The 1,145,999-nt window shown below is 41.4% G+C and overlaps 58 protein-coding genes, 2 long non-coding RNA genes and 1 pseudogene across 126 annotated transcripts in view; 35 read left to right on the top strand and 26 right to left on the bottom strand.

The window, feature by feature from the left end:
* LOC147255633 (cadherin-4-like) overlaps window positions 1-74,052 on the top strand; it is a 243,318-nt gene extending 169,266 nt beyond the window's left edge. The window contains exons 4-17 of the mRNA XM_086213454.1: window positions 1,641-1,867; window positions 12,223-12,420; window positions 33,382-33,537; window positions 37,358-37,502; window positions 40,229-40,401; window positions 44,312-44,449; window positions 51,680-51,865; window positions 57,422-57,678; window positions 63,547-63,689; window positions 67,865-68,104; window positions 68,267-68,503; window positions 70,418-70,557; window positions 70,637-70,801; window positions 72,541-74,052. Coding sequence (XP_086069580.1) covers window positions 1,641-1,867; window positions 12,223-12,420; window positions 33,382-33,537; window positions 37,358-37,502; window positions 40,229-40,401; window positions 44,312-44,449; window positions 51,680-51,865; window positions 57,422-57,678; window positions 63,547-63,689; window positions 67,865-68,104; window positions 68,267-68,503; window positions 70,418-70,557; window positions 70,637-70,801; window positions 72,541-72,747 — 2,612 coding nt within the window. The 3' untranslated portion in view covers window positions 72,748-74,052. The remainder of the gene's footprint in view (window positions 1-1,640; window positions 1,868-12,222; window positions 12,421-33,381; window positions 33,538-37,357; window positions 37,503-40,228; window positions 40,402-44,311; window positions 44,450-51,679; window positions 51,866-57,421; window positions 57,679-63,546; window positions 63,690-67,864; window positions 68,105-68,266; window positions 68,504-70,417; window positions 70,558-70,636; window positions 70,802-72,540) is intronic.
* Window positions 74,053-97,632: 23,580 nt separating this feature from the next.
* LOC147255632 (transcription initiation factor TFIID subunit 4-like) lies at window positions 97,633-110,846 on the bottom strand. Its single transcript, XM_086212603.1, has 16 exons — window positions 110,611-110,846; window positions 109,615-110,436; window positions 107,821-107,969; window positions 106,812-106,931; window positions 104,561-104,716; window positions 104,301-104,423; window positions 104,100-104,189; window positions 102,495-102,716; window positions 102,224-102,359; window positions 101,825-101,942; window positions 100,883-101,052; window positions 100,625-100,755; window positions 100,407-100,532; window positions 100,119-100,175; window positions 99,910-100,029; window positions 97,633-99,784 (listed from the first exon to the last, which is right to left on the bottom strand). Exons 1-16 carry the CDS (start codon window positions 110,843-110,845, stop codon window positions 99,617-99,619), a joined length of 2,943 nt encoding a protein of 980 aa, XP_086068729.1. The 5' UTR covers window position 110,846; the 3' UTR covers window positions 97,633-99,616.
* A 607-nt stretch (window positions 110,847-111,453) lies between these two features.
* lsm14b (LSM family member 14B) lies at window positions 111,454-114,249 on the top strand. 2 transcript variants are annotated; one of them, XM_086212601.1, is made up of 8 exons: window positions 111,461-111,710; window positions 111,837-112,000; window positions 112,067-112,196; window positions 112,293-112,442; window positions 112,607-112,693; window positions 112,771-112,932; window positions 113,367-113,490; window positions 113,569-114,249. In XM_086212601.1, the coding sequence occupies exons 1-8, from the start codon at window positions 111,590-111,592 to the stop codon at window positions 113,726-113,728; spliced, it is 1,098 nt and encodes a 365-aa protein (XP_086068727.1). In that variant the 5' UTR covers window positions 111,461-111,589; the 3' UTR covers window positions 113,729-114,249. The 2 variants fall into 2 exon arrangements, with proteins under 2 accessions (XP_086068728.1, XP_086068727.1); XM_086212602.1 differs by lacking the exon at window positions 113,367-113,490 and having other exon boundaries at window positions 111,454-111,710.
* Window positions 114,250-116,221: 1,972 nt separating this feature from the next.
* LOC147255630 (calcium-responsive transactivator-like) lies at window positions 116,222-125,352 on the top strand. 4 transcript variants are annotated; one of them, XM_086213450.1, is made up of 11 exons: window positions 116,222-116,338; window positions 117,028-117,104; window positions 117,333-117,417; window positions 118,137-118,269; window positions 118,664-118,918; window positions 119,778-119,936; window positions 121,172-121,273; window positions 122,305-122,397; window positions 122,498-122,617; window positions 122,722-122,849; window positions 123,256-125,352. In XM_086213450.1, the coding sequence occupies exons 1-11, from the start codon at window positions 116,270-116,272 to the stop codon at window positions 123,280-123,282; spliced, it is 1,248 nt and encodes a 415-aa protein (XP_086069576.1). In that variant the 5' UTR covers window positions 116,222-116,269; the 3' UTR covers window positions 123,283-125,352. The 4 variants fall into 4 exon arrangements, with proteins under 4 accessions (XP_086069576.1, XP_086069575.1, XP_086069578.1 ...); XM_086213449.1 differs by having other exon boundaries at window positions 122,722-125,352; XM_086213452.1 differs by lacking the exon at window positions 118,664-118,918 and having other exon boundaries at window positions 122,722-125,352.
* Window positions 125,353-125,604: 252 nt separating this feature from the next.
* On the top strand, window positions 125,605-129,104 carry mtg2 (mitochondrial ribosome-associated GTPase 2). The gene is made up of 6 exons (XM_086213453.1): window positions 125,605-126,071; window positions 126,729-126,876; window positions 127,018-127,133; window positions 127,211-127,429; window positions 127,508-127,646; window positions 127,752-129,104. The coding sequence occupies exons 1-6, from the start codon at window positions 125,832-125,834 to the stop codon at window positions 128,147-128,149; spliced, it is 1,260 nt and encodes a 419-aa protein (XP_086069579.1). The 5' UTR covers window positions 125,605-125,831; the 3' UTR covers window positions 128,150-129,104.
* A 1,095-nt stretch (window positions 129,105-130,199) lies between these two features.
* On the top strand, window positions 130,200-133,749 carry LOC147255628 (acidic mammalian chitinase-like). The gene is made up of 11 exons (XM_086213447.1): window positions 130,200-130,301; window positions 130,384-130,410; window positions 130,507-130,711; window positions 130,800-130,856; window positions 130,971-131,136; window positions 131,228-131,352; window positions 131,437-131,560; window positions 132,172-132,354; window positions 132,471-132,587; window positions 132,671-132,803; window positions 132,905-133,749. Exons 1-11 carry the CDS (start codon window positions 130,277-130,279, stop codon window positions 133,165-133,167), a joined length of 1,425 nt encoding a protein of 474 aa, XP_086069573.1. The 5' UTR covers window positions 130,200-130,276; the 3' UTR covers window positions 133,168-133,749.
* A 1,209-nt stretch (window positions 133,750-134,958) lies between these two features.
* Window positions 134,959-142,057, top strand: LOC147255627 (acidic mammalian chitinase-like). Its single transcript, XM_086213448.1, has 13 exons — window positions 134,959-135,877; window positions 136,669-136,741; window positions 138,087-138,118; window positions 138,274-138,300; window positions 138,391-138,595; window positions 138,684-138,731; window positions 139,832-139,988; window positions 140,103-140,227; window positions 140,317-140,440; window positions 140,531-140,716; window positions 140,822-140,938; window positions 141,046-141,190; window positions 141,321-142,057. The coding sequence occupies exons 3-13, from the start codon at window positions 138,094-138,096 to the stop codon at window positions 141,326-141,328; spliced, it is 1,167 nt and encodes a 388-aa protein (XP_086069574.1). The 5' UTR covers window positions 134,959-135,877; window positions 136,669-136,741; window positions 138,087-138,093; the 3' UTR covers window positions 141,329-142,057.
* Window positions 142,058-144,110: 2,053 nt separating this feature from the next.
* LOC147255626 (putative chitinase 10) lies at window positions 144,111-159,259 on the top strand. The gene is made up of 29 exons (XM_086212838.1): window positions 144,111-144,200; window positions 145,015-145,046; window positions 145,893-145,919; window positions 145,993-146,197; window positions 146,278-146,334; window positions 146,897-147,056; window positions 147,171-147,295; window positions 147,382-147,505; window positions 147,596-147,781; window positions 147,887-148,003; window positions 148,111-148,255; window positions 148,386-148,392; window positions 150,269-150,461; window positions 150,565-150,654; window positions 151,036-151,160; window positions 151,250-151,364; window positions 151,422-152,075; window positions 155,620-155,681; window positions 155,823-155,854; window positions 156,255-156,281; window positions 156,384-156,594; window positions 156,677-156,730; window positions 157,144-157,300; window positions 157,380-157,504; window positions 157,591-157,714; window positions 157,805-157,990; window positions 158,135-158,251; window positions 158,390-158,531; window positions 158,651-159,259. Exons 2-29 carry the CDS (start codon window positions 145,022-145,024, stop codon window positions 158,815-158,817), a joined length of 3,759 nt encoding a protein of 1,252 aa, XP_086068964.1. The 5' UTR covers window positions 144,111-144,200; window positions 145,015-145,021; the 3' UTR covers window positions 158,818-159,259.
* Window positions 159,260-164,733: 5,474 nt separating this feature from the next.
* Window positions 164,734-170,195, top strand: LOC147255625 (acidic mammalian chitinase-like). Of its 4 annotated transcripts, none has more exons than XM_086212597.1 (13): window positions 164,734-164,808; window positions 165,564-165,695; window positions 166,559-166,592; window positions 166,955-166,981; window positions 167,087-167,297; window positions 167,376-167,429; window positions 167,776-167,935; window positions 168,019-168,143; window positions 168,230-168,353; window positions 168,444-168,629; window positions 168,766-168,882; window positions 168,995-169,124; window positions 169,367-170,195. In XM_086212597.1, the coding sequence occupies exons 3-13, from the start codon at window positions 166,568-166,570 to the stop codon at window positions 169,531-169,533; spliced, it is 1,326 nt and encodes a 441-aa protein (XP_086068723.1). In that variant the 5' UTR covers window positions 164,734-164,808; window positions 165,564-165,695; window positions 166,559-166,567; the 3' UTR covers window positions 169,534-170,195. The 4 variants fall into 4 exon arrangements, with proteins under 4 accessions (XP_086068723.1, XP_086068726.1, XP_086068724.1 ...); XM_086212598.1 differs by lacking the exon at window positions 164,734-164,808 and adding an exon at window positions 164,934-164,961; XM_086212600.1 differs by lacking the exon at window positions 166,955-166,981.
* Window positions 170,196-176,804: 6,609 nt separating this feature from the next.
* Window positions 176,805-181,491, top strand: LOC147255624 (acidic mammalian chitinase-like). 2 transcript variants are annotated; one of them, XM_086212595.1, is made up of 12 exons: window positions 176,805-177,040; window positions 177,902-177,935; window positions 178,298-178,324; window positions 178,429-178,639; window positions 178,718-178,771; window positions 179,072-179,231; window positions 179,315-179,439; window positions 179,526-179,649; window positions 179,740-179,925; window positions 180,062-180,178; window positions 180,291-180,420; window positions 180,663-181,491. In XM_086212595.1, the coding sequence occupies exons 2-12, from the start codon at window positions 177,911-177,913 to the stop codon at window positions 180,827-180,829; spliced, it is 1,326 nt and encodes a 441-aa protein (XP_086068721.1). In that variant the 5' UTR covers window positions 176,805-177,040; window positions 177,902-177,910; the 3' UTR covers window positions 180,830-181,491. The 2 variants fall into 2 exon arrangements, with proteins under 2 accessions (XP_086068721.1, XP_086068722.1); XM_086212596.1 differs by lacking the exon at window positions 178,298-178,324.
* A 6,696-nt stretch (window positions 181,492-188,187) lies between these two features.
* Window positions 188,188-192,881, top strand: LOC147255623 (acidic mammalian chitinase-like). 2 transcript variants are annotated; one of them, XM_086212593.1, is made up of 12 exons: window positions 188,188-188,423; window positions 189,285-189,318; window positions 189,681-189,707; window positions 189,812-190,022; window positions 190,101-190,154; window positions 190,485-190,644; window positions 190,728-190,852; window positions 190,939-191,062; window positions 191,153-191,338; window positions 191,475-191,591; window positions 191,704-191,833; window positions 192,076-192,881. In XM_086212593.1, exons 2-12 carry the CDS (start codon window positions 189,294-189,296, stop codon window positions 192,240-192,242), a joined length of 1,326 nt encoding a protein of 441 aa, XP_086068719.1. In that variant the 5' UTR covers window positions 188,188-188,423; window positions 189,285-189,293; the 3' UTR covers window positions 192,243-192,881. The 2 variants fall into 2 exon arrangements, with proteins under 2 accessions (XP_086068719.1, XP_086068720.1); XM_086212594.1 differs by lacking the exon at window positions 189,681-189,707.
* A 6,632-nt stretch (window positions 192,882-199,513) lies between these two features.
* LOC147255622 (acidic mammalian chitinase-like) lies at window positions 199,514-204,180 on the top strand. 2 transcript variants are annotated; one of them, XM_086212591.1, is made up of 12 exons: window positions 199,514-199,738; window positions 200,596-200,629; window positions 200,992-201,018; window positions 201,123-201,333; window positions 201,412-201,465; window positions 201,761-201,920; window positions 202,004-202,128; window positions 202,215-202,338; window positions 202,429-202,614; window positions 202,751-202,867; window positions 202,980-203,109; window positions 203,352-204,180. In XM_086212591.1, the coding sequence occupies exons 2-12, from the start codon at window positions 200,605-200,607 to the stop codon at window positions 203,516-203,518; spliced, it is 1,326 nt and encodes a 441-aa protein (XP_086068717.1). In that variant the 5' UTR covers window positions 199,514-199,738; window positions 200,596-200,604; the 3' UTR covers window positions 203,519-204,180. The 2 variants fall into 2 exon arrangements, with proteins under 2 accessions (XP_086068717.1, XP_086068718.1); XM_086212592.1 differs by lacking the exon at window positions 200,992-201,018.
* A 6,626-nt stretch (window positions 204,181-210,806) lies between these two features.
* LOC147255621 (acidic mammalian chitinase-like) lies at window positions 210,807-215,502 on the top strand. Of its 2 annotated transcripts, XM_086212589.1 has the most exons (12): window positions 210,807-211,021; window positions 211,879-211,912; window positions 212,275-212,301; window positions 212,406-212,616; window positions 212,695-212,748; window positions 213,083-213,242; window positions 213,326-213,450; window positions 213,537-213,660; window positions 213,751-213,936; window positions 214,073-214,189; window positions 214,302-214,431; window positions 214,674-215,502. In XM_086212589.1, exons 2-12 carry the CDS (start codon window positions 211,888-211,890, stop codon window positions 214,838-214,840), a joined length of 1,326 nt encoding a protein of 441 aa, XP_086068715.1. In that variant the 5' UTR covers window positions 210,807-211,021; window positions 211,879-211,887; the 3' UTR covers window positions 214,841-215,502. The 2 variants fall into 2 exon arrangements, with proteins under 2 accessions (XP_086068715.1, XP_086068716.1); XM_086212590.1 differs by lacking the exon at window positions 212,275-212,301.
* A 2,115-nt stretch (window positions 215,503-217,617) lies between these two features.
* On the bottom strand, window positions 217,618-224,898 carry pm20d1.2 (peptidase M20 domain containing 1, tandem duplicate 2). 2 transcript variants are annotated; one of them, XM_086213445.1, is made up of 13 exons: window positions 224,514-224,898; window positions 224,320-224,406; window positions 223,055-223,290; window positions 222,838-222,924; window positions 222,603-222,736; window positions 222,380-222,499; window positions 221,494-221,569; window positions 220,946-221,007; window positions 220,787-220,865; window positions 220,633-220,704; window positions 220,373-220,538; window positions 220,190-220,289; window positions 217,620-218,307 (listed from the first exon to the last, which is right to left on the bottom strand). In XM_086213445.1, the coding sequence occupies exons 1-13, from the start codon at window positions 224,704-224,706 to the stop codon at window positions 218,178-218,180; spliced, it is 1,542 nt and encodes a 513-aa protein (XP_086069571.1). In that variant the 5' UTR covers window positions 224,707-224,898; the 3' UTR covers window positions 217,620-218,177. The 2 variants fall into 2 exon arrangements, with proteins under 2 accessions (XP_086069572.1, XP_086069571.1); XM_086213446.1 differs by lacking the exons at window positions 224,320-224,406; window positions 224,514-224,898 and adding an exon at window positions 223,990-224,239 and having other exon boundaries at window positions 217,618-218,307.
* Window positions 224,899-226,291: 1,393 nt separating this feature from the next.
* Window positions 226,292-233,450, bottom strand: lemd1 (LEM domain containing 1). Of its 3 annotated transcripts, none has more exons than XM_086213442.1 (11): window positions 233,041-233,450; window positions 230,583-230,697; window positions 229,725-229,874; window positions 229,580-229,644; window positions 229,326-229,373; window positions 229,084-229,224; window positions 228,853-228,928; window positions 228,677-228,765; window positions 228,476-228,565; window positions 227,810-227,883; window positions 226,292-227,053 (listed from the first exon to the last, which is right to left on the bottom strand). In XM_086213442.1, the coding sequence occupies exons 1-11, from the start codon at window positions 233,236-233,238 to the stop codon at window positions 226,741-226,743; spliced, it is 1,359 nt and encodes a 452-aa protein (XP_086069568.1). In that variant the 5' UTR covers window positions 233,239-233,450; the 3' UTR covers window positions 226,292-226,740. The 3 variants fall into 3 exon arrangements, with proteins under 3 accessions (XP_086069568.1, XP_086069569.1, XP_086069570.1); XM_086213443.1 differs by having other exon boundaries at window positions 230,583-230,691; window positions 233,041-233,447; XM_086213444.1 differs by lacking the exons at window positions 228,476-228,565; window positions 228,677-228,765; window positions 228,853-228,928.
* A 16,339-nt stretch (window positions 233,451-249,789) lies between these two features.
* On the top strand, window positions 249,790-253,499 carry slc60a1b (solute carrier family 60 member 1b). The gene is made up of 10 exons (XM_086212588.1): window positions 249,790-250,019; window positions 250,104-250,302; window positions 250,880-251,122; window positions 251,223-251,385; window positions 251,565-251,680; window positions 251,802-251,975; window positions 252,702-252,849; window positions 252,928-252,998; window positions 253,155-253,275; window positions 253,366-253,499. Exons 1-10 carry the CDS (start codon window positions 249,790-249,792, stop codon window positions 253,458-253,460), a joined length of 1,560 nt encoding a protein of 519 aa, XP_086068714.1. The 3' UTR covers window positions 253,461-253,499.
* Window positions 253,500-254,575: 1,076 nt separating this feature from the next.
* LOC147255617 (acidic mammalian chitinase-like) lies at window positions 254,576-258,811 on the bottom strand. The gene is made up of 12 exons (XM_086212587.1): window positions 258,593-258,811; window positions 257,801-257,904; window positions 257,645-257,674; window positions 257,337-257,538; window positions 256,980-257,036; window positions 256,733-256,898; window positions 256,365-256,489; window positions 256,107-256,230; window positions 255,772-255,957; window positions 255,491-255,610; window positions 255,103-255,244; window positions 254,576-254,989 (listed from the first exon to the last, which is right to left on the bottom strand). The coding sequence occupies exons 2-12, from the start codon at window positions 257,847-257,849 to the stop codon at window positions 254,682-254,684; spliced, it is 1,509 nt and encodes a 502-aa protein (XP_086068713.1). The 5' UTR covers window positions 257,850-257,904; window positions 258,593-258,811; the 3' UTR covers window positions 254,576-254,681.
* Window positions 258,812-260,291: 1,480 nt separating this feature from the next.
* On the top strand, window positions 260,292-263,330 carry LOC147255616 (CMRF35-like molecule 3). Its single transcript, XM_086212586.1, has 4 exons — window positions 260,292-260,382; window positions 260,466-260,831; window positions 262,202-262,265; window positions 262,441-263,330. The coding sequence occupies exons 1-4, from the start codon at window positions 260,346-260,348 to the stop codon at window positions 262,538-262,540; spliced, it is 567 nt and encodes a 188-aa protein (XP_086068712.1). The 5' UTR covers window positions 260,292-260,345; the 3' UTR covers window positions 262,541-263,330.
* A 1,241-nt stretch (window positions 263,331-264,571) lies between these two features.
* Window positions 264,572-268,996, top strand: LOC147255615 (cell division control protein 42 homolog). 2 transcript variants are annotated; one of them, XM_086213441.1, is made up of 6 exons: window positions 264,572-264,935; window positions 265,525-265,665; window positions 265,767-265,839; window positions 265,952-266,061; window positions 266,579-266,776; window positions 266,912-268,996. In XM_086213441.1, the coding sequence occupies exons 2-6, from the start codon at window positions 265,561-265,563 to the stop codon at window positions 266,999-267,001; spliced, it is 576 nt and encodes a 191-aa protein (XP_086069567.1). In that variant the 5' UTR covers window positions 264,572-264,935; window positions 265,525-265,560; the 3' UTR covers window positions 267,002-268,996. The 2 variants fall into 2 exon arrangements, with proteins under 2 accessions (XP_086069567.1, XP_086069566.1); XM_086213440.1 differs by having other exon boundaries at window positions 264,761-264,935; window positions 267,571-268,996.
* On the bottom strand, window positions 268,595-274,557 carry LOC147255614 (F-box only protein 6-like). Of its 3 annotated transcripts, none has more exons than XM_086213439.1 (7): window positions 274,429-274,557; window positions 274,040-274,144; window positions 273,376-273,625; window positions 273,170-273,284; window positions 271,710-271,805; window positions 271,282-271,417; window positions 268,595-271,183 (listed from the first exon to the last, which is right to left on the bottom strand). In XM_086213439.1, the coding sequence occupies exons 2-7, from the start codon at window positions 274,124-274,126 to the stop codon at window positions 271,034-271,036; spliced, it is 834 nt and encodes a 277-aa protein (XP_086069565.1). In that variant the 5' UTR covers window positions 274,127-274,144; window positions 274,429-274,557; the 3' UTR covers window positions 268,595-271,033. The 3 variants fall into 3 exon arrangements, with proteins under 3 accessions (XP_086069565.1, XP_086069564.1, XP_086069563.1); XM_086213438.1 differs by having other exon boundaries at window positions 274,345-274,486; XM_086213437.1 differs by having other exon boundaries at window positions 274,040-274,499.
* A 2,196-nt stretch (window positions 274,558-276,753) lies between these two features.
* Window positions 276,754-284,705, bottom strand: dnajc11a (DnaJ (Hsp40) homolog, subfamily C, member 11a). The gene is made up of 16 exons (XM_086212585.1): window positions 284,578-284,705; window positions 283,554-283,683; window positions 283,333-283,406; window positions 282,104-282,205; window positions 281,869-281,988; window positions 281,651-281,773; window positions 281,463-281,536; window positions 281,181-281,370; window positions 281,013-281,098; window positions 280,785-280,901; window positions 279,972-280,127; window positions 279,781-279,850; window positions 279,478-279,535; window positions 278,461-278,603; window positions 277,996-278,125; window positions 276,754-277,351 (listed from the first exon to the last, which is right to left on the bottom strand). The coding sequence occupies exons 1-16, from the start codon at window positions 284,647-284,649 to the stop codon at window positions 277,326-277,328; spliced, it is 1,671 nt and encodes a 556-aa protein (XP_086068711.1). The 5' UTR covers window positions 284,650-284,705; the 3' UTR covers window positions 276,754-277,325.
* A 1,750-nt stretch (window positions 284,706-286,455) lies between these two features.
* On the top strand, window positions 286,456-593,326 carry camta1a (calmodulin binding transcription activator 1a). Of its 8 annotated transcripts, none has more exons than XM_086213429.1 (24): window positions 286,456-286,656; window positions 290,119-290,220; window positions 303,917-304,020; window positions 435,616-435,683; window positions 472,949-473,084; window positions 541,610-541,681; window positions 563,174-563,327; window positions 567,611-567,751; window positions 568,369-570,680; window positions 573,301-573,427; window positions 574,912-575,046; window positions 585,511-585,701; window positions 585,855-586,051; window positions 586,153-586,231; window positions 586,346-586,694; window positions 586,846-587,318; window positions 588,102-588,280; window positions 588,980-589,223; window positions 590,008-590,079; window positions 590,237-590,257; window positions 590,378-590,577; window positions 590,821-590,895; window positions 591,284-591,314; window positions 593,065-593,326. In XM_086213429.1, the coding sequence occupies exons 1-24, from the start codon at window positions 286,632-286,634 to the stop codon at window positions 593,095-593,097; spliced, it is 5,520 nt and encodes a 1,839-aa protein (XP_086069555.1). In that variant the 5' UTR covers window positions 286,456-286,631; the 3' UTR covers window positions 593,098-593,326. The 8 variants fall into 8 exon arrangements, with proteins under 8 accessions (XP_086069555.1, XP_086069557.1, XP_086069558.1 ...); XM_086213433.1 differs by lacking the exon at window positions 290,119-290,220 and adding an exon at window positions 344,056-344,131 and having other exon boundaries at window positions 286,642-286,656; XM_086213431.1 differs by lacking the exon at window positions 290,119-290,220.
* Window positions 360,618-362,106, top strand: LOC147255612 (eukaryotic initiation factor 4A-I pseudogene; annotated as a pseudogene).
* A 5,113-nt stretch (window positions 593,327-598,439) lies between the features above and the next one.
* Window positions 598,440-600,729, bottom strand: LOC147255610 (urotensin-2-like). Of its 2 annotated transcripts, XM_086212584.1 has the most exons (5): window positions 600,576-600,729; window positions 599,858-599,920; window positions 599,368-599,493; window positions 598,691-598,734; window positions 598,440-598,588 (listed from the first exon to the last, which is right to left on the bottom strand). In XM_086212584.1, the coding sequence occupies exons 1-5, from the start codon at window positions 600,595-600,597 to the stop codon at window positions 598,475-598,477; spliced, it is 369 nt and encodes a 122-aa protein (XP_086068710.1). In that variant the 5' UTR covers window positions 600,598-600,729; the 3' UTR covers window positions 598,440-598,474. The 2 variants fall into 2 exon arrangements, with proteins under 2 accessions (XP_086068710.1, XP_086068709.1); XM_086212583.1 differs by lacking the exon at window positions 600,576-600,729 and having other exon boundaries at window positions 599,858-599,963.
* A 5,799-nt stretch (window positions 600,730-606,528) lies between these two features.
* Window positions 606,529-625,876, top strand: ccdc187 (coiled-coil domain containing 187). Of its 2 annotated transcripts, XM_086213424.1 has the most exons (13): window positions 606,529-606,852; window positions 608,716-608,802; window positions 614,830-614,892; window positions 615,776-615,914; window positions 616,081-616,171; window positions 620,244-620,322; window positions 620,847-622,142; window positions 622,623-622,744; window positions 622,853-622,924; window positions 623,012-623,146; window positions 623,323-623,417; window positions 623,493-623,587; window positions 623,671-625,876. In XM_086213424.1, the coding sequence occupies exons 2-13, from the start codon at window positions 608,754-608,756 to the stop codon at window positions 623,817-623,819; spliced, it is 2,385 nt and encodes a 794-aa protein (XP_086069550.1). In that variant the 5' UTR covers window positions 606,529-606,852; window positions 608,716-608,753; the 3' UTR covers window positions 623,820-625,876. The 2 variants fall into 2 exon arrangements, with proteins under 2 accessions (XP_086069550.1, XP_086069551.1); XM_086213425.1 differs by lacking the exon at window positions 620,847-622,142.
* tnfrsf9a (tumor necrosis factor receptor superfamily, member 9a) lies at window positions 625,530-630,749 on the bottom strand. Of its 2 annotated transcripts, none has more exons than XM_086213428.1 (7): window positions 630,281-630,749; window positions 628,689-628,808; window positions 628,437-628,574; window positions 628,259-628,331; window positions 628,083-628,181; window positions 627,830-628,000; window positions 625,530-627,713 (listed from the first exon to the last, which is right to left on the bottom strand). In XM_086213428.1, exons 1-6 carry the CDS (start codon window positions 630,414-630,416, stop codon window positions 627,856-627,858), a joined length of 711 nt encoding a protein of 236 aa, XP_086069554.1. In that variant the 5' UTR covers window positions 630,417-630,749; the 3' UTR covers window positions 625,530-627,713; window positions 627,830-627,855. The 2 variants fall into 2 exon arrangements, with proteins under 2 accessions (XP_086069554.1, XP_086069553.1); XM_086213427.1 differs by having other exon boundaries at window positions 625,532-627,713; window positions 628,090-628,181; window positions 630,281-630,741.
* Window positions 630,750-631,805: 1,056 nt separating this feature from the next.
* LOC147255607 (segment polarity protein dishevelled homolog DVL-1-like) lies at window positions 631,806-665,908 on the bottom strand. The gene is made up of 15 exons (XM_086213426.1): window positions 665,476-665,908; window positions 658,111-658,180; window positions 654,364-654,485; window positions 650,968-651,086; window positions 646,137-646,275; window positions 645,402-645,495; window positions 645,189-645,258; window positions 644,957-645,096; window positions 643,792-643,868; window positions 643,197-643,264; window positions 643,012-643,089; window positions 642,777-642,911; window positions 642,100-642,267; window positions 639,915-640,130; window positions 631,806-636,123 (listed from the first exon to the last, which is right to left on the bottom strand). The coding sequence occupies exons 1-15, from the start codon at window positions 665,643-665,645 to the stop codon at window positions 635,603-635,605; spliced, it is 2,187 nt and encodes a 728-aa protein (XP_086069552.1). The 5' UTR covers window positions 665,646-665,908; the 3' UTR covers window positions 631,806-635,602.
* A 1,135-nt stretch (window positions 665,909-667,043) lies between these two features.
* On the bottom strand, window positions 667,044-676,798 carry LOC147255606 (matrix remodeling-associated protein 8-like). Its single transcript, XM_086212581.1, has 10 exons — window positions 676,652-676,798; window positions 672,807-672,833; window positions 672,374-672,706; window positions 672,191-672,292; window positions 671,640-672,101; window positions 668,496-668,654; window positions 668,379-668,409; window positions 668,226-668,299; window positions 668,083-668,136; window positions 667,044-667,981 (listed from the first exon to the last, which is right to left on the bottom strand). Exons 1-10 carry the CDS (start codon window positions 676,677-676,679, stop codon window positions 667,956-667,958), a joined length of 1,296 nt encoding a protein of 431 aa, XP_086068707.1. The 5' UTR covers window positions 676,680-676,798; the 3' UTR covers window positions 667,044-667,955.
* Window positions 676,799-677,889: 1,091 nt separating this feature from the next.
* On the bottom strand, window positions 677,890-680,125 carry aurkaip1 (aurora kinase A interacting protein 1). 2 transcript variants are annotated; one of them, XM_086212579.1, is made up of 4 exons: window positions 679,993-680,125; window positions 679,430-679,543; window positions 678,873-679,336; window positions 677,890-678,172 (listed from the first exon to the last, which is right to left on the bottom strand). In XM_086212579.1, the coding sequence occupies exons 2-4, from the start codon at window positions 679,482-679,484 to the stop codon at window positions 678,059-678,061; spliced, it is 633 nt and encodes a 210-aa protein (XP_086068705.1). In that variant the 5' UTR covers window positions 679,485-679,543; window positions 679,993-680,125; the 3' UTR covers window positions 677,890-678,058. The 2 variants fall into 2 exon arrangements, with proteins under 2 accessions (XP_086068705.1, XP_086068706.1); XM_086212580.1 differs by having other exon boundaries at window positions 679,946-680,090.
* Window positions 680,126-683,127: 3,002 nt separating this feature from the next.
* Window positions 683,128-740,888, bottom strand: rap1gapa (RAP1 GTPase activating protein a). Of its 13 annotated transcripts, none has more exons than XM_086213418.1 (26): window positions 740,852-740,888; window positions 714,997-715,032; window positions 701,993-702,086; window positions 696,455-696,490; window positions 695,435-695,482; window positions 694,934-694,972; window positions 694,572-694,763; window positions 693,241-693,344; window positions 692,719-692,797; window positions 692,584-692,637; window positions 692,414-692,497; window positions 691,443-691,543; window positions 691,159-691,288; window positions 689,691-689,846; window positions 689,541-689,612; window positions 689,373-689,459; window positions 689,124-689,264; window positions 687,884-688,015; window positions 686,731-686,808; window positions 685,208-685,317; window positions 684,947-685,069; window positions 684,720-684,855; window positions 684,509-684,620; window positions 684,279-684,358; window positions 684,004-684,052; window positions 683,128-683,226 (listed from the first exon to the last, which is right to left on the bottom strand). In XM_086213418.1, the coding sequence occupies exons 4-25, from the start codon at window positions 696,470-696,472 to the stop codon at window positions 684,044-684,046; spliced, it is 2,085 nt and encodes a 694-aa protein (XP_086069544.1). In that variant the 5' UTR covers window positions 696,473-696,490; window positions 701,993-702,086; window positions 714,997-715,032; window positions 740,852-740,888; the 3' UTR covers window positions 683,128-683,226; window positions 684,004-684,043. The 13 variants fall into 13 exon arrangements, with proteins under 13 accessions (XP_086069544.1, XP_086069536.1, XP_086069535.1 ...); XM_086213410.1 differs by lacking the exon at window positions 740,852-740,888 and adding an exon at window positions 725,202-725,355 and having other exon boundaries at window positions 684,947-685,066; XM_086213409.1 differs by lacking the exon at window positions 740,852-740,888 and adding an exon at window positions 725,202-725,354.
* Window positions 740,889-741,948: 1,060 nt separating this feature from the next.
* On the bottom strand, window positions 741,949-754,358 carry nt5dc2 (5'-nucleotidase domain containing 2). 2 transcript variants are annotated; one of them, XM_086213422.1, is made up of 14 exons: window positions 753,898-754,358; window positions 750,787-750,971; window positions 750,604-750,678; window positions 750,429-750,484; window positions 750,204-750,297; window positions 748,524-748,652; window positions 748,053-748,113; window positions 747,862-747,964; window positions 747,634-747,735; window positions 747,430-747,511; window positions 746,640-746,726; window positions 744,621-744,761; window positions 743,757-743,821; window positions 741,949-743,326 (listed from the first exon to the last, which is right to left on the bottom strand). In XM_086213422.1, the coding sequence occupies exons 1-14, from the start codon at window positions 754,334-754,336 to the stop codon at window positions 743,065-743,067; spliced, it is 1,881 nt and encodes a 626-aa protein (XP_086069548.1). In that variant the 5' UTR covers window positions 754,337-754,358; the 3' UTR covers window positions 741,949-743,064. The 2 variants fall into 2 exon arrangements, with proteins under 2 accessions (XP_086069548.1, XP_086069549.1); XM_086213423.1 differs by lacking the exon at window positions 750,604-750,678.
* Window positions 754,359-756,266: 1,908 nt separating this feature from the next.
* LOC147255602 (protein bicaudal D homolog 2) lies at window positions 756,267-774,320 on the bottom strand. The gene is made up of 10 exons (XM_086213407.1): window positions 773,944-774,320; window positions 772,801-773,126; window positions 769,613-769,825; window positions 769,283-769,435; window positions 768,036-768,551; window positions 765,734-766,615; window positions 764,924-765,103; window positions 762,658-762,809; window positions 760,858-761,218; window positions 756,267-759,854 (listed from the first exon to the last, which is right to left on the bottom strand). Exons 2-10 carry the CDS (start codon window positions 773,050-773,052, stop codon window positions 759,849-759,851), a joined length of 2,715 nt encoding a protein of 904 aa, XP_086069533.1. The 5' UTR covers window positions 773,053-773,126; window positions 773,944-774,320; the 3' UTR covers window positions 756,267-759,848.
* On the top strand, window positions 774,288-778,208 carry apex2 (APEX nuclease (apurinic/apyrimidinic endonuclease) 2). Its single transcript, XM_086213408.1, has 6 exons — window positions 774,288-774,568; window positions 774,680-774,763; window positions 774,971-775,151; window positions 775,248-775,391; window positions 775,660-775,729; window positions 776,856-778,208. The coding sequence occupies exons 1-6, from the start codon at window positions 774,454-774,456 to the stop codon at window positions 777,948-777,950; spliced, it is 1,689 nt and encodes a 562-aa protein (XP_086069534.1). The 5' UTR covers window positions 774,288-774,453; the 3' UTR covers window positions 777,951-778,208.
* Window positions 778,209-781,422: 3,214 nt separating this feature from the next.
* On the top strand, window positions 781,423-793,237 carry LOC147255600 (sodium-coupled neutral amino acid transporter 3-like). Of its 3 annotated transcripts, XM_086213405.1 has the most exons (17): window positions 782,767-782,989; window positions 785,236-785,272; window positions 785,603-785,711; window positions 785,858-785,942; window positions 786,044-786,159; window positions 787,381-787,454; window positions 787,555-787,647; window positions 787,729-787,810; window positions 787,913-787,995; window positions 788,175-788,233; window positions 788,320-788,457; window positions 788,673-788,752; window positions 789,221-789,321; window positions 789,483-789,607; window positions 791,275-791,419; window positions 791,830-791,933; window positions 792,044-793,237. In XM_086213405.1, the coding sequence occupies exons 3-17, from the start codon at window positions 785,677-785,679 to the stop codon at window positions 792,146-792,148; spliced, it is 1,425 nt and encodes a 474-aa protein (XP_086069531.1). In that variant the 5' UTR covers window positions 782,767-782,989; window positions 785,236-785,272; window positions 785,603-785,676; the 3' UTR covers window positions 792,149-793,237. The 3 variants fall into 3 exon arrangements, with proteins under 3 accessions (XP_086069532.1, XP_086069531.1, XP_086069530.1); XM_086213406.1 differs by lacking the exons at window positions 782,767-782,989; window positions 785,236-785,272 and adding an exon at window positions 781,423-781,445; XM_086213404.1 differs by lacking the exon at window positions 785,236-785,272 and having other exon boundaries at window positions 782,767-783,211; window positions 792,044-793,236.
* Window positions 793,238-793,341: 104 nt separating this feature from the next.
* On the top strand, window positions 793,342-798,613 carry wasb (WASP actin nucleation promoting factor b). 2 transcript variants are annotated; one of them, XM_086213403.1, is made up of 11 exons: window positions 793,342-793,626; window positions 794,387-794,527; window positions 794,693-794,779; window positions 794,926-795,022; window positions 795,363-795,392; window positions 795,473-795,511; window positions 795,613-795,799; window positions 796,974-797,152; window positions 797,242-797,813; window positions 797,916-798,027; window positions 798,120-798,613. In XM_086213403.1, the coding sequence occupies exons 2-11, from the start codon at window positions 794,390-794,392 to the stop codon at window positions 798,176-798,178; spliced, it is 1,500 nt and encodes a 499-aa protein (XP_086069529.1). In that variant the 5' UTR covers window positions 793,342-793,626; window positions 794,387-794,389; the 3' UTR covers window positions 798,179-798,613. The 2 variants fall into 2 exon arrangements, with proteins under 2 accessions (XP_086069529.1, XP_086069528.1); XM_086213402.1 differs by having other exon boundaries at window positions 793,343-793,633.
* A 1,006-nt stretch (window positions 798,614-799,619) lies between these two features.
* Window positions 799,620-812,644, bottom strand: LOC147255598 (semaphorin-3F-like). The gene is made up of 18 exons (XM_086213401.1): window positions 812,218-812,644; window positions 809,941-810,077; window positions 805,905-806,065; window positions 805,109-805,171; window positions 804,877-804,996; window positions 804,586-804,679; window positions 804,369-804,488; window positions 804,105-804,250; window positions 803,877-803,991; window positions 803,711-803,780; window positions 802,948-803,092; window positions 802,614-802,836; window positions 802,448-802,536; window positions 802,320-802,361; window positions 802,083-802,240; window positions 801,926-801,993; window positions 801,708-801,835; window positions 799,620-800,673 (listed from the first exon to the last, which is right to left on the bottom strand). The coding sequence occupies exons 2-18, from the start codon at window positions 810,050-810,052 to the stop codon at window positions 800,278-800,280; spliced, it is 2,250 nt and encodes a 749-aa protein (XP_086069527.1). The 5' UTR covers window positions 810,053-810,077; window positions 812,218-812,644; the 3' UTR covers window positions 799,620-800,277.
* A 4,441-nt stretch (window positions 812,645-817,085) lies between these two features.
* Window positions 817,086-823,712, bottom strand: tspy (testis specific protein Y-linked). 2 transcript variants are annotated; one of them, XM_086213400.1, is made up of 9 exons: window positions 823,536-823,712; window positions 822,341-822,573; window positions 822,161-822,238; window positions 821,969-822,080; window positions 820,867-821,021; window positions 820,074-820,150; window positions 819,772-819,974; window positions 818,703-818,768; window positions 817,086-818,510 (listed from the first exon to the last, which is right to left on the bottom strand). In XM_086213400.1, the coding sequence occupies exons 1-9, from the start codon at window positions 823,564-823,566 to the stop codon at window positions 818,452-818,454; spliced, it is 1,014 nt and encodes a 337-aa protein (XP_086069526.1). In that variant the 5' UTR covers window positions 823,567-823,712; the 3' UTR covers window positions 817,086-818,451. The 2 variants fall into 2 exon arrangements, with proteins under 2 accessions (XP_086069526.1, XP_086069525.1); XM_086213399.1 differs by having other exon boundaries at window positions 822,341-823,699.
* Window positions 823,713-824,279: 567 nt separating this feature from the next.
* On the top strand, window positions 824,280-835,935 carry LOC147255596 (protein phosphatase 1 regulatory subunit 3A). Of its 2 annotated transcripts, XM_086213398.1 has the most exons (5): window positions 824,280-825,860; window positions 830,406-830,458; window positions 831,496-831,575; window positions 831,847-831,873; window positions 834,894-835,028. In XM_086213398.1, exons 1-4 carry the CDS (start codon window positions 825,007-825,009, stop codon window positions 831,871-831,873), a joined length of 1,014 nt encoding a protein of 337 aa, XP_086069524.1. In that variant the 5' UTR covers window positions 824,280-825,006; the 3' UTR covers window positions 834,894-835,028. The 2 variants fall into 2 exon arrangements, with proteins under 2 accessions (XP_086069524.1, XP_086069523.1); XM_086213397.1 differs by lacking the exon at window positions 831,847-831,873 and having other exon boundaries at window positions 824,281-825,860; window positions 834,894-835,935.
* Window positions 835,936-840,396: 4,461 nt separating this feature from the next.
* Window positions 840,397-845,404, top strand: LOC147255595 (putative G protein-coupled receptor 173). 3 transcript variants are annotated; one of them, XM_086213395.1, is made up of 3 exons: window positions 840,397-841,257; window positions 841,403-841,444; window positions 842,206-845,404. In XM_086213395.1, the coding sequence occupies exon 3, from the start codon at window positions 842,365-842,367 to the stop codon at window positions 843,565-843,567; it is 1,203 nt and encodes a 400-aa protein (XP_086069521.1). In that variant the 5' UTR covers window positions 840,397-841,257; window positions 841,403-841,444; window positions 842,206-842,364; the 3' UTR covers window positions 843,568-845,404. The 3 variants fall into 3 exon arrangements, with proteins under 3 accessions (XP_086069521.1, XP_086069520.1, XP_086069522.1); XM_086213394.1 differs by lacking the exon at window positions 841,403-841,444; XM_086213396.1 differs by lacking the exons at window positions 840,397-841,257; window positions 841,403-841,444 and adding an exon at window positions 841,543-842,106.
* Window positions 845,405-848,940: 3,536 nt separating this feature from the next.
* On the bottom strand, window positions 848,941-857,337 carry wdr13 (WD repeat domain 13). The gene is made up of 10 exons (XM_086213393.1): window positions 857,269-857,337; window positions 856,703-856,790; window positions 855,617-855,848; window positions 855,134-855,243; window positions 854,799-854,929; window positions 853,370-853,677; window positions 851,849-852,029; window positions 850,702-850,843; window positions 850,487-850,605; window positions 848,941-849,720 (listed from the first exon to the last, which is right to left on the bottom strand). The coding sequence occupies exons 2-10, from the start codon at window positions 856,741-856,743 to the stop codon at window positions 849,536-849,538; spliced, it is 1,449 nt and encodes a 482-aa protein (XP_086069519.1). The 5' UTR covers window positions 856,744-856,790; window positions 857,269-857,337; the 3' UTR covers window positions 848,941-849,535.
* Window positions 857,303-859,274, top strand: LOC147255593 (uncharacterized). 2 transcript variants are annotated; one of them, XR_015117860.1, is made up of 5 exons: window positions 857,303-857,417; window positions 857,811-857,938; window positions 858,401-858,432; window positions 858,516-858,585; window positions 858,820-859,274. It is a non-coding gene; the product is annotated as an uncharacterized LOC147255593 (long non-coding RNA). The 2 variants fall into 2 exon arrangements; XR_015117861.1 differs by having other exon boundaries at window positions 857,326-857,417; window positions 857,662-857,938.
* A 146-nt stretch (window positions 859,275-859,420) lies between these two features.
* Window positions 859,421-869,032, bottom strand: LOC147255592 (protein-serine O-palmitoleoyltransferase porcupine-like). 2 transcript variants are annotated; one of them, XM_086213391.1, is made up of 15 exons: window positions 868,692-869,032; window positions 867,356-867,498; window positions 867,075-867,267; window positions 866,946-866,989; window positions 866,653-866,834; window positions 865,427-865,557; window positions 865,298-865,321; window positions 865,027-865,041; window positions 864,395-864,520; window positions 864,211-864,311; window positions 864,050-864,126; window positions 863,895-863,958; window positions 863,578-863,663; window positions 861,635-861,745; window positions 859,421-860,919 (listed from the first exon to the last, which is right to left on the bottom strand). In XM_086213391.1, the coding sequence occupies exons 2-15, from the start codon at window positions 867,489-867,491 to the stop codon at window positions 860,818-860,820; spliced, it is 1,392 nt and encodes a 463-aa protein (XP_086069517.1). In that variant the 5' UTR covers window positions 867,492-867,498; window positions 868,692-869,032; the 3' UTR covers window positions 859,421-860,817. The 2 variants fall into 2 exon arrangements, with proteins under 2 accessions (XP_086069517.1, XP_086069518.1); XM_086213392.1 differs by having other exon boundaries at window positions 865,298-865,318.
* A 145-nt stretch (window positions 869,033-869,177) lies between these two features.
* On the bottom strand, window positions 869,178-874,816 carry LOC147255591 (uncharacterized). The gene is made up of 4 exons (XM_086213390.1): window positions 874,418-874,816; window positions 874,239-874,329; window positions 872,402-872,564; window positions 869,178-872,180 (listed from the first exon to the last, which is right to left on the bottom strand). Exons 1-4 carry the CDS (start codon window positions 874,614-874,616, stop codon window positions 871,065-871,067), a joined length of 1,569 nt encoding a protein of 522 aa, XP_086069516.1. The 5' UTR covers window positions 874,617-874,816; the 3' UTR covers window positions 869,178-871,064.
* On the top strand, window positions 874,761-883,318 carry LOC147255590 (uncharacterized). The gene is made up of 5 exons (XR_015117859.1): window positions 874,761-874,782; window positions 876,904-876,945; window positions 877,293-877,352; window positions 879,225-879,291; window positions 882,363-883,318. It is a non-coding gene; the product is annotated as an uncharacterized LOC147255590 (long non-coding RNA).
* Window positions 883,319-884,589: 1,271 nt separating this feature from the next.
* Window positions 884,590-903,299, top strand: LOC147255589 (PDZ domain-containing protein 4-like). 4 transcript variants are annotated; one of them, XM_086213386.1, is made up of 8 exons: window positions 884,590-887,330; window positions 894,610-894,663; window positions 895,129-895,439; window positions 895,526-895,613; window positions 895,705-895,803; window positions 895,888-895,950; window positions 896,639-896,740; window positions 899,669-903,299. In XM_086213386.1, exons 1-8 carry the CDS (start codon window positions 887,271-887,273, stop codon window positions 901,643-901,645), a joined length of 2,754 nt encoding a protein of 917 aa, XP_086069512.1. In that variant the 5' UTR covers window positions 884,590-887,270; the 3' UTR covers window positions 901,646-903,299. The 4 variants fall into 4 exon arrangements, with proteins under 4 accessions (XP_086069512.1, XP_086069513.1, XP_086069515.1 ...); XM_086213389.1 differs by lacking the exon at window positions 884,590-887,330 and adding an exon at window positions 888,304-888,331; XM_086213388.1 differs by lacking the exon at window positions 884,590-887,330 and adding an exon at window positions 894,107-894,358.
* Window positions 903,300-903,374: 75 nt separating this feature from the next.
* On the bottom strand, window positions 903,375-923,006 carry kdm5c (lysine demethylase 5C). 3 transcript variants are annotated; one of them, XM_086213383.1, is made up of 29 exons: window positions 921,908-922,054; window positions 920,566-920,713; window positions 919,193-919,270; window positions 918,296-918,418; window positions 918,038-918,208; window positions 917,785-917,919; window positions 915,507-915,563; window positions 912,925-913,048; window positions 912,334-912,623; window positions 911,845-912,003; window positions 911,635-911,754; window positions 911,350-911,508; window positions 910,153-910,334; window positions 909,842-910,004; window positions 909,638-909,757; window positions 909,356-909,550; window positions 909,018-909,199; window positions 908,370-908,494; window positions 908,129-908,276; window positions 907,965-908,055; window positions 907,485-907,867; window positions 907,267-907,405; window positions 906,969-907,148; window positions 906,570-906,698; window positions 905,721-906,464; window positions 905,526-905,565; window positions 905,237-905,436; window positions 904,496-904,678; window positions 903,375-904,400 (listed from the first exon to the last, which is right to left on the bottom strand). In XM_086213383.1, exons 1-29 carry the CDS (start codon window positions 922,021-922,023, stop codon window positions 904,392-904,394), a joined length of 4,893 nt encoding a protein of 1,630 aa, XP_086069509.1. In that variant the 5' UTR covers window positions 922,024-922,054; the 3' UTR covers window positions 903,375-904,391. The 3 variants fall into 3 exon arrangements, with proteins under 3 accessions (XP_086069509.1, XP_086069511.1, XP_086069510.1); XM_086213385.1 differs by lacking the exon at window positions 921,908-922,054 and adding an exon at window positions 922,658-923,006 and having other exon boundaries at window positions 903,376-904,400; XM_086213384.1 differs by lacking the exon at window positions 915,507-915,563 and having other exon boundaries at window positions 903,376-904,400.
* A 1,436-nt stretch (window positions 923,007-924,442) lies between these two features.
* On the bottom strand, window positions 924,443-956,475 carry iqsec2b (IQ motif and Sec7 domain ArfGEF 2b). 3 transcript variants are annotated; one of them, XM_086213382.1, is made up of 15 exons: window positions 954,742-956,475; window positions 942,542-942,715; window positions 933,664-933,958; window positions 933,175-933,492; window positions 931,958-933,015; window positions 931,708-931,869; window positions 931,392-931,514; window positions 931,100-931,266; window positions 930,783-930,922; window positions 929,745-929,870; window positions 929,487-929,586; window positions 929,221-929,382; window positions 928,859-929,050; window positions 928,606-928,655; window positions 924,443-927,968 (listed from the first exon to the last, which is right to left on the bottom strand). In XM_086213382.1, exons 1-15 carry the CDS (start codon window positions 955,200-955,202, stop codon window positions 926,784-926,786), a joined length of 4,713 nt encoding a protein of 1,570 aa, XP_086069508.1. In that variant the 5' UTR covers window positions 955,203-956,475; the 3' UTR covers window positions 924,443-926,783. The 3 variants fall into 3 exon arrangements, with proteins under 3 accessions (XP_086069508.1, XP_086069506.1, XP_086069507.1); XM_086213380.1 differs by lacking the exon at window positions 942,542-942,715 and having other exon boundaries at window positions 928,606-928,661; XM_086213381.1 differs by lacking the exon at window positions 942,542-942,715.
* Window positions 956,476-958,082: 1,607 nt separating this feature from the next.
* Window positions 958,083-998,958, bottom strand: magixb (MAGI family member, X-linked b). 4 transcript variants are annotated; one of them, XM_086213378.1, is made up of 18 exons: window positions 998,651-998,958; window positions 987,670-987,959; window positions 984,649-984,765; window positions 979,262-979,381; window positions 977,089-977,262; window positions 975,719-975,914; window positions 974,697-974,767; window positions 973,513-973,674; window positions 972,001-972,526; window positions 971,267-971,825; window positions 970,972-971,035; window positions 970,489-970,893; window positions 964,707-964,907; window positions 964,544-964,620; window positions 964,288-964,434; window positions 963,677-963,815; window positions 962,993-963,096; window positions 961,402-961,604 (listed from the first exon to the last, which is right to left on the bottom strand). In XM_086213378.1, the coding sequence occupies exons 1-18, from the start codon at window positions 998,731-998,733 to the stop codon at window positions 961,536-961,538; spliced, it is 3,504 nt and encodes a 1,167-aa protein (XP_086069504.1). In that variant the 5' UTR covers window positions 998,734-998,958; the 3' UTR covers window positions 961,402-961,535. The 4 variants fall into 4 exon arrangements, with proteins under 4 accessions (XP_086069502.1, XP_086069504.1, XP_086069505.1 ...); XM_086213379.1 differs by having other exon boundaries at window positions 961,458-961,604; window positions 963,009-963,096; XM_086213376.1 differs by lacking the exon at window positions 962,993-963,096 and having other exon boundaries at window positions 958,083-961,604.
* Window positions 998,959-1,001,020: 2,062 nt separating this feature from the next.
* Window positions 1,001,021-1,009,194, top strand: gpkow (G patch domain and KOW motifs). 2 transcript variants are annotated; one of them, XM_086213372.1, is made up of 11 exons: window positions 1,001,021-1,001,259; window positions 1,001,425-1,001,594; window positions 1,001,694-1,001,839; window positions 1,004,542-1,004,648; window positions 1,005,553-1,005,757; window positions 1,005,941-1,006,073; window positions 1,006,296-1,006,476; window positions 1,006,969-1,007,089; window positions 1,007,469-1,007,538; window positions 1,008,670-1,008,755; window positions 1,008,843-1,009,184. In XM_086213372.1, exons 1-11 carry the CDS (start codon window positions 1,001,066-1,001,068, stop codon window positions 1,008,969-1,008,971), a joined length of 1,542 nt encoding a protein of 513 aa, XP_086069498.1. In that variant the 5' UTR covers window positions 1,001,021-1,001,065; the 3' UTR covers window positions 1,008,972-1,009,184. The 2 variants fall into 2 exon arrangements, with proteins under 2 accessions (XP_086069498.1, XP_086069499.1); XM_086213373.1 differs by lacking the exon at window positions 1,001,021-1,001,259 and adding an exon at window positions 1,001,297-1,001,332 and having other exon boundaries at window positions 1,001,399-1,001,594; window positions 1,008,843-1,009,194.
* Window positions 1,009,195-1,009,325: 131 nt separating this feature from the next.
* Window positions 1,009,326-1,012,148, bottom strand: pqbp1 (polyglutamine binding protein 1). Its single transcript, XM_086213374.1, has 7 exons — window positions 1,012,018-1,012,148; window positions 1,011,320-1,011,387; window positions 1,011,125-1,011,236; window positions 1,010,734-1,010,834; window positions 1,010,468-1,010,656; window positions 1,010,330-1,010,387; window positions 1,009,326-1,009,685 (listed from the first exon to the last, which is right to left on the bottom strand). The coding sequence occupies exons 2-7, from the start codon at window positions 1,011,384-1,011,386 to the stop codon at window positions 1,009,535-1,009,537; spliced, it is 678 nt and encodes a 225-aa protein (XP_086069500.1). The 5' UTR covers window position 1,011,387; window positions 1,012,018-1,012,148; the 3' UTR covers window positions 1,009,326-1,009,534.
* Window positions 1,012,149-1,012,304: 156 nt separating this feature from the next.
* On the top strand, window positions 1,012,305-1,016,313 carry timm17b (translocase of inner mitochondrial membrane 17 homolog B (yeast)). Its single transcript, XM_086213375.1, has 6 exons — window positions 1,012,305-1,012,450; window positions 1,013,108-1,013,207; window positions 1,013,291-1,013,354; window positions 1,013,544-1,013,672; window positions 1,013,783-1,013,893; window positions 1,014,591-1,016,313. Exons 1-6 carry the CDS (start codon window positions 1,012,425-1,012,427, stop codon window positions 1,014,665-1,014,667), a joined length of 507 nt encoding a protein of 168 aa, XP_086069501.1. The 5' UTR covers window positions 1,012,305-1,012,424; the 3' UTR covers window positions 1,014,668-1,016,313.
* A 517-nt stretch (window positions 1,016,314-1,016,830) lies between these two features.
* Window positions 1,016,831-1,038,752, top strand: LOC147255582 (voltage-dependent L-type calcium channel subunit alpha-1D-like). The gene is made up of 47 exons (XM_086213371.1): window positions 1,016,831-1,017,402; window positions 1,018,032-1,018,221; window positions 1,018,429-1,018,534; window positions 1,020,501-1,020,640; window positions 1,020,729-1,020,874; window positions 1,020,962-1,021,114; window positions 1,021,787-1,021,983; window positions 1,022,086-1,022,189; window positions 1,022,350-1,022,492; window positions 1,022,606-1,022,671; window positions 1,022,743-1,022,806; window positions 1,022,897-1,022,923; window positions 1,023,346-1,023,506; window positions 1,023,619-1,023,844; window positions 1,024,492-1,024,699; window positions 1,024,816-1,024,936; window positions 1,025,089-1,025,161; window positions 1,025,269-1,025,332; window positions 1,025,413-1,025,470; window positions 1,025,556-1,025,652; window positions 1,025,765-1,025,894; window positions 1,026,014-1,026,073; window positions 1,026,153-1,026,259; window positions 1,026,424-1,026,511; window positions 1,026,696-1,026,803; window positions 1,028,566-1,028,618; window positions 1,028,706-1,028,852; window positions 1,028,952-1,029,153; window positions 1,029,248-1,029,406; window positions 1,029,486-1,029,596; window positions 1,029,680-1,029,763; window positions 1,030,519-1,030,539; window positions 1,030,643-1,030,777; window positions 1,030,879-1,030,944; window positions 1,031,045-1,031,136; window positions 1,031,268-1,031,427; window positions 1,031,997-1,032,124; window positions 1,032,217-1,032,313; window positions 1,032,396-1,032,498; window positions 1,032,601-1,032,702; window positions 1,032,871-1,032,995; window positions 1,033,079-1,033,425; window positions 1,033,517-1,033,687; window positions 1,034,303-1,034,667; window positions 1,035,270-1,035,382; window positions 1,035,465-1,035,794; window positions 1,038,077-1,038,752. The coding sequence occupies exons 1-47, from the start codon at window positions 1,017,384-1,017,386 to the stop codon at window positions 1,038,281-1,038,283; spliced, it is 6,174 nt and encodes a 2,057-aa protein (XP_086069497.1). The 5' UTR covers window positions 1,016,831-1,017,383; the 3' UTR covers window positions 1,038,284-1,038,752.
* Window positions 1,038,753-1,039,778: 1,026 nt separating this feature from the next.
* On the top strand, window positions 1,039,779-1,053,100 carry sypb (synaptophysin b). The gene is made up of 7 exons (XM_086213370.1): window positions 1,039,779-1,039,915; window positions 1,041,390-1,041,455; window positions 1,049,019-1,049,143; window positions 1,050,376-1,050,574; window positions 1,050,691-1,050,882; window positions 1,050,962-1,051,274; window positions 1,052,955-1,053,100. Exons 1-6 carry the CDS (start codon window positions 1,039,898-1,039,900, stop codon window positions 1,051,241-1,051,243), a joined length of 882 nt encoding a protein of 293 aa, XP_086069496.1. The 5' UTR covers window positions 1,039,779-1,039,897; the 3' UTR covers window positions 1,051,244-1,051,274; window positions 1,052,955-1,053,100.
* A 4,944-nt stretch (window positions 1,053,101-1,058,044) lies between these two features.
* On the top strand, window positions 1,058,045-1,067,989 carry plp2b (proteolipid protein 2b). The gene is made up of 5 exons (XM_086213369.1): window positions 1,058,045-1,058,454; window positions 1,064,027-1,064,182; window positions 1,064,282-1,064,380; window positions 1,066,694-1,066,790; window positions 1,066,889-1,067,989. The coding sequence occupies exons 1-5, from the start codon at window positions 1,058,356-1,058,358 to the stop codon at window positions 1,066,900-1,066,902; spliced, it is 465 nt and encodes a 154-aa protein (XP_086069495.1). The 5' UTR covers window positions 1,058,045-1,058,355; the 3' UTR covers window positions 1,066,903-1,067,989.
* Window positions 1,067,990-1,070,077: 2,088 nt separating this feature from the next.
* Window positions 1,070,078-1,093,504, top strand: prickle3 (prickle homolog 3). 4 transcript variants are annotated; one of them, XM_086212578.1, is made up of 11 exons: window positions 1,070,078-1,070,289; window positions 1,077,260-1,077,339; window positions 1,087,010-1,087,193; window positions 1,087,393-1,087,506; window positions 1,088,067-1,088,204; window positions 1,088,528-1,088,731; window positions 1,089,250-1,089,436; window positions 1,090,260-1,090,598; window positions 1,091,194-1,091,466; window positions 1,091,583-1,091,951; window positions 1,092,030-1,093,504. In XM_086212578.1, exons 1-11 carry the CDS (start codon window positions 1,070,248-1,070,250, stop codon window positions 1,092,476-1,092,478), a joined length of 2,379 nt encoding a protein of 792 aa, XP_086068704.1. In that variant the 5' UTR covers window positions 1,070,078-1,070,247; the 3' UTR covers window positions 1,092,479-1,093,504. The 4 variants fall into 4 exon arrangements, with proteins under 4 accessions (XP_086068704.1, XP_086068702.1, XP_086068701.1 ...); XM_086212576.1 differs by having other exon boundaries at window positions 1,077,257-1,077,339; XM_086212577.1 differs by lacking the exon at window positions 1,070,078-1,070,289 and adding an exon at window positions 1,077,121-1,077,164 and having other exon boundaries at window positions 1,077,257-1,077,339.
* A 181-nt stretch (window positions 1,093,505-1,093,685) lies between these two features.
* fam110a (family with sequence similarity 110 member A) lies at window positions 1,093,686-1,097,184 on the top strand. The gene is made up of 2 exons (XM_086212574.1): window positions 1,093,686-1,093,827; window positions 1,094,854-1,097,184. Exon 2 carries the CDS (start codon window positions 1,094,949-1,094,951, stop codon window positions 1,096,179-1,096,181), a length of 1,233 nt encoding a protein of 410 aa, XP_086068700.1. The 5' UTR covers window positions 1,093,686-1,093,827; window positions 1,094,854-1,094,948; the 3' UTR covers window positions 1,096,182-1,097,184.
* Window positions 1,097,185-1,098,815: 1,631 nt separating this feature from the next.
* On the top strand, window positions 1,098,816-1,104,660 carry mfsd2al2 (major facilitator superfamily domain containing 2a-like 2). Its single transcript, XM_086213368.1, has 12 exons — window positions 1,098,816-1,098,919; window positions 1,099,001-1,099,133; window positions 1,099,333-1,099,411; window positions 1,099,497-1,099,657; window positions 1,100,913-1,101,003; window positions 1,101,218-1,101,336; window positions 1,101,506-1,101,589; window positions 1,101,682-1,101,765; window positions 1,101,852-1,101,964; window positions 1,102,196-1,102,339; window positions 1,102,419-1,102,589; window positions 1,103,276-1,104,660. The coding sequence occupies exons 1-12, from the start codon at window positions 1,098,816-1,098,818 to the stop codon at window positions 1,103,601-1,103,603; spliced, it is 1,611 nt and encodes a 536-aa protein (XP_086069494.1). The 3' UTR covers window positions 1,103,604-1,104,660.
* Window positions 1,104,661-1,105,307: 647 nt separating this feature from the next.
* Window positions 1,105,308-1,110,906, top strand: fkbp1aa (FKBP prolyl isomerase 1Aa). 3 transcript variants are annotated; one of them, XM_086213366.1, is made up of 7 exons: window positions 1,105,308-1,105,568; window positions 1,106,156-1,106,285; window positions 1,106,462-1,106,519; window positions 1,106,629-1,106,676; window positions 1,107,171-1,107,283; window positions 1,107,417-1,107,591; window positions 1,110,078-1,110,906. In XM_086213366.1, exons 3-6 carry the CDS (start codon window positions 1,106,483-1,106,485, stop codon window positions 1,107,546-1,107,548), a joined length of 330 nt encoding a protein of 109 aa, XP_086069492.1. In that variant the 5' UTR covers window positions 1,105,308-1,105,568; window positions 1,106,156-1,106,285; window positions 1,106,462-1,106,482; the 3' UTR covers window positions 1,107,549-1,107,591; window positions 1,110,078-1,110,906. The 3 variants fall into 3 exon arrangements, with proteins under 3 accessions (XP_086069492.1, XP_086069491.1, XP_086069493.1); XM_086213365.1 differs by lacking the exon at window positions 1,106,156-1,106,285; XM_086213367.1 differs by lacking the exons at window positions 1,105,308-1,105,568; window positions 1,106,156-1,106,285 and having other exon boundaries at window positions 1,106,324-1,106,519; window positions 1,110,050-1,110,906.
* Window positions 1,110,907-1,111,360: 454 nt separating this feature from the next.
* snpha (syntaphilin a) lies at window positions 1,111,361-1,117,532 on the bottom strand. The gene is made up of 5 exons (XM_086213364.1): window positions 1,117,366-1,117,532; window positions 1,114,712-1,114,802; window positions 1,114,499-1,114,630; window positions 1,113,974-1,114,123; window positions 1,111,361-1,113,833 (listed from the first exon to the last, which is right to left on the bottom strand). Exons 2-5 carry the CDS (start codon window positions 1,114,753-1,114,755, stop codon window positions 1,112,585-1,112,587), a joined length of 1,575 nt encoding a protein of 524 aa, XP_086069490.1. The 5' UTR covers window positions 1,114,756-1,114,802; window positions 1,117,366-1,117,532; the 3' UTR covers window positions 1,111,361-1,112,584.
* Window positions 1,117,533-1,119,035: 1,503 nt separating this feature from the next.
* On the bottom strand, window positions 1,119,036-1,129,444 carry rad21l1 (RAD21 cohesin complex component like 1). Its single transcript, XM_086213362.1, has 14 exons — window positions 1,129,303-1,129,444; window positions 1,128,877-1,129,044; window positions 1,128,656-1,128,785; window positions 1,128,065-1,128,161; window positions 1,127,322-1,127,425; window positions 1,126,097-1,126,204; window positions 1,125,512-1,125,613; window positions 1,124,902-1,125,009; window positions 1,123,616-1,123,845; window positions 1,123,421-1,123,502; window positions 1,122,441-1,122,568; window positions 1,120,577-1,120,687; window positions 1,120,283-1,120,357; window positions 1,119,036-1,119,989 (listed from the first exon to the last, which is right to left on the bottom strand). The coding sequence occupies exons 2-14, from the start codon at window positions 1,129,021-1,129,023 to the stop codon at window positions 1,119,816-1,119,818; spliced, it is 1,596 nt and encodes a 531-aa protein (XP_086069488.1). The 5' UTR covers window positions 1,129,024-1,129,044; window positions 1,129,303-1,129,444; the 3' UTR covers window positions 1,119,036-1,119,815.
* Window positions 1,129,445-1,132,805: 3,361 nt separating this feature from the next.
* opn7d (opsin 7, group member d) lies at window positions 1,132,806-1,144,856 on the bottom strand. Its single transcript, XM_086213363.1, has 6 exons — window positions 1,144,577-1,144,856; window positions 1,137,153-1,137,243; window positions 1,136,889-1,137,051; window positions 1,136,385-1,136,512; window positions 1,135,969-1,136,303; window positions 1,132,806-1,134,963 (listed from the first exon to the last, which is right to left on the bottom strand). Exons 2-6 carry the CDS (start codon window positions 1,137,241-1,137,243, stop codon window positions 1,134,487-1,134,489), a joined length of 1,194 nt encoding a protein of 397 aa, XP_086069489.1. The 5' UTR covers window positions 1,144,577-1,144,856; the 3' UTR covers window positions 1,132,806-1,134,486.
* Window positions 1,144,857-1,145,999: the final 1,143 nt, after the last annotated feature.

Below are 1,145,999 nucleotides of genomic sequence, written 5' to 3'. Positions count from 1 at the left end.
TCCTACAATATGCTGTCTAGACATTGTAATCCTTCAGATAGAAGGCTTCAGGTGCCTTGACAAAAAAGGGAAGTGAGAATCGGAAGCAAACGTAGGCTACACTTGTCTGTGACTCATCCCCTCATCTTCCCATGAATTATGTTCGTAGAGATCATACACGAGAATACAGTGACAAGGAAAATACCCTGACTGTACTACAGAATACAGTAAATCATTCCTCTATTGTGTGGCATTTTCTTTTATATTTCAATCTCATTTGCAGTTGAGCCACAGTTGCAAATCAATAGTTTGTGTATAGAGCGAGGATGCTGGAATGAGTCGGATTTGACATTAATTCAGTCTCTGCTCATGCATCCCAGAGGACTTGTATATTACTCTGGCTCTACCTAAGTGATGAAACATCTGTCTTTTTGGGAGTGTGGAGGAACTATTTTCTCAGGGAGAAATGGCTGTTGGCTGGACAATGGGATGGTTTAAATGAATCTAGTAAGAACTGGCATATGGGTCAACTCATGTTTTATTGAATATTATTTCTCTAAATGTGGTTAAAGTTAATTTTTTTCACCAAAAAGTTCTGCAAAGGAAAATATGATTTTATGCGTTTCTGTCCACTTCTGTTATGCAAATTTTGGGAGTTTGTCTATCAGGAAGAGTGTGGATTTAGATTCATTCCTTCAATCTTTCTGTCCATATCAAAGTGTGTTTCCAAATTATATTAATTAGCTGAGGTTTGTTGTCAGAATCCTGACTGGATATTAGTTTGTTGCTCAAGGACTAACCAAGCTTTTATGCACATCAGTCTTTTTTTTTTAAGAGCAGTTCTTGCGTTCATGTTCAAATATTCCACAGCATCAAGTCACACACAGCTCAGAATGAAATCATTTCATGTTCCCCTTGTGAGTAGAAGTTCTTTTCATTTTCTAATGGGGCTAAAATTCTTGCTAGTTCTGAATTCACTAATCTGCTCTTTAATTCCATCTCCCACTAGTGGGGTTTTTTTTGTGGTTTTTTTTTTGGCATACGGCAAAGCATACCTTGTGTGGGCAAAATGGGATTTCAAATTAAATCATTTACGTATATAAACAAGGCTAGTCAGAAAATGATGTGGCATGTTTTATAGAGTGTGGTTTTCACGTGTTTGTCAAGATGATTTTTCTGCAGATGACCTCTTGGTTGTACATTGTAAATTTACTTTGGAACTTTAGTTTTAAGCAGTTCCTTTGCTTGCCACTTTGGGTTTTATTTGTAGTCTATGATTTTTTTTAATTGCTTATAAGTAGTTAATAAGTAGAGATCCAACTTTGTCTGAAAACTAAAATTCAGCTCTTCAAAGATGTAGTTTCTCCTCCTCCCCAATACAATGTTCTGTTCTACAGAACACTAGTCAAGAGACTCATCCTTGCTGGGTTCTGACCTGCAACTAACAAACTAATGGTGAGAGGAGCTGTCACACTGTAGGTGTGTGTGTGTGTGTGTGTGTGTGTGTGTGTGTGTGTGTGTGTGTGTGTGTGTGTGTGTGAGAAGCAGTTTCAACTGATTCCCCATATGCCACCACATCAGCATATTTTGCGTTAGTTTCATTTATTTTTCTTAAAATCGTCAGCTTGAATCTTAAATTTTCTCACTTCTCTTTTCTTCAGTGAAGTTTGACGACTGCATGGGGAATGAAGCGATAGTTTTTGAGAGCAGTGACCCCAACTTCAGTGTGAGGACAGATGGATCCATCTTTGCCCAGGGAGAGGGAGCTATCTTGGATGAACCAGTACAGTTTAAACTGACAGCAAGTGGTCTGCATACACAAGTCTGGAAGACTGTGGTCCAACTGGCACCGATTGACCCACCTTCCTTTCCGCAAAATGAAAATGAGGTGAGTTATACACTTACTAAGCACGAGTACAGACTTTCAAATAACATGCTTCATATTTCAATTATCATCCCTGAGTTTCAACTTGCTATCACATTTTCTCCAGCGGTCTGATGATAGTAACTTCCAAGAATTGGGTCAAACCTCCTCGGGGTCTGCAAGAGAGAGAGAGAGAGAGAGAGAGAGAGCAAGAGAGAGAGAGAGAGAGAGAGCAGTGGCACATGGTTAAAAGTAATAGAATCGCACAGCCACAGGGGGAGGCTACGATTGCCCTCAGCTATAAGCTGCTATAGGGAAGCATCCTGTGATTTGGATACCCCACAGGCCCTTGACTCTTCTGTGTCTATTTAAAAGCTGTCAGAGGTCCAACACGGACTGGGCTCATCTGTTCCTCTAACAGAACCACAAGGTCAGATCTGTGAGTCAATATCAGAGGTGATAATCAGGTAAAACAACAGACAGGACAGGGATGCTTAACTCCCAAGCAACACATTAAACACACACACACACACACACACACACACACACACACACACACAAACACACACTTTTTTAATGCTCTGGATCTCAGTTAGGGTAGTTTCATAATATTCCTTTTAAAGTGATACTTCACCCAAAAAGTCTATTTGGCCTTTTAAGTACTCACAAATACTGCGGATGCCTTGAGCTCACAAAACTTTTTCTTTTTTTTCACTTGTGTCAGTTCTTCTGGCTCCAAAATGCAGAAAAAAACAGCCACACTCTCAGCTTATGGCACTCTATGGCCACCAGCTACAAATAACACAACAATCCAATAACATCCCTTTACGAGCTGTCAACCACGATCACATTTTTTACAGTTTTGGTGTTGTTTATGTGATCAGCTTCAAGCTAAATATACATGGCTTGCTCATTATGCAGTCTGGAGTCGCACAGAAAGAACACAACGGTAAAATAATGGTCTTTGTGAGCTCGACCCTGCTATTTTTGAGTACTTGAAAGGCAACACACACTCACTTTATAGAATGTAAGCCAAATAACCACCAGACGGCCATAAAGTGGTGGATTTCGGGGCGGGGGGGGGGGGGGGGCACAGGTACAAGCCTTTTTAAATGACTGTATAGTTGAGGGGCTGCAGTATTTCCATGGCGGACCTGATGTCCTCGAGGGCTGGTGACAACAAGCTTTATCAATGTTATGGTGTAGAACATCTCAGTAAGATGGGGAATACAACATGCCTGTTCCCAGAACAAGTTTGAGTCTTCCACCATTTCACAATCAAATCCTCCATGGAAAACATTAATGGGATTTTCACGTGTGGAACTTTATTGTTGAGCTCTATAAAAAACATGTATATCCTCACATAATTTGAAGTTCATTATTTTTGCTTTCGTGAGAAAAGACAAAAGATGCAAATGATGAGAACCGGTTAAACTGTTAAGCCACTTCTGTCTCTTCATGGTAGTGGGGGACTAAATCCCACCAAGAAGCAATACCCAGAGTGATATTTTTTGTAACACCAAGCACTGACTGTAAACAAGTGATTCAAATAACATCAATAAGAAAACATATCTGATGCCAGCTTTGTTAGCTTTAATGATTAGAGACTTTTCCAAATATATAAACTTCTTGAGCACACACGCTACATTATTTAAAACCAGGAAATTATTAGTTTTTAGCTGGTTTTCTTTGGGAATGTCCATGGCCATAAAACAGGGGAAATGGGAAAAAAAAATAGATGAACGAGTAAACAGACAGAGAAAGAGTGTGACATTGGTCGACAAAAGATTTAATTGTAAGAGTGGTGTAAAGGATGACTACGTTGTTCTGGCCCTAAATATTTTATCCTTTAGTCTTTTGTGTCTGTAGTTCAGACCACTTTAAATGATTTTCTGGTTAGTATGGTATGACAGTATTAAACTGCAATATGTTAAAGTCAAAGGGATGGCTGCTCTGCTTCACTTTCCACTCAGTCAACTAATATGAATATCCTTGGGTGCCATGAACAGACAGAAAAAAATGAGCGTTAAACAGGGGCAGGGATCAGACGAAAGCTACACGTTTGGATAAACATGTATGCATCAAGAGCGGGAGCAGAAAGCAGGGCGCTGAAACAAAAAAAATTATGTTTCATTATGGAAATGGTGCTTTTTGGTGTGCTCTGTTGAATAATAACTTCCAGATGTCTGGGTAGCCAGGGGCTGGCTGATATCAAAGCGTGCAGGGTTTTGGGGAGGCTGTGGCGTGGAGGGGAAGGGCTGGGACCACCGCCAGCTGGCTAAGGCTGATGGCACCAGGGCTGGGGGGCCGCATCCATTTCACACTCACTGAGTCCTGTTCACATAGCATTTGGGTGCACAAGCATTCAAGTCTGGTATGTTGGCATTGGTTTATGCTATTTTTGGTCAGATTATTTCAGAAGTGTTTTTGCTGAACAGATTTGCATTAAATTTCCGTCACCACTCATGATGTATCTGTAGTTGTGCCTTTTTTTATGGACTAAAGGTTGCAGAAGTATTACCACGTTAGCTGCAACCTGCCGGACTGCAGAATGACAAATTGTGCTTGAACACAAAATGTATATATTTTAATCCATGGGGCAGTTTGGGGGATAATTTCCCGCAGAAATATGAGAGGGGGGGGTGCACAAGGACAGATTGATTTGTACTCTGTTATATCTATGAACAAATGCATGTCTCTCTGCTTCTTAAGAACACGTACAATACTGATTGTTTATTAGGAGTGTGAACTGGAGAAACCTACTAGCAAAACTTGCCAGCATGTTTGTTTTTTTTTTACCTAAAACAAAGTCAAAACAAGTATATAATTGAATTCCTGAAAAGTATAATTTGATATATACTTGAGATATTTCTTAATTGCTTAACTTTTGATTACCACTCGTGTTGGTCAACAGTTCTGATTCCATTCAATTATGCCTCTGACATCAGGATTCTGATGTTCAGTTGTGTTCTCCACAAATTACAGCAACAGTGGCCATGTGCTGATTTGACAGTCAATTGCAGATTTGGTATATTCAACACAAAATGAAAAGGCCGATTGTGAGCTGTCTGAGAACTAGTGCTGTTTGCACTGTGCTCTGGCACATGCATCTGGCCTTATTATCGAGTATCTTTCTTGCATTTGAATTGAGCTCAGTTTATCACTGCTATTGACTAACAACAGGGTTGCATGTCAGGGAGCGTTTGCTGCCTTCAATAGAAGCTTGAGAGAAAGGATAATACGTCCTTCAAATCTGGAATTTCTCAGGCTGCCATTAAAAAAATGTGATACTCAAACCAAGTTTGTGTCTTGTCCTCCATCTTTCATCAACGTGAGTTATGCAGACATCTCAGCTTAACCTGTTTTTTTTTAATCAATTTCATCACATTCCAGTACTTTCTGTTTCTGTGCGAGTAAGAATAAGAGTGAAGCAGAGCTGCAGGGTTTGATCAGAATTACACCATGGCTTCAGAAAAGCCCACTTTAAGCCTCTTGCAGCAGTGACCGGCAAAGCTCTTTTTCTCTTTCGCTGTTTTTTTTCCCTACATCTTTTTCCTCTACATCCCTCCTCAGAGAGCTACTCATACCTGTTAGCATGTGTAGATAAAAGGATCTGGAGCATGACTTATTTAGGCAAAGGAGGGGTGGTGGGGTCACATCTGCGTCTGACAACCCTTCTCCTCATCCCCCTCATTTCATCCCAAACATGTATCATTCCACCTCAGCCTCTCTTCACTGCACTGGTGGGATGTGGGGCATCCATCCCCTGCAGTCAACCCCACTAAGCCTTCCTCTCTCTGAAGAAAAAGAATACATTTGTCCAGACTCAGCTCACATCTGTCTCATCCTGCTCGACTGACAGACCCTGAATGCAAAGGATCATGTACATGTTTCAGTGAACTTGTCAAACAGTAGACCAAACAGGCAATATGGCAACATGTGTGTGTGTGTGTGTGTGTGTGTGTGTGTGTGTGTGTGTGTGTGTGTGTGTGTGTGTGTGTGTGTGTGTTCGGAGTTCGTCTCTGGTGGGGAGGGGTGCTTTTTGGACTATGAGCATGAGGGGTATCAGTTTTTCAGGGTTGTAGCTCCCCTAGTGGCCACTAACAGAAAGACTGTTTCTTTTCATTTCTCCCTGTCATCCAGGGAGAAATTAAATATGTTTATTATATTTTTTTCCCACATTTGTGGCATGTGTCAAAAATTAACAACACCCGTACAGATATTTGTTTTCAACTTGTACTTTTTTGTTGCTGTTTTTAGTTCATTAGTTCATAATGACAGTTTAATCTTTTTGTTGTTGTTGTTGTTGTTCTACCCTCCTTTTTTGTTATGCAGCTACACAGCCAGTATTTCTAAGTTGCCTGGTCATTTCAACAAGCCCTCTGATGATCTGGGCAGGCTGCACACAATCACATACTTCCTCTGATGTATGTACAGATACTGATACACAAGGTGCATGTAGAGGGTGGGAGGATCACGCTATTCCTCTCATTTCCGCATGTCTGCATGTGGGAATTCCAGTAAGAGTAGGTGGAGTGGCCATCTAGCAACTGAAGGGTTGCTGGTTCGATCCTCACTTCCCGTGCCAGTCCAGGGTAAACACCGCCTCTCACCCATTGTCAGCTGGGAAAGGCTCCAGCCCCACCCCACGACCCTTAATAGATAAGCGATGTAGAAAATGGATGGATGGATGGTGTTTACACCTTGGTTCCACTGTTCAAATTGGCAAAAGCAACATAATTTATTGCAGATAAACATTTTCAAAAACAGACAATTGTTGATACAAAATATTGAGGGAATTCAGATTTGTTTCACCCCTATTGTCCTGTAAATCTTTAGTGTCAAAATATGATATCCTCGCTTTCTCCATCTTATTCCACCTCCACTTCTCCTGTCTTGTTAAGGGCCCTTGTTTGCACAGCACATCTCTCAAATGTAGCGCTTGGTTGATGAAACTGAACATGACACCCCTTACCCATGCCCCCTCACACCTCCATCCACCCACACAAACACATACACACCATATGCGAGGGTGCTTGACACATTTTAAAGCAGCCTTAAAAGCTTTTCTCCTGAGCATGTATCTAATGAAGTCAGCCTTGAAAGCATTGTTTCTGCTGGCAGATACAAGCCAGCCCTCAGTGGGACCTTGACCAAGAACAAACAGAGGGAGACAAAGAGAAAACACTTTTTATAGACTGCATTGTACAGGACCGTCAACTTTCAATATGTGCCAGAAGCCATTGCCATATTCTATCACCGTAACCTGCTCCTGTGTTGTATTTTATTTTTATTCTTAAATGTCAACTGCTGAGGAGGAACTGTGAGGCAACATATTGCACAGAAATAATAAAATGAAAAACTGGAGATATTAAAAACACTAGCTTCTTTATATGCAAATGTATGGTGATTGAACCTCTTTTATTCCCTCTGAATTAAGAAGCTGAGATTTTTCTTGTACTCTGACATGAACACCCTCACATATGTACATACATTCATTCAGAAATGGAGCATCCACATGTATTTCCCTCTCTCTGACAATACAGTTATTGTCGTGGAACGGAATACTGTTCTATTTTATGTCTGGTGAGTGGTTTTAAATACAGTTTTGCATTGCCACCCCTTTTCCTCTAACGGAATAACAAATATATAATAACACTGTAGTTTATAAAAGGCACTGTATAAGGCACCCAAGTACACTTTGCAAAAAAATGAACATAACTCATACAGAAAATATCAATAAGTCAAAGAAAGCAGAAATAAATAGTTAATATGTCATATATAGTTTTAAAATCTTTTTCGCCGCAAAAAAAACAAATTATAGTATGGATGAGATGGAATAAGCTGGGGAGAGAGGCTGTGTAACAGATGTCTAGTGAGAGAGAGAGAGTTCCAGAGGCAAGGGGCAAAAATGGTTAAAGGCTGTAGTCAAGTGGTCAGGGAATGTCGTGAGGATGGTAGAGGAGGATGGTAGAAAATGCATATGAGAGTTCAGAGAGATATGAAGGTGTGAGGTTATGAAGGGCCTTGAAGGTATGAAGCAAAATCTTTAAATCGATATGATATTTAAGAGGGAGCCACTGAAGTTATTAAAGTATATGGGGAAAAAAAAAAAAGCAGGTGAGTTCTGGAGTTTGAATTTAATGGTGGAGCTTGAGAAGAACAACAGTGAAGATAGAGGCGCAATAATGTACATGTAATCAAGGTATGTGTCAGGATGACTATGCTGTTACATATGAGAGACTGGGAAAAACAAGGAGTATGCTAGAGCATGGAAAAGATGAGTAATATTACACAGGTCAAAGAAAGCAGACCAACAGACCATTGATGAGTGCTTCAAGAACGAAGGAAGAAACCTGGACTGGAGAGGAAGGGGAATTCATTGGATATCGACAGCAGTTTGACTTAAACTATTAAAGTAGATTTATGCGCTGTTAAGTTTGAGAAAACCTATTTGAAAATAAAAGAAAAAATTCACGCACATCCGCGAAATACCTAACTACTGGTGCAGGACAGAAACCCACTGGTAAAGAAAAAGAATAGGTCCACACATTTTTTGAAAAACCTGAAATGCTAACACATTTCCTGTAAGCAGACAGAAACGGAAGATGAAGGAGGACTGGAAGTAGGTTTACTCTCAAGGTACTGGGTGTCCTCGGACTCACCTGAATACCAGAACATTTAGCTAAGATTGTGGAAGGTAAATAATAAATAGAAGGCGGCCAGAGAGAGGGCACTTGGGAGCATCACTTATACTACTCTGCTGCCAGTCATCAGTTTGAGCACTATTTTACATCTACGAAAAGCTTTGCTTTTTATTTAACTTAAGCCAACTGTTGAAAATTAAAGGGGAGCTTCACCTGAAATGTGGAAAACAAAGTAAAACCTTTTGTGATGTCAAAGAGATCCGTGTAAAATCTAATAAACTGCTGAAAGTGATGTCACTTGAAGCAATCCTAATTGGCAATGTAGACATATATTTGAGGTGCTAGCTCATGTGCACCATTTTGAGGCCTTGAATGAGGCTCGGGTCAAGTGGGGACGGCTCAGTACGGCTCTGAACGGGTGCGTTTCCACTATCACTGGGTACCATGTCAGTGTGGGTAGACTCACTGGCTGAGAATGCCCCGGCATAATTTGTGTGCGACACAACAGCAACAATGAACGACATGGAGGCAGCATGTTGCCTGTTGATTGGTCAGTGTTTTTTTTTTTTTCTTTACCTAAAAGTAAGGGATGACAGAGAGGCAAGGCTTCAAGAGGCAAAACAGAACACCCAAGAAAGGTATAAAAGACTTTACTAAGTGATGACCAGTACTTCGCCAAGGCCAAGATGATACAAAGTAGACGATGTAAGCGGGTAAGTAACCGAATCAGTGCCCTGCTATGTGTTTACATCACATTTTAGTCCCCACTCAGCTCGCTTGGAACCCCAGCTGAGCAGGGTCCAAAATGGTAACGGTTAGTACCGTGTTGGGGCCAGTGGAAACACAGGGGCCAAACCGACCCGACCCAAGCTGAAGTGAGCCGGTGGGAACACGCACTTTGACTGTAGCTGTCTTGATTTTTTGCAGTAATGTTTGGACAAAGGGTAAGCTGGAGATAAACAAAGAAGGATTTATATTTAGATACTGTGTTGTTCACTACTTTGATCAATGTATCATCTCCAAACTATCAAAGCCTATGTGTATAACGACCTGTGGATGTGATGTAGCCCTAATACTTATTCAGCATTTTCATTACCCCGCTTGCATGGTTTTGGACACAGAATACAATTTCCACTTTACTTGATTAATATGGTAATGCGCAGACAAACAAACTGTTAATTTGCTGACATAATTAGGTGAAACTGTGCTGATGTTATACTTGCTGGTGTGCCGTCAGCTGAACACAGTCCAGTGCTCCAGGAATCACTGTTATTGAGACAAGCTGTCAAGACCCACTGACGGAGAGAAAAACAATAACACTGCGAGAGAAGGGCAGGGAGGATCATGTCAGCAAGGGATAGCTCAGGGGAATGTGATCGAGACAGAGAGTGCAACTAAACACAGCTTCAGCAACGATGATCGTGACTGAATTCTTGACACGTTGTCTTTTTTTCCTACCCTGTAACCCTGAGATATGTTGGTAAACTACCTGAAGAACAACCCCCCAGATTGTGAATTTAATATAACCTTTCAATCACACATCCCATAGGTCACTGTACACGCGTTGTAGTCGTTAATAACACGTGTTGAGATAACAGACCCTACAGTAGGTAACTTTGACATAAAAATGTCACATACAATGTACTTGAACATATTCCTAAAGAATTTATCGCTCCCCGAGGCACACAATTAAACCTCTTTTACTGTATTGTATTGTGACTTAGTTTTTTTTTTCTTCCCACTATATAATTTCAATTGAATTTCAATCAAACACACACATACATACAGTATATATATATATATATATATATATATATATATATATATATATATATATATATATATATATATATATATATATATATATATATATATATAGTGTGTGTGTGTGTGTATATATATATATATATATATATATATATATAGTGTGTGTGTGTGTGTGTGTGTGTGTGTGTATATATATATGCATACTGTATATAGGGGTACCAGTATTTCCTCATGATGACATTCATTTGATAGGTGAGTTGCTTGATAGCTTCTGCATTGGTTCTGACTCTTGGTTGAGTTAATGTTCTTGAGAATATTGAAAATGGGCTCCTTTCAAATTCCTTATTTGAGCATCTTTCAAAAAGACAGGTTTGTGGTGGTCATTTCTCTTTGCCTGCAGGGAGTGTGTGAGAGGAGTGTATGATGGGAGCATATTTTATGATTGAAGCGCATCTGTGGCTCAGTTGTCACAGTCTGCTGAAAGATGCTGTAAATCTAAGCGCAGACATGCTCTCTGTTAATAAGCTTTTTATTCCCATTGTAAACGGCAAAGTCCATAGTTTATGATCCCTGTCATATTCTATATACTCACATATAACACACACCTGCACACAATACAAACATTCCTATCACACCTGTGCTCCCAATTTACAGTTTTACCCTGCTCATCCCCAATGCATACTGTGTCACATACTGTAAACTAGAGATGGTTGATTTTATGCTTGTGAAATACTCAACATTAAAAGATAAATGATAATTGAAGCGTTTTTTTGTTTTGCATTAACAAATGTTGTGTTTTTTTAGTTTGTTTGTTTTTTTGAAGTACTGATGCAAATAATAGACTAGAGGAGGGCTTGTAGCCCCTAACATCTAGTCTGTCTGTCTGTGTGTTAGCAGGCTAACTCAACTCAATTCAGCCACAATTCATAAGTAACTTTTTTATTTAAATTTGTCCTACAGTTCCATCAGTGGCTCTGGTCAAATAATTTAAACGTCAGTTTTATTCCTCTTTGGAGATCTTAGGGTTAATTGTCCTACATTTATAAAGTCCCCTTTTCTCACAGACATTATAATTGTACACACTATTTACTCCCTTTTAATACAAATTGGTATCAAATAGAAACAGGTATGTATCATAATTGATGAAACAAAAAACTACATTGACATGCCTTCTTGAGTACATTCTGAGAGGGTTGAACCAAATATGATTCTTGATTTCACACAAAAATGAATCAGTAACATATACTTACTTTCTTCATTTTTTCAAATTTTTTTTTGTTTTTTTTTAATATTGCTTAAGGCATTTGTAACAGAGATTTAATGAATTTGTCATCAGCTTATTTGGAGCCAACGCAGGAATGAGGGGAACAAATTCACTACTAAGTGATTCACTACATTGTGTTAAGATTACCACACAGTATGCTTGCTGAGAGGTACTCAACATGTTAAATATTTGAGCAGTATTAGAGTAAGGGCGTGTGTAAGTGAGGTTTGTAATTGCAAGGTTGTCAAAGCAAGACTGAATCAGTTTTTGTACTTTATTTCCAGAAATATAATTTTCATATTTAGCTATATAGTCATGATAAGAGTCTTGCAAACATGATATTCAGAGCTTTTGCCTTGAGACATTTATGCCACAAACCTCCCAAGTGTTTCCAAAAATATCACTGTACTTGTATTCGCTCCCGCACACCTGATCATGTCATATTCCTCACAATTTGTTCTCTTTTCAGCCACAATTTGGCTGTCTTCAATTTAAAATGTAGACAACATTTAACTGTTGAAAGAAATTCATTGAGCGTTACAGTTAACAAAATGCGGTATCTATAACCAGGTGTTGGCATTTGTGATTCCTGTTCCTGATGGATTCCTGCTTTGAGACTGCAACAACATGGGCGTCAAGTCACTAACTGTTACCATTTACAGCTCCCAGCCTCCTAAATGAAGCTTTCTGTTGTCTTAAAGGTCACAAATGAAGAGGGGAAAGTTGCTGAGAGAAAGGAGAGGAAGGAGGGGCTCCAAGGACCACCTCCTGTCATCATGTTCTCAAAGTCCAGCCTGAACAGCTCCAAGGGTCTACGGAGGCAAAAGAGGGACTGGGTGATCCCACCAATCAATGTTGCAGAAAATTCTCGAGGACCGTTCCCTCAGATGCTCGTCAGTGTAAGTGACAGATTTCATCACATCACTCAGTTGTTGCGAAATTATAGTCGTGATTTCTTAAGGGCACTTCATGGCTAACGCTGATTGGGGAGTGAAATGAATGGTGATAAAATATGTTTGGAAAAAAAAACAAAACAGGTTTGTTCTCAACATCCTTGCAGATGATTATGCTTTGTTCCTCTGATGTAATTATAGCCTCAAAATCTTACGGTATTTAAACTGGCCTGATTTGTCCTAAGACGTTTTCCCCCCAGGCACAGAGCGGGCTCCAGAACAGCTAAGCAGCTAAACTCTCCCACCGTATGATATTCTCAGGGTTCACAGTGGAACTTAGGTTTTGTTTTTTTTTTCTACTCCTTTATGCATCAAATTATTTCTTTTTATCCCGCCTTTTCAGAAAGGTTGCCCAAAGTTCAATACAATTTCACAGCACCTTGCTAACAATACAATTTGTCACAGGAACTTTACTGAAGCCTGGACTCTGGGCCTCCTGTGAGATGTAAGGATAAACTATTTTTTTTCCAACCTCGAAAACATGAAAAATAGCTTGACCAGTATGTTATCCTTCAAGTGTTTTAATCTTATAAATCTAAATCTAAAATTTAAAGACCTAGAAATATACATGTGGTAACCCCCCAGCGCACCAGAATTCAACAATACTGCATTTGGCATTGAGTATTGGAATGTAGCACCAACAACTGGTGACCTCTATTACTATTGTCAATGTGACATTTCCGCTTTGCAAAACTGCCTCCTTAAATAGTACAAAATACTAACACAATGTGGAAACAGTTGGAGTCTCTCGGCCTGTCTGTCGAAGGACCATGCCAGGTTTGCAGCTCACCATCAGTCCAAGAGCGAACCGCTTCATTTCCTTCTGCTGTTTTCCTCTTTTTGCCTGAATTATCTAGCAATCAACTTCTCATCACTATGGACAAAACTCCCACTTTATCCCTTTTGTGTCTTAGATTGTGCAAATGATGCATTTTCCTTCTCTAGTATCCGTTCTTTGTTTTGCAGCAAGGGTTTATCCAATCCCCAGGGGAAAGCCTCAGGAGCTGCTTGAAGAAAACTTTCTATTCTGCCTCCTTAGAGTGTAACAAACAAAAAATATAAAGCTAAGAGGGGAGAGAGTTTAGTCTTTTTTCTTTTTTTGAATTGGGAGTGCTTGTGCAGATGTGTAACGTTAGATGGCCACAGTTTAGCATTCCGATCTAAGAATCCTCAGCTACTGACTGGTGCTACACCAGAAACAAACTGGCCAGACTGGTCAAGACCAGAGAGAGGCAGAGGTATTGGTATCAAAGGAACATTTGAAAGTGTTGCGTGCAGCCAAACACAATCCACTCTGTGCTGTAAAGAGGTCCGTCAGGGGCTGGTGGATTGGTGAGAGTGGAGCATTCGCAGTGGAGGAGAAGTGATGCGTGTTGATGCCTCTGTTGGGCTCTCAGACTCCCTTCTCTCTCTTTAATGATGACTGGAAGGCAGGCAGGGCCATGCGGAGAACTGGAGATTTTTAACAAGGAGACAGCTCTGGGAAGTTGAGGGCACGGGGATCATTCTGCCGTACTTATTGTTTATTTGTTTAGTCCACTTTGCTCCTTCATGCTTGTGTGGTTTGTGTGTTTCCAAATCATTTGTCTCTTTCAAAATTCCAAGCTAGGAAAGTTATTTTGGCCTTAAATGTTAACAAGAACATCTGTGACATTTTATATGGTAATCAAAACTCTGAGAACTTTATATGAAATATGTCACTTTCTGCCAGTCTCATTTTTGTCCCTCATCCCCCTCCGCTGTATCTCTCAAACTGCGCCATTACTCAGTGCTCTGAGGCTGTGTGATGCCTCCCCTAATGGCCTGTGAAGTCAGTCTCTTTCCTAATGGGCTGTTCTGTCATCCAGTGCAGCGCTGAATGACATGCAGGCAGTGGCCTTCCCAACATCCTGTGGCTTTTCTCCTTGGACAGGGTGGGTGACAGCAGCCGTCACCTGCATCTCCGCAGGTCTGCAGCACTGTCACTTTGATCAGACCAGTACGGGATCGGGCAGGTGTCAGGACAGAAGCACCAGTGACTGGCCTTTGAGCTTGCAGCCTGACATGGCTCGAGGGGATTGTTGACTGCATAGGTAGAATCATGATAGAACTGTACTCCCATCGCTCTTTAAGGCCACGACGGGATCAGACCTCAGTGAGACATTATTGACTGTTTCTTATTAATAGCAGTGCTGAAATAATTTCTGTGACACTTCAGACACCACTGTACGTCAGTGTGTGGAGAGCAAAATACAATTCTCTGCTTGATATTAGAGCAATCCAGCCTCGTGTTGCAGAGTTGAACGAAATGTCACCTGGCGGTGTGGTACAGCATTTCCTTTATTTCTAGATAATGACAACAGTGATTTTGTTTACAACAAATGGGTAAGAGTTCGAATTGCAGAAGAAAAATGACTGTTGCCTCGGCTTTACAAAGTAATAAAAACTAGGAGGTGGTTATTGCGAAGTTAAAGTCCATTTGTGAAAAAGACTAGACTGAGCCACTGAAAGAACACAATGCTGCAATTAAAACGTCGTCATTACTTTGAGGAGTTCTATGTACTTTTTTGCAAATGGGGTTTAATTTTGGCAGCTTTTTCTTAATTGCGTCTTCCTCAAATATCCCTGTTTTGTTTTCATCTTATTTATTCATCTTTGTCTTGTTTTCATTGAGTCAAGTTTTAGTCAAATGAAAGTCTGAACATTTTCGTACCTTAATCAAAGAAAATAACTGTTTCAGTCCAATTTAGAGCAGAAAACCAATTGATCGAAAGATATTAAATTGCCAACAGTTTTCATAATCGATTAATCATTTCAGTCGAGCATTAATTAAAAACATTTTGTGGTGGACTCAATTTGCTCTTTTTTGTTATTTACAACTCTAGGTTTTGCCTATTGGATCGACAACATTCATGTCCTGGCAATTGTTGTAGCCTAAATCATGAATCGTCCCAAACATTTCAAGTTTTTGTCGATTAAATTTAGTGGCGCATAACTTTTAGCGAAAAGTAAAATTAAAATTCGAGCAAAGAGTGCAGTGCAGAGGAAACAGTAAGACGGTCTAGTGAAATCCAACAGAAGAAGGGATCAAAAGAGATTTAAACAAAGAGTTGGGAGGAGCAATTTTTCACCATAAACAGGTGTTCTTTGTCATTCTCTTTCTTCTGCTGCCAAACAACCATCAATAGCATGTAAGGGACATTGATTTTTCACAGAGGCTTTTTGAAACCTTCCATTGATCCACACACTTCTCCTACGGCAGGAGAGGCATCGATTTCTTTTGCTCGGGTAAATAAAGACTCAACACAACTATACCGCCAACCCCCCCCCCCACCCCCACCCCCACCCCCACCCCCACACAATTCCCTTAACCCCCTATTAGAACAACCGTCAGCAGAAAAATGTACAAAAGTCTGATGAAACAACAATTTAGCTGAGCAGAAAGACAGGCTATGAATAAATGTTTGTCCAGTAAAAATACCCTTTTCATTACACTGTTAGCTTGTCAGTGTGAAAATAATAGACGGAGAGGCAGAGATGTATGCTCGGCCTGTCAGGATGGCTGGTGCTGGTGAGGTCATGCTGCCAGATGAGAATGTGAAGTTTCCTTTCAGTTTTCAGACTTTTTTAAGTAGAGAATTGTAAAGACGTTAAGATTTGGCGCGTTTGGGGCTAACACGAAATAGATAACACTGAATGACTGAACAGACTCCTACTTAGCATATAAGAGTAGATTCTTATAGCATTCACCCCTCTTCATTCCTCCTTCCCTGTGTTTCCCTTCTAACAATAAACTGTTCCCTCTTCTTTTACTGTTTGATTTGAAAAGAAAAGATATTTATATTTGAGTACTTGGATAAGAGATGTCAGGTTGTCTGCAATTTTAAACTGTTGTTTTATTGGATAATATTTCTTCTGAAAACATCTCTCGATCCTTGAGACTGAGCAGACAGATATTCTTGATAAAATGTGGCTGTATCCTTCAACAATCGGCGAACATTTTATTGACAGGAACACCGCAGAGAGGAACCGCAGCAAAGGGAGCAATACGCTAAATGAATGAGTACTTGTCTAAAGCCCTTAACTGATAGGAGCAGAGAGAGTCGAACTTAATGGACAAATAATTTGCACCAGTAGTTTATGTTGCCATGTATTTCCTTGTAGTGGTTTAAGAGAATAAGTCTGCATGCGAAACACTGAACAATAACACCAGTGTTTGTATCTGATGCGATGTAAGTTGCAATGCATCTGGTGATGTTTATTGTCCTCGCTGCAGCACCTGTGCTCCACTTTCTGCATCTCTCTGCATAGAGCGTGTTGAGAGATGCATCTTTCGAAGCAGAATGAACACCCCCCCCCCCCAAGGTGTCTGCTCTCCTCTGCGTACATTTACCAGTGATTAATGACTGCTTCGCTTCACTGACAGACATAGCATCAACAAAAACACCAGTAATACAGACAAAGACAATCTAACAGAGAACCTGGAACAAAAAAGTACATACAGTACACAGTAAGTGAGATGACTGTGTGGAAGCTTTTTTTTGGGGTGGGGGGCACAAAGAAGGGTGGGTGGGATTGTGAAGAACAGAAAGCAGCAGAAAGAAAAGGGCCGGAGCAAAGGAGGGAATGCAGGGCTACACAGGGATTAGAGGCACGTCTGTGTTTGGGTTAAGCCTGATAGACTTCCTGGACAACTACTTTTCACAGACTCTTCCCTGGAGTCGAAGGAATCCTCCTGGCATCTGCCACCACAACACCAACTCCAACACTGCACCGCTCCAGTCAGCCCCCTTCATCTTTTTCCACTCCCTCCTGCTGAGACATATGCACATAAACACACACACTCCATCACAAATATACAAACAAATGCATACACAGGCACTGAGTGAAATTACTTGTCCTACACAAGCAACAAACAAAGGATCAGCACAGCACATGTGTTGTATTGTTGCCTTTGTATATGTGTATTGTTTGGGGGTTTTGTTTGGTCACATTTCTGCTTTATCCCTGAACAAAGAGAAGAAAAGCTAAGCTGAAAAAAAACAGGACTTCATTTTGTTTTGTGTTTCTTCTTCATTTTTTTTAAACCTCGTCCACCAGAGAAACCACAGGATGGTTAAACGCGGGGATGCAAGTATGTAAGGATCACAGTCCAATCCAACATTTGGTCGTGAGGAAACCCCATTGCTGCCCATATGGAACGCTTTATGAATGCTGAACGCCGTTAAGCTCATTTTCCTAGCTAAATAAATTCAGACGTGTTTGACTACACAGGGTCTATCAAACACAAGTACTGTACAGGATATGCGCTCTTGTATATGTGTTCAAGCATATTTTGTTCTGGGCTCAGATTCTTTCAGTGTTCTCTGAGCTACGAAAGGTCCTTTTCTTGGCAGACTTACAGCCTCAACACACAAGTACTCACACACACACACATACACACGCACGCACGCATGCACACACACACACACGACAGAAAGTCATGAAAGCAAGGAAAGAAACAATGTCTCTTTCAGATATGTGTAAACCTCCTGTAGAGGGTGGGGGAAAGCAGAGAGACCTTGGTCCACACATGGGGGGAGCACAAACAGTCGTGTCAGCAATTCATCTGCTCTTTGTTTTGACTCAGGAGCACATCTTGGCTCGTTTTAAACTCTTAGCGTTTTGTTTGATTTCCCCTCCTGGAGAATTCACATGAGGTATTTCCTTTCCAAACCACAGCTGTGAATTTTCTTCCGGATAAAATAACCTCCCTTTTGAAACATTGTAAATTTTTTGGTTAAATAAACTTTTTGATGTTGATGTTTTCATTTATTAGCAGCTCGGATCTAAAGATGTTCATGTCAGTCGGTGGCTCCGTACCCCACTTCGGTTCAGACAGAATTATACCTACATATGTCATATGGATTGTCACGATAAGTTGTATAGACGATCGTGGTTCTCAGAGAATTACATTTACTGTGAAAAAGATGTTGTCAAAGTTCCGATTTCATCTCTAAGTCTGGCATATTGGTTAAATCACTGACTGCTTTTGAAGGTAATCTGAGAAAACACTAGGAATGGATACTTCGACAAGATAAATGTTACTATTAACCGCTATGGCCAAATATTTATCTAGTATTAATGTACTGCTTCTTTAATGGTTTACTTTAAGGATTAGAGTGGCTGCTTTTGGTGATAGTCAATGTTTTTGTGTGCACAAAAATGTCCTTGCATGAAGTATGAAGTTAATATCAATGGACCCAGCAAAAATGAAAACCGACTGTAGGAACTTGAGGACAAGGGAACCATAAGTACAGAGTAAAATTCTGCCAGAATAAACTTTTAAACTCTTTTTTACAAGGACAAACAAGAAGAAGAAGAAATAAAATCATAAATTTATCATTGTAATTGTAATATCATCAAAATCCATTGATGATGTTCCTCCCAACCCCCAGATCAGCAATTGAGAGCATGATCTATCCCGTGTGGGATTAATAAAGTATTGAGTAAGTGTAAAGTATTCTTATTCTTATCTTTGGGTGGAGTTTTAACTTATCCTTTGATCAAAACACTTTTGCCTGGGAAAAAGAAAATGAGATATCAATAGTGAGTAAAATCAAGATGATTTCTCAAAGCTGAAACATTTTTCTTTTAACTGCTTCACATGTATTGAGGCATCAACATAACCGAACGTGTCCAGAAAATCCCTGCTAATATTCTTCCAATGGCCCAGAACTGTCTTCAGGAGCCAGGATCTACAACTTGATCTACATCCCCTCCAAATTTAATCACCTGTTTGTATCTTTCCACAAAATTTAATAAAAATCAATACATTGGTTTTGAGATATTCTGCTTACAATCATCACATTGATCACATTACCTCCCTGGAAGAGGCAATAAATCATCCTGCATAACAAACATGGTGTATTCTGCAAACCACAGACCACCAGGGCCAATGGCAAATTGATCTTCCCCAAAATGTAATGAGCTTATTTGTTACATCCCTCAACTGATAGGCATCCAAGTGCTTGCAGATTCATAAAGACACACCAGATTGACAGACAACGGATTACCATGAAATTTGATTCAGACAGTCCTCTTTATTCACTTGCACATCAACCTTTTGCGTGTGTGACTTTAAAGCCTAGGTCACGTTTTTCAAACCATTCATTAAAAATGATAGCTGGGATGAAAGCGAGAAACTAACCTTGATGGCAATAGTGTAACACTACAGGAAGTTGAGAGTGCTTTACATTGTTACCCTTGCTAATGGAGTCTTAGTGATGGAGGTACACGTTCCTTCCTGTCTTTTTTGACAGATCGGATTATTAATGAAACATTTGACCATAAAAGCAATTTGAACATCTTCTGAATAGCATGAGACTGGAATGTTTAAGAGAGGAGCGGAGCATATGAGGGCACATTAATATCTCACGCAAGGAAGTGTTTGAGGAAAATCATTAGAGTGAATGGCCTAACGGAAACTTTGACAGCTCCATTTATAGTAGTTTGGATTCCTGTTCCTACACAATCCACTATTAATGCTCTCTTTATGTAATATTCCTGTCTTGATATACTGATGAAGTTCATCTCCCTTTCTGCAATGAAATTAGTGCAATCACTATAATTGCATTCATTAGCCCCAGGAAATGGAGTCTCCTATCCGGTATGTATTTGTCACAGCATTTGGCCTTTGTTTCCATAGAAGCAACACTTAATCGTCATTGTTTAATTTCCCATTAGTGAAGTTCTGGTAAACAAGTTCATCAAGCATATTTAGCAATGGTGTATTTTTCAAGAGAAAATTTTTGAGCATTTGCCTTACTTCATAAACCCAAGGCCAGAGCTGCAACCACGGCTTTACTGAAGCAAAACAGAAACCCTGCCTCAGCCACCCACTCACTCACAGACAACACAGAGGCGCGCGCACACACACTAACACACAAACACACACACACACACACACACACACACAAAGAGGGATAAACATATTTACATGTGTGTTTGCTGGAACGCTTTCTTCTCTGATATGACATCAGGCAACACCAGGCAGGCTCCCTCTTGGGTTGAGTTGGTGTTAAATGAAACAGTAAATCATCTCACCAAAAGACACACAAGTTAACGTGTGAGTCAAGGGCAACAGTTCTAGGCTCTTTAATAGGAGATGAGGAGGACTTTATGAAGGCGATAAATAACAGCTTAACAAACAGCCTCTGTATGGTTCCCCGGAGGTTGGCCCCAGTGACCCTGTGGATCAGCAGGATGAAGGAGAGCCAAGAATCCCTATTCCTCTAAAGACATGAAATAATAATGTGCAGTGAAATTGGAAGAAAGATTTTCGGAAGGGGACACTGGGAGGTGGGGACAAAGTGGGGGCAAGAGTGGTAGTGATTGTTGGTGATATGAGACAAGGTCATTCAAATGGAAAGGACAAGTTGACAGTCAGATTGAAAGTAGAGCGTAAAAGTAGATACAGAGGAAATTATACGCACAGATTAAGAAGACAGAATGCAAGAGAGGAAGAAAGACATTCAGACATTGCAGTTGTGCCATCAGATAATACTTTCCTCCCACATCTCCTCAGTAATGTTTCCATGTTTGCCTGAGAGACAGACCTAACAAAATAAAATCTAATTTAACACAAAGCTACCGCATTTGGAGGAAATGGAAAGAAAGAGTAATTGTGAGGGGAAAAGTCCTTGGGCATGAGATTGAATTGAATTGAAGCACTTTTGAATGCAAGTCATGTGTTGTAAAATTCTAATCTCTCTTAATGTGCTTGTATTTTTTCCATTTTCCCCTCTTTGGCTCTTTCTCTCCTGGGGGTAAATTGTGAAGAAAATCAAAACCAGGGTCTGCACCAGAATACTGTGATCCTATTTACTTTGTCATTTACAATGAAAGACCTCAGACAAAAAAAAGAAAAATCTTTATATGCATGCAAGTATAATGAAATCTGTCATGGAGTGACTGGGGTTTTTTTTTTTGTATGCTGGTAAAACAGCCCAACCATACTCACCCACAGATATGGAAGAGAACACATGAAGATCTAACCAACACCATACATCATTACTGTGCATGTGGGTTATAAAAAAAAATGAAATACTTTACAGCATCTCAAGATGAAACAGCTCCTAAGATAAACAATTTAGCACCAGATAAAAAGTTGCCTGTATTTTTTTATCTCGTCCTTTAACTTTGCAGGCTTCACATTACTTATTTCAGGCCAATTCTCCCTGATGCTGCTTTATACAGTTTTATTTGCTCCTCATTTTCAGTAGAAAAGAACATTTCCTCCAAACACCCTATAAAAGCTTTAACATCCCACATTGTTCATAAAACCAGTGTGATGCATAGCTCTCAGCACAGGGCCTGGCATCACGTCATATGGGAGACCATGTTATGGTTCAACTGAGGCTGAGCAAAAGGCTTCTTTATATAAGGTGATTTGTACCGGTTGCTCTATAGTCAGTGTCACTTTAAAGAGGAGTCAGAGTGAAGCCAAGCGACTGGGGAGGCTGAAATATCTGCTGAATTTCTGCACTGTTTTCATGATGACTACCGGGAGGAGGAGGTTCACTGAAACTGACCTCTGTTGGCTCTGATCCACTTTCTGATCCATATCAATCAAAGAATGACAGACCAGCTGCAAAGCAAAAAAAAATAAAAAAATGCATGTACACCAGCCATCTGTATGTCATCCCTCTGATACATGGGCTTATGCTGGAGTAAAAATACAAAGACGTGAATCCAAAAACACACATCTATGGCTGCACAAATACACACACACACACACACACACACACACACACACACCTCCTCATTCATCCAAGGTTCATTTGTCAAGATGACAGCTGGACTCTTGCTGTGGAAGAGTTTGCCAAGCAGAATCCCTTGCTTGGTTAGCAGCAGCCAGAAAATCCTGGGAAACATTCTGACACACACACTTAGAGGCTGGATTGTGACTGTGTATGTACAGTATGTGTGCATGTACACAGGAGTGAGACAGCCTCTCTTTGTTTTTACACGCATGCAGATGTTAATGTACAACTTTTCAAAACACCCAGCAGCAACATGGCAAGGTCCAGCCCCTCTTCAGTTTCTGCCTGTGCTTGGCAGGGGCGAGCTTGGCAGGGAGCAGCCCATTTTGTCAAGCTTCCAGTCAACATCAAACAAGCACACTGCTCTACCTGAACACCTTTCCTCCCACCCCTCTCCCTTCACATCTGCGTCCTTAGACATCTGTTTACCTCATGATGCCCCTGACGTATACTGTATGTGTTCCCTTTCAAACAGCCTTTCAGCTGTGTCCACGGGAACCGTGTCTGTCCAGTGATGTAACTGGATATTTCTCTGACCAGCCTGACAAAGTGGATGCAAGACAAAGTTAGTCAAGTGGAAGAAGATCCAGTGAAGGTCGCATGTTTGGTCGGAGGGGGAAAGTGTAGCTTACAATATGGATCCATCCCGCTAGACAGATGCACAGTTGTACAAGCCCTGGCAACTTCACTTCACATCCTGTGTCCAGGTTTTCAGCCAAAGGGACTCTTGATCTGCTTCTTCTGATCATTTCACTGCCACATTCATTTTCCACCTGTCTCTCTAACTGATTCCGTCTCTCCTCCATCATCTCTGTTACCATTTCCTCTCTTCAATGTTGCTTGAAAGATTTCGTGAGAAGAAAATAAGAAAGGGTGTGGGAGAAGAGTGTGTATAAAAGGTGGATGTGAGTGTGCATCTGTGCATCGGAGGAGGGGGTAAATGACTGGGAAAAGTGCCTCAGCAGCATGTTTTGTGCCGCTGTCACACTCTTGCTCTGCCTCTATCTCCTCTACAAGTATCCAACACTCTTTACTCTAATTACCCAGATTGGGTTTCCTGGGATTGAGGGGACAAAGGAGGGAAAGGGAGTTACAGGAGGTCCTTCATATTGTCCTTGTCAAAGCCTGGGGGAGCAACTGGGGAAGTCATTCATGCATCCATCACATTTCTGATTTCACAATTTAATCAGTCCCCTAATGAAAGAGTGTTGGGGGGGGGGGGGTAAAAGTGAGATCGTGGCCCTCACACTCTAACCCTGCTAAGCCAAAGCTAAGAGGTGCAGCCACTCTTTGTCTGCCATTACAAATGCTGCCTTATTTTCATTCTCTCTGTCTGGAAGAAAGGAGGGAGGATGAGTTGTTCCATTGTTACCTCAGGGGAGAATAGCACCTCTAATTTGCCATAAGCCTGCACTATTAAAGACCAGACTTCTTTCACACAGCAATAATTGGAAAAGTCATTCACTGCTTAACTTCCATTTCCCCCATGTTATTTTCACTAATGTGGAGGAAGGTCTTTTAATAATCTCATGTGCATCACTTCCAGCTATTATTCAACTGACACAAAAGTACAATGGGCACACTATCTCTCAATTTCATTTCACACACCACCAGTAAGTGGATTAATCTAAAAATGCATCTTATTGTCCCTTCTCTTTTGTCACTTAAAAATCTGAAAAGAGCTTCCAAATCACAGAGAGCACTGAAGCAGTTGCAGTCTGTGGTCACTCATTTTAAATTTAAAGACATACCACAATACAAATGTTCTCATTAAGCTGCATTTAAATTTATTTTCTTTTAAGATATTTTCATTATAAAATAATGCTTTTAATTAATGTCATGGTTTTGCTCAGAACTGAAATTCGTCACTGTTAAAGTGATACCCAGTAGCTTCATCTTTTGACCTTTTGTATATCTGTGGGTTTGAGTTAGAGTATCGATGTGCATAGTTTTTGACATTGAAATGTCAGTCTGAAGCACAAAATGTGACCGTTGGGTAGAAATACGGTAGCCATGCTACACAGTGCTTCAACTTCCTGTCTCTACGCTTGAAGATTTTGCATTGTACTGAGGCACGTCTGCTTTAAGTTAAATACCAACAGCATCATGCAAATTCCCGTAATAATGTATCTAATATGCTCATGTTTCTTAGTTCATATTTTTTTTAACTTTTTCTATCTTTTTTTTTGGGGGGGGTGTGAGAATTACATCTAAGGTGGCACGATGGTACAGTGGTTAGCACTGTTGCTTCACAGCTAGAAGGTTACGGGTTTTAGTGCCCAACTCCAGCACGGGATCTTTCTGTGTGGAGTCTCCATGTTCTCCCTGTGCCTGCGTGGGTTCTCTCCGGGTACTCCAGCTTCCTCCCACAGGGGGAGAGGGGATACTCTAAATTGATCCTAGGTGTGACTGTGAGTGTGAATGGTTGTCTGTCTCTATGTGTTGGCCCTGTGATGGACTGGGGACCTGTCCACCCTGCTTCACACCAAAAGCTGCAGGGATAGGCTCCAGCCCCCCCGTGACCTTTGACAGGATAAGTGGAAGAAAATGGACGGATGGATAGAATTACATCTATGAGTATTTGATCATAGTCTGTAATGACAGAAATTTCACAAGCATGTACTTAAGCATATGTGTTGTCATGAACAAAGTTTGGGTTGATCTAACTAGATGGAAACCCAACTGATTCAGAAGGGGTTGTGAATGTCTCATTGCGATCAGCGGCACGGAGGAAAGGTCAGGATATCCCCAATGTCATTAGGATACATCATCTGGGCACAGTCTTGCAAAATGTCACAGTAATCCATTCAATAATTGTTATGATATTTCAGTCTAGTCAAAAGTAGTGGACTACCCCGAGGGTAAATACTCTCTATAGACAACTTTTTTTGTTTGTTTTAGCCACCTTAAAGCTATAGACTTTCATAAATACACAGCCATGTGTTTCATATGTATATGCAGTCTCCTTGACATCATCCCCAGCTAATGAATACAAGATGTTCAGTTTTATGTTGAAGGTAGTAAATGCATCTTGGAAAATTCTAACGTCAGATACTCAACATCAGTGCTGTGCTACAGTACCTTTTGAAGTCAAAGCTAAAGTCTGTGTTTTGAAATTGCCACAGGAAAGCTCTTAATGCAGTCATTTGCTGATTACAGCAAAAAAACACAGTGAAATTTTATTTTTTGGGGTTCACTAGACAAGTTTTAAATTGAACAGATGGAGTGTATATGAGATATGCCACGCCGCCTAAAACTCTTCTCCTGTCTCAGCAAAGTTAAGCAGCCTTTTTGTGACCTGTTGTCCGCTACTTGTGTTTCTTGTCTGCCTGTTAGGCTTTACTGTACATTTATGGAGCATATTTCTTCAATTTGTTCCTGTCAGCATTTGTATTTGAAGTAGGTATCCCTGTTTGTTGTGCTTTGGCTTCCAGCTCTTTAGGGGTTTAGGGGTTTGCTGTGACTTTGCTGTCTGCGAATGACAGATTGTTTCGACTGTCCTCCTGCTCACTGAACCGCTGTCATTCTCTCAAACAGGAGCGCATCACAGCACACCTAATTGGCACTGTCATGACAGACTTCTGCATGTGTGTGTGTGTGTGTGTGTGTGTGTGCGCCTGTATGTTCCTTTTGTTTGCATTACTTAATAATTTCTTCTGGCTTGTTTTTCTGTCAAACTGTAATGTGTGGTCAGGAGAGAAACCATCCTCTATGTATAAATATCATGATAAACAAATGGTATCTCCTGGGGTGTGTTATTTGTTTTCCATCTCATCTTTTCAATCCCAAAACAAACTTAACAGTAAAATTTTTCTGCCGTTCATCGAAAAAAATTAAAAACCACAAATGTCTTCTTTTTTTCACACTGTCCTTCACGATGCCAGACTATCAGATGTTTGAAGTTCTCTCTCTATATGATGCACAAATCTGCAAGACAATTCAATTTGAAAGGACACTTTGCTTTTAACGTTTTTGAAATTGAAGGTTTCGTTTAGGTGAATATGAAGCGATTGAAAGAAATGGATGTCTCCCAGTAAGTTTTATAAATGAGTCTTGAATGCGGTTCAAGTATGCACCATTTTCTGGCATACATATTTTTTTCCACATGTATCACATTTGGCTATTTGATATAGCTGCTGTTTTGTGCCATGTGCTCCAGTTAAATATAACAACTAAAAAAACCAAACAAGCCAAGTCGTAAAAGCTGTGCCGTATTACCAAATCTGTGCACGGTTTTGAATTGTTTCCACGGCAGATACAATGTTCCAAACTAATCCGCAGCACATGGCCCTTGCTTTTCTTTGATATAACATGACTGTGATGCAAGCTGAAGCTGCTGGGTAAAGAAGCATGTTTAGTCTAGGTCATGAGTCACTATAAACAGTGTCTCCCACACAGAAAAGAAAAATAAATATGTAATACTCTGCAGTCTGCAACTCTCTATAGAATACGGGATTACAATTTGCATAATAATTGTTGCATTTGCACATTGTTAAGGCAACTGTAATTGATATTTTCATAACATCAAGCATCAAATTACAATGTGCAGTGTCAGAGGTATTAGTGTATTGGTAGCAATGAATATAAAGATTATTTTCAACTAACTCTACCCCCTCGACATTATGGAGATGAATAGTGAGTATCAACGCATTGTTTCACTGTTTGGCCAGCAATGCTACTGCTTAAATTTGTTTGCAGGCATAGCAGGCTGGTTATTCTAAATTCTAATATTGCACTATAGACTTCTTGGTCAGCACTGAATGTCTCGGGAGTTGGACATGACCATGAACAGAGTTAAAGGGGAATACATGCTGGTATTTTAATGGGCGAGAAATTTTATTTTGTTGCTAAATGCTGGATGTGTAAAGAATATATTTTCCCAGCAAAATAACTTAACCATAACTGCTGTAAATGAAATGTCAGTGTCTTGTCAGTTTTAGGGTTAAAAGCACATCATGTACAGTATGTACGTGCATTGGCAAAATCAAGGTTAATGTTTGTGCCACAGTGTGATCAGAGCACCAACCCACCCCCAACACACCATTAGGCTGAAAGAAACATGTATTTAGCTGTGTGTTTGCACTTGCATTATGTATCCCTCTTAGATCTGACACAACCAACTTGAAAACTCCCTCAGTATTGTGGGGGTATATATTGTATATGGATACTGCAGCTTTCTTTGCATGCTAAACCAGGCTTTTAAAGCACATCATTAGATTTCATGGGGGCAGATGGGGAAAATGGAAATAATCATTAAAAATTACAATCGGTTTGCTGACGTACTTTTCTGAAGAACAAGCGTATGATTGGCTCCTTCTGGAATCTTTCAGATGGTTTTAAAGTTTAAGGAACCAGTAATTATCATATGTTTGGATCTGAATCTAATTAACCCTAGAACACTAGAGGATTCTTTTGTCATTTTATAGGGTCCCCCATGGTACTCTTTTTTTTTATTTTAAGTGACATTGCATATTGGGAAATTAAAGAGTACTTCAATTTAGCATACAGTGTTGTACTTTGTTATATTTTGATGAAAACTATATTTTATCAGAATATTATATCAAGTACATATACTCAACGTTAGTGATGGTGTTACTAATTCTAACGTTAGTGTTCTAGAGTTGAATAGAAATACTCCAAAATACAAATATATCACCAAGCCATTCCTATCAAGGCTTCAACTTTATTGCATTTTTGTTTCATCTGTGTGGGTCTTCTCATTTAATACTCTAACAAATCTAAGGTCAGCTTGACATTGACTCTCCCCGAGTTCACAAATTCCCCATTGACTGAACATGATCAGCAAAGATGAAAGGAAACATTGGTGAAGCCGAGGAGGTGGAGATGAAGAGTGTAGAGGTGACTGGAGCATTCTGTCTCTACCGTGCTATCACACCAACTATGAGGCGCATGTAGTGTTGACTCACTCTTCTCGTGCAGGGAAGGTAATCATGTGGAACATATTTCACAACTACGCTGTTGTCAATGACTGGCTGTGCTTTTTACATAATTGATGGATGGATGGGAAATTTTAAAGGAAAGGGGTCACTTGTTTTGTAAAGTAATCAATATGGCTGGCACACATTCCCCGTTTCATTGATCATACATACACTGTTTCATCTCCTTGTTTAGTTAAAGGAAAACATCTCTCCTCTCTCTGAAAACAATAGCTGAATCTAAATCAGTTTCCCTCTTCTATTGCCAGCTGTACGATTTAGCAAAGCTGTCTTTTCTTGTTTGGAGTTAACCAGAAACTTTTTGTTGATGTCATCACTTTCACAAACCCCATCTTTTCTTGAGACCAGCAGATGAACCTCAGCAGCATCAGTCTCAAACTGCGTGTACCAGAACACATCACAATCCATAGCTAATGACAATAGAACATATGTATATGCATAACATACTATCATGGAAATATCATCAATATACACAAAAAAATACATTAACTCTTTCTCTTGAACCCCCGCCCCTGCTGAGACAGGACTTTGGTAGAACTCTAGGCTCGGGCGCAGGTAATGATCAGTACTTTTTTTCTAATATTGCATTCATCAGTAACTGGGAACTGGAAAAGTTCTAGAGCTGGGAGAGAAGTTTATACCTGAATATCAAGCTAGAAATATCCTGCTAGACGGAGGTTTTTCAAACACTTAGAGGAAGGTGTGTCACTTTACTCGATCGTCTGTGTTGTAACTAGAGCTGGTGATTGTGATGTCAATGAATGCTTTTGTAAACTTACCTTTATTGAGCTCCACTGGAGCTAACACGCTGTTAGCTTTCTTGCAGGCTATTGAAGAATACCTGGCTGTTACCAACAGAATTTCCCTTGGGGATGAATAAAGTATTCTGATTCTGATTCTGATTCTTAACAGTGAACTTCATTTCATAATCTTATGGGAGATGATGAAGTTTTTTTTGCCATTTTTCTGTATTCTGAGTTGTTTTTCTAAACATATGCATATGCATAACATAATGTTGATATCTGAACGCTCTTTACATGATGCATTGCATAACGGGAACTTTCCCCATCCGCCTGAAAATACAGTCAGCGAAGGACAGTTTCTTATATTTCCTATATTTTAGGAATTAGTTTGCCCTCTGGCCATCATTTGATCAGTGCATGCAATCTGGAAAAAAAATATTAATGTTAGAACTGCATATTCATGGTTTACAATCAAGTCTAAGTCGTGGTACTTGAGTACATTTAAGAAGTGTTAGTTAACATAAATTTTTAAGTGAAGAGTAATTCGTCTGCACTCCAATGACTGCGGCGGTAAAACGGCGCTTCTGTGTTATTCATTTCCTTCTCTTCTTCTCCTCTTCCATGTTTTCCCTGAAGACCCCGTGGCATGATAATTTCTCATTTGATTTAGTTTTGCCTGGCAGAAGGGCACTAAGCTCAGTGATAAGATCTCCTTAAGAAGCAGACAAGTTGTCAGTAATGAAGGGAATTGCTTTGATCTGTCGACAAATAGGTCATTTAGACAGTGTCTGGTTTCTGATGCCGTATGATACAGCCTTGACTCGCTCTCTCTCGCTTTCTCTCTCTTTCTTACCGACTCACTATCTCTTTCACTATTAATCCTTGTTCACTATAGCCGAGTGCCTCTCATTCACTTTTTCATCCCCCTCTCTCCTAATACACATACTGAAGCTATTAAAACAATGGGAGAAAAAATTTAAGAGCCTGGGGGGAAAAAATAAGGTTTTGATTGTAACTGGTGCTTTTGAAAATGAATCAGTTTGCCAATTATTAAAAAATGGAGTCCTTTTTCATGGCGCGTGTGTGTGAGTGCACGCACTTGTATGTTATTATTTTGTGGAAGGTGGAGATAACATTTGACTGAGAGAGAGAGAGAGAGAGAGAGAGAGAGAGAGACAGATAGAGAAAGAGAGAGACAGAGAAAGGGGATTTTCATCAAAAGATATAAAAAGTATTCATATGCAGTTATGAGAATTTCTTTGTATCCTTTTAGTTTTTTCCACATTTCTTCACTTCCTGAAGCTGAAATGGCAGACTGACAGTGAGAGCTGCTCACTATTGAAATGACATTCTGCCTGTCAAAATATGCTGTGATAAAAAGAGTAGACTGACTACTGATTCATTTCTTTGACATCCATTATTGGATTCCTTTATACATAGCCATGTACATGTATGCATGTGATTTATTACATTATTAATCATGAACCAGACATCAGCCTGCAGCAGTTTGTCATCCTTTGCTCTTTGTCAACTCTGAACTATCCAAACAAGCATAGTGTAGTAACTGATAACGCAATGTTGAAGTTTTATCCTTTCTTTTAGACGGCATAAACAAAATCGGAGTGGCGGAGAAAATTGCGCCTGCTTGGATGAACGCTTGTCTGCATCTGCAACCATGCACAAATATTTTGTGAAGACAGAGAAGGATGAGGATGCTGGCAATGTCTCTCAACACTTTTAAAAGCGTCTATGTGAACATTGTGGGAGGGAGAGCTAATTGCCTGGAATGACTGTGGAAACGTGTAGCTGAATGTCTTTTACCCCCAAGCAGGACGACTTGGAAAAGGGTGAGAAATCAAGGGGGCGGGGAACCCCCAAATGGAATTATGGAGCGCTATCACTTCCTAACTGGTGAGGATTTATACGCCACTGCCAAGGCCAACGGATTGAAGTAATTTCATTTTTCATGCATGCCTTCTGTCCCCACAGAGACCTGAAGCGAAGAAAGAGAGAGAGTGATGAGAGTACAGCGGAGGGGAGAAATGAGAGGAAAGGGGAGGAGTGCAGAGAGGGAGTTGGAAAGGAAGGCAAGACAAGGAGAGGGGAGGAGAAATGGGGGATAAATGAGAGGGGGAGACCATTTGGCAGTAGGATGTGTAATAATTGCTTGTATTTTCTAATGTGACAGGATAGGTGGATGGAGTCTCTTTCCTTTGCTTATTGAGGGAGGGGGTAATGGCAGTACACTGAAAGTTCAACTGAGATGCTCGCTAGATGTTTGTTAGTTTGTTGCTGTAGAGGAGTTGCTTTGAAGTAATAGCCGCCTATGCCTGCAGCTTGTTAATTATCAGAGCTGTCAGCATTAATTTCGCTGAGATATTTGCAGAGTTCTCTGAAATTCTCTCGCCCCAAACCCCTGAAGAAAACACATGTGCACAAATAACATTAACCTGATGTAGTGACAGCTTCAGGTTGCATTCGGAATCAGTCACATTTTGTTTGAAAGATGCACCTCAACTGTTGTTGTTTCTAATAGAAAGTTGATGATCACGTTGATGCTAATGAGTGTTAGTCGTGGAGCTGACGGTGACAGCCCCCCCCACCCCACCCCCACCCCCACCAGTAGGACGAGATAGGCTGACACCTGTCTAATATTATATGTCTCTCCCTTGTCGTTGTTAGTTTCTCCAGCTCTCCTCCCAGCGGGGCAGAATTCCTGGTGTGTCAAAAGCCTGGCTAAATTGGTTCCTCGAGTGGTGAAAGATGGAAACAACTTTGAACAGTCCTCAGGAGGCTCTCCAATGAAATAGTCATTGATGAGAATAAATAGGCTCACCATTCCTGTCTTTGTGTGTGTGTGTGTGTGTGTGTGTGTGTGTGTGTGTGTGTGTGTGTGTGTGTGTACGCACACGTGTGCATGTGTGTGCCTCCATTAGCTTCATGGGTGGGCCAAATTCTGTACCTTATATGTGTGTAAATTGCTGTTTGAGGGTTGAATCTTGGTTTCTGTGGCATAGTGTTGTTATGGCTAAGGAGCTGCAGAAGACATCAACTCAATGACAGGTCCAGGGATGTGTGCGTGTTCGTGGATAGAATAAACATTCACACATAAGACATAAATCTGATTACACAACCGTTGTGGGAATTTTCTGCACTTTTGTGGACAAAAAAAAATAAGCATCCACAACTTAAATTTAACTTCAGTCATGAAATTGTAGGGTGAAGATTTGTTTTGAGGTTAAGCTAGGGTCATGTTAAGGGTAGAGCGGTTAGGTAAGTAGCGGTATGGTTAGAATAAGTCTATACAGGAAATGAATGTCTTCTGAAGTAATGGAACCATGACTGTGTGTGTGTGTGTGTGTGTGTGTGTGTGTGTGTGTGTGTGTGTGTGTGTGTGTGTGCGTGCGTGCGTGCATGCATGCATGTACGGTGTGTGTGCCCACATACAGAAGTATGATTGAGCCATTTTGTGACTTTGGCTGATGTCCATGACTTCTCGTGTCGTTAATGGACAGAAATGGGATGCTTAGTGGTTTGGACTCTATTTGGGCATTATATTGGAAAAACTCCACTAAATGAGCTACAATTACACAGCACTTCTCTCCAAATCACAGCCTTAGCGGTGCACTCAATGTCCCTATTAGCTGTCTATCCGGCAGAAAAAAAACAACCAAAATACAGGTCTATTTCTTAAAGAACATTCTGCCTCCCATCTCCCACACTCATTAAACAATTCTCTGCTCCTGTACCCCTCTTGTGCACCACTAGACTGGAGGCTGTGTGACAATATTTTTCTGTTCTGGCCCATATTTGCCTCCTCAAAATGTGTTTATTGTTATGTTGCCTGTCGTTCCTTCCCTAATTATACAACAATTACAAACTCACAATGCAATCTCCCTTCCTAATTTTCATCATCATTCACAACTTGGTTGTGTTCCCGACATGGTACTTTATAAATCTCCACCTGACTTTCAAAGTTAACTGTGAATGTATGTTGATTTCATTTCCCTCTCCCCAAAATATTGAATTGAAACTTCAATTTTGAAACAGTCCAATTGTGCCGAACAGAATGCATCGTGCTCCCCTGCAGCAGCGCTAATGGAATCCTTGAGTATGCGGTAGCTAGAAATGCCAAACTGTGATGAATGCATGTGTATGTGAATGTGAGAGTGCGTGCCCTCAGTGTCCTTTTGTGTTCTTGGGAGTGTTTCTGGTGAATAATATGCAATGTCAGGTTTCCGAGATGTCTGTGTAAGGACAAAATTATTCAACTCCTGGGCTGTATCTCACAAACTGGTCTTTGAATAATAAACACCTCACCCTACACATTGCACTAAACAGATTTTGGATTTTTTTTTTCTTTTTTTTTGTTCCCTGGGTTATCAGCTGGAAATGCATTTTCTTCTATTTATTTGTCATTCACAGATTCGTTCGGACCAAGATCAGGACATCTCGATTAGATACAGCATCACTGGAGTGGGAGCAGATCAACCACCCAATGAGGTGTTTAATATTGACCCCGTACTGGGAAAGATGTTTGTCACCAAGCCTCTCGATCGAGAACATCGGTCATCCTACCATGTGAGTCTCACGCACATGAACACGCACGTGCACAAGATGTCATCTTTGATAAAAACCTATGAGATACTAAACAGCCAAAACAATCATGGTACAACGTTAGACGATAATCACTGTACTTGTGAATTTTAACTTTACAAATCATCACAAAAAAAAAAGAATTAAACGCATAACAATATTTATTTATACAGTTTTATTACATCGTGCATGAACATACTGCATCAAGAAAGTAAAAAACATGTCCTCTGAAGAGCTGCACGTATGCCTTCCAGCACTTTATCACTGTGAGGAACAAGGAGTGAATTTCTAGTTGAACTTTTTGCAAAAGGTCTTAGTGGAGTAAAATGTAGATCACACAATGTTGTAATTAGCCATTTAGCTTTTAGCCCGTCACGTTGTCTCACCGCTGTGAGAAAAACAAAGGAGACACATCCATTAAAACAAGAAAATAATACAGAGGTATGAAGGGCAGAGTGAGAAAATGTAGACCTATTCCAACCTTTTGGATGTTTACTTTCTTTCCAAGAGTGACATGAGAGCTTTGGTGAAATCTCATGTGTGTTCACTTTGAAGATAGAGTCTGGGGGTATTAAACATAGCTTAGCATAAAGACTGAAGGGGAAATCGCCTGGTTCTGTGAACACAGCATGTCTTGCTTGTTTAACCTGGATGTTTCCAAACCTTTCAGCCCCAATGCCAAAAATAAAACTGCCAAAAACTCTCAACCATCTCTATCCCTGAATGTTGTTGATGGATACAAAATTTGCATGCACACGCACTAAGAAGCTAATCCAAAATGAATGTATTACTTTATTTTGTAAAATTCTTGCAATTATGGCTAAAATTTCTTAACATTCGAGTTCTAAAAACAAAAAAAACATCTCATATCTCACAAACCCCTGGAGCATGTTGACCCCCACTTTGGGAGTTTCTGGTTTAAATGTAACATGAACAAAAATGGAACCAGTTTTGTCTTGTTGCTGCCGAGAAAATACACGGTTGATGCTTCCACGTTGTTAGAAACTGCACTTGATTCATTCGATCTGAAGTCTTTATACCTGCCACATTACTGGTATTTATTCAGTATGTTAATCCAATCAGAGTTACAGTCCTGGCGAGCTTGCACGCCCAACCTATTAGTCAGAGATGAGCAGATTTATACCCAAGAGATGCTCCAATCAATGGGGTGATTTGTTAAGAAAGGCAGAGGCTTGCTCAAGGCTGCTTAAGTTAAACTCCATGTTTGCTGTAAAGGAAAAGCATCCTAGAATACAAAGTGCAAGGAGAGACCAGATGAGACAAGGTAAAGGTGCGTGTGTAAACGTGTGAACGAAGGTGCTGCAAATCATTTAAAGGCTTATCACACTACACACTGTAAGAGCAACAGGAACTCTGTTCAGTTGGATGAAAATCGAAGCATTTTCAACCCAAATAATACAAATAATCCTTTTTATTTCCCTGAGTTTCAAGAAAACTGAAACACAAAGTTAGAATTTGACTTTTGTTCTTTCTTTTGTTTGCTTCAAAGCAAATTGAATAGAAGAACTTGAAAATATCTTTGCAAGGGCAGAACAAAGTTATGGTCTAGATATTTTATTTCTAAACAGTGAGCACTCTGAAATTCAAAACCAGCCATGCAGCAAGATGCATTCTTATGAGAAACAAACTTATCTCCATCAGGATACCACCTCTTTGCCAAATGCAGAACACTGCCTGGTACGGACTGTTTTTTTCCCCCCACTTCCCTTTCAAGATAATAACTTTAATGTGGACCCAGAATTACATTTTGCCTTCTTTAAACATGGCGGTAATCTCTGACTCCTGCTGTTATTGAATTAAGGAGAGGGTGCATATGGGATGGTGGGACGAGGGAGGGTAGCGATAAAGGACCTGGCTCCCAGCCTGCTCCAGCGCACTGAGATGGGATGGCGGCACGCAGATATTGGGAGCAGGACAGATCAGACAATGCAGTGGAAAAAAGTAAAGTCAAATTAACCTCTGGGAGACCCGAGGACGCAATTTCAGTGGAGGTACAGAAAGGAAGCAGATGTGGAGAGGAGATGATGGGCAGCAGTGGAGAGGATCTTCACCTCTCTGAGGAGAAGAAGCCGATGGAGAATACTGCTGATTCTATTTCCTGCTGCAATGAGCCTTCGGGCAATTTCACTAATCTCATGGCTCTCACGCTCTTGCAGTGGCCAGGAAGCACTTGCTCTGATAGGAAGTGCACTATTCCCTCAATTCTCCATACATGATGGAGGAAAAATAACTTCTCGTGCTTACAATTTTCCATCTTGCTTCTCTGTTTGTTCCTAACAAATTTTAACTTTTTCCCTATCTTCCTCCAATATTCGAACATTCCTTTTGCCCCCGATGGTGTTTCATGGAGTGTTTGCTTGATATTGATCACTGACATTTTAACAGAATAAATGTTTACCGGTGTGTGTCTTGAGTAGCAAGATGAAGATGGTGAGTTCATTTTTTTCTCCTCATATCGTGTAAACTAAACATCCCCGTTGCTTCAAGCTGACAGGAGGATCACTGAATAAGTCATGCTTGGGGATATAAATATTCCCAGGTAAGGTGCAGTGAATCAAACCAGCTTTAGAGAGAACCAAGTTCATTATGAAATCCCATTCAGTCTGTTAGGTTGAGCTTCACCTGGTGTGGAAAAACAACAAACCACAAGCATTCAAACCAAACATTTCCCTGATTATTCAGTTATTTTCAACACTTTCATTTTCACTCTTTCTCTGCCCTCCCCTCACCTGACTACACAAGAGGTAAAGAAGTCAGGACCATTTTACAGCTTCTATTGATTTCAGTAATAATATCATGTCCAAACTTTGTGAGAAATCCTGGTTGGTGATTCCATTGATCTTAGAACAGCTGAGCAGAATTTGTGATGTGCTGACTGTGTTTGTGGATTCAGAGGGAAGTGGGGAGATTTCAGGACTCCTTTTTCAAACAAACGCAGCCAGTGTGTCGGTCTGGGATCCAACACACTGATCCTGAAACAGCTCGTCTTTACAACACACCCGGCTTCTATAAAATAAAGTGTTTCTGGTTTTACTTTCTTCTGACATTAAAAACTGCCGGGGACTAAGCTTAAGAGATATACCAAAAAAAAAAAATTCAACTCAGCAAGAAAAATATCAAAAATATTACCACTGGGCCCCGTCTTCTTTTTGGGAAACTTTTCTATTGTATAATTCAATAATGGAGATTTTACTTTATTGGCATTTCCAAACTCAGAAAATAGTGTGGAGGTGTATTTCTGATGGCATTGCTCTGAAAGTAACCAGCTCGGATGGATAAAACCACTTCCTTTCAGTTCATTCATTTTATCCTATTTGTCCCACCTTCTTCTTCATTCATTCCTGACTGGAAATACACTGAAATGATATTGTGTATCCAAGTGACATGAAGAGGAAACAGAACTGCCCTTTTAATTGTCCATATACCAAATGACAAACCATGGTTTACTCAAAAATGCTGGATGCACATACTTTGAATTGAACAAGACTGATGAATAATTTATAGTCACCAAAATCAGGTTCTCCAAGAAATTGCCATTAATGCTTTTGTTTTGATCGGCGCGTAGCAGTAATTTATCTTATTGATAACAATAATAGAATCATATTACTTCTCTGAAGAATTAATGAACAACAGAGCAGTCAAGCAACTTATGTTGCACAAAGCAAATAGCTTTCTATCACACAAGAAACTTTTTTTTCTTATATGTTACGTCTTCATTTTCAGTGCATTTCTTTCTGCTGCCATATTAATAGTTATAGATCATAATCTAACCTTTGCCTTCCAGCTGCGAGCTCACGCCGTGGACATGAACGGGAACCAAGTTGAGAACCCCATTGATCTGTACATCTTCGTTATTGACATGAATGACAACAGACCTGAATTCAAGAACCAGGTCTACAACGGCTCTGTGGATGAAGGCTCTAAACCAGGTACTGAAGGATAGATGGGGAGGGATTAAAGCAAGAAGAATTATGGGAGAGAAGTATTTATCAATGACTGAAGTAATGTGCCAAGGGTTGATCGTGTTTAGATATGAAAGAAGATGAAAAAAGAAAATGACTGACTAGTGTATCAGGAGACACCGGGGTCATTAAAGTTATGACACCAGTGTATCTTTGACACAACAGAGAATTTTCCATTCCCCTTGATTCAGCCTGGAGACTGCTCCTACAGTGCCTTTGCATTTAGTCAGCTGCAGTAGCAGCAGCCATAAAGCAAAGAGGGTGCTCAGCCACAAGAGGAGATTGAGGATTAAATGTACCACACTGTAGCACCACTGGGTCATTTTATGTCCAACCTCAGGGCTGAAGAATCATTGAGATGAGCTGTGTGTGTGTGTGTGTGTGTGTGTGTGTGTGTGTGTGTGTGTGTGTGTGTGTGTATAGAGACACAGAGAGAGAGAGAGAGAGAGAGAGTACCTGATGAGCTGGAGTTTATTGCACCAGGTGATCGAAGGCCTCTCTCTCTCTCTCTCTCTCTCTCTCTCTCTCTCTCTCTCTCTCTCTGCCGTTCTGCCCTCCCTCTTGGCCTCCTCCATGCAGCAGACAATTCTCTGTGGCATGCATGACATTCAGCTGAACAATAATCATAAAAAGAAGAGAGTTCTAGAATTTAGAGCTCCAGTGGCTTCAATGGAAGACCAATTACAGACTTGAATTAGTTTGCAAATTAAAGAGTCATTATGGGGACCTAATCCTGTCAGGCACAGCTTAGGACGCCCGCACAAAGGGTCCACATTAAACCCCCTAAGAGTGCAGCTTAATGAAATTACCCCGGCCATGTGTGACATATTGTGATTCGTCATATCCTTCTCTCTATCCCTCCATCTTAAAGAAAAGCAGTGGATAAAGGACTGATTGTCACTTCACTTGGAACCAAACCAAATATGGAGTCTGTCTACTGCTCCTCTCTTTTCCTCTCTTGCTCTGTTCTAGACAACTTTTTTTCTCGTCTTGCTGAGAGCCTTTAGAGTGCTCCCTCTGGCCAAGTCATTGACAAATGTTGCTTTGAAATGTAATGAAGTTTGAAATGGGAGCTGCAGTTACAATTATCCTCGGACAGGGGCTGTCACTGGCATGATATCACTATCTCTGGCAATTAGAATTGGCTTTGAGAAAGGGAGTGCGAGAAGGAGGGAGAGATGGGGAGATAAGGAGACTGGGTGACAGGCAGTGATCCAGCAGAGTTATATGAATGCGTGGAGGCAGCAGAAAAAAAACAACGGGAGTATTCATAGAAGGAGTGGATTCTTTTCTGCAACATAAGTCTGTCTGTATTTGCCTCTTTCTGAGCGTGGTTATTATTTATGGAACTTGTTTGCAACAATTTCAAGGCTGGAGTGAGCCTGTGAAGATCAATTTAAGCAAAAGCTATCAAACATCGTGATGATTTTGGCTAAATGAATGGGCACAGTAATCAATACTAGAAATAATTTGACTGAGGCACTAGCAAGCAATTTTATCCATCCAGTATATTATATTTGATGTGAGTTATGCTGCTATAAAAAACTGATCACAATTATATATATTAGAACAGCTCCATTTTCCATTTTTTATTGATGAAACATAAAACATGGAGCTGATGTTGGGGGAAACAAGTCACTGACATCTTGGTTTGCAGTTTTTCTGTAAGTGAGGCCTACAGTTCAAGGAGTTTTGTCTCCTTATCTGTCTTCTTTTGTTAATGACCTGCAGTGAAATATTGTTCAAAATAGTTATTTATAATTGTAATTTGATACAAAACCTTCGCTTCTTTTATACAGACTAAAGTTTGCTCCAAACTTCAAGGCTTTATTCACGTCCATTCCTTAGTAAGATGTTCTGAACCCTGTTGATCCCAGAGAATGCCTTGTTTATAATTTTTGAAATGTAATTATTTTTCAGTTCTTGGTAACTTATTGTTTGTTTGTTTTACCTCTGGCAGTTTACCATTAATTTTTTTTTTAACCTCTCATTGACTTTGCACTTAAAAACAACGTCTAAAGCACCTTTATGCACTCCTAATTTACCAGAATAAAATATTGGTTTGTACATTTCTGCAAGTCATGGATTCACATCATCTCTGTTTCTCAGCCCAAAATGTTTATCATATCATTATTTCTAAATGCACCTATATTAGCATTAACAACACAGCATGTTGATATGAAAAAAAAAATATGATGGGTGCTAAGATGAAGGTCTGCTTAGATTAAGGTGTGAACAAACTGTGAACCTTGAAGATGAAAACACTGCAATGTGGAACTGGAACAGTAGGCCAATATTCATGATTAGCACCGGAGTCTGTTTTCAGTCTCATCCTTCTTTTGTTTCACTTTAAATGACCCAACAACATTAACACAGAATATTTCATTGTGCAATTTCGATATGGAAATGAAAGTGAGACTACTTTTCTTAACAGCAGCAACAACAATAGCCACAAGGAACAGAAATTCTCTTTAAGTCAGAAGTTGTACAACAATATCTAAAATTCAGCAGGAACCAAGAACCATTATGCCTGAACAGCGACAACAGATTTTTTTTATTCTGGGTAGATTGTGTCATCTATTGTATTTTGTCCTCTGCAAAAAAAGAAGAACAAACACAAATACATTTATCTGTATCTGTATATTTTCTTGGAAATTGACCAACACATTAACAAATGTGCTTTTCTTCATCAGGTACATATGTAATGCATCTATCGGCATTCGATGCTGATGACAACACCACAGCTAATGGGATGGTGCGGTATCGAATCCTGTCCCAGACGCCACACAGCCCCATCCCAAACATGTTCACCATCAACAGTGAGACTGGAGATATAGCTACTGTGGCACCTGGTCTTGATCGAGAGGTTGGTTTTCTCCATTCTAAAGCATTCTTAAAAATGTTAAGTGCATGTTTAGGTCGCATCATTTCTCACAATATGGCATCATGGTGTATACAGTGTCAACAACGGCGAGTTATCATCTTTGCTACGGGAGTGTAGAATTGTTCACTCTGATGACACACTGAGCTGCGACTTATAACAGCCATTTCCAGACATACACACTCCTCTAACAGCAAATTGCCGACTTCTGCGGTCACCTTGTTTATGGAGCCATAAAAGTTGTGACAAGATCCAAACGTGTTTATTCTTGCAACATGGATGTGCCAGTCTCAGCTCTGCAAAGAAATCTCTCAGACAGATCATCCTCCCAAACTGTCACCACTGACAGACCTATTAACAGCACATCATGTTGCACTGGGCTTCTCACAATGTGTTGCGCCTAGTGTGTGTGTTTGTGTGCATGTGTGGTAAAGATAGAGTGTGAATATGTCAGACAGGGTGCCCTTGACACCTGTCAGACAAACACAAAAGCCCACATTATCACATCTACATTTGATAAAACACAGGCAATGGAAGGGAAGAAAGAAAACGAAACAATGGGACAAAAAAGAGATCTGGGCAGACAACGTCTTTCATAAGATTGAAGTGAGAGTTAATTTGGTAGTGGAAATAGGCTGATGGAGACAAGAATGCAAGGTGAGATATAAGAATGCCAGTGGGAGAGAGAGGTATGAGGGGAACATGGAATAAATAGGTCTATCGTTACCCTGCTAATACTAATCCAGCCAGTCACCACTAATGTAGGATTAAACTCCTACCTTCAATATACACATGCTCACTACTATTTAGGACATACTGAATGTGGACTTCATTTATTCTTAAACCATAACCTGATTTGTACCTAAATTTACCCAGGGCAGTTCAAAGGAAAACTCTGGGCCCTGTTTTCCCCCACTGTATGTATAAGGTGGAACTTTTTGATCGCGACCAAATTATTTTGAATTGTTCCTTTATTGCAATATTAAGCGAGAACAGGATAGCTGCAATGTAGTTAATATCGGGCAGTTTTTCATGGCAGATTCTTTTCACGAAAAGTGGGGTTTTGCAACTGAGAGGCTTTGAGTGTTATTTTTTTAACCACAGCATTAGAAGGATTCATACAATTCTTTTTTTTTTTTAAGTTTCTCACACTTAAACATGGCAGAGCGGAACATATAGTTATCTGGAACATAAAGGAACTTCAACAAATAATGTAGTTCTTTAGTTTGATGTGGATTGTGCTGTGGAGACTCTGTTACTGTGGGTAATGCAACCCAGAAATGAAGAAAGTATGTGTTGTAAAGAGATCTGGTGATCAGCAAGAGTCCAGCACCATGTGTCATAGCATCGGTGCATTCACCCTTTGGATTGACCGTGCCCAAGACGTTCTTTAATTTGTCCATGCTAAACCCGAAAAGGCAGCTAAGACCAGAGGGATCATTGGAAGCTTTCGGTTGAGTAAGTGTGTGAGATGTGTCCAAGCAAGGCTTCAGTTCCTCATTAGCCCCATCAATTACACTGAGGATAACAATCTGAAGTACTTTTAGCAGATGGACTTTGATAGTTCTTTTGCTGGTATAACGTTGTAAAAACAGGCCAGAGTCAAAAATCCCAGTTCGCCCTTAACTAAGAGCAGCTCTAGCTTTTTCAAGACCCCTCTTTGTAGACTGTTGCACAAAATTAACATCTGGAAATTATTATTTCACAGCAACCAAACATGAAGAGCTCAACTCTGCAGAAATCATATAATGAGGGCATTGTATGCACTGCTGCTGGACATTCTCCATCCACATTTAGACAGAATTTTTAGCTTATTTTAGTATGTGATCTGTACATTGTTATTTACATTAAGTGCTCATGATTTCTTAGTCTATTGGTTTATCAAGATACAGTTTTCAGTTTGATATGTGATTGATTGTCTGAAACTCTAATTAGGCAAAAACATTAAAATGTTACCAAAGTCCAGCCTCTCAAATGGGATGATGATTAAAATACAATCACAAAAAGAGCGGGTTCGAGACAATGAGAAGGCTCCTTATTACCATTTTATACAGTCATGATTACAGTATATGTACACATACGCATTACTGCTTGTTGTAAAGGTTTTGTGTGTAAATTCACAAAATGGAGAGGTCCAAGCAGCCATCTCTTCTCTTTTAGCCCTTAATGACTAAAACAGCATGCCTAATCTCAAGCCTGAATGTAAAATTAACCTAGCTGTAACCTTAAACCTAAAACCAAGTCAACACTCAAGCTCACTCTCAAAGCCTGAAACTTTAATAATACTTTGCATTCACAAAACATGATGCTTTCACATGTATAGGTAATTTGTGGATGCACATTCACCCTTAGTTTTATCGTACAAATAGATGCCTGTGTTTTCCTTTATTGTAGTGAACACATAGGAAGTCTCACAAACTGCAGGAAAAAAAATTGAGCACATACAGAATACCTAAACTTCACAGGAGGATGTTACACAGCACACTGCAACGCTTCCCACGTCCACTTTGGCCCTTTGAAACTTTGAAAGTTTCTGTGCATCCCTTCCTTTTATTGGACTGGGGTGTTGGAGGTGTCAAGTCTCTGCAAAATAAAAGAAAAAAAAGAAAGAAAAAAAGCACAGCATCTATTTTTGGTCGTCCTCCTCCCCTGTGCCTCAGCTGCACCCCCTTCTGTCTCTCTTCCTCTTCTCTGTTCTTTTCTTCTGAAACATCTTCTTCCTCTTCTTCAAAAAACTCCCACACTGATTCTCATCTATAGGTTTCCACTGGTCTGCAGTGGACTTTTAAGAGCTTGTTGACAGCAACAGACCTCAGTCCTCCAGAGGAAGCTGGGGATGCTGTGGTGTTGTTGCAATTCTGAGAGGTTTGGAGGAGCTCTACATAATTACTCCCTTGTCTAATTAGTGTGTGAGTGTTGTGTACATGCTGTGTAGTGGCTGATGGGACAGTCAAGCAAGCAGTGCTTCTAAACAAGATATTGAGAAAGAGGTGTGTGTGTGTGTGTGTGTGTGTGTGTGTGTGTGTGTGTGTGTGTGTGTGTGTGTGTGTGTGTGCGCGTGTGTGTCTGTGTGTCTTGCTCGTGCTTGTGTTTGTGTATGGATGTTAATGAGGGTGTGTGTACAAGGTTGGAGTTCAGCATATCTTCTAGCATCAAGATGAGAGGAACTGAGAGGAGCTGTCTAATCCTCCTGACGTGGCGTCCTGGCCTAATTGGGATATTTACTCGGTAATTAGCAGGTTAGAGAGACACAGGGAATGTAATTGGGAATCTCAGTGACAAGACACATTATCCAGACAGTCGGCTCCTGGGCTCCTCCTTCCTGCAGCCCATTAACTGCACCATGGGACAAAAGAAGAGACAGAGGATGCTGGTGAATAGAGGGAGGGATGGAGGGAAGGTGGTTGGTAAGGGAGATGCTCATCCACAATCGCACAAGAACAAAATAAGAGAAGCACATTTCTCAGCTTCTACTTAAATGACACTGTGCATTCAAAAGATGAAATAGCATTTATCATTTCCTCATATTATTGCTCCATAGATAGACCATTAGTCTCTGTCAGCTGGATCATTTCTTCACCTCTGTCCATCGGTGGCACTGAACAAGTAATGTCTTTGATAACATACTCGTGGGGAGGCTTCACTGTGCAGCCATCAGATGGTGTGAAGGCTGGATATTTTCCACTGAGGAGATTTCAATCCAGTCAAATGAAAGACTGCACCCATGTGATTCTTTGTTTCAAATGAGACCATGGACAGCTCTGCAGGCTCTGCTTTCTCCCACATGCAGTCACTGTCTGTAGCTTCTGACTTGAGAAAGAGAATACTTTTTCTGTAGATACATCACAACAAACTAAACTCCACTGTTTTGTCTTTTTATTGTTTGCCTTTACAGAAAGTGTCCCAATATACTATCATCGTGCAAGCCACAGATATGGAGGGAAACCTCAACTTTGGCCTTTCCAACACAGCCACTGCCATCATCACTGTTACGGACATCAATGATAACCCGCCCATGCTGACCTCCAGAACTGTGAGTTGCACCAAAGAGAGGAGTGGAAAGGATAACAATTCAGAGATGACTGTTGAGGGCAAAAGTATTAGCTAGGTTGAGGAAAAAGAAATAAATTGTGACACTTGAAGAAGATAATGAATAAGACTGAAAGAAGAGGGGATGGATGGAGAGGGGACTGAAAATGGAAGAAACAAGGGAGAAAGAAAACAATGTGTTTTAGAAGAAGATTTCACAACAACAGGGAGGGAGCATTATGAAGTGCCAGTGGTCCTTTTCATTACCTTGCAGTGGACAGACACACAAACACACACACACACACACACACACACACACACACACACACACACACACACTTACACATACACACAGGGAAATGACTAATCCATATCATTGACTTTCATCAGCGATAAAACTAGAGCCAGCAAATTGTTAATGATTGTTGTCATGATAGTGATATTTAGAATAATGATTACATTACAGAAGGTCATTATTGAGAGTGAGATAAAAATTAAAAGTCCAGGCTAATGCACTGTATGTAATGTATCATATCACTGTTGTTGCAATTCAGCACCATAATAATGAATGAATTAGTGAAGCATGAGATTTTGTTATTAAAAAGTTTACTCTACTTTATCGCTGTCTTACTCAGGTAAATCTGGTAGGTTTGTACTCCTGCTAAAAGTACAGATGTCTAGGTGGGTTGTGTGAGGAGGCAGCAGACAGCTGGAATGTGATGCAGAAGAAACAAGAATATGTTAAGAGATGTAACGATGTGCAAAAGCGGAATCAGTTTGTAGGTATTCTAGTATTATGTTATGATGAAACATCTTTCAAGTTGTCAGAATGGCCTCTGGTGTTAGAATTATTCAGCATCCAGGAGAGTGTGTACCTGTTGGGTAGATAAGGTGCTTAGCTGTGTAACTGCAGGAACACCAGCCGAGGCAGTATCAGCAGTACAGAAGGTGCGGCTCTTTGAGGCAGTAGCAAAGGAGTTAGCATTAGCATTTGCCTGGGGGGCTGTAAAGACCCTTAACACCTGATTTGTTAGCGTTGGCATTAAGCATATGTCAGCCATAGAGCTCATCAGAGATTTGTTATATTATACACAGCAGGAAATGTTCAGAGAAAGGGCAGTTGAAGAAAAAAAAAACATACAAAGGAGATGGTGAGCAAAAAAGAACAAAGAGGGGAGTTGATGAGCAGACCACCGTGCAGACTCCAAGACAAAAAAATGGAGTGAGGAGAAAGTGATGAGTGAATGATGGGGAGAGGAAGAAGAATGAAGGATTATCTGATCTCAGGAGCTATTTTCTACACCAGCAGTGATAAAGCATAGACATGCTATGTTGTAAATCAGAGGCCTTTCCTGACTCGGCATCCCCCTCCCCACATTATCATTCTCTTCTGTTGGTGGCATATTGATGATACTGGCCAGTAATAGATTAATATTCTCTAACTGTATTCCACCAAGTTTAAGTGCATTTCATCATTGCCCCAGAGGAAAGCTAATACTATCATAGATATTGATGATAAACTTTAGTGGAGGTTTTGGAGCCACGATGAGCAGAGCAATTTTACCCTCTGCCTTCATAAATCACCCATTTCAGTGGTGGGATAACATAAAAGCCATTTTGTTGAGAATGCTTGCCATTATGCAAATATTTAGTCTTCGCAATAAAGGCAATAGATCTATCAAAGTGTCCCAGAAATATAAAGTTTGGGGAATTTGTCTTTAATGTTGATAATTAATATTTCATCCTGTCTGTCAGAGGCTGGCCTATTTTTCAAGACAGCAAGGGGTTTTGTATGTGCATGAATGGGAAAGCACTGGCTGCTTATTTAGGGCTACATACAAGATTGCATTATTTTCTTGATGTAGATAGATGAGATAGAATAAAAAAACAATTTTCTCTTCTGTTGTTTATCCTTACCATATGACTTTATTCCTTATAGTGTGGAATGCTTTGTAAAAGACCTACTCTCAAGCAGTCAGGGGGACGTCAGTGAAAGGTTTTCTTCAGGGCTCCCTTGGCCTCACTTTAATTCCGACCTCACATAGTTCCTGAAGTTCCCTGTCACTTCTCTCACCTCCCCTGTCCTCTTTTAGTGTTTCCCCACTGCCAAAACAGTGTCAAAAAAGCAAGGGTGTTGGCAAGAGGTGTTTTGTTTAGTGCTGTGCGACTGACAGCTGCACTCTGTGCCAATTATTAGCAAACAGCTTGCTACTGCTTCCCTATAGTCCAACAGTTGGTGACAAGGTACAGTATCATAGACAGAAAAACTACCCAATCAGAGAGAAAATCTTTACATCTGCTTTATAGCTAAAACAAACATACTGCAGTTCTCTGCCTGTTAAAGTAATCCATAGTGCATGGTCTACGGCAGATGGTGCAAGTGCCTTTGAGGTGCACCAATCCATTTAAATTAGTTATACAATAATCTGGACCAGAAGGGCAGCATGCAGTGCCAAGGGGTTGTTCCAAGAACCTAAAAACCCCTTTGGACCTTGCATCCATCCATTAGAACGGGCATGATATATTTCCGTCTCTACACCAATAAATACTTATGTAACTGGATGATGTCAGCACTGATTGGATCCTGATTATCCAATCAAGTATGAACAGGAGTATTTTATTAACACCTTCAGACCCATATTTTTTTCTTCTGGCCAAAAAAAAAAAAAATTTAAACTGATCCTGACTCCTCTACAACATAAAAACAAAGTGGGAAAAACACATTTTTGCTAACTCGTGTTTTTATTAGTACTTTTTCATGTCCATTCCAATGGACACCAGGACAGCATGAGTGTAAAATGTCATAAAAACTTAAGAAAAATAAGGCTGAGATTTTCCCCATAGTAATCAATCAGTAAACATCTGGAACTGTGCGTTTGCATGTTTTTGTCTTTTTTCTGTAGTCTGTGTGAGGTTCTGAACATGCACATGAACTTGATAGGCTCTGAGTTTTCCTGGTGATGACCTCACTGCTGTTCCCTACCCTCACTGTGATACACCTATCAAGTCCATGTGCATGTTCAGAACCTCACACAGACTCAAAAACAAACAAACAAACAGTTCCAGATGTTTAAGCCATACCTGATTGATTACTTTATGGAAAAACTCAGCCAAATTTTAGTAATTTTTTTTATGACATTTTATGCCTATCGGCACGGTGGTGCAGTGGTTAGCACTGTCGCCTCACAGCAAGAAGGATCCGGGTTGGAGTCCTGGCTCTGGCTCGGGATCTTTCTGTGTGGAGTTTGCATGTTCTCCCTGTGTCTGCGTGCGTTCTCTTCAGGTACTCCGGCTTCCTCCCACAGTCCAAAGACATCAAGAGGGGACGAGGCTGATTGATACTCTAAATTGACCGTTGGTATGAATGTGAGTGTGAATGGTTGTCTGTCTATATGTGTTGGCCCTGTGATGGACTGGCGACTTGTCCAGAGTGAACCCCGCCTCTCGCCCACAGCCTCTGGGATGGGCTCCAGCCTCCCCGCGACCCTTAACAGGAATAAGGGGAAGAAAATGGATGGATGGATGGAGTTGATGGATGGATTTTATGCCCATCTTGTTGTGGCATCCATTGGAATGAACATGAAAAAAAAGTGTTTTTCTTGCTTTGTGTCTATGTTGAAGAGGAGTCAGAATCTTGTTTTTTTTTTGGGGGGGGGGGGTTCAACAGAAAACAAGGTGGGTCTGAAGGGGTTAAGGAAATAGGTGTGTTTTGATGTTTTTTTTCTAGGTGTAGGGTGGCACTTTAGCTGTCCCAAAACAGAAAGACAGGCTTGCTCACTGTATGACACTGTATTCGCTCATTCTTACAGCAATTTTGAGCTCACTCACTCAGCCTAGAAAATTCTCCAGTGAAAGTACTCACAGGTGAATGCGCAACATAAGTCCTTGCACTAGATTTAAGCAGGTCTTTATTTCAAGTTTAACACTAAGTTATAGACATTTGTTAGCCCACTAGCTAGCTATACTGGGAAAGCTAAGTCACAAAAAAATACTGGATTGAAAGATGCAAACTGCAAAAAAAGAAACACAGCTGGTGTAACAGAATATATTGGGTTCACCTACCAAATCGGTTTTATAAGAAACAAATAAACAGGATGTCCATCCATCGTCGTCTACTGCTTATTCCTTATTAGTAAGGGTCGCGGGGGGGCTGGAGCCTATCATCTCGCCCAGCATCTACAGGCGAGAGGCGGGGTTCACCCTGGACAAGTCGCCAGGCCATTGCAGGGCCAACATACAGCAACCATGCACACTCACATTCATACCTATGGTCAATTTAGAGAATTGAATCAGCCTAGTCCCCAAATTGCATGTCTTTGGACAGTGGGAGAAAGCTGGAGTACCTGCAGAGAACATGCAAACTCCACACAGAGAAATCCCACACCCGAGCCGGGACTCGAACCAAGAACCTTCTTGCTGTGAGGCCACAGTGCTAACCACTGCACCACCATGCAGCCCTAAACAGGATGTGAAGATGTTATATTCATAACAACCTGCAGTTTCTTTTTCCCCCTTCCAAAAGTCAAAAGCAGAACAAAACTCCTGCCTTATGGGAACTTTGAGGGGACACAATTACCCATATACAGACAGAATTTTGATCACGTTGTTACAATTGCAGAAGGCTCAGTGGTGATGAGTCATGAGCCATCTGTGATTTACAATAGCATTGACCATTTACTCAACCATATTTTTGGCCTAACATACATGTCCATGTAAGACCTCATTGCACCTTGGTTCATTGTTATTTAAATAGTGTGTCTGGCAAATTTGAGTTTCTGCTGTATGTCGTTTGTCTGTCTAAAAAATAATTCAGGAGTTTTATTCTTGGAGAGTTTCCTCTGTGCTAAAGGTCCACTTGTCCTCTCAAGTACCCAACAACAGTTTTCAATTTTGCTAGGTTTGACATCAACTTCCTGCAAGGACATTTTCTGCACTCAGAAATGTTGATAATCACTAAAAGCAGCTTCTCTATTCCTAGAAGTCCATTCCATCCATTTTCTTCTGCTTATTCCTGTTAAGGGTTACAGGGGGGCTGGAGCCTATCCCAGCGGCTACGGGGTTCACCCTGGACAGGTCGCCAGTCCATCGCAGGGCCAACACATATAGACAGACAACCATTCACACTCACATTCATACCTACTGTCAGTTTAGAGTATCAATCAGCCTCGTCCCCAGTTGCATGTCTTTGGACGGTGGAAAGAAGGCGGAGTACCCGGAGAGAACCCACGCAGGCACAGGGAGAACAAGAAAACTCCACACAGAAAGATCCCGTGCCAGAGCCGGGACTCGAACCCGGATCCTTCTTGCTTTGAGGGGGCAGTGCTAACCCCTGCACCACCGTGCTGCCATTCCTTAAAGTAAATGATTAAAGAAGCAATACATCAATACCTATGAAGTGTAAAGAATTCACCTGAAGAGGTCCAGACAAGCCAATCCTGCAGGAAATTTAAATAATCAATAAAGTTGCATTGCTGTGCCTCTGTATGAATGTTACAGCATCTCTTTTACGGGGAGACTTTTTACAGTTTATTGATATAGGAATGCCCCAACAGTGTGCTTGATCACAGCACTTGGTGTTACCTCCTGGCATTTCCCCCAGGCCACAGTGTCAGTGCATCTGCCTTAAAGCGCACCTGCTCTCACTTCATGTAGTTTCACTGCCCTTTACAGTTGAAGAATATTCTGAATGATTCACCACTGCAGGCTAGCTGACTGAAGGTTGTTTACTGCAATGCTTTAGGTTTGGTAGACCCCCTAAAGTTGGTATTTACTGTCTATTTTCCCGATCAAAGACATGAGTGTTAGGAAGACCTCCTGACCAAGGGACTAGTAGGAAAAACTGGAATTGCTCCGCAAACTGAGCTGCCCAATGCTCTGTAGGGAAATGGCTGGAACTGCCAAGCCATATAACATTGCCTTTGGGAAAGGTAAATCAAGGCTTATATTTATTTGAGGTCTCGATGCCTGATGTACCCCCTCAGTCCCTAAATCTCTGAAGAAATAATGAGAGGAGAAATTGCAAACTGGTGTGTTCATAAGAGCATTGTGGATCCTTCTATCTTCCTTGTGATTGGGTTAACACTTACCTTTAGTTGTTACTGTGTGCTGAGAAAGAAGATGCTCAAGGGCCTCGAGGAGCTCAAAAGTGATCTCTGAAATTTTATTTCATTGAATTGGCTTTGGGGAGTCTCTGAACCAACCCACAGAAGTAAAGTGCGTACACACATAAACACACAACAGCCTGCCTACTTATCCCATGCAGGCAGTGCGTCAGGACCACCCGGACTTGTCTGTTGTCTTAAGAATGTCATTGAGTCTCTGAACAGCTCTCCTGACGCAGCCCCCTAATCTGCCCGCTGCTGTCAGCTGTTTGCTGGGTGATGCGAGGGTTGCCAGGCAGGGTATTATGGTCTGTTGGAGTGTTTGGTCTGGGGCTTTGCTCTTTGATATCCTACACTCACATAAGCGGCTCAGTGGCTCTTCCACGCCTCTTATCCATAGTGACATGGTGACTGGATGATGTACACGCCTGTTGCCTTCAGATGAGTTGAAGACACACCAACATAATCGCCCTCTGACCCCATGTGATTGGTTAATAGTTTCTGGGTTGTTTGTGTAGGTGGGGCTCCAGTCACCTGGTGTTTTACGGGGTGAAGGTGCAGTCATTGCTCTAGTTGGTTCATCTTCGTGGGCTTTATCCTCTGAGCCTGAGACTTTGACCAATCCCCACCACAACAGACACCTGACAGACAGCAGCTCACTCCTCATCAGGCTTATCAGGACAAAGCACATGTGTTTCCACAGCAAGGGAACAACTAAAAGCCACTCTTATACACTCGAACAGCCATTTCAACACTCCCTGCTGCTGGTGTCTCTGCTCATCCATTCTCTACTTCTTTGTCACTCTTGCTTTCAAAGGATATGGAACATTATTGCGCATTGAGAATGAAGACTAGGAATAAAGCGACGAACATTGAAACTACAATACTCTTACTACATTACTCAACACACTGCATGCATGCTGGTGTGGAATTGTGTTTACTGGCTTGTATGTTAAAAGCAGGATCATTAAACTAAAAGGGCAGCTTCCATTAAAAAGATGGAAAGAGAGATAGGTTCCCTGTGCGTTTTGGTAGAAATCACCACCCTTAATGGATCCCCAAACACATCAGTCAAACTAAAGCTATTCTGCGGCGTATCACAAGGTAACATTTACCTCACTTTCATATTGCAGTTTTCTGGTGAAGTCCCAGAGAACCGAGTGGATGTTGTGGTGGCGAATCTGACGGTAATAGATGCTGATCAACCGCACTCGCCTAACTGGAACGCCATCTACAGGATCATCAGTGGAGACCCATCTGGACACTTCACCATCCGCACTGACCCTGTGACCAATGATGGAATGGTCACTGTGGTGAAGGTAAGACACCAGACTTCCCATAAAAGCTATGATGTGTGCTTTGAAGTATCGCTTTAGAAAGGCTTGATGGTAATGGCAAAATACAAATTTTACTAAAAGTTTTTACTCCTGATTCAGGGATTTTGCCTTTTTTGAGACACAGAGTACACAAAATTGAAAATGGGATACTCCTTTTTCCAATAAGCTCTGACAAGTCATGTCATGTGAATCATGACTGATGAGCAGCTGTCTTCCTGGTCATTCCCAAACTTTGTCATCATTTCTGGACAGCATGCAACACAGCCAAAATTATCTGGCGTGACAGAACAATTGCAACTTGTCCAACTGAAAGTAATTCCTCAGGACCACTCAATTTTTCAGTGGTACATTAGATGGCTATGAATGGCCAAAACAATTAGTTTTGTTCTTAGGTTTGCTGCCTCGTGAGTGCTGCAAAGGAGACAGTAGCATTTATTTTTCTCTGTTAAAAGTGAGATCTACGGTAGATTGAGGTCTAAAGACCAACAATTGGTCGTACAGTTGAATAGGACAGTTTGGGGTCTTTCAAATCCCTCTTTATGTCTAAATGAAAGATTGGAGGCCGCAGTGCCCTTCAGAAACAGCTCATACACACAGACTTAAACACAATAGCTGGAGAGAACACTGTAGCAAATTAGGTATTGATTTCTCAATTACAAAGGCAACAGTTTTTATACGCTTATAATGTTCTAGCTGTGGTGGTAACTGACAGCAACAAGAAAGCTTTGTCTTGTAATAGCCCACTGTGTTAGTGTTGAACCTCTCAGGCGAATGTTTTCCAAAGATTTTCAATCCACTTACACACAAAACAATAAAGTACAGGAGGTGGACAGTGCAGTTTGTACATAATATTCAATGGCCTTTAGGACTTTTTTTTTTTTATTCATGTTTGAGTAGGTCACTGTAAACTTACTTATCATGTCACACATGTTTTATAGAAAGAACGTCTTTATTTGCTTGACCCTGAGAAGCCTGGAGTATTCTCCTCCTTTGCCTGACTTCTGGAAATCTAGTCTGATATCCTACCATAATGTTTAAGAAATAGCAATAACATCCCCTGTAATTCCCACAGCACCCTGAGCAATGAGCATTGGCATTTTGCTTCTCTTCATTATCTCTAGATGACTGCCTTTTATAATCCATTCCTCTCACTCCCTGATGTAAAATTCAGCAGGCAGCCGGGCAGCCGTAAGGCTTCTATAGAGACCCCAGGGAGGTTATCAGGAAATCATAAAATAAGAGATGGAACACCTCTTGGGAGGAACGAGAAATAGACTGTCTCAACAAGTAAACAGAGTCTTTGGCACTCAGGATGCTGCAAGCAGAATGGTTCACATCAGACAATATGGAATAGGTAAAGTCAAGAAGCCATAAGAAGGTATTACCTTTCCTGTCTTCACCAAGGCATTTGCGTCTGGTAGTACTGACACATCAAATGACACTACAACCAGGTATCCACAATCTCCCATTAGGGATCAGGGCTCATCAGTAAAAAAAGGCAGAGGTCTTAAGCAGAACATGTCACACATTTATCCTGCTCTCACGGGACTTTATGACAAGGCATTCTCTTTTTGGTGCAGTAATAGATTTGCCAGTAGACAAACAGGTATGGATAAAATACACAAACAGAGCCACTTAGTTTGAATGAGTCATTAAGACATGTAAATCACAACTTATTTGAACATGAAAGATGACAGGGCGAATGGGAAAAAGGAATAAAGTGAGGCAAAGACACATTTCAGTGGCTTGCAAGGTCACAGAAGAGAGTGGGGATAGCAGAGTAGAGAAGTTACGGGAGTGGGAGGTCAGAGTGCAGGGGAAAAAATTAGACAAGAGGAAAAATAGGAAAGAACGGGGCAATACAGAGGAAAAGATGATGGCTAAAGATGGAAGCCATGTTACTGAAATCTCACCCCTCTGGTTTCCCTTTAGGGAGTATGCGTGTGTGTGTGTGTGTGTGTGTGTGTGTGTGTGTGTGTGTGTTTTAGTAAGCCCACAGCTATACTATAGACCCTCCTGTGCTCTGAATACTACTGGCTGTAGATCAAAGAGCCTTGAGCGTGGTTAGCCTGTAGATGGGTTCCCAGTGCACCATGGGGTGGCACACAAATACACCAGAGGTGGGACCAAGGCTACATCAACACTAAGACTACATCCACACTAATAAGCTCTCATTTGAAAACGTAGAACGTCTGTGCCTTGCATCCACTCAGGAGCTGTGAAAACACAGACCTTTGAAAAACCCCAGACCTCCTTGCAATTTGAAAATGCTCGGGTTGCTTTGTTGTGTCAGTGGCAAAACTGCAGACTTTTGAATGTAATGACGTGGTCTTAGCAAACAGCAATCTACTGTATCAATGGAGAGGAATAGTGGTACAAGATCAGGGCACTTTAAAAAAAAGTCTGCATTTTAAGCCTTGCATAGTTGTGTAGATGCTAAGAGCAAATGTCACAAATGTGATGCATTTTGAAATGGTTACTTATTCGTATGGATTGTTCATTGTTGAAACGATCCCATTAGGTGTCTCAAAAGTGGGATGAATTAGTCTTCCTGGGGTCCACAAAAATAGACAAAACAAAACAAAAAAATACAATACACAAGATACAGTTGTCATAATTCACTTGACAATGATAGCCTAAAAGCAGTGACACATTTTAGGCATCATTATAAGCATAAGAAGTTCTTCCGAAAAAGTTATTATGTACATGGATATTACATCCCTTCTTGCATTCATACAGTAGATATGTCCTTTCCCTACTCACACATTTAAATATTTTTTTCTGAGATGGTACTTGAAAAATACTTTACTTTTCAAATTTCCCTATGTTCAGTGGACAATTATTCCAATGATTGATGGCACAGTAAATAACTGTTCTCTTTAAAGCATTTGATTTTGGACGTGGTAACATCATATGGCCATCATCAGTTGACTTAGTAAATTGATAATGAAGCTGACAACATTTGACAATTTGATTATATAAGAAAACAGGTTGAGAAGAATAGATAGTGGTCCCTAATTTAGTTGTATTTAAAACCAGCCTGTTCTCTACAGTTAACCATGAGAGTTGACAGTGCATACTGATAGTGTTTGTTCTTATGAGACAATGCAATATTAACCTGGCAGCTCTGTTCTGGGCAGTTTGTTATTTCTGAAATTGACGTTTAGATGCAGACAACCATACAGGTGCGCAATAATCCAAGTGACACAAAATGAAAGATTTAGCCACCTGTTCTACAATGTGTGAAGGGACATATGAAAAACATTTCCTCACCAAGGAGATTCCACAACCCATCTTCTTCACTGTGGTGTTCTGCCCATGACAGCTGACTATCAATTGTTGTGCCCAGTAATTTTACTTTATCTACCTGTTCTATTGGTTCCCCAGACAAGTTCAAACTCATTTTTGGTGTAGATGACAGTTTGTGACTCGATCTCAAGATAACTGATTTGGTGTTCAAGATGTTTAGTACCAACTTATTTCACTTTATCTAATCAAAAACCTTATTTAACTCAGCTGATAAAATATTGTCCAGTTCACTGGCAGTTTTTGCAGCATAATACAATGTGGAATCATCAGCATACATTTTTTCAGTTGCATTAAACAAAACTGATGGTAAATCGTTTGTGAAGATGGCATATAAGAGTGGTCCCAGGCAGCTCCCTTGCGGGACCCCGCAGTCCAATACCTTAGAATACCTTAAAAAAACCTTACCTTAAAATCCATCGCATTCTTGTTTACCAGTGAGAAGATTGTATTTGTTTTTTCAAATTTCAAATGGACCTCGGATCTTTATGCCCAATTCCCAAAATAAGTCCTGGGTCAAGACAAATAAATTTCAAAAAGTTTTGTGTCCTTCAACTGACATGTAATCTTTACAGTCATCATGTACTAGTCAGTGCAACACTGTATTCACAGAAGTCATGATATCTTAATAGAACTTTTTTGGGGGTTTATTTTCTTTTATCGTTTTAATCTAACTTGTCTGAACTTTCTAACGTTTATTTTTATATACTTTCTAAGGTTTATTGATAAAATCCTTTAAATTTGCAACGGTGTCAAATTGGATGGGACTTGTTGTTCTGACCCTCACTGTGATTTTGAACCACAGGTATTATATCTTTCAGTCGCTCTATTTGTTGTTAATTTCAGTGCTTTTTGTTAAAAGGAAAAAATATGCTTTTGCATGTCCACATTTCTTATTCCAAATTTTGCAGTGATGATACCTTCTATCCACTCGAAAACAATAACCTCCTTTTCTGCATGTTAAGTTGCTTTATGCCATACTTTATCAGCCATAAGGCTATTGGGCTCAAGTCATAGTTAAATCACGAGCCACAGGCGTTAAAGTCAAGTCTTTTATGATTTTGTTGAGTCTCAAGTCATCAAATTTGTGACTCATATCCATGTCATATGACTCATGTCCAAACCTCCAAAATCTGGAAATACAGCCATATGCTTATGTTTGCTTAGATCTATATGCATGCATATACACAGGACCATTTTAGCATCAACTAGCATGCATACAAACACATCTGCTCCTGGGCTCTTGTCAGCCAAGCTGCCTTATTAAAAATGCTTTTTAATATCAGGGTTGTGCCTCCACTCTGTATACTGATTACTCTCAGGCAAAGCAACATACAGATGCTTAAAGTCGTTAACATCACCATCAGACACCTCAGACACAAGCCTTGCGGTGGTAATCATTATGCGCCCATTTAGAAATGTGCCACAGTGCCCACAAGCAGCATATTTGATATCTTTTGTTATTGCTTTACTTGTTGTTGCCATTTGAACCTGATCATGTAGTCGTCTTTTGGAGAGCACAGATCTGTCACTCTAGTTTAAGCTCTACCAGTAAAGCCCCTAGTAGAAAACAACACACTTACACTCACACACACACACACACACACACACACACACACACACACACACACACACACGTCTCAACGGTACCTAAATAGTCTATTACCTCATCTTTCTGGCTCGCTCTCTGTCGCTCTCTCTCCCCTGTGTGTGCGTGTGTGTGTGTGTGTGTGTGTGTGTGTGTGTGTGTTTGTGTGTGTGTGTGTGTGTGTTCAAGAGTTCAATTCATCTCTGGAAATCTCCTCATTTATCATGTCCTTTATTATCAGCAAAGATTCTGCAGCCACAAGCAAAGAGAGAAATGTTGACAAGGGCTTTTAACACTACGATCAGCATAATAGCACACACACCATATGCTTGATTAATTGACAAAGCTTGCAAATAAAAAGAAATAATTATTTTGATAGTTACAGACTAATAAACACTGACTGCACAAGATAATAAATGAAGAAATAGGTATATGTAGTTGACATTATATCAGCGATAACCATAACAAAACAGATGTGAATGTTAACAGTTTGCTCCTTTGGGGGACAGTGGTAAGCATTACAGTGCAGTGACTACAACTGAGCACACAATCTTTGTTCACCAAGAGAAGAACTGCATGAAACAGACGAAACTACAATTTTGCTACTTTCGTTACTCTTAATAATTCTTCCTTCCATTCTCTAGCCAGTGGACTTTGAGATGAACCGTGCCTTCATGCTGACTGTGGTGGTATCCAACCAGGCCCACTTAGCCAGTGGGATCCAGTCGTCACTCCAGTCCACAGCCGGGGTCACCATATCTGTGCAGGACGTCAATGAACCCCCTTACTTCCCCACAAACCCCAAACACATCCGTTTTGAGGAGGGCGTCCCTGCTGGCACCACTTTGACGACGTTCTCAGCTTCAGATCCTGACCGGCTACAGATGCAGCAGACAATCAGGTACTGAGTTCATGCAATAGATAATACCATGGGTTCACAACTGGTGGGTTATAACCCAAAAGTTGGTCGTAAAGCCATTTGGAGTTGTTCGTGGAGGTGTGCATGAAGAAAAGGACATGTATCTCCCATGATACAGTGCATGTCCACTATCTGATTGATTCATTTGAGCTTTTGTTAAAATGGCAAAACACAACCCTGTTAACAGATTACCGGTACATATAGCTTATCTTATATTAAAGAAAAACATTCATTATAAAGTGCATGAAGGCTGTTCAATGTTCAATGTTAATGTTGTCATAAGTCTGTTGTTATGCCAGTCTTATGATGAAGGGTTGAGTGGATGCCACTGATTCAACGTTCTGCATAATACAGTGCTGTTCCATATACAGTATATACAATGATACATCCAGCTGATGTATTTTCTTGAGTCTGATAAATGCTAAACTTTTTTTCATTCATATCTTTTGAGTAAGGCTGTTAATGTTCTCCTCTTGAAATGCCATCTGCTGGTCACTTTGGTTGACCATTATTCATTGGTTTTTTCTGATGGTAGCATACTGCGATATCTTTGTATGTCTCATGTCCAAACTGTAGTATTTTTTCATGAAATACATTTGAGTGGAAAAAGGTTGGTCATGATGCAAGACCAGTTTGAGAACCGCTGGTTTTACTGTAAGCTTCATCAGGCTAAACCTGACATAACAAAAGAAGTTGGTCGCTTAGAACCATCTAATTCAGAAATAAGAATTTTTCTAAAATGTCTTAAATCTATTATTCTATTTTATTTGCACAGTCTCTAGTCCACAGAAAGCATTTGTTTGATTGAGCCCTCATGTTGTTGCGCCATTATGAGAACACGCCTAGCAGAAATCCTTCCATATGCAGCAGCAGCAGGATAAAAAGCCTCTTGGATAGGTTCCATGTCAGTAGTTGGAGGTCAAAGTTCAACAAGGGGACAATATTTTGGCATTACCCATCTCTCATATTCTTAACTGTACAAAGTTTATGAGCCGGCAGGGTACTCTGAGTAAGGAGGGTATGAAGGTTAATAGGGAGTAATAGTCTCTTGGGTAATCAGAAGTATGCATATTATGTAGGTTCTATGTATATGCAGGTGCGCAGATGCACACATGTATGCTCACACACACACACACACACACACACACACACACACACATACACAGCAAGATAGAAACAGGAGAACTGGAGGATGAGGGAAATTAAAAAAAAAAAAAAACAGCTGGCTGGAGCCCAAACACCTGACAAAGCATAATGTCCACCTGCAGTGTTCTATTTCTCTGCTCAGCCTCTCCGGTTCTTAAATATAAACCAACTTTCAGATGTCCAACAGGCATTTCCTCAGTCCTGTTGTCAACTTGACAGTAGCCGTGACTACATTGCAGCCTTTCAAATTTAGAAGTAATCCATTAAGCAAGCTTTGCTTTGTGCTGATAATGGAATGATAAACCTTTACATTACAGTCTAACAACTGCAGGCTCATGTGTATCTGTTGAGTTTTCTGATGTGATCCATGTACCCAAGCACAGTTCACTGCAGCACTTGAGTGGTGGTGTGGTGTGACATAAATACCTCAGTTCAACCCCTCCACTTCAACTGACCTTTCCATTTTTTTTCTCTTTGAACAATTTTCCTAGCAAACTTCAGGATAGGCTGAGCATACATTTAGACCTATGAAGATGTCGAAATCATCAGCTGGGCTCTCTCTGTCTTTTCATTTAAATCCCGTCAACATTATTTGTTTCTTCTCTACCAAGTGTGAAAAAAAATTAACTGTTTATCTTGGAATTAAGCGTGCAAATTGTTGTTTGTCATGAGTCAGTTTTTCTCTGAGAGTTTGAAATATTGCCTTAGACGACATAAAGACTCCCCCATTAAGATGATTTGCTCGTTTACATGGATATTTTCAGTTTTTAGAGAACGACACGGCATTTTACAATCAAAGGCACAGTGTGTCACACAACAGTGTCAGCATGTAGAATGAGTTATTCTGCTATCCTGTCTGTCCCTTTTATAGATGTTGATTCAGAAGTTTGACTAACACTGCCTGCTTTTCACCAATGATGAGGTGTCACTAGCACGGCAGTATTCTTGCTATGAACAGGATGTGTAAAAAGGGACTCCTTAAGACAAACCAAATCTCTTTCCTTTGCTCTCACCAAATGAGGAAGCAGAGCTGTGGAGAAGGCAAATCCACCACCTCATTCATTTGGATCCATCTGGATAGGATCACTATCAGTCCCTCTGCATTACAACAATTCCATAAAAGGTATTGACTCCAGACTGTTATGTGAGGACACTAAACAGCTGCTCCCTCCATCTCTCAACTCCTCATTACTCCATAGAGAAAGTCAGGGGCTCATCCTTGGCAATCAGCTAAAACCCTGTACAATGTTTGCATCACCCTTTAAAACTTAAGTTATCAAACTTTCATCACACCGACCTGATCCCAGCGAATCAAGTCCTGTCAATCAAATAGTAAGCTGGCATGTCCATTTGCTTGGGAGAAGTCAAAGACATTTAGATTTGACACTCCAGTTTGTGTCACATTTAATTTATGGCATATACTTTTGCATGTGACAAAGAGCTGTATGTCTTCATAAATGGATGATTGAGATACATAAGGAGAGGAGTGTCAAGATTTAGAGGGAGCCGTAAAAGTTGAAAGAAAGTAGAGAAAAGGGACAGTGATTTACAGATGCAGATGGAAGCTGAGGATGCTGAACTGACTGTGGGTCAAGGTTTGAACTTGACAGGTGCTTATCAAAGGAGGGACAGAATGACAATGTTCCTTTGGGGATGGGAAGACGGCTATGTGGACAGAGGTAGGAATGGAGGGGGGGCATCATGCATCACCTGTCAGACACTCAACCAGTGAGGTTGAGACACGGGACTAGAGACAGTGACATAAATGATTACCCAAACCACCTTGGCTAAGCTTGAGACATGCATTTTTCATCCTCAGGGTCGGGGGTTTGAAAAATAAATGTCATACCTCTCCCTGCTGCTTGCTAAGATCACTGACCTGCCAGGCTTAATCATACATCCAGCTACACAGACAGACACACACACACACACACGCACGCACACACACGCACGCACGCACACACACGCATGCACACCAGCACGCACACCAGCCAACTCCCAAATGAGAGGAACCTTCAGGCAGAGGAGAGCTCTGGAAAGCATTAGCGTTGAGGCACTGGAAGGAATAATAAAACTTCTGTATGGTGTATAAATATATATATATATATATATATATATATATATATATATATATATATATTTATATTTATATATATATAAAATTTATATAATCTATATATGAAGAGAGAGGGATAGAAATATAGATATATAAATATATAGATATAGATATATAAATATATCTATATCTATATAGATATGTAGAATAAAAAAATAGTTAAGTACCACTTGGGTAAACAAGAGTGGTTAGCCTCTTCAAGAAAATAAAAAAAAATGAGCAAAGCAGTTGATTATAAAATTTAGGGATATGTTGCTGCCAATTGCCCGCAGTCATGTAACTTTTGTAAGATCAGAGTGTGCATGGACAATAGCCCAATTTTTTATCGAATGCCATCAGCAAAAAAAAACTAAAGAAAGTGAGAGGTCAACAATAGTCAGAGTTCTCCTGAAAAAGAAGGACTCATAATACAGTGGATTGTCTATTCACTGTGTTGGAAATTAATGTAGCGGTAAAAGTGCACATTCCAGACTTCATTTGCTTCTCTTTAGGTTTATTACATATGCACTGACTCTTTAGGGGAAATAATTAAAGTGCAGTGGTGGCCAGAGCACTCTACTTTAGGAGCACACCTTTGTGTTAGGGTGTTTATCTGAGAGAGTGCACATCCATGTGTGGCTGGGAAAGAAAAGAATAGGTTTTCAATGGTGTTTTATAGTCCCTTGTGGGGGGGGGGGGGAACTCTCACACCATTTTCTCCACTTTCTTCATTTTATCCGTCACTCTTCCTGACTTGTAAGGGTCAGTTAATCCAAACAACAAAAAGATTCATTTTTTACTTCCAGCAAGTGGTGTCTAGCCATGTGGATAGTTTGGGCTGTATTTATCAAGGTTTTGAAATTTCGGCTTTTTAGGTAAATTATATTCATATTGAGGTGCTTGTATTCAAAGGAATTGCTTAGCTTTGTTGAAAACTTTTTTGCCAAAAAAGTTTGATGACATGATTGATACCTCACGGTTGCTCAGACGTATAATTTGGACGAGCCGACCCTTAATTTCAAGCCTGCCCAGTGCAAGCTGAACTGCTTTGTCTGCCCTCCACTGGAAACACAAAGACTTTTCTGTCAAACCGTGCAGAGCAAATCCGTTTTGTATGGCAAAGCCAAGAGAGATGTTAGACACAGATTAGCAGTGGGTATCAAGTTATTCTTAATGAGGATATTACAATCAGATCATACAGCCATGTTGATTCTTCCAAATGTCACTTCTTTCCAGTTCTTCCTTCCCGTCAACCAACTGGAGCTGATCATTTCCCTCACCTTTTTATCCCACCCTCCTGCTGTGATGGAGTCAGTCAGTCTTGATGGTGATTTCACAGTCTGCCAGGTAGTGGCTGTGGGCTTGGCTAGCCTGTGTGAAACTGTCTAGAGTGTGGGAATGTCATCTCTGTGATCCCCTTCCCCACACTGTGCTACGCCTGGGATCATGCCTGCTGCCTGCTGGGAAAATCCCACTCTCTTTGCTGCAGGAAAGAGATTATACTCTCTGTCCACCCACTACCTCAACCCCACCCACCTTACAGCCACCCACCCCTTCAGGCTTTTAGGCTCCTCAGTGCAAGAATGTGCTATGTGTGAATGTGTTATTTGAACACAAATAAACCCACACCAATAGTTAATGCATCACAATTCAATAAATGTAAAAGAAAGGTTGAGGTCAAATTGATTCTGTTGAAGATGGATTTAAAAGTTGGAAGTGTGTGTCATGTAACAACATGACCTTATTGGGGGAACTGACATTTTGTAAATAAAATCCGCTTGATATAGAAACCTTGTTGTGTAAGGTGACATCTGTCCATAGATGATGTTGCACATGTCAAGGCAAGAATGGAACCGAGAGATGTGGCGGTTGATGAACCCTATCACACAGGGAATGAAATGCAGAGGAGAAGATACAGCCAGGGATACGAAAAATACATGAATACAAAAGCACAGCAAGATGAGGTGAGGCACCACGGGCTGAGAGAGATCAGATAGAGTTGAAAGTGTGGAATGAGCCAAAAGCGACAAAAGCCCGAGAAACAAGAGCAGTTAGATCAGAGTGAGATTGGGATTCAATCCTGGAAATGATCCCTCTGTTCCCTCCCTGCCCTTTTTCCCTGGGGATTGCTGCCACCTGATACCACATCCACTTTCGTGTTTGACGATCAGTTCCGTGATCCTTCCATCCTGATTCCACCCAATACACTGCCTCCTGTTTGCAAACGTACAAGCTCCAATGCATGCATGTGCTGCGTATAACCCTGTGAGGCAGCTACGCCTTCTTCAGCATAAGCAAAGACCTCCTCTAATATATACATTCAGCACACACAGGCAGCTGCAGCAGTGCTTAACAAGGAAGGTAATTAACTTCAATGCCTAGTACACAAGAGTGAAAAATGAGGTAAAATTGACTGTAGGCTGCAGACTCTGGAGGAGAAGTCAATGAAGAATTAAACTCCGTGAAGGTCAGGTAGTTGTGGTTTTATATCTGTGTGTATGTGCAGACAATCTATATAAACACATACGCAGGAGAAAATGTTTAATTGCTTGTAAACATGAAAACGGTCACTCTAACTTCTCCATTGATCTGTGTTCCTGTGTCTTTAGGTATTCAAAGCTTAACGACCCTGCAGACTGGCTGTCTATCAACAGAACCAACGGTCAGATCGTGACCACAGCAATTCTGGACCGAGAGTCTGTCTATGTCAAAAACAACATATATGAAGCCACATTCCTGGCAACCGACAATGGTAAGAGTATTTATTTAAGTTTAGATCATATTCAGGGTTTATGTTTTAAGTTTCAAATTACTCTTACATTTTAGCATTCGTGCAAAGATTATTTTATAACCAGTGTGTGTGTGTGTGTGTGTGTGTATGTGTGTGTGCGCCAGTGTTACTCAAAATGATCCAAATAGTAATCACGAATTACTCCCTAAATAACTGATCAAATTACTGTTAACGTGATTTCAGAATTAATTAGTTAGATAGTAGGAAGATTACTAGTTACTTAGTTGGAGGTGAGTCAACAGTGGAAATAGGTAGCATCTCCTCCAGGATGTAGCCTACCCAGCAACCAGCTTCATCAGTACTTCTCCACTTAAAAAAAAGGTCTGTTTTAGCATCGTAGACCTGTATAGACTTCTATATTTGGTTTACGCACGTTTTTGCTCCTCTGTTATGGTTCTTCACTGAATGTATCACATTGCAGAAAATACTTTGAAAGTAATTTCACATTGTCTCCATCAATTTCAGTGTATCTTATACTGAAAACTTGTGACTATTTAAAAATCATTTATGCTCCGTGTCGTGAGCACGATGCGTCTTTCTGTCTTCCAGTGGAGCTGAAATTCTATGTATGCAATGTGATTTTTGAAACTTAAAAGGACTTCCATAGAAACACTGCCGGTTGAAATTCCTCAATGGAACATGTCGAATATAACCACATACTTAAAGGTACATCATAACTGCATATCACTGCTTATTAAAATGAAGACGCTGGTGTGGCTTTGGGGGAATATCAGGACATGGAAGCTGTGCAGCTTTCATGTGCAGTGCAGCTCAGTTAGAGTTAGGATTCACACAGCTGGTCACACTGTTGATCCTCTCCTCTCCTCCCTCTTATCATCTGTCCATGCCTGCCTTCTCCTTCCTTCTCTCACAATCCATTTGGCATATATTATTTGTTCTGCCTCAAAGTTGAAACTCAAGCTTAACCAAGCACAAACTCAATCAAAGTAAACAAATAAGTTCCCTTTTTCTCAAGTGGGAGTGAATGCTTTTTTTCCAGGAAGAGGGAATGCCCCCCCGCCTCCCAAATGGCCTTATCAGTGACGTGCAGCAGTGTTTACCTTAAGTTTAGTTGGCTTTGAAACAGAGTTTTATATTTAGGCCTGAGCAATGTTCTTCACATTTATATTAGCATGTTCGCCTTTCTGTTCATTTAGGGTTAGGGTTTGTGTTGATTGACAGTGACAGTCACCATGATGTGTAAACGGCTGTTCATTTGGCCTGGAAGTGGCAGAGGGATTCCAGGTTGACATGCTTTTATTGTTTGACTTCATAAACATTGCATTTCATTTACATTTACATATTATTTTCTAGTATTTTCATATCATATTTATGCATTTCTTATATCCTGGAAGAACCAGTAGTTCCAACCACAGCACAACTCTCTAAACCTCTTTTTTACACCTGTCAGTCAAGGACCAACCTCCTCCCAGGACTCAAGTTGTAGATGGAGCATCTGCAGTTATTGCTGTTGATTTTGTAGAGCTTCATTGATATGATATAATTTCTTCTGCTGGCCTCTATAAAATGCAGAATAGAAAGGCATATTCCGACTAGATTTGGTTGATAATCGGACAGTGGCAAGCGTGCCAAATGATGAGAAGCCAGCGCTTCAGGATAGGAGTGATTATGCATGTTTGTGCTTCAGTATGACTGTGTGGGTGGTGCTGGAGTGTCAGCCATCATAACCTGAGTGGGATTATGTTGAGACATACTATAAGACAGTAAGTATAGTAGGAGGGGACATGGAGAGGTGGTGATGGCGTGATGAGAAGTACTCTTGTATTGTTACCATATTTCAACGTCTTCCCCTGACACAAACTAATGACACAAGACCCTTCTGACATTTCCTTTTCAAAACACTGAGGCTATTGTTTATGTGTAAATGTGCTCTTCAAAGAACATATGGTGGGCTCGCTACAAGTCTTTTCAGCATGCCTCGCATCTCTGAGCCACCATCAAAAAAGGAGTTAATACAAATCCTTTTCAAGAATTTACACAAACATAATTATTTATTTAGCTGGCTAAAACCCACATAATTCTCCTATCAACCATGGCAAGCTGCTTCCACATGTCCCCCTTACATGGCCGGGATTAACAAACCGCAGAATAGGAAAGCTTCTCTGCACGCTTGTGCATGTGTGTGTGTGTATATGAAACATTTGTGTGTTGATTGCATTAACCTCTGCAGTATATAGATACTCTATCCTATATATGTGGTAGAAGCCACGACCAATGCAGCCGTTGGCTAGTCAAGGTTATGCAGATATTTACATGCCAATTTATATTGCGTAAATTATATAAATAATGCTGTTCCAATTTGTAGGATAAAATTAAAAAGAGAAAAGTAAACAATAATAAATAAATATATAGTAATACACCCTCCTGACTTTTTTTTCCTAGATTTGGAAATAAAGGTAGCCAACAAAGACTTGTGCAACGAAATCACAAGCCCACCATAATGTTTTGTTTTGTTTTGTTTTTAGATTTTGGACATTTAATTTATGTGGTAAAAAGTTAACCCATAATCAGGGCAACATGGAACAGTTTTGTGATGTATTAGCTCAAATTTAGCTGAAACTCTTGTTACACTATTCAGACTCTATTAATGCATTCATCAGCATCACTTGGTTTCTTCAAATTGTTGTGTTTTATTCAGGGATCCATATTAATTGTAGTGTTACCTGAGCTGAGGGTTACCATTCGCCATCTTTAACTGTGTCTCACTCTTCTGTCACTGTTATCAAGATGAATTGGCAGGTGTGTCAGTCTTGCATTAATCTCTGTTAATTACACCGCTCTTATCTCGTCTCAGAGATGGGCCCAACGGTTCGGCCAGTGGGGCAAAGCAGAGAAATGACTCTTGATTGGAGGCAACTATGAGTTGTCACACCCTGACACACACTCAATAAACAGCTCTAATCTTTATACAGCACCCTTTTTTTTTTTTTTTTTAGCTTTTTTTCTTCCACATCTTCACACCACATATACACATCAATGTATTTTTCTCTCGCCGCAGCCTTTACCTTTAGTTCTCCATAAATGCTGTTACAGTAGGTCTGCAGCTCAGTTCAATAAATGCAAATGGCTTCGGGATTGTTTCTCCGGGTGAGGTGTGCATGTTATTACTGCCCAAGGCTGATGATATTGTAGAGAACTCACACATTTGAAGGTTGCCTGCAGCATCGAGCCAGATTCCTCCAAATTCAATAACCATTTTCCCAGGACTGTATAGATTCAGGTAATACACTAGTCATATTAGAGTTCATGTATTACATTAATAACTGCCTAATAACCCTATGTCCTTTTAAAGATTCATAATAATTTTTGCTATTATATCCACATATAATTGGCAAAATTTGCATATAAAAGTAACCTGTCACTAATAACAACATAATTGACATGTGATGCATTCTAATACTCAACTAGACACATAACTATCATGGAATAGTGATGATAAATGGGTGGATGCTACCCTGTTTAATAAATAGACACATTATTGCATAGTTTTCAAGAGCATGCAGCTGGAAAATAAAAAATTCAATTGAGCTTTGCAGTGGAGATGTTCTATTATTGATGCTACCACATATGCATAAAGAGTGAATTTTCAAATAAATTTAAAGGAGTGTACATGTGATGTGTCCCACACTTGGAAAATACTGCAGGTGGAAGTGCCTTTATCTACTGAATCTTGGATATCTACGACAGTCTTGTGTAAATACTCAAGACAAGAACTTATTTGATTGTGTTACAGTCATCATTATTGTACCTCTCATTTGGATGAGCTGCGTCTGCATCTGGATCGATTGTGATGGGTTTGATTTGCCTGCAAGGCTAAAAGAGGAGCTACGCACAACTGTCAAAAATATTTCTGTAAAGACAGAAATTCTACAGCTCTGCAACACCCTTATCATGAACATTACCATTATACAGTAGATAAACAGTGTTCCCCCCAACTTTTCCCTTTTCTTTGTTTGTTTTGCTTCTTATTCTCTTTCAGTATTTGACTCTCCTCCATTGGCCTTCAACTCTGCTTCTCCTTCCCTCTCAAGTGTCCTTTGTACTGCATACATTTTCTCTTGTCATCTTCTCTTCCTGTCATGATATTCTTTTCTGTTCCTTCTACCCACTCTCAGGCTCTCCTGCAGCCAGCGGCACTGGCACACTGCAGATCTATCTGATAGATATTAATGACAACCCCCCAGCGCTTATACCCAGGGAGTCCCAGATCTGTGAGCAGATGAACAAGAATGCCAATGGTGTCAATATCACCGCCGCTGACACCGACACAGACCCCAATGCTGGACCCTTTGTCTTCGAGCTAGCAAAATTTCCCATGAGCGTCCGACGCAACTGGACGATTTCAAGGATCAGTGGTAAGGAGATGTCTGCAGTAAAAATTCATTTGTATATAGCTATTACACAATTAATATCAGTGCAAGATAGATTTAGGCTCCAATTAGGAAATCACAGGATTCATAAATAGATAGGATTCATAAATGGGATGATTTTTGTAACTTTTCTCTTTAACTTCACAGGTAACTATGCCCGTCTGGGCCTGTACTACCAGATATATTTAGAACCAGGGGTGTATGAGGTCCCTATAATTGTGTCAGACTCAGGAAACCCTCCATTGTCCAACACATCGATCATCAAAGTGAAGGTGTGTCCATGTGATCACAATGGAGACTGCACCGCTGTCGGCGCAGTGGCGGCCGCTGGCCTGGGAACTGGAGCCATCATCTCCATCCTTATCTGCATCATCATACTGCTCAGTGAGTATCAGCTTTTCATAGTTCAGTCAACCTCTGATGCCTCAGTCCCCTTCTACGTGTCACACACCAGCTCAGGTGTGTACAACATGGAAAGTTAAAGTTCTTTTTCTGCTGAGCAGTTCAGCAAAAAATATATTAAACTAGGCTGTGTTGCAACAATATGAACAATAGTTTGAATAATGGATGAATGCCTTGATGGCTCCAGCATCTCTTGACAAGCATGTTTTCGTCTTTTTTCCTGGAAGGGTAAATATCTGCTAGCCTGTGTCTTTGAGCATTTTCAATCATCCCGGTCGAGATATATCAAGAAGGGTTGAGTGAGCTGCATTTGTAGATTTCTTGAAGACATTGCGTGTTTTATCCAAAAAGCCTCCCTAGTTCTGACTGACAGGTGAGGAGTTGCAGGCATTTAAATCATCACTGTTGTTTACACCTTCAGGGTCATTGAGGTCACATGTGGATTGTTATTCCTCCTGGCTGTCAGGTGAGAGTCGTTAGTCACTTGACTCCAGGTGCAAATGCATGATAAACACATTGTGAGGGGATAAAAAGGACAGCATCGCAACTGCCATGACCACCTCCCCAGGTTTGTGATGGCTTTGACATAGGGCCTGTTGAGATCTGGTATCGTATGTCATCTGATCACAAGCAGACAGGAATGAACACACGCAGCAGGACAAAGCTTGGACAAGCCTGATTTATACCGCATCCAATCAATGCCGTTGGTTGCGGCGTAGCCTGATGTGCTCCTCCACCACAGCTGTGACTGGTACACCTCATAACAGCACTTTTCCTCGACGCATTTCCATATCTCCTCTTGTCTGAGCCCTTTTCTGTGTTGTATTTATCTTAGTAATTGTACCTGTTCCTCACCTTTTATTTGCATCGATTCTAAAAAGTTCCTCATTCCTGGCAACTGCTGGTGCCCCTTCGTAAAATTGTGGACTTGTATAAGAATATTCTCAACAATCATTTTGGTTACATCAACCTCTGTTATTTCTGGTTTATTGTGAACATTTTCCCCTTTGATTCCATCTTATTATTTCAGTGTCTAGCAGAGTTTTGGCACATGGAAATACATTACTGCCAGCTGCAGGTTAAATACACTTTTGGTCTTTGCAAATGGAATTGGTGTAGGTATTATTTGCATATGGAGCGGTGAGGTGAGAGCTGAACACAAGTGGTCACTTGAGACATGTGAATGTGAACTCATGAACCTGCTGACCACTTGTAATTGACTCACTCAGGATGCTTGCTCTCACGATTTGAAGAGAGCCCCGATTTCAAACCACTGGTTGCATTATCATTTAGATAAAGCTCACCAGGTTTTGAAATCTTACTTTAAATAAGACATTGAAGTAACATAAATTGTAAAATGAATGAATAAATAATACCATAAATATTATATAACACAACAATAAATGTATCATAAGAAGAAGAAAATAACTTGCTGTGTAGCACCTGGGTAGTCTAAAAATATCTGCATTACATTATATCAATAGAAGAGTCATTCTATTAAAAATTTCAGTTTATTAAAACATCTGCAAAGTTGCACATTTCTACATGTTACAAAACACTTTGAATGCAGCAGCTATAACATCATATTGAAAAATAAAGTGCAGACATGTTTATGTCATTCGTAGTAGTTTCACACAAATATAAATGAAAATACATAAAACTATAGCTACAAATAAGCATACATGGATAAAAATGCAACTCTATTGTCATATATTGTAATATGATATTGATAAGGGTTGGAATACAGATGCAGCATTGGGAAATGTGCCTATATTGTTGCACAGTCCTAATTTATACTGAGCTCTTGAACATTGAGTGTGCTAACAGGTGCAGTAAAGCTCAACTCTGATCACACCCAAGGCTAAAAGTTTATCAAGTATGTGCATGTTGTTGCAGGTATGGTGCTGCTGTTCGTGGTGTGGATCAAGCGCAGAGAGAAGGAAAGGCAGACCAAACAGCTGCTCATTGACCCAGAGGATGATGTCAGAGATAACATTCTCAAATACGATGAGGAGGGAGGGGGAGAAGAGGACCAGGTGAGACCCTAGAGACAAGCACACCTTCAAAGACATGCCCTTTATGTTGCTCTGCTCACGTCTGCATGTGGATGTGTAGGACTATGACCTGAGCCAGCTGCAGCAGCCTGACTCCTTGGAGCACATCATCAGCAAGCCTCCTGGTGTCCGCAGGGTGGACGAGCGTCCCATCATCCCAGAGTCCCAATACCCAATCAGACCTGTCGTGCCCCACCCTGGAGACATCGGGGACTTCATCCATGAGGTGAATTTATATACACACACATGCATGCACGCACACACACACACATCACGCACACACGCAGGTACACACATACACGCATCACGCACACACACACACACACACACACACACACTCCTCATATGCACAAGATCAGTGATGTTTCTCCCTGTCTGTCAATCGATCTGGCACTTAATGTGATTACTGGTTTCTGGATTCTGTTCAATCTCTGGTATGGCGATGGAAACAACAGAGTTTTGTTTCATTTTACATCTGTTCTCCCAGTGCCAGTTTTTTTTTCTCCCTCTCACACACACACACACACACACACACACACTGCATATACACACACAAATCTGGCACAACGTTGGCACACTGATGCGAGAAAATGCTGATTGACAGACTCGTGACAACACGTTCACACTCGAGAGGTGTTGGCAGCTGTTCAGCTTTGATCCATCCAACCTTGACTCTTTCTGTCTCTCTCACTCTCTCTCTCTCTCTTTCTCCCTCTTCCTCCCTCTCTCTCACCCCCCTCTCACACATGTACTCACCTGATCTCGCTCCAGCAGTCTGGTAAAACACAAACACATGGTGTTCCTGCCACCCACTGTACCCACTGGGGGTTTAGGCATTTTAGATTTGTATCCGTACCCATTGTATGTATCCCAGTGAAGTGGATGAAGTCCTCTTCACCTGCCTTAGCCCTCTGGTCCATGGCCTTCATTTGATCACACATTGATCAGCCAAATTCTGAACTGAACAAAGAAGCTCCCCTGTGAGAGATTTTACATGTCCACTTTATGCACAGTGCCTCATGCTAAAAGGAACGTTTTGATGCTGAAGAGTTGCATGCAGGAGCTGCCCTCCAAAACAAATTAGCCTTCATTAAGGCTGTAGATTGCTGCACATCTCCACATAAAAGGCAAAACTCAAACGCATGCTATTTGTACTATTCATGTAAAAATTCACTAAAGTTTTCTCATAATAACATCAATAGCAAAACTAAAGAACAATGTAAGGCAGTGAAATGATAAATACTAGTGAGAGAATGTAAATAAGCATATACTGTACTGTACGTTCTACATTCTCTTCATACTTCCATCAACAAAAAGTAATGCATCATAATTAATATATAACCAATGGAAGTGTGAGTCCAGAGCAAGACTCTGAGATATTTGCAGGTGTTTTTCTGGGGACATATGTGGGTGTTTGTAGCAAAATGTCTGGACATTTACGGCTTTTTTTATTATTATTATTTATGTTCTTGTTGTTGTTTTAACCAAAAAACATTATGTGCCTAACCCTAACCAGACTTTAACCACAACCTTGTTAAAACTATACTAGAATATTGTCTATTCATAAAAGGAATATTTGGCATTTATTGTTGAGGTTCTTACTGCAGAAGTTTCCACAGGTACAGTGATCACTCATACTGATGGAAATCTGTAGATGTATGCACTTTAGATTGTGCACAAATTCTCAATTATCATACAAATGTGTCATGAGAATTTCTTGCAGGCGGAAACAACTGCTGAGAAATGCGCATAAAAATCTACCAGTGGTATAAATAGAGGGCCAAACTTGCTCCACCTTGACACCGGGTCGTTTTTGATGTCTTGTGAGGTTCAACTTTTGCTGTCTTTTGTAGGATGATTAATGTCTCCCAACTTATTCCTGTTCCATCCTTTATGAAATGTTTTCTTCACCTCCACCGTAGGTGACCACTGACCACCATCTCTCTTCTTCTTCCTGCTGCTCAGGGTCTGCGAGCAGCTGACAACGACCCCACAGCCCCTCCATATGACTCCCTGCTGGTGTTTGACTATGAGGGCAGTGGCTCCACCGCTGGCTCAGTCAGTTCCCTCAACTCCTCCAGCACCGGGGACCAGGACTATGACTACCTCAATGACTGGGGCCCCCGCTTCAAGAAGCTGGCTGACATGTACGGAGGAGGGGATGATGATTAAATCTACCCACTCACACATGAACACACACACACCCTCGTCCCGTCAGCTGGCCTGCCATGCTCTTCCCCTCTGACATGTGGGGCTGTTACACCCTTACTGAACACACACTACTAATGACATGTTCACACCGACCAACTGACTGACCAATCAACCAATCAAATTACCCACCACAGAGGACCAGTGCCGTGACTCAGTTTTGGGGTACTCTTGCCAATCGTCTCTTGCTCTAGGCCTGACTGAATCAGAAGCTCTGAATTGCAGGGTTCTCATAGTTTGTATTTTCAGACTCTTGTGCTTTTTTCCTTTTAGGCTTTATGCTAGATGTAGGCTTTAGTTACCCTTGTCTGATTTCCTTTTTTTTTTCTCCTTGGATTTTTTTTGTCCTCACCTCCCCTTCAATAAAAGCCGCTTCCGCATTCCTGAAGGTTCTCACTTTCCTCTCGCTGTCAGCTCCAGCCTGCCTCTCCGCAGAAGCTTTAGGTTTGAGCTGCTTATTTTGTCTGAGGGGAACAAAAGGAGGGGGGAGAACAAGAACCGAGATATGAAAGTCCTTCATGTATGGAGGGCCCTGGTTTATTCTTTCTTGAACTTGAATTACTTAGAATAGAAGCACTGTTGTTTAAAAAGTGCCTTCAGTGGTGCGTATTTTAACAGACTCCCGCTAACTCAGGATTAGTTGCCATTTTCTGGGCTTACATGCCTCCATATGACCCCCTGACCCTTTAACTCAGACCTTCCCTTGTCATTTCTATGGTCCTGCAGGGCTGTGGTAGCTGAGGGTGATGCCAGTGTTGGTTTCAGCGGAGCATCGACTGGCTTACGAGTGCGCTTTACATAGACATACTGTACTTACAATGTGTCTGTACGTTATGGACAAATCATTCAATTTTGAGTCAGGCATATCTGTGCCCCGAGATCACAGCTAACTTGAATGTGATTCCCGAAATCACAAAAATACATAATGGGACTGTCTTAAAGAAGAAATGCATTTTGTGTCTTGGTTTATTGTGGCTTCAATAGCAGCTGTGTTTTTTTTTTGTTGTTGTTTTGGTTTGGTTTTTTTTGCTCTCCTGAAACGTGATGAGGCTTGTTACTAAATTTTTCAAGTCAAGTGTTTTATTTCTCTTGTGTTATGACATATAAAAATGCACATGAGGTTTATTTAAGAATAATTTGCCTTTAAGATCATTTAAGGTTTGCATGAATATCCTACATCCAAAGGTAACTAACATTGCACCATTTACTGTGAGGTAAATATGTTTGTGTGTGTGTGCGTGGCGTGTGTGTGTAATATATATATACATATATATATATATATATATATATATATATATATATATATATATATATATACATATACACATATATATACATATATATATACATATATACATATATATATATATATATATATATATATATATATATATATATATATATATATATATATATATATATATATATATACATATACACATGTATAATCTGTACAAATACAATGGAAAAGAAAATACCGATGACTTCAAATAGCTCTGAGAGTTGTGAGCTTGTGGGAGCCCCATTGTGATTCCCTATCTTTTTCTTTTTTCACTGTTTTTTGTTGACACATTTTTAATATAAAACTTTTGTGCTGGTCCCTGTCATAGAAATAGTTGGAATTCAGCATCATCAGCCAGGGATTTAGCCGCCTCTCAATCTGTCTCTCTCCAGGCAGAATTACATTTGTCTGAAATTGTCTCCTGAAATTTTTTGGCTGCAAGTTCAAGAGTTTTTGAAAAGTAGTTAAAGGAAGCAAAAGTTTGTTGTGAAGTTGTGCACTTTATCAAAGCAGACTTACAAAACTAAAGCTTCTGTAATAGCGCTTTAATTTAAAAGACAGGCATTTTGAAAGAGAGATTTGTTGTGGCTTAATGAAAAAGCAGCACCACCCATGGGTTTTTGTAATCATGTTTCAGTATATACCCCAAGAACTGCAAATTGAGAACTGAAATAAAGAGATTATTCAAATATGCAAAACTTCCCGCAGAGGATCCAGAGAGATGCTAGTGAATGCTAGAAATGTTTAATCATTCCTTATCGTCAGAGTTATTGAAATGCTCTTCAGTGGTACCCAGTTTTAGCTAAATGTGGAATGGCCATATCTCCTATGAATTATGAAAATGATGGATGAATGCTTTGAGGAAGTCTTTGTAACAACAATGTTCCTCAGACAATGTGACGAGAAGAATCCTTTTCTCATGCTGCTTTTTCTATTGCTGCGATTCCTCAATCCTGTCTTTCAGTTATTAATTAAATAATTATAGGGGCATGTGACATTGTGTGACAATTGTAGGAAAAACATAGAGCGATCACAAGCAACCAGAACAGCTTAATGCACCTTTGCATTGATGTATTGACTGATTGACTATGAGAGGGACGGAATATCATTCTTCCTTTATATAATCCCTCATTTGGGTGTTTTGACAATGGTAGTGCAAAGCGCTCTCTGACATTAAGTTATCATAAGCGCTCAACTGGAGATTGCAAAGGTCATAACATATGTTACACATTATTTTATACTCATTAGCATCCCGTCTGTTCTGTATGCAAGAATCTGCATTCTGTAATGTATTTTTCTACAGAAATTTTTTCAGGTTTTTTTTTTTTTTTCCTTGAATGAATGCGGCAACTTTTGGGAAATGTGCTCATTCTTCATCCTCCTCAGAGCCAGACAGTTACGTTTCTTTCCTCTGTGTGTTTGTAAGGGAGCTGAGACCCTCAGAGACCAGCTGACTGCTAGTTAGCTTAGCACAGCGAATGGTAGTGGTTGGGCAGGTTAGCATACTTCAAAAATCATCAAATACAGTTTTAATAAAATGGTATTTACCTGCATTAATATTCATTGGATTGTTTGTAGTAGTCATTGTAAAATAATTTAAGATTTTAGGAAGTATTCTAGTTTTTAACAAGATCTACTGTAGTATTTGTTTTTCTGACATCATTGAAGAGGATTACCTCGGGACAAACCAGGAACCTTATCTATGAGATAACTTTTATAGGCCTATAACACTCCCTATCCACTACCATTCATTGCACCAAGCTACCTAACAGTCAGCAGGTCCCTGTGGGCCTCAGCAGCACACCCACAGAGGACAGTGTCTTCCTCTGGAGAATAGACAATAAGCATATTTCCCAGAAAGTTGGCATGTTACTTTATATTTGCCAACAGTCATCAGATACACAAAATCATCAGTTTTTATATATGGTAATATTTGTCCAAAAAAAAGCCTACTGTGTAAAATATAGATGGGAAGGAAAGAGTTGATCTTTTGACAAAATACGACAACAAAAAAAATGTAGGTACCAATGCAATTCATCGCACCCAAACAAACAACAGGGAGAAAAGTCAGGATATCATTAATAAGGTTAACAGGGTAGGAATCTCATGATTCATATTCATAGATATTTGGGTGTAAATTGCACCTTGCAGTGTAGAGAAAGACAGTGATTACTTTCGGGACTGCTGTCAGCTAAAAGTGCAATCAGAGAAAAACATGAGAAAAAGAAGTTTCGGCAGCTTGCTACCGGATAAGCGCCTGTCTGTCCAACTGCTCCTTGACCTACAGAATATCTTCACAAAATAAACACAGCTGTTACTTTCTGCTATTCGTGATTTTTTTTTCTGACATATAAATGTTGTATATACAGAACATTTTTATACATTTGGTGACATGATTTATCTGTTTCTTCTGTGTGTGTGTGTGTGTTGTGTGTGTGTGTGTGTGTGTGTGTGTGTGTGTGTGTGTGTGTGTGTGTGTGTGTGTGTGTGTGTGTGATATGCATTTTCTGTCACTGCAGTTTTGTTTTGGATGAATACTTGGAAGGGAATACTTCATCACAAAAAGCCATGTGCATTGAAGAGAATCTGTATGATTATGTGAGCTTACAGCCATACGTGTGTTGTTGTTTGGGTTTAGCTTCTTCATGGTGAAAAGGTTCCACTTCAGACCAACCTGTACAGTCTATACTAGCACACACTCACTCCTCTAGGCCTTACTGTATATATGTGAGTGTTCTATATAATATTAGCCATTTCACTATTGTTCTAATTCAGTTGCGGAGCTTTAACTTTCCTGAAGGCCATCCAGCGTTCACAGAATAAACGCATCACTATGAGACACTGAGACAAGATTCAGGGCCATAATAGCAGGAGGCCTCATATACACACTGGGTAGCTGACCTTTATGACTGTGTCCTACATACATGGCACAGTACTGTAATGATATTGAATGTTATCTATGAAAAACCCGGAACAAGTCATCAGTACCATCTGTTAAACTTGACGCTCAATTAAATGTCATTCGGGCAGGGGAATGAAAGACATTGATAATTTCTTGTTCCATACTTGGTCCATTTGTCTTATTGATGTTCCTTTGCTAACGTGAAAGGAGAATTAGAGAATAATAGAATGAAGGAAGAGCAATTGCACTGCTATAATAAATCCTGGCTCTGTCAACAATGGTTCTTCTGCCTCTCACTCTGGACACTGCCTGACTATGGACACATGTGATTGAAGGCTCCAGCCCAAGCCAGCCTTTTGCCCTGCTATGGCCACAACCACAAAGACAGGCACAACTCTGTCATTAGAGTTCTCCCAGTACTGCTCAAGTCCAAGTGTACATAATGTAGTATTTGCTTGAAGCTAAACAGACCAAGTTAGGCAAAGTGTAGCTGTACAATTGGAGCTTTTTGCATGTGTCTTTTTATATGGACAGATGAGTTCTATAACCATACAACATTTTAAAATGTGTTGCAGCCCGCATGACCGAGGCTGCAGTCCAGAAGCAGTTCTGGTGTACCATATTGACATAGTTCCAAATGGAGGAGAGGAAAAAAAAAAAAAAGCTGAAAAAATGATTGCACAGTTATCGAGTCTAAAGACTTTTTTTTGTAAATTGTCAACAGCACAAACATTTTGTATTGTTGTTTGTACCATTTTGTAAGAAAATGAAGAAAAGAGAAAAAAAAAAAAGCGAGAGTATGTTGTTTCAAGCGTGTGTTTATAGTGCCACTGCAATCTTGGTTTCTGTACCGTACATGCGCAGCCTTGCAGATCAACCTTGTAATATAGACGCTGAGCTGGAGACTCACTGTCAGCACCATGTGTTATAAATAAAATTTCCCCTCCTTATAAGCCCACCGCCTCTTGCCTCTTCTATGTCATCTGCTAATTTCTGAAGGGGATGTGTTTCCTCACACAGCATTGGTTAAAATGAATGACTGCATTATGAGTTATTTTAAAGCTGTAATGGAGATTCATATGACCATAAATTATGGACTTTGTGATGAGTAAACCGGCACTCCTAAAATGTCCAATTGATTTGATGATTTTAGTTCGTATTTCATTTTCATGAATAAATATTGATATCATATGGTTAGTGCATGCTATTGATTGATTAAAAACAACAACTACCGCTTTAAACACAGTTTGTGTGCACAGTCTGTCACCCTCTATGGTCACAAAAGACAACAAAGTTATGGATTTCTGCAGTTCAAAGAAATAACTTCCTTTATAAATACTTGAAATGAGATTGAAGAGAGGCATACATGCAAACACTGCATAAACACAACCATCTTGAAAAATGCATGCTATTGCAGCGAATAAACTAGTTCCGTTTTTTTTTTTTTTTTTTTGCTTTCATAGATATAAATGGTCTGAGTGGTTTTGTATAAAACACATCATAATGTATTCCTGAAAATAATTTTAAAATGTAAAATCAAAATTTGAAATTATGGTGCACTTCTGTTTTCACTGATGTAAAATGCAGATGATTGAGCCTCAAATTTCAAATTAGTTTTGAGTTTAATCTTTCAAATTAGATTCGTGAACAAACATGCATAAACATGATCATCATAATTCAGGCTGCTCGTTTGTCAGCTTTGTCTAACAGGGCCATCTTTCCCAGCTGGGGCAGATTAAACACCATGATGGATCACTGCAGCAAAACAAAAAAGATGTGCTATTTCATATGCTATTGCATAAGTATTTTGAGTTTTGATTTTGTTTTTCCTGGGTGGCATGGTGGTGCAGTGGTTAGCACTGTCGCCTCGCAGCAAGAAGGTTCTGGGCTCGAGCACGGGGTCTTTCTGTGTGGAGTCTGCATGTTCTCCCTGTTCCTGGGTGGGTTCTCTCCAGATACTCCTGCTTCCTCCCACAGTCCAAAGACATGCAAGAGGGGAATCCATACTCTAAACCATTGGTTCTCAAACTTTTTCTGTCATTCCCCCCTTTGGAGGAAGAAAAATTTTCACCCCCCCCCCCCCCGCCAAATTTTTTGACAAAATAGGCCATGTTTAACTTTATTGACCTATTAAAAATTACAAACATTCCTTTCGTTTTTCAGAACTAGAAAAAATGAAATAAAATGTGTTTCATCCCTGTCAAATATCTCTCCATTTTAAAAACAGACCTGACAACAGTTGCTATGAAAGAGGTTTAAAGCGTGCTTTGGTTCCGCCGCGAAAAAAATTCCGACGTCCAAACATTAGTTCCCCCCCTCACTGGGGGGAAAAGGGAAGGGGGGAACTAATGTTTGGACGTCGGAATTTTTTTCGCGGCGGAACCACAAACAAAGCAAAAGGTGAGGGGAGAAATAATGTTTGGACGTCGGGTGACTCGCGCCCCCCCCTGGGACGCTGGGGCGCGCCACACACTTTGAGAAACGCTGCTCTAAACTGACCATAGGTGTTGCTGTGTGAGTGAATGGTTGTCCGTCTCTATGTGTTGGCCCTGCAATGGACTGGCGACCCATCCAGGGTGAACCCCGCCTCTCGCCTGAAAGCTGCTGGGATAGGCTCCAGCCCCCCTGCGACCTTTAATGGGATAAGCAGTAGAAAATGGATGGATGGATTTCATTTTTCTGTTGCTGTCGCCCTTTCCATGCTATTTCAGGTTGTATCACTTTCTCTGTGTTGTAGAGGCAGAGCAGAGGTTTATGGCACAACTTCACAAAAATTCAGAATTGCAGGGTGAATGAAAAGATCACAAGTTCAAAGGGTCAAAGGTCAAAAGGGTTCAGCAACACTTACAGTGCCCTAAGGAACTTTCTTAGACCGCTCCCCGCGACCCTTAACAGGATAAGTGGGTGTCAGAAAAAACCTCTTATATTATACTGATAATCCTTGAATCCATCCATTTTCTTCCACTTATCCTGTTAAGGGTCGCAGGGGGCTGGGGCCTATCCCAGCTGTCTTTGGGTGTGAGGCCAGTCCATCGCAGGGCCAACACAAAGAGACAGACAACCATTCACACTCCCAGTCACACCTACAGTCATTTTAGAGTATCAGTCAGCCTCGTCCCCTCTTGATGTCTTTGGACTGTGGGAGGAAGCCAGAGTACCAGAGAGAACCCACACAGGAACAGGGAGAACATGCAAACTAAACACAGAAAGATCCCGTGCGTGAGCGGGGACTCGAACCTCGAGCCTTCTTGCCATGAGGCGACAGTGTTGACCACTGCACCACCGTGCCACCTATCCTTAAATCCACTTTTTTTAATTGAGCCTCTTGACAACAACATTAATCAGGCAGAGGCAACAGTGTGACATGATCCTTCAAAATTAAAACCAGCAGTTTCCTTCTTAAACAATACGTCTTCCTGTTGATACACCTCCATGTGAATTCCAGTTTTCTTAGCGTTTCTTAACATTGGCTTCTATGAAAGCAGAGGAACCGTGAAGGTAGAAAAGAAAATTAGTAAAGCAATCAGTGCAGTCAGTCAAGGCTGCAAAATGAGTCGGATGAGATGACCTGCGCTTTTTCCTTTCTAGCACAGGAGGCCAATGAACCAACAACAGACTGCATCTCCTCATTGATTGAGCTGTCTGAGCACGTCGATGCACACAGAGACAGAATAAGCTCTGCTGTTACACAACGCTCACACAAACACGCATGAACACACAAATCCCCCTCATCAGACATCAAGAAAACTGGGGATGAAGGAAAACCTGCTCCTGCCCTTCCACTAGCAAAACTCCAAGGTTGACAGGAGAGGTCAGGTTGGATTAATTCAGTTAACAGTCATTATTATAACAGAACTGCTCCATGCGGAATTTCATTTTGTATGGATTTATACAATTGGTTTGTTTACAACTGACGCTGATTCTGCCCTGCAAAGTGTTTTACCAGTGATGCGAGGATTGTTCGGCATAACTGAAAGAGTTCTTGACTCACATGTATAAGATATACACATTTTAGGGAATTATTTTAATTCCCTTTCTAGCCAAACGTTAGATAATGAACACCACTCTGGCAGTTACATAAAGTTAACATATGAAATTTAATATAAATGCTAAATCAAACTCTCAGTAATAATTTTAAAAGAGCAGAGTGTGCAGGGTCTATTGACATCTAGAGGTCAAGGTGGAAATTGCAGCCCCGCCACTCATTTAAGGGTATCTTGTAGGGTCATCCATGCACAAAACTGCTTTGATTTACATTCTTAAACTTCTAATACAAAATTATCAGCCAACACCAACCACCACATATTTAGAATTCAGAAAGCGATCTTGCAAGGAAACTACTTATCCATCCATCCATTTTCTTCTGCTTATCCTGTTCAGGGTTGCAGGGGGGCTGGAGCCTATCCCAGCTGCCATTGGGGGAGAGGCAGGGTTCACCCTGGGTGGGTCACAAGTCCATTGCAGAGCCATCAGGAGGAGGGGTTCAGTATCTTGCTCAAGGTGGTCACTGGGGGAAGTGAGGATCAAACCACCGACCTTTCGGCTGCTAGACAGCCACTCTACCTCCAAGCCATTACGCCCTCAATTGCATATTCACTGCAAAAAGATCTGTCTCAATTCAGCACACTGCTCTTTTCATTAGTGAGTTCTAGAGGTGCTGGTACATGGATTCAAATTATTCCTTCAACTGGTGATAAAAAAAATGAAATGAAATGTTTTTACACATCATTGATGCCAGGATCTGTCATGAAACCCATTTGATATTTGACTGCGTCTGGATTGATTTTATTGTTTCTAAAGTACTCAAGCTCAGACAAGGCAAAATGTACAAACACTTGAACACACTAAGGTACTGTTGCCAGGAGAGATGATCTCATCAAATGAGTCCATAGGACTTTTTTCCCACTCCATTAACTTGCATTACATGACGTCAATTCATTGATATCAGCAGTAAAGAGTGTTTTATGAAACCTATTATGTACCTGTTGACTGAACAGTCAGCAATCTCAAAACTCTAAATCCCTTAAGCATCAATTGATCTTCTCCTTTTAGTAAAAATAGAAAATATGATTATGAATTCACTCATGTGGCCTCATTTAGAAAATTGGCACAAAATATTGCAACATCTATTTTCTGTTGCAGTGACCAGGTCCAGGTAGTCGGCAGTTATTACAAGTAGTCTGATGTTTGTTGTTTTTTTTTGGGGGGGGGGGGGGGGGGTTTCCCATGTCAAACCTCGCCTACCATTTCCATTGTCTGTTTGTCTTGTGGTTCCAGCGTTCTACCAGTTTTCTCATCTCATGGTTTGTACTCTTTCTGTTCCCAATTCCTTTAAACGTTCTTGCCTGTTTTCTTTGTTTGTTTAGTTTGCTTTTAACTCTTTTGTTTCCTCTTTCTACAACCAAGTCATGTCTAATGGCTTTCATTTTTTTTTTATTTAATGAATGCAATAAATTACTTAGAAAGACTTCCATTTTGCACTGCTCGTAGGTTTGCTGTTGTGTGTAAGGGATTGTGTATTCTGGAAATGTTTACAGAAAAAAGAGGAAGTGTGAGTAGCCAAACAGATGGTGTGTTAGCTAATAGCAGTAGCTTGGATTGGGCCCTTTTGAGACAATTAAACTTTATCTCTTACTCATCTACAACTTGTGCTGCAAAACGTACAAAGTCCTGCTGATTCTGTCTTCAGTGTAAAACACAGCAACACACAAACAGAAGTCTGCCTCTGTATTCGTGTATATTGGAGGCAATTTTCTTTGATCGAGTCCTGGGAATCTGCACTCATAATTTAGGAGTGACAAGTGTGGTCCTCCATCTTGACTGAATTGTCTGGTGCATACATTCTCAAAATAAAAAGTATTCCAAATCATTTAAATCTGCCATCATGAGTTATGTCTGTGCATCTTTGGAATTTTCAAAATCAGTACAAAATTGAAAATCCTGTTGTGTACACCAGGCTAAAGTGGATTACAGAATAATTATCAGCACCAAATCCAGATACTGCCTCAGCCTCATTTCTAATCAAGAGTATTACGTGCGTGAAGTGTGAATTGTTGTTGTTTTTGTTGTTGTTGTTGTTGTTGTTTTTCAAGTGTACATTCTCTAACCTCCACCAGTGATTCACATAATGGCCTGAGGATGTGCGAGACAGAAGGGGATGTAAAAAGGAGAGAATAGCCCAAGTCTGATTGGATATCCCTCTAATGGCTGCTTTAGAGGCCTACAAGATGGCCTCCAGACCCAGACAATACAGACATGGAGAAAAATGGAGATGGTATGAGAGGTATGTGTTTTGAGTGCTCTCCATGAAATGCATTTACTCTGAATGATCCACCTCTCTGCGTAATAAGAAAGAACAAATAGCCACGCCACATTTGCTTTATTGCTGTACATCAATGTTATTTATTTACCACAGAGGTGGGCTATTGTATGTAGATTGCCTGATGCCCCCGCAGTGAACCTCTCATCTAATCCTTCCAGAGAGTAACTGCACCGTAGGGGAGGAGTGGGCTCTCAGGAGAAATAAGAGAGGGTTCAAAAAGTCAAGAGAACCACAAAAGCACGCAGGGAAACAGCGCTGAAACTTTCCACTTGTCACCACATTGACAAAAGATATTGGATTCATATAGAGCTTTCCAAAGAACCACCGTTTTGAAGGCAGTGGCAGGTAGGATAAGTGTTATGATGAGAGTGATTTCGAAGAGGCAAAAAGGGCTCTAAAAGCTGAGATTGGGTGTGATAATGTTCCCTCCCGGGTCAGTGAAACCACACCAGCGAGAGAACAGCTGCAGCTGACCACATTAGGGCTGGCGGGGGACAGAGATAAAGGAGTGAAGCTCTGGGCTCATAGTACTGCCCAAAATCAGATTTAGATTCCATTCTTACATCCAAATTATATTATGCTCCACAGCTATTCACAGAGTAGCTATCTATCACTCACATACACACACTGTCAACATGATCCGACCATCTGTCAGTAACTACCTGCACAGAGCTTCTAGATATGGTCCTGCTGGAGCTGTTGTATTAGCTTCTGTTTTGGCAGCTCACATCCAGATGATTTATTCCCAATTAAAGGCTCATATTTGATTTGATTTATGAAATTTTAAAGGAAAAGTATATGCTTTGCTTTCAAAACTAAAATCTGAGATATTTTTTCCAGGACTGGGAAATGGAATAATACAAAAAACAGACTGCAAAAACCACAAAGACTGCCAGAAGTGGTTTTTTTTTTTTTTTTTGCTGATGTGAAATGTCTTTCACACAAATCCCCCGTAACTTCTTTCTCACTTCCAAATCCTCAATTTTCCTCAAATCTGCACAACATAGGGCTTCAAGCGTCTCTAGGCCTCAAGTCTGTCTTCTGGGGGACTCAACTAATTGAGTCTCTATAGGCCCAATTTAATTGATCCGAAGCACATGGTCTGTGGAGCACAGAGCACTTGTCTTCAGGACGTGTCAAATCCAATCAAATCAATGAATAATCTGGTCCTGCTCAACATGCAAAAGGGTTGCTATTAGTTTGGAAAATTTATCTGAGGTGTGTTTGGCTGGAACTGTGTACAACAACTCACAGTGTCATTTCCCATTAACAGCCTGTGTTTGGTGAGTTTGAGAAACTGCAGTACCACAGATGAAGAAACACATTTTCCAGCATGTCTGTTAATTAAATTAAAAAAACATTTCAAAAGCCTAGACCAAGAGTTCCCTTTGTCCTGTCAAGTTTAAAACCAGTTAAATGTCCCACAATATTGACAGTGTTCGTGAAAACCGTTACAATGACTGCACAGCCCATCCGATCTTTAAAGTTAGTGGTTTCTAAAAATCAAAAAACAATAATCAGTACAAAACCTCATGAAGAAATCCCCGTGGAAGTTCCTGACATGCTGATCCTGTCAGAGTTTAAATCATCAGTGAAGTTATGCTGCTGCGGTTTATGCATCGGTGCGCAGCGTCTCTCTTAAAAGGGAGGCACACTAATCGGAGCATGTAGACCATCTACAAGAGCAGCAGGACTCCACCAACACTCCTGAATGGGAAGCAGATGTGATATAGAATACTGATATTTCCTAATCTAACATTTTAAATCTAATCTGTGACATGTTCGCCTCAGATGTGTGCAGGTACATCTGCTATTTCAACAACACGGGAGCCAGGCATGAAAATGACAGCAGGGGTAAGAAAATGGCGATGACACGGGCACTGCTCTGTGTAACGGGCACAAGACAGAGAACTATATCTTCCGTTGCCTTTATGTAAGTCACTTTCGCGCTGGTTTGTGTAATCACCGCAGCATCTTGGACTTGAAGTCCGGTGTTTTTAAAAGATGATTGGCACAGTCTGACATAATCTGTGTTTACAATCTTCTCAATTCTGACTGCAAGAGAAGTGCAGCTCAAACCCACATCCCTCTCACTATGACAGCGCCATGCACACCCCTGCAGTTAAAGGTCAGTGTTATTCAGGTAGATCATTGGAGTTGCTTTTAAGATGAGGAATTGTGTGCAGGGTTTCCGACACTGAAGCTGGAAACAGTAATGGAGAACATCCTCAACCTTTACAGAACATTAGGGATGTTCTTTTATGATAGAACTTTAGGTGAATATGCCATTTTGCTGATTTTATGGTCACATTTCAACATTTTTATCTCCCCATATGGTTCTCTATGGGTTACATGAAGGAGTTTTTTTAAGAGGCAAAATGTCCCCAAACTGCAAATTGTATGTTCCCTCTGGTTTAAAGGACATCACCTTGTAATGTTCTCATTAAGGGAAGGCTGGAATATGATAGGATGCTCCTTCTGGGCCTATACACTACAAACAAAAATCCCATCATGACAAAACCTTTAGAAGACCAAACCAAAATGTGTTTTTTAGGGCCTGAGCCTGAAGGTACTTCAGGCGAAGACCCTATTATGTTTGCTCGTTTTATTTGTTTTTCCTATTTCGACCCTTTCATCCCCTTCCCAGAATGTTTGTGCAAATTAAAGTAACATTATAGTAAGTTTCTAAAGGGCATGTAGAGACGGTCTCTGTAAGCTCTGCTGAAATATTCTCTAAACACCCCCAAATATCCTAAATATTCCCAAGTCCACCAAATCAAATCATAAAAATTCCACATCTTGAACAGCTCGGAATGTTCTGGAACCAGCAGCAATGTTCTCGGATTGTTCTCAGACCCTTCTAGCTGGGGTATAACCTCAAATAGGTTGAAAATAAAGAAAATGTCTTTTCTCTTTTTTTCAAAAATCAATACTACTGGACACACTGTGTGTATGTGTGTGTGTGTGTGTGTGTGTCTGTGTGTGTGTGAGTGAGTGTGTGTGTGTGTGTGTGTGTGTGTGTGTGTGTGTGTGTGTGTGTGTGTGTGTGTGTTTTGTAAAAGATCATGCAACTAATTTCGTTTGGATCCTCAAAAAATGAGATGTCTTTTTTCCTGAAAGGTTTTATATATATATATATATATATATATATATATATATATATATATATATATATATATATATATATATATAAATTTTGCCCAATAGTAAATTGAGCCAAAATAGATTTTAAAGTACAAATCATTAACTGCAGTTTCTTGTTTCCCTCACTGATTCAAAATTACACATTTTAATCACTTGACAACCATACAAAGACTCCAGCGGATTAATCGTATTTTGTGTAATAATTTGGCAGCGGTCTATCCTGGAAATTAATAAACTACAAAGGAATTTGGATCAGCAGTGCAGATTATTTGCAGAATAGATGGACATTTACTCTTCATCAGTGGTGGTCACAATCTTTTTTTTTTAATAACATACCCTTCATCTGTATCGGATTCATTCATTTTATTTCTCAGGTAATCCCTTCAGGGTGTGAAATGATTTTTTTTCTTAAAACTGGCTGCCTTCTGCTATTTGCTGTGTGTGTGTGTGTGTGTGTGTCTGTGTGTGTGTGTGTGTGTGTGTATGTGTGTGTGAGAGAGTATTTGTGTGTGAGTGGGTGAATGAGAGGTGAACGGTGAAGTGTTTTGGATACAAACGCTGCATAAATGAATTACATTAAAAGCTCAAAAAAGATGAGTTACCTTTTCACCACATTAACATTTCTAAAGCACACGTGGCGTAAGGCTACTACTTCTAGAAGTCTTGGGGCAGAAAAACAAACTATTGGCGTGTTAATAAAGATGTCCAACAATAATTGACCCTGTTCCCATCATTCTCTGAGCAACCCTGACCTGATTTTATGCTGCACACGCCGTGAGTCTGTGAATCAGCAAGGCACCGTGGAAAGAGTCAGTTAGCTGGCTGAGAAGCTGAAGCTGCAGCTTGTCGCCTGCAGCTCTTCATCGAACAGGTCAATGTTATTAGTTCGTCTGCTTCTTCTTCTTCTATCACTTCCATTAATATTTCAAACCAATTTTCTGTTGTGAAATTAGTCAAATGACTTGTTTTGAAGACAAATTTTTCAGCTTTGCATTGCATCGCATTAATATGCAAGTGCTTAAGTAGACTCAATCATGAATGCGCTGAAATACATCAGCTGAGGGTAATTTTTATAACCAATATTCAAAAGTGAAACATGGAAGATGCCCCCCCCCCCCCCCCACACACACACACACACTGATGATTACACATTTATTTGCTTGCCTAAAATCTCAGGCTGTGGTGATCCTGCGTGTTTCTAGTCATTTGGAGCACTAAGTCTGTCTCTTTGTGTTGATTTCCAAATGATTCAAGTTGGGTGTTCTAATCTCTTTAATGATATATTAAATTACCACCCACCTGGCTCCAGCAGTTCATTTTTACATTCGTGTGTTTTATCATCCATTCTCAAGCTAGCTAAATATGTAATTCTTGATGACTTTAACATTCATACTGACGCTGCTTTTCATAAATTTGTTTGTAGTTTTATGAGAATCCCTGAGTCATTTATCCTCACTCGACATAATAGAGGTGCTGCAAACACAAGGGAATATTCGGGACCTTGTTTTTACTCTTCCAAGATCTTTTTATTTAAGATAACAGTTGCATTTGACCTGCCCTTGAAACTTCCTTGTCCTGAGTTTACTCTCACGTCTTAAATATTCTCACTGCAGAAAACTTTCCTGTGTAAGTTTTCTGTGTACTAATGTTGATTAAATACAATCAGTACTGCCTTTCAGTCCTGGATAAAGTTGCTCTGGCCAAGACTAGATTGGCTCTCTGATTAATTTCTCCCCTGGATGAACGCCAGTGTTTGTTCTATTTTTTTCAGCTGAATGTTGTGGCGGTCCAGCCATCTTCAAGTTTACTTATAGTATTACAAACAATTTTTAACAGAAACATGTTTAAAGACATTATATTTGCTTTCATGACACCAGCAATAACTCTGTCCTGCTTCAGTTGCTACAGTATTTCATTTGCAAAAATTGCAACAATTTTCTTTGCTTATTTGTTGGTAATACAAATGAGATACACACATATATCTTTTCTCTTTTTCTTAGAATTTTCCCTTCTCAACCAAATTCTCACCAACTGTCTGTTAGAGCCCCCCCAAACAGGTCAGTTCCAAGGGAACATCATCCAGTCCCCATCAGATTTTACCCACTTCTTTGTTTAAACATGCTTCTGATTCCACTGATTCTTTGGTTTCAAAAGTGGCTGAAAGTCTTGTTCTGTCAAATCTATCCACCATAATCCAGGCACTCATGACAAGCATTTATAGACTTTGTTCATCCACCTGCAGAGTAACAACAATAAAGTCAGGCACATTGCATCCATTGCTGAAATGGAGATGATTCGTCATTTATTCCTTCCTGCTTTTTCTTCTGCTGTTCACACAGGCCGACCAAAATGCTGCTGTCATTCAGAAATTCTCATCTGACGCCAATCCTCCTTTCTTCACACTTGCGTCCAGTCACATTCAGGTCTGAGATTCCAGTGATAATACTCTTGATACTTTGCATGGACAAACAGCTGCTTAACAGCTCCTGCAGCATAAAACACCAGTGGGAATCCGGGGCCCTCTGATCAGGGCTTAGACGTTGTCTCTCCCTCTCAAAAGGAGACTTGGAGTTTTTAGGACTTAAAATCCCTCCCTTGACTTATCTGTGTTCCATTAAAACAGCCCAGACCAATTTGTTTAGTCTTGCTATTGTTTTATTTGTTTTGAGTAGTTCGCCTTTTGTCCTCTGATTTTATCGTGTCTACATTTAATGTCTGTTGCTTTGTTCTAAGCCCTTCATTAGGAAGCACTTTGTGAGGTCTCTGATTGGTTGTTGCTTCTTTTGAAAGATGCTATATAACTGATATTGGCTCGCTGCCTTTCCTGAGGTCATATTTTGAGGCTGCTGCAAAACAGCTGTGCTCACCTTCTTAACATCCATTGGTTTCTTGCAAATGTGCTATTATTTAAACACCAAGTACACACAAAGCAGCATTAGCATTCATTGGTGCTTATAGCCAACCTGATCAAGATCATCAAAACAAGACTCACTCTCTTTTTAGGCCCATCTTCATTTCTACCACCAACTCCTAAGGAGAATACATCTCTTAAGCCACGAAAGACTCTGCTGATATCAGTTACTGTCCAGGTACTGGAGCACACTGTGAGATTACTAAAGCCTTTTCACTGGAAACAACATTGATAAGAACAGTGACAGTAAACAAAAGCAATAAAGTTCCATGATTTTAAAAAAAGCCAACAGATGCCAGAATGCTCTGTCAAGCTTAAATAACCAAGGTTGGTTCATTAATAGCTAATCACTGTTAATGTCCATTATTTATTGTTACTTCAACTGTCCCATTTCACATTGGCAATGGTTCTGTGTGTAGTGTGACACACGCATATCATTTGATCTACTGCATATGGGGTAATATATGCACGTTAAAACTTTAACTTGTGTGATTTTGCGCCACATTGACTCATAATTCCCTTAAAAAATATCCATTTGACTTTAGACACTGACTTCATGACCTTGACTCTGTTCTTGAACTTACTGTGCTTGTTTCGCAAGAGAATGATGTAATCAAATGTTCTTTTAAGATGCGGTCGAACCAATTATGGAGATTTTTTTATCCCATTTTGCAACACATTCACACCAGATTAACACTCACTGTTTGACTTGTACGGACTATGGCAGCCGCATTCACCGGAGACTAGTCCCTGAGGGTGGCAGAGCTTTATTTTGATCAGCAGATCGCATGCTTGGACTGTTATTGTTATGAAGACAGAGGCGTACTTCCAAAGGATGCACTGGAAGGAGCCACTCTTGCAGAAATTTCCTTCAGATGTTGTCTTTAGAGAGTATAAATGCTCTCCACAGCCATCCTCTGCTGCCTCAGATGCAATGGAAAGCGTGCATAAAAGGTGTTGAGCTCCTCTGCAAGAGACATGTCGGCGTGTGGGGGGTGGGGAGGGGTTCTTTAGTCTTCTATCGTTCTTAATCCTTGCCTTCACTTTTACAGTAGTATCGCGCGGCTAGAGCTGCGCCTCTGCCTTCTCTCCATGTTTCTGTTTTTACATTGTCTGTGGCTGCTCTATGGTGCTAGTGTTTCTGGCTTGAGAATGTCTGGGCTGTAATTTGAGGTGAAGTTTCTTCTCTTCAAACTATGACATTCATTCTGAAACCATCACACCTTCAATCCTAAATTTAGTTTGTTAAGGTTTTGGCCTCATCATTAGAAACCTTCTTTCTCTTAATGAAAAGTGTTTTGCTAAAGCAGCCTCGTGGACAGGCTACCAGCAGACCGTAGCAGTAGCTGATTGACATTTGGCATGCTCCGTAGTCCTGGCTATTTGTAGAATCCATAAAAAGAGATAGGAGACAGTAATTATGTTTGTCATGATATATTGAAAGCAAGAATCGGCAAGCTAATCAGAGTGGCTGACAGATGTAGCATGCAGATGCTATCAGACCTCTTGTCCATGGTGATAAAATTAAAGGGGGTCATTGTAACAGGTAACAGCTGTTCATTGCTAATCTGTTCAATTATGCGCAGAGGATACAGGCGGAGGTTGTTTCTGGGTCCCGAGGGACCTCCACTCTCTTGTCCTTTTGTTTTCAGAATCAGCTGAATAATGAAATCGATATCCTATTGTCAAAATAAAGAAAATATGCAAGAAAACTTGGCTTTGGGGTTATGCAAGATGTTTTTTGCGTTCATTTCTAAGGGGGTAATATAAAAATTTAGCTGCCATCACATTTGGTGCACGGAGTAATGAAATTATAGGATAACAGTGATCACATATTGTCAGCAATAAACTTGTTTAGCTCCGAAATGATTCAATCCCACTAGTCATCGCTGTGTAGTTGTCAGTCCAGTGATTCAAAACTGAAACCACTCCTTTTAGTTCCATCAAAGTGAGAGAAATCGTTACATCAGAGCTGCTTTTTTAAAATATTATTTTAGTCTTCGAAGGCATTGGCATGTGTTACAGATAATTTAGTGCCTTTTAAACACTGTAGCTGCATCACTAATTAGAGATGATAATTGTGCTCGTTCATTTCACCTCTTTGTCTTTGTTTTCCAAGATAACTTTGAGAACTTTGAGAAAAGCTTAGTGAGAAAGAGAAGGGAGTGCTGCAAGGTGAAACACAGTGAAAGTATTTAAAAGCTTTAATGTTTTCCCATTATAATCCTAAGCCAAACCTTTTAGATCTGACAGCTACGGAATGTCATGACAGACTTTTCGCCCCACTGATTTATTAACTTGGAAATCAAACTGGCATTTCTGATAAGATAATGTATAATCTTGACACGATCTGTTCACTTCCAATATATCAACGTCCAAATTCAATTTTAGATATTTTTTTGAGTTTTTTTTCATTATTATTTTAGCCTCGCAGTTTTTTTAGTCCAAGTGCAGTGATATTTTTATACTGTACTATTACATGTCATGTCTGAATACATTCAATTTATCATATTCAAGATTTAGATTGAGATTTTTGGCTATAAAACAATCAGTTAGATTAAATGTCAATATGTGGAGGGAGACCACATCCAGTGCAAATTCCTGAATTATCGGAGCAAGATATCTATATGTAATATTTAGTATATGAAAAGTGTGACAAATATTGACATAGAATTAGTAGAAAAGACCATAATTTGCTTTTTAATGAAACGAAATGAAATAAAAGAAAAGATTGCATGGTTGAGGATGAGCAAAGTCCTCTACCAACATACCGGCAGCTCAGTCAAACATTGCTGCGTGCTCAAATTGGTGCGTACTGTATTTATTCACGCTCAGATAAAGTATTTAATTTACTTCTATGCTAATTTGCCACATTTTTGTATTGATAACATTCCTTCAAACATAACCTCTATGTTTTTGCAACATGAAGTCCCTCCAACTCGGTGTGCTGATTTAAAAAAAAAAAAAAAAATCAAAGGTCCTGCATGGCTATTATAGATTAAACCTTAACACATTTATACGCTATAAAATGATCGCAATTTCTCACTCTGTCAAAAAGAGAGGGCTTAATTTCTAATCTATCAACGTTAGATTATTGTTGTGTTCACTCTCAGTTTGACATTTTAGTTACTGTACTGTACTCCTGAAACCAATCCTTCACAATAAAGCTCCACATCTTCTAGCTACCAACCATCTTTCAACACATCATTTAGTCATGGTGTTTGTGACAGTTCTGACTCACGCTTGGGTCGTGGGAACCAGACAATGGTCACTTTGCGTTTGTGGGGCTAATCTGCTACCCGACTGCTCCTCCTGCCATGGACTTTCCTCCAACTTTCTTTCTCTGCTTCAAGTTTTTGCTACACTTTTAATAGATTTGATCTGTCTCCTAAATAAGCGGAAGTATATTTTCTTACTTCCAGAAGTGACGGGGTAAATATTTAACATACAGGGGCTGATAGCTGTCCAGTAAATGCCAGGAAATAGAAAAACACTGGTGCTTGGTTACGGTTCAACAAGCAGGCATTTTATGTTTTTAACTCTGTTTATTGATGTTGGGTGGAGCTGTATATTTAAATTATTCCTCTGTTCTGATTGTCTTCAGAAAGTTGACAGAAGAAAGCACTTGAACAAAGCACAGCAAAGATGCGGTCTCTCAAATGTATATTTGTGCATTTTCAACCATCGTTCACATAAATAAGTGGGACCCAATGTTTGTATAAGCCAGTAAAGTGTAACAGAAATGACTGCTTGCAAAATGACTTTAAGATAAATCAATACCTCTTTTAAACAGATCAATAAAAACTAAACGTCATTGCCTTCATGAAAGGAGGATTTATTGCAAGGCTGTTGTTTTACACTGCTTTACTCAGGGAGCAGCATAGTTCAGGAGGTAGAGTGGCCCTCTTGAAACGGTTTGGGGTTAATTGTTCGATCCCCACTTCCTCCGGTGATCGAATCAAAGTGACCTTGAAGGAGATACTGAACCTGTAAGTTCTCCTGACTTTAACATCTAGGGCAGTTAGCGTCTTGTTTAGCATTGCAAAGCACAGAGTTGGTGTCTCCGGGACTAAAACACGCCAAACTGAGAAACTTGCAAATAAATGAGAAACGCCGCGTCATGTGTTGCCCTTGTCATAGTGATCTTTGACCACCAAAAAATTTCAGTTCATCCACGAGTCCCACTGGATATTTCCTTCAGATTTCCTTCAGGTATTCCAGAGGTTTTTTTGTTCATGTGAAGTGACAGTGACCTTGACCTTTCGCCACGTAAACCTTTTCAGTACATCCTTTATTCCCAGTGAATGCCTGAGGAAAATTCTTTTAGAAATTTCCTCAAGGCCTACCAGAGAAATTGTGTTGCGAGCGACCTTGACCTTTGATTATTAAAATCTATTAAAGTCATCCTCGAGTCCCAGTGGTGGTTTGAATTTGAAGAACTTGCCTGATATCACATTACCAGGAATGGGATGGCCAAACAGACACCCTGAAAGCACTATGCCTCTGGTGTGGCTTTCACAGGCGTGGAGATATAAAAAATTCAGTGTCACCGCTGCTAATAATGGATAGCTGAAGCACTTGTGCTGTAGTGCTGTACTTTGCATCATTACTTATTTTTATTGATCTAGACATAAATATGCCCTTATCTTAACTCAGGCTGTCAGTGTTGAACTATTAGCAAACAGTAATGTGATAAACAGGTCTAATTCATCTTATTGCCTCATTGCCTTTTAATAGCGGAAGGTAAGTGTTCGCTCTATTTCTGAACAAAACGATAACTTATGTTTTAAAGTGCAAACGACTTTAAGCACTCATTTATAATCGGGCAGAGACAGGTGTCTGCTATATTTAAACCAAATGCAAGTCTGTGCGAGAGAGGGGCTCGCCGGCGTCTCATTCATCACATTTTTAAAGAGCCTGTAGTACACCTGCAGTATTTATCTGAATATGAGAAATGTATCCACTCATTTTCAGAGCTGTCAGTCAAAGACGTTATCGTGTGAGCAGACAGCAGGCTTTCATTATGCAAAATCAAACAAGACTCTGGAATTGAGTTTGGTGTCCCACAGTAACATAAGCAAATATAGCCTGACAACTCATATTGGAGAGGACTTAGAAGTTTGCCAGTGTTTGGATATCAAGACAATAAAGACAATGGTTTGTGCAACTTCAGGCACAAGAAACCTTGTCTGCAGAGAGAACAAAGTAAACAAATTTCTAATCCTCAAATCCACCAAAATCTTAAGCAATACGAAGCGGTTCTTCCTGAATGGAGATGTCCATCTGTGTGTTTCGTGTGTAAATATCCTACGATCATGCAACAGTGAGTCAGTCCTTATATCACGTAGAGAAGCTGGGTGTCTCAGAGCTGAACTAACCCATTAATGCGCATTTTAAAGAAAATTACTTTTTTAAAATTGCTTTCCTCTTTTTCAAGATTTAACCTATGGTGATAATGCAAAATACAGTGTGTGACATACAAACTTTAGGGACAGATGTTTCATATTGTCAGCAACCGTGAGTCTGATACTATCTTTGATTTAAAGGTGGTGCAAGAGAGCCCTCCTGTGGAAGCGTACTGCTCTGCACCTTAGGCACAGCGCACTAGTGCCCCGTTCTCAAGTGACCTGAGACCTGCCAAACATATTAATGAATTGCACATGACTAGTTTATACAGTGAACAATTCAAAATGACATTTTAAAAGCTAAAAGCGATGTGCGAACACATTGTTTCATCATGTCATGTACACTTGTTGTTTTTTTTTCTTCTTTGAAGGCTGTACAGTGTTTGATTCACCTTTACCCTGTTGCCAAGGAGCTAAAACCCATTCATACCTTCATACCGTGCAGCACAGCAGATCCCTCAAAAATATTCCATAAAGTGTCACTGCAGAAAGTGAATAATGATGATGGAATTCTGCTATTGTATCATAAACACTTTCATTCACTCATTTCCTCATCACCATAAATATTATTTTTATGGCCTATGCCCGGCGAAGCCATTTTTGTAGTCATTATATGACAAGGACCTCATGATTTACGTCTTTATAAGTACAGAGTGAAGTGAATTTATGGATTTTATAAGAGTGTTCTTCCTGTAATTTGGATTCGTTTTAAAAGGAATGAATTAGCTCTAAGCTCTAAAATGTTTTCATACGTTGAAACGATGCAGCTGAGGTAGCTTTATCCAAAATTGAGGGGATGCATTTTACGTTGCGCCAACATGTTTATATGTCATAACTTAATTTTTGTGCTAAAGTTTGGAACACACATCACACGTGGAAACACAAGATCGCAGATTTATGTAACACTCACCCTCCCACCTCTACATCTATTTCTCCTAAATCTGGCATCCAATTTCTCTTGCAGAGACAAGAAAAGGTGATCAACTTATTTTCATTGACAAAATGCTGAAGCACTTAAAAAGCAGCAAATAAAATTCAAACCATGAGCTCTGATACTGTCCTTAAATTCCATTTCCAAGAGTAAATAAGTGAATAAAGATCCAAGAGATAGATATAAGAAAAAAAAAACTTAATCTCAGTAATTCAATATTATATTCCAATATTTTTTACAGTATCAAAATTACAGGCTGAAAATCATGACATTAAGATTTTAATTGCCCTTATGAAGTCAAAATTATAAGAAATACTCAGTAATTTTTTCATAGTGAGAATGATGAGCTGAAAATAGTTTGATCCCACATAGAGGAAAATCCCTCTGGTTATTTCATATTACTTCATTTTGATGACTTTCCTTCATCCGTCTCAAAATTTCAGGTGCAGCAAATTGAAAACACGAACAAAGAGAATGTGTGTCTGAAGAATTAAAGTCTCACAATTTGTGAACGAAAGACTTGAACCTTTTCGAGCAAAAAATTATGTTTCTTTGAGGGAACATTTCAGATCATGTTGTAATTGTGAACTGCTGGTTTATCGTTATGGATTTTTCACAGTTTGAGACAATTATTTTGAAAAGATTACAAACAAAACACTGAAGATGATAAAGAATCAATCGCTTTAATTGTGTTTCACATCCCGAATTGTGTTTTAAAAAGGCTAGAGCGCTTTCTTATTCTTCCCTCAAACAGTGATGAAATACTTGAAAAGCAGAAACTGATTTTTGATTTCAAGGTTAGAAAAATATCTATCGCCCGACACTTCATTGTTTTTGTTTAATGAAAGATGAAATATAAAGCTTTAAAGATTGGTATCTAAATAGAAAATCGGAATAACTTAATGTTAAAAAAAAACAACTGCGTTGCCGTGATGCGGCGTGAGCAATGTTGCTCCGACTGATGCATGGACAGCAGCTCACTTCACAGATACTAAGGATGAAGATATTCCAGTCAGCTGGCAGCTTGTGAGCCAGAACTGAAATGCAGCAGTTAAAGCGTTCTGATGCATCCCAAAGCGTTTGCCAACCACAACAGAACACATCATTTTGATAAAATGTTTGGCTGCTTTATTCTTCTCTCACAGCGCTCCGTATATCACTGACACGTCGTATTGAAGAAAACATTCTTTTCTGCAACAAACTGCCAGCTCGCGGAAAATATCTGACCAGAGGATCTGTAGACAGAACGCATATCCATGAATCAGGAGCACTAGCAGCAGCTGAGTAACCCCCATCACCTGACGTAACAAAAAGAACCCAACAACAACAACATATGTTAATGTTTACGGAATGCTAGTGGTGTAATGTCTGAGGAAAACTTGGTGGAATATCATCAGTTAGGGAAATATGTGTAGGGCTCTTCACATAACCACGACTCTTATCTCCTTCCTCATTTTATGGCTCCTTAACATCTAATAAAGGGAAGAACTACATTTACATTCAAATCCCATCCTTGCACAGAACTCGCTGTTACTATTAATGTTATCTCTTTCACACCATTATGTTCCATGGAACTATTTAACCAGCAGTTAACTTATTCGAGATGTTAATGCGTCAAGAAAACAAAAGAGCGTTTCACCATTATTTTTTTTTAAATTGTTAATTAATTATTGCATATTGCAAAGATAGCATGTCAATTACCCTTTTCCTTTATGGTATAAAGTAACATCGTTAGCATATCTAAGGATAACAGCATTAATACAGTTATTACATGAGTGGCTGCTTTTGGAAATCAAGATCTCAATTCTCAACAGACTGTTTCCATTTCATTCAAACGATTCCTGCTCATTGGACAGATAAATACTTAAAAGACAGTGGCAGATCGCAGTATTTTTAGGATCCCGTGCACCTCAAATATCAGAAAGTAATGAGGACAATCGGAGACAGTTGTTTTTGTTTTAATATAGTTCATTGTCTCAATCCAATATAAAATAGCCATTAAAAACTTCTTTTTCTTTTAAATTCAGATATTTACATATAAACAAGCAGTTATGCAAAATTTACAAAATATCAGCAATGCACCATATATCTTTGTCATACATATGACAAAAAAAATCTGCCAAATTTGAAGCCATCAACTGATAAATTTACAAATTGCGAAGCTAAGTATATACAGTTATAAATTTACCAAAAAACATTCTTTCATAAAATGACATGTATAAAGACCAAAATTAGTATGTGCACTAAAAATATAAAAAGCTATATATTCATTTGATTGACTAGTTAAAAAAAAACTTATTTGTCAAAGTGCAGTACTTGATCTGCATACGTATCAAAATGCGGACATCCAACTTATTGAAAAACGTGTAACTCTTTAAAAAAAACAAAAAAAACAAAACTGAACTTCAAATATTATTGGGACTTGTTTTCTCTGTGAACCTGGACACTCACAACTAGCCACTATTTCATCTCCAAATGATACCATACAACCCCAGACTGTTGGTCATCCCTTACCATCTAGTTAACGGAACAAAAATCTAAAATGTGCTCTACATCCAAGCACATCGCTTGTAGTTTAAACATCTGTAGTTCTTTGGTTGGTAAGAATGAAAGGTGAGAAAACGGATTTGACAGCTAATTAGCAACATTATTTAAGTAACACATAACCATGTCCTCAATATCATTTTCATTATGTAAATGTTTCAGTTTTTAGACTGAAAGCAAAACCCGATCGCCGTTCACAACACCTCGCTCCTGACATCCGCTGTATTCTTTAGTCTTTGCGAGCCTTGGTGATTGACACAAGAAGTACACAACATGTATTCAGAACAAGGAAATACAAACAGCCATCAGGCTTGAGAGCTACAAACGTCCTCAAGTGTGTATGAAATTTTTGCACTTCATGAAAGAGGCCGATTGTGTGCAACAATCACGTACCAAATAATTGGAAGGATGTCCACTGTGACAGAAATTTCGGTTCTTGAGGTTTAATCCCAAATTGACAAACTGAGTGAAAACTGCCGAGGAAGTGGAGGAAAAAAAAATGAATGTACGGCATGTTTCACTATGTTTTTAGTCTGCACTCAGTGTGCTACAATCACTTCATCCACTTTCACACGGTTAAAGTCAGAATTACTGCATTACCACCACCTGTGACTGCACCAGATGACATCCATAATCTTTTTTTTTTCCAATGAAAGACACACAGAAAGCACAGAGAAATAAAAATAAAAGCAAGCTTCCCAAAATGTTTTTAGAAAACTGTTGAATAGTTGGAAATTAAGACGATCAACATATTGTAATCTATATGGCTTAACTCTGATTAGAAGGCAACTCAGCAGACGACAGGACTATTAAGTCTCTGTAAAACAATCCACAGGCAGTAAAACTGCTGAAAACATATAAAAATAGTTGTGATAAATTAAAATCTCTGTTAGGAACTTAAATAAACAGAGGATGTTAACGTGGACGACGGAAAAAAAATAAAATTGCATTGCTGCAGTATTGTAAAATCCGGCTGTTGCCAGAATTTCTCTAAAATGGAACCACTAAACTGAGGTTTGCTGCTACAACAGCGACGTCACTGCAGCGACGCTGAGAGGAGTTTCAGATCAGAAGTGCTCAGCTCAGTTAAGACATTTCCTTGTGTGGAGCAGCGTGGTCAGCGCATGGGTGAAGTGTGTGAGCTGAAGGGCACACTCAAATCAGGGTACTGTACTGACTTTGGCTCCATCTCTGCACTGAAAACACAAAAGGCTCGTGCTCCAAAAGGCTTTTTAAATGCGATGTCTCTTCGGTGTTCCAGATAATTCTCTTCCCACAGATAGACGTCTTATCACCCCGCAGTGAGAGACATCAAAGAGTGGAGGGTCTGAGCTGACTTCAACTCTGCTTTCATAATGCCACTGAGTGAGACTAGTCATTTTAATGCAAGTGCTATTTTAGGAAGCCTTTATAGAGCAGGTGTGAGTGATTGGTCCCTCTTTCACTTTCCAGGCAGAAGAGAAGGTCCCTAAGGTTGACTCTAGTAATGCGCTGTCGCATAAACTGTCTGGAGCTTCCTCCACTGGAGCCTCCGAGCTGGCCGGGGCCAGATCCTGAGCCCTAGAGGGTGAAACCAAGAAAATACAAGAGAGACCTTTAGTTTTTTATGAACCCTTTCCTTGCAAATTTTAATAATTCGAAACAAACACATCAGGTGTTTGGCAAATTTGTTCTCCATTCCTCACCTCTGCACTGGAACCCCTAACAGGCGAGTCGATTTTCCGCTTTTTCCGCGGGCCGATTGCTGCCAGCGCTGTAAGGTTGGCTTCCCTCTGCCTGATCTGTGCCAGTTCCTGTTGCTGCATCTGGATGACAAGCAAGACCACAGATTTGTCTCAGAGAAAAAGTCATCATAATGCATCACAGAGAATGTACATAATTATAATATTCTTACCTCTTTGGCCTTTTGTTTAAGTCGGAGCTGCTCTGGGTCCTCCTGCCGTGACCGAGACTGTGAAGTGGAGGATGTTTTAATATTTCAAGACAGATATGTTCAATTCATTCAAACAATTATTTTATTCAGTCTCCCACTCAGATATTCCCTCTGTCCTTGAGTGACTGGTCCTAGCAGAGGAAACGTACACTAATCATACAATGTCTCTCCTCACCATGTCAATGCAATTCATGGGGTCTGGAGGAGTCTTCCTGTCTGTGTTTCTGTGCCCTTGTTATAAACTGTTACCTTGGCAGCCTTCAAGAGGATCTCTCTCTCCTGCTCTTCCTTCCTCTGCTTCTCCATCTGATCCAGCTGCTCAAAGAACTTGAGCTGGGCTCGCACGTCGCTGATTTGCACTGACTGCTCATCCTCCTGTAGGATGAATAAAGTCAGACAGAAAGGTGAAAATAAAACAGAACAATAGGAAGAAGTGTGTTAACTTCTCTAAAATCACTGTCACTCACCTTGAAGCTTACGTTCTTCTGCTGTGCCACTTGTGACACCTTTTCCAGCAGGTTTTGTAGTCGATGCTGTGTAGCGTGGGAAATGTAGTTAATTACATCTGTGCCCAATTCGCTGACACCAAACTTCTTTCCTGTCACAAAAAAAGAGAGAAAAGACAGAAAGACTATGTCTATCTCTGAAAACAAGAACAGGCAGTACATTTTCTCCAAAGTGTGTGTGTGTGTGTGTGTGTGTGTGTGTGTGTGTGTGTATCTCACCGATCTCCAGAGCTCTCCGGTTGAGTGCAGAAGTAGAGAGGAAGCTCTCGTCCTTACAGGACCGAGTCACAGTACCAACAAGCTCAGAGTTGGTCGCTAGGATACGAGCACTCTCCTCTGACAAGTTGACTCCCGCCATGGATGCCACGTCATTGATATCGTCATCATCCCTGTGTAAAACAACAAGCGATGAGTCTCATGATTTAAAAGAACAAAATCTTAATCAGAAGATTGTGAAGTACGGTCCTGGGGAAGAAAAGAAAAAAACCCAATCTAGGCTCAGACTAAAACTTTACATATTATTGTGCATTAGGTCTATTTACTTAAATGTTGATTAAGAAAATTACTGCATTAACTGGCAAATAAGTCTGTGTACGTTTAATTTTTTTAATGCAACAATTGCAAAAACAACAGGAACTTCAGAAATAAAGTCAACACACTGAAATCTCTCTTAGGTTAAATGCATGTCATGAAATAAGTGTTAATTTTGATGAAAATTATGTTGCATCACACCAACATCTTAGTTGAGCCTCATTTGTCCACAATGTGTGGCATATCATCATCGGGCCCAGTTTCAAAGCCATGCTTGATTCATAAAAACATGCACTTTGCAAGAATATTTAAAAACACTGGAAAATATCAGTAATTTCACTCCTATAATCGGTTCGCATAGTTTTATTGGTGGCTAAGATACATAATAGTTCCCATGTAAATCCCTGACTGATGTGACTCTATATATTTTACCCTGCAACTCTTATTTTACAATTTTCTTTCTCGCAAAGACCTTCAGAATCGAATGCAGCAAATAGAATCATTTTGTTAAAAATCGGATTAATCTCAGAAGTTTACCAGTCAGGACAGACAAAATTCCTGGACCGGTGGCTATTTAGAGTTAGATATTTAACAGAGAGAGATGCATATTTATCTACTTTTGTTACAAACCTGAAGGTCCCGCCTCCTGCTTCCTTTAGCTTGTTCTTCTGAGCAGCAGTGAGAGGAGTCTGACTGATGACTTGGACTCCTTTGGCCCCCAGAGTCAACGTCTGCTTTACCGCTGGAACTAAAAGAACAGATAGAACACTTATGTGTTTGTGTACAATATTTCACTGTGGTCTTTATCGCCACTGTTATTCAAAATAATCACATTTAACAATGTTATCCTATATATTAAAGTAAAAAAATTACAGACAGTATCCACAAGATGGCAGTACTCCCTTACTGGACAGACTCAATGGATTGCAGAGTAAACTCCAACACAAAGGGAACCAATGTAATTTAGTTTCCAGTGACTTTTTTTTTGAAAATTCTGGGAGTGAAACATTATCAGCAACAGTCACACACCTGTATGCAGTTGTTTGACCACTGGCGGCTGGCCCACAATGATACGACTGTGAGGTTGTCCTCTGAGTGTAACCATAGGAGACTGAGCCAGAGTCACCTGGGGCCTCAACACTGCCCCCTGCTCCTGTGGTACTACCTAGCCCATTTAGAGAGGCGCAAGAAGGAGCACACAATCAACGCTAGGAACATCAAAATGAAAAGTCACATCTTTTTCAATGTGCATACCACTAATTAGTATTACCAAGTTCAGGTACACTAATAGAAAAATTACCAGTCCAGGTTTATTATGAGGAGTCTGCGTGAGGCTGATAACAGTGGTTTTGGTGGCAGCAGTGCTGGTGGCTGTGGTGGTGGAGAGAGGGGGACGCAGCACCACAGCCGTGAGGGTTGTAGATGCTGCTGCAGCAGGCTGGGAAGCGGGCTGAGGCAGGAGGCTCTGATGGATGAAGGCCTCTGAGTCTGGGGTCATCTGACGCAGAGCTGGGAGGCTTCTCTGTAAGGAGGGGGGGGGGGCCAAAACATGGGACAGAAAGGATAGACTGGGTTTGTTGTGGTCATGAAAGAACAAATGCATCACTGTACATGCTAATCACTGAGTCTAAGACACTATAGAGGTGGACATCTGAGTAAATTCTCAATAAAATGCCCCAAATCATCACAGTATCACCATACAGTGTTAATCTTTATAGCTCAACAATGTATCTCCAAGACTTAACAACATGTGTGTGACTGAAGAGTAAAAATTCCTATAAAAGAACATAAAGCAGAAACTATGGATTTATTCACTACATTGTAGAGTCAGTTAAACGGAACTTAATAACAGACGTTACTGCAAGGTGCAGAGTCACGCATACACACAATAATCAAATTGTTGAAACAGTAAGTCAAATGGAGATGGGGGGGTCTATTTATAACATCAGCTGTTAATAAGAGTCAATATTTGGGACCATCAGCAGAACCTGAACGCGGCAGGTCTTAAGGGTTTCACCTATTAGAGTAGATAAAAGCAAACCAGTCATACAGCTGAATGACAACATCTAGAAATGACATTTCACCTCCTCAAATATACATTTTATACACAGGAGACTGTGCTGCATTACAGAGAAATGCAAAACCCTCATATTATCAAAAAAATTATTTTGCAGGCAAATGCACAGAGTGAGACGTTTGTTAATGGCGCTGGCAAAAGCATTACTGATTCTGAGTGTGTCAGAACAATCAGCAAGCAGACTGTCTGAACATTTCGTTAATCTATTTCAACACGACCCCAGTTCTTTCTTTAATCTCTCTCTTCTATTTTTCAATAAGGCGAAGATCTCATACAGTGCGGATGGTCAACCACACAAATCTGCCTGGCATAGCTCTCTTCCTTTAATTTTTATTTTGAGACAGGTCAAACGCAGCGCTGCTGCTCTGTCTGTCTCTCTCAAAAACACACCGACAACAGACTGTCCATTTTTAGATGTGATATCGGCCTCTGTTAGAAGGCTCGTGATACGTGCATGCACAAACCAAGACCAGTGAGATCACTGAGTGCTGTCTGTGGAGTTGGATTTGTTTTTTTTTCCTCAAACAACCGGCCAATCAGAAGAGTCTTCTCACAGACTAATATTTAGGACAAAAAGGGTGCAGCCCTGGTCCAGACAGTTGTTTACTGCACAGATAGAACTGGTAGTTTCTGGTTTTAACACCCACAGAGGGAAGGTGAGAATGAATTTGGGAGTATGGATGTACAAACATCACTCAGAAATCTATTTTTCCGAATTCCTCCAAAACCAAGAGCAAACTCACACCATCAGACCTCAGCAATACAACAGCCTGTATCAAGTCAGCCCAATGACCCATTTAAAATGGGTCCCAGTATCTGCTATCTCACCTTCAGGAAAGGCACGAGGTACGGCTGTGGGGAGGAGTTGAGCTCGCGGTATAACCGACTGGTGAAATCTTCAGGTTCCAACTTTGCTTCCTGTTGTATAAGAAACACGGGAGAGGATCAGAGTGGAAAGAAGAGAGAGAGCAGAGAGAACAGACTGAAGAATGGTGAGAAGCTGAGAGGGATAATGGAAAAAAAAAGTACCAGCAGGTTCTTGACCAGCTCCTTGACATTGGCAGTAGTTTCAGAGGACTGCTTCCCACTGGATGCCAGTTTGATCAGTGTGGACAGAAAGTTTCGACACTTTTTCACATTCTCCAGCGTCTCCTGCAAACACACACTTTCTTAAATACACACATCAAATACTGCAAGAAGGAAGTCATTTACCCTGAAAATATGTACATGTGCATTATCTTTTTGAGAGATTATACAGACAAAAACATTCGAGGTCAGTACTGTCTTACTGCCGTGATTGCTTTTGGAGTGACAGGGCTTCCAGTGGCTCCCAGGGGTCCTACCCTCTGTGTTACTGCTGTGGCTGCAGCTCCAGGCAGCACTGTAGCGGGGGTTCCGAGTGGCTGTCCCGATGTGGCGGCAGCTCCTCCCAGCAAGATGGTGTTCTAAATGAGACAGAAATTCAAGGTCAGAATCACGGCTTAAACATGACTGGTCTGGGGGCACGCTACGTCCCTCTTCAGAGGTAATCCTTTATCCCTGAGTTTTGCTTTCCCAACGTTCCGCTGCTGTGGATGAGATTTTCCTATTCTGATATTAAAGCAAATTTCTTTAATATGGACTATGTAAGTAAGTTCTAGTAAGTAGTAAGTTCTGCTAACTTACTATCACAAATAAGATGTGAAAAATAATTCCTAGAATGGAAGCTGAAGCAGACATTTGGGTTATTTGTCCATACAGAGTTTGTTCTCCACATAGAGAGAAAGGCTGGCAGGGGGCTTTGGAGCTCGAGGATGAAGCTTTTGTTTTTGAAAAATATGCTGCATGTAGATTTAGTTTCTTTTTTTTTCCACAAAAAACAAGCTTTGCCCCTTTGCTTTTTATGATCCATTTGTTATTCATACCGACTGATTTTTAAACAAAAAACCTCAAGTCTGATATTTTGTATGGATGAGCTTAACCATGGCGATGCCCCACTGTCACCGTTCAATACGACATCTGTGGAGAAAGCAGGAGGCAAATGTATGACACGTTCCATCACGGACGACCACATGGGGAGTATTCAGTGAGAAAATCAGGTCCACAGTGTCTATGCATCTGTCTATGATGAGTTACTGTGTCTGCTGCACTAAATTTATGATCGTCGGCCTGAACAGAAGCACCTGTCACCACTGTCTCCTCCCTCGGTTCAGAGATTTCCAACTAGAATCTCTCAGAGCAGATGCATAAAAAAGTCAGCGCACTCTGAAAAATGACGGGAGCATTAAAGAAGCAGGGCACTTTGTCCAGTTTCGTTGGATATTTTCCCTTGATTTTTATGCTTCTACAATGGATAAACAGGCAACATCTTTAAAATTGTGTTTATCATTGTAAGATATGTCCTTCTTTGTTGTTGGAATGGTAGAGCAGCTCAGCCTGGATGCAGACATTGAAGGGTTTGTAGGTTATGTCCTTCTTTGTTGTTGGAATGGTAGAGCAGCTCAGCCTGGATGCAGACACTGAAGGGTTTGTAGGTTATGTCCTTCTTTGTTGTTGGAATGGTAGAGCAGCTCAGCCTGGATGCAGACATTGAAGTGTGTCTTGTCACACCAGAAAACTCCATAAACGGCCACTCTCGGTGCGGAATGACACTGGTATTGCCTCTGTTCAAACGAGCAAACCGTCATGATGATGGAGTAAATTTCGTGGGGGCGGGGACTCAGGAACTTGAGTCGTCCACACTTGCATTTCACTGGAGTGCAGTGATGCACCCCCCCCCCCCGCCCAAAATGCCACTTCCACTGTCACAACTGGACAATATGAAAACAGAGAAAAACACACAACCCTATTTTCAAGCCCAGAGTTGTAACAGACATTGTATGTTTACTGTTATACGCGATGCAACAGCATACATATCACATACACGCATGTGTTTGTTTCTGAGTCACATAGAGTGTAGAACTGGCTGCGCACACATGAGAATTGGCAGGAAAATGTTCTTGGTGGTGGAATAAAAAATTGTATCTATCACACACAGAAGCTGGCAGAGGAAGAAACATACCTGGATAATTTTAGACCCTATGGAGAATATTTTGTGTTATGCTGTTTGCCTCTAAATTTAGGTCAAATTGAATGCTCTCAAAGAGCAGTCATCAGCAAACCAACAGCCTTTTTATTTTTCCTACAGAGTGAATGTTCTCTTTGGTCTGAACCACCTCTCATATGCTGGCCTAATTTATTTATTACTTTTTTGATATGTGAATGTTTCCATCCTTTTCAAGTTCTCGTGTTACAGGTAAATTTGTCACTACATTGTTAAAATGGTCTAATCTGTTCATGCTCTCCAAATCTGATACATCTGCAAAAGCCCAAAAACTGCAGATTTAATCACAGCCAGGCGAAACAGGTTGGAAATGAGTCATTCAATTTTGTTTGTTTTGTCATTTTGGTCTTTTTGAGGAATAACACTTAAGAAATGCACAGACTTTTTTTTGTTGCTTCAAGTTTTTGATACCCTACACAGGTGATTTAATACTATGGGATGCATAGCACTAGAAATACCTGTAGTACAGGAGGCCTCTGCAGTGTTGTGGTGGTTGTGACAGTGGTCTGGCCTGTGGAACCTTGTTTGATAATTGTGGTCGGCGTGACTGGACGAGCCAGCAGCGATGCACCAGGAGCCTGCAGGGAGTACGCAGAAAAAAGGTGTCACATATGACAGTGTGTACAAATTGAGCTGTACCACAAGAATGTAGGGTTTCTTTTGACAGCACTGCCTGGCTTTTTTTTTTTTAATTTCACATACACTGTACTCATTTTAATATTGTTACTCTATGGTGGAAAACACCTTTTTGCTTCATATCATCTTGAAAAAATAGATTCTTTCAAACAACAGATATAGCACTATTACTCTGTTCTCACACAGTTCGTTTGGTTTCTAGATTCCTATTAAAATTGCAATCCAAATCTTGCGCGCGCACACACACACACACACACACACGCGCACGCGCGCGCATGCGCGCGCACACACACACAAAAATAAACAGAAAATCATTCTACTCTGAAAATGAATTTCATTAGTTATTTAATGCATGGAGAACCAGCAGAGAAAGTTAAACTGAACCTCTCTGTACTGTACCTAAAATCTTTCTCCAAACAATTTGTCATGAAGTAGTAAAATTTGTCATTTTTTGCTTTCAGGTGGAAAAACTGAAAAAAAAAAAAACATACACAAGGCACAATTTTATGAAAAACGGTGCAATTTCAGTACTGGAGAGTTGAATTCCAGTGTTACTTCTAGTTTAATCTGGTTTATTTCATTTGATATATTTTTTAAATGTTTATTTCTTTCTTTTAAATGCTATTTGTGTCTTAGTAAGTGTTGTTGTATAGTAAGATGCAACACAAATACAACTTGCCTCCGGGTATTGTTGATCTGGAGTACAGAGCAAATACCAGGTTTATTTTAGTTTTAGTGTAGTAATCCCGTATATCAGATGCATGCATTACAAGCAAGCATGAATGAGTCACCACTTCTGTGTATGGGCTGTGTGTCCAGCAGTCTTGGTACCTGCAGAGATGTGATCTGGCCAGTGCTGGTGGGGGCTGCGGGTCGCGGGGTCATGGCACTTTGGGACTGCGACTGAGCTTGCATCTGAGCCAGGGTCTGCTGGTGAATCATCAGCAGCTGCCCACTCTCACTTCGAACCAAGACCATGCCTGGAAGAGGAAAAATAAAGAGGCATTAAGATGCCAAAGGTCATGGCTTGTCCATCTTACTCTTTTCACCCATGAAGTACGGAGAATTTCTGACCAAAAAAAGGCTGTCTGATTTGTGATGCGAAGATGTAAACCTAAGATGGAGATGATATTTTCCAGCAGTAACAACTGCTGAGACCTGTATGACAGACACAGGACTATTACCCAATGTTGAGTTCAACTCTAACTTGTTTGTCATTTTTCTTGATATCAGTGTCATGTGTAGTAATACCAGTCTCCTTCACTGTCTGTTGAACAGGATAAAACACCAGGCTATTAGGCACAGAACTGCACTCACCTTAAAAAAAGTAAAACCAAGAGAGAGACAAAGCGGCAGAATTAAACAGCAGCTGCATATACTGTTCCTGTTTCTACGTCCATGCATACTGATGTTCTTTTTAGGGGGATTTTTTTCTTGTGGTCTGTTTATATATATATATATATATATATATATATATATCCTAATGTTTATGATGTTTATTTTCTCTCTACTGCATGTTTAGTTGTTGGCATTCATTATTTCTATTCCATTTTGATGCACTATTTTTGCTATCCCTTCGTTGATGTAACACCTGCAATTTCTCCATTTGTGAGGCAAATAAGGGATTAACTTATCTTCAAAGCAGAATTTTGGACTGAGTTGCGGGTTAATATGTGCGAGTGAAGGGCTGGTTTCAGGTATTTAAAGCTAGAAAGGAATCCTTAACATGGACATCATTTCATCATGAAAGAAAAAACATCAGAAAATTATGTTGAAGGAAGAATGTAGAAGGAACAAAAGAGACATTTACTTCCTAATAACACTAGCAGTTGGCCATGGAGTTTTTACACACAACACATTACACACAACTGCTGCGGGTCCAAATCAACAACTCTGTACCGAGAGATGCTCTAGCTCCCATTAAAAAGATATTTCTGTGCCTCTCTCTCCCAATATTGTTTTCAAAATTAGTTGTTTCACTTCAAATCATGGAACAATATTGTGGTTCTCAAATTACAGATTTGAATGTGCCATCATATTTTACCACTTGTATCAGCAGAAGCAGCTGCTGTTCAGCAAAACTGCAGCCAAAACCGATTTCCATTCATGACTACATTTGAGCAATTCACAGTGTTTTATGCCAGAACAAATCTAAAGTATCTTAAATAGCCTGGGGGTAAAGTCGAAATCTACCAGAGCAAAGCTCTTTGAGTAATATTTGAGATCAAAAACACTCAAACCACAGCATTTGCAAATATTTTAAATGCCTGAGTGATACTACAGATAAACAGTAACTATGTGTTGATATGACAACAGCATTCTAGTGCTTCTGAGAGATAATTTAAAAATGAATCAATACATTCCAAGATAGGGGATCAGGATGCAAATCTATGAAAGACCGCCCACAGGTAGAGCCCCTCCCACAATTAATCAGTTGGTTGCGCTCTTATAGGTCCATCGATTACGCAATCTGAGAATCTGACAACAACTGGTATCAATGGTATCAATTCACAAACAAGCAGTGTACCAATAAAAGTGTACTTGTGTTCCAGACAATTATATTATTTTCAGCAATAACTCACATCTAACTTGTCAGAGAAAAGTTTCAAGTGCTCTTAAAGTTACCTGGAGGGAGTTGAATGTTTTGGATGTTTGGGGCGTTTTGTTGTGGCTGGGTGAGTCGAGGGGCCAACACTTGTGGAGCAATAGCTCTCACTCCACTCGGAGGAGTGACAGCGATTGTTGACGGTAACGAAGTCCTGATGTTTTGCAAAACAGCGGGGCTCCTCATGGTCGTAGTTGTCCCAGATGTAACAGTTGAAGCCGCTACGTGCGCAACAGTCTGCACGACAGTTTTTGAGGGGTCGACTTTGTTGACAAAACCTCCGGTTGTGCTTGTAATACTGATAGCTGGTGATGTCAAAACTGTAGTTGAGTTGCTTGGAGGGTTGTTCGTGGGCGATTGCATAGGTGGCCTCACAAGCGTGACTGTGGGGACACTTTTCATGGGCGACTGAGACGAGATCACAAGCGAAGTCACGACATTTTGTGCAATCGACAAAGATGAAGAAGTTCGGATTATAGTACTGGATGTTGCAGGCAAAACTGCAGTATTTCCTTTGCTCACAGAAACAGGTCCGTTGTTGACAACCGTGACAGTGGGCTGTGAGTTGTTGCCACTGCTATCAACAGATGCTCCTCCGCCACTCTGACAGTTCACCACAATTGTACTTCCATTCAAAGTTTGAACACCTGTCCCTCCAGGTTTGTCAACACCAGATAGGGCATTAGACACTTCCTTAACAGCCCCGCCAGCAGCCCCTGGTTTGGAATGACTCTGAGCGGCTGTCATGCTCTGACCTGCCGCCGATGTGGTCCCGACTGCTGCATCAATGCTTGTACCATTGGATCCCGTACTGTTAATGACACATCCTTGTACTCCTGTACCTACAACAGTCAAAAAAGCAAACAAAAACAAAACAAAAAGAAACAAAATAAATTTTGTTCCTATTCGTATTACTTTTGACAAACACACACGTGAAGACAAGTAGCTTAAGACGGCAGAACAACGTGACGAAAAATTAGCTAATGTTAGCTAACCGCATTGGAAAGCTATCTTACCTGCTTTAGCGAGCTCTTGTTGTGAAAGTCCCATTTTGCTGCTCTGAACATCGGAAATACTACTGACAGCTGAGTTTCCGGCGTGATTTGCTACAGGTTGGCCTCTTGTCGTTGACTTGACGTGACCTGCTCGTACAAGCTGTGACTCCAGAGATCCGACTACATCACTAACTACTTTTTCGTCCACCTCTGTGTTGAAGAAAACATCATCCAGCAAATCGGAGCCCGCCGCCATCTTTGCCTGGGTACGCTGGTTCGTGAGACGCATGCGCCGATTGGATGCAGCCGTCGTGACGCAACCTCAAGGAGCTTTATGATTGGTCCATAGAGTAAAATAAAGAGCGAAGCTAATGGTCATGGACTGCAGTATTGACTGGAGTGCCAACGGTGACAGTCGAAAACAAAGCGACGACACCTCACTGAACTGCCCCTGATGGGACTAGAATTTATTTAGGCGACTCTCTGACAGGGTCTGCAGCCCTACTCAGAGTATCGACGTATTAATATGAATCTAAATTTTATTGTAAACGACTCAAGATGGCTGCGTTGTGATTATTTTTTTCCCCAGAACAGTCAAGGCAGCTGTTACATCAATGACAGATAGCAGCGACGTTTGTCTATGTGGATATCAACTACTGAGGGGGGAGATCATTCAATTACCAGTTAAAAAGTTGTTTTGCAGCTAGATAGCAGCTTGTAATTATTCATGAAATATTATAAACAATAGAGCTATCATTGGGATACGTGTAGGGCATAATACATGTTACAGATAATCATACAGACCAAATGCACCGCGATAGTAAGTAAAAAAAAAAATGACTGACGGGTCAGTTGCTCCATTTGTGACAGGTGCGTTCAAGCCTCAGTGGGCGTGGTTTCAATTCACCTGTGGACACATAAACTGTTCTTGTCCTCTGCCGGCTTGAATGCTGACATGAGTTATCAACAAACTGATTTTTAGATCAAAACCTCAACAGCCATGAGTTCAGTAAAGCCATACATTGGCTGTAAAATTGGATTAATTTCAAAAGCCCAAAATCGCTATGAGGGGATTTTGTATACAATTGATAAAGTGAACTCCACAGTCGTGCTGGCAAAAGGTGAGTTGTAAAGATCTGTGCTTGGCAAGGTTAGAACATGATCGTCTCCTTTTTTTTTTTTTTTTCTTACAAAGACCAGTGAAATTCCGTGCCAGGATTTTCATTTTAACATTTTCTCCTGGCTAGTTAAGTGTTTTGGAACAGAGGGTCGACCCACCGATGAACCCACACCACCCAAAGATGATGTCTTTGAGTATATCACTTTCCGGGGAAGTGATATTAAAGATATCACATTGTGTGAGCTCCCTAGATCTCACCATGGCCTACCTCAAGATCCAGCAATCGTGCAGGTAGACAAGAGCTGCTGCAGTGCATGAATGCTTTGATGATAGGTTGTTTTACTATTATTTTCTTAGTCATCAAGTGCAGGATCATCAGACGTCTACTCAGCTATTGGGCCATTTAATCCACTTCAGTTGCCTGCGTACAACCATCTTGCTGCCAGCTCTCTACTCAGCCAACAGTATGCTGCAGCTCTTGGCCTTGGTAAGCTGTTGACTCTTGATAAACTAACCATAAATCCACATGCTGAATTCAACTGAAAATGTTTAAATGATAAATATGTTCCCCATGTGGTTCCAGGCTTGCACGTTAGAAGGGGCCCCATGGTGGAAAAGGCTGTTCAAACCCTCCATGTGGAAACATCGAGGAGGAGGAGAGGTCTGCCTACGCACCAAGAGCAGGAGCAGCGTTGGGAGAGGAGGCCTCAGAGGGCCAGAGGAGAGACCTACAGTGAGAAAATGAAATGCTATTTCCTCAAATTGGCTGCAATTTTTAACATTGATTGTTACTGGTGTTTTTTAAAGTTTCATCTGGGCAGGTTATAGGTAGTTTTATATGTCCAGTTATGGTGATTGAATAGTCGTAAACAACAGCATGCATGTTTTACTTGAAAGTGAGGTCAGGCCCAGGTGTGCCGTATACTCCGCAAGAAACGCCTCAGCAGTGGAGTGATGAAAACCGGCCTCCCTTCAGAAGAAAAGGTATACAAATTTCTAAAATGGCAGGAAAAATGATTCTGTTCATCTATAACTATACCCCCCCCCCCCATAAATCTTAGGGCCTCGAAGACACAGGAACCGTAGTCGAGGCCAGCTGTTGGTGGTGAAGGTTCCATCTGCTACCCTAAAATTTGACACAGATTTTGATTTTGACTCTTCAAACGCCCAGTTCATTAAAGAGGAGCTGGAGAGGGAGGCGCTGGACAGGATGAACATGAAAGGTTGGTTCACTTGGCCACGAATTCATTGTTTAATTTTCAGGTGAATTGTCTTAAGAATTTTAACTTCTGAAATCCATTTAAGTCTTTTTTATGATTGTTTGACATGTCATTGTCAATATTTTTTTTTTTTTTTTTTTGAGGCATCCCTCTGAATTCTCAGTAGTGGCTGCCGCAATGGCTGTGATGACGCTTGTTCATGATTCAGCTCTACCTTAGGTAGAGGCCTACATATGTGTAGATTGTGTGTTTTCACAGTTCTTAGCAATATAAACATGATTGAATTCCAACAAATACAGCTGCAACTGAATAATGGATTATATTATCAGTTGTAATGTTAGCGATGGGGTTGACTGTGTAGCATAATGACAGTAGGAGTTGAAAATCGGTGAGTCGACCATTTAATGCATGTACGCCTACTTTACATATCTCTACAGATGGAAATTATGAGGTTGGCGTTGAATCCCAATCAAATGCAGAGGATAATCATTTTGGTCCAAAATGCTACTACGACAAAGCAAAGTCATTCTTTGACAACATTTCCTCTGATAACAAATTCAGGTAAATTAAGAGTTTAGTTGGCTTTTCATGTATTTTTTAAGATGCAGGCTTACATTTTGTGTCAACCACTGGTTTTAGACCAACATGGGCAGAGGAACGAAAACGCAATTTGGAGACATTTGGGGTCCCTGGAAGGTTCTTAGGGGGCCAAGGCTCTAGAGGTGGATTTACTGGACGAAGAGGACGAGGGACTGTTCAGACTGGACAGTCGTCCAGAACCAGGAGCGCACGACTGTAAAGGTCAGGGTTGACGAACGGTCCTACCAATTGCTGACCTTCAGTTATTTTTTTTCCGTTTATTGAAAGCCAAAAGGCTGTGTTCAATGTCTTTGTCATGATCAGAAGTGGCACTGTGTGCAGAAAAAAGCTTTGTTTTTGTTACCTATATTTCTAGGCTTTTAATTTTGATTTGATACTTACTTTTTGTCCCATTTTGTATTATGGACACTGGGATCATTATATTGTCCTCATCAATGTGATTTTTGTATTTTTCCTCAAGATTTGAAGTTTTTCTCCCTCCTGATGAGAAGTAAATGTCGAAATTTTCTTGGTGAAGATTTTCAGTCCTACAATTTTGACATTAAAACATTTTTTCTCAGTGCTAATGGTTGTTTTTTTCATGAAATGATTTAAAATGTTCTAGATATTAATTTAAAATGAGTTGGCCTTAAATGTATGAGAGGCCAAAATTGTGTGTATTTCTTTATTTTGTTATTGAAACAAGTCAGAATTATATAAATAAACTGGAAATTGCTGGTGCACCTGTCTCATTTTTTGGGGCATGCAGATTACGTAATGGTGCATATTCATGAATTGTTGCCTGTGCATTAGTGAGCAAACAAACCTTCAGTTATCCCAGTTTTTATATGGTGTTCATTAGCTTATCAGTGTTACTCCATATCACTAGAAACAGAATACAAACGTGCTTGGAAATTAGCCACTGGCTATAATCTGTCATATTTACGTGTAAATGTTACGATCAATATGCACTGTTCCTGGTCTTCTTAAATCTACAAACTCTCGGACCCCCCCCCCCTCCATTTACTGATTTATTTTAACATTCATTTCATGCTTAATCAAGGAATTTATACCTCGTTTTGAAAAGAGTGAAATAAGGTAACAATACTTAATAGGAAAAACAAAGGATTTTTACAGCTTTTTGAATACAAACTTGTCTGCCTGAAAGGAATATCAGGGTCAAATGATATAAAAAGGTTTATTTACTAGGCTAGGAAATAAAGCAACAATACTCAGACTGCTTGCTAGGGTTATTTTACCTTTGGATAATACATGAATAATGAGAACTCTGTTTTGTTCCCTGTATCATCATCATTCATAGTGTTTATAAAGAGAATTATCAGTCTGTGGTTAGAAAAGGGGGGGGGGGGGTTCTCAACAGCTGTTCTCCTGTCTTTAATCAATTTATACATTTAGCATCTAATCAGGGTAAAATAAAACCAATTTTTTTAAACTCTGGTGCCCTCTTCTGGTCAAAGACGGAACTGCTTCATTCATTGGAAGATACGAACAGCCACTCTACAACATGTCCTCGATTGATACATTTTTGTCCCAGTCAATGTGAGTTAGAAATACTGGCGACTCTCTGGGACTGTTTTATTATGGTCTGTAGTTTTAGATTAGTTTGAGAAACCTTGCTCTGTGAGCCTCCTTAAAAAAAAAAAAAAAAAAAAAAGTGACCAATCAAAGGCTAATTCTTTCACGTTGATCTGTACCTAAATAACACATCTTGGTTTTAGAATCTCGGGTTATTCGAGTAGGTCGCTCTATTAACTTGTGTGAGATTAAAAGAATATGTGATCTGCTAGATATTTTTTTTCTTGTCAGTCCAATTAACCTTGGGGTCACCTGTAGAGATTTCTGTTGAAATAAGGACTTGAGAGCAACTGTTAACTGGTCATTAAATTTGTCTTCGCTGAGGGTTCAATGTAGTTTAAAGGTCATTTCAACAGAAAGAAACATTTTGACTCCAATGCATTCAATCTCATCTTCCCCATTCAATTTGTTATATATATATATATGTGTGTGTATATATATATATATATATATATGTATATATATGTGTGTGTGTGTATATATATATATATATATATATATATATATATATATATATATATATATATATATATATGTGTGTGTATTGGACTGTTTTAACATACAATAAAACGACACAAATAATACTGTACACATCTTAGCATATACGGCCGTCCTGAACTTTTTTTTTTTTTCCATTGTCAGCCAAGCGCGGATGAATCAGGGATGAATATCGAGTCTTTATTTTCGATGTAATTAAACGTATTGGGATGTGACAGAAGATTCCCGGCAAATTTAAACTCTTTTCTTTCTTTTTTTTTGTCTCCCACCACTCGTCACAACTGGTCCTGATGGGAGCTGTTGCGTACTGAGCGCTGATGTGGACTCATTGGCTTCCACGAATCAAAAGATGAGGGGACGTGGTAGGCAGCTCACCCCTCGGACTATACCAAAACCAGAGGGAGAATTTATCTCCCTCCTATGTAACATCTTATTATTCTTACCATTATTTGCATGCAGACATCATCTATATACTCAGTCAAAGTTCAGATATAATCACTTTCAGGGGATTTAATCGTCGTCTCTTTTTTTAATTTGTTTGCAAATACCTGACATTATAAATACCCCTATATTCTGGTAATGGAGAAACTACAACCAAATAGAGGGCTGCGCTGAAGATAATAAACATTAAAATAAAAAGAGCGCTTATTATTTCCCATATGACAAAATGTCGGTGGCATTTTCATCGGCGCGCCCCAGAAGTAAAGGGGAGGTGACACAGCAAACTATTCAAAAGGTAAAATAAATAAATAAATAAAATCCCTGTGCATTGCGTTAATGTTCAGATATTCTTACAGGGTGGGAGTGTTCTGCCCGCTGCTAGTGCAGAGAAAGTAGCCTGGTGATTACCAGAAGAAACGGCAACTGGTTTTCTATGTGATAGTCAAAGATGCGAAGCAAACAAAGCCATGACGGTGATACAGGCGAGCGCTTTATTGGCCAATCAGTGCATCATGGTCTTTCTGGATGGTTTATTCTTTCTTTATAGACAATGAACGTGAAATTGAGTTATATTCCGTGACTTGTTTCCAGGAATTTTGAAGCCTTGCAGGTGCTAAGTCATTGGACATGTATGTGATTGTCATCCGATTTGTTGCAAAAATATGAGAAAAGCAGGGTAGTGTACAGCGATGGAGGGCGATACAGGTAGATTGCGGGACCCGCAGCTTCCATCCTCGCTTGAACCGTTTATGTACGTTTTTTCTTTCTTTTTTTCAAATTAGGTAAAGACTTTTACGATTTTCTCAATAGAAAGTACAGCTATGAAGCTGCAGCTCCATTTTTAAATATAGAAAAGAAAAAAGAAAAAAACTGACCCAGAAAAAATAATTCTGTCGCGGGTTGAAGTTGTGAGAATCCAGGACAGCATGAAAAGAGCATTTCACCCAGCATTATGATCTGAAGTTGTTCTGCTTCCTCCCAAAGATGCTGGATGAAAACCATCAATTGATACAGTGTATAATGGATTACCAAAGTAAAGGCAAGACAGCTGAGTGCACACAGTGAGTGTTATTTGTCTGTTGCTTATTTAAATCTCGTAAGTGTCTTTTTATTTGTTTGGATGGATCACGTCTAGATGTAGAATCTACTCTTCCTGGGGTCTAGATGAAATTACATCACAATTAAAATTACTGCAATCAAAACAGGCAAAAAACCAAAATCTTATGAATATAAAAACAACAAACCATGGAACAGCGATGAAACAATGTTTTATTTTTCTTCTTTGGCAGATATCAGCAGATCCTGCACAGAAACCTTGTTTACCTGGCCACAATAGCAGACTCCAATCAGAACATGCAGTCACTGCTACCTGCGGTGAGTCTTGCTTGAGGATGCCATCGGTCCACTTCTCTCGATCTTGTACGTGATAGGGACCCCTACAGGGTCACAGAATTGCCCTGGGGTCATCTAAGGGTTGTGGGGTGAAAAAAAAACAAAAACAAAGTCAAACTTTTATTTTTTAACATTCTACCACCTACAACAGTGATGTAATTTGTTTGGCCTAGTTTTTTTGAGTGTGTTCCTGCACCTGAACACTATCAGGTATATACTATTGCAGTTCTTGAACTAAGGCTTGAAGGACTGTTGTATAAGGGCAGAGAATTTCATTTTTACATGTTATCAGGTTCAGTTAGCTCAGTAATTCTGGACTAAACTACACATGCTGCCTGTATTGGTGCAGTTAGATACATATTTTGAAACACTTGTGCCAAAATTGAATTTATGGGCAGTGCAGTCTTAAAGTGCCACGTTTTAACTTTGCCACGTTTTAACTTTGCTAAAGGATGTAGTAAATTAGCCTGCAATCATAATGGACTGTATGTTGTTCATTTTAAATAAAAAAAATAAACCAATTATTCTGGATGGTTTTGACTCAAAAAGGTCGAGAACCACTAGCGGATGGCTAATTCTGTATGGCACAGAAATACACTTTAATGACCGCCACTGATCATATTAAAACAAATATTCTTAATGGTGCCGTTCACAAGGCTGAGTAAATATAAGTATAAATAGTTTTTATTTTTCACTTACAGCCTCCCACCTCAAATATGTCCATGGGTCCTGGAGGAATAGGCCAGAGTGGGGGACACGCTCCCAGCAACCTTAATGAAAACATGGTCCCAGGACCACCTCCCACATCCATGATGCAGAGTCAGATGAGCAATGGTGAGTGTCAGTAGTCGTGTAGTAGCAGACTCTTACACACAAACGTACAGTGTAGATGCAGTTATACAGCTCCACCTCACCTGGACTAGTGAGGTGGAGCGTCATCTTGACATTGCTGCATGTCTATTTTTGATTTTGCCTTGTTTGTCCCAATCTTGTTTATTTTTTATTTATTTATCTTACAATCGTCTGTATTTTTACATTCTGACAAAATGACTTATGTAGCTATGGCACTGTTTGCTTTCTTTCTGTTTCTAATCCATTGTATCCATTCTTTTGTGCAACCATGCAAGCTTAAAGATGAACTGAATGTGGTTCTATGATTAACATGATGAGGTACTACTGTATGTTGGAATATGCGCTAGCCGCTCTGACTGTGCATGTGTGTCGTCAGGCCCCAGCCATGCTCCCATGCAGCAGCAGTCTGGTCAGGTGCAGTCGACTATTCCTTCCACATCCCACAACCTGCCAGCCAGCAACTACAGTAGCTTGGCCTCGTCCACCGGCTACAGCCACGCTGCCCCTTGCTCCCAGGGTAGCATGATCCAGGGCCCTGGGCCTGGATATGGCTCTTCCTCCTCTTCTTCCACCACATCCTCATCCACCTCTTCTTCCTCCCGCAGCAACCTCAACATGCAGTCCAGCCAAGGTGAGCTAGGCTCAGACAAGCCCAATTACCAAACTCATAGAAAGGAACATTTAAAGGTTGAAGTTCAATAATCCCACACTTTGGTTTATGTTGCAGGTTTTGGGTCAGAGTTTTGTTTTTGTTTTTTTGTTAGCTTGTTTGCTTTTTATGTTACAGAGAAGTAAATACATTTCTTGCCAATTACATCAAAATACAGAGAAACTTGCATTGAGTTCAAACAATTAAATTAAAAAAAAAGCATATTCACTACTGTGTTTTCTCTTCAGTAAGCCATCAGTATACCAGCGTAACTTGGTTGATACTCGCCGTGTACTGACATACAGTTGAACGTATTCATGATGTTGCACAAAGTGTTTCATCGCTCTGTAAATACATTTCTGCTTGGAATACATAAAAATACACATTCAGTTCATCAGAGTCGCGGCTTCTCCGTTCTTCCCTCTGGAATTTATTCCCCCTTATCCCTTGTCCAGGTTTTGTCATTCCTAATCTCTTACCCCTGACCTTGAGATGCAGCCCGCCTCTCCTTGGTGTCCATCTATATTTACTGTTTACGCACTGACTTCACTGGCCTTGTTTACATTTATACTTCACTGCAGCATCTTGAATGCAAAGCTTCTCTTCAGAGAGATGTTTTGAGACTCCTGACTACTGTGGATGCTTCCGACTTTTTCCCTGTGCACTGCCTCAGACCTCCTTCTGCATTTGATTTGTTGTCAGTTTAATTATGCATTTCTACTGCTCTATTTTGATATGTATATCTTTATATATATATATATATATATATATATATATATATGTATGAGATCTGTACACCCACCCCCCACCTCCACCCTCAAAATGCTACCTCCCTCTCTAGTGTCCATGATACACCAACAGTCTGCCACCCCCCACTACCCTTCAGCCCAGGCTGGAGGCTATCAGGGTCAGCAGGCAATGGGCATGATGAGAGAGGGCAGTCAAGGAAACAGTATGATGTCCCACAGGACCATGGGATCTTACCGCTTGTCACAGCAAGGTGGGTGGTAAGACGTTTGCATGCAGCTTTGGTTTGGCATGACCAGTGTTTGGAACCGCTGGGACTGAAATGGACAAGGTTTTATATTCTGTACGGAGGCAAGTGTCGCATCGCGTCTAGATTAGATAGGTATATGCCGGGTTTATTCCCAAAGCTCCTCAGGCTCTATCTTTATTGTATCATGGAGTAGTGTTAAGTGTTACAGATCATAATGTGATAATGATATCGAAGGTCTACAAATAACTATCCCACCTGCCAGCCTATAATCTTAAGAAGCAGACTCGAGATTTATCACTTGTGTCACATGAGGTCCTTGTCTCTGTGAATCACTTAACTTGTGGCCAATAATAGCTCAGACATGAAAAAAAGGATGTGATACTGTCTCCAGGGCAACAGGCCAGGGTTGTAAGGCCTCATTCACCTTGCTGCACTATTGTCCTTCCATGACTTGATGAAATTGATGTCTCCACAGTTTTAACTTGGTCCTGAGCTATTGTTTCCGCTCATCTATCAAGTGTAGCCTCTTGGCTATATTGGAAATGATCAGATCCAAGTATGAGTTTGTTACAGAAGATTACAAAAAATTTGTGTTTTTCCTTGTACAGCTTATTTCAGAAGTTGGAAATGTGAAGGTCCAATGTCTGAAAAAGGGATCACATTTGGCTGTTTGGTGTATTTTGCAAATACTTTTTTTCTGCTGGTGTTCTAATTTTATTAGATAAAACATTAAAAAAAAAAAGGAAAGGAATGGAATCTGGAGTTTCTGCACACCACTTACGCAGAGATTCTTCCTGGTATATGGCTTTCAGTAATCCTCTTTTTCTCCTCACAGTTAGGTCACGTGCATTTCTCATAAGATTAATTGCTCCAGTTTCATTTGCATTTCTAAAATTGGGATGGCCTTAAATAGCTTCCTTGATACTGTTATATCACCCCACGCTAAAGAATCGCTGGTGAAAATTGTATCTAGATACATAAAACCACATCTTGTCTGATGAATTTACATGATCACAATTGATAATACATTCTTCATAATTCTAGTTGTTCTTAATATCTGTCAACAGTTTTATTTTGATCATTAATGCACACACACACACACACACACACACACACACACACACACACACACACACACACACACACACACACACACACACACACACACACACACCCCTTCATCGTCCAAATCATCCAACCAACTTGTTTAACCAATCGTGGTGTCGCCTGTCTTGCAGGATCCTCACAGCAGTACATGGGACAAGACGAGTTCTACGGAGAGCAGTATGGACACACTCAGAGCTCCAGCGAGCCCATAAACCAGCAATATTACCCTGATGGTAATCATGCACATTCATTAACTCCATGCACACAGTTCTCAAATACACCGTAGGTTATGATGTGTACTCTTAGCGCTGGACCACAGTCACAGCCCTTCCTGTTACTCATCGTCTTTTTCCCGTATTGTGGGAGATGAAAACTATTGAAAATCAATTGGTCTCAATTATTTTTCCTCCCAGTGTGTCTGTGTCCATACTGTCCCCTTTGGTGTGCCGAAATTTCAGATTTCAGAGAAGACAAGAGGTTGAGTCCAGTTGCCTAGTTTGATCATTTTTTGAGGATTACGATGACCTGGATAACTGAGAATATTCACAAATACATTTCAGAGAATGCAGAAGCAGTATGTTGAAGGCAGAGTATGAACTTCCTTCAGGGGTTTTTCTGTGTGATTCTGAGTTCACACTGAAGCAAGAAGAAAATGTTGTTTGTGGTTGTGGTTTTGTTGCTGTATGTATATTGCTAATGTACGGTGCCCAGGAGGTGTCATTTGTGCGTACGGTTTATTCACAATAATTAACCGATAATGTCCGAATTTGTTTAGGATTGTACGTTCTAGTCAAGATGAAAAGATCAGTCTCTAATGTTGCATGATTTGATATTCCAAAATATGAATCGTCAATTTATTTCAGTAATTATTAAAATGAATCATTTGATTATTATCAAATATTATTAGTATGATCACTTGTCAAAGCACAATCAGTCCCCATACACACACACACACACACACACACACACACACACACACACACACACTCGCACACGCACGCACGCACACCTTATACCCAAGGTGGGGAAGGTGGCGGCATCACTTTGCTCATGAAATTTAGCAATAAGAAAAATAAACACAGCACAACTGTGTGTGTTTTGAATGGAGGAGTGGCTTTGCAGCTCAACCAAAAGCACAAATTATATTTCAGTGAAACCTCCTTGGCTCTGTATGGATATATTGGCTTCAAACTGGGAATTTCGCTGCTGGACTTAAAAGCGTCTTGAACTATCAGGGTAGTGTTTGCATGTGTTGAATCAACAGGTCACGGGGAGTACCCGTATCAACATCCTTCATATGGTGAGCAGGGTTATGAAAGGTCCTTCGATGAATCTTCACAGCATTACTATGAAGGAGGTAATAGTTTTTGTAACTATTTTGATGCATTTTAAGTTCATCCAGCCAAAATGAAAGAACTGTGAATAGCTGACATGGCCATGTTGATTTATACCTCCAGGCAACTCCCAGTACAACCAGCCACATGCTCAGTATCAGCAGGGCTCTGGCCAGCAGCAGCCCTTTGGCCAGCAGCAGTACTCCTCTCAACAAGGTTACAGTGGACAGCCGCAGGGATACGGTTAGAACAACCCTTTCTACCTATGATTGTGTGGGTTCATACGTTTTTAAACACACTCGCACATCAAATGAACGAATGAACTGAGTTCTACTCCTCCGCTGCAGGACCTAACCAAGTGGGATCCTCCCAGTACTCTCAGTATCAGCAGGGTCAGAGCCAACAGTACGGTTCTTACCGGCCCTCCCAGGGAGGCGCTGGAGCACAGCCGCAGAGGCCCTATGCCTACGAACAGGTACGTGAATTTAGATCAGCCTTTCAACCATATTTGGTCCTGATGTTTTTTGTTCATCGTCATGTGTGCTGACCAGAGGTGAGTGATTTTAGACTTCACTTAGACTTGAGATGGATGATTTCAAAGAACTTCAGTATTTCTCATATATCATTCACAACATGATTTTGTTGATCATATTTTTGGAGCTGAATGTTCACAATGCAACACAATTTTTGTTTCCCTGTGGAACCAATAGTATCAAAAATCTCAACAGGGGAGTTTTTAGCTTGCAGTAGGTAAAATAATCAGCCACGTCAGAAAGCAAAATGCACGCTTGACAAACAAAGAGGCTACAACAAGCCCATTTATCTTACTGAAATGCTACTTGTTTTTTGCAGTGTAATCTGTCAGTGTATTTTTTTTTCAGGGTCAGTATGGAACTTATCAGCAATAAGGCACTGGATTGTTTTCCGATTGGATGAAAATGAGCGAGGATTGGTGATGCTCGGCTCAGCTTTGAATGAGAAGGCTGCATTGTATTTATCAAATTTATTTATTCATCATTCTAACTCATCTGTTTTGCCTATCACAGGGTTGTAGCTCTTAGATGGAGGTTTCAAGTGGTAACATTATAAAAATCAAGGCTCTTTTAGAATTTAATGTAAACCTTCCATGTGGCTCAAGTATGTCGCTAAAAAGCATCAGTTAGTTCACTAGTAAGCATCTCTCCAACTTGATATCCTTCTCTTTGCCTTCCACTTGTCCTTTTCCTGTCTCTAGCGTTTGGTTTTTATTTCTTTTAACCCAGGGAGAAGATATATGTTTTTTCAGACTGTTTCTATAAAAGTTAATTAGCTTAAGAAGATATTCCAGGGGCAGCATGGCTTGGAGGTAGAGTGGCCGTCTAGCAACAAAGTCTTGCTGGTTCGATCCTCACCTCCCCCGGTGACCATTTCGAAGTATCCTTGAGCAAGATACTGAACCCCTAATTGCTCCTGATGGCCCTGCGACGGACTGGCGACCCGTCCAGGGTGACCCCGCGACTTTTAACGGATAAGCGGTATAGAAAATGGATGGATGGATGGAAAATATTCCTTGACAACACTGTTAATCTAGTGATAAGAGAAACTGATTTGATGAAAGTGAAAACGTTGGTCCTTAAACCTGACTTGATCAGGGGGTTTGTCTGTGTTACCGTGTAACTGTGACGTGTTGCTATGTGGTCTAACATTATGTGTGTTCAGTCTCTGCATACGTCTCACTTAGACTGTAGGTGGTCAACTGGTCCAGATGTAAATGTGTATGTCATTGTCCATTGCGGTAGTATTTTTAATTTAACCCTACATTTTCCGTAGCACTGAGCTGCACATCCCGTATTTTTGTGCAGAGGAAAATAAGGGTTACCTTACCCAGATTCAGTCACTAACACACATCAAAATATTTGTCTGCACTTTATTTGCAGTGACAGTGTACGTATTGTCTTACATGTATTATTGTAACGTGATTCAAGCTGTTCTTCGGAAACAATCCTCAAAAAGCCAAAGCAACACAGGAGCAGAACAGAAATATGTCCTGTACCTCTTCTCCAGTAAGTGCATAATACACTGCTGTTTCGTTGAGGTTGTTTCTTCTGGTAGATTGACACTGTGTAACTTTATTTGTAGCATCTTGACGTACAATGATGGCGAAGACGAGGGTTGGTTTGTTTGATATGATTAAGTGTTAAGTTGCAGGTCTCAACTAACATCTATTATTTAGGTATAAGATTTTTTTTTTAGTGTGTTTTCATGTAAAGTAGCTCATCAAAAGCTTAAAGCTTATTATTTTAGTTTTCAAGAACTTTTAAAATAAGACATATTATAGCAAAGGTAAATACGTGTATGAATGACATGATACAAAAGCACAATTGCCGTCTTTTACATATTTATTTTAGTATTGAATTCCCTTATCTTTTTCTGTGCTTTTATATATGTTATTAATTCACTTCAAAAAAGTCGGACAATACCTCTGACCCAGTGTTTTTACAGTTTGATAAGCAAGCCGATTATAGATTATCATTGCGATGGTAAGGGTCCATCTTTGCAGTATATCCTGTAGTATTTCAGCTTACCTCATAATAAGTATAATACATTAGTTTCAGTCGCATTTAGCAGGTTTAATCATGAATGGGAGATAGCTGGCTGTCAAACAGCTGAAGGTACCACGCAACACTGACAATCACAGTCCTCTATACTACAATGAATCTGTGTCAGTGTTTCGTTTTACTGTGAACTGGACACCAACGGTTACTAACAGTTTTTCTGATATCACTGATTTGCGTGGTTTGCCTTGATTTGTGTGTGTGTGTTTGTGCACGTGCGTGTGCGCGTGCATGTGTGTGTGGGTGTGTGTGTGTTCAAGAGACAGAGCAAAGATTGGTGTGCATAATCCACATATGAATGTGATGTACTTGGCTATTCTAAGACTGTACTGCCTGGTATTTTATGCTATCTTTTGTTACTGTTTGTTATATGAAATAAACTGACATCCAAATTTTTGAATGTGTACATTTTGTTTACAGTTGTCATTAAGCCTATTATTGCAGCATAAATATTAATATAGCTATTGGTATACTGTTTTAGTATCATTCGTTTTTTGTTTTTGTTTTTTACTCCGTCTTTTTTTTATTGATTTTTAAGTCTATGTCATGTCCTGTCCTCTGCGCTCTGCACTGCATCCCCAGCACAGTAGGCGGCGGTCAAGGGACAAAGCAGCAATATACATAGGCGTCTACGTAATGTCCCTTCACAGTTTCCGTACAACGAAGCCACAGTACAGGACGTAGCATGCGTTTGTCTGGTTGTACTCCATACCCTCTACCTTACATGACAACTTTCACAGTTTTTTAGATATTTTCACAACTTTTGTGATTGGTTCAATAAGTGATGTTGACGACGACGCTGAGTTCACTTCGCTAGTTAGCTGTCGTTAGTTATAAATAACTAGCTATCACCCGTCGTCGCAATGTTGGCTGTATTGTCGAGAGTTAGGACTCCTGTTTGGCTTTCTTCAAACATACAATTACAGCAGAAATTAGCACGAGTATTAAGTGGAAATGAGATAATCTTGTTAAGCTCCACAGGAGTGTCACCGGCGTGCAGACGGAGTGACACCTCAAGTGTCAGAGGTGTCAGCACCACCGCTGGACTGTGCGCCAAAGCCAAAGGACAAACGAAGAAGAGAGAACTGACAGAGAAGAAACTGGTAATGTTGTGGGCCATGTGATAATTATATTTCTACACACTTCTTTGGAGTTACGCATTATTCTCGAATAAACCATAGATGATAAAGGCATATCGATAGTCATTTAACCATTGTCCAATCAAACAAATTGTAAAAATTAAATGAACTGTGTCCCCATCCATCTTGATGCCCTCGAAGCACAGACAACATGTTTTTGTTATTGCTTTTTTCTCTGTGATTTTACTGATCTCTTCATTGTTAGCATAAATATTTGAACAGAAAATAAATCTGCCTTTCAATATCTCCTCTCTAATGTGGCCCAGTGACTCCTGATCCATACCTGATGTCATTACAAAATAGGACAAATAAGACAAGTTTTATGTTAACAGTGCTCAAGAATAACTTACCTTTGTCCAGTCATATTTCTGGTGCAAAATTTAAAAAAGAAAAGTGTCTACGACTAAATCAGTATGAATTATCTTAAATCACACTCCGAAAATCCTCCCTGCTAGAGTTTTATCTCTCATGAGTTTTCTGACTTGTGCTTGAGCTTTTCTAATACTGTATGTCGCTCACCTAAATAATGACAGTTGAACCACAGAGCTGTTCGAGGACACCCCTCAGAAGAAAAATGGAATATTATTTCTTCTTGAACCGGTTCTCTAATTTGGCCTGCAGACCCGTCAATTTGTGGACTACCGTCGTGTGATGCTGGTGGCTGGCTCAGGCGGTAACGGGGCCTGCAGCTTTCACAGTGAACCCCGGAAAGAATGGGGAGGACCAGACGGAGGGGACGGAGGAGATGGAGGAAGCATCATCATTAAAGGTAAGGAAAGGATTAAAGGAATAGTGCACTGCCATCAATAGTGATTTGAGTCCTCACTCATCATTTGCACTTTAAAATGATATTCAGAACTGCGTAATTTTCTGCTCAGATTAAGAAAGAAATGCATTTGCATCCTTTCAGCTGATCGATTTATCAAATCATTGGCTCAAGTAGTTCCAGTGTACAAGGGAGAACATGGGCGGTCTGGGGGCAGCAAGAACTGTTTCGGTCGAAATGGCAACCCAACCTATATTCATGTGAGTCCGTGCAATGATCATATCATTTCATAACAGTTTTATCATATATTTGTCATAAACCTCTGTGATATATTTAGGTTCCATTAGGCACAATAGTGAAAGAAGAAGGCAAGTTAGTGGTGGACTTGGCCAAGCATGGCCAGGAGTATCTGGCTGCATTTGGAGGTGCCGGGGGGAAGGGCAACAGATTCTTTCTGACCAATGAGAACCGTGCCCCAATGATGTCTACCCCAGGTACGAAGGGCCAGGAGAGACTCCTTCATCTAGAGCTACGGACGATGGCTCACGCTGGACTGGTGAGAAAATTTCTAGAAGAATGTTAGTGTATTTCAGCGCCATGATCAACAGCTTGTTTTGCACCTTTGTGTCATTAGGTCGGGTTCCCAAACGCTGGGAAATCCTCCCTATTAAGAGCCATCTCCAATGCTAGGCCTGCTGTGGCTGCTTACCCTTTCACAACACTCAACCCCCATGTCGGGATCGTCACGTACAGGGATCATGAGCAAGTGGCAGGTGGTCATGAAAACTGAATTTTCTAATGATATTTTGATAGGATCTTTAACTTTTCTGATATGCAATAAGATGTACATGTTTGGTTATCACCCGTCTTCTGTGCAGTGGCTGACATCCCAGGCATCATTGAAGGAGCTCATCGAAATCGAGGCTTGGGCTTCTCCTTCCTGCGTCACATAGAGCGCTGCCGATTCCTCTTCTTTGTTCTGGACATATCCAATCCAGAGCCCTGGAGCCACTTGAAACAGCTGCGCTATGAACTAGAACAGTATGAGCCCGGTCTTTCCCAGCGGCCTCAGGCCATCATAGCCAACAAAATGGACCTACCAGGAGCCCAGGAGAACTTAGAGACTCTAAAACGCCACGTTGCTCAGAGAGTCATCCCTGTGTCAGCTCTCACTGGCCAGAACACAGGGGAGCTCATCTTGCACCTCAGAGAGCTGTATGATGGCTATCTGCAAGGAGATGGCCACAGCGGGGGAGACCAACCCACCAGGTGGTAAATAGAATGACTTCCTTTCCTCCTCTAATATTTATACATTGTATTTTTACAATGGAAAATAGTGAATGTATTTATTTCTCCAATAAATATTAATAAATAAAAATGTAATGTTTCTTTTTCAATGGGGATTTTAGAGGGTGTCCTGAAATGTCATCTTACCCCCTGAAACTGTGCTCAAAAACAGTTTGTGTTCTTGATAGAACGATTTTCTCTACTTAACTTGCATTGCTGCTTTGCCATCACTAGGGGGAGACAAAGAAGCAACAATAAGTCACATCGGTAGATTTCTTTGTCCCCTCTGTATCCTGTTTTTAAGTCAAAATGTATATAGTAGTTTTGTTGAAATTTCAAGGTGCACAGTAGGTTTTGTCAAAAAATTAGAAGACATTTCTCAAACATGACGATGTTTAAAATGACAGCACATTGCAGTGCACACAGGCCCTCAGGGTCAGTGTAGTGGATGTTTATGCATTTTCTTCTTTGCAAAACCCAACTTTTTCAAATGCAGAACAGACGTACAAGATTTCAATGTGGTTTTGATGATTTGTTGGGACCAAGCAAATGTTTCTTCACAGGGTGTGCATCTGTCATAATTCAGTATAACTCCAGGTTTGTACATTATTTCGGCAAATTTTTGACTGAAGCAGAATGAATGAAGCTGGAACTGAGGAGGAGCTGATTGGATGAGAACCACGGGGAACCATGGTGGGATTGATGAAGACTGAGACAGGTGATTTCCCTTGAAAAAAGGCATATTCAGACAGGACCTTGAGTAATTTGTAATTTTGAAGAGGATGTATTTGATATCAATAGCGTGTATACATGCAGTGTGTGATTTGTGAAGTTCCAATTCCAGGGCAAATTACCAACTAGATTTTGACAAAAACAGAGCTCAGCTTATAACAACAGTCCAATGTGAGTTGTCATCCCAGTAATTGGTGGGAATGTTGGAAGCTTCCCAAAAGTCAGTCGTAGTAGCAGTAGATATTTTGGCCAGTGGGACTGGAACTTTGGAAAATAAATGCATATTCATCTGCAAGGGTGAGTCATTACTTTTTTTAAAAATTGTGCTGCGTCACACAGGGATCAGTATCTGTAAGCCATGATTTGAACGCACGAAAGGTGACATCAAATTATGCGTCAACATTCACAAATAAAAGCCTTCAAGTGACAGCTGGCCTGAAAATAAACAACCTATCACAGACGAGGAAGCAAGCACAGACAAGTGCAATATGACAAAACACACTACCTTCAACTAGGAAGAATGGGGGAAGTTATCGTGTGTATTCTTGTAGTATTGTGTCAAGCAAACTTCATTCAATTCGAACAATGACTAATTCTTCTTGGTAAATGGTAATTTTGATAATTGTGTTTTTTTTTTGTGTGGTTCAGTTGAATTCAGAGAGCGAAAGAGACAAGAAGGGGCTGTTGTTGAAAATATCGGAGTTCAGTAATGATTTACAAACTCCTGTCATCAAATTTACAAGACTTTGTCATTGATTCAAGTAAAATCAAGCAGTACAAAGAACAATTTGAATACTGAGAGTGTCTTCTCCTGAACTGTTGTGCTACTTAACTAACTGGTCCCGGTACAAGCGAGACATTGGCAAATATCTCCACTTCTGTACACACCTGATAGATCCAGCTAATGAGTGGAATGACAATTGTCATTTGACAACTTTCAGTCAACTCAAAAATAAGTGAGATGTTCCTTCCTGCATAACAGTTTTTCTCTGGACCATCTTTAAATCAGGAGAAGGAATCTTATCAGCAGCTGGCTTAGAATCTGACATTTTACTGTGACTCATCATTATAATCATCATCCTGTTAAGAGTTCAAGCGACTTTTAAAAGGACTTTAAGGACTATAAACTCATATCTATAACTGGTTGCGTGTGACTATGCAGTGTGGATGCAGACTGCGTAGATCAGTGTAGAAACATTCAGAACATGTTGAGGAATTTTATTTTATGGTCTGTTCGACACAGCTTCCTGTCTGAAGTTTTGGGAGGTCCCGAAATGTTTTCCTGGTTAATGATTAATTGTTACCATTGCGTATTTACTCCTCACAAAGCTACTTTGTCCTCTGTTTTTGACATTGCATGAACCCATCCTAGCTACCAACGACCATGAGAAAGCTAATTGTAACTGCAGGTAAGTCGTACTTAAAGCCGTAATTTTCATCTTAAGATCAACCAGTACCCTATATTTACTAACTATATCTATGATTTTGAAGCTCTCTGTGTCTTCATGAACAGTTTGGGTGAGTTAATGAATTAAACCAACCTTTAGTTGCGTTTGATCAAAGGCTTAATATGCTGGATATGCATTAAAACTATTTCTGTTACTCTATGTTTAGTGTCAGGTACCAGACTGGTGTGTTATTTCACTAACTGGTCCCAATACAGACCTGGCAATGGAAAGTTTCTGCCATCAAACATTGATCCGAGCCTGTGCACCCACCTGATGTATGCCTTCTCTGGTATTAATGAGGCAAATGAGTTGGTCACCATAGAATGGAATGATGTGGAACTATATAAATCCTTTAACGCGCTCAAAACCAGGTCAGCTCCTTGCCACCTAAATGTGTTATACAGTTGTATGTAAAATATAATCCTTGCTTGTTACACAACGTATTTATTCTTCATACAGGAATCCCAATCTTAAAACACTGTTGTCAGTTGGAGGTTGGAGTTTTGGATCACAAAAGTGAGGGTTTTTTTTTTGTTGTTGTTGTTGTTGCATAAAACAATAAATAATGATTGACGTTCCATATATTTGTCTTCAAAAGTGTAATTTTATGTCCCCCAAAATGCTACTCAGATTCACTACGATGGTATCAACACAAGCCAACAGGAGGACATTTATAAAATCTTCTATCAAACTACTGAGGCAACATGGTTTTGATGGTCTTGACCTGGACTGGGAATATCCTGCTGCAAGAGGAAGTCCGCAAGAGGACAAGCAGAAATTCACAGAGTTATGCAAGGTCAGATGTGAAACTACCACTGAGATGCTTGTGATTCGTTGAAAAGCGAGACATGAGAAGACTTGTCAAACATTCTATCTCTGGTGTACAGGAGCTCCTGGAGGCCTATGAGGCTGAGGGTACAGAAACTGGCCGTTCCAGATTAATGCTCGCTGCTGCTGTGGCTGCTGGGAAAGGAACCATTGATGCTGGTTATGAAGTAGCAGAACTTGCAAAGTATACCGATATTTTAGTTTCCAGAAACCATTCCACTCATTAACTGTAATCGTGCTTTGTTAACTTGCGGTCACATTTTGTTAGGTACATGGATTTTATCAATGTGATGTCGTATGACTATCATGGCACCTGGGAGAGCGTCACAGGACACAACAGCCCTTTATACAAAAGAGATCAGGAGACAGGGGACCAAGTTTACTTAAATACTGTGAGTACTACTATAGTTCTGTCAGGACTGTGGCCATTTTTGAGTTGATACAAATATAGACTTTCAGTGTATATTACAATGAATTCCTTGGTTTTGATTTTGGCATTGGCATTGTGTTGTGACCCTAACCTTTGTCTGTTTCTGTATTATTTTGAAGTTCTCTTCCCTCGCATGCACTCCAGTATTATTTCCCGTCTTTGTCTTTTTAAGCCTTTTGAGTGCTTGACCTGTGTCTTGTCGGTTAGTCCTCATCCTCAGTCCTGCTCCCAGTGTTTCTTGCCCATTCAGCTCCTTCCCTGCCCTCCCGTTTTCCTGCTCGGTTCCTGTTGTGTCTTTAGTAGCTTGTGTATTTAAGTTCAGAGTCTTGTGTCAGTCTTTGTCAGATTCTCATGACTCCATATGTGTTCATGCTTGGTCCCTCCATTCTATTTGTCAGTTTTATCAGAGCTCTGCTATGTCTTATTTGTTTTTTTATGAATACATCGTGAGGTCTTTTCACCCTGCGTTTTCACCGGTTGTCTGCAGTTTGGTTGACCAACTCCAGACCAAGTACTGACCTCAACCTTATTTCACCTGTTCTTTCAGTGCATTACATTTTAGTTATATTTCAGGACTTTTCCATGAGGTACTGGCGGGATAAGGGAGTGCCTGCAGAAAAGCTAAATATGGGCTTTGCAACATATGGAAGAGCATTTCACCTGTCCACTCCATCTAGTCTAGTGGGAGCACCAGCAAGTGGTCCCGCCCCTGCTGGAACTTTTACGAGGGAGTCTGGCTTCTGGTCCTATTACGAGGTTAAAACTTGCATATTGAATTAGCAAGTCTATGTAAGAAATATAAGTTTTCATGATGAAGTTGTCAGGATGTTGTGAAATTAAACTATTCACAGGCTTTATTTTTTTCTCTCCAGATTTGCACTTTTCTAAAAGGGGCTGTCGTCCAGTCGATTGAGGATCAGAAAGTTCCCTATGCCACAAAACAAAATGAGTGGGTTGGATTCGACGACAAAAGTAGTTTTGAGACAAAGGTGGTCACAAATTTCTACAAGTGTTGACCTACGTATTTCTAGTTTCTTTGATTGCTGAACTCTCGCTATCGTTTCTAATTCAGGTGCGTTACTTAAAAGACAACCAGTTTGGCGGAGCCTTCATCTGGGCTCTAGATCTGGATGACTTTACTGGACAGTTCTGTGAACAGGGCAACTATCCCCTCCTCAGCTATCTTCATACTCTTTTAACTTCAGGTAAGAAGAAACATTATCAGTAAAATATATGTTCATCCTCAAATTTTGTTATTTTTGAGGGTACTTTAAATGACACTAACAGCTTATTTGTATTTCTCCAGATCTTCCTACCGATACTCCTCAAAAAATCCCTCTGAATACAAATGAAACCCAACCTACCAGCACCCCACTTCGTCCGAGTGTTACAGTCCCTGCTCCGACTGAAACGCCCGACAACTTCTGTGCTACAAAACCTACTGGGCTTTACGCCAAACCTGATGATCCAAGTTCGTTTTATAGTTGCGCCAGTGGCATCACCTTTATCCAAAACTGCCCTGCTACTTTAGTCTTCAAAGACAACTGCAAATGCTGTAACTGGCCCTAAAATGCAGCGTAGCTTCGTTCAATCAAGGTCAGATACATGAAACTGTCAGTAAAAACTACTGATTTACAAGTTTTTATGTAGAAATACGATTTTTTTTTAATTATATCAATGATAATCTTACAATTTCCTGTGAATTATTATGGCTTTTCGAAACACAACTAAGTATTTTGCTTTTACATCAAAGTGTCATTACCTTATTCGAATACTGGATTTTTTTTTAAATCAGATATTTCATTTAACTCCAACCATAATGGTAAAATGCTGCGAAAGCCATAAAGTAAGAACATTCATAGATAACATCTTTTGAGACCTGATGACCTCATACATGTTGATCGAGCACACAGCACTGCCATAATTTGGAGTTCATGAAGGTAAATTTTTAAAGTTAAAAAATTATTAAGATATTATTATTCAAATTTTGGAGCCTCAAACTGGCTTGAAACAAAACATTTTGTAAATTCATATATACTTCATGCAGCCTCGCTGTCTTAAAATACTTGCACATAAAACATGTGATATTTTGCTTTAGTATTTAATTTGAATGATAATTCCTAAAAAAAAAAAAAAGAAAAAAGAGGCAGGCATACAAACCACGAATAAAGCAGGAAGGATATTAAAAGACGGACAAAAAAAAGATATAATAAAGATACTGAAAGTTTCTCAGTTGAGTGGTGATGCTTCTGCAGCAAATAATCATTTTCAGTACACTTTGAAGGGGGAACAGAGAGAAGGTTTCTGGCGGGGGTTCTCGGGTTGGTTGGTATTGCAACAGCAGTTCTGATATCTACTCTGGATTGAAAAGCAAAAAGTAAAATCTTAAAATCCATTCCAAAAGGAATGTGCAGTGAGTTCAAGTCTTCCCGACTATCAAAGAGATGTATGTTAGGAAACCAAAGGAATGGCTGCTCACTGCTGTGTGATATTTATTCAATTTGGGAAATTCCGTGATCTCTAGAGAACATTAACCTGTTACATTAATCCAAACAGGGCCTAAATAACATCCCTGTTGCTAAACTGTTACGAAAGGCCAACCCGACTGCCTCAGCCCTTATTTGGACAACATTTATTTCTACAGACATGGAGATAAAACAGGCAAAAGCCATTTCTATTATGAGAGCCAAGTACCAGACATGGTGTGTTGTGGTTATTTACAGTTTTACAGCTTTATTTTGTTGGTAACCATTGTATAATTGCAACGTGCACTTGACTTTGTGATTCAACATCGTTGTCACATGATTGACAGGCAAACACACCCTCTTTTGTCATGTTGGTTTATTACGTCTGCACCTTGAAATTTTTTTTTCTGTTTTATAAATTCTAATATTTCAGAATGCAAAGAACATTGCAAATGTGACTTCAATGTCTGTTAGAACTGAACAGTGATGTAACTGCCTTTTCAAGTGGTGCATGTGTGTGTGTGCATGTGTGTTTGCCTGATTATGTTGTCAACTTTCTGAAGTATGTGGTAGGCTTTTTTTCCCCCCATTTGCATACAAGACAGGCTATGGCGGCATTTAAGGCACTCATTCTCTCTGACGACCTGAATGCCATGTAATTAAATCACAAAGGACCGGCGCAGCATCAGATGCGTCACAGTCAGAACGGGCGTGCCCTTAACTAGATGAAAGTATGTCCAAAATCACACCCAGTGAGCTGTATTTCCTGCATCGCAACTTTTGTGCATCACAAAACTGTCTCTGCCTCAACTGTCACCACCTTTTCTCAGCGTAACAACAGCCGAGGCCAATCAAGAAGTTCAAGCAGAAGTTATGTCAGGGAGTGAATGCAGGGGAGTAAAAAAAAAAAAAGACACAAGAGAAGAAGACAATGATTCTTGACCATACATCTCTTTTCACATAAACTAGATTCACATCTTACTGTTTGTTACTTATTTTCTACAGGCACGTGGTCACAAAACCTTCTCGAAGTCTATATTTTCAAGCACTTCTAATTTGAAAAGTTTCTTTTGATGGAACTGGAAGATTGCATTGACTTGGTGCACGTAAAAGTAAGAGAAATGTAAGCTTCACATTTGAATAGAGAGCAGCACAGTGGTGCAGTGGTCAGCACTGTGGCCTCACAGCAAGAAGGTTCCGGGTTCGAGTCCCGGCTCGGGCGCGGGATCTTTCTGTGTGGAGTTTGCATGTTCTCCCCGTGCCTGCGTGGGTTTTCTCCGCGTACTCCGGCTTCCTCCCACTGTCCAAAGACATGCAATTGGGGACGAGGCTGACTGATACTCTAAACTGACTGTAGGTATGAATGTAAGTGTGAATGGTTGTTCGTCTTTGTATGTTGGCCCTGCGATGGACTGGCGACCTGTCCAGGGTGTACCCCGCCTCTCGCCCGTAGACGCTGGGATAGGCTCCAGCCCCCCCGCGACCCTTAATAGTAAGGAATAAGCGGAAGACGACATTTAAATAGCTAAATCCATGCATCGTTGCCGCTGTTGCAGGATGTGCTTGCTGATGGAGAATTGTTGGGTGTAAATTCATCGAAGGAGTGTGGTACTGGACCTGCTCGACTTGTCAAGTGTCACGAGATAACTTTTGTTGTAATTAGGTGCTAAACAAATAAAACTGACTTGTCTTGACTTGACTTCCATGCAAGCAAAGCCTTAACTGGGAGTAGCCAGCTCAGCCGCCAGTGTGGGAATATCACCACAGCTCCAGCTCCATATACTGGAAAGTGGAAAGAAATTCACCTGGCAGAGGTGAGTTGAATAAGCATTGTCAGAACTTGTTTGGACAAAGACCTGATTGAAAGGCTTCAAGGCCTTCATGCGGATATAAGCAGAGCCAGTATGGCAGATTAGAACATCCCTTCCTACAGGATATTTTAAAGGTAAACTGTGTTATACCACGATAGTGCAATCATGTCTTCATTTCTTAAATCTTAGAGTAAACTGATTTCTACTGAGGATCATGAAATCCCTGACCAGCCCAGGCCTAGCAGGACGCGGGCTATGATGTAAAAGCCGATGCGACTAGAGGACATCCTGTACACTGTTTAGCTCAGTTATGCAGTGAGAGTCAGTACAGGTGAAAGTGGTATCCCTGTTGCACTGCTGTATACCATAAACATGACAAGGCTATTATAGAAATAGCTGAACATTTAAATGAAATAATATTGATACCATCACTCAAAAAAGCTGTAAATGTCTTTAATACATGTAAATGTGTATTGTGTCTTCTTTTTCGGCAATTAAATTATACTCCAAGTAGAAGTGTATAACCGGTGTTAAAGGGCCACAAATCCACGTACATGTAGATGCTTAACGCTGCGTGATTATTTACTAGACAATTTTAATTGTTACTTGAGCCGTCATTCATGATGCGACTTGTTGAGTATCAGTGCTGTATGCTTCTGTGTCATTGTTCAGAGCCTCGTGATGTCACCTGGGTCATTACATGTTCTTAATTATAGCCAAACCCTATCGAACTGTTATTGAATATCCACACCCAAGTAACCCTTTTCCTCTTCATATAAAATGGACTGTAACAGATAGAAACAGCAGACATCCATAAGACATCCAGCAGTCACAGTGGAAATATTTATACCCTTTGTCTTGAACCATGTAAGTACAATTTAACTTGCTAAACTAAATCTATATATGATGCTAGTCTCTAACTGAAGCTGAAATATTCTGATTTGTCGCACCTGATGTTATGATTGTTATATTTGTTCTTTTAAATATTAGAAATCACAAACTAACCAAAAAGACCAGGTGAAACTTAATGTAAATGTAGGTTTTTAAATGCAGTTTCAAGAGCGATAACTTGTCAGTCATGGCAGAGGTTTGATTTGTGTGTCAAAGTTGAGTTATAAGAATGTTTCTCCAAGAGCAAAGAATCATAAAGCTGTTGACCCTCAGTACCGTCAGAGGTTGGAATTCCATTCCTCCTCATGACCAAAAAACTCACTCCTCATGATCTTTTAAGTTACAATGTTACCGGTAATAATTTGTGACAGCAGTATCAGGCAACCTGGGTGTGTAATTTTCCAATTTTCCGCAAGGGATTTAATAAAGGATTACTCTACTCTCTAAAGTAAAACTACCTGAGTGGGCCCAGAGCAGTATAGTTGTTGAGCCTGTCCCAACTGACACAGGGTGAGAGGCTGGAGGTTCACCCTGGATGGATCGCCAGTCCGGAGCAGGGCCATCAGGAGCAATTAGTATCTTGCCACCATGGAGCGCTTTAATGTCCCTGCCAATATCAAAATCAGACTGATGCCCTTGGATTAGTGCAAAAGATTTACCAGCAATGCTGAAGAACAAACACGGCTTTACCAGGTCAGCAGCTGGCTGACATTACCGGAAAGACTTGCTAAACCAGTTTTTCTACAGTGTCACTGAAACCTACAGAGAGTAAATTTGAGAAAAGAGGACAATAATTAACTGATGATATTAAATGATAGTTTATGAGCACTCTGTGTTCATACTAGAGTAAAATAAATATAGCACAAAGCTATCCAACAGTCTAAAATTAGTTTAATCAGTTTTGCTGAACCATGCGATGTTTTGTATAACATAAAAAAAATTCTGCACATTTCCTAGATTTACTGGCCACAAAAAGAAAAATTCAAGAAGCTGTGTTTTTAAATGGAAAATGAATCCCCTTGGGAAATTCCAATTCAGGATAAAATAGAAGAAAATAAATCTTCCGGGGCGGCACGGTGGTGCAGTGGTTAGCACTGTTGCCTCACAACAAGACGGTTCTGGGTTCAAATCTCGGCTCAGGTATAGCTTATTGATACTCTAAATTGACCGAAGGTGTGAGTGTGAATGATTTGTCTGTCTATATGTGCTGGCCCTGTGATGGACTGGTGACCTGGAATGTAAAAAATGTTCTATTTAGTATGACTTTTATCTGTGTTTTCCAACTCCAGTTCAACTAACAGGTCCTTTTCTTTCCCCATAGAAACATCATGTGCAAGCTAATTCTTACAGCAGGTAGGACACACTGATGAAACAATTTTTCTATTAAAACTGTTAACATTCATTCAGCACATTAAAGTGTTGTGGCAAAAAGTGATTCTTTGCCAAAAAGTGATATCTCAGTGATACGTGTATATATACTGATACTGACAAGGTCTGTCACTCTGAAGGTCTCTGTTTGATCTTCGCCAGCTTGGGTAAGTTAGAACTCATGATGTAAATCATAATTTAAGAAATGTCAAAGAATAACAACTTGAAAAATGTAATGATTTCCTTCAAATTTTCAGCCTCCTCCCTCAGACTGGTTTGTCTCTATAACAGCAAATCACGAAAAACACTGCAGGAAGGGAAGTTCAAGGTTTCAGATATTAATGCAACATACTGTACTCATCTGGTCTTCGGAGCTGCTAAGATTAATTCTGACTTCGAACTGGAACCTATTTTCAATGGTGACGAGGAACGCTATGAGGCCCTAAATAAACTAAAAAGGAGGTCAGTGTTTTTGCTGACACAGTACATTTGTGAAAACTGTGTTTTTATTGTTCTAAATAATAATGATCGCACTCTTGTGATTCTACAGCAACAGCAAACTCAAAACGCTCTTGGATGGAAAATTGAATGTAAAAAGGTAAATTGCAAAAGAAACATAATGAATATATACATGATATATTTAGGGCTTTCATTTTCCAGTGCTGTACTATGACCATGAAATCTTCACATTTGTAATCGGTGTTGTAAAGTTTTGCATGAGCACATGTTTCAGATGAAATAGGTAGTGAAAGACAATGCAATGTTTTTTTTTTCGATCCATCGGTCATTTAATCAGATGTTTTCAACACGAGACACAAACAGATTCTGGATAATATTCAGTTTTTTTTATTTTCATGATGGAATTGTACCATGCTGTAGGTAATATGTCCATCCATCCATCCATTTTCGACCGCTTACTCTGTTCAGGAGCCTATCCCAGCAGCCTTCGAGCAAGAGGCGTGGTTCACCCTGAACAGGTCGCCAGTCCATGGCAGGGCCAACACATAGAGACAGACAACCATTCACACTCACAGTCACACCTACAGTCAATTTAGAGTATCAATCAGCCTCGTCCCCTCTTGATGTCTTTGGACTGTGGAAGGAAGCTGGAGTACCAGAGAGAACCCACGCAGGCACAGGGAGAACATGGAGACTCCAGAAAGATCCTGTGCCTGAGCCAGGGCTAGAACCCAGAACCTTTTTGCTGTGAGGCAACAGTGCACCACCGTTGCGCCCTAGGCAATATGTACGTTATTGCCACTTTATTCAAAATTAGGTGATAATCATTGTATTTTATTTAACTTAATCAGCATGCAATCAAATCGAGTAAATTTGCTAATGTTGAAAACTACTTTTATGTATAAAATCCATTGCAACAACCCCTTGTTTTGTTAGTCTTATGGATGAGACATATTTAAAACAACCAAACTTACACACACAAACCCTTAAGAAGCATTTTTATTTCCACCTGAATTTTTTCACATTATTCCTTTAATCATAGCATATTGCAGAGGTCAGTTAATGTATACATGGTTAGTTTTGTGGATTTTTTTTCAATTATTCAGTTGCTTAAAGCTGCATAATGTTATCTTCATGAAGGACACTGTGTTATCCTCTCTTTTCCTGTTTAAATGCTATTGTAACTCGCTAAAATACAGTATAGGGGATATCCTCTGATGTGTTCCAACCTTCTACCAGATTTGCCAGATTGGCATCAGCAGATAACAGAGCCATTTTCATCCAGTCTGCTATCAGTCTACTAAAAGACAATGACTTTGATGGACTAAACCTGAACTGGCAGTTTGGTGAAAAAAGTGGACAAGACGGGAAAAATACTTTCATGCTGTTGTGCAAGGTCAGATCCTCAAATCCTTTCCTGGTTTACTGTCAGAAAAATGTCACACATTACATGCAGAAATTATAATATCTGTATATAAGTGATACTTAAATCTGACTCTCTCTTCTATAGGAACTCAAAGAGGCCTTTGATGCTGAGGCAACATCATCTGGCCAGCCCAGATTACTGCTCACTGCCAGTGTCTCTGCTGAGAAAGCAGTCATCGATGACAGTTATACTGTCAAAAAACTTTCCAGGTAAACAAAAAAAACATATTTTCTAACATTAGTCCATCAGTAGCTGTCATCATCTTTAGGTAAACATAACCTCCCCTGTATTTCATCAGGTACCTGGATTTCATGAATGTGTTGACCTTTGACCTTCACCGCCCTGACGATGGTGTCACAAAGCACCACAGCCCCTTGTACCAGGGAAGCACAGACACTGGAGACGCAGTCTACTACAACACGGCAAGCAGCAGAGATTGATGGTTTCCAGCTTGGACATCTTTCTATTTAGAGCTCTATTCTCTAATCTAAGTGTCTGTTTCCACATGTCAGGATGCTGCCATGAAGTACTGGCAGAGCAAGGGGGCCCCTGCAGAAAAACTTAATCTGGGACTAGCTCCATATGGCCGATCCTTTACTCTCTCTAACTCTGCTGAAAATGGTGTTGGAGCAGCAGCCAATGGTCCTGGAGAAAGCGGCTGCTACACTGATGTACCAGGCATGTGGGCCTATTATGAGGTAAAACTGCAAGAAGTGAATGGAATGTTTTTATATCAGTTGCCAAATGATTGATATTGTGTTTACTTTATTTGGTGAGACAAATTTCCATTTACTTCCTTGCAGATTTGCATTTATATGAAGGGGGAGCAAAACCGGACGATTGCTGGTCAGAAGGTTCCGTTCGCCACCGCAGAGGATCAGTGGGTGGGATATGATAACATGGACAGCATTGACGAGAAGGTAGTTTAAAATGTTTCATTATGATTGCCATGTGATTCTTTTAAAATCCAGTAAAGAACACATACTTTAGAATTTCAGCAGTTATAGTGCTTTTTTAATTCTCATAGATCAATTACCTAAAAGAAAACAACTTTGGAGGAGTCTTTTTTTCGTCTCTGGACCAGGATGACTTTAATGGAGAGTTCTGTGGAGAGGGTGAATACCCCCTCCTCAGGTATGTTGATGAAGCTCTACGTAAAGATCCAGAAGCAGGTAATAAAATGAAAAGAACTGTTCTTTTGTGTGTTGCACTCAAATCCCATCAGCATTTCATTTCATTTGCTCACATTTTCATGATGTCATGATTGAACTATTCACACTATATCTGAATTTCCTTCATCAGACCCTTAAGACCCTTGTGCTGGACTGAGTGATGGGCGTGTTGCTGTCCCTAATGAGGAGGATTCTTATTACGAATGTAAAAATGGGCATGCTGTTAAAAATTACTGTGAAAATTGTTATAGCCGGGACTGCCAATGCTGTGTAACATCCTAAAGACTTGTCACGCAGCAATCCATTTTGCTGACCAATTAAATTAATCGAAAATGGAAAGAAAATATAAACAATAAAACCAGGAATCCACTTAATTCTTATGAATAAAATTTTCACCAAAAAAGCTCATATCTATGGAAATACCAGGGATTAAATATTTTAGTTCAAGGCCCCTCTGTCAGTAGCTGGTTGGTGGATTTGTTGATCAGTGCTGAATGTTCTCCCAACTTTACCTGTAAATTTACAGTAATATTTCATTATTTATTGCTATGATTTGACAGCTGTCTTCCTCTTTATCTTTGCTGATCTTCAGTGTATCTAAGCCACACTTGTGTGTCCTTTGTTTTTACTTTATTAACTTATTACATTATGACATGTTGATTGATGAATTGATTGATTATATAATTGTTTCAGATAATATTATATTAAATATATATTTTTTGTTATGTTCTGGTGTACGGATGTATTTTAGCATACATATAAAGTAGGTACCCACTGCTGAAATAACAATGCTATTGTGTGTATGTGTTGCCTGCCTGCAAGTTAATACCGTTCTGATGAATATCCGAAAATCAATCAATAAACCAATGGCAAAAGTATACAATTGCTGTTCTTTGTTCATCAGCTGTTTGTAAGATACAAAATGATTTATCTTACCAGACACAAACAAATATAGAAGCCAGTGAACTGGAAGTATGAATGGCAAAGCCAGTTTATCGAACACTTCAGAACATCAGCATCACCTGTTCAAGTTAAACTGTTTCAGGTAAGTGTGGCAGCAGTGACACTGACCCAGCTTGAACAGGATCCACTTGTGATGGTGATGGCACCTGTGGCAGTAACAGCACCTGGCTGCAGCATCAACAGCCCAGCAGAGACCCAATCAGGAGGTGACAATGAAGACAAGCCAGCCAGACCTCACCATCAGGACAGCAGCAGTGATGATGACGCAGCCAGGGCAGGGTCAGGACGTTGCCCAGGATGAGCTCAGGCAGAAGATTGCTGCACTGGTGAAGCAGGATTTGGCATTGGTGTCTGCCCAGGCAGAACAGGGGCCTGATCAGGTGGGGGAGGCCCAGAGGGCTGCAGCGTCTGTGTCCCACCTTCGGAGACATCAATTGTCGATGTCAATCTCAATACGAACATGATTTACAAAAGGGACATCATACTACATTGAAGACTTGAAACTATTGGGACCATTCATTTTAGGTACTAAATCAATTTCACAGGACCTCTAGTTTTTAGTTGAACACAAAGGTCAATAAATGGATTGAACAGATAAACTAATTCATATCAGGAGCGCAAAATTTGGGTGGTTTTTACCAGGACTACCAGTGTAGTGGAGCTGCGCCTTCAATATTGCACTCATTCGTCTCTCTTTATTCTGTCTGGGTGCACTCCATAGTCTGGCCCAGCGTGACTCTCTCATCCTGTACCACATACAGTATATCATAGCTTTCAGATTCCCATACAGCAGATTTGGCACCACCACGAACAAGCACATCTTGCAACAGCGGGGATGAAAAGCATTCCTTTAACGGGCGGGATCATTTCTGATGACATCTGTGATTCAACCCTTGATTTTCAGGAGTGCAGAACCATGGCATAGCGTTGCTTTACCATAACCCTGCTGTAAGCTTGTTTAATAGCTGGTTCTGCTGGGTCTATGAATTGTTCCTGTTTGTGCTGCAGTAGACCTTAAACATGGTAAGGATGTTATGACAACAGTTAAACATTTGAATGAAACATATTAAAGCTCATCATGGTGGTGAAGTGGTCAGCACTGTTGCCTCATAGCAAGAAAGTGTCTGGGGTTGAGTCCCGGCTCGAGCATGGGGTCTTTCTGTGTGGAGTCTCCATGTTCTCCCTGTGCCTGTGTGGGTTCTCTCCAGGTACTCTGGCTTCCTGCCACAGTCCAAAGACATGCAAGAGGACACTGGGTTAATCAGTACTCTAAACTCACCAAAGGTTTGGCTGTGAGACTGAATGGTTGTCTATATGTGTTGGCCCTGCCGTGGCCTGGTGACCCTCGCTTGAAGGCAACTAGAATAGGCTCCTTTTTAAACATCAGTTTTTCTGGCGTGTATTTGAGGTTGAACTTTGAGGTGTTCAATGTGGCTGCTAGACATGTGGAAAAATACAAGTGCACTATTTTCTCACTGGCCACAACTAAAAAGCATGTTAAGGTGTCAATTTTGTGATAGTGATGATGATATTATGTGACAACATGGCAAACTGCATACATCTGTGTCTGGTGTAAACTCAACAGTTCAAATGGGATTTGCTAAAATGTTCCATCCATCCATCCATCCATCATCTTCCGCTTATTCCTGCTAAGAGTTGCGGGGGGGCTGGAGCCTCTTGAAGTCATCCACCCTGTCAGTTCTTTTGTATCAGTTCTATTTAATAAATACTTGTCTCTTATTTTCCTGCCTCTCCGCTTTTTCGAAGTGATTTGGAACTTGTTTTTGTTGCGTCACATTGTCCCAGGATAGTTGTGACTTCAGCAATACCTTTAAGATGTAAAAATGTAACATAGAAAATATGCACACACACACACACACACACACACACACACACACACACACACACACACACACACACACTGACTTTACCTGCCACACCCTGTCAGGTTTTCCTTCATATTTAAATTGACAGAGAGAAGTAGCAGACATCCATCACACATCCAGCAGTCTAACTGGAGATATTTACTTTCTTTGTCTTGACTGATGTAAGTATAATCTAAATTAATGGACTAAACCCTATTTTCATACTCATCCGTAACATTTTCGAACATGTTGCTCAACCTTCTCCAACTCTCTAAGTCGTGGATTATTTTTGGTGGGCTATTTTTAGTTTGTTTTTGATTAAAACTGAAGAGACCTGACCAGAGCAAGAGATTTAGCAACAATGCAGAACTGTAACCATGTCTTTTCTAATGGAGCATTTGGCAGAAATTTCAGGAGAGAGGAACAGTGTGTGTGTGTGTGTGTGTGTGTGTGCGTGTGTGTGTGTGTGTGTGTGTGTGTGTGTGTGTGAGTTTGTGTGGATATAATATATTGATAACTTAATGAATATTTTAGGAGTTCTTGAATTAATTTTAGAGAATAGAATGAGGTACAAGGCTTGGAAACACAGAATTAGTTAAATCTCTTTTGTACAACTGAAATTTTTTTGTTTTATCATAAAAAGATTCTGAACATTTCCTGGATTTAGTGGAAAATCAACAAGAATATAATATCATGACAAACTGACAAAATTCAATTTGAGAATCTATTACAGTTTTATTTTCTTTCATTTTAGTAATATGAAACTAAATGAAAATATGGTATGCCAAAAGCAAAAGACAATTCAATGAGTTAGACTGGAATAAAACAAAAGAAGACAAGATCTCTTTTGAATTTTACATGGGGGACTCTGGGAAAATCCAATTCAGGGTAAAATAGAATTTTAAAAAAAGTTTTGTTCGATGATAATACAGAATAGAAAAATTACATTTTTACAACATTACTTAATTAACATGTGTCTTTTTCTTTTCTTTATAGTCACAACATGTGCAAGCTAATTCTCAAAGCAGGTAAGACAATCATATGACATTTTTTCTCTTTAAGATCAGACTGTTTGGCTTATTTACCTTATATTGCTGGGGTTTAATCCCACATCTCCAATATGAAGAGAGTCAATTAACTACTTTTTTGGTAAAGAAAAAAAACAAACAGATGTCAGCTTTTCAACCAAATACCAGAAGGTTATTCTGCCTAAGCAAATGAACAGAAAGGCTCATTCTCCTTTAATATACTAGAGTAGCTGCAAAAATATCTCATCAATGTGGGAAAACAACCCTAACCCATATCCCAAAAGGGCACTGGACTAGATTATCCTACCTAGAAAAATGAGTGAAATACAGAAAAAAAACAACAACCCACAGAAGAAGTGCTGTATAATGAAGTTTCAATGACAGCTGCGCTCTAGTGGCTCTAAATGTGACTACAACTGAGTAGTGGATCAGAAGAGGTTCACGGTGAGAAAGAACGTGTCAGGGGACAGGTCAGGGTGGGTCAAATTTACGTTGCACTCCTGATTTCGGGACAGACCTTGTACAAAGAGACTACTCTTCATTTTTTGTTTCACCGGCAAGCTTGTTTTAAATTTGGCTCACATTCCAACAAGTGAATCAAGACTGGGTTTTGTCATCTTTCCCCAACTTAACCACACTTTGGCTGAAATCTTGTTAACATGTCGTAAGATAGTTCAGGATGCTGCAGTCGCTAGAGAGGAAACCTGCTTCATGCTCATATGTAGAAACATGCCTATGGGCTGTAGCAGAGGGCTGAATTGGTCGAGTTGCTTAGAGGATTTTTTTAATTAATTGACCTGATAAGTTGTTTCAAACCTGATACTGACAAAGTCTGTCGCTCTGAAGGTCTCTGTTTGATCATCGCCAGCTTGGGTAAGTAACTCATGATGTAAGCACTGTCAAAGAATAACAACTTGAAATGTAACAATTTCCTTCAAATTTTCAGCCTCTTCCCTCAGGCTGATTTGTTTCTATAACAGCAAATCAAGAAAAACAGCGGAGGAAGGGAAGTTCCTGGTTTCAGATATTAACGCAGAATACTGTACTCATCTGGTCTTTGGAACTTCGAAGATTAATCCTGACTTCGAACTGGAACACAAAGTCGAAAACGACTTGAAACGCTATGTGGAATTAAATGCTCTAAAAGACAAGTGAGCACTTTCCCCAGCAACATTTGTGAAAACGTTTTGTTACACTAAAATATAATGACTTGACTTTTATGATCCTACAGTGCCAATGAGCCACTCAAAACCCTCTTGGAGATTAACCTGATGGTAAAGGTAAAAAGGTATCATATTACACACACACACACACACACACACACACACACACACACACACACACATATATGAATGAAAACTTTAAAACCTTGGGTGGCATAAGTATCAGTATGACTACTAAAGGGATATGGATGACATATCGTTACCTTCGTAAAATAATCGCCCAGGTAATTCAAAGTTTTTCAGAGGACAAAAAACCGGAGGCAAAACATCATAAGGAGTTGTTTTAGAAGAAGAGGATGTTAAAAAAAGGTAGGCAATTATTTACGAAGGTGAGGATATGTACAAATAACAAAACTTACTCCAAACACTTAAACACAGACTTTATTAACTACGGATTTTTTTCCACGTGAGTAGTTTTGCAATAGCCTACAACAGAGGTCAGTGCCGGCGGATGCAGGTAATTTTTGCGGATATTTTTGTTTTTCAGTAACACACAACAGACAGCATTTTTCATGATTCCGTCTGCATACAGAAACGTGGTTTCCATCGCTCTTTCTATTTAACTGCAATTAAAGCATCCTAACATAAAGTAAGTGGAACAACCTCCAATGTGTTCAAATCTTCCAGATTTCACAAAATGTTGGGCTCTCAAGAAAAAAAAGAGACCTTCATCCAGTCTGCTATGCCTCTACTGAGGGACAACAAGTTTGATGGACTAAACCTGAACTGGCACTTTGTTGAAGAAAGCAAAGTGGAGGACAAAAATAGTTTCACACTGTTGTGCAAGGTCAGATCCTCAAATCCTTTCCTGGTTTACTGTCAGAAAAATGTCATACGTTACATGCAGAAATTATAACATATATAGATAAGTGATACTTAACTCTGACTCTCTGTTGAATAGGAACTCAAAGAGGCCTTTGATGCTGAGGCAACATCATCTGGCCAGCCCAGATTACTGCTCACTGCCAGTGTCTCTGCTGAGAAAGCAGTCATCGATGACAGTTATGATGTCACAGAGATTGCCAAGTAAACAAACACATGTTTTGGAACATTAGTCCATCAGTAGCTGTCATCATCTTTAGGTAAACATAACCTCCCCTGTATTTCATCAGGTACCTGGATTTCATTAATGTGTTGACCTTTGACCTTCACCGCCCTGACGATGGTGTCACAAAGCACCACAGCCCCTTGTACCAGGGAAGCACAGACACTGGAGACGCAGTCTACTACAACACGGCAAGCAGCAGAGATTGATGGTTTCCAGCTTGGACATCTTTCTATTTAGAGCTCTATTCTCTAATCTAAGTGTCTGTTTCCACATGTCAGGATGCTGCCATGAAGTACTGGCAGAGCAAGGGGGCCCCTGCAGAAAAACTTAATCTGGGACTAGCTCCATATGGCCGATCCTTTACTCTCTCTAACTCTGCTGAAAATGGTGTTGGAGCAGCAGCCAATGGTCCTGGAGAAAGCGGCTGCTACACTGATGTACCAGGCATGTGGGCCTATTATGAGGTAAAACTGCAAGAAGTGAATGGAATGTTTTTATATCAGTTGCCAAATGATTGATATTGTGTTTACTTTATTTGGTGAGACAAATTTCCATTTACTTCCTTGCAGATTTGCATTTATATGAAGGGGGAGCAAAACCGGACGATTGCTGGTCAGAAGGTTCCGTTCGCCACCGCAGAGGATCAGTGGGTTGGATATGATGACATGGACAGCATTGACGAGAAGGTAGTTTAAAATGTTTCATTATGATTGCCATGTGATTCTTTTAAAATCCAGTAAAGAACACATACTTTAGAATTTCAGCAGTTATAGTGCTTTTTTAATTCTCATAGGTCAATTACCTAAAAGAAAACAACTTTGGAGGAGTCTTTTTTTCGTCTCTGGACCAGGATGACTTTAATGGAGAGTTCTGTGGAGAGGGTGAATACCCCCTCCTCAGGTATGTTGATGAAGCTCTACGTAAAGATCCAGAAGCAGGTAATAAAATGAAAAGAACTGTTCTTTTGTGTGTTGCACTCAAATCCCATCAGCATTTCATTTCATTTGCTCACATTTTCATGATGTCATGATTGAACTATTCACACTATATCTGAATTTCCTTCATCAGACCCTTAAGACCCTTGTGCTGGACTGAGTGATGGGCGTGTTGCTGTCCTTAATGAGGAGGATTCTTATTACGAATGTAAAAATGGGAATGCTGTTAAAAATTACTGTGAAAATCGTTCTAACCAAGACTGCCAATGCTGTGCATCATCCTAAAGACTTGTCACTCAGCAATCCATCTGCTGACCAATAGTGATAATTATCCTTTGAAACATAAGTGATGCAGTAACAACTACCATTGCTTCTGATACTTCATTGTTGTTTTATATGAGAAATGCTCAGTAATGGTTTTAAGCTCTTAGTAGGGTAACTAACCTCCATTCAAACCCATCCATCCATTCATTGTCTTCTACTTGTTCCTATTAAAGGTTGCGGGGGGGGGGGGGGGCTGGAGCCTATCCCAGCGGCTACGGGCGAGAGGCGGGGTTCACCCTGGACAGGTCACCAGTCCATCACAGGGCCAACACATAGAGACAGACAACCATTCACACTCACATTCATAACTATGGTCAACAGTCCTATCAATCAGCCTAGTCCCCTCTTGATGTCTTTGGACTGTGGGAAGAAGCTGGAGTACCAGAGAGAACCCACGCAGGAACAGGGAGAACATGCAGACTCCACACAGAAAGATCCTGTGCCCGGGGCGGGACTCAAACCCAGAACTTTCTTGCTGTGAGGCCGCAGTGCTGACCACTGCACCATCGTGCAGCCTATCCATTCAAACTCATACATTTTAAAAGAGAAGATCAGGTTTCCATAAAATCCCTGTCAACACTGAAATTCCCCAGACAACTAAATGCTACATGATATTCATATCTGAGATGGATGGCAGTCCTGACATTGAGATTTAGAAGCTTCTTACACGCAACAAATATAAATGTTTTAAAAAAATTATGTCGTCACTTTTAATGTGTTTACTGAATAGAGCAACGTAAAAATGCCTCATCTTTTATCACAGAAAACAGAATTCAGACAGCTGAACAGGAGGTGAAATCTAATTTATCATCGTAATGCCAAAATTTCAGTTTCAAATGTCATGTTATTTCAACAAAATCATGATAAAGATTATTATTAAAACAGGATTATATCAGGATACTTTTCTAAATCGTTCTGCCTTTCCAGTTAAGATAGTGCTGTAACATAGTTCAAAAACAGGAAACAGTTCAAAACCAGGAAAAGACGTCACATATTTCCCTTCTAGACATTTTAGTTCAAGGCGTTCGTTCACCTCTCTCTCAGTAGCTGGTTGGCAAACTTGTGCATTAGTTTTGAACATGTTCTCCCACCCATATCTGTAAATCTACAATAATATTTAAATATATATAAATCGCTGTGGTTTGAAAACTGTCTTCCCTCCAATATTTGCTGATTTTAAGTGCATCGAAACCATTGTGCTCTTCTCTTTATTTCCCCTCTTTATCAGTTGTGTTAATTGATATATTGATGATTATATCATTGCTTCTATCCTGGGAGTTCTATTGTTACCACAGCTCAATGAATGATGCTGTTTTCACAAGTTACACATAACATGTATGTATGTCTTGCCTGCCTTTCTTAAAGTTCATGTTTTTTGTCATGCAAAAAAGATGAATAAAGCAATAACACGTCATGTAGCCCTCGCTTAGAGACACATCATAAACTGCATACCATTTTATTCACCGCGAGGGTTCTCCACATTTGTTCTGGCCGACATCACAGAGGCGTCACAACAGCTAGCTGCCCAGGAAACAGACGTAGGGAAAAATCAGCTGGGAATTACAACAGTGCAAACCTCACCCAAGAACTCCCAAAATACAGGCAGCATATTAAGAGTTCCAGCAGGGATGCAAACACTGGACCACTGCTACACAGTTTTAAAGGACGCTTATCTCGCTGTCCCCTGTGCAGCTTTAGGACTCTCTTGACCAGTTGTCTGCTCATCCCGACCTACAGGCAGAAATTTAAAATTTCCAAGCCTGCTGTAAGGACTGTGAGTAAATGGACAGAGGAGTCAAAGCTGGAGTTACAGGCCTGCTGTGACTGCTCTGACTGGAGTGTTTTTGACACTGCAGTCACAGACGTCAACGAACTCATTGACACTGTGACATCCGACATTAGTTTTTGTGAGAATGTGCGTGTGCAGACCAAGACCTTTTGCACATACAGAAAACAACATCAAACCTTGGTTCACTCCCAATCTCAAGAAGCTGCGCCAGGACAAGGAGGTGGCCTACAGAAGTGGGGACAGGGCCCTTATGAAGCAGGCCAGAAACAAGCTGACAAAAGAGATCAAAGTAGCTAATACCCCTCTCTAGGGCTGTCAAAAATATCGATTTATTGATTAAATATCGATTTTGAAAAATAAAAACGGTACAAAATGACTTTTCCATGGTATTGATACTCTACCTGCCTGCTTGGTTTACACATGCGCTGCCACACACACACACACACACACACACACACACACACACACACACACACACACACAGGAGGAGGATGTGTGTTGTATCTTCCAGAAACTGAAGATCAGGAAGGCTCCAAGACCCAATAATGTGTCCCCCTTCCTGCCTGAGAGTCTGTGATGACCAGCTGTCTCCCATCTTCACCCAGATCTTTAACCGATCTCTGGAGCTATGTGAAGTGCGCTCCTGCTCACCATCATCCCTGTCCCCAAGAAGCCCTCCATCACAGGATTAAATGACTACAGGCCTGTTGCCTTGATATCTTTGGTAATGAAGTATTTTCAGAGACTGGTGTTGAGCTACTTGAAGGACATCACAGGACCCCAGCTGGACACCCTGTAGTTTGCCTATAGGGCAAACAAGCCGGCGGACAATGCAGTCAGTATGGGATTGCACTACATTCTGCGTCACTGTTTGCGGATTTCAGCTCGGCCTTCAACACCATCATCCCTGAAATCCTCCACCAGAAGCTCACCCAGCTCACAGTGCCTGCCTCCACCTGTCAATGGACTACCAGCTTCCTGACTGACAGGCAGCAGCAGGTGAGGCTGGGAGACATCCTGTCGAGCATCCAGACCATCAGCACTGGCGCCCCCTAGGGGTGTGTCCTCTCCCTGCTGCTCTTCTCCCTCTACACAAATGACTGCACATCAGGGGACCCTTCTGTGAAACTCCTGAAGTTTTCAGACGACACCACTGTCATTGGTCTGATTCGGGACGGTGACGAGTCTGCTTACAGAAGGGTGGGGGAACAGCTTGTCCACTGGTGTAGTCAGAACCACCTGGAGCTTAATCCGCTCAAGACTGTGGAGATGACAGTGGACTTTAGGAGAATCCCCCCAACACTCCCCTCTCTCACCATCCTCAACAACACAGTGTCTACTGTGGATACCTTCAGGTTTCTTGGAACCAATCTCTCTGGGGATCTGAAGTGGACTTCCCACATAGACACTATCCGGAAGAAGGCCCAGCAGAGGTTTTACTTCCTACCACAGCTCAGGAAGTTTAACCTACCACAGGAGCTGCTGACCATCTTCTACACTGCCATCATCCAGTCTGTCCTCTGCACCTCCATCACTGTCTGGTTTGGATCAGCCACTAAAAAGGACAGGTCCAGACTGCAACGGACAATCAAGTCTGCAGAGTGGATCATCTGTGCTGACCTTCTGTCCATCCTGGACTTTTACTGGTCCAGGATCAGGAAATGGGCAGCCGACATCTCTGCAGACCCCTCACATCCCGAATACAGTCTGGTCAGGCTCCTCCCCTCTGGTAGGCATTACAGAGCACTGTTGGCCAAAGCCAGCCGACACAAAGACAGTTTCTTTGCCCAGGCTGTCGCTCTAATGAACTCTTAACAGTCACAGGGTCAGAAGACCCACTACAAAACGAACACCTCTTGTGCATATTTGCACCACTTCACTCTCAGATATGTTTGCACTATTCATTCATATGCATACTTATTTACTTATTTTTATGTTGAATACATGTTGGCTTGTATAAATTGCTCCAGTAATTTGATATCTTTATTTTTTTCTTATTCTATCTTCATTCTCTACAAACCTTTATATAACTTTATTTTGAAGAGAGCTTAGTAAACCGATGTCAAATTCCTTTTTTGTGTTACAAACTCGGCCAATAAAGCTGATTCTGATAGAGGAAACATTTTTGTTGTGAAAAACTTGTGGAACAACCTGTAGACTGGTGACAGACAATGGGAAATACAACACTCACTTGGCACTGGATTTTTTTTTTTTTACTGCTTCTTTTAATTCAACTGTAAGTTCATGTCCAGCCATCCCTCTATCCATCCAACTTCTATATCGTTTATCTGTTAAAGGACCTGTTGCTGTAAATGTTCATGTTCTATTCAGAAGGTGGAGACTAAAGGATAGAGTAACAACATAGTTCACCCCATGCTCTCCGACAAACTCATCCTGAACTCCAGCTAGAAAGTCATGTGGTCATGTGATTAGCTCTCTTTTAGTGAGATTCAATATAAGTGCACTTCAGCTGAAAGGAAAGATTGATCAGCTTCTGAATCGAATTGACGCCTCAACTTCAAATTCAAAAACGTTTCTGAAAGATGTGAAATCCATGAACAGTAAGCAAAAGGAAATTTATTCAGCCTTCATTTTGTTGATGACCACCTAATTGAAAATATATACACAGATGTCCCTGTTGCTGTGTACCTTGTCCTTACATATTTCTGAATGCTTAAAATGTTCTTCCACTTTTACTTTCCCATCCCTCTAACCTAGTGAAGTTCTACATTCCGTGCAAACAATAAATCCTAGGTGGCCCGTTGTTGAGTGTAGCTGCACCAAAAGCTTGACATTGGAACAGCAACAAATTTAGCTTTCCCATGTCTTGCTTGAACATGAAATTTACGTTAAAATGGTCATTAATGTCCAACAGTGTGTTTCTGATCGCTCCAACAAGAGTGCGTTGTGTGGTTGTTTATCTACACTGGCCTAAAACCACTCTGGTGGCTTCGTCAATAAACCAAAGTCATACCACATCTTATCCAAATCTTACAATCCAGATTTTAACCAACAACACCTGTCAACTTTAGCGCTTAAAAGCCAAAGAGAGTTTATGCTAACTGGGATGCTAAGCTGATAAATATTTAGATATAGATTTAAGCAGGGTCCCAAGCAAAATTTTAGTTGGTGCCCCCCCCCCCTCTCTCACACACACACACACACACACACACACACACCACACACATTCACACACATTCACACACCTACACACACACACACACACACACACACACACACACACACACACACACACTCTTTTCCTTATCCCAAATACATCATACAAAATGACCGTACAACTTACTATTTACCTTGACCTTCGTTGGAAATAACAAATGTAGCTTTTCTGTAGTATTTTGGCTGTAGTCAAATAAAATAATAAATTCAAACTGAAATTAATATTATGATATTTAAAACTACTTCTACTACTTCAATTGCTATCTCAACTTATTATTATTATTGTTATTATTATTATTAGGGCCTGAGCCTGAAGTTACTTCATGCGAAGACCCTATTATGTTTTTATTATTATTGTTGTTGTTGTTATTTACACACTACAATCCTAAGAAAACACAATAATTCAGGACCAAACAGATTATTTCAGACTTAAATACAGTTCTCTCCATCAACAAACACATCAGTTATATAGTGCACACCTTGCAATCAGCATTTCTCCATCCCTCAAAAGCTGTTATGTTATGAACTAAATTCACCAACAGATGGTGACATTTACCTTCATAAAATAGTTGAAAACTCATGTTGACAGGCTATAAGCTTGGCTAAAGTTTATAGCCTGTCAACATACAATGCCCAACTGATCATTTTACCACTCTTTTTCATCCGAGGTGACTGCCTAGGACGTTACGAGACATTTAACAAATGTTAATCAGGGCCACTGGAAAAAAAATTCTCCTGTCTGGACAGAGACTGGAGACAAGGCCTCCTATCTAATGAGTAGCATCTTAGGTTTTTGTGCCACAAACACCTAAGATTTCAGCAACATACCCACCATCAAATCAAGCAAGAGCTTCCTCTTGTCTTGTTTTGTCTTTTTCTTCTCCTTGCTCGCTCCTGACTCATGATGTCTTACGGACATGTCGACAGGCTAAACAAACCCAACCTCACTGTATTCAAATTCCACATGAATGCCTATCTGGACACTAGAACATTGCATTGATCCAAAAGCTCTTCATCTGCTACCAGCAGTTTTAGAAGTGCTGGTGCTCTCAGTCGCTGCAGCGATGCATGTGCGGTCAAATTACCGGTCTCTTTTCTCCTTCCTCAAGCTGATTTGGATCTACATGTGCTGCACTACTGTGATGCGCAAGAGGACGCATCACAAATATGGGTAATTGTCCCCAGGTGCGAAACGTGGCCTCCCAGTGGAAGATGAGGCCCCTTCTAAAAGACAAAGCAAAATGTTAATGTCCTCATAACTTAATGTCACAATAGCTGATTATCGAAATGGCAAATTCAATAAAAGGTATGCTCCTAATTATACCAAGACAAAGGTGTTTCCTGAACCACTCCCAGTGAGCAGAATGAGAGAGATAAAGTGACATGAAACCCAAGCGGGTCATGAGACATCCGTCAAGAATGCTTTCAAAATCTAGTTTGGTTTTCAAAAGGGAAATTATTTTTGTGCACTGTCAGAACCTTTAAGTCCGCAGCACAGTTTTGTTGAACTGTTCAGGGAAACACATCACCAAATTTAACACTGAGCATTTCTTTCAATGAAATTATGAATCAATCGCCTTTCTGTACGTCACGTTTGACCTGTTCAGTTTCGTGAATGTTTATGAGGCACTGCACCTCAAATAAAGTTGGTATTTCTGGTAAGGCAAGGCAAGGCAATTTTATTTGTAGAGCCCGTTTTCACAAACAGTTTGTCTCAAAGGGCTTCACATGTCATCATAACAACATCCTCTGTCCTTAGACCCTCGGTACCCCCCGGTAGAACCGCACACCTACACTATCTCCTTTTGAACTTTAATATACACACATCTCTGTCTTAAAAACAAGCTTTGCCTAAAATACTTAGTAAACATCAGTCTACATCATATTGGAAGGAACTCTCTCAGTAGGCCGTGATGTATATCGACTTATAATATTTTATTCCGTTTTTGTTTTTGCAAATTGTAAATAATTTTATCATTCCACCATTCATTGCAGCAATTATCAAAATTATCCACACAATAGGTATGTGCCACACCCTTGCACCTGTCTACACTATTTAAATCTTGCTGGGAACCAGCCCTCAACAGCAGAACCAAACGTCAGCCCCGTAAGAGAGAAAGCTTCCCTTGATAAAGCTTTGTAAGTATAATTATTGGAATTGATTGACGACATTTTCACTCATTTCTAAGTTTTTGCTATTGTTTACTTTATTTCTATCTTTTTTGAAATATTTGGAAACAATGACAAGTTTTCCTCCTCTTTCTTTTTTCCACAATATAGCAACACAATGGACAGGCTAATTCTAATTGCGGGTAAGGCACATGCATATAAAGACTGGTAATGGGTTGGGTTGAGTTTCTTTCTTTTATTTTCTTTGCTGCCACGCTAAAAGACAGAAAAAAATCGAATATAGATGCAAGACTGGATACCAGCATGGGTCGGTGTTTAGACTGTCCTTCCCAGAAAAAAATGACAGTATGGAATAAAGGCAAGTGCCAGAAAAAGACCAACTACGCATTGATGTTTTAGGTGACAGATACATTGCAGTGGCTCTAATTGCAACCACAGGAGAGAAAAACGTCAATAAGAAGTTGCAATATGCTTGTGGACTGTAGGTCTGAATAAACAATTGGTGGTAATTTGGGCTGGAAGATTGTTGATTTACTGACATGACAACACATGACAATACTAACCAAGTCTGTCACTCTGAAGGTCTCTGTTTGATCCCTGCCAGCTTGGGTAAGTTTATGACTTTTGTCATTTAACATTTGCAGTATTTTAATGTAAATATGTTACATTTTGGCTTTCGAAACAACTTAAAAACTACATAATTTTCTCCAGTCTCACCCTATTCCTTCAAACTGGTGTGTGACTACCACAAGAGCTCAGGACACCATGTCGAAGATGGGAGGTTCTCCATTTTGTACATCCACCCACGCCTCTGTACGCACCTGATTTTTAGCGCTGCTCAAATTGGCTTCGGCTCCAAACTGTCCCCCAAGAGTGCTTCTGACTATAAACTTTATGAGACCTTCAATGCTCTAAAATACAGGTCAGAGCTTTCACCTATATTGTGTGAATGGTCTTTTAAAAAAATCCTCAATATTAATCACTGCACATTTCTGCTCCAACAGAAACACAGACCTCAAAACCCTACTGAAGCTTAACTTGAACTCAAGATCATACAGGTACGTTATACAACTAATAATATATTAAATGCAGCAATGAATTGATTAACTCAGATTTAGACAGGCAAAATAAAAAACTACCAACCTCTTGAACTCGCTTTATTGCCCCACCAGAGCTTTTAAACCCTTGTGAATAATAATTCCATTATAAAGGCAGACTACAAAAAAACAGAAATTTTAAATTTTTTTGTAATTATTGAATCACAAAATTGAGTAATTACAGTTGTATCAAATATTTGTGATGTGTGATTTTAATAAACACAATTACAAAAACTGCATAGTACGCAAACCATTTGCCAGAGGCTGCATATTTGTCTCTTTACAGTCATTTGTGTTTTGATGTACTCTTTTTTGTATAAACACTATGGAGACAACATCCAAAATATTGTGTGTGATGTTCAAATGATAACTAGGTTCAGAAACTTGGCGTCACAGGAAAAAAGAATCACTTTTGTCGACTCTGTCATCGCACTCCTGAGAAACAACAAGTTTGATGGAATCAACCTGAGATGGAAGTACAGGTCAGACAGTCAACCAGGGGACAAGGATATGTTCAAGCTCTTGTGCAAGGTTAGATCCTTCATATTTTCACTGGGATTTTCTATGCAGACTTTTTTTTTGTGCATTCAACTTCCCCTTGGTTTTATAGGACCTCAAAGAGGCCTTTGATGCTGAGGCAACATCATGTGGCCAGTCCAGATTACTGCTCACTGCCAGTCTCTCTGCTGAGAAAGGAGTCATCGATAAAAGCTATAATGTCACAGAGATTGCCAAGTAAACCAAAATATGTTTTTGAACATTAGTCCATCAGTAGCTGTCATAATCTTTAGGTAAATATAACCTCCTCTGTATTTCATCAGGTACCTGGATTTCATGAATGTGTTGACCTATGGCCTTCACCGCCCTCATCATGGTGTCACAAAGCACCACAGCCCCTTGTACCAGGGAAGCACGGACACTGGAGACGCAGTCTACTACAACACGGCAAGCAACAGAGATTGATGGTTTCCAGCATGGACATCTTTCTACTTAGAGCTCTGTTCTCTAATCTAAGTGTCTGTTTCCACATGTCAGGATGCTGCCATGAAGCACTGGCAGGCTGAGGGGGCCCCTGCAGAAAAACTTAATCTGGGAGTAACAACATTTGGCCGATCTTTTACTCTCTCTAACTCGACTGACAACGGTGTTGGAGCAGCAGTCAGTGGTCCTGGAGAACAAGGCTACTACACTGAGAAATCAGACTTCTTGGCCTATTATGAGGTAAAACTGCAGAATGTGCACATAATGATTTTAAAATCAGTAGACCAGTTATTGAAATGGCTTTCACCATATTTAAGACATTTCTATTGATTGATTGGTTGATTAATATTTCACAAAAATCTGATGAGTGACTTTGCCTTTCAGATTTGCAGTTTTCTTGATGGGGCTGAAGTCACAATGATTACTGATCAGAAAGTTCCATATGCAACCAAATCTGATCAGTGGGTTGGATACGATGACATGGACAGTATTGATGCTAAGGTAGTCCCCTCTTTGATGAAAGTGATTGCCCCATGATACCTTTGCAAATGATTTCTAAAGAAATTGAATGATATATATATATATAAAGAACATCCAAGAAATTAAACAGATGAGATATTTGTTTCCTCATTCTTACAGGTCAGTTACGTCAAAGAAAACAACTTTGGGGGAGTCTATTTCACAGCCCTCGATATGGATGACTTCAGTGGACATTTCTGTAAGCAGGGCAAATACCCCCTGCTCAATCATCTACATGATGCTCTATTTCCAGAAATGCCAGGTAATCAAAGAGGAAAAAAATGTCAAAATGATCCTTTTGTAAGTTGAAGGTGTTTTATATCACTCAATAGGATCAACAATAACACAGTCATATTTTTCTTTTTCTCCTCTTTTTTTCAGTAATTGATGCGGGCCCTTGTAATGAAAGCACCTCTGGTATTGTAGCTGACCCTGAAGATCCATACGGCTTCTACCTCTGTGATGGGATACATGGTTCAAAAATTGACTGCCCACTAACAACAATGTACAATGACATCTGCAAATGCTGTAACAATATTAATGGGTAGCAGGTCCATGGCTATTTCCCATTTTTGCTGATTATTCCTGTCAACCCTGAGGGATGCATTGTTTTAAGCCATATATGATTTCCTTCTGATTCTTGAATATTATGTCAAAAGTGCTTGCTAATTGCTGTTTTTAGGGGATCAAAATTGCCTTTTAAGAGTGGCTCCTCTCCATATTTAACTTTACAATAACATTTAATATAATTACCAATTCAAATAAAATATTCGCACATTTGCCAGTTCCAGTGTATCTTACTACTTTGGTGTGTTGTGATGTTGCGTGGTTGCTGTATTTGATTATTTTTATTGATTATATCATTGTTTATCTCTCTGCTGAATGGATGTGTTGTATACTTTGCCAATGCTTCCACACGTATCCATGCCTACATGCAAACGAGTACTACCCTGATCAATATTACCATATCAATAAATCAACAACAACATATTTTTGCCTTTGTTTTTGTTGGGGGCAAGATGTCCGATGAAATGGAATGTGTCCAGATCTTAGTCCTATGGTAAATTATTCCTTTCACCGTATATTATGTAAATGAATGTAGTTTATCCCTGTTTTTGAGATCCACAGAGCTTAACTTCAGTTTTACCAAGTCTTCCAGCTTCACCAAGGATGTGACAATGATTGTTAAGGAGGTAAATGAAAATTATGCCTGAGGAAGTTGTGCTCTTTTTGATGACTAAAGCACAGTTTGCAACAGTTTGTCTTAGCAGTAAGAGTTCTCCTAAATGAAACTGGGAGACAGAATTTCCTCTAAACCTCATTATGAAGCTGCTCGAGGAATTTTGAATTGAAGGAAAAAGATGCACTTGACCTAGTAGTTTTATGTGATGTGAGGTTTCAGCAACTGGGTTGAGAGGCAGGTAGTTTGTGTGTTCTCAGGTACAAAATTCTTCTCCACAGTTGGTGTTGACATGAACCTTCAGTATGGCGTAGTTGAGTGACAGACAAATGAATGCATTCTGTTCAAATAACTTAATCACCATTCAATTGACAATAGTCTAAGTGCGTGTACATGTGTACCACGCTACCAAAAGAAACATATCAGGTTCTACGTCCTTCATTTGCAATTGAAGATTTGTTTTGGTATGGAAAAGAACGGGGATCCATCTTGACTAACATTGTACAAACAGTACAGATATGCAAGTCATTAATTGGAGGATTGAAAAGAGATGAACTTAAGAAAACATCACTTACACAGTCACTTGAATAAATGAGGTAAAATATAGGTGAAACTTGTTTTTTTTTAAGGATGATATTTCCATTCCAATCTACTTGAAACATCCCTCTTTGCTTGAGTTATGGCTGACTGAATCAAGCTTTTGTAAAACTGCCCTGCCCGCTGGAACTATTTTTTTTGTTATTCATCTATTGGAGGTTTCATCACGCCTCATTGTGGACATAGGAAAAAAAATTTTGAGCATAGATTTTAAATAGCTCGGTATCTTTTTGTATCAAAACTTAGTATTACTATAACATCATGTGTAATATATTAAAATGATAATCGTTATCATAGCTCAACGGAAAATAAAACACCAAGCTCACAGGTTTCATGAGCTTCAGTCATTAGAGAAGCAGGTCATTTGTAATATTTGCATGCAATGCTGCACCTAGTGTCATAATTAGTGTCCCCAGAAGCTGGTATTTAAGCGTGACGTTTGTCAGTATCAGATATTTTAACCAAGCTGGGTGTGTGCTCACTTTGTTAGGTGGTTCCAGGACCAACCCCTTTCATGATGATACAGGCCATTATTTCTATTATGCTTCCTCACTGTGGAACCACAGCAAATATTTGCATCTATGTGTCTGTGATAATGATGCTTTTCACCATGAATGAGGAAATGGGGTGTCATTCTGTATCAAAATTTTGGGTTTGTGAGGAACACCTGTATGTATACCATTCAGCAATATTTAGGGCCTGAGCCTGAAGGGACTTCAGGCTCAGTTCTTGTAAAATGTGCATACTAAAGCAAAATTCATCCATTATGGGGCAGTGACAAGCAGCATGCAACACTGGGGGAACGACACCACCGCCAGAACTTGGTCCAGAGCTCTGGCAGGAGGGCCTTTTTACATTAAGCGTTTTGTGTTTTGTCAAATTACAAATATGATTTGCAGTAGAAAACTTAAATGAATGATTGGGCTGGAGCCTATCCCAGGGGCTTTCGGGTGACAGGCGGCATTCTCCATGGACATGTCGCCAGTCCATGGCAGGGCCAACACATATAGACAGACAACCATTCACACCCACAGCCTCACCTACGGTCAGTTTAGAGTATCAATCAGCCTCGTCCCCTCTTGATGTCTTTGGACTGTGGGAGGAAGCCGCAGAACCAGAAAGAACCCACGCAGGAGCAGGGAGAACATGAAACTCCAAACGGAAAGATCCCGTGCCTGAGCCAGGACTCGAAGCTGGAACCTTCTTGCAGTGAGGCGACAGTGCTACCCACTGCACCACCATGCTGTCCACAAAATCAAATACATAATAAAATAGTCAATGGCTGTTTCCGGCATGGTGGAATCGGAGGGGCTGACGGGGAAGGTCGAGAGGAGAAAATAAGGGATTTAGCTGCGGTGTCAGTTGGATTCAAATGTTGACAAGATTGTTCATCCTGTCGCTGAAATCCATGAGTGCGGAGTTCAGACTGAATGTAGAGAATGAAGAAAGTGAAAGGTTGGGAAAATGGGGGTCTCCTGTTGGGGCTGGGGGTGCTCCTCTTTTTGGGGGGATGATGCTGATTTCAAAGCCTGTCCTTCCTGGTCAGTCTTTATCTCAGGTAGTATCAGTTGTTCTTATCTGTAGTGGATTGTCTCACAACGTGTCCTTGGTAGGTTGGCAAGACTGAGATCGGGGCTGCTGCTGTCTGATGCACAAAATAAAATATTTTGGAGCTCAACAACTGTACTCCTTACTTATGAAGGCAGAATCCATCTGCTTTGAAAAAGTGCCTGTATTCCCAAAAAATGTTGAAATTGTCAATGAAGTTGAACCATTCAGCAGCACACGTATCTTTGAGCCATCTGTTAAGCATCATCAGCCTGCTGAATGTCTCATCTCCTCATCAAACGTTCGATAAAAGGCCACCGATAAACACTTTGGCATGCAGACATCGAACTTTGTTTCGCAGCTGACCAGTACATTATGTAAACTGGCTCTTGCTGTAAATGTACTTATATACCTGCTGACATACAGATGATCCTGTCCAACACCTGGCATGGCTCACATGGGCCTGTCAATGTCCTGGGCCTAACAAATGAGTAAATAAATCATTCCTGTGTCTTCATAAATTTTCTTATCCTCTAATGAGGAAAAGACTGACATCATTAGACTGTTAGACTTAGACCATGTTAGACTTATATCCGCACACTCAGGACACGTTGGGATACTTTTTTGAACACAATACTTTTCGTATCAAACCTCCTGCCCTATATGTCTGATGTAAAAACCTAAAACTTGCGCTCAACACTTTGTAATGTGCTCCAATAATGAAACCGTAACCATCTGTTACCTGGAAGGACCAGTCTACCCAGTGTATGAATATGCCTCTGCCACTTAAAAAGTTCCGTCTTGCTCATGGTTTTGTGATCTAGATCAAACCCTGCATTGAAACAATGGACAAATTAGTCACTCCACTTCCTGCTACATCCTGACACCTTTGTATCTTATTTATAGCTGACAGTAAACCAGCCTCTCTGATCATGACACCTTTGCCCTTTTACTTGGTATTTTCTTGCACTGACAGCGAACATGAAAGATATGTCACACAAAACCCATAGCAAAAGCTATCACTATCAGTAGGTTCATTGAATGATTCCACCTCTGACGTTTTGAACCCTTTACCAGATTCCATAAAGTGGCATCATCACCAAATGGAGAAAACAACTTCATCCAGTCAGAGAGACACCCTGTGGACAGTATGAGTATTGTCCTTACCCATGATCTCCCATGTTCAAATGTGCAACCTTTAGCTTCTTATTATTATCAGGTTGGACATAGACTTTGGCTTTCAACCAAGGACCTTCCCCTGTATGGAGGCTCACAAACAGGCTCACCTTCAATCATACGAGGAGAAGGAGGTGTTGGGGGTACCAAGGGGCTTTCTGGAGCAGGTATGATTTTTGAGACATGGAAGGTGGGATGAAAACACATAGACTGGGGGAGCTTGGTCCTCACCACTACTGGTTTTATTATTTTTAGGATGGGGAATGGACCAATCAACCTGGGTGCCAACTTATTGGCACCACATGGAGGGGCAGGTCCTCAGTGGAAAGCTAAAGCCGATGGCCAACCTAGTAAGCAGGGGCTTGAGAGCAGTGACGGTTACAGCTGTGGTGTAGCGATCGATGTAGCGTTGCAGGGAATTGTGGGCTTGAGTCCAGGTGTGTGGACAGCGCTTGATGAACGCTTCCACGGAGGGGCAAGAAGCCTCTGTTTCAAGGGCAGGGAAAAGGGGAGGCTGCAGGAGAGGAGCAGCCTCAACAGGGGAATTTTTCCTAAGAAACTGTCATGATACAGCATCAGCTTGATGTTTCTGGACCCAGGGCGGGAGAACACAGAGAAGTTGAACCGTGTAAAAAGGAGGCAGAGGCAGAGCTAACAGGGGCTAACTGGGTGATGACTGCCCTTAGTTGCTGCACTTGGCTTGCCAGGGAGGAGAGAGCCTGTTCCTGCATGCTTGCAGCCTGTTTGGCCTCAGCTGAGGTAGATGCAATGTGGACCTTGTGTTGCTGGAGGACTCCTTCAATCCATTCAAAACGATTCTTGACAAGGGAAGTGTGTGCTGGGTCCATGTTGTTGCTAGATTGCATAAATCCTTATCAATCTTTTTTTTTTTTTTTTAATTCAGATTGTTAAAAGCACAACGTAACCAGAATTGTTCAAATGGATATTAGAGGGGATATAGATTGCACTTGTATGCACCCAAATACAATCACGCTGGCAGTTGATTGATTGGTAATGACTTTAATTCACTGATGACTGATTAGAGGAGGGGAGGGACCGGAGCGGCATTAAGGTTCAGGTGCAGGTTGATACCCTGAGATCCAGAGACATGGGGGCAGAAAGGGGTGTGGTCAAGGTGCAGGCTTAGGTCAGTACCATGAGGTCCAGAGATGTAGGGGCAGGCAGAAACATGGCCAAGGTGCAGGTGGAGGTCGGTACTGTAGTATATAGTGCCGCACACTAATACCCTATTTCCGCACTATAAGGCGCATCACATCAATAAATGGCCTATTTTAAAACCTTTTCATATATAGGGCGCATCACATTATAAGGCGCATACAATGTAAACGACTGTAGTGGCTGGGGTTGCGTTATGCATCCACTAGATGGAGCTGCGCTAAAGGGAACGTCAACAAAACAGTCAGATACTGTAAGTCAGTCGGTCAAACTTTATTAATAGAATACAAACCAACGGTCTGACAACTCCGTTCACGCCCAAAAACAAGTTAGTGCATTCACAAACATGGAGGGGAACTTTTCCCTGATTCCGTAAACACGTAAAAGAAACAATCTGATACCGCTACGGTAAATCAAACGTTAGTGCAATCACAATATAGTAACTCTCGAAATAGTGCAAAGCAATAACAATATGAAAGAACTAAATAACTCAACGTTGTTCAAACGTTAATGTCCATATTCACAATATCTTCCAGCCTCGTTCAGTTGTTAACACGTGAAAGAAACACGTAAAGCTCACTCTTTCAGTTCATTCCTCATCCACGAATCCATCGAATTCTTCCTCTTCAGTGTCCGAGTTGAAAAGTTGGGCGAGTACGGTATCCAACGTGCCCGGTTCCATCACGTCAAAGTCGTCACTATCCGAGTCAGTGTTGCTGTTGTAGTCTGGCAGTTCAGATTCACGATACCGTTTTCACCTCCGTTGCTTCGGCAACGCCCCCTGACTACGGAAGCCATAACTAACCAATATTTATTCATATGAGGCGCACTTTCGGTTTTTGAGAAAATTCAAGGTTTTTGGGTAAGCCTTATAGTGCGGAATCATGGTACCTTTATTTAATAGTGCCTGCGTCTGAGGTGGAGTGTTATTGGGGGATATACAGTACACAGTGGTTGCCACAGTTACTTGTTACCCTTAATCCTGCACCACAATGAGCACTCTACCTCAGATAAGGTAAAAACTACTACAGGTACCATGACATCCAGAGACTTTGGGGTAGAATGAAGCGTGGCCGAAACAAGCAGGGTCCAAGCCGGGAAGTCAGTCCAAATGATAATAGGGGACTATGAGCTTTGTCAGATATGAAAGTGCCTGATTGCCTCCTCAGTAGAGAAAATAAATGATCATATGATGATTTTATTTGAACCAATCGGTGTAGCAAATCTCTATAAGGTAGTACCCCAGTTCAAAACAATAAATGCTAGTCATTGGCTGTTGGCCTGTGTCTGCACTCTCACTCGCTGATATTTTTTTGAGCACAATAATCATCGCAGCACACCTACGGACAGATTTCTGACCTGAAAACCTATGACTCGTGCTAAATACTTTTCTACAGTAAAACTATAACAGTCAGTTACCAGGAAGGACAGTTTACCCTGTTTGTGAAATGCCTCTGCCACTTAAGCTTTCTCATCCACTTGTGATCATATGACCTCATTTTACCTGACCTGACCCAACACTGATACAATAGACAAATTACCCACACCCTATTTAATTGCCAAACGTGACACCTTTTTGCCTTATTTAAATGTGATCGCAAACCAACCAATCCTCAGCTGAACCAGCCATCGACAGGAGAACCACACATCAGCAGACAAACCAGCCATCGACAGGAGAATCAGCCGTCCACAGGAGATCCAAAACACATCCATCAGTCACAGTAGAGAGCTTCCTTTGACTTGCACTCTGTAAGTGTAATCTTCACTTTGACTTACCTCATTTTAAAAAATTCTCAGAAATGTGCTGCCTTTGAAACTCAAGCTCTATAATTCAGCCTGAGATGATCATGATTATTGTTAAAATCCTTATCAATCTTTTTTTTTTGTTTTTTAAATTCAGATTGTTAAAAGCACAAAACCAGAATTGTTCAAATGGATGAGACCTGCTTTGATTCGATCCCATGCTGGATTCAAATACACAGAAAAGTTCAGCTCATTTGAAATCCAAACAGGAGCATAACTAGAAAGAGCGAGCTGTTAAGTTCGTCACAGCATGTTTATAAAGCAGCAGTTGGCTCACATGTCTGGAGTTATTTGCCAACTTGTTGTTCCTGTATTACTTGGAGTTCCTTTCATCATTCACGCGTCTGTGGTTAAGATTGAGCTGCATGTTTACATGGATGTTGAGCACCATCCTTTATTAAGGAGATTATCAATTAACACAGCACATATGCATATCTACTTAAGTACCTCTCATAGTTGTCAAACACAACAAATAGTTTTGCAATTCAATCTATAAGGCAAATTAAAAAGAAATGGGATGAAAATCCTTCAAATGTTATTGTACAACTAAATCAGTTAAACAAAATTTGCTGGAGGGATCCGTTGAATTAGTGCGCCACAACTTATCAGGTCACGCACAAATTTGTATCGCTAAAATAATTTTCTCAAGCCAGCTGCTTTTGATTGGTTACCTCACTGAACTTAATATGAAATACAAACATATTCACACAAAAAAATCATCTTTGTTTTGTAGTTTCAATCTGCCTTACTCATTTTTCCTTTACGAAACAATTAAAACATGTTCCTCTTCTTTCTCTTTTATACCACAGACCAACAACATGGGCAAACTAATTCTTATTGCAGGTAAGGCACACAGTTCAAGTAAAAAAGACACTTTGCTGAGTTTCTGTATGGATTTTTTTCAACTACTGCCCTAATAGAGAAAGTGAAATGTCTCATAATTTGACAAAACAAACCTAATCTACATGCAAGCCTGAATATGAATGGAATCAAAGCTATAAGCCAGGAAAGACCTACTGTACTGTACATTGCTGTTTTAAGTGACAGATAGGGTTAACTTAACGTAACCCTTAAGAAGCAAGAAGTACATGATCACTGGTTGTGCCACTACATGAACAACTGGTGGTGATTTGGGCTGGAGAACTTGTTGATTTACTGACATGATAAGCTTTTGAACAATACTGATGAAGTCTGTCACTCTGAAGGTCTCTGTTTGATCGCCGCCAGCCTGGGTAAGCTCATAACTTTGACCCATTAACAACTGCAATGATCAGTTCAAAACACTCCAAACATTATTTTCAAAAACAGCATTAAAATTTCAGTCTTTTTTTTTTCAGCCTCTGCCTTCAATGTGGTGTGTAAATATGAGAGGAACTCACGAAGCAGAAGTGGGAAAATGAAGTTCAAGATTTCTGATATCAGTCCATCAGTCCACATCTGCAGTCATCTGATCTACAGCTCTGCAGACGTTGACAAAAACTTCAAACTGACCCCCAAATGGAGAGATGCAAGCAAACGCTATCAGTCCTTCAACAACCTCAAAAACAGGTCAGACTCTACACATTTTGTGCAACTTTTCTGTTTCTTTTATCAAATATTTATCATTGCATGTTTATACTCCAACAGAAACCCAGACCTCAAAACCCTCTTGGAGGTTGACTTGATCACAAAAAGTTGGAGGTAAATACATGTATCATACATATACACACACACACACACACACACACACACACACACACACACACACACACACACACATATATAATATATACACATACATATATATAATATATACACATACATATATTTACATACACATACATATATATATACATACTGTATATATGTATATATATATACACACACATACATATATACACACACATATATGTGTATATATGTATATATATATATATATATGTACACATATACATATATATTTAATTTCTCTGTACCTAGTAAAAGATGCCACTATCAGTCAGTTAATCTCATGATTCCACCTCTGATATGTTGAACCCTTGAGCAGATTGGGTACTGCAGCATCATCACCAGAAGGAAGGAAAACCTTCATCCAGTCTGCCATCAGTCTACTGAGAAACAAGAAGTTTGATGGACTAAACCTGAACTGGCAGAGCAACAAAAAAAAAAATCTGCTCACCAAAAAGGATTTTGAACTGTTGTACAAGGTCAGATTCTTCATTTCGCCACTGGGACACTGTTAGAGAAATGCTTTTCTCTATATACTTTAATATGCCACTCTTTTCTGTAGGACCTCAAAGAGGCCTTTGATGCTGAGGCAACATCATCTGGCCAGCCCAGATTACTGCTCACTGCCAGTGTCTCTGCTGAGAAAGGAGTCATCGATGACAGTTATGATGTCACAGAGATTGCCAAGTAAACAAACACATGTTTTGAAACATTAATCCATCAGTAGCTGTCATCATCTTTAGGTAAACATAACCTCCCCTGTATTTCATCAGGTACCTGGATTTCATGAATGTGTTGACCTTTGACCTTCACCGCCCTGACGATGGTGTCACAAAGCACCACAGCCCCTTGTACCAGGGAAGCACAGACACTGGAGACGCAGTCTACTACAACACGGCAAGCAGCAGAGATTGATGGTTTCCAGCATGGACATCTTTCTACTTAGAGCTCTGTTCTCTAATCTAAGTGTCTGTTTCCACATGTCAGGATGCTGCCATGAAGCACTGGAAGGCTGAGGGGGCCCATGAGCAAAAACTTAATCTGGGAGTAGCAACATTTGGCCGATCTTTTACTCTCTCTAAGTCTGCTGAAAATGGTGTTGGAGCAGCAGTCAGTGGTCCTGGAGAACAAGGCTACTACACTGAAAAATCAGGCTTGTTGGCCTATTATGAGGTAAAACTGCAGAATGTGCACATAATGATTTTAAAATCAGTAGACCAGTTATTGAAATGGCTTTCACCATATTTGAGACAGTTGTATTGATTGGTTGGTTGATGAATATTTCACAAAATGTGACTTTTCCTTTTAGATTTGCAGTTTTTGTAAAAAGGCTGCAGTCACAATGATTGCCGATCAGAAAGTTCCATATGCAACCAAGTCTGATCAGTGGATTGGATTTGATGACAAAGGCAGCATTGATGCAAAGGTAGTCAATGATTCCCTGATAATTCCTTTCCAAATCACTCCAAAAACATTTCCCATTAACTGCATAAATATTGGAACAAAATCAGCAGATGGGTTTTTTTTCATCTCCATAGGTCAATTATGTCAAACTCAACAACTTTGGAGGAGTCTTTGTCTCGTCTCTGGACCAGGATGACTTTGAAGGAGTATGTGGACACGGCAAGTACCCCATCCTCCGCCACCTGCATGGAGTCCTAATTCCAGGTAATATAAATGACAAGAAAGACAACACCATTGTGGCATGAGTTGGTTTCTATTGTGTATTTCACTCAGTGCCATGAACATTAATGAAGTCATATTTTACTCACTTAATGACCTTCTATTATTCAAAGTTGAAATGCATCCTCATTTTGTTCAGCAGTCAAACCCACAGTATCATAAAATATCGTGTGATTTTCACTCAGGAGCAACGGAAACCATCTCTGACTTTCATTCCTCTTCTTCAGATTCTCCTGAAAGTCCATGCCTGGGATTAAGTAATGAGCCTCACACCAACCCAAATGATCCCACTTCTTTCTACAACTGTTGGGAAGACCGGACCTACATTCAGTACTGCCAAACCAACCCCCCTCTGGTCTATGATGACAGCTGCAAGTGCTGTAACTGGCCCTAAACTGGAAACGGTTATCTGGCTTTCATTAATAGGAAAAACGTAACTCAAGGATGTGCTTTCTAATGTATACACTTAAGATTTTTTTAACCATCAAACACATTTTAGCTCAAAATTTCTACTGAAGTGACGAAATGTTTGTCAAAAAAAACCATAATCAACAGCATTTTATTCAGGGACCCATTTTTGAATCACTCCGTCTTCTCACTCAAAGTCGCCCAGGACCATAATGCAGCACCAAAGAAAGGTCATCACAACATTTTAGATCATGTCGTTTACCATGAAATCTTCCAGCACTTCGTTCGAAGACTTCAGCTGCAGTTACTTGTTAAAAGTGGCTTCCATCCATTTCCAGCTTCACAATTCTATTTGATTATTTTACTAATTGATAACATGATGTCAGTTTTTTGTGGACTGGCTTTTTGCTTACGGTATGTTCGACAATTCAAGTGTAGCCAAACCAAGCTGATGTTTAGTTTCTTCCGGGGATTTGATGAACAATTTGGACTGATTGAGTGAATTTAGCATTATTTATGTCACTGAGGAATGGATGTGTCCATGTTGGGTTATATTTTGGGGGACTGCTTACGTGATGATGCAACTGTTACAACCTTAATGTAATCCCATATTGCATGCCTCTATGTGAATTAATCGTATCCTAATCAATAAATGAATCATAAAAGTATTTGTATATCTTTGGCTATTATTTGTGAGTAAGACATTTGCGAGACACAATATAGCTTTAACTTGAACCTATGGAGGAGCTATTAAAATATAGGTATGAATGACATCACTACTTTGTCAAACACCTCTTCATGTTGGAGAGGCAGCTGTCGTGGAGAAGAATGTAATGTCAAATAATTTAGGGCTGCATGATTTGGAAAAAAAAAAACAACTAATTGCAATTATTTTTTGATATTAGAGGGAATTTTAATTGTGTTATTGTATTTTTTGGGATCTGTACCCCCCCCCCAAAAAAAAAACAAAAAATTAGCATCTAAAATATTACTGTTAGCTTGAGATAAATTTGTTTCCTTAATCACAGCACGCTGACCTCGGTACGGACACAAGAACACAACTTTATCCCAAAACAGTTTGCCTTGTCAAGCAAAATCCAGAAAGCACTGGTGTTTCCATTCATGTCACTGAAGATAATTCCACAACACCTGTCACCATGCAAATAAATTGGTTGCACAATCACAGTTGAACAACTACACTGGGACTGGATCCTGTCAGGATCGAAGAAGATAGGAGGCTAAATATTGAAGTTGACAGAAAACCTGTGATGGATGTCAGACATCAATCCATCACATAAAAATACACATTAAAAAATGTACATTAAAAAAAAAAAGCCCCCCAAAAGCAATGATGCAACGGAAAGCTATCAGCCCATACATACAGTAACAGCAACCTGAACCTCAAAACTCTCTTGGAGGTGACAAGATGGAAGTAAATACATGGAGTATTTGCTTTCTGTTCCAGAGCAAACACAAATTGTCACGGCGGTAGTAAATGTTTGCAGTTTTCTGACAATCAAAGCTTGCCCTTTTATTTGGAATTTCTTTGCATTGCACAGTGTTTCTTTTCCTATGTCGCACAGGACATGTTGATGGAATGCCTATTACAGATATCACTATCAGTTCATCTGACGATTCCATAGGATGATGGTGGATTGAACTTGGAAAATCTTAACGTTATATCTCAAAATCAGAGGCTTACAAATTGTCCCGTTTTCTTATCATGTAGGATCTTGAAATGGATGGAAATTATAGCATTTCTACATATCAGTCAGAGACATTTCAATTGATTGATTGGTTGATTAATATTTCACAAAAATCTGATGAGTGACTTTGCCTTTCAGATTTGCAGTTTTCTTGATGGGGCTGAAGTCACAATGATTAATGATAGGAAAGTTCCATATGCAACCAAATCTGATCAGTGGGTTGGATACGATGACATGGACAGTATTGATGCTAAGGTAGTCCCCTCTTTGATGAAAGTGATTGCCCCATGATACCTTTGCAAATGATTTCTAAAGAAATTGAATGATATATATATAAAGAACATCCAAGAAATTCAACAGATGAGATATTTGTTTCCTCATTCATACAGGTCAGTTACGTCAAAGAAAACAACTTTGGGGGAGTCTATGTCACAGCCCTCGATATGGATGACTTCAGTGGAAATTTCTGAAAGCAGGGCAAATACCCCCTGCTCAATCATCTACATGATGCTCTATTTCCAGGTAATCCAAATGGAAAAAAATGTCGAAATTATCCTTGAGTTGATGGTTGGCTGCACAGTGGTGCAGTGGTCAGCACTGTCGCCTCACAGCAAGAAGGTTTGGGGTTTGAGTCCCGGCTCGGGCACAGGATCTCTCTGTGTGGAGTCTGCATGTTCTCCCTGTGCCTGTGTGGGTTCTCTCTGGTACTCTGGCTTCATCCCACCGTCCAAAGACATGTAATTGGGGACAAGGCTGATTGATACTCTAAATTGACTGTAGGTGTGAATGTGAGTGTGAATGGTTGTTTGTCTCTGTATGTTGGCTCTGTGATGGACTGGCGACCTGTCCAGGGTGAACCTCGCCTCTCGCCCGTAGACGCTGAGATAGGCTCCAGCCCCCCCGCGACTCTTAACAGGAATAAGCGGAAGACAGTGGATGGATGGATGGATGGATGGATGGATGGAGTTGAAGTTGTTTTATATCACTCAATAGTATCAACAATAACACAGTCATATTTTTCTTTTTCTCCTCTTTTTTTCAGAAATTGATGTGGGCCCTTGTAATGAAAGCACCTCTGGTATTGTAGCTGACCCTGAAGATCCATACGGCTTCTACCTCTGTAATGGGATACATGGTTCAAAAATTGACTGCCCACTAACAACAATGTACAATGACATCTGCAAATGCTGTGACAATATTAATGGGTAGCAGGTCCATGGCTATTTCCCATTTTTGCTGATTATTCCTGTCAACACTGAGGGATGCATTGTTTTAAGCCATATATGATTTCCTTCTGATTCTTGAATATGATGTCAAAAGTGCTTGCTAATTGCTGTTTTTAGGGGATCAAAATTGCCTTTTAAGCGTGGCTCCTCTCCATATTTAACTTTACAATAACATTTAATATAATTACCAATTCAAATAAAATATTCGCACATTTGCCAGTTCCAGTGTATCTTTCTACTTTGGTGTGTTGTGATGTTGCGTGGTTGCTGTATTTGATTATTTTTATTGATTATATCATTGTTTATCTCTCTGCTGAATGGATGTGTTGTATACTCTGCTAATGCTTCCACACGTATCCATGCCTACATGCAAACAAGTACTACCCTGATCAATATTACCATATCAATAAATCAACAACAACATATTTTTGCTTTTGTTTTTGTTGGGGGCAAGATGTCAGATGAAATGGAATGTGTCCAGATCTTAATCCTATGGTAAATTATTCCTTTCACCGTATATTATGTAAATGAATGTAGTTTATCCCTGTTTTTGAGATCCACAGAGCTTAACTTCAGTTTTACCAAGTCTTCCAGCTTCACCAAGGATGTGACAATGATTGTTAAGGAGGTAAATGAAAATTATGCCTGAGGAAGTTGTGCTCTTTTTGATGACTAAAGCACAGTTTGCAACAGTTTGTCTTAGCAGTAAGAGTTCTCCTAAATGAAACTGGGAGACAGAATTTCCTCTAAACCTCATTATGAAGCTGCTCGAGGAATTTTGAATTGAAGGAAAAAGATGCACTTGACCTAGTTGTTTTATGTGATGTGAGGTTTCAGCAACTGGGTTGAGAGGCAGGTAGTTTGTGTGTTCTCAGGCACAAAATTCTTCTCCACAGTTGGTGTTGACATGAACCTTCAGTATGGCATAGTTGAGTGACAGACAAATGAATGCATTCTGTTCAAATCACTTAATCACCATTCAATTGACAATAGTCTAAGTGCGTGTACACGTGTACCACGCTGACGTGCTACCCTGTGCTCGTGGAAACGCACCCATACCGAGCTGTACCAAGCCATCCTCACCTGACTCAAGCTGAAGTGAGCCAGCAGAAACTTGCCTTGAATGACCAAATCACTGTTACCTTCTAGTTTTGTTTGCATTCGTCCAAAAATCACCAACAAGCAAACAGCACCAAAATCTGTAGTACGTATACTGCATTTACTCTTAGTTGAGTCTGTTTCGAAGAACAGGTGACAGTATTTGATTTCTGAGGATGAAACAATTATTGCCAAGTAATCATTTAATCTTCTGTACATCCGCAATTAGCCTGATATTCTAATTTTACAGTGAATCATTGCAGCTCCACCTTAGTCTGTAGTATTGTCACCACCATTTGGATGGGTGTGTCAAGAGGCCAGCTGACTCTGGTGTTTGTCCGATGTTTCCGAAACCAAAAGAAACATATCAGGTTCTACGTCCTTCATTTGCAATCGAAGATTTGTTTTGGTATGGAAAAGAACGGGGATCCATCTTGACTAACATTGTACAAACAGTACAGATATGCAAGTCATTAATTGGAGGATTGAAAAGAGATGAACTTAAGAAAACATCACTTACACAGTCACTTGAATAAATGAGGTAAAATATAGGTGAAACTTGTTTTTTTTAAGGATGATATTTCCATGCCAATCTACTTGAAACATCCCTCTTTGCTTGAGTTATGGCTGACTGAATCAAGCTATTGTAAAACTGCCCTGCCCGCTGGAACTATTTTTTTTGTTATTCATCTATTGGAGGTTTCATCACGCCTCATTGTGGACATAGGAAAAAAAATTTTGAGCATAGATTTTAAATAGCTCGGTATCTTTTTGTATCAAAACTTAGTATTACTATAACATCATGTGTAATATATTAAAATGATAATCGTTATCATAGCTCAACGGAAAATAAAACACCAAGCTCACAGGTTTCATGAGCTTCAGTCATTAGAGAAGCAGGTCATTTGTAATATTTGCATGCAATGCTGCACCTAGTGTCATTATTAGTGTCCCCAGAAGCTGGTATTTCAGCGTGACGTTTGTCAGCATCAGATATTTTAACCAAGCTGGGTGTGTAAATTTTCTTATCCTCTAATGAGGAAAAGACTGACATCATTAGACTGTTAGACTTAGACCATGTTAGACTTATATCCGCACACTCAGGACACGTTGGGATACTTTTTTGAACACAATACTTTTCGTATCAAACCTCCTGCCCTATATGTCTGATGTAAAAACCTAAAACTTGTGCTCAACACTTTGTAATGTGCTCCGATAATGAAACCGTAACCATCTTTTACCTGTAAGGACCAGTCTACCCAGTGTATGAATATGCCTCTGCCACTTCAAAAGTTCCGTCTAGCTCATGGTTTTGTGACCTAGATCAAACCCTGCATTGAAACAACGGACAAATTAGTCACTCCACTTCCTGCTACATCCTGACACCTTTGTATCTTATTTATAGCTGACAGTAAACCAGCCTCTCTGATCATGACACCTTTGCCCTTTTACTTGGTATTTTCTTGCACTGACAGCGAACATGAAAGATATGTCACACAAAACCCATAGCAAAAGCTATCACTATCAGTAGGTTCATTGAATGATTCCACCTCTGACGTTTTGAACCCTTTACCAGATTCCATAAAGTGGCATCATCACCAAATGGAGAAAACAACTTCATCCAGTCAGAGAGACACCCTGTGGACAGTATGAGTATTGTCCTTACCCATGATCTCCCATGTTCAAATGTGCAACCTTTAGCTTCTTATTATTATCAGGTTGGACATAGACTTTGGCTTTCAACCAAGGACCTTCCCCTGTATGGAGGCTCACAAACAGGCTCACCTTCAATCATACGAGGAGAAGGAGGTGTTGGGGGTACCAAGGGGCTTTCTGGAGCAGGTATGATTTTTGAGACATGGTAGGTGGGATGAAAACACATAGACTGGGGGAGCTTGGTCTTCACCACTACTGGTTTTATTATTTTTAGGATGGGGAATGTACCAATCAACCTGGGTGCCAACTTATTGGCACCACATGGAGGGGCAGGTCCTCAGTGGAAAGCTAAAGCCGATGGCCAACCTAGTAAGCAGGGGCTTGAGAGCAGTGACGGTTACAGCTGTGGTGTAGCGATCGATGTAGCGTTGCAGGGAATTGTGGGCTTGAGTCCAGGTGTGTGGACAGCGCTTGATGAACGCTTCCACGGAGGGGCAAGAAGCCTCTGTTTCAAGGGCAGGGAAAAGGGGAGGCTGCAGGAGAGGAGCAGCCTCAACAGGGGAATTTTTCCTAAGAAACTGTCATGATACAGCATCAGCTTGATGTTTCTGGACCCAGGGCGGGAGAACACAGAGAAGTTGAACCGTGTAAAAAGGAGGCAGAGGCAGAGCTAACAGGGGCTAACTGGGTGATGACTGCCCTTAGTTGCTGCACTTGGCTTGCCAGGGAGGAGAGAGCCTGTTCCTGCATGCTTGCAGCCTGTTTGGCCTCAGCTGAGGTAGATGCAGTGTGGACCTTGTGTTGCTGGAGGACTCCTTCAATCCATTCAAAACAATTCTTGACAAGGGAAGTGTGTGCTGGGTCCATGTTTTTGCTAGATTGCATAAATCCTTTTCAATCTTTTTTTTTTTTTTTTAATTCAGATTGTTAAAAGCACAACGTAACCAGAATTGTTCAAATGGATATTAGAGGGGATATAGATTGCACTTGTATGCTCCCAAATACAATCACGCTGGCAGTTGATTGATTGGTAATGACTTTAATTCACTGATGACTGATTAGAGGAGGGGAGGGACCGGAGCGGCATTAAGGTTCAGGTGCAGGCTGATACCCTGAGATCCAGAGACATGAGGGAAGAAAGGGGTGTGGTCAAGGTGCAGGCTTAGGTCATAATAGGGGACTATGAGCTTTGTCAGATATGAAAGTGCCTGATTGCCTCCTCAGTAGAGAAAATAAATGATCATATGATGATTATATTTGAACCAATCGGTGTAGCAAATCTCTATAAGGTAGTACCCAAGTTCAAAACAATAAATGCTAGTCATTGGCTGTTGGCCTGTGTCTGCACTCTCATGGCACGCTGATATTTTTTTGAGCACAATAATCATCGCAGCACACCTACGGACAGATTTCTGACCTGAAAACCTATGACTCGTGCTAAATACTTTTCTACAGTAAAACTATGACAGTCCGTTACCAGGAAGGACAGTTTACCCTGTTTGTGAAATGCCTCTGCCACTTAAGCTTTCTCATCCACTTGTGATCATATGACCTCATTTTACCTGACCTGACCCAACACTGATACAATAGACAAATTACCCACACCCTATTTAATTGCCAAACGTGACACCTTTTTGCCTTATTTAAATCTGATCGCAAACCAACCAATCCTCAGCTGAACCAGCCATCGACAGGAGAACCACACATCAGCAGACAAACCAGCCATCGACAGGAGAATCAGCCGTCCACAGGAGATCCAAAACACATCCATCAGTCACAGTAGAGAGCTTCCTTTGACTTGCACTCTGTAAGTGTAATCTTCACTTTGACTTCCCACATTTTAAAAAATTCTCAGAAATGTGCTGCCTTTGAAACTCAAGCTCTATAATTCAGCCTGAGATGATCATGATTATTGTTAAAATCATTATCAATCTTTTTTGTTTTTTAAATTCACATTGTTAAAAGCACAAAACCAGAATTGTTCAAATGGATGAGAGCTGCTTTGATTCGATCCCATGCTGGATTCAAATACACAGAAAAGTTCAGCTCATTTGAAATCCAAACAGGAGCATAACTAGAAAGAGCGAGCTGTTAAGTTCGTCACAGCATGTTTATAAAGCAGCAGTTGGCTCACATGTCTGGAGTTATTTGCCAACTTGTTGTTCCTGTATTACTTGGAGTTCCTTTCATCATTCACACATCTGTGGTTAAGATTGAGCAGCATGTGTATTTGCATGTTGAGCACCATCCTTTATTAAGGAGATTATCAATTAACACAGCACATATGCATCTCTACTTAAGTACCTCTCATAGTTGTCAAACACAACAAATAGTTTTGCAATTCAATCTATAAGGCAAATTAAAAAGAAATGGGATGAAAATCCTTCAAATGTTATTGTACAACTAAATCAGTTAAACAAAATTTGCTGGAGGGATCCGTTGAATTAGTGCGCCACAACTTATCAGGTCACGCACAAATTTGTATCGCTAAAATAATTTTCTCAAGCCAGCTGCTTTTGATTGGTTACCTCACTGAACGTAATATGAAATACAAACATATTCACACAAAAAAATCATCTTTGTTTTGTAGTTTCAATCTGCCTTACTCACATTTTTCCTTTACGAAACAATTAAAACATGTTCCTCTTCTTTCTCTTTTATACCACAGACCAACAACATGGGCAAACTAATTCTTATTGCAGGTAAGGCACACAGTTCAAGTAAAAAAGACACTTTGCTGAGTTTCTGTATGGATTTTTTTCAACTACTGCCCTAATAGAGAAAGTGAAATGTCTCATAATTTGACAAAACAAACCTAATCTACATGCAAGCCTGAATATGAATGGAATCAAAGCTATAAGCCAGGAAAGACCTACTGTACTGTACATTGCTGTTTTAAGTGACAGATAGGGTTAACTTAACGTAACCCTTAAGAAGCAAGAAGTACATGATCACTGGTTGTGCCACTACATGAACAACTGGTGGTGATTTGGGCTGGAGAACTTGTTGATTTACTGACATGATAAGCTTTTGAACAATACTGATGAAGTCTGTCACTCTGAAGGTCTCTGTTTGATCGCCACCAGCCTGGGTAAGCTCATAACTTTCACCCATTAACAACTGCAATGATCAGTTCAAAACACTCCAAACATTATTTTCAAAAACAGCATTAAAATTTCAGTCTTTTTTTTTCAGCCTCTGCCTTCAATGTGGTGTGTAAATATGAGAGGAACTCACGAAGCAGAAGTGGGAAAATGAAGTTCAAGATTTCTGATATCAGTCCATCAGTCCACATCTGCAGTCATCTGATCTACAGCTCTGCAGACGTTGACAAAAACTTCAAACTGACCCCCAAATGGAGAGATGCAAGCAAACGCTATCAGTCCTTCAACAACCTCAAAAACAGGTCAGACTCTACACATTTTGTGCAACTTTTCTGTTTCTTTTATCAAATATTTATCATTGCATGTTTATACTCCAACAGAAACCCAGACCTCAAAACCCTCTTGGAGGTTGACTTGATCACAAAAAGTTGGAGGTAAATACATGTATCATACATATACACACACACACACACACACACACACACACACACACACACACATATATAATATATACACATACGTATATATAATATATACACATACATATATATACATACTGTATATATGTATATATATATACACACATACATATATACACACACATATATGTGTATATATGTATATATATATACACATATACATATATATTTAATTTCTCTGTACCTAGTAAAAGATGCCACTATCAGTCAGTTAATCTAATGATTCCACCTCTGATATGTTGAACCCTTGAGCAGATTGGGTACTGCAGCATCATCACCAGAAGGAAGGAAGACCTTCATCCAGTCTGCCATCAGTCTACTGAGAAACAAGAAGTTTGATGGACTAAACCTGAACTGGCAGAGCAACAAAAAAAAAAATCTGCTCACCAAAAAGGATTTTGAACTGTTGTACAAGGTCAGATTCTTCATTTCGCCACTGGGACACTGTTAGAGAAATGCTTTTCTCTATATACTTAAATATGCCACTCTTTTCTATAGGACCTCAAAGAGGCCTTTGATGCTGAGGCAACATCATCTGGCCAGCCCAGATTACTGCTCACTGCCAGTGTCTCTGCTGAGAAAGGAGTCATCGATGACAGTTATGATGTCACAGAGATTGCCAAGTAAACAAACACATGTTTTGGAACATTAGTCCATCAGTAGCTGTCATCATCTTTAGGTAAACATAACCTCCCCTGTATTTCATCAGGTACCTGGATTTCATGAATGTGTTGACCTTTGACCTTCACCGCCCTGACGATGGTGTCACAAAGCACCACAGCCCCTTGTACCAGGGAAGCACAGACACTGGAGACGCAGTCTACTACAACACGGCAAGCAGCAGAGATTGATGGTTTCCAGCATGGACATCTTTCTACTTAGAGCTCTGTTCTCTAATCTAAGTGTCTGTTTCCACATGTCAGGATGCTGCCATGAAGCACTGGAAGGCTGAGGGGGCCCATGAGCAAAAACTTAATCTGGGAGTAGCAACATTTGGCCGATCTTTTACTCTCTCTAAGTCTGCTGAAAATGGTGTTGGAGCAGCAGTCAGTGGTCCTGGAGAACAAGGCTACTACACTGAAAAATCAGGCTTGTTGGCCTATTATGAGGTAAAACTGCAGAATGTGCACATAATGATTTTAAAATCAGTAGACCAGTTATTGAAATGGCTTTCACCATATTTGAGACAGTTGTATTGATTGGTTGGTTGATGAATATTTCACAAAATGTGACTTTTCCTTTTAGATTTGCAGTTTTTGTAAAAAGGCTGCAGTCACAATGATTGCCGATCAGAAAGTTCCATATGCAACCAAGTCTGATCAGTGGATTGGATTTGATGACAAAGGCAGCATTGATGCTAAGGTAGTCAATGATTCCCTGATAATTCCTTTCCAAATCACTCCAAAAACATTTCCCATTAACTGCATAAATATTGGAACAAAATCAGCAGGTGGGTTTTTTTTCATCTCCATAGGTCAATTATGTCAAACTCAACAACTTTGGAGGAGTCTTTGTCTCGTCTCTGGACCAGGATGACTTTGAAGGAGTATGTGGACACGGCAAGTACCCCCTCCTCCGCCACCTGCATGGAGTCCTAATTCCAGGTAATATAAATGACAAGAAAGACAACACCATTGTGGCATGAGTTGGTTTCTATTGTGTATTTCACTCAGTGCCATGAACATGAATGAAGTCATATTTTACTCACTTAATGACCTTCTATTATTCAAAGTTGAAATGCATCCTCATTTTGTTCAGCAGTCAAACCCACAGTATCATAACATATCGTGTGATTTTCACTCAGGAGCAACGGAAACCATCTCTGACTTTCATTCTTCTTCTTCAGATTCTCCTGAAAGTCCATGCCTGGGATTAAGTAATGAGCCTCACACCAACCCAAATGATCCCACTTCTTTCTACAACTGTTGGGAAGACCGGACCTACATTCAGTACTGCCAAACCAACCCCCCTCTGGTCTATGATGACAGCTGCAAGTGCTGTAACTGGCCCTAAACTGGAAACGGTTATCTGGCTTTCATTAATAGGAAAAACGTAACTCAAGGATGTGCTTTCTAATGTATACACTTAAGATTTTTTTAGCCATCAAACACATTTTAGCTCAAAATTTCTACTGAAGTGACGAAATGTTTGTCAAAAAAAACCATAATCAACAGCATTTTATTCAGGGACCCATTTTTGAATCACTCCGTCTTCTCACTCAAAGTCGCCCAGGACCATAATGCAGCACCAAAGAAAGGTCATCACAACATTTTAGATCATGTCGTTTACCATGAAATCTTCCAGCACTTCGTTCGAAGACTTCAGCTGCAGTTACTTGTTAAAAGTGGCTTCCATCCATTTCCAGCTTCACAATTCTATTTGATTATTTTACTAATTGATAACATGATGTCAGTTTTTTGTGGACTGGCTTTTTGCTTACGGTATGTTCGACAATTCAAGTGTAGCCAAACCAAGCTGATGTTTAGTTTCTTCCGGGGATTTGATGAACAATTTGGACTGATTGAGTGAATTTAGCATTATTTATGTCACTGAGGAATGGATGTGTCCATGTTGGGTTATATTTTGGGGGACTGCTTACGTGATGATGCAACTGTTACAACCTTAATGTAATCCCATATTGCATGCCTCTATGTGAATTAATCGTATCCTAATCAATAAATGAATCATAAAAGTATTTGTATATCTTTGGCTATTATTTGTGAGTAAGACATTTGCGAGACACAATATAGCTTTAACTTGAACCTATGGAGGAGCTATTAAAATATAGGTATGAATGACATCACTACTTTGTCAAACACCTCTTCATGTTGGAGAGGCAGCTGCCGTGGAGAAGAATGTAATGTCAAATAACTTAGGGCTGCATGATTTGGAACAAAAAAAAAAACTAATTGCAATTATTTTTTGATATTAGAGGGAATTTTAATTGTGTTATTGTTTTTTTTTGGGATCTGTACCCCCCCAAAAAAAAACCAAAATTAGCATCTAAAATATTACTGTTAGCGTGAGATAAATTTGTTTCCTTAATCACAGCACGCTGACCTCGGTACGGACACAAGAACACAACTTTATCCCAAAACAGTTTGCCTTGTCAAGCAAAATCCAGAAAGCACTGGTGTTTCCATTCATGTCACTGAAGATAATTCCACAACACCTGTCACCATGCAAATAAATTGGTTGCACAATCACAGTTGAACAACTACACTGGGACTGGATCCTGTCAGGATCGAAGAAGATGGGAGGCTAAATATTGAAGTTGACAGAAAACCTGTGATGGATGTCAGACATCAATCCATCACATAAAAATACACATTAAAAAATGTACATTAAAAAAAAAAAGCCCCCCAAAAGCAATGATGCAACGGAAAGCTATCAGCCCTTACATACAGTAACAGCAACCTGAACCTCAAAACTCTCTTGGAGGTGACAAGATGGAAGTAAATACATGGAGTATTTGCTTTCTGTTCCAGAGCAAACACAAATTGTCACGGCGGTAGAAAATGTTTGCAGTTTTCTGACAATCAAAGCTTGCCCTTTTATTTGGAATTTCTTTGCATTGCACAGTGTTTCTTTTCCTATGTCGCACAGGACATGTTGATGGAATGCCTATTACAGATATCACTATCAGTTCATCTGATGATTCCATAGGATGATGGTGGATTGAACTTGGAAAATCTTAACGTTATATCTCAAAATCAGAGGCTTACAAATTGTCCCGTTTTCTTATCATGCAGGATCTTGAAATGGATGGAAATTATAGCATTTCTACATATCAGTCAGAGACATTTCAATTGATTGATTGGTTGATTAATATTTCACAAAAATCTGATGAGTGACTTTGCCTTTCAGATTTGCAGTTTTCTTGATGGAGATGTTTGATTGATGGAAAAGAGCACTTAAAACTTGTGGCTTCCCAGACTGGACCTTTGTAAAATCCTCTTCCAGGTCCAGAAAGGAGGAGAGCTCCAGGAGGAGGGAAGATGAAGAAGGCAGGAGAAAAAACATAGTGATCCCCTATGTGGCAGGGGTTTCTGAGAAATTAAGGAGAATCTATAATAAGCACCGCATCCCTGTGTCTTTTAAACCAGACAACACTCTGAGACAAAGACTGGTTCACCCCAAAGATCCCACCCCTCACAGCCAGAAAAGCAATCTGGTATACGCTGTCAGATGCAGTGAGGCCTGCACGGATCTCTACATAGGGGAAACCAAACAGCCCCTCAACAAGCGCATGGCCCAACATAGAAGAGCCAACTCTGGAGGACAGGACTCAGCGGTTTTCCTCCACCTCAAGGAGGAAAGCCACTCCTTCCAGGACGACCATGTCCAAATTCTCGACAGAGAGGACAGATGGTTTGAAAGAGGAGTTAAAGAAGCCATCCACGTCAGGATAGAGAAACCATCTTTGAACAGAGGAGGTGGACTGCGACATTTCCTTTCACCTATTTACAACCAAGTCCTTTCAAAGCTTCCCCAAAGAGCTCAGCTGAAAGACCCATGTGGAACGGCTGATGCCAGCACAGCCCATTAGCATCTGAGTGGTCGGTGAAACTCCCTAACGACCACCCCTGAAACTCCCTGACACCGCACAACGACTGTCGTTTGGAGAGGCCAGGTGAGTCTCGGGAGGGTCGTTTCCACCACAATAGCACTGACCACTCCCACATAGGTTTATAAGCTGGAGTTTCCACACTCTTCACTACAACTGAAGAAGCCTCTCGGATGAGAGGTGAAACGTCTTCAAGATAAACTTACGTCCAGTTGACCAGATTTTACTTCGCTTCGATATATCACTCAATAGTATCAACAATAACACAGTCATATTTTTCTTTTTCTCCTCTTTTTTTCAGAAATTGATGTGGGCCCTTGTAATGAAAGCACCTCTGGTATTGTAGCTGACCCTGAAGATCCATACGGCTTCTACCTCTGTAATGGGATACATGGTTCAAAAATTGACTGCCCACTAACAACAATGTACAATGACATCTGCAAATGCTGTGACAATATTAATGGGTAGCAGGTCCATGGCTATTTCCCATTTTTGCTGATTATTCCTGTCAACACTGAGGGATGCATTGTTTTAAGCCATATATGATTTCCTTCTGATTCTTGAATATTATGTCAAAAGTGCTTGCTAATTGCTGTTTTTAGGGGATCAAAATTGCCTTTTAAGCGTGGCTCCTCTCCATATTTAACTTTACAATAACATTTAATATAATTACCAATTCAAATAAAATATTCGCACATTTGCCAGTTCCAGTGTATCTTACTACTTTGGTGTGTTGTGATGTTGCGTGGTTGCTGTATTTGATTATTTTTATTGATTATATCATTGTTTATCTCTCTGCTGAATGGATGTGTTGTATACTCTGCTAATGCTTCCACACGTATCCATGCCTACATGCAAACAAGTACTACCCTGATCAATATTACCATATCAATAAATCAACAACAACATATTTTTGCTTTTGTTTTTGTTGGGGGCAAGATGTCAGATGAAATGGAATGTGTCCAGATCTTAGTCCTATGGTAAATTATTCCTTTCACCGTATATTATGTAAATGAATGTAGTTTATCCCTGTTTTTGAGATCCACAGAGCTTAACTTCAGTTTTACCAAGTCTTCCAGCTTCACCAAGGATGTGACAATGATTGTTAAGGAGGTAAATGAAAATTATGCATGTGGAAGTTGTGCTCTTTTTGATGACTAAAGCACAGTTTGCAACAGTTTGTCTTAGCAGTAAGAGTTCTCCTAAATGAAACTGGGAGACAGAATTTCCTCTTAACCTCATTATGAAGCTGCTCGAGGAATTTTGAATTGAAGGAAAAAGATGCACTTGACCTAGTTGTTTTATGTGATTTGAGGTTTCAGCAACTGGGTTGAGAGGCAGGTAGTTTGTGTGTTCTCAGGCACAAAATTCTTCTCCACAGTTGGTGTTGACATGAACCTTCAGTATGGCATAGTTGAGTGACAGACAAATGAATGCATTCTGTTCAAATCACTTAATCACCATTCAATTGACAATAGTCTAAGTGCGTGTACACGTGTACCACGCTGACGTGCTACCCTGTGCTCGTGGAAACGCACCCATACCGAGCTGTACCAAGCCATCCTCACCTGACTCAAGCTGAAGTGAGCCAGAGGAAACTTGCCTTGAATGACCAAATCACTGTTACCTTCTAGTTTTGTTTGCATTCGTCCAAAAATCCCCAACAAGCAAACAGCACCAAAATCTGTAGTACGTATACTGCATTTACTCTTAGTTGAGTCTGTTTCGAAGAACAGGTGACAGTATTTGATTTCTGAGGATGAAACAATTATTGCCAAGTAATCATTTAATCTTCTGTACATCCGCAATTAGCCTGATAATCTAATTTTACAGTGAATCATTGCAGCTCCACCTTAGTCTGTAGTATTGTCACCACCATTTGGATGGGTGTGTCAAGAGGCCAGCTGACTCTGGTGTTTGTCCGATGTTTCCGAAACCAAAAGAAACATATCAGGTTCTACGTCCTTCATTTGCAATCAAAGATTTGTTTTGGTATGGAAAAGAACGGGGATCCATCTTGACTAACATTGTACAAACAGTACAGATATGCAAGTCATTAATTGGAGGATTGAAAAGAGATGAACTTAAGAAAACATCACTTACACAGTCACTTGAATAAATGAGGTAAAATATAGGTGAAACTTGTTTTTTTTTAAGGATGATATTTCCATGCCAATCTACTTGAAACATCCCTCTTTGCTTGAGTTATGGCTGACTGAATCAAGCTATTGTAAAACTGCCCTGCCCGCTGGAACTATTTTTTTTGTTATTCATCTATTGGAGGTTTCATCACGCCTCATTGTGGACATAGGAAAAAAAATTTTGAGCATAGATTTTAAATAGCTCGGTATCTTTTTGTATCAAAACTTAGTATTACTATAACATCATGTGTAATATATTAAAATGATAATCGTTATCATAGCTCAACGGAAAATAAAACACCAAGCTCACAGGTTTCATGAGCTTCAGTCATTAGAGAAGCAGGTCATTTGTAATATTTGCATGCAATGCTTCACCTAGTGTCATTATTAGTGTCCCCAGAAGCTGGTATTTCAGCGTGACGTTTGTCAGCATCAGATATTTTAACCAAGCTGGGTGTGTAAATTTTCTTATCCTCTAATGAGGAAAAGACTGACATCATTAGACTGTTAGACTTAGACCATGTTAGACTTATATCCGCACACTCAGGACACGTTGGGATACTTTTTTGAACACAATACTTTTCGTATCAAACCTCCTGCCCTATATGTCTGATGTAAAAACCTAAAACTTGTGCTCAACACTTTGTAATGTGCTCCGATAATGAAACCGTAACCATCTTTTACCTGTAAGGACCAGTCTACCCAGTGTATGAATATGCCTCTGCCACTTCAAAAGTTCCGTCTAGCTCATGGTTTTGTGACCTAGATCAAACCCTGCATTGAAACAACGGACAAATTAGTCACTCCACTTCCTGCTACATCCTGACACCTTTGTATCTTATTTATAGCTGACAGTAAACCAGCCTCTCTGATCATGACACCTTTGCCCTTTTACTTGGTATTTTCTTGCACTGACAGCGAACATGAAAGATATGTCACACAAAACCCATAGCAAAAGCTATCACTATCAGTAGGTTCATTGAATGATTCCACCTCTGACGTTTTGAACCCTTTACCAGATTCCATAAAGTGGCATCATCAACAAATGGAGAAAACAACTTCATCCAGTCAGAGAGACACCCTGTGGACAGTATGAGTATTGTCCTTACCCATGATCTCCCATGTTCAAATGTGCAACCTTTAGCTTCTTATTATTATCAGGTTGGACATAGACTTTGGCTTTCAACCAAGGACCTTCCCCTGTATGGAGGCTCACAAACAGGCTCACCTTCAATCATACGAGGAGAAGGAGGTGTTGGGGGTACCAAGGGGCTTTCTGGAGCAGGTATGATTTTTGAGACATGGTAGGTGGGATGAAAACACATAGACTGGGGGAGCTTGGTCTTCACCACTACTGGTTTTATTATTTTTAGGATGGGGAATGTACCAATCACCCTGGGTGCCAACTTATTGGCACCACATGGAGGGGCAGGTCCTCGGTGGAAAGCTAAAGCCGATGGCCAACCTAGTAAGCAGGGGCTTGAGTGACGGTTACAGCTGTGGTGTAGCGATCGATGTAGCGTTGCAGGGAATTGTGGGCTTGAGTCCAGGTGTGTGGACAGCGCTTGATGAACGCTTCCACGGAGGGGCAAGAAGCCTCTGTTTCAAGGGCAGGGAAAAGGGGAGGCTGCAGGAGAGGAGCAGCCTCAACAGGGGAATTTTTCCTAAGAAACTGTCATGATACAGCATCAGCTTGATGTTTCTGGACCCAGGGCGGGAGAACACAGAGAAGTTGAACCGTGTAAAAAGGAGGCAGAGGCAGAGCTAACAGGGGCTAACTGGGTGATGACTGCCCTTAGTTGCTGCACTTGGCTTGCCAGGGAGGAGAGAGCCTGTTCCTGCATGCTTGCAGCCTGTTTGGCCTCAGCTGAGGTAGATGCAGTGTGGACCTTGTGTTGCTGGAGGACTCCTTCAATCCATTCAAAACAATTCTTGACAAGGGAAGTGTGTGCTGGGTCCATGTTTTTGCTAGATTGCATAAATCCTTATCAATCTTTTTTTTTTTTTTTTAATTCAGATTGTTAAAAGCACAACGTAACCAGAATTGTTCAAATGGATATTAGAGGGGATATAGATTGCACTTGTATGCTCCCAAATACAATCACGCTGGCAGTTGATTGATTGGTAATGACTTTAATTCACTGATGACTGATTAGAGGAGGGGAGGGACCGGAGCGGCATTAAGGTTCAGGTGCAGGCTGATACCCTGAGATCCAGAGACATGAGGGAAGAAAGGGGTGTGGTCAAGGTGCAGGCTTAGGTCATAATAGGGGACTGAGCTTTGTCAGATATGAAAGTGCCTGATTGCCTCCTCAGTAGAGAAAATAAATGATCATATGATGATTATATTTGAACCAATCGGTGTAGCAAATCTCTATAAGGTAGTACCCAAGTTCAAAACAATAAATGCTAGTCATTGGCTGTTGGCCTGTGTCTGCACTCTCATGGCACGCTGATATTTTTTTGAGCACAATAATCATCGCAGCACACCTACGGACAGATTTCTGACCTGAAAACCTATGACTCGTGCTAAATACTTTTCTACAGTAAAACTATGACAGTCCGTTACCAGGAAGGACAGTTTACCCTGTTTGTGAAATGCCTCTGCCACTTAAGCTTTCTCATCCACTTGTGATCATATGACCTCATTTTACCTGACCTGACCCAACACTGATACAATAGACAAATTACCCACACCCTATTTAATTGCCAAACGTGACACCTTTTTGCCTTATTTAAATCTGATCGCAAACCAACCAATCCTCAGCTGAACCAGCCATCGACAGGAGAACCACACATCAGCAGACAAACCAGCCATCGACAGGAGAATCAGCCGTCCACAGGAGATCCAAAACACATCCATCAGTCACAGTAGAGAGCTTCCTTTGACTTGCACTCTGTAAGTGTAATCTTCACTTTGACTTCCCACATTTTAAAAAATTCTCAGAAATGTGCTGCCTTTGAAACTCAAGCTCTATAATTCAGCCTGAGATGATCATGATTATTGTTAAAATCATTATCAATCTTTTTTGTTTTTTAAATTCACATTGTTAAAAGCACAAAACCAGAATTGTTCAAATGGATGAGAGCTGCTTTGATTCGATCCCATGCTGGATTCAAATACACAGAAAAGTTCAGCTCATTTGAAATCCAAACAGGAGCATAACTAGAAAGAGCGAGCTGTTAAGTTCGTCACAGCATGTTTATAAAGCAGCAGTTGGCTCACATGTCTGGAGTTATTTGCCAACTTGTTGTTCCTGTATTACTTGGAGTTCCTTTCATCATTCACACATCTGTGGTTAAGATTGAGCAGCATGTGTACATGGATGTTGAGCACCATCCTTTATTAAGGAGATTATCAATTAACACAGCACATATGCATCTCTACTTAAGTACCTCTCATAGTTGTCAAACACAACAAATAGTTTTGCAATTCAATCTATAAGGCAAATTAAAAAGAAATGGGATGAAAATCCTTCAAATGTTATTGTACAACTAAATCAGTTAAACAAAATTTGCTGGAGGGATCCGTTGAATTAGTGCGCCACAACTTATCAGGTCACGCACAAATTTGTATCGCTAAAATAATTTTCTCAAGCCAGCTGCTTTTGATTGGTTACCTCACTGAACGTAATATGAAATACAAACATATTCACACAAAAAAATCATCTTTGTTTTGTAGTTTCAATCTGCCTTACTCACATTTTTCCTTTACGAAACAATTAAAACATGTTCCTCTTCTTTCTCTTTTATACCACAGACCAACAACATGGGCAAACTAATTCTTATTGCAGGTAAGGCACACAGTTCAAGTAAAAAAGACACTTTGCTGAGTTTCTGTATGGATTTTTTTCAACTACTGCCCTAATAGAGAAAGTGAAATGTCTCATAATTTGACAAAACAAACCTAATCTACATGCAAGCCTGAATATGAATGGAATCAAAGCTATAAGCCAGGAAAGACCTACTGTACTGTACATTGCTGTTTTAAGTGACAGATAGGGTTAACTTAACGTAACCCTTAAGAAGCAAGAAGTACATGATCACTGGTTGTGCCACTACATGAACAACTGGTGGTGATTTGGGCTGGAGAACTTGTTGATTTACTGACATGATAAGCTTTTGAACAATACTGATGAAGTCTGTCACTCTGAAGGTCTCTGTTTGATCGCCACCAGCCTGGGTAAGCTCATAACTTTCACCCATTAACAACTGCAATGATCAGTTCAAAACACTCCAAACATTATTTTCAAAAACAGCATTAAAATTTCAGTCTTTTTTTTTCAGCCTCTGCCTTCAATGTGGTGTGTAAATATGAGAGGAACTCACGAAGCAGAAGTGGGAAAATGAAGTTCAAGATTTCTGATATCAGTCCAACAGTCCACATCTGCAGTCATCTGATCTACAGCTCTGCAGACGTTGACAAAAACTTCAAACTGACCCCCAAATGGAGAGATGCAAGCAAACGCTATCAGTCCTTCAACAACCTCAAAAACAGGTCAGACTCTACACATTTTGTTCAACTTTTCTGTTTCTTTTATCAAATATTTATCATTGCATGTTTATACTCCAACAGAAACCCAGACCTCAAAACCCTCTTGGAGGTTGACTTGATCACAAAAAGTTGGAGGTAAATACATGTATCATACATATACACACACACACACACACACACACACACACACACACACACACACACACACACACACACACACACACACATATATAATATATACACATACGTATATATAATATATACACATACATATATATATACATACTGTATATATGTATATATATATACACACACATACATATATACACACACATATATGTGTATATATGTATATATATATACACATATACATATATATTTAATTTCTCTGTACCTAGTAAAAGATGCCACTATCAGTCAGTTAATCTAATGATTCCACCTCTGATATGTTGAACCCTTGAGCAGATTGGGTACTGCAGCATCATCACCAGAAGGAAGGAAGACCTTCATCCAGTCTGCCATCAGTCTACTGAGAAACAAGAAGTTTGATGGACTAAACCTGAACTGGCAGAGCAACAAAAAAAAAAATCTGCTCACCAAAAAGGATTTTGAACTGTTGTACAAGGTCAGATTCTTCATTTCGCCATTGGGACACTGTTAGAGAAATGCTTTTCTCTATATACTTAAATATGCCACTCTTTTCTATAGGACCTCAAAGAGGCCTTTGATGCTGAGGCAACATCATCTGGCCAGCCCAGATTACTGCTCACTGCCAGTGTCTCTGCTGAGAAAGGAGTCATCGATGACAGTTATGATGTCACAGAGATTGCCAAGTAAACAAACACATGTTTTGGAACATTAGTCCATCAGTAGCTGTCATCATCTTTAGGTAAACATAACCTCCCCTGTATTTCATCAGGTACCTGGATTTCATGAATGTGTTGACCTTTGACCTTCACCGCCCTGACGATGGTGTCACAAAGCACCACAGCCCCTTGTACCAGGGAAGCACAGACACTGGAGACGCAGTCTACTACAACACGGCAAGCAGCAGAGATTGATGGTTTCCAGCATGGACATCTTTCTACTTAGAGCTCTGTTCTCTAATCTAAGTGTCTGTTTCCACATGTCAGGATGCTGCCATGAAGCACTGGAAGGCTGAGGGGGCCCATGAGCAAAAACTTAATCTGGGAGTAGCAACATTTGGCCGATCTTTTACTCTCTCTAAGTCTGCTGAAAATGGTGTTGGAGCAGCAGTCAGTGGTCCTGGAGAACAAGGCTACTACACTGAAAAATCAGGCTTGTTGGCCTATTATGAGGTAAAACTGCAGAATGTGCACATAATGATTTTAAAATCAGTAGACCAGTTATTGAAATGGCTTTCACCATATTTGAGACAGTTGTATTGATTGGTTGGTTGATGAATATTTCACAAAATGTGACTTTTCCTTTTAGATTTGCAGTTTTTGTAAAAAGGCTGCAGTCACAATGATTGCCGATCAGAAAGTTCCATATGCAACCAAGTCTGATCAGTGGATTGGATTTGATGACAAAGGCAGCATTGATGCTAAGGTAGTCAATGATTCCCTGATAATTCCTTTCCAAATCACTCCAAAAACATTTCCCATTGACTGCATAAATATTGGAACAAAATCAGCAGGTGGGTTTTTTTTCATCTCCATAGGTCAATTATGTCAAACTCAACAACTTTGGAGGAGTCTTTGTCTCGTCTCTGGACCAGGATGACTTTGAAGGAGTATGTGGACACGGCAAGTACCCCCTCCTCCGCCACCTGCATGGAGTCCTAATTCCAGGTAATATAAATGACAAGAAAGACAACACCATTGTGGCATGAGTTGGTTTCTATTGTGTATTTCACTCAGTGCCATGAACATTAATGAAGTCATATTTTACTCACTTAATGACCTTCTATTATTCAAAGTTGAAATGCATCCTCATTTTGTTCAGCAGTCAAACCCACAGTATCATAACATATCGTGTGATTTTCACTCAGGAGCAACGGAAACCATCTCTGACTTTCATTCTTCTTCTTCAGATTCTCCTGAAAGTCCATGCCTGGGATTAAGTAATGAGCCTCACACCAACCCAAATGATCCCACTTCTTTCTACAACTGTTGGGAAGACCGGACCTACATTCAGTACTGCCAAACCAACCCCCCTCTGGTCTATGATGACAGCTGCAAGTGCTGTAACTGGCCCTAAACTGGAAACGGTTATCTGGCTTTCATTAATAGGAAAAACGTAACTCAAGGATGTGCTTTCTAATGTATACACTTAAGATTTTTTTAGCCATCAAACACATTTTAGCTCAAAATTTCTACTGAAGTGACGAAATGTTTGTCAAAAAAAACCATAATCAACAGCATTTTATTCAGGGACCCATTTTTGAATCACTCCGTCTTCTCACTCAAAGTCGCCCAGGACCATAATGCAGCACCAAAGAAAGGTCATCACAACATTTTAGATCATGTCGTTTACCATGAAATCTTCCAGCACTTCGTTCAAAGACTTCAGCTGCAGTTACTTGTTAAAAGTGGCTTCCATCCATTTCCAGCTTCACAATTCTATTTGATTATTTTACTAATTGATAACATGATGTCAGTTTTTTGCGGACTGGCTTTTTGCTTACGGTATGTTCGACAATTCAAGTGTAGCCAAACCAAGCTGATGTTTAGTTTCTTCCGGGGATTTGATGAACAATTTGGACTGATTGAGTGAATTTTGCATTATTTATGTCACTGAGGAATGGATGTGTCCATGTTGGGTTATATTTTGGGGGACTGCTTACGTGATGATGCAACTGTTACAACCTTAATGTAATCCCATATTGCATGCCTCTATGTGAATTAATCGTATCCTAATCAATAAATGAATCATAAAAGTATTTGTATATCTTTGGCTATTATTTGTGAGTAAGACATTTGCGAGACACAATATAGCTTTAACTTGAACCTATGGAGGAGCTATTAAAATATAGGTATGAATGACATCACTACTTTGTCAAACACCTCTTCATGTTGGAGAGGCAGCTGCCGTGGAGAAGAATGTAATGTCAAATAACTTAGGGCTGCATGATTTGGAACAAAAAAAAAAACTAATTGCAATTATTTTTTGATATTAGAGGGAATTTTAATTGTGTTATTTTTTTTGGGGGGATCTGTACCCCCCAAAAAAACCCCAAAAATTAGCATCTAAAATATTACTGTTAGCTTGAGATAAATTTGTTTCCTTAATCACAGCACGCTGACCTCGGTACGGACACAAGAACACAACTTTATCCCAAAACAGTTTGCCTTGTCAAGCAAAATCCAGAAAGCACTGGTGTTTCCATTCATGTCACTGAAGATAATTCCACAACACCTGTCACCATGCAAATAAATTGGTTGCACAATCACAGTTGAACAACTACACTGGGACTGGATCCTGTCAGGATCGAAGAAGATAGGAGGTTAAATATTGAAGTTGACAGAAAACCTGTGATGGATGTCAGACATCAATCCATCACATAAAAATACACATTAAAAAATGTACATTAAAAAAAAAAAGCCCCCCAAAAGCAATGATGCAACGGAAAGCTATCAGCCCATACATACAGTAACAGCAACCTGAACCTCAAAACTCTCTTGGAGGTGACAAGATGGAAGTAAATGCATGGAGTATTTGCTTTCTGTTCCAGAGCAAACACAAATTGTCACGGCGGTAGTAAATGTTTGCAGTTTTCTGACAATCAAAGCTTGCCCTTTTATTTGGAATTTCTTTGCATTGCACAGTGTTTCTTTTCCTATGTCGCACAGGACATGTTGATGGAATGCCTATTACAGATATCACTATCAGTTCATCTGATGATTCCATAGGATGATGGTGGATTGAACTTGGAAAATCTTAACGTTATATCTCAAAATCAGAGGCTTACAAATTGTCCCGTTTTCTTATCATGCAGGATCTTGAAATGGATGGAAATTATAGCATTTCTACATATCAGTCAGAGACATTTCAATTGATTGATTGGTTGATTAATATTTCACAAAAATCTGATGAGTGACTTTGCCTTTCAGATTTGCAGTTTTCTTGATGGGGCTGAAGTCACAATGATTAATGATAGGAAAGTTCCATATGCAACCAAATCTGATCAGTGGGTTGGATACGATGACATGGACGGTATTGATGCTAAGGTAGTCCCCTCTTTGATGAAAGTGATTGCCCCATGATACCTTTGCAAATGATTTCTAAAGAAATTGAATGATATATATATAAAGAACATCCAAGAAATTCAACAGATGAGATATTTGTTTCCTCATTCATACAGGTCAGTTACGTCAAAGAAAACAACTTTGGGGGAGTCTATGTCACAGCCCTCGATATGGATGACTTCAGTGGAAATTTCTGTAAGCAGGGCAAATACCCCCTGCTCAATCATCTACATGATGCTCTATTTCCAGGTAATCCAAATGGAAAAAAATGTCGAAATTATCCTTGAGTTGGTGGTTGGCTGCACAGTGGTGCAGTGGTCAGCACTGTCGCCTCACAGCAAGAAGGTTTGGGGTTTGAGTCCCGGCTCGGGCACAGGATCTCTCTGTGTGGAGTCTGCATGTTCTCCCTGTGCCTGTGTGGGTTCTCTCTGGTACTCTGGCTTCATCCCACCGTCCAAAGACATGTAATTGGGGACAAGGCTGATTGATACTCTAAATTGACTGTAGGTGTGAATGTGAGTGTGAATGGTTGTTTGTCTCTGTATGTTGGCTCTGTGATGGACTGGCGACCTGTCCAGGGTGAACCTTGCCTCTCGCCCGTAGACGCTGAGATAGGCTCCAGCCCCCCCGCGACTCTTAACAGGAATAAGCGGAAGACAGTGGATGGATGGATGGATGGATGGATGGAGTTGAAGGTGTTTTATATCACTCAATAGGATCAACAATAACACAGTCATATTTTTCTTTTTCTCCTCTTTTTTTCAGAAATTGATGTGGGCCCTTGTAATGAAAGCACCTCTGGTATTGTAGCTGACCCTGAAGATCCATACGGCTTCTACCTCTGTGATGGGATTCATGGTTCAAAAATTGACTGCCCACTAACAACAATGTACAATGATATCTGCAAATGCTGTGACAATATTAATGGGTAGCAGGTCCATGGCTATTTCCCATTTTTGCTGATTATTCCTGTCAACACTGAGGGATGCATTGTTTTAAGCCATATATGATTTCCTTCTGATTCTTGAATATTATGTCAAAAGTGCTTGCTAATTGCTGTTTTTAGGGGATCAAAATTGCCTTTTAAGCGTGGCTCCTCTCCATATTTAACTTTACAATAACATTTAATATAATTACCAATTCAAATAAAATATTCGCACATTTGCCAGTTCCAGTGTATCTTTCTACTTTGGTGTGTTGTGATGTTGCGTGGTTGCTGTATTTGATTATTTTTATTGATTATATCATTGTTTATCTCTCTGCTGAATGGATGTGTTGTATACTCTGCTAATGCTTCCACACGTATCCATGCCTACATGCAAACAAGTACTACCCTGATCAATATTACCATATCAATAAATCAACAACAACATATTTTTGCTTTTGTTTTTGTTGGGGGCAAGATGTCAGATGAAATGGAATGTGTCCAGATCTTAGTCCTATGGTAAATTATTCCTTTCACCGTATATTATGTAAATGAATGTAGTTTATCCCTGTTTTTGAGATCCACAGAGCTTAACTTCAGTTTTACCAAGTCTTCCAGCTTCACCAAGGATGTGACAATGATTGTTAAGGAGGTAAATGAAAATTATGCCTGAGGAAGTTGTGCTCTTTTTGATGACTAAAGCACAGTTTGCAACAGTTTGTCTTAGCAGTAAGAGTTCTCCTAAATGAAACTGGGAGACAGAATTTCCTCTAAACCTCATTATGAAGCTGCTCGAGGAATTTTGAATTGAAGGAAAAAGATGCACTTGACCTAGTTGTTTTATGTGATGTGAGGTTTCAGCAACTGGGTTGAGAGGCAGGTAGTTTGTGTGTTCTCAGGCACAAAATTCTTCTCCACAGTTGGTGTTGACATGAACCTTCAGTATGGCATAGTTGAGTGACAGACAAATGAATGCATTCTGTTCAAATCACTTAATCACCATTCAATTGACAATAGTCTAAGTGCGTGTACACGTGTACCACGCTGACGTGCTACCCTGTGCTCGTGGAAACGCACCCATACCGAGCTGTACCAAGCCATCCTCACCTGACTCAAGCTGAAGTGAGCCAGCAGAAACTTGCCTTGAATGACCAAATCACTGTTACCTTCTAGTTTTGTTTGCATTCGTCCAAAAATCACCAACAAGCAAACAGCACCAAAATCTGTAGTACGTATACTGCATTTACTCTTAGTTGAGTCTGTTTCGAAGAACAGGTGACAGTATTTGATTTCTGAGGATGAAACAATTATTGCCAAGTAATCATTTAATCTTCTGTACATCCGCAATTAGCCTGATATTCTAATTTTACAGTGAATCATTGCAGCTCCACCTTAGTCTGTAGTATTGTCACCACCATTTGGATGGGTGTGTCAAGAGGCCAGCTGACTCTGGTGTTTGTCCGATGTTTCCGAAACCAAAAGAAACATATCAGGTTCTACGTCCTTCATTTGCAATCGAAGATTTGTTTTGGTATGGAAAAGAACGGGGATCCATCTTGACTAACATTGTACAAACAGTACAGATATGCAAGTCATTAATTGGAGGATTGAAAAGAGATGAACTTAAGAAAACATCACTTACACAGTCACTTGAATAAATGAGGTAAAATATAGGTGAAACTTGTTTTTTTTTAAGGATGATATTTCCATGCCAATCTACTTGAAACATCCCTCTTTGCTTGAGTTATGGCTGACTGAATCAAGCTATTGTAAAACTGCCCTGCCCGCTGGAACTATTTTTTTTGTTATTCATCTATTGGAGGTTTCATCACGCCTCATTGTGGACATAGGAAAAAAAATTTTGAGCATAGATTTTAAATAGCTCGGTATCTTTTTGTATCAAAACTTAGTATTACTATAACATCATGTGTAATATATTAAAATGATAATCGTTATCATAGCTCAACGGAAAATAAAACACCAAGCTCACAGGTTTCATGAGCTTCAGTCATTAGAGAAGCAGGTCATTTGTAATATTTGCATGCAATGCTGCACCTAGTGTCATTATTAGTGTCCCCAGAAGCTGGTATTTCAGCGTGACGTTTGTCAGCATCAGATATTTTAACCAAGCTGGGTGTGTAAATTTTCTTATCCTCTAATGAGGAAAAGACTGACATCATTAGACTGTTAGACTTAGACCATGTTAGACTTATATCCGCACACTCAGGACACGTTGGGATACTTTTTTGAACACAATACTTTTCGTATCAAACCTCCTGCCCTATATGTCTGATGTAAAAACCTAAAACTTGTGCTCAACACTTTGTAATGTGCTCCGATAATGAAACCGTAACCATCTTTTACCTGGAAGGACCAGTCTACCCAGTGTATGAATATGCCTCTGCCACTTAAAAAGTTCCGTCTTGCTCATGGTTTTGTGACCTAGATCAAACCCTGCATTGAAACAACGGACAAATTAGTCACTCCACTTCCTGCTACATCCTGACACCTTTGTATCTTATTTATATCTGACAGTAAACCAGCCTCTCTGATCATGACACCTTTGCCCTTTTACTTGGTATTTTCTTGCACTGACAGCGAACATGAAAGATATGTCACACAAAACCCATAGCAAAAGCTATCACTATCAGTAGGTTCATTGAATGATTCCACCTCTGACGTTTTGAACCCTTTACCAGATTCCATAAAGTGGCATCATCAACAAATGGAGAAAACAACTTCATCCAGTCAGAGAGACACCCTGTGGACAGTATGAGTATTGTCCTTACCCATGATCTCCCATGTTCAAATGTGCAACCTTTAGCTTCTTATTATTATCAGGTTGGACATAGACTTTGGCTTTCAACCAAGGACCTTCCCCTGTATGGAGGCTCACAAACAGGCTCACCTTCAATCATACGAGGAGAAGGAGGTGTTGGGGGTACCAAGGGGCTTTCTGGAGCAGGTATGATTTTTGAGACATGGTAGGTGGGATGAAAACACATGGACTGGGGGAGCTTGGTCTTCACCACTACTGGTTTTATTATTTTTAGGATGGGGAATGTACCAATCAACCTGGGTGCCAACTTATTGGCACCACATGGAGGGGCAGGTCCTCGGTGGAAAGCTAAAGCCGATGGCCAACCTAGTAAGCAGGGGCTTGAGAGCAGTGACGGTTACAGCTGTGGTGTAGCGATCGATGTAGCGTTGCAGGGAATTGTGGGCTTGAGTCCAGGTGTGTGGACAGCGCTTGATGAACGCTTCCACGGAGGGGCAAGAAGCCTCTGTTTCAAGGGCAGGGAAAAGGGGAGGCTGCAGGAGAGGAGCAGCCTCAACAGGGGAATTTTTCCTAAGAAACTGTCATGATACAGCATCAGCTTGATGTTTCTGGACCCAGGGCGGGAGAACACAGAGAAGTTGAACCGTGTAAAAAGGAGGCAGAGGCAGAGCTAACAGGGGCTAACTGGGTGATGACTGCCCTTAGTTGCTGCACTTGGCTTGCCAGGGAGGAGAGAGCCTGTTCCTGCATGCTTGCAGCCTGTTTGGCCTCAGCTGAGGTAGATGCAGTGTGGACCTTGTGTTGCTGGAGGACTCCTTCAATCCATTCAAAACAATTCTTGACAAGGGAAGTGTGTGCTGGGTCCATGTTTTTGCTAGATTGCATAAATCCTTATCAATCTTTTTTTTTTTTTAATTCAGATTGTTAAAAGCACAACGTAACCAGAATTGTTCAAATGGATATTAGAGGGGATATAGATTGCACTTGTATGCTCCCAAATACAATCACGCTGGCAGTTGATTGATTGGTAATGACTTTAATTCACTGATGACTGATTAGAGGAGGGGAGGGACCGGAGCGGCATTAAGGTTCAGGTGCAGGCTGATACCCTGAGATCCAGAGACATGAGGGAAGAAAGGGGTGTGGTCAAGGTGCAGGCTTAGGTCATAATAGGGGACTATGAGCTTTGTCAGATATGAAAGTGCCTGATTGCCTCCTCAGTAGAGAAAATAAATGATCATATGATGATTATATTTGAACCAATCGGTGTAGCAAATCTCTATAAGGTAGTACCCCAGTTCAAAACAATAAATGCTAGTCATTGGCTGTTGGCCTGTGTCTGCACTCTCATGGCACGCTGATATTTTTTTGAGCACAATAATCATCGCAGCACACCTACGGACAGATTTCTGACCTGAAAACCTATGACTCGTGCTAAATACTTTTCGACAGTAAAACTATAACAGTCCGTTACCAGGAAGGACAGTTTACCCTGTTTGTGAAATGCCTCTGCCACTTAAGCTTTCTCATCCACTTGTGATCATATGACCTCATTTTACCTGACCTGACCCAACACTGATACAATAGACAAATTACCCACACCCTATTTAATTGCCAAACGTGACACCTTTTTGCCTTATTTAAATCTGATCGCAAACCAACCAATCCTCAGCTGAACCAGCCATCGACAGGAGAACCACACATCAGCAGACAAACCAGCCATCGACAGGAGAATCAGCCGTCCACAGGAGATCCAAAACACATCCATCAGTCACAGTAGAGAGCTTCCTTTGACTTGCACTCTGTAAGTGTAATCTTCACTTTGACTTCCCACATTTTAAAAAATTCTCAGAAATGTGCTGCCTTTGAAACTCAAGCTCTATAATTCAGCCTGAGATGATCATGATTATTGTTAAAATCATTATCAATCTTTTTTGTTTTTTAAATTCACATTGTTAAAAGCACAAAACCAGAATTGTTCAGATGAGACCTGCTTTGATTTGATCCCATGCTGGATTCAAATACACAGAAAAGTTCAGCTCATTTGAAATCCAAACAGGAGCATAACTAGAAAGAGCGAGCTGTTAAGTTCGTCACAGCATGTTTATAAAGCAGCAGTTGGCTCACATGTCTGGAGTTATTTGCCAACTTGTTGTTCCTGTATTACTTGGAGTTCCTTTCATCATTCACACATCTGTGGTTAAGATTGAGCAGCATGTGTATTTGGATGTTGAGCACCATCCTTTATTAAGGAGATTATCAATTAACACAGCACATATGCATATCTACTTAAGTACCTCTCATAGTTGTCAAACACAACAAATAGTTTTGCAATTCAATCTATAAGGCAAATTAAAAAGAAATAGGATGAAAATCCTTCAAATGTTATTGTACAACTAAATCAGTTAAACAAAATTTGCTGGAGGGATCCGTTGAATTAGTGCGCCACAACTTATCAGGTCACGCACAAATTTGTATCGCTAAAATAATTTTCTCAAGCCAGCTGCTTTTGATTGGTTACCTCACTGAACGTAATATGAAATACGAACATATTCACACAAAAAAATCATCTTTGTTTTGTAGTTTCAATCTGCCTTACTCACATTTTTCCTTTACGAAACAATTAAAACATGTTCCTCTTCTTTCTCTTTTATACCACAGACCAACAACATGGGCAAACTAATTCTTATTGCAGGTAAGGCACACAGTTCAAGTAAAAAAGACACTTTGCTGAGTTTCTGTTGGGATTTTTTTCAACTACTGCCCTAATAGAGAAAGTGAAATGTCTCATAATTTGACAAAACAAACGTAATCTACATGCAAGCCTGAATATGAATGGAATCAAAGCTATAAGCCAGGAAAGACCTACTGTACTGTACATTGCTGTTTTAAGTGACAGATAGGGTAAACTTAACGTAACCCTTAAGAAGCAAGAAGTACATGATCACTGGTTGTGCCACTACATGAACAACTGGTGGTGATTTGGGCTGGAGAACTTGTTGATTTACTGACATGATAAGCTTTTAAACAATACTGATGAAGTCTGTCACTCTGAAGGTCTCTGTTTGATCGCCACCAGCCTGGGTAAGCTCATAACTTTCACCCATTAACAACTGCAATGATCAGTTCAAAACACTCCAAACATTATTTTCAAAAACAGCATTAAAATTTCAGTCTTTTTTTTTCAGCCTCTGCCTTCAATGTGGTGTGTAAATATGAGAGGAACTCACGAAGCAGAAGTGGGAAAATGAAGTTCAAGATTTCTGATATCAGTCCAACAGTCCACATCTGCAGTCATCTGATCTACAGCTCTGCAGACGTTGACAAAAACTTCAAACTGACCCCCAAATGGAGAGATGCAAGCAAACGCTATCAGTCCTTCAACAACCTCAAAAACAGGTCAGACTCTACACATTTTGTTCAACTTTTCTGTTTCTTTTATCAAATATTTATCATTGCATGTTTATACTCCAACAGAAACCCAGACCTCAAAACCCTCTTGGAGGTTGACTTGATCACAAAAAGTTGGAGGTAAATACATGTATCATACATATACACACACACACACACACACACACACACACACACACACACACACACACACACACACACACATATATAATATATACACATACATATATATACATACTGTATATATGTATATATATATACACACATACATATATACACACACATATATGTGTATATATGTATATATATATACACATATACATATATATTTAATTTCTCTGTACCTAGTAAAAGATGCCACTATCAGTCAGTTAATCTAATGATTCCACCTCTGATATGTTGAACCCTTGAGCAGATTGGGTACTGCAGCATCATCACCAGAAGGAAGGAAGACCTTCATCCAGTCTGCCATCAGTCTACTGAGAAACAAGAAGTTTGATGGACTAAACCTGAACTGGCAGAGCAACAAAAAAAAAAATCTGCTCACCAAAAAGGATTTTGAACTGTTGTACAAGGTCAGATTCTTCATTTCGCCATTGGGACACTGTTAGAGAAATGCTTTTCTCTATATACTTTAATATGCCACTCTTTTCTATAGGACCTCAAAGAGGCCTTTGATGCTGAGGCAACATCATCTGGCCAGCCCAGATTACTGCTCACTGCCAGTGTCTCTGCTGAGAAAGGAGTCATCGATGACAGTTATGATGTCACAGAGATTGCCAAGTAAACAAACACATGTTTTGGAACATTAGTCCATCAGTAGCTGTCATCATCTTTAGGTAAACATAACCTCCCCTGTATTTCATCAGGTACCTGGATTTCATGAATGTGTTGACCTTTGACCTTCACCGCCCTGACGATGGTGTCACAAAGCACCACAGCCCCTTGTACCAGGGAAGCACAGACACTGGAGACGCAGTCTACTACAACACGGCAAGCAGCAGAGATTGATGGTTTCCAGCATGGACATCTTTCTACTTAGAGCTCTGTTCTCTAATCTAAGTGTCTGTTTCCACATGTCAGGATGCTGCCATGAAGCACTGGAAGGCTGAGGGGGCCCATGAGCAAAAACTTAATCTGGGAGTAGCAACATTTGGCCGATCTTTTACTCTCTCTAAGTCTGCTGAAAATGGTGTTGGAGCAGCAGTCAGTGGTCCTGGAGAACAAGGCTACTACACTGAAAAATCAGGCTTGTTGGCCTATTATGAGGTAAAACTGCAGAATGTGCACATAATGATTTTAAAATCAGTAGACCAGTTATTGAAATGGCTTTCACCATATTTGAGACAGTTGTATTGATTGGTTGGTTGATGAATATTTCACAAAATGTGACTTTTCCTTTTAGATTTGCAGTTTTTGTAAAAAGGCTGCAGTCACAATGATTGCCGATCAGAAAGTTCCATATGCAACCAAGTCTGATCAGTGGATTGGATTTGATGACAAAGGCAGCATTGATGCTAAGGTAGTCAATGATTCCCTGATAATTCCTTTCCAAATCACTCCAAAAACATTTCCCATTAACTGCATAAATATTGGAACAAAATCAGCAGGTGGGTTTTTTTTCATCTCCATAGGTCAATTATGTCAAACTCAACAACTTTGGAGGAGTCTTTGTCTCGTCTCTGGACCAGGATGACTTTGAAGGAGTATGTGGACACGGCAAGTACCCCCTCCTCCGCCACCTGCATGGAGTCCTAATTCCAGGTAATATAAATGACAAGAAAGACAACACCATTGTGGCATGAGTTGGTTTCTATTGTGTATTTCACTCAGTGCCATGAACATGAATGAAGTCATATTTTACTCACTTAATGACCTTCTATTATTCAAAGTTGAAATGCATCCTCATTTTGTTCAGCAGTCAAACCCACAGTATCATAACATATCGTGTGATTATCACTCAGGAGCAACGGAAACCATCTCTGACTTTCATTCTTCTTCTTCAGATTCTCCTGAAAGTCCATGCCTGGGATTAAGTAATGAGCCTCACACCAACCCAAATGATCCCACTTCTTTCTACAACTGTTGGGAAGACCGGACCTACATTCAGTACTGCCAAACCAACCCCCCTCTGGTCTATGATGACAGCTGCAAGTGCTGTAACTGGCCCTAAACTGGAAACGGTTATCTGGCTTTCATTAATAGGAAAAACGTAACTCAAGGATGTGCTTTCTAATGTATACACTTAAGATTTTTTTAGCCATCAAACACATTTTAGCTCAAAATTTCTACTGAAGTGACGAAATGTTTGTAAAAAAAAACCATAATCAACAGCATTTTATTCAGGGACCCATTTTTGAATCACTCCGTCTTCTCACTCAAAGTCGCCCAGGACCATAATGCAGCACCAAAGAAAGGTCATCACAACATTTTAGATCATGTCGTTTACCATGAAATCTTCCAGCACTTCGTTCGAAGACTTCAGCTGCAGTTACTTGTTAAAAGTGGCTTCCATCCATTTCCAGCTTCACAATTCTATTTGATTATTTTACTAATTGATAACATGATGTCAGTTTTTTGTGGACTGGCTTTTTGCTTACGGTATGTTCGACAATTCAAGTGTAGCCAAACCAAGCTGATGTTTAGTTTCTTCCGGGGATTTGATGAACAATTTGGACTGATTGAGTGAATTTAGCATTATTTATGTCACTGAGGAATGGATGTGTCCATGTTGGGTTATATTTTGGGGGACTGCTTACGTGATGATGCAACTGTTACAACCTTAATGTAATCCCATATTGCATGCCTCTATGTGAATTAATCGTATCCTAATCAATAAATGAATCATAAAAGTATTTGTATATCTTTGGCTATTATTTGTGAGTAAGACATTTGCGAGACACAATATAGCTTTAACTTGAACCTATGGAGGAGCTATTAAAATATAGGTATGAATGACATCACTACTTTGTCAAACACCTCTTCATGTTGGAGAGGCAGCTGCCGTGGAGAAGAATGTAATGTCAAATAATTTAGGGCTGCATGATTTGGAAAAAAAAAAACAACTAATTGCAATTATTTTTTGATATTAGAGGGAATTTTAATTGTGTTATTGTATTTTTTGGGATCTGTACCCCCCCCCAAAAAAAAACCAAAAAATTAGCATCTAAAATATTACTGTTAGCTTGAGATAAATTTGTTTCCTTAATCACAGCACGCTGACCTCGGTACGGACACAAGAACACAACTTTATCCCAAAACAGTTTGCCTTGTCAAGCAAAATCCAGAAAGCACTGGTGTTTCCATTCATGTCACTGAAGATAATTCCACAACACCTGTCACCATGCAAATAAATTGGTTGCACAATCACAGTTGAACAACCACACTGGGACTGGATCCTGTCAGGATCGAAGAAGATAGGAGGCTAAATATTGAAGTTGACAGAAAACCTGTGATGGATGTCAGACATCAATCCATCACATAAAAATACACATTAAAAAATGTACATTAAAAAAAAAAAGCCCCCCAAAAGCAATGATGCAACGGAAAGCTATCAGCCCATACATACAGTAACAGCAACCTGAACCTCAAAACTCTCTTGGAGGTGACAAGATGGAAGTAAATACATGGAGTATTTGCTTTCTGTTCCAGAGCAAACACAAATTGTCACGGCGGTAGTAAATGTTTGCAGTTTTCTGACAATCAAAGCTTGCCCTTTTATTTGGAATTTCTTTGCATTGCACAGTGTTTCTTTTCCTATGTCGCACAGGACATGTTGATGGAATGCCTATTACAGATATCACTATCAGTTCATCTGATGATTCCATAGGATGATGGTGGATTGAACTTGGAAAATCTTAACGTTATATCTCAAAATCAGAGGCTTACAAATTGTCCCGTTTTCTTATCATGTAGGATCTTGAAATGGATGGAAATTATAGCATTTCTACATATCAGTCAGAGACATTTCAATTGATTGATTGGTTGATTAATATTTCACAAAAATCTGATGAGTGACTTTGCCTTTCAGATTTGCAGTTTTCTTGATGGGGCTGAAGTCACAATGATTAATGATAGGAAAGTTCCATATGCAACCAAATCTGATCAGTGGGTTGGATACGATGACATGGACAGTATTGATGCTAAGGGAGTCCCCTCTTTGATGAAAGTGATTGCCCCATGATACCTTTGCAAATGATTTCTAAAGAAATTGAATGATATATATATAAAGAACATCCAAGAAATTCAACAGATGAGATATTTGTTTCCTCATTCATACAGGTCAGTTACGTCAAAGAAAACAACTTTGGGGGAGTCTATGTCACAGCCCTCGATATGGATGACTTCAGTGGAAATTTCTGAAAGCAGGGCAAATACCCCCTGCTCAATCATCTACATGATGCTCTATTTCCAGGTAATCCAAATGGAAAAAAATGTCGAAATTATCCTTGAGTTGATGGTTGGCTGCACAGTGGTGCAGTGGTCAGCACTGTCGCCTCACAGCAAGAAGGTTTGGGGTTTGAGTCCCGGCTCGGGCACAGGATCTCTCTGTGTGGAGTCTGCATGTTCTCCCTGTGCCTGTGTGGGTTCTCTCTGGTACTCTGGCTTCATCCCACCGTCCAAAGACATGTAATTGGGGACAAGGCTGATTGATACTCTAAATTGACTGTAGGTGTGAATGTGAGTGTGAATGGTTGTTTGTCTCTGTATGTTGGCTCTGTGATGGACTGGCGACCTGTCCAGGGTGAACCTCGCCTCTCGCCCGTAGACGCTGAGATAGGCTCCAGCCCCCCCGCGACTCTTAACAGGAATAAGCGGAAGACAGTGGATGGATGGATGGATGGATGGATGGATGGAGTTGAAGTTGTTTTATATCACTCAATAGTATCAACAATAACACAGTCATATTTTTCTTTTTCTCCTCTTTTTTTCAGAAATTGATGTGGGCCCTTGTAATGAAAGCACCTCTGGTATTGTAGCTGACCCTGAAGATCCATACGGCTTCTACCTCTGTAATGGGATACATGGTTCAAAAATTGACTGCCCACTAACAACAATGTACAATGACATCTGCAAATGCTGTGACAATATTAATGGGTAGCAGGTCCATGGCTATTTCCCATTTTTGCTGATTATTCCTGTCAACACTGAGGGATGCATTGTTTTAAGCCATATATGATTTCCTTCTGATTCTTGAATATGATGTCAAAAGTGCTTGCTAATTGCTGTTTTTAGGGGATCAAAATTGCCTTTTAAGCGTGGCTCCTCTCCATATTTAACTTTACAATAACATTTAATATAATTACCAATTCAAATAAAATATTCGCACATTTGCCAGTTCCAGTGTATCTTTCTACTTTGGTGTGTTGTGATGTTGCGTGGTTGCTGTATTTGATTATTTTTATTGATTATATCATTGTTTATCTCTCTGCTGAATGGATGTGTTGTATACTCTGCTAATGCTTCCACACGTATCCATGCCTACATGCAAACAAGTACTACCCTGATCAATATTACCATATCAATAAATCAACAACAACATATTTTTGCTTTTGTTTTTGTTGGGGGCAAGATGTCAGATGAAATGGAATGTGTCCAGATCTTAGTCCTATGGTAAATTATTCCTTTCACCGTATATTATGTAAATGAATGTAGTTTATCCCTGTTTTTGAGATCCACAGAGCTTAACTTCAGTTTTACCAAGTCTTCCAGCTTCACCAAGGATGTGACAATGATTGTTAAGGAGGTAAATGAAAATTATGCCTGAGGAAGTTGTGCTCTTTTTGATGACTAAAGCACAGTTTGCAACAGTTTGTCTTAGCAGTAAGAGTTCTCCTAAATGAAACTGGGAGACAGAATTTCCTCTAAACCTCATTATGAAGCTGCTCGAGGAATTTTGAATTGAAGGAAAAAGATGCACTTGACCTAGTTGTTTTATGTGATGTGAGGTTTCAGCAACTGGGTTGAGAGGCAGGTAGTTTGTGTGTTCTCAGGCACAAAATTCTTCTCCACAGTTGGTGTTGACATGAACCTTCAGTATGGCATAGTTGAGTGACAGACAAATGAATGCATTCTGTTCAAATCACTTAATCACCATTCAATTGACAATAGTCTAAGTGCGTGTACACGTGTACCACGCTGACGTGCTACCCTGTGCTCGTGGAAACGCACCCATACCGAGCTGTACCAAGCCATCCTCACCTGACTCAAGCTGAAGTGAGCCAGCAGAAACTTGCCTTGAATGACCAAATCACTGTTACCTTCTAGTTTTGTTTGCATTCGTCCAAAAATCACCAACAAGCAAACAGCACCAAAATCTGTAGTACGTATACTGCATTTACTCTTAGTTGAGTCTGTTTCGAAGAACAGGTGACAGTATTTGATTTCTGAGGATGAAACAATTATTGCCAAGTAATCATTTAATCTTCTGTACATCCGCAATTAGCCTGATAATCTAATTTTACAGTGAATCATTGCAGCTCCACCTTAGTCTGTAGTATGGTCACCACCATTTGGATGGGTGTGTCAAGAGGCCAGCTGACTCTGGTGTTTGTCCGATGTTTCCGAAACCAAAAGAAACATATCAGGTTCTACGTCCTTCATTTGCAATCGAAGATTTGTTTTGGTATGGAAAAGAACGGGGATCCATCTTGACTAACATTGTACAAACAGTACAGATATGCAAGTCATTAATTGGAGGATTGAAAAGAGATGAACTTAAGAAAACATCACTTACACAGTCACTTGAATAAATGAGGTAAAATATAGGTGAAACTTGTTTTTTTTAAGGATGATATTTCCATGCCAATCTACTTGAAACATCCCTCTTTGCTTGAGTTATGGCTGACTGAATCAAGCTATTGTAAAACTGCCCTGCCCGCTGGAACTATTTTTTTTGTTATTCATCTATTGGAGGTTTCATCACGCCTCATTGTGGACATAGGAAAAAAAATTTTGAGCATAGATTTTAAATAGCTCGGTATCTTTTTGTATCAAAACTTAGTATTACTATGACATCATGTGTAATATATTAAAATGATAATCGTTATCATAGCTCAACGGAAAATAAAACACCAAGCTCACAGGTTTCATGAGCTTCAGTCATTAGAGAAGCAGGTCATTTGTAATATTTGCATGCAATGCTGCACCTAGTGTCATTATTAGTGTCCCCAGAAGCTGGTATTTCAGCGTGACGTTTGTCAGCATCAGATATTTTAACCAAGCTGGGTGTGTAAATTTTCTTATCCTCTAATGAGGAAAAGACTGACATCATTAGACTGTTAGACTTAGACCATGTTAGACTTATATCCGCACACTCAGGACACGTTGGGATACTTTTTTGAACACAATACTTTTCGTATCAAACCTCCTGCCCTATATGTCTGATGTAAAAACCTAAAACTTGTGCTCAACACTTTGTAATGTGCTCCGATAATGAAACCGTAACCATCTTTTACCTGTAAGGACCAGTCTACCCAGTGTATGAATATGCCTCTGCCACTTCAAAAGTTCCGTCTAGCTCATGGTTTTGTGACCTAGATCAAACCCTGCATTGAAACAACGGACAAATTAGTCACTCCACTTCCTGCTACATCCTGACACCTTTGTATCTTATTTATAGCTGACAGTAAACCAGCCTCTCTGATCATGACACCTTTGCCCTTTTACTTGGTATTTTCTTGCACTGACAGCGAACATGAAAGATATGTCACACAAAACCCATAGCAAAAGCTATCACTATCAGTAGGTTCATTGAATGATTCCACCTCTGACGTTTTGAACCCTTTACCAGATTCCATAAAGTGGCATCATCAACAAATGGAGAAAACAACTTCATCCAGTCAGAGAGACACCCTGTGGACAGTATGAGTATTGTCCTTACCCATGATCTCCCATGTTCAAATGTGCAACCTTTAGCTTCTTATTATTATCAGGTTGGACATAGACTTTGGCTTTCAACCAAGGACCTTCCCCTGTATGGAGGCTCACAAACAGGCTCACCTTCAATCATACGAGGAGAAGGAGGTGTTGGGGGTACCAAGGGGCTTTCTGGAGCAGGTATGATTTTTGAGACATGGTAGGTGGGATGAAAACACATAGACTGGGGGAGCTTGGTCTTCACCACTACTGGTTTTATTATTTTTAGGATGGGGAATGTACCAATCAACCTGGGTGCCAACTTATTGGCACCACATGGAGGGGCAGGTCCTCGGTGGAAAGCTAAAGCCGATGGCCAACCTAGTAAGCAGGGGCTTGAGAGCAGTGACGGTTACAGCTGTGGTGTAGCGATCGATGTAGCGTTGCAGGGAATTGTGGGCTTGAGTCCAGGTGTGTGGACAGCGCTTGATGAACGCTTCCACGGAGGGGCAAGAAGCCTCTGTTTCAAGGGCAGGGAAAAGGGGAGGCTGCAGGAGAGGAGCAGCCTCAACAGGGGAATTTTTCCTAAGAAACTGTCATGATACAGCATCAGCTTGATGTTTCTGGACCCAGGGCGGGAGAACACAGAGAAGTTGAACCGTGTAAAAAGGAGGCAGAGGCAGAGCTAACAGGGGCTAACTGGGTGATGACTGCCCTTAGTTGCTGCACTTGGCTTGCCAGGGAGGAGAGAGCCTGTTCCTGCATGCTTGCAGCCTGTTTGGCCTCAGCTGAGGTAGATTCAGTGTGGACCTTGTGTTGCTGGAGGACTCCTTCAATCCATTCAAAACAATTCTTGACAAGGGAAGTGTGTGCTGGGTCCATGTTTTTGCTAGATTGCATAAATCCTTATCAATCTTTTTTTTTTTTTTTTAATTCAGATTGTTAAAAGCACAACGTAACCAGAATTGTTCAAATGGATATTAGAGGGGATATAGATTGCACTTGTATGCTCCCAAATACAATCACGCTGGCAGTTGATTGATTGGTAATGACTTTAATTCACTGATGACTGATTAGAGGAGGGGAGGGACCGGAGCGGCATTAAGGTTCAGGTGCAGGCTGATACCCTGAGATCCAGAGACATGAGGGAAGAAAGGGGTGTGGTCAAGGTGCAGGCTTAGGTCATAATAGGGGACTATGAGCTTTGTCAGATATGAAAGTGCCTGATTGCCTCCTCAGTAGAGAAAATAAATGATCATATGATGATTATATTTGAACCAATCGGTGTAGCAAATCTCTATAAGGTAGTACCCAAGTTCAAAACAATAAATGCTAGTCATTGGCTGTTGGCCTGTGTCTGCACTCTCACTCGCTGATATTTTTTTGAGCACAATAATCATCGCAGCACACCTACGGACAGATTTCTGACCTGAAAACCTATGACTCGTGCTAAATACTTTTCTACAGTAAAACTATAACAGTCCGTTACCAGGAAGGACAGTTTACCCTGTTTGTGAAATGCCTCTGCCACTTAAGCTTTCTCATCCACTTGTGATCATATGACCTCATTTTACCTGACCTGACCCAACACTGATACAATAGACAAATTACCCACACCCTATTTAATTGCCAAACGTGACACCTTTTTGCCTTATTTAAATCTGATCGCAAACCAACCAATCCTCAGCTGAACCAGCCATCGACAGGAGAACCACACATCAGCAGACAAACCAGCCATCGACAGGAGAATCAGCCGTCCACAGGAGATCCAAAACACATCCATCAGTCACAGTAGAGAGCTTCCTTTGACTTGCACTCTGTAAGTGTAATCTTCACTTTGACTTCCCACATTTTAAAAAATTCTCAGAAATGTGCTGCCTTTGAAACTCAAGCTCTATAATTCAGCCTGAGATGATCATGATTATTGTTAAAATCATTATCAATCTTTTTTGTTTTTTAAATTCAGATTGTTAAAAGCACAAAACCAGAATTGTTCAGATGAGACCTGCTTTGATTTGATCCCATGCTGGATTCAAATACACAGAAAAGTTCAGCTCATTTGAAATCCAAACAGGAGCATAACTAGAAAGAGCGAGCTGTTAAGTTCGTCACAGCATGTTTATAAAGCAGCAGTTGGCTCACATGTCTGGAGTTATTTGCCAACTTGTTGTTCCTGTATTACTTGGAGTTCCTTTCATCATTCACACATCTGTGGTTAAGATTGAGCAGCATGTGTATTTGCATGTTGAGCACCATCCTTTATTAAGGAGATTATCAATTAACACAGCACATATGCATCTCTACTTAAGTACCTCTCATAGTTGTCAAACACAACAAATAGTTTTGCAATTCAATCTATAAGGCAAATTAAAAAGAAATGGGATGAAAATCCTTCAAATGTTATTGTACAACTAAATCAGTTAAACAAAATTTGCTGGAGGGATCCGTTGAATTAGTGCGCCACAACTTATCAGGTCACGCACAAATTTGTATCGCTAAAATAATTTTCTCAAGCCAGCTGCTTTTGATTGGTTACCTCACTGAACGTAATATGAAATACAAACATATTCACACAAAAAAATCATCTTTGTTTTGTAGTTTCAATCTGCCTTACTCACATTTTTCCTTTACGAAACAATTAAAACATGTTCCTCTTCTTTCTCTTTTATACCACAGACCAACAACATGGGCAAACTAATTCTTATTGCAGGTAAGGCACACAGTTCAAGTAAAAAAGACACTTTGCTGAGTTTCTGTATGGATTTTTTTCAACTACTGCCCTAATAGAGAAAGTGAAATGTCTCATAATTTGACAAAACAAACCTAATCTACATGCAAGCCTGAATATGAATGGAATCAAAGCTATAAGCCAGGAAAGACCTACTGTACTGTACATTGCTGTTTTAAGTGACAGATAGGGTTAACTTAACGTAACCCTTAAGAAGCAAGAAGTACATGATCACTGGTTGTGCCACTACATGAACAACTGGTGGTGATTTGGGCTGGAGAACTTGTTGATTTACTGACATGATAAGCTTTTGAACAATACTGATGAAGTCTGTCACTCTGAAGGTCTCTGTTTGATCGCCACCAGCCTGGGTAAGCTCATAACTTTCACCCATTAACAACTGCAATGATCAGTTCAAAACACTCCAAACATTATTTTCAAAAACAGCATTAAAATTTCAGTCTTTTTTTTTCAGCCTCTGCCTTCAATGTGGTGTGTAAATATGAGAGGAACTCACGAAGCAGAAGTGGGAAAATGAAGTTCAAGATTTCTGATATCAGTCCAACAGTCCACATCTGCAGTCATCTGATCTACAGCTCTGCAGACGTTGACAAAAACTTCAAACTGACCCCCAAATGGAGAGATGCAAGCAAACGCTATCAGTCCTTCAACAACCTCAAAAACAGGTCAGACTCTACACATTTTGTTCAACTTTTCTGTTTCTTTTATCAAATATTTATCATTGCATGTTTATACTCCAACAGAAACCCAGACCTCAAAACCCTCTTGGAGGTTGACTTGATCACAAAAAGTTGGAGGTAAATACATGTATCATACATATACACACACACACACACACACACACACACACACACACACACACACACACACACACACACACACACACACACAAACACATATATAATATATACACATACGTATATATAATATATACACATACATATATATACATACTGTATATATGTATATATATATACACACATACATATATACACACACATATATGTGTATATATGTATATATATATACACATATACATATATATTTAATTTCTCTGTACCTAGTAAAAGATGCCACTATCAGTCAGTTAATCTAATGATTCCACCTCTGATATGTTGAACCCTTGAGCAGATTGGGTACTGCAGCATCATCACCAGAAGGAAGGAAGACCTTCATCCAGTCTGCCATCAGTCTACTGAGAAACAAGAAGTTTGATGGACTAAACCTGAACTGGCAGAGCAACAAAAAAAAAAATCTGCTCACCAAAAAGGATTTTGAACTGTTGTACAAGGTCAGATTCTTCATTTCGCCATTGGGACACTGTTAGAGAAATGCTTTTCTCTATATACTTAAATATGCCACTCTTTTCTATAGGACCTCAAAGAGGCCTTTGATGCTGAGGCAACATCATCTGGCCAGCCCAGATTACTGCTCACTGCCAGTGTCTCTGCTGAGAAAGGAGTCATCGATGACAGTTATGATGTCACAGAGATTGCCAAGTAAACAAACACATGTTTTGGAACATTAGTCCATCAGTAGCTGTCATCATCTTTAGGTAAACATAACCTCCCCTGTATTTCATCAGGTACCTGGATTTCATGAATGTGTTGACCTTTGACCTTCACCGCCCTGACGATGGTGTCACAAAGCACCACAGCCCCTTGTACCAGGGAAGCACAGACACTGGAGACGCAGTCTACTACAACACGGCAAGCAGCAGAGATTGATGGTTTCCAGCATGGACATCTTTCTACTTAGAGCTCTGTTCTCTAATCTAAGTGTCTGTTTCCACATGTCAGGATGCTGCCATGAAGCACTGGAAGGCTGAGGGGGCCCATGAGCAAAAACTTAATCTGGGAGTAGCAACATTTGGCCGATCTTTTACTCTCTCTAAGTCTGCTGAAAATGGTGTTGGAGCAGCAGTCAGTGGTCCTGGAGAACAAGGCTACTACACTGAAAAATCAGGCTTGTTGGCCTATTATGAGGTAAAACTGCAGAATGTGCACATAATGATTTTAAAATCAGTAGACCAGTTATTGAAATGGCTTTCACCATATTTGAGACAGTTGTATTGATTGGTTGGTTGATGAATATTTCACAAAATGTGACTTTTCCTTTTAGATTTGCAGTTTTTGTAAAAAGGCTGCAGTCACAATGATTGCCGATCAGAAAGTTCCATATGCAACCAAGTCTGATCAGTGGATTGGATTTGATGACAAAGGCAGCATTGATGCTAAGGTAGTCAATGATTCCCTGATAATTCCTTTCCAAATCACTCCAAAAACATTTCCCATTAACTGCATAAATATTGGAACAAAATCAGCAGGTGGGTTTTTTTTCATCTCCATAGGTCAATTATGTCAAACTCAACAACTTTGGAGGAGTCTTTGTCTCGTCTCTGGACCAGGATGACTTTGAAGGAGTATGTGGACACGGCAAGTACCCCCTCCTCCGCCACCTGCATGGAGTCCTAATTCCAGGTAATATAAATGACAAGAAAGACAACACCATTGTGGCATGAGTTGGTTTCTATTGTGTATTTCACTCAGTGCCATGAACATTAATGAAGTCATATTTTACTCACTTAATGACCTTCTATTATTCAAAGTTGAAATGCATCCTCATTTTGTTCAGCAGTCAAACCCACAGTATCATAACATATCGTGTGATTTTCACTCAGGAGCAACGGAAACCATCTCTGACTTTCATTCTTCTTCTTCAGATTCTCCTGAAAGTCCATGCCTGGGATTAAGTAATGAGCCTCACACCAACCCAAATGATCCCACTTCTTTCTACAACTGTTGGGAAGACCGGACCTACATTCAGTACTGCCAAACCAACCCCCCTCTGGTCTATGATGACAGCTGCAAGTGCTGTAACTGGCCCTAAACTGGAAACGGTTATCTGGCTTTCATTAATAGGAAAAACGTAACTCAAGGATGTGCTTTCTAATGTATACACTTAAGATTTTTTTAGCCATCAAACACATTTTAGCTCAAAATTTCTACTGAAGTGACGAAATGTTTGTCAAAAAAAACCATAATCAACAGCATTTTATTCAGGGACCCATTTTTGAATCACTCCGTCTTCTCACTCAAAGTCGCCCAGGACCATAATGCAGCACCAAAGAAAGGTCATCACAACATTTTAGATCATGTCGTTTACCATGAAATCTTCCAGCACTTCGTTCAAAGACTTCAGCTGCAGTTACTTGTTAAAAGTGGCTTCCATCCATTTCCAGCTTCACAATTCTATTTGATTATTTTACTAATTGATAACATGATGTCAGTTTTTTGCGGACTGGCTTTTTGCTTACGGTATGTTCGACAATTCAAGTGTAGCCAAACCAAGCTGATGTTTAGTTTCTTCCGGGGATTTGATGAACAATTTGGACTGATTGAGTGAATTTTGCATTATTTATGTCACTGAGGAATGGATGTGTCCATGTTGGGTTATATTTTGGGGGACTGCTTACGTGATGATGCAACTGTTACAACCTTAATGTAATCCCATATTGCATGCCTCTATGTGAATTAATCGTATCCTAATCAATAAATGAATCATAAAAGTATTTGTATATCTTTGGCTATTATTTGTGAGTAAGACATTTGCGAGACACAATATAGCTTTAACTTGAACCTATGAAGGAGCTATTAAAATATAGGTATGAATGACATCACTACTTTGTCAAACACCTCTTCATGTTGGAGAGGCAGCTGCCGTGGAGAAGAATGTAATGTCAAATAACTTAGGGCTGCATGATTTGGAACAAAAAAAAAAACTCATCGCAATTATTTTTTGATATTAGAGGGAATTTTAATTGTGTTATTGTTTTTTTTGGGATCTGTACCCCCCACCCCCCCCAAAAAAAAACCCAAAAATTAGCATCTAAAATATTACTGTGAGCTTGAGATAAATTTGTTTCCTTAATCACAGCACGCTGACCTCGGTACGGACACAAGAACACAACTTTATCCCAAAACAGTTTGCCTTGTCAAGCAAAATCCAGAAAGCACTGGTGTTTCCATTCATGTCACTGAAGATAATTCCACAACACCTGTCACCATGCAAATAAATTGGTTGCACAATCACAGTTGAACAACTACACTGGGACTGGATCCTGTCAGGATCGAAGAAGATAGGAGGCTAAATATTGAAGTTGACAGAAAACCTGTGATGGATGTCAGACATCAATCCATCACATAAAAATACACATTAAAAAATGTACATTAAAAAAAAAAGCCCCCCAAAAGCAATGATGCAACGGAAAGCTATCAGCCCATACATACAGTAACAGCAACCTGAACCTCAAAACTCTCTTGGAGGTGACAAGATGGAAGTAAATACATGGAGTATTTGCTTTCTGTTCCAGAGCAAACACAAATTGTCACGGCGGTAGTAAATGTTTGCAGTTTTCTGACAATCAAAGCTTGCCCTTTTACTTGGAATTTCTTTGCATTGCACAGTGTTTCTTTTCCTATGTCGCACAGGACATGTTGATGGAATGCCTATTACAGATATCACTATCAGTTCATCTGACGATTCCATAGGATGATGGTGGATTGAACTTGGAAAATCTTAACGTTGTATCTCAAAATCAGAGGCTCACAAATTGTCGCGTTTTCTTATCATGTAGGATCTTGAAATGGATGGAAATTATAGCATTTCTAAACATCAGTCTGTCACTTATCAATCAATCAATCCATCCATGTGAAAAATACATATGAAGCATAATACTTTATGAAAACGTACTTGAAGGGATAGTTCATCCAAAAATAATATTTCAGTCATTATCTAGACTTTGTAGTTTGGCCTTGGTGTCTCGCAGTCTCTCTGTGTTTCCACAGATCCACCAGAGCCCCAACTGCTGCCTGCATCGCCACCCCCCCCCCCCCCCCTCTTATTCCCTACTGTTACACCGGCCTGTGCTCCCCTTCCATGAACCAATCTGCCATCCAGTCCCCCATCAAGCTGGCTTGCTCTCCCTGCCTCCCCTACCAGAAGCTTTCCTTCTTCAGCTGTTATTAACATTTCTGTGTTTCTCACATTCTGCATTGTAAACTGTTTTCTTGTCTGTAACAACATCTACTGCACGTCTGTCCGTCCTGGGTGAGGGATCCCTCCTCTGTTGCTCACCCTGAGGTTTCTCTGATTTTTCCCCTGTTAAAAGGGTTTTCTATGGAGTTTTTCCTCAGTCGATGTGAGGGTCTAAGGGCAGAGGGTGTTGTTATGATGCCATGTGAAGCCCTTTGAGACAAACTGTTTGTGAAAACGGGCTCTACAAATAAAATTGCCTTGCCTTGCCTTGCCTTGCCTAGACACTCTTGTGAACGGTTGGAAGGTTGAGCGAAATGTTTTAGTCCACAAAACACTGCTTTGAGTTTCACAGGGAAAGGCGTTACTGGTGATCTCTAAAACTTCAGTGAATGGCGTCCAATTTTCAAAGCCTTCCTTTTTCCACTTGCAAAGCACTCAAAATTTTTGAAAAGTTAGTATATTCAGACAATTTCTCTGTTTTCAATTTTGTAAAAAGGAAAAAAAGGGGGGGTAAACTTGCTGGGGGGGGGGGGTTGGCTGACTTGGTCCCATCTCTTAAGTTATTTGGGGTTACTATAAGAACAAAATGTCAAAATGTGAATAAACACACACAAATAAAAGAAAAAAAATCTACTTACAACCTCTGCAAGTTCAACTTTAATACGTTGCCAAGAAACTTCACTCAACTATTACAACCATTTTCTCCCAATAACAATACTTGCCAGCATTATTTTTATATTTGTCATTCAGTGAGAGCACGGAATCATTTTATAATATTTACAACTTTGCTCCATTCAGTATTTCAAGAGTAGCAGCAACCTCTTATATTGTCAAGTAAAAGCAGGCATGAATATTTATTTTCAGTCAGACATTTCATTAAATTAAGCTATACTGACTTACTTAAGTTAAAGAAACGCCACAGCAGTCACATAAAAGCTTTTTCACAAGTGCACAAGAGGGGCCGGATGGCTGTGAATTTTTTTTTTTGTGATAAGGTCAAAACTGTATCCCAGTCACACAAAGAAAGCAGTCCATTGAGCATTAAAGCTTAAATTAAAATGCAAATGTAACAAGTTTGTGAATTTTGCAGACAAAAGAGAGAGATGAGCTCCGGTTCTGTTTGGCGAGGTCGAAATAATTCAGAATTTCGTGATGGACCATCAGATATTTTGACAATCCCATCCATTCCTCAGAGTTCATGGACAGAACTATGAGCCTTGGGGAGCTTCTGGATGTCACAGTTTTGAATAAGACTTGAGTAAAATAGTACAAGTTCCTCTAAGTTCTTTTTGGAAATCCTTTCATTGATGCCATGGAATCTGAAAAAAAAAAAAAGGAAAAAGTTTATGATCTCTATAAATAAATCTCTTTTCATTTATTTATTCAACACCATCTTACAGCTTTTACAGATAAATGGCTCTATATCACAAGAGTAACTGGAATGATTACAGGCTCATACCCATAACATCAGACTGTCTTGTAACTGACTCAGCAGGGTTTGACTGTACTTTTCGGGCCGGCAGAGTTGTCATTTTTTTTCACCCTGCAACCACATTGCTTTAACTGGCAAACGCTCCCACACCTGACTGTGCACACGTTCATTTGTTGCTTTAAAAAAAAAAAAAAAAGTATGGTCAAGCAATTTGTCAGCGCGTTCCAATCTCGAGGCACCACTCATACCCCTGGCAGATAAAGGCCTGGTCTTAAGTCTCAGGTGAAGTGTTGCTCCTACTGTTGAAAGGGTTCTGACAGTAAGCTGCAGCAGAACACGGACGTGCTTGAGATCGCCACTGAACCATGACACCGTGAAAAGTTAATGACTGTGCACGTCACGCCAACCTCCTCTCATCGAATTTTAAGGGATTCTTCCTGCTGACTCCTGAATTTCAGGTCTGCGGTGATCACACAGAATAGATGATCAGTGCCACTTCACATTAATAAGACATTGAGCACAGACGTTACAGCATAACTTTATTTATGATTGAGATGTGAGACAGTCAGCTTACCAGATCCGTTACTCTTTGTTGTGTTTTTGTTTGAACTAGAGTAGAGTAATCTCAGTAATGTTGTATTTCTAAGAATGTGTTTTTGATTTATTAAATGCAGAGGATAATTGAAAAACATAAGAAAGTTGATCACAATATAAGTCTGATTATTCATGATTAATCACAAGATTAAGTTAAGTTTATATAAGGGAGCAGCAGGAATCCACAACGTCATCAGAGGGGCAGCAGACCTGTGAGGGGGTGACGGCCGTTGTTTCCACATTTTCGGGTATCAATAGAACCTCACTACTATGCTGTGCATCTGCTCATCTGACTGATACACCCTTTAAACAGCACTAGACAAAGAACTCCACTGACCAAAGACCAGCCTCTTCTTGGTCTATGGCGTGAACATTTTCTGTTGTTCCAAAATAGTAAAGCGCCATGGTTGTGCCAGGCCACACCTCACTAACGTACTTAAGCACCTGTGGTCTCAGGTAAGGAGCATCACTTGCTGGCTAAAGGGCGAGGTTGCTTGAAAAAGTCATTCGCAGCACACGGAAACTAGCAAAGATGCTTATGGTTGCACCAACTTGTGCTGTGCTTTAAAATAGGACTGTAACAGAGAGGTCTGGTATGTGTTTATGCTGCCACCTTGTGGTTTACAAATGGACATGGATTTGTGATTTAAGGTCACGGCTGGCCAACATACAGTATTACAGTCTGAAAGTACAAGTGCTGAATTGAAATCTGTTGTGTCTTCTGTTTGCTGAAGACTAAAAAGGAAGACGTGTCTTTGTTTCACTTCTCCCATCAGATTTCCAGTCAAGCCCAAGACGCTACAGTCATGACTGCTTGTGGTTGGCTGTGCTTTATCTTCTTTGTCATGCTATGACAAGCTCTCCAAAGCCACTTGCACACTGTGTCCCAGACCTTCCACTTAAGAAGGGCCTTAAGTCTTACAGACAGGAAGCAAAGTCTGAAGGCTTCTTGTAAATCCTTGCTCCTGACATATATTGTGTACTTCTTGTGACATCAAACTCTTTGCATACCTGAATGAATGCCAGTTACAGGAGATTCGTGAACTTGCTGAACTGAGGGTTAAGAGTCCCCTCGTGTTTATTTCGTGAATGAGGTCCAATGCGTAGTTGTACAGTTATCGTAACTGCCGCTTTGTTGAGTGAGCTCTTACCGTAATTCAGAGATCGATTCTTACCTTTGAGCATCGCCTGGTTTGAACCACAGAGGGGCGAAGCGGTAAATATCTTTTGTCAGGTCTCTGAAGTGTCGACTGTCCGTGTTCCCAACACAGACACCTGCAGATTCAAACATGGTATCAAGGCAGAAAAGGAATACTTTGCCTTAATTTGTAATGCCGTTATTTCAACCCAGTTCCTACCTGGAGCGACCGTGACCGTCGGGAAAATGTCCAACACAGTTTTCTTAATGATTTGGAAGCCAAAGGACATTTCATCAAATGAACTGACAGGCAAGGGATCAAACCCTTCAATGAGCTCCATCTTCACACGTTGATCCTCTACTGTGGATTGGATGAAGTTCAAGACCTAGACAAGACAGCATGAACCTTAGAAGACTCCTGGTGAGATGTTAGGAATTTAAAAAAAAAAAAAGGACAATAACAATTCTGACGCTACCTACCTCTTGTAGCGTCTGTGCTGAGTGTATTCTTAAATTTACATTAGCTTCAGCCAGGGATGGGATGACATTCATCTACAAAAAGTGATGCATTTTCTCAAATTAATTGTTTGGGTTTTTTTTGTTGTTGTGGTTGTTTTTAAATCAAGAGCTGCACCTTTACTCCTGCATTAAACATGGTGACTGCTGTGGTTGTCCGCACTAAAGCGTTAGTGTCTTGTTTCATTTCCAGTACCCTGCAAAAACAATTTTTAACTCGTTCACTCCAAGGACACGAAGAGAGGCAGAGACCTGAATTATTTTAGCATGAACTTACCTGCTCAGGAGTGGGGAAAACAGCCACAAATTTGACATTATGAACTTCATTGGGAGCTGAAACTGCAGTCAGATAAATTAGTCACTTGAATTCAGCCAGGACCTTACGCATTAGAATTTCTAACATTCAAAATACATCAGCCACATCTGTAACACGCAACATCGGCGGGACAGAACAGTTTATGGTAACCCACTACACCGTTAGTGCTGAAAATCACGTTCATGAATTGTAATCAAGGTAAGTTTGAGATAGGTGCGATATCGATTTGGAGTCATGTGGCCTGTTTGTTTTGTTGTTGTTGTTGTTTGTTTTTGGTTACAGTTATTTGGCGTGTCTCTCATTGAATTAAATGGAGGTCCAAAGTGTCATGTGACAGAAAAAAGAACAAACCACCCACAGCAGTCCATCGCACGACTCATGAGGTGGGCTCCTCCGGGTGATTACACGGAGAAGGTCTTTAGCGAGCGTCATTCCATGTTACAGACATGCCTGGTGTATTTCAGCTGTCGTGAGTGGTGGACAAATAGCTTGTTTCCTGGGTATCATACCTTATGGGCCAAATGTTCAAAGGTGTCACGTTCAGGCCCGTGACCAAATAAACTCGGCACAGGGTTCTCCTCTAATCTAAAGAAAATGTATTACAGAGTCATTGGGAAATCCAAAGGGTACCTTTTTTTCCTCCAACCTGGACCCTAGTTTCCTAACTTTTTTGTCTAAGTGAGTGATGAAAAAAAAAAATTTTAATTCCTCCAGCACTAAGCAAGGGCAGAGCTTCCTGCAGCCCCAGAGACTGCTTTAATATGATCTCATGGAGTAATTGGCGACTGTAAACTTACACTCACTAATAGTGTTGGTTTTTCTACGGGCTTGGATTCTCATCATAATCGCCCATTGACATCAACGAAAGGCAGATGTCATTCCTGTCAAATGGTCACCGCAGACCCGATGCTTGAAAAGGGGCAGTGTACCCACAGGAATGTTAGCATCCATTTGTAGCACAACTAGCCCCAACTTCAGCATGTTTATATCAAAATATGGAAGTCTTCAGAAGCTGCAGGCAGTACTGCGGGGCATTTTGTTGCCAGATTTCAAAAATGTGTGCACGCGAACCACTGATTTTTAACCCTTTATCTGACACTAAATTCGTGCTTTCTGTAATCCAACACAACCTGTTGATTTCCTGCAACGATTCAATCAGCCAGACCTCTTCCTACCCTCGTTCTGTACTCAAGGTAGATCTTGAGGTACAATATAATATAGGTCATGAAGAAATCCAATTACACTGCATGACCGGCAAAAAAATTCAGATTCAGATTCACTTAAGTGTCACTGTAACTCGTACAACCAAAGGGTAAGGTGAAGGCTTTCCAGCGCAGAGAAGATATACAAATATAAGAACAACAGTTTTAATTCTGGTGGAAATTTCTTACTTACTTTTTAACTGCAGCAGCCAAGATCCCAATGCTGGTCTCAGTGGGAGGCATTGAGGAATGACCCGGGACGGTGGACACACTAAGCTTTACATTGGCATAGCCTTTTTCACTTATCCCAATCCTACAAAATGTCAGCGGACAAAACAGTTAATCGCTAATGTAGAGATGAAGTTGTACTTTCCATTTGAATTTTATTATCAAATAAGACCATGATGAGTTCTCACAGAGCAGCCGGTCCCTGTAGGTTATTGATGACTCCATCAAGTACAGCCAAACCCTCATCCAAGACAAACAACAGTTGCACATCACGCTGCTTCAGTAAGCGCACTATGTTCATTGCCCCGTTGTAACCATTAACCTTGAAAAAATAAATCAAATACTCAGTTATATGAATAGGATGTGCCAAATCTCCTCTGCATCCAAATGAGGGATGTGTATTTATTTATGAATTTGGGTTACCTCTTCATCATGACCAAGAACAATGTAAAATCCTCTGCGTGGCACATAGCCTTTAATCAGCAAGAACTCCAGGGCTTGAAGAATTCCCTAAAAAGGAAGGAAGGTTTTGTTTTTTTTATAACTGGCAACAGCAATCCTTTGCCAAGAACAGCCTGATTACTCAAATATGCAACTCAAGGCCGTTTACAGGCACAAACATCAGCAATTGTTTTCTTACCATTACAGAGCTCTTGTCATCCAGAGTCCCTCTACCATAGATGAAGCCGTCTATTTCCTCAGCAGAAAATGGTGGGGCCTCCCAGCCGTCCGACTCTGAGGCAGGTACTACATCAATATGAGCCATCAGCAGGTAAGGCACCAGGTCAGGCTGGGATCCTTGCACCCAAAACAGATGGCTGTAGTTTGCCACCAACTCATGATGAACAAGGCTTGAAGAAAAAACTGTTGGGAATGCTGAAGCAGAAGAAGTGTGAACATATGGGGAAAAAATGTAAAAACAAAAAGAAACACAAATGAACGCTCTGACTGAAAAATAATTTACAGATGATGGCCTCTGAAGGAGATTTACGATTTGTGACAAAAACATGACAACAATCAGGGCTACCTTTAACAAAAACTGTGTACAATATACAGTACTCTCAAGATATTAATGGATGTCTGATGGCTGGACAAAGAGGGTCAGCAAAGATGCAACAGGTTGCATTAAGAACGATGTACAATTCAGTAAGCTACAAGTCATGCCTATCAGCTTATCATTTAACTTTTTACAATTCATTTGAAATCTTTCAGACCCACTTCAATATAATAAAATGGACACATATATATATATATATATATATATATATATATGTATGTGTGTGTGTGTGTGTGTGTGTGTGTGTGTGTGAAGCCATTAAGATGAAAATACCAAAGAAAAGAAAGAAAACCACAAACCTAATAAAAAAACAACAACACTTCAACATGTCATACCACACAGAAACTGTGGCAACGACAACAAAAAATAATATAAGATCAATGATTAATTAAAGTTGCACTTCCTGTATCCATTTAATAGTTCAACACAAGGTTTAAGTCTGAACTTAATCTTAAGCGTCATGAACTAGAGAAAAAAGTAACAGTAAAAAGAATGTGTCGAGGAATCAGAAGGCTTACAGCGCTGCTGAATAAAGTAACATAAGCCAACTTGACGCCTGTAAACAGAGTCCGCTTGTGAGTCCTTCATTTAAACTCATGAGGATAAAACATTTAGTGGAAACGTCCCGTTGCGGGACCTGCTGCACGCGCCTGACGCTGGATGGGGTCGCTCGAAGTTTGCAGCTCGCAGCGTCTCGTGCAACATTAAAATTTAGCTTTATATGATCGGCTAGCTAGCGTTAGCTTGCTATCAGCTAGTCCTGTTGCTTGCGTGACAGAGCAAACCAAATGTCCGACATTGTTGATGTACTATAATTGACGTCTCACTCTTGTTAATAGTTGCATTACCTTTCCGGAGGAACCTGTTAAACTCCAGCAGTGCTGTGGTGTTGATATCCGTTGGGGAGAATGATACCGTGGGAATCTGGATCGCCTCTGGAAATTACAGAACAGCTCATTTAACCTGTCTGTGTTTAATTCGATGAACCTAAACAGAGTGGCGTTCCCGGTGTGAATGCTGAATCGGCAGCGATCACATTTACCTTTAAAACTAGCGAAAAGCTCCTCTCTTTGATGGTGGTCCATGGCAAGAGAGATGTTATTCGTTTTTTCCCACTGACTGAGTTGAAGTCCCGCATTTACGTCCAGTGACAGAGTCCTGATAGAAGCGATTGTACACAATACCAGGATTACAATGAGGACGCTGCTAATAATGATCTTTAAAACCTTCAACATGATGAACTTTAGTCCCGTGTCTGTTCTGGTTGCCGATCCCTTTGACCCTTCCGTAGGTGAGAGACTCCACCTGCTGGCCTCAAAAAGACAAATAGTTGGTCTGACGGCGTGTGACGGTTTTTTTTTAGCAAACAGTTCGACCACCGCTCAAGGCGCCACCTTTGCGTTTGACAGTGGTGTGGAGTTACTAAGTACTTTAGCTTAAGTACTGATTCAGATTCAGAAAACTGTATTTATATCCGTAGAGTATGTGTGTGTGTGTGGGGGGGGGGGGGGGGGGCAATTGAGGGCGCAGAGAGCGTTACAGTTGGTTACACAACAACAACAACAAAACAACACATCAGGCAAGGAAGTGTAAGGATGTCTATACCTCCCAGGGGTAGCAGCAGCTCCCTTGTAAAGTGCCTGAGAGAAGTAGTCGTGCAGTAGAGGTACTGTAGTAGTGCAGAAGAAGTAGTAGTGCACAATAGATAAGTAGTATAATTACATGCATGAATGAGAGAAGAACTTTGGAAATATTGTGGTATGTACAGGATAATCGTAGCATATGTAGCATATATATATATATATATATATATATATATATATATATATATATACACATATATATTTGCAGCATATACAGGAAGTACAGGTGTGCACTGGTTGTATGACAAGTGGCAAGTGGCAGTCTTGTGGGTGCTACTAGGGGTCAGGGTGCTGGGAGTTCAAAAGAATTCCCAGTACACTGTCCATACATTTTTCAGTCCCAGTGCACAGCTAGGGACAAAACTGTTGGAAAGAAGCAATAAATGAACTGTTCATGCAACATATCCATTCAATGCTTTGTCTTGAAACATCATTTGTTTTTAAAAGCACATTATAGAGGTGTTTATAATTTGAATATCTACATTTTGGGGGACTTGGTGCCTTTACTCCAGTTTGTAAGAAACAGACTACATTTATCTGAACTTATGTTACTTTTGAAGTGAAAAATGTTTCATAAAAGATGGCATTACCTGATGTACTTTTAAATTTGAAGCCTTACAATTTCAACATTGTATAATCAGAGCAGCACAAACGGAACATACCACTTTGATATCATTTTTTCAAAGGAGAATGGTTCCAGGATTGAATGCTAAAAAGCACATAAACATGTACACAATTCTTTACAAACACTTCTGAGCCTTCATAGAGTTTTGTAAAGAGAGCTTTGCATGTACCAGTTATAGTTTATACAGCTATTTACTTAAGGATGCAGGTACCTCTTCCACCACTGGCATGGTTCACTTGTCAAAAAAAATTAAGTTTCCATGGTTATATCTTTTTGTGAAGTGGGCTCCATCATTTAAGATGGCACGGACTGATTAGAGACCCCCTGCTTCTCATGGATCTCCAGGTTTGTCCCATGATAGTTCCACCCTAGCAGATGACTTATTATTCCTCCTGCCATAACCATCACTGAGATTGCTCTACCAGCAGACCAGAATGCAATAAATAAAACAAATTTCCCTCACAGCATCAATAAAAGTATGTATCTGTATGAAAATGCCCCGGTACATTTTATACCTGCATGGTTGATATTACTTTCACACATATCAGTTGCCAAAAAAAAAACAACTATTAAGCACAACATCCTTTATTGAAAAGCATTTCAAATATTAAAAAAACACATCATACAATTAACATTAAGTGAAAAGGAACCAACATATTACATTATTGCAGAATAATAAATAATGCCAACATCAAGTGGCAATTTATACATTTGGGAAAATAGATCTTTAAACTGCATCTCTGCTTTTGCACTGACTATAGAAAAGACTACCTTTGACAACAGACGGGGCACAAGCTAAACATAAAAGCGACCAAAAAAACTGGGTTTGCATCCTACGCAGTCATCCCCCGCCCCAAAAAAGAAAGAAAAATGACAAGAATGTTCCCTTGAGATCCAAAGGTCATGACAGCTAACTGGGCTGGTAAAAGCTGAGATCGTCAAAAAGCAATTAAACATCTGCACGTCAATGAAGAGAGGTGTAAAAAAGGAAAGAATAAGCGCTATTCCTGCCCAAAGACAGCTGGTGTGTCTTGGGTCTCCGCCGGAAGTAAAAGCCCTTCCTCATCATCTGACGCCTGGTTTTGACTCTCCAAGAAGGCCAAAAGCGGACTGAATGAGTTGTCTTCGACGAAAACATACACGACGTACATGACGAACATCACAATGAAAAAGGCAGCGATCTGTATCTGGATGGGTACAATGTGATGTTCTCTCTCTTTCCTCTCCAGGGTGGTAGGACTGATGGGAGTGTCAGGGTATGCATACTGGACAGGTCTCCCTGCTGCACCCTTTATGGGCCTCCGACAAGTTGCGCTGAAATAAAGAAAGGATACGTGTGGTGGAAAACTAATTCAAGTGTCGGTAAACGCTACTCATGTTGCCATGAACAAGCAAGCTAATTAGTGCTGCAGGTGTGGCATGTTTCTGAAGGCTAACCCAGTAATCATCGTAACCATGGGTTACCTTGACCAAAAACCTCTGGGACTTTTTTTGTTTTGTTTTTTTAATGAAAACATGCAGACGTGTATGAGATTGGCCCTTTTTTGTTGAGCAAGATATTCCTTACAAATGAACATCACTCTCATGATTTGTTTTAAGCATATCTGCAATGGTTCCAAAGCTAGCGTCAGGTATAAACAAATGACACCAAGGATGCTCCATTTCTCTATCATCACAACTGGTGCGGTATCTGTGACAACTCCTGTAGTCTTGTTTAGCCTCGCTCTAAATAATGCCTTTTTTAGAGACAGACGAATGCTTCAAAGTCCACGTGTGGTATTTGCTGACATATTTTATCTCGCAGAACAAAATGTTACAATAACTTACACCAGTATGAACCACAAACATCAGAGGACATTTAGCAAAAAAAGAAAAGAAAAGAAAAGACTTCTGGGACGAAAGGACCTAGATGTGCAACAAAGAACTTATTTCCAGAGTTCAAGACTCATTCCTACACCATTCTTTCCTGCATTTTTCTCTGACTTGGCTAAAATCTAATTCCCACTCAACCGCTACTTAAACAGTATTTATAGCTGATGCATTGTGTAATAGTGTTGCCACTGTGCTTACTAGATTCCTGTGGGCGTGGTCTCAATGTCTGGCAATAGGTCATTGAAAGGGTCTTTCGAAGGCTCGTGAGGAAGCTAGAAAGAAAGAGGGAATTACTAAGTGGACCAAACAAGGCAGACAAAAATCCCAGACACCAGTTTCCCACAAAGTCAGAGAAGCCAGGTAGACAAGGGTGATTGTGTCTGACACTATGTTTTAACCCCTGAAACAGCCACTGCTCATGTTGTGTTGTCAAGTACCTTAAAAAGGTAAGCTGAGTTTTAACCTGTGCATCACTGTTACGGCTGGCTTTTTTCCTTGACTTCCCCCGTGCTAAATTAACATCTCATACAAAGTAGCACTGCAGCCTGATTGGGGAAAAAAAATATTGTCAGGAACAACTGTACCTCTCAAAAAGAAAACTGTATCCTAAATTATATTCTTGTTATAATTAGGAATGTTATTATTTGTTTATTGCATCAGGCTGGCCAAATCTCAACCTTGTGGCAGGTCAAAAATTGACCCTGAGGCCCCACTCTGGGTAACCCTCGACTGTGTTATTACATTTAGACACCGACATGTAAAAGGAAGTTAACACATCAGCCACCACATATAGTGCCCTTGCAGCAGGTGAAAAATCAGTGGAACTGGAAGAAAAGACAAGTCAGCGAGGAAAAACATATGTGCCTTTGTTGCCCTTTTAGAGGGGGTGGCCTTGGGAGTGTAAAACAGGGACTGGTTCTTCTTGGAATTCTTGTCCGAAACGGGTATGTCCAGCTAGGAAAAGCAGATGTAACACATCACACCGCCATCCCTGGTGAGCCTCTTCTGCACTTGAAGCACCATCACAGTATGAACCCTTAAGTGTGACTGAACAGCACTACTGACCCTGCTGGACTGTGACGAATGCTCCCGTGTATTGCTCTCATTCGGCTCACTGTCTACACTAGTGGAGAGTGACCTCCGACTCTCCATCTGTTGTTGGGAGGGAAAATGTACATCAATGGGAGAATGCTACTGACTACTCAACCACTAAAATTTCATTGTGCACGCGTGACTTCCCTCCTTCACCATCTGAGTGATGCTGAAGGTTTGAGATGCCGAACCATTGGGCAGGACTGATTTTGAGCCGGACACTGCCTGCAAGAGTCATCGCTAAATTCATATCAAAATGAAGGCGAAGGAACAATGCCCAGTATCCCATTTATGGTGCAACGTGGAGGCAGAATAAAAAAGAAAAAAAAAACAAAAAAACACTTGAAGCAAAAGGTGGAGAGAAATGCACACAAGCCTACCCCTGATGATAATCCTTGATTCAGAGAAGTTGCTCGACTAATTCTGGCAGGAATCTGACCAGCAGGCCCCCTCTGCTCTGATGATTTTAACACATTCCGGGAATTCCTCTTGGGAGGAGGTCGTCTAGAAGCATGAGTCCGCTACAAAATGCCAACCCAATCAAACAGAGCAACGCTTCTTCACAGGGATTTGGTTTGAAAAAAAGATGTGTGCCAACACCAAGAAGATCCTGAGTATTTACCAGTCTTGATGAAAGTAAAAAGCACTGCGGGTAAACATAACCGCCATTCTGAAAAAGAAAGTGTGAAATGTGCATAACGCGAACCAACCAAACCATGATCATTGAGAAGACATTTTTCTGTAGCTGCGCAATTTAACCACCAATTAGCACTGTAGGGGAGAGATTCACAGAGTTCGTACTGGTGGAATGTGCAAAAAAAAAAGCTGAACAAGAATCTCAGAAATTCAGTTGTTTAATATATAAACTTGTCTCACCTCTCTGCTCTCTTCCCGGTCCTGTTCAGACTGTTCAGCCGTCTCTTGTTTTGCACCTCCAGAACCTGCTCAAGCCAAAAAAAAAAAAAAAAAAAAAGCACAAGATTATCTAAAACCAGAGACAATCTAAAACATATGGTCCTACCTGATTCTTTGTCGTTGTCCTCTTCCTCATCTTCCTCCTCTTCTTCAGTGTCAGAATACAGTACAGCTTGCTCTGTTCCATTCAGTTCATTCTGTCTGTTGGACTGAAGCAGTTTCCTAAGCTTCTTCTCATATAAGGCCCTGGTGGAAGCTAGCACAGGCAAAGAATCCTATTTCAGTTATTTGTCAAGATGTTGTTTAAACACATGCCCTGAAATGCAATTGCATCATAGATGGAAGAATAAAATTGGAGCAGTTTTGCACTTCAAAACTGTTGTCTCCTCTTTATTCTTTTTCATCGAATATGCCTTTACATGTTGTGATTGGTCATGTTGTTTTAAGCTCTTGCACTCCGATTCCAATGTAATCTCCACTGCAAATTGGAGATAAAGCGACTCTGACTCCTTACAATGACAGCTGGCACAGGAGTGTCTCAAAACCCAGACGTGGGTTAACATTCATGAACATTTGGTTCCCTCATCTCAAAGTCAAAGGAATTTTTGAATGGGTTTTTTTGTTGTTGTTGTTTTTTTTAATTAAATGCCTGCAACAATGTCACTGGTTTACTCCAGCTTATAACAGTTTTAAGTCCTGTTCTATGGAATACGACGTGTCGGTAAATACCGCACTCGTGAATTTCCACCAGTTTATGCGTCTCAAAAACAGCGGGTGCAAACAAGCGATGCGGTGCGACTTCAAACGCCATCACGCAAACGACCCCCCCCCCCCCATCACAAATTTTACTTGCAATTAAGAATCTTTTTCATTGCAGTGTTGCTCTTATATGTGTCTTGTTTGCAAAATTACTGCATAATAAAGAAAAAAAGCTCACTCTATGAAGTATTAAGTGCAACCTCACCGACTACGGGCCCGGCTTTGACCCCCTGCAGGAGTAACGCAGCCTTGAGGTCATCATCTGTCAAACTGCTTGGGTCAGGAATCTCTTCATCTTCTGGCTCCTCTTCCTCCTGTTCCTCCCCACAAAACAAAATTGCCATATCACTGTTCAAGAAATGACAACGGTTGCTGCTTGAATGCCAGCAGGTTTCAGATGTGGGGGAAAAAAAAGAATGAAGGCTGCTGCTGCTGCTGCTTCGGCCAAGTTTTCAGTAACCACCTGTGTATACTGCATTTACTGATCCTGTTCATAAATTAGCTATCACATGAGAATAGCTTCATAAAAAGGAAAAACAATGACGGCTCCAAACAATGTGTGATTACCTGTTTTATCAGATGATAATGGTTTTTAGGATCCGAACGGCACATAGAGCTGCGACTACCACAGTCATTCTAAAGCCTCATTTAACAAAACCTGACATGTTTTGACCAACCAACTATCCCAACACAGAAACTGCACCTGTTTTTTAACATTTTGAAGCATAAAATACTGGTATTTTGTGTCAGATTTCACTTTGAAATGCATTTTGCAATTAGTCATCATTGACAGTGAATCATTTTTTCGTCTCTCCATTAAGAACACACATATTACACCTCATGACTTGTCCATTAATAAGACTGGAATGTTTGGAGTTTTTGGGAGAGTTTTTTTTTTTTAACCAAGACTCACTCTTAGAAATTGACCTGCACTCGCGTTGTCTTTTTTTTTCTGTCAGACATCCTCCCGTCATGGTTTCCTCCAATTTCCAAGAACCTTTCGATGCAGGAGGAAACTTTCGCCATCGACATCTGCTTTCACATCAGTTTCTTTTTAAAGATTTCAAATGATCCCTCCTCCTTTTGAATTCTACTCATACCACTATTAGTGGTACAGGATACGACTTTATCAAGTAACATACGGTCCAAATAATGTCTCACATGTTGGAAGGTCACAGTTGTTCGAATTTTCCCACTTCAGAATAAACTCCTCATCGAAAAGAGTCTGTGATTAACATCCACTTTTAAAGTGAAATAACACTATTCTATCTACTATCCAGCCGTATACTTTTTAACTTGTGTAACATTTGATGGTGCTAACTGTAATTTAACAATTTAAATGTCATATATATGAAGACATTTCTTGGATTTAATATTTTTTTCTAGTACTGTGGGTCTCAGTTGTCGTATGTCACAAATTAAACCAATTAACAAAACCGTTGCATATTATTCGTTCAATTTTCTGAACCTACGAATGGACTTAAGACTAAAGAAAAAAAAATTGTGGCCATAAATTGAATTATTCTCACTATTTGACGAAGTGACCACTAATTAATCCAGCCTCAAGAGCGTTGTACATCAAGATCACGAAATGTGCACAATTTCTTGACATACATGGGAACTCTGAGCCTCATGTCAATTTAATTCCTTTAGCTCGGAATTACATCAAATTGTGCAGCAACTGCTAAATTTGAAACTTAAACCCGAGTATGCATTTACTTGAGAGTCTCTATACCTAAAAAGACTAAGCACAGTCCAGCCCAGGACACAGTACAACAATAACTTTCAGACCTCCAATGTAAGCCAAGCTCCTCTTTCTGGCACGCATAAATGAATGTGACAGGTGTGCGAGCACATATACACGACCCCGATGGCAGCCAGCATACAGAAGCGTCTCCTGTAAATCTATACCACCTATCCAGCTGGTGGCTCAAGGACCTCAAGTAGCAGAGCAAACTGAGAGAGTTGACCCAGATCTCTTCCCCCTCCCCTCCACAGCTGCTGCCCTTGCACAGCCTCCCCATTAAGTTAGAACTACACATTGACCGGTTTAGGCTCATTTTAGGGAGCCCGAAGAGCATCTACATTTCAGCTAATCACCCCTAAAAATATCAGGAAGAGAAATTCTAATGTTGGCCAAACAGATGTCTGTCTAGCAGAGGGGTACAAAAAAAATCTGTGCATTACATGGATATTCTGTTTAAATTAAGAAAACGCATGATAGAAGTGGATTATATTCTACGCAAGACCTGCATACTTTCTTAGTCCAAAATGTTTCTTTACTTTCACAAAATAAAAGAGAGAGACAGAAGGCAGAGAAAATCCAAATAATGCAAATGAAATGATCAGAAACAAAATCTTAACTTGCATGAAAAGAGTGATTTAGGGAGTTGCAAGGCACTGTATACCGTACATGCCCCTTACAGGTTCGAACCCTAAACTTGCCCCAAGTGTAAAACCACTCCTATTAAAAGCAACCCCTAATATATCATCCATGGTTACTGATGAACTTCGAAATAATGGTTTTGTATACAACATGCAATATAGACACAATAAAAATAATAATTTCTGAGACAGACCGACTTCCAACTAAATATACCGCCGGCTCATTTCAAGCTATAATCGAGAGTAGAAATAGTGCACCTAGAGTTTGCTCAACTCACTGCCACATCTTGCACTGGATCCTCCTCCTCGTCGCTGGAGAAATCCACGGCGTTTTGCTGATCGACATGTTTCATGTGCAACTCCACATAAACCTCCTTCTTGCTCTTGGCAGGCGGCAGCTGGACATTGTGGGCAATTAAATCTGACTTGAGTCGAGATACGGAGAGCTGCGCGGGATCCTCCACAAACACCGGCATGTCACAAGGTCAAAAAAGTAGTCAAGATACAAGCTTAGCTGTTCTTTAATATTTGTAGAAAACAAGCCTCTGGAGTCACATGTACCTGCAGGAGCTGCAGGCAAAGACTCTCTACTGGTAAAATCACACCGCCTGAATTGAGAACAGCTGCAACAGACCACTTGATTGACAGCGAGTAGCAAGCTTTAAATGAGTCTCTACTCAGAATCCAGTGTGTTTACCAGGATATCGTTTCAATATCTGTGGAAGCTCACAGCAGTAAACATTAAAAAATAAAAAAATAAAAAAAAAATTTGAATCAAGTTAGTGTTGTTGTTTTGGTTTTTTTTTGGGGGGGGGGGGGGTCAAATTATGTAATTTTTTTGGAGTATTATTCACCCCTAAATAGGCCTGTTGGTCAAGCTCATGTTTTTATCCAGGGGAGTTGATTTGTATATGTGTGTGTTAGCCGCAGTGGTGAGCAAGTGAGCGCAAAACTGTAATATATTAGATATTACTTGTTGCTTACATTCTAAAGTAATAAATTACTTTGAAAAATAATTTCCACGTAAAATGAAAAGTTACTGATCAGACTACTTTTGAGTATTTTTCGCCCAAATAACCGTAAAATATGACTAGGCATTAAAAAAATGTCAATGTGTAATATTCTTTTAGGATGAAAGACCAACATAAGTCGATGTTTATGCACATGATTCTTCTGTTCTTTTTCCTGCGTGTATAGAGGAAATATATATGAATTTGGGTTTTGGTAATTATATTTATGAAAACATGCACATTATCAACCAAAACCCCGTTAGCCATGGGATTCCTGACTGCTGCTTGAGCTTTGTGGAACAGCTCTGATTGGTGATACGATTTGGCAGCGTCAAGAGTGAACAGAGCAGTTAAAAGATACTTTTCAGTACAAAAATTCAAACTTATAAAATACTTTGAATAGCAGTGCAGTGGTCTGCTTCTAGTAGCTTTTTACTGTAAGCATATCATTTATTCCATTAGAAAATAAAGCGCTGACAAATAACAAAAGGGATCACTTCAGGAGGTAATGCATTACTTAATACAGTAACCATAATGATAGTGCTGAAATGTTTTTATTATGTTTCTACCTAAACGTACTTTAATGGATGGATGGAATCTAATGAAATTTGTTGAAATATGTATGTATGTATGTATGCATTATATCAAATTTAGATAGGACTATGAATTGTAGGTTCAGAGTTTTCACAGTCACATTTATTTACTCTCATTCAGAGAGGGACCTTCACCTGAAGCTCTTAAAGTACAGCGCACATATTTTTTTCCCCCCATCCGATGGATATAGACAATAAAATTTCTGAAATCTGTTCTTGGTTGGAGATCGAAAGATCATTTTCCCAGCTTAAAAGCCTTCACTCCTCACACTGATGAGATGCTGCTCCTTGTCATTTAGTGGGCAACAGGTGGAGTGAAATGTCCATGAAGCTGCAGTAATACACAGGAGAAAATAAGTGCGGTAAAACCACTGCAGCCGTGGCTCCTGCTCTGCTCCAAGTTAGTCCTGCCCTCTTTGCCAGAGGGAGAAGGAGCAGAATGCTAAACAGCGCAAACAAATGATGCAGTTTACACGTTTGCTGGAGGGTGTTCCTTACTGACCAGCTATGATCGATTGCTGCTTTAAGTCATCTGCTTTGTATGTCACAGTGATCCTGGTCCTGACGACACCTTCCTTCAACCAAATATTAGTGTCTAATGATGACAGGGCCAGTAAGATAAATGACCCGGTAAGTTAATAATAGTCTTTCAATGGAACCTGTGTTTGTGCTGCAATGACACGTAAAAGCGGCTGTGGTGAAAAGGGCCATTACAGATATTAATAAATCTTGTGGGGTTCCTCCTCTCTGTGTTTGATTAAATACCAACGGAGTTCCCGTGCTAGCTTGCAGTGCATTGCTCTTTCTTCAGTTCTTGCTTGCTTTCCAGCTAATTCCAGCGTTGATCATCTAGCTTTCTGTATGACTAAAGCCAGAGCTAAATATCTCTTTTTATTACATTTGATTAACGCGAGTATGGAAATGTTAATCACGTCATGCGTAAACCCTTGCTCATGTGCTCATGTGCTCATGTGCGTGAAATGAATAGACACTTTCCAGCACTTTCCAGCAGCCTCCGTGGGAACCAGTCCAGCCAGTATACTTAAAACAAGGTGATTATTATCTAGTCTCTCAGCTGAGGCTTAGCAATCCAGCTCTGGTGACATGTCCGGTGACCCTCTGCTGCAACAGTGAGCCGTTGCTCCAGCAAATGAATTAAACCTTTGACCTCCTGTCTTGACCTGATATAAGGTCATTGTTAGTACTACTGTTGTATTTTCACTGGACCGATGCGTCAAATGCAGCACGCAGACGACATGCTGCGTAAACACAGAGACAGTAAGAAATGTTAGACTCATTCAGGTGACCATGCACCACGTTCCAGCACACCTACACCAGACGCAACTTCAGATTTAACTCTTGAAAATTTATATCAGCTTGCAAACAGGACTGCAAATACAAAAAGGAAAAAAAAAATGGAAAGAACTTCAAATGCCTCCACAACACAGTATTTCAAGAATACCGCAGCATGGCATTCAAAACTAAACACGCTGTGAATGTAACAAAACAGCAAATATATTTCATTAGATCAGAGTTTTCAAATATTGTTACTCTGCAAGAGCAAATGTGAAATAGCGAGATAGCAGGTGTTTACACTCTACTGCATTCGAGCCTGCAAATGAACAGACTTGATCACCTGCTGCGCTGTTTGAATTGGACCATATTTAAATTAGACCAAACATTGTGATATGAGAAAAACAAATCATGTGTTTCAGTGGTGATTTCCAGGGGTCTGGGGGAAAAGAAATTGCCTAAATGGGATCCATCAGTTGAAAGCTTGTATCTCTCTCTCTCTCTCTCTCTCTCTCTCTCTCTCTCTCTCTGTTATTAGATACATGTAATTAGCCTACTTGGATTTTCCATCTTATTTTGAGACATTTTAATGCTGAATTGTGACACATTTTCTCCACAGTGTTGTTATGACAGGAAAGAAAGTTGCTGCCTGTTAACCAAAATTAAAAAAAAAATAGAATTAATGCATTTCTTTGTTTTGGAATGGAATATTTTATTGTTAAGCAAATCCATGAAACTCAGATTAAATGCATACAAAGAGATTTATGGTCTGATGTAAAATATCGTAAGTCAAAAGCGATAAAGTGGTCGTGAGTTGTTCGTCTTTGTTTGATTCGAGAAAGCTGATGCACTCTTCCCAGTTGGAAGTCAGGAGATGTTCAGCAGTGTTTTCGAGATCCGAGTGCTGAATACTCGAGAAAGCTTTTGAAAAATCTACTTAACAGGAAGGGGGTAGGAACCACAAGAGACCCCATTGGAAGGATTCATGTTGGGATGGTTCTGTTGGCTAAGCTGTATGCCATTTATGCCTACCCATGATGATACATTTAAAGATTTAAGCTCTTTAGTGTGGGATGTCTTCCCCCAACAAGAAACAAGCAGACAATAGTATTAAATGCCATTTAAGTTAATTAAGAGTAAATTTGGAATATTCAGAAAAGAAAATATTTCTCTTCCAATCTCGCAATGTTAAAAAGTGTGTATCTTGTCTTTTAAACATCATCATGTTCTGCTAACGGAACGTTCACAGCGCAAAAAACATAACCTCCTTAACAAAGTTGAAAAAGGCACATAAGAAAAATACCAATGCAAGAGCAGCAGGGTGTAGGTCTTATTCTTTAAAAAGGAGAAACACCATTTACTTTATTGAGCTTTTCCAGACAGTCAATGTGTCATACTACATATATTTCTATTAACATCATTACAAGCATCATTTCCTCCCGAAATGGAACAAAAATATGATGTCTTTACAGGGTAAGTGAAAGGTAAAGTCTAAAGAATCTAGAAATTCTTGTGTAAAATGACAAATCTACAAAGCACCGAGTTGTGACTTCCACTGTAGGAATAAAGAGCTTTAAACTATTTATGAATGTTGTCAGATGTTGTCAGATGTGGCTGACAGCAGCAGGAACTGTTTTCATTTCTTTTAACCTCTGCTCAGTCGCAACTTTTTTAAAAACTAGGTAGTCGTTCGCCAAAACACCTCCAAGAAAACCTCTAATGTTTGCTCTCACTTAGAATATCCATATTTGCTCCGCGACTCAGAAAGTTTGATCCAAGGAGTGATGTAGACACTGTAGGCCATGGCTTGTCTTGATAGCATTACATAAGATTTTTGATGCTACAAATAGCACAGAAGCTCATATATTTACAATGCCAAATAATGATTTTAGCTACAGTAGTTTTGGATTTGCAAGTAAAAAGTAGCAAAAAAAGAGGGGGGGTTGACTGTCCACTGTGTATCCAATGGCTTTAAACCCTACATGACATGCTAGAAAAAACTCACATAGGAATAGAAAGCCATAAGACACAGTTGTGGTTTGGGTTTATGATCTCAAGAACAAAAAGGCAGTGAATCGGATGCAGTTTTTATTTTGTTTTGTTTTTTTAAGTCTGCAGTTAGTAACAGAAAACTTGGGAACAAAAAGATTTAAAAAAAAAAAAAAAAAAAACAGGGGCAGGTTGCGCACAGCATTTAAAACTCACATCCACATGAATAATTAACCACAGAAACTGCAAGTACTCATCCGAGTCCTGTGGGAGTAAAATGAAACTGCCTTGATTATCTAAACTTGAGAAATTGTGTTTTGCACTGCACAAAGTCAGATAAATTGACCCCTACCCGATGCTTGAACCCTACATAAATACTCTGCAAGCTATTCAGCACTATCCTTATGGCGTTTGAGGAATCTTTGATTAAAAATGCAGTTCTATATCAGTGTCTGCAGGGAGAAGGTGCAATGATAATCAAAAGACTTTTTTTTTTGTGTGTGAATTTGAAACCGATTACATAAACTCTAGCAAACCCCCTGCTTGTCTTCCTCCACCACAAAGGAGATCATTACCTCAGTGTTTGAATTGAACCACTGGGCACAGAAAGCTCACAATGTTAATTAATCACCCAAATAGTTTTTTGCAGAACCCACGATGCATCATTTTTGCACGAAAACAGACTATTGTTCATATCCTCTATTGTGAAAAGAGCTGAATCTATACAGAAATACTACATTCTTCTGAAATTACACCTTTTACTACAAATTTCAACGCAGAACACAGATTTTTGAACCCTTTTCAACCTCTCAGTGAGAAGAGGCTCAAGCTATGCCGGCCAAATCTGCTCACCCAGATGTCTGCTCAGAAAACAGTAGCCTTTGTGAAAACATGAAAAAAAAAAAAAAATCTGTGTGGACAGAGGGGAAACGGGCTACTGCAGAAGACAGAGGAGGCATTTATTGACATTGTATCAAGTGCAACGCTGAGGTATTTGAGGCACACAGGGGCCAGGTATTTGTCAGTCAGTGTTTCTTGTGCTTTTGCTGTCTCCAATTCAAACAACAAAAGCTCCATTGAGACTGGCTCCTTTTTTTTTGTTTTTTTCTATGAACAAGCACACAGAGCTTCCTGTACTCAGCTGCAACTGTCCACTACTGAGAGAACCACTTCTAGTTGCCTTTTTATGCACCTGTTTCAAGTACTTTCCGCAGTGTAAGGAATTTTTTTTTTTTTAAAGTTCCTTTAGATTGTTGCACATCTCTTTTTTGATTGCATTTATCTTTTTTTGTTGTTGTTGTTTTGGTTTGTCAGTCAGAATTGCAAAGATGTTATCATTTATTCAGCATGTTTTCACGTTTGTCATCCCATGTTATTTACACACTCCCATTAGCCTTGCATACGCTGGAAGTTCACGTGACCTCTGGAAGAAATTCAAGAGAGGTACTTTTTCCACATTTAAAAAAAAGAGCCATTGTGCAGTCTGTGCTCATGTGTGTCTCAGCATAAATTAGAAAAGCCCCTGTGTCAGACTCTGTCCAGACAAGAAGGTGACTCTTAGCCACAGGGAGGATTAGCTCTAATCCCTAAACATTGTACATGGGAGCCATACTCTGCTGGGAGCCAATTCAGCCAATCATGAGTGGCCAGATGTTTTTAATTGCTTATTATGACCACGGTCATTTTTTGTGTTCTTAACATATACATGTCTCTGTTCTCATGCGACTTATGAATACTGAGAATGAACTGCTGAGTGACAGCATGACAGCAAATGAATAATATTCCCACAATTGAGTGGTTTTGAAAGTCCTTCAACAGTATTTCCTTTTCACTTAATGTGAAAGCAGCTTCCAACAGCAGACAACAGCACCAAAACACGCCAAAATGTAATATACAACACATGGAAGATCCAGAACATCAGTGATGCTCCTTTTTTTTCACTGTCAGTCTCAATGAATATAAAACTATTATTTTAACCAGCACATTTAACGCTTTGGAAAGTAACATGGCCCTCGTCATGCACAGAATGAAATCTCATGCTATAAATCTTACTCTTACCTCCTACTCCCTCTTATGCGTCTCTCGCTGGAACCAGTATGGCATCCCCTCAGTCTAATACTGTATGGAGAGACAATGGGTAGTGGGGGGGAGGAGTTACTATGAGAGAGGGAGGGAGAGTGGTGAAACGGAGGGAGCAAAAGCAGAATGAAACAGGGGAGAAAGAGGGTGGGGGGGCTCAGAAGATCACTTGCTCACAATACTGTCAAACCACAAATCTGACGAAACGTTACATGAATGGCAATTCTAGACCCACCCACCCTCCCCCCCTCATCCAATCCCTTTCCCCACCTTCCTGCACACAGTGTCAGAAAAAAAACATCAAGCAGAAATCCCTCTTCACGTGGGAAATGTAATGAAAAACAAGAGACTCTGAGAGAATGGCTGCTGGTTTTAAACAAGTCTCTTTCTCTGGCTTTCTTTGAATGAGTTCTTAAGACTCCAAGTTGGCAGAGTGCCCATGAGTCCTGGATGGAAAAGGATAAAAGAGGGGCTGTGGTAGGGGGGTTGTCTATTGTGTTTGTTCCCTTCCTTTCAGTCCTGGCACTCAAGTTGATCTTTGCAGCCAGTCAGAATATTCCAGTCACTTACCCCTCGATTATAAACAGAATCTTACTGTAACTATTGATGCTCATCTGTTTTTTGTTCCCCTCCAACAAAGACACAAACTTCATCCTGAACATGCAGTATTAGCCGTAAAGTTTAAACCCAGAATTTACCAATAGAACGGTGGCTCCAGGTCAGCATGGATCTGAAGTTCCTCCGAGTCTCTTATGCAGTCACTCTTTGTCTTCTTTCTTTGTCCTCAAACAGTCTGTCACTAGTAGGAGGAGGATACTGTTTTCCCGATGAATCTGGGATGAAGACAGCAGGTGCTGTTGCCTCTCTCTCTGCCACATTCACTCCCAGCTTTTCCCCCCTACCTCCATTTCCTCTGCACACCCCCCCCCCACCCATGTCAAAGTGAGGAGGGGGTTAGAGTGGGTGAAAAGAGCTACTGTATAATGAAACACAAGAAACACACCCAGAGAAAAGATACAGTTTTTAATGAGTGACGTCATGTTGGTCAGACTGGCTGAGGAGTGAAGCTGCGTGTGAAGGGTGTAAAGGATTAATGCAACTGCATCTCTTGTTAGTCACCTCGCCGCTGCATCAGTGCAGCAAGAGAAGCCCTGTTTTCACTCAGTCTACCTCCTCCTCCTCCTCCTCCTTCCCCACAAACCTTCCCTACCCTCTCTCCTCTTGCTTCCCCGCAAATAGACACACAGGCTCGGTTCATTACTATTCACCAGGTTTCACTGGGACACGCATCACTGCTCTGCACTCTACAACTGTGTCGAGAATGGCGGGGGAGAGGAGGACAGGGCGAAGGAAAGGGAGACGTCTTATGATAGAAAAGAATAAATCACTATTGTGTTTTGTGTGTCTGGATGTGTGTACTATTACCCAACAGCTGTATGCATGAGTTGTTCTCTCTGTGTCTGGCTCTGACAAAAACATCTTTAGGGGAACAAATCTGGTTCCTCACTACAGAAATCTGTTACCCTGTGTGGGGTTTAGAATTCATCACTCGCCTTTCACAAAATCCACTGAGGTTGAACACTCTATCACAGCTTTCAAATCATTATCTGAGCTGATAAACTGGCATCCGTGCTTGATTTATGCTCCTGCTGTGTGTAAGACTGCTAGTAAAGTTTTGTCACATCGTTCTCTGGAAAAGCATTTCGCACAAACTAGTCACTGATATTTGATTTACATTTTAATCAGCTGTTCTCAGGAGATTACAGTTGTTCTTAATAATTAAGGTAAAATCATGCAGGCAAAAAAGATCAAAGACTTTTATTTGGATTTACTGCGGTGTTTTCGACTGAAAATCTTGAAAAAAATTTTTTTTTTAAAGTTGCATCTTGTTACAGCATAGGCAATATGGAAAAAAAATGAATTGCATATTGTTCCAAAGCCTTTTTCTATATTTCATATTATTTATATATCATATGATGATATCTGCTTGCGTAAAATCACGTCAGTAAATCTAACAGATGCTTATAATGGTCTTGCAAGTGTGATATTTCACACTGTATAACTGTTGACAATTTTTGATTGTTTTTTTTTTTATCTGACTTTTCAAAAATTTCAGAAATTATTTTGTGAGAAATCAAACTGTGCAGATTTAGGCAGCACAAGGAGAAGAAGAAGAACAACAACAACTACAAAAAAAAACCACAAAAACACAAGACAGTTTTACTTCTAGACAATAATGCCCAGCTTTAACTATCATTATTACATTAACGTGATTTCCCACGATGGTTTAACATTCTTGTAAAGACTATGAACAATTTGCCAAGATCAAGGGAGTAGAAAATTGGGTATAATAGAGAAACTGTCCATAGATATCCCTGTAAAAATATGAGAAAAAAATAAACAATGGAAGAAAGCATTTTCAAGTAAGAATTACCGGTACTTTAAAGAGGTACTGGAGGATTTGCATTTTCAACTGTGTTTACCACCATACCCTGTAGGTACCCTGTACTTTTAAAAAGCTTGCAGTATCATTTGTTTCTCTATAATACTGCAACTACCTAACAACTAAATACATGGAATATATTATTGTTATAGTTTCATACAAGAAAGTAACAGCAGGCTGGATATGATATCAAATGTATTTAAATCCAAGCGTTTGAGACTACATCAGTCAACTGGTGAGTCAGATCCTTAAGGATTTGAACATGCAAAGGAAGCATTTAATTATCTTTTTTTTCCCCTGCATAATGTCAGCAGAAAGGGGAACACAAAATGACTAAAGAATGATTAACTGTAAACCTCATGAATTTGATTTAGTGGCATCGGATGAATAAAATATTACAGGATTTGTTGTAGCTTATGAAAAAACAGGCCACTCTAGACCCTAAAAGCTCACAGCTAGGATTTAATGCCTTTACTGCTTTTATTTTACTGCATCAAAGGAATAAATTACAACAGTTTTAAAACCAACTAAAGGCGCTCTGGGACATCCGTTAAGGCCAATATGCCCCTCCCCCCTCCAGCCCCCTGCCCTCATGGAAATATTCTATTCCTCTGAATCCCATCTTTAATCAGGAGCCACACTTTATAATACGCATTAACAGATATTATCACTGTAAATAAGCCTGAACATGTATTTATTTATATAAAGGTCCGTGTGATATTTCCTGAGAAATTAATGAAAATGTCAAATAATATCAAAGAAAGTAATACGAAGCCTCAACCCAGTTTTATTATCAGAAAGGTAGATGTGCAATTCTGCTTACTAGCCATAACTAAAACAACACAAGGCAGAGATGTATCTAAAGAAATATTTCAATAGTTTCAATCTTTAATCCGTACCACCATCAGTCATTTGATGGCAATGAGTAAAATTGCAATAAAGGCTGGGAGGGTTTAGGATTAACAACAGACAGGGTGACAAAACAGTAATTGGCTGATAAATTATTAATGTTTAGAGTGATGATAACTATCACTAGCAGTATTGCACACTGGAGTATAATCAGCTGATATTAACATGTATCAACCACTCATGTGGACTGAAGCGGCTAGCAGGAGCCATTATCCTCACACAGATCGGCTGCTGAGTTTTAATGAATCTTAGGAGGAAACACCTGACTGAAGTCCTTGGATAAGTACCAACTCTCAACAGGGTTCTGTTCTCATGATATCAAAGTTTCAACGGCAGGGGACAAAATCTTTGAACTGAGTCTAATTTACTGTGAGATGGACAACAGAACAACAGAAAAACACAAATCTGAGTTGTAACAAATATCAAGGTCAGCTTTTTTCCTCCCAGAAACTGCCGTATGCTCACATGCTTATTTTCAATATATTATTAAAAAAAAAAAAAAAAAGAATGGGGAATTTTTTTGATTGTCTAAATTAGTAAACTTTGGTAGGTTTTTGTCTTGCAAAGTCTTGTGAAGTCTTGTGAAGTTGCTAAATGTTACTGGGGTCAATATCTGAGAAATCCTTTTTTCAATTCCTGCTCCTGGGAGATAAAGGAGGCTCAGAGCAACTGAGGCAAGACTCAGTTTATGCACACATAGTTCTTGTTTAAAGATCAAGGGGTATTTGATAAGACACTGAAAAAGTCAGCAAGGAATTAAAGCACATGTTCCTTCTCTTTTTTGTTTAAAAAAAATCAAACTCCTGAAATAATTGGTTCAGTTGTCCTCACAGAACAAGTCATACATTTTACAATAACTTAAATCACGCTCATCCATTTACACTGGTTTGGTGCAGAAATGAGTGTTGAAATATTCTGTTAGCATCCGGTTCCCTTGCTCTGAAGTCATTGGGTTTAATGTTAATTCCTTAAATAAGATCTGTCATTGTAAATGTGATTGTGTTAAAAAAAAAAAAAAAAAAGGAGGTTTCAAACATGCGGTTATATGAGGCTACAGAGGCTGTTGAAAATAGGAGATGTTGTCACACCAGAGTGAGAAAAGGTGCAAAGCTTGTTGGGACATAAAATCATGATGATTACTGTGTCTTTCTAAACAAAATGTGTGAGTCTTATAAACTTTTGTTTGCCCAATTGCTCTATTTCTGGAGTATTTCCATATCCAAAGTAAATACCCCATTGGCTTTGGGCGAGGGAGCCCACAGTGATGCTAACCAGGTTAGCCTGCAAAAATATATCATCCCTGCTGCGCCATTACCAAGGCCAGAAATGTGTGTCCCCCTGGTGGTCTGTGAAGGAACTGTAAGTGGGGTGTGAAAACATTTACAAAAGTACATGAAAAGTTTTTGAATTTTGTAATTAGGTTTAAAATTGTAGTCTATAATTTATGTTGAAATATAGCAAGTTGATAGTGGGTCATATGTTGAAATTGTTTTATTATACGTGTCAAACTTGCCATTTGTGCTTAGCTTTTTTCTTGCATGCGCATTGTTGCAGGAATTGTTCCATTTCCATTGTTTGACATTTGGAATTTGTTTCACTTTGCTTTGTTTTTGAGCCTGTTTTTAATGTGTTTTAATTTTGATGACTGGTCCGAGGTATAATCTCTCAATGCAGATTCACTGAAATGACTTGACCTGGAAATGACACTCAGAAATATTTGCTTAAGTTCCAGCTTTACATATTTTCTATGGTTTAACTGGGTCACCAGTATGTACTGCAGAAGCCTAGAGCATAGCAGAACAGCACTGTTTTGCCCTGCAGACATGTTTGCATACCACATATCCATGGCTCTATTTTGGGCCTGAGAAGAGGTGCATTGGCAGGGTGAGAAAGGGGGGGGGGGGGTGGGGTGGGAGTCGATGAGAGACTCTCTAGAAATGAGGAGTCTGTGTCATGTCTTTTTGGGCCAGTTGTCTCATTCGTCTGATTTTCCATATATTGATAAACAAACCTGTCATGAGCTTCACGCTTCCTGTTGATACTGAAGTGCACATTCAAACAGCATTCTATCAAACATTCATGCACAAATTTATTTCGTGTCTCAGGTTTAAGGGTTTTTTTATATTCAGCTCATGACAGTTCATAACTTACCAGCATACTGCAAAATGTACTTTGCTCCCATGAAAAGGAATACAGTATAGATAAGCAAATAGTAGAGGTGGAGGAAGTGCAGATGGGTGGGATTAGGAATCCTATCAGACTGCTCTGGTGCAGTCTCAGGCCTCTGATTGAGAGTCGGCTAAATGTCAGCCTATGGAGATGAGACAGGAAGGAGCATAAACCCTGTTACTGATGTCTCATCTCTTTACATGGCTGCCAGAATACCACGAGTCTTTATGTGTGTGCGTGTGTGTGCGTGTGTGTGTGCGTGTGTGTGCGTGTGCGTGTGTGTGTGTGTGTGTGTGCGTGTGCGTGTGCGTGTGCGCACGCGCAAGTGGTTCAGTCATAAAAACCTTGTGAACTGTTAGGTTAGGACATCCTGCTATAATTAATCAATGTGTGTCATTTGGGTGTCACTTTACTTTCAGTTCCTCTTTGTATAAAAAAAAACAATTGCGGTTATTTTTATCACAGCAGATTGGATTGATTGTACTTCTAATTGTGAATTAATGCAGTACATTTACACCATCTAGTGTTGAAGCTGGGGAAACACACACACACAAACACACACACTTTCCCTAAACTTTTTACTTATTGTTACTCACTTGGATGTTTGAGCTTCTCTGCAGAGGGATGTTTATGCAGTTTGGATATGTTGCTATTTTCTCCATTTTGATATTGTTGCATCGCATCTCAAGATTAGGAAGCCAGTGGTTGGTTTACATGCAACTTGAAGCCTCCATTACAAACTGAAAATGGACTTTTCAATACAAATTAAACTTTATGAATGAATATTTACATATTCCTAGTTTCTGGATTTGTTAATAAGGGAGTCAAAGTACATATCATTTCTCTAAATTTATTATGCATTGAAGTTCCATCCATCCATCCAACCATTCATTTTCTGAACCGCTTGTCCGGTAAGGGTCGTGAGGGGCTGGAGCCTACCCCAGCTGACTTTGGGCATGAGGCGGGGTTCACCCTGGACGGGTCACCAGTCCATCTCAGGGCCATCAGGAGCAATTAGGGGTTCAGTATCTTGCTAGAGGATACTTTGTTAAGGTCACTGGGGAAAGTGAGGATCAAACCAATGACCCTTCGGTTCCCAGACGACCAATCTAGCTCTTATCCATGCCGTCCCTAGTTAAGCACTGAAGCATTCTGCGAAAAAAAAAGCATGGCATATTATTATTCCAAAAACTGATTTTCTTCTTCGTATGATAGTTGTACAAATGAAGATTGAGGGGAAAGGACTCACACTCAGACCCGTCTTTCATGTTGCATTCTCTCTCGTACCAGAGGAGCACCAGGCAGTTAAATGTAAAATTATATCAAAATCAGTCACAATGTGGGTGGATTTGACATATTTTACAAATAATCTGCAGTAAATGTGCTCCCACTAGAATACACTAATTTCCTTCCTCTTCCTACACTAACCTGTGTAAATAATAAAGTGTCCTATTTCAGTAACCATGAATTGCTGTTGATTTTTAACCCCCACCTCGAAGATTACATGAGTTGACAATTACCTGACCAAGTCATCCTGTGTTGCTATATCTCCAGAGCCGGAAGTTTGGGGGGGTATGCTGAATGTTAATCAATGCCTTTTGTATAAACACATGTATTTTTCAGGTTTTAGCCCCTGACCAGCATCTTGATTTAGAGGACGTTCGAACAAACCCCTTATACAGCCTGCTCGGGCTTTGCGTGCTTGCATTAACACTGTGAAGGTGGATACAGTCACTAGGAAATGTGTCATCCCGCATCACACTTGTAAATATTGTGTTTGCTGCAATTCTTGCAAAAGATGAGGCTTTTTTCCCCTTTTTTTTTAAGGAGTAGACCACTAACAAAACAAAAAAAAATGTCTGAAGAATGGGAGATATTTACCTGCTAAAGCCATAGAAATGATATGTTACGCTGGTGACACCATCACGCTGATATTTAACATATTCAAGTCCTATCACTTTCATAAAATACACATTTAAAAATGCTAAAATTCCCAGTGATAACAACTGAGTATTATCTAGTTTCCTCAACCTTGAAGGAAGCCCATATTTGGCCATAACTTGTAGAGTTTGGTTTGTACATTACAATCATTCGAGGGATTAGCTATTGAGTTGTTGTTTTTTTCGTACTCACACAGCTTGTGGTTAAATAATACAACGCGTTATTCACCGTCATTCATCATGGAATACGATTTTTTGGACCCAGAACAGAGAATAGAATATACCATTCTAATATTTAAATCATGCATAAACTGTGGGCTGAAATGGGGTCAAGTTTAACACTGAGAGTGCATTTTCACACATATTGTCCATCCAGAGCCTGCGTCCTTTAGGTTTTGTCTGATTCTGACACACACACACACACACACACACACACACACACACACACACACACACACACACACACACACACACACACACACACAGGCTGAAAAGAAAGATGAAAAGTGCCAAGGGGATATACCAAAACAAACAAAATGTCACCTTTTTAAAATAATTGCCTGAGTCATTTTTTTGACACTTTTTTTTTTTTGCCTAAAACAGCTCCTTGTGATGTTTTGTCTCCAGTTTTTTTGTGCTTTCTGAAAAAACTTGGAGAAATAACTTTGGTGATTATTGTAGGAGGGCAGCACGGTGGTGCGGTGCTTAGCACTGTCGCCTCACATCCAGAAGGTTCTGGGTTCGAGCCCTGGTTCCAGCATGGGATCTTTCTGTGTGGAGTCTGCATGTTCTCCCTGTGCCTGCATACGTTCTCTCCAGGTTCTCCAGCTTCCTCCCACAGTCCAAAGACATGCAAGAGGACACTGGGTTAATCAGTACTCTAAACTGACCATAGGTGTGGCTGTGAGTGTGAATGGTTGTCAATCTATATGTGTTGGCCCTGCAATGGACTGGTGACCTGTCCAGGGTGAACACCTCCTCTCGCGCAAAGGCTCCTGGGATAGGCTCCAGCCCCCCTGTGACCCTTAACAGTATAAAGGGTAGAAAATGGATGATGGATGGATGGATTATTTTAAGAAGATAATAAACTTAGAAGGCCACTCTGTAACGCTCACACCTCCAACTTCAACCAAAAAATAGAAGGGAAAAAAATATGGCTTCTGCTCTGTTAAACACATCTGTGCTTAAATGTAATGGTGTCTTCCTTGGGCCTGTTACAGAGTTTCATGAAGTGGCCTAGTTATGTTTGCACAGTCCTGCTGAATAATGGACAAACAGACACAGGTGAAAACATAAGCCTTGGCTGAGGGAATTATTGGTGATACAACACTGGGTGTCTCAGATTGACTTCACAAAAGCTGTAAAAACAATCCTCAGCCAAACATACAGCTGAAGCGGACGGGAGAGGCATTAGATCTCAGTATTTGGTCATAAATCAAAGTCGCAGACAAACAGAAATGTAATGTTATGATGGAAGTCAGCGGATATTTCTGTCTGGATCAACACGATGGACCAAATTATCCACATTAACCCTGTGTGGTTAAAGATAAACCATAAAGCAGTAGGAGAATTGTGGACATCTCTACATATTCAGGAGATGCAATGTAAAAAATTAGACTGAAAATTAAAAAAATGAAAAAATAAATGCAGGAGGGCAATGGCAACTTTGGGGATCTCAAACAATCTCTGCAGTGAGATGCAGGCTCTCTTTGGAGAAAGGAACATGTGAATAATCCATAAATAATAGAGAACATCCAAAGCACTCATCCTGTGCCTGAAACAGTACATGGTGGCACTATATCACCACTGTCCACTTATCATAGGGCAGTGTGATGAGATTCAATAATCTCACACTTGAAATATTATATTTCCTTTTGTATAGATTGTTTCTATTTAAATACTTGTGTCTCTTTGTGGGGGGGGGGGGGTCAGCTCTAATTTTGCTATCACTGTTGTGAACACCAGAAATATCCCCATTGGAGGTTTCATAAATCATGTCATACAGAAAACAAAAGGAATAAAGACAAGTCAAATAGATGGAGATGACATACGGAGAAACATTTTGGTTTAATTACGTTAACGCTGAAGCTGCAACTCTACATTCAGTGGAATCTTTAATAGAAAATCAAATTTAAAAAAAAAAGAAGTAGATTTCCATTTTCCATTATGCAACTTGTGCACCAAAGTATTGTTCAGGTATAAAATAAAACACATGCAGCCTTTGAAACATCTATGAGTCATTTCTTCCTGAATTACACCTTTTCCATGGATTGGGCTTGGAAGTACCGTGACACATAAATCAACACTTTCTGGTAGCATTTCAACAGAGACTCCTTTTCATTGACAATCATTGACACAATTCAAATATTATTGTTAGAAGTGTCGCCACTTCACCCATTAACTGAAGAGGACATCCTTCTCAGTTAGGCAATCCAAAGAGGAGGGAGCTAAGAGCTTTAAAAGACATCTACAAACACATTACAACACAACAGGCATCCATAAAACTTCCCAGCGCTGCTAACACACACATAGAGGGGAGAGTCAAGATCCCACTTGGTGGTCTGGTTTCTACTGAGGTTTGTCTATCTGTGCTGTGGCCAAGATGTTTGTGGATGAGCGGATTGTTACTCTTTTTAAAAGGAACGCCCACCACACTCTGACTTACTGGAGCGTTTTCTTCAGCTTTGGACTCTGCATCGCTTTCCTTGGACCTACAATTTTGGACTTGCAATGTCAAACAAACTCAACACTTAGTCAGATCACCTGGGTGTTCTTTTCCCAGCAGTTCTGCCTGTTGATCGGCAGCTCTGTTGGCGGTGTTTTTAAGAGGACGTAAGTGTTCTACAATGTGCATAAATAATCGAATATCGTCGAGGACCGTGTGACTTTCCTAACTGTATTTGTCTTTCATTGAAGGTTGTTCAGTGCTCTCTCTGCCTTATTCGTCTCTGCTCTCATCATCTCTGTGATATTTGCCATCATCCCTCTGTGCAATAATGTGCTGGTGCTTGCCATTGCTATGGCGGTGTCTGGTTTGGCAATGGGAATTATTGACACCATTGCAAACATCCAACTGGTGGACATCTATCAGAAGGACTCTGCTGTTTTCTTACAGGTGAGAAGACTCTACCTTCCCATCGCTTTCCTGATAGCTTTCATATTCAGTGATGATTCAAATTGATTTTCAAACAAGTCTGAGATGCTCAACCTCTCTTTAGACAAAGCTTAGAAGAATATGAACATTTTCTGATTCTGAATAAGGCATCCTTCTTACCTCTCTTTCTATACTTTTTTTTGAATGCTTGTATTTTTATGTTATTTGGACAGTAGACTATTTAACAAAGCAGCCTAATATTGCTTCAGAGTACATCAAATACATGAAAACAGTCCGTCTGAGTCATTAATTACTGACTCTTGAGAAGTAAGAAAAACAGTTAAATTAACCTAAGTCTGCTGTAGTTCTCATACATATCTTAACGAAAAACATCTTACATTTTGATAACTAATATTCTTTCATCTCAATTCACTGAGCCTCCCCTAAAACTATTGCCCACCCCTTACATTGAAGAAAAATCTGTTTTAAATAAAAGTGAAGAATAGAATAACTAGACGTGTATATACAGTATCATTAGTGGAACAATTTTTTTTTTTATCAAGTTATGAGTCTGATCTTTGTCTTCTACTTTTTGCAGGCTCTTCATTTCTTCATTGGGTTTGGAGCCCTGGTGAGCCCACTGATTGCCGATCCTTTCCTCTCAGAGAAAGGCTGTGGGAATCACACTGGGAATGGGACCGATATCATGCATCATTTCAGGAGCATGCTGAGAAACAGTCCGATTGCAGAGCACAACATCACTCAGAGCCAGTTGCCCCACGAGGGAGAAGAGGACGAGTCCTCTGTGCACTACGCTTTCTGGATCATGGCACTTATCAATGTGAGAGGCTGAACAAAGTAGACACAAGAGAGCAGTTATAATATCTTAATATAGGTAATTACAAAAATGAAGGAACTGAATAATATTTGTACACCCTCAGTTGCCTGTGCCCATTGCAGTCCTCTTCCTGATGTATCGAGAGCAGCTGATCCCATGCTGCCCTGGCAGCACCCCTCGTCTTCTGGACAAAGACGAACTCGCGATGGAGAACCAGCAGGGGGCCGAGGGCACAGAAGTGGAGCAGAGAGAACATGGAGCTGGAGGTAAGGACGTGGAAAGAAATGTTTTGGGGTGTTTTTTTTTTTTTTTTGTATACAGGACCCCTGTTATAACATGAATAATGCATACTTATGTTCCTAGATTTCCTGTCAGCTAAAAGGAAAAAAAATAACTGCCACTTTGTGTGCTACAGTGTGTCATTTGTGACTCTACGCTGATACAGGTCATGGGGATATCTTTAGCTGCTGCCAGAATGATAACCTACGTGGGCTGCCTGTATCCTTCTTCATGATTCATGTCCTTGGTGGGATGGTGCTCTTCATGACCGATGGTATTGTGGTGAGTGGGTGGTGATAAATCATGGAATATTATAACTTTAAAAAAAATTCAATATTCTGGTTTTTATTACAAATACAATCAAAGCTATAGAACAATGGAAGAAAGTGCCTTTCTTTTTCAGGGTGCATATGCAGGTTTTGTGTACACCTACGCCGTTGCACCACCGATGTCACTGCCTCATAAGACAGCGGGTTATCTGGCTAGTATCTTTTGGGCCGCGATCACCGCTGGACGACTGTTGTCCATACCTCTCTCCTACCGTTTCCAGGTTGTGAGGCTGCTGATGTTCAACTTGGTAATAAAAGCACCATCACAACATGTGAAAAATACTAAAACTTAAAAGAACAAGCCAACTTTTTTTTTGGGGGGGGGGGGGGTAGTACTCCTATTTTTCATCATTTTTAGAGCCAGACAAGCAGATACAGTTCCACACCCCCAGTGATGTATCAATGCAAGTTAGCTTACCTGTAGCGAGTGCTAGCGAGGGGCAGTAGAGAAAATCATCTCCAATGTCATCAAATACACAAAAGTCCAAAACAATCTTTGCTTCCTTTCATAGAAATATTATTATTATATTAAATATTATTCTATTTGAATAGAACTTTGTGTTTACTGTGTAGAATAATAAAATGTTGTTTAATCAGAAACTATGGAGTGTTTCAAATGCTTCATCAAATCCCTGTGCTGTTCAATAAAGTAGTTCCAGGGATGTGTCTGACCCAGAGGAAACAGTTTTTCCACAGCAAACGTAAAGCACAACCCTAGTTATATTAACCCAGTCAAAAACTGTTTTGGAAGGTCGTTTATCCGATGACTTTTGAGATGTTATACTCTCGTTAGCGTTCATTGCCACTAAGTTAATTGGCAGCAAGTCATTCAGAGGGAGTCTGGTACTCCATGCATGCAGAGAGGAAAGAAAGGTATCTGTTTGCTTGCCTGGCCCTTCAAAAGTTGGCGCGTTCATTTAAAGGTCAAACAGTTTGTTTTTTTTTATCTTCTTGATTGTTCCTTGTTCTTTCAGGCAGGTGCTATCGTTACTGTCTTGTTGCTGCTCATTTTCTACACCAGCAGCACATTCCTGTTTGTTGGGACCTGTTTATGTGGGCTTTTCCTCAGCAGCATCTTCCCCTGTATGCTTGCGTATACTGAGGACATCCTCGATTACCAGGGTACACAATCAAGCACCTGCGATGATAAAAATGGAATCACAGAGGAAATAAATAAACCATGCATTTCTTTTTTTTCAGGGTGTGCAACCTCAGTGCTAGTGACAAGTGCAGGGATGGGAGAGATGGTAATGCAGGTTCTGGTTGGCTCAGTAAGTCCGATGAGTATTTTTACGATTACAGCAATAGTGCAGGAGTTTGTGCTAAACCTCAATTCAACAGTTATTTCAAAGATATTTTAAATGAAATGAAAAAAAGCCCATTGAAGATTTTGATCCAGATGTTTTATGTCACCCCCTCATCCCCAGATTATCCAGACTGAAGGCAGCTACAGCTTCCTGCTCTGTGGAATGATTATCGCCTGTATCGGTTTCATCCTTTTCATTGGGCTCCTGTTTTTTCATCGGATGCACAGAAATTACCTCACAGGTAAATCAACCAGCTTCCCTTTATACTGCCCAGTAATCATTTTCATGCATTTAATGCTTCTCGTTCCTGCCTCTTCCCTCATTCCTACAGGGACGACCAAAAAGTCTGCCATGGTGGAGGAGGCAGCACCAGAAGTGAACGGATCTGCTAAACCAGAACAGAAAGAGGAGACAAAGAGCAGCTGAGAGGTTCAGGATCTTCTTCCTGTTTTGTTCCTAACTGACTGCTATCGCAGATGGAGTATTACAACAATCTATTATAGACTGTACAGTAAATATTTAACCAAAGCCTATCAAATGAATGTTTTTTTTTTCAGAAATGCTTATATTGTGTTTGAAATAGTGTGGTGGGCCAATTTGCAAAGTAGACCATGAGCAATTAGAGGTGGCTCTATCTCAATTCATACCCCTATATCGTTGGTTGTTTGACAGTATTCATTCAAAATGTAGATTGATGTTCTGTTTTATATTGCATCAAAGTTAAAAATACAAGGATTATGATTATTACAGCAGTGAATAATCAGCTTGACACCTCAGTCTGTTTCAGTTGTCATTTTTGTCATGTTTGTATGCTTTTGCATATGTTTAGACTGGTGTGTATGGAAATACTGTAAAATAAGGTGTACGAGGGCTGGGTAGCACTCCAAATTTTGATAGCAGTACATTTAGCAACACCTTGACTTCAACACTGGTTTCTGATTCTGTTTGGATGTTTTTTTGTTTTTTTGTTTTTTTTAAGTACTCAATAAAATGCATTTTAACAAAATTACAGAACACATATTACATTACAGATCTCTGGTTTTAATTTTCATCGTATTGAAATCTAAATATTCCAAACAACTAATTTGAAAATGTAAACCAGTTTACCAAATGTGGTTTAATTTTGTCTGTTCCAGCAGTTTGTTTGTGTCAGCATGTTGGCTTTTCTCAGCTTAAGGCACTTTTACAACGTAAAAATGAATAACATATTACAGAGCTAGTCTTTAGGTAATGCCATCTAGTATTGAATGACAGTGCGTCTTTTTATACCATATAATATGAATATATATACATACATATACCACTGAAGCAATTCTGTTGGTGTAAAAAAAAAAAAATCAAAGGTCAATACCCAGCCCTTGTTATACATATGTAGTGATCATGTTTCACAGAGATATGGACAATTCTGATACCACCAGTTCCAGCTGACAAAAAGTAAAGAATGTGGATACATGCAGCCATTCTGTCATGATTTACATTTTTTATTTTCTTTGCCTTTGACAGGAACTGCTCAAGTTTTACATTGTTTGTTTAACGAGAGATGTTGAAGTAGGGACTTTGAACATAGAGTAGCCAGCCTCTCACAACTAAATGCCAAGCAGACATTCATCCTTTGAACAGTTAACCAGTCAATCTTTAACTTCAATTTTAAGCCCAATTGCAACAAGAACAAGAGCTGTCGAAGACCAGACTGGCAGCACAGTTCTCAAAGTAGGTCTTTCCACCGCTGCAGTTGTAGAACTGGTTCTTGTTTTTTGGGTCAGGGTACATGCCATTGGCCTTTCCATCGCAGAAGCTGCTGTCCATGCCACTGGTGCCTGAGCTGCCGCTCCTGGAGCTTCCTCCACCAGTGCTTTCTCCAGAGCTGCCGCCACCAGATTGTCCTCCAGAACTGCCTCCAGGGGTTGTGCTCACACCGGCGATCGGAGGAAGGGGAGAGGCAGGAGGCGCACATGCTGAAAAAACACCACATATTGATATTTAATAAAAAGATGTTTATAATAAATTATAAACTAAATAAAATCAAAAGGGATCCCACATTTATGATTCCCGATATTGAAAGGCTTACGTGCTTGATCCAGGTTAAGGCCTTTTTTGAGAACATTAATCAGAGGATATTTTCCTTGGTTGCAGAATGTGCCCAGGTAGTCATCCATGTCAATGGTCCAAACCATGGCACCTCCGAAATCGCTCTTTGTCAGCCAATCAACCTTCAAACAGCCAGAGGGGGGCAGTGTTAAAAGCCTTTACAGTAACTGATGTCAAATAGCTAATGAGAGGATTTTGACACAGTGATTGCTGACACCTACACACGTTTGCTCCCGTCACATTTCTTCATAGGTGTCCTGACAGTTGATTGAAATTACATGAAACTTTTAGCTGTGAAGTTGTTCACCACACCAGACAGACTGCCTAAAAAAAAAAAAAAAAATGCTCAAAGAGAACACGTCTCTTACCTTGAGCTGGAAGCTCTTCATGTTGTCATAGCCCACCCACTGGTTTCCCTTGTAGGCATATGGCACATCCTGGGCCTGGTTCCAAACCTCAGTTGCTCCAGCTTTCAAAAAGCCACAGATCTGTAATTTAACAAACCAATGTAGGCTATTACTCACAGCCAAGAGGAAATTATTAATTCCTGCATCTTTGTCAGTGACAGTTATTCTCAGATATCAGGCAGACAGAGCGCTATTTCTGTAACTACTCCCAAACTCAAAGATTCAAACCTAATCGTTCTTACCTCAAAGTAGGCAAGTTCTCCGGCCTCTTGTGTGTACTTCCCTGGAGTTCCTGCACCAGCAATGGGTGCTCCAACACCATGGTCGGCAGGGTTCCTCAGAGTAAATGTGTTACCATATGTGGGGAAACCAACAATCAGCTTCTCAGCTGGGGCACCCTGGCTCTTCCAGTAGTTCATGGCATAATCCTGGAATGAAGGATTAAGAAATATGCAAGGCCATAGAGCTAGACAGCTTTTGTAAATGCTTTAATGTAGGTACAGTCAAAGAATGCAAATTGACAGTGTAACACCTCTTTAAATTAATACACTGAAGGGAAGGATGGGTGGGCACCTACCACATTGAAATAAATGAAACCACCCTGGTCATTAGGGCCTCTGAACAGAGGGCTGCACTCGCCAGTCATGGGATCCCAGGAGCCATGGAAGTCATACGTCATGACGTTGATCATATCCAGCGCCCTGGTTAGGTAGAGGTTAATACAGATTAATGATCATAGAGTATATACTGTAGGTGAGATTCAGAGTCATTCCATCCTAATGTGACCTATTATTTTACTATGTATAAGACTGGACAGGCCACTTTAAAGTCATACTGGCCAAGCTTTGGAATCTGGTAGGCGGAATCAATGGTGTCCTTTCCAGCCGACACAGCGGCAGACATCAGCAGACGAGCCTTGTTGCTCTGCTTGGCCTCACTCTCAAAGGCAGCCCTCATCTCCTGTTGAATGTCACCAGATATAAAATATTTAGTGTTAACTTTAGGACTTGCAATACAGTCAGGTTTGAGCTGTTTCTTTATCTTTTATCCACTGAGGTACAGCAGAATTGCCACAGGGATTTCTTGTGGCTCCGAAAACTTTAGACAAACTTTAACATTATTATCTGTCAACAGGAAATAAATTATTTAAACTTTGTTGAGAAAACTGGAGTCTGAACAGGAAAACAGATATGAGAAACAAACCTCCAGGAAAACTGAGTAATACTGCTTATCGTCAGGAGAACCTCCTCTGTTGGCTGGATACTCCCAGTCGATGTCGAGCCCATCAAACTCATACTTCCTTAGGAATGAAATAACTGAGCTGATGAAGGTCTGGCGGTTGGCAGCACTTGTCACCATTTGAGAGAAACTAAAATAGGAAGAGTTACAGTATCTATTAGACAATACAAAATCAAGAGGTAAATCTGCAGTTATCAGCAGATTATCTCACCCTGTGGAGCCAAAGTTCCATCCTCCGACAGACAGAAGAGTCTTCAGGTTGCCATTCCTGCCAAGAAATCAGATGCTTTTACACTGCAGTGATGGCTGCATTCCAAACTGCATGGCTCATATATGTATTACCTCTGCCAAGGAGACTTTTAACAGGATAACTTAAAAAGTTGCTAATGGATTATGATGAAATTTGGATGTATGAATTTAGTTTGAGGAATAGTTGATTAGATTCTGGAACTGATTCAGGACCAGATCCAGATCTGACGTTATATCAACTTGGAAGAGGTATTAATTCTCCCAGTACTCTCTATTTTCTCCTTTTCCATGAGGGAAAGATATAACATCAGTGATTTACTTGTTCTTCAGGGCGTTGAACTGACTGTAAAGCTCTACATCATTCCACTCATAGGTAGCCAGCTGGTTGTTCTTAATGGTGGCGAAGGCATACAGAAGATGGGTGCACAGGCATGGGTCGATGTCATTAGGCATGTAAATGGTTGGTGGTGGTCTGTACTGCGCCCAGTTGGTAAAATAGCATGACAGGATGAATGATGAGCCTGTGATACAGAAAAGTACATTCATGGATGAAGTACGCGTTTTAATGTCTTACCATTAATAATAAAAGTTAGCATGTAATGCATCTAATATTCATGAATTTCTTACCAAGCTGCGCGTGCAGCAGCAAGGCCAGAGCTGTAAAATTGACAGTCACATGTTATTATTGAGGAAAAAGACCTACGAAAGTGAGAAAACTGTGAGAAACGACAGGAGTCCATCCACTTTGGATGAAAAGAAACATGTTCATCTGCTCTGACTTACCTGTCACAAACAGTACTTTCCCCATGACTGTCATGTACAAGGAGGTCATCTAGCAGGTGCACTCCCTTTTATACGCACCCAATTTGTTGAGAGTGGGCATGTGCCTGAAAGGTGTTTATTTGCAAAAGATAAGATCTCAGAAAAAGGTCATCCAACCCACCAACTTAAGGAGTAACGTGTGATTACTTATCACCCCTGGCATATTCTCCACAGGCACATTCTCCTTGTGTGAAGGACTCATTTATCTGCGCAAATACAATCCCGGCTTCTGCAGCAAATGACGAACTAATCTCACAAATGTGTATTTTATGATGTAGATACATTACATTTTACCATTAATGTCAGACCTGCCAGAAATGCAATGAAAACAGTTATATAACATAGAAATGTAAATGTTTAAATCTTAAATGTAAAGTGGTTTATTATTGCGTCGCAGCAAAAAAAAAGAAAGAAAGAAAGAAGAGGGACAGATTTGTGTTAATAGCGTCACTGTCATTTGAGCGGTGACAGAAAATCTTAGAAGTCAAATCACATAAACAAGTGACAAAATTGCCTTTGAAACCCTCTCTCCGCCTACTGATACGTGATGATAAATGTGTTTGACAACAGTAATCATGCAGAAGAGAGGATCATGATATGTTATGAAGTGGAATTTGCATTAACATCAAATGCATTTAAGGGTAAAGGGAGAACTTATCTTATCATTTAGTTTCCACTATAATGCAGCCTTCTTTATCTTCGATAGTTCATGCAATATTTAAAGACAGATACGCTGATGTCAGCGGAAAATACCTTGACCAAGCCGAGGCGGCCTGGAAGCAGAAGTTATGCCATTTGTCGTCAAAAACAACCCTATCTGCTTCTCGTTAAGTGTCTCAGCTAAGGTCAAGCAAATGTCAGTGAGTCTAATATATATTATTTTCTTTGCTCGCAGATTTTATTCAGTTAAATGTGGAAAAAAAAACAATTGTATTTATGCTCAAACTGGTCATTTCTTCATTTCTTTACTGGTGTCGGGTTGGTTGATGCTTTGTTTAAATTTCAGCTCAACCACAGTGATAAGGATGGAAAAGGAATATTCAATTTTTGTCAGACCACACATACATAATTTACAACCACTTTTTATGTCACCAGCATGGTTCTGTTTTTTACCGGGGGTCTCCAATCAGGTCACATGATTTATATTGCTTCTTAAACAAACAATATTTCAAGTTGTATTCCAATTAATTTGTTAACGCAGTGGAGGCCCGGAGGGGCCAAATTTTAACGGAATAATTCTGGATGATGTGTTTGACATTTAGAGTGATTCTGCGAAACAAAGACATCATTTAACATCAGCACAAACAGCTCTCTGACAGAGTCAAGTCAGATTACTCATCCAAGATGACTATCCATCGCAAACAACAGCTTCCTCTAAATATTTACAATGCCAGATCAAATCAATTATTTCTGGTGAACTCTACAATCTAATCTGATAAAGTAAATAATTGAAGTGGTGAAATGTGACAAAGAAGAGAATAAAAAGCTTTATTGTAATTGAACGGACACAAGTAAAAGCTCCCCTTGAGCAGAACAATAACAGTAAAGGGACAATGACTGAGCAACAACATAACAATAGCACAAACTCAGTCATTGAATGCAACATTCACCATACAGGTGCTAAAAGTAAGTGAAGGCAAACACAAAATGTAGGTTGTTGCTAGCATGTCGATCACTTCTGTGGCACTGAACTTGAAAAAGAAAACAGCAAATTCAAACATGAATGATATAAATGTGATATGCATGTGAAAAAAAATTTAACTCATTGACAAACAAAAAAAAAAATCCCAGATAATCTGAATTTAATTTTTTAAAAGGAAAAATCTGGCTTTGCATGTAAAGGCATTAGTATTTCTTTCTAATGCTGCTACTTTTCTACAATTTTATGCATGCGTTTTGTTTTTCAGTGTGTCGGTTGTAAATGTGACGTACACAGTGAACTGTGGGGAACGATATTTTATCGTGGGGACGTATGCTGAGTGACAAAAAAACAAAAAACCCCACATTTGATGCTTTTAACATAGTTTTGGCTTCATTTACATCATTGTTAAACCAAAGTGGCAAAACAGGAAAGGATTAATTTAGAGAAGTAAAAGTGAAAGCAAAATCTTTTTTGTTGTTAGATAGCTAGATAGCTAGATAGCTAGCTAGCTAGATAGATAGATAGATAGCTAGATAGCTAGCTAGATAGATAGATAGATAGATAGATAGATAGATAGATAGATAGATAGATAGATGGATAGATGGATAGATAGATAGAACAGTTTGCATTTTTATTTATAACAGATTAGTCTTTAGTGCCACCTGCTGTAAAAGTAAATAAACTGGTTAATATTCTGTATGCCAACACAACAAAGGCCATACAAACAAAAACTTAACTCTGTTCTGGCTCTCCTTCTTTCTCATGAACTGACTGATTTCGAAACTTGACCACAAAGATAAATAAGAGGAAGCATTCGGTGTTGCTCATGTTGCTTCTGCTTCACGCTGCTGTGTCATTCCAACCATGAGGACCTTGAGGACATTTCCTTGTTTAATTAATGGTAATAACAGCTAATACGCAGTTCATAATGGAAGACAAGTTTGTATTTTATTAATTAACGTGTGAAACGTTTGTATTTTGCAGCTCCACTTCTCTTCGTCATCTGGCTGACTAAGCATACAGTGGACTCGGACCAGCTGTCGGCTCCCAAGGAGGTGCAAGGAGCACACAACGGATCTGTGTCAGTACCTTGTCAGTACGACCGTCACTTCAAAGACAACACAAAGTACTGGTGCAAGGGGCCGATATACGATCTGTGTCAGATTATAGTGAAAACACCAAAGAACCGAAAGAATAACAGAATTTTCATCACCGATGATAAGTCGGCAGGAGTCTTCACTGTTACTATGACTTCACTCAGAATCTCGGATACAGATATGTACTGGTGTGTGATCGCCACACATGGAAGGAACATCCACTCCAGGGTCAGACTCCTCATCTCTCACATAGGTAAACTTCATCAAATGTGATAAGCTGTTCTCATAATGTTTAAATGTGTTAGGCTTCTTATGTTTGCTTTTTTTGCTGCTTTTGCTTTTTTCATTAACTTCAGTGTCAAGTGACCAAGCAACCCCAGTACAGTTATTAGCACTACACTGGGAATTTAGGACAAGCCTATATTTTATATGAATATTTGAGTTCAAAATTCATTATATTTTTCATTATTTTCTACACATACCCAATCAAGTAACCATGGGGCTCAAAATCCCCACGGGATATTTTTCCTTGACTGGAATTTGTTCTGTTGTTTGTCCATATTTTTGTCACAACCGTCTACTGGGATTCAAGGATGAACTATAAAATATAATGGTTGTCAAAGGCCAAAGGTCAAAGTCACTGTCACCTCACCCGAATGCAATATCTCTGGAACCCTGAGTTTCTTCAAATATAGTACAAACATCCTCTGGGACTCCAAGGATGACCTGAAAGTGTTTTGATTGACAAAGATCAAAAGTTACAGTCACTGTGTAAGCAGGGAGGCATATACTGTAACCGTGATGTGGTATTTCTTCTTTATAACTGTTTTTCCATTTTATCTATGACGACCACATCCCTTAAGGAGCTTATGGTTTCAGTCCTGTTTGTTTGCTTGTTTGTCTGTCTGTTTGTCTTCCTGTTCACAGGATTACGAAAAAGTGTGTAATCATGGGTCAAGGGGAGAATCCGTCACATTTTGGGGCAGATTATTCCAACTTCCACACTGCGACAAGTGGGAATTTTTCTGTTTTTTTGTTTTTTTTTCTTCCCATTTGGATGCACTCTTCCTAGCGGGTCAACCAGATCAAACCAGAATACAAATTTGCTTGCAGGTTTCAGCAAAGACAAAAAGTTTTTATGAAGGGGTGTTAGCATGGTAATTTTGATGTGACAGTAAACAGCAACATCAAATCTAGTAAGAGTAGCGCTACCAAGTGGATGCAGAAGGCCCGTGATATTTTATAGCAATGTGTGGAAATTTTTACACTTGAATCCCACCCCCCAACCTTAGCTGTGTGAACCCACAAGTTTTTTCATGGAGGGATGTGAAACCAGTGTAAACAAAAACAAAAAAATCCACGAAAGATTTCAATGAAACGGAGAAACTGTATCACATTTTAAAAAAATGAAGACGCTCCATGTAACAGAGATGGTTGAGTAGATATTTTTACCCATTTTCTGGTCATTTTTGTGAGGGGAACCTGTATACTATTATTCATAGGTGATATGGCAGGCAAACACGGTATCTAATCAACAAGGACAAACAGGCCCCAAATTTTTAATCAAGTATCGTTTGGGATGTCTCTTTTTGGTTTCTAATTCAAAGTAACCCTTTTGTACAGTGACAACAACCATCAGCATAAAACCAGGAAATTCATCCCTGACAACTGAACAAGAGGGAGTAAGGTGAGGTAAAAAAAAAAAAAAAAAAAGAAGACGTTATAAGGACTTACATGTTGTTGGTGATTGATGTTGTGGTTTAAACAAGACAAGTAACAGATTATATGTTCTGATAGATACTACGTTTACCACATAAGGGTCATAATCCCAGTTTAAATGTGTTTTCTCTTTGCTTAAGCAGGTGGTGGCTGGCTCTACGTTGGATCCTTTTTTTTACAATGTTATGTTTTCTTGTATCAGTGCATGTTGTTGTGTGGAGGAGAAACAGTGCACGAAAATAAGGCAAGATAGAATTTCCTAATCAAAAGCCAAACATTTACGGCTGTAAGTGCGAGAAGGTTACAAACATGGGTTAATTATGAATTTTTCCTGGGGACAATGAAAAAGCCGTAAAAAGGGAAGAAAAAAAGCCTTTCAGTGTCTTTTTTTATCTTATATTTAAGTTATTAAAATTGAAAAAACAAATTACGCCGCCCGCGCCTGAGAAGGCTGAGACCACACATTTCTAATATCAGCTTTAATTTAGCACCTCCAAAGAGCACTTTGTTATTTCATTTATTTGCAGATTGTTTATGAACATAAAAGAGGGGTTTTTTTGTTTTTTGTTTTAGTTTGTTTTTGCATTTAATCACCATTTATAAAATCTGTCAGCAGTCATAAGATGGGAAAATCACGCAAAATAAAATCCTCTCATGCATAAGTGAAGGACAAATTCTGGTGAAGTGTTGCTTTAGAAAAAAAAAAACATGGCCAGATAATGTGATTGAATGATGGTGGTGTTTTTTTTCCTCTTGGTAAGCGAAAGGATCCTTTCTTCATATTCAGACCCTCTCTTCTTTTGATAGACTGAAGGGATACAGGCTGGTCAAGGAGGCTTCATGTCCAAGCTAAACTGATCAAAGTCAGTTACATTACTCACATTCTCCTGAAAATATCACATATTTTCATAGAAGTTAGCGTGAGAGTACAATGGACAATGCAATACAAGAACCCTGCGCTAATACTTATTTTGTAAAACTTGTAAAATCCAAATTGTGTATGTTAGAGAAGAACTGAAACACTTATGGTGTATATATATATATATATATATATATATATATATATATATATATATATATATATATATATATACACATACATACACATACAATTTCACTTACCTTAGTTCTGGTCTATCTAAGTCTCCCAATAAAACAGTGACAATTTGATTTATAACATGCACAATAGAAAATAACCCTGCTGTTGAGGAAAAATGCAGTTCTTTCACTTAAGTAAAAGTAGAAACACATAGAATAGTGCTTTGGTAAAAGTCCTTCAAAACTCCATCCATTCATTTTCTACTGCTTATCCTGTTAAGGGTCGTGGGGGGGGGCTGGAGCCTATCCCAGCAGCCTTCAGGAGAGACGCGGGGTTCACCCTGGACAGGTCGCCAGTCCATCGCAGGGCATAGAGAGACGAACAACCATTCACACTCACATTCATACCTACGGTCAATTAGCATATTAGCAATTAGAGTATTCAATCAGCCTCGTCCCCAAATGCATGTTTTTGCCATGTTTTGGTGGGAAGAAGCCGGAGTACCCGGAGAGAACCCACGCAGACACGGGGAGAACATGCAGACTCCACACAGAAAGATCCCGTGCCCGAGCGGGGACTCGAACCCAGAACCTTCTTGCTGTGAGGCCACAGTGCTGACCACTGCACCACCGTGCAGCCTGCTTGGGATTATTAAATTTTAAAACCAGTGACCTCTAAAAGTCATGCTGAGGAGGTTTGTATTCCAGTTGTTTAGGGTCTCTGGAAATTGCATGCTTCAAATTTAAAGTACATTATCTTCATCAGGCCAATAAAATTTTTCAGAAAAAAAAAATCTTCCTCTTCAAAGTTACAAGTGACTGAAGGATGCAGGTACATGAGTGGAGTAAAAAGTACAATGTTTCCTTTAAAATGGAGTGGAGTACAAGAACACCTATAAAATATAATATAAAATGACATAAAGATACCTTGATGTTGTACTTTAACACAACTCGAGTAAAAATACTCACTCGTTACTTTGCACCACTAGAACTCTGTAACTGAAAAAGCTAATGGAATTCATCTATCACTAATTTTAATTAAGTGACTACATGCAGTCTTCCAACTGCAACCTGTCTATATGTTCCTATAAATAAAGTATGCAGCAGGTAAATGAGTATTGCCAGCTACCTGTAGATGAAGAGTGGAGGATACAGAGCTCAAATTTAGGCGAGGATGCGAGGGTAGGAGATGACGTAACCACTTCTGCAGCGCGGACCTCTTTTCTTGTCAAGCAGTCCAAAATGAGACACAGAAATCAACTTTCGAAGCAAACGCACGAATAGTAACGAAGTTAAATCTCCCATCGATAAATTGTGTCAAAACGACATGGAAGGAATTATTTGTTGGATTTACAACTACAGACGGTTTTTGACAAATAGATATCCTCTATATTTGCACCTACTGGACAATGTAATGCATGCAAAAGAGTTTACGTTGAAAGTGACATCCGGTTGTATTGCGGTTACTTTGACTTTACAGTGCTGGAAGTCTGCTTGGAAGCTCGGCTGCCGTCTGTAGCAAGTTGCTGCTCGCTGGTGCCAACGCCCGGCTACTAAGTAGACAGCGGACGGTAGCTAGCAGACATACGGAGGGCCGGTGGTACGTAATACAAGCATGTTCTGACAACTCTGTGTGCAACTGGTTAAGATATACAAGTCTGGATATTAGTTTTACGCTTAGGCTCGTTAGCTGAACACCAGGCAAAGCAATTAACTTAGCTAAGTTTACAAGCTAGTGCGAACCGGCCGGTTGCTAAGCTAGCGAACTCGCCAGCCATAACGCTAATGTTTGCTAACACTGCAGTAGCTTTTCCTCCTATCCGACACTCAGACCAATCTTTTTTTTAATAATTCATTTTAGAAATTTGTACTTTCTTAAATGGAACAGATTTTCAAGTTCTAAGTTTAACATAAAAGCGGTGGTTAGTAGTAGTTGGCGATGTTATCACACCGCTAAATGTTAGCTTCTCGGACTCTGGGTGATGGGTGTGACGTTTAACTTTTACTTGCTATCCCTGGGAAAAGCGTAACCTCACATTATGTTGTTAAAATACAACTCATATTAGCAGTTGTTACGGATGGACAATTACAAAACCGAAATGTTTCCAGGACCAATGCTCATAGCAGACAATGTGGTGTACCCCGTGGTTATCAAAAGGTTTTCCTAACGATTTACAATCTTTTACCAGATAACATTATTGCCAGCTGATACAGGAAGTAAAAAGATGCAGACCATCAAATGCGTGGTGGTGGGTGATGGAGCAGTGGGAAAAACCTGCCTATTGATTTCGTACACCACCAACAAATTCCCCTCTGAATATGTACCCACAGTAAGTATGTTTGGTGCGAAGTTTTTTCTTCAGAGTCTGGTACATAATGACAAAAAGTAAAACCATCAAGTAGCCTGTGACATTAATATTATTTTTCACAGGTGTTTGATAACTATGCAGTAACCGTAATGATCGGAGGTGAACCATACACCCTTGGCTTATTTGATACGGCAGGTATGTTTCTTTCCTCTCTCATTTTCTTCTTTGTGAATTGAATTAGTTTTTACTGTAGTTGTTTGCTGTTGACATTATATGGTAAATTAAATTAATTGCCTTTTTTTTATAGGTCAGGAGGATTACGACAGGCTACGACCACTAAGTTACCCACAGACAGATGTCTTCCTAGTCTGTTTCTCAGTTGTTTCTCCATCCTCATTCGAAAACGTTAAAGAAAAGGTGCGTTGTTGATATTGCATTGGAGAAACTCACCAACAATTTTATCACCCTCTCTCACCCCCAGTCTGATCGACGTTCTCCATACTTCACGCAATACTGTGCTCGCTAGTATCAACAACTGATGGGGGAATTGTTGAATTGTATATCACCTGGGTTTTAAGTTAAATAACTTTCTTTTTTAAATTAACGTTAAACATGGTCAAGCTCGTCAGCAGGTCAAAACTGTTGTAGGTGGAAGGTATGCAAGGTGTTAAATAGTACCAAATATTTATGATGTTACACTCAAAGTTAAAGCATGGGACCAATATAATTAAAATGATTTCATAAATGGGAAACTGGTTTGGTCATTCATACACACAAGAGACACAAACTGCTCACCGCAGTAGTACAGCTAATACACAGGTGACACCCAAACTTTGTGGGAAAAGGCTGCTTTATTATTTACCCTTTTCTCAAACCCCAACAATCAAATTTTTTATGCTTCGCAAATTGTTTATTTCCTTCCCTTTGTCTTTAGTGGGTTCCCGAAATAACTCACCACTGTCCCAAGACACCGTTCCTGTTGGTAGGCACTCAGATCGACCTGCGTGATGACCCTTCCACAGTGGAGAAGTTAGCCAAGAACAAACAGAAGCCAATCACCCCCGAGACAGCAGAAAAGCTGGCTCGTGACCTTAAGGCAGTCAAATATGTCGAGTGCTCAGCCCTAACACAGGTAAGAGCCCCCCTTCAGCGACACTGGTGAGGCAAGCATGTGTGTAAATGCCTTTGCTAACAATATTTGCACTCAAAGTTCGTCTAACTCTGTGTGGTCTGCCTGTCTTTCTTCCTTGTTCTCCTCTCTCTGTAGCGGGGACTGAAGAACGTATTTGATGAGGCTATCCTAGCTGCTTTAGAGCCTCCTGAAACTCAGAGAAAGAGAAAATGCTGTTTGTTCTGATGTCTTCTTGCATCTTGCTTTGCCTCTCAATCGTCTGCTGCTTACTCATTGAAAAGAAGTCTGTTATCAAACTAACTACAATACTCTTTTAAACTTCTGAAATCCAATGTCCACTAACATTTTTTCCTTCTGATCTTGTGTGCATTCATTTCAACTTGGCTTAATCACAATTAACCAACCAATATCTGCCTGATATGACGAGTGCCAATCTTTAGTTGTCCTTTCTGATGTCAGCACCCGATGTTTGTTTTTGTTTATTAATTCCGCGTTTCTGTTATTATCTCAGTATTGAGCTTCTCTGTGTTGTTCATAATCTATGAAGCATTTATGCTACGTTCTGTCTTTGACAGCGCGAACATTTTTCTATTGCAGCATCACAGTTTTCCATGAGCTTTTGTCTATACTCAGAAAGTCGATCATGAGGAGAGTCTTGTACAAAGTTATTTGAATAAAAGAACACTTTGACCTCTCTGCTCCATTTCTACTAAGCTTTGTTTTGCACTTAGCTCCCAGAAGATGTTGCTTTGTATTCGGAACTTAGCCCCTCTATCAATATTTTGTTTCCACAGAAAGGATTAAAGAATGTGTTTGATGAGGCAATACTGGCTGCCCTGGAGCCCCCTGAACCTAAGAAAAGACGTAAATGTGTACTGCTCTAAGTTTTACTGCAGCCTTCTCCACTCCACTTTCTAGTTAAGCAGGACTGAAAGGTTTGCTACAGAAGCACATTCCAATGTGAGTTGAAATACCATGAAATATTCACCTCCTGACTGACTTATACTATATACACATGCAATGTATTGAAGATTCTTTTAATATTGACTAACATTTGATGCTGTTTGTGTTAATTTGATGCATTTGAAATGGCCTTACATGATGTGATTGCCTATTAAAATATATCAACAAATGTAGGTGAGGAGTGTAGAAAATGTTTGAGTTTGGATACATGTTTACTATATGAATGAACTGATATGAGCCACTGTTCTATCAACTGGATCATAAAGCACAACCAAGCTCGATAATGCTCAGATTCTGTCTCATGCCCCTCGTCCCCTGCATCAGTGTTTTACTTATAAAGGAATTATCTTTATCATTTACTCTGTGTGTACTTGACACACAGGTGTGCTCTTGGTTGCTTCTGATGAATTTTTTAATCAATAGTGGGGTGTAAAGTAATGTAAAACCTGCTTAAATTGTTTTAAATGTTTCATTGCTGAACTCTGTGTTTTTCCACATCATGTAATGTTTAATATCAACGTAGCCTCAGGGTAGACAGATCGAAGAAATATTTGACAGACTTTCATTATCTAATGTAGTTCCAGCTTTACAAATTAAAAAAAAAAGGTAAATTGGGGCCTGTCTTGTCTAAATTGAAAATGATGCTGGAAATGTTCAGTATTAAAGTTGGATGTTAACACACCACTAGTAGTCATGAATCACAAATAGTCGCCATTTATTCAAGCAACTACATGCAAAGAATTAGAGCACAATTTCCCTCTCATTGACTTTTTTTGTGAGGGATTTCTTGAACGCTTTTAGGTGGATTTTAGTATCCAAACCAAGGGTAATGTATCATGTCGGAAACTGAAAATACTTGCTGTTAAACTGCAGTATCATTACATCAGATAGCAACATATTGTGACTGTTCTTAAGAAATTGCTATACATAATTAGAGATCTTATGAGACTTTAAATGACAGAACTAGCAGTGTTTGCATTTGTCTTCTACTATATCATTCCTAGGTGTGGGCTTTAATTAGTTTGTACATAGAGCGAGACTAACTCCTAACTTATTGACTGAATAAAATGTGTGCATTACTGATATAGAGACTGAAAGGAGCGGTGACGCTGAAATCCAATGAACCAGAAAAAATGTTTACTTGCAATAGAGAACGAGTTTCTTGGAGTCTGATTTTTCTCTGATTTGACATCAAGTTGTACTGTATCTGCCTTGTGATAAAACATCACAATAAACCAGTATTATGAATAAACTTCACTTCAAAGACTATGTGTTGTCTGACTGGATGCATATACATTTCCCACAAATGACAAGTAAACACTTTTGAATAAAGTTTTTGCATCTCAACTTTATATGACCGAGCAGAGCAAACAACACATCCAATAATCACAAACAGTCCCTTGAAATTTGAGAGGTAAGTTATTAAAGTCTTTGAAAGTGATGAATGAATTCAACCACAACAATATGGATGTTGGTCATAATATTTCACTTCATTAAATATAAGTCTTAAAAGAGGGCTTGATTCTGAGTATGATGTGCACAACTTGCATACTATGTGATAAAAGGTTTAGAAGTAACAACTTCATGCTGTCAGAACAGAGGATACTCTTCCCATTTCTGTAAATGCAGTAGGGAAAAAAGGGTCAACTGACAGCTAGTTAGCTTAGCGCAATGAATGGCAGCAGATGGGCAAGTTAGCACAACTCCATCTTGCCTGCACTCAGCTTCCAAAATCTGCCATTCCTCCTGTGTAATCCTGTTCAAAAAGTAAGGTTCAGGATCCCAAGCATCCTCCTCCTCTCTTTCAGAGTTGACCAAAATTAGTTGCAGCATTCAATCCTCTTAACTGAAAAAATGTTTTTGCAGCCAAAGTTTTGAGGCGCTGTGAGTAATCAGTGTACAGTCAAGAAACTAATACCAGTGAGGTACTCCAAAATTACAATATATTTTGTGATGTTTAGATTGATACGACACTAGTTCTTTTAATATGAACACCATTTGAGGAAAATGGTATTTGTTGACTTTTGCTGTAGCTATGCTAAACAGCCCATCCACCCGTTACAATTCACTGCTTTAGCTAACAAGCAGTTAGCTTGTATCTGCGTTTCTCGAATGCACGCACAGGATATCCAATGACCTTGCTCTAGAGAGAATTATAATTAAGCATATTTGCAGAAAAGTAGGCATGTTCCTTTAAGGTGTGTGTAAAAATGTGGAATGTATCAAGGTATTATGTTGTGAACCTCAAACTAATGATGACAATGCTGTTAACCAAGTTACTGGGACCATTATGTCTTTTCACAACAGATAAGTGAATGAGGTTCTCTTTGGTTAAGTGGATAAAAACCCACGAGACTCCTTTAAAGTCCAGAATAGCCAGATGCAATGAAGGGCAATAAGATTTAAGCACAAAGAGGGAATTACATACCTTTTAGCTCCTTTAATTGTCTTTGACTTTAAACAATTTGCATCATTTTGGAAGTAGTTCCACACGGTTAATGTCATTTTAACGTTTTCAATTAAACCCGTGTTGGAACTTAATCCTCGGTCTTCTGTAGTACTGCACATGGTCATGACCCTGTAAGTGTGCTGTGCAGCAGAACATCTACACATTCTGTCCTCTCAAAGTACAACACTCTGAACTTTTCGAAAATTCCCTTTTCATAAAGAAACCAATGCACTAAATAGTTTTCAAACAAACCTTTAACATGAAAAATGACAGAAGTTTACATTAAGAGTATTACAGTGCGTTCAAGGGCAAGTGGGAAAGTTCCAACCTCAGGGGTGGAAGAGTATGCTGTTCTAACTAGAACAGTGGGAGGCTTTTGACATCACTTTACAAGGCAGTTTTTACAGTGAAGCAAAATAAAAATGCATTTGCTCTGCACGAAAACAAGTCAGATAAGTGTTTCATTTACATTGCAGCATTCTAGCACAGGTTACTGTGAAGTCAAGAGATACTTTGCAGTTAGCTTTTCATAAATATATCTTGATCATGTAGCTTGTATAATGTTAGACTTCAGGTTAGCTACTTAAAGTAACCGTTCAATACCAGAACTGAGAGAAACCACTGATAGATTTGACCTCCATAACTTTATTTCCTACATATGTTGGTTTTTATGGGCAACAAGGTTGTTACTTTTCTATATCCAAACAGTAATATGTTGCCATGTGAACATTCACAATGGAACTTTCCCAGTTGCCTGGATGTAGGTCAAATGTGGTGCAATTTTCAAAAACATGTGCAATTTTAAGCAAAAGGCAGGACAGCGGGATTAGATGAATGCCATAGAGTTATGTGTCAATTGCTGCTGGACATATCTCAACTGAGCTCTCTGTGAGTCGAATCCCATACCATCCTGCCCAGAACTGTGTGTCCTTGCCTCCATGGATGAAATGGATGTATCTTACTCCTGGTCCATAGTTCTGAAACACGTGTGTCATCTGAAAAACAAATAGCAGTGAGTCTTTAGTAGTTATGCTCGGGATTTGTACCATAAACAAATTTGAGTCAGGGCCTCGTTTCTGGACTCCGTACGTGCCTGATTCCACTTTGGATCACTCCACTGCTCAAAATAAACCTTCTCTGGAGAAAAGGTACAGATGGGCTTCTTTCTTTGATTCAACAATACTACCTGGAGCTCATATTCACAGCCACAGTCCCATCGTGGCGCATACCTTAAAAAACACACAAGTACACAGATGCTCATTTCGTGTGATTTAATTTAGTCGAACAGTGTGAGTCAGCTTTTAATGTCATTTTGAAACTTCAATGATGTGTTACGGGAAACACATCACTGCATTTCTGCATCGGTTTACATGCAATGACTGTATGTATACACATGCTAATGAATATAGACAAGCTCTTTATTTTAATTCATATATAGACTGCAAATCTTAATGGCGGTGATATACTAGCTATTATGAATTGAGGGATTACTGCGAGTGTATTTATGTGTATTGTCCTCACCAGTCTGTTATTTTGATGTCTGGCTGGAAGTTGTCCATAAACGAAGAGTTGTATCCTTCCATCTGCAAATCAATTAGCTGGGACTTCCTGCACATGCTGAAGACATCAGAGCAGGTTTGGGGATTAGATAAATTAGTGTATCATGCAATATAATTAGCACCGCTGAGAAGATTATCTTTTTCGCAAGTGTGAATCTGTCCCAACACAATTTAGCAGGAATGGAGGAAAAGCGGAAGATATATAGATGTGTTTACATGGACCACAAAACTGAGATATTTTCTTGATTATTACACGACTCTGAATGCAACACTGCTATGTAAATGTCATTTTCTAGTGATCTAAACCTGAAAAAGGTGAGAGAGTAAGCAATAATTAGATTAAGATGTGCAGAGTATTTCAAATTTAGTGGCATTTCTCAAGTACCACGTGGAGACTTCGGAGCATTTTTGTAACATACGGCTGTCAAACTGCTTTATGATACATTAACACTTTTCCATTAAGTGTCACTACCGAATCTCTAACTACAGTTTTCTGCATTATTGCAACAATCAAAATATAAAACAGTTTCAACATAACAGGAAAGGTGTCAAGTCAAATTCCAGTGGGAATCTCTGATGTAAAATGTCAGATAGTAATTTGGGCTTGTGCCTTCAGTAATCAGTCGGAGCAGGACTATACTCTGTCACACACTGATGTCAACATTTTATTTAAAACAAAATTAATATTCTGATTATTGTTGTCCGTGTAAAATAAACTAATATTCAGGGGCTAAAGTGGGTGACCCCACATATAGTCAAACACAGCCACAAAAATTTTCCCTCCACACATAACTGATTTCCCAGAATGCAGAAAAACATGCTTTTTTCCCCACACAATTCAACTTTCAAAAAGACTCACATTTTGAATGTGTATTATTAGGTCAGAGCTGGATTTTAATGCTAGAAACTAAAAATTTCATATTTTGTTTAAAGAGAAAAAGTGACTGTACTGTATTTCCCACATTTTCAGACCACAAACAAATAATTCATATTACTTTACTCAGCAGAGTCTCTGTCGTGTCGATCAGTGCTCTTAACCAATAAGCCACAGTTCAAAAAGGGGTTCCCAGATCTTCTGTCTCATTCAACAGAAATTAAGCTCATCACCATGGCAACCTCCCATGTTATTCAGATCAGCTAATTAAACTCCTATTCTACTCTATTGTCTCAGGCATTTACCAAATCCTTGAGCTGAAATTGAGTCAACCTAACTTCTGCTTTCACTCAAGTTATTCCATTTAAAAGTCACAGTGATGAGCTGAAGTCCTGCCTCTCATTCATCCCAGTGATAGGACAAGTTGATCCCTTTATGAAGCGATTGCTACGAGTCTGTTTTATAATACAGTCTGCTATAGTGAAGTATAGTAGCATAGATTTGACAAACACTGCCCAAAAGAGTGCACTTTTCTTCTGTTGACTCACCCATAAGAAGTTACAAAGTTCTTCTGGACCGCCTCATTTGGATGTGGCACCATGACTTCCTCTACTTTCCACTTGTCGCCACTGTTTTCCAAAATCCGCCAGTCTCTCATTTTATCTATAAAACAAAGATTAGTATTGATAGTAAAATGATTCAGCAATACAGGAAAACCACCAAAGGTCACTTAGTGAGTTTTTCAGCTTCTTACCCTCTCCACTTGGATTCTTAAGAAGATTCCTCCTCTTTTTGCACAAGAAGTAAAACAACTTCCAGTCCTCAGGTGTTTTGGAAGCATCGCTGAGTCGATATCCCTCTCGTCTACATCTGTCCCTCCACAGAGATTGACTGTCAGCTACTTCTTTCCATTGTCGACAAACTAACCGACAAAGATGAACCACCTGATGGGCAGGAAGATTCAAAAAGATCTCCTCCAGGATCTCTAGAGGAACAGGAAAGGACTGGCAAGAACAGAAAGTGATACAATGAGGCTCAACAGTGTGTTTCATTTTCATCTAGACCATAATCAAGACAATCATATTGCTCTACATCAATATTGCATCTGCCATTATGTAAAATAACATATACAGTTAATAAGATATGTATACTTTTAGCCCTCTTTTCAACCACAGTAAAAATAAATGTTTAATATGGTTGGTAATGCTTTCTCTTTTGATTCCTCCACTCAAAAACACATGGTGCATTCACGTGACCAAATCCAATATGGTAAAATTTGCACTCACAAAGGAAAACATACATATTCCGTAGCAGCAAATAAAAGAGGTGTGTTCCGTGGTCAATTCAAATCTACCGTCTGCATTCACTTAGTGTAAACTGAATTTATATTTTTGTTGAAAATCATTTAAAACACTTACATCTTCCTTTAAAAGCGAGCTGGTCATGACTGCAGCCGATGACGGACTCCGACCGGAGGCAGAATCAAAGCTGTAAGTTGCACCCATTCAAAGTCCTCTTCATACCTGGGTAACACCCAGATAGCACCGTCTTTACAATCAATATCGCTAAATATACTTAGTTGCTTCCAAGCTACTTGCTAATATTAGATACAACTATGTGCACTGGTTAAAACGTCCCATTCTTCCGACAATGCTAGCTTACACGACGCGGAAGTGCGGTACGAGATGAAGTCTCTTGTTAAATGTGAAACAAGACGATATACCTGTTACACAGCGACCCGGTACAGTAAATAAGCCTGTAGTTTCACATTGACATTAAAAGCTCGTTAACTTGTTATTGGTCTTACTTCTTTCCGTAAGACATTCCTGTCATGCATTTTTCACGAAGTGTCGCTCGTTATGGATACCGGCACCTCGCGATGGCGGATAAGTTAGCAGCTATCACAAATCTTTGCTGCTAACTCCACCCACTCGTTTCAGTTTCGGTATACGCGGTGTAAAATTATCAGCGCTTTCTTTGAACTGACACTTCTTACAGGAAACTTCTAGCTGCCTACTCGTGGGTGTTCCCTAACAATATTAAAAAGAGTCCGAAAATTATTAGGGCCTGAGCCAGAAGGTACTTATATACACATATATGTGTGGAAAATAGTTTAGATTCGATTTTTATATTATATGTTATTATATATTATATTATTATATTGGATTAGATTTATCTCTTGATAACATGCAAAACCATATGGATAATGGAGTTTTACGGAGCGGTAGCAAGGATTTGAAGGTGTTTTTTTTTCCTTAAGAAGATAATGTGGTCTTTGGTTTCTGTATGATTAGATTTTTAATTAAAAAAAAAAAAATTTCACCCTGATTTCAAATCCAGTAGGTGGTTTCATAAGCAATTTTATCTTAAATTTTGAAAGCAGACAAAGGTGAAGTGATTCAAACCAACAACAAAAAAGTACAAAAACACTTCTCAGAAGACCAGCCGTGCTGTTGTAATCTTCAGTTCTGAGGTCAACTTGTCTATGCTGCCATCCCAAACCCATCCAGACTCCGCATGATGTTGACAATTACTGAGGACTGTACTCCAAGTCAGTTCAGGTTATCATCAATGCAACTCATTGTTCCATCACAACATTCACACCACCACATGACACCATGGTTTTAGTTCATCTTAAAATGATCCCTGCAAAGATGCATACTGTCCCAATGGCTACATTGAATTTAAAATATAGATGTTAATAAAATATAAAATTCTAATTATCAAAGTAAATTCAGTAATTGTTAACAACAGGTTGTGACATTCCTGTATGCGATGGGAAAAAAAAAAGTTTAAAAACTACTCTCTGAATTGTTTTACTGCTCTCATTAGGTATGTTGTCAGTGTGACATTTTTGAAGCAAATTTGTATCAAATTTACACTTAAAGGGTTTAAACACATCGGTAATATGGTAACAGTGCCGAAAACACCAACAGCTAACACTCAAATATAATGGTTAGAATTAAAAAAAAAATCACTTTTCAAATAAACCTGCTGCTAAGGATATAAGTATTTCAAATAAGAAGCTGGGGAAAAATATTTTTGAATTTTAAAAACAAATGTCTTTCGAGTGTCAGTGGAACCCAGTGTTTTCTCATTATAAGGGGAGATGGTAATACCCTGCAGTTATACTCTCCTGAAAGCTGTCATCTTTTCTAATACCGTCATGTTCACTTGTTGTCACCCAGTGACAATTACTAAAGCCTTTGTGAGGGAGGCAAATATTGTATTATCCGTTTTGGCTTGAAACTCCAAAGACATTTTAATTGTATTGATCATTTTTGAGGGGCGATAATTCATTAGTTACACTCAATCATCAAAGCATCCAATTATATAATTTCTTGTATCCTGGGAAAATATTGATAAAATGGAGTGGCCTGATGAAGAAATTGGCAAACTCAATTGATGAATGGGTGTGTCATGATCTTGTCATTTTGTCTGCCCTCGGAGCCTTTTTGGAAAGGCACAGAAGGAAAACAATCTCTGGTCTTGTAATGTTTTCAGAGCGCACACACACACACACAAATTGTCTGGTAGAGAACATAGTTGCATGCAGAATGAATGTAAAATGACTCATTAACTCGGTTTGATCCCCTGGATGGGCAGGAGGAGAATGTAGGGGAGCAGCACTAAATATTGATATTTATATTTCAGTATATCATGTGGCCTGCCATGTGTCTTGCATCATTTCCTATGTATTTGTTCTTTAAAGGTTATGGGGCACACTTGAGCAGTCACCACAATGGACGAAATAAATAGATAACCACCCCCTCCCACACAAACATACACACATACATAAAGTCACAGTTATGATGAATGATCTAGCAATATTTCAGCCATCACAGAAATATGTCACTTTATCCTTGTTGCCACAGTATTGTGGTGGGTACCCACAGATGGGTGGAATGCAGGGTAAGAATTTTGCCTTTGAGGATTGAAAATATTGATCTAATCACACTTCCATAACTCAATAACACTACGTTCAATATTTTCCTCTGTCACAATGTGAAGTAGCGTTTATCTGTCAGCAGGATCACACCAAAATTATCTGCCGCATTTTAATAAATACCTATGTCCGACCAAGGGATACCCCATAATAGTTTCTGGCTAATCCGGATCAGGGTGCATTATCCAGGAATCTGGAAACTTTATTCAACATCACATGATAGAGATTTTTCTGTAGTATGTCAGGAATTTTTACATCTTTTTTTTTTTAAATCAGCAAAATAATGATGATATTTTGTTTCACAGTCATAATTAAAAAAAAAAACAGTATGAGAGACAGATTTTTTAATAATATGGCAAATAAACAGAGGTGCATTCAATTTCAATTACATAGGCACTGCAGTTCACGTACAGTACGGTACGGTACAGTACATAGAACTCTATCATATTTTATAAGCCGCACCAAAAATAAATGGACACCGCAGAGACAGAGGACCCGGAGAATAAGATAATAGCCATTGATTTTGGTGCCACATTAGAATTTTCAGTAGGCCACAAACTTGTCCATGCATACTGAACTGGGATCAGTCCAGTCTGTCATGCGTTTAACTCCCTTCTGCATATTTGAATGAACAATATAAACAAAAAAGATAAATGCAGGATATCTGACTAACAAGGACTGTAATCCATGTAGTATCTAAAAAAATCCTTCTGTCAAACAGCTGACAGATTGGTAGGTTTTGGTCAGCGGAGGAGCTCCTATGTGTCGGTGTCGATCCTGTGAGCTGTGAAGATAAACGAGAGCATAAAAAGTCAGTGATAACACTGTTGCTGGTGAATATAGATAAAATACTTAGGATGCAATGCATGTCAGTTACTTGTCCATCTGAAACAAGGACAGGTTACATTTTTAGAGACAGTCTCTGATCTAATGAGTCATTTACCTGCACTGAAGTAGTTTAAAGCGATACTTCACCATAAAGTGTAATTTGCCTTTCAAGTACACCCCTCATGCATTACGTTTTGGGGACTTTCGAAGTCAGAAAACACCGGCCGTGTCTTATTAGCTCGAGGTGAACGGAGACAGAATACAAACAGGAAAACTGCCAAAAACATTAGGAACTCCATAACTCGTCGTTCAATAATCCACCAAACACTTTGACTCGAGCTGAAATGAACAAAATAGGGCACTTCTGAGTGTATATGTGTATAAATATAGGATACAGTTGGCATTGTCTGATGTCACCTAGAGGTCATACAGTGAAAAAGCAGGTTCAAAATGTCAAACTGAGGAATTGAAAGGGTCATTACAATTTTTTTTTTTTTTTTGTTAGTGTAAAGTAACGCCTCAATACAACGATAACAGGAGACTAAATTTCAACCTAAACCCCATGTGACAGAGTCTGCGCTGTTAGCCAAAGCAACTTACATTGCTTTGGTATCCTGAGTGGTTCTGTGTCTCCTGACAGGACCTGATGCATGACTCCACGGAACTGATACAGCACCTTTAGGCTCTTCTCCTCCCCTACACAGGGGTCGTAGAAGCCGGGGAGTCCTGACTAGAGAGACAAAGCAACATCAAGTACAAACCATAAATGCACAAGTTCATATATGCCCATTATTTGCAGTGTGTGCACTATATATGATAAGGAGTGTAACAATTATTTTATCTGTATCAATTAAATAGCAAATAATCCTCATGTGTCGACCACCATATTTGAAATTTACTCGTACTAACTCCAGAGTGATAACTATTTTTAATATATAAATGTATTCATATCTTAAGAACAAGGAATTGATGTTACAGTTTATCAGGGGGTCCATCATAAATTTGAAATGTAGGTTTTGGTTATAATCTGCAAAATGGACACTGACGCCGGATTCATGTACGTACCTTTGTGGCCTCTGTCAGGATAAGCTTTGAGTCTTTCACCAGACACTGCAGTGGCACGGTCACATCGATGACCTTTGCCCTCTCATGCTTTCTACTGTTGTCTGTCACAAACTTGCCATACCAGGCATTGAGGATGATGAGACCTGATTTAGAGAGAACGAAGTGTCAATCAACTTCATTTGAATGTTTCAAAAATGCAAAGAGGTCATGAAAATTGTCACAAATAAATGGATTCGACAGTCGGCGCTGGGTTTTTAGGAAAAAGTGCTATGAAAAGTCCAACATAAAGCAGCCAACGAACATTTATTAAATCCATTTTGGGATAAGTTAACAAGAACAGTATTTTTCAAATGTGCCACAGGCAAGACTGTTACCATCTGATGGATTGTAGTTTACTGAATAAAGAAGAGCAGCTGTGCATCTGTTACTATACACACCATTATTACTTTGCAAGTGCACTAACAAGTCTATGGGACCTCTGCTGATGCTAAAATCAAAGCAGCCTCTACTCTGACAGTTTTGTAAGCCAATTATCACACGCCAAACTCCCCAGGTGGAAATTATACTGTCCGCTGAAAGCTTTCTGCTCCTGCACTTATCAAAGGCAGACCAAAAAGCTCCAATTATCACCAGTCAAAATAGAGGCTGGAGGGGCATTAACACATTCAATTTAACTTAGTAGTTCTCGATTAACTATTTTAACCCCGTTTTAGAAAGCTATCCATCTCGCCACAAAATCACCCTGGACACTATTTAAAGCTACTGTCCTCTACTACAAGGAAAGGCTTTAGTTTGATGGGTGAGCTGGTAATTCAAAGGCAGCCGAGAATTAAACAGTGGCGGAACTTTTCCGAAAAAGGACAACTTTGCTTTGTTTCATATCATGAAATATGAAAGGCGCCGCATCTCAACATTCAACCAGACATCAACGTCTGAGAATCTAAGGGAATCGAATAGTTTTAAGACCTGCTTAAAAAAACATTATGCTGAAGATAAAGTCCCCCTTAACGATCTTACCCATTCTAGACTCCTCAGCCTCAATAATCCTGCGCACAGACTCCTGCATGAGCAAGACCTTTGGAGATGAAAAAGGCACAGAGGGACAGAGAGAGGCAGACACACAATGAGATTTCATACATCATATGGATTATACTAATGAATGTCACTAAGACTTTGCACGTTATCTAAGCCCATCTCAGCCCGTTTGTTACTGCAACTTGTAGTATTTCTTTTCACTCCAACACAATACCTGCATCTCTAATCTTAACAGCGTACCACAATAGCAGATTTGCATCACGCAGAGGCTTCTAAAGTACTCACAGAAGCTTCTGCCTCCTGTTTCTTCTTGGCTATGTTAGAGGCCGAGAGCTCCCGCTGTTTCTCCAAATCTCTGTTGAGTGAAAGGATAAATAGAGGAATAAGATGAGCTCTTCAAACTCGGCTGTAATAAAACATGCAGCATTTCTCCCAGTAACATTTCTTGCATAAAACAACCAACTTAAATTTCTTACTGTTCCTTCTGGGCCCTCATGTAGGGCCGAATAATTAGCTGCTGCATAGCGAGGTAGAAAACCAGTGGTCCAACTGTGGCATAAAATACAGCACTAGGCAAGAGTTGGTCGGTCAGGTGAATAGGGAAGAAATACGTCTGGCTGGCTCTGTTTAGTCTGTAGAGAGACAGACGGAGAGAGAGAAAAAGACAGAGAGGGAGGGAGGAAGAGTTGGTTTCATTATTTATATCTACATGGCCACAAACTGGAACCTAAATTGAGTACTGCATGAAATGTTTGTAGAAAGTCCTGTCTGAAAATACTAAGGAAGACCAAAGTATTTAAAATAGGTCAGAATACTGCCATCAAGGAGGTAATGTAATCAGTGCGCTTATCCGTCTTTGAGTAGGATAACGTAAAAATTATATGACAGATTTCCACAAAATTGGGTGCAGGGGTGTAGCACAGGTCAGGAAAGAACCCATTTAATTTTGCAGCAGATCTGTTGAATATCGTTAAGTGAAAATCAAATTTTTTTTATTTTTTTTTTAACAGGGTTTGGCTGACAGCTTTAGTCAGCTTCGATGATGTGCCCTCTAGATGTTTTTCCGATGTGATATGTTGACGTCCATCACTGGGCGTCCAAAAATAAGTAGTAATACGCTGAATATGTACGTGCTTTGAAATTTATATGTGAGACAATCTAGCATGAAAATAACTTGTCAAAAATGTTCACTGGTTGAGATGATGTAACATCTGGAGTCCAGAGGGGATCAAGGAAAACCCTCTGAAATCTGCACCAACCAGGAAACTAGAGCAAAGGGCTGCACTTACTTGATCTTGAGGGAGACGCCCTGGGGCACTCCCACCCTAACGGTGGCCCCGAGGACGCTGTGGCGACTGATCTTCCTCTCGGCGCCGTACTCAACCACAGTCCCAAAGACACCTGATCTGCAACAAAGAGACACAGTCACTGCCTCGCTACCTGCAGTCACACTCTTTAGTTTGATCTTGATATAAATGCAAGATTACAAAATGTTACATTGCTTTTTGACAACATACTTTACTGAGCCTTTAATCTTCGTCTGGTCCTCATCCTGGAACTTGTACTGGTAGCTCATCATCATAAATGTGTGAGGAATGCCGAGCTGCAGGAATGATCATGTTAGCTCCTTTGTGACAAACTGTTTATTCTATGGTGTCTGTTAATTCTAACTATTGGCTGCCGACCTGCATTGTGAAGGTAAAATGGCTGCTCTTTGTGTCCCTGACGATGCTGGTGTTCATTGAGGACTGCATCCCCCAGCGCCACTGCAGGTAGCCCATAGTGTTCTCGTCTAGGTGACGGGCCAGCACCGTGGTAAAATCCGGACGCACACGTCGGGATGAAAACTGGAGACCACACTGAGCTGTCACAAAGCTGAGACAAAAAAGAAAAAAAAAGACAATTACTCATTTGTTTACCCCGTCGTCACAATACCGCCTTTTTTCCCTGCATAGTTCTCAACATACAGGCGAGGCGTCAAGTTTCTGAACATCTTTAGTCCAAACAGAGGTCCAAGTGTGTCTCCAGCACCAAACTCCAGCTATACACACACACACAAAATAGATTTTAACACTTTTTTTGCAAGCAGGAAATGGAAGTGAGCTACTTAAAGTATAAATGACAAAATGTGGATCCCAGTATGAGTGCAGCTTACCTCCCCCCAGCCCTTAGCTGAGGTGACTCGTCTCAAGGCCAGGTTGATTGTGCCGCCTCCATTTCCGTTGTGTGTGGATAAGGAACCAGACAAAATTGCTGTGTCAGTGGTGGTAAGAGGAGCCTGCAGGAGAAGGCAGTATTAGCTCTTTCTGTAGAGCTACTCAGATTTAACGCAGCTTTATATAATTTCATCTTCTCTGGATCAGTTGTTTTTACCTCTATAGATTGTGATATGTGCATCCTGTTGATCTCCACTTGTGGGAAAGCCACGTCGTCATAGTCCTCCTCATAACGATCAAAGAGGTCCCTGGCATCGATGCCCACGCTAATAGTTCCCTGCCAATATGTTAAGCACAAAATCCAACAGTAATTGTTAATGTAATTATATGCGCAGGATGCCTAATGTTACCATTAGTTCAGTCTGAGGGGTGCTATCCACTCCTGAACACACCTTCGGGTTAGTCCTCTGCTGAAGCCTTCTCTCCTCTCGCTCCCTCTGAAGACGCTCATACTCTTCTCGAATCTCTGCTGGTGTTCTTTTTCTCTCCACCACCTGCAGGAGAAAGATATGACTTGAATGCAAGATGACAGAGGGAGACATCTCGCTCGTATTTTACTCATTTGTCTTTTTTTAATATGAAGTGTTGGTAAATAAATCAGTGGTTTGAGTAAATCCAGAGGAAGCAAAAACAGTTCAGGGATTAAAAAAAAGGAATGGGTCATGGTACTGAATGGAGGCTTCATGCTTATTATACTTAACTGTGGTTTGTACTCTCTGATTAACTCTGTAGTCTTCCAGTAAAACATTCTAATCAAATCAAAACTGTAATAAGATTAACTATGCAAACAAATATGTGTGCACATCATTACTTCTCACTAGGTGTTTCTATGGGCACACTGCTCGGTAGAGGTCTGAGTTGCATTCCTATGGTAAATGGACTCCATTTACATAACGCTTTTTTTACCTTAGTGGCACTCAAAGTGCTAACAATGTCATGTGATTCACACACACTCACACAGTGATGGTGAAGGCTGCCATGAAAGGTGCTAACCTACTCATCACTAGCAATTATGGGTTCAGTAACTTGCTAAAGGTCTTTTCCACATGATCACCGGGGTGAGGATCGAACCAGCGACCCTTCAGTTACTAGACGGCCGCTCTACCCCTGAGCCACGCCACCTTACACTATGATGGGCAAGCCCTTTATAAATCATAGCATTGTAACATATTTTGAAGGCTTGAGTGACATCAGTAAGTTGCGTAATCACTTTGCAAATTCAGATCTTTTTTATTTCTGACAAAAACCAATTCAACAATCTTGAGGTGTCTAGCTCAATAAATATACACTTGTTAGAAGCAAACATGTTTTCCATTAAAATAAATCCTGGAAAAGAACTTTTTTTTTTTTCCCTCCAGATTATTTAAAAGTAGCCATTCGTGGTGAAGGTCAGCAAGACAAAAAAGATCTGATGGGATGTGTGATGATGCATACTGTTGTGTTTTGATTTTACTGGGATTGTACTGAAGCCTACGTCGATTAGATTTGCAGGTACAGTGTTGTAAACCTCACTCCACAACTTAAGAGACACAGTGGTGACAAATGACATTTAATGTAATGTGACGGCCTACTCGTGATTTGCTGGTCTCATGGATTGTAGCCACAAGAGTCACTGACTTACCTCCCATCCTTCAACATCGAGTCCTCGCTTGCCATAGATGTCATAGATCGCTCGTGCCTGTGGGTCACTAAGCACTAGAAGGAAGATTTATCACAAACAATATGAAGTGTCATTTAGCCATAATTCCAAACATGCTACAGTAGGTCATCAGTTTCTCAATTCCACCCCGTGTGTGTAACTAAACAGAGAATGAACTACATGACATCAAAGCCTTTCCTCACCTTCATAAGCTTCATGCACGAGGTTAAAAAGCTGTTCTGCTTGTCGCTTTAGCTCAGGATCCCGATGTTTGTCCGGGTGATACAACATGCACAGTCGCCTGTATGCCGCTTTCAGCTCATCTTGTGTTGCCTGGCACACGAAGAGGGAAAACGTTTGAGTTAAAACTTTTACTGACAGCACACCAATGCAGCTGAACTGTCTTGTTTCCCGACACAAAGTCCTTAAGGCCATCCACAAGGTTGTAAAGTCCTTTAGTTTATTTTTAATTATTTTTGTGTGATTGATAGATATATTATAATATCCAAAGAAATAAAATCTAGACCAAACAGTCAAATTCCATGCCTGGAATTAGTGACATGTCTCGGTTTGTGTTTTACAGAAGAAAAAATTACATTCACAGACAATTTTTATCCTTTACTTTAATTCATGATGCTTGTCACGCTTACAATATTGATGCTTTGTGCACACGGTAGCCCAGCCCACCAAAGCAGCATGCTTCTACACCGTATGGTGCTTTTGTAAAACTTCAGTAGTCTATCAACAAATTATTACCAAACTAAAATTAAGTACACGTCATAACCAAAAACCTCAAATAATGTAGCGCGTATTTAATGTTTAATAAAAATTAAAACCAGTTGTGCTCACTCGTGCCTGCATGAACATTAGCTACCTAGCACTATCCACGAAACACTAAATCATTCTTCCAAAACCGAAAGTGCCTGACAATTATCTGTAGTTAGCCCCTGGATTAGAGCAGCAACACACGATAATCTGGATTACTGCGTTGATCGACAACTCCTTTTGATAAAGTCGTAAACCAACAACCTGTTGTATCCCACATGAAGTATCCAGCAGAGAAGTCACAGCACAAGAATCAATGTCGAGGGTCACAAGCTAGCAACCTAGCCCACGCTAAGTAGGAATAAACACGTAGATAGAGCATAATAACTTAATAAAACTGACAGAACGGCTTCTACATGACGGAGCACAGACATTTATTCACATTGCAGCGGTTTAATGTACCTCTCTTCTGACATTTAGCAGGGAATAATAGTCATCACTGCCGATCTCATCATCGTCCAAGGCAGACGCCATGTTTACACCCGGTCATTTCTTCTTCTCGGTGAAATTAAATCAGGCACGGATGTATATGCGCATTCTGTCGCCTCCTGCTGTTGCGGATGACTCAACACAACACTTCGTTATTTTTCCTTGCTCATGATAGTTTCAGCGTGCGTTTTTCATACTGAAGTGTTACAATATCACCAATTCGTGTTTTTGGCAATTGCCCATTGAGTGGAGCTGAGATATTCTGATTTTTCTGCGAAACATTTCTGGCATAACATTCAGAGAGATGTTTAAAATACTGCTGCTTACAACAATTTCATGAAAAAGTAGTGCTTTTAATGTTTATATGCGAATGAAAAATATATGTATGACACTTGATATCCACTTGTAGATTCAGTTTCGATATAATTATGCATATCTACTGTTAAGATGAGGATAATGCCTGCATTATTCAGAACTTATATATCCGACATTATACGATTCTACAGAGTTGCTTATTGTTTGCTTCCTATCCGCAAACAATTAAGACAAAGGGCGAGAAACCCACACAATCACATTAGGTCTTTCATTAGTTTATTACTTTCTGTGCAATAACAAAGCTGTTGGCTGCACAAGAGTAGCAGAGGAGCTGTTCTTTCAGCACCACCAGCTCAAACTGCATTCCAGCAGTGATGGTCTCCAGCCTGTTATTACAGGGTGAAGGCTCTCCTTAAGTGCTGTAGTTGACGAGAACGCCATAAGCAACATGTATTACGTTCAATGATCTATTTTTGCTTGTAGTTTTTAAGGCAGCCATATTGTTGTCTAGCTGAGGTAACAACGTAAGGATGGAAGTTGAAAACCTTGCTGGCAGCTGGCGTCGGCACCTCCATTACCTAATGTTATTACTGAAGTGTTAGGGTGGAGACTGGATCCACCTTCAATACACAAATGTTGCATTTAGGGACTGTTTGTTCTCTCTAGAATCACTGAGCAAATTCAGGCTCTCAAATGCAAATTTACATGCCACTGAACAGGCATTAGAAGGATGAAGGCATGACAGGGAACACCTTTTGTGAGGTGACCTTGGGTGTCATGTAAGACAAGTTTTAATAAAATGTATTGTTGTAAGTAGTAGTTGTAGTAATAGTATGACATTACTTTATAAGAAGAATACATATAAAATGATAATAATTCCACCTGAAGTATGTTCACAAATTGTGAAAAATGTAAGCCAAATTTTATGTTTTAGACACCTTTATAAATGCTGGGTTACAAAAAAAAGACAACGTACACATGCATACATACAAAGATACATAACAACAGAGCACAATAAAAGCAAGGCATCATAGATCGATACATTTTTTTTATACTATCAGCTGGAGAAATGGACATTTATAACCTTAAAACACAAAATGGGGTGGGGAAATGATTGTTAAAATGACATTAGTTTTAAGTTCTTATAAGAAACGTCCCTTTTGATTTGCATTTAATGACATCTTCCTGAAGGCAATGAAACGGTAAATATAGCCCACTAAAAAGCCGCTAAGGGATGCTGTGAGGCTGCTTTGTGTCACTCAGGAATGATATTGATTATTCAACGCGGAACAACTTCAGTGGGACGCTTCAAAAACAAGCAGTCACAACTGAATTCGTTTTAATTATCATAAAAGCTGGTGCGTAGCCCATTGAACATGAACTAATTTCAATGTAATCACCACCTCTTTTTTTTAACAAAGTATCATCACACACACACACACACACACACACGCACATACACACACACACGCACATACACACACACGCACACGCACACACACTGGGTGCCAAGGTGAGGAGGGGGTGAGAGAGATGTGTTTGTCATCCCGGAGACTCTCCGTCAGTCACCGCCTCGCAGCCAATCGTAAGTTCGCCTCCTTCGGACGGACTCGCCGCGTGCTCCTCCACTCCCTCCTCGTGCTGTCCTCGCCGTGCACGCGCGTGGTACCCACGGTCGTGAGGAGGAGGAGGATGTTGCGCGTGAAGGGGAAATGGCTGCCGAAAACAAGCCGGAAGGTAAGAGAAATATAATAGGATTAATTTACTAGTATGACCGCCGTGTGATTTCGGAGCCGTTGTAACTCGGAGACGACACACGCGAGGGGACAAGTGGAGAAATTTTTTCGCCGGAAAACGGCTCCGCTGTTTTTTTCTCTCCCTCCGAACAGGCAGCTGAAACGTGGAGACATCACCTAGCCAGCTAATATTAGCTTGCTTTCTAGCCAGCTACTATTCCCATCGTAGCCTACATCCAGAGCACGCCACGGGGACAGATGGGCAGCGTGCTCCAAAGTACCGCGGTCGCCGTGTGTTTTTGCTCGGGATGCCCGTCTAACGGCGAGCGGTTCAAGTTGTTAACAACAAGGCTAAGTTAATGACAACATGTCATTGGCAACTTCTTCTCTTATTACACAGCTTTCGGAAGAGCTTTCTGTCAGCGCGACTGCCTTCACCGAGCGCTATTTACGGCTTGTTTTTATTCATTTAAAAACATATACAAGTTCACTATATATATTTATATTTTTTGGCGTCTTTCAGCTCCACCTCCAAGCGCGTTTATTTTTCTTCAACTGAGTCAGAAAGTGGCACATTTCTTTTGCTTTTTTAAAATCAGTGATTGTGTTTCCTAAAATTCAGTTGGCGTAATAGTACTTGGCCTATATCTGGTGCGTTGTAATGCGTTGGAAATGAAATGCCATCACACCAGAGGAGACAGGGAGGATGGAGAGCAGGATCTCCAGCTGCCTGCCTGCCCATTTTACACACACACACACACACACACACACACACACACACACACACACACACACACACACACACACACACACACAAGGACAAAAAAATGATGACTTTGTCGGCCAGATTATTTCACAGGGCTCACTAACTTCAAATGAAACCCGATTAGACTCTCTTAGAGGAATATTATAATGCAAAACATATCATATTATCAGAGATCTGCTCCTGTACTTAAGAGATATTTGGGTGAGGAAGGAGGCTTAAAAATGTGAAATATAAGTCAGCTCTCTATATTTAAGAGTTCTTGAACCAGAGCAGGTTTTTTATTTCATGTTTTACAGGGGTGTTATTCTCATTGTTTCAACATAATTTACTGAATTTCCTGGAGAATACTGACGCTTGTGAACCTGTCATGCCTTTTCAAATTTATTTTTTATGTTTACATGAACATGAAGTTGTCGAATTAATCGCAAACTTGGAGAGGCTGTTTTTTGTTTTGTTTTTTGAAAAGCAGAGTTTAATGATAGGTCATCAATTATGTACGTTACCCTACAGCATGCTTATTTTTTTCTCTATAAATGTGGGTTTTAAAAGAAAATGCATGAATGTGTTGACCGTTAGAGTCAAGCAAAAGAGTCACCCTGAATTAAAAAAAGAAGAAATTGGAAGAATAAATCCAGAAAGAGAAGGGGAAAAAAAGACGTCTCGGTCTGGTTACTCAGCTGCTCGTGAGGTACAGGCTCCTAAACCGAACAGACTTCTGTCAGAGTTTGCTGTCAGTAACTTCAAACACGTTTTGATGTGAAAATTACTTTAATGTTTCAAGTGAGCGTAAACAAATTGTCCATGTGAGGGGAGACGATTAAACACAGGGAATTCAGCTGTTTGAGAGTCAGTGTGCCAGCTGATAAGCAGACTCCCACCAGGGGGTGATGTTGAGCTACAGACGCTGATTTAACATGTGAAGGATCTGTCTGTGGTAATGGCAACAAAAAAAAAAAAGGAGAAGAAAAAAACAAAACCCAAAAATAAATAAATAAAATAAAGACATCTGGTTTTATGATAGTAATGACTTCACTGTGCTGTGTAGGCCGTACACGTTCATCTAGAACTAAACAAATAGGCTCCGGTGGTTAATTGTCTCCAACACAGGGAGCTCTCTCTGAAAACCTCCACTTGAAAGTCCCATCGCTGAGCAGGTTAAGTTATTTTCAGTGCTCCCTTGAGGCCGGTCAGTGGGAAAAGGAGAGGAAGAAGAGTAGAGAGCCTCAGAGCTTCATGTGTGTCGCATGCACACTCTTAAGTCCTGTGTCCAGTTTAGTTTGGGTCATACAGAGCCAGCTTCTAATCTTTACATAACACGTCCCTGGATGTCAGGTAGCTGCTGTGAGAGCTGAACATGGTTTCCTTAACCTTTTGTCCTTGTAGATGGAGCTCGATCCGATCTCTCTTAGTTGTTTGGCAGCTCGAATGATGGCCCGTAACAACTGAGGGCTACATCTTGTGTTAAATCCAGAGGCCATGACCCAGTCTCGCACGCTGGTGTAATGTTTACATCCTGGGGTCTCTCTCTCTCTCTCTCTCTCCAGCCTGACTGATTGTCAGGGCCCTGGGGGGTGTCTCCCCCCCGCACACACACTCATAAAAGGCACGGTGGGTCCGTTATTTTAAGCACAAACCCTGGAGGGCATTGAAAAGACAGGCGAGATATGTCTCACACTGAGACTGGTTGGGATAAAACTGCAGCCGTATGAATCTGCAGAGAGCTGCACAAGTTTGACAAACAAATGAGACGTTTGCAACAAGCTGCTCTGACACTCCTGCAATATTGGGACTCGTAGAGAAGGAAACACGGTGTTGAAGTACAATTTTAAAGTGGAGTCACGATACTGACTCAGCTCAACAGCATTGACACTTAAGGTCAAACATGTTTGCACTGATACGATGGAGGTGCTGACACACTAAACTCACACAGGTGTATCACATAAACTCCATACAGGTAAAACACTGTCCGGCACAATCATGAAATGCTTTTTAAATCTCGGCAATCTGGCCAGTAGCTTCAGCTGAGCAGAGAGGAATATTTATCTTTTATTTTCGAGTGAATGCCGTTAAAAAAAAAGTTTCATGATGTTATCATTTCACTCAGCAAAACATCAAGTAAGCACGCAGTCAGCCATTAACTTACAAAAGTGCTTGTGCAGCAGTGATATAAATATTTCTTTGCTGTTTTCTGAAGAAGGATGAATTTAACCTCTTCATGATGCTGGACGATGTACTCCCCCACTTTTGTGTCGAATCAGGATGTAGCATTTTAATTGAATCAGCGAGGTGTGGATGGATGGGACCCCCGTCTGATCTGTGGGTGCTGAGACGTATCGTTCCTAATGTCCGCCCGGCTGTAATAGACTTTTACTGACTACTTTGTGCAGCTTTCACTGATTGATTGTATGGATTTTATTCCGTTTACCTTTTGACACATTAGGGAACGTTCTTGACCCATATCAAACTGGAGCAAAGCCACAGTGACCCCAATTATGGGCCGTTTTTCTTGTCAGGGCGAACAATATTAAGTCTATAAAGAATGCCAGTGTTTTAAATGACAAATTCACTGTGATTTATTATGATTGCGTTTTGTGTTTTCAATGTATTTTACTGTCTAGCTTCTGTTTGCATGGGGAGGTGCACAGGCTGCTTCTTTTCCTCGATTTTTTTCTCTACTTTTCTCTTTGCCTCCTGAAGGACTGAAGAAAGTTCGTAATCCGGATCGAATGTACAGATCAGCAGTGTGTTATGCTGGCCACGGTCCACCTAAGAGTATCAGTGATGACACAGAGACGAACAGTAAGAGTCAGTTATTAATACTGCATTGCCACTCCAAGAGGCCACTACATGGCCAATCTATTATTCATTCATCGATTCATTTATTTACATCTTGATTTCATCCGTCCCCATGCCCCCTCCTCCTTTTTATTCTCTTCCAACACAACACCTCCTCCGGCTGCTCTGTTGATTGAAGTGTCTGCTTTACGGGATCACGCTGTCAATAGCTGAAGTGTTGTCGTTAACCAAGAGTGATTGTTTCAGGTTGAGGCCAGGGGATCAGGACCTGAGCGGACCCTCAGAGAGAAAGCTCACAGTTTGAGCCATCAATTATGGCCCTCCTTTTTGTGCTTTTCTTCAACCCGGGGAAAAAGCCCCCCGCCAAAGTTCACAATCTGGCTCTAAAAACCGCGAAATCAAACCCTATAAGACAAAAATACTGTATATTTAATTTTCCTTCAAATAGATAAATGTTTGCCTCGCTATTACATGTTTTGCTATATGAGAACTGTACTTGGGGCGAAGAACAAAGACGACACAACATCATAGCTTGGCTTTTCATGACTTGTAAAAACAGCTTCTGTGGGAATTGCTTCAGCAAACTTACAAGTCTGTGCACCAGTGCTATTTTCTCTCACCACCAAAACAAATCAGTTAGAAATATAGGCCAAAGTCTTGGGTTTTTTTGTTGTTGTTGTTGTTTTTTTATTCGTGAGGGATTTTCCCTTCATTCCTCTTTGGAAAATGTGTCTGAATTTTAGCCCGTGTCCTTATGCAGTGAGAAAGTGTCTTCTGTAAGGCAGATTGTTTCTCAGTAAAAAGGAGCCCCTTCATTGTTAATGAATGCACCAGTCTCTCTGCTGCTGTTGATCTAGACTAGAGACTGCGTAATTAAGTGCGCTCATGTATTGTCATTTCTAAATGGAGAGTCTGAAATCACCCGCAACCCCTTGTTAGAGTCCTCACTCGATATCTGTCACTGCTAGAATGCTGCTGCACCAAATCTTTTTTGGTGTTATTTTTTTAAGAGAGTGTTTTGAAATATTCAGTGGCAGGGGGCTGCTTGTGCAGATCCATGAAACAGGGACGCAGCCTGTAACAGGGACATCGTTGATAGACTTTTGTGTTACCTCCTCATGTGTGACAGCTGTGATAGACACTATGTTTTGCCAGTCTTGCTTTTCCTCCTCATGTTATTGCGTGGTATTACAGAATCCTGTACCCATGTCAGACTCCCTGTTAAATGCATTCAGCCTGGAGGTTTTTTTTCCCCCCCTGCCTCACCCGGACACTGTGTAGCAGCAGCAGCAGCTCAAACAGGCAGGTAAACCATTGATCTGAGTAATCGTCTGAGTAATTGTGGGAGTAGTTATGATAGCTACAGATTCAGGCTTTTGTTTGTGTGCATGTGTAAGCAAGAGGGAGAAAGTGAATGGAGAGTGAGAGGGAGGGAGAAAGAGGGAGAGAGACCTCACCTCTGCTCTCCTTGAGATGGGATTTTTATGGATGGGTGAGCTTGGTGAGGGCTGAGAACACATAAAGAGTCATTTTCAGTTTGTTGCAGGCAGTTAACCGTGTGTGCATGTTTGTTGAACTTCCAGTAATGGGCCCAGACTTTTATTTTTTTCAGCTGTTTGACTTTTTGACATCCTTCCCTGATTATCTTATATTACGCTATACTGTGATAAGCACTCCCAGCCATGTAAACAGCCTGATTGTAAACAATGAATTTTGCCACGCTACGCACGGTGCATTTTGTTTTGTGATGAAACAGCTGCATAAATGATGATGTCCTGCAAGTTCCAACTCGCAGGCGGACTCTTTATCTTTGCCGGTGTTGGTAAAAAGCGCTCTTTGTTTCTTTTTCCAGCTGCTTTTGTGTGAGTTGCAGCTCCGACATCCATCCTAGATGCTAGAATGTTCTTGTTGTAGTGCAGCGACACCACGGTGAGGCTCTTCAAGTCCTTTACTTGTGAGCAGTTAATAACTGCATTGTGTTATCGAACAGAACGTAGGCCGAATGATCACGATAATTGGTTTCACAGTCATACACTAACGTAGTGGTTCTCAACCTGTGGGTCAGGACTCCCAAGGGAGATTAGTTCACGAAGTGGCCAAATGGTTGTGTTAAAACAAAACAAAACCGTTTTAAGACAGGAAACAGCTTATAGATTCTACCACCTGGTACCAGGAATATAATAGGTTTTGCCACGTATTTTATTTAGTGTGTGAGAGGAAGAATGTGCTCTCACTTGAAAACTAGAAAAACTAGGAAAAAGTACTGTATGAAAACAGTTCTTTCACAAAGTTGTGTCAGAAAGTAAAGTTGTATTTTTATTTTGAACAAGCACTGTAACCTCAGGGAAATGAAAAATTATATCTGTAATCTTTTAGGAATAAAGTGCACTTGTTGATTTTGAGCGCGCGATTTTTAAGGTCTAGTAGGGTTTAGCAACAGTAACGATGGAAAAATCATGGTTTGGATGAAAAAACAACAACAAAATTGGCCACAAACGTTCCAACATTGGCCTAGAAACACTAGATGTACGATAATAATATGGACTTTATTTAAATCATAATTACACCTTTTATTTTAAATACTCTGCAGCAAGTTCCACCAGTGGGTACGATCTAAAAATTATAATATAATTATATTTCGCTAAATTTCATGGTTTTTCAAGTAGGGCTGCACAGTGCTCACTTACTTTTGAAACATCACGCTTGCTGCTTTGTTGTTGTTACGTGTCGGACTCATTGGACCCAAAGTGTTTCCACACAGCTGAATTGGTTTCACCTGTCTTGTTGACCAACCGCTCTCCCTCCATCATGTTGGCTGGAGCTGAACTAAACATACCACACCAGCTGAGAGAGAGAGTTTAGCCTTTTAAGGAGGGGGGGGGGATGTACAGCTGGAAAAGAAAGGGTTGTACTGGATTCATGATATGACACAATAATTGCTTTTTCTCGATCATCTTGTTTTCATAATCTTTGAAAGCCAAAAATTCAATTAATTGGCCAGCAGCCCTCGTTTCAAACCTCTTGAAATTGGTCATTTGGACGATCAAAGTGAAAGTGAAATTAATCTTTCACAGAGCAAAAGAAAAATGGTTTTCTTATTAAGCTAATTACATGTTAGAGGTTAATATATTGTTTTTATGATTAATTTTTAATGAGCCTGGAGGTCATGACACTCAGCCACAATTGATTATTGACATAAGCCAGATTTTTGGAGTCTTTTCGGAATCACAGAGAAGTGTCTTATTCTGGAGGCTGCAGGGTCAATAGTTCAATACTGTAAATGTCATCGCATTAGCTTCCCGCAGGTGATAACCCCTCTTTACCTTTCCTCCTCCTTTCATGCCTCACAACCAGATTGATTGCTTTTATTTTTGACAGCATGTCATTAGTTGACCACCGCATCTCGGCTTAGCTGACCACATTTTTTTTTTTTTTTAACCTGCCAACATTTTGTAACTGCTTTCGGCATGTCGACTTGTGGTCTGAGGTCTGGGTCCACTCTGTTATTGGACTCATCTTACCTCCGATAGATCTGACCATTACACATCTCTCACACTACGATTGTGGATTGTTTAAGATTAGATTGAACCTTTTGATGTTCTTGTCATTTCTTGGCATTTTCACTTTTTCTACATCTTGCGAGTGCATGCTGTAGAAGCCGCATGTAGATACGCAGCATGCTGTGAATGAATGGCATTTCTGTTCTCGTCTCTTCTGTCAACTTTATTAGGTCAGCGTGCTTGTGTTTTTTTTTTAATGTGAATTCATGGTTTGTATCCACACTGAAAGAAGATTGCAAATTGCTTTTCTTTCAAATCCCCTGCTTGTGATGCAAGTGCAATCAAGTGTTCTGTGACGTTAAACCTTTTCTGTCCTTTTACGCTGCAACTGATTAAGTGTTTTGGTATATTCTGTCTATACAATCAAGGGATTAATTAATAAAATTATCCCTGGTCTAAAGAAATAAGCTTTTGGAACATAAATGCATGGCATTTCATTTCCAGTGAAAGTATTTAATGTTATGTAACATTATGTGTGCCAGCCAGCCGGCGTGGGGACTAAACTGCAACCTTTTATAGGCTAGTCATGTCATTTACATCCTTGGAGTGTAAAAATTCCGTGGAACAAATGTTTGTTCACCATTTCAAGATACAGCTGCAGTAATGTGGATAATAACCACATTTTTCAGGTAACTGGCAATCAAAAATGCTAATCAGTTATACTCACCAACAAGGGGAAATAGTTCATCAAGTGGGCATCAATGGTCATGTCACATTGTCAAAGGTCCAGATACAGTAACCCCAATCGAGTCAAGCATTTCATCCAAAAGCTGTTATTAAACCCAAGTATTCCCGGCACATACTGATTAAATTGATTAATTAGCATAATAATTAGCAACAGCTGTGACGGAATGTGATGCAAGTGTGGAATTCACAATAGTAAATCATGACAAAACATAAAATGACAAGGCACTATATAAAGGTTTAACTAAACAAACACCAAACCTATCCTTCGTTTATAGACTGTTGTTTGAAATGTCTCAAAGTGGCATTTTATGATCATGCCATACTGTAAATGTCTGACATAGTTTCGGTCAAATTAAGTTTTTATTTTTTCCATGATAGCTTAATGAAATCCAAAACTATTGGTAAGCAACATCAGTAAAGAAGTTGCAGGCACCTGTTTAAAATAAAAGGCAAAGTAAAACCTTTAAAAACTGCTCAATGCCAGATGCACCTAGGCAAAAAAAAAAAAAGCAACAACAAAAAAACCCCTACAAAAACCCATCAGCATTACCTCACAAAAAAAACCAAAAAAAACATCCATTTACTCTGCCTTTTAGTTTTTTTGGTTTCTTCCTAGAACAGGCAATTCTCACGGGATGTTTAACTGCTGGACCGTCATAAGGAGCAAAGTAACCAGAGCTCCCTTTCTTTTATTGTTTATGTTAAGCATCAGCATTGATATGCTTGTTGCTTGGCTACAGTTTAAGTGCAGCATATGAGGGAGAGTGTGTTTGTTTCTGCTCACTTGACATGTCTCACAACCGATGATGAAATATGTTAAATTGTGCTAATTTTGGAGCCAAACTCTTAGGGGCACAGTTGGCCCAGTGGATGGCTGTCGTCCAACCTAATGATAAGAGACATTGCCATAGGCCTAATTCAGCTTCCCAACTCCTCTTACTGGACAGAGATGAGAGCCAAATGGTTATACACAGAGCTGTTTTTCCTCTTTGATTCGTGTGTTTTAGGTAAAGCAACAAATGCTCGACTGCCCTTCACATCCTTAAGCCGTATTAGCCACTGAACTACTGTGGAAAATATTTGCATTCAAACTGTTACTTTGGATATGCACCACCAGCAGCGATTTGTTGAATGATCTATAGCCAAAACATTAGCTTGCAATTTCTCCACAATGTGGGTACAGATTAAAAAGAAAAACTGTCACTCCCAGAGCGCACTGAGACAGAGACGGAAGAGAGAGGGTTTTGCGTCCAGGGCTCGGATATTGATTAAAGATTTGTTTTTGTCAGCCTTTCCAGTCTCATGACCCTCGCTCTCGTCTCTAGGGTGGGGCTGGAGCAAGCTAGCATGACAGATATCCTTAAATTCAGCCCAAGTGTTTGCTTGGAAGCCAGGATTAGTGATAATCCAAACATCAGCACACAGAAATATATATCTTTATAGCCATTCGTCAGAGGGTGATGTGAATGAAGAGGCATGCAGTCTGCCACTGCTCGGCGGCACACAAATGGCCAGTGTTAGCAACATGAAAGCTGCAGACCTGTAGCCTCTGTGTTGAACACAACTCCTCTCCCTTTTCAGCCGTGCGTACATGAGCTCACTCTTCAAGCCTCAGGGGAAGATCTACTAACATTTTAACGCCCATTGAGGAATCATTTCTTTGCAATGTAGGTGGCAACGTGGCATGGTATATACAGACAGACCGCACATGGAAAAGACTACTTTCTGCCAACCATGGGAGATGAGCGGATCATGTTTTTCCTAGTAATGCATAATATGCATTTATGAGAGCGTGGAGTTTTGTGTCAAAACATGGGAGGAGATGTTGAAGTAGAGACTGTATCCTGTAGTAAAACCAACTTTAAAAAGCAGTTGTAAAACAGATTAAATAGGTGCAACTTCCTGGAAAACATGGAAGCAATGCTCTGAGAACTAGTTTTGTTCATTTCTGCCACATGTACTGTAAAAGCTTTCTTTATTTTGTTTGTCCTCTGTCTTGCCATCTCATTTTCAATTGATTTACTCCTGAATGTGTTTTAAAATTGTATTGTGACCCATGTCGTGTTATTTCGTCTTGAGTTGCTTGCCAGTGCTCGGCCCCACAAACTTACAGGTTAGCCTAGACAAACGAACATAACATACAGTGCCAGCAAAAGGACTGTAGTTGTATTTTTATTGTAAAACAGTGGGTTTCTAAAAAAAAGTATTTTGAATTTGTCAAGAGAGACGTGATGCTGAGTTTGCTAACCAAAATGGATTCAGGAGCATTTGTAATTGTCTCATTTTTTAGCGGTTTAAAACGCTGGAGTAGTAAATGAGACCTAAACATAGCAAATGTATGCATATATAAACATATAAGTGAAGTCCAACAGCTGACTGATTAATCAAAATGCACATTTCTAATGTCACATCTATTCCTTAAAAGCTGGTCAGTGGCTCCATGACGACATTTACTTGTGTCAATTATGCGATCAGCTGCAGGTTTAGTTTGTGCCCTCCAATGTATGTAAATCTGCCCCTAAGACTGTAATTTGCTCCAGTGTGCCTGTTCAGCTCTGCACCCCCTTTCATGTAACAAGCCCCGTATCAGCCTGTCTTGCACTTAAGTGTTTTATTACCAAATAGTAGTTTTCTGTGCATCCCTTTCTTGGCTAATACAAGCTGTCGTTAAGCATGCTGTTTAGACTGCAAAATAAATAGAAAAGCTTACGGGGAGACTCTGAAGGAAATGCAAGAATTAGTTTTCAAGCTGTGTGTATCTGTGAGTAATTTGCTGTTCATCCATTGATCAAATCACACAATTTGGTACGAAAAAGCTTGTTTATATTCAGTAAACCTTTTCCAAAGCTGGCAACCAGGCTATTCACTTGCAGGTTGTGTTCAGGTGGATGCACAGTTTGAGTTTGTGCATTTCCATGCCACATTGGACAGATCTTTAATTAGTAAAGAGTACAACAGCCTTACAACAATAGCAGCTGAAAGAATGAAACCATTTAGTTATGAAAATGTATTACTTTAGAAAAGAAACCTCGGCACTCAACAGCAGTTATGTTGAGTTCACTTTTGGATGCTTTGCGAGTCTCGTAAGAAATGTTCTCGTGTAAAAACAAGGCCCCTCTGAAGTGAGACAAGGGCTCCCAGATTAGAGGAGGCCAACACTGAACATCTGAAAAATAAGTGCCACATCTGAAACACATGGTTTATTTAATAGCACAAAGCACAGAGCACTGTTAGAAACATAACTGTTGCTAGCCTGCTCTTCAAGGAAATACAGTCATCTGTATCTGAGATGGATTCAACCTTGAACGCAGCAGCTCTCAGTAAAACCTGTTGGTAATACACAACAGGCCTGTGAGAGGCTTCTGCTGTGAATGGAATACGTTTATAACCGTAGGCAGACTGGACAGCATCCTTACTTGTCACCGTCATTGCATTTGTCTTTTATGCAACTTAATGTGGCAAAACAAAACAAAAAAAACCCTCTAACCTGATTATGTCAATGCAGTAACAAATGGTCTTAATTTGGGTGATGTAAAATGATATCTTCCACATATATTTGTGGCTTAGATCAGGAGCTACATTCAACTAAAATGATATCTGTGCTAGTGACCGACACATCATCAATAGCAATAAGCAAAATATTTGACAGACTTCGTTATGTTAATGCTAATCCAATGCAACTGTAACATCGATTGTGAATTTGTGCCACGTAATTCTCTAAATCGCTGAAAGAAGAAAATAGTGAGTCTCAACGAAATTGAAACAAATCTTTTTCCTCATCAGGCAGCCCGATTTAGTTCTGCTCGCTCAGTCCAAGCGTACCTCCTCTCTGGCCTTACTAACACTGATGATGATGATGCGCGCTATGAATGACACCGACGGCCAGTCACGGGTGCTCTTCTGTTGCACGCGTCAACATGTGACACCGTTGCTACAGTGAGGCCAAGCAGACCACAGAGCACTGGCGCTGTCGAAAATAGTATAGTTGTACGTGTCAGTGCTCTGTTGAATGTGGTTTGATTTAAGGACAAAACGCGATTATTCGTTTAGGTTCAGATAAGCGCTACATTTTCTTCTGCACTATTCAAATCTTTGCTCGTAACGAAAAGTTTTGTGTGAGAAAACGAGTGATGGCAGTGAGGAAGTGGTTGAGGTTTGATACGTTCGAATTATTGTTCAGTTCGTCAATGGGAATGAAAGGTTTTTCTGTGGTTTTTTGGGACTGAATGTTGTGGCCTGTGAGTCTGGTGACAGCGGCGAGGATGTTCATGGCTCTGCTGCTGATGGCAGGGAAATTGGCCAGAGCAGCTCTGCTGTTAATAACTCTACAGCTGCAAACCTTGACACAAACATGAGGACCCACACCCCACCCCACACCCCCACCCCCAGCAGCCCAACAAAGCAGTCAACCTAAGGGAAATGGGATCTTCTTTATATTTAATATTTGCTTGCAGACTGATTTCAGTCTGTCTGAATCTATGATCCATAGACATCAACAGACACTTGGCATATTCCCTGATGATGCTCTGCCAGGCCTGTACTGCAGCCATATTAAATTCTTGTTTGTTTTGAGGGGCTTTTGCCTTCAGTCTGGCCTTTAGCAAGTGAAACACATGCTCAGTTGGATTAAGGTCAGTGACCAACTTGGCAAATCAAGAACATTCTGCAATGTGTAAATATAAACTCCTTGGTTTCCTTTTCTTTTGTTCTCCCTGTGGGATTAAATTCCTTTTACATTGTTTTATAAATGAGTCACCACGGGTGAAACGAACTGCACTGTGAACCTGAAAATATGAATGCCAGCTAGATGAGTAAAAGTGATTACTTTCAACTTGAAGTTGATACATGTTTCATTTCAAATCCGAAATGCTGGAGAAACTATTATTACTGATATATCTGATCCAGGGATTTAAGATGAATCTAATCTGTGTATTTGATTTTCCAGGATATGTGTTTCAGTAAGTCAGAGCTTTCAATGACTTCAGTGTGCCTTCTGACATTATCTTATCAGGTAACAACACGGAAAAGATAGATTTAGTAAATGTTTTACTGTGTGAAATATAAGAAGTCAATCAGTTAAATAAATTTGCACACTATTTTTGGTTTACTGCACATCACCAGGAATGTTTCTGTCAAAACTGTCTGCTTAAAAAGAAACAAACAAAACATCTAATTATATGTCAGGCTCTTATGAGAATATCACAAAAGTGTTTTTGACACTTCAGTGTGTTTACACGCTCTTAGTAATCTGGTCATTCCCCAGTTGTGACAGCAAGCTGATTTCAGAAGCATCATGTAAGGTTAAAGGATTAACAGAAACCCAGTTAACACCTTGTTAGTCCTGCAGGGTTTACATCGCTGTCTCGGATGCTTAGGGGGTTGTTGGCTGACAAATATTAGACTGGCATTTCAAAGTAAAATGCAGTAATGTTGCAGTTGTGTCACCTTTTCATGTGCACAGCATACTGAATTGAGATGCGTTTTGCATAATTCAGGGTTCTGTGTCAGAGAGAGCTGTAGACCCAACAACACCTTGCACTAAAACATGCTGTGCAATGACTGGTGTAATTATGAGGCCAGCATTTTTTGCATTTGTCAAGATTCCTCTTTGCTGTATGCTCTGGAGTATGCCTGCTGGCAGATTGAGCAGACATATACTCCGACGGTAGATTTCTATCTCGTCTCTCCAAGAGAGAAAATCCTCACCATACTTGAGACATATTTCAATCCAGCTCTGTCTGGAGTCGCTGGTGTCACGATCGGGTGTGCCAGAGGGCAGCGCTGAATCCTGAATAATCTGTGGAGAGACACATTTGCCATATGTATCACTGCTACAGCTATGTGCTGGTTGCAAAAAGCAAATCTTCTAAGCACATTTGTATGTTGGGACATGGCCAAGACATTCGTCAGGCCTGTGCTGTATCTGAACGTGGTCTTGTGTCGTTTCGATTTGTGAATGGGCTTCAATATGAAAGGCCCTCGTCCTTTTTGACCCCTTTAAAGTTAAAAAAAAACAAAAAAAAATTGTTGCTGCATTGAACTGCCAAGGCTTGGCAATCAAATTTGATTTTCAATTACTTTTTTGGCTTTCAACGATGAAAACAAGACAATAGAGATAAATATATTATTGGGTCTAATTCCATTTCACAATGACTTGTGTTATAACCCCAGCACACCAGTTTCCTTTTCCGTGGAACCCTTTTACTCCTCCCTAAAAGCTCAAACTCACAGAGACGATGGACAATATACTGTGAGATTTTTACAGTCTTGCAAATTTTATTGCAAGCCACCATGTCTCACAGATCTGATCATTTTGGGTGAGCCTATCAGTTTGATGCCTGTAGGCACACAGCGAGGCAGCTTTATACGAAAACATATGATGTTGCATGTTGTTTTCTTCTGGTTAAGTTGATTGGCAGGGTCATTATTAAATATCATCAGTGTGTCTCAGGTTGCCACAGCATTGATAAACAGCAGTGGTGCTTAACAGCATGCGTAGCATTAGGGGCTTTTGTGCGCATAGATAACGCAAAAAAAACCCCACAAAAAACAACCCAAAATGTGACATCAGTCGTCTTTGAACCACTTCCACTATGTTTTCAAGCCATGACCACATTGCCATGCTTGGTCGTGTCTTTTCTGGGAGAGCACTGAATCTCTCAGTCTGAACCAGCCTTAAAACCAATTCAGCTCTTGATTTGTTGAGGAGTTGTGCGCTGCAAGGCAGTATGACCAGATTCAATAGTTTCAGTGAATGCAGCAGGTTTCCAGAGTCAATGAGTGATGTAAAATAATTGTGATCTCATTATTGACTGAAAATAATCATGATGATGGCTTTTGCCATAATTGAACAGCCCTGGAGGCTGCATTGTATATTTCTTATCTATGTGATAATAAGGATACACATAAAAACATCCTCCCCTTTAAAAAAAACAAAAAACTCTCTTTCCTTCTTTAATGGTACATCCCAGGTCATTCAGTTGCAGCATGTTTTAGAGTTCTGACAGGAAAACTGCTCTTGTGGTACCCAAGAGCAGATGTTGTATGTGATTCTTAATTGGGTGAAGCAAATGATTACAGATACCTGCGCATCTCATATAAAACAGAGTCTACATGCAGAATTATGGGTACAGATGGATATAGCAAATACTACAGATCTACAGACCTATATTTTCATTCCTTTGGGAGTCATGACGTTCCACCTTATGCATTACACTTGGCGGCAGCTCCATCTCTGTGGACCGACTGTCTTAATTCCCACTGAATTCTCCATATGGAGGTTTCTTTGAAGGCAGCAGCACTCTGTTGTTGCTGTAATGTACAGCAGCGCTCTTGTTCTATCCCCGTAATCAAGTGCAGTACTGGATTATTTGTTTTGGCTTTCAAGCCGTATTTTGCTTTGGTTGAACTTTTTCTCTCTTTTTTTACAGTCAACTTCTGATATCACCTTCCCCAGGGATCCATAGTCAGCATTCAAGCCTTTTTCTCTCTCTTTCCTTGCCTTTTTTTGTCCAAGTACACTAACTTAGAGTCTTATAGTCGCATATTTGTTTTCCCACTTGTAATTTATTTTGAATCTAAAGAGCATCACAGATAAATGCAATTTTGACTCCGATGTGGTGCATACAATTGATAAAACTGAATAATAGATGGCTAACAGACTTATTATCTATCACTGGGCATCAAAGGTTTTTAGTGTCAGAGTTTTTAAATGTGTTAGATATTTGATATATGCAGAAGATTTGGTAATGCTAAGGAGACAAGTATAGTTGATATTTTTGGCTCACCGTTTCTGAACAATACATGTGAAAGAATCACGAACCTCACTGTCTCGTTCACTTTTTGTAATGCAACATGTATGTTTTTGAACTGCTCCGGTGTTGATGAGACTGACTTTTTTTTTTTACTCACACTGGAGCTTTATATCCAACTTTAAAGCAGCTACTCTAACTTTTTAAATGATCACGTCAATGTGTGAATTTAATGTCGATGCCTCTATATGACCTACGTAGGCTAATGAGACTGTCACTCAGCAGACGAAGTCAGACCAAACAGAGGCACAGCTGTTACTTGAGGTGTAATATGATAAGTAATGTAACAGCACTGGAGACAAAGTTGGACATTTTGCCATAATTCTACTATTTTTTTTTTTTTAATCTTACACAGACACACACACATTGCAACCCTCTTTCACTCTCTTCCAAAAACAAATGCATGTGACCAAGCTCACCCGAACCAGGCAGATAAAGGAGGTTATCAGGCTGAAGACAAATACAAACTTCATTCTCATAAACACTCCTGCTATTGTTGGAGGTGCCAAAGTAGTAGAGCTGAACTATTAGGGAAAAATATCTCATTGGGCCTGATATTGCAATTGCAATATAATTCACAACATTAGGAGTAATTGTCAGTGTTGTAGCTTTATTCATATTTTTATTGAAATGATAATGGTGTGATTTTTGCAGGGATCTGTTCTAAACAAAAATGTAGAACACAGTTTGCAGCCTGGGATGTCTCTGCAGCACCACAATACTTATTTTAGAATTTTATTTTAACACGCGATTTGCATTTATTGCTTTTATTGGACCTCCTGTGATTTGGATGTTGCGGTAGGACTGTGATTCCAATACAAGTTCAGTTAATAATTTAGCCCTTGGCAACAGCTAAAAGCTCATAGTAGCTGCTTTGATAATATTTAAAAAGTGATTGACAGATACTTTTTAATTTTTTTTTTGCATTTTGCTTACATCCTCATGTTAGATGTAAATGATTAACATTATGACCCGTATCCCTTCATCCTCTGTTAAAACACACAAGCCTAGATCCTAATTGGATTTTTCATGATATAATAAATTCAACATGTTTCTCTCAACCAGTGCAATTTGTTCACACTTAAGCCATCTGCATATTGCAGCAGGAACAAAGCGATGCAATGTACTGTACATTTAAATGCACCCATGCATGTGGGAATCTTTCAGCTACACTGTTTTATAATGCTTGTGAGCTGATTGTGAAATGTAAATTATAGATTGAATGACATACATTATGTTGCAAGCGTTGGCCCTGGTAATTGTAATTATTTCCCAGAATAATATACCACTTTCTGCCATGCAGCGCACAGATCCCCGTACTAAATCCCCATACACTATAAAATCACTCAAGGGTGTTTATTGTGTCTAAATAATGAATAGACAAAGCCTTTACAAGTTGACAGTGAAAAATTTCTGGTGAATTCCCCTGATAGAATGCATTTCACAGAAAAATAATTTAGCCTAGCACAAAATGAAATGTATGCAACACTCTATTCTTAAATTAATTTCCTAATTCTGTTGGGAATAGTTATTTTACAGTCAGCGTTTTGCCGTGAAGGGACTGATAGAGAGAAAGATGAACAAGTCAACAGGGTATGAGGCCTGCGCTAAATATTCTCTTTTGTCTTTCTTTTGTCGTAGATGAACATGGACATTTGAAAATATACCTGCCCAAGAAGCTGCTTGAATGTCTACCAAAATGCACCTCGCTGCCAAAGGAGAGACACCGGTGGAACACTAATGAGGTAAGGCCACTGCTCTTCAGCGCACCACTGTCGATGCATCATTTTACAAAAGCGCTCCTCCATCAGACATGTTTCACTATCAGTCTTTTCTCAGGTGGATTCATAAACTGCATGAACTATTTTCAAAACAACACAATGAGCTTTCCCACTCTAAAGTTACATATCACGTAGTTGCAGTGAACCTGTAATTATCTTTGAATTAATTCCTTCTCAAGCTCTATCTCATCCGGATGAAAGGTTTAATTTTCAATTCTATTTTTAATCGATTATCTATTGCATTTAAAGCACAGAAATATTAACCTTTGCAATATTTTTTAAATTAATTGTTTTATTATCGACCCAAAGCTTCCGCACATAAAAAAAGGCAGTCGGCTCTATAATGACGACACAATATGTACTCTGCTTTAAAAGAAAGGTAAGCCACAAAAATGGGTAAAAAAAAATCTGTCTATTCTCATGTTAGAACAGACAAAAACATGCGGCTCAGCTTGCGCTTTGCTGTTAGTTTACTAAGGATTTGTTGAACATGAAGGAAATCCTGTTGGGTATGAATTAAAGATTAATCCTAATTGCATACTGAGTTTATTTGAGAACATTATTTAGCATTAGCATCACGACTTCTCAAGGTATCTCAAAGTTAATATTTACATCAGAGGGGGGAAGCATTGAAAACATCCAGACATTATACAAAATCAACATTTGAAATATTTCTTTTCCTGGAATAAATTGGAAATCATTAAACCTAAATGCTTTTGATGAACAAATTCTGACCATAGTCTTCTGCAATGATGAAAGTTAAATAGCTGAAAAACAACCTGATGATAAGACACCAGGCATTCGTGTTTCTGAGGAAACGCATAATTAAAAAAGACATTCTGTCACTGACATGCAGTTAAATATTATTTTACCCAGTTTTTGTGCAGATCTCTTGAGGTGGAACAAGTTGCATCGGTGACTACAGAAAAACACAATTTCTTACACTGTAAATCTACATCAAAATCTCCATCTGTCATATTTTTGCTCCCCGTCCCAGTTATGAAAAAAATGTAAAACCCCCGTGTTTCTAATTGGCTGATCTTGTAACTTGTTTGCCCTGTCTGACCTGCATTGTGCTGCTAGCAGTCTAAATTAATTAACATGGCTTTGAAATTGATCTGAAAATGTAAGTCTAAGCATTTGTTGGGGGATAAATGCTGTCGGCTACAGCTGTTAGCATGTCTTGTCATTTATTACCAAATTAAATCATAATAGACACATTCCAGGAAACCCACCGGGCTTCGTTTCTGGGTTGTAGATTCCTCTGTGGATGTTTGAGTGGCTGCAATGATATTGGAAAAAGTGAGCAAAAAAAAAAAAAAAGATTCCAGTAGTGGTGTGTTATGCATGTCAATGGTGTTTTCCAGGACTGAAGCGAGGCAAAGTTTCCTAAAATCAAGGACGTTCCTTTTTTGTGCAGACCATGCAAACCAGAGTTTTTAGTGCCTCATGGGTGGCAGCAAGGGAGGGATCAGAGAGGCTCTTGTCGATGCAGTTGTATGACTCCCACTAAAAGTGACACTTCATCAGTTCTGTGCATAGTTCTGGCGCTAGCTCAGCATTAGTGCTGACCAATAAATCGTAATTTTACCATCATAGCAATATGAACAGGGGTGATAAAGACATCGCAAAAGATGGTTTGAAATGTGATGAAAAAGACAAATCACTTTATTTACACTGAGCATGCTAAATTTGACCTGTCGTGCTTAGGCTGTGCATTCACACCATTGGGCCAATGAGCACGCCGTCTGCCAATGAGCACGCCGTCTGCTAAGCTTAGATGAATTGGCCTGATAGTGCATCTGGACATGCTAAAACCGTAAAAAGTATGTATGTATGTGTTTTACAACATTGATAATAAATTGATATACATTGATACATTGTAAACTTATAATGTATTCATTACAAGTTTAAAAAAACAAAAACATCACCAGCAATGACAAGAAAAATCCAGAGACATTAACACTGATCAGAAATGAGTAATTGAAATGGATAAATATTCAAATTACTACTATGTTTTGCTGTCTTTTATGGTTGCTACTGAGCCAGTGCCTGAACTTTTCCATGCATTTTCTCAGCGATGTTACATCTGATGAGCCCTTCATGTTTGCACGCTCGCAGGAGATACACACAACCTAGAAACAATGTTCTCACGTTTGTTTCCTGATGAAACCACAAAAACATGACAATTTACGTGTGCAAACTAAACCTCGGGTTGCGTAGTGACCAATTCCATTTTGCATTCCTCAAATTCATCCTGTCATTGATTGCTCTACTCATTTGAATATTTATTGCATCACAGCTAACATGATTGGACTATTAACAGCACAAAATGGATCAGAAGTTACAAAAATAAGTAAAATGAACAATGTTTGTGCGCTATGTAAACATGTCGCTCTTGGTGCAACCAGCCATATTTGACACTGTGAAAATGTTAAATCTAAAATAAAAATATTGTTTGGTTAGTAATACTTAGTACTAACTGACTTCACATACCGATTACCTTCAAGAGGGTGTTTTTACATTTATGACTGCGGATCTACTTGATATATGCACGTACTGTATGAGGTTATCAATAAGAGCGCATTTATAGTCTATTTTTCTTCTCCCCTGCTTCTCACTTCTTGCAGCTCTACATTATTTTCACTTTGTTCATATCTGGGATAATACTGTTCCAGTTTCATTCATGAAGAGGTACACACTTCATTTTACTTTTGGCTGACTGAGGATACAAGTTGCTGCTTGAAAACTGAAATGTGGAAGAAGAGTGAGAGAGGGTCGTTTTCTGGCGAGGAGGTGAAGTGAAGCTAATGCAGAACTATTCATTTCTATCTCATTCTTATGATTCCCTTGTGTGGTTTCACGAGAGGAAGATGTGCAGGAATACATTTAAAGCATTTACTGGAAAATTAGATAAACCAATCGAATCAAAATTCAAGGGAGGGGATGGGCATTTAATAGGTTGAATGGAACTCCTGTCATTGAATCATGAGCAGCGTGCAAGGTACGGATATGCTATCAGCCTTCAATTTATCAAGGGGAGAGAAGTACCTGGCAGGGTTTGAGGATTTACTTAGCAACTGTAGCAAAGAAAAACAACGTGTTAATGGAAGAGATACACAAGGAGGTCATGATATGAGTAGCATTTATAGTGTGAAAGAAAAATATTTCTGTGATGACTTGCCTGTTAAAATGAGATAATACCTCACTTTATACTACGCAGTTTGCAGAAGACAAATAGAAAAACTTGCAGGAAGTCTATGTTTACCGTATTTCCATGATGGTCATGAGAGACACGTTGAAACAAATCCTCCCAGAATTTCTCTGAGGTTTTCAGGCAACGGCTATTGTCTGCTTGGAGCTCTGGCACAATGACCTCTATTTTGTTAGACATTTCGGCTGAGATTGGAATCTTTTTAAAGAAGGACATCTCACACAGGAAGGGATTTAGCCTTATATCCCTTTCAAGATCAAACAGAGCCAGCCTGATGTTTGGTTACCCTGGCATGAAGGTTGCACGTCTCGAGATGTGCAGGAGAATTGCAATTTTACCAGTGATATTTTCAAGATATACTTCTTGCTCTTTGGTTCACTTAAAAGCTCAGATTCAAGTTATGTTTTATTAAAAGGATTCCGAGCAAGTGTATCATCTGTTGGGAAACGAGAGGTCAAAGAAAGGAGCTGATTTTATTTAGGCTGGAATTTTCGGCTATTCATTTTGAATTTGTTCTTTAAATATATACTTCTGTAGCAGCTCTCATGGGTATGAGGTGAATGACAGACTTTATGACTTGCCGCTAGAGTCCTGAGCAATATTTTCCGTGCTGCAACATGCTGGATTAGACCCCTCAGTGTTAGCCTCCTTGTAGACATAAATCTTGCTGACTTTTAACAAGTGGCTCAAGTTGGGTGGCTTAATAAAACATTGACAAACAGAGGAAATTTGGCAATTTCAGAGAAGTGACTACATTCCAAGTCAGTCAGTCTTAAAAAGCAGAGGCAGAGGAGTACAGCATGCAGCCTTAGCAGAGGGAGGACACTGGGCCTAAGCCGGTGTGACACCCTCAGGCTTTAATGAACGACAGAATGCTCTGAGCACTGTGAGCTCCCACTCAGCTTTACTGCCTCTGAACTGGTGCTGAACCAAAACAGACAAGAGAGCATCAGCTCCTGCCTCCACCGGCCTGCTACACATTTAATGCCCCTGTTGTCAGGAATAATCCTGTGTGCCTCACGCCACTGCCAGAAGCAGCGCAGCGTGGTGCCTACATGCAATATGCCGCCACTCAAGACTGAGCGTGAGCAAACGTAGAAACATTGAGTGGACTCCCCAGGCAGAGGGTGTAACTGGCGAGGAAGCAATGATCAGAAACCACAACAAATGAAATTAAAGGCGAGATTGGATAAACCTGAGTGACTGTCAGTAACACTGTGAGATAGGTGCTATAATGACAAGCACAATTGGCTGCAGTGCGGTGTAATCATTCAGTCCTTATCTTTGACTGTTAACGTGCTCCATGTCACGGTGTTATCTGGGATCCTGCTGTTATAATTTTACACAACAATACTCTCGTTTGAATACAATTACAGGGGGAAATGAATATTTTATTAATATATCCATTCTTTGAAGAGGATAATGACTCTTTTCATTTTTTATCTATATTTAAAAGATCACAACAGTGGCTCCGCCGCAATAGCGGTCTTTACACCTTGTGTTTCCAATGCTTCTTCTCCTCAAACCCCCAGCTTTAAACAACAAACACAATTTTGAATTTGTGTGAAGAATAGAACTTTGTCTAAATCTCCCGTGTGAACTCTGGAGTCCTCCTTTGGATATCCTGAGCCCACTAAAACACTGGCTGGATAAAAGCTATTCTCCCATGGATTAGTGTGACGTGAAGCGGGAGATCAGGCTATTTCTATCATTACACAACTAAAGTGGGTGATGTTTTTATGGATGTCAGTGCTTGGAGAATTCACCTAATCGAACACAGGGTCATGCTTGATTAAATGTTTATCTTTATCCACATGCGTGGCTTTCTCTGTTGCAGGTAATTAAAATGAGTCCCACCAATTGCTAATGTTTACAGAAATGCTCATTAGCCTCTCTAAGGCAATCAGTGGAAATTAAAGGTCATGTTTGCTTGTATTGTTTGTCTGTTTGTTTGTTGTTTTGTTTAATTTTCTGGGTTAAATACAGCCAGTATTACAGTAACAGGTGCCAAGACTCTTTTTTGGGGATATTTGCAGTTTATAGGGTTAATACTCGTTTTCTCACCCCAAAACGCATGCATACAAACAGGGTTAAAAAAAGCACACAAGGAGCTTAAATGAAGCTTAAATGAAGAGAGAATTAAGAAATAATTTGATTTGATTAACTAGCTACTACGTTAAAGCTTTTTTAAACGGCTGTAGATGGGATAACCACTGTGAACCTATGTGATAAACAGATGAATTCTAGTCCGAATTCTAAAGGATCACACGACATTTTAGAGAACTGAATTTTGAACTCCACCACCAGACTGTCCCGCCATTGTTGCCCTTTTGAGGTGGTCTGCATTAACTTCAGGTGAAATTGTCTCAGTTTTGTTTAATTTGCTTAGAAAAAACAGATTCCTCTTTAAAATATTATTTGAATAATTTCTTCCTATTGTCACAATTGATATGATGAGTCTAATGTTTAAAAAGGATCGCGGCTGGTTTTTATTTATTTATAATCAATTTCATTCTGTATTTTTGATTATCACCTTCAGAATGAAAGTGGCTTATTGATTGTCTGCTTGAACATTTCTTTTGTTTTGAAATCCAATCCTTATTTGTAGCCAAATGTCGAGTGGGTATATGTGTTCTGCAAAACTACATGTGGGCTACTTGACACTGCAATTCTTCTTGGGGGAAGCTAATTATTGCTGTCAAAGCTTCACTGCGTCTCATGCTATGCTTTTAAACTTCACACTTTATGTATGTTGCTAACTAACTTTATCTATTTGTGTCACTATGTTGTCAAAATAACATTGAGTTCAGCGCGCTGATCCGTATTATCACCGGTGTTGTGTTAGTTGAAAGAACGAGTATGAAATTTTGTTCTGTTTTTCATTCACACAGGTGCTCCTAAATATACACTAAAGTTTGTTCACTTTTATTTTTAGCCACAAATGTGAGGAATCCTGTTGGGATTCACATCAGCTCTTCATTGAACTACTCAGATGAAGTTTACGGCAAAATGCCTGCACAATTTACTCTGCCTGCTCAGAGAGCACAGTAATTCAGCCACAGACAACTTTCTTGATTTCTTTTTTAATAGAAACACCAACTTTGTATGTATGTATTTCCAAAAAGTCAATGTCGAGTGATCATATACTTTTATCTTACTGAAGAGAAGTTTTCCACTCAATTGCTGTCTACTACACATATTTCATGGTATCTTTTTATCCGAGTGGTGAAAGTTGACGACAGGAAGAGAAGGCAGAGTTTCTTCAGATGGCTGACTTCTTCGTAACTTCCCGTGAGCTTGATAGCTTTACTGATTGGTAGTGTTGTAGCTTACTGTGAAGTGTCAATTGCAAGGCTACAGTGTAGTGAGGCAGTTGTAATAGGAACCCACCAGTCGGGTCACTCAGGGTGTACTGCGTGCCAAGGGGACCCTTTGCTTTTTTTTCCTCTGGATGTGCACATCAAGGGGTCCTCAGCATCCTCTGAAGACAGGGGTATCCACTCAAAATTGCATGACCTCTAGTAGCAGATACAGGTCACTCCACCTCCTGTGGGAAGCCTCTAAATTGAACCCAGCTTGTGTCTTCGATTTCTTTCCAGCACTCGCTTCCTCTGGTTTCCCTCCTTTCCTCTTATCTTCTGTCTCCTTCCCTTTTCCCTCATGTGTTCACTGAGCTGCAAAGCTATTCAGGTATAGACGAAAAGATTTCTAGCTCTCTCTCGGAATTGCTGGGTCAGGATTTTTCTGTGCGGAACCATTTTGTAATGGAGTTTAGCTTTATTTACTAGATAAAAGAAAACGAGCTCTGCCTTTGATGTGTGCATCTATGCTTCAATAAACTGTTATATTGTACGGTATACAGTAGATATATGAGATCATATGAGTGAATACCTTTGTTCTGTCAGCCATGAATGGGATTGAATGACAAGGGTATTATCATATTCACTACATGATATTTGCAACAATACAATCTAAGTAGCCTCCTGAAAGCTCAGTGTGGTTTTATTAAACTAAAACTTTGTTCACAATATAGAATGGGTTTTCTACTAAATCTGTCAGCTGGGGACATGATCCATAAAAAGGACTTTTTTAGATGCTGAGTCCCTCGAATTCATATAATTTCCTAATGTAGAAAAGTTATCTCATCTTCTCTTATGGATTTAGAAGAAATGTTTAGTGTGAGGCTGATAACTTTGCAAATTAATTCCTCAAATAATGTGATACTCAGGGGGAAAAAAAAGTCTCTATTATGTAGAGAGAAAAAAAGAGAAACGGAAAGGGGGAAATGAAATTGACCAAAAATAGAAACAAAAACCAAACTGGCGCTCGGAGGAATGTCTGCTGTGCAGATCAGAGAAAAACATGTAATAAAATGGAAATTTAGTGCCACATTGACAAGAACAGACAAAAAAAAGATGCATAGAAAGAGATCGCAAACAAAATTAATGTCGGCTTTACTCTTGTTGCTCGTACCCCTGTGGAATACAAAAACAGTGGTTTAACATCCTGTCAGAAGTGTCAGGAGATTGCAGCTTACAAGAAAGCCACTGCTGTATCTGCTAAGCTATAATATTACTCTCTTCTGAATTATGCATTTAACTTCACACAACATATTGTTCATGACCAGCACGGTCTTGTTCAGCGAGTGTGCTTAATGCTGGGGGATCGCTTCTTGTACATCCAGGTTTTCAAGTTGACATCATATCTGTAATAATCATGAGAGTGAGAGGCAAGACGCAGTTTGATGTTCTGCCATGTTTCTCAGACGCTTCCGAGTGGAACGTATTCAACCTCAACACCCCACAAGGAGGCGAGAAATCATCAACTATGCTAAAAAATAAATATTGGGTTTCTCCAGTGGTGATAAAGGTGCTTTACTGACTTATTCAGGATATCCTAAATGATCTGAAAACTGCACATTTGAACGTCTAAACATCTTTTGTGATATTTTTGTTATGTCAACTTAATGATTGTTCATGATTCCATCCCCTCATAAAATGAAGTAATAGAATAATAATAGATAATAAAATCATTTAAAAAAATGAAGTAATAGATTTCCATCCATTTTCTTCCGCTTATTCTGTTGAGGGTTGCGGGGGGGGGGGGGGGGGCTGGAGCCTATCCCAGCAGGCTTCAGGCGAGAGCGAGAGGCGGGGTTCACCCTGGACGGGTCGCCAATCCATCACAGGGCCAACATAGAGACAGACAACCATTCACACTCACAGCCACGCCTACGGTCAATTTAGAGTATCAATCAGCCTCGTCCCCTCTTGATGTCTTTGGACTGTGAGAGGAAGCTGGAGTACCAGAGAGAACCCACGCAGGAACAGGGAGAACATGCAGACTCCACACAGAAAGATCCTGTGCTCGAACCGGGGCTCAAACCCGGAACCTTCTTGCTGAGAGGCGACAGTGCTGACCACTGCACCACCGTGCAGCCCAGTGATAGATTTACTTTACTTAAATTATTTATTTTGAAAATATTAGACAACATCGATCCTCCCAAGTCATCTTGGATTAAAAACTTTGTACATTTTTATCAGTCAAATATATCCTTATTCTTATTTAATGGAGTTAATAAAAAAAAGCATATTTGTTCCATAAGAGGCTCGTCTTTGACTCATGTAATTTAACCATGTCGACATCAAAAAGTTGCCAAAACTGGATATTGGAATATCATGCAATGCAATGCATCTACTCTTCAAGTTCCTCAGTTGTGTCGTAATATATTTGTAGAGCTTTGTTTGTAAAATTGGTGAAAGCTAAAAATGAAGATTCATCCTTTGAAGTGAAGCTTCTCTTGTAGCTCGGTTTAAATTGTCATCTTAATTCACTGACTTGCTGTTAAACACGTACATGAAAAAAAAATCAAATAAGAAATACAGGCAAATATTATGTTATTTTGATATTGCTCATTGGCTCCGAACGCTAGTTGTTCTAATCAGCATTCATTATCATAATCTCTTCAAATAATGTTTTGTTTTTCCCCCCCATACACCCACTAGTAATTTCTACACAAATGTTCTTTATGGATATCTAAATATTTTAGCAGGCTTAGGTCATATGGCAAAAATATTCAATCATCATTTTATAAAATTTTTGTTTTTTGCACACATAAAACTGCATTAAAAAAAAGTAAAAAAAAAAAGTTGAGAGTACTAAGGGGTCAAAACACTGCAACCTCCTGCAGTTTAAACAGGAAGGTTTAATTTATCTTTCCTCTGAGATTCTAGAAGTCCAGCTGTCCTGTCTTTTTAATTTTCTCATTGTCAATCAGTCTGCATTATAATAACAGGATAAATCATTTCTGTTGTGAAGCTCATGGTCCCTCTGATAAAGTTACTATCACAGGATGTTAGTGCTTTGTTTTCTGCAGTGAAGACGCGAGTGTGCACTGCAGAATCTGACTGGAAGTGAGAGCTGACGGGCTTGACAGCAGTACATGCACTTTTCCTCAGAGTTTTTATAAAGTCATTCACAGAGGGTGTTCAACGTAGTGAGTTTTATAGAGTAAAGATGCAAGGGTATACAAATGGAGAATCTGTCTGAGCTATATGTGAGGGAGCAATGCAGTGAATTGACTTTAAATTGTTTCATTTGCTTTTTTCACTTACAATTTTTTTTATATATATTTAAAGTGAAAAAAGTCTATGAGCACTTGAATCAAATAGAAAGACGTGTTGCCTGACAGTACATGTTGGCAATTCAGCTCTTACCCCATATGCAAATGTGTATAGTATTTTTTCCCTGCTGCGTTTCACTGTTAGCAGTCCTTGTATAAGAACTGAAACTCATTCCAGTGGATTTCCTCAGTCTGTATATGAAAAAAAGAAGTGGATAATCAAATCTTCATGCTGAACAAAATCTGATTCAACTGACAGAAGTCTGAGTTAGGTAGAGCCCTAGTTTTATTTTGCTTTAAATCATGTAAGCTAATGCATTAATTATTGCATTGATTATTCACTCTCAGTCAGCATAAAGCCGCCTGAACGCATGACATGAATGCATTTTCAGGATCAAACATCTGATATTGTATGATGTTACTGTCCATTCCCTGTACTGACCGGATTGGAAATAAATTGTAAGCTCACCACATCCCCCTCTAGATAGTTCTGATGGAGTACATCCATCTGAACTGGTGCTATCTCCCTTGAACTCCTTGTGGAAATCTCCGACGTAATTGTGCCTTTGCTGGACTTGGAGCTCAGGCTGACTTCATATTTCGGAGTCTTGCCCTCTCCATTATAGTTTTGTTGTCCATTTTTAGATGTTCTAAGTTTTTTCACTGGGCTTCATGTGCCTCAGTATTTGTTCGGCTCTACTGCTTGTCCCATTTTGTATTTCACCAAGGTTTAACAACAGCGTTGGCCAGCAAAAGAACACCATGTATCTTTTTATTTTTGTTGAGAGAGTGAAAGCAAGGAGAGACTACTTCAGCTATTCCTTAGAGGGAAAAAATGATCTTTTTTTAGAGTATCAAAGGAGCACATCATTTCCACACTACAAAATATAACACGTTAGGATGGAGTTGAGTTCGGAAGATTCTTCATCTGGCACCGGATGGAGGAGGATGCTCTTCTCCAGGAAATCCCTTTGACTGTTCTTTAGACTCAGTTGGAGGCCTGCTGTTTGGGTAATCAGACGAAAGCCACATGGGTTCTCCTGATTCATGTTATCCTGCCGGCTTACCCCACTCCCTCTCTTTGGTCCATCTCTCTCCTTCTGTCTTGTTGTGTGTTGGTCTTTGATCTCTAAAGGTCCTTGAGAATGAGAAGCCAGCAACAACAGCAGGCTGGGATTCTCTGTGGGCTTTTTTGGATCCCAGCCCATCATGCCCTTTTCTATCTGATGGACAGCTCCAGGCATGACAGTGCCTCTATAGCCCTGCTGCATTAGGCCTCCATCTGATTAAACTCTCCCATTGTCAAAGGCGGGGAACTAGAACTGAGGCTAACATTGACCTTGTTTGCAAGCAGTAAGGAAGGCCATAACATTTATTCTTCATTTAATGTGTTGAATATTCCTTTCTTGCTAAACCAGAGTCGCTGTTAAGCTGATGGTTGCAGTTCCTCATGGTTTTGGGGAGTCATGTTTAATGGAACCACACATTTCCCATCTTGTATTTTTATTTTTAGCTCTCATCCTGCATGTGTTACGCCTTTCGAAAATTTGCAAACAAGGAGAATTTGGCAGGTTGACAAGACTGTGGATGCACAGCTGACTGGGCTGTCATATTCTTCTGAATAAAGCCTGGCTGCTCCATGTAGCAGCAAAGTTGACTAACTAACAAGGTGTTTTCATCAAAGCAAAGATGCTTTTAAGTCTCATCTCAAATCAGCAAGAGAGAATCTGAGTCAAGCTTTACCCTTCATTTTATAATTAACAATCAGAACTCAAACTATAATCTTAATGGAACAATCTGCTTTATTTTTCAGCTTAAACTAATAGTTCTAACATTATTTTGCTGGTGCATTGACTCGTGAGGAATAGTGCCACTTAATCCCTCCATCGTATTCTTTTCATCATTCTGCACTATATTATTTATTGTTACCATACACGCTACTCCAGGTAGCTGGTGTTGGTTTCAGTGACTAGAAGCTGGCTTGGAATCATGCATTTATGGAGGAAGCTTAGAAGAGAATAACAAAAATAAGGTGCATCCAATACTAGACAGCTGTCAGCAACAGGATTTTATACTCAGCTGCTCTCTTAATGGCATCGGTCTTCAGCATAAAAGATGCTACAATATGGCAAAGTCGTTTCATCTTTTAACATGTTTGCGTTCCTGTCTGTACTGCCATCTTGTATCTCTTGTACCCAGAGGTCGCTGCTACTCACAAACTCTAAAACTATACAATGCTGCTTCAAAGCATAGTACAATTATTTGGTAACTACTAGCTGTAATATTTCTAAATAGCGGGAATGTAAGACTGGGCCTTTTGTTATCAGTTGTATGATTAAGAAAAAAAAAAGGTCATATCTGTAGGTGACCCTGACCTTTGAGATATTTGTATTTCAGTGATTCACAGATTCAAGGTTATTCCCTAGAAGTTCATTGTTTTTTTTTCTTATCAAAGCTGCCAATTCAGGCAACTCGTAGGCTCCTGGTCCATCAGGCTTTAGTTAGACATCCTTTTGATTGGATGTCCTTGAGCCCTTTGTTCATCTGGGCAGTATGTGAAGTCCCTTTTCTCTTCCAGATGTTTACACATCAATAAAACTGGCTGAATTTGAAAATAAAGCTGACAAGGACATAATGATCCATCCCCCAGGTCCATGAACCAGGACTGAATAAGTCCTTAAAAAGCTTTTTAGCACAGATAAAGTTGCAGGATAGGGAAGCTCTCTGTAGGCTTCTCTTCTAATGTTTGTTTAAAGAGATAGGTCATTTATTCCGTGCTCCTCCACTGTTGTACTGTTGTGTGCTAGTCGCCGAAATATCTAAAAGTTAGTTTCAATTATTACCAAAATAGTGTATACACGTCCTATAAAAGTTGAGGACAAAAGTGTTTGAATTATACCAAACCTTGAAGAAAGAGGACACTGAGTGAAAGAAGAGTGAGGTGTTTGTTGTATTTCTCAGCTCTCCCCGATGATTTTATTCTGTTCTCTTGCATTTGCTATCATAAAATATTCTACTAATGCACTAAGGAAACGTGTTGACCAAAATGCAGACCCCTTTATCTGACATATCTATCTACTTCGCATGCAGTTCTGTCTTATACTGAGAGTAATGGGTTACTTGACTAGGCATTAGTCAGATATGCCTGAAAAGACTGTTTCTCCATTGGAGAAAACAAAACCAGAGCAGGAAACTTTAAAAACTGTGCTGAAGAAAAGTTTTATAGATCATAATTATTATGAGCATCTGATTTCTTGAATAACAAGCTTTTAAATTGGATTGGTAATGTAACAACAAACAGAAAAAAACAAAGCAATCAGCATTTGAAGATTTGAATATACTATCATGGTTAGTCACTTATCAATCAACTTAATCTGCATGTCAAGGAACTCGAAAGAAATAGAGATTTCATGATTTACATGATGAAATGATGTTGTTGTTTTTTTTTTTTGGGCTATATGGCCCAGCTCTTTTACTATTGGTGTCTCTTTCCTCCATTTTTGCAGCTGGAAATAGTTACAGCTTCTGAGATTGTTGTATGAAGGATTGTTTGACTCTGTCATACTGGTTGGTGTTGATTTTTGGTGAGAGACAGCCAAGATTTCTCTCTAGCTTGAGCCTAAAAGGTTGAGGTGTCAGGGAGCCTGTAATAACCTGTCCTCCTCGCCTCCTTTTTTTTTTTTTTTCCATTCCCCTAGCCTGTCCTTTAGCAGAACCTTGAAGCACCATTGAAATTCTGCTCTGCCTTTTGAAATCTCTGTTGATGAGGCAACATGGGCCCACAGTGGCTCTCCCACTGCAGGATATTTTTCAAAGTCATGTTTATATACTATAAGTAGAAAGGAGAGAAGTGCTTTGATGGTATCTAACAATGAAAATGCTTAGAAATCTCCCCTGAACTGGAGGTATGAATGCTTCTGATGGACTGTGTCTCTCTCATGGCACGTTCATTTTCTTAGTAGGACATGTCTGTAGGTGTTGACTCTGCATCACACATTATGACCCTTGGGTTATGTTAACATGCAATCATGCATACATTTGTTCATAGCGATCACTGGGGTTTACAAGCACACTTTCATGATTTCAGTATTTCAGTAAATACATTTCCTTTACTACAAAGTGGTCCTATTCAAATTGAGAGTTTCCTCTGCTGGCTGACTAAACAGTGATTAATGTGTGAGATTCCTTGTGATTATTTTTCAACTATTTATAAATGTGTCCAGACTGACAAATAGTATCTTCTAATGGAAAGCTGATTTTATTTTATGTCTGCTGCTTTGCTGTTATCTTGAGAGATGATCGTGCATTACTATAAAGTCAGCCGCACACACATCTTCATTAAATGTGGTTTGATAAACCATGTATCAATTCAAGCACTGTTTTATTTTCATTTATGTTGTCCGCCCACACAATCCAGTACAGACAAAAACTCCCCGGCCATGTTCAGAGTAATTCCAGCCCTGCATGTTTGATTGAAGATGATCCAGGAGCACAGCTGTGGTATCAGTGCAGAGAGCTCCTGCAAACTAACAAAAAACAAAGTTGAACTTGCCTCAATTTTTTGTAGTAACTCAACACATCATCCAGAAAGATGATGCAGAGTATTATACACCGCTGGTTGTAATTACGATTCTGACTTCATGGGTGAGGGTTCAGAGGACCAGCAAGTTCATTTCCACATCCTGACTAATACGCCCGATGAGGAATATGGCAGATTAACATAAAAACCAAACTCGCATAAACCATAAAGGCTGACAGACACAGATCCCAGCTATTAGAGCTGAGCCTTGCAGGCTTATTAATAGACAATCAGCGCTGTTGTTGCTGGCAATGATGACGCCACTTAGAAGTGCATGACCTGTGATTCTCTTCCTGTCATAAGAGTGGGTAAGATTTCCCAGCCACAGAATTAGACCAGAGTCATTGACTATGTTTACATCCATGACTACTATAATTAACCCAGCTGACACTTAACCCAACTTAAGACATTGCTATGTAAACAGCAATTACCTCAACCCAGATAAGTCAAAGACTAAGTAGTATTACCACCTTAGTTACTTTATTAAAATGCATTAAAGATATTAATACACCTTAATCACACTGAGGTCACAGCGGTTTGTCCTCAGTCTTCATTGGTCTATGTTCTCTGGCACGTAAACAGGAATACAAACCAAATATTCTGTAAGTACCTCTCTCAAATGTTGGATGAGCCTTGTTTTTTTTTCTAGAACTATCTGGGTTTTTTGTTAAAAAATTGACTAAAATATGAAAAGAATCCATCGATGAAATCAGTAATCAAGTGTAACTGCAGGAAGTTAGCAACAGTCAGGGCAAAACAGACACAATCAGGTCAGTTGTTGGATTGTTGCAGTGCATGTGCAGTAAATGTGTCATGAAAATAATCAGTCACCCAGTAAGTCACTTTCTGTTTATTATTACAGAGTTAGATTATAAATTAATTACTTAAAAAAATATTGACTTAATACTTAAATCTCAGTTAAATACATACATTTGTTGTTTACTACCACTAGGGGGTTTGGTGAGTACCCTCACACAGCATCAGTGCTGTTGTCCAGTGTTTTGTTTTTGCACCAGATTAGCCTTCAAATATCAGTTTTTCTTATGTGGACACGAGTCTGTTTGTCTCTGTGTCCAGTCACTCCTTTGACCTTTAAGAAGCCATCTTCTGTATTGAGTTTCTCAGGATCCCTTATAGTATGTGAATTGATCATAAGAGGAAGTGATACGTTCCAGTAAGGCTTTCCACAAAGTTTGCGTGCGTGTGTGTGTGTGTGTGCGCGCGCGTGCGTGTGTGTGTGTGTGTGTGTGTGTGTGTGTGTGTGTGTGTGTGTGTGCGTGCATGTGTGTGTGTTTGTGTTTAGCTTTCCTCTATTGCCATTCATGTAGTGTTGGGGTCAGGTCAATATTATATTAGCACTGCCATCGCATTTTCCACAGCCCCATGAATAATGTAGAAGTTAGATATTCCTTCATATAAATACAGCCCATTATCGCTCTGTATCCCTGGTAAATGCAAGACTCTTCATAGTTTCTTCCCCCAGATTTGATTAACCTCATTATGTGGTTGCTCCAAATGGTGGCCTAAAGTTGTTGCCTCAAGAGATAGACCCCTTTCAGTAGGGAGAGACCTTATTGTGACCTTGTTGGAGACAATCAATGGCCTTTATCTCCCTCAATGCATAATATATCCTAAGGAAGGTTGGGACACACATCCCTGTAATGTATTGACCTGCACCACCAACATTTATCAAGTGGACTTGCTGGCTAAATAATTTAGCTTTTGAGCTTAGACTGTACTTAGTCATTGGCGCCCAGACCAAGTTGGGCCTTCCAAGTAAGACTGATGTGCCCCAGAAAAAAGTAAAGAATAAGAAGGGATATAACTTTATTAGCTCGATCAAGCAAAGAAACCGGAGTTTTACTTTTTACATTCCCCATGTTACACAAAAACATAACTCAAAAAAATTATGATGTAAACTCAGGTACCGTGAAGCCAACATCCGTACCACATGTTTGTGGTGCAGCTAACAGTTATAGTTGCCGTCTGGATAATCTCAAGCTGTTCGCAATCAAACTGTTCATCTTCTGGCTTCTGATTGGCCTTCCTTATCTCTGAAACTAACTCATCCTCTTAGACACAATATGTCCCAGTCTCCTGGAAGATAAGGAAACACTCTCAGCCAGCAGTTCGTCCCACATATATTAGACTGATTTTCTTAACTGTACATTTATGTTTGTCCTGCTCAGTTATTTACTCTTCAGTCGCCACAGGGCCTATAGTCAGCCTCTTGAATCAAGATTGAACCACTGTGGTCAGCAGATAAAATTTGCTTTCATTTACAGGAGCAAGCTATAGATTTTTTGCTAAGGCTGTTCGTGGCGGGTATAACACCCAAAAGCTCGCTTTAATTCTCAAATCAGAGTAATTGATTGAAAAACACAACACCTTCTTTTTTTATTAGACATACTGATGGCACGAGTCATATTTACACATTTTTTAAAGCTCCGAAGTCATTCATTTCTACATTTCTCCCTGAAAAATGTATGAAAGATCATCTGACATACCTTCAGCAAAAGAGCGCTGCACTTTCAAAAAAATGATTGATCAGAGCTTTGAGTTCTGTGTTGAAAGGACAACAGCAATTTTAAAATGATGTTTTCTATTTCCCCTGCATTCCTTCTTTGCATTTTTCCTCTCACTCTTCACACGTCTGTTTTGCTGAGGCTCTCTCCTTCCAGATATTTGCACTCTGTGTTAATAAGAAATTGATGTTGCCGATGACTTGTAGTGAAGCAGCACCAGATTACCATACTGAATACTAAACAAGAGGAAGGGGACATGCTCGGGCTCTGGCTGAACCCTGCTCCAAAAACTCCCTTTAACAAAATCACATTGCTCAAGATGAAAGAGGGAATTGTTCTGATAGTCTTATCAAAGCAGCGTATCACTGTATTATGAGGGAACACCTGGAAATCTAATGGAGAACTCTGCTGCAGCAGTGAGGGCATCAGGCAATACATAATGTATTTGTACATAATGTTTATGTAAACATCTGCTCGGGGGTGTTCTGAGTTATTTATTTCACTCTTCCTGCTGGTGCAACTGATGTGCTGGTCTTAATGGCCAAATCCTGGGACATGACGCCCGGCCTCCTGGTGTTCTCGGCTTTTTGAACCTGCGTTTGTAAGAAAACCGCATATGGAAATTGTGTGTAAACGCAGCTCATCTACAAATCAGTTTGAGATTGACCTCCTGACTAAAGAAAACATCCTTTTAAATTAGACTGGATTATTGAATACAAATCCAATAATTTGCATTTAATTATTTATTAACCAGACTCAAATGCTGTGGCTACAACATGATATAATACCAAGGCTTTAACCTCTAGAGGCTCTAATTAGTCCAACTCAGCTGCCACATGTAAGAGGACATCAAATCCTTTGCATCCTTAAAAATGATTTAATTTTGACGCTCTGTGCATTATGATACATTAAGAAGATGGTTGGGAGACATGTTCTTCAAGTTGTAATTACTGATAAAATTAACAAACCAGTATAATGTCTCACTGACTAAAAAAAATGTGGCCACAGTGGCGAAGCCTTGATCATGAGCCTTCAATAGGATCACATACGGTAAAACAAATTCAAACATACCACTACAATAATAGCTAGTTATGTGGATGTTCAGTATATCAAAGGGGTTCTTTTCCCTAATTGGCTTCACAACACCTAAATGTGACTCTGGGAAACACCACTATATTCAAATATGACTTGCATTCTATGCTCATAGTATTAGTCACACAAAAAAAAAAGACAAGCAAATAACTTCATTTATTTGTTTAGCTGGAACGAAAGTAAAATTTCTAGAATAATCGGAAAGACATTTAAAGCTTGCCCAAGTAGGGATAGAAGAAGCGGGAGAGAGAGAGAGTGAGAGAGAGAGAGAGGTTGTAGGAGGGATACTATAAACGTACCATTTGCATCCCTAGTTTTATTGCCATAGACAGGAAATAGCAATAAATGGCTTAATTAAGGCCAGCAAAAATGGCTGAGCTTAGCTTACAAAGAACTTGTGCCTCTTCCCATTTCACCCCAGGAGGTGTTGGCTGGCTACGCTTCAACAACAACAAAATAAACCAAAATAAAAAATATCAAAGTTTATACCACAGCTGGCTGGAATGCTTTGAGACACTTTTACTGCTGCTCGGAATAAATTGCAGCTCATTTGTGTCACTACAATCAGCAAAATATATCCACACAAAATTCAGGAACTGTGCTTTTGCTCAAAGGACTGCGCACAAAATGTATTTAATATCACATCTTCTGTACACTCACCCTGTCCATGGGTGCAGTGGTCTCGCTCAGGTGTTGCTCATTCAACTTCTGGTCAACACGAGTCTTCAAATGAAACGTGGCACACAGGTGTCAGGAGGTAAATGGATGGTTCACAGCTATTTTTTTAAACAACTTAAATGATAAAATCTTGTGATTCCCTTTGCCGTGGTGAAGGGCAAGCAATAGTAGCAATATTTGATGATGCAGCTTTTCTTGAAAAGGCAGCCTTGAAAATTAAGTATCCAGTACCAGGCACAAAGTCATCATCTTCTCTATCTCCTCCATCTCTAAATTCCTGTCTTTGCTCCGTTTTTGCTCACTTACTGACTGATTTCCTTAAGTATGCCGCAAATCAACAAAATATGATTGAATAACAACCATAAAAATCAAATTAATGCCCACATTGACTTGAATTACATGTCTGCATCACAGCTGCTGAAGGTCCAGGCAGGAGGAGCTGCTCATTCACCCAGATTCCATCAGAAGAAAAGTTGTGATTGTTCCATCCAGAGTGGGTCAGATCTTTGTAAAATGGAAAAGTCCTGTCATTGAACAGGTCTGACTCAGAGTTGTCAGCACAGGTATACTAGTAGCTAGTAGGCTAGATGTGAAACAACCTGAAATGTAATGCTCAAAGATGGCCAATAAAAAAAAGATGACTGTGAAAATCACCAATTCAAAGAGGAATAGACTAAAAATTACGCCTTTATCTGCCCCCGCAGCTCAAATAGGATTCTGCTGTCTTGATTCATAACTGTGCCGTTCTTACACCGCCACTCTCGGGGATCAAGCATAAACACAACAAGGGTAGCCCACTCAGAGAGCTCTGCAAGGCCAATAACCCCATTATATGCAAATCCACTACCGGAATCATCATATATATCTGGATATATTTCAGACAGTATTAGGAATATGTCTGAATTTTTTTTTCAAACAGATCCATGTAACATTTCCTGCAAAATAAATGAAAATGTCAAAAACGGCCCTATCTTGTAATGATAAAAGCAGGGGAAAAAAATGCTGCATCTGCCCCAAAATTTAATGGGTTCCTTCTCGGCTCATGTTCTAACCCTCCCAACGATTTTTGTGAATATTGGCCTTGTTTCCTATTGACAGACAGACTGATAAACAAACTGCAAATGAAACAGAACCTCCTTGATGAAGGTCATTAAACTGCTGCATACTGGGACTTTTTGTTTTCGTTGAAAATCTTGCATCAATTGTTTAAAAGTTTGACCAAACTTAATACATATAAAGGGACCCTGTCCTATTTAAAATTGTCTTTGTAGACCTCTGCGATTTGAGTACCCCTTCCATAACGCCGTCACTGATATGTCTGAAATTATATGATGGAAACTGAAGGGAGGCCTAAACCAAATCTGCATAAACATAATACTTTCTGCACCACTTCTTCAATGTTTCCCAAGATTGCATCACCATGTATAAGCCAATAATCATATGTATGCTGAAGGAAGCTTAAGATATCAGACTGTGGCAAAAGCTAATGTTTGTATTTGATTGGGGGAAAAAAAAAGCAGTGACATTTTAATACAGATTGTCTTTTTGGTGAGCAATAAGGCATCAAAGACGGAATGTATATTGTCACTGCATAATGAAATACATTGGGCTCTTTCTAGCAGACTCCTAAACCTGTTAGCACTACATGCTCTCTGCTGCCAGTGTGCTGACATGATGGCTTTTCCAGTGAGTGAGCAGGGCTGCCAATAGTGTCTGGGCCAGAATGGGCTCATGGCGTAGAAAGGAGAGGAGAGTGAGCCTCTATGCAGCGCTATAAATACCCCTGTCACACTTATATCAAATCAGTCCCACACACTAAAAGGCTGGCATTAGTGTTCAGGGTATTTTTCACACACAACTTTAGAGGTCCAGGGGGTCTGGAAAGGTCAGTGTTACGCTCAATAGCACATTAATATGAATAGGTTTGTGCACTGGTGTTTATCGTGATGGGTGTCGCAGATAAAAAGTATCATTAGAATTAATTATCCAAGGTGTTATGGGATAAGGCTGTGAAATTGCTGCATCCAACTGCTGTTACATTTATCTTACTACACATGGCTGTACGAATGCTGGATGAATGACTGATTTAGACATGAACCAAACTACATTATTGGCATTTATTGCTCTGAACACTTGAACTGAAATACTTTTAGTCTGTCTCTCGTAAATATGAATTGCACGTAGCCGCAAATTAAGAAACGAATTGAAAACATGCATAATATGCTCAAAATATGCCTCATTTTTTATTTTTTCACTTATTGATGTATGGTTTTATATCCAGGTCCTGCCTAATGGAACAGGGTGTCTACAGGGTGTCTACAGGGTGTCTACAGGGCCATATAAAATCTTAATATGTCTTAAATGTTAGAAATATGAATCTTCTTTAAAGGTATTAATTGCCACAACATTTAATCTAATCCCATTGGCAAAATATATTGAGCTCCCCTGAGTCTTGATTCTCATTTCTAATGTTACAAATATTTAAACCTTCCACTGAACTTTATACTATCTTTTTGCTTTATACTGTCATTTACCTGTTGGCATAGTGCAGATTAACCTAACTCAGTCTAACAACCATTCTACTATATAAAACCCAAATATGTATGACTTTCCTTTATACTTAAATGCAAAGCTCGAGTTTGAAAATGAGGATTTGTCCAAACATTGGTTTTAAATTTTGTGAAACATGGTCTTGAAAGTCTTCAAAAACATTCAGTGTCTGACAACCTGGTAACTCTCATAAAATCTGCTGTAAGCATTGTTCGATGGTTCAATCAATCATTGTTGTTCTAGTAGTACTCCAAAATGGCTGCCACGATTGGGGAACCCCTGATTTAAAAGCAAACACGCTTGCTTGATGCCACCTCCCCAGCTGCCTCTGCCGATGATGAAGTTTCCAGGGAACGGATGATAATCCTGACACTGCATCCTCCTAAGTCAGTGAGCCATGCAGTATAGATATGGATGTGTCACTGGCAGATTGGGAGGTAGATATCCCATCTCCACCTCCTGTGGTGGCTGGTGCCTTGGGGGAGTAGCTATGTAAATAATATATGCCCGTGGGTGTGAAACATGCACAGATAACCTTCAAGACAGACGCGGATCAGTGCCTTCACATTAGCTGATAGGATTAAGGTTAAAATCTACAGAAACCTCTCCATAAGAAAATACAGATCTAGTCACAGCGGATAGCAAGTTACATGGATGCGCAGTGTTCAACTGATAAGGTGAGGCAGGAGTAATCACAGGGGACTGGTAATAGTTCAGCAATCTGATGATGGAAATGACAGAGCTACACCTCTCTGACTTTCTCCAACTTAAAAAACAAAATGAGCAGCCTGATTTTTCGACTTCAGGTTCTACTTGTTTGACAATATTCATGAGTTTGACTTGCTGATAACCCACAAAGGTCTAACCTGTGTGTTCAGATGATTGCAAAGGCTTTTCTTGGAACAGCAGCTCATAGAATTTGAAGGGATGTAACAATGCCTTTGTTTTACAGCCTATTACTGGTCTCAGTATTCAATCATGGCAAACAAAATCTTTCCCTGATCATCCTGTTTGTGGGCTCCTTTGAGAGACAAACTCATTGAGCATATGTTGGCATCCATAAGAGGGGAAAATGCATTGAGAACAAAGCTAGCTCTCTCTGTTATCCCATCTGTCTGCTGAAGACTTTTGCTTCCTACAGCGGTCTGCTAGGTTCTCCTCTTCATATGTCAGCTCATGCTGTGCAAGAAAATATATCCCTCAGTTCACCGCCCTCGCAGTGCTCTGCTCAGAATCATTTTAGGTTGAGTGACATCATAGAGTTGGAGACTTGAAGGAGTGGTTCTGATAGTGAACTGGATCAATACATTGGAGAGAGCAAAATCCATTGTAGAGGAATGAGACTCAGATTTTACTGTGATGAACACAGAGGTTGTTTTGCTGAAAATGATCAATCTGAAAATAAGTGTTTATATGTCTCATTATTTGGCTGCATGTGAGATTCGAAACTCGAGTAATGACTCATTAAACTGAAGTAATTAGCATTAACAGCTGTACCACAATAACCCTGTATTCATCAAACGTATTGGGACCTATGTGTTTCTCATGTATCTGTTCATCTCACCACCAGTAGTACTACACAATGCAAACAATGTATTGCTGGCATGTTGGTATGAATTGGCATTGCCTGAAGGTCAGAGACTGATGATGCCCATCTGTCTTTGATTCTTACCCTCGCAGCGAAATGTTTATGGTCTGGGTTGGAAAGAGGAAATAGAGGGTGAGTGAAATAGAGACTGCAAGAGACATTAGGGGTTGGGTGTCATTGTTAAGCCGGGCTCAGGGCTGGTCCTGAAGGACAGCTAAACCTTAAGTCCAAACCGAGCTCAGAGAGAGGGGTGGAAGTTAATCCCCCATCCTCAGGCAGGTGTTACACTAAGGCTAAACATATACATAGCAGGACTGAGCAGGAAAGTTGGGATAATTGAAGTTTGCTAAGAAATGAGCCTGTGCACCCCAAGGGTAAGTCAGTTGTGCTTTGTGAGATTTGTTTTATATATATATATATATATATATATATATATATATATATATATATATATATATATATACACACACATATATATATAGAGAGAGAGAGAGAGAGAGAGAATTAAAGAAGGTATTGAGATGAGAGTCGATATAGCACCATGTTTGTGGAGCTGCTCCAGTCGGGAATGAAAATTAACTGTGCCTGGGGGCCACTGGCCCTACATGTTACCCTCTCAATTGAACTCAAATTGAACGAGATGTTATGGATCAACTTAATTGTCCATTTATGTAGAATCCAACAGATGATGGGTATTTGATGCTCATACGGATCCCAATATATTGGAGTAAAAACATTTTAATTAAAGAAATCAAAAAATATCCTCCAAGTGAGCCGGCGTTGAAGTCATTGCTAGCTTCAGGGTCGACATCCTTTGTTTTGAGTAGGTAGCAAGCAAATCACAGGAACTTTTGTAATCGTGTTTACTGAAAAATGTCCTTCATTATTCTCATATTTGTCAGTATATGACAGTGGCATCACGAGTCGATCTCTATATCAGAAATACTCACACAGAGGCCTGCTAGCTGTGCTCATTGTCTCTTGCTGTCTATGAGCAAAACTGCACTTATTTCTTAGAGTCCAGTTCTTCCAGCACCTAAAGGCACCTTTGGTTCTTCCGGTTCCACAGAAAAACTATTTCTGGCCCTTCAAATATATCTCTGAAAGGCTGAAATCAGCTGATGAATTGGTCAGCCTCTAATACAAAGCCTGCGCTGACCCAGGGAAAGAGAGGATGGGTGATCATTTTCTCTTCCTATAGCTTTAATCATTCATGACACTGCCTGTTGTCTCTACAAGGTGTCTTTGTCTTTCACTGTCCTGATTCCCCTTAGCAGAAAAACAGCCAAAGTCAAATTGAATCCAGAAAGGAGGATTTTAAACGGAAAGATAAGGGGGCAGATATGCCTTAATCATCATTTGCTCTTGATTAGAAAATCAATGGCCTTTGATGCCAGAGTGCATGTCTGCCTTTGGAGTTAAGAGTGTGACAATGACAATGTAGACTGGAAAATTGGCCTTTTAAACAGCTACTATCTCTTTGTTGTTTGGAGCCCTGTTCTTAAACGCAGTGAAAAGTCTCCTCTATCACATAATGTCTGCCTGTCAAATAAATTACTTTTTCCTTCACTTCTCTGTGAAACTTTGTTAAATAAATCCTTACGAAGCTTAGAAAGCGCAGGGAATTTCTTAGTTCGTAGAGCTGACTTTCACAGTATTTCCTTGATTTATGTAACAGATGAGAAATAAAGTTGTCACTCAATTCTCTGTGGCAGTTTTGAGATATGCCAAAGACAGAAAATCTTTGATGTCTTCCCAGGTTTACCTGTCAGAAATGTTTAAAGGCATTGTATGCCAGGTTATAGCACAGCAAGACTCTTACAGTCAAAAAAATCTTTGCACCATTGAACTGGCTTTGTCTTGAAGAAATATCCAACTCACTATTGCTTATGTTTTCAGTGCACCCTCTGACATTTAAAGTTGTGAGATTTTGCTTCTACTTGACTTAGCTTCCTTGAAAATGAAAACAGCTGCTAGACTTTGCGCAGGCATGGAATATAATTTATATTGCACTTTAGTAGCATTTCCTTTAACTATAATATAAGATGAGGAACCCGGGCTCTCTCCTATTAATATGCAGTGGAGGATGATTTCTAAACGCGGACATCTTTCTTTCACTCTCCTGTCCTCTAGTCTTTGCCTTTGTGGCATGCTGTTGTACTTACTGTGTTTTTACCAGCTCTGCATATTGATCCTGCTTTATCAACACTGGCTCCCCTTGCAGTAAGCCTGTAGGAATATGGATGAGGTCTGGTTGGCAGGGGATGCTTTGCTGATTAATATGCTCTATGTAGGGATATGAAGAGAATTTCTATATTTTATACGAACACTGATCTCTGTGTGCAGAACATCCTTAATGGTAAATGAGGGACGTGGAATGGTGACAAAGGGAAACGTTTGGGGAAATCAAGAAATACCAATCGCGTTTACCATCAGTTCGTCTTTGCCCAGCACATCCACTCTGCACTAGTGTACATAATGTATTGATTGCAATTCAAATAAAGTGCTGACAGCTTCCAATCAGTGTAAAGGTATTAGCTGTTGCTATCTGTGAATGGAAATGTCAGAAAACGCATGGCCCGTTCCCCCACAAAGAACATCAGTCTTCCCGAGGTAGCATGGGTATGCCATTATGTGATTCTAGTTTGGCAAAGAGGCAAAAATGAACAGTATATTCTTATTTCACATGTAATCTTAATTCAGTTTGTTAAGATAATATCTACTGTATGTGTTGAGATCTAAAACTTTAAAGACCTATAAAACAATAAATAGGGACACTTTATGATTTTATCTTGACCTTCCCTGGAGCTACAAATATTTTTTTCTTTTGCCTTCCGGAGTGTCTGGGGAAAAAAAAAAAATCAGCACCCTTCTTCCACCATATAACTGAATTTTTATTATATTCACATTAAAAGGAGCACGGAGAAAAGAAAAAGCAAAGGTTTGCTTTTATTTTTCTTACCAGTAAGAAGTCTGCACTCACATGCTCTCTGTGTGACAGCTACTGTGAGAAACGCAAAATGAAACATTAAGGGGAAACACAAACACCCGCACACGCGCACACACGCACAGCTGGCAAGTAAACTTATTTGCAGCAGCGCAATAACTACATTAACCTGCACCTCAACAGGAATTACAGTGCACATACACATGATAAACACCAACAGAATATTAACTAAGACATTGCACTGAAAGCCAGCAGCTCAATAACTGGAAATAAATTCCCCTGTATCTCAACAACAGAGGATTTACAGTGTACCAGTTAAAGCAAATAGCACATCAAGATAGGAATACACAGCTCTCAACCACAAACAAAGATCAATTTAAGACACCTCGGCTATTATGGAGCCTAAAAACAAATGGAAATGTGTAAAAAAAAAACAAAATCTACATTTTGATACTTCTGGCAGTTGTGAGGGCTGTCCACATTTCAAGTGTCACGATATAACTCAGATGCCTTTTAGAGTGACTTTATGAATGCTAGTAACACTACCAGCTATTCAGAATCCATCAAAGAGTTCATGGCCAGGATCACATAGAAGAGCTCATCCTCGAGTTAAAAAAGCAGCCCCTGTTTAATAAAACTAATTGTGTTTATAGAGACGCTATCAAGAAGGACATCTGTGCAGCACAGCTGTAGGGCTGTGCATCTTTCAGCACAATGGAGGCAAGCAGAGAGCTGCTGTTTCATTTGAATAAGTATACTTTGTTACGGATGAAATATGTTCAAAGACCATTTTTACTAATCCACCCTCCAAATAAACCCCTGTAATCTAGAGCACGATATGGTTCATACTGTACATGTGTAAACTACTGTTTTATTTTCAAAATCAATTTATAGAGCACTTTTCTACCTTCATGGCACTCACAGAGCTTTACAGTGTTCCCTCTTTCACCTAGTCTCTCTCTCACACACACACACACACACACACACACACACACACACACACACACACACACACACACACACACACACACACACACTGATGGTAGAGGCTGCCATATGAGGTGCCAACCTACTCATCAGTAGCAATTAGGGGTTCAGCCTCTTGCTCAAGGACTCTTGATCAGACGGCTTCACGGTGACTACCTCCTTAGCCATTCACACATTGTTACAGTTTTATTTAAAGTCATATCTCTTGGTGTGGATGGGCTTTTGATGCAACACTCTGCTTGCTGCTGAGACTCATGTATTATGTTTCTTCACATCCTGATACTCACCGTGAGATGGAAAATAACTAACCTTCCACTGGCTTCTCCCAGTTATGAATGGATTCTTTTTGTGCTAGTTTCCATCATATTCCTCCTACATCTCCATGGTGTGTGACTTTGTGATATCCCACTATTTTATTTTTTCCCGTTGGGAGTAGCGTATGCAGGAAAGACAATGAGAGGTAAACCTGCACTTGACCCACATGTGTGCAGTTTGGTTGACATCAAACAGCCCCGTGATGACAGCCTTCCTTGCGTTCACAGCCACTGGATAATTGGCAGATTTTAGAGCAGCTTCTGTCTTGCAGTGGTTTGACTCCAGTGATTCTAGAGCTAATCAAAATGCGGGACACCATCTCAATATGTAGGACGCAGAACAAAGGATAAAAATGCTGTCTAACCCCGAACAAAGCAGGTCATCTGGTTTGTCTAACCTGTGGATTTCAGTGTCACAATGTGAGCGCAATTGCCAGTCTTTGTGGGTGTAGTCGAGACTTTGCCTCTGGGTTTGTTAGTGGGGCCTGTGTGAAACAGGTTGAGATCCAGAGAACGTGGTGAACCTCCAAATGCGGTACAATATGCTTCCCTCCTTGTCTAAAAGTTTAAAGTGATCAGAGTAAATGAGGGTTAGAAGATAATCCAGTAATTGCACAGTTGATGGATCAATCCTTGGCTCTTCCTGTTAGATGTCAGACACTGAACCACAAATCGTTCCCAATTTCAGCCGGAAACTGTCATGGTAGCTTGTGCGTAAATGCATGAATAGGGAAGAAAACTGTGCAAAGCTTTTCATTAAAGTGATATATTAATGCAGCCATTTTTATCACTCATATAGATAATAACATCCTATCCATGGGCTTTTGCGTTTCTTCATTTGGTAATAGTTTTGTGGCTGGAAACGATCTGTGAACACGTCACTGATATTATAATTACCAATGGATGGATTTGGCGAGCTTAAAGGATCCAGCGAATGATTATTTTCATTATCAATAACACTCCTGATAATTGCCTTGGATAAAATTTAAATCAGTTGACTTGTAAAGCACGCTAAAAAAGTAAAAATGTGAAAAATACTTCTTAGAAACTGGTAGTTGTACTGTAGTGTAGGACAGAGAAAGCAACAACTTCTTACGTTCAAAAATCCCTGAACCATCAATTGTCTTGTATTTTGCTTCAAAACCCAAAAAGATTTGTTTCTTTTCATGAATGTTGCCCATTAATTTTCCCTTGATCAGCTTGATCAAAAAAAAAATGTTGCAGCTCTATCAAAGTGTAGGGAGTGGGGAGTAACTTTGGAATAGTTGCAAAATGGAAAGTCCTGCATATTTTCTTCTAATAACTCTGTTTTTGGTTTCATTTTATTCCTGAGAGGAATGCAGTCTGATGATATTCAAGGGATATACACTATATTAAATATAATTTGCCTGCTGTGTCTATGAATCCATGAGAGTGGTGTAATTGAAAAAAAATGAAGAAAAAACAAAAGGTTTTTGGCCAAAAAACAAAAAGCAATGAGCTGAAAAATACAGGAAAGCTCTATAGAGCTCAGGGGGATTGTGGAATCAGGTAATAACTGTTGGTAGGTCAGACATGGTCTTGCTGAACCAATTGCATTCAAGTTAAAATGGGTTCTGCATGCATTTATATATTTTCCTCTTACAGACAAGACATCTAGATATTATCCAGATATGGGAAGAGCACAGGTTTTTGTGCCGGTGGACATTTAAACTGTCCATCAACTGATCACTTTCATGGTTATGGTTGTGGTTATTTTGACTGAATACTGAATATTGATTTTTTTTTTCAATTATAATTATGTCAATTATTCTCCTCTGAGAATAATTATGTAAATTAACCTCATCTTCATTGAAAAAAAAAGCTTTATAAATGATCATGGCGTGACTTCGGTGTAGGTCTGACTCCAAAAAAAAGATATAATTTTTTCAAAGCCTTGTAGAACAGGATGTGTAAACAAAACGTCTCTGCAGCATCACAATAGGTAGTTTGATATTTTGACACAAAAATAACCGTTAAAGATATTCTTCTGTTTCTACTTTGAAAATTGCAGCGGGCTGTATTGTGATTTCATTCAGTTTTGATTAATTGTGTGCAGCCCTACTTGGCCCTTATCAATTTATCCTGAATGAAAGATCTAAAAGCAAACACTTCTTTGGGTTCAAGTTTACCTTAAAAGAAAACAAAAATTGGAGAAGATGTTTAAAGCTGATGTTTTTTGAGCTTTGCATGTTCGTGCTTTTGCAGTTTTGCCCTTGACTTGCTTCACTTGATTTTGCACTGAATAAAAGAATCATTCTGAGGGAATTACGTAGCCATAACAACCATCTCAGGTACAGCGTCCTGTGTCAGCTGCAGTTGTTGAAAGTGAAGCAGTGGCTTATTCCACACGGGGAATAGCCACATAAATCAAACAGTAGTAGTCATTTTTACCTACAATAGCCCTGTTTCCTGTTGTGGCTTCTAGATCAGATTAGTGATTGAGCACTAAACAACAGCAGACCACCTCCTATTCAGGTAGATGGATAAACATGACTTCAAAATGTGCTCCAAGTTTAATGTAAACCACACAAATGCTGGTACAGGAATCAGCAGATCTATACTATATATTATTCAAGCCACTCGTGTACGTTCATGTTCTAAATGGGAATAGCAGGCTTTATGGATGTAGACACACAATGAGTTCTGTGTCGGTTATGAAAAAAAAGATAGCAATCTGTTTGCTGAAGCATATAACTAATTACAATAGCTGTCATTGAATATTCATCTTGACTACAACTTTATGAGGTTGTAGTCAGAATGCGGTATGCTGTTGCTGTGTGGTGTGGCCGCTTTATTGTGCAGTATGTGCTACTTGGAAATATGCATATACAGGCCATATTTTTGTGTTTATGATTAGGTATACCATCAAGTTTAGCCTATACCCATTTAGTTTTTGTTTTCTCAGAGAATACCTTGTGACTCTTCTCTAATCCATGCTCCACACTGTGCTCACAGCGTGGCAGTGTGTTCCACACCGGCAACCCTGCTGCGTGAAGGTAATGATTGCAGGTGTGTATGGAAAATGCTTGTTGGCATGACAAGATGGAAGTGGCATCTCACAAACAAACATTATGGTTTTTATTTTGAATGATGACTCTTCCACACCTACAGGGGTTTGTTTCCTCGGATCTCACCTGCAACGATGTTTCACCTCCGTAGCACATTCTCATTTCTCTTTTATTTTATCCATATGACAATATAATTGATATACAGGCAGCTGACAAAGCACAAAAAGGTAGTGTCTTGGTGTTTGGCCACCAAGAGCCTCTAGAACAACTTTAATGGAGTTCTGAAGACTTGTAGAATTTATGTGAAGGCGCACTGGAGGGATGAGCAACATCCTTCCACAAAGATATTTGGTGTTAAATGTGGAGTGCACTGTCTGTGGAGGCAGTTCTGTGTCTTTATTGTTCAACCAAACACAGCAGGTTTATAATCACATATGGATTTTAGAGCAGAAAAATCCAAATCCAAAAATTGTGTTTGTGAATCCAAAAGTTGAACTTGCTGTTGGGTGTAGTCGCGTGGGCAGGACTTAGGTTTGATACTGGCCGATAGAGATGCGTCCTACATCCTGCATACTAAGTCCAACCCACGAGATCAACTCATTAGCAAGCAAAATTTAGATTCACAAAGAAAATGTAAAGCAAAACTTAACTTTCAAGGAAAAGTTTGGGATTGGCATGAATCCATTTTATCACGAATTAATTGCATTTGCTGTGTGATTGCGGTCATGACATTAATGCTCTCAAATCAATTTTTGATTGAAAAATATTTTGACGGATTAAACGGATTAAAATAAAGACACAAAAGTAAGTTGGTGAGTGAAGGCCGTAGCACTATACGATTCACATCATTTTCACACTCATCAAACACTTGAAGTGTTATATTTCTCACTCTCTTTTATTCAGGTTTACACTTAAATTTGTCTTCCATCTTTCCGTGGGACATTTTTTTCTTCTATTTCTATTCAGTACTTCCTTCACAAACCGGTCAACATGCGACCTGTATCCTACTAGTACACCGTGTATACCATTGGATCACTTCTAGGCACTTGTACTCCAAGTGGTCCATGTTAAGGTGAAGATACTTAAGACTTGTGCCAGACCTTATTGGATCCAAGGCAGTTAAACTGCAGTCGCATGATGCCCTGTGTCTCTGAGGCCTGCATGGCGCGAGTGTCTCATATGAGTACTTCTGTGACCAGAGATAAGGCCGTTACGGCCATGACAAGGGCCTTGTCTTGCTCTGCCATGATGCTTCTATTGCTCCTCGTGCCTGTTTGCTTCCAGGGCCAAAAACAATACGCTGTAAATTGCACTTCGGCCTCTTCAGGTTAATGTGCTGCCTGTGAACGTGATGTGATTGGGTATCGATTCACACCCCGACGTTAAAATTGCCTGTCTCATGGTCCCAGACACCAATAGTGACAGCTTCAGTACACGACGGGAGGAGCGCCATGGCACGAGTCTGTGTCTGGGAAAGGACACTTTGTCTCTGTTTTCTGATCTTCACCATCTCCTTCCTCTTAGCAAGGAAAGGATTACTGATAAAAAGGACTTAGCCCCCCCCCGCTTTGCATGAACACTGATATCTAACAAATTCAAGATGCTTGACTGCCCGTTTTGTTGGCATGTCGCTGCAAAATAAACAAAACAAAACATGTTCACATCAGAATTCCAGTGATATTTTCACATGGACATTTTTTTTTAATAATCTGTTCAAGTTTTTAACATTTGGAACTGACCAAAGACTTTCTGCTGGTATTTTGGGTGAAAGTACTGGTGACACAGCACTGCCTATCTGCATTCAGTATGATTAAAACATGACCTGGATTCTGTTGGAAGATGAATAATGCAAGCGAAATTGCTTGTGTAATGAATAAATGGCAAATAATCCCACTACAATTAACTCCCCTATATTCGCTATGCAAACCAGTCATGCTCCATCTACTCGGACAAGATGTCCAGCTGAGGTAAATCCAAAGCAGTCTTGTTCTGATGAACTAAGCATTGTTGCGGTTTCAGATGAATTGAGCGTGTCGATATGCTCCTCTGCCGTATTAATTGTTTGGTTATTTTTAGATTTGTGAAGAAACTACCCAGCTTGGGAGGTATTGAAAAGGTACAAATTATTGATTTTTATTGGGGTAAATTTATATTCCAAACTTGATAGTTGTTGTTTTTTTTTATTTAAATGTCGATTTTGGTTGATTCAATCAAGGCAATTTACACATCACTTATTTAACATTTAATCCAAACCCCAAGTTACTCGTAGATGGTAAACAAGTGGCCAGTGGTGCACATAAGCATTTTAGTGCTGGTAATTAAAATGCCTACCAACCCCTACTGGTATGGGAGCTCACTTGACTCATTAATGACATTGCTATCGTACATGCTAACTTTTTAGTTGCAAACAGGGAATAAAAGACTATTCAAATATATTTATTTGCATGGTATACTGCTTTAGACCCAATTGATATTTATTTCCCTTGCTCCTTTTCCAATATGGTATGGTTGGCTTGGCAGATTATTCCCCCCCCCCAAAAAAGCAATGTATTATTATTCACAATAAAATCAAAGTAGGCTAAATAGTAAGTTATTATTTTTTTCTGAGTTGCTGCCAAACACAGATTGTATAGATTGTGTGACATTTAATCGTAATAGCCTACATTTATTATAATTAATTTTGATTTCCCCTATGAACTGTCAAATTACAAGCGCATTTATGGCTAAAATTCAGTGGGGATACAACAGAGCTTTTGCCAGCTGTAAGATGTTTGGATAGGTCCACTTGTGATAATATCTACAGCAAACACAGTCATTAACCTCCTGGATTGAGGGGATTGCATCCTTTCCAAATTAGATTTTCCCCAGGCAAATTAGTCAGGAATATATCAGAAACTCATTTGAGCACGTTGTAAAAGGCCTATGATTTGTGTGAGATGAAATTCAAATCAGTATTTTCATGCTTAAATTTATTTTAAAGATATTTTTAAAAAAGAATAAATGTTCATTTTTTCCCTCCCATTTGTCTTCTTCAAGCCGTGCAGTGCTAAATACAAAACCTTCTCTCCTGCATCCCTCTTATTTGGCTTTGTGTGTTGTTGTCCAAAGCTGAGGCAGTTTTCTTTACACACAGAAAGAACAAAGCATGATTTAGAGAAGAGGGAGGGTAGCTCTAGTTGATATATGTGTGTTTTGCTTCATAGGTGAGAAGAATGATGAATGGATGAAGTCCACAGCCGCCATAATGGTACCCTTGTGTACCATGGCAGAGGGAAAAGAGGAAGGGTGTACTTGAGAGAATAGAAGTCAGCCTCTTCAATCAGGACTACCTAAAAGAATTCTTGACAATATATCCTTGTTGTGCTTTCATGATAAGCCTTCTGCTGGGGGATGGGAGTATGAGAACTGGAGGGTGGAAGGTGTGTGTGTGTGTGTGTGTGTGTGTTTGGGGGGGGCGTTACATGGCTTGTAAGTAAGGCGTTTTGTTACTGGAGGACTGAAGAAGTCTTGAAGAAATCCGTTTACTTGACCACAAATGCAGAGGAGTGGTTTCTGTTATTTGATAGAAAAAAAGCTTTTCAAACATGGTGATTGTGAAATGTTCTGTAGCCTTTGCATGTCAGTGATATGCTGAGGATATAGTCTAGCTTCTTTGGGTTTTTCTTTATAAGTCACACTTACTTCCGTTAAGTTGTCAAGCAAATTTAAGTGAACCGTGGAAATGTTGCGTAAAGAGAAAATACAAATTTGGTGTGTTTTCATCAAAGGATTTAGAACAAATAAACTAGACCAGGCGATGCATATTTAAACCAGAAGATGCCAATACTGGCAACATTACACAAGCAAAAACAGACAAACGTATTGAAGAATTGCTCTCAGTTGTGCAAGAGAATGATTGGGAATCACGAGGTGAAGTTTCACCAAGTCAAAACTAATTTGAACAAGGAGATTCTATCTCTCATTGTACAGATTTAACCTTTTTTGCCTTCAAAAGAGGCGAAAAACCAATTGCCATTCTGTGAATCGAGAGTTTCCATGAACTTTTCTGAAGCGATACAGATGTTGATGGAATCTCTTACTTTCTCTCATTTTACAACCAGATTTCTGGATTCTGTTTTTTCTCCACCTTGACCTTTAAAATCCTACTCAGATGACACTTACTAACTTAGATAATCTTACCAAGCAGGATGACACCTTTAGCTTTTACTGAATTATTTTAACAATCATATTGATTACCACGTGTTACACATCCCAGAGGAGGAATATGATTGACTTAACATTTAGCTCAAAGCCTCATCAAGCCTCATCACCAGCATGGGTGTCGAATCCTTGTCCTGTTAAAGGAAACGTAACTGTTTTGTGCACGTCAGAATGTGAATGTGCCTCGGTGTGCATGCTTTTCAAGACTCTTTGTCTGTCCGTGTGTTTGCTATTGTCCTGTCAGGTCATTTGTAGCTCAAGCTATTAATTCCACCCAGGCCTCTGCTCCTGTTGTGCCCTCATTTGCTGATATACTTGGTCTGTCATTAGTCTATGTGCCTACTCTGCATGTTGGAGTGAAGTATTGACATTGTCGAAGCACTGCTCATTGCTTCTGAACGTAAGCTTTGCTTTTACATATCAGGTGTCAAAAGTAAAAAGCTCTATTCATGAGCGTATTCACACCTCAGTGATGTGGCCGTTGTAGTCCCCTTGGACGACTGAGAGAAGAGGCACTTAGAGGGAGAGAGAGGAGAGTGAGCAGCAAGAAGCAGGAGCTGACCCAGCCATTTTGATGCATATGTTGCACAGAAATATTGACCAGCTCTTTAGTCTGTGCTTCCCTCAGGACTTGGTAATTGTCTGTCTGTGTTTCTATTGTTTAAACTAACTGCATTTTGGCAGTTCTTCTCCTCAAATCAGCGATGGAAACCATTGCGGAAGAATGATGGTGGATACTGGATGGTCCACGATCGTCTTCCTAGTATATGGATCAACAGAAGGGCAATTACAACTAACTACTACATTCTGAATATCTTAACTGCATTGCTCTTAAATGTGTTCAAATCGGACTTTTCTAATTAAGGCAGACGTTTGTTTTTTACCGCAATATCTATTTGGTTGTAAAGCATCGAGTACAAAGAAAGACTTGACGTTTGAATTTTTTGTTTTAATATGTGTGTGGATCAGTTCGATAATTTGGTGTACCTGCTCCAAGTATTCGCGTTACACTTTGTCGTCAGCTTTTTTGCACTCAAAGTCAGCAACTTTGATGCTTTCACACGTTGTGTTTATTCATCGACTAAACGCGACCATTTAGGGACACTGTAGAGCGTGCGATGCTTCCGATTCTTTCCTGCTTCATCCAGGTGTTTGTCTGTGGAAGGAGGGAACATGAACTGTGAAAAAAGCAATTATGTCACCATTGGCGTCGCTATTTTTCAAATCCCCCACACATTGATAATATCTGGGTTTCGTGAAAAATAAGAGCAAGTAAGCATAAAACAAAAGAGAACACGAGACGTGTTTATAATCTCAATGGAAATTACATTATGTAGATGTGTTCCATAATGTCTTCAAAACAGTTTGCAAAACAGTTTGTGTATGTCTAATCAACATTTTTCCAAAACAAAATAAAGTTGTGGCGCAGGGAAATGTTTTTTTTTTTTTTTTTTTTTTTTCGAGCTACTAAATTTAGATGTTCTTATGATTTGTTTATTCTCTTGTGGGTGAGCATGTTCAGATAGACTATAGAGAAATACCATTTACATAAACAAATACAAGAATAGATTACTGAAAATAAAGAAAACAAATCATGTACACCGTTATAATGATCTAAACAATGAAACAAGAAGGAAAATTCTTTTAGTTATTTAAAAGTATGTATATGAATAGGCATTTCTAACTACCTTTGCTGCGATACCTTATATACAACAATCTAATTATAATATGAATTTAAGTGAAATATTGTTGAGGACTAAACAAGAAAGGCACAAGAGACCTAATTAAAATTCAGTCCTGTTTATCCAGACTTAAATATCCGAAGGAAATAATCTCCTTTAACTTTACTGTGACTGCATTTAAAAGAAGAAATGAGAATAATGCAGTTTTCTCTTTCTCTGGATAACTACAAAACTGAAGTTCTAAACAGGTATTGAACTACAGAGAGCGAAGATGAACACACTAATGGGCAACGTATGAACTGAAAAAGGAGTGGGAAACCTACACGACATTAAATTTGAAAAGCATTTAACGTGTTAACTTCATAAATTGTGAAAAGTTAAGCTTTCTCGTTTTGAATTCACATGTAATGAGTCATTCATGATCAAGATGAATATCCGTGCCACTGTTTCACTAATAAATGACAACTTTTTCGGATGTATAAGTCGGATATGCAAAGGACATGCAAAGGAGAACGGAGGAAGACAACGTGATCATAATTTCAGTGCTTGCTCTGCAGGGGTTCTCAGGAAAGGGAAAAAAGTTTTCCAGTGTGAGCTCATCTTAAAGAAATGAGCCACTTTAAAGGTTGTCATAACAACAAAGCTATGCTAAAGAGATGTGTGCAACCAGCGCTAGCACACAATAAACACTAATGCTGCATTATCAGGCCTTTGAAAACTGCAATAAAGTAGCTAAGGACAGCCCAAAGGCTACAGCAAATGAAGGAATTAGAAGTATTTCAATAACCAAGTATAGTGTCATCTCACTGTGAGTAAAGGGAGAGTGCGAAGTTTGTTGGCTCGGCACTTTACACATGAAAGGAACGTATGTCAATATCAGCTACATTTTCTCTACTGACAGCTGTTCCTTCACTAAAGATCCATGGACTGAGTCGGGTTATCACTGCTTTCATCCACCACGTTGACTTCAATGTGATCTAGTAATAATTGCAGTATTGAATAGGCCTTAATGTACACGCATGCTGTGAGCCCGGATGTTTATTTTTATTTTTTTCATCCTATATCGGTATTGGAACCTGTTCTGAAAGCAGACACCTTCAATTTGTAGATGCAAAATATTGCAATTCTGGTCTTTTGATGACTTGCATCTAATTTGGAATTAGCATATCCCAGTGAAGTGTACTGTAATTTGTCTTTGATGATTGGTTCATCTGTAATAGATGGGGGATTGCCTGAGCTCCCAACTGACCCCTCTCTCGCTCTCTCTCCCTCTCTCTCTCTCTCTCTCTCTCTCTCTCCCCTCTTCCCTCTGCTGGAGAGGCACACCGGTTCTTTGAAATGTGCTTTGACCATCAGAGCAGTGAGAGAGCACTAATATTTTACTGACCTGAAATGAAAGGGATTAGGTGCAAAAACCCTCTGAAAAAGGCTATCTCGATTTACAGGTGATGTTTTCTTGTTGATGTTTCTTTTTCATCCTTAAAAAAAAGGGGAAAAAAAGAAGAGACTTGGATATAATCAAAAGACGTATTCCAAAGCGTAAAGCTTTAGGCTTTGAAGCTTTTCAGCTGTTTTGTTGGGAGAGGCGCGACGTTGGATGTCTGCATTCAGAGCATCCGAGAATCGCTGTCATCATCCTCCTTCCACCTCCCCTTCCCCTCACTTTAGTTTCACCACAGAAGAGATACAAATGCCAGATAATGAATGAGTAGACAACAGAGACTGTTGAAATAGGACTATTTCAATTTCACAACCAAGAGCCACATAGATTGCTTTTGTTTTATTGTGAGTATACGTGACATGAGAACTTTGCAATTATTTGCACAATTAGTTGTAATTATGGTATAAGCATTTATCTTGTATGCCTAAGACCTTCCAGTGTGTATTCTGCAGGGGGAGTATAGGAAGAATTAGTATAGATTGTTTTCTCCAAAAAGTGCTGCTTGTTTGGTTGATGGCAATTAGCAGCTAATACCTGTGAGATCTCCTGTCTGCTCAAACCTGTTGTTTTCTGTTCCGCAGTGATGACACAATTAATGATGGGTGGAGAGCAGCGGCAGGACCAGGGTTTACTCAAGGCGCTGTGTCGTTGCTGGGTTGTATCGTTCTCTGGTTGTTCCCCTGTCTTAGTGACACAAAGATTATGATGATATGACATTCGCCCTGCTGTATCTTAGGTCGTGGAACTAATCACACCCAGATGCAGATGCCTTCCGTTGTCTCTCCTGGGTGTTTTTCTTCTCTTTTTAGTGTAAATTTGAGCAGCTATTTTCTGACTTAGTCTCTGTCCCATGCCAAACGGTCTTTTTATTTTTCATCATAGTCCTCTAACAACAGGTTTAGTTTGACTACAAATCTGAGCGTTTTAGTCTCATTTCAGTCAAAAAAACCCAAACTGTAGCGGATAAAAATTGACATTCATTACTTTGTGGTGACCCTAAATGTGCCTTTTAAGGTCTCTTGGACAGCTGATTTAGATTAAGCTGTCGCCTTAGAAGAAAAATTGTACATCAAGTTTATTCACATTTGAGTAAATTCACCATTGTTGATTTCAGTTGATGTGATGTAGAACTTCCGGTCCCATTGTATTCATTATTTATTGTTAGGTTTTGTTTCGTTTTAGTCTACAAAATCTGAAAAAAGTAAAGTCAACCAACATTTTTATTCTGGTTTGTTTTTTGGTTTTTTTTGATGAAATTAATATTATAATCATTGATTAATCTCAAATATATTTTTGTTTTACATTTTAAGTGATACAACTAATAAAGCTTGGTTTTCCAGTGTAAGCTTGTTTTGAATAATACAGCTCTTTTTTTTTTTTTTAAATTGTTACATGTCTGCTATATCGCCTTATGTCCAAATATGTCGCGAGGATTGTCTGGAGCCCAATATTAGTATCTCATGCATACAATTAATTAATTTTCCTTTTGTTTCTAAATCCATTCATACTATTTTTTTCTCTCACAAATGTGACAGTGTAACACTCAGATGCTCTGTAATTGATTTTTAGATGAAGGATTTAATATTTGAAAAACTCAAGAAGCGTTTTAGTTTCTATTACAAAGGCATTCATCAGCCTTAGATGAGATGAGCGTTTTGAAGGATGGCTCCTCTGTAAAATTTGCAGCTGTGATATTATAATAATAATTATTATTATTATTCTTTGAGTGATATTGACTAAACCCAACCGACAATACTTTCAGAGATGGAGGATTTTGTTCAGGAAGCAAAAGCAAAAAAAAAAAAAAACTTCAGAGAAGCAAATTTGAATGATATTATTTTTCCGTATTCGGTTTTTACTCAGAAAAACAATGTCAAATAAATAAATAAATGTGAAGAATTTTGTGCAGACTGGAATAGATATATTTATATGTACTTTCTGCTGCAACTGCACAGCCATTTGTGTAGTTTTTCTTCATTTGGCAAAGAGTAATGTCTGGTTTCTTGGATGTGCTAGAACCTCACAGAGTGTTTTCTATGCTACTACAGGATTCCCTTTTTTTTGATTGAGCAAAAAAATCAAGCACACTCGTCTTTGTTTTACTAGTGTCTGCGCTGTTTGAAAGCTTCAGATTCGCTTTGTGTGTAAGCGTGGGAGTGGGGGAGGGCATGAAAGCATGAAACATAAAGCGTGAGTGATGTGTTAGCAGTGCATTGGTGTCTTGCTAAGTCTACCTAATTTTGCTGAGAGGTTTTGAAATGAGCAAACACTTAGTTTATGGTCTCTGTGCTGTTACAGGATGATAAAAAGATACATTCTATTGTTTAAAAGGCTGGAATAAGTGTGTCTGTGATTCACTAAACCCTGAAATAGCCCACCACCACTTAAGGAAACTGAGCTTCTCCGGTTCGTTCACTGCTGTGAATCAGCGCTTACTACAGCATTGTGTCACATTAATATTTGAGTGCTACATATTGTCAAGTAGATGTAGGACTTAAACAGCACTTACAGTGAAGTGTACTTACATCAACTCCTTGTTTATTTCTTCCAGAGACATCCACGCAGTCGCCGTAATGGTTTCCGTGTTTATATTGAACTTGACCTCTGACCCCTGACCTCCTGCATTGGTAATCATTTCACTTTTTATTTGGAGCATTATTATTAATTTGACCCTTTTGCCATTATGCATCACAGTCTTTGCCATTATCTTTCTGTTGTCCGGCTTTCCTCCTCTATTTCCTTTCCTTTTTGTTTACTCTTGCAATTGTTGTGCTCTGTTACTTTCACTGTCCTTGAGCCATTAACCTTTTACTAATAAACTGTTAATTGTGTTTGCTAAGACTTCTTGTTTCTTCAATACGCCCTCATTTCTTTTCATCATTTGTATATGATGAAAAATTCCACCATTTTCTCACTGATTTTCTCTATTATTCCTATTTGGTACATCACGCACTGCAGTGTCTATCACCGTTTCCCTCTTCCTCTCTTTTTGTATGTGTGTGGGTGGGTGTAATGTTTGAAAGTGACAACACAGGGAAACTAAAGACAGACAGAGGAAATATGGCACAGCAATGCAGTGCAGCATTACATCCCTTGTGCACGTTATGCCATTATTTCCTGAAATATAAACCAAACACCCACCAGGCAAGCAACTCGTCTTTTTTTTGGCATTTTTTCCCCCAAAAACCTGATCCTGGGAGATGGTAGACAGTAGACCAGTGAGAGTGGCAGGGCCAGGGCTAGACGTTAGGAGAGCTGGCAGCAGGAGGGAGAAAGGAGTCCCAAGGTTGCAACCCAGAGCAGTAGACTTGCTTGTCTCAGCAGAGTAAACATCACCCCTCGTCTGCACACAGTAATGACTAACAGAGGAGGACGTGCACAGAAACACTATCAGGACTACTACCTTGTCCCGCCAGACCCCACGCATGCCATTCCTATCATCTTCCAGCCTTTGCATTCCTAAAAACAAGCAGAGAGTTACCACCCTGAGCGACACTCTGGGCTAAGGTATTATTAAAGGTGTTGTGCATCTGCCCTTATTTGTTTAAAAGGCTCTGAGGACCACCTGCCTTAGCCAGAGACAAGATGGAAAACACTTGTGTTTTGGTTGTGTAGTCACCTTCCTTGGGCTTGTTTTCCATGAGATACAGTTGAATATATGAATGCACTGACTTCTCAGACCCCAATTGGGAGCAGTGGAAATGCAGCATAACAACAGGAAATTATGATTGATTGGGAGCATCTTGAGATCTGACCTCCAGTTGTTTGACTGATTTTCTATTAATTGGTTGTCGTCTCCCACTTGACACCATCAAATCTTCGCGCTGGAGGTGAGACTGATGAAATGGTTCCATATCACTACAAGTATGATAAGACACTCCGCCTTGGAAAGATTTTAAAGTGTAATTGCAATCACAAAGCAGTCGTCACATTATTGTCCTCGTGTTAATGAAGAAATATGAAGAAGTGGTATAATTGCACATTATCTTGTTTATCAGTCGTATTTCAACAAAACATGCCAGTGTCTTTTACTCACATAAATCATATTTTTACATCTGAATTTATTGAACGTGTGGCACGTGTTAAACAACACACCTTGACAAAGTGCAATTAAAACGTCAGGAAATAATTTAAGGGACTAAATGTGTGGTTATATCTTCCACTGGAACTAATTACATATTCAGCACCACTTTTATAGGTGTACTCAGTCATGTTGGAGAAAGGTTATTGATTTTCAACAGCCAAACAAACACACCCCTCCCTTCAGTGCCAAGGCAACGATACTAACAATTTTTTTTACAAACAATCCGACATGTCTTGGTCAGAAACAGAATCCAACTGTACTTTTTGCCTCACTGAGACGTTACACTTTGTTTTAACTTACTTCATGTTTGAAAAGGATGTTTGTTTGATGTTATATCCGCTTCGGCAAAGAGAGCAGAATGTAACTGTTGAATCTGTGTAATCTTGTCTAAAAGGCAAGTGCATACCTTCAACAATGATTGGACAGGTGTGAAGGATAAACAGTACAAAAAGAGTCCAACATGTTATAAATTCAAATACTTGCAAGGGCAGCGCGCAGGATTCTTCTCCTCGACTGCTATCTGCTTCTATTCAAACACCAGGTGCATGGATGTGGGGCCCATTCTTAGTATACATGGGTAGAAGTTTCAGTCGTCCAAAACACCTGCATGATAACAACAGTATCACAATACAGCAATTCATCTGCACAATTTTGTCTGTAACCGGAATAAAAAAAGTAAAAGGCAAGTCAAGTAAAAAGGCAAAAAGCTGGGAATGTGTATTTAATCATCGTGATAGATTGCGAGTCTCACAGAATTTGACTCCACTTTGTAGTGTATGAGTAGAATATTGTGATATTTTTTTTCTGAGTCAAAGGATAGATGACAAAAAAGTCTTTTAAAATCTTTCCATGGAGCCCTAAGCTACCGCGTTCCTCTCCACCATGGTCGTGTTACGACACAGCAAATTGAAATATTTGTTTACCACATCAAAAGGGTCATTCCCTTCGTATTAGTTACATTTCATTACATCATTCCAGAGCCGGATGTAGAGTAATGCTAGGAGATGCTGTACATCGAATTGTACAGGAAGTGGATTGTACGTACATACGGATAACAGATTACAACTGCTGACTATATCGTTAAATGATGCAGGTTTACTACAGTACATCAGAACCATCTGTTGTCCTTTTACTTCAGCTTCAACTTTAACTTTATTGTGCCCAAAAGGAAAATTTGAATTGCTTCGAGAAAAAAAAAGATGCACGCAAGCTCAAACATACATAAAAAATAATAAGATACATAAAACATATGACATCAATATACAGAGCATATGCTTAAACCTGCCCTCAAACGCATTCGTTTCGATTTCATGATTCTTACACGGGCATACAGTGATAAGGAAAAATAACAAAAAACAAGAAATACACCTTTACTGCTATTTTCACCATCTCATTCATTTGATAACAGTTCAATGGCTAGTAATGCATGAAGTAAAGGCAGTGCTTCGCCCGTACCAGCATCCATCTGAGGTGCTTCCAATTACGAGGGCTCTGCAGTTCTGCATGTAGTAAAATACACAAACACAGACAAATTTCACTTGGGCTGCATTTTATTTATCCAGCACATTTTACTGCAGAAACATTAGTTATACCCTGCTTAACAAAGGCATCTTGTACTTTTGTTTTATATCGGGGGCAAAGTTGCTTGTGGAGTTTGGTGTTTGTTCAGTGGAGACATTTAGAAAAGAATGGGTGTGATCTACAGCGAGGGGGACACGTTATTTGCAGCTCAAGGGTGTATCAAAATAAAATCCTCAATGCGAAAGAAGGTCTGTGCCAAAGCTTGCCACTCATGAGCAGGATTCATCATCCAGCTACATGAAAGGTAGTGAGTTGAAAAGGTTGAGGACATAGTTGTAATACAAAGAGAGACACGGCCCTGAAATTTGCATGGCAGGGAGGAGCCGGTGCTGCCTGAGACTCAGTGAAGACGAGTGTTTGCTATGCCTGGCGATGTGCGAGACACAGTGAGCAGAAGATTATTGTTAGCACGCTGAGAAAAGATCATGAATTCCAATGATTCCCCAAAGCATAGGCCGAAATGTTCCTGAAACTATGCCTTTACGCTCTCTATCCATGTATGTAACTGCAATTGCTGTCAGCAAAGATGATTTTAGGTCGAAAGGAGTTAATGGTGCCCCCCCCCACCCCCATCCCCCTACCCACCATACACTGATTCAACATCTGATAATGAGGAGGAAATGCTTTTTTCAGTTAAAACCACAATCCATGTTTGAGGAAGAAAATAGAAGACAGCCAAACCCGGTATACTATGCAACAAGCTATAGAAAAAAGGGAGAGAAAAAAATGACGTTGAAAAATTCATCCTTTAGAGCCTGTTTAATATGTGTTAAGGCGTAGCTGCTGAGACTTCTGAGCTCCAGTAATTTCAACACATCAAAGACATGCCTCCTCCCCAAGCTGGTGTAGTCTTAAGAAGAACTCATCATATTCAATCACACATTCACACAGGGATCTTGTGAAGAATACCTCCAACCCTGTAATTTAGTTCAATAAAACCAAACTAATAGGTGCTGGTCAATACTAAAACCAAGCACGGTGCTGTGATGCTGATTGTAGCTGGTAGTCCTTGTCCCATGTTGACCTGTTTTCTTAACTCCACTGCTGTATTTCACTGCCTGATTAGATGTCACTCAATTAAAAGCACATTTCTTCGGGGTGAGCAGGCTCCCTTAGTTGCCATGGATCCCATGCGAAAGGTACCAGAGCTGCGTACTGTGTGTCCCAGAGCACCTTAATGAAATATCCACGCTGTTACAGCAGAAATACACAGACAACCCAAACTTTCACACCCAATCAATGAGAGCTGTGTGGTTGACTTTTTTTATGTTGCAAAATTAAAAAGGATGTGCCTAGTAATTCACAGAGGACTCACCCATTTTATAGTCAGCTATGAGAAGCAGTAGGATTAATAGACCTCTCCTAATATGCCTCGCATTGGTGGTCCCTGAACACCCTGATCAGGTAAGGCCCAGTGAAGCAAAGATCATTTATAAGTGGTTCATTATTTTACCTTCAGATTCCTCTGTCTGGCATTGATTTAATAAACACTGATGTATCTCCTTGTAGAAGAGAAGTGCCATTTTTCATTTCCCAGATTTGCTATCTTTGTTATCGCAGTTATCAGTCGAGCTCTGGCATTTCAGCAGTATTGCGCACCCAATCTCAGCTGTGCAGGGGGAATGGGTACAGGAAAAGAGTGCAATTCTTCTACAGCACGTTGTTTTCTTTTAATATGTACAGAAAGATTGTAGAATACTTTTTTCTAATCTGTCTGAGATTAACAGTTTATTTAATCAAGTCCTGCCAAAATGCTCTGTTCAACAACACGCGACGTCAATAGGGAGCACAATAATTAATGATCTATCAATGTTTTCTGATGATTAATGTATTTGTTTTTGTAGTTTGATGGACCCGTGAACTGTGTAAAATAGACAGGGAGCCTTCCATTGTGTATTCCCTGTGGCGAACGCAGGCGTTGAAGAACACAACAAAACAAAAAAAAAAGAAAGCACAGTGAAGTGATGAGAAAGAAAAAGGGAAAAACTGTCTCTTTATTATTAAGGCTAACTGTCAGTAAGGGCTCATGCTCTCGCTCTATCATTTTTGTAACTGAGAAGCTTGTTGAGCTTGTAATTTTTTTTGTGCTCAAAGGATCTTCCTGTGAAGTGTTAAAAGCAGCTTGTGGTCAGGTTAGGTGTGCATGGCTGGCACATCAAATCAAGATGAAATGAAATGGAATGATCAATTTGCCCTGCATTAATCCCTCCTCTCCTGCTGCATCCTATTGATTTTCTTGTTCAGCTTCCCTGATAACAAGAATCATTTAAAGGTCACATTTTGATGTCTGTCAAAAAGAAAACATTCTTAATGCATTGTGAGTGGCCTTTAAGGCTGATGTTTGTCAGAAAGCACAGACTGAATCTTGGGACCGCAGACATACTGAAAACGAGCTAAACAGCTCCAAATGCAGTGTTTACGAAGTTTACAGGGGAGATACCACCCTCGCTGAACTGTTATAAAGATAATTACTAGAAAATTTCCCTTTAAGGTAATAATTATGATATATACCAAAATTATTTCCATCCAAGCATACATTTTTAATTCATCTGAGGACTGCCGACTGTGCAAAAACCCACTGGTAATGCTTTTGCTTAAAATAACTTGCTGTCCTGATGGACATGCAAAAATATTGCTAATGAGAGTGCCAGGGATGTGTTGCCTTTGCTCAAGACTCCAGTAGTCGACCTTATTTTTTATCTCCCAAAAAATTAAAGATCTTTCCATCATGCCGCCTTTACTCTGTTGTGAATGTCAGTGTTAGGTCCTGATGCTAGATGAGACACACACACACACACACACACACACACACACACACACACACACACACACACACACACCACTGTATGAAAACAATAACTGCTCAGACCAGTTCCCCTGGTTTTCAACATCCAGCACTGACCTTTACTTGCTCCTGCTCCAGGATATAGAGCTGTGCATCATGGGCCACTGCCTCAGGCACAAAGGATTCTGGGCGGGAGATGTCTTCAGGGAGAGTCTGATCAAACGGAAAACGGGCACAGTTATCAAAGCAACTGCGCTTCTGTTTGTACAGTTTTTGTCAATTCATTTACACAGTCTTGATTTGGTTTTAGAGTTGTTTTGTCAGTGGTCAATAAAAAAAACACCACTCTTCCACCGACCAAAAACCCCAGCTAACATCTACAATTTGCGGCAACTTTCTGGTGCTGTTCTATAACACTTGTTGTCTTATACCTGTTCAAAATACAGTTTTCTGGTGCATTCCTGAATTCAAATGACCCCTCCAGAAAACAAAAACAAAAAACAAAACCAACAACCAAAAGAGATGTCAGTGTGTTTTTTGCAGATTTACTCTGGTTTAAGAAAACCCACATTCCCCTATGTGTTGTGGAAAAGGGTCAAATTTAAACAGTCAGGGAAAAAGTATCTCTTCTTAAAATGCATTTAATATTAATTCCTTGCACGATGCAGATATTTCAGTCTCTGCTCTTTTTTTTTTTTAAACCTATGCATCTGATTTCATAATACAGAACATACGTTCATGTGCAAGCGACCAACAAATTCAAAATGCCGAAGACACCAGTGGAGGGTGTGAAATTAACACATTAATAAAGTATATATATCAAGAGGTTATAAAGGTGTACGGTTGAGTTGGTGCACGCTTCAGTAATGGCTGAGCCCATCAGCCTCACTCATCTCCTTTAAAATCCGTTTAATGGGCCAAGAGGAGCGTCCCGACCCGCTTGTCCTGAGCAAGAACTGCCCTACTCTGGTCTTAATAGCAAAAATACAGGACTGAAAATCTGATATTATCAAAAATGCTTTCAAGGGCAGTATGTTCATTTACATAGAAATTCCCGTCTGTGGCTTGTTTTCTGGAAAATGATGATATGTGCATACGTTATGTATGAAAAATATGTTTTTGTTATAGCCGCATAGTTTTCCATTTATTTTAAAGCTTAAGAAATAGAAGAAAGTGTTGCAGAAGTGTACAGTATGTAACAGTAGGTTTTATCTATTTATTAGAGCCTAGTTTATTGTCAGGAGACTTGATGAATTAATTGTGTAGTAAACACTGTTTGAGATGCGTATTCAGCTGGCATCCAACTGCACCTTTAGTTGTATTTTGATCAGAATATAAGCGAAAAAGCCCCCCCCCCCCAAAAAAAACAACATGTCTGTGTGTACAGAATATCCGCTCTGTGTTTGTGTTTTGACTTGCTATTTCTTGTGATACGACACGTTGAAAGAGAAGCACGTCGGAGAAATTAAGAAAAAAGAGCAGTGTAATGAAACATTGTCAATACTAGACGAGTGCCCCTGGTTTCCATGTCTTTGTGTTTTTGCTCCACCATTATTGTTTTTGTCTACTGGGGCCCCAAATAGAGGGTAAAGAGAGCTGACTGAGTTTAGGAGAAGAGGAGCACCGAGCCCTTCCACTCACTTTGCCCGGGTCAATATAAAACCTCATTACTGGGGTGTCATAGAAAATTTGTGCACTTTCTGCTCCATCTAGCAGCAATTTTGCTGGATAAGCACTGCTCTCGTTTGGCCCGTTTTAAGCATTTTCACTAAAGAAAGGCTTGCAAACAGGAAGCCATCGCTTTCCACACAGGGGTCCTGGCAGCCCAAATCCCCCCAGCGCTGCCTCTGCTCTTATATGTGCTGCGTAGTGTTTGTGTGCATGTGTGCCTTTGTGCACGTTTTGACTCCTTATGTTGTCTTTGGTTAGTGCGGCCTACATTTGTGATGTCTGGAGAGCAATTTAAGATGACGATTTGGCCGTCACATTTGCCATTCTTATTTTTTTTTTCTTGGCTATGAATTTTGATAGCTGACAATGAATTCATGTAACATGCATGTACATGGATTTCCAACATACTTACTGTATCCTGCTTTAGCATAATCAGTCCGTGAGTAATCCCGTTATTGCGCTCGTTTTTAAGACCACTGATGTGTAGGGTTTTAACTTAGCTTAAATTTTTTTTTTTAACCATCTGAAATATACATGTGACCTCATCATTTCTCCTCCTTCCTGATGTCAAAAGGAATGCAATATACCTTTTTTTTATCCACTGGGTAACTGATGGCGACATTGGAACGCTATTCATATGATGTTTTTCCTCTCATCTGTGCAAAATTGAATTTTATGAAAGCAAACAGAATGACATGTTTATAAATATGGATGCCTGCCTTCTGGACAGGCTTCTCAGCCATGTCATGTTGGTCCCATGGTGGTACCTTGTAATTTTAGAGAGTGGCGAAGGTAGAAAAATGTGCTGTTTGGCCATCCTGTAAAGTGTCCCCCCCCCCTTTTTTTCCCTTCTATTTATGTGGAATTGCAGAGACAGTATCCGAACAGAACATACACAACAAAGATCCTGCATAAAACATGATCAGATAAAAGTCAAATGTGCAGAGAACACCAGAAAGGTCAGAAAGAACTCTGGCCATAATTATAGAGGTAGAATTTGCCAGGATTCCTCTAATTAAACCACAAAAAAACCCCTCCAGTCTTGACCTCCCCCTTGTGCCTGCAGATCCACCATAAGCTTGAGTATTAATCATGGGGAGGGGGGAGGGGAGGCACAGACTTGTCTGGCCAGGGCTGTTGTAGTAACAGAGTGTACTTTAAAACATAGAAATGCACCCACTTCAACCATATTATTACCAAGAATAAATGAGAAAAAAGACAAGAAGAAGATCAAGACATAAAGCTGGATGGAGTTGAATGTTGTGGAGCTTCTTGTCGGAATAAGGACTGATATCAATCAGGGTGTGCTGAGTGTAGTAGGAGCTTTTTTATCACTCGGTCTTCTTTGACATATACAGGAAAAAAGGCATCAAAGGTGGGCTGTGCTCTTGTAAGTCTGATAGGATGCTCATTTTTTGAATTTTTCTCTTGTTAACCACCAATTAATCATTATTAGATTAAAATGTAGAACGAGTGTTTGTATTCAATTGTTTTCATATAACAAAACAAACAAACAGACAAAAAAAACAAAAACCACATACATCGGAGGGAGATTATGTAGATACAGAATATGAAAACAGTATCATCAAAATCCATTCATAAATTTTCTTCCCAACCATTGGAAACAGTTCTTCCAGGTTATGCATCATTGTGAATTTTTCTGAAAATTCATCTCTGATGTGTGCAGAAATGCAGTTAATAGTCTTAGAACAGTCTCCAGCATTCAGGATTTACCATTTAATCCAGATCACCTCCAAAAGTGAATCACTGTTTCCCTGTGATGTTATCTATTTTTTCCACCAAATGCCATTAAAATCCTCCCCTGCTAACAAAAAACAAACCGTAACCCCCTTGGTGGAGGTAAAAACAGATTAAAAACTAAAACATACATTTAATCCACCAGCATTGAGAAGGCTGCACTGAAACCTTCTCCTGGTTGATGCCCTTGGCTAATTAATGTTCAAAAACTGCCAACCAACTAGCAAAACCGATCTTTTTACTCTGAGTTTTTTCAAACTGAGGCTGTGTTTTCCTCACTCCTCAGAATAACAGACAGCTTGTCAGCACGGCTATGCAATGGTTAGCACTGTCGCCTCACAGCAAGAAAGTTCTGGGTTCAAGCCCCGGCTAGGGCACGGGATCTTTCTGTGCCTGCATGGGTTCTCTCTGGTACTCCAGCTTCCTCCCACAGTCCAAAGACATCAAGAGGGGACAAGGTTAACTGAATACACTAAACTGACCGTAGGCATGGCAGTGAGTGTGAATGGTTGTCTGTCTATATGTGTTGGCCCTGTGATGGACTGGCGACCCATCCAGGGTGAACCCTGCCTCTCACCCGAAGGCTGCTGGGATAGGCTCCAGGCCCCCCGCGACCCTTAACAGGATAAGCAGTAGAAAATGGAAATGGATGGATGGATGGATGGAGATATATATATATGTATGTGTGTGTGTGTGTATACATTCATATATGTATAAAATCTTTTTTACAGTTGAATTAATATTAATCATCTGTTAAACTATGAACATCCCTGGTCTCAATCGCAGCCCCGCACATGTTAAAGTTAATGCTGCATCAAGCTGTGTCCCACCTGCCGGGTGACCTGTTAGTGAGTGTGTGCACATCTGTGTGTTTGTGCAGGAATCATGCAGCTCACCTCCAGGGGCGTGTCCGTAGGTGTCTGCTTGTTGTTCTTGTTAGTGCCGGATGACTGGTGATGATCTGACTGATCCCCTTTGAGCTTACAAATGTGAAGCACATACTGCCTGCGGGGAGAAGAAGCAGCAACAGCAACATTTAAAAATTTACTTGAGATCAGCACAAAGCTGCATTTACAGCTGTTAACGCAGAAACTTGTTGTTTTTCACTGAAATTATTACTATTGTGGCAAAGATTGTATGCACCAGACCCAAGACACTGCAGTCATACCTGCAGTATCGGGTATTTATAAAAAGAAAACACAAGGTATTACTTAGCAGTCTAGGAGGTACATTACTGGCCAATTTTCAAATGAATTAATTTGAAAGAAATGATTTCTGTCTTAATTTCTTCTCAGTCAAGAAATGCTCTCTCCAGATAATATAATCCAACAAGCAAAGTTTGATGTTGCAGGCTTGCTTCGTTCAGCACATCATACATTTAGCAGTTTTGAGTCCCTGCACACATGAGGTTTTTGAATCTGAAAGTGAAGACTTTTGGCACGGTTGTGGCTGTTGATCTCATCTTGTCTTGCGCTTAAGGGTGTAACGGTATCAAGTAACTGTGTCGCTTTGGTTGATAATATTGGGATTTTGCATGAAGGATCTCTGTATCCCACCGTGGGCCAATATCACTTCCTGCACCCATCATGTCAAGAAAGCACAGTGTAATTCCGATGTAACACAAATTCCGTTAACTACATCAAGCAGCCTTCCTTTAACCAATATGACGATGACTATTCATCATATTCTCAAGCCAGGACTCGCATCAAAAGAAGTTGATTACAAAGTGAAGTTACAAAGATGTAAAAGATCTGATCATGTCGTTTTTTTGTTTTACGATGAATCTGCTCACCTCGCCTACTGTATAGCCAAAGAATCACTAGGTTCTAAAATCCTTTCTGACCAAATCTGAGATGCATCTGGTTGACTCGCTCATCAAAGAAACAACAACAACATGTCACTACACTATGACTAATCTGCCACAAAATTGAATGGGTTTCCTCCTCTGACATCGATGAGAACCTGTTGCAAAGTGTCGAACGCCACTGAAAACATGACGTGCTCGGCGGAGGTAACATCATGCTGTTTTAATACAAAAGAGCTTGACATCATTCCCAGCTAGGACTCGCATGCTCAGACATTTGACTGTTAGAAATAACATAATTTTATATAACTTCAGTCCTCATATGTAAAGTCATGTCTGTACCTATTTTTAATCTTAAGTGCAGTTTCAAGTCACAGGTAATCAAACCAGCTACCCTAGTCCTTGCCTCCGGTTCTATGCACACAGTCACACATTAGTTTACTTCGGTATGAGGCTCAATTTCAGTCTGGTATCAGGGTTGTTATTTATTGTACTTTTTTTTTTTTTTAACAGCATCCAGGCAGCTAACTGGATACATCCTCCGGCACTGAATGATAAATGCCAAAAAAATCACATTTCATCCTTTGCCCGGTTTACCTCTCTGCTTCACTCTGAAAATCGTGCTGAAAGTGTGGTGAAGAGATCAGTAGGATGCATGTACGCTGGCTACATTGGAGAGAGCCTTGGATACATAGTGTTCAACAGTTATTCTCTTTACAAACGCTACTCACCTGATGAGCTTCAGCTTTAACAATCGACCTGCTGAAATGACAACATGCTGTCAGCAAGGGCTCCTTAAATTTGTCGGGCTCTGATGGGAAGTGTCAGCTGTGTTTTGCTTTTTTTCAGAGATGCAGCAAGATGTCTTGCTGTTTCTGACCTGCTGATTCTGATTTCCTCTCTTCCTGAGAAAAAAAAAGGCTGCATAAGTCACAGCATAAACAAACATAACTTTTTAACAAAAAAGTGACAGGTTTTCTGACTCTCACTGTGACAGTTCTAACAATCTTGACTCTTTGGTGTTGTGATCAGTGAGCCATGTGGACCCGGGTTTTCAAAATAATCAACAAAATAAAAATCTTTTCACTTCTCCAGGTTAGGGGATGGTGCCTGTATGGATTAAGTCCGACTGAAAACATTTGATATTTTATCACACTTACACACTCAGAGGAAATTGCGATGATATGTTGCTTTGTTCATAGTCTTTCCATTAATGTAATTCAATTTAGCATTTAGTATTTAACAGTTTGAGGTATCTCTTGAGAAAAGGTTGATAGAAACAGCGAAATGTAAAAAAAAAGCAAAAGATCCAATCTTGAAAAGAAAAATTTTCAAGCTTCTGTAAATTGGTTTTCGCATTATTTCGAAAATGTCCCTCACAGCAAATGGAATATTCTTAATTCAAATATGTTCTAATGTGGTAAATTTTCACGGTAATGACACACGTCGGAACCTAGCAGGTACTCAAGCACAACTAAGACTTGTCAACCCAAAGGTAATTCCTCAAGAACTCCATTTTCATTGACAGACTTCTTCTAATTTAAATTTTTTTTTTTAATTTTTTACAGCCAACGTTGCCAGCGATGCCACCTTTTGCGACATAGCCACATTTTGCTTCAAATTAACTTGACATTAAATGGAAACACACACCTACCTTGAACCGTCCTGCTGCTTGTGTTTATGAATGACACCGTTGCAGAATCAGACAGCGTCTGAGACTGATCGACTGGCCTCCTGTCATGGACGATTACAGTTCAAAACCGGACGACTTCATGCAGTCACCAGCTGATTGTGATTTATGGAGTCAAAAAAAAAAAAATTTAAGTCATAAGGTGCTAAGAGAGGAACCGGCGTATTTCCCCAACAAATCACTGCCACAAGTGTATGTGCAGTGTTAATTGTGTGTTATACTGCACCGTACGAGGTGACGTATAAAAGCAAACCATCCAGTGAATTGACTTGTACATATTTCAACACAGCCTGAATGCCCTATCAGGGTCTCGGGCTGTGTTGTGTTGTGTTGGGTTCTCCATTGGCCTGTTGTGGGAGTAGAACCCCGGGGCTCACTGAGCCACATAACCGCCCCTGTCAGAGGAGGCCTACTTGCTGGCTGGAGCAGCCATAGAGAGTATGTGGCCTTCGCAGTTAATCATAACGCCGACTCACTCTTGCTTGATTGTATTGGCGGCTCCAGGGATCTGCCATAATTGGATCCTTGTAAGTGGGATGGAGGAGCTAAACAACCAGATTGCTGTTTGTTTATACCTTTTCATATATTAGTAACGTGCCGAGACTTCTCAAGCAGTCTGGGAATTGTCTCACTGTTTGCCGCTCTAATTAGTAATTCATTCTTAACATATGCCTCAATTGTGGCCCTATCCAGCTATTTGTGATTAACTCCTCCTTAATTAGAGTTTCTCACGCAGACTTTCTCTCTGCATGGATGGATGGTGGGCCCTTGAACACCACCAGTATGCTGTGTGGGTTCACGTGACAAAAAAGGTGCCCTTCATAGACATTTTCTTGGCTTGGACTGGAAATTAGAGATATGCCCCCCCCCCCCCCCCCAAGGATGTCCTGTAGATGTGGGGGCAACACAAATCTGTATTTTCTGAAAAGCACAAATAATCAACCAACTACTGATTTGCAAAAAAATTTTTAAACGTGAAATAACTTCACGTTGTGAGCTCTTACGAGCAGTCTTGTGTAATGGAGTTGTGTAAACCTGATGTTTATTTGAATCAACCAATGCAAAGCATGACAAATGCTTCAGCTAGAGAGGTGTGATACATCGGAGCTTATGCTTGATTTCGATGCATGAAAATACAAACATGGTGTGAAATCATCACTTCCAGTCCACTGGCTGAGTTTTGAATTAAATGATGTATTAAAAGAAACATTGCAGATAGGTGTTTTAACTGGTTTGGAATATCAAAGTGCTTAATAAGAGGCAGTGATGCATTGTATTCTCAGATTTCAGTCCTTGACAGTCGCAGCAGCACAAACAACATCATCTAACAATTTCGCACCTCTCTAATAAACTGCCCAATGCTTTGACACCCGAAATTAATCAGCTAGTATTAAAGATTTTTATTTGTTCCTTTGCAATAATTAGGAGTCCTGATTCTACCTGATGTGTTTGATGTGGGCATGTGTAGATTTATATGTCAAGGGATTTCTACGATGGAAAACTGCAGCCACCTTAAATGGAAACTTTGCAAAATTAATCAAATAGTCTTCAGATTGGAGAACCCTAATACCAAAAGCTAGTAATTAAAAGGCAACAGCTTTACCGATTAACTGCGGAATGGAGTATGTGGGGAAACACATGCGGGGAATGGGGCATTTTGTCACATAACCCTGAGTCCCCCCACAGATAAAGCTCATTTTCTCTAGCAGTGGGGTAGAAAGAGTGGAGAACACAGCCCATTTGGTTTTGGCCTCACATGGGGCCCACAGGGGTAGCCAGCATTTTATTTAAGGTCACCAGGAATAAATGGGATTCAGGCTGTGTCTGGCAGGTTGCAGTGGACACGGCGCAGGCTGGGCCCTTCCAACCCCTGCTGCCCCCAGGCTCTCTCTCCATCTCTTTTCGCAGGTCTTTTCCTGCCTTCCATTTCACTGTCTGGAGCCCCGACTAAATACCTCACAACTCTCCTACTTCCAATACCAGCTCTGTGTCAAAGGGTAATAGCATGTTAAAATCCCCCTCAGGTTGTTCAAAAGGGCGAGTGCAGAAAAAAGGTTCCCAATAGAAAAGCTCTTAATTCCAGTTAGCTCAATAATGAGAAACAAAAGCAGGAGGCATGGGGAGGGCCTGCATTGTTGGCTGTGCTTCGTGTGATACATGAAACACCGGCACCCCACGGTAGACCACATCAGATGATCCTCTGTGGGGTGACACTTCGCTTGAGCCACTCTGTCATAAAGCCCGCATTAGGCTTTCAGGGGAACAAGTGGCCATCACAGTCTAAGGGCTTTTCTCTCAGGTGGAGGCAACAAACAGCCACAGAAATGGATCTGGCTGCCAGTCAAGCTTTGTATCAGTGACTGTGCTTTTGAGGAAATATGAGAGGCTGGACTGCTGTCCCATCACAGCATGATTCAGAGTGAGAGGGATTGGAGCTCACATTGAAGCCAAGCTGCTCTGCAGAGCTGTTAATATGTGAGTGGGCCATGTGTTGTGGTGAGAATAGTGGAGACACGGGAGAGGAAGCCCCTGGTTGCTCTACCTCCAGACTAAGACATACTGCACAAGTGCTAAACGGGGACTAACGTCTTTCTCATATCTGTCAAGTGATCTGCTTAATCACTTGTCACTATTTCTGTCTCATTATCTCCTAATGTCTTTTAATGTCTTAAATGTGTGAACAAGAAAAAAAAAAAAGCGTCGCAGCAACACACTCGTTAGAGATGAATTCATCATGCATCTCAAAAGCAGCAAATTCCATATTAAAACAGAGAGATAAACACTGATATAAAGTCGTTATATTTAATTTTCAGTTAATGTTTTTGTTATGTCATATCAAGGGGCCTACTCGAACATTGAATACCAACATTGATGCACATGTACAATACCCAAGTAAGTGTTGCTCCTGATTGGGCCTGAATCCTTCTACTGCAATGTTAATTTAAAATGTATTATTTATTTAAAATAAGCACTTTATTCAAAATACAAACTGACCCCCCCTTGTCTTCCCTATCCTGTCCCTGTTCTCTCTTCCTATCCACTCCTGAGCCTCAGTCCGGTAGCTTTATCAATGAACCAATACCATTCCAAATAAAATTAAGCACAAATGGCGATAGGAGTTTGTCAGATTCCTCCTTTGCAGAGTAAAACTGCTTCAGTACAACAAGGCACCAGGAACATTGATACTGCTTGCCCCAGCCGCTGAACAGGACAGGTTTAAAAAAAAAAGAGAGAGAGAGAGAGATCAGCTGATGGTCGACTGATTACAGCAGCTCAGCGATATTTTCCCATGTTTAAGGTCTCTGGTAATACTACCTATGGAGTTCTACAAAAAAAAAAAAGAATAATTTTGTTTAATAAACCTGATTTCAGTAAGAGTCACCCAAATCTGCTATCCCATCTATACTCCATTCATCTGAGTGTCACAGATTAAAGTCAGACCCAAGAGAGAACTGCTGGACAAAAGCCAGCGATCAGAGTCAGTCATTAAAATCAGATCAAAGAGTATCACAGAATTCTTTAACTTTAAACTTCACAATCTGCTTGTGATCACAGACTGAGAACACATTTGGAATTCTGACTTCCACCTCATAATTCCAAATGTGATCCCAGAATTAAGATGGCAGAATGACATCACAGGATGAAATGACAGAATGAGATCACAGAATGAGATGACAGGATGACAACACCGAATGAGATCAAGGGAGGAGACAATATAAGAGAACGCTCAGCTTCAACATTCAGTAAATCTCCTCCTTGGTGCATTATGACATCAAGAACTTTTGCTCCATCTGGTCGAGTGCATCAGGGTCATTCAGCTTATTTTGCAACGATGCCAACTAACCATCATAAGCAAGACAGTGGTCCAGTCCTTGAGAGTAACTGGAACCACACAGTGGACAGTTTTGATAACATGAACCTGCATGGGGCTCTGCTCCGGGGAATTTATGGTTATGGTTTGGAAAAGCCATCTCTTATACAGCAGAAAGCTATCATACCCTGTATCAAGGGGTATGACGTGATTGCCCAGTCCCAGTCTGGCACTGGCAAAACTGCTGCTTTTGCAATTTCAATTCTGCAGAAGCTCAACCTGAGGCACAGGGCCACTCAGGCTCTGATTGTGGCCCCCACCAGGGAGCTGGCTCAACAGATCCAGCGAGTGGTGCTGGCTCTGGGTGACTACATGGGAGTCACCTGCTATGCCTGCACTGGAGGCACCAGCATCCATCGAGAGGCCCAGAGACTGAGGAACGAAGCCCCTCAGATTGTTGTGGGGACCCCCGGTCGAGTCTTGGATATGTTCAACCGCGGACATCTTTGTTCCAGGAGCATCAACATGTTTATTATGGACGAGGCTGACAAAATGCTCAGCCGGGGCTTTAAGGAACAAATATATGATATTTTTCAAGTCCTGCCAAGCAGAGCACAGGTGGTGCTCTTTTCTGCCACAATGCCGTCTGACGTACTGGCAGTTACAAAGAGGTTCATGCGGGATCCTGTCAGGATCCTGGTGAAGACAGAGGAGCTGACCCTGGAGGGCATCCGGCAGTTTTATGTTGATGTCACAAAGGAAGAGTGGAAGCTGGACACCCTCATGGACCTGTATACATCCTTTACTATCACACAGGCAATCATCTTCACCAACACTCGCAGGAAAGTGGAGTGGCTGACTCAGCAGATGGAGTCAAGAGGTTTCACCGTCTCTGCACTGCATGCAGAGATGGACCAGAGCCAGAGGGACGTTATTATGAGGGAGTTCCGCTCAGGATCCAGCAGGGTCCTGATCACAACGGACATTCTGGCCAGAGGCATCGATGTACAACAGGTGTCTTTGGTCATAAACTATGACCTCCCAACAAAGAAGGAGATCTACCTCCACAGGATTGGTCGAGGAGGTCGGTTTGGAAGAAGAGGAGCCGCCATCACTCTGGTGACCAAGGAATGCAGGCGAGCCCTGAAGGACATTGAGACATTCTACAGCACCACCGTTGAGGAGCTGCCCACGGACATACATGACCTGATATAGATGAATGCAAGCATCTATCACCACCCCATCATTTTAGGGGACAGACTTGTGATTTATTGATTGTGTGTGAATAAGTGAAAACGAAATACTTCTGTTTTTGAAAAAAAACAAAAAAAAACAAAACATATTTAAATAGTGTGCAATTCTGGCTGCACCACGCAGCTACAAGAGTAAATTGTTGAATCACCTGTGTCAGCTCATAATGGTTTCTATGGGACTGTTCACACTTTTAACAAATTAAAATGTGTTGAAAACAAAATACAAACTGAGTTTCATCTTGTTGTATGCAGGTATTAATGTGGACCATTAATTACAATCAGCCATGCTCATGCACATATGTAGAAACGACATGATACTGTAATTATACATCAAAATGCATCAATTATGGAATTTACCAAGCATGCATAATCAATGCTTGGTCAACCTTATTTCTCTCTCACAGAAGTCATGAGGCATTTATTTGGGCTCAGCAGAATTGAGCAGATTTTAATAGGTTGTATTTTTCCAAATAGTTTCCTGTAAAGAAATACCCTGCTGATTTTTGTTTGATTTGTAAATTTCTGAGTACTTTGATATATTATTACTACCAATTCACACATAAACACTAGGAAATCAGTTTTAAATTTCAGCTACTTACAAATCGTCAAGCTGCCTGGGACCGCAGCCGTGCATTTACATGATGGATCTAAGGACTAGTGGATTAATGTGTGTTGTCCCTTCTACAGCAGCTCTTATAACTTTTTTTTCAATTATGTGTATTTAATACCAATGTCTCCATATGACCTACATAGCTATACGGAGCCTGTTAAAGCCTGTTTTTAAAAGAAGTGATTATAGAAGTTCAGCTGTTATATGTAGTCTTAGGTTATGTAACAGTGCTTAATTGCACCTGTCAGCATCACCATACAATACAAATAACTTTCACTAACTTCAGTTATGCAGCAGTTATGTACCTGCTTCTTTGTACCGCTTCCTAAACAAATACATGTTCTCCTGTCAACCACAGTATGAGGCTGTTGGAGCTCATGGGAAACGCAGTCTTCATTCTGGTAAATGCTGCTAATTTTGGTCAGAAAGGCTGCAACAGAAACTGAAAGTTCTTAGTAGCTGCTTTGAATAAAAATAACATGGGTTCTACAATGTGGAATCAAAAATACATCAACAAAAATAGTTTAGTGGATTCTGTAATCTAATCAGCCGGTCATAGAATGCTATTGTCTTGTAATTGGGGAACTACATAATAAAATGCTGGTCCAACACTATTCAGGCTAAATGGATGTGAATACTCGTAAACGGCACTTTAACATCATAATCATTGTCTCGTTTCAAAGCCAAAACAATGAAAAATATTGGTCTACGGAGTGTGCCGAGCTGTAAAGATAAACTTTTTTTTAACTTTGAATGAAAAGAATATCTAGTATTAAAAATCTTTCAAACAGTCCCATATAAAAAAAAACCCTGATGTTTCCCACTGCTGTACCTGTTTGTGTGGTACGTGAACACCATTTGAAAACAAAAAATAATTGTTTTCAAGTACAATCCCAGTCGAGTCTATGAGCAGCAACTGGCAGGCAATTGCAGTCGTAGTGCACCTTCATGGGTAATACTTTAAGACTTTGTACATCAAAGGTGACAAGTGGAGTATTGTACAATGCCTTATGGTCCCTTAACACAATATTTGATACCTTTGGTGGTACAGTATGACGGAAGTATCCACTGTACAGTTTGCTGTGTGCATTGTGCGTATTGTAGTATCTTCCTACCAAGCCCATGCCACAATACAAAGAAATCTTTCCACCCCAAACATATGCATGGAAATTCGGTAGGAATGTGATTATGCAGATTGAGAGAGGAGCCATGGGTACCAAATGTCAGATGTCAGGTATGCATTTTCAGACCCTTGTGGAATAGAGATGATTATCATGGTAATTATTCAGCATTTGAACAATCCGTTTTCTGCGTGGAACACTGGGAGGCACATCTGCCCAGGGATCTGATGTTGGTGTTTGTTTGCCACCATAAACATGCAAGGACGAGACAGAAATGGGGAAGGCGGGGTAAAGTGTTGAAAGAGTGCAATGTCTGCAATTCAACTGAAATAAACCTGGTCCAGGGAGAAAGAGTTGCTGTATCTCGTGCCCAATTCCCTCTCCTTCCTCTTAGCTCCTATCCTTGGCTCCTCTTAGCATTAAAGAGATTGGGGTGGAAGTGGAGCACATATCAGTCATCTTTATCTCCGAGCTGGGGGAGGGCTGGCTTGGGCCCAGGCTTTTCTCTCTTTATGGCTTCTTCCCCTCTTTTTGTTTTCCCACCACGTTCTTTGCATCCTTTTATGCACTCTGTATATTCTAAAGCCAGGCTTGTGGTTTAATATACATGATAAATTTTATTCCTGTGTTCATACCCATTATCCACTGGACTGAACACCCCCCCCCCCCCCCCCCAAGACTTTGCTCTACTGACAGAGAAATGTCACGCTATGGATGGCTAGCAGGAAAGTGAGATGGCCCCCGTCATCTTGGTAGTCATTAACCCGGTGACTGGTGAATGACCCCAAAACCTTTACACACATCTCATGCTCATTATAATCCTTTGTCGTCACTCTCTGATGTCCCAGAGTACATCAGGACTCTGCCTATGACCACCCAGACATTGCTCAGCTCCCTTATGCCTGCCTACTTATACAACACACTTCACACAACACTCTCATACTCACTGCTCATGAGGGTTTATGCTTAAAAAAAAAAAAGTAATGTGCTTTAAGGGGGAGTCATTAATTCAAATCCTGTATACCTTTTTTTCAAACTCAGGGAATGTCTCCTCACTTCTGTGTGTGTGTGTGTGTGTGTGTGTGTGTGTGTGTGTGTGTGTGTGTGTGTGTGCGCACGCGTGTGAAAGTGTGCATGCGTGTGTGTGTGCGCCTGTGTAAATGGGAAACTTAGACTGTGTCACACATTATTCCATAAATCTACAACAGGGGGCGTTCATGCTTCTGTTGGCTACTCTCTTCCACGTCCTCTCGAGACACAACAGCAAATAAATAACATCAGAGGTATTGCCTAGACGTCTTGGTATAAAAATAATTGCTGTGGCAGACCTTACATTTAAATGATAAGATGGTACCATTCACGTGGGAGGGGGAGGGCAGTGTGCCTCATTAATGTAAATACTTGCAACTATACAACAGGATTCCCTGCAACTAGAGGAGTACTCCTAAACATCAAGGCGCGAGCTCACCACAGTTGAACCCTAGTCACTTATGATCCACTCTCACCATTTCTAAGGAAAACCCAGCAAAGGAAGAGAGGCAGGTCAGCTGGCTGGTATGGTCTCAGACCCTCCCATTCCCCACCAGGTTACCTGCTAACACGTGTCGCTGTGTGAGCGACATCTTTCCAACCAGAAGTCAAGAACTGCACCATATCAACTCACTGATATCGGGTTGTTGGCAGATGCACCAGACCAGAGCCATGCACGACTAGGAACCAGCTTAGGGTGTTTTTATTTTGAAAATTGAAGAGAGTCTCCATGCCATTTCTGTGTTTGACATGGTGCCCTCAGCTTGTTCTGCTTGTGTAGCTTAACACGGCTTAGTGTTATTGGCTTGGCAATGTTTGTCCCTGACTTTGGGAAGGAGGAGCATCAGAAGTAGCGCTGAAATATTGGTGTGACTGAGTGACTGTTGCGGAAGAATAGCAACAATCTTTGTGCAGAACCACTCAGTATCAATCTGTTTCTCTCTGCTACGTACAACAAGATCTGCATCAGGCTTGCACCACTGTAAACATTTTTACACTGATGTCTGGGACATTATAGAGAATCGTACCACCAGGTGTTGCACTTCAGATACTAACATACTACATTGTTCTTCAGCTCACATCACTGTCGGCTTCAAACCCAAAACATTGCTGCATTTTCCCACTGTTGTAATATAAAAAAGAATTCATAATAACACTGATATGTTGACTCATTAACACGTTAACCTTCTGGTACATCTTCCTGCTTCCTTTGCTGAAATTTAATCTATGCTGTTGCTCAGCTGAATAATTGCTCACAACCCATCAGACAGACACTGGTGGCGCTGTATGTCTGATTATATACAAACGCAATATGATAATCAGGTCGTCATATTGATTATTACTAATTCAATTCAAATTGGATTTCATGTAGTGACACTGCCGGAATAGCGTACCTGATGTTGGCTGCTTTTTCATTTCAAAGAATGGGTCACAATTCTGACTGGTTTGAGTGACATCAAACCAATGTACTTGTACACTTGACTCTAATTCAGATTGTATCTCCCCTCATCTTCATACTACCTTTCGTCTTCTTCACCTCTTACTTGCAGAATAGCTTGATTTTTTTCTGATGCCTCGTGGGAGTTTTGCTCTTAATAGTTTTCCACATTATGGTGTTTGGACCTTGGCCTACAGGTCTTAGATAGAGGACACTTTGAGAAGGAGACAACGGGAACACCATCAAAGTGTGACTGAATGCATTGAGACTCACTGAACACCTCCACAGCTCCAGATGTATTTTATCCTGAGTACTGGTTGAAAAATAGAGAGACAGTTAATGAGGGTTGACCTAGGACAAGTTGAGCATGTAAACAGTCAAACTGGCCTTCTAACAAGCTTGACTCTTAATTTACATTCTTCCCCATTCCCTCTGACTCCCATTATACATGAAACCCCTTATGAAAAAGTCATAAATGCAAGAATCTATTCAGGAAAAAGGCACGCCAATTCATTACAGGCAATCTAGTATCTACTGTTACCTTCATCATGCTGCATGCTTAGACCATGGAATACCATTAAACCATCAGGTTAGAACATAATATACTGTAAGTAAAAAAGTAATATGCTAGATTGTACTATCTTACCAGCAAATAAACAATTTTACCTGAGATGGCTTCGCGGTAGCTTAAAAGATGTATCCTTGATGCGGAAATAGCCTTATTGACTACACCATCTCAACAATATGCTTCACATCGTTCAGAAAACTCCCAGCAACAGTTTTCTTTGATGAAGCGCATATGTAATCAAGGCTGCATACAAGGCTGCACCGTGCTAAATACTGTTTACCCCAAAATTTGGCGAGATAAAGGTGAAAGTTGTTGATATTCATAACTTTCTGTGAGTCTCACAATTTAAACCGCTGTGCAGTGTTTTGGCATGTACTCAACATAAAGTGGACTGGTTCATATTTAATGTTTTCAACTGTGCCGGTGGCGACATGTCATTGCCAATTTATTTTTAATCCTATTTTTGATCTAAACATAGCGTAAAATGGTACATCGGTTCAGTTGGAGGTCCTCCTTCTTTCTTAAACTCATGTTTGTATTCCACAGCCCTGCTTAGTTAGATATAATGTTGGTAATTGTGATTGTAATTACAGTAATATAACATTTCTGCAGTATGGGCGGCCCTGTTCTTAATAGTCTCTCAGGATTTTGGTATTGTTTTAGATTACAATTTTCACCACATAATAATCATGCAGATGATAAAAACATAAACAATACATAATGTTTTAAGTCAGGAGCTTGCTTGCTTCATGCAGCCAGAGATTTTGGTGATTCCTGTGTTGCTGACTGGGCACTGGGAATAATATCTCAAATATGAACTTCAAGAAGCTTTGCATTGAGTTATTTTCGTGTCAGTCACATTTCATTTTTGCTGCTTCCACATGCTTTATCTAATTTCTTCTGTTGTGGGGTAAACATGGATTTTTTTTTTTCTTCTTTTGGATGAAAATTCAATTACTGGAGCCTTTGGTGATTTTGCAAACAATGACGTATCGGTTGTGTATCTCCCTCTCCATCAGCCTTAAAAGTGGAAAGCCAGTTTTCTAATTTATTCAAGCAAAATGCTGTTCCCTCTGTTAATCATTCGGAGTGGGCTAAAAAGGCCCAGATCAGTGCAGACTGGCACAGCCTGAAACACACAAGCCTTATTTATTGATGTTTGTGTTTTTGTATTCTGAGTTTTTGTAATGCATTCAAATGAGGGTGCAACAAGGCAGAGTCACAGCAAGTTGCTGAGGGAGTGCGTCAAACACCGTGGCAATGTTTGTATTCGTGTCTCCTTGCCTCCTCACTGCTCACCCTGCCGTCCTCATTCAGCTGAGGCTTTTCTCTCATTTGGTGTTGCACTATGGCATCAACTGACGGAGGAGAAAGGATAGCTTGTCAAGGTCAGAGATGTGCACTAATTAGCGTTCAACACTGAACTACTGGGTTGGCTCTAGTGCCCTTCACCCTTGAGGCCTTGTGGCTTTACATATATGTGTGTGTGTGTGTGTGTGTGTGTGTGTGTGTCTGTGTGTGTGTTATGTAGTGTTTTCTATTATGCTTGCCCCTGCCCTTTCTCTTTCAATGCAGAAGCTAGCCATCTGAGACTGCCTATACAATACATACGCCCTCTATCACACCCCAGACTTGACTCAGATGGGGCATTCATATGTGACATGCAGAAAGAAGGAAAAGAGTGGAGATAGAAGGGCGTGGGAGCTGAAGTGGCAGCAAGCATTAGCATCCCACTGGGCTTTGTGTGCTTGTTATAGCATGAGATCACATGGACAGGAGAGGGCAAAAGAGAGAGAAGGTGGAAGAGGGAATTAGAGAGAATGCTGCCATGATGGCAATAGGAGGCAGGGACAGTCGAATTGATACAAACACAGAGAGGCTACACTGAATAATGATGGCATCAGAAAATGCAATGGCAAAAGTTCAGCCAGATCTTAAGGGGTAATTTTAGGCCCTTTGCTTGGGAACAGCAATTTCCTTTAGCTCTGTCTCTGAGCGATATTACTGTGGAATCATTAGACTAATTCATCATCCTTGACTTCTTCGTGTTTTCTGCTGCACTAGTAGGAAAAATGGTTGTTGTAATTGCAAGCCACAGAATTCAGATGTAAGCTCTGAGTCCTGCTTATTGCTTCTCTCCAACTCTGCTCAGAACGGGCCGAATTAGTCATGATCAGTTGTTACTGGATAATACAAGGCCTTTGACATCTGCTCGACTGTCAAATTATCAGTGTTTGTTGTACAGATTGTTGGAGTATTTCCCTCTATATCACTGTTTCATTATGAGGGATTGAGTACTAACTCTATACAGCCTGTACAGCACATTACATTAAGTGCTTTGAACTACATAGTAACAGTTGCCCAGAGATATTGATCCAATTTGGCATGAACATCATGCTTGGCAGAATTTTTTTTTTTGCTGTATCATATTTAGTTCTTTATTTAAATCCCTTCCACATACACTCCCGTCGTTGTTACTGGAAGTGGTTGGTATATATTCTATCTCTGTTACACTTTTCTTGGAGCAGTGAAGGAGATATGTTAACAAGCCTGTTCTCTAAACAGCATCCATATGGATGCCTCTGCCCTTCTCCAGTCACTGTGGTAGCTCACAGACCGATGAAACACATGCATGGCGCTCGCCTCCATTAATTTTTGTTTATTATGTATTTATGCTCTAAGCCTGAGACTTGCTGTGATCAGATGCATCTGTTTCAGCGTGGATCAGTGGATAACTTTGGCACACCTCCGTCCCATCCTGCTTTCCATGTACAACTCCACGGTTGTTTCGACTTTACTTGCTCTCCCTCTCACTTCCCCTCTCACTCTCCCTATTCTTTTCTTTAATTTCTTCTTTATTTTTGTCTCTTTTTTTGTTGCCTCTAGTGCATTCAAGCCTCCAAACACTGTGAATCCCATTCTTTCTCCGAAAATAAGATAAGTTCACTTAATGGTCAAAGGGCATTTTCAGCTTTATTAGCCAAATCCAAGGACTTAAATTAGCAGGTCTTGAAAGGGACACAGCCCAGGCTTCTCTCGAACGGTTTTATTTAAGTATACGTGTATTAAGACATGCCTTAATTTATACATAGAAATTCCTCTTCTCTTTGAAGTCATTAATGCTCTGACTGTAGGGTGTGTTTCACCAACCTAAATCTCTGATAATTACAAGCCCCATCCTGTTTTAACATATAAACAAAACTGAAATCACATGCAACACATTTGAAACACATGAAACAAATTTGATTCATGTGTACGTTCATGTACTGTCTTTTGTGCGTCTCATTTTTGAATATTTGCCTTTTTTCCCCTCATAACATGTGTCCTATTAATCCGTGGTATTTCAAAAATGTCACATCATTTCTACATGAAATAGTGATGTAAAGGGGTTGCATTTACTCTCAATGTAGTGATTTTTTACACCTTAACTCTACTGGAAGCACTGTGACCTCAATGACACACACATTCCTGCACTGATGGCGGAAGCTGCCATGCAAGGTGCCAACCAGCTCATCAGGAGAAATTAGGGGTTCCGTCTCTGGAGGAACTGGGGATCGAACCAATAACCTTCCAATTACCAGAAAGCCACCTCCTGGACATGGCTCAGGTGTCAGACAGAGGTACTAGAGAGATGTTTTACACCCCAAAGCTGTGGCTCACAATACCAGCAGACATCAGGCAAGCCAGCTCACTAGATGGTTTTAAAAGATAGCTTAAAATAAAGCCTGTTTCTTTACCTTAGCCCTGCCTGGCTTTCCATTTGCTTTCTGCCACACTTCTTTCATGTGTTTTATTTTACTTTTAATGTTTTTTTATTGTAATTTCATTCAAATTTCAATCTAATGACATACGCACTGGTTTTATTCTCTCATCAAGGATCTCTTTTAACATGTTTTTAATGTTCCTCTCCTCTCTTTTGTTATTAAGCACTTTGCGCTGCAATTTTTTGGGGATAAAATGCACTATACAACTAAGGTCTATTATTATATTATAATAATTTTGTACTCATTGCAGCTGTGACTTAAGGTTCCATGCATGGGTGCACACCAATACCCACTGAAGCCTCCTTACAAAATAAGGCATGGTGTTTTACAAACTGCTTTACCAAATAGCAGGTACTTCACGCTAATAAAGCAGCAGGAGTAATCTTTTTGGCATGGAAATGCAGATTAAAAAACTGGTTGGAATATTAGCAAATAAAATTGTTGGCTCATTGGTTCCGACTTGTTGTTATATCAGACTTAAAAAAGTGTTTCACAGTTAATGAGGTGCCAGAGTAGTTGCAGATGTATTTTGCTACATATTGTAGGCTAATGTTAGCTCTCTGAGCTAAAGTGATTGTCCCCTTGCCAACTACTGAGCTAAAGAGTTATTATCACAGCTTAATGTTTATTTTTCTGATAGAATTTGGATTTGCATTATATTTAAAATCAATTAATTGAAGCATACCATAAATGTATTTCTGTAGGTGAACTGTAAAGCCAGGAAAAAGCCTGGTTCAGGTGAGAGTCTAAATTATGTTACCTGACTGCGCTGCCCGCTAAAGCCCAATATTGAATTAGAATAATGCCATAAATCCATACGGATCCATTTATACTTCTTATTGGATTATAAAGTCTCTGTATGGTTGTTACATTTGCCTTTTGGTTGACAGCAGAAAGAGAGAGAGGAGGATAAAAAAGGAGCGAGAGCAGAAAGATAGCAAGATGAACCAGGTGAGGAAGTGAACATGTGGTGAAGACGTCATACTAATACCAGAGCAGCTTCTACTTCGTCCATATTCATTTAACTGGACTTGACAATGATTTCAAATAACGAAGCTCGATGCAGTTTCTCCTTTTCATTTCCTGAAAAAAGACAGACAGTGAAGCAATTGACGTCACACCGCCAAACATTTATAAAGCACGAGTGTGGAATAAGTTCAGTTTTGTAGGAATGATGGAAGATATTGCTGCAACAACAGCGACTAAGTCGTCACTAACCCACATCCAGAGACACCATGACTTTGAAAGAGAGAACAACAAGAAAGGTGGAGAGGTAGAAAACACACACAAAAAAATACTCTGCCATTCCTCACCTCTTCTGCTCGGTCAAGTTCTGTCATCAAAAATCATCAATCATCTGGTGAAACAGAGTATTTCTCATCTTACTGACATTTTAAGAATTTAAATAATTCACAGATTCTTGTATCTCATTTAACAACAAATTGGATTCGTTAAAAGCACAACTGTAATTTCCCCTCCTTTCTCTTTGTCTTGATCTGGATTTCTTTCTTCCAACTAATAATAGAATTATATATTAGAATCAAATGCAATGTATTGCGACATATTGCAGGGTGACTGGCTGAATTGTCAAATTATTGGATATTCAAAATCTATTCAGATGCATTGTATTGAAATGCATATCAGAATATTTCAGCAGGTGACAGATTTGCTAGTTTAATAAAAACTAATTTGCATAAACAAGTATATTTGTCATTATTGAATAAAAACACTTTAGAAATATCAAATTGAGGTGTATTTCAGACGTAAACTTATGTGTTTGACTTATGATGCGTTGAACTATAGACATGGTACCATAGTCATTTGAAAGCTCGAGAGCTTGAGATTATCATTTTTTGTGTTATATATAATTAAAATTGTTTTATTTCTCATTATATACAAGAAGTAGAAATTCAGAACGCTGTATACTACTGCTTTAATTTGAGCTTAATTCTAGAAAAAATACAATAAAGGCACATCACCCTCAGTTAGGATGTGGTCTTAGAAGAAAAGATAAAGTTTGTGCCTCCTTGGGGAATAAGCAACTTAACCAGCCTTTTTTAGTATAGTCAGCGTTTGCAGGGTGCTTCGGCTCCAAATTGCATTTTTAATCTCTTTGTTAGGTGAGGATGAAGTGCGGATCACTTCTGCCCTGCTCATTATTTCAGACAGTTGCTTTAAGGTCTTTTTTTGAGTTCAGATAATGTGCTTTCTGTAACACATACTCTACTAATGTCATGACATTGTTAGCAGAGAATTAACAATTTCCTTGTTCCCAGCAAGGGTAAATTGCGAAACCCTTTCGTAAACAGTTGAACATTCCTGTTGAGCTGTGTGAAAATTAGGATTAAGCTAAAAGTTCTTGAGGGCATGCTATACTACTGTATATAGTTTCACTACTGAATACAGAAGTCCTCCATAATCATGTCTCTGGAGGCTGTAGTGTACAGTATTCATTTGTTTTACATTGTTAGAATGATGACATCATTAAGTGACTTTGGATATTCAAGAGAACGAGTGAAAAATTGATCCCTTTTACAAGACATTTGTTTTGAATGAATGAAAAAGCGCCTGGCTGGTCTGCTGTTTAAACAGCCTTGCAGGCTTTGGGCAGGTGGAGGAAGAAAGCTCTTATCCGTCTTCATCATAATATCAAGGTCATGGATGGGTAGCTGAGCTAATCTCTTTCTTCTCATATCTCTTACGGAACGAAAGCGCTGGCAGGCCTGCCATGTATTAAGCCCTCTCCAGCCAAAGACAGAATACGATGTCAGTTCCACACATGGAAATATGATCGACTACGCTGAAACAAAACACAAGAATGCGTAGGTCTCAGTATTCATAAGAAGGAGGACTGACTGTACACATTCACACCCAGACACCAGCTGCAAAATCAACTAGGAGATAATGGATATTCAAATTTTGTGCCAAACTATATAATCTTCGACATCTGCTTCATTATGCATGATTCTGAGCACGTATTTGCATCCAAACATGATATCCTGTAAGTGTACACGACTATAAAATATTGTGCCAGCTATATTTGGTGGCATGATCAAAGCAGTAACTGCTTATGTGTGAGCTCAATAATGATAGACTCATTCTGTCAGATGAGATGGGTTAACTGCTCAGTATCTGGTTAGAACTGAAAGAGAGTGGTCTCTTCCCCTCCCTCAAACAGATTCACCCTGTACAAAGTTTTATCCCCATTGTTCATTAGACTTCTGAAGGAATAATTAACAAGGCTTTAAAACACAGCTTTTATGGATCACCTGCTGTCCCCCAATATCATTTTTGTGAGTGCTCAGCAGAATACAGCGAGAGGCATTGATGCTAACGTCTGGCACCCAAATGCCTTGCAGGATCAGTAACTCTCCAATTAAAGCAATATCTCTCAGTCTTGTGCCTGGCACCAGAGCACTGAGCTCACCACAGGACTCGTCCATATACAAACACCACATCTTTATAGTAGGACCACGGTCCCAAGATAAGAATAAACAGCCTTAATGCACCAATGTAACATGCAGATACATTGTGTTTTATGAAGCTGAACTGTATTCCACAGTGATAAGCCAAAATCATGGCAGAATAATGGGAGGCAAGGTCCATTTAGTAGTAAAAAAGAGAAACAGGAATAGTCTTTCATTTTAAAGTTACAGATTAGGCTGAGAACATTACCCCTTATCACAGTCTGCTGCCGTAGAGAGCTTCTTTTCAGTCGCACCCCTCTTTACTTGAGTCACAGTGCCTTCTCAAAATGCACAAATATATTTGTCATGTCTAGGGCCGCCAGATCACAAGGTAAATATTAACATCCAACAAGCAAACAAACAGTCTTTTGTGTGGAAGATAAAAGTGAAGCGTGTGGCGAGGTTAATGGGACCGGGCTATTAGTGTTGTCACTCAGTCTGCCAGCTCTGACAGTGCGGCTCAGTCTGAGGGCCTCTCCTTTCCTCGTCCACCTGCTTATCACCTGGATAAATTAACTCCAGCAGACAAGGGAGGCATGTGGAGCGGGTGTGTGTGCGTGTGTGTGTGTGTGTTTGTGTGTGTGTGTGTGTGTGTGTGTGTGTGTTGGGGGGGATGCAGATCCTCACCTATCACAAGACAAGAACACCAGGCACAGATCATTGCTCTGTTGACTCTAGTTAATAGCGTGGGGCCACAGCGTGCGTCAGATTTTTTGGGGGTCCGTGAGATTGACGTGCAGTGCAGGAGAGTAAACACCTGATAATTAAACACAACCGCATGTTCGTCAGAGGCGATGAAAACCCCCTCCCTCTCCTCATGCAATTTATCCAATTTTGAATGAATGACTGACGACCTATAATTGTTCTCTCATGTATAGTTAAGGAAGGTTAGAAATGACTTGGTTAAGGAAGAATAGTTAAAAATAGAAAAAAAAGAAGTTGACAGTTGCTACATGATAGGGTGGGAATAGAGGTTTGTGAATAGTGTCAAAATCTGGCCTGTTTTTTAACCCAACCATCTGGCTTGACATCTCCCCCTGAGACCTTGCGGTGTTTTAACGCCTCGTTCCTTGCACCTGTCCTTCTGGGAAACAACAGTCAGGTTTGGTTTTTTTGTTGTTTTTTGTTTTTTTTGCACAACCTCGAGAGTCTGAATGTCAGGCAAAAATTAACATGAGCTGTTTTCGTTATTTTGTTTTTCTGGGTAGGAAAGTCTCAAGAGTTCTCACATTCCATAAGGCTGGATGGAGACATTTTTGCCATTTTGAAGTCTTTTTTTAATAAAGGTGGGACTGTGATGAAGACTTGAGTGGGACTTCTGAGGAGAGATTGTGTCAATTGGAAAGCATTCAGCTGGTTTTATAGGGCCTGGTTCGCCTTGTGGGTGCTCTCTGTTTAATTGAACGCTCATTAGAGAGTACACTGTTATACCCCTACAGTTTATAGTGACATTCCCCCAAAGGCAACGTAATTAGGTTTAGGCAAAATGGTGGTCTGAATGGTTCCTCATCCGTACTATTACTGCATAGAGTTTGTGCTCTCGCTGGCTGGTCATAAAAGCAATAATTTTGGGGAAAAGTGTGTGACACTGGCTGGCACCCGCAGCACTGGAATAGGAAGATTACAGGCACAGCTAAAAGGGAACAGTAATTGAATTTTAGAGATCCTGACGCACATTACACCAGAAGAAGAGACAAGAGAAAGCTTTTTTGCCCGATGAGGGGAAACTGGAGGGTAGAGAGAGGTGAGTCTTCTCAATACACCAACTCCTCCCCCCCCATCCCCCCCCCCCCCCATTCCCCTCCTCTTCCTCTGTTAGTGCCACTCAGCAATGCTGGAGCCATTGCTGTGTTAACAGTTTCTGTTCTCACGGGACGGGAGAGCCCTAACTGTCGCCCACCTCCAGTTGGCTGCAACCAGTGAAACCACTCCGCTATGTGTATTTTATTCATGGTTAGATGACGCAGCGTTACCAGGCTGGTCTTTTTATGCCGCTGAACTTTCAGTATAAGCGGAGAACCTGAACATACAAGCAGAGGAAAATCCATCACAGTATCTTCTGGGTGGCACATTGCTGTACACATGAAACAGCTTGGAAGTACTATAACAACCACAAATTAGTTTGGCTTGATGGAAATCATGTCAAGATGTTATTTTATCTAAATTTGAGCCTCTTACATTTGATGTAGGAGACAATTAATATAAAATGATGACGTAACCGTCACTGCCATCATACTTTGTTGCATTAAAGTTGGTTGGCGTGGATGTTACACAATACATCCACTAAAGGGGATTTCAGAGTCTGCAACAAACACAAATGAAGTAACATTATTAATACAGAATTTTATTGTTTTTACCAACTCCCATAACCTCCTTTTAATGATCTGACATTTTTCAATGATTTTTAGTCTGACGATGATCTGTTGCCTCTCATTGCCCCTATGATCTCTGATGCTACCTCTCCATTGGATCCATATCCACTCTGACACAATGTTACATGTGAAATATTAAAAAAAAAACAATATTTGTAACTCTGACTCTGAATATGAAATAAGGATAATGTTGTTTAATGTCATCTTGGGAGCTCATGAGGCAGATTGGGTTGACTATTAATCAGAAGGTTCCTGGTTCGAGCCTCAGCTCCACAGGCTTTGTCAAAGTGACACTGAACGAGACTAGCGCAGCATGTGTTTTGATGAAAAAGTCATATTGCTTTATTATAAACAATAGTATAAGTTATGGCGGCACGGTGGTGCAGTGGTTAGCACTGTCACCTCAAAGCAAGAAGGTTCCGGGTTCAGTTTGAGTCCTGGCTCGGGCACGGGATCTTTCTGTGTGAGTCTGCGTGTTCTCCCTGTTCCTGTGTGGGTTCTCTCTGGTACCCCAGCTTCCTCCCACAGTCCAAAGACATCAAGAGGGGACGAGGCTGACTGATACTTTAAATTGACCGTAGGTATGACTGTGAGTGTGAATGGTTGTCTGTCTATATGTGTTGGCCCTGAGATGGACTGGCGACCTGTCCAGGGTGAACCCCACCTCTTGCCCGTAGCTGCTGGGAGAGGCTCCAGCCCCCCCCCCCCCCGACCCTTAACAGGAATAAGCGGGAGAAAATGGATGGATGGATAGATGGATGGAGTATCATAAGTTGACATACTTGGTTATCAAGAAAAATGCATGTTTCTCCACTCAGTTATACAAACTTAAATTTGCATAAAAATGAACATTTGTGCAGAATCATACATAGCAAACCATTTCTTTTACAAAAATACAGCTATTTTTCGCACATATTTAATTGCACAGGCTGACACTGCGATCCGATTAATCGTGCACTGAACCCCTTCTCCCCTATCTTCTCCTGATGCCTTTACCATCGGTGTGTGTGATACATACAAAAATATTTCAGCAGTCAGTAACTTGAATATAAATGTGGTCCACTTTCATTTCCAAACATTTTCGCATGTCGGTGAAAGCCCAATATTGACATCTTCCTTGCAACTGAAAACCCAGAGATGTTTATTGCTGTAACACTTCAAGTCGTACCAGAATCCATCCAGTAAGCTGTAACGTTATACATTAACCTGCTTATCAGATAATTATGCATCACTTCAGCATTTGTGCTTTTGTTTTGCTCACACCAAGAAAATTACACATTGTAGATATTACAAAAATATTTTCCTCAAGCATGTAATTTAAACTAAGTTGAAATGATGGCAGGTATGAACAATTCAGAGAACCACATTCTTGTGCATCAAAATGAAGGAAAATATTGAAGGATTTAAAATAAAATAGAGAATATTGAATCTGTCAATGAAGGTCTTGTTCGATCTCAATGGGGGTCCCCGGGTCTTGTTTAGTCCTTGACTGATGCTGCTACGACTCCACACAAACACTAATTGGCCAAAGCCCAAGAAACCACATTAAAAAACAAACTGTGTTCTTTCCACCATTGATACACTGAGACAAGCTAAATTAGATCAATTGAAAGAAATGGAAGCGGACAGAAAAGTGATTATTTGGCCCATAAGTGGTGCTATCAAACCTCTGACCTTCTAATTTACCAGCTCACAGCAGCACTTTTCATCTTGCAGCAAAGGTAAAGATGACTATCTAGTGTGGAGGAAAAAGTTCTGCTGCCCTCTTTCCAAAGTTTTCTCAGAGTGAGGAAGGATATTGCTGTGGGTGAGTGAGGTGGAGGTTGTGGGGTGCTTGAACTCTCTGTTGTGCAGGCAGTAACAGTCTTTACATTCAAGAGGGAGAGGATCAAAGAGCATACGTTTAAAGGGAGGAGGGGTGGTTTTAGAGTCTCTCCTCTGTTTGGGAGGCATCCAGGTATCTGCGGTGTGTATTGATGTGGAGCACTGTCGCGAGACACACTACCCCATCCTTATTTCCTCTTGTCCTGTTGAAGCTAAACGGGCTATGCTTCAAAAACAGTGCTTTATCAAAGACACCACTTAAATTGCTCTCCCTTTTTTCTGTGCTGCTCTTCTGTTCTTCTGATAAATATTATGTGTCTTTCTGGCTAAAGCGCTGTAGAGGAGCCTTCCGAGAGTGACTGGTTAGAAGTAATCCCAGAGAGAGGTTGAAAAAGGAAAGATGCTGGTTAGCATTTCTTCAGAGATGTGGTGCAGAATCGTGAATTGAAGTCAGATGCTATTTCAGCATACATTGTGTGCTTTTCACACCGTGTTTCTTTGTGTGACACAGTGGGTCTAATAAGACACTAGAGGAGGTCCTTTCAAGCTGCTGTACAAATGACTTTGCCCCACAGTTCCACCTGTGTCCTCCTCTAGCCTGCAAAATAATCAAATCACGAATTGGGTTGTCATTCAGACCCAAGGAAACATGTGATATGGAGCGAGGACGCTCCGTAGAAAAGGGGGAACAACTCCTGTAGGAGAAGAATAAAAATATGACAATTTGCAAGCACAGAGTATTTCAATAAACCTGGACAGTGTTTATTAGTCCACTTAAGCTGTAGCACTCTTGCATTTGATGTGTTCCTGCAAATCTTTTTCAGCTAGTTATCCCTCCCCATATTTCTTCTGTCATCTCTGTAATTATGGCATCTGTCCTGCATAACTCTAATGCATGGTCGCATTGCATGAGCACCTCTTAAAACCTGCAGTCATGAGGATAAGTGTCTTCATTCTCCACAGATTGGCATGGTGTCAAAGTAAATGAAACTAGAGTAAGGTGAATTTGGTGTAGTGGAACTTATAACAGTCTGGTTCCCACTATAATGTTGACACCAAGGCAAAGATTTATACAGTAATTGCAGTGCAACGAGCAACACGCTAAATCCACGGACCAGTAGTGGGATCAGAAATCCTCAACAACATTAATGTACAGTATCAGATTATGTCACTATTAATTAGGCGCTGTATGAGAACATCCCTGTGCTGTGTCCTCTCCTCCCTGCATAAAGCCGAGCAGGCGAGTAAATGTACAAAATAATTACTCAAGGACTGCCCCGGCTCCTCTACACTTCTGTCACCAAATTTCACACTAATTGGCCACACCAGCTAAGAAACCCAGAAACAAGACTTGTATTGAGTCAGCTTATGACTGCGCATAGTCTGTAGGGACACTTACTTTACCTGAAGTTGTATCTTTGAAAATAAAGGCACATCTGTATCAATACTGATCCAGGTTCAGTGCAAACTGTACTGTATATTTAAGAAGAAAAGCAGACCTGGTTTAGCATTAGGCAGGCAAGTGTGAGCATTCAGTATATTTACATGTTAGAAATAGCTGATTATCAGTGGGATTAAAACTGGACTTTTAAAATACATATAAACATGTTAGTCTTGACTGAAATTGTATAAAAAAAAAAATCAGACTGTCTAACTAACATAGATTATGCATTTCGGCCTCTAATTAGCCTGGGGGTTCTTTGCATGTTCTGTAGGTTCTGCTGCAGTATTTTTCCTAGGAGTTGAACACTCACTCACTCATCGTTCACAGAATTGAAAAGTGTCAAATTTTTCTATAGTAGCCTTTGAATTTTTAGTCAGCTGTTCAACAGGAAATCCTCATGCTAATTTGAAAAAAAAAGAAAATAAAAAAAAAAATCGCAATAAGTCTGCCCTGATAAAGGATTCATGGTCATAAATGCTTTATTACTTAGGGGCGGCAGGGCTCAGGGGTAGAGTGGTCGTCTAGCAACCAAAGGGTCGCTGGTTCGATCCTCGACCCCGGTGACCATGTCAAAGTGTCCTTGAGCAAGATACTGAACCCATAATTGCTCCTGATGAGTAGGTTGGCGCCTTGCATGGCAGCCTCCACCATCAGTGTGTGAGTGTGTGTGCGAATGGGTGAATGAGATGACACTGTAAAGCGCTTTGAGTGCCGCTAAGGTAGAAAAGCGCTATATAAAATTGAGTCCATTTACCATTACTTGAATTGTAAATACTTCCTAAACTATTCATTAACAGTTGAAAATGACTGTATTTTCTGAACATTAAAGTGGGGTAACTACTTGGTAAGGTGAAGGTATGCTGTTCTACTGCATTTTTATCCAGATCTTGGTATTTTACCACTTAAAATGTATTTAAAATGAAGTGAAAATTAAGTGTTTACAATCCAAATAATGACACACTTACAACTATTTATTAACCCTTAATGAGTGGACGCATTTTGTAAAGTGGTAGCATTTGCTTGGTATATGATGCAAAAGGTCAAATGGAACAAGGTCTGATTGCAACCAGCTCTAATGGGGTGTAACTGCTGCGGAGGCAGACACACTGTACCTCCATCGATAAGTCTGAATCTGAAGCAGAATCTTTGGCATACAATTATAATCTATTTTTATCAAAAAACAAATTGTAATCCTATTATGTCGGTTGTATATTCAGGGATTTTGTTGATCTGGTTTGCTTTTGTGATAGCTATTGCCTGTCTGGGGAGAGGGATCCTGATAGAGGGTCCAAGGACAGAGGTTGTTAAAACGTGTAGAGATTATGAAGCCCCTCAAGGCAAATCCAAATTTGTGATTTATTGATTTAGAAATAACATTAGATGGACTGATTAACTAAATGAATGAATCCCCAGTTCTTGTATTCTGGGACGACCACACTAGTCCACCTTAATGGCCTAACCAAGCTATAGCTTGAATGCAACTATGCATCCACTGAGTGGTCCATACACAGCCTAACATAATTTTGTGATATATTCCCAACTAACCGACCATATATTTTCTCAGACAGCATCAGTAACAGCTGATTAGCAGTTTCCTAGTGTGTGACAGTTGTGATGTCTTTGTTTATTTGCATGCCCTCATTCGCCTTTTGATGCTGGCTGCTGTTATCCTCCCTATTGATTAAAGAGCGTAAGATGCCCAGGAGTCATCTGGTTTGATCTCAGTAACATCCTTTCCTTAATTCTCCCCTGTTAGTGTAATACCCAACACTAAGGTCCCTGCTGACAAAAGCCTGATGGAATGAAATGTTAGACCCGATCAAGAAATCTAGGCTATTTTCACCCTTGTGGAAATGAATAACATGTATGGGGGCTTGAGAGAGGAAGTAGTTTGTTCTTCTTTAATCTGAGGTTATTCGAATAACAAACACTCCTCGATTCATATATACTGTTGAGGAATGTTTGAGTTGACACAGACAGTCAGACAGCCAGTTGTCACGTTTGATTTCCAGAGGTGACAGGTCCATCGTTTGGGGTTTTTTTTAAGCCGTTTTTATCCAGGTAAACCAAGAGATGAAAAGCTTGTCCTGAGCTAGCATTGCTCCATGTATAATGTAAGACCTTTTGTCCTTAGATCAGGGGCATTTCTTTTACTCATGTCTTGTCTGATGGAATTTTAATAATAAGCTGGAATTGTCATCTTGCACTATACCACAAATATCTCATCACTCGCTCTTCACTGTGTATCTTTTGAGAGATTAATGACGGCTTTCATTCTGAAAAGTTTCCATTTGGACAGTTATCTTCTTTGAAATGTTGAATCTCTGTTTGCAGGTCGGTTTTTGATTAGTGGCGGCACTGAAGCCTTTAATAGCGGGGAGAGAGAGAGAGGGAAAAAAAAATCAACTCCATGTCTAGCGCTAAGTGTTTTTTAAAGTTGGGTGAAGTGCTGCAAAAAGCACCATGTTCTCCCTGAGGGGACACACCCACTCAGCATAGGTGTGAGAGAGCGAGACAGACAGAGAGAGAGAGCGAGAGAGAGAGAGAGAGAGAGAGAGAGAGAGAGGTGGTCAGCAGACATCTCTGGTGCTGAAATTGAATCTGATCCTAAGTTTTCAGTTGAAAATCAAAGTGACAGAATGGTAGATAATAGGTTTGCTGTAACGTCACGCCTGACTGTATGTCCACACTTGGGCATTTCTCCAGCAGTCCAGTTCCTGATGTTCCTTATGACAGGCATTTTCCTATTTCTCTTCCTGTTACACGGCTTTGCAGCCACAGCCCATTTTGCTTCCCCACTTTCAGCATGCTCCATGGATTGCTCTGTTGCCTATTACTTTGAGTGCTGAGCTATCAAAAATGTCTGATTTGTTATTGATAAAGTAATGTTCAAATGGTCATAAAAATGAAACAAAGCCCGTTTGTTTGTTTGCCTACTGGGATGCAGTGCCTGCCTTTTTTATTCTCTTGCTGCATTGTTTTATTGTTGTAAAGCCCACGTAATCCTCTGCACTTTAAAAGATAAGTAAACTGTAACCATTATTAAATATATGTATACATATATATTTGATAATGATTACATATATATATATATGTTTGTGTGTGTAATTCCATGACATTGTAACATTGACATTGACATCAGTATTTCAGAGTACAAAAGACAAATTTTCTGGTCTCATCCTCACCTCACTTGTCTCTTCAGCCTCTCAATCACTCCCTGTTCTCCTGTTTCTGCGACCTTGAAGGTTTTCATCCCGTGTTTGTTCAAACACACAGAACTCTCTGTTTCTTTTTCCTCTCCCTTCCTTTCCTCTGTTTTCATTAGCGCGCTCAGTCAGCCTGCCGAGGGACAGCCCAGTGCTGTGCTCACGTTACAGGCCTATTGACTTCGGAAGAGAGAGAAAATACTGTGGACATGATTCACCATGCATGAACCTCATGATACCAGTTTTATCTGTACCTTCTTTTCAATGGAGAAGGAAGCAGATAAAGCACACGCCATTTTTATCGCCCTCACTTCAGGCCTGTCAGTAATCAGATACACAGCAAGGCTAATTAATATTTTTGAGATGCTGCCACACAGTCATACACTGGTACTGTCAAAAAATGACATGGCGTTGTCAAAACACTCTCTGATATATATGTATATTTTATCATTATTTTGTCCAGCTTTTGTATTTCTAAGAGTTGTATACTTTATTTTGCAGTAGTCATTATCTACTAAGTACCTGAAATTGCTATTGGGAAATCAATTTTTAATGTTGACAAATTGCCACAATCAAAAGGTTACAAAATTGTGTAAGTCATTGTTTGGGCTAATTATTTTTTGTTTCGTTCATTATGCATATTGAATTCTCATGACGGAGCATCTGAATGAAAACCAAGTTTGCCGCTCATCCCTCGCTAACTTTGATGGACCAGTCTGTCACTGTATTTGAAATTAACCTTCAATCATTCAATCATTTGCAAAGTATCTGAAACTTCTCCATATTCCTTTGAGCTCTGAAGAGGGTGATGACAGTATTAGCAGGGAGAAATAACCCTCAGAGGTGGATGGGTGTTTTAGCACACTTGTACCCCCATAATTAATCAGGATAGCTGTGGATTTCACTGTCTGATCTGCTTTCTCTCTCTTTTAACTCCTCTCTTCTATTGTGGAAGGGTGCGGTTGGGATTGTCTCAGCTCATATCTGCAGCTGTACAATCCCATGCTTTGAACTCCACCACTATGGTGTTATGCTAATCAAAAATGGAATGCGTTTTGAGGAACTTGAAGCATGCTGGGCTCTACAGTTTTTTGACCTTATGATTTGCGAGGATAAATGTTGTGATGTGTGCAGAACACTCCACATTTCAGTGATGATGCACCTGATAGGTTGGCAGCGTTGCAGCAATCAGTTAAATGATGGACAGACAGGCTCGGAGCACAGCTGCACAGTGCAGTCTAAGCCAATTGTGTGACAATCAGAGGCTGCTATTTTAGGTTTCCCTCCCCCTGCAGAGAACAGATTTCAGTGAATCAGTTGGCCCTTGGGCATTACAATTATGCAAAAGGCTGAGCAGAGAAAAGTTGTTTGTTCCACTATTGTTTTGACTTTCTTTCTTATCGCTTAATCATCTGAAAAAAGTGTTTGTGGTAATATATAGAGATGCAAGCTTCTGTTGACTATAAACATTTGGCTTGAAAGAAATCTGAAAGTTAAATTGGAAATGCATCAGTGCAGAATCTAGAGGATTCATATTTTGCAATTCAGATCTTAAAAAAAGAAATTAAGTCTCAGTTTTGTAAATTAATGCTTATAGTATGAAAATGATGTTGAGAATGTCATCTGTATATGGATAAAAATGCTAATGGGTAGTTGCTGAATTTAGCGCCATGTTCAGACATGAAATGTTTCAAAAGGCAAGCAGCAATGTCACTCACCTGTAGCTCATTCCCAGACATCAGTTTGAAGGGCAGCTTGGCTTCAGGTCTGCCCACTTGAAAGAGACCTGTGAGAGAAAAGGGCACAGGCTGCCACTCTTTGACCTGCTCTTGCCGGCGGTCAAACACTGAGCTGAAACAATTACAAGCCAAAGTGAGGTCTTTCCTACTCTGAAAATCGTAGACATGTTTAAGCACACAAGCTCACGTGGGGAAGCCAAAGTTATTAAAACTAATTAACATGAATTAACATTTAAAAAACTTCCCGGAGCCCTTTAGAGATTTAGGTTGACTGCTGTAAGTAACACAAATTCCTCCAGACCTCCAGGACATGCATGTTAAGCCTCTGACCAGTCTATCAATGCAAAGTGAGAAAAGCTGTTTCACTCTCTGGGCTGCACTCTCCCTTCAGCTGCACAGAGTACTACAAGTCCTCTTTGCACCCATGAAGGTGGAAGACTTATGTGTTAATCCTGAAGCCCCCACCTAAGCCCCTGTAATAAAGCACACTCTCAATCAGGACCTGTCCCCTCCCTGCAGGCGAGGCAGCTTAGGTCTCTGCAATCACTAGCTGGTGAGCCGCCAGAAAGCTAATGAGCCCCTCGTCTAGACGACCAGCACCTGCATTCATAGCTGTTCTAGTGGGAGCTCTCTGGGGTGTAAGCAGGTGGAGATGATGGAGGTCTGCAAAAGGCCAGAAGAGAGCTCCACCGGGGGATCATCTTGTGACCAGCGGTTCGCTGGTCTGCATACAGAGTAGTTAAACACACTGCTGCTGGAGCCCCGACGGACAGCTTGAACCCATGGCTAACCTGAAGCTGAGCACTCACTCAATGGGAAGCCTTGTGAGCTTCAACGTAAATGAATGATGCCTAATTCCATGCAAAGTTATGGTTCGGCTTAGGCTCATAGTACAAAATCTCTGTGGAGAGTTTCTTGCTCTCTACTATTCGGCAAAATGCACATAGGCTTTTTGTAAATGCCAAAGAGCACAATGCAGATGTTTTATTTAGAGTTTGTGCATCTGGTGTGCCTGCGGAGAATTTGAGATGTGGTTTCACCCAGAGTGGGCTCATGTAGTACCTTGGCTTTTTTCCCGTTCCATCTGGATGCAAAAAATGTTCACTGCTATTTTTATTTTTAGCAATTAGTGTCTTTATGAAACCTGTCACTAACACACAAAGACATTAAAACAATTTAGGAAACAAACACATTCTATTGTTTATTCGAATCCATTCATTAATTTTCTCAGCATCTGTGTTAAAAACTGAACTTTGCGATGAACTGCGGAGCCAGAGCTTACTTCTAACTAACCAGATTTTGGTTTGGATAATAAGACCTCATTTATGTTGGGCATAATTGTCCAGGCTCCAATTATGTTCTCAACGCAGAAACAAATCCACTCTGATTGAGGAACCAACTAAAGGAGCAGTGAGCTGGTGTCCTGGATGTTTTCAGAATCCTGTTCAGGAGAGTAGGGCACTTGTGTAAGTGTTTGTTATTCAGGTTTAATTATGTCCACGGGGCCTGGGTGTGTAGGCCAATCTACACAGCGCCTCTGCCTCTTTAGCCCGAGCCACAGTGGACTGGCTTGATGTCTTCCTCTTCTTTCCTCTGCACTGAATGAGCAATTAAAGGTCATATCAATTAGAGCATGTAGTGGTCTCCAGACTCATTTTGAAACAGCTTGTTCCTGTTGCGCTGTCAAGAAGGAATAAGTATACAAACATAAAGCTTAGCTGTCATGGCTTTAAATGTTATTTTTCAAATATATTTTGAATAAATCCTCCAGTGCTCCAACATTTATACTTATAGTCATAATGAGATATTTAGGACTCTCTCACCATATGTGCTTTACATTATATATGCATTAATTAACATTTAATCAAAGCAAAAGAAGCAGGCTATATGGTCAAGATAATGAATTAATAGTATAAAATCTCAATCCATAACCACAACAGTGACCTCCATGCCAGCAAACAATTTGTTTCTGTTTTCAAGTGTGTGTCTTGACAGTTAATGTATATGCTAATGTGTGTGAACTTCATTTTCATATAGATCTGAGATACATTTATTTGTTATAAAGGCACACAGTATTCTTTGAGTCAAGAAAAAAAAATGTTTAATTCATGACTACAATGCATTTGATGTACACTTTGCAGTTTTTTCAGTGTTCAGATATATTACAGCCTTGGTACCAGAAGCAGAACAAAAAAAATTGAATCTTTTTTTTTTTTTGCCTAAAAATGGCGGTCCTCTATTTTCATCTCTGTTGTATTGTGTGGAAACAATAATTCACACGCCGCCAAATGAGAGTCAGAGAATTGTTTTCATTGATGATCCATGAATCCTAATGAAGAAGCATGGACAAAGACACATATTGCAAAAAAGGTTATACGTGCTGTTGCCATAGTGACCCCCCTAACCCCCTCCCCCCTCCCATTTGTGTGCGCTAAGATTGTATGTATTTGTTTGTAAATGACGGAGGTTCCTTGGCAGTCTTGCAGCCAGGGTTGTGTGAATGAGGGGGGGTCGGGGGGATTCCTGAAGTATGATTAGATGAATTTTAATTCATTCATTTATTCATGAAATTCAATGGGTCTCCTGTCTTCTAAGAGACAGCATACCAAATGCTTTTGCTAGTTTCTTCATCACTCTTTGTATTATTTGTAAAGAAGAAATAAATTGTTTCCATCTCACACCAAATAAGAAATGGAGGAACCAAAGGAAGCAATATTACAACGTAGCACAAACATGATCACGGTGAGACAAGTGGTTTTGCATCAGTAGCCCACATTAATGGTGTGACACAGTTTTTAGTTTGTTTTTGTTGAGAGCAGGCTGTTTGTGGTGATGACAGGTGGTGTTCCGTCTGCAGGCCAATTTCCCACAGAATGTAAAAATCTGGGCTGCTGTAATGTAGCAGTTGCACGGAACTATGGATGGTCTCATGTATGGATAAGCAGCAGGATACCGTTGGGAGCGTGACATGAATAAATTAGACGGTGCTATAATATATAGTGGAGCGTTTTCTTTTTAGATGTCCACGAGGAAAGTCACAGGGGACAGCCAGCTCATCAGTGACTGTCCTGTGATTATTATAATCAGACTAGATCTGAATGAGTGGTATTAGCCAGAGACCACAATCCTCCACTAACCATCACCCACAGGCCATTAGACTCAGGTCTTCCTGTCACATTTAGGAAATTCACTGAAGCGTATTCTATCAAAGCTGCACATTTAGGAGGTAAATAGTCATTAGTTTCTTTAAATTAAAGTTTTGGTGACTTGGGCAAAGTTGTTTTGATTTGATTAGATTTTATGTTGCAGTAAACATGATCTCCTGAAGTGCTGTGCTGCACTTCTGATTTATATGTGACTAAGAGTATAGTTGTGAGATGAGCGCGCATACTGTATATCAAAATGTGTCAGCAGTCTTATACAGTAAATCGTCTTGTCTTAATCCAGCATGTCTCCTCAATGTCCTTGGGCTGCAGGTAAAAGCAAGACAGAAATACTCATGTCCTCTGTTATACGATATTTTACATCAGTAAAAGATTATGGCGGCATCTAGGAGCAGCAGGATTACAGCTATAAGAACCCATCTCCTGTTGTTCTCCGTATATCCAGTTTTGCCAAAAGTGACATTTTGCGGCAGCCTGTTTTCAAGGAGGCCGTCTCTTTCTCATGTCCATGTGCCACAGCTAAAAAGCAAATAAAAATAGTTCTCTTCAAAGAACAAGACTCTCTAACGGCTAGTTTAGTGAAAAGAATTGTTTTTAAATCCCTTTGGAAATATTGCCTTTAAGAGGAATTTTCATTATCATACACATGACACATGTTGCCACATCAGGGATGCAAAACGTTAACGAGCACTTTTTCTGCTTTTTTTCCTCATGTCTACGGATCCTCCTCGGCTGTGGCTGTCATCATCAGGTAAACACACCTTTTTTCTACTCTGATATATTTAGTGTTTTACACAGGTGATAAAATGCACAGCAGACTTGTAACGGTCAGGTTATTTTCATGTCAAACTCCCCTTTGCTTCCCTTGACCAATCATATTTGATGTGTGCCACTGAGCTCCTGAATGTGGTTGGGGTTCCCTTCTGTCTAAACAAGCCCCCAACCCCTGACTGCGCGTGCCCTTTCCTGAGCGCTGTAGTGGAGAGAAAAGGGCAAGAGAGCAGCGCTCAGGCGAAACAATAGCACAGTGAGAAGATGTCAGGCCCAGGGAGCTGTGAGGTGGATGATGATATGAGCCCACTGGTGTTGTTGTTTCTCACTCTGCTGAATGCTAACACATGGCCCCCTGTGACTGGGCGTCGACCCACTGTGTGGTCAAGACCCCGGTGGTTGTGGTGGAAAAGGGTGGGTGTGGGATGTAATGAGCCCAGTGTGGATTGCTGAGCCATGATCTGATCTGTGGGAGCAGTTTTTGTGTATATCAGCACCTGTGTGTGTGTGTGTGTGTGTGTGTGTGTGTGTGTGTGTGTGTGCCCGCGTGTGTGTGTGTGCGCGCGCATGTGTGTGTGTGCGTGTGTGTGTGTGTGTGTGTTTGCGTGTGCATGTGCGCGTACCTGCGTGCTTGTTGCTTCCATATCTGCATTTACAATGTCTGAAAGACAACATTTGGAAATGAAACAAAGATGAATTCTTCCACTGCTGGACAGATTTAGCTCTGACAACTTTCATCCAGTGTGTTTTTGCATCATCTGAGTCCTTAGTTCATTCAGAGAGAATGACCGCTGCTTCTCTTCACCCAGCATGTCCTTGTCACTCCATGTATCACCTGCTGCTGTGGGGAGGTCCTTGTCAGCGGCCTCTGCTTGCTCACGTTTCCGTTGTAATCAACCTCCGTTAATTTTTGCTCCTGTCCACGTGATGCCAGCCTAGTTGAACTTCACGCTAGAAATACTGCAGCAGCTAACGTTATTATGCATGGCACCGGCAACATTTCTTCAACGTTGATATTGTTTTTTGCTAAGTGCAGAATCTTAAAACACTTTGCAGCATCATCTTCAAGGTTTTTTTTTTTTTTTTTTTTTTTTACTGCTCTGACCTTTTCTACACCCTCTTTTCTTTTGTGCTCCTTCATTATCCATTTCATGTCTCCACTCTTTCTTTGGAGGTGTTTTGATATATTTCCTGTTTGACCTCCTCGACTTGACCCTACATTGCAGGGGGCGAGGCAGCAGTGATGTTGCTTGCTAGAATTGCTGTAACGATTTTGGGGCTCTGTAATCCCTAAATATGCAGCTGCAGTCAGTTATTTTCCCACATTTGTTGTTCACATTGCTGTTGGTGCAGCTGCCACTTTGAACCTGAATCCTTCAACTATGTAAAGTGTTGCAATTGCATAGTTTGTCCCCCAGAGAGTAAATGAAAATTCCTGATTTGGCAACAAACATTTTGTTGCAAATACTTGACCCAAGCAGAGTTGATGTTTCGATCTAATTATAAACTCCATCTTGAGTGAGCCCACCACAAGTGGACCGCTCTAAGTTCTCATCAGTTATTACCATTCGTCTCTACTAATTCAATATATGCATGTAATTGTGCACATTATGTCCATTTGTAAAGTCTAAATTCTTCTTTTTATCTGGTTGGATGAAGCAATGCCCCTCCTGTGACTAATCTGATGTAAATTAAAAGAATGAAGAATGAATTAAGAAGATAAAAAAGTGCAGACTGGGTCTAGTCGCTGTTGTGTTCCAGCCAAAGTAAGACGTTTCATCTGCTAAATGTATCTTTACGCTATTAGCTTGCCAGCGTGTCCTAAATGTCCTGAGTGCGTTCTCTCAAAACTGTCCAGAGCTGTGATCAGATCACTCAACATGTTAATGGACATCAGGTTTATGTTCAGACCAGATCTAAGGAGCCTTGGACAGTTTATACCTAAAAGATCATGGAGCAAAATGTGAGGGTCCTGCTCTAACATCCTTTTAATACAAATGTGCAGTGGGTTCCTCCTTGCCTCATGCTCTTCTACTCTGTCAGGTTTAGTGAAATTTGGTCCAATTTTTTTTAACGTAATCTTGCTGAAAGCAGACAGATAAATGACATCGAAAACATCCTTGGCCGTGGTAATGACAAACAATGGCGGACAGTGACAAAGACAGCTCTGGCATAAGGTCAGTAACAAGGTTTCAATTTGCCAGACATAATATATTTTTAAAATGACACTTCATGTAGCAGGGAGGCTCTCTGGAGTGACGTGATAATTACATACTAAGCACGCATGCAAGAAGATATATGATGTGTTTAATATTGGCTATAGTACTCTGTAGTTTATAATAAATCTGATATCTCATTATAGATTCCAACATTTGACTTTATTTATCAAAACCTTTTAATATTTTATCTATGAGGCTTCAATGAATACTGATCAGACGAATGTTTCTGTTCGACGTTTTACAACAAAAAAAAAGGAATAATGTCCAATATATTAATACCTTTTAAACATTTATTTTACAACCTTTTTTATATCCTCAAATCTCAGAATCAGTATGGGTCTTCAAAATCCTATATCAGTTGATGAGTAACAGCAGTGATATGATGTAGCGGTGGGTCCTCTTCCTGTCTTCCCAGTGTAACGTCAGGGTACTTTATTTTTCTCTGTTTCATTCTTTTTTAAGTGAGCCTGGAGGACAGCCTGCTGGCAGGCAGGGATGCAAAGAGGTTTTCTCTAGCAGTACATGAGTGAGGGAGACAGATGGAGCATGCCAGACAGTGGTTTGTGGATTTATCCAGATTTATGATGGGAGGAAGTGAGGTTGGATGTGAACAGGGAGAGTCGGGGAGGAAGGGAGGTGATGGGAGGCAGCAGGGCCAGCATTCACTGCCGGATTCTAAGAGGCTGGAAGCCTCTGGGTGTGGGTGGGGGGTCCCAGCACAGTGGTGTTGTTTTCGTTTGAACTGATTGGGTTTTATTTTTGCACTCTGCAGTGAGTATAACTGTTTTGCCATCTACTCTGGAGAGCGTCCTTGCCTTCACATTGAACTCCATCACATCTCTCCCAGGACTCCAAGCTGTCTCTCAGATTGCTTGATTGGCATCTGCTGAAGAGTCTTGGCATCTTGTTTTATTTCCCACTAATTTAACTTCCCTGATCTCTCCGCTAATATTACTAATACCAGACAGTTTACACTTCCAACCTTTATCATGTCCTTTAAGAAGTGAAAATCATGAAAAAAACATCAAAACAAGTGTCAGAGTGTGATAAACACCGCTGTTATTCAAGATTAATGTTATAAAAAGAGGATTGATCAAGAGATTAGAGATGGCTAATCTTAGCTGATGTTTACTTTAATGGGGAATATCCCTTTGATAATCCACGTTTTATTCCATATACCATTGATGTTTACAAAGTTTGTTAACTCTCCCTCCAGGGAGGAAAACGTAACAGCCAGTCTGAGATACAGGATGAAAGGGGATGGATATGGTTTTGTTTTTTTTCTCCGCAACATGGAGGATGTTGAACAATTTCTTTTATAAAGCCACTGTATTATACCATGCTGTCACAATGTTTCAAAGGTTAAACTGGGGTTGCAGCAGTAGTAATAGTAATCGAGGGAAGCCTTGCCCCATAACGTTTACCCCATTTCTCATTTCTGCAGGTTTGAAGTGAAAAGGTGACATATAACTGTGGTGTGTACATACCGAATTTTTACCCATGTTCACAAACAATTTCTGCTCTTGTTGTGAGTGGACCAGTGGCTTTCTGACAAATGATACCTTTCATCCTTCATCCATTGGTTGAGAATACATGGGGTTTGTTGGATCGGTCAGAATAAATCAATTTTCAAACAGCTAAAAAAACATTAGACAAGGCTCTCTTTCTAAGCCTGCCATTATTCCACTTGCTTGCATCCTGTGCTATCTAGGGTGACCCTTCTCAGTCTGGTGTCTCTGCTTATAGCCAATCACAGCAAGGTCTCTGAGTAAACCGAGGTATAATGGCGTGTCTCCCTGGAGAGGAGTCATGTATGAATGGTGTTCATTCATTTCATTTGCAAACGCCGGTGGGGAGTGCTTCTCTCAGAAGGCCTTGAATGAGAAAACGTTTGAGACAGACAGTAAAATGCTGTGCAGCAAACAGAGAAAAGGGTCGTAGCCAAGACAGAAAAGAAGGTTTAATAAAGGAACAGAGGGATCCAATTGACTTGAGAACTCAGTGGGAAGAGTAGGAGGTTAAGGAGAACAATACCCCACAGTAGATCGTTTGAGGATCAGATTCCTCCAGAAACACAGAATGTAGTCAGTCCTGTTTCAGGTAACTCACATAAAACACACACACACACACATTTGTTTATTTTTTATTTATTACAAGTGGCTACGTATCTCAAAGTGAGCAGAAATTAAACATTATCAACACTGAGTTCATTTTTTACATTTTTATTCTACCTAAATTCATACCGTCTCGTTTGGATGATTTCACTGGTTTTTCATTACTGTAAATTGATTTAGAGAGGTTGGCTGCTGGGTGAGCTACAGTAATTTTTGACGTCAGGCGTCCTAAGGTGAGCTATGATGTCATATAGCTGTATGGGCTTCTCTCCTCTAAACAGACGACATCAGTTGAAGAGGCCGTCCCTCAGCACTGGCCAGGACACGTTTGCATTCACACTGCTCAAAGAAAGTAGTATGAATGTCGATTTTGATTGGATCTCAGTGCCTCCTGATTCTGTTCACATCCATATTTACAGTAGAGGTGACACAACTTCGAGCCAGTGTTCACCAAAGCATTGATTCCTCGGACGCATGTCTTCAATTTTTCCCACTGGAGGAGCTTTTTTTCTTTTTTTTTTTTTTTTTACACTACGCAAACGCCAATAGCCTGACAAGGCACTGACCTTCTTTTCTATGCCGAGTGAGCATTCGGCATTATTTTCTGGCTGCCGAATTTTCAACATTTGGGTGAAACACAGCACTTGTTACTGTCACTTTTACCCAGTCACCATGCCAAATTTGTGGAAGGCCGGGACAAATACCACAAAAAAAGAACTGTCACGTTCTACTGAGCCATGAACAACATCGGAGGATGTCTTGAACCATACGATTGTATTTTCATCACCTCGCCCACTGCCTTCTCTGCCTCTGTGGTCCTGTCTTTAGTTCACCCAGAGCAAGGACAGGAAGAAGTACAGTACCTTGCCATCATCTTTACTTCTGTGCACATTCTGTACAAAAAACTAAGAGGTAGGCTAAGGCTCAAAAGTAAAATCCATGGAAACTGTACCAAAGAGCGGAGTGGTGGAATGAAGGTCAGATTCAAGGACATAATTTGGGAGCGTGACGATAAACTGTAAGCAGTTTAAGCTGCCGTGAACCATACAGATAGGGTGACCTAAGTAACATGGTGGATTTTTGAGAAAGGTGACGATGCAGGCCAGTGGGACTTGGCTATATGCAGGATGCTTTACCTTGTCAACATCTTGATTAATACACTGACTTCCATCCTACTGTATGAGCCAAACCATCAGGGACAGCATATGCAGCGCACCAAGAACCAAGAACAAGAGACAACAAATCACCTCATTCTTTATTATAACATGCCCTAGAGTCTAGCAGCTAAATAAATTAACTGGAAAATAAATAAATGACACTCATCGGTGCTTGAAAAGAAAAAAAAAGACAGAGGTACAAATGTGAAGAAGAGATAGTTCCTCGCTGAGTTCACATCAAAAGCAGAGTAGTTTCCCCTGCTCTTTTTTCCCCCCCTCACTCCTTTTGATTCCATTCGAGCAATGCAATTATGACAATCACAGTCTGGAAGATTGGCAAACAACAGATCATGAAGGGGGGGGGGAGAGAGAGCTGTGAATGGAAAAAACAAAGAAGCTTGATGAGAAAAAGGGAATCTTAATTACAAATCTGCCTGAAGATACAGTAGTTTGATCCCAACAGGTAGACATATCAAAAAAGGTGATAAAACAAAGCCTGTTTGAAACTTCTCCTGCCATCCTTTCTTGTTACGTGAGCAAAAAGTTTTTATAGGACCTGCTTGTATCGTTACACTTCTATCTCTGTGAGAAAACAGCTTGTGCTCTGGAGCGGCACTGTGCTTGATGAGAAGTGTTGCTGGTGAGAGGAGCTTTATTGTAGAAGCCCCCTCTGTCACAGCACCTCCCTGTGGCCTCTGCGTGCACCCACAGGCATAGTGGATATGATTCCCTGGGTAAGGATTATTCTATCACAGTCATACTTCAAGAAGTACTTTACGCCGTTACTCTTGATTTCCCTCCTTCATAGACGAAGAGGCTCCAACAGAATGTTCCTCTCTTGCTTCCCCTCTCCCACTCCTCTCTGCCCTCACAGGCAGATTGGCTTTCTTCATCTCGCCTCCTTCGCAACACCGGCCATTTTCAATTCTCCTCGTTCTCCTTCAAAAGAGACCCCCTCTGTCTTTTTCTTGCACCCCTCCCTCCCCAGCCTCCCCCGCGCCACGCTTGTCTCCCTGAGGAATATGGAAGGGAAAAGGGGCAGTCATAAAAGATAAAGATGAAAGCAAACAGAGAGAAACAAACAGGCAAACAAATAAGACCCCTAAGTAAAGCATCTTAGTTGTGGTGCAGAATACGGTGACGAGGAAACTCTGCCGACATGGGTGGGAATCAAAGCTCGTTATGGGAGCCGGCGTAGTTGCTGTGTGTCTATGTGAGTGAGTTTAGATCCATTAGAGGATTCACCACCTAGATGGAGTTTAGTTGAAGCACGAGCATGACACCTGGATGGAAAAAGTGTTAATTTTCATATTCTCTACCCACCATAAGTAGATTTTCAAAAGAATATTTCTCGGGTGAATGCCAAGATGAGTGTCTCTATGTTGTATCTCCATATGTGCTTTATTGTCTGTCTCTGCCTTCCTCCGAGCCCATTAGTGTATGATGGTGTCTAGTGTGTGCATGTTGCTTCAGTTCGTGTAGAATCTAATGAGGGAAGGCTCGCAGCCATCTCAACACCCCAGCCTTACTTACGGGAGAGGGCTGGATGAACACAGGGCCAGGGCAGGGAGGTAATTAGGCAGGGAGTGGTGGTCAATGACGGGCCGCCCCGCACCCCAGGCCTCCAGCCCCAGCTGCTTTTTGTGCTCTGTGTGGCCTGTACGAAAGGGCTGATGAGGAGGCAGGCTGACCTTCAGGCCTGGCACAGGCTTCCAAGGATGTCTAAAAACCTGCTGAGCCATTGGAGGTTCAGAGTTGCTCAACATATCCTCTCCCATGCACCACCTAATGCTTATGCTCCTCCTCAGCTTTCAAAGTCTCCCAGCCCCAAAGCTGCCTGGGGAGAATTTGTGGACTAAGAAGCGAATACAAATCAGGTATCATCATTTGGTCACTGGTGAAGTTTTCCTGAGCTGTTCTTTTTTTCAATACTGTTTTTTAAACTTTTGCCTGGCCCAAATATCATCTGCTTCTTCTGCACACCATGCTCTATTATCAAATGTCAGCTTTCGGTCCCTAACGGTGTGTTTAGTCCAATAGTATGCAGACAGAGAGTAATCACCACATGGAGAAGCAAAAAAATGTTTTGCATCTATTTGTATTGTTGTTGCTTAAAAGTAGATTCTCATGCACAATTGCAGAATGAATCATTTGATCTTGAGCATCAAGTAAGTCGTTGTCGGCTATGGATGTGCCACTGGAAAATTTATTCCCTCTTAAGCTATAAAGCTGGTCATGGGCGGACAGGCGTTTCTCTTAGATGGGCCACATAAAGGAACAAAACCCAGTAAAGGGAATGTCACAAGAAGTGCACTGAATGTCATTAATTATAAATCACAATTGTCTAAAACTGACCTGGCAGCAAGGATGGACGTAGTGGGAAACCTCCGAGCAGAGGGATGAGCACCTCTATTTATGTCAATCACAGCCTTGAATCTGGCCTTTTATTACAACGAGAAGCAATTAACCTTTCAGAAAACAGTGTCACTCAAGCGCAGACAAAAGAGCATTTTGGAGATGTTCAACAAGGCCTGAGACAAATGACTTTGATAAGGTTGGTGTTAATGGTCAACCTGTGAAAATGAGAGTAAGGTTCACTTTCGTTTTACATAGATCTGCAAATATTAGTGGCTCCTCCTGCCTTGATCACTTTATTTAATCACATATTTGGAAACTATTTCAAGTCAAAAAATAACTGTACATTCGCAGAATGGTAGGTCAGATTTTTGTTACGTATATAAAGTTAAAATAGCAATTGCATTTATAAAAATGTGATCAACTCTCTGGATTTTTAGAATTTTGAGAGCCTGAAAATAAGGGTTTTGGCAAGTGCGTGTGTGTGTGTGTGTGTGTGTGTGTGTGTGTGTGTGTGTGTGTGTGTGTGTGTGTGTGTATGTGCTACCATTAACCAGAACCCTCCACACACACACACACACACACACACACACACACACACACACACACACACACACACACACACTCCTGCAAACTGAACTCTACATCTGTGTGCACTAAACAGCTGGACCAAGAGGAAGTTGGGCTATTACACAGCGCATGTAAATAGATTTAAAGCTGGGTTGGGGGGAGCAACAGGATGGACGGTTCGCAGAAATACACAGTCAGTGGGAATGTAATTCACGTTGCTGTTAAGGTCAATGTGGAGGAATGTTTTCGGTTCTATGTGTCTTAATTGGAAGGCTTCCAGACCCTGGGGTTAGCGCACCTGCTCCGCTATCTGTGGCTGCAGTGGGAGTCTCCTCTCCAAAAATCCAAAATGAGCTTAGAGGGTATGAGAGTGAGTGTTTGTGTGTGTGTGTGTGTGTGTGTGTGTGTGTGTGTGTGTGTGTGTGTGTGTGTGTGTGTGCGTGCGCGCGCGCATATGTCTTGGAGTACAAGGGAGGTGGAGGAGAGAAATTGAGAAATAACTGTGGCGTGTGTGAATTTATGCGCACACGTAGTAAACCTTCAACGGTATAAGATGCATTTGGGTGAAATGGTTGTGTTTTATTGTGGAAAAAAAGAAGAAAAGCTCCCACATGCTGTTTTAAACTCAGCAGTTAGAACACTTAATAAGCAAAAACACAATTCAAACCCACAGTCACACATTTCTTTCAGGTCTACAATTGAAATCATTGGCTTGGTAATAGATTTTTATCTCATTAAAATTTTTTGAAGTAATAATTTTAAAATGGACAATTAAATATATGCCAGAGAGATAACCAAAATAATCTTTAAAAAGGTGTTTTATAGAATGGAGACAAAGACATTTTTTAAAATTCAGCTTCCCCGGCTGATTGTCCTGTATTCTTCCTGTCTTTTCATCTTTATTTGATATTTGTTGTGGTCAATCAATATGCAAATATTGCACTATTGTTTCCTTTGATATTTCTATCATATGCCATGATACTCAATCATCGTAAATTATAGTTTAGAACCGATGTATGATGGAACCTTTTCCCATGATTATCACCTTTATCATCCACTGCATTCATTCATTTATAAAAGTGTTTTCATGATAAAAAAAATAAACAACAACAACTTTTGGGAGTGAGAATGGAAGGTTTTCATTGTGATCAGTCAGGATCCTAGAAAAGGGGTTTAACTGCAATTCAGTTTTACGGACAAAAATTGAACGTGGCATCACATAAATCCTCCTCAGATCCCTCCTTTTTCTATACAGAAAGACAAACTTGACAGAGGTTAAAATAGTTAGCTCCATTATAATAGTATTTATTATTTTCAGTACTTTCTGTATCAGCTATTGCTACTTACTAATTAAGTGACCTCTTGTATATATGGAAGAGCTAATCTCTTTTTCCGCTGTGTTCATTTTCTTTTCTTATCTTTTGTTCCAAGAGAGCCTTTTCATATCCCTCAAGACTTTTAGAGTGCAGGACATCTTTTACATGTTAATCTTCTGCAGATGGGTTCAAGTAATTGTCAAGTCTTACGTCTCCCTCGCTGTTGTGTGTGTTTTTATCTGACCCTGCTTTGGAAATTCTGGGCGCATTAACAGTTTTTGCCAGTCTTTGCAGTCGTGTTTCAGTGCATGACCAAGATGCTCTGATGCGTTAGCTGTTCCCTGCAGGTTTATGGATGTTTTGGCCCCCACAGTCACCACTCCCTTCAAGAGGCTCTACTCTGGGAAATTAAGACTGCCAAACCTTCACCTCTCCCTCTCCTTTTAGAGTAATTACGCAATTCTGCCTCTCTGAGCAAAGGGGGGGGGGGGGGGTGGCGCACTCAGATTCATTGAACACTAATTCAAGCAGGAAATCCAAAAGGGATCTACATATTTTCACATTATATGTACAAGGACGGGGTGAAGTACAATATACAACTGATATTGTTGTGCAAGTTATTGTTTAGGCTCCCCCCCCCCCCCCCCAAAAAAAGATTTTTTTTTTCCCCCCAGCAAAGCAACTACTGCAAATACAGAAGGTCTTTTAGGTCAGAGGGAGACATCATGTCAGGAGGCATAGTTTTATTCCATCCTATTTATTATGGATGAGATAGAGGAGGAAAAGCGTTGCACAGTCTGGCTGAGCCATGGCAAATATTTTGGCATCTGGATGCTTAATAATTCATAAGATAAGATGATGGAGTCGAGGTATAGATGATGGACACCATGCAGAGTGCCGCTGGTATTTGTGTCTGTTTGTTATATATAGCCAGATTTACTCCTTGCTCTATGCCGTGGGCTTGTCATACAGCCAGTCCTCTACTCCTTTTGAGATGCATAGAGGGGCAGAGAAAGCTAGTGGGCTGACTGAGGCAATTAGGTCTATTATTAGTACGACACTGGAAGGATTGATGCACACAATACTCAGTGTGTAAGCAGAAAGCCTGGCTACGTGAAGGAAATTTTAATGGTGAGAATTTCCAAGATTATATGGGCCTTCATTAACATTTTCACACATGGCTGCCTAACAAATGAGAAAAGAGCCCTGGCATACCAGCAAATTTATCACGTGCACGCAGCAGACCGGCTCGCTCCTTCTTCTCCTCTGTGGTGCAGAACATACATGTACCTTTCTCACAGCAACTTTGGCCATGGGCACTTTGGGTGTCTGTAGCTTTTAATAATTGGGCAGAAGGGCAGTGACACTGTTCCACGCTACATAATACATACAAGTACGCAGTGTATACCTGGCTATCGCTCAAAATCCCAAGGCTGCTTAATGATGAAGTGCTGTCTGTTAGATTTTCCCCAACTGAATCCTGGACACATTCCTTAACGTTGGATTCCCAGCTTTAATTTGGCATGAATTGTTGCCGTTAAGGTACACAGGCAGGCCTCTTGGCTGTAGGGCAGGCTTACTTGAATTAACTGTGTTGCACACTTTACATTCTCTGCTCCCTGACATCTTGAGAAATGTTCCCTAGGATCTTTTTTCCCACAGAGAAGTTCATTAGAATGACAAATAGCATCCTGCCATAAAGTGGAAAACATCAACACGACACAACAGAAACTGCGATCTGAGGGAAGTGACATGCAGGGAAGGAAATGAATTAGACTCCATTTGATTCTATGTGATATCAGTAGCCATGGCTTCACCATCCTGTCAGTTCAAACTTTCTGCTGACTCACTCCTGGTTTTTCTTAGTTGTACTGCTCTCTCCGTGGGTTTGAGTTGAAGAGCTTTGTGCTCCTTCAAGTTTGCAATCCCACTGGGCTTTCTCCTTTAGCTTAGAACTAACATATTTGATTTAGCTGATCAGCTGGGTGATATTGAGAGGCTCTATTTGAGGAGTCCAGCTCTCTGAGCGTACTAATCTCCTCAATCTTTGTAGGTGCCATGTCAGCAGCAGCAGCAGCAGCGGCAGCAGCAGCTCAGGTTGGAGGTAGAGGTCAAAGTCGTTCTCTTCACTCAGCTTGTTTTTGAGGATCGTTGCATGAACGACCTGTTGCCATGACAAAGCCAGAAGCTCAGAAGCCTCTTCTTCTCTTCATCCTCCTATGGTTGCCCTGGCTGACTGCCAGACCAGCCCTCCGTATCAATAATGAACGTTTTCAAGAACAGCTTAGGCAAGTGCAAGCCTACCTAATGTCCTTAAGACAAAAGGAGATATTGCCATGGACGGGGGAGCTAGAAATCAATTTCCCATTTGCTGCTTTAATTTCAGCGAGATGGGCAGAGAGATTAAGGCCGAAGGCACCTGTAAGCCCCCGTGTAGATGAGCTTTACCTGGGTCTGCTGTACTGGCTGGCCTGACCCCCTGGCTAATTAAAGCCCTCAAATTGATCCACAAACAACATGATACCGATCTGTCCTTTACCACCCTCAGGAGCACATCTCATTGTGGAAACTACTCCATAATGGCCTCATAAAACAACAGTTTTGGTTGTTTTCTTGCCATCCATTAGATTGAACTATTTTTAATTTCAGCGATGGTCACTACAGTGGTTTATCGTGCACCAAAGCATCTGCCTTATGGTGTTTGCTTTTCTGTGCATGTGTCCCTGTGACATTAAAATACTTAGTGAAGTTTAGGGAGAATGAAGAACACAGACGTCCACATTAGTCCTTCTTCCCACGTCTGCTGCTGCTGTCTCCAACAGTAACTATGTTAAAATTAATTTGCCACCTTTTAATATTCATGACAAATTAGCTACACTGTTGGGTTGCAGTTTTCATTTTAGCTGGTTTATTCATAACAATTCGTTACGGGCAAAGTTGTCAAAAAATATCCCTTGAATAACTGTTTTTTGTTTTTGTTTTTTTACTCACAAAGCTTTTCTTGGACTCGCAATAAGTTTTTTTTTTCTACTTGAATAAAACTTCACCCGTTTGCTTCATCCACTGCAGCCTCTTTGATGGCTTCTGTGACATTTGGGTTTGGTGCTGCACGGAAAAAGTTGAAAATGATCAATATGTTTTCTACATTGATATTAACCAAGGGCACGGGGGCTCAGGTGCAGAGGGGTGGCTGTGTTATTGGTTCAATCCTCAGATCCAAGAGAAAATGTGCAAGATGAGCTGGTTGGCACCTTGCATGGCAGCCATCTCCGTCAGTATGTGAATTGGTCAAGGAGTCATCGTTACTAAGCGCTCTTAATTCTGTTTAAGGTCGAAAGGCACTATATAGAGTCCATTTGCCATTGAAGAATAGCAACGCCTCTTTCAATGAATTATTTCCCAGCCCTGGTGCACCTATTATGCTCACTTGTTCTGCTTTATCAGAATGGTGGAGGTGTCTGAATGACAGCAACATCTCCTTGGCAACATAACGTAACAGCCCAATAATGCTGTCAACAGATTAACAGCCTCTCCCTCGGCAAGTGGAGAGAAGAGAATTGTGCAAATATAGAAATCCTATAAGCAATTAGTGCAGTACTTTCACAGATAATTATAATCATATATATCATAGTACATAATCACTTAATCAGAGTTAGAAAGTAAATTAATTGCAGGAACGGTGCGAGGGAACGAGGGAAAGGTTTGAGTCATTGAAGTTTGGCTGATAACAAACATCACTTGGCGTACAATAGTCAAGTCTCTCTTTGTAAGTCCGTATCTTTGGCCAAAGAGCCACTGCACCCTGTCCCCCTCTCACCAGGGAAGGCCAACTCAGAGGCAACTGTGCTGAGGAAGAATTACACTTCATGTCATAATATAGTATCCCCCCCCCACACACACACACACACACACACACACACACACACACACACACACACACACACACACACACACACACACCTGTATCCAAGAGGAGTCACATGCGTGCAGCACAACATGTTTCTTTTTTCTATAGAATTGCAGCAATCCAGCACAATGCAGATTAAGAGAGCCTTATTTTCTCTTGGGTTTTAACAGAGAGATTTGAGCAGAAGTGACACATATGCTAACATGGACTGAACTTGGTCTAGTTTCCTAGGCAGTGGAATTACATAATGGACTGTCTCAGTAGCCATGTGCTTGGCTTAGAAGAGTTATTTTTAGCAATCTGCATGTAGCCCTTCCCTCACGTACAATGGTTGTCGGCTTCATTGTGGTGAATTTTTAACAAGGGCCTTTTCCTAAGCCCCTCAGAGGAGTTAATTAAAGTGATAGAGGCTAGAGCTGATGAGCCACACCACCCTGACCTTGAGGCTCTGCTTTCCCCACCTCTCCACAATTGTACCTGCATAATCAAGACACACATGCATACAGACACACACACATACTCCTCTTTGTAAGAATACATACACATTCCCATGAGTTCCAGAGCCAGTAAATCACCATGGAGCAACGCACACAGGGACATTGTCAACCATTCATTTATTTATTTTAGAGAACGATCAAAGCAGTGTTCTGCATTTGTTTCATGCATCACAGCCAGCAAAAGTCGTGGTGAGGAACATTGTGTTTTTGTTAATCGTCATCTGTTTGTCAGTCCATCTCCCCAGGAGACAAGGATGAGGTCATTAAATGTGGTGGTTGAAGGTCAGACTTCAAAGTCACTGTGACCTTAATTTTTTCCTGTTTTGGTGTAGAGGGAATACCTTTAGAGAATTTAAGTTTAAACACAGGTCGAATAAAGTAGTGAGTTTCTTAAACTATGCGCAAATGTCTGCATGGATCTCAGGGTGAACTAATTCAATAACCGTAGTCAAGGTCACCATGACCTCAAAAACACATTTGAGGACACAAATCAACAGTTCATACAGTGACTATGACAACATTTCACACAAATCTCTCAGAGGATGAAATGATGACATTTTATATCTTAAAGGTCAAAGGTCAAACTCAGTCTCACATCATAATGTTCTGTAAAATTACTTCTCTGGCCATTATTGTTAATAGGGAAGCATACTGTAGTACTACCAGGAGGTAATTTTAGTTTCTGTTTCGTTTGTAGATGGGACTCTTGGTGCTTTGCCTGTCGTCTCTACCTTTCCCCTGTTTTCTCTGCCTCTGTGCGTCTGTGTCTTGCTGTACTTAGAATCTGACGGTATGGCCTTCGTGCAAAACAGGAGAAGACTTGGTATTTGGTTATGTGGTGCATGCAAATGATCTCTCTGTCAAGGCTACTTATTCTAATATGACAGCGTAGTGAGTTATCTGGTCTGCTTTATATTGGCAACCAGATCTGCAGCTGCCAGCTAGAGGGTAGGAGCTCAAATGTGTGTGTGCATGCATCTGCGTGTGTCTGTGTATGTGTGTGTGTGTGTGTCATCAAGCTAGACAGTCCGAGACAGAATAGATGAAGACATGCAAGAGAGAGAAGCCAGCCAAGACAGGCATCAAATAAGCAAGAGATGGGAAGATGGCTAAGAGCGAGAGAGAGTGCGTCTTCCCATCCCGTGTCCCCTCCTCCTCTACAAGCGACACCCCCCCCCCCCCCCCCGTTCTACTCCTCCAGTGTTAGTGCTGTTTAGTAGAGCTGTCTCTTTCAAGAACGCCATTGAGACACGAATGAAGAGAAAATGAGGAAAAAAATGTTTTGGCGAGAATGGGATGTCACAGCAGATAAGCATCACGAGCTGCTCCATATTTATTATGTGCAACAATTTGACTAACCAGAGAATTTAGATTAATAACATTGGGCCTCGGGAAGTAATTTCCTTTTTTGTGAAAGTGATTTACATGGCGCATCGCTAAGAGAACAGCTCTTGCAGGCCTTTTTGTTGTGTCAGCTAAAAATAATGACATTTAAAGTACCAGCCAAGGTTAATAGGCTTCCTCTTTGGTTATGAACTTTTTTGCATGCCTCCTCCTTTCTTCTCCCTGTGAATTGACCCACCGCTTTTATAGTGTCAATATTCACACTCACGGTAAACCACCTATATCCTTATTGCCATCACCTCCTTTGGCCACCTTTCAACCCGCCCTCTATAAAGCGGGAGGGAGTAAGCATCTACCATATAGTTCCAACTTAGCTTTGTAATGGAAATTGGGAAGATTTTTGGACCATTACCTGAGATGCTGGTGTAATCACTGTGCCATGGTCCAGTTGAGCAAGTAATTACACATTCAAATGGGAATGAAACCTCCAATCTAAATGTTTCTACAGGCAGCTGCCAACGCAGTTTAATTCAAAAACACCTTTTCATGGTAAAACATGACTTTGCCTGAGGAGCAGTGGAGCTACTTGACGTCAGCAATGTTAGAGCTCTGCTGTATTTTACCAAACCTCAATGTCTCACTGGCCTTTTCTGTGTCAGCACGCAGCCTCAAAGAATTGTACTGAGTTCACAGTGCAGGTGGAAACACTGGTGTTATATATTTTTTCTGCGGCTGCAACTCTAACATCACTACGCTGTGCTGAGATGGGTAGCGGGCAGTTAGGTGCTGAGGGGCTTCTAAACCTCTCTATCTCCGGCAGTAAAGCTGCTGCATGGGCAACGGCGGCCTACCCCACCCACTCCCATATTTCAGATAGATCTATTTTTGATGTTGGGTTCCTCCTCATGCCGGGCAGGTGTTTTTAATGAGGTGCGCCCAGCATCCCAGGCAGTCTGCAGGAGGATAGAGTTATTGATAAATCATTAACGTTGGTGGAGGAGGTGTGGAGGAGTTGTAGCCTTCTCTCCTCCGGAGAGCTGTCGTACTGCTAAATATTTCATCGGCACACAGATGTGCTGCTGTCTGTGTAACTGCTCATGGCTCCTCAACTCTCTGCTGTTACGTAGCAGTGAATTGTAATCCAACCACTTCATCCAAATCTGAAACAGGTTTGAGAAAGGAACGACTGCACCCACCAGGTCCCAAAGGCCAACCCTGCTATATTCAGAACCCCTCCCACACTTTACTAAAGTGTGTGTACAGAACGACAGCTACCCACAACACACGCCCCTCAGTAGGCAGAAACAGCAAACAAATGTGTCATAACAGAATGAGGTGTGCTGAGAATTTTACCCAACTGTGGCCGTGCAGCACTTCTATTGCTCTGATTCCATTAGACTTATCTCCAGAGGAGGGAGCAGAGAAACAAGGGCTGAGTCAGACCAGAAGGGTCCAGGGATTACTCATTCCCCACATCCTCTGTACAGAAGCATGTAGTTCATGTACTGTCCTTATCCCCTGCTTCATTTTTAGCAGTGCTTACACTCTTGTTATGCCATCTTCAGTGCACCCATTTGTCTCAACTGTGTAACACTGCCACCTCCTGTCTGGGAGCCCAAGGGTACCAGTAAGCGTGGCAACATCATGGGCAGCTTATAAAAGAAGATGGGAGGGCGAAAAATGAAACAGGGAGGAACAGGATTGATAAAAAAAAATAGACAGAGGGTGGGAGAAGAGAAGAGAGAGGGGGACAGGGGGAACAGAGATGAATATGGGGGTATGAGAGAAAGAGTGAAAGATATCTCAGAGCTCACCCAGCCCTGATCAAAGAGCTGTCTCCCTAATCCTCTAGATTCAGCACTCAGCCTGTCTCTGAGCATTTCCAGTTGCAGACAAAAAAAGAAAGGAAAAAGACTTGCGGCTAAACTGCCCTGAAGTGGTGCTATTTTTACTTTTTTGGAGAGGTAAAAAGAGGGAACCCCTGCTGGGGGGGTGCACAAGGACCGCACAAAATTAAAGGAACAAAGCACAGGGGAGAAAGAGGAGAGATGTTTCTTTTATAAAGCCATCTAGACTGAAGAAATAAAACTGTCTGTGTGTGCAATCGGATGCTTCAGCAGCTTCTAGTCAGATGATGTTCACAACAATATGTTCCATATACTGGAAACTGTAATATACCTGCTGGGCCAAGAATCAAACCTGCAACCTTTAAGCCCACTTTACTTAAAATAGAGTCAATGTCAAAACACAATCGTTACATTGTCAGGTTCATGAAGTTAAAATGTAATCTATTTCTCTTCTGTACATTAAAGCACTGAATATGTTGGCAGCGGTACTATTTGACTTCTTGGTCCAAAATAATCCCCTGTTGTGAAAACACAAGTTTATAATTAAAAAAACATTAATGTAGGGAAAATAAAGCAACACATTTAATACTGCAGTACAAATGAGTTTAATTAATTTGAGTGATAATACTATGTTTAATTTTTATGTTGCTGCATTTCTTTTCTTGCAGTTTATGTTGTATTCGTATTAACTTTTCTCAGCGGATACACGGCTCTGCTTTGAACAGCCTCAAAATGGTCAATTTAATTTGCCATAATAATTCTCATAAAACCCACTGGGAATAAATTTCATCTGACCCCCTTGCTGTCTGTGTCACAACAGCAGGAAAAGATGTCTCGATCTCATATGCATGAAGCAGAATTACAGTGGCACAGTGTGCGCGCCTGCGTGCGCGTTTGTGTGTGTGTGTGTGTGTGTGTGTGTGTGTGTGTGTGTGTGTGTGTGTGTGTGTGTGTGTGTGTGTGTGTGTGTGTGTGTGTGTGTGTGTATAGTGGAGCAGAATGAATGCATTCTCAGATGGCAGGGAATAAAAGGGGACTAGGTGGAAGGAAGTAATGAATGAGTTGAGGAAAGGTGGGAGGAAAATAGCCAGGAATGGGCTTAACAGGAGGCTGTAAATCAAAGGAGGGAGTCAGGATGGAGCAAGAAGGTGAGGTCAGTCAGATGGAGAAAGAGAAGGAGGAGAGCTGGCCAGCAGCACTGGAGGAGGAGGAGGAGGAGGATAAAAATGTGTGGTGAGGTAATGGCAGTGATGAATAGCCTATAGCTGATCAGTAGAAGCCAGGCTGGTGTTTGAAGATTAGATTTTAATACAGCACTTTGACTTCACTCTGCTTGCAAAATAATCACAGGGGAAAAGCAAATTAGGAATTATTTCATACACCTCAAACTGATTGTGCCAGTTTGCCCTTGACAAGAAAAGCTTGAACAACCTGCCATGTTTAGGTTGTCGTGGTCTGTGTTATAACGGAGGTGAATCAATGGTTCAGAAATCATTTTTTAAAAGCAAGTCAGCAGTGAGAAAGTGGGAGCACGACACCTTTTCTGAATGTTTCATTAGAGTAAATGTAGTCCAGTCCTCAAGTCTCAATTGGAGGAATGTCTGTCCAAGCATTTTTTTCTGTGATTTTTCTATCCAGTGTTTTTTTTTTCCCAACACATTGCAAGAGTGATACAGTACAATGGCCTTACTTTCTCTCATTTGCTAACACATACTTTCACTCAGATGTCCTGTCCATCAATCCATTGTCCAAAGCACTCATGCTGTTGGTGGTCGTAGGAGGCTGTCATTGGGTGAGAGGCACGGTACATCCTGGACATGTCGCCAGTCCATCACAGGGCCAGCAGAGAAATTCACATCTACAAACAATGTAGAGTCTCCCACTAAGCTAACCTGCATGTTTTTTGGTGTGTGGGAAAATTCCATAAAAAAGGCCCCTGCCGGCAATCAGATTCCAACCACTGAAATGTCTGCACACGTAGACACTGAGCTGGGAATTATGTGAATGATTATGAATTAGTGAGTTTATGAATGGATTCCACTTTGTGTCCACTTAAGGGCAGGATTGCAAATGCTTGTCATTTCACATCTGTCTGACTCACGCTGCTGACATGCCTTAAACTTAAATGCATTTAAGTATCGACTGATTTAAAGCTTGATAATTGAAGATACTGGACAGGCTAATGTGACATACTTGGTTATGGGGCTTTTAACTGCTCCACTTCTTTCAGTGTACATGTGTTGGAACAATATTGGCCATAGAGGATTCAGTTCGTCTTGCCAACCATCACGGTGGCTAGTGGGGGGACAAAAATAGTGCTCTGTCTGTTGCCAAGGTTACAACATTGACAACATGACGTGGCCATTCATTCTCAATACTGTATCTCCCTGGCCTTCTGTGAGAAAGTGGCTGCTAATCTTAGCCCTCAATCTACCCAGCTGTCAATGTGAAGAAGGAAGCAGTCGAGGTATGGAATGAGGGGAGTTCGGGTCAGCTACGGCCCCTCACATTGCACCCCGTTACACTCAGTCGCCCCTCCCCATCTGCCTCCATCCATGTTCCCTCTGCTTCCAGATAAAAGCCATTGGTCTCCAATCCCTGCCACTGTGTGAGCTGCTTCTATGCAGACCTGTGTGTCACTTTGCAGGTATACGTGCTGGCATGAGGACAAGAGAAAGCTTGACTGCTAACCGGATGTTAGTCACAATAAAACTGTAATTGAAAGATATGTTATCGTGACTATTTCAAGCTGAGGAAAGTGGTATCAAAGAGAAAAAAAAGGGAAGAATGGGGACCTCTTTTAATTAAAAAACAGTGCTCAAAGGGGCGACCAAAAGTTGAAACTAGAGGCATGTTTGGCATGAATAAGTTGCCCCTCTCCTTTGTGTGGTGACACTGACAAATAGAGCTCAGTGTGTGAAAAGGAGACTTATCTTTGATGGGTAATGAATTCAAATCATGGAGATGAACGTGCTCTTTGAGGTTCAGAGGGCTTTAGCTGAAGTCATATTATCTCACTCCGACAAATGGAAACGGCGCTGTCACATGGTGGCGTCCCCACGGTTTGATGCGTCAAAAAGAGAGGGTGTGACATCTCTCAAGGTACTGTTGTGTCGCAGGTATTCCTTTTTGATAGTGGTTTATTTATAAATGCGGTTTATCCTAACTCACTATAGTCAAGTTGCGTAATAGCTTCTCTAGCGCACACAGCATTCCCAGATGTCAAAGAATTGACTTTGGTGTTATGCATGTTGCTAAAGCAGAACTGTTGAAAAATGGCTGTGCTGCTCTGATGTTGTTCTGAGTCAACAGTTGCCCTAGCTGAGGACACCTGCAGGCTACCACTGGCCAGACACATGGATATTTAACCAGTTCTTTGTGCTGAACCTTTGTATTTTTATAACAGACACTGTTTTCAAAATGTGCACAAACCCATTTCTGCTCAATTGCTCCCAGCGGCGGCTCCAAATAGATTTAGCAATGATACTGAGAGAGGGGAGATAGGGAGTGGGAGAGACATAGAGACAGACACAGAGAGAGAGAGAGAGAGAGAGAGAGAGAGAGAGAGAGAGAGAGACTTAGAACAACCAGAAGGCAGGAAGGGAGAGTAAAAAAAGGGGAAAAAAATAGCTTGAACATGAGCCAGAATGGGATTTTTGCAGTTCAGTTAAGAAAGGCTTTGAATGTATTTGAATCACAGACTTGATCTGCCACCAGCCTATTTTTATTAGCTGCTTGACAGTGCAGCATAGTGTTGGGATTACAACCGATGCTTGTGTTATGCAGGATTCCTCACAGCTAAATTTGTGTTAGAGCGTTCTCAGCATGCCTCTGTCTTCTCCTGGAAAACACTATATTGCCTTTCCAGTTTCCTTTTTGGTTTCCAAACTGTGTCATTTTAATGCTTTGGCTCATATATTAGGAAACAAACATGGTCGGAATTAGAGATTCATATCTTGTTTCCTTTTTTTCTCCTCGGTTTTAACGAGTGATTCCTCATCCTAATATCTTTTGAGAATGGAGCAGATATTCAAATGAGTTCTTTTATTATGAGCAATATTAAAGCTAGGGTTTGACGTTGTTCAAACTATTAATTGAAAAGAAATGTATCCTATCCTCTTGAGCGGTGTACATCATATCCCTTTTACATCCCCTGTGCGCTAGTTTATGTTATCTGTGGCTAATTTATGCCACACATAATTTGGCCTTGATTGTAAATGTCCAGGGTGAGATGAGAGTCTTGTCGCTATTGTGCCTGTGCCTGAATCATACATGGTCTCGCAGGATTAGATGATTGTGAATTTCAACTGCGGTTCACAAATGAGCATCTCTCTCATTGGATGAAAAATGTTCCAATCTGCATATTCTATCTCTGAAGAGAATAAGAAACAATGTTTACACCCAGAGTATAACTTAAATAGTTTCGCAAGAAGGCGGGAGAGGTCTGCCCCACTGCCATTGTTGTTAACAGAAGTTGCTTTGAGCGATTTTCTTTCAGGCAGCCTTCATTACTGGCAAGCATGGTGAACACATGTGGTGGATTTGTCATAATTAAACTAGGGCTTGGCTTGGACTTGGAGAAAGATGCAATAAAGAAGACAGTTTATTTAGGATAAAGTCCCCAGCTCTCGGGAGTTTCACAGAGGGAAACTCCACACTCTAAATCTAGTTGCACTAACATATGAGGGGATAAAGCAGCTCTATTAAATTTGTTGACTCCAAAGATCCTCTCTGAAGCTGCCACGTATTGCATTTGTTGGCTTTTCCATCCCTGCTAGCCTTCTGTACGACTTCTAGGATTGAATCAGACAGTGCCTAGATCCTCAACATTGCATGGGATGAACACTATTGAATTGCTTGGCTTGTAGATCCACAGTTCTAACTTCTTTAGACTATATTGAATTTACCATCCTGGGCAATCAATAATACTAAGTTTTGCAGGGAGTATTGAACTCCATCCTCACACATCTACCCGGTGGTAGGTTTCTCCCCAATTGCTTTGGAATCTGCAGGCTGTCACACACAAGAGAACTGAATCTGAGTTTTTTTTGTTTTTTTTAAAGCAAGGTTCATAAAGCCATGGGACTTGTGCAGACTGGGCCATATAGTAAAACAAAAGTAATGTTCACCTTCCTCGCCTGTAGTCAGATAAAATGTGAGCGGAATAATTTCCTGGCTGAGGCGACATGGAGAGGTAGGATAATATTCTGGCAAGATAGGAGGTTCTGTTTTATATGTTCTCATTTAATATGGTAATCCAAATGATTCTAGTGTTTAATGAGACTCTGTCTGGCCGATTATTCTGTCCTCTGAAAGCCTGTCCATGATAACAGTAGGCCTAAAGGGCAACAGCATAGCTGTGCATTGCTGTGGCATTCAGTACATTGCATTTCACCATTGCCCCCCTGGGTAATGAAAGGCCTAATAAATGAATCCATCAGAGTGTCTGTGTGCTGCTCTCTGTGTGTATCTGGGATGCAGTCAGGCCCAGACGTGCCCAGTCTCCGGGCACACAGAGGGAAGGGATGCCATTGTTGGCAGGCCTGATGAATGGGTGGCACGCCGCGCCATGACAAAGACGAATGTGACAGCCCCCATCCTGCAAAAGGGGGGCGGTGCTCAAGGGGAGATCATGTGATGCTGACCACCTCCCTTTCTAAGTTACGTCCCCAACTGGCTGAGCCTAAGGTGGCAGAAGAACCAGAGGGGAAAAGGAGGAAAAAGACGAGGAGAAATATTATCGGATCATCCAACTGATGACTGCCTCCCACCCTAAACACTCATCCTCAAACAGCACAGAGCAGTCGAACGAGATGCACCACATTAAATGTATGTGAAAAAATAGGGAAATAATCACTTTAATCTGACTTCAGTATTTAATAAAGCCACTCGACAAAATAGCAAACCAAACACAAAGGAATTCACCAATAGATCCTCTTTGACCAGAATTGATGCGGTAATCTGTGCAAGATGGTAAATAGAGGAGGCTCTGACACTCTATTTGGTTTTCAACATTATTAGAGGTGGGAGGAAATTAAACACTACCGATCAATAGCAATATTTGTTTTATATTACTTCAATGTCCTTTGCCTGTATGAGTGAGTGACTGGTATCCGTCTCTATCAGATACCTCCTGTCTATTAGGATGATTATTTATGCTTAAAAAGTTCTTGTTCAAGTGCCGATCAGCGTTTACTGCTATTTCAGGGCCAGTTTATTCTCATCCTGCCTGGATGCAGAGAGGTGTTTGTTGTAATTGGGAGGAATCCAGTTTTTTACACCTTTAAACCTTCCTCAAATGTTACCACAGTATACTGTATTACCAGCTGATTAACCTTTTGACATGATGCCCGTGGGCCTTTGAAAAATTAAATACCCACTTTGCGCCGTGCACAGCTGCTACATTGAACTAGACACTACTATGGCATATTGTTGGAGAGCCCCAATTCTTGTCATGCGAGCCATTTCAAGACGCAGTCACAACAGTGGGTTCATAATTTAATGACCTAATATTTAGAGAGTTGGGGCACCCATAAAGCCGATTCTAATGCACTGATCTGTAATATTCCAACCTGGTCCGTTCGTCCGATCCCTGCGTAGTATAAAACACGTCACTGTGACCCTAAACAGATTGAGATTGCTGTTTCATCATTTCAAATTAGCCAGCAGATGTGTTTTCGTCTTGGTCTGTCATAACTTAGTTTGCGTGCCAACTTGAACGGGGGCTATGCTTAAAGTTTGATTGACACATCATTTTAGCCAATAGGAGCTTTCATGTCATACTTGGCTGATGGCTGGTGTTCCGTAACACCAATGAAATCCAGACCGTGATCATATTCAGCAGAATATGTGTATGACGGGAAATAAATGGACACAGTTGCTATTTTTAAGTACCCTGCTATTGGTGTAACTGTATAAAATGATTATGACTCAATCAAAGACTTTAGGTTACAAGTGCATGCAGGATATTTTGAGCCACACAAACATGTCAGTCCAGACTGGAATTATGCTGCAGTGCATAACTCCTTTCAAACTCCTCAATAGACAGAGTCATCTTCTCTGTGGCAAGGAAGGGAGGAGGGGGGTCTGTTAACTATCCCCTACAAGATGGGCCTCTGGTGAGAGGGAGAGAAGCACCAAGGGCTAAGTCAATGGGAAACTGAGATGATTAAGAGGCTTTCACTGTTAAGAGGAAAGCGAGGATTGGTTTCTATTGCACCCTCTTCCTTTTCATGGCCTGGTCTAGTGGACAGGCTGGTGCTGTAGTCTGAACAGAGCCAAGACTAGCCTATTAATAGACTATTGAGTGCTATTGATCCTTGGCTCATGTGACACATAAGATACAATGAGCCATAGATCCCAGGATAGAGCTATGTCTTTCTTTTCACTTTGCCACAATTTCATATGATTATAGGAGTTTGAAGATCAGTCAGACCGGCCTATCGCTCTGTAACGATGACCAGATGTGTGATGGTACTTTGGGTAAAAGCCCACTGCAATTTGGAAACTTTTGTCATAAACACAAAAGCTTTTCAACAGAATGGACACAATGGAGACTGGGTTTTGCATGGACTGAATACTGCCTCTTCATAATATGATGGATAGTTTTTTTGTTGGGTTTTTTTTTTTTTTGGTTGCAAACTACCTAAACATGGACATGTTTCAAAAAAGTGATACTTTCTCTTTGCATCCAAGGTGAGAATCACTCAAAAAAGCTGCTGCACAATTACCTATAAATTAGAGGGATAATGACGAGAGGGAATGGTGGTTATATCAATAACTCCTCTAATGGTCAATTCCAGAATGCTATCTGCCGTGTGCTAGATTTAGTGTAATGGATAAGGTGCCTGTTTAGCAGAGGCTTACTTGTCGCCAAACGAGGGAACAAACCTCAAATAGCCAAATTAAAAACTGAATAATTGATGAGCGATGCCAGGATGAGAGAGAGGAGAGGTGACAGCTGTAATTTCTACTCTTGGAAAAAAAAAAAAAAAAAAGAAAAGAAACCTTGGCATGTAATTTTTGAGAATTTATAAGGGCATATGAGAGAAAAAGAGACAAAAGGAGAAACAGATATAAGGATCACCGTTAAAGGAATGATGGTTATAACAGTTGAAAGTCAAAAAAAAACTTTAGAAAATTGGAAATGTTATTTTCGAGGTTGACTGCCAGTCTGTGTGCCTCTCTTCCTTGGATTTGAGCCTCTGTTTGCAGTAGCAGCAGTGTTGCCATGATAAGAAGTTTTGAATGGTTTTGGAATGACAGTGAGGGAGGTTATTTTGGTGTCAGCTTACGTCTGAATGTTATTGAATACCTAACAAGGGGGTCCATTGGGCATTATTCACAATCTGCATACAAGAGGGACGTTTGAGGATCCTCTCTGTGAGATGTGTTGAATAACACCCCCCCCCCCCCCCTTCCCAGAAGACCATGCCTGACTGAAGCTGTGACCTCTGCCATGTGTACAGAGACGCTCTCATTACCTGTGGAAAGGGCTGGAACCGCTCAGATTGTTTGAGGTATGCAAGAGTGCCGGATGTGCTGTAGAATTTATTAACTGTAATGCTTTTTTTTTTTTTTTCCCTCTCATAAATACAAAATGATACGTTTGGGTTTCCACAGAGGAACAACAACAATGAACTATAACATTATCGGTAACAAGGGTGAAATTGGTTCACATGGCAGAATATTATCATCCCTGGTTATTGTCATCTGGAGGAGGCAGCTTCAGCAGACTTGCTAATAACAAGAGTCTGACTCATTCGCTGTTTTTAGCTTGCTGGGTTTCCACTGATTTTTTTTTTGTTTTTTTTTTCTCATGCACCTGTGAGAAGAAAAAAAAAAAGGACTTCCCTGCTGGCGGCTGGTGATGCAATCTGATATGAGTGCGGGCTATGTGATCACAGAATAGCCTCTCTGGTGAAGAGGTGAAACTATTACTGCACCATTGAGTGCAGGTCATTTGCCACAGCCACCTGGCCCTCTGATCGCTGTTTGTAAGGGGCTGCACTAGCTGGATTGCTCTCTCTCTCTCCCTCTCCCTCTCCCTCTCCCTCTCTCTCTCTCTCTCTTGCTCTCTGTCTCTCCTCAGTTATCCCGTGTGCTTGAGCACAGTCTGACGTCCAAACTCACAAGCAATATGGAAACAGATAAATGCTTTTTTTTTTAGAAGCACATGAGTAATAACTGTTTGTATTTAACTGTTTCGTAGAAATAGCCTCAAATTTGACAGAAGGCATAATAGTTACACACAGGGTAAACACAGTCAATATGAATTTTTTTTTTAGCTATTTGTCGTGTAATCATCTTTAAAAGTTGCTTTTCAGGTGTACTACATGATTAGATATTTGCTTTTTACCAGATAAATATATTTGATGTTGATTCTTGACAAAAGGTTACAAAACAGTATGTCTCAGTTTGCAACAGCTCAACAGTAACAGTGGTGGAGGGGATGGAGCAAGGACCAGGGAAGTACCCATAAAAAATTTTTGGGGGGAGAAGCAGGATTTTTTATGACTTTCTTTAGAATTGCAAGATAGGGCATTTTGGGGACATTTCATTAATAATTACGTGGGAAATATTACATTGACCTTTGTGAAAATATTCATATCTAATCATTTAGAAAATATACCCAGACATATATTGCGATTTTAGTAATGGATACACATATAATAGACCAGTGAACGATCGGCCTTGGCGACCTTGTGAGTGGCACAGTTATGAATCAAAGCAAAAGAAGCTTCTTTGAGTTGTGTGTGGAGGATAAACACATATTTTTCAGTGAATTTCTCTTTGAATTGTGAGTTTACTGACTTTTGTTTTACTGGCCCTCTTTTAACATCCCATTGATTCACAGCTACTGGCTGCTGGGAAAACAGTTTACCTGCATTGTCAACTCCAGCTCAGATCCGATGAATGATGGTACACTTTATTTATTTTTACACGACGCAAAGACGTGCCCTACGATGCCTTTGATTAACAGGATGCATGTTGAAATATAATAATGCTGACCAGACATGGAATATGAGTGGAATGTGACACAGGCAGTGAATCAGTTGCAGTGGAAGAATTTTGACTCTCAGATAACACAAATAACATTGATCAGGATCGTATACTCGGAGTCCAGAGACATTTAGGTAGTCCTTACGTAAAATGATGACCTTTTATAGACTTTTATGAGATAAATATAGTCAAGAAGTGTGAGGAAATAGGTGCAAGGCAACAAAAAGGATACGAGACGAGAGGTATACAATAAAGAGACTCCGAGGAGGAATCTTGACAGCGTGTTGTGAAGAAGGCATGCTGGCTTGCCAGCTCGCATACACACAGATGGACGGTGTGTCAAGGGAATCTCACACACTCTGATCAGAGGCCCCCCCCCCCCCCCCCATCCCGCAGTGGGAGGAAATGGGACTGAACGAGAGGAGGAAGAGTGGGAGAAGGAGTTAATCACCACACTAATGCTGCACTTCATCATCGTTTCCTTAGCCCGCCTGCTCACCCTCACTGCCAGTCCTTAACTGTCTACACAGCGCCCCCTGCTCCTAATTTCAGCTACGGCACTGTTGAAGACGAGCTCATGATTGGACTATCATTCTGTTTGAATAACTGCTACTCAAGAAGGATAGCATGTTTATGGAGACATGCAAACAACCATATGAAGGCTGTTGATCCTTGAAGGTGATTCAAGTGTCTGCCTGTGGGGACAGAATTTGGACTGACCTTGGCTCTTGTCCATCACATATATATATATATATATATATGCAAGGGAAAGTGCATTTGTACTTTTTTTATATTCTTGCCTTTTTGACACTGGTCCTTTGAGGAGAACTGTTTATTTTTTAAAGGCCCACATGCGGTGCACTGACCCTGTGCTATGTTTGTACACAGCATGGTGTTACCTGTGTGTGCTTGTGTATTTTGCATGCATGTGTGCATAAATGCATGTAGGATGCATTCCGTGCACAGAGATGGATTTTAGGCTGGCAGTGAAGGTGAGGGAGTTAAAGCAGGCGTCTCCCTCGGGCTCTTGTTCCAGAGACAGTTACAAACAGGATCTTAGAAAGTACGGACTGTGCTGCCGTGCATGGCCAACCACCAGCCCAAAAATTAGTCCATGCTCAGTGCGCATACCTCACAGCCTTGCTGCCACACCCGCCACTCCACTATGGCAGACTTTCCCTCAGATCTAACAGCTACCACAGCCTCTTAAAGCCATTTTAGTCTCCCAAATTAAATGCTATAAGATGCCATTCATGCCTAGACAAGTGCACAAACCTGTCTTCGGCTCTGACAAATGCCACCACTCGCACATAGCACGCAGGCACCTGTTGAGATCTCTGGACAATGCTTGCACAGATAATTCCAACTTTATGGGTTTTATGTTGCATTTCGGTGGCAGAAATATTTGTCGGAGCCTTCGTAATGTGTGAAAAATAGCTGGTGGAGATAATGAACTCAATCCATAAACAGGGTTGTTGACACACTTAGAAGCTCTATTGCTCCTTGGATTTTCTGATGATGCCTCACACAGACATAGACACGTTACTTCTTAGTTTTTTGTTTTTTTTCATGCTACTTTACTGGTAATTTGTAAAATTTTTCAAAGTTATATCATTGCCTCTACATAGGAAAACAAGTATTTGACCAAATAAGTGACCTACAGGCTATGGAAGAAACAAAACATGTCGCTATACAGTCCCTGGCGTTAGTATGGCTGTAGTGTGGGTAAGTGTGCTCTGTGTGTGTGTGTGTGTGTGTGTGTGTGTGTGTGTGTGTGTGTGTGTGTGTGTGTGTGTGTGTGTGTGTGTGTGTGCGTGCGTGTTCGTCCATGTGCCTGCGTGCGTGCGTGTGTGCGAGACTGTGAGTGATAGAGTGACAGCCACATGACAAGATTGAGCTGTGATCACAGCTCTGTTGAGGAGACACCGATGGCGGTGCTTGGCTGGATGCCTGTCAGTTTGTCTATCTGTCTGCCTTTCTGGTCATACTGTGGGTACACATACACATAGACACACTGAAATGTACCTGGCTCAGTGCTTAATGGGTGCCTGTCTGTCATACACATTCCGCCAGCACACACATACACAGTCAACAAACTGATGGTTGAGATGCCACGGTGCACTGATTTCAGCTTTGGTTCCACATCACCTCCTACTAATGGCGGTAATTAATTGATGAATGAGGTCAAATCGGAGATATATCCAAGCATGTCTCAATTCAGATACAACCCCATCTCATCCCTGTGTTCACTTCCCTGCCACCCCCCAAGTTGTTTTCTTAATGTGCAGTGCACCACATTCCCTCAGTGCTCATCTGCATAAGACCTTGGGATGAATGTTAACGATGTTTAATTAGACAAGACGTGGGATGGATGAGTGGGTGGAGGCAGTGAGGCCAGGGCGGTGCTGCCCCCCGCTGGGGGGAGAGAACGTGTAAAACACTCTCTGCAATCATTCACACTCACACACATTTGATGAACTATAAATGACCGTTAAAAGGCCAAAAGCGATAACAGAGCATGACCTTACATGTGATTGGTACATTCTGATTTAGTATCTGTCAGAGCTCGCCATCCTATATTTCATCAGTGTCCAGGGCATGGACAAGTCATTGTTTATGTAATATTAATATTTATAATTTACATGTATATACATTGTAGGCCTATGAAGGATCCTATAGTGATTACTAAGTGAACCAAACTTTTATTTCTCATGAGCCTTCTATCTGGAAGTAACAATTTTCTCATGAGCTTAATTGCACCAAAATGTGAGCATTGAAATTAAATTCATCCATCTGCCTCAAGTCCTTGACTGTATTACGAGTTTCTAGAGTATTCTTCTACTACTGCTACTTGACTACTGGTTAAATTGATTTAGTACAGTGATTCAGTTCAGCTAATTAAACTACAGCCAGTTACAATTTCTAGTCCATAGGTGGTTGACTGATTGTGACTGCGATAAATGGTCTTTGAGTGTACTGTGATCTGTGCCTGAGGCCGGCACACTGCCTTCTCATGCTTATCTAAGACAACTTTCTCGTCCCAGCTTGCACTATATAAACATTTCCACTACACTGATCTGTGAAGGAACGTCAGGCAGCAGTTTTCTGTAGTGTAATCCAGTAATGTTCTGCGCATCATTTCGACAGTGCAGCCATTGCAGAGATAAGGGGATGCAGATGTTTCATGCTAGCTGTTCCCATTTGAGGTGTCATTATCCTGGCTTGGTCTCAGACCTGCTGTTTTCAGCTCATCTCCTCAACTGGGTGAGTGACTGTGGACCAGATGCAGAGACACACTGAATTGTGCACTTTGTGTCTATTGCTCACCGATGTCTCTTCCAGCTTTGGGCTTATCTTGTGGTCATGGCCAGACAGAGACACCTGCGAATGCTGTGGATTAGCAGGCTGCCTGGGGTAAGGCGTTTAATGCAGCGCCCCAAGGATCCAGGGCTGAAGGCAGGCTGTGTTGTGAGGCTAAAGCAAGCTCAACGAAGGCAACTCAGAGTGTATAGATTGTGATCAATGAGTTATCGAAGCTGCCATATAAAACATTCAATGAAAGTCTTTTGAGAGAAGTAGGTAAACCTGCTTTGATTGCAACAGAGAAAATGGGAGTGTGTTTGTTCTCTTTAAAGTCTTGCTGAAAAAAACAACAAGGCAGATTGTTCTCCTTTGTGTTGGAGATGCCATGTTGAATCTCCACTCTTAATTAATTTGGTGAGCACAGAGAGGGAGCGTTTGTCACCCTTGCTCCTGCCTGTTAGTGCTATTTGTCTCTGGGTGACCTTTGATTTCACACTGCATTGGTTTTCTTCCGTTATGGACAAGAGGCGGTTTTTGCTGACAACAGAGGAAACCTTATCTTTTAAATAAGTAATTCCTCAACTGCTCAGTGAGTTCACCAGCAGCAAAATATTGGGATTGCTGAAAAGGCAGGCACAGAGGCACGCTAGGGAAAAGTTCTCCTCCCTATATATGCTACAGCACCTTTGCCCAACTCTCGTTAAAAATTCCACTTGGTTTGAATAATGCTCTCTACACAGCAGTGTACTCTGTACTTTGAGACTGATTTTATTTGTAGACACAATCAACATTTTTTTTTTTTTTTGCCTTATTATATAGTCAGGTAAATTCGAGGCTTTAACCCTGGATTTACATTTCTCACAGTACTGTTTGACTTTATCAGCTATTTGCCTCAGTATTGGGCAATATCGGGGTAGAGATTTGGCCATACTTTCCCCTTATTCTCATGTGATCCTATGATTCTCACATGAGGTAACATGATTTGGGCAGCTATTGATGAGAGTGAAATTGTAAATACAGAGCAAGAGGAGGCATCCCAACCCACCAAAGATGAAGGAGGAGGTGTTCTGCAGTTGTTTTTGTTTGTATTGATTTAGATGTATATGGGCAATATGTATTTAAACTGTAGCATGATATATCTCTTTGCGGTATTGCTAGAAATGCCAATATGAAAACTTTACCATAAAAAACAGCAGTTTTGAGAGCCGCACACATAGAAACATTGATCCAAAAAAAAGTACTTCATCCTGACTTACATTAAATACTGAAAAATACCAATTAGGTTCACTAAAGATTGGAATAAAAAATGGATTTAAACTCCAAATTGCATTTAAAATGTGATTACCAATACTTATGTCAGACTTTAATACTAGAATGAGGTGAAAATGATTCATGTGAAAGTGCAAACAAAATAGTGCCAATATTTACATATATTAGAAGGATTTGCACTAATAAATCATGAATGGTATGACATGGTGTTTATTGTGTTTATCTTGAATCATTTCTTTATTGAATTTACTATACGATGACTGCATCAGCAAATATTACTAAATACTTAAACACTTACAGAGATACAAGAGAGATGACGGTGGTTCTGGCATGTCGCCCCTCCTCTTGCTCTGGTTGAGATGTTTCAGTATGAGATTATTTGGACAGCTCCTGCTTTGGTTCCTGAGGGGGCAGGTTTATCCTTGTACTGTGGAGGTGCTCAGCCAGTGACACAATAGCACCAGCAAGGCCTCTTTGGCACCAGCTGGGGATTTTTGGGACGAGCACATTGATTGGGGTGATGGCTATAGTGACTAGTGGGACGGATGAGGGAATTGCAAAGGAGTAGATGTGTTGGCACCCGGCTATGTGGGTTCTAGCTGGGTGCTGAACCAGTCTCCAGTAACATTGATGCATGGCCATGAATTATATTATGCCTTGGCAGCTGCTTACTCCCAGATTCATCTCAACAGTCATTGGGTTATTTATTGATTTGTTTCCACAATTTGTCAAAAAAGTTCCCATGTAATAGAAAAAAAAACACGACCTAACAAGATTAAAAAATGAGGCAGATTTTGAGTATTTTACTGAGTGGGTATTTGTACAAGTAAAGGCATTATGACAGCTTGCAAAGGTTTAGCAACTCAATTCTGATGGAGTTCTTTGTTTCTGCCTAAATGACATTGGGGGAAAAAAAGATGGTTTGGCGAAGTACAAGAGTTTTTTTTTCTCTGGACGTCTCTTGAGCACCTGCCTGGAAACCTGCCGGGATAACACCTCATTCAATGGCTGCCTGTAAGCTGTAGCAGCTCAGGCTGTGTGAGATAGAAGTGATGCCTTGGGCCTTTTGTTCAACTCTGACATTGCTGTTCAGACACCTTTGTTCTGGGAGGAGAGGCCCATTCACAGCGTGCCCGGGGAACAAATTGAATCTGGTTGACAATTAATAGCCGTGCGGCTTGTTTAATTAAGAGCATGTAGCCAGCGAACGACGTGAGGCAGATAAACAGAGTAGAGCTGCACAGAGCCAGACTGGACTCACAAAGGAGCTGGCCATTGCATCTGGTTGATCGATTCTCTACCATCTGCAAAGAGCAGCCTGCACCTCCCCTTCTCAATGGGCCAAACCTTTAGGGGGGGGAGATGTGAGACTGATAATGCACACAAGGCAGATGGGAGTATGCAGATAGTCGTAGAAAAGTTTCGGAAAAGTTAAGAGGAAAATAGTGCAAGCTCAGTATTTGGTTGCTCCCGTTTCATGGAAATTAACATATATGTGGTCTTGACTAGAACATATTACACGTCTCAGTTGACGTGACTGCTGTTTGGACTGCTGAATGGGGGAAAAAATTGCGTGGAATTTATCCGTATGAACTCATATGGATGGGTAGTGTCACACAAGGTCTATTTCATTGTCAATAAATTTCAGGCAGACCTAGGAAATTATGCAAAAAAGAAAAAGCAAATCAGTTGCTTTTCAATCAGCTGGTTTAAAGTAGGCTATGCAGTGCATATTTTGATGGCAGTCTGCAACATTTTGCATGGTATGTAACAGAGTGGAAGAAGAAGCAGCTTTGGTGAAAAATGGAGAATTACTTTCATGTGAGCGAGTTATAATTGCTCTTTTCTGCCAGCTAGTATTGGCCATGTTACATGATGTCTGGAGCCATAAATAAAGTTTAGGAATATCTGGGAAAATGCTTGCAGTGGAAACAACCAGTCAAGTCATGTGGATAACTCAAAAAAATGGATACCATCTCCCATTTTGCACTTTAACTCTATTTTTTAAAAAGGCATCAACCACCTCAGGTGAGCATCATTTTTTTTTTCCAAATCCTTATTAACTTTGTTTTTTTGGTTGTTGTTTTGTTTTGTTTTGTTTTGTTTTTTGGGAAAATGCAACAACCGCCTCAAATGGGTGTAAAAAGTTTTTGCCAGCTGAAACATGAATGCCAGCAGGCTGGTGGCTAGAGGCGTTTGTGACCATCAGTGTTCCACATTCCTAGTATCGAAACATGAGCACAAAGCAGCAGAGACGAGGGAGAGAGAATTCTTGACAGTTTGTCTGATAGGCCAAACAATACCGGCCATGGCCAGGCAATACTCTGGACAGATAGCCACACACGCACTCAGGCACTCACACCCACTTCAATTAAAGAGAGCCCTCCTCCAGAACTAACAATCACATCAGTCAGCAAGATGGCAGGAGCTGAGAGGAGATAAAATGAGAGCATTTCGTGTAAGAGTATGACTGATACTATATGTGTGACTGCATGTACAGTGTGTGTGTGTGCGTGTATGTGTGTGTGTGTGTGCGTGTGTGCGTGTATGTGTGTGTGCGTGTATGTGTGTGTGCGTGTGTGTGTATTCCGTCTGGACATGTGTGTGCTGACAGGCGTACAGAGAGATGACAGCAACAGAAAAGGGAGTTGCAGGAATGTAACTTGTTCATGTTTGAATTACAAGGGTGCGTGTGTGAGAGTGCGCTGTACAGACTGCGTACAGGAAGTCGCAATGGAGGATAAAAGGCCTGAGTCTTGACAGACAAAGGGTGATCCTTTCATGCTAACGAGTAGTGGGGGAAAAACGAGTTTCTGCTGGCTAATTGGCCCAAGCTAGAGATCTGGCTATCCCTTTGGTGAAATTTTCAACTTGTCTTCTTTATGTCTTTACAGCAGTGTGTCGCATTCTGTGGATGGACAAGACAATGTGGGCTTTTTATCCCCTCTCTTTTCACAAAACCTGCTGTCGCATATTATAAGATATTTTGCCCCTTAACATTTCCTTATTTTTACATTTTTGCATCTTTCTCCTCCTCCTCTTCTTCCTTGCTCCTCTCCTTCACCTCTTCGCTCCCTGCCTTGAACATGACAGGCATGCTTTAGTTCGTGTGCATCATAATTTGTTCTCCCACGAATGTTTCTCCTGTCAGACCATTCTGCATTTTTGTTTTAAAGCACTCAACTTTATCTGCAGCTTGAAAACATACTGAAGCAAACAACTTAAACATACATATTCACAGCACAACAATCTGCCACTGTGTGTACAGACACACACATATGTGAAATACATGGTCAAAGATACCTGCAATATCGGAGGAAAACTGGTGGGTGGTCCGGGTGTGTCTCGGAGTGAAAGTTAGAAACTGGTTTCATGCAAGGTTGCCCCAGTCATTTGGCTCCAGTGAATTGTGGAATTCAGAGGATAATGTGGGCATTAATTGATTCTGGAGCCTGAAATAAATAGGCTTTCAGGCTCACATGAAATAGAACGCTGCTCATTTGCAGGGGGAAGTCTAGGGAGTCTCTCCCTCTCTCTCCTCCCCCCTTTGGATAGGTCCTGCAGGAGCGTTAAAATGAAAGCTGACATCGGTTGATTGATATGAAGTGAATGGTGACCTTCTAGATTCCACTGTCATTTCATTTATGCATGATATCGTTGCTCCTTGGCGTTTGGGAAAATTTTGATGATATTTGAGAATAAAGTGCATAGATTCCTACAATTTCTCCACAGAGAAATCACACCTCAATTATGTTTAGATGACATTTAATGCCCTCTCAGTGGATTTTTGCTGCAATATCTTCGTCACACAAAGAATAAGAAAGCAACAATTGTGCCATTTATGTCTGCACTCTATCACATTGTGAAATGACATTAGGAAGAAACAGATCTGCCGGCTGTTGGCTGAACAGTCCGACACTGTACTTTCAATATGTGCTGTCTACCAAAACAAGAGCATCTCTCAAATAGAAGAGCAAAGAATTAAAAGATGGGGAAACTCTGAGATCACCTCCTCTACTGCATGCTACTACCGCAGGATTTTCCCTCTTCTGCTGGACAGAAGTTAGGTTTGAGGAGAAAAGTTCATCAGCAGAGTGGGGCAACAGCCTGGAGTCTCGGCAGTGGAGCTTGGGTGAGGTCAGCATCATGGAGGCTCCGCCACTCTCCGTTCTCCTTGGTTGGGCTGTCAGCAGGGGGGGGAATAGACATCCTGCTGCATAGATGATGAAAAGGACGTGCAGAGTGGACGGCAGAGGTCAGACAGCTACGGGGTGCCAGGAAGTGAACCTGGCCACTTCCCGGCGCATCCTGCAGTGCACTGAGATGCTTCTGCGTGTGCACACATACATATTTTTAACCTGTTTACTAATGTACCTCTGCATATTTTCACATAGCCCCAACACATCTCAAAACCTTGCCAAAAGTTTGAGCCAGAAGGAGAACGATATAGGAGAAGAAGAGAGCGGTGTAATAGAATCATTACACAAGACACATCTCTCAAGGGTACAGCAGGAGGTCCCATATGGGCTTTACAACAGCAGGCACACACACAACTATAGCAATAACCACAGGGTCACAGTGCTGCCTAATTATGCCTGACAAAGATGGATGTCTTTCATCTCAGTCAACTTTATGTCCAATTCTAATTGTGTGTCCCTCCACATGTTGTGGATCCATTGTCACAGAAACCTTCGTTCATCAGTCCTCCAGGTTTATCTGGTAGATTTACCCCGTGGTTCTTCAAGGCCAAATAATAGCGTCCTGTCAGAAAACATGTGAGGCAGCAGCCACAGCAGAAAGAGAATCACACAGAGGCGATTTCTGCAGCACAAAGCAGTATTGTGCTCATAATTGATTTTACATTGGAGTCAAGTTTGAATGAGAAACAAAAAGATATATAAAATTTCAACTGAATGAATCACCGTGTTTTTGATTAAAATGAGCAGGAATGTCACATTCAGATCTGGTGTGAGTCGATGGAATGTGGCACAGGAATTATTGCATTGAAAAACTGAGTCTGAATAGCATGAGGTGAAATCGAATACATGTTTGGAGTTGACATTTCTTTTAAAACTACACTTCAGTTATATTGAGCCAGCTGGTTGGAAAGCTACTCGCTGTAGCCTCAAAGTTTAGAGAGGAGCTTCAGTTAATAGTTGTGTTCAAATTTTGAGGAACCTCATTGTAGCAGATTTGGGTGAGCAGTGTAAAGTATAATTGTCGTTGTGCTGCATGAGTCACATTTTCTTGATAAAATATATTATGCAGTCCTTTGAGCAAAGCACAGTTACTGAATTTTGAGTGGAAACGTTATCCTGACTGGACTGATACAAATGAGCTGGAATTCATTCCAACGAGCATTAAAGATATCTCAGAGATTTTCCAGCTGTGGTATGAACTTTAATATTATTTATTTTAGTTTATCTTGTTGTTGTTGTATTGTACCGTCTGCTATTTCACATTAAAGCTAAACAAATATATGAGCTTATGATGTAAAGACATGTGTTATGTCCTTATAATATCACAATGTGTTGGCAACTGTAAAAATTTCGAACATAAGTTCCTTTGTCAGCCATTCAGCCAAACTCAATTTGTTGAATTCCTCCACAAAGCTATTTCTTATTTTGGGTTTCGATGAGGCCAACTCGCCAGTCCAAAATTTCCCATAGGGCTTCAGTTACATCTGGCCTCAGCATGCGATTTATATCATTTTCATATTCATCAAAACATTCAGTGACCTCTTGTGCCCTCCAGGAAACATCTGCATTCATTATATTTCTCGCCTCATTTATTCTGTTTTTAGCTTCATTTTGTCACTCCTCTGTACATGACCCTGTGCAAGACAATACAACAGCTTTTTCATATTGTTGCAAAAATAATTTCAAATTCAAGTAAGAGTTACTTCCGTTGTATAAATTGCACCAAATCTCCCCTGCTCTTGCACTTTCTTCAGCATTGACATAGTGTCATGATAAGTGAGGGTGGACATAAATGCAGGCGGACAGTAGATGGAGTACTACTGTGTGAAAGGCTTATTGTAGGAGGAAAGGGAGTGAGGATGTCGGGCGAGGCAGAAGTGGGAGAAGCAATAGTGCATGCTGGAGTTGAGCTTGAGTGGGATAGTGGATGGCAGATTTGAGCAGAGCAAGATGGTGTACGGCAGAGTGGAGCTACACAGGAAAAGGCGGACGAGGGAGTGAGAGTGCCCGGTGCTTGGTTCGAGAGTTTAATAATCAACCAGGCGAGGCAGGGGTGCAGGTAATGAAAATAACACAAGGAACAAATCTGAATAAACTGTTGCAGAGTGGCTTGAGACATGCTGTAGTTGAAGCAAAGTTTTACAATTGAATACTAAACTACTACATCCTACGTCTTTTTTTTTTAATTCATATAAAACACCTTTCTCAGAGGGCGTCACAGGGTGGAGTTCAGATGTGAAGGAGCACTCATTAGGGCCAAGGAAATGACAACCATGATAAGAAACTCCCTCTGCAGGCTGCATCATTATGCAAAACTTGAAGCGGAGGCGTTCATGGTGAAACCACACTGCTCCCAACACTGCCTCATTGTGTGATTTGAAATAGCATGCCGGCATTCCAAAATCTGATGTGTGACGCTGTGCTGCAATGCCGGCGTTTCCTTTTACACAGATGTCGATTTGGCTTCGTGACTGCCTCGCTGCCGCCTCCATTCCATCTTTGTACAGTACAGTTTTATACGGAACTGCGGAATTCGAAAAGGAATGGTTTCCCTGATGTAAAACGGACAACGCAGACAGACAGGCAGACAGACGGGCAGGCAGGTAGACTCAGACAGACAGACAGGGGGAATAGAAGACACTGGGTAAAACACATGGCACAGTGAAATTAAGGAACAGTGGAATTAAGTTAAAGCATTGTTTTCCTTATGTAAAGGGGGTAAGAGAGACAGACGGACAGACAGACAGGTGGACAGGAAGGCGGGAAGACAGACAGACAAGGAAAAACTGAAGACATTGGGTAAGGAGGGAAACTCAAGGGAAATAAGTGATTCTACAACTGGGGACGTGACATATAGTAAACAAAAAGGAGAGTGTTGGTGGAGCAGCTGTTGTGGATATCATTGATTTTGGGAGCAGAGAGGCATGCAGCGTTGAGCAAGAGGAGGGTCCCCAAGAGAATGCCTCCTTTTTCAGACCAGTCTTATGACCAGCATGCCAAGCAGAAATGTGAAGAGAGCCATTGACCAACTACTGGAAAACATCTAAGCTATCCTGGATCAATACCAAATTGATCCCAGAACTATGTATAATGTAGGGCAGTGGACGGCTTGTCTTACTCTTCCCACCTCCTGTATGGCGAGAGAAAACAGGCCTCGGGATTTAGGATGTACATCTAGTGAGCTAGATGTAGAAACAGAACAAAACTGCCAGAGGTGTTTTTAAACACACGGTAAGGCCTTTGCGCTAAGGATGCACGGGTATGCTGTGGTGTGATACATCAGTGTGAATTTTTGTGAGCTTGCTCACAAAATTATGATCAGTTATGATGGTGCACTTTTAAAAGAAAATCCCTTATATTTGTTGCCAAACGCAGGGCAGTTTGTGGCAGTGATGAACCTGAGCAGCTCCTTCACAATGGAGCAACAAAGTGGACACAGTGTGGCCCCTCCCTCTCTTATTGGGCATCCCCAGGAAGCCCCGTGCAGGTCCTAATGAGCAGTGTGCTGGAGAGGGCAATGCTTTAACCCAGCACAGGGACTCATAGCACAGCCTCACTCCACTTCAACAGATGCCAAGTGCAGCTGTCAACAACTCCATACTTTGCTCATCCTCCATAACAGCTCCATACCTCATTGTTTCTTATTTTCACTTTCTTAACCCTCTCACCCTCCTCTTATGTCTCTTTCTCTGTCTCACCCCTCTCGCTTCCTCCCATTTTCCTCTGTCCTGACCATTCGTCTTGATAGCCGATCCACTGCATCCTATTATGAGATGTGCTCAAATAATCTTTAAGGCTAGCTGGAGGTTATAACTTGCTAGAATAGATTCACTCTACCTCACTACTTTTCCCTGTTTAAAAGAGTAATATGGCCATATGAGATTACATAGATACAGTGTGTGATACATTATTGCTAGTGCATTAAGAATTCATGAAGTATAAACACAAAAACTCAAAATGATTCAGCAAAGGTGCTTTTGCTTGCTGAATCGAACCAAAGCACACTTTTTAATCACCATACCTTCATGCTTCTCCTGTTTTAAATGTGTTTATCATTGTCATGGGGGGGTACTTTCTTCCCTCCTTTATGAGTATTTTCTTCCTTTCAGAAATTCTCTCTCAGCCTCCATCTCCATCCCTTTTTCCACTGTGTGTCTCTATCTCTTGTGTGTCTAATTGCATTTGAATTTCTTCTGGTGTAATCTTGCGATAGCCTCAAGCTTCGGCAAACTCCATCCGCCCCCACAAACCCCCCCACCATCACCACCAGTGCATTTGTGCATGGCCCTGGGCAGGTTAGCTTCCTGGACTGCCCTAGAGGAAATATCAGATGACCTGGCACTCCACAGTAAAACTCAGGTCATCAGGGAGGGCTCCTCTCACCATATCCCTCCCTTGGTCCCCTTCTCATCCACTTCCTGCTTTCAAGTGCAGGGCAAGGTCAAAGCTTTGAGAATGCATTCCCTAGACTTCACCACAAGGCAGGCCAGAGGCGCTGTCCTCTGTTTTCTTAGCATACTTTACTTCATCTCTTCTTTCACATCCTCCTGCTCTCTCATATGAATTTCATTAGCTTAAGATTTTACCGCAACCAGTACTGTTTCTATAATGTTTTGCAGTGATCCATTAACTCATCTTCATTAGCATCACGATAACAGTGTATAAACTGTGCATAAACAGGTTTCATCCTTATTTGTGTGATTAAAAAAACTCAGTAATTTCCTATATTTTACATAAAATAGTAGATTGTGGTGTTTTAGTGAAAGATTAAATTCTCTGGCATTGATTTAGGGCATTTTTTCCTTGTTGGAAACACCAGGCACTCCCCTGAAAGTGTCTTTGAGAGTGTTTTGGAGGAAATGTTTCTAGCCAACAAAAGGTGGTTGCTTTGTTTCTGAATATCCCTCAAAATAGAAAGCTGAGTACTTCATTTGGCCCTGGCTTTGAATGAAATAAAGGCTGAACCATGAAGGGACAGAATGGATCCATCGTTGGTTAATCAGATTTTATGGGCGAGGAAACATCTTGACGAAATACAATCATTCACCCCTCATACATGTAAGATATGACTTTTGGTATTTCTGGAATTTATCTTGGCTAACATCTGTGGTAAAAAAAGTGACAGTGATGAGCTACTGTTTAATCCAAAGTTGAACAATTTTCAACTTAGCGTCCGTACAAATGCGCCCATCGGCACCTTATCACGCTTCCAGCATTTGTAGCACAGTGTAAAAACATTACAAACAATTTAAAAAATACACCAGCCCCAGGAAAAATAAAATAACGCTTTAGCTGAGACAGGCCTTCAACTGTTAATATTTTATTGTCTGAGTTGTAGAAAAGTGAATGTACTTCAGAGCTTTGTCCTCCCAGCTCTGTATCGTCCCCACCTCTCATTTTTTGTCGTCTCACCCTGTGGAAGCAGAAGGAGAGAGAGAGATTTTATGGATGGTGTTTAGAGACAGGTGTCTTATGTATTCTGTGATAATGCCAAGAGACGCCTATCGCTCCTTCTAATGGAACAGCGACAGTTGTTCCAAGCGATCGGGTCTGTCATCCAAATGCTGGAGCATTGGTTTCCTCAACACCTCTCTTTTCTCCCATAAATCAAAGTTGCTTGTGAGAGGAAGAATGAGAGGGAAGAGCAAAACAATCTAGCCTCAGGTCATCCTGGGACAGCGGATCTATCATGGACTATCTCAAACGCTGGTGTCATGTTTGACTAGCTTTTGTGCAATACGAAAGGGTGAAGTTCTGATGAAATCTGCCTGATCTAGCTTAAAAAGACAAGCTCCTAGGATTGTCCCTACAACTGATTTTGAGACTATCAAAAATATGGGAAGAGTCGGGGAAAAAAAAAAAGTTTTTTTCTCACCTTCCTTGGTGCTATAGAAGAAATGAATGAATTTCCAAATTTCAAAAGCTGATTCTCTCTGGAGAATGTTGCAACCTCTAGAGTGAAAATGTCACTTGAAAGAGAGGACTGTTATCTCAAATAGCTCTAAGATTGAGTGAGAAACATATAGAAGAAGGTGAGGAAGCTATGAAAAAAAAAAAGACACGCTGACGCGTATAGGAGCGACACTTCCTCACAAGCATGTTAATAAGACAGACAGGTAACCAATCATTAGACACTGAAACTGCTTCGTCATGTTGTGTGCAGACCCCTCTGCTAACAGTGAACTGCAGCTTTTATATAGGCAAAATAACTAAATAAATGAGATGGTTAGGATACAACAAGCAGCTCTGGGTTCTACTTTCCCCTGGAAAATGAAAGCCCCCTTTTTAACCACCTTGTCAGTTAGAGGATGTTTTGCTCATTCACACACGTTTTCAGCTTGTGCTGATTGTCATTTATTTAGATGAGCCTTAGAGGGGAATTTTCCTCAATTTAAGCAGGCAATATACAACCCTTACTGGTACTGTATATTTCAACAGCACCTGGAGATAAAAATCTTAGCCAGGAGGTTGAGGCATAAGGGGAGAAAGTACAAACAGCCTTGCAGGAGCAACAATCTGACTTATGAGGTTGAGTGAGGTGGGAACTGTGTGTACAGAGAGCCTCCTGTGAATATTTCCCCAGCGACTGAGAGCAGACCAGAGGTGTTGAGGTCAGCAGATAGAGTCCAAAGCCCATTGACAGCTGCTGGTTTGACTTTGATGCACCATCAGTGTTCAGTACACCTCGTGCCCACCCCTCCACCCCGCCCCCTCCCGCACTAACCCCCGAGCGTGTTTGCTCAACCTGAACGCATGCTAGCCTCTCATTATGCTGCCCATGCAAACTTTGTCTCTTTGCAGCTGTTTAATGGCTGCACGTCTGTTTTTGTTTGTTTCCTCACCATACGATTATTCCACCTTTATGGTTGGTCGGGGGGTTGGAATAATCCCTGGCATCTGTTCAGAGAGGGAGGGGTACACAAGAGGAGCCAGAGGTAGAGGCTGTCTTTTTTTTTTTTTTTCAAAAATATGAGACCACACGGGCCCCTCTTTCATCGTCTGCTACTGACGATGGGGCTTTGGTTGGATTTTTGGGAGTGATGGAAGGGGCTGAGCGCTAACTGGCACAGAGGTCACTGAAGGAGCTTGCTGCTGCTGTTTATCTCTCCCAAAATGAACACAGAATAGCTGGGATTAATCTAATCGCTGTTCTGTTAGTCAGATTTACTCACAAATGTATGCAGATGTGTAACTTACTGTGACCCCTTCGTTTCCTGGGATCCCTGTAATTGTAGTTGGTTCAACTTTCATCACAATTACTTCCAAGATTTTTACCTCAATAAAAGAAAGACATTTTTCATTAGACTCTTTTCCTTTAACTTTAGATTCTTTTTCCTTTCATAAATGCAAAGTTATAAGGGTTAGGAGCGGCCCTAAGTTCCTCCTCGCAGTGTCATTCCCTTCCTGTCTTTGCCCTTCACCGCCTCCAGTGGTTACAGTATGGCAGGAGAACAGGAAGTTAAAGCAGCATTATCCCCCAGCTTGCACCTGAGGCCAAGGGTGCCAGTCATGCTACCACCCCCTCTCTGCTGGGACGCCTGCCAGCCTGGGAACCCCTCACATCGCAGCACCCTGCAGCATCCCTATGGGCTGTCTCCAGTGTCCTGTGTCTCTGTGTCAGGTCACACTAGCACCACAGCCTTGATGAGCCAATGGCAGCCTTTTTTCACTGGTGCATACTTTAGTGTGTGCATGTACAGAGACAAGAGGGAGGAAAAGAGTCTTGCTGTTTTTGAAGGCTTTGTGCTTGTGCCACCTTCAAAACTCCCCTAATTCTTCATACCATATATACAACAAGGTGCGGGTTATCTTCATCGGAGATTCTGATCCTTGCTGACATGATAGCAGATTTGTGGGCGGGACTTTTATGAAGCAAATCTTCCCTTTCACCTCCTTTTTAAGGTGTTCTCTTGGATTCAAATCTGGTGACTGTGGAGGTAATTTGAGAAGAGTGAACTGACTGTTATGGCCATGAAAACACAAGATGGATGGGAAGGACATGGTCAGCAACAACGCTCAGATCTTAATTTATTAATTAACAAGGAGCCCCGCAGTGACATGTTAAGGCAATATCCCCTACAACTTGATGTAAAAACTACATAGGTATTTGTCAAATATGTAGAAATAAATGGGAGGACAAAAATCCTGGCATTTGTTAAGAGACATTAATTGTGTTTAGTTGAAGATTTTTATAGTTTAGCTTTGCTGTGTGATTATTAAATATGCATTAGTGAAAGAACAAGGAGATAATGACAGATCTTTGCATTTTCAACAAAGGAAACAAATCAGAGGCTCACCAAAGTCACAAAAACTACTGAGCCTTACAGAAAAGCAATGCCGAATTCAGAATGAGAGCACTATTATTTAAAAAAATTCCAAACTATGGTGTTAAAGTGTTTAAGTAGGTCGACTGCACCGTAGATTGTGATGCAATTGTGAGGTAAAAGCTCACAGGAGTCCTTCTCGTCACATGTGCAATCCAGACGTCAAAATATAAACATTTTCTTAGTTTTTTATATCTAAAAATCAGTAGACATCGACCATCCATCAGACTACTGTCATGTGTGACGACTTGACCGATCATAACGGCCCATTTGCATCATGGTTGTTCAGCAGCAGGTGACGGTCAAACAAACCACTGCAGCCCATCTGCTTGAAGGTTTGACATGTCGCGCATTCAGAGATGCTGCTCTGCATTCCCCAGTGGTAACGAGGAGTTATTTAAATTACTGTTGCCTTTCTATCAGATCAAATCAGTGTAGCCATTCTTCTCTGACCTCTTCCATCAACAGCCGCCGCTCACTGGATGTTTTTCTTTTTTCCCTTGTCCCTTTTCCCCTTCTACCTTCCTGATGACATCTGCATGCAAATAGTGCATAATAGCCATGGAGTTGTCTACAAGCACCCACACACATACACACACACACACACACACACACACACACACACACACACACACACATACCCATTGGATTTATCAATTTAAAGTAACATTTCTATATTTATGTATGCTTATATGTATATTCATTAATTTGTTTCACGGAATGTAGATATTTCTAAGTCTAATGAATATTCTGTTATCGGGTGCTGCCGTGCTGAGCGTAAAGGGGGTCATTCTCAGTGCAGATCCACATTCAGGATTCGGATACCCTGAAGTCAGAAGCTCCTCAGCTCTCTGAGTCGGTCTTAAGGCTTTGGTGCCTTCTGCCCTCAGCTTTACATGAATTTTACATTGTGTGGTCTCTAGTTGATGTGAAGTACACTGGGACGCCATGTCAGACAGTAAATGGAAGTAGTCACAGTTACAATGCCACACTTTATAACTAGGAAAGTGCACTTTTTAGTACTGCGTTGGCTGTTAGTGAACAACTCTGAAGTTGATCTCCACACCAACAGGTATCAGCGACTGTGAATAAATCAGTTATTAAGGTTTGAATGATCAACCGTGTTGTTGATGGACCACTCCTGATTTTCTCCAGGGTTTTTTTGTTTTGTTTTGTTTTGAATTTCAAGCTGTATGGTCTATTTCAACAGTACATGCTTTTGGGCAGAATAATATTCAAGTTTGAAAACCATTTTGCTCCACACTAGATAAGCACGCACACCCCGATATGGTGCGACAACCTGCTCAGTGCTGCTTGCAGCTTTAATTTATTTATTTTTATTGAAGAGATGTAAGCAGTTCCTACACTTAAAACATTTCTGCGTATGATTCCTTAAGAATGAGTTTGTTGTGTGTGATGGGGTTTCGTGGTGATAATCGGGATGTGTTTTATCGTTTTACACAGTTTTGTCTGTGTTTGCTGTGTTCATGAGTTCCCTCTCTGCTCAAAAAGTAGCTAAAAGATTTCCTCAAAATATACTTTCTAAGAACTACGATCCATCCTAATCTCTGCAGCGTACACACGATAAACAGTTGTTCCTCCAACGTTGATTTTAACCATGAAAAAGTTCATACGGTTAGAAAGCGCCATTATGTTCTTTATCTGTGTTCTTTTGGAGATGTATATCCCCACGCCGAACATAAAACCCTGGAGGAGCATTTTAAATGGAGCCCTCCAGACCACACAAGACAATACTTGCACAATATATTCACACTTAAAGGTTTGTTGACAGTGAAACATGTAGAGAGACTCGCATCCTTAGAAAGTAAAAAGACAGTATTTTTGTGGAAGATGGCAGCCGTTCTGTCCTTGCGTCTGCCGCTCTTTAACAGTCCGAGAATCTGACAAATGTTCTTGCTGAAGAGTGAATTGCTGGCTGTCGCTGCTAATCATTAGGTTGTCTACCAGCATCTAAAGTGCTTTTATTTCTGCCCATTAGTTTGTTGAGAAAATGGCCGGGTATGGTCCAGCATGTTCCCCCTTCCACTCAGACTGATGCAGTAGGCAGGGCAAACATGGGAAACATGAAAGTGTTTGAAGTATCTCTATTTATGCCAGTGGCAGTTTGTTTTATTTATTTATTAATTTATTTATTTAGCTTCAGTGTCTATAGCATCTCTTTGTAAACAACTGACTCCAAAGGATCGACAGCTTTTTTCTGAAGTAGCAGTATACACGCATGTCAATATTGTCAGACTGGCATGTAATTATTATTCAAAGGTTAAAGAGTGGATTGATCCATAGAGGAGTGTCAAGGGCAGATCAAAGGGATTTGGGGGAGGATCGGACCAAAAATGTTAAAAGCTGCTCACTCCTTAAAGACAGAGACGTCAATCTTTCTGAGAGCACCTTGATGTCCTCAGAGGAGAACTTGATCAAAGCTTTCGTAACAAAGATGGTCTCAGAAGATGATCTGACCTCAGCCGCATTCCACTTCTGTCTTTCACTTTACTTTTTTTTTCTCTCTTTTTTTTTGAACCAGTCTCCGTTTACCTGCCTGAGCTCCCCGGCACTGCCTCTGCTTCCGTCTTTCCTGTGTTTATGCTGCTGGTTAGACTGTCTGAATATCAATGAAGCAGTCTCAGCGATGTATTACAAACACAAGAGAACGGTGATTAAAGATGACATATTTAAGCCTCACCTCCCTTCCTCTCCTCTTTTCTCCTTTTCACAGGAGATCGCAGCTTACTTGATAACATTTGAAAAGCATGAGGAATGGCTAACAACGTCCCCTAAAACAAGGTAAGACAAATACATTGCCCACTTATAAAGCATAAGTTAAGATTCATAGCCCCAAAAATATTACATTCAAGGGACCAACATTTCCATTTTTAGTTTTACATAATTTGTCTTCAGCATTTCCTGAATGCACTGCTTGAAACCTCTGTCAAGTTCAGAGCATCTTGTTTAATATTACAGACTGCTGTTGGCTCCTCATACAGTTTTCAGTTAAATGAAAGGAATATTAATATTGACTAATAATTGCCTTGTAGCAAACCAATTAACATAACACGCACTGGTTCGGCATCTACATTGAAAGGTATCTGCCTTCACTTTCACCACTCAAATAAGAAGCCAGTTGAAGCTGGGGATGTTTGTCTGGGTCAGATTATACACCCACATGTGGAACAAAATGCTAAGAGCAGTGATATTTGCAATAGAAAACAGGTGCTGACATTTCAGTTAATTTACTTTTTAATGTATGCATATACATATAAGGGACATTTGGAAATGAGAAACACATTCTGCTTGGCTTGCAGCATCCTGAGTTTTATGTTCGCTGTGTTTTAAATTGCATGCAAAAATGCGTGTCGCTTTGTGATAGCATTCTTCGACATTTGACAGCAGTGGACAGCTCTTTGTTTGAGTAGCTTTGGCTAATCTCTCCCGATTGGATGGCACCAGGATAGGCATCCTTGGCCTCTTTTTTTTGTCTATCTCGAATGTCACTGTCGCACTGTCAGACCACAAAATTATTTCACTGCTACAGCAAATACAGGCTGTTCACACAAGGTTCCCTTTGCCAAAGTTTACATGTTCATGCATTTGAATCAGCCCAATATGTTAAACCTTTCTTTCTCTTTATCTGTCAGCGGGGCTTTTCTGTGCTGGCTCATCCGTGTGTAAATGGACCCTGGGCTTACTGACATAGAACCCATTCCTCACCACACACCTCCTCCCTTCCAAAGCCTTGGAGGGACATTGATAATAGCTCTGCATAAAGACACTGCCAATTAGAATACATTCTATGGTATAATTATAGAACACGGGCCAAAGAGCACGAAGCTCACCTATTTTTTTTTTTTTTATATCAAGAATGCCCCCCCGTCCCCAAGCATCCTCTCTGTAATTCACCAAAACTGAAATGCCATTTTAATCCTGGGGTGTTACCTTCATAGTTACCTTTATTACTCTCTCCAGAGCACACATTTGCTGTAATCTTTCTGTAGTGTGGTGAATCACATTATGGGCCCTATTTAGGCGATCTTAAGCAGAAGGTCTAAGACGCGCTGCACATTTGCCTCTGGGGCATCTCTAATCCATTCAAATCAGTTAAACGATAAATATTCTGGGCATGAAGTCTAGTGCAAGGCACAAAGGGGTTGTCATTAGTCCCTAAATTAATCACAGGTGTGTTTTGTGCATAACACAAATGTAAAAAATCAGTATCTCCCGCTCTCTTCAACCTTAGAGCCAGGTGTGCCTATCGGGGTGCCCTTTTGCTATTTAGGCAATAAATTAGCCAAGTTAGAGGGGTTTTATGCAAAGGAAGTGACTAATTTCTCACACGGCTTTTTGAAACATATTTCAGAAGCTCAATATCTTCGGGTTAACTTTTTATTGTGGTTTTTGGGTCTCGGTTTCAGTTTCAGTTTGATTGGTTTTGTACATTAAGGGAGAGGGGGAAAAAAAACATTCCCAGCAAAAGACAGCAAAACACAGGGACTCAGAGAGATTAAATTGGTTAATGAAATTAATCGATAACATGAATAAACACTGTGTTTTTGCTGTTATTTATGGTAGCTCTTGTTAGTGCCTGCATTCCTCCATGCACTTTCTCAGTGAGAGCAGAGCTGACACACAGCAAAATTGCAGGTCAGGTGCAAATTGAACTTTTGTTTGTGTATTGAACGGTTTGTTTCTATATGATTTTATTTTTCATCCCTAGTCTTGACTCTTTCTCACCTGGAGAGTTCTTTACTTTGTCATGTCAGGTGAATAACTGCAATTGTTAGATTTGCATGCTAAATGTTCCATGATATTTACTACATGTAGGGTGTTACTGTGCACATGCAGCCCATATACAGGTAGGCTGCAATGGACGTTAGACCTTATGTGTTTCCTCTGGATAGGAACGCACAAACAAATCCCCTGACCACACCTCACTTCATGTGAGAGTGAGGTGTGGTCAGGGGATTTGTTTGTGCGTTCCTCTGGATAGGAATGCACAAACAAATCCCCTGACCACACCTCACTCTCACATGAACACACCCATCATCTCACAGAAATTAACAAGTGCATTTGCTAGATGTGATCGGAGGGCAAGGAAATGACAACTACATCTGTTAGAAACTATGACACCCACGATGTGCTGTGTTCTGCTTTTCTCCAGGTTTAAGATTGAGCCTCAAGGGTCAAATGTAAAAAAAGGGCTATACAAAAAAAAAAAAAAATGTGATGGATGCTGCAGCATTCAAAATGTCACAGCCCTGACATGCTCTTGCTCAAGACAGCCTAAAAGTGACACTTGTGTGGGATGTGAGAGACTTTTGATCCAGTGACTTTCTAACCAAATGGTCGCTGGGATGCTCGTGGCCACATTCTGTCACCACTGGCTGTCTCTTATGCGATGATGCACGGGGATTTCAACCCCGTGTCATGTCTCAGTGTTGAAAACTCAGACAATGTGTCAGCTGAGAGCAGCCCCATGTGTACACCTGCAAAACACCTGACAACACAAAAACACATCCCTCGTTATGGAGGAGCCATCATAGCAGGACAGGATCTGTTTGTGTGTGTGTGTGGTTGTCTGCATTTTGGACGTGTGGTTTTAGACAAGGAGAAGTCTTGGGGAGAGGCTGTGAAGTGTTTGTGTTTTCCTAGATGCCAGTGAAAGGGCAGAGTGTAGTGATGGATTTCAGGGCCAAGAGAGGTTGTCAGGAGTGAAAGGGTGCAGCATATATGTGTGATTGATGGGAGTTGATTGATGGCTGGCCTCTATATGAAAAGCTTTCTGCTCAAGGTAATGGGTGAAAGGTCAAACATGGGACACCTGTGGTTAAGTGCTGCCTTATCATTTGTCATCACACATCTATGATGTGTTTGAGTGGTTGTGTGCATCTAACCGTGCTCTTTGCATGTGTGTGTTTGGGTTGACCCCTGTGGGGAATAGGCTAAGTAGGCTAATTCTCCCCCTGTCACAGCCTGTAGACGGGGTGAACAGGGCACGATGGGAGGCACAGATAAGCAGCAGGGTCATACATGGAGAGGCTGTATGTCTGCTCCCCATGCGTGTTGCAACTCTGACACATGCAGGTCGTAAACATGAGAGTAGACTAAGCCAGAGCACAAGGAGCTGACGCCAGCTGTTTGTCCAAGGTGACACGTGATGCAGGACATGCCCTGAATAGTGATGGCATCCTGTCAACACAAAGAAAATGCGATCAAGTGGGCCAATTACGAGCAGCACTGGTATATTTTACTATGCTAATTAGGCTGATATAGTAGCAATACAGTCTCTGCTGTCTTTTGTTTGGATCTGTTTCTGTTTGTTTATCATTTCAAGATCTGAAGCGTGCCAGGGGAGAGTGGTGGCACGCTGAGTGATTGATGTGCCTAGCTCTAGTAATACACGTTCCCTTTCAGATAGGAAGTGCAACAGTGCTTAAAATCAATACCAGTGTTCTCCCACTGACTGCTTGAACAGCACTACAGCTAATTCAGGCCGCACCTGTCAGAGCTGGGGAAATCTTTCCCTACTCTGCCCTTACACTTTAATTTACACCCACAGCCTCGCTGGCTTCCATTTCCATTAAAGGGAGAGCCTGGCATTATGGCTTTAATGAAGGCCGCGGCCAGGCTGTGATTTAAGATGGCTGTTACCCTGCACCTTCACTCCATAGGAGGGAACACACTTAAAGGGACAATTAGGATTTTTTCCTCTTCTACATCCTTCCAGATAGCCACATTCATTCTTTCCTTTCACCCTATTAAAGACAAGTCGCTGCACATGATGGGATCTGAGGGCGCCTGTGGGAAAGAGTGAAAACAAAACCACGCAAACATTGCGACTCCAGATCAAGACCTTAACATGTGATTTGACCTCATCATGGCAGTTAGGCTATGGTCTGTTTTGGAAGCAGGCATTCATACATGTGTCACTGAGCACCTTTCTCAGAGGTGTTTCATTCACTGACAAATCAAGAAACCACTGACCAAAGGTTGCCACATGCTGGTCAGCCTAATGAGCTAATTGACATGCCTGTTGTATAGTGATTGCTCCTTATCTGCATGCCCCTGTAACAACACAGGGGAAGGCAGAGATGTTCGTACGTTTGTGTTTGAGTGTGTGTTTGTTCTTTGCTTTTCTTGACAACCATGCAGTCAAATTCACTTTTGGCAGGTGTATTGTTGTAGTTCCATGGTGCAGTACCCAGTTTTTTACTGTGTCGTTTTAAACTCAGTACTCCTACCAGCTGTCTGCCTGTGTATGTGCTCCTACCGTAATGGTCAAAATACAGGTGCACTCAAAATATCAGTGGCAATTGACTTGAACAGAGAGATTCGAACAATGGCTGGCTTGACCGCCCAGTGTGAAGTTGGTGTGGCTGCTATAATCTGATTGTTTAGCCATGGCTGGCTCAGTATCAGCTGCACACAGCAATCAACACAATGTGAATAGGCACATTTTGAAAATATGCACAGTTATATGAGTAGAGTAGTCACGCAGGAATGCGTCTTTTCTCCACTTTTTTGTAGAAGTGGTTATAAGCAGCCTACCTCAAAACACAAGTGTTTGTAAGCCTGTCATCCAGATTGCTCTGTGTGTGTTTATTTGGGTAATCTCCTCTCTTGAATGGAGTCCAAATACAGTATACAGTAGAATTGCACATGCTGAAGCTATAATGGTGGGCCTACATGACACCTACATGACACACACAAACACATTGTATATTGAAACTGTGAAACAATAAGGACCAGTCCTTGGAGGACCCTGCAATGACACTGAACCTCACCGCCCCCATATCCCAGCGCAATAGCCCTTTCTCCTCCTACATCCACAGCAACAGCAGCAGCGGCAATCCAAAATGAAACTGAGTCCCTTTAGACAGTTTCCAAAGACAATGCTTTTATTAAAACCTACAGCAGCGGCGCCACCCTAGAGGCACGGGCACACCAACAACAGAGTAAAGCAGAACTGAGAGGCAGCCTGAAATCTACTAATGACTGTTTGTTTGCTATTGTGTATGGAGCCTGTGAATTTGTGCCAGTCTGTGTGAGCGTATGTGCGCGTGTGTGAGTAGATAGAAGGGATTGTATTAATGCATGTGTATACATAAGGAAATGTGTGAACACAAACAGCACGTCTGCAAGCTTCACAGAGCATGACTATGCATTTGAAAAACACGCTCAACATAAATATATGCAGGTATGTATGAATGTACCATTGAGGTAGCATGTGCGTCTGTAATTACCAGTGAATTTCTGTGGATGTGTGAATGAGATATAGAGCACTTATACAGACTGTGTGTGTCTTTTTTTCTGGGTGAGTCTGCCACTATGAAGAAGACCTCCCTCAGTTTATGTGTAAACTCTGTCACCAGGTCTGGCACATGGTGAGAGGAAGTGCTTGGCACTCTATGTGTGTGTGTTTAAGTGGGGGTAGGGACTGATGTGCCTGAGAAGGGTGCCGGATAGTGTTTGGTCCTAATGTTTTGTGGCAGAGTTTCAGAGGAGAGTGGGGAAAGGACAGGAGCAGTCGAGACACAGGGAGGAGGACATGCGCAGAGAGAGATGGACACATACAGAAACAAAGGCTTACAAAGATAAAGAGGTATTAGAGATCTCTTTGAAATGAAGACAGAAGTACCGAATCGAGTCAGTGTCATGAAAAAAGCCAGCATGTCATTGAAATGTGAAGACTTTTCGGTAAGTGACTGTGATCTCTTTCATCTCTGCTTCGCATGTCCTCCTTGATGAGTCAAATTTTACTTTGTTGCGTACTGACACCTCCCCCCTGACTGCCCCCATTTTGTCAGGGCCCTTGAGCACACTGTCCCACACTGCTTCCACCAAGTTAACAACCCTGACAAGGACAGCTATGCCCACCTGGGACCTTGTGGGCTGGGTGAAAGAAAGCCCACCAGGGAAAAAGAGAGAGGACAGGTGTGAGGTGAACCCAAAGAGTATAAGCTGAGAGGGAATGAGAGAGAGAGAAAATGACAAATGATCATCGAAGGTGGAGTGAATATGATGAAGTGAAAGCAGTTTAGAAAATGGAAACATGTCGATAAGAGTAGCCAATGGATGATATGGAGATAGGAAGAATAGTGATGGATGGCGTGAGGAGGAGGAAGAGTGAGGGGGGGGGGAGGATTTACGTAAAGAGACAAGAGGGAGAAAGATGGAATAGACGGAGATTGAGCTGATGGGGGCAAGGGAGAGAAAAAAAACCCAGAAAAATAGAGTGGGTAAACAGCAGATAGAGATGGAGAAAGGTGAGAAATAGATTCAACTCACAGTGGTTTTGGGGCATGGGAGGGGGAACGCAGCGGTCAATAGATTATAGCTGGTGCTGGTGCCGACTGCCTGGGCCTCAGACTCCAAGCCAACTTAATAGTGCCTCTTGTTTGTCTGTCCTCTAAAGTAATGCCCACGCCAAGCCCAGGGAAGCAGCCTGAGCCAGAGGCTAGTGGAAATGGACAGGGGACTAGATATATGTTAGTTCTCATCCAAGCTGCTGTATATTACTCTGGCCAGCTTGCCCACTGGAGACCATTCAATAGAACATAGAACCTAATCTAGCTTTATCGCCTTTGTTCCTTCTACACCCACCAAGCCTGCTGCTGAAGGTTTGATATAGTATGAGTAGTTGTAGAAATTAATCAGTTTTATTGTGTGTCCATTTTGTATGGTAATAGACATTGAAACATATGGTACATTTTTACTTTAATGGTCATTTAGCTTTCAAAATGGGGGCTGAAATAAAAAGAAAATACTTAAATGTGTGAAGTTAAGTTTGTCCAAGTTGATTTTGAAGCTAAGCTCCATTAATAACAAGCAGGACTAGCCGTTTTTTTGGTATGCCAGTGTGGAAGGGACTGCGGCCAGTGGCTGGCCACAGGAGAGAGGGGATAAATAAATAGAGGAGGAAGTTGATGTCAAGCAGGTGTTCAAGGAGAAAGTGTCAGCCAAGCGGGCCGAGATGGGGAGAAGTGCTGCCTCTGCAGCCTGATAATAAAGACTTAATTCAATTAGCGCTTCTGCACCAGTGAGCAGCATGCAGGCTGGCTGTCATGGAACGGTCCATAGACGCAGCAGAGCACACCCTCAGCCACCTAGACACATCGAAGACCAGCCCCATACTGACCCAGCACTGCACTCTACCTCTCACACACGCATACTCACACACACGTACCCATCATACCTTATTATTCACACCTGAGTCACTGAGCGGTCCAGACACTAAACCCTTCCTACACATCCTACACATCCTACCCACACACACACACACACACACACACTGACACTCTTAACACACAAACTCACTCCCTCTACCTAAATCTTTTCAGCTCTTCTCCCTTTACCTCCCTCATTTTCTATTTTCAACCCCAATCTGCTCTCCATCCCCTCTTATACCTCCTCTTCCACCTCGTCACTCTGCTCTGTTGGTGCTGAGTGGCTGTGTGTTGGCTAGTGGGGTGAGGATTGTACCTGCGTGTCCCTATTTTCAGTCCGCCACATCCCAGTGCCCAGCTGGGTGCTGTCCTGTAGGCATATGGTATAGCCGATCCCGGATCCTGGCGCCTGAGGGAGCTCTAGGGGGCATTCAGTCAACAATGCACCTCCCTATACCCTTGAATCTGGTTGACCACTCTGTGCTTTGGGTGTGGTCCTGGAACGTACTGTATGTTCCTGACCCGTTCACTTCAAGTTCCCTGGGGTGGTACTGTAGCGTGAATCCCAATTTGGTGTTTAAAAAAAAAGACACACCTGCGGGGAAGTGGACAGGGGAAAGAAGATCAGGAAGTGGCAGAGGAACAAGAGGAGGAGGAGGAGGAAGAGAGGGGACAGGACAAACAGCTTCAGCGAAACTGTTTGCTGTTATGTAAAGAGACGGAGAAAATAGATCCTGGATGGCTGCCAGAGAACCGGGTGAATCACCAGCAAGGAACAGGCACAACATGGGCGCGTGCACAACACACACACTGGCACACATTATGTCCCATTTCTCCTCCCCAGCTGAGTTTCACAGTACAGGAAGTACCGAGGATGATCAGATGCCACGTGGCACCATTCAACGTGTAAAATTGAAAAATGCCAGCGCTGACCTTTGCACCTTGGCATCGCTTAGCAACCATGAAAGAATAGCAGCCTGACTTTTGATGGGCCTTATACAGCTACTTTATGGATAAAAGAGTTTTTAGGATTGTAGCTCCTTCTATGTACTTGACCTTTGCTCATCAGCCATCTGGTTAACCTGCACGGTTTGTCTCGATTATACCCGATATGTCGGCCCCCCTCCCTCTTTTTAATCACACCATGATCAGTGATCTTATCTCTTCTTGAGCAATGACTCACTTGGCATTAAACTCACAGGGTGTCTCTAATATGAGAGAGACATCTTCATTACAGCAGATTTGTATTAGACAGGTACCTCAACACTCTATACATATGCTCCTTTGCTCAGTCAGTACTTTACCCCAGGCAAAACCCTTACTACTTAAACTGTTTCATTAAAGGTGGGAGAGAATGGGGTTGGGGAAATGTGGAGGATGGCCATGTATTAATTTTGCATCACTGAATTAATCAATTCAAATAAAAGGCGATTGATAAATTATTTAAATCTTTTTTTTCCTTTTTTTTTTGTCATGCACATTTGAGAGGACTGTACAGAAGGAAAGGTGAGAACCATTTCAGATTGGGTAATTAATATTCATAACTTTTTAAAAATGGAGAAAAATTGCTATCAGTCCAATACAAAGTTTGAAACACTGGAGTATTTAAGAGTGCTTGAGAGAGAGAGAGAGAGAGAGGAAGAGAGAGAGAATTCCTGTGATCATACAATTCTCCACAATTAAACGAGTTTGATATCTCTTGTCTTTCTTGTCTCCCTAAACTCATTGTAATAGCAACTAGAATCCCAGTCTTACAGCCTTTTCATGTGGCTGCTTGACTGATAGATGATGAATCTTCTTTATCCACATCACAAGCAGAAGATAATTAACAAGCCTCTGCAAAATGCACATACACACACACCCACACACACACACACGCACACTCACAACCTCCACCTGCAGCCCACCACTTCCTTGTGTTTGTTTACAGTATTTTTAGTTTCTTCATTTGCTAGTGCAGTCCTTCATCTTTTATTTTTTTCACTTTTTGCGAGAGGGTGGCAGCCGTGAGAGTTATGGAGACAGGTCAGCTAGCACGTAAACTCCTGACCAATAGCAGCTGGATACATCTACATGATAGTGACATGATTATGTTGGACTGGACGTGAAGGGTTTCAATTATTTACAGGTGATGTGTCGGTTGAATTGTCAGCGACAGTCTCGTAAATTACTCCCTCTGTCTAATCAAGCCTCCGGTGAAATAATGGAGCAAGTACTCCCAAGGAAAAAGCACTCTCTTTTCCTCTCTCTCTTTCTGGCTGCTGTATTTTGAGTGGGGGTTTGCTGCTTTCACAGTGGGATGATGACACTCTCCAAATGACATTGGTTGAAAGGCAAGAAATGTGCCAGTGAGCACAGGTTTAAAACCTCTCCACTTCATCACTGCTCAGTGCTTTACTGCGCTTTATGTCACCAGACAATGATACGGTGACAGCCAAGCATCAAAATGTGCAGCACCAGCACCTAATATGCACTTTGGTTTTGTGCTTGAAAGAGAGTTTGAGGCCGATATATAGACAGTGAGACAACGTGAGAACCAGACAGGAAAATCGAAGGCTGTAACGGTTGGCGTGGCTCTGCTCCATTGCAGCCTTTCCAAATGTTAGCAGCACTGTTGAGATCTAGCCAGCCACCAGTCAGTGGCTCCTTTGTAGAATCTTCTTCTGAGACCTGTGGTTCAGAATTCCACTCAGTATACTGATCGCCTTTTTGATTATAAGAAATCAAATGCCAAAGAATTTAACAGGCTTTATGTGTCTCCTGTGAGTGTGTGTGATATCTTGCATATGCTGCTGAAACGCAGACCTGGCACGAAAACTATCAACTGACCAAGGAGATTTGCCCTGAGTGCTCAGATTCTTCTTTTTTTCATCAAATCAACAATGTGAATAGTCACACAGAGGTTCTCAACTGTGTTGTATAATCGTCTATTAAACCTATTTTAAGGAAACAAAGACAGGGATTCGCCCTTCCCACCTACTACCATAACAATCCATAATCACCTCAGGCGGTTTACAGTCGAGAGAGACGAGAGGCAGAGAAAAGGGAGACAGAAATGACAGAAAGATGGAGAGGCAAAAGGGGAAGTGAGATAAAAGTGAAATGTAATGGAGAGCGAGTACCACCTACTGTTTTGGTGTCTTCTGGCAGAGAGAATCATTTTGAGAGGAAGACAGGGTGGTTTGTTCTCAACCAAAGCCTTACCTCTCTTTCTCTGTTACGCTGAAGAAGTGAATCTGGGGTTACTGCACCCACAATTAGGGCATGAGCGGATTAGTGGCGAGTGGGAAGGTGGTTGGGGGCTGTTTTTGTTTGTGTGCTTACTATTTCCTGCTATGTATTGTGGCTGTGAATCTGCGACCCCCCCGTCCCCCCGTCCCCTTGTACACAAAAATAGAAACATCCCAAGCATAACAAGCTAACGTGCAAGAGAAGAGGGAGAAATATGCAGTCCGATGTGTGGTTATTCAACTTTCCCTGTCACCACAAACACTCTCTGTTCCCTTCCCAGTGCCTTTACAGACATCAAATCCCCGGGAACCCCTAAAATGTCTGAACAGCCCCCATCTTTGCATCTATTTCAATTGCATTTAATTTTCTTCCTGACAAACACAGTGCTCACAGGGGGAGACTAAGCATCAGGGTTATTATGAGTTTAAAGCACTTAAAAGCTTTGGCCATTCTGACACGAGGGGTATGCAAGGGTCCAGAGGAGCAGGGAGGCATCACGCTCCAGTTTTAGACAGAAGTAAATCCCAGATGTGTGTGGTAAGTGTTTAGGAAAGAGTAGGTCGGTGTTCTTTATGCATGTATAGTGCTACAGCCACGACACGAGACTCTCAGACACATCATTGCATGTGTATATATATATATATATATATTTTCATTCTACCGTGGCTGCCTCCTTAGTGTGGCTTGTGGCTGACTATATTAGCTCACTGCTCCACAACAGTCAAATTCTGTATCATGGCATCTTTGCCTGACTCTTTAGAGGTTTCTCCCTCAGGTCACACATGGAATTTAAGAGCTTTTCTGAGGCAAAGAGGTGTGACTCACCCTGAGACTTCCCCTCTCACTCTCTGCCTGCTTGCATCTGTCTCTCCTCTAGCTCTCTTACTTATTCCTCCTCTCTGTATTTCCCCGGCTCTGCTGCTGCTGCCGCACTCAAGAGTTATGGGGCACACGCTCAGCGGTAAAGCAATTTCATTTAGTATGTTTTCACATTTTCATCCAATCAAGGCATGCTCAGAGGATTCAAAAGCCACATGATGCTTTAATTGTGGCTTAATTAAGGATCTCTGATTTAATCCATGTAATTCAATAAAGATCAGTCATGGGTATGTGAGGCCCTACCATAGTAAGGTGATGTTGATTCAACCCCATCCATCTAATGTAACAGGTCAGATTTAAAGAGCCTAATGTGAGGAGTGGAATTAATGAATGGTGTTCATACTAAACTTTTACAACAGAGCAGGAGCAAAGGCTTCTGGGAAACTTACACTCAGTGCTGACTAGACAATAGAAGATGCAGAGTGCCCATAATAATGTATAACAGTCATTCAGTAGTGGAGTAAGGACACCTGGTCATTGTTGTTGTCAGGTGTCCCTGTGTGTGTGTGCACAAGACACCCACCACCAAAGAAATCTCCAAATTCAGGTTTCAGTGGAAAACTTGTGTGGAGAGACATGTCAAAGAGCTTGGCCCAGATGAACCTGGCATCAAAACATCCCAGCAGGCTGGCGGTAAAGGTAAAATATACAAACCTTCTCCCCTAATCAGCTCAGTCTAGTGCATCTGGCCCATGTACTGAACAGGCCTCAGGTTCATCTCCCACATGCAGCCTTTTTCTGGGTCTCTCTCTCCCCAATTGTTTCCTCCACATTTCCTATCTCTTTCTCTACTGATCCTATCTTGTAAAGGGTTATAATGTTAAAAAGATAGTATTTATTCTCATATTTTAACATGCTTTGCCCAATTTTTCTTTGTTTATAGTTGACATTCAGTGATATGTAGTATGACTTTATAGAAATTTGTCAAATTTATCTTAATAATGGGTTTTCTGATATTACTTTTTGTCTTTCTTCTTTCCTTTACTTATTTTTAATTGCAATTAAATATTTACTGACTCTCTTACGGAGCACTGATACCCTGCAGTTTGTGTTCAATTATAACAGGATAGTTACGGAAACTGGAATATTTTTCACCTGCCACCTCTGCGTGAAGCACGCTTCATTCCAGGTTCTCATGAGCAACAGAACACAGGTGGCACTGCCATTAGCAGATCAGCCTGTACTCGACGCCGTCCACTCTATTACCTGTTGATTTACTCATTGCAATAATTACCTCTTTGAATTCTAAAAGTGGCTGAAGTGTTTGCAGTTGTTGATTTTGTTTTTCAGGAGCGTGTCCTCATCATCGGATCGGGCTGCCTCATTACGATTGCTCACACTCGCAGCCAACCCAAGAGTCTGTCTGACAAGTTTTAGCTAAGTCATGGATTGTGATCATTTCAGTTGCTGTGAGGAGGATTGAAGTACAGCTCTATGTAGCAGTTTATAAACATTCCAGTGAACGACTTGAGAAATAGTGAGAGACTGGTATTATTCTGTTCTTTTCAGTAGCCCTACACAGAGCTCCAGCCAGCCAGTTTTGTGAGACAGAGACGACCTGGGTTGGCTTGGGTGAGGGATTGTGTGCTGGGAGGTGTCTAGACGGTCAGGGATAACAGGCCAGACAGAGAGGAGGATGGAGACTGGCAGGGGAGTTTGGGCCAAAGGGAGGCCATGTCAAGTGCATGGCTGGATGGGTGCCTTATCTAAAATCACGTCTACTCGCTGTGGATTTGAGTCTCTGGACCCGAGCATCATTGACAGTTGACAGTGAGAGCAGTTGATTGCTGGCCTAATACATCATTGCTCAGTCAGTGACACTTTGTTTCTACTATTACTCGCTTGACTCCATGTTGTGATGCCTATAACAGTTTACCAGCAAATTTTAATTGTTGTATATCCACAAGAATTCATATTGTTTTATAAATCCGATGCCTGGCACTGCTCTTAGATATGCACTCTCTCCAAGACACCCAGTCTGTCTTGCCTGCCATGCTAAACCACAAGGCTTTCTTCTGTAAAGTCACAAATACACGGAATATCTCGACTCTTATAGTTTTTCTAGCTGATCTGTGGCAGATGAGAAAAAATAGTGATGACTAGTGTCTCCTGTGTGTAGGATTTGGGCGCCCTACTGCTCATTATGCCTGAGCCTTAAGACAGTTCAGAGGGCGTCACAGGCACTGCCACCTTGGCCATATGCTTTCTGCTGCACCTATCTGTCAGGATGTCAGGATGTGGTGGTGGTGGTGTGTGTGTGTGTGTGGGGGGGGGGGGGGGGGGGGTATGCTTTTCTGCACCAACAGAGGATTGGAGTGCTGCTCTACAGGACGGCCTCATTACCGTCACACCCCGCAAAAGAGACTCAGGGATGTGCGAGCAGACATACTGAGAGCTGTGTTTAGAAAGCAGAAGGTGAGCCATTTAAAAGGCACTCAACCCAACCAACCACCCTTCCTTCCCAGTCGCTTCACTATCACAGCAGAAAATGTGACACTGGATTTTTCAAAGTAAATGCTTTAACAAATTAACAGAACGATTAGGCAAACAAGTTGTTTCGCTCAATATTTTCGCTGAATATTTGTCTCCACATCCCTGTTCACCTCCACCATTGTCTGGGGGCCACACTTTTCTATGGAACATCTTAACAAATCCAAGATTGACATTTCTTTTGTTATTGCCTTTAACGATCTGTCACAGTTCTTTCTTTTTTGAGTTTCAACGGAGTATTTTTGGTTGGCATTTCGTGTTTATGGTAAAAGTTTGCGAAGCAGTGTTTGCACTAGTTTTGTTTCTCGGCTAGACATTGAGTGCTTTGCTCTTAGTAAGGGTCTAGAGAGCACAGTGATTCCAGTTGAGTCAAGTGTTAACGGTCCCTAACAATTCTCAACCCTCCATTACAATTGATCCATTTAATTTACATTCAGAGCTTGCACTCAGATGGTCAAGGCGAAAATCAAACTTTTACCCTTGTCAATCTGTAATCTATACTGTCTGAATTAGGGTGCATTAATGATCTGGTGGTTTCTCACTTAGGTGTTGAAATGCCCCGTGGATGGGAGGCTCCAATAAAAACAGACTGAATGTTAAATATGAAATCACAGCATTTCGTCTTCATTTTCAAGCAGTTTTACTTTGCGTTTCGGTAGAATTACTCTGTCCTTTCAATGCGTTTAATTTCCATTTAATGTAGAAAATATCTGTTCAAGCTGGATACAAAGCTGTATTCCATAAACTAGTAGGTGCACATCTATGTACTGTGCATTTAGGAGCAATATTATGTTATCATAATGTCATATCATTATGTGCCATTACTGTAGTGGAACTACTGTATGTCTTAAATATTCATCTTGTGTAACATCATATCATAATGAAGGGTAAAAACATATAAATTCAATTTTTCTATATCATTAAGATTCAGAAAGTGGAAAACTTAGCAGCTGCTATTTAATCAGATCTATGCAAGGCCTTTGCATAACAATGCTCTCAGAGTATTGTCAGAGCACCTATTGTCACAGTAGACACTGGAGAGAGTATTCCAGTATTTTTCCGGCGATGTCTACAGGTTGAGGTGGTATGGGATCGAAAGGGTGGGGCATTGCAGCATCACACAATGTTATACCACCATGTCCTCTAATTAAATCTCCACAGTCCCGTGTAGCGTGGAAGCTAGCGGATCGGCAAAAGTAGCGCCATGTTAAACTTTATGTTGCTCGAAAATGGCTTCCGCTTCAAGTGCATTTGAGACAGAGATGGTTTGACTGTAAAATTATGTGTTTTATGGCACAGTTATCGGGGCGATATTACTTAAAGATGCAGCGCTGCACACCGTGGCATTCTCCGTCTGCAAGAGGGAGCAAATTGATATGAACAGATCAACAGAGCTATGCCCTTCTGGATGTCCTTGGCACCATACTTGGCCCTAAAATTGATTTCTCTCCATATCTTCAATGCCAAAAAGCTCTCATTCAGAGATTTTATACTCCCACTGCTGACACATTTTGTTCAGGTTTGGAGAGGATGTACTGTTTGAATGTCATTCATTTCCTCCCACATTTCTCTCCACACTTAAAGTAAGCTAATAGAATTGCAGTATATTGTATAGTGGTATTTGTCACTTTTGCGTATGTACAGATACATGCTTGTGTGAGATGTCTGTGTATATGAATTTCCAGAAGCAGATAGATTGCTTTTGATTTAATAGCTATTGTGCTTGACTTTGTGTGTAGTGGTGTGTCCTTCCATTGCTTTTACTCTCTCCGTCCAACAATATTTCACACACGCACACATGCGCATGCACACACACGCACACACAAACACACAAAAACATATTGTGCCTTGGCTATGCTCCATTAGGTGGGCTGTGCCTTAAACAGGGGGCTGACGTCATCACTTGGCGAGGGAATATAGGAGGGCTGTATGTATTGTTGTGTTCCCTGCTTGTGAGCCTCCAGTCCTGTTCATATTCTCAATGTCCTTTTTGCCTCTCCCAAGGGACCACACACACACACACACACACACACACACGCGCGCGCACACACACACACACACGCACACACACACACACACACACACCCTCCTCTGTATATTTGTGGTCCTCATTCTATTGATTAGTCTGTGAAAGTGTGTGTGTCTGAAGAGGATGTATGAAACTATATGAGATAGAGGGTGCTGATTGGCTTTGTGTGCCCATTTGTGTTTGTAAGTGTGTGTGCATACGTTTGTGCATGCCTGTCATACAAGTATAAATCTGCACAAACAAATCATCATTTATATTTTAGAATGAGTCTCATCGGAGATTTTGCTTGCACACTTAAAGAGACAGTACACCCCCAAAATGACATGCTCCTTTGTGACTGTTACCTTGTCATAGTGATGGAGCGTGTTTGCTGTTGGCTGAAGACAACACCTGGCAGGTTTTACTTGACTGAACAGGTCTGGGGTGAGAGGTTGGACAAAAAACAACCAAACCACTTGTAGAAAAATGACCACTGAAGCTATCAGGTGGAAACAGCAATTCAGCCCCCCCCCCCCCCCCCCCCCATTTTAGAAGAAATCACAACTGAAAATGAAACTATGGATACTCACCCTCATATTGATCCAAGCTTAGGTGATGGCCATCAAATTACTCCCATTAGCCCCTTGGTGCAAACTCAACAGAGACCACAAGGGGCAAAAGTCTCCTTATGTCAAGAATGAGCAATGAAAGTGTGGTGGAGATCCATTCTGGAAGCCCTATACTCCCAAGGGGGCAAAAAGGATTACAAGAAAAGTCCCATTTCTTTCAATTATGGAGTCAATTTCCTTGTTGCAACAAAGACAGATATTGCATGAGCATAAGAAACTCAAGAAATTACAGAGCATGGAACTTTCAAATTTATGAAGTTTACTCGTGCAAGGATTTTAAAGGTTGGGAACTTGGTAAAATTGTAAATTACATGCACAAGGAGGTAAGAATGGAGGTCCTGTCCCACTGAGACAGACTGCTATTGTTCAAACCCTCCCTCAGGGCCTCACTACTATCAACTAATCTGCTAGTAACCCAACATAAAACAGTGTTAGTTGGATTGGTATTTATCGCCGTAGGAGGTTTTTATTCCTCTCTTAGATCCAGTAGTCATTCTAGTTAAATCTGGCAAATGTCCTGGAGGATATCCTTTGGATGAAAATAAAGAAACAGCAATATGAGGATGTTAGGAATCCCAATCTGCTTTCTTGGAATGTTGTGTTGTTGAGTCAATAATTGAAAGTAACTCGCCCTGACTTGTAATGACATACTTTTTTTTTTTTTTTTTGCCCTAGCTGTACATATATTGCATTAGACAGTATTGTATTGAGATATATGGCTCTGTGGACATGGCTTTGTTTCATCCTACTCACCTGGTAAAGGCGACAAGGTCAGCGCTAATCACTACAAAATGAATTGGCATGGCCATATGGGTCTTCTATCTTACTGAAACCAGTGTAACATCCTTTCTCATACATTGCCTCAGAATATCAATGCACAAATTGCATTGTAGCCACAATTGCACTTGTAGTCTTGACGCATGGATAATGTTGTTATCATGCTGTTCAAGCCACTGGCTGACCATTTATGTCTTACTGATAGGGACATTGACATCCTGGAAGGCACTGTTCCCATCGAGACAGAGATGCATTATGGGGTAAAGGCAATTACTGAACAATAATATATTATCTACATTGAGTTTGGCTGACTGACAAAGAAGTGCTGGAAGTGGAATCATGACAGGAAGCTTACCCCTTGTTGGTGCAGAGCTAGCTTGTCTGTTTCACATGTTGATGCTTTGATCATGCCCTGTACATGTAACACGCAGGGCATGAAAGTCGGCTTTTGACTTGGCCATCATGCTTGTTATGTGTGACACCGAAACTTCTACTAAGGCTTTTTTTTTTTCCCCTTCTGAATTCTCAAAAGGGCTCGCATTAGTTTTTGATCTGCGTTCTACTATAAACTCTAACAAATGGTGAATGAAGCACAAAACAAAGAGTCCTTTGAAGAACAAAGCGAACCTGTCACATACAACTGGCTGGAGAGAAGAATCCTATCGCAAATGTTGGAGGCTTTCAAGACAGGGGAGGGAAAAGCATCCCTAACAACAAAATAATATAAATTACCACTGTTATGGTCTATACGGTTCAATTTAATGTGCTTGTAATGATAAATTATTTTGGTTATGAATCTAAAGTGGACCTGAGTGCAGTCGGAGCAGCAGGACTGTTAGAACAATTGCAGCTGTCTCCCAGGGCTGTGGCCATTAGTCAATAAATTAGAAAGTAATTAGTTTCTGCTTCTGTGACTCTATTTGAAGCGCTTCACACAGGTGTAATGAAAATTTATTGGAGCTGTTGATCCGGAGGAGAAAAGAAAAGTAGAGGATTTGTATCATGTGATTGTAATGCCAGATTTCCATCTGCTTCTCTTTTTTTGCTTGCAGCGACAGGTAAAGTCAGACATAATTACCAATAAAGTGAGATTTGGCTTCTTTGGAGCCTCTCTTTACAGTAAAAGTGCCAATTAGCCAGCAGCAATGAATATTTCATGTGTAGATAGATAATAAAATTTTGTTTAATCTGGATGTATGGTTTTAACACTAATGACTAGACTTTTGATGAGGAGAGTGAAGGGAGAATGCCCAAAGTCAATCCCTAGATATTCATGCACCAAAACTGTCTTTGATCTCATTTACTGTCATAGATATTGAATCATTCTCAGAGCAAAGATATGAGTGCATAATAAACATCACATGAAGTAAAACAGCCTTAAATTTCCGCAAGCTTTTTGTTGTGTTTCAAATGTGCACCCTGATCATTCAAGTCTGAGAAGACAGCTGGCTGCCTGGACTGTCTGTTTTATGCGGATTCTGTGTGCTTTTTTGGCCAGTATTCATCTCGTCACCCTTTGTTCTTCATACAGCACACACATTTTTGTGTCTGTCTTCTCTCTCCTACATAAAAAAGCAATGAAAAAAAAACCTCGTCAGACTTCAGTTATCAGGTTTACCTAATTGAACAGCTTCACTTTTCCCTTTCATGCCATTGTGTGTGGATCAAGGCAGTCAACACGATTCTTTTTGTTGGCAGACAACATCAAAGCTATTTGTTTTGTCTGGTGGAATGTAAGGTCAACAGGAAAAAGAGAACAGAAATTGGAAAATCCTCGCCCAACTGTGATGTCAATGAACAACATGAAAGATAGAGGGAGGGAGCCAGTGTGGTAGCATATGGATAAAAAGAAAAATTAGAGGTGAGAGATTAGTGAGGAGATGAGGGAAGAATCATGGACGTTAAGATGTGAGAAGATGGAGAGAGGGAAAGAGACCGCAGCAAGGACAAGGAGTGAAACAGAGACAGGATGGACGGATGGATGAGACCGATGAAGCAGATCGGTCCCAGCCCAGGCTACGGCCAATTAGAATAAAATTAGCTGGACCTTGGCAAAGGCTAGGGCGCACAGTAGGGCAGGAAGAGAGGGGAGGAGACGTGGGGGAGGGGCAAAGGGGGAGAATATCCCGGTGATTAAAACCAAATGATTAGTGGTGTGCAAGGCTGAGGGCAAGAGAACTGGGGTCACCTGAGCCTGGAGGGAGAGAGAATAATAATAATAATGAGACCAACCTTCCCTCTCCTCATCGTCACCCTCCTCCGCCTCCCCCCGCCCCTCACCAGCCAGCTCAGAGGTTTTATGTTTTCATGTTTCCCACTCCTCTAAATGTCCATCCATCCCATTCTGGTGAGCGTCTGTACACCTCCTGTACACCATTTCTTCATATCTGGCACAAACATCCTCTTGAATTTACTACACAACTTTGACTTCACACAACAAGTTCCTAGCCAAAACTTCAGAATTCATTGACTGATTTTGGATAGGTTAAGCTAAATTATCTCTTAAGGTCAAATTCACTGTCACACTTTTCTTGGCATTATTGGCAGAGGCTTACAGCTGCCAGGCACTCAGTCTGTCTTTGTTCTGCTCCCTGTCTGCACATCCTGCTTTCCTTTAGTAACCCTATTAATATGTGTTATTGTCTCATGCCTTTGGGCAAATGCACACTAATGCTGTTGTCGTGGGAGACGGTTTACCTTTTTGTGATAAGCAATTGATTTATGAGTAGTTTGTTTATCTTTTTTTTTTTAATCATGAATGTAGATCTGCAGATATATGGTAATAGATGGATTGAGCTGGAACAAAAACTCAACACAATATGGCATCTGTGTAAGTGTGGGGGTTTGATAGCATCTTATCAAACTCTAATCCAGTATTGAATCCATGTATTGACTCTAAATCCTTTCAAATCCCCTATAGAATCTTATTACTTGTCAACATTGGTAACAAACACAATAACCGACAACTGTAAAGACCTTTAGTTAGCAGAAACATTAGTTTAGCGGTAGCCTACTGTAATTAATCCTCACCCGTATCTACACACTGAAAAATGAGATGAGCGGTTATGTGTATCCTCCATTACACACAACTGTTATTTGCAAAGTGTAAGCTGTGTGTGTGTTTTTTAATCACTTTGTTAGCCTGTATTGTAACCTGTCCACTATAACTACCATCCAGAGAATGTAAAAATAATGACAACATAGCAGTGTGACACTAATGAGCACATAATCATTAGCGGATAGCTAGCCAGGGGTGAGGAGTTAATTTAACAGTAGGCTAGCAGAGTATGCAGAACTTTAAACAAATGATTGAAGCCTGGGATATAAAGGCCTGTTCAGGGCATATATTACCAGGAAGGATGGTAAAGACTATTCCAATTCCCTCGCATGTGTTTTATCAAGTAGAGGAGACCAGATAAGAAGGCCAGCCAGTCTGATTGGGCTACCACATAGGGGTGTTATATCACACTGGTCTGGTCATCATACGTAATTCTGTTAATGTGCATAATCAGTAACTGTAACTGTACCTTTCAATCGGCATGTTAAATATAAGGAAAGAGCAGCATGAATACCGCTCGATTACCTTTTTTTGTCATTTGACTTGTTAAAGCGTTTATTGCAGCAAGGTGGGCAAGCAAGTACACATGACTTGACCTTCTTAATGATACTCGTTTCTTGGCTATTTGTAATGAAATATTGGTCAGATAAATTACTTTGAATATGCCACAAATGTAATTGTAATATTTGCAACCTGAAGACAGCTTCTCTTCTCATTGTTGTTGACTCCAAAACAATTTGTTTGAAAAATAGGTTAAAAAAATGTCATTTTTCATTGCAGTTATTCTTAAGTTGGGGTCGAAAGACATGCGCAGATATATTCTTTGTCCAATTAATCACCGAGATCAAAACTTAAACCTTCAGCTTCTTGGAGACAGGTGTCTAGGAGAATACTGATAGACAAGAAATGAAGCTTGTAAATATTCTCTTTTGGCAGATAACTTTAATGTGAACTACTTCAATCCTGTAGCTGGATGAAGGTCTTAGACCAAAATGTTCAAGTACAACTTTGCAAAAAAATAGTTTGAAGGCACCTCCTTCTTTTATGCCGTAAGACTTCAACAATGACAGATACCTCCATTGCATATTTTTGTCATCCCACTATGCAACCCCTGCCAGCGCTTTAGGGTGACTTACACGCAACACCGTGATTTCACAAAGACATTTGTCTCTAGATTTCTGATAGATGTGGATAAACACATATATGACTAGCCCTTTTAATGACCAAGAGCTTAAAAGTAAAGGTAGTAGAATTATCTCAAATATAGCCTAGGGCTCAGAGGGTTAAGCATCAAAGCACAGCCCAGAGGGGTGAAGTGTGTTGGGTTTTGTGTGTGTGTGTGTGTGTGTGTGAGAGAGAGAGAGAGAGAGAGAGAGAGAGAGAGAGAAGCAGCACTGTTTGTCTTGCTCTCTGCTGCTTGCTACACTCTGTCAAGCACTTTATTCACCATCAACTTCCTACAACCTTTGCTTCCCTGTCTGCTTTCCAAGTCCAGTGATGGGCCACCCATTGTAACCGACCACCCAGCATTTTAAAACTTCATTTATTTCATTTATTTCCTCCGTTATCTTACCGCAATCCGCCTTCTGTTTTTTTAAATCATTCATTCGTTTTCATCACTCAATACTTTGATGAACCAACACTTGTTGCTCTACTGAATTACCATTTTGTACAATGAAGGTGGAACTGAAAAACATCTCATTGTCTTGTCATTCATGTATTTGATCTTGTCTCTTAGTGTTTTTACAATCAGAGAAAAAGGGAAAGGACCCTCACACAGATAAAGGAGCGACAAAGCAGTTAATCAGCCTCACCTTGTGACAACCACCACAAATAAGTACAGATGTCATTGCATCCCTTTTTCCAGGGAGGCAGCAAGGGAAACACCAATAGGCTATGAATCAGGAAATCCTGTGGAACTTAGAGAGTTTGATATCCTGAGAAATCCAGTTCCGAGATGCTACCCCAATTTGCTTTAATTACAAACCGTTGCAATTTTCCCCAAATTAGATTTGCCATGCAGTGGGTGCACACTCTTCTGGAAAGTCCTTCACTCTTCCTTGCAAAAAAAAAAAATTCCTGAGGTTTCTGTTAATCTTAACTCTTCGTTGTCTCAGTGTTACCATTTTCCCTCCCTATCGTTTTCCATCACTTTTGTCTCTTTTGAAATAATTTATCTGTATATTTTACAACTTTGCTTTAGTATTTCCTCTGCAGAGAATAGAGTGTTTCAGAAGTCCGCGGTGATGCGGTTGAAACCCACAGAGAACAAGCCCACACAGCCTTCAGTCCAAGCCACAGGTCTTCAGTCATTTAAGACAGCAATGGCTCTGACCGCAGTCGAACAGACCGCTCTGAATAAAGAGATATACCCACAGGGTGGATTGGTTTGTAAGAGAATGTAGTTCTCTGTGTCTTCACTCTAAAACGGCTAGAAACATGGTCAGCTGCATGCACAGAGGGATACAGACAGAAAGAGAAGTGACAAATAGACAGTGTACTACATGTGACCATTGTTTGAGTTGCCAAATTGCTCTGTTGTTGGCCAGTGATTATCTTTGTTACACGACACCATGATAAGTTTTCGTAAAGGAAGAAAAAGGGAGCAAATAAAGGCCTTCCCTGTTGGGCACCTGTGATGACTTAGCCAAGCCAAGAGACTTATAGCACAGTCTGACGCATAAGGCCTGGGGGCTTGTATCACTTTGAAACAAGAAAAGGAGAAACAGAGTAAAACTGCCAACATTTGCTGCAGAGCCCCCAGTGTATTGTACTGCTTTACAGTGCCCCAGAATGGCCTCTGGTCGAAGGTGAACGGTGGCAGTCTCAGCTGGCCATAGGGACAGTGGACAGGAGGCCTGGTCAAGTTGACGACAGCGAGGGTCACAGGGTCCCTCGGGGAGGAGATCTCCCATAGGGGGGTAGGCAGATGGGGTCTGGAATGAGTGTGTTCTCAGACAGGTGGATGGCTGTCACCCTCATTTTGCCAGTGCTAGCAAGCAGGTGGCCTCTCCCTCCTCCTCTTTGCCTCAAGGGTCACCTTCACATGGCACTGCTTCCCCCTGGGTCCCATCCCATCATAAATACACCATAGTGCATACATACACACACACACACACACACACACACACACACACACACACACACACACACACACACGCACATTTATGCTCACACATGGACACACACATACCAATGATTCTCACACCGCGCGACTCTCAGTCAACCCCGGCACCTGGGGACTGGTCGTGTAAACAGTCGCACTCAAGGTTGAACCCAGGTGTTTCATTTCCATTAAGGCCGTCATCACAGCCTCCTCCCTCTGACTTTGGCCATAACATAGACAGAATAGTCATTAAATTTCAGATTACCTTCTCTTCGCCTTTTCGATGTCGAGATGCACAGGGCCTATTTTAGATATCTGTCTATGAAATAATTATCTCCCAACTCTCTGCCCCAGACATCTTCAAAAGAGGATGTTCCATTGATGATTTTTGCCCTACATCATAGCTTTGCTCTTGCCGTGACTCTAAAACCCAATATAACGTAATTAAACTAACAAAGTGACATCAATAAAGACAGAAGTGCTCTGTAATTACAGTCTGTGCTAGGACATCATAAGCAGGCAGTGTCATCACCCTAACGAAGGAAATAAATCAATGGCAGTCAGACGACAAAGCTCACTTTATGATCCCCTTCTCCTCCGACACACAAAGCAAACCATAAACACGAGTAAGGCGAGGGTTTAATGGCAATCTTAAAGTTTCGTAGGCCACTAGCTTGTCTTTACTGCTCCTGTCCAGCAATACAATGGGTGCCTTGACACTTTCACCGCTCTCTTCCTCTCCTTCATTAGTTGTGCTTCTCACAGTTTCTCCCCTTAGTATGCCTCCTCCCTTCTCTTTCCCTCCTATATGGTGTCTGGTCTCCTCACCATCTGGAGACACATGAGTGGCAGGCCTCCCCCTTTAATAACTGTGTATTCCAATTTTGACATGGTTGCGCAAAGCAAACACACACACATACATGCATGCATAAACACTCAGTAATTCACACACACACACAAACACAAAATGTACGTTGCAGGATTTGAAGATTGGCATTGCCTCTTCCTGCAGAGAGCCATGTGGACAGTGAAGCTAAATGTCAGGGAAAAGATTTAATTCCACTTGCACATACAGGCACGCACACACACACACACACACACACACACACACACACACACACACATAAAGCTTTGCTTGAAAATGCTACACAGACACCTCACACTGATAGTGTGTGAGTATAAGGCTAAATGTCAAGGGATGATGTAAATCCGCATGATTGGTTCCAGAAGTAGTTCATCACAATGCCAACGTAGGCCAGATCAGTGTCTGATTGTCCTCCAAGAATTTTGCCAAGCAGGATAGCCAGGATCCAGCAGGAGCAGCAGTGGGAAGGAGACATACTGTACAGGTGTGGGTAGGGGTCCTCCATAAATCCCTTTCAACCTCATGTTTCATCATGACTGACCCACTTTTCTCAATAACATATTCTATAAAGTCACAGAGGACAAACATACATTTAGGTACATTGAAATGTCCCTAGAGGATCTTTATTGTACATAATAAAGGGGCATAAGGCTGCATAGTAAAAATTAATACAACATATGATGATGCATTGAGCATTGTCCATTCATAAAGCATCCTGCTGGCTGGGTAGAAACCCCAGCAAAGATCACATTCAAATATGTATTTTTTTTCTAGGAAAAAGATTGAAATTTCCTTTTCTGTTCTTCTCTCTCTTTCTCTCTCTTTCTCTCTCTCTCTCTCTTTCTCTCTCTCTCTCTCTCTATATATATATATACAGTATATATATGGCAACAGAACCATGACTGAACACATGGAATTATGTAGTAAACAGTGTGAAATAGCTCAAAACATGTTTTATATTTTAGATTCTTCAAAATACCCACCCTTTGCTTTGATTGCTGCTTTGCTCACTCTTGGCATTCTTTCGATGAGCTTCATGAGGTCAGCACCTGAAACAGTTTTCCAACAGTCTTGATTGAGTTCCCAGAGATGCTGAGCACTTGTTGGCCCTTTCGCCATCACTCTGCGGTTTTTGCGTTGCACAAAGACACGGTGGATGGAACCAAAGATCTCAAATTTGGACTCAACGGACCAAAGCCCAGCTTCCCACTGGTCTAATGTCCTTTCCTTGCGTTTCTTGGCCCAAACAAATCTCCTCTGCTTGTTGCCTTTCCTTAGTAGTGGTTTCTTAGCAGCTATTCAGCCATTCAGCCTGATTGGCACAGTCTCCTCTGAAACGGTCGATGTACAGTAGAGATGTGTCTGCTACTAGAACTCTGTGTGGCATTTATCTGGGCTCTGATCTGAGGTGCTGTTAACATGCGTTTTTTGAGGCTGGTGACTCGGATGAACTGAGCAGCAGAGGAGACTCTTGGTCTTCCTTTCCTGGGGCATCATGTTAGCCAGTTTTGTTGTAGCGCTTGACAATTTTTGCGACTGCTCTTGGGGAAAGATTCAAAGTTTTTGCAACTTTCCAGACCGACTGACCTTCTGTTGTTAAAGCAATGACAGACTGTCGTTTCTCTTTACTTAGTTGATTGGTTCCTGTCATAATATGAATTCAAGCAGTTGTCAAATAGGGCTGTCAGCTGTGTGGCACCCTGACTTCTGCACAACACAACTGATGGTCCCAACTCAATTAAGAAGGCAAGAAATTCCACAAATGAAAATATGTATGTATATATATATATATATATATATGTATGTATGTATGTATGTATGTATGTATATCTATATATGTATATATATATGTATATATATGTATATATGTGTGTGTCTATATGTGTGTGTATATATACATTATATATATACAGTATATATATACATACGGTATATATACATGTATGTATATATATACATATACATATATATATATATATGTATATGTATATATATGTATGTATATGTTTCCTCAAATCTTGTACCAATGAGTTTGTGATTTGGAAATTTTTCGGCCATGTGTGATGAGGCAGTTGAGGCAATGATGCGTTGTATGTGCAAACCCAACATTTACATCCATAACATTTACATTAACATAACTCTGTTTTGTCATTGAATTAACGCTCTCTGAATCCGAATTGTATAGGAGTTGTCTAGAACTTCTTACACAGCGTCAAGTAATTCAAGATTTCCAGGTTGACTTGTATTGATGTATTGTTTTTGTATTGAGTTACAATTGGAGAAGCTACTTTCAGATATTGCAAAAGTTTCCATGCATGCAGTAATGTTCCTGTTGCAAATATCTTGAGACATTTAAGTGTAGAAACAAACTTTTAGTTTCTGAAATACTTTTTCAGACAGACAAAAGCAAAAAACAAGCTGTTTCCTCAGCAGAAAACAGTACATTTCTCCAACTTGCCAAAACTGCCATTTTAATAGCAGTACAGCAAGCTGCAGGCACACGAGAGAGATAATGGTCTGTTTGCTATAATTCATGTGACGCCCAACGCACACCCATGATAAATGTAGGTTCTAATTACAACCCCTTGGGACCTCACACCTGATTTTGCATCCTTTAACTAATTTGAATGGATTGAACACAATCCAACTACACTCACCATACACATGGTTTAAGTAAGCACAGGATCAGGATATGACTCAGACCCAAGAGAGAGAGATATTTGCAATTTTGGGGCACAGCGGTAGTTGTCTCTTTCCTCTCTACATTAAGCCAGACTAAATTTGGCATGAAAAATATTAGCAGCTGAATATTTGAAAAGTTGGGGATTCTGAAAAGTCTGTGTACCACATTGATGCCCACAACTTAGATCCCATTGAGGAGGATAGACCATGAGTGTGACATGAGCCAGACGAAGCAAACTCTTTTCACTGCTGTGGCTGTTGCCTTGACTACCCATCTCCAGCCTACACCCCTCCCCCAATTCTCACTGCTAACTTGCTGGGGTGACTGATGAGCAAACTCACTGGTGTGTCAAATCTGGGGGAAATAGTCAATCAGCTCGGCTGATGTGTCGGGCCTGCATGCAGCTGTAGTTAGGAAATGCTGCTACGGGAAATGTGTAAGTCATGCTCTGTGCCAGACTGAGGCTCAACATTTTATAGTTGTTGAATAGGAGGGCTACACCTTTTCCATCTCTGGAAAGCATGGCTAGATGCTCATTGCATCTGTGTTTAGTCCACCTCAAGCTGTGCAGGATTTATTTTGCTATTAGCTACTCTCATGCTAGTTGGGCTTGAGTGTGACTTTGTCTGGATATTAGTGTGTGTGTGAGTATGTTTTAAGAAGTGAGAGTCCAATAAGAATGCAAAGAGAGGATGGTTATGTGAGGATCATTTATATAGGAGAGAGTGTTGATATGATTTACTATGTAGGAGCTCCATGGTCCACTGAACATGGAAAATGAGAAGGCAGAGGTGGCCATGATTAGAGGTGTGCCTCGCTGACTACTTTATGAGTGTATTCAGATGTGTGTTTGCATGCTCCATGTAGATGGCTGTGGGAGTCTGTTGCTGGACAGAGGTAGATAAACAAAGCAAGACACACATAGTTTATCATCTTCATTGTCTGGGTAGAGCCTATTAATGTTGGTGTGTAGAATCAGGAAAGCTGATTTGTGTGTGTGTTTGTGTGTGCGTGCGTGTGTTCGAGTGCATGTGAGGGCCTGTGAGCTGATGCATCAGAGACAGAGTGATTTCAGACATGTGCTAGGGGCCAAGGTCAAGGGTCATCGTATTCAAACATACCCAGAGAAACAGAGTGTGAGAGAGTGTGCGGAGGCCTCTGGGACCACTTGACTAACACTCACCCATAACATCACATACCCACATCCCCTAAGTCTCATTGTTCCACACAGTCTTCTCATACAATCCCCCAACACCATTCTGCAATGGGTTAAAGGCAATTTAACACATAATCATACTAAATTTGTTGAAATTATACAGTTGTATAATGTAGTTGCAGTTATTTTTAAATGGAAGCAGTCAAAGATATTTCCTTTGATAGAATCTTCTGCAGTCCACCCAAACCTTTAATCACAATCCTGGAGAACTAACTCAGATTAAGTATTTTTTTGTATTTCTTTAAAAGAGCAGTTTTATGTGAGTGTGGGCCTGCAGCAATGCAATTCACATTATCAGTGCATCCACATATATGTGAATTTGTAAAAGGATTTAGCAGCTAATCTAAGAAATTAAGTGCCAATCGCTGTTAAACCCAAATACTTGGATAACAATGGATCATGAAATACTTATGGATATATATATATATATATATATATATATATATATATATATATATATATATATATATATATGTACTGTATTTCATCATAGCTTATTTCAAATGTAATCATAAAAATGAAATCAAATGAAAATGTTGTTCATTTATTGTAAATGATCTTTCCATCTCCGTAGCCCAGCAGAGGTTAGACAAGAATATGAATTTAAATTTCTTTAGCACATGAAAGATCGGAATGGTGTCCAGTAGCTTGGTCTACTTTTAAGTAAAACTGCCATCATATTTTCCTTTTTTTCTCAGTTTGTCTGAATTTAAAAAACAAAAAGTTGGAGTCAGTAAGCATGAATGCTGTTTTCTACAAAGGCCCCGATCCGCCACACTGACAGTTGCACACATCCGAAACTGGAAGCTTCCCAGTACAGCGGCATTAAATCTCCTGGCCATCACAGCAACTTTTGTCTTATTTCTTTTTAGATTTAAAGTCGGATCGTATTCATGGTCTCACACACTTCTCCTCTGCAGCAGAACTAAGACTAAAACTCATGTTGATGTACTGTACTAGTATAACATTCTCATCGAAATACAATAAATACTTCTCAGCTTTTTGTTCAGTCTCTATGTCTAAGACACACTAACTACTGTTGCTATTTGTTTTGTGCAAGCAAATAGCTTCCAATTGTCTTTTTGTTGTGGACATTAGTCCGGCGTTAGAAATACAATAAAATAATTTCTCTTTTTTTGGGGAATAAATTCAAATGATAGAGAGCAGGTTTAGTATTTGCATTTCTCATTTTATCTGAAAACGACAAACACAACACAGTGGGCTTCCCTTTGTTGTTGTTGTCTATACACAACAGCCTGGCATGAGTTGTGTTTACAGAGGCGAAGCAGAGTGTGTCAGTGTTTGTGTGAAATCCTCACACTACACACACAGACATCAGAGAAGAAAGCAAGCACTATACCGTGAATTTCATCCTGGAATTCAATTCAAGCGATGCTGCGAAGGTGGCATGGTCTCCAATATGTTTAGTGTTACATCACAACTGTATCAGCTCTGCAATGCAAGCAGTGCTTGAAATTCGATTTGATCTGCATGGCCACCATCACTTGACCATGGCTGATGTTCGTCCTTCAGCCCGTCACTCTATCTGTGGCTGAGCTGCTGCTGCTGAGCCCTGGGCTCCAATTAATCCCATGATGCCTGGCTGTGGTTGGTATGGTGACCAGACAGGGCACAGAGAGATGTGATTCCCAGGTGAAAGGTGGGATGGACTTTCTGATTCGCTCCAGCACACAGATAGAGTTACAGCTCAATTTCAACCTCTTGCCCCCACTGGTCTATCCTCATGACAAAAATGGGACCACGGAACAGGTGAAGGCAGAGAAAGAATAGCTTATTCTTTTCTTTTCTCTGTTTTCCTCTCTCTCTCTCTACCTCTCCCTCTCTCTCTCTCTCTCTCTCTCTCTCTCCCACATCTCTTACTTTTTTCTAACTCTTTTCAGCCCCTCCCAGACCTCCTTCATCTCTCTGCTGAAGTTTTCTGTGACAGAGAGGACTGTGAAATGTGCTTTATAGCTTGGTCAGCTTGTAAAGCATCACTTCCAACTCTCTAATTCTATCTCACTTAAAAAAGTGGAGTTTTTTGACCCTGTTGGCCCTTTATATGTCTCTCTTTTCACTTGTTCCTGCTGCTTGTGCTTTGTTCTTTTACCCTTTTTTTGTGGACAAGGCAGGATTTGTGAATTAATCATAAGTGGTTCAATAACTGGCCTTAGCTGTGCTCCGTCACTGGGGGATCAATAGGGGAAGGTCAGTGGCACTGAGATGGCACTGACTGCTCTGGAGGAGAGACAAGGAGGGCCATGTCCAGGTGATCCATAAGCTCAGTCTGGCATGATGGGGAGGAGAACCTGTCCTTGTCCACATCCTGTCTCTGCCCTGGTCTCTGGAGATGGGCAACTGCCTTCACCCGAGGTGGATGACAAGGTGCCTTTTGTCATTCCGGTGTCATCCAGGTTGGTGGCCTACATTTAAAAAGGTGTTTTATACTGATTTGTTCATGCAATAATACCACCAGTAAGTTTCAAGGTTTTACAATAGCCTAGCATATTGGTCTTTGCTGGCATTGTTGCTTTTTATTTCCACACTTGCTTTTACATGCTATTTTACGTGATGTCAATAACACAAGCACATGTTATGTATTGAATATTGCATCATTAGAATACCAGTAAAGTGTTTTTGAAAAACCACTGAGCTAAATTCTTCCGGCTTTATGTTTTAGTAGAAACTAGTTGTGACAAATAATGAAACCTTGATCTTTTATTTTTGCAGTCTAGTTTGACTTCGATGTAATTGCATTAATATTTTCTCACCATATGAGAAAGTAAGCTGTTAAAACAGCAACTTTAGCCCATAATGATACGACTGTGTGCATTTCCCTGCTTTCCAAACATTGTTGAAACTACAAAAGCCTCCTCCTTGCAAAGTGTAATAAAAAGCCAGTGCCACATGCATGTAGGGCTATAGAGAAGCTTCATTCTGATGGTACCTTTATTTACAACGAACTGAGAGACACCGCGGATGATTTGTGAAGATTAGCGCAGAGGATGTGAGGTATGAATCATCATCTGTATACTTGCTATTTACAAGTAAGCGTATGCATACTGACGAAAGGCGGAAAATAGTTATTCAACACAAATATGATGGGGTTTTCAGCAACCAGTTGAAAGTCGTCATCATTTCAAGCCAGTTAAACTTATTATACCTTCTCTCTCTCTCACTCTTTCGAACACACACACACACACACACACACACACACACACACACACACACACACACACACACACACACACACACACATACAGCACACAGAGTGAAAAGGAAATGTCTTCACAGCCAAAACCATACAAGCGCTGAAATTCATATTCCTTGTCACCTAAGCTGTACATCAAAGCTGAGATGTGTGTGTGTGTTGACACAGAAAGGAGTGGTGTAACCAGTGAACGGCATTGCTATTTGCAAATAACGTCCCACTGGCATGAGCTGAGAGCTTTACGTCTGAGAAGTGATGGCAGCCTCCCTGAAATGTGCATGAAACTGGCTTCGCACTATCAGCACAGCATCACCGGCAGTCGCCAGCCTCTCTCTCTTTCTGCAGGGCTACTGTGGACCAGATAAGAGCAATGGACATACACCACTCCCCTCCCCTACTGCCTCTATCCGCCTTATGTTGTCCCCTGACAATCCACCCACCCTCCAACACCAATTCACCCTTATCCTCTTTACAAGGTCTTATAAGGACAGAGATACTGATGTGCAGCTACAACCGTAATTTATATTCTTTGTAAATTGTTTGTGATTTTCTCATTCAGATAAGTGCGGGGGGGAACATCTGTTTTGTGCCGGAAGGCAGTGGGCCGGGGCCTGTGTTCTGTGGCAATCACTGGCAGTACACAGAGAAAAGAAGCGAGGCACATTATCTGTCTCCCTATCCCCAATTACAACTCCAGGGGTGCAGCTACCCTCTAATATCACTGTAGTGTTTAGCTGAACACATTTAGGTAAATAGATATTGTCCTCCATCTGTACTGCCTTACAGATCAGTACGTGACACCATGTAAAACCTCGCTTCATCATTCATCTAGTTATTTCATGTCAGCAGCTCTGAATTTGTATTGCTGTCTAAAGATAACCCTATCATTTCAGCATTTCCCTACAGGGATGAGCACAGAGTAAGAGGAATTAAAACTTCCAGCCAACTGATCCACCTCAGTGCCCCTTAATCCAGTGACGTAGTTTCATGAAAAACTCACAGTTTACAAAAAGTTACACCCAATTATATGTGCATAATCCTATAAATGTCCAGCAACAGTAGTGATCAGCACTCTAGATAAAAACTCATTCATCAGATACGCTGGCGGCATCCCTCTTGCTAACGTGTCTGCCTAGCAAGTTTGAGTTTGAGTCCATGCCAAACTGTGCGCAGAGCAAACTTCTGCTGTACTGTAAGAACCTCAAGCAAAATGATGGAAATTCAATTTCTTTTCAGTGGAAAATGCAATATTTTAAAACTGTTTTAATAATTCTATGGTTAAGGTTTGATTTTTTTTAGACACAGTAATCATTTGATAAGAGTTAGGGAGTGTTAGTGAAAATAATAATAAATAACAACTGCTGAAATGTCTGGAAGTCTTGCAAAAAAAAAAGAAAATCTAGTTTTCCTGCCAAGATCACAGCTGCAAATTCCCAGACATCTCACTTCTAGTTCAGGATTACGCGGTTTGGTAGAACTATGAACAGGGATTGAGAAAAGCTTCATTAATTTTTATGTGTATTCAAGCATCCATGGATGAGGACTGAGGCTACTCAGGACAAGAGAAGCAAGACCTTTGTGCATCCCAGCGGCCAGGCGCTGAGGCCTCATTGTCAGTCAAAGGGGAGTGTGACCTGTGCATGTTGCCGTACAAACACTAGTGGGGGGTATCAGAGGGGTTCAGAGCACCGCACACATTGACTCTCAATCCAGAGCTGTGGCAGATTTACATTTAAAGTAGTTTTAGCAAGTGCCCCACTTGCTGATGCATTCTTTCACAGGGCTGAAGGGACGGGCTTATCTGCGAGTCATCAGTTGCATGTGATGCGTCCAGATAGGAGCTCCGGGAAAGATGATGTGCTGTATAATAGAGCACGGTTGCTTGAAGTATAATTACATTACACGTGGAAGCACCTATGCTCAGTGTAGACATCTGCAGATGTGTGTCATTTTGTATACACACACACATACATGTATTAACACATGTGACCTATGTTTTACCTGTGATTGACAGAATCAGTAATGACCAACATCAGAGTGCTATTGATGTTCTGTCACTCCTCTTGCTATTAATGTTTCCCTAGATGGAGCAACAGGGTTACTAGGTACTCGGAGTGCATGTGTGCTAATGCTCAAGGGCATATTTGTGCCTCATATTTATACTTAATAGGGTCACTGTGTGTGACACCAAATGCAGGTGTGTATGTGTGTTTGTGGAAGTGTTTAGATGAGTAGTAGGTCGAAGTGTGGTCGTTGACACAGTGAGGTAAAGGCTGTGATGGCTGAAGGCTCTGATGGTTAATTGAGAACAGCAGGTGTCGCCTCCCTCCTGAGCCACTTCAGGCTCTAACCAGCTCACCCTCCGATCTTCAAAGCCTCTCATCTCCTTTCCTCCCCTCTTCGCTCCTCTCCTCTCCTCTCCTCTCCTCTCCTCTCCTCTCCTCTCCTCTCCTCTCCTCCTCCCTCTTCCTCTTCCTCTCCTTCTCCCTCTCTTTCTCTCTGTGTCCTCTCTCCTGCACGGCCAGTTGAGCTTGCTGGAGAGAAAAACAGCATGTATGGTATTAATCAAACCTAGGGCATCATGGGGAATAGGGTAGAGTGTGGAAGGGGAAAGGAGGGGCTAGAGCCTAAGCTATTACTGCTACACTGGTTCACCAAGACAGAAATATTTCATTCTCTGTAACCCCTTTGACAAGAATACATCCAGCAGCACAGAAATCTTCCCATTATAAGCTGCAATGCCTATTAAAATGCTGTATGCTTGTCTTACACTTGAGTACACTTTAACAGTTGAGTAGTTTTGTGTCTGGTAATGCAGAAATAGCTTATTTCATTTAATAGTACAAGTAATGCTTTGAGTTGATTTTTTTTCTGTTTTGTTTAGTCATTGTTGCCCCATATGCACTTAAACAGAAGCCTGTTTGTGTTACTCGTAATATTTATTCAAGTCAGAACATTTGAAAGTTACTTTGCTGGATTTTGGAATGTGATTCACAGGAGCTGTGGCTTCTCCCTACTGATCCCTGCTGGAACAGGAGAATCAGAGATTTGTCTGTTTGTTTTAGCTTTTCCTTTCTTTTTCTTCATGTGTGTGTTGGACTTCAGACTGTGCAGCTTAGCCCCTGAGTGGTGGGCCAGGGCTCCCCCACTTTGGCATTATTACCCATGCTGAACACGTCACCATCCTCACCCCCCCCCCCCCCTCCCCTGACTTTTTCAAATGAACAAATCTGATTGAGAGAATGCCATTACCTGGGTAAATGAATGATTCCTAAAGGAGTGGACAAGGCCTAACACCACCCTGAGGGTAAAGCTTATTATCGCTGCAAACTCCAAAGAGGAGAGAGGCGACTGTGGAGCTTGCGCGCACTTTGTCAGAAGCCCTTATTTCCATATTAATCTACCACATTTAGGCATCTGAGACAGAAGGCCTCCTGTCACGCTTCTTTGATAACAGAGCAGTTAGCTTTTTCCCCTCATGTATAAATATGTATAATTCTGATAAGATTAATTGAAACGACTAAGTATACATTGGTAGGAGATGAGTGGGAGGGGGTGAGAGGGAGACAGCAGGAGGGAAAGGAGACACATTACGCTGCCAAAGCATGCATTTTAGACTGGCCTCTGCCTCAAAGGGTGCTTAGGCTCTCTCCTCTGGCTCCAAAGTGCCTTGATTTGAAAATAGCATCTACCTAACAGTCGCTCAAAAATAGCTGTGCGAATAAGTTTTTGTGCAGAGCCGATAAATATGGTGTGGAGCCTCTGACACCGACGCCTCACCCCAATTTCCAGTGCTCTGGAGGAGATCAGATAGCCCTGTGTCATTTGATTTTCTGCCTTATCTCATCCGCGCCCATCTTTTTGTCTCACGTAGGGCTACATTTTAAGAAGCACACACTCCTTGTATCTTTTGAAGGACAAAACCCTGAATGATATCAGAATAAATAATATGATCGCACTGTTATAGGGGGCTGTTCCAGTGTTCGTTTGTTACCAAGTGCTCGTATAGGCACGTTAAATGAGTGTCCTTCAAACGACATTTGGGATGTAAATCTTTATGTTGGGATTGCTGCAAAGTTCTATGTGTGTGTGTGTGTATATATATATATATATATATATATATATATATATATATATATATATATATATATATATATATATATGATATTACCAATATTATAAACTATTAAAGAACAAAATAAAAAAACTTTGTGTGTACATCTCATACAGTTATTACACTGCTCAAACTGACCAATAAATGTCTTGTTTAAATGTTTTCCACAAAATATGCTGAGCGCTAAACAAGCGAAGGAGAGAGAGGAGGAGTGATAGAGTGGAGGTGAGGGATCCAGAGACGGATGAAACAAGAGGAGTCAGAAGAGGAGTTGGAGTGAGGGAGGAGACAAAGTCATTCCCTGGTGTACATGCTCAGAGTTGACTGGCAGCAAGAAGAGAGGGCTGTACAGATAGGAGGGCAGGAAGAAGAGGGAAGAGGCAAGGAGTGTGTGTCAGTGTGTGAGTGGCGTCTCTCATTAGAAGATGCTGTCAGGGGCCACAGAGGGGGGACTGCAGGGACCCCCAGTTCCCCCCTCTCCTCCCTTTCCACTAGCCCCTGAGATCTGACTGAGGAAATGATTGATGAGTGATACCAAGATAAACACGCAGCATGGTCCCCAAAGGCAGCCTTGCAAAATGATGCATGCAGCGTTATAAATAAACCTTTTGAAAAAAAACAACACCCAAAACAATGAACAACAATGCAAAACAAGCCTTGGGTTTTCTTATTTTGGATATTTTTACAGAAGACAAAAATCAAGCAAGCTTTTGTTCTTTGCTTTGATGAGACTTCTAATTTGGGGGGGTTTTCTAGTTTTATGTATAAGTTGTGTGCATGCAAGGCAAACAAGGCCCAGTAGAGTGTGTGTGTGTGTGTGTGTGTGTGTGTGTGTGTGTGTGTGTGTGTGTGTGTGTGTGTGTGTGTGTGTGTGGCATATGTAAGGATTCATATTAATGATACAAAGCCACCCCACGATACACAAGTACACACAAAACTATATTCAGCTGCTCACTAATTGTTGAGTAAGTCATAAATGTTTTATGTTACACTTTCTGTTAATGTTTAACACTGAGCACCAAATGCCTTTGTTACAAATCGAAGTGGAAAGGCAGATTATCATCAAATAGTTACGTTATATCATTATGAGCCTCCAGGCTGTGGTCTGGTGGAGGGAGAATGAATTATGAATGGAGGGTGAGGGAGGATCTTCTTTTCCCTCTGGGGACTTCCAACACCACAACTCATTTACGTTGGATGAATGAGAGATAAGGAAGCAAGTATGGCCTTCATGTAATTTACTCTAGGAGTAGTGTCACATAAGCTACTCACACAAACACACACACACACACACACACACACACACACACACACGCGCAAACATTTCTCGTCGGTTTAGGGTTAAGAAGTGTATGCTGAAGGGTACTTTGTTCATTGTCAAATTGTGCATACCAATGCTGCAAAACACCATAAAGAAACCTTGTCATCTAAGTCACTGGTGCATTTTCTGCAGACTCGTGTCGGGCCTCTTTGTACATCTCTGAAATGAGTCCCAGTGCTGTGCTGTAGCTTTGCCTAAAAATTCTTCTCATCTCATCTGTCTCTCTTTTGCTCTCTCTCTCACTCTCTCCTTCTCTCTCTCTCTCTCGCTCTCTCTCTCTATCATGTCTCCACGGATCCAGGCCGCAGAATGGGTCGATGATATTGTACAACAGGAAGAAGGTGAAATACAGAAAGGATGGCTACTGCTGGAAGAAGAGGAAAGATGGAAAGACCACACGGGAGGATCACATGAAGTTGAAAGTGCAGGGAGTTGAGGTGAGTGAGTGAGTGGGCTGGCAAGAGTTTGGATTTAGAGGGGGGGCATAAGGAAAGAAGTGGGTATCTGTATGTGTCGGGAGGGAGCAAGCAGTCGCCCTGACACAGACAAACATAGGTGAGCTCTCCCTTGGCTGTAATGGAGATGGTCACATGCTGCTGTCTCCAAGGAGCCTCACCAAGAAACAATGCAGCACAACAATAGTTTTCCCTGGGAAACCAGTGGAGTGCAACCGATTGTTTGTACCTTATTAAGGCTCTGGTTGTTGCCTTTGCTCCAGAGAGCCTACATTAATCTTGCTTGTTCTAAGCAGTGCTGTGGAGCTAGCGCTTGCTCACCTCACTCCGAGTCACTCCCCATACCAACTACTGCCATAAAATGCCCAGTTGTATCTATCCTTGGCTCTCCCATGCTTAATTTTGCTTGACCTGAGGTGGCTGTGTGCTATGTTGGCATCCAGGCTGATTTATCAGCAGTCCCACACATGAGACCAGGCAAGTGTCAGAGCCCAACCTCCTTCCTTCCCTTTGCTTTTAAGAGTTCTGAAGTTTAGGCTCTTCTCTTTCCCACATTTAGCCAAAAGGTGATGCCAGCAGCAGAGAAGTTGTGATGGAGTAGATGAGTGGGAAGCTAGGAGACTTTGCTCTCCCAGTCATGTGTGCGCACATGTACACATACCGTCCACACAATTTTACACACGCACACAAGCACACACCTTAGGGAGTCGAGTTGTTTGTGTCACACAGTGTGACGAAGACAAAGCTCAGGCGTTCCCCCAACAGGGGCTCTGCTTTCTGTTTGTACTCCTCCAGATATTTGTCACCGCAAGAAAATGGCTCAGTGTCATCTCTGGTCCTGCAGCGGTCCGATAACCTGTTGGGACTGCACACATCCATCCTTCTGGACTGTTACATATTTTTACACTATCTCACAGTCCTGGTTGTACACAGGGTTAAGTCGGACAACTTGTTGGTTTTATTAACATGAATGTAGGGTTATATTTGGATTAGATGCAGTTCAACTTGACTTTAAAACATCCGTTTATGGAAAATCATACAACACTTGTAGAATTTTGTGATTCTTGAACATAATAGTAGGGTCATAATTGCCAATTTCAATTTCTGATGTTCATTGGAGGTAAAAATAACAGTTCTTAATAGGTAAATATACTGTCTAATGTCATTAAGTGTTGTGAACCTGTGTTGTGAACCTCTTGTTTGATCAACTGTAGCTCTATCTAATGGCCTAATGTACTTGTCAGATTACAAGTACGACATCGTTCATGTACGAGATGGTAGAAATATCCTGTGCAGACATTCATTGTGAAATTATTGGAACCGAATGTTTCCCTGTGCCTGTTTCAAAAGTGTACCTAAATTGTATGAAATAGCAAATGTCAGAAGCAGAACATTTGAATACCAACAGATTTGTCAAAAATACTCAATATCTGGCTTTCTTGCTTCTGCTTTATCAGAGGATTATTTTATAATATCATTTATTGACATATGCCCTCTCGTGACTTATTCCAGCTACGGAAAATTAGTAAATTGAATATATAGTGCAAAGGACTGCACAAATAGGGAGGTTGGACTGTGATGGGTCAAATAAATATTTGCAACAAGCTATTATCTGTATCTGGTTCTCATTAGCACACTTGATGTTAGCACTAAGAAAGCACTCATTCTAGACTGAAGTCCAGACCTTACACTCATGTTGTGCGCATTTTTTGTGTCAGACTTTGATTGGGTGCATTGATACATATACATTTTTAGACTCATTGTGTTGTATTTATCTGTCACACATAGAGTTTTGGTTTATTTACGTATCCAGTGAAAGATTTTATGCATCTTCAGGTGGACTGGTACAGGGAGACTGCCCTACTTCAGCACTGTAACGGCAGCGGTACCAGCTGATAGGGAGCCCATTTAATGGGCTGTAATTTCTCTTGTCCAATGTATGTTAGCAGTGCCAGATGACACATGCTGTGTGATATATAGCTGCTTGGGGGTTAATCAATCCGTGCTTGAAAAACAGAAGTCTTCTTTCAGTCTCTATTCCTGAGTTTCTACATATATGTAGGGCAGTGTCACTCTCAAACATTGATTGCTTGAATATCAGAAAACTTCATAATCCAACAAGTAGGAAGTGCATGTAAATAATGATACTCTAGAATTAGCTTTTCTTTACGTCCCACTTTTTGCTTGACAATCCACTGGTGACAATAAGCAGAAACAGGAGCCCAGATACAGCACTGTTGTCAAATTATTAAATTGGTGGTTTGTGGTGTATCTGACTTACAACAAAATGTGCATTTAAGCATGAGACACACTCACACGTATACACAAACACACACGCACACACGACTAATGGTTGTTCGCTAGGCTGGGCAAAGTAACTTAAAAGAAAATTCAACTCTCCCATGGTGTGATTTGGCTCTGTGAACTCCTGTATGTTGTAACTAGTCTAATTTACCAGAGCTAGTTGCTGAGTGAGCAATGCAAGGTGTGAAGGTGAGCTTTCCAGAGACGCGGTAAAGCTGTGAACTCACAAATCCACATGGGAGCTTACACAAATTGGACCGTAACTGCTATTTCACATTCAGTACATAAAAATACAGCCCACACAGTGTCTGTGTTTCTGCATCACAAACCAACATCTTTGCGGCCTTGGAAGTCCAAAGTTATGTTCACCTCACCCCTCAATCCATCACTGCTCTAACCAGCCAATGATGGGATCTATGACCTAACATGAGTCATGTTTACTATAAGCACATACAAATGAGTTGACCTTTGTCCTCCGTTCAGTGAAACGCTGAGGACCACATGGGAGAATAAGATATCTATTTCTGCTTACTACTCTGTTTGGAGGGCGGAAAGTAAGATCTATTTAAATACATTATTCATATCATACCCTCGCAAGGCAGAACAGCAGAAGTTGACACAACTTGAGCAGAACATCACGTGTTTTACAGGAGATTCTTGACATCCCCTGTGCTGTGTTGTTGCTGATCTGATTCCCCAGCCGTCCGGTCCTTAATAGGGGTTGTGTGGTTATTACATGGGCCAGGTTTAGTGCACAAAGAGGACAAATGTTGTGGGTGGTTCAGGCTACTGATGTTCAGTGGCTCTAGAGAGCGAGAGGCTATGAGTGCAAGAGCGAGGGGCCTTCTGGGGGCTGCAAGAGGCAACCTAGCATGGCAGGAGTAGATGTCAGCGTGTGCTGCCGCTGTCCTGTCTGCTTTGCAGTGCTGGCTCAGCAACCCGTGTAAACTAAGGTTTCACCACCACCACCCCCCACCTCCCTTCTTTCTCTAACTTTTACTCTCTTTTTCTTTCCTCTCTTCCTCTCTACCTGTGTCTTTCATTTCTCAGTCTTTTAATTTTGCACTCAATTTTTCACCATCCTGCTTTGCTCCTTCACCTCTCTTTCTCCTCGCTGCCCTTTTTCTCCTCCCTCCACTACCCTCCAAGTCCACCGTCCAGACAGACAGAACCTTGAGTTGGGCGGTAATGCTCCCTGTTCCCTAAAATTGGAGCGCAGGGCATGTTGCAGCATTAGCGCTTAACAGGCCGTGAAATAGCAGCCTGCCTTCCTGATGTCTCCCCCATCACTCCAGGTGAGTTGGCCAGACGGCTGGATAAATGAGCAAGCAGCACCCCCAGCACCTAGCATGCGTTTGGGGCACCTGGGGAGAGATGTCCATCAGTGATTATCTTACCACACCCTATGCTTACCTAGCTAAAGTTGTCCACCAGCTCCTGACCGTGACCTAACCCTGACCTGACGAGGTCCATGAGGATCCTTGCAACTTCTCATTGGTATGTCCAGTGGTTGTCAATCTATCAGGAACCTCGGTTAAACCAGCTTTTGATTGGCTTTATTCTCCCTCAGAGTGATGTCATCTCAATTCAGGCTTTTGGTCTCAGAGTGTGCATAGCTCTAGCATCCCCTGGCTTCTCCCTGGGAAATAGCAGAGACCTCAAACTCATCTGCTTGTGGGACACTCAAACTGATCACCATTCTGCTTCTTGTCAAGCGTCTACTGTTACCATCTCTTCTTTACTGATTAGCTGTTAATGTGGGCCCACCTCCCCATCTTTCCCCTCTCTTCCACCCCCATCTATACTATCTCCCATTTTATTTCCAAGCTTTAATAAACTCCCTCAAACGTAGATCGATTTTCTCTTAAGTGAAGGTGGCAGTGCCTCTGACTTATTTCATTACCACAGGCTAATTATACCAATTGAAATGAGCTTCTCTTCTCAAGGTGTGCTGTGCTGCTCATGCCTCCCCCAATACCCCAGACTTTAATGTCAATACAGTTCTCTACCAATTCCTTAACTCTCATCTCTGCCACAACTCCCACCCGCCCTCTCACCCTCCACCACCTAAATAATCAGCTGCTGTGTCCTTAGCCCCCGTAACTTGTCATTTCATGTTGGATCCACCCTAATGTGTGATTTCAACTGTGCAACTGTGCAATGAAGGAAGGTAATGGAGCATGCTCGTGGCTCAATCGCCTCTGTTCATTGATAATAATGAAGACAAATGTCAAAACATTAGTTGCTAATGTTGTAATGGAGTGGATGCTAGTGGATGCTAGTGGATGCTACACTGCATTGGTTTTCAATAGCACATGACCTTCAACATTCAGCTCCTCTTTTTATTAGTCGACTAGCCCTTCCTTTTGCAGCGAATCAAACATTTACTTTTATTTTTTCCTAGAACATTTGTGTCTGAATTCTCATGACTTTTGAGGGAAACAATTTTTTTTTTCTTTCTTTGTGAAAAAATATTCCAATTCCATGGTCATCTGAGTGGGAAGCTTGGTAAATTATAATCAAACTCGAAACTGTGTGACTGTGCAGATGCAATTGAGTTGTTTTGGGTGGCTGTTTGTTATTTCAGTAGCAGGGGTAGCGGTGATTTACAGATGCAGCAGATGATATCACCAGATTGTGCGGCCAGATGTGAGAGGGCACTAAACAAACCCCTGTTTCTGAGAGGAGGTGACATGCATGCTTTTCCACTTGCCCCCGATGTAAGTCAACTGTGAAATTAAGATTAGAGTACTGATACAGGTATTGCCCTTAGCAAGTTTATATTTCCCATGTTTATTCAAACTGCCTGTCAGTAAACAGTGAGTTGCTTACTCTTTAAATACAGCAAATCAACTTCAATTTCTGTTGTCATCTCCTTTTTTTTTCTTTTCTTCCGGATTCTTGCTTTTTCTTTTCTTTCTTTTTTTTTGCTTTGCCTTGACGTTCTCACAGTCATCTCTTCCTTTTTGAATCACTTTATTGTGGAGGAGTTAAGACCAATCTTGGTATAATATTTGAAAGATTGGTTACCATTGTTTTAACTCTGTACTTTCTGCTCTCATTCAGTGATCAGTGAGTTGTTACGGAGGTGCAGGAAATGAATGCTTTAGTAACTGCCGGTGGTCTCATTTGTTCAGGCTAATATGAAGTAAACATGGCTTAATTTGCTTTTCACGTCAGAAAATGCATTCATGTTAAACACATATATTTCCCTCATATGATAAAAAATGCACAAGTTATGATACAATACAGTGACAAGAGTTACAGCTCCAGCATACACATTATTCAGCCTAGGTGGCATGAAGGGCGTTAATATAGGGAACCTTGTGCTGTGCGCCTGAGGGGAGGAAGTGATAGTCTCGCTTTAGGTCTCGGTTTCTTGAAAATCAACCAATAACTTGGATGTTCATGGACTGTCTGTATAAGTTGCATGATCTGTACTTTTCTGACTCTAAGAGAGGGACTTTAGCACAGGAGACTCTTCACGACCTCATACAAGAATAGAAGCTGCACCTGGAAAAATAGATTGTGAAATGCTTAATGTTTTAGAATCACACTGGATACAAATTAGATGATAACAAAGGGCTTTATTGGAAACTGTACTATTTATATGTTTCCTTGCATGGCTGGTAAGTAGGTAATGGAAGCAGACATAATTTTTAGTTATTGGGAATGGGTTTTTTCTTCTTTAATTAGGCACAGCAGAATACAGCCGTGATCCTTTCCCCAGCATAATGGTTTAATAGAGGTTTTATGCTTTATTAGCAACAGAACCAAAGCCTTCCCACATGAGCGCCTTACCTCCAGCAGTGGGAACATCTACTTTACCAACAACATGTGGTGTGACCTCTCCATTTACCCCACTCCCTATACAGTCCAGCTTACCAACAGATTTAAAATACACAGTAGCAGTTTATTGGACTTCAGAGATCCACAGTACCCAAAATAACTAACTCTAAAGTTCCCCTCACCTCAAACAAAATAGAAACAAGGTGTCTAACCTTAATTTAACCGCAGAACAGAAAAAGTAGATGCAAGCAAAAAGGGCTGCTGATTCCTCTAAGACTGCTATTAACAAGTGCTCACTATTAATGATCAATCAATTGCTAACACAGGATCGAGTTCAACTGGCGACCTGTCCAGGGTGAACCCCGCCTCTCGCCCGTTGACGCTGGGATAGGCTCCAGCCCCCCCGTGACCCTTCACGTGTAGGAATAAGCGGAAGATGACGATGGATGGATGGATGGATCGAGTTCACTAAAAATAACCAAGTCACTTACATAACGGAAGGTTACACTAACTAACCTCATGCTGTAAAGTAATGCACTAGAATTCCTATGTAAGCCATTTAATTGTGAGCCGGACCTGAGACATTGGAAAATTGGGAGCAGCTGTTCTGGTGACAAAACTGGTTGACTCTTAACAAGATGCCAAAATCTACTTTGTGCAAATGTTGCATGAGAATACACTGCAAACAAAAACAAGCTACACTTTCTGGACACGCGGTGCCACATTCAATTTACATCAGAACTCTGAGGTTGGAACACGGAGTGACGTCATATTCAAGTTTAGCGCGTCCCAGCGACAGAAGTTGGGTAAAATAAAAAGAAGACACATTTCTTACGGGTCAGCCATTAGCGATAGTAGTTGACAAGAAAATTCTCTGTGTTATTTAGCATTCGTAAACAATCAACAATAAGCAACATGTCTACAGATAATATATGAACAGTGCTGTGTGCATGACTGATTTAATTGACAAAAATAGATTATTTTGCTTATACCTGCATTTACAAAGTATTCACTGATTGATGCAGGGAGCAACCATTTTGAAATGTGATCTCAGGGTTTGTTTGGTATCTCCCAGTTTCTATTGGGGAAGTCCAAACTCAGAGGGGGTTCCAGCTGAAATTTCTGACTGGGAACTCAGAAACATCAACTGGAACACACCATTGCTCTATGATCGCAATGATGCTCATCTGCTGGATAAGTGGTGGTGGTGGTGGTGTTGAAGGAGGATGCAGGTTACTGGAGCTGGAGTCTACAAAGTGCTGCTGTCATGGCTTGGTCCAACTTAAAGGCAGCAAGGACCAATCATGGGCCTCCATCTCCATCCTTACACACCCTCACATACACAGCGTCAAGAGAGGAGAGGAATATGTCATAGTTAAATGCATCAAAACAACAACAAATATGACCCAGGGTCATAAGTTTTCCTTTAAGCCCACTTTAATTAGCTTCCCCTTCTGTCTTCTCACAATTACTGGATAACTCATCAGAAGTTAAGCCCTTCCCCTGCCTTTCATGTTGACCTCCGTTATCGCCATTTTAATCCAACAGCTGGACTTGAGGGACTCATTTTGAAAAGGTTGCTGTAGTGAGCAACTGCGTAAGGGGCCTGTCAAAAAGCTGTGCATTATCGACAGCTTCTGTAATTTAATTTACCACTTTTTGCCACAGGTTGCAGTGCTGTCATGCTGAGGCATCTCCACAGGGGACACCTACTTTATTATGAAGGTGACGGAGGTAATATCCACAAGAAAACAGCCTGGGGAATATTTTAATTTGTCACAAAACTTGAAGACTACCATTTATAGACTTAAAGCTTTGTTGAGGCTGCCCTCTGCAGCTCTCCACTTCCCTTCTGTGTTTCTGTGAAAAAAGAGAGAAATGTCTAGCATTGACACACACTTCATTCATTGCCCTGTGGAGAAACAATTTAAAAGAATTATTGAGCATAGTAAAATGAGGAAATGAAGACTTGATGCCATGTGAGTTTTGTTTGGAGATTCTTGGCACGGAGATCTGTTGGGACGTATGCTGGGATCCTGCACGTCACTCATCTTTATTATTACTGAATAGTTGGACAAGATCACCTGCCAGAATTTGATATATGGTACCATCCTGGGTATGAGATAGGCAAACTAGTGGCACCAGCCTTGGAGAGCAGGCAAGCAAAACAGAACGCTGCAAGCATTGAGCAGACTTTGCATGACTTTGTGGTTTACTCTCAGAGTGTGAATACTCCTTTTTTATGTCTTTTAGGGGTGGAGGGGTGTCTTGTGAGTGAAACACACATATCCCTGGGCAACACAGGGCCTGGGTTTTATGTTTATGTGAAACTTTTCACCAAGGCTTCTGCCTTCTCTCACATAGTTTTGAGAAATGTACTCTGCTCAGACCAAAACACCATGACCAAACCATACAGTGTGCAGTGTTATGTACTGAAAGGACCTTTCTTTAGCTGAAAATGTTCCAGACCTCAAACCATTGCTTGATTCAGATGATTCAGTTGAATTCAAAAGTGGGAGTTCAAAGGAAAGCAAGGTGTTTCTGCATCAGTCTTACCCTCGTCTCTCATGTCAGGGAGCGAGTCCTTTTCAAAATCTGTCTTTAATGATCTATAACCCGCATTTGGCTGATTCACTCATATCTGTGGTTTCTGTCTACATCCCTGCACCAAAGGGTCAGCTGGGGTCTGATGTGTATTGAGCAGAAACAGAATGGTTTTCTATTCTTGAAAACCTGTAAAATGCAGCATATAGATTGTGTGAAACTCCTTGGGTATCTCTCTGGGAGATACTAGTCTTTTCACTTTCTTCCTCTCTCTGCCTTTCAACCTCCCTTTGAAAAAAAAAATCTGCACTACTGGTCTCTGTTAATATAGGGCCATTCCCGAAGCAAAGGCAGACCCCTGTGTCAAGAGCTCCGAATGCTGTAAGGCCCTGCATGAACATCTCGTCTCTCCCCTCCTGGCTGTGGAACACTTGGTTCTTTTAATATTCTTCAGACGGGGAGCGCAGCATCGGTGTTTAGGATAGCTCTAAACGCGGTGAGGCAAAGGCGTTGTGGAGGAACCATTCAGCGACGCTATCTCCTCCACTCATGAAGCGATACAGCTTGCCCCCACGATTCCACGGGAGGCTTTTCTGCCTCATATGCAAAAATATTTGTCGATTGACATTTGTAGTGAGAAGAATTTGTTAATACTTAAGCGAATAGCTCATCGGCTGCCTTTATCTTTCTTTTTGCTTGGCTATTTATTTTTACCAATGTTCCAACATTCACTCTTCAAAGGAGGCATAATGAGTGTAGCTGCAAAGTTCAAAGAGAATGGTTAAGTGTTTGTATAGAGTTATAGAGGCTGAACAACTGTGCTTTCCTCAGAGTGATATTGAAATATTCGATATTTTACATGAAAGGGTCCTAAAGAGGAGTTTAACACAGGAAACAGGTTTAACCCTTCTGCTTTGGGCAACAGAGGAAATACTACTGCAGATGAAAGTCTCTTCATTAATGGGTTGTCTTGTGAGTTTTGTTCGTCATAATTCCCCGTGTTCTGTTTCTAACCATCCTATCATCTCCTCCGGTGTCTGTGTTGGATCTGTGTGGATCAAATTTTCATGGAGGTGCTACAACCAATGCCTGCAATTCTCCGACTCTTGAACTGAACTTGAAACTTGCACTGCTGTTGTGGTATTTTGGGAACCTGTGTCGAGTACACGGATCAGATTTGGGAGGAGAGGCATAGGCAATGTGGCACCGTGGTGCAGTAGGTAACACTGTTGCCTCACCGCAGGGAGGTTCCGGGTTTGAGTCCCAGCTCGGGCACAGGGTCTTTCTGTGTGGAGTCTGCATGTTCTCCCTGTACCTGCGTGGGTTCTCTCCAGGTACTCCGGCGTCCTCCCACAAATGGAGACTAGACTAATAGGATACTCTAAACTGACCGTAGGTGTGACTATGAGTGTGAATGGTAGTCTGTCTCTATGTGTTTGCCCTGTGATGGACTGGCTACCTATCCAGGTGAACCCCACCTCACGCCTAAAAGCCACTGGAATAGGCTCCGCCCCCCACCGTGACCTTTAACAAGATAAGCGGAAGAAAATGAATGGACAGATGGAGGCACAGACAATTGTGAGGTTCATTCTAATGAAAGAGTACAAAACAGGTGTTCATATGTTGCACTGCAGACATCACAAGTCAATGTCTTCTTCACCTGTGCGATATTCAGTAACCCACCTGCTGCTAATGCATCAAATTATAATACAAAAAACCCCACTAATAAAACATGTGAATGTTATTCCAAACAAATAACAAATTGATAATCTGTTGCACTATTCAACTTAAAAGTAACATTCATTCAAGCTGTTTATGGTTAATTCGCTCAATTTGGAGTTGATAAGGTGTGAGGGGCACTATAAATTAATTAAAAACCAGGGAGTCATTCATAACCCCTCTGCGTGTTCCACTTTGTCCAGAGTGTGCATGAAAGTTCTTATCAGATCGTGGTAGAAAGGCAAAGCAGATCATAACATGATCAAAAGTTGCGCAGGGTTTTTAGGCAACAAAGACAGCTATGAACATCTAAGCTAACTTAAGCATGGATGTAACCAAGTTTGTGTTGTTTAAGCTAATTCACAAACCATTCAGCTGTTGACATTTTTCTCCTCACTTCTCATTTACGGTTTGGTGAGCTACAAAACTTTGGCAGTCAGAAAAATTGTCGCAAAAATGGGACATGCAGGAAAAACCTTGAGGGGCGTTTCTTTAGTTCAAATGTCCACTGGGGCTCAGAGATGACCTGATAACATTTTCACGGTCAAAGGTCAAGGTTACTTTGACAGATAGTATATTATGAAGGCCTACACACTCGATAGTTGGAGTTCTTCCATGGCTATTGACACCACCAGTATCTCCCCTGCTTGCATGTGGTGCCTCTGGTCATTGACAGTTGTTAGCTCATTGTGCTTTAAAAGTTGCCAGCGACTGTGCTCGAATCACACAGTCCCAAATTTCATCTGTATATCGTGTCGAGGGTAGCGCTGCCACCTAGTTTCACCACCACTATCCTCATATTGGAAAACAGTTGCACAGCCAGCGCAGAGCGTTTTTACTGCTGATCATGTGTGAACAGTGAAGTCCTACTGTACTACACTGCGCTTGTCAGTGCACTTGCACAGTTAAAATAAGGCCATTTTATTCCGGTCCTGGCTGATACATTCGTGTTAGCTGTCTTTCAGTGATCCGAATAGATGTATTTGTCTGTATCCTGTACACACGCAGTTCTGTCAGTTCTTCTCACATTTCTGCTGAATTTCAAAGCTACTTGTGTTTGCTTTTTTGGGGGGGGGGGGGGCTGTGGTGGGGCATTTTGTTGAAAGAGCTTAAATGAAAAGCAGCTAACGACAGCAACAGACTTATGTGGATTTCTGTCGCACATTTAAATATAGAGACAGAATGAGTCATTTGTTTAAGCCCAAGGGGGTGCTAAGCTTGTTCTGCATTGTGTTTTGACACTGGTCCAGTATTAATGTCACTGTCACCGAATAACGATGCATGCATGTAGACAGATGCACCAACACGTACGCGTACACACACAAATTACTGCATCTGCATTTGTTTAGCTTCAATGAAAGAATCTCAGGGGAGAAGAATCCTTGTTATTGTATTTATGTATGTTTCATATGTGAGTCAATTTCCACACTCAATGTAAGCAAATAAGCAAATATGGTGAAATCTCATTTCATAAATGGTGTCTGCTATTGCTTGAAAATTACGTTCAAAGATTGGAAAAAAAATAGATGAAATGGGAGAAATAAAAATGAATCAAAAGGACCGTGGAAAATAAAAGAACAAGGGAGGGAGGAGGGGGTAAGAGAGGCTTAGAAGGTGGATGGATGGTTGGGGAGTAGGGAGGGTGTGGAGGGAGGTAGAGGAGAGCGGAGAGGGGAAAGAAAGCCGGAATGAACGATATATAGCCCCTGGCAAACAGAAAACAATTGTTACACTGCCTCCCATAACCCACTTCAACCTTAAACAGCAGATTTTTTTCACTCAATTAATTTCTACACATTGGAGCAGGGGCCTTGGCTGAAGCCGGGCTTTTATGTGCCCCTGCTGCTGCAAGGCCTATACACATCTCTGTGTGTGTAATGTGTGTGTGTGTGTAATGTGTGTGTGTGTCTCTCTCTCTGTCTGTCTCCCCCCCCCTCCTCTCTCTTTTCCTCTATCTCCCACTTTCATTTTTTTTTCCTCCAGAAAATGAACATTCTGCAATGAATAGACTGGAACACTTTTGAGAGATGAAGCCTGAATAAAAAGGGAAATATTATGTGTTTTAAAAATAGCTCACACACAATCTATTCTTTGATTCTTATATACAAGAAATTATTTTTAAATTTTAAATCCCTGTCATCAAATGCAGCCACATTATGTTGAGCTACATGGAACTTTTGAAAACAGTAATTATACATCAGGCGGCACGGTGGTGCAGTGGTCAGCACGGTCGCCTCACAGCAAGAAGGTTCAGGGTTCAAGCCCTGGCTCGGGCACCGCGTCTTTCTGTGTGTAGTTTGCATGTTCTCCCTGTGCCTGTGTGGATTCTCTCCAAGTACCCTGACTTCCTCCCACAGTCCAAAGACATGAAGAGGGGACGAGGCTAATTGAATACTCTAAATTGACCATAGGTGAGGCTGTGAGTGTGAATGGTTGTCTGTCTATGTGTTGGCCCTGCGATGGACTGGCGACCCATCCAGGGTGAACCCTGCCTCATGCCTGAAAGGCTGAGTTTATTTACAATTCCTTTTTCTACGTAGAAAAAAACCTTAAAAAAATTATGGAAATTGTCAAACAAAAGTTTTTCTGTGGTTTATTAGCATTTACAATACTTAGTAATAATAATTGTGGAGAAAACCGGGACATGGTTGCCCTACCTGGACAGAAGGTTGACTTGCCTGAGGGCAGAGAGCAGGCAGAGACAGATGGACAGATAGATACGGGAGGGCATGACTGAGCTGTGTCTGTGTGTGGTGAGTGAGGGCCACTCGGAACAACATGAATCATGGCTCCAGTTGAGAGAGGGGGAGATCAGATCAATAACAGCCCAGAGGAAGGAGAAGAGCAAGAGAGAGAGAGAGAGAGAGAGAATGAAGGGAGAACACAGGAGGTGTTCATCACTGGACCACACTGACTCACAGCATGCACCTTTTTCTTTCTTCCTCAGGTTATGTAGTTAATATATTGAAAAAAGTACTGGTTGAAAAAAAATGCTTAAAACTGAAAAACATGGCATTGACACAGGCATTGTGCTTATAAATGTGGCTTCTTGATTATTTAAATTAAGGCTTGCAGAGCAGAGGCTGTCTATGGTCATCCTTTCAGCACCTACACTAGAACTAATGAGACAAAGTGCATCTCAAAAATATTATAGTGCAATTAAGTGTGCAGTTTTGTCATTTGAAAGGATAGCACTAAATGATTTATTGATCTGGCTTTGCCCTACAGAGCTTGTTTGATGAGCAAATAGCTGCTTGTGTGTTTGGGATTTTTGTGTGATTTGTCCCAAAGAAGGGGGAGTCTTATTAAGTGTGTCCAGGGGAAAAGGCCTGATTTTACAGAAAATATGCCAGAAGCAGCCGGGGTTGTGGCCAGTGTGGGAGTGTTTGTCTGGGTGTTTAAGGATGCTACTCACACAAGTGTGAGGTGGCCACACTCTCCCCTCCCACCATTGTATGGTGGAACAGGCAAAGAATTTTTCTCATCCCTCCTTTTTTATATAATTTGGTCGATAAAGGTGAAGGACGTTTCATCGCTATTTCTCCCTCCCGACTCCCTCCTCCTCATGCGATATGCTCTGTCTCAGAGTGAAATCCCGAGATAAAGCTCAGCGGCGCTCCATGTTTAATGGAGCTTAATCCCACAGATTTGAGATACGGAGCTGTGAGGTAATTCCCTCATGCCCATCTTCACTAACACAGAATGGTCATGTGATCGACTAATTCTGCTCCTTTGGAGTCAGACAGGTGGGCAGACAGAAAACAAAAAGAACATAACTCTGCCAAGGACAAATATGTTTGCCTTTTTTAATCAGACATTGGGTTGTTGTTGTTTTTCTCAGGATCACACAATCCTCACCGTCTCATCTGCTCTAAAACCAGTTATTTCCTGCCATACTTTCCCTTCTGGTCATGTTTACTTTGGCTGGTCAGTCAACCTCCCTCTTGATTGGGGATTTATAATTTCATCTGCAACACAGAGACGGGTAAGAGCCAAAGTGTCGAGTTTGGGGAGTCATAACTAAAAGCTTAGTGTCCACAGACATGACTCCAGCCACAGCATCATGTCAGGATACTTGGAGAGAGTTAAGAGGGGTTGGCTGGTGTGAGACTATTTGGAGAAGCCACGTGCTGGAAAGTATTATACCCTTCAACAATCCTCCTTAAGTGATGAGCTGACACACACAATTTAATATTCACCCTGCCAGGGAAAATATTTTCAATCCGAGTGCATAAAGCTCCCATGTCAGGGAATATGCCAGGCCCTCTTCTTCCATCTGACACTTTTTGTTTCAGAGTAGCCACAGTGTGCTTTAATTCACCCCAATATATGCTTGTCAGGGCTGCTTGACATGAGCCGTATTGTCAATGTGTAAAACAGTCCACATGGATGATTGCACAACAGCACCAGTTGTAAGTGGTATTGAGTAGCATTTGAAAGGAAATGTGCTTCTAAATATACCTTTTTGTGATACTCACTGGAAAGGATGTTGAAGGCAATAACAAGGAAAAAGGCTGAACCACATAAAGTACAAAGTCAGTATTATTTGATTTCATTCCACCGTTTCTCTCCTCTCCTCTCTCTCTCCTATCTTTTCCCTTCTCTTTGCCCCTTTCTTTGTTACTCCCAGGTTTAGGACACCCACTTGTCACAGGAGTAGATGAAAATGGCTGAGATTGCATAATTTTTGTCGAAAAGAGTAGGCCTTAACACTCAGAAAAGCTACACACACACACACACACACACACACACACACACACACACACACATGCGCTCTCTCACAGTCATGAGGGCGTCAGTGTTCTGGGACAGGAGTTAAGTGTATAACGCTGTTTGTGGTTGTTTATCTGTGTGTGAGTCTTAAGTTTTTGGCAGGTGAGGGGGCACACTGTCCTTTATAGCAGCACTCTTTCTGGCACTGTCACTTCAAGGTCTCAATCGCTTGCCATTCTGGACGCCAACAACTGCCAACACAGCCGATCCACCTCTGCCAAGGTCTTCTTCATCCCTCCGCTATTGCTTTCCTCTCTCCTTCTTTGCATAATTACCCAGGTAATTGTGGAGTAATTGACTGCATCACCTGCTCACAGGAAGCTCTGGCATTGTTTAATAAACAGCTGGAATATGCACCACATGTTGTTGGAGAGCAATAGCAAGAACATATTGGGACAGAGGGGAAGGTTGGAGATACTGGGAAAGAATATAGGAGGAGGACTGAAAAGAGTTGAGTGAAGAGGAGGTGGCGAGAGTGTTGTGCTCATTTTATAAACCCAGACACAGAGATATAATTCTTCAAACGAGTGCTGAACTTGTTTGAAAGGTAAACATGTCATTGCCTATGGAAAGATTAGTAAGGTAGACGGTTACAAGAGGGGAAGATGGATGATTTCAGAAATGGTAGGAGGAGATGAAGCCACAGAAAGCAAGTAGGAGAAAGTTGGAGGTATGAAAGAATGAGATGGATAGATGGAGGGGGGAGCGAGAAAGGAGAGAGGGGTGAAGCGAGCCTCTCAGGGCTAATGACATTACGGAAGTCTGATGAATCGACACCCACTGAGTGTTATTGACGTCCCCTGAGCCTGCCCAGGCAGAGCCAGCCTCCTAGCCTGGGTATTGGCTAACCCTGCTCCGCAATTAGACTGCCTGATTAGATTCCCGCAGTTGTGCCCTCTCTTGGGGTGAGCAGGGTGGCATGATGGATGTGATGGGCAGGATTATCAGAGAGAGGTGTCACCCATGCCCCGCCTGGGGGGCACCAGACGATGGGATTGACCAGTCTTGGTAGGGGTGTGGAGGCGGAGGGCAGGGGGCGCACCATGAGTCTCTTATTGAGGCTGTCAATCATTGCCGCTTACAAGATAGAGGCTGTGTCTCTGCACAGAGATGCACAGGAGTAATTACTATTCCATCTCACTTGGCATCTAGATATATGAGGCTGCTCACAACCACTGCCCGCACGTGACAAGCTATCTTTAAAACTATTTGAAAATGTTCAGTGTGCTGTCCTTCACTCACTTATTCTCTGGAAAGATGCTCAAAATGTAAATGTGCTTAGATACAGAGGATGTGCTGTTATAAATTAGCATGCCATACATTTGCTATCTTTGGTGTTCCTATGTTAGTCCCTTATGTTCAAGAGTTTGGCCAGGATATGTCCTTAACCCTATTCTCTCCGTTTCCTGGTTGTGACAGTCTCTTACAACCATTCATCAACATCTTGGCTCTTGTGGTGCAAAAAATGGGGCAAGTCAGGTAAGTGTCCCAATTCAGCAGTTTTGAAAGGCAGTAACTAATGATATCTCAGGAATGGGGGCCGCCGCTGTTTCCCTGAAAACTTCCCTCTCTGTTCCATTGTGTGTTTATGTGGCTGGATAGCTAGCTAATGACCTGTCTCTGATGAATTAGGGGGTCTAACACCCTGCAAACACACTCTCCCAAGGTCACAGATTACCGTATCCAGGGGCTTCAACACTGAAAGTCTCAAGTCAGTCAGATGACAATTGAGTCAAGCACACAAGGAGATAGGGGAGTGTGTGTGTGTGTGTGTGTGAGAGAGAGACAGAGAGAGAGAGAGAGAGAGAGAGAGAGAGTGGGGGGGGGGGTCCAGAAGAAGAAATTCCCTTTAAAGTGTAGAAAAACTGGACCGATCTCTGCCATCATCTTTCCCAACTGTGACACTGATGCCAAGTGTCCATTTGTGCATCTCTCTCCATTAAGGCGCTCTCGCAGTTGTTCACCTGACAATGTGATTCCTTTTCTTTATTGAAAGCTGGTCTTCAACCCTGAGTTAGAGAGTCCTCTTACACTCAGCAGAGTGCTTAGTGAATGTGCTCTGCTCAAGCACTTCCATATTTCTTCACAATAGCAGCAAGTTGTTTCCAAAAACAGCTTGGTGTAATGTTCCATTATGTAGTGCAGGATAATGTATATGGCATTACATTGATTTATATACAGACTGTGGTCAATGTGTCACACCTGCTGTCAGGGTGACACTGTCGCAAAGATGAAGATAAGATAATCAAATAGAGAGAAGGTAAGTATTGCGGGATAGAAAAATGTGGATCGTGTCAGTGATGGCTCACGTATCTAAACAAACGTAACAAAAAATAAAAACACTGGCTGAATTGCAACACATAAGGGCATACACACATCCAGCCACACACTTGTGTCTGCAGGGAACTGGCTAAAATGTCAAACTGTGTGCATGGCTGCCTCCTGTCGACGCCTCTCTCCTTATTTCACAGCAGCACCTGGTGGTGACAAAGAGCACAGAGGAGAAAGCCTCCCCAGGAGAGGAGAGGAGAGAACAGGGATGGAGAGGACCACCCATTCCCCAGATATCTGACCTACCCTGTCCAATCATGTTGTAACTACCTGTCAATCCAACTCAGGATTCTTAATTTCACTTTGAATTGACGATCTTCAAGCCTCTGCCAAAGTTTGAGGGATTTTAGACGTACTATCAAAGCCAAGGAGCATAATGAATGAAAAGCCCCTTCCCAAATTGATTTCAAACTAAATCAAACCCTGGTATTCAATTATCTGCCAGAGCTGCCACTGAGGAACTTTAAAGTTGTATAGGCAGAAATAGAGAGAAGGAGGGGAAAAAGTGAGAAGAAGGAAAGACGACGGCCTGAGCAGAATGCAAATGACTCCATCCCCACGGAGTGTCAGAACAGGTGGCCCAGTGTTAGTGCTGGGGCTGATGAATAAGCTGTTGAAGTGGAGCCCATTGCTACCTCTAGCTAGTGGCAGCTCCAATTCTGCCTAGTTAAGCATTTGGCCTCCTCTGCCAGGAAGGCTTAATTGAAGAAATCATCACAGGGGCCAGGACAGATCGGGTGTTACTGGGACCAAATTGTCTGTCTTCCTAACCAGGCTGTAACATCATAATAGTGTGATACTATCCATCCACTAATCACAAGAATGGTGTTTCATTACAGGATACCCTTGGACCAAAATTCTTTTAATTACGTTGCACCCTGTGTGAGTTCCTTCTATTTGGACATCAGTTAAAGCTGGTAGAATGGATTTAGTTTGTTCCCCTGTTGCCTGAACTCCCCATTAAAAGTCGAAACACAACAATGTATTTTCTACAGTCAGGACCGACTACATTTAAAGTTTCTTCATGTAGATTACAGACCTCACAAATCCATTAAAACATCTCACAGACAAACTGCCACCCAAAACATCCCTTACTGTAATTGTACACTTACGATTATTTGTAAGAGTATTTGATCTGCATCAGGAAAAAATGAGATGTCCTGTTCTTTTGTGTAAGAAAGTGTTTTTATGTTCAATTCAGTCTTTTGCAGCCTGTTAGATATTATTTACACCAAACAAACAAGCCGCTGGACCGAGAAAATGCACCCTCATTGGTTTATCTTAGCAAGACTTTTCACTGTATCAGAGTGAGGGCAATTATTGGTAAATTACAAAATTCTGCCTTGTCAGCAATATCACCCAGAAACCAATCAAAGGCATTGACACCACAATTGCATTCCAAAAAACAAGTAGCCTTTGGCCCCCTTCCACACCTGCACATGGCGTATTGAATGTTTGGCCTAACTAATGAACGGCTAAACGCAATTATAACACACTATCTCTGAAATTAGGCCTGCCACGGTGTTAATTACATAATTACTGAAGATGTCAGCTCTATGTGGGTGGGAGGAGTGTCAGCGGAGTGAGCAGAACACGCGGGGAGGGAAGTTGCCTTGCTTTCAGGGATGAACTATAGATGCTTCTTTGATTCATGATGCAGGCTTTGTGGAAAATATCGCCTTTGCCAAGTTAATTTTGAAAAGGCCAGCATATTTGGGCAGAGACAATCAGCCTGACCTTTTTGAGAACAACCCCAGTTTTCACTTTATCACCTCTTCTTTTCTTTTTTTTTTTTTTTTTTTACCTTGCCTTTTTTTTGGTTTCTTTACTTTTCCCGTTACACCTTAAGTCTATGCTTCCTCGCCTCTCTCTGTGCTTGTTGGGGCTGACATGCACGTCCTTGACAGCAGCATCTGCTAATAGAGTTCGCAATTGTTTATCAGCACATCCCAGTGATGAAGTAGCCTTCCCATTCCCGTTGGTATATTTGTACAAATTTATTGGAGGCTGCCTCCATTAAGGACACAGACCTTTGCTAGGAAACAAGTATGTTTCTTGTATAGACAGACAATTGTATTCTCCTGCACGTGTACTTCACTAATCAAGGCGACGCAGATGACTTTGGCGTTGTTCTGTGTGCAGTTATATCATGCAGATGATTGGAATATCAATTCTCTCCACATTTATAGCCTCATGGCTTATTTGCAATAGCTGTATATCAAATGTCATGAGAGTGGGAAGCCATATTTTCCTTACAGAGGATATGGAATACAATTTGTCATTTGCTATTCAGCGTGTACCTCTCCCTGGTGCCATTCTGTGAGAGTATTTGTTGCAAGGATCTGGGGCCAGGGCGTCCCAAACGAGATGCAGATGAGGAGCCACGCTGAATAATCATGTAGCATCACAGCTCATCCACAGACAGGGAGGGGTCTCCGTCATAACTGTTTCAGCCCAGACACAACCCCACCACCGGCCATCATATCCCCATCCACCTGCTCAATGTCAGTAGTTTTAGCAGAGAAAAAAACTCTGAGCCTTTTCTTGGAACTGAAAAGAGTTTCCCTCCTCCCTGCTCTCCGTTATACCTCCACCCACTACCTCCTTCCTCAGTATTCTGCTGCTTTCACAGGAAATTAGCCAGATGTCCCCTGAGGTGGCTCTCGTGCACAGCATGATACCTGTCTGTCGTGGTGTTTCTGTATTTGCTGCTCTGTGTCTCTTGCTGTCTTTCCTCTTTCTCTAACCCGCATTTGCATCATCATCCAAGTATTGTCCTGTCTGCCTCATCTGTCAGACAGTTATCTGAGAGAGTGAGTGACACTTCAATCCAAATCTGACCACTTCACCTCAGAATAAACAAGACTAGGTCAAAACCTAGTACATGACTGGATGCTGTGCGGCTAATATTTAAAAATGTGTCCCAGTTTGTCACAGTGGTGGTCAACGTGCCTGTAATGTGATGTTCTGGATAGTGAATGCTCCTCTGCAATTTTTATGTAGTGGACTGGAATTATCATTGGAATCTCTCAGCTGCAATTTGCTTCATTATTGTCTCATTTACTGTACTACTCGATTAAATGGTTTCCCGCGAAACCATACAGTCGCAGCTGTAGAACACAGCTGGATGCAGGCAGTGACCAGTCCAACACAAAAACAAACACATTTCCTCCAAACTGGTTTTAATCGCACTTTGGTGGCAGTTAGAGCGATTGGAGGTGGATGCTTCACCAAGAGAATGACGCACTCTGCGTCACCACTGCAAAAGTCCCCACTGTACATCACCTCTTCTGCCAGTGGATGGAGAGGAGTTGCAGCAACTTGCCTGCAGCTCAAAACCTGCTTCCTGGAGGCTGTATTGGTGAACCCACTGAACAGGAGTTCCAGATCCAGGTCTGAGCAGGAATTGGCTTCCACAAATTGCTATTTTTTTCTAAAGGGAGTCTGGAATAAAGGAACATGAAACCTTTGTGTTTGATATGATCATGAGGAAGAGTGCCACAGAACTGAGCTGTTCTGTTCACGCTGAGATTCTCTGATGACTGATGTGTCATAATTTTTTATTACAGAAACTTCATTCAAAGCAGCAAATCTTCCAAAATTTGATGTTTTAATGGACTCCAGACTGGTGCTCAAACGCACAAAAAACCCCATGCAAGTGAAATAACTGTAGACGCTCCTTTTTAGAACTGAATATAGACCCCTTTTTTTTTTTGCTGCTTTATTTTGAAAGAGAAGCATCCAGTGGGAAACTTGGATCATTCTTGTTTTTGTCAGAGCCAAAACTCAGAGTTTAGAACTCTCGTCTGTGCCACAGTAGCTACCCATGTGACCGTTTTTTTTTTCCTTTGCTTTATTCAAATTCATATAGAAGAGACTTGACATGATGAAGACATAACACATTGCTTCTCACCTCCTCATGTTCCTGTCAGTTGTAACAGTTGGCTGTTGCTGTTCTGCGTCTGCGTGGACAATTAGAGCATTGCCTTTATTCGCCAACTGTATATCTAGTATTGTGCTCAAACACTTGGACTCTGACATCAGTCTCCAGGGGAATAATTGATCTGCCTGAGCTGGTCTAACCCAGTTCTCAACGGCGTTATGGGTCACTCTTTAACCTGAGGCACTGTATTAATCACTCCTTGTTTTATGCCCCATAAAAAAGGTTCCTTGATGAATTTGATAGGCTTATGAAAACAATTCTGTACAGACGGGCTGTAATCATTTTAGTTTATTGTTACTTTCTCCATCGCCCTGTCCTGCCTGAGGCCAGTGTGTTGACGTTCTCCTACAAATTCCTCTGTGCTCCCAGTCCGAGAACGGTATGATGAAGGACTTTGAAGCTGAGCAGTGACTGATCAGCAGACTTCCATAGAGATCTTGATAAAACTAAACAGTTCCATGAGAAGGTAATGGAACCTATGCTATACAGTTTATTGTGTTCCACACAACACTTCAATCTTGCCTTGTTTTTATTTTTTTCTTTCGTTTAGATGACCTCTCCTATCATCACTTCAGGCTTTTAAGGACAGTTGAGATCAAGTAGCAGAATGAGTCATTGAAATGGGTCAGATAGTGGCCCATTTTTACCCCTAGACATAAGAACAGAAGGTGGATGTCAGTCACAGTGGGGGAGCCCAGGGAGAAGCAGCTCCTCCCGGGATCTGTCCCTTGTAAGGAATTGCTGAAACAGGGAATTCAGTGGCCCAAGACTTCTGCAACACAAAGGACTGTCCTGCTTTGGCACACAGGGGATGCAGTCAGCAAAGTGTCTCTTCAGCCAAGAGCAGAGGACCGGATTCATTGTGTGTCTTTGTGCTCTTTCAGGTTCTGCCCTGCTTTTTCTTTTTCTTATTATTTCATTTTGTTCGACTCATGCACACACTTGACACTCAAGAGGTTCCAGTGAAGAATGGTGTTATTTATGCATATCAGATACAGCTCAGCACTATTGCTTATTAAAGGCTTGATTGGCTGGAAAGTGTTCATTTGTTCTGGTGCAAAGGACCCTTAAGGTGAAATCTGGGATGTGATATCAGAGCTTTTAAGTTGTAAAGATCACCAGTTTATAGGGAGTGTCTGCCTATTTGTTGTCAACCTACATGACAGGAGGCATGTCTGTGGTAGATAATCCAGTACTCAAACATGTTAAGGCAGCTGTATGATGTTATTTACTTTGGTGGTAGACAGGTAGATCACATTGTTATGAAAAATAAGCCATCTGTGCTGCACAGCACCTGTGCAGTTCAAGGATAGAGGCTGCCATCACTAATCCAGTGAATGAGTGTGTTGACCACTCAGCCTTGCTCTTCAATGCATTTACAACACATTGTCAGGAAGGGGGAGGAAGAGACAGCCAGCGACACAGTAGAGTCACATGTAGTCTTGCTGACAGCACATGATACAAATACACAATATGTAAGTGACGGGACACATTTGAAGCCTGACTGCCAGAGGGGGGGGGGGGTCTCCCATGGGCTTACACCTGCTTATACTGTTGGTTAGACCATAAAATATTAACGGTGGCTGTCCCCTCTGAAAAAGCTGATAGAGTAGTAAAGGGTGAGGTCTGCCTCACACAGTGTTTAATGCATGCCCCTTAGGGCCTCAACTTGGTCTGGAAAATAGGGCCTTTCCTCGATTGTCCCCTTCTTTAATTCATTCTTTCAGTCTGTTTTTCCATATTTATGTCTGTATTTTTCCTTCGTTTGCCCTGTGTTTTTTATTCTCAGTCTTTCAATCTCATCTGCTATAAGATCAGTGCAAGACAGAAACTCAAAGAGAGTGTGAGAGAAAGCAGAGAGTGCGATTCAGATGGCCAGAGCATTGGCTCCTCCGTCTCTGCCTGCTGTCTGTCCTCTAGCTGTGTTTTTCACCATGTGCAGAGAGGAAATGGTTGTTCTATGGCGATCTCTGGTTTATGAGGCATGGAGGCGCTTTCTCATCTGTTCCTTTTTCTTTTTTTTTTATCCGACACCATCACATTTTTTCCCTCCTACGGCAGAGCATCAGACCGCCCTTTAAAAAGTGACTATAACAAAAACAGCAGAAAGCATGAATAAATTAAACAGATGCTTAGCTATTTCCTTTTTAATGGTGGGTGTTGGGCAGTTGTACAATTTATGAAGTTTCACTTCACACAACCCTCAAATGTGTTCAATTGGTCAAAAGGAAATATCGGTGATTTCTACAATGTTTAGCTGCATGTTTGGGAAGTCATTCACCAGACTGTAATACAGCAGCTTCTCTGTTTCCATTCAGCCTCATGAGGCTGGACATCAGTTCCACAGAGAACGGCAAAGGATTGAGCGCCTTTCCAGGGCGTCTTGTGATACATTCATTTGGCATCACAGAGTACAAAAACCTCTCATTCCAATTTAATTAAATTGAAAGAATATCATTAAGCGTTTTAATGATGACTAATCTCGAAATAATAATAACATTTATGAAGTAATCGGGTATTAGAATTCTAGTTGGATTTAAAATGTTTCTTTCAGTAAGGTACAACCTTCATTACTCATATCATTGGCTCCTGGAGTATAGATTCAGACAAATTGGAAATCCATTTGATCTCCAAGTTTACTTTCTTTCTCTTGAATTACAGCGCATTTGGCTAGCCACTCAGGCCTGAAAGCCACTGACAACAAACCCTTTGCAGTTTTCTTCATGTTGACTTTTTTCTTGCTTTGCTCCACTAGTGTTAAAACAAATGGCAACTACAGGAAGCAAAAAAGGTGGAAGAAAAAAAAAGCTGAGAATTTGACATTTAGCTTAAATGGAGGTGGAATGGGCCACAGGGATGCAGTTGTAACGATGCAGTGGGGGGAAGCAGAGGGCTTCTTTTTTTTCTTCTTCTTCTCAGCTTTATACCCATCCCGCTAACAAGATTTATGACCTCACGAATGCCATCATATTTTAGCAGCTGATGTGCACTGTAGGTGGTTTATCTGAGATTGAGGGCTTTACTGTTGCTCCCATTACCCTGGAGCTTCTGTGGCTTATAGAGCAACATGCAACAAGAGGTTAACAAAAAGGATATTGTGGCTCTGTTCAGGCTGTGCATGTTGGATGATCTGATCACAAGTGCGCTTTGAGGACACATTGAGATTCAATTGTTCAGACCGCAGTCAGAGATTGTCTGAGCCATATTGCAGGGCCACCTACTCAACTGATGTCCTCTGTTTAAGCATATATTCATGCCATCCTCATGTAGCATTAGCTTTGTCCACAGTGGCTGAAATGTTTGCAAAACCCACAGAGATACAATGTGCAGTGTGTCAAACACTTTTGGTAATTTGGTTTTCACACAAATATGTCAAGGAACAGACGCAGTTTGGGGATCAATTTGAGTTTATTTGATGAGAAGGGTCGCTAACTCAGTGAAATCTCAGTGGGAGTAGAAATAAGACCTGGTCATATTCTCTAAATGCGAAAAAAATCTGCCTCAGTGCCTCATTTATTACCCTCCAAGCAAGACATACTTTAGACAGTCCTTTATGAAAGAAGAGGTGGTCTACAATTCCTTGTGGTTGCAAATTTTACGGCAATACACCATTCAGCTGATCACATAAAGAAACAAACAGCATGACCAACAAGAGCCACATGAAGCACATTCCATGTTGTGTCATTCCTTGCTTATAACATTTGAACTTTCAGAAGTATGGTGAAACATAAATGGGAATGAATGCAAATGTTATGCTGCTGTTGTAAAATGATCAAAGTGAAGTTAACATTGTAATTATGTTTTGAAGACAACATTTTTGAAACTTGGGAATAAATTAGATTTGACAGGCCTGATATCTCCTGCTATCTTGGATAGAATATGTTTATACAATCATACTAATTGGGTTTCAGATTTGGTAAAGGATAAACTACTTTAAATTGGCTGAATGAAACGACACAGTTGGAACAACCCAGCAGAAGTATCTAATATGCACTTTTAGTAACATAGCAGTTTCACCGCAACACACCCACACTGATAACTTCTGCCTCCCTCATTAATACCCCTGAGCGTGTGTATTGTCCTTGCACTGTGGTTATTTTTTTCTGAGTTGTCTTTTACTTTTTGAGTTTTGCTTTACATCCCAACTTGATTTCATGTCATTATCCACTGAATTCAAGCAAAAGTAGTTATGAAAAAACATTTTTACGGACTACCAGACCAGCCGAGCGTAGGCCAATGCTGCCCCCTGCAAATAAGAATTGTCAACAGTTTGTTTTTGCAAATGCACGTACATGTTTATTTGTCCAGGCTGAGTGATACTCTAAACTGACCGTAGGTGTGGCTGTTAAAGTGAATGGCTGTCTGTCCATATGTGTTGGCCCTGCGATGGACTGGCGACCCATCCAGGGTGAATTCCGCCTGTTGCCCGCAGGCACCTGGGATAGGCTCCAGCCCCCCACGACCCTTAACAGGATAAGCAGTAGAAAATGGATGGATAGATGGATGGATGTGAATTTGCATATAAGACAATGGAATGATTAGAAATGGTCAGTTGAGATGCACGTGCATATTCACTGCCTTGTCACGTGTGAACATTCAGATTATATCTCCCAAAATGCACTGGTCTGCATCTGTACAGGACCTGTGCCGCTAGTTTCCTGATATCTCTACCACAGTCAACACCTGTTGTCAAACTGCAATTCCTCCTCACACTTCATTTTTCTGTAGGAGTGAGGAGACTCATAGAGTATCGAGGGACAGATCTCACATTCATCAGTGCCCCCTGCTTAGCGTGTCATTGCGATACCCTCTTGCTCTTCCCTCACCACTTTCCTCTGGCGGTGTAATTGACAGGCTTCAGCAGTTAAGACCTCCAACAGCTCTTTCTTCATTTGGAGACACTTTGTCGGTTTTAATCAGGGCTTTAATTGGCAGGCTGGCAGTGGGTGATTGGCACCAGGGGCTGGGGCATAGAGGGGACACTGACTTTCCTGAGATACTAACTGATGCTTTTTTTCTTTTTGTCTTTTTCACATATTTTCACTTAACTTTCTGTCATTCTTTTGTTGATTTTTTAAGTCTTTATTTTTTTTCTTGTCGCTGTCCTTTTCCCTGGTGTTCTCGTGCATATTTTCTCATAGGCCCAGAAAGATGAAGACATAGCTATAACAAACATTGTAATCCTTACGACTGTAACACCTCTCTTTATCCTCAGTTATAAGTGTGTGTGTGTGTGTGTGTGTGTGTGTGTGTGTGTGTGTGTGTGTGTGTGTGTGTGTGTGTGTGTGTGTGTGTGTGTGTCCTCAGAGTAATGTTTGGACCGGCCTGCTATGTCTGGGTGATTTTTGAGGCCTACAAGGCAGCTAGTGGTAGAGGCCAATATGTACCACGCTCCTGCCAGTGAATCTAGGACACCAGGACTCTTGTCTGTGATTCTCCTTCCTGCTGAGGTGTTAGGAATGCCAGGGGACAAGCTCGAGCGGATTGAAAAAGAGTGAAAAAATAGGTGGTGGGAGGTAGAGGGAGATAGGGAGAAGTATAGATAGGCCGAAGAAAGAGAATATGTCCCAGAATCCATTGTCAAAATCCTTTGTTGACAGCCAAAGACCTGCTTTTGAACCTGGCACAGAAAAGACTTGAATTGTGTGTCGTTTTGATGATATGACAGTTATTGTCAGTTTTGCCTGCATGAAAGCATGTCTTGCTCAGTTGTATCTTGCTGCGTGTAGAGTTTGTGCATCTGTGTAGAAACAAAAGCAGTGACTGAAAAAAACCCTTCTCTATAATCAACAAGCATCCTGTGTATTTGCCAGGCCAATTAAGAGTCATTCATTTGCTAATGAAGGCCCTGTCGAGGTCTAAACTGCTCCTAGGGGCATGCAGACATGTAGTCAGCACGCACACACACAGCCCTCAGCGAAGCTCCTCGCCACCAACATAGTCATCAGCCTGTGCCCGCAGTTGTACACACGCCTTGCATTGCCCACTCAGCACATCTCACCAGCAGCCCCTAAACACTAAAAAGTATAATTGAATTCATTATTTCCTGTTTTATGACTTGTTCCGCTGTGGTTTTAATTTGTCCTGTAAAAGATGAGGCCGGCAGTCATTTTCTCTGTCTTGAATTCCCTCCACTTCCCCTCTCCCAGGCTCCCTTGTTCTGCTGCCGAGCCCAGGATTTTATGAGGCAGGGGGTCTCCTGTGTCGTGGGAGCCGTCTCTACCACTAATCAACTCCTCAAGGTTGCTACCTCTGTGCCATACTGGAGGAGGCGCTTCCAAATTGTGTGGCTAGCTACCTCTTTAATGGCCTTACCACTTGACCTTCGCAGTGACTCATCCTAACTCCATTCTGAAGAGATCACCCATCTGTGTATTGATTTAGTCATGAGAATATCATCTGAAAACATTCCTGTCAATATTTCCTCCCCGCCTTCAGCTTCTGGGGCAGAGGTGATGCACAGCAAAAGCGCAAGGTTATCAACATCATCTTTGTGTTCAATGGCGATGTAATGAATTTTTTTGTGTTTAGCTTTCCATCTGAGAATTTCTCAGAGACAGATGTGGATGTGCCTCCTAACATGGCACACTGCCCACTGTGGCTTCAATTGTTGAGTATCAAGCTACTGTAAGTCTTCTCTAAGTCATGTTCACACAACACAATTTTCAAAGTTGATTTTCCTAAGTTGCTGTCTTGAGTTGGTGATTTTTAAGTTTTGGCACATGAAGCAAGATGGTTTCTAGGTTCAAGCCCTGGCTCGGGCACGGGATCTCTCTGTGTGGAGTCTCCATGTTCTCCCTGTTCCTGTGTGGGTTCTCTCTGGGTATTTCAACTTCCTCCCAAAGTCCAAAGACATCAAGAGGGGACGAGGCTGATTGATACTCTAAAATGACCGTAGGTGTGGCTGTGAGTGTGAATGGTTGTCTGTCTCTATGTGTTGGCCCTGCGATGGACTGGCGACACATCCAGGGTGAACCCCGGCTATCGCACGAAGGCTGCTGGGATAGGCTCCAGCCCCCGCAACCCTTAACAGGATAAATGGTAGAAAATGGATGGATGAATGGTTGGATAGTCTCCTAACTACATTTTTTTCCAACAGACAGAATATTTTGTTTGAGAGAACCAAGTGGTAAAACTTGTTTGTGTGCTGATTTGTTGTGAGCCAGAACATGGCTGAAAGAATGGATTTTGTTCTTATCGTCCGCACAAGTTTTATTGTATGACTTATTTCCACAAGTGCCTCGTGTTTACGACTGATGTCTTCAAGGGACAAATGATCCTTCTTGCACGTTTCCCCTCACACGTCCCCACTGGATGTCATTGCTGAAGCTCCAATTTGCCTTTTATCTTGGCCTGGGATCTTTAAAACCTGTAAATGTATGTAATTGAAAACAGGACTAAAATCATGTGCCGTGAGCCAGGTATTACCTGTTCCTTACCTTAAGACTTTGTCCCTTTTGTACTCCCTCTTTCTCCTACTTTCCATTTGCATTTTTTTATAGACATGAAGGAAAATCTCCCAGGTTTGGCTACTAAATTAGGTGGACACAACCGGAAATATTGGTTTAAAAAAAGCTAGTCTTTTATTTGGAAACGATTTAAACTTGCGGCTGAACTCTGTGTTACAGTGTGATTTGCTCTGGTTTGTTTCACAATGGAGGACAATTGGGGGTGAGCATTCTTTGTGGTTAGGTATGTCCTTGACAAAATGTAATGGCTGTAGTAGCCATTCTGGTCAAAGCAGCTGTCTTGGCCTTAAAAAATCTCCAGACTTCAGCCGGCAGAAATCGTTGATGTCTGGTATCGCAAGACTGAGCTTGTGATGGGAGTTGTGGGAGGAGCCTAAAAATGTAGGCAACTATGGTAACACCATGCGAGGTCTGTGCTAACAATCATTGGGAATTCTTTTCTGTGTTTGTTTGTGTGCAAGTGTGACTTCTTTCTCTATTGTGTGGATGTACATCAGATCCCAGCTGTCCAAAGGTACTTTGGAGTTTGGTCAATGGACAAATGTCATTTTTATATTTTACCAGTACTGAGTATAGTTTCATGATGTCAACATACAATTTGAATCAGACCATAAAGCATTATGGCACTTATATAGAGTGGAACAGGACTGTAAATCGGCAGAGTGCACTTCTGGCTGAGATGGATCTATTGTGCATTTTTAGTACATACAGCATGTTTTTAGTGGTTGGGTGGAATGTCAGTGATGCTGATAAGGATAACAGGCAATGTACCATGTATTCATCTCAATTTGGCAGAAGTGCATGGTGAGACATTTTCAAACACTACACAAACAAAAAAATCAAAGAAGATCCCATCATATCTTGTGCAATTTAGAAATATAGGCCACCTGGGTGGTATGGGGGTAAATGTAGGTCTTTCTTTGTTCTTGCCATGTGTGGGTCGATCCCTGATGATGTCATAAGCAGTTGTTTCTATAGTGGGATCCACCGTGGGCGGATGGGGCTGGCACAGGGGAATTTAGTAAGTGCCGTGACTTCCCTAAGATCCAGCAGAGCCCTAAATACAGAAGTGAGATAAGCCAAAGAGCAAAATGACAACAAAAAAAAATCTAGAAATAGAAAGGCATTTAAAGAAGAAAAGGAAGAGAGATATGACATTTTTTGACAACAACAGGAAGCAGCTCATTGAATTACTTAGTCAAATGCAATGGAGTGTTTGTATTTTTTAGACACTTGGTGGCAAAAATCTACTTGGAGTTTGGGGTTAATGCATTGTATGAAGTGTAAGCACTGTCAGCACCAGCGTTTAGCTCCTTAGTACCTTTGGACACACTTTATTAAGAGACAGTAAGATGAAAAAAAAAAAACAAGACACTGTATGCAGTGTGCATTTTAGTAGCTTGGGGAAGAGGGAGGCGTTTTGAACACATGCCTGGCACGTAAGACTCAGCCGAGCAAAAGAGCTTTGTATCTTCCTCACCAAGGGAAATAAAGAGAAGGTGAGACAAAAAAACTTTTCCATTGCCCTAGGCTACTGTTACCTGGCAGTCGCCAAGGAATTTAGAATATCATTCTGCTGCTGCATATATTCTAGATCTGTAAGAGACACATAGTCCCCTCTCTCTCGTTCATGCACGCACGCACACACATTCATACGCACATGCACACTGTGTGTCAAACCTAAAGAAATATACTACAGAAGGTAGAGTGAGACTCCTACCAGGCCTCAGGCAGCAAGAGGTGGTGGCTTTTGTTTTGGACGTTCTTTCAGTGGATGTCTAAAAAATGATGATGTTAGTTTCTCACTGTCACCTAGGCTGCTTCTTTGACTCCCAGCCATTTGCATAGGCAGCATTATTCCACCAGGAAATATGGGGCAGCTTTAAGAAAACTCCACTTTGGAGAGGCACGCAGAGGAAAGGCGGGTGGAGGAGAGTAAGTGATAGTGATGGACGGTGTGATATAAATAGAAGTGGTGATGGCAGGATAATGCATGGCTCTTTTTGCCGGGCCGAGGTTCAGACCTGTCAGTGAGACAAGGAAGGAAAGAGGACGAGAGGGAGAAAGAGAGAGGAAGGAAGGGGGAGAACAGGCGGAAAGAGGTCTGGGTGCCTTTTCCAGGTCACTGTGGGCTCCTAGAGGTGCAGGATGAACCCTTGATTAATTATGATCATTATTATCATCATCTTAGCCAGTGGCATTAATCACAGCCATGTCAGATGGAAGAACGGACAGGAGGGGTTGGGGAGAATGGGATGGAGGTTGAACGGGTGTGGAGCACACTCCTTTTCGGATGGTTGGCATATTCAACGCCCCCCTGTCCTAGCGCCACTCACATATGTCTGTACTCAGTGTCCATATGTCTGCTGTCAGCCCAGCATCTATCAAGGGGTAGGAATGTTGTCAGTGGTCCTGCTTCCAGTGCTCCAAAACAAACCGATGAAACACACAGTGATCAATGATGGATCTTTACTTGAACTACATGCCAATAAAGCCAGCCAAGTATGAATTGACTGCGGCTAACTTGACAGCCGCTCGGTTATCCTGTTTGTCAGGTCATCTGTCGTTAAACTGTAATGAGTGGTTATGACAAGTTGTGTCCGTCTCAGCACACTGGGGTTTGCAACAAAGCGTTGCATCTCATCATCTCACATATCATTGTCAAATACTGTCACAAGCTTTGGGAGAAGATATGCTGCACCATAACTCTTCTAATATTTTAATTATAAATATTTTGCACAGTGGAAATCGCTGATCACCTCCTTAAAAGCTAAATCCCATCAGAGATTCACAACTTCCTGAATCTGAAGATTGCTGTACGGCAGGTGGTTACAAGCACGGACATTAACAAGCTCACATTCCTTATGTTGTTAATGACACAATGAGGCTTACTCTCTAAATAACTTATCCTTCTTGGTGAAAACAAAACACAGACAAAGCAAATCACTTTGTTTCATGAAGATAGATAGCATTGGTCCAGCAGGATGAACGATTCTTTCCGGGATAAAAGATTGCTATTCACCAGGAAATAGGTTACCTGGAGGTAAATTTTGGAGTTTTCTTTGGAGTTTTTCTTATCTGTAGGTTGCTAGCCCATCCTAAAATGCTTGTGTTGCTGGTAGGACAGTGTTTACAGGTACAAAACTACTGCATACCTCAGCCTCAACCTGAAAGGCCTCCCTAAAACCTTTGGATTGGTTTTACATTGCAGCTCTTAACATTTAGCAAGACAGCCAACATAATTGTCTTCAGTTTCTATATCTGAGCAAAGCGTGTAGAGACTGACCTGTGAGTCTAAATCAGATTGGGACTACCAGCTCCAAACAACAGTCGCTCATCTGATTCTGCTCACTGTATTAACTGTACTTCCTTAGTGTTAAACTAAACATGGGATTAACACTAAAGAAGTAGTTAATGCAGTGAGCAGACTCAGATTAGCTACTGTTGTTTAGAGCTGGTAGTCCCAATCTGATTTAGACTCACAGGTCAGTCTCTCAACGCTTTGCTCAGATATAGAAACTGTCAATACAGTGTTAAGTGAAGTGGTTGTTTGTAGTGTTAATACAGAAGATTTATGGTAGAAAACATGCCACTTCAGCATCTTTAGTTTTCTGGCTCACTTTCTTGCTCAATTGTATTAATCAGATTTTGTCTTGTCATCTATTTCTCCACTCACATCCCTCTTACTCTGTCTGTGTCACCTAATGATGGACAGCTCCACACATCCATGACAACCGTGAGCTAGCACGTGTTTGTCGTCAGCCAGGGCACCCTGCTCTGTCGAGACGTCTTTCTGACTTTTATGAATACGTGTACACAGCTCAGAGCGGCTGTGGATTTGTCTTTATAAGTCTGGGTGACACGTCCGCAGCAGCCCCACTTCATTTATTCCACTTGTGTAGATTAAGGCTGGCATTACAAGTAAGGTCACACCATGCATCAATGTTACCTTGACACCGCAGCGCCGCTAAGCGTGATCAGGCATCGCCATTACTCCAACCCTAGCTTCTCCACAGGAAATTTCCATCAATTTCTCGTTTTTGCATCTTCCTCTTTCCCCTCCGACTTCCCTTATTCTCTGCCGCGCTCACTCTTTCCTGTCACGGTGTGTTGCTGTGAGGCTTGGACATGTGTAAACACTGCTCCAGGAACGGCTCTGAGCCTCACACTGTGTCAGAACAGGTGCACTTCTGGACAGGAGGTGTGAGGCAGGTGTTAGATGAAGCCTCGACTCACAAGTGTAACTGTCAAAATGACTGTGTTACTCCTTCTGTGATGACATGTTAATCCCTAACACTTGGTCTCCACCGAGGGCGTCTATACCTGTCAGTCTGTTAATATACAGAAAATCAAAGAATATTTTCGCTCCTGCAACTTAAATTGTCCCCAAACCATCCATCTAATTCTTCATGTGTAAAGTAGGCCATCTCCAGCCACAGAAAACCATCCCTGCTTCTCATGAGAGGAGAAGTTGACTTTGTGGATGTGGCTTGGTGGTGGTTAGTGGGATGAGGTCCTCTTGGCCTTAACCCGGCCTCTTTTAGCGCAGGGACTCAGGGACAGCATCAGGGACAATCATTTGTCCTTGCAGGTCTGGGTCCTTGTGAGCCAGAGAAGAGCTCTTAGCTGTGTTGGTATTTATATCAGCCTGCTCCTTGGCTGTCCAGGAGTTTACACCGGCTCCCTCGGCCTCTTATGTAGAGAATATCTCCTTGAAAAATAGACTTGACAAAGGAGAGTGTGACAGTCTTTAGGGTTACTCCTGTTTTCAGCACTGTCTTGACTGTGGGTAAAAAGTTGTTTGAAGTGGCATGGCAGTTTGATGTGTATTTTTTTTCTGTTTACTATATTTGGTGTTGATTTGTGTTTGATTTTCTGGCATACTGTATGTGTGTCAGCCACTGGTGTCTCAGACTTCTGCCTCTTGTCTTGTATGAGTCCCCATCACAAGCCCGAGGTTGTATTTTTTTCACAGGCTGTTGGGAGGATTTATTCGTCTTTTACTACATCACTGAAACAGACTCGTAACTCATGAATGAACTCCATTCCACTCCAACGCCCTGGCTTGCTGCGCTTCAAGCTCCATCCTTAGCATCTTATAGCCGTCAATCAGGCTAATCTGTTCCCTCTCACGTAGCCGCAAAGGCTTTGGCTTCTCTCATTGACATCAAAGAATGGCAGGCCTGCCTTCTAACCGTATTCCCCAGCACAGAGCTGTCTGAACAACATCTGTTCAATCTAACACCAGCCCCAAATAGGGGTCAGAAACAATCTTGTTGTTTCAAGAACACGAATTCACAAGCAGGTGTAGCTGAACTAAATGAAGAGTCAAAAAGCCTAGAAATGGCTGCCACTTTTTTTGGAGGGGGGGGGGGGTGGGTATGTTTTTCCATCTCTCTCTAACCGGATACTTTCATATGATATCTATCTATTCGTCATGTTTGAACAAGATTTGGTCAATGATGTGTCTTCTTTTTTTTTTTTAGTGATTCTCTATTAATTTGTAAATTGTGAAACAATCTAATCTCAAATTGCCTGGAGGAAGGCTTGGCGAGATATTTGCTGCTGATACTAAAACCCCTAAATTATTAGTTTTTTTATCATTTGCAATCATATTATGAACATTAACGCGTGTGTTGTGTCATTATTCAATGAAACAATATTTTTTGGAACACTCCAGTTTACTCTTACTATCAAAATTTGACATAGCTCTATGTAGGGGTTTCAAGAAATGTTCTAAGTTCAAATGTATGTTATGGATTTGTAAAGAAACTGCATTGGTTGTGAGTACTAGTATTTGGCAGAGCTACAACGGCTCTCCCACTACTTTCATGGGACCAGACCGCTGCACTGGACACATTGCATCTGTGTGACAGGAGTCACATGCTGGGTGCATTTTTTAATTTTTTTTTTTTTAATGCTTAGTTCACAAATGCACCCAGTTTATTTTATCTATTTTACCTAAGTCTCATTGTATCTATTTGCCATCTAATGGACTTAATGCAAACTGCAAAAACAACTGTTTGTGAGGGGAAAATATCTGAAAGTCGTTTCTTGCCAATGTTGACAGTCATACATTAGATAGGCCACTTTTTCTATTGCTATTATTATAAGTACTGTCTTTATCCCCCCCCCCCCCCCCCCCCCCCACTCAACCCCCTGACTAGCCTGTCAAACCTGCGGCTCCAAGTTCTCTCTTCACAGTTGATGCTTAACCATTTTTGAGATGCTTGGAGCTGTTGTCCACGCAGATGTTGACTCTGAGAAATGTGTCCTTTCATTGTGCTGCGGCTGTGGGTGTTGCCAGACGTTTTCCTGTCAATGTCTCTTCCAGGATTCAAAAGCCTTTTGCTAGTGTAAGTAACTGACGCTGTAGCTTTCTGTGCAGCTCTCTCTGAGTGAAAGACCTACACCATGAAGGGTTATAATGGCCTTTGTTCATTTGTTTAACATGTTTTTTCTGGCAATGATAATGCAGTATATAACATCCTGCAGTGAAATCTTCTCTAAATAATGCTTCAGGGGGTGTAGTTACAGTCTGTTCCAACACTGCTTTTATTCTGATCGACAGCTTGTAAGTCATCAACAGAAGTTTGGACACCTTTCAGAATTGTTTGCATCAAATTTCAAGGCTTCATTTAGCTCCACTGTTGCAGAAAGAACGTAATTTATGAATCCCTAGAAAGGCCTTTTTATGACTGAAAATGTTATTATTCTTCAGTTCTAAACTTTTATTTGTACTTTAATTGACTGAACTTAAAAAGTTTAAATCTTCAATAAAACCGGACAAAGTGGGGTGTTCTCAAACATTTGACTAATAGTGTAGATAAGATATTACACAGCACCTTCAGTTTAGTGAAATATACGCCATTATGGTTGACTTGGTTTTGAATGTTCAGAAAGAATAATTGCTTCATATTTTACAGCCTCTATTGATTGTATTGTCACCAAGCGTTTTCTTTTAGTATTCATTTAGGCAATAAGATTTCTCCATCACCAGCTTTTTGTGTCATGATGGTGGTAGTCAGTAGGAATTAAGCGGCCGTCACTGTCACCCTGCTGTACCTAAAACTGACACATGAATGACTGCATCATGTAAAAGTGACATTTGAAGTGACACAGACATGTTACATTACCGATGCAATGTTTGCAGCATTGAGGTGACCTCCACTGCTCTCATCCCAGCTCTTATCCCGCCTGCCTCACCTTTGCCAAACGCCAGAGCTGTTTGTCATGGATGATTTGGTAATAAAATGAGAAAGGTGTTGAGTCAGCGACAGAAGTCTCCGCTCCACCTGGCCCTCTGTCATCCTTTTCCCCTTTCACACATTCACACGCGCTCTCCCTCCCTCTCTCTCTTTCTCTCCCTCTGAGGTACACAAGTGTACTCACAAACTCTTTCTTGACTTTTTATGCTCACATGTGCAAGACTAGGCTCTTGTATGCATCTTGATCTCATACGCGCGCACACATACACACACATAAGCTTACACATCAGGCACGCACAAGACCAGCATGGGCACATACTGCATCCTGTCTCTCCTCTCTTTCCTAACCTAGTACCAGATGTTTCATCTTCCCTCACACAAAGTTGGCCCCTAAGATATCTTGTAGTGCTGATTACAGCATATATAAATGTGCTGTTTAACACTTTTGTACAACCAATATGCTGCGCACTGGCGCATCTTCCAAAAGCAGAAATATGAACGTATTAATGTTGAAAGTCAGTACAGTATAACCCTCTCTGCATTTATCATAACTCATTTGATTTGGCTGGGTCAAATGATTCTGAAACCCAAATAATTGCTCAAATGAAGTGCAAAAAAGAGACCGTCAGAGTCCCTTTTGGGTACCAGATACACATTAGTTCACCCTACTGTAGCTAGCTTAACGGACTGACTGTGAGGAGAGTATGGTAATCGAGAACACGGGCTTGATGGGCTCTTGGGAGCTTCAGCTGACACGGAAGGGCTGCTCAACGGTGTTCTGCCAACTTAAATATTTATAGCGGTGAAATTTCATTGCACATGAATGGGTTGAGTGATACAGTTACTACGCATGTACTTTGTATGGAGCACAGACATCATGTGCCGCTTGCTAGGAGACAGGCTTGCAGACAGATGTGAAACGGAAAGAAACTCTATCGATGTGATATCATTGTTGACGTTGTTTTATTTAAAAAGCCTTTTCTTCGTTACAAAGAGATGATTTATGCAAAGAGACTTAACATTGTTTTGGCTTCAGTGCAGCAGAATATTGAGTGCCTTATGATAATTCGTGGCACCAATGTAGTGGTTGAGGATCATACATAATGCAGACTCTTTGGTACAAAGCGCTCGTAGTAGTGGACCTAACCACCTTCTGTTCCTCACATGCAAGCCGACACGTATGCATTTACAATCATGTATATTAACATATCCCATACTACACTTACTCCACTATCCTGCCGTCTCACCTAAGCAGTGTTGATTTTTTTCCAAGTGCAAAGAGCAAGTAAACAAGAGTTACCAAGCAGCAGCTCCTCAGATGAATATTGTATACACCTAGTCTGGCTAAGTGTTGTTTTTTATGTCAGGGACAGTGTTTATGGTACTTGGTGGGCCTCTTAGTGCAGTTAAGTTTCCACAGCATCCCACTATGGTCATCAATTTCACTATAAGATCGTCTAGGTTTGTTTTTTCCCCCCCCCTCCCATCTCTCCTCCTACTTTTTTCTTCTCCTCCCTTCCTCCGTGCTCGGCTGGTGGTGCCTGCCTTCTCCTTCGTCTCTGCTTGCCCATCTCACCTTCCCTCCTTCCAGATGGCGCATTTCACAACCTGCTAGGCACGATCAATCAAGCCCAGATGCAGACTGGGCTATTAAGGTCAGTAATGATCGGCCTTTGAGCGTTATGGGCCCGACTCCTGTTGTAAAGCCATGCATCAAACTCTATTCCAGCGCTCAGCTCGCCTGCCCTTAACAAGCCAGCTTAAAATATCGGCCGGAGGATACAAAATGAAAAGGGTACAACCTTATCTCTCCAAAGACAGGCCGCTGTAGCCCCAAGGTGTAATAAAACCACAGAACTTGGATGTCGCCTGGAGTCATCTCTTTTATAAGCAATATCTTTCAAAGATCAGCTTAGCAGTGGGCTATGGGTGCTGGGTAGAGAGATGTAATGCATCACACCATATTTCCCTGCACAGGAAAAAACCTCTGTTCACTATTCAAGCCTTTTCAGGGGAGCAAGGCTCCTTGCCTCATAGCCCACATGGGATTTAGATTGAATAGTGTGAGAAGCCCAGGGTTTGAAGGGGATTTAGCAGGGTTCTGAACCCTCTCCCCCTTAGCTAACTCTGACCAGGTAAAAAAGCATGAAGAGGAGTTGAACCGAATAACACACTGGGGAGGGAGACACCATGAGTCACTGGAGAGTGGCTGCTCCTTCATGAGTCTGGGCCATCAAGCCATCATCTAACCGTGCTGTTAAATCCGCCTTATTGAGTTACCTTCCCATCAACTGTGTATTTACACCTGAAAAAAGCCAACTTCAGAGAGTTTCAGTCCAAGTAATGATTTAATTTGGATCCATGGTGAGGCAAGAGGCAGTAAAACCACTCAGACTGCAGCCAAGGAAGATGAGGTCATGGGAAGTGTGTGCTCATTGGAGAATCAGTTCTCAGGAGGGTGCAACAGTTATTTATTTTGTCTTTCAATCCTTTTTCCATGTCGCCAGTCCAACCTAAAACGAAAAAAATGTGCAAAGTTACTTCTCAAAAGAGACTAAATCTGGGTTATATAAGCTGCTGTTTATTTTTAACCACGACATACAATATATTGCATATTTAGGTATCACACAGGATTGTTATTGAATGAGGTCACTGAAATGGCCACCTAGAGTGCACTGACTGCTATCTAATGTATCAGTGATAAGTCACTGATGCAATAGATAGTCATTTAGAGCTCATGTTGAGACAGACGTTAGTTAATGCATTAATGGAAGCAGACAGGATATTCAGAGAGATGTGGCTTTTACCAGGTGTTCTGACTTTACAGTAGCTGGAGTTTACTTGTTCCAAATATTGTGTGTGTGTGTGTGTGTGTGTGTGTGTGTGTGTGTGTGTGTGTGTGTTTGTTTACAGGTAATTACAGTTCTTGAGTTTTTGTTTTAGGATGGAATTTAATTTCCCTTTCAGCCTTGCGTAACCCATTTTCACAGGAACTTGAACAAAAACAAAGACTGACTGTGCCAGTAAAAATCTGCTTTTTGTTTTGAGAAAAGGACCATAAAGGGCCATAATATTCTGGACTAAAGCAACCGTCACCCGGGTCTGTCTAGGTGTGTTATGATTACTGTTTTTAAGTGAATGTACTGCATTTGATAGCAGCATGGGTGCAACGTGACATCGTCCTGTGCATCTGTAGTTGGCCCTTTCCCTGGTTGGTCAGTGGCCTTGATGTCACCCCAACCACAGCGCACATACCAACAGGCAGAAACTCCAGGTCATTCCAGCCAGTCAGTCTGGAACCTTTGCACAGGCCCATAAAACACAGAAGCACAGAGCAGAAAATTGAAAGCATCACGGAGGTGCCATGCCTGTGCTGGGGAGGAAGATAAAAGTCTTGGGCAGAGATAGAAGCATCTTAGCTGGAGATGCAGGCTGGGGGCTGTAGGATTTAATAACCTAAGACCAGGGGTTGCAGGGCTGCAAGCACATAGTGGCAGCACAGTAATAGTTTACAGTTGTATGACAGTAGACTGCAAACCCAAATGATTAATAATATAGCTGCGAGGCATGACATGATAGTACTGTCCTCTCTATCTGTTTTACTATTCTGTGTATTATAGTTAGTGAACAGTGTTTGTCATTCACTGTTGCAGATATGAAACTAGTTTTGGTGTTATGGCCTGTCATAAGCACGTCTCCCAGGATCAAATAATCAAATAATGCTTGCCCAGGGAGACACAGGCTGTTTGTAGTTCTGTCGGTGTGACATTTGGATGAAGTCATCACAGCTCCTGTTTGATCACCACAGCCCCTTTGTGGACGTCACTGTAACTACAGCTGTCATGACGGCAGTGGCAACATAATTTATCCTCAGAATCCCTCCTTCCTGCTACCTCTAGCCTTCTGTTGGAACATCACCAAGTGATATCTTTATGTGGTCCAAGCTAAAGTCCCGTTCCTCTTCTTTTCTCCCATCCTTGTAAATATTTGTCTTCCTTGCTGTACTATCCACTGCTTTGTCACCAATGCCTGTTATTCTTCCCTTTTTAACTGCTTATACTCATAAAGCCACTGTGGTTTTTATCAGTGGAATAAAAACTGAATGTTAGCTTTAGTGCACTGGGGCATTCGTTCATCTCACAGCATGACAAATGAGTTGTGACCTTCAGTAATATTAACCCATTATTCAGAAAGCACCCAAGCAGATATTAAAAATAGCCCTCATTTCACAAGCTAAAGTAGAAAAGGTGGTGGGGTGGCTGCTATCAGAGGTGCATGCAGGTATACGGAGAATGTATATGCTTAATTCTCTGTTCTTTTATTCATAGCACTTCATTAAGATAAAGATGCAAGGGATAAATTATATTCCGACTAAATAAACAGACTATTTTTATGGCATACAATTTAGTCCTGGAATTGGCCTGCCTAAGAGCAATATAGCCCTCACTGCTTTTATTAATTCCACTTTTACATTTAAAAAAAAAAAAAAACAAAAACAACACACTCGTTTTAACTTGAACTGTTTACCGAAGTTTGATTAAATGAACACATTATATTATTTTGTCAAATTGTGTATAATTAGTTTCGTTTTTCAATTGGGTCATAAAGTGTAATATAGTTTTGGTACAATGAAATCTGCAGACAACAGATGATCTGAGGTAAAGGTTTCATCTGGATATTGTGGACACTTTGTGATAAGAAAACACAAGAAGTCATTATACTGGTGACCTGTCCACGGTGAACCCCGCCTCTCACCCTAAAGCTGATGGGATAGGCTCCAGCCCCCTCACAACCCTTAACAGGATAAGTGGTAGAAAATGGATGGATGGATGGAAGAAGTCATGATTAATTTTTTTACTCCTTCATCATTTCATATCAAATCATAACAATAGAAGGGGTTGCGTGGCTCAGAGGTAGAGTGGCTGTCTAGCAAACAAAGGGTTGCTGGTTCGATCCTCTCTTCCTCCGGTGACCATGTCGAAGTATCCTTGAGCAAGGTACTGAACCCTTAATTGCTTCTGATGGCAGTGCGACGAACTGGCAACCCATCAAGGGTGAACCCCGCCTCTCACTCAATGTCAGCTGGGATAGGCTCCAGCTCCCCACAACCTTTAACGGATAAGCAGTATAGAAAATGGAAGGATCATAACAATGGGCTTTTGGTCCATTTGTACAATGGTTTGTGCTTTGTTGTTTCCTCTCACCTGCCCTGGGACTGAAGATGGAAATTAGCTGGCAGCTAAATGTTGTGCAAAGCATCTTTCTGCTTTTTGAAATTAATGTATTTTGTATCCTATGGGGTCCCTGTTGTAAGATAATAAATGTATTTATTAAAAAGAAAAGAGTAGAAGTGCCGTCACGAAGAGAACGCCTATGTGAATACAGTATATGAATATAGTATCATCAAAATAGACAAAGTCACCAAATCCTTGTGATGACTGAACCCAACCCATATAGATATCAATCTGAAACTTCTGTAAAGTCATTTTATAATGGGATCCGATCCAGGTCAAATGCTGGAATGATTGACATTAAGCAACCAATTACATGCAAATAACAAAAACTGCCACTAACTTGCTTTGTACAGTCATCAGGATCCAGGATCTTTAATTTGATCTCGAGTGCTTCCAAACGTTTTGTCCTTATTTTTCCATCAATTTTCATCAAAGCGCATCCATTACTTTTTGATGTATCCTGCAAACATTGTCAGATAGTTCAAGTGGTGTCTTAAGTTTTTGGGAGTTTTTATGATGAAATTCCAACAGCTTGAATGTGAGGTTGCTTTTAATAACGGTCATATCCAGGAAAGTTACATCACGAGTGTACTTGAAGATGTGACGGCGTACTCTTCAATATCACTGGCAACTATTCTGTATTCAGATGTCTGTATTTGAATGTGCCCAAGTCCTGTCCTTATGATCATTTGTTCATCTTTCATATAATGTATGTAATTTTTTTTAATTCAACAAAAAAAATGTTGTCATAGTTGTCATGGCAAAGTTAACACGAGCACACAAGCAGGTTTGCTTCAGTTCAAGCGAATCCAACCACAAAATCCTAGGTTTCCTCTCAGATCCTCTGACTGTATTATGGGGTTGAAATCTCTTGTCCTTCCCCCTATCTTTTCCTCCTACTGTCGTTCCATCCCTCCTGCCCTTCAGCCCACAGAGGGCCATTTAGCTTCCTAAGGGCCAGAGCATGACCGCATGGCCACTCCACTGAAAGGCATGATGGGTAATAAGTGGAAATGGCAGTGATCCGGCTCACGGCTCTTGCTGTCCTCGCTTTTCCAGTTCACAAATGCCAGTGGATGAAGATGGATCCATTGCTAGGGTGACCCCAGTAAGAGCTGGAGCCGTCACACACTGCCTGTCCTCCTCTTTATCTTTCACTCCTCCCTCCCTCTCGTTCTGACCCTAAAACACCACCTTGCTCCATTTCTCACTTTTGCCCTGAAACCGATCTCCTTCTTTCACTTATCCTCTCTTCTCTTCTCATCTCCACTTTTCATTTACAGCTCCCCTACCACCATCCTATCAGTCTCCTCCCTCTCATTTTCATTCCTATTATATTTTTTGGTCACTCTTCCCATGGCTTATTACCTGCTATACCCTCCCTGTCCTCTTTGTGCTTTCACTCTCTCCATCTCCTGTTTTCCTTTACTAGTGCAGTTTCTTCTTACTCTCCTTTTTCCTCACCCATGCATTTTCTCACGCTGTTACTTTTCTGTTACTTTTATTCCATAAACCCCACCCACCCTTCCCGCTCTCTGACCTGCTCTCTCCCTGTCTCTCTCTCTCACCCTACCCCACCCCCCCTCCCTCTGAGCTGGGTGTGCAAGCAGCTCCTGAGTGGCAAGGTGACATTGTGTGTCATATCAGCATTCCACGGCAGTCCCCTTTCTCTCCAGAGAGTAATTATTTCTTTCAGAGTGAAAGGTTCAATTTGCTATAAAAGAACAAGAGCCTCAGGTATAGAGGCAGGGAGGGTGGGAGTGTGAGGAAGGAAGGAAAGGAGGGAGTGATAGGGTGGCAGAGAGAGAGAGTAAAGTGGGGGAGAAAGGGGACTGAAGCTAGTAGAGGAAAAGACAGAGTCAAGAGAGAGGCGAAGTGAAAAACTGAGTGAGAGAGGACAAGCCAGAATGTTTTGCTGGTGTTCTGGACACACTGTCCTCAGAAGAGAGAGTGTGTGTTTCAGAGGGGGGAGTGTTGAAGATGCTGGGTGATGTCATTGTCTCCCTCTCTGGCCCAAGATTATGTCACCAAGCTTGGACTGCCTCACATCACTGGGCCAGAGGCCAGAGCAAGCCCCCAGTAATAGCACTGGGCATTGAAGCCATTTTAACACAGTTGATTTCCAGGTATGGCATCCATCACATGACATACAGTGCACTGGCCCAAAAAGACTTTTTCCAAGAAGTAAAATGGTGTATACATTTTGAAGAGACACAAACTTAACCAAATGGCTTGTTTAACTATCATAATTTGATTGATTAAGTACAATTTTGCAAGTCTAGGACAGTGTTTCCCAAACTTTCTCTTTGGGGACCCACTTTTTTTAAATGACAAACCATTGCCACCCAATTACTAATGAGTGGATTTTTGCTTGAAACAAACTTTCCTTACCATTTTTGCTTCACATTACTTTATATTATCTGAATAGTTATCCCTGCTTTTGGGGGAAAAAAAATCACAAATCAATTAGATGCTCATCATTGAAGACTCGAGTAATGCAGTGAAGATACTCTGTCAATTTACTTGACAACCTAAATAAAATCTCCTTCAACCTACCTATGGGTCATGACCTAGTCTGCAGGAAAGGGGGGCGTTGCCTTCCAAGTTTGCAAAGGAGTTAAGCGATTCAGCTGGAGGAAGTCTCTAGTGCATTTGCACAATGTGGAAGACTAATACCCAGCAGTCAAACTTTTTTTGGCTTCATGCGCCACTGATGAATGGGGTCCCGTCGCTGTATCCAATTATCCTTATACATGCATGGGCCAGAGCACCAGTAATGTCTAAAAACAGAGCAGTCGTAGGAAGCCCTCATTTCTGTCTCCTGGACTTGTATATTTTTATTTTTCTATGCTGGGAATAGCGTGCTGGAGTCCCCCTAAAGGATGCGTTTTAGAGGGTGGGGTTTCAGGCATGAGGTATTAGATGGGAAACCATTCTATTTCCATTCCCTGTATATTCCCTTCCCACTTTTCCATAACCGCCACAAACTCTCTGCCTCTGCCACTATCTCACCCTGACGGTGAATCCCATTTCCCACAGTCACCTGCTGTAAATTGTTCCAGCCTTTCTGGTGCGAGAGTGTTTTTTCACCCCCGTGTCTTCCTGTTGGAGTGTCTCTCACCACTGGGATTAAGGAGCCTCTCCAGAAAGGCAGAGACGCTTATTTAAAGCAGCAGGCTTGTCACCAGGACTATTTTAAGTGGGAGCTTGAAAGCAATTGCTGCCGCGTTCCAGCGCGATGTTGGCTGTGAGTTATTATGCACTGCTTCAGTGGCAAAAAGCAGTGGAACAGGAGAGGCTTACCCTGTTGCTTTCTAACTGGTGCCCACAGATGGGTGGAAGAATAAGGAATGGATGATGAAGACTTTATTACAAATGTTGCCTTTTGTTAGTCTTTTTAATATTGCCTTTAGCAGATTTCAGATGTCATAATTTAATGACTATTTCTTTCAGCCAGTATCTGTCAAACCACTTGCCTTAGGGACAGTAAGATTCATTGAAAACCAGCTCACTGACCATTTAATTTCATGAATTCTTACAAAGTATTGCACTGATTAGACATAGGTACCATGCCTCAGGCCAGCAACCTCCATATCAAATCAAAGAAGTGGCTGTAATATGTTTTATTCTATTAATATTGACTATTGTTTCTTCTCCACCAAATGAAATACTCAGGGCCCTCCTTCCAGATATTTCCCCCAGCTTCATCTGCTGAATATTTGTCAGTCCCATCAATGGATGCAACACAGAATTATTCTGGGCAAAAGAGCTGCTCGATGCAGCTGGGTCTTGCTTTGTTGACTGAAAAGATTTTGATGTTTTATTGATCTTTTGATTTATTTTTTTCCAATCTAGCATCTATGTACGCACTTCTACTCTATCTTTGTCACAAGGGACAGCCAAACAGGCAAAGCCACCAGTAGACTTTGATCCTGGTCCCCATGTATCCACATCTGGCCTTGTCAGAGAAAAGGTGTAGAACAAGATTACTAATGATGAAAGTTGGAGGAGTTCTTGCCCTGAAATTGAAAATGGAAAATTAATAATAAAACACACCCCACACAGTGACAAAACAATAAATACTACTTTTGGCACAGATACAGGGTCAGAAAGCGCAAACAGAGTCCAGAAACAGAAGATACTAAAGTGCAAACTCCAAATAATCGAGCCTTGTCCCTGCCTCCTGCACTTACAGGTACAGGAGAGACAGAATGGCAGAAAGGAGAGATAAAACTAATTTGCATGCATCCTCCCAAAGGTGTCTATTAAAGTGGGAGGGAGGGAATAGGACAGAAAAGAAGGTAACGAGTGGAGGGCAAGAAGAGAATGAGTGTTTACGAGGGAGCAAAAACAGCATCTGATGCCACTGGAAGCAGGCTGTTTTTCTTCTCTCACAGGCATTCGAGCAAACCACACCACTCCATCTCTCATGCACGCATGCAACATCTCCAAGGTTGTATAAATCACAACACTAGTGCTACTGAACCAGCATATCCTGCCCACCACAAACAATTACCACCCCACCCGTTGCCTGGATAACAAAGCATCCTATCTTAATAAGCATCCACCATGGGGAGCTAATGGTCTCGCTTCTCCTTTTAATTTTATACATACCTAACTATGAGATATTAATAATGAATGCAGAATAAACAACAGTTTAAGATGCTGGCCACGCCATTGTGGACTAATTGGCTCATTAAATGTAACATTAGGTGGGAGAGGGGCCCTTGATTCGGAGCTGTAGGCCCCAGTCAATGATAACATTCAGAGATCATTGATCTTTACCCAGCCTGCACTGCTCTGATTAAAGAGCAATAAAGATGGGGTTGGTTCCCCTTGGCTCCATAACACTGACACAGTTCCCTGAAAGTGCCTTACACACTGCTCAAGCTGATATTTTGTCTTTCATGATCTTCTTGCCAGGCATGCCAGACTGAGGCAGGCACTGTAGGACCCCACAGAGTAGTAGAGGTGCTAAGTGGTCTGAGGGAGAGATTGACGAGAAAGGGACTGGTTATGTCCATCATGTCCTGAGCACCCTGTATTTCTCCTCACTGTCCAGGACCTGACATGATGCGTGTGCTCAGTTGTCTTTATGTGTTTCCAAGCAAGCTCATCTTTCATGTTACAGCTGCTGCAGGGGTCTCTAAAGTGCTCTTGTCCCCTGTTTTGGTTCCCTTTTAAACATTTAAGGAGCTCAAAATAAACAGAGGAGTGGAACCCTGAGTTCAACGCTACAGTGAACACCCTTCTAGGAAGGAGAAATGTTTTGCCTCCTGCCGTGTTTAGATCTGATAGGTCTACGTGCTACCGTGTGACATACAGGCACTGATTTGTATATAGTATTTGTTTAGTACCGGTAGATGTCACATGTCAGCAAATCAGACATCACATCTATGTGCGTGACTCTTAGACTTGTCCAGTATGACCTGCTAGTAACAGGGATTAAGAGACACAAGTGTTCCTAGCAGCCCAATGGCATCTGGTCTGGGCCATCGTTGCCTCCACTGGCCAGTTACAGAGGGCAGTTTTATAGCAGCACTCTGCCATGGGCATTGACTCCAGATCTAATAAACATCCAATATGTTATCCCTCAGTCACACAACAAGAAGAGATGATACTCTGTAAAAACACAACAAGCCCTTTGATTGGCTGGCAATAAAAACCTTTAGTGAACCTGTAAAGACCTTTTCATAGCATGACCAAACTGACTCCAATCAGTTGTTTAAGGACTTAAGATGAAATAGATTGTGAGCGCGGGGGGGGGTTGGGGGTCTCTCTCAGAAAGCCTCATGACTGTGTTTCATGTCAAAAAAGTCAGCGTGCTAGTGTTCTGTAATAGCATTATCCAATAAAGCCAATGTGAAACATTCTAAAAATGAAACGTAGCAGTGAGACCATTCTCATGTGGCCTCTCTGATATAAAGTCTATTTTGTCTCCCATAACACAAGGTCAATATGCTATTATGTTAAACATTATGATTCATGTGGGCTTTTCATCTTACTGGTGGCCATAAAAAATGATCTTAGCTCTGTAAATGTTGAGAGGTGACCATATCTGGTTAAGGAGAGGGCCTTGTTATGTCCACTGTTATCATCAGAGCTCTTTGAAGGGTGATTTACATTTGGAAGGCGGTGACGTTACATGTTGATATTCAGCACCTACGTTGTAGGCTGTCCTCTGTGTGGGTGGTGGATTTTTTTCCCCAGAGAATAGATTGATAGTTCTTCTTGTTGCAGTCAATGTCCATTTTGATGACTACGCTCAAAGCCAAGTGCTTGAAAATAAACATCTTCCCTTCTTTTAATGGTTAATCCCCTTGACTTGCAGCTACCACAACCATGTTCACACCCAACAACCATTACAATGAGCTGAGAATGTGGAGCAGCGTAGCAAGAAATCAAATCATGATAACGAGCGCCTCGAGCCCGGTTTAAGGCATAGGCTGATATCTACCGTACGCAGCCCTCCTCCTTCCCATCTCTCTTCTACGCCCTCATCTGCCTCTCCTCCTGCTTCCAGCCTGCCTGTGCTGCACCCTTCCTTTGCCCTCCGCTGCCCCACCTTCCTGATCTCATCTGGAGACCGAGCAGGTGCTATGGAGAGATAGAGGGAGGCTGAGAAAAGGCATCTCCACCCAGGCTAATGATGCCTGCTCCTTTCTCAGCTTTTCATACGGAAACGGTTTCCCTGTAGCAGCCAGGCCGAAGCAAGATGAGTGCAGGAAACATCACAAAAGTTGAAGCGGATGGGAGATGGCCTCCCTTAGATGAAAAAAGATTGTTTCAAGTGTACACACTCAGACAACAAGATGCTTATCCGCATACATACACCTTCTGTGTGCTCATATCAAAATAACTATCTTTCTGTCCATCCTGTTTCCTTGAGGGCAAGATACCAATAACCCATTTGGGAATTTCTTTGAATTTAGAAGAAACATTTACTCCGACTCAACGGTGAACTGATTGATTTGGATGGTCAAAAGTCGAGGTCACAGAGACTGCATAAACATGTTTATGGCCCTTATCTATTCTCTTGATAACCGCATGAAGAGAATTCCTCAAATTTGGCACCAATACTCACTTGGATTAAAGCATAAATTAATTAGATTCTAGTGGCCAGTCAAGGTTGCTGTGAGCTCACAAAGCACTATTTACAGATAACTCCAGAATTCCAATGCTAAATGGCACAGGGAGAGCACACACCTCTGTGAGATATGACCTCATTAGCCAAACCCAATGTAGAAAACATTGGGTTTTTTTATTGTGATGTAAGTATATTGTGGCCCTACCACAAAATTTAATTGGTTTGTCCTTCGTTCATGCTACGCCCCTCCACCAACTTCAAAACTGGTCTCACAGTTTTGCATAATATTGCTAAGTTAGAGACAAACAGCACTGATCACATAACCTGCTTGGTGGAGGTCATAATGACAAAATGTCACTCAAATGTCTAATAGTATTAAATGTAACTCTTCATTGTGACATCATAATATTCTGTTTAAACACCACTGGCCACTATATAATACTATCTACCTTAGGGGGAAATGAAGAATTCTAGACTATTAAAACATTCTATGAAATGCTTTAAAGTCGGCACATTCAGTTATGTTATATGTCGATGGACAAACATGGATCTAAATTCTAACCACAGTAGGTGGAGGAGGCATGCAGTCGTGAGACAGTAATTCTACTTTTCTATCTGCCTGTGTGTATCTCATTGTCTCTCACGCTCAGACACTAATGGACGTACAACATACACACTGTACCACACTGTAATGTGGAAAGGCAGCATTTTCCATTGACCTCTGTGTCGCCAGACTGTGATTTCAAGCCAAGGTCAGCAGCCATCAGCAGTAGGCCTGGGGAAAGAGAAGCAGTTCAAAAGTTCAAACAGCATGCGCGTGAACACACACAGACGCACAGCACAAAAACACACACACACACACACACACACACAACACAACACACACAAACAGCAACAGTGTCCGAGAACAAAATGGGCTGAGCTTTGAATCACAGATACCGCAAGTCCCGATAAGTTACTGTCAAAGAGCACACACTGTGACTCACCCACAATGAGCGAGAATATGACAAAGTCTAATATGAAATGGAATGTATGCAGATACATTCTAGAATTCTTTAGTTTTATGTTGAAATGTATGGACTAAAACTATGAATGTGAAACATTAAATTACTGCGCTTGCTGTATGCATCACATTTACAAGCCTGAGTTAAACTAACTTTGCATACCACTCCAATATTGTGAACACACACATGCACACACACACACACACACACGCGCACATAACGATACACACACTGAACAAGACAAAGGGGGGATGGTGGGATTAACGGATCAGTTCCCAATTTCTCCTTGCCGCCCAGCAGTAATCAGATCATCTTGCACCTGATGTGAGGCCTGAATTCCATTAGGCTTTATTAGCAGTAATTATCCTTTTCTTCCACCTCATGCTGTTCTCTCACTCCCTTTTCCTCTCAAACCTGACATTACCCTCTTCTTCCTCCATCCAGTTCACTCCTCCATTTTTTTGACTCACACCCTCACTCATCCAACCACTAACTCGCCTGAATGGCTCATTCGTGTCTACTAGCGCCACTATCTCTGTCATTCTCTTTTTGGCGATTTCCCACATGTACTCCAAAGTATCCTGCTGAAGGTCACTCTGACATGCCAGCAAACACAAGCATTCTCTTGAATTCTTGTGAACACACCCATACGCATTTTGCTTTTAGTCTTAGTGGACCTAAAGATGAAAAGGCCACTTCAGTTAGCTCTCCAGTAGCACTAAAGGATGCATCAGACAATCGCCCCTCTTTTTTTTTAAGCACTTGTTTCTTTTCTGCAGCAGGCCCAGAGATGAGAGATGTACAATTGTATGCTCTTTCAGATAGTGTTTCTCACTCAAGCAGGAAAGAGCATGAGGACTACAGAAATGGCAAAATCCTCCTGGGAGCAGCTTTTTACTCCCAGTTTGTGTTCATTTGTCCCCCGCTCCCCTCAGCTGCCTTTGGGAGCGAGTCAGCACTTGTTTTATTGGCCGTTACTGTGTGTCAGGGAGCAAATCGGTTTTTACTCACAGGTGCGAGTGGAGGACAAGTGTGAGCGTTCTAGTTCTTTTTTGTACCAAGTTTGAAGTTTCTGTGTGCAAACGAGTTGTTCCTCCCTGCATGTGTTGACTGTGTGAAGGGACGTGTGAGTATTTGTGAAATATTAGTAAAAAATATAATCTTGATATTCACAAGAAAATATGAATATGTACATGTACATATACATGAAATGTAGGGGAGAAGGTGATGGAGCTGATTCCCTGTGTGCTGTTTATTATCACATTCTGTGTAATTATATAATTACTGCTAATCACCCACCTGAGGTGGCAGTGCTTTGCCGCAACACACTGTTACAGAACAAACACAGCGACATCAGCACATCTCACACTCATTAACACACTCCTCCTCCTACACCTCGTTCTCCCTACAACTCCCCCCCCTCTCCGTCTCTCTCTCTCTCTCTCTCCTCTGTGCTTATAATTGCTTGTCTTTATTTACATTCTTGAAAACACATGCACACACATGGCTTGTGCATTTGCCTCTCTAATGTAATGGCGATCCCAATCAACCGTAATGAGATGAATAACATTTCAGCGGCAGATAGAGGAAATTTATAGGGAGGAATCTTCCCAGCAGGTATCTTTCTGATGCGAAATGGAAATAAGAGGAAATTATATCCAAATCACACCTGATATTCCGTCCTTTCTACAGGCAGTTGAGAGAATTTGGTAATAGTGTAGCATTGCCATATACGGCACATTAGTTAGCTGAATGTGCCAGTCTCCAAATGAGAGAGACTAAAGGGTGGGGGTAGGTTGAGGGTGGGGGGGGGTGTGCTGTGGTGAGAGCTATTCAGAGGCACAAGACAAATCTCACATTTCAGACTCCATTTCAAAGAACATGAAATTCAATATACCAATCCAATCTAGTGCACACTGTCATTGCTTATGCCAGTAATAGCAATCAGAAATATTGTATTCACTCCCCTCAGCCTCCCAGTGTCAATTTATGTTTATGTTTGCCAGTAAATATATTAAATGTCATTTAAGCCTTTTCAAGAAGTTGATTATTTTACTTTTGTTTTGTGCTGTCTGGTTCTTGCTGTTTTTCATCCTGCAGATCTTTGCACAGGTTTATATTAACATGCAGGTTAGATGGCAGCTCTCACTTGCATGCCGCTGTCATCCGGTTCTTTAAATCTTCCTCCTACATTAAAGTCTGCCCTCAACAATGAAAGCCCTCAACGTAGACAAATCAAAGAATTGTATTTACATCAGTCAGTCAGAAACTTAAACACATTTGAGTTGTGCATGAGTCTGGACACCGTCTGGACTGTAATAGCCACCCTCTTCCCACCCTTGTTTCAGAATTATGCGAAAAGAATGCAGCAAGACAGGACAAGGAACTCTGTAGATGAGATACACACTTACAGACACACACAAAAACTGTGCGCTGCAGTAGCTAGGCGCCCACTGAGAGGCATTATGCTGGCTGACAGCATGGCACCGAGAGACCCCCAAACATCTCGCCCACATAATGAGATAGGGCAGCGCATTGGGGCCTCTGGAGGAAGAGGAGGGATGGTGATGGGAGGAGCTTTTTGAACATGTCAGTCCTTATGTAGCACATAGAGGACGTGCTGGACCCCTCTGTCACCAAGTGTATCTGAAGGATGGCAACTGCAGACAGAGAGGCTGACACACACAACTCTACTGGCTCATATCTGGCAGGCAGAATGAATATATCAGACAACACAGACAGACGACAGCATGCTCGCACAGCTCAACCATGTTCATTGGATAGAAAAGGAACTTTAATTAAGACTGTGTGTATCTATAATGTGTGTGTTTTTGTAAGACAGTATCTCACAGTTCTGCCTGACAGATAACAACCTACGCTAGACTTAAAAAAAAAAAAAACTGAGACAGACACTCTAGCTTGCACATTTTTATCCATCTCCTCCCAAATTCCCTCTTTACGAACTCTAGTACTGCAATCCTACCCTCCCTAGAAATGCTGTAGCAGCACTTTATCGGGCTCAGCGCAGCATATTACTGTACAGCACAACCAGTGCTGGAGGCCTGTTTGTAGGTACAGTATACACAGATGTATGGTCATCTTCATTCTTCTCAAGTATCACTTAGGGATGCGCCTCGTTTTCATGCAGCTAATGGGTTGTAGCGATTGTTGTCAATCTGGCATGTTAAGAACGCATTTTCCTAAGAGGTGACCATCTCCATTACAGTCCACATCAGGATTTTTTTTTTTTTTTTTTTTTTACAAAATCAGCTGGGTAAACTTTAGTCCATGTATCTTGACTAAAAAAAAAAGTAACCTTTTTCCTGCTTTTTCTGTATTTTTTGGGGTTGCTGACCTCTATATCTCGCTCCAGTGTCTGTGCTTCTGTTAGAAAAGCAAGAGGAGGTGTGTACACAGAGATGAGGGAGCCAAATCTCATTTGTGCAGTGTGAGGGCACAGTGCCACCAGAAACCTCCACTCAGTTACACCTGAGGGGCCCCTGCTACGGAAGAGGGAAATGCAGATTTGCATGAAAATCGCTGCCCAAAGCCATCCGCTTGAGACTTTGCACAGGGGCACAGAAACACTGGCACCTGATTGACATGAACAGTACCAATCCTGCGTTTTTGTGTCATGTGATGATGCACATGTATCATCACATGTTCTGGCACCTTGTAACGTAGAGATGACATTTCATACGATCCGTGTGTCATAAAGCTGACATAAAGGTTGGCATACAGCTCACTTGACGATGTATTGGCTGTCAGAAACACTGGTGCGGCTACATGACAAATGATCCTAAATTTCCATGACACCGTCGTGACATTGAACAATGTCGTTTCTGCAATTGAATCTGGAGCTCATTTTCCAAGCGCTGACCTAAATCTTAGTAATGTCACTTCGACCAACATGTTATGATTGACTGACTGTGTGATTGCACGCTATTTGTCATAAGAAGTCATTATACAGCACAATTATCATAATCAAACTGTTATTTGTGAAACCATTATTCATACATGGTCAGAGGAAATCAACATCTTTCACTGTCTTCAGGATCAAATTCCCCTACGTAACTGCACTCTGAATTTTACTCTAATAGCCAAACAAGAAATGCTCTTTTTTGCCTTTCAAGAGCAAATGTTTTCTGCGTTGGAAGTTGTGTACCAGAAATGTTATTGCATTTCCTTTTAATAACCTTTTTGACATGTGGATATAACTCAATAAACACAGCTCTATATTTTTTCCTGCAAAAACATCAACTGAAATAGCCTCGAGTTGTACATTACCAGCAAAGATAACATAAGACATGTTATCTTGTTTTTCTGTTTGCTCAGGCTTGTGTTTGTGTATGTTCATATGTGATGTATACCTTTGTGTAATATAGTGCAGGCTAGTAGGACAAGCGGAGGAGAGAGGTGGATTGGTCCCCAACTCATCCGCATGCATGACTGAGCCCCCTCCACAACTCTTTTGCCTTTAATGCTCCCGTGTATTGTTTACCAAGATGACAAGTTTATTTTCATCTGATTTTTAGCACTGGCATTCAAGGAGATAATGTACTTATTACATAAATGCAGTATGCAAAAACAAGATAAAGCGACAGGCTGAAGGAGGGAGGGTGTAGGCATTATGGGTCATTGTGCCCCCTTCTGCTCCAGACTGAGCAGCTGTTTGTTGAGGTCTAGACAGCGAGCTGAGAGCTGATCACCTTAGGAGGTCACCGCTGCTCTCAGTCCCCAGCTACATGGCTGCCAGGACTCTAGAGTAGAGGTGTTGGCACTGGCACAGCTCCCTATAAACCACATCTTTATGCTTTGTTTTGTATATTGGGGCAACAGGCTTCCTTTCCATACACAGAAGGAAACTCCCTCTGGTGGTTGCACAGCAGTTTCACACACCTCCCTAACTGACCCTAACCTTCCTTTCCCAAAAGTGTAGAGCAGAAAACTGAAAAGTTTATGAAAGATTTATATGTTTAAGAACAGCTACGGTGTTAAGGAGGTTTGGGGTGGCAAAGGTGATTATAGTGTTAAGGAGGAAGTAAGGGGATAGAAGAGGAGGTGGGTTGTCGTTGTTTTGACGGATTTAGTTACAGTAGCACAGAGATCAATTATTCAGCAGAGGCATGCATGGTTGCAAGATTAATGGTGCATATAGCAGATAAATCAACCGCCGGACTCGAACCTCTCTGTGAGAGGGGGAAACGGTACAACACAAACACTGAAACGTGTTTGACGTTGGCGTTTTATATTTATCCTTTACCATTTGTAACCTTGAGTTTTCAGCTTAGAGTGGGACGGAGAGCGCATTCAGCTACAAATAACACATCTGGATTTGAGGATATAATGTCAAAAACGAGCACATTATATCATCTTGAATGCTGATTTTGCTCTGAAGGACAGAAGTGTCTCTCTGTCCTCAGTCTGTGGAAGGATATGAAAAAGGAGGGCTGTAGTTGCTGTTGAGAGATTGAAACTATGCTATATATTACAACCTCTGGAGACCTGTCGGCACTTCAACTTACCCCACCCCACCTCATCTCTCTTTTCCCCTCTCGCTCTCTTTCACACTTTGACTTTGCTCTGGGTTCTTTTGCCTTTTTTTTTTACCGTTGTCATCCCATTCTCCTTTGTGTATTCATACAGTACATCTATCCATATTCTTGTCTGCCTGGCTTGTCTTGAATCTGTGCATCTCAACAGATCTAATTCACTATACACATTTAGGCCCCCTCCCTTTACCCCAGCTCCCCCATCCTTGTCTGTTTTGTCTGCTAGGCTGTACCTGTCTGGTTTTTCAGGTAGACCATGTATATTTGTGCTCCTATAATTCCCTTCTTCTATTTGTCTACCTCCTTTATCTGTCAGTCTCCTTTATCTGTCTGCTCCCTAGCTGCTGCCCCGGCCCCAAACAGCCCCCATGGCCTTCCTTCTTCTGCCGCTGTAATCACATATCCTGGTCAGGCTCCCATCTTCAAACACCAAGCTTTGCCCAGACAGAATGTCAAATTATTTCAGTCTCAGTCCCATTTTTCTTTCTCCCTGTTTGTTTCTATGGGCCTTCACCCTGTTGCTATTTCAGTGTGTACCTTTTTCCTCACACATGCATTCACCCCACTTAATGTATTTCTGCTTTTTATTTCCTCTCTGTAGTTATCTTCAGACATACTACTAACACACTGCTGTGTCCAAAAGTATTTCTATGAAACCAAAGCTAACCTTTGGCTACTAGATCTGAGTAATCGTAAGTAATTAAGAGTGGAGGGAGTATTGGAGGACTTTGGCGATATCAAAGCAGCAACAGGACACACAGACATTTTGCATATGAGGTATGATGGAGGAGGGACTAGGTGAGGGGAGGGAGGGGGCACAAGCTATAAACAGCCATGGAAGAAGTGGGAGGATCAAAGCAGAGGATGGTGGCAGAGTACTGTCCCCTGCTGTGCAGCTCAGATAAAGACAGGTTAGCGCCACAGGTCTGCTCAGCTAGAGGGAACCAGGCACGAGGCCAGGGGAGATGCATGAACAAGCCAGCTTACAAACATCTTATAATAACTCAGGCAGAAGAAGCCCTCTGAATTAAAGTGTCACTTTTCATTTGCTTTCCTTTCCTTCTTTTTGGCTCACTGGCTGATTTTTCCCCACTCTTTCTTTCTCTCTTACTCCCTCTCTCTTGTCTGCCAACCCCACACCCACAACCACCACCCCCCTTCCTTCTCCTCATCACAACATAACATGGACTCCTTCGGTTGCATTCCCCACTGTCTTCATCACAAGGCTGCCTGGGGGCTCTCAGGCTCCTCCATCTGCCTGCTGTGTGTCTACGGCTCTCCCTGTCTTCCTTTCTTTGCTACTGTGTCTGTTTGTGGCAATCCTCATCTCTCCAAATCTGTCTGCTGTCTCCATGTGCAGGCCCCTCTGTCACCCCTCATACATGCAGGCACAAGTATTGGCAGTGTGAGCAAGTTGATAGTTGCATTCTCATCTACAATTAAACAAAGATATTTTAGAGTTCCACTGTGGATGTGTGGTCATTAGTCAACACTTGTTGAACCCATGGCAGAAAGAAGCAAAAATATATTTTGCTTGGACTCTTGCAACATTTTATCAATAGCATATGTGCCTCAAACAACTCCACAACCAGGATTATTTCTTTCTTTTTTTTAATTCACTTGGCTCATATGTTGGTAAATTTGTAGCCCTGCTCAAGAGATATGAAGTAGGAGGGAGAAAGTATTTTTCTGGTTAAGCTGTTTCCATAGCACCTCCATGATCGATGTCATTACTGCCATTGTTCTCATTCCCACTAATCCAACCTGGCTGTCCAAATTGGGTGTACAGGGTGCTGCCAGGGCTGGGCGGAGGGAGGAGGTTTAGAAGCAGAGTGCATAGAAACTGATGAAGGTTGTTACCATGCTCTGGAGTGGAATATCGTCTTCCCAGCAGTGTTGGGAGTGGATGGAGCGGCTATCAGTCCTTAATTGGGCACTGTGGGCAAATAAAAAGTGATCTCACAGTATGGATAAATAGAATGAGGGAGAGTGTGGAAGAGATTCTGAGTGATATACAGGCCAGAGTGTGGGTTTGGTGGAGAGTGGATCCTAGTGCTCTTTAATGCAATGCGTATTGGCAGGTGTCGCTCTGCCTAATTTCACGCCTCCGTGAGCGAATATGCGCCCAGACGATCGCCACTTCCAAGCCAGGCCCCCCTCCCGTCTATTTCAGTCTCTTTGCTTTACAGTGTAGTTGTTCACAGAGATGTGTTCGTTCTTCCACATGACTGTGTGACTCGGGCTGTACGGAACACTCCCCTGAAACCAGGAAGTGCATGGCTGTAAGCTCCACGACAGGTTAAATGAGCGGCATGAAGAGAAGCACGGTGACAATTAAGGAAGCACAAGGGCCATCCTTGTCCATCTGTCACATCCAGGTTATATTAGGCGGAATGATGTTATGCATGGTTTTTTGGGTGGGAGGTTTTGTTCCTGTCAGTAATCTTGCATTTTAAGCACTGTTCCTTTGGGTTTAAGTTTGTGAGTGTGTGTGTGTGTGTGTGTGTGTGTGTGTGTGTGTGTGTGTGTGTGTGTGCGTGCGTGCGTGCGTGCGTGCGTGCGCGCGTGTGTGTGCGTCTATCTCTGTGAGGACCAGTTTTGAACCTTCACTGAGAACAGTTTTGCCCTTTAATGAGAAGTTTGATTGTTAAGAGATGATAAAGGGTTGGAAATAGTTGTTGGTTTGGGGTTAGGGATTTTGTTGTGATGGTTCATGTTATGTTAAGAGCTGTAGAATGCATTATGTCAGTGAATGTCCTCACAAGGGTAGTACAAATGATGGGTGTGTACATCACTAAGGTCTGTTGGAGTACGACATGAGGGCATCCCGGGGTAGCTGAAACGGAAACAAATTCTGATCCATGATGTCCTGGTCAGCCCCTCTTGTGACCCTGTGTTGATCCTCAAATGTTCTCTTGAATCCTCACCCTCTTACCCTTCGTCACCCTTTTTCTCTCCTTTTCTTTCATCCCTCACCCTCCCGTCCCCTCATCACGGTTTTTCCCTCCTCACCCTTTCCCGCCCCTCCTTCCTGTAGTCTGTGTTTGTGTTGGGAAGATTAAGCTGCTCTGACAAAGCTGTGTTTACAAATATGCAGGCAGAGAAACAGGCCAAGCGACTCTGAATAGGAATAGAATACAAATTGCTTTTTTATCTCTCTTAGGGCCAGGGTGAGAGAAAATGTGTTTGCGATTGTTGCTCCTCCGCCTGTGAAGGATAAAGCCTCAGTACTGGGTTTGGGCTCCCTGTTAGCATTCATTTTATCCTCCCCTCTCTCTGTCTCTCTCTCTGTGTCTCTCTGTCCTCCCACTCCCTTTCTTCCCCACATGTTCTCTCTCATCTTTGTCTGCTCCACACTCTCTGTCTCTTTCTCCCCAGCAGGATTTTTTTTCCTTGCTGTTTCCTTGGTAATCATATCTCCTCTCCTCTCCTCTCCTCTCCTCTCCTCTCCTCTCCTCTCCTCTCCTCTCCTCTCTATACATGCACTGCTCCCTCTCCCATCACCTTATTCCCTCAATAATTTTCTCCATTTCTTTACCCCCTTCATGTTTCCATACAAACGGAATATCTCTTGCTGTCACTCACTCTCTTTCTCACTTTCCATCCATCCTATTTTCTCTCCTCTGCACAGTGGGACTTGTCATGATTTACAGTCTCTCTCAGCTCTTCGTTGCTCACACCGGAGATATTGGAAATTTGAATTGCCTATAGATCATGGCAGGGGTAGAAGGCGTGATCCTCCGCTAATCAGCCCTAACAGAAGTGTGCTGGATTACAAATCTGAACTCTCTCTTACAATTAGCTAGTATGTCTGCCTGGCATAACCCACGGCAGGGAGGCTGAGCCTGTGATGTCATGTTTAGCAAGTCTCCCCAGTGTGTGTGTGTGTGTGTGTGTGTGTGTGTGTGTGTGTGTGTGTGTGTGTGTGTGTGTGTGTGTGTGTGTATTTGAAAGGGGAAGCACAGGGTTGGATGATTTGCTCTCATTAATGCAGAGGACGTGCTCCCCTTCTCCAAACAGTGTGCACTTTTATCCTTACCTCAGCGAACACAAGGGAAGTTTAATGGGCGGTCATACAGTCTCAAACTATGGCATCTATGTTTATTAAGCAGCAGCAATAGTCTCACAATGTGATGCTTTTATTAGGTGATTGTTAAATATTAAATATGGAACAGTGTTGAGGGCTGTTAGCTTTTGAGGATAATGTCAGGAAAAAGGAGAAATACTAAAAATACAGAATGCTTTGCATTTTGAACATTATTGTAATTAGAACGCCTGACGTGGCAAATCATATCTTATAATGCAATTTGCACCTGACGTTAAATGAATGTGCCAAGTGGACAATTGTGCCTTATGCGATGAAAATTTCTTCCACGCATGTGTGAATTTTTCAACATTCAAAAGCATCGGACAGAGGTAACAGTGACCTTGACCTCTGACCACCCAAATCTTTTCGGTTCATCCATCACTCTTATTGAACGTTTTTGCTAAATTTGAAGAAATTCCCCCAAGGCACTCCTGAGATATGGTGGTCTTGTGAGGTTACGGTGACCTTAGAATTTACTCCGTTCAACCTAGAGTCCGCGTGGATGTTCCTGCCAAAGTAAAAAAAAAAAAAACCTTCAAAGTGTTCCTGAGATATTGAGTTCATGAGAATAGGGCAGACAGCAACTTTTTAAATTTCCTCTTCTGCTAGTATTGTTGATACATCTGTAAATCACTTTTCCATCCATCCTTACTTCCAACTGACGTACATGGAAATTCATACCTATGTGTTGATATCGCTTTGGCCTCTCTCCAGTGAATGCATTTGGGTTTGACTAAACAAACATCAGGTACGGGAAAGTCTCTTCAGACTCAGCTATTTCCTACCTCCAAAAAAAGACCGCTATAACCTGACCTCTGACCTTGTGTTTTTAAACAGTGGCCCTATAACCTGATTGCTGTATCCATTACTCTACTTTTAATGGAATAAAGTGCCTATCCCAGTTGATGCTCATTACTCTCTTTTTGCTGCAAGACATTTTTTCTAGACAAGCAGAGGTCAGCTCCGAGGTTAGATAACAAGAAAGTGGCGTCTTGAGATAATGACCGGTTTCCATTTGCTGTTTTACCTTTTACACATATACTTCACATTCATTTTTACCCTGTCAACCCTCACATAATACAGGATTACCTAAAGTATTTAACCTTTTCAGCTCTCTTCACATGCACTTGTAACTAAATCTAAATTTGGTTTACAAAGATACTGCAAATTCCAACGTATATTTTCAAGATAGGGGCAGCATACCTCGGAGGTAGAGTGGGTGTCTAGCGACCAATGGGTCACTGGTTTGATCCTCACTTCCCCCGGTGACCATGTCAACGTGTCCTTGAGCAAGATACTGAACCTCTAATTGCTCCTGATGGCCCTGCGACAGACCTGCGATCTGTCCAGGGTGAACCCCGCCTCTCCCCCAGTGTCAGCTAGGATAGGCTCCAGTCTCCCTGCGACCCCTAATGGATAAGCGGTATAGAAAATGGTTGGATGGATTTTCAAGATAACCCATTAGCATTTCAATAACAAACAGCTTGACTCAAGCTAATGTAATCTGCAGTGCAACTTCAAAGTAAGGGCATTTTCTTATGTGCGGAGCAAAGTTGGTTAAAGAGAAGGAAAGAGAAAAAAAAGAAATCCTGTGGGAGATTGTAAAGAGAACATTTGGGCCTCTGCTCATAGTGTGGGTACTATAGAAACACAGTTTGACTTTTGAGAAGCTGACAGAAGCGCTGCAAGTTTTACTGAGCTTTTCTTTGTTGACAGGCATCAATGTGTTGACTGCTGTTGTAGGCTGAGGTCAAGGCAAGGCCTCCTCTGGCTCTTTGTGAGGAATGAAAAACAGCCTGATATGTTCACTTGTCCAGCCATTTCACCTCCCTTTTTTGTGTTAGGGTTTTCAACATTCTTGTTTGGCTTACCTCAGGTGAATAGGCCTTTATGCAGTTTAACATTCAGAACTGTTGCCTCGCTAACAGTAATCTGGTGAAGGGTTTTTTTTTTTTTATTTGATATGTTTATATGTATTTGCCACTGGACCCTGTTAACTAAAATACTAAAAAGCATTAATATTTGCTGATTATCTGATTTTTCTTTAAGGGAAAATTTACCCTAAAACACATTTTTCCTCTCCCTGATATGCTTTTTGTCCATCTAGAGTTGCAGAGCTGTCTCCCCATGCTCGAATTCAACCAGTTATTGTTTGTTTTTTTGGTGCCCAAAGCACCTAAAAATGCATTTAAAAAAATCAACAGCAATGTTTTTCTCTAGGCCCAGTTAGTCAAGATAATCCACAGACTTTGTTCTGAGCAGTCACAACAAAACGATCTAGATGGATAAATAGCACCACGGGCAAAAGAGAAAAAAATGTTGTTTTTTTTTTGTTTTTTTTATTTTAGGGTGAACTGTTCCGTTAAGTCTGTTAAGCTCAGACATTTCGATTTATGGCCTGCATCCATCTTTTCACTCTGTATGCTGACTATTTATAGTTTGTGATGTCAAGGAATCGATGAACTGAATGAATAGTTTTATTTTATTTTCAGATTTTCTCCATGTTTTGTGGTAATGATGTTGCTTGATGGTGATGAATATTGCATGTCTTCTGGCTGTGACCTGATCCTGCTGAGAATTTAATGCAGCTTGTGTCACTGCTCTCAGGGTTGTGTGCATTAAGTTTGTGTGTGGTCTCACACCTCTGTGTGTGTGTGTGTGTATGCGTGTGTGTTTGTGTGTGTGCGCGTGTGTGCGTGTTTGGGTGTGTATGTTTGTATATTTCTGTCCCTGTAGGTGTATGTGCATCATTGTTCCTTGCAGGTATAACATAGCATAAAGTAAAGTGTGTCTGTACCCGTGTGTGTTTGCACCTTTGTGTTAGTATGTGTGTTGGTGGCATGCTGTAGGCACCATGCCACCCTTCTATTCCATTAGCTAAGCCCAGCCCCTGCCTGTGTCTGCTTTAACCTTGGCCAGGGGGCTGGAGGAGAGGGAGAGTAATTCTAACCTTAAAAACCTGCTGATTAAAGCTAGTTTGGTGGAATTCGATTCCACTTAATGCCTTTGGCCGTGAGCCCAGCTGGCTAGCATTAGCATCAACAGACACTGTGTCTTCAGTCAGAGAGACAGGCGTGCATGAGCATGTGCATGAGTTTCCTCTGGCACATGCAAAGGCACAGCTAAAAACTAAGCTTCCCTTTTCTGTCTTTGCCGCTCTTACTCTTCTCTGTCCAACTTCATCACCACCGTTTTTCACCCTTAAACGTCTGTTATCTCATTCGTCTTGAATTTGGTCATCTCGGGTTTAGGAATAATGCCAGAGAGAGTCAAGAATGTCTGTGTGGTAAATGGTGTGAGGTTTCTCTCTCAAACCACCTCAGCCCTGTTATTGTTTTCCACTTGAACTTGATGTATCGCTCTGTTTACGCGTCCAGCGTGGCTAATTAATTTTCTTCCTCAGGGCCTGTTTATCAACTGTTTTTGTTTATTTCGCGATGACTATGCTATTTTTAGAGATGGTCATTTCCGTCATTTCATTTTTTTTCCAGGGCATCATTTGTTTTTCTTTATTGACGAATTTAGGATTGTTTTTCTTTTTTTCTCCACTGCGGGTGAAGCCTGCCAATTCATTTAGCAGCAGTTTTGACTGATTTAGAGTCTGCAGCTGGTCCAACTGAGGGGACAGAAGAGATAAATCTAAGCCTCTTTTGATTTATTACGTATAATGTCTAATCAACGGTTGCTTAAGTCTTGCGATGCACTGAAGAATTACACTGATACAACTTTAACAGGAGTGGCTTATTTAGAAGGTTATAGAGAAGGAGAAGAATCTTAATAGAGAAAACAGAGGCTGGAGTGAAAGACAGTCATAGCAGCAATAACATACAGAAGCTGTGCATTTATCTCTGTATCCAAAATGCAGGAGGCATACTATATATTATGGGCTTTCTGGGCATAGTGCCACCCTACCAGACACTACAGATAATATAATTCCCAATGAACGGTTGGGAGGGAGCAAATCAGAGTGGCTGACTATAAAGACAGCAGGTGAAATGCAGAACATTACGGTATCAGTCGAAAATGAGCTCATCCTCCAAACTGGAAGTGGCACTATTCAGGCGTAAGTCATCCAATCACATCGGTATGGAGCTAGAAATCGTTTGTTGATCAATAGTCATCATGGATGCTGTCAATGACCAGGGTGGCTTGAATCTTGCATGGTCCATGAATCTCTATTGAGTATGGATTTTGCATTCCTTCCCCGGATAAGATTTGATAGTACTGCCTGATTGGCTGTTGCCTAGGTCCTGTTTATGCTGCTTTGCCCCAGGCGGAATCACCTGCCCCAGGCCTCCGTGTTAACAGACATATGCAAACTTGAACATATCCAGAACTACACATACAGACACACAAAATGATACATTCCCTCTAATAAAGCAGTGAGCCAGAAGTGTCTTTTCCAGGTGGATGTCCATGTTAATAAGTGTAGTCCTCTATTAATGTAAAGCAAGTCACTCAACACAGCAGGAGCTGAAAAATTTCTACTGCAGACAGAGTGATGACACGTATGTGTGAACAAATGTTGGCTAAGGAAGAATTAGAGGACAGAGGAGTCACACATGACTAGATCCTTGTTACAGTTGGCTAGACATGATGCAGACTGCAACTTGGACATGGGAAAGGTCATTTTAAAAATCAAGAAAGCAAAACTTCTGGTATAAATGCCTGCACATGTTTCTGCTTGTGAGCTCCTACTTGTAGGCACATAAGTCTGTTTTTTTTTACAGGAAGCATACATGATGTAATATCAGTACACTGTAGATGCAGACTTGGGTTGAGGTTAAAGTAAGGTCACGGTTAGGCAATAGAGGTAGTCTGGTAAATCAGTAATAACCCCTAAAGTGATGCAAACGTTGTGTGTGCAGTGTATCGTTTATTGAATTGAGTTTTGGGCCAATTTCAGTCTTGATTGTGATTTGTTTTTTTATACGTGGTAAATGGCCATTTTGCAAAATTGCCTCATTCACACACACTGACGGCAGATGCTGCCATGAAAGGTGCCAACCTGCTCATCAGTAGCAATTAGGGGTTCAGTGTCTTGCTCAGGCCACTTTGACATGGTCTCTAAAGGGGCTGAGGGATCAAAAGAGTAACCTTCTGAACAATAGGTGGCTCTACCTCCTCAGTCATTTGCATACAATTGTGATGAGGATTAGGTATGTGTGTGTGTGTGTGTGTGTGTGTGCGTGTGTGTGTGGGGGGGGGCTTAATTAAGTCAATAATGCCCTTTCACAAGGACTAAAATTACAAACACATGTGTTAATGTGTTCTGTTTGCAATTGTTCTGACACTCCACCAGACAGATAAATGTGTGGCAGCCACTGACCATAAAAAGTTAGCATCACAGCAGGAAAACAGCAAATTGCCAACATAAATAAGATGCAGCACGCTGATTAGGGCTGTCTTCACACATCGTTATTTTGTAATGAGAGAGTCTCCACTCTCTCTCTGTCTCTTTGTCCGCTTGCCTCTTTTGCCTTCCTGTTTTTTTTCTTTGTTTGTTTTGGTTTTTGTTTTGTTTTGTTTTTTTTGTCTCACTAACACATCTCTAGCTGTGCCTGGCACCTGTCAGCCATGATGGATGAATGTAAGATAGGTGTCGCCAGGGCAACAGACAGGCCAGGGTCAGTTGATGACTCCAAAGGGAGGACAGGTAACCAGCAGTGGCCCTGCCTTTATGAAGGCTTTATTAAGGCCAAACTGTTTATCACTGGGCTGTCTGGCATGGTTGCCCTGTGTGAACCGCCATCCTGCTCGACTCTGGACTGCTTTAACACCCCAAGGGGGGGGTGGAGGCAAAAGCACCCTCTCATTGGGCCAAGCTAGTGTTTGATCGCCTTGGCCACTTGCTTGATTGACAACTCCAAATGAATTGACTTTGGAGGACACATGTCGCTGTAACTCTTTTTTCCTGCTGTCTGCAGTGACAGCACATGAATACATTATAGACACGCGGGTTCTTCTATAAACTGTTGTGTATCCTTCTGCTATTGTGTCTCATTTGCACCCCCTAAAGAAGGTTACACTAGACATACGTTCACATATGTGTGTGAACGTACATGTGTGTACGTGCACACCTATGTATTTGTAGAAGTGTGCAAAAGCCCTTCAGAATTATACACTGAGAGACTGCGCGTTCTGTGAGAGGGTATGTGTGTATAATTATGGTTTAATTGCTTGCCCTGTGATGTGCTGTCATCTGTCACAGCCCAAAGACAGCAAATAATGGTTCTGCTGCCGTCACTTTGTCACCCAGACGCTCAGCGTGCATAGAGCAGCAGAAACACCAGTAACTGATATGCGTCTTGAATTACTGATAAGCACTCGAGTTTGATGAGCTTTGTGTCTGTAGGCGTGCTCGTGCTCACAAAAGTATCTTGGTCTATTGTACCCGAGTGCAATAGCATGTGTCTGTGCTTGTACATTGTGTTTGTGTTCGAGCATTTCTGTTTATGTGTGGGTGTCATTTTGTTGCAGCTCATTGTCTAATGCTGCTTGTGTGTGTGTGTGTGTGTGTGTGTGTGTGTATGTGCGTGTGTGTGTGTGTCTGTGTGTGTGTGGGTTGGTGGTAGTGTGACTGGAGGGTAAAGGTGCACAAGCTTATGTGTGTATGCTGACTATATCGGCACTGACAGGTGCAACAGTTGTGTTGTGTTTTAAGCGGCTTGTTTGCCTGGCACGCTGCTTTGTGTGGTTGAAAAATGGAGTAAACAGAGGGAGAAGAAAGCAGCCTGGGGGCTAATTTATTCACTCCCCAGTCACCCTAGTCACACAGGCCTATTGCACCGGCCCCCTTGTCAATTCTGAGGAGCATGCCATAACCTCATCTAACTGCGCGTAGCCACACCACAGCTCATTCTCAGCGGGCCAAATGCTTTAGGCTAGAGCAGTATTAACTATGACACATCAATAAACTCTCCGTAATCAGAATTAACAAGACAGCAAGTTTCTTTATTGCATGAGCAACACTTAAAAGTTTGCTCCATTCTGCTTTTAATGAAAAGTAACAATCATATGTGTTGGTAGCATTTGTGCTTGTAAGCACCTTTTTCAAAGGTATTGCAACATATGAATGTAGTGAAATACATACGTAGTGTATTGCATCACACTAAGCCAAAACCCACAAAGGACCAGAAAGTAGAGTTTATGACAAAAATACTTGCAAAAGTCCACAGATGAAATGTGCTAGCTGGTAGTAGTTGGCTATAGTAATGTGAGGTTATGTGCACAGTGAGTGTGGGAGGAAGTGTCTGTCCATTGCCAGCGTGGAGTAATGGATGGCACAGCAATGGGAGTGGGAGGAGGCATAAATCCTATATTTCAGACAGCTGTAATGGATGAAGTACAGCAAAAAAATAAGAATTGGATGAAGTGTGCATGATTTCACTATCTCAAACTCACACACATTGGAAATCAATTCCAAATAGATGTGATTGGAACAATGGGACATCTAGAGAAACACTCGAGGCTGATGTGACAATGGTTTATGAATTGGTCATACCTGTGGGATGTCTGTATGTGTTGAGCACACACACTCACACTCATCTGTGTGACGTGTGTGTGTGTGTTTTGTAGCTCTCTAATGTGCCTCTCCACATGTGCCCAATCTTTGTAGCTGTACTGCGGTATAATTAATCAGGCAGTTTGATGCTGGCAAATGAGTGTTTATACAAACTGACTTCCTCTGCAGGCCCTGCTCATTGTTACTAGGTTTAAAACAAGATGGGACAACACACTGAAGGTGCCTATTTATCACATGGTCCTAGAAGCTTTGTTATCCATATTCTTAAATCTTATCTTACCTCTGTCTTCCCGTCTCCCACTCCTGACCCCTTTGTTTACCACTTAACCAGTCCACACGTGCAGGGCCCAAGGAAACCTACTTGAACTTAGAGAACAGCTGAGCAACGAAGCTTTTTCAGTATCTTTGATGTGTGAGCGAACATGTCTTGAATGGTGTTTTCACACAGTTTGTCGAGCTGGTCCGAATCTGTTGATGAGTGTTTAAACCTGGAGCAGTTCCCCCTTGGATCGGTTTGTTTTTAGAGAGAGCGCAACCGTCACGTTCCATGATTCTCTATTGAGAATGAGTCTCCTCCGTCAAGGAGAAAAATCCACACAAACATAAATGTATCACTCTAAACCACGTGAAAACATTTGCTGTATTTATTTTCAATTCTTTTTTTCCAGTAAATACAGGAAGAAGGTTCTTTTTCCTAAACTTGCGGATATTTCTGTAACTTTTTGCATCCATTTTCTAAATTTTCCTTTTACACAGACCTCTACAGTTTGGATTATTTGACATCCAGTGGTGAAGTATTTGGGTCAGCCTGAGGTTGGAACAGGTTCACACCAAACAAACTGTTCCAAAGTAGTTTGGTTGTTTACCAAAACATTAGACCGAGATACTTGAGAGAAGGTGATTTCAGTCTGGTTGTTCTGGTATGCACCCAAGTGAGCTGCAAACCAGCTCCTTTTTTTTTTTTTTAAAGGATAGTGTGATTCTACCAAGTTAAAAAGAGTGAAAGCATCCTCGGAGTAGATTTGGGCACATACACCCTGACCAACATTGTACATGTATGACTCATCCTGTGTAATTTCTTAACAGTTACACCAGAGTGGATTGATGTGAAGTTCACTCCTCCCAGCCTTGATTTATTTCTGTAAGAGCCAAGCTTTCTGTCTTAAGAGCAATTCACCCTACGTTCACCTTTCATCATGTATCGCACAAAATCACTGCCTGTTTCCGAGTTGGTATTGGCGGGCTGGGGGGAGGGGGGCAGTACTTACTCGTTGCTGCTGTCAACAAGCAAAAACAGGCAAGCCATCCCTCTGGGTCAGCTGGGAGCCAGGGCCGTGGGTCTGCCAGAGAAGAATGGAGGAGGATAAGGGCAGCTTTACTCCTGTTCTTGCTGCACATGCTTTGCTGCCGGCTGGGAAAAAATGTCTCCCGGCCCCCCTTCCAGATACTGGGAGGTGTTATCAGCCCTGCCTAGCTCTCTCCACAGTAACGAGCCCCCAGGCACAGTATTATCTGTTTATGATAAGGATATTAATAACACTGTGCTTTAGTTATGTGCCGAGGTGCCCTGTGGCATGATGGAGGATGGGGGATGGTGGAGTAAGGAGCACCTGAATCATTCTGTCAGGGCCTCTCTGGACAGGAGAAAAGAAAGACGGGAGGACTCATACGGTGGGACAGTGCTGAAGTGTTCACTGGTTAACCCCCGTCCAGGTTCTTCTTCCAGGTCACAGTCTTTGTTTCCTAGAACAATAGCTCAGCCATCTGCCAGCAGGAGCACATGGGAGTTCTCCCAGGAGAGTAGGGGTCAGGGGTTCACAGGTCACAGCTGTCTTGATTCAGCAGAGGGGTCGGCCTATTGTCCGTACTACTTTAGTGTAACGTCCTCTTTCGCTGACCCTTTTTTTTCTAACTTCCTCTACTTCTTCTTTCTTTTAGTGTCTATATGGCTGCTATGTCCACTCCTCCATCATCCCCACCTTCCACCGCAGGTGCTATTGGCTCCTCCAGGTAAGAAATCCTCTTTTGCTCTCTTTACTTTTCTTTCACTTTAAACTCACTCAGTCAATCGACAAGAGCTTGAATGAATTGCGTGGTATCAGTTCCCATTTAAGCGAAGCATTTCCCTTTGACGGCTGGCAGGCAGACATCAACCTATTCCTTCGCTGCCTCCATCTCTCACCTCTCTGTTCTCTCCCCAGCCTCCATTCCCTTATCTTCTCAGTCATTCACATTTCTGATAGCATTGCTCATACACGCTGTCCAGCGAAGGACGGTATCTCAGTCTGCTAAAAGCTTTGCCATCTCCCCTGTCTAACAGCTGCAGTAAAAGCATGATGGAAGAGGTTCCCCGTACAGTATGGTGTGCTTACAGTGGGTCATCAAGTCTGCAGGCTTAGAGTGGTTGTAAATAGTAGTCCTTTGATCACCTCCCCAATACATCCCATCATCCTCGTTTAGCATGGCAGCCATTATTGTTGGAAGGTGCCTGAAACATACAGTCATTCACACGCATTTACACATGCTCATCTTTCCATCTATCTATCTATCTATCTATCTATCTATCTATCTATCTATGTCTAGATTGATTAGCTTTTTGTCATCAGTCCATTGTGTATATTCCAAAGAAGAAGTATCATTACACCATCTCTGCCGTACTGAATAGACCCAGACAAATCAATTTGCAGAAAAAAGACCAAAAAAAAACAACAACAACACAATGTGTGTTAGCAAAACAAGCAAGCAGACCAGCTGGGAAAAGACAAAGTCGGAAAAATGGCCTGAACAATGCTAAAAAACTAATCAAAATCATTAGTGTTCCCACAGCAAACAAAAGCTTTCAAACAACAACCATTTATTTCCCTCTCTTTCACTTTGTTTGTCGGCTCTGTGTGTGCGTCTCCAGCAGTAAACACGAGCGGACAAAAGGCATGTTTCTCTAGGGTTCAATCAGCAAAGCTTCTCAGGTCATTTCACTTGTGTTTTTACATGATTAAAAACCTTATCATCCAAAACTATGAGAACATGGAGAACCAATGGAATAATGTTATTTGGAATATATCATTATGATCCAGAAAACAAAACCATATATAAGTCTATATATCTGGTCATTAATCTTCCATTTGTAAAATGGAAGTCTTAATGAAATTCAGGCCTGAGTGTGATTACAGAAACATAATTGCAGTTCCAGAGAAATCAAAGCTGGACTTTGGCAAATGCAAGGAAATCTGCAGACCCTCAGAAACATGTGTACACACTTTATAAAGAGCAGCGAGAGCTTGAATAACACGGAGTCACTCCCTCTTCAAACTTCTTCTGCCTTATTTTTCAAGTTGTACACTCATAAACGTATCAATCTTTGAGGAGGTCACACTTTTGGGTACAGTTACTGCAAAAAGTAAGACAGTAACAACTTCTTCTGCCCCTTAGCCCTCATATTTCCTTCACTCGCACGGCTCTTTACACTCATTCAAACAAAAAACAGTACTTCCACCACCCAACAAAAACATTTGTTTACAACTAAGTACTGTTGTTGGCACTGAGCATGCCTGGAAGCACAGATTTACATCTATTCTCTGGCCGTTTATTGCAGACCATCTGTGCTGACAGGGAACCACAAATACGATGACACCAGTAGTAAAAGATTATACCATTTCAGTCCATATCTCTGCAGATGCATATAGACCCTCAGCACCTCTGTCTCTGCAATCCACTTTCAGTCAGTCTTTTCAACAGTGGCTCTCTCTCTCCGTCTCTATCTCTCTTTCTCTCCGCCTCTTTTTCCACCTTTCTCCAGTCTCTGAACCCTGTCTCCCTGACTCCCTGTGTACCATTTGGTGGGTCCATATGAGATTTGCAGGCAGTAGTCTGTCAACAGCTGAGCAGCAAGGAGACTAGAGCTCCCAGAGCAGCAAGAGGGAAAGGTCACCAGTGAGTGAAAAATGTAAATATTCAGCCATCCAGCGGCCACAGTCACGGAGAGACAGGGATGAAAATAACTCCCTATTACACAGCACAGACAGGGAGGGAACACAGAGGACAGCAAGGGTAGAGACAGACTGTGAATGAGAGAGAGTGAGATGGACGCAACTTTTAAAAAGTTAAGCTTAAAAAACTGAAAAGAGCTGTAGAGAACGAGAGATTTATAGGTTTGAAGCAGAAAGACAGGAGAATGAGTGGATAGGGAAAAAGAAGACTATTTATGTGAGGGTTTTTTTTGAGGGGGGGGCTCGGGTTTGTGCCTCCTTATCCACTCTTTATCCACTCTTTATTGAGTGGCCTGGGTAAAGCCTGGGTAATGAGACAGGGGACAGGAGTGCAGACCTGAGATGGGGGTCTTCTCTCACTCCATTTGCTCTTTTCACCTCTCACTCTCAATCTGGTCCTCCCCGCCGCACCGCCCCCACCTCTCTATGGGATTAGACACTTTAAAATGTCTGTACCATCCCCGCAGATGGCTGAGACCGAAGCAAAGCGCTGCCACAGTTATCTGGGGTTGCAAACAATTAATCCAAATTGCTGCTGAGACAGAGAGCCTCCCAGAGCCGGCTGTATGGTTTGTCACTCAAAGTTCCAGTTTTTGTTGATTTGGTTGAAAAAAAAGTATGAGGCTCTTTTTTATGTGTTACTTTTTCTACAGTACAATCACAGACTATGTTTACAGCTTTCCAGTGAGGGTCACAAATCTGACTCCAAACACAATAGAAATAGTTTCAGGTCAATTTCCACTCCGATGTAGAACATAGGGATGTTATGTGTACCATGCGTGTCTTCAGTCATTAGGTGGACTATGCTCTGTATCATGTAAACATGAATATGAATGGAATTTTCTGTAAGCAACTCATGTAAATACCTTGATTGTATTATCTAGAATTTCAGTAGTGGTATTATGGCTGTCCATATAAACATAGTCATTGTAAACATGCTAATATCTTCAGTTCTCTTTTGAAATGTTATCTGGAGTGTGAATAACCACATTCTTTAAGGCGTACCTGTATGAGTACAACATTACCGCATTGCCTTAGCAGATACAAGTCGAGACACACTCACACACACAAACACACACACACACACACACACACTCATTGACACAAGGATCTTGCCTGGTGGCACTGATTGATTCTATCGCTTTGTGTCCCCTTCTCTTGTTTAGTGCTAATCGAATGTAATTCCCCGCTTGCACCTCTCCATCAAATCAGACAGTGGAGTTTGCACTGGCTGGCGGGGGCACAGAGGTGGAGATAATTATGATATTAATACGGAGGGGGTCTGAGGGGAAACTTCATTTGTCCTGCTGCCTGCCTGGAACACAGAGAGGGGTCAATAGCTTCTCCTGCTTTTCCTACATTAGAGAGGGAGACAGAGGGATGAGATAATGAAATGACTACTAAAGCAGGAGGGAATGCTGACGACCTTGTTTCTTCACAGCTATCACTTTCTCCCTCGTACCTTTCTCAGCTTAGACCACTGTGCTCTAGTCTCTGTCTCTCATGAATACATTATTAATATCACTATTCACTGCAGTTACATTTTTCTTATTACATTATTCCTTCAGACTATAATGACTTTGGAACCACTTGAACTGGTGTTATGTAGGGAAATGAGTTGTCACTGTTGTCCCTGTGATCATTCCAGTACTATTAGACAGTATTCAGTCATTTTAATTTATGGAATAATTCAAAGGTTACTTAATTGGACAGGCAGAGCGATAACTGATTAAAAGGGAGCCTGAGTGCTGTTCGGCTCTTTGCTCCTTGTTGGTGCTGCCCATGGTGCTGAAAAAGACGCTGATCTAACCGTACACCGCATTTTTTTTCATATTTGGTTGGCTGGGGATATGATTTATTGAACTTCGAAGCTATTTGCTGTTCATAACAAGCTCTCCGATTATCAATGTTTCCAGTGTTGTCAACACATCATGTGAAGGGCACAACATGTGCACTCATCACAACTTTATGCCTCGTCACCAGTCAGGATATAGGCCTCTTTCTCTCTAGCTAATTCAGTCAGAGACATAGCTCTTTTGCTTTGGTGATCTATCATATGTTTGTGTGCAAGCAGGATGTGGTAGCTACAGACCCAGAGCAGACATGCCTTCAGGCTAAAGGCAGACAGATGTATTCTTTATATCTACCAGTCTTCTATTCATTCGCATCAGTTTAACTGCCTCTGTGTTGAGCATTGGGAGACAGGTGCCGGATTCACAGTGGCTCAGGTGATGTGTGATGACGAAGCAGAGCTGTCAGGTCCAGATTCACATCAGATACGTCCAGACTATGCAAGGCTACGTAATGAATATTTCACAGAGATAAATCATGGATGAGCTTGGGCATCGTTCAGTTGATTTCACTGAGAGGGTAGAGAGGCAGGAAAACCTGGTGAGGTTTTGACTGGCTGTCTACAACCTCGGGGCAAATGGAGGCAGTAGAAATATAATTGCCTTTAGCTATGCAGGCTGTTGTTTGTATCAAATGGAAATGCACCTCCACAGAGTATGAGATCAAATTCACAGTATAACAATTTTGACTCCACAACCTGACATATATAATGTGTGCCTGTTTATTTGTCATCAGGTGCACATGCATTCTATGAGTGTGTGGGTGTGGGTGTGGGTGTGTGTGCATGCACGCGGAAGCACTGGGCCGTCCTGTTTCTTCACTATGGAGCGAGACCACGGGGCCCTCGGCAGCATGCTGCTGCTAGCAGGCCCCCACTCTCTGTGCCATGAGGAGAACAGCTGCTTCACAAGCGCATCATATCCCTGCGGTTCTCCTTATCTCCTGTGTTGCTTTTTCTCCTTGTGCTCAGTCACACAGTCATGGTGCATCTGACATTAACCCTCTCCATACTCAGAAACATTCAAATTCATCCCTATCACTTTTCTTCTCATCTGCCGAGTACCTCCCAGGCCCTGTTTCCACTTAGAGAGAAAATATAGTTGGTTTTGAGTTGGTTTCTGCTCAAAATAGTGACACTGGGGCTTCTGACCTCTAAACAAATTGAAGGTTACTCTGGTGCTTAATTAATGGCCCCTGATGGAGCACTTTCTCCCCAAATGATGAAAGTGAGAGAAGTTGAGCTAAACCCCAGAGGTGCACCGATCCTCCTCTCCTTCTGGCAGACTGTTCTGTTCCTTAGTGCTTGCGACCTTTTCTCTAGGCCCGTCGCCTAGCCCACCAGCATGGCCAATTATCACAAATCCCCTGCTGCATTTGTCTTGCCATTTTCACTTTGCGGCCAAAGAGGCATGCGTGGCCACAGACTTGTGCAGCCTCCTAACCAGCCTGAGCTCAGACGAAGTAACAGAGGCCCACAACAGGTATGTGGTGCTTAAATAATGCAGCTCGCCTGAAAGGTTAGGGCTCTGCCTTTAAGGGGAATTGACATTCATCTTGCTCCAGAGTCATGTGCTCCACATTCAGAAGGAGCAGCCATCGACATGTTTACATTTTGTAACTTCCAAGATTGTTATTGACACCAGTGTTCTATATTTTACTCTACTATGCTGCTGTCTTTTTTTCTCTGCTGCTCAAAAGAGCACAAAAGAGAACTGACTCACCAACCACATCAAGAGACAAATATCTGATTCCTTGGCTGATACTGCAAACTCTTACTGTGTAAGTGTTTGATACTATCCTCTGTGTTGTAGTTGATGAGTTTTCTCTTTCAGCAGTCATCTGAATCCCCTGCATAGTGTCAGCAGCTAGGCCTATGTGAGTTCATCTCCTGCCTGTGTTTGTTAGAAAGTAGAAGAGATCAATGACTCCGCACTTACTCTGTGTTCTGTGTTCTGCCAATCTCTGTGTCCCCACTCATGTCAAGCCACACATTGCCCGTGTCACCATGCAGGCTCAGGCATAATGACAGAAGCGTGCACATATCACCCAGCTTCCAAGAGAACACTGGTCACAGCTAATGACCAGAACTGTCCGATTTGTCCTGCCCTGATTACTCCTCTGAGCCCCAATTAGCTGTGGATGAGAGCTGACATCCCGACACAACCACTTGGATGTGTCATAGAGGAAAAGATAAGAGGGAAGGAAAGGATAGTAGTGAGGGAGAAGACAGAGAAAGTGTGTGTGTGTTAAAGGCAGAGTGTATGAGAAAAGTGGAGTTTGGATGAAAGCTTTTGTGATATATATATATATATATATATATATATATATATATATATATATTTATATATACACATATAGAGCAGTTCACTCCGTATTCAGTCAGATATCGATCTCAATTCCCCTTTAAGCAGCTCGCACTCATCAACATACAAACCGGCAGTTCTGATTGTAATTTCTATAATTGGCAATTTTCATTGTGAAAATCTGTCTATCTCAGGCTGTTAGATTCATCTGGACTGAGGCTGGATGATTTCTCTCTGGGTCTAAGATTCAAGTACTGTTTGTAGAAAAGATATAAGACAGAGATAATTTATTGGGCCAGTGTGCTCAAATCAATTTGACTTCTGTGAGACTAAAAGGTATTTTATAACAGATAAAAACAATGGCATTTATATCTGTAATTGTCAATAACTATTTCTGTTATAAATGTGCCTTCCATCATTCTTCTTTTCTCCCTTGCCTCCTATTCTTTTCAGACCCCCACCCCATCCTCCAGCTGTCTGTTGCGATTGCGTCTCCCCAGGATTTCTCAACTTTCTCCCTCTGCACATTTTTTTTCTTTTTTTCCCCCTTGCTCTCATTCTCTCTCAGTAGGGGGCAGTGGAAAGTAACTACAAGGGCACATGAAGTCTTCAGAGTCAAACCAGACTTTTTTTTTATCTGGATAGATGTCATATTGAACACACACACACACACACACCCTTCAGTGGATTTGCCCTATCTCTGTCTGCTCAAAACTTGCCCACGCAAACCTAAGAAGACAGAAAGGAAATAAAGACACGAAATGTAAAATGTGGAAGGGTAGGAGAGGAGGAATGCCAGGAGGGAAGGAAACAAGAGGTGGGAGGGGTAGAGGTGTTTCGAGAATGGGTGATTAGAGGTAGATTTGAGGTAGAAGATGATATCATTTGGTAAAGATGAGCAGGAGCAAAATGAGTTGTGCAAATCACCAGACGTTAACGAGCTGCCTCGTAAATTACTGCAGCCCAGAGTGTGCTTGAAGCTGGATCTGGATTGAGCTGCATAGTGCAAGGGAGGCATAACGCTTGTCTTAACATTATTTACTGCCCCCTCCCAATTTATATAGGTTGCCTCCCTATTGCCCCAGGACCTAATATTGGCCTCCTATGGATGCATGTGAGGATGATTCCTTAGAAATAGTGGCAGTTTGTAGTCCGCCTGAGTGCTTCCTGTGTGGCCCATTCTCACCCTCATGCAGTCAACAAATGATAGACTCCCTTTTACTTCAGCTACAAAACAATTAATTTATACCGTGACCTCTCTAGTATCAGAGAACTCCAATTCTACAGATTTTCTTATCTCCCTGTAGTGTTTTGAATGTTTACCTTCCAAAATATAGCAAAGCAAAGCAGGAATAGGGAGTCATTAAATTTTATTAAAATGTTGATTTTCGATGAAATGTGATTTAACTTGTTTTCTAGTTGTACAAAAAAAATTCTTTAAACCATTTTGTCAAATCCAGCAGGGATTGCGGCATATGTTTATAAATCTTCATGTTTCTGAGAGGGTGAGACCCAGTCAGGGATATGGATGGCAGAATGATGTTGGGCTCGCTCTCTTCTTGTGCTCTAAGGGTGTGAAGGGGTGTGTGTGTGTGTGGGGGGGGGGGGGGGGGGGGTGCTGGTGTGGGGAGATATACATTTCTTTTTTAGCCAGAAGCCCAGCAGCTTTCATTGGCAGGTTTCTAAATATTACATGACTTCCTGATGGTAGTGTGCTGTCTGAGGCGCTGTCTGGCCGAGTATTAACCTGTCCGGATAAATCAGCCATTTACCCAACTCTATTCCTCTGTCCAAAGCACTGTTTCCTCCCTTCATACTTGCACCTTCTTACTGTCCCCCTGTTTCCCTGTCTTCTGTTGTGACCCATCAGTTTTACCTGTTTCTCATGCAACCACTATATAATGCAACCCACATTGTTTGTGTATTTTGTGTGTGTGTGTGTGTGTGTTTGTGTGTGTGTGTGTGTGTGTGTTTGTGTGTGTGAGAGAGAGAGAGGAGTTACTCTGTGGTCCTCTGCCAAGGCTCTGAACGTCATATGCAGCCTGGCAGGTGACAAATAGTTTTTTAATTGCTTGCACCAGGAAAATCATTAGTCTCTTTCCTTTCCGTGGTGGGACAAGGCAGGACGTGTGCGCAATAATAATAGCCTCAATCCCGTTTCCCGCTTCTCGCTTGCTATTTTTAGACCAGGTATTTTAAGGGCCCCTCTCTGTGTATGCCTATGTGTATCCGTGTGTGTGTATGTGCGTGTGTGTGTGTGTGTTTGTGTGTGTATGTGTGTGTTTGCCCACACAGTAAGGGTGGGCTAAATGGTCCAAGGGTGATTTTCCTTGCTTGTGAAAGAGAAGAGAGTGTGTTTGTCAGCCCTGTTCTTGCCTCATGAGAGTTTTTCTCATTTCTGTTGCTCTTCCCCAGCCCCTGGGAGCATGCTGTTTGTCTTTGTGTATGTGTATGTTTGTGTGAGTGTGTGTGTGTGTGTGTGTGTGAGTGAGTGTGTGTGTGTGTGTGTGTGAGTGTGTGTGCGTGTGTGTGTGTGTGTGTGAGTGAGTGTGTGTGTGTGTGTGTGTGTGTGTGTGTGTGTGTGTGTCTATGCGCGCACACCTCTGTGTCTGGCAGGCTCTGGCCTCGGCCATTGTGCTGTTGTGCATTACTGTAGCAATTCACCGACACAGCGGCCAGCCAGATGAAGCCGTCCAGTTTATGGAACAACCTGCAAACTCAAGCTGCTTTTGGTTGGGATTGTGCTTAGTGGTGAGATATAGTATTGATTTTCTCTCCTCGGTGCCCTTGCCATCCCTGTGTAGGTATGCACCAGTGCTCAGCATCCATTCACAGAGTGGGGAGAGAATAGAGGATGATGTTTACGTGACGATACTGACCCCATTCGTTCACACAGAAAGGCATCGAATGTGAGGTGGCTAGACGGCAGAGGAGAATTGATTGCAAGATGAACCCTGAATTTGATTTCTGTGTTATACAAGTAGTTGTTATTTTATATCTGTGCGTCTGTGTCTGCATTCCTGTATGGATCTTTTATATGTGGGATTGTGTGGATTTATGAGTGTGTTTGAATTTGTATCACAGGATACATTTTGAATCTGTTCTGTTGACATTTTTTTTCATTTTGTTTTCTTGGTATTAGCACCACTGGGGAGCCATGTTTAGCGCTGCTCAAAAAACACCCATTCAGTCTCCCTCCACTCTCTACCCACCCTGCTGACTTCTATTCCTTCGACATGTTAAAATTTTATAGAAAAGATTTTGTGGAACCCCCTAGACGCCCTGCAGCGGTTCAAGTAATGTCAGAGTCTCATTACACAAAACATTTCATACATAAATTATATAAGTATTGTATAAAAATATTAGTGTGACCTTTCTGTGCATTGTAAGTTTGGTGCTTATAAATTGTTTAAGCAATGAAAACTGAACTGAAACTTCAGTGTTAATGATACCTCGAGGCATGCGGTACATCAAACATCATCTTCTCATTTCTCTCTCTCACACACACACACACACACACACACACACACACACACACGGCATTTCCAAACTATGAAACTTTCTGCAAAGTTTCAGTTTAAAGCTGATCGATGAATTGACTGCACATCTCATAGTTTAGTTGACATTGTGTTCTAAACTTGCAGTTCATGACGTCATTACTAGCCTGTTAATATCTCCCTGGAAAGCTTGAGAAATATTTCATGCTGTTTCAAAAGTATTAAAAATACAAAATGATTTTATGTATGCTCTTCATCCGCCAAACTCTACCATTAATGATCAAAGTGAAAATTAGCAGCGCTAAAAGAGATTACAAAAATCCATCTTGTATCTCAGTTCATCGTGCAGGGTGGTACGGTGGCCCACATCAGAAGAGTCAAAACTTTCAGGGGTGGCCAGCCAAACATCTGAAAGCCACTACTCTGCATATGTGTTTCTGTAATCAGGCTTCTGGCAGTGCTGAGACTGGGGAGACCCCGTCTCTTTCCAGATTTATCTCTCCAGCTTTGTTTGACTAAGTAGTGCCATGGTGTTGGTGTTGGAGAGGGCTGGAGTGGCAACAGCAGCAGCAGTGCAGCGTATGTGTGGGTTGCCTGAGCCAGTGGGGTTTGGCACAGAGAGGTAGCATATGTTCATGGCCAGCTTCCTTCCTCCTCTCCAATCTTACTCCTCTCTTCCCTCCTCTCTCTCTCTTTTTTCTCCCTTCTCTGTCTCTCTCTCTACCTTTCCCCGCCACACTCCTGATAACTCCTGCCACCTTCCTGCCCTCTTCTTTAGACTGCTTTTGGCTTTGAGTGTCCTGATAGCACGTGTGGGAGCCAGCAGAGATCAAAGGGTGTCGGGGATCACAGTGTCCCCCAAGGACAGCCCAATATGTCTTACTATCCCATTCGTATAACAGAGACATACACATCCCCTCTCCTTTGTCATTTTGTCATATGGCATACGATCAGAGAATATGTGGTGCAGCAGGTAATGTGTTATGGCTGCGAGGGGGCTCTCTGCTTCATTTTTGATGCCTTTCCAATGGTTGGTCACCGGCACCTTGGCCTGTCTCTGCCCTACATAAACACTGGCTGTTATCCAAGCACACCATTTCTGAACACTACTGGTGGATATGGACTAGCGTCCTGTTGCCTAGCAAAGGGTTAACTGTGTCCCAGATAGCCCCAACCAGCTGTTTCAGCCTTTCACACCTTCTCTCCTGCTGCCTGCACTCCTCCCTGCCTCTTGGACCAGTAAATGAACACTCATTTGCAAGTTAGATAAATCCTTTGAATGTATTATTGATGCAAACAAATTAGCCTGTAGGCCCCAGACAATACCTAATGGAGCCTTGGCTTATGGGTGAGGTAGTTTCCAGCGAGGGCACTGTCGGTGTTCCAGGATTGATGCCTGCTCTTCTGCCCCGTAATTATTTCTCCTACAAATTATTCAGCTGTTCTGATGCAGTTTGGGGTTTAAAGCAGTGCCAACTAATGCTGCCTATATGATTCCAGGCCTCAGCTCAGCCACTTTCATTACTTTATTAAAGAAATAAAAGACACAGGCAATTAGATAACTGGGATAAAGCCACCGAAATGAGGGGATGTGTCATTATTTAAGTTTATGCATGCTGCTCATAATTCACTGGGGTTTATATTGGTATTTCTTTTTCAAGGATATTCTCTTATCTTGTTGTACACACATGCACACATTTTAACAGTCTTGTATAAGCCTGTTCACGTATTTACAGAGACTCAAATGAACTTCCTCTCACAAATATGCATAGAGGCACTGGCAGATATTCTGTGTGTGTGTGTGTGTGTGTGTGTGTGTGTGTGTGTGTGTGTGTGTGTGTGTGTGTAACATACGTACAAACTATGAACTCATATGGCACAATATGGCACATGTACACACATAAAGTACACACAAGCACGTTTAATTTATGCTAGCTGGCATTAGCAGGGTAGAGGCAGTGCTTGTGAAACCAGAGGAAGAGAGAGAGAGAGAGAGAGAGGAGATGAGAGACAGAGAGAGGACTACCATACTGTCCTCAGTGATTAGGACCCTTTATTGATCAGAGGAGGGAGGGGAAGGCAGGCCGAGAGGGGGAGGGCAAGAACAGGCCCCAGGGCTCGGGGCCTGTTCTCTCTGGTGTCCTCCTCTGTTCCTCTCCTGAAAGCTGGCCAGGCCCATTGGGGATACATCAAAGGATCTTATCCTTCCATCTATCCCATATGCACACTCACAAATAAATATATATTAATGCATACTCACAGATTCCTCTGGCCTTTGAAAAATTCTCAATTTGATGACATAATATCCCCTTTTAGTCCACTGGTCAAGATCGCAAATCAGTGCTAATATGCTACTAGCAGGGTGTTTAAAGAGGCATCCTCTTCTTCCATAGAGTCTGATTCTGATTTGATCTGTCAATTTGCAACCTTTGTTCATACAGAAATTGTGAAAACATGGAAAGCACTTGCTTCCACCAGGACTAGATGTCATCAGATGCAGATCCCACTCTGTTTAATTCTAAAATTCCTCCTTGAACTAAGTTCAATTGTCCTATCAATTTTCCAAATTCCATTGACAATTTTTGATTATCCCCAGGTAATTAAAATTTATGCAAAATCAAAGTAAATCTTCTTGACCTTTTTTACACAGACAAGTAAAAAGCATGCTCATAAAGGTCAGTTTGTGACGTTTCATTTGATATGCTTGACCTCACTGTGAGTAGTGAAGTGTAGTGAAGTGCCAAGCATGACAGCAATCAGGCAGCAGATCTACACACACGCACGTGCACGCACACATGGCATTAATCAGCAGGCCAGAATGATGGTGTCCATATTTCCTCCCCAGTATTCTGTACGTGTAGAGGAAGCACTCATTACTCTGCTCTCTCTCAGGCCCAGACCTGTGTTAATGCATTTTCTCCCTTTTCTCTCCCTCTGCTCCTTCTGCCTGCTTTTCAGCTGACTCCAGGCTTTGGGAATCTTATTTGACTTTCGATCCAAATCAATCTCAATCTTATCTACAACTTCTGAATCATAAACATTTCAGAGGGTCAAACCTGACATACATACCGGGGAGAGGTTGTTTTTTTTATGCAGGATTCCGCCAAGCCTTAAGACTTTGTTAGGCTCATCGTGCCGTCAGTCTCTGCTGCACACTAGATACACAAACTGCACACAACAGGACCAGACACCAGAAATCTCTGCCTAACAAAGTCTGGAGATTTCAGAATGCCAGATAGTTGCTTGAATGGCAGTGAGACAGTCACTAACAAAACCCATTCCTCTTTCATTTTGTCAATGACAAGCCTTATTGTCCTCTGTAAAGAAACAAACCAGGGATAGCAAATCACTTTGTTACACGGAGAGAGTTTTTTAAAACATTAAAATTGGAAATCTTGAGCAATGTTAGTTGTTATTTTGAACTGATTAATATGCAATGCACGTATTATTGGTGTTTGCCGGTACATAACTGTTGCATGTCACTGAAGTACTGCCCTAAAGACTTTAGATTGGTGCTGGGTTTTTCAGACTCTGTAATTGTTTCACCTCCAGCAACAAAACTTGGCCGATTGTCCGTAGTCTCAATGAGACTGACCCGCGAGTCTCGCCACACACCACAAAACCACATTCTCCCCAGGTGTCGCACACTGGTGCAAGTGTGTCTTTACACTCATACACATATATAAAGTTTGTGTCTGGTTTTGTGTGTGTGTGTGTGTGTATGTATGTGTATGTTTTATTCATAAGAAGAAGCATTCATCTCAGTGAGACACCTTCAACAATTTGGAGACGTGGTGTGCTTAACGGCTTAATGTAGTTGCTGCAATTTGGCTCTCCTCTGGCTGATTAATACCGACACTCCAGTCCTCACTGTGCTTTGCCTCACAGAGGATTAGGTGTTATAAGAAACATGGCTTCCAAAGGAGTTGATGAATATTTCCCCAAATTTACCTGACATTTTCTGATTTAAACGTCTTTCTGAGTATTCACTCCCAATTCATTTTCTGTCTCACAATTTAGCTGCTGTCGAAGCGAGCTGAAAACCAGATTAACAGTTTTTTAGCCAAAGCTAGAATGACCTTGGTGCTCTGTATTAAAATGGCCCCACTATCTCTGTGTGTTGAAATGAAGGATACAGCCTTAACTGTTTCTCATTTTCCTTTGTCTCCACTTTCCTTCTTATTTTCACCACCTACGTTTTTGCAGCATACAGCAGGTCAAACTTTTACTGTGTGTGGATGTGAGTGCTGCCAACAGTAGAACAGTCAGCAAAGTGCCACCTCAGCACCTGTGCTTTAATGATTAATACCATATTGATGGTCTCAATTAATTTCCTATTAAACTACCAGAAGGCTGCAGTCGCTCTGTCTCTGTCACGGCCCTGCACTTGTTTTGGGAAGCCTCTTTATGGCAGCTGCTGGATGGAGATAGTATGCTACTCACTACCTCACACATGCAATTTTACTGACAGATGTACCAAACATGCAAATACACAAGCACGCACACGAGTATCTTAAGGAAACACACGCACAGACTATTACACGCTGCTTTGCTCCTCGCATTTTTCTCGCACACAGATAAACAAATAAAATGTCACATCTTTTTGTTGAATCATCTTTAAAGTGGAGTTGCTTTGTTTTAACAAAAAAATCCAGAGCCCCAATGATTCAGCTACGCCTCTTTGCACAGTATGCTGCAGCAACTTTACAAACCCCTACTCACCTGATTGTATGACTTTGGTATCGCGCAACCCCTGTGTTTTGCATTTTAAACTGGTATGAGACACAGCACTGCATTTTAGCCAGTCTTCTAAAGCCTATGCTTTGCTTCTTGCATAATCAGCTCCCCTGCAGTGCTGCTACATATTTGTAACAGGGTGTAAGATACTGATTTATTCCCATGATGATCTCTCTCTGAGCTGTGATTCGACAACCCAATTCCATGACCTTAACTGTCTGTGGACCTGCTCCATGGATAAAATCGCAGTCAACACTGCCCCTGTAGAGCGGCTGGGGAAGTGTCAGGTTATCAGACTTCTTATGGTGCCTTTTCTCTTTCTCTCTTCATTACCTTTTCATATCCCATTCACGACATCTTATCTCTGACCACGCCATACTTCACCCCATAAACCCCTCTATCTTTCTCTAATATGCGGTGTTTATCTCAACCTCATTCTTTCAGTCTGTCTCATACACACATACTCACACACTGTCTTTATTTTTCATTTTTCATTTGGACCCAACACACACCATTGGTTGCTAGGAAACCGTTTGAGCATTTTTCCCATGGGCTGATGTTTGACGACCCATTTGTATAGTGCGTATGTGTGCATGTGTTTGAGCGTGTGTGTGTGTGTGCGTGTGTGTGTGTGTGTGTGTGTGTGTGTGTGTGTGTGTGTATCTCCAGAGAGAGGTCTTGCCAAGCTGAGCTCTGGGGTTGCTCCAGTATCCAGCCAAGTAATAATAAAGAGCCCCTCACCATGTCTGACAGAGCGTACAGTCTTAACAGTCCTGAGGCCACTGCTGTTGTCATGGTGTGTGAATCTCTTGATACAGGTGTGTTTTGTGTGCATATCTTCATATATGTGCATTTATGCCAAACTAGTTTGTGCTTCACTGGGTTTGTTTTCTGTCACAACCTCAACCGTTGTTGTTGTTGATGCTGACAACCGGTGTTATCTATTGCTGCTCACTGGGCCATTGCAGAGCCAGATAATGGCCAGGTTGGACTGTCTTGCTGCTGGACACATATCAGTCCTCCCTGTGACTCCTTGTTTAGAAATGCACCAGCACATCTCTCTCCCCTGGCTGCTCCTGTGAAGTCCTGATTTACTCACAGACACAGGCAGAGGCACATAAATAGCACGCCTTGTCGACTGGCACGAGGAGAAAGACGACGCACACAAACAAATCAGACTCAGCCCTGATTTCAAAAGGAGCAAGAGCAGAAGAGAGGGAGTGGAGAGATATGGTATTAGCTATGTTTTCCTCCTGCAAATGAATCGTGCTATGCCCTCAGAGGAAGAGATGAAAATGAGAGAACAAACGAGGGGAAAATACTCAGTGAAAGCCAGGGGGTTAGAGGTTATTGTGACATGGAAACAAAGGAAAAGAACCATGAAGGGAGCACATGGTTAAGTCCTCCCTGTGTCTGAGAGGGCTCAGTAACTTCCTCTCCCTCCTTTTATTCCAGTGTCACTCAGTGTCACCTGGATGGCCACTGAATATTAGGATCAGTGCCATGGGCTCAGCAAGGCCATTATGGCAGATGGATGGGCTCCTGATGGCCCTTTCTCAGCTTGCCCATGGGCAGCATAGCCTCTCACTTGGGACCACCACAACTAATGGAGAGGGTAGAATGCTCTGTAAAGGCCTTAGAAAGAATAAGTAGGCTGTAAACTGTGAGTTGAGTTGAGGCAGCTAAAGGGTCTTCAATGCCTCACTGCCCGGCTTACCGCCTGACTTACTGCCTGCCTGCTTGGCATCAACAATGCTCCTCCATATTCAGACGCTGAACACTGGCCTTTTGCACTTTTATTGTAATGCATGCAGGCGCTTGGCACAGCAACAAACACACCACCTTTTACTGTGATGCACTGCGCAAATAAAATATTTCAAAGCAGGGAGGAGCCTCACACAGAGATAGGGGAGCACTTTCCTGCATACTCACTCACAGACATGTAGAAATGCGAAAGGCACCAACATATCTGCACAACTGCACACACAAGTGCACAAACATGTGCACAAACGCATACACACCGAGTTGCATTGCCCCACTCAGAGTGAAGCAGTTGTGCCCCTCTAAGCGAGTTATTTAAAGCCCCGCTCTCAACTCCATCGAAGTGATTATGTGCTACTGAATTAAACATCACAGGCCTCAGCCCCTGGCTTCCTCTGAAACACGCTCAAACATGTTGGCCTCTTCCTGTTCCTCAAAAGTTAGAAGTGCTGCCTTTTATATCTCCTAGCCAGTTCACAAGGTAGTGGAGGTAAAAGGTGGGAGTGTGGATCTTCCCTAAATCAGGACCTCCTGCTATGGTTTCTGCTGTACGTTCCTCTTAAAGACCTGGAATAAAGGCAAGGTAATTCACATTAAGAATCTGTCTTGCCCTTGGAGTGGTACCCACCCCGGGCAGCATTTTTGCTTGGCTCCCAAGTAGTGGGTGGAGAACTATAGCCATTAAGTTGAGCATTGACTCCAGACACCCCAATTAGGGTGTCTGTATTCTAGTCTGGGAACATTTAAACAAAGTCATAGAGGACCCAGAGAGAGGGAGGGGGGAGAGAGAGAGAGCGAGAGAGAGAGATAGGGCCTATGCAGGTTCATATCATGGACTGCTCTGCCACCTAGATAAGAGGTCCAGGCCGTTTGCAGTCTTTTTTGGAGGGTTTGGCGTGGGATTTGTTTACCACTGTTTATGTGTTCATATCCTGCATGTGTGTGTCTATACAATTTTGTGTCTGCGTGAGGCAAGGCATCAGTCAGCCAACCCCACATTCCAAAACACACCCATTGGCAGTGAGCGATAAAGGTTCCAAACAAAAGGAAGAGGTCTTGTGCCTTCTGGAGGTGAACCACCACTGAGGCAGTTGACCTTGAAATGAGCAGTGGTGTTTGGGGACTGGCAGGGGAGGGCGGTGTTTAAGCGTGCAACCTCAGTGCCAGAGGCCAGGAGGCTACCTAATGACTGGCACCCTATGCCATCCATCACCATGCCACTACCAGGGCAACTGCCCCAATGCAGTCAAGGGAGCACAGCCTTAATCACCCCTCATACCCATTCAGCCACACCACAGCATGCAACATAAACATGTATGGTTGATCCATATGCACATAAAACTGCACAGACATATGCAAAGATGCACACTACAAATTCTTCTAGGCTTTGCATGCACAGACAGCTTGAATATGCAGTCAAAGTAGCAGATGCACTCAGACTCACACTCAGCTCATTGTGCTCATTCTCCATGCATACTGATGTATGGATGCCAACCAACATACATAAATCTGCCTCTAGACACTCATTCACATGCTATTCATAATTTAATGTCAGTAGACGCAAATACATAAAAACACAAATACATCCACAAACACAAACACACCACCATATACACCTCCCTTCTGTATTAGTGTCTTGATGCTGAATGTTTGTGACAAAACAATTGACTGCTCCTGCTTTCATGATATTTTCCATTGAAATGGATATCCCTGTAGCCTTCTAGTTCAATCCTCCCATGTCTCTCCCATGTCTCATTCCTTTGCTCCTGTGCTTATTTTCCCCATTCCTCCTCAGAGTAAAATGGAAAAGGGGGGCTTTTCCCATACCTGAGCCCCTCTCAGCTCTACTCTTTCAGTATGACAGGCTTTGAAGCCCCCATTCCTCAGTGTGGGTTAATTTATCAGAGAGGAACAAGGGTTCCCCCTGCACTCCCCGGCTCGTCTACATTCCATGAAGCATCCCCTCTCAATTAAGATCCTTTCATGTTAATGGTGTTCTTATCGCTCCTGTGCATAGGGTGTCAAAGCAAGGCCTACTATGGTGGAGTACAACGATGGAGCGGAGCTGCCTGGCTGATAATATAAGAGCGGTTCATTCTTCTTTCTGTCTCAGTCCCTCTGACTTTCAGTGTATCTCTGTCTCAAACTCTGTTTCTTTCCCCCGCTCTCTCAGTCCCTTAATAAGCTATGGTGGGCTGTTGCCGTATACCGGCTACACTGAGGTGTTCCAGGAGAGTGGCAGATTTATGGCAGGGTCACAGAGGCTTAATGAGACACATTACTTGACCACCCATACCAGCTTCCACCAAAAGATAGCGCTTTGTCCCCAAGTCACAGTTACAGTTCAGCTGCAGCTCAACATACACATCCGCTGCCTCACATTCAGCACAAAGTAGAAGGTCATTGTATCCATCTCTAACTCTGTCCCTGTCCTCAGCTTCATTAACAAAGCTCTTTCTCTGTCCCTCCTTTCTTGTCTTTTGGAGTAGAACAGGGTGTATGACTTCTGGAAAAGATCGGCAGTCACTGATAGATCGGAGGAGCACTGGCTGCCTGGAAGTGTGTGGGTGCGAGAAACCTGTTGCCTGGCTACAACATAACCTTTATTCTCTGGTTGCGATGGCGATGTCTTCCTTATAGCTTATGCCTGTGTATGAATGTCTGGTTGGCCTACAACCTTTTTCATGTGAGTGTGTGTGCTTGCCTGCGTGTGTGCTTTTTGGATGTATTTGTGTGTTTCTGAAAGAGTGAGAGAGTGGTGGAAAGAGGGGCAGGAAGGTACTCCAGCACCCACTCAGCAGGCCTTCCGCCCCCATGGCTGACTCCCCAAGACTCTGCTAGTAATTAGCTCAACATCTATCCATCTGTTCTTGGGAGGCGCAGTAAACATTAACACAACACAGCAACATCAAAACGCTGGCTGGAGACATGCTACATTTTCCACATACACGATTATGTTCCAGCTTTAAGAGGCCTTAATGGTTTGTACACATGCTTACAGATCTAGCCAACAAGATGACGTGTCTCACATACATATATAGTAACATGCAAAGATGCATTTGTAGAAACACAAACAGCCTCACATCCTCACCCACATGCAGATCACAGGCTGCTGCAAATGTATCCCAGCCTTTCCTTCCACTGCTGAAGTGAGGCTGGAAAGCTGCCCTGAGCCCTGCATGGGAAAAGATTGCAATAACAACCAAAACACAGCATTACACAATTAATCAATAAGTTAATGAGACCTCATTTTCTCTAGAAAAGAGTATCCAGGAAAAAAGTTACCCCTCAGCCTTTTTCCCCTTCCCAACTTTTGATATTACACAGTGGAAAAAAGAAAGCAGCCAGCAGGAAATTAAATCAAATTACCATCCTGATAGATTTATGTGGCGCTTTACATTTTCATTGTGTTGTTTTCTTCTCAGAGTGGAGGTGTGCCTGAGTTGGGGGAGAGCTGTTAAATGTGTTGTAAACTAAGAAGAGCAGAAAAAGGAAAACAAGATTGGGGAAAGAGAGCAGAAGTACCAGACGTCATACACTGCTGGCTCTCTCCTTGGTTTACAACAGACAGCAGATTTCTAACTGTAAAGGATGAGAACACAGATTACTGTTGTTGGGATGAGCTGTAAGATTGCCACATAGAAAACTTTAAGTTTACTGCTTAGGTGTGTGTACATATCTGTACAGGCATGTGTGAAAAGCATGAAAATAGTTAGAGAGTGAGGGTGTTGGAGGAAGGACATGGTGCGTGACGCCATGTATGATTGTGCTCGGTTAACCTCTGTGGCTCCTGAGAGTATAAACCTCTCACTACAGTATACGCGAATGTGTGTTGTATTTGTGCGTGTTTGCACGTATGCGTGAGCTGTGTGTCCAAGCAAATTCCCTCCACCTGCACCCTTACATTCAAATGAAGCCGTCAATATCCTCTATATTCCCTATATTCCGTGCTCTTGTTACAAGTAAAGATTGAGGACATCTCTTAGCGATTGACACAGCTGGTGATGCCATCTGGGGGCATCACACCCCACCCTGTGCCATCTGCATCCAAACAGGGGCAGCGGTCGTTGCCTTGTGTCCAAATCAATGACAGGGGACAAGGAAAGCAGTGAGGTAACACGCTGCTATGTCCAGCTCCAGCATCCTTATGGAAGTGGTAAAGGGAGGTCGTGTGGTTTACAAGTGCCGTCTTCCTGTTCCACAACCAAGCTGTGACCGCCCACACACATCAGAGATGGTGCTAGTTGGTATGTTCAGGATTATTTTTCAGAGAAGTAATTGTTTTTGTGGATCTGGGTGCCCTCAACCACACCCCTGTCTGATGAAAGGGGAGAGGGGGAGCGGGAGCGGGGTGTTGTATTCCCAGATTAATGGTATACACACTGAGAGGGAGCACAGACCTACAGTAGCAGCGCTGTGATTTATTTGCCACTTAGTACTGATGAAGCGTCAAACTGCTGTCACACACACGTGTTGTCACCGCATTTTTCACCATCAAGGTCTTTGGTGTGGTCTTGTTCAGCTGCGAGTATAAATGTGACTTTTGTATGTTTCTATTTGTGTTCATTCCTGCATGCTTACACACTGTATGTGCTGTGTTGTTTATATTTGACAGATTAAGGGTCTGTTGTAGCTTTTATTTTTTATCAGTCTGGGGATATTGCATCCTATTTGTGTGCTCAGTGGGAATCAGATATTTATAACAAATCGGAGGCGATAAGGACTGAAACTGGAACATTCTTTATATGAATCTTTACTAAGCTTATCAAAGCTTTGCGTGATTACACAGGCGAATTGACATTATTCACACCGGCACAACATTCCTTTAAATACTACCTATTACTCATAAACTGTCAATTTGGAGAATTTGCCAAGGTAATGCCGTAACAGTTTGCAGGCAGCAAATTGTTGAGCTTTAACTGAGTAAATATGGGGGGAGTTAATTGAGGGCATCAACTCACCATGTGGGAGGACTTGACAAAATGCCATAAGTGTGTTACATGAGTACACAGTGTAATTATCACACATATACACATACAAATGCATGCATGCATGAGCACACACACAAACACACACACACTGGTATCCAAGCACATTCAGAGATAGAGAGATACAGATAGGGGAATAATGAGTGAGATTATTTCAGATCTCTTAACCAAAATTTGTTCTGCTCCCTGGTTGTTTTGGGTTGTACTCTCTTTCCTCTTTCTCTACAGGGTGTTTTTAGTTTGCTGTTATTTTAACTGAGCCACAGTATCTATGCACAACCACTCTTTGCTGTTGAGATACAGATTTTCCTCATCTTGTTGTATAATAGCACAGCATAATATCATCTCATTCAACATCCCTCCCTGTCTTCCCCTACAGAACCCTGATATTGTGCTCGTCCACTATTTGAATGTTCCAGCCATTGAGGACTGTGGGAAACCATGTGGTCCAATCCTGTGCTCCATCAATACAGACAAGAAAGAGTGGGCCAAGTGGACCAAGGAGGAGCTGATCGGCCAGCTAAAGCCCATGTGTGAGTATTTGGAAAATCCATATCGGAATTTATTATCTCTTTATCATCTCGTCATTTATTATCTCGTCACCATAGTCTCAACTTTTAGTTTTTGCTTTACATGTTAACAGCTGGTATCTCCTCTAAAATGACTTTAATGGTCTTCACGTGGAGACGTGCATGCAGTGACTAAAACAGTGGCTGTTGTTTTTGTCCGAGATTTTAATGCCCAGTCCTATTAGCTGATTGCTGGTTCACTAAGTGCCCTCAGCGCCTCAGTCAGAGAGCATCTTGGGTCACTGAGTGTTCCTACACTGTGTGTGCCCTTCCTGGAGCTGTCTGCTAGTTTGGGGTCAAAGTTCAGCTCTTCCCTTACATCTGGCACCACACTGACCAGGCTGCCTTCTTTCTGGTTCAAGAAGGAAGTCAAAGCAGAGGAGGACAGCAAACTGGTTATTGATTCATGTTACTGTGTAGGAGCAAGAATGTCTGACTCACCAGTTCCCCCACGCCCCTGCTATGGCTCTCTCACCCCCCCACATCTCATCAGATTGATCCTTGTTGTTACCAGCTTTACTAATGCTTTCTTAGATGCACTCTGGCTTTTTTTACGAGTCTCTAGAACTGCCCAAAGACTGAGGTGATGTTGTGGAAAAAGTCAGGGTTTGTTTGATGACGGTAATAGCCAGATGGGGAGTTTGTGGAGCATTGAAAATCTTTCAGAGAGCTGTTGAGAACCAGACCATGATTCGGGTGTGTCTAGCAGGGGCTGACGGGACAGTGACTGATAGTTCATTGGCCAATTATTAGTGATGTGTCCAGGTAAGGAGGAACATGGCAGCAAAGACACTCACTCCTGCTTGCTGCATATTGACGAGGCAGTCCAGACCATCATCTCCGAGGTTTATTGTTATCCTCTTCACTGCTCTGCTTCCTGTCACTTTTAGAACATATTTGAGCATAAAGCCTTTCCTCAGGACAGCCAGTGAGCAACAACTGCCTACTGTATTCATTACATCTGTGACTTAATGTAAAAAACCAAGCGCCATTTGCAGTAATGCGTGAAGTCATTAACTTTGGGAGTTGTTGGGACAAAGATGGTGAATGTGAGATGCCTTCTAGCTGGCAGGCTACAGGACAGAGCTCCATAAAGAGCAAAAAAACATCCTGCTTTCTATCTTTACTTTTTATTTTTCTTCTCTTCTCCATCCCTCTCTCTTCCAGAAAACTAGCATGTTAATGTAAGCTAAATGATGGAGCAACATTGCCATCTAGTGGTATTTTGAGATAACATCTTCCATTCCACTGTGGAAGACCAGAGATGAAGTCATACTGAATTATCTATGCATTATTTTATTTTAAATTATAGATTACCTCTTAACATACAGTATATTTTTACCACGCTGGCCTATATTTTAGACCTACTCGCATCTATCAATGGAGACATTTTTGCATTGCAAAGGAATGTATGGCGTGTATGTCGTGATTTTTTATTTATATATGTAGCAGAATGTCCCTGATTCCACAGTGGTTCTATAGATAACGTTGCAGACCAGATTTCCCATATTCCCTTATCAAGTTTATGCAAAACCAGCCAACTTTGTAGTTGAAGTGTGAAATTCAAGAAAGTCTGCTGTACAGTATATTTGATACCGGGTCTCGTGTGCATGTTCTAATATAATGATGATGGTTTCTACTTCACAAGCTGTATTTTGTCAGCACAGGAACCATTATCTTAATGTCACATAGTTATTTCTCCCGAGCAATGTCAACATTTGCAATATAATTGCCCTATTCTGTCTTCCTCTTCCCTTTTGTTATTCTTTTCACAATATTTTATTGCGCTAACCATTTTGACACCTCTAATGATACAAAAAGAACACACAAAGGGAAAATGCGGATTTCATAGATCACTTGAGTTTATTCTGTCTTCCCACATCAAAAACACACACTCATACTTCACATCGCAAAAACCTTCACCGCACAGATGCTCGCACATAGCAGTTCAAATATAAGCCCTGTGAAACATGGCCTTGTCTGACCTCACCCTCCTTGACGCCCCGTGGTGTTTGATGAGAAAGAGAAGAAGCAAGAGGGCAAGAAGACGGGTAAGAGATTGGCATCATTATTCAGTCACGCTATAGCTCCATAGACAAGGCGGCCAGCTTCATTCACTCCTTTGGTCTAATGCTATAAACACGCACCACTCTCCCCAGTTATGCCTCTAGCCTGCTGACAGATAGCGCATGAGCGGCTTTAACAAATACTCAGACAGACAGAAGGCCTGTCTCCAGGCTAGATAGACAGGGTCAGAGAAGAACGGAACAAAGTAAGACAGACAGGCCTGGCCATCATGTAAACTATTGAACTCTGCTGTCCCACATAGTGCCCGCTGGTACCACAGAGGCAAACAGTTGGGATAAGCATGTGCCCTAACAGATCAACCACGTCTGTTAGTAGAGCTGTTTGATGTTGGTCATGACAAGATGCAGTCATCAGGATGATGATGTGACTGGGTTGCTGTTTGGTGTCTCTGCTGTTGCTGCCACTGGGATTAAAGCTACCGGCACTACTCCTGTCATTTCGGCTTTGGAACATAACCCTCAGTTAGAAGAGCAGACAGGCAGGCCCAGTGATGCCCAGCTAGATGAAAAGGGCTGTGGCAATTCTGGCATGAGGGATCAGGGTAGCGCAGAGACAAGATTGGTTGGACAAATGGGGACAGCGCTACATGGTGGATGTAAGCTGTTGCGTTAGGCTCTCACTCTTGCTCTGTCACTGTATCTGAGTCAGATCAGTAGAACAGTTTCTCTTCTGTCCCGTAGCCTCCCTGCTGGCTTCGCCACAGAGGGAGATTCATTACAGCAATCCTGGTACGCCTGTGCCCTATCATCTGTGTGTTAGTATTAATAGCATCATCTCATTTGTACTGTTTGCCTTACACACTGTCAGGAGGTGAATGGTGACTCGAGCCATGCTGTCTAATGGGATCTCCAGACAGACACAATTATTTGTGCAGTAATTATACTGACATTAAAGCTCACTCACTGTAGATTAATGGTTGAATAAATCTGACTTCATAATAGATCAAAATGAATCCTGTTCTGTTTCTGTGACCTGCCACAGTAAGTTGTCAGTGGAGCGTAAGATCTTATCATGATCACAGCGGCTCTACTGACATCTGCTGGTGTCCAGCATGTAATCTAAAAGGATCTTAAAGCTTTCATATGAGATCATTATCGCAGTCATCCAGTCATGTTTTCCAGCATCTTCTTTGCACTTTGTTTCAACTAACTCTGTCTTTTATCTTCATTTCTTTCACCCTCTTACATTTCCATCTCCTTTTATTTCTTAACAGATGGGCCCCATGGAAATTATTGCAGTTCTTCATACATGCTCTAAATTGCATAGTCTGTATATATCCCTGTATATTTAAGTTAAATAGATATTGAAGTATTGGGATCTTGTGTTAAAGCTGACTTGATTTTGTTTGATAGTCTAAACATGCTTCACTTCTTAAATATTACCTTTTTTCCACTTGAGAGCCTGAGCACTGCAGCGCTCGATGATGTTTCCGACCACATTACAGCCACTAAAACCACTATCTGTCTCATCAGAAGTGGTGTCTGGCTGGCAAGTAGAGCTATGAAAAGTGTTAGGATGTGCTAGCGAGGTGTGACTGCGGTATGGAGTGGAGTTTTACAAGAGAACGCCTCTCTTTTCCCTATGAGCAAGCACATCCAGCAGCAGCATCGAGGTGGTGTTTCATCCCTTGTCAGAACTGAGAATTGGATCTGGGTAATAGTGGAGGCTTCCTGTCACCTTCATCAGCTCTCACAGAGAAGAGGCCATGGAGTAGCAACGTTGAAAACGAACAGTACAGCAAAGAAGGCTTGACATACAGTAACAGTGATGGGAGACAAGAGAAGAGCAACTGTTGCACTCAGGACTCGGGAAACAGAGAGAAGAGAGAAAATATGTTGTTTACCGGTATCTCAGATTGGTGGGGAAATTCATAATGGAGAGCATGATAATGAGAATGATCAGTACATTTATAAAACCAAATGTTGGTTCACTCAGACTTAATAAAACAAGTTTATTATTTTACCCCAGGCTTGTCACCAGGTTGTTTCTTCCTCTCAGTGCAAACAAGAAATTGTACTTCACACCACGTTGAGTGAACGATATGGTTAATACAGGCAGGTAGACAGGCAGGTAGAGGGCAGTGGGTGGGGCGGGGGGCTGGCGTGGCTGGTGGTCTGTTGGGCTGGCTGACATCTCTGTCTCCTCCTCTCTCCCGGCAGTTCATGGCATCAAGTGGACTTGCAGCAATGGGAACAGCAGCTCTGGCTTCTCAGTGGAGCAGCTAGTGCAACAGATACTGGACAGCCACCAAACTAAGCCACCTCCCCGGACTCACAACTGCCTCTGCACGGGCACCCTGGGTAAGGGCCTAGCAAGTGGGATGGAGTTTGTTCCCTGAGAAAGAGCTGAAATATTCAGCGAGAGCTACAAAAAAGGTCATAAAGATGCAGTTTGTTATATGGTAGATCAGGGAAGCTGGTGGAGGTCTCTAATTGGTATGTGATTCATCGTAAAATTGAAAGTCAGGGTTATTGGCTTATTATTTTTTGTTTATTGATAACTGTGTCAGGGCCTTAACTGAAATAACCCAGCTGTCCTTGATTACTATGCTAATCAGTCAAATATTTTCAGTTGTGTAATTTCACTGGGCTGTTGTCAGGAGAGGAATGTAAAACAGTGGCTTAGTAATTTGTAAAACAAATGCTTCTGGATAACCCTAAGCTGTTTCCACATGGTTCATTAAGTGTAGGTGAGAAAGGCTAGTTGTATCATCCCATGAGGGGAATATTGTCTTTTACAAATTGATAATTCCAAAAACAAATTGATCCACTTTGTCTGTGCTCCTTGAAAATTACTGTTCCCCTATTATTTGGTACATGGAAATCAATGTGATGTGTCTGTCTTTTCTTTTTTCCTTTCTTTACCCCCTCACTTATCCGAATCCCTTGCCTCTTTTGCTCTGTTTGCTCTCATATAGGTGCAGGAAGCAGTGTGCACCATAAATGCAACAGCGCTAAACACCGCATCATCTCCCCAAAAGTGGACCCCCGCACTGGAGGTTACAGCAGTGCCCACTCTGAGGTACAAAACAATGACGTGTCGGAGGGAAAGACCGAGCACACTGCCCACGGTGGAGGTAAAAGCTCTGGGGGAGGAGGTGGTGGGGGCAGCACCAGGGAGAAACGCAATGGTAAAGTCCACAAGCCTGCCCTGCTGCACCAGAACAGCACAGAGGTGTCATCCACCAACCAAGTTGAGGTGCCTGACACCACGCAGAACTCCCCTGTGTCCATCAGCAGCGGTCTCAACAGCGACCCCGACATGGCTGATAGCCCTGTGGTGACAGGCATGAGCCATGTGGCCTCTGTCATGTCTGGCCTGTCCCAGGGGGTCTTTATGTCCGAAGTCACAGGAGACCCTGTCTATAGCATGTCTCCTACTGGTGGCCCTAACACTCACCTGATGGGTGGAGATGCAACCTCACAGGGTTTGGTGCTCTCTGTGACCTCTGATCGTCACAAATTTGCATTCCCCAGTGGAGGAGTAGGGGAGCCGGGGACTACTGCCACAGGAGACAGTCTGTCCATGTTGTCTACAGCTGGGGTGTCTGAGGAACTGGTGCTTTCCAGCAGTCTGGACTCTGGATCCATCAAGATTCCAGAGACTAATATGAACTTTGACCCTGACTGCTTTCTGAACAACCCCAAACAAGGCCAGACCTATGGAGGCAGTGCAATGAAGACAGAGGGCAACTCTTCCTCAACCTCATCTTCCTCCGGTGGAACAAGTAACACTAATGGAAGCCTACAGCGCTCCCCCTCCATGTCAGACAACGGCTACACCTTCAGCTCGGCTTTAGTGAAGAATATCAAGACAGAAGACACATCTTTTGAGCAGCAGCTGGCCAAGGAAAGTGGCTACCAGGTTGGGGCAGTAGTAAACTGTGGCAGTGGGGTACCACCTGGTGCTGGTTCGGGCCAAGGCAGCCTTACTCTGAACCCAGCAGGTTCCCTGCTTCCTTCTGGTGGGGGTCTGAGTCCAAGTACCACCCTGGAGCAGATGGATTTCAGTGCTATTGATGCCAAGCAGGACTATACCTCCAATGCGACCACAGTTAGCTACGGTCAGGCAATGTCTAGTCCTCACATGCAACACCAGAATCGTTCTCCCAGTTTCTTCCTTCAGGATGCCTCTCAGTCTAGCCAGGCTCAGCAGGGGAGGTCCAGCATGGGTCAGAAAACACATTTGATGGAGCACAACTCTCATGACTCTGGAGCTTATATGGGGTTGCAGGTGGTGAAGACAGAATCACCTGGCAGCAATGGTCACCTCCACCATCACCACCAGGCCCACCAGACCCAGCACAGGGCCAACTGTAATGGAGGCTCACCAACAGAGGGGCCCGGACAGACTGGCTCTCTACAGCTGCTACAGTACCAAGGGACCTTCCCTGGGCTGGGAACGGAGCATGAGGAGGTGGTGGGTCTAGAGCAACCAGGCAGTGTAAGTTCAGCACAGGCTGGAGCCACTGAAAATGGATCAGAGAATCTACTCAAGCCAGGGGATCACATTCAGGCCTGTGGGCAAGGAAATGGAGAGGGAAGCGGGGCAGAGCACTATCTACAGCAGGCCTCAGATGGTGGAGGAGGGGGAAGTGCTGGTGCTGGTGAAGGGGTAGCACTTCATAATGGAAACAGCAACAGTGACGGCAGCAACCGCACTCCACAGCAACAGCAGCTTCAGCCTCTACTCCAAGGGACTAACATGGTTCAGGGACTGTACAACACCGTTGGAACCCACCAAGGCTTGGGTGGAGCAGCCAGTAATGGAGGAGCTGGGGGGACAGGCATGGAGATCAGCCTGGATCATTTTGACATCTCTTTTGGAAACCAGTTCTCTGACCTCATCAATGACTTCATCTCAGTGGATGGCAGTGGAAACACCATGTCAGCTGGAGGGGCCCTGTACGCTCACCAGCTGGTCACATCCCACAACTCTGACAGTCAGAGCACAGCTGGTGGGGCCCCCCAGCAAGGCCAGGAAGATGGAGGGGCAAGGGGTTCTGGCTACAACCCCTCAGAGCTCTGCCTTCAACCGTGCTGCAGTCCCCAGTCTCTGAGTGGAGGGGCAGGAGCAGGAGGGAACACAGGAGAGGCAGGCTCATTGTCATACATGAATGTAGCTGAAGTGGTCTCTGCAGCTGTAGCCCATGGTGCTCTTGGGATGCTCCAGGCCACAGGCCGGCTCTTCATGGTCACAGACTACTCTCCTGAGTGGTCTTATCCTGAGGTGAGACCTTCCTCCCTTAGATAAACATATATTATTTTAAACTTGGGTAGCTTAATTTTATTGTAGTTATCCCAATAGTGTTTATATTAACATGTTTAAAAGTGAAATATATTGAAAATATATAGATGGATACATTTTTTTATGGTAACTAGATCTGCCAAAAAAAAAAAATTTTAAAGGGTCTTCTTTGACTGAAGCTATTTGCCTCCATCGCATGTCATGAAAATCAGAAAACCCATCAATTGATTCTCAGGATTTTCATATATTTATGATTTTGACCAACAAAAATGGTTCATCCATTGGAGTTAGATCAGTTACACCCTGTTGTTTTTAGGTGTGTTTATGATTTCCCTTTTTTTCTATGGACAGTGTTTTCTGGGGGTAGGCTCCTATTAGCTTTTAACACAGCGAAGTTGTCTCATTGTCTCTCTATTGTTAAAAAAAAAAAGTGAAATGATAATTTTGTCTAAAATACACAATGGACCTAATCAGAACTCCGCCCCATCTGTATACAGTGGACAGCCAATCTTATTATCATTTTATCATGACACATTCCCCTCCATGCTTGAAACAGGCTCAGTGTGTAATCATGGCATTTGAACGATGGCACAATATCCACTGGGATTCTTTTTTGAAGATTGATTCACTCACTGTGTCCTTTTATTGGCCAGGTGCCATGAGTTGTACTCTGACTCCAGTTTCAAATATTGACACACTCATACCCCCAATTTCATTAACAGTATTATTTTCTGCTTTTGGGGAGGCTAACAGTAAGAAAACCACAAGAGTCAAACTATTAAGTCAAAGCATTGAATTTACAAAAAGCATATTCATTAATCCCAGCGACTGCATTCAAATACGGATTTTTCCCGCTTGAAAAAGAAGTAATAGCATTTGTTATCAGCTTAACATTTGAAATGTCACTGTGGCGTGAAACAGATCTTTTTTTATCCAAAGATCTGAAATGCAGGGGATTCTAGATTAATTAGAAGGTCTGTACTGGAGCAGTGAGTAAACTGTAATGACATCTAGTGGTCAAGTTGGAGATTGCAACATTTCGCCTCATCCTTCCTGAAGAGAATCTTTCGTGAACAATATATGCACAATACAAAACTGTTTACCAGCACACCTACCACTCGTCCAGGATCAGAATACTTCATTGATCCCTGTGAGTGAATTCTTTCCTTGTCTGCAAATGTTCAAATCACAGAGGGAATAGGGTAGGAGCAGGGGCTTACTTGCATTCTGATACACTGTTTGTTTTGTCAACCATGGCTGAATTAACTATATTGATGCTATTAAATCCACAAAAATCCTGGACACATCAGAAAAAAACAAACACTATCGATCCAGTGTAGTCCTAAACGGAACGCCCTGGTAACGCCTTGTTGCAGACTGTTTCGAAATTAAACTTTTACGTTGCCTGCTTTCTGCATTGAAATTGTATCAGAACGGCCACAGCAAATGCGCCACCGGAGTTTAACATTGCCACTTACCCATTGTCCTGCTACCTCACATTGTCCATACTGATGAAACGTACATATTGTTTAAGTCTCCCCTCTGTTGGTCCCCATATTTATGAGCCACCTCTGCCGTCACCTTGTTCCTCCTCTGCTTCATGTAGCCTTGGCAGCCACCTAAAGCAGTCAGCTGATTCCTGCAGTTAACAGTAAGACTACTGAGTTACTGTGTAAACACTCAGAAAGCAATCCGAGAGTACATGCCTCAGCCAACAAGACTATGCGGATACAGAATACCTCCAAAAATAGGTCTTATGGCTCACTGATCCAGAACACAATCCATATCATCTCCAGGAGCTTAACTTTTATAATTAAAATACAGTGCCTCAGTAAATATAATCAAAAATTAACTGTTTTATTGAAAAATAGATCTTCAGGATCTCCATACAGAATATGATCAGGATGATGTGCAGAAGCCACTGTGTTCTCTTTTCAACCATTTCACATGGACTGAACTCATTGGACTGAAAATTGATCTATGACATGTCAGTTAAATGCCACTGGCCTGGAACAGCCTTCATGGTTCAGGATCTACAATTTGACTCCGATAGGCTCCAAAAATCAAATCACCCATTCCCCAAAAATATTCCTACGTTTACACCTCATTTAATCAAACTGTGTTCATTTGTGTTGGAAATACCTCGCTAACACCACGCGCACACACACACACACACACACACACACACACTCTGATGATCATATTACTTCTATGATGTAAGTAATAAGGAATATACTCCATTCGGCCTGTAGATGCCTCTAATTTCTACTAATTGCTACACACTGCTCCTTTAATAACTTGGATTAAATATTTTACAATGAATATTAAAAGCTCTTCTTATTTTCTGACAATATGACGTCAGCAGTCGGCTCCTCCTCCAAACTGTGGAATATTTTAGAATGTAGGTGTAGTGAAGTGAAATGACATTGGCTGTCCACACGATGGCAGCAGAGGCCAGTGTAAGGATGTTTTCCTTTCTCTGGTTGTCTTTCTCAGCTTTGCACTCTAGATGGCAGGATAATAATAATAATAATGTATTCATTTGTAGTTGATGCCTGGCAGGGTGACTATGAGTTTGTTTAATCCGTTTGTGTGTTTTCAGGGTGGTGTAAAGGTGTTGATCACGGGGCCCTGGCAGGAGGCCAGCTCAAACTACAGCTGCTTGTTTGACCAGATCTCCGTCCCAGCCTCTCTCATCCAGCCAGGGGTGCTGCGCTGCTACTGCCCAGGTAAGACAGGAGGATACCCGCATGCGTTTCAAAGAAGAGATGTTGACTGAACCAGCTTTCGTTTCAGCCAGTATCGCTTTGGACAGAAGGGATGACAGTTAACAGCATGCTTTTGTAGTTTATACTGGGTTTTCTCTTAAATAGTTTTTCAAAGCTCCATTACCTCTGCCAAGATGTTCATGTTGTCCAAGCGTGTGTCTGACTGGCTGAATTACATGAAACCCAGTGCTGTGTATACATACACATATCCTCATATAACATTTTGGAGACAGCCTGAATCACAGGGCAAATACACAAATAGATTTTTGCTTTTGTTTATGTTGGAGCGTGTTTTTTTTTTGTTGTTGTTAGCAAGGGTGGGTGACGTCAAGGCATTTTTTCTTTTAGCACATAATTTTTTGTTTTTGCAAGAACATAGAAAAATGTATCTTCTTTCACACTGTAACAAAGCAGAAAGACTCATTTGTTTTGCTCCATGACCCTCCAGTGTTGGGAAGGCTGTCCAGCTGCCCATAGAATTTAATGTCACGTGAGACCAGGATTTTTAGGTAGGAAAACTAAAAGGAGGATTTTTTTTAAAACAGACTCTATTTCACAAATTTCACATGAAATGCTAAGGATTTCTGACACTGTCCTTAAGGATGTCCTGTCTGTTAGGGTATATAATTTGAGGTCATAGAAGTTTGTCTTCTACGTGATAGGCCAAAGATCCAGAGGAGGGATTCAGCTGAATCTGAGTCTAATTCTGTGTAAACTCGTCCATTATCATGACCATGGCAACCTCTAACTGCAGTTGAAGTTCCCCAGTTGAGTCAGATCAGCTGATTATACTGTGTCTGATGTCTGGGATGTTTACCAAATGCTTGACTGACTTGTCTTGTCGATCGATCTTCTATTTTCACTCACGTTGCATTTGAGAGAAATCGTTTCATCGGGTATTTCTCTGTGTAATGAGGTGGAGTCATTGATGGCGTCAGTCTGTCTATGTATGAAGACACTGACGCTGCTCAGATTTTTAACATATTACAGTGGAAAAATAGCAATGTCAATCAGCCAGTGGGGTCGTGATATGTTTGTTCCTGTTATGTAGACCTGGGTGGAGGGATGTCCACTAGCTTCTTGTCTATTGGTCTGAAGGCTGAACTGGTCAACAGGGTTTGTACGTCTAGTTTGGGCTTTTTCAACTGCATTTTGAAGGGAATTATTTGCTTCTACAAACCACTTTCTGTTATGACATATTAAAGTACTGAGGACACAGTTCTAACAGCGATCAGACACAATGGCAATCTAAAGTGCTTATTTTTTCATGAAGTCCTTCATCCAGAGCTATTCTAAGTCTAGCACATGTTTTCTCTGGAAAGCATAGTCACTCTAATAATTTATAACCCTGTTAACCTACTAGGTCATAATGTAATTTAAGCGCTAAATAATATATATGGTGTTTCCTGTATGCTCCCTGACGTGTCATTATCCTCTCTCCTCAGCTCACGACACTGGTCTGGTGACCCTCCAGGTGGCCGTCAGTAACCAGATCATCTCCAACTCTGTGGTTTTTGAGTACAAAGCCCGCGCTCTTCCTTCACTGCCATCATCTCAGCACGACTGGCTCTCGCTAGATGGTACGGTCTCTTTTGAAATATATTTAAGCTTCCATCGCATCTTCTATGTGTCCTCTCCACTCATTCACGTTTTAATTTATTGCCTCACACTCGTCCCTTTACTCTCCTCCTACTTCTAATTCATCTGTTCCCTAATCTCCCGTGTATTTTTGCTGATTTGTATCCGTTAATCTGCTTCATCATTCTGCATGACTGAACTGTTACAATTTACACATTCATATGTATCCAGCTCTGCTTGGAGCAAAACATGTATAGGGTATTTTTAAATGTTGGAGAAACTCAAAAAGCGCATGTTACGCAGGGTTTTCTGGATTCAAATTGGTATTTTTCATATCACCTGCGATGGTTAAAAGTGTCAGAAATATCCAGTTTTGATAGAATTCTGTTTGGGATTCATGCTGTTAAATCTTTTGTATCTGAAAAACAGGAGTACACTGTTACAATAATAAGAGGAGTTATTGTGAGTCATATTTTGTGTTTGTAGTCCTGAAATATGCTGGGGGGGGTTTTGGTATTTGGCCAAACAATGAGAAAATACTTCATTCGCCTTACAACCTTCAGAAACGTATTTAGAGTTTTTGGAAAGTAGCTGAACGGTAATTCAACATTGTTTTATCAGCTGTCATCAGAGCGGTTGATCGGGCCGTGTCATGCTTGTGAAAGGAGTTGATAGAAACCCAGTTGCAATTAATTTACATGAATTTTAACTTGTATACCGATAAAGGAGAAATATAATTGGATTAAAATTGTCGGTTTGACTCCCATCACAACACCCCACCTGAGGGACAACATTAACATTTTTACTTTCATTATTTCTTTTAATCTATCTCAGGTTTTTTTTGGGGGGGGGGGGGGTTTAGAGAAATCTACATTTAATTTTGTAGCTGTTACTCTCAATCGTTAGGGAAACTATAAATGTTGCAGGAATCGATGTCAAATGTGTACGTGAGACATTTGAATAATGCTTTTTTTTAATAAACATGTAAATTGATTTTTGATTATTTTGTGTTTATTAGCCATAAAAACAAGCTTTTGCAGATTAGCAATGAGATCTTCCACACTGAGGAGAAGATGACACATGACATGGCTGGTGAATTTCCAATGTAAAAATCAAAACTTAGTCTCCGAAGACAAAGAGTTGGCGTTTTCTCCTGAATGCACATAAGTCAATGTGTGTTTGTATGTGTGCTGCCAGGGAAAGCATTGCTGCAGTGCTTGAGCATTGACAGGATAAAGTAGGGCACGGTGAAGCTCGGGCTCCCAGGACAGCTGCATTGCAGACGGCCCTTGAGGGAGTGGGAGTGAGTAATCCAGCACCGGCGGCTCGTACGCGGCAGAACCAGTAGATCCCTCCGCCATTCATACCCTACTGCCTCACTGGCCCATTCACAGAACCAGTTAAGGAGGAACTGAGGACTGTCTCAGGCAAAACACAGCCCACCCTGTTACCTTACTGACATTAACCCCATACCTGCCTCTCACTTTTTGCGAGTGTGTGGTTTGATGTCTGAGGATGACAAACGTGAGTAGTGATCAGCAGATAAGTGCCATCTTTGGTGATTGAGATTGGCTCTTTGCATCCCTCCAACTGCTGACACATTTAATGCACCTCCTGTTATTAGAGACAGTTAATATACAATAATGCATGAGGTTTGAACCTTGAGATTGTGTGATTTTTTTTTTTTTTTAGCAGTTTTGTTTCAAGTGTAAATGATGAGGTTAAAGTAGCTGTCAGGTGAACCCTGTTGTGTGGGTGAGAGAGGAGGGCTTTACCTCAATGAACAGTTCTATGCTGTTAAAATTATTAAAGGTGGCACTCACGTTCAGTAAATACCTGCATTTTGGATTCAGTCTATCTTTTGAGAAAAACTTGTCCCCTAAGCAGCTTCGGGGCTTTGGACAGCGAATCTGGTGCTGAACGCACAACTAAATCTAAAAAGAACCCCCCCCCCCCCAACAAAATAAATAAATAAATAAATTGAAGTGTAATCCTTGCGTTGTTCTCCCAGGATATGTCTGGTTTCAGACAATGTAACTTTCTCAGAAGTGGGTTAGAGTGGTGCATGTGGAGTCACATCCATCAAATAGCAGAGGAAGCGCTGCACACAGACTCAGGGATCCAGCCCTCTAGTTGTAGTTGACCACTTCCAAAACACTGTGACTGCCCAGAGTCCACAGCCCAGTCACCTGATTAACCGTACTGGCTCCTGACATTAGGTGACATACATGCACGATGGTTTCTTTAGAGTGCGGCCGTGTGCTATACAGCTCTGCCAGATTGTTTTCCCAAGGAAGACTCACTGTGCTATGATGTGCTAATGGCACAGCTGCCTGCCTGCCTTGATTTGTCATAATGCAGAGTGGGGGAAGGGGCGCTTTTTCTCTGCAGCACTGCAGGTACGGAGCCATGGGCAGGACAGAAATACAGTCGGGGCTGCACAACTCTCCTCCCAATAAGTCCCCGTACTCACATCCCACGACCTGAGCCGGGGGGAGGCATGCTGGGTCCTGCCAGATTACAGCCTCGCAAAGCGGCATACAGTGACTCTTAGCAGCCTGCACCGGCGTGACAAACCGTGTACACACAATGCAGGAGCGGAGGAGTGGGCGTGTTTGGGTAAACATGCTAAACTACTGCAAACAGATCACGATAGAGTTTAAACTGCATGTGCTAAGAAAGGCGAACGGAGTCGTTCTGGGGTTTTTACTCCTCTTTTTTTCCTGTTTGGACGGCGGTGCAGACTTCAGCGTGTCCGGTAACTGACGCGCGTCGAGCAGCGCAGATAACCTGTTTGAATAGGTTACTGCTACAGATCCTACAACAATGACCAGGGGTTTGGGGAGTCTGTAAGGAGCATGGAAGAAACCGCTAACGGGAATTAGGGCGTCTGTTTACCGGTGTCACGTGCGCACAACGTCTCCTAGCAGCGGTTTTTTTTTTTTTTTTTTTGTCATTTCACTGCAGGCTGGGATAGCAGCGACTACTAGAAACACTGGAGCGTCTGTGTGTGTGTGTGTGTGTGTGTGTGAGAGAGAGAGAGGTGAAATAAGTGAAGAGGAGGGGGCTATTAGAGGAAGAAGAGTAGTGAGCGATCTTCCCCTCTCTCTCTCTCTCTCTCTCTCTCTCTCTCTCGCGTCGCTCTCTCCCCTCACTTGTTCTATTGTTTGACGAGTGCTCTGTGGAGATTGAGATTCAGTCCTCACCAAGGATATACATTTTTTAAAAATCTTTTTTTCTCCCTTCCGTGTAACCCCATGCAGTAGCCCCGACCGTCACACTGTGGGGGTAATTTGAATGAAAGGCAGCTATGGTTGGACTTCTTTGGGTTAGGATGCCTGTGAATGACACCTGCTTTTCCTAAAAAGACAAAAGAGGCAGTGTTTTTTTGTTTTTTTTTTGAGGTGGACTCTACCAATGGAAAATAAAATAGAAGGTTAGAAGTGTTGAATTGTGTGGATGTAGTGCTGTGCCATATTGTGCTGTGTTTATATCCTCGTATCATCTCATGTGTGCCAGGAAAAGTTGAAGTTACATGTTTTTCTTTCTCGCATGCTGGTTGTTGTGATCCCCATGTCTTTATAATACAAACCCGTTTTTTTTTTTTTTAAGATCAATTATTTGGCCACATGCTTCCTCCAAGTGCGCCTCGTTGCAGGGCACTTGATAGTTGCCAACTATTGTTTTGGCATTTCTAAGAAACGTTTTTCATGAATTTAGAAAATAGTGTTAACACATGACAAAGATTCGTGTTCTCCCTTTTTGATTTGATGGGTTGAACAACAGGAAGCTCTAGTCAGTCTGACAACTGCTGTTTCACGTGTTGTTCAAAGTATGGAAGTTGCTCTGGCGCAGAGGGTTGACGCATCCCTGAGTGCTTCTCGGGTGATCGGGGCCAGCAGTGGGAAGTGCTGTACTTTACATTTAGAGCTGTTTTTGTTGTTGTTGTTGTTGTTGTTGTTGTTTGTTTAACAATATCAAGGCATATAGGAAACAGTTAACATGGGGTTAAATGAGATGAGCGTGTTGCTACATCGCGAGTGTTGCCTGCGAGCGTTTCAGCACCACAGACCAGTGAACAGCGACTCTGTCTCCAACTTTTCTGTAGTTAAACCCTTCCAGACTATTTAAAGTGAAAACAGATACATGTCTTCATTTATCCACCTGTTGCTCGTCTGTGAATAGTTTTAGTATAGCCGAGACAAACAACAAGCCATCTCTATTATGTTAGCCTCTTGGAGAAGAGAAGTAAATAACACTATTTTTTGTTCACTTTTTTTTTTTATTTGTTTTATTCCTAAGTGGTTTATGTAATGTGGTTGTCAGCAGTAGGAACAGTAAGTAAACATTTATAATTCCTACTGGTACTGTAGTGTTGGCAGCATTTCACTTAATCCTGGGCTGACTGCAGAAGCAGCAGGCACAATAACAGTTATATTAATGATATCACTGTGTCAGGCGTTTTGTCCCATTTGTCAAAATACCCCCTAAATAAAATACCCCACTAAACCCTGCATTTATGTACCTATCTGCATGTCTGTCTGTATCACTCATAAGATGTATTAAGTCAGCAGTGGTATAAGTAATAGAAAATAAGAGTACAATTAGTCACTGTTGTAGTTTTCTTGTGGTGATAGTAGTTTTAGTTGCGTGCCTGCACCTGGAGGTGATGGATCACGCCAGACTAGAAGAGACATATGAGTAATTAGAGAGGATCGGTCATTTTGGCCGACCACATCATTCCTGGCTGTTTACGTCAGCTCAGGTTTCCCAGATATTGTGAAGGAGCTTCATTTTTATTGACTTCAGCCATTCAATTATGGATTATTTAATTGGTTGGATTTTGTTCTTTTTATTTCTGCTTGTCTTGGGACACCAAGAGTTGGATTTTGTAATTGTGGCTAATTGAATAATAACTATAAATCTTTTGTGAGGTTTTTTTTTGTTTTTTTTTTGCTTTTCGCTTGTGTTTCAGTCTGAGCTCAAATTAAAGTCAAAGGGTAATACCATCAATGATGATTCGGTCAGCTGCTGAGTTTCACATCTGTCTGCTCAGTTTCTATGTCTCGCCAATCAGAAACGACTTTTAATGCTACAACCTTGTGTAGATAAGCATCCCAGTGCGTGCGCTCCAAGTAACTGTTGTCTTGATTGATTCATCTTTTACTATCACCTCTTGTTTGAACTTCTTCCTGCAGCTGACATGTCAAGCACTATATGTTGTGTATATGTTTATGGAAGTACTTGTTACTCTGTCAGTTGACAGCCTATAAAAGCCCAGACAAAAGCCAATCTTCCATCAGTGTGTTCGTGTGACAGCAGATGACCCGCAGTCCCCGCGGTTATGTTCACTCTTGGCATTTTACCTCCCCTGTGACACGATGTCCCTCTTTAGCTTTCAGACCGTACTCATATTGACCTACTTAGCTGGACAAATGCCAGTAGGTTAAGAGCGGTTTCATCTTTGTGGCAGAACAAGTATTGTGACCTTTGTTTGCTGTTTTTAAACTTCCTTATACAAATGAGAAGAAATTGGTTCCAACTGTTTAAGGACAGCATTGTCTAACAGGCCATATTCTCTATTAAAAATGGATTCTCTATTAAAGATGGTCATTTTTGCAAATGTTGCTTTTATGATTTAGCAATATGCTGATGCAACAGAAGGGTTCTGTCTTCAAGGCCACGTCATTTTTGGTGTTAGTAACTGGTTTTAAAAGAACATTTAATGACCAATAGGAGAAAGGGAAGTCATTTTGATTTTTTTTTTGGCTCTTAGTTCATGTCTCTATGAACCGCAGAAGCGGGGAAATATAAGGTTTTAGTGGAAAATTTTTATCACGTTTTTTTTTTTAGAAAAGCTACAGGTTTTAGGAGGTCACTTACAAAAAATGTCCAAAATATTACTCTTGGCCGTTTTAGTCCTAATAGGATTAAAAAGAAAAATGCCATTTGCCCAGGCAGAGCTCGCTTTAACTTATAAGGCCTGAAATCAAATTGTAGGAGCTTGATTGTCTGGTGTGCATGAGGGATTTCTGATGGTGGGAACAGATTATGAGCAATATGACCCATTAGCAGTGCTCACGATTTTAAATGTTGTCATTAAGAGCATTCAAAAGGATGACGGAAGATTTGACAAGTCTGCACCCCCCCCCCCCCCCATGTGTGTGTTATCTTTGTGATGAATTGAAAACCTGTCTAAAGGGTATCCTGCCCCTCGCCCTACCCCCCTCATCCTGAACAGAATGAATAGTATAGCAGATGAATGGATACAGAGATGGATCCCTCTAATAGATTAGATGCCATGAATCTACAGAAGAAAGATATCTACATCACATTCGATAACATTCCTCACATGGAAACCTTCTTTTATCAGTCCAACAGGAATAACAGGAAGTTGAAAAAAAATAACAAAAGCTAGAAAAAAACAGTCATTATATGTCAAAGTGAAGAGAGCCTTTGAACAGCAGATAGCCATGTGTTCCAGCTGTGAGGGTGGCTGCCAGATGGCCTGGCCCCTTCCTCTGCATGGTCACAAATACCAACCCCTGTCAGTCAGACCCAGAGGGAGGCTGGCCTCCAGCCTGTCTCCTACCTCACATGTGAGGAGTCGATGGGCTCCAGAGAAATAATGAGTTCTAGCGCTAAACTTGACCGGCATGAACATAAGCGGAGGTTGAGAAGGATTAAATATGTCCTTCCAGACTTTGTCAGAGGTTCATTGTATCATTACACTCATTTTAGGATAAAGTACCAGTAAGTTAGTTGAAAATACTGAAGAATGAGCAGATTGTAGGTTATATTCTTTTTGTACTGACAACAAAATCACCTGTAGCTAAATTGTCCTTGGTACCTGTGTGTTGCTATTGTCCACTAAAAGCTCCTTGTGCATGTAAATGTTTGACTTGACCAAGAGTGAAAATAAAACTGTCTGAGAGTGTTTATAGTAAAAAAAAAAAAAAAATTTGGCTTAAATAATGCTTGCCTTGTCCTCATCCTTGGCATTGCCTTGTAGGAACAAAGAAGCTCCTCCTGTCTGCCCACAAACTTGAACCAAGCACTGCACCCTCGAGTCGGTCTCATGACAACTTCTGCCTGTCTCTCTCCTGCCCCCCTCCTATAGTCTTCCCTTCCCCTCCTGTCCTTTCTTTTCAGTTCACCCTTGTCCTGTCCTTACCTGTAATCTCTCCTGCTGCCTTCTTCCTCCCTTCAGCCCGCTTGCACTCCGACCGTGCCCCACTGAGTGTCAATAATCAGCCCTGTCCTTCCCTCCTTTATCTGTCTGTATATCAAACTGTCTCAGGAGAAGCTGCTGCCATGTCCCAGATATTAGACAGATCACATGGGACAGCACTGTGACTTTGTTTGGATTGAAATCCAATCCATATCTCATAGGTCCTCTGCAATCCCCTGTTCTCAGAGGGCATGAGTGTCCTGAGTGGCTAAAGAGGAGTAGTCTTTAGCACCCTCCACGTAGGAACACTGACTGTGGAGGTCAGCATCATCATTTAGAGAGTATGCTTCACTTTTCCTGCTATGGATCTAAGTGATTTTCCACATGGATTCTATCTTCTAAATCTAAATTATGGGACCAGGTCACAGGCCAGTGTCTGTTGGGTCCCCCAGTGATAACACAAGTAATTTGTTGTAATGACGGTCCCCTCGGTCCCAAGGCAAGCCACAAAATAACTCATTTGTCTTAGCGGTCATAGATGGTCAAGCCCTTTTGTCATACCGAATTACATGGAAGTTTTTTCACCTCCATGCTGTTAATGGCCACCACATTAACTATATGAAGAGTGATCTTTTCTCAGCCTCGCCAAGCATTTGTCCCACAGGTGAGAGGTTTTCCTCTCACTCTTAAGAAGAGACAGGTCAGGTCATTTTGCAGTGTGTTCACAGTCATTTCAATAAGTACGCAATAAGAGTTATGTAATGGGCTGTACAGAAAAGACACCTCACTTGTAACTCACTGTTCGCTGTTGTAATAGAAGGCCCTCTTACTAGAAAACACTTAACTCTCCTCATGATGCCACAGCAGAGTTCAGGTAGATATAATGATATGAGTTGCAGAATTTCTCTGTTTGTATTTTATATTCAATTTAATGGGCAAACTTATCAAGGGTCCATGTCCTGCAGGAAGACAGAGCAGTACAAATGTGGGGAAAGTAAGTTAGTTAACCAATCACCAACCATCCAAGTGCTGTAATAATAATGAATGGTGGTCTGCACCCACTTGCTTTCTAAAATAGCATGTCACAGTCTGCCCTAAATGTGTGAGAGTGACCACGTCTGCTGTCACACACCGTCACAAGGGAGTAAACCAGAGAGTGGGAGGGCGTTAAAGATGTCACTGTGTTGTTGCAGTTCTGTTTGGCTGCTCACCTTCCATGTCTCCTCCCACTCGTCTCTACCCCCATCCTCCCTCTGCAGTGGACGTGCATCGCATTTGGAGCAGCAGGCAGCAGGTGGAGATGACATCATCTGCACTGCAGCACACTGCAGCACTAGGTCTGAACAAAGACATGTCAGCGTGCTGCTAACTATCCTGTCTCTCTCTCTCTCTCTCTCTCTCTCCCTCTCCCTCTCTCCATCTCTCCGTCTCTCCCCCCATGTCAGCCACAGGAAGAGAGAGAGAGAGAGAGCATAGCCTTTTACCAAGACAGGGTGTAGCGCCTTGACCTATCGCAACCCCCAGCCCCCACCCTCCACTACCCCCAGACTCAAACAGGTTTTCAGCTTCTCAGCTCATTTTGTTGGAGATGGATCCCGCAAGGAAGAAATAAAGCAAAATCTTCCCACGAGTCATCAGCTGATCCAACAACAGGTTCACTCATGGACAGAAGGCTCACTGTTGTCTTCCAAGTCCATTATTGCAGCAATTTACAAGCTACAGACATAATGTTTTTCCATCTAATAACAGTGTTCATTTGACCTCTTTTACTGTGCTTTGTAGGAGGTCTAACTGTGACATTAGCTCCCAACAGTTCTCCTGAGTCGCAATTGCCAAGATACTGTAAAGAGCAAATATCACCAGGTCACGCTGTGAAAGCTCCCCGCTCAGAGTAATTAGGTCCCTACCTATGGCATCAACACTGAGAAACCTGAGTAGGCCAAGTACATATAGCAAAGAAGATTTATGTTTTTTTTTCATTTAATTGTTTGTCTTTCGCTCTATTTTTTTGTCTGGTGTACAGAGTCCTTCTCCTCCCCTTCATCAATAAGCCAATAGCACACAGGCAGACCATACACACTCGTTCCTGTCGCCTAGTTACCGCTCGGCAGCAGGTTGCCACAGAAACGGCCTCATAGTGGCTAAATGGGGAATGCTAATGCAGTCTTCTATACTCCCTACTGCAGTGGGCTCTCTTTGCCCATCCCATTCCACTGTCTTTACACAGCATACGTGTGCATGCATGCGTGTGTGCGTCTCTGCATGTGTGCGTGTGTGACACCTCAAAGTGTTGCTTGTGTGTAGTACTGTAAAATGTGTACTGTTTATTAGGGGGTTTGTGAGGGGTATTATATTTGTGTTTATGTACATGCACGCGCGCACACATACACACAGAGACACACACACACACACATATATATACACACACACACACACACACACACACAAACCATTGTTCACTATGCCCTATACTCTTTTATTATGCAGCCTTTCTATATTTCTGGGTGAAGCAGCATGTAGTCTAAAGGTATATGCTGTTCCATCTTGATGTATGGAATGGACTAAGCTTCCAAGGACCACAGATAGGTGCAAGTTGTGATTGATTCAGGAGTGTTGCTTCTTAGTCCTCCTACCACGCCTGTTTATGGAAGGGGGGTGGATGGCTGGGATTCTTTGGCCATAATGGGCTGTACTTAATCAGATGGCCTTCATCTGCACACTCCCTCCAGAGCATGTCTGAAGCCCTGTATAATAGGGTGGGCAGATTTAACATACCCCCACTCACCAGCCAATCATTCACCCAGTATTAGTCTGCCGGGGATGTTTTTGAGTGGGGCAGGAACAGCAGGAGTCTAGTGTTGGGAGCCCTGAGCGGATGATTGATAGGCTTTTAAGGTTTTTTTTTTTAGTAAAACCAATTGCTTTGAAGTTAATGATTGAATCTTATCCTTTTCACTTTTCAGGCAAATAAATGATAATAATTTTGTATGTTGTCACTGAAAGCAGGAAATTAACTTGCCATTTACTGTGTTCTGTCACATTAAAAATAGCATTTGTTCTTAAATGGTTGATTATACGCCTCTTGATGTTAAGCCCCAAGTTGCTGCGACAATCCCACTGCTGCTCAGAGCAACATATTTGGCGCAGCTTGGTGCATACTGTGTGGTCATTTGTCTTGTCAGGACACAGGGTTGTTTGTGCTGGTAACAGCAAAGACAGCCATTTTTTTTTGCACACTGGATGTTACTTGAGTGCTGACTTGTGTTCTTCTTCTGTGCCCCCACTGTTTGACTAGATAACCAGTTCAGAATGTCTATCCTGGAGCGCTTGGAGCAGATGGAGAGGAGGATGGCAGAGATGGCGAGCCACCAGCAACAGAGCAGTGCAGGGAGTGGCGGAGCTGGGGGAGGGACAGGGGGGACAGGGGGTGGGGGAGGTGGGACAGGAGGCGGAGGAGGTGGAGGAGGCAACAACAACCAGTCACAGGTAAAAAGCCACATCAGGCTTCTCATTGGTAATGCATTAAGATGGCATATGACAATATACATTAAGCTCAGGAAAAGTGCATATAAGTGATTTGAGTGTCAAAGAGGATCATCAATCAGCCAGTAAAAGATTTGCTCCTTTTGTCTATGTGAGTGTGTAACTGGCCAGACGCAGGCCAGTAGCTCATTTGAGAGCCGTGTCGTGGTGGTCTGTGAGAAGATGATGAGCAGAGCCTGCTGGGCCAAGTCCAAACACTTAATTCACTCCAAGACTTTCAGAGGCATGACACTCCTTCATCTGGCTGCTGGCCAGGGCTACGCCACCCTCATCCAAACACTCATCAAGTGGCGGTGAGAACAACATACTCAGTGTATAATGATCCTTTGGGTTGAATATGATTTTGACCGCACAAAACTCATGATATGCTGATTGTTTACTCTCTTCTATCTAGCACCAAGCATGCTGATAGTATTGATTTGGAGTTAGAAGTGGACCCTCTCAATGTGGATCACTTCTCTTGCACGCCTCTGGTAAGTGAGCTGAAGATAACATCTGTAAAACGGTTTGAACACTTACGATGAAATCTTAGTGTGTGTGAGCAGCAGTAAAAGAAATAAACAAAGGTTTTTTTGTGTTTTGATCAGATGTGGGCGTGTGCGCTGGGTCACCTGGAGGCAGCAGTGGTTCTATATAAATGGGACAGACGTGCCCTCGCTATCCCAGACTCTTTGGGCCGCCTGCCTCTGTCAATCGCCCGCTCCCGTGGCCATACCAAATTGGCCGAGTGTCTGGAACAGCTACAGAGGGAAGAGCAGCAACCACCAAACCCTCTGCCACCCACAACTCGCATGTCTTTCTCCCCAGCCCCTGAAGCCCCCACCACAGACAGCTGGATGGTCAGCTGGGCAAATGACAGTGTCGTAGCCCCTAGCAGCAAGAAAGGAGGCCCTGCCACCACCACAACCACATCCAGCAACACCAGCCTCAATCCAGGCTAGTAGTTTCTCTGTGCATAACTCTCAAATTTGGAGGAAAGGTAGCTGAACATAAATCACTGCCTGGAGGATTTCTCACTTGTAATGCAGAGAAGTCATTTTAATGCTATTGTGCAGCTAATTTTTGACATTTTACCTTCTTTTTGCAGATTTAAGAAGGCCCAGGTCAGAGCCATCCAACTATTACAGCGAGGGCCAAAGAGATCTCCCACTAGCTAAAAAGCATAAACCCAACCCAGAACTGTTTCAGACCAGGCCTGACAAGGCCATGTCTGTTCCTCTGAGCCTGGAGCAACAGCAGCTCCACAAGCTGTCCTCTAGCCCCAAGAGCCTGTCCTCAGAGGGCCTTAGCTCAGACAAAAGCCTGTCTATAGGAGGCAGCACAGGGACAACCAGATGGACCTCCAGGGAGAGTTTCTCCAGCAGCGGCTTGGGGAGAAAGGGACTGGGGGTCAGTGGAAGTAGCAGCCTGGGAAAAGAGAAACTTGTCAACCGGTTACGCCAGCGGGAACAGCTAGGCATGCTGGTGATGGCTGACAGAGAAATGGCTGATGCAGAACTACTATCGTATCGAGAGGACCTGGAGAATCAGGACTGTCTCACACAGATGGATGACTTGCAGGTCAGAGTAAGACGTTTTCTGTCAGATAAATGCACAGAACTTGGCATCACCAGAGCTGTAGATGAAAGGTTCAGAATGTCTTTAGCTGGAAATATGTTGCTGTTTATTAAATAGACGCGTCAAAGAAATTAGATTACTTGCCTTTTTCTAGAAGATAAAGAAGCTTTACTTGTGGGAACAAAAAAAAATCAGAAGAGAAATCTGATCTGCTGCTTTAGAAAACTTGCTTTACATTTTTGTTCTTGCATTACACGTATTCTCTCAGTGGCACAATCCAGTACATACAGTACAATTTATTGGGGTCACTGGGAAATGACATGAAAATAATACTGACAAAAATACTGTCTATACTGTCGCAAGTGAAGAAAGCCATGGCAAAATGGGCATCATACTGTATTGGGTATTATAGTACGGTGCCTTCTCCTTAGCATGCAGCAGCAACTGCACTGACAGTATACATCTGGCACTGATGATAACCATCACTGCATAATAAACCCTCTATATTGATTCTTTCCCATAGCCAAGGAGTTCTTCCAGCCATCCATCTCAAGTCTAACTTCTCCTGCAACAGATGAAGTGCTTGACTAGGAATTCAGTCCCATCATTTATTCTAATCATTATTATCGTCTCCACTGGCAATAAAACCAACATTATTCGTCACAGAGCCAAAGAATTAAACCGACATGCTGGGCAATATACAATCACCCAAATAGGATGTGTCTCTGTCTGTGTACACAATACGAGTCCTTTCCTCACACGTCTTTGTTTGCTTCAACACAACAGGTAAATATGATGACCCTGGCGGAGCACATCATTGAAGCAACCCCAGAGAGGATCAAGAGAGAGCACTTCAGCACTGCAGACACGGTGCCCTTAGATACATCAGGGGTCAACAGCACCATGAACTGGCTCGCCAACTACCTGGGAGATGTGGAACAGCTGCCTAGCATCATACACTTAAGGTAAGGAGTACAGCAGAGAATGGAAAATATGTGTTATTGTGATACAATGCTAAGGTGTATGTGTATGCTTACTACTTTGAAATAACTGCAGGGTGTATCTGCTGAATGTCGCATGCAGATCCTCACACCATTAGTCAACCACTCCCCCCACTCGTCTAGAGAAATAATGAAATGTCACAGTGCACCAAATCCATCAAGACACGTAAGAGATATTAACAGTTTTGTTAAAAAAAAAATCAATAGTCCAGTAATCACTGGAAGTGAAAATTTAAAATCACATATTTCTCAAATGAAACACCCTATCTAGTTAAATTCAAGCCATATAGAACATATTTATGAGTATGCGAAGTTCATGATTTAACACGGCTGTCACAGGAAGTCAGCAACACTGACCAAAAACAGTAGGGATTCTCTTAGACCTTATTGGGGTGAGGGGCAGTGAATCATTTTTCTTTGTGTGTGTGTGTGTGTGTGTGTGTGTGTGTGTGTGTGTGTGTGTGTGTTTGTGTGTGTGTGTGTGTGTGTGTGTGTGTGTGTGTGTGTGTGTATTCAGAAGTTTTAAGTTCAATTTCTGACCTTATTCGCATGTCTGATTGTTATATCTTTCACCACTGAACAAAACAGGATGTGTAAATTTTGACGTGCAAATCAATTGCAGCAGAAGTATGTATTGGAAATTCTGTCACCTTCCTTCCTCAGATCTCTGTATAATGAACCCTTGACCCCATCGTCCAACCCCAGCCTCAGTCCTGGGGGGTCTCCGCTGAGAGAGGGGCCCCTGGAGAGGTCAACACTTCCATCACCAGCTGACTGGAGTGAGTTCATCAATGCCTCTAACAGCAAGGTGGAGCGAGACCTGGCCCAACTGACTCTCTCAGATCCAGAACAGAGAGAGTTATATGAAGCTGCCCGCCTAGTCCAAACTGCCTTCCGCAAGTACAAGGTACAGGCCTGGTGCTTAGGTGCCATATGCTGTGTGTACTGCAGTGCGCAGTGACGAATGTGTACTGTTAGGACCGGCTGGTTTTGTTTTGGGATTTTTGGACAAATGTTGAAGGGTTTGCTTTTATTAGGTTTCAGGCTCCGCATATGGAGCTGTGATTTTTGCACCAAAGGTTATTGTTGTGGGAATGTACTTTATAATCACACATTTCCTCTCTCTATCTCTCTCAATCTCTGGTCCTCTGCCAATATACACATACCGAGATAAACAAAAAAATACACAGATATGTCCCTGTGGTTTCAGCATGGGAAGATGCTTGAGCAGAGCATGGCCTTGCATAGAGGAACGACTGCACTGTCCCCTGTATTCCTACTCTAGTTAGACATGATTAAGCTTCTGCTGTCCTCCCCTCTCTGTCTATTTCTCTCTTTCTTAGTTAGGTGTATGGAGCCTGCTACTGCCTGTTTTTAACTAGCTCTCCCTCACACCAGTCCCCTGCCCGTTCCCCCCTCCGTAACTCGCTTCCCTCCCTCTCTCTGACTTTTCATTTGACAAATGTTCACTGTTCTTTCCAGTCATCTATTGTGCCTATCCTACCTACAAGATGAAGTGGATCTTTGGCTCTCGGTTCCCCTCCTCCTCCCAACTGCCCACCAAGGTGCCAGGGTGGCATTCACATGCAAGCCACCGGGAGACCTCGAAGAGACAGAGCCACTAAGCTTTTGTGGCAAAAAAAAGAGGTTTAAATTTGACCTCTGACCTATCCCACTCTACTCTCCAACAGGGGCGGCCGCTCCGAGAGCAACAAGAAGTAGCTGCTGCTGTTATTCAACGTTGTTACAAGAAATACAAACAGGTAGGTATTCCACATCGTCCTTCTGACATGATTTTAATCCAGATGTGATTTTGTCTTTTAGGAGAGCTACATGAGTTAGCTCATCATAACATTTTATTTTAACTCTGCGCACCTTTTTTAGTGCATCATTCTTAATCTTTCCTTTTTTGTTTGCAAGCTAACATGGATAGCCTTGAAGGTAAAACTTTTTCGACGACAAACACCACAGGCTGCCTACTTCAACAACAGCTTGAGTCCAAAAACACTTTCTGTTCCCTCTCAACAAAAGCATGACATTGTGTTTTGTTCTTATTCGCAGTATGCACTTTATAAGAAGATGACGCAGGCCGCCATCCTTATCCAGAGTAAATTCCGCAGCTACCACGAACAGAAGAAGTTCCAGCAGAGCAGGAGAGCCGCTGTGCTCATTCAGCAATACTACCGCAGCTACAAAGAGTTTGGCAGGCTGAAGCCGCACCACCGTGGGGCAGCTGCTGCCCTGGTGCAGCACAAATTGAGGTAGACAGCCACATATGAAGGCCAAATAACAGATAGAGAAGAGAAGTCTTTGCCATACAACCTCACATTTACCCCCCGAGGATTTAGTCCCTTTCAGATTACAGATTCTTATGTTATATCATGAATCGAATCACTTTACATTTTCACTGACAGATAAAAACTGATTCAAATTTATATAGAGATACGAACCGTTTTTCATCTTTGGCTCCACAAATAAGTGTTCCTCTGTATGTGTTCTTGTAGAGGTAGTCTGCTCACAAAGAGGCAGGATCAAGCTGCCAGGAAGATCATGAGGTTCCTACGTCGCTGCCGCCACAGGTAGACCTTAACTCTACCATGCATGCCCGAATTCTCATCCACAAACACACACACACACACACACAAAAAAAACGACTTCACATTGTTTAGATAACACCCTATATTTAGGGTTCATATATTCTAATCTAATATCCAGTCACGCTAATCAGTAAAGATTAGTTTCATTATCAACGATTCTCAACAATTTCTTTTAAATCAATGGGTGTTACATGGTGAATTTGTCTTTGGATGGAAGAATTGGGTGGTTAGAAATGTCTCCAACACCTAAGCTCCACCCCCTCCCCCTCCCCTTCACTGTATTTGGCCCCCCACCTGTCCTCGACCCCTCCTCTGGAGTACCTACTGTGTGCTAATAGCTGTCTGGTATTGTTTTGCTGTTTATGCCAAGCCCCTTGATGGACCATAGACTGTTCAAGCGGGTGAGTGCAGCCTCAGCAACTCAGTTCGTGCCTCTCTCTCTCTCTCTCTCTCTCTCTCTCTCTCTCTCTCTCTATCTATCTATCTATCTCTCTCGCTTTCTCTCTCTCTCACACATCTGTCTATTCTGTATTCCTCTCTCCTCGCTGTCTCTGACTCCCTAATAGTACAATTATCTCAGCCTTTGCATTCTTTCCCTCCTTCCTTTACTCTCTTTCTCTCCCACCTTTCCACCCACCTTACCTCCTTCTCCATCACTGTTGCTTGATGCCTGCTTGCATGAAGGCTGCCAACTGGAGCCACAGGTGTACTGAGAAGCTCAGATTTAGAACGAAACCTAAACTCCGACTAACAAAATGCTTATGAATGACGATATCACTGCAACACTTAACAGGCACCTCTTTGACTCTCTTTGTCTCTCTTTCTCTCTCGTTTTCTCTCTCTCTCTCTCTCTCACTTTCTTTCCCTGGGAATTTGATTTTGTTCATTATTTGTTCAGTTTTTTGTTTTGTTTGTGTAGTCATGCGGATAGCCAGCTCGAGAGAACGTGGGAGGGGGGGCTTTCTTTTCTCAATCATGTTTTATTCTCTTGCATGTCAAGTGGTGACAACTTTTTTGGGCCTTGCTCTTCAACCTATAGGCATGCTATGGGACTGCTGTTTTCTCAAGTAGATGTCAGTCTGTTTCACTGGCTGTGTTTCCTGTTTCTAGCCACTCAACAGACTCAAAGAGGGACTGGAATCCTTTCATTTTCATTTCCTTAAAGTGTATCGGACTGTGATTTGCCAACTGGTTTACAGGAATAAAGCAAATTAAACCTCAAATAAGATAAAACTGAATTTAGAGCAGGTAGCACTGCTGTCTTAGCCACCTCTGATGAGCGACTTGTCTGCCATATTGTCTTATAGGTTAGAAAGCTGTAATAGCATGTAGGTCACAGAAAAAAACAATAGTATCTCTTACCCTGTGGGACTACTCCACAGAGCTTTAATGGATTCATACCTCCAGGGAGAGCACCACCTCAGCATGTAGAAGATGCAGCACACACACACACACGCACACACGTACACATGCACACACAAATACTCTACATCCAACCATGCATCTACATAGTGTACCTCTCTTCAATATATAAATGTTGCAGTGTTTACCTTCTTCTAAGAATAACCAGAGCAAGGCTAAATCCATTACACGGTGATGGTTGATGTGTTTTTAGGGGAAAAGGACTTTGTACTTGGCAGGCTTTTCGCTTGTACACTGGAGACAGGTGTCTCTTCTATGAACCCACACTGGTTTGGTAGTATTTATTCTGAACTGCCAAACATTACATTTGTGTATGTTTTACATCTGCAGTTGCTTCTCTTTTTACATTTCTTCTCTGCCTTGACCAGTATGTCATCATCTAGTCTTGTATCTGTGGAAGTGAACGCAACGGTGACCTTCAGAGTGATGATTCATGCTTTGTCTAAATAGATTAAAACCATAGAGGATAAGTTTTTAGAATTATGGTAATGCAGTGATGACATCATTACCATACCTCCAGCTGAATAAATGCATATGGTAATGATAGTGTAAGTGTGTGATAATTATCCCCTTTTTGACCAACGTTTCCTTTCACAGACCAGCCGTACTTCCTGATGATGTGGGCTAACTTGTTCTGAACTGTGTGATACTGTCTGTCAGGCCTGTGTTTGTCTACATAAACATCTTGGATGTCATGTTTATGGGTACTTTTGTATCTCTGTGTTCCAGGGTGAAAGAATTGAAAAGGGCCAGGGAACATGAGACCCCTCCGAAAAGCCCCCTCGCAATGTGACATCACCCTCCTGACTCCTCTTTTCGTTTTTTGTTTGTACCCAAGACATTTTACAAGAGAAATGGGGAAAAAAATAACATCAGTGCAAGCACTGCAATTATTACTAATACCGCAGTGTTACTACTATTACATGTACAACAGCATTTTTTTCACATATATATTCTTTCCACTGACTTGGATGGAGAGCGGCGACTTCTACGGGATTATAAACTCAAAATGGGTTGGGGTGGGTGGGAGTACAGAACATTTGCTTCATGGCATTTTTTGCACTTTTTCATGGATTGTTTTGTCTTTTTCTGGATATGATAAAGAGATTTTGGACGATGAAGGAGGTGAACGCAGGACAAGTCTTGAGGAGGTCTGTCACACATGAGGACCTGAAGAGACGTACGTGAAGGCTGCTGCTGAATATCTCAGAGGATAGGGAGACCATGCCGAAAACACTCTGGGCTCTAATTGTATTTCATAATTTTTTAAAAGTGACGAATCAATTCATTTGAAGATGGATTTTTTTTTTTTTTTAAACCAACCCACATGGCCACTTCTATCCACTGTTGTAGATGATATAATATTCAACTTAGCTCAACAATTCCTCGTGTCCCACTGTGCTCTACCCCATCAGTCCGCCCACACGGGTGGAGCTACGAATGAATGTAGTCGGGGATTTAACCATGCAGAAGCAAATGGGGGATAAAATATTTCTGTTTTGCTGTTTCTTAAAAAAAACTATGCTTTATCATATATATTGTCACTTTATTACTTGAATTTGTTCCATACTGTCTAATGTATTTGTTCCTTTATGTCTAATGTATTGGTGATCTGTATCTTCAGATTCTATGTTGTTGAATCCTTCCAAGAAAAAAATGCATGACTTCTTGGCAAGAAAAGTCTTTGCTTGTGTGCTTATGGTCTAGTCTTTCAGCCTATCCTCTGATTTGATTTGAGTTTACAGTTTTAAATGGTCCACGCATCCATCTTTTCCCACTCTACCATCTCAGTATTGAGGCTGTCCGTGCATTATTGTTTTTTTAAAAAGTTGTTATTGTTTTTGTTTCCTCATTCAATTGATTGCTCCTCTAAAACCCAACGAGAGAAAAGACCTTGCCTATTTTGTGTTGTAATGGTCATGCAGGTTATTACTGTTCTTTTTAAATGAACTTCAGAGCCTGCGAGGGCTTTTGAGGGGAAGATCACATACATTGCCTTGACGTCTTAGAGATTCTTTGTGGGGTCCCTAAGCTTGTCCCAAAATAGGGGTTTGACAAATCCATATTTTTGACAATTGAGCGATTTCTGTATATAAAGAAGGCTGAAAGTACGTAGGAAAAAAAAAAAACATTTACCCAAAGGGGATTGTATTTTAGAAATATATTATTTTATTCATTAAAAATGGGTCAAAAACAGATACGAGACAAAAACAGAATATTTGTATAGTTTTGTTTGAATGCCTAAGAAGTATGGTTGTATTGTTTGTATATAGTGTAAATACCTGGGATAAAAATGAGCTATGTGCATGAAAAGTATGAACAGAGTCAAAGGGGAAAAAAAACAACAAAGCAGTAGTGGCTATGCTCTGTAAAATTAAAACAATTTCACTATTAGAGTATTTTATTTTATTTTGATTGTTCTTGAGAAGAACATTTTGCTAAAGCATGATATTATTGCAATATGGAAAAGTTAAAAAAAATACTGTATTTAGAGTTAGGAGAAGTCTGTAAAATGATCTTTAAACAAGTATGGTTATGTTTACTTGTTGGTTTGTTTGTTTTTTTGTTGGGTTTTTTTTTTTCATTAATTTGTTTTGGGCTACCAAGAATCTTTTGCCAATGGTGCCAAGGTATGTGAATGCTACATAGCTTAAGAAGAGAATTAAGTTAATTTTTTGCAGAACTGATAATCATACAATGAGAAACACACTAGCACTGATGACCATAAAAATCACAACTAGCTGAGGATCACTAAACCATAGGGTACACAGTTTGCAGCGGGAGTCACATTAAAGCAGAAAGCATTGAAGTCTCTCATGTCTCCACCACCATTCCCATAGATAACGGAAACATTTAACCATCAATCAACACATCATAGCAAAGTTTCAGTTTTGTTTTTAATTGTCATTGCGAATGGAATGTGATGAGATGTTTTGTCTGATCTTAAAGATTGTAAATGGCAGCCTTGCACAGGGTGTCCCAAAGCAATCCACAGTACTGCTGTCTGTCAGAGAGATTTTATTCTTTAAGCGTGCAGCATCATGTGGCGAGTATTGAAATGATCAATTGTAGCCTGGTCCTGAAACTGGCGGCATATTTGAAATCAGTATGTCCAAACTCCTTGATCAAGGCTGCCAGGGTCTAAACTGACCTTGTATTCCTTGTAACAAAGAAAGAAAAAAAAACAGTTGAAAAGCTTGTGTAGCATAATGTAAATGACTGGATTTCTTGTCAAGCAGCTGGAAACATTTGCAAAACAAACTGTTCTGACAGTCAAAGGTGCTAAAATGATTCTATCCAGAATTGAACACTGAAAGTCATCACTCACCTCAACATAGGGTCAATGAGCCAAAAATGACTGTAGAAACAAATCCTATCCAAGTAATGACATTTGATTTTTCAGCCAAGTGCCACTGAAAACCTTAATTTGTTGAAGTGTAGTCATGTTTGTTGCATAATTATTAGGCTTAATGTGTCTTTCTTGGATTCATATCCTCGACTTGACTGGTTGGGTTTTGGATTTTTTTTTTTTCTCGTTTGTTTGTTTGTTTGTTTTCACACCTGATATATAATTTAATTTCCCAAGTGTTTATTTAGAAAGTGCCTATTCATCTTGATCACACTAACCCAGTGTCAGAATGCGTACGAAATATGAGACGTAGAACGTGTGAGAGAAGTTCCCCACAGACAAACTTTATAAGAACAACCGCTCAACAAATTCTAATATTCCCTGTTCATTCACCAGTATCATACAGCGCTCCAGCTTGTCAACATGCAAAGCTTTTTTCCCTCTTTTCTGCCTTATTTTCTGTTTTCTACTGGGACAGCTTGTTAAAATAAAAATAAACTTTAGAAACGCCACTACTGGGGTTTGTTGCATTGCATTCACCCTCTAGTCTGTGGTTAGAATGCATAGCCAATATAATGTCGTGGCAAAAAGGAGGAGGATTTATTATGCTTGCATGGGTAAAATAGTTAACTGGGTGATAGAACTGCACCTGAAGCATGCTTATTTTCCTAGAATCGGTAGTCAGATAGACTTGTTAAAAGACATACTGTTCTGTAAAACGGTGAACGTTGGTTTGACGTGTCACAGAACTCCGAAAGACAGAGGGCATGTGACTGGAGGGCGGACAGGAAACCTACAAATTGAGCCAATGATCAATACTCGGTAGCTACTGATGTTTTCATGGCAGAGCATGAGGACAGGATTGTTTTTTCAGCAAGCTTGAATTTTTGAGACGTTTCTTCTTCTTTCTTTTTTTTTAAATTTTAATTTTTTAAAGTTTTGGATTAATTTAGATTTGATCAGTGTGCTCCCAATTTCAATTAGAACAAACAGACAAAGTTGGAGACCATTGTGACAGTATATATAGCAAGTATTTATTACACACAAAAACACACTACACACAAACACGCACGCAGACGTGTCAAGGCGTCAGTTTCACTTGCACACTGAGGGGATGAGGCAGCGTTGCTCTTCTCCTGGCTGAGGGACTGGTTCACCTCCCTTCTGTATTTTACTCAGGGTGCCAAAATGGGGAGGAGGAAACTGAGCAGGACACATGATCTACGGCAGAAGAAGCTGCATTTGAAATACCCTCCAATTGTGCTCGCTGCGATTTTGAACTATTCAAAATTGACGATAAATAAGACTAAATCCAATTCCTCAGTACATGCCAGTGGAGCCCTGGAATCCTGTTATCATCATGAAGCTAAATGATTTGAAGTTCTGTCAGATCATAGTATAAGTCTGGCCAGTTCTTTAGGCCGTTAATTTCTCTTTGTGACAAATTGCGATGTATTTATATGAGAAGTTCACATGCAATTCTTCTTTTTACTGCCATTTATGATTGAAATATGTTAACCGATAAGCACTCCTGATTATCGACTTTACAACATTCTGTGAATTGACCTGAGAATCTGCCTTTCCTCCTCTTCTTTTTCCCAACACCCAAACCAGAGAAAGGTAGGAACATCAGGACAACAGGGCAAAAAGTTCTACAACATATTCCACTTGTGGACACACAGAGCAATAAAGAACCATTATGTGGAGACCTATAGACCTTGTGAAGTTTAAAATGATTGGACACATGTAGTCGACTTACTCTTATGCAAATGCCAGTATTGCGAGACGAGCATTCAGTAGTTTATGGACAGCAATTATATGGCACCCTTTACCGAACTGCACGTTTTCATCAATTCCAGACCATAAAGAAGAAAAAAGGCCCTGCTTTGATAGAAAGTCACGGGTCCTCGACACTTTGCATGTGAACTAGTGTTAGATCTATTTTCCTCTCCTCTATAGCTGTCTTTCTCTGTCTTTCCCTGTTATGTGACCCAAGTCCCTCCCCCACCCAACCCCACCCCACCTCCACCCCCTCCCTTAAAAGTTTCATCTCCTCTTGGTTCCTCCTAATGTGTTTTTGCTTTCTTCCTTTTCTTCCCTTCTCTTGTTTGTAAGTTTTATTTTTGTAATTGTGCATGTACAAGCGTCACTGACTCGATGGATATGTTTAAAAAAGAAAAAAAAAGATTTCAGCTGCTGAAGCCATGCAAAACATTTTGAATTGCCCTTAAAATATGGAAGATGTTTTCTGGATGCTTTATATTCTTTCTGCTGTAAAATAATAAAAAAAGGAAAAAATGAAGAAAATTCGAGAACAAAGTTTGCTAGTAAGCGTCTTTTGTGTCCTCTTTTACTTTTCATGAACGATATAATGGCGTCTGCTCACGCCAGTGTGTGTCTCACAAATACATCCTATCTGAAGACATCTAACACTCAGTATTCTTCTGTGGTTGTATTTCATTCATCTCACTGTACAAGCTTTGACTTCTGAAGACATTCAATCATATACAGGCCCTTTAACATTGCTGATTATGTACATATATTTCACACAACTTTGAGTTAATTTTGGTTAAACTTTTATTTCCCCAAAGCAACATGTTTTAATCATTCCTCTTCTCTTGTTCTACTTGGGAATGAACAGTGACAGCACTTAACGTGAGTTTCTATGTGTGTACACGCACCAGTGCATGTGTATGTTCAGTATATGTTTGCATGCACTGTGTTTTTATTTCATTTTATGCAAAATAGGGATGTTTTTAATGCAGGCCCCGTCTGTGTTGTTTGGCAGTTTTAGACACAGTACTTCCAGAAACACTCTGTATTCCCTGCTCTCTTTCTGAACTGCTTGCGAATGCCCGACACATGGCTGAAAGGATTTAGAAGGCTTTGTTTCTCCAAAAGGACCTGAAAGAGAAGATAAAGTCGTAAACATTGTTAGGCATTTACTTACAGCGTGTAGCTTACTTTTCATTTCTGCTTTTGGATTCAATTATGGAGAAACCCCACCTCTCTTTTCATTCCCCTCGGAAGCAGGCCTACACCTCTGACACCTGAGAGAGAATAAACCATGAGAATTCAGCGATGTGTCAGATAACTTCTCTGCTTGTTGCATTAACCATGTCTGTGTGTGTTTTCAGACCCTTGAGCCATGTTGCTTTGTAGCCAGCTGCGTAAAGACATCTGATTTGAACGGAATAAAGCAGAGGTCAGATTATGGTTTGAATAAAGCTCACCGCCTAGCTCTCCTTACACAACTTAGAGCTTTGTTTTCGGATGCCTATAGGATGATTATTATTTCACAGATATTGCCAAGCTAGCTTGATGTCGCTGCTCTAATTTCTTACTCATAGAAAGAAGGAAAAATAGTTAAATTCCATCACAGCTACTGTATCTCAACCATCTTCGACCAGATCACACACATTTAGGCTTTTCTACATGATATCCTTTTATAACGAGTATCCTTCCACCTCCATTCACTGATACTTGTTGCACAATCCAGCAGGTAGGTGCAGATAAATGAAATAAATAAATCTGTCTGTGTTGAAATGGAACAATTTTGCATATGGTGGGCTTATACAAGTGACAACAGATGGTGTGTGCGTGTGTGTGTGTGTGTGTGTGTGTGTGTGTGTGTGTGTGTGTGTGTGTGTGTGTGTGTGTGGTTGCGGTTGTGTGTTCCTTACCCTCCCTGTTCATTTCCCCAGACAACAGAGCAGAGTACCGGAGACCTGAGGCATCCTGAAGAGGAAAGTTTTGCTCCGAAAGAGACAAACTATCCAGAGGTCCAACTTCTCTGTCCTCCATTGACACTGAGGATAACCAAACAACCCACACATAGATGATAATAAACCCTTGACAGGTATAGAATCACACAGTTGGACACTCACTGCAGACATGACATTCACTGAAGAAAGTCACAGATTTAATGCCGAATAGTACAGTTAGGATATCAGCTCGCAGTTCCATTAACAGCTTATATTTCAACAGAAATCTGAATAAATTCCAGCATTCTGAACTTTGCCAGAACAAACAGTGCACTGAGACATTAGAGTAATTACAGCAAGGCCTCAGGACCTGACTTGCCTGCCATTAATTCTCACAAATTCAGTTTTATTACTCCTAATCAAAATTAGTGAATTATTATGAATAAATGACATATTGCTTTCCACTCACCGGGGTCTGGATAGGGCATCTCAGCTGATTCTGTAATGGGATGGGCCAGCAGAGATCCAGAGGCTACAAGAAGGAAGGCCCAGAACAGGAGATGGTTGCACTTCATCATTATAGGACGTGAAAGCGCTTCTGAAGCCTATGGTGGTCTTCAAAGGGGGGAAAAGAAGACTGGTACAGGCTCTGCTGGTCCCAACTGGGTTATATACTTCCAGCTGTAGCTTACCCCCCCCCCCCATGCCACATAGCCAAAACACACACACACACACACACACACACACACACACACACACACACACACACACACACACACACATCTTCACAGAAGCCAGCTGATTCTTTCTGGCCACAACAGCCATCAGCAATATCCAGAGTCCTATCAGTTCTAACTGTGATAAATCCACAGACAGTCACCGGTGAATTATAGGCTCAATAAAAAGACAAGTGCCGCGGCCCATGCTTCAAGGTCGGAGTCATGTCTTACAAGCTCATCGGCTTGATGGACTGCTTTTATTGACTCTGTAAATGGGATCGAAGCAGGTGTTTCAGATGTCACTCTCTACAACACCCAGTAGAGAAGCAGGTGGAGAAATAAAACACACTTCATTTACATCTGGGGCTCAAACTGGAGCTGAATACAAAACAATGAGAATTCCTATTAAAACCACGTAATTGCTTGTAAGGAGGTTCAGCACAAATGTTAAAACATTCAAGGTCTTACAGGCCATAAAGTCATCTGACATTTTAAGTCAATTAAAGACAGTGTTGGATATTCCATGGGCCACTGAGTCAGATTGATCCACGTGCATTATTTAGAGGGCTTGCTCTTGTAAGATGTTATATTTGTGCTTTCACTTGGTCTTAGTCATGCAATAAAACTCAGCTTTTATGCGCATGGCAGCGTTAGATGGACAGAGGCTTTCCTATTGGTTTGATGACTGTGGGGCTGATTGAAAAAGCTATTTGCAAAGTCACACTCTGCACCTCTCTGTGTTATTTGTATATTTATTAGATATGTGACGTCAATGTTCGGCCTCTTGTATGATAATGAAGGTCTTTGAAGCAACATGACATTTAATTTTATGGTCCAAAGGCCAGACAGTCCGTTAGGTTTTGCTGTATATCATGAAAAGCCATTAAGATTCATATTCGGTATTAGGAAAGGCTCCGCTTAGAGGCTTATTCCAGCCTGTAAAGTAAATGTTGTGTCCCTGTACTGCACCTTTAGCCTGTTCTTTATAGGATTCACCCTACAATTCACGAAGACTCCTCCTCAGGGCTCAGGTGTTTCGAAACATGAACATGTACAAGGCTTTTATGAGATTCATTCAACAGAATATGGATCGGCGCAAGGCCATAGCCATGGAGTCTTCTTTGGGGAATGGGAGAAAATTCTGACTCACAAATCCACTAAAATTTTTATTTCTTCTCCAGGTGATTAACGATACGTGACTGAATAAAAATAATTATTTCCATAACAGCATTTCCAGCAATACGACACTAATATCAATGTTAGTTTTTGTCCTGGCTAATGTGAGATCTTTTTATTATTTGGGTGTTGAGAGGAACAATATTTGTGACATTAACAAATGTTAACAACTGCTTGTTTTCCAGAGTTTAATTCACTTTGACATTAATTTCGTGTATCTACAGCAGAACCACTTGGAAAAAATGGGATAATACTCGTCGTTGTCCTCCTCCGCTTATCTGGTTGGTCCGGATCGCGGGGGCAGCAGCCTCAGCAAGGAAGCCCAGACTGTCCTCTCCCCAGCCACATCCACCAGCTCTTCTGGGGGAATCCTGAGGCGTCCTGAGGCTGGAACACCTCCCAAGGGAGGCGTCCAGGAGGCATCCTCACCAGATGTCTGAACCACCTCCACTGACTCCTCTCAACATGGAGGAGCAGCGGCTCTACTCATTTCGGCCAATCTTGTTCTTTGAGTCATTACCCAAAGCCCATGACCATAGATGAGGGTTGGAACATATATTGACTGGTAAATTGAGAGCTTCGCCTTTTGGCTAAGCTTCCTCTTCACCACAACGGACTGGTTTAGCACCCACATCACTGTGGATGCTGCTCCAATCCACCTGTCAATCTCCTGCTCCATCCTACCCTCACTTGTGAACAAGACCCCAAGATACTTAAACTCCTCCACCTGAGGCAGGACCTCCGCCCAACCCGGAGTTGGCAGACCACCCTTTTCCGGCTGAGGACCATGGTCTCAGACTTGGAGGTGCTGATTCTCATCCCAGCCGCTTCACATTTGACTGCGAACTGTCCCAGCAAGAGCTGGAGGTTGTGGCCTGATAGAGCTAAGAGGACCACATCATCTGCAAAAGCAGAGACAACATCCTCCTGCCACCAAACTCGACCCCCTACACCACCCGGCTGCACCTAGAAATTCTGTCCATAAATGTTATGAACAGAAACGGTGACAAAGGGCAGCCTTGGTGGAGTCCAACCCTCACTGGGAACAAGTCCGACTTACTGCCAGCAACGCGGACCAGACTCTCACTACTCCGGTGACAGACTGAACGGCCCTTTGTAAGGGGCCATCCACCCCACACTCCTGGAGTACCTCCCCCCCCCCCCCCCCCCAGGGTGCCCCTGAGAACACAGTCATAAGCCTTCTCAGATCCACAAAACACATGTGGACTGGTTGGGCAAATTCCCATGCATCCTCCAGCACCCTAGCGAGGGTCAAGAGCTGATCCACGGTTCCATGGCCGGGATGAAAACCACACCGCTCCTCCTCATTCTGAGGTTCGACTATCACCCTGACCCTCCTCTCTAGTACCCTGGCGTAGACCTTTCCAGGGAGGCTGAGGAGTGTGATCCCCAAATAGTTGGAACACACCCCTTGTGGTCCCCTTTCTTATAGATGGGGACCACTACCCCTGTCTGCCACTTCAAAGGCACCGCCCCGTTGTTCATGCAATGCTGCAGGGACGTGTCAACCAGGACAGCCCCACAACATCCATAGCCTTGAGATACCCAGTGCGGATCTCATCCACCCCCGGAGCTCTGCCACCGCGGAGTTGCTTAACTGCCTCAGCGACTTCTGCCCCAGAACCTTTTCAGGGCCGACCAATAGTCATTCTCCATGGCCTCACCAAACTCCTCCCACACCCAAGTTTTTGCCTCGGCAACTGCCATGGCTGCACACTGCTTGGCCTGTCTGTACCGGTCAGCTGCCTCTGGAGACCCACAGGCCAACCATGCCTTGTAAGGCTCCTTCTTCAGCCTGATGGCTCACCCTCAACTCTGGTGTCCACCAGCGAGTTCGGGGATTACCGCCGCAACCGGCCCCAGCAGGCTTACGGCCACAGCTCACAAAAGCCACCTCGACAATGGCAGAGCGGAACAAGGCCCTTTCGGACTCAGTGTCCCCCACTGCCCCTGGGATGTGGTCAAAGCTCAGAGTGGGTGGGTGGGAGTTGAAGATCATTCTGACAGGTGACTGTAGCAAACCTTTCATCCACCCCAAACCCCATAAACCCCAATGTACAGGCAGAGAGTCTGTGGGCGATCAAAAAGCCCACCCCGGCCCTCTGCGTCTCTCCCAGAGCAACTCCAGTGAAGGAGAGAGTCCAACCCCTCTCATGGACTTGGGTTCCAGATCCGGAGCTATGAGCTGAGGTGAGGCCGACTCTATCTAGCCAGTAACGCTCAACCTCTTCCACCAGCTCTGGCTCCTACCCTGCCAGAGAGGTAACGTTACATGTCTCAAAAGCTAGCTTCCATGCCTGGGGATCAGACAGCCAAGGCCCCTTCCTTGAACTGCTGCCCAAACCACATTGCACCAGACCCTTCTGTTTCCTCTTACTGGTGGTGGGTCTACATGAGGACGAGTCCATGTACCCCTTTCGTGCTGGGCCCAGCCAGGCCCCGTGGACTAAGGTCTGGCCACCATGCGCTCGCCATCGGGCCCCTACCCTGGGCCTGGCTTCAGGGCGGGGCCCCGGTGCCCCTCCGGGCTCGGTACACAAATTCATTAGTCTAACTTCCATGAAGGGTCTGTTGAACCGTTCTTTGTCCAGCCCTTCACCTAGAACCAGTCTGCCTTGGGTGACCCTACATGGGGCACAAAGCCCCCGACAGCATAGCTCCTATGGGTCACTAGGGCACTCAAACTCCTCCACCACGATAATGTGACAGCTCCAGTAGACAATACTCTTGTCTCCTTATTCATTACTGTTGTGATACTTGGGTAGACATATAGGAAGCTATTCACGAGAACTGAGATTCTGCAATAATCATCATAATCATCAATGCAATTTTTAACCATTCACACAACTTGAATCTTATACAGAATCAGTCTAGAGGACATTTGTAAATCCAATTTAAGAATTACTACTCACATAGATGTGGCATTTTAAAATAATATACTAAATACACTGTTCCTCCAAACCTTGACAGGTAAATGAAGTAGACATTAGATAAAAAATGTTTGCTTTTTGAAGTAATTTGAGAATTTTAGCTTTAAATGTTGTTAAAGAAAACTCATTTTTTGATATATTAATTCACAAAACTTTGTGGTTAAAAAAATAATCCAAATGAATCAATTTTTTTCTGTCACCCATGGTAGAAATATGAATAATTCACCTTAAACAACATTTTGTGGCTGAACCTTATTTGAAAAACTGCACATTTTTCAAGTAGCATGGAAAAACTGTCTTGTACCTCCACATCATTCCTCCAAAACAATGCTGTAAATAAAAAACTATTTAAATTAGATCATTTTCTTGAGTATTAGTCAATTATCAATGGCCCAATCCTTAAAATCTGCTCAGTCAATATGAATATGGATTATTAGCAGATAAACTACCCTGAAGAAACAAAGATAACAAAAATACTTTGGCCATGTCCCTTTTTGAGGGTCGAATACTGCTAAGAAGTATTTTGCTTTGACGTGAATACATTTTGCAGACTTTTAGCCTAAAGTGACAAGAGTAAGGAGAGCTTTCAAGTGTAAGTGCCCAGTAGTCACGTTTCACTTGAGACAAGTGCCACAAGGCTCACTGATGCTTAGAAGACTTGTCCTCACCATCCTTGATGCAGAAAGACTAAAAGATGGATCAAGAGGTAGAGAGGAAGATATTAGGTAAGAACTCTTAGATGAGGTTCTGATCATCTTGCCTGGTAACTGAGGAACCAGACTTGATCACTTGAGTCTCATAAGGTCTCTACAGGTGGTTGAAAAGTATGGCAGATAAAACCTCTAAATGCAACCATAAAAGTAGAAGTTTGCAATGTGAGGGTTTTATTGATTACATTATTTGCTTCACGTCTGGAACTAGGTAGCACTGTATGACCACAGATGTCTTGAGTTCAAATTAAAATGACCTATTTGACCTTGACCTTTCTTAGGCAACAACCCAAGCATATTTAACAAATACACACTACCATTTTCAGCTATGTGACTTATTTGGACTTGTGCATGTCTGACCGGCTTTAAGTACAACCAGCAGAGGGCAACATTATGTTTTGAAAACCCTAATGCACGTCATACCTCTGCTGGTGCAAATTAGCTTGCAGTGTTTTATGTGTGTGTGTGTGTGTGTGTGTGTGTGTGTGTGTGTGTGTGTGTGTGTGTGTGTGCGCGTGTGTGTGTGTGTGTGTGTGTGTGTGTGTGTATATGAGGCTCTTTGTTCGTTTTGTCAAGTCTTAAAAATACCTGCAACTGACAGGAAGTCAATTGAATGTCACAAAAACCAAGTGGCCTTTAAAACACAAGATAACCAATAAATTTTCATCAATGACATTTCTAGGACAGGTTTTATAAGCAATGTATCATTCTGCTAAGAAGTGTATCTTCCTCCCCATCTGTTTAAATGAAAAAGTTCTAGTGTTGTGAAGTGTTGACAACACCTTTTAGAGTTGGCAAAATAACTATTTGGATTCATTAATTGTAGGAAATAAATCACATATTCAAATTTAACATGATTAAATGTGCTCTGGGTAATCATCGACCTTCATAGTGGACACCAACAATAAACCACTAGATGCAACATACATCGCCTGTTTTTAGTTTAGTAGAAATTTAAAAAATGATGACAATAAGACACATTGTGCTCAAGTTAATTCTTAAGTTAAATTTTATATGAATCTTAAAGAAGTACAGAACAAGCAGTACTCAAAGCTTCTTTTTTCCATCAGTTCGTAAACGCAGCATCTGAAACATGCTGCCAATTTGAATAAAAAAAATTCCAGCAACAATCTTTGACAGGAACGGCTGGCAAAGTGCTGCTTTCAGAAACTCCTGGGAAATTTTCATATTTCGTGATAGAGATACAACGTTATTGTTGACACCTTATACTCAATAACCAAGTGTGTCACCTCGATGGTAAATAGTTACTGCTGTTTTTTGATTGATATCGTCAATATTATTGTGTGTCCATGTTCATACCGTAAACTTTAAAGATAAAACATTTCAGTTTACGGATTTTTAACCTGTCCGAACAAAACCTCCTGCACTTACTCTCTAGTCATTAGATACAATCAGAGGAAATTATTATTTGTCCTTTTCGTTTGGCGAACAAAACCGCATATCAGCGGCAACCCGTGACTTAACTTTGGCTGATATGTGTCCGACTTTGGATGCGCACCTGAAGGCAGCAGTAGTTAACCGCCCCCGCTGCTGCTGCTACAGGAGCAGAAAAGGAGAAGAAGAAGAAGAACAAGAAGCTGACGCCGAAGCGTCAGACTGTGGGCTGAGTTTGTCCAGCCTGGCTTCACATTTCAAGCAAGTCAACGGGGCTTTGTTTCATCGTGGCTTATCTATTGAAATCACACCCTAAAGTACAGGCGTCAGGAACGACCCAGGTAACATTTAGAAAAAGTTGAATAGTCCGCGAGCAGAGAGGAGGAGGAGGAGGAAGAGGAGAGTGGAAGTGAAGAGGATTCTGAAGTTGACACTTGGCTGTCATGTTTTGGACTTGTTGAATCGGCTGCGTGCTCAACACTGGAGCCCGTGTGGGCAGCGTGCAAGGAAGAGGTAGGATATAAAACACTCCTCATATAATTTGCATTCTGTTTTAATTTATGTTTTTCCGGTGACTAATTTACTTTACACAGCGATGTTTTGCTGGTGTTAGCATACAGGGGCGCGTTTATAGCATGGCTAACATCACCACTCGGCAAGGGACATTCAAGGTAAAGTTAGACCGTTTTTGTGTGACTTTCGCCGAGTTTTGTTTTGTTTTCTACATAGTGCAACAACAAAGATCTCGTCTGGTTTGATGGAGTCGTTGCTTTGTCCTCTACAGTCAGTTTCATTCTGTTTAGTAATTACAGTGGTGGAAAAAAGTTTTCCGACAACCCATGCATTTGTGAAATATTGCATTGAGACGCAGTCCAAGGACTTAAAGTGCAATTTCTTTTACTTCAGTCACAGCCAAAATACGAGAAAAAAATCCTTAAAAAAAAAGACATTAAAAACTTAAAATTGATTGGTTTCATAAAAATACATAAGGAATTTTGAGTATTGGGTCATTTTGCTACCAGTGATCCATTAATGAAGGTCATCCTTTTTATTAAAAGACAGAATTGTTGTTGCAGTGCTTCTTGTCTATTTGAAGCCAGCACATTTGAAAGTTCCTCAAAGACAAAAATGGCTAAATCAAGGAATCTAATGCGGGAAACACTTCTGGAGGTACAGATTCTCAGCCATGAAGGGTACAGCTGCAGCCAGATTCCCAGGGAGTGCAGATGCAGTCCTTCGACAGCTGGAGACACAGCAGTAATGCAGAGGAACCAACAGCTTTGAGGAAAAACCAAGACCTGGGTATCCAAGGGTTTATTCAGCAAGAAATGACCGCATACTGATCCGCATGTGCAGGGAAAACTGCCGAATGACATCGCAGGAGCTTCAACAGCAGTGGTCAAACCATGCTGGTGTCCAGTGTTTCACCTGCACTGTACGTGGCAAACGTTTAGATCATGGCTGAAGGTCCCTCAAGGCTGTGAGGAAGCCCCTGATCAATGACAGAGGTTAGCTCGGTGCCGTTGGGCCCAAGCACTCAAGAACTGGACAGCCAGGAACTGGAGGAAGATACTGTGGTCAGATGAATCAAGTTTCCAGCTTTATCTTCCTCCTGCTAGTGTGAGGGTATACAGAAGGCCAGGCGAAGCATTATCTCCAGCATGTACATTACCTACTGTCAAGCATGGTGGAGGCAGTATCATGGTTTATTTTTCCAAACCCACATACTCCCTTCTGCACGTGCGCTGTTCCGTCGAGATCATAACTGGATGTTTCAACAAGATAATGCCCCTTGCCACACATCCAGAGCCAGTAGAACTTGGCTTCAGGGGCACAGTATCCAGGTCTTGGTGTGGCCAACTCAGTCCCCAGACATGAGCCCCATTGAAAATCTGTAGTGGATTATCAAAAGGTCTGCTTCAAAGTGTACCCCAAAGAATTTAGAAGAATTAAAAGCAGTAATTCAAGAAGAATGGGACAAGATTACGCCTCAACAGTGTGAAAGGCTCGTGGGGAACATGCCAGCCAGGATTAGAACTCTACTGCGTGCTCATGGCAAGACTACTAAATATTAATTTGATGATGATTTGTTTTTGTTTTTTTTGTTCAGTTTTGCACACATTTCTCTGTTATTTGTTGACTTTTATACTGAAAATGTAGAGAACTGACATATTCAAACTGTCAAGAATATATTAATTTTTCTTGTAAGCAATAAACAAAAAGAATACCATTTATTTTGAGTCCGTGTAATGCAGCAACACCTTTAGAAACAAAAAAAAAAATGGATAACATTTGAGATTGTGTAAAGTTTTAAGGGCGTCTGAAGACTTTTTTCCGACACTGTACTTCCATTTATTTTTTCCCCTCTGATGCCAGGCTCTTCTCTATCACAATGAGGAAGTGATGGTACAGTGATGGCAGAGCTGGAGATAGACCAGTCCAACCTTCCTCGTGTCCAGGAGGGTATGCACACACACACACACACACACACACACATAAACCCACACACTGAACCAGCAAAATTTTGCAAGATGTATTGAGAAGGAACCATGCAACTAGAAGAATGTGTGCGGAAAGTATGTGGAGAGTTAGCTATGCTTGTTCCGGTCCTGCTGAAAAGTTGTTTTTGTAGGCTCTTGTGAAGAGGTCAGAGGTCAGGGTCAGCTGTGGGGCTGCAGACATGGAGCCAGTTGGTATCAAGTGTTTATTTCAAGGACAGCTCAGTACGGCAGCTACTATGAACAGACTTGCATACTTGTAATTTTTTTCTTTTGTAAAAAAAAAGTAAATGTAAAGTGGTTTTTTTTTTTAGACTTTGTAACTTACAACAACACAGACTCAAACCCATTTCATATTTGTTCCCTGGAATAATATATGCAGGCATTGGGATACAAACAACAATTTTGAATGAGGAAAAAAATAACTGTCTGCAAACTTCTGATGGTGAAAGCAATGTTTGTACCGGGGGGGATGTGCACATGAAGAGTCAGTTGTCTCATTGGGATTCTAACACAACCCCCAGTTAATTTTATCTGCTTGTATATAAGCATGAAGTCCTTCACAGTTCAGGATGGTCTACGCTGTGGTCACGGTGCTGAGTGTCGACTCAGTCTTTGGCATGTCTATGTTAATGAATGGGATAGAAATAGGTCTGCATGTCTTTTATCAAGGGAGATAATTCTGCACTCCACCCTTGTTTCCACACACAAAGGGCACAGTGTGCAGTTTTGCACTTTCATGCTTTATTAAGCAGAGACCAGAGCACAAACAAAGCCAGTAATGGCTGCTATAAACTGCTCATTTAGACAGCAGCAGTATGGAAATTGATTTTTTCCACTCGTCATCTATTTTAACCAGAGAAATTTCTCAAACAGTACCGCTGTCACCCCTCATGGGGTGAGGCTGTTTCACTTATCCTCCCATCGTGGGTGTTTTCCCAAGGGTCACAGTGCCCCGTGTCCCACTTCTGCTTCATTTTCCTCCCCATCACAAGGCCAAGTCAACTTTCTTTGTTTGCCTGCCCCTCTTATCAGTTCCTGTTTTGTCCCTCCTCTGGCTGTTCCTGATATAGCCTGATGTGCCGAGGGAATTCAGCCCTCAGAGGAATTCCCCCCCACCACCACCTAATTTCACTCTCGCCAACAGACCCAGACTGTCATTACCCCTCACCTCTCCTTTGTTCTTCATAACAACCTGGTTCAGTTCTTGAGCTGGACAGCCCGGTGCTTATGTACAACAGGCAGGATGAACACACACTCTTTGTGGTGAAATCTTTCTGCAGAAAGCAGTGAGCAGGAGGAGAGAACAGACCAGGAAGAAGGAGGAGGAGGAGGAGGAGGAGAGAGAGAGGGTTTGTGGGTGGTTGGTGGGGGATTTTGGCTGAAAATAGAACCCTTGTCATTTTCTCCTTTTGCCAGTTTCTTTGTCTGGAAGGCACTTGTCACTGCTGCAATCCTCTGAAGACGAAGGAGAAATATCTCAATCTGTTGGTACCCAGATGCCTGCAATTATCTACTTCATCATGGCTGTCAGTATTCCAATTATTGGTTTGTGGAAGTTTTACAGCTCTTCCACTCAAAAAATGTTACGTTAACTGAAGGGAAAAATATTGTCGCTTTGCTTTTTTTCATTTTCTTTGCTTGCCACTAGCAAGAAGGAATACACAAACTCAAAAAACTTTCAAAAAATTTCGCAACGCGTCTATTAAATTGTTGAGTGGAAGTTGTGATTGTCCATGAGATATCTTTTCTTTTGGGTAATCTACTTAAATGTGGTTGTTTTGTATTTGGTGACCTGTATCACGGTAGATTTTGAAATGGATTTTTTTCATGTGCACTTGTTCTATAACAGTTTAAATGGACTAAAATGAGACAAAAAATTTCCAGCTATTTCTTCTTTGACTAAAAAAAAGACTAAAATGAACAATAATCACATGACTGAAATCTGGTTAAAGCTAACGTGCATTTAGTCATAAGACTAAAACTAAATCAAAAACTCTGCAAAAAATTCGGGGGAGACATGAAATCAAGGACGATTTTTATAGAGATTCAATTTAATAAAGAAAACATGATCAAGGGCTGCACGGTGGTGCAGTGGTTAGCACTGTGGCCTCACAGCAAGAAGGAGCCGGGTTCGAGTCCCGGTTCTCTCCAGGTACTCCGGCTTCCTCCCACCATCCAAAGACGTGCAATTTGGGGACGAGGCTGAGTGAATTCTCTAAATTGACCGTAGGACCCCCCCCCCGCAAAATGAACAAGGGCATTTGGCTAAAACTGCATAAAAAGTACTGGAATGAATACTTGTTTCAGAGAATACGGGATCTTTTTTTTAAAGTGAATATGAACCCTGCTGTGGGCTGCTGCACACTTCCCTGATAATAGTTGACCCCAGTTCACTGTTAACATCTCTACCCTCCTGGATCTTTGATTTACTGTCCTCTGTAGAACCAGACTCAGGCCTCACATGATGCCCGCATTAAGAAGCTCCCAGTAGGACTCCCTTAAAGATTAAGAAAACACACTCAGCCTGGACTCAAACAAGTGTGTGTTTTCACTGTAGAAGGGCTGTACCCATCAAAACCTGTTAAGCAATTCCACACATTCTCCTTGTCCCTCCCCTACAACCTTAATCTGACTGTAGATGGAAAAACAAGTTAACCAGCAATGCAGACACACCCACTCTGTCACCCCCCCCACCCCCCTACTTTCATTCAGTAGTCTCGGCTCTGGATTTAGACTTAAGAGTCAAAGTCATGTTTTGAACTGTCACTTTGTTCTGTTGGATTAAAACCGAAGCTTTTGACTTAATCCCTCCTCGCTGACAGACTGGACACATAAGGGCACGTTGGAGATCCATTTAGTGGATCGGCTCTTAAGCTCAGCGACAGGTGTAAGTAGTAATGCATGTCTGCCTTGGTATGGGTTAACTCTGGCTGCAGACTTAGGAAGTCATTTATGGTGTAAACAGACCCTTTCATAGCTTGGTCTTGTCGGGAGGATTTCCATGAACTTTGACCGTTGAGCCCTCTAGACACAGCAGACCCCCCGCCGCTGCCAGTTTTAAGGAAATTGAATAGTTTCATTTAATTTGACTTAGGAATAGTTCCAGACGCCCGTTTGTCTCACTTCCCTATTTACAGAACGAGACAAAGAGGAGAGACATCCTCTCTGACACACTCAGAACCAATTCTGTAAATACTGAAATTTAAATTTGAATTGTTAGAGCATGCTCAAGCGTGGTGGAGCGAAAATGACTCAGACATCCTATGTCAATACGTGACTTTACACATAGCAGCCCAAATCCTGTGGAATAGCCCATAATTCCATTTTGCAATATAACTACACAGATTGGGACTGGCGTTTCACAGACCATAGCCCCAATTTGTTCCTCTTGCAATTAAATTTATGGCCTACAATTGGTTCTTGCCCTCTTTAACCAGTAGTTCCTTCTTCCAAGTGATTAAAAAGCTCTACTGAAACCTCAAATGGCCAATTTAGACAAATCCCTAGCAGTGTGTTCACTAACAGCACAGTTTACATCTGATACTGGATTATTTGGCCTGATTCCATTTAGAGGTCGAAAAGTTTTGTTTTTTTTCAATATATAGACTGAAATTCGTTTATACATTTAGCAAAAATTACTTATAGAAAAGTGTACTTATTATGTATTAACGTATAGATTAAGAGTAAAAGTGGTTCTTAGGGAATATCACTGTAGCTGTAGCTTTTTTTGGAAAACAAATGTGAATTTCTATGAAAATCCCTACGCCGTGATTTCTGTTTGGATCTGTGTCACACAAAGATGTTTTCTTAAATCTGTAGAATATGATTTGTAGGCAAGACCTCGCTCCAGCATCACACTATTACTTTCAGTAGTTATTGTACCTCTGTCCAATTTGAAATACACAGTAAAACCATATTACAATTTTGATTTATTGCGCATTTCTAAAATATATGAATATATGAGCAGCAAATTAATTGGCTTATTTCAACACAATACTGTTGTAGTTCTTCTCTACATATAACAAGGCATGTATGAGAAACTGATCATATTTTTAAAATATAAATAGCTGTCATAATCGTGTGCATCACCGTCCTACATGCCAAGACTGATATAGCTGTGAGGGGCTGATATTTGCTGTGTTTTATCAGATGGGCTGTAATTCACCAAAAATAATTGAAGCATTTCAGAGTGTTTGCACTATTTCAGGACTATAAAATGTAATATATCCATTGCCTATAGCTGGGTTAAGAGCTTAGACAGAACATATGGCATTTATATGTATCAAGTCAGCCATTAAACAGAGTGCTTTGTGTTAAGCGCACGGGTGTAAATGTAGCCGCTCTTGTCTCTCCAGACGTGGAACAGTCTGCTCGGCCTAGATCAGCGGGGGATTAGTAGCAGGACAGGTGTTTTTAATTGGCCCTGCCTCTGGCTCAGGCTGGCTCTGCACTAAAGCTAAATCTCCTCACAAATGCTGTCTGCTATCCTGCTTCTGGACAGCACCATTGGGAGAAGCCAGACTCACTAGGTTTCCTGATGAAAATGAATGTGATTGTGTTGTGTTGTCAGAGAGCTATGTGTCTGCGCCTCAGAGAGGGGAAAATATTTATTTTTTAAAATATGTTTGACTTTTAACGGGCATTGAATAATGTTTTCTCATGTGGGACTCTCTGAAACACTCAGCATTTTTATAGATGAGATTAACTATCTACAAACTCTGAAGCAATTATTATTTATGTGTTACTCCAAAGATTGCACTGGGAGTTGTGGTGTTCTCTAACTCGTGAAGTCTTAATGTTGATGTAGCCCCTCACCGTTAAGTCAGTTTTCCTCCTTGCCTTGCCATTTTTAACCTTTTTTTTTTTTCTTTATGGAACAGTTTGTTTGCATGATCGTCTATGAAAGCTCCTATCTTTGTTAGCTTCCTGACAAAAAAAGGAGAGAAGTAAAGAAGTGATAATGACATGAAACTGATATGTTATCACTGTATCCAACAGCAAGTGACCAGACTCTGGGGTCATGGATGCTTAGTTTGCAGAAGCGATAAGAATAACCACACAGAGATGTGCACAAAAGCTCTTCGTTAAAGCCTTTGTAGGTGCAACGGGTGGACAGATTCCACTCTGTTTACAGTACATTAGAACTGCAGTGTGCTGATTTTGTATTTTAATTTGTTAATTATAGTAAACACATCTGTTCAACAAAAACAACATGCATGTACGTAACCTTTGTTGAATCTTTCCCATCTTCAATGATGTGGATAAAAAAACCCACTTCATCACTATTTATGGAACCGAATTATGGGGGGAAAATTACGAAAATATTGTTAATACAAACATAATTCACTTTAGTTTATCCGTATCGGCTTTACAGTTCTTCGATGCTTCATTATATCAGGTCTTAACAGTATACCGACTCACTTTGCTCAGCTTATGCTGAAATGAGTATGACAATCAGACCTTCATCCTCCAGAATTTAATTGATTCTTTTCAAAATGGCTGAAAGAAATTGTCTCGTGCTCTCGCCCGCTCGCTTGCTCTCTCTCTCGCTCTCACTCACTCTCTCTCGCTGCTTCTCCTAGAGGAGCTTAATAATTATGGTCGCTTGCATGTTTCTCTGGAACACTGTTAAAAATATAAAAAGCTCTCTCTTAAAATGACCATCATAACAGGATACCAGTGAGTTCATGGCAGTGGAGTGACTGGCTGCTCCTCAGACTTTATTTGTGTTAGGGAAGCAGCCATCGTAATCCTGCTGAACCGAAGATCTCCACAATCTCTCTCTTTAGGCCTTCCAGAAAGAAAATCTGCTCTTGATTTGGATGGAGCCTTGAGAGCCATTCAAGATGGATGAAATATTGCTTTTGTAATTATAAAGATTGAAAACCTACTGTATTATTGGTGCGCATTGGTATTTCCCCTCAATGCTCACTGCGGCACTTGCAAATGTTACTGTGCAACGTTGCATTTTTATTGTCTTGTCTTTCAGTGTGCCAGTGTTTTGCTGTTTTGGAGGATGGCGTGCTGGCACACAGCCTGCAGGAGCAGGAAAGTAAGTACAAAGCTACCGAGTGACCTCATAAAATGGCGTGAATGCCGTGTTCGGCCTCGTGTGAAAGAGATATCTCGGTAACTCCTTGAGGGAATTCCATCAAATTTGATGCAGACTCAAGGATGAATTGATTTGATTTTTGTGGTCAGTGGTCAAGGTCACTGTGACGGCACACTAGATGTTTGTTGGCCATAACGTCGTATGACGGAATTCCTCACAAATGTGCAATGGTATTAAATAATGACGTGATGACTCTTTTTACCCTGAGGGTTCACGTGGCATCATAATGTTCTGCAAAAATACTTTACTAGCCCATGTGCTCATCACCCACTGAGGGAATGATGATGAGTTCCATTTAGCCCAAACAACAGAGAGATTCCTTTTATTAAACCCCTTTTTAAGTCTGCAGTTCTTCCTCTGGATTATGAGTTTGGACAAACATGGTTGCAAACTGCAACTGGACTAGTTGGTTGGCAGAGGCATACAAACACGAGGCGTTGTGCATATTCTCTCCCGGTCTGCGTGGGTTTTCTGTGGATGCTCTGGCTTCCTCCCACTGACCACAAACGTGCCAGTTAGATCAACTGGTGACTCTGAATCGTCCAAGTATGCATGTTCATCTTTTTGATAAACTGGTGACAGCTGGGATTGGCTCCTGCTCCCATGACCCTGAAAACAAATCCTGCAATGTCCCACATAAAGATTATTCCACATTATGATTCTTTTAAACTGTACCTTAAAGTAATATACAGAGCCATTACTGTGTCTTGATGCTGTTATTGTGATAAAAAGTACATATACTGTCATCCATCCCAAATCAGTGAATTTAGGAATCTCCTAACATTCCTCGTCTTATCTTTTTCTCTCTGCATTCCCCTTTTAGTTGAGCAGTACTATAGCACCAACATCCAGAAGAACCAGCTAGTGCAGAATGACATCCGTATAGCCAAGAGGCTGCAGGATGAGGAGGATCAGCGGCGGGCCCAGCAGAACGCCCTACTGAGACAGACCTCCAGACAAATGTGGGAGACCATTCCTCATAAAAACACACCGCAGCACAGCTCACACTCTGACCTAACAGCATTCTATGTCAAACACATCCCTCTGCTGATGTACAGTTATTCACTTGTTGGTAGTTTTATGATTCAAAAGTCACAAGCGTTCTCCTCTCCCATGGCTGTTCCATAGAGAGGAGGAGGACTTTGAGTACGCCCGTGTAATTCAAGAGGAGATCCAGCTGCGTGCTGAGGAGGCCTGGAGGAGGGAGCAGGATGATGAGGTAGGCACAAAAGGAAATTCTGTCTTTATCGTGTTTACTTTCATTGAAACCAGTGTTTTAAAAACCTAGAAATTTGAGGGGTAAATTTTACTCCTCAGTCATGTGGATTTTCCGTCTGTGTACCACAGTGGATGTGCAGTAGTGATGTGCTGTAGACACATACCTACACCATAGTCTACAGCTACCGTTGAAATCAAGATTTAAGGATTTAAAGCTTTAAACCTCTTTATATTTATATGCAAATTGTGCGGTCTCTGGTAGTGTTGAAACAGATAGCTTTGCCACTTTTTGAAGATCCCAGAATGCTGTAGTATCGCGTATCCTATACATAACAATTATTTCTTAGTTTCTGAAAACCCTGTTCAGACTTTGCCATTGTGGAATAATGTGTGTATTGGTGGAGGTGAATTGGTTATAGGATTATTCTTTGACATGAATATTGTGAAAAACTTGAAATAGTCTGGAAAATGTTCTGAACACACTGTAAAGACTCACTTATATGAATTAGGGTTGCCAAAATATTAGGAACACCTCAGAAGAGTTCAGGTACATAACAGTTGGATCTTTAAAACAAAACATGAGGGGAGGGGCTTTCACATTATAATGCATCACATAGACCTGATAAAGCAAGTGAACGATCCTGGAAACATGGTCAAAAACAAATGTTCCTCTCACTCACTTGTAGATTTTTTTTTTAATTTTTTTTTTTTTTAATGGAAAATGTGAACGTAAGCTCACCTGGAAACTGAAAGCTGTCCTGGCTTGTAAGAACTCTCGTGTGACAGCAGATTTGATGAAGCAAAATAATTTGATGGATTTGTTCCTGAAAGAAGAATAAGTTCTTTCCCGTGGGTGTCAAATTTCTGTCAGTAACCAGATCGGAGCGAGATGTAGTGTGGGCAAGTTCAGCAGAAATTTGGACCATAAGAGCACTTGCGTGTTGAAACATGTGTTTGTTGGAGCAGCAAAAAAGGGATCAAAATGCCCTAAAATCATTTCAACTCTCTGACAATTGTAATGACTTAATTGTAATGACTTATTCAACTCCATAAGTGTTCAAAACGGTACAACTTTTGAAGGAAGATTTATCAAAGATTCTTTTGTGTGCACCGTGTGTAGAAGTAAGAGGAGAAACCGTGGCAAACTCAGACTTGTCTGGCTCTTGGGACCTACTTGATAATCATTTAATTACCTGACTGGTACCAGCAGGTCAGAGAGTAGCGTATGGATCATTTTGCTCTCCTAGGACCAACTGAGTCCATAATGAATGGGGGTTTCAGACAAAGTGCTGCTCTGGGCCTCCGATGTATCCACTGTGCCATAAGAGGCTTGTATGTACTAAGTCGGCAGCGAAGCAGAAACACAACCTGTCGCACTCATCCGGATGATACAGTTGCTCTGCTGGTTCAAGATTCATAAACTTTATTTATTACAGAGGGGTTCATCCAGTCTTTATACAGCATGCACATGTGTAGCCTGCTTTGAATGTGCTCACCTGGCACAAGTGAAATCTTTTCTGCGCAGCTTGAGAAAGAGGCAGATTAAGTACATATATCATCTAAATATAGTTTTCAAGCGCAGCAGTGTGTCAGCCTCCATTTGATTATCCTGTCCTACTCTATTCTATCCTGGGGAGAAAAAGCCAGCACTGCCACAAATCTCCCAGCTGGTCCAGTGGAGCAGTTTGCGTCACAAGGCTACTCCAGCATAATATTTTCCTTTTACACTGCAGTTTCCTTTCTAGAGAAGGCTGCCTTTGACAGGGTTATAAAAGTTCCTTGTTTGAAGGATGTGGGGTTTCTAAAGGGGTGCAGTGTTCTGTAAGAAGTATTCAAAGTACCTTAAGTTTCTACGTTCAGTTACATATAAATACCTCCTTCACTTATTAGGTTACAGGTCACGCAAGGTAACTCAGCACATGGAACTCAAATATAAATTCCTTTGTGGCTATTTATTTTTGAGCATTGATGATGGGATCCATTTAAGAACTGTTAAGTCTCCTTTCCTTAATAACCAGCTAATCAAAGGTGTTCATTAAATATATGGCTCCCTGTTGATAGTGCCTTTAATTAAAGAACAGAAGGTGTCAGGCTGTGCAGTTTAAAATGCCAGATCCCTGTGGCACTCCACACCTAACCTGCTGTGGTAAGCTGCTAATTGTCTACTGATGCAGGAAAAGCTGCTGACACACACTCTGATTGTGATGCAAAATGAGCTGTGCTGGCTTTTGGTTATGATTAATGTGGCATGTGCAGCTTACAGAGATATTTTATAGAATTCTCTTATAGTATTTTCTGATTTATAGGGAACAATAACAGCATCTCTTTTCAGAGATGTGTTAAGGGAGCTCTCCTTCAGCTAACCGACAAGTATTGCAGCTCTAGCCAGGCCTGGCATTCTCCAGTGACAAGGTGTTACATCAAGTGAAACAGTCCTATTGACCTGACTGTTGTGTTTTTCTGGACCAGAGTGCACACTGAAGGAGGTGACAATCTAGCTTCCCTTGAGTGTATGTTCTGAGTTTCCACTGACAACCCACAACCCTACCTAAGACACTTAGTTTGGGCACCTCAAGTCATCTTTGCATTTACTATCACAATGTCAGATCACTTCAGAGGAGCACTTGACAAGTAGATGAAAATTCTCCCGTTGACATAAAAAGCAGTCAACTCCAAACAAGGCCTGCAATATCGGTTCACATACATTCTTGTTACAACTAGAGCATAGAGCAATATGTGGTCAAATACAAGACAGAAGCAAAACCATGAATCATAGCTGGCAAACAGCATTAATACACATTTTCATGAAGCTGTTGTCTCTGGTGGGGCTTCATGACTGTGGTCCACGATTTGTTGCCATCTGCTGGTTTAAAACATCACTGCACACAAGATTGCCCAAATTTTTGCTCTTCGGGTCAGTGTTGTTCGTTTGCGAGAGTGAGCTGGTGTTTTAAAAGGCTTTATTATGGTACGAGGGTATCAAGACTCATCGTTATTGTTTTGTTTTTATAACAGAAGAAATGTATCCATTACCCAACAACAGTACAATATTTTGTCTTCACAATATCAGTATTATGGTTATCACGTCATATTCTGACTACTCTCTTCGGTGCAATAACATTACACTCAACCATCCAGCTGCTCATGCATCACACGCTTTACTACCTGCTGCAACTGTAATAACTGTTGAGTGCACAAATCTAAATGTAAATGTGTATCTCTTTTTTTATTTTTATCCTATTTTACTCTTTTTTTTAATTCTATTTATATATTGAACCTTAAGTACTTTTTATTCTATGTGGCCTTGCACTATAAGGGAAGCTCCAATCTCGTTATACTTGTTTAATGACAATAAAAACTGATTCTGATTGAAATGAGCCTAAGGGATGGGCAAGTATCCATTCAAAGATGCATCAAGGTTCATTTATGAATGATGTGTTTGTGGATATAGGAAAAGTTATAATTGATTGTTCAAAAATGTTATAATTTTCCTCGAACTCACACTAAAGTGATATTTCTTTCATTCCGAAAACGTACAAAAATAGAACAATAAGACAGATGAGATCATTAAATCCACTCTCGACATCTGAACCTTATTTTATGGCCCTTTGTCTTTTTTCATTTTAAAGTTTGACAAATTTGAAATGACGGCTGATGTTATTGAAGAGGCAAAAGCTTTGAATCAGTTTTTTGACCCAAGACAAAATGGCTGAGCAGGTCAGCAGACACCAGGAGAGAGTAAAATTGTCAGACTAACACGTTGTTGTTTGGTTTTTTCACAAAATGAGATGCATCAGTATTTGAGATGGATTCCTGGCTCCTTATCATCGAATTGTGATAGTTCAATTGTCCCACCTCTACTAATGACCCAAATATATAAATGTGACCTAATTATTGACAAAGAATACCATGTTAGGATTGAGACATTCTAACAGAGCCATTTGTAAAAGTTTACTTGTCTTTTTGCGTATTTGACAGACCATAACCTCATAACTTTTCTTTCTAAAAATCCCTGTTGGTGATTCCTGGGTTTCTAAAACAAACAAGTCATCAGGATGTGTCTCTCTCCACAGGAAATAGCAAAACGAATGCAGGAAGAAGAAGAGCAGAAGATCAGGAGAGGAAGCAGAGGGCAGGGGGACCCCTGTGAAGGTGCACTTTAGTCATTCTCTATAGTGTTTTACTACACGTCTGCATTTATATTATAATGTTAGTCAGCAACTCTGTACATGGGCTGTGAAATTCTTTTCAGGACATTCTTAAAGATGCATTGTTTTCTAACAGACTTTATATTTCCCGTGTATTTCTGGAGATGAGCAGAAATGCTTTTGTTACAATTAAAGTAGGACCTGATGCTTTTCTTCGCTGCTTGTTTGTTGTACTAATGTCATCCTTCTCAGATATTTGTCAAACAGCTTTTGCATTTTTATCTCCGTGTGTTGCGTTGTTAGTCCGTCGCATGCATGTACCATGTTGCTTCTCAGTTTGTTTTTAGTTCTATGACACACTTGCATCTAAAACATTTACATATAAATGTGATAAAGACTCATATTTAAGTGACATGCATGTATTTGCAAAGGTATGTTAAGTCATCATTAACTGCTCGTGTCTAGTACTCGCTAACAGCCTCACCCACCCTCCCTGCTTTTGTGTTTGCATGTTTGGCATGACTAAAGGCAGCGCCAGTGGTCTTGCACCGCCATCACCAAACCAGCATACACTCAACTACCCTGATCAAGGAGAGATGCAGTACTCCTTTACCACCACCAGGTGGCAATGTTCTACCTCTCACAACGATTCAGACGTGAATGGGCCTCAGGCTGACTCCCCCACTAGGGTAGCTGATCAAGAAAACACAACTTCATGGTCAAATGAAGGGCACACATTTTCCATTAATGAATTACGGGAGTGTTTGAGTGCAGATTCAGAGGACTCGGACACAGTTTTCTCTGAACTGTTCTCTGTCGGGTCCCAGAGAATGAATGAAAGGATGAACACGGCACCTCAACGACAAGCATCGTTCCATCAGCCTCAGGAGAGGACCTACAGAAGCCTTTACAATCACAGGAGCTTCAGAGACGAGCGAGGAGGCTGGGAAAAGTATTCTGAAAATGGTGACTCAGATAGGAGGGGGCTTAGGAATCGTAGAGCGGAATATGGGACGTGGAATCAGAGCAGTGATCCAAACAGAGACTCTAGATTTGTCGAATTAAGAGAAAGGTGCAGTCGAAGTGAATCTGTCAGGCAACATGACAGGAGTAGACCCAGAGATTTGGAGAGGTCCTGGACCTACAGGGACAACCCTGACAAACACGTCCGCTTTCAGGACGATGCCAGAAGCTCTAACAGGCATCAAGCTGGAAGCAGGCACGTATGGGAGATGCTAGGCCACGTTCTCAGAGAGAGGGGTGTACCAGTCACTTTTGGCAGCAATGGGGCGCCACTGAAAATAAGTCCTCAAAGCAGAGACAGCCAGGTGCTTCACAGGAGTGAGGTTTCCTGCGGCGACTCCCTACCACATCAGAGAGTCTTCCAGAGAGCTGCCACAACCAGGCACAGTTTCCATGGAGATATCAGGGAAAGGAGGAGATATTCACACCGAGAGAACAGTGGGAGAGATCACAGAGTAGACCGAGACAGGCACTGCAATAATTCAGTGCATGATGGAGAGGTTTATGAGATTAGTAGTAGAGACTCATTTCTGGCAGACGGAGAAAGGCGGGGCAGTAGAACATGGCGAGAGCACAGATATACCAGTAATGATGAGAGGGAAGGGAATACAAATAATTGCAGGGTCAAGAGGACAACAAGCGTACTCCGGCCCAGGACTATTGAAGAAAGTTTAAGCTCCGAGGAGGAGCAGGATGTGGAGAGGAGAGTAGAGCGACCCCATCGCAGAACCCCCCAGCGTAGCCACAGCCTCAGCAGCAGCAGGGCCTCAACCAGAGATAGGTCAAGGCACATGGCAGCAGGTACTGTAACTGCAGCCAACTCCGATCTACAGAGGGACATATTTCCAAAGCTCCCTGCCTGTCTCTGCTCCTCTCATCTTCCCTCAATCCACATCAAATCTGGACAAATTTTGGTTGTAGCTGTGCTGTGGGGTCTCTTAACTGAAGTTGGACATTTTCCTATTTCTGTCACTTTGTTTATCCTTAAAATGAACATCTGTGTGTGTGCGTCTAATCTTATCTTAATCCTCATCTATTTTTCAGTCTTGGTGTAGTCAGATAAGAAATGGTACAAGGTTCTTTTAGAAAGCGAGAAACTTGCCTTCCATGCTGCATCCTCTTCTTCTGGTGTGATTTTAAATGTCATCAGCCTTCGTGTGATTAAGCCTTTATCTCTGTACATTTGTGTGATGTAGATTTCTGTTTTGTTTTTTTTTATGATCTGTTTGTTTGTTGCCTGTTCATTTCTGACACTTTCTAAATCCCCACCCCCCACCCCAGGAGCGTCACTGCAGCCAGAGCTGGGGGATACAAGCCTGGACCTGGGAGAATTACAGCAGGTCCTCCAGGATGAAGAACTGGCCCGCAAGTTGCAGGAGGAAGAGGAAAAGCAGTTAAATAAGGTCAGGGAGCAAAGAATTTATCATGACACACTGATTTAAGAGTGAAGAAGGATCAGTTTCTCTTTTCATGAATTTCCTTCTCTGACAGTTACTGTCTTGTTCACACAGAACTCCCAGCCCTCTCCTCGTAGTTCTTACCCTGAGGGGGACTTCAGGGTAGCACAAGTGGCTCAGGATGAGGTACAACAATGTGACTGATGTTTTAACGGCACTCGTGTCTCGAGTGTTCCACGTTCATCTGTGAAATTATACCTTCCCTCGCCCCAGGAAATTGCACGTTTTATGCAAAAGCAAGAAATTAAGACAAAACGAAGATCTCGTGAGTTTGAGGGACCCGCATCATGGCGAGAGCACAGAGCAATGATCAACCATCACGACAGAAGAGCTGCGAGAGAGAGACAGGTAATATTGACTGACAGTTTCATTTTCTAAACACTCTTTATACTTGTCTACTCTTTAACTACGCAGGCTTTGGGAGATTCCCTCTTGGGTGGCCTTGGTGTCTGTGTTTCTCTTTTAGCAAATAAATTTCCCCAAATCTCTGAGGAAATTGTTTACTCTTCCCTCCATTGCTTTAGGTCCAACGAGAGAGGCTGGACTCTGAGGGTCTTCCGTCCCCCACTGAGGACTGTTCCCCAGAGAACCTGCCCCCCAGCCCCACCTCCACAATACCGTAATTACCTCTGCTTGGATTTATCTGGACTTTATGGAGTCTGTCTGTGTTGACTTGCTGCTACTGTGTTTACAGGCAATCCCAGCAGATCAGAAACATAGCAGAGGAGCTTGACCCAACCTTCCAGGCCAGGAGGCAAGGCACAGATATCCTCCGAATGGGACAAGCCGGTATTGTAAACAGGACAAATGGTGTTCAAAATGAAACATTGAAAACAATAAGTGGATACTCACATCCTCTTCCTCCGATATAGGCCCCAACTGTCAGTCCCTTCCTGTGCCCCACTCTGGATTACATGACTTCCTCGAGGAGCCGACTTTCATCCCTCCCACTAAACGTCCAACAGACAAATCTGGACGTGCAAAACCCAAAGACAAGAAGGAAAATTGTAAGCAACAGTAATCTCCGACTGGATTCTCTTGGACTGCAGTATTAGTTATTTTATAACACTAAATCTGAGCTCAGTCCGTAGTCCTCCTACGTTACGGTTCTCTGTACTGTCTGCCCCTACCAGCGCTTTAGACCAGTAGAACACTAAGAAAAGATCAAGAAGAAACTCACTGAAAATGATGGTTTGATTCAGTGAACTGTCAAAGGGAATTCTGATGTTTGTGGTCGTTTTTGTTTGAATTCGTCAGAGATTAATTTAATTGTATTTGTAACTTGTATTTGTCTTCATTTAGTTGAGCAGTATCCAGAATGTTGGATTTGACTAAAAACCATCAGGGATTTCTGCACACCCCAAGTCAGACACCAGCAGCCTTAGTTTCACTTCAGCTCAGTCTAAATGGGCAGTAACATCTTAGATCTTTTTTATATGCATTTGGAGTACACATCTGAGCTGTACTCATGTTATTGTGATTACTATCTTTTGAGGGAAAACACTATTCTTAGGAAATGCTGGCACAGAGGGAGACGTTGATGAATGGAAAAGTTACCCTGATGTATTTTGAAATAACAAGATTAACATCTTCCAAACAAACGCAACTTGGCCATGTTTTTCGTCACTGATGTCTTACTCACTGCTTGAGCACAGCCTACTCGTCCCACGTACATTAATATTGTGATAAACTCTGAACCCCAGTGATGCCGTTCCAGATGAGCCACATCCTCTTTTTTTTTTTTTTTTTTTTCCAGGGCTGTTAGGCAGGAATCCAACTGTTCTTGCGATGGTGCAGTGACAATCAGATGAACTTATTTAAACCTCATTGACTGTACACAGAAACACTAATCACAATATGTCAAACTGGGGATTTTTGAGATTTTTTTTTTTTTTTTTAGGATGACCTCCTGGAAGAAACAATTATATTCCAGTTCAAGGCACCACTGTTTTTCATAGCTCTTAGTCAGCACCGGAGACAGGAGTCATTGTCATATGATGACGTCTTAGTCAGCTTCATTCACTGACTGGAGCTTTTGAGATGGGGTTAAAAGCTCCATAAAGCCAGTACGTGGAGCCTTAGGGGTTAGTAGGGCTGGGTATGGAACTTTGTGTGGCCTCGTTACGGTGGAGTATCAAGAGATGTCCTGTCATTTAATACCAAATTGTTTCTAATGACTTTTTTTTATGTTGTAAAACTGTACTTTTAAGTGGAAAAATGTAAACGTGTTGAAACAAAAACAAGGTGAAATGGATCAATTGCGTTTTGGTAAATGGGTTTATCTTCTTTTATAAAGATCACCTAGAATTCTATTTGTGTTGTGAAATATAAGATTATGACTAAAAGTCAAACCAAAGATTTTTTTAATGGAATGTATTTTCATTTTGTTTAAATGAATTTGAATCGGTATTGAAACCGGTATAAGGTACCGTACCGGTTTGGAGAACTCGTGAGTGATACCCAGCCCTACTATCGAGTTTATATATTTACTCATTACTCATACTTACATTACTCATATTTTCATTTCACTCATATTTTGTTGCAAATCCCAATCATGTTTTTGTCAATTTTGCTTACTAGGTTTTTTTTTCCAAAGCAACTGACTACAATTATAATTTGTGTTGCAAGGACAAACTTCCCACACATGTAACCGTCCGGTGGACTGTTTTTCTGTGCTTGTTTTTGTACATTTATATTATTATTATAATTATTATTATTATTATTATTACTCTGCAGGTTAAATTTCTTTTTCTTGAATGTGTTTTGTGTTTGGTTTTTTCCTTTAAAAATGAAATATACAAGTCTTTTTGGCAAAGAACGAGAGTGAGTTCTGTTAAAAAAGCAGTAATCCTGAAACTTTTTTAATTGTGACTTGAAATTGTATAACAGTCAGACATGAAAGAAAGTACATTTAACACCAACATACATAGCTCATGTGCAGTGATGGGGCAGAATAAGGACAACGCTAAATGTTCAAAATAAACACAGGGCAGAAAGTTCAATTCACGTCCAACACATCAGAAGCACAAACCATTTATCAGGTAACTGCTGACCGGTGAAATAAAGTGCTGTGGTTAATCAAGACTGTAACTGTCACTCATATCAAGCTGTGCTATATCTGCTTTGCTGTCTTACAACGGACGTCATCTTTGAATGACTGGTATGAATTCACTGATGCAGTCATACGTGTGGGCCAGCGTTTTCACCGCAAAGCCCACACAGCACAACAGTTACATTTTCCATTTCAACAAACTCTTGCACCAGCCACACTGACAAAAAAAAAAAAAAATTCCACTTGGTCTGATGTAGCTGCCTACGCTGTTGTGCTATGAATTAAAACAAACAAACAAAAACAAAACGCCATGGAGATATACCGGAGGTTTCTTTAAGACTGTTGAACCTTGATGGATGAGAGCTTTTTGTGCCCAACACAGCTGCCAAGTATATAACAGGTCACTTGGAGAATTTCCTCATGACACATTTTGATATCTCGAAGATCAATGTGCAAAAGACATGACTCACTAGCAAGTCATTCTCCATAAATATTTATCAAGGGGGGAACTGGCTTTGTTTTCCTACCCCTACTTGCTCAAGAAGCACGTCCCAGCTTGTTTAAGGAATGCTGTAAATCTAAGTGTAAGCCTCCTCAAACAAAACAGACCAAGTTTTCCGGAGGTCTCTGGCGCTGAATATGTGTTGTAGTATTACCAATTGAAATAGAAAAACTTTGCGTACTATCAAGACCAACAATTCCTCCAAGGAAAAGTACAGTGTGTAAGCTGGCCTCGTTTCCTCTTGTTCCTCATCCCCTCACAAAGTTCCCACAACGGCTCACTATTTACAATAATTTTCATTATTGGTGAAAAATAATCAAGAAAATCTGGAAAATGCTCGTTACGATTCCACAAATACAAACTTATCAGTGACACAAAGAAGAAAAAAAAAATCCAGTGTTGGTCTATCTTACTTGAAAAAAGACGATTAAGTGATTAATCAATGAAAAAAAATAAAATTGGTAATTTTTAAAAATCAAATAAACAAATAAAAATTGTCACAGCTCAATAACATACACACACGTTAAAATAATAAACCAAAATGTGTAACTCAGGTACACGTTTAAATAAAAAAGAATCTCTTCACATATCAAAACACCCTGTCACCTCTAAAAAGCACGATTGATCTCACGCTGCTGTGACGTGACAGAGGTTTTGAGGGTTTTACTTTCAGACGTCGCTTCATGCCCACCTGCACTGTACACACACACAAACACACTAATGCACTTGCTTAGACGTATAAGTATCAGAGGGGCCATAATCCCTCGCGCAAAACATGTTAGCTAGTCTAAATGTACTAAAGTTAGATGTGTTTAGGACACCACATTTACTGTGAGCTAAAATTTGATCCCACTCATGTCTGTTTTAGGCCTACTCCTCTAATTCAAATGAAGGGGAAAGCCCAGCTTCACAGCCTATGCACTTTGATTTACATACTGAATAGACTGTACATCCCTCAGAGTTCCCCCTCCTCCCTTGCAAATTTTTTCATGAAAAGTAATGGTAATCCCGGTGCAATAGTTCAGGGAAACCTGGTTTACCTGACCTAACAAGACCTGATCTTAACACAGCTAGAATAAACTTGTAGGACTCTTCCATTCAGGCTCAAGCAAATACGTCTTCCCTACATGAAACTTAACACAATTAGTGATCCAATCTTATTTAGGATGGAGTGTTTTAGCAAAACTTTAACAGGCTTTGTTCATTTGTTGTTGTTTTTTAAGTAGCCATCCAGTTCTTTTCCGCTCATGAAATAAGCTGGTCTCCAGAGTCCTGGGACTCCAGTGACTCTGTGCTCCTTCCCTGCTCCTGCTGGGCTTCATGAAAGCTGCACTCAATAGGGATTAATGTCCTGGGATCATCTAAAGAAGATAAAAGTCAAACACAAATTGAGTAGTTGTTTAGTGCAGTTGCATTCATGTAGCACGATCAGAAGAACAGATGGACCCCGTCACCTGACAAGCACAGTAGAAATTACCTGTTGGTGTTCTTATTATTGGAATTTTAGTTTTCTGCTTTTTCATCTTCTTCCTTTTCTCGGCTGATATTTTCACGGTCACGATGGCGATGGCGATGGTGATGATGAAAAAGGCCATCAGAGCTGCACTTATGAGCACAGACAGAACCGAAGGCCACGCCTGTTCTTGATCTGATGCAAAAAGACATGACATTAAACTTCAAGTAAACGTAAAGATGACGCCGCACAAGCATATGCTAGAGGAGAAATTCACCTCTTACTTGGTTTCTGAAGACTTCGTGAAACGTTGACACATTTGATGTCGCTGAAAGCGTCACCTTTGACCACCATACTTTGATCTGGATCATGGCACCTTGTTAAAATAGAAGAACTCATGTAATCAGGTCTTTTCTGATCATGACTGATGTACAGGTATTCGGTGAGTCTCACTTGGTACTCCAGGGTTTACACTTCTGATGAATTTGATCATTGAAGGTTCCATCAGGACATGGTCTGCAGGTTCCTGTGACAGACAGCTCAACTGACTTCCTTATCCATAAATCTGATGCGTGTGTGTGTGTGTGTGTTTGAGTGTTCCGTAGTCACACTCATTTTTACCTTTACTTACGTTTCTCTGTCGGTTCCTCGCCTTTGCCACACTTTTGAACACAGAAGGAACATTTGTCATCACCACATTTCAGTCCGACTCTACAACCGCACACCGTGTCTGTTGTAGCTGTGCACTGTTCCTTTAAGACTTGAGCCCCTACGCAAACAAAGGAATAAAAAGAATGCTGAAATACCGCAGATTTTGTGATTGCTGTTCAGACTGTAGCACACAATGGATAAAATGTCCTTGCAACCAGTCGGCTCTACTAACCCACACACTGAGTACATCTGGAACATATGTAGTCTTTGGATTTCACTGTGAAGGTTCCAGCCTCACAAGGAGTACACAGTTCTTTTGGATCCGCACCACAGGGAGTGACTAAGCGGTTTCCTGCAAACACACAAGACAATTCCTTGTAAAATGTGATGAAAGAACACAAGTTAGTCAATGTTTTATTTTACAGGAGCTAATAATTGCAAACAGAAAATGTTCTGGAAACAGTTCTAGCAGATTTACAGTTCTCAACCCAATACAAAGGTTTTGGATCATGAAACCAAGCACAATTATAGGATATCTGACAGTTTCGGAGTATTAGATTTGCATCATCCATGCCTTTTTTCTTTGTTGTGGTATTAGCTGAAAACCACCGAAACTGTATTTGGTTACATGCAACCACCAAGGAGGAACTCCCAAATGCTGGATTATATTTTGTACATTCTCTCTCTCACACACACACACACACACACACACACACACACACACACACACACACACACACACACACACACACACACACACACACACAGAGGTTTGTGTAGCTATCCTTATTTGGACATTCCATTGACTTCCATTCATGTGAATATCCTAACCCAAACCCTAATCCTAATCCTAATCCTAACCCTAACCAATTGATGCCTGACCTCAACCTCAAGTTAACTGCAATTAACACCGTCACTCTAACTTGGACCAGGTGTTCATAGATAAAGTTCTGCCGCATTAGGACCGGTCTTTGGTCCCCACCAGGACTAGGAGTCCTGATAAGGTTAGTGTTTATACCAGAAAAGGTCTCCAAAAGATAACAAAAACCAAGTACACACACACACACACACACACACACACACACACACACACGTGGCTCTGGGTTGAAATGGATCTGACATGGGTTCCTAACTGTGCTGTTGTAGTACTCTCTCTGTTATCAATAAATGAAGTTAATGTGTTAATGACTTACTGACATCAAGAGGGGACGAGGCTAATATATCCCAGCAGCCTTCGGATGAGAGGCGGGGTTCACCCTGGACAGGTCGCCAGTCCATGGCAGGGCCAACATATATAGACAGACAACCATTCACACTCACAGCCACGCCTACAGTCAATTTAGAGTATAAATTCACCTCTTCCCCTCTTGATGTCTTTGGTCTGTGGGCAGAAGCCGGAGTACCAGAGAGAACCCACACAGGTACAGGGAGAACATGGAGACTAGACACACAGAAAGATCCCGTGCTCCAGCCGGGGCTCGAACCCTGAACCTTCTCGCTGTGACAACAGTGCTAACCACTGCACCACCGTGCTGCCCATTTCTCGCATTTGAGCTGACAAAAATTAAAGTCTCCTAAAAAAACAAACAAACCCTCCAGCCCAGTTTAAGAGTAGTAAAAACAAATTTGTCTATCGATCCCTGAGGGAGGGAACGGAGGGTTAATTGTTCATAATGTAGGTGCTACTATTCAAGTGCAGCAAATGTATAAGACATCATAATAAAACAGACATTTGTTGTTTTTGTTTAGAAAAAAAAAAGAAAAAGAACTGTCAAAAATTTCTCAATGAAACATTAAGGTGACACTATCTGCCCCATCACTCACCTGGATGACAGGCGTCACAGCAAACGTCCGTCCCCCTGTACGTCCATCTCATGCAGCCATGGTCAGTCTGTTCCAAACTGCTCAGACAGCCATGGATGAGAAGAGGGATAAAGATCCCTAACAACATCATCGCCATAATGTTGTTAAAATAATCCGATCCCAGGTGTCTATGTCTTCGCTCTAAAATGGTCTTTCACCTTGTCTTTTCTCTAAATTTACTATTATAATCCTCAACATTCTGCTCCACCTTTAATCTGTACACAACTAAAGGCAGCCAGCTGTGTGTGCTTTTCATAGTGGGGTTTTTTTTTCTCTCTTTTGGGGGCGTGTCTTGTTCATCGAGTCAAGTGAGGGAAATCCCATGACAGGAGGTGTCTTACATATCAAAAACATTTAAAGGTCATTTTAGTCTCTACAATGTCTTCTTCCATTCAGTGAGAATCAGTATACTGCCAGACTGGTTAGTATAGAGTTATAATTGTTGTACAACCGTCCTTTTTTTTTTTTTTTTTTTTTTTTTAAAGGAGTACTACCAACTACTTTGGGTGGTACTTGCTATTCTCACTTTGCTGATCCTGTGAACTTCTTATCAGTTCCAGTTAACAGCCTCACGTGGCTGACATCCAAGACAGACTTAGTGGGTTTTATTACAGAGACTTATTGTTGTACACTTTTTTCTTTCATGTGGAAATGATTTTACTATCACTATTGTTCAGTTTAGTCACGTTTTAGTATCGATAGTAGAGACATATGACATATTAATGTCGATAAGTAAAAGATATTTACTTCTTCCTCTATCCGTCCGTTGTCTTCCGTTTATTCCTGTTAAGAGTCGCGGGGGGGCTGGAGCCTATCCCAGCATCTACGGGCGAGAGGCGAGGTTCACCCTGGACAGGTCGCCAGTCCATCACAGGGCCAAAATGGAGAGACAAACAACCATTCACACTCACAGTCACTTTAGGGTATCCAATTAGCCTTGTCTCCAATTGCATGTCTTTGGACGGTGGGAAGAAGCCAGACTACCTGGAGAGAACCCACACAGGCACAGGGAGAACATGCAGACTCCACACAGAAAGATCCCATGCCCGTGCCGGGACTTGACCCCAGAACCTTCTTGGTGTGAGGCGACAGTGCCGACCACTGCACCACCGTGCAGCCCTTCTTCCTCTACGGAAAGTCAAATAAAGTAAAAGCTGTTTCTTCCTGGTTTTGGGAGAACTTGTGTTTCCAAAAATAGTGACAAAATGCATTACTTCCTCTCACCTCTAAAATCATGTGGGAATATATCAGCTCTGATTGCGTCAAAGTCAAGTTGACAAAGTACATAATCTTCCAATTTTGCCACATTTTCCATGCAAAAATAATTTTCTTTAAACTCAATGATGGCTTCAGGTCATTGTAATGGAATGACAAGTACAACATTTCCTCTGAAATGTAGTGGAGTAAAAGTAAATAGTCCCCTAAAATGTAAGAAAGTTGTAGGCAAAAAAAAAGTTTTTTTTTTCTACCTCTAGTAACTCCGAATATCTTGTCAAGTTTTTTTCACACACTGAGAGGAAACGTTAGAGAATATTTCACAAGAGCTGTCGTTTTCCTCAGGTTATTTAATGTACCAGCAAAAAAAATTAAATGAAGTAACTTTACATTTCTTTGCAAATCTTCCAATCTAAACCATGTGTCATGTTAAGCCCATTTCTGATTTGATTGGCTTTTTCCTTCTCAACTGTGCGTGTCTCAGAGCGGATGCATTCATCAGAATACGCAAGAAGAAACTATACCGTTGAAACTGGACTAAAATGCAATTTTTTTTTTTTTTTACAGTAATTTGTCGAAAAGAATACGTTTCATTATTACTAAGCCTTTAAAATGCAGGAGGTCACAAATAAGATGCTCTCTTAAGTGGAAATAAATCAATTACTCAGTCACGTGTTTCATTCAAGGGTATGAACACAGTCTGGAATTTTGGGGTTTTCACTCCAGCAGCATGTTGTGCTGTTCATCTGATGATGAATGTCTGGTGACTGACATTTAGGGAAACTGAAAGAAAAACCATAGCACAAATTCGCTGTTGTGCTAAAATGAAAGTAGGATAGTCCGATTAAAACGTTGAGCAATTAGTTACTGCTTTTCAGTATTGCCCAAACCAAGATTATTTATTTATTTTTTATTTCCTTTAAAAAAAAAGGAAGTGAAGGCTCCTTATTGTAAGTGCTTTGAATTTTGAAAAAAAAAGGGGGGAAATTTGCTGACTCATTGTAGGTAGTAGAGGATTGCATCCCCGTCCATTGTGTGATTCCCAGATCTTATTTTCCCCATAACATCATGAAAACACAACAGCAGTTAACCTGCCATCTGTGTCTTTGTCTTTTGGAATCATTTCATAACTTTTAATGACCTTTTACCTCTGCTCTTGTGAGGAATCATTCTTTCCCTCCTGTGGCTCACCCACACTAAAAGGTTTACACATTTCACACAAGGCCAGATATCAAATGTCATTACTCCTTCTGCCTACTCAAACTCAAACCCTCGTCACACTTTTTACTCCCTACTGGGTACAGTAATTAACTTCAGGAAATTCTCTTATTTCCTGACACAAGATTCAATGTCAAAATGCAACAGCGTCAGTGTATTTGCATTCAGAATCAGGCTGAGACTACACATGACACACAACAGTGAGGTTACAGCGTGATTACAGGAAAGGCGCTCTAATGAAGACGTTCTGTATGTGAGCTGTCATCTTTGCTCTCACTTCCTTCCTGACTAGTTTTTGTGTAGGGAGGTGATTCATCACTCAAACATTAACATCTGTGACTTGTGGGCAGTAGTAAAGAGGGGGTCTCGGTTGATGTTGGCTGTGTCGAGAAATTCGGCCCACATGGAAAGTACACAACACGGTGTGAAGCGGCGCCGAAAAGTTCCATTAAGGTCACTGCGCGACAAAGGAGATTCGCTATTCTTGACGAAATTTTGCGGAGGAGGGGTCGTAGCGTTGTGCAGTAATACCACACATAGTAGTCTGGACTACTTGATGACCATCATACACTCTTGAGAAGTAATGAAGTGCTTGAATGTGTCAAATAAACATTCTCAATTGTTAATAATTAAAAAAAAAAACTTTGGCTTGTTTTTTTTTTTTATCAGATTTTAAAATACAGAGAGGAATCTCTACTTTTAACACACTCTTAAGCATTTATGTATCCATCTAGTGGCTGAAAGGTTACAGGGGATTATGGACAGATGCATACAAAATTTGTAACATATATATTTTTATTCATATATAATAAATTTCTATGTACAATTTATTCTTTTGTAAAGAAAAAAATTAAAGAGAAAGCTTTGATTGCAAACAGTGTTTCATACTAAAGGGAGGGAGAGACAAAATGGAAAAGTGCTCATAAAACTAGTGTTTGTATGCGTTATTTCCCTCTTGTAGTTTTATTTTAGGTAGATACAACAGGGTTTGCCATTGTTTTGCAAGGAGATTGGAATCTGAACGCCAGAATTCCCCTTTGTAGTCAAAGAATGAGAAGTGTCTGATGAGAACAGCTCCTACATTATACAGAAATATCAACCACACAATGTGAGGCTTTGGCTTTCATCGCACTGACTTTTATCACACTCGCTACCAAAGAGACACCCACCTGTAAGCCAGCTGGTTCATGTCAAACCTTTTGTCTCTGCTTTCGCAGCTGTGTTGGTGGATGTCCACTGTTTGCAATCTAGTTGATTGGCTTACTTAAAGTCTTGCTTCCCCCAATGAGTATATTTTGCCTTTCAAGTACTCAAAAATGAGCTCACAAACATATTTTTTTTACACCACTACATCACTTCCTGGTGATTCCAGACTGCAGAAAGAACCAGCCATAAGTATTTACCTTAAGCTACCGGCAACTGTTGGCTATAAACTACGACCAACAAACCTGCCCAAAAAATGTCCTTTTATTATCTCTTAAACTCATCTTCTGGTATAATCCCTGTCCTCATCATAAAACTGTATGTTCAATAATCTACAAATACTTTAAACTGAGTTAATAACAAGATATAGTACTTCCAGTGCGCTACGGGCTAGCTGGTCACGCTAGGTGTTAAAATGAACTCATGGACAGCCAGAAAAGTTAAAGTTAAATGTTTGTAGCACAGCAAATCCCATCTGGATAAGTGAAACGCGGATTATAATGGAGGATAAACGCAAGTGTTTGTGGTTTTGTTTTGTTTTTTTGTTTTTGTTATTAGCTGTTGTTAGCTTCAAGCTAATTATACGTGTCAGGCTCAATCTGCATTCAGGAATCACAAGGAAGTGCCACGGCAGTCGAAGAAACATTTTGTGAGCTGAAGGCATCTATTTGTGAGTACTTGAAAGGAAAAATACACTTTTTTTGGTTGAAGTATCACTTTAATGTGTTTAAACCAACATGAATGTCAGGGTTCAAGTCACTGACAGGGACGATGATACATTCGACAAAGCACAGCTAAGACAGTGGAAACGGGCCACTGATTCACAAAGGGTGATGTCTGATTGTCTGTCAGTCAGCCATAGTAGACAAAGTATGACACCATCAATGCAACATGATCACATAAATAACATCACAAAAATCATCCAGTGTACGGATTCTTCCTTTTGAACATTGGCAAGAGGCTACCCCCCATAATGGTAATACTTTAAACAAAATTTATTAATAAAATTTCTTCTTCTTTTTTTTTTTATTTTTTTTAAAGCGGTTGAGACAGTCATGCATTATGCAGCCCAGTTCTATTGGCTGTCTGTGGGCGTCTCCCTAATGAAGTAGAAGATATTCACTGATCAAGGTTAGCATTTTAGTAGTTGGCAGGTAAGAGCTTAGATATGAAACGCGGGCCAGAGGTTTGGTATAACATGCCAAGGGTTATCAGTATGACATGAGTCAGGAGATCCAGTCCAAGTTCTAGGCCCACAGAGTTCTTAAGTGCGAGATGTTGGGTCTTGGGGATTGAGATCAAGGCCCAACCAGTTTAAAGGTCTTGCAGAACAGGAAACATCCTGGGTACACTCCGGAGAATGTCTGTGTGGCAGCTTTAAAGAATCACCACATCAAATACCGCTCACGTTTCACAAACTGTACACGTCACATCGATACAAAAGAGAGGGTCTTCAGCCACAGAGGACACAAGATTGTGTTGTGTGACGACGCCCTCCTGTTGTGCTCTCGCTGCCCATACAGAAGTGGGTTGGCCAGTCTACATTCTGAACTTAGATTCGGTCCGGGACAAAAGATTGAGAGGAAAGGGGCGGAAAAGGTCGGGGAGACTTGTTTGTGCTCAATGAGTTTTAAAGGCACTGTCCTGTCACATGATGTCAACAAAGAACTCACAGGGATTGCCCATAGCATGCTGGAAGGACTGGCGACTGCCGGTGAGCTCAGGAGGAACCGCTGCTAACTCTCTCCCAGGAGGGGCTCCAGGTGGTGTGCTGCTGCTAACTGGGGTCTTGGGGGCCAGACGGGCCAGACAATAAGGTGGCGGCAAACCTGGGGGACCGTAGGAGGAGGCATGGCTTCGCTCGCTGTGAGCACAGGAGCCCGGTCCTGGCTGGGAGAAGGGGACATGACTGTAGGTGAAGGTGGGGTGGCTGTTCTGAGAGAGCGAGTGACTCCTGTGCGACTGGCTGTGACTGAGACTTGACCGGGTGTGACTCTGACTGGACACGGTGTGGCTGTGATGGCTCATTTGGCTGGTGGACCTATCACCACGCCTCCCTCCGCGGATGCCTGGTTCTGATTCGCTGCATGTTGACTTATGACCCTTCTCCTGTGGGGAGGAGCGTCTACCCTTGCCTGCACTGGGGTTGGAGCCACTGCTTCGACTTCCTGTTAAGAAGTGAGAAGAAGACATTTTTAGCTTAGCCCTCTACTGAAAAATACAGTCAGCAGCTCTAACTTAACATAGGAACAGTGACAGGAATCAAATTTGGAGCAGACTAAAGCAAACTTGGCTGAGCTTTTTTAATAAATTTTTCAAATTAATGTTTGCCTTCATTTGACAGACTTCAGATGATATGACTGATGATATGGGGTCCAAAACAATTTCAATGCCAAAATAGCTTATTATTTACCCATGGCAGCTTATTTCAAGTGGCATGAGCCCATATTGGTCAAACACTGAGCAAATGAAACAGTGTAACCTCCCGTCAAGGCTCTTTTGTGCCTTGGACTGGTGAGACCAATGCATCCATTTATTTAGACCATGACCAACATTTTAATTCTAATTTTAATTTGGGTTATCTTGCAGGCTTAGAGAGAGTCATCAGTTTCTGAGACAACAAAGTTGTATTTGTTTTTGTCAAATCTCAGGTACAGGCCAACATAAATGGCCAGCTGTGACTGGTGCAGACTTCACTCATAATTTGAGCCAGATAAATGTGTGTTGTTGTTGTTTTTTTGTCTTTTGACATGCCTATTAGGGCCCAACCACAACACAGATCCTGACTACCCAGCAACATGTGATTTAGACCAGCTGCTTCTCTCCCAGAATCACCGTTTACCACTGTGGATAAACATGTAAATCCACGAGTCTCCAAAGTAAACACTTCGGACTTGTGAAATGACTTTGCTTGTTTTAAAGGGGGGGAAAAAAATAACCAACGGGCAAAATATAAGTTCAGTTAATGAACGTGCATCGACATTCAATTCAAAACTAATCCGGCAATGAAAGCTCATATGAATGCCATGAACCATGACGCTTGAAGAAATTGTTCACCTCAAATGTTCCATGTGCTGCCTTGATTTGACAAGATATAGATATATTTTTTAAGGTTTTGGTTGCTTGACAATAGAAGACCTTTACAAGCAGTAACGTAGCTGCTTCTGAAAAAAAAAAAGAAAGCCTATCGGGATCCATCAGTGCGGGGTAGGATAAACCTGCAAATTATCTGCAGAATCACTGAGAAAGCAGTTCTTACACAACTCAGCCAGATACTTGCTGTTAATTCAGGCTAAGATAGTGTGACTTCCTGTCACAGGTCCAATCATAAGACTGCGACTCCTCAATGTTCAGAAAGAAGTCTCCGTACTGGTGTTCCTTGACCTAATATGGACAATCACAATGTACTAATATACAGCCTTGAGTACTGTTTTTTTGTCCGTCTGTTGTCTGTCTGGAATGGTCCAAGTCGTACCGTCAAGATGGAGACTATTTTATTTCAATTGGTATATTAGCTGTCGATCTGAGCACCTCCAACAACGCGTGGATTCCCCCCTAGATCTATTCTAGGAGCTCTGTTATTTAAACTTTACATGTACCGGATATCATCAAAATGATAAGGTACTACTAACCCTATCACTCGTATGTCCATGAGAAGCTGGAAACTCTGTAATTTACTCCAGCTGAACGTGGATGAAACTGAAGTTATTCTATTTGGTGCAAAAGAAGAAAGATCAAAAAGTACCTGAAAGGTAAAGATCATCCTCATCATCACTAGCTTGTCTTATGTCAAACACAAAAAACCTGACCCAATAAGAAGCTTGTAGCCCTCCCAGACTGGCTGGCTACTTTACTGGCTGTCTCCAGGGTTAAAAACTAATTATAGTGATGCTGCCTTTAGCCACTATACTGCCGGCATTTGAAACCAAATACCCGAGAATCTCAGACTGGGGATAGTGATGGGCACTTTTAACAGATTCTGAGTTACCAGCTTCTTTCATGCCTATCCATTATTTTTTCTTTTTTTTGTATTTATTCAGTTTTTCTTTGTACTTTGATCGTATGTTTTGTTTTGTTCCATGATCCGTGAAGCACTTTGAGCTGCCATGTGCATGAATATGTGCTATATAAATACATTTGCCATGCCTCAATTCCTCTGGAGGCAGAATCATAAAAGATTAATGAAGTGTTCATGAACTGTAACAAACACCAGACATCAAGATGATATTATAGGCTAGCGTGTGGGATATACAATCGAATTGATGAATATTAATGAAGGCATCAAAGCACTTTGTTAAATGTGTAACTAGATAATATTTGCTTATACAATATGGCAAGAGTCAATAGTCAAGAGTAAACATGGGGCTTTCGGTGGTTTCTTCCCCAAGTTTCACCTGAGGTAGCTAAAAACATCAGCATCATCTTCAATGAATGTTCGTACAAACACTGGAATTTCCTGAAAGCACAAATGTGAACATGATACACCTGCATCTCAAAACCCCTACTGCACAGTGCTTAGTGGATAATACAGAATAGTACAACAGATTTTCAGAAGCAAGTTTTCCATGTCAAAAATTCTTGAAAAAGATGGGCGGCAATGCTGGTAACACACACAGGTGGTGTCATACTGATGTAGGTGTACCACACTGTTGCATAATCAAACATTCCATAGTTCCCTTCTGCAATGAGCCCAACAGTACTGGGTAAAGTGGTGCATGATCGCCCCCTATCAAAGACAATGATAGCACAAGCCTCAAAGTAGCTGATCCTGCAACATGCACCTCCCAGCACAGTACGAATGCATGCCCAGAGGTGCAGAGAGGGAGAATGGACTGTCAGGAGAGTCACACACAGGATACGCACGGACAAAGGACGACGCATGGGACGGGTGTAGGAAAAAAACCTTAAAGCTATGATAGGTGGAGAATGTTGAGCACAAGAGAAGAGGAGTAAAGAACAGAATAAGACTGAGGAGAAATGATGGTGAGAGAGAGAGAAAGAGAGAGAGAGAGAGAGAGAGACAGACAGACAGAGAGAGAGAGAGAGGGAGAGCAGCAGCAGTGGAGGAGAGGGGGTTAGCAGGCTTACCGGTTCCCCCAGTGTCCTGGGACTACCTCCTCCTTCAGTCTACCGTTGCCCAGCAGAAACAGAGGGAACAACAGAATTACACACACCTCCCAACCAAGCCCTTTCCGGCTACCTAATGACCTACACCTGAGCCCAAAATTACCGTTACACCCGTCCCTCAACTTGGTCCTTCCATTTGTATTGAATTAAAACATTTTTGAGTTATGGAAAACTGCCACTCAAAAATGCATACATGCGCTCATTGCAACACGCAGGCACACTACAAGACATGGCATTCTACGTCATATTCCATGTTTTAAAAGTTGCAGAAAAAAAACAGACGTAGTTTAGTAGTAAGACAGATAAATGGTAACTTACCATTACCTGTCTGACTTGTCTGGTTTAAAAACTATTCTACAACCACACTATCACGATCACCCAAACACAACCTGTCAGTTTTCCACTCTCCCTCAATGCAGATATCAAAAACCATGCAGCAGCAACACAAAGCACGATCACGTGTTGATTCAGAATGGAAATGAAAAAGAATCACTCGGTGTTGATTATTTTAATCTGGATATTTGTAATCACGTGGCTGATCGGATTTTTTTTTTTGTACACACCCAGTACTGCAGAGCTGTCCGCTGCATGACTCAAGATGCTCATGACTGACCTAATGATACATGATGTGTATTAGCAGACGCATTTTGAAATATGAAGTACAAAAAAAGCTTTGAAATATCAACTATCATGACTCAGACAGTTGCTAATACTGACATCATTTATCAGGAACTTAGATTTAAGTTCGTCATGTTGCATTTTGAGCCAAATAATCACATTAACTCATGAAAGGCTGACGGAAAACTCAACAGTCCTTCTCGTCATTGCTCACCCTCGCTGTGCTGGCTGCCTGCGCTCCCACTGTGGAAACTATGGCATGGGTCTGAGTATCCTGGAGGGAAGCTGGGTGGTGCAGAGGGAAAGGGAGGATAGGGGAATGGCTGCCCGCCCAGAGGCCAGGGGTTGCTGGAGGGAGGGAGCGGTGCCAGCGTGTCTTGCTCAGAACCTCCTCCACTGGATCCTTCGTTTAAATTAAGTGATGCCATGTCTTATTGGAGAGAAAACAGACAGAGATGGAAAGACTTAGCACAATCCTCCCATTCATGAACAAAGTCCACATGCATGGGATTGCATTACTGACACACTATGGCCTTGTTCAGACTGCAGGAATGTCTCTTAATTCTCAATGTTATTCGCAAGTGATGAGATGCAAATTATTGTGACAGACAGTGCCAACTTTTACAGTCTACATAAGTTGCGATGGTAACAACAAAGGCGTCCATAAATGCACAATGGTTTGATGGCTTTCCAATGTGGTTTCACCAGACAAACAAGGAGAAAGGTACAAGTTGTGAAGCATCACGATGCTGCAGAAAGAGGAATGGTGTGTGAACAGAGGAAACTCTCATGGGAACATGCAGTCTGCCCTCTGCAGGACCTAAAATGTAGATTAGTGGTAAAACAATTTTAGAATGGGTGAACGAGTACACCGTTGTCTGTACAACCACCACAAATATTGGGATATGTGTGCATACTAGAAAGGGGCAGGTTTTCGTCTGGAAGTTAGTGCGACTTAAACTCGAGGTGGCTATGAAAATGATTTCAAGAAATTAATAGGGACTGATCAGAAGTTGCAATAATTATTATCTATTCACGATTTAGAAAAAAAAAGCCTCAGATTAAACTTTGGACCAGTGTTTTTGATCAGAGGACTGAATGAACTGTTTGTAGAACAGCCTCAGATTGAGCTTCTTCTTTCGCTGACGTGACGCTGACTGCCTTGTGATGTGGAGCAGCTGACTGTTCAGACTGGTTCTGTCACTGTCAGACAAATAACTCTCATGTAAATTACGACTCATTGTCCTGAGTGTAAAAGTGTTTAAGGTCAAATAAAAATAAAGCATGAGACAGAGAGAGAGACTGTGTGTGTGTGTGTGTGTGTGTGTGTGTGTGTGTGTGCTTCATCCAGCTGTGTCTATGTCAGCGCTGCTCAGTTATTTTCTGTTACGCCCCCTCCCCCGAAAGAAGAAAACATTTCGCACCCCCCCCCACTCTTCACCGCCACTACAAATAGAATAATTTGTCTATCAATTTTTTTATAGGTACTCCTCACACATTGTATTCTTAACATTAAAGAAAACAAAACAAAAAAATATCGATCACCTTCCAACAAAGAATAACTTTATTATCATTGTTTTTTAGTCTGTAACAGAAAAAATCCTAGTTTTCTAGTATTTAAACTGTAATATTTTTTGACCGACTTACAACAAAGAGTAACTTTATTAACATTGTTTGTTGAAAGACTGGTGTGTTTACTGAATAACCTCGTCTTCCACCGTAGCCATGGGGAAGCCAAGCGCTACATTCACTTTGTCATATTTCCTCGTCTTAGCTTTCGGAAGACTGTCGTTTGTCTCATTATCTCTGTCCTTTTTTTTTTCACGGCTGTTAAATATTTTTCCATGGTGCCTCTGAGGGTTTGTTCACTGCACTTCATGTCTCCCGCTCTGTGCTGTGTGCGCATGCTCGGTCCAAAAAGACCTTACACCACAGAGCTAATACTGACCGTGCACATTCTGACAATGAGAACGCCACTGCCACCAACTGTAGCTGATGTGCAATTACACTTTATTCTAGTAAGGCAAAAAAAAGTATTTCCCAGGGGTCACACGCCCAACTGGTCTAAGTCTAACTTCTGCACTCTTGCTTATTTGTTACTTTCTAAACAGAAGTGGGTTTATTGAGGAAAAAATTCCTTAACATAATTGTAAAGTGTACTAACAGTTATGAGAGAAGTGAATCCTGTACACAGCGAAGTTGTGTCAATCATGAGGAACTGTGCCTATCTTCTGTGTGATGAAGGAGGCAGCCGCAGTGACCTGAGCTTCTTAGAAGTGCTTGTGTGGAAGGGGGAGGGACTCTATGTATGACTGGCAGGGAGGCTGCCTATCAGAAAACATTGTGAATGTTGTCATTTGACCTTCCAGTCTGGCCAAGGCCTGAGAAAGTGGCTTTACTTTGACAGAGGTCCCCAAAGGTGTAGTAGCACTGTTCCGAGAAGGTGATCTTGTTGACGGTGTGTCTCAGGTAGCCGTGTTTCAGCAGACTGCTTGCATACTTCCTCGCATCCCGTCGATCCTTGAATCCCTCAACTCTGGAGTAAAGCCAGTCCACTACGTCAGCACCTGACACAGCAAAACACACACATACACACAAGCACACACAAACACACACACACGCACATTCACAGACTTTTAGGCTCCCGCTCTGATATGTTGAACAGATGCTACAAATACCATTGATATGCACACTGCACACCGCGGGGGCTACAGTTACAGCAACACACTGTTGCAAGAACATGAAATAAAAGTGATTTAACGTCAAAACTATGTGTGGAACGAACTTAGTTCAATGGGATGTAAGCGAATAGAAAGAGCCCACTGATGCTAATTCCTACATATATATAGTAACACTAGAGTGTCTCTAACAAATTACACCAGGCTTTTGACAAATTCAAGAACCACAATGTAATTACAGACCTTTCAAATTGAATGTTTGCATTTATAAATCCAATTAGTGCTCTTGAGAAAATGTTGCATAAATATGTGTCAGAGGTTTGAGAACAGTTTATCTCCAATCTTTGCATGCACCAAAATTACTGCAGATAAATAACTCCACATCAAGCTTTTCTCACCGATAACAGCGTTGGAAATAGTGATCTTCAACCACATCCTGTCTCGAATCTCTAGCCCAGAGTCTGGCAACTGCATTATCTTGACAATAGTTGCCATGTCTGTTTTACTCGTTGACAGAGGCAAGTCATCAAACTCTGGGATAAGAGAAGAGTTTTAGAAGCAGGAAAAAAGGTTAACTATAATGATTCCTAAAAGTTAAAGCTTTTACTAATGTGATGTAATGCATGTTTCTACCATAGTGTGGGTAAGGGCCTGTCAGGGCGGTGGTGTGTGAAATCCAGGCTGCAGGGTCGATGGGTCTCACCGGCTCAGCTGGATAAATTGAGATGAGGGCAACTTTGTTTAATGACATTTAAACTATTGCAAAGATCTACACATAAAACCACATAAATACAATATAACAGTAGTTGTTATTGTACCTCGAGGGATGGTGAAATAACTTCGAGGAGACGGATCCCAACATTTAGCAACAGTAAGACTAATAGGACTGGAAAAAAAACAAAAAACAAACGCACTATCAGTTCAGAAAAGTGTCACTGAGCAACAAGAAAAATAACATGAAATTATCTACTGCTAGAAATATCTAATCAGATTAAATTCACAGCTGTCAGATGTTTGAAATTACTGATGAACTGTGAGGTTTTATTTAGAAGAGAGTATTTAATGTGAGTCACCACAGATCCAGAAAAAATAAATAAAATCAGATAATCTGCATGTTCATCCTAAAGGTTATGAGAGCGGACAGAATAGTGCAGGAGCTGTTAACGCTCCCTGGTCAACCAGCGAGAGAAAGCAGTGAGAAACGACAACAAGTGACGCTACCTCACAACAAACAAAATAGTCTATACTGTCGGGATATTCTTGTGTTTTACAGTTTTATTACATCTCAATAAGCTTTCTTGTGTATGAGTTAATCTGAAATTTGAGATAACGCCTTGCATAGAGTATTTACACTGTCATTGTGATTATTTTAGACAGCAGAAAAAGAAATCACTATTCAGTGACTGCTCTTACCCTGTTTTGGAAACGATCTCTCGTAAGATCCTCACAGCGTCGTCATTGCTCATGTTCTCAAAATTTACATCATTCACCTGGTTGACATTAAAAAAAAAAAATCAATTTACTAATTATACCAAATAACATTACTGATGAATAAAGAGAGTCATTTTGAAGCTCAACAGTGATCCTATCTTAATCTCTACAGTACTTTTAGTCCCTTTGGAACCCCGCAAATCCGAATCTGCTTTCTCTGTGACATAAAGGCAAAAATAAGACCAATATTTTGAATTTTTGGGCAACAACAAATTGTAATCTGCCATCATGTGTTTTTATAGTGAATACAACCTGAAAGAGAATTCATGCTCAACTTTAAATACATGTAAGAACAAGAACTCTGCTCCTATATGTGCATGTTTTCTGAACGCTTACAGATAAACTGAGCTGATGATTGTCATCAGAAACTCAGAGCTGCCCTCTTGTGGCTGTACATGGCTTTGCATCAATGAAAAAGTAAAACCAGAACGGAAGTATTTAGGCAGTGGTGGCTACGTCGTATGACTTGGAAACGTTTATTTTTGAACGGGATGGGAGCATTAATGAGTTTTTCGAGGTCTGCTGCAGCGAGATCAAACAGAGGCGGTAACAGGAAGGAAAAGGAGAGGCAGAATTACAAGTTTCACAGAAGCATTGAGCAAACTCAATACAACTCTTTGGTTATTAATAGATCACAAAGCCTCATATAAGAAATACATCAACCGTGTAAGTTAAGCTGTAGAAACAGCAGCGGCCAGACTTTACCAAGAAACACAAAAAGAGCTTGCAAGAAAATTACAGAGCTGAAACACAATTAATAAAGTAGGTGATCCAAATAATCTTTAACTGATCAATCACTTTTCAAGCAAAAATGCTCAGAAAAAGTCTGACTCAGATTTCCATAATTGAGCTTGTGCTATTTTTCATGGCTTTATGAAATAGTAAACTGATAACTTTGGATTTGGGATTGAGTTTATGCAAAAAAAAACAAAAAACAATTTAGTGAGAAGGGTCTATAACGATTAATCTATTGATTTCAATTTGCTAAGTCATAGATAAGGAAAGTAATTGTGAAATGCAGCCCCACAAATAAAATGAAATGACGCGAATTGTTGCTGTAGAACCGGAGGGATGTATACGAGTGTACCTGGAGGAGCATGTCTCCAGGTTCTATCCTTCCATCAGCAGCCACAGCTCCTCCCTTCATGATGGAGCCAATGTAGATGCCGCCGTCTCCCCGGTCATTACTCTGACCGACAATACTGATACCCAAAAAGTTGTACTTCTCTGTCAAGGAGGAACAATGGAATGACTATCAGGTCTAACATTAAAATAGCTGTATTTCTATATTTAAAATCGCGTTGATATAAAAGGTTTACCCATGTTAAGTGTAACGGTGATGATGTTGAGGCTCATCGTGGAGTCTGTGATGCTGCTGAAGGATGAAGACTGGAGAGACAGAGGGAGGATACGACGTGTGATGCACATTACAAACAGTCAAGCTGGCACAAAATCTATATCAATGACCGCACTCATCTGTTTCTCACTCTCAGCGTCAATTTCAATTTCAGCAGTCATTTGTCTTCCCTCACCCGGTCTATTTTGGCCACTTTATGCCTCCGTCTGCGGCGTTTGTGCCGGCGCATCAGCTGCGAAGACGAACTCTGTTCTGTGGAGCTACTGAGCCTAAAACAAAAAAGGAGAGACACATAAATACAATCAAAAAAGTAGGAGAGCAAAGGCTTTCACACCCTAGTCGGTTTCAGTTGAACGCTGGTATGGTTCGACTAATGGGCCCGTTCAGTTTGGTGCTTGTGAGAGCAGTAACCATAGCAGTCTCGGCCCATGTTACATTGAACAGGAGTGCGGTTCGATTGACGTGAGACCACAATTGAACCAAAGTGCAGAAGAGGAACCAAAGTCAGAAGATTACGTTCTGTCTGTGCGGGGGGCCTTGTTCAGCTGTCAACTAAACCCTGAAGTATCAAATTTGTCAAAACATCAAAATCCACCATACATTGTGCTGATTATAAATAGATTCACTTGCATTTGCTCTCTATATAACATACACTTCTGTAGATTAGTACAATTTCAAATGCTTGCAGACTGAATTTATCCTCCATCAAAGACAGTGAAAGGGGAGAAATCTCATAAATATCCACTACATACAGGTAAACCAACACCACTGAGCAGTATCAGCTTTAGATTCATTTCATTTGCTGCTTCCAGTTTTTTGAGAGTGTATATTTCACTTTTAGTGTGGAGAGTGAAGCCCTTGTTACAACAGCTACTGATTTAGGGGTAGGGCTGTAGAGGAAGTATGTTACCTGCTCGCATCTTCATCTTCCTCGCTGTCTACAAACGAGCTAGATTCCAGCTCGCTGCTCATTACCGAGGTGCTGTCGTAACCCATGGCTGAATCCCTTGCAGTGCGCTCTGATTTAGAGTGGCCATTGATGCGAGGGACTGGAGAGAGAGAGAGAGAGAGAGAGAGAGAGAGAGAGAGAGAGAGAGAGAGAGAGAGGATAGCAGCGAATCAGACGGGTGGTCATGTTGTTTAGTGCGGGGTCAGAACCGAACCAGAGGGAGCAACTAGGAGGAGAGGGAAGATGGTGAGAGTGGCAGTATTGGCAAGTAATCGTCTGAGTAACAGTGAGAGAAACAGCAGAGGAGCTTTCATCTTTGGTACCACCAGGAATTGAAAGATTTGAGTCTCACTTAAGAGTAAATAAACAGAGTGTAGATGATTATTACAAATATGTGATGAATTAATACAGTTACAATACAGAAATCTGCGTAAATTAATTTCCTTGAAGACAGATTGAACACCTCCGGGGTACCAATACACCGTCCATCTTCATACATACATAGCCAGCGAGGTGGCGCTGTCTCTGGGTAACAGCGGATTGGTTGGAAAGGTCTCAAAAAGTGAAGAGGGCGCGGCAGAGAGCGAATCTGCCGAGAGCGTATCTGCCGAGAGCAGGCAAAACATTCCAGCAATGTGGTAGTTCCCATCGCTAGCTCCGCCCAACCAGGTGCTTTTTATGAAAACTGAGCTACTGCACACAAGCAGTCAACAAACAGCGGGACATCCACTGTCAGGATTCACAGCAACATATTTCCTTCCATGTGCTGACGAATGCCATGCCAGACAGACAAGTGGACAAGTTCACCAAGCCAGACTGAAATCTGTATCTTTGTGCTCTGCTCCGTCTGTGCTAGTCACTCTCTAAAACCCAGCCAGAGCCCCAGACGGTCGCTGGCTTCACAGCTTATCTACAAGAGACAGTGAATAAAAAGAAAATGATGAAAAACTAGAAAGGCGAGTAAGATGACACTTTTTGATTAGACAAATGAAAAAGTCAATTTTTTACCTTTTAACTTTAATATTTAATGATAAATAAGTAGAAATTTGATTTAAAGTTTCATATTCATGATCCATAAAGAAATAGATAATGCCCTCATTGAAGTCTTTAAAGTAGTATTTTTTTGTATATTACATTAAACAAATCATCCAATTAAAGCTTAAAACAACTACAAAGGCTCCTTACTGCAAGACAACACATCCTTAAGACTTCTAATTATACCGAACTAGCCTCATAACAAAATCAGATGTCACGTAGGGTCAAATTAAAATGTTGAATCAATTAACAAAGTAAACAACAAATCCGTCTCACCACAGCACGCGGTGTGCCTTCATCCGGAGCATTGAGAAACTGAGCAGGGAGTCAGGAGAAAGTATAGCCTCCTCCCTCCCCTCTATGGCACGCAACTATAGAATGACTGCTAATCTGTCTGTCGCTGACCAATCAGATGATGACATTCGCCAAAACACAGAGAGATTTGAGATGATCCGCTGCCCTCTCCCATCGCTGCCTCAGGTGAAAACACCATCCGCTTATTAAATCCCTGATGCTTTTAGCAGAGCTGCTTCTGTAAAAAAAAAGATTTTAAGATATTTTCATGACAGAGGGCAGTTTCAAGTTCACCAGCTGTTTCTGTGCTTTGAGCTAATACTTTAATACAAGCATAAGTGCTCTAGCTTAGCCCTGTCTTCTTTGACCTCAACCTTGAAATCCCAGTAATATCATAAAGACTTAACACAAAAAAAGGCTATAAAATGTTCTCTGCTATAATGTAACAGCTGAATATTCGAGTCTTGCCTTACAACAGGTGAAGATGTAGAGCATCTGGTAGCCTTGGATCCCACCACTGGAGCCTTAAGGGTCCTACACCTGTTCACCCTCCAAAGACTTTCAACTGCTGCATTATTCATTCTTTCATTCTAAAACACCACAGCACAGATAGAAAATGAAGGGATATGTTTACCAGGACTGCACACTCGAACCGATCACTGTAGAGGAGCATTCACGGGGAGACCGCATGACCTGAAGCGTATGGATATGGTGACAGGGGAATTCCTGCTGCTGATGCTGCAGGCAGCCAGGTGAAAAAGACACTGCACTTCTGGTTCCACCTCTATGATTTTACACCAAGGCCACGGGGCCGTGACAGTAAACACTGAGCCAACCTAACCACATGGAATAACATTATATTAGATATACTTGCTTGAGCCACAAAAGTGCCACAAGGGACCCACCCGGCTCCTCTGGTGGTTTCATTTAATTAGCTAACAAACCGGCAGGAGAGAGGAGAAAACAGAGAGAGTGAGACTGTGTGCAGTCTGCTGGCGTACGTGTGTACAAACCAGTCTGATGACCAGCTCACTGAAGAGGAAAACCAGCGATGAAATCGTTAAAACGTGGGTGTTTGGGTCAGCGGTTAAGGTTAGAGTGAGGGTGGAGCGAGTAGTGGTAAGTTACCCTTAAAATACATCGAGCGCGTCTGCAGCCCGTCACATTGGCAGAGCGGAGCAGGTTTTATCTGAGGAGATTTTCAGCAGGATACTACGATCGGGAGTATTATTCACCGGCAAGTACTGTCTAGATCGTTTTACTTCCAGATTCACGTAGACCTGACTCATCTATTTCAATGAGGAGAAAACAGACAAAATGTTTCTGTGTGACCTCCCATTGCCTCTGATAACCTGAGATATGCCTGGAGGACCACTCATTTGTAAATAAAAAAACAACAACAGTTGATGAGACATGTAAAGCAGCGTGGGACCCACAGCTCTGACATATTAGAATGGATTTGATCTGCAATATTGCATCACAGGACAGTAAGTCAGCTGTGATTCTCCAGAAAATTATCATAATTCTATGTTAATACCTCAAATGGAAACATCTCAGTTCGCTGGGGATGGCACTTATTTTTGGCTCAGTGGTTACAGAATATTGTAATAGTAAAACAAGTAGTGATGAGGGTTAATACCCCAAAAGGGACTTAAATAAACATGGGTGTCCATGCATGCATGCATTTGTGTGCGTGTGAGGATCTAATTGTCTATTTAACATCATCTGTGTCAGTTCTAATTTGTGCTGTGGTCAGTAAATACAGCAGGAGATGGAGGACAATAACAAACACGCAGCAACAAGCAGCTTTAGATCTTGACATGCTGAGAATCAACAATCTGCCAGAACTGAGTCAATATCACAGTCACGAGTTGCATCAAGTGGGATCGTGATAAAATCATTGGACGACTGTGCAGTTACCCAGCAAAGATGAAGTTCAACCTGTTTCCAGTTTCGCAATACAGTTTGAGCTCCCACCAACCTCCGCCTGATGCTGTACTCCGATGATTATTTCAGCACATAAATTAATTAATGACTATTTGGTTAATGAGCCTGAAGCTCAGGATGCACAGCGAGAGATCTGTGAAGTGTGGAAGAGAGACGGCGAGAGACAGATATAGACAGAGAGAACAAGCTTGGCTGTACCCATGAAAACAACCTTCAACAGCTGCAAGTGTTGGAGGCTGTGAGCTTCTTATTTTGTGCCATAAAATACAAAAAATTCAGACAAAATATCTGTGTGACAAGGACAGGAAAAAGATCTCAAGCCATCGAATGAAAGATTACACCAATAAGTGAACACATCTTTACCTGCAGCACGAGTACACCCTGTTTTCATCTTGTGGACAACACGGACTTGATGTTCACTTAAAAACACCTCACATATTTCAACCACAGACACTTAACAAGGGAGTAGATCATCTGGAGGGGTAAATGTGGTCAAATAAACTTTGTAAACTGAGAAATAATTCAGATTGGAGCTGGATGAAAAATTCATTTTTCTCAAATAATTTCAACAGAATCAGAGCTATTTTTAACAAATAAAAAATCAATCTTAAACTGGGCACTTAGGATTAGGAACTGCCAGTGCTTCGCTGGGCTGAGTGGGCTCCCGTCGCTAAAGGAAAGCCCTTGTGAAAAGTTTCTAAAGTCTTTTGGTTCCATCTATGTAGAGTCCCCTGTCGAGGAAACTTCTGGCTGTTTTACAATTCTTTCAAAGTCTTTTGCAACCGAAGGCAGCAGCAGCAGCAGCAGCAGCAGCAGCAGCACAAAGTCATTCCAACATGTGAATAAGAGGCAAGTAAAAGTGTGTGGCACTGGATTTTTACAAGAGCATGTAACATAAACAGAAGCTACTACAGAAGCAGGGGTATTCTACACCCTCAAAGATATGGTTCCTATACAATTTAAATACTTCCTTTGTCTTCTGTCATCATAAATCATCTGCTGTGAAACGGATATTTACTTTTTTTTCCCCAGCTTCAGGTACAATGTAAACGATTCCTTTTTTATCTCCAAGGCAGCAACACATTTTTCTCAGATATTTCCTAAAGCACCAGTGTCTGTCACACAATCACTAATCATTTTACAAGACTGAAGTCTGCTGAGCCAGTGGAAAACAGCCTCTGACCATAAACCTGAGACACACTTAGGAAAGAGAAGGACAATTATTGGGCAAGACGCTGAATTCCAGAGATTTTCTAACTTCACATGCAGTGAACTTAGTCCCTTGGTAGTTTCTTCGCTCACATTCCCAGTTATCTTGGTCTCACATAGCTCAACATCCACCATGTAGAACCTCAGGGCCTTTTTCCATACATGTCCTCCGTCTGCCCCCCTTTAATTATATTTGACATGTGCAAGAAAGGATGTGTTGAGTAAGAGGCAGTGAAATGTAATAACTTAGAAATAACAGGATAATTTCATTTTTAGGACCCATCTGTTCTTGTCTGATTATACTCACGCTCGGTTTCTCTTGCTCTCCTCCTTGCACGCTCTCTCTCTCGCTCTCTGCGGTGGCTCAGGAGGGACTCCGTACCCGTCTCCGTGTCCAGGCCGTCACGAATGCTTACTGCATTGGCACTGCAACACAAACATTAGAAAGTCAAGAAATAGAGTCTGTCTCTTATACAGAACATCTTTCAAACTCTCAGCACAGTTTAGTTGCCAGCTACATAATACTGTTTGCCATATCTGTTTTCCTGCCATTTAGCTTACGGGGATATATGCAACTCATATTATTACTCTGTTTCAAATTCAGTCCCTCTGGCCAAAATAGCAGTTTCATTGTTGTGCGGTATGTGATGTGTTTCTCAGTAAGTGTCATTAATGACCAGATAGCCGGAGAGGGAGATATTCTGGACAATACTGGCATTAATGAGATCTATTGAAAGCCCAGATGGTGCCTGGAGCATGATTTGGAGAGAGATGGAGAAGAGAAAATGACAGATTGCATTAAAAAGCTCGGAGTGGTAGATCAGGTGTGTGCTGAGCAATAAGCAGCCCTGTGTGCTGTATGTCTGGGAGGAGTCTGGGGGGTTATGGAAGGGCTTGAGGGCAGATTGTTATTCTGTCAGAGGGCGGGAGAAGCTGTGGCCTCAGGCACCAGGGTTAAGGGACTCACACAGCCACCAGCCACCTACGAAACCTGAGGCTGGTGAGAACTCTACTCAGGCCTGTCAGTCTGTCACGCACACTTTAGCGGGTACGCAACATGTACTTTACACCTGCATAAATAATTGCATGTGCATTCATCTATTCATACATATACACAAACAGTGTCACATTTGTGGTGTACAAACAGAACAAAAAAAATACACCAGTCATCCAAGAGTGCCTTCAAAACCTCGCTAACAAGAGAGTTCTTTTTCTCCGACTTGTTCTTGAGAAAGGCCCTAAGAAACGTCTGATTCATCACATCTTCTCCAACCAAACGATTGCTCTCACCTGTGCTCTCATGATCACGTATTCCATTGTCCTTGTAAATTTAAAGAGCGTGTCAGACGTTCTTAATTAGTATAAGTAATCGTGCAACCAAGGCCCATAAAAGGCCATGAGACCGCTGGGAGGTCTGCACAGACACACACGGAAATTTAAGAGAGAAATCAAGAATGGCCAAATGAAAATATAAAGAGGATTTTATGTGTAAGCGGAAACTCCAGCAGGGACCGAACAGAAGATGAGCTCCTATTTATTAGTGTCAATAGTGGATATAAATAATCAACTAAAATGTAGACAATAATAACAATGAAATAAAAATAATAGTGGTGATTTAAAATAGATGAATGCTGTATATGGAGAAACATGCACAACTGATAAACAGACAATTTTTTTTCTTTTTGGAGCTCACATCTAAGACTCAAAACTGACCAAACACCCAAACCTGACCCGGCCCAACCTGCGAGTCAACCTGGAAGACGAAGACTCACAAACGAGAGCAACGCTGTCTGACCAGTGGAGGGGAAAGGCTTGCCTGCAGTTATCTCCTCTGGACCAACATGATTATTCATTTGAAAAGCAGTGCGTGTGGGTGTTTATTTAATTTTTAAAACAAAAATGCTTTGGAGAAAATACAGCCGTACTTTGCACAATCATGCCCTCATCCATAAAAGACGTTCTGTATAGTTTTGGTAAATTTCTGACCTGACGTAAGTGTGTTATAACAAGACATTTCTTTCAGTGAGTGAGGCTCATTGTTCTCACACACCTCGGTGGCGACGTGCAGATGATCAATGCAAGTTAAAGAGCAGAGCAGACAGGATGCTGCGTCTGCTGTGTTCACTCAGCAGGATAACGTGCTCAATGAGGCATGCTTACATGTTTCAGCCACAGAGTACTAATGGGTGCACCTGGGCTGGACTTCACCAGAACACAGATCACGGTTCAGTGTTTGTATGTAAACAAGACTGAGGATGCATTCGTCATTTCCACTGGTAGCGATTGGAAATCAGTGAGAAGAGCTGGTGTCAGAGGCTGTCGGTTGATGCTGATCATTCGGACGGCAGGTCTGCTGATCCGGGGGTAGATTATTCAGGGAAAGGCTGCAGCTGTGAACAAATACCACCCCCACCACCAACACCACCACCACCAGTCCTTTCAAATCCTCCACCCTCTTTGCTGCCAATCGCCACCCCCTCCCTCTTGGGAAATGGAGATGGGTGCTTTTAATGTCTGTTAATCCGGATTACCAGGCAGAAACACATCAGTTGTGTCCATTCTCAGCCCAAAACACCTATTCTACGAGCTCATCAAATAGACCCATTCACATCGAAAAACACATGAAATGCATGAATAAAGCACAAAGAGAAAATGAAGTGGTAATATTATTCTGGCTATTTACAGAGAGCAGTAAAGGGAGGAAGACTGGACTCATCTGAGAAAGAGAAGAGGTTCACTATGGGGAATTCAACACGCTGCTTCTCGGAGAGAAAGGCCTGCCTGTCTAACTCAAAGAGGAAAAGAGAAAAGGCGAGTGGGGGGGGAGAGAGAGAGAGAGAGAGAGAGGTGACGTGGGGCCGGTGCACAGTGTCATTTTGCTCCACAAGGTGGCAGTAGTCCTCGAGAAAGCTGGCTGGGAACAATAAAATCATCAGGCCAGCTGACAGCCCAACAGCAGGGAGCAGCCCGTAGAGGGCAAAAGCGAGCTGGGATGTCAAACAGTGGATGAAGACGTACGCTGAGACATGACAGATTGCATGTTCTGAATATAGAGCCTCAGCCATATTGCTCTGGCGCTGCAATGGCAACAACCCTCGCCCCCATTGCCCCCAGCACTTCCAGCTATATTTAGCTGAGGACTTCTCCTGAGCAAGTGATATTCTCTGATCTGCCAGGGTGAAGTCTGGACTCAGGTACTGGTAATTAGACTCTCAAGAGATCTCAGTTCCTGGGCTTTTTTTTTTTTCATGCACCAAGGCTTTTTTTTTGTCCACATAAACCGTTATTAGCGGAGTTTGGATGAATGCTCTGACCGACTGATTATAACACGCCCCACTGGATGCCAGTATTTGCCTGAAGATGTTTATGCCGTGAAGGCTATTTCAAGAATCAGCAGCACTGACGGCGTACACATTACATAGATGAGTAGACTAACACCTTACTCCATGGTTGAGTGAGCATATACACACAGACGGGAAAATGGGTTTCCTCACTTTAGCATGTACTTCACGCCATATTCACACGCAGGCGGATACCACCTACATCTCCTATAGAAGGCCGTGATGATGAATCCCCTAGTGAGCTGAATAGCACATATGGCACGCTGAGTAACAAAAAGGTCAGCAACGGTTGTGTGATTAAACACATCTGCCTACATGCGTGTAATTGCGCATATATGACAAGTAATAATCAGCCTACTTACTGGAAGGAGGGCGGCCGGGAGTCTCCGATGCCCCCTGTTCTTTCCAGAGGAGGGGGCAGCTCTGGATGGCTCTCTGTGCACTGAGAACCTCCATCAGAATGGGCACTCTCTGCTAGGACCAGCTGACAGAGAGAAAGATAGGTTAGAAATATTCAGCTAGGAGACAAACAAATATGAATATTTTGAGTGCTAATAGAGACATGTTTCACAAACTTGCCATCTGGGGACCCAGTTTTTAAAAATAACAATCCATCGCAAACCAGTTAAAAATAGGCCTCGTCTATGAGTCATGAGACGAGGAAGTTTGTGCATAAACGAACATTTCTGACCAGTGTCAGTTTCTCATCTGAATTTATAAATACAGACAGAAGAGGATTGGGGCCACGTTGTGAAAAATGTATCTGGGTTTATTCTCATTTTACCGTCAGACATTTTTATTTTGCATTTTTCCAAATTAAATGTTCATATGCCTCTACTCCTCTGCTGTTTACTTACCCATTTAGATTTAAAAAGAACTCAAAAAATACTGGGAAAATGAAGGGAATTTGGAAATGATGACTTGAAACCTGAGGGTTTTCTGAAAAAGTTCAAAACATGCACTTCATCTGCTTTATTTTTCAGTCTGTGTAATAGATAGAAATATGAATAAAAGTTCAAAAATGATTAGGCCTTAGGCTTATTTCTAAATTCAATTTATGCAAAATGATTTATTTGCCCAACTGTTCATTTAATTTCTTTCTTCTTCTTTTCTTTTTAAATCAATCAACAACATGGTTTGGACACCTTGAAGGGCAAAGTATGCAAACGTTGGCTCAGGTCTTAAATTTCAAATGGGATGAATAAATGAGAGCAAATAAAAACATTTAACAGGGTACCTCACTGTAAATAATATACACATTTTACATTCTATTTACACATTATATAAAAGAAATGTTAGTCAGATTTTTAGTTTGTTTTATCAAACTGACTGCAAAATCTATATCTAAATCTCAATATAAATCTTTTAAAAAAAATATAGAAGAAATTCTATAATTCATTTAGAGATGTCAATCGACTATCCTTCATCCCACCAGTGGGTGGTGACCCAGTCTCTGTGGATCACGTCGTGTGGACACAGGATCAAAAACCCTCTCAACAGACACTCAAAGATAAACACATGCATTAATGTTGGCAGCACAGATGCAGGCACATCTTCTGTCTGAGTAGTTGAGTACACATTTCACAAGAAAGAGATGCAGCCTACAGATGATGGCTGGCTGTGCACAAACAACTTGAGATACACAGGCAGCGACACAGACACCTAAAAGACCACAATGCTTTCAGAAATTTGAGTGTAAGTATACAGGCAGCTGCTCGATGACCTGACAATGCAGCCACTCTGCTTTCATCTGAGACACAATAATTCAAGTTAAAGCAGGCGGCTAAGGAGAGACAGACAACAGTTTGCCATTAAGCTAATGTAAGCGTTAGGACTCAAAGGTGTTTTCTCATCAAAGGTGCAACTCACTGTTTCCCAACATTGTAAACACTGAAACTCATTAAACTAAGTGTCTTACTTTTGCCACTAGGAGTGATCCAAACAATAACAAAAAACCTACCCCGATGAGAACGTGAGGTAGCCTGGGATGATTTGATTATTTTCTGTAGTTTAATCACTGTAAGGCACTCAGGTAGAAATTATGTTCAAAGGTAAAGTAACAGGGTGGCAAGGTGGTGCAGTGGTCAGCACTGTCTCCTCACAGCTAGAAGGTTCCGGGCTCCATCACGGGATCTCTCTGTGTGGAGTCTGCATGTTCTCCCTGTTCCTGTGTGGGTTCTCTCTGGTACTCCAGCTTCCTCCCACAGTCCAAAGACATCAAGAGGGGACGAGGCTGATTGATACTCTAAATTGACCGTAGGTGTGACTGTGAGTGTGAATGGTTGTCTGTCTCTATGTGTTGGCCCTGTGATGGACTGGTGACCTGTCCAGGGTGAACCCGCCTCTTGCCTGAAGGCTGCTGGGATAGGCTCCAGTCCCCGCGACCCTTGACGGGATAAGCGGTAGAAAATAGATGGATGGATGGTAAAGTAATACAGTTTAATTAACAGTGGGTTTATTAACGTCACGTAAAATGATTCCAAAGAAACAGCTGCAAGAGGAAATGCCGCTTAAGCTTGAATCAGGTTCTGGATTTCTTTTTTTTGTTTGGACATTGTTGAAAACCTTTTGAATACAAATGTCTATCTGATTTATAGATATTTTCATAGAGAATTTTTTTCCAAATTATACCTTTAAGAATGAGAGGATTTTGAGGTCATGAAGTGGATGAAAACCTGCTTCATGATGATTTGATCATTTTCATTTTCTATTTCTGACAGTATGACGATGATGAAAAACACCTTTGTGATTTCAGGAATCAAGAAAATCCGGGGACGCGACATACAGTCATGCTGCCAACTCTTGATCTGTCTGCCCTCCTTTTTCTCAAGTCAAACTTGTGTATAATGTGTGAAGAACACTGGATTCTTTGATGTGAGGTCAAATGAGGGTAGAAACTGCTGCAGATCATCGTGTTAACACTGAATCTAACGCAGATTGATGAAGAAACTCAATTTGATTGAATGTATTTACTTATGGCCTTAATCCAAAAAACTTTTTTACAGCTTGAATTTAGATTAAACAACCGTGGTACCACGTGGAGAGCAAGAGCATGAGAAGATTCGTTTATTTCCATTTCCTTTTAAAGCAATAGCTCAGGGAATTTATTCGGATCTGGCATAAACATCCATAAGGATTTGAGGAAGCTCTAAAAAGATTTCGGAGGTCAAAGGTCACTGGGGCAGGCACACTTTACAAAGGTATACGACTGAAATGGTTGTAGTTGTAGTTAGCTTCACTAACTTCAGCAACTCACATTACACACGTCTTAACCTTTTCAATAACACAAACCTCATTCTAAAATGTATTTTCCAACCTGTGCTGCAGCTTTAAATGGTAAAATATCAAAACAAGCATTGTAAGGATCCGTCAGTAAGACAAAGAAGCTCAAAGAAACGTTATTTAGGGCACACCAAATTTCCCGTCCCATTCCCAGTAATAAGAGCTACAGTAACCGGTCGTTGTGCAACAGTGTGACACAGTGAGACCATGTTTAAACAAATACATGCTTTTCACTATTTTCCACTGTCAGACCAATGCAGTATAACACTCCAGATTGTAAAAGACAAAAAGCCACTATGCTGATGAAATGTGCAGCCTGCCGTACTGCCCTGCTCTTAGCTGTCAATCAATATTTAAAGACGGAGCTTTAACCTGAGCCTGCTGTCCTGTAGACACAGGTATGGTTCACGTGTAAATCCTCCTCCAACATGACAGCTTGATTTGATTTGACATACTTTATTGTCCCTGAGGGACACTTGGGCTCGCAGCACTGTTGATCCTCCGTAATTACAAAGCACGATAAAGCGACTCAAGGCAATATCCTAAACGACCATCATGGAGGCTTCATCAGATGCTACATCTTCTTTTAGTAGTCAAACCCAGCTAATGATGACTGTATTTTATAACAGAGGCCAAGTTTCCCATCTAATGCAATTACTCACACCTCTAAAACACAGCCGAACAGTAGGAGCAAGGTGAAGAGTGTTTCAAAAGCTCTGTGGAGGCGTTAGACTTCTACATTTGCATGATCTATGAGGGCGCCACATATATTTGGACGGAGGTGAAGCTGTAGCCAGCCAGGCAGGTGCATTATCCATCTCACTTACCCATGACACCACTCTCCCGTTGAAGCAGGGCAGCTTGGCGTTGTCATCGGAAATCTCTTCTTTGACGACCCTGGGGAGCAGACAGACAGAACCAACTTAAGCACCGTACAGCACAGTCTGCAGACGCGTCTCCTCCTTGCCTGGACTCACACGGAGAGACATCCATGCTGTGCAAGTCACACTTTAACACGGCCTTTTCACCCGCTCTCACCTTCAACATCACAGGGAAGCGCAATGAGCAGCACTGATGCCACTGTCAGTTGCAATGAGGGACTTATTCAGGGGCAACGGGCCAGACACACACACACGCACACACGTACACACACACGCACACACGTATACACACACACGTATACACACACACGCACACACACTCAAACAATACAACAAACTGGTTTGAAATAGGGAATGATTCTCCAAAAATATAATAAATAATCCCACACTCACATTTCTCTACTCAGTTGTCAAAGTTTACTCAAGCAAGTTTCAGTTTTCCAATCACAATTGGTCAGTGGAGTATAAAAGGAAGCTACTCCACCATTTTGAACTCTGTCCTGATGAAGGTCGACAACTCACCAAAACATTCACAACTGAATAAAGCAGGGAAAAGCAAGTGCAGGGTTATTCTAATATTTTTTAGAGAAAAGATGTGAAATGAGGCGATTTAGTCCGAGCACCACAGATATCACCACACATTTTATTTTCTTTATATTTAGGATGTGGTTTTCCTTCATGTCCTCTCTGCCTGTCTCAATATCTCTGGAGGGACTGAGAAATTGCACACAGGAGGCAGATCTGTGCAGCAGTTTGACCTCAGCATATGAATATATGCATATCTACAAATATATAAATGGATTATCTATACACACACTCTCACATGTGCGCACACAGACACACATGCACTCACACACCTACACACACTCCAGCCGGCACTTGCCCCTCATCTGAACTCTATCAAGTCTGCCAGTTGATGTCAGCTAAGCTAGCAAGCAGCCTCAAGTCTGACGGCCAGCGGTGGGCAAGACTTAAGTCCCAATATTTGCACTGAAAGGTTTAAGTTCAGTTAATAAACAGACTATCAACGCATGTACTGTATTTACTATTTGTGATGATTAAAATGAAGTAAAAGAATAATGTTGAAGTGTTTCAGCTGAAATCTGTGATTCAAACCAATTAAGTCCAGGGAGGGAGAGAGAAGAAAACAGGAAAAGAAAATGAGAAGAGAAATCAGCATCCTTAAAAATCAATCCAGAAAACAACTTCTGTTTTATTACCCTTAGAGGACGGTAGCACAGAAGAAGCAGCAGTGGTAGTGGATGAACAACTTCCTCTGTTGTAGCTGTATGTTGCACTAGTTAGCACAAATAGTTGGAACTGCAATAATGGGTTTAAGCTGTCAGACAGGAAGAAACACATTTTATTGAGGTTTCTAAGTCAATAGAGAAAGTGAAAGTTCTACACAGTCTCTGGCTGCAACACGTGGATGAATGGTTTCTAAAAATATCAACGCTCATCATAATTTCCGACAGCCCAAAGAGATGTGTTCAAACTGTGTCCGTGCAAAAGTCCGAAAACAAAGACTCTTCATTTTCTGTCATAAATAAAAAAACAACTGCCAGTTGTGACATTTAAAGGTCTGGAACCAGCAGATGGTTTTCCTTAAAAAAGTACTGAAACAATGAATCCATTATCAAAAAAGCTGCTGCTTAATTTTCTTTCAATGGGCTAATCTGTTGAAGTAAGTTAGGGTTGCAGATTTAGGATATTTTCTGATTTAGCAAATGCTTTTTGTCAATTATAACTAACATCCAGAGGTAAAACAGAAATCCCCCATGAGAAAATAAGAGTCAGGTGAGATCAAAAGTAATTCTATGTGGTGTTAGTGTATAACCATCAGTGCACATCGCTGCAACCCTACACGATGCACAACAACATGATAACACCCCTCATCCTGGTGAGCACTTGGTCTGATAGATAGATATAGTAGACAGACACGCGTGCACGCGCGCGCGCGCACACACACACACACACACACACACACAAACAGACAGAACGACTCTTGTGTATTAATAGAGTTATCCCTCAGTGTGTTCATCTTCAGCTGTAAATTCCCAACAAAAATACCTCACAGTTACCCTCTGACCTGCTGGGACACAGTTCAGCGGCAACAGTCACCACACCTGCTGGACTCGTGTCAAGCAGATCACGCCTGGTGTTAGCCGAGGGGCAGCAGATGAGTTGGCTAACACCTTACACACGATACACACATGAGGCTAGTTAGATTTGAGTTTCAAAAATTGACTGTCAACGGTATTGAATCTGACTGCATTTGCGTCATGACTCTGCCCTTCAAGGGCATAATACTTTGTGAAATAATAACCAAGTGTTTGTTGTCATGCCTTTGCAACGCACCAGTTTCCATTAAATCTCCTTGTATGTCTCAGTGTATGTTTTCTTGGTACAAGCAAGGATTTCTAAAACTGGGGAGATCTCACATTAGCTTTTTGGCTTTGAGCACCAAACATAAAAAGGGAGAGGCATGACTTGAGAGCAGCAGGAGAGCCTAAGAAGATTTTCTGACAGCGTTTTTTCTTTTTTTCCTTTTTTTTTCCCTCCAGTTTTTTTTGTTTGTTTGCAAGAACGTCCCTGAAACTGAAATGATTAGCCCAGCCAGTTTTTGTGAGCTCTGCTGCTGTGGGAGCTGTATTGCAGGGAGTGGTAGACGGAGATAACGCAGTCTTGTGGCTGGAACTGACGACCGCAGAGTCTGCCGCTGTGGCCTGTTCCACCTCTGGGAGGAAAAGGGAGGGAGCTGGGCGCTGACTCTGTCGGCTGCTTGTTAGGTAGGAAGTGTTTGCATCCTCTCTCACTCGCTCAAGCTGCATGACCAGCTGCCGTAAGGTGACTTGTGAGGATGTGGGTGTGGCTCATACAAATAAAATATCAGCATTCTTCTTCATGTTTGACAGGACAAGTTTGGCTGTTTCTCTTCTGCACACACAGTCTTAACTCAAGCAACTTTATTTTTACAGTTTCGAATAAAACTGTTGTGCAAAATGTTACAACCAGCAGCACCCACGAATCACAACAAATGAAGACGATGATGAGGTCTTCGATATAACATAAAATCAGCAATGCCTGCTTTTTCCAGTCTCCATCTGATATCAGAAGCAGGGTTAGTTCCCCTCCTGACCTCTACACAAGCACAGACAACCAAACACCAATCGTAAACCCTGTTTAGAGAAGCGTGTGTCTGCTGTGGGCTGCTGTCACAGATCTCAATTCCTCGAGCTGACAGCTTAAATAGGTCTTGACAGATTTCACAGGATAATGACAAAAGATTTACTCTGGTGATCACCGCATATTCCACTGCTGGGAATATTTGTGTAGCTGGGGGAGATTAGATGTGTTTGTTTATGCTCCAAGAGACAGAGGAGGGCTGGGTAGTTACAGCCTCAACCAGAGACGAGAGAGCAGAAGCTATCAGTCCAAAAACTTTGTTGGGCTGATGCTAATGATACTATAAATGGAGGGAAGCTAAATATTTGAAGTCAAATACGATTGCGAGAGTCTGATTCAGTAAACAGCTTTGTTCATCTCTCTCTAGTAGAAAACACAGGAATATTCTGCGTAACATTAGTGGCATTTAAAGTGATACTTGACTCAAAAAGTGTATTGTAGCTTTCAAGTACTCACAAATACATCTCCTGAGCTCATGAGTAAGTTTTTCCCTCCGGCACTACTTCTTTGTAATTCCAGAATGAACATATTAGCTTGAAGCTAATGGTGACTGACTGCTAACAACAGCGAAGCTGCCGAAAAATGTCAGTTTACAAACTCTCAAGCGCATCGTCCGGGATAATCCATGTCTTCTTAATCCAGCCGTATGCTCAGTAATCCACAGCGACTTTGATTTGAGCTAAAAACAAACTAACCTTAAGGTTCGATGTTTGTACATGGTAGCGCTGAGCTAGACCAGTTAGCACATTCAGTCGTTGACGGTAGCTCTCAACGTTGTTATGGTTTGTTTTTCAGCTCAAAACAAAGTGTTTGTGAATCACTGAGCATAGGGCCTGATAATGAAGACATGGATTGTACAAAACAATGGAGTTGAGACTTTGTATCCTTACATTTTTGGACAGTTTGGCTGTTGTTAACTGTCAGTCACTATTATTTGCTATTAGCTCTAAGCTAAATACAAGTGCCTTTCTTGTCCTGTATTCTGGAGACACAGAGAAGTGATGCAGGGGGGGAAAGGCCTTTGTGAGCTCATGATATGTATTTGAGAGTGATTGAAATGCAAAATACACTCTTTTGGGTGAGGGATCACTTTAGTACTGTAACCACATGATATTTAAAGCAGCAGTAACAAAGATCAGATGTTTAGTTGCCGTTGTAGGAGCATTTCTGTTGGTTTGGTGTGACACCCTTGTGCAGTATAACTTTCAGATGTGTCACAATCCTCAAACAGAAAAACAAGTGAAGTAAGGCAGCGGTGCAGTTGTGCAAAAAGCTGAGGATTTTTGTCCTCTAACGTTCTAACTAAAGGGGCTTAGCTTCGTTTCCCCTGCAGAAGTGAGATCCCCCTGCCAGCCCCCCTATTTTCCGAGGCACAAACAAGACTGTTTCTTTCAGACATTCAGCTCGGCAGCTTCCTCACCTCCAGAGTGCCTCTGTGACTTGCATTATAGTGAGATCTCAAACCCACTCACCACCAGTGGCAATGACAGAATCATCACCTTGAAGTCTCTGAAAACAGCCAAGTGGGTTGCTTCAAAACAACCCAGGCTCCATTAGCTTCCTGTCTTATGAATATTGATGAATGAATGAATATTAGGAAGAAAACAAGTGAAGTATAAAACGTGCACAAAAGAATGATCACCGTTTGATTTGCGTTGGTGTGGTGATGGAAATGTCGTGGCTCCGCGTTCGATTCCGAAGAGACCTAAAATGACTTGTTCACGGTAAAGGGGAACGCCGAGCCATTTGTCGGGCAAAACGTTTATCAAATTTGTGAGACCGTTGCTTGAAGACCTGATGAAGCCTGCACAAATGTAGCTCAGCAATCCCATAAGAAAATGGCTGGTTTTTCCAGCGCGGCAGGGGGTCTACTACAGAGGACCTCGCGCTGACTGCTCATTTACATTTCAAACACTGTCTATAACTGCAAGGGATTTGATGTTTTCCTTCTCTGTTCAGCAGTCTTATTCCTCCCTTGCTAATTCTTCAGCAGCCATACTGTCTGTGCCTATGCAGCACGGCCAGCATGGCTACCACAAAGCACTGCTATCTTCTGTGCCTTTGACTGGCTTTTGCTTCCATACTGTGCCAGTACCATACGGCACTCACAAAGCCTGAATATTCAACCTTAACTCAAAGGCTGGAATGTGCACGGAGACGCCTTTATACCCCGTTTATAACAACCCTATGTGAAAACACACAATGTCCAATTCACTGCCTAATTTAACATGCTTTGTTGATACGCATGGAGGGGCCGGTCAGCTTACTGTAGCGGCGTGTTCAGCAACATGCAGCTATGTCTCCATATGGAAAAGAGCAAACATGCTTTGTTTGCTTCCATAATCTGCTTGACGATCACCTGAGGCCCAGCGAGCAGCACGCCTCGCAGTGCAAGAGAGGCAGGAAGCCAGGGCCGGGGATAAATCCGTGCACCCAACCTAACCAGCCACCAGCCAGTTCCCCTCACAAGGTCAGGTGGCAATGAAAACACATGACCTCCTGCTCTCGAGACACGACATGACTTCGTATTCCCTCCAAATCAATCATACTTGCAGTTACAGTGTGAGATATGAATGTGTGTCGGCCTGTATATGACCACCCTCAGAGGAATGACAAGCAGCCACTGACACAAATATGTCATCCTTAGCAGAGGCCTGATACAATGAGATCTCCCTGACCAAGGAAAAGAAGGGCTGGGGGGATGGGGGGATGGGGGGGGTGTCTAGAGAGCTAAACCTGCTCTACCTCCTGCAAGACAACAATAATTACAAGGACAGCAAGACACTCGGAAATAGAAGATATTTCTATCATTCACAGCACCGATCAGCTGGTGGGAGCTCCTTGCTGTAACCTTGAGGGTTAAACTGTCACACAAGTAATAACATTAAATATAAATTCTCCTCTTTTGCTTCACATTTCAATTACCTATAAAATCTATTACATGTAAAACGAATCGGTAGACAATCCTACATCATAACCAGCGGTTAAAATATACCTGAAGGGTGACTCATCCTTAATATCAGGAACAATATTAGATCACAGCGTCATTTCTAAATACCTGGAACAATTGCTAGTTGGTTTGGGGATAAATCAGAGAAGAATTATCAATATTGTCCATATCCTGCTGCTACTACATGATCTACCCTCTTACTCAGTATTATCTGTGTGTTTATCCTGGAGTGAGATTAGGAGTCCTGTGAGAACCCGCGTCTGCATGCGTGAATACAATTATTATTGTTCTTTTTTTCTTTTTTTTTTTTTTTATAAAAATTCGAACTTAAATGTTTAGAATTTGAGAACAACCTCTCCGAATGAATTTTTGTTGTTGTTGTTGTTGTTTACAACTGAAGTGGCTGGCGGCTATTTTCAAAGTCTCAAATAAATATCTCAATACAGTTTTAAATCTAGCTCACCAACCTCTGGCGAGCAAACACGGCGTCAGTGTGCATCTATTAACCTAGATGTGCTCCTCAGCAACACAAACAGGCATTGAGAATTAGTCTGTTTCTTCAACATTATCATAATAACGCAGTCTAATTCTGCTGTCCCTCATGATTGCATATTTAACATAAAGTCTGCCGTGTGTGAGGAGTCAACCTTCCAGTGCTAAAATGAGTAGATAAAAATAAAATATATTTTTGAAAATGTCATCTAATTATAACCAAAAACAAAAAACAAATACACACACACACACACACACACACACACACACACACACACACACACGGTGAAGGTTTGATGCCTGAGAGCTTAAACGTGTGTGTTACAATAGGGCTCCACATGGTTAATAATATAGAGGAATTAAATGGGGAGCCTGTGGCCGGGGTCTGGCCGGGGTCTGGCTGGGGTCTGGCTGGGTCTAATGCATGCAGGGCTGCGTCATTAGGACTCCGGACAGATCTGGTATCACTTCAAACACTCGTGTGTCTCCTCCAGTAGGCGCAAGGCAGCCTGGAATACCGAGCAGGTGCCAGAAGCATGGAAACAGTCATGGCACCACTTTACACACATGTAACTATGTTGCAGCTTTTGATGATGTCACAATAAGCACTTTAAATACACCTCAGAAGAAGAAATATCACACACCAACAAGGCTGCTAATAAGGATCGACGGCGGCCACTCACCCAAAATCCTGGTCCATGGATTTGAAGAAGAATTTGTAGCTGTTGACCGGCCGATTGTTGAGGACATTTTTAAAATCCGCCAAGGTTACTTTCTCTGGAGAGACGGACAGCTTGACCAGATAAGGAGTCTCCTCCTCGTCTATATGATATATTATTTTGGTTTCCGCCATGAAGGGAGGACAATCATTGACACAGGAAAGAACAAGGGTTGGCAGCGCAATAAACAGGCCTGCTATGTTACCAGCGACCCCGAGAATAACATAACACTAATAAATAAACCCGCACACGCCACGATGGAAGATACAAGTCCGTGTGTTGGGCCAACGCCGCGCAAATCCAGACATAATCGCGCTATGACTGCCTGTATTTCAGCTCCAGTGTGGTACGGTGGCTCTCGGCACTAGAACAGGAAGGGACAGTCCACATCCTTGCGATATGGAGTTGGGAATATTGCTATTTTTTTTACAAGCTAATTGGTTAGACAGTGCTGTCATCTAGTGGCGTGTCTGGGCTGTGCGCAGACTGACACCACACACTCCCACTGTACAGCAGGGGTGCTCAAAGCGGAGGCCCAGGGAAACCCACGGGTCCTCCAGGGGCTTCCAGGGGGTCCAAAGCAAAAAAACGAGAAACAGTTCCGTTCACTCGGTTATTATAAATAAATATAGTTTTGGGATTTTTTTTTTTTTACTTCCTGGTTAATTAGATATACCTTATTGCTTATTTTCTGATCATTTTCCCCTCTTGGGTTTGAAGGAAATCAGGTTTTAAAACCAACCAACAAACAAAAAACAAATGGTCAAAAAACAGACAGTTAAATGTAAAAATTAACAACAACAATAATAATAAAAAGTTTGCTAGAAAAAGAAGAACTGTATTATCTGATATTTTTGTGAGTCTGCTGTATCAGAATCTTGAGTTAAAAAAATATTTGTAAGAGGTGCCTGAAGAAAAAAAATACACACACACACATATATATATATATTCCTTTTGAATTTGATTGCAACACTGGTAAAGTATATATTACAGTGGAATGGTTGCATCAAGCCTGTATCTACAAACTCAATTATGAATTCAATTGAGTTAAACATTCTTGGAAATAAATGTAATATGTGTGTCATTGGAAATATACAGCAGCCTAATAATATATACATATATGTGTGTGCGTGTGTGTGTGTGTGTGTAGAGAGAGAGAGAATTTGCCAAATTAAGTATGAATATTTAGAAAAATATATATAGGAGCAGGACTGAGAAAATTAGTTATAACAATTGTGTGTACAGTCGAATGATTATTATTCTTTGAGACATAAATCATGGGACTCCACTTTGCACACCTTTGCTTGACAGTATTTTAACATTTAAAAAAAAGTCTAATGCATTATTGAATATAAAAATGAAAGCCACTCCCTTTCGTCACATCAAATTATTTACTTACCTCCTCTTGAAGGCTGCTAATTCGTTTTAAATTTTCAAACTTTTATCTATGATTTCCAATTTTTCCACGCACCCAATATATATGTCCGTGGAGACCCCTCCGATATTAAGATCAGCCGTGTTGTTAATTTTAATACAATATTTTATTCAAACAGACCAACATGAGAGTGTGCGTAGGTGTGTGAGAGAGGAAGACAGAGAGATTACAGTCATGATTCAGCGTTACTTACATTGAAGACAGACTTTTCCTGCAGTACGTCTCAACAAGCTGCAGCCACAGAGTTTATAGCAGATTTGTTCCTAGTCTGTGACAGTGATTCAGGGTACATAGTAAAAGCATGATGCAAAACAACGTGGTCAAGTGATTATTATTATCATTACTTTCCTGAGTCTTGATGGAGCTTTTTCTTTTATGTTTATGGTCTAGCTTCATTATTTTTTACCTGTTACCAAACAGAGCTTTGGAAAGATGCTTTTGTATACAGTAACTGTATTTGAAGGAAGAATTTTTGTACCTTTAACTTGCTTGAGCTAGAGTTTTTGTACTTTCTAAAACAAATACCCCCACAAAAAAAATGTGTGGCACTTGTTTGCACACACCTTCTGTCCGTGTACAGTAAATAAACATTTAAAACATCATGAAATGTCCTTTACAAATTACAATACAGCAGAATGTGTGCAAAAAGCGGTGAGCTTGCAGCACTGTAATACACATTAAACATATAATAATCAGCATGCATTTTAGTAGAAAACAAAAAAACAACAAAAAATAGATGATAAAATGTCAACTATTCAAAATAAACTGATCAATGAATGCAAGACTATGGATCAAATAAATGTCCAACCATTCTGCCATGACAGCTGGTGTAAGTTACATTAAAATAAAAAAATGATGATGCCCTTTTAGTGACAAAAGCTTTGTGTGCTAGAGTTTCAGCAGAGGGAGCTTTCCTCCTGTCCTCTTGTCTTTCCCTTCTCTCTCCACGGTCCTTTGCTGTCCCCGTGTTTGCTCTGGTCCTGCCAGCAGCCTCTCAGAAATACCCCTCTCACTTCCACGGCTTCCCATCGTAGTCTAAATGAGGGGGGAGGGAGAGGGAGATCATCACTATAAAATATTACTCTCCTTATCTGTTGCCGTAAGGATCTTTGTCTTACTGCAGAATATCTGCTCACCCTTATTGCAGTCTTTGCTCATATCTCTCTCTTTGAGTAGGTTGTTTTTGTAGTCTGCCGATCAGACAAAGATACGCAAGTTATGAGAAAGCAAAAATGTCATTTTCTGTGTTTGTTTACTGCACGTGTGAGGATGAAGCTACCTGAATTCAGTGGTTCTTGGTTGAGGGTCTTCAGCTCTGTGCATTCTAATGACATTTCATTTATCACATGTCTCCTGCAAAGAAATGGTTAATATTAGCTTAACTTTAAAGATTAAACACATTGCTGTTTTCTGTACATTTCAAAAGTCTTACTCATCGCATCTACGTAGGTCATACTCCAGGCCTGGAAGAAAAAAATCGGATATTAAAACACTGGATCCGTACAATGTGGCAGTGCGTTCTGCACCAACAATTATCGTAATAAAGTACCGCTCTTTTTGCGACGTCGAGTCAGCACGATGATTGCAACAACAATGAATGCCAGCAGGAGGAAGGTTGCCAGGAAGTAACCCAAATGCTGCACAAAATAGCCTCGATGTTCAGGGACGATGACGTTCACAACACGAGGACTCTCCACATCTTCAAACCCTGAAGGGCAGAAAAGACACAGCTGTAAAAAAAAAAAAAAAAAACCTGTAGAAATAGACAAATTACATGAATAAAATGCATTTTAAATATCAAGTAAACCTCAAATACAAACAATAGGATGTTACAGTCAATTCAGAAAATGGCAAGAAACAAAGATGAAATGAAACGCATTTATATATAAAACCATAACATTTTCATTTCCCTCGAGTCTTCTCTTCTTATTTCTTTCCAAAAGCCAGAGAAAGAAGGAGGGAGAGCAGCAGCTGAATGTCAAACTGTGCTCGGCAGTAATGACTTCCAGACCTGATGTCATGCAGCTGTTATTTTTTTCCCCTTCACAAGCTGACCATGAAAGAGAGGAAAAGTGTCAGGACAGAGAGACAAATACCATTATGCGGTTAGTCCGCATGTCTGTTTTCCATTTTTTAATGTCCTCCTACAAATACAGAAGTCTAGTTTCTGCCTATGGAAAATCACTGAGTGACACCTTCAACATGGCTCATCAGTGAACGCTTCACTCTAAGAGGACACTTTAAACACACGTGAGTTTAATGAAGCGGACAGTTTGTCAACACTATTAAGAGTTCATTAAGAACTATTACAAATGACAAGGAAATGGAATAACTGCTGCTTTGGATGCAAGGCCATGAGAACAACACATCTCAAAGAATACCATACATTAAAAACACATTTAAGGATGTTACGTTTAAATTTCAACTGGTATTAGTAACCAATTGTGCTTTTTTTGGCTACTTTAGTCTCTCTGGAAGAGCTAAAAACGTAACCTTACACTACTGGGGTTTGTCTGCCACTGTATGTGTTACTGTGGTATTGTTTACCGTTTTGTGCACCGTAACACTGTTGTTGTCATGTTAAGGTGCTGGACACATTTTAGAAAATCTCTCACAACTTTACTGCATGCTGTTCTCCCAGCTGTGCGTTGCAGAGACAACGCTACATGTTCTCGCTCTGTCCCTATAACTGTGACTTCCTAAGGCTGGGCTCGGCCCTCTTGTGGGCCATGTCAGTACTGCAGGTGGGTCGTAAGAGGTCATTCGTAATATATGAAGAAAGTGTTGTTGTTTTTTTCATTTTTAATGTCATGATTAATTTTTAAATTGCCATTAATATTTATGATTAAATTTATCACGTTATTATGACAATTTATGAATGTTTACAATTAATGTGAAGCACGTCACACATTTGTTGCATCATAAATTGTAAGCACGATTAAATCACAGCATTGAAATAAACTTTTACATAGAATAGAATAGAATTTGATCAGTAATCACAAATCATTAATCTTATCTAATTTAATTTGTTTTTTTCAGAGTAATTATTCACTGTTAGGTTGAGCTGCTGAAGATTTCAGGCATTCTTACATTTGGGAGAAACTGCTCTCACTCAGTACTCACTAGTACTGACATAATTCAGTCAGTAACTCAGCAACTTTGGTAGTGCTCTGTACCACAGCTCATTTTACAGAATAATCCTTTCATGCAGATTTACTGGTCACATGTTGTTTTTATAGTTGTTTTTTTTTCTTTGGCGAATAGCAGAAGTGAAATCACAAGCAGATAAAACCTGTCGCTCTTGAATATTCCTTTCGACGTGCCTTTACTCTGCGGCCTGGACACTGCTGAGGGACTAATGAGGAAAATATGGTGTTAACATCTCTGACCACGGAGACAGCGTCTCAAAGACAAACTGATTACCTCCAACGAGGGAGCTTGATCGGTAATTATCACTTCTCGTCAGTTCCTAATTTACAGGAAGTGGCGGTAATGTTCAAGGACATTGTCTCTACGGAACAACTGTTCACCAGCTTTGTCCCAGCCATTTACCATTTTCCTGACAGATCTGACAAGTATGTATAGGGCTAACACATATTTCACATATGGTGCACAGAGATTGCCTTGCGTTTTACTTGCCTGAGGGAAAAAGCATGATTTGTATGGCAGGGATCTGAAAGAAAGTATCTTTATGTAAAGAACAGAGTCTGAAAACAGCTTCCTTTGTGATTAAAAAGCGATAGTCTTCTATTCATTCCCAACATAAATAACGACAACATTAAAGCGAAAAGCTCTAGTGGCATTTTTTCAGATGATCGCTGGCGCTTGCGAAGATCAACAGTGCATAAAGAGCTGAATTCCTCTCTCAGGTTTACCCCAAGGACAGTATGCCATCCATCCACGTGTGCCTGCCTTCCTGTCCTCCACTGATTTATAGAGTTATTATATGGGCTAATATTTCTTTAAAGGGAGAAGAGGCTCTGTGGTCCAACACATACCTTCACCCCCTCCTCTTACTTTCATGTCACAGCTGAGCCAGATGTTAAACAGATGTACCAGACTTCCGCTGACTGCTGGTAAACACACAGCCACCAGAGGCTGATACACATCAGCAGAGAAAATAAGTGAAACACACAGAAGAGAAACAAAACTTGAGATAGAGTGTAACTAGTCTAGACACGTGGCTGGAACATTTTGAAAAATGGGGTCAAATGAAGGAAAAAAAACAGAGGAGATGTGGCCCTCCACCCCTTAATTTACTGGTTGTTTTGGAGCCTCGTCTGCTTGGTGCAGTAAAAATCCAGCTGTAAATGAAATACAAGAAAGCGAGGAAAGGGAGCCCAGAAAATTGAAAGGTATTTACTGTACACCCCAGTTTTCAATCCTGAATTCACCGTCAAAAACTAATCGGAATGTGTCTTTCCCTCTTAAAAAGTGTCGACATGTCCTTCATCTCCTCCCTTCCTCTTCAGCTCAGACAAAAACACAGGAGTCTGAGGAGAAAATTGGCAGGAAGAGCAACTGATTTAACTGACCAACTATGCCTATAAATATAACAAAACTCCCAGCAGCAGTGTTCTCACTTTATCTCCAACACAGCAACGCTACAATAAAAAACATTAACCATTACTAGTGCCTGCAACAAAAAAAAAAGGTTAGTTTCTCTTCCTTTGTTTAATTCAGAGCAGCTTACTTGGCTGTGGCTCATCGTTCTGGAGCACTGCGGGTGCTGTCGTGGCAGCAGACGGAGGTGAAGGTCCCACTGTGAGTCTAAAGATGCGTCTCTCATGGAGACCGCAGTAATGATGGTGCAGGTGACAGGAGTACAGGCCTTTATCAACAGGCTTCAAGTCAGAAATGGACAATGAGAAGTCTCCTAAGGTAAAAGCATCTTCTGCCACGCTCATCTTTTTCTGGCCGAAGAGCGGCCCGTAATCTCGACGCTCTCCAGAGGCGTAGAGGTCCACTAGGCGGTCAGCTCTATCAGGACGTACGCCAGGTGGCTGGAAGTCCCAGTGAGCCACCTGCTGCTGGTCCTCCTGGAGGCCTTCTCTCCACAGGGGGCGCCGGTTTACGCATGGCAAAACCACAGAGTTACCCAGCAGGACCACGAACACGGTCTTCTCTCCGTCCCAGAAGCGCCTCTCTTTCTGAGCTGAAATACATGAATGTGAGTCACACTACAGTTAAAACTGCATCCCAACCGGAGGAATCAAAGAGGGCTGCATGATGAGGACGCCTCACCTGACTTGGTGACATTGAGCTGGATTTGAATGGACTGCTGAATCTGGCAGTAATGATGGTGCAGATTACACGTGTAAACTCCTTTGTCACTTGAGACTACAGCTGAAAAAAACGGCAAAAAAATTTTGTATTTTAGTTTTGGATGAAATCATAAATGGAAAAGCAGTGAACTAAACATCTCACTGTTGATTACGAGGGAGAAGTTTCCATCCTTGAAAGCAGAGTTTGGAATAGAAACGCGGTCCTTGTTGAAGCTGTTGTACACCCTCTGGCGAGCCCCAGGAGACATGTCCAGGATTCGCTCCACAGAATACTTTGGACTGCTGCGCACCAAGTCCCAGTGCACCACTCTCTGACGGTCCTTCAGTCTGTCCCGGGTCCAAACCATACGGGGGCTGTGGCAGGGCAGCACAGCTGTAGACCCTGCAGGGAGGGTGATGTTCTTGGCTTCAACCACCACACCAAGAGTGCTGCTGCTGCTGCTGCTGCTGCTGCTGCTGCTGCTCTGACCCCATGCTGGTACAATAAACACACACATGGGCTCAGAAATTCCTCACCAATAATGATAAACATGAGATATGATGCATTGCGGCAGTACAAAGGAATACACATGTACCTCCTGGCAGGATGAGCACAGCAAGAACTGAAACAGATAAAAACATAAATGATTAGAGTCATATCCTCCATATGGCTTACTGCTTCTACTGAAGTCATGACAGATATCTATCATAAGCATCTCTCAATCATACATTATACGCAGAAACATGGTTGGAATACAGTTTGACCTGAATAGCAAAAGATTTCAGAGTTGGAATCGACGAGGGTTCAGCAAGAGGACTGTTTACTGAAACAGGACATTGGAGAATTATGCAGTCGGTTCGTTTTCAAACATAAAAGTTCCGCTGAAGAAAAAAAAAAGAGGAGAAATGATACTGCAACATACTTTGGGATTCTTTTTTGTTTTCTCTCATTCTATAGAGATCGGCCATTTTCCGACAGCACATGTGTTATTTCTAATGCCGTTTTCCCACAGTGCTATTTTGTCATCTGTTTACTGAAGGTCCAGAGGAGATGCATGCAGCCAAAAAACACAGAGCCTCTATTCATGCTGGCTGCTGCTGGCTGGTTGCGAGGCCGTGATCCTGAGGGGATGAAGAACCGGGTTTACTGGATTGGAGGTGCAGAGCCTTCAATGTGGTGTTATTAGCTCCACCGAGGAGGTTGTGTTTTCACCTGGTCTGTCTGTCTTCAAGCAGGATTACACAAAAACTACTGGGCCTTTTTTTAAACAGCTAGGTGGACAGGTGGAGCACGGACCAGGGAGGAGGCTAGCAAATTCTGGGCTTGACACACTTAACATTAATTCAGTGAAATAAGCCTCTTTTAGGGTATTTGAATCACTTAAGATCCACACTCAACCACACATCCAGAGATAATACACATGAGAAGATATGAAAAAAGGTATAAATAGTGGATTATTTTCAAAGTTCACAAGTTCACAGGGTTTTTAAAAAGAAATCCATTTTAAAATGAGCAAAATTATTGAACCTTTCATAGTAAAACTGCAAATAAACAATGGCAACGTAATTGGCCGAATCCTGAGTCAAATCAGTTAATCTGTTGGTAAAATAAAGGACTGATGGAAAATAGCATCCGAAATCATTCACTTTTCATAAAAGCATTATTTGTGTCTTGTGCTGCTGCATGATTGGACCAAGCAGCCCATAAACAAACACCTTGTCAAGACAGGTCATTAGAATAACTGCTAGTCACAAACCCTAATCAGTATCAGTATATCTTTACTATTTACACAGAAAAGCACGGCAGCACATTTAAGGAATTTTGGTTAAAACCACAAATATCTAATGAAAGCAAAGCCCTGTCTGCAGAGACGCTCTGTCTATTGTCCGTCTTGACTGCATTGACAGGAGCACGGTTGATACGACAAATAACTTGATACGAAGTATCATCAAATTCTGATCAGAAGAACAAAACTCGATGTCTGAGCAGAGGAAAGTTCATTGAGGGCCCTCAGTGTTTTGCTGGTGTCCGCCATCCAGCTGTTTTCTTCATCATGGCTGCATGCCATGTGGCCACAGGGGACGGACATGTGAGGAGAGCTCATTTCATCACATCCAAACAATACTTCAGTGGACGACTGATGCTGTGCTCATAATGAAGTGATTTGAACCCAGCAAAACGTGCCGTGGTTTCTAAAGCATGCAGCATAATCATACTTCAAGCTGAGCTAAATGATTTTAGCACAGAAACTGGCATCGAAGACGAGATCTCATGCTGGAAAACTTTACTGGATTCTCTGCTGAGGGGTATAAACTTTCCCACAGAAGGTAAAACAAAGTGTCTCGGCCCCTGTAATTTGCCCTCATCTCTCCCCCAGACGCACAAAGAAGCTAGTGACTCAGAACGCCGATTTAACTCTAAAGATTTAACAATGTGCTACTGAATTACCAGCGATAATAACAGACATTTACCAAATAACCTGTAAAATCACAGTTGTCGCTCGCAAGCCCTGGAATCACTCAATGTCGCCCCTGTGGGGGAAGGAACAGGGCCAGTGTATGTACAGCTCAAACATCAAATATGCACTAACTCGGCATGATTTGAGTGAATCATAGCTGTCATGGGCGTGGGAGGTTTACTCACAGGCTCATCACAGGTTGAGAATAAATCTAAGAGATCTGTCCAGCTGCAGATTCAGCCGAATTTACAAAGAGACATTCAGAGCCACTGCAGAGCCTGTTGACTCTCCGTGTGGATACACTCAGGTGTAAACACCAGCCGAGGTATTTTTACTCATTCATGAGTGGACACAAAGTGCTTTTCAAGCTTTATTGCAAATTAGTCATCCGGATGACTGCAAGTAGTATGTTTCACTGCAGTGGTTTCAATTATATAACTTCACCAGAGGTGCTCAAAATGAGGAATAGTTTGTCTTTACATTCAGTTTTCTGTTATTGTTGGGATTTTTTTTTGGAGTTTTTTTACTTAACTTCTTGCTCACTTTAATTGATTCAATTCTATTTTGGGGCAACATATTTCTTATGTAACGATATTCCTTTTCACAATATTTTGTCAGATAAATGAGGTACATTTGCTGAAGAAAAAGTGATTGGCGAAGGAGCAAAAATGATAAATCACAAACTTTTATCAGGCCAACAGTAAAGAAAAGAAAATAAGAATCACTGACATCTTAAGGCCCAGTTCACTGATGCTGGATAAGATTTCTCAGTTATGAACCTCAACTGAATTTTGCCCAGGTAGGCGGGGCTGAACAAAATCACTGAGGACTGATGTTTTATTGGGAGACCACAACAAGAAAAGGAACGGTCCTTTTATGAATGACATTATTGTGTTGTGCTGTGCAGTATATTTGATGTTCATAGAAAAGATATTGCATAAAGACACTGTTATATTTCAAATTATAAGTGAATGTTTCATAAGATTTGAGCTCAGTTGATGACATCTAGGTGGAGAATCAGGGGATGTCATCACTTTATGGGTTTTGTTGATGGGAAAATGTGTCTGAATGTTGTCTAAATGTTACACAGTGAATAAAATTTAATGGGAACATGTTATGTTGTAGACGGTTTTACATCTGGGCTCTTCTTTTTTTTTTTATACTTCTGAGCAGCCATTTACATGGTCCTTAATTGAGAAGGTGGTCTGCGTGGTAATCCCCCTCCTCCACGCAGACCACTCATGGTGATACACTCATTACTGACACATATAATGACTGGCTGCAGAATTGTGCTGACTCCCCAGCTCTGACCGCAGTTAACTAGAAACACATAGGGCTGAAGCCATAAAAAAAAAAAAAAAAATCCCGCATACACACAAAACCCTACAGACCAGTCGAGTCACTGCTTTGTTACTGCCAGCAAAACCCAAGTCCAGGCTGCTCCACAGTCCACTTGCGATAGTTTCATTCCTCAAGTCGGGACACTTGAAGTAAGTGATGTCATCAAAGAAGCAGATGGACGGTGAACAAAGCAGAAAGTTTAAAGGGGAAAAAAAAGAAAAAAGTAGACATGGACTTGCACCACCCATAAAAATATAGGTCAACAAAAAATGACTGGACATAAAAAGATTCTCATATATTAAATATCTTTATATTTAAGTTCTTATATTTCATGTTACATAAACAAACGCAACTATCATTGAAAAGTAATCTCATCACAATGGTATGTTCATCATAGACACTCTGAAAATGAACGGATCTAGTAATGTGAAGGTGTTGAGAACTAGTAATAGGTTGTGCCAGAATGTTGCACACAGTCGTTTAGCATTAATATAAAAAACATAAATATGAAAATGTTCATGCGCTGCAGCGGCAACTTGTCGCTTTTGTTCATGAAGGTTCATCAACCTGGATCCAATTACCGCACAAAGACAAAAACAACGATAGAATTTTGATCGTTCTTCACAAACGCACAAACTTACTTTGGAGTAGAGTCAAGACGACGTGCATCTCTGCCAGGGTGACGACAGACGGAGGAAAACGGTGATATTTGCGTCTTTTGATGAAACACAAGTCAACTTTCAAGTCCAGCGAGTTGCGGCTCAGATGCGTTTTGTTGTCCTGTTGCAGTCTGGATCCTCCAGACGCTCCGCCTCTCCTCCCTCCACACACACACACACACACACACACACACACACACACACACACACACACACACTAGTGCTGGAGCAGTCACGCAAAAGTAAAGGTTAAGGAGTTTGCAGAGATTTTTATCGACATAAGTCTCAAGAGTGGAAAATAACGACTAAATTACTGCCGAGGTATCAGCCTTTATTCACATTTTAGGAGACTTTTAATGAACAATATTCCTAAAAACACTTTTTTTTTAACATTTATCCAGATCATCAGTTATGTTGAAGAAAAAGATTTCCATGGAAAACGGTTAAAGATTCGTTTTTTGTTAAAGTCGAAGCTGGACAACTTGAAGCAGATATAAAGGAGAGCACCACAGATGGAACATTTTAACTTTTAGGGGTCAGTGGTTCAAGAATTGAACACTCCCAAGAACTAGAACACACAAATATGACAAGCAACATGCTTTTTCCCCCCTCCCTGTTTACCATTTTAGCCTATTTTATGTGGGTAGTGCTACATTAAAGTTAAAGAATTGCCCCACCATTGCTAAATCTTCTCTTCTTTCATCTGGTAAGAGGACATGACCACCGCTGCAATTAACACAACTGAAACTTTGGAAACAATACTAAATTATAGGATCGCTATAGGACCACCAATGCTTTATTAAACCTTGAGTAGACTTTTGCACCAATTCAAGCTCTCCAATTCTTCATTTGCGATGTATAAAGTAAAAACTGCAACAGGGCCCTGGGGTAGAATTCCAGCGTAATGAAATGATTGTCGTATCAAATATCCAGCTTTTCCTTCCTGATGTAGACAAACTGGCTTCTGGATTAGAGGCATTTTTGATCTCAACCGACTGCACGAGGTTCTACTGAAGACGCCAATGTAATGCCACAGTCAACTGTTACAGAGCTCATGTTTAGCTTTGTGGACAAAATATAAAAACAAGAATCATGAGCAGTGGAAATAGTGGGTGAGCGCATCTCATTCATGGCCCAATGCTGCCACCCACAGTTTTACCATGGCAGTGTAAACTACAACAGAAACGCTACCATCAGTTTAACACAAGACCAGTAGAAAGTTACAGCACGAGAGACAATCTTTATTCAATTATTGACGCATTTTTGTAAAGAATTCTTCCCATTAGGAATATGCTCTCTTTATGGAAGGTGGGGCGATGCTTCAACAGCAGTATGCGAAGATGTCCCAACGTGACCTGGATGTGACACACACATTTGAATCCACGTTTCTTAGCCCATTTTGTTGCGCTGCCCTTTGATGTAGACCTTAGGAGTGTTCCACGAAACTGGGGTCTTCAGTCCAGCCCTGGTCCAAATCCTCTTCAGCTCGTTCTCAAGAATTTTCTGAATGGGAGAAACGCACACACGTAGTGTGGAGTGAATTTAATTGTTATCCATCTAGTTACAGAAAATTATATTTACAATAACAAAAAAATGTAGTAAGCAGTGAAGACTGTGGTTTCAGTATACTTGTGAATAAATTAAGAGGACGAAAGATGTAAATACTTCTGTTTGGTTAGACTGGAAGTAACTTCAGCATGTAATTTTCACTAAAACAAAGAAAATTAATCTATTTAAAAACAATGTCACTTTTACTGGGGGTCGGTATGTTCCTTCAATCTGGTGATTATGATTTGAAGGCTGTGATATCTCTGTAGAAACAAGATGAAAGCATTTAATAACGACTACGTAGATTTATTCCGGAAATAAAATCAGAAAAAAATTGGATCCAAAAAATATTGATGATAATGTTAAATCACTGATAATCTACCATAATACCAGTGACACAGAAGCAATTTAGAGGGATATTATGTTCATAATGTGACACAATGACAGAGACATTGTTGCGTGAGATTAGAGCTGACGTGTGTTGGACAGGTCCAGTCCGCAGAATGTCAGGTGATTTTTTTTTTTAAGTGAGCTTGTGAGAAACTGCTCAAGTGGTAATATCCAACCCATTTCAGTGCCACGACCCAGGCCTAGTTTCATTTTTGTATTATTTAATATAATACAAAAACAACATTTTTAAGAGTTTCACTCTTACCTGTTTCCTCTTTGCTCTGCCATTCTCAACTCTCCTCCGAATGAATTTAGTGCGTTTAAGAAGCTTCTTGTATTTATGCCGGTTCATTTTACGCCGTCGGATCTCCAACACATTCTTGCACCTAAGGGGTGTTACAGAATCCTCCCCATCCTCAAAACCAGAGACAGAAGCCGATGGCAGTACTTTCTTCTCTTCAAGCACCCCTTCCTCCAGTGGCTGAGCAGTCCCCTGAAGGGGAGGCAGGGAGTAGCGCAGGGAGAGCCAACTCTCCAGGGGACTTACTGACAATTTGCGCGGCACAAGAGCTTCTTCCAGTTCTGGTTCCAGTTGGATCCATCGAGGTGGCGGTCTGTTGTCAGCCGCTGTTGAGTAGTTTCTTCGTTCATGTTTCGGTAATGAATAGTATGCAGGAAGGAATGGTTGTACACGTCCACTGAAAATTCCTCCATGGGACTGAAGTGTACCTTGTCCATCAAGAAGAAACAAATTATTTAACAGAACAGTAACAATAAACTCGCCCTTAAAGACTTGCATATTATATTTTTGTCCATACTCACAAGTTGCCCTCTGCCGCAATAGAAGGAGTCGAGGGACAACCTTAGAAGTTATCATGGTCAGAGTTCATTCAAAATACGTCATGAGGAATGGGTTTCACGAGTCACTCAACGGTCCTGTAGAAATTAGCAATATACTTTGTGTAAGAGTTTCAAATACAGGGAGAAATCCGTTGGTAACACAGCAATTAATCCGATAACTGATTAGGAAAATGTACTGCTGACGGACGTCAAATGTTAATGGTTGGCATCTGGCAAATTTAATACCATGTTCCGTTTTGTCCCATTAAAGACTAGCATGATACCTTAGCTGACGATTAAATGTTTGAATGAAAGGAATTCACTGCGTTAGAGAGTAAAAATAAACATGAACTGATTCGAGACGATTATTTTTTCTGCCCCCATGCATGCTCAAGTATTGTTGCTAATGCTAGCTAGCATTGTAGCTCCGCCGAGGACTAGAAAATGGTGATATTCAAATACAAATAAAGAAGCAAAGTATGCTTTGCAAATAACTACCTGACATGAAAAAATTCTTTCAATTTCTTAAATAACTAATACTGAACCTGATGTTACTGTGACTGGGATTTTCGTCTTCAATGTGACTCTTAAAAAAACCGCTTCCGCTCTGTGCTACAAAAATATCGTGATTTTCCTGTTTCTCGGAGAGAAGAAACGTTCCGCCGGAGTGATTAAACAGTTGTCGGAGGTTTTGTTTTGTTTTTTGTTTTTTACTGAGAGCTAATTTGTTGTTTGATTCATATAGTTTGCCTTTTTTTAATAGAAACAGAATAGTCGTCGTCAGCACTTATTACAGTCATTGAGAGTTAAAAAAGATGAGAAAGAAGCCAAAATAGTATTGCCTGTCTTTGTTAAAATGAATAAATAATAGCTCATGTTTGGGATGTTTCACAGCATGGAGCAGTAATCATTGATACAGTAGCTAAGATAAATGCCTCCACGGGGAGGCACACATTTGCCAAATAGTGCTGGGGAGCCAAACTGTTCCCTTGAAACAGCATTTATTTCAGTTAAGGTTTGAGTTGTCATTTTCCCTGACAAGTCTACAACTTACAGATCATTGTAGTTACAGAACACAAGCCATGTTAACAAATTGCATATGAAAATAGAGGTACCCCACAGGTAAACATTAGAGGACCATTTGTCAGTGGATTACTTCATGCTTTTTTGTGAGAATATAAACGCATCAACTGGGCCACATCAAATTTTGTAACTGCTGGATTCCTGTCTTGAATAATTCTGCAAAACTGAAAATTATATCTTAGCAACAGACCAAAAAATCTTTACGTCAACATGTAAAATATTTAGTTTTTACCAAAGCAAATGATAATTATAAAAATGTAAGAAAATATCACTCTATACATAATCATCAAATAATTGTGTCATTAATGATAAATGGTTAAATTTTGACTGAAGCAATTGTTTGTAAGCAAACTATAGAACATAATGTTTTAGTCTTTATGATGACTGAAAAAGAGCAGTGTAAAATGTTCTGGCTGATATCAGTCTGTCCATGTGCTGCTGTAGGTAGCCTATTGCATGTTAATGGCTGGTGTGTTTGATAGCAGATATTGTATGTCTCCAGGATTCATTTCCTCCGGCACAATAAAAGTGTATCTTCTTATCCTCAGGGACATCTCCGTACACAAACAGTGAGCATTGTGCTGATGTCACTGCACAAAGGTCAGCTCTTTCTGTGTACTCACAGTGTGAGCGTTACTGCAAATAAATTCAGATACCTATTATCATATGAAAGAGCTAAAGTATTCGGGACAATAGTGTGAAGCAGGTTGTAACCGCACAGTGCCAACTCCTTTGTGACACGATCATGGCTTGTGCTCATTTAATAAACCAGTGTCATGATTCTGTTTTGTTAAAACTGAATATGTTTTTCTTCCATGTGGCACAGTTGTATAACCAGGGAAGCCTCCACTTTTAGACTGTTCTAGTTTGGCCTACTTGAGGGCAGGCACATCAAATTATTTATTCATGGGGCTTTCACTCTTCGCTTTCATTATGACTGTGGGAAATAGAACATCTACAGTATGTTGGCATTTCACAGCCCAGATATCCTCCATGTGGCATTGAGAATATTGAATTTGTGTTCAAAAGGAACTTAATAATTATACTCAATTGAAATACATGGAGCACAACTGAATGTAAAGATCTCAGGGTGTTTATTTACAATAAAAACGACAACAACAAAACATTCAATTTATAGTAAATGCTGCTGCTATTAACTATTTGCTTCACTATCTATACTTACACCATCAGATTGATGATAAGGCAACTGAAATGATCAGCAGGACATTTTTTCCTTTTACAGAATAGCCTTAATAGCTTCTAAAATAATTTTTTATCCTACAAACTCCTTCAAAATAATAAGGGTCTGATAAATAAAATAATAATAAATTGTTGACTTGGCAGTTATTTCAAGTTGTTGATCAATCCCAGTTTACATCATCGGCCTATACATTATACACCCCAACAAAGTATCTATTTACAAAATCAGTAGTTGTATTTGGAGTAATTGTCTCACTTTAAAAGTAAATAAATACTCACTGTTCTATTATAATTGCATTGCAAATTTACTGCACTGAAACAGATTTGACCCCTGACATAGATTTTCACAGATGACAACATTATAACTTGCTCCAAGGCAACATAAACTGTCCAAGCATATAACAAGATGCTGAATGTTGTCACAGAGGTACAGAATAATGATATACACCTTAAGTGCCACTCCAACAGGAGCCAAATCAATAAATAAAAACACAGTGGTGAGGGAAAAAAAAGCTACTCAGGACATGACGTGGAGACTGGACTCCGCAGTGACAGACGAGACGGACAAAGCAGGGAAATCAGTCAATGGTGGCTATCCATTCAGCAGCAGATGATACAGATGAAAGAGAATGGCAATTCTTCAACAATTGATCCAGAATTTATGAGTATTTTATCTCATACTGTCATCCTGTTACTGGTTGCAGCACGTTTGACTCAAACAGACGAGGTAAAATATATTTTGGGATTTGTAAAATGCAGTTTAAGGCCATTTTATTTGCAATACATTGCTATTTTCACTGTGATTTGTTAAATTATGGATATTTGGGATGGAAAAGTTCTATCAGTAGTAGTGTTGCTGCAGCTATACAATTCTTTTATTTGGATACTACCGAAAAGATAATCACAGAAACAGCACAATGCTATATCACATTGAATATGTTGTCAGAAACTATTATTTGGCATTGTATTAGCGATTTTCATGGAGCCAAAACCTTTCTTGATTTGGCAAAACCATCAGGTATTTATCTCCTCAATATCCCAGGAAGAAACTCCTCATCACGCCTGTAAAAAAGGGCTAATTGGCACCATCTTTACCCTGTATAGCCAGAACACCCAGGCTTCAACATGACAATCTAAACCAACGCTTTTACAAATAGCACAATTCAATTTGTGGGGTAAAATGTGTGCTTTGGGAACACAGTTCAGGTGAAAGAAAATACACAACTAGGCAACAAATGTGTGACCAGGCAAAGAAAAGAGTGCAAGGAAATAACACTGTGCAAAAGCTGGCCCCTCTTTGTGCAGCATCCCCCTCCAGTGTCCTCTGGGTTTCCTGATATGCTGCACGCCGACCTTCACCGGGCAGCAGACTGGCGAGGTTCCACCTTCTTCTTCTTCTCCTCCTCCTCCTCCACCCCTTCCTCCTTGTCATCACTGGTCATGGTGAATGTCTGCACTTGTCTCATCTCCCAGAGGGATTCTGACTTATGGGAATGCTTTGGGAATGAGAGAGATTCATGTCATCAAACACTCCATTTATGTAATCTGTTTTAAGCATTTATGTAATTTGTTTTAAGACATCAACATGTAATATAAAATCTTAGCAGTGCCTATACGGTATGATAACCTTAGTCATCTCCTCCACCAAGGAGGTTATACGATCAGCGGCATTTGTTAAAAGGATAGCTCAAAAATGAGCAGATTCAGATCAAATTTGGTTGATAGAGGGGTAATATAGCAAGGAAAAGGTGATTAACTTCAAAGTTGATCTGGATCACATGTTAGATCCTGGATCCTAAAGACTGTTATTAGCCAGTATCATCGTTGGCAGTCATTCTGGACATATCAACGATTATCTTGATCCAACTCCTTGAGTCTATGTGAAATATTTGAATGTTTTGGAAAGCATCTTGGTTAGGTGATCCAGAGAATCTATTTTCAAATTTGTTGAGGCAGTGTATTTTAATTAGAGGGATAAATATTCATCCCCACAGAGGTATGGATGGTGTTCTGGATTGGTGGTCTGGAAGATTTATTTTGGTGTTTGGGAATAGAATTTATGAACAGATTTTGATGATACTGTGTTCATATTCTGTATTCATGTAGCCCCCTGTAGCCTCTTGGAGGTTTGAGCTCCCTGAGTGCTTGCTAGTTATAAATCTTACATTCAAGTCAGCCTGTGACTGTAAATAAGATATTCTTAACTTCTTGCCTGGTAAAATCAGTGTTAAAACAGTTGATAGTTTAAATCCATAATACTGAGGAATTCTAACCTGAAGATGGAAATCCAGGATACAACCGGGATGGGTGGAGCTAACAGTTCTGCACACACAGACAATGCACAAACAGCAATAAAACAACCAACAGAACAGAACAGAACCAAACTCAGTAACAGCACTAGAAGCAATGCAGCACCACAGAAGAGTAAAGCACACCACTGGTGTGTTTAGGATATTCGGTCACGACTATATGAAATACCTCAATGCCAGTGTGCACTGTGCATTAATCATGCAAACGGCAAACATGAACGACTGTCAGGTCGACTCACTGATGAGGACTGATGATCATGTGGTCGCTCCAGTTTGATACGGATGTCTGTCCCTTTCCCTCGGTCAGGTTTACCAGGCCCTGAAGAATCAGGGATCAAAATTATATCCATACAGAATCTCCTAAGGTATTGAATCGTGCCGGTGGAACAGGAGGAGCGTGTCTTTTCTAAATCCTGTAACCCCCTGATTGTGATTACTTTGCCTCATCTAGCCCCCCTGTGACTCTCACCTGGAGAGCTACCCCGACTGTTGTTACTGGTGTTGCTAATGCTGTCCTCTAGCCAGGCGCCGTAGGAGAAGGAGTCTCGCTTGTGAGGTGTGCCAGCAGATGATAGACTCTCCTGGGAACAGAGACACAAATCCCTCATGGAGGTCAGACTGAAAGTCAAACATATAATTAAACACACATATCTTGTTTTCATGCTGAATATACCACTCACCATGCCAGTGTCATAGTCCTCTGTGGCCTCTGTTTCATTCTCCTCGACCACACTGGCAAAGCTGCTAGCATTGGAGGAGGAGCGGGAAAGGTCATGACCCTCAGGGATGGATGGGGCCCTGCCACACAGAAAAGAACTACACCCTGGGTTAGCCAGTCTCCCACCTGGCCTAAACCTGCATTTATCTCTAGGACCATGTGGATCCTGTCATGTCTACATGTTGGTACCTGTTCTTGGTAGTTGTGAGCACCTCAGGAGAGCTCTGATTGGATGAGTTGTCAGATTTGGGGTCTTGAGAGACGTGACCGCTGTCAGGGGTTTTCTGAGTGTTGGGGGAACTTTCTCTGCTGCTATTCAAGACACAGAGTTCAAATTATCAGACAATGGGGCGTAACATAGACAGAGGAAATATCTACACGTTCTAATATTTCTGAACATTTCTTTAACATATACTTTTTATACCTGTTTATACACAAGTCTTGTCTCACCTTTTCTCCTGGACTTCTTGAATGTTTTCGATACCAATAGCGCTGCTTCTCCTGGAGCTGAAAGGACCAGACTTTTTCCTGGTCGGGCTTTTTCCCGGGATTATCAAAGACTGCGAGGAAGAGGGGACACAGTGTTGGACCGAAAATCTACTAAAACCTAAAATATATGGGAGTAATCTCGAGAGCTTTACATTTAATACTGAGGGGAGATAACGGTGGTTTTGACTTTCAATCAATTGATTTGTATTATATTCAATTGAACAAATGCTTTTGAAAAACACACAAGATCCTAAATCATCAGTAGTAATATTTTGTGAACTGATGAAAAAAGAAGGTAAAATATGCATTTAGAGGCTCAATGTCAAGCCCCAGTGCCAGTATTTCAGCCGGAGCAGAGCACATTGAGGTGGAAGATGAAAGATGGATTTAAAGGCTCCGGGGCCCATCACTAAATATGCTTTCTCTGTGACCGCTTTGTTCGGTCAACCTCAGTTTTAAAGCTCTCAAAATACGAACTTGAAACAGCCTTTTTATTCAGACTGGCTTCAAAGAGCAGCAGGAGGATTTTTTTCATGATTTCTCTTTGAGGGAGGTCTTAGATTACTAAAATAACACATTTTTAAACAAATAGAGAATCAAACACACTGGAGTTACAATATAGAGTCGTCAAAGAAAACTATAAAAGGTGAAAACACACTGCAGTAAAGCAGATAGAAGAAATTCTAGAGTGTTAGTATGGAGCTAATGGTGGCACCTTCAAATACGAGTTACTGAGCTTTAGATGGTCGATTATATGAAGAATTTCATGGGGGAAAAAAACTATAAAAGCAATTTTTAGAATGGATAAAACAATGAATAAGACAAATTATGAATACCATTGAATAGAAAACAAAAAACAAATCTATGCGTAAATATGATAATGATATGAAATACATATAAAATGGCCATAACTCCAAATTATTTTATTAATTTTTATTTTTAATATTGTGATCTTATTGTTGTTATTTCAAAACAGAGGCTTTGTTACCTAAAAAAAAAAAAAAGAGATAAATAACCTGTTATCACCAAAAAAAAACAGCTTTGTCACATGAAGATAACGAAAGAATCAACTCCCGTTCACAAGTTTCAACAGCAAGGATTATAATCAGTAACAACTAAATGTATGGCTGTTCAGGTCAAATAAACACTAATTGGATTATTCATGCGTATCCATTTAAAGAATGGCTTTAATCTGTTCGCATGACCTTTTCATAGAACTCCACAGGATTTAGCTGATCAATTCAACCAATGTTAAATTGTCTACATCCGCTTTGTTGTTGGTTTTTATCACAGATTTGTATAATGCTCTTTGTACGGACATGCTGTCCATCAAACACACTAATTAGTGTGTTAAATGTGTGTTAAGGTGCTAAGATTAATAGAGAAAAGTGCGCAGCCATGATGCAGTGGAGCCATGCAGACAAAAAAAAAGGACATAGAGGACAAATGAATTGTTAAGACAATAGGTAGAATTAAACATGAACCTCTTCTACTGTTCCTATCCCTATGGCACTGCCTCGACGTCCATATTTACTGGGACTTTTGCCTGGGACAAGCAATGACTGAGCCACGAAGAAAGAGAGGAGACAGGGAGGGGGAGGTAGAGAGACGATGGCAGTGGACAAAAGGAGGAGAGGAGGGTAAAGGGAGGTGGAGAGGGAGGGGAGAGAAAACATGAGATATATACAAATATATATGAGATTCCATGCAGTAAGTCATGTTGTTCAAACAAAATACAAAGCATGTGTTAACTGGAAAATACAAAGAGGGACATTTGGGCTCCATGGGTGCAACACAGGCAGCTGAATGGGAGAAAACTAAGTGAGCCTGTGAGAAAGAAGATGAAAAAGAGATAAAACAGCAGGGGAGGACATAAAGTTATACATTAGTTTTCATGTCAAGGCAGGATTAATGGGGAAAAGCATTAATATAGCAATTTAGGTAATTCTAATAATTATAGTTAGTTTTGAGAGAAGTCTTTGAGGTGATTTAGAGAACGTTGAGTCTCTTTTGAATATATACAATCCTGAACAGTCATATTAGGTGCCTTGCGATGATTTTTACCTTCATGCAAAAAATAAATGTAAAAATTTATCTCCATGTTCCTCCAAATTATGCATCATCAGTGTTCAGTGAAGACCTTGTAACTTTTCTGAGTTTTACGTTTCACTTCCGTATAAAATATGAAAAGTTCCTCTGTGAGTTGAGAATTTTAAGCATTTTCATCAACAATCACATAACTAGGTACAAGGTTTTCACCTGTCGACGGAAATATTCATGTCATAATCAGAGTGATTACGAAGCACACACACAAACATTCAACAAAATCCAAGTGAGCATTGGTGAACAAAAGTATTAGCAGCAGTTTTAAACCAGAGGAGAACTTCACTTCACGTCCTGCAAGTATTCAAGTCAATGAGAGTCAAGTCACTCCATCTTGAGGTGGCAGACAGTGTGAAACCCTTGCAAAGTGAGAGCCAAGACCCAGGGTCATCAAGCCTTCTCTGTCAGACGTTAGTGAAGCAAGCAAGTGAGGGAGGAGGCAGGAGCTCTAGTAGAATTTCTACGGGAAGCAGAGAGGCCGAGATTCACCTCCTTCAAGACCAGGAGGAGGAGGAGGGTGGGGGCTGTACTTACTATCCCTGGGAATTTGGGGCTCTCTGCAGGGTTGTGGTTAAAGCTGCCGCTGAGGCTAGTGGACACTGTGTGCGGCTTCTTGAAAGTAAGACCCATGGCATCCATAGACTGGCTCCTGCTGCGTATCACCCGCTACAGAGAGAAACGAGGAGGAGGATATACATTCAGATGGCGATGACCCCCGTGATCCTTCAGCATCGCTGTGCGGCACCACAGGACGAGAGGAGCCTCAGGGCTGTCCCTGAACACTGACCACTAAAGGCAGAGAGCACTGGCCTGATGTTAATTCCGACAGACAAGGAAGTGACAGAGAACACTGTTGTTTAAGTGCCTGGAGGGGGTTAAGATGAGTCACTATGTTTAGGCAGGTAGTAAAAGGAAGAGAAGGAGGCCAAGTGGCTCACAGATGTCTGACCACACTGGGATTAAATACTGCCAGGAGATGTTTAAAGCCCAGAGCACCTTTTTGCAGAAAGAGTGAATAAGCAGATGGCGAAAGAAATCTATCCATTGATTGTATGACGTACGAAGCTGACAGAACTACAAACGTATGTGATTGGTGACTGAACACTGAAGCATCAGCAGCACAAAGCAGGAAGCACGTGAAAGAACAGCTGAGAAGCAAGAGCGGTGTGTGTGTCTGCAGCAGGACGCAGCTGCAAAGCTTCTCTTTGTTCAGATTCACAGAAATGAAGAGAGGTGGATAAAACCCTTGCGGAGACAACAAAACTGAAAGACTGACAGAGAGAAGACACCCTTTTTAAACCCACAGGAGAAATACAGTATAAGACAACTTGTGCAAATAACTGTGGGATAGCAGCTTTATACGGTTCCAGCGCTGAACATTTTAGACATCTTTAAAGACTTATAAGGGCACTTAAAAGAATAGTTTTGGTAAATGTGCTTACCCCCCTCCACCCAAGAGTTATATGAGAGGATTGATACCATTCTCATCTGCACAAGTGGCATCAATCTCCTGATCTAACAAAACGAGTGCATTTCCCAAATTGCCAAACTAATCCTTTACTTGAGATGTCTGAGCTTGCTGTCTATGCCAATAACAATGATTCTGTCTTCGTGCTGGCATAAGTAAAATTCACAACTTTGATCTTTGCAAATGCACTTAAGCTCCTCAAGCCACTTTTCTTTCACTGCATGCGTTTTTTTTTCCATCGAAGCAGGATTTCAAAGGAAGCTGTTATTTTGAAGCCCCAGCCGCTGCTGCTGCCTCTCCCGTTACCTTGAAGGACTCAAAGAAGCCCCCTCCTCCTCCACTCCCATTCTCTAGTTTGTCATCTTCTCCTCCAACACCCATCATGGCCTGGCTGTTCACATGGAGCTCCTCATACAGTGTTTCTAACAAGGCAGACCGCGTTCGCTCCTTAACACAAAGAAGGGGAAACAGACACAAAGACAAGGAAAGGATATAATTTTATGGCCAGAGAAGCATAAATAAGAGGAAATGCTTCAAATATCTCAAAAATCCCACCTCTAATTTGGCAAATTTCTCAGCTTTATAACAGGCATACTCTGCATTGATGAGCTTAGTGAAAAGGAATTCATGGAATTCAGGGCCCTGGAAAGAATGGCATCATATTGTAAACTACATTACAACCAAAATGAGAAGGTAAACATCCAGGTCTACGAGTTCACTTACCTTTTTAAAGACAGCAGGATTTGGGAGGGCCGGGCCAAAGAAAGGTACATCATCTCGTGCTGTCACTGACACCTGAGAATAAACAGTGACATAAATTGTATTAACCGTTTATCCCAGAATGCAGGAAGTATGCTGAAGGAGACAGGTCACCTTATAGAGAACGTTGTCAGAGCAGGGGTTGACCACTTGGACCACAACGTAGGCATGAAGAAAGTTGGACGCGATCATGTCCGGTACAAAGGGAGTATTTTCCTCTTGGAATACGATTGCCACAATATCGTTCCCTATATGCCTCTTTCTCTGCAACTGCAATACAGCATGAAAACTTGATTTATCGCATGGATGAATGACCGTGACACTCAAGACATTAACTGTTGTATGAAAGAATAATGAGGCTGAGTGATGCATAAATTTATGAATCTGCAAGATTCCTAATGCCACATTTACACTTTAGAAATATCGAACAAAAAAAAGAAAATAGCATTGCACTTTATGTGTGTAGCAGGCACAACTGAACACAATCATCTGACACGACTGATGGACAGTCCAAGGAAAATATAGTGGATGTTTGACAGAGCACGAAAAGATTTGCGTATCAGATTGGAAGTATAATGTACCCAATTTATGCAATATTTATCTCGTTCAAAGTGGTATTGTGACCACTGGTGTGTGTTTGTTTGTTTGCAGGATATCTCAGGAAACAATGGATACATTTTGATAAAATGTGTTGGCAAGATAAATAATACTGAGTGATTTTTGGAGGCGATCCGGATCAAACTGTAGATTCTGGATGCTGAAGGTTGTTTATTGGCATAGATGGCAAGATATTAATGTTATTGCTGTTTGTTGTTATGAAATGTTGTGATGGAATATCTGCATGGCTACAGTCAGCTAATAAACCATATTCCATGCTCTCTTGATGTATTGCAAAGAAAATATTGTGTCTTTTCAACAAATATATGCAGAAACACTTGCCAGGTTGTCATGTTTTGTGACATAGTATGTTTAAATGATACTACGCCCATATTCCGCATCCACGTAGCCTCCTTGGTGGAGGTATGAGCTCTCTGAGTACTACTAAACTATAAATAATTACAGAGGAGTGCTCACTCTTCTGTCATCAATATTCCAGTCTCACAGCTGCAGCTGAGTGTGAGTTTGTGAAGCACCACCAGGGAGTGCTGCTTCCCCTGATAACAGCCAGGACAGGCAGCGTTTGGCTTAAATGATGTGAGGCCATACACACTCGCTAGTACTGAGTAAACTGAACATGAAGACCTCGCCTCATCTGTGTTTGTGCAAACCGCAACAGCATGTGGCATGCAAGCTTGAGTTAATTCATCAATGTTTGTGTAAATATATGAGACAGATTGGGGGGGGTGCAGTTATGTGAGCAAATCAGCGCAGCATCTCGGCTGTAAATCCTATGAGGGCAGACTGCTGCTCGCATTAATGCATATGTTTGATAAGATTCATGTTTTGCAAAGATCTGCTTTAGTTGTTTTTCACAATAGGAAGATGCATACAAATATGGTACAATGGTACCCAGGAGGGAACCTGTCTGACTGCTTGTACTAAATCATGAAAGGTGCGTTAGACTGGTTTTGTGTTGCAGTACCTGCTGGGTGTCCCCCTCTGTGTAAGGCAGCTTTGTAGACACATGGAACATGACCTCTTTGTTGCGGTAGTTGCAGTAGACTGATTCTGTGCCAGTCTGCCCATGAGTCACGTCTAACCCTCCACGAAAACTGCAAGCATACAGGACCATAACTAACAGGATATATTCGCCATCACAGCAGAGGCACCATTCTGTAACTGATATGATGTGAATTGTAGTTGCTATCTTGATTTTTGAGATGTAAGGATATATTTAGCGTCTTCAAATCCCAGTTAGATTCTTACCCTTTAAAGTTGTGTAGCTCAATTTTCTCTCCGAGAAACTCAAGGAATTCCACAAAGGCAAGACTTTCTTCACTGTTGCCAAATAGCTCTTCCTCTGAAGTCTGTAATAAGTGGGTAAAAAAAAACATCAAGGTGTGGAGAAAAAAAAAATCATCTCACCGGATACAAATGATTAGAATGCTGAGGAGACTCGGGTTTTTACTTTAGCCTGCGTAATGTCAATAATAATTCACTAATGTCCGTGCTATAAATACATGAGCAGTAAGGAGGACTTCAGAATAGCATGCCGAGTGTTTGATGTTCTTGTCCAAACACTCTGCATTTGCAAAGTCAGAGGTGGCTTCGATCAGTTATAGCAGTAAACAGCTAAAGCTTTCAAGAGGCTTGAGGAAGATCAGCTGCGGTAGGCCATTGATTATCTATTGTCAGCAACTGGAGGAGCGATGTGAATCAAAGAGCTCCTTTGCTTTGAAAGACATAGAAATAATATGTAAGAAAAAACTTCAGTTGCCAGCTATTTCCATAGTGTTCTCCTCATGGAATATCCCTCCATATTCCTTTCAGACCTCTTGGGGTTAGATTACATCCAGAGTGCCTGCCTCAGACCTTTGGCTCATTTACAACGTTCTTAATAACTGTTCCAAAGTTCTGCGGGCTTTAAGAGATGAACAGTGCAGAGCTCTAAGCTGTGAGGTGTCAGCCTTAAGGTACAAGTGCTCTCAGCACATTGAATCAAGGCATTCAGTATCTCTAATGCAACTCTCTGCGCAGTAAACAAGAGAGCTGTGATTGCCACAGAAAATGTGAGGGATGATTGAATGTAGCCGTACTGACTGGGCTGGGTTGAAAGATACCATTAAGTGGACTGAGTGTCGTCGGCCCCCTTGAGGTGCTCACAATGTGTTGCGCATGCTTAATTATTTTACGCGTGGACATGAGAAATAGAAATGATCAAGTTTTTTAACACTCACCTGGCCATACTTTTGATAAATGACCCCGAACTTGAAATTGTTGCTTATTACATGTTCATCAAAGGTTACAATAAGTCTTGAGGCCTGTAAATGAAATTGAATATTTAACAAAAGGAATCATAAAAAGCAGAGAGAGAAGCTGCAACTCTATAAATTTAAGCAAATCTTACTTTCGGATAAAGGGCAGGGAAAAATCGGTCCACGTTGACCTCTTCACAGACAAGCTTGGGATTAAAAACGCACGTGAGAGACTTGTTTCACACTATCTGAACTGTTTTACGTAACAAACACGACGCTCCTCTCACCTTAGCCATTTGGACCACGTTGGGGAACTCTGTCAGACAGGAGATGGGGATCACATCGTGATAGGTTTTCAGTTTGGTCCTGGGGAAGTCGTAAAACAATCAGTGCAAACTGAAAGCCATATCATGTGATGCAACATTTCTCAGAACCTATCAGATGGGAAAGAGATGATCCGGTATAGACTGTCATCAAACTTCCCCACCCTTTCTCTCCCTCCCTTCCTCCATCACCACCCACTCGCTGGCCTAAATAGTCCATCTGTTACTTTACTGTGGAGACAACAGTGCTGTTGACACTCTCTCTCTCTCTCTCGCTTTATGACTTTTATGATAACACCCTCGCTAGTAGGTTTATCCACTGGGCATTTCAGGTGGAACAAAAAAAAAAAAATCTATTCTGCATCTATATCTTGGGTCACATTTTAAATACACATTCATTACTGCAGATGTGCATAATCCAGACTTAAAGATTTGTTTCTGTCTGTTAACTATTGTACTGCAGCATGCATGCAGAAGGAGAATTACCTAAGCATTAGACGGAGATGTTCCTGGTCACCAATCACATCGTACTTTAAAGAGAACACCAGATGTCCGAGGGCACTGTCCACTGAATAGTAATTAAAGTGCTCCTGAGAGTAAAGTGCAAGGATACAGCCATTAGTACTTGTTGTAGAGACAAGTGAACACTAGTCAACACCAAGATCTGTTCAAACTATTGTCCTCTGCTTCTTTTCTGCTAAAGGCAAGATCAAATTGGAGCATATTATCTGTGTGTAAGAACAGGTGGTAAAGCCTGCTGCATCTTCATTAGCAGAAGTGTATGAAACGCCAAATAGCGAGGCTGGTCGCAGTTAGTGGTGTGCTGCACAGGGATTCGATTATTGCACTTTCATTTCATTAATATGATGAGCGAGAAGTGAGAATGATTGTAAAATGCTAAATGAGGGTAATGAAGCTCGTGTGTGTGTGTGTGTGTGTGTGTGTGTGTGTGTGTGCGCGCGTGTGTGTGTGCGTGCGTGCGCGTGTGTGTGGGGAGGCATTTAGAACTATGACTGAAGAATGTTTAGAATGCACCTAAATGACTAAAAACAAACAACCGTTTGATGTATGACTTACTATATCTAATTGTAGGATTGCAACCGTAAAAATATTTCATAATATGAGTATAAGTAGTAGTTAAGGATGCACATGCTGGGTAAGATGAGAATAAGATCTGGTTCATATATATAAGAAATGGCAGGAGATATGAAGAGGGACAAACAAGCTCTATCTCGTGTTTCTGTTTGTATGGAAAAAGGCCATTTTTCAATAAGATGAAAACAATTTCAGAGCAATATCTCAATACTGAGGAGGATGCAGACTTTACTGAGTCATAGCTTTCTGTCTTGGCTAACGCTGAAGACATAGGGGAAGAGATACAGAGAGAACTGACCTCAAAAACTAAAAATGTATGATATATACAATAAGTGCATGTATTTTTCTTGATGACTAAAACATGGTTATGAAATTGTGTCCCTGCGTCTTGGCAAATAAATACCAAGAATAAAAAACCCTTTACCATTTAAAATAAGAAGCAATTTGTTGCATGAAAGGAGCAGGGTTTGATTTATTGTAAAGAAATGGAATTATTGGAATTTAATTATGATTTAAGAAATTAAGGTTGACTTTTGGCATCAGGTCCCAAACCTTTTCTGCTTACGTCTCTTAATGGAAGGGTGTATTTTGTCTTGTCTGTGTTACTTTTGTTTAATTTAATAGTTTTACATTATTTGAAAATGAAAATAAAAATGTGAAATATACAGTTGACATTTTTTTGTGCTTTTCTATAGAATTATGTGTTGCATAATGTGGCTAACCTTGGCCAGGAAGTGTTTGCGGAAGAGTGTAGCAGTTGTGTTACATTCCAGCTTGGTGCGGGTGTCCGGGGACAACGGCTGCAGCTGCTCGGTGTCCAGTGTGTTGCTCAGCTCATGATTAGTTCCCTCAATCCAGTACCCTCCAAACTGTGGCAAAAGGATGAGAGGAAATGGGCTTTTTCTGCCCAACACCTATACCAAAATGAGAAACAGTAAGGAATGTAAATTTATATTGGGGGGGAATTTTTTTTTTTTTTCAGAAGTGCAACAGAGAACAAGGAGGAGAAGACACAATCATGTTGAAATCCTATTGAAACTTATATTAGCTGATGAAAACTGCTGCTCCAGCATGTATGTCCTACCTCATGGACACTTGGGTACGGAATGTAGTCCTCCTCAGTCTGAAACAAAGAGAAAAAAAAACAGCTTTATTTCTTCATCAAAGAATAGAAATGAACACAGAGTCCAACTCTATAATCCCAAAGGACACTATTTCAGTGTAATTGCATAACTGTTACGCAATGAGAATCAGTTCAGCAATTACACAGGAATAAGTTATCAATTCATCATGCATAAAAGCATTGCCATGTGTTAATCCTCTGAGATGCTACGTTCCTTCTATTATTGACATCTCCAGCAAAATTCGTAAGCCTTTCAGTCTGCAGGGCATGTAACATCAGAGGATATATATATATAATGGTGTGGAATCCCAAGTAACCCTACTAGTACCGCACATGTAGAGAATTTCACTGCATTATGAATAATATTGTATGTGCAGGAGTAATGAGCCTTTTTGGAAGAGCAATCATGAGATAATGATTACGTCATGTAAATAACATTGTATCTTAAATGGAGAGTCATACCTTGAGTGGGGGAGGAAAGGTGCATCTCTGCTCATCCATTCTATTACCCTACAAGGAAGGAGTTTGACGGAGAAAAAAAAAACAGAAACAGAGGAAAACAGTCAGAAACACTCGGGATTGAGTAGGAAAACAACAACAAAAATTGACATAAAGGAGCGTAATAATCCTGTTAATTTAGAAACCGCAACAAAAGTAGGAGAAAACGGTCAGCCTCGTTACATCGGGACACAGTTTTTTTCCCTAAAGATGTGCAGCAGACAAGAAAGCAGAGGCACAAATAGAAATATATAGACAGAGATGTATCACATTCACTGAGCAGATGCCAAAAGACAATTAAAGGAAGGAAAGGAATTAAGTCTGTTAGCACAGAGAAGACGAGTGTGAAATAAGAACCAGGGGATTAAAAAGATGCATAGCTAAGTGACAGTCCTACATTGAAACAGTATTTTGGAGCTGCGATTAGTGACTCAGCGAGAGCAGCAACATTATAGAGCTACTAAATCAAGCCTAGGTGACATTAGAATAATACGTCTTATCAATATATTGTCTGACATTTGAGAAACGCAGTTCTGAACCACACCTCCTGTTGAAGAAGCATATTTCTTTACAAAATATTCAAGGAATAGATATTAAAGCCACCAAAAGGTGGCATCTTTTTTGGAGAAATGTTAAAAACACGATATTCACCCCAGTTTACTCGTGACTTGGTAAGTGTGTGATTGAATGAATGAAATAAATATCCCATTAAAGCCTTCATAAACCAGGAGACAGTTTGTGAGGTGACATGATAAGTTGACGGTGCAGTCAGCCGATGTTACAACCAGAATGTTAACATGGAATACAGAGGCTCTAACAGCCCTCCTACCAACCTGACTCAATATTGCTATTACCGTAAGTGCAGAAAGATAAGTATTGCAGCTTGGAGGATAGCCAGTGTGCTGAAAGATTAGAAGGAGACGCGCTGGCTGGTTAGTTGGTTAGCTTTTGGAAAAGTATGTAGAAGTCAGTGCTTCACCTTACCTGCATCTTTTCAATCATTTCAAATAAATCGGTGGTCTGGAGAGAGGAGAGTGACATGTTTTGAGTTCTTTGGTCAGGTGTTAAGTTACTTCAATGGCAGTGAATCTAATCCCAAACTGTTGCTACCATCACAGTCCATCTGCTGACCGAAAAATGTACATTTAACCTCCGAGTTTTGTTGATGTGATCCACACTGAGACTCCTCGTTGTTTGAGAAGAATAAATGATAGAAACAGTTCATCTCTCCTTTGAGATGCATCTTGCAGAGCCTGAATATTAGGGGTGTAAATCACATCAGGATGTAGTGCTACATTGCTCTTTAAAGCCATCAATCTCCCAGAAGGCAAATCACTCCTGCAGTGAAAATTATATGATGATGAAATTTCACGTATTGTTTTACATTTCTATGAACTCACAAATGCAAACCCAAAAAAATCACGTATTCGAAATGACCAGTATTGATATAGATTCCATTAATTAAAGACTGTTCATGAGCATAAAACAACATCTCCTGACATAAATAACACAACATATTACTTGCATATCCATAACACGAGTTAAATATTATGAATACTAGCGTGTACGCTTTAACTGGCTCCCTGTAACAAGTTTGCTGCCCCCTAGAGTGTAAGAATGAACACTACACAGTGGGTGCAGCGGACTCTTGCATCACTGGCATCAGCCAATGTAAGCACAGATCCAGTACTGTAATAAAACTTCATACAGCTGAAAACTGCACCACAGAAGCCACATGAATAAAAAAAAAAAATACGTGAACATATTATTGTAAAATTCATTCATGGAAATTCCTCCCAACCACTTAAAATAAATCCTCCAGATCACTAATCTAGAACACGATCCGGTTAATATTTAACAAAAGCCCGAGCTGCTCAAACTTTTCTGACATATTGACCTTTATATCGAAAATATGGCAACATGAAGATTAATTTCCTAACTTTGCAACACAAAATGTAATATTTTATTATCTAAATATAAAAATAACCATGAATAATGATAAACAACCAACTGCAAGTCACAAGTGAACCTTTGCTCTTAGCTTCCTCCGAGCTGTTAGCACTCATGCAAGCAAAATGTAGACGACATGTCCACGCACGACACAGTAGACAAACAGTACAAAATGTAATCATCTAGATTGTTGCTGATAACACATCCTGCTATTGAAGTCAGTGTCAGACATCAGCTTAACATCACTACATCATTAATTCCACAGTAAAGGTTTTAAAGTTGGTAAACTTTTATTTTCTGACTTCCTGTGAGCAACAACCCAAAGTTCAAACCTATTTATCTTCAACATTCATCTAATTGTTAGCATGTGATCTCCTGCCTCTTCCTTGTTGTTTGTCATACAAATAACATCTGTGACATACAAGCTTTGCCATGTCACACCTACCAAAATTCTTGAGAGCCCGACCACAGCTGTTGGCGTATGTCCAAATTTTCCCATGCCAGAATGGCAGACATCAGTTGACAAAGGTGACTGCAGCAGAAAAGGCTGAATTACTAGAGTCTATGAGAGCGACAGTCAGGAACAGTCAAGTAAAGGCTGCTAAGTTCAGCCAGTGTAGACAGACGCTTTGTGTACAGAGCAATTCTGCCCTAGCTTTTAGTGTGAGTACAAGTAAAGTTCTCCACCATGTGCAAACAATAGTCTGCCACAAACCCTGAAAGTAAATAGGACTTCAACAACGTCAACCAGAGATTAGACTAAGTGCAGCCACAGTGCTGGAATACATGGCGTCCTTTGATAGGGCCAAAAACAGCAACAGCATTTTATAACATATATTCTTTGCACCAAAATACACATCTTATACTACCACGACAACATGAACTTTAACAAATAAATGAGGCCTATGTAAAGCCAGGTTTCGCATGTTATATATATATCAAATGTTCTCTCTAGTTTGCCATCTAGCAATGTCATTAGTTAAGCTACTTACATGGATGGGTTTCTTCCAGTGTGTCTTTGTCACAAATGGAGCCCCTAAGTGGATGTCATGGCTTCTATCCATATTTAAACTGTCCTAAAACTGCCCGGCTACAGCTTCAAAAGATGCTTCAACTTGACTGACTTCAACAGGTTCGGATTAAACTCCTTGCCACTGCTGTGGCGGCGCTGAATAGTAGACAGATGACTGTGTCCTACTGAGACACCCGAGGTAAAGCTGCCTGCCGACTAACATGACTGACAAAAAAACTCAGATCAGACGTAGTTGAAGACGAGATCCACGGGCCCTCCCGGTGTGTGCTCTCAACATGCAGGATTATCAACCAGAGTATGTCTCAGGTTGCCTACAACGGCAGTGGTAATCTGGCTGAAGCTGCAGAGGTGTCTTGTCACCCGTGTTTTGCCTTCAATCTCTCAGAAAGGCATGTCATTCAACTCTTATCAGTACAATCCTAAATATATCACATGATAGATGGCGTGAGGTGGAGTCCAACACCTCTTCTTTTATAGAAAAGGTCTCCTACTGAGCTGTATGTGCAGGCTCATTCCACCACCATTAAGAGGTCAAAACCCAGAGTACGGCTGGACTGTGAAGGTCAGAGAGTGAAAATATGGTCAGTTTGTCACTGGGGTGGTCCGTGTGTCTATAATAGGAATTCCTGGATAGTATTTAAGTTGCTGCTGTAGTAATATTTGTTATTAAACCATACTGTCTTCACAAACATCATCACTGTGCACATAACTGGTACACTGGATGCAATTTGTTTTATTATCGTCTCTTGAACTGAACAAAGAAATTGCAACCTGCAGAACAACGCCGTCACTGTTGTGAAAAATAACAACATACCAGCACTACCTAGCCTGCTGCTGAAAAACACATTCGCTCAAATCTGGCTGCGCCGTCACTTTCACCCCACAGTCAAAGCAGTGGTAGCAGGGGGTCCTGCTGCCCGGACCTGTGGTTCAACCATCAGGTAAAGGAGGAGAGCTGCTGTTCCGATCCACACTCTACATCACTTATTTTGACCGCGGACAGAGACGAGCTGCAGCAGGGCAGCAGATTCTATCTGTGATGTAAACGTCGCCGCCAGCATCCTGGAGGCGGTGCAGCTGGACCTGCAGGACATGAGCCTCAGAGCTGGACAGAGTAGTGTGCTGATCGGTTCACAGTGAGATTTTCTTATGACTGATGGGTTATGTTTCTTATTACTGAGATGTCACTGGAATTTGAAACTCTTTAGAAATGTTTTAATGACTCCACATCTGAGATCTGAACCGCCCCAACAACTGAAAAACAAACAATGGGCCAAGTGAAACACAATAAAATCTCCTTTTCAGAACCCCATTCAGAACAAGTTGTCGCTTGTTGCCTGATGACACAACATAGAACAGTTCACGATTCATTTTGTAAGAGGGGCGACCAACAAGAAACTCCAACGTTCAATATTAGCACCATGATCCCTCAGCTTCTGACTGACAAAGACATGACTAGTGCGGGTCTGTCACAGGTCCTGACCCCCCCCCCCCCCCCCCAAAAAATAAACATGTAAGAAAACTAGACAAATAGCAGCACTTAAGTAAAAGACACCTTATCTTGCTAGGAAAACAACAGCAAACAAAGGCTAGCGTTGTAGTACAGGTGCTGGAGCTGAGACTTCGATTATGAAAGCTAGTAGGCTTGTCATTTTGACAAGAGGCAAATTAAATGTGCAAGACTTCCTCTCTCCTCCACACTTGTCAGCTGTAACTCTGCGTCCTCGCAGAGCTCATTAAAACGGGTTTCACGACACTGAAGGACATCAGATGGATCCAAGGGTTGTTTTTTTTTTTGAGGTACATCTGGATCTGGATTCTTGCTAATTTGGGGTTGGTTAGGATCTCAAAGTCATTCCATGGAATCAAGCCTCATTGGTCCAACTTCTGAGAGGAGCAGGTCATAATTCATCAGTCTTAGAAAGCATAAAACATGCTGGTTTTGGCCTTCTTGAATCTACTAATGCAACACTGTTCACGAGCACACCTGATCCTCAGCACTTGCTTCAGCACGGAGCTTCTAGGTATCAGTGTTCATCTTGTCTTGAGACACCAGGCTTTGTTTTAATGACTTTTTGATGAGAGACTGCATAAGGAACTGGGTATAACAATGTAGCTTGAACAAGGCAGTGACCATAAGACCGCATGGGGTTAATTGCAGATTGACCTGGTTTTCACAGGGCTCTGATTAAAGTGATATTACTGCTCATCACATTACCAAGCTGTGCCTCAGTATCCTCATCAAACACAATTCCAACTCAGTTTAAGTTGTACAGAGGAGTTCCAGAGGTCAGATTGTACACACTACACTGAAAAGGGGGTGTCTTCTTTTAACTGATGAAAAAATACTTTTCAGCTTGTTCCTCCAAGATGTAGGGGAAAAAAAGGCAATTCTTTCGATGGAGAAATACTACGAGGCAAATGAGGTGTATCTTAAGCTGTGCTTTTTGGCTTGCATGCCATGCAAATCCGCAGAGCTGCAGAAGTTTCCAAAATCTTGTCCCTAATGTCTGACTAATTGTAACAAGCATGTCTCAGAAACCTACAGATGGTGAGTGAGCTGCAGAGTGCGCCGCAGTGATCAGAAGTGAAACGGCCCAATCCAAATTCTCCTCTAATCCTTTTCTCTTCCCACTGCCTCTGCGATACTCAGATCAAGTCAGATTGCTATAAGTGTAAGCCCCATGCAAAGTTTGAGGGGCCTTATGAAACCAATCCGACAATCCAGTTCTAATCACCACAGAGCTCGGCTCTATTCACTTTCCGATTCCCAAAAATATCCCTGGCAGGTTTCTCTTGCCCGCACTCATTTTTAGTGATAAGATGTACCGAGAGGTTTGCATCAAAACGATAAGAGCAGAACAAACACAAGATGGATCTGATACACAGTCTACACCAACTTGTCATTGTCTTCTTCAAACTATTCCCTCCAAAAAGAGGAGTTATACATCGTGCAAAAAATGTTCTAGTGAACAACATTCTTGCAGTGAGTCTCAGAAAGTTTATGATAAAATGTATTACAAACATCTACAGACTTTGGGAAGAGCTGAAATAAGCACATTTCAGCTTATCCTATTAAAAAGCCTGCAAACAGTATTGACTTTCAAAATTCATAGAAGTAGAACTGGCATGTTGCTGAGGATGGCATAAAAATAAATGAATAACAACTGAACCCCACTCAAAGGCTGATGAGCATGAGGTTTCCAGTGCAGTGACTCAACACAGTTGATGATTTTAACAAAGAAGTTTTGCTGTTGATTTGACAATTACAGTTAAGCATTAAGCTGACAATTTTCTGCTCAAGATAGATGTTTAATAATTGAATTAGGCAAACACAATTGTCCTGTGACACAGAGCTGTGTGCACTCTAATTACAGCGGTTAAACAAAAGAATATATTCAGCCGTGAGAGACGATCATTCAGTCACACGGAAGCAGGTTTAGCGACAAGATGAGCAGAGACGCCCAACAAAGAAAGACCAAAGGTCACAGAGAGGTCCATCAGATAAGGTCAGGGGTCAAAGTGCATTCTTCTTTTACCTTGTGCAGTGGAGAGGTGGTGTATGGGAGCGTGGGCTGGAACAGCTGGGACTCTAGCGGTGCAGAGATTCTGGGGTCACTCCCATCTTGTTTCCTACAATCAGACGTGAGAGAACATTCAGTCAGAAAAGGGCACTCGATTTGAGAAGGAGCAGGACGAAGACAAGAGATAATGCCTCGGGGAAGGTTGGTCTCATTTAACAACTGATTGGTTTTTTTTTAACTGTGGTCTGGGGGATTGGGATGGCATTAAGCCCAGATCGGCTCTCTTGTTATTATAAATTTCTTTTTTTTTTTATAGTTCTTTTGTATTAGTGGTCTATTCTTTATAATGAATGTATCTGACTGTGATGAATTCCAACACTTTGTAACAACACTTTATTTGAATTGAATGAGTTTTACAGAAAATATAACATAAACGGACACAATAAAAACAACCTATGGTACTGAAAAAAAGCACGAATTCAGATTAATTCTCTGGGATTTCACTGCAGGGATCCTATTTTTTTGGACTAAGAATCATTCATTTTGTCCAATCTGTACCATGGCGAACCAAACCTGTTGCCCAGATGCTTTCTTCATTCCAAATTCTATATGTTATATAATAATTCCTCTACAAAATTTGAGCTAAAATAAAGCAAACTCCAAATGCTGCTGCATGATTTTCCCCTGTGCAGCTCCTATTTGGCTATTCACACACTTTGGGGATTAAGGAACACATTACTCACAGTTTCACATTAATTGAAACACATCTCTTGTCTCTAACCCGGGAGAATTACACACGGCTGATATAAAAGTGAGCAATCCCATTGTTATGCATCCTTTGCTCCAAATTCAATATCTCTGCCGTGACGGCTTTAAACCCACAGGATTACTGATCGATACCCCTGCTGAGTATGTCACTCTATTGACATCAACAACAAGGCAATTTGTACAGCAGCCTTTCAATTTGTTCAATTAATTGAGTCCAATTGAAGCACACAAAGTGGTCAATCAGTGTGAAGGTGGAACTGCGATAATAATGAAACTGATTATGAATGTAAATTGCTGTTTGTTAGAATCAGAATCAGAATAGCTTTATTGTCACCAAGAGATCGAGCCCAAGGTGAAATTAGTACACTCAATTGCCTGATACAGCGATCACAAATAGTCACAATTATTACTGGTTGATTGGAATAATGGCACACATCAGAAGTAAACAAAGCACATTTACATTTGATTGTGTATGCATGCTAAACTTGAGCAGTCCGTCAACCCTAGGAGCTGCAAACACACTCACATATCCGTATCGATGGTGTGCTGCGTACACCAGCAGGAAAATCACCAAGCTTCTCGTGCAGAGGAACATTATTCAATGCCTTTGATAACTGAGGGAGATATAATGGACAAACCCTGAGTTCAAAACATCTCTCAAGAGGACAGAGTGTGACAGAGTGAGCTGATACAGTATTTAGAGAATCTGAGGAACTCTGCTAGTCATGTGCTCAGGATGCAGATTAGTCAAGCTGCTCCTCTGATGAGAATCAGTTTTCACATACCGTCCACTTAATTGTCTGATCCACTACAACGTCCTGACTTCATTATAAAGCTGACAAACTGGAACTACAGGTTTGTGGTGGGATTGATCAGGAGGAGTTTCTAGTTATCTGCTCACTGTATTTACGTGCACGAGAGGGAGTGCAATGTTAATAAAGTGTAGAATTCATGGCAGAGCTGCTAAACGTTACATTACACATGAACCCAGTGAAGAGTTAATAAGAGATTTCAGAGAAACCAGGAAAGACCCGCATCTGCCAAATGAACTGGGAGCAATACTGAATATGATCATTTTGTCAGTGCACTCAATAAATATGAGGGAAGTGAGGCAAGGAGCTCCAGCGGGGATACAATTGGGCATCATCTGTCCTCCACTGCTAATTAGAACAGATGCAAAATATATGCATGCACATGTGTGCACATATTTCATGCTTTTATTTCTAGCAGTTGTAGTTCTGGTTAGATGGGCAGGGATGTGCTTCTCTGGTGTCTCAACAGCTCTCCGTGGTTGTTAAAACATACATCACATGAAAAGAAACACACAAAATGTCTAGTACAAACTCTTCCATCAAAACAAGAACGTCCAGCCCTCTCATACTCGCCCACCCTTACACACACACACACACACACACACACACACACACACACACACACACACACACACACACACACATACACAGACACACACACCTGCCCTTCTCTGCGCAGTGTTACCACGTAAGCTCTCTTGCAGATCAGTTTGCAGCACTAAGCCACGGCTTCATCCCAACATCACAACAAATTACATAACACACCCCAGCTGGTAAGCAACGCACCACTGAAATCAGCCGTGTGAAGAAGTCACTGTAAGTCATCTACATGGCCTGATGGCCTGTGTGGAGCAGAGAAGCAAACTTACTGAGTGTGGCAGCTGGACGCTCCCTGGGAAGTCCGGACAGTGACCAGCGCTGGGCCAGATGACTCACTGCCTATGTTACTCCTCTAGTTAAGCGTCTCACTCACTCTCCTGCGCTCTCTCTCACAGTTAGCTCTCTTGTCTCTCCTTTTTTATTCTTCTCTCTCTCAGCTCCAGTCAGATCAGATAACCTGCTGCCTCACATCACCTGCTGGCCACACTCTCAGCTCTTCAGACTGGCACACTCTCCTAGTGAAGCATCCTCTCTACCACCACTAACTCTCCTCCCTCACTCTGTCTCTCTCTCTCTCTCTCTCTCTCTCTCTCTATCTCTCTCCTCCCCTCCCACTCAGTCTCTCACAAACACATATGTGCTCTTTACTTGTCACTTCCTCCATCTCCACCCTCTCTGTCTGCCCTCCAGCATAATGACATGATCTAATACTCATCCGAAACCCTAAACTCTAACACCACCACCATCTTTATTTTCCTCAAAGTGGGAGATCCTCCCCCATCATCCTTTTTAAGTGTCAACTGAACTCTGAAGCTCGGAGAGCGAAAGGAGAACAGGGCTGACTGGGGTAAAGGGGGTTGCCTTGATTCCCCACGCTGCCTCGCAAGCCAGCTAGGGCTGTTGCTGTGGCAACGACATCAGAAAAAAAACAACACCCACATGCACATTCATGTTCAAAATGATGATGACTTATACTATGTGATTATGTCCAGCGTTAAGCTCCCGAAGGTGAACAGCCATTGCATCCTCCTAATGCGCGTATGAGAAAGCATGTGTGGAAAGGTTTTAATTACACTAATGAGTCTCATTCAATCCCTGCTGAACATGTGCGTTTTCCTCCGCTAAGCCAACATCCGCATTTCCCAGCAGACCTGCGACTAATGTCGCCAATTTGGCCTTTTTCTACTAAATCCCTGCTAAATAATGCACCGAAGCGATGAGAGAGGAAACTCATCGTTCTTTACAAAGAAAACATCCTGATGATCAAATATCCACCAGTGTGTGTGTTTCTGTGTACTGAAGTTGTGAGAGATAACAAGAGATTACAGCATAGTTGTTATAATGTGCTCCATTAAGAACTTTGTTTTGTAATAAACAAAAAAAAAAATAATCCGCTCACTAGCTTAGTCGTGAAATAACACTGTATAATAACACTGAACGAAATTTACTCATGTCGACAGTAACAGCTGTTTTTATGTACTTTTATAATCCCAGAGGGAAATTAGAATGCTCGATTTGACCTGCTGGTCGGGGTGAGGCACCGTCCTCAGGAGCACTTCATCTGTAGATGCTCATGGAAGGGAAACGCCAACTGATGTCACTGCTATTGTAGAACAATAATCGCTCTCCAAATCCCTCCAAATAAAACCTGTAGATTTTATATATGTGATTAAATGTTTGATTTAAAATCAGGAAATGAAAAGTTTGCATTCATCTGAAATGAAAATGCTGTCTGTGAGGGCTTTGTCGATGGCGCTTTGACATAAAACACATCAACAGATAAGAACAGCCAGATTTCGCTTAAATGTCCTGTTTAAAATCTGATTAGCACCGGGTGGCTTTTAACATGGATCATTGCAGCTGGTACCAATCAAATCAAAGCATTTAAAATGACAGAATGGGACCTCAGTGAGGGCTCAATATTCTTGTATACGCTGATTAAATAAAAAAAAATCACAGAAGAGGAAAATCCTGAGCCACATTAAGCTCTTTTTTGGTGCAGGGGAAGATATTTGGTTTTGAATTAAGACCATCCCTTCGGCTCCAACTTCCCCTGCAGAATCCCAAAGTAAATCCCTTTGGAACAGGCACCACTGCCAGGGATTCCCATCCCATTAGCCCAGTAAAATGGCCTGTGGTCACTCCCTCTCTCCTGCCCCCATCTCTTATCCTCTGGGAATTGCTGAAATCTCCCACCCCTTTCTCAACCTCCCTCACTTTCAATTTGTCACCCCCTCTCTTCTTTTAAGCACCAGTGTTTCAACCCACGATAATTCCCAAAGGATTAGGGCGACCCAAATCAAGAGACAGCAACTGTTCATGGAGGTTGATTAATATAAATAAAAACAAATGTTCCTCCCAAATAAAACTCGCTTTGTTAACAAAATAAAACCAGCGAGCAGCAGAGATTGTAATCTGTATGATGTGTGTGTCGGACGCATGTGTGACCACCCTGTGACCCACAGAGGCAATAAAATGTTTAGCACCCCAGTCACAGACACATTATACACCAGTAACATGTCAGAGGTGTACAGCAGGCAATGTGGCTGCTGTTGTGAAATATGAATGAATGGTTATTTATGCATACCCACTGAGTGCCTCCCACAGGTTGAGATTTAATTAGTGGTGCTCGACCTCAAGGGGGAGAAGGGGATGGGGGTGGGTGGGGAACTACTAGCTGCACTGAGCCACCAGAGGCAGTTGCAGAAGAGAGCAGCAGTGAATTTACAAGCTGTGTGATGCCAGGAAAACCTCATTCCAGTAAACGCTGCTTCCTTGCATTGAACTGCACTTCCACACGGAACCAAAATATCATACATTCCCTCTCTCGTTATAACATGTAAGATTTTCATTAAATCATGCGAACTGTGCGTTTCTCTTTGATATTTTTGTTTTTTCTAATGCTTCAATTAAGATTTAGGGGGGAAATATATCATGTAATCTGTGAATAAAGACCCAAGTCAGTCTCATAGCCACAGAAATACGCTGGATGTACTCAGCCCAAGGGTTGTCATGCTGATTTCAGATTTTGTTGAAACCTACCCCCGGTCTCTCTTAAACAAATAGGCCGTGGTTAATCAAGCCTGTGGTTTGTTTGCAAGGCAAAGTGGGAGTGCAGACTGCTTCCTAACTTTTGAAGAAACTTTAAATCCCCACCATGATTTCCCTGCAGTGCACCTCAACCCCACTGGGACTGTGATTGGGGTTGTTCTGAAAATCACGCAGTTTTCTTTTTTTTGGTCTTTTTTTCTTTTTTTTTTTTTGGAATGTCTTGTTTTTAACCGGGTAATGATGCTACATCAGGTTGGCATGTCAGCAGATATTCAAGGCAAACTATTCATGTTTGAATAATTATATCTTCTCATAATAAGTCATAAATCTATGCAAGACATATCAGCCCTGAATATTTCTCATTTTCATGATTAAATGGATAATTAGGTGGAACCGGAATTAGCAGCTCCCCGATGCAGCTGCACACTGATATTTTTTCAATGCTAACACTTGTGTTAGCATGATAGTGGAACTCTGTAGAGTGCCAACACTCACTAAAAGCTGGGGTTTTTTTGGCAATTTTGAATGATTCTGTCCAAATATTTGATGGGTTCTTCCTTGGCCTGACTGGGCTCCACCCTTTTTCCAAGATTCCTGAATAATCAGCCGGGGCAATTTTGTGCAATCCTTCTGACAGAAACACAGACACACAAACTGACAGGTACGGATGGAATCACAACCTCCTCCTTCAGCTGAGACTGTTGTCATCATCAGATTTGCTGCAGGATGAGCAAGGTTATTAGTTCAAACAAATAAATAAAAAACAATTATTCAAACTTTTATCGCATCCACCTATCAGTGCTAACCAGCTGATGGTGCCTCTATTTTTGAATGAGCAGGAAGATTATCTACACATTAAATTTTAGTAATATTAGATGCCCTGTAAAAACGCACCCTACTGTTTTGAAATTTAACGAACCAATTTTGAAAGGAGAGCATGCAAGATCATTGTAGTCCAATGTAAATTGTGTGCAGATCACAGATCTTTACTCAGTTAAATAACATCAGAAATTTTGAAACACCCACTATGACAGCAATGTGAGGCTCATGCAAATATCCCCTCCAAAGATGAGTCAGCGCAGAGGGTGACTGAGACGAGTGTGCTCTTCATCAGGCCTGTAACCTTTATGGATACAGAAAAGTACTAGTTTGACATTCACACACAGGTGCACAAGCAACTTTTCGGATAAGGGACTCTAGCGGTGTAACAAAAAAAACTTTTGGCAGGGGATAGTGAATAAAATAATATTACTTTAGAAAAGACTGATGGGTAATTGGTTGACTCATCACAATGATGAGTAACACTCCTTGACAAAGTCTGGACCAAATTGACGGACTGATGCAGGCTGACAAAACACAGAGCTCAAGCAGCAAGCAGGAAGACAGGTCCTGCACAACTAAGCAAACTAACCAAAAGAAAACAACGACTGTCAAGAGACACACTGGAGACAAAAGCAGGCAAACAGAACTGGAGGGCCACAAAGAACAGAACTAAAATACCAAGTGAACTAATCACATCACAAAAAACAGGTGGGAGAACACGAGGGCCTGGAAAGGAGACAGGGAGAACAGGTTGGCGTTGATGAAGACTGATGAACCAATAAGGCAGTATGAGGTCAAAGACAGACAAAAAAACAACCAAGATACAAGCAGGAAGTGATAACAAAATAAAAAAAACTAAAAAAAAGGGACTCAACAGACCAAATGGGACTGTCCCTACTGAGCTAGTGTGCCTTAAATTAGGATAAAAGGTGTACTGAAACAAATGAGTAATTCGTGCCCCCCCCCCCCCCGACCACTTGGTATTTCACAAGTGCGTTGTTTTTCAGAGGAACTGCAGAGGTCAGACAGCAACACTCTCAGGTGGGTGCGCTGCTCAGGGATCGTGTTCCCCCGTGTGTCATCACACATTAGGATGATGACACTGAAGAGTTCCGATGTTTGGAGCTGGCCATCCTCTTAGATCTTTACAAATTCATCCTGAAGCAACAACACCTGATGCCTAGGTCACCATCATCCAACAGCCAGAGAAAGATGGAGCACATGTGCCATGAATTACCACACAAATAGACCCTGGAATTGGCCTGTTCCCGGGGTTCTCAACCCCCCATTCAGGTCTACCTCAAGCATTCAAACAAATGGAAGGATGATTGTCTCTGAGGTGGGACAATTTCTATGAGTGGTGCTTGTATCTTGTTACTTGTCTTGTGTGCCTATGGCAACATTTCATGCCCCAAAGGCTTTTCAGATAAGCCTTTATTTCTATTCCAAAAATCATTCATTTTGGTGGAAGTTAGGTCATTTTTACCCCCCCCCCCCCAAAAAAGCCCAATTTCCAAAGGTGTGGGAGCTCTAAAGGTTATCATTGCAGCAATCAGACAAAATCAAATATTGGACAAAATTCAAAAATGCCAGTACTCTATAAGTCTGGTTTGTTCACTGGGGAATTCAAGCTGTCACAGCACCTTTAAACAAACAGTCAGATCCTGGAGATCCTATTCAGCAGCTCTTATCACCACATTCACAACACAACAGCTGTTTCAAGTGCGTTTTAACCACAATACAGGCCAGTAATGGAAAACATAATGGCAGCATGAACTAATCCAAGGAAATATGAAAATATTAGTGGGATGTGAAATGTGAGGAAAATCCTGGATGCCTACTCTGGGGGGCCCCAACCCCCCTGACAGCTGGCCGCATTCAGTATGCATTAAACAGCCAGGTACAGCAGGTGGGTTTGAATAAAGCATGTTCATTCTACCACTAGGACAGAATTTACAGCTCGCTTATCTCGAACATTGTCACGGTCCAGATTTCCATTGGAAACCCCCTCCCCCAGTGGAAATCACATCCATGCAGATGTCTTTAGCACAGCAGAAGGTCACTGCGGGGTCATTTTGCGTGCTTTTGTGTTTGATATTATAGGTCACCATACTTTCCCTTATCCTTTATTTTCTTATTCCTTCCTTTCCTTTCCTTTCCCACAAATGTATATCATTTCATCATCATCATCATCATCATCATCATCATTTCAGTACAGTTTTTGATTAAAATTTGAGTACCGACACAAGAATGAGGATTCCGTCCAATATTTTGAATCATTGTTAGATTGAAATTAAGTATAACATGAAGTATTTTATTCCATATCAAAACATTTTCCTCCTTCATCCCTCACCAACTCCAAAGATAATTTGATGAAGAGTTTCCTTTTGTGGCTCAGCATGTACACAGTACATAGCTCGTCAATGAACTGACAGTGTAAAAGTGTATGAAAAACCGTAATCAAGGTAAAGTTTGACGTAATTGTGATAAAGATTTGGAGTCATATCAGCTCTGCAAAACTCACTGAAAGTTTAAGGATTCATTCTTGCACCACAGAATGGGTTGGTGTGTGTGTTGAAAGTGTCATTGAACAGGCTCCACAAGAGAAATCTCCAAATATTTTATCAGGAAAAAAAACAAATGGCGGCACGGTGGTGCAGTGGTCAGCACTGTCGCCTCACAGCAAGAAGGTTGTGGGTTCGAGTCCCAGCTCGAGCACGGGATCTTTCTGTGTGGAGTCTGCATGTTCTTCCTGTTCCTGTGTGGGTTCTCTCTGGTACTCCAGCTTCCTCCCACAGTCCAAAGACATCAAGAGGGGACGAGGCTGATTGATACTCTAAATTGACAGTAGGTGTGACTGTGAGTGTGAATGGTTGTCTGTCTCTATGTGTTGGCCCTGTGATGGACTGGTGACCTGTCCAGGGTGAACCCCACCTCATGCCTGAAAGCTGCTGGGATAGGCTCCAGCCCACCCCCCCCCCCCCCCCCCCCATGACCCTTAACAGGATAAGTGGAAGAAAAAGCATGGATGGATGGAAATAAACAAAAAACATGAGCTATAAAGATATTTTTCTCTTTCATCTTTTAAAAGCATGCTGTCGTGTGAATGTTATGTTTTTTTAAGACATCTTGTGCTGCTGCTGGATAGCAGGTGACATGCTAGGATTTGGATTATGGAGCCGGGTGGCATGAGGGGCAAGCTTGTCACTTTAGTTCTATATTTGTTCAGACAGCAGGAGACTCACAGAGAGACAGCCTGGTCTGAGCGGCCTTGACAATTTGCTCTCCAGACAACTCAGCTTGACATACACACACCAGCATGCACAAGCAAAGTGACACCCAGCCAGGCCTCAGAGTGCATTGACACAGCGGCGAACGCGTATGTAGACAATACAGACAGAGGATGATGCAGAGTGACATCTCTTGGGAAATCAGTGAACAGGAGTGTTTGCAGCGTCCCCTCTTAAGTGTTAATGGGCGGAAAGAAGCAGGACCGAAAAAAGATGAGATAGGACTAGAATTTAAAAAGCATCATAAAAATAGAACGAGGAATCACATCACACCATTTGGAATAAATAGCAAGGTCATCCAGCAGAGATAAAATAACCTGCTTTTGGAATGCTAGTCCCCACTGAGAACAAAACAATATATATTTGATCACAGTGTGGGGGGGGGGGGCATGTCCTGCCAAATGAGAAATTTTTTTTTTTTTAGATATTGATGACGTCAGCCCATCAACCCAAGATACTGTGGCTCCTGGAACAACTAACAGTTGAATGATATAAATCATGTTGCTAGAACAGGAGAAAATCTGCATCACAGGGCAGGTTGGGCTGATGGCTGATACCAACAAATGCAGGACTTTGTGGTTGGAGACAATATTTGACTCGCATTCATGTCTAAATATTTTCTCAGCCTTAACCAAGTGTTTAATTTTTCTTCAACCAAACTTTACAGTGGGAGACAGGTTTTCGTCTCCAAGTCTGAAATCTTTAACTCTTGGGCAGCAGTGAGAACGGCTGCTAACGGACCGGTTACTTTTGCACAACATGCTTTGCCATTTGCCATGTGCATGCTGAATAGTCCTCTGTGTTGAAACAAACCAGAAATGTAAACAATCACTTTGTACCAAGCAAAAAACTCAATAAAATCTTTAAAAAGTATGTCTATGCTCTGAGCAACATTTCTTATTTGTGTTGAACTGATTCATAAGTTTTTCCTCAAATCCCTGGTGAGTTAGAAGGGTCATCCTGCATTCTTGTGTTTCTGGCAGGGCAACATTTACAGCTACACGCTGTAGAGACCGACCCATGAGTCTTGTTTCAGGTCTGTATTACTGGTGATACAATGATCCTTTGCATTCATCCCTTGCTTTAACCCATCCTCTGAGGAGCAGTGAGCAGTGATGCCTACTGCACGTTAATAGTGCCTTGCTGAAGAGCACTGACAGGATTATTAACCTACATGTCTTTGATGGTCGGGAAAACCGGAGACACAGAGAAGCCCCACACAAACATGGCGAGAACATACAAACTCCACCCAGAAAAAAACATGGAACACTGCTAACGAGTGAGCCACCGTGCCACGACTGATTTACTTCTATTTTAATGTCTTCTTTGCTTTGCTCTGATCTTAATTACAACCAATAGAGAGCAGCTGTCACTTACTAACCCTACAGATCATTTTCAGTGCTTGTATTTTTGTAGGACAATCTTGCAGCCAGACTCCAGGGTGATAAAACCACAACAGTATTTTTAAGTCCTTTCAGCATAATTTGAACCCCTCGCTAATGTCAAGTTAACGTCTGGCCTGAATTCATCCTCGCTTGCAGAAGTGGTCCCCCCCGTCCTATATGAAGGTTGGGGGGAGTTGAACCGTGAAAAGCACTGTGAGATCAGTAGCCAGGTTCCTTTAAAGAATGAGCAGGGAGTTAGACAAAGGACAGCCTGCTACAGTAATCCATCATGCTCTGGGACAGAAAGGCAGAGTGCACTTTAGATATCTGTGCACACATATGTAGGAAAAAGTGAAAGACTCTTATACAACATCTCAGTATAGCCATTACCCACATGAAGCCTCCTCTCCTATTTCCTCCCATCAGGGGAGCTTAGCAGAAACGGATTACAACCAATTACAAGCCTCCCCTGGAGAGAGAGGAATGGGGCTCGAGGATCATCTGTTTATTGTGTATGACCCACAATGACCAGACAGAAGATGGTCATTTCATATATTCATATATTCATATTTAATCAACAACATAATTTGAAGGATCAACAACAAACAATTCCTGATATTAAATACACAAAAGACAAGAGGTCATCATTCCCTCCTGAGCACACAAAGAGAGTTCTGAGAGGATGTTAGCGCTGACGGATACGATGAGAGAACACGTCAATTGTACATTACACAACGGTTCTTACAGCTATATTTTTGAAAATATCACCTGAAAAGTACAACACAAAGGATACAAAGTGATTTAAAACTCACATAAGTTAATGTAACTCTCTTCCCAAAGGGAATCACCCAGCAACAGCCATGTGCACCCTTGCTTTTTAGAGAATGCAATGGTCAATTATGTCTTGAAGATTGAGCTAACTTACACCCTTTGGAGGCAGGAATGCATGAGGGAGGTAAGTTTCATTCTCATGTGCCAGTTGAAGATGGAGTCAATTATGCAGTTATCATCAAAGCTGTTTTCAGACGGCTTGAAGAATTTCCTTGGCCTTTGAATTCAGAAAGGTGAGCATGGCATTTTCCAAGACTGTGCACTTAAACTTTAGCCACCTGAGCGTTTAGTAGACTGTTCTAATTTTGAGCCAAATCCTGTTCAGAATATATTAGCTTCAAGAAGTTTTTGGCTTTGGCTCTCCCGGTTCATAGAGGGTTTTTCTTTTCTTTAATCTCATCCAATGATTTTAGGTTCAGTATAGCCTCAGTACAGCATAAATGAAGAATCTTCTCCAGAAGCAGCTGTTTGTGAGATATCTGATGATGCTTTCACTGCTTCTTTATCATTTCTCCACAGGTTTTGTTGTGCACAAATGGATATGACCTGCCGAGTGTGAATGCTGATGATTGTGTATAATAATTTCAGTTTAATCGTCACAGTAGGAACGATCTGCAAATTCATCACGCAGAGTTTGTTGAACTCCTCTCTTCTTTGAAGAAGAACATATCCTTGTTAAAGGAATATGACTGGAAGGACCAAATATATTTGTTGTTATGTGAAGAGCAGCAAACATTGCATTTTAGTGTTCTATTCTGTCACTTGTTCTTTATTCCTCCTCTTCAAGTTAACAGATCTTTTATCTCCTAGATTCTCTGTTTCATCTATTTTTTGCTCCAGTGTCTTTGGTCCTCCTCTGTAGCAGGTGGTGCAGTCATTTGTGTACTGCAGTCTCTGCAAAGAAGCCCAACCTCTGCTGAGTAATGCAGGCCTTGCTAGTTGGATGGATCCTCCTGAATTTGTATTCCAAAGGGAACGACTGATGATACCGCAGCGAGGAACTGCTTAACCTGCTGCAGCCAATCAGGTAGGTTGTTGAAAGCAAGATATTCCCCACCTAAAGCTTTCATAAATAGTCCATCTGCAGTGATAAAAGACTGCATGCTGAACTCCCTGCCTACTTCCATGTACCACAGAGCAGCACTCCTGTCTTGCCAGCACTGCAGCAATGGCAGAGCAGTTAAGCAATAAGACCAGACTGAGTATCTGTTTCCCCAATGTGGCCCATCTGCTGTTTTACTCGTTCATTCATCTCACTTACACTCGACTTGGTGGACTGATTCACACATTTAAAATGTGCCACACCAGGCTGAGTCAGGCACCATGAGCAACACCCCAGACAGACACAAACTTTATGAACTGTAATATTTGTTCAACACATTTCCATTCCCCCGAAGTGTTGTCACGTCATCATTTACCAGGTTTAATATCAGAGAGAGAACAGAAGCAGAACAGCTCACCATTTGCTTCTTGCTTTGGAGAAAGTCTTATCCACCCTGGAAAAGAGCACATGAAAGTAGAGCTATTATAAACAGTACTCATTCAATATTTACCTGCAAGTTACCACTCAATGTTAATGACATATAATCTCCAAACCATAATCACGACATTTGAGTTAAACATCTGTCCTAAAGTGTATTTAAACAGAGTGAGAACAGCATTTCAAGAGAATTAAAAGCTGATAACACCGCGAAAGTAAACACTGAGAGAGCACAAACAGCACAGTATTAAAGAGGCTACAGAATATGAACATGTCATCAGAATCTTTTCATAAAGGTTTTTTTTTTTCCAGAAGCGAAAAAGTGATCCAGAACATGATTCATTCCATTACTGGAAGCTTAATACTTTTCTCTGTAATTAAGATACATGGCCTCATCAAATGTAATCAAAACATACTCTGCTTTTTTTTTTTTTTTTTTTAATTCATTGAGGCTATCAACCGTTATTGAAAATCAAGATGATTTCCAGGAGCTAAAACATTCTTCTGTCAAAATTTTCCCATGTACCCTAGAATTTGATTGATATTTGTCTACGGCGTGTCCAGAAACAGAACAATAGCTTCATAAATCTGCCAGTGATCAACAACAGTCTTCAAGATATATGATTTATTTTTTCATTTCACATCTAAGTAGTGCAAATAAAACTTCTAGAGGGCCGGTGGACAAAAAAGTCCACTGGGCTGAGAGAAGTTTGTTGTGCAGTGGGCTGAGTTACCCTCAAATAACTCCTGACATCTGCCGAAGGATGAAAGGGCACTGATTGTTCTCTGTGCTGGATTGGAACAGCACTATAATGCTCATCACTCACTGCCAGCCAAGAAGAAAACATTGTGTGCCCTTAAGTCACTTCAGATAAACAAATTTAAGCTGTGATCCCCGGAAACAATTAAGCAGATGATGCAGCGTTAGGAACTCCTCAACCAAGAGTGCAGTGTTCCTCTCTGCCAATAGATGGCAATGTGTGTGCTGAAGAAAAATCAGCTCTGTGTCTGACAGGCAAGGCTCTCAAGTGCTCTATCATGATTTATATCCCAAAATACAGTTTTTACTACAGCAGTTTCCTCAGATGCACACATACTCACACCTCAACATCTCTTGGGATTTAGTGCTTTGTGTCTAGGATGTAGGATTCTGATAAGAGTTGCGCCACGACACAGGGAGTGTAGGCATGTCTCTTGTGATAACTGGTGATGCTGACACATGGGAAAGGGAATGTTTAGTATGTCGGGGCTTCAGCCACTACTTCATATTGGCCTCTTTAGAAATTCTCATAGGATCCATAAGACTGTTTTTAACATTCTTCTTCTTTTGCCCCCCCCCCCCTGCTGCCGCCGCCGCTGTCTTCTATGTCTGTATATGTCGGGTTTCATCCTTCAGTCTACACTAATAGAGCCACAAGAGGCCAGACATCTTACTCATCTTGCCCTGGTCAGATGACTCTTGATGTATCAGATACATGGATTGAAAAAATACAAAAACACAAGCTTGAGTAAGTTGGAATGCCATGTTTTCTTGCCACTGACACAGATGCGCTCTATTTATAGGGTGTGTATGAGATAACTGTGATTAGGCGCTAGGCTTGACTTAGAGGAGCCTCAGGTTTATTCATGAATACAGTAGCTTGATTTAGAATGAAAAGTCAAAAAGTTTGTACTTCTTGTTTTGTTGTGAGAGAGTCTGAAATGATAACTGAAAGCATCAAGCTTCCTCCTTCTTAGAAAACCGTGTTAGTGAGGAGGAAACAGACCCTGGGGTCTGTTCACTGTACTGTGGAGTCACAAATCAGCAGAACTCGGTTGTTATAGTACGTATATCGTCACCCGTTTTCCTTCAGTGCAGACAATCACTCGTCATTTTCAACGCCAGGACTGCGAGTGACATATAATGACACAGAGATGGATTTTGTGGTGCTGCTGTAACTCAACCCTGCCACCAGGGTTAATTCCTCTGAGCCTGTCAGACATGGGTGGACAGAATAGATACACATCCTTGGGAGAGAGCCAGAGTACTTACAGGCTGTTGGATCTGCAAAGCTGAGCATCAGGAGAAGAAACCTGTTTTCATATGTCCTGCATCACCAAGAATAACATTTACTAAACCTCATCCTGCTGCTCAAGTTTCATGGGATTCCCATGAAATGAAATCAACCTGGGTGTGTCCAGATTACTGGATAAAGACTGCAAACCATAATACCAAAACCAATACAGGACATCTGCAATGAACAGAACCCTTAAAAAAAAAATTTAAAAAACAGAAGATGATACCAAGGAGATGAAACCTTCGATCGACAGAGTGAAACAAATGAGCGGGTAAAGATTTGATACAGTAAGATTATGATTGAATATGCTAATTAGGGCCTGAGCCCGGAGGTACTCGGGGGTGAAGACCCCATTATGTTTTATTTTCTTGTGCTAAACAACATCATGTCTGACATCAAGCTACTAGCTTGAGAAGAAGCTGGAGACAAAGCTGAATGCCTTCATTCCTGTCAGTCACGTTACATTCCTCAGTGTATCCGAACATGTGAAGAATTTTAAGTGTGTCAACTGATTATAATCTACGTGAGGACTGACGACAAAAGTGCAACATTTCAAAATAAATGCATTATTTAATTTGTATTACATGTTAGCTAGCAACAAGCTCATTGAATTTCAAATAAATCAAACATGGCATCACTGATGTTCTTCAAAACTAGGCAAGGCAATTTTATTTGTATAGCTCGTTTTTACAAACAGTTTGTCTCAGAGGGCTTCACATGGCATCATAACAACATCCTCTGCCCTTAGACCCTCACATCGACTGAGGAAAAACTCCATAGAAAACCCTTTTAACAGGGGAAAAATCAGAGAAACCTCAGGGTGAGCGACAGAGGAGGGATCCCTCACCCAGGATGGACAGACGTGCAGTAGATGTTGTTACAGACAAGAAACATTTATAATACAGAATGTGGGAAACATGGAAATGTTAACAACAGCTGAAGAAGGAAGCTTCTGGTAGGGGAGGCAGGGAGGAGGAAACTACTCGCCATGTCCAGGTTTCAGGACATTAGATTACTTCAGGGGAGCAGTACAGAGCCATTTTATTTTCATTTTGTATCTTCTTTACGTTTGAGCGTCGGTCAGGATTCTTCTCAGTAGTTTGGGAGATTACTATAACATCTTTTTTGTTGACTAAAACATTGCACCCAACCTTGCATCAGCATGAGGTTTAGTGGAGAATGACTTCATTTTTATTTCTGAGCAAGCTAACTTTGACTCATCCCTTTGAGATATTCATTTGGAAGCGCAAATCAAACCTGAATTGAGCAGAATATCAACCAGATTAAGAAGTAGAAGAGCTGACAGCAGCAAGATGTGCAACACTCTTGGCCTTATCAGCAAAACAAAGCATATTCTGTCCAGCTCTGAAACAGCAGCTGTTCGGGTGGACAAAGTAGGTTATAACAAATGTGCTCAAGCCAATGCATTTGTGGGCCTTGTGTCATATTTCACATTCAAATCTCACAGTGAAAACAATTGCGTAGCCTAGTTTTTTTGGGGTTTTTTGTTTTTTTATCTAAAGATGAGATGAACCTCCTCATTTACCAGTGCAACATGCCACAGCTGAGGAATTACAGCTCAGGCTCAGCAGGTGGTAGCCAAATACAAGCAAATTGTTTTCCAGGCTGGAGATTAGGGGGCTCAAGGCATGCGTGTCTGTGGCTCCAAACCCCTTGGCCACCATCGTGTCAGAAGTTATGACACTTGCCTTTTTTTTAATCTGACATTAAGAGCAATTTGTAATCTGAAATTTTAGAAAATTAGCCGAGACCTGTGGTTTGTATCAAGTCAGCAACAACGCTTATTGCAAGTAGGTCACCAGACAGGGCTGAGGAGTCAGGCTGAGGAAAATCCAGCTTAAAGCACATAACTTTGTTGTTCAGCTACCAAGCTGCTGCAGTAACATGTTCCTGCAGGCTAATTCTATGTGAAATATATGAAACGCTCAGAATTTAATCCTAATGAGACAAACACATCCCTCGCTAACTTAAAATATTACCTACGTGTGCACTCAGAGAGGCTACTCCGTGCAGTAAAGCTACTTTTGTGAAGACGTGACGGTACTGAAAGAGAAAAAAAAACAGTATCTTTGAATTTTCTCAAGTGTTTGTCCTAAATGTTCCTCACATCAGCAAATATGCTGGATGGAAAACGGTTAATGTAAACTCCAGTGACTCTCATTCAAGTTCATGACTGGCAAGTGATAGCCACATTGTCAATGGAAGCAAGAAGCTCTTGGACTGAGATGTGACATGTTGACAGTGAGTGATGGGCAAAAACAAGAAAGGTCATTCAGAATGTGTGAGAATAGAATCTGAATGCTGTCAAAAATAGATACACACAAATAATCACACCGTCAAACAATACTGGACCCAATCTAGGCTACTGTATCTTGGCCCGGCTCTGGCTGAATGAGCCCATTGATAGAGGAGTGGGCGTAAAATCGCTGAATGTTCTCATTTAGCTAAATGACAGTAGCATACAGTGTATGTGAACACACACACACACACACACACACACACACACACAGACTGGTACCACAGCTATGTGGACTGCTAGTAAGCACTGCAATATGTATCATAACCACCAAACAAAAACATGTTTTTGTTGCCAGTGAGCTTTTCTTAGGGTTTTTTTACTTCATAACCAACTCCGAACTAATCATGCCTATTTTAAGTGTACTTTTGTTGCAGCGCACTCATAAAATTATGGCATCATGCCGACAAACAGACAAAATAATATCACAACATATCTCAAACCGCATTCTCTCTGCTGAGGGGGCACAGAATGGTAAGTTGCAGTCTTCCCACTCATGCAAATGAATTCACTGGAGGGTCGAGGGAAAAGTGGGAGTTTTATGAAAAACATGGGAGGAGGCACGCAGGGAGAGACTGATCATGTACTCTGTTGTATGTGTGTAAACTTCAGCATATCTGATCTGTGGTGAAATCTCCCTCTGCCTCCTTAGAGTAAGTTTGTGTATTAGATGTGTGAACGGAAGATGATCACCACCTTGTTTAAGAGTAAGCTCTCCTCCACACCTTACAGAGACGGCCACATTTTCTGTCTGAACCCGGACATCAAAGAGTCACTTAAGATTGTTGTATCTTATTGTCTTTTTGTCATACATACGATTCACTGTTTTAGTTTTGCAGTAGTAATGTCCTTGCACACTATTCAGCTGTGTGGACTGTGGTGTGGTGAGCTTCTCTCACTTATTACTAGATCCTTGTGATATATATGACCATTCCAGCAGCACACTAAAGTGACTACATCAATTTCAACACGTGTCACTTTACAGAAGCTGCATTCTAAAATATCTGCTCAGGTATCAGTGGTTTAGTAGCTCCTCATTTAGCTTGGTCTTTTGGTTCCTGTTGTAGCTTTCATCTCACAGGTCTTTCATCTGCTCTGCTTAGTTGTGTTTATGGAGCTGTGATGTCCATTAATGTATGAATTTAGGATGCATTCGTGGAATATAGGCAGGGGAATATCAGATTCACTGGTATAGTCACCTGAATACAGAGAGAGTGTCCACAGAGCCTGTCACGTTGCGTCTCCTGTAGCTCGAATGGACAAAATAGAGACAATTTTTTCTGGCATTGAAGACGTTGCTCTGAATTGCCCTCTTATTTCTTTTGATGCACTTCGTTAAATTTTTCCAGTAACTTCAAGTATTTCGTCTTGTAACATTTGAAGTGGTACAATGTTGCTTTAACACATTCCTTAGATATGCTTCATTTGGTGGAGCTATACTTGCTCCAGAGAGTGAACAACCTGGACGTAGACGCATATTTCTTAAGTCCCGTTCAGCTTTTGACTCTCAACTCAGCTGTGACATCCATGGTACATGTTGCTTCTATTTTGCTCATGAAAGATCAGATAATAGTCGTACAACCAGACTTGATAAGACAGATGTCGTGCAGCTCATCTCATAACACGATGAGCACTGTGGGAAACCCAGTACTGGTGTGGAAGTGTCTTGTGCTATGCTAACTCAACCAACCGAGCACCTTACATTTAGCTGCATTAATTATTGAAACTATTCACACAGCAACTCTGTGCGTGCATTTTTAGAGCTCATCAATTGACCAATGAGGACCCTAGAAACAATTTTATGAGGGAACGCTTCTGCAGACCAGGCAATGAACTGGTTGTTGAGTTATTTACATTCTCCCTCCGCTAAATTTGTGCGTGGTTCTCTCATTTCCCATCAATCAATTAAGACTGCAGAATTACTGTCAATATATGAGACATGGCTGGTGCTGGCTAAAAATCGTTTTGTATTGTATGCAAATTGACTGGCGACCTGTCCAGGGTGAACTCCGCCTCTCGCCCGAAAGCTGCTGGGATAGGCTCCAGCCAGCCCCCCCCCCCCCCGACCCTTAACAGGATAAGCAGAAGAAAATAGATGGATGGATGGATGGATGGATGGATGGATGGACGGAGGGAGGGAGGGAGGGAGGGATGCAAATTGAGCAGGCAGCACACAGTAGGTCCTCTCATGTGTTGGAAAGGGTGGATTTAATTGAGAGTTGCACTCTGCAACTTCCACAAGACATCACTGCATCCTTCAAACCGGTCTTTTAATTCAGTGCAGCGAGTGTGACCAGTCTTTCTCTCATATTAGAAAAGAAGTGAATTGATATCATAATTTTATAGAAGCAGTTTTAATTATATCTTACATGCGTGTTTGATAAATTCTTGTTTCCAAGTTACAGAGTTGCCTCAATGTACTGCTTTAAAAGAAGAAATGTAACAAGAGAAGGTTGTGGAACCGGTGAACTAATTTTAAAAAATTAATTTACTTTGGAAATGAAGTCAACACAGGGATTCTATAACGACTCTGTTTACTGCTTGACACTCTCACTCTGCAGGACCTAATAAATTGTCATATTGTGTCATTGACAGGTATCTTCAGCCAAGGCAAAGAACATGAAATTTCTCTGAATCCATTTGAAGAGACACGGCTTTTGAAGCAAGGCAATCAGACTAATGGGGGCAGCGTGGGACGTAAAAAGTACAAGACTGTAATGAAATGTCTGGATAGAGCACAAGTGAGTTAAAGATGGCAGTGAGCATTAGGTAATTGTTGGAGCTCACACAGTGCCAACCCTCTCCATTCACAGATGGCTTGCTATTGTGAATATGAATGCGAATGTCAAAGTAAATATGCAAGGTGGGCTGACTGAGTAGGCAATGAAGAGCCCTCCAGTTGCCCCACATCTCCTGTTTGTTTTGCCACTGCCCTTGGAAATGCACTTGAATGGCCTCCTGTTCTCAAGTAGCCCTGCCTGGCGGGCTAATCATCTTTTGTCATGCAAACATTTGCTTTTGTCGAACAAAAAGACCCTCTCTGTGTCGTCCTCTTGTTGTCCATGAAACAACATTCAATACAATATCCCTTAAACACGAGATCATCAAAAATCAAACAGGGATAAAAGCCTCTTTTTTTCATCCAAGCAACACAATGGAACAAACAAAAGCTTTCATCAAAGTTTAAAACTGTCAAGAAATAATAAAGCAGCGTTTTGTTTGTTGTTAAAGCTACAAACTGCAATCGGAAGGATGTTTTACGGGAGATTCTTCGTGACATTAATTGGTATGCATCAGTATATTCAGATGATATTTCTACACAGTACTACATGTTTGCACATAGACTCTATGTCTTGTTAAGATGAAGACATGTCAGTTCAAATCAGCTGACCAAAGAATCTCAACCATGATCCTAGCCTGTTCAGCTCTCAAAACAATGTGGGTATTTCCACTTTGAGTGTGTGTGTGTGTGTGTGTGTGTGTGTGTGTGTGTGTGCGTGCGTGCGTGCGTGCGTGCGTGCCTGTGTTTGTGAGAGAGACATACATTCTTGCACTCTTTTCTACCAGACTCTACAACGTACACATTGTTCCTTTTACCTGAAGGCAAATAGTTCTTTAAAAAAAAACAGAGGTTTTCACTATATATTTTTAATGATTTCAGAATTTATGAGAATACCAACAAATTGTGAATACTGTATACCTCAATGATATACAACAGGCCATGTGCTTAAAGTAAAATGAATATTAATTCCTCATCAATAAACAGACACAGTTGTATCATGGCCAGGGGTAAAAAGTCAATCAGCTGCAATAACAAGAGAGGTCCACTCAGTGGGAAGGTAAAGTGGCGTGTTAGTATTTGATGTTGAATATGAATAAAAGGCTGTTAAAATCTGCAAGGATCATAGAGGCAGCATTTCCTGACATGCAGTGGCAGAGTATATAAGAGGTCATCCTCTGATGCGAGGAGTCACACTAACAACAACAGCATCAAGGGCGCTGCTAAGCAGTGACTGGACAGTCAGCTGCATGCAACTGTTGGGGCCATAGCTTGGTGAAGCAAATACATGAAGGCATTTATGAGATATTTATGCAAAAAAGCAAAAATCCAAAATGGCTCCCACGGGAAATTAGAGACAATAACTAAATTTTTTTTTTTACAAAGGGTCTAGCTTTGATTATCTCAAAAATGTTTAAAGTTTTACAGCATTCAGTGAAGCGGTTCTTGAGTTAAACTGCAGGCACGAATGGCAAGCAGCGATGGATGCCACATCTGCAGTTCCAGGGTTAAAAACACAATATCCATAGTGACTACTCAAATGAAGCACCTCATTTAGCTGAACGTTTTAGCAGGACCGGAGCTTCAAAAACAAATGGGATGAAACTTACTCCATATTGAAATCATGTTTTCATGAAGTTTTGGGTGAAACAATTTTCGAGTTACAGCAAACCACAAACTGTGAGCCGCTGCTGAATTAGCTACTAAGCCTGCTAGCTGCTGAGCTAGCTTTAGCAAAAGCCTCTTTGTCTACTTTTTCAAAATTTAGCCTCCAGACATATTGTTTGTTTAAATGTTGATGGTTGCTGAGGTACAGAACGTACAAGAAGTGGGAGAAAGATAAACAGAAATGGTTATGAGGGAAATTTAAGTATCACCAACAGACAGTTGCGAATGACAGCTACAATGATGAACATGGCAAACATTATGTTAAATGTACCCGTAAGTTAATATTGAGAATGTGTGTGTGTGTGTGTGTGTGTGTGTGTGTGTGTGTGTGTGTGTGTGTGTGTGTGTGTGTGTGTGTGTGCGCAATTGTTATTGTTACCTGTTTACATATGGAAACCTTTTCTGGTATAAATATCAACCTTATCAGGACCCCTAGTCCTCATGTGGCACAATGTAATTTTATGAGTTCCTGGTTAAAGCTAAAGTAAAGGCCTGAATTGAGGTTGGGTTAAGGTTAGGGTTAGCATTGATTGGTGAGGGTTATGATTAGGATTAGGTCTTGGGTTTGGCTTTCTGCTATGAATGGAAATCGATGGAATGTCTTAAAATAGCTGAGTGAACTTGTGCGACGGTAGCAATTACCACCTCACATTTAGCCGAAAATGCACGTTGCCTCTAGTTTTTCACAGTTTCACAATTGCTTCTTTGTTATGGATGTCCATGGTAAAAAGACAATGTGTGACCTGTTTATTCCAATTTATAATAATACAATATAATATGGACCTATTTACCAGTTGATCATCATACCGATGTTGTCTGAATTGGGCCAAAAAATACACTGGGGGCATATGTACATGAATACACAAGCGCTCATATAAATAAACTATGAGGTGGTTTTTTTGTGTGGGTATTTGGACTATGAGAGACAATATGCATTTATAGAATGTGTCCAGTTTCATGAAGTGATCCGATGCCGTGAAATCAAATCTAAACTGATGGTAAACCTTCCTGTCACCCACAGCATGTTATCTCTTGACAGATTTTTGTCACCTCATGCTTCTGGTGCCTGACCATTACAATGCAGAATGTAGCCTTAATGATTCAGCATAAAAGCAGCAACAACAGTATAATCACGTCCTATCTATGGTATCATGGAAAGCTCCACAGATGACAACTAAGACCTTAAAGACAAAAGCTGCATTCCAGTGCATAAACATGCAGCCACAAAAACAGACACAGAATCTGTACAGTCACCAAACAGGGAGACAGATACACACACACCCATACTCACTAACACAAGCCAACTATGTACTCTAAAGAGGTGTAGTTGTTCCAAAAAAAATTATGAGGATTTTCAAGCTTACCCCCCATAGGCTCCAAAAGTGAAACTCCTCTTTCTCTGCGGCATGCTGGCTAATGGATAGCAGTGAGTCAGTGCTGAATGGAGCCAGCACTTGTGTCACTTGCGCTGACTGAGCATATGTATGTGTGTGTGAGTGTGTCTGTGTGTGCGCGATTTGCTGTCTGAGTTCCACTCCCCCAGCCTCAGCTAACGTGCCCTGCCTCTTCCTTGTCTCACGCCTCCTTCACAAACAGGGAGAGAAGGAGGATGAGGGAGGACGAGGGAGGAAGGGGGTGGGGGGGTGGGGGAGGCTGAAGAGAGGGCTGCTGACCATGCCAGTCTCCCAGGGAACCAAGAGTGTGGAGGCAGCCTTCCACAAATACAGGATACATCCTCCCTCCTCTCACAACTGCATCCCCCTCCCCAAATAAAACCACAAATATTTTAACACAATCCCTAAACTCACAAGTGTCAGGTCACTGTATTATAAGCAACAATTAAAAACAGCTACAGGCATAACAAAGAAGAGATCTCTGCAATGTGAGAGTTTGCTTATAAGTTAGACTTGTTACACTAGTTCTTCCTTCCAGCCACTGGAAGACAGCTGGTCAAACAAGCTGTAAACATCCAACTAATATCTCATCATTCTTCACAAAGGCTTCAATCTCAGAGCCTTGCCCCAGGTTAGCAGCTCCACTCCTGCACTCCATAGGTGACGACCCCTGAGTAAGAGTCCAGTCATTCATCGAAGTGTTTCTTGTCAGCCCGTCACCTCCAGCACGCACGTAAAAGAAGAGTTAATGTAGCCCTGCATTATTATAAGCTGCACTGATTAAAGAGAGTAAAAGTCTGACTGTCCATTGGCAGACTTTTGAGTCTGATATATTAACAGCAGTGACAGATGATTTAATGCTGCAATAGAATATTGAATAAGGATGGATTGCAATCTAAAACAGCAGCCAACTATCTGATAGACATTCCCTTCCAAAACATTCACACTAGGATGGATGAAATGGATCCACAGGCAGCATTAAAGTTGTTTTTAGAGGAGAAATTTGAAATCGTGAATAAATAAAAACTCGCCAATCCCAGGACATCAATCTCCACCACAAGGGTCTGCATCACATAAACTGTGAAGCTCTCATTGTAACTCTGCAGACAAGTAATTAATCAATGGGCCCTCCAACAAGCACAATCATGCTGATAGACAGTTACATCATGTCTGCGTAATTAAATCACCCTTTTTCTCTGAGTGCATTTTCTAAAAATGTTTCACCACGGTGTCACAGTCCTTGACTCACTGGGCTGTTGGTAGAGGAATTCACATTGTTTCCTGGCTATGAGGTAACTGGCCAGCCAGTAGCCAGCCGGACCAGGCAATTAACAGGATTAAATCTTCAATTACAATTCATGTTGCAATGATGCTGTCAGTTTGTGACAGAACGGCTTTTGTTGAATGCAGAGGATAAAACCAAGTCAGCGGTTTGGCAACATTTTGGTTTCACGGAGACAGATGAGGAACGACAGCTTGTGTTAATGTCTTGTCTATTATTGCTCTTGGGATCCACATCGATTTTATTATCTCCATGTATCAGAATTTCCCTGTTAAAAAGGGAGAGGGAGGGGGTAACCACTCAAATCCAGAGTGACTTTGAGCAGACTGCGAAGCCCCCTGAAGTAATAGAGTATTTTTATACTCTTGGTATATAGATAGATAGAAAGTCCAGAGAACGAGATGAAAAAAGTTTATCTTATCTTATCTTATCATCTGTGATTTTGGACGAGATGGATAGAATTTGAATTGACTTGCCAACATATTGACATCACATCCACGTGATACAATGTCTGACCTCTTGGGAAGCCGTTTTCAGTTTCACCACCATGTGAAAAGGCTGAGGTTTATCTGTTTAGGCTTGAAAATAAAGAAGTAGATCATATTTTGCAATACTAGTGCATTCTGATTATAAAGCAAAGTGTATAGTTTTCATGTGAATAAGCAAATTTATGGGGGCACGAGTGGAAGTTCACTGCTCATCTCTGCGCAGCTGAAAAAGGACAAAACAAAAACAAAAAAACAAATAATCTCAGTGTTTATGAGCAGTACAAAGGTTACAGAATGCTACATATAACCATTTTTATCTCAGCAGGAGTGACTTGGGTTCTTTGCAGCATTATGTCCCGATGCACATTGCTTTATAATTTACAACATGCGATGACTTTACTTTGACATCGTCTGAAAACAGAAGCAGCAATCGAAAAATGGCAGATCTCTTGCACGCGCGCGTTCTTTTGTAAACTCAGGTCATGTGAATGACACCTGCTACATGTCAGCACATTAGCTTTGCAACGGTGAGCACATTAGAGTGCTGATTTTTTTAATTAAGCTGAGTCTGAGTACAGCCCCACAGAGCTGCTTACATGACCTGTGCTCATGCACGTTCCTCTACTTCATTAACTATTGTTTTAGTTACGCAGTAGCAACAATGCTCTTTTATTAGCATACAAAATGTAAATGATCGGGCCATCATTTTTATCCTCAGTGTGATTTAAAGATACATCCTGAAAAGTTGGATAAACTGACTTATAAATTAATATAACCAACATTAATGAATGAGCAAGTAAAATTCACACCCATCAAGAAATAGTAACTGCTGGAATCCATATTATTTAAGAAAGTTTAAAAAAAAAAAGCATGGAGAGGAAGACCTGATCAGGAATTTTAATACGACTATATATTTCAACAGTTGTTTACAGCGGTGAAAATTCATTTTAATCTGATCCAGCATGAAAAGAAACGAAATTCAGGTCAATTATCTTTACTCGATTGATGGGAAATCACTTGAGTGAGCCAAACAAAATGTCACTTTCTCCCAACTTTATTTAAGTGCCCCTCTATTGATTCAGTGTGTCAGTCTCTGTGCTACCTCAATCCTGTCTGCTTTTCTGACAATCCAATTAACTAAAGAAGCTGTGGTGTGTGTGTGTGTGTGTGTGTGTGTGTGTGTGTGTGTGTGTGTGTGTGTGTGTGTAAGGCATTTGAATGGCTGCAGCCCAGACACAAGCCTTTTAATCACGTCACCATGAGGGACAAGGTCCGCTCCCTGAAGGAGCTTTGGCTCCTCTGTTGTCTTAAAGGAAGTGGACGGGCAGGAAGACTCTTAGGAGGACAAAGGCTGTGAGATCTCTCCCTGATATCTACGTCGTCACGCTCCCAGAAGACAACTGACACTGCGACGCCAACAAAACACCAACCCAGACAAAAACAAGACTTATCAGGAACTCAGCCTCTTTTGGCTGCGCCACAATGCCACTTATAGTAGTGATAATCCTAAAAATGTACCACATAATGCATTGAACAACATTAACTGAGGGGCGGCACGGTGGTGCAGTGGTCAGCACTGTAGCCTCACAGCAAGAAGGTTTCAGGTTCGAGCGCTGGGTTCTCTCTGGTACTCCAGCTTCCTCCCACAGTCCAAAGACATCAAGAGGGGACGAGGCTGATTGATACTCTAAATTGACCGTAGGTGTGACTGTGAGTGTGAATGGTTGTCTGTCTCTATGTGTTGGCCCTGTGATGGACTGGTGACCTGTCCAGGGTGAACCCTGCCTCTCGCCGAAAGCCGCTGGGATAGGCTCCACCCCCCCCAGGACCCTTAACAGGAAAAGCGGAAGAAAATGGATGGATAGATGGATGGATGGATGGATGGATGGATGGATGGATGGATGGATGGACCTTCCCATTGAAATCAGAGGAAAAGAAAAAAAATTGACACAAGGCCGCTAAACTTGTATAAAAACAAAATAGATATGGACATTGATTTACAAAATGTCACTACATAGAATTTATAAACTAACAAAATGGGAGCAGGAACAAATGATTTTTGTTCTCCCTGTGAGACTTTTGTTACATAAAGATGTATTAAATCAAAAAAGTTTTCTACTGAAAATGCTAATTTAGTAAAAAAAAAAAATATAAAAATATATTTGTTATTAAAAGTTATATTCATTGTTGAAAAATGTTGGATTATTATGTATATTAGAGGATTATCATTCACCATGCATTCATATAAAAGCAAGATTTTAATGTTAGTTGTGTTTTATGGAGAACATGAACTAATGAATTTTGACTGATTGATGATTTCTGTTATAAAGATTCTGAAAATAGTGAAAAACACCGTCTGAATTACAAAGAGTCCCAAACAATTTTTGCTTTGTCCAACCAATCATGAGAAAACTACATTCTTAAAAGTGTTTTGTGATGAGGTCACACTGGTCGAAATACCATTAAATATGCTGACATTTCCACAGGTGAGTTGTCAGAGGTCCTGTACTCCATTATAAATACTCATGGGTCAGACAACACTCATCACCGAAACCACAAACGTAAAGTTTTATGATGTGGTGTCAGAGTTGGTGTGAGGTAAATGTGAGGGATGAGGAAGTGGATGGGTGAGGGGGTGAGGAGGTGACGGAGCAGAAGTTCAGATCTTCTATTCATCATCAGCCCCACTGCATAAATTAGACTCCTGCCTCTCTAAAGAGAATTATGATGAAACAATGAGCAGAGATCTTTGTTAAGGGGGTGCGTCGTCATTTGTCTCTTCAGCTCGTTAAAATAGAAATCTAATTATCTATGAGTAGAGGTTTAATATGTTTTTAATAGGCTGGAGAAACGTCATTACTCAAACAGGGCTGAGTATAGTCGTGCAGGCGAAGGAAACACTGAAATTAAAACCAGTTGAACAATTGAATCTTTTTATTCCTCTGAGCTTGTGACAACTGGGGGCTGGGGGCATCATTTTTGGGGTTGTCCGTCCCGTTCCTGTAAATGCAATATCTCAGGAACACCTTCAGGGAACCTCTTCAAATTTCCCATATTTGTCCATTTGTTCTCAGTGATAAAACCAACAGATTTTGGTAGTCGCAGGTCAAAGGGCAAGGTCACTGTCCCCTCACATGTGCACGATATCTGTCCCATTCTTGGTTTCTCATCTCTGGAACACTTTGAGGGAATTCCTTCAAATTTGCCACAAACGTCCACTGGGACTAAAGGATGAACCAGAAAAAGTCGAAAAGTCAAAAGGCAACGTCACTCTCACCTCATTTGTGCAACGTCTGTCCCATTTTTGGGAACACGACAGCTCAAGAACGCCTTGAGGGAATTTCTTCAAATTTACCACAAACTTCCACTGTCATTTAGTTTGAGTACCTCCTCAGCTGATCTCCATCAAACTCAGTCTATTTACTGCATAAGAAATCTGCCGTGTAATTTCAAATTACTTTATTGTCCTAAGATTTTGTCAGCAATATGACCAGCTGTATTTAAGTGCCACCTCCTAACAAAAAAAACATCATTTTCAAAGTCAGAATTCCTCTACTTGTGTCACTGAGTGCATCGAGTCCATGAAGAGTCAAATACAGAGCACTTCATAATCTTTGGATATTTTTTTTTTCAAATTAAGAGGATCCAAAGATGCACCAGGCTGTTATGATCCATCACGTATGTGTAATATTTCATTAAAGCCACCAAGACTCAAATCTTGTAATCAGCAAATTCCTGAGTATCCTACATGAACACACATTGACTGTCAAAGCTTGGAGAGTTTAGCTATGTGATAGACGTGTGTGTGTCTGTGCTCACTGGTTTCAAGTGGGAGGGAGTCCAATCAGGCTGAGGACAGGAGCTGGGTTGTTTGGTCACTGTCAATCAAAACTTATGAAACCACAGCCAGCCCGGATGAAGCTGAATAAGTTAGGTTTGTAGCTGCCAAGCAATAATACACATCATGTTTAAATGAAACGGATCCACTTCATGTGTAAAGCTTCCTTTTAAGGACTCTGAGTATTCTACAAAGAGATTCAGAACAAAAGTAACAAAATCAAGATCTGGACAATTTGGAAAAAGTCTCCTCAAGAAGCCTCGTGGAAGAATTGCGCATCATTTGAAGCTGAACAGGCCGAAGAGACATTAAAAATTGATAAAATTGCTCTGATTCTACATGATTATTACTATTATTATTTTCATATTTCCCAGGCACAAACATCTCTGTATAGTTTTCATTCATTTTGTTAAATGAAGACAAAAGCATATCATGGACGAGGATACTGTGGCTGTTTTTGTTAGCGAGGCTGCTGACCAGGAGCTGAACTCTAAAGAGGTAGAGCTAGTGAACAGCCTCTTATAGAACCAGGTTAGTTATTCCACAATATTTATACTGTATCAGGATGAAAACACCGCTTATAGCCTCTGTATACTTTCTAAATATTTTCCTGATACTTGACTGAACAAGGAGTACACATAAACTTGGGAGAGCAGGAAGGGGATACTCTACAAATATAACGGAGCGAGTGTCCAAAGGGCAATTACGCTTTGAGGAAATAAGTCAAGCCTTTTAATGTCTGTAAGCATTTGAATTTTTTTGTTTTTCACAGAGAGCAAGAGCAAAGCCACGGTGGAAGTCAGTATTTAAAGCTGTAGGTATTTGTTGGTTTGTTTAGTCACCCTGAACAAGGGAAGGCACTTCAGCTGATTTGTTGTAACTTCGAGGGAATAAATCACTCTGTAATTCAGGAATTACACCAGTTTCATATCCTCTGTTGGATTTGTAGACACACTTGGTATGTCTGGCAGGCGGCTGTAAATAACACTAGTTAAAGAGAAGTTATAGTAGGGCTTGTTGACTGTCTCATTGGGAGGAGTGAAGCGAACCCACTCAACCGTCCACTTCCCAGTGAGACCACGTGCCCCTCAGGCCCCCGGGAGTCGCCACAAACAGCCTCACGCACACACTATGGCCTTTCATAGCATCTCATTAGAGGGCTGGGATATTGTGGTGGGCAAGGCACAAGAAAAGAGGTGCTGTTGTTGCAATGTGCTTGAATCGAATGAGCACACTTTGTGTTCCACTTTGTTAACGTTTGAGTGCAAACGTCCGTATTGTTCCCACTGTTTTCTTTTCATTAGAGATACATTATGAGAGGACCACGAGAGAGTGATTATGCATGTTTTTGTTTTCATCAGTCTGCCACTTCCGTGTTTGTGTGCTGCACTTATGAGGGGTGGAAGTAAAAAATGAAATGATAAAAATAGAGGTATTGAAAATGGGTGTGAATTGAAAGGCAGAGTAGTAAATTGATTTGATAAATTGCTAAAACAGGTCAGTTAGTTAGTGGACGTGGGTTCTTTTATTCATTTTCAGGGGGAAGTCAATGATAAACATCAAGTAGGTTGTTAAGAATGATGCATTGTAGAAATTTTATTAAATCAATTCTTCATTGCCAGGACATTTTCATGACTTCCTTTTTTCAAACAATCCTCTTTTTTTCCATTTCCACCCTTGAGACTACTTTTCTTCAATGTTAAATGGCAATTTTGTGGTGTTAGGTACCCGTGAAGAATATGCGATGGAGAAAATTACACTATTTTAATCAAATCAACTTCAATCATCGACTCCATTTCTATCACGCTACTTCCACCCCACATAAGCGCTTCCTTGAGTTTTCAAAGAGATTATCAATGACTTGATAATGGAGGGACGTGTTTAAGTTCAGTGAAAAGTGTCGGCCTGTCCTCAGACAATTATGATCTGATGCAGGATGAGGAGAGCAGCACCAGGGACATGTTTGTCATTGATCTCTGTTGCAAAGGAAGATCTATTTCACTTATAATGGATCCTCAGTGCCACACTATCTCTCCGCTGTGCCTGTCGTAGCTCCATGATAGATGGACCTCTGCAACTGAGAAGGAATTGTCTTCATGTCAGGTGATCAATAGATGATTCACGACAGCAGAGGCAGACTCGACCTGACACCACTCAACTTTACATCCCTTGGCTGGTGGAGAAATGCCAAAAAGTTGAGAAGCCAACTGTCGTCTCTTTGCTTTTAGCATATAAATTTCAAAGCCATGCACTTCTCCTGACCACTGCAGTATAGACTGATTCAAGACCACCATTCCAGAAACCTTTAATAAAAAATGTCAAATAGAATCTGGTTTTAAGTCTTCTAAAGTCTACAGGGCTGTATTTATTCCTATATTATCTGTCATACTCCTGGATATCTAGAGTTATAGTGCCCTCTCATGGATACAGTGATTTAATCCTAATATTTTGTCATCTGTTGTGAGTTATTCTAGAGGAAATTCTAAAAGTCTTGGAGCTTTTTTTTTTTTTTTTGCTTGAAAAATTAAATTGGGTTCTGATTAACTTTTATACAAACAATAAAAGTAAGAAAGATTTCTCATCATGTCAATTTTAGGAAGCTGTCCTTAAAAAGCAAATGTAATTAAATTTTAACTGGTTATGAAACAACGAAATACAGATGCCTGAATATGACCCACATAAGCAAACAAGGCCATCCGTGAGAAAACTGGATGTCTTTGTACGTTGCTCAGTAGGATTCCACATGACATCGAACTAAATAATTTACAGCAGACAGACCAGAGGATCCTCTTTACACTTCCCTGGCAACATTTCACAGTGAGCATGTAAGCCGGTGAAAAGAAAACAGAAGGAAATTAGAACTTTCAATTCAGTGATGATGTCTTATTTTGAGGTAGGGCCGAAAACGGGGGGGGGTGGGGGGGGGATTGTAATCTTTCTGTATTGCAACCGTGTTTTATTTTGCCATTTTGTTATATTACAGTGCAGTTTTGGTAAATTTATCTATCATCGCCGATCAAAAAATTCTATTTACGTTAGCTTTATGCTTACCTGTCATTTCGTTGGGAGGATGCTAATAAAACTGGTCAAGAAGGCCTGCTCTGTCCTGGGATGCCCCCTGGACTCAATGGGGGTGGTAGGTGAGAGGATGATGACGGCTAAGCTGTCATCCATGTTGGACAGTGACTCCCACCCCATGCAGGATGTCCTAACAGCACTGAGGAGCTCCTTCAGCGACAGGCTCCTTCACCCAAAGTGTGTGAAGGAGCGATATCACAGGTCCTTCCTTCCTGCAGCTGTCAGACTTCACAACCAGCAGCTGTAGAAGCAGCAGACCACATACCCACCAGGACTTTGTCATAGTGCAATATCACTGTACATACTCATGTTTAAGGCTGTACATACTCCACTGCTGTACATACTTCTTCCTCTTTTACTTTTGTGTATTACTCTTATATATTACTTATTTTTATACATTTGCACACTTATTTTTGTACAGTTGCACACCCCTTATATTTATCTTCACATACTATTTATGTTAAATTCTCCTTGTTCTTGCTGCTGTAACAATGTAAATTTCCCCACTGTGGGACGATTAAAGGTTTATCTCATCTTATCTTATCTTAAAACAACACTGACTTAAGGTGTGATAAAAGGTGCGACGTGAGCTTGCCGACAAGCTAATGCCTCATACTTTAAACTGCAAACCAAAAGGGGGCAGTATAACAGAACAGAAGTTACACATTTGTGGGAAAAAAATGATAACCTAGCAAATTTAATAACCCCGTCAATTATGCTAGACAATTAACTTCCTTTTAAAGCTAACGAGTGAAGAATATTTCCTGTCTTGAACAATCAAACCAAGTCCATCAGAACAGCTCTGCCCTGAAAGCTATGTGGAAGAAAAAGATGGTCAAATTTTGCAGACAGTATCATTATTTCCTCACATCGAGTAAATGTGGCCTGTGGGATCCCAAACAATGAAGAAGTGAGGACAAAGTCAACATAACACAAAGGTCAAAGTCAATGTTACATTTTCAAATCAAAAAACACTCCGCAAGCTTGCAGTGCGACTAGATTTTCATAGAACTTGTACATTCAAATAATAGATTTTCTAATTTGCAGGGTACTTGGAAACAAGGCTGAGCAAATAGGTTTCATCTTTAAAACTACCTGCGCTATGAAGCCTTCAAAAGAGAGAAAAATGAAATTGAATTTCTATTGCACCACCCTGCACTGATTAAAAAAAAGAAACAATCCAATGTGTTGTCATCGGCCAAATATAGAGGGACAGAATTGTGTGCGGGTCAGAGCCTCTGCACAGGAACAGCAGGTGTCTCCACAAATAGAGGGAAGACCTCTGCATGTGTCGCCCCGACAGTAGACAGTAGACGGTGGTGTCAGAGAGGGCAGGAGGGTTGATGAGTCAGAAGATGTGTGTGTGGTGTCCTGAAATAATACCGTCAATCTGTGTTAGACTGCAGTTGCCATCCAAGTACAGCTCGTGGAAGAAAACATATTAGGACCCATTACATCAGATTGTCTGGAGTCCCTCGCACGTGTCTTATAGTCTATCTAGGTGTCGTACAGCTCAGTGGCGCAGAAAAGACGGTGCGAAAACGTTATGGAGACTGACAGCACATGGTGTTTGTCATTTACATTGACTTCATGCTTAATCGAGTACAACCTTTTTCAAGTATATTCATGAATATTCCGAATTTTCTAAAGGTGCGCCATTTGTCCTGAATAACGGGTGAATGCTTAATTGCGGTAGACCTTAGCATAACATGATTGCTTCACGTAATTATGGAAATACCCTTTTGTTTGAACCGAAAAATAATATGAATAGGCTTGGATTTACTTTGCATGTCTTTGCTCACTGACAGGCTGATATGTAAGACTTCCTATTCCGGTTAAAACACTACCGCTATCACGAGTACTACTACTATCACTGATGTTTCCATTCACACTTTCCAAGTTCAACAGTGCTTTTAAGTCTATTGGTTTTTCTATGAAACCGCATGGAGAATATATTAATATTCAGGCCTGTCTCGCAGCAATACTTAACCAAAGTAAATAAAGGATTACTGTGGCATTGAACTAGGTCAGACAACAAAACCACAGAGCCACAAGCCCAAGGTAACACAAGACACTTACCTGCATACTAATGAGGCTGACATCAAAGAGTCACTATATGAGCTCGAACACTATACAGTCTGCTGGGTAATGAAATTACTGAATGGACAACAGTACAAAGGCAACTTGTGAGGAACATCAAGAATAAATATAGAAGCCTGACAGATAGAGAGGAAGAGAGTGGGTGACTCATTCAAAACCCATCAAAGAGACAGTACACTTTCGCTCTAATAAGCTGTTTGCAGTGGTCCAGCTGACATCCTCCTCTGAGGAAAGAATGCACACAAATGCAGTTTGCAGATGAATAATTCAACAGGGAGAAAAATGATGAATCCATTTTCTGTAGAAAAAAAGGCCTTTAGTTTCAACACATGGCCTTAAATATTGTGTGTGGCTATAAAGTTGTTGTTTTTTTATTCACTCTTTGTAATTTTTAATATAGATGAAGGATACACATTTATATCAAAATAAGAACTGATTCTATTTGCCAAAGCAAATCCCAGCTGCTGTCACATAAAGCGTTGTGAGTCCATGTGCATCAGTCCCACAGACCACCTCAGCTTCACAGTGCGCTTTCATTAAATGTACTTTCTCATCTCTGGCTAACTGACTGTGATAATTATAGCACAAGCTAGTGTTTCACATCAGAGACAGGCTTGTAATTAAAAAAGAGAGGGTTCAATAACATAAGATGACAAAGTAGAGCACAAGAGGACACAAGCGCAGATGCATCTTCACATACTCGTGTCTCTGACTCAATGCAGAAGACTCTTTGTATCGCTGTGAAGAGCCGAGCGCCTCAGGAGCAGCCACTGGCCTCATATAAACCAGCATATAAATAATCCATGTGAAATCTGGCAACGCATGTGTGGACTGAGTGAAGTTCTGAGGCTCCCCACGAGATATACGACACAGGCTCATATATGAAGACACTGCAAGCGTCTACCTACCGACACTTCAGTGAAGTGTCAGATGAATATACCAGCACAAAATAAGACTCACTTGAAAACAAACAGTAGGTGTAAACACATTTTAGAAATTGACCATTAATCAGACTGACAATTGCTTTGGATTGACGGATGTCAAAGACATCACAAGCCTGAGAATTACAATTTATGTCCACTTTTAGCGACATCATTATAAGATAAGCTCCTGTCCATCTGTTTTGGGTTTTTTTTAGTTGTTCCAGTGTCACAGTATAAGCAGGATAACGGCCTTAACCAATATAACATATAACCGAATTTATACATGACTACAGAGACGAAAGCCCGATGTGCTGTGATGGTAGGGCATTTTTTAACTGCTTTACTCAAGCATTTGGTCGTCAGAGCTACAGAGCCCCCATGCACTCTAGATCTGATTTGATTTTCAGTTTTCAAATGTGACTCAACACCAGATTTAGCTCATGTAATATTCATAAAATTTCAGTGTAAAATTCATATGATACTATGATTCCACAACTGCATAGTAAGAGTCACTCCAACACATCAGTTATTAACTGTTTCTCAACATTCTGAATAAGAAATAATACACCTTGCATTTTGAAGCTACTGTGATGCTTTTGTCTCCATCTACTGGCAGTGAATGTGATTACAAACAGCTGATGACACGCTTAGGTCATAGCCTCACCTTAAGCAACACAAACAAATCAAACAAATGACTTCTTCCATCGTCAGAACTGGATCCGTTTGGTCTGATAACATTTGGAAAGCTTGACAAGCTGCAGAATTTATTCATTTATCCACATTCAACTCAGCAGAAGTTTAACCGGAAGTAACCATCAGCAAGTCTCTGGTACACACAGTCTCCCCCTGGAGCAGCATGCATCCTGCGACCTGTATACTGTGAAATGCTGTTATATGACAGCGATGAGCTTAATTAGCTGAGTAACCGATGTCATACCCTTTTTCCGATGAAGCCCCAGTCATGCATTTCACTGAGACAAGCACAGAAAAATTCAATGAAGCCCATGAAAACACTCAACTGTTTAAAGAGCTATTGCTCATAGTAAGAGGCTATGTTCAAACAAATGATCAAGCACAAGTTTTTGATTTAATTTAACCCTAAAAACAACATAACTGAACAATTTTGGGGCAAATCATATACTCTAATCATACAAAGTAATTGCTGTCATCGTGTGCCATCTGATTAATCATTACACAACAGTAAATTCAAACAGCTCCACTCCAGGACATTATGAGGACCAATTAGTTGCTGCCTTAAGGCGTCCCACCCCAACGCTCATCATCCTCCCCCAACCGTATGTGTGTTACAGCAGAATGCCAGATTTCCCATCACACCAAGTCTTGTCTATCTGCTTTTTTTCTTTTGTAAGTTGGCCAAACAGAACGAAAACCTCATGAATTAACAAAGATGCCAGGATTTGAAAATGCAGAGAAGCAAGAATGATTATACAGTAAAACAAACAGTGTAAGTCAGTGTTTTCTCTGCGGGGAGGCAGATGAAGGCATATCATCCACAACAGGGAAACCTCCCTTCACTGGGCAGACATCCTAACGCTGCTCAGCTGTAAAAGTAAAGGTCCCGCAACATTTAATAATAGAAGAGGCTGAATCCTCTGAGTGCACAGCCTCCCACAGCCAACATAGTGACAGACACAGGCGCTCTCAACTGGAAGCATAGCGATCTAAAGGAAGGGAGGTGTGTGGAAACCAATGGAGGGATTTAGAGTTGACAAAAAGCAGAGAGAGGGAAAGTCGATGGAAGAATCAAGGAACTCCTAATGGATGGAGAAATCCAGGATGAACTGATTTTATAACGTTATCTTTTCATTTCCTAGACTTCCTTTCAGAGGCAATCATATATTCCTGTTCCCTTGTTTTTCCCCTTCATTCCAGAAGGCTTCAAGCTTTGTGGCCTGATTCCAAACACATCAGCACAATTACATGCAGTAGGTCAGCTGATATGAGAGAAGGTTATAGCCCTAGCAGCTTCTCTGCTCAGGTGCAGCCTTTATTCACTAAATGCATGCAGCCATGAAAAAGCCTGAAACACCAGTCAGCCCTGCAGATACACAGATGCACCTCTAAAGACCACGAGGCATTCGATAAACAAACACTGAAGTGCTTTTTAAACATGCAACACACCTCTCCTGAGTATTGTCCTTATGAAGCATTTAAAGGCAAACTAGGAACAATGATGATCAACCTCAGGAAGCTGATAACTACCTGAAACATAGAGCTTAAAAACAGAATCCTAGCGTAGGAGAAATCGTGACGGCAAAAAAAAGAAAAAAAATATATATATGAATAAAGCAGAAGTGCAACAAACATGATGGAGTTGTCCAGTACAGACCAAGGAAGCGTCCAGCTTTATTTACAGGTTATGTTGACTACTTGTTCCAGGTAATTATATTTTCCTGTAGGTGGGATTAAACCTTTGGACCAGAAATTGAATCACGTCCGTTTAAGTCTCTTCAGTATTAATATCTGTTTTACAGTAGAGGACATTTAGAAAGCACATACCTCCATTAAGCTGAACTCAGCTCAAACTCAAACACTTTTTATATATATATATATATATGAGAACTTTTTTTTTTTTGCTATATAAAAGTTAAAGTTTCTTCACACTGTTTTTCCCAGCACTCCTAAATGATTCATGTCTTGACGCTAATGTGAAAACTTTCATTTGATTTCAAGTTGGTTTAAAAAAAAAAAAAAAAAGTCTCATTTTGCCAATTTTTAATGGGACAAAAGATCAAAAGAGCGGGTGAAGCTGGCAGTGGGGATCCTCAATACTCGAAGGGAAAAAGTGAATTATTATGTTTCATCAACAGAAAATATAACCACTGAGACTCCAGCGCTGAGTGTAGGATTGTGGCAAAGCATGTTCTGATGTGCAAATATATGCACCCTATTAAACTACGTAAAACAACCACCTAAACAGTTTGGAGGGTGAATCAACACACACTCAACGATTTGCGGAGGACACAGGAAGTCCTCCAAGACCCTGGGTTACTCAAATAAATAGTTTGAATGATTTAAATGAAGGAAATTTCTCACGGTCGTAAAATGTATCAACTCAGAAACCTTGCGCAAGAAATGAAGAACAATTAACTGCTAATTGTCAAGTGATGAAAAAACACTGTCCGACTTCAACAGGCGGAACAGATGTCTCATGACGTGGGGAAGTAAAGATTATGTTCCAAACTCTGAACACTAAAAAACACTGCAATGGTCTACAAGGTGTTTGAAAGTCAGGCACTGCAAACTAAACACGATGTGGCCCCACTGAGCCTATCATCTCTTGTTAAACCACATAAAGCTTGCAGGGTCACATTAACTGTAAGTCAAATATATTTTATTGAAAAATGTATGGAAATAAATTCACTCCTCCATAGAGGATGGAAGCGTTTCCCTTTCAATTTGCGTACAGAGATGACATAAAGTGGATTTTCTAAACCAGCTTGCCAGCACAACTGAAAATGTTTTGCTGCCATATTTTCTGAGGACTATTCAGAAAAAAAAGTCCACTCAAACTTAAACTAGAGTTTACGTTCAGTCAAGGTTTTTTTTTCACTTAAAAGACGACTCTCTAATTGCATCTAAAGCTGACGTGCCTCGACGAAACAAAAAACAACGGATGGATGCCTGAGGAAATTAATATTGCAGCCATGCAACAATTAATAAATTATGTGCATGATTTCATCCGTGCATATTGGAATTAAAACGTGCTGGTTCGTAATGAGCGATATCACGCAAACAACCGCGAAACAGTAGAAATATGATTCCTACACGGGACAAGACAGAACTTGAGCAGTTATTCTCGCTGCTGCTGAGATTTTTATCCAGCTGCTGTTCGCATCTGCTAAAACCACAATCCAGCACGAGCAGAACCAGCGGGAAGAGTACAGTACCTTCGCTGTTGTCTTCAGGCAGACGGCTGCGGAGTGAATGAGTTTGTTATGCTGAGTACAGTGGTAATGAATGGATGCTGTGCTGCCTAGCAACCGAGCCACCAATGAGATAAATAGAAGAGCATCTGACAGAGCAAACATCCTCCATATGCGCCACTATTACAGGTAAGTCTGGAGATGCGGTTCCGCCACTCCATTCAGTGGGCCTTAAGTTCCCCTCCACTCTCGTCTACTTGTTACTTCACTTGCACTTTTGACAGCTAAAAGTCACATTTCGCTCTCTAAAGGGAAGCCAAGGAGATATACTGTATGTATACTGTATATATACCAGATTGTGTGTCTATAACTAAATCTTTACAGAAATAATCTTCAAACTGAACCCCTTGGTCAGTTATTTTGTGTGTTCTGGTAATGTACTGTTCTCAAGAATCGGGTCCTGGCCATGTGCAAGCTGTGCTCCACTCACTGTAAATGTCATTTGTGCATGCATGACAGCAGGAGATCCCAACTGGTAGATCGCATGTAGATGGTAACAAAATGTAGTTTGGTCTGAATCATCACTCGGAAACTTGGAACACTTTGCATACAGCGAAGAAGAGGAGATCCTGGATTTTTCAGTGAGGGAATAACAGCTTTAATAAAGGTAGTTCAGTATTTTCTGTTTTTTTAAAAAAAAAGACATTTTTATTCAAAACTACAGATATTGTGGCGATCTTTGAATCGCAGTACCTTGTTTGCCAGCTTGCTGCCTTGTCACCTGTAACAGGAACATGTGGTGCTCACCCTGTCAGAACACAGTGAAATGTTTTCTAAAATTAGTGAAAAAACAAAAAAACAAACATTTGATCCTCTTTGTATCTCAGAATTGTAGTTCTGCTGTCTTTTCCGCAATTTAAATGAATAAAAACACCGTCAGATGGAAAGGAGTAACTACACCTCCACATTTATCACACCTTCAAATGGAGAAACAGAATAAAAATGTTCAAGATAAGGTGATAATGATTAGAATCTCCTTCGGGAGAACAGGAGGAACGAGCCTTATTTGAAACCGACATCCAGGATCTTGATGTGGCCAAGATCTAAAGAGTTCTCTGAGGTTTTTGAAGGAAAAAAAAAAAAGTTACAGGTTCTAATAAAAAGATCTTATTTGAAATAAATCATTTCACTGTAGGCTAAACCATCTACAAGTGGGGTAAATATCAAACGACTGCCAATTAGTCCAGGACTGGCTGACCCAGCAAATTCAGCCCGAGAGCAGACTGTTTGATGATGAAACGATGTCTCCGACAACCTCATCACAGGACACACGACGCCGTGACTCTTGTTGGTATCAAAACTACAAATTAGAGGAAGATTACAGCCAATGGCCTTACAACAACAAGAGTTTTTGGAAGAGTGTGTTCTGGACAGATGAATCACAGAGTTATTTAGCAGCAGGCGTTTTGGAGGACAAAGACATTCGGTGGTGAAATTCTGCACCATCAGAAGAGTGCTCTAAGATAATACCAGGCCATCTGTCCGAAAGATGATCCGGATGTGGACCTTTCAGCAGGATAATGAGGGTGGTAAATGGAGGTGAAATGGACTAGACTGATTTGAATCCCATTGAAATGTCTGATGGGAGGACTGGAAACTAGCAGTGCATCTAGTAAATGAAGGAATATTGCATGAACGAGTGGTCCACAATTTCAGCAAACATCAGAGCGTGGCAGATAATTGTAGAAAAAAAATGCCTGGGAGATGTTCTTTCTGCTGCAGTTGTAGCTTCTGAGGCCAAGGGTATACTCTCTCTCCAGAATAATATTATTACTGCTGAATAAATGATTGACATGGCTACCTGACCTGTGGTTTTGCTCAAGTATATCATCTTTCTTTCTTTCTTATCTGTCGGCGCTGTATCAAAAAGGGTCAAATTTTTGCTTGTCCAAGTGTTGTTGAAGTACTTCTAATTCATTCAAAAGATGCCACGTTTTGCAAAATCCCATCACCACTTTGACTGAGACACTGTTTTATGTTTGAAGTGAACTGTACGTTGCTAAATCTACTGCACTCTCTACTGGCTTCCATGAGTAAGTGGGTCACTATGTAGAACAGGCAGGAGGGAGTTTCACGGCTCCTTCTCAGCTCCAAAGCATTTGCCAGATGAAGGAGATTCCTCACTTCACCAAGCCTAAAATATGAAAACCTATCAGTCACAAAGGAGGGCCCGCTTCTCATCGTATGTGAGACATCTCTTCCAGAAAAGGTGTCTTCCTGCAGCCTGTGCAGAGCTGGTCCATCCACAACGGTGCCTCGTGTTGCAGAGGGGTGCGACGCGGGTAGAATGTGTACGAGAGGTCATAGTTCAAGAGACAGCTGAGGGAGGCCATGTAAATGTCGGAGAAGCGACACAGACGTCTGGAGAAGTACGTGGGGTTGTGACACGTCCTGAAGATGCTGCCGAACTGAGGGTTGAATAAGTTCTTCGTCATCACCCTGAGACACAAGCGAAGGGTAGAAGTCAGATTCCTTACCTTGATCAAAGTATATATACCACAAAGTAAAACTACTCACTATGCAGGCAGAGTGGCCCCTGTCAGAATTATACTATAGTAAATATCATCTATGGTTAATCAGGTGTTATTATTAATGAATATATAACCAGCATTTAAATGTTATAGCAGAGGCGGAACTCATTCATCATTTACAGTTCACTTAATTTACTAAATAACTGCGTTGTGTTTGCTACAGTTTAGTTTTAACATCTCAAACTATCTGATGACATAAATGTTCAATTACAGCACTGTACTTTCATTGCGCAGTACAGTTTAATAGTATTTAGTTACTATGTATCACTACTAGTACTACTACTACTTTAAGGCAGGCCCATTGTGTTCATACAAGGTATTCCGAGGATGTCACTCACCTGAGTTCCTCTCTTTCGTTCTGCCATTCCTGAAAAACCTGTTTGGACTCTGGGTCCCGATGTGTCTGGGATATTGAAGAATACAACAGCTTGAAGATGGTAGAACAATAATCTGATGATGTAATCTGAACTGGAGTGTAAACGTTCATTGCATTCTTTTGCTTTATATGCCTGGAAACAGAACATCCTGTACGTGCCTCTCTGAACAGTTTGGGAACTGACTGGGTTTTTTTTTTTGACATCCTGTTTTGTCAGCACGAAGAAACCACAGAGTGTGAGTGAGAATTGTGGTTTTCTAACACTTTACTCATCATTCAAGAGCTTTCCGAGGATGAGTAAGAGCTGGTTATGAAATGTCAGCCACAGGCTATTAACCCTTAATGGATAATTCCAAAATTTTAAATCTATTGCCACATCTCTTTAGGGTCCAACAGGAACAAAAATCAGTGGCATTGATCCTATATTGAGTGAGAATGTTGTTTTGATGGCTACAAAATAATCCCATGGGGTAATTTTCGCCATCTGAATAAAAAGTCATGGATTCTGGCTATAGGAAAACAAGGGCCCAGGTTTGAATATACTGGAATTATTATTTAATGCCTCTGGATTGGGGTTGTTGTGAGACTAGGATTGTTTGTTTGTTTGTTTGTTTGTTTTAGGTGTGTCAAAGCAGCCTTCACCATCAGTGTGTGAGTGAGTGTGTGTGAATGGGTGAATGAGATGATACCATAAAGCACTTTGAGTGCCGCTAAGGTAGAAAAGCGCTATATAAATTAAGTCCATTTACCAATTGAGTCCATTCAAAGTCAATGGGTATAAATCTTTACAAGAATACTCCTAGCAAGCCTGGGGTTCACGTCTCACCTGTAGTTGTTCCATCAGGCCAGTCAGCGCCTGTAGCCAGGTGAGGCTGAGGGCATATTGGTCGGTGCTCACAACTTTGGTTTCCTGCTCCAGCTCAGGTACGATGGCTGCCGTACGCCAGCCATGTCGCAACATCAGGTCCTGAACCAGAGAGGAAAATTAGTCAAATATTTGCCTAAGATAAAAAAACAGGATAATCCTCCGTCAAATAATTGAAACACTGGATAGTGTAGCTTTAATGGATGTCAGTTAAAGAGAGAAACTTCATAAAACACAGGACCTTTCATGTATCTAAGACGCATCACCAGATGTCCAGAGTATATTTGTATGGTATTTTTAGCCATTTTATAAATTTAAAACAAGTTTCCTGCCAACCAAAACCAGTAAAAATGTGTTGCTGTCACTTTATAAAGCCCTTTTCACAATGTTGTACAAAAATACACTTGAGATCTGCCTGAAGAATATAAACCCATTAGCCCCTCAGATGTTTAGGAAGCAGTGAGCCGGTGCTGCCTCCAGTCAAAAACAAACACAGTCAAGCTGCTTTTAGCTACTTAGCAGTGCGCAGATGGAAACAACTACCAGATTACCTTAAATGATGCCACTTTACTTCTGCTGCTATCCTGCAACATTTGATAGGTTTGAGTGTCAACACTTTTATTGACCCATTACTGAATTTGGGGTGTTATGTCTTATTGCTGCTCTGTGAGTGTATTTCTGGTCTCCATCCATCCATCCATTTTCTATACCGCTTATCCGTTAAGGGTCATGGGGTGGAGCCTATCCCAGCTGACATTGGGTGAGAGGCGGGGTTCACCCTGGACGGGTCGCCAGTCCTTCGAACTGCCATCAGGAGCAGTTAAGGCAGGGGTGGGTAATCATGTGCCATGGAGGGCCGTGTGATGCAGGTTTTCCTTCCAACCAAACACTTTAATAGGTGATTCCACTGATTAACACACCTTCAGCCACAGGAGAGTGTTAATCAGTGGAATCACCTATTAAAGGCACATGGCACATGATTGCCCACCCCTGAGTTAAGGGCTCAGTATCTTGCTCAAGGATACTTCGACACGGTCACCGGGGGAAGTGAGGATGGAACCAGCGACCCTTTGGTTGTTAGATGGCCACGCTACCTCTGAGTCACGCTGCCCCTATTTCTGGTCTATTTACAGTTTAATCTATTTGTATTCATTTCTAAATAAATAAAATAAAATGGGGGGGGGGTCTTTTACTATATCTAAATTATTATCTAATTCTATGTCTTAAAATTTTGTTCTGAATAAACTCAGGCATCGTGTTTCGTACCTCCAGTTTGTTTTAAAGGTGGTACACAAATGACATTGCCTCACCCTCTTTTTTTTTTTTTATAAGGCACACAAAAGCACTTGGGCATTCTTTTTTTTTAAGCTATGTTAATTCATGTAAACATAGTGATCTATGGCATCAGTTCTACCTTCCTGAAACAATATCAAATGGGTCTATACTGCCATCTGCTGTTGTAGTTTTCATTCTGCAGCTCAATCTAAATCTAAATCTAGATCTGGCCCCTCCCACTCTGAAACCAATCTGGCTGACATGCCTGTGTTAAACACGTTCTGTAAATACAGCATCTCACACAGAGTTCCTATCTAGTTGTCTGGATTCTATGTTTGTCTACACAAACACATTTTCATTTCAGATACAGAAGGAGTGAGAAAGGAGTGGGAAACTATAAGTCTAGACTTATTATATGATATGTAAAAACCTTAATTTTCCAAGTTTGAGTTGATGCTGCAATCTATTGTTGCTACTTTTATTTCTTTCCATGTATTGTTTTATTATCATTTTTTTCAAGTTAAAAATAAAAGAATTCATTCACAAAATTAGGATGCCATTTCAGCAAAATGGTGTTTTGATTTTAAAATTCCTACATTGGCAAGAAATGCCTAGGACATTGAATTAAAAAAAAAAGTGCATTAATTATTAGAAAATATCAATAGCAATTATTGGTAATGAGGTGATTCATCATTTGACACTCACAGCCAAGTCACTATAAAGATGATCTCCGAAGTAGAGAACCTTTGATCCTCGCCAGCCGGTCAGCCTCAGGAACTCAAACAAGTTTCCCTGAAACATAAAAAAGTTAATGACAGTGGATCTGATTTAGCTTGCAACCCCTCCCATCCACTACCCAGGTGCCTTAGCACTCCTCGATGATGAAAACGTCTTGAATTGTCCTGAATATTAATTGGAAAGTTACTCAAAGATTGATGAAAACAATTTTGATTTAATTGCGTTACATATAATCTTTGGCGCATGTGTGAAATAATACTGTGGTGAATGAATGCTATTGTTATTTTAATTGGTCATCATTGAGCCCCAAAGGCAGCCACTCACAAAGCAGTTATTTTCCTCTCTTAATTCTACCTCACTTGTCTTTTAATACAGATTCATGACAGAATCACAGAAGGTACAGAACACAAAACATTAATGCATTATTTTATTTGTTGCTCTAAAATTTTGTACCACAAACAGTTTGAATTGGCTTTTGTTTTTGCTTCTGAATTAATCAGCAGTTTTATTGAATGTGTCGAACATTAACTAAAATCTGTCCTACTTTTAAAAGTTTGTACCATTTAACAAATTGTTAATGCAGTTTCCCTACATGTCCCCTAGGTAGCAGTATATATTCAGTTCACATGTTACAATTACATGTTAAACACAGAAATTAATATCAAACTCAGATTTTTTCTCTCTCTTCCATAAAGAGGAGAAGAGAGAAAGTTTAAGTTTCAACGTATTTTTCAGCAGACTCTCCAGTCATACAGACCTGTTTGTAGACCTGTCCTTTGTCTAAACTCGTAATCTTTTCCCACCGAAGGTCACCATTTCCATCCAAGCACCTGAAAGGTCTGGAAGAGTAACAATTTTTGAAATCTTCTGAAACTAAAACAAAACTGTGGAATCTGAGGTGAATATTGATCAAGTCTAGGATTCACCAAACATTTTACTCTTACGCCGAACGTGTACATACTTGATGCAGTCGGTGAAGAAATGAGGTTTGTCTGCTTGTACAATCACGACATCGAAAAATTCCCTCCAATTTTTTCCCACCATGTGCGTCATTCCTTTATCCCTGCACACCAAAAAAAAAAAAAAAAAAAAAAATTAAAGGGAACAGATGATGACATCACCACTCCATCCCCTTATGAGTCAGCGTGGACTCATGAAAAAAAAGTGGCTTTAGATGCAAAACACTTACACAAAGCTGAAGGGACTGTTGGTTATGAGGAAAAGTTTCTTTCCATGGCTGACTAACCGGTGCAAAACAGCCTCAGTCTCTTCTCCTCTCAGAATGAGCTTATCTAGGAGGAGAAGGAAGAAAAGAGAAATAAATACTGTATATGCTGCAATTCTCCGGTTTGACACAATCATAAAAATTTGATTTCTCACCCAGATCTTGCATGACCCATTTGTACATGTAGCCTTTGAGGTGAACCATGCCTATTGCTTCCTGAGGATTAAAGAAATATTATATTGAGTCAGCAGAACAAATCTGTACCCAGCAGCATTTTGCTGCAATCTCCGTGACTACTGATGAATATTTTCTCCAGACACCAAGCACTCACAAAGAAAAATCAATCATAAAATCAGAGCCTGAGACAACAAAGAACAAGAACAAACAGCAGCGCCCTGTAGCAGGAAACCCTGCACCCCAGGACCGAGAGGAACCGCTGTTACTGTTCATTGTTCTGCCCAGTTAAAGTCCACTCCAACTTTCCCTGAACTCAGCAAATTCCTGGGCCTCCAACTGAGGAATCACACAATGTGAAAACAGTGACATAGATGAGATGACCAACTCTCAGTGTGACCTAGAGGCTGGGAACCAGAATAAAAAGCCAGTGTGTAACATTAAACACTCACTGAGACGTCCTTGAAGAGGTGAACCGGATCATATTCAATGTTGTTGTTGATGAAAAAATCATTCGCCACAGCCAAGAGATTCATCTCAGGAATGGAAAAGATGTCCATGAACTGCTTCACCTTCGGCCCCTGTGTTGGATCAAACATTTTAATGCTCAACACGGACGGAATAAATGTTTCTTAACATGTAAAATTAATAAATCTCATTTGGATTGTTCACCGTGCCATAGCTGCTGTGCTGGATACAGAGCCAGGTTCCCATCTGAGTTTAAAGCAACATTATTTGGGTAAGATGCTTCCAAGAGGGATTAAAAGATGGAGAGGCATTCCTTTCTACAAGAAGCCTCGCAACTGCTCTAATCAGCTGACTGCTACTTGAGGGGGATTCAAAGTGAAAGGAAACAGGTCAGTTTAACCTTCGTCCCTATTGAATCCAACATACGTTTCTACTCTGAAGTTTTGCAACTGATAGAAAAAACAAAAATCAAAAAACTGTGTCCTTGTAGGACATTGCCTTCCTGCTTCATGACGGCAATGGAACAGACAAGATTACAAAATTCACCATCAAGACTTACGTAACACTAAAGCTGTGCAAAGCCTGACACTTGAAACCTCTGGATGGTAACATATTTAATCCTCAACTACATCCCTGTCTGAGAGTGGCTGGATGAGATTATAACTGATGTCTGGCACCTAAAATATGATGAGGAGCTTTTGCACCAATACAGGTCAGTCTAACACGCGAAAGATCCAGAGAATATCTGAGTGCAAAGGGCCAAAGTTGAAGACGTCCGTCAGGTTCAGTCTGTGGTTTAATTTGACAATATTAAGAATTCTCAGTGCAACAAAATTAACTATTTTCAGTTTAAAAAGAAATGTCAATCAACGATACGCTTTTTTTTCCTATCACTGTCTAGCAAGCACAAACTGATTTTACGCTGCACTACTTCAAGCTATCCCTCTACTAACTTGAATGTGGATAAATTATTCAAGTGTGCAGCTCTTCTACACGTTCCACGTGTTATTAAAGCAAATGGGTCAGTTTCTGATAGAGAAAGGTGTCATTTCGCTGCCTCGAAACAATGTAGCTACTGCTTTACAGCCTTAACAGTAACAGAGTGGAGCTGATGACATAAGCAGGGTATCAACAGTTGATAACTGTAACGACTGTCAGCGCAAGAAAATTGAGACAAGAGTGCCACATTATGGCTTTAAATAAGTCCGGAGTCTTGCTTTACAGGCACATTTCTGATGCACGAGGATCATGGACAAACACATTTCCTGTGACTTCATTGTATCAGTGAACTATCGGCGAAGTAAAGCTGCAGCAATAGGAAATGTCTGGTTTGCAAAAGTAATTAAAGTACAGAATTTACAACAAGTTTCAATAAGACATCAATACAAGGAAGGAGTGAAATTCTCAGCATCGCCTCGGGACATGAATAAATTAAATATTTCTTGAGAAAGATTCAGAATGAGTCTTTCATGCTAGGTCACATACTGTATATACTTATACATGTCTTATTGATGTTGAGTCCCAAGTCACTGCAAATGCAACTCTTTCATCAGAGCGCTACTCACTAGCCAGCCAGAGAGCTGCTTGAAAGCATCTGATACAGAGGATAAGACTGCATTAACATGACTGTACTCTAAAAAAATATAATAATCATAATCAAACACCTTTCCATAGAATCCACTGTCCTCCTGCAGGGGGATGTGGTAAGTCCCTCCGTAGAGCTGACGGATCTCATCATCCTGCACCGGGGCCAGGCCCCTAGGAACATTAAGAACGTGAATTACACATAGTTAGGTCAAAAATATAAATAATATGCACACATAGTTATTCCAGCTAGTATCTGTTGGATCAACTGCATTTCTCCCATCACCACAACATCGACCTCTTACCTGTAAACTGTTCCAGGCTGAATGTAATGGAAGGCATCTATCTTCATCAGAAGACCCTAGACGGTTGATTTTTTTTTAATTAAAAAAAAATTAAAATCATTTTAAATTATCAGTGCAAAAAAAAACAAAAAACAAAGTAGATGAAATTTTCATTAGCAATTTTAAAACTATTAACCTTCTGGATGTCATAATGAAGACCCCGAACAGCAAAGTTGTGAATGTAATCATATTTGCGGATGCCCTCGGGATACTGTTGAGCAGGAGGACAAAAAAATTAATTGATCTTTATATAAAATGCAATGTACTTGAAGAAAGGTAACACACACACACACACACACACACACACACACACACACACCTTGTAGTGTTCAATGAGAAAGTCTCTTGCAGTATTATAGATCATGGTGTTGAGTGTGTTTGCGTAGAGAGCCAGCGTGTAGTCATAATCAAAGCCGTAGATGTCAACTTCGCTCAGGCAGACCTCGTTGTTGGCGTAGACGGTGGAGGAGTTGAGGACGTGACAGGCGCCGGGCGGAAGCAAGTCTGATCCAGGTAGAGAAGACCAGAAACACACATGATTACCAATTAAAAATATAATAATAAATATTTGCTGCAGAAAATGAACCGTAAATGCAACACTGTGAGAAGAGGCAGGAGAGAGGTGAGTTTAATACAGCAGCCCAATGCACTTAGAAGCTGCTTAATCAAGAACAGTGAGTCCTGTCACAATGAGGACAACACCGGTGACAGAGGACAAATTCCTCTGCGTTTACGTATATAATATTTCCATGAAGGCTGGAAACTGTGGGCCTGAGAGGAGCTTCTTAAGAGTTTCTAGTTTAAATTTCCGGGGCTGTCTTCTTGAATGGGAGTGATGCTGTGCACTCAAACATGACATCAGAGGGATGAAAGTATCTCTCCATTCACTTCTAGAGTTAAAAAAAAAAAGAAGTCGGAAAATTGTAAAAGAAGACATCCTGAAAGAGATGAATCGTTTGATATTTGATTGGTTTCTGTAGCCAAACGTACAGAGGAAGAGGTAGTTGTGAAAAAAATTGGCAGAAGACATTAAGTTTTAAATGTTTTATAAGATAAGATAAACCTTTAATCGTCCTACAGTGGGGAAAATGTAACATCATTACAGCAGCAAGAACAAAGGAAAGAAGGATAGAAAATGAGTTAATAATGACATTAGATAAGAAACATGTCCCACAGTTTCAAGGCATTGGTGTGATTCAGGACAGCCGACTAATAATGATTCATTATCATCATGTTCTTCATATAATGAAACAGGGATATTCTACATTTGTGAGGACCATTGTGATGATTATAAAACCTGCTGAGTAAGCACTTCTGACTTCATACAGAATTCTCCCGTTGTTTTCAACCTAGCGAGGCTGGCTAGCTCGGCCGGGGTTGCGTAACGTGCCTGTTAGATATCACCTCCCTACGCACAGACCTGTCAATGCGGAACATTTTATTCAACTCTCAGCTGAACGATGTTATTTAAAGCTGTCACAGGGTGGGAGCACAATATTCGTTACGGCTTGAAAAATCACTTGTTGGTTTGTTTGTGCAGCAGTCATGCAGTTTACACATGGGCACAGATTAAATCAACAGTTTCTAATCTGTCCCTGTGATAGTCACAGAATATCCTGGCAGGGAAACGAGTGCAAGAGGGTAGCTCCTGCGGGAACAAGTGGGTCACGGCCTTCTGTCCTAGGACAGTTCAATGATGGCTGCAGACTCTCTACTCATGAATATACCTTTTTTTCCTCTGCTGAGTAATACAGAGAGATTAGATCTATTAGCCCCCAACCCATGTTGCTTTATTCTGCCAAGATTTTTTTTAAAAAGGGGAATGCAAACAGTTACAGAAGTCCTGCAATACTTTGAGGAAACCTCCATTGCACCACAAGATTCCTCGGGTAAATATGAAAGGGCTTGTTTGTTTTTTTCCTTTTCTTTTCCGTTTTTATTTTCAACACAGAGACGATGCAGATTTACATTTCAGATGTTACACAAAACATTAGATCAGATAATAAATGACACCAACAGACTGACACTATATAAACAAACAAGATTACCATTGTGAGATAATGTCGTTTCCTCTGAGATTACATGGGGGCTGCATTTGGACCACATTTGGAATCTAAAGTAGAATCTGCCAGTAATACTGTTGTACTCTGTGGGTTGGGTTTTCTTTCTTTCTTTTTTTTCGCTTTTCCTCCCATTTCTTTCCTCGTTGTTTTGACATCATAGTTTGTACGTTTGCTGTGTTTGTTCAGCGTTTGACTAAATTGATGAACAAAAGACGCGCGAACAAAAGTTATGCCTGGGCATTTCAACGAGGACTTTGCAGGTAAATGAGTATTTTTTTTTATTACTAAATCAAACCGAATTGCTATGATGTCATAATGCACAACAACAACAACAACAAAAACGACTCTGAAAAGTACTTTGATAGTACTAATAGTACTAATAATTTTGCACATTGGGTTACACTTAAACAACATGAAACAACAACCCTGATTCAAACTTTTCTCAAGATGCCCTTGCTGGTTCACTATGCTAATTCATAATTAGCATGACAAAACATCAACCTGTAAACTAACTTCAAAGGCAGGCAACATCGCCCACAACAACAGTAAATTAGTGTTAAACTAACAGAAACAACAATAGCACTGCTGCTACTGATTATTACATCCTTGCCGCCAAAAAAAGTGCATTTAAAAGTCAAAGGTGTGAGGTTTTGGTGTTTTAGGGGAAGCTGGGTGAACTGAGGAGAAATATCACATATGTGACAAAAAAAAAAAAAATAAATAAATATATATATATATATATATATATATATATATATATATATATATATATATATATATATATATAGTTTTAAGTATATTTGTTTTTCCTGCAGAGTCAGAAACTAATAAATGACTCTTGTGAACAGTTTTCTTGTCTTTGGTGGACTCTAGTTGACAGTCTATAAGGGATGAAACAGGGGTAGGTGGGGGAGGTGCAATCTCAGACTTATTGTTGTTCTTTTCTTGACACGTTTATGTTTGTGTAAAACATTTGACAAAAGGAAACCCAACAACCACAGACACAACAGCAACCACAAAAGGAAGCCCAAAACGTCACACAACCCCAAAGTTGAGTTTATTTTAGTAAAATATTGAGTGTTTGTCTCAGGAGAGAAACTGGGAACACATGAACTGTATTCCTAAACTTGTTGCTTGTTTGTTTGTTTTTAATAAGAGCTGTGTCCTAAAATTCATCCGGCACAGAGGAGCAGCATCTGTGCCATCTGTCCGACTAAGCTCACGTTGCTGGAAAGAGGATGAATATTATCCCCCGAATTGACCTCATGTCTTCATCCAGGAGGGCGCAGAGTTCGATGACGTGGATGCTCGTTATGCAGTAATGTGCAATTTGATATTAAAAGGACAACGGGGGACCTTCAGCTTACCGTGAACCAGCCGTTTCATGTCATTGTACCGACTCCACAGGTAAGCTCTCTGGTCCAGGGAAGGTGCACTAAAGGAGGTGTACAACCGTCTCCTCACACCAGGAACACCAGACGATCCCGCGGGCTCCTCCGCTCGCTTCTTTGCCGCAGTGGCTGCTCTGTGAGGCGGCTCGCCAGAAGACGGCACGTCGCCAAGCGGCCTGGTGGAATTCGAGCTGCAACTTTCTTGCTCTTTTGTCTTTTCGCGGCCTTGCTTCCCTCCTGCAGACACACTGCATGAGGTGGACAGTCTGCTCACTTTGGAGGACCTAGCCGCCGGAGGAGTACCGCTTCCTCCGGTCCATAATGTTCGAGTCAACGCCGTACCCACTGTTTTGAGAGACATTTTCCTGAGCCGAGTTTCAAAACAGATGTGACTATTTAAGGCGGAGGAAAACATTCTACTCCCATTTCATGTAGCAACGCCCGCTCGACCACGCCTCTTAATTAAGAAGGCGGGGCTTCCGTCCAGGCAGCCAATCAAAAGAGACAGACCGTTATCATCAGAACAGAGACTTATGTTTGTGACTTTCCGAAACTAAATAAATAAAGACGCCTCAGTGCAACCACACATTGCTTTAGAATTCTGAAGGAGAATATCACAACATACTCCTATTTTTTAAACTTCAAATTTATGGGACATTTTAGGAAAGGGCGCAAAAAAAAAACCTTCAAATATCTGGACATGTCCACTCATGCCTTGTCCTTGTTGACCCCTGCAGGAGTAGTTCTGCTTGAATTGTTCATCTCCAGACCACATGAAATGTCTTTGAGCACAAATTTCTAATTTCTGTACACCTTGGATCATTAGGCTATGGATCTCATTCAAATATGTTAAACTTTTGAAGTCTTGAAGAAAGAGGAGAAGAAACAACCAAAAATAATGACCCTGAAAACGTGACACAAACTCAAGTGAGGATTTGGTGAACCCTTCTTGCACCAACTAACTTTTAAGTGCAGCTTTGAGCCAAGAACTTTTTTCTTAACACTGTTCTTAAGAGTAACTCTGAGAAGTTTATCTACTCGCTCTGATGAAGGCCACAAGCTGAAACATGTCAGTCAAACAATAAAGTGTCGCTGAAGTTTTGACCTTTTGAGTATTTATTGTTCCTCTGTGTAGACTGATATTAGGCGAAGTTTTGCCAGAAAACTTTACTGTGTTTCTGCAGTATGTAAGGATGGTGCTACACTTAGGTTCTAACATGTTTCTGTAACAGAATTTGTCCATCCTAAAGCGACTTTTAAACCTGACAACCTCAAAGGAGTAAATAAAAACCTGAACAACAGTTTTTTCTGTCAGTGTCCCTGCATCTGCATAAAAAGGGCCTTGAGGACATCAACACAACAGGAAACAACCCCCCCTCACAACACAGATAACATCAACTCATCCAGAATGCACATTCCTTCAGGGTTGATGAGCCTGTTTTTACACCTTTCACCCCCTCAGACCTCATCCATCCCTAATGACCCCCTACCGGCACTCAGGATCCGTGGAGGACCAGGGAGGCACCGAGCCCAGATGGTGGGTCGCCCTTCTGTCTGTAAATCTGTGGCAGGTGTTGGCCCTTCTGAACCTCCAGCGTGTTCCTCTCTGGACAAACTTGTCAGTGGATGACTGCACCTCATCCTGACTAAGCGGGGACACATGCCACCGGGGTCACTGCACCTCCAGCATACAGTCTGGAGCACTCAGGCCACCAAACATGAGGGCAAGCGACAACAGCGGCCAGTCGCTGGGGCTATGCTGCCTGCCATTCAGGACTCATTCAGGGTGAGAAAAAGGGGCAGGCCACGTCACTGGAGTCTCTTCGCACCCTGCTCATGACAAGCTCTCCTCTGGAAGGCACCAAAACAAGACACGAGAGCTGTTGAGCCAGCACACCGATGAACAGTCAAATCCGTGTCAGAACAGCTCTTCTTCAGTGAAGCTCAACACTCACTCAGCCTACAAATTCTAAATTGGTAAGCATTTCAATAACTCTCTGCACTTACACCTCCCTCAACTACACATTTCTCATCTTTGCACCTTGTGGCTCTTATCCTCATCACTTTTTTTTTTTTGCATGCACTTTAAACTCAGACATAAATCTCAAGACGTAGTTTGAGATGTTTACCTAACATGAGAGCAGTGGTATAAACTGTTTGTATGTATATGAGTCTTTAGCCAATAACAGATTCAGATCCTTCAGTCGTGACATCGTCTGCATGGATACATCTCTAGATCCTGTCCCTCTCTAGTCTGAACTACTTTTGTCTTTACTCTGACTACATCTCAGTATTTTACATCACACCTGACTGATACACCAAACAAACACACATGATCATACAGTGTTGGCTTGTTTTATTCTTCAAGACAAAATGGGTTCACAGGTCAATGAAAGGAAGTTGTTGCATACAAATAAAAAGTTACGCAGAGTGTGTACATGACAAGTTCTAGACCAATTTATACAGAATGACGACCCACATAAATACAGTTAAAATTTTGTACAACCATGGAAATTAAATATACACACAGAAAATTAAATAGATTAAAAGATCAATGTACAACCTTCAAAGTAATGGCATTTTCTTAAAACATTTTCATTTTTTAGCAAAGGATCATTTACAATTTTACAGTCCAGTTCCCCCTGGTAGTTCAAAAACCATTATTTTAAATTTCCAAATGTGTCTTTACATCGAAGCTATAATTTAATGCATTTATGATCTTCGTAGAAAGCTAACAACATATCTAACGTAGTAACCAGATATGGTGACCACTGATTTCAGGGGAAACGATTGTTCATGAGTGAGTTTGAACAATGGCTGAAGCTAAAAAGTGAAAATATTCTACTGAAATGCAATAACACTTATTTCAGTGCTGACACTGCTTAACGAGTTTCCTCATAAAACATTCCTTCAAGAAAAAAGAAAAACAAAACTACAGTGTTGAATAGAAATGTACGTGAAAAACAGGATAAAGGACCCCATTTTAAGCCTGCAGGCACAACAAGAGCTGAAGGTCTTGGACCTGTACTTCCAAGGGATTGGATTCTTATGTGTGAAGCAGCGTTATAAACCTCGGGGATGTGGGATGTAGATAAATATGCTCCCAGCCAATCATTTTACTGGTTTAATAACATTTCCACAGTGATGTGGTGTGACGTGCTGCAACCATAAGTTCAGCAATATTAGAATTTACTTCTGAGGGAACTCGCGTAGTCAGGAGCTCTGACACCACAAGCAGATGTGGCTCTTTGTAACAGTAAAAAAATAGGGTCGACCTATTTATCAAATTTTAAAAATTACAATCTTTTACAGTGATGAAAACAAAGATTCGTGTGCTGATTCTGATAAATCAGGCACAACCCCTCCTAAAAGCCCATGATGGTGTCTGCACCACAAAACAATACAAATTGTGTTATCTCCCTTTGTTTAACATACATAAGAACAATGAAGATCACCAAAGCCAGTGAGTAATCTTTTAAAATAACCTTGACTTCAATACTGACCGGAAATATCTGAGATTATGATTTTCGCCATGATCAAGCAGCCCTTGTTTCAAGGTAGATTGAACAAGCTGTATGTGGCTGCTCGTTTGTCAGAAATTAATCAAACTTTAGTTCAAGAATAGAACTTGACTGGGTGGAGCACCAGTAGCATGTAACCTGCTATGTCTCACATACACAGGAAGCAGAGAGCCAGCTGGCAAGAACCAGCCTGATGGGTGTATCAGTCTGGTTATTGTGTTGGAATGATTCATGGGCGTTCAAGATGCTTCAGGGCAGCACTTCTCATATTGTAAGCTCATCACTCATTAGTTAAAACGACCCATTATCAGACATTATTTTTGAGCATTAATATGTTGTGCGATTTTTTTTCCCTCAACTTGCTGCCAAAATCATCAAACTGGCAGCAGAAGGTGATGCGAAAAACAAACATGATTCTAAAATGGCGTTTCGCTGGTTGTCACGGAAATACCAAACTGTCTGATTACTGCTGGCGCTGGTTGTTGCGCTGCTGTGAAAATAGGGCCCACAGTAGTCTACAAACAAAAAAACAAGACTGAAACAAAGGCACTAAAAATATTCATCAACATGTTGTGGCTTCATCTAATAAACCACAAGACATCTTCATGAAGTCAATGTTAAAATGTCTTTTTTTTTTTTTTTAAACAGCCATTTTTTTAAACTGGTCTTTAACTGTGATTGAATTCATCAGGTCGATTCAGTTACAATTAAAACTGCACTCAAGTTAGACAGACGGGGGGTGTTATGGTGCCAGTGTTACACACTTTTGTCCTCAAATCACAGCCCTGGAATCAAAGTCCTCTAGAAGCAACCCATGCCGGGGTTATTAATACATACATGTACATCTAAGTGGTGAATAATGAACCTCTACATGGTGACTAATGTTTTATTTTCTCTTGGTGTCTTGTCTTTGCTATACAAGCCTCACGCTCTCAGAACTCTCGGAGCTCAGAATGGGGAAACAGCAGAGCAATTTCAGCAAATTAACTTCCCACTTACTAAATATGTTTATTCCATTATTATTTAAAGTCACTTTGTGCCACTGTGTAAAGCGCAGTGCAACGGGACGCCATTACGGCTGAATTTTCCAGCAGACCTGACAGTAGTAGCCTGCCTGCACTAAAAGCATTCCAACAGAAAACAATGGAAGCCAGAGTCAATGAGTTCGCTGGATCATTACAGTGCTTGCTTGCTTGCTTGGAGAGCAAACAAAAGTACAGTGATGATAAATTAGGAATAAATAAAACAGTGCTGCTTGGTTGCTTCAAGTAGAAAAAAAGCAGAAGCACAATAACAAATAGGAAATTCCAACATGTTAACATTAGTTTTAAGCAAACCAAGTTACTGGTAAGCATGCATATGACCAGCCAAGGGGATGCCTGCACTTTTGCATCACGGAATGCCTTTGATGAGTTGCTTATTGTGAGAGATGATTGTTGCTGCATCCTGCTTATCTTCTAAAGTAGCAGCAGCCACAAGTTTTAATCCCACACTGATCTTGTCGTAGTAATCAGGGACATCCTGAATTGGTCTGCATAGTTTGAAAAGTGAGATGCATGTCAAAAATTCCTCAAATCATGAATGTAATTATTTGGTTTTGACCTGAGGTGGTGAACTTATGGCTGATCTATTTCCATCGCTGAAATGGCATGTTTACTGACCTTCGGTTAAAGGGTGTGGCCGACGGGCCGAAGTCATCGAGCCAAACACATCATAGGATAAAAAAAGAACATGTAACTGCACCACTAGTAACATAGAGGAACTTCAAGACAAATAGCGAGCTCTCTATAGCTTTAGGATAGCGATCATTAGTAAGGCTGCATTATTCTATAAAACCCACTAGCTGGGGGAGCTACCACAGATGAGCTAATGGCTTACTGACCTAAGAGACGCTGGACAGGCCTGACCAGGGTGCCAGACTAAAAGGCAAGATTGTACAGACATAGAGCCTTAGAAGAGATTTTGGCTTGGATCAAAGTCTGAGGACAGTAAATACTGTTATGTCAAAAGTCTCATATTTCTGGAATAAATACTGGCAATGGTTCTCCACAACACAGAGCCTTGAACAAGACCAGATGGAAATTTGGAACCACGTGGGACAAGACACAGTCAATGACTTCACAGAGTAATGAGCAGCACATTTGTCTCTTCATCCTTCTCCAGGCTGCATGCAGGTTTCTCAGATTCAACCAGAGAAGACCAGGAGGGTAGGGATGAGAGATTTTTTTTTTTTTTTAACTTCTTAAAATCCATGGTTCTGGCGGGAGAGTGGGAAATGTAGCGTCACATCAAGGATGGACAGGATGTCTTGAGTCAGGAAAGGAGGAGGGAGCCAGGGAGGTCAACATGGAGACAGGTCCTTATGGAGAAGAGGGGGTTTGGAGTTTGGAGTAATGGAGGAGTGTTTCAGCGCTAGACAGGGTGAAGCAGAGACAGAAACAAAACAAAAAAAACAAAACAAAAAAACAAAAACAGATTTAGTAAGAATAAATGACTGAAAAATGTGAGGATAATAAGGATAAACAGTTGAGTACTGGACAGCTATTGATAAAGCTTACCCGCACTAAGAACATCTACAAAATGATTGCCCATGTATTTCATATGTATTTACTGATCGTGATAACTACTTTGGTACACAGCTCAAATCCTCTTGGCTTTTATCTCATCGCCTGCGTGATGATTTAGACTGGGAGCTCCGGGCCCTGGTGGATGGAGCCTGAGCCTTGTTACTCTTACTGATATTATTGTGAAATTCCTCGGCGGTTCTCCTGGCCAAGGTGGTTGACATGCGCCTAGACTCTCTACAGAGCCCCGTCGTCCTGCTCTGACCAGGTGGACAGGGAACAGAGAGGGACGTGGTGGGACATTTGTCAGTACACTGAGAAGAGATCGAGTTTGACTGACAGCTGTTACGACATGCAGCAGCTGCCTGGACGGATCGAGACCTGCTAGCTAACTGCTGTTTTCTTCGCACTGAAGTGTCAGAGTTTGGTTTTAGATGAGGCGTTTGTTTACTTTCACCCCATGCTTCAGAGGTGTTAGGATAAACATGCTGAGATTTAGAGGTTAGATCATCTATCGATGAGTTAAACAAATTAGACTTCAGCCTGGCGGAGGAGGCAGGTACAACACGAGTTGTGATGAAGGTGTCTTGACGTGCAGGAGCTGAGCCTCTCCGAAGCGATGTTCTTAAATCGCTGACTTGTGTTTTGGTTTTGACCATCGACTCACTGGCCACAGAACTGGTGGAGCTTTTACGTGTTGGGGAGTAGCCAGGACTCGAATCTGTATCAAAAATATCACTGACGCTTTGACTTCTAATGAAAGTGGCGTCGCGTGGCAGAGCCTTACGTCTGCTAGACTGGCTGCTTGCCTGGACGGGCTTGTCAGGACAAAGAGAGATGGGGGGTCTTACAGGACTTGTGTGGAGGCTTCGGGTTAGAGCTCGCAGGTGGTGCGTGGCCATGGCGGGAACACTGCTTCCAAGAACCGGGCTGGCTCGTGGACTGCTTCTCAGAGGCGGGCGTGCAGGGCTGCTTCGAGGGCTCCGTGGTGCTCGGCCTGACTTGGTGGCCAACTCCTTGGCTCTGGAGCGGCGGGGGCTGCTGTTCAAACTCTGGGGAGACAGAGGGGCCTCCAGATCCTCCAAACGCTGAGTGAGAGCCAGTTTCTGCTGGATAGCCATCCGCAGCAGAGAATTCAGTGTTTTCTTCTCATCCTCGGCTGCTGCCAGCTGCCTCTGCATCTCATCCAGCTGAGTGACATACTGGTCACACCTGAGACACGCAGCAACATGCACAAGCAGGCAAGACCACGTTAAAGCTCAAAGCAGGAGACACACGTTAAACATGCCAAAACCCAACTATGACCAAACACTGCAACTAAAGATTATATTCATTAGTGATTAATTTAGCAGTATTTTTTTTTAATTCATGATCTACTTGTTAATTGTAAAACATAAAAAGCACAAACTGATTCTCAAAACGGGTGGCTGGCACCAAAAGTGTGATATTCCTTTGATTTGTCAAATATGTTGATGCTAAAAACGTATTAACATTTATGATATAACACAAGCATAGCTCCCTATTTCACCTAAAATATTTATTTCATTTTAACGAAATGTTTCTCATCACTACTACAAACTGCTTTATGCATCCTGGACATACTGCCATGAAAGATGGATGCCAACCGCAGTGCCAAATACAACAGGAGAGAAATGTAGGGATAAAAGTCATTGCTGGTGTCATATTACGGATTCTTGAAAATGACATAAGGGCTGAGCAGCCTGAAATAATCCAGTTTGTACGAATGCAGGCAGGTTGGAAGCTCTGCTAAAAGAAAACCGCTCTATTCAATGCAACGGTTTTAGAGAAATGGTGACTGCAGGAGAGTCCTTGTATGTCAACTACTGCTACTTTAGAAGTTAAGTGTTTGACAACTGTCTAGCACTGGGCTAGAATCTGGGCTGATTCTACATTCATGTCAGCTTGAGAGCTTATAAAGAGTCCAATAGATAAATGGATATTTCAATGATTAAATAACATGGTGTACATTTTGAGAATGCAGTAGCATCACTCATCCACATGATGGAGCCACAAAAACGTACTCCAGAGCAGGAGGATCATTTTAAGCTGCGGAGCTTCAATCCTTCTTAGGGATAATCAAATGCCAGCTCATAACTGTCTGATGACGGCCTAGACGGCCTAATGCAATAAGTGTCAAAGAGGACTTTCAGGCATTTATAAACAAATAATGCAAACACCTTTGGAGCCCATTACAGACTGAGAAAAAATAACAACTCAAGTTAGTAATCACAGTGCAAAAACACTCCAAATATTTCCACATGCCAGCGGATGCTCGCAAGAGGTTAGTGATGATTAAGTTAAGTGTTGTGGTTTCTACGTGCACCCCACCCCCCTGCCTCTCCCACAGTCATTAGGCTTTTCCTTCCCTAAGGTGACCTGGCGTGATGGGACAAATCTGTCCTCGCCTCCTCCCCCCCCGAAGGCACAGGGCAGAGCATGTGCTTTGTAATCTTCACGTGAACCCGTTGGATTGTCCACAGGCGTAATAAGCAATGTAAGCTTATTACAAGAGTGGTAGCAGAAGCTGGACCACAACAAGAGCGCCATTACTAAACATTTAGAAAAAAGAAATTCTGAACTGTACCACTCTTTTTAACTTGGCTAAAAATGTTATTAAAAAGAAACCTTACCGACTGGCAAACATGACCCGGAGTGAAGAGAAGGTGGCAGCGTCTTCCTTCAGGGCTTTGAGCTCATTCCGCAGTTTCATCATCGTTTCTGACACCATACTCTTCTCAGTCTCATACTTGGTTTTCAAATTGGACAGGGCCAACTCTGCAGTCTACAGTGACAAAAAATAGAAATGCATCATTGAGTGTAGCACCATCATTCCCCTTTCAAAGTGAGTTATTAATGAGTATTCTCGTGTTATAATAACTAGCATGGAGAAGGTAAAATATGTCTGTGGCAATCTTTCACGCTGATAGCACCACCATGGCCAGTAATTCCAGTGAGACTCCTGATGAAGGTTGGAAATCAGCCCAGATGCATTGTTGGATACTTTCTCCTGTTTGTTTTAGCCTTGATTGTAACCAAACAAGCTGTGATTGTTAGTATTCTACAACTGTACGGGATCCTTCGTGTGGCGTCTGCCTCAGAGCAGGGTGTGGGGGAGGAGGTTTCTGAGTCGAATTAAACGCTGGGGTAATCACAGATGGGTCAGTTGTCAATGTGTTTGTAAGAGAGAGCAAGGGAGGGGCGAGGAGGGGCAACGAATCAATGCACTGCACACAGCGCTTCAATTCCATATTTCACTTGGGGTGAGCACCTCGACATGTTCACAGATATGACGCATTTTAACAATTTTTCACTTCCCGATGATCTGCTACAACGTAATATGAAGCACACAACAGTGTCAATCTACAATAATAGAGACAATACAACAAAAAATAAAGCTTTGTAGCCACATGGAAAGAATATAAAGAATTTACACTGCATTTCTGCTTGTACTTGCAAGAGGAAATCGCGATGGACTGACAAATTCCAGAAAAGCGAGATACAGAGAGAAGAAATGAACTGAGATGTTCATCTTATTTTATTTGTAGCTAGATGAATCTAATTCTTACAGAATCTGAAGATGTTCCTTTTTGTCCTTGAAGCTAACATGTCTAAATTTAAACTTGTATTGTACTGATTAGAGATTGTATTGGAAAGATTTTAAGCCTGGATGCAAATAAGTAATCATAAAAAAAGTTAAGTTGAGAGTGTAGGTATTCAATATTTTTTTAAGCGAAACAAAGACGTTTTACCCCCAAATTAAGCGTTGTGATTGATAATAATAAGAGATTTGGTGTAACTACGTGTAGACTGAATTATCAGACATCAGAAAGGTAACCTACAGTATTTGAGCTCTACCAGGCTAAGCAGCGAGTGTGTGTGTGTGTGTGTGTGTGTGTGTGTGTGTGTGTGAGTGTGTGTGTGTGTGTGTGTGTACGTGCATGCACGTGTTACAAGTACAACTCATACTGAAGGGACATGCATCGGTGACTTCTCTACTGGATCTGTGTGTGAATGTGTGTAAAGGGGAGAGTGGGAACTTGGGACATGACAGAAACAGGTCACACAGCTTGATGTTCAGGAGAGATGGTGGCATGGAGTGGGGTGGGGGAGTTGGGGAGTGTGGGGGAGCGTTGGGGTTTCGGGAAGAGCAATATCATGTTCAACTCCAAATAAGGACCCATGTCAGGTCATACCGACTGTCTAGACAGCCATTGATGACACAGGGCAACCATATCGCTTATGTGTCAAAGAAACAAAATCAGATTCAAATATTTTGACATGTCGCAAAAGTTACAGAAGGCGCTGTACACTGGCCACCAAGCCGCTAATTCGACCGTCTTTTTTATGGCTCGGTCCGAGGTTTCAGACAGAGTGCGGCAAATTAAGGGTCAGTTTTAGCCCGGCAATATTCCTTCTCCGAGGGTACACTTATTGGCACCTCAATTGCTGTGTATATCCAAGCCGTGGACCGTGGATAACCACCTCACAGGACTGTGAAGGATAGTTTGTTGTATGAAAAGGTCGCAGAGAAGCGTGGTTGATGTGGGTATCACTGGATGACGGAACATCACCAGCAAGTTGAAAAACATAAAAACAAAATACCACCGCTTTTTTGGAAAGAGGAATATTACGCCTCTATTTCACACCGACAAGACAGCAAATTCCCACCTTTACCCTGCCGCATACTCCATCTAAAAAGGGTTAGAGAAGGCTCACTTGGACTTTTTAGCCAGGAAGGATACTGTGCCACCTTTTCTTTCAATTTGGCTACTTTATTTTGGACTTGGAAGCTCAACTGCTGTAGGGCAGTGGTTCTCCAAAATGGAGAGATGATGGTGCAACAACATGGCTGAACCATTAGTCTTACTCAACTATAACCTCCCTACTGTGTCTTACCTGCTTGTTGGCCTTGAGGACAGTCCTGAGAGTGGCAATCTGTTCCCTCTTGGTGCTGAGAAGGGACTTGAGTTTCAAGACTTCCTCCAACAGGCTTTCAGCATCCCGCTCTGACTCTCCACTGCTGCTGAACCCTGAATAAGGCATTGCACCCCTCTGACGACAGAGATCCACAGCCACCTGGAGAAACAGAACCAGAATTCTTCACTTCAGTGAGATAATGTGTTGTTTTTCTGGCCGATCTTAAATCAGCACGGGAAAACTCTGGTTGTTCATACACAAAACATCAACCACTGCCTCAAACCAAATAACCGGTCTGGAATATATAAAATTAATCCCAGAACTGTAAACATTAATATGTGTGAAGGAATCTTCATGAATACAACTGCCTGTATTGTGCTATATTGTAGGTGTTCCACGACATAAAAAGGCAGGGATACAAGTGTTCAGACACTGCTGTTTTTACAGTCTTCTTTTTTTTTTCTGTTACAGGATTCTCTGCAGTCGGGGCGATAACTCAGCAGACTGTGATAATCTGATCCATTCAAACCCACACAAGCACACGTGTCATCAAGGCACTGGAAGTGTACAGGCACTTGAGCTACTTGGTTACATTTAACAGTCTAAGCCAAGCTTTAGGTTCAGACACATGAAGGAAGCGAAGCCTTCACCCCGAACAATGTCTAGCTTTCAGCGACCAGGCGTCAATGAGGAATTTGCAATGGTATCAACTTTAAGGTCACAAACAAATATTAATAGAGCACTGGAATGAATGTTTCATAGTGTATTTGATGGGTAGTTCTTTCTTACCCGGAGGTGCTTGATCTGGCAACGTATGACTGCTACCAGGTTCCGAACATTGGAAGGGTCCCTGAAATCCAGGGTGGGGGATCCAGGGCAGTTGGGAGAGTCAACACTGGCTCCTGCACTGTCCACCTCACCCATAAACTGCAAGGCTGCAGCTTTGGAGATGAACATGTCGTTGGCTCTTGGCTTCTTCTGGGAGTTTGGCTGGGGGTAGACGTGGTGAGGCCTTCGCGCACCTCCTGCTCCCCCGCTGGCCCGGGCACTATCACGGTAATAGTCCAGGGTGACCCGTTTGGGTGTCAGGTTGTTGCAGACACAAATATGGTGATAGAGGTTGGACAGCTCCTCAGAGAAGGCCAGCAGTTCTTCCTGGGCCACGCTCAGATGCCCTTCAGAATCAATGGCCACTTTCCGTGTGGCTCCAATCTCCTTCTCCAACTCACTGATCCGCTCCTGGTCCTGCTTGCTGGACTTGATACACTGACGGATCTTGTCAGCCAGCTCCTGAGCCTCTGCCCTCCAACGATCCTTTTCCTGCTTGTATCGCTGCTCTAGGGTGTTATAGCGAGTACCTGCCTGAGACAGTTCATCTCGCAACTTCAGAAGCTCTTCACTGGCCGAACGCATTCGTGCTTCCAGCACCTCCTTGCTCTTAGTGTCCACCTCATAGTCGAAGCCCACATCACCACAATTGCCATCATCATTGTCATCATCCCCTCTGTCATCTGCCTCCTGGCTGTGCTGCTGGCTGCTCTGCACAGCCTCCAGCTGCTGGGTGAGAGACCCGACCTTGTCCTCTTGCTGACTTAGTGCTTGCTTGGACATTACTAGCTGCATCTGCAATTCCTCCACCTTGCTCACCAGACTTGACTTCTCTCTCTCTGCCTGGGAACACAAATTAAAAGAAGGATGAGCAAGCAAAATCATCTGCAATAATGAATTAATTGCAAAAAAAGGTTTGCAATTTTTAAGTCAGTCTTAAGGTCAGGTATGCATAAGAGCACTGCAGCAGTTTTTGCTTGCTGCGAGTAACGGAAAAAACTCCCAGATAAAACAAACAAACCCTCAACGTACTGAACCCAATCCTTAAACTAAGACAGAATAACAATAATTTCTAAATAAACTCCACATGAAAAGCCAACTCCTCTTTGACTAGTTTACCCCCTACCGTGGCTCTTTAATACACCCCCAATAAAAGATTCTCTACCTTTTCTTTCCGATTTCTCCTCATACATATTTTGTCTGATGGCTTCTCATCTTACTCAACCCCTATGTGCACATCATCTCTGTCATTTACACACTACACAAACTCACAGGGGCAACCTCCCCTGCTCCTACTTTAACGGTACCAACTGCTCACATTAATATGGTTTAGTTGTGTCCTTTTGTGCTGCAGAGGAAGAATAGTACAAGGCTAAAACTTGGGTTTGACAAATATGGAAAATTTAAGGTGTCATTAGCTGCAGATAAATGCATTTTTTGATGTCAAGAGGACTGCATTTGCCTCCCCTCACTGAACTGAAAGCATTTTAGGGAGAGATCAATACTTACATGTCAACAACACTGGCTGTTAATTATGTTACAGATGACCAAATGAAGCTTCTGCGTGACACAAATTCCTCCCCCAACCACCTTTACTCAGCATACATTTTTAATGTGAAACGGTGGCTGACCCCATTCAGCTCCACGCTCACATCTGTTAGGTAAGCGCTTGCTAACCCAACCCCCAATTTAAGTGCAACATCAATAATATATTTCCTTCAGACGGAGAGGGTTGAGTTCAAGATGTTCTAAGCATCCTTTACGTGGCAAGTAAACTGGATCATTTACTTTTGATGAAAAGTGGTGCCAGATGTTTGACTTTTTTTTTTCATATAGAGACTGACTCGTTCAACGGATGTGGTCTAAAGCAGGAAGCAGCAGACATCCCTTTCGACACATAACTAACCTGTCTGACAACCTCCCAACTATTGTAAATAAAGGTGGCAGTGCTTTAAATTTAAAGTTGGTGGCTGTGTGCACACCCAAAACTGCTGTAAGGACATTGCACACTAGATTATAGTTTCACTGGCTATGACGCAACATTTCAGCCAGACAGGATCTTTATGATTCCATAGTCAAAATATTTAATAGAAAAGAAAAGCTGAAAATCTTAAAACCATACCAACATATTTGAAGAAGATTAAACCTAGACATTTAAGTGTGGCTGCCACCTACTTAGCAGCAATCAATGTTTCGTTACATTCCATCACGTTCAAATCTCATGGTGACTGACAAGAGTGCTTGATGTCATCTGGTTTCTCACCTGGAGGAGTTGCTGTTTGAGTTTCTGACTGTCTGAAAAGTGCAGCTCACTCAGGAGGTCAGACACCAGCCCAGAAGCTGGCGCGCGCAGGAATACGTCACTGTTGCGTGGAGTGGAGTAGCGATGGATGAGGCCATTACTTTTGGAGCCCCCCAAGTGAGGAGGGTGAGCAGAACTGGGGGCAGACCCAGGACCGTTATTATAACCGCTGTCCTGATCCTCTCCCTCAGCTTCACCTTCTCCCTCTCCCCCTTGGCCCTCCTCCTGGCTGTCATCTAGCTGATCCAGGTGCAACTCCAGGTTCCCCACAGAATCAAAGGGGTTAAGGGTCAAGGCAGAAAGCTCTCTCCGAAGACTGTTCTTCTGCTCCCTCTCCTCCTTCAGGGCTTCCAGGGCCTCATCCAACTGCCTCTCCGCAATCTCCCGCAGCCTGGCAGCCTCCTCCATTTGTGCTCGCAGCTCCTCCTGCTCCTCATTCTTGTGAGTCAGCTCCAGCTTTATCGACTCAAACTCAACCTGAGACATAACCGTAAGACGATTTATGAAACACACACTTTTCTCAACAAAGCCACAACAGACAAACATACCAATGAAATGAAGATTCTGAGAGCACAAGTGTTACAATCACACTTTTACAGTATCTTTTCCCTGTATACATTGGTCGTCATACCAAAATCTTTTTGGTACAGGCCTTTCGGTTGGAGATCCACTTACACTGACGGAATGCAGCCTTGCTCATATGTCATGTTTGTGTGTTATTAAAATGGAATCCACCGACAAATGGAAAGAAAAAAAGGTAATCAGGGTATGAATTTTGTCCCCTTCTCTAGAAGCTACTTCAGTTTCTGGAAAGAACAATCACCAAACAACTGGCTTGACCAGTTCCTTCAACACAGCAAATGGGTTGCCCTGTTGTGAAATTATGTCAACAAGCATGTGAGAGAGATAAAAAGTTGTTTGCAACCTCTGCATTTTGCTGTCAAGCAGGAAACAACAGTGAGTAGTTACAGCCTGTGTGTGGCTGCATTTTGCCCCTTGACTTACAAGTGAAGCATTTAAATACAGAAAACACAATTTGCCAATAAACAGGAAAAAAAACAAAACAAGGTAGAACACTGTTCATATTCATACTCATATATTGCATTTTCCATTTTCCATGTTTATATGAATATACTCAACATTATTCAGTTTCAACAGTCCACTGCAGGCTAAATGTTTCTGGTCATGTGACATGAGTGACAGCTGACCTGGTTTTCCTTGAGCACGGACACCTGTTTTTGCAGAGAGATGTTCTCTTCCTCCAGCTCACCATTATCCTGTAACTGGCGCAACTCGCGTACTTTATATTCTTTCATCTCATCCCTAAGATGGCCCTTCTCTGCCTCCAGACACTCACACTCCTGTGGAACAAAAATCAGCGTGAGAAATCAAACCTGCATGCTGGGCAATTCTTTCTTATGCTGGTTATTCATTTGTATGCCATTGATGAAGCTTCACAATTAACACTAATCCAGGTGATGAGGACACGTCTGTAGTACAACACTAGGATACAGGTGTGCGATTTGATTTCACCGTACCTTTTTTAGCTGGGTGGACAGAACCCCAAGTCTATCAATCTCTGCATGGGCATTGCCTAGAGCGATGCGTGCCTGCTTTAGCTCTGTCTGGACTTCCTCAATGCGGGTTGCCATGGCAGCCTCCTTAGTGGCAGTCTCCTGCAGCAGACTCTCCTCCCGGCACTCTCCATCAGCAGCTGCACGCTTCTGGCTGCTCACCGAATCTGCAAAAGCCTATACACAAACAAACAAACAAACAAAGGTTCACGAAAGGGCAAAATTTGCAGTATTTGGCTGGCAGGCTACAGTGTGTTACACATGGGAACAACAGTAGCAGATGTAGGCAGATAAAATCTGTAATGAGAGGGAAAAGCACTTCCCTGATCATCATCTGAAACATGATCACACTGAAGAAAAAGGTGCTATGGCAACCTTAGACATGAACAGCTGCTTCCATCTCCTCCCCAGACAATTTGTTATCCAGCCAATGTGATAACAAGCTAATAAATTACGGTTAACACTATAGTAAAATGCTTTTTTTAATAGCTAACACGATGTATCACTGACTGTGTGTGGATGAAAGACCAAATTAAAAAAGATGTTAAATGAAATGCACACATGCTCATCAACATGCTCTACTGACCATGTTGTGGTTATATAAGAGAACCTATTTACAACACGAGTGCTGGCTCCTTAAAAAAAAAAAAAAGTCAAAGCCCAAGTATGTGAACAGCCAAGAGATCAGGTTTATGCAGATTATTAGAAAAATAGCTGAAATTCTGTGCCACTATGTCCTGTAGGACTAAGAGCTTTACTGAAATGTGACGGGAGATGAACCAAGTGTTACTGTTTATTCTGGTGTACTCTACATGTAATGCTAACATGGTCAAATGTTCATAATCAACTCTTTACACATTCATCTCAATGTACACAGGTAGACCAAAACAAAAAAAAAACCCTACAAAAATATTACAAAATCAAAAAATCTACCCACATGATGGGATTGGATTGAATTACAAGGGATTATCTCCTTACATAAACCAGTTATGAAAACCTGCTTCAGTAAGTTTTATATTGCAAAACAATCTTTAACCTCTCACACAAGGATCTCAAATATAATATTTTACAAAATGCACCTTTCAACGAGAAATTCAGCAAGGATTTGAATAAACTTCAAACCAGGGCTTCTCACAGTGGGGAGGGGGGGTCAAGTTAGGCTCGCCCCATGAATAAAATGAAACAGGAGAGAGGTTGAGATGATAAAAGATACATTAAAAAGCACAGCATTCGTTCATGACATTAATGAAATGAGAATATTGCATGTTTTATATAGACTATAACCCAATTCAATCCTTGTTGCTATGTAACAAACATAAAGCAGGCAGAGAAACTGCAGCTTTAAATACACATTCGTGACTAGTAAAGCCACCACAACCAAACAGACTTCCCCCGATGCCATTCGCATCAAATGACATCGCAACAGCAAAACTGACTCAACAAGTGTCTGCAATCAAAGTAGAAGGTCACATCTTGTACAGAGAAACCAATGACTTCGATAAATAGCACTGAGGGAGCGAATAATCAAATGTGATGACTAACTGCTACTTAAAAAGACAATAGTGTCCTTAAAGAACTACCGGGGACACCAGCTCATCGAGAAGTCTCAATAGGGAGACTGTGTCCTCGTAAAATAGCAGCCATTGTTACCCCGAATGAGTTCACATTTTGGCAACATTGTCATCCGAAACTAACAAGAGAAGCATGTGAGACACGCGTGCCTCTAACCATAAACAGGCAGACAGTCATATATTCCAGCTAACCAGTATCTCATTTCCCTACAGTTTCAATGCCCCGAGGTCATCAGACGAATATAAAACGACTTCTAGCCGGTAAGAACATTAGTTGTAGGATAGTATTTCCACAGAGTGCTCCTTCCATTTCATAAATAAAAACCACGTGACTGTTTCTTTGTGTGCAACGTTCCCCCTTATAGTGAAATGAGAACAATGATATCTGACGTTTTTAAAGATATGACGAGGAACGGAAACATTCAGTTGTTTGTCGCCGTAATAAAAGCAAAACTCAAAACAGAAAAACAGGAGTGTGCGGCAGTGACGTGGTAGCAGAGCTTTCTGTAGCCAATGCAGGGAGCTGACATATGCAGGTACAGGTAGGCTTCGTGGCCCCAGGGCCAATAATGCCTAAAAACCAATGGAGATGTTAGCAGACCCAAGCTTAGATTTGCTTTATTCTTATTTTAGAGACTGTCACCAAATTAATATTTTCTCTATTTGTGATGTGTTGGGCAATTTCACCACCAGCGTTCCGAGTGCAATTAATCAGAACATTAATATTTATATCCCAGCCCACTTGACCTGCGGATTAACCGTGGGACAGACAGTTATGATTGCAACTTGCACATTCCTAATCCTGGAACATTTGAGTGCCTCCCACTACACATGCTAAACCAGATTACATGCTAGAAAATTGTCCAAATGAGAAATTCAGCAAGCAGGAAGTCAAGTTTCATCAACTTAAGTCCCCTGAAAATCTCACTGAGAGGGCAAGATATGCTTGTTGTAATATGTAGCAGCTTGGACATGACAGTATGTCAATATTATCAAATATTGTCAAAATGTGATGTCATATAATGGATTTTTTTCACTTTCAAGAATGTGACATACGATTTGATTGTCTAAATCAATGCCGAAATATGAAGCAAGTCAGGTGTCTCGCAAAATTTAATGTTTGAAAATTATGGGGAAAATTTATGGTTGCACTTTATGTTACAATAAATTACCAATTTTTATGATTGGACAAGATGTTCCACACTACAACAATATCCATGTATATATCCATATTGAGAAAAATGCTTCTGAATATTGTGATATTTTACTTTTACTTTGTTTCCTGTGTCATCCAGCTTCTCTGGCAGCACAGGTGTCATGTTCTGTAACTGACTTGGTTGTTTAAGACCAAATCTAGCTTGATATATACATAAACCTGGTCATTAGAGATCACAAAACAAAAACAAAAAAATTGCAAGCAAATGTGTATCAAATACAGTATATACACATCAAAAAGAAGTATTGTGTTATCTGAAAGAAACAGAAAGATAGAAATGAGAATGCATGGCTAATTAAAAAAAAACAAAAACAACCTGCAGTATGTTGTCTAAATCCAACCTGAAAGCCTTGGGGGGCTCCTACCTCTTTTAGCTGCTGGAGCTCTGCTTTAAGGGCTTCATGCTCCTCTTCCAGCTGCTGGTGTTTTATCTTGAGAGCAGAGCTTTCCTCCAACACCACCAGGCCATAGCGGGCTGCCTGCAGCTTCTCCTCTGTAGCCTCCTGGAGCTCGAGAGTCAGCCGGACCACTTCAGCTTTCAAGTCTCCGCTCCCCATCTCTGCCTCCCCTTCTCCCACCAGGACTGCACCTGCTGGTTCAGCATCTGCCTCCAGCATCCTTGCTTGGCCTCTTGCTTGACTGCCAATGTGCTCCTGGGACTCCTTCACTCCTCCACTCTCATTACTCCACACTGCAAAGAAGAAAAGATGGTGGTTATGTAAACCACTTAGAACACACAAAGGCTGAGATCTTAAAGAGGTCTTGTGAGAAAACATGCATTTGGCTGGTATTGAGCCTTTTTTGTTAGGCTGGATTAATTGGCTGTGGATTTTTTAGATCCTTTCTAATTATTAATTACCCTTCCCACAGTTAATAAGCAGTGAATACTAAGTGACTCACGTTAGATGCGCATTTAAAACAGCACGTAACCTGAGTGCAAAACTGGAAAATATCAATATTAATTTGACCATTAGCATTGCCTGGGTGGGGCAGTCTTCCACCATTTCCTCACATCCTATTTGACCGAAGATGGAAACACCGGCCGGTTGGCCGGCTGTCAAGCATGTTTCCCGTCAGCATCTGTATCCCCTCGACCACCATCAATCGCAATGTTAGCTTCAACTTCCATTACAATGGGATACCAAATACTAGATGGCCCCGGCACGTCCCCTTGTTTCGAAAAAGTGAGGTTGTATCATGAAGGTTGCTAACTCTTTTGAGAAGGAGACACGATTTAAAATGACACCGGGTCCAAACTGGACCCGGCCGGACAGTTAGCAAGAGTGAAGTTAGCTTTAGCCTTCGTAACGCTGTGGGACAATCATCGTGAAACAGAGACATTTTTTTTCGAGCTAACCTCTTAGCTTAATAAGAAGGTATAATGACATAGGCTTAGCGGAATAGACGACATAAGAGTTGTTCTCGTGTCGTAACGTCAGTCGGATATCAGTCAGACAAGCTAATTAGCTAAGTAGGCACGATCAGCCAAGCTAACGTCAGCTACTCACCCTCTGGTTTTATTTCAAAGATGTGGCTTGCTGGTCGCCAGCTAACGGCTAAATGTACATGCCTGACGGGGGCTGCAAGCGGCAACGGCCACTAGGCACACCGCAGCTTGGAGGCCCAGGTTACTGATACGCTGCTTCCCTTCCCTGCCCGGCTCTGTCTCCCGTTTCCCAGCGAGGTCGTGTGTCAAATGCGCGCCGAAAATGTGAAAGCGCGATTACCCCCTCTAGCTTAGCAACGGCGCAATGCACCTTCACCGAGAAACGGTCTTACCATGCTTCATAAAGCCCTGTATGGCATGTATGGTGTACCTACGAATAAAAAGTGAACATTTGTTTAATGAATCACAAACTCTACTTTGTAAACACTAGTGATATAAAATAGAACTAACAAAATATAAATAAAGAAATTTACTTCCGATCACGCCTACCTCGACTTCCGCTTTACTTCCGCATGTGCACATTGGCAGACTAGTCTGCAGCCAGCCGTGCATCAAACTTTTACTTTACACAATGAAGATCGTCACATGGAACATAAACGGCATTAGAACTTTTGGAGGTAGAATAAAAAAGGCTCTCGATTCTCTGGACGCGGATATTATATGTGTACAGGAGACAAAGGTGACAAGTAAGTGTTGTCATGGTGTCGGAAAACGCGGGAGCTTGTCATGTAAAACAGATCCGTCACGTCTGTTTTTTAAGAAGATAAGATTTAACCCTGGACTTGTCCCTCACTCAGGAGACTTGCTGGATGAAAGAACGGCCATCGTTGACGGTTACACCTCCTATTTCAGCTTCAGTCGAGGACGAAGCGGCTACTCAGGTTCATCATCATTATATTTTGCTCTGTGAATCACAATCAAGTGTAGTCACTATTATCAAAAAAGAAGATGAATAATTAAGGAGATAAAATACAAAACCGTGAAACGTAACATCACATAAAGATCAGTTTATTGATTTTTTTTTTATATAATTTGATCCCAGCATTGCTATACCTGCTGTACATGACAGTAAACAAACTTGTTCACAGGGGTTGCCACTTACTGTAAGGACAGTGCCACACCATGTGCTGCTGAGGAAGGCCTCACAGGTCTGCTGACCAACCATGAAGGGGCTGTTGGATGCTACGCCGATCTCTCAGAGTTTACAAACGAAGAACTACAGCTGTTAGACAATGAGGGACGGGCTGTCATCACACGGCACCGAATCATGCAAGAAAATATCTTCCTAAAGATGCTTATAACCCATCTGTATTGAGTATTTATTTGATTTAAGTCTACAATTCTTTTTTCATTTGCATTTTACAGGTGTCAGGATAAAATACAAACTGTTGCCGTCATCAATGTGTACTGTCCTCGAGCTGACCCTGAAAAACCAGAGAGGAAACAGTTCAAACTGCAGTTCTACAAGCTGCTTCAGTGTCGAGCTGAAGCTATACTGAGAGACGGGAGGTGAGAGTTAGAAAGGTTTCCTGGAAAATAATGACACCTAGAAACCATTCTATTTTTAATAATGCTGCTTAATCAGTTTAAAGACGGTCGTCCCACTGAGCATCAACTGTTTTATGTAACTTCTGCAGACAATACAATTCAGTGAAACTTAGGAACCTTTTTAAAAATGAAATATAACATTGACATGCACTATAGTATATTGTCAAATGTATTATGTAGGTGTTATATCACAGGTATACCTAATTCAGTTTTCTCTTCTGTTTTTCAGCAGTGTGATTATTTTAGGAGATGTAAACACGTCCCACCGACCAGTCGACCACTGTGATCCCAGTGATACTGTAAGTAAATCAGTTATCGATTATTGTCACATAAATCCTTTTCCTGTTCAGTTTTCACGCAGTACAGCACAAAGTAAAGAGAAGTCAAGAGAAGGAGGAACCATTTGAGGAAAAGTAAATCCATCTACAATAGATCCTGGATGCTCTGTGTTTCTCCCATATTAATTGTTTCCCAGAAGTACACTTTAAAATTATGATGGACTGGATTTTATTCTAAATAGGACATCACCATTTCAACACTGACACTTAAAAAAGATGAAATCTCTTTATTTTCATAATACATGGAAACAGAGATGAACATTTTCCAGGAATAGGAGACCAAGGGAAGCCATTTTAAGAGCTGTATCTGTATATTTTTCAAAATATTTGCTGTAAGCCTGAATCTTTTCATCCATTGTCGTTTTCTGCTTAATCCTTACTAGTAAGGGTCGCGGGGGGGCTGGATCCTATCCCAGCATCTACGGGCGAGAGGCGGGGTTCACCCTGGACAGGTCGCCAGTCCATCGCAGAGCCAACACTCAGAGACAAACAACCATTCACACTCACATTCATAACTACGGTCAATTTTAGAGAATTCAATCAGCCTAGTCCCCAAATTGCATGTCTTTGGATGGTGGGAGGAAGCTGGAGCACCAGAGAGAACCCACGCAGGCACGGGGAGAACATGCAAACTCCACACAGTAAGATCCCAAGCCCAAGCCGGGACTCGAACCCGGAACCTTCTTGCTGTGAGGCCACAGTGCTAACCACTGCACCACCGTGCAGCCCGAATCGTTTCATAAAGACCCAATTAATATTTACTGAGAAGTTCCTTAAAACATCCAGAGGTGATTTTTTTTTTTAATTTTAAGGAAAGTTTCAAAAATAGGGATCCACCCTGTGACCCAGGTCCTTGCTCATGGTTCACCCCTCCACCAAGTTTCATGAAACTGACACTGGTAGATGTGCAACCCTGCTGGTGGGCAGACAGACAAATAAACAGCACCAAACAGATAAGCTACTTGGCAGAGGTAAATGTCATTTAAAATAAAAATGGTAGCATTCAGCTGTCAAAAATGCATTCGAGTAGATGGAGAAACTGTTCGTAACCCCTAGGGTTTTGTTTGTTTTTGTTTTTTTCTCTCAGGATGATTTTGAGGAAAACCCTGGCAGGAAATGGCTGAATGCCTTTTTGAGGAATGATGCCGTATCTGAGGGAACCTTGACAGATGTCGCCCACAGAGGAAAATTCATGGATACCTTTCGCTATTTCCACCCAACTCGCACTGGCGCCTTCACATGTTGGTCCACTCTCACCGGTGCTCGCCAGACCAACTACGGCACGCGAATTGACTACATATTTGCTGACTGCCAGCTAGCAAAGGAGCAGTTTGTGGCAGCTGACATAATGCCAGAGGTGGAGGGGTCAGATCACTGCCCTGTGTGGGGGCAACTCAGGTGCCCGCTCCTGCCCAGCTCCAAAGCTCCCCCTCTCTGTACCTCCTACCTGCCAGAGTTTGCAGGCAAGCAGCAAAAACTCTCTCGCTTCCTTGTCAAGATGGACCATAAGTCACCGCAGTCAGATGTGAACGATACTTTACCGGGATCTCAAGAAGAGAGGGAGCAGAGGGAGAATATAGACTCCTTTGCAGCGAGGAACATCGCTGGTAAAAAACGAATACTGCCCACAGACTCTGTTGTCCCAAAGGGGAAAAAGACTAAGACAGCAAAGCCTTCATCCAAGCCACAGGGAAGCCTCCTGGCCTTTTTTAAACCCAAGCTCACTAATGTGGTTCCCCCTACTGAAGCCACGACTAGACAGTGTGAAAACGCCTCTAATCTGGATAAAGCTACCTCTTCACTAAATTCCCACAAAGGGTCCCCAATTATAGAGTCCACAGTCAAAGGGTTGGTGACTGACCTTGTTTGTGATGGTTCACCACAGCGGAGCACCAGCAGCCCCACCGAGGTCAAACCATCAAAGGCGGAACATTTAACACCACAGTCGACTGTCGGGCATGCCCAGAAAGGGTTATCTTTACGGTTTTGGAAGTCAGTGCTTCACGGACCGCCCCCTCCACCCTCCTGTAAGGTTCACAGCGAACCCTGTGTGCTCCGGACTGTGAAAAAGGAAGGGCCAAACATGGGCAGACAGTTCTTTGTGTGCGCCCGTCCTCAGGGACACGCGTCAAACCCCGAAGCACGGTGCAACTTCTTTGCTTGGGTTGAAAAGGGGAAGTGATGCAGAAAGACAATTGCATGTTGGTTTTCCTGATTTATGCTCAGACCAGCGGTGCAAGATTATTACACAAGTTTCTAATTTGTCTGATTTTAAAGGTCTTTTTTGTTAGTCTGAAAATAAAATATTGTTTTTCTACCTCAACAATTATAATATTTATTTGTAACTAGAATCACAATCATTGTGATTTGTTGCTTTTTCTCTACTTTCAAATTGCTGATTCAAAACAAGCTACTAAACTGAACCCTAATCACAATTTTCTTATCTCTTTTTTTATATAATTTTATGTATATATAAACATAATTTTATAAAAGAAGGGATGGATGGATGGATGTATAACAGAAAAATGCTAATTAAAATTAGTATTGATTTTAATTTTAGTTTAAAAGGAATTAGTTCTAGTCTTTCCACGATACTGCTGAATGAGCTCCAGAAATCATGGCGGTGAGAGTTTTATGAACTGCGGTATGGATTTCAGATTTAATATTTTGTCATCACATGTAATTTCTGTGTTGACTGTAGAATTTGAATAATTTCCTTACCAGCAGGGATCCCACACGTTCCGGAAACCCTGAATAATAACGGACCAATTTTCCAGTCATGGAAAACATGGAAAATGAGAGAAAAAACTTAAGATGTCCTGGAAAATGATCTTAACGTTTTTCTTTAGTTTAGAATTAACTACTAGCCAGGCAATCCATCAGGGCTCCCGGAAACAAATTTCTCACTTGTTATCCACGAAGGGCACGTTTCCACTGGCTCACTTTGGCTCGTGTCAGTTTGGCCCCGTTTCCACTGGCCCCAACAAGGTACTAACCGTTACCATTTTGGTCCCTGCTCCGGTGGGGTTCCAAGCGAGCCGAGCGGGGACTAAAATGTGATGTAAACACATAGCGGGGCGCTGATTGGGTAACTTACCCACTTATGTCGTCTACTTCGTATCATCATCATGGCCTCGGCAGAATACTGGTCGATTACATGGTAAAGTCTTTTATACTTTTCTTGGGTGTTCTGTTTTGCCTCTTGAGGCCTTGCCTGTCTGTCCTCCCTTACTTTTAGTTTGAGAAAAAAAGCACTGACTGAGCAACAGGCATAACGCTGCCTCCATGTCGTCCACTGTTGCTGACGTGTCGCACACAAATTACGTGGGGGAACTCTCGGCCGGTGAGTCCACCCACGCTGACGTGGTACCCAGTGCTAGTGGAAACGCACCCTAAGGCACAGAGCTAAGCCCCATAGAGCTCCTAATTCTTGATTCCTCATGATCAACATGCAAGACTTGATTTTACATATACGCTGTAGCCATAGGCAACACGCCTTTTCAATCACACTTCCACAAAGAGGAACATAGAAGTGCTTGGTGCAACCCCAGTCTGTCATACCAGTAAGATTATACTGAAAATGTCTTTGAACAGAGTGGAACCTTTCACCTTGGTGCCATTACACTTTGCGCCCAGTAGATGGCACTGGAGTGAGCTGCAGACACAATTGAAGCTTGGAGAGGCAATGGAAAGTAACTTTCCACAGAGACCCAGTTTATTGACACTACAAGCTGCACAGCCACAGTCTAGCCACTGCAATGCAAACCAGCACATAGAAGGTTTTAATCAGTGTTTGAATTTAGTGCCATGGCTTTGAAGGCCTGTGTTTTATTTAAAAGACTTCTATAAGGTGATCTTGGGATGAACAATTGAACAATTACATAATATGACAGTATTTCATTGAGCTACACCCCTCCACATGTGGCCGGGTCAGTCTTAAGGAAGTGGGAGGGGCTTGGCTTGTGACACGGCAGGAAATGTCTTAATGTGTGCAATTACTACCTCTCTCCATCCCCCATTTTCCTTTCCCTGTCTCTACAGCTGCAGAGAACATCATGGGTCTGTGGAAGGAAGATTTTGGAAGCGCACCAGCAAACACGTTCTACTTTTACCCTGTAACCTTTGTCTAAACTTAGGACATCACCTCTGCTTGACTGTTACTTTTGAGCGAATACCAAAAGAAGGTCTCCAGGCCAGACGTCTACTGCTGCATTCTTTGCAACACGATTTCCCTCTCACACACAAAGAAAGATACTTTTTAGTATATTATAACCATGTTAGCCAGCTCCTCTTCTAATGTACTTTACCAGTAGAAATATGAATAATGAGGCTATTATGGGAGAGTAACTTCACCATTCAGCTGTGGTTATATTTATGCTCTCATTTGCAGTCTGTCTGTTTTTTGACATGCTGGCAGTATGCGAGGCTCAGAGGTGGGATTTAAATGACTCACTGAAATGGGAGATGTTGGCTCCAAAATGCTGGCATGAATGTTGGGTATAAATATATTTCCGGCTTGGTTTTACTGATACAAAACTTCTCCTTAGCTATATTTTACATGGGTATGTAATTTTATGTGTTTCTCTGGGATCATCTACAACAGTCACTAAGGTCATTTGAGGTGATTGAGGTCGCCCTTATCTTTTTATTATGTACATTCAGGCACTCTTAATGGTTTCATTTAAACTTTTTTTGAGGATTTTTCTTTTTTTAAAAGGCCCCTCTGTGCTTTCACAAGAGGAGATCTTTAGATTGGTACATTTTTCAGGGAAGGATTTGTGTTAAGTTGAGATAAAGACCTTTTTTGGGTGTTTCTTGGGTGTGCAGGCATATCTCAGTTGCTTTATCAGCCAACTGAAATGTTCCTGAGACGTGGGGAGCATTCGAATTGACTCGTCGCAGATTGGAAACGCAGCGACCTTCAGGATTTAGAAACTGTTAATGAAATGTCCTTTTTTTTTTTTAGACAAATTCGATAAATGATGTAACGACATGTTTACTGTATGGTGCTCATCATCATCGTAAATCTATCCAAAATCTACTTAACCAAATTTGATTCAAATATGTGAGGGCTTCAGTATACGGGCTGAGGAAGAACACATTAATTTAAACTGTCCTTCTCATCCTTGCAAATACAAATTCTCCCTTTTCATGCTGATTTTTTTTTTCCCCCAGAGCTCATGTGACCTCTTTCACACAACTAATGCTGAAAGACAAATTTTGACCTCTAAGTCAGAAGAGAAATATTTATAACAAAGTTAAGCGAGACCTGGATTTTCAGAGGGAAAAATCAAGCAAGTTTCTCACTGGCCAAAAACTTGTTAACAGCTGCTAACATCTGGCTTTTGTCTGTAATGGGAAAAGGCTGAATCAGCAGTCACTTTCAGGTGAAATGACTCAGCAGTAGGCACTTTGATTTGAATTTAAACAGGTAAGTTGGGTGATTTAAAGCCCTGATCTGGTGCCTCCAACCCACCAATGAGTGGTTGAACCTCCACTAACAGCAAAACATATTGATCTACACACAGAAAGATCCTGTGCCTGAGCCGGGACTCGAAACTTGGAACCTTCTTGCTGTGAGACGACAGTGCTACCCACTGCAACACCGTGCCGCCCAGGAAACAGTGAATGGGAGCCATCAACTTCTTCAAATGTTTACCTGGGACCTAAAACAGTGGTAAGGGGGGGACTATTAAACTTTGATTGGCATGGTCTAAAAGTCCTGTTATGGTGTTTGGGTCTGTTGAAGTACGTCGACTTCACCGGGTCCGTTGATGAGAAGAGATCAACCGGAGTCGTCTGCTTTAGACAAATCAACACTTTATTTCACGCAACAAAGCAGACACAGATATATCTGGAGACCCCACTACATGCACCTTGAGAGTGCAGCAGAGAGTCTGAGTAAGATATTAACAGACAGTGAATATAAGCTTGAAGCCACACCTTTTTTGCATACGTAATTTTACACTCATGCATATCAAACTTCTTGATTAGTACTCCAGCCTCCTGCACAGTCAGGTCGTCTTGTCCTGTTGTTTTTGTCAGTCAGCCTTGACAGTTCGGGCGCAACTAGCAGCCTGCACAACTTAACATAAACAATCACGTCATGTACTTATACACAATCAACTCCTTATATGGTGGTGACATATGAACAGAACATGATCAAAAGCTCATTTTCTCACAGGTCTCAGAGCTAAATTGCAGTTTCATCCAGTAGACTAAGCAGTTACCATGGCAACCTGAAACTGCAGTTGGACCTCCACAGCAGATTCAGATCAGCTGATTAGAGAGCCTCTGTTGACTATGGCATTTACCATAAACTTGAACATTCAAACATCTGCTTTGATTCAAGTTAAGTGTTTAAATGCATTGTTTCTTCATGTTGTAACTGAGTAAAGAGCTGGAGTCAATAATGGGGTCAGTCTACCGTGTATATTGTCTCATTTTTAATTTAGTGTACTCAAACATAGTACCAAAGAATGGGTAATGATATGCTCATTCTCACAAAAATAAAAGACTCTAAAATACTCTAAATTTTCATCAACTTCTCTGGAAATGAAATTAATTTTGAAGGATGTTTTAGTTTGGCCTCAGTCTATCTAAAGTACGACAAAATCGTAAGAACCTGGACCTCACTAACACAAACCATAGAACACTTATTTCCTCAAGGGGTGTGAGAATACTGAAAGAAAAGTGAAAGGACCTTTATATACGTCAAGTTGCATGCCTTGAGATGTCCTCCTCTTTTCGTGTCAGTTCAGGGTTTAAGGCTGGTGTGGGATCAAGCGCACGCTCACTTGGAAGCATGCACAACGTTTCCACTCCTAAGCACAATCACAAGTGGGCAATCTTTAAACAGCACTTATCCCCTTAAGTAATTAACATCACTGTGACTTCCAGTTGGATGCAAACTTTCCATGAGTATCCACCCCTGCTGTAACAAAGCCCACCTCAGGTGCCACCCACTTCTTCACTTGCATAACCTGTAATCACATGGTAATGTGCCTCCACTATGGACACCTAGATTCACAGAGATCCTGAATTTACCTGTTGCCTTCAGGTGCAGGCCTCTCTGAAATTTTCCCCTCACTTCCTTTCTTCTTTTCTCTTTTTCTTTTGTTCTGTGGTTGAGGCCTTTTGCGAGCGCTTGATTGAACTCTGTACTGTCTTTTTACAAGAGACGCTGCCTGTGAGTGGTTCAACAAAGGGTTAAGTATGGGTGTATCCTTTTCCCGCTCACGCTCTTTCAGTCTATAATCCCTTCCACTCTCCTCTCCCCTCACTGAGCGAGGAGCTTTGCAAAGTACCTTGAGAACAGAGCTATTTATAATTATTATCGTCTGGAAAATTAAAAAATATATATACGTGCACAAGGATTTATTCTATCAATTTCCAAGACATTTCCCTGGGAAAAGAATACTATCCTCATTCTTGATCATCACGGTAAGTGCCTCAAAATGTGACTTGGAGGAAGTGAGTGGAGGGGCTGTCAATAGTGAGCTGCTCTTGCGTCAGACGAGAATCATGTGGTGGACAATGCTGAGTAGTAAAACCATAGTGAAATTAGCTTTTAGCTTCAGAGGTGTTAATAAGCACTATTGAATCATGCTAGCATAGTTCACGTACTCTATCGTGCATATTCCAGTCACAGTCTGTCAAAGGTGGCTTGTTGGTAATTTACAGAAAATGAGGTGCTGCTATCATCATCATCATCATTTATTATTTCTGTAACTTCTTTACTGTTTATTACGGTTTTCTCGCTCTGGACTCTTGAAATGAATGTCAAGTTAACCAGGTTGGTCTTGTTTCTCCGTCACCCCTCACCACCTTTAAAATGCAAAGCTAACTTTTGCAGTGTGTCTCATGTAAGTGAAGTAATTAAACTACCCAATCATCTCCTATTGTATTGCAAAATATACCTGGGATTTCTTCTGTGTCCCTTTGATTGTGTGTGTTGGTTCCGGGTCGTGGGAAAGTCGTACCTGTGTACTTTTAAGATGGCATCCAAACGTCCCATGTGGTCATTGTGAATGGGAAATGGGACTCAGAGAGTGTCAAAGCTTCATCACAGGAATTATTGCCTGGCGCTGTAACACAGTGTTGTCAATCACCAGATCATAAGAATCCTTTTATGTCAGAGTGGCTCTTTTGTGTAGGAGCATAAATATTCCGGTTTCTTGTGAAACGTCTCTGGAATGACACAATGTAGTGTGAGTGTGTCCTTAGGGGTCAGATGTTAAAATCCTGAAGGCGGTCTGGGTTACCCAGAGTGAAGGGGAGTATCCCATGACCCTGAGGCGAGACCTCAGACATTCGCTCCCTCCCAGAGCTGGACCATGCCAGCTTTGTGTGGACCACAGCAGATTAGAGCAACATTAAGTCGTCTGTCAACATCTGTTATTTAAAGCCTTTGGTGTCTTAAAGACTTGACTTACTTACATACATCCCAGGAAAAATGTTTTTACTGCAATTTTATTCAGTGAACCAAGACAGTCATCTAGATTCTTTAAACCTCATATCTGAGGTGGAGCATAAAAGTTTTTTCATTGCCAAAAGTATTATAGAAACATTCTTGTTGGCCTTGGCAAGTAGGAATGTCCCAAGACTTTATAAATAGGTCTGCCCTTTTAAAGCCACATAACTTTTCTGTTTGGTTTACATTTGTCAAATTCAGTGTTTCTTGAGGGCCTCCAGCTATTTAAGCAGGGGCGACTTGTGCATTAGTCTGTGTGTGTGTATTATACACAGTACACCCGTGCCAAGTTGATTTGCGTCAGCATCATACAAATACATCACAAGTGTCCTTTGACTTCTTGGAGAACGAATTCTGAGTTGTTATATGAACTTGTTTCAGAAGAGGGGATGCAGACTGAAGCATTAGTCCCCCAGAGTCCACAATAGCGCACTGGCCCTATAATTATGCTTAAAGTTGGTGAAATGTCGCCCCAACTTGTGATTTTACATTTTGGGGTTTCTTAACATCAACTGCATCAGTGTTTTTGAAGGAGCTGTTCCACCGTTCTGGTTATCCCAGGTGTCGGAACAATCTGTTCCCCCCTTCCGTCTGCTCTACACGTCCAGGCCTAACAGCGGCGGAATACTCCTGCGTCGAAAGGCTGTAAAAGTGGCTGCATCACAAGGAGAAATAAGCCGGCTTGCAATTTTTCACAAATAATGCCGAGTATGAGTACTGATGAGAATCGTAATTATCAATATCATGTCACACATATTATCCATAAATATGTTGCACACTCCAACATGGTAGGGATGGGGGACATTGGATTTTTTTCTTCTGATTTCTGATGCGCCGATATTTTTTGACGACTGATTTTCCCGATAGCCAAAACAAGTGTCTTCGATCGCTACACTTTGAAACATGAAACTGTGAATGTTTTCTTTTCAAAAACATTTGGAAAAGCCCTTGACTCGTGTTTTCACCGGCATCGCTCCCTCATCTTAAACATCAGATGAAGAAGAAACTTGAGCAGAACTGGGCTGTTAGAAGTATGTGACTGACACAGATATATTTTTAAGAAATGATAAATAACTGCCGTTGCTGATCACATGCCAGTACTATCGTGCATCCTTTTTAGATTTCAGTATTACTCCTGAACACTGGTTACAGGTTCTCCACCTTGCCACACTCTCGTTTTGAAATATGTGTAATTAATTTGTTAAAAAAGATATAAAACACATTGAATATACTTATGTCTACGATAAGCATGTGATGAAATGTAGGAGGTGTGTACAAGTCTGTGCATAAATCATAGCCACATTTCCACGAGCTTTTGGTAAGGAACATAAATGAAACACTTTTTTGTCCTCCACTTGCAGCAAGTTTGAAGAGGATTCTGTCAGTCCAGCAAAAGTAGATCATCAAGTCTATCACATCCAAACCAGCCACCAAAATGGAGCTTCAGAAGATGAACGGACACAATGACGGGTAAAACTCCCAGATAGTCACAGCTCACGCGACATCATATCAAAACAAACGCATTAACTCGTTTCTATGATTGGGATGTTCATGCACCAGATATAAGTGATATAAACCTGCATGTCCTCATACTGTTTTTTTGTCTCCCGTTGTAGCTTTGATGGGCTCGATGCCATGGCTGAAAAGGAGGAGTTTCTCCCACATAAAACCGGTGCCAAGAAAGAAATGCACTTCACAGATGTAAATACTTTTACTCTTCATTTGTCTGAAAGTGACTTTTTTTTTTTTTTAGGCCTGTGCGTTGATTTTTCTTGTGCGTTGTCTTTTTCTGTCTGCTGCAGTTCGAAGGGAAGACCTCATTTGGAATGTCCATCTTTAACCTCAGTAACGCCATCATGGGCAGTGGAATTCTGGGATTGGCGTTTGCGATGTCCAACACTGGAATCATTCTTTTTCTGTGAGTATCGAAATTAAACAAGTAGCTGCAATTCTGGCTCTTCGTTTTCCTTGTGTTTTATGTATGGATCTACCAGCGCAGGTATGTTTGCTCATCGCACACCCTTCGTTGTCATAACATAATCCTCTCTGTACACTAATCATTCAGCCTTATGATTCATAGTGTATGCTATGTGTGGAAAGGCAAATATGCACACTCCTCGAGGCTACGAGAATGGAGCTGCGTATTTTTCTTGTGTCAGACGGGATGTTTTATCTGAAATTTCTGCACTCACTGATACACCCTGCATTATTTTTTCACCCGAGAAATTTAGCTCGAGTTTAACGTCAAAATTTGTGTGAGGTGAAGTGTGTGAAAATAGCAACAGACTGGAAATAGTCCTTATAAGGCTACAAGCATGTCTCCCCAGGTGTGTGTGTCATCTGAGTGTGTGCGCGTGTTTGTGTTTGTACAGGTGTGTATGTGACGGAGAGAGGGACTCGGGTTGAGTATGTGTGCGTTTGTGTTTCCTTCCACCTACATGAGTTGTAGGTGTATGCATGTGGGTGAGAATGAGGCCTGATCTTTAAGAGTGTACACACACAAACACACACACACACACACACACACACACACACACAGCTTCCCTAAATCAGATTTAAGTGGTTAAATATAGCAACCGTAGTGATCACATCCGAGACACGCCTACCTGCCAGATCGGTCCTGTGGGGGGGGGGGGGGGGGGGTTTGCTAACCAGTTTCTCAAGGCCAAGGGCTCTTCAGGGTTCATACGGCCCCAAAAAAACCAAACTGTAAAAGTCATGGAATTTGAAAGAAACTATTTCCAAGTCCGGAAAAGTTTTTTAGAAGTTTTTTTTTTTTTTTTTGCTTCAGAATTACCCAAAGTTGGTAAGACCCACAGAGAAAAATGTCTTTTGGTTAATGCTGATTTACTTGAATACACGTTTATGTTGTATCCACCTATGCAGTTTTCCTTTAATTTCGATATCATGTTAATTTTGACATTCATTTTTCTGTGAATTGTGTTAAAAGACATTTCGGAGACTATATGGTCATGTTGAAAATGTCCTCAGATGTGTGGGATGGTCATGGAAATATCTGGGTAAAGATGTATTTGAACCCTCCATCTTGTGAGGAAATACAAATATAAATATTTGCTTTTTTAATTTATTCATTTTCTGCATGATTTGACCCATTCATCTCTGTTCTTCCGTGTTTCAGAATCCTGTTGACATTCATCGCTATTCTCTCAGCTTATTCAATCCACCTCCTTCTGAAAAGTGCTGGAGTTGTCGGTGAGGCGCAGCTAGAGTACACATGATTTAGCTAATGTAGGCAAAGGGTCATTTTATACATGATTCATTGTATGCATGTGTAATATTTCTGTCATTTCAGGTATCAGAGCATATGAGCAGCTCGGAAATAGAGCTTTTGGCCCGGCAGGAAAAGTCCTGGCTGCCTCCATTATTACAGTTCACAACATCGGAGGTACCCTCACGCCATTTAATGTTTTATTGTGTTTATATGTGCTGACTGTCTAACAAACTAAATGAAGTTCCTTCCTTTTAGCAATGTCCAGCTACCTTTTCATCGTTAAGTCTGAGCTCCCGTTGGTCATTCAAGCATTTCTTGGTAAACAAGAGAACACAGGGTGAGTGTTGCGATTGTACTGAATCACGTAGAGTTCACTTGTTAGAACGTAGTAGTTCACTGATTCTTTTTTCCCCCATCTTTTTGTATGGCTGTCTCATAGAGAGTGGTTCTTGAATGGAAACTACTTGATCATCATTGTTAGTGCTGCCATCATCCTTCCTCTAGCACTCATGAAACAACTTGGTATGATTTTTCATCCTGTCATCACATTTTCTTTTGATAGTCAACATTCTCTTACGTAGAGTTTCCACTTTTATGTCCTGTACTAATATTAAAGTATTATCACTTTCCAGTCTTCTCTTGTCTTCTCTCTGTGACCATCATTAATCATTCTGGAACATCTCCTTATCATTGAACTCCAGGTTACCTTGGTTATACAAGCGGCTTCTCCCTTTCTTGCATGGTGTTTTTCCTCTTCTCGGTGAGTCTTAAGTTCATATCTGTAGTCAGTTCCTGCGTCTTTGTCCCATATTTATCTTGGATTCACTGATGCGTGTGTCACCCCAGGTTATCTACAAGAAATTCAACATCCCGTGTCCACTGGATGATGGACATCATAATGTAACTACTACATTGTTCAATCTCACCGACACAGATAATATAGAACAATCGTGTGAGGCCAAGCTCATCACAATGAACTCACAGGTAAGACGCTAGTCTTTTTAAATTGGCAGTTCTGCACATTCACTGTCAGTGTTTTAGAGCATGTTGTTCCAACAGCAGTGTTGAGCATAAAACCAGTATTTTATATCGGGATTCGAAATGAAGATGATGATGACGATGGTGTGTGTGTGTGTGTGTGTGTGTGTGTGTGTGTGTGTGTGTGTGTGTACGCGCGCGCGTGTGTATTTGGATTTTAGACAGCATACACCATCCCTATTCTGGCCTTTGCGTTCGTCTGTCACCCAGAGGTGCTACCAATCTACACTGAGTTACGAGAGTAAGTCAGAATGTCTTTTTTTTTTTCTTCTTTTAAATAAATGTAGTTATTAAAGATCCCCTCCACTCCAAAGTACTCTGTTGAGTACTATTTTATGTGTCTGACATGTTTGTTTGTTTTTTGCTAGAAATATATATAATTACCACATTTAAATACTTATAATGACACCTAATGTTTTTGAAAATGCAAATATGATAACGTTCTCAAGCAAAGATGCTGTACACAAATCTATTCTCCCTGTTAGTGCACCAGAGGCATCAGGTTTCCACATCACACATGATCACCTTTAAAATGGGTTTGTGGTTTCGCACACATCCTGTTTATAGGCCCGCCTCTTAAAATCAAGGCATAGAGAAAATGTACAATTTTAACACCATGCAGTGTCAAACCCTACGCATAAACTGAAGATGCGTTTTACTTTAGCAGGAACTTTTAACAACAAATCTTGTGTTCTGCTTGACTCTGTAGTGCCACCAAGAAACGAATGCAGAATGTTGCTAACATCTCCATCTTGGCCATGTTTGTCATGTACTTGCTAACCGCTCTTTTCGGTTACCTCACCTTCTATGGTAAGAAACATTTCACACCTGAAAATCAAAGGTCATCTTGTTCTAATGCTGTGAATAACAAGATGAATGAATGACCTACTTGTTCTCATGTCATATTACACGTATGCGCTTAGCAGTGTAATGAATAAGGGACTGAACTGTGAATGTTTTTCTGTGTGTAGATGCTGTGGAGTCAGAACTGTTACACACCTACATTCGTGTGGACCCTCTAGACGTCCTGATTCTTTGTGTTCGTGTGGCTGTGTTGGTGGCTGTCACTCTGACTGTGCCTGTGGTTCTCTTCCCGGTAAGAGTTCTAGCTAGAATATTTAGATCGGCAGTCATTTGCAGCAGTAGCCACACGATAAGAAAACTGTCTATTACTGAAGTAGTGCAGAAGCAGATAACTAAATTGGCTGTTATTTGGACAATCAATAATTGCACAAGTTATGAAACCTTGTAAAGCCACGACTGCAAGAATACCAGCTCCTAGACTGTGTTTAAAATGCTATAATAAATATAATATATGTGTTTTTGACTGTTGGAGTAATAAAATATATGAATACATACATACATACATACATGCAAATACATCATCCATCCATCCATGTTCTACCGCTTATTCTGTTAAGGGTCGTGGGGGGGGCATGAGCCTATCCCAGCTGCCTTCGAGAGGCGGGGTTCATGCTGGACGGGACACCAACACAAATAGATAGACAACCATTTGCTCTCTCAGCCACGCCTATGTTCAATTTAGAGTACCTGAGTAGCCCCGTCCCCTCTTGCATGGGTTTGGACTGTGGGAGGAAACCGAAGAGAACCCACACAGGTACAGGGAGAACATGCAGACTCCACATAGAAAGAGCTCGAGCTCAAGCCTTGTTGCTGTGAGGCAACAGTGCTAACCACTGCACCACCAGGCTGCCCTACATACAGACACATACTGTATATCAAAAATGAACCATGATATAATTCCAATATAGTGATGCCTTCTAATGAAAGAGTTATCTAAAGAAAACGGCCTTCATATCAATAAGTGGTAACTTATTACATTTTTTGTAAGCTTTTTAAAAGTTTACCGTATATTAATGTTAAAAATTCACAGTGTAAGCCATTGATGATGGCGAGTGTTAGTAACAGGTGGAAAGAGTGGTAAAGTGTAGGGAGCCCAAGCTTGTGCCTTGTGGAACACCACATTTATCTGGTTGAATGCTTCTATTTGTTTCTATGCATGCAATTAATTTCATAATACGACATACTTTAGTCAGAGGCTGATCTCTTTTTCTTATCTAAGGCAGGTACATTTAGCATTGAGAGGTTTTTTTTTTCTACTTACGGTCTCGCTATCTGCATTTTGCCAGTTCAAACCCAAGACTTCACACCATAAAACTGAAGCTGTTAAATGCTACAAGTCCTTTTATATCTTTGAGATCGAGAATGGAAGCTTTTCACACTGATATTCTGAAACTGACAATTTCAGTTCTATGTCTGCTTGAGTAAACCTCTCTAACCAGCTTTTCTAAGGTAGCATTTCAAGGCTAAACTTTTTTTGTGAAGCTGGATAGCACCCACAATAAAATACATTTTTAACAAAACACACCTTGTACAGATGTAATTACAACCTTACATTTAAACATACATTACAACATGTACTAAGATTCTCTTTTCTGTCTCATTAATTTAAAACTGAAGCCACAGTAGTGACCTTAGCTTAGCATAAAGCCTGGACACAAGGGAAAAGGGGTGAGTGTGACCCTGTCCAAATACTGAATCAGCCACTTTTGGACACATTTAAAGCCAACTAATTCAAATGCTGTGTCTCATTTGTCAAATTCATGCAAAGACAGAAGCGGGACACTGTTGCAATTTTAGAGGCAGTTATGTTACGACTATTTCTTGTTTTGTTTATTTTTCAATCTTATAAGACATTCTCCCTGTTTCCTCAAGTATTTTATTCTTTCCTTCTTTCTGCAGATCCGCAGGGCCATACTCCAGATCTTGTTCCCTGAAAAGCCTTTCCACTGGGCCAGACACATTACTATCGCATTTTTTCTTATCTCCTTGGTCAATCTTCTTGTTATCTTTGTGCCCTCCATCCGCGACATTTTCGGCCTCATCGGTAAGTGGATACAGCTTCTGTCTAGTCTGGACTTCATTGTAGGGATGCACCAATCCAGTATACCACCCCCAGTAGGGTACCAGTATTGATATCCCTGTAGGAAACTGGCCCTATACTAACTGAAACAGGCTGGATTGTATATTGATGAAGATGTGGCCAATATTTTAAATGTATTGTCCTGACGCATTTATTTGTTAATTTTGTTGCACAATGTTAGGAAAGCAAAGTTTAAGCAAAATGAATGGTTCCTGACACATTAAAAAGAAATATCTCTTAAACACAGCGAGGCGTAGATTGTATTCATTTCACACTGGTGTTGGATCAGTGCATCCCTATGGAACTGCACTTCATCACTGATTGTACATTCTCTTTAAACTCACCTTTGTGCCCTCCTCCTCCTCCTCCTGCAGGAGCGACCTCTGCCCCCAGCCTCATCTTCATCCTACCTGGAATCTTCTACATCCGAATTATTCCTGCAGACCAGGAACCTCTAATGTCCAGACCCAAAATTCAGGTACATCACAGTTCCTATGATAAACAAGATTATAAATGATCTCATACTGTTTTTTTTTTTATTTACTTATTTAATGTGTTGATTGCTTTGTTTTCTTCTTCTCTTCCTAGGCTGCGTGTTTCGCTGCAGTGGGATTCATTTTCATGGTTGTGAGTTTGTCATTCATTTGTATTGACTGGGTGACTGGAGAGAAACGAAGTGGTGGAGGCCACTAGCTGCTGTGACTGAACAGAGGTACCGAACAGAATGCCAATCAGAGTTCTCCCTGTCGATAAATCACCCCCGATCTGCTGTGTTCTCAACCGGAGCCAATCACCAAAGTTTGGCCACACAAGACGAAGGATATGACAAAAACCTTCGCCTTCAAAAAGTGAAAAACACCTGATGGGGCAGATAAATGGTCCTGTAATGGAGGAGAGAACACAGGTGAATACATAGCAGTGTGTTCTGACAGAATGAACCCAAATCTACTGCCCACATTACAGATGTTTTGAAGAATGTGCAGTGATGCAGAAAAAAAACAAAAAGGATGAATGGCAGCAGCAACATGACTCAAATGGAAATCCCTTTTTAGAGTATGGATGTGGACACTTCCGTGGAATAGCTCAGTCACTACCAAAATCCTTCGTATCCACTTCCCATCTCATCTATAGACTTGATCCTTTCCTCTTAAACAACGGAATAAAACACCTCACTTGCTTCATTCATCCATTGCTAATTCACTATAAGACTGTAAAATATTCGATGATAAAGTGTCCAGATGACCCTGAACGTCCCAGATTCTCCGTTTATAAGAACACCAAGTCCTCAAAATATAAATTTAGTGACTTTTACATGGAGCTGAATGAATGTGATGTGTTATTCATCTATACAGACACTATTGTGAAGTTGATCCCGGGTCTCAGGTCAGGTTTTGTGAATGATCCTACAGATCTGGTGCAATTTGTGGGGTTTTTGCTGCTACTCATGAAGGTCAACAGGCAGTTACTGACAATCATCTTTGTATCATATTGCTGCAAACCAAAGTATGTAACTATTGTGTCACAGTATGACAGGGTGTAACACACTATTTTCTATCATATTTGGCAAATGCCAATGAAATTATGTATAGAAAGTGTTAAAAATGTGTGTTTTAGCAATCCCAGAAACTGTCCAGTGTGACAAACAATGACCTATGGATCTTAAATTAAAAATTAATGGAGTCTGTTTTTTTGTGTCTGTAAATTTTGACAAAAAGATATTTTGACTTTGTTACGCATCCTGTATATTTTTAAATTAATTTGAATGTCAATAAAATATGTCTTTCATTTGTATATGATTGGAGTTGATTCATTTTCATAATGACAGCTGAAAACTGTACTCAGGAAAAGGGTGTTCTGCCTCGCTCTGAAAATGGAAGTAACGCATTCGTTTGTGCTTGGTGGTAGAGAGAAAGAAGAAAAGTGGGGGTTAGAGAAGTGTTGCTGTCTGTTTCCTGCTTTGAGAGAGCACGTAACAGAACAGACACTTCCTTGACTGTATAGAACTTGACAGTGCCGAGAGGACGCTTTCTCAAATGCTGCATACAATCATTTAAAGGAACAATTCATCAGAGGACCATGAGCCGTGGCTCCAAAAGTAAAACAGAGAGTATGCAGAGCTCTCTGCTGACCCTGCAGGAGAATGAGAAGCTGGAGGAGCTGCTGGGCAGAAGGTGTGCTGTAAGTTGTGATATACTTATGAAGGGAGGGGTTGCCTACTGGGGGTACCATATACTGCTGTGTGTATCCTGACCTTATGGGGCTGTAGGGTCAAAGAGAAAGGAGAAATTATTCAAAACTGAACAGATTAGTCAGGTCACTTAAAAAATTCAGCCCTAAAGGTTTATCTCTCTTTCTGTGGTGATTCCTGAGTATGAATAAGCTTAATCCTGTTTTAGTGATTATATTTACACTGTTGCAGATTTTTATTCAACAACTTTTTGTTGTTTTGCTTACTTTGAGGTGATATAAAATTTAACATCACAGTTATTTTTAAATATATTTCTTATAGCTTAAAGCAACCCTCTGTATCCTGATTTTCAGTTAATCAATAGTCATTAAAGGAGGTAGCTGTGACAGGAAACAGTGGTTGAACCATTTCTTCCTCTGGTGTCAGAATTAGACACGATGGCTTGCTTGTGTTACATTAGAGCAGAAGTTGCTGTGTTCCCAGCTCTCTTTTTAGCTACTAATGTAAACGGTACCACATCAGGCTGCCATAACAACAGATACAATAAAACATCATGAATGACATCATTTTAAGACTAGGACATCTGCTGTAGCTACGTTAAGTTACAGGACACTTCAGGATGTTGTTTGAACAAATGAAAGCAAATGAGGAAGTGAATCCTCAGCACAAAACTGAAATTTACATTTGAAGTGTAAAATGAGGTGTGCTAATATCACTGTACTCTTTTCAATGTCTGTGTTTAGTCCATGGCCACTGCGGTTGCACAGTTGTTCATGGCTTTGCCTCACAGTCCATCCACGTGGAGCTTGCAGTACACAGGAGTGGTCTGCTTCATCAAAGACAACCCTCAGCGCTCTTACTTCATACGCATGTTTGATCTGAAGGTTGGTGTCAGATGCCACTGTGACAAAAAACTTTAAATTGGTCTCTGTAAGGCATTCTGACCGCTGTATGACTCCAAAAGTTACATATCTAGAACACAAGATGGCTCACATCCCACATGAGTATAACAAATGAATAATGAAGTTATTAATAATGTCTCTCTGCAGGCAGGGACGCAAGTGTGGGAGCAGGAGCTCTACAACCAAATTGTTTACTTCACACCGAAGAAGTTTTTTCATACTTTTCCTGCAGATGTAAGCACATTCTCACTTGACATCTTCCTCTAACTTTAAATTTAACTTTTGCCCACGTGACAGCCTGCAAACATGACATCACCAGATCTTTACATGACTGTTATAGAATTTTTTGGGTTGTTTTTTTAACTACTTGCAAACTGCAGGACTGCCAAGTTGGACTGAATTTTGCTCAGCAACAGGAAGCAGAAGCCTTCAAAAATGCTGTTGTGGAGAAAATCAACCAGAGAAGCAGCCGCCAAGGTTAGTGAGTTCATAGAGTTTGTTAAAAACACTCCACTTGAAAAATTCAGTATTTTCAACAGTGATATGTTATTTTGTCTTGTGCTCATATGTTGGACACATCATGCTCTTGGTTAAAAAAAAAAAAAGGTATTTCAATCAACATATATGAGGTTTATTTTTACTAAATATGTATTTATCGAATAGCCTACTTCATCCATGTAACATGAAATTCAAGTCATCTATTATATGATAAATCATGATGGATAATTAGTTTCTTACCTCTTTGTTTATTGAATGTTATCAGTCACGTATTTGTGCTGTGCTGTTCTGTAAAATGGTTTCCTCTCCTTGCCAACAGATAAGAAACAGCGCCCCCTACCGCCAACTGGTAAGACTACAAACTCGTTGAACCTCCGTATAAATCAAACTGTGAGTGAAATTATTAATTCCCTCTGTTTCTCTTCACAGTAGAAAGAGGGTCCCTGCCTCCAGTCCCACCACAAAAAAGTATGCAGCTCCATCACCCCGTGTCTTTTCTGTAACTGTTATTGCCTCCAACGATGCATGAAATTAAAGAAGCGCCAACGTGTGTCTCCCCTTTATCTCAGCTGCATCTGGCAGTCCTGGTGGTTTCACCATGGCCACTGTGGATATCCAGAACCCAGATATCCAGACATCACGTTACCGTTCGGTGCCTTCCCCATCTCTCATCATCAAAGGGAAGAAGGACAAGAAGGGCAAGAAAAAAGGCTCCAAACTCTCCAAAGCAGACATAGGGGCCCCCAGTGGATTTAAGTAAGAATTTCAGATTCAAATGTTAAATATTAATGAAGTATTGTTTATTTATGTATTCATATCTAGAGGATTAACTTGTTTTATCTTGATCGTTCACAAGCATGACAACATGGTAAACAACAGAGCCTTTAAACTACAAGTACAGCGGTATAAAAGTCGGGCATGAAAAACCCAACTTCCATTACAAGTAGAAATACACAACCATTTTCACCAAAATGTCAAGTGTTTTATATCAATGCTAACAATAATAATAATAATAATAATAATAATCTTTATCGATGATTAAAAGCTCTAAAGTCATCACATGATTAATATCAGTGTGTAAACACTTCAGTTGCTGCTGTATCTGCAGCAGGAGGAGCTTGTTTGTGCGACTTTAGGAAGATATTGCTCCTCAGCAATGGTTATAGCTTCTCTGCCATATTTGAGTGGATTTCATTTGAGGAGAAGTTGACAGCGTAGACAAAAAACATATTTCAGGATTGGATGTCAGGTTAATCTCAAGGATCAAGAGTTGATTAGTGTGTGAAGAGAGACAAAAAACAGACACAGAAATGTGATTTTCTTATTTTCTAATTTTAAAAAAATAATTTGAGGGTTTTTTTGTTTTTTATTTTGAAAACCAAAAAGGTTTGAAACCAGTGTTTAACATTTGTGTTGTATTTTAAAATCTCGTTATATCTTCTGTTCATGATCTTAAAATAGCCAGTGGCTAAATAGGCTTATCCTGTTAAGGGTCGCGGGGGAGTGGAGCCGATCCCAGCAGTCTTCAGGCGAGAGACAGGGTTCACCCTGGACAGGTCATCAGTCCAACTTCTACACAAATAGACAGACAACCATTCACACTCACAGTCACACCTACGGTCAATTTAGAGTATCAGTATCAGCCTCGTCCCATCTTGATGTCTTTGGACTGTGGGAGGAAGCTGGAGTACCAGAGAGAACCCACACAGGCACGGGGAGAACATGAAGACTCACACAGAAAGACCCCATATTCGAGCTGGTGCTAGAACCCAGAACCTTCTCGCTTTGAGGCAACAGTGCTGACCACTGCACCACCGTGCCGCCCCAGAAGCCAAAGATGCCAAATGAATTTAGTAGAGTCAAAATCTATATCCCAAGCAGGTACTTAAACATTGGTACTTGTACTCTTTCCTCTGCTCCTTCCTGTCAGGCATGTTTCTCATGTTGGCTGGGATCCCAACAATCTTGACCCGGATCTGTGGAAGTTGCTCTCCCAAGCTGGGATCGGTGAGGCTGAGATGAAGGATGAGCAGACGTCCCAGATGATCTATAATATCATCGAGCAATCTGGAGGCATAGAGGCAGTCAAGAGGGAGGTGAACCGAGGAGGTCAGACTCACTGCATATTTTTAGTCATCCTCATTAAACTTTTGCTTCCCATGTAAGCGCTATTATAATATTCTTCCACTCCATTGTAGCTTCAGGACCTCCACCCCCTCCCCCAGGAAGACAAGGGCCTCTACCTCCTGTTCCAGGAAGTGGTCACTCTGCCCCAACCCCTCCACCTCCACGAAACCGTTCTGGCCCCCTGCCTCCGATCCCAGGTCCACCACAGCGATCAAGCCCATCCCCACAGCCGCCTCCTCCACGTGGAGGCTTGCCACATCCACCAACTCAATCCGGCCGTGCTGGCCCCCCCCCACCCCCACCAGCACACTCTGCACTATCTCACTTACATTCACCACCAAAATCCTTATCTCCAGTGTCCTCCCACAACCTCCCTCCTCCCCCGCCACCGTCTCACCATCAGCACTCCATGGGATTCCCACCGCCACCTGTCCCATCTGCAACCAGCAGAGCAGGAGGAGGTCCTGCACCTCCTCCTCCACCCCCTCCGCCTCCACCACCACCTCCCCAAAACCTTATTTCTTCAGACGTCCCACCACCCATGTCTGGTAACCCACCAGCACCTTCTCCTCCAACCTCAGGAGGAGGAGACAGCAGAGGGGCTCTTCTGGATCAGATCCGAGTCGGGAAGAAGCTCCGAAATGTGAAGCCCCTTTCTTGTCTCTTATAAACATCATGTCATACTGCAATGAGTCATGATTTCGATTTCTTTTTAAACTTGTGATTGATGTTCATGCTGCTGTAGGTGGCGGAGTGTCCCGATCTAGCTCCTCCTACATCGTCAGAGTCAGTTGAGGGCATCGTTGGTGCTCTCATGATGGTCATGCAGAAGAGGAGTAAAGTCATCCATTCCTCTGGTAAATACTAGATCTGTAATTCCACTTTTATGTAGAGTGTGAAAGTGAAAAGGTTGTCAGTTCAAAAACTATACAATTGTTCCCTCTTTCAGATGAAAGTGAGGATGAAGGTGGAGATGATGACGATGACGACGACGAATGGGACGACTGATGTAGAGGTCGTTACGCGTGAGGATTTTGAACCGTGTTCATTTTTAGTTTCAAACCTTTGAATTGTTGTTGGATTTACTCAATTTTTACAAACTTGACTTGTTTATAACGGAGACGGTGAAATAAACAAACAATTCAGAGAATGAAAAAAAATTTAAGAGGATTCCGAAATGTTTATATATATTTGTTCCAACATTTCCAGTGTAGGATTTTTCAGCATCATGGCACATTTAGCACTGTGTTACACACAATGAAGGTGATCGGCGGCTCTGACTGGAAAATATCATTTCTCCTCCTTTTAAAAGAGCCGTTTAAAAATCAGTACATACAGCATACGACAGAACACCAACGACTAATACCAAGTCTGAGTTGTTTTCGTTCCCGTTTTTTTTTTTTAAACAACATACTGTACATAAAAAAAATCCTATTTAATTTACTCATACATCTGTGCAAACATCCCCGAATCCCTCTAATACCAACACCGACAAAGTGCATAACTGGAAGAACATGTATGCTAAACATATCTTCAACACTCGCATACTGTGGGTCACTGGAACACAGGGCAGTAAGGGTGTCATCACGTGGAATTAGCTTAACCGAATACAATACACCTTACAAACATCAGGACACACCAAGGTAACAGTAAAATGTACAACTGGCAACAACATATAGGCATGCAACATATGCATTTATATCATCATATTATCATCATACAACAGTAATCCATGACCATATATATTATATTAACAATCAATATATTACATTTCTGTTTCAATATACTTAAAAGGACCATACGTGTGGTTTTGCATGTTGTAGCCCATTAACTACAAGCTGCATACATGACTGTCAATCATATTACATAACATCCTTGTTTCAGCCAGGAATTTGTTTCAGTCCATTGTACTCTAAAAACCAAAACAATTTTGGATGCATGTTTGCCATCCAATGCCTGACATTTAACAATCAGCTGCCAAAGCTCTCTGCTTCTCGTGAGTGATAGTCTTGGAAAATGCAACCTGGAAGACAAATAAAAAGCAAAAATGGACCTTGTGAAAAAGATAGTATGCATTTCTAATGCATCTCAAGTAATAAGATGGTTTGGTTTCTTGCAAACATCTTGATGTACCAAGAAGAGAAAAAACAAACCCAATGGTATGTGATCAGTCTCAAGTCTGTGAGGTGACATAAAGTAGAAGCTGACTGTTCTTCAGTGGCGAGTAACCCAAAATATGATATTTGTACTTTTTTTTTGATGAAACACAACAATTTAATAATGAAAATAATACACAAAATTGTTGCACTTCCACTGAACTGCACTTTTTTTTAAATAAAAAAAAAAGCACGTAAATATGATGTCTACAATAGACTGGCGACCCGTCCACGGCGTACCCCGCCTCCCGCCCAATGTCAGCTGGGATAGCCCCCCCACCCCCCCCCCACCCCACCCCACGACCCTGAACAGATAAACTAGAAAATAGATGGATGGAAGGGTAAATATGATGTAGGACGTGACAGGTAGTATTGGTGGTATTTGTTCTGCCTTCTTCCACTGTGACAGTGATGGGTGCTGTGTTTTAACCAAGTTAGCATTCTTCAACTCTTGGTGTCAACAAGAGGAACACTGCTGCTGGCATTAGAAAACATTTTTTAAAATATGCTGCTGGAAGGACATATTTGGACACGGTCCCAAGACTGCCTGATGGAGGGTGCCTAATTGGGCAGTCTGCAGATGTGCCTGCTTGTTAATTAGGCTCATGAGATCATGAGCCAATGCTAATGACTAAAAAAAGTCAAATGTCAGCTAATTAATCAGTCAACTTCTAATTCAAATGTCTAACATGAACTGATACTTGAAAGATGTTGGTTACAAAAGCATCCAAAAAGATCTATAAACGTACAGTAATCTTTGGAATGTGGTCATTAGTAACACACGATGTATTTACTAGGCTGGAACTTGCAAAACCACCAATATAGCGCTTAAACAGCATGACAGCATCACCAGCTTGATGAAGGGAGGAGATGCAGGGACATGCATGTCAAACATAAATGTCCACCATTGAGTCCGGACAGGCCGATGTCAGACAGTGTAAGTCCCTTCCTCTAGCCGAGGCCTTGGTCCTGGCCCTCTGTGTGTCTGCGGCTGGTCCGCTTACGCTGCTGCTGCTGCTGCTGCTGCTGCTGTTTAGGACTGTGTTGATCCCAGTAGGACTGGCAGTACTGGTTAATCAGTCTGATCTCGGGTGGGAAGGGTGTGGAGGACATAGATGACTGTAAGTAGGGTCCTGCTTGATGAGTTTTTGGCTCATCGTCGTCATCATCTTGAGCGGTGAGAGCTAAGACGATGTCTCGATCGAGGATGCGCAGTGCCACGCGGGCAACTGTGTGTTTAAAGTTGTTCTCTGTGGCGAGGCAGTGGTAAAGCCCGGCATCTGATTGGTTCAGAGACTTCAGAAGGATGCCGTGATTGGTCTTCAGAACACCTCCTGCACGGTTGAGCTGCAGAAAAAAAAAAGACGCATGTTAAGAAGAGTTTAGTTCAACAGTTGAAGCATCAGCCTTATTTTGGGTTCAGAGGTTGGAAGTGTTGAGGTACAAATAATTCATCCTCACATTTTTAAAACAGGCTCCCCTATTTGAGCAGACTTAGCAATTTTTAAATTTTTTTTTACATAAGTACGTCGTCTCATCATCAAGAATGATCTGATTTGTAATGGGCAGAACCAGAACAAACAGAAGAGATGACATCTTGTCACAGATACCACCATCTCCATCTGATCTAAACGCTTGAGGCTTTGTAGACCTGAAGTGTGTGTTTTCATGTTGTTTATTTTGAGTTCTCCTCCCGATACTGACATTTGCATACTGGAGCATTAAGTTGTATGAAGCTATTTATTTCCAGTATATTGTTTTTTTTTTGTTTTGTTTTATTTGAAGTTATCCTCAAATTCTTAATATTATATTGATAGTGACGTGAGGTTCAGAGCTTTGCACAAAAACAGCTACAACAAATGTCCTTCAAAGCGTTTCATTTTACTTTATACTTCAAGAATACATTTCAAAGCCTGAACTTTTATACGAGTAAAGAAGTTGAAAGAGTTCTTAAAACTACCTTTTTAGTCTTCCTGTATATAAATATCTATACTTCTGATTCAGTTAAGATTGTATGTACTTTTGCCACTGTTGCTTTAAGTTACAAATGAAAAACAATAGTACTAAATGTGAAGCCATGGCCTCGAGTTACAACAGGGAAGAAGAAGACGACGCTAATTTTGGTCTTCAGAGGTAATAAAATCTGCCTACAAACAAATTTAGGCTCACCAATCATTAAGTTTCATCTCATTTCTTTAATCCATATAAAAAGCAGGAAGGTGTCTCATTGTTTGTCATCAGGGCACTTCTTGTATTCACCGGTTGCCTGGCTGGTTGCCTGGCTGGTTGCCCGGTAACCACAGCGTGTCAACAAGACTCATGTTTTCCCGACACAATCCATCTTCTTCAGTAACTTTAATAAGAAGAAAAATGTTTCTCACCACTTTCCTTTTTCCGTCCCTCTGAAAAAGCCACTTGACGGTGGCCTGAGGAGAGCGGGGCTGACACTCAAGGAAAGTGCTGCTGCCTTTCACCCCGAACTGGACTGTTTCCCTCAGACGTTTCTCCACTGCACCAACGGAGAGGAACCAGCGTAAATTCCAAGTACAAAGACATACTTTAAGTGTGTGTGACCTTTTAGCACAAAGAAATGCCACACCTTTGGCATTAAAGCCCCTGCACTGCCTCAGTGGGTCCCCGTGCTTCACATCCTGCCTCCTGCTCCTCCTGAGAGATCAGAATGAAAAGTTCAACTGACAGATAGTTGATTTCTAGTCAAGAAACAGAGCAGAGTCAGAGCATAAGCTGCCCCTCACCTCTTGGTGGACGGAGTGAAGGCAGAGCAGCTCTCTCCATCCCAGGCACAGTAGGGGTCCCGGGCCAGACAGCAGTCAGAGCAGGCTCGTCCATAGACACCACAGCGGTGTAGCGACACCTGGGTCAGCCCCGCATCTGATGACACGTACAACTGTTGCTGCAGTGGAAAAAACAAAACAAAGTCACCTCACGAAATATTTATACTGAAATATGAACGTCTTAAAAAAGGTATTTACCCTTTTAGAAGATATCTTCATTGTTTTGACTGGAGCTCTGGTCTGTAAAGGTATAAACAGCAAATAGATCAGTGAGACTTCATCTCTAAGGACAGTGCATTTTAGTCCACATATTCAGAGTGACATACCCTGAAAACCTCCACCTCCTCTAGTGTCAGCTCCTCCATGCTGGTTGGGTCTTTGGGCAAAACGATCACTTTTTGGATTGTACCTCGATCTGCAAGATAGAGACATTTAAAAACAAAAAAAAGAACCTCTGCCAAGCCAGTGCCATCAGATCTCCAGCTCTCTCACCTGTCCCCAAGAAGAGCACCTCATAGCGTCCATCCACTGCATCTACCTGATCTACCACCAGGGCAGTGTAGCGGTAGTCCACGCCAGTCCTTACCACCAGGGGGCGGCGGTGGATAGGATACACCGGATGGAACATGAGAGGATGGGCTCTGATAAAATTCACCGCCTCATCTGAGAAGTTCTTAGAGGAGCGGATGCCAGGAGTGAAGGTTCCTCCTGGACACTGGATGAGAAGGAAGAGGAGGTGGGCTTTGTTTATGTTTTAGTCATTTAACAGTCATTGTGTAATTGTATGTTGTTTAGTCAATTCCGACACTCATGAGACGACACGTACTGTTCCAGGCCGTGGGTAGGGAATTTTGCCAGTATATTCTGTCCACTGGTAATTGTGACCATGTTTGTGTGCGAATGGTCCATTGAAGACATTTCGTATATCAGCCATTGAGTAAACACACACTGCTGAGCCCTTGAACACAGAGCTGGAACACAAACAGAATACTAAAGAGAGATGTAGAAGCAGCCTCTGAAACTATATTATCACAGAGAGCAAATATTTTGAGACCACATGAAGTCAGACGTTCTTGAGCATTTAATTAATCCAAGATTGGAGGCAAGTCACATCTTGTGGCAACTTATCAACCAAAGTGCAAGAAAAAGATATTTTAGCATTTTGTGGCAAATTAATCACAGCACAGATACAAGTTACATCTTGTTGCCACCTTTCAAGAGAATTGTGAGACCAAGTCTTATATCATGGCCACAAATTCATCAAAGCGTGAGAACAAGTTATATCTTAAGTCCAAAATTAAATCATAGTGCCTTTTTGAGGCCACAAATTCATCTAAATGTGATAACACGTTATATTTCGTGGCCATAAATTAATCAAAGCATGGGAACGAGTTATATCCAGTTGCCACAAATCAATCACAGGATGGGAACAACCTACATCTTGGAGCCCCAGGAATATTTTTTTTCTCTGTCTATGGACACTCCAGGGTCCTGCAGAATATGAATCATCCACAAACTATTTTTTAATAGTGAAGAAAGAGAGTTGATGTGTCTGGTTGAGGTGTGAAATTATCATCCAAGCTGCTCACCCTGCAGTAGTGAAGAGAGCGTACACCATTGGGTTTCTTTCGTCCTGTGTAGGCTGAATAAATACATCCCCTGCAAGCAGGATGGCATGCAAATCAATAACGCGGTGGTGAATGCTATTAAAATGCAATCAGATTAAACACAGTGCTTATTTCATTTTGGCCTCACGTAGTTCATCAAATCGTGTCTCCACTCCATCTTCGCCTATCACAGAGCAGATAAGGCGAGCCTTGAGAAACGTCGTCCAGCGGTTCACCAGGGACTTCTGCCCTCCTTCATCATTCTGGACAGAAAGGAAATGAGGTCATGGTTCAAAATGTCTAAAGAGTCATTTTACAAGATAAGCTACATTTTTTTCTTTTTTTTTTTACAAGACTAGAATGCGGTTTAGCTCACCAGACACACTCTTCCCACCCGGGCTAAAACATTAGGGCTTGCTCCACCAGTGGAGTCTAGACTCTTCTCACGGAAGAAGAAATAAAGTTTGTCATCATTCCTTTCTGCGCTGTCAGGGATCTGCTGGATCTGAACAAACACCGGCTCTAGAGGATAAAACCAGATAAGCAGATAGGGGATTGAGGCAAGTAGTCGTCAAATAAAAGAGAGGAACTGTAACCTGTAATCAGCAACATTTACCTCCTCACAGCCTCACTTACTCACCGTTGAGCCACCTGGAGTCGTACTGCTCTGTCCTGATTGCACTTCTGCCTCCCATGGTCCTAAACAGAGCAGCATCTGTACTCATGAAGTCAATATGGACCCCTGCATAAAGGTTTCCATCTACATTGGGGAGTCAGCAAGAAAACAGTATGATTCAATCCATTTAAATACTAACATGTTGTGTTTTTACTGCCAAAACAAATAAATCATGTCTTACTAAGAAGAACTGCAATGTTCTCCTGCTTGGGATCATAGGAACATTTTCCCTTCCCTGAATCCACGTACCCAGGGACCAGCCGAAACAGGTAGTCCTGCGGAGACAGATTAGACAGGAGAGAGAGGATGCATAAAAATAGACCGCAATAACGTCACAGGGGAGCATGGGAAAATCATAAACAAATCAGTGTCCCAGTTTGTACTCCTGAAATATTTAGCAGGACAAAGTGTCCAGATCTACTTCTGAGTGATTCTTTCTGTAAATCCCGCTCGGGGGAACTGTTGTCTTCACCTCTGCCCTCCAGCCTCGGTTGATGAATGTGCAGATAGGCTGGTAAGCCCCCGTTCCACAGGTGTAGAGGTGGGTGCGGTTCCACGGCTCGATCAACCGCACAAAGTTGGCACATTCACCCTGGACAAAGAGGGGTAAGACAAATGGAATTCAAACATCATCAACGTCATTGTGCTGCCATGAAAGCAGCAGTTGCCGATTTTTTAAAGAGGGTGTAAATACATGTGCCCACCTGTCTTCCCTTTCCCGTCATCTGACATTCTCCCTTTCTCTTAGCAGACGCTGGCCAATGGATCTGATTGTGCAGACATCCAAACAGACAGACATTAGAGGTCACTGCATTTGAAGTCTTGATACCAAATAGTTGACTGGATTTAACGGAGCATGTCATTTTTTTTGGGGGGGGGGGGGGGGGGGTGTATGCTCATTTACTATCGTTCCCAGAGCCAGACCTGAGGATACCTCTGTGTGTGCATTAGAGAACTGGGACCAACAGTTAACAGCTGACTGCTAGTTAGCTTAGGGAAATTATAGCAGTAGATGGGCAAGTTAGCATACTTCATACCCTCAGAGGTTATCATATCTTTGTCAACAGTTACTGAATACGTTTTTTCAGATTATAAGATACTGGAATTTTTTTAATCAGATACCCAGTTTGAACTACTTCCCTGACTGGGTGGAGTGATTTAACGCAGCACCTCAAAACTTGTTCACACAAAACAAAACATTAGTTGATGACTAGAGGAGCTACTAGCTTACTTTGAGGATGTTACTGCTGGATGAATCAATATCCTGAGGAGGAGGAACTACATGTTTTGGAAGCCGAGTGGACCAGACGGAATGCTAATTTGCCCTTTCGCTACTACTCATTGTGCTAAGCTAACTAGCATTCAGCGGGTCTTTGTGGGTCTCAGCTCTCTAATGTACACACCAATGAGAGAAGGGTATCTATCTTCTTGTGGGGCTTTGGAGAAGATGACAAAATGGCTTGCTCCTTTAGGTTAAAGTAAGATGTCAGAGTTACGTACAATGAGCGGCTCTTTATTGACATTGTGCATATCCAGAGCCACCAGGTACTCCCTGCTCCCAAGGTACAGACGGCCCTGGTCCTGATCCATCAGGAGAATACGGTAGTCGCTGGTGTTGAAGGAGAAACTGAAGGGTCGAGCTGCACGAGTGTCCATCAGTTCTGTGAGAAAAATGGTGCACTTATTTAAAAAAACATATATCATTTGAAAAAAACAACCATGTCATATCCAACTGGGCAAGCAAATGTTGCTTGAATTATTCCATTTATGCAGCTCACATGTTTCATTACTGACTTGGATGAACTTGTGGTACCTTGAACAACACCCTTCTCACCTCTCCTCTGGAAAATGTGTGTCACTGATTAAATATAACTCAACTTAGAGCATTTTTATGAAACATTTTCGCTTTTAAGATCTAAATATTTGATGCGTCCTGACTGTCTGATTGAGTTTAAGGCGCCACATGCCCAGTGGAGTTAAAAAAGCAGGTCCCTAAGGGAACACGGTCAGTGGAACTCAGAGCTAATTCTTAAGATCAGGATTGTGTTCAGCAGAGCAGAACCTGTTAAGACATGCACCGGTGGAAAATGTTTCTCCCTTTTTTTCTTCTGCTGAAAGCTTTGATTGAACAATTTTCATTTGCAGCCAGACAAATGGACTTGGTGCTACACTTGTTTCCATTCCTCCAATGAACAATTCCTGCAAGGCACAAAAAGCGACACACTCACACGCCACACACACACACACACACACACACACACACACACACACGTCTGTGCATGTGTATGATATTACTTGCCATATGTGTATAGCATATTGGGATATGGCAGAGGCATGTTAAAGACAGCCGGCTTATATAATGACAAATGTTCACACAGACCCTCAGAAGCTGGCTTACAGGGATTCGGGGGGAAGCACAATCTTTATTTACATCAAAGTGCCTGCCATCTTCCTTTCTGAGGTCAACGTTAACAGGATGTAGTCAAGGTGCCACTAAAATAAGCAGCGCAATCGGATCTCCGGAGGACACGGGATGGAGTCTTTGAGGTGGGACAAGTGAGAGGTAAACACAGGATGACAAGATTCTGCACAAACTGCGCTGGGCTGTCGTGGATTCATTGAACGGGCTAAATGTAGCAACACCACACCCCTATACATGTGTCCATTCTCCAAAAATAGCAAACAATGTACTGCCATCATCTGGTAAACATTCAGCAAACACTTATCCCCTGACAACATGCTAACACTGTGAGGGAAACACTGGGAAGGACGCACAAGCTGGGTCACCATAGGGGCTCATGTTACAACACATTGTCACTAATGACCCCGGTTGTTTAATCCAAGGCCTATCTCAAGTGTGAACAAACTGGTGACAGCACTACGAGGCCAGAGATTCTACAACATGGCCTCAGACACACAGAGCATTTTGCTTTCTAGTAACGCTAAGTAATTCTATAAACTCCTTGAGAAAAGCTGACACAACTTCCCAGCAACTGAAGAAACAATACAAGGTCTCTGTACTCCGCAGGCCTTCGAGTGTCACTCAGGCCGGCTCGTTCGTTCGCTCAAAAGAGTCACATGGGTGCTAGCTGCCCCGAAACCTCCTCCACAGGCGCCTCAGGGAACAAAGAGACTCGCTGTCACAAACAATGAACAATAAATCCTCAGAGTGGTCGAAACAGTTGGGGAGTAAGTCCAACTCTGCTCCGTTTTGTTTGGAATTAGGGGGAAGGGTGACTGTAGGGTGTTTGTGAACGTTGACACTTTATCTACCCAACAATCTATAAATTCAACACCTCTCAGCTGTACTGGATGTATAATTATTATTTGTTTTGGAGAGTTAGGGACAGATGTGAATTCCTGTGTCCTTCACAGAGACAAACATGATCTGAGCCTGACTGACATATTGGATTGGCTGATGATCGGCCGATATCATAGTTACAGTGTATCTGTATCTGCGTATATGTGGTCTGATAAGGGCTGATGTGATGTTTTTTCAACAATAATTCAGAAGAAAATGTTTAGTGTGATTTACAATTCTTAAAGGAAGTGTGTTGTTTCAGTGTCATTTTGAGCAATAGACTTCAATTTTGGACACTTTATCATGGATCGTAATTTTGGATTTTTGTATTGTTGCTTGTTTACTGGTCTGTGGTTTGTTTGTCTTTGTGTTTTGATTGGATCTTTTGCAAGTTCTTGTTTTATTATGAAAATCTCTTCCCGCTTGTGTCTTTGCTTGCCTTACTATTTTACCTGACTGCTTTACAGTATTTTGTAACTTATCATCTATTTAGTTTTTGGTAAATCTTTTTTTTTTCTTTTAATGAATAATAAAAGAGTTCTTCACTTCCTGCCTGCACCCCATGTCTGGATTGGGCTATGATCGAAACAACTCTGTTTCACATATTTGTCATAAGTTTTTGATGAACAACATTTCTGGGATGGACTCAATTTTATATAGCGCTTTTCTACCTTAGCGGCACTTTACAGTGTCATCTCATTCACCCATTCACACACAAACTCACACACTGATGGTGGAGGCTGCCAAGCAAGGCGCCAACCTACTCATCAGGAGCAATTATGGGTTCAGTATCTTGCTCAAGGACACTTGACATGGTCACCGGGGTCGAGTGGAGTGAAGATCGAACCGGCGACCATTCAGCAGCAAGACGGCCACTCTACCCCTGAGCCCTGCCACCCATGGATAATTCCAAAAACAAATTACAGATACCTTGATTTTAGAAAAAAATTCTCCTGCCTAATATTGGTACCAGCATCAGCCCCAGTATCTGTAAAACTCCAGTTATTACAATACGTGAAGTGGTGTTTCTGTTCAGTGCACTTATGTCTACCAATTATGATTAAATTGATTATTGCCTCAAAACTTGTGTTTGATAACCACCTTTGATGGCTCCCTGCCAAAAAACAAAACAAAAGAATAAAAATCTAACATATAGTTCAGCTGATTTATAAGTATCGGCGCCCGCTATCCTGTATGGATCAGGTCCTAAAGATGATTACAGCAAACTTGAGCAATTGGCCAAACTATTGTGCACTTTGCACTAAAAACACATTGGCATGTATAAGCTGTTTACTGGAAGGGAATTAGTGTTAAAGGTCATATAAAGGAACTGTGCAATTATTCTCAAACGGGACTGTCGATAAAAACAAGGAGCAGCATGTGAAGAGCTGTTTTCATTCCTACGAAATGGTCAAATTCGAAACAGCTCCACATGCAGACGCTATCCGCCTTTCATCAAACAGCGTTCTCCTCTCTCATCTGTTTCTGCCTCTTGTAGAGATCGCGAATAAAACCCATGTTTTGCATTGAATTACAACAAGACTACAAGATCAGGTATCAAAGATGTCAATTCCGGCACCTTCTGAGACCAAAACATCTTGGCTCAGCTCCATAAAGTGCTGAGGAAGGTCATAAATCAGACTCAGGCCTTTAATTCTGACTTACAGGTACTTTAATGAGACGCATGGGTTTGTGCATCTAAATGTGTGGCTGCAATGACAACATGACACAGAAATGACTGTAATTACAATGCATTGTTGTCATCAAAGCTGTCATTCGCATATTTGAAACATGAAACGTTTAAGTTACTTTGCAGGGAAATCCCAAATACCTGAAAAAGGCTTTAAAACCACTATCAAGCCCCATCTTGAATTTAAACTTTCGCGGCCAACATATCAGGGCTTTTGATCAAACCTCAGATGTTTCCTTCTTGTGTCATCATGCCTGACATCAAAATCACACAGGAGACAAGTCAGACTACGGTGCGTGTGAGTTCCAGGGTGTGGAGAGTAACTCTTTCGAAGGCGACAACCAGTAACAACACGTAATATCCACCTTTTGTTTTCACTGTTGCGCTATTTGACATGTGGCAGGAAATACGCGCTCTACATATGTATAAAGAGGAAGTAGAAACAGCGGTGCGGATGCATGCGCAGGTCTGTGCATGAGTTAGAGTGCAACTGTTATGATGATCCTCCCTGTCAAAGTAGTTTTGGGTAGTCAGCATGTGCTCACCTTTGAAGGAGAGGCGAACCCGCGGTGCGGACTGCTGCAGGCCCGAGCCTCTGTAAACACAGAGGGCCAACAGGAGGAGTTGGGCTCCAGATGTTGTCATGGTAACAGTCATGCAGGTAGCCCACAGAGATCTAAATCTGGACGAAAAAAGAAAGACGAATGAACTATTATTATAGAATGCCCCATGAGAAATAGGAGACAGAAAAAGAAGGAAGGACAGGCAAGAGACTCTCTCTCTCTCTTTCTCCCTCTGTCTCTTTGATCTTCCTGATCAGAAGTTTGGCCTGCAGCCTTCCAAGGTAAGACGTACAGTTTAGCAGGAGAGAACAACGTCCAAATCTTCACACCTGCTCTGGAAAATATGACAGCCCCATTATTTATTTAAAGTGTAAATGTAGTCAGGTATGTGTTAGGACTGTATAATGGCATCTCCGAGCAGACTAACATGGAAATAAGCACGTAAAAGATTGTAAACCTCCTGTTGTCTTCATCTCGTACATTTTATTAAACACACAACGCATTCTTAAACATATTAAATCGACTTTTTCACCCCCAAAAAAACAAGAGTCTGGTGCCCATCAGTGATTCCCTTTGCCTCTTTCTAGCTGTCATTCAACAGAGCACGTCTGCGTGCTCTCAGAAGCTGACGAGTGAAATACATGACAGTTCAAAGAAACAGGTAGTCCTCGCTGGAACAATTCCTGACAGTTTAGGGGTGTTGAAACGTAGCCTAACTGTTAGACCTTAACTCAGGCATTCATTATGCATCTGCACTTTGCTGGAGAGGATCCCATATAAATTATGAATACTAAAAGCTGAGTCCATAACATCCATTAAATTGTCTCCCTTAAGGTGTGCTTTGCTCAGGCTATAAGCCATCCCACCGGCATTTCTTTTTCTCATGACATCCATGTAGCGAGGGCCTCCTGAGGCGCACGCCCTCAGACGAAGGCTTCAAGGGGAGGTAATCAGCGTGACAATCTGGTAAGATTTCGCAAAATGTGCAATATGTGTCACACCAAGAAATTAGTTTGTGTGTGGCAATCTATGTAAAAATACTGTTCCCATTAAAAATTGGCTGAAACTGAAAAGACACACTGCTGAACACTAACGTAAAACAGAACTGGGAGAGCTGGGAATGCCTCACAGCCTTCCTGGCATCATCACAAACTTGCCATACATCTGCCCACCAGGGAAGCTTGATTTCTCTGCCCTCCGATCAAACGCTGCCTTTTCATTGAAAATGACACACCATGTGTTATCAGAACTTGTTTACATGGAGAGTCCTCCATTAAAACAGCACTTTACACAACACGTGTACATGGATGAATAAATGATGTCACAAAAATATCATTTGTCATCTTACGATGATTCACTGAGCACGTGATGAGACGAACACATCAGACACATTTGATGTCAATTTATAATGTATTTTTACTAGGGATGTAAGATAATGTTGCCACATCATCGGTATTGGCAGACACACACACACACACACACACACATATATATATATATATATATATATATATATATATGTGTGTGTGTGTGTGTGTGTGTCTGCCAATACCGATGATGTGGCAACATTATCTTACATCCCTATATATATATATATATATATATATATATATATATATATATATATATATATATATATATGTGTGTGTGTAACTTTTTTCAAATTGTGTTTACATGTGTGATTCAATATGTACAAAATGTGAATGCAGAAACTTGTTTTTTAACAGATAATATCAACATCAATAAATATTGGTCAGAGCAAATAAAAAATATCGGCTTAACGACCAAGCCAAAAATTCCCAATATTAACATCCCTCATTTTTACAGTGTATATTACCTGTATCCTTAAACAACAGGACAAACTGGGAGCTGAAGACTGAGAGTCGCGCTTACATATTAAACCCACCATCATCTAAACAAAAAAGGAGTAAGTGAACTCATCAAATCTCCAAAATCCTCACTAAGGAGGACCGTCATGTGGCATAGTGGTCTTATACTTGGTCGTATTCGGGTGTTAACAGCAGGACAGATCCAACTTCTGCGATAATGACAGGGTTATGTTTTTACTGTAAAAAAAAAATCATAATAATTACAGGACTCCTCCTGTAACCTACTTCTTCTTCGCCGCGGATGGGTGCGCACTACCTGTGAACTCAACATCCAGAAATAGGAACAAATGCCTGTACTTTACCACCCAGACTACCATACAGAGTAACCAAAGTTAAAAGTTAAACCAGAAACCAGTTAAGAGACTCTTACCTTTGATTTGTGACTTTCTGCGACAGCCGCAATGTCTCAAAACTTGCGGGATGTTACCGCTGCATTCCCCGTGTTTTGCGCCTCGGTTGGTGAAATCTGTCAGCAGCCAGGAGCAGCGCGCAGGGGCAAACAACAATCCGATAGGTTTAAAAATTCCCTTTAAGGAAAAAGAAGAAGAAGAAGAAGCAGAAAAAAAAACGTTGCCTAATCAGTCGCTATGATCCGACGGCATTTCTTCACTAACACCCAGCTGATCCATGAACGCGCCCCTTCCACTCTTTCCAAAACTTTACGCTTGAACGTCAGCGACCGTGAGGGGATCGATATGTTGGTCCATTGATCCTTTAGAGCGGGTTCGGGTGTGAATCAGGAGACCAGGTGCAGGTGTGGGGAAGGAGTCTGCCCTGCTGTCCTCTCCCTTCTGTTCTGCCCCCACCCAGCCTTCCCTCTCCTGTTGGCCCACAGCAGCATTGGACCAAACCTCTTGGTACACCATATGGGTATGATTAACCCTGTCGCTGCTGAGGAGTTCAGCACACTCCTTTACTCAACTGTAAAGTCTGTAATACCAGGGGTATGTTAATAACGGTGAGTTAATGATGAGTTATTACTTAGTTAACAGTTAACTACCAGTCTTGTAACCATTTACCACTGGTGTGCGTGTTAATTTTACAAGTTACAGCAGAGATGGATGTAAAAACTGATGGAGGTTGGAGTAGAGCAAGGGCGGAGGGGCTCTTAGGGGACACAGTGAGGGTCATAACGAGTATTAATAAATGGGTATTTATGCTATTATTTTAAATTTTTTGGCTTATTATTTAGCATTTATTCCATTCAGCTGGTCAAATCACACCTTATGATGGGCCAAATTTGGCCCCCAGGCCCCACCTTGGGCAGCCCTTACACGAAAGATTTCTTATGCACAAAGAGAGCAAATACTCAAGTCTTGATTTTATCTTTTATACAGACCAAAATCCCATGACACCCTCAATCCCTCGAAGTGGGGAAAAATGACCTGGGAAAAAAAAAAAAAAAAACCTTTTTAAAATGGCGGAGAGAGGAGCTGAGATGAGGCATCCCTCGCTCAGGACAGACAGACATGCTACTAATACTCATACATGATGCACGAGTACTATTAAAGAGGTCAGCCACCCGGACAATGTCACATTACTCCTCAGCTCCCCATGAGCCAGGTCAGCCAAAAAAGATTCCTGGGATTCCTCTCTGGCTGGCTCCACAGCTCATGACAACGGTGACAAAAGAACTAGGAGAGTGCGTGAGAGGGGGCGACTGGACGTAAAGGACATCCATCCTGTTAAAAGAGTCTCCAGCTTGAAATTAACACTGCGCTTAGAGAGTCTCGTCATTGGCAGCTTTGTGTTGAGCTCTGACGCAGACACTGAAGGCACAAAAGCAGAGGATGGATGTATTCTGAGCATCGGCCCTGCAAGACAGTAAAATAAAACAAACAAATGGGGCGATGTCGGTGTGTAGAAGGTCAGGGAGGTGGGCAGTTCCTGGCAAGACTTAAAAAAGTTTCACCTCTAACTTTTAAAATGGATTCGTAATGCACATCCTCATGCTTGATTCATCCTCACACATTCAGAGTGTGTAAGGAGTGACCTTATCTCAAGTTGGGCTCCAGCCAGATGTGAAATACAGGCAGCAGTGTGTCAAGATGTGTCCAGGAGGCCGTCTTTGTTTCCCGCCCCACAGGAGGCATCCCTCTGTTTCCAGCTGAGGAAATGAGTCATGAGTGTGTGCTGAGTTCAGGTTTCCGTATGCTCTCAACTTTGGCCATGAATATCAGTAAACTGACGACCTCCCACAGCACCCAACGTCATTGCCTTAGCGTAGAATCCTGCTGTCTTATCTGACCAGCCTCTCACAACATTAAAATGCATATTTTTGTTTTGTGTGCATGAAAGCTCTGAGTATCAATTAAAAAACGACAACAAAATAACAACCGCTGTCTGTTTCTGGTCCTGAAAAGCCCTGCCAGAAAGATCTTCCTGTCTAACAGATAATAAATGTGAAAAGAGACGGAGACGTTTATCCCTTCAAGCCAACAGAAGGCTCCGGATGGATCCTGGGCCCTCAGACGCATCAATCATGACAATCCTTAAGGTCCCCTCAAGCAATAGTAACCCCTTACTTGACATATTGATGGTCATTTATGTATTGAAAAGTGTCTGAACATGCCTGCAGAGAGGCAACAAGTCCAGAGCAACACCAGTGCATGCTGGGATGCCATGACCCTGAAAGGAAATCGCAGTTTAAAGAAAATATACACTACCGTGTTAAGCCATAACATCTCCCACGTACATTTACAAGGTTTTCCACTTTTGCTGCTGGTAATTATTATCTTCGAGGTCTAAAAAAAATGCAAACATCCAAATGAAAACTAGAGAAACAGGTGCTGTGAGGCAGCGTTGAACTTAAAACACCAATGATTATCAAAGTAGAGCAACTTCTTTGAGAAGTAGTGCGCATACGTGGTGTACATTCCAGTAGCACGCAGTATTGGGAGTGAGGTGATTGAAGGTTTTTACTGAGTGCAGTATAGTTCCCTGCAGCTGCAGTTTCCCTAACATGGAGAACCGTCTGTAGTCATCTAAGATGCCACGTGTCCGCTGGGCCAGCCAGCCAGCCGCCATCTGCCTTGAAGACAAGACTGGCACTCTCCCCCGCTATAAAATGCAGCTGGGAGAATCAACAGCTGTTGAAGAGGAGCTCCGTCCAAATAATACGAGATGGGGGAGGTTACTGTACATGAAAAGGGGGACAGTGAGGATGTGAGGCAGATCAACTTAAGGATGGTGCTTGTGTCTTAAAAGGTAAATCTGTCAGCACTGTTGCAAACGGTTTAGTGTCCCAGTGCAAAAACAGTCCAAATGGTTAGTGTGACATCAGCTTTATCTAACTCGATGACAGACCTTGTTTATGCTCAGTGGTGAAAAGAAAAAAAATCCGCCATGCTGGAAAAAAAAAAAAAAAAAGAAGTGAGAATTGAGTGCATGCGGCTCTTGCTTTGGCGAGCAAATTTGTATGCTGACATGCATCTATGTTGTGAGCGCATGCAGACAGCGATGCACACATGCTTTGGCGCTTCAATTAAAATGAAAATGATTTCTCTTATCTCTCACTCTCTCTCTCTCTCTCTCTCCACACCATTCCTCTCTCCACTCCTTGAGACACCAGACTCCAGGTGAATTTCAATGTCAAAGACAAGAAGGTAACACAAGCTCTGCAATCTGTTCACTCTGTCAAGTGGTTGTGTGTAGGTGTGCGCGTGCACTCGTGTGTGTACTGTATGTGCAGTGTGATTGGTGGGGGGTAGGCCTATTCATCTGTCTGGTGTGATTGTGGCTCTCTGAAACCAAGGCCTGGGCGTGAGGGTGCACTCCGTGATCTCCCCGATAAGAGTCATCCATCTGCTGTGTGTATCTGACAGGACCCAGACAGCTCTGCTTATCACTGCACTCATCCATTTCCCTCCATCTTACTCACCCTGTTTTCCTCTCCCGATGCTTCACTCCCCTCTGCGCACGGTTTAAACACTCGTCTTTATCTTGATTAGCACACAAGCAGACAATCAGGCATACGTGCGCCACGGTGTTGAAAATCTGCAAATGTGTTATACAGCAAATATGCATGCGAGGTTCAGACAAGAACACAATCTTTGACAAACAAAGGTACAAGCAGAAAAACACACACAGGTAGTTGGTATTCAGGGGCCCTACTTCACCCTATCAGATTACCTACTATAGATGGACCTCAGCCAGGAGCACAAACCCTCTTCTTGTCTACCTTACTGGAGAAAACATCCTCCCAACATCAATCACACACACCAAGAATGAGCTTCTCTGTTTTATCTTTTCATTTTTCAGTCGGAGAAACAGTTTTTAAGGAACTCGGTAAGAACATGAAAGCAGCATTACAAGATGATTTGTGTACAGTAGCAATACCAGCTCAGCGGTGGGGAGTGTCGTTTACACTGGAGTAATCCATTCAGGCTTTTGCCACCACACACATAACAAAGGCTTCACAGACAACCCTCAAACCACAAAACAACCAGGGGATGGTTTTGTTGTCCCTGCAATCTGTACATACTTTGTCATGATCAATATTGTAGGAACCAACCCCATTATTAATTCATAGTCATGAAACATGTTTTGCTCCGAGGTGGATTGAATAAATCGGCTTCAAAGAGGATACAAACATCGCATGGGATCATTTCACTGGGTATAATGTGTTTCCGTCATCAGTATTAATAGTATGAGCCCATCCTAGACTGCATACTCTGGGTGCTGCTGGGCCTACAGCAGGACAGGTTTTTGCTAGTGGAATATTTATAGCTGTGCATTAAAAGTGGAATCAAAGGGTTTAAGTGTACCATTGCAACACTGCTGCTGTTCCTTTGTCCGGGCCTGTCCAAAAATGTCTAACCCGCAGCTATTCGCAGCGCTACATTATAAAATGTGAGTGATATCACACACAACCGTCATATCAAAGATGAAATACAATTAAAGAACAGTTGTAACTCGGTACGGTTTGTTTGATATTTCACTTCAAAAAGAACAGCAGAGCGTGCGCATGTAAGGCTTTTAGATTTAGGGACTTTAGAAAAAAAATCAAGCTCTAAATATTACTCATTTATATACATCTGAAATCTTAAACACTGGCATTTAAGTGCTGTTTGATATATGATATACAGAATTCATCAAAACCAAGGAACAGCCAGAGATGTGCCAAAAAGCTGGACCACACTGCCATCTTGTGGATGAAAATAAACCCAGAACGGATTTTGTCTTTAACGGAATATAATTAAACCACAGCAAACAGCAAGGTCAAACAACCGTCTGTTTTATTAGGTCGGAGTAAAAGGTGGACATTTATCTTCCAGCAAACAGAATTAACCAAAGCAACAAACAGTTAGGTATTTTGAACTACAGTGTTCTATAAAACACAGCACACAAAATATAACTTTTTGATCGTGTTTATGAAAAAACTCCAGATTATTTGACATTATTTATCCACGGATTGAACTGTCTTATCCAAAAGACAATGCTGAAATATTATTTACAGTTCATTGCTAGGAAAAAAGTAAGCAAATACAAATGCAAGTTTTGTTACAGTGCACCCCATAATGTTACTGTATATTTGACATTTACCGACATCATTGACCGCGCATCAAATTATTACCTCTACACAGCTGGTTGGGTAATCATCCTGTCTTACAGCTCATCCTCCCACGCATGCTATGATGTGGACGCGTACAAAAAACACATGTATTAAATACTATCTTTTAAAAAAGAAAACACAAACACATTACATGAGGATAAACCTTGATTTTTTTTTTCTTTCCGATGCAAATTAAGTTAAAATCCGATAAGAAATGAAAATACAAAAACTACTTTACAGCATGAGCGAGTTAGAAAAAAAGAAAGACGGGGAGCCACAGAAATGTGGGGTCAAACTACACAATGATCTGATACAGGAGAGTTTGGTGTGAAATAAAACACAAGTAGCACATTAAAACAATATTTGTTCCTATTTACTACAGTAGAGTACACGTTTCCTTACTCACAGCCCCCGATAGCAAGATTCCCCAAAAAAAATCATAAAGTTCTTTCCATAAAACGACCTCCATTTTCATCCCTGAGAACAAATTTTGGTTCAGTACTAAGTGCATCTAAATTGTACTGTTATTATAATCAGTCGAGCTTGTGATGTGTTAAATTTGTCACACATCAATTCAATTAATGCCTTCGAATGTTTCAAAATCAGCAATGCAAACTTTAATGCAGACGAGTAGTGGTAATCAGTGTGTCACCTATGTGTGTGCGCGAGTGTGTTTGTGTGTGTGTAGGCTGTTGTACAATGTTCTTCGTTAAAAAGAAGAGCACTTCTTGTATGAACAGATGGGCGTAATAAGCCAACGAGCCTGTTCTGGAGGAAAGAGACAGTTCTGCAAAAAAGTGAATTGGAGTAGATGGTACGTACTAAATAAAATAAAAAGGGAAACATGTTGCCTTGGCTTTATTGTCTTAGTTTACCCTGATTTAAAATGCTTTTGTGTATTTCATGTATAAAACAACAAAAAGCTGATATTCTGTGCATAACTAGACTAACATCAGGAAGAAGGATTCAATGTTTGCTCTGGCACTCCTCAAAAAACACCCAGTCCTCCTGGTCTCTAGTTCCTTGATGACTCGCCCTCTTCACTTCCTCTCAAGCGTCCTCCTCCTCCTGTTCCTCCTCCTCTTCCTCCTGGTCACTGTCGTCAGAGGCTAAAGAGCAGAAGACAGACATTTTAAAGTATCCTTGCTGGCAGGAGATATGATTATAATGACTCCAAAAAACTATTCATTTTTCTGTCTGAAAGAAGAAGAAGAAGAAGAAGAAAAAAAAACTATAAAAAGGTGAACTCCCTCCACCCCCACTGATTTATTGGAACACTGCGGTTAAGAGTGAAATCTTACCGTCAATCACAATTTCTCCTCCAACATCTTCATCCTCCTCCTCATCCTCCTCCTCCGGGCTCTCATCTGAGGAGAAGATATTTCCTGTCTATTTGGTCTCGCCAGTGTTACGGAGACTTTTCATATTCAGCTACAACACAAATGAACTGGACACTAATAAGTGGATGTTGTGCCTCATCAGAGTTACAACTAATGACTCATCTGCCCATTATCTAAGTTTAAATGAGGAATCCTTTCCTCTATAAAATGACAGAATTAGAAAAATGCCAGGTTCCTAGAGTCAAAGGTGGCGTGTTCAGCCGCTGCTTTTGTCTGACAAATAATCCGCAAACTAAACACTCTTGGTTTTAAATTACCCAGACTCAGACAAAACACAGGTGATATGCTTGAAACTGGCAGGAAACAACAGACCAAGCCAGGAAGCACACGAGGGATACACACGAGTGAAATACATTTCAAAATAAAACAGGAACTAATACAAGAGAGACCAAAACACAAGAAATACCACCAAAACCACAAATATAAAATTGACCGCTCAATAGTACGAACTAAGTGTCCAACATTGAATATTCATAAGGTCCAGAGAGGACAGATTAAGTAAGATAGTTATTTTTCATGCGACACGTAATATTCCAGCCCAGTGTATTGATACCGTATCGCAATATATCATGATAAAATTGCATCAGGACTACCCTTAGATTATCCAGATGGTGCACAGTAAGTTGTTTTTTTCAGATCTATTGTGAAATTTCCAGTAAATTATGGGAGAGTGTTGGGATATGTATCATAAGGCAACATAATGTGATAAAACGAATCAAGGCAAAAGTACGGTGAAGCTCCTAACAATGTCCAGCTCTTGTACCCGAGTCTGGAACCTGCCAATGTTTGTCATCTTTGCTTGAAAACAAACTATAACGATGAATCCATTATCAAAAATAGTTGACGATGAGTCTTCTTTTGACTGACGAATTGATTATGATACCATTTTCATATTTACTGATGCATAACTGCACAGTACCCGAGTCTGTCCTGTGTATAAGAGGGTCTGTGGTTGTTGTCAGTCACTAACCTGCACTGGGCCCCCTGTCCTCCTCCTCCTCTTCTTCCTCCTCCTCCTCTTCTCCCTCCTCCCTGTTGTGGCCCTGTTCAGCCTCACCAGCCTCCTCACCGGCCTCCTCACCAGCCTCCTCACCGGCCTCATCATCTGAGTCGGAGATCACCACACAGTCATCTCCATTACCGTTGTCAGCGGCTCTGCCCCCACTGGCATTACTGGAGAGACAGTAAACACAATTACACTCACGTTAACAGCAATAAGCATTGATTTGGCTTGCATTTTAAAAGCTGAAAAATACTGAGAATCTGTTGTACCTGCCATTCTCCCTTGGTTGCCACAGGGGAGTGAGGTAGTATCTCAGAGGGTCTCTGAATAGGTCGTCCTTAAGTATCTAAACAGCAGTACCGAGGTCAGTTACATGTCAAGTTCAAGTATTTGTATTCACATGCAAAAGTTTCACAGCTAACCTCCCACTGGTATAGTAGCATGTAGCACATAAACGTTTTAATTGTTTCTGAACATCATCACATCGTTTACTTTGAACATAAATTAAAGATGAGTTAATTATTCCATTTCATTTTACAATCACACATTTGACTTCTCCAAATCAATGATTCCCCTATGGAATATTTGAATGCGCTGGCTAGAATGTTGGCACTAAATTGTCTGCCATCGTAACATAAATCTATGCTTAATGAAAAATGATCGCTCAACCGCCAGGATTCTTAACCAAAAAGTGCTTAAGATCAGACCAACACTTGCACTTTATTAAGAACACACCACTTCCCTCAAAAACCAGGCCAAAGCCGGTATGTTGAGTGTCAAATGTGGATTCAGGCAAATACGTTGGTCGTTCAAGTCAATAATCCAGTCCCCCTCCAACATGGTAATAATTTGGAGTGGAAGTAATCTCACATTGATGTTGAAAAGAGAGTGTAAAGAGGTGTCTCAGATTGCTACCCTGATAACGAAAAATATGGCCGAATCCTAGTTGGGCTGCCAGGTCTGAACTTGAGTTAACAAATTAACAAGTTGAAACACAGCAGGATGATTTCTAAGTGCTCTAATCATGAGCTGGTGCAGGAGAGGCAGAGCAGTCAGGTGTACCTGTGCTACATCGTCGTGCCCTGGGTTGCTATGGTCACTGAACCAGCTGAAAAACGTCTGGTAGACGCCACGCGACATCTTCCTGGGTTCACTGTGAGCCGTGAGGTTGTGGCCACGATGCCACAGGATGGGGTTGGAGAACGACATGGGAGATCCTGAAAGCAGAGGAGCTAGGACTAGACACTGATCGTGGATTTAATGGTCATGTGATGTCACACCAACATATCATGAACAGTACATGTGAAAATGAGCTTGAAGGACATAATTTTTCATTTACATTCATCTAAGTGTGGAATACACTTCCGGCTGAGCTTAAAACCTGAACAAACTGTCATTCCAATGATATATCAAAATTGATAGCGTGCAACGAGAAATGTCAACATTCATTTTTCTAAATTTATTGGATGTGTTCTGCTGCTATGTTAGTATGTATTTGTAGCATTGTCTGTAAAATTGTTAGTATGTTAGAGACCATGTTGGTGCTCCTGGTATGTTTGGAGATAATGTGTGTGGGGACTGCACAGAGAAATTAGCAGATGATTCAATCTGGCTGTGCATCTCTTCTATTTTTATTAAAACTAATTCTTTTTTATTTGTATGGTCTGTAGAGAAAAAAAAACAGAACAAAACTTCAAATAACAGAAATCCCTGTATATTACAGTACAATCCAACACTCCTTCAATAACAAATACAGGGGTAAAATATAGCAACATAGGTTTAAATGAATTTCAATGCTCTGTCATGCACATTTACGTAAACAGGAATAACAATACATTATTTATTGCAGGACTAACTGCACAGCTGCAGTCCTCAGCGGTCACGTTGGGTGTCTGTGGTTGATGAACGTGAAGAATTTGTTCCCTTTTAATGCTTTCTTGCAGTTATTCCAGTTACAGTGTATTTTTATTCCAACAAATTGCAAAAGGGCCGTGTTAGAATTTAGGGATTTAAATACATTCGCCTTTGCAATAAGAAAGCAAATTGTGTTTGGTTTGTTATATAATTATATATTATTAGCACACTTTGTGTCTATGAAGGTAAAACTGGCTCTATGCATTCATTAGGTTTTGATACAAAGGCCACATGTTTATTTGTACTGTACCTCCCATCCCGAGATGCAGCTCCTTCATGATGATGTTGTTCTGGAAGTACGGGTTCCGTCTGAAGTGGAAGCGGATCCGGTATCCCAGTTTGTTATTCTTAAAAGTCTCAATCTGAAAGAGACAGACACGTCTAAATGTTGCTACAAGACGCTTAAAGAAAAAATTCTAGAATCGACACGGGCATGTCTTACCTCAAGATCAGTCATATAACTGAGAGCATCTTCATCAGTCTCATCAATGTGAGCCGAGAGATGAGGGTGGTTCAACAGCTGGCACATCAAAGTCAAGGAGAAGCACAAATAGATCTATTTCTATTACTTCTGTTAACCAAACACGTCAGGAATAGAGAGAGGGTTTCATTGGAAGGATACAGCTGTCACCCAGAAGCCAGGGATGGTTTTTGTGATGGACCTGCGCTGGTCAAGATGTGGACGCCGCAGACGGGTGACTTTCAGGTCCAAGCGTTGATGGAGCCGGGCACTTTTCTTCTCAAGAGCTTCCAGCCTCATCTGTACCTGTGCCAGGAGAGCCACCGACTGTCTCATCTCTGGGGCCATCTTAACTGACACAATGGCACATTCTCCATCGTCATTGTCCTCATTGTCTGAGGGGAAAGAGGAGCTGGGTGTGGAGGAAGATCCAGATAGGGATTCATCACCCTCGTCTGCCTCTGGCATATCATCTGCATCTTCTCTGTCTGTGCTGTGCACAGATGTGGAGCTATCTGCTGCAGCTGCCTGTGTTTTAGAGCCTGCTCTTAGGGACTGATGTCCCCTGCGTTGTTTGAGTTTGATCCCATGTTTCACTTGTTTAACTTTATCAGATGAACAAGGAGTCTCTTGGCTGTCCTCCCCATCTCCCCCTGTGAGGCTGGCAAGTGCTTCAGCTGCTGCTATGGCTGCTGAGTCGGACTGAGTTCGAGGAGTTGGGAGATGCTCCTCTGGTCCAGTAGTCCTCTTTGCATCGTCAGCAGGTCTCTGTGCATCTGAGGACTGTGTTTTTACAGGGTCGCCTGCATCGTGACCATCAGCTCTGGAGTTATTGACAGCTACTGTGGTAGCACAATCTGTGCTGGCTGTCCCCTGAACCGCCTGTACGGCAGCTTCTTCCACGCCATCTCTCGGGTGGCCCTTGCCTCCAGCTGCTTCTTTACTCTCAGTTTCACCGTTTTTGCAACTTTCTGAGGACCCTCCAACTTCAGTTGATGCGTCATCTACTTTAGATAACTTGAACGGAACCGAGCTACCTTCATCCTGCTCGAGTGACGGACATCGTTTCCTCGATGCAGAGTCAGCGGACTGTTTGCAGTCCGTCAGTTCACTCATGCTAGCTAGCTAGCTAAACAGCTAACAAGCTAGGTAGCCTGCAGGCGCTACTAAAAGAAATGTAAGCGTGATCGATCGCACTACTGGAACAGCTCGGAGGATAACAGCTGGGTTTGCGCTACTTAGATCGCAAAGAAACCTACATTCTCAATGAAGCTCAGACAGGAAGCGGTTCTCGTATTTATCCGCGGCCTTTCGGAACGTTAAAAAATTGCAGGCTAACGCTAGTTGGCTTACTCACTTCGCGTGTCCTCGCAGTAATGGTTCCGCATTTCCACCTGTAAAACTCCCACAAAACACTCAGTCCAAATAACCAAACTTTTCCACCAAATATATCCTTTAGCTGTATCCCGCTTTCTTTATATTAGTTTATGTTTGCTTAATCCTTTAGCTTACTACCCATGTATTAACGTGATAGAAAAACAATTCTCTGATTGGTTGGAGCACGACGCGCTAAAACCTCTCCACCAATCACCGACAAGGGTGTGTTTACACGGTAATCAGTGGTATAACTGCGCAGGGAGACGTTGTTGATGGGGTTTCAGAGGAAAAAATGTCATTTAATACCATAAAAAATGACTTTTACAAGACGCTCAAGATAGTTTACGTTCCAAGGCATTTTATCTTCCTGTGTTAGATATTACCAGTTAAACAGTATACACACAACAGCTTCCCATTCAGCCAGCTGGGTTGTTTTCCACCAGGCCCCTATAGACCAGTCAGAAATGATTCCTTCCGTGGCCTCTTACAATAACAAATTATGCATGTTTTATTGATTTCCTATTATTTATTCTTTTTTTTATTGTAATGTGCAATTTTAACCGCTCCAAGAAAGCTTACTTCAGAACAAGTCATGAGACAGAACAGGCATGGCCTGCGTGTCTGTGAGAAATCATTCACCTCTGTGAACTGCTATCGGTCTGAGTTGCTTTGGGATTTCCTGGTCCTCACGACGAGGCTTCGTGGGAGAGATTACATAACATAGAGCGCTCAAAGCACATGATGTTACTGCTGGGACACAAACACACCTTCACTGGAGCATGATGATGCAGACGAAAGCCTGGAGAATTTTATTTTGCAGCAATAAGGATATGCATTTTATGCTTATATCACAGCCCTGATGTTTTTCTTTTTCTTTTTACACATGTATTTTTTTTCAGGTCTCACCAAACAAATGAAGCAGGTTCATTCTTAATACAATTTTCACCTGATTTTTTTTTTGTGCATGTATTTCCATATTCACCAATGGTGGTTATTGCTATTGTCACACCATAATTAGTCTGTGACAGGCGATACGTGTGACACTTATGTGGAGAGCCAGGACGAACCAACGGAGCAAGGAGCAAGGGGAGCAGGATTATACCATCTTCAAAGACGAATTTGGGGCATGGGTATAACGGTAGGTCAGAGCTAAAATTAGCCTCTGCTCCCACAGCAGCCAAACAGCAATAAGCCATGTAAACCAGTACACTATCAAAGGTTGGCAGTGAAGACAAGTTTTTTCCATGCGTGACATTTAACACCTCACGTCCACTGACTGGTGAGGCTGTGTGCGTAACGCGGTGACAGCCCTGGACCCACACTGCTGCGCAAATCATGACTGTTTGATAGTGTTTTCTTCTGTTTTTTCTTTCTTTCTTTTTTGTGGGGGGGGAGACGCCATATGTACTCTCACCAGCACACGTCGTCCCTGAGTGTGCGCTTCTGCAAACATGTCTTTTTTAACAGTGCCGAGTCAGAAGGGTCTTTTCACCACGATTAAAGCAGACAAATCGGAGGAAGACAGCAGGTCCCCCGTGGACGAGGAGGACAATGATGATGAAGATGATGATGACACCGAGAACGTCCACCTGATCCCGAGATGCTCACCGGTTCCCAGAAAGCGAGGCGCGTCTATCCACGATGAGACAGCCGAGTACATGCGGATTCAGGCGTTGTCGCTGTCTGGAGAAAAGAGGGTGTCATTCGCCGATACAACAGGTGGAGATCTGACAGATGTGAAGGAATTTGTTGCCTTCGACTCAGACGACGAGGAGGGTGATGCCAGGTGGGAGGAAGAGCAGGCAAAATATCGAAAGCCAGAGCGAGATCCGGTCTATCATGTGCACCCAGAGTTTAACGCTCCCAGCCCCAGTGCCCTGCTGCAGGCTGTGCACACCAATAAAGTGGAGGTGGAGGAAATGTCTCCTGTCGAGGATGAGCCCCTTGCATTCAGTGGGGTAATACGAGTGCTGAACATCTCCTTCCACAAAGCAGTTTATATCAGATCCACCATGGACCACTGGGCCACATACTTTGATCACCCAGCAGAGTATGTCCAGGGATCCCACGATGGGGACACTGATAAGTTCACCTTCAAGCTGTCTTTTGCACCTCCCTATGTCACTCATGGCTCTCGAATTGAGTTTGTGGTCCGCTATGAAACCTCTGATGGCGATTACTGGGCTAATAACCGCTCTATGAATTATGTGGTGACTCTGCACCTGTCCTATGAAGACGACTCAGCCCAAAAAAACACAGACATGCAAGAAATAAGGGGTATCCTGAGGCCTCCGAAAGACTACAGGTAAAATCCCTGTTGAGCCTTTGCCGTTTGTTGTGTATTTTGGCCATCCTTTGACCTCTGACCTCAGCTCACTTTTGATTGTTCGCAGTTAAACCCGTAAACGGAAATCTGAATAAAAAAACAACAACTGACAGATATTAGCTGTCCAAACATAAGGAGATAGATGTAAACAAAAGCTTGTGCAACAACTGTGTAGCTCCAGTTGCTTACTAATACCCAGGGAGGGTTTTGTGCCTGAAATGAGCTTTCAGTGTTTTCACTGGTGCTGCCTGGAGACTGCATTTAGCACAGGAAGAACCCCAGCTGAAAGTAAAGTAAGTTGTAAACACTGTGAAACGCCGTGTTGAATATTGGAGAGCACAAGTGTTGCCGTCCTAAGTGTTCCTAAAGGTCGTTTTACTCGCTACAGTCTTAAACATATACAGTGAGTGATTATGGAGGGATGGAGAACACACCCTTCAGAATGGCAATCATCCGCTGGTGTGCGGGGACGATCAAAATAGGCAAAGGGCAGGTGTCGTTTTCAGCCCTGCGCTAGAATTTAACTCTGACCTTTTCTATCAGAGTCAAGGGGGAGCAGAGAATCTAGATGGAGAAGATTGAACTCTTTTTCTTGTGCACCTCTCACTCTTCCTTTTACGCAAACTGATCCCCGAGAGGAAGATTTAAATTCCTAATATATTTTCAGACATAAAAGTGTGAATGAATGGCAGCGTGGACAAAAAACAAAAAAAAGACAGGGAAGGTCCCTTAGGCTGATGAGAAGCCGTATAAGGAGCAAACAGGCTATAAACCGATGTAGTTGCCATGTAGGTCGTCTCTGCCACAAGTGTTTGGAAGTAGAAAGGTGCCAAAGGGGCTGTTAGAGAAGGATGATTCACTGAAGGACGCGACTTTAGGGAGCGCAACTCTACCCACACCCTCAGCATAGCAACTCTTCTAAATTCATTAAGACTGTTTGATGTAGGGCTGGGCAATAAATCAACATATATATCGAATTTCATCTAGCTGTCATGTGATCGTACATAATGTCGTGGTCTAAATCAGTGCTAAAATGTAAATACTGTGTCTGATTACACCGGAATGAAAATATTTTGGGGGGAATATTTCTGAAATACTTGAAAAACATAGAGTTTCCAGAGTCTGGATCACTCTTTTCACTACCATGCAGGACCAGACAGAAGAACATTGGAGTACCTGACATGTGACTTTTCCACAGCAAAGCAGATAACATGATATATATTGGAAAAGTGGCTACTGGATCTTGTGATATTCATTTAGGTCCATAAACCCTCAGTTGAAGTTAACTTCTCATTGTTAAAATATCAGGAGAGAAGCCATGTGAGGACGCAGGTTGAATAGACATCAGAATGTAGCATCAGCTGCAGGTTGTTATGAATCATAAATCACGTGTAGGTATATAGATATAATTCACACAGTGATAATAATCGGGCTTTAGCTAATAATGAATGTACTGCATAAAGAATCTGGGGTGATGCGATGATGCATGTTTCAGGCATTGACACATAGATAGCAAGGAAACTACTACATTGAGGCTGTATGCCCTCCAATGTGTGTCTGTCACAGTGACCTTGACCGTTGACCTCCAAGACATTTTTTTTAGGTCATCCTTGAGTGCCAGTGGATGTTTGCGCGCTTTGTTTGGAGAAATTCCCTTAAGGCATTTTAGGTTTTTATGTGAGATGATGCTGACCTTTGACCTTTGACAACTCAAATTTGAAGAAATTCCCTCAAGGTGATTCCCTCCAGAGATATCGTGCTAACAAAGATGCTGACAAAGAAAAAAATGACAGAAAACGTGTAAAACCCAAACCATGATGCCTTTTACCGTCCATGAAAGCAACACACAAACAACCTTTCGGTTGCTGAATCAGTAAAACAGACAAAAGCAAAAGATATGAAATAGTAAGCAGCCAGACACCCTCAATGCTGCTTTCTACTTTACGTTGTTTACCTGGTTTTTGGTGTGTTTTTTTTTACGTCGAATGTGGCGTAACAGGGGAAACCAAAACCAAAACAGACAGGAAACTTGTATGATCACGCTGGGAAAGAGGTGGATTGTAGCAGGTTTACCCAGATTTTAAAAAAACCTGCACGCACAGCAGTGGAAAAGATTGATGAGGTTGATGTGTGTCGTCTCAGTCTTTGTTTATTTTGCATCAACTTTCCGCTGATTCAGTGTAGAGTTGCGGCCACGTGTCTGGATCAGGCTCACGTTGAGTTCACAAAATCTAGCGTTTTTTTTTTTTTAATCTTTTATATTATACATCCTCTCAGAAATCAAAGTTAATTCTTCCCAAATGAGAGAAAACTTCCTCTGTGTTGCAGAAATTAGCAAATGATGACTTCACTCAATTAGAAAAGAATGATGTAAAATCATAATTGGATAACTAGAGTTAATATTTAACTCAAAGTGCAGTAAACACACTGTGTAAGAGTGGCAACACTATATTTGTGGGGCTCTTGTCACATGCTCATCACACTTCTTGACCTTTATAGCATTTGACATCCTTTGTAAGATCCACGCTTCAGTTACACGCGCCATCTTTCAGCATACCTGCTCGCCGCAAGAAACATTTCTGCCGCATGACTTTGAAGATTTTGATCATTGTTTTGAAAATCTCAATCATAGAGCAGATTCAAAGGTATTCTTCCCTTTTTTTTTTTCTCCATTCATGTCTTCAGTAAGATTACATGGGCCAAGAGAAAAGAGCAGGAATACGTCTAATACTTGGGAATATTACATGTTATCATGTTTCTGTTGCGTATTCGCAGAAAATAAAAAGCATGGGTCGACAGAGGTCTGTGCTCTCTGAATACTTTTTTTCAAAATCATTTTGAAACAATCTCTCCAACACTGCAAAATATGGCATTTTTGACATTTTATTTTTTTTTAACTTTGTACAGTAAATACCACGCTGACCTAACATGGCATTTTACATTTTGAAGCAAAATCATTTGAACCCGCTAATGCAGTGCAAAAGGATGGTTCGTGCTGGAGTCAAATAGTTAATTGAGTTCTGTCTATAACCAGGGCTCATCCCAACAGCTTCGACTAATAGCACAGTGTTCTGCTTGTGGAACACAGAAACATGATGACATGAAGATACTACGACCATCAGTCGGTGTCACTTCCAATATCAGATGTCAGACCTTTACAGAAAAAAAATAAATAAAGCATATTAAAAAAGAGCACATCTATAAATGGATTACATTTCTATGAATCATCTTAAATTATAATAATATTAATTATTATGAATACATTTTATCATGAATATTAAGTATCCACGTATAAAAACTCATGAAAAAGAAGTCTCCTCTAGTAATTATAGTCTCCTCCGATTACATTTGATACATTAACTACACAGCAGTATAGATATTTGACTTCTACTGACATACATGGTGCCTGCACTTGCAATGACCTCTTCCCTAAGCCGGCAATCTCGCGCAGTGATTTCCCACGTTGCACTCTGTCTCCGCCAACAGTCTAATCAGACGTGTCACAGTTGAAGCTTTTTGCCTCGAAACGCTCGGCTCGGCTGGTGAAGCTCAACTCCAGAAGCGGAATTGTGGAAACTTTTAGATACAGTTTAAAGTGATGCTCAGCCGTGCTAGATTAATTCAGTACATTAACAGCCAAACTACTTCAGTCCAATTTTGTTAAACACCGTCCCAAAATTTAATGGAGTCTTCTTTGGTCACGTTAAGCTTCCCCATTAAAATTTGTGAATTTTTTTTTTTTTAAATCATCCTGTTGATGAATGGCACTAATTTATTGAATTGAATTTTATCTTGTTTTATTTCTCCTCAGTGTTAAGCATCAAAAAAAAAAAATTTTTTTTTAATGCCCTGCTCACTGGGCTTACAAGACAGTGCATACATGCCAAAAAAGAAAATGACAACAACAACAACAACAACAGCAAAAAAGAGCGATTACATAATGAGAGCAAAGGAACAGATGTAATACAGCTCCACACACATCTAACTGTGTCAGAGGGAAATACAAATAGCATCTTGTTCATTCAACGTCACGGCAGAACACATCTGGAAATGCAGGAGACATTTTAAGAAAAATCCTATATCTAAGATTGTAATATACTAATATACAGTAAAACAAAAAGTACGTAGTGCAACGATGTGCAACGACACAATGTTTTTCTGAGTCCATCTTCGGGCCAAATTTTTATAATTTCTTTCCAGGCGTAGCTGCTCTATTTATAGGTTCATTCAGATGTTGTTGGGTTTTTTTTCAGTAAATAAAAGGTGGATTGTCCAGCTTTCCAGGAAGTTAATGAAGACATTTATTTCAAAGGTCTCATCTGCATAAATGTCAGCTAGAAGGAGGTCTACACAGTCCGCATAAATGGTATAATCACGACCATGTTTGTAGTGAATACTGTTGTGTTTCCAGGATACTAAGTAGATAAATGTGTGTGGTTCCATTTGCATGTGAAAATGTTTGACAAGCTCCTAATATTGTCTTGACTTTTCCCCTCTTCTTTTTTTCTTTTTTTTTTTTGCCAGCATGGTCAATGAGTTTGATTCAGAGGAGGAGGAGGAGGAGGGAAAAGATGAAGGTACCACATTTTCTTTTCAACATCATATTTCAGCGTAGGAGAAAGAGATGTTTAAAAAGCTTTCAAGTGATCTTCACCTTTGACCACCACAATTTTTCTATTCCATCCTTTGGTTCAAGTGGATGTTTGTGCCCAATTTAAAGGCATTCCGTCCAGGGGTTGGACAGATATTGCGTTAAAGACACTGTGACAGATATTTAAGGGTGCATGGTATTGTGAGAACTGGACAGACATCATAAAAATGCTTGAGAAAATTGACCTTGACCTTTGACCACCAAACTCTTTTCAGTTAATTCTTGAGTGCAACAGGAAATTTGTTCCAAATTTGACAAAAGTCCCTCAAGGTGTTCCATGATTATTGCTTTAGGGGTGAGATGAGATGAGGGGGCTGCAACCTTGATGCCTGTGTTTACATCCGATGCTAATGAAGAGGATAGCGAAGATGCTGCTGTTCTGTCGCAACTGGAAAGTAGTTCTTCTTTAAATGAAGAACAGACAAAAACAATGGTGGCTTTTCTCCACTGGAAAGATGTTTTCACTCTTCTACCAACTGGTTTTGGCTTCGGTGGAAGTTAACAATAAACGCTGATAGCCAGATGGTTCATCCATTCACCTGCCGAGTATTTCTCGAGAGTGTGTCCGCTTTTCCAAGCAGTTTCTTTGGATGACTTCCAGGATGGTTCTGCGGAACAAACAATCTGGTCTGTCAGGTTGTGTTTGACATTTCCCACACAAAATACTAAAAGCAACTCAATCAGATAAAGTTGTTTGTTCCAACTCACTGATACTTCACATGTTTAGTAGGGTCTGCTCATGTTTACGCACAAAAACTGCAGTTTAATTTTAGAAAATGATCACAGTTCAAATTCAGTTCAGAGGTTCAAATGAGCTGCAGACATCAAACCAGACTGTCTTCTCTGGTGGGGGTGCAGCCTGACTATTTTACTATAATGACATATAAGGGTACAGCATAGGTTGAATTACTATTGAATTGAAAAGTACCGATCGTAATAATGTGTTTTGTTTTTCATTTGCAGATGGGGCAGGGACCTCCAGGTCAGGACTTGATCGATCCTCAGCTGCCTGCCCAGCAATGCAGTGTGAGATTGATGTAGAGGTAAGAGTAACATTTGAAGAACTGTACTGGTCCTGTACAGTTCTTAACAGTAATGTTAAATAATTATTATTACTTAAGTTTGAACAACCCACCATTGGACTTTGCTAGCTTGTTGCTTACATGCCGACAGAGGGGCATGTAGTTGTTGCAATTCAACAATAATGCTTTATTCCCTTCTATGCAAATCATGTGACTAATAAAACATAACAAACATTTCTTTTGAATTTTTATAGCTTTTCACCGTTGGCTTGGTTGTTTATATTGTTCACAGCTCATTGAAGCTTCAGCATCAACTTAGGTAATGTCTCGCTTCGCACCACTGTAGCACGAGTTTGCTCTTTTCTTTTGTCAGCTTCGTATCATGATGCATGCTGTTCATATTTTTAAACCGTCTGATTTGATTTCAGTTTATTTCAGTTTTGAGTAATCCAAAACACTAATATTCATTCACACCATGTGTATCCTGCCTGATATCCAGTGTGTTTACATCATCTGTCATTGTGGTACTAAAGCCGATTATGATTATAATGTGTTCATTTGTTTCAAATTTTCAGTTTTGGATCACACACAGTGCAGAGTGTTTGAGAGACACACTTCGTAGGAAGGTAGTCGAGGGAGCAGTAACAGACTTCCTTTCAATATTTTGATGAGAGGATTGATATTACATTAATTTCTCTCTTTTCTTTTCAGTAAAATGGTGGCAGAGAGAGATGTGGAACCTTGCAATAAACTTTTAGCGAGCAAAAGTTCATTTAGCCACAATTTTATATAAAAACAATGTATCAGACTGGAATATTTCAGGAAGGAGGAGGAAGAAAATCATTTTTTTTTCTGTGTATTTCAGATTAAACCTCAGACAGTAAATCTATGACGTTCCACTTTGCCACAGGTGTATATTCTAAGCATGTCCTCCTCCGGCTCATCATAATGTTTGCGTTAAATCAGTATTCACACGCATAATGTTGCCCTTCGGAAGAGTAATGTAAACAAAGGTGAAGCAGTCAGCTGATGTATGAACATCAGCTCATCTAAATTGTTTTCCTCATCCAGTGTATTCTGAGAATGTCAAATAAGAAATCTGTTAAACCTCTGAACTTTGGCATGCCTGAAGATTTTCTTCTCCATGTGTTGTTTTGTGGTGTTCTGGTTAAATGCAGTTCCCAGCAGCCTACATGCCACATGCTGAACGTCCATTCGTGTTCTCCCCCCTTTTACCACAGCAGGATTTCCATCTGGAAACAAGAGAATAACCTAGAATTTTAACAAATTCATCCTCGTTGATCTTCCATGTCTGTCATGTTCATGCTCTTCTCGACCCTTCTGTTCTTTTTATTTATGTGTTTTGCATTTGCGCTTCTGTTTGCCGTTGATGTTATCAGTCAGTGTTCCCTCCGTCTGTTGTTTCATCTGCAGGGTCACATAAAAACTAACAGGCTGCAATGTAGCATAAAGACAGAGCAAGACAGAGCACGGTGAAGTCCCGCCCCCACCAGAGGGGAAAATAATCATTGCTCGCCATTCACAATATTCTCCATGACTGGCTGCTAGCTAAAAAAAAACAAACCAGAAAGACCCTAAAAGCTTCTGTGTGGTGCGATGCATTACTAACAGAGCAATGAACCCAGCATTAAGCTTTTATAAGCTGCTGAATTGAAAAACTAAACTTTTAAGGAGAAAAGGGTGACATAACATTTGGCAGGGGCCTTTTATGTCCTATAAATCAAATATAAAAATGTCAGTTTTAGGTTACTATATTTCTGTAAATGAACCTAAGGCATTGTAAAAGTATACAATTTGTTTTATGGGGAGATAAATCAGAAAGCTATGCTAAAGTACACATTAACGCTCTAATGCAGCACTTAGTTTCCATCTTCTTGCGGTAAGAATTATTACAATTTGCGGTCGACGTGTTTGCATCGCAGCAGCAGAGTGATCAGTCACTGTTGCAGCTGTAAAACAGTGGATAGAGTATTTTAAGCGTCACAAACAAGCCCTGTGAAAATGAAAATTTCTCAGTCAGAATCAGAACTTGATCTATTTGGTCTGATAACATTTGTCAAGTCTAGAATATTCCACGTTCCAGTTGGCAGAGGGCTAATCTGAAGTAGATGTCTTGGTTGATGTAAGTCTCTGAGCTCTTGCACGCATCTTCCCTGCGGTGCAGGAATGATACCACAGACAAAAACTCTGTATACTGTGAAATGCAGAGAGCTTTACCTGCCACAGATGAGCTTAATGAGCATTGTGAGAGCACATTTGGCAAGGACTTGAATATAAGGGATGTTCATTTATATGTAAAAGTGCTGCACTATAGCTTTAACTGAACACTGAGTTTCTCACGATGAGTCTTGCATGGCAACTCAGCTGCCATCTGCGCATTAATGTGAGTGGATGAGAGGCAATATCGCAAAGCGTTCCCTGTCAAGGTTGAAAAGTCATATATAAATGCTTTAGTTTTCTAACAGTTGATAATGATAATAACCTCTTGGCATAGTGACATCTTAGATAGTCACAAGCTTTCTGTTCGCATTTCAGCCTTCACGTACAGCACTGCAGTTTGTTTTTCTCCCCAGTGGGCGTGGTTTTCAGGACATGACACTCTCTGCTCTGACTGTAGAAAATACGAGGAGATTTTGGTGCAGATCTATTTAACGTCGTCATAAATATCTTCCGTTGTTTTTATTTTACGTAGCCCTTGAAAAGGTCTGAGACCTGCAGAGAGTCTTTTAAGTTTTGTCATGATATCATCTTGATTTTACTCAGATAGTTCATCGGGCCCATTGAACTATTCAAAAGACGTATTTTCCTTATTGAATAAAATCCATTAAAAATGCAAATAGGTTTAACTTACGGACATCACAAACTCCCGTTGCTGCTGTTTTAAAAGAAAGAACACAATATGCCTCTAGTTCAGTATTTGAAAACTTTGGGAAAATGCCAGATGAGGTGCACTTTCATATTGAACTTGAGCATAAAATAATTCAGAAAAATTGTATTAATCTTATTTTCTTCTCCCCTGGATGCCCTTGTATTGTGTGGACTCTACTATCTCTTTATGTTGTTTGTACTAACGACAGGAAGACAGAGACAGGATATATGTTTTGCCAACAATCTTGTCCATCAATTCCATAATACTGTTTCTGTTTTCTTTGCGTTTTTCTCACAATTACAATGTCAGCATGCGGTCCATTTGACAGAAAAGCATCAGAATGCAGTAAAATGCTTTTCTTCTCTCAGTGTGCAATGTTACTGGTGGGGTGTAAATCATTCCTCTTTCTTTTAGTATTCTCCTAGCTGTCACTTGTTTTACTTTAACAGATTGCAGTTCACCCATCTGGTCCCTCCAACCAAGAGCTTCCATCTGTTGATGGCACACTCTCCATTCACACTGTAGCTCCAGGTGGACACCTCCCTCTTATGTCCTCTGAAACCACACCTCAAACTAATGTAGCCTTTGTACTCTGTACATCAGTTCAACCAAATATGTCAGAGCCTTCACCCAGTCTCCACAGTGAATTAGGCCACCAAACCTCTGAGCAGCCCCTGGACAGTAAAAGTCCCTCTAAACTGCTGCATGTCTCAACGTCCTCTCAACAAGAGTCCAGACTGAGATCAGACAGGTCCCAAGCTGCTGGAGAGGAAATCCCAGCTCCAGACTCCTCTTGCTTGAATATTCCAGAGTTAAATCCGTGTCCAACAGGAGAGTACGGACTGATTGACAGCCTAGCCAGTCGTCCTTGTCCTGAACCACCTGCTGAGTTTGCCTCTGCTCCCAGTGTGACTCAGAGTTCTGAACAAGAGGTTGCAGTGGGATTGAGTGAAGTTGTTCCAGGATTATCCACCAGATCTGCAGCAGCATATCATGAAGGTAGTACGCCTGCACACACGTCTCCTGTGGCAGAAACTCAGCCTTGTCTGGGAGCAGAAGGTGAAGCTCCACCGTCACCTGAACTCACAGAGAGCACCTTATTGAGCGCAGGTGTCACAGAGGTGAGCCAAAACACAGCGCCTCAGTCAGCCTGCGAGAAGGAGAAGGAAGATGCCCTCCAAAGTTCCCCTGACGCATTATTAGAGAATCTAGCAAACACAGAAGCTGAGCCCCAGTCTGAGCACGACATCAACAGGAATCTAATGCCGACCATCATCGGTCTGAGCGGAGTCGTCTCCCTCTCCATCGTGTTGCAGCAGCCCAGTGCTCTCTTCCTCATGGGACTGTTGTTAGTCCTGCACCGTTTGTGATTATGCCACAATCAAATTTGTCCTCCATTGAAGTGCCTTGTCATGATACAAAAAAAAAAAAAAGCCAATTTAAAAAAAAGTCTTCTCTTGCTGGTGTGATTATTTCTGCCTTAGGTATTATCATCATATCACATGATAGTAATATTGTATTTCCATGCAAAGTCCAATGCAAGTTCAAAGAACTGGTGACACTGGCTTTAGTTGCTCTCTATAACACATCTATACTGTAGACTACAGATGACGTGACACAAAACGAGTGTGGAACTGCAGAAATCACCTGCCCTCTCATGACGTCTGCATCATTGCATCAGTATTAAAGCACAACATGTTGTCCGAGATGTTCTTTGTCCTGTGAAGATAGTGTACAAAGTCTTATTTACTGATTGAATTAATCACAACTATAATGCAAAACTTATTTTCTTGGTTGTTGTCAGTGTTTAAGGTTGTCGTCACGCTACTTTGACTCATCTTTGTGTTGTTTCTTTGTGGGACACTGTTACATTAATTGAACCTTGTGTACAAAACAACTCGTGAACTATTTTTGCCTTAATCCTTAAAGAAATAGAGACATAATATTGAAATTGAATTCTATCAAGTGTGACTGAAATGCTATTTATTAGAGAACTCTAGAATCCTCATTAAGTCTTCCTGTTGATTCCTGCTATGAAGCTCATATTGTTGTTGCATAACACAACATTTTATAGCACTACTTTGGCAACCTCACACGTAGGGGGAATCATTGACTGACATTTTTGAAGTGATAAAAGTCTTTGCAGTGTATTTGCCATTAAACGTGGTCTTATCACCTGCACGGCTATGTGTCTTTGCTCTACTTCTTTGTGTCCATTCTGCAAAATAAATGCATTTAACGCAACAGAGTATTGTGGAGAGTCTCAACACTCCTAAAATTACGACAGATACTTTGGACGCCTCCGTTTGTGGAGTGCGTTCAGCTTTGCTAGAAGTGGAAACACATCGACAGCAACTTGAGCTGCAGATTGAACCCAAAGGTCACGCATTGCTCTGAAGTCACGGCGTCATACTAGAGCACAGTGCCCACTGGCCATTGTGAGCTAATGATGTCAGTGTTTGAGGGCCAACAATTCCCAGGAGACCCACTCGGATGCTGCGTGATGAGATGTCACTGACTATTTCTGATGATAGTTGTGCCAGGCAGCCATGTCAGCATACAAGCCAGAAGTACGTTTCTGTCGAACTTACATAAACATCAGCAAACCTACTGAACCTCGTATTTAAATGATTAATTTCATTCTCACAATTCTCTCACCTGTTGAGCCGAAGGAATTATTCACATCCTTAAATAATTACAGCGATGTACAAATTCGCAATTAAAAGCTTAAATGTTTCAGTAAAAGCGGTTTTGTCACTTTGACTGATACTAACGCAAATATTTAAAGATGGAAAGTAGTGAAGTAATTATATTTAAATTTTTGCATTAAATACAATATACTGATCGCCGTACTTTGGAATTACTTTTTAATATTCTTTTATTGCACTACATTTATCCAAACCCATCAGGTACTTTTTCGAAAAAGGTTTTGCACAGAAAATTTGGCAAAACCTGGGGAAGATGATTTACTTTCAAATGTGAAGCATACAAGCAGAGTGCCACTACTGGAACAGGTCAACATTTCAAGGTCAGTGTTTTGAGGATTGAAAGTTCGAAGTGCTTTTATTGTGTCTACTTTACCAACTCCAGATAGAATATTTCTCTATTTTTAATTCATTCGAATGTTAATGATTACTTTTTTTTTTTTTTTTCCAGAATACTACGTTAACTGCGTATTGCTGCTTTTACTTAGGCCAGGGAACTGTGTAGTTCCTCCACCACCGTGACATCATTAGATGATTAATACTGAAGTGTGTCAGCAGCATGTTAATGGAGCTGCTGGAGGTGGATGTATTATATATTTATATACAGTGACACCCGATCAATAGAAAAGCTTGTGAGATGATTAATGGCTGAGAAAGGAAGACGAACGGGAAAAAAAAAAACCCTGATACCCAAATCGTTGTTGGTTTTTTTTTTCTTCAGTTTTTGGACTTTTTCTCTAATCTTTGATGTTTTGGTGAGCTATCGGAGGATTTGAACAGTTATTGAAATAAAGGCTCAAGGCCAAGCTGCAACAATGTGACCCTGAACACAAGCTGCTTTTTGTTAAGCATAACAAGCCCCCCCCCCCCCCAAAAAAAGGTTCGAGGCTTCTTGTTAAATCTTTAACCGTGTGTGTTGTATTTTAACACTTGTTGTATTATCAACTCTGTAAAATATTCATCTTTAAAGTAACAAGAGATGTTAAATAAATGAGGAGTAAGAACAATTGTTCCCTCTGAAAGGTAACAAAGTGGAAGAAGCATGGAAAGATTCAAGTGAAGTACATCCAACTTTTGTACTTGAGTAAATGTACTTAGTTACTTTGTTTGAAAGGCTTTGGATTATCTGCCCTTAATTATTAATCAGAAGACTCTTGCATTTCAAACGTGTAAAAGGGAAAAGGGTGTGAGTGATTAATTTGTGTGATGGTCACATAGCTCAAGCGTGGAATGTATTAAAAATGTAAGTAGACTTAACTCTGGCCCTAGCAGGATAATCGGTGTGAATTCTACAACACACGCTCACTTTGAAATAATTAATGCCATTTAAGCAATAATCTACACCAGTGATTTCAAAAGAGGGCCTTAGAGTGTCGTCAGTTTCTCACTCCTCCAGTATGACATCTCCTCATCATAAAAACAAGAGTGGAGAGGATCGGTTTTAATTAAAATCCTCAAGACAAGACAAATCTTGTTTCATAGAATTCCTACTTTAAAATGTCATCGAAAAGAAAAGAATCAACGCCATGTGTCTTGTGATTTTCATTAGATTTATTTCAGCCGTGTGTCCAGAAATTTGACTGCTGGCAGGTAAATCCCGACAGAAACTGTTGTACTCTAAAGGAAAGGTATTTTAACTCACAGGCGATTAGTTAGGCCTCTACTGTCTCAAATATAGAGACACATTCAGAATGTGCAGCTCCTAATTTGTCAGACCACGTGGATCAAATTCTGCTTGTGAAACAAAAGAGTCACTGCTATAGTTTTGAATATATATTTGAATCCATAATCCGTACATGTATTTGTTGTAAACTGCATAAACAGACTTGCAATCTATGATCATGCTACTGTAATTGATTTCATCATCTACTCAATGTCCAGCTGTAGGTTGCAAAGATCTACTGTCCTCTGACAAGGACAGAAAATCCACAATTTAAGTGCAGTTTACTTGGATTTGAGGTGAGATTTAGCACGTTCTTGTGTTTTTTGTGTGGATGTTTCACAGTTAATTTTATAATGTTTACAACGTTAATCCAGCTTCTTCGGTGATATCAGACCACCACTCCTGGGTTCAGGCGGGTGGGTGTGGCCACCTTGTGGGCGGGGACGAGGCGTCTGACAGCGTCTGCTTACAGCAGCAACATCAGCACCGGGGAGAGAAGTAAGTCAGAGTCAGCCCTGCTGCAGGGATCATGTAACGCCAACCCAGAAGTTTGCATCACCTCAAGTTCCCTCATAAAAAAAAGAAAAAAACGCATTCGATAGGATTATTTATCATTATGCTATGAACGGCATCGCAGACCTCAGTGTCACCACAACTATCCATCCATCCATCCACTGTCCCGAGAGGCGGGATTCGCCCTGGACAGGTCGCCAGTGTCACCACAACTAGCTTTTGCTTTCAGCGTAATGATGTTTGTTGTTTTGTTTCAGCGGCTTCGTGGTTTCCGCCATTTTTAAGACACAAGCACATCGAGGTCACAAGTGTGCCTGGAATCGACATCCATGCAACTGTGAACCACAGCCCTCATTTCAGGCATTTAAGTTGAATATGTATTTTATTTGCAGATTATCAAATCTAAATGTGGACAATCAGAATAAACATGTTTTTCAACACATATTTACGGCAAAACAAAATATTGCGTCAAATACACAAAGTATTTTCAAGGATTCACCCAAAAAACATATTCAAATATTTCACTGAAAGCAAGACAGAGGGATGTTTAACGATGTACTTCCATGTTTTCGGACTCACGCTAACTACTCTCTATAGTGATACTATAATCAATAAAGCATAAGTAAATATAACATATACATAAATAATATATTGGGTTTGGGCTGTTGATATGTATTTTTGTTGTTCATGTGGGGTGAATTGACTGTCATAACTCCTTTTAGTGGGTCTATTATTTATTGGAAGGGGGCCCAGTGGTCCTCTAGGGGGCCCAGAGTTCCTTGCATCGCCCCTGCCAGGCCTCTGTGTCATCCGGGGTCCGGTCTGTCACCAGGCAGGAGACTCATGATGGACAGTTTATTGACAAGCGGAGCCGCTCGTTCAGACTGGAGTAAACAGACGCGTCATGCATGGTGCCAGAGACGGTTAGAACAAAACATCACTTTCAAGAATGGCCCACCACACCATCTTCCTCCCTCCCTCACTCCCTCCGCCCCCTCCCCCCTCTCTCTTTTTCACTCTCTCTCTCTCTCTTCCTCCTCTGTCGCTTCCTCTCTCCGAATAAAACCGACGGATTCCGCGAATGTGCGAGCTGCATCCTCGCAAGCAGCCATAATTGGGATTATTCAGGAATAATTCGCCCAATCCAGACGTTTTCATTTTTTCAGAAATCGTGATTTCGACAGCGACGGCGATGTGAATCTCCCGGTGGCATCCTTGGATTTGTCTGAACATGTATTTATTCAGTCATGGGGGGCTCTTATTTTGGACTATTAAGATGTAGAGCCCACCTTCGCTGGACAGCAAAACAAAGACTGCATATGAAGTGTTCAGGGTAAATACATCGCCCTTTTTTGCCTGAAAGATGGGAAAAGAGACGTATGGAGGCTGTTGTCTGTGTGGACTAATTGTTCTGCTGCCACCAGCCAATATACAAGACGATTCATTTAGGGGATGCGCGATCTTTTCTTCCCATCTACCGCTCGTGGGTGGGTTATAAGCATTGAAAATCTGACATCATTTGGATATATGGACAGAATAAGACCTTTTTTTTAGTCCGGTGGAAATCTATCTTTCGACGCGATGCAACACAAAATCTGTTTTTTCGGATGATATTCAGAGCAAATGAACACATCCCCCTCCACAAAAGGGTGGCAGTGGATGTTTTTATACGTCTCGTCTTTAAATGTGGCTCATCAGCAGAGTCCTGGATTGTCTGATCAGCTGTTGATTTTTCTAGAGAGCCTCTATGTTTATTCTATGTTCGATGGATTTATGCATAACAGGTGTTGTTGAGGGCTGAGAGCACAACCGGAGCATGAGGCTGTATTATGTGTTTTTCTCTCGATTTTACCGACAGTGAAACAAAGGGGTCATTTTTTTTTTTGTTTTATGCCAAGCGAGAGGATGCCAAAAAAAATGAGGGGATGAAAGGTAGGTATCATTTCTCATTTCTTCTTTCTCCCCCTCCTCCTCCCTGACACACACGCACACATATACATACATGCACACGCACGCACACATACACACACGCACACAGAGGTGATTTTGACACCTGTTCATCTGTTTTTCACTTCAGCCTGTGTTTGAGGCCTAGCTGACATGGCAGCCACCAAATCAGGTGAGATGATCACTGTCAAGGTGGCAGAGGGCTGTTATGTATGGAATAAAAATAAGCATGCAGCAAATCAGGTCCTTTTTTTTTCTTCCACGGTCTTATTTAACAGATGAGGCCCACCCAGACTGGCTTCTCAAATGATGATTTACTTGGATTATTTATTTATTTATTTTTTTTTAAATCATGTCTCCTGTACATCTTTGCTAAAACACTAAGGCCTCACTGTGATCATTCTCCTGTTGCGTAAAAAAAATATATCCCCATTTCAGACGTAGGCCTACAGTAATTTTGCAGCCTGTCCTGCTATTGTATCCTCACATTTCTTATGTGATTGGTAAGATTACACCCTCTACTGTCACGCACAGAGAAATCATACAACACCCTTTGCTCATTTACAATATCTCTGTTTGTTGGACATGCCCAGTATTGGTTGCACTGTGTCTGCTCCATCCCCCTGTACACCCCCATGCATTCACTCAAACACCCACACTTGCACAAAGTATGTGAGCTGTTGTATCTTAGCAACGGGCAAGGTAATTACTGAGAGAGCCAAGGAGCTGGCATGCTGTAGAGCCACTGATCAGATCCCAGCCTTAGAGAAACAGGAAGGCAAAGATTTGCTCTGTGTTGCCCAACACAGCACTTCTACATCCATGCTGCCAAGTGTAAGTTTTCTGTCTGTTTAGCAGACTGTTTATGGCCTGACAAGCGCATCAGACATCTTGTTTTTTTCCATTCTTCAAAATGTGTGTCTGTGTTCACAGGTGGCGAGGTTGTGGATAAAGAGGAAAGATGAGTCTGTCATGTAGAAAAGATCCTTACGGCCTTTCCTTGTAAAGAGCCGTGGGAGACGACGGCTGGAGGAGGATCACTAGTGAGTAGAAAGGGCCCAGACCAGGCCGGCCCTTGTGGAAGGTGATAGAATGGCTAACCAGAGCTTTGCCATCGATGGCCCAGGCAGTTTACTGGCTGTGCTGGCTTCACAGAGCGGACTGGCGAGAGGCGGCAGCAGCAGCAGTGACAGCAGCAGCAACAGTGGAGGAATCTCTGCCACGGATGTGTCTGCCTACTTTAAGCTGGTCTTTCTGGGTGTGATCATCTGTGTCAGCCTTGTAGGCAACCTCTTGGTCTCCCTGCTGGTCCTTCGAGACAGGACACTTCACAAGGCCCCTTACTTCTTTCTCCTGGATCTGTGCCTGGCCGATGCAGTTCGTTCTGCTGCTTGCTTTCCTTTTGTGCTGGTCTCCGTTCACAACAGCTCGGCCTGGACTTACAGTGCCTTGAGTTGTAAAGTTGTGGCTTTTATGGCTGTGCTCTTTTGTTTTCATGCTGCCTTCATGCTGTTTTGTGTTGCTGTCACCCGCTACCTTGCCATTGCCCACCACCGATTCTACGCCAAGCGTATGACCATCTGGACCTGCGCCGCAATCATTTGCATGGTGTGGACTCTGGCTGTCGCCATGGCGTTCCCGCCCGTCTTTGATGTGGGGACATACAAGTTCATCCGTGATGAGGATCAGTGCATTTTTGAACACCGCTACCTGAAGACCAACGACACCCTGGGTTTCATGCTCATGCTAGCTGTGGTGGTCCTGGCCACGCATGGGTTCTACGCTAAACTGCTGCTGTTTGAGTACCGGCACCGTAAGATGAAGCCAGTCCAGCTAGTGCCAGCTATCAGCCAGAACTGGACCTTCCACGGTCCCGGGGCCACAGGTCAAGCCGCGGCTAATTGGATTGCAGGGTTCGGTCGTGGGCCCATGCCACCCACTCTGTTGGGCATCAGGCAAAATTTACACAATCAACACCGGCGGCTGCTGGGAATGGAAGAGGTGAGGTCAGAGAGGAGGCTTGGCAGGATGTTCTACACCATCACCCTGCTGTTCCTGGTCCTCTGGGCTCCCTACATCGTGGCCTGCTTCTGGAGGGTGTTTGTTAAGTCCTGCAACATCCCTCACAGGTACCTTTCTATCACGGTGTGGATGAGCTTCGCCCAGGCTGGAGTCAACCCCATCTTCTGTCTCCTGCTCAACGAGGATCTGAGGAAAGTGCTGAGAGCTCACCTGCCCACCTACTGGAGGACTAAACAACACCTGCCCCAAGACGAGGCCTACTGCATCATGTGATCCGCCCCGGGCTTAATGAGGAGAATGTTTCAGGTGTTTTTAGGAAATTTTGGTGGTCAGAAGCGATGTAATGCACCTTGGTAAATTGTAAGTGTCTCTTTTGTTGTGTTGCACAACAAAACCACATTTTTGCCAACAAATGCAGGCACAGTGCCATTTTATGAAGAATGTTGATATTTGAGTAAATGTGTCAGGTGCAAATGTTTGAACAGGGCCGTAGAAAAGCCCTGGTAACGGCTCGTGTTACTGATGATGTACTGTATGATTAATACGATCACAACAATCACCGCTCCAAGTAAGTGTGACAGATGCCATTTTAAAATAATGTTGCCTTATTTCAGAGGGACACGCCCCAGAGCTTTTGACTGAGAATTCATTTCTGTGTCACATGAGACACAAAACAGACACAAAGACAGTTGAAATCCTTGAAGACAGGACTGTGAATAGAAAGATTTGATCAAAAATCTGAAGGAACTCAAAGGGGGATTGAGCGACCACTTTCCGCCTCATGTCATTCAAAGGAGACTTACAGGATATCGAACGGACCTGTTTTTTTTCCTCGGATACATTTAATTAGCTGTTGTGAACCCAAGAGGCCCCCTAACATGCTTGATTTTTTGGACTTGATTTAGGGCGTGTCAGGTTTCTTTGTATCATAAAAAAATGCCTGTTTTCCTTTATTTGTAAACAATACATGTTAAGCAGATGACACTATTTTGAAATATGACATGATTTCATATTGTAAAGACTGTACAGGAATGTATATTCCTGCTTGTGTGTTTTTCTATAGCATTTGTGTGTATGTGCGTGTGAGAATAATCTGATATTGTTGTGTTGGTGTTGTTACTGGAACATTATCATTAACCCCAAGGCCTGAACCCCCCCACCCCCCAAACCCAATGATGATGCTCCAGGAACAACATATCAAACAAGACATGAGAGACAGAGAGATAGAGGGAGGCAGAGAGAAAGAACGAGAGAAATAACCATGATAAAATCCGGTAATATCGAGTCAATATGAACGCAGCCTCATCTTGTGGTCTCAAACTCATGCAAAATTGAGTAGTCATCATATGGAAATGTATCCTTTAAATGGATTCCATAACTGAAAATGTCTCATTTTTAATGTTAATGTGCAAGAAAATGTTGATGGATGGTGAAAAGGGAAGTTATTAGAGAACAATACTTGTACATTACAAACAGGCCACAGGATTTAATGACTTGAATGATTATGTAAATTACATTGTTTTAAAAATTCATTTGCAAACGAACACTTTGCAGATGATGATGTTGAGAATGTTTTACAGTACTGTTATGCTCTCTCCACGATACAAAAAAACAAAAAACAAAAAACAACAAAAAAAAGAACTGACGAGGCACTTAACTGTGAAGGAAACTTGAACGTTAGACCCTCTAAATATTTCCCTTCAACATAAATGTCAACATTGGAGTGTCTGGATCACTTTATGTTCAAAATATAAACGTCGTCAGGCTGGATACGACCTCAGAGATCTTTTTGACGTATGGAAAACAACTTTGAGTTGTCTCTCCAAATTAAGATTCATGTATTGCACATGTCTGACTTACCGTATGTTTGGCATAGATATATTTGTGCAGTAAATCTAAATGTGGACACTTGCACAGCATACTGCATTAGCATGTATTCCACTGCATTTCATAGATTCAAGACAGGGGATTACAACTTGTACAGATGTTGCTATAGAAAGTGAAAAGTGAACTGAGGTACATAATTTTTACATCTGGCATTCCTTCGCGAGATGATATTCTGTAACTGTACAGTTTAAATGAGGTGGCTCTTTTGCCACTCATCAATAAAGACTCTACTTTTGATGCATTCTTGAGTTTTGGCCTGCTTGGACCCCTGTGGAGGATAGGAGGAGATCCACTTACATGCAGCACAAATAACATCCTGTGTGCAAACTGAACATCCATTATACTTCAAAAGCTCAGCTGAGCAATGACTGATAGAGTCAAAGGCTTTTTGGTTTCTTCCCAGATACGAACCTGTCAAATCTGTAGTGGCAGGTGTTTCCAGCCGAACAAATGGTGGGAGGGTCTGGCGGCTTCTGCTTTTTCTGAGTTCTTAAATTTTTAAAGCAAGACTGAGTAACTTCTGCCTAACATGAGACAGCGAAATTTACAGGCTTAAGTGCACATTTTCCCACCTTTTTTAAAAAATTTTTTTATTCTATTCCCTTTGGTTTGGTTTGTTTTCACGGAGAAAATCGAAGACAACTAAAATACATCATCACTACAAACCATCCATTTCCTGCTGCTTATCTGAGACTGGGTCATGGCGGCAGCATACTGAGCACGATAACCTAACATCCCTCTCCTCAGCAGCTCCAACTTGGGGACCCTGAGGTATACCTGGGTCAGATGAGTTATCTCATCTTTCCAGTGTGTTCTGGGTCCATCATGGGGCCTCCAACCAGTTGGATGTGCCTAGACTACCTCCAATGGGAGGTGCCTGGGTGAGCATCCTAGCCAAATGAAGGAGCAGTGGTTTAACTCTGAGCTCCCTCTGGATGCAGGAGTTCCTCACCCTATCTTTAACACTAAGCTCAGACAAACCTACAGAGGAAACTCAATTTAGCCGTTTGTATCATGATCTCATTCTTTTCGGTCACTACCCAAAGCTCGCAGGTGAAGGTTGGAATGTAAATCCACTGCTAAATTCCAGAAATCCATGCAGCGTTTGCATTATTGTTGACACTGCACCATTCGGTCTGTTTAAATCATGCACCGTCTTACCCTCGCAAGTCAACAAGACCCTGAGATTCTTGAATTACTGTCCTACAAGACAGTTAATACAGCAAGATAAGAGACTAGTGCAGTTTCCTGCGGCATGATTTGCATTTATCGTCTTTATTTTTCTTGGCTACCCAAGGTGTTTGCAAGCGCCACCACTTCTGTAATGGCAAGGCACCTCTGGTTAGCAGAGGGTTAAACAAAGTCCAGATCACATTCATCCCACAAACAGCTCAGTACCAGGCCTGAACTCCACCGAGGGGGAAAACGCAGTCGAGATCAATTCAAATAGACAACACGAGGTCGGTTTGAAGAGTCCATAGTGTCACAACAACAGATGAGAGGAGAATCCAGTCATCGTAGACATACCTGTTACCAAACCCACTGAAGCTGCAGGAGCCAAAGAGTAGTGACTTGGGCAAAGATGCGTTTTATTCTTTACTAGTTAAAAATGTCTATATTTTGTGTTACAACAGTTACCACATCACAGGGCGAAGCACGAGCACTTACAGGATGTAATGAAATGTCTTATTAAGATGGGGTACAAGAGCGGTCGCACTTTTAAAACAAGCTCTGGATGTTCATGCTCACAACAGAATCTTGATGAGATTGAGGGTATTGAAAGAATTGCAACGACATCTACAAAGCTGATACTACACTTAACATTTTAAATATTGTTCGAAAGGGTTAAATTCTCTACAAGATAACTATAATTACGCCTCTGAAAAATTAAAATGGAAAACACATTTAGGGTCTGATTGAAATCCAGGCATCTTATGATTGTGCATTCTCTTGATAAACAATCTGAATTTGAATGAGGGATGATTTCCATTGTCTCTATCCGTGTTGTGCAGGGTATGTTTCCATAGTGAGGTGCATCATCTGCATGAACATCCCCTGAATATTCTTGGTTTAACAGGTCGTATCAGACTAGGCCTCTTTGTCTCCTGATGTTCAGGATTCATCCACATACTTATTTTTGGTTTTCTTCCCACCTCTTTCCAAGATACATCACTATAAAGGCCGTCTCACTCATGTGTGAAAGCGTATTCTCACCCACTGTATGTTTTGAATGTGCAAAGTTGCTGCTTTGGATTATCTGAATGCCGCTCAGGTTCACGCTCAAGTTTTGTGTCGATTTTGTCTTTTTTTTTTTCTTTTTCTCATCTCTTTTTCTCTGCACCGATTTTGATGGTTTCAAACACAAATCCTGTCCTGACCTTCTCAGACAGAACCCTTCATTGTGTTTCACTCCCTCACAGCTGTTACAAAACCCTCAACAACCTTGACGATACAACAATCATGTCTGAAGGTATTACAGCTGTGTAAAGATCATAGGTTGTGTTCAAATTTGATTCAAAAAAAGCCTTCAGATTCTTGTAAGTTTTCTTGTACATTTGTACAAAATTCATGCTTTTCATTTATCTATTTCTGCAGTTTTCAGTTATTGTCCCCATCACTGCAGGGCTACATTATGGATATTACAATTTCTTGATTGGCAATATGTAAAATCCCTACAATGCAAGACTATTTTGTATTTTTTTAATGGCCTGTCTAGGTTGAGACAACAGACATTTTTGCATGATGAAGTGCTGAGTGAGATAATTAGTTCGTGATCCCTCAAAAAATTGGGAGATACAACTTTTGCTTTATTTTGTGCATGAAATGTGAGATGCTTTTTCCCTTCTTGGAAAATTCCATTAACTGAAATTACATCAAAAAAAGGAAGACTCCCTTTGCTGGTTGTGGCAACACTGAGACCAAATGGTGTCGTACAAATGGGAACGGTTTGAAATCTTTGCCAGTGTAACTACAGCTACATGTTTGTGATGTTAAACTTGATAGTTTTGATAAATTTGATCAAAAAGTATCAAAAATACTGCAAAGACTTTTTGGGCTGATGGTGGAGTTTGATGAGAAGTCAGACTTTGATTAGATTCTGAAGCACACTTGACCAAAACCCACTGAAGCAAAGATATTTCAGTCTGGACCAACATTACCATTCATAGAGCAAAACCACTAACATGATTAAAAACAATCATAAATAATGTAATTATCATTACTGGCAGCCGAACGGGCACAGCGATGGACTCCTTATTCAGCTGGCGCACTCTTCAAATGGATTTTTGAAATTCAAGTCAGTATGTCACATCTTTATATATTATTTCACATCATGTGACCCAAGGCCAGTCTACTCAAAATGGCGAGTACCTATGTAGAATTTAGAGTCTAAATTCTACATAGGTACTCGCCATTTTGAGTAGACTACGTGCTCTTCAGTCTAAATTTTAGACTGAAGAGCACGTAGCTCGTAATATTGCATCTGAACTGGTGTCACAGTACATTTTTTACACAGGAGCAACATCCCCATTATCTTGTTTTTTTCGGCGCAACACCTGATTGAAGTGATGTGAGCATCTACTGTTGTGTTTTTTCAAAAAGGTCATCTTGCGTCAATTTCATATCACCCTCATTTTTACGACCATTCAATCATTCATGTCTTGGAACTTCTTTGACCAACCTTAACACTCCGTAGCTTTAGTGTACTTCTCTTTGTAAGTTCTATTTCGTTAATTATAGTTTGTAAAAAAGTAAAAGAGGCTACCGACAGTTAAAGTAGTTTATTCTGTATGTGCATTTTAATAAATTATAGGATCCTGCAGCCTGCATGAACAGTATGCGCGCGCACACACACACACACACACACACACAAACATTAAGTACAAACGTAATTAAAAACACACTTGTTTAACTTGTGAGTTCATGCATATGGTCTCCGATGCAAACAGGCAATAGCAGAACTGAAAGCAAATAAGGCGGCTTTACAACACATGATTACACTGCTTCAACAGTTACATAAATAGTGAGCTAGGTTAATGCCTGTGGGAATGCCAGTGTGATGAGTGTTGGAACTGGTTTCTCTGGAAGATTGCTTTGCATCTTCTCCAAATTAATTCTGTCATAGCCCTAGAAGTACACACAGACACACACACCCCTCACCCCTTGAATTTCTAAAAACATCCCAGCCACCTACACAGCATGGCGTTCTGATTGCACTTGACTAGAATTACATTAAAAGTTGAATGCAGCCTGTTACATACCAGTGATTTTCTACACACTTTTTTGTTACTGGACGGTTAGGGAACGGCAGGCCTGTCTGTATGCGGTGGATGGAAGCATTTTATTGGTGGATCAGTCACTTTTGCTCCCTCCTCCAGATGATGACCATGCCTGTGGAATCTGCCGAGGCAAGTAAACTCTCGTCGCAGTTGAAACTGACATCCAGAACCGGTCCCCCGTGACCTTGTAACTTGTTTACTATCGCCTTTGTGTTGCGTTCAACGTCGAAGAAGTAGACACAGCCATCCTCGCTGCCAGTCACTGTGTTAGAGCAAGAATGAGAGGATAAACAACTAAATGAATGCACGCCTCATCACAGCAATTCGTCTAATGTCTCAGTCGAGATTTGGAATAAATGGTTAGTATCCCAAAGTGCTTCTAAGCAATCTGAAGAGACGAAATAAAATGACTATTACGCACAAAACAATTGTCAAATTTCTGGCAGCCGAAACATAGAACATCAAAAAAAGCTGCTCGATGCTCAAGAGTTACAGATACGTTGACGTTTGCACCACAAACACATTTTGGGTCAGTTCAAGCATTTTTCTGAAATAACTGACTTTTGCAAAATACCCGCAGCTTTTATAACAATGAATTTAAAACACATCCTGGATTGAGGATTCTCAGGGTTTTTTTTCTTTACGAGTGAGATGCTTCTGTTAATAGGGGACAAAACTCTGATAGTTCAAATACTGACGAGCCGTGATTTAAATGAGCTGTCGATTTAAACAGTGTCTTGAACTCAGGGAATAATAAAGGTGAGGAAAGTCAAATGAGGTAAAGCTCCAGTGTCAGCACCTCACTGAGTTCAACTTCAACTGATTAGGTCTTAAAAATTCCACTTTTTAGACCAATCAAATTGAACAAAAATGAATCCTAGCTAAAAATCAATGCAGGTTAGCTGGATGCTGATTATTTGGGTTGGTTGATCCTAAATCACTGAGCTATATTTTCAGATGGCCTGCAGTATGTAACTACCCAATGACTCATTTTCTTTTCAAAATATAACAGCAGGAATCCTTCTTACCAACACAGGCGCCCTGTCTGAAAGACATGAGGGGGCAGAAGATGCTATGAACCAGCTGAGATCCGTGCTGGATGGGGAAGTTTCTCTTCAGCTGGAGTGTACCTTCATTGTCCACCACCCTATAAAAATAACACAAAGGTGGTATGATCCCCAGTTGTTGTATCTGTACACAGAGGAGACCAAATGGCTTATTAATAAACAGTACCCTGACAGACCTGTACAGCAGCAGCTTATTGACACAGGCGTTGACCAGCAGGGAGGGGTCTCTGGCCTCACGGCTAATCCACGACCGAGCAGATATGCTGCAGATGGAGCTGCCTTCACTCACCACCAGACGCTTGGCTTTGGTCAGCTTCCCTGTAGGGGGAGTTGGCACATGCAGCAGAGCCACATCAACCTCTTTCCTCTAACCCAGAGACAGTAATCAGAGCGAGGTGCATAAGCTGGTTCTGTGTTAGTGAGGTAATGGTCCCCAAACTGTGCAATACACCGTCCATGTCTACCTGCACATAAATACTCTTGCTTCAATCTGAAAAATGATGATATTCAATATTTGATAAGTGTCTTGTGGAATTGCTAGTGTAACAGCATATTCCGATTGGATTTTTAGAATGTGTCCTTTTTCCAAATGTAGCCAATTCTGGCTATGACATGTGAGATTTACAAGTATTAGTCTGGTTTGAGGAGCATTCTTTGACAATGTGTACAGCAAATCCAAATTATCAACAGTTTGCTATCAGGCGGCACGTGGTCTTTTGCTTTTTTTTATTGCACTGTTGAGTGGATTTTGAATGCTGCATGCAAACAGGATTATTAGGTGAATGTAAACAGAGTACGCGATAGTCCGATTAGGAGGTTAAGTATTCTACACCTCGTCACATTATTGAGGACGTCTCAATCAAAGTGGAGTTTCCGCATTACAACATGACACACGTGCCAGTCAAACACTCACATTGTTTCAGGTCAGATTCCTGGGTGAACTGACTCATTTATTCATCAGATTATGCTCTGTATCATGTAAAAGAGAATATGAATTATAATATTCTTGATGTAAACTTAAGAATGTCCACAAGGGTGACAAGAGGTTAATCAAGACAGTTTCTAATATAGAATCAGGTTAGAAGTGGGATTACTGCTGTCCATGTAAACACAGTCACTGCCTCTGAATACTAGAACGGTTAGCCGTCTTCATAGCCTGGAAATTTGATGCCTACCTTTAAATGTTTTACTTAATAAGCTGAGTTTAATAAGTGTTATTCTTTTGTTCTAACAATATCTAGTTGTAATACATTGACTTGCAAAAGAAAATCCAAAATCAAAATCAAGTCAACATTATATTTCAGTCATGAATCAAGAATATACCTGTAGCCATGTCAAAGAGGAATGAAAAGATGCTCCCTCTGTCGTCCCCAGCCCAGAGAATCCTCCCTGGAGCATCAAAGGAGAGAGACAGCACGCGGCCTGTCAGCTTACTGGAGCCGCCCTTCACCTTCTTCCCAGTGGAGATGTTCACCACCTGCAGGTGGTGTTTGCTGTTCCCCACCTGCAACACACAAGGGGGGAGTGGATCATTAGTTCCACAGGGGAGCCCTGAGAACCTGACTGGGTACAGCTGAGGTTGTTGACTTTGCTTTTCGACTAAGTGAAACAAAGAGCTATATTTTTGTTCCCATGCTTTATAAAGCATTTATGTGCTAGGATGGAAACAGAAAATATTCTGTGTGGTGGTTTATGGACCTATATATATGCTGACAGTGTAATCCAACAGAAAGCGTAGATGTCATCTTGTGTTCATGCAGCTAAATATAGAACTACTCTGATCTCTCATCCAGCCTTTTCAAAGTAGCTCAGATCTAGTTGGGCTGCAAAACATGAAAATAAAAATCAGTTTGTGATTATTTTTGCAGATACTGTGAATATGACTCACGCTTTTAGTGGAAAGTTTTTTTCCCCCCTTCCCTCTCAATAAATTTTCCATTCGAAAAAAAAAAATCTGTGATATTTGCTGGGCTCCGACCCAGACAAGCATTTTCCCTTGCATGTGGACGGCGTGATTTGTGAGGTTGGGCATCTCTGTAGCAACGCGGTGCTTTGTGACCAACAGTTACCAACCAAAGATGTGGCAAATTCAGCTAAAAAAAATGGCAGCTCCTGTGATTTGTATGCTGTACTTGACCCCTCTGCAATATTGATATTTTGATTAATTGCTCAGTCCTATCCAGAGCCTTAGGCGTTGCTTTGTCTCTTTTTTTTTTTCCCTTTCAACACATCAACTTCAACAACTGACTGTTTGCAGCCTAATATATCCTGCCCCTCGACAGGTGCCGTCGTTAAGCGATAATGTGAGTCATGTCACCTCTCAGCTTTTTTAACATCATTATCAGTGGATTTCTTCAACTTTTTGTTGTTGTTATAACTGTCTGGCAGTTCTACAGATCTATCAATTGGCTTCCATTTCTTAGTTTGCCTATCAATTAAGGAAAGTGTGACCTCGCTCTTCACTCCATCAAGCAGAGTTAACTCCAAATAAGTTTCACCTTAAATCAAATACATCTTTACTAAAAACAAGACTTAATGGGCATACGACAGTACTGCTGTCAACTGAATTCAGCATTTCAACTGGTAGGAAGACAATCACATATCTAGGGAAGATGACATTGGTGAATTGATTCATGCATCTTCAATGATAAAGACAGGAACAATGACATAAAAACAATGTGTCCTTATCTAATCATTTCAAAGTCAAGTAGACAAAATCAAATATTGGATGGACAAAGAAATTAGATGATGGAAGGAGAAAAGATGCCAAATAGAAACAATTACAAAACTTTGCCGTGATTTAATTAGCACAATTAAAAATAACATTCTCAAAATGGGACTCACCACAGTAAGGTTATTATTCATGGGCTGGAAGGTGCAGCAGAGCAACTCACTGGATTCTGGGTCTCTGACCTCTCGGATGCACCGACCATCTTCGGTGTTCCAGATACGTAGGGTCCCATCTAGTGATGTTGACACAATGATGTCATTGCTAAGGGACCACGCAAAGTCTGTGACGGGACCTCCGTGACCTTTCAGGGTCACCTTTACAGTGGCAGGAGGTGGGGACAGTGTCATGATGGACAGGGTGCCATCCAGTGAGCAGCAAGCAAGGAGGTGTTTGTCATCATTGGCGAACTGCAACCGTGGGACTGAAAGAGCAAAAGTAGGACATTTTTTTGAGCAATATATAGAGAGACTGGACTCTTTTCCACTCATCGATGCTGCTTTAATAATATTGACATTTCTTCCAAATATAGATATATAGAAAAAGGCTTTTTATAGATTGAAAATGTCTAAATCGAACCTGGGCCTGCAGGATCAATTCTTAGAGAGCTGACTGTTTTGAACTCCTCTACCCTCATTACTTTTTAAGAGAAATGTTAATACCCCTTATCATCTCTCCTCTGATCAGAGGAAAGACGTTTGGTCCAGCTCTCACTCTGTGAAACCTGGCTCGCTAGCAGATGTATTCAGATCGAGACGTCATTCACAGGAAGGTGCATAACTCTTTTTGCTAGCACTGACCATTCACTACCATTTGCCTCAGGAATGTTTAAGTTTAAATCGTACCCTTTTCCCAGCTAAGATACCTGTGTACATTGCCTCCATGCATGCATCATCAATGGTGGAGTCTTGCTAACCAATGTGGGTCCACGATTGGAAGTGAACGGATAATTAGCATTCCCATGGGTTTTGTGTTTCCATCAATGCTGACTGATCCCGGAGTAATAAACACTCGTACAGACTGGTTTGACCTGGGAGAGAATGCTGATTGAACTGGGTACCACGGCATACAAAAGCCCAATTTTTTTCTTCAGCTGGTGTGAAATGGGGGCTGTGGGGTCTAGAACATGTATTTGGCTCCATGGGCAACAGTCTGTCTTTGACGTGTGAAGGAGTGGTTGCAGTCAAGCTCTGGCTCGGGTAGAAGGCTGTTCCTTTGCCTCTCATGTCAAACAGACTGTCTGGAATAGCAGACACGCGACGTCACACTGTGATTGGAGGCAACATCAGTGGGGCTGGAGGCAACAGCTCAATTGATATATTGATATTTGTTCATTTCCTGCCATTCTGGAGGGAAAGGAGTCATTATGACTCATCGATCTCCCTGGTGAGATCATGTCACTGAACTGCAGGCATACACACCTCATACCTCTCAATACCTCCCTCACTTTCCTGAAAGTTGTCTTTTTTATCATTTGTTAAAAAAAGCTCAAGCCTGAGGATGACATTAAACTTATGTGTTATTATTCAAAAAATATGCACCTACCAGCTGAATCGACATGTTGGTCAAATATGTGGTGCATTCCAGCAAAAGCATAATTTTCACTCAAAGTTGTGTCCCCTGCCATGGCACGACTTGCCTCTGCCACTGAGGTGGGAACCAAACTGCCCGGAGGCCTGCAGCCAGAAATAAATCCAAATAACAATATGTAAGTATGTAATCAATGCAACCCAACTCACTATGAATCACTGTCAGAGAACTGATCAAGCAGCCCATAAATCTAACAAAAGAGCTAGATAGCGCCGAACTGATGTTCTCAAAACAGTGAGACAAGTTTTTAGACCCATGCTGAGAATCTCTTCAGATGTTCTCCTGGGTACCTTTCATCATAGACGGCTCTGTTCATCTGGGCCTGTAGCTGGTAGGAGCCTCTGCTGACGGACCGGCGGTGACCACGAGCCCCTTGGGCACGGGGGTCCTCCTCAAAGTCCTGTTTGAGAGGAGAGGGAGGGGGAGACAGAACCTTGTAGGAGTGAATGCAAGTGGATAAAGACAAAACCAAAAAATAAATAAATAAAAAATTGAATAGCCATCATCAAATAGTGAAAACCCCCTGAAATGATCATGCATTTATCAAGTATGACCCATGTACAGGGGCAGTGCCAGCCATTTCAACCAAGCTGCTCAGCTTATTTTGCATGGGCAACCTAGGTCTGTTCCACTAAGTTGCTGGAAGATGCAAAGTAACGTCTAAGCACCCAGATGGCTCTTATAAAACCTATAGATAGTTTTAGACCTCCCTTTCCAAATTAGAAAAGAAAGCCCTTGTGCCCCTTCTCTTTCTATGTTTCTTTGGGTCTGACCTCCATGCGGTCCAGTGTGGTGCGGGAGCTGCGCACACTGCTGGCCCTGAAGCTGCTCTGCTCAGACAGGGGCCCGTAGCGCAGGGCCAGCAGCTGACTGCGCAGCCTCAGGTACTGCCTGCGCAGCCCCGGCTCAAAGCCACACTTGGCGTTCTCTCTGAGCAGCTGGCTGCGTCGGCGGATGTACTGAGTTCGGAACTGTGGGAACGTAGGCGTGCGGTAAGCATTGTACCTGGAGAGGAGAGGAAGCAATGTGACACACAACATGAGTTACAGGTGCGATCCATAAGAAATGACGATTCTCAGTAGATTCTCCGTCAGTTTAGACCAGCGGTCACCAAGCTGTTGATCTTTGAGATGTTTTAAAGACAGAAAACTTAAAAGTGCATTAGGTCGAATGAACAATTATTTATTGTAGATACGCCATTTCTACTTAACTTTATTTTTTACTGTCATCAGCCAGTACCTGTCCTGAGACAGAGGGGGTTTAAATTCTAAGAGTCTGTACAGCCACTCAAGACAAAATGTGATCTGTAATTTCAGGCTGGATAAATACTATTTAAAAACCACGACCATGTCATGAGTTAATGGCAATAAATTGGTCAAAAGGTCATGATGGTGATTTAAACAGCCAAGTTTAAGCTTTACTGTCCAGCCACAAACAACACAAACTATTGTCAAAATGCTACTTTTGAAAATGAAGTTCAGATTTTGTTAGCTACAAGCTTCATTAGCTACTGTACAGCATAACCTTGCACATTTCTTATGCTTGAACTTTTCATGAGTTTTGTAATGAAGTTTATCATTAAAAAAACGTTTTTTGTTTTTTTAATTAATTCTATACTTGGTCTTAACACCCCACCCCCGCATACAATTATACCCTTTTGATAAGCACAGGATGAAAATAAAATCCTGCCACCACTCTGGGTCCGTTCTTTCCCTATGAGCACACAGACAGAAGGCTGTAACTGTATGTGGGCTCCTGGTTTAAATGTGAACAAAAATGAAATGTTTGATCTTCAGCTGGACAGGATTGGTGACCAGTGGTGTAGACCAATGAAGCCTGCTGCCTGACAAAAGTCTCACCTTGCGTCCACTGCCAACACCTGCTGCCAAACTGCTGCCATTAGACAAGCACTCCAGGTAGAGAGGAAGCCACTGCCAGGGCAAGTTCCTGCCAAAATACAGCCCAGTCACCTGAAATCTTTTGCTACCGTAACACCACACTTGCATACTCTATGAGGATGTAGCTTAGCTAAAATGACAGATACTGAGGTATCAACGTCATCCTCCACCTACAACATTGCACAACATTAGGTAGAATCTGAAATCGCCGCAGGAAAAATGCCTTGTTGTGTGAGCCGCAGAAGTAAAATGGTGTCAAAAATAACTATCTCTGCCAATTTATTCACACAGACGTCGCCCAGCAACAAACGCAAACGAGCCCTCTCAACCGCTAACACGGCTAAGCTACCGAGCTAGCTACCTAGCTAGAGTTAGCTTGTTAGCCACAGCATCGTTTTCCATCTACTTGCTTAAACAAGGCATTCGTTCCTCACTGTAAATAAATAGTCTGTGAGCCCTATGCTTTGTATGCAGTGGTAACTGAGATAATACAGCACATACACACCGAGATATACGAGACGACTTACCTTCTTTAGCTTTTCTCCATCGCTGCTTTGTAAAGTCACATGACACCGCGAGTGCGACCAGCCCTCTTGGTGATGTGTAGTGACATGACACACAGGAGGCTCCTGGTCATGCAAAATTCATATCAGTCGAGATTATTTTGTTCTCAGGGGTAAATATAATACTTGTTTACTAAATTTATAGTCCCTGTAATGCAGAATGTACCCAATTGACTTTTCGGAATACTCATTTTGTGTTGCCATGCCGCAAATATTTTGTCATCAAAAGGATAATTATTTTTTCTCCTGTTCAGTGTCTAATGTGGCTGATTATGAAAAAAAGTTTTCACTACATATATAAAACGTTTGTGTAAATTCTATCACTGATTGAAAATGCTGTCTTGCTATGCACAATAGGTGAAAACACAGTTCTAGTGAGTTCACAATGCCAGTATTACAAGGTCAGCTCGGAGGTTTCGCCTGGCTCAGCAAAGACCTGCAGAGCTGTGGGGAATGCTGCTCAGCTGACGGGGCTCTTTGCTTGTTCATGGTGCTCTTTCTCGAAGGGGCCCCAGTGGCCGAGCCATTCACAAGCACGGGCCATAAATGACCGAGTTGAACACCCCATTAAGCACAGCATTCTCAAAAAAACAGCACAGACTCTGGAGCACAGCCAAAATGCCAGGAACGAAAGGTAAGCAAGAGGAAACAGAATAATATTAACACAAAAGTCATCATGAATTAAATATTGATTTGGGTATCACAAGAGCTACGTGCCAAATCACCCGGGATGCACAATAATAGATTATTTTTTTTGCAGGTTTCTAGCATGCTGATATTTTGCAACTGACTTGGCCATAACTGATATTTACAAATGTTAATGATAACTGTTTAAAATCAAGTTCATGTGATATTCCCATTTTTCTTTCATTCAAAAGTATCTGGAAAAAGTCTATGAATCATATACTACTTCATGGTTCATTACCAACGAGTGAAAAATAACAGACTTAAGCAGATGTTTGCCATCACACCAATACCAATATATTTTTGTATAATGACTGATAAGGCCAGTAATATGCTGATATTATCGTTCATTCCTATATGTCCTTAAATCAAATGTAAAAGATCAATAACTGAATGTTTCCATCATTTTCAGGTAATAAGTCGGACAAGAAGTCAACTACCAAGGTAAGAAATAATAACTGTAACGGTGTGATATCTTTTTTCGTCTTTCATCTTTTAATATTTTTTTTTCTTTCCCCCTATCACAGCAACCTCAGAGTCCTAAAGAGCAGCCGAAGAAAGGTGATCAGAAAGGAGATGATAACAAAAAGCAAGGAGGTAAGCATATATATGAACTAACATTTTGTGAACATTTTTAACTCAAATACAACTTCAAGTCAGCATTTCAAAATAAAAAAAAAACCCACCTACAGTTGTTGTGAATTATTCATGTTTTCAGCATTTTGGCTCACAATCATTTACTTCTAATATTTCACACTCAGTCTGGAAATGAGGTGCCGTGATTGCTGTGTCCCCAGTGAAGGTATCTGTCTGTGTCTCATCCCCTCGCAGGACAGCCGAAGGGAGAGAAGCAATAACTTCCAGGCATTTGTGAAGATGGCATTGGAAACGCTGCTGGGGTCCTGCCGTCGTAAACACGGGGGTCCTCGGGGCAGACAGGGCTGAGTACACCTCCCCTCGGCACTTCCTCTCTGAGCTTGCTGACTGGGCTGTTGTGTGGCCTTCCCAGCATCTGCTCACCTCTCACCGAGGCAGAAAATGAACCTGATCCCCATTCATCACCATTTGTCTCTATCCCCCCCAGCTGTTATCTGTCCCTTCCCCACATTGTCCTCTCTGGCTTATTGGATGTTCGGAAATACACTCCAGGTAAAACCGGACCATTGCTTTAAGCAAAAATACTGTTAGTCACCCTTTTGCTACCGTTCCCTCACTCACCCTGAGTATTGACTGTCTAACAGTCCATACATTGTTCTTGTAAATAATTATTCAAATAAACAACTATTTCTTACATCAGTCCAGCATGTGTGTGATTTCTGTCCACATTCTTGCTTCTTCTCAAACACGAATGGAATTTCCCATTTTAAATAAACAAAGACACTACAGTAAGCCAGGTTTCATGTAAAATTTTTATAAAAAATATCACAGGTGAACCAGTTCATCCACATTTACAGGAAACATGTCAGAATACTTGTTGGACTGAGCATACTTATGTCAACCTCTATTCTAAAACACCTTTTTGCACTCAAGTCAAGAAGCAAATCTTTCGATGTAGACCGAAGAAAAATGTGAACGCAGTCTGACACAGGCACACATGTTGTCCCATCGGTTGTCATCAATTACATAGATACACCATTTAAAAGCAGCACTCTAAGAAAAATCTGCGGTTAAGGATAAATTTAATTATAATAATGATAATAATAATTTAATCTTGGAAGAGGTTTTGTCTACACTACTATGTGTAATACCCTGATTCTAACCTTTGATGTTCGATACTGCAAAGTGAATGACTTTCAAAATATCAACAAGACATTTTTTTTAAGCTAACTTAAAGGTGAAAGGGAATCATCAAAATAACACCAACACAATTAGGGATCACAAAATTCTATTCGTAGCCTTTTAAGGATCAATTTTCTTCACCTTAAATTCACAAAAAACATAAAAAAAATTCTGCCCTCTAACAATAATCTGTGCTCTTTTCATTCAAATGTAAACTCATTGTCTTACACATGCTCTAAAGAATAACTCAAGGATATTTCATAGTTTTCCTGTAAGTGGTAAATCCCATGAGTAGGTTAAAAACAATAGCCAAATGTCTGTGTGGCCAAAGCTTCATATATCATATTCACCAGTGTCTCAGGCCTCAATTGTTGTTAAAAAAATCTATTAAAAACTCATGAACGACCCACATTGTTGCACTGGGAGACATGTTCCTTTATTAGAGGGAACAAAGGCTCTGAAGTTTGTTTTGAGTCATCCTGCTGCCATAAATACTCACCAGCACATCAAACTGGCAACTAAAATAAATCCTATAAAAGTTCCATCACGGGAAGCATTGACTCTAAGAAAACTATGGAATATCTTTAACATTTCTCCTTTAAACCTTAAAATCCGATTGTAAAACACTTGAGGTGAAGGAAAATCACGTCAGTAGAACCTCTGGCTCAGGCTCCTCTGAAAGCTTGATAATGGATTCGAGCCGATCTCCACCATGCTGATAGGTATTGATTGTGACTCACAGTGAGACATCGGTAACTGCTGTCACAACGTGAGAGTTTGACAACCGCAGCTCAGATAAAAAGGATGTGATAGGGAGAAAAGGAGGGAGGAGCGGGCCGTCCTTTCATAGGTATCAAAAGTAGTCCCCAGCAGGTTAGGATACTTTATCAACCAGCCAACATGCGGTGCAACCTGACCACTGCCTGTTGGTTCGATAGGTTGAGTCTCTTCTCTTCGGTCTGATGCAGTTTAAAGTCACAGTGTAAGAATGGAGAACCAGATGCTCATCTGTCATTATTGCTTCTTTCACTCTTTCTCTCTCTCTTGCTTTTAGAGAATGAGGCGGTAAGATATCCAGCATCCAAATGTGACCCAGTGGCTCGTCCAGCTCAGCTCAGACCACTTCTGAATGGTGTGATGGGTTATATCATCCTGTAGGGGGCGGTACATAACACGTAAACTCAGTCGGACTCAAAAATCTGGGTTTATAAAATGTGATGGATCAATTTTTTTTTAAGTTAATTGAATATGTTCTTTCTTTCTGAAAAACAATAAATACACTCAAGGCCACGGCGCCCGATTTGATTCTTTTGATGTCTAAATGAATTCACAGTATGAATTCTGAGATTAAAGCGGTCATTTTTTGCCTTTCAAGTTCTCAAACAGGAGTCTTGAGTGCCCAAAAAAATGTTTTTTCACTGCAGAATCACTTCTTTGACACTCCAAAATACAGAAAGACCCAGTCACATATATTTAGCCTGAAGCTAATTGCATCCTACTACAAACAACAGCAAGCGTTCCAAAACATCTGCTTACCAATGCTCAAGAGCATCATCTGGCATAATCAACATCTTCATTATGTAGCTGTAAGCTCAGTCGTCCACAAACACTTTGATTTGAGCAAAAAGTAACCACAACACTTCTAGTTTGGTTCGTGCAAACGGTAGCTCCTAGCACAACCAGCTAGCGCCATCATTTGAACCAACTTGGTCCTGTTTGTTCACAGCAGTGCAACACCAGAGGCGTTGAAGCGAGTTTCAGGTGACTGCATGTTGCTTGAGACCCCAACCACAGGCGCAGTGGAAGAAACACGAATGGCTCCTTTGTACTACAAATATGGAAGCAAAGGTGCAGAGGTTAACCTCACCTCGTCCTCCTCCATGTAGTCCACACTGGAGTTGAACACTGAGCCCAGGTACGTCAGATGCATTATTGCCAAAGCGCTGAACACTATGTTTATCATATAAACCCAGAGCCCCTGCAGAGGAAGAGTCAAAGCGTCACAGAGGAACGTTTTAAGTGATTGGTTGGTAAGATATGTTCACTCACCTCATTTAAATCCCGTGATTTTTTAAATGTATCATTGCTCAAACTGTAATGTGAACACTCAGCAACTATCTGGTGGTTTGGTCCATGCAGGCGGCTTTTCCCTTTACATGAATCCTATTCCACCCATAAACTGCTGTTCATGATATATGTGTAAGCAATCTAACGTAAAGGCTTTCTTGCTGGGCGTCTTGCCAGATAACTTCAAAATATACTGTATCATTTGACAGTGCGAGGCAGACCACTGACTCGGCTGTATTTTAACTGCAGCAGACGTGGCCTGATATCCACACCACTCACATCATATTTTAACTATATAGTTTTAATTTTAGAATATTAACTGCACTTTCTAATATGATATTAACTTAGCACATTGTAGTATTCTTACAGTAATATAACTGTAGAATAATCAAAAAGATAAGATAAAAAAGGCTTTATTTTTCACATCTCTTTTTGTAAATGTGCAGGTTTAAAAAATAGATAAGATATTTGTACTGCATCAGATTTACTAAGTAGGCTCTTGCTGACCACTTGATGATCTGGGAGGACGTGGCAGTTATACCAATGTAATGGCCATTTGCAGAAATAAAGGACTGAGTCTAAAAATAAAATATATATTAAAAACAAACACCATTATCCTGAGGTCAAAATATGGAATTGTATATGTGCACATGAAGCACAACTGAAAAAAATCCTGCACTTGTTTGTGTCAAAAGAGGAATCCAATTCAATTCTAAATCAATTCATGAACTCTCTTTTCAACCGATAAAAATAGCCACCTTAGGAAGCTTAATACATATTTGTCTGAAAATACGTGGCCTCAATGAATATCAAAAAAAATATACTTGATTTTGCCCGAGTTATTAACTGTTTTATTGAAATTAAGTCCATTTCACATGGACTCAAGACATTAAATCAGAATTCCATCCATCCATCCATTCATTTTCTACTGCTTATCCTGTTAAGGGTCGCGGGGGGGGGGGGGGCTGGAGCCTATCCCAGCAGCCTTCAGGCGAGAGGCGGGGTTCACCCTGGATGGGTCGCCAGTCCATCACAGGACCAACACATATAGACAGACAACCATTCACTCACACAGCCACGCCTACGGTGAGTTTTGAGTATCCACTTAGCCTAGTTAAATCAAAATTCATCCTTAGCATAGCAGCATTAACGGCTATATCTTGCCAGTGAACCAGAACAGTCGTCATGCTCCAGGATCTGAAATTTGATTGAGATCGCCTCCAAAAGTTAATCTCCTACTCCATGTAATATTATCTAGCTTTCCACCAAATTTAATCAAAAACAGTCAATTCACTTCTGAGATAGTCTGCTAACAAAGACACAGACACATCCCGATGATCACATTAGTTCCATAGTCGTGGTAATCATAAGTAAAGTGAGTTCAAACTGTGCAACTGTGGAAAAAAGAAGAAGAAGACAAAAAGGACCTGGAGAAAAATGCCTTTTGTGTTTTCTTGTCGAGTTGAATAAGACAGTCAAAAACACCTCTGTTTATATACATAATGCTGGAGCACCATTAGCTTAGCTTAGCATGAAGACTGGAAACAATCATCCTCAAATACAGAGATGAGCGTTATGGTGATCAAGAGAGTGGATATTCTGATTAAAATCTCAAAAAGGAGGCAAATACGCTTCATCCCCTAATAAACATCCAAGCCTCAAAAGAGAAACGCTAATGTTGAATGACTGATAAGAAAGAGCCTTTTAATTGAAGAAAACAAAGGCAGAAAAAGTGTGTATTACCTTTTTGTTCCGGTGAGTGCATGTTGGCTGACATTTCTTTGACAGTATACAGGCATTAAAAATGACTGCAAGCCTCTTCCGCAAAACTGACAAACACACACACACACACACACACACACACACACACACACACACACACCAAAGAATTAACAAAGCTAGTCTTTCAAGTCTGGAGAGGTAAATTACAGCACTGCGGTGAATTGAAACAGGGTATAATAGTGGATGCAATTAACTATAACTGCAAAGCTAAGAAGCTTCTCTAAATGGGAAGATTTTAATGTGGAAAAGAGACAACATTAAAGCTGACGGACTCTCACCGTGCTCAATGTACGTGATGAACCCCAGAGATATCAGTACAGCACCCAGATGAAAACTCAAACCCTGCCAGAAACAAGAAGAACAATCAAAACCTTTTCAAAAGCGCAGTCACCGTCTACAAAGTACGTCAGTGATATTCCCACATAGCACTCACATGCAGAAGGGCACTGGCAGTGTACGTCACCATGATGGCAGAGAACGTCCCAAATTTGAGAGCACTCTTAAAAACATCTGTGAAATGAGAGTGTGATATTATCCCTTACATAACGAGAACAAAGCACCTCCTTCCATTAAGCTGTCTCTATTATTACTCACAGGTGTGCAGGAAGCGAGACATCGGCAGATTCCACGACGTTACCACCTCAACCATCGACCGCGGAAACTCCACATTCAGGGGCTTGGATACAGTCATATCCCTAGAAAATAAAAGATAAAGATGGAGGTGGTTTTAAAATGTTAATGAAATGAATCACTCCTTTGATGTTGATGTTTTTCTAACCATTTGAGATTTTCTTTCTCCTCAGTAAATCCTCCTCCAGCCAGAGTTGTAGTCGTCTCACTCAGGTATCCAACAAAATAGTTGCTGAAGTGGAACGACATAGTGTTCTCGTACGCCAGCAACCACCTGATGTCATGAAAATAGAGGAAGAAGGAACGTAGGGACGATAAATAAGAGAAAAATGTAACAAAAAAAGCGGTGAGAGGGTGTATACCTCTGCCAAGGAGAAAAACTGCTAAATCCCGCCACTGGTCTAGTACAGTCTTCAGGATCCAGGATTTGATTCAGATTGCCTCCAAAAGTAAATAACTTGTTTCTTGCTATATTACTCATCTTCCAACCAAATTTAATCAAATCTACGCACTATGTTTGAAGATATCCCGCAATCAAATTTTTAAAAAAGCGATTTCCATAAAATCTATGATCAAACACTTCAGCTGAATCCGCTTCAAAAACAATAAAAAAGGTCTCGAGCTTGGCCCAAATCCCATCCTCCCATCAAGTTTCCAGAAAATCAGTACAATGGATTTTTGCATAATTCTGCTACCAGACAGACAGACAAACAGCACTGAAAACATTTCCTCCTTGGCAGTGGTAAATAATTCATTATTATAAAACACTAAAATACATACTTGGCCGCCGTACCTCTGGGCAGCAACGGAATAAAGAGAAGTTTTAGCAATTAATGTTAGCGATCCATCAAATTTATGAAATGTTTTATTGACTTGCCATGTGGTGATCTATATCTCACAACAAGATGGTGAAACTGTGGCGGTTAATATGAGGGTGAAATGAGTGTTCTGGTGTGGCTGCAGAGAGAAGGGGAATGATGTGTGCAGGTCAGGGTGGCTGTAAATAAGCATGCAGTCGTGCAAATATATGTTCAGGATAGACATGAATTACCTGATCTTCCTTTTCTTTTTGCTGCTGAAAAGGAAAGAAAAAGTGAATATATGTATAGTCAATTCGGGAGAATAAACATGCATTTTGAATTGAAGAGTAATTTGTATTTTACGAGTACGATCGACTCACCTTCGTAGGAGCTTGTCTCCATAAACAGGTATGAAATAGGGGAAGAGGTAAGGTGCCACACAGTTGGAAATAACAAGGCAGATCTGACTCTTAATCCAGCTTAAAGACACTTTGAATAACCATGAAAAGCTCTGATGGAAAAACAAAAAACAGAGATTTGAACAGTCGGCAGTTTGTACAGATAAACATCTTTTAATTGGCTTACTGTTCGCTAGATGGCAACAATATTAAAAGTCAACTGCTAAAGGAACATCAAATATTTTGGAAAATGCACTTATTGTCTATTATTCCCTGGGCCTGATAATAAGACAGGCACTCTTCTGTTGTCAGTGTGTGCATTTGGGAGCTGAGACCCAAAGGGACTGGCTGACTGCTAGTTAGCTTAGCACAACGAATGGCAGTGGATGGGTGGGTTAGCATACCTTAATCAAAAGTCATCAAATACCCACTTCCACAAAATAATTTCTGTCTGTATTAATTGATCTAGAATTGTGTGTAACATTCTCTTTGAAATAATCACCTCAAAACTTGAGCCAACAAAAAAATTGTTAATGACTAGAAGCCCGACTGCTGCTACTAATCATGGCAGACTTTCCTTCCATCCATTTTCTTCCACTTAACCTGTTAAGGGTCCCGGGGGGCTGGAGCCTATCCCAGTGGCTTTCGGGCGAGAGGCAGGGTTCACCCTGGACAGGTCACCAGTCCATCACAGGGCCAACACATTCAGACGGACAACCATTCACACTCACAGTCACACCTACGGTCAATTTAGAGTATCAATCAGCCTCGTCCCCTCTTGATGTCTTTGGACTGTGGGAGGAAGCTGGAGTACCAGAGAGAACCCACACAGGAACAGGGAGAACATGCAGACTCCACACAGAAAGATCCCGTGCCCCAGCCAGGACTCAAACCCGGAGCCTTCTTGCTGTGAGGCGACAGTGCTGACCACTGCACCACCGTGCAGCCCCATGGCAGAATTTGTAGAGGATAATACATAGAGGAGCTACAGGTTTCGAAAGAAGTCAAGGTGGAATTACGCTAACCTCTCCATTCTTAACTATTAACTGTGCTAAGCTAACCAGAGGTCAACCAGTCTCTGTGGGTTTCAAGCTCCTTAATGCACAGGTATAGGAGAGAAGGGTATCTATATTTTAGTCTGGTTCTGTGAAGGATGGCTAATATGTATATTTCCCAAAAAGTAGATATGTTCCTTTAATCACACTCACCAACTTACGACCTTCTAAAGCTTCCATGTAGCTATTGAAGCTGATCCAGGGACCAAAAATGACAGTTCCAACAAAGTAAATGTAGCCCATAAACTCAATGGGTGAGGGTACACTAGTCACGACACCTCTGTCCAAATCAAAAGCCAGAGAGATGGCCTTCATGGCCACCACCATCTGTGAACCTGAACAACAGCAGCAACATTTAAACAGGATTCCAAATAAAATCAATGCTGAACATAAACACACACCTCGAATCATCAAATGTTGTCTGAAAGAAAAGATTGTCAGCTAACCTCTCATCTTGTGCCAGTTGGTGGTGTCCATCATATGCAGCTCTCTGATGACATTACACAAAAAAAATAGTCTGTTTTATGCATTTCTCGCTGTAACTTAAGCTAGGAGTCAGAGGAGGACTCTCTTACCCCAGCAGCAGGTAAATGAGCACTGTGATGGAGAGAAAGGTTCCTCGGATGGTGGAGTGGCGGCACAGGAAGAGAAAGAGGTAGCAGAGAAGGCTGAGAAGGACAACCCAGATCATGTGAAGCTCAAAAAACAGGTAGAGGGTGTAGAAACCTCCTGCCACTGTGCCCAGGTGTTTCACAAAAGAGGGGAGTCCTGGCATAAAGAAATAAAGGAGAGTAAAGTCATTGTGATGCAACCTCTACAAATAGGAATATTAACGCAAAAATAACCGGATCCTTACCCAACATCCAGAGTAGCCGACACAGCAGGCAGATGACCAGCAGCTGCCATACTTGCTCCAGGCCTTGCTGAGCTGTAGGCAGCAGGCAGCCGTGAGCAAGCTCCTGGAAAAACTTCTGTCGGCTGAACGCTCCCATTACCAGACTAAAAAAGCAGAGTGGACAAAAACACAAAAAGTATTGCGTTTCCGGTGTCAGCATTAATAACTGCAGTTATAATGTACAGGTACTGTAGGTGTCCTGCACTTGCATGCACGTAGAGACACAAACTCAGTTCTCACAATTCACATTATGTATGTACAGGGGCATGTGTGGATATGCATGTATATGTACAGTATGTCTTTATAGAGTTTATATGTTTGTTAAGATAAAATGTGGATATCAAGGTGAATTTGGTTAATATTTTACTTTTAACAGCTCAGAGTTTAACAAAAGATATTAAAATAAAAAGAACTATTTGGACAGAGTAAAAAAAACCTGTACAATAATAATTGCTCTTCTATCATGACTGCTGAAAGTTGGAAATGATCCTGATATTGATTTCAAATCTTATTGCTGAGCCCCCAAATGAGATAAGAAAAGGCATCTTTATTCTATGTATATATGAAATGTAAAAAATGCAGTTTTATGCTGTTGTAATTAAGAGTTGTGTGTGTATATATATATATATATATATATATATATATATATATATATATATATATATACACATATATATATATATGGAGAGAGAGAGAGAGAGAGAGAGAGAGCGAGAGAGAATTTTCTTAATAACAACCTCAGGAAGTAGATGCTGAAACAGCTAATCGGGACCCAAATAAACAAGAAACAATTCAATTCCCAGCATGCAATGCACCTGCACTATACTGTGTAGATCCATGCAATGTTTGTTTGTTACCAAAAAAATCAAGTTTCATTTCGTGGCAAATGCATCAAACTGGCTCCACGAAACGGCTGAATTTATGCCGAAGAATGTAGGAAGACACAAATGAATCTGTGTTGCTGCACTAGGGATGTACTTACTGTTGTATGAATAATCTGAGACACATGCTATTCTGCGAGGCATGCTCCAGCTTTCCGCAATGCAGTCGACCAAGCGGATGAGTTGACTCACAGCTGCCCGACAACCGCTGCAAATATAGCCCAGTATGCACAGCGGCTTGTCAGCATGCACCGCTTCTCAAATCTATTCATGGAAGATGTATGCTAACCTTGCTTCACCTAGCCAGCTGAATCCACGGTGCTGTTATCAATGTACCGGAGAGCTGTCACCCAGCCCCCCACGTCAGGAGCAGCTAGCCTCGGGCATGTCACTTTGTTGTTCGTGGGGAAACTTACCCTTTTCACCGCAGCGGCTGGAGGTTCCTCCCCGTCTGTCTCAGAGGCGTCTGTTCTGTCCGTTTACTACCAGTTTTGAACACACTAGGTCCAGATGATGCTTATCAGGATGACTCCCATTGTCACAGCATCAGCACCACTCGACTGTCATCTATGCAGCCACGCGAAAACCTATCAACCAATCTGCTGCTTAGGTCTGGGGACGATAGCCAATCCTTGCCAGCGTGACTCATGATTGACAGTTGATCTAGCCAATCAGAATCAGAGTCCAGCATTACCCATTGCTGCTTCACCAATAGGATGTGTACAGCGTGCAGATTTACTGAGTTTGACATGGCAGGAGGCTGCAGAGGAATGCACTGTGGGTATGATTATTAAAACAAATATGCACTTGGCACTTTTTATTACTTGTGATAAATTTATTTAAGAACAGAAATCGCTTTAATATAAGGAACAATACAAAAAAAATTGGAAGTGTCAATCGTTCAGTCAATATATAATATTTTTTACTATCTGGGCTTGCTGATGCACATTTGCATATTTTAATCCACCACATACTGCAAACAATGTAGCATTTACAGTAAATTAGTCCATATTAAGTGCGTAGATGTTAGTTGTTGGTTTGAATTATTTCCGATGTGAAAGGAATAAACATAAGCATGCCAGAATTGTTATTCCTCCTCATTAATAAGAGTGAATATAGCTTCTGAATGATTCATAGTCAGCAGTTATGTGTCGTTATTATAACCCACGAATGGTTATGAGATGCTTATTTCCTAACATGACCATCTGCAGTTAGAAATTACAGTTACCATCCGGACCAGTTCATATCAATAAAGGGTTCATAAATTCATGCGGGTCAAGATGTCAGAGGATAAACACAAACCAAAGGGGTCGATCAAGACCTGAACCCACATGAAGGTAACAACTTTACTGTTCTAATAGCTATTACTTACATCTTTGAACCACGTAAACAAATACGTTAGAAATATCGTAAGAATATTAGTTAAAACAGCATTCATCACCTGTTAGTGCCTGTTTGTGTTGTACTTCACTGAACAGTTTTGCTTTTTGTCCAAGCAGCTGATTAGAGGCAGGAAGCAGGACATTTCTGGTATTAATTTGACAATAAATCGTGCTTTTAATATCAAATGTTTAAGCTTCAAATGTTACAACAGTGGTCACGGCATGAGGTAAAAATAGCATTTTGTAAACTCAGTGTTCTAAAACTGTCATTCGTGGTAGTGAAATGACAAAAAAGAAAAAAAGATTTAACAAATTATAAAAATACACTATTGGCAGGCAGGTATGAGTGCGCTGCCTCCTAGGAAGAAAGCATTAGAATACAAAATGTTTACGTCATCTCCCTTCACAGTGTCAGGAGTTGGAGTCGTATACACAACAGCAGCAGGTGAGACTTCAATCTTGTGTTTACTGAGATGTATAAGAATGAAATGCAAACATAGTTCCACAGTAGCAAACCGTAAACAGTGTCTGTGCGGCTTCAGGTAGCAGAGGTAGGAGAGACAAACTTCAGTGATGCTTCTTTGTGGACATGCTAGATAAAAAATATTCATGATCTTGCACTTTTTCTCAGGTGCATCAGCTCAAAACGGATGTAGACTGGTGCAGGAATGAGTCCTGAAACCTGGGAAGGACTCAATGTTGTGGTCCCCTCGCCTCAAAGTCATTGGAGATTTTGCATGGGTTTTCAGTTAAATGCCTGAAATAAGGTCTGTGGTTACTACAGGCTTAAGATATTATAGAGTTATGTTCTACAGCTCAAACACTCCGATAAATACCACACTTTTATCATCTGAGTAAAAATGTTTGCTAACAAGTGGCTGAACAAGACAACGTGTGTTACTGTTGACATCAATTGGCGCCATGCTGCATACGAGCTGGTTGTAGTTTCTTCACAGCCAAACGTTCGCTTTATACTTCTAAAGACTGCATTAGCGCATTTGTGAAGATGAGCTTGTTTAACAAAACCTGTAAATCTCATAAATGTTAGCTTATTTCTGGCAAAAATCCAAAATCCTGTGTAAAATTCTGTTAGGCTTTTAGTCGAGGGAACCCAAGGTGATGCTCATGTCGGGGTTGGACTACAAATCCTCACCCTTGCGTCATTCTATTCACATTCCAAATGCCACCTGGTGCAGTTCTACAGTCCGTGTGCGTTAAAGATTCTATTCAGAAGTGTATTATTTACCAACGAGGTGGCAGGATGTCAAGAGTTGGTGAGTAAAAAAAGCAGCATTACAGCGCAGTCACTTGTCTGAGCACTGAGCAAGAAGTGAGGAGTCAACAGGCCTGTGCGCTAGTCAGTTAATTCCAGTAAAACCAAGTTCAGCTTCCTGCCTTGGGTTTCCCTTAGATAACAATCTCCAAGTCATAAGCAGTTCTTTCATTTTTCATTTCATCGGGGGGAATGAGTGGTGTATTGCAACATTCCTCTTTCACATTTTTCTCCTTGGTCTTGACTTCCTGTCTTTTTTTAAAAATACAATCATAATTTCGTTTAACCTCAAAAAAAGCAGAGGTGAGGTACTGCGGTGAGAACATCTGTAGTGAGGGGGGGAACTCTTCCAGATGGTGCTGCGTAACGTTAGCTGGGTAGACAGGTAGCTGTACTGTAGGTAGGTTATACCGAAATGAGGTACCTAGATTATACCGGAGGAGAGGACGGTTTCGCTTGCGTCCGCGTGTAAGAGAGGGGGGCAAGCGGAACAAAGGTAGAGGCATTTCTGATAACAGTGCAGAGTGTGAGGCTGGTGGTTGGGCCTTCTGGACCCTGGGAGATTCAGGGATTAGTGTTGCAGGCACGGCAGTCGTGGGAAAGGTTTTCAGCGATGGCGTTGAAATCCTTGGCCTTTCGGTGTCATCAACCACCGACATCTGACTTGGCTCTGACTTCTCCTGCAGACGGTCTTCTGGCTGTGGAAGTCTGCCCAAAACGGATGGCTTAGTGAAGGAAAAATCCTCCTCATACTCCATTACAGACTCAGGCAGCGGCTGAAATATGACATGGTTGTGGCGTTGACAGAACAACGTGCCACACACGTGGCATTTCCTGCCATCTTTGACATGCAGCAGTTTATGCCGCTTCAGGTTGTGACTTGTAGGGAAGGATCGATCACAAATGTTGCACGGAAAGGAGAGTTCTCCTGCTTGGACATCTTGAGGTGCCGGCAAACTATCTGCTGGGCTTGGTTTTCCATTAATTTCACAGCAGACAGACCTTCTGTCTCCATGCTGCTCTGTGTGATTGACAAGCTGTGAGGGAGTGGCAAATTTCTCATCGCAAAAGTCACACTGATAGTCACCTGCTGGTGTAACGAGGGGTTTTATGAGCACGACGGGATGGATTCTGTCTAGTTCTGGAATGCCTGCTGGTTTTTTAATCAGAGGTGATGTCATCGTTTGAGAGGGTGGTGTTTGTGGTGTCCCATTACCTGTGTTCACATCAGTAGTCATGTTTTTTTCCTCCTGCAAGATACACACAAAAAGCAATGAAGAAATTTTAGATATGGAAGAGAAACGTTCCTCAGAAGATGAGGGATGTTGCTGTTTTGGTTGATCTGACAACTAAACAACTGCTAGTCCAACTATCAGCTCTTCACTGTAAACCTTTAAGCAAAAATGAAAAAGTGTAATGTTTATCTAACTCCGCAAATTAAGGGGAAAAAAAAAAAGGTTGTGTCTGCTACCTTTCTAACTGCTGGGGTTGGCGGTGAGGGTTCGTTTTCAGTAGATTCCAGTAAAACAGCTGACGGCTGGTCCAGGGAGCTATCGACGCTACCTGGAGTTTCCGCCGTTTCCACAGTCGTCGTTTGGCGTCGGCGGCGTCTTTTTCTGCTCCCATAATAAAACCTTTGAAAAGACGAAGTATTTATTTCAGAATGTTATTGGAACAGGAAACAGTAACACCTCAGTAACAAGAAAGACATTTAAAAGATGAGTGACACTGTGGTAAGACTGTAACGACACATGATGAACTAGAAATGTTCAGACTGACTGTCCACAATGGCACGATGCGACTGAACTGAACATCGAAGAGCTTGTAAGTTGCAACAAGGTTTAGAAGTTAAATGGCAGTTTATTCAGCTTTTCTCTTCCTGTGAAACGTGTAGCGCTCATTATAACTTCTCCCTTCTTCACATTGCTTCATTCGTGTGAAACCAGAAGTATTCAGTGAAACACGTATGAAACAGAAAATAAACTTATCCTCGAGCCGAGCGGTTCAAACAATATCACAGTTATTTCAGGCAATCATCCTCATACCATTAATGAACACTCAGCAGTTTTGCACGTCAAAATTCCAAAGCATGAGCTGCACGGTATAGATGCTGAAGTGATAGAGCAAAAATGAACTCTTTAAGCCTGTTTACTTCATCCATTCATCCATCGCCTTCCGCTTGTTCCTATTAAGGGTCGCGGGGGGGGGGGGGGGGGCTGGAGCCTATCCCAGCGTCTACGGGCGAGAGGCGGGGATCACCCTGGACAGGTCGCCAGTCCATGGCTGTTTATTGAATATTTCAAATTATAGAATTTAAGAGAAAAAAAAAAAAGATTCTGGAAAATGCCTTGTGATGAAGTTCTTATCTTAGTTTTTAAGTAAAAAGTTCCCTTCAAAATTAGGTAGCAGTTCTGAAAAATGAAATTAATAAAGCCGCATGAGAAGTAATCCATGAGTGCACACACAGGGGAAAGCATTCATCATGTTAATTGACCTGATGAACAAGGGAAAATTCCACGTGATCTTCTGAATGTTGGGTGCCAATACATTGAAGAATTTGGAACTGGACCATATCAACCATTTTTGCTAGAAAACTGACAGAAAGTAGTAATCAGACATCTGCTGCTACTGATCAGCTTAGACGTGTACACGTGTATCACAGTAGATCCCCACGAAAAACACCTGATGAATGTGTCCTGAACAGAGGTTGACAAGTAGCTAATAAAATTGTACTTTCCTTCCCAAAATATGATCACACGAAGCCTTTAATTCTCATCATAAATTTCAACTGAATGTAAGTTTTAAGACTAGTAGGACTGAGGACGATTTGCTTCTTAGTTTAAAAATGAAAGTAAGAGAAAATAAGAGCAAAGCGATGCAGCTGTGTATTACCTATCATAATCATATTACACATGTTTTTGACCTTAGACTCAGCGATGGGCTCAGTTACAGAATATCTGATGCACTTACATTTCAAATAAATTTATTTATGTAAAGAAAAAAGAAAGAAAAAAAAGCGAGTTCAGCATGTGAAATTAAATTGTTTTACAGTACACCCATTGTGAAATATTAAAATAATCAAGTGCTTGATCCTCATTGATGTCTTCAAGCCGTCTTGAAGTCACATTTTCTCCCCAAACAAAACCACAACGTTATAAACCTTCAACTGTTCGAGGGAATTAAGTGGTATTCTACAACTTTAGACGCAAGACAGGATGGTGTAACGTTTGTAGTTGTTGATTACTGGCTAGCACTATAATAATTTACCGATATAGAGTTAGCTAGCTAACCAGCTGGTTAGTACTTACTTTTTCCCTTTCTTCTTAGGACTCTGCAGCTTCGCGCATGTAAACACCGACGGCACAAAATCAGGACTCTCGCGGTCCATGGATGCTTCTCCTGTTAATAACACCCAAGATTTTAAGAATACGCCAATACATCAATGGATCAGCTAGCTGATATTACTTGATCTAGCTATTCATATTACCTGATATGAAATGAGCGCCACAAATCCGAGCATTTCGTTTGAGCTCCTCCACACTCCCGGTCACTTGCTCGAGTGCTTTTAGCCATAAACGCCGCCGGTTGGCCTGGAACACACTGTTTCCTACCGGTATTCTGTAAAATTTTAGTTTCCTGGCAGATGAGTGTCTATTTTTGCAACCGGACACACAACAAGCTGACATCTTAACTTTAAAACAGTTTGGATACGGTGCTAGCTTCGATGGAGAAAGTTAGCGGCAGCAGCAGCAGCAACAGCGAAACACGGCTTCCGTTGCCAAGATGCGCGCGCAGCTACCGGAAGTCTACTGGACAGGGCGCCCAAATGTACCAGCTGATGCAAACCAAACGGTAAACACCCAGTGCCAAAAATCAGCAACGTGTACTGTATCTTACGGTCTGTCTTCGTTTGATCGAAGTATTTGCTGTAGCATTGAACAGAAACGTACATGTTTTCTCGCGGGGGCTGGGCTCCTCTGCATTCAGCTCACGGTGCACTGAGGACCCCTGCTGGCCGGTGTTACATCTCATTCTGCATCGCATCCGATGTTGTGCCTATCTGAAAAATATCAGCAGTTTATTTTTGATTGCATGCCGTAGTCTGTTCGTTTGTGACTACATCTAAATTTTTGTTTAACAGCTGTCACAATCTACATCCCAATAAACCCATTTAATCCATTGGGATTTAGCAACTGAAGCATCAAATCTCTTCTAATACTCCATAAATTCACTTGGGTTACATCAAGAAGGAGCTCAGATTTGTCATTATTTTTTTGACAGTTTTAGAACAGGTTTTGTTGCTATATTGACATGATAATATTGAGTGTTATTGCACCATGATGTCAAAAGGACAAGTAAAGTGGAGCATGAGTTATAAATTTTATTCATGTTTCATCATTAAAAGAAATCCCTACATAAATCTACTGTAGAAATATTGATCGTTATATCAAACAAGTGATTTTCCTGTCATTTGCCAGTATAGTAGCAGAATCTGATGTGCATGTGTGCCGGATTTGTGCAACACTTGTAAACATGTTGTTGCATATAACTTTTTAAATCTGATAATATTAACGTAAAAGTTTAAATTTTAGCATGAGTCTTGATTGGTTGTTTTCTTGTCAGTGAGTCAGCAAGGATGGGTTAGACTTGGGAAGCAGCAAGATATGGAAAAATAAGTATAGCAAGCTATTGAAATGATTCTTTGTAGCCTAAAACTGTTTAAAACATCAGAAAGCAAGTACTCAGCGGTAGAAATATATTCCAGTTATGGAAGTACACAGAGGGCCTCATTCGTTAAATGTTTCTGGGCAAGGAAATAGCAATTACAATCAGGCTTTGGCTCATTTCTGATTTGAGGGTTTAAAACCCTCAAGTGTGTTAAAGTGTCATGGAAGAGGCCCAGATTGTGCATACACAAGTGGATCAGTGTGTTTCAACTGCAACACTCAGGAAGTGATGTTTCAGTGACATAATTTCCAATCATCGTTGTGGCAAAATGAATGCATCTCACTGCATGCAGTTAAAACTTTACAACATCAATGGGTTTCCTTTGCACAGCAGCACCAACTACATATTCATAATACTTCTGTAGGCCTCTGTGACTACTAACAAACGTCTCAGCGGTGACGCTACAGTAATTAGGACAGAGGCCAATAGAGTCTGAGCTGCTCTGGTCTCTGCTCGGGTCTGTAATCATTTGCCATGTGTTAATACTTCCCATCAGATGTACTTGTGCAGCCCATGATGCCTTAGTGGCCCTTTGTGACTCTGTTTTGACTCAAGCCCAAGTCATGTGACTTGCATCTGCAACTCAGCGGGCATTTTTTTTAGATTAAAAATTAGGCTTTGTGATATTTCTAAGGCCCACAGTGACCAGAGAAGCCCCTTCAGGTCTCTCATCAATTTCTACCACAAGCTGTTTGCTCAGAAATGAATGCAAATATTTAATATTCCCCATTCAAATTTCTAGCACAGTTTCTCTTTTAATTCTTCATTGGACTCAATAAAGTTTAGTCAGTGTCATTATATCACCAACAGATGTCACTGTTGTTTAGGGTGCATTTTTTATCATCAGTTTAAGGATCCATGGGGGGGTTGGAGTCTATCCCTGCTGACACTGGGTGAGAGGCGGTAGAAGGAGGTTCACCCTGTACGGGTAGCCAGTCTGTTGCAGGGCCATCAGGAGCAAGTAGGGGCTCAGTATCTTGCTCAGGGACACTTGGACATGGTCACCAGGGGACGTGAGGATTGAACCAGCGACCCTTCGGTTGCTTGACGGCCTCTCCACCTCCAAGCCACGCCAGCCCCCCAGTATAAGAATTTCAAAATAATTTAAGATAGAAATAAGCATCACCTGATCCAAAGAAACATTAGTAATGAATTCTGTACTTATTTTCATGAGTTGACTTTACAATGAGCAATGTGTCACAAACGCATTAATCCTTCCTGTTCACTTTGTTCACATCATTCTAGAGATCTTGAGCTGGAGCCTGAATCTGATATGGAGCTACCCAGGTGAGCTTTAGAATAGCACTGCTGTACATTCACAGTCTGGCATGACATTCTGCAGAGCTGCAGCTCAGAGTCGAATCAATATTGTTTCATTTCCACACATCTCCACTATGACCGATACCACAGTCTTCCTGTTGTGTTTGGTATTTTCTCAGTACACATGAATGCACAGTTGCTGGCACCTGGTAAAGGACTGTAGTTGTCACAAATTTGAATAACAAATGAACTCGTAGAATACAGTTATTTGCTTATCAAGTATATTCCTCGATATCTTCAAGCACATGACCTAAAAAGAACTTCAAGTGTCCCTGTGTGGTTTCCTGCCCTCCTCCCCCCTCTGTTCCCTCAAGGTGACTCCTCCATCTGCACCCTCCCTGGTCTTGCCAATCTCCCCTTCTGCAGTAACCATGGTACAGTAACTGGGATCTGATTCCACTCTCTTTCTGTGAGCTGTAGCTATCTCACCTTATCCTCCAGCAATGCACATCAAGATATACACTGCTGCTTTGTTCCAAGTGTGTGTGTGAGTGTGTGTGTATGTGTGTGTGAGAGAGAGCGAGAGAGAGAGAGAGAAAGAGAGTGAGACGGGGATAGGTTGGTCATTAAGGACTAAGAAACTGTTGAAAATAACATCTAAGACAGTGTTTTGTTTTCTTATTCCTGTTGCCTGACTGAGTGCATCTCAATCACATTTCCATCTTTTCTATTAGCTTTGAGACATGAGGTGTGTCTTTGTACCGGCTTCATTTGATTGCACAGCTTCCCCCATTTTAATTACCCTTTTCTTCACCCTTCCTCATGTCATCCTTAGTGGAATAATAGAGGGGGGGGGGGAAGAGGAGGCGGATAGAATACTTAAAAACCCGTAAGTAGAGCTGCTGCATGGCTGTGACTCATGGGTGGCCTCTTTTTGGATGGAAAATTCCAGTTTTGCTCACAGGTGGGCAACTGTAAAGCTGTTGTGCAACACGTTTGACTCCAGCATTTGAAAATGACAGTGAACACAAACAACTGTTGAGGTGTGCGTCACAGTGTCTACCTTAGCCTATGCTGCTGCTGTTACTGTCTCTACAGTATTATGGGATAAAACCCAGTGAAATTAAGTTTCTCAATCTATCGGTCATTCTTTTTAGCCTGTTCCCACTTATAGTCATGAAATATGGGTCATGACCAAAAGAATGAGATTGTGGATACAGGCGGCCGAAATTATGGCTGACATCACACTTTGGGGATAAGATGAGAAGCTCAGTCATGCTTGAGAGAGTAGAGCCAATACTCCTTAGAGCAGAAAGGTTTGGGCATAAAATAAGGATGCCTCCTGGTCATCTCACCAGGGATGCCTAGCTGGGAAGAGGCCACGGGGCAGACCCATGACCATGTGGAGAGATTATAACTCCATGCTGGCCATGGAGCGCCTCAGGGCCCCCCTGCCAGGGCTGACTCATGTGACCAGGGAAAGAAGTCTTGCATCCCCTGGGGGAACTGCCACTCCTGTGATCCAACTTCCAATGGATGGATCACAATTTGATCCATTTGGTCTGATAACATTTGGAAAGTCTCGAGGATCTGCATGGTTAAATCATTTATCCACATTCAAGTTCTCAGAGGGCCAGCAGTAGGTGAGGCAAACCTTCTCTGCTGTCTCCTGACAGTTGCACCTATAAAACGATTCTATTCTGTATCAGAATTTCATCCATTTGATTTGATGAAACCTGGAAAGCTAAGAAGAGGCACAGGATAAAATTATTTATCCACATTCAAGTCAGCTGAAAGGGTTAACCCAAAGTACATATGTAACCCTCTGCACAGTTAGCCTCGCCTGGTTGTAGAGTGGTGGAAAAATGGTTTCCAGTGTCACACACTATCAGAACTTGACCCATTTGATCCAATAACATTTAGAGAAAAGTGTGAAATTAAATGATTTATCAATATTCAACATAGCGGAGGGCTAACCACGTGTAGCATTGTCAGCCAGTAAGCATCACCTCCCTGCAGCCAACATGCAGAAACTCCATACACTGACTGTGAAATGCAGATTTACTTGGCAATGGGCTAAATGAGCACTGCATGAACTCGTTTGGCAAGGTTTTCAATGTAAGGGGCGTTCAATTATTTGTTGTTCTATAGCTTTAACAATTAAATATACACAGTGTTTGTCCTCTGTCCCAACACATGTATGCTTGCCATGTCTGACACCTCACAGTAGTTGATGGGTGTGTCGCTGCCTGCTGACATTGACGCCTGTGCAGTGATGCTGACAGCCGTCTCTGTTTACCCAACAGCAGTACACCACCGCCTCAGCCGCATCCGATGGGAGCGCTGTGGCTCCTGCCATCACTCAGTTGTCTGGTAAGGGTTTCGCCACTACAACGCAATTACACATTCATTTCATTCCCACAGTACACTAGCTCCCATCCCCCTCTACTGCTTAGGTCTGCTCTTTCTCCATATCTCTGCCCTAACATACCTCCTCCATCCCTACCTGATATGACCTCCCCTATATACACTTTCTCCTAATTTTACACCTCTTTCACACTTTCCAACACATTAGCAGTAGGTTCAGATAAATACATAAAGGACAGATGCAGAACTGGAGCGAGAGTGGGGAGCTGGAGGCCAAAGGGTTGAAAGATGAGAGGCAACGTAAAGGGAGAAAACAGCATGAAATAGTGTGAAATGTTGGGGAGGACAGAGTGGAGTGGGAGGGAGTGAGGTTGAGTAGAGAGCCCGGCTAATGATATATTGATTTGGCTCAGCCTGGGGCAAATATGTAGGAGTATGTGGGAGGAGCCGAGTCGCAGCTTGCAGATGTTTCAAAACACCTGGGTGGGATAAGTTTAGTTTATTATATGCTTCTGCTGAGGGGAAGAGATGCACAATTTTTAAACATCTCACTACGGTTTATGTGTATTGATACAATAACATCATTTATATTTCAGTTTTGTAGTGAAGTGCTTGCATCTTAAGAACAATTTGAAGGAGATTTTCATTGTTTCTACGTTAGAAAATTGATAGCTCAGCTGCCAGCCAGAGCTCCGACCTGGATTAGAGTAATAGAGAAGCCTTTGGCTATTAAAGCAGACATTTACAGAGAAGTTGGTCATCAGGGAACACATTGGGGGAAATCACTAAGGTGGGAGAGGGGAGGGATGGAGTGGAATTAATAGGATTTTGCTCATCGTAATGCATCAAGGTGTGCATCTAGTATGCGTGTGTGTGTATGTGCATGTGTCCCTGTGGGCAAGTGGGTGAAAGATGATGATATTGATTATTAAATACATTGCTCTGTTAATGATACAGTCTTTATTGATCTGGAGAATCAATGAAGAGGGAGGTGATGATAGGAAAACTCCCTGGAAATTATTTGGAAGCTCACAGCAGCACAGGGGGCAGGTTATTCACCCTAGAGCCAGAGATGATAGTGTATTTAAGAAATTAATTTAGCTCACACTGTGTCTTTGTTGATCAAATATTCCGCCTGGCTGTGCCATCCACCTTCCCTCTGTGTAAATGTGACACCAGGTTTGGTCCATGCTGTTAGACTGAAATTCAAGTGTAATATTCTATGACTATGGGATGAGACAGGGTTAGCGATCCAGCCATAGGAGGTGAAGTCTGTATTAGCACTCAAATTAATCAGGCCACTCTCTGGAAGCCTTCCTCCCCTATGGCACGGTGATAATCATCTTAGCCTTTGGAACGCCCACTCCTCTTTTTTTTTGGTCTCACTTAAATCCCTTTGTTTCTCAACCTGATGCTTGGGTTATACACTCTTATCCTCCACCATCCTTTCTCTCATGCTCTCTTCACCTCTGTGTCACTCCCTCTGATTCTAAATTGTAGTTTCTTGCACCCAAGTAGCAAATTACATGCAGTGAAATGTCTTTAGGTCTCAGCCGGCCTAGTGTCTGTTCCCACTTTAGTTTAGAACGAGTTGTACAAACCGACCCCACTCGCCGCTCCCCTCCTTCCTGTGTGATGTCTGTTGTGACATGATGGCAGAACAAGGTGAGAACTGGGAATAGAGGGTTGTGATGAGTGAGGATTTGAGAGCAGTGACGGGTTGACGTCAGGGAATAACACCCCTCCCCTCCCATCTCTACCCTCCATCTCCCCAACAACCATGAAAAGCCATTAATTTGTGCAAGAGGCCCAACATATCCTACACGCCTGTCAGCCTCTTGTGATAGATAATTCAATTCTTAATTCTGTTCAACAACTCTCAAGTGTGTCTGCTTGCCTCCCTCCTCTCAAGGATAATACAAAAGAAGCATCATTATTTACAAGGTATTACAGCAATCCTTTTCAGTTAGAGCTCTCTATTAACCACAATGTTTAAGAAAAAAAAAGAAGAAGAAGCACTGAATAGTTTCTATTTGGTTTGATTTATTCGGGAGTTTGAACCCAGATTTAGAAACAAGGTTTGCAAGATCACAAAAATATGAGTTAGTCAGAGGAAATCTTCATCACACACAAGGGCTCACTGTGCCTTCTTCTTTGCTCCATGTTTTTCTGTTCCCCTGCTGTTCCCCTGACTGTAAGGTTTTGACTTTGAACGGTACTGCTGGACATTTAATGAAAATTTAATGCAATGTGTGTCAATATGACCTACTGAACTTTGCAAAGCCCAATGTTTGTTATGTGTGGGGTTCTGCAGTAGCCATAGAGAGATTTTATTTGTGGGTGCAAATAGAAAGAGAGAGAATATTTCAAGCCATATAACCTGTTCCTTCAATATCATTCATTTGTGGCATCATAATATAACTCGTTCCCTTAATTTAGTTAAAGAGATCTTAATTTTGTTATTTTATAGTTAGAGAATAAGTTAGAAATTGTGTCTTCAAAATAATTAAATTCAGAGAATATTTTGATCTCCTTGGTTCAAAACAGCTAAACTGAGGGAACAACTTGTGTTTTGTGGCCTGAATTTAGTTATAATTAGTCTATGCCAACCAGCCCTAATGTGCTAGCACGAGTGCGAAGCCCCTAAACCCTCACAAGGCGATAATTAACGTGTTCAAACAAGATCAAAATTGACACCTCATGGAGGGTGCCTGATATTGATCCTTGCGGGACAGCTTGATTGGGGCTTGAATAGAATTCGAGCCCATCAGTACGTGAGAACTCTACCAGGAAGTTTTATTTTGAGCCTCTGAGCAGAATGATCAAAACTGAAGCAAAGCATCTTATTTAGCAAAATGCTGACATCAAATCTATAGACTGTAACTCAAATTCATCCTCAACAACCAAATTAAGCTTATGCCCTCCGTCCAATTGTTTTTCCTTGGGTTCCTGACTCATTGTTCTGCTGCCCAATGTTTCCTCGACCGTTTCTACTTCACAGGGTTTCATCTCTCAGTCCACATGTTGACTTTCCCTTCCCTGCTTTCATCTTTTTTCGTTTATCAATCTCTCCACAGTCTCTAAAGTCCCAATCTCAGTGGTGCTCTGAGGCAGTGGGCCCCCATCGTTTCCAGTGTGAAATGGCTTTCACATACACACGCTGACTTCTGCAGAATGTGAATGAAGCCAGCGCGAAGGGTGGTATTGTATGACCCATCAGGCATAATCCTCACTCGATAGAGACTATTTAACAACATGCATACATTCACAGATATACACACAATCTGTAATCAAAAGTAAAAACAAGTGAAGTGTGAAGTGATCTTGCAGCAGTGTATTATATTCTGGCAGTCTTTGACTCCGAGGAGTAAATAAATAATGAGAACACTTAAAATTCTGCCAGTATTCCATTGCTCCGCTGCTGTCAGCCCTATGCCTCTCCCTGGGAAGAAACAGGCTGTTTTTCTTTTTTCCTTTTCATTCCACATATTTCTATTCCTTCTACTTTAACCCCCTCATCCTTCTCTCCACCTCCTTTACGTCTCCTTTTTTACTACTCCCTGAAACGCCTCTCTGTTGAGTCTCTGTCAGATGGTGCTCTTGCCGCCTTCTTTTTCTTTTATTCATGTATGCATAATATTTTTCATTAACATTTTTGTGAGACAAGACTCAAATCCTCTTTCTCGTGCATTCTGGTAATGCAAAACTTGCAGAATGGAGATTACAAGAACACAAAGGTGCGAATGTGTTTCGGTTTTGTTTTTTTTTTGCTCTGCCATGTCCTTTTCACATCTGAGGAGATGAAATAATTACAGAGCAAAGGTAGAGTTCAATGAAGAAATATAAGGACATCATTCTCTTTTGATCACGTGGGAGTGAATGAAGGACGATAAAGATGAGTGGATACTATTAACTGGCATTTAATGGTATTTAAGCAGGAAACAGATCTTGATGTGAGCTCTACAAGGCTGATCTGTCCGGTTAAATGTGATGATCTCTAGTTGTCTCTCCCCTGTGGAACAGGCAGTTGATATTTCCCAGTATTTCCAAATAGCACGTCGACCTTTTGAGTTGAGATGAAGATCTAAAGCAAACTGATTGGGCCTGACTGATGCACAGCAAATAACAAGACAAGGAGATGTCTGTGTTTGTGAGTAAGTATGTGGGGTGCATTCAGTATTATTGCCTCCGCGGCCTTCAGGGATGACTTAAAATATGTATTATCCTGTTGAACCAGACAGAGCTACCATGAAATCCTGTTTCAGACTGGCTTACAATAAATATTCCAATAGAAATGTGTGTAAGAGAGAGTGGCAGAAAGAATTGACACAGCACAGAATGGCGGCAGAAGTTGTTCTTTATTTGTTGGCAGCTGATAAATGATGCAGGAGAGAGAGAGAGGGAGAGAGAGAGAGAGTTCAAAGACATAACAATGAAAAATAGGAAGCTGACAGGTAGAAAATTACAGCATCTCCCATAGAAAGGTCAAACATCCACCCATGAGTGTAGTTGCATTCTGTAAACATAATTCTTCTTAGCACCGAGATGTCTGTGACTCCTCCTCCAGTGCAGCCGTATTTGGCAGTGCCACTGCGGTAAACATGCCAGATATTTAAAATTGAAAATTAGTTAACAAGTGGAGTTCTGAAAGGAGCTGTGCAGGGAGAAGGAGATGGACTAAAAAATATCAGCTCAAATGTTTCCCAGGCTTCTCCTTATGTTCCACCTAGAATCTGCCACAACCCAGCAAGCAGGTTATTGTGATTACCGCACAAAACTGGATTTCTGTCCCATCTCTGCTTGCTCTCCCACACAGTCATTAGCATTTTCTCTTGGCATTCTTCCATATCTTTCAGTTCATCCTGTCACACCTGTTATTCACTTGTTTTTCCTCTTCCTCCCTCCTGTTTCCTCTCTCTTCTCCTATGTGGCAGTGCACAACCTCATCTAAATGCACAGCCAGTCATGAGCTCTCTTACCTGCTTTGGGCACTGCTATAATCGGGTGTATTCATGCTTTTCTTTGCCATCTACCTCAAGTTGCATGTGGAATTGCTCACCTGCCATAAGACAAACCCACCCCTGCTTGATTGTGGGTCTTGTGGTGCGTTAATACCTTCATATTTCACTCACTTTTATGGGTTTGGTCATCTCGCCCTGTCTTGCTCAAACAGAATGCATAGGCTTTCCAGTGCTTGCTCCCTTGCCTGCAGACAAGCAAAGAGAAGCAGGGGGAGGAGAGAGGAAGGAGGAGGGAGAGGGTAGCAAATGAGGTGTGGATAAAAATTATGGGGGACTAGAAAAGAGAGCCCAGCCCTGGATGGAGAGAAGGAGGATGGGAGAGAGAGAGAGAGTGTGAGTGAGAGAAGGAAATGATATGGTGTAAAAATCCAGCAGAATTCAGCTCTAGTAGTAGTGCAGCGTGCTGATCAGCATGCTCTCTCACCACTGGGGAACAACCGCCTTTTGTGTTCCCCCCGCTGCAGTGGGGGAGTGCATTTACCGTCGCGCCCGAGGGAAGAAGCCAAGAAGTATCCTCCAATCAGCCGTTAGTGAATTCTCTCATCTTGTGAGGCTGCTGATGGTGATTTATCACCGGCCTGAGACAGGTGCTGCACTCTGCTCAGCACTCTAACCACCTGGAATACTCACCGTGTTTTTTTATATTTTTTCTTTAACACAAATGCCCTCCTGTGGATTTGTCAACTTGGTTGACCAGCAGACAAAAGGAAGGTTAAACTGGACTTACTGGCTTTCATTCTTGATTTTCCTTTTTCTCTTTCTGCAGACTGAAGATGGACTAACTTTTATAGGTGCACTTGTGCCTTCTGGGGACTTGTTTTGATCATCCGTGGCTTCATAAAACAGCATTTTTCTGAAAACTTATTTGTCAGTTGACCCCATATGTAGCTTTATTGTTCTTAAAGCACAGCAAGTAGGGAATTATGATGTAGATCGATGTGTTCGGAGACTGACAGCTGACTAAGATGCCGGGAGAGGACAGTTGGAACACACCTGCTGCTGTGCATGTCTGATACATGGGACCTCCTCCACAGAGATTAACTTTCAGGTGGCTTTCTTTCAGATAGATGTGATTCTCTCAGGTGGCATGAGTAGAGATAGTGTTTCTGTGCCTATGTGTCTGTGAGTGTGTGGCTGGCATCAGGAGCCAGGGTTTGGGATTACACCACCTCTGGAAAGGATACAGGTGTAGTGGAGCCTTGAATGAGGATTAGCTGCTCTAACACCTTGTTGCTGGCAGCCCATAGAGTGATGGACCTTTCAGACAAGACTCAAGCTGCGCACACACATTGACAGTTGTAGCCAGAGGATTAGAGATAAAGGTTAAACCAACATGAGGAGGCTCGGAGGGCAGGGAACGGGACAGGAAGACAGCAGACGAAGTTATGTTGAGATGCTTTTAATGCAGGTTATCTGTGATTGATGCGGACGGAGGCGAGTGAGGGAGCTACTTTCAACAGACGGAGCCTATTTATAACTGCAGAGGACAATTAGAGAACGTCCACATGTTGATAAAAGATCCGTCGACATAAATTGACCCGTAAAAAGCAAACATTGATGGTTTTGTGATCTTGATCTGACCAGTAACTCAGCACAAAATCCAATCAGTCCATGACGAGGTTTGATATTGATTTCTCCGGCCAGCCAGGATAGACTCGTGACTCATCTCTGCTTAAGAGGTCACTAATCTAATTATGATCTGTCATTCAGTCTCACCCAGAGCAGTCAGCCAGAGTGCTGAGCATGTCATGGCATAAAGAATCAATGACTTAATACTTTTCATGATAGCTGAAAGATGATTATTATGCATTTCTGCTGCAGTCTACTGTCATGATCTATGTAAAATGAATGTTTGGACATGTTTTATTGTGTCAAAATGAGTTTTTGGCAGTTCTGCTGAGAGTTACTGGAAATTGAATTGTTTGTGTGTGTTGTCAGGCTTGCAGTTGAATGATGTGTGTGTCATCTGGTTGCGTGTGCAGGTGTTTTTTGGGGCTTTCGTCCCTCAGCTTATCTTAGCAGCACAGCAAGGTCTTAAAGATCCTGAAGAATGGTGTAACGGGCAACACCTTGCACCACCCAACCTCTCCCTCTACGCTCCTTCGTGACTTAGATTTATTAATGACGTGTTGATCCTGAAGTGGAGGATTAAAACAGGTGAATAAGGTCCTGACAAGGCTTTCAAGAGGCGAGGTTATCTCACCGGCCACACTCAACAATCCTGGAAAGCAGACTGCAGCAGGTAGGAGGGGTACAGGGGAAAATGACAGAGGCAAGTTGGGATCCAGGCAGCTGCATTATTTGTGTGGAACTTGTTCAAAAAGCATCGCTGAAGGTGTGCTTTGTGGAAGTTTAGCGCTTTGAGTGTGCAAACTCAGGAGCAGCTTGGGGGAGTTCAGCTGGAGTTCTACTGGGAAAAGCTGCTTTATCCTGCTGTTTTCAACATTAAAGACCAAACAAGGCTACAGCACAGCAAGTCTACTGTCGGATCTTTTTTTTTTTACAAGATACTGGATAAAAATGGATTTGTCTGAAAAAACTGCTTAATCTACTTAAGTTGTAAGAGCAAACCTTTCTAAAGCATGTTTTCTCCAGCTGTTGCCCAAACATAAATAAACCTAAACTGGATGGTGTGTTTTTCCTGCGATGGAGAAAGAAAGCAACACCTGGCTTTGCAGCTCTGAAACAATTGCCACGCTTACAGTTTTCCAGGAGTACAACACTTGAATCGTGGACACACCACAAAAGAAGAAAAGACCAGCAAAGCGTGTATGTGTCCCTGGCAAGGATGTGTAGCTGAGGAGGAAGAGGAGGAGGAGGAGGAGGAGGAGGAGAGTACTCTACCACCATCCTGTGAATAAGGGTGGGGTCCTTCCTTTGCCACAGACAAAGACCTTGGAGTTCTGGTGTGAGAATTGGGGTGGTTCTGGACCTGCACAGTCCAGCACAGCGTCAAAAGTCACAATGGGGTGCAACATGTGTGTGGTTCAAAAACCTGAAGAACAATACAGAGTCATGTTCCAGGTGAGCTCTGTCTCCTCTCTCTGTCTCTCTGTCTCTCTGTCTGTCTCTCTCTCTCTGTCTCTCTGTCTGTCTCTCTGTCTGTCTCTCTCTCTCTCTCTCTCTCTCTATGTCTGACTCATTTTAATTTCTTCCATGTCATCAAAATGAATCATTGACCCTTCCTCCCAGGATCAATGACAATCAAAAGCTCTCATCATAATCTCATCTACTTCAGTCTACAGCATTTTGAATCTAAATTAGCGTAAATGAAATGAAATGACAGGGATGGTGCCATCAGGTAATTCTTGAATGAGTCATTAATCTCATGATATCATATCATGAAAAACATGACAATACAATTAAATTGAACAATTCATGCAATTCATTAGTAAAATCAAACATATCCCATCTCTCCAAATGTCTACCTGTAATTAGGCTTGACTTTTCTTTTTAGTTAGATCTCACATGGATGGATATGCCTTCAAAGGGGGTCTGGAAATAAATTTGCAACCCTTGCACTAGGTTGCTAATTGAAATAGTACTTCAGTGGCACTAATAATTACAATAATTACTGTGACTGTTATGATTAAGATCAGAGAACAGAGCTACAACACATGAGATAGAGAGATGTGGAGGAAGTCGGGTGGTGCAGTGCTACAGAGGCAGCAGGATGGATGGGCCAAAGTGTTATGGGAGAGAGGGGTTGCCACGGTTACAGCCTCAGTACCGCCTGCCAAATGGGACCACAGACTGTATCTGAGTAAGCTCATCTGGTTGTGCAGTCCTTAAGGAAGCTCTCAGTGACACATGTGGTGGCAAAAATAAGCCCCATGCTTACTAAGCAGCAACAATCCTCCTCAGTGCTTGTGGGTATAACATTTTTAGGATCTGTGGCTTTAGCTGGAGTCTGGGTCCATTGACTGAGCTGCAGAGAGGAGAACACGGAGCGAGACGGAACCCAAATCGAGGCGTGCTAATGAGTCGAGTGGGAAAATAGAGACTAAACAAACCCATGAAAGAGGGTGGGAAAATCAAAGTTTTTCTTATCACTCAGCTTTTTTATCTGCTGTTTGCCCTCACAACGCAGAAGCAATTGATTTGAACGCTTCATGGAACAGGCGTGAATAGAAGGCTTGAGTGGATTCGCAAATCTACTGGGAGTACCAGAGAACAAGGAGCAAGGCAGACTGGGAATCATAAAACTAGAGCCGGAGCGTTTCATAGTCAGTGACCCCGTCTAACAGAGGTCAGCAGTAATGACACTGAATGCATGCAGGTCAAAATCTTTAAGAGTAGAAATCAAATCACTGCACCGATTTGGCAATGTGAGGTCAATTATACCTGAAGCTCAGGTCCCTGGAGGTTTGTCATCAAGGAAACACTTTCAACCCTGTCAGGTGGAGAACCTGCATGGAGTTTCATGAGTGAACAGCCAATTCCTGTAGATCAGAGATATGTTGTATGATTTGAAGCATGTACAAGAGTTGTCATGTTGAATGCGGAGCTACTGCGTGATTGGAGATGGAGCTGATACTTTAGATTGGTGGAGCAGCAAGTCTGCATATATTGTGGTCTGATAAACCTGAAATGACATCGCTCCCTGTGAGCAAAGATGAACGAGACAGAAAGAACAAACGGAGAGCTGAGCCAGAGCCAGGGGCTTTGTCTAGCTGACTAGCACACTTTAATGAGGTTATATTGCATAAAATCTGGAGGTTTCATACAAAAACCATGAACTGTTGTCAATTAAACTACAAAAGAGGTTAAAAAATAATAGCAGTAATGACAGTACGCATGCTGGTTTTTTTTCCCTTAAGATATAGTCAGTTATTTCATGAAATAATTAGTAACAGTGGAAAGCTGAATAATCTAAATATCATGCCAAGAAAAAGATGGCAAGGAGGTTCAATCATTAAAATCATCACAAAAAGGAAACATAATTACATTTCATAGCTTTCCTGCTACGTACTTCCCCTTCAGAGGTACGCAGCTTTGTGTTCTTGTATAATTACACCCTCAAATTAGATGCAATCTACTGAGTTATTGTGTGTAGACAATAAATACAGCATTAAAAAGCTAAAAGCTACATCAAGCTGCAAAAGCAGCCTGTTAAATCTAACCGTTTTAAAACAGTTGCTTCTCTTGCCAAAGGAATAACACTCATGCATTATACATGGTGCTTCTGCTACACATACGCTGCACACTGGTGCCTGTGCACGCCCATGGGCATGTTTCTGATCAATATTACTGCCCATATTAATAGATTAATTCATAGAACCAGCTGTTGATTTGTGTTCAAATGAATTATTTTGAAGAAGGTATCATTTGTTACACATTGACACATAGACACACGCACGCACATGCACACACACAGTAAACCCCTGGCCCCCTGAGCCCTTCAGCCACTCCCTGCTTTCTCTCTCTGCATCACTGTGAAGCAGGTTTCAAAGGGAGGGTGTTTCCATGGCAACTCATGTCATTAAACTAACCTAATGTGTTTTTATTTATTTATTTATTTTTTTCACAATTACCTGAGGAAACGTGCTGACAGATACGAGAGAGTAAGTAGATTATGGGGATGCTCACGCGGGCTGCCGTGCAAATGACATTGACGACCATGTATGGGCACACTGGTAGAACACCCAACAGTCAGGGTGATGCAACAAGAACTACTACACGGCTGTTGTATTAAATGCTCTCTCCTGTCAAGTTTTAATTTCGTCCAGCCTCCAGTTCGTGACTGCATGTTGCGGTTCCATTCCACTAATTTAATTGGTAGCACCATTAACCCCCCAGCCACCGTCTATAATCAGTGAATAAAGATAGAGGAAGTACAATGTTTTATATGTGTGTTTATATGTATGTGCAGTATTTTCAGCACTTGGCAGTTTGCATGAAGACAGTATTATCACCTTGTTAAATTGTCATTCTTTATTATGGGGGAGGAGAGACAACAAAAACATTTCATCATCGATGTAACATCGATGTCTAATATCATCTGTGGGTCTTCAGTTCCTCCTAAAATCAAATGGAGCAAAACAAAAGCAGTTAATTTGTGTTAATTAGATCACCTGACAGACCGTTCTTTACCTTTGGGCTTGTCAGTGTCTTTCTGCGTCAGGAGTGTGTCTGTTGTCTCAGGTGAGGTGAAGGTGTGTGTGTGTGTGTGTGTGTGTGTGTGTGTGTGTGTGTGTGTGTAAAATGCGTGTGTGTAATGCATGTGGGTGTTCCTCGTGTTCTTTCACTCGTACATGACGTCTCCGACATGGCATCAGACATCAGACAGGATAAATATAGATGGAAGATTCCACTCGCATCCTTCATATAAAAGTACACGACTATATTTTGTACAGTCAGGGGTCATGGAGGGTCTTCCAGGACCTTATTTAATTTACCTTTTGTTCAAATGCTTTTGATTATTTATTTTTTTAAAGTCTTCAAAATATTCAATCGAAAAAATATAATTGATACAGCATTACTGATCTGACCTGTAGATATATGATATTAATATCAAGAAACAGCATTTTCTTTTCATTTTTTTTTTTTTTTGCCGTTAAATTTCCTGGTTTCTTATACTTAAAAAAAAATATATAGTGTTTTCATAATTCACATACGGCCCTCTTCCTGTGAGATAAATTGTGAATTCGCAAAGTAAAATTTTGACATTTATTAATACCTCGTAAGAAGCAACAACAGAATAAGTAAACGTTTAAATAGAGAACGGTCATATGTGTTTGAATCAAGTGATGCTGGATAAGGTTTCTGAACACAGCCTCAACCAAATTATTTCTATGTACAAGGGTCCCCATTGAGCAAAATCAATTTAGATGGGGGTCTGCAGCTCACTGTGAGTCCACTTGGGGCCCTGAGCATGACATTTGTAAACCCCCTGATATTGCAGCCTGTGACATATTGCAATTTCCCTTCGAGGGTTCAGTGCAGTTGTAGCCATTAAAGTTGTATAATGCAGTTAACCTGCTCCCAGTAGTTGTCAGAGCCACTGGTTTATCTTCCACCACAAACAAAATAAAATGAAAAATCTGCACATGTTACAGCTTTTCTTCATACTGATGAATTTATCGACAGATTCTGCCCATTCATATATCCCATAATCCCTCAGAGGCTTGTTAGCTTCATCGCCATCATTCCAGAAGAAGAATATCTGAGCCTTCTTTTGAATCAATGTACTTTCGCTGTTATCATAATAAGCCCACCACTCCCTGCTTGTGTATTTAAATTAACTTGCTGATATCAGACAACAGAGCCTGGGTGGGTCAAGTCTGATTTTCTCTGAAGGTGACTGCTTGAGCCTTCAAAGCAGGGGAGATGAGAAAAAATCAATTACTGAACAAGTGGAATTCAATTGGGCGATGAGGCAGGTCTCGCTCTCCTGCAGTGGAGATGCTCATAAATCCAGGAAAAACTCTCCAGCGCCGGGAGAATCACCGGTAAAATCTGTGATGGTTTGTGTATTTTTTCTACACACTCAACATGTGGGATGATGTGTGAGAGTTCGTCGTTTCCTCACCCTCCTTTTATGCCAGCCTGTTGTACAGTGCATGAGATTAATTTGCTCTTTAAAGGGCTTTCAGATAAAAACTAATTATGCATCAACCACTTAGTAATTTCCCATGAGCTCCCATTGTGAATGTGTTTACATACAAGCGCTGAACCCTGAGTTAGGCTGGCTCACTGTTTACATTCACCCCACGGTTCCTTGAAAGCCTGTTTTCTATATTCCTCCTGCATCATTAGCATCCCCTCACCTCCCTTCCTCCTCCGTCCCAGTGCACTCCTTCACTCTGTCTCCTCCTTTGCTTTCTCTCTCTACACTTTGAACTTCTTGCATCTCTTTCATCTTTACCCACATCATCTCCACCCTCAGCGGCGCTGCCGCCGCCGATACCAGTACCGCCCACCCCCTACTGTGCACGCTGATTTTTGGAGGCTTTGCTGTTGTTTTCTTAGTTGCATTTGTATTTAAATACAAATACACAGGATGGATGTGCAGCCGGGGTTTTGTTATTTGCATAGCTTGGGTTTTCTATAAAGAGCAGCTGTATATAATGACCTACTAACCCAGAGGTAACAGAGAGCTGCTCTTGGCAAGTGTGTGATGGATTCCCCATCGGGTCAGAGAGAGAGCTGTCTAACACGCAACAACCAGCATGAAGTTGTCTTCAAAGCAATCTCAGCACCTCTCATAGATAATGAATGTGAACCCCCAACCCTCTCTCAGCTCTATCAGCATTCATACCTGTCACTCATGCCCATGAGGATGTCCCCCCTGTGGCCTCTCTCTGGTTCTGGAGAGCTGTGGTCACAGAGTGCTGTTGTCAATGGAGACAAAGATCAAGAGCTTGAATTAGAGGATGATTCTAAATTACTTCAACATGCAAACTACACAGTCTTAATTCCCGCATCACCAACAGGCTGTGCAGAGCATAACAATCTTATTTGTTGCCAAGCAAAAAGGCTCATTAGGGAGACAGAAGGATTTATGAAGGAACATTAGTGTGAGGAAGCACTAGCGCACAGATACGGCTGAAACAGATGGAAATAGAGGAGTGCTAGCTGACATCTCTAGGGACGGGACAGCGCTGAAAGAAGTGCTGAGACAGCATGGTCAAAGAAAGCAGAGAGAGAAGAGAGAGGGTAATGAATGAGCGTGCTAGCACTAAGCTAGACTGGGGGGGGGGGTGTTGGTGTTGGTGACGGCGGCGGCGGTGGTGGTGGTGTTGGTGCAGTGGCATGAGAGAAAACCAAATCAAGAAAAAGAACATGAGCTGAATGTGACAAGAAAGTTCTTGTGCATGGCTGCACAAGGGAACATTGATTTGACACGCAATTACTGGAAGGAGACAAGAGAGGAGCGAGAGAGACTGTAGCAGGGTGGGAGAGATCACCGACAGCCAAGGTCACCGTGTTCAACCGGAATGGGAGCGTACACAAAAGCTGTCTGGCTCAGCTCTGACTGTGACTCTCCTCGGTGCATTAATGACTCCTGATGAAATCAAAATGGGGAGTTCAGTTTGTTTTCATGTGGTTGCTTGAGAGTGTCGCTCTGTCAGAAACTTCAGCTAACAACCTCCATGACTGCTATGAGGCCCAACAAAAAAAAAAAGAAAAAGATTTGTGTCAATGGCTGTCAGTTCAGAATGACCTTTTTGGAATTGCAGGGCAAATACAAATGCATTCATATAATTGCTTTGCCCTTGGTTTTGGGCATGCTGGCTAACCCGGGGGGGGGGGGGGGCACTTTGACTAAACTGATTGTATATTGTATTGGATTGGTTATATGTGTATTTACTGTGGTGTTGCATGTCAAAATGGCTGCTGTTGTGAAAATGGCGTGTTGCTAGCACTGACCGACCTCCTTGCATTAATAGGATTTGCAGCTTTTTGTTGTTGTTGTTGCAGCTGTAAACCTACATGGTTCATTCGCGCTACTGCTGTCAACACAAATAGCCTATTTTAGATTTTGGTTATGCCGAGTTTAGGCCTATAACACGTTGTAGCGTTTCCTGAAATCTGTTTTTGTTGATGCCAAAGTGTCAGTGGGACAATTTCACGGCTGATAATTAAAAATAACACTATTTTGCCGGTGACTCAAAGCCCACATTTATTTTATCAGTTTCACCTCTGCCATCACTTGTCAAAATGGCTGCCGAGAAAAGGGCGGGGGTCAAAACCTGCGCACGAGGAGCCGAGTAGGCACTTTCACAGCTGCCATTTTGACATGTCATTACAGTGTACACAGCTGTAATTGATCAAGTTGATAATTAAGTGTCATTCTATTTAGTGTCACAGGCATTACCGTGAGTTACTGTGCATTATACCAGGGCCATCATCCACCTGAATGGAACAGGGCCATAATTAATGCCATTAGTTACACCTGAGTTCACACTGCAGTGGCATTTCAAAGTGGCTGCTATATAAAGGGCCTGTTGTTACCTGGAAAGGATGATTTTTCAGACAATATTCTACGTGCTTGTTTTCCTAACCAACTCTCCAAAAGTCATTCTTTTAAAACAGTTTCCCCAGAAAAGGTAAATAAATTCTCTTATTGAAATCCATGTGATAAGTAAAGGCTGCAGAGAGGGGCTTTCTCATTCACTGATAAGAGCCAGACTTGACTAACGTACGCCGTGAACCCATTTGCTTCTTTGTGGCTGCGCAGCTTCAGTATGTGCTTTCCTGTTACATTATCTTTGCTGCTTCATTCTCAGGACTTATTTTGCCCATTTTGCTTTACTTTCTAACGCCACCATCTTCCTGCTTTCTTTGCTTCTCTTCACAGAAGGGTCACATGAGCAACACGCTGTGCTCTTACGATGCTGGCGGTCGATTAAAGGTCTCAGTATAAAGCTTTCTGCTCTACTGTGATGTGCTGTCGAATCCTTCATAGGTTATAGATGTGTGACAGTTCTATGTCTTCTGAAATGTGTTTTTCTTGTTGCTGTTTTGTTGACTAAAATGATCTGAGTCAGTTTGCTGCAGGTTTGTGCTCTAACTGCCACTCCTGTCCTTCCTGTGTTTTTACGAGGCAGTTTAACTCCCGTGAACTAATCTTTCCCGTTTCATGAACCACTGAGCTGCTCTGTCCATCTTCCCGTCTTCCTCTCCTGTTATTTGACCTGCAGATCATCTTTACTTTTCTGTGTTGCTGCCCATTTGTGTGTACTTGTGCAGTTTTGTTTCTCACGTAGTTAAAAGCTCACGTAGATCAGATCACACCAACCCTCCTTTCCTCCCTTCGTGTCTTCATCTCGTCCTCCGTCTCCCTTTCTGTCTGATCCTAACTGCCTGTGTTTTCCAGGTGAATGGAAAGGAGCTGTCCCGTCTCTCTGGGGACCCCACCTTGGACATACGGGATCCTGTGTTGTCTAACATACTGAGGCGGGGGGCTCGTCGACGGGCAGGTCAAGCGGGAGCCCCTGCAGTGATAACACCAGTGACCATGGGCATGGCCGACTGTGTTGACAGCTGCACCCAAACAGACATCAGCTTCCAGCACATGTTGACACTGGGTAAAAGCAGCCAGCATCCCTGTGGGGCTCCGCCCCCACCTGACCCTCCGCCGTCCCCTCCGCTGCCACCACTTCTGGAGCCATACATACTCAATGAACTGTGAGAGGGATGAGGGAGGGAGTTATTCATTGTCCTCCATGTCAGATTTAAAAATATGCTTAATTCCTTAATAATCTCATTCTCAGCTTCATAGAGCCGGCATACTATGACCATACAGACTACTTTGATATCACGCAGCATGAAGTGGACAGGCAGGACGAGCTGGAATATGAGGTGAGAACCTATCAGGTGCTGAAAGTTCTGAAACCAGCCCAGCTGTTCCCTCTCTGACATCCTCCCTCCCCTGTTTGTGCCGCTGCTCTAGGAGGTGGAGTTATACAAGTCTCGTCAGCAGGATAAACTCGGGCTGACGGTGTGTTACAGAACGGACGATGAGGAGGATCTCGGGATATATGTAGGAGAGGTGAAAACACCATGAAAACTATCAGCTATCATAGATTATAATTACTCGTACTTTCAATTAACAATTCGTCCTTTTTTTTTCTAGGTAAACCCCAATAGTATCGCTGCAATAGATGGGCGTATTCGTAAGGGGGACAGAATCCTGCAGGTACTGTCTTCCTTGACGGAATAATGGATCAAATATGTGCATATTCTGTTTGTGTAATAAAACGAACACTATTAGAATTTATACAGGTGGGTCACTCCGTCTAATATTGCAGTATTGTAGTTTGTTTTTCTGTCTCTCAATCAATTACCTCAGCAACTGTTAGTCCAGACTTGACGTGTGCATTGTTGTTCTCTGAGAGGTCTGAGGTCTAGGATAAGAGATTACAGTCACAGTTCTGGATTGGTTTAACGTGTTGTGATGTCACACAACCCAAGGACACGCCCACAAACACCTGGCTGCACTCAATTTTACCATTCTAATTCAAAATGAATTCGAAAACAACACCTCTTCAAATTAACATTTTAACATAAACTCTGCTCTGGAGCACAGATCAATTTTCAATCTAATTAAGCCTTAAGTGAGGGTTTAGACTAGAGGAACATGACTATTGTGTCTATGCAAAGATACAAAATTAAAATAATATATAATCTTGCTCAAATATATTCAAAGTAAGCTAAAAGCAAAGTATTGTACATAGTGGTGTTAGCATACTTTGTAACTTCCCACCACTGTCTACGGATGACAGAAAATATCTTTTCTGCATTTTAATTCTAAAAAAGCATTTCCTGAATTGGCTAGCCTCATTGGAGCAAAGGGTCTCAATTATACCCTGTTCTTTCTGTTCCAGATAAATGGAGTGGACATCCAGGACAGAGAGGAGGCAGTAGCTCTTCTCACCAGAGAGGACAGCACGAATGTCTCCCTGCTCCTCGCACGACCCGAGATAGAGGTGAGGAAATTGGATATGTAGTCTTCAGGGAGGGAGCTACAAGGCTCAGTCTGAATACTGACCCAAAACTGCCTTCCTCTTCCTCACCTCGCGCTTCATGTAGCAATAAATGAGCTTACACACAAGGTCTCTTTATTAGCAGGTCACATGACTGGGAGGGGGACAGAAAAGGGGGACATGCTTTGACCTGTTTTTTGCAGACGGATAAACAAAACGCTACCTACACATGATGGGACCACAGATAACATCGCGAAAGAAAAGAAGACAAATCGTGCTCTTTCTCACACTCTAATGTGGAGCTGCTTTGTTTCCTTCAAGGTCACTCTGAGCAGATTTGATGAAAGAAGGAAAAAACACTCACACCTCTGCCAAATTTATCATCACCACACACAACTTGACATATGTAGACCAAACCGAATGGATTTTTATTGCAGCTTATTGTAAAACGGGGTTTCAGATGGAGTCAGACACACGATATGTGAGAATACACAAATCTGTATGCTTGCCACAGATGTACAGAAGGAACTAGAGGGCAGATTTAAAAGACGCTCATTAAAATGAGCTACACGCACACGTGCGCACACGCACACACACACACACTAACAGCCCCCTCGCCCCAGTTTAAATATGTCCTTGTATACTGAGAGGGCAGCAGTGTTACCTGTGAAAGGCTGTTAAGATTTATATGGGTAAGGGGTCTCACATTAAGATTCAAGAGAGAGACAGGAGGAAGAGGAATCATCAGAGGGAAATGCACAAGCAAAGATTAAAGCTTAATCTGCCATCTTGTGGGAAAAGAGAGAGGACTAAAGGGGTTGTCTGAGTCGAAGAATGAGGATGAACATAATCAATACCTGGTCTCACGGCTGCATTGCAACTCAAATCAAACCAATTAGGCCAGATCGACTGCGCTCTCACCACTCAACTGTTTACTTAGTTAAGAACAAGTATTTGCATTATATTTGATCAGCATCTCAGGGGAATGTCAATTAAAAACAACAATAATGGTTTTATAGACATATTTAATATTTGGATTGCAAATACTGCGAAGGAAATTCAGTTATATGCTAATACGTGAAATATTTGACTTAAGGTTGCCTATGTTGTCCATCCATCCATTGTCTTCCGCTTATTCCTATTAAGGGTCGCGGGGGGGCTGGAGCCTATCCCAGCGTCAACTGGCGAGAGGCAGGGTTCACCCTGGACAGGTCGCCAGTCCATGGCAGGGCCAACACATATAGACAGACAACCATTCACACCTACTGTCAATTTAGAGTATCAATCAGCCTCGTCCCCTCTTGATGTCTTTGGACTGTGGGAGGAAGCTGGAGTACCAGAGAGAACCCACACAGGAACAGGGAGAACATGCAGACTCCACACAGAAAGATCCCGCGCCCGAGCAGGGACTCAAACCCAGAGCCTTCTTGCTGTGAGGCGACAGTGCTGACCACTGCACCACTGTACAGCCCTGCCTATGTTGTATTCATTACAAATTTGTATGTAGTTTTACTGTCAGACACACACACACACATATGTATATATTTCATGAATTTACTGAGGATCGTGTATCTGGTCTGATTATCATGCCTTACTTTGAGTAGCTTCCCAGATATCTCACACTGCTCTTCCTCCATCTAGTGGCTGGAATGAGCACTACAGTGGAAGGAGATAAGGAAATTCAACACTGGAAAACTTAAAAAAAAGAAGCTTTTTGCTAATCAGGAAAGATTATAATGACGGAGATGCCAAAATTATTCATTTTGTTTTTCATTCTTTGTTTTTTTAATAGCTTCTGCATCATGTGACCTACTGACTCCACATCTAAGCCTTTTTTATTTACTCAGTGCAAAATTGATAATTTATCTTCAACATCTTCCATTTCTGTTGACCCACTGACTCTAAATGAATACCAGATATTAACTGCTAAAATGGACAAATATGACACCACTTTTTAAACCATGTTATTGCTTTTATTTTGCAAAAATATTTGAATTCATTGATTATTTTTTCTGCTGCATGGTGGTGCAGTGGTCAGCACTGTGGCCTCACAGCAAGAAGGTTCGGGGTTCGAGTCCCGGCTCGGGCACGGGATCTTTCTGCGTGGAGTCTCCATGTTCTCCCCGTGTCTGAGTGGGTTCTCTCCGGGTACTCCGGCTTCCTCCCACAGTCCAAAAACATGCAATTGGGGACTAGGCTGATTGGATACTCTAAATTGACTGTAGGTGTGAATGTGAGTGTGAATGGTTGTTCGTCTCTGTATGTTGGCTCTGTGATGGACTGGCGACCTGTCCAGGGTGAACCCCGCCTCTCGCCCGTTGACGCTGGGATAGGCTCCAGCCCCCCCGCGACCCTTAATGTGTAGGAATAAGCGGAAGATGACGATGGACGAATTATTTTTTCTTCAGTAGCCTCCGCGTCATAGGACCTTGTCAGTTTAAATCAATACGAGATATTTATACTAAATTTGTTAAATAAGACAAAACTTAATTACACTATTTTACTGCTGGGTCACATTGAAAACTTTTGCGTTAAAATATTCCGATAAAGACGATATATCGCTACACGTATGTAACAGAGGAGTGTCGTATTTTTAACCAGGCTATCAATAATTTCTGCGATGGATTTGGAGTCACTGGTTGCATGACATGGACGATATTGAAGAAAAATTATGAATTTTGCATGAAATAATTATATAAAATAGTAGAAACTTTAAAAAATTGTGTTGTCTTACATTTCTAGTGATAATATCTGGAAACATTCCATGCTAGCTGGAGTTAAGTAAGACCTGTTAGCAGCTTGTTTCACCAATAAACAACCATTTCTCATGATGCCGAAATTTTTACTGTTACATTTATTCTAAAAAAACAAAACTTGATCCAATACATTTTCTGTTATGTCTCTCTTCAACTGCAACTAAATTCCTGTCAGAATGACAACCAGCTGGACCCTGATGATCCGGACCTGGAGCCACTGGACAACGCTGTCCATCTGCCCAGCAGCCACAGACAGAGGAGCAGCTCCGTCCTGGGTGCTGGAGCAGGGGGGGTTTCTGGTGGGGGTGTACTCGGGATTCACAGTTACTCACTCAACCAGGATTCACCTGATTTACTCCAGACAGTGCTGAGCAACAGCCAGGAGCTGGACAGCGGTGTGGGCCGCACAGATGAAAGCACCCGCTATGAGGAGTCCTCTGAACATGACCTGCTGGGAGACGACCACACCAGTGCCTCCAACACCAACGCCACCAACACTCCTGGCAGCATGCGCAAGTTTGTATCCTGCCGAGGGGACACCCTGCCTTTGTTGCACTCCCAGGACCTCCAGTTCAGCACTGACTCCCTCTTAGGCCTGAACTGTGTCAATGGAGGGGGGCTTGAACAGGCGGAGCGATTGGAGAGAGGCTACATGGCAGACCCTGTGAGGATGATGATGCCTGGGCTGACTGAGGAGGAGTGTGAGAGGTACAAAGAGCTCCTGGAAATCAAGTGTTACTACGAGAAGAATAGCAACAATCTGCTGCTGATGGGAGGCCAGGGTCTGGCTCCCGAAGAGGGGGGTGTCTCACTGGACGTTAATAGGAATGAGAGCCTGACGCAGCACGAGATGGCCCTCCTGGAGGAGGAGCTGCGCCACTTGGAGTTCAAGTGTCGTAATATCCTGAGGGCGCAGAAGATGCAGCAGCTGAGGGAGCGTTGCCTAAAGGCTTGGCCTCTGGAGGACAACGGAGCAAGCGCAGGGGCCGGACTTGGACCCCTGGATGTTAGTGGGTCTTTGGTGAGTGAGGAGTCTTGTCACCATGCTCTATCTGATATCAACGAGCTCCCTGAGAGGGAGCGCTCAGATAAGGACAGCACCAGTGCCTACAACACTGGAGGGGAGAGTTGCAGGAGCACACCTCTGGTCAGTGAACAGTTCCCCTCACACTCCACTCAGAGCCTGGAACGAGGCGAGTGGCTGAGAGAAGGAGAGACCAGGGGGGATGGGCTGCAACCGAACCTCAACCAAACCTATTCCCCCCAAAATCACAGGAGAGGTGAGGAGGCAAAGACTTCTAACCCTGGAGCTAAACTTCGATCTCTGTCCCGGGATGGAGGGGCCAGGAGGGGCTCAGATGGAGGGGTGAGACGTAACCCCAAAACCAATGGGACAACTGTGAGACCTGGTGGACGCAGTGCAGAGAACAGTCCGTACCTGTCCCGTCGCCAGACTGAAGCAAAGCCGCCTCAGCGTTACCTCAGCTGCATGCAGCTGCCCTCTCCCTCCATGTCTGAGAGGCACAGAGATGCTCCAAGAGAGGGAGGCCTGGAGGCCGGAGGGGACGCCAGCCCCATGAGTCTGGGTAGTACATGTAAAGATATTGGCCAGGTCCCAAGTCCTGTCCCCCTACCTTTGTCCCCTCCACTGCTGCCCACTTCTCCCAGGATGGAGTGGAAGGTGAAGATCCGTAGTGATGGCTCACGCTATGTGGCCAAACGTCCTGTGAGGGACCGCCTCCTGAAGGCACGCGCCATGAAGATCAGAGAGGAGCGAAGTGGAATGACAACAGACGACGATGCAGTGAGTGAGATGAAGATGGGCCGGTACTGGAGCAAAGAGGAGCGCAAGCAGCAGCTGCTAAAGGCCAGAGAACAGCGGCGGCGCAGGGAGTTCATGATGCAGAGCCGTCTCGACTGTCTGAGGGATCGTGAGAGGGAGCAGTTCAGCAGCGGGGGAGGACAGCAGGCGACGACGCACCAGCAGGATCCCGCCTCCATCCTGGAGCTGTGCCACCGCAGGAGCATGAAGAAGCGCAGCCGCAGAATCCTGGACAACTGGATCACAATTCAGGAGCTGCTGGCCCATGGGAGCAGGTCTGCTGACGGGAAGAAAGTCTACAACCCCCTGCTGTCTGTCACCACCGTCTGATATTTAAGTGCCAAAGTCTTTTGACGGATGAACTCAAGCTGCTTCAGAACAACTTGGCACAAGTATTTGTCTGACACACAGTAACAGGTTGATGGAAAATGAAAGTAGCACAGACAGAAAATACACACGTCTCCAATATTGTGGATAAAAGCTACATTTAAGAAGTACATTCCATTACCAAACATTTAAAGAAATCAAAAAGAAAAAAAAAATTAACTGTACTGTTAATCCAAACTGTCTGGTTGAATTGACCAAACCAGTCAGGAAAACGCTTTCCAGCTAGTCTTTCTGCGTTACCCCTCATAGAGGGTTAGACCTCATTCATGGAATGTTATCATGCATAGATTTGTTCTTTTATGCAACAGTTTTTTTTTTCTTCTTTTAATTCTTGATTTAAACACACAGGAGGCATTTCTCATGTTCCAGTTGTAGCACAGAGTAATTGCTAGGGTTGCTTTGTTTTAATTCATTCAGAAAAACCAATAAATCCTCTATTTACCACATTGTTTCCTCAACATAAATAGCAGACAGTGACCCAATAAGGTTACCGATACTGATCTATTAAAGGAATTACCAATATTTGCTGATGACATGCAGTTATTATCAGGCATCCTGAGCCATGAACACAATAGATGTCAGGAGCAAAGCCGAACCTATCGCCATCAGGCTTTACTGCCCGTCTGTAAGACTAAATTGGGGGTTAAAAAAATCCTGAAGTATAAGAACACATCTGTGCACAAGAAAATATAATGAATAAGGCCGGATCTTTGTTCAACACTGAATAATATAGAATTCAAAGTTGACGCACAGGAAGTGGGAAAGAAATAGTGGGAAATAGCACAAGTGGGAATATTTGAATTAACACAAGTGACAGCTAAACTCTTTTCTAAACATAGTGTGTGCCACTTACTTTAGATAGGACTTTCCTTTTTTCATTCCTGCAGTGCTCATGTACAAATGCTTTAGGTTTTGCTTGTTTGTTTGTTTTTTTTTTTTTACAAAGGAAATACATCCACTGATGCTTTTTAGTGAGAGCTAAGCCATGCCTTCCTTTCAGGGGGATTTAACTAGAGTAGAGCACAACGGTCAAAGCTGAAACAGAAAGCACAAAACTGACAGGCACAATTTTCTTACAAATTCTAGCTTAAAAAAAAAACAAAAAAACAATTAGTATTTGAGTCAAACAGCTGGCTTCTGCAAAAAAAAAACAACAACACAATATTTACTGCTTTATTTACCAACTCAGAGAGCTTTCTGTAGACCAAGGAGTTAAGGTAATATTACTGTTTAGAATATTCTTGGCTACAGCTACCTACTGAATATCAAACATGTTTCCTTCACAAACTTAATTCAGGTTTTATTGTTTAGAGAACTTTGGATAATTGGGAGGCAGAAATTAAAATGACGGAGAACGAAACAACTTGCTTACAAAAGGACTTTAATGTCCCTCCATGCATGTTTGATATCAAGGCCAATTTTCTGTGTACTTTGAGCCGCTGACATACTGTAATTGTTGATTGTGTCTTTCTATTGTCCTAGCATAGAAACAAAAAACAAAACAAAACAAAAAAACAAGTACTTGTTTGTTCAGTGTTGTGATGCTTTGTGTCTGGCCATTTTACAGTGAAAGCTTTTCTAAATAAACGCTGTCATCATGAAGAGACATCTGGCTGCTGCTGCTGTGTCAAAGATCGATGGGAAATAATGAGTCAGCATCTCCTAAACAATTCTAAACCTTTATTTTTCTAACAAGTGAAAAGAAACAAAGGCAACATTAAAATGAAGTTTATACACAAACTCACGACAACTGTGTGTCTGTAATATCAATAATAATAATAATAATAATAATAATATAATAGTCAATCTGAACTGAGGAAACAAAATTAACTGCGACAAAGTGAGTTACAGTGAAGTTACCATAATTTGGAGAGAACGAGGGAGAAAAACCAGTCAATTTGAAAAGGAATATAGAAGATGGAGTAAAGAGGATGGGGACTTTAAAAAAAAGTGTCACAGGGAGGGAAGGAGAGAAAGCAAAGGAGGGGAAAAAAATGTCCATTTTGGGAAAGTAGCACCAAAAACATGAATGCCTGTTTTAAACACTTCCCAAAATGTAATCTGTCTATTAAGAAAAATGCATGTCCCCTCCAAACAGCATCGAACACAAGAGTCAATACAACTAAAAAAAATACAAGTGTAACCATGGTGCTGTTGCCTATGATCAACTGCCCCAACCTCCTGCTGTACGTCAGCTTCAGGAGTCATGCCCAAACCGAAAAATCGCACCAAACCCATAGCTTATCCAACTTCAACGGGTGGGCTCAAGTGAAGTGAAACTGCAACCGCTGGTCCTCAGACAAGCTTCAGTTGAAATAGTATTTAATACAGTTTGGGTAACATAGCATACTGACTGACCTCAGAGACAACTCAAGACCAAAGACACTGCTAGCACAGTCAGTCCCACATCGGTCCAACACAGTCTTAGTATGTTCATAGGGGAAACGGGGTCCAGGGAAGGTGGAGCGGAAAGTTTTGGGTGAGATGGCTGAGTCTGAGGTGAAACGATGGAGTGTAGAAGACTCGTCACTCTGTTAGTGTCTGAATGCATGGATGAGAATGAGGAGGGAGGTAGGGTACACGGGGGGATGTCCTGCATCGTCTTATTACTTGATATTGTCTTCTGAGTGCTCTGTTCACTCAATTTCCTCTGACGAATCACTTCAAAGGAGCTTCAACGTTGACTATATCACAAAATCTGTTAAAAGACAGTCAAATGAAAACATGTTAAATCAAAGTTGCTTTAAATTCCTAAGCACACACTTCCATGGAAGTAAAAAAAATGTGTTTTACCTCTGGATGGACCTGGACAGGTAAGTGAGGAGAAGGGCTGTGGCTGAGGGGACAGGTTTTCTTGGACTCAGAGGCATCCAGTGACGAGGCTGCAGCCCCCTCCCCACCTCTATGGCTCTTTCTCTTCCTTTTGGAGTCCTTGGTCCGCCCACGACTGGTCCGTCTCTGCTCTTCAAGCTCAATCTACGAAGAACAAAAGAAGAACAAAAACTTTAGAAAAGAAGCAGCTAAGTAATGACACGACAGCAGCAAAACTATTAAGAAGAACCTTGATAAAGCACAATCACTTGTGCTGTTAGGGCCTTGTAGGACATCCCAAAAGAAAAAAACAACAAAACAATATTAAAAATGTCTGTTTTTAAAATGTCACAATGAACATCTAAACAAAATGCTTCTGAAGAAAAAGACTCTTCAAAGCAGCCGATTCAGACTGCGTTGGAGGGAGAAGGGTTAAATCCCCCAATCTGAATGCAGCCAACGGCAGTTGTCGGGAAGACTTTTTACAACGCGGCTCTGTGATTGGTGTCCAGCTGAGAGCCAAGAAATCACTTTCAAATTGACCAATCAGACTGCTCCTCTTAAGGGGACTTTTATTAGTTCAACCTTTATAGGCTTAATAAATCATCATTCTGCAGGTAATAAAATAGTGTAAAACATGTTATGGGATAATTTCAATAAATAAATACATAATTAATGAAAACTTGTATAAATTACTCATTAAACAAGATTTAAGAACCAGACCTGAATGAGTGTGCGCAGCATTCCTCTGGGAGGATCCGAGGCGGCCTGCAGGACGCTGTTGATGATGTGAGTTTGGTCTAAGGACACCTCCAGCAGATCTCCCTCCAGCTGCAGCTCCTCCAGTTTCTCCCTGGTGGCCGGGGAGAGCGTCACTACTTGTCCTTTCAGTGTCGGCAACAGAACCATCAGAGATCCAACACCTGCCAAAGTGTGCAGAGAGGAAACAGTCAGAACAAGCGTCTAATGAGCGCCTCAGGTTTTATTGCTTGAAATCAACACACGAGCTGACCTGTGACGGTTTTCTTGCTGATGCCATTTTCGCATCCCTCCTGAGGGCACACATGCATCACGTAAGACAAGTAAGTTGGTTTCAACTTTCATAAAATCAACCATTATTCAAACCTATCAGATATAAATGATGTCAGGTAAACAGTTTACTGTATCGGTCAGTAAAATGTTAAAAGACTCAAAATGGGGTGTTAACCTGAGTGCCATTGCTCTCCTTTGTGTTCTTATTCGGGGAATCTTCGGTCAGATCGATGACTGCTTCGTCTCCTTCCCCTCCCTCAGAGTCTGATAAAACAATCACTGTGCTCCCTTCTGTCTCCTTTTCCACATCTTCCTCTTTCTCTGCTTCATTATGGAGAGTCTCTTTGAGTTCTTGCAGCCTCTGGAGGGCCTGCTGCAGCTCTGGTGTCTCCAGAGCCTCCTTGGCACGACCCTGCCAAGTGATGGCTCTCTCCGTGAGACACTGCAGCGCCTCTCCTTCAGGCAGACGCACCGGCAGCCTCTGCAAGGCTACAAGTAATGCCAGGATAGTCTCCAGACGTGGACGCCGTGACCGCTGGCATCGCGGACATAAGAAACGCGAGTCCCAGTCCCACCAGCAGCGGGGGTTCACTGGTGGTCCAGAGGAGGGAAGCAGGGAGGGGAAAGGAACACAGCCACCATGAAACCAGTCCTTACACAGATGGCAGCGGAGTTGAGGGGCCCGAGGCTGCCCAGTGCACACACACACAGTCTGAGGAGGGCTGGTGCAGGAGTGGTTACCGTTCTCTTTTACAGAGTTCTCTGAGTGGGTGGATGTGTCTGTTTCCATGGCGTCATCCCACCTCCCCTTTTCCTCCTTGTAGCTATCAGCGCTCAGTCCAATTTTACACATGTTTAATTTCTGTAAGCTCAGTAGTGCCTCCTTCTCCTGGTGCTCTCCTTCTTTGAACGCCATCACCTGGAGACAATGCCAATAAATGAGGTTTATACAACCCCAAGAGATTGCACACCCAGAAGCCAGAGCTAAAACTACGACACGTAAGGACACAGTTAGCACACTCACAATAGCTGCGGGGTCCCTCAGGTCCTGTGCTGAGAGGCCCAAAGTGTTGGTGTCCGAGTCATCCAAGGATTCCTCCAGCAGCACCGTCTCATCTCGCCTGTCTCGCCTTTTTGCGCACGGACACAATACCTGCAGAGCAACACTAAAGTTTAATGCTTTTACAATGGTCACCTCATCAAGAAAACTCTGACAACTTGAAAGAACTACCTTTCAATTCCACGAAGTTTTCAGGTTTTTATATATTTTTTTAGGTTATGTTCTTATGCATATTTTTCATGCATTATTTATCATTTTATAGAATCTGCTTTATGTTGATCTGGTATTTTATAGATTTATAAAATGCTGCAATGCATTTCCAAAATGTTTTCATTTGAATATTATTTCTTCTAAGTTGCCAACCTCCAGCAGACTGTGCTGACTGCTCTTCTTCAGGAAGGTCTTGCTAGCCTTGTCCCTCCAGGAGTGAGCGCTGGCCACCTGCAGCTCCAGCTGTCTTAGCTCCTCCATGAAGACAGGCAAGTCCCTTCCAATGGCCACCAGGCCCTCCAGGTCATCCAGACATGGGTAGTGTTCCCCGTTCTACAACAAATCCATCGAAACATTACATTATAATACAAGTTACAGCATAATAATACAAGGAGTGATGTAATTGTGCATCACACTGGCCAACTTTGAAGACAACAGGTATGTGTTTTACCTGGATCTCCTCCAGGTCTGTTACCCAGGCCCGTGCCCTGCTCAGACAGCCCTGTAGAGCCAGAATGTTGGGCAGCTTGACCGGGATAAGCTGGGCTTCATTTACTATTGCTTCCAGTGTTGAAAGAGGGTGCTTTTGCCTGGTAGAGAACAGGATTGACCGGTTATGAACTGATGACAGTAGCAGCTGCAGGTTCAAGTTTGACCTTTTCACTGTACCTTTGTTCAAGGCAGATCTGTGCTTTCTCCTCCCAACGTTCCGCAATTGTGAGCAGCTCCTGAAGTTCTGCCATGGCTGTTTCCACAGATACACTCTGAGGTACATTGCAGCCTGCTTCCATTAAGTTCCTCAACACAGCCAACGTCACCTCCTGCCAAGCCCCTCCTTCTGTGCCCAAGGTACGCCTAACTTCTGCCAGCCAATGCCCCTGCTCCTGGAGGCCCTGGAGTAAATTACACTCTGGCACCACCACAGGCAGCTTGCTTCCCTGCTCCAGCAATGTCTTCAACTGCTCAGGTGGGTGAGAATCCCTCTTCCAGTCCCTGTCATTGATCAGAACTTGAGCCCTGCTCTGGAAGTCCTTCACTGTCTTCAGAACCGCCTACAAGATAGAGAGGTAACCGTTAGGTACCACATCATCCAAGGAAATGACAAGTATTACTGCAAGTTAAAAGATGTATGAAATGCTTAGTTCTGACCTGTACGTCCTCAAAATGGCTCACCACACAGGGCAGGTTCTGCATGGTCTCTATCAAGGAATTCAGCTCCTCCAAAGTCATTTTACCTTCACTGAAAGATAATCATTTGTTAATACCTATAACTGTTTATTAGGTTTAAATATTATGTGTGTTTGACATCTTACCTGATCTTTGGATTACTGAGAAGCTCAGTACTTGTCTGTTGGCAGCGCTCAAAGTCTTTAAGAACTGTGTTGAGTTTCCGGAGAAGTTCGTTGTCAGGAAACTTTCTTTCTGCTGCTTCCATCTTCAGCCTCTCCAGGTCATCAATTCCTACAATTCAATAACCACTTGGTCTTAGCATATTCACGTCAAATCATTTTGGCATAACAGTGATGAAGGGATAATATGATGCTTGTTTCTCACCTATTTTGTTTCCCTCTTCTTGCTCAAGTGCCTCTTTTACTCTGTTAGCCCATGAATCAAAAGACTCTGAGCGAACCTTTAAACGGTGTAACATGGCTAACAGCTCATCCAGGGTATATCTGTACCTGCAGCATGAAGAGATAACAGCAAAGACTTATTTAGCCAGTAGAAATTATACAGAAGAAGACTGTTCTCATCTAATAGATTCAGGCTAATGAGTCAAATAATGCGGTGCTGACCCCCAAGATGATGCATCGAATATTTAATTAAAAAATGTGTGTGTGTGTGTGTGTGTGTGTGTGTGTATGTTCAAACCTCACAGCCCAACATTACATACACTGGTAAATCAAATACCTCTACTGTGCTGCTTTTCATCACAATATAAATTCATTTCAAAATCGAATCATCAAAAAAAAAATTTTTTTTTTAAAATTTCATAGAATATAGTGCTTATGTGACCGCAAACCTGCAAACTGTCACTGAAACTCACGCTAACAGATTTTGTCAATACCAGATAATGCCACACACACACAAAAAGGAGAAAAATAGCCTCAATCTTTGTATCCAACAAAACTAATCAAATTTTAGTCAGGTGCAGTCCTAGAGAGCAAACAGACACACTCTTTGTCACAGGACACAGGTAAATACCTGAGGTATAGTTTGTCAGTAGGGCAGTTGCACAGGTCCTGAGTGTGATACAAACACACCAGACGCTCCGGACAGTTTGAGCAGGCCAAAGCTGAGAGGAAGCATGTGGTCTTGCATTTATCACACTGTCTCTCATCATCAGGCAGCAGCTCAAAAGCCTCACGGTCAGCTTCAGTGATGCCCTGTCGGTACAGCACAGATTTGATTAGACAATCAGAAGAGAAAATATCTGGTCAAGTAGCTGTTGGGTGTATGCTCATATTTTCTCACAACATGTCAAACTACCAAGATAAATAAAGAGAAAGAAAATATATATTTGGTCTTTTCCTGTGTCTCACCCTTTCCATCAGACCCTTCCGCAGCTTTCTCTCCTCCTGAACAATAATGAACATCTCTCGGTGTGTGGCTGCAGCCAAGTTGAGGTCTAGTTTCTCGGGGCTTGCCGCCATTTTACAAGTGAGCTCCTCGTGGGAGAATACACAGTACCTTCTTAGACGTCGGTAGTGCTCAATACAGGAACGTCCAGCGGGAAGCTGAAGAGAAGACAGAGAAGAGTGATCCCATGCAGTCTTAGGGGCAGTGTGAAATGCCAATCAGAGAAATTGTATTCACAGACGTACCCAGTCTGCAGTGCAGAAGTTGACAGCTTCAGCAAAGTTATATCCCTGATTGAAGCCACTGTGGTAGGCTCTGGGGAAGGTGATGACAAACTCACCAGCACACTGGTTGGTGCGCACAACCTAACAGCCAAACAAGGAGTGGTCAATTCAAACAAAACAACAAACTTAACCAAACAATATTTTCACTGTTTATGCAGGACTGACCGGTACACCATGAGACATAAGAATATTGGGGTTCATGATGGTGACCAGTTGATGCAGAAGGTCAGGCTGGAATTCAAACAGTTCTGGTGTCAGTTTCTTCATCACCTCCTCAAGTCGCTCAGCTGCCACAGAGGGAACCCCATACCAAGTCTTGGGTTCGCCCCTTGAGATGATAGATACCAGGGCAGAGAATAAATGGGAGGGAAAGTTACAAACTTTAACTCAAAGTACCATCTGACCTCTATATTATCATCATAACAGTCAACATAAACAAAACTAATTAGAAGCAATACACCACACGTGTTGTGTACCAGTGCAGGTAGTTGATGGAGTAGCTCCAGTGATCTTCAATGTGCCAGCAGAAAGCTGAGAAGACCATGCCAACGTAAAGCCAGGGCACCTTCATCCCGGAGATATCTCCATTAATATGACAAAGGAGTGACTGCTCCAGCACTGGCATGACATTCAGGTTCCAGCCACAGCGGGCGTATTCCTGGTAGACAGAGAAAACAGAGCTCATTTGGCATAAGTTCTGTACTAGAACTGAGAATAATCAATACCTAAACAGTAGTTTTCACTTTTACATGTACATCACAATGTTCTTCTGTATGTATCACTTCTTTTCATTTTAGCAGTTTCTATAATCAGAATTAAAGCAATCTTGCTTTTGAGGAGGTCTGTTGAAAACTTTCTTAGAGTCGCTTACGCTTCAAATCGAAGTTAACTCATCAATCAAACTCCTTTTGAATCCTGGCTACAATTTCATTCATGTTTGTTAAGTGCTACTCCCGCAATAAAACTATATTGACTACAAATTAAAACTCAAACTGTTCACTCTTTAAACCCTATAACTACAATAAAAACTTCACTCACATTAATTTCCAGTTAATTTATAGTGCAGTAAATATTATATATTATCATCACATGTAACTAAAAATCCAGTCCCTTGTCCTCTCCATAATTCAACAACATGACAGCAAGCGACCTAACTGGTCTTTTATCTGCTCTGCTTGGAGCTCTGATCAGAACTGTCTTTCTGTTGATCCACATGTTGATCTGAAAGGGTATCAGTTGATGGAATCTATCAATACTGAAGCACTAAATGTTACCCTTTGGCTTCCTGCAGATTTGAATTGCATGAGGTAAATACTTAATTCTTGAGCACGGCGTGGTTTGAAGCCTCTGCATTTAAACACATGTTCTATGGAGCAGAAAGCAGCCATGGGGGGCGCTCACAGATCTACCTGTGTCTTGGTCAAGAATACTGCAGGAGTAATTAATCTAACATATACATTCTTGATGGTGGGGAAACCCATGGAAACCCATGAGGACACAGTGACAACATGCAAATGCCAACATACAAACACCAACACACTAGTGACAGTGCTACCCACCAAACCACCCCTCACAATCACGTTAACTTGAATGATGACAGCATCCAAAACAAAAACAAAATAAAAAAACCCAAACACTAGTGAAGTTAAAAAGGAGAACAAATATGAGCGTACCTCTTCTTCCGTTGTGAGATTTCTTTTGCCATTGTTCATTGGAAAGCCGCTGCCGAACTCCTTGGAGTGTATGTCTGCCCCATACTCTACAGTTACGTCCTCCTCAATACTACTGACTAACCTCCAGAACTCTCTCTCCACAAGCTCAGTTGGGACCATCTACACAGACAACCACACACAGGCTCGAGATTAGTCTCTCACATCATCACAGTCAGGGCAGAGCGGCGCCTCATAAAAACAGGTGTGTGTGTGTGTGTGTGTGTGTGTGTGTGTGCGTACACTTACATGGACAGGCATGTTGAAGTAATCTGCTTTGAAGGCATCAGCCATTTCCCCAAAGCTCTGCAGAGTGTATTCTCGTGTAGCTTGTTCAAAGCCGAATGCCTCGGAGGGCTTCTTACACTCCTACAGGTGAGAAAATCAGACAAGTGGGTTATAACCTAAAATAAGATGGCTGAGGGATTACAAATATATTCTTTGTGTCATTTGACTTACTTCTGCCACACACTTTGGACATCGCCAATTGCCTTTTGGAGGCTCAGTAAGTGGAGGAAGGAGACAGTAGGTGTGGTAGTTGTCATCGCAGCCATCGCACAGCAGGAGTTTCTCATCATCATCTCCACGACCACACATCCGACACACAAAGGAGTCCACCTTTACCGAAAACAAGGCAGGAAACATTTTAATGTCTAGTCCCAGATGGGTGTGATATTCTTCTGACTTTGGGTGCTGAGTCATTTGGTCTCATACACCTTGAAAAGACAACTGTAGAGCCCTAAACTTGTCCTGAAGGATCAATCACAACTCTTTCATAGACTAGAATACTGTATTGCCTAGAATGATGAGTAAAAAAATAAAAGTCTTTGAGCTTTAAAATAACTGACTTCCTGTGGTACAGCTTTCAAAGCTGTATAATTATTTCCATGGTTCTAGAAAATACATTTCAACTTCAGCTATGACTGCCACCTCCTTTGGTCTACTTACACACTGTGGGTTGTTGAGGTTGCGTCGAAGCCTCATGGTCATTTTGGTGCAGGGTCCATCTGTATCATCTGTCACATCAGTTTCTTTCCGTTCCTCTGCTTTTGGTTCTTCTTTCTTCACTTCTGTTTTCAACTCTGTCTTGACTGTGATACTGGATGGAGGCAGTTTGGGACTAGATGTGCTCCCATCACTCTGCCTCTCTGGCGGCTCCTGTGGTTCACCTTTGACTGAGGTGTCACAAGGAGCTGGAGGTAAGTTGTCCCTGACGGTTACAGTTTGAGGCAGCTCATCTGTGAGGAGAGCATGATAGATTTATTACTTAGTAGACGTTGTGCTTGCTGACTGGTGGAATTTGAGTACTTTCAGTACTATAGAAAGACAAGTATTGTGAGATTTTCAGAATTTTAAACACAATTCCTGCAACATCCCTAAACCCAAGGAAGCTGTGACACAATTTCTATGATTGCAAGAAAGGCATTTTTTCAACCAAATCAAATTTATAGGTTTCCCAACATATCAGACTTTAATGACGTATGAGCTTAATCATGTGTTTGAGAGGATGGTAGATGAGCTAGTGATCATCGCACTGACCTTTCTTCCTGATGCCTCTGTCCCTTGCCACTAGTCCAAGTCCCATCATCTTGGGCCCTGCACCATAGATCTGTAGTTTCTTCAATTCTGGGTTCTTCTCGATGTCTTCCTCTGTGGGTTCAGGCTGTGGAAAACAGTACATGTTCATCAGGTATGAGCAGACAGACTGCAGCTTCACTTCAAAGCACATAGAAGCAAGGCAAGGGGTCTTAGCCAAATGCAGAACAAAGAGTTAAAACTTAAGAGCACAGCAATGCATCACAAGAAGGGATTATTCTAGGTTAGACAGTAAGGAAATCACAGTGACAACTTTAAAGTTAAAACCCACCACCAGAATACAAATTTACCAACACTTGTAACCGTACAAGTAGACTACTGTTTACCGACTAAGAATCTGGGTGATATGAAATTCTGATTGACATCCTGGTCATCATTTAATCAGGGGGAAAAAAAAAAGCCCACCATTCATCAAAAGCAAAAACATTCAGCAGATTTCACCTGTCTCAAAAGTGAAATGAATAATAACTTGTGATGCCTAATTTGAATGTTGAGTATTAACATGAGCTAACTGTGGGCATTGGGGTATCTGAGCAAGACGAGATTCCTGAGATCCCCCCCCCCCCCCCCCCCCAAGTAAGACCTCTTTCCTTCTGCGCGATGTCACTAGCTGCTCTCGCCATAGCAGACTCAAGAATATACCTCTGATCGCAATTCCCCAATACGAAACACAAATTCAGTTCTTTGCAATCACCCTCGTATATCTGTAATGTCAATTATAAAGCAAGAAAATACAAATTTCAGGTAGTGTTTTTTTCACTTTTTAAAAAGTCTGATAGTTACCTCTACTGAGAGTTTTCTGTGCTGTGTCTTTTGTTTCTGTCTGTTAACAGGGTAACAAGATTTCACCAAAGTTGGAGGGGTAAGGAATGGGCCAAGGGAGAACCCACTACATTTTTGGAGAGATAGTGAAATATGGCATTGTTTAACATTAGGTTTGGCTGAGCTCGCCTTGCTGCCGGTACTCACTCTCTCCGTACCCTCCTGTTATGATTGTTGTTTACTTCTGTTTTAATAAACATTAAAACTTTTACATTGAAATGGATTGCTCTGCATTTTCAAGTTAGGAACACAGCTTGTATTCTATAATCCATCACTTGAAATAAATGAAATATTGCATTTCTTTTAACATCTACACACACAAAACCAGCCGAACGGATACTATTTTACTTTTGGAGAAGGCTCCATCTCAGAATCTCTCCTCATCAACCCTAAACACAGTAAACAGAAATAAATCAATATCAAAAAGTACTTCTTATAGAAATGTAATTACAAGAAAAATCAAGTCTTCTTTAAGGAGCTTTTACAGTGGCTGCCAGCATTTTGCCCTATAAACACTTATTCCACTTGTGTCTGTACCAAGAAAATTCATGCGCAATCACAAAGCAGTCCATATTCTTATAGGATCAAAAATTATGTTGTAGCACCCTAGTGCAGTTGATAGCACACAAACAGGCCTGGTGACATATGCAACGTCTGCAATAAGCTGAGAGTAAGCAAAGTTGATGACGGAGTATGTATTCCCAGAGGAGGCAATGATGATTTTACAATCTGAACCATGTACTCATCCACTTCTTTCAGTCTTGTGGTTGTTACCTCCAGCTGCTCATGTATTAGTACATTTTATTCTGCTATCTGCACTCTCCATTCATATTTTTAAATGCTGTTGTGCTTTTACTGGGTCCAGCCTATCGTTGTGTCTTAAGAAAACCTTACTGATACCTACTGGCCTCTTCTGTGAGTGCACTCAAAGAGAACACATGCAGCCATATTGTGAGCTGCTGTAGTTTGCAAGTTGGAAGCAAAGCAAAACAGCAGAAGGGCAAAGGCACACACAGACAGCCGAGCGATACAGCATTTCAAGCCGAGTGCGACCACAAAGACAGAGCATGAGCGAAAGTGAGAAGGTGTGTCAGAATAAAGTGATTAAGGTAAACTTTCTTGTGAACTATGCAATTTAGGTCATCTGAAACATGACTTCTCAACAACATTGGAACTGGGATGCAAAATTCCACACATCAATATAGGAATCAACACCAAATAATCCCTAATATACCACCAACTTGAAGTCTGTGGCTCCCAAACACCTTTTTATAACTTGAGATAACATGATCCTCAGAATAATGACAGCCCTGGCCATGGAGCCAACTGTGTGACAAACAAACAGCTTAAATTGTAACAGAAGTGGACACAAAACAGAAATGTCACAGAGCTCTCAGAGTTCACACTCTGATCCTGAAATGAATAAGAACCATGTCTTAAAACTTACTACAACTGTTGCTACAATGTCACAGTGGGCTATCAAAGCTTACACGTGTGTTACAGTCATCTGACATTACTGGAGGCAAACCCTACATAAATGTCAACACGAGGTTATTGGATGTTAATGAAAATGCTTTAGTGGGTTAGCTTAAATCAAAATAACAAAACAGGTAGACAATTTCAGAAAGGGTGAGGTGGTCTAGGGAAAGAGGCGGGAAGAGAGCATGGGCAGAAGGCGAGCTCATATGCTCTAGAGGCAGTACCGCAGAGATGAGTTGAGAGCCAGTGGTGAGAGGATGGGGGGCCAGATCCTCTGGACCCTGTAAGGGGAGACAATAACAGCAACAATAAACTAAGACAAGAGGGAAAAAAGGAGTTGGAACAGGAGGGGAGAACACCTGGAGCCAGCAGTTGAAAGGAAAATGTCATGGGGGCCTCTTATGACACAGTGATTTCATCTGATGTGGATACTGGTTTTGCTCTCAAATTGACTGGTGATCAGTAGAATCTAACATAAGCAGGAAAGGTAGTAATACTTGAGAGAAGGTATCACTGGAGAGGTCGCTTTTGATTATTCTGCCATCTGGTAGACCCAGTATGTTGGCATTTTCTGATGCAGGTCATCTTATAACAGAAATATGCATTCATTTTTTTAAAGCTATGGTGCATCATATTTTCATAGAAATGAACATCCCTCACATTCAAGCCTTTGCAAAATGAGTTCATCTAGCAAACTGCAGGCAGGTAAATCTCTGCCTTTTACACTGGGTGGAGTTCATGCATGTGGTGGCAACATTCCAGCACTGCCGGGAAGAAGCATAGTCTTCTCTATCAGCAGATCAGGTTACCTCTTTGGTAACTTGGAAGTGGGTAGATTGTTAAATCGTGTGGCAACTTTCCAAATGGTATCATCACAGTTGCACAAGTCATTTCATTGATGTTGTCAAGGTGATTTATAGTCTTGTTTTAAAAGCCAAAAGAGTAACAACCCAGTGGCCGAAAGTGGCACCTATGATGTAATGATATGCACTACAGCTTTGAAGCAACATTATGTTCTCACCTTGACCCTGACCTTGAAACGTGTCAGGGGACTGAGCTGTCACAAATCTTTGTCAAACCTCTATTCCCACAAGCAAGATATCCTCCAAAACATTGGAGCTGCACAATTTAGAAAAAAATGCCTAACAATAATTACTTGACCAAGATTGCAATGAAGATATAATTAGCACTATTAGAGGGAATGGTAATTTTTTCGAGAATTGATATTGTGACTTTCATTGAAAACCCTGTTAAGTGGTATTGGTGTAATTTCTGTGAGGATCTGTAGGGAACAAAGGAGTCTGCAGAACATGATGTGTAGGTTGGGCATTCTGCAGCACAGGGATGTTAAAAATTCAAACGACATTTTGGCACACAATTAGCCTTAAAAAATACTTTGCTTTACTGCGATAATTAAATTTCAATTGATTGTGAAGCTCTTCTAAATATGCAAAACAAACGATGATTACGCCATAATAAATGAGGGAAAATTAAAATCCACTCACAAGCACTACACACACACACACACACACACACACACATACCATGAATACAAAAATACCAACAATCCACTTAGGGGGTTTAGGGGAGAAAACATGGTGTTGTTAGCTTATGTAACAAGCATGAAATAACAGAAACTGGTCCAGTTGTGCTGTCTATAAGTGGGTTTGTAAAATGTGGCTCATAAAATGAAAATGTATGTCTGGATGAAAGGTAGAAGAAGAAACAAATTAGAAGATTAATAAGGCGTGAAGCAGAAGGCAACAATAGCAGGGTTAAAAATAGGTGCAAAGCCGGATGGGAAGTATGCAAGCTGGGATGCGCTTTGAGTGCATTGTCACATCTTCCAAACACTCACTGGAACCGATGCACAAGGGCACATGGATCAGCTAGAAAACAGTTAATATTATGACAGCGTGGACCACACTGGACGACTGTCACCCAACACACACTTATGAAGATGTGCAGCATTATCGAGTAATGCTAGCTGTTCAGTCGACTTTATGTTTGCAAACATAACAAGAGACTGGCAGCAACATCATCGAAAAAGGTTTTATATACTGTGAGTTTAATCTCCTTGAAACTACAATGTATGTTAAGATTAAACTGTTAACAAAAGTTTGACACAAAAAAACAAAACAAATAGTTATTATCATCAGTGGTAAGAATTTTTAGCTTGGCTCCTGCGGGAAACCCTCAGCTACTATCGTCTGGGACAGTAGGGGTGCCTGTTAAATCATTCTGTGCATTGAATTTCTTGTCTTTAAAACAATGTCACATTAGTTGCAAAACAAATCAGTTGCAGCTAACATGATTTTGTGAACTTAAGAGCATTTAATAAATGTTTCATGCACATCTTATGTCCCATTCCATGTTATGGGCCTGGAAGGCAAATACTGAAATTTGATCTTAAAACAATATTTAGTTTAACAAAGTATGCAAACTCATTGAACAGTACGCAAATTTATAGACCAAGAAGTGAGGACAAGTCCTCTCACTCACATCAGGTTGGCAGCGGTTCGCTCTGCGTCCGTAGCTGCTCATTTTAGATGGCTGGACTGACTGGCGCAAGGGGATGGAGTGGGGCTTGTACTCTTTGTCCACTTCCTCACCGTCATAGTGCTTTTGCTTGTAATTCTAGTAATCACATAAGAGAGTGAGATTGAGATTAGGAGTAATACAACAGATATCGCTATTTAAATAAAGTCTACTCCCTGCTAACCACAAAAAATAGACGGAATGTATAGACTGCTACCTGAAGACTGGCACCAGACTGGAACATCTCAAAGGGGAAGACAATCCTCTCATAGTGGGACCGCAGCAGAGAACCAATGTTTTTGCCTGTAGGGTAACCGAGCCTCTGGGCCACACGAGCCCAACGCCGTTCCTTACAGACCATCTCAAAGCCCCCTTCATCTGTCACGACCTGGGACAAAACGCATTTTTTAACAATTCAAACAAATCATAGGGAAGGAACAAAATCATATTTTAAAAATGTATATGTGATGCTCACCTTTGACAGACTAAATAGATCCAGGATGCGCCTTTCAATATGTGGGATTTTCAAAGAAGACCCCTGGATCTCCCAGAACCTGGCTATGCGGTCCAAATAATTAAGCTTCACTCTTGTCTCCGCCTGAAATAAGAAGTTTGAGAGACCACCATGATCATTATGCCCTCTTCCCGAATAAATCAAATAATTCAACTCATCTCAACCATGAATCAACCGGCTGGCTACACTGAGTCAGGACTGTAAACATAGAGTGTGCTGCAACACTGACATCAATAATGTGGTTGAAATGGGCATGAGAATTGCAGCATACGAGATGCTGAAATCTGCTCAACAAAAATAAAAAACACTCCCATTTTGCTACTCATATATTCATAAGATGTGGAAGGCTCACACAAAACCTGCCATAAAGTGTTAATATTTCTTTTTCATTTTTCCCAGTGATATTTTCTAAGTGACTCTGGCTTATTGGCAATCTGGTTTTGACAGTTTTCACAATTTCAGTATTGTTATTAATTTCCCGTCACCTGCATCCTTTGACAATAGCAGATGATATAGACTGAATGGCAGGAAATGATTAAAAAAATAAATAAAATTCCCAATTGTCTGCCTGGTGTTACTGATGGTGAAATTCTTATTCTTTTCAAATGTTCTCGTATCTCACACCTCAGCTTGTTATGATTTCACTGAAAAAGGAGTTATTTTTTACCGACAATGTGGGCCAATAAACAATGCCAGGGGTGAAATAGTTCATCTAGCCCACATTGGTGGAGCGTCCATTCAGTAGCAAAACCACATACATTAAGCAGCCAATGAAGCCAGAGCGTAGGCAAAAAAAATAAATAAAAAAAATAAAATAATAATAATAAAAATAAATAAATAAAAAATCGAGAAACCTACCTCCAACTCATTCAACCTCTGGATGCGGGGCGTGAAGCGAAAGGTATCTAGCTCCACGGAAAATGGCGGCTGCCAATCCTATTTTTGAACAAAAACATGAAATTTAACTTGTAAATCTATATTCCAACAATATCTGGATTAATGCTGTCTCAGTGCTGAATTTACGATGACAAAAAAATGCTCATGCACGTTAAAAACTATAATGAGGTTTGTTTGGTCTGAAACCTTTAAATTATATCAAAATAAAACCATATTTATTTCACTGGCCTTTGCAGAGGTATGTGCTCTACAGTTCTTTCTCGGGAAGCAAAACAGGACACACTTATCCATATTTAACGCTTGTAAAGTGAGGTGTTAGGATCAAGTCCAGTTCAATAATTGTGTGTTTGGACCACTATTATAACAAAGATGACCTACACACAGTTCTGTCATTACATGAATTCAGTTTGACACTGATGAGAACTGAAAGTGATAAATTCCTGATGATATTTTCCACTTGGCTGTAAGGTCACAGAAAGCAGAAACATGGCTTTTATTTACTCACTTCCTCCATTTGCAATTTCCCCCCAGAGAATCTTCACTATCCTCTCTAGCTAAAACCAGCTTTACTTCAGTCAAAATGTCTTCTTATGCAATGTAATTACTTACAAGTATTGCTGACATTTGTTATAACTTTTGCTTATTAGATTTTTTTTGTTAAATCCATAAAATGTTATCATGCAACTCGAGTCAAAATGAAGGTCGACAGACTGTAAACATAACAAAATGTAACTGTGTTTTGTTTTGTTAATTATTATTAATTGTTTACCCCCACACAGAACCTGTCTATAACTCGTGTAGTCAGACTGGTTATACAGGATTACCATGATTGTGTTGGAGGAAGCCAGCTAACTCAACCTGACGAAGCAAAATGTGGAAATGGAGATCTACTCTCTCTAAACATTTTTTTGTAGCACCTGAATAAAAGAAAGATCTGAAGTGATTGCCCTCTTTTTATCCTGTGATTAGAATACTTAGTGTGAATCTGGACAGTTTTTCTTGTTCACACCATTTGGCCCACAATTTCTCTCCATAATAGAGTGTATTGGTCGCTGTAGCCAAGACTACACACTTGAGCAATGCTGCAAATATCAACTCATCAAAATTAAACAAATCAGTTTACTTCGTATTTTGTTGCTGAGTCAATTGCATAAAAAAGGTTGCATGAAACCACAATGAAAAACAAAAATCTCCAGTGCTGGTGTGCTGTTGATTATTTTCAGCTCAAGCTGAATTCAGGAGTCACTATTTAATTTGAGAAAATGTGGGACAATTAGTGACGCAGAGAAACAAACCGCTTCTTCTGCATGACCCAAACTTGGTCAACTCTTTACCGGTGGAGGCCGAATTTTGCAGATTCCAGACTTCTCTGCAATTGGACGTATCTTGGCGATGTAGCCTAGAGGATCTTGGAACTCTTCCCATGTTGGCTCAAAAACTGGACACTCCGGAGGAGGTACAAACTCTTCCCCTTCCATTGCCCTGACAACAGGAAAAATGACATAGAAGAACAGATTACTTATCTCTCATGGGCTCAATAATATGCATGACAACATCAGCACAGCCTCCAAGAAAACCTTTATCACACAAATCCTGTACACTACAATACTTGATACTTTTAAGTAATTCCAAGTTTTAATTTTTGTTTTACCCTTCACTGATACACATTCTAATGACATTCAGACATCAGAGGGACAGCTGTGAAGTGCTTATGTTACATCACAAAGACAACTTTTGAAAAGCAATGCCAAAACCTTATCTGCAATTAGACTGCATTTACCAAACGAATATATCTCATCAAGAATTAGCATGTAAGCTACATTGAATGATGAAAAATGTTACCCAGTCCGTTAATACACAGGGTAACTACATTTGATTACTTTTGCCAAATTACGACTTCCTTGTCTATCAAGAATCTGTAATACTTCTATTTTTCCATACATATTTTCAACCTTCTCTATCCAAACCAGTCAAAACAGCTTAAATGGGTCAAGATTGGTACGATTAAAATGGTTCTAATCCATTATCATTTCTGCTTTCAAGTCTGAGTTCTTATGGCTCCTTACATGATCAACTTTTTTCACTTGAAAATATAGTTTTACAGATATTACAACTGGAGTCAAAGAGTCTGACTAATACATATTTGCCTTTCATGGATTTACTACTATCAACGCATACATGTAAAGTTTTCAGATGGTATGTAAAAAAATTTAACTATCGCTGATCTTGTGATCTTGTGATCTTGTGCAACAGCCACTACCAAATTTTCTGCAGTTTCAATGTATTAAAATAAAACCAAAAAAAAAGTGCCAGCATTAATTAAAATCAATCAAGAACAAGGTGTGAAGGACCAGACAGTTTGGAACAGACTCTCTATTGCCATTCCCTAATGGGCTTTTTTGTCCTTTAAGTGCTTCTCCCCTCCCCCAACACTAGACGCAACAAAACAAATGCATAGCTCTTGAAAATCAACAAGGCCCAACATGTGTTATTGAGGTACATGGAAACCATTAAATAATCTAAATACATCAGTGATGTGAACATTTGTATCTGCTGTTCAGAAATAAGTACAGTTTCAGGTAATTTGTATGATATGATATGTATGTATGAATAGAGTTTTATAATAAGTTTGTTCTACTGCAGCCCAAATTCAATACTTGTAAAAAATAAACATACCTATCTACACTGAATTCTGGGACTGCAAAGAATTGTGGTCCAGTTCTCCCAATGTTTTCACACAAACAATGGCGTGGAGGCCATGAACCCAAAGGTAAAGGAGGCCAAGAAGACATCACTTGGAAGTGGGTTGGGCTACATCATTTAAAAGGCTTTAACGCACAAACAACAACAAATATGAAAACACAATTATCTGACTGAAACAGTGTATTCCTTTCACATGTAAGCTCTGATGTAATCTTATCTTTAGTTCATTGTTACGTTTAGAACATGTTAGCTGACCACTGTTAGCTCCTTAACTTGAGAGAATTGGCGTAAAGACGAACCTTGCTTTTCAACCATAAACTGCGAAATACAATTAAAAGACGATTCATCTCATTTTATTATCAATGTTAGTTTTCTTGGCTGTCATTCATTTTCTGTTTTGGCCACTGATGCGACTATTTGTGTCCATTGTTCGGCCATTTGCTAACATTAGCGTCGAGGCCTCCACTTTTCTCAGCCCAGTCCCATCGCCTCCCACGATCTTAGCGTTAGTTAGCTAAATGTTAACAGGCTGGCAGAGAGAACTAAGCAAGCAATAAAACCACAGACCAGCTAACCTACGTATTTGAGACGACGCAATCGAACTGCTAACTGAGTTCACTTTAACTTAGTGATATAATTTAATGTGCAAGAACAGATGCCTACACGTATCCAATCATAGACCCCAAAAATACAACATTGTATCGTTACATTCCCGTAACTGACCCGTAGACACCTCGATGTCCCGGGGTCTGATAGGGCTGGTGGCCGCTCTCCTTCCTCTGTTGTTGTGATGACTGGTGGTTAGCTAACGTTGGCCAGCTGTGCTCGGTGCCGTTGGCAAGCTACCGCTGCTAGCAAAGTTGACCGATTTCAGCCTCAGTTCTCCATATGCTCCGCTCAGTCTAACATACGGATTCAAACCATGGATATCAGACGTTCGTTTAATACTAAAAGAGAGTCTCAGACTTTATCTGTTATGTCGTTTTCAATCATTTTTCAGCCAACACCATCACTCTCTTCAGGCCATCCTATCTTTCTTAACGAGACGCCATCTTAGTTATTTCTCACGACCGAAGCACAACCTCAAATCTTTAACCACCACATCCGTCACGTTCACTCCCTGAAAGTAGTGCGCACGTGCGCCAATTCAGCACACGGAGTGATGAGTATTTACAACCGAAGACTTATTTTGCATAGAGAGCATTTATTAACATTGTTAAGCGTTGGAAAATCCAACATGATCACGATTGATGATTAAAATATTCATAATATTTCAATATTTGCCGTATTTAATCACATTTATATTGTATTTTTATAGTAATATGTACTATGTCTTCATTTTTTAATCCATGTTCCTTCTTTTATCTGTGTAATAACGACATTTGAATTTAAATTCGTAGGTAATTCAAATACTTTCTACATGAATACCCAAAAGAAGATAAACCTCAACTTGTATCCACATTCTTACCAGTTCACTTTACATATATTCTATACATATATTACTCAGACTCCCAGAAAATATTCACACAGCTTTATTTATTTAATATTAATTCAACAGGTCCATGGCCTAAGTGAGTATGATATACACCAAGCTTTGTTTTCTTATTTAAAGGGATATTTCACCTAAAATATTAAAATTTAGTCATGACCTACTCACCATCATGCCAATGGAGGGTCAGTTGAAGTTTTAGTCTACAAAACACTGCTGGAGCTCAACTGAGGTGAATGGTGACCAACTTTCAAATGTAAAATATATAAACCATAAAGTGATCGGACACTGCTCATCTAAAGTAATCCAAGTCTTTAAAAACAAACTTGGCATATAAATGTTGCATGTAGATGGTTTTATAAAGTGTATTTCTTATACGTGAACACTGGTTCACTTCAGTTGTTTGGGAAATTAGTGCAGCACCTTTTCCTGCGATGCCCCAGCCATGAACGGTGACCTTCCATTGACATGAGGGTAAGTGGATGATAACTGAATTTGCATTTCTGGGTGAATTATCTCTTTAAGCGATGAAATAACAGGTGACAGCCATCACCCAACTAATCCAACTAATGCTCGTTGCTCTTCCATCAAAATACTTCATCGTCACATACTTGACAATTTCTAAATGTGTACATCAGAAAGTGATCTTGGCCAAGTGGTGACCAAATGTTGCCAGAGTTGTCTGTATACCTGCAGCCTTGCTAATAGTGACAAAGTTTGATAGGTTTATGTGCTTTTTTTAATCATTAAACTTTGATAGTAATGTCCAAATGAAGCCAGTGATAAGCAAGTGTATGGTTTATACAATGTGTACTAGATGTGAAATGAAGTTACCCACGGTGCATCACTTGTGCATGTCGTGACGGGCCTAATAATATTTTTTAATCCTCATTCCTTGAATGTGTTATATTCCTTAACGGGTAACGAATGCTCTTAACATTTTGCTCATTATTTATGACTGATTTCATGGTGAAAACATGCTCAACATAAAAAAAAAAACACACACACAGATGCCACTTCACTGCAAGGACACTTTAATTTATCAGAAGCAATAAATATTCACATCTCAAGTCTCTATTCTTTCAGTACACATAATACATACACAAAGAAAAAGTGAAATAATTTGTTTAAAATAATATCAATAAATGCACTGACATATAAATGTGTTCTAGGTTTTAATTTATATAATGTTAACTCATTCTCTCACCTTCAGTCTGAAATAATAACAAATGAAAAACAAATAAGTATGCCTTTTGGCTAACGTTTCCTATCCCTTTCCCTCTCTTTTTATGTACATACTTTATGGCACTCACATGCACGCACCTGAATACAGAATGGGAGTAGTGTGTCATCCCGTAGTTATGATAAGAAGCCTCTGTATAGTATAGTATGTACATTCAGGTTTATACAGTACAATCTATTCAGTAAGTGCAGATATATTCATGCAAGAAGAGTCAAAAAAGGACACCATGAAAAGAAAAGGCTAGCCAACATATAAAATCATCATCTGATATTCTAGACTTTCTCCAAACCTCCACTATATCCTTTTGTGTGGATTTCAGATCTTAAATTTTGCTATCTCTTTCTTTAGCTTTTTATTTTAAAGTAAACTTCACAGCTTTCTTCACTTCATTCTTCACTCATTCATTCTGTCATGATACAGAATGTAGGTAATTTCCCGCTAATCAGGGGCACTGAAGGTAAATGCAGTCAGTGCTCAATTACAACCTCAAAAATAGCAGTAGCAAAAGGGGTAACACTGACACGAGGCCCACAGAATAAAAGGGAAATACAGTATATACCTGTAGGCTATTTTACATTCTTGATTCTTGTTATGTTTTTTTAAACAAGAAGCCCTCAGCGAGATGCCACAGCATCAGAAAATGTAACAAGAGATTCCTCAAAGTGGCAGGAGATGGAGGATTAGAAGAAAGGCCATTTCTGACTTAAGACATCACGTGTGCAAAACCACGAAACCTCATGTGAAAACGTGCTTCTTCAAACATAAAAACACAGGGTGAATTATCCGATGACAGTGAAGAAGTGATAATAGATGGCTTGTATTACTGTTTTTTCCCCTCGAATATTCACAACCACATTTAAGTTCCAGTAGCTGGAACCTCATAAAAAGGTCAAAACAATTTAAATTAAACAATTAAATAAAATCCATTCTGCGTGTTCAAGTTTTGTTAGTCACCTCATTTGAAAACATCATCCCGTTTGCTCACATCGAGCAAAACAGAAATGGAGGAATATCATCAGTGTTCAAATCAACAAACAAACAAAACATCATTTTTTTTCTCCAAACAATCAATAATACAAGTTATTAAAAAGATGAACTAATGGAAACCATGGTACTATGGAAGTAAATCACACTTCACATATCAGAACACCCTCTGGTAGTTATGGCAAACCGAGGGAATTTATATGTGCATACTCTCTATAACCCTGTACAAACATCTGCTGATATAATTAATCACTGATCAAAACAATTATCAGACAATATTCATCATACTCATAGCAGGGATATTATAATATCGATAAAACAGCAAGAAGCATCAGAAACATTCAAAATATATTATTGACTGTATCATGAATCCCCATAACCGCCCATAAGGAATGCATTATGAAGCCAGGAGGCTCCTGTTGACATGTAAAAGCAAAGCAAAAGACTGTCAGAGGAAACCGTGCACTGGTTTTAAAAGTTTTAAGACAACGCGACATATCTGAGGTCTTCTTTAGAAAAAAAAAAAAATACCATCAGCAAAGCAGAATCTGCAAGAATAGACAGAGACATTATGAAGCCAAGGAAATTATTGCCAGGGACAGTTTTTGCAAATCTCTGCCATTTTTTAATGCCAAACTTTGCTGGACTGCATTTGGTGGTTGAGTCGTTACTCACAACCCAGCTGGATATATATGGTCTCCATTTTTCCAGTTTCCATTTTCACATCTTGGTACTGTACATATAAATAGTCTCATAAAGACTCAACTAGACTTCAAACAATCAAAACAGAGGAAATATATACCTAGATATAGATTTAGCTTTATTTTAAATTATATGGCTATAGAATTTTTTGATTGTGTGTGCAGTGTTTGTGCAAGTGTGTGTACATGTTTGTGTGTGTTTGCAGGTTTCAAGGACATGTGCACATTATTCTTGAGCTGTGCTCGCTATCTCCACCTACATATGTGGGAAACGGAGGTGAAAGTAACAGAGACGGAGTAAGCTGCGTTTCCTCTTGTCACCGGCGCTGCTGCTGTTACTCTCTGTCCTGGCAGACTTGGTCCTCGCCCTGTGTCTGCCAACCTCCTCCACTCTATCATCTGACCTTTGACCTCTGGGGCCCCACATCCTGCTCACACCACGGTACTTATCCGGTTGATAGGCTTGGATTTGGAGCTGCCCCCTGTACCTGTCGCTCCAGCCCCCGTCACCTGCGGCCCCTGCTGAGGCTGCCCGGGGTGCTGGGGGGGGTGAGGGGAGAGAGGGGTAAGAGGGGTAAGGGGGGACGAAGGGGGGGGTAAAGGGGAGTGCGGTGGGGGAGGTGGGATAGAAGAAAGAGGAGGGTACTGGGGCAGATACGGGGCGGCGGAGGCTGCGTGATGCGCATTGATGGAGGCGGATGGTAGATTGTGGGGCAGAGTGCCGAATATGAAGTGTGTTTGATGGGTGGAGTGGCTGGCTGGATGTGGCGTGTGCACGTGTCCGGGGTGGGTTTGGGAGTGTGCATGGGGGTGCGGATGAGAGTGAGACAAGGTTAGTGGAGGTTTGGTACCAGGGCCGCCGGGCCCTCTGATGGAGTGTGTGGGCTGCGCGTGGTAGAGGGCGAACTGGGGGTTCGGGGAGTGTTGGGAGAGAGGAGAAAGGGGGGGGGGACATCCCACTACCATGTTGGCGTAGCGACCCGGAAGCCCATGCTGAGAGAGCTGGGAGAGATGGGCCAGCTGCGGGTGCTGGGCGTGTGGGGGGCCAAGCGGTGGCCGACAGGGTAGCGGGCCTCTCTGTATAGTAAGAGGGGGCACCCCTTGTAAAGGAGGAGGGACAGTTTGAACGTGGTAGCGATGGTGATGGTAGTAAGGTGGTGGGGGCTGCACGGTAGCCGCATGACAGTACTGTGCGTGCAGTGCCTGGATCTTGGAAGGCCCCCCCTCCAGCTGTTGGCACAGGGATGAAGGGGAGTGAGGAGGGGGCCCTCCCGTAGTCGGTGGGGGGACAGGCGCGGGGTAGGGTGGCCCCGGTGGAATAAGGGGCCCTGGTGGTTTGGCGCGTTTGCTGCCGAATAGGGAGCCCAGGAAGGAGCCGCTGTTGTTGTTGCTGCTCCCCCCAGGGCCGCTCCCCGCTCCTGCTCTCTCTACACTGCTGGAGACTCCCCCAACTCCTGTCCCAGCAGTGGTATGTTGCTGCCCCGGCCCACCCCCCATCCCCGTTCCGGGGCTCAGGATGGGGCGATGAGGCCGGAAGTCTTCTGTTCCATAGCAGCCAGGGACCACACCTGGCACTGGGTAGCGCTGATGAGGCTGTGGGCTGCTAATGATGGAGCCCTGGGACAATGAAGTATCATCATATGTTAGAGAAGCATCACTGGATTCAAAGTTACCAAAGTTCCAAAGTTACATGAACACACACTGGATATATTGATTAGGTGACATGCTTGAGTTAGTATGAATACAAAGAGCCATGCAAAGGGTGTCAGTAGAGTACAGAGACATGTGGGCACTCAAACACATGCTTGTCTATGCACACTGAGCGTGCTGTGGAAGACAAAGCACTAGTGAGTGGGAATGCAGGTCTGTTAAAGAAGAGGTTTTCAAACTGGGGTCTGCAGATCCCCAGGCCTCCCTGGCCACACTATCCTGGACATTTTCTTGTATTATTTTAACTTTAAAATAAATAAAAACTTGATTTACTTTATCCATGTTTAATCACAAGAAATATAGGTTTCTTTTTTGCCTCGAAAGAGAAAAACTTGCAACGAAATTATAATTTATGTTTTTGAGGGTCAGATCAGTGATGCTGGATCAGATTTCTTGTGAAATGTGTCTGATCTTCAACATCTGTATCTGTAACTATAAGGGTCTGTTCAGCAAAACCTCTTCAAATAAACTCAACTTTAGGGTCCAGACCATGAGAACCCCTGTGTTAAACGTAACGGGTCTACATCTAGTCTTTGTGACTTACTTCCATGGTACTGTCCAGAGAACCAACACTGTTCCTGCGACCACGTTTCCCTGCACCTCACCAGGAAGAGTCAGGTTAGCAAAGAGAGGAAGAGTTGTTCACATGTTAAGAAAGAACTGCATAAGCTGTGCCTGAATATCAGTGAGAGAGAACAGGATATTGCAATAGCAGCATAGAACAATCATCGTGGAAGCTGCACCACCCAATTCAGCCCAGCTGACAGGAAGTAAATCAACCCACTCTCTTGTCTCACCTGTGTCCGATAGGTCCCTGAGAGATGAACTGAGCGCAGTGCGTTTGAGACCCTCACCCACTGAGCAGTTGTCATCAAAACTGGTCCTTCCCATGGTGCCGTTCACAACATCACCTTTCACACCTACACCTCCCACCACTCCTCCAGTGAGCAGGCTGGGACGCATCACACCTTTCTGTTTCTCCAACTCCGCTGTAAATAAACACAAAGGGCACAGGGGAATTTAAAACAAGAAGAAGGCATTTAACAGCAAACACCACCACACATTTTCCCATTAACAGAGTTATTGTGGTTACCCCCTACAGAGCATGGTTATCTAAAATGTACAGTTCAGATGGATGACCAGTAGATGGCATACTTACACTCAACTCTGTATTTCTCCATCTCTTGCACTTCAGCTACACTCTCCCTGAGGTCACTTACAAAGCGGGTGCGGTCTTGCTGACTAGGTGCCATAAAGATGATAAGAACCTTCCTCTCTCCACCCAGAACTGCTGAGGTCAGGCGGATGCCATGAGGGTAGTCTGAGAGATAAAAACAGTGAGAAATACGATAATTATCTACTTAATCATCATAGAGGACCCTTGAGAGTAATTGAAGTACACAAAAAAGAAAAAGAGTTTCTTACATGAGTTCTGGAACATGTGCACTTGCATCTCAACCAAAGGGAAAGATTGTCTGAAGCTATAAGTCACTGATGTCTTTTTCTTCTGGAAGATTTTGGTTACCTAATGCACAACATAGGATTTTTTTTTTTACGGTGAAATACAATGATATGAAAGAATCTCCCTTGTAAATATAAATGTTGGGATGTAAGGCTTAAATCGCAATAAGCCAATGCAGACCTGTGAACAGACTTTAAAATGTAAAATGGGTGAAGTCTTACCACGAGAAGGTCGTTAAAGAGGAAGACCTCTCTCTGATGCACTCCTGTTCTTTGAGGTCTGTTGGGATCAGGCACCTCATAAAGCTGGCAGCAACACACCAGCCTACGATGGGGGAGGGACAGCACCTACATGGACAGACGCGGAGACTCAATAAACTATTTAGGCACAATGCATTCCAAAGCTCTGTTTGCTAGCAAGTTACAAAATAGGGCATAATTGTCCTTAGCTCTCTAATTATGTTATAAAAACATGCTGCCAACACAGATTACAGCTATGTCCTGTTTATAGGCCATGTGTCTTTTTTTAGAAACACAATCAGATCATGAACCTTTTGGATATAACATGTCATCAAATTTCATGCTAGTCGACATCTGTGTAAAATGTCACAACGTTGTCTCATCCATTTTGACATATATAGCAGGGTAAATGCACATAATTGATTGAAGTAAATAGTAGATAATTGAAGTAATTGAGGTCCCGTTCTATGAGGTGTCACAGCCATTCAGATGAGCTAATGAGCACAATACTGCTCTGCTTTGCTTTGCAAAAAAGGAAATGTTTCATAATTAATGTTATTATTAGGGCCTGAGCCTGAAGGTACTTCAGGCGAAGACCCTACTATGTTTGCTCGTTTACATCTGTGTTTACATCTGTCACAGTTACAGCTACACTTTTGATGAATGTTCCCTTACGGGTGCATTTGTTTCCTTCGAAGTACAATGTCAGTCTTCAAGAGGTCAGAAGTGCCCATTTTGACTAAAGAAAGGGTACAAATTGAACTATATAGCACACAATTGCGTTTCAAAATGGTAAGGGTATATGGTTCCTCTACTTTTTAGAGTGAAAACAGCCTACTGTGCAGTTCCATCAAAGCGAACTTGACCTTCAACCGTCAAAATCTAAGTTCATCCTTGAATCCAAGTGAATGTTCGCACCAAATTGGAAGGAATTCCAGCAGCATGTTCTTGACAACCACACAAACTTAATTCCTGCAGCCACACAGCCTAATTAATTCACTGTTGTCCCAGGAAACTCACAGGCTTCTTGCCCACAATGACTCTCTCCACTGCCTGTACTTGGGATACATGGTCATCATTGGTTCGTAGCTCCCACTTTTGTATCCGTTGGTAGATCCCAACCAGCAGGTCCCTGGGTATATCCTGACCATTGTCTACGCCTTGGGTGGAGACAGGGAAAAGGAGGGTTTCAGGAAATGATGTTTATCAAAAGTGGACCATACAAAACACACACCGTGCAGTTTAATAGATGCAAAAAAATTGTTTTTTCACAAAACATGAAGCCAAACCTATTAGAAAACTAATGAAAACACCATTAACAACTCCTGCAAGAGCACCTCTCAAATTCTTGATGAAATCCTCTAGTTTCATCTTCCTCTCTGCTTTGACGTTAGGACTGTACATGTCTGTGTTGAGGAGGATAATGGCGAAGGCCAAGATGAAGATGGTGTCGGGATTCTGGAACTGCCGAACCAGGATTGGATTACACACACAGTATCTCTGACTGTGTAAGAGACAAAAACAGCACACTCAAACACGATAATTGTGTAACGGTGGTGAAAGCTGTTGAAATTCAGAGTATTATTAGCACTCACTCTGTCTACAGTAAAGTATCTAACACATACAAACCTGAAAGCCTCAATGAGCCTCTCCACTTTTTGAGCTTCTCCCTGAACTTTAATCTGAGCCTGGAACTTCCGTAGCGCGTCATCAAGGTCCATACCTGAGAAGTCCATCTCATCCACCACGCAACTGAAACAGAAACAGCAGAACTCACTCTAGCCTCTTCTGATTCACGCCCTGAAGATTGGGTAGCATTCAAACATCAAGTCTCAGTGGCTATATATTATCACATAGGAGGGAGGATTGGGTTTGCCTCTTTGATCATGCAAAGATCATAAATCCTGCTAATTATCTCTAGAATGCTTTTCATTAATAAACTCACTCTAAAACATCTTTGTTAAATTGCTTCTGTCGGTTTCCCAGGAACTCTCCAATCATCTGCCTGCTGAGACCCTTCCTCTCCAGGATGAAGCGAGCGATCCCAACTGGAGTGTCTGACACAAAGCCTCTCTCTATCAGGTATTGGATCCCTTTTTCTGGTTTTCTAGACAAAAGGGAGATCTTTTTCGCTACACTTTTACCATTTCAAATATGATCAACAACAATTGTGTCTTTTTAGGTTTACATCTTACTTGTTGAAGAGGTTGAGACCTATACGGTACTGGCGTCTCTGCACCACATCACTGTTGAAGGGAGGAGAGTCCCAGCTATGGCGGCTTTCTCTCTGATAGGTCTGCTTGCCCAGAGGAGGAAGAGGTTCCCGCAGACTATCCTGAGATGAGGAGCCAGAGCTGCAGTTTACTGTTTCATTGGAGTTGGTGGTGGAGTTGAGAGAGTCATTGTCTCCGTCAGAGCAACACGGCTGCTCCAGACCTCCAGAGGGCAGGGCTGTAGAGGAGGAGGAGGACAGAGGTGTGGTGGGGGGCTGCTGAGGAGATGAGGAGGACGAGGGCGTGTCAGGGTATTGATGGTGATGAATAGGATGGTGGTGATGGTGGTGGTGGTGTGCTGCCACCTGGTGAGGGATGTGTGTGGGTATGGGTCTGCCAGGTGCTCGTATCTGACCCTGGGCAGCTGCTGTGGAGGATGGGCGGGTGCCTGTGTTGGGGGAGTGTTTTAGGGTTCCCTGAGGAGAGCCAGTCCCTACTCCAGGTTCCTGCTCATAGACCAGCTGCCTGGTCAGAGAGCCCCGGTCTGAACGATCACTCATGTCCACTGAGCTGTCACTCGGTGGCTCAATAGTGAGGAGAGGCAGATGTGCGCCCCTTAAGCGATAGTCCCTGCACTCGGTACACGGGGTGCTGCGTCGGCTGTTACTACTGCCCCCACCTTCAGTGTCTCTGCTGTCCTCACGCCCTCCGACACCACCACCGGGGCCCCAGTACTCTGTATCTGTGCTGCTGGGTGCCCTGTCCAGCGACAGCGGGGAGGACGGCATGCCATCATCCATATAAAGCGTGACATCACTGTAGGAGGTAGCTGTACTGTCACCATGCATACTGAGTCCTCCTCCAGCTCCCCGGGCTCTTTCTCCCAGACCTCTTTGAGAGGAGGGGTTGCTGCTGCTGCTCCACACACACTCCCCGAAGTCTTCACTGATTCCTCCACCTTCCCGACTGCCCTCCTGGGAGTCATCGCGACCCGCGCGGCAGGTAAGGGCGTCATCTATGGAATCAGCCAAGGACTTAACCTAGAGGAAAAACGAAGTTGTTAGTGAAACTGCAGAGGAGCGCTTCATAAACCCGCATGTAAGAAAAAAGTTGTTACACATTCTGGCATCTACAGCTATAATAAATGAAAATACTTGAAAGTTACTTGAAGGCCAACAAGTCAAAGAACCACATCACACCTGTTTGGAGAACGTGTCCTCTAAGTGGGTGTAGTCCCCTGGGCGGTCGGTGTCTGGGGAATGAGGAGGTCCTATGGCCACACTGTGGGTGAAGTTTGTCTGTGTCTGGGCCTGCTGCTGAGGCTGTCGCTCATCAAAGGAATACTGAAGCCTCATGTTGGACAGGATAATACGGCGTGTCATGCGACTCTCTGAGGCAGAGCTTCTGAGACGTTCAAAGTTCTTGTTCATGCGATATTGTCTAAAGGCTGTCTGAATAGTCCGAGCAGCTCGGCGACTTACAAAGGAACCACCGTATTTTCTCTCCAACATTTCCACCTGGGAAAAGAAAAGGAAAACACAAGGAGGAGCTGATTATGTAATCACTGTCTAGATGTCTTGCACTTCTTTCGCTCCACTGAAAGGAATTCATGTGCATCATTTAAGCCGGCGCCAATGTCTGAAGACCACAAACAACATAATACTCAACAGAATGCTTAGTGCTGTTACCTTCTTATCCTGCAGGTCTGTCGATAGCTCGTAACTGTCTGAGAGAGCCTTGCATCTCTTGTTCTCTTCTTCCTCTTGCTTGCGAAGAGCCAGACTGGCAGGTTGGTGGCGTGTTCGCAGCACCCAGGCCAAACTGGCAGAACTGGGCGCAGGCACACATGAAGGGCCCCTGGAGCTGGTGGGAGCGCTGCTGCTGCTGTCACTGTAGCGTTCTGAGCTGCGCAGGTAAGACGTCTGGCTGAAAGAGCTATCTTTGTGGGTGCCTGTCTGTGGATACTGGGACTCCCCTTCCACACTACAGAAGGAAAAGAGCAAAAGCTTTTAGAATAAGGGTGCTTAAACACACACTGATTGAAGCAAGTTCAGTGTCTGGCCTATATTTCGTACCTTTTTGAGTTTAAAAAAATCACAAGGACAAATATTATTGAAATCAGCTGAGCAAGCAAAATAGCAGCAATTGGGCAGTTGGCTACATCAAATACAATGCGCTTGTTTTGACACTGGTTCCCTCAGATTGTTATCCAGCAAGTGTACAACAACATTATGGACATGTAACACCATGTAACTCAAGTCTCACCCACAAATGTCAGGGTTAGCTGATGCAGGGAAGCAACAGTGTAAACACTGTGAGTGGAGAACAGAGTTGGAGTACAGGAAGTGTGGTAGGCTGATGAAATAAGGAAGGTTCATTCGCATTTCTGATGCGCGACACTTGCAATGCTTTGATAGAATATCTTCAGGGGGAGGGATGCAAAACTCTGGCTTGTTGTTTAACTCGTGGAATTTACACTCTCTGTCCACACACTGTCTTTTGCAGACAATCTAACCAGGATAACTACTGTCAGTCACATAGGAGGAAAAATGCCAAACCAACCAGAAGGTGACCAGAGGGTAACAAATGCCCTAAGAACTTGGTAATGAGTGAATATTAATTTAGTTTGGTGAGGCCATCAGTTTATATCATTTTCAACAGTAAATAGTGGACTTGTACAGCTGGACTTGGTCAGAACTTTCCCAAATTTCTCAGGTTGGATAAGACATTCATTTGACGTACAGTAACAAAGTACATAGCAAAATGAATAGTTTTCTGCATTCATTCATCTGCTCCTTTATGCAAATGTGATAGCATCCAGAGCTGAGAGCGCCTGCTTATTGCTGCATTCACTTTTAATTAGAGCCCAAGAACGACAATGCCAAGGGCTGAACTTTCACCTTGGTGGAGGAATGCATCTCTATGAGTTATTCTGTTGATCTGGCATCAATACACATGAAAGCATGGCAGCATGACACCGAGGACAATAAGCCTGTCATGTGCACTAACACAGAAGGACTGGTGTGCCTCCGTAGATATTCTCCATATAACATTGTCAGACACTTATAATAACCATCTGAGCCTGACAGTGGTGGAAACCTCATTTTAAAGGAAATACTCTGACCTGGACAATTGCTGCTTCTTTGTTGCCCTTCTGGGGCAATAATGTCTATCCCTATTAATTACGTAGACCAGACAGAGATAAGACCATTCTGAAGCATTGTTTTTAAAGTACTAGAATCATCCTTTAATATGTACCTATAAAAATTTGAGCCCTGGGGAACCAACCATCTCCGAGTAGATCTCATGGTGAACTTAAGTGACGGTAATGTATTTACAAATCCAAAGCCACAGATTGGACAGCATTCCTCGTCTACACCGTGGGTTGATGATTCAGTGGACGTAAAAGTCTCTGTCATCCATCTCTGTCCTTTATTGAGTCCAGAGGATGAGTTAATATACTACTAGCCTGCTAGAGTTCATGTGATGCGTCCAACTTATCTCTATGCATCCGTCTTCCTCTCACTCAATCCTAGCTGAGAAACACAGCCAATAGTAGCACATTATGAGAAGACATCATCTACTAAAACACACTCCTCCACTGTTTCACCAGTGACACCACAGTGACAGGAAAGACCAGGTTGTAATATTAGCATCAGGTGTAAAATAGTTTAGCTTTAAGAACACTTGTGAGAGAAATCTCCCTCTGTCAATTCGAACTACAGAAGTAATACCAAACATTAAGAGTCACAACCAAGTCACCAATAAATCTTAGCTGGATCAAAATGGAAAAAAATTATATAGACAGGATTGATCAAAAAACTTATCAGGATACATGTAAGTCCAGAAATCCTCCATAGTCCTGCTGTATACAGATATATCCACAAGCAGTGTGTGTATGGGAGAACAAGAGAACATTCAGGTGCTCCAGCCTGCATTTCCTCCTTGCCAGGGCCACTCCCCCTTCTGTCAGCTGGGCTCTGTCCCATAACAAGGCCAAGACAGTCAGGGAAGTGTGGGATCATGCCTAGTTTCGGGAAGAATTTACATTCTGCACACGAAATAGGAAAATTTTGGGGGCGACATGTAGCTTGTGTGGTTTCCATTTTCTTTGCATAACTTGGGTTACGTATCACATCTGAATGTAGAGGAGGGAAATGGTGCTTTGTTGACTTTGACCATTTTTGGTTTGAGTGGGTCAGCTACTCCCTCCTTCTCAGCTGACACTGTTCCATCCATTTGATCGCAGACTTCCTGCATCAGTATCTAAAAACAAGACAAGATTTATAAAGGCTTCTCGGGAAACAAGGATACAACTTGTGGGTATTTGAATTCGTTATTCTGATCTTGAAAATGATACCAGGGTCTTTAGAGTGGCGAGAGAGGAAAATGTACAATGCTGAGTCTTTCAGCAGGATATCCTGTTCCTTCAAGCAACACATGGCCTGCCTGGTGAAATTTTTGTTTAGTCTAACAACAACCTCATCGTGTTGCATACCACAAAGGTTATTGAGACCATTCTGACACCTGCAGGAGAGCCCATATCACCACAGCTGAGTTTTAAATATTTGACAGCAAATCCTTGTATTAATACTTTTTAGTCATCACAACATTCACAGATTTCGCTTTGTTTTCAACAAATTAATAACAGCAATAAATTGTGCACAATCTCCTCTTTAAGAGGTTTTTTTTTTCATCTCTGTGCAGCATCATTTATCATTCCTCCTCCTCTGCTCCTTAAATAGAGAAACTGAGAAGAGGGAGGGGGTTGCTTGGTGACGGTTGCTGTGGGACCTTTGTGGGCGGTGAGGTAGTTGTGCGGATGAGAAGCGTAGTTGCCATGACAATGTATTGACTGTTATCACCTTTGAGGTGGGTGTTGAAGATGCTCCACAGGTTGTGAATGACAGTCTACATAATAATTGTCTTATGATGAAAACACTGAGTGAGGGAACCATGAAGATGGAGCACTGTCAAAACTTGTTGATTAAACTTTGAAAACCGTAATAATCATCTTACTTTACATATTGTCGGATACAAATTATATGACTAGAAAAATTCATTCTTGAGAGCTGCGCGGAAGAGCTCCTTTTAAGGAATGGAAAAAAGCCTCAAGAGTGGGTCTGCACAGTGCTAACAGGTAGACACATACAGACTCTCTGTAACTTCCTGCTACGCACATCAACAGGAGCAGATGGCATTTCCATTCATCTGAGTCACATACACTTAAAATACATGCAAAGCCACATTAGGCAGCCACAAGCCTGGTTTCATAAATTTGTCTCTTAATATTCATCGCTGGTCCAAGGATTGATTTAACCTCTAATGGAAGATTCCATCTAGACATATTCTTTCTGCAGCAGTTCGAACTGAGTCACAGTTCAAGTTTATGGATTTTCATTATCCACACTGATTTTCATCTCCACATCACAGATATGAGCTTCAAGAAAAAGATTAAAAGTTGAACATTGGTGTTCATTTTCAGTGAAGAAAACTGAACTAAAAATGTTGGTTCACTCCACTTTTACAGACTTTGTTGAGTAAAACAGGGCAAAAACAAGAAGCACATAGACTAATATTAGACTAAAATTCGAGGTCACGTCAACTAAAATGAGACTAAAACAGAAATCAAATGACTAAAATGTGACTAGAACTCATCAGCCTTTTATTCAAAAGACGAAGACTAAAACCACATTAAAGGATTTGTTGCCCTTCAAACCTGTAAAGACACATGGAGGTCAATTTCCAGTTATTAAAAATATGTAACAGTTTTTAACTTAGACACTGACTGTTTTCTTTGAGTAAGACAAGACTAAAATATTCAGACTTGTAGTCAACTAAACCTGAATGAAAAGTCGGAATGAGGGTGACCTAATATGATGAAAACTAACCGTGTCGACTAAATCAAAAAGACCTGCAAAAATGAACACAACACCTTTAATAAACTCTCCAAGTTTGTTAAAAATATTCAAAATAAAGTCAGTGAATTCAGCATTTATCCGTCTCCATGCAAATCCCTGTCACCCATCACCAAGTGTGCAGGCATTAATCAGGACTTTCCTTTGGTTTTGCCTGCAGCCACAAAGCTGGCGGTAGCAGGCAGTGGAAACAAGGTGAGGATGATATACGAGTGAAAAGTTTGTTGTATAAAACATGAGTGTGTGGCCATATCGCAGCTGGCATCTGCACCTCATAACTTATGTAAGAAACCCTGTCGTCCTGTTTCAGCGCCAAGTGTGAGATTCTCTCGAGAGGCTCCCTCATAGGAAGCCCACCCCTGAGTTTCACTACCTCCAACTATTTAATTGGAACTGAAACAGATGGTTGAAATCTAATAAACATGGGGGTTTTTAAGATAGAATTAAAAGAAGCAGTAGGAAATTCGCAGACACTGAAAAACAAATGGGAGGGGGGGTGTCAACTACATGCCATCCCCTGCTTACTGTCGCCCGCTCATTTAATATTGATGTGCTGTCAGTGTGTGTGCGTGTGTGACAGCACAGCGGTAGTTGTGACGATGCCATTGAACCCACAGCAGGTGATGGAGGTTAAGAGATTAACCTCTCGGCTGCCTGTCGTTGAGGTGCCAATACTTGCATCGATCTGTCCGCTGACTCATTTACACTTTTCCGTTCTTATCTCAAGTCTCCTCTAATATCTTCATCGTCAACTTTGTTGTCGATTTAGTCCTAAAGCTTATTTGCCGCCATACTCAACCCAAAGGTTGACAGACAGAAGGATCAGAAAAGCCCTCTCCAAAATCACAGCTGATTAATTTGGTGAATATTAATCAGTGTCAATTTTGGAACATGACCCTGGCACTTCCCAGCTAGCTCGGTGACTGTATCTTTGACAGCAGGTCTTCTCCCTGCTCTAAAACAGTAGCTTACACAGGAAGTTGCACTGAGCTTCCACAAATACTGTTTTAAAAGCAGGAAAGAGGAACTGAAACACATCGTCGGCGTGATCTGGCCAGCAAAACGTCACCCCACGTGACATTTTTTCACGGACTACTTTACGTTAAGATACTGTCATAAAGTTTTGAGATTCATTCATCATAATCAATCGTCAGAAAATGAATCAACAATATATTTAAATATCTGTGTTACTGGAGAAGAAAAAATACAGAATTTATGTATTTATACACTGATGAAATAATATGCAACGAGCAAAGAGTTTTAGCTTGACGCTTGTTGAAATCCATTACACAAACACACAAATACAGCAATTTATCAGAACGGTAAGTCCACGGTAATATTGAGCACCATTGCATGATTGCTGTAATTTAGAGAGCAGTGTCAAGAAGGAAACAATTTTGTTAAAAGATCTCTCATGAAAACTTCAACCAAAAATGTTAGAAATGTTCTGTCTCTTATGACAATAAAAACAATTCTACCGGAACAATCTGTGTTCTCTTTGTCGCATGTGATTCCATTCTCTCAAGTGGCCTAACTGAAAGGAAACAATCAATTCATTCATGGGTCACATTGGAGCATTCCTCTACCACCAACACTCCACGCCACTTTGCTGTCTCAGTCTGCAAGCTGCTTCCCATCACACACACACACACACACAAGTACACACACACGCACACAATCAGTCAGGGTCTGGGTGTTTTTACCAGCCAATGATGACACTTTGTGTTACACTGAATAGGTGATGTGTATTGTTTGCTGGCTGATGGAACTGAAACTAGTTACATGTATTTTAAGCATAAACTTAGAAGATAGAGTTGACCAAACCAACAAAAAAATACAAAGAATAATTCTTCGTTAGGGAAGGACTTGTGGTGACGTGCTACTGGTTTGTCCGTTCTTTTATAATAGCTTCTTCTTTTTTTTAAACTAACCTTCTTCCAGGTGGAACCCTCACTGGTTTGTATCTCCAAAGAATTTATCAGCCATCCCGTTGACAAAGGTTTGAAGAAGACTTTGGAATTGTTTTTATAGTTTACTTATGATTGTCATGATTAAGCTCTAGAGCAGGAGTGACACCTGTGACCGACTGAAAGATCATCTGAAGAGCTCGTCCACTTTGTCACAACAGAAGCTGTCGGAAACCTAATGACCTTCTACCACTGAAGTTTCACTTCTTCAACTAAAGCATGACACCTTGTTGAAGATTAAAATCCCCCTCCAATATCAGCACTCAACACGCACCAGTTTCTTTCATCCAGTCTTTTGCTGGTCTGTAAACTTGACTTGAATTCCTCTGACACGCAACACACACTGCAGGTGAGCTTCTGCAGTGTCGTAGGTGTTACATCATGAGCTGCCATCTCAACACACTGACCAGAGCCAAAACAAATTCTAATTTCTGACAGTTTTACAAATAAAGGACAAAAATCAGAAGTCTTACCATGCTGTTACTGTCAGAGAAATGTCTCACGCTTACTGGGACAGCGTAATAACAAACACACCCTCTCTGTCTCTCTTCCTTTCTCTCTCTCTTGGACTCACACTCTTTCTAACACACAGACACACATTGGCTCTCGTTCACCCAGCAAAGCTGTACAGGCTACATTCTTAACAGTCTTTTGAGTGCTCTGAACTTCCCTCACCCTGCCCAGCTTTTCCCCTCCGCCCTCCCCGCTCCAGATCACTGACACATGCACAGTCACTTGTATTACACAACGAGAAAACCAAACAGAAACAGCTCACAACAAATACAGATAATCAGAACAGACTGGGAGACACGTGGAAGAGGAAGCATTTATTCAAAATATGGGAGGACCACTGCAAATGTATGTTGTTGTTGTTTTTTTTTGTGTTCGCGCTCAAATGTATGACGGTTTCCAATCTTCTTGAGTCATTTGTTGATGCAGCCAAGGGGAACATCTTGATTCAAGAGGAAAAATTAGATATAATGAGGTAAAGCAGGAGAGACATTCTCATAACTGTTCTCTCTGTGGTTCAATTGCTCATAATTCTGCGGTTCATCCTTGAAAATGAATGTCACGAGACCCCCCCCCCCCCCCCCCCCCAAGTGTTAGTAATGATATGACTCTTGGCTAAAAACTGAATTAATATTCTTCAAAATGTTGAAAACGATGGAGGCAGATTATAAATCAGCAATATCCCGCAGGGACCTCATTAACATTCAAGGATGTTGTTCACTACACATTCGAGATATAACCAAAAATAAGTTCGTTTTCATGTAGTTCATTGTGCTCTAGGTGGAGATGAGTGAAGTAGGTGTGTACATTCCAGCATGATTGAAACCCACATAGTAATTACACCAACAAATATTTCACCTTCAGACATTTTACGAGAAAGGAATTGAGCACCTCCAGGAACTACGAGTCTTTATTTCATTCAGAATTAAACCAACAAATCAATCTCTTTCCTAAACATGATATAGATGTAAGAATAATAGTAGATATGTTGAAAGAAATGAATAGGAACGTCTTTGATCAAATCCTATAGAAGGCTTGATTTTCTGACACCATCTAAGATGGCTGCATAGTGATTTGCACGCAAAACAAGTAGTGACGACTGAGCACATCAGAACTGACATGACTCAACTAGTAGATCCAAAAAAAGCACGAGCGCTACAGTAATGAGCAGACAACGGTGATGCGTTCTGACAACTTGATAAGGCTGTGACTCAAGTAATAAATGGCAGAAGAAGAACAGAGAGAAGACAATAACATCAAGATCAGGTAAATTAGTGATATGATACATGAATAAATAAATAAATACATTACACAAACTGTCACAAAGACTGCTAGTTGCATGCATTTCTATTTTTCGTCTTAAAATGCAGCAAGAGTAGGAACACAGTGAGGTCTCTGGCAGCATTAAATGAGCTAGTTTGTTCGCAGGTAAACGGCGATTGAGTCGTCAGGCTGTCCGTCAGCTCAGCGAGAGGAGGGGCTACTGCAGCCTGAGGCAGAGCAACAGAACTGGTGGGCACCTTCATCCTCACCCTCCTCTCTTGGAAAGGGGAAATAAGGGTCAAAAGACAGAAAAAAGAGGACAAGACAGAAAGGACAGAGAGTGAAACAAGCATGAGACACACAAAAAAAGCAGAGAATGAGTACAGGTGAAACTAGAAATGATGAGAGTGGACTGCATTTTTACGTAGAACGGCGACATAGCAGAAATCTTAAAGGCATGCATGTGCCTTCTAATGCCATTAGATGGCAGTGTGGGAGCATCATGCACTGATGAGAGCGTCATCAGGTGGATAAGGGGGAATAAACAGGGCAGGTTCACTTGTGACTCAGTCCACCTTGGTCCCGTAGCTTATTGAAGATGACTGCTTCCTCTGGCTGTCTGTGAGGAGCTGTATATCAGGCTGTTAGAGGAGCTGAATCCAGCAAGGAGACGAAGGAGACTGAAACACATGCAGGTTCATGAGGGGGTGGAGCACCGGGTAAAAGACACTAGCAGGCACACAGATGTAAAGGGATGGTGACAGCTAGGGTGGTCAGGGGGTCAAGGGGGGGGGGGGGGGGCAGTTGCTTAGATTTTGCAGGTGACCTGAGAGGCTTCTTATTGGGTTTAGGATTTCTTATTTTATTCTATGTACTCACTGTACTTCAGGCCCCACGCTGGCCCTTACCTGGTGTCCTGCTGTAAGCTTTGGTCAGTAGAGGGGCAGCAGTACTGATGCAGACTGACGAAGCTGTGAACAGTCAGACTGGTGGGGAAAGGAGTGGAATAGGTAGCACTGCCCACTGGCGTAGGAGTGGTGGGAGCCGAGGTGGGCTGCCCTGAGAATGACCATGGCCGGACACTAACAGGAAGAAGCAAAGATGGATGACAGGCACAGAGACATGGAGAAAGCAGAGAAACAGACACACAAACGGTCAGCGGCAAAGCATAGACAGAGGGACAGTGAGAGTGAGAGCTTTGATTTGTTGCTGCACGCTGGTAGAGTCAAATCATACGGAGGTAATGGTAGTATAAGCAATGGCACATTTAAAAGGAGGAGAGACAACTTGCACAGACTGAGATGAACTGTTAAAAAAAAAGCAAGAACATTGTAGAAATGGAGCACATACTGTATGATGCAGGGGTTTTCCACAGAGGCAGTTTCAGGACCAGCTTAGACAGTGGCACATCTTAGCCAGGGAAACTGGTTCCATTAAATCTTTGCTTGTCAGCAAGCAAAAGAACCACACAGTTTGGGAGTGGAATTATGGTGGCCAAAATCTTTGTGGCTGCCATTTTTAAAACAAAAGCGACAGCACTGGGCATCATTCACGAACTCTTCTTATGCACAAATTTGTTCTTACATATTATACTTCTTTTAAAGCCCTCGTTTAAGTCTTGCTGACAGGAAGCAGCTCATGATGGCTATTCGTAACTCCTCGCTCCTGACATCCTCTTGTCAGTGACAATCACCCAGTCTTGCAATGACCTAAATGTTGTGATAAGTCCACAATGGTTGTCAGGAGCACAGAGTTACAATATGCAGGCGTTACTTATAGCCTATAAGATTAAATGGAGGGCTAAAAAGAACACATTTGCGCATGAAAACATTTCAAGAATGAGGCTCCTTCTCAAATTTGGCAACAATCAGCCCATTTTTGAACGAGCTGTGGTTAGTAAAGTAGGCTTACAACACCAGGAGTAGAGATGTCAAGACGGACATTTGGTAGTTGCTGACGTGGCCTTAAAATGTCAAGAATCCCAAATTGATGCCAAATAACAAATCGATTAATTTACATTTTGCACTAAAATCACTTTGCAAAAAAAAAAAAAAATGAAAGAAGAAGAGAGGGTCTGTCCCTAAACCATCGTTGCTCCACGTTAAGCAAGTCTGGGTCAAAGTTGTAGCTAAGGGCCTTCAAGGCTAACCTCATTCACTTTAAACAGTCGTTACGCAAAACACAGGAGAATATCTTGATTTTGCCCTTTACCACAGACAAAATGCCTCACCTGCACACATACAGATTATGCATCGACTGATTCTGCTTGTTGTTATTGGCAGGTTTGGTACTTCTGCAACTGAGTGAGGTCATATTCTCTGAATTTCCAAATAAGTAGAGATGCAATGGTCCTTGTGAAGACCTGAGCCAGGAACAACGCTTGTAAAGAGATGGTGAAATGAAGCATCGTTGTTAGTGTCCAAGTGCTGGATCAGATGTGTACAGTGATGGAAGAGCATGCTGAGAATAAGCAAACTGGTTCTTAAAATGTTTGCCAGTTGACCCAGCTCCAAACCAGCATTAGCACCGGACCAAGAACTTCAGAAGTTCAGCTTGGAGGAAGGGGGGTGAAATGTAGAAATGAGCCAGAGCAGTCAAATAATAAAGTTTTGTTTGACCAACTTCATCCACTTGGATGGATTACATAAAGCTCTGCGATGGTCTTTATTGGAGTTCTTCCGTGGATCATCCTAATGCACACAAAAGTGCACATATAACAGAAAAGCCTCTCTGCTAGCCCTCTACTCTGGCAGGAATTAGAGATGTTCCATCTGCAGATTGTGAGTGAGCAGCTGAAGAGTGAGCAGTGGTTGAGATTAGCATGTAAATGGTTGGGTTCTCACAGGGGCCAGCTGCTGTCAAGGACATGCAGTCCCTGTCATTTTAGCAAGGAAACACAGAGAATGCAGCAAAGTGAGTGGGATATGACACCTCTTTAATTTACCAGCTTGTTTAATGGACAGCTGTGCCATACGTGTTGACCAAGTAGAATTATTCACTGGAAAAAGACTTGCTGCATAAACAGAATGTGGTTTTAATATAAACTACAGACAACATTCTGCTACAGGACATGTTAAAGGTTATTTGGAAATGGTGTTGTATTATTATTGTTGTCATCGCTATTATCTGGTCAAAGGTCTGAGTTTCAGAAAATTAACCTCAGTCTCTGGCCATTTCCCTATCAGTAGGGCTTAGCAGAGCAGGAGATGTTTAGTTCTGATGTCTCTATTTGTTAATTGCAATGAATATGATTTAATTATGTAGAGTAAATGTTACTTTTAATGAGCAATGATGCCAATTGCGTGGTCAAATTCAATGGAAAATATACAACTTCTGTTGTATATATAACATATATCATATAATTTATAAATATATATATATATAAAATGTAACACGTCTACTCTGATTGCAATCATGATTTTTCTTTTATCTGTCAATCAAAAATTTAAATTTTAGTGTATTGTCCTTAACTGTACTATCTTTCAAAAACCTTAGTTGTAAGAACTGTAATTTTAATGTCTAGCTCTGCAATCTTGACGCGGAACTCCTTTCTTCACACATTGAGGGATTCTTGTGGTTTAAAGGTCACGAACGTAAATATCAACCTATTTGACATCAGAGCAAACAAAAATAGAAAGTATTCTTTAAAGACCAGCAGCCGAAATTATAAGTACAGTAGTCCCAAGTAGGCGAAATGCTTTTAGGCGTGAGGCACAGCAGCCAAATTGTTACATTTTGCTTATTTCAATCATGCCAAAGAGAGGGGCCAGGAACTAAGGGTAACAAATGCTGTGAGTTCTTCTCCACGTCCAATATTCTGAATTGTATTCCATTTACTGCATTGAAGAGGAAATTACAAAAGAAATGTTCTGAAATTATCTAAAATATTGCTCCAAAGGCTGGACCAGTGTATCCTATGCTAGACGAAATAAGAAAGGAAGTATTGAAGCACCTCTTCTTGGCATTTAGATGCTACCCACGAGGGAAAGCTGCTTCAGCGCTCAAAGATTAGCACACTGAAGCAGCTTTTATCATGGCTGCCACAGAGATAGTTTCAGGTCATTTCATTTGACTAAAAGGACCATTCAGACGCGCTAAAGTTTGTTTCCTTTCTTCATTTAACCAGGGTGAGGAGAGTGGCTTTATGACGACACACAATGGTCGGTTTGAAACATGAATCTTGCCTTGAAATTGTTAACTTCCAGAGTACTTCTCAGTTGAATTGGTATATCAGTGTGTGTGTATGGTGTGTTGAGTATTTTAGTTTAACAAAAAAGTCTTTTTGTCAATAGCCACAGCTATAACAATAAAACACTGTGTCAGAATATTGCACTACATTTTACGCAACTTCAAAATGATGAACATGGGCGTTGCAGAGTAGCAGTCACCTCTAAATGCAGTCAACGGCTGTCATCATGAACGCTAGCAACCAACGGGCTGAAAATGATCCCAAAAGAGAAATACAAGTGTGCCCCAGAAAATATTCAACCTATTTAATGATCTGAACCTTCCTGCTGGTGACTTGGGAGTATAGTATATAATTCATCCTGCTAATTGCAGTAATTGTGATTCCATTTGACAGGATTTCAAACTGATTCTGCCTCATCAATCCTGGTGCAGAAGACACAGAAGTCTGACACGTTGAACAAAGCTGTTAGAAAGTTTAAGGGTCTTTCACCAGTGTGGTAAAAATGAGAGTATTTAAGGTTATAATCATGTAGGCGTAGTGCTCTTTGCTTAGAGCAGATGATAAAAAGTTCCAATTAAATGAGCATATACTGTCAGTAGCTATTTTAGCAATGCGGGCCCCTTGTTCGTTCCTATTTATAAAGATTACTGAGGTTACAATTTAGCGCCACGTTTCAGGCTTCTGTATTGCCTAACCAGACTGGAACGACCCGTGTCTTATTAATTCCCTTTTATTACATCTCTGTAACACAGTAAAAGAAAATGTTCTGAGCAAATGACCCTGGTGACCTGTTCTGTTTTGGATTTGGATATGAGGAGAGGTGCTGTTACATAAGCCTGAGCTATGCTTGTTCACACAGTTGTCTTGAAGTGCCAAAATTTGTATTTTACCAGTGATAATAAATGCATCCTGGTAGAGTTTCCCCAGTGTGGCACCGGCTCTTCTAGGATCGGATTCCTGCCTCATGAGCAGTTACGCCTGAGTCCCTCAGCGCCATCAAAACAGACACGCATAATCCCCCAAATTACCCTGTCTTCTCCTACTCCTCCATACAAACAAAACAAAACACACATATTACCCACACATATTGTTCATACACATTTCTGCCATTAGCACGTGCAAATGAATGAACACATCCCGGGTCAACAGATGATTCGCAGAGAGGACGCAGGAAGTCGAGGCTGCTAGAAGAACGCTGTGAGAAATGCGTGAGGTGGCGTGTATTTAAAGCAGCGAGTTGACAGAGGCTGGAGGCAGCAAGAAGAGTGGGAGGAGAGAGAGAGAGCTTCATGAGAGTGGGAGAGGTTGAATACGGAGGAGGGCAAGGGTGAATATAATCAAGAGAGGAGGAATGGAGGGAAGAATGATGGAGAGGGGAGGAGGAAAGGGAAGCAGCATGCAGAGAGCTGGAATCAGTGTTTCCTCGAACCTGTGCTTTGGCATGGGGGTGTTGGTGTGTAGGTGAGTCTATGTATAGACCAGCAAGGAGAGTGGGAACAAGGCTGACACGTGAGGATCACAGGAAGACATCACCTGCGCTGTTGTGGCAGGTTTCTTCTTCTTGAACGCTTATTTTGTATAGCAGCCCACTCAGAGGCCTGACAGCCAGAGAGCACTTCCATTTACATCCACACGTGGTGCTTTTTTCACAGGGGGGTTAATATCTCCGTCCAATCCAGCTTCAGTACGAGCCACTTCAAATTATGCTTTCAGTGTTTTTTTCTTCATTGTCTATGAAATAAGAGAGTGGGAGCACACTGCGTCATCACACCTCCAGTGTGTGACCCACATGACTCCTGTCGACATTCAGAGACACGTTTAATAACCGCACACGCTGCATTGTAGCCTAAAGTTAAGAGTGTTTTTATACACACCACCCCTCCCCTCCAACCAGTCTTTTCCACAAACCAAACTCCCCTCCCACTTTCCAGTAAGAGCTTGAGTCTCCTGCTGCTTGGCAACAGTGTGGACTGCCTGTGTGGGCGTTTGGCGTTGAGTGCCAGGCGAAAGCACTGACAAGGAGGGGCAGAGTTACAGTTACGATTCAACTACGCACACCAGGCGCCTGCTGTGCTCTGTGAGTTTGCGCACATGTGTGCTGGAAGTATAGGTGTGTGCTTGTGTGTGCATCTGAGCATAAATTATCATGATGCACCCAATGAAGAATAATTTGACTTCACTTCAGTTGAATGTAGGAGACACTGGAGGAGTAATTTAAGAAAATGACACCCCTGCACATCACCAAAGGGTTCATCTGCATCACTGCTTGTCTATAATTGCCAGGCAGGAATGCCACATCCCAACTTTTCAATGAAAGTCAACCCGTGACAAACAAATGTCGCAGCTCTTGACTGTCTTCAATATGTCTCCTCAAGCTGTCATTCAATCCTGTTTCTGTCTTTCACCCTTCTCCTGCTCCCACTCCTACCCTCTCTTCTCTTCACTTCTCTCCATCTCTCTATTCTGTGTCTCTCTCGCCCACAGAGTTCTTCACAGAAGAGCTCACAGTGTTCCCACGGTAACCAGTCTCTCTATTCTGCTCCATGGAACGTGCGCATGACTGTTTGACAAACATCCCGCCTCAAAAGTAACATCTGCATTTGAACAGGAGAAATGATGAATATATAGACCCAGCATGGAGAGGTGGAGCATTTACGTGAGTCAACGTGTCAAACTTCACATACGACGCTATGAGCAGGGTCGTGATGACTTGTGAGTAACACGCTGATGAATGAGCAGCAGGCCTCAGCATGGCCCTCCTTTCTAATAACAGAGCGAGAGTGCTAATCTATCCTCTAATTTATCATGGCTGGTGTAGGGACACAACTGTTATCCATACACAGCTGCTATGAGAAACAGAAGTAAAGCTGGACTGAAATATAATCGTGTCGATGCCTTAAGGACAGCTTTACAGTTTCCACAGCAACAGCGCGAGTGGTCCAAGGACATTTTGCTTCCTTTGAAAACTTTACATCACAGTTATGTATTTATCTCCTCACTATTTCGACAATGTCAGGCTTGAGGGTATACACAGATTAAAAAAAAAAAAAGAAATAAAATAACAAGAGGTAAGGTCATATGTCAGCATGCACACAGGACTAATTTTAGTCTTTTTGTCTCTGTGCTGAGATGTACAGAGCACCAGAGTGGCCATACAGATACAGATACAAATACAGTTTTGTGTTTGAGTCCTAAAGAAGTAACTGGTTTCCATGCTGGAATTAATTTGTGGCCATGAAATTTAACTCGTTCACAAAATTTAACCAATGTATAAAAAAAACAAATTATGAATTGCGTTCTGTATCTTGTGTACATCGTCTTGTCTCTTGTCCATGAATTAATCAAATTGTCAGAACAAGTTAGATCTAGTGGCCACAAAATAATCAAATTGTGGGGTCAGGTTACATTTCGTGACCTCAACCTATAACCTGTTCACAAAATATAGCCAATTTGAGGGGAAAAAATAAACATAATTTGTATCCTATATCTTGCTATGGTCAAAAATTAATCAAATTGTTGGAGCAAATTATTCCCCAAAAATGACTAATGTGAGAACAAATGACCTGTTTTGGATCCTGTAACTGTGCATACCTGGGTATATCTTTTTATTTAGTGGCCACAAATTAATCAGCTTGTGGGGAAAACTTATATCTTGTTGCCTCTAAATTCTTCCCTCTCGCTTTACGGCCCCTCCAGGACTCGGCTATGAGAGGAGATGATTGAAAAAGAATTACACGCGACACCTTAATCACCTATCAAATGAAACTGTAAAGCCTTTAAATCCATCTGTGTTCACATGAATGTGAATATCAATAAAGATTTGTGTTGCAAACATCTAGAAAGCCATGAACAGTCATCGCATTCAGAAATGGCAAGTCGAAGGCAAAAACACTACCCACATTCACTTGCCTCCCACACACACGCACATCCATCATTTAAATTCACGTCAAGCTAAACTGCTGCCTTGTAATCATTAACAACATTTTAAATCCAGTTAGATCACTTCATATCCTGTAAGAGTGAATAATACGAAGGAGAAGGCGTTCTAGTGGGGACTGATACTGCTGCTTCACTGTATTTCTTCTAGAAAGTCATGTCCTGAGAGAATAGTTTGCATCACATCACACGGACTGTTGGGAGCAGGTCAGCACAGGCTTAGCGAAGCTTACCCACACATTTGCCTGGGGCCAGTTCACTTTTATCTTCATATATATATATATATATATATATATATATATATATATATATATATATATATATATATATATATATATATATATATATATATATATATACACATATCCAGGTATCAGCACCAATATAATCTGTAATCAGTACCAATGACTGCACTTCAGTTAACAGCAGGAAAAAGAACGTGAGTCAAAAGGGGAAGAGAATAACACAAAAGTGATTTCTGCAGCTTCTCTGAGTCATATCTGCAGCAGTGGGAAACCGAAACAGCGAGGGGGAGAGAGTGAGTACGTGGGTATGTGAGAGAGGGAGAGAGGAAGAGAGAGAGAAGGGGGTGGAGTGGGGATCGTAAAGGGGATGGGGTTATGTGGAGTAGAGCTACACAAAATTAGCAAATTAAGATCCTTGTGAAACAAAAGGCCATTACTGTTCTCCATATTCCCTGAGTAAATGTCAGTATCAGAGAGCACATACCCATGATGCTCGGCGGGGAGAGGGATCTAGGTGGAGGGTTGATGGAGTCAAGACCAGCGGAAACATAAGCACCTCCACAGGGGCTCAATCTAGCTTCTAAACACTCTCACGGTGCTAAGAGACAAGATACAAAAGCCTTTTTTTTGTTGATCATTCCACCAAGGAGGTCATGTGATCACTGGCAATGTTTGTCTGTTGGTTAGAAGGATAACTGCAAAAAGTTTTGGATGGATTTTAACTAAAAATCGTAGGATGATAGAACTTCAGCTCAACCGGATGTAGGTCTGATGGCATCATTTTGCCTTGGCAGAAGCCGCTGCATTCTCCTAGTGCTCTTGTTTATTAGTTACCAGGAAAAAAGATTTTAATTACATTTGGTGAATAGATCTGGATCAAGTAGATCCTGGATCTACTGTTTTAGGCCACTGCCAGGATATAGCTATTATGACCATATTTCTCTAAGGCTGAATTCAAACCAAATAAGCCGCTGCAGCGTGTTAATTTTTGGCGAAATGCATCCTGATGTAAGCAATCAATTATGCAACCAATTATGTAAGCTGAAGATCAGACCCAAAGACACCCACAAGAAGAAGCGCGGTTTACCATGTATCATTGTGGCATTCTTCTATTTCCCAAACAACAGAGAACATGTAAGAGAGAGTTGTCGCGGCTAAGGCGCCAGTCCACGGTGGAGTGCAATCACATTGCTTTGCATTGAGAGCCAAGTCAGAAGCCATGTTCTGGACCCAAGTTTTAGTTCAGTGAGGGTACGATTCCCGACATATGTCACACAAACAGGTGACGTGGTGACACGCCAACATCGCTGCAGGGCTGCATTTGGTCTGAAACCACCCTAGTATTAGTATTTGCCTCATGTGGGAATTACATATTGTTGTTGAATGTTAATCAGCATATGACCTGGATCAAAGTATTATTTTACTCCCATGTTCATTTCTGGTTTATTTCAGTAAATGTAATGGAATATCTGCATGGAGTAGATTCAATAATAAACCATTTTCTACATGCTTTTGCTTTGTTGCAAAAAAAATTGGTTTTGCTACAATTATATGTTGAGTGGCTGTCTAGCTACCGAAGGGTTGCTGGTTCGATCCTCACTTCCCCTGGTGACCATGTTGAAGTATCCTTGAGCAAGATACCAAAGCCCTAGTTGCTCCTGATGGCAAGACTGGGGACCCATCAAGGGTGAACCCCGCCTCTCGCCCAATGTCAGCTGGGATAGAAGACGAATGGATGGATACAGTAAACAGTATTGTGCAGACACCACATCAATGTCGACTGAAATGTTTTCAGTAGACCGATAACCAATATTTGGGACTCATTCATTTGCAGTAAAAATACTAATCTTGATATCAAAATTCAAAATAAAACAAACTCCCAAAAAACTTTGTTGAAATGTTTATAAGTGCATGTAAAATTTTGAGAGAACTATAAGAAAATGATCTTAAAAAAAGCACAAGGAGCTCAAAAGTATGATAAATAACTAAACAAAATATCTCCCATTTCTTTTAAAAATAATAAATGGACCCCATTTATGTAGCTTTTCCATCTTAATGGCACTCATAGCGCTTTACAATCATTGACCCATTCACTCACACACTCAACCTACTCCTCAGGAGCAATCATAGGCTCTGGATCTTGCTTAAGAATACTTGGACACGGTCTCTTGAGGAAGCGAGGACACTAAACGGGTAAGCTTCCCATGATTTCTGACCAGTCAGATGGTGCTGTGGGCGGGGCATTGCTCGGCAGTCCAATTAAAACAAATACTGATTCCGATTAACTGTGAAAATGCTTATCAGATCTAATAATCTGCCAGGCCAATAGCCAAAATACTATGTTGAGATTATATTCGAGGTGAGTGCTTTCTAGTTGTATCATAAGTCTGCTCTGTATAGAGAAACACCACTGTGGTGTCCCTAGGACCTCCAGCAGACCCTGACGCTCGTCCTGCTGGCACAGGTGCACGTATGTCGCTCATAAAGACACGATGTCACATCCATGCAGCGAGAACTGTCACGTCATCATGAGATGATAGTTGGTAAGGAAGAGTATAGGGTCATATTAGCTGTCTAATAATGGATGTCCCAGGTGAGATCCCACAGTGCACGAACACACCTGCACAAGAAGACATGCCAAACACACACATATGCACAGCAGTAATTATCACCCCTGAGCCAGTGGTAATTATACTCTGGTCACACTAATTAATCTCTCATGCACTCTACGAGCCCTCTTCCCTCTTTCACACATTTTGGGCACACACCACAACATACAGTGCATTATATAAAGACATACACACACACACACACACACATAAACATACAGCTCACAAAAAATACAATTGCGTGACCTCTCCTGAAATAATATTAAAAAACAAAAAACAAAAAAAAGAAAGTCCCCGAGCTGTGGCCTCAACCCTGCTGCTTCGTGGAGAAAGGACTTGACGTCAAATATCATTTCACCTCAAGGCGTCACATTGTTCACACTACCATTAACAGGAGGAGGAGAATGAAACAGGGTCGCATTTGGGACAGCTGTTTACAGCGTGCCACTGGGAGATGGGAGAGGAGATGAGCGACTTTGTTTTGATGCAGCTGCTGCAGGCATGGCCAAAAAATGGGGACAGCATCTTCAGTTTCCTTGTCTGGGATTAAAATTGTGGTGCAAGTGAGGCAGAGAGAGCAAAGGGCAGACATGAGGACTCCTGCTGGAGGACCACCGCTAATTAGACAAAAACAAAGGCAGCTCTCTTAGCTTTGCCTTTTCTGGCCCGCTCCCCTCGTCTCTGCACGCCCTGTTGACAGATGGCGAGTCAGTGTGTGTGTTCCACCTTTTCTCTTTTAGACTGACGCTCACCGAGTAAGGTCATTCCGTCACTTTCCTCCCCCTTTTTCCTTTTTTCTCTCCCTTGTCTTTCTTCCATCTCTCCCTCTAATTTGAGCCATATTTAGAGCATCATGGGCATTGATGATGAAGAAATTCATGTTCTTTTATTATTCTTTATGAGAGAAAAAGGTTTTGCCGCTGACCTCCGCTAATAGGCCAGTTTCGGGTTAGGGTGAGTCACAGCCAGACAGGGACAATATGGCTCCACTGTGCGAGGGACACTTTATTAAATGTGACACTTCATATGATTCGCTTGCCTGTGCCTCCAACTAAAATCAGCTACAGGCAATTAACAAGGGAACATCAGCAAGATCTACATTTGCAATTCATCACTGTTTTTAACACCCACATAAATAACTAATATGTGCTCCTGCCTAATGACTAAGTCACCCCCCAGGAACTTCAATCGATGAGGGATTCGGTCAAGCCTGAATCAATCACTCATAAGAGGATTGGGACCATATGAAAACAGACACTGAGTGACGACGGTGAGCAAAAATCCAGCAATGATTGCAAAGATGATTATGCGTTGGTTTTTTTTTGTTTTTTTATGTGCAGGAGGGCCAACGGCTTGTGCGGCTAAGACTGCAACAATATATTTCACGGTGTACTTTTTCACATGAATTGCTGCCTACTCACAAAGCTTAATGCTTCCAGAACAAAAGCCAACTCCATCCCTGTATATGTGTGTGTGTGTGTGTGTGTGTGTGTGTGTGTGTGTGCACGTGCGTGTGTGCGCGCGTGTTTGTGTGCGTGGTTAAGTAAAAACGAGGACAGATGCACTTGCTGTTTGCCAAAGCTGTTCTTGCAGCACTCTAACGTCAGGTCAGCCTTGAGTTTGAGAAAGAACAAAAAAAAAAAAAAGCAGAATTCTTTTATGGACTGAAGAGCATCCAGTTCAAGGGAAAGAGAGAAAACACACCCTCAGCTAACAGCAGCCATATTTCTAAGACTGGTTCACCAAGTGACCAAAAAACTAGTTTTCTTCAACTCCCACACAACTCTCATGTTACATGTAAAACTCTGCAAGCAAAATTCACATACATTTTGAAGAAATGCATACTTATTACACTACCCATAATCCTCCAGTACTTTCCACCTCTTTATGGCGGTGTATTAAAGGATCTCTTCTGAGGTTTACTGTGAGGATTATCGTTTGATGGCAAGAAAGGCTACAGCTCCTACAGCTTGTCATCGTGTGGGCTTAGTATAAGAATGTTCTGTCTCAAATTAGATATAAAGTCTGTGGTCATGACAACAATTTAGAGTGTTAAACCTGATTAAGCAGGAACATGGACTACATCCCTGGAATATGACATCAAACAACTGCGCTGGGAGAGAACTTACTTTCTGCGAATGGTGGAACTGGTGTTGGTGTCTGTGCTGTCGGTGCGTTCAAGCCGGTCTCGCTCGGTTGTAGAGGAGCCGCAGGAGAGACCTCGGGTCAACCTGGTGTGGGTCCTCCTCTCCCTGCTGGGCCCTGGAGTTGTGGTTGGTCCAGCTGTGGCCTGAGCTGTGGAAGTGCTACCATTCCCGCTGCCGCCCCCACCACCTCCACCACCACCGATTGGCAGGGACAGAGGCTGGTTGTGGTTGTGGTTCTGCTCAGGGGTGTCCGAGCCAGGGGTCCGAGGGCTGCGTTCCTGCCTCAGGTCCTGGTTCTCCTGGCTTACCCGGTCCAGCTGACCCTCCAGCTCCTCAATGCGCCGGCGTTGGGTCTCTAGGAGCTTGGCCTGGCTCTCAATGATGTTGTTGAGCTCCAGGAGGTACTCCACTGCCCGGTTGGGGCTTTCTGGGCTGGTCTCCATGGTGGGAGCCCTGCCTTTAGGGGTGCAACCACCACCGCCGGCCACCACCACCGCGGTTTCGACCCCGTGGGGCCGAGATCCACCCCCCCCACCAGCCCTGATGAGTGGGGGGGAGGGAGAGACCACTGAACGCTGGTGAAGATTAAGTTTTGGCTTAATATGCTCAGAAACTAGAAGTTACGAATATTAAGAAGTTGAGAATGTCAAGCGGACTACATATCCCCTAATGCGAGGGCAAGCATGAGCATTATAGCATCTTAGAAGCCATTCGGATTGTTGCAATGCAGAGAAAAAAAATCAGCGCTCAAAAAGCAGCCAAAGAAAGTGATTACTGCCTCATTTCCTGAAGTCACGGCCATTTTCAAAGGCCAGGTCAAGTCAGGGTTGAGGGGTGCAAGAGTTTGGCTCATCATGATGATCCCTGGAGCAAATATCTGCTGGCGGATGAAGTGAGTGAGGTAATAAGTGTCTAAAGGAGGCTGTTTCAACTTGCTTTCGAAGTACAACACATGCATAAAAAGAAGAATATGTATGCATCCACAGATCCATGACATATCCCGCTCATCAAGCTACAGCGCTTTCTATCTGCTTTTAGTTTATCATAAAACCATCCTCAAGTCTTCAGCCTCATTGATATACAGGGGGAAGGGTGAGGGGGTGGGGGGTGGGGGTGATATGGGTGATTATAGTTATGATCTACGACTAATGATCAGGTGCTGTCAATCATTACATAACTGGGAAAATTCTTCTCCCTCCCACGCTGAGTATCCCCGCAGTCGGTCATGTCGCTTCAACCCATGGCTCGATGTGTCTTCAGAGCACAGAAAGTAGACCGAGGCGGCTGATGAAGTTCATTCTTCAGGTCCAGTTCCTCCCTTCAGCTCCGACAAAACTACATCCTCTGATGTCTGATTATTTCCAAAGTGTGTGTGTAGGGGATTTTTCATCCAACAATAATACGGAGTTTACTTCCAAATCACGCATTCACGGAGACTGATTTTAATAAACTTGACACAAATTAAGCACCGTGAATGTTTTGTTTTTCTTCTTGACTATCCGAAAGTCTCAAAAGGCTGCGCCACATCTTGAAACTGTTTGCAGCTTTCGACGCTGATCTGAAAAAGATCTACGCGAACACAGTGCGTCTTTTCCTACTTATCTGAGAGCAGTTTCAGTTGAGTCAGCTCGGTAATCCATCAGGAGTGGCGCAGAAACACCGACAGCTTTCTGTTCGTGTGCGTCTCAACTGCAGAGATGCGTGCGGCTCCCCCCCCACCCCCCCACCCCCCTTTGGCGCGCATTACTGTCAAGTTTGACGTAATGATATATGACTTCTGGTTGGGACTTTCAAAATAAAAGAACGGCTGCTGAGCAGAGAAACGTATTTGAATGAAAATATTCATGCAATTATAGGTGAGAATTATATCTATATATGTTCACACGCACAAAAATATATGTCTCTCTCTCTATATATATATATACATACATACATACATACACATATATACATGTATACAGAGAGAGAGAGACAAAGAAGGCGATAGAGGATATTTATGAGCACAGAAAAGTGAGAATTAGATATAACTTTCTCTTTCTAGTTATTTTTAGGCCACAAGACATTACTTGTTCACTCCATTTAATGTATTTTGTCTATATAAATTTCGAGTTTATTAAGGAAATGATGGGAGGTCCTTAGCACATTCTACAACTTCCCTTATTTTTTTTCAAAAATACAGCATCACCATATTAATACAAGTTATATTTCGTGATAATGAACTAAATTGAGGGAACAAGTTAATTCTAGTAACCTGAAAATAACTAAACTGTGTGAACAAAGTATATTTTGTGAGCTCAAAATTTCCACAATGTCTATACATAAGTGTGTGTGTGTGTGTGTGTGTGTGTGTGTGTGTGTGTGTGTGTGTGCGTGTGTGCGTGTGTGCGTGCGTGTATTTCTCTGAAAGACCACAGCAGGGCTCCATAGAAACAAACTGCAGACGCTTGTGAGTATAAAAAAACAAAGTGAATTCAGAGAACATCTCCATTAAGAGAGCTGTTCAGAAAATGTGTAGCAAATTCTCACACACGATGAGGATGATGATGCACATGAGCAACACATGCGAAAATACTTCACACTCAAATCACAGAGCCCAGTCACAAGTTATACTTTCGGTTATACTTTTATTTTGAAGGTGCAATCTCGACCTGGTGTATTTCATCTGTGTGTGCAGCTTTACACACTTCAGGAACCCTGTTGAGCGCCTGTGAACGGCAGAAAATAACACACTGGTGCTGCAATACCTTTAGATCAGAGAACAAGTGTCATTTCCTCACCGGCGGAACATTTCGCTGTAACCTGGCATTAAATGTTCGAGTCCTTAAGTCCGTCTCATCCTTCAGCTGCTTTTACTGCTGTAATATTTGTTAAGATGGCTTGAACAGAAGGATGCGGTTTAGGACGACACAAGAGAAAGACAGGCCTCAGAGCGATGTTATTTTTAGTGGCGGTACTTAAGTGCTCATATCTGAACTGAGACACCATAAATTCATCCTCTCTCTCTCCCTCTCTCTCTCTCTCTCTCTCTCTCTCTCTCTCTCTCTCTCTCTCTCTCTCTGTGTCACACATGATGCGCTTCTGCTGCACAATATTTTCCTCTCATGGAAAATATGTTTTTGTGAATTGCTCACGGGGAATATGATGAGAGTGTGATGGATCTCCTTCAGTGTGGTTTTTACAGTCCTGATTTCTTCTCAGACACATACAGAATCCCGACTGTTTCCTTCAAAGGCCCTCTAATCTCTCTCATGCACGCACACACGCACGTTCCTAGATGCAACCTATAATTTTGCTGCCATCTGCTGTTCAGGATTTTTTTTTCTCCTCTTCTGCTGTTCTTCAGAAAGCAATAAAAGAAAGACACCCATGACCACCGAGGAAATTGGTACAGCAGTTTACTTGCAGTTTTATTAGAATGTGTTTACACTTCAGACATTGGGAAATGAAAGTCTAAAAAAAAAAAAAAAAATACTATAAAATAAGTCTACATATAAGCTACCGAGCCACACTGTATGGACACTGATGGGGAATTTGTCGCTTTGCTGCTGTTTTGCAGCTTAACAAACATGTGCAGGGAACTCTGAGCATTTCATTTGTAGGGTTTGTTCATGATAGGAACTAATGACGGATTTAGAGCACTGACCTTTAGAGAATTCTGGTATTAAATAACAGTCTGCGTCTCCTGTAATGCTGTCGCAAATAACACATAATCGCCTCCCTCCACATTTAAATAATACGAATCCACTCCGTTACGAAAATAATGTGAAGTCATTCTGTATTTTCCTCCTGATGGCTTATCTCGAGCGAAAACCTGAGTATTTCAAAAAAGATCATTTTATAGAAAAATAACATCTCACAGTATCTATTTCCTGTTTTTCCCCTTAACTGAATTTTTTTTTAATTAATTTTAAAAAGAGAATAAAATAAAAAGAGTTGCCATTCTACCATCTCAGACACAACAGTGAGCTCAGGTTCTGACGAGGCGTATGAATGTTGTTTCATGGATTTTCAAAGTGAGGGCATTTGTCAAAATGAGTGAAATTACTAAAGGAAAAAAAAAAAAGAAAGGCTCCCTTAACCTCTCATATATGAGACCCCGGAGCAAAAGTTTCACAGTAAGAAAAATCAGGATAAAGAGGTTTATGTTACCAAGGCAACTGTACGTGGCACGCTGGGCACAGCACTCTCTAGAAACTAGACAGTGGTTTTGTTCTGACCCCAAATACACAACATTAACAGTACTGGAAAAATGCACACCAGATGCATACTTTTGGCATCTTTTGCTGACTTGTGTTGTACAAAGTAGAGCGTCCTAATTCCCACTCAAGCAGCATATTACAAAACATTCTTTGATGAATAGGGCAATATAGTTCTAACTTGTGTTTACATTTTCACAAAAGCTATTTCTCATCACACAATAATAAATAATATGAATGGGTAGCTGTTGTATGTAATACAGATATGCAGTAATATATATATATATATATTTATATATACACACATATATTCTCTACAAATATTTACAGACTATATATATATTTACACAATATATATTTCACACTTGCTGTCAAAAAGGGATTGTATTAAAGAGATAGTTCACCCAAAAGTTATCATTTGTTTATTCATCACACACAATCAGACGTGCCCTTGATTTCCTCATGAATTCAGAATCCTAACCACAAACTGGAACCTAACCAAGACCGAAGATTAAAAACAACAAAATTATACTAATCTGTTTACAAACTCTCAAATGCATCGTGTAACATAATCCAGGTTTATTAATCCAGCTTCACCAACACTTTGAGTTGAGGTTAAAACTACCTGAACAGGCCGGTTGTACCTTGGTAAGAGCAAGACACTCAAAGTATTGGAAGGCAAAATCTGATTTATGTACTTTCAAATTTGAAGCCTGACACTAACATGACCTTCAAAATGTCAGTGAATCAATGACTGAACAGTGACAAGTACTTGTTTTACTTGTGATAATAAGTCAACTCAAGATAAAATAGCTCTCTACTACAGCATTAGTATATGTAGGCATACCTACTCTTACTTGAGTAAAAGAACTGTGTTCTTCTTTCATTCATCACGGGGGGGGGGGGGGGGGGTTCGTAATGAATTCAAGGCATCCAACGGTCAGTGATTGATCAACAAACATCCCTTTTTGTGTGAAATATCCCTTTAAGGTTTGTCACAATCAAATATTCAGTTATACGCCAACATGTAATGATAAACAAAGAGGATATCGTACAAATGTGTTACACTGTTTCCCTCAGTAGTCTTGGCCAGTTGCATTATTATTGCTCAGTATCTTCATGAGGTAAAAAATAAATGCAGTCTTTGTACAGTAGGTGGTACTTCAGAGACACTTTAAAGTAACCAGGGAGAAGCGGGGGGGGGGGGGGGGGGCAGCGAGTGTCTGAAATGCCTTGGAACAAAATGAGCTGAATGAAAAAGGTTTGTCTTTTTTTTTTCTTTTTTGTTTTACAAGTTGTAACATCAACAACAGCCAGAAGTCAGCTGTAAAAAGGCACAAAGAATTTGACTTCATACGACAAAGGAGGAAGAAAAAAAGGGGTGTTAGTGGGGGTAGCTGCAAACAACAAGTCCAGCTCTCTGACGGTATGAATCTGAAACAGAATCCTTCAGTTCTACTTCCTGTTTAAGTCAAGAAACAACGCTTTTTCCTCCTCCCAGCCTGTTCCGCCTCCCGTTGCGTCTTTTCTCCTGTACGACCTGAGCCACCCTCTGATGGCTGGGTCTGAGCCAAGGGCCTGGCAGCACAGACACCCTGTGCCCGTCTGCTTCTGCGGCGGCCAGCGAGAGGCCTGAGATACTGGCAGCAGACACGCTACCGTCAGATTGGCTGCCTCCAGACTCTGACTCATCGTCCCCCAGCTGCTCTATAGAGAGCGTGGAGGTGAGGAAGGAGAAGGGCTTTCTCTCTGACACTGGCTCCATCACTGCATTACTTGGTAAAGGCCCGCTAAGTGCATCATCACCATCCCGATCCGCATTCAACTCCATCCCCCAATTTTGACTGTTGTCATCATTCCATGACCTCTCTTGCTGCCTCACCCCATCACCCTCCTGCTGCCTCAGCTCCCTGTACTCCGCTGACATGTCCCAGTTCTCATTGTGCTCCTCCTCCCTGTTTTGCTTGGGTTTGGGAAGCCTTTTGTCAGGACTTGGAATGGGTAAGATAATATCCTCATCAGTGCTTCGTCTCTCTAAATCAACTTTCTTCTCCTCCACTCTGTCTTCCACCTTTTCATCAATGACTGCCACCTCTTCTTTTTTCTCACCATCTGCACTCCTCACCCTTTCCTCACTGCCATCTTTCCTCTCTTCACTTCTGTTTTTCCTTCTCTCTTCACTCCTGTCTTTCCTCTCTTCACTTCTGCTTCTCACCCTCTCCTCACTCCTGTCTTTCCTCTCTTCACTTCTTCTCCTCTCCCTCTCCCTCTCCCTCTCCCTCTCCCTCCTCCTTCCCCTTCCTCTTTCCACATCACTACCGTCATAACTCCGGAGGGCATCTTTGGGTAAACTTCGAGATCGTCTTTTTCTCCTCCTTTCCCTCGCTTCCCGGGACCTCTCTCGCCGCCCCCCTTCCTCTTCCCCAGGCTCAGAGAAAGGACTATGTAACTCAGAGCGTCCTCCTCCCCCGGACCCCCGTCTTTTCCTTCTCCTCTCCGTCCCTTTTCCTTTCACTCGTCCATCTGAAGACTTGCTTCTCTTCTTCTGCTTAGAGCTGTGCCCCCTCTGCCTGGCGGAGTCTACTGCAGCCAGACCCTGCTCCTTGGGGTGACGCAGGAGGGAGGGGGAGGTGATTCTGTGCTCACGGCCTGGAGAAACATCAAATAGGAGGAGGAGGAGGGGGAAAGAGGACAGTACATAATAAGAAAACAAGTGAGAGAGAGGAAGGGAAAGATGTCTGTTTTTAAAGAGCACTTTTTGTTGTTGTTGTTGTTGATGATGATGAGATATATTCGATCAGCTGATCTAACAATTGCTGCTTCTTAGCTTCAGTGCAATCCTTAAACTATCATCTTTATATCTTACATGTTAAATAATTGATTGATTATACACTGTGCAACTGGCATGCGTAAGCGTGAGGTAATCTATTCTGGGCTGTTAGTTAAAGTGATACGTCATCCAAAAATGATCATTTGTTTAGAAATTACTCACAATTAGATGTCTTCAATTCATGAAGAATTTTTCATGTGGCTTCTAAGTGAAACCAGAATTCAGAAAATGCTTTCTACTTGTTGCTGGAAGCTGATGGAGACCGAGGATTTACAACAGTAAAACTTTACAAAACATCTGTTTACAAACTCTAAAATACACTTTACAGCGTCATCTAAGCCTCCTTTTCCTGGTTGTATGCTGAATTCTTCATAAACACTTGGATTTGAGTAAAGGACTGCCAAACTAACACAGTTTGGGTTCTGCAGTAGCAAGAACGTAACGCATGCACATGACTATTAATGTGGGTTTAAAATTCCACCTCACAGCTCATTCATCGGCCGGACTCGGTTGTTTACATGTTTATAATTTTTTAATACAATTATTATTTTACTGACAAACAAAAGTTTTCAAGTCTCTCGATATTTGCTTTGAGGAAACATTGCAGTAAATATATGATTCATAGACTTTTCCATATTGTTTGGAATTAAAAATATGATTCCATTCTTATTCTTCTTATCATTAATACTATCACTCGCATTTTTCAGTTTGTGCAATATGGACTGATAAATATAAGGTATCAGGCTCAACACTGTTATTAAAATTGGTCAAAATATTCACGTCAGTGTATCACAAGTGTGTGTACTTGTGTGTGTACTAACTGATATTGGCAAGAAACAAATATTGTACAACCCTACTTCATTAAGATTTTTTTTTGTACAAATTTAAATGTGAAGTATTAACTATACAGCTGGAAGAAGAGGGTCCATATTATAGTAGTATTGTATACATAGTTTTGCTGTTGTTAATACACAATCTCAATTAACTTTGAACAAGCTTGCGTTTTCTTTGCCACGAGGGAGGCAAATAAAATTGTACGAAATCAAGACATCTCAGAGTACGTAATCAATAAAGGAATGGAAATTTGGGGGTAAAAGTATCACTCTAATTCTAACATGTTGACTGTCAGATATTTTCCATTGTTAAGTGAAGACAAAGTGGCAACTGAGCAGTTGAATGTAGAGAGACAGAAAATGGGAGAACTAACAGGAACCATTACCAACCGCGTATTCTCTGTCCGTCCAATGACATAGAAGCAAGGCTCGCCTAGCTTGGAGTTGGTCATACATAGAGACAAACTGGAGAGCTCCACTGAGAGGGAGAGACAAGATAAAGAGAAGAAGAAGCGCAACAGAACAGAAGGACAGAAATGTTTGGAGGAGAAAACATGGAAAACCAAGAGGGAAATTACCCCAACAAAAGAGTACAGAATAGAAAGGTAGAATTAGTTCCACAGAGAAAGAAGAAGAATGGACATTACACAACCAACCACCACATGCAAAAGATAGAGGCTGGTACTGCAGCATGAAGTTACGTTTTTGTGATGTTGTCCATTAGTTATGCTTTCCAAACTGCTGCCCTCGACAAGTGGGAGTCTAAATGCTGTCATGTCTGGGTCTAAGACATTATCTGGAGGCAGCAAAATGCTTCACAGCTTCAGTTTCAGTTTGGATGACTGCCACTTCCTATTTAGACTAAGATCCGATTGAACTGCAATAACCAAATCAAAATAATGCCAAAGTAATGAAATCATGATGCAGATTTGCACAAAGTGTGAAGTAACGCTTTGTCAGGTCTGACGACTAGACGACCAGCAAATAACTTTTAAAAAGCTCGTTTTCTAAATGGAGTTCAACTTTTCCCCTAACATACTAAATCCTCCTAATCTCACCATAGTCTGGCACATATCCATTTCCTCTCTTGAGGACCAGGTGGATGCGGCGTCCTCCTCTTCGGATCTGCTCCACCGCTTGGCTGTGGGTCATCCCTGCTGTGCTGTCACCGTTGATCTCCACAAGCTGATCACTCACCTGTGGCCCAAACACACACATATTGCTGTTACCCCTTTGTTCTGATTATCTAACTGAAATAGCCTGCGTTATACAAAAGGATTTATTAAGGCAGGCATTTTGACTTGTCATTGTTGTGACTAAAATATTCATGTTGGTTCAGTTTTAGTCAATTGTCCCAGTGTGACAGTGAGCCAGATTCGAACAACACCAAGGCAGGAAACAGTGATTCACTCATTTGATTATTCATGTGCACAGAAGACATGGAGAAATCTGCTGTACTCTGATTACTTACTGAAATATTATTAAGTGCTTTCATTGTCTGAGGTGCAATGAAGAGGACATTTTGAATTAGTCTGCTGTCACTAACATTCAGAAAACCTGCTCTTGAAGCAAAAAACACTGAAATAAATACACATAGATCACAGCAAAAATGTTCCAAAGTTCACAAAACGAATATAAAAACTGCAACTGAATGATTGCCCAGGCACACCTGCATCTTTTGGCTCCGTGAAGCCGGCCCTCCCTCCATCAGTCCCAGGACGTAGAGGCCCATGTTGTACTCGCTCCCCCCTCTAAGGCTGAAACCGAAGCCTGAGGGGCCACGATCCAAGTCGACACTGTAATACCTGGAATCCCGCTGGAACGCAAGTGAAAAAAGGACTTATAAACATCATCAGAGGATATATTATACACTGGCAGCTAGTTAATCATCAAGAGAGGTGATGCTTCCTACTATACTTCCTCACCTTTGGACGTGACCTCTGACCCTTCCTGCTCCTGTGACCGAGGTCATACTCAGTTGATTCTGAAAAACTTGAAGAGTCTGGAGGAATTAATAGTTGCAGTTAGATTAGGAATGAAAAGAGGAGCTGTTTCTTCGTGTTCTAATAATGTGTGTGTTAAGCTCACATGTGCTAGGACGAGGGACAATGGTGAGGCGGAGACTATTCCCAGCACGACGGAGGATCTGAGCGAGCTCCCGATGAGGAAGGGTTACCACCGAGCGTCCTTCGACAGCTTCCAATCGATCCCCAGGGCGGATCTGACCACTCTTGGCCGCTGGGCTGCCTCGACGCACCGTCACAAACCGATGTGGGAGAAGAGAAACAGCTAAAGAAAGAGATCAGACGACTATTTTAATGACATGTTGACTGATTTGTTGACTTGTTAAAACATTTTGGGTTTTATTCAGCCCCCAAACTCAACGCAGTGAGTCATGAATGCATTTAAATGATGAAAACTGGAGCATACGTATGTGTGCCAGAATTCGAACAAATCTGTAATTAAGTTTTGGGTCATTTTTAGCATGTTTTACATAACACTACACTTCTAAAGCAAGCATCTTTACACCTCCCACACAGTATCTTTTAAACCCTCGCCTTCGCTTCAATCAAACTCCATCTGCTGACGCACTGAGAATTGATTCTCATTGTTTGGTATTTTGTTTTTCTCCTCAAGAACAAACTGTCATGCAAAAAATAAACCTTCTAGCAATATTTTCTACCCCAAATCTGTCAAATGGCAGATTCTATCGGACGTGAGGTATTTGCACTTTGGTTTTATATAACATCATTTGTTCCAAGATGCCCACTAGCATATCAAACACACACTGCAGTACTTTCAGACACTGCAAATAATGTTTTTCATCTTGTGGGAAAATGCTGCTTCTCCCATCGCCTGTAACGTTCACACAGCCAAAACACTCCCTTTAATCACTGCTACTCAACTATTATCCACGGGAGAAAGTAGATGAGGTCACCCCATAATCTGCAAACGTGCGCGCGTTGTCTTTTTCTTAAATTTAACTTTTGAGCTGAAGAGAGGACACAAACCACAATGTGAGGAAGGACAATGAGCCAGGAGGATCATGGACTCATTAGTCTAATCTTCAGTATGAAGAGATTTCTCACATTTCAGCTCGTCCCTGGTCAGTGGCTGAGCTTGATGAGGAAAAATACTGCAGACATTAATCTCCTGCACCAAATTCATAGTTCCTCACAGTCTCTCTGTCTGCTCGCTCTTGTAATACAATATTCAGTTAACACGCTAACTCAAGTACCACCCGCCTTTTGAGAACATATAAACTTGTAAAATGTTCTGTTTCGTGTGAGGAATAATTTGCATTGTATTGTTACAGTGTGTTAATGTGTGCAGACTATTCTTATTTGTAATTATTTTGGGCCATTTAGTCATAGGTGTTGACTTTCTTGAATATTTATGTTTTTTTTAATCTTTGTGAGTATTGATACTGTTCTCTTTCATTGTTTTAAATATATGTCTGAAAGATGCTGGCAATAAAGGTTATACAATTCAGTTGTTAGTAAGAAAAGAGCATTAATTAACCAATCTGCAGCTAAAACAATGAGTTAATTAATCAATGAATTGGCAGTTATTTGAATAATCATTTATGTAATCTGTCGAAACTCTTCCACTGCTATTGTGCCTCTTGTTGGAATAAGTCTAGCAAAGAACAGCGAGACTAAATAACTTAATAACTTCATTAGGAAATAATTAGAATGTCAAGTCCATGATTGCAACTCACCACAGTTAGGGTTGCTGCTTTTTAAATATTAAAAAAGAAAAAATATATAAAATGTTTTTACAAAATCACATTTTTATAGACTCACACAAACTTTATGAATTGTATTTTCTTATTTTTTAACCTCGATTATTATTGATAAGCATAGGAACACATTAGACCAAGAAACTCTTATGTTTCATGAATGCAATTATCAATACAAAGCTAATACCAATATGATACGTAACCCTTATTCTGCTTTATACGTTTTCTTTATTTTACATTCTTTTAATTGGCATTCCAAGAGCAGGAACTTTAGTTGTAACTGAGTAACATGACTACTTTTTATTGAACTAAATGACCTGAACACTTTTGTCTGCTGCTTCCCGGTCTGTATTTTTATGAACCTCCTATTTTTCTCCCGGTGATGTGGCGTTCTTCAGTGACAGCTGGCCCCTCTCGAGTCCTCCAGTGTCCTGAAGTGACCCGGGAGGACAAACATGGTGAGATCATTCCGATGAAGTACTGGAACCATCCTTTCACATTCTATCCTCTCAGGAGGATAATAAAAAGCGTATTTAGATCATTGTGTGCTGTGAAATGCTTGTTCGCAAATTTAAATTGTTTGTAGTGGGCTTGGGAATAAGTCGAGCAGTATGAGTGTACGACTGTCCCGTTGCACTGATGATCCATTTAAAAAGGTACAGCCTATAATTCAGAGCCCAGAGACACATCTCCAATCTGGGCATAATCTGGGTGACCCAGGCAGAAATGGCAATCGGGTCAGATCAAAGCCAAGGCAGCTTTGCAAATAGTCTTCTTATCATCCATAATACATCAGACGTACATCAACCTTTGCCAAATACATGACTACACATGCAAAAGCCATGCTCGCACACGCTCACGCAACCTTGCACACGCGTACAGAGTGACTCACACACACATACACAGAGGGATTGAGACAGTTGTACTCAGCCACAAACAGACACAAAAGCACGCAACACATCTACACACAGATGCATCCAAATGCGCCGCTTCGCATCAAATTGTCTTTTCCTCTGGCACTCCATGTTGTCCTGTCCAGAGTAATCCCACTGCAGTATGCCCAGCAGCTAGCAAGGCTGTGACTCGCTGCACTGATCAGCACTCAGGAGTGGTAACAGCCCCCCTCCCCGCCATCGTAAAATCCCCCTCTGCAGCCCAGATGCATCAGCCGGTGCGGACATCCCCACAGCAGTCTGCAGATGCTAACTACATGACAGGAGGGATCACTTCTGCAGGATTCTTCATGTTGTGAACGCATGAGCTCAGCACTAATACAGAGTGTTCAATCCATTCAATTTACTGCCTGTGGGACTCGCTAATGGTTCTAATACACAGACCATTACTGCATCACCATATGTCAAGCGCTGATTTAAAGCCGCCTGGTTAGAAAAGCATTCAAATTTCATTTTGTAGCAGCTGAAACTATCAGCCAGAATAAAAACAACTCTCTTGCTTATTTATCACAGCATCCGTAAAGATCAACTACCAAAAATCTTCAATATGCGATCCAACTTTCACACACATACAGACATTTCACACACAACTTTGGAGTGCAGCACACAATTCAAAAGCTCATGCACACGACTAAACTGCAACAAGGACTCCCAATTTTTTAACAAACAAAAAAAAGAGGAAAGCGAAATGAAATAATTACGTTTAGATTCCTTCACAGTTTTCAACGCGGATTGAAGTCTCTCCAGCATGGCTTCCTGATTAGCATGTGCAGAAAACAAAAACAAAAAAAATCCTAATATCCGTGTCGGGCAGCTTGAATGTGCTGATATTCACATGTGACAGGAGGTAAACACCTCTGTTGCTCCTCGGTGAGGGAAACGTTCAGTGTAGCATTTCTCGTAAGCATAGAGCAAGCGATGGCGAGAGCGGGAGGTGGGTGGGAGGGGGAGGGAGAGAGAGAACGCAAGAGAGAGAGAGAGAGAGAGAGAGAGAAAGAGAGTTTTAATCTTTTGAACAACTAGACGGGACATTTTTACTGCAGAGTGAAGGGATGGAGACGGAGTGGGAGAGAGAGAGGTAGAGAAAGAAGTCTGACAGTAGGAGGGAGGGAGAGAGAGAAGAGAGAAAGAATGATGGAAGAGAGAGAGATGGGAGGGGGAACGATAAAGGAAATGGGGACTTGTTTCTGTGACATGACAAGAGTGAAACGAAGGGGAGAATGAGGACACGATGGCCATCAAGGCTTGGTGAGCTGCTGCAGAGACAGGTGCACCTTAATCTCACCAGGAAAACATTTTACAAATGTGTGTTTGTTTGGGCCATAAAGCAAATTGAACAGCATGAAAGTGGAACAGAGGGCAGCCAATACAAGACACGAGACGGGGGGGGGGGGGGGGGTAATACATCAAGGCGATGCAGTCAACCTGCTATTCATCAGCTGTACACTAAGCTACCAGGATGTGTTCCCTCCCTAGACCGAGCACAACATGAATCAATCATGTGCTGAGAGCAGAAGAACACGTGCTATATGACTATTTCAACAACAGCACGGCGCACATATAAACCTGTACATCAGACGTCATGCGTGCGATTCTTAATATTGAACACGGCAGCTCAGTCAACCTCCAAGTGCAGGACATTCACACGCAATCACGTGCAGGAAAATATGAGCCTTTGGCAGCAAAAACAGAAGCTTCTACATTTGTGTGTGGCTGTACGTGTGTGTGTGTGTGTGTGTGTGTGTGTGTGTGTGTGCGCGCGCACGCGCACGCAACAATGCAGCTTTGCAAAATGTTAGCAAAAAAGGTTATACAGGGACGTGGTGCTGCATGCAACATGATGCTATTCTTTTTAATGGTTTGGCTGATTGGATGCAGTGAAACACCACAAAGGGGCTGAAGTTGAGTGGTAGATGCTGATAACAAACTTTGTAGGTGTCGATTCTTGTGATTTTTCAAAAAAGAAACTCTTTATTTTATGACCTCCCCTTTGGAAGGTAGTCCTCATTCCGGGTTTTCAGAATTAGACTTTTTGACAGGGGATTTCTTCCTCTTCAGAGGTTTGGTTCGTTTAGTACCACTTGATTTTAAAATGAAATTCCTTCTTGTCTTTTGGCTTGTTTAAGTTCCTGCCCTCGCAATAGTTATCACTCCTGTCCTTTGCATCAAATCATTCCCAACTCTCAGCAGAGTCCTGCAGGGACATTGTGTTTAAGGAAGTGAACCCAGATGTTAGCATCACCGTGGGTTCCCTTGACCAAAGCTAATGGGAGTCTGAACTGGATTTTGAGTGGTTGGGTGGTTTACACCTTTTTTTCAGCAAGATAATCTCTGCAAAGGAACACTGCTTTTAAGATCGCTGAAGCATGGATGCAATCATGAGAAGCACAAAGCTTACAAAAAAAGAAAACTACACCGTGGATGTGTAACTTTGTCATCACCTGACTAACTTTCCTCTTCTTCACTGTGGTCTTATTTAGCCACTTGTTAGCAACCGCTGTTTTGAAGTTACCGATGTATTTAATACCGTGGAAATAAAGGTTTGATATTTTAAACTTCTGTTAACAGCAGACATTTGTGAGGCAATTAACAACTCACTGACTGACAGGATGTTCAGGTCAGCTCAACCACCTGTTGTTCATGTTGTTGTCGTTTTGTTGTTTCTTTCAGTTGTTACCGGATCACTTGTTCACCTGATTCACCTGGTTTGCCTTTGAGTTCTGTTTCAGGAGTTAAAACTTTTGATGAATCTGTTGATTTTGGCAAGCTTAAGTGACAACCATACATCTGAATGTGCTTTTAAAAAAAAAAAAAGACAGAAAATAAGCACTTGAGTAATTAGTTTTATAATCAAGATAATGTGCAGTCCATGATTAAGTGCAGTAAAACAATGAAAATAAAACAAACAAACAATGCAAAAATCGATAATACCCAATGATTCACCCAGCAGGACGTAGCCACGGTGACCTCTTTTTAATCTGTAATTACTTAATGGGTACGCCGGCTTCGCAGGGCATCCATATCAAACCTGTTTCTCTGGGCACATAACCAAATGGTTGAACTGGGCCAGAAAAATTAACTAATGCTGCTTAACACCCTTCCACAGATGAAAACATCTGCTATATTCGCAGCCTTCCACTTTGAAAAACAATAGGATTTGTCACTAGTCTCTCACCTTTGCCGTTCTCCACATCTTGAGAGGCAATGACGAACCCAAAGCCCTCTCCTGGCTTTCTCCTCAGCTCCACGTCAAACCCTCGGTGCGTCCGGGTTCTTTCATCACCTTGTCTTTCTAGACCTGAATCAGGCTCCATGACTCCACCCGCCTCGTCCTCCAGGCCTGTATTGATCCAGTCTTTCGGCTCCATAGTCAAAGTCACTGGGATCGACTCCAAGAAACTGGTACTCTGGATCAGTGAGGAACGGTTTGGAGCTGGGGACGGAGGGGTGCTGATAGAAGTACGGGGCACTGGTAGGACTTCTGAGATGACAGCAGTGTTGTCTAAGCCACCTGGTGGGGGAGGAGGGCGGAGGAGAGGAGGGGGGAGTCTTCGGGTGGAGCTGGTTGAATGATAGACGCCTGACAATCAAAGAGTGAAACTTAATTTGCTTATCAGTTACTAAAATCATGGACTATTTAGGATTTTGAAGCATTTACCTCCTCTGTAAACCAACAAGATGACTTCTCCCTGTTTGGTGTGCTCCTGGAGAACTGTTTGGACCTGCAAACACACAAATATAAATGTATAAGTGTGAGGTAGTTGGACAGACTTTGACTTCATCATGGGCTGTGTAAGAAATTCAAAAAAATGTCTTTCATGCAAAATTATGTCTATTTGTCAGAAATTATTTGTGAAACACACTTAATGTTACCTCTGGGGGTATGCAAAGATGCAAAAAATGTTTGGCTGCTTTTTTGATACATTTCTGGTGGTGATTTGGTTCAGCGTTACCTGCGCAAAGCTGAGACTCTGGACATCTGCTCCATTTATTTTGACAATGGCATCCCCTGGCTGTAGGGTGTTGCATTGCTTCCTATCCCACACTCTCTTCACAATGGTCAGCCTTCCTCCTGGACCTCCAGCCGTCACGCTGAAGCCGAGGCCTTGGTCTCCTTCACTCTGTGCCAGGGCCACAGGCACCAACTCCCCCCCGCTGAAGCCACTAACTCCACCACTGCCCACACTCATTGCACCAGGAGAGGACACGCTGCTGGGACTTGCAGTAGGACTGGAGTTGCCATGGAAACCATTGAAGCCGCGGTGGTGCGGGCTGTCAGGTGTCGGAGGAGGTCTGAGGTGGGAGGTTTGTGGTCTGAAGAGGCGGGAGTGAGCGCTCTGGGGGCCAACGGGGGAGGATGAGGGCCTCTTGGGTGACTGAGGGAGGGGCAGGCGGGACACTGGCAGGGTGCAGGTGGACAAGTCACTCTCTGAAGACTTAAATGTACCGTAATGTGACGGATGAGGAGGTGTCGAGAGGGAGTTATTGTTGTGATTACGGATCATTGATGCCCTGATGAGGAGGAAAGAGATTTGACACTGAGCATGATGTGATAAATGAATTAACACTACACTTTTATATCTTGCTGGTGCAGCTTTTTAAAAGCTTTTGAACATGCTTTTACCTCCAAATACTGGTCCAAATGATACAATGAGAGAGAATCCTTCAATCATTATTGAGTGTTTACCTGTGTGAACCAATAGCAGAGACAACTTCACTGTCACTCTGGCTGGCCAGCGTGGGGTCAAGCGACTGCAGCCTGGCTAAACTCCTCAGGGAACGTGGAGGGCGAGCAGGCGGAGACGACTCTGCATTGCTCATACTGGAGCGTCTGAAAGAGGACGTCTGTCTGCTAGCGAACGCCGTCGCGTTCCCATTAGAGTCTAGAGTCACGCCTGGCTCCATGTAGCTCCCATCACTGTGGACCCCATTAAAGTTAAAGTGCTGGGTCTGGGTTGTGGGTGTTGGGCGGCAAGGTAGCTGATGAAGAGGCTGAGGCTGGGAGGTGGTGGGGGGTAGGATGGAGTCCCCGCGGTCCATTAACCTTGGCGGGGGCTGCTTGGGACATCCGTCTGGGTTGTAGAGCATTGGATACCCTCTCCTAATCTCCACATCCACACTGTGACCCACCGGCACTGACTTGAGCATCTCGACTACCTCTTTGTGAGACACTCCCAACACACACACATCATTGATGTACACCAGGATGTCCGCTAAGACACACAGGGACACGGAGATGTGAAGATAACGTTACAACACATTCAATTTAGAATTTTTTAATCATGGACAATTAAATTTGACCTATCTGGCACCTTTATATCGGTTGCTCTCAAGAGCTGTTTTACGGCTTATTGATTGAACTTTTTGACCATGTCCTGATGTTGGAGAGTGCAGATCGGTTCGTTTCCAACTGAAAAACAGTGTCTGTGTGTTTTGTGTGAGTGTCGACTAATCCAAGCAACTAATCCCTCTAAATCAGCCTATTAAGAGATATGAACTAGATCAGTCCCGGCTGAGACAGCCTGTGCTCTGGTTTCCTAGAGCGGTAATATATGCCTGTATATGTGTGTGTGTGAGTGTGTGTATGTGGGAACTGGATGTGGACTGCTGCATATGCGTGTGTTATGATAGCTGGATTATGTTGTGCTAGCCTTGAGGATTAAGAGGACTGATTGTGATATACACTTGCTGCAAGAGATCAGAAAATTTCAGTGTAATCCCAAAAGAGTTTAGATGGAGAACTCGAGCGACAGATTGTTTAAACACAGTGCTGATTGAAATAGTTTCTGCTTGAACATTCTACAAGATTTAGCATTTAGCTCTAGTCCACTGTTGTGCAAAATCTGCTGCCGTTCCTTGCAATTTATGTCTTGTGTTCATGGCACGATATGTGTTAATAGGTACGCCAGTGGGCAGATTTGTTTGTCATCTTGGTAACGTCACACCTGTGCAAGATGCTGTTACAAATCTGTACAGATATGTGTGTTTGAGATTTAAATGAGGGCAGAGTTGGAAGATGGGTGTGGTCTGACTTACAAGTACTCGTAATACTGTAGTAATGACTTCTAGGTAATTGCGTAGGAAGATTTTAAGTAGTATCCTCGCTGTTGACCAGTCGGTTTTGCATTAGTTAAGATATCTTTACGATAACCTTCCTACTTAATCTACAATCATAATCCCATCTTCGATATATCTGTACCTGTCTTGAGTGCTGTGGGTCCACTTGCAGTCACACTGTAGACCTGGAGGAATTCTCTTGGCCTGCTGCCTCCCACAATATTGAACCCAAACCCTCTGGAGCCTTTGGTCAAATGTGTGTGCACAGGGAAACCCCTGAGCTCTCCAGGCTGGTCCGTGAACCCTAGAAAATCACCACAACAGACAGAAGTGGAACATGAGAGGAGGCTTACCTTAAAGGAAAGTTCATTCAAATCATCAAAGCGCCAAGAATAAAACAATTACTACCAGGTTAGCATCTGAGAGTAAAAAGAGTGTCAGTCCTGTGGGTTTATGTGACTTAAATGTTGGAATTGGAGGGTCTTAGGAGTGAGGGGAAAGAGAGAGATAAAGTCCGAGTAAACTAATCGCCAGATGGCACTTAACCAAAATACTCCTAAATAAGTAGAGAGGCAGCACAACTAAAGCCTTCAGTAGAAAGACTGCATTATAACTAGAATATATGAGTGTTCCTCCTTAAAATCAGCTTTATAGTCGATTACTTTTATGTGCTGTTACTTTCACCAAAGCTGTGGTAAACTTTATGATTTTAATTTTCCTCAAATTTTTCCCCTTTTTTATTTCCCCCCTACCTTCATGAACTAATTCCAGAGAATTCTCCCATATCATGTCATTTAAATATAAATATTCCAGTTTAATTTACAATCATAGCAATCCTTCCCCATACTCTGGCTATTATGGTTATTATATCGCCTTCTGCTGGTCAGAATATTGCACTACAACTTATTTAGAAAGCCAGGATGTCAGCATTTAACAGATGTGTTTATTACAGTTTGTAATCAGCCATGCCAGAAAAAAAAAAAAACATCAGAAACTTTATGTTCTGGTTCCCTTAAATAGAAAATCATGTGACCACATTATGAAATTAAGCTGCCAGTCACATGCCACCCATGTCTCGACCCTGCCAGCCTCAGTAGTAAGCCTGGCTCTTCGCCAGCAGCTCCGAGCTTTAGGCCTTAATCACTTACTCGTCTCAGTTCAGCTAAAAGCTCATTCCATCTCATTTGACTCTAACAAGCTGGCTGTGTTCTGTTATTTCCGTTCTTGACAAATATGAAGCTTCATTTAGGCTGTTTAAATGCGTCACCGGTGTCTTGACAATTATGTGCAGAACGAGACGGGAAGGGAGGAAACAAAGAAGCTCACATTCATTTTTGTAGACAGTCTCCCTGCTTGAAGCTCGAGGACTCTGCCAGCTGGTCCTCTTTGGGTTGTGACTTGAAGAGACAAACGGGGAAAGCAGAAAGAGAAGATGCCCTTTCAAAGACGTGACAGAACTGGAAATATTAAGACAGCTTGGGAATGTATTACACTGAGGTTAAATGAGCACGATGACACTGACACGATAACAATCCACGGCAGCTCCACTCTGAGCAAATGTAATATTTCAACATAAAGTGGGCACAAAGGTCAACAGTGACATGTGGACAATGTGACAGAGAGAGCAAATTTTCTAAGGAACAGTTTGACACTGTAGGAAATGTTGTGCTCTATTGCCAAGTGTCAGATAAGAACATTGATACCACTCACATCTTTGCAAATGAAAATAACTAATAAATTACAGCACCTTGGTAGTTTTCGACTACCTGAACTTGACTTGAATATCCATTCTTCTGACAAATAGGTACATTTACATTTTTAAGTTGGGCTCCTTATTCAGCAGAATCATATGTCATTTTTTAATTTGCATCATTTTGTAGCTCCTGCATATTAAGACAGTTTGGGAAAATAGAATCATTTCTCTGCATGGTGGGATGTTCAGTTAGTTAGTTCAGTTTATACAAAAAAAGCCAGTTTATTTATATATCTTGAGTACAATGTGTACTTTTACTAATGTAATTGTATTTTTGTTTGAATAGAGAATTTGTGTGTGTGTGTGTGTGTGGGGGGGGTGCCTCTGTTAATTATCTCATTATATCTTATTCGTATAATCCATGAAATAAAAGAAGTTGCTATTTACACAAGATTATGAGCCGGTTCTAGTTTCCTTTGTCTGGTTGAAGTTCAGGCTCAGTAAAAGCTGAGTGAAAACACAAGTCAGAGGGGAAACTGACTTTGAAATAACACAACTGCACAAAGTAACACAATGGTATCACCATGGTATCAACGACAAGAAATATGTGCATTCCCATTAAGACAGTCAGTGTAAAGACAAGACAGACACTCACTCTATGTAGTGACTCTCTCCCGGGTCACTGAAGGCCTGCTCCCAGTGATCAGGCATCACCCCTCTCACGCTGGCACCACCTCTGCTGCCGATTACCCCATTCTCTACGGCATGACCATCCCTGCCGTTGGGCGCCTGGAGCCGGCTGGGGGAGCGGTAGCTTGGATGGATGCTGCTGCTGACACCTGCAGAGCCTCCTGTAAAGAAAGTGTTAAAAATGATAAAGGTGATATATTATTTAACAGCTGCTGCAGTTCTGCTAATTTGCAGTAAAAGACAATCTGGTGCCGTTGAAGGTTCTCAGGCAAAAAGACCTGAGGTCAGCATCTCAGTCGGCTTTGTCCTCCCTTGGAGCAGGCAGAGTGTGTGACCATGCATGCCCACAGCCTGCAGAGGAAAACATGCTTTTTCTTTCTTTGTCCTTGTTGCTGTCCTTCAGCTGTGAGCTCCAGCGTGGATCTGGGAGACGTTGGACATAACATGGGGCTTAGTCCTGCTGCACATCGACCCCACCCACCCACACAGTATCATTTCATGACTCAGCAGAAGTCAGAGGGCTGGATGACTCTCTGGAAGTCCAACCTGCCTGAATGCAGCAGTCACTTCCTCAGTCCCAGCTCCCCTACCTGCCTGTTTGGAGCACGTCTCCAACAATCTGGACCTCTGCCTGTGTTTCTCACCTCTTGCATCTGTTGTACCACCCATCCCAACACTTATCCTCCTTTCCTTCCCCCTTCACAAACAACAAATATCACACTAAGTTCCCAAACATCTACTCATCTCTTGTGTTTTAAGCTCTTACAACCACCAGTTGCATGAGGTTACCTGCATAGTTTAAATTGTTAATTGGTCTTTTTCAGGTTACTGTTTAACATATAGAAAAGAATGACCTCTTGCATCACACAGCTCCAAAAATCTATACAAACCAAGTGCTGACAACACAAATGATATAATTCAAACACTTTCCGCTTCCTTGACACACGACTTTTGATGTTTGTCACCTCACCTCCCTGTGTGCAGGAAGACTCATCTGGTTACCTCCTTGGCTACTTGGCCTAAAGGCAGCCCGACCTTCCTTTGGAAGTGATCCAGCAATCGATGAGGCCACAGCCCCTCCGAGAGTTTCAAGCATACTAATCGTGCTAATGATTGATTCATTTGGGTATCACAGTCTGAAGCTATAGATAGAAGAATCATGCAGTAGACTGTGCAGGGAGAAATTGATACATTTCCTACAGCTGTATCAGACAACAAACTCCAAAAATGATCCGAGTAACAATCCAGTTAAGAGAAATGATTGCATTCATTCCATTTAACAAGATACTTGTGATTTAGCTTCAGATTTACATGTATGACATGTTAAGTACTCGCCTGAGAGGCCTGAGTCGTCCTCGCTGATCTCGGCTTCCACTGCAGCCTTCTCCAGGTTGCTTAGCGATTTGCTGCGTGTGCGAAAGTTTCTGAGCAAGTTGCGGTGCTCCTGGTAGGTGATGGGGGGGCTCTCTGAGCTGATATGAACAGGCCGAGGTGTGCCGTAGTAATTTCCTGAGGGAGAGAGAGAGAAGAGGACAAAGATCTTGAGAGTGAAATGCAACAAAAGGTATTCAGCAATATATTTAAAATTAGAAATGTGTATTAAGTCAACAAAAAAAATGCCAATACTGATATTGTACAGTGGAGGTTTTTGTAGGTACATTCAGATATCCAGGTTATTATGCACTAAACTGTACATGCATATGTCTCTATGTATGCATATGCATTATATTCTCAGTTCCAGCTGCTAAAGAAGAAATGAAATTACCTTCATCTGTGCATGTGGCTCATTAGAGCGAGGAGATCTAAATGTTTTAAGGGGGAAACATTCAATTACTGATCTCCACAACAAGCCGCTGCCATTTACCGCTGAGTGTGTCTGCAGGCTACTGTCGACAAGATTCTCCTGATTGCTTCGATGTAGCCATGTGTCTGTCAATGTCACACGTAAGGCAGGTGAAGATGACATTTATTGCTTCCATTAAACTCTTATAAATTATGGATGCTAATGTATGGAGGCTTTTTAATCAGCAGCAGCATTCTGACCTGTGCCAGAGGTGGAGGGATACAGAAAAGTCAAGCCATGCTTCATGAAGTATGTATGCACAGAGAAAAATGTACGTCTTCTTATTAGTAGCTATGAAACGGATTATTCACATCAACACAGAAACACAGGACTCAAATGTGAAATCGGGTTGGAACATGTGGAGTTTATACAAAAGACATTTGGGGGGAACTGATGATAAAACAAAATCAGCCTGTATGCTGACGGCTACTCTGCTGAAAACACTCTAGGAATATTACATGCAATGGTCTAGTTATTTTTAGGGGTAACGTGCTCTAGAAACATCTTGAATCATCTTGAAGTGTTGACTGAGCTTCTCAGTGTTGCAGGTAAAACGGCTTTGTCTCAGTGAATCTGACAGGAATATTGTCTGGAACAACTGAAAATGTTCTTTATATGTTAGATTAAGGCATTTTCTTTGATAGCATTAGAATTTGTGACTAATAATCGCTTTGGTAGTTAGCGTAGCATTAAAACTGCAAGCAGGGTAAAGAGTTGGCCTGGTTCTGTCCAAAGACTACAAAACCTGCTGACCAGCGCCTCTACAGCTCCTGTCATATCTTGTTAAACAAACCTGATGTTCTAACAGTGTAAGCAGAAAATATAAATGACATGATTGTGGGAAGGTTGTATACAGGATCATATTTTGGCCATATTTAGTAACTTACAGGTGTCACATTGAGGTTTCCAGGCAACCAGAAGACACTTTCTTAAAGTACCTTTCAACAAAACCAGGCCAACTGTTTCTCTCTCTGTTTTCAGTAAAATAACCGTGTGGCTCTGTCTTCCATGTGTTTACTTACTCAACCAACATTTAATTTGTTACAGGACAACAACATAACTCACATAAGCTAAAATATGCAGAAAAATACAGTGACTATACCAAAATCTATTCTCTCACTGTGCTTAAACATTATTCAATCTGATGATAAAATACATTTGCTAGAGGTAAATAAACTATCCTTGCAAGATATTAGCATCTAAGTGTATTCAGGTTAAACTACTAATTCATTTAAATGATATTCATGTAATCCCCAAATTTAAATAGAGAGTGCCGCATCTGACAAATTACCCAAAAAGTAATGGAGACAACTTGCCCCTAAGTGCCACGTTTTTTTAAATAAAGCTGTATCACAAAGTTAGCTGAAAGCATGAGAATTTAGTCTCCCCTCTACCAACTACTAGATTCTAACTAGAAGACTATTACAAAAAAAAAAACGCAAGTTAATTCTTAACTTTGGAATATGAAAAATGGTCAATTAGTGCTCACCTCAGTTAAAAGTGGGCTTTGCGTTTCCTAGACAGGATATGACATAGGACCAAATAGATGCACACAAAACTACAACTCCACTTTTAAGTTGCGCCCTCTGATGGTGAAAATATTAGCCATGCGTCAACTTACCTGGTCTCCCCTACAGAACATTTTGAGCGCAAGTCCAACTTTACCTTTGAACTTTCCACTCTCAAGCAGCGCTCCCGACTCTTCCAACGAGAAGAACTCCTCAATGGAGACAAAGTTGTAATCTACCCCTGAGATTTCCGCGGCTCTGGGCTGTCTGGTCGTACCTGGCAAAGGAAGACACCAGATAATATAGTGTCATACATCAGAGCCGTGAGGCTGGAAATGCTGTTAGCTCGTAGATGACACGTCCATTAATCAGGGCCTTTTCTTCTCCCCAGGTGTCATCAATCATCATTAGTTTTGTCATTTAATTCATTGTTTAAACAAAATAGCAATTCAGCAAGCTATAAATAGATGACACACTACATTTGTTTGGCAATTTGAGCAGAGGCAGACAAAACAAGATGGCACTACATGCAGCAGATGATTTGAGGAGACGCAGTTCCTGAGGTACCTGCATAGGCCATCCCTGCATGTCAATAACAACAACAATGACTTGATATCACTTGTATTTCTTGCTATAAGTCATCTTAGAGGTACTAATCCAATTTAATTGGAATATTTATGGTTTTTACAGTTGTTGTGAAATGTGTCCCCAGTACAGTGAATCCACTAACAAACCAGAATCCAGTCTTAAAAAGCACCAAGATAAAGGAAAGCCTTTACCAAGGCCTCTTTGTTATGGCCAGATCAATACCAACCGAATTAAACATTAATGAGGCTCTGTGAAAGTCTTTCTATCAGTATTGCAAAGATGGAGCACTCAGATGATCAATGGTCTGTCATCATAATTGTTTCTCGTTGACCTTGGCCTGGAAGAGAGCATCGAGTCCAAATCACCAGCAGGAAAAACTCCCTCCATCATCAAAACACCACTGAGGTAACACTCAATATTTGCAGTGTTTGAACAAGTTATCACATGTCCAGACATGCACGCAATACATCGCCTTGCATTTTTCTCATCAGGTCAAATCTAGCGCTATAATTTCAATTTGCAAATTGAACTACAAACCACCCGTTCTAACCTTGAGATGAGTAATTCTTCTCCCAAGACACAACCACACCAAGCCTGAACTAAGGACAAATCTCTGTCCTTCTCCTGGAGGACCTCATGTGATGTCAGTTCTGGGCCGGCAGGAGGGAGTCACATCCAGCTACCCTATAAAACTGATTAATGCATTGACGTCCCGGGAGAAACACATGCAGGACTGCAAGGACCAAGGAAAAAAGAAGTCGCAGTGAACTGCTACCTCACACATACAGAGACGCGCAGCCACAGACGACTGATCACACACAAATATCAGAGAGAATCTTCAACAGCCTGACCTCTTCCGTCTGCAGCACCAAGCACAAAAGACGATCACCGGACTGTAACTGGATACTTATCTACAAGTTCATTTACAGCTATTTTGACTCCTTCTTAAGCTTGAAAGTAAAAGCTGAGCAAAAAACTTTTGTCATAAGTTTTCATGGCAATGACATCATCAAACTATAAACGCTTATATTAAGGATTCACTGATCCAAATACTGATATTGGCCATTCGTCCAAGGCAAAGTGCAGTGACAACTGGCTAAATATATTCTTTTGTTTATGTCGACATGCACATTTTTTGTTTTTGTGTTTGATTCAATCCAGTTGCTAAATAGCACTCGTGAATACTTGATTCATCACATTTGTGTGTGCTTGTTTGTGTTTATGCTCACTCTCATTTGATGCGGTTGAATTGTTGCCTCCACAAAGGAAGTAATGACATAACAGTCTTAATGTTGGCAGGATGAATTGGAAAGTTGTGTATAGATACTAATGAGGCTTGACCATAGATCTTAGGTTAAGGAACAATCAATACAAGCCGGAACTGATGATGTCATTTGGCCTTGGGTGACCGCACGATCCAGTTTTATATTTCAACTGTATCAAATAGGAAATAAAAATTAAGCACATTTATGTGGCTAATAACTTATTTTACATAGTAACCTCTGTACTTTATTGGAACTTCAAATGCCTTACAGTGTTGCCTCTTCTACGTTCACACTCTCAGCCACACACACACTCCCATTCTGATGGAGGTTGCTATGCAAGGTGCCAGCTGAATCAACAGAAAATATTAGACCATTAATATTCTTATCAATTATCGACTCATTATAGTGACATCGCCATATTATACGCATATATCCATGTATTTGTTACAATTCATTTTGCATAGGAGAGTGATATACGGTAAGTGCGTTGATTTACACAAAGAACAGCGATCCGTTCTCCGTCATCCATTGTCATGTAAGAGCTGTGTGGTATCAGTACCCAATATTGGCCAAATCTCAAAGCCCTGGTACTCGACTGGGACTGGGACTGAAAGAGTAGATTGATTCACTCCTGATTTAAAGTAATGATTTAAGAACAGATGTGAACGATACTTTTGATAATTGGTTCATGATTTGTCAAATAAAAATATAAGAAACCATTCAAATGCATCTTTCCTTCCATGAGTTTTTCCTCTCTGATGCACTTGACTACCCCCCCCCATCCAGGCTTATTGCTTATCAACACTCCACCGATCCACCTGCTGGTACTGTAGCTAATTATAATGCATTCATTATGAACAGCCTCTCCTCCAGATTGTGCCACACCAACCTGCACCAAGGTTGTCTGGGCTTGAAAAAGTGCATAATTAACTGGTATTGTGCACCAAATTTATGTTTGCATCAAGCTAATAAAAAAATTAAAAAAAAAATGTTAAAGGGCTCTATGTTTAATTAAAGATCTGATAGCTAATGTCCTGATGGCATCTGACATGTAATTCTCCTCCTCCCCTCAGGACACACACAATCTCTCCATCTTGTATGGTGCGAGCCGGGGATTCATTATCTACGCAGCCTCCTTGGAGATATATATGACATGTCAGCAGGGAGGCAGGAGGGATTATTGACATCTTCCTCTACCCCCGACTGTCCCTGAAGGTGCCGCGAAATGATCCCCTGGGACAGGGTTGAGAAAGCGATTGAAGAGGTAATTACACAAAACTCTGTATCAACACCCACAGAAAGCTGTCTGTCATGATCATTGCACAAAAATAGCTAACGATGAACGCCGCGGCTGAAAAGGCCACAGATGGTCTGCAATCATATTAGAATAACTAAATGATGATGCTTCTTATCTCTGACTCTCCCTGAAGACAATTAGAAAAGTCTTTTGTGGGGGAGACAGAGACTCAGACGGTATTGAAATAATGACATTGGCTCATCCAAGGGCACATGTACAACTGCAAATATGGATGGGAAAGCAGTTCAGGAGGGTAATGTGAGGTCTGTTAACCTTATAGATAAAGGAAAATGGTACAGATGAAGGACAAAAAAAGGGCATTTTTCATCTACTCATAAAACTGACAGCTTAATGTAGAACAGTCGAGACTCTGTGATAGCACATTATTCTCATGTTTGAGGTCATTTTCCTGCGAACGCAAAACAGAACACATCCAGTCTGCATTGTGATGAGCAGACAGAGCCTTTACACTGCAGCCGGCCCCTCCTCCACTTTGGCACTGATAAAATTTGCTTTTAATTTAATTCCCCATCTAGATTATTGATACTGTAGGCTGCGCTCACTTAATACTGTCATTCATTTCCATTTTTATGCACTGCCCTCCTGACTGAGCCTTTGTAATGTTTCTCGCATCAGTGGCAGCTTCAACATCAGAGCACATCGTCAGATTCTCTCTAAATAGCACAGAGGTACTGAGCCATGGAAGAAGAAATACCATCTAAATGACAACATAATGCACCCTGAAGTCTCTACATGCTTCCTTGGCTTCCTTACTGTCAAAAGCATTTTAAAAACGTGAACTATGTTACTTGAGGCCAATTCCTCCTTAAGTAAGATTTACGTTCTAATAAAACAGACTACACCTGAAACAGAGGGAACATACATATCCTGAAGGGGGCCACAATGAGCCAGTGATGAAATCTCCTGCTCCTGTTACATTGAGCACAGCAATCTCCTCGAGGAAAAATGAACACAAAAAAATGGAAACAATTCTACTCCCTTAAATCTATCTCCAAACGCTCTAAAATGAGAAGTTGTCCAAGGCGTCTTGGGATCAGGAGAGCATGCGAATGTTGGTATCAGCATGAGAACAACAGCATCTTACTGTGTCATCTCAGAGGACAGATCAGAGGATTACACTCTCAGGGGCTGAGCCTGCCTTGTTGTCACTAAAACACAGAGATGGGAAGTAGTTTTCAAAGTTTTACATCAGAGGACAGAGGACAGCGGACTGCTATGGCTGCTTTGTCTAATGTAATTCAATATCTTGCCAGTATTGATAAAACGTGTCGTTCAGACGACGACAAAAAAACGTCTCTTACCACAGATAAAATTGCTGATTGATGGGATTACAGAATGGCTATATGTTGAAATGTTTGTGCGCTCTGAACAGCTGCTTGCCTGAAAGTAATGAGAACGCCTATGGATAGAATAACAATCATGCAGAAATGACTGAGAGAAGAGTATTGTCTGTCTTGCAGCTTTGCCTGGTTCTGTCAACCAGTGTGTAGCGTAGCACGGTGGCCGACTGTCCCACATGACCTACTTCCTGTACTAAAGGAGAGATTATCAGATACTCCGAACACTGCAACAGCAAAGTTAAGACTACAGACACTCTAGGTGGTCTGTCTTGTTCGTTGTGCACAAGAGGAGACAAAACAGGCACAGCACATGCCAATGAAAAAATACAAATTGAAAACACAGATCTGTCCAGAAAGCCCTCCTCGTCTGCTATATCCTCTGGCTGTTTCCAGTGACGTCATATTATAGAGGATTAAGATAGCAACAGATGTACTGCAACTAGCTGCCTTTGGCTGCCACTGTACGTGATTTTATTTATAAGCGTCACAACAAAACTGCTCATGTATGTGTGCGATTATACAAAAAAATTGTACAAATAGCCCGTCAAACACAACTAACATCAGCTTCACCGCCATCTTCCCACCACCCAAACAAAGTAACAGCCTGGAGCAAAGGGTGAGGATTGAAACGGGTAGACAGCCACTGAGAATAAACCCAGTGTTGGGAAAATAAAGGCTGTTGCTATGGAAATGTCCAAACTGATTGCACATGAGGTGTTTTCTGTCTAACTTGATTTGAAGTATTATATTTTGTCATCACTTTGTGCTGGCTGCATATATTGACACAAGGAAGTGTGGAAAACAGTTAGCACGGTACTCATAAGAGGCAACCATTCATTTAATAGTTGATTGGAAAATTGATTTGGTTCATGATTATATGATATTAAGAGAATTATGCCAGGAAAATATTCTGAGAATTATGTGTTAAATGGTTTATCTAAGAGCAAGAGGAAAAATGTCTGTGCAGGAGACTCAAAAGGTGTGACACAGATAGAGTATATTCAAGACAATGAAATCAAAAAGGTGGACTCACAAGGTACAGCGCGGAGGTAGAGGTTCTCTCGGATGACCTGCTGTAGTTGGCTGTCTACCGAGCCAGGTGTGAAGCACTTACTCAGATACAACCTGAGATCCTTGCACAATGTGGAGCCTGAGGGAAAGGCAGAGAAACAAGTAAGGCATGAAGAGGAGGGAGCACAAAGAGGCATCAGTTCAGGGAGCATAAAGAGTCTGATGATGTTTATTTACTCTGAGGTTCCCTCTTTAGATCCCATCAAAACTGGAAGCCAATGAGACGGAAATTTATTCAAACCATAAATCTTTACAGCTGCTGGGCTTGATTTAAAGCTCTCACTTAACATCCTGCACTTTAATATTCACACATTCTGATCTCGCTCTGTCACCTCACATAGATCCTGAGTATCTACAGTAATGTGTTTTTCTGACTCCCTCATGCATATAAAACATCTCCTGGAGTTAATTGCTGCAGACACACCAGAGCTGATCACCTGGGCTCAGTTTCCCATCTCTGATCTGCTGGTATCATCTCAAGTGCTTTACAGTATGTGACGACAGGTCACTCGCCGTTATTGATGGGCTGAGCGCATCTCCAGGCTGTCACTCTGACAGACGACCAGTGCTTCCATCTACACCCCCATACTCCCACCGTCTGTTGGAGCAGTTCTGCCCAGTAGCTGACTGAATTTGCGGTTCAATTAAAAATGTCACAGTGGTATAAGTTTATTAAAGGAGGCAGTCATCTGCACGTACAAATGACCGGCCGCATATGGCTGGTGCCTGTAAAGGTGAATGAATCTTGTCTGCTGCCTTTTGGGAGAATTCATTTTGTTCTTTATGTTAGAACAGCTGCTATTTTCTTATCTAGTGAAGAGAAAAATTAAGTCCTGGACACAGTCACTCCCTTTTGGAATATATGTGAATTCCCTTGAACATTGTGAGAGCATATCACAGATGAGTTACCGTTAAAGTGAGGCAGTCAGATGTCAAGGTTAAAAATAATACGAGGTAGAGCCACGAGGTATTGGTACACTGCCAGAGAATCCACTTAAGCACATAATTGTATCTGGTAAATTGTTTACGTTGCAGCCAGGTGTTCTCAATGTCCATTCAAATTCATACAACAGTTTGTGCATATTTTGAATAAGTTATTGCAGGAGGATGAGACAGAGGTCATGCTTTGTTTTGTAATTATTCAAGTGCTACGATAGAGGTGTATTTATCTTATCCCAACAGTTAATAGTGTCATCAGGAAGTTTTTAAATGTGCACGCTGAGTGGAAATGAGATGCTGAAATGAGCGGAAGTCTGCAAACATGCAAATATTTTGATCATGTGACACAATGCATTAGTATGTGGGTTATGTTTTATCATCAAAGGACAAAAAAAATCAAGTTGAAATCTTTGGATAAGAATCATCAGACGGGATGCTGTAATTAAGGCACGGTCCGAATCACCTCGTTACAACCAATTAGTGAGTCATGTTAAATCAATCAGTGCAAAATTTAGGTACATGGGATGGGTACAGTATGCATTATAGACAGACAGTCCACGTGACATCACTCCTGCAGTCTGTTCCCGCCCAACAGTCAGGATGCTGGTGAGATGAAAGTGCACTAAAATGAGGCTACACTTTTCAAAACTTGACACAGGCAATATTCTCAACAGCAACACATCCAACCCGAGGGAAACACAACATCTGAAAATGAGACTTCATTTGTTTCGATTTCCTTGTTTAGACTTACTTCTTATGAACTAATTTACATTTTTATTATTCAAGTTAAACTAAATTACCAAACAAAATGTTGTTGGATGATCAGTATTGTATTACAGGTAGTGGTGTTGGTACAAATAATTTCAAATATGAACAGAATCCAACCCCAGTTGGGATCTATATTTCAAGATTTTGCTTTTACTCGTACTTGTACCTACATTACCAGAGGGTCCTCTGAGAGTACATACCTCTGCAGTGAGCGTATTCACCCAAACATAAGAAATATTGATGCCATAAATTAAACGCTATGTTAAATGGATCTACCCCAAAATGTAATAGGATCTTTGTTAGCCCTCTCTTCCACCCCTCCACTACGTTTGCTGAAAATAAGCCTCCTAGTCTTTGTGTAATCCTGCGAACAGACAAGCCAAATAACATTACTCCCTTGGCTGAGGTAAAAAGCACTGAGTTTTTTTCTGCAGACGGCACCAATATTGGCGTTAAAACCTCTAAACGGCTGCTTTCCTCTGTGGAGGGTCGCTTTGTTTCTGACGGCTGGAGCATTGGGACTTGTAGTAGTAGGAGTAGTACGAGGTGTGGTAGAGCAACCTGGTGCAGCAGCTCATCCATCACTGTCCACACTAAACACAGTCACGCTTCCCAGAGAGGCCCAGGCAGACTTCAGAAATGATAATGGATTCACCAGTGGCAGAGGGACCGGGAGCAAAGGTCCCTTTTTACACCCCTGTGGCCAAATCAGCTATCAATCAAGTAAGCAAGGCCATCGGGAGCCACAGTCAGGTGACACCCCAGTGACATATCACTCTGTTGAGAGCCAAGAAAGACATCCGTTATCCCGGCCCCGTGTTCTAAACATCAAGGTCCCCCGTGATTGACAGACAACTCTGTCGCCCCTATCTTGTCATGTGTCGTGAGCAATTCTGACCTCGTACCCACATATTGACTGATCGCCTTGACATATCCAGACTAATTGATGAGTTCAAATCAACATCGGAATGCTACAGCCTGCAGATTTGCTTTGCAGAAGTCAGAGGAGGGTTATTGGGTAAAGTTATTATGGATGACAGATTGGATGCCAGTGTGACAGATTGTTTGGGTGTAGTCTGATGAAGCGAGTGCAATGGAGTGCAAAATAAACAAGTGGAACTGTCTGGAATGGGAGTGAGATTTAAGGATTGAATGCATCATTATGTGTAATATATAAATGGCATTAGCACAAGGGGAGGCCTTTGTAGTATTTGTGTTCACACTTTTCAGTTGCAGAGTAATCGACCTAGGAGTGTGTTAGCATGCTGAGTCATACCCGGTGACACAGTTTTGATGCGGATAGGATGAGGGCAGGAGTTGAGGACACCTCGGACATCTCCTAACGTCATCCCTAATACAGGTGTTCCTCCAATCTCTAGGATGATATCACCCACTGTGAGTCCACCGCCCGGAGCCGCTGTGACAAAAGGACACTCCCAATAATCTGCTCCTCCACCGACGGCGATCCCCGGCTCTGCCGATGAGCCTAACAGAGGGACAAAGCTGTCCTGCACCTTGGAGCGCCAGTGCTGCTTCTTCACCGCCGTCTTAGACATGGCAAAGGAGCTGGAGAGATAAAGGCAAACAGGGATTGGAGGGTGAGCAAAAGGTGTGAGACTGTTAAAAAGAAAAAAAAAAAGAGTGTAAATTATATTAAAAGCTATAGAGAGATCCTGCGATTTCACGCAGAAGGTTGTTTTCTTATGTACCCTTTGTCAGCTCAGGGTTTCTGGTTAGAACTTGTATTTCCCATAAGAGTGTAAATTATTCCAGCTTCACAGCTTTGAACATTTTTTCTCATGGCAGCCTGAAAATCAGGAATAACCACATGGAAAGGGTCTTTGTTTTAACACAAACATACTACAGCACACAGTGTGACTGTTCAGCCAACAGACGCAGAGACTCTTTCCCTCACGGTCACTCTGCCTGCTACAGGTTGACGTTATGTTTTCATGTAAACAAGCAACATAGTGCACATTCCAGCACATCTTCAGTCACATGGGAAAATCCAGTTTGCTTTGAATCAAGGTACGGGTCATTGAACGCGCTCACATTTTCACAGGCAAAATAAGAACCTGTTGTCACAGTGTGTGGTACTTTTAGCAACAGAGATGCAAAATGCTCTCACAGAAAAATAGACTTAAAGACTTTAAGGTCTTAAAGTAAAGTTGTAACAAAGTATTATCTGTGACACTTCTGGAGAGCAGCTGCGTGTGTTGAGGCTGAGGATGTAGCCGACATGTTGAGGAGTTCTTTGAGTCGACAGTGACGTGACAGCTGCGATGTCCGTAGAGAGCGGACAATATTCCTCTGACATTATCAGAGCAGCACTGTCACCTTGACACAAGGGACAACAGAGAGGCAGAACACCACCTTGGCAAAAAGACGGACACGTGTACGCACAAGACACTTGTTATTAAAGGAATAGTGGGGGAATACGGTTATTAGTCCTCTCATATTTGTTTAATAAGAAGCTGAAGGCAGGAGCTGCTTAGCTTAGCTTAGCATGAAGATTGAAAACACCAACATGTGTAACTGAACTGTTATCTTGTTTGTTTTACCTAATAAACAACAGTTAAAATATGGAACATGACATGACCCCCCTAACCACTACAACTGGACGTTTTTACACTTTTTTTTCTACAAGGTTTACGAACAAAGTAAGCTAGCCACTGCTGAACAGATCTTACCATGTAATAAAGAATGCAAAACCCCGTTTAACTGTCAAAAAACATGACAAAAGCTGTTACAGATTTTCAAGTTATCGCTTTCATTTGGTGGCCTGTTAATGCAATCATGCCTCATTTAGCCACCAAGCTAATTCAGCTGTAGAACATCATTCAACGCGCTCACTAAGTTGTTTTGTCATGCATTGATTCATGTCCTGTAAATGGCTTTTTATTGTGTATGACTTATATTCCTGAGGTGCGCGATTATTCATGTGACACATTTTAATTTACAAAATCTCTATTATAAAATCTCTATATTTCTAAAATATTCATCTCACATCAATATGCCTACACCAGCCTAAATTGTCTTGAGTCTTCCAGGTGTGTCTCTGGTGGTCAGCTGCAGGTGTTTCTCTTTGTATGACGGTTATAAGACTCGTAAAAAGGCTAAAATGTTGTCACTGTAGGTCAATACACCGTCAATCACCTGCTTCTAGATCCTGAGTGTTCGGCATCTTTCTGAATCTAAACACAGTGACACAACATATTGTGAAGAAACGTACCTAAAATAACACGAATAAAACTTTAAAGCCCAACTTCACCCAGGGGTTTTCATCTATCAGTTGCTAATCCACTGACGGAGTGAATTCACAAGGAATTTTTTTTTTTTACCCTTTTCTTGTGTGTGCATAATTTCTTGGTAAAGCGTGAATTAAGAAAACGCTGACCTGCAACAAACTACACTGAATATCTTACAACAAATTCTTAAATTCATCATCCAGAATAATCCGCGTCTTTTTTTATCCACTTGTAAAAAAACGGACAAAAACTTTGATGAGAGCTAAAAACAAACCAAAGCAATAACGACTATACAGCAACGACTCTTTCAAGTATTCTCAATTTCATGCAGGGAGGAAAGACATTCTTCATGAAGTCAACACATTTGAGGGTGAGAAGTTGATGAGGAAATGATAATTTCATAACTTAAACAAAATGACTGGTGAGATTCTGTGGCTATATCTATCAATTGAAACAACAGTGTCATAAAACTGCATATTTTCTTTGTGTTTAAACTGAGAAACGCCCATCAGCTGAAGTGTGTTTTAACACAAGTTAATAGGAGCTCCCTCCAATACAATATTGCAAATGGACATTACAGATTTCCAGTTCTGTTTTGGTCAGAAGATTAGCAATTACACATCACTTCAGCATGATCCAATCCTCTTAAGTGCCTGTGTGATTACGATGACCCTTGGATAAGTGGGGATAACCCAGCCGGGGCTTCCCTGAGTGCAGCACCAAGATAAGCCTTCGTAGGGGAACCCCTGGGCCCTCTGGTCCCCTGACAGACAAGAGACTCCTTATCCTTTCTACTTGACCGGCCATGCACTGGTCGGATCTGACAGAGATCGTTTTTCCAACTGCTCAGTTGAAGACTTTGTGTCCCTGGTGGTTTTATATGTACAGAAATAAATAAATGAGGAAGACAGAAAGTAGAGATGAAAAAAACGAATGAAATATGAGCGGCTTAACTGAGAAATACAGATGGATTTTGTCTTGCATTCGAAGAGTAACTGTAGAGGAGAGAAAAGGGGGAGTGCAGAGGTCAGATAGAGATCGAGAGGCGCCACACAGCCTGAGGTTGGCACAGGACTCACTCGTTTGACCTTGCAGGACTTCAGCTCAGGCGACATGAGTCAGAGTTTGGTTGAGCTGGTTGCCACAACACAGAAAACCCCCGAAAAACACACAACCTGCATTTCAGGTTCAAAGCCGAGGGCGGTCAATGTTGTTCTAGCACGTTAAAATAAACATCAAACAACTATTTACGCCGGCATGTTTCAACCTGGAATTATGCTTATCACTTCATCCTCGGCACACGGAGCCCCCAGTCTTACTCTCCCAGCCCCACTGTGAAACCTTCTGCAGCAGAATCATTGACCTGCTTCCTCAAAGCTTGCCAGCCATCCAGCAAAACCATACAGCATCCATTCAGCGAGGAAGAGATAAAAACAAAAGCACCAACTCGCTCCATCTAATCACAACATATTCCCCCATATGCATCAGTCCGGATTAAGGATTCTATAAGCCATTGATCTTTTCTTCATCTAAAGATTGTTCTAAACTTCTCAACAAAGCAATGATTAAAATACTAAAAATAAACAGCTCATAGGTTCTTGGTATAACCCCCTCCCACCCCCCCACCCCCCCCACTCCTTGAGCCTACTCAGTTGTGTTGTGTGTCTACATTATACGCATGGAGACAGAGTGTGTCGCCCGAGCGGTAGCTGTTGTCTTGACCTCCTGCGTCTGAGGGGGGCTTAATGAGCCACAGCCTGTCAGGTCCGCTGAAGCCTGGACTCATCCCGCCGCTGACACACACCCTGACACTCGCACTGCTGCCGCCGCTGCTGCTGTTGATGCTACAAACTGGCCCTGCACGCTCATCTTACAGTGTCCATTAAGAACACACAGCTGGGTTGTAATCAAGACGAGGAAAATATGCTGTTTGTGAACTCATCCTGTTGTGTAACTCTTTGTAACGCAATGGATAGTGGTAATAATACGATATTGAATGCGCAGAATTTTTTTTTTTTTAATCTGGTATGGTTTAGAAAAAAGAAGAAGAAGAAGAAGTTGCATGAGGATACTGTCACTCACTCAGAGAAAATATGACTTTAGAAAGATACAACACATTCAAGGATATCTGACCTCATAAAAGAATGCACTGTTAGGATTTCTAACCTTTAGGTCATGAAAGAGCTGACCGATACATATCCTGTTTCACTGACTTCCTCTCAGCATCCCTACGGTCTGCAGCCCTTTCAGGCCCTCCAGTGTAATTTCAAACCACAGCGATCTGTCAGTGGCAAAATTCACATCCTCTGGAAGCTATTCTTGGAGGTCATTTGTTTTATTTCTTCATCGTATTTGTCTATTCAGAAAGAATAAAGCATAAGCTGAGGGCTATTATGAGTCTCAACAGCTGTGCCCCACAATTGTTGTCTGCTTGAAAAATGCCTTTTTGACCTCAACGGCATAAATACTCCTGGTTTTATTTCTCTGAGATCATTCATCATTCCAATAGTTTCCAATTAACCATAATAATTACTTTTTCTCTAAAAGAGAGTCAGTTAGCCTCCTAAACATTTTGTTTTAAAGTTTTATCTGTATGTTGTATGTTTGTAACTTTGGTTTTAAAAAAGTTCTGAATGAGCAAGATTTTACTTACTTGTGCTACAAGAGCTGTTAGAGGCTGATAACTTCTCCAACCAGATGTCTTTAACCACCAGTTGGGAAGTTAAATCACCAAACTGTTTCATTCATACGGATACAAGCTACAAACTAATGTGAAAATGATCTGTAAACCGATCAAGATTATTTCCAGAAGCCTGAACTGTACTCGTTCAACTACCGGTACTTCACATCACTAAATACTGCCAATGGACGAGAAGAGTCTTCAGAATCCAGGATATACAGTTTTATGTATCCTGCAGATGGAGAGTGTACACATCCACCTAGGGATAAGAAGTCTGGAGGTCCAGATCCAGTCCAGGATCAATACCAAAATGTAAAAGCTTCTCCCTTAAGCGGAGTTTTATTATCCAACCAAATTTAATCAAAATTCATCATGAACATTTTGAGTTGTCCTGCTAACGCACAGAAAAACCAATACCAGTGATCACATGACCTCCCTGGCAGAGTTTACAATCACAATCAGCTCGAATCTTTTCGCTGGACTTCCTCTTCCTTAAAGTCAACCTGCCTGTGCACGTCCCAATTTATAGATGATACAGTTGAAAACTTCAGCCATTCTGCCTCACAACAGTAAAAAAACAAAAATTGATCTAAGATAAGTGAAACAAACAAACTTGGATAATGAATCTTGCCAGTCAATTTTCAAGCATAAAAAAATTGTCAAACAATTGCTGTGTCATGACTTGTAGAATTGTAATTGCTGCTTTTTCTTAAATTTATGTCAGAAAATTGAGAGTTGGAGGGGTTTTGGACTGTGGATGGACTGAAAAAGCAATTTCAACATGTCGCTTTGCACTCTGGGAAACTGCAATGCCAGTTTTCCACATTTCTAAAGATACTTGTTAGTGTCAGCCCCAGAAGAATCCTTAAAAAAAATCCAGGTCTCTCAAGATTTCATGAATTGTTCTCTGGACCAAAACACATTTCTGGTAAGGTAACTGAAATCCATCCGTCCATCCGTCTGTCCATCCATCCGTCCTAACAGTGAGATGGATGAACAAAACGGACATAACCTCCTTGGCCGAGGTAAAAATTACAGCCCCATGCTATTAAATTCTTCCCCCTGATTAGTCTAGAAAAAACCATTTAAACCCTGGCAGCACATTGTCATGAGCTCAAGATCTTTATCACTGAACATATTAACTAAGCCGTTATTTCAGGTTGAATCTCCAGGCTGTTCATTTATTAAAGTTACACAGCCAGAGAACACTGATTCAGATGAGCTTTGCCATGGTGCTCAATAATTCAACTTGAAGCAACGAATCAAGGGCACGAGGGAATAGCGATTGACACCGAGATGGGGAGTGTCACGAAAGACCTTCAGGTAAAAGGGTGCAAGCTAAACACGTCAATTAAGACGAGGGAATAATCGAAATGCTCTGTAAAAAGTAGCTCTTGGAAGGACGAGAAAACAGCACCAACTGTCCTGGGAGATTTATACAGCGGGGTCATAGTGCACACTCAACATTGGAAACCATTTAATCAGCCACAAACATGACATTCCCTTAAATTTGAGCAGCCCCACCCTTTCTAATGCGCGCCCCCCCCCCCCCCCCCACGCCAATCAATAACCCGAGTGAGGCTTTCTGGTGAGAGCAGTGCCTGTCAGCTCTCGTGATTTTCCCAACGCTCCTGATGTTTATCTCAATGCCGGCCCTCATCCCCATCAAAGCCGTCTCTCTGCTGGTAGATCGCTCACTGACATAATCGGCTTTGACCACAACAGAGTTTGTTCAACTTCTGCAAAAACCGGGAAACTTTTAACACAATGAGCTTTTGCTGTCAGATGCCACTCTAATCTCGCTCTTACTCTGATTGTTTCGTTCCAGTTGTTGACATCACTACACCAGCAGCACAGTGGGTTTCTACTCATAAAAGCTTGTTGTTTTTTTTTTTCTTTCGGAAGAGCCTGGTTCGCTGTCGTGTCCACATTCTGTTTCCGCTCTAAATGACGTCTACAATAATGAAATTAGCCTGTTCAATTAGCTCAGCTAGAATGCTCTATGAATTTATGTAAGCGTATTTGGTAGTTGATGCATGTTCACCTAAAGTTCAAGGCAGTGAATGGCTCTCTTTCCTTAATGGGAATTTTGGAGAATATTGATGGACCGACTGTGCGTTTTGTCAGCCTGAATGTGACCTGCATGCCTAACAGCCCCGTTTGTGGGTCCCTCTGAGAGTGCTCGCAGTGAATAAACAACTGAGATGACTCGGGGCTCTTTATAAGTCTGCATAAGCCAGATGAAGTCAGCATGAGCGATGGTTACATAAAATTATTACTGACCAAGTCGACTGTTACAGCTCACTCCGAGGTAAAAGAGAACAATCAGCAGTCGATATTTTATTCACCACATGCTACGTGCTTAAATGGATTGACTGATTTATTGATCGATCATTTGAAATTATGGATTGATACGAGTCATAAAAAGGTGCTTTTAATTTTTTCGAGTGAACGCCGCACACTTGAAAAGGATGTGACAATAAGATGACAGCAAGAAAACTGCAAGTCATCCAGAGCATCTGCTCACACATGTGAGTGACTGGCACGCATAACAATTGAGCTGAAGCTCCAAACTGATACATCAATAGCCTAAATATCAGTCATGAATAGTTTTAGTGCATATCTATGTTGTATTTACATCATTTAATATCTTGGGGATGGGACTTTTTTTAATTAATTAACCCAAGAACATTTTTACTACAATTCTTAAACAGTACTTTTAATGAACATAGCCATTAGTTGACATCCTAATACAAATTAATTGTACATTTTGTTTCCAAGTCTTGATTTTTTTGCCTCCGTAACAGGCAATGTCCTCAGGTTGCATTTCACATTCGCTTAAATGCAATTTGACTGAAACATCATCATGAAATTTCTTTACATTTGGCACAAACGTTCACTTGTAGTCAAGGATGAACTGCAAAGATTTGGATGTCAACCGCCGAGCTCGCCGTCACCTCAAATGCAGGCGATAACTCAGGAATGTCTCAAGTATGGTGCAAATGTTCCCTTGGGCTAAAGGACGACCTGATTAGAATTTAGTGGTCAAAGGTCAAGGGTCACTGTGACTGCACAAAACATGTCTGTGGCATAATGTAGAATTCACATGCGAATAATTTTGACAAAACTTTTTTTTATATGTTACTGCATCCAGCAGGTCAAAGGTCAAACTTCAACATGACATCATAATGTCACTTTGTTGGCTAAATTCAATGTTTTCACACGACTGATTTTTGTTGTGTTTTTAATCCACTTTCCTTAAATTCTGCTACACATGCAGTATATTGTGAGTCTGGACAAACATGAATATGAACTACAACTGGACTGGTTGATGAACGCTACAATCACTCAGTGATTCACAGCCAATTTGGCATAAATTGTATGAATGGACATGATTTGACAGAATAGTAGTATTGACACAGTTTCAGATGGATAAAACTATCAAATATTTCCATGAGTTGTGTTAAAAATTGCAATGACCTATAACAAAAATCTTGGGACTGTCAGAGTTGTAGCTGAAAGGCAGGTTCAGTGTAAAGTGCAGGACGGGTGTGGCGAGCAAACCCTTCTATTGTAGCCATCCCAACACCGCACGTCTCTCTTTACTCCAACTTGTAGTGCAACACGCTGCTCCTGATCTCACAGCATCCTCCCATGGGGGAAGTTGGAGGTCATCCAAGTAAAGCATCTTAAATAACCAGTGACCTTAAATTCACTTAAATTCTAACAGACCGGTGGAGTGGCTGGTAGACAGACGTCAAATGCACAAGAGTATTCTCCCAGATCTGACTTCACCGTCTTATCTGGCATCTGTGCCCTGACCTCTCCCAACCAACATTTACACCGAACTGTGCGAGCAACACGGGGTGAACTAAAGCTCCCTGATGCTCACTCACTTCCAAATCTAGGGCACACAAGTGCTAAACACAGACAGCAGTGGCAGATTTAAAAATAAAAGATTAAATGTTTGTGGGTTGAAAAAAAAAATCACAAAATATCTCCCCTCATACACTGAAACATAAACACGCACTGAAACATCTCTCTCTCTCTCTCTCACTCTCTCTCTCTCTCTCTCGTTCTTACACACTTGAAACAAAGGCAATACATGAAAGGCTAAAACATGGAATGAAAAGATTTGTAAATGTCGGCACGCCAACAATAAATCAAATCCATGCCAGGTTGTGATTTCATTGAAGATTAAAATATTACAAGCATTGCACTGACACTCAATCACACACACAAACATCTGACATGATATCAGGCTCAGCGATGTTCCCTTTGGAGAAACTGTATCTTTAAGGATCAAGGTCGAGGCAGGGGTTCCAATAGCAGGGCACGTTGTGTTGTGTACACCTCGCTCTTGTGTGGAATACAACTGTGACAACAGGTCCTCGAACTCAATCAGGCAAGCACGCATTACAGCCCTCGCTGCGATCAGAGATGAGCTCTCATCAGGAGGAGCGAGCAGTTTAATTAAACAGACCAGATCAGCTGCTTAACTATGATAATGGATACGAGTGGCAGAACGGCAGAGAAATTAGGGAAATTAAATGTGGATGATGCAGCCAGCGCAACCCTTGCAGGAAAATGGAATAAAATAGCAGAATCAACAGAGAAAAGGGTGTGGTAACCTTGGAAAAGACTGGCTGATATCCTAACAAAATGAATTATTCATTCAGAGATGAAGGGGAGGTTCAGTTCACTATAATGAGCATTTTTGTAAGGTCGTAGTTTGGTAGCCTAAGCAGGCCTCCAGGTGTATATGTGAGGGTGTGTGTGGCTTCAAGTGTGTGACTGTAAGTGAGATACTGCTGATTCAGTAGGGATGGGTGAAGGTGACCCTGGCCTGCTCCTGCTGCCTGTCTCACCACCTGATATTGATCCCAGTTGTCCAACTCAGATCTGACTCAAGGATACATGGATTCATTGCCTTCTTGACATTTCAAATATGGCACTGTGTAAATTGTAACTCCTGCACAGTGTCATTGATTACTTATTGATTTGCTACCTCAGTAAGAGTCTAACCACTTAACAGCGGCTTATCTGATCCAAATTGAATCTCGATGTAAAGAAGCAGGCTGGTTCCAGTATGGCACTCTTGTTGTTTTAATTTCATATCAGACTCCACATGAACTGTGGAGACTAGAACTAAGAATAGAGCAGGCTACAACGGCAGAATCCAAATGCAGTGGCTGGGAGCAAAGGTTTGGACCACAGATGGGAGAATGTGCCAGTGAAGCCCTGCCCTGTCAAGGGTAAACTACCGTGCACACGCATACACACACAGCCCACACACAAACACTTTGTTTCCCCTCACCTTAAAACAGCAGCATGAATATGCATGAAGCCGAAGGACACAGGAGGTACATAATTAGACAATCAACAGCTCCCAGATGACATGCATTACTACAACAGAGGAGAAATGCGCCTCACTTCATCCTCCCCTCTTGTTAGCACTGAGTGCGGAGTCATGTTTGTACGTTGACATGCGTTTCCACTTACTGATGGTTCAAACTCGGAATAAGAATAAGAATCAAAGAGGGACAAATGGAGAATAAAATGGAAGGTTTACTGGTGTTTCAAACTTAGGATAAGAACTAAAAATCAAGGAGGGAGGAATGTGGGGAAACAAAAGATATGCTTGGTGTGTGCAGATGAGACTGAGGTCCAGAGCAGCATGACAGCACTCCATGTTTCTCCTTCTCATCCAACAAATTAATGAAGAACAGCATCCTCTTGTCTGCTATCCATGGGTTCACCACAAGCTCCCCTGTATCAAGCATGGACACACCCAAAACAAACACAACCATGCACACTCACCTGGCTACAAAAACTCCAGAGTGCATTATTCAAGTCATGTCTAACAGTGCAAAAGGTGCAGAGGCATGAAGATTCTATTAAGAATGTGTGTGATTATGTGTGCATTTGATCACCATTAGAGAGGGTAAACTCCACCTGTCAAAATGACTGGAAACACACACACACACACACACACACACACACACACTTTCTGACTAGTTTACATGCACGCATATTGACTTTTGGGGTATTTGCATAAACTTAAACTCATTTTCTGATGTATTAACCTCATCAAAACACCACCCCAAAGTTAACCGTCCCCAGCTGCACATGCTACATCTCCAATTAACTGGTCTGTCTGGACTGTGTCCTCAAAGATGGCTTAAGTAACACCCTGCCACACACACACACACACACACACACACACACACACACACACACACACAGACAGGAGGAGGAGGAGGAGGAGAGGGGAGTTGAATTACACACAACACATTCTCAGATTTCTCATATTTGGAGAAAATACTGACCTGCCTTGTCGCTGACACACACACATTCTCTTCAAGCAGTTGAGCCTTTCAAAGAGGATCCGTTTAAACGCGTCTATATACATTGATACGACTTAGTTTCAATAATAATCCGACACTTAATAAATGCGAGTGACTTTCACAAGGAAAAAAAAGCAGCCTGTTTGTTTGTGTGTGTGTGATGGAAATCAGTGTGCAGGTGATGGAACCACCGTATCCCAGAGAAAGTCGGAGGATGTGCGCGGCTGACGGGATATTTGGACACTAGTGATGCTCTGAGCTGTGGTAGTGATGTTGTGGAGGGAGAGGGAGAGAGAAAGAGAGGGGAGAGAGGGAAGCGAGAGAGAGAGAGCGAAAGAGAGAGAGAGAGAATACATTCACATGCACACACATATCTGACGGCAGACGCTTGTAAATGTAGCAGCTGCTACTGTAACGGGGTGGTTAACATGGCACTTTAACTTGTGAGGAGTGTATTTTCACAATAATTCACTTTTTCGTTTTACTGTGACGAATCTCTTACCTTCATGTTCGCTTTCTCCTCTGCAAATCTCACTTGTTTGGGCAAATTCGGTAGGTTGATTACTTGACGCTGGTACCTCAGTCGGCAAAGCGACAGCCGAAGGTAATAACCATTAGAACGAGCTCGGGTTTGCACGGAGATTAGGTAAATTGGTGAGCTGTCCAGGTGAAAGTGTAGCTGCTGTTTCCCTGCCTGCCCCTGAAATGCACTTTTGTGGGGAATAACCGCTGATAAGGCAAAAAGAAAGAAGGTTGTCTTGGGAAGTTGATGGGTGGAGGGGAGGGAACAGAAGAGTTAAAAGCTCCTCCCCCTCAGTGTCAGGCTCTCTACCTGCATCTGCAGCATCACCTACAACTAGCACAAAGGTGAGATAACCAAAACAATCTGCTGTTTTATTTTTTTGTCTAAATTCCAGACTTATAACTTTATATCCAATTATGTATACGCTGAAAGAGCAGCATAGTTACGACAGACTGGTGCAGTATCTGTTGTTTTAGGGGACATGGGTTATGTGAGGTAAAAAAACAAAAACCTCTCTGACTAATTTCTGACTTTGGACTCTGAGTGCTCACTTTGATCTCGGGGCTCTGGCTTCAATCCCTCACTTTGATGTCTGACATACTGCTGACATTGTGCTGCATGTCCTGCTCCTTTATTCATGCAGTTCTGTTGATATATTTAGAAAGAGATATCTTGCTTAGATGATGCCTACACTGATCAACAAAAATTCAAATCACTTCGACAGTCAGATACTGTGTAGTCACAGTAGATACAGAGACTTCTACCTTACAGCGACTGATATGACACTTGAATCAACCGTATTTTATTTGGTATTATGAAGGATCCACTCTTCGTGCCTCAGGTCAGGGCCAGGAGATCACAAATTAATGCCACTTGAGAGAGACACGGGGCGGGGATGCAAAGCGCTGAAGCATTGTGATTTGATGATGTCAGTGATGATGCAACACAGATGAAGCACAGTGATTGGATGATGGCTCGATTGGATTGGACTGAATTGCCCAGATAGTATTGATACTCCCAGACATCATCTGAGTGTCAGAGATTAAACAGATTAAAATCAGATGAAAGTGAAAACTCTGGGACTAAAGTTAGATATCAAAGTCAGAGATTAGTTAGAGAGATTTTGTGCTATCACACAACCCATGGCCCTCAAAATCCAATAAATTTGGAATCAGTCTTATCTCCAGCAGCCGCCTGCCAGTAAACGCAATGCCATCAGCCCACAACCATCAGAACTTGTGCGAAATATGACAATGCATTTCCTTACGGATGAGGATGAACCCCACCTTTCACCCAGTGACAGCTGGGATAGGCTCCAGCCCCCCCATGACCCAGTACAGGAGAAGCAGTGTAAACAATGGACTGATGCTCAAAATTCCAACAAAAGTTGCAGTTGAGAACAACTTTATTGTTTGACTGGTGCATTTTGGCTTATGGCTTTTATCAAGGCCTAACAATAAAGTTGTTCTTTTCTACTAGAAACGTGGTTTTGTCAGGGCACACTCCTCTTCATCATTGAAGAGATTTCAACCTTGTTGGTGCATTATCACAATGATGAGAGGGGAAGACAGCCTTGAGCCTTTTCTTCTAGCAATTGCTAAACATCAAAAGGCTTGCGAATAAAATTGGCGCTGTGACCTTCAACATAATCCCACTTGTACTGTCCTTTATTTCTTATCATTTGTTGGGTGGACTCTCCTGTGGATTTGGAAAACATTTTGTGCTCGTACCCTGCTGGTTGTTGCAGCTTTAATTCTGAGGCATGATGGGAGAAGTAGTATCTTGTAGTAGCTAGCAAGAAGTATGCGACATAAAGGAAAACTACAACTCCCAGCATTCCCTTGTCAAACGTCGCACTTTCGTTCTAAACAATAATGGCGTCGTACGGAGAAGATGCTGGTTCTCTGAAATCGTCTGCCTCTGAGGACCAAGGGGAGAGGAAAACACCCGCAGTGTCGTTTGGTTTCACTAAAACTGTCAGTAAATTTAAACCGACCACCGGAGACGCTGCGACCAGGAAAGATGACAAAGACTACCTAACCGGCATTAACCGGAATGAATTGCAAAGGTAGGCGTGCTAATGCTAACAGACGTTGAGTGAAAGCTGGTACCGATTCGTTCCAATTCTGATGAAACTGGAAGTTAGTTTGTAATGCATTCTTTTAATGTGCGTAAAAAATGTTGTAGGCATTAATTTAAATTCCCAGTGCCATGACTTTGCTGTTTCCTGTAGTACAAAACCGTCTGAAAAGCCCAAAGAGCTCGTCATCCCCCTGATCCAGAAGAACCGTTGGCACAAACCGGACCGGGCCAACCAGAACGATGGAGGTGGAGGCAAAACACAAGAAGCAACTCAAAACAGTGACTCCGTAGAGTCCCAGGCGGTCAAAGAGCTCATTGAGGGTGGGTATGCACATTTGTAAGACATCATCCTTGATATGTGGAGGAAAAGTTGAGGGGTCAGCAGCTCACATGCCAAGTTTCCTCATCTGATGCTTCCAGATTCGCGGCGGCAGCTTGAACTGTGGCAGAATGGTCCTCAGTCAGAGAGCAACCTCAACCTTTCCATCCCCTTGTTAATGCAGAACAAAGTGCCAGAGGGCTTTGAGGATGGAGACCAGATAAAGGTGGACCTGCGGCCTGAATCTGTAAGTAGGAAATCCACTACTGCAGAAATACTGCAGCTGAGACACATTTGCTGCTCTTTCTTTGTCTTAACTCACTGTGAATGGGATATTGCTGGTTTTTGGACCATTGGTCAAAAATGTTATTAGACTCAAAGGACATGTGATGGGCATATTGCAGTATTTTCTTATGTTTCATTGAACAAATAATGTTTTATCACAGGCGGCCCTAACAATGAAGTCTTAACAAAAACTCTAAGCTGGACTTGGATGTTTTCATGAAATCATCGATGCCATAGAAAGAAAACATCCATGTAAGACAAAATTTTAATAGCAAAAGTGAATGCATTTCCAAATAAGGTTTCAGCTTAATTATTAATTAATTGTTTTTGTAGTTTTAGAATTGAATTCTAGCAAGTCTTTTGATAAAGTCCTGACGATGCTTGGCAGTCGTTATTGTCCAGCTTGATCTTCATGAGCATTCAGGCAGATGCAACAGTTGTGAAACCCCTGGTTGATACAGTTTTAACTAACAATTAGACTGATCGCTAAAGCTGTCTCCAAATGTTTCTTGTGTATTTTATGTTTTTAGTTGTTTTATTCATTCCACATTTAGTGCCAGAGAAACAAATTAGTCCTCATTAAAAAGATATCAGACCTGTTTCAGCATCTCTCAGCCCTCCATCCAACTAAAATCCCATCATTCTAGCCTGGAAGTGTGTTGCTGAATGCTGACTAGTGAAGTTGCCTTCACACACTCACACACAGGTTGGCTTGTGGCCCAGGCGCCATGGACATCAGAGGACAGCAGCACTTTACCATGGAATGGATGTGTAATATATGAGTTTTGCAGCTCTGCTATGTTGTCATTTTAGAAAATTTCATTAAAATATCACTTCCCTTATTAACGATGTATCATTTCCCGACCTGCAACCTGTTCACCATCAATCAGAATGTTAATTATAATGATGTGATTCTCCCAAACCGCCGATGCAACTGATATCCACGCGTGCACATTTCAGATAAATTACTGTCTGATGTAATAGTTCGTTTTCACCAGGTCTCACCTGTTCCTCTGAATATTTCATGTACAAGAAGAATGAAGGCTAATCAGCGGCTCAGTGGGAATTTGATTAAAATGTACCTTAAACGTAAAAACACCTGCCTTGTGCTTTCAGCCGTGTTTGTTTGGGCTTTGTGAATAATAATTACTTCAATAGGGAGTTTGGAATGACAATCTGCTAGAGTTGCATCTCAAGTGAGCATATGAAAATGTTTGACAGCACAAAACGTCTGGTAGACTGGCAACTCAGATTTCAGTTTGAGTGTGTGACTGTCAAGTAGAATAGCACCCTTGAGTGTGTGTAGAGTTGTGTGTGTGTGGTAGCGGATGACTTTGTCAGAACAGTCCAGCTTGGGTGGCAGACAGGCATCAACGCTCGCCCTAAAGACATAAAGCCAACCAATCATATCTTGTGCTGTTACTTTTCATCAGTGACCTCACACGCCTCATCACTGTCATCCCGTATCTGCTCTCAATCAGTGCAGACGTGACTGTTAGAACAGGAGAAAGAGGGGAAACTTGCTCACTGCGCCTCTAAGCTCATTTTAATGCAATCTCTTCTGTGAGAGGGGGCTGCCAGCCTCCCTGAGAGGGCAGCCTTCAGTGGAGAAAGAGATGAGCCAGAGCCACGGCTCTGATGAGGGCTTCTGTGCTGCCTGGTGACTTTTAGTCAGCCTGAGCTGACAGCCTGCAGCCAAACGGCTGACTAAGACCAGCATCGCAAACTGCTTCATTCTGTCTGTCGCCACAAACAGTTTTTAGTTTTATGCAACTCAAAGATTACATAAGAACCTCATCTATCCCTGCCTAGTCACATTAGCAGGCATTTAATGGATTATTCAGTATTATTCAACCTGGGCCCTGCTTTCCCGTGTGTTGGGGTTGAAATGGTTTCGATAGCCTCCTACGTATTGCTACAAGGCAATTGTGTGCGTCTGTCATTCCACTAAAAGTGCTTAGCGTGTTGTTCCAGGATGAGGCAACATCTCAGAGAGAACCACGATTGAGATAGACGCTTCTATCGTCACGCATGTCAAGGAATTATCTCTATAACATCTCCAAATTCAAAATGATAAGCAAGTGATTGATTGTTCTTGTTGTTTTCCTGCAGTTCCTCTGTGGGCTCAGAAGCCAGATCAACACAATATCTTTACCATGACCTCTCTGCACCGTAGCAAAACCAAACACTTTGAACCGCATTTTCCTTAAGGAAAGAGTGCTTGATGTGGAATTTCTTCTACCTGTTAATCAAAATGGTCACTATTATAATGATCTGCAAGACACATCTTGAGTTTTTTTTCATTCACAAGTGAATAAGTAAGTTACTTGAACACCTCTTACTTCACTCCTTCCAGGATGTGAACTCACACACTCTGAATGTCCTGCAAAAACTCCCAACTGTTAGGTTCTGGAGTGAGACTACAGGGATCTTCTCCATGATGTTGTCAGACACTGATATTAACTATCTGAGCCTTTTAGCAGCAAAACCAAAGACTTTGACATGGACGCTTGTTCATATTAGAACAGTTCCAATAATTCTGCTCCCTATCATTACAATGCAAACACAAGCGCAAAATAGGACCCAGTTTGAAAAATGCTGCATCCTTAAATGCCGTCTGTAGTTTGAATGCATGTCTCTGCTCAACCTGCATCTATTTGTCAGTCAACAGAGGCAGATTATGAGAGTGTTCCCGTTGATGCTTACGGACTTGCGATGCTGAAGGGAATGGGCTGGAAGAAAGGGGAAGGAATCGGACGCACCTTCAAACAGTAAGTATGACCCCTGTCTTTACCATTTCCTCTACTGTGACATGAATGTTTTCTCCGGAAGAAGCAACCCAACTTTATCATGTTAGGACATTTGTCAGCTAGTATTTGCCCTCCTTCCATCATTGTGTGAGCAACTGTTCACATGCTCTGTTCATCAGCAGCAAGCAGTTGAAAGGAGTTTTGTTACCTCACTAAGAAGGTGAAGTTGCTCGTCTGTCACCTGCAGCTCTACCTTTCACACCTCAGCGTGGTTGCTGCTTCGTCTCTCATTGGTCCCCGCAATATCTCAAACTCATCCACTGTCGAAAAACAAGTCTCGAAGAGCAGTTGTCTTGTTCCGACAGTGGCCAGCTCACTGATGACGCTGCATTTCTCCTGAAAGCTTCATAACGAAAGTCGACTCTGGGTTTTCCATTAAACGCCTTTACTGTGAACCTACAGCATTGGCTTGGCATTCGCTGGAGCCTTTTTTTTTTTTAGGTCACCACGATGGACACCAAGCTCATTCAGTCTGTAATAACTGTGATCACACTTTAGTCAGCGGACCGTAGGTTTAATCGCCGTCGTAATACCTCATTCTGCAATATTGAATTAAAAATGTACTCAAATGAAAAGCGTCGAGATGATTACTTTAAATAAATGGTACAGTTATGCAGCACCTTTCCACTTGAACAGCACTGAAGGTACTTTGCAGCATTGCCTCATTCACACATTCTGATGGTCAACCTGCTCAACAGGAACAAGAGGCGTCCGCTCCACTGCCTGAGCCGTTCCACCCCTTAAACAATATCAAGAAGTTACTGTTAGGGTCATGGATTTGATGTCAGCCACACAAATGCAATATTTTTAAATGCATGCCGTTAAAGTTTTATCCATCAATGCTATTCTGCCCGTCCTCCTCCAGAGATGTGAAACCTATCGAACACCAGCTCCGTCCCAAAGGTTTGGGTCTGGGAGCAGATCGCTCAGCAATAAAGGATCTGGAGCCAACCAAACATCGTCGTCCCCCGAAACCTGGCGAGGAGCGAGACAAGGAGGAGGAGCTAGTGATGGGTCCTGGAGGCTGCGTGCTGGTAGAGTCTGGAGCACATAAAGAGCTCTATGGCAAGGTGGAGTAAATGTCCAATGTATTTGCTCTAAGACAAGTGAGGACAGGCCGGCACCTCTAAGTCACCTGTCTTTGCTGCTGAAAAAAAACAATTTAGTCAGAAACAAAAGGACCCACTCCCTCTTCTATTTTATTTTATTTCCGTGAGTCCTCTGAACAGGTTGTGTTCCTCCATGTGCTCCAGATTGAAGGTGTTGATCCAGACAATGCTCGCGTCGTGGTAAAGCTGGCGATTGGCGGTAAGACGGTGACCATCAGCCAGTATTCCATCAAACTGGTTGGACGCAAGGAATATGACAAGTACAGCAAAGACCTCAGTAAGTAACGAACAAATCATTCAGATAGTGCAGATTGTTAATTTTGTGTTTGTTAGTTTCAGTTAGCAACAAAGAATTCCTAATTATCCTTTCCTTTTTCATCTTGACTTAATATCCTCTTGTGAAAACCAGTCATATGGTCAGACAACAGAGTATTGTAACAGAGAAAACAAATTAAAATGAAAATGTATTCGCGTGTTAAGCTGTTTTCCTTCCAACCAGGTCGCCTCAGTAAAGCACATAAAGACACAGTGAAAGACAAGGAGAAAGAGCGAGACAAGGAGCGACACAGACGGGAGGACAAAGAGAAGAGCTCCAGTGACGAGGTCAAACACAAGTCTTCAGAAAGAGACAGAGGGAAAGACGACAGGAAGAGGAAATACAAAGAATCCAGTCAAGACAGGTCAGTAGAGAGGGAAGATGTGTTTTTGTCGGCCAGTGCGGAATTTAGCGTTGCTATGGGTTTCCTCGGACTACAGCCAGAGGGATTTTTACATCAGATTTTGGATTACGACCACACCTCACACTTCTTCTGTAGTTGGCGTGATGACATTAATGTCCGTGACAACCTCAGTAGTGACGTTAAGCCACTTATTTGCAACCCCACTCCTAAAACAATTAACATTTTATTGTCTTGAGCTTCTGTTAAGCTCAAGTTTATTTCATGTATTTAACCAAACATTCAACAATGCTAACTCACTTCCAGATCGTAGGACTCACTGACTATATACTACATTTCTGAAGATTCTCTAAATGTAAACCAAGATTTGAAATGTCAGCTTGTGTATCAGAACAGAACACCTCAGTGTTTCCAGTTTATTTATTGGTGAATTATGTATCAATGTTTTCTTTGAGTAAACATATGTTGTTTGTTTTGTTTTTGTTTTTTCTCAAGAGAGAAGCCTCCAGAGAAAGAGTTCCGGCGAGCACCAGCTCCTCGCTCCTGGCTCCAGAGAGACTTGAAAGTCCGCTTTATAGACAAAGCTTTCAAAGGGGGCCGCTACTACAACTCAAAGGTATGAGCAAACATAACCAGCTTGCAATGCCTAAAAACCTTATTTCATTGTAGAGATGTGCATCTCTCTCACATCCACAATGACAACTGACAGTGAAGCCCCACTGGCCACTGGTGGGTCACCCAGTCGCACCCCCACACAGACAGACGACCAGCAATGAAACGGCTCTCGTAAATGAAGCCAGCAGCATCACGTCTGGACGTTATACTAGCAAACAGAGTAGAATTCATCAAAGGACAATCTTTGGAGGCATGGGGTATTTGGGGAGCAAGAGGGGACAGCCCTACTATCAGTCGTCAGGAAAGTCATTTCTCATATCTCTGCATATCTCACAGAGCTAACATCAGTTATGCAACTCTTCCGTGTTGTTTTCTTCTAGATGCGCGTGGAAGACGTCTTGACACCAAGCACCTGTGTTTGTCGGACTGAAGAGGGAAGACTGTTAGATGGTGAGTCAGCAGTGCCACGTCACGCTCTCTCAGTGGCACTTTTATCCCCGCATCAGAGTTCAAGATTCAAGAAGTGACTGTTGCAGATGCGCCTGCTGGTGGGGGAATGGTTGGGTCTAATTTATAGAGTGTAGTTGTAGATCTACCCCATGTATAAAATGTCACTTTTTTGATTTGGTGCCATAAAAGTAAATTTGACTTAAAATGCATGTTGTAGCCATGCCACTCACTTCCCACAATACATCTGGTCAGCTGACATGACCAACTCAGGTCCATGTAGTTGAAGACGGGGGAAAATCAAAAGAACACCCCAAACAAATGGGAGGTGAATGGTTTGAAAGTCTCGAAACAAATTTGTAATCATGCAAATATCTGTTTATTGATGTTGGTCTGATTTCAAATGATTGCAACTTGAGTTTATTTTAAATTAAAAAAAAGTCTTAGTACGCATCAGTTTCTAGGATAGTTCCAATGTTCGTTTGTTTTTTTAGTTGGACCACTAGTGGCAGGGAAACGATCCAATGGAGCTTAGTGGCTGAGTGATTGTTGGACCAAAACTGGTCAAAGTTTGTGTTGCTAAAACACCGCAGATAAATTTACAGTGTGTATGTGTCACTTGGGGGGGGGGGGGGGGGGGGGTTCTTTGTTTTTTTTACTGCATCCCTGTTTTGTATCTGTTTTTTGTAAAAACAAAACAAAACCAAAAAAACTAATGTAACCAGTAAACACTTAGTCAGGGATGAAACATTTAGTTTTACATTTCTGGGACTAATTCTATTAAAGGGTTATGATAAACCCTCCTGATCATTAGATGCCAATAAATACATTTTAAAGTGGGCTTGCATCAGAGACACGTGTGTTTTGGTCCTGCCAAGAAGAGGCCGTGGGGTATTGTTGGTTGAGATCTAATTGAGTCATTCAGACAATAAGACGGTACTAAATAAATTCCAGACTGTGAGGTAATTACGTGTAATGACTCCAGTGCTTCAACAAGTGAGACCAGTCACGTTGTCACAATCTTAATAGTCTGAAAGATCCCAGAGAAAATGCACATCCCTTGATCTTCTTTATAATGTTGCTGAAGACAATGCAAGATCCTTTGAGTAACCTCATCCCTTTTCACAATGACAGATGTGAAACAGGACATGCTGGAGACCATCGTCCCAAAAAGTGAATACGACGCCATCATGGTTGTACTCGGTGAGCACAGGGGACAGGTGAGCATCTTTTCTACAGCTAGTGTGTATTTGAGTGAGATTAGCTGATGTTGTTATTTATTACTACTTAAATGTGTGTGTGTCCAGGTAGGACGTATTCTCCGGCGGGACAAGAGCAAGTGCAGAGCGATGGTCCAGCTCGACAGACACGAGGAGAAAGTGTTCACGTTGGACTACGACTCCATTTGTCACTACATTGGAGCAGCAGACCACTGAACAATTTAATATTTCCTGTCGTTTTCCTCTCGTCTGGCCCTAAATGTTGTATTTTGTAACATTTCAAGAAAATGGATTTATGATTTTAAGCAATGTTTGTAATAAAACCATGCCAAAAATTACTTCAATTTTTTTTTGGATTTAACATGAAGAAAATAGAGCAGGAATAATTATTAAATTGATTGACTGAATCATAATTGGGAATGACTGAAATTGATGTTTAGTGAGCCAAACATTCTCTTGTTCTATCAGAAACATCCCATTTGATCTCTTGAGATTTGTTTTTGAATCACAAAATCAATCTCACATTTGAACATCTACAAACAATACAACTTGGTGGTAGCCATAAAGAAACCATGCAAAGAGTCACTTACACAGTAATCTTTACATTTATTAACACTGATCTCCCTCAATGGTTCTCGTAGCAGGAGTGCCATTCCTTGAGTCGTATAAAAACTTATGTACAACATGTTGAACACCATTTCTGAAGTGTGCACACACTTTACCAGTGAGAAGAAAAGTGATCTTAAGGACATCCTCTACTGTGTGTGTGTGTGTGTGTGTCACTCCTTGGGTGGTTGGTTAGCAGCGTTAGCCCGGAGCACGGCTCCTGGACTGGGGTACGGTCGTTGCTGGAACAGAGGCCCGGCCGCTGTGGTATCTGCACCCGTCTTGGCCTCATTACGTTTGGGAAGACCACTCGACCATGTGCCCCTATAAAGATAAACCACTTTGTTATTGAACTTCTTTTGAAAACAGCGCTTCAGCTATGGTTTGAAATAGAGTGTGAAAGACCTGCGTTTGTTAAATTTGAGGATTTAAGTATTCCCAAATCTTATTTCCTGAGGTGTTAACAGGTCTGATACCTGGTTAGAAACATAATTTGCTCCAATTCTGAGATACTTCAGGGGGATTAGGATGTGATTGAAAAAAAAAAATGGAGTTCTTCTACTGAAAAGTCTGAGAATTTCACTAGTTTACATGGGAACAGCCAAAGGATTATCTGTCCTCATCTCTTAGACGTAAAAAGAGGCAATGAAAGGACAACCCACAAACCAGAAGAAAGAGAAAAGCCTAAAAAAAATTTGAATTTTGGTAAATAACCTCCAAAAATCTGAGTTTATCCCCCCCAAAAATTTCAACATCCGCAAAACCCTTTTTTTTGTCTGGTTCAATAGAAGACAGAAACATGAAATTAAAAAAGCTTAGACCCTTGGCTTCTATGGAAAATGACCCACTTTTGCCCAGCTGTTCATTCCATATTGAAAAACGATGACACCCAAAATGGCGAGGACATTACATCACTGAGAAAAAAAGCAAACGTTGCATCAGCACCAGCCGCTCATTTCCTACTGTACCTTGGGGCATCAGAATAAGCACTTGGATCCATTGGGTCCATTTCGTCATCTTTTCTTCCTGAAAGGACAATCAATATGTAACAGTCATTCATGTAATTCACATTCACTTCTTCACGACCATATAAATCTAAACGTTACCTCTTTTGTTCTTGTTGTACGGTGCAATGTCTTCTCTCCTCTGCTTTCTTCTGTCTCTGTCCCTCCCGTCATCTCTCTCCCGAGTCCTGTCTCTTTCTCTTTCTCGCTCTCTTTCCCGTTCTCTGTCTCGGTCGCGTTCTCTGTCAGGCTTCTCATTTTGCCTCTCAACTCTGTCTTCTCCTCCCTCAGCTGGAGTAAAAAAAATGTCAGGTGACAATATTGCCAGAATTTTGGGACAATAAAACATGATGAGCAACTTTTCCTACCCCTTTGTTTCTTTGCAGGCTTTGTTATCTGTGCAGACGGATCATTTGGGGACAGCCAAGCCACCAAATCTGTCTCCACATTCCAGTAATAAGGGAGACCACTGTGAAAAATAAAACTATACTCTCAAACAAATGTAGCATCCGCTCACAAACTTCAATACACATATAACATTCAGGTATAAAACAGATTGGTTACACTCAACGGTAATATACCGCAGCCCCGTTCTTAGTCTTTCAGTGCAGAAGTTAGGTTCAAATTAGCATGTTAATGCTCTTGGATTTGGATTTATAAAGGAACCTGACCAGTCTGAATCTGTCACTATGTTCCCAAAATAGTAATGTGTATGAAATTTCAAAATTGACAATCTATAAAAATAATAAATATACATACCAAGCAGGATCAAAGACTTTATACCAGTTTGGTGGTAGATTCTCTAATCTGGTGGCTTCATAATCTACATTGTTGTCATCGTAATCTTCAGCAATAATCTCCTCATCTACTTCTGTATAAAATGGAGGACAAACATGGTTAGAAGTCAACAAATGTATTAGGGTCTGGGTGTTTTTGTAAAGTGTGTTCTACAACCTTGCTCTGAGGGTTTAACAATCCCTCTCTTGGCCAAACGGGCCAGGAGAGCCGGAGGTAGAGGCATCCTGCAAAATGGAAGAGAGAAGTTTAATTCCTGACCTCATCCACTGACTACAGCAGCTGTGGGAGCTGACATGGATCTTGAACGATTAATCAGCGGACAGTTATTTGTCATTAGCTGATAATTGATTATCCACACAACATATTTTTCAAGTAAGAATGCCAACAAAGGGTAAAGACCCTTTTTTCGTGAAATGTTATTATCTGTAGTCAGATATTCGAGTGAACGGTTGTCAATGAGTTTGATTTTATGATCGGAGACGCAATTTGACAACAACGTCCTGTTGGGCTCTCGGAAATTGTACAGAATTTTGCAATTTATTAAGCAAAATGACAATAATCAATAAGAACCCTGGAATACGTTCCTATTTGTATGCGTGCATCTGAAGAACAGCTGGCTGAGCTTTAAATTGTACATTTGCAGCGACAGAGATTTGGAAAAGAAGCCGAATAGGTTTAAAATAACTTCGTACTTCGAGTTAATAACAGAGGACTGAAAACAGGAATTCAACAGCACCAGTGTGGTCCCGCGGCAACATGGCGGAGGCGCTGCAAAGACTTAACAATCAACCCTAATATTAAACAACCAAGTACAACAAACACTTTTATTGAAATAAAGTGATGTATTTCTTTACCTGTTTTAAGATAATCGTCTCTTTATTCTCGGTGAGCAGAAGCGACGATAAGACTTCCCAATGCAGCACAGGGGGCGCACATTAATGACGTCATCGCGTTGACGAAAAGAATCTTTACGTTAGAGACCTTCCCTGGGGGAATTAAAAAAAAAATCTACGGAAATGTTAAGTTAATTTAATTCCTCAATTTAATGTACAAGACAGAAAATAAATTACAATTCAAAAGTGGCGTTAGATAAAGAACGATTAACTTGTTTTTTATTGCTTCTTTTCCAATCCAGTGGTCGGTATCTCTAAAATATCGCTTGTTGCGAAAGCGCAAATTAATGAAAGGCGAAGAAGAAGAAAAAGACCGTGATGACGTCACGCGGTTTGCTTGACAACATCAGGCAACGACAACAACAAACATGGAGGAATATGCCCGTGAACCTTGGTGAGATTAGAGTTTATACTCTTGTCTTTACTTGCATATTCAAAAAAAGACATCCGGTTAGGTTAGTGTATCATTGATAGTGCGTTTTACTGACTAGCTGATAGAATTAACAGAGAATTTATAGCAGGGTTAGCCGGTTAGCCTACTGACATAGCTTAACAAGATAAAGCTCAGTACGGTCCTTGTTAACAATTAGCAACCTGTTTTCGGTGTTTGCATGGCAGGTGCATGTAAGGCGAATTAAACTAGAGAGAAAATACGCATGAAAATATTTATGTCGTGTATCTATTTTATTTAAGAAAAAATATGCTAGATTTAGCCATACAGCCGAATTAATCTGCTTCTTGAAAATATACGTTCAATATAATTTACGTATGTATCTCACACAAATACATTCAAATGCAAAACAATAGTCAGTTGTGACTTAATCATAAAATAATGGCTAAACTAAGTCAAGCCTACTTCATGCTTGAAGAAGAACTGAATTTGACTTAACAATTTGTCAGTTATGGAAGTCATTGCTTTTTTTTGTTCATTAACTTTTTTTATCCATCCACTCAGCTTGATACGTATGATACAGCTACTGTATTGTAGCAGCTGCATGAAGCCAAAGTGTCTTTAACTTTTTCTATCCTGTTCCTTAATGCATTCCTGCAGTCCCTGGAGAATAGTGGATGACTGTGGAGGTGCCTTCACCATGGGTGCAATTGGTGGAGGGGTGTTCCAGGCGATCAAGGGCTTTCGAAATGCACCTGCAGTGAGTTCACCTTATGATTGTTTGCTGTCTCACTCTTTATTAGGTTTTTAAAGACAGAATATAACAATACTGTGATATTTCAGGGTGTTGGACACAGGCTGCGAGGAAGTGGAAACGCAGTGAGGATAAGAGCTCCACAGATCGGAGGTCAGGAGATCATATTTATACTTTGACTTTTTTCTTTGCTATAGCTTATTAATATTTTTAATGCTTTTGATATTTAACATTTGTGTTGCTCATCTTTGCCAGAAGAACTGTTTTTATTTAGAATTCACTGACAAATTGTTTTCCTTAACAGACCAAAAGCATACATTCCATCAGACTTCATTTTTGCAGGTAGCTTCGCTGTATGGGGAGGGCTCTTCTCCACCATCGACTGTGGTTTAGTCCGTCTGAGGGGGAAAGAGGATCCTTGGAACTCCATAACAAGTGGCGCGCTGACTGGAGCCATCCTGGCCGCTCGCAGTAAGAGGAAACCCAGATAGTTCTGATCAATCCTGCCGACCCTACTGTTACACCAAGCTCTGGTGTCACAGACCACATCAGGTTCAGTGAGTTTTTGTGTTTTTCTCCAGGTGGGCCATTAACTATGATGGGCTCGGCCATGATGGGGGGAATTTTGCTCGCTCTGATTGAAGGTTTTGGGATACTCCTAACCAGATACACAGCACAGCAGTTTCAGAACCGTGAGTTGTTTTATCTTGCAAACAATATGTAAAGGAACAGTCATTCACACCATCAAACATTTTGACTTCATCACTGATAAGAAGCTAGAATATTAACCATTAGTGACTTTCCACAGTTTGCAATTCATTAATTTGTCCATGTTTATTGTCTTCTAATGGACCTGAGTCTGACAGGAAGGCTGAAATGGAACTGGAAATTACTCTTTTACTCAATCTTGTGAATAACAGAAAGGCTTGGTAGTGTTCAGAGCGGTTGATGTGAGTATCTATTATGGAAGAGAGTTAGTTCAAATGAAAAAAAATGTATCGACTGTTTATAAAGTGATTTTTTTTTGTTGCTTTTTTTTTAGTATGCTATTAAAAAGAGGTGTGTCCTGTATTTCCAGTCAAGTCCAGTCTAGTCTGACTAGTACCTGGCACTGATGTGGAGTCTGTAAATCACATGATATTGAAACTGCTGAAAAAAAGATAAAATATATAGATATAGGAGGCATTGAAATATAAAGAGACATGTCCGAGAACTTAGCACAGGTTTTCAGTCCCCAGGTCACACGGCATGAGAGCTTACTTTTTACTAAAAACTCATATAAAACAAAGGATGGAATGAAATGAGGGGTGTCCTATATTTCCTGTTTAGGGGTTTGTTCCAGTCTGTAGTCTGTGTTCTTAACTGAGGTATGTTTCTTTTCCTTCCTAGCAATCCCCTTTGCCGATGACCCCAGTCAGCTACCTCCAAAGGACCAGCAGCAGGGGCCGAAGGACCAGTTTCAGTAGAAGGGAACAAGGACTGCAGCCTGTTGACACAGTGAGTCAGGCGGAATCAGGTGGGAGGAACTTGACTTTGTTCCAGGATGACCAAGACCTGGAGTGACTGGTTACTACAGTGGTGTAGATGCACTGTGTGTTCATACCTCAGGGGTGAAATACTTTTAGTTCTTTGTGAGTCAATAATTGTGTGTAAATATGCTGTATGATAAAGGAACTGACTTTGCATTCAATGTTCCATTTTGAGAAATACTCTTAGTTGTCCTCTATGTCATCCATCCATCCATTTTCTTCTGCTTATCTGTTAAGGGTCACAGGGGGGGCTGGTGCTTTCAGGTGAGAGGCGGGGTTCACCCTGGACAGGTCACCAGTCCATCACAGGGCCAACACATAGAGACAGACAACCATTCACACTCACAGTCACACCTACGGTCAATTTAGAGTATCAATCAGCCTCGTCCTCTCTTGATGTCTTTGGACTGTGGGAGGAAGCTGGAGTACCAGAGAGAACCCACACAGGCACAGGGAGAACATGGAGACTCACACAGAAAGATCCCCTGCCACAGTCCTCTGTGTCAGTATGTTGATATGTAGCTGGGAGCAGCAGCACATTTAAACTCACTTTTCAATTTGTATGTCTCATAAATTGAATCTATGATCTACAGTCATTTTAATCAACGATTAACCATTTTTGCAGGAAATTATTTGCTGGACTATTTTTTTTTTTTGGCCAACAAGCAAAGTTATTTTCAGCATTGTTATCGCTTGGAGGTTGCCAAACAACGAGTGAAGCCTGGAGGAATTCACTGCTCCAGCTAAGAAATAATCCCACCACACAACACACATCATTTTTTTTTAACACCAGATTTTTTTTCTTTTGTTAAAAAAATAAGAGAAAGTTTTGAAAATGCTGATGGGTGGATGAATATTGTCCAACAGTTTGTGCTGAGCTAAGATCTCTGTCTCCAGCTTCATAATTAATGGACAGATATGAAGTTGATTATCAATTTTCTCATCAAACTTGAAAGAAAAAGTGTATTTCCCAAAATGCCAAGTTTCCAAATATTTTACAATTGTAGTGTTTAATCAACAATGAAGCCATTATATTTAATGACTGTGCTTGTGAACGGATGAAGAAAACTTCAGTTTAGCGAGATTTTACCATTTCGAGAGGTATTTCAATCCTGTGACAATCAATGCAGATAAGCAGTGTGATTAAATTATGTGTGTGCGCGCTGACGCCTCATTCTTTGTTGGCTGTTACTCTTCTTAAGTTATTACCTCCCCCGGCAGCTTTAAATGCTTTTATTCTAGAATAGATGAATTCTTTACCATGTTGAAAGCATGGAGGGCTTCTCAGAAATGATTTCTTGATTGGTGTTCCCATTGGTCTCCGGGCTGTTGCTCACTATTTAGTGAGACAGTTACGGTGCACCTCTTGTCACTTTTAATCTTCTTTTGGATTTCTGCATTATTCATCTAACAACTGAGCACTTTAAAGTCTCCCTGTTTTCCTAAAACGGAAGCCACCACAGGGAGGGGATTTTCAGTAGCAGCACGACTGAGTGTTTTGATGTAAAAACTATGTATAGAATGTTTATTTTATGTTTTAATTTATTTATACAAATTACTAAAGGAAAATAATAAAAGCATCAAATGTTCCTTTGAATTTGTGTTATTTATTTAATACAGATTTGTACTCATCTGAGGGATTTTTCTGTGTTAATGAAACACCTCAAAATCTCAGGAGGATCCTCTCATTCCTACTTGACAGCTGGTGGAGGCAAACATATCCTGCCTGTTTGCTTAAATCACTTTTATTTTTCTTTTGTTTGGAAATAAAAGGAGATACTCATGTCTAAGTCATATATATACATTTTGTTTTTTGTTGTTTGTCATCTTGGTGCAGATATGTTTGGAGATTCTGGCTGTTCAGAAAGGCCTATTTTTATATTTTTATTAATTGAGAAAAACGAGGCCAGAACTACTATTTATTTTGTTACATGAAGCCTGGAAACGGATTTATTTTCTCAGGTAAACGCAATATGAGTCAGTAGGATCGTAAATACTGGCGATGTCATCATGCTATTAACAGTGAAAGTGCGCCCCCTGTCGTTGCCCTCGGAGTACTGCGCCCCCCCAGTTGCTGTCCGAGGCGCTGAAACAGTTTTCAAACTTTAACCAGTGAATCGCATTAATTTCCCGTTGGACGCGACTCTCCAATATTAGTCTGTATTTGATTACACTTTTGCAACAAAATCCAGCAGAGCTAAAAGGTTCGTCCCGACTTTACCTCCAGCTTCCCCTTGAAAGATTTCCTCTGTCATCCTTTTAAACGGCTCAGCTCGTTTAATCCTGCCGGCTGACCACCGCGGGGATGGGGACTCGCTTGTTCCTCGCCATTATGTGCCTGCATGGATGAAAGCAATTATATTTTTTTTTCATATGACTCCACACCTGTAAGAAAGTGCTAGAAAGCGGCCTTAATTGGATTTCTCAGCTACACGCGGTTGGTGAGCGGAATGGCACGCTGCCCTCCGGAGGCGCCGGTTTACAGCATGTGGTTGTGAAATGAGGAGCTGCAGATGGTCCCTTTTTACCTGCAGAGAACTCAATATTTCGGGGGGGGCCGGTTCACATCTGTGATCCTCGGGGCATCGCAGAACCCCTGAAGAGTTGATGGTGGATTTTTCTCATTCTGGTTTGGTGGTGTTAAACTACGGACATGGATGTGGCAAAGAAAGGTAGGGGCTCCCTAAGGTGTTGCATAAAATAGAATGGAACAAATATGCAATAGATGCAGATATTCAGTGAGTGTGAATAAGACGTATTAATCACTGTTGCTACTATCAACCTAGATTCCCATCACATTTTCACTTCTCTTCCGCTCATATTTGTTGGCCACTCCTTTATCTTTCCACGGGTGAGAACACAAATGCACCTGCAGGCTTATTCTCAGTGCAGGGCCTTGTCAACAGGTGTTCATGAGTCTACTTGGGGATAGTGCTGGGCTTTGTGCCACACAGCTCCCAATAAAGAAGTAGGTCACATCTGGTCTTATAATATGAGGCCTTCAGGGCTGAGTATCTGTCTGCTGCCACGTGTCAAATCCTTCCCTGAATATGTTGGATAATAAAATGTACAACAGGCCAATGTTGGTATAGAATAGTAATAATAACAACAGTGTTCTGTTTGTTTTAACCATCAATAACTGTAAAGGTGTCTGACTTGACAAAAGTTTCACTCTCTTGACCTGTTTTGACCCCACATATCTATTATTTTTCTGAGCTGAAATCTTTCCATGTTCATGTAATAACTTGGTGGTATATTTAATTGTTTCATAACCCGGTGTATCTTTTTTATTTTGTGACAGATGTCCCTCCTGTGGGCGAAGCAGGAAAATCCGACACCCTGGGGTCCACTGGCTCGGCCAGAAAAAGGGGAGGGGGGGCCAAGAAGGCGATGCAGGCAAACAAGTCTGCCCTTAGAGCCCCCCGAGCCCTTTGCTGCCTCACTCTCAGCAACCCCATCCGTATGGCAGCACTGGCCCTCGTAGAGTGGAAATATCCTTCACTGGGTTGGGGGTGTGTGTGTGTGTGTGTGTGTGTGTGTGTGTGTGTGTGTGTGTGTGTGTGTGTGTGTGTCTTCTCACCATCTATGATGAAAATGTGTGTTAATGAGATTATATTCAAGTTTAGGAAATACTTAGTTGCCGTGAGTGGAGAGATGCATGTGCGTGTGGTTTTTGTACCCTTAACAGCAGTCTTCAGGCCCTTCGATATTTTTATTCTACTTGCCATTTTTGCCAACTGTGTGGCCATGGGGGTCACCAAGCCGTACCCCGACGATGACTCCAACGCTACCAATCACAAGCTGGTGAGTTTTCAGTGTAGAGACGACAAGAAAAATGTGATTGGTTCTGGTGGCCTTTATTAAAAAACCCTCCTTAATAAAAAACTGAATAGTTCCACACTTACTGCTGCATTTGTTCATGTTTTTATCAGACAGGGACTCTCATCAGCACATAACTTGAAAGTTATAAGAAACTAAACCTGATATGAAACATAATTGAGTCTCATAGAAAGAGGAGATGATACGATATCCCTAGAATGGGATTAAGAGTCTACAAAGCTACAAAACAGCTTGGAAGAAGTGGCGGAACATCCGTCTCTGTTTCACTGATTTGATTCCACTCAGAGCCTTTGTGCAGCTGTTCTATAGAGTTCTTGGAAGTCTGAAGTATTTCAAGAGGAGCGAATGTGTGCACATCCAGAAAATTGCATCCAAGTGCAAGATGAAAATAAGGATCCTTCACTGAAAAGAAAAAAAATCTTGATTTCTCTTTTCGATGGAAACATCATAAAAAACAAAGGTTGTCCCCTGGGGGCTCAACAGTGTGGGCCCATTTTCCTCTGTCTGATGAGTGTATGTATTCAACGGGAAATGGCTTTATAGTTGGCAAGTTGGAATGTGACACGTGTTTGGCCCCTAAAGGCGACACAGAAACATCAAAAAAAATAAATAAAAATCCAGCAAATATCATTCAACAGTTGAAGAATAATCCACCAAAACATACACGCCATTCAAAACCTGGGTGGATATGAATTATTGCTTGATAAAAGGCAAATAAATGCTCAAAAATCAAGCACAGCAAATCTCTTAGGTCTTCATCCAATTGTGCGTGAAGTTCCCGAGGAAGTTTTAGTGGGTTTTAGATAATACCTCTATCATATAGTGAGAGGGAGAGTCCAGGAACACCTTGGATTCCTCCGAGATGATTCCCAGTCATTTTATAATTCTTATAAACATATGGTTGATTTAGGAGAGAAGGTTGATGATGATGATGATGATGGTGGTGGGAGTGTGAAGGTCCTTTGCCAAAGGTCTAAACAATTAGTGAGAGGGTAGTGGTGTTCTGTTGGATGGTAATTGTATTAGAGGGAAAAAGTTGCGGTTTGACCTCAGCTAAGTGACCCTGGCAGGGATCACGACTTAGTTAAACACCAGCCATCTGCCTCATCTTCTCCCTCTCATGTTCCTTCTCTCCATTTTTCAACATAGTAAAAAATCCATTGGGGTCAGGCTGAAAGAGGATGTTTTACTTAGATCCTTAGAAATGACCGTTTTAGAGGTAAGAGCCGACATGACACAACGCCAGATTTATACATCTGCGGAGCGTTCACAAGCGTGTTTTCTGCACTGTTCACTTCTTCTTTTTTAGACAAGAAAAGTGTTAAAGTGTTTGAATCAGCTGGTTTTAAGGGCAGCGGGGGGACACACAGACACACCCACAGCAGCTGCAGGATAGACGTCAGTCGATCCCTTTATTGGATTGCACATCACACTTAGGCTGACAGTTAAATGCACACTTTTTTACACGAACTAAACATGCAGTTATTATGGATTTCTGCATCATGTTTTGGTGAATGTTTGTTTGACGTCTTTGCTTGAAACCACATTTTGCCTGGACGAATGTGTCAGCCTGAGGTATCAAGCCAAATGACAGCGGTAGCAGTGATTAGAAGAATTAAGCTGAAGGCTTCAGAAAAAAGGATCCGGTGACAGGCTTAAGCAAGTGTTAGGCAGTGGGTTAAGAGGTTAGTGAGCCACTGCAGTCTGTCTTTAATGACTCAAATACATTTTTTTTAAATTAGAGCAAGAAAACGTTATGCTACCATAGGTGGCGAACACAAATCGACAGTTTCTAAATGTCTGTTTTAGATGATGATGCCGTGACATTTTCCTCTGTAATTTTCATTCCTTTCAGACACACTTACTTGACTTCAAACGTAATTCAAGTTTTGCACGACCCTCTCTTAATGATCCGTTCTTTTGTTCTCAGGAGCAAGTCGAATACGTTTTCCTCGTCATCTTCACCATCGAGACCTTCACTAAAATCCTCGCCTACGGTTTAGTCATGCACCCCAGCGCCTACATACGCAGCGGATGGAACTTGCTTGACTTTATCATCGTCATCGTCGGGTATTTTAGTGCTCCCTGTAGTTATTTGCGTCTCCAGGTGTTGCATCACCGGTGAGAAGTATAACAGTTGTTGTCTGTGTTCGTTCAGGTTGTTCAGTGTGATAGCGGAGGGCATGACAGATCATAAACCAGGAGAAGCCCATCATGCTGCAGGGAAGCCTGGAGGTCTAGATGTCAAAGCTCTGAGAGCATTCAGGGTGTTGAGGCCTCTTCGGCTTGTATCTGGAGTCCCAAGTACGTTTATCTAGTCACTTTGTTTGGGTGTGTTTTTGCACGTGTGTTCCTACGTGTCACTACTCAAGTTTGTGTTTGCTCTGTCAGGTTTGCAAATTGTGTTGAACTCCATCATGAAAGCCATGGTCCCTCTTCTCCACATTGGTATGCTGGTCATGTTTGTCATCATCATCTACGCCATCATCGGATTGGAGCTTTTCATCGGCAGGATGCACAAGACATGCTTCTTCCTTAGCACAGGTCTCTGCTCTCTAAACTACTAAAAGAATGTATACACAAGGTGGTCCAGGTGTGGTGCAGGGGCTCCCAGGGGCCATCGGGGGTCTGCAGCAATGCTCTGAATGCACACGCTGCATTAGGAAGCCTTTTACAATCGATTAAACAAAATTTGATAAATCTGAAAGAGCACCACTGATGCGCTATTTAACTGTACCATTTTTAATGAACAGACATATAGTTTTCTTGCCATTTCTCTTAGAATTAATATATAATATAAGTGCTGATTTTCTGATGGCCGTTTGTCAATCTTCTGGTCATTTTCAGATACTGTCTAGCTAATTTATTTCTGATCGTTTCCCCATAATGTTGAACAAAATAATCTAGATTTGCTGTAAAATGAACAAAAACGACTCTCATACTAAAGAAAAAAAAAACTTATACCAGAAAATATGAAAAAATAAGATACATTTGCACAAATGAAATGAGATGGAATCTATTTGGAATTATTCAAGAATTGATATTTTTGAGTGCCAGATGAGCGATGGTGCATTATCTTTGTTCTCTATTGAACTGAATCACTTGGGGCTTTAATGAGAGTCAGCTTGGGGGTCCAGCACATCACAACCTTTGAGAATCCCTGGTGCAGAACATCTGCTCATTTTCTATCTGTTTCCTTCTCTTCGTCATCTCCAGGTCTCATGGTGGAGGACGACCCGTCTCCTTGTGCGTTTGCCGGAAGCGGGCGCTTTTGTGTCGGCAATGGAACTGACTGCAGGGGCAAGTGGGAGGGTCCCAACGGCGGGATAACAAACTTCGACAACATTTTCTTTGCCATGTTGACAGTTTTCCAATGCATCACCATGGAGGGCTGGACAGATGTCTTGTACTGGGTACACTGACATGTTCCTGGATGCTCTACAATTCCTGTTTTTCTTTGGTTTGAGCTGCCATTTGAAAATAACCACACCTTCTCCCTCTGTCTCCCTCCACAGATGAATGACGCCATTGGTTACGAGATTCCGTGGATTTATTTTGTATCTCTGGTCATCTTTGGATCTTTTTTCATCATCAATCTTGTATTGGGTGTGTTGAGCGGGTAGGTCGACCTTGGAGAAGGACTCCACTAACATCACTTTTCTGATGCTAAACAAAGATGCTGAGTCAAACTCAATCCTTCAACTTCTATATTAAAGTTTGTCTTTGTGTGTGTGCGCGCACGCGCGTGTGTGTATGTGTGTGTGTGTGTGTGTCCACAGAGAATTCTCCAAGGAAAGAGAAAAGGCTGTGGCTCGCGGTGAGCTGCAGAAGGCCCAGGAGAGCAAACAGATGGAGGAGGACATGATAGGCTACATGGACTGGCTGATCGAGGCAGAGGATGTGGATGAAGAAGGAAACAAACGTTAGTTTACCATTAACATACACACAAGCACACGCACACACACTCTCACACACAAACATTCATGTTTGTAGCATCATGGTCATGTGTCACCTTCCCCTTTTTTGTCTCCACAGGAGCTGCAATCGCCAAGAAAAAGATGATGAAGAAGTTTGGATGGTACAAACACAGCGAGGATGGAGGTATGTCAGCTGGCTGTTGTTACGTCTGTTTAATGAGATGCCCTCGGTCAACACTCACGTGTCCTCTACAGAATCTGACTCTGATGATGATATCGCCTACCTCGACGACGACAACGGCTGCTGTGCTTCTCTCATGTAAGACGACCTTGTGTTAATTCAACAAAGGCATGCAGGAGCGACGAGGCAGACGTTTAATAAATCTCTCTCGTTTTCTTTTTGTTTCAGGGCAAAGATGATGGCTAATAGCTTCTGGTAAGATCTCAATGTCACACACTGAATATTACACATCTTTCAGAAAAACGGATTACTTATTTTATTTAAAACATTGAATTTAGTCAATTTTTTTAGAAAGACCCCACCTCACATCTCTGCTTGACGCACTACAACCTGTTAAACACCATTGTGGGTGATGCAGGCTCATCTGCAGTATTGGGACCCATGCGTCTTTTTGCTGTCACAAAAATATTCTCCGAAGTTCAGTTTCCCAACTAAAAGGCTCAAATGTTACATGATTATAAAGTTAAATGTAGTTTAACGATGAAAATTGAGGCTACTCTTTTTTTCTACCACAAGTAAATGAAACATATCGCGCTGAAATGTCGTTTTTACAACATCTTATAAAGTTGTCCCACAGACACCCTTGCAATATACTATTTCTTCTCTTCTGTCTGCAGTGACCAGTTGTGCCAGCTGAATCACACGTTAAGGAAGAATTGCCGCGTGGCCGTCAAAACCACGAACTTCTACTGGCTGGTGCTTCTCCTGGTGTTTCTCAACACTGTGGCCAGTGCCTCTGAGCATTATGGGCAGCCAAAGTGGCTCACAGAAATGCAAGGTAGCGATCCACACTCCTCCTTTTATCTTTCTATTTGCCTTAAGATTTCTATCCGAAGTTTAAGAGAGATAATAACATCTCCTTGGATTGTTCTGATGTCTGTGTTTCTCAGAACGAGCCAATAAGATCCTGCTGCTGCTGTTCACTCTGGAGATGCTGATGAAGATGTACGCCTTTGGTCTTCAGATCTATTTCATGGCGCTCTTCAATCGCTTCGACTGCTTTGTGGTGTGCGGCGGCATCCTCGAGACACTTCTCGTAGAGTTGGAACTCATCCCGCCCATCGGCATCTCTGTGCTCCGCTGCATTAGACTGCTCAGGATATTCAAGATGACTCGGTAATTGGTGTCAGACATGATAGCTGTGAGACAATTCACACATCTGGGGCTTTTCTATCAGCTGCATTTATAAAAAAGAAACTGTGATCATGTCTCTGTGCTGGTGAAAGTCGTGAATAGAGGCATAATGTGTCTGAGGTCTGTGTGGGTGTACGTCCACCTGTCCCATTCCCATGAACGTGATGTATCAGGGACACCTTGAGGAAAAATTCCTTCAAAATTGTCTTAAATGTTAACTTGGATTTAAGAATGAACTGTGATAAAAGGTCAAGGTCACTGTGACCTCCCAAAACATATTTTTACTCTGTGAATATGATACAGTATCTCATCAGTGCCTCAATGAGTCAAGGACAAACTCATTAGATTTCGATGGATAAAGATCAAGGACACCACTACCCCAAAAAACATGATTTTTGCCAGAGCCGTATATCCAGAGGGTCTGCAAAAACATAATCCAGGCCATTATTCAAAGCCATTTCAGTAGCATCATCAGGCAATCATGATCATTTCACGAATTCTTTTAATGCCTGTACGTTTGTATTTGTATACTGCACTCAGTATACTCTGTATTCTATTTGATAACGAACTTTCTTGAGAAGTGCAATTTATGTGTATTTCCTAATATGAACTCCTGTTGTTATTTGCAGGCACTGGGCAGCCTTGTCTGACCTGGTCAACTCACTTCTCAACTCCATGAAAGCTATCTGTTCCCTCCTGCTCCTGCTCTTCCTCTTCCTCATCATCTTTGCCTTGCTTGGCATGCAGCTGTTTGGAGGCAAATTCAACTTTGATGAGACTCAGATGAAGAGAAGCACTTTTGACTCCTTCCCTCAGGCTCTGCTCACTTGTTTCCAGGTGATTTACATAATTCCTCTCTACTGTATTTGTCTTTGAGCGATTTTCATTTCTCCTGCTTTTGATTTGTACCTCTTGTTGTATGTCTGATCTTTCCTGGTGGTGTTTCTCTGCAGATCCTCACGGGAGAAGACTGGAACGCTGTGATGTATGACGGCATCATGGCCTACGGCGGACCAGTCTTCCCCAACATGGTGGTGTGCATTTACTTTGTCATCCTCTTTGTCTGCGGTAACTGTATCCTTTTCCATTTTTTCCACAACAACGGGATGCAGTGTTTTTGTCAATGAGTGTTGTCACTTGTGCTTTTACTGTCGGATGTGAGGATTTACAGTAGATCCTGGCAGAGTCCAGATGGATCAAGTTTGACTCTTTAATCTGGCGATCAGACATCCTGCTCAATGTCTTCTTGGCTATCGCTGTGGACAACTTGGCAGGAGGCGGCGGAAAGACAAAAGTCGAGTAGGTTTGGCGTGAGAAACGTTGATAAGGATGGGCGGATAAGAGAATACATAATGATATTTTCAGTCAAATCCATTCAAATCATCAGTCTGTCATTTGTTTTTCAGAGAGAAAAAAGAAGAGGAGGAAGAGTGGGATGAGGATGAAGAGAAAGAAGATGAGGATGCAGGGGTAAAGAATATTTTAATCTTCTTTCTGGATTTTTAGTGGCAAATGAAGAGCTGAAACGGTAACCTGTGTGTCCTGTGTAGAACGAAGATGATGACTGGCAAGAAAACGAGGAACTGCGGGCCATCGAGGGGCTGGAGGGTGAGTGTGTCAGACATCACGCTCTACGGGAGAAACGGCGAAGATTTGAACCGTCCCATTACACTTTCTCTTTCTGTAATTGTAGGAGTTGCTCCATTGAAGCCAGAGTTCTCTGGGCCCAAAGAAAAGATTGTTCCAATCCCTGACGGAAGCTCCTTCTTCATTCTTGGAAAGAAAAACTGGTAAACTGAAATTATATGGTACTGGTGTCCTTGTAGACATTTCAGATCACCAAACATACAGTTTTTTTCCATGTTTGAAATCCATTTTGTGTGATTTCCTTTCACTTCATAGTTTGCGAGTTGCCTGCCACAACCTCATCCATCACCCCTACTTCACCAACTTCATCCTCATCTTCATCATCCTCAGTAGCATTTCTTTGGCTGCTGAGGATCCGATTAAATCCCACTCATTCAGGAACATTGTAAGGGCGGCCACATCACGATCATCCTTCTCTCTTGTCTTCTCTTCATGTCTGCCTGCTCATCTTTTCTTTCCCTCTGATCAAACCTGAACACCGGTTCTAACTTATGTTCTTGTCAGGTGCTGGGTTACGCGGATTACGTTTTCACCTCCGTTTTCACAGTGGAGATCGTACTGAAGGTAAAACTGACTCATGTTGTGACTCTGAAGACTGTGACCGGTGAGCTTCAACTCTTACCTCACTTCCTCTCTCGTCTAGATGACTGTCTACGGAGCTTTTCTGCACACCGGCTCCTTCTGTAGAAACGCCTTCAACCTTCTGGACTTGCTGGTCGTCAGTGTGTCGCTCACGTCCTTCTTTCTCCAGTAAGTAGGACGAGGAGTTAGGAGGTGCTCTTGTGTCATTTCAATCGAAAGAAAAACGATTTAGAGGTTGTTGGTGATGCTGTATTGTCTTGTCAGAGAATGTCATTTTACACTGATTACACAGATGACGGTGGGGCATTTCTCTAATTTCTCCTTGCTCTCAGCTCGAGTGCGATCTCTGTGGTGAAGATTCTTCGAGTGCTTCGAGTGCTCAGGCCTCTTCGAGCCATTAACAGAGCCAAGGGACTCAAAGTAAGTGCCTGGATGCTTCTGTGTTCTTTTTGGGTTTGACTTAACAGCATTTGATTACATTTTAATTATATTCATCACACAGAGAGTGTGATAGTTTTCCTGGGTTGTTTCCAGTGCATATTAACTATTATTTAGTGTACACACCGAGTTTTTTGTTCACGCTCTGTCATCCGTGTGTTCACAGAATGTGGTGCAGTGCGTGTTTGTGGCGATTCGCACCATCGGCAACATCTTGATCGTCACAACGCTGCTTCAATTCATGTTTGCCTGTATTGGTGTGCAGCTCTTCAAGGTTCCTACTCACGTTTCATTACTTGCTTACCAAGTTAGTAGAGATATAAAAAAAATGCACACCAGCTTGATGCCACTTGTGAAAGACGCAACAAAGAAGACATCTTCACATCAACCCCATCCTCAGAGGGCATCGTTTCAGCCACAGTCGACAAAAACGCTTTAGCTTGACTGCTTTTCCAACCAGGAGCAGTAAAAATCAAGACTGGCAGCCAGATTGTTCCTTAAAGAGAAATCAGAAATATTTTTGCAACCCCAATTCATGCAAATATGATGAGCAAAACATTAGGAACAACTCTCTGTGCATGTCAACAGCACCACGAATTACACCCTCCAAAAAATCTGTGTGTATATATATATATATATATATATATATATATATATATATATATATATATATATATATACACACACACACAATTAAAATAAACCAACACATCTATAAAGCAGGTTGAATTAAAATGCAACATCATAATCCTCAAGAACAGAGGATTCACTGCAGGCCCGTATTTGTAATTTTAACAGAATTTTCAAACACTGAGAATAATGCGTGTTCATCTTCTATCGATGCAAATTTTCCACCTCTCCAAAGCACAAGAACTTTTTGAAATATTTAAAGATTTGTTAAAATTTCCAGTGTTTCTTCTCGGCCAATAGAAAATATACATAAAACAAGCTGGATAGAAGCACACCTACTGAATCAGTTTGCCCATAAATCACTGAATTATTTAGGTCCGTGACAGATCAGATATTTTGGCCTAGTATGAAACTTGCAAGTCAGCTTCTGTGCTGCATACAAATATCAAAAACTATTGCAATACTCTATAAAACTAAGGACATCTTGGACCAAAATTCATTATTCATTTTGTATTCATCACTTACTCTCCCTTATATTACATATTCTTTCGGAAATACTTATAAAAGGAATACAAACTGTATTTTCTTGCTGCAAAAAAGAGCCACAAGACTGGTTAATAAGATTGACTATGAGAACCCTGCTAATATGTTGTTCGTTCACTCTCAGAATTAGAAATGTATTGACTTGGTTAATTTTAAATACTCCAGTTAATGTATAGAGCACATTGTGGAACACTTCCAGACTGTATCCAGGGGTTCTTCACAAAGAGGATAAGAACCTACCTGCTGAGGGTAAATGACATTTTTGAAAGGAAATGGACAAGAACTAACGTGAAAAGTAGATGTGTGTCAGTGTATGGAGTGAAGTTATGGAATGATTGTGACACTGAATCGAGAGGAAGCAAAAATATGGGTACATTTAAGAAAGTATTGAAAACCAAAATATTAGAAAGTTAGTTTATGTATGTTCTAGTGTGTTACCTCTGGGGAAAAAATAGGAAAGGCGGAAAAGCAAAAAAGACAGAAAAAGGAAAGAGGGATATTTGTTAATTGATTTCATTTGTAATATTTTAAAGTCACCGCTATCTAAGTAATTTTTGTTGGACAATATTGAATTCATGTGTTTAAAAAGGGTGGGCAAAAGAAGCTTAGGCTTCAGTCTACACCTTTTTGTTCACCTGTTTTCTTCTTATTGATCCTGATTGCCTCCGTCATTGATAGTGTTTGGCTTTGCTTGAATTGTGCTTCACGAATACATTTGGCTTTTTTTTTTTTTGTCTTGTGCTGTATTAGTTACAGTTTGATTGGCTTCATCAGTTTGCCAGAGAGTTTATGTCTTTACGTCGTTTTTTTCTCTCACTCCTGATTTTCGAGGCCAATTTAAACGGTTTTGTTTCATGTTACAGGGAAGATTCTACAGCTGCACTGACGAAGCCAAGCACACTCCAGATGAGTGCAAGTCAGTTTTCTTCTTCTTTTTCTTTTTACTATCTAAAAGGCCTATAGAAAGCCCCAGTCTTGAAATACTGTGCGTGTTTTATTTCAGGGGAACGTTTGTGGTCTATAAAGACGGCGATATGAACCACCCCATGGTGAAAGAGAGGATTTGGGAAAACAGTGATTTCAACTTCGACAATGTGCTGATGGGCATGCTGGCTTTGTTTACTGTGTCAACATTTGAAGGCTGGCCGCAGTGAGTAGCAACTCTACACGCTTCATTTAAGCTTTGGATTCTTTCAAGTGGCACGTTTGACCAGTAAAAGTGACGTCACCTTGTGTTCGTCCTATAAAGGCTCCTCTACCGGGCCATAGATGCCAACGCCATAAACCGAGGGCCCATCTACAACTACAGAGTGGAAATCTCCATCTTTTTCATCATCTACATCATCATCATCGCCTTCTTCATGATGAACATTTTTGTGGGTTTTGTCATCATCACGTTTCGAGAGCAAGGAGAGGCTGAATTCAAGAACTGTGAGCTCAACAAAAATCAGGTCGGTTGTTCCCCCAGACTTGAATAATCTTTCCTTTAAGGCTATTAAATTGTTTTGAAGTGAATAATCGCTCTCTTCTTTTTGCCCCGCCCAGCGCCAGTGTGTGTACTACGCACTGAAAGCTCAACCTATAAAGATTTACATTCCCAAAAACCCATCGCAGCTGAAATTCTGGAGAATCATCAACTCCAGCCAGTTTGAGTACGTGATGTTTGTTCTGATTCTGGGGAACACTCTCACTCTGGCTGTTCAGGTACGATTCCACGCCCATAAAACACAGAAATGTTTGTTCGATCTTGACGTGAAGTTAAGACGCGTTGTTTCTCTCCCAGCATTATGAGCAGTCCAAAATGTTCACTTCTGTCATGGACATCCTCAACATGATCTTCACTGTGGTCTTCACTATAGAGATGATCATCAAGTTACTGGCTCTCCGCGCTCACGTGAGCTTTCACTCCTTCACCTTTGGAAATGCAACCCTAACCGACAGCTTTTGACTGGACTGTGCTTATTTCTTCTTCTGCAGCACTATTTCATCGATCCTTGGAATTCATTTGATGCTCTGATTGTGGTGGGGAGCGTATTGGACATCGCAGTCTCTGAGTTTAGTGTAAGTTTGTCCACATTTTAAAAGCTCATGCACAGACAGGTGATATATGACGGGGCGGAACCATGGTGATGTCACCTTACTGGTTCGTGAAATCCTGTTTTGCGTCCTCAAGTTTGGTGTTTTTGCCACCATATTTAGAGACGGAGCTTTAGAGGAGCTTTGGGTGGATCTGACAGCAGTATCACAATGCTTTGAAAATGACTGAAAATGTACTTGAACAGTACATGCAATCAAATAATACAAATGACAAATGACTTGAGTGTTCATGGGGGAATTGCATCTAATTTTCTCCTGGCTATGGCTCTGTTTACCACAGACTTTATAAAGCAGGGGGTCCCAAATGTTTTTGCTTGACGGGCTGAAACTCGAAGAAAACGTTGGGCTGCAGGCCCAAAGCAAACACATTTTAAGTTGTTAAAATGCCTCTCATCTGTGTACCTCTGTCTTTTTCATCCTGCTTCGCTCTGCTGCCTGATCAAAACATTAATGCATTGTATTCATCGAAAAATAATGAATAATCTAGGGTATTTTAAACACATTGTCACCTCTCGATAAAGAAAGGTATTTTTTAAATGATTTATTTAGTATATCTGCCGAGCCACTTTGAATCTCTTTGTGCAGCCCTGTTATAGAGATTGCTTTGTGTTGATCTGGTCATTGAATGAAGGGGTTTCTCAAAGACTTTTGTGCTCAGTGGCTTTTTCATGTCTTTCCTTCTAAATGGTCTCTCCATTTGTGGTGGATTCCTAATTCAGGGAGGCGGCGGCCATGGAGAGGTGAGAGAGACATGACCGTGACTTCATCATAGGCTTCTTATCACTCTTCTTCTTAGATGCTTGTAAACATTATAACACAAGTTTTATTTCACCTTTATTCCAGGGTGGTGGTAAAGGAGAAAGTGGAAAAGTGTCCATCACATTCTTTCGTTTATTTCGAGTCTTGCGTTTGGTCAAACTGCTCAGCAAAGGAGAGGGTATTCGAACCCTCCTCTGGACTTTCGTTAAGTCCCTCCAGGTGGGTGCATCAGAGCAAATGATTAATACATTACCAAGAGCTGCAGACGTCAGGTTTTTACTTCTTCACTGTAACTCTGCTCTTGATGTGCACCTGCTCAGGCCTTGCCGTACGTCGGTCTGCTCATCGCAATGATCTTTTTCATCTACGCTGTCATCGGCATGCAGGTGGAGTCCCTCTCATCAAAATGATATCAGTTCAGTAACTGAAAACAAGATTGTTGACAGTAGGAGACTGTATTGGTGGTTTTAACTGTGTGTATTTCAGACATTTGGAAAAGTGGCCGTTGATGACAACACGCATATCAACAGAAACTGCAACTTCCAGACGTTCTTCATGGCTGTTCTGGTGCTATTCAGGTGAGCCACACAGAGACGGTTGTTAAATGGCTAAAGGTAGTTCATAAAATACATGTCGTCTTGCTTTAAAATAAGTTTTGGTATGTAAAAAAAGGACAACTGAAGGTACTGTCCTATGTCTGTCCTTGTAGGTGTGCCACTGGAGAGCAGTGGCAGGAGATCATGTTGGCAGCACTGCCCGGTAGACGCTGCGACCCAGAAGCTGACACTGAGCCCGGTGAAGAGTTCAGCTGCGGCAGCAACTTGTCCTACATCTACTTCATCAGCTTCTTTATGCTGTGCGCTTACCTGGTGAGTGAAGCCGAGGAGGATTAAGGATTCTCTTCTATTTGTTCTCTTAATCACCTGGTTCTCAGATCATTTGTAGCGAAACATGTTCCCCACTTTGATGTAACATAATACAGCCTCCCGACTCCAAATTAAATGTAACTATAATTAATTCACAGAATACGAAGTCTAACAGGATGAAAGTCAGATGAAAGCAGAGAGGATAGTATTACAGGAACTGAGCAGTAACAGTTTTAAAAGCTTATCTTGTCCTCTCCGATTCTCTCTTCAGAGACACCAAACTCCCACATCTCTGGGTTTTATTAATCCACGCAGCAGAATTACAGAATCCTGATATTGGATCTCGGTTCCATTTCGAGACTCTAAACACGTTAGATCACAAAATGTTGCACCTTGAGAGTAGATCAGTGTCTAATCTGATGTTGATGTTTTTGTGGTGCACTGTTGGTGGAGATGATGAAGATAAGTCTTGGTGAACTGTGCTAACCTTGCAGCAAACACTCCTTAATAGCTCTTTTATATCATTTATCAAATTTCTTTTCATAAATGACTTTTTGGTCCTTCCTATCAAGATTATCAACTTGTTCATCGCTGTCATCATGGATAACTTTGAGTATCTGACCAGAGACTGGACAGTGCTCGGTACTCACCACCTGGATGAGTTCAAAAGAGTTTGGTCTGACTATGATCCAGAAGCCACGTAAGACCGACTCATCCTTCCTTTTCTCACCTCCTCTTACTATCCTCAGTCCTGTAATTCTATCAGCAAATGTCTGTTTTGTTTTCTCGCAGCGGCCGTATAAAGCACATTGATGTCGTCACCATGCTGCGGAGAATTCAACCACCTCTTGGTTTTGGAAAATTATGTCCTCACCGTGTTGCTTGCAAGGTGAGTCATCACATTCAGTGAGATATTCTTGATGTTTTGGACCTGAAATGACAGATAAACCTTCTGTCGCTTGTCTCCTCAGAGACTGGTTTCTATGAACGTCCCGCTGCACCCTGATGGGACAGTCACCTTCAATGCTACTCTGTTTGCTCTGGTGCGAACCTCACTCAAGATCAAGACTGAAGGTTAGACCTCCTACACGCACACGCAAACACACACACACACACACACACACAAGATGACCCCGTTGCTCGACTGTAAGGATGTGCTGCTTGTATTCACTTCAGGCCCCATCGATCAGCAGAATGAAGAACTGAAGCTGATCATTAAAAAACTCTGGAAGCGAACAAAACCCAAGCTCATAGATGAAGTCATTCCTCCCCCTAGAGGTACAATAAATAATTACACAGCCTGCCTTGATGGTGCAACACTCAAAATATTTGTTGAAGCTTAGAGCAGTATATACTCTCCAGAAAGTAACAAGAATGTGTTGTGTGTTTGTAATATCTTACAAAAAAAATTGTCTGACATAAATATTTATCTCACCCACTTATCAGGGGACGAGGTGACATGCGGGAAGTTTTATGCCAGCTTCTTGATTCAAGACTACTTTAAAAAGTTCCGCAAGAGAAAGGAGAGGGAGAGGAAGTCTAAGAAGAAGGACAGGGCTGCCTCTCTTCAGGTAATAGTAAGAGAATATTTTCTAGATGGTCATCATTGGACCTGTATCTGTGTTGACACGTTTGTGTATTTTTGGGTTCTTAGCAAGGGCTGCGGACACTACAGGATCTAGCTCCAGAGATGCGTCTGGCGATGGCTTGTGACCTGGAAGAAGAGGAGGGCGCGGACGGAGAGATGACAGGCGATGAGATATTTGATAGTGTGTCTGGAACCTCGGTGACCAACACGCCCGCCAGCACGCCGATGCCGCCTCTCGACATGCTGGTGGAGCAGACAGCTGTGATTGTTGAACCAGAGCCCAATGTAGCCAACGGGGGCGTGATTACAGAGCAGGTGACAGGCCTGCAGGAGCACCAGAGGCCAGGATCAGAGCTGGCAGGGGTGAGCGTTGTAATGGAACAGCCCGCCAGGTCTGCACCACTGCCCATCAGGTGAGTTCCTCTACTTTGATTTCAAGCTGTGATTATTTCTAGTATTTGTAAATTTAAAAAAGTAAAGTCTTAATCATTTGTTTCCAAACAGGGTGGACTCCATCAGCGAGCTTCCTCCTCCTCCTCCTCCTCCTCCACCTCCAGAAACACCAGAGGTACCAAGGGTCATAGCTGAAGAACCGGTTGTGGCAACAACAACCACAGCAGCTGAGCGGGTTTATAGCTATGAGGGAGATACTGCAAGTGTGGCATCAGTAGACAGGTAAGAAGAGTGAGATACAATATTTTATGAAGAAATGACTTAAGTTTTAATTGTTTGAAAGTTGGGAAATATACTCATTTGCTTTCTAGCCGAGAATCCAGCAGGCGCTTATCTTAGCTTAGTTTAGCTTAGCATAAACTGCACAAGCAGAGGGATCTATCATGGCAACTATATTCTTTCGAACAATATTTCGCTGATAAATCTGTTCAAACTTGTTTGTGAAAACAACAAATTGTGATGTTTCTGTGGGTTGTGCAGGACTATTTGTTTGCCTAAAGCAATAACTTCCTGGAGTCTTGTTATAACTGAGGCTACAGAAAATTCATAGCTCTGGGCCAAGAAATATTACCACAGAGACCCCCTCAGTAAAACACTACCGTTCTGTCTTTGACAAACTCAACAAATAAATAGTGAGCTCAGACCTGCTTATGGACAGAGCTGCACTTTCTTTTTTTCACTTTCCGGTTGTTATACTAAGATAACTCTTCTTGCTTCAGATTCAAAGTTCTTTTTTTTAACATATACTCTTCAGCAACAACAGTTTCCTCCCCAAATGTTGAACTGTTTATTTTAAAATAACAGTTTGTGTTATAAGTCTTGGTGTGTATGTTGCAGGTACACATATCCAGAAGCTGTCTCCCCTGTACCAGTGGAGATGGGCTACAATGAACGAGCCAGCAGCGTTGGGGAGATCCCCTACGATATCCCTGATACCAACAGCTTCGTTAACGGATACAACGGAACCAACATGAATGGAGGAAGTGTTGCTCCGAGTCCTTACCCAACCAATGGATACAGTGAGAACGGATACACAGGCTACAATGAAAACGGCAGCGTCATCAGCACCACCAATGGCAATGGGAACAGTGTGAATGGCTGCCATGAAAACGGCAGCAGCGTGGGAGGGAACGGATACAACGGAAATGAGAACGGCAATTCACAGTTTGTCAGAAGAAGGTTGCTTCCGACAATACCAAAAGGTGAGAACACGCCGTTTCCTCTTTTCTTGTATTTTTGTTTTTCCTCTTCTTCAGATACACAGTGTTTTAATCGAGCTCACTTTTTCCCTCTACCTCAGATCGGGGCACCTGATACTAAATCTGTATTTTCAAATTTCAAAATAATACATAAACTGATCTGTGATCCTGTGGATGAACATTTTAAAACCATTTAATGTACAGGAGTCCAAGGCCAGGGATTGTTATGGCAGGCCCTCATGTCTGAATTAATGTGACTGATTAATTAATCTAAACTAATAGAAAAAAATGGATTTTGTTATGCAATTGATTACGAACTGATCGATCGTGTCATATTTGATACCCAGTGCACTTTTTCCCGTCAGTATTTGTACTATTACCATTTCCTAGGGGGAATCTCTAGTTCTCTACTTGTACATCTGATACCATCACTCTGGATCCTATTAGAATAACTATGGAATGTACGTCGCTGAGCTATTTATATCGCAGACTGTATACGATACACATGGGACTGATGTGAATTTCCTGATGCTAAATTCCTCTACACAGGGTTTGAGTCTCATGTCCTGATATGTTTCCTAACACCCTCTTGCTAATTGTTTCAGGTCGCAAGCCGGCCTTCAACTTCCAGTGTCTAAGACCGCAGAGCAGCGTGGATGACCTCCCCATCCCTGGAAACTACCATAGGAGCACATCCCCATCCAGATCCCGGCTACAGGTAAAACAGTGGAACCGATCCCCCTTCTGGGACTTTTCAACCACTGAGACTGCTACACTCTTCTTCTTCCCTCTTGTCTCAGAACCAACACAGCCTGGACTCCCGGCCCAGCAGCGTGTCCTCCATGTCTTCCATCTCCTGGGCTAACACAACAGCAGCTGGCACCACTCCTGGTCCGGGATTAATCGCCCCCTCGGGGCGTAGAGGAAAGCTGATCTACACCCCAATGATCCTGGTAGATGAAGCCACCGGCACCAGCCAGCCACTATGGAGTGACGGTTCTGCAAGTCTCCCTGCAGGAAGCCGTCCTGGCTGGTACCCTGGTCAGACTGGGACCTTCCCCAGCTTGAGGGTGCCACCAGGCAACCAGGGCCTCCTAAACAAAGGCAGTGCAGATAGTCTGGTAGAGTCGGTGAGTAAATATTGAGCAGGCGAATTAACAACCTTGAGCAAACACTAGTATGTATTATCTGCTGATATCAACATTCATTTCATGAGCCTTTTTTAGTCCGCTGCAGCACACATCCACTTTGTTAGTCACCTCTCATATGTGCTCCTCAGAAAGTTGAACACCTGAAGGGAAGAATGTTTAGATTTGTGTTGGAGTACAGTTAGATCTCACTAATCAAATCTTGTGTAAAGTAATAACATGGCGTGGTATCACCAGGAGAACAGATGGTTACACTGAGCCGTTGAACAGCTGCTACACAGCGCAAGAGCCACACGCTCTGAATAACAATAGCTAAATAACAACACTTGTTTTCTGTCCTGCTAAACTCTTTTCTAATTCTACACACATGTACGCTCATCTTGTTCTGCATATTAGCTTACGAACAAGCTGTCTAACAGGGAAAGATGGTCAGCGTAAGTTTGAGCTTTTTTTGTTTGTTTGTTTTTATATCAAAAATGGAAAACAAGCCAAAATTCTGTTTAGCCAAAAAAAATGAAGGAAAAAAAAGCTCAAATTTTGATTTTCCACTGTCCAAAAACAATCCAAACCAGGCGCATTTTTCCCTGTAAGTCACACTAACAAGCTAACTGTTGCTAAATCTGAAGCTACGCTCACAATTTGTTTGCAAAATCGCTTTTAACAGCTAAGGTGTCACATGTTTGCTCTCATTCTACTTTGATTTTGAACATTCAGTGTCACCCTTTAATGCCTCTGTTGATTTTGTTCATTCATGCTCTTTGTGGCAAATGAAGCGACAAAAGAAAAACGAGCCTGGTTTGCATTGTTTATCGACACTGGAAAAATGAAAATGGGGCTTGTTTTTGGTTTTGCTTTTAAACAATAAATAAATAAATAAACTGCCTGAACGTACACCGACCAAAACTGCACCGGCAATGTCAGTTTACAGGTTAAATATAACCAATTAGCTGCAGCACATTTAACAGTGTGTAAATGTCGCCTCATTCGGGGTGGATATCAGTGTGGTCATTGCGCTTCAGTGACACTGCTAGCGGCACATTGTCTACCCCTGACATTTGGATTACAGGCATCGTTATTGAGTGTGTCTCATTCCCTGTAACACTGTCATTTGGGCTGACTGCCAGTGACTATCCATCAAAGCAGACATCAACACGCTCCTCCAGCCTGCTGAGAAAATAGACCCTTGTCTGATTTTTTCTGATGATCTTTTTCCTGTTTTATCCCCCTTTTTTTAAAAAAAAAACAAAAAAACTAAGCGTTTAAAAGGTTTACCTGTAGGAGTTCTGTCCTGGCGCTCTGGTTTCCTCCTACAGACCACAAACATGCAAGTTAGGTCAATTAGAGACTCACAAGTGCTGGTGTGAATGTGAGTGTGAGCATTGTCTGTTTGTGTGTGTCCTGGACTGGCAAGTTGTCCAGGGTACACACACCGCCTCTCGCCCAATGTCAGCTCCCTGCCGTGTTGATAATTAATTAAAAAATAAATCAATTTTGGCGGCATGGTGGTGCAGTGGTCAGCACTGTCACCACACAGCAAGACGGTTCCGGCTCGGGTCCCGGCTCGGGCACGGGATCTCTCTGTGTGGAGTCTGCATGTTCTCCCTGTTCCTGTGTGGGTTCTCTCTGGTACTCCAGCTTCCTCCCACAGTCCAAAGACATCAAGAGGGGACGAGGCTGATTGATACTCTAAATTGACTGTAGGTGTGACTGTGAGTGTGAATGGTTGTCTGTCTCTATGTGTTGGTTCTGTGATGGACTGGTGATTCGTCCAGGGTGAACCCTGCCTCTCTCCTGAAGGCTGCTGGGATAGGCTCCACCCCCCACGACCCTTAACAGGATAGGCAGTAGAAAATGGATGGATGGATGGACGGATTCTCAAGCAGATCCATTAGACATCCATCGTAATTTTTTTGTTGATGTTTTTCCTCAGTGCATCAGCCACGTAGACTTAGCTTGTAGCTACTGGCACTCTACGACAATCAAGAGCAAAAGCGTCCGTTTGAAGACTCTGGAGGGCATCATCCAGTATAATCCACATGTCCTTTATCCTGACGTATGCTCTGTAATCCACAAACACTTCGGTATCAGATAAAAACCAACAAACTATAGCACTTCCGGGTCGGCACTACCAGCTGGCAAACTCAGATGTGCACGTGAGTGTGTGTGTGTGTGTCAGAGAAGGATAATGAGTTACTAAATCACAATAATCCCTGCCTTACATCATTGTTCTTCCTCTGCTTTTTTTCCCCCTTTACCCATGTCAGATCTTGATCTCCGAGGGTCTCGGTATGTACGCCAGGGACCCAAAGTTTGTGAGCTTCGCCAAGCGAGAGATTGCCGAAGCTTGTCACATGAGTCTGGATGAAATTGAGAGCGCCGCCGCTGACCTGATAGCTCGGGGAACCAGTCAGTCCATGTCTCGCTTTGAGGACGAACTGGCCGATGAAATGAACTGTGTGATTTCTTACTGAGATCAGCAAAACTGAAAAAGCGAGGCATAATATTTATAACAGAAGATTTTGAGATCATATTTGATTATTTATCAGGTTGTCCCAAAGTGTAACATGTATAACATGTAAGGTATGATATTTTTTTGTTTTGTTTGTGAATGCCAAAATATGTACAATGATTGTAGGAGCACATGTCAACATGTGGCAGGTCTCAACTACGACGCCCATGAACATTATTACTGCACCGTTCCTGCTGAATATGACTGTGCTTCGCTTTATGTCTTTGTGTGCATTTAAATCTAATTTTGTACTTTACTTGAATTATTGCTACTTTATACATCACTACTTCGCAGAAACTATAAAACACATTCAGCACCACTGTCATTTCTAGACAAGCGTTTCAATATTTTAAATGTCCCAACATGCAAGCGAAAAACGAAATGTTGAGGGATTTATTTGTCTTTCGATAAATCAATAAATAAATCATTGAGTGTTCTGAAATGTACTCTTTTTTCACTTTTTTTTTATTGTGTATGAATAATTGGTCCACACAATATACTTTTGTTTTTTTCCCACAGCTGTAATGTTTAAAAGAAAAAACACAAAAGAGTGAATTACATAATCATTCATTATTGCACAACAGATGGAGAACATCTGGCTTTCAGTTCCTGCTCTTTGCTGCGGGTGTCTGAGGTTAGGTTGAGGCCCCAGATCGTGAATAGAGACCACACAGTCACTCACTGAGTCACTGCGTGTGTGTGGGGGGGTCTGTGATTGGGTAAAGTCAGTGACAATGGCTGGAATCATCTTCAACACAGAGGTCGAAATCAGAACTCGATAAAAGTCAGACATTAAAGTCAGAATCCCTCAAATCAAAGTGAGATGTCTAAGATCAAAGTTGTAGATGAAAGGAAGAACCCTAAAGGTCAAAATCAGATCCCCGAGATCAAAGTTGGGGTTTAAAGGAAGAAGTCCTAGTATCAAAGTTAGCTCTCTGAGATAAAAGATAGCGAGCACCACATGTGGACCACAGGACCCTCTGTCCTTCATTCACGTAACCCAGCCATCACAACTTGCACACTGAGCACTGGAAGGCATTCTAACCTTGCCTGTTTGCACGCTGACAACATTTAGTCTTGCAACACCAGTGAATCAATTGGGGCGCAGTGGCCTTCAACTTAGTTACACTTTTTACAGAGAGAAGCTTCCAAAACTCTTCATTTATTAAAAAAAACTATTGTGTCTGTTTTTTTAATTATTTGCTGATAAATTCTACTAAAAGGTAAATGTTGTTGTTGACGTCAGACGATGGTGCTGCCTGCTCACGACCAGCAGAAGTTCATGAACCTTTTTATCCCTCCTCTTCATCACTTCTGCCTACTAAAGCGTGAACAGCCTCTGTGCGCTCCTCTCTTCATTATAACCCCCCAGGCAAGCTCGGCTCCCTTATAATAAAGCTACACCGAGATTGGCTTGACGTCTGTTCTCACGTCACGACGCTTCCCGCGTCCTCGCCCAGCTCGTGACGCAATCCAGCTCTTCCTCCTGGGCGTCTTCCTCCCCTGGGCTGTTCCGGATGAGACGCCTCTATCCCTCCTCCCCTGTGATCCTCTTATCAGCGAGTAAGCGGCCAAGATGGATGTCGTAAACCAGGTAAGGCTCAGGCAAGGAAATCAGCCATTTTATTAGATTATTTCGGCATCCGATGCTCATTTATTTCCTCTGATTTTCCCCTCCCCCCCTTGCGTTTAAAGAAAAATAATTTGCAATAAATCTGTAGACGTGCATGCTTTCGAACAATCGGCGTCGACATTCAGTTAAAGCCTCCATTATGAGACGAGACGCTGAATTAAGAGGCGGGCGAGTGTAATTAGACAATATTCCGCCAGTGATTGTGCAGCGGGTGTGTTGGAGCGGCCCGCTGACAGCTCAGATATGTGGAGGATGTCCAGATATTGCTGCAGCAACGACATCCACCTAAGCAAGGAGAGGTTGTGGCTCATCATCTCCGGAGATTCTGCTAATTGATTTAGATTGCTCACGTCCCGATCTGCCTGCTGTTGCTACCATAACAAGCAGGAATGTGATTCATTTCTAAAGCCCTCGGTGCGCTCGCATAACCGCAGTAGGCCCGACACCTCCGGCTTTTCTGTGGCCACGTAGGCTTCATCTCTCAGTGTGGTTTATCACAAGTTGAGAGTTCATGATTTCCCTGATTTTATTATTTAAATAGATGCGTCATGTGTTTATGATTTGTGGAGAGACAATAAACGTCAGAGTAGCCCCGCATCCTCACCACTGCCGCCTCTCACTCCTTTGCGGCCATTTATTGATGCACACAGGGACACGCCGCCTTCTTTGCGGTGTCGCATTCACCTGCGCACAAACGCATCCTCCGCTCTTGTGGACCGACGACCAGATTTCATCATATTTTAACGCGAAATGAGAGCGCTGCAGTTCTGATTTGTGCAGTCGAGAGAACCGCCGGTTAATCAGCTTTGTCTAATTGTAATGCTGGCAGGATACCACACACGCACACACACACATAGAGTCACTTGTTAGTTTCTATACAATAACCTGCATGTGACAGCTATTGGACTACAAGACTGTAACACAATGAGGACCTTGTTTGTTGAGCCCGCCGATATATCGGGTTGGTTGATATTATCGGCTGACATTTGCTTATCACACAGTAGATATCTCGGTAATCACTTTTGTGCTGTCTGAGATGGAGACTTTCAAAAAAAAAAAAAGAAAGAAAGATCCTTTCAGGGGTAATTTACAGTTATTGAATTCCAACAGAAGGTTATTATTTCAGTGCACTGATGTAATTTTGGACAATAAAGTTTATTGTTTAACTGCAAATTATCCTACCTCCATTGCATACCTTCATCACGAGTGTCTGATACACACATTTGAGGGACTGTTGCAAAAAAAACAACACAAAAAGTCAAAAATATATTTCAGCCTCTTTATTGACATTGGAGTTTTCTTACTCCATTATGTCAGCGCCCAACTATCCTGTATCTGTCGGACCCCAGTTTTTATCTAGCATCATGATCATTTAACCTGGAAATGTGTTCAACTTAATTGTTGATTTATAATGTTTGTTTGTTTGTTTTGACAGTTGGTGGCCCAGGGGCAGTTCACAATAATCAAACAACCATTGGGATTTATAAAAGTCCTACAATGGGTAAGTTTATTTCGCAGCATGAACTATTCATTTATGCATTATTTCGATTTTAATCAAAGCGCAGAAGGAACTGTTGTCATCGGCCAACCACTCACTGTGCCGGGTTACAGCAAATAAGGATGCCAAATTCCTGGCTGACAGATTTGTGACCTCCTGTCACTCAGAGGTCACGAAGCATCAAGGCATTAAATAATAGATGAATGTCGGCTCTAAATGTTCCATCTTCTCGTATGGTTCAGCATTTTTTGTCTTATTCTTCTCTTTCCCGACATGAACTTCTCATAATAACCGTTTGGATGTATATTTAAATCCTTACCGAGGCGAATGTTTAGGTCTGTCCTGCTGGTGATGGTGATGAAGGTGATGATGATGATGATGATGATGATGATGATGATGCCCTGCAGCACCAGCAGGAGTTACTATGTAATACTGTGTTGTTCCAGTCAGGAAAATAATGACTATTTGTTAAATCCTTCATAGAGGACATGACCTCTGCATCCTAGTGTATTTCATTTCCTGTGTTTGATGTGCACATCGCTTCACCACATGATGGAGCCAGTAAACTACAACATTCACTCATGAGATTGTGTCTCTACGTAGTTCAGAGACATGTCTTTTTTTTTCTTTTTTTGAATTGACCAGGGCATTTCTGGGAAGAAGCCATTTTATGTTATCTTTATTTTTTTGAGAGGAGCAATGTTGGATGCAATGCCCTCTGATGGTGGAGGCTTCCATGCATCCATCCTTCTGGAGCAATTAGGGGTTCAGTTTCTTACTCAAGGACACTTAGCTCTCCAGGGGAGGCAGGGATCGAGTGACCCTTCAATCAGTGATTTTATGTTATTTTACATTAATAATCACTGGAATTTATTCAGCATCTTCCAAGAGACCCAAGGATGCCCTTACATCATAGGGTGTTCAGGGTGCTGGAGACTGTGTGGAAATGTCCTTGAGCAAGATTCTGAACCCCCAGTTGGTCCTGATGGGCTGGCTGTCAAGATTCAGTACTGATCGAGTATCAGTTCATGTTAAATTACCAAACTGTGTTTCCTGAGAGTGCACCTGGGTGAGGGAGTATGCTGTATATCAGAGAAAGCTTGAGACCAAGGGAAGTCACCCCTCCAGCATGATCACACCCAACACAGGGTCCGGTCTGCAGTGAGTTGAAAGCTTTATTCATTTGTAGACAGCGCTCTCTGCAGTGTTTCTCCCAGCTAATGTTAATACGATAAGTTTGGATTTATCTTTTGATGACTTCACACATTTTTATATCGCACTTTTCAACTATTCGGCACACAGAGCAATTTACAGCGTCGCCTCATTGACACACACTTACACACTGATGGTGGAGGCTGGTCCACAAAGCACCAACCTACTCATCAGGAGCAAGGAGGGGTTCAAGGACACTTCCACACAGTGTCCAGTGGATATCAGGATTACTAGATGACCACTCTACCTTTACCTTTATAACTAAAATTATATTTATGTTATATTAAAGAAATTAAAGTAACAGAATTAAAAGTGTTGTTGGGTACTGGTACCAATATCATTTCAAATGTGAACAGTAGTGAACCCTAGTTATTCTGGTGGTTATTCCTATTCCTATTCCTATTCCAGCCATTCAAAAGCTGAAATAATAAAGAACAACTCAGACCACATTGACAGAATCAGTCCAAAAAAAGCCAGTTACCGGTAACCCAATTTTTCTCAAAGTTTACAGATGAAATAATCAATTGAATGTATATATATAGTCAAGTATAGTTCAGCAATGATAAAAACTGGAAAGCAGCAGGAAAGGAGCATAAATGCAGACTATGATCATTCAAATGTGTTCAAAGATTTCTTTCCCAACCACCAAAAAACAGGTTTTTCGCTTTGAGAATATGATCCCCATTACATAGCTGAATACTTACACCTTCAGAGATCATGACCTTTTTATCGAAAGCAAGTTCTGGTAAACAACCAAGATGATTTCCAGAAACTGAAAACTTCTTCTTTCAACTGTCAATTTCAAATTGAAATTCACCTATGACATTTACGTAACATAAAATACCTACATGAGTCAGCAGGATCCATAATTTGATTATGATGTTCCTTATAATATTATATGTCTGTCCACCAAAAGTAATCAAAAACTACCCAATAGTTTTTGATTTATCCTGCTAACAAACATCCACTCATCCATCCATCCATCCATCCACCAGAGAGAACCCACACAGGAACAGGGAGAACTTGCAGACTCCACACAGAAAGATCCCGTGCCCGAGCTGGGACTCGTGAGGCACCAGTGCTAACCACTGGACTACCATTACACCCTTGCTAACAAACAGACACATGCTAATGATTACGCAAATAAAACTGGAAAAATTAGTTTCAGTTCCAGTAACAAGTTGTTCCAGCAATTAGTTGTGCAACTGATAACTCATCGTTAAATATATACATGGAATATAGTGACGTGTACATTTTTGGGAGGTGAGAAGGAAAGAGGGGGGCCCCTCCTTTAACTTGGCCCCCATAATTTATAGCTACACCTCTGTCCTTCAAACGGGAAAAACTGCATGCCAGCAGACTCCTACACTGCAACACGCTCTGCTGCAGATATGCCAGAGAAGAGTCAGAGGCATGAGAGCGCTGCATGACTCTGTAGTCCTTCCCTGGAGCTGTGTGAGTGTGCCAACACCTCATCACTGCCTCCCTAGGTCACTGTGAGCCAACCACCAATCAGCAGCCACACACAGGAAGCCAGGGCCCATGAATCATCTGTCAGACTGGAGGAGGAGCTGCTGGAGCTGCTGCTGCTGCCGCTGCTCGTTCTGGATTAATATGGGCATGCATAACTAGAGTGCTTTTAGGGGGGGAGAGAGGAGCCACCCCTTAAAAGTATTTTTCCCAGATTCCAAAGCTGGATTCAGCACAATCTGGCAGCAGTGAAGAAAAGCATTAGTATAGAGTCAATCCAGAGGTATTTATGAGCTTATTGTTGTAGCCAGATTGTTTTTCTCCGATATAAAAGCAAAGCAGCGAGTTGTCAGGAGTGTCACACGTGTGAATCCGAGAAAAGGGTGTTAATAAATTGAATTGTTTTAGAATTGTCAAGTGTGTAGGTTGTTGGTGTGAATCTCTTTTTTTCCCTTGTCTCCATCTGAGCTTCAAAAACCCACTAGTTTGCAGGAGCTTCTGAGTGCAGTGTTTGCTCTATGTGTGAAATGACAACAGCGTCCCGCATGTGTGACTCATGTAGCTCTGCCCACCTACCCACCCCACCCTGGTTCTGTCTCTGGGGAACAGTGCTGACAAAGCCTTGATTTGATGGATGGTGGAAGACACTGGCTTCCCAAATAAAGCTGATGTAAAGCTCAAGAACAGAGAGCATAAACAACTTCCTTCCTCCTCGCCTCCACCGCTGCGGGATGGCTGCGCTATGTTGAGTTTCATCTGCATTTAAATTTTTCCTCCTAGACCCAGAAAGCATAAAGTTTTTGAGAACATGAAATGAGAGCCTTATTCACTTTGGCATTGTCCCCACTGTGTAATAAGGGCTGTTGATTTTGTTTAGCTCAGGGGGTTTTCTGCTGCTCAAACACTGGTGATTCTCCTGGGCCTTTAGCAGAGGCAGGCTCAGTTTGTGTTTACTTCGATGCTTTTATTCCTTTGGCTTTCTGATGGCATGTGTGTATGTTTGTATATCTACAGTTTAAGACTAAATATCAAAACACTGTCAACTCCACCAAGGAAGTCATGTTTTCAGTGATTTTAGGATTGGTTGAAGGAGGAGCCCCTTAAAATTTTGGGGGCAGATTAATAATGGCAGGAAAACTTTAATGTCCAGCACATGGTCAAATATTAAGTCACATACTTAGTGACACCTAGTGGTTACAGGAAGTGAGTCTGATGTAATAAACAATAATTTCATCCATCCATCCGTCCGTCCATTTTCTACCGTTTATCCTGTTAAGGATTGTTGGGGGCTGGAGCCTATCCCAGCAGCCTTTGGGCGAGAGGCAGATTTCTCCCTGGATGGGTCACCAGTCCATCACAGGGCCAACACATAGAGACAGACAACCATTCACACTCACAGCCACACCTACGGTCAATTTAGAGTATCAATCAGCCGCGTCCCCTCTTGATGTCTTTGGACTGTGGGAGGAAGCTGGAGTACCAGAGAGAACCCACACAGGAACAGGGAGAACATGCAGACTCCACATAGAGAGATCCCGTGCTGGAGCCAATGCTCGAATCCAGAACCTTCTTGCTGTGAGGCGACAGTGCTGACCACTGCACCACCCTGCCACCACAATAATTTCATTTAGATCAAAATTACACTGATGTTTTCATTTACAGTAACAGAATGGATAGTAAGTTTCTGTTCTTATGAACTGGTAGATGTGAACTGATATTTCCACAACAGTGCATGCATTATTCTGTGTGGGGTTGTGAGACCCTGGTCACTGCTGTGTGCAGCTTTAATTAGGGCCAAAGGATCACAATGCCAGGGGCCTGAACCTTTTTTGGCTGTGGTACAGCTGTGGCCCCACAGCTTGCAGCTAAAATGCACTTCCTCTTATTCAAATGAATAATATTACCTGTGATTTTGCCTGTAGTGCTGGATTTATTCTGAACTCAGCCTATATGGAAATGTAAAAACAGGATATTGTTATAAGAGCTCAACTCAAACTTTGGGCTGGAATCTAAACTATTACTTGGTTGATTTGTGCTTTCACTGAGGGAGACAGAGAAAGTGATAGTGTGACAAAAGCGGTAGCAGCCACTTGTTTGAATCTTCTCAGCACAGAAGAGCTGACACTCCTCTAGCATACCAGGATGGATAGAAACCAGAACTCTACCTCCTCACGCCATGATGCTGCCAAAAGTGTTACCATGGCATCTAACACCATTTATTCTCTCAGCCTGACTGTCCCTCACGCTCTCCTCCATCACCCCTCCTTCCACTCATTCATCACCATGAAAGTCTGCTTCAGCTGAGGTCCTTATTACTGACTTTTACCTTCTAGCTAGTTAACATGGAGAATTGTGGGTTGTTTTAAAATGCGCATTTTCTATATGCAATTAACTCTTGAAAACATTTACGTTACATGCATGTATGCTGTTCCCAGTTTGACTTTTCATTTATTTTGTGCGATCAAATCTTCCTTTACAACAACAATGATGATCAAATTAATTGTCTAAGATTTGTGATGAAATCCTGACATGGATATAGGAAGCTTACAGAAAATTATTATTCACACTAAATGGGACACATATCTTATTTAGAATAAAATATGCCAGATGTGAACTGTGTTGCATAACTCCAATACTACAATTATGTTATTCTCCATGTGTTGAAAGCACAGCTGCAGCTATACATCCTGTAGTTCTGCTCTGGGATTAAAGGGAAAATATAAGATAAATGGCAATTCACATTTAAATGTCTATTTTTCATTTATTACGTGGACCAGATAGCACACGGAATTAAGATGGTTCTGAATATGACATCAAGCGTGATTAGACTAAGTGCATTTCTAAAAGGATAAATCCCAGTTTGGACAATTTATATTTTCATATAACGACACTTGTGTGAATAGGAGCTGAAAAGTAAAAAATATGAGGAATGCATAACATCCTTTTCATGTTGATAAAATGGGTTTTAATTGTCACTGAAAGAACATTCAGTATCATATCAGTCTTAATATTCGTTAAGACTAAGATTGAACATTTTTGAACAAAACCCAGCCCTCCACACTTCAGACCAACATTGTAAAACAAATCAAATAGGATTTTTGTTTTAGGTAGGAATTTTAATTCCAGCTCTATTACAGATGGCGAATGCCTCCTCTTTAATAGTGTCTGCTGTTTTCTGTGGCATCACCCCCTCCACACACTTACACATGCAGTACACAAACACACACACACACACACACACATACACACACACAACACATACACACACAAACACAGACACACATGCTTATGCTTACGCTTTCATCACATTCACCATCATTTGCATTGATGATCAAAACCTGATAATTAGCCTTTACCAGCAGTGGGAAGAGAAGGTGTTTGCTGAGGAGGCTAGAAAATAAAAGAACCCTGTGAGGAGCGCAGGTGGATGAGTAAACTAGGAGGCTGGCTTTAGGTGGCCTCCTTGTGTGATCCTGCTCTTCACATTAGCTCAAAGATTACTGTAAATAGTTTGGTGTGTTGATGCCTGCAGCAGAACAACAGTACTACACGAATAGTGAGAGCTGTGTGTGTGTGTGTGTGTGTGTGTGTGTGTGTGTGTGTGTGTGTGTGTGTGTGTGTGTGTGTGTGTGTGTGTGTGTGTGTACTCATGTAAGGGGTGTGGCTCTGTGTCTGTTGTGACTGGCTGCACGGTAGCTTGTAGTTGAGTATTTGGTGACAGATGGTAGAGCACCTCAGTCAGATTAATAGCTGGATTTTCCATCCAATCGGATCTTGCCTGCAGCGCTGGGAGGGTGTGGTAAAAATAGTCTGATGCGCCTAATCTTTTCTGTGTGTGTGTGTGTGGTTATGTGTGAGAGAGAGAGAGTGAGAGAGAGAGAGAGAGAGAGAGACTCCATCTCCACGCATGTCAATTTGTTCTGTCAACATGGCTGTAGGTGAAGAGCAATACTACAATACTATTACTTTGTGAAACTAACATACACATATCTGCATGGATGTAAAACCATGTTGGTGAGCCAGTGTATAAAACCCATAAGCACTGGTGACCATGACAACAGGTGCAGCCCCAGCTGTACATCTTCATGTTGACACTGCATTTATTTGCACTCTGGGTGAATTTTTAGCAGCTTGCCACAGTTGGTGGATCATCAGCTGGCATGAAACATGACAGGTGGTTAAAATACTGCATGTTCAGATCATCACCTGTTTCACACTGTGGGTCATTATTTACATGGCTGCATCATCTCAAATAAAATGGAGTCAAACAGCATAGCAAAGGTGGCCACCAATCCACAGAATAATCAGGTTGCACTTTTTCTGCAATCCCCTGCACTTTTTTTTTTTTTGCCTACAGACAGAATAATAAATTCCATTTTTGCTTTAGTGTTTTAGATTTATTTAAATGACTGAACCACCTACGGCAACATGTATACTTTAGGCCTAAAAGAACCGTAATGGAAAGAAATATTCTCATATTACTGCAATTAATTGGATTGTGAACATGCAGGAATTAAGCAATAACCTTCGTAGTGTAAGGATTTTCATAGTTTTTATGGTTTATATGTTATATAAGTTTTCATGTTTTTCAAGTGCAGGCACACTGTGGCTCTCGCCCTCTCAATAAAATCCAAAGACAAATTATATCATTGTTACAGAGCACTGGAATGTAAAAAGCAGTTTTCAGCTAACGGCTTATTTAACAACCCCCAAAAAATGATCTGGGGAACCTTATGAGGTTCCAAACCCTAGGTTGAGAACCACTGTGAGTACCAGGCAATATTAAAGAAAAAAATCACCTCTCATTTTCTTATTTTATTTTATTTAATCTGTGAGCTGTCAAAGGTTACAGTTTTACAATCCTTTCCTTCCTTTCTCCTGCAGATCTTTGCCATTTTCGCCTTCTCAACCTGTGGCAGTTACTCTGGCATGTTTAAGATGAGCGTGGAGTGTAAAAACCGGTCGGAGAGTGACCTCGGCATAGAAGTAGAATTTGCATATCCATTCAGGTATGTTTCCTGTTGTCCACAAGTTACTCTCACCACTGTTAATACACAACCAGCACAAGAATTACAGTAAATTAACATTTGTGATTGTTACGTCCACTGATGTCAGGTACTGCGCATGTAATAGCCCAGGTAAGAGCTAACGTGGATGATTGCTTTTTGAATATTTGATCGCTATAACTTCCCAGAGCATTAGGATGAGTGTAAGAAAGCACTGTGTGTTAAGTGGAATTGTTATAAATTAATAAGTATCTGAACATCATCATATATATGTGCATATATTTGGTCAAATTGTTTGGCCTTTGCCATAGATTAGCATTTACAGGCATTAGCTTGGATATCAAAAGGATTCTAATGGCACTTACCATCAGATTAGACTTTGTTTAAAGGATTAATTTGACATTTGGTCGGGCATGAGGTCCTCCTCACACACACACACACACACACACACACACACACACACACACACACACACACACACACACACACACACACACCACACACACACACACAAACACACACGAGTCTGTTTTTTCCCCCTGAGATGCACCCTGTTACACAGTGACAATATATCATTTGTCACGTGCTTTTGTGACCTTGAATCAACAGAGAATCACAGCATCCATTAGTTAATTCCTTCTGAATGAATAAGTAGCACAGGAAGTAAGGTCGACAGGATCAATATATCTAGCCGATGCTGTTGTTACACCCATGCTAGTGCACTGTAATCGCTAGCAGGAACAAGAAGGTGCAGACAGCTAGTGTCAGCAATTTGGATTTACATGATAAAGAAACCGGTATTACAAAACCTTGCATGGTAGAAGTAGAAACAGTCCCAAAATTATGAAGCTTTTTTTTGTATAATTCATTGTATGAATGGAATTTTATGTCCATGAACTAGTGAGTGTGTAATAGATCACCTCTAATGAATTTAGCTAGGAGTCTCAGGCTCCTGTTACCAGATGTAACTGCCCGCTATCAAGACAGCTGCTGTGAGGTTTGGCTGTGCCATGATGCTACTCAAGTTTCAGATGGGAGAGAGGTTTTAATTTCTTATTGAATGAATCATTTGAACACTCAAAAAGTAAATAGAAACTCTAATTCTACTCTGTAGCTCATACTCAAACAGTCAACCTCCTCATCAATAATTATCATATGGTTTGTTTGTTTTTTTTTACCTATATTACAATTTACCTTTTTTGTATTTATTCATTTTAATTTCTATGTCCTTTCAGACTCCATCAGATTTACTATGATGCCCCTACCTGTAAGGGGGGGACCATAGAGCGTCTATTCCTGACTGGGGATTACTCGTCTTCAGCTGAGTTCTTTGTCACCATCGGTGTCTTCTCCTTCCTCTACTCTATGGCAGCTCTCTCTGTATACTGTTTCATACTAGAGAAATACCGTGAAAACAACAAGGGGCCCCAGATTGTAAGTCTGCTTTATTCCTCTAATTTCATCTTCAAAAGCGGCCTCACATCTAGAATTTCTATTTATGTGTATATATATATATTATGAGTGGTAAAGTGGTCATTCCTGATTTGCAGGACTTCGTAGTGACAGCAGTATTTGCCTTCATGTGGCTGGTGTCCTCATGTGCTTGGGCGAAAGGCTTGTCGGATGTGAAAGAAGCCACTGATCCAGAGAAAGTTATAACTTTTATCTCAGCTTGTGGCGAATCAGATAATCACTGCCGTGAGGTCTACGACCCCAAGGTCTCCGGCCTCAACACCTCTGTGGTAAGTCTGAAGTTTCTTATCGAACTTAACTGTGGGTTATTACAAGAACTAATCTCCACGCACCTTTTTCAATCCACAGGCTTTTGGCTTCATCAACGTGATCCTGTGGATAGGGAACCTGTGGTTTGTGTTCAAGGAGACCGGCTGGATGGCTGCCTTTGCTGGAACATACGTCCCATCGCAGGAAAAGCAACCCGCCCCCGATTCCTTTGCCCAGGGAGGCTACGGTCAGCAGGACCCGTACGCTGGCTCCCAGGGAGGTTACCAGCCCGACTACGGCCAGCAGGGAGGCTACAATGAGGACGGAGGCTACAGCCAGGGCTATGAGCAGCAGCCCACCTCCTACTCCAATCAGATGTGAGCCTGTCCACTGAAACCTCAGCTGCAGGATGGTGAGTGTAAACGAAGCAGAGCATATGAAAAGCCATTCTTAAGTTGAAATAAAAATGATGTAAAAAATATCACAATAAGACACTAAATAAAAACTTCAAATAAAATGATTCCATATGAATTACAATTTGTATTCTTTCTTCATGGAATTCCACATTTTTCAATTTGTTATTCATTTTTGAGAATGGATTTTCTCTCTTTTTTGGACTATGATGAAACAGATCACATTATCTGACAGTTGTAATCTAGTTTTATCTCTACTTTTAAGCATGATTTAAGTGTCAATGGGAAATGGTTCCGTTTTCTGGGCTTATAACTGTTGGAAATTTTAATATCAATATTTTGCTCCTGCAGCTGCTTTTTTGCTTTTTGCTGACTAATCATGGTCAAATGTTGTTTTAATGCGACTCGTCTTTGCTAGTTGCCTTAAATCACCCCTGTACACCCTCACATTTCAGCTCAGGATTAATCATCAAAAATAAGATGTAATAGTTGTCAGCAAGACAAATAAAAATCAAACTCCAACAGGATTATCAGTCAACCCCCTCAAGAGTTTTACAATACTTTTTTTTTTTATTAAAGAATGATGTAATAGTTAGTAACCAATCATTATGTTCCCACTGTGTGCTCATATACCCCATGTACCAGATGGCGCGTGTATCTGTGTGGGGGCTGTTATTTGAGCGATGGATCTTTTTCTGATCAAATGTTGTGGGTAGAAAATAAAATCCAGACCAAGCAATGAAGTTTTTGTAAAATAAAGCCTGAAATTTCAAATTGATACTAATATAAGGATATTATTGCAATATCAGGCAGACAATTAGCGTCAATTAGCTTTGCTATCTCTGACTCATGTTAATGTACAGGAAATCAGTTCTTCACAGTTCTAAAACAGTAGCCTACACAGGAAGCTGTGCTAAGCTTTCAGCGACACCTACGGTTTCAGAGTGATGAAGAAGAACTTCTGAGCTGGTGTTTTTTTGTTGTTGTTTTGTTTTTTCTTAAGAATGTACACTTATTTACCAACCTACCAGGGTGAAGGGAGGTATGTTAACCTGCCCATTCACTATCATTCACTGTGCTAAGCTAACTAGCGGTTAGCTCTTTGTGAGTCCACAGAGGAAAGAAGGGTTCCTATCTTCTTATCTTCTATCCTTTATATTATTATGTTTATATAAATCTATATAATACACACTGGGTTAAGATCAGCTCTTGGTATCAGCCTATGTGCAAGTATCAGGAGGGAAAAAAGAATATCAGAAGATACTTCCACTCTTCCCCAGATACTCTAGCAGTCTAAAAACCTGAGCTCTATAGTGTAGAGCAGCACACTTTCGTATGGCTCTCTTTTCAGTTTTGTTTTTTTTTAATCTACTTTGTGCTGCCGGTAGTTCAGCTAAGTCCTGCTTTTAATCTGCTTTAATCATATGTACGGCAATGGGGTTTTAAAATGTATTTGGAAGTGATTTACTAGACAACAGAGCAGTAGAGATGTCACAGTTACTTACATTTAAGTGAATATTAACACAGGCATTGGGCCATGTGCATATTCAGAAGTCCTTTCAGAAGAGATGTGTCATATGCCATATTTGTTTATACATTCAACACGTTGTTCATGTGATGTTTACAGTTTTTTTTTTAACGCTTCCTTCTTGCTTCTCTCCCTCTTTTCCTCCTCCCAGGGTGAACTTGTGATTACGGCGTGTGGCTCTGGACCACCACCTGCATTTCCGCACTCCTCTGTTAGTCTGTTTGTGTATTTGTGAGTCAACAGGCGAAGGGAGGGAGGCTTGGAGGGCAGAAACTGGTGGGGCCTGGGGAGGGGGACACCACCGGGGTGCAGGATGGGGGGGTGGGTGGGGTGGGGGGGCAGATGGGTCTTTGCTGTACCATGATGTTTATTCTCGTGATGTATTTAACTGTAGAAGACAACAGAGGATTGTCTGTTTGGTTATACGAGAAAAACTTGAATACAAATACCAAAACATCCATTGACGAACATTTAAGAGAAATTTATTTATGAAAAGAAAATTGTAGTAATATTTAACTTGGGAGAATGTATTTGTCTGTGCTGTGTAAATATCAACATGCTGATATATATGATTCTATGTACTCAGTTGAATAATTGTGCACTCCATGTTAGTTGTTATACAACAAATGTTGAGCACAGAGTTATTCAATTGCATTTATGTTGGTTTTGTTAGGGAGCACTCATAGTTTAGCCTTTGTCCTTTCCCTTTCCATAAAGTATTCATGCCATATAATACTTTATTTATTCATCGCAAAGTTTATGAACATCTTTTTTTAAAGTCTCTCATTTTGTGTGCGTGTGTGTGTGTGTGTGTGTTTTTTTTTTTTCTAAATTTGATCAACATTACTGGCAGGATTTAAGGAAGTGGATGAAGGCTAATAAAATGTGACGATACATGGTGAAAGAGAATTGAGTTTAGAAGGAGTGATGATTAGCAATAGCAGTGAGTAGATAAGTAGGTTGTTTTCAATTAATTTTACATGTTTTTTCCATCACTGTCAAGAGAGGACGAACCCTTGTAATGCACCCAATATGTTATATCCTGATGTTTAAAATCAAACGTGCATACGGTTATGAAAATTAGTGAGCATGGTAGCATCTTATATTTGCTGTGCTTCTTCAGAAAACTGCTATAGTACACTATCAGTATGAAAATTGTGAACCAGAGCGGTGAGCTTAGATGTGTCTGTGTTTATTTGTTGGCATCAGACAGATTTTGTCAATGGAGCTGTTCTTTTATGTAGTCCAGAACGTTGTAAGACAGAGTCATATAATTTTTTAACAGGAGTTTCTATTTATCACACTGTACTCATCGAGGTACAAACTCACATTTACATGAACTGAATAAAGACTTCGGTGATGCTGGGGATAACAGGACACAATAGATGAAGGAAGTCCCAACAAACGCTTCCATGGATATTTTCCTGCATCGTCTGTATCGTTTCTCTTTCTGAAGGCCAGCAAACGTACTGCATGCATCTTATTCCTTATATACTAAAGCATCCCTAAACGTATTAGAGGAACTGAAGCTAAAAGCTGCAGGAAAGACTACACACTACTACTGTTACATCCATCGTTGGTCACTGCAACGTATACACAGCAGCTGCGCTACGTTCTACACGAGCACAAAGTCAGTTCTGCAAAAATGTCTTTATTTCCAGAGAATACATGAGTCCTACTGCCAAATCGTCTGTTTGAACATACGAGACTGCGAACAGCTAAGCGATATGTTGTCGTGGGTAGTATATTGTTCCATTGCACAGTCTTGGATTCACTCATATTTTAAAATCAGGGGTAATGTCGAGTCGAAGCACCTGGTTTTCTCTCTTACTCTTGCCCCCCCCCCACCTCTGTTCTTCTCTTTCACTGTAGCTCTTATAAATATGCTGAAATGAAATATACTCTGTTGTTAGTGGTGAATGATGTCTTGTGATACTCTCTACACCTTTGAATAGTGCTGTGTTTATCGTGTATGATGTATTCATATTAGTATTTATGATAATGATAAGTCAGCGAAAAAAGAAATTCAAGACTCTCCAGAATTCTGCTGTATTCTTATTATATGGGATCCATGTGAAACAAAATGAAATAAAATTGAAATTATTCTGTTGAAGGTTAAAATGTGTACTTCTGTCCTTAGAAGATGGTTGACTCTTTGTTTGCTGTTTGGGTTTATTAAAAGTATGTTTCAGAATATTACGAAGTAGTTTGTAATTAATAACTTGCAAAAGGAAATTACCCAAAGCACCCCACCTGGTAAAGGCTTGATGAATGCAATAATGGTACACCATGATGTAAAGAAATGCACAAGATGAGCTGGCATTTTTGTGGTTTGCTTATGTCTTGAGGGGCCCGTAGTAATATCAGCCAGCATTGAAACGTACTAAACATGCAGGTGAGGCCGTAACTATTTTGTCAGTATTGTTCGGGGGGCCAAATCTGTCCTCTGAATACTGCTGTCCATGTACATAACACACGCAGCACAACATAACTCTGCGCTTCACAGCTCCACGGGAACTCTTAACGAATGAGTCCAGTGCAGGTTTTGAGATTGAAAGACCAAATTCTGACCGTGAACTCAATGAAACCAAAGAGAGAGCAAGATTAATTTGTTTTCTCTATCCCTTCCGTGTCATGTGACCTAGGGACTTTTTGATATTTGTACAGGCCCTCCTTAAAGCACAGGACGCCCCTCTTCTCCCTGTATCTTATCGATTCTACAATTTAGATGATTTTTTTTTTCTTTTTAGGGGAAATGTTTTTTTTCACATACTCAAAACATTCAGAATTTTTTTTTTCCAATAGCATCCATGTCATGTGACCTTGAAACTCCAAATTAGTACCAAATATTAGTGCTACTGGGGTGTATAGGATACACCTCTTTCTATTCCATTGCATTGCCACTAGTATTTTATAAGACTATTTAAGCCCAAAATGCTTTTTTTCATCCATTCAAAATGTATCGTTTCTTGTAGTAACTTTCATGTCATGATCTAGGGACTCCAGATCAGTAGCAGATATTAGTACTAGACTGGGACTATCTGACCCACCTCTTTTTATTGCACTATATTCAGTGTTTTGATGCAAAATTTATTTTTTGTATACTGCTTTGTTAGCTTCCATGTAATGTGGACTACGGACTCCAAATCAGTATCAGCTAGTAGTACAAGATGGAAAATATAGGAGACCCCTCTTTTGAGTAATTGTATTCTCTCCTGTATGTTATAGGAATATTTAAGTTATTTTGATATAAAAATTTCCAAATGCATATTTTCACATACAGTGAAATGCATCATTTCCTTCAGTCCTGTGACAATGGGACTCCAAATAAAAAGCAAGGTATAGGCTACACCTCTTTTCAGTTCATTTGCTTGCCTCCAGTACATAGATACTTTCGTGCAAAACACCTTTTTCAAATATTGCAAAACGCATCTGTTCCAATGGCTTCCATGTCATGTGGACTAGGAACTCCTAATCAGTACCAGGCATGAGTGCTGAAGACACACCCCAGCTTAATTCAATGCTGCCAATATTTTATATGAATATTCTAGTGTAAAATGCATTTTTTTTAATATACTGCAAAATACATGTTTTTTCTGAATGCCTTCCATGACATGTGACCTGGGGACTCTTTATCAGTAGCAGTTTAGTATTATGAAGGTGTAGGCTAGACCTAAGTGCATTGTTTACATTTTTTACATGAATATTTTAATGTGAAATGATTTATTGTTTACTGCAAAATTATTATTTTTCAGTTGTTTCCATGTTATGTGACAAAGGGACTCCAAATCATTACCAAATATTAATACAATACTCTGAAAGTAGAGGACGCACCTCTTGTCATACTATTTTGTTGACTCCTAGATTTATATGAATATTTTGATGTTAAGTAGCCTTTTGAATAAGCGAATGTATTTGCAGTGTATGTATGCGTCACTCACATCTGGGGATTTTGACTGTCGTGAGTCTCTGGCATCTGTAAAGTTTGCAACCCTTTTAGAAATCTATACACTGTCCACCTGTGGTTGTTTTTCCTTAGCCGTGTCCCATACACACGATCCCCTGGGCTGAAAATCCACACAGCTGAAAATATATCCACTTATTGGAGTATGCTGACTTCATACACATAGGAAATTCAGTATTCCAAGGTGAAGGCGGTGAATGATTCTGAATGAGTCATCACAGATGAGTACATATGTGGTTGGAAACTTTGAGAATACGCTTAGTTACCATGGTGCCAGTGAGTCAAAACTTACTGTGAGCATGAATGAAATTTCATTTTTAATTTGTAAAACAATCTTCAATAGAAGAATAGATTTAGAATAGATTAACCACATATACTTCCATTTGTGTCATTAGAATTAAATCTGATTACTCATTGTCATTTAAGTATTGATATGCCACTTTGAATTGATACCTGTTTAAGCGGTAGATATATATAAATATATATTTATATATATATATATTTATATTTATAGTATACCTCGTGTGTTTTACATCTATCAGGCTATGTTATCTTATATATTTTCCAGAAATAAACCATACAAGCTTGTAAAAGAGGATATTTGTTATAGGGGAAACCATGCATAAAAATTTGTTAAATGAGCTTCTCTGTCAGCTACACCACCTGTGCATTAATGCATCAATAATATCCTTCGATTATGTAACCTAATGCTCTTAAAGGGGCCGCAATATTATGCATTCTTCCAGGAATCCCATCCATCCATCCATTGTTTTTTATCGCTCATCCTGTAAGGGTCGCGGAGGGGTGGGTATGCGAGCCTATCCGAGCTGCCTTTTAGGCGAAAGGCGGAGTTCACCTTGGGTCGCAGGGACAACTCATAGACAGACAACCATTCGCACTCAGCCACGCCTACGGTCAATTTAAAGTATTCAATAAACCTAGTTCCCCCTCTAGCACGTTTTGGGATTGTGGGAGGAAACCGGAGTACCCGGAGAGAACCCACGCAGGTACAGGGGGAACATGCAGAGAGAACTCGGGCTCGAACCCGCTGCCTTCTTGCTGTGAGGTGACAATACTAACCATCGCACCACCGTGCCGCCCCTTCCTGTGATTATAATACCATATTATACCCCCTTTATACTACCTCCCTACAATGTTCTTTCATTTGAAAGACTGTGTTAATGGCAAAGTAGCAGCAGAATGTTCATCATTTTCAGCAACAGGTCTTACGAATATATAAAATATCCGAGGCGTCCTGAACGCAACTCGCCTCCACTGTGCCAAAGTGTTTACAGCGGCTCCCCTAGAGAAAGTAGAAGCCAACGCCCCAAAACTGTCAGCTCCGCCACTCCTCTGTCCATCTCCGGCTAACGAGTAGGGTGTCTCCGGAGCTGGTGTGGTCGTGACTAACTTCCACCAGGGTGTTTCAACAGCTTTCCATCAGGAAGGTTGACCAGCTAACCGGAGGAGAGCTAGCTTCCGCGTGCACGTTGAGACGTTTTAGTAACGTTTAGCACGAGCTCGTTTCTTCTGTCCGTCTGGAGAAACGACTTAAGTCTAACAAACTGCAGAAGTTCCCTCTTACAGAATGGCTGATACAACTTCTACCAGCCCTGGGGCGAACTGCCTGGAGAAGCTGAAAAGTTACGTGAGGACCCCTAAAGGTTTTATCCTCGCCGCAGAAATAGTAAGTTCACCGACTTCAACGTGTACATTCCTGTGAGCGCTTCAAGTTTACCACCGCTATTCACGTAAATGCTGCGATGATAACGTAATACTTTCACTTTAGTCACGTCCGCTGGTTATGATATATGTGCTACAAAGTCCGCTAAGGACTGTGATTCATAGGCCTGCAGTACGTAAGTGATTTATGTATAATTCTGACATATTTTCAAAAAGACAGCTGGATATTCTACTCGCCCATTTTGTTAAATCCTATTTCCATAGCCTTATATGTATATATGACCAGATATCGTTTAGATTATTGGTTATTTTACCTATATATGGGCATCAATCCGGGTTCCTGAATGATCTTTAAAAAAAAATAGCCACCTATATCCATCTGAAAAAAATGAAAATTAAAGTGCAAGTGATGAATTTTGACTACAATTTCCTGAAACGGAAATGTAATCCAATTTTAACTACAACTGGAGTGTCAGATTGATATTATCAGGATCTTGTGCTGGGATATCAGAATGATGGTGCTGATCCAGATTCCACGCCATAGCTTCCACTGGGTCATGAACCCGTTAATGTAACATGAGACGCCTCAGCTGCCATACATACAGTTCAGATTAAATTCTTGGGAATACATATAGATGTAATGCATTTTAAGGACAGTGTTGTTTACAACCCTTTAATGATGTGTAAACATAATGCTTAAAACAATAATGCCCATATTCCATAGAAATTAGCTCTGACATTACAATCAGTATAGATATGGACAAAGGTGAATTGATGTATCTCTGATAGTAATGTGTGTTTCAGCTCTTAATTTTATGTTTCAGCATGCATTTTCCCACTCAAAGCGGTTTTACTACATAGAAGAAGAATAATAGCTTGGAGTTGTTTAGGTATTAAAATCTGCTATTGAAGGACAAGGCCTTCTTCAGTATTCTGCAGTATTGAAGCACTCTATCAGGTAGTATCAAAGTTCAATACCCACCTCTTTGGATGGAGTGTGAAGTTTCATTGAAGTCTCTGTCATCAAACGCTCCTCTCTTAAACAGTCTTGTGTGTTTGGAATGGAAAGCATGTGGTTTGGGGGTTGAGGGATCATTCTCAGGGTTAAGGGTTTCCACCTGTCACTTGTGCTCCACTGTTTTCTCATTTGGCACCAAAGAGCCAAATGCTGAGCGTTGATGGCACATGAGAAGGTCATAACTGAACCCAGAGTAAAAGCCTCTCCACTTTGCTCCATTCTATTTAAAGTCTGTTATACTTTTTGGTGAAATTAAACTACTTCCTGTCCCGGAAGGCCTTTTTTATTTTCTCATGGCCCACCTTGTTTGCATTTCACAGCAGTGTGTTCTTTTAACACCAGTCACTCTGACCTGAAGTCCTTGTCAGCTTTTCACCAGGCCTACATTGTGGAGTATTATCGCCTATCTCACATTAGCCTGTTAGGAGCTGAAAATACCACAGTAATAGCACTTTACAGTGTCTTAAAGTGTTGTTGCATTGCCGAAGGAAAGGTTCCTCTCGTAACTCAAAGAGCGCATAAAAGAGCCTCTCAGACGTTGGTGGTCAGTGGTCCTCCTACTGTAAAGGCTTTTTTCAGAGGTAATGGAAATTCCGCCCTCTGTGTGAATTTTGGTCCTGGAAACAAAGAAAACCTTAGTACATACAGAAACACACACACACATCTCTTCAAGTTAGCTTCACGCTTTGCTCCACTTTAGTTGTTTTGTCTCCCTCCCCATCTTAACTACAGCATGATTCATGCTGAAGGAAATAATCTCTGATGGTGAATGCTTGAGTTGGTTTACATTGCAGGCAGTAGATTGAGGAAGTGAAACAGGAAAACAAATACCATCACTGCTTGTTAAGCCCGCTCTAATAGGAAACAACAGCCAGGGATTTTAGCTGTGGCTAGAAATCAAGAGTGTAAAGGAATAAATGTGCACTTAATGCACTGTCAGCAAGTTCTGACAACAACGCCATAACAAATGACATTTAGGGATGTTTTTTTTTTTCCATTCTGCCTGCTTGAGGCATGACCATACATGAGCATGTTTGAAGCTGCAGTACAACTCCCAGCTGATAACCTTATAAACTCAAAGTCACACGTTTTATGACTGGAAAACCATCAGATTTTTAAACAATTTCTAAACACAAAAATAAAAGGGGATGCATTTGAGCAAGAGAGAAGTAAAAAGCTGAAGGAAAGAGTGAATGATGAGTATTTGATTAAATGAAACTGAACTTTCCATTTTGCCCGGAGCACACATGGTATACATGTTAGTGAGCTGCAGTTAGTGCTAAAAAAAATGCCCCAAAATGCAAGTGCCTTCCCTAGCAACGGTTGCTGTTTAGGGAGCCTCGGCAGCTCTTAACTCTCATGTATCTGCTGACTATAATTAGCCAACTGTTCTCAACAATTTCCCTCTAGTCAGTTTGAAAGAGCAGCTCATTATACTGATGTGAATAGCTGCATCTTTAAAGCGTTCAACAGATCTGTTGCTGTGTTGAATATCGAAAGGTATCAACATCTCAGAGCCTGTCTTGTTGTGAGAGACTCTTGTGTAGTGGGTGTTTCTCTGTGTGACTGCGCTGCCCTCAGAGCAACCGGTTCTGGTGTGGATAGAGCCTCTTTTGTGTGTAACCTTGGCCTCAACCACCCCGCTACTCTACAGAGGCAGCCTGTGCCAGTCTCAAGAACACATGAACTACTGATGCATCTGGCTGGCTGGATGGCCGGCCGCGTGTTTGTGTAACAGTTGCGAGTTGTGGGCAGGGGAAGCAGTAGTGACAGATGCAGGGCTGGTGTCAACCCAGTTACATCATGAGTGTATCACATAGACTGCAGTGATTTGACACCTGCCACTAAGTGTGTCTGAGAATAAAATATCGCAATGTGCAGCGCATGCCTTTTAAGATGCGTCTCAGAGGCCAGTTTATTTAGGAAGCATTTAAGATTATATTTGTCACCAGAAAGCAATGTGGCGAAATGTTGAAGCATATCAGATTTGTTGAGTGGAAGGTTGGTGAGGAGAGTGGATCATCAGTCAGTCATCCAGGTCCTCTTAAACCTGAATCATCATGAAAGCAACTGCACTTTCTTGAATTTCTGGAAGATGTTGCAACACAGAGCCTTCTAAGATACTTCTGTTGAATGTTTCAATTATTACAGGTAATTATCAAGGGTGTCATCACAAGTTTCATCACAATACAATCTGACATCCGTTCTATGATAATTTTTATACCTAATATTGCCGCACTGCAGTTCCCTTCCATACTGGGGCAGTCGATATAAATGATGTGATGATGATGGGATTTCACTCTGTCTGTGACATTTCTATCAAGGTTTTACAATTTTTATTTTATTTTTTTTCATCAAATCTGACTGAAAGATGAAGAGTCTTTGGGTTTTGGACTGTTGGATGGGCAGAAGTAGCAATTTCAACACATCACTTTTGGGTCTGGGAAATTGATGAGCATTTTTTAGTGTTTTTTGATATCTTACGAACTGAATCATTCCTCGTTTAAATGTGAAAATAATCAGCGGGATAACCAATAATGAAAGAAATCTTCAATCGATCCATATTGTTTACATTTTCATCCGAATTGTTAACATACCTGCTGATGCTTAAATGATTCCAATACAATTTGAACGTTATCATTAAAGTTGTTGCTGTTGGTTGAGGTCACCTGATGAGGCTATAGTAACACACACAACACTTAATACAGCCAAAAATATGCACAAATGTGTTAAAATTAAATGTGTTCCCAAAAAATTTATTTGAACTGTATATACATATCAGTGATATCTCAAGTTATGTTACAGCAGGTTCATGGTCCAGCACACGTTTTGGAATGTAATCTGGATCAGGATGTGGATCAGCACCATCATTCTAATAAATGGTGTCAATATCAGCACCTCTGTCAGTATAAGCACTTGAGACCAGTGTTCCGTCGCTAATCTGTACCGTGTCACAGGTCAACAGTGCACTGGTAGACTCGTAAGCTACATCATACTATGAGGAGATCTATCAGCATGGCGGGAGCTCACAGCAATAAATATTTTTTTAAAAATTATCCTGAATTATTTAAGCTATGATAATGATAGTGACAGCTCAACGAGCACCCAAAAGCTGTTTCACAAAGGATGGTTTTTAACCTTCTCAGAGGAGAGACTGTCTGTCCAGAGAGGAAAAGAATAGATTCCCTTTGATTCAGTTCTTTGTCTTATTGAGTTAAAACTATAATTACGTTATTATAACTGAAATATGTTATTTGTCACATGCTTGTGCATTGACTTGGAATGGCAGTCATGAAGACATGCTTAAAAAGAGGTCATGCAAAAGACGAATAGTGATGAGAACAAATATTCAGATGAGAATAAGAATTCAGATACTTAAGAGGTCAGTATGCAATTAGAAGTGCATGTTAGCCTAGGTTGGTTGTGTGTTTTCTTTGTAGTTTCACCCATATACAAAGACATAAACCATTCAAATGGCCTTGTACAGTTGTAAAGAGTGCAGTTACACAATATTATTTTTGCTGTATTATTCAAGTACATTCATCCAAAGGAATTTGGACATTTTGAAGATACTGATGTGGAACAGCAATAAAATTAAGGCATGTAAGTTCTGCAAGTAAAGGAAATTTAGAGTCTTAAAAGGGCTTTTGGGATTGAATTGTTAGCTACCACGCCCTCCTAGCTGTCATATGTCCATGTTGTTTGAATTCATCCGCCCACACAGATTGACAGAAGCAACAATAGCAGTATTGAGAGGCAAACACTGGTTCTGAGCTGTAGGCTGCCTTCGTGTATGATTTCTCCAAGCTGGCGGCATTTCAGTGGAATGGACTGAGAGGAATGCAGCCCTCCTCTCTCCCTTATAAAGAAAATTAGGATTTGGATTGGGTGAACACATGCTGTAAACCTAAGATGAAAGCAGCATGTGAGACTGAGTGCTTAATGTGATAGAGGGCATTGAAGTACACCCAGCTGTTCCACCCTAGTACAGAGAAAATACTCTCATTTTTGCAAAAATGGTTGTTGAATCAGAGGCTGAACTATGGAGCAACTCATCTTTGTTCTTCAGATTTGACTTGACACATTACTCTCTGTTCTTGAGCTTTTAGATTTGCTCCTGTGGCTCATTTTCAGCCGATGTATACACTGTTAAAAACAAGTAATATAAAATAAACTGAGAAGTAGGACTGAATGATTTGGAAAATATCTAATTGCAATTATTTTGACCGCTATAGCAAGCCTCTCTTAACCTAGAAAGGAGAAGAATTCAAGAAGCATAACCCTGAGGGACTGTGGGATATCCTTGCTAAATGCCATACTCAACAAACTGATGCACTACCTGGGTGCAACTATGAAACTTTTTTAAAACTATCAAACAGATCACACAGACAGAGGTGCGACCCTCAGATAATCTCTCACTTAAACAACTGGGTCAACAGTGAAGGGCCAGCTCCCCGATTCCTGTCTGAAGCAGTCTTTATTCCTCCGGAGGTGCCTTATTTTATGCTGAAAAACACAATTTTTAATCCCTTTTTCTCCTCCTTCCACCCTAATGTAGCTCATCAGTTTCATCATCATCATCTGCTATGCTGCGTCTCTGTACGGAGGTTACTCCGCTGTGGCCATCTGTGAGATGATCTTCGCCATGGTCTTCTTTGGTATATTCATGACAGAGATGGACAAGCAGATCCAAGTGATCAACTGGGTCTGGACTGTGAGTGCAGGAGGAGTTCTACCACTTGATCTTTTTTACAAAAATCTTGCAAACACACCAACACACTGCTTCAATCCTCTGCTTCCCTCTTTTGTGCAGGACCTTTTCAGAGCTGGGATTGGCGCCGTCCTTTACATCATCACCTCTCTGATCTGTGTGATCGGAGGAGCTGGGGATGGCGCTCGTATCGCAGGCGGGGTGAGTATCACTTCTCTGAAGTGAAACAGATCTTTTGCTCAACTTCCTGTGGGTAACTGCTTTTATGAATGAATTAGTTTTATGGCAGATATGTGAACTGAAACTCAAGAGGGGTTTTCTTTAAATGAGTTTAGTATGGGGCAGCACGGTGGTGCAGTGGTCAGCACTGTCTCCTCACAGCAAGAAGGTTCTGGGTTTGAGCTCCGGCTCCAGCATAGGGTCTTTCTGTGTGGAGTCTGCATGTTCTCCCTGTGCCTGCATGGGTTCTCTCCAGGTACTCTGGCCAAAGACATTAAGAGGGGACGAGGCTGATTGATACTCTAAATTGACCGTAGGTGTGACTGTGAGTGTGAATGGTTGTCTGTCTCTATGTGTTGGCCCTGTGATGGACTGGCAATGCGTCCAGGGTGAACCCCGTCTCTCACCTGAAGGCTGCTGGGATAGGCTCCAGCCCCCCGTGACCCTTAACAGGATAAGAGGTAGAAAATGGATAGATGGATGGATGGATGGAGTATGTGCAAACACATCCACATGCACACTCGCAATTTGTAGACACTCAGCACTATTGAGTAACATTTCTTCACTGAATATCTTGCGCTTCCTTCCTTCCTGTTTTCGTTTAGTGCACACTAAGGCCTTGACCAATCTTTAAAACGTTTACACCATCTTTAAAACTATTGAGCAAAAGCACATGATGAAGGAAATCAGGTACTTTAGTTAGTGGCTCAGAGACATTTCTTTAACCCCTCGTGAGCTGCTGCATATTCTACGGGAAGTTTGATTGCATTGTTGCCAAAAAATCAATGAATGAAGACAAGGCTGTAGACCAGACTACAGCACAGACTAGGGTCTAAAGACAAGACTAGACAAGAGCAGCATAAAGTGAGAATGTGAAAGGCAGCATGGTCACTTATTTTGCCATTGAAACATCTGATGTAATTTAAAAAGCTTCACTGGAAATAAAAATTAAACAGAGCTGCACAACATTAGCCAAAGATGCACTAAACGTATACGAGCTCCAAGTTGTTATTGGTAAAAGGAGAGAATTATGGAGAGCTGCTCTGAGTGCTGTTGACTTGTCTTGTTCCTCTCTGCTACAGAGGTAGGTTCAGTAACATGCCTGACGTTGCATCCTGTAGGAATTTAAGGGATTTCAAAATCAGTTAAAGGTCCAAATCTACAATTATGTGTTTGCCTCTATTTCTGTAGTTAATGTCTCATTTTCCTCCATCCATTTCCTTGTGGCTCTTTTAACCCCCAGCTGTGATACTTTTATATATGGACTCTCACTTGATTCATATGCAAGTTCTGGGGAAGAATGCATGACATACTGACATCTCTTTTTTAAAAAAAAAGGGTGCAGTCTACACCATAGGGACTTTAACCACTAAATAACTCTCTCAAGGATTGAGCTAACACAAACTCCTGGGAAGCTCAGAGGTGCATTGAAGAAGTATTGCTAGAAATTTCATAGAAATCATCATATTTGGAGGTAATGCATAAGTAACTCCAAAAAATCACTCCATAAACGGTCATTGGCGTTCATTGCCGACTGCCGTCATTAGCAGATTTATCTCAGAGGGATAATCTTGTCCTCAGTAGACCCCCATTCAGTTGTAGAGCTAAGCGCTCTCGAGTTGGGGATTAAGCTATGTTGTTGTGTGAGCATCATAGAAGTTGTCTGATTTGAATGGCTTTACTCATCGTCTAACACACATGAACAAGATAGAACAGGCCCATGCACTATTTCAATAATGACAGTGTCCTCAAAGGAAAACAAATGTCTCCCCAGAACATCAAAAACCGCAGTTTCATGCTAATGAAATGGCCACAATTTGTAGGTATTCAAGTTCTGCTATTAAACTTAATTCCAACAGAGGGCGCTGTATACAACTAGATAGACTGAAGGCTCACTTGATTCTTGCTCACTCAGCTGAGGGTTAGTAACTTGAAATTATGTGATCATAGAATCAGAGTTACTATACATGAAGGCCTCAAAAAGGGCATAGTTGACTTTTGATTAGTAACCAAGAGTGGACAGTTATTCATGAAAAGAAGAAGAAGCCCAAAACTGTCATTAGGCAGGATGATGTTATAAAAATGCATCAAACAATCTGCTGCAGAATTTCACACAGTCTCACTGTACAGTGAAAAGCTCACAGACACAAATCCTGCAGTATGTGGCCCCTGACTTACTTCATTCAAGTTAGAATGCCCCCCCCCCTACACTGCAAGTTCTATATTTTCAAGGTTTTCCATTTGTTTGTTGACTAAAAAGTGGTGCTTTATGTAATCAGAGCTGTTTATTCTCAGGTATTTGGTTTGATCGCTGGTCTGCTCTTCGCCTACGACACCTACACCATCTTCTTGCAAATCAAGAGCACCAGGCAGCACACGGCAGCTTCTACTGGTAAGACTCACCGCTCTTCTTGTTAATCGCTCTTGAAAAGCACATTTTAAATCGTCTTTCACATCTTTCACTTTCTCCCTTGTCTTTTTTTCTTGCAGATGACAGAGTTTAAACACTCCAACAACATTGCCTTTGTCAAATACGCAGCAGATGTGAACACAAGAGTAGATCAGAGATGATGATGATGGACAGTAAAAGGAAACGGTGGAAGCAGATGAAAATCCCTCTCGAAAAAGGCCACGCCTGAGAGGAGGAAGACATATCTTGACGTGACTGGTAGTCTACATCTGTGCCTGTACGTCACTCAAAGCCGACGAATACGAGGAATGCCCCTCACAAACCTCAACGTACCACTAAAGCTCAATGTTTGATCTGATAGAAAAAAGGGAAACTGTACAATACGGGCCGTGTAAAATTTGAGTTGGTGTCATCTAGCAGCTTGTCTAACATGAACTTGTACTTGTAATGAACTGCTGTATGGGTGCTTTAGGAATTATTTAACATCATAAATATGCGCTTGGTGAGCTTGTTTTGTGTATTTTTAGTGCGAATTGTTAGCTCTAACAACAGTTCCCTCTGTGCTCTTAAACATTGATCTTCAAGGTGCTCCTGATGTGAACCAGTGCCTTTAAATCTCACTCAGATGAGTCAGTCCCTTCATCCTGTTCCTCTTTAATTCCAAAATCCCTAACATTTGAAAGTCACAATCTTGTATCTGTTTTGTTCTAATCACAGTTCAGTCTGCATCCGTTTGAGTAATCATCCCATTACCATCAACCACATTTCTTAATTCGTATGCATGTCAGTGCCATCTCTGGTCTATTTTGATTCATGCTCAGGTTGATCATTCTTTTTAATGTTTGTAACACATTTGCAGGGGGCTGCATATTTTTCTGTTGACGTTTTGTACAGCGTAGCAAGACGCTCCACTTTTGTCTGGTTAATGTTTGAGCACGTCGTCTCCTGTGATGAGGCCCAGAGAACGAAATCAGTCTGTAGAGAAGACACGTTGTATGAATTTTATGACATGAATATTTTACAATGATTCAAATATTTTTTCCTCAGTTCTGTTGTGGTTATTTGTTATAATTCAACATTGCCTTATTTTTTTTTCTAACATGCTTTTCAAGAATCTGTAGTGTTATTTCAAAATTCAAAGCAGCTGTGCTTTGGGGAAATAAAAGCCATTGTTACAACAAAGAAAATCTGTTTCTGTAGTTTACATTCTACACTTCTCTAATCTATGAAATCCTGCAGTTTATTCAACAAGAACAAGAATGTGATTGTTGGGTTGTATTCTCACAGGTGACCACTAGATGGTAGCAGATCCCTTCTCATGATTTGAAATGAATCAATCCATTTTGATCTTCCGTCCCTCGCATCAGGAATAACTGGCAGAGTTAAATCAGGTTGATAGAATAGTTATTGTGATTTTGGTTGTTGATGCTAAGATATGATCAGACAGGTGTCGACTGGCCCGAGTGCCTCTCTCTTATCATTTTGAACTATTTGTTATTTATTGTTAAAGACAAATGTTTTGCCTGTAACACATCCTGTTGTCTCAAGTATCTGAATCACATTTGAGAGATCATTGCAAAAAAGAACGAGTGCTTCTGCATACATTCTCTCTCATCAATATATTTTGTTTTAATACATAAAAAAAGATCTTAGGTGAGTAACTGGTTATTGGATATTTGTACTCCCGATTATTGGCATCAGTTTGGTTCTCATGATTTATACCACACATATCAGGAGCACTTATTCAGAAGTTAAAGCAGCAGTTGTGTAATTCTGATTTCCTGTGAACCAATTTGAACCAAACTCTGCCAACGTGTAATAAAGTCCAAATATAGTATGAAGCAAAAAGTTTAGGGTGGTTTTCAAAAAAACAAAAATGAAGTAAAGCAGTCAGCTTCCTTGAGGACATGCCTGGTTTAGTAAAGGCCAAACTACAAAGAAGTCAGCCACCAGGTTTGTGGGCAGCAAGTTGAAGCAGTCAGGCTAACAAGGTCTTTTCGAGCGATGGCAGCAAACCTTCAAAATAAAAGCAGGAGTTGTAACGGTTTCGTCCACAGACAGTGAGAATGAATGAAACAATGGCCCAAACACTGGAACTTGAAATATTTATTTGTGCTCATAGGTTTAGGAGTGTTGGACTGAAACGAGTCTGAATTACCGTAATGATTACATACTCGAACAGAACCAAAATGCTTCTCATTTACAGGAGGCTGGTAGCCAAGTATGGTCTTTCTTGGCTGGTTTTAAACAAAAATAAAGAGAGGGACAAAAGTAAGCCTCTCTTTCTCCATGCTGATGAATAATTCCAATTTCTATCAACAAAGAGTTCAAAACAAACAGATATAAGAAATGCAACTTGTGAAACATAGCAGAGTAACATCTGCTTTCTTTTTTCTTTTTTTTTAAGCTGTTCAGACAACAATAAAACACCCTGAACTCAACTTTTAAGCTCTGCTTACCTCCCTGCAACCTCTGTGGCTCTGGAATAAGTCAGGACCAAGGAGCTCTCTGGGAAATAAGGCTGGTGGCTGACTGAAGCTGACAGTGACCTCATTCATTTCTTCCATTTCCTGCAGCGAATGAAAGAAAGTCTGAAAAACATCAGCAGTAACAAAGGTTCCAGGTCATGTTTTGATGCAGGTTTGCTGAGGAAGCAAAAAAAAAAAAACACTATATAAACAGAACAGGAGAGAAAGCATTTACATTATCACTGATCCAGAAACAGTGAGTCACCGACAACATGATGCACAAATGTTTCAAATCACCTCAATACATCAAAGTAAAGGAACTTAATTTTTCTCTATTTCTTTGTCAAAATGACTCCAGGCCAGGGTTGCTCAAAGGTTCAGTTCAGCCCCCAGATGAAATTAAAAAAAAAAAAAAATATATATATATATATATATATATATATATATATATATATACACATATATATATACATATATATATACATATATATATATGTAAATGCTCTAATAAGGATATTAGTAATTATAAAAAATGAAACATAAAATCATCTAAAACTTACAGAAATCGGTCTTGATGCTGAATTTGTTGTTTTAATTTTTTGTTTCACGTTTAAAAAAATATTTTTCAAAATGGGGTTGATAAATGTTAAGGAAAGTACTAATTTGTATGGAGATAAACGATTACGATAGAGTTTGGGTTTTATTTCGTCTGCGATGAAAACGTTTTAATCGTCAACGTTAATTAGCTTATTTTGAAAGATCAGCCGGAAGTCACTCTTTCAGCCTGGCTAGCTTGCTAGTTATTGGAGTTAGCAAAGGCGGAATGAGGAGTCGGAGGCAGTCAGAGGGGGATATCATGTAGTTTATCACAGACTATGTAACTTGAAGTACTCAGGCGTTGGTGTTTTCTCTCTCTGACTGTTTTTTTCTGGTAACTCTTCTGTGTTTTATTTTAACATCCGACCTCCACCATGTTCCTGCGCGGGTCTAAAAAGCGACGGTCGAACCGCTCGGTAAGTGTGTATTTCTGTTTTCTTCCACCGATACGTTTATTTCTTCATACTTTCAAGACTCAGTTAATTACTCACAATAAGCTCCGGCATATTGTGCGTGTAAAATCAAACATTCTGCAGGTGAATTGTTAGGCAGCATTTACCTGGTTGTTGGGACAGTACAGATGAAATGAACCCGTATCTTGGCGATTCATGTTCCGATCGGAACTTTAGCCCACCTTCACCTGGCGTTTGTATCCTTGATTTTTATGTAAAAAACGCCAAACTTCTCTGACTTCATGTACACTAATTGTGGTATTTTATTATACTTTTTGTACCAGATAGTCTTGCATTCTTTGTGTCTTAAGTCATTTGGGGCGCCCCAGGTGAGTCAGGAGGGGTCAGACTACGTCATAGATTATTACCTGAGCAGGTATGGATGTTTGAGTTGTTATCTGCTACAGTAAACTTAATCACGGTGTAATTATAAATTAATTGATAATATAAGACGTTCTTGTCCGAATATTATTGCTATAAATGATGTTATTGTCAATTAAATAGCATTTTATCACTCTGATATATCATAGCGTAATAATGTCAGTGCACCTTTCAAACAGTGATTAGCATTATAGAAAACTAAAGCGATTATGAGTCTTCTCAACAAGAAAAATGCACACGTAAGTTATTTGAAGCTGTGTATTTCTCAACTCAAAAATACAAACTTAAATCGGTATGAAAAAATACATAAAAAATAGTGCTGTACTGTTTTCAGAGTAACAGTGTTTAACTAAATTAAAAAAAAATGGCAGTAACAGAAAGGATCTTGTATAAATAAAGCTGTTTCCACAGAGTTTGTGGGTTTTTTGTGGTCATGTAATTGGGATTATGAGTTGATCGACTGTGCAGCACCAATTTGTATTACATGTTGCCCTCGTAATTCACATGTCATTTAAAGTGTTTTATCAGCTGAAGTAAACCACCCTGGACACTTGTTCCTCTCACCTGACAAATACAACACAGCTACACTGAAATATTAATGAATGTCATTAATTTTTTATTCAACACTTCATTACATCAGCATTAGAAAAGTGAGTTTTGAATCGTGTTACAAGAATGTCTACAAGTGCGAGCATATATCTTTTGGTATATGCATGCAAACAAAAAAATTGTTGTCGGAAAATATATGTAATCAAATGAAAAAAATAGATTCCGCACCATAAATACACCCAATATCATCAGATAATATCACTTTAGATGCACAGCAGGTCTGTTATGATGCAAATATTATCTGGAAGGGACAAATTAAATACCTTCCTAAAAACTACATAATAATCACATTTCTGAATTTAACACACACGTACTTTATATCTAACTGTTGCAGTCGAGTCATATTAACAATTAATGGCCATGTCCTTGGTTATTACAGCTTTAATATATCAATATTAATATATGTGATTTCAATGACAAGCGGCACCATGAAATATGATATGAATGGAGCTGAATTGCAAATCCATAATATAGCTTTTGTTCTGTCTCCAGGCAGCCTGGACAAATCTATCCAGAATAATGTTATGAAGGATATAAGCAGCTTTCTAAACTGAATTCAGATAAAGGATTTTAGAATGTACAAATAGCGGAGCCCTGTTTCATGCCTGTTACATAAGGTGTATTTGACATCCATTTGCCTAATCAAATACCAATGAAGAGTCCAAACAGATCAACAGTTAATCATTAGAAAATTAATTCTTAGGAGGTTTTTTTTTTGTGGTTTAATTTTTTAATTTTTTTTTTAATGGCTTTTGTCTGTTTTTGCACGATTCACCACGTTAGCTGTGATTATATTGATACAAATATTGATTAAAAGCTGATGACCTGTGTACAAATCGACAAATATAAAACAGATACTAGCCTGACTCACAGAGTGAACAAATTTGCTGTCACATAAATTAGTATGTACTTTCTCAGAATACTGTCAGCAAAGCTTTTGTAAGACAGCAGTCAGCAATTTTTTTTTTTCAGGCAAACATTTTAACAATTACTGGTTCCAGACTCTTAACTTTAATTATTTGCTGCTTTTATTTGTCATCGCAGAAAATAAAGAGATGGGTTTTGGGAATTTTGGGTGAACAGAAGAAGCAATTTTTGTATGTTGCTTTGAGAATTTTTTTTTTAGCCTTTTCACTGCAGACACTTGACATGGGGAAAAAGCCCAGATACTAATATATCCTATTATGTCACACAGTCCTGACTTACTTGAGAAGAACAGAGCTGATGCTGATGTGCTTGTGACACGGTTGCTTTTCCTTTTACAATAATCTAAATATTTCATCTGACGTGTTGTAACTAGTCCCTTCTTCAAGCAGCACAGTGAGGTAAAAGCAAAAAACCATAAATATATATTCTGGTTTCCTCATCATTGATGATGAGGGAGAAAAAAAGAGACTTAAGCCAACCTGCCCGATATATCCGCCTCTGAGTTAGAAATATTCCCCAAAAAAAGTCTAGTACTAGATGAAGTGTTGTGTCACAGAGGGGGACCTTGAGACACCTGTATCCACGTAATCCTGCATCTACACAGCATGGTGATGCAGCAATGGCTTAGACCTCTGACCTTTTCTGTTAACGTTTAACCCCTCTGACACCACGCGTTTGAGGAGATGAGCAAAACTTCCTGCAATCACTGTCTCGTTGAGTTCTGATGAAACATGCAGCGCTTGCTTAGCTTTAATGCTGTCAGTCAGGTAGCATTTTTCGCTTATTATTGCAGGTGATCCCCTGCTGAGCTGATGCAGGTTTCAACTGATGTTAGATAACAAAGCTGGAACTCTGTTAGTTTGTCCATTACCTGGTTACTTGGTAGCAACAGAAAGCTCAAGCAAACCAAGGCAGCGCCATGTGATTAAACCTTCTACCTACTTAGCGAAAACAAAGGAACTGATATGAAAAGTCTGACGCCAGTTTAAGTGTGAGCATGTGAGCTGATGTGAACTTGAACGTGTTGTTTACTTTACCCACACTCAATTTAGCTGTAGTTTCCTACCACCACTCCCATCATGCCGTTCTTCACTCACAGCACAATAGTCAAACCTCATTGTCGGGCCACAAACGTGCTCCATTATCTTTTGTGGGAGACTGAAAGAAAACACACATGAAACCCTCAAGTCTGTGTGCTGCCTTGACATAGAGGACACTGCCATCATGATAAGGAAACCTGCAAGGAATGTGAAACAAGCTGACACCGGCTAATGTTCAAGGCTGAAAGTTGTAGTTGTTTTGTTTGTTTTTTCTATTTTTCATTTTAAAAAAAGCAATTAAGCTGTAAATTTAATGTTCATCCTCATTTAAAGTCAAACAGAAGAAAAGAATAAGGACACAGGATGTGGACGAAAGGTCCCAATTTTTTAATCCCCTTTTATTATCAATATATATTATTATATTATATATATTGTTTATTTTTTATCTGCAGGTTATTATGCATCTTTGGATTTGTTTACCGAATAAAAGAGCAGTGGACTCTTGTTCTACAGCAAACTTATAATATTATGCTCCTCAGATCATATTTATTTCTTGCCAGTCTATTAAATAAGAAGAAATTTTGAAAGATGTTCCTCAAAATGTTTGTATTCAGATTGCTTGTTTGACCCTCCTCTGAAACCCAAAGTCGAAGAGATTATTTCACTGCAGTTATAGTTTCCACTGTATATGAACTAACATACAACTTTATTACAACTTTCAGAATTGCCCATAATGGAAAAAGAGCTTGCAAGCAGCAAATGTTTGACATCTTGTTTGAAAAAGACAATAGAAGCCAACTTCTCTTGTGACTTTTTCTGATTAATCAAATTATTGTTGTTGCTCTACAGTCAAGGCTCAATGATTCCAATTTGATGTTTTAGTCTATATAGTGTATAAGCTTTCAAAATTTGTGTAACATTACCATCTGTAGTTTTAAAACGGTAAAATTACTGACTCTAGAAGATGAATCAGCCCTCAACATCAACTCCCTGTTTTCTAATCAAATTGAAGAAGTTAGCGTCAAACTTACTCCCTGAGAGTCCAGTAAATCGAGGCTTTACTTCAATAAAAGAAAACCTATCCAAGCATGCAGGTGAAAGAGTCTGTGAGTGGAAAAATGACAATACCAGCATGAAGATGAAGTGTCATTTCATCCCTTTACCCCATGAATAGGAAGACAGTAACACCCTCTAGTATCCTGAAGTGTAACCATCTCAGGTTGACTAGGTTTTATCCTGAGGCTATTTACTTTCATCATCGGTAGTTGTGATTTAGGAGTTTAGCCGTACACCTGTGTTGAATCTATAGGTATTTTTTTCTTGCATGTGCATCTAAGGCCCAGTCAGCTCCTTGGTGTGACAGCTCAAAAGCTCCTTCCTAAGGAAATAACAACTGAAAGGTCCAGTCACCCAGAAATCATTGCTACGCTCCATTTAGCCCATCTTGTCACCTTTCATACCTGGCACTGTTCACGCCATAAATCAAAGAGGTGCTCAATAAAGCAGCCTTGCGCAACACACAACGCAGTGTAGGTTGCACACTGCATGTAAACTATTGTTCACGTGGGGCAATCTGGACAAACTTGTTCATGTTCCACTGAAACTGGATTTAATCACCAATGCCATACCATAATAACTCGAGGGACATGCACAAACAGACTAATTGAATAAAAACAGTCACGTTGAGGAACACAGGCTGTGAAATGCTCCTAGTTCTTTTTATTTGTACACAAACGTAAACTACACAACTGTTATAACCCACACAAATCAGGGACATAGTAAAGTCTGTGTGCAGTAATGCAAGTATGGCACATTTAAGAAATTTAATTACAAATCCATACTGGGAGAAGAAGACTTGTGCAAATACTTATTATTCAGACTTCAGAGCCGATGTTCTTGTGAGTTGTGGCTGCTTGGATGTAAAAAGATGAAAACAGGGTCGAGCAGGTATGCACAGGAATCTTGCTGTATCGCATGTCTGCTTTTTTATGACTTTGCTCATTAAAACCTGTCAGCGTCTGCATTCTTGCAAGCATAATGCATCTGCATTTACATTCTGTTCCTCTGAAAGGAAATAATAGCAAATGTGTTTTATGTATGTAAGTTTATCTTGTTGTGACTGCAGACCAATGAGGGACATGCTTTGTCTTTCTTCTCATTGGGGGGGGGCGGTCCAGTCCAAGTGGAAAAACCCAGACAGCATTATGCGGTTACAGTGGGGGTTTTTGTTTGGAAATCTGGGAAAAGATAATAAATGTGTAACACATTTTCCCTATAAACAGTAAGCTTAACATCAGAGACAGGTACAGTAAATTTAAGGCATCGGAGAAAAGGAAAGTAGAGACGGCGTGACTGCATGCAGAGGGAAAGGGTGCAGCTCCCATCCTGTAGCTGCTTCCTTCCTCTCATCTCTGCACGCACACACACACACACACACACACACACACACACACACACACACACATACACACACACACACGCACAGTGGGCTTCAGAAATACAGTTAGAAGTGAGATATGAGGTAGTAATGGCTTTGGGGCTCAGTTGCTGTTGGCTAAATCAGTTGCACTGCTCAGCACATTTGGTGAAAGGATTTTTTTATTTTTTTTTTTTTTCCAGATTTTACATCCTTCATCATCAACATCACCATCACTTCCAAAAAATGCACTCTGCACAATCACTGCTGGGTTTGACTAGAGTTTGAGGACTGGAGTCCCAATAAAAAAAATTACCCAGATGCTAATTATTTCATCTTTTTTTTGGGGGGGGGGGGGTATGTATGGTGGTTGTGGGCAAGATGTAATCCCATTTCTTTCATGGACTGACTACTTTGCATCAATCTTACATCACATCATCCGGTATAATCTGCATCTTCCATATCCAGCCGTATGTTCAGTAATCCACACTTTGATTTGCGCTAAAAGCAAACAAGCTTGAACTCTTCTGAAGTTGGTGTCTGTCGTACCAAAAGGGTTAGTTTGTTTTCTGTTCATATCAGTGAGGCTAACTGAGCATCCAGTTGAATAAGAAAGATGGGGATTGTACTGGATGATGATGTTTGGGCAGTTTTGCTGTTGTTTGTGGTTGGTAACCATTGGGCACAATTAGCTTCAAGCTAAATATACGTACATGGCTCCTTCTGCATTCTCAATTCACAAAGAGGTAGCGCAGTGAGAAAAAGGCTTGAAGCATCTATTTGTGAGTACTTGAAAGTAGGGCCCAACAGATATGGAATTTTGGAGCCCAATACCAATTTTAGAGCAGAAAAAATCACTTATCACTGATACAGTATGTGCAACTGATATAGTGAATTTATGCGCTGGGCTGACAATAGAACCTTTCTATATTCATTGCGCTCTTATCTTGTACTGACATTGCTATGTCAAAGTACTCAGAAGTCTAATATCTCAAATAAATAACTGCTGCTGCTGGATACACTTTATGATGCATCATTTTTAAATCACTGATGGCCTTTTTATGCATTTAATGTGCTGTATAAAGGTTTTCTCCCACCCTACTGAAAAGTCATTGGAACACACTGTACAGTGCAAGTGCATTCAGACCAACCACCAGCGCTTTTATATGCTGGGAACCCCAATCACAAGCTGTCAAACACAGCTATCAGTATTGGTATTATACATGCATATTATTGTACTGTACTGGTCTAATGGTTTATATCTGTCAGCCACGTCAAGGGTACTTTCAGTATAATGATAATGCAGGATTTTGTTGTAATGTGGGGATGTTCCTAAACAAACCCTACACGTCACTAAATAATCCTCGTGGAATCTTTGTGCAGCCCATTCCCCTGAGCATTCCGCCTGCAGCTTATGTGAAACCACTATGATGCTGCTGCTTCTCCGACCATGTGTAGCGAGCATTGTACGTGCTAACCACAGCCTGTAACCTGTCTTCCTATAGTGGCGCCTCATAGGAAATGATGGGAACTGAAGGTGGTTTGTTTGTTGTTTTAGCAGGAGGAAGAGGACCCTGACAGAGGGCAGCCCTGTATGCGCTGTGGAGACCAGTGCCCGGGCTTCCGTGTCCATGGCTGGAGGTATGAAATTGCAGGACGTAACAGCACTGCTTTTTACCTTGGCAGGAAATGTTTTTCTCATTCAGTATATTTACCAAATCACACTGTCTTTAATGTTTCTAATAATGATCAGCCAGCACAAAGCCTGAAGTCAACTTGTGTTCACTTTTCTTATAATGCAAACTGTCTGCTGAGAGTCTCTATCAACCATTTAAATTAAAAAAAAAACCCTTTTATTCAATAAGAACAATGTAGAAAAGAATCTCTATACACCATCAAATGTGTGACAGTTGCATTATTCATTAAAAAAAAAAGAAAAAATCAATTGCGGGGAGAAATTTGGTAAAAAATATATTTTTGTTCTCTTTTTATATTTTATATATACGGTGCAGTCAATACACTCTATTTAAAATGAGAATCACAGTTTTCTTGCCTCGACCTGAGATCTCGACTCGGTCTCACAAATGTCTCCACTCTAAGTGCTTATTGCGCCCATTTACATAATGTCATGATCCTTGATATGTTACTGGCACATCAACTTCACACTTCAGAAAAGTTTTAAGCTTTAATTCAACAGTGCCATGTCAACTTCAACTTCTCTTTTTTTACTCGTTACATACATATGTCAGTGTGGTTGGGCGGAAAGGATTTTCTGCAGACTTTCTTAGCGTTTACAGCTATACATCACATATCAGGCTGTGGAGACATTCGACAGATGATTACTGTATGCACATTTGTGGGGTTTTTCTGTGGAAAAATACTGCCGACAGTGCATGTGAATGTGACTTTCATCGCTCAGTCTGAATCCACAAAATGTCCCCACCGCTGAATTTGAAGCACTTTTGGTGTGAGCTCGCCAATGTCGCTTATTAGGGCAAAGCAAGGAATTCTATCAGTTTTATGAAAATTGATATATGGCCTTGTGACACAGCACCATCACCGTGGTTGAATGGACACTGGCTGCCACGCCAGCAAGTGTGGTTCTTTGATGTTGAAGTCACTTAGGATGTTTGATGCTGGGTGGATGTGGGTTCAAGACCAGGGTGGGGTGACCACCCTTTGCCTTCGCTACAAGCCAGGTGCAATATCCAAATTGCAAGAGATGCTGTATATTCTGAAGTCAAGTGTGTGACAAAATACTGTTCTGGATGAATTATGGTGCTGCTGCAGAGACATCCCCGTCTGTAAACAGTAAGAAAACATCTTTGTTTGGTATGTATCCTGTAAAAAATGACTCTATTTCAATATATTTTTAAATCCAATTTGAATGACACAAGGCTGATAATTCCTTCCAAAATTGTATGAATCATATTGTAATGTTCCAGTGTCAGTCAAAATAATCACGTTAGATGTCGTGTGTGTGTGTGTGTGTGTGTGTGTGTGTGTGTGTGTGTGTGTGTGTGTTCATGTCTTAGAATGTACAGCATCATTACTACCAGTAGAAATCAGCTTAGCTCTGATCTGTGTACACAAGATTGCAGATGTACAGTTGAGGACAACAAACATGACCCAGCCGGTTCTCAGCTGAGCAGATCAACCCTACTGGCCACGGTCATAAAGACGCGCTCTTATACACTTAGGAGCGCCATTAGGCCCTGATCGCTGCAGCAGCTGCAATTATCTTAATGGGAAAACAGAAGCCAAGCAAGATTACCAGTGGCCATCCAGTAACGTGTCGTATGTTCGAACCCCAGCGATTTAAACCGAAGATCAATTCAGGTTAAATGGACTGAAAGAGCTTCTCCCTACACACCCCTGGGGTCAAGCCTGAGGACATCAGATCCAGTGCGTTTACACAATGTTTGAAAAAAGTTGATTTATTGTGCTGGTCTGACTGGACCTTTAAAGATTTGTTAGTCTCAAGTCAAATTTCTCAGTCTGTCAGTGGAAAACACCTAGAGAAACACACCTTGGGAGCTGGATTACACCTGCATGTATACGCTTCAACTGACTGCTAGTCGACCTGGTGTTCTGTATTTGTTCCGTAGGATCCGCTACAGTGTTTAACCTGGAAAAAGAACACCAATAGCCATTACGGAGGGAGAAACTCAAGGCTAAAACAGTATTATTTCTGGACAAATAGGGAAAGGCTATGCTGTTTTCGGATGAATTATCCCTTTTGGTGTAACAGTCTGTCAGTTTAGGTACACTGGTTGAATAATTTGAGATGGCAGCAATGTAAGCTTGCACTTTGTCTGGCACTTGAAGAGATGACGACATTAAATTGATGTCACAAATGACCGATATACAAAGTATGCCTTTTGGATCGTCTAAAAACAAACAAACCTGAAGCCAAGTTGGCAGTGACCTCAACGATGGTACATACGAGGCTTTGTCAACACTGTTACTCTCAGTATTGATCGTCACCACACTCCTGACAAATATCCACCCAAAAAAGCATAATTAAGAGCAACGCAGCATCCGACTTTCCTCAGCAACCAGCGCTTTTTCACTGAAACACAACAAAACATGAAATCACCATGGTACCATCCGTACATTTAAAAATACCATTGACTCTGATTTCCACACTCTGAATTGATCTCTTTATTGTTGTAAAAAAAGAATTTAAAACTGGGATGGTCCACATTCCTTTAGGGTGGCTTTGATTGTATTTCAAGATGGATACTGCACTGTAGTATTTTTCCTCAAACAGAAAATGGGGTTTATTTCCTCATGAGTTGGCTTTTAGGGTTGAAAGTGTATCGCTTCTATCATATTCCTTCTTTTTATACATTAAAAGCGATTTAAGGCAGACTAGCTTCAGCTTTGTTGAGCTGCTGATTGTCCATCTGGAGCACTTTTTTAGACTAGCTCTACTAAGCAGAAGGATGGCTGTTTCGTGGGATGTCCATATTGTGTTTTTGAGTGAGTGGAGAGTTTGAGAGTGTGACTCTGTCGTGATTTCTAACTTGTCGGCCCACATGCCTCTCACGACTATTTGTTCAGGAGTTGTTAAACATTGTCCAGGGCTCACCCTGAAACAATTTATTCTGTTCTGTTTAACGGGTTTTTGTGTACTTTCATTTAAGGCCCCCCACTCTCTCTTTACTTTCTCTCCTTCTCGCTCTTCCTCTCTCTTTCTCTCTCTCTCCTCTTTAGTGTATATCCAGCTGGTAGGGTCTCTTGTTTAGTCTAATCCTGTCAATCACCCTAATAAGATTAGGCCTTACTGCTGTGATCGTAACCCTCTCGATCACTCCATACTTCCCTCACCATTTCCTCCTTTCTACGCATCACTTTATATTTCCCCTTTCAAGGGTAACTTTTCTATTTCATTAAGTTTTAGTGTATATAATGAAAGGCGAATAACCAGTAACATACTAGTATTTCTTTACGCTATGCAGCATTCATGTTTAAAAGTGCAATTTCTTCATTACTTAGTGTTAGTATGCGTGAAACAAAGAGGCAATAACTTAGGAAGCTAGTGTTTAAACATTTGAGTGTATTTTGTGACACTGGATGTAGAGGACATTCATCAGGTTTTGTTATTGTCATGAAAAGCTACAGGAGGGAATTCTTATTTCTGCTTACTAATGCTGCATTCGTACTGCATGTCTAAGTCAACTGTGGCTTTGAGACTGAGAGAATGAAATAACAGGCACAAGAATGTGTACTTCCATTCTTCCATATGTAACCAAAAGACTGTAATTGTATCTTTTAGTTTATTCAGTTCTCTTCCCTCTATTGAGGTCAAGACAAAAGCTTAGAAGTGAGGATGTAATCTAAAACATGTGTGCTGCTGTAATCTACCTCCAGCTAAACTCTGCTGTAAGTCAGGCAACTGTATGCAATGATTTGTTAAATCTGTGTCGTATTAACACAAGACCACAGTTTAGCGACATCTTCTGATTAAGTGTTCGGCAGGACGGATCAGAAATTAGGTTGAAGTGACAAAGAAAACCTTGTTTGAACATTTTCCAGCCGATTCAGGGGAATGGCAGACATGAAAGTTATTAAATGATTGAGATTTATGGGGGGCAGTCTTGAAGACCCCTGAGTCTTGTGCAAATTGCATCTTCCTTAATAACCAATTTAGAGTCACACCTTCTCTTCTGGGGAAGATCATCCAAGTGAATGCAGGCTCAGCTGCTGCTGCTCGCTGAGAGGGAAGTGATCTATCTTCATCCTCAGCTCTCTCACACACAGCTTAAACTGAGGTGGGGGGCAGATGGTGCTTCCGCTGTCCAGCAGCGAATGAATTGAGTTACTTTTGACCCACAGGTCCCCGCCATGCTTCAGAAGCGTTCACTGTCGCTATCGCTATTAGTCTGGGTGGCCATGCGGCAATTACTCAGTCACTAATTAGTGGCAGAGTTTTTGGACAAGGCCCATCTGTTTCTTAAAACCAGATCTAAGAAGGGATTCACTAAACCCCACTGCAGTCAACCTCCGTTATAGATTATCACACCAGCAGCAGCAGCAGCAACAGCAGTACACATTTGAAGCTGTGTAAAATCCACCCGGGTGCGACAAAGTCCAGGTTGTGTGTTGTTGTTGTTAAACCATTATTTGAAAGTTACATGTTTTAATCGTAAAATTTTGTTTTGGTGTTGTCATAAAAAAAGCTTACCTTTTTTTTTTTTTTATTTAGCACTTTTTAAAACAAAGTTATAAGTTGCTTTCTATAAAGCGAAATTTAAAAAAAAAAAGCATAGAATGCGAGCAGTTAGAAACAAAACCCAGCAAGGAAACAACCAACAATGTAATACCAAACATGAAGACAAAAGGAAATAAACCAACATAAAACCCATAAAAAAATGTGTCACTCGCGATATTTATCATCAGTGAATGACTAAAGTCAGATGAGCTGGTGTGTATCGTCATGGCTTCACTAAATCTGAAGGTCACATTGTCTGTTTGATATTTCTCCAGAGACACTTTGTTGTCACGCACGACCATCTTGATCACATTCTATGACAAACACAGCACGTCATTGCTCTCAGTCTCAAATCTGCTGCCTGTATTTGTATGATTTAATAACTGCATCAAAGCAGCTCCCATCCATCTGGTCTGAGTTAGTTCCAGCAGTCCGATCACAGGAGAGCAGACACAGGGAGTTTGCTTGTTGCTGAGACTCAAATGTTTGTCATCTTCAAAGGTAAAGTGAGTAAACGGACCGGCCTAATTGAAACATGTACTTGCACTGTGTGAGTGTGTGTGTGTGTACTTTAGCCAGCTTATCTTTAAGAGTCAATTCAAAAATTGCACGTGTACACTGAGAGGCTGTATTTGTATTTCTGTAATGTATGGTTGCGTTCAGTGCAGTGAGGTCTTTTGTTTGAGCCCACTATCAGCACGGAGGAGGGTGGGAGCCGGGGGGTGGCGGAGACGTTGAAAAGAGCCGTGCAGACAGAGAAATTGCCACATGGAAAGGAGCTGCTAAAGGATATCCTGCTCTCACTGACAGACAGACAGACAGTAGTATATACAGCATACACCTCCATAGGTGCAATGGAAGCCCAGTTTGGATGGGACAGCATCGGCAGGACTAATTTGTCATGATTATTACAGGTAATAGAAACTATATTTTAGTGTCTTAACAGGATTAGAGGGAGCAGAAACTCAAACAGTCATTATGGTGGGAGATGTGGCGAGAATTTTGTGTGTGCGCGTGTGTGTGTGTGTGTGTGTGTGTGTGTGTGTGTGTGTGTGTGTGTGTGTGTGATGTCTCTTGAGTGTCACTGTCTGACTACATCGTTCAGCTTCAGTCAGTGTTGTCAATCACCTCTTCTGTGCAACTTTGCTGCAGCTTTGTATCTCAGCTGTAGCCTCACAAGACAAATGCACGATGTCTTCACGGTATTTAAATGTATGTAAAAAACACACTTGCACAAATAGCTTTTGTGAGACCACCAGCGATGCTTCTCGCATTTCCTGGGAAACTTGTGTCCAACCAGGAGTACAGAATGGCTAAACTGATGTAGTATTTAGCTGAATGACTGTTAATATGTCACTTCATTATTTCATTACCTCTGCTAAGGATGTCACGTGATTGCCAGCATGTTTTTAGCAGGATGACAAAAACATGACGTGGATAAATGGACAGATTTTGATTAAAAGTTTGATGGAAAGATATTATAGGGAACAGTGACTTTTGGAGGCGATCTGCATCACATCATAGATCCTCAATCCTGGAGACTGCTCCAACCCACTGACTGAAAATGGCTGTGGGCAGTATTTTTCTGTAAATGTCATATTTAACTATCGATCTTGTAAATGGTTGAATGAACGAAAACATCTCGCCTGTCTTCAAAACAACTATTTCTGATAAAATGGGCAGTATTTTAGAAACTTGGGCATATTTTGATGAAATTTGTTGTCATGAATTTTGAGGAGAAAGAGAGGTTTGAAGCCCTTATTGATGAAATTAGGCCCATATTCTGTATCCATAAATCTTCTTCAACCGAACTACGATCGCTCTGACAGTGTCTTTGATTTTCATATTTTTCAGGTGACACAGTAACTGTTTAGTTTCCCAATATTTGGTCGGTTGATCCAAACAAACTTTCTGCTGCAATGTTTTTACCTGCGATAACGTGATTTCTGCACCTCCATGAGGTCGCTTTGGTCCTTCAGGCTTTTGATAAATGTCAAACATGAAATCTAAAGTTGCTGCTACCACTTTAGTTTGAATGTCAACTGAAGCTTCATATTGTTGAAGTTTGATATGACAGAGATGACTCTGTCATATCAATTTAGAAACTAACATGAAATCATTTTGCCCTAGCAATGTTTGATATTTAGATCAATTCAAACCATAAACCCTATGAATGACAAACTCTGTGCTTACACACAGCGGCACGGGATCTTTCTGTGTGAGTCTCCATGTTCTCCCTGTTCCTGTGTGGGTTCTCTCTGGTACTCCAGCTTCCTCCCACAGTCCAAAGACATCAAGAGGGGACGAGGCTGATTGATACTCTAAATTGACCGTAGGCGTGGCTGTGAGTGTGAATGGTTGTCTGTCTCTATGTGTTGGCCCTGTGATGGGCTGGCGACTTGTGCAGGGTGAACTCCGCCCCACACCCAAAGGCTCCTGGGATAGGCTCCACCCCCCACGACCCTAAACAGGATAAGCAGTCGAAAATGGAAAAATGTGCTAATACACTTACACATGATCACAGTTTAAGAGAGAGTTTGGTAAATTCCTGTGACACATAACCCAGCAACGTCTCAGGTAACAAATCCTAAAACATACAATCCAGCCAGGTACCAGTTATTATTATGTTAGAGGTCAAACTCAGGCCAGTTGGGATCCAGCGGTGGGAGTGTGACCCTTAATCTGTTTACTCAACTAAAGCAAAATGCTTTAAATGACCCATAGCAGAGCAAATTAAGGTTTTGGGGCTTGTAAATGTTTGTTTTTTCTCCAATCATGTGAATTTGTAGTTTCCGTTTGCTTTTCTATCTCCTACTCAGCTGCACTCCTGTCAGCAGGCACTCCTTTCTTTTGTCTTCAGGATCCTGCTTATTCGGGTATTTTATTATAATCTAGTTCAAATTATTGCTTCATTATCTTGGATTGGAATATCTAGCCAGCAAGTACAAACAGAAGTTTCATAAAGACTTGTTTTACATCACAGGTTGGTGACTCAGGTAATTACAGTGAATGAGGCTCAGCAACACAAGGCCTGATGAATTGCTGTGTTGAAATACCCTGCAGCAATGAACTGTAATAAAGTATAGTGGAGTCATGATTAAACTGCCGAAATAGAACTAAAGAATGAATGAGTTGCTTAGAGCCTCCCTGATTTAGCTTTATACAACAGATATATTGTTCAAAGTTGACTCCTGATGGAATAATAGTGACAAGGAGAGATGTGATTCTAGTTGGTCTTGCACATGTTCATCATTATCTCCTCTTGCATGTGAGGGTGGTGTCAGTGGTGGATTGTAGGGAGTGGGTGGGTGCTGGTGGGGTGACACCGGGTAAAATGTGGTGCATCTGCCAACTATGCTGTCACGCCAGGTCCTCAGCTATTTCCTCCTTCCTACTTATATCTGCATGGAGGCCCCCCCCCCCCCGCTTCCATCCCAGGCCCCTTCCCCAAACCACCCCACCCCCACCTCCAACCCCCTCTGCTAGCACAGACACACACAAATACAGCTGGGATGACTTTTGTGCCAGAATAGCTTAAGCTAAGCTGACTTGCTCCCTGACACATTTTTTTATATTGTTTCCACACGCCTGCCGAACATGGGCATATAAGGTGCCAGCTCAGGCCCCCCCAGTGGTGTAGCAACATTTCTCCAAACAAAATAGCTTGAGTTAGGTAAAAAAGAACTTCTGTTCCATCCAGTTTTCACTGATGTTTCATAGAGGGATGAGTTTGATCATCAGAGGATAACTCATGGAGTTTGCGTCTTTGTGTGCACGTGTGTGTGTGTGTGTGTGTGCGTGTGTGTGTGTGTGTGTGCGTGTGCATGTGTGTGCGTGTGTGTGCATGTGTGTGTGCTTGCTTTGTGGTCATGTGGGGGTTGTGTGCTGGAATAAAGCAGCTTTGTGCCTAGTGAACTTGAGCCACAACAACCAGCTGGCAGGCTGTTACGCAATCCCAGCAGAGATGTACACATGCAATACTTGATGCATTTAACCACATTGTCACAGTTCTTTTCACCCATACACTGCACCCACACCCAAGCATCTCCTCAGGGTGTTTCAGTCTGACTCTACTGTTTCCACAAGCTGGCACACCTATGGGGCAGCTGTTGTGAGGTCCAAGGACAAGATGGGATGTAATTTGCAGCAGAGGCAGATTATTGCTCCCATCTTCACCTCCCTCTCTTAACTGCCACAGGATTGACAGCCAGGCTTATGATAGTGACCTCATTTCCTGCTTGTTTGGGAGAAAAGTGATGGGTCCGGATGCAAGGCCGGATTTTCTGACCCTCAGTATCATCAGTTATAGGATTAAATTCACATTTACTCCCCTGGTGTGAACTCTGTAGCACTACATTCTAAGTATAGACCAACACAAATAAGATGATATTTAGTGCCGAATTTTCTCTTAAGTTCTAAGTTGATTTAAAAATTGTGCTTGTTGTTCCTAACACTGGTTTATCAGTCGTTTTTGGTCCCAGGGAGGCAAGTTGAGTCAAATTTAAGAATGTGTGCAGGCTGGATTAGACAGTTCTTTATAAACTGACAATTTAGGCAGTTATTATAGTCAGAACTGTAATAATTAGCTGATTATTAAATTGATTTGTCTGTAAACTGTTTAGGTCATCTAATAAAATTTAAAGCAATTTTAAAGCAGGAAAAAAAGGCATTTGCTTATTTAGTGCTTCCAAAAAGGGGAATGTGATTTTGGTCTTTTGGTCAATGTAGCTATCATGTTTCGGGACTTGGGACTGTTTATAACTATTTTCGAATGTGTTGCCAACCAAATTATTAGTTCATTATTCAGGAAAATAGTGGGTAAATTAATATTTGATGAAAGTGATCATCAGGAGTGGCCCTAATAATAATCATATCAGAATATTTCTTGTATTTCTGCTGTGTTAGATGGTACAGCAAGTGCAGGATTGATAAACATCTGAGCCCTCAGTCAGCTTCAAATTCTGACAACTTACAGGAAGCACCGGTAGAACCCATCTGTGAAACTTCTAGAAATCTCTAGATCTGACCTTTGATAAGTTCTGTCTGATGGTGTGAATGTAAAAGCCCAGTGCTGATGGTCCTGCTTTCCCACAGGAAGATCTGTGTGCACTGCAAGTGTGTGCGAGAGGAGCATGCTGTGCGCTCGGTGCCGGGCCAGCTGGAAAAGATGATGACCAAGCTGGTATCCGACTTCCAGAGACACTCCATCTCTGATGACGACTCAGGCTGTGCCTCGGAGGAGTACGCATGGGTTCCACCTGGGCTCAAGCCTGAACAGGTCACAACCCCGGTTACAGAACAGACAAATGAGACAACACATAAATTTATGGTGCACAAGGCGCCTTCACCTAGACATGTTCATACATAATCTAAAACAATCTAATGACTTCCGCATTCATAGTACAGCAGGTAAATATATTGCGACCTGTACTCTGTCATAAATACTCCTATATGAACTCCCTCGTCTCCTCGTACAGGTTTACCAGTATTTTAGCTGCTTGCCAGAGGACAGGGTGCCCTATGTGAACAGTCCAGGAGAAAGATACCGCATCAAACAGCTGCTGCACCAGCTTCCAGCCCACGACAGCGAGGTAACATCACCGTGACTGCATTCAATTCGAAACCAAAATCACAAAAACAGCTGAAACCGTTAGATCACCAGAAATATAATGCAATGTGATAAGTGATGATGTGTTTGCATGATTTCTCAAGGGGAAACGCCAACATTTCTTAGCTGTTGGGAGTTGTTGCTTCTCTCCATCTTGTGTGGAGTAAACAGAACGTCTTTGGTTTTGGACTGTTTCAACATTCAGTTTCGGGGCTTTGAGCCATTATGAACGACACTTTTTTCTGGTATTTTCTGATATTTTGTAGTAGGGATGTGCGAGTATTAGCCAGTACCAGTGCTTATCTAATGCAGTATTTATATCTCCGTGTGACAATTTTGTACGGATCCTCTTTGCATCACCCCTCATCAATGAAAACATTAACAAATATTCCACCATATTCCCTATGTCTGTAAAGATAGAAAGAAAGAAAGAAATACAATCAACCTGACTTAACTGTGGAAAACCTGAGACACATCTGTATCACTACTGACTCTAGAAACATTTTTATATGCCATGTCTACAAGAATATTTATGTCTTGCAGCCACAATACTGTAACTCGCTAGATGAGGAGGAGAAGAAGGAGCTGCGTCTGTTCAGTCAGCAGAGGAAACGAGAAAACCTGGGTAAAGGCGCTGTCAGACTCTTCCCAGTAACAATGACTGGAGCCATCTGCCAGCAGGTACGGCAGCATTTTTATTTTATCTTCTGACAAAGGCAGTGTCACAACAACAGCAGCGACAAACTGATAAATATTCAAAGGTATAACATTAATTCAAGCAAGCGAAAGCCTGTTAAAGTACATCTTAACTGCGCCGCAGAATTTGTGTTGGAAGATTGTCCAAGTACAAGTAGGCGCAGGCTTCTCATTGCACACTGAGGTTTAATGATTACATGGCTGTATAAAAAACTTGTTCTGTGACCTGGGGCGTCTGTGTGAGGCAAGACCATCTAACGTCCTCCTCTCTGCGCCCCACCCTCCCCCAATCCCATCTACTCTTCCAGTGTGGCAGACAGATCTGTGGCGGTGACATTGCAGTGTTTGCCAGTCGGGCGGGAAACAGCAGCTGCTGGCACCCTCAGTGTTTCCAGTGTGCCTCCTGCAGTGAGCTGCTGGTTGATCTGATCTACTTCTACCAGGATGGACAGATCTACTGTGGCCGGCATCACGCTGAGAGGCTCAAGCCCCGATGCCAAGCCTGTGATGAGGTGACTGTCCTCAGCTTCTGTACACTCTCATCAGCAGCAGTGTAGTGGAAGTCCAGAGTATCCTGGTGTCCCATATTTTAATCTTCCTTTATTTCTCCTCATTAAACTGTCCACGGCAGCATCTGTAGCTCTACAAGATGATCCATGTAGAAAGATCTTTTAATACTGCTAATACAGCTAATAATACGGCAAATCATTAGGTGCTTTTCTGTGCTTGATTGTTGAATTTAAATATTCTCCTTGATCACAACACAGCAGACAATTATTTTTCTTATTCTGAATGGCCTCTGACTGACTTATAAGATTCGCTGATGTGGATCTGGCACAACTGACCTACAAGAGTTCTTTAGAGACAGTTATTATTAAGCCTGCACCAGGCGGGTACCAATACCATCTTTTTTTCCATTATTTCCACCCAAATCCTCAGTTTAACTGTGTGCTATGTGTTTTCTTCTATACCCATGAAATGACCTCATGACCTCGCTGTCCATCTCTCGTTTGTTGTTCGCTGATCTTAGATTATTCTAGCGGATGAATGTACAGAGGCAGAAGGAAGATACTGGCACATGAAGCACTTCTGCTGTTTTGAGTGTGAAGCGGCGCTGGGCGGTCAGCGTTACATCATGAGAGAGAGTCGACCGTACTGCTGCTCCTGCTATGAGTCCCTGTATGCAGAGTACTGCGATACCTGCGGAGAACACATCGGTACTGAATTTAAATGAGTTTCACATGGATTTTTAAAGCAGTTACCAGACAGCATCAGACAGTAAAAGAAGCCAAGACAACACTATCATGTACTTCCCAACAGCTACTAATAAAAAGCAGCATTGGAGAAATATCAAATGCAAGATGATAGAAACAAAAATGCTCTGTAAATGTATCACTCACCGCATCCTCTTCGCAAAAATATACTAAATGGAATCATAAAAAGTTAGGAAATTCTCGGAATGGTCATATTTTCGTTTGCTAAATGATAATGACGTCACATTTGTCCATGACAATCATTTCTTGGTAAAACAGGTGAAGGATGATGATCAAAGTAGCTGTCTTTCTCCCTTGGCTGCACGTATGAAAGTAATTACGTCCACTTTAACACTGCAAGTGGACAAATGAATCCAGATGAAATGTCTCCTCTTAAAAGCAGGAGCTGATTTACTGTGAGAACTATTACAGTATTGTAACATTTTAAAGAAGCTTTAATATCACAGGTTAGATGCCACATTTCTCCTTGACATCATGTAGTAAATCGGTTGTGGAGTCAACACACACGAGTAGCAGCATTTGTTTTTAAATCAACTAGTGTGAAGTTGTGTATTCATGTTCTAGTGTGTTTTTCTAGTTTGTTCTAGTTTATTGTTGTATTGTATTGTTCTAGTGTGTTGTTCTAGTGTATCCTTCCAGTGTAGTGTATTTCAAGACAATTAGAAAAAGAAGAGATCCCTTTATGTATCCATGAATTCATGCTCTAAATGTATAAAGATAAAGATTTTGAGGTCTTCTGGCAATTTAAATGATGATGTTCTCGCAGGGATCGACCAGGGTCAGATGACCTATGAGGGTCAGCACTGGCACGCCATGGAGCTATGTTTCTGCTGCGCCCGCTGCCGACTGCCTCTGCTGGGACGCCCCTTCCTCCCCCGAGCAGGACTCATCTTCTGCTCCAGGTCCTGCTCGCTGGGTGAGGACCCCAATAACTCTGACTCCTGTGACTCGGCACTGCAGAGCAGACCTGCTCATCCTAGACGCTGTGGGACAGCAGAGAAATACCAGCAACTTCATTGTGGTTCTCCACTGCAGCCACCAGAGGGTGTCATTTCTCCTTTAACTCCTGTCAAGGACTGCAGTCACACTGCAGTGGAGAACAGAGGTGAGCAACCTGGTGGTGTTACACGCGGATGTTAAGTAGGTCAGAAGTTCTCGTGTGTTTTCATGTTCTGGACCCCAAGTTGACTCTCAATGAGAGTCATGAGACGCCATTTTAATAAGATTAAGCAAAGGGAACCTGTAACTTTATGTCTAGATACATTTTGTGTGCCATTCAGACATCTTTCATAAGCTTTTTTGGGCTTTTCTTGTTTGAGGGTTTTTTGTTGTTGTTGTTGTTTTTCAGATTGTTTGGTCATAGTATAAATATGGTACTTTTTGCCAATTTCCAGCACATTCACTTAATTTTGTTTAAAAAAATATGGAAAATGGCAACAAATATATCAGGTAGAATTTAGATGAAAACAAGAAAGTAGTTAAAATGATGAATCAGTGATTATCTGCCAGATTTCTTGTGTTTAATTGCTTGTAAATGCAGCTGCATTGAAGATTAAAATAAAGATGAAAATTCAAATATTTTGCCCGAGAAGACCCTCATAGACCTCTGAGAACCCCTGATGTAAATCACACATTTTCACTTTCACAGGAAAAGACTCTTCACATCAAAAGATGACTTGTATTTTTTTGTCTTCTCCCAGGGGTCCACTGCACTGCTCCGGTTCAGAATGGCCTCCCTTCACCCAGTGGCCATCCTCATCCCAGAGGCTCCTACTCACCTCTCCCCCACATTCATCTAGGGAACGGCCTGGGGCCGTCTTGGCCCAGCGACCTTCCACATTACAGTTTACTGCCCGACGACTGCGGGATCAAACCTCCCGTCAGTCGACCCATCACTAGTCGCAGTTCAAGAGGAACCTCGACTGATAAGGACTGCAGGAACTGGGTGGAGAAGACTAATCAAGCCATGCAAGGTATTAATACGGGTATACACAACACACAGCAGCAGTATTATATGATATAAATACTGATGGTACCTCCAGCTCTTTGTGTCTTCACAACATTGTTAACCCTGAATTTCTCTCCTTAGTGTTTCCACTCCAGAAAAGTGCACCGTCATATACAAACCACCTGACGTCCCCCGATTCACCATCCCTCCCACCTCCTCTCCCCATCAAGTCCCGTGAACTGATACCCCAGGATGCCCCCCCACTGACCCTCCCCCAACCAGAGGACAAACCCTCGCGTTCTCCCCCACTGTCACGCAGCAGCACCGCCAGGGTCAGCTTCAGAGAACCAATCAGCAGCAGCTATTCTGTCGATGAGGACGAGGAGGAAGATGAGAATGAGGAGGAGCCACCAGATGATGAGGAGAACCAGGATGAAGATGAGGTGGAAGGAGGTTTTGGGAGCAGGTTACATCTCCAGAAAGGCGTCCCACTTCAGATGGATCTACTGGGTAAGGAAGGCTGTCAAGCATTACCGTCTGTGAAAGTTGGAAATAGGCTAATTTTGTTTTTGTGTCTCGGGCAATCAGATGGATCCTCGTACCACCAGCGTAGTCTTCGTCGAGGGTGGAGTCGTTGCCGGACCCACTCTGACCCAAGTCACCCCTCAGGTTCAGAGAGGCGGTCCAGGCGCTCGCGCGCCGACCGCCCTCGGCTGGACCCCCTGGACTGGAGAGGTGAGAGAGACAGTTGTGGCCCCACTGACGCCTCCATGTTGACTCTCCAGCAGGGCCAGTACAGACACGAGGAGTCCTGCTCTACTTGCTCCTCATCGTCAGACTCAGAGGAAGAAGGCTACTTCCTGGGGCAGCCCATTCCTCTGCCGCCACAGCTGCGAAGACCTCCACCTGAGGAGGGCAAAGACACAGAGGGTGAAGACGAACGGCCCAGAGAGTTCGGGTTGAGAGGCAGCATGAGACGGAGACGAGCTAACAGTCTCAGTGGGAAGGACAAAGACAAAAACTGTGCCATCTCCTGACGAATCCAAAACACAGCATCTCGTTTTTTTAATTACGGAAGAAGAACTAATGGCGTTTCCTCACTGCAGTCTTCAAGCTGTTTATCAGAGTCATGTGTCAAGTCTCGAACTGCAGCTCACGGGATGAGTCGACTTCATCACACTGTTTTCATAGTTTGAATTTCAGTCATATTTAATGAAAAAGAAGAACAAATATTCACTGTGTTCTGTCTCGTGCATGATGCTGAACAGAATGTCTCAGGATTCTGGACATGTGAAGGCGTCACCTTGTGCTCTAAGACATTTGCTGATATTTTATAGACAAATCAGCATTCACTGATCCTCCTTCTAAGATGGTATGATAAAGACCTGAAAGGCTAAATTATGACTTTATTTTTTACAAAACCGGGGGGGGGGGAGAGTAACGACAAAATAATTTTGACAAAAATGTGAAAAATCATCTGTATAGACATCAGCCAATAATTCAGCCATTGCTTCTCAGAAACTACGTTACATTTCAGTCTAAATTTTACTTGAGATGTGATAGTGTAGAAACCGCTGTGCTTGAATCGTGAGTAGTGAGGACTGATGATGGGTCATTTGGAGTTTTAGATCATGTTTTATGGTTAAATTTGACCCTGTGGTGAACTCCTACTCAACATTATCATCATTTACATATGCAAACAAATATGACCCGTGATGTTTCTCTTACAGTAAGAAGAGGAAATATATATATGATTTTTAATTCAACTGTAATTATTTCTTCTGTGCGCTTACATCCAGTTTTATACTACGACAATATATTCCAGTTATGAAAAGGCCAAATATTATGGGGCAAACCACAAACTGTGGTAGTTTAATACTTTAAGACTCTAGAGGAGTGTTTTGGGAGTGTTGTGTAGTTCAGAAGAATACTACAAAAGCAGTATGAGGTCATTTATTTTTACATGCTTGGTGTTGGTCACTGCTCTGTTATTTTATTTGGAGACAAAGAAAGAAACAATGTTTTGTGAAACATGGTGGCAATAAATGTGCGCAGCTTGTTGACCTTGTCCTTTATTTTCCTCTTAACAAACTCAGCATTCATCAGCAGAACTGTAGCTTTTATAGGACAGAAACATAAAGTATTTATTATTATACAAGGTACAAAGGTACATGTGCCCTAACAAGTTGGGGCTTCCCTTTGAGACCGATCGGACCAATCAGGAAGAAGGTGGGCGGAGTTTGGAGAGGCACACATGAGTTGTCAAACAGGTTTGTCTTGTGCTGCTAATGGTTTCAACCACTTTCACACTCACACACACTCTCCACAGCAAGAAGACACACTCCTGAGAACAAGAAGTCCCCGAGTTCATCAACAGATAATCAAGGTAGGTTTTCCTAAAACAATCACAAATTATTTTTTATGTAATTTATTCCAAACTCCTTCACAGAGAAGGCTTGTCAGGGCAAGACCGCACAGGCCTGTACGCTGTCTTAAGTGTGAGGCAGTTGTGAGCCACGCTGTTATTTGTGTGTATGCGTTTGTGTTCCATCCTATTTGTCATTTTCAGAACGTGTTGGTGCTTGATTAGAAATTGGTGGCTCTATTTCTTGCTTGTGTGGTCCACCTGTTGCCATACCTCTGTGGTTTTTAACGCGCGCGCGCGCGCGCACACACACACACACACACACAAAAACACACCAGCTTACTGGCTTAATGACAAATCCTGGTGCTGCTGGGTGTGTGTGTCTTTGGTAAATGGTGTTGTTTAAACTTGGGGACTTAGAAGTCAGGTAGAGTTAGGGAGGACAGAAAGTGGAGCAGCTCCAGCAGCAGGAGTGTGTCTCAGCTCAGACTGGAATGGCAAATATGTGGAGAATGTGACTGGCAGATGCAGACAGTTCAAGGAGCATATTTAAAGCTCACACTTCAACAGAAGTGCAGGTCATTCACTCAGTTCATGAGTGTGACCTTCATGGTTAAAGAGATTCAGGAAGTGGCCTGGTTCAAGCCCTGCTGAAGACTTTATTAAAGGACGAGACGCTGTTTTGTTTTTTTCTTCTGCAGCAGCTGCTGTGTGATCTGCTGTGTTACCTTCAGACAATAGTTTGTTGACAGTTATCGTGATGTGCCTCCCCCACCCCCACCCCACCACCGGCTAACACACACTCCAGCCTCTCTTTTCACAGGACCTCTACTGACTGAAACTGTCAATTTAATTGTGTCTGCCGAAAGACGGATGTCGTCGAGTAATTGTTTGAATGTGTCTGGCGCTCCCAGCCAATGAATGTTTGAGATGGTGACTGGCTTTGCTGGTTGAGGAAGGGGAGGGGTCGTGGTGGAAGGGTTGGTTCTGTTCTGTCGGGTTTCACTTTGAAGAAGTTTCTGCTGATGTGTCGTTTCTTTTCCTCAGGAAGCTCAGCAGAGATGCGTCAAAGCTTTGAAAAGATGGAATGGAGCTGAGCGTAGCATCTGAGTGGTGAACTGGAGGTGCACTGGTTTTACAGAATGCCTGTGGAGTCTCTCCAGCACCCAGTGAGGCAACCAGCAAGGACCACTGTAGCTGCTACACCCCCACGCCTGCGACCCAAAGGGCCATTGGGTGCTGACTTCTACCGGCAAAGCCCGACTGCAGCAGGCAGACCCAAGCAGAGTGCGGTGGAGAGGCTGGAAGCAGACAAGGCTAAATATGTCAAGAGTCAGGTGGCTCTGTTCAAGCAGCAGCCAGTCCGACCTCCTGAGGTGCGAAAGCCCCTGCTGAGCCCCGGTGCTGCTGTGCGGCCCACCAAGAAGACACCCACCCAAACCAAACCAAAGCAGGAGGGCGTCCAGCTGGACTTGGAGCATCTGAGCAATCTGATCAGTGGTGTGAGCGAGGGACCGGCGGTGAGCTCTGAGAACAGTTCCGGTCCTGATGCTGCTGCGGCTCCTCTCAGTCCTGCTTGTCCTGCACCCACTGCAGCTCAGCAGAAGAAAGAGAGACCATGTTCCCCCTCCCATCCTGACTGGTCCAGCCCAGCTAAGGTGAGATTGAAAGCATCGGAGAGTCCTGGCTTGCCCCTGTGTCCAACAGCAGGGACGGTCCGCAGAGTGGATGTCATCCCTCAGGCCAGCCATGTGAGGACCACCTGTAGACCCCCTCAGTACATCCGTCAGCCGCTGAAGCCCATTCCTCTACATTCCAAGTTTCCTCTCCGCCCAGCAACCTTCCACCTGAGAACAAAACCAGGACCTTCTCCACTGAAACCTGTTGTTGCTCCCCCTAAACCAGACAACCCCCCCTCCTCTCCAGTTGGAATTCCCACCCTTGCTCCACCTCCGCCCAGCTTCCCTCTGTTCCCTCCCTCCTCCCCAGCAATCACCCGTTTATCCTCCTCCAGCTCCAGGAAACGGCCCTCTCTGACCCGCTCCAAATCAGACATGAGTGACCGGTTCTCCAGAGCCGGTACAGAGCTCGAGCGCTTCTTCAACCTGTGTGGTTTGGACCCTGCAGACCTGCAGGACTTGCCTGGGTCTAGTTCTGACATTGTGTCCCTCGCCCGTTTCCGTAGTGTGAGCGCTCCGGGGTCAGAGTGTGCTGGTTCTGACCGACAGGATGAAGATGATGATGAGGATCCGGTTGAAGTGGCAGCGCGCGTTCCCTACGGTGTGTCGGTCATTGAGAGGAACGCACGAGTGATTAAATGGCTCTACGGACTCCGCCAGGCCAAAGACACTTCAACCAAGAGCACCAATCTGTAGGAGGAGGTCAAAGGTCAACACAAAAGAAACAATTTAATTTCAACATGTTGGACACGATTCAAGTCCCCTTATGTTTGGATGTGACATTTCTTCTTTGATTTTTTTTCCTTATTTTACACGATTTTTTGACAATGTTTTTGTTATTTAAGAACCAGAGAGGGCCGATTCTTCTCTGAGGAGGAAATGCGCTGTTATTTTGATGAACCGTTATTGTGGACATTGAACTGACATCTGCTCGACAGCCAAGATTAAAAATGGATGCAAGCATCTTGGCTCAGTTCTGCTGTTTATGTTAACATGCTGAATATCAGGGAGCTTCAATGACCTACAGCAAGCAACCTGTACTACACTTCTATTTGTTAAAAAAAAATACAATTCCATCTATTGATAAGGAGTCTCCACGGCTGTGTTAATTATTCAAGAGGAAAGAGGCAGGTATTAACAGGGATCAATCAGTTTCTTTGATGAACCACAAGAGGTCAGAGGCGTCCCTGGAAACTGTGACCTCTTCACTTCCCAGAAGATCAGCCTGCTAGAGAGAAACAACAGTTCTTTGTATCTTGAAAGCGTTCTGGAGTCATGACAGTCGGCTCTGTTTTTCAGAACTAATGAACGAATTATCTCAATCTCAGTGGTTGGGGGGGGGGGGGGTTCGGATTTGAGATAATTTTCCCAGTTTTTCTGAATGAACTGACAATTACGGATTTTTTTTTTTTTGTCAAGTGAAGGAAATAGAAAATTGTAGAAAAGTTTCATTGACAGCATCTAAGAGCTGCATGAATGAAAAATTACACAAGAAGAAGAAACATATTTGCAATGGTACCATGATAATATATGCACAAATCCAATAGTATATATTTAAAGTAGAATTAACAAGATTCATTGACTAATTGGTCTTCAGAGCTTGTTAGACTATGTGCTGCATTAGAAAGGTTTACGTTCATGTAAAACTGTAAAACAAATTAATAATAAATACAGAAATATTTTAGCTATAAACTGCTTGCTCATTAATGAATCTTATTGATAAATCTTTTAAAATACAACACATGCATCCAGTTCATTAATAATCAAAGGTCGAAGGAATAGAACCCCATCATGTTCCAGGGGAAAAGAGTTGTTCAACCAGATTCCAACGTTAAATAAGTGGTATTTAATTACAAATGTGCATACAAAGACAGACCTATTGTTGGCTACCACACACACACACACACACAGAGGAAGACTGCAACAGCATTAGGAGCGCTTGTGTGTTGCAGTCCGTATGTGGAGTTGTTCTTCCTGGCTTCAGAGGATGAGCTGTCTTCAGAAATTTTCAGACCAGCTGCAGACATGGAAGGGTCAGTTATTACAGCCGACCGCCTCCGGAGAGGCTCAGCAGCAGAGGGTACGCTCACACACACTCACACTCATAACAGGACGAGTCTCCTTTGTGTAGAAGTCATTTGAAAGATCGAATACTTTCAATTTACCCGTTTGAGTTATTGAGAACGTCTTCCATGTGTTTATCAGGTCTCAGTTGGGATTCCCCTGACCAGGAAGATGTGCTACGCTGTGGGAGGGGTCCCATATCAGATCACTACAGCGGCTATTGGTGTTTCCTTGCAGATTTTTCTCCTGGATGTCGTGCAGGTAACCCCCATCAACCACAGCGGCTTCCAAACATCAGCAAAGAGTTCTTATTCAAATGGCTATTCTGAATATCAACTCCTCCTTTCAGGAATCATGTTAGAATGGGAGCACAGAGTAGTACGGAGACCTGGAGTGGCCACTGTGTGTGTGTGTGTGTGTGTGTGTGTGTGTGTGTGTGTGTGTGTGTGTGTGTGTGTAGACCAACAGAAGATAAAAACATTATTTTACAGCCAAACGATATAACTTGTTCTCTCAATTTAGATTGTTTTTTTTAGACCACATGCTATAACTTTTGCTTTTAATTCAATTAATTTGAGGCCAAAGGATAAATTAGACCAATTTGATCATTTTATATTATTTACATGTTTATTTACATACCTACAATCAAGTTATAATTTGTGGTCTCGTGATAATTTATGTATATACATTTTCTCTCCCTCTACCCACAAAAACATCACTCAGTCGCTGCTCCAGGGCACCACAGCTCCATTGTAGCTTTAACACTTGAGAAATATTTCCTAAATTAGATCGTTTATTTTCTTTAATGGCCTCCAAAAAGTGATTCACATTTATATCAGTTGGTGTCTGGATTACTGCAGGGGAATTTCTTCATGACTTGATCCAAGACGGGCCTCGGTGTGTCCAAATTACAGCCGCCGGCTACAGTATCACACTTATATTACTGTTTACTTTTTAAAAGTGACTCTTGATCTTCAAGCTCTGCGTGGTACTGTCAGCCGTGGCACCAAATATCTGACTGAGCTCCTAAATCACGAGGTTTACGTCCTCCGATGAGGCCCTGTGGAAGGGTGAAGGCGAAGGGTGACGCTCTGAAGTAGCTTACCTGAGGAAGCCTATCGCTATTTTATTGCTTTCATTGAATTATCTTATCTGCTGTTCCTTGAGTCAGTTTTATCTCTGCCATTCAGAGTGGACTGTTATATTGTTTTATTGCATTCGGAGCAGTATTGTATATTTTCCCAGCTGGAGGCCTTCTACGTCTCCATGATTTTATTTGTGAGTCGTGCCTGGGATGCTGTAAGTGACCCTCTCGTTGGATATCTAGTGAGCCGTAGCAGGTTGACCCCCATCGGTAAACTCGCTCCATGGTTTGTGAGACTTTAAGACACTTAAATCAATACCAGATTAATTCCCTGGGGCTGTATTTAACATTCACGTTCATTACACAGGCTTCTTCTCTCCATGCCGTTCGGCGTCCTGTCCTATCTGCTGCTGTGGTTTGTGCCACCAGTCTCGATGTCCCCGTCTCTCCGTGTGGTGTGGTTCCTCACGGCCACCTGCCTGTTTGAGAGCCTCATGAGTGTCAGTCAGTTTTGCACTTCTGTCTAATCTATTAACATCTATTTCTGCCCTCACACTGCCTCCTAACATCGCCATGGTGACAGAATCTCATGTTATTCTAACTGCTGCCATTTTGCTCCAAGCATTGTCACCATGGCTACGGAGTTTCACACCATCCATGTGCTGACATGTTCTCCTCTCCCCTGTTACCCATTAACAGTGCTACAATGTCCCCTATCTGTCCCTGAACATGTTCCTGGGGGGAGACAAGAGAAGCAGAGACTCCGCTACAGCCTACAGTAAGACTCCCTCACATGAACCCACCACACGGCAAAAAATGAGCCGCTTCATCCCCAGACTGCTTGCATGTTCCCTTGATGGCAGGAATGAGCGTGGAGATGATGGCCATGCTGCTGGCGTCTGTCATCCAGGGTCAAGTTGTAGCCGTGTACAACACAGAGAAGCAGGAGGCCTGTCAAGAGCCGGTCCCCAGCGACACAACGCAGAGTTTGTCTCCTCCACTCTCCACTTCACTTCAGGAAACGGTAGACACTGCAGTAGAATAAACAGCCAAAAACTAAATTAAGAAATAGGTCATCATAATGAAGATATTGTCCCTGAGGGGTGAAAGAGAGAGAGGGAGGGAGCGAGAGAGAGAGAGAGAGAGAATTATTCAACTTGATACAGTGTTAAAAGCACTTACAATAGTAAAATATTTTCAGATTGAACTGTATTTGACCTCCTAATACTCTGATTAATGTTAACAAATTGCCTCATTCATTGATTTATGAAGCTCAGACAGCATACTAGTCTAAACCATACATTCTGACGGGGCTTTATATTGTTGAACGTTTCCATAAAATAATATTTCATAAATCTCCCAAAATACCCCTTGAACGGGGAAGATTTATTTGCTTCAGGACTTTACTTCAGTCATTATTTCAGTTAAAATTATTTCAAGCAATAGAGCCCCAAAAGAGCACTAAAAGCGAGAAAATATTGGACTTGGACCTTTACCAAGTGGGCCGAAACATGACTTCAAGTTTATCAAATTAAATTGAAAATGTGGTTTAACAGGTTCACCACCAGGTTCAACTTAAGTTGTAATGATGTCAGTCTTGTAGTCAGAACTTGGTTCTACTGTCACTATGTGGCCAAAAAATAAATAAACAAATAAATAAAACATTGCTTATGATTTATAATAAGACCACTGTCTCCGGCTTCACTTTGTTTGATGGGGGAATTTTATGGTGTATTTGATATGTGAAGTGCAGAGAGGATAACGCGTAAGGGAATGACACGCAGCAAAGAATCTGGCAGCAGGGAGTTGAACCGGAGCCTACTTTTACCACCATGTTTGGTGCTGTCACCCCTCCAGGTTCAAATTTAACAGACATGCATGAGGATGGTGTCCGTTTACATCCAACTGTCTGACAAAAAGCATTTCTTTACCCATCTAAATATTGCTTTAAGTCCGTGGTTCCCAACCTGAGCTACCCAGAGCTACCGCTAGTGTTAGCAGTGCTAGCCTAGCCACTGGGGTGCTAGCGCCCTCTGTGGAGGTAAAGGAGGAACACAGCAGGAAGTGAAATGTCTCAGAGATTACAGGACACAACATGCTTTGGGAACCACTCATCTAATCAGTCACCATGGACGACTGCTAATTCAAGCAATCATACAATACTTTATGGTACATGTTTTTAAGAGGCATACTGTAGTGGCTAGAACGTAGCTCTGTTCCATGTGTCTGTAGGCGGTTAGGTGCCTCATTTATGTGTGAGGGTTCTATTCCACCTGCAGCAAAAGGCCTTCCTGACATCGGCTCTGGTCCTGGGAGCATTGTTCTTCCTTTGCAGCTTGCTTCTCTTCCTGGGGGTGAAGGAGCAGCATGGTGAGTCACTCAGAGATGACCAATGCTTTATGAAAAAAAAAAAAAAAACCCAAAAAACAACAACCTTGTGTTTACAACCCTGCAGGGATATTACATTTATCAGAGTATTTTCATCATCTAAATGTCATCTATCCCAGACCGTGGCTGAGGAGAAATTGAAGGCTGAGTTTAACCTGTGACTTGCCTTGTATTTTTGGTCATGTTTCTTTTCTAGCTCCAGTCTCGCATGATCAAGTGCATCCGTCCTACCTAACCTCGCTGAAGATGCTGATATGTCACGTTCCTTACCAGCGCCTGGTGCTGGGCTTCCTGTTCAGTGCTTTTGCATTTCAGGTGCAACTTGAGTTAATAGAAGCTGTGTTGCATTCCTCAGTCATTAAACTCCTGAGATTTAATTATCTTACCGCCTCAAATAATCATCCTTACATAACTGTTTTTTAATGCACTGATAGTTACCAAAGTAGTTGTTAATAAAGTGTTGCCTGTCTGTTTTTCTTCTCAGATGTCCTTGGGTAATTTTGCTCTGTTTTGCAGTCATGCAGCAGGACTGGGAGCTCAGTTTCAACACCTCTTACTGGTTCTTCTGGTAGGATGCAGCACATTCATGACAGGAATATTTGTGTGGCGTTGAATGATTCTCATGTATGCTTAACTGAACACAAAATAATATTGTTACAGGCTTCTGCTTCAATAGCAGTTCCTATATGGCAAGTCGTTCTTCTTAGAATTGGAAAGAAGGCCACGGTTTTCATCGGCCTCTCAGTAAGAGCCTCCAGCACAATAACCCCAATGATCATTTTCCACACCTTCAATCTCCACCTCACCTTTGCGCCTGGTTCCTCTCTCAGCTCTTCATCCCAGCACTGTTGGTTATCGCTTGCATCCCAAGCAACCTGCCCGTCCTCGTGACAATGTGCGTCCTGATGGGATTCAGTGTAGCGACCATGTTCTTGCTACCCTGGTGAGTCGGCTCTCATCAGAAACACTAAGATCTCGGTCCAGAGAAGCCCTGTCAGATCCTATCAGTGTCCGAACCAAATGTTATTCACATGAATTATTCACCCCATCTCTACCTGACACAGGCGAGTGATGAATATTCTAGCAGTGAGCTCCTGTGTTGACTGGCCTGTTCTACTCATCTAATCTGACATGTGCTTCTGAGATGTGATACGCCAATTTGTGTCTCCTTCAGGTCGATGCTTCCAGATGTGGTGGACGACTTTACCTCGAAACATCCGTCCTGTAAGGACCTGGAGCCCATGTTTTTCTCCTGCTATACCTTCTCCAGTAAACTAGCTGGAGGTCTTTCTGCTGGACTCTCAATGATGACTTTACAGTGGGTCAATCTGTCTACTGGTTTGATGTGTTATACGTGTCTGGCCCATCATATCTCTGGTTCTTGTCTGCCGCTACAGGTTTGTTGGATACAGAGCAGGTGCATGTCACAATGGCGACGGAGTGGTGACGGCTCTGATTGTGCTGTTCTCACCTGTTCCTGTTGCCCTCCTGCTGATCGGGATGGTCTTTTTCTGGTCGTATCCAATCAACGAGAGGGAAAGTTTGACGGACAAACTGGCCGCCGATCAGTAAGTAGCTCGGTGACGTGTCGTGACACCTGCAACAGATTCCTCAAAAGAAAAACACAAACAATGGATCCCTGTTGTTTTTGGACACTGTTGCTAACTCTCAGCAGCAGCCATATTGGATTGTTGATTTTTACGCATTATCTATGACAGTATGAAATTGTATTTTGTCACCGGTGAACAGAAATGCGACATAAATGTGACATGAAAATGATCATCCAGCTCAAACCCGCCACTGGCACCAGCCACGCCCACAGTTAGCTCGATGCTGTTCGAAGTTTACAACCATATCTACAAGTTTATTTATAGCTCAGTAAAAAAAAGAAAACATTTTCATGTTTGGATGGAGTCAGGCTGACTGTTGGCCCCACATCTTTCTGTTAAGCTGAGATGAGCTAATTGATTGACACAAGGCTCTCATTTAATGACGCATCTGAGTTTAAATATTTAACTCAGCTAATCACATTTAAATAAGCATAGGATGTCCCACCATTCTTTCAACAATTAAGCAACTAAAGTAGGGGAATGGATCTACTGTGGAGTCTAATTTAGTCACAGATTTGTTGTGTGTCTTTAAATATTAATCAGTTAGACAAAGGAATTCATGTTAATTTTCCAACAACTTTTTTTTAAATTATTATTCATGGTAGTCATGGTGATTTTTCTTCTTCTTCTTTTTCTTCACACAGCCCAGAAGCTTTATCATCATCTTCCCCAACATCGTCAGACCACAGACGTCATGCAGCGCAGCCTCATACCAGAACTTCAGATAGTAACACCAAATCAAATCCATCACCAGGTTCTTTCGATCATGATGTAAAGTGCTCAGTAAGGTCATCTGTCACCTCAAATATATCAAAAAGCCATTCTGGGAATGACAGCAGCTCTAAATCAGGTGACCGGCCAAATATAAATCATCAGCGTCGTGAGAGGAGACTCAACTCTCACCTGCACCCAGATGAAGCTCAGACGTCCTCCAGAAGGTCCAATAAGAGATCCAAAGTTTCATGGGTATAATGAAACTCCTTCATATTTGGATATTTTGGGAAATATGTGTTTTGACTTATTCAATGGATTAAAAAAAAAAAAAAAAAGGAAAAATGGAATATCTTCATTTAGAGATTTACCCAGATCCTGGGGTATTATAAATTTAAAATTATATACAGGAGAGCAATACACTCAAAGTAAATTCATTCATTATTTACATGGTAATTTCAGGTGGGGCACGGCTTTCCTGAACCCCCTAAAATTCCAAAATGTTGCTATTTCATCTAATAAATAACAGCCTTGCGGGTTACCGTTGTTGTATTCTGTTCTTTTTTGATGAAAACCCCCACAAATCTCAAAATTTCATTTTAAAAAGTTAATTAAAATTTTGTAATAGGATTACCAAAAAAAAAAAAATTAACAAAGTAGAGCAACACAAGTTCAGTCTCTCTTATTATTCCAAATATTGATATATTTTGGAGGTGACAAATTTTGAGGAAAGGGAAAACTTTATAATGCAGTCTGAAAGTACAACATATGAATCAACTTAAGAAGTACTGGAAATGTGTACATTGGATATTATGCAATTGAAATCTTTGATCAATTTCTGTCAAATCTTCTCTCAAATGATTTCAAATTAAACAAATTAGATACAAGAGTTCAATTGTATTTCAGTGCTAAGCTGTCTTTATGCAAAACTAGCAAACGGAAAGCTCCACCTTCACCTTTAATCGTTATGAGTAGCGAGAGAGAAAAAAGATAAAAGAACACTTCTCAAAATGATCTTCTTAAACTTTGTAGTTAAAATATGATGCACTCCTTTAGTCACAATAATGTAAGGCCAACACAACAATAAAGGCACTGTGTGAAAGAAGTGTTGTGGTCAGCTTGAATTTCAACTATGTACAGTTGATGTGTAGAATTTTGATTAAAGCTACCCTGCAGCACGTTTGTCTCCATCTTCTGGCAGTAACATGTATTACAATCAGTTGTCAACACATGCTTCTGTTATTGGCTCAGTCGTAGCCTCCTCCAGAATTACTGCTGCAGCTGTAAAATGGTGGATAAATTGTTTGAGCATCTCACACATGCCCATTTGCACATTTTCCTGTGCGGTGGGTGACTTTTACTCGAACAGGCAATGAAGACAGAAAGGTCAGGGAGCTGTTTTCAGAGGAGAGACTCGTTGTCTCTTGTAGGTAATGAGGCAGGGTGTTAGTTGGGAGAGCGCCAACCGCCGCCATCGCTTCCTGCATCGGAGCAGCACGCTCGCCAGTACACTACAAAGACGCTCTGTCACTCAGCTGCTCCCTGCAGACAACGCCATGTCAGCTCTGCCGGTTCGGCGGCATTTCGTAGCCCATATTTCTCCGTTGCCACTCACCGTATCCTGAGATCACATCTGGAGGAGCTGATATTTTGGTAGCCAGAGGTGATTTTGACATTGTTCAGCTTCTAACAGGAGTCGGGGTTGACGGGTTTATTGAAAGGCTCACTGCTCTTGGAGACTCTTTCTTATAAGTCAACGTTACAACATAAAACTAACCTCTGAAAATATGAGTGAAGTTCTGCTCTTAATACTGCACTGTAAACTTCTCTTGCTGGACTATGTTGTGTGTTCTGCTGCTTCAGTATACTTTGGAGGCTAATATTACTGACTAGTTCCCCTCAATCAGCGCACCTGTGCAGGTGCAGCTCACTTCTTTAAAAATGAGATGTGGTGCTCAGACATGAGCTTTGTTATCCTGTGGCCTGGTGTCTCTGCCAGGTTCTTCATTTGGCCAGAAAGTACATGGCAGTTTGGTGTGGTGGAGCAGTGGACTCATTCCCAGCCCTCCTGTGATTGTTGGGCTTTGCCTACTACTTTGGCGGAGGACCTGGGGGTCTGTGCTGAGTCGGTTGAGTTTCGCACAACCCAGTTGATTTTAATCCCGGGTGGCATTGCTGCGTGACTCGCTCCTTATCTGGATTGGACGGCTGTACCTGTGATCAGGGGTAACAAGTGGTGTGGTTTTGTTCCACGAATGGCACATCGTGACCTTCCGCTGCTGTCTTGTCTGGACTGTTTGTTGGATCTTCTGGACTCACCATTAAATTAAGGGTGGCATTCCAGTTGCATGTATTTTGTCAAAAGTTTATTTTTGTGTTTTGATTGCATTTGTTTTTCTTGCTAATTTTGCTTGCTTTTTATGTTTTTGTATTTTGAGTGACTTAATTTTTTTTTCAGCCACCCTGTAATCACTCAATTAAGGGTTCCAGTATTATGAAGTACACTGTAAAGTGTTGGGTATTGTATCTTTCCAAATTCAACAATCTTTTATTGAAAGCGGGTCTGTCGGGTGTGTGTGGGAACCTGTGCCCTTTTCTAGTTGTCCTGGGGTGAACTTCCCCAGGTGGTGTTGTCTGCTTGCGTTTGGAGAAAACTTGGTTTTAATATTAAAACCCGTCTTTTAGCCACCTGCCACACTATGGACCCAACTATGTACAGTTTCAACTCTCTGACCAGGCGTCAAGCCACACACGAGGTTTCAGCTAGACTTGTGGTCCTCCTCGGTTGATGTGGGTTCCATTTCTGTGCTCAGGTTGTCGGCAGGAACACCTGCGACAGGTTCTCCATCAGCAAACACCTGCAGGCTTCATGGGGTTAAAAATCTGTTCCACTGCAGAAGAAAGTTTTGAGTCGCAATTTAAGTCCCAACGTCTCAAACTAAGGTTGTGTGCACTGAGTTTAAGACCCTGTGTAAAACGGAACAGTTTCAGCTAGTTTAAAGGAATATTATTATGACAATGATGAAGCGTCAGCGGGTAATTAGTGGGTTTTTTCGCTTCCATGCCCACCCCTGCCGTCGCCTGCTTCCGCTCGCTTTGCATTGTACGGCGGTCGACAGAAAGGATATTGAGGAGCGAAAATGGGAGTAATAGTTGAAACCATAACTCCGGGCGATGGTGGGGATGGCTTGCTTTGTTTCACACTTTAACGCAATTTTACATTCGCACCTGCTGTAGTTTATTGTCACGCACATTTGCTCCCTTTTTTTTCCCCCCCTATTTTCAGGACGGACGTTTCCAAAGAAAGGGCAGCGCGTCGTGGTGCACTATGTCGGTGAGTGGGGAGGCTGGACGACTGCCAGGACTCGGGGAAATTTGATTAGCTTTATACCAATTTTGGCTATTTTTAACACTAAGCATTATTGGTGAGTGGTGAAAAGTGCTATTTTCTTCACGTTTTGGACTAAAGAGAAAGCAGATGTATGTTAGAGCGAACGGTGGATTCTTCATGCTAGCACTGCGGTTAACATTGATGCTTATTCACGTACATTAGCTAACTTAGGCTGGTAGCAAAGTTGTGTATTTGCTCACTGGTTTGTCGAATATTGTCGTTATTTAACCTGGCGTTTGCCAGTAGGTTTAGGGCTTAGTTGGCTAACAGTCGGGCTAGCCCTACGTACCGTTAGCCTGTTTAACGTCAGCTTCCACGGGCCCGTGATGCTGGTCGGCTAACTTTAGCGCAGATACCGTTAACTCGCTAGCGGGACTCCTCGACTGAAGGCGCATATAGAGCTCGCTGAACCCCTTCCCTTCTCTTGGACTTATCAGGAACATTGGAGGACGGTAAAGTGTTTGACTCTTCGAGGTCCCGGGGGAAGCCGTTCAGATTCAAAATTGGACACCAGGAGGTTATTCGTGGTTGGGAGGAAGGAGTAGCCCAGGTGAGGAAGGTCTCCACCAGCTGGAAACGTATGCTGTCATTGCTCCGTTATTCACAAATCGGTTCACTTTTGTCTGTGCCATTGAGTTCAGTAGCAGCAGTAGCTAATGTCACCCTTTCATCTCTCCCCTTAGATGAGCGTAGGTCAGCGGGCCAAGCTGGTATGCTCACCAGAATATGCCTATGGCCCCAAAGGTCACCCAGGGATCATCCCACCGAACGCCACTCTAACCTTTGACGTGGAGCTGCTGAGTCTGGAGGCCTGAGGCTCCTGTGCTCCCTTTGCTTAATTCCACTCAAATTTTCAGGGTGAGCCATTTTATTTATTTTTTTTACGGTTATATTAATGATGAATAAAGGACGCTGTATTTTTACACTAGCGTGACAAATTTAAGGAAATGCACCTATTTACCATCATCCTCAAAGCCAGTTAAGCAGAGAGGTTAGACTGGTGACCGCTGGTTAACTAAGAGCATTGGGTGGTGGATGGGTTGGGTAATGGTGCCTGCAGGTTGGACACAGAAATTAGAATTTACAAGTTCATTGTTGGAGATTCCAACAGGAACCTCCCATGAGGTGGCACTTCCTACACGGAAATTCTGAGAGCCCTGACAAACCTTGAGAGGACGTTTCAAAATCTGGTGCTCATCAGTTGCCTGAACACTGTGATAATGTGCTGCTTTTAACGCCTCCTGTCGTACTGTGTCTCGTGAACCCAGTGCTCTTCATCCTCAGTGTCTAGACCTGTCGCTGCAACATTTGTGTGAAATATTGGGTAGCGTTTATTACCGATCCTTATTTTAACTGATGCTGCAAACGGCTGAGACATTTTAAGTTCTTCAAACCAGAGCGCGGTGAACTTGGAGTGACATCACTTCCCATCCCAACACAAGGTCTGAGGTAAAATGAACGTGGTGTAAGATCAAGACAGAGATGTCAGGGTATGATGGTTGCTATTTTATTTTTCCCCTTTGGTTTAAGGAGCAGGTGAACGTTATGTTTATTCCGCTCTTGCTCCTGAAACTACTTTCAACTGGGAGTGATGCTAATATTGCTTTGCACAATATAAATGTATCTAAGCCAAAAAAAAGTAATGAAATGCACCAAATAGTTGATAACAACCTTTGTGATGCTCCCTGTGTGTGTCTCCCGGCATGTCTTGTAATGCCTTGAGAAGCAGTACTGACTCACTGTATCACCCTGTTTGCCTCTGATAAAGAAGAACAGTAAACGCACCATGCAGTCAAATGTCTTGCGAAGAGAGGGACTGGTTCATTATTTTATGTTGGGCTGGGAAGGAAAAAAAAAACATGCATAAATGAACTAGTAAAATGTAGTCTGTGTATGAAGGAGTAGGACATACAATCAGTCAAATTTAAGAAACCTGAAATTGCGACAAGGTGCTTTACAATCTCAGTGCAACTTTCACTGTCCTGAGACCCTCGATCAGTGTGAGGAGAGCTTTTATGTGAGAGAGAAGGGAGAAACCTCGGAGAGAGCCACAAAAAATACATTCAATTGAATAGATGGATCTCAATGTCACTGATACTGCCTCCAGTAACTGGATTGGGTATTGGAGCAAAATCACTTATCAGGTCAGAGCATCATCACTCTTCTTCCCCATGCTCTTAGATCAGCTTCCTTCAAATGGAGCGTGGTGCCCACGTCCACATGACCCCCCCCCTCCCCCCTTTCACAACCTCCTCAATGGAAATTTGCTGGAAGCTCCAAGTTCCCATGACTTGTCATGTCACAAAAACGAGCTCTCAAGTTCCATTTGAAAGCGCCATTTGTTGTCGGCAAATGTGAGAACTAATTATCATAGTCAGACTGTACAGAGCAAGTAGTGGAACAACGACAGAAAAAAGCGATGGGCTGCAATTTATTTGTTTGGCTCCATAAAAGAATGCGGCAGCTGGAAAACTCTTCCATATTGCACATTTCAACCCAAAAGTGTTTTGCCTTGCTTGATCCTGCAAATGGGTGCTTTGAACTTTTGGATATATTTCTCTTGAGACTCCAGAATACAACAGGAACCCTGTAGCCACCACAACAACAGTAAAACTATCAAAGTGTCTCTTGAAAAACTCTCCAGCTTATCGTCCACATCTTCTTTACCCAGCTGGATGCTCAGTAATCCACAAACACTCGGATTGGACAACCAAAGAACACGGTGTCTGGTTCACTGCTCATGGACGTAGCACAGCGTGTGACCAGTTGCACTTGTCCATCGTAACGTCCCACTGGAGTTGGGTTTTCAGCCCAAATCCAAAGTTTTTGTGCAGCACTGAGCATATGGCTGGATTAAGATTTGGATTATACCAGATGATGTGCTTTAGAGTAGGGAAGCATGATAAATTGTTCCTATACAAAAAAAAATCATGATCTGAATTCACTTTTTGTGAGCATCTCAGAAGCGTTAAGAGTGCAATAGAAGTTTTGTTGATGAATGATCAAGTCAGAGAATCATGATCTCACTTCTTACGGAGGGAAAAAAAAAAACCCACGATTCACATTTTGGCAAGAAACGCTGAAGGTGAAATATCACTAAGGATCTGAAGGTGTCTGAGCGTGCTTGACCGCTATGCGGTAACTCCGGGTGGTTCCTCATTCCTCCAAGCTGCTGTGGCGCCACATAACGCACCGACAATACAGCTTAACCTTGTGTATCTTAGCCAGCGATGTTCGGAGATAAAATGCTATGTGCATAACAAGCTTAAGTCTGCTTATTGTGTAATCCCCTCTTGCCTGTCCTCCTTAATTACAGCTTTAAGACCTCCGTGTGTTCTCTGCAGGTCGACTCCTATCTTGGGAACATGGAGGGGAACATGGAGGATAAACGGATGATTCCTGCTCCTAATTTCTGCATAGGACCTATGTCTATAGCTTCACTAGTTCACCCTCCTTTACATTTACATACAAATTTTTATTATCGCACTTGCTTTAATGTTATACTCCATACTATACTTTAGAGTCCATGCAGTTATAAGTCATAGGCCATCCCATGTATTTTGTCATATTCTGCTATGTATTTTTATGGTGTTTTATTTTTTCTAATTTGAATTGACACAATGTGTTTTTCCATCAAGTTTTAGAAAAGTGTTGAAGTATTGAATCTCATTCCTGTGGCTCTGTGGCCTTTACACAAAAAAATTGTATTGATTGCGGGTAATGAATTGTCTTGAATAAAAATAAGAAGAAATTGTTGTTTGACAGTGATATTTCTATGAATTTACCTTTGTGATAGTTGTTTATGGACTAAATTAGTATGGAATACATTGTAACTATAGGGGATTTGTGAATCAAGCACACTATTGCCATCAACAGCCTACAGGTCTGCAAATGTCTATCGCTCCTTAATTTATAGTAGTGAAACGACTCACTGTAAACACACAACTGGAGATTGTCTCGTCGATTGTTTGTGAAACGTGGAGTTATTTACCAAAAGAAGGTCTTAAAAGAAAACATTTGGTTTCTACACTCGCACAGTGAGCTCCCCCCAGAAAGACTTTGTGGCGCCTTTGGGGTTTGTGATTGTTTATTTTGAGGAGTTGTGTGTTACAAGCTGTGGATATTGATTTCTGTTTCTTACTCTTGATATTAAAAGAGTAATTTTAACGCAAACAGTTCTTTCTTGTTTGATTGCATCTCACTGATCCCGTAATACCTGCAAGACTGTATACAGTACCAGTGTTTCCTGGTCATCATCGGGCTGCTGCTGTGCTCTATAGCGCCCCCTTTCATCAGGGGTTTTGGAGCAGGGCAAACATGCAGGGTACAAGGGGCCCAGGACCCTGATTGGGAAACACTTGGCCAGCATAGTTTGGAGCAAGCTAATGATTAAAAAGGCAGATAATATAATTTCAATGGACGGACGATAGCCTGACGTGATGTGTTGAGTACCAGAGGAATAAATGGCAACGGCTAAGTGACAAAGCAAATCACATTCAAAATTTAAATATTTTGCAACTACATTCAAGCAAACTGAAACTTTGGAAATGGATGTTCTCAGTTTCAATCTCTGCCATTCAAATGTTTCTGCTTTTGTTTTTAAGCTGAATCATCTAAACTACTCACAGAAAAGAAAAAAAAGATTTATTGGAAATATTCCTGAAAGTCAAAACATTCCAATGTATCTTTAAATGAGGCTTAAACTGCCCACCATAAATATCACACGTTTGCATTTCAGTTGACAGGAACACCATCAATAAACAGGGTAGGCAGTAATGATGAAATGACTGTATAATGATATTCATAAGGGGTGGGAATCTAAGTCAGTAACTCACAAAACTATACTCCAGAAAATGATGGTATCACAATGCAGCAGGAATCAATACAGCACAAGACAATCCATCCAGGATACATCTCGTCAACTGTAAGTAAAGAAGAAATATGTGAAGAATTGAGCAGGAAGGTTGTATTTCCAGGCTCCTGTAACCTCCTTGTTGTGCAACTAGGTTGGGGGATTTCAGGATGGGCTTGTTTGAGGACGCTGTGCCTGTTTTCTAGGTTCTGGATTAAAAAGCTGACCTGCTAAAAAAAAAAAATAAATTCAGTGCTGAGAAGCAAAAATCCATTGAGTGCGGTCATTACGAACTATTAGCGTCCAACAGCATCAAAGAAATGGAGACCATTCCATGTTAAAATCACTGCTATGGTTCGTTTATTGGCAAGAGATCAAAGATCTTTCTGTCCAGCACCTGAGTAGATTCGATGCGCTCGCTCTACTTTAGGACTAGAAGTCCAAACTGTTTTATCCCCTCTTGTAGTAAATGACTGAAGTACAAAAATGAGTGCCTTCCTCTTTTTGATACCTACACTGCACGAGATGAATTTTCTAAGTTTTCTTCTCATTTTGTGAGATGTTCCGGCAGAAACACAATATCTGACTGTCCCACTTGGTATTGTAAAGTAACCTAATGATGTAAGTGGAGGGTGGCGGATGAGGAGTGATCAGTCAGTATCACACAGGTTCTCTTTGACCTCATTTCATCATGTAATCTGTGTATCTTTGCCCCCTCTTAAAGCCGGATAGCAATTTTTGAGTTCAAGCAAAAGAGTCCAACCCAACTGTGGGTTGCATGCAATATAGTGAGAACGACTCAAACTGCAGGCAGTAGCAGTAGGGGTATTTAAGAGATGAAAGTATTTGATGTACAACTAACTCTTTGTTCTCTAAGGCAAGTCATGATCACAAAATCACAAGGGCATTATGTAAAATCTAAAAATCGTATTAGTGCGAATATCCACCACACGGATCAAAATCTAGTTGAATCTGAAGCGGAGAGGCTGGGCGTTCAAGTCAGATGGAAGTTGTTCCGTTCATGCTGGTGGGTCTGTTCCTGCTGCCTGCAGCCTGCCGGCGAAGCGAGTGGAGGGCCACAGCACAGCACCCTCTCAGCAGGGACCCAATATGATAGACGGGCGTGACGTCCCGCGGCGCCCCTCGACACAGCCACGCCATGGTCGGGACCACCGGCACTGCCAAAGCTAACAGATCCACGAGGAAGTAGCGGCTCCAGTGGCACAGCTGAGGGGAGTAACCATCTTCATTCGCTCCTTCGGTCTCCTCCCTGTCGTCTTCTTCCGCCTCCAGTACTGTGGCTTCTTGCCTCACTGGGAGAGGAGCTACAGGATGGGGCTGGCTCGTGTGGGGCTCTACCGGCATCTTTGCTGTTTCTGTTGGCTTGTCAGGTGCCATGGGCTGCACACTGTATGATGCCTCAGGACAGGACACAGGAGGTAAAGATGATGGGACCAGATGGGACTCTGATGGGGCGACGTCTGCTGTCGCTAAAGAAATGACACTCAGCTCTTCTGTGCCACCTTCCTCACTCAGCCAGGTCATGGTGGGGCTGCAGGCCTGCGAGCGGACCTCGGGCTTCCTGTCTGCGGCGGCAGCAGGGGTTGGGATGGGCTCGGTGGCAGGGACAGCAGCAGGTGCTATTGTGGACTCCTCTTGAGGTAAGTGCAGGAACAAGTGATGATGCGGGAGGTAGGTGTGCCCACTGCACCTGCAGCCACTGCTGAGAGAGTGACAGGAGTGAGACACTGGCAACACAGCCCCCCCACTGCACATCCTCTCATAGGTAGATGAGCGTGTCACTGTTGGGGTCCCCCTGATGAGGCTCTGTGGAGGCAGCTGCTCAGATAGGAGGGCTGCCTCCAGGAGCAGGTGGGTTTGGCCTGCTGGGCGAGATGCTCTGCCTGACTCAGGAGCGTTAGCGCTGCGCTCCAGATGCAGAGCCTCATTGCTCAGTCGGGTGTAGGTGGTGCTGCGGCTCAAAGTGCTGGCGGGGGAACATCCACAGGAGCGAGACTTCCCCCCTGGACGGCTTTCCTGCAGCCCTGAGAATGGCTTGTGGTCATGGGGTTCTTGTTCCCTGACGCCCAGGTTAGACCTGACTGAAACTACCACTTCCTGAAGGTGCTGAATTTCCTTGCGGGCCTCCTTTAGGGCTAGCTGGGCCTCCACACGGTGGCATTCCTCCTCGATCCAGTCTTCCTGCATCCTGTACAGCTGAGTCCTCAACTCATCTATTTCACAGTCCCTGAAGGGGGAAGGATAATATTATTTTTCTTTTACAGAAAAAGAAGCCATGGAAGCCAAGGCTTCCAGCGCTACTGGTTTCAGCTTCAGTTGAACTAAATACCAGTAAAATACTAGGAGTTAAAGGGTGAAAGTGTTTACCTGTGTTGTAATCTCTCCACATTATCCCTCAGTCTGGCTCGCAGATGTCGTATACACACCTCCTTCTGTTGAAGGGGTGTGAGGTACTGCTCAGGCGTCGGGGGCCTGATCCCATGGTTGTCGCTACAGACTGTGTGCTTCGCCTGACGCCTGAATCAACACAGAAGAGCTGCTTTAAGTGAGGTGTGATCCTGAAGTTGAATTACTACTAAAACAGTCATACAGTTTGTTTCCCACAAATTTGTTCTCACACACAAAATGACTTTTTTTCAGCCCTAAATTTAGTCTTACAGACAGGAAACAAAACCTGGAGGCTAGTTGGAGCTCTTTGCTCCTGACATCTATTGTAACACTGGTGTTCACCCAGGACTGCAGAGAATTTAATGCTAAAAGACATAAAGACATTTCATCAATGAGGCCTATTGTCAGTGCCCCAGCACATTTAAACTCAACTGAAAAAGATGGGAACAATGCTTTTACTCATATGGTGCAAAAAAGAGTTCAATTCAATGAGTGATGTTGTACCTGGGTGTACTGGGATATGTCCGGGCTGTGGGGCTACTCTCAGGTGCCCGTACCCGACCAGGGTAGGTATTTGGACTAGATGTATCACTGTGGGAATATCGCCCGCTGCTGCCACCCGTTCCCACCGAGCGCCTTGCAGAGAGAGCTCATGATCAAACCTTTTGCATCATTCAAACATCTGAAACTACAGGAGAAGGATGAGAAAGAGAGTACCTGCGCTGACTTGAGGAGGGCTTTCTACTCGGAGTGAGAGACATCGATGTGCCTTCTCTAGAGAGGGACGCTAGGAGCCCTCACAGCTGGACTGTTACCACCATGAAAGACACATCAGAGACAAATTAGTTCATGATAATCCATCTCATAAACACTGAAACACAAAGAAAATGAATCCGAACTGCCACCTCCAGTTATCTGTGCTATGCTATTGAGTAAAGATGTGCAATGTCAGGGACAATAGTCTGACGCTAATGAATAATAGTCTAGGACAGAAGCACATAAAGCGTCCTTTCTCTGCTGACACAAAGAGGACACAGTGAGTTCACAGCCAGTGCAGCTGCCTCTCGCAGAGCTTGGCCCTCCCGGTCTGCAGGGCTGCACGTAAACCTTCAAATTAACTAAAGTCAAAGGTCAAATAAAATCTAACAGGTGGTGGCTGGTGACGTCAAAATGGCCTGTACGGCTATCTAATGTGAATAAAAGAAAAATCACATTATTGCTAGTGGAGCATGAGAGGAACTGTGTGGAGTACTCAGATTATTATGGGACTTATTCTGTAACTACTGTCCATCCATCCATTTTCTACTGTGTATCCTGTTAAGAGTTGCAGGGGGGCTTTAGGTTGAGAGGCGGGGTTCACCCTGGACAGGTCACCAGTCCATCACAGGGCCAACACATAGAGACAGACAACCATTCACACACACAGCCACACCTATGGTCAATTTAGAGTATCAATCAGCCTCGTCCCCTCTTGATGTCTTTGGACTGTGGGAGGAAGCTGGAGTACCAGAGAGAACCCACACAGACACGGGGAGAACATGGAGACTCCGCACAGAAAGATCCTGTGCTGGAGCCGGGGCTGGAACCCAGAACCTTCTTGCTGTGAGGCGACAGCGCTGACCACTGCACCACCGTGCCGCCCCTAACTATTGTACAAGAACTAAATAATTTTTCATTTCACTCTCTTGTGTCAAGCTCTATTAACAGGAATGCAGCAATCCTGTGACCTCCCCCCAAATCTATTGCCTTTGAAAGTGTGTCATAAATCACTGGAATAGATGCCAAATTTACACACATCACTTTAACAATGAATCGATATTCAAATACCATTTACAATGAAATTGATTGATCAGTTTATCAGTGGTCCAGGGTTGGTTGTTAATCGCATCTTTGTTATTCTTCCCCGGTGATTAAACCAGACACCAACTGTTGAGATCATTTCTGAATATAATGCGCCACTTATCTGAAGTGCACTGACATATTGGTATCAGCCGATATTTGCATTTTTGGCTAACATTGGCGCATCAGCAAGTAAGATGCCATTCAACGTCGCTGGCCGATGTGTATCCTTTATGTGAAAGGTTTCATGTAAATGTTGCTTCAGAAATATGAATACTGATGTGATGAGAGCCTGAAAGATTCAAATAGTTGAGTTCTTATTTTTTAATGAAGATTATTTTTTTCTTCTCCTGGTGCAAAAGCGGATTAAAGCGCAACAAAGACACCACCAAACAGGAGAATCCATCGGCCTTGGCTATGGGCAGAATTATCATTTTAAACATCAGTCTAAGTATCGGCCCATGATTTCTCATTCACGGCACCCCTGGATCTCGAATAATCTGGACTAAGTTCTTAATTGCTGTACATAGCTATCAAAGGGGCCGAGCGAGGTTTGATATTGCAGCCTCACAGTTATCATACTGAGTCTAAATGTATTCCCTTAGCCTGTAAAACACTCATAATCTGTGAGTTTTGTCTGATGAGCCTTCAAGTCCCTAAGAGCACGGAAATGGTCAAATTCCCAGGGAAATCAATACGCCGATGTATCTTGACCTCATCACCTGCAGGAGGAAAACAACATGAGGTTGACTTTATTCTCTCTTGCTTTCTCTCAGGTGTCACCACCTCTGTTACGTAACAGCAACAATCTCTGTGGAAGGACAAAAAGTTCTTATCTTCATGCAGCTCTAAGGCTTAGAAACCTGCTGCTCCAGGACGGAATGTTGGATAAATATTAGCTGCCTGATAATAGAAGTCAATCTAAACGGGAACAGCCGCGTTTTCATCACGTCCTATATTTAAATTCTAGGACAGCGAGACACACAAACCAGGAAATCGCACCTCCTTTATCTCTGGCTGCGCAACAGGTGGCCCTTACGTTATTGGTGAGAAATACGCAATCATCTTACGTAAGTGTGAGTATCGGTGTTTACTGAGGAGGCGAGGATGGTGGAGGAAACTGTGCTCGGAGCAGAATTTAGAACTGATGAGATTGTCAGCTGACAGTAATGTCTGCGGGATGTTGCTCTGCGTCCTTGGAGGAAACATTACGGTATTAAAACGCTATTTCCCATCTGTCGCCTAAATTACGGGTTATAGAAAGACACCACACATTAGTGGCGATAAAGAACAGCCTGGAAACTCTCATCACCGCTCTACATTACAAACCCGGGAGTCCCTAAGAGGGACATCAGCCATCAGGTAGTTATACTGCAAAGAAAACTGCCTCTGGTGAAATCATGACAAGAAAAAGCAGAGTAAGGTGTCCAGTGCCGGCTGTGTCCTACATACGGTTCGGGTCTCATCAGGTCTCCTGAACCTCAAAACAAACTGCTCACATTCACAATGACAGCAGCCATGATGTACTCTACCATATCGGCAGGTGGAAGTTGCAGCTTGTTGAGAAGCTTGGGGTGCCGACGGGGGTGATGGTCGCTGAACGGTCGCTGGAGGCAGCAGGAAGAAGAGATGGTGCTGATGCTGAGAGTCCATCCTGCAGCCATGAAGCCCGGAGATGAGATGAGGAAACTGCGACTGCTGCTGCATCGGTGCTGCTTCTTAAAGTGACAGTAGAGGGGTGATGCCTCATTTAGCAGGATTTACTTGCATATCATAGTGATTTACACTCAAAAATATTAATGCAATACTTTTTTTCCTGCCATTTTCAGTTCACCTTTTCTGATATTTTATTCATGTTAAATTACACCTGTAAATGCATGTATATGTCACTGCTTGTAAGTATCTTCTTTGCCAGCAAAATCCATGTTTTGCACAGGTGCAAAATATCAAGATGCAGATTAAAAGGCGTGATGACTACACAGGCGTTCCTTACGATGAGGTCAATGACAAGTCGCCCCAGAAGCTGCAGGTGTGTCACGGCAAAACTCCTCAGGGGCCTCAAGCCAACAAGGTGTGGCCAGGGACAGAGGTCTGTCTTTCTGAATCATCTTTAATATTTTTGATTCACAAATGTAAATTCATGGAAAAGAAACCTGACATTCATCAATATAAACATGGATATATATATATATATATATATATATATATATATATATATATATATATATATACAGTATATATGGGGACACTGAAAGGACGAACCTCTGAGTATATACTGCACTTGAATCATCTTTGTAAAAACAATGTACGTATTTACCCACCTTTTTTGTTGCTGCAAATTTATTTCCTTACTTAGGAATACAGTTTCAAAAAAGGCCAACAGGCCATGCCGACAGGCTCGTCTCACTGCTGTGGTTTTACAGGCCCTAGCAGAGTAAACAAAGGAGTACTGATAAAACTACTTATGCTCCTGCACTTTGACATCACGTAGGCTGACTGTGTCACATTACTGTCGGATGTGCGTGAGGGCAGCTACTTCACGATGGGGTTTGGGAAGAACCAGAGAGTCTTTACACAGAAATGTTTGCTAAAACCACCTGAGAAGGTTGCTTGGCTGTTGTTGTCTTCACAGAGGGCGTGACCTGAGCGCTGGACACATGTTACATGGAGGAGCTTTCTCTTCAGATTAGTTTTCAACATTGTCAAGGTTGGATTGCACAACACAACATGTCTCAGTCACTCACACCCTTATGTGAAAGAGATGCACTTTGATGAAATGCAAACAGTAGCTGGATGCACTGTTGAAGGAGCAGCATGAATAGTGACTCCTTCTGTCTCCAACTGACTGTAGATATTCCACTTTTTTTTTTTAACCAAGGGTCTCTGCATTTGCTTTTTATTTATTTATCAGTAAGTACATTTAAACATCTATTCATGTTAATCATGCATTCAGAGTTTTGCTCCGTGTACGTTTGCTCTGTCATGGTAGGGCTAATGCTGTCTGACAGCTGAATTGCAGTTTAGAAATCTCATTCTCTCAATCCCTGACAGCAGGCCGGCTGATGAGCATCCAGCTGGACGGGTACATCGCGTACAGCAGCTCAGATGATGAATGAGCAGAGAACCAGTGATACGGCTGCGCTTCCACACCACAGTTGGCAAAAAAAAAACACCCAAAAAACAGAAAAACACATTCAAAACAAACCCAACGATGCTTGTTTTAATAAAATCTTTATATAACAGATTTATTATTTCACAAAACCTTACAAGTAGGTTAAACTATAAACATTTACAAGTCTTTCTATTCAATGAACTCCAAGAAGAGAAATGAAGATGCCACTGAATTCCAGTTTTATTTTAATTTGGTTCCTTTTTTGGGGGGACGATTGAATGCCAGGCAAGTTCGAACAAACATTAAAACTTGCTGACTTTTGTCACCATTTATCATACTGCACGTCCCCAGTTCACTGTTTGTAGATCAGCTACTAATAGATTGTAAACGCAGCATTCGCTGGAGTCCAGGGGAAACGTGTGGACTGACAATCGTGTCCCAAAACCTCACTGAGAAATTCTTTGCAAAGCATGGGAATGGATGCAGACCTAAAGAGTTTTACTGACCTGTTGTAAAACACGACGTGAGTATGGGAACTTGCCTACATTACTTAAAAAAATAAACTGATAGGATCTAAACTTATATTTCTGCTTACAACCCAGACACTGAGTGACATCCCAGAATTAGAGGAAATATTCCTTCATGTAGACCATCAAATGAAAAGGTCTAAGAATAATCAAAACAATATACACTCATGCTTTAGAAAAACACCGATGTGCTCAGGGCTGTAAACAGTAAACAGACTGGAGGAAGATCAACTTTACTAAACTGGCACAAACCAACAAATGTGCGAGACAAGGCAGGTCCATTGGAACCAGCATGGTGTAGGAGCCCATGCCAGAATTTTCAAAAAACATTTTGTTTTACTCTTCAAAAGAAGCGGGGTCCCGGTGTGGCAACGATGTCCTCATAAGGCCGGCTCTGGTGCAGGAGGAGGGCTTGTTGTTTTTTCAGAACCAGGAGGGCAAAAAAAGTGTTTGCTGCCTGTGAGCGGGTGCTCCCTGCACAGAGCGTCGCCAGGCTGAACGTGGCTTCACTGTTGCTCTGACACACACACACACACACACACACACACACACACACACTTTAATTTCCAAACATCATCCTTAATCCTGCCCTAGTCAGCTCATCTAAATCCCTGTCCACCACGGCTATAGATTTGTATCCTCCATTCAATGTTAAAGAGCAAGGATGCTGCCTAAACTAGCATTAAATGTTGTATAACTGCATAAAAGTGTATGAAATATGAAGGAATACACTGATACAAGTACATTTGTCTGAATTTACCTGTCACGAGGTAGGTTGTGTTTTTGTGACATTTATTTTTAGCTCCTTACTTTTAGAGTGCTGAGGAGCGTCTGTGCTCGTCTGGTTATCCTCCTCTCCCGAGAGTACTGGCTGCCCAGCGTAGACTGCAGGTAAAAGAAGGACGACCATATTTTAGTCAGTGATGCCAACAATCCCTACAGCAACACCCACCATCTGCCAAACAAAGAGACGGTAGCAGCCATTTCTGTAGATAAACATCCCTTAATAGTTCCCTTTCATTCCAAAGATCAGGCCGGTGAACTTCATAGCCTGACAGAAGTACAGCTCCCTGCTGGGTTGTGTGACTGTGTGTCCACAAGCACCTGAGTGTTCATGGATTTTGACTGACTATCCTGCTCCGTGTGGGACTGATGGACAAAAATGGAGTCTTCTGATGGAAGGTCTGGGTGAGTCACGTCTGATCTGTCTTCATTCTGACAGGCACAAAATAGAAATGAAACAAAACTCAGTAAATCTATCACCTCTTTGCCAGACATGTTAATACTGCACTTTACTTCGGATACTTTATTTTTAGGGCCTGAGCCAGAAGGTACTTCTGGCGAAGACCCTATTATGTTTGCTCGGCAGAGCAACACATTAGCAGCACTAAAAACACTAAAAACACACACTAAACAGTGTCCCAGGCCCCCCCAACACCCATGAGGCAACTGGGTCAGACGGCCCGGAGCCAGTTTTCACATACACACCCATTCAAAACCTGGTATTATACTGTTCTTGCTCTCAATGAGTGCGCGCTATATGCGCATAATGCGCATAACGCGCATAATCTAATTTGACCCCCTGAACATGCATGAAATTCGCTGAAATTTGGCACAATCGTTCGGTATGTCTCAACATTCACTAATCAAAAACAAAAACGCCACTAAAGTCTATAGCGCCACCTAGGGAGCCACACAAAAAAAAGATAATTTTTTTTAATTTCGCGCGCTATAACTCCTCACACAAAACTCCCACAGACATGGGACCAACACCGTTGGACTCGTCTCATCAAGACGAACAATTCTTACACTCTGACCCCTCACCTATCTCCAACAGAATGTCCACAAATTGGACAAAACTGTCAAAATCAGGACTTTTTTTACTCCCCGAACAAAATCTATCTCCTCCTAAACCGTAAATGCCAGGGCTTCCAAACTTTCACACATTACTCTCCCAACTGTGCTGATTAAAAGTTCAGTAAGAATAATATACTACGCGCTCGGTTTGGATTTTATAAGCTCTCAAAGTGGGGGAGACACGTTTCACGCTTACAATGGAAGTCTATGGGGGGAGCGTGTCCTCTCAGGGTACATACTCTCAAACAAATGCTTCTCACGTCTATACCATACATCGCACAGCTTTTAAAAACATATCACTGTATTCCTGACAAAAATCCCTACAAAAATATGGTATTTTGTGTTACTTTTGACCAACGTAGGCCGAGTTATTCAGCTTTTACACACTACATTTCTTTTAATCCTCCACTCTCTCCACTCTAGCACAGATCAAAGAAAGTGCAGCGGGGGAGGGGTTTTTAATGAGCCAGCTGGCAGCTCTGCTCTCAGCTCTGCTCTCAGCTCTGACAGAGATGGCAGAGATTTGTTTACTGTAGTCATGGAAACCAGAATTGGAGCTTCTCTGCCCTCATGTACATACTCTCAAACAAACACTTGTCGCTTCTAAATTAAAACACTCACACATTCAAAAAGCACACCATTGAATTCCTGAGAAAAAACTCTACGCACTGATGTCTTTACATTCCACTTTTGACCCATATATGCAGAGTTATGACTGTGTTTCACAGTTAAGCTGCCAAATCCTCCTCTGCTCTCCACTCTGACACAGATGGCAGAGAGAGAGCAGAGAAGGGAGGGGCTCTTAAAGGGCCGGCTCTCAGCTCTGCACTCGCACTGTGCAGCGCACTGAGGCTCATATCTCCTAAACTACAAGGCCTAGGGATTTGCCGATTACACCGTTGGATTGGGGCCGGTGTCAAGGACGCGGCCGTAGGCCGCGCGGGGGCTCAGGCCCTAACAACGCTGCTTGCAGCTTTAATTACTACTATTTTACTACTTTTCCTCTTCTATTTAAATACATTTTAATCAATGTGCCATGTAGCTGCTTAAAAACAAAAATGCTGCCGTCGTATTCCTGTACAATGACAATGAAGCTTCTTCTCCTACTTACTCGTGTGAGCTCTGAGCAGTTGTCACACTTGAAGCTGATGGGATCGACGACTGTGCGGTCTGTGTTTTCATTACCGAATGTTGAATTTATCACACTGGATGGGGTGAAGACACTGAGGTCTCTCTGTGCTACATAAGACAGAATGCAAAGTTTAAGTCGGAAAACAGAAAAATAAACAGTATCACATTTATATGAAATACTGAGTAAGTTCCAGGGACCCCATGTATAAATGCACTTCATGCACCAAAGCATGCATCTGCAGCTCTCTGTGCAGAAACTGGTAGATACGACAAGGAGCAAACAAGGGTTTATGACACTTAGACGCTGTTTCACAAGATAATTCTCACATACTTTTATGAACAACACCTTCAGGTTTTAGATGCATAAATGCAACGGTTAGAGGTACAAAGCCAAAGTGAGGCTAAGAACAAATTACAGCGCGGATGCTGTTTCAAAGTCACCACAACCAAGCTTCTATCCACTTGTTAGCAACTGCCATTTTAATATGTGTAAAAGCTTCCAAATTCACAAGAGTAGTACTTATTGACGGATTATATGTTGTATAACAAAACATTAAAATATCTAACACAGACCCTCAGCTACTTAACCAAGTCCAACTGAGCGTGGTGAGGGAACCAGCAGCCATTTGGACATAAAACTGAAGGTAAACACAGATGTTACTGATCTCATTAATTAAGGCTCTGTACTTAAATAGACCAGCGCCTTCATGAATGGCATTAACAACACCTGTGTTTGTTTATGATTCCAGGTCAAAATGGCTGCTGGAGAAAAAAGCCCATGTTAACTTTTTTCCAGGTTTTAGGACTCATTTTGCACCGCTGGGGACTTCCAAAGAGGAGGATGCAGAGTGAGGTTGTCATTTTGGGTGCACTCAGTTTACTCTCCAGAGTTTATGCACCTGGCTCCAGGTTTCCAAAGATGTACCAATACAGCATAACGTACAATATTCAAGTACTTACCCTCCTGTACAGCCTGCCGCATCTCCTCAGTCTCCTCACAAACACCACTATACTTCACTTTGGGAATACTCTTGGTAAAGAGCTGCAAAAGCAAAATGATATTTACTGGTAATAGCAGTAATTTTTATCAAATGCTGCCATTTGGTAGAAAATATCGGTTTACTGGAATAGAAACAGGTATGTTTGTCATTTTACCTCCCTAATCTGTGGGGTTATTACAGTGGAACATGACTGTGTAAAGAGTTTGTCTGCACTTCCACTTTCTTTCCAGTGCATGAGCTGTCGGGTGGGCGGGGCCATGTCCAATGAAACAACCAGATCGGAACAGTCAGCTAGCTGCTCTCTGATGGCTTCGTTGGTCAGCACGTTCGATTGGTCCACAAGTAAGTGTCGTTTCCTTTTCCCCCTCCTCCTCTCTGAACCCACTGAGTAGAAACAGGCACAGTTCATACGAGTGCTTGTCTTAGTTGAGATAGAACAGGCTGTGAGGCTTAGAGCATCACAACATCAAGTCTGATTACTCATCAGACCCCTCAAGTCATCCAGCACAGTGTTGGGCAGATCAGAACCAAGCAAGGAGAAGCAGCAATTAGTCACTACACTGAGGTCTGATGATGCCATCAGCTCCTTTAAACTGTAATGTTTTAAGCGCTGATTTAAACATTACAGCTGCTTTCAAACATAAACACATGAATTATTTATTTTTGTGTATCAATTTTGGTTGCTTTGTTTTTTTATATGTAATTTTAATAGCTTTTTAAAGTAGTTTTTTTTTGTATTTCTCTGTTAAGTATGGGGTTGCATTATGTCTTCATCAATCATCATTTATTTTTATAGCCCGTTATATTTATATAGCCCCCCAACCAGCAGGTATCCAAATAGCTTTACAACAATGAAGATAATAAATTATAAAAGTTAAAACCAATCAATCAGAATGGTTTTTAATACGGAATTGCACTGACTACTCTGTGTTTTATCAAAGATGAGGGACGTAGGATCAAGGGTTATGTGCTGTCATGCCACACATGCTGTCACATGAGATGGAACAAATAAAAAGAATAAAATAAAATATGCATAGCACCAATAATAGACCTCAACATTGATTAAATGGACATACACACAGTATATAGCATGTGAGCAGGTTGTGGAATAGGTGTGCAGTTTAGTGTGAAGGCACAAGTGCATGAGGTTGACCATGTGACGCACGTGTCAGTGTCCCTGTTCATCTAGGGACCTTGTACCAGTACTGACCTTTTGTGTGCCATAATGGTGCTGAGATACAAATAAACTTGCTTCACCGCATCTAGAAGCCCACCACCAGTTTTGATCTGGCGTTCCTTGCATAGCACCATTCAGATTCATTAGCATATTGGAAGTGTGTGGTTTCAGAGTGGCTGTGCTAGCTCTGGGGATGGAACTTCGATGGCTAACTATTTGCAAGCCCAAGGAAAACAATTTGAGAGGTGTTTGGTTGTGCATACACGTGACGGTCATGGGTTCGAGAGCGAAGGCCTCCTCCTCGTTCGTGAGCAGGGTGGTCTCATTCAGTGCAGAGGTCTCCACCTCCATAGGATCAATACATGCAGCATCTAGAACACAGAACCAATTTAAGGATCAGGAGTTGTTATGGAAATGTGCTCTCCTGATTAACAGAACTCAACACCCTCCACTGTTGTTGCTGTATCACTGATCAAATCCATCAACTCAAACGGGACAATTTCAAACAATAAACTGACAAAAACAATCCCAGGTTTTTTTTTCGGGGGCTTTATTTGTAATAATAATAATAATAATTATAAAAAGTATATATTTAAGTTATGAATTGTTTGGCCATAAAAACATGCAATCCAACAACTGCACCAGGAGCTTTTCAGATTAAAAAATTAATAGGTAATCACAAAGTTGCAATACTGACACTGATTTGTGATCACAGTGAAAATACAACTTACTGTATTGGTACATCACTATTAATTATTAAATTCCTTCGAAGCACTCGTTCAAATGAGGGTACTCTACATTCATACTAATGGACGGTTAAAGCAGGATGTATAGAACTGCACTGTAAAATATTCATCATGTTGGGGTTTTTACCGTGCTGATAATTGAGTGTAGGCTTCTTTGGATTTTCACTTTGAGGCTCCTCTGGGATGAAATCTGTGGACTCAGCGCGCTCACCAGAGTTTGTCAGGAAGTCTACGGGATTAGAGAAATAAAAAGAATCAGCCTCTTTTATTTTTGATGTGATGTGTATGACAGTGTGAGCTGTGACTTTTCATCTGAATACATAATAGATGATCATACCAGCCAGGACAATGATAAATATAGGGTAGCATCTTTATAACTCATTTTTTCCCCCATAGTGGCCTCACCCAATATAATCAAGTGTCTAAACATGCTAGGACTTTTTTCCACTGATATGGAAATTTCCTGTGACCCAGAGCCTCCTGAATGCTACGCAAAAGCACTATTTTCCTTCTAATTTACAGAAAATTCTCCTTTCAGCACATAGTCGTGTGCGATTCCTTATAGAATAATGGAGCTCTTGCCTACTGTGACAAAAAAGCTGAACAACAGTACAGTAAGCAGAATCAAAAACATTGGTTATCTTTCATTGAAAATGTTCTTCAGGACAGAAACATGGCACAAACTGGATCCAGATCAATTCGCAAGTATTACCAAACAGATCAAATCCCGTTCCCTCGTCCCCGAATGCGTCTCCTGGTTGGGCCAGACTGTGGAAGCTTATATCCAGCAGCCCGTTCTGGTGGCCCTGGGACTCATCATCTACACAAAAAGAGGGGAAAAGTTGGAAAAGTGCGTGATAAATGTCATGTCTACTCAAAACAACAAAAACAACAACAAAAAAACCTTCAAGAATAAAGTTGACAGTGCTTCATAAGTAGTGTTGTCTGAAATTCCATAAATAGACCAACACACGAACACACTACCTTTTCTGTGACCTTTACCAGTATGTACTTGTCTTTTTAAACTTTGTTAGGGAAACTGTACAAATGTTTCTCGATTAAGTTTATATACAGTGCAGTGAGTCTGGCTATTTTGAGCCCTGGTTTTGTTGGGCTAATGACTGATAACTGCTGCAGTTTCCTAAAAACACAGGTCTGACCACATTTCAAGATTTATTTTATATGCATTAGGTTTATAAAAGGAAAGGAAAAGCAATACCCTGAAGCGTAAGAGCTTGGTTGTATCCATTTTGAAAGAAAAAAATTCAAAAGATTTACCATATCCATACGTTACAGATAATTTTCGATATGCAACACGTGAGTGTAGATTGCTCTCAGTCCATCTGCACCGTGGTTGATGAAAGAACGAGGACAGCCTCCTGTGAGCCGAAATGAATGGTTCGTAATTGATGTGTTCTTTCACTTGATTAGGTGATATTGTTCTCTGGAATCAATGCCATGTGATTGTTGATTCCTCCAGCTTGACCTACAGTTAATCTTCATTCTATGAAAGAGATGCTGTGCGACTCCTGTTTTGCAGACGCGGATCAGTACATCGGCTCATCCTGGGAACCTGCTGGGTCAGTGCACTGAAAATTGACATTCACAAGTGGGTACCTGTTTTTATAAATCTGGGTATAAGTTCAGAATTTTAAATATTAATAAACAGTTCTAGGGCTGAAGTTCATTGTAATGTTGTGACTAAATTATTTTTGAGAAAACATTGAATCGTCAATACGATCCTTGCTAACTGCTTTCTGCTTGGTCTTTTCATGGGGTTTCTTGACAGAACATATGGAATATCACCAGATTTAACCTTTTTGTTACAGTATGAGGTTTAAATACATTAATCAATACAGTAAAAGGCAAATCCCAAAAAAGAAAACGACAACATATAAACAGAATGAAGAATAAGATAAGAACAAACTAGTTCTTACCAATGTCTGGCAAGATCAGAAGGCCATTTCCAAAATCTTCTTTCAGAGTGATTTCCTCTGATCGACACTGGTTCAGTGAATAGTGGTCCATGACGTCGATGTTACTGGTGTCCCAGTAAATAGAGAACAAATTTTAAGGAAAAATGTACGATCCCAAGGAGTTTTGCCTCCCTTCAAAATTTGACCAACAAGATCAATAACTGGATTAATCAATCAAACAAGATGTATTCCGTGACTTTTATAAGCCTTTAAAGAAAATATTCACGACTTTACATCCTCAGAAATATTTGGTTACACATTAAACGTATAGATCTTCATGTCAGAATTGACCAGTATGTATTTTACTAACATGAAAGAGAAACTACATGGTTTAATAAAGAATAAACATGGCTTGAAGTCATTTATTATTAACCCAAATAGATTTTTCTCTGTCGATCTTAACTGAAACACATAGTGTAATATTGAGGCATTTGTGATAGGTAATTTTTTTTATTTTTATTTTCAAGGTTTTTCATGACTGTGTGAAACCCTGATAAAATATTGGAAACCTCATGTGTCATGAGCTGCATTCTTTGAGTACGACTGTACGAGCAAACTGTAGGAGTGTTTTTAACGGTGGTCATTCCTGAGGTACACAAATGCAGATCCCCACCCCCCCAGATTTGGATGTATTTTTCTGCCTGTGCCTTTGAAACTACAAATAATAAAAGGTGGCATTAGTGAAGGACTTTACACAACTTTACCTGGGGTGAAGAAGTTCATCAAAAGCAGTGAAGTCTTCAGTCAAGGTAATTGCTTTAATTGTTGCCTCAAGCCCCTCCATGGGCAAATCTGTCTGACCTGGGGTGTTTTAAATTGAGAGAGATGGGAGTTTCAAGCTTTTACATTTGGCATATTAGCTGAGGAGTATAAGAATTTAATCTTACCCTCAGTTTCATGCTGAATGAGTACAAGTAAGTAAATGCGTTTGTCACCCCCTGGTGGTAACACTTGAACAACACGAATTCACACAAATCCATGGAAAAAAAATGAGGAGCAGCTCTCAGTATTACCCACTGCAGTTCATCAATACCCCCAAATTGACCATTAAAGGTAAATCAAGATCTCTCTACTACATTTCATAAAAACTGAACATTATAGCCTCCACGAAAGGAGGATTTATTGCAGGGCTGTTGCACCCAATACATCTTCATCCCCCAAATCATTGGATCCAGCTGGCCAGAGTGCTCTCTTTCCCTTCAGGCATAATAAACAGCCCGCACCCATCCATGTGTTAACTTTATTTTACTCCATTTTAATACCCTGACTTTGGAAAATGAAGCAAGATATATTACCTGGCCTGAAAGCCATTTTAATTTTGACCAGGGCATCACTGCAGTCTGCAAGGAGATACTTTGCTTTTCTGGAGAAGATCCGGACCACACCAAGGAGCAGATGGCCAGATGTGCGTAAACCAATTTTCATCTATAAAGAAAAAAGAAACATCGAAGTCCTGGTACACTCATTTATGAATGAAGTTTTCACATTCTATATTGTGTTTTTGAGAGCTATTTACCTGCGGGGAAATGATGTCTTTGATTGTCGTTTCCAAATTGCATTCGAAAACCTGAGCTTTGGTGAGTTTCCTCTCCCAGTGCGCTGCCAGCCAGATTTTGGCCAGAGGACCCCGCTTGGAGGTGAACAGTTGCGTGAAGAACATCATACTGGGAAACAATTAAGCCACCTGTGAGGGAACACAACACTTGAAAGACTAGCCGGCTGTGTTAGCATTGGCAGCACATTGAGCTTGAAGGTAACGGGAAGCGAGCTAGCTACGGTCGCTAGGCGGACAACAGGATAGCTTTTTGGCAGGTGACGGCAAGTAAGTGGGTTTTTTTTTTGTAAACACACACATATATATATATCAGCTCAATATTTAGGTGGTATAAAAAAATAGAAATTAATCCTTTATCCTTAGGAGCTAAACTAGCAAGCGTCTCACCTGAAATTGGCAACTACGGCGTATTCAAATTGAGCGCGTGACTCTTGAATGAAATGGCTACTTCCGCCTTCAGACTGCGGCGAACGAGTTAATTCACTTTTAATTCCGTAAAAAAAAAAAAAAAAAGATCATTAACTGACATGCGTGTGTTTTTTAAATTTGTAATTTGTGGCTTTTGTAACGACAAATATAAGTTTTCTCATGATGTCACCGACTCCCATCGTTAGACTGCTGGTTCAATTTCCACGCAGTTATTTATTTATTTTTTATTTTTTTATTCATTCATTCATTCATTCAGTGGTTGTTATAATAAGGCGATCCGTCAACGTTAAGAATTGTTATTGTCTTTTAATGGAGGTTGTCGGGGAACTTAGTGGTTATCCTTCTTCGATAAGTCACTAAAACGAACTAGTTTTGTATGAGTTCACGCTGCTCATAATTATGTCACTTTTTTTTAAATAAAGGACTGTTGAATTAAAGCTTGTCATAAAAAATTGTTTTACCGCTGTATAATTGCCACTAAATAGCTTCACAATTAATGTTCACAAGTTGAACAAAATAAGTGCAGCCGATGAACATTAATCTAACGCAATCTTAATGATGTTATTTATCTTTGTCAGCGTTTATCTTCATACAAATTGCAGTTGTTATGAATATGTAGAGGTTTTTTTATGATTTATCAGTAAGGCGGACTTAAAGTGTAACTTTTAACGTTTTTTTGTGTAGTGGAGAAACCCAAGCAGGGTGATGTGGAGGTACAGTTTGGGTGGAAATGCGCTATAAATAGAGTGATGTCCCTAATCTGTACACTAGAAAGAAGGTTAAGGCTCGGAACAGTACTAATTTGTGAGGAATGGAATGTCAGTCAGGCACAATCCATGCTTTTTCCCTGGACTGGAAAAAAAAAATCAATTTTATAATGGGATAAAACTAGGCGAGTACGGTTCAACTGAGTCACCCACATGTTTTCTGTTTTATCCACTAGAGGGCGTAAGAGCACAACAATATGTCTGATGCAGGCACTTGCCGTTGCATCCATCCATCGTCATTTTCCGCTTATTCCTACACATTAAGGGTCGCGGGGGGGGGCTGGAGCCTATCCCAGCGTCAACGGGCGAGAGGCGGGGTTCACCCTGGACAGGTCGCCAGTCCATCACAGAGCCAACATACAGAGACGAACAACCATTCACACTCACATTCATACCTACGGTCGATTTAGAGAATCAATCAGCCTCGTCCCCAATTGCATGTCTTTGGATGGTGGGAAGAAGCTGGAGTACCAGAGAGAAACCACGCAGACATGGGGAGAACATGCAAACTCCACACAGAAAGATCCTGTGCCCGAGCCGGGACTCGAACCCAAAACCTTCTTGCTGTGAGGCCACAGTGCTGACCACTGCACCACCGTGCAGCCCACCGTTGCATCAGTGTTTGAAAAACTTGTGTGGTGACCTGCTACGTCCAAAAAATACATTTAGAAATGATAATAATACATTTGACATTTTATCTAATTTCACACATAGGTTATTTGTCATCAAATAAATGTTAAATCTCCCTAAACCCATCCTTCCATCCATTTTCTGTCTCCCCTAAACCCCCAAGCCATATTCTCGTGTTTTTCATTCTTAAACTGACAAAGATACCAAGTCCACAACATTTGTGCATTTATAATTTGTTCCATGCTCAGATTTTTGTCTGACGTTAGTTGACGGAACTTGATTCCTAATAGTTTTTGATTTCGTTTCAGCGGCCTAGCTGCATATTTTAGAGTATTTATTGAATGTTAATTGATGCCTTTGGTTTTGGGGAATTGGTAGGACGTACTACTTTTGCTCATGCTGGAAACCCAGAATGTTTATCTGAAAATTGCAAAAGTGCTGAACATTGTATCTTTACACAGTTTGTTTGACACTTAAAGTTACCTTTTCCAAGTATTTTGAGTCGTATAAAAAATATTGCACAAAAAAACTGCAGAGCATGCAGAACAAATGTCGGAATTGTTTACATGTTAAATTACTGGACGTAAATACAGAAAAGTAAGAAAATCCCACTGTGCAGAGTAGTTGTCTAGTGTTGTCATTTTTAGTTACAAGTCTTCTGGGTAAAATCAGCCTTTCACATCCAAAGCTTACGATCATGACTTGATCATAGCGGACATATGGCAGCTACATTGGCCCTCAGCTCTGGTGTGTGTGTGTGTGTGTGTGTGTGTGTGTGTGTGTGTGTACACATGTATACACACACATATAAGCCCTTGTGTCAACAATGAGGCAATGATCTGAACCAAGAAGATAGCACAATAAATTGGTTGTTTCTTTTTGAACACTTGTAACTGTGGAAGAACAGCTGGCATGTAATGTCTGGATTTCGAGTCTGCATGAAGGAATGTGGGGTGGTGGGGGTGGTAAGGATCTTGCTCTATCGCATTCTAGATTACGTTCGTGGTATCTGCTGTGTATGCATTTGTCCGTGAATCCAGATTCAGCCAGCACTTTGCTCTGTATGCAGTGCTATTTTTTTCTTTTAATTCCTCCTTCGGCTACATTTTTCTGCTGTTGTTTGTATTCCAGACTTTTGTTTTTTTTAGCCCTCCAGGAAAACAAATTACTCCACATCTAAATCAATACTTCAGGCATATTTGCATGGACTCTCAGCAGTTCCAGTCACTTCAGTAAAAAGGCTATATCGAAAAAATAAATATTTATAATTTTAGTATTTCTAAAATTTAACATCTTGTTTTTTTGTTGTTGTGCTTTTGGGTGGACATGCATATTATCTTCAAAGGCCTGGCCCCCCTCTAGTTGTGGCTTTGCTGTCACCATGATTTTGGTCACGATGGCTCATAGAAACTAAAGAAAAAAATGTCCCAGCAGCAAACAAAGAAATGACGAAGCCTCTTCTCTTTAAGATGAAGCCAAAATGGAAGATTTACATTAAGTGGGAAGTCTTGCGACTCTTGAATATAGAGCAAATTTAATCTAGTTTGACAAGCTAGCAAATTTAACATCAATTTCAATGTATAGTTTAGCGGATGAAATTCTTTGCAAGGAACATAGAGTAAAGCTGGTGCATTTGTAGCTACGTCTTGTGAAACTCAAGCACTGTTGACTAAATAGTGAGAGTGGACTGGAGCAGCGGTGCACAGCGAGCATTTCTCCACCAATGAACCTCGAATGGTATGCTGCAGGAAATGAGATTTGGGAGTGAATTTGGACCCCGTCTTGTCAAGTGAAGTTTCCAAAAGCAACTCTTCTCAGCAAATAATTGAAATGAGGGGGAAAAAAAATCATGGAAGACAGATATTTGTTTTAGTGACAAATAGGAGCTTTTCAGATTAATCCAAAAGTATTTTTTCTGGCAATAAAACACCTTCACGTTTCACCTGAAAGAAAATGGAACTGCCGCATTTAATGACTAATTTAATTTCTTTCAAAAATGAAACTCACAAGATTTGGATATATATTTGATAGATTTATCAAGTCAATGTCAACAAATGCAATAGAGTATGTTTTTCTCCTTGAATACACTTATCCACACATCACGGATCACATTAAACGGGGGAAGTTAAACAACAGCGTTATATTTAGTTTCGGGATTATTTTAGGGGAATTATTCTCCGTATTTCTTAAACAAACGTGCAGAAGCCCACATCGTTGTTAAAGATGGCTCCACTTTTTTTTACTTATTCTTAAATAAATTACCACTGGAGTAACACCCAGACAGCAAATGTGAAATTACACACAGGTATCTGTTATGCTGTTAGATTAAGCTAATCAAAAGCCTCGGTAACAAATCTCTTCAAACTTCAGAAGTAGAAAAATCATTCTTTGTAGTGAAGGAGATTCAAACATTTTCATCACTTCAGGCTACTTTGGAGAGTCTTTGCAGTTTGTGAAGCCATTTAAATGTCCCCTGGTTGCTCTTGCATCTTGGCGCACATGATAACGCTTCGTGTTTCTCCAAAAGGAATCACAAAATAATATCACAAGCTTCTGTCAAAATAAATGCTTGCACATGACATGAATTTAAATGTCTAAAGGCTCATTTATGCTTCCTTTTAAGTACGAAAATTAATACATCCATTTCAAATGTTGTTACGGCCTCTGCCCTCACGCTTCCTTGTGTCATTACGTTGACATGGACGTTACCCACTGCAGCCACTAGAGGAGAGTTCAAAGTCGACCGTTTCTAACAGCAACCATGGTGACAGTGGAGGAAATCTTGCAAACGCACCTGTTGAGATAGAGACACAGTACCTTTTTGGCATGAAATAGGAGACAAACATGCATCAAAACCTGTTGTTGGCACATTGTAGATATTTTTCACAATAAAGGGGCACTTTCTGAAGCGGAAAGTTGGTGAGGTAATATCACAAATGGGCTTTAAATGTCTGCTGGGTGTCCCTGTTTTGTCCTGCACAGTAGATTCATCAGAGTAAACTGAAGGTGGAGTTTCATCACATACGAGCCTTTTGACTAAAGTGCACCATCTAAATCTTCCACTTCATTACTGAATACTTGGCCTGGGGGGGCTGAAACGTACCTCTGCCCAAGAGGTACGTTTCAGTTTTTTTTCCTTACAGAAAAATGCAGCTGTCAGTTTGATTTAATGTCTCACAATGGTTTAATATGGTGGCAAGTTCAAAGTGTCCTTAGCAACATATGAGCCTTCTTTATCAGTTCTGGTTGGGGATCCCTTTAACATCTTCCCCACCAGGGTGGAGGAAACAACAGTTGAAGATGATCGCTGTGGGACAAAATCCAAGCAAACGTCCAAATGAAAACCTTTTTTTTTTTAAAAATCTCCTTTACTAACATTACAATAATTGTAAGTTTATTTTGATTATTCCTCTTCACATCAAGCATGCTTGTGTTTTGAAAAAAAACAAAAAAACTGATCCAAGCAGAAGTGAAACCAGAAGCAAGAAGGCGTCCAAACTTGAGAATGTATATTTCTGTGGAAAATCTGCTTGGATGGAGTTGGCACACAGTAGATTTATGGACCTTCAGGATCTTCAAAATGAACGTGCAGCTTTTCACATGGGAAGTCCCTATCAGCCTTCAGTGGTGGTGATGTTGCGCTTCTTGTGCCGACACTTTGATGTTTTGTTGTCTTTACCCAGGAATCTCTGTGTCTTTTTTGAGTTCTCCCTTATTTGCTTTATGAAAGTCAGCAGATGCACCACTAGAGGAAATGAGCCTGTGGTCTGGCTGAGAGCTGGCTGACTGTCACCTCTCTGTAAGTGGATCCAGTCAGCATGCAGGCAGTCCTTTGGGGTCTGATACCATGACAAGAAGCTGTATTGTCTGTGCACTGCGGACACGCCCTATAGATCTCCAGCTGCCCGTTTGAGAAGCGTGTGGAGATGCTCCCACCCTTGTTGCGCTGTGAGCTGGATGGGTCTCTGGGCTCTGACTGGGGGCTCGCCCTGTAGAGCCTCTGTCGTAATAGAGACGTGTCTCTGTATAGACACTCACGAAAGTTGGGCTTACACAGCAGGTAGACCATAGGGTTGTAGATAGTGGAAGATTTGGCAAACACAGCAGCCATGGCAAATGCTGTTGACGGAACTTGTGTAGCGTCTCCAAAAGCCGCCCACATGGATACTGCCGCATACGGGGTCCAGGCCCCCAGGAAGCCTATACACACTGCTACTGACAGCTGTGGGAAAGAATAATCCACACACAGAGACAGAGAGCATTACATGGAGGCACATATTGTAAAACTATACAAATATATCTGATACCATGCCCTGATTTGTTGTCGCATTCACACAATTAGCACAATTCATGCTGTCCTCCTTGAGTTGTTTCAGTTTTATTATCAAGTGAATTTTTGGTAAACTGTGGAGATAAGGAATACAAATAATGAAATATGAATTGCAGCTGTTTTCGTCAATGGTTTGGAGCAAATTCAATAAGATATATCATCCCACTAGAAGATGGCAGTTGGGGCAACATTAGACATTGGCTGTGGCTGTAACAAACAGTGGATGAAGAAACGCTATCTTTGGAAAAAGTAGGGATGATCTTGAGAAATTACCTTTTTAGTTGGACAAGTTGTAAGTTAGTTTGTATTGAACATGTTGCAATCCAGAGGGAAAGTTGGTGTTTGGGAATATCCGTGAAGGCAGCAGAAACAGCTCAAGGTTATTAAAAACAGGTGTTTCCAGCTCCCATTTTGTGCGTTTATTCTTATGCAAAAAGCAAGTGTGAAAACTTTTGCTGGAATTTGTTTGAAATTCTCCTTTTCGATCAACATTTTTTAATGTGATGCTTCCAAATGCAAGGATGAAGAACAGAGAGGCATTGCAAAGTTGGGCAAAAAACAAATGCAGAGTCATTGGGTTCACGCTCATGTATATAGAAACCGACTGACGCTCTCTGAAATTTACTTAGTGTGAACTTTTTACAAACGCATGACCCCACTGGTACTGTTTTTGCCCAGTTTTCCAGAGCACATTTCAGGTACAGCATGGATGGTGGTCAGAAAGAAATCTGCAAATCAACATCATTTGTAAGAGGTAAATTTGAGTTGACCTAAAAAAAAAATCAGATCAACCCCTTTAAATATGTTAGGCAAATGCAAATATTTGCAACATTTAGTCATCATTGAATAATTTATTCAATCATCTCCAACTAAAATGGCACAGTTACACCCTCTGACCTTTACAATAAGAGTGTGTGCATTGGTGGTCTTGGTCTGCGGTGACACGTGTTGCTGGACGGCCTGGCGTGACCCTCGCACTGTTAGTAGAATGAAAGTGTAGGAGAAGAAGATGATGGTGCAGGGGACTGCATAGCAGAAGACGAAGAGGCAGACTATGTAAGACATCGCTGAGAACTCGTGGTTGGGCGCCTCCCAGTCAATGCAACAGGCTGTGCCATAGGGTTCAGCGGTGTAATGTCCCCACTGTGCCAGCGGCCCAATTGCAAACACCAAAGCGTAACACCACACTCCAGCCACCAGGAGGCGGGCATGTGAGGGAGAGAACTTATTACCTGATAAGACAGGAGACAGACATTTATTTTCAACTTAAATGTGGTGCTGTTCAGATTTATGATCAAGTACTCTTCACTCACCGTGGTTGGGAAAGCAGACCTTCAGGCAGCAGACTAAGGAGAGGGCTGTGAGGTTGGTCAGGCTGCATAGACCAAACAGTACCCCACACATGGCATAAAGCTGGCAGGTGATTTCTCCAAACAGCCACCTGTATACAGGGACAGAGGGTGGAAAATTGGAGTGCAACTCGCAATTAATATAAATTGTCTGCCTATTATGTTCTTGATTAGTTGTTTTTTTCTTCCAAATATCAGAAACTGGCAGAAAAATATATTTTCTTAGACTAAAGAGTATTTTTTTTAGAATTATTTCTTTTTTGAAACCCCAAAATTATAGCTTTTACTCTGCTTGAAAATACCCAGAAGCAGAAAAAAGTTAGAAGCAGTAGCCAGAAAATAATTGTAATTTTTTGCTCAAGGAAAACACTTGAAGCATTACAATATCATCTAAATAGTTGTCAATTATGATGATGCTATTGGATTGTGGGTTGAATATGAGAGAAGATGGCAAGCAATATGAGTTACCTGTGTGAAAAAGCTGATGGTATTGCCAGTGGGAATAAAGAGAGTGTCATCCCAAGGTCACTGATGGAGAGATTGATGATGAAAAACTCTGCTGGTTTCAAGGTTGAGCGCTTGTGATGTCCAATAAGTAGCAGTATGCAGTTGCCCATGAGGGACAATACACCTGAAAAATGGAGTCGAGCTTGGTCAGAGACTGTGCACCTGTGCTGATTCGTGACGCACCTCTATCAACGACCAAGACAGCAGGGATTGCGTTGGACTTACAAAAGACGCTGTAGAGTGAACCCATGATGACATCATGCTCCTTGGAGATGGTGGAGGTAAACACAGCAGATGTGTCTGAAGCATTTCCCATCTACAACATCAACATTGACGCACAGACAAGATCATATTCATAATACAATGATTTCCGATTCTGAATTAGATCCTAACAAATTTGACATAACGTAACAAATTCTCCCAATGATAAGATCGACTATATTGTGCCACTGAAGGCACATTTATGCTATCATTAATATTATTTCCACTTTTATATACAAACATTTCTAACCAACTTAACTGCCATTTTCTTTTTCTTTTTTTTTTTTTTGTCGATCAATATTTGTTTGCAGTTTTGTTCAAAACTAGCATGTTATGACTGCAAAAAAACTGCCAGGGTTGTAGTAATTTTGTCACCTCCAATCAGCAAATTTCATGACAGCAAAGCCCATTCAGAATATTTTTAAGACATGTTTTGGTCAGCGTGCAGTTTCACACAAGTAGGTTTGTAGTAGTTTTAGTCACAATGTCCAGATCTTGTGCCCACACTTTCCTTAAGTCCTCAACACAAACTGCATAATGTTCCCATGAGTCTTGTAAAAACAATATGAGAAGCACTATTCAATTCTGGAGCCCCCTAAACTACCATGAAATGATACTGAAATTAAGATGCAATGTCAAATCTGTACTTGCCACTTGTAGTTGACATGGTGCTCCAAGTAGTACAGCAAAAAAAGACAACTTTCCACTCAGCCTGTTCTCCATACGTGAACATGTTTTACATACATATGAAGCCTGGGTTGTTCAGGTGAAACATTTGTCGTGATAAACATGTTTCACATCACTCTTTCTCAGTATTTCTAAAATGAATTAAATGTTGAATTTTTAATCATCAAGTTTTAATAAAGATCAGAAGATAAACATTTCAATTTAATCACTGTATTCATCAGATTAAACACCTGTTCCGCTCCGCCAGCGCTGGCTGTTTATCAGCCAGGAGGGATGCAGGCTTTGGGTGTGTTTGTGGCATGGAACTTGTATTTATGAGCTTTCATGGCTTTGCAATAAAATAAAGCTATTGATTTTGGAATGATTGTGGTATAGCTATTGACCGAGTTTGTATCAATAAATATTGCTAACATTTTATTACCTTGGCTTATCTTACACTGTACTTTTTCTCTACTGCATTGTCTGTTGCACAGCCTTTGGGAGGGACATGGTTGGGCAGATGAAAAAGATAGAAAGATTAAAAAGCCTTCTCTAAAAAAGTAACGTGTGCACAAAAGTAGGACAATTCATGATAAATAAAAATAATTATATAAAAAGCAGGACAGCTGGATGGAATTAGAAAGACTTTCAGGATTTACAGCAGGAAACTAAGATGAGAGATTGTGAGCCAGGGAACAAAACAAAACAATTGTGATTAAGATTATTAAGATTTGTCGGGCGGCGAGGCTCAGAGGTAGAGTGGCCATCTAGCAACCGAAGGGTCGCTGGTTCGATCCTCACTTCCCCCGGTGACCATGTCCAAGTATCCTTGAGCAAGATACTGAGCCCCTGATCGCTCCTGATCGCTCCTGATCGCCCAATGTCAGCTGGGATAGGCTCCCGCACCCCCCCCCCCCGAGACCCTTAACAGATAAGCGGTATTGAAAATGGATGGCTGGATTATTAAGATTTCATGTGCTCTACTTTGTCTGAAAGAAGAAGAAACTATGGTAAAATTGCCCCACCAGCCTGCATGTTTACACGCAAATGTAAGACTTAAACTGGAAGAATAGATATTCATTGAGCGGAGGTAAACGTGGTCATCCGTGATGGAGAGCTGACACATGTTGAAGAATCTCAGAAGAGACTTCAGAGTTAATAAATTGCCCTAACAGATTGTTAGAGGAATCATTATGGTGTCCTCGTAACGTCAGTTGAGGCATGTCAGAGGCTCTCCCTCTCCTTGTTATGAGCAAGACCTGTAATCAGTATCATCTTTTCTGCCTATCTGCAAGCAAGAAGATGATTGCTATTCAGTGCATCACTCCGCTTGATAGAAGAATCGAAAATAAATTGGAACTAGAGGAAAGAACTGTGCTGGGATAAATGTGTTGCAATACTTGGAGGGCTATCGGAGATGAGGCGGTGGCAACATTGACTCTCAAGGACTAATACAGGATAAAGAACAAGGCTTCATTACTATGCAAGTCAGTACACCAGTCAATCACAAAATGCCCAACTGTCTGAGTGGCAGACACTTAGCAGAGAAAATAGATATGGCCCGTTTCAAAGCCTGGCAAATGCACTAACAATATTAGCACACGAAGGCTTCTGTTGGCATAAATAAAAATTGGATGGATTTTCTATTGCACAGCAGGGGGGAGAGGGTCAAATTTTATAATTTGATGCACATTTTGGCTGATTTATTTATTCATTTTCTTTCTTACACGAGGTCTTATTTCTCTTTCTTTACTAAATTACTTTTATTCATGTATTTCTCATTCCTTTATTCTCTTTGGTTGTGTATTAGAGTTCCTGAGTGATGTCACTTCCTGGGGGATGTCTTAATGAAGGTCCACGCTTGTCTGAAACAACGGCAGAATACATCAGAGAAAAGTGAGTCTAGATGTCACCCGAAGTCAGCTTGGATAGATTCCAGCGACCCCCCCACCCCCACACACACAACCCTTAACATCTAAGCAGTACAGAAAACGGATGGATGGATGGGTGGACAAGCAGATATGCATTGGTCAGAGTAGAATGGATCTGAGCGTGTGAATGGGTTTTATATACATTATTTATCTCCACTAAGCCTGGCTGAGCAGCATTTTCATTCTTTGTTGTTTTAAACCATCCTACACAGTGTAAACCAGACTGTTGCCCATTGATGCTGCCAGAACATGTTTGTTTTGGCACCTCTAACCATCTCTGACTCTCTGACAGTCCGTGTCTGCCCTGTAACTCAAGAACTCTTCCAGCGTATTGTGAATTCAGTATGTCCTAAGCTGCAACCCTCGAGTTTTAGTCACAATTGCAAACTTCTAAATTGGATGATTGATTTTTACGAAATCTTTAGTATTGCTTGCATGTTTTATCTTGTCCACCTTTTATTGTTTGACTATCAAGCGAAGTGGGTTGTCTGAGTAATGGTGTGAGGATGCTACAGTGGAATATGCATCAAACACAAGGCTAAATTTCATGGTGGAGATGTGTAGCATGTGCCATGGAGGAAATACGCACTTTGTGGCAAATCCTTCTAGCATAGCTTAAGACGGCGTTTTCATTCATCCTAGCTTTCTTCAAACACCCTTCTAGTTTCACAAGGACAGTAGTGACATCACCATCAAGTATGTCTCTACTGCTGAACTCACTCCTTTTATCTGAACATGTTTATGTAACCAGAGAGACAACACCAAGACGACCCTCAGCCATGTGACATTGAAAGCTAGAGGGTGGAGGAACAAGCGAAACCATAAATGTGCCTCTGGTCAGCTTTGACAGATGGAATATTTGGAGACTGGTTTGAGTTGACGTGACTGTAATCAAGCATCGCTACCTTGCTGAACAATGTGATTACTTGTAGGCCTTTGACACATGGACACTGACCTCTAGAAGACGGTGATGATGATGATGTTTTTCATGCACCTCTTCATCCCACTTCGCCATCTGCATTCACTCTCAACCGTATCTGATGTTGTGATTTACCGAGGAAAAGATTCGATTTTTTTTCTATCTGATGTTTAACTGCAGCTGTCAGTATGACAGGTAATCTTTAGGTCCGTGACAAGTTTACCTGCTCGGCGTCACAGCATGTTGTAAGATGACAACTTTGACAAGGAGTGTCACTCATGGAAATGTCTGTAGTTAGACGAGATTCAGAGACGCTGAGAGACTGGCTGACAAGCGCGCTTGGGTGTCAGAGCCTACCAGCACAGCGACCACATGCATGAGCTCATGAGCAGTGACAATTACAAAGTCAGAGTGTCTGCATTTCCTCCCCCAGAGATTTAGCTGCCAATGGCACAATTCAGTCTTTGACTTTTGTTTAAATCTGACCCTATAAACATAATGAAGTAGCTCGTAAACTCTTGAGGTCCTTTAGCGGTATATTTGTTTTCTGAAACTAAATCGGATTTCCCATCGCTCTCATCTGACATTGCCTGTCCTTCAGGAGACACATATTTCATTTAGACTAACAGCAGCGGCAGCCATCAGTATTTGTCAGTTTATTGCGGGGAAAAACGCCCTCCTGTGATTCATTATTGTAATGCTGTATTCACACTCATGCCCCTCAATGTGTGTGTCAATAACACCACAAGTCATAAGATATTCTCTGAATGTAAAGTGTGTCTTTGTGGTTTGTTTTCTTTGGTTGATTGACCAGGCCTTGCCCCTTGAGCTTTTGTTTTCAATGGTGTATTTCTTCATTTATCTTATTAATTTACGTCAAAAAAACGTATCGTAACTAAATTCTGTTGTCAATGGAAAATCTCTTCAGCTGCAATTATTCCATGTTAATGTTGCTGTTCTCTTACTGACCGTTTACTTATATTGTGAAGCTTTGCAGATGGTTGTCAATACTGGAGCAATTTGCATCTCTCTAAGTCCAAATTCAAATTGTTTCTCTCACCTCCCCCTGTCTGGAAAATTAGTCTAGACAGAAAGATTCTCGGGACAAGCGCAGCTAATTCCAATGACAGTTCCTGATCCACCGAAAGGGGCACAGCTATTCCGCCGATTTTGGTGTCAGATCAAACCCCCGTCAGCTTGCTAGGAGGGGATGCATTATGCAAGCTAAAGTTACAAGAGTATTCCGCTGTGGAGTTTTTAGGACAGCTAATACAAACTATTGTAACATGATTTGAAATGATACAGTTGATTTTGACAAGAGCGTGTCAGAGATGCAGGGAAAAAAACAAGTAAAAAAAATTCTGTCTGAACTCATTACCTCACAAGCAATCCTGCCCCACAGCAGTTGCTAATGGCCAGCTTTACACTAGCCAGCACTGGATAATGGTCTCAAATGTCTCTTTTACTCCTCTTAGCCTCATCCAATACTGTCAAAATATTGTTTTTTAATGGGACTTCCGAGCCAGCACCTGAAAGCTGCATTACAAGCTTGCAGGTGTTACTGGCATGGTCAACTCATTTGAACTGAGTGTTGAAACACATATTTCACACCAAAAAATGACAGTTTCCCGTTTCTCCTTATTTTCAAACCAATAAAATAATCGTACCCTGCACAATGTTGCTTCAACGAGTATGACACGCGACATGCAGTTCAGCGCATCCCTGAGGACCTTCTGTGACCTTTTGTTAGATTGAAGTGGGCCATTATTCACCCTTGCTGTTGTAACTATTCCTTCATCCGAGATTGACTGACAGTGACAAGTGAATGCCATCATAGTACAATATTTACACCACAGGATGACAAAGAGTGGCTGGAGGCAACTCTCAGACATCGCAGGGCAGTGACACATCTTACATAATGGCTGTGCAAACTAATCAAATGATACAATGTGCACCTAACATCATGTATCAAGTCTGCCAAATGCCAATGACCACATGTTGACTCTGCAGATCTTCAGTTTTTTTTTCACATGATTTATGTCATGCACATCTGTTTGAGCAGGATGATTGACTTGTCAGTGTGTCCTCTCATATTCACTTAAGTTCAGCCAGATAAAACCAATATAGTTTAATGCAGCAGCTTTACAGTAAATCCTCCCTTCATGGAAGGATTAGAACTATTATACTCAGGTTTTATTCTATTTGTCTGAGATAGGGGTTGATTTTGGGATGGAATATATTTGGGATGGACTAAAAGGAACATGATAACATTTTTAGGAAATTCAATTAATGTCCATTATTTTCAGAGCCAGACACGCAGATAGATACCCTTATCTACTCTCTGTATGCTGGCTGCTAGTTAGCTTAGCTGCTATCAATGCAAGCTGTGGGGCTGTTGAGAAAGATGTCCCAAATGCCATCAAATACACTTTTGTGTTTTTGCATGCAACTGTTGAAATTCTTTGATATTGTTTTTTTTTTTTGGATATAGTTATTACCTATTTACCAAAACGTTGGTATGTTCCTTTAATTTTGGGAAAACATCACATGTTAATCCAGGGCGGTTCAGCAGAACCACAAATTACAGCTTCCAAATTAATCATAAAAAATCAAATCATCAACAAAAAATATCAACACCACTCAAGCAAACTGACAAAAAAACAAAGATTAACATTATAATCCTCATGAAGGGAGGATTTATTACAGATAGACTGACTTTAATATTGTTGTATCTGATAAAGTGTCAGGTGAAAGTGTATCGTATTAACCGCAGGGCAGGGTTGGCCCTGTGATTCTACTGCTGGGAGATTTTGATCGTAAAACGTTTGGAATCACTATAAACAACAGCTATTTTCTTTTGGATTAGGTTACTGCTCATTATGTTATTGTTGGGATGCCCAATACTTTATATGAAGCATTCCATTTCTAGTCTGGTGTTAAATGTGCTTTAAGATATTTCTTCTTTCATTCAGCCTGAAAATCCTGTCTCCCTTTTATGGGAAAGACAGCCGCTACAAGGAATGCGAAATAAATAAATTAATACAATTTTCTCTAACTCCACACGTCATCATCAGCACCCTGGACATCTTCCACTTCATGACACAAACATCTTATATAACCAGTGTGATTGACTATTGAACGCAACATTTGTTGAATGTCTTGTTAGCAGCCATTTTCCCATTCCGTGCATCTTACTTATTGTGGTTTGAAGGTCATTCACTTTGTTAAATCAAAGCAGCATGCTCGGCCACTGACTTTGGGTTTGTCTACTTGTGAGGCTGCCATAAAAGAAACCCCAAACAAATGAGTGGCCACTTGCTTCTGTCTGTGCAGTCGACCCCACGCAACAATAGCAAGTGCATGCAGGCATGCACAGATGAGTAACGTGACATGCAACCTGGGGTCCTCAGCATTTGTCCAAAAAAATCACGAGTATTGCAATAATAACATTGGTTTGCTTTGTTTTTACAAAGAAGGAGGATGAGTGATCTCATCACTGATACTGCTGGACATCCTACAGATTGTCTGTCTGGCTGATGTCTCTGCTTTTCCCTCAACAGCATTTAACCAGCACAAGCTGTTTTCACTTCTTTAGGACCATATTTGAACCTTGAACGACCTTGAGTAAATGCTCTTTTAATACTCTTTTTTTTTTTTTTTTCTAAATGTGACACACAGGTAACCATGATAAGTCAGACTTGACCTTTACACAAAAACATAAAAGTTAAGAAAGAGAAACTGTAATAAGATAGAATTTAAAACAAAACAACATGGTCATCATCAAATATCAGCAATTTTCCAAAAAGATCAAAGTCATGCATCATCATCACTGATCCCCTCCCCTTCGCCCACCCTGCCACAGTGCTACTTACCTTCCAGGGAAGAATGGCTTGTTCTCAGTTAAACTCATGGAGGCCAAATTGAGAGCAAGACACTCAGGAGAGGAGCTTGTAAAGCCACCGAAAAGGATGAGAGAGGGACAAAAGGGAGGGAGGAAGAGGAGCACTGGACCTGTGTCAGGATTACACTGAAGAGTCCAGTCAAGGTATCCTCCCCTTCTTCAGTGACACACACATCCAGCCCAGTGGACATGCACTCACTGTCTCATAGAGCATATGTGGATGCTCTGAGCCCCACTGATGTAGAGCGAAAAAGCCCACAGTGACGGCAGGCCAACCAAAGACAGAGAGGGAGAGAGAGAGAGAGAGAGAGAGAGATGAAGAGAGAGAGACGAAGAGAGGGGGGATCAGCATAATACTGGAAAGCTCTAAGTGTCACTGATGACTCAAAGTACCACTCCCCATCCTGTTTCCTCGATCCATCCTAACATTTTGCTTTCCTGCTATAAATTACTCACCCTCCACTCTTTGGATTATTCACTTTCACACATGTGAATCACGCATGCAGATCACCTGGAAGTAACAGGTCGTCACGCACAGCATGCTCACATAGAGCTGTCACATTTGCAAACAACAATGTGCGTGCGATGGTTTTGGGGTTGTCACACTCATGTTTTGGAACCGAGCAGTTGTGTTTGTGTGGTCTACTGAAGGTACAGTCAGCACTGCTCATACGTTCATTTGGGAATCCTACACATCTATTTGAAAATACAAACTCTCTTCAAACTAGCCCACACTTGTTTTGTGGTACGTATACGCATCAGGCATTATGGTGAGAGGATTCCAAATTCTGTTTCAAAATAAGGAAAACATTCCTGTGAACGCGTTCCGGGTTCGAGTCCCGGCTCGGGCACTGGATCTTTCTTTGTGGAGTTTGCATGTTCTCCCCGTGCCTGTGTGGGTTCTCTCTGGTACTCCGGCTTCTTCCCACCATCCAAAAACATGCAATTGGGGACGAGGCTGATTGATACTCTAAATTGACCGTAGGTATGAATGTGAGTGTGAATGGTTGTTCGTCTCTCTATGTTGGCCCTGAGATGGACTGGCGACCTGTCCAGGGTGAACCCCGCCTCTCGCCCGTTGATGCTGGGATAGGCTCCAGCCCCCCCGCGACCCTTAATGTGTAGGAATAAGCGGAAGACGATGGATTCCAGTGAACGCCGTGACTCCTGGATCCAGATCAGATCAGTCAAATCAAAATCTTGGCAAATGCTTTTTAACGCGTTCTGTCATCCTTCGAAATTTAATCGAAACTCCATCCACAATTTTTTGAGTTATTGTGTTAATAGACAGATATACAGACTGCCGTCGCCATCAATCAAAGACCCATTTAACTTCCCAAACATAGGAGAAAACTTCTCGTGATACTGTGAGTCTCTCAGAAAGTATTGGGGGA

Source organism: Aulostomus chinensis, chromosome 9 (genome assembly GCF_037954235.1).
Source record: "Aulostomus chinensis isolate RoL2024-O1b breed Wild chromosome 9, RoL_Achi_v1.0, whole genome shotgun sequence".
Lineage (NCBI taxonomy): Eukaryota > Metazoa > Chordata > Actinopteri > Syngnathiformes > Aulostomidae > Aulostomus > Aulostomus chinensis.
This window is presented reverse-complemented; position numbering and strand designations above follow the sequence as displayed.

Coding starts and splice junctions, on each gene's coding strand:
- LOC147255632 (XM_086212603.1), bottom strand. CDS start 110,845: ATGGCGGCGGGCTCCGATTTGCTGGATGATGTTTTCTTCAACACAGAG. Junction 104,717..106,811: donor AGAGGCCTCCTGTACTACAG/GTATTTCTAGTG, acceptor TGTCTCATTTAG/AACACCATCTTGCTGGGAGG. Junction 104,424..104,560: donor CTCCAAAAGCAATCACGGCA/GTAAGACAGTAC, acceptor GTGTGTTTGCAG/GAGACGCTGGAGAATGTGAA.
- lsm14b (XM_086212601.1), top strand. CDS start 111,590: ATGAGTTCAGTAAAGCCATACATTGGCTGTAAAATTGGATTAATTTCA. Junction 112,443..112,606: donor GGCCAGAGGAGAGACCTACA/GTGAGAAAATGA, acceptor TTTACTTGAAAG/TGAGGTCAGGCCCAGGTGTG. Junction 112,694..112,770: donor GCCTCCCTTCAGAAGAAAAG/GTATACAAATTT, acceptor CATAAATCTTAG/GGCCTCGAAGACACAGGAAC.
- LOC147255630 (XM_086213449.1), top strand. CDS start 116,270: ATGTCGGTGGCATTTTCATCGGCGCGCCCCAGAAGTAAAGGGGAGGTG. Junction 118,919..119,777: donor CAACATGCAGTCCAGCCAAG/GTGAGCTAGGCT, acceptor CTCCCTCTCTAG/TGTCCATGATACACCAACAG. Junction 122,398..122,497: donor ACAGCATTACTATGAAGGAG/GTAATAGTTTTT, acceptor TTATACCTCCAG/GCAACTCCCAGTACAACCAG.
- mtg2 (XM_086213453.1), top strand. CDS start 125,832: ATGTTGGCTGTATTGTCGAGAGTTAGGACTCCTGTTTGGCTTTCTTCA. Junction 126,072..126,728: donor AACTGACAGAGAAGAAACTG/GTAATGTTGTGG, acceptor TTTGGCCTGCAG/ACCCGTCAATTTGTGGACTA. Junction 126,877..127,017: donor AGGAAGCATCATCATTAAAG/GTAAGGAAAGGA, acceptor GCATCCTTTCAG/CTGATCGATTTATCAAATCA.
- LOC147255628 (XM_086213447.1), top strand. CDS start 130,277: ATGAGAAAGCTAATTGTAACTGCAG. Junction 130,302..130,383: donor AAAGCTAATTGTAACTGCAG/GTAAGTCGTACT, acceptor ATGATTTTGAAG/CTCTCTGTGTCTTCATGAAC. Junction 130,411..130,506: donor TGTCTTCATGAACAGTTTGG/GTGAGTTAATGA, acceptor CTCTATGTTTAG/TGTCAGGTACCAGACTGGTG.
- LOC147255627 (XM_086213448.1), top strand. CDS start 138,094: ATGTGCAAGCTAATTCTTACAGCAG. Junction 140,441..140,530: donor ACGCAGTCTACTACAACACG/GCAAGCAGCAGA, acceptor TCCACATGTCAG/GATGCTGCCATGAAGTACTG. Junction 140,939..141,045: donor TGGACAGCATTGACGAGAAG/GTAGTTTAAAAT, acceptor TAATTCTCATAG/ATCAATTACCTAAAAGAAAA.
- LOC147255626 (XM_086212838.1), top strand. CDS start 145,022: ATGTGCAAGCTAATTCTCAAAGCAG. Junction 146,335..146,896: donor CTGATGGTAAAGGTAAAAAG/GTATCATATTAC, acceptor CAAATCTTCCAG/ATTTCACAAAATGTTGGGCT. Junction 150,462..150,564: donor TCAACGAACTCATTGACACT/GTGACATCCGAC, acceptor CCCAATCTCAAG/AAGCTGCGCCAGGACAAGGA.
- LOC147255625 (XM_086212597.1), top strand. CDS start 166,568: ATGGGCAAACTAATTCTTATTGCAG. Junction 168,144..168,229: donor GATGTCACAGAGATTGCCAA/GTAAACAAACAC, acceptor GTATTTCATCAG/GTACCTGGATTTCATGAATG. Junction 169,125..169,366: donor GCATGGAGTCCTAATTCCAG/GTAATATAAATG, acceptor CCTCTTCTTCAG/ATTCTCCTGAAAGTCCATGC.
- LOC147255624 (XM_086212595.1), top strand. CDS start 177,911: ATGGGCAAACTAATTCTTATTGCAG. Junction 177,936..178,297: donor CAAACTAATTCTTATTGCAG/GTAAGGCACACA, acceptor GTCACTCTGAAG/GTCTCTGTTTGATCGCCACC. Junction 180,421..180,662: donor GCATGGAGTCCTAATTCCAG/GTAATATAAATG, acceptor CTTCTTCTTCAG/ATTCTCCTGAAAGTCCATGC.
- LOC147255623 (XM_086212593.1), top strand. CDS start 189,294: ATGGGCAAACTAATTCTTATTGCAG. Junction 189,708..189,811: donor TTTGATCGCCACCAGCCTGG/GTAAGCTCATAA, acceptor TTTTTTTTTCAG/CCTCTGCCTTCAATGTGGTG. Junction 191,339..191,474: donor GCTTGTTGGCCTATTATGAG/GTAAAACTGCAG, acceptor TTTTCCTTTTAG/ATTTGCAGTTTTTGTAAAAA.
- LOC147255622 (XM_086212591.1), top strand. CDS start 200,605: ATGGGCAAACTAATTCTTATTGCAG. Junction 201,334..201,411: donor TTCAACAACCTCAAAAACAG/GTCAGACTCTAC, acceptor ATACTCCAACAG/AAACCCAGACCTCAAAACCC. Junction 202,615..202,750: donor GCTTGTTGGCCTATTATGAG/GTAAAACTGCAG, acceptor TTTTCCTTTTAG/ATTTGCAGTTTTTGTAAAAA.
- LOC147255621 (XM_086212589.1), top strand. CDS start 211,888: ATGGGCAAACTAATTCTTATTGCAG. Junction 212,617..212,694: donor TTCAACAACCTCAAAAACAG/GTCAGACTCTAC, acceptor ATACTCCAACAG/AAACCCAGACCTCAAAACCC. Junction 213,661..213,750: donor ACGCAGTCTACTACAACACG/GCAAGCAGCAGA, acceptor TCCACATGTCAG/GATGCTGCCATGAAGCACTG.
- pm20d1.2 (XM_086213445.1), bottom strand. CDS start 224,706: ATGTTGAAGGTTTTAAAGATCATTATTAGCAGCGTCCTCATTGTAATC. Junction 222,500..222,602: donor CTACAGGGACCGGCTGCTCT/GTGAGAACTCAT, acceptor GACATTTTGTAG/GATTGGGATAAGTGAAAAAG. Junction 220,705..220,786: donor TGTTTAATGCAGGAGTAAAG/GTGCAGCTCTTG, acceptor CACTTTTTGTAG/ATGAATGTCATCCCATCCCT.
- lemd1 (XM_086213442.1), bottom strand. CDS start 233,238: ATGCCGGTGTTTGTGGAGGATCCCGCGCAGCTCTCCGTATCTCGACTC. Junction 229,645..229,724: donor GGACAACGACAAAGAATCAG/GTAGGACCATAT, acceptor TGGCTTGAGCAG/GTTCTGGAGGTGCAAAACAA. Junction 229,225..229,325: donor TTTTACTTTCATCAAGACTG/GTAAATACTCAG, acceptor GGCATTTTGTAG/CGGACTCATGCTTCTAGACG.
- slc60a1b (XM_086212588.1), top strand. CDS start 249,790: ATGTTTGTGGATGAGCGGATTGTTACTCTTTTTAAAAGGAACGCCCAC. Junction 250,020..250,103: donor GGCGGTGTTTTTAAGAGGAC/GTAAGTGTTCTA, acceptor CTTTCATTGAAG/GTTGTTCAGTGCTCTCTCTG. Junction 251,123..251,222: donor GGATCATGGCACTTATCAAT/GTGAGAGGCTGA, acceptor GTACACCCTCAG/TTGCCTGTGCCCATTGCAGT.
- LOC147255617 (XM_086212587.1), bottom strand. CDS start 257,849: ATGACCTCCTTGTACATGACAGTCATGGGGAAAGTACTGTTTGTGACA. Junction 257,539..257,644: donor GCTGCTGCACGCGCAGCTTG/GTAAGAAATTCA, acceptor TCTGTATCACAG/GCTCATCATTCATCCTGTCA. Junction 256,899..256,979: donor TGGAACTTTGGCTCCACAGG/GTGAGATAATCT, acceptor TTCCTATTTTAG/TTTCTCTCAAATGGTGACAA.
- LOC147255616 (XM_086212586.1), top strand. CDS start 260,346: ATGAGGACCTTGAGGACATTTCCTTGTTTAATTAATG. Junction 260,383..260,465: donor ATTTCCTTGTTTAATTAATG/GTAATAACAGCT, acceptor TGTATTTTGCAG/CTCCACTTCTCTTCGTCATC. Junction 262,266..262,440: donor ACTGAACAAGAGGGAGTAAG/GTGAGGTAAAAA, acceptor TTGCTTAAGCAG/GTGGTGGCTGGCTCTACGTT.
- LOC147255615 (XM_086213441.1), top strand. CDS start 265,561: ATGCAGACCATCAAATGCGTGGTGGTGGGTGATGGAGCAGTGGGAAAA. Junction 265,666..265,766: donor CCTCTGAATATGTACCCACA/GTAAGTATGTTT, acceptor TATTTTTCACAG/GTGTTTGATAACTATGCAGT. Junction 265,840..265,951: donor TGGCTTATTTGATACGGCAG/GTATGTTTCTTT, acceptor TTTTTTTTATAG/GTCAGGAGGATTACGACAGG.
- LOC147255614 (XM_086213439.1), bottom strand. CDS start 274,126: ATGGGTGCAACTTACAGCTTTGATTCTGCCTCCGGTCGGAGTCCGTCA. Junction 271,418..271,709: donor GACATCAAAATAACAGACTG/GTGAGGACAATA, acceptor GTGTTTTTTAAG/GTATGCGCCACGATGGGACT. Junction 271,184..271,281: donor GTGATCCAAAGTGGAATCAG/GCACGTACGGAG, acceptor TTTGTTTTTCAG/ATGACACACGTGTTTCAGAA.
- dnajc11a (XM_086212585.1), bottom strand. CDS start 284,649: ATGGCGTCTGCCTTGGACGATGATGAGATCGGCAGTGATGACTATTAT. Junction 283,684..284,577: donor TGCTAAATGTCAGAAGAGAG/GTACATTAAACC, acceptor TTCGTGTGCCAG/GCAACACAAGATGAGCTGAA. Junction 281,537..281,650: donor CAGCTAAGGGCTGGGGGGAG/GTAAGCTGCACT, acceptor GTGTGTGTATAG/CTGGAGTTTGGTGCTGGAGA.
- camta1a (XM_086213429.1), top strand. CDS start 286,632: ATGGCTGCCGAAAACAAGCCGGAAG. Junction 563,328..567,610: donor CGGCCAGCTAAAGCCCATGT/GTGAGTATTTGG, acceptor CTCTCCCGGCAG/TTCATGGCATCAAGTGGACT. Junction 590,578..590,820: donor CTGGTGCAGCACAAATTGAG/GTAGACAGCCAC, acceptor GTGTTCTTGTAG/AGGTAGTCTGCTCACAAAGA.
- LOC147255610 (XM_086212583.1), bottom strand. CDS start 599,963: ATGAAGTGCAACCATCTCCTGTTCTGGGCCTTCCTTCTTGTAGCCTCT. Junction 599,494..599,857: donor GATGCCCTATCCAGACCCCG/GTGAGTGGAAAG, acceptor GGTTATCCTCAG/TGTCAATGGAGGACAGAGAA. Junction 598,589..598,690: donor CGAGGGGAATGAAAAGAGAG/GTGGGGTTTCTC, acceptor CTTCTCTTTCAG/GTCCTTTTGGAGAAACAAAG.
- ccdc187 (XM_086213424.1), top strand. CDS start 608,754: ATGGCAGAGCTGGAGATAGACCAGTCCAACCTTCCTCGTGTCCAGGAG. Junction 608,803..614,829: donor CCTTCCTCGTGTCCAGGAGG/GTATGCACACAC, acceptor CTTGTCTTTCAG/TGTGCCAGTGTTTTGCTGTT. Junction 622,745..622,852: donor AGGAAAAGCAGTTAAATAAG/GTCAGGGAGCAA, acceptor TTGTTCACACAG/AACTCCCAGCCCTCTCCTCG.
- tnfrsf9a (XM_086213427.1), bottom strand. CDS start 630,416: ATGGCGATGATGTTGTTAGGGATCTTTATCCCTCTTCTCATCCATGGC. Junction 628,809..630,280: donor CTGTGACGCCTGTCATCCAG/GTGAGTGATGGG, acceptor GTGTGTTTGCAG/GAAACCGCTTAGTCACTCCC. Junction 628,001..628,089: donor ACGAAGTCTTCAGAAACCAA/GTAAGAGGTGAA, acceptor TTTTTGCATCAG/ATCAAGAACAGGCGTGGCCT.
- LOC147255607 (XM_086213426.1), bottom strand. CDS start 665,645: ATGGCGGAAACCAAAATAATATATCATATAGACGAGGAGGAGACTCCT. Junction 645,259..645,401: donor AAGTGGCCAAAATAGACCGG/GTGAGGGAAGAC, acceptor CTGTCTCTCCAG/TCTTCATCCTTCAGCAGCAT. Junction 642,912..643,011: donor AGGCCCTTACCCACACTATG/GTAGAAACATGC, acceptor CTCTTATCCCAG/AGTTTGATGACTTGCCTCTG.
- LOC147255606 (XM_086212581.1), bottom strand. CDS start 676,679: ATGCACGTCGTCTTGACTCTACTCCAAA. Junction 672,293..672,373: donor CTTCTCCCTCGTAATCAACA/GTGAGATGTTTA, acceptor CGTTTTTTTCAG/CTGTAGTCTCAAGTGACAAA. Junction 668,655..671,639: donor GAACGATGAGCCACAGCCAA/GTAAGCTGCTCT, acceptor TCTGCCCTTCAG/GGTTTGAAGATGTGGAGAGT.
- aurkaip1 (XM_086212579.1), bottom strand. CDS start 679,484: ATGATAACTTCTAAGGTTGTCCCTCGACTCCTTCTATTGCGGCAGAGG. Junction 679,337..679,429: donor ATTGCGGCAGAGGGCAACTT/GTGAGTATGGAC, acceptor TTGATGGACAAG/GTACACTTCAGTCCCATGGA. Junction 678,173..678,872: donor GCAGAGCAAAGAGGAAACAG/GTAAGAGTGAAA, acceptor TCTCCCATTCAG/AAAATTCTTGAGAACGAGCT.
- rap1gapa (XM_086213409.1), bottom strand. CDS start 725,245: ATGCCGCAGAGAAAGAGGAGTTTCACTTTTGGAGCCTATGGGGG. Junction 689,613..689,690: donor CTGACAACGTTCTCTATAAG/GTGACCTGTCTC, acceptor GTTTATTCTCAG/GTGTCAGTGACAGCACGAGA. Junction 688,016..689,123: donor GCTTCTTTGAGTCCTTCAAG/GTAACGGGAGAG, acceptor TTCTCTCTGTAG/CGGGTGATACGCAGCAGGAG.
- nt5dc2 (XM_086213422.1), bottom strand. CDS start 754,336: ATGTTTTCCTCCGCCTTAAATAGTCACATCTGTTTTGAAACTCGGCTC. Junction 748,653..750,203: donor ACAGTGGATTCTATGGAAAG/GTGTTTGATTAT, acceptor GATCCAACACAG/GGGCCGAAGGTGAAGCAGTT. Junction 746,727..747,429: donor AAGGACAGGTCTACAAACAG/GTCTGTATGACT, acceptor TTTATGTTTCAG/GGAAACTTGTTTGAGTTCCT.
- LOC147255602 (XM_086213407.1), bottom strand. CDS start 773,052: ATGCTGGAGGCAGATGCTGAACCAGCAGGTGCAGTCCTGGTGGGAGAA. Junction 765,104..765,733: donor GCCAGATCAAGCACCTCCGG/GTAAGAAAGAAC, acceptor CTGTTTCTCCAG/GTGGCTGTGGATCTCTGTCG. Junction 761,219..762,657: donor CGGGTCATGTTTGCCAGTCG/GTAAGGTTTCTT, acceptor TGCGTGTCTCAG/GTGTGACCAGTATGTCACTC.
- apex2 (XM_086213408.1), top strand. CDS start 774,454: ATGAAGATCGTCACATGGAACATAAACGGCATTAGAACTTTTGGAGGT. Junction 774,569..774,679: donor ACAGGAGACAAAGGTGACAA/GTAAGTGTTGTC, acceptor TCCCTCACTCAG/GAGACTTGCTGGATGAAAGA. Junction 774,764..774,970: donor AGGACGAAGCGGCTACTCAG/GTTCATCATCAT, acceptor ACTTGTTCACAG/GGGTTGCCACTTACTGTAAG.
- LOC147255600 (XM_086213406.1), top strand. CDS start 785,677: ATGGAGCTTCAGAAGATGAACGGACACAATGACGG. Junction 787,811..787,912: donor GGTAAACAAGAGAACACAGG/GTGAGTGTTGCG, acceptor GCTGTCTCATAG/AGAGTGGTTCTTGAATGGAA. Junction 788,753..789,220: donor ATCTACACTGAGTTACGAGA/GTAAGTCAGAAT, acceptor TTGACTCTGTAG/TGCCACCAAGAAACGAATGC.
- wasb (XM_086213402.1), top strand. CDS start 793,532: ATGAGCCGTGGCTCCAAAAGTAAAACAGAGAGTATGCAGAGCTCTCTG. Junction 795,800..796,973: donor GGGGCCCCCAGTGGATTTAA/GTAAGAATTTCA, acceptor CCTTCCTGTCAG/GCATGTTTCTCATGTTGGCT. Junction 797,153..797,241: donor GAGGGAGGTGAACCGAGGAG/GTCAGACTCACT, acceptor ACTCCATTGTAG/CTTCAGGACCTCCACCCCCT.
- LOC147255598 (XM_086213401.1), bottom strand. CDS start 810,052: ATGACTGTTACCATGACAACATCTGGAGCCCAACTCCTCCTGTTGGCC. Junction 803,992..804,104: donor GGGTGGGAAGAGTGTGTCTG/GTGAGCTAAACC, acceptor CTTTCTGTCCAG/AATGATGAAGGAGGGCAGAA. Junction 803,093..803,710: donor GCTCTCTTCACTACTGCAGG/GTGAGCAGCTTG, acceptor TTTGTGTTCCAG/CTCTGTGTTCAAGGGCTCAG.
- tspy (XM_086213399.1), bottom strand. CDS start 823,294: ATGAGTGAACTGACGGACTGCAAACAGTCCGCTGACTCTGCATCGAGG. Junction 822,081..822,160: donor GTTATATGACTGATCTTGAG/GTAAGACATGCC, acceptor TGTCTCTTTCAG/ATTGAGACTTTTAAGAATAA. Junction 821,022..821,968: donor GCTGCATCTCGGGATGGGAG/GTACAGTACAAA, acceptor CTCTGCTTTCAG/GATCTCCCATGTCGTTCTCC.
- LOC147255596 (XM_086213397.1), top strand. CDS start 825,007: ATGTCTTTTTTAACAGTGCCGAGTCAGAAGGGTCTTTTCACCACGATT. Junction 825,861..830,405: donor AGGCCTCCGAAAGACTACAG/GTAAAATCCCTG, acceptor TTTTTTTGCCAG/CATGGTCAATGAGTTTGATT. Junction 830,459..831,495: donor GGAGGAGGGAAAAGATGAAG/GTACCACATTTT, acceptor TTTCATTTGCAG/ATGGGGCAGGGACCTCCAGG.
- LOC147255595 (XM_086213394.1), top strand. CDS start 842,365: ATGGCTAACCAGAGCTTTGCCATCGATGGCCCAGGCAGTTTACTGGCT.
- wdr13 (XM_086213393.1), bottom strand. CDS start 856,743: ATGGCAGCAGTTTGGCAGCAGGTGTTGGCAGTGGACGCAAG. Junction 853,678..854,798: donor CCAACATGTCGATTCAGCTG/GTAGGTGCATAT, acceptor TTGCTCTTTCAG/TCCCACGGTTGCAGTTCGCC. Junction 849,721..850,486: donor CAGACAGGGCGCCTGTGTTG/GTAAGAAGGATT, acceptor GCTCTAACACAG/TGACTGGCAGCGAGGATGGC.
- LOC147255592 (XM_086213391.1), bottom strand. CDS start 867,491: ATGGGAGCGTTCAGCCGACAGAAGTTTTTCCAGGAGCTTGCTCACGGC. Junction 861,746..863,577: donor GCACTCACCGGAACAAAAAG/GTAATACACACT, acceptor CTTCCTCTGCAG/GGGCTCTGGGTTTATATGAT. Junction 860,920..861,634: donor ACTACATGGAGGAGGACGAG/GTGAGGTTAACC, acceptor CGCCCCCTACAG/GATGATATAACCCATCACAC.
- LOC147255591 (XM_086213390.1), bottom strand. CDS start 874,616: ATGTCAGCTTGTTGTGTGTCCGGTTGCAAAAATAGACACTCATCTGCC. Junction 872,565..874,238: donor CCTAAGAAGAAAGGGAAAAA/GTAAGTACTAAC, acceptor GTCTTTTCAAAG/GTTTTATTATGGGAGCAGAA. Junction 872,181..872,401: donor CAACCCCAGCAGTTAGAAAG/GTAGCAGACACA, acceptor TGTATCTTGCAG/GAGGAAAAAAACATGACTAC.
- LOC147255589 (XM_086213386.1), top strand. CDS start 887,271: ATGGGGTGCAACATGTGTGTGGTTCAAAAACCTGAAGAACAATACAGA. Junction 895,614..895,704: donor AGGACGAGCTGGAATATGAG/GTGAGAACCTAT, acceptor CCGCTGCTCTAG/GAGGTGGAGTTATACAAGTC. Junction 895,951..896,638: donor AGGGGGACAGAATCCTGCAG/GTACTGTCTTCC, acceptor TTTCTGTTCCAG/ATAAATGGAGTGGACATCCA.
- kdm5c (XM_086213383.1), bottom strand. CDS start 922,023: ATGTCTTCTTGGCCTCCTTTACCTTTGGGTTCATGGCCTCCACGCCAT. Junction 920,714..921,907: donor CCAGAATTCAGTGTAGATAG/GTATGTTTATTT, acceptor TCCTGTTGTCAG/GGCAATGGAAGGGGAAGAGT. Junction 906,699..906,968: donor GTCAGCACAGTCTGCTGGAG/GTTGGCAACTTA, acceptor GTTGCTCTGCAG/GTATTGTGTCCGTGCGCAAA.
- iqsec2b (XM_086213382.1), bottom strand. CDS start 955,202: ATGGAGACCAGCCCAGAAAGCCCCAACCGGGCAGTGGAGTACCTCCTG. Junction 942,716..954,741: donor AGTTCCACCATTCGCAGAAA/GTAAGTTCTCTC, acceptor TCTTCCTGTTAG/TGTCCGGCCATGGTCATTCT. Junction 928,656..928,858: donor CAGGGACCTATCGGACACAG/GTGAGACAAGAG, acceptor GGTGAGGTGCAG/GGAAACGTGGTCGCAGGAAC.
- magixb (XM_086213376.1), bottom strand. CDS start 998,733: ATGTATATAGACGCGTTTAAACGGATCCTCTTTGAAAGGCTCAACTGC. Junction 974,768..975,718: donor GGAGAGAGTCACTACATAGA/GTGAGTGTCTGT, acceptor TGTCTCTTCAAG/TCACAACCCAAAGAGGACCA. Junction 973,675..974,696: donor GACTGTCTACAAAAATGAAT/GTGAGCTTCTTT, acceptor GTGATTTTCTAG/GGTTCACGGACCAGCCTGGA.
- gpkow (XM_086213372.1), top strand. CDS start 1,001,066: ATGGCGTCGTACGGAGAAGATGCTGGTTCTCTGAAATCGTCTGCCTCT. Junction 1,007,539..1,008,669: donor AGAGGGAAGACTGTTAGATG/GTGAGTCAGCAG, acceptor TCACAATGACAG/ATGTGAAACAGGACATGCTG. Junction 1,008,756..1,008,842: donor TCGGTGAGCACAGGGGACAG/GTGAGCATCTTT, acceptor GTGTGTGTCCAG/GTAGGACGTATTCTCCGGCG.
- pqbp1 (XM_086213374.1), bottom strand. CDS start 1,011,386: ATGCCTCTACCTCCGGCTCTCCTGGCCCGTTTGGCCAAGAGAGGGATT. Junction 1,010,388..1,010,467: donor GTACAACAAGAACAAAAGAG/GTAACGTTTAGA, acceptor TTGTCCTTTCAG/GAAGAAAAGATGACGAAATG. Junction 1,009,686..1,010,329: donor GCTTATTCTGATGCCCCAAG/GTACAGTAGGAA, acceptor TTATCTTTATAG/GGGCACATGGTCGAGTGGTC.
- timm17b (XM_086213375.1), top strand. CDS start 1,012,425: ATGGAGGAATATGCCCGTGAACCTTG. Junction 1,013,208..1,013,290: donor GCTTTCGAAATGCACCTGCA/GTGAGTTCACCT, acceptor GTGATATTTCAG/GGTGTTGGACACAGGCTGCG. Junction 1,013,355..1,013,543: donor AAGAGCTCCACAGATCGGAG/GTCAGGAGATCA, acceptor TCATTTTTGCAG/GTAGCTTCGCTGTATGGGGA.
- LOC147255582 (XM_086213371.1), top strand. Junction 1,024,700..1,024,815: donor CTCTGCTCACTTGTTTCCAG/GTGATTTACATA, acceptor GTTTCTCTGCAG/ATCCTCACGGGAGAAGACTG. Junction 1,028,619..1,028,705: donor CACACTCCAGATGAGTGCAA/GTCAGTTTTCTT, acceptor GTTTTATTTCAG/GGGAACGTTTGTGGTCTATA.
- sypb (XM_086213370.1), top strand. Junction 1,041,456..1,049,018: donor TTATAAAAGTCCTACAATGG/GTAAGTTTATTT, acceptor TTTCTCCTGCAG/ATCTTTGCCATTTTCGCCTT. Junction 1,049,144..1,050,375: donor GAATTTGCATATCCATTCAG/GTATGTTTCCTG, acceptor ATGTCCTTTCAG/ACTCCATCAGATTTACTATG.
- plp2b (XM_086213369.1), top strand. CDS start 1,058,356: ATGGCTGATACAACTTCTACCAGCCCTGGGGCGAACTGCCTGGAGAAG. Junction 1,058,455..1,064,026: donor TTATCCTCGCCGCAGAAATA/GTAAGTTCACCG, acceptor ACCCTAATGTAG/CTCATCAGTTTCATCATCAT. Junction 1,064,183..1,064,281: donor TGATCAACTGGGTCTGGACT/GTGAGTGCAGGA, acceptor TCTTTTGTGCAG/GACCTTTTCAGAGCTGGGAT.
- prickle3 (XM_086212575.1), top strand. CDS start 1,070,248: ATGTTCCTGCGCGGGTCTAAAAAGCGACGGTCGAACCGCTCG. Junction 1,077,340..1,087,009: donor TTCCGTGTCCATGGCTGGAG/GTATGAAATTGC, acceptor GCTTTCCCACAG/GAAGATCTGTGTGCACTGCA. Junction 1,090,599..1,091,193: donor CACTGCAGTGGAGAACAGAG/GTGAGCAACCTG, acceptor GTCTTCTCCCAG/GGGTCCACTGCACTGCTCCG.
- fam110a (XM_086212574.1), top strand. CDS start 1,094,949: ATGCCTGTGGAGTCTCTCCAGCACCCAGTGAGGCAACCAGCAAGGACC.
- mfsd2al2 (XM_086213368.1), top strand. CDS start 1,098,816: ATGATTTTATTTGTGAGTCGTGCCTGGGATGCTGTAAGTGACCCTCTC. Junction 1,098,920..1,099,000: donor ATCGGTAAACTCGCTCCATG/GTTTGTGAGACT, acceptor TTCATTACACAG/GCTTCTTCTCTCCATGCCGT. Junction 1,099,658..1,100,912: donor CCACTTCACTTCAGGAAACG/GTAGACACTGCA, acceptor TTCCACCTGCAG/CAAAAGGCCTTCCTGACATC.
- fkbp1aa (XM_086213365.1), top strand. CDS start 1,106,483: ATGGGAGTAATAGTTGAAACCATAACTCCGGGCGATG. Junction 1,106,520..1,106,628: donor AACCATAACTCCGGGCGATG/GTGGGGATGGCT, acceptor CCCTATTTTCAG/GACGGACGTTTCCAAAGAAA. Junction 1,107,284..1,107,416: donor GGGAGGAAGGAGTAGCCCAG/GTGAGGAAGGTC, acceptor CTCTCCCCTTAG/ATGAGCGTAGGTCAGCGGGC.
- snpha (XM_086213364.1), bottom strand. CDS start 1,114,755: ATGTCTCTCACTCCGAGTAGAAAGCCCTCCTCAAGTCAGCGCAG. Junction 1,114,124..1,114,498: donor ACATATCCCAGTACACCCAG/GTACAACATCAC, acceptor GTGTTGATTCAG/GCGTCAGGCGAAGCACACAG. Junction 1,113,834..1,113,973: donor GTGGAGAGATTACAACACAG/GTAAACACTTTC, acceptor TTCCCCCTTCAG/GGACTGTGAAATAGATGAGT.
- rad21l1 (XM_086213362.1), bottom strand. CDS start 1,129,023: ATGATGTTCTTCACGCAACTGTTCACCTCCAAGCGGGGTCCTCTGGCC. Junction 1,128,162..1,128,655: donor TAAAATGGCTTTCAGGCCAG/GTAATATATCTT, acceptor AAAACACCCCAG/GTCAGACAGATTTGCCCATG. Junction 1,125,010..1,125,511: donor TACACTCAATTATCAGCACG/GTAAAAACCCCA, acceptor TCTGTGTTCTAG/ATGCTGCATGTATTGATCCT.
- opn7d (XM_086213363.1), bottom strand. CDS start 1,137,243: ATGGGAAATGCTTCAGACACATCTGCTGTGTTTACCTCCACCATCTCC. Junction 1,137,052..1,137,152: donor TTCACTCTACAGCGTCTTTT/GTAAGTCCAACG, acceptor TCCATTTTTCAG/GTGTATTGTCCCTCATGGGC. Junction 1,136,513..1,136,888: donor CCATCAGCTTTTTCACACAG/GTAACTCATATT, acceptor CCCTGTATACAG/GTGGCTGTTTGGAGAAATCA.